This window comes from Stegodyphus dumicola, chromosome 5, assembly GCF_044657685.1.
Source record: "Stegodyphus dumicola isolate Sdum_Otavi_A_Nest chromosome 5, ASM4465768v1".
Taxonomy (NCBI): Eukaryota; Metazoa; Arthropoda; class Arachnida; order Araneae; family Eresidae; genus Stegodyphus; species Stegodyphus dumicola.
The window spans coordinates 37,881,770-39,035,202 of NC_140772.1; the positions used below are offsets into that span (position 1 = coordinate 37,881,770).

Sequence of the window (1,153,433 nt, forward strand, 5' to 3'; positions counted from 1 at the left end):
GAAGGATTTCGGGAAACTAGTATTTTGTGAGCAAGTCAAATATAAATTATAAAGCAAGGGTTCTTAACCATGAAGGAATTCTCCCCATGGAATTTCATAGTTTCAGGAAGAAGTTGTCAGCCTTTTGTTTATCTGATAAATATTAAATTTTAGTTTAGGAATATAAAAATGTTCTTTTTTTCAAGTTTTGGTATTTATCAATATTTTCTATAATTTCTGTTGTTTAGTTTATAAAACATGTTGAAAAATGATATGTTGTGCTATTGTTCGAGTTTTGGAAAGGAAGGGGGGATGATCTAGCAATGGTGAAACGGATACATGGGCCGGAAAAAGTTGAGGATTCCTGTTAAAAAGAGTAAAATAAGCATGGAATTTCGGGAAATATTTCTTTGATTACATTATTTAAATTATTGATTATTTGATTACATTATTTAAATTATTCATTATTTGATTACATTATTTATTTTTATTACTATTTTTTTAAAGTAATTTAAACTTCCGAAAAGCACATTAAAAATAACGCACGTTGAGTAGTTTCCTATCAACGTAAAGAAAGCCTCAGACATATCAAAACTATACGTATTTAACTTAAAATATTAATCACATCAGTGTTCGTTTGCTTATGGCAAAGCAGAAGAGGGAACGATGCCTCTAAGGAGGTCTTTCTGAGGTAAACTGGTTCCAATTTAATTTACATGTGAGATAAACCACGAAAATATGCATGCTATGGGCCCGTTCCCCTGGATTTGAATCCGAATCAAACTACCAATATTCAATGAATTTAATCATTTCTCCCCCAGCGGGCCTAAACGGAAACAGTAAAAGAATTCTTTTTTCTTAATTAAATGAAAGTTTAGAACTCTTTAAGAGTTTTTGATAAGTTTTAAATAGAGTTTGGCAAAAATATTTTGTGTTGTTGTTGTCGTATCTAAAATGCTAGTCATTTATGATGAAATTAGAAATATAAAATGTATTCTAAGAAAAAAAAAATTCATGATGTTTTTTTCTTAAAGTAAGAATCTAGATCATGGTCTAAAATGATCGACTTGGTGCTGGAGGTTGTGCAACCTTCTTTAAGTCCTGGCTCAAATCTCAGAGAAGGCATGCATGTTTGTAAGCGGATTTTGTCTGTAAGTGTTTGTAATATATTTTGCGGCTCACAAAAAGAGCTCTCGAGTTGTTTCGTAGTAAGGGAAGAAAGCTGGGAAACCCTCAGAACTGTCCGTCGGGATGATCTCCATCAAAACTGGGACGGAGTTGAACAATATCATACGATCGTCTGTCTCGACACCCATACCAAAAATGACCATATTGCGCTTCTTGCCACGATTAAATTCATGGACTTGTTCTAATTAGGTCAGACATGTAAAACAAGCCACAACAGCATTTAGATCATGGAGATTTACGCTTGGCAACGATGTATAGCTATGCAAAGCAATATGACTAATTTTAGTAAAGTTGACTCTAGCATAATATATTTTTGTATGAACATAAGGTTTACGATAGTCACATTTTTCAAAGTGAGTCTCTCACACAAACGTCTAGTCCTACAGCGATCGAATTAATCAGACAGATTACCGAAGTTCAAAGGTTATGTCGAAATCAACCGCGCTGTTTCTGAATTCGATAGCCAACGAGAGCACGGTCTTTATTAAATAAATCTAAGAACATAATTTTTAAAATAAATATTTTTAAAAAAAAAATCTGAAATTTTTCAGATTTTAAATTACGTCCAGAGGGGCGTTTTTTTAACGTTTTGAGTGTTACCTTTATTTATTAAATATCATGTTCTTTGCACTTAAACCATAAAATTCAGTTCAAGAGCAATATCGCAAAATAATGTTAAATTAAGCATATCTTTAGAATTTCCGATACAGAGACTCACGCGCTGGAGATAAAAATGTTTTTTCTGCACAACGTTGCCATTTCTCGCTTTTAAAGCATTGAGTTTGTAAATCAAAAATTCGTTAAAGTTTTACAAAATATAAAATCTATAATAAAACAAATTCCAAATTTGGGATTTCAGATGCCCATATTCGCAGTAGGATTTCGTCATTCAAAATTCGATGGCTCTATGTACCATTGTTTTATCACAATGCGAGAAATAGACAATCATTTATGCAGATTTTTCATTATTTAATTTCTTCAAATATAATGCAGGACTCTAACATTTTGTGGCAACAGTTTGAAAAGTGAACCGACGTTTATGAGTCCGACGCAAAATGCCAAAACGAAAGCAATAGTCCTTCGGGACTGAAATCCCTTTGGACTAATAAGAACATAATAAATAAAATTTAAAATAAAATTAATAAGTTCTTTTTTTTTATTTTATAACGCATTTTCATACGTAGCGTATTTTCATTACATGCTTAATTTTTTTTTAGCATGTATTTGTCAAATTCTGAATTCTAATGTAATAATGTAATTACTGGTGTAATAAATTATTATTAATATTACATTTATTTTCCCGTTAATATTATTATTCCTGTTACGTTTGCTCTTATATTAGAATTTATTATTTGCTCTTATATTAGAATTTATTATTTGCTCTTATATTAGAATTTATTATTTGCTCTTATATTAGCATTTATTATTTGACGTATATTAAAACTAAAAAAAAAATAATAATAATAAATTCAGTGTCCCAACAGTACTAGTGGGCCACGGACTGCAGGGCCCTTTTTCTGCTTTCTTCACCTTTGGGCCAAGGAGTGCATCAGCATATGCCCTGGGCAAGTGGTTAGCTTGTCGCAGGACCCCTCGGTGTCCCCAAGCGAACGTGATACTTATTTTATCGATCCACTTAAAGGGTGAAAGGCTGAGTCAACCTTGCCTAGCTCGGGGATCGAACCCCGGATCTGTGGTGCAGCTGCGCAACACGATAGCCACTTCGCCACCGGACGGTCATTTGACGTATATTAGAGTTTATCAAAATTCTTCTTATAATTAAATAAATAGCTTTAAATTAAGTATTTGACAAAGAAATTCCTACTCATGTTCTGGCCTTAGACTGGTACACTCCATGTCAGGATTCCATGCAACAAATCGTCACGCCCACGGCTACAGTCGCGTCGATATCCTCACGGATAGCCACATTAGGACGGCCCACACACATCTTTGAACGTCGCTTACATTGAATTTGTTTCAGTTGAAATAAATGACAATATAAAAGGACTAAACTTTTGCATAGACATGCATATTTCCAATATTAATTGCCTTGCGATGCCTCCAACAGAAGAAAATCAATGTCAATCTGTCTGACAATTAGATTATCCATATCGGAAATAAGCCACATGTAATGTCTATTTATCTAATGCTTCTGGAAAGATGTAGATTACTCCCGTGATCCAAGATGTCCTCCGCATGATAACTGAAAATTTTTCTTTTTATTAGCAAAGCTAATGAAAAGAAATTTCGCATTTTACTTTCTGTTTCTGAATATTGTTTTATCCTTTTATGATTTTGGTGGTTATTTTTCGAATAAAATATTTCACTACGCAAAAAATTTCTGAATTTATTTCCTAGGTATATTCTCCTCATCCTATTCCATCGGTGAAGTTCTGCCTGGCTGTTATCCACCTAATTGCAAAGCCAAATCTCCTATTCCAGAGCGCTCCAGCAAAGGTTGCCTGCATTGTGTGGTATGCGGAGACACATCCAGTGGTAAACACTATGGCGTTCTGGCCTGCAATGGCTGTAGCGGCTTCTTCAAAAGGAGTGTGAGAAGGAAGCTTATCTATCGCTGCCAAGCTGCCAGCGGAGATTGTCTCGTCGACAAAGCCCACCGGAACCAGTGCCAAGCTTGTAGATTAAAGAAATGCCTAGAATGTGGGATGAATAAAGACGGTACGTTGAAATTTTTCATGAGTAAGTAGTAGAATTCAAATTTGAGACTTTACCTGAAATCTAATTACTAAGCAGCCTGACCTGCAAAAGTTCTGACGATATGTGAGATGTCCTTTGATTTTGGAATCTCTTGCTACAAGTAAAAGGATTTAAACGTTTTTGTATGTTACTTTTACAATTAATTACATAAGCATGACGTACATTTCTAGTACGTAATTTAAAAATTAAGGGAGTTTTCACTAAAAGAAGATAAGTTATAATTCGTTTAAAAATATTGTTGGGGAAACTCCACCCTTCTCCTTTCTTTTTATTTACAGAGAATACTAATATCCGTTTGATAATTCGTCATCTATTAATTCTATGTCCAAGCATTTTCTTGGTAATCAACTATAGATTAACATAATGAAAAAAAGCAATCCTCTTAGATTATCTGTTGATAATTGTCATTTAGAACATCCACCTGGTTAAAGGAGTAAAGGGACAGTTTAGCTTCGTCAGATATTTGCATGGTAGTTGTAAGGCGGTGAGTCCATTTTTAAAGTACAGGATACTGACTATATTTGCCAGGCGATAACGATTTCGAGGCACTCAGATTTGACCGCCTAATTACGTTTCGGTTCAGGCGCGATGCGACGCTCTCTTGGGTACCCGCGATGATTTCGCTATCCCAGTATAACATGATATTTAAGATTTTCGAACACATGTGAGTTCATAATTCTGTTGTGGTTCGGTGAAGTCCATAGAAAATATGGAGGAAGGAATAAAAACATGTTAAGGTAGAAAATTGAGTCCAACGTCATAGTCCATCAAGCGATGTTTGTGAACACGAAAAATACTCAGCTCAAATCATCAATTGCTGCAGCAAGTCCAAATCAGGCAGAAGATACTGTGAGGCGTTGAGTAATGTGTGAATCAACAGATAAGCAGGTTTATAAAGATATGCCAGTAATTGTCTGTCATAATAACAGCAGTAAAGAAGAGAAAGCATTTATGGAAAGGAACATAAGAGGTATTACAAGGTAAGTGTGGAGCAAGTTGACAGTAGGAACATAGATTAACTTAATAAACAACACAAAAATTATGCAATGCAAAAATTAAGTGATGTGTCTTAACACAGCCATTGGCCTTTTTCTATTTACATTTGCAGAGCCATCATAATTGAGAACAGTAATAACACTGTTGTTGACACCCGGAATTTTCCGGAAGAATTTTTCTGCCAGTTTGGCAAGATATACATGTATTTTAGGAATGTTTAACTCGCGGTGGATTGCCGTGTTTCGTATGAACCATCGGCAGTTCACCATTTCTCTCAAAATTACATTCTGTGCAGTTTGCAGTTTCTGCATGGTGTTATTACAAACATAGCCCCACACGGGGCAGGCGTAGGTGAGGATTGGTCGCATCATGGTTTGGTAAATGAGTAACTTGTTGTCAGTTGAAAGAACGCTGTTCCTAGCAATTAAGGGGGCGAGTGTAAGTTTACGTCCTCGGAACTTGGTTATAATACTTGTTACGTGTGTGAGCAAATAATCAAGTGTAATTCCTAGGTAGCTGACTTGCTTTACCCAGGGGATTGAGGTGCCGTACATTAAAACATTATGTTTCTGTGTTGTTTCTAATCAAAGACTGAATAGCCACTTTAATCCGGTCGTTCCTCTCACAAAAATAAATTGTACATCACTTTCTTAAACCCTGGTAATGATCAAAGCGCTTCTACTGGCTCGTCATGCAGTCTGTCAAGAAAGTCCAAAATATTTTTCTTCATTTCTTCCCACAACTAACTTTTCATTTAAGGACAAAGCAGACGAAACCGCTCAGATTAATGAAATGGAAATTTTTTCTCCTTTTATAAAATTCGACTTCAATTGTTAAAAACAGACAAAAGGCAACAAACAAAGTTTTTTCCTCCTTTTAAAAGTACTTAAGCAATAAAAAAAGTAGTGCAAACATTTCTATATTTTCTATTAACGTATAGCAAACTGAACAGCTCTGACCTTTAAAAATACTCAGTCCTTTGAAATGTGTCAAAAAACTATCCTTTGAATCACATATAATGAAGAACACATCTTCCAAAGTTATTCACAAATTCGCTTGTTGTTTGCGAAAATGCAAGGCATCTAGATATCACTAGAAAATAAATCTGTAAGTTTTTAACTATACACTGTTGTGCAAAAATTAAGGACGAAGTCGAAAAATTAGCATATCAGCTGAACGAAGAGGCAGAGCGGACAGAAAGACCAATCAGGAGATTAAGTAAGGTGATGTACGGTAGCACATGCGCAGATATGCAGGTAGACGTAATGGGGGAGTGTCTGAGTAGTATAAAACAAGTTGTCGGTGTAAGATCAGTATTTCTGGCAAAGAGATTGCACGCCGTATAGCAGTTAAAATCACACCGAGTTGCTGCCTCAGCGAGAAATGGCGAATAATCAATCTGTTAGACTACATCTGGATGCTTTTACCCGAGGTCGAATCATTGGAAAGTTGGAGGAAGGCCGCAGTGTGATAAGTGTGGCTGCAGAGTTCGGAATTGCTCACAGCATCGTTTCACGACTTTGGAGACAATTTCAAACTACAGGAACAGCTATCCGGGGGTTTAGTAGTGGTCGTCCACGAGGAACAACACCCGCAGATGACCAGTATATTGCCTTACAGGCCAGAAGAAACAGTCGGCAGACAGCGGGAGAAATCGCTAGACACACGACACAGGCGACTGGACGACCGATATCGCGTTTTACCGTGGCCAGAAGACTGCACGGTGGTGGTCTGTTCGCACGACGCACTGTACGGTGTGTACCTCTAACGCCTGCTCCTCGGAGAAGGCGTTCTCTGTGGTGCCGGGAACACCGGAATTAGAGAGACAATGAATGAGGACGAGTACTCTTTACAGATGAGAGCAGATTCAGTCTGAGTAGCGATTCTCATCGCATCTGGAGAGAGCGGGGAAGCCGCAATCATCCCTCGAACATCATTGAAAGGGACAGGTATGGAGGTGGCGGTGTTCTCGTTTGGGGAGGCATCATGCTCGGTAGTCGTACAGACCTTCACATCTTCGACGCAGGTTCAGTCAACGGGACCCGTTATTGTAACGAGATTCTTCTTCCATATGCGCGTCTTTTTAGAGGCGCTATGGGTCCGCAGTTCCTTTTCATGGACGACAATGCACCATGTCATCGCACAGTAGCTGCCGAACAGCTCTTAGAGAGTGAGGATATTGAACGTATGGATTGGCCGGCACGATCTCCGGATCTCAATCCCATCGAGCATGTATGGGATTTTCTAGGCAGACGCTTGGCAAGCTCGTACCTTACCACCAGTAACGATTCCGGAGCTTCGATTGGCGCTGCAAGACGAATGGGCAGCAATGCCTCAACACCTCATTGACACCCTCATTCTCAGCATGGGCAGACGCTGTGAAACCTGCCTAGCAGTCAGGGGAGATCATATCCCCTATTAAAGACCGGATATTTCTTGCTGGACACCCATCACAGGGATGTTTCGGCCTTCAGTCGCATTGCGCTCCATGCTACTTTTTGAATAAAGCTTCTTTTTATTCCTCTGATTTCTCTTTTAGTAAGTGTTGCTTACATTACTCATGTCCTTACGTATTGGGGATCTTACGGTATTAAATGTGTTGATTTGGAAAGCTTTTGTACAAAGTTATATTGAAAAAACCGTCTCGTCCTTAATTTTTGCACACCAGTTTACATATATAATTGCTGCATCAGCTTGAGTACTTTGAAACTATATAACCCATATATATATAATAATAATTTTGAGATGTGATATTTTATTGGAGCTGAATGGCGCCGGTTGCTTAGTGATGAATTTCCTTCAAAAATAATCCTATATTACATTACTTAAGCAAACTATGTATAATGAAACCGAACCAAGAGATGCATTTAAGAAACTTTAATGAAGGTGTTGGTACCCTTGACCAAATAAATCTCTAATTTCAAAAATCAATCGTTACAGAAGTGGAGGCACCTCTATGTTCGCTAACTACTAATGCAAAGAGTATTTTTATTTGTTTTGCTATGAAATTCTATTTGAATAGCAATGCTCCAACATGAAGATTCCCTTATTTTTGTAACGGTTGCTTTTTACAAGTTAGAAAAATGATCTTTAAGAGGGTTCAAATTTCAAACCTTTATGTGAAGAACACTTATGAAGGTTTCAGTCTCTTCGAGAAGTGATCGACTTGTATAAAGTTGCTGGCATCTTTTTGATGGAGCACTGTTGTGAAGTTGTCGTCTCCAAACTGTACTCAACTTTGGGTATCCTGGAATATTTGATTGCAAATTTGCAGTTCCAATAACATTTTCAACAACAAATTTGCGAAAAGACTTATCCAAAACTACGCAAAATTATCCGGTTCGATCTTTTACAAACTGCAAGAATAGTCAGTATCTCATCTGCAACGGCACCTTGTCCCTGCTATTTCCTTTATCAGTCATAGCACAGTCTATTGTCACCCTTTTCATTTATGCTATGCATCACCATTCATTCAACATTGTTTATACTAGTATATAAGGATTTGTTTAGTTTTACTAACCAGTTATCTTATGCTAGTTACTTTTATTGTCTTTCTCGCTGTCCATTTTCCCACCAGAATGTTAATTTCTAGTTCCCGCGTATTCAAATGAGGCAGAAAAAGATAGTATTTAAAGGAAGGTTTAGATTATGGAATCAGAACGTGTTCCCCTTGCTAAAGGCCACATTTCTAGTTGAATCTCTTGACAGTAGCTATCTGCAGCGTTTCGTTATTCTCGTCATAAGACTTATCACACCGATATTAGGTCTAAACCATTTTGCGCGCATTCTGTCTGTGTTGCCTTTGGTCTAACTCACGATTTACTTAGTTAAATTCTTTACTTCTGACATAAATGCTGGCTGGTTCTGTAAGCACCTGCAGTGCCTTCAATTAATCTATTTATTTCAATAAAAGGCTCTTTTACACCCTTTTCAAGTCTCTGTTGTAATTTCCCAGACTGTTGCAATATGATAATTCTCTTACGTTTTCCTGTTTCTCTTCTAGTTTATGTTACCAAAGGTGGTGAGATTCTATAAGTATTTTTCAGTACCATGTTTCTTTATGTCATTCAATACATCGTCTTTTGTATCTTACACTACATGTATTTTTTCTGTACCTGTTGCCAAGCCTGAATTCGTGTTTATATTATTATTATTGCATATTGGTAGTATACTTAATATTAATGTATGCTATTTAGTCAAGGAATGATGGAGCTGTTGGAAATTCTGAAAATTTTCTGAGACGCCGGGTCCATAAATCAATCTTGTCATCTGACATGGTTTAAAAACGGAGGAAATCAGGATTCCACAATTCAAACAATTAAAAGCAGTAAACTAGTTGGAAGAAAAAAGACTTAATGAAATTTAAAAAAACTAAATTAAAAGAAAATAAATTTTAAAAAAAACTAATGGTAAACGTATTAAATTCATCATCTTAATTCAACATTTTCATCGCAGGTTCACAACTGATGGATCTAAGCCTTAACTCCATAACATAAAAAAAGAGGAATTATCGTGCCACGACGATTTTGTAAGGATGACGGCGCTACTGTATGTAACTCGGCAACTATTTGCTTAGATCTCATGAGCGTCCCGGCATCTTGATGAAGTTTGCATTCTTCATGATGTACACTGAATTTCGTAAAAGTTCCAGACATTCTTGGTTTCTTGGTGAACAATGGCCAACTTACAAAAATAGTGCTAAAACCTTTAATCAAATTGACCGTATAAGGTATTTCTCCCACTTTCCTAACGTCCTTCGTGGTGTAGTGGTTCTGCACGCTGGGCCGGTATCCAGAGGTCCATGGTTCGATTCCCGGTGAAGGCGTTTGCTATTTTTCATCTTTTCTGCCCCTAAAAGAATTCTAATGACTCTACAACCGCACCGGTCAGACGAGTCTCATCCGCCACTGTATTCACTTCATTCAACATGTAAATGTGTCGTGTTCAATTAGATTATTATTGCACTCATTATAAATCTAAGGATTACAGTAGAGCAGCGGTTATCAATCTTTTGACTAACGCATACCATCTGAACAAAAATTGAAAACCTTTCGTACCACCACTACAAAGTACTACTACCACCACCACTCTTGAATAAAGCTCAGATCGCATAAATTTACGAATGTTAGAGAAAACCTCAGGCAGGATGTTGCGGTTTTAAATTTTGAATTTAATAGTTAAAAATACTTTGTTTCTTTGAGTACCACCAATTTGTCTCTTGCGTACCACCGATTGAGAACCCCTGCTGTAAAGCAGTCTGCTTGATGCTGATATTAAGCTTTTTATTCAAGCAGAACTCTCTCCTTATTTTCCAGCAATTATTTCTGAGCCCTGTTGTTGTTGTTGACCTCTCTACAATGGTTTTACTTTGTCCCTTAGCTGTACTTCGAATAAGTACACAAAAATAATCATTGGGACTGTTCACGAGGCTTCATCGGCTGATAAGCACATATTTCATGTGAATTATCTGCCTCGTAATGTAACTGTCCAGTGATGTCCTCTAATAGGACCTCACCCAAACGCACTGCAGTGGTTAGTTTTCTTAAAGGAAACAAAAGAATTTAGAATGATGCTTACTAATGCAAATTCTCACCGTACATTTTATGATTGTACTCATTAGAACTATACTAACATACATATTATTCGTCCTTTGATGAGGAAAAATTGCTTTGCAGCAGTACAAAATGAGCGTCAACCAAGGAACACAGCAACTGTTCGACTTGAATGCTCATTTAATGCTTCTTCCAGAGCCAACCCTAGAGCCAGTGTTTTAAGCAGCGATTCTGGATCAAAAGATGTCACGGTGGGAGTGTTTTCGCCCTTCTTCCCAGCTGTACATAAATCAGAAGCTTCCAATTTTAAAATAGATATCTCTAAATGCCAAACTCTAACGGAAAATGAAGACCCTGTGCAAACAGGTACGTAACATTTTTACATGTACTTTTTATTTTCCTTCAAAAAAAAAAAAAAGAATAAGACTAAATTCCATAGTCAAGAATACACTTAAAATTCTAACTGTATGTTCTTTTCATTTTTAATGGCGACGGTCTCTTATTTGAAAGTACGTGGAATTAAATCCACAGCCCCGTATTCAAGTTGTTTTTCCCGCCTTTTCTACACGTACAGTTATAGAATGTTCTGGAAATATTTAAAACGAACTGAATTGGCTGACGAGGCTGACGTCATTTCTTGGAAGCTCCGCCTTTCCAGCGACTATAAAAGGACTCGCAAAAGAATATCGGGGTCTTTTCTTTAATGTAACGATGCAGTAAATTTCATACAAAAAGTTATTAGTAATTCTTTTTTATTTACTCCGGGGATCAGATTTTTGTAATTGCTATTTCTCCTGAATAATAATAAATGGATCCTGTTTTTTAAACTTATCGTCTGATAATTTAAGCTACGACTACATTTATGATTCTTCACCAATCTATTTATTCCGGACAAAAGCTGGTACATCACACATATATATATATATATATATATATATTTAAGCTTTGTAATGAAGGGGTGAATGATCTTCTAGCAATGGTGAAAACGATGCATGAGACAAAAAAAGTTAAGAACCACTGGTCTAGACAAGTCAGTTAAAAGCAGTTTGAATTAAGAACCTCCGCGTTTTTTTTTCTTTCTTTCTGTCTTCAAGAAGCCATTTAAAAGATTCAGAAAAATATTGCAGTCCATCAGTGGCTGAGGTCCCTCAGATTCTGTTATTGGCGATTGAATAGACTGGATGCACGAGGCATTTTACTGACGTTTCCCTTGCATAAAACGTATATAAGGGCCAATTTCCTTCACAAACATAAATGCACTGTCCTTTAGATAAATATAACAAATCAAGATTACTCGCTGCTGGTATCCCATCATGAAAGTCCATCCTCATGCCCATTGTGGTCTTACCTCACGGAACAGGAAAGTACTGCTTTAGCAGTGGAACTCCCAGTGTTTAAATTGCGGGTACTTCTCAATTTTTAAGATAAATTACAATTTTAGCCGGAGCGCACCGGAGCCCTAAATCATATGAGCTCCGGTACTTCTTTTTATAAAACTGAACCACAATTTAAAGGAAAAAAAAATAGAAATCTTAACGTTTTAGTTTAACAATAAGCAGACCTTGCAATACTCTATTTCCCTAGAAATACGAACTCATGAGAACGTGAGACGTTCAAGTAGTCCCCTCACTCACATGCGGAAACCTTTCCCTTTAAGAAGGGCAATAAAATTGGGGCAGTTTGTTTAGGAACGCGTAAATTTCTCGCCATGCCATCGTATCTACTGTATTGTTATCGATGCTTGCTGTTAGTTATCCTCGCAGGAAGGAAAATTTGTGTTCTTAAATGTGCGTTAAGTGACAACGAGTACAATAAGATTGAAATACTGAGATAAACTGCTCAAGCACGTCCTATACATCGTCTTCCCACAATATCCACTAAGGTGGGAAGCGTAACCAGCAACTTTACTTTCACTCTTATGAGTCAGATTCAGGACTCATTTTACCCCTGACACACATCTGCTTGATGGCTATAATTATATCACCAGAGAGCCGCGGTCAAAAAAAGTTCTCTCTCACCAAGATTCCCCTCATTTTTTGTTTCCACCCACTCATACCCTCATTCTGTTTCGCCCTGGAATTTTCATCAGCTATACTTCAAGTATATTTAATTTTTGTGATGATAAAAGAACTTCCCCCCCCCCTACGATCAGAGCTTAAATTGGGACGGAGCCCAACGGATTTCGGCTCCGGTGCTTCTTAGTTTTTGTAATCAATCATAATTCTAGCCGGAACGCACCGAGCCCTGAATAAGGCTGCGGCACTTCTTTTATGTAACTGAATAACAATTTCAGTAGAAATTTTATCTCGAAAATTTTATTTTAACCATAAAATTATATTAAAAATTGGTTATAAAATTTCACTTTATCTCTTTACATTTTATTTAATTACTTCAATCTTTAATTATTTCAATAAATAATAATTATCTAATAATTATAAATTAAATTGTAATTAATTAATTAATTATCTAATGATTATCAATTAAATTATAACTAATTATATAATAATTATCTAGTGTATTGTTATCGATGCATAAATTACAGTTAATTATATAATAATTATTGATTAAATAACAATTTATAAACATTAATTAAATACCTATTAATTAATTTTATAATAATTAACCATTTAATTTTAAAATTATTAATGAGTTTAATAATCATTTTATTTATTTCTTTACTCTTGTTCCTCTTTGCTGACGGTCTTCCATAGGGCTCCGGCACTTCTAATCTTAGAAATTAAGCCCTGGGAACTCCTATCTTAACCACTCCAGTGCCAAGGTATCAAGGTAGATAGATATGAGTATCTGATTACAAACTAGCCATTCAGCTAATTATCTGAACTGCATAAGACCATTTAGATACTTTAATGAAGATAATCCATCGGAGTCCGTTGATGGTTCGATGTAACCATTGATACTCATTTCGATGTTTCCAACGCAAATTAAAAGGTGATTTGTAAAGCGATTAACATTAGTTTTGATTTAAAAACACGGGAAGAGTAATCTGAACGCAAGTAAACATTTGGAGTGCCTAAAAATATCGGTAAACATTAAAAACATACGTATTCCAATGAATCTTAATATATGAAGGAGCAATTAGTATTTAAATATATAAAACCACATTTTTTAGAGGAATTTTGTTTTGCTAAATTTTTCTGATTGTAATTATAACCACAAGACAACTCTTCCTTCATTTAAAAAAAATATCCCATCATAAAAGTTGAGCATGGCAGAAATCATTATTATGTATAGTTTGAAGATGAGCTATCAGGAACAGAACTTCTTTAGGAGTATTTGATAGACATCACCCGATAGTATCTTTCAAAATTTCTAAGTATAACCTGACTATAGATAGAACCAAAGCAAACGCTATAGGGTCTAGATGGTTTTTCGGTGCTACTTTGGTAGACGGTTGCACGGATTTTGGCTATTTTCTTTTGGCGAGTAATACAACTTATGGTAAACCCATTGCTGGATTGTTATTTATGGTAACCGATACTTTGTTGTCAATTTATTTAAAAAATAATGTGTTTTATTGTGCATAAATTCCGTGTTTTAAATATTATTTATGGCTTCTAAATATTAAAAATCAATTTAATTTTGCATTTTTATTTGAAATAAAAATTTTATTGTTTATCGTATTTTATGAAATTTTATGTTGTGGATGATGTAATCAATGACGTCACCTTACTTTAAAAGTAATTGGTTTTAATATGTATAAATTTAATCTAATGTTTTAAACATTATTTATGGCTGTTAAATATTAAAATACAATTTAATTTTGCTTTTTTTTTTTAAAATGATTTTATTATGTATGAATTTTTAAATAATTTTAATTCTAGCCGTGATGTAATAAGCTCTCTGGTTGGTTATAGAATATTTGTGCATTAACGAGCTGTAATCAGCTCCCTGATTGGTTACTGACAATTTGTGCATTTCTGCGCGGTTTTAAAATTTAATTCATATCTTCGAATTCCTTCAAAGATGTCTTCAAAAATGTTATCTAAATTATGATTCCAATTTTTTTTGTGGTACTTATTTATCAATAAACAGCATGTTAAATGACTAAAAAAAATGTAAGTACATATTTTTCTTTTATTTTATAATTGTATACTTCAATTTTTGTTAAAAAAATTAATACACTATTTTCAAAAATTACTGAGAATATTGTCCATATGTTTTAATGTTAATTATATTCTACATAACGTATTTTAAAGTATTTGAATTTAATGATATTCTAATTCTTTTAAATGTTGGTAGGATGGTTTTTAATTCAATATTCAATTTCAGTAATATTTTAATCTAATTAAACGTTAGCACAATGTTTTTATAGCGGTGTTTTTATTCTCTTTTTTGCTATATGAAAGTAATAATAGCCTTACTTTAGTATTTTATACTCATAGTAAATGTATTTATTTACACTTGCCTGCCATCTTATAAAACGACATTTTCAACAAAAAATTAATCCATTACTTTTAACGATATTATTTTTTTTTAAGTTTCGAATACTTTACTATGCGTAAAAACAGCGTTTTTCAAGATGGCTGACGATTGTAAAAATCGCGCCAATAATTGCGCCAACGTAAATCGCCAAAAATCCGTGCAACCGTCTACCAAAGTAGCACCGGTTTTTCATGCTAAAAGCAAAATCATCTTTAAAAGGTGAAATTAATTTACATATACCCGAAAGACAATAAAGATAATAAACAAAAAAAGCCTTAATTCTCTCCTGACTAGATAACAATTTCCTTCATTTTCTTTTGCATCATGTACGAAAATAACTGTGATTACTATTGTTCTAAGTATTTTTACAGAACAGTTCCTGTAAACATAATATATTTATTTTTCTATTGTAATCAATCAATACTCAGTCCTATTCTATACAGGGTAATCTAATTTTTACAACGCTAATGCGGGTTTAGCGTATTTTGAACACTTTAAATATATAAATAAATAAGTAATTTGTTTATAACATTCCATGTAATTTGATCAATACTTAATTTCATCATAGTTGAAATAAAGAACAATTCAAACAAATGACATTTTTTAAAATATTTTCAGATACTGCGAATAAAAATGAAACGCTATACGTAGATGTTGGACATCTGCAAAATACAGCTGGTGTTTTACTTCTCGAAGAACGATCCGAATTTCTGTTCGACCCATCGAAGGAACCCTTATGCGAAACTGCAGCCCGAATACTTCTTCTTAATGTAAGATGGGCGAGGAATCTTCCATCTTATGCTTGCTTGTGCTTCATGGACCAGGTAAATCAATGGAAGAATTTCTCAGTAAGATTTTACTATCTTATGTTTAAGATTTAATTCCTCAGTTTTGATATTACTTTGTCTGTATATGTGTCATTAAAGTGCTTTCCTCATTTTCTTGTTTCCCATCTACAATTAATTCCTCGCCAGAATGAGTTTTCAGGATCACGTTTTATGTAAATGAGGTAGAACCAGTATTGAAGGGGAAGTCTCGATCACTTTCATAGATTATTTAGGAGTTACCATTGACCAAAAACTCACCTTCTAAGACCATATCCGTTCTGTACTAAACCATGCCAATTCTGCTTGTATGGCTGTTTATTGTTTAATCCGGAAGAAAGTCAAAGCTAAATATTCGTGTAAAAAAACACTCTACTTAGTCCTCATTCGCCCTATTTTATTATACTCAGTTCCGAATTGGGCCATTGCAAATAGAACGAAAAGAGTAAAAATAAATGTTTTGCAAAACAAAATTCTAAGATCAATAGTAAACGCGCCGTGATTTGTGGGTAACTTCATTATCCATGAAGAATTAAAAATAAATCCTATCCATGACCAGATGTTAATTACTGCTCATAACCTTTTCAGAAAAGCAAAGAACTCGCCTTATTCTGCAATTAAAGAACTCACCGAATATGATCCTTCAATAGGATATGTTGTAAAACGCCCAGGATCTATTCATCACAATGCACACTGGTGGTAACGGTTAACAGAAATATATTTTACAAATGCTTACTTAACTGAAACTTGCATGCATAGCTGCTTGCTTGACTGTATCACTACTGATTCTTTCGCCTTCGGGTGTGGTGCGTAACTCTTTAATTTCTATAACTACCGTGAAAGGCCTTAAGGCGCATTTTGATTTACTGGCAAAAACTCAAGGTGATGATCCATGATCCATTTCCGTAGAAGAGCCTAGAAATTCTTAGTGCAGAGTGTTCTGCCTTCTAGCCACGCCATTGCTTTAAGTGAAATCCTACTACGTTGGGCCGTATTGTTACGTGCCTGCTAGTATTGGCCCGATGAGCTTTAAAATAAGGACCAACTCTATTAGTTATTCCTGTGCAGCTTCATCTAGGTTTTAGTTAGATTAGTTTCTTATTTTCTATTTTGAGCCCCTTCCTGTAAACCCGAGAGAGGGCAGCTGTAAATATTTGAGTCAAATCAAAGCGTAATTTAATCCTTCTTTGGACTTCTTGGAGCTTTAAGAAGAGAGTAGTCGTTGCACACTTCTCAAATCCCCAAGGACAACCAATTTAGATAGAATGTTATAGTCACATAAACGCACGCAAAATGCTATGAATCTTTCCAGTGTTAAAGGTCTTAAAAGAGGAAATGAAGTAATAAAAATATTTGTAGTTAAGGAATTCATATATGATTTTATCATCTTCTAAGTGGTATAAGTTGCTTTTCAAAAAAGTTAAAAAATGCAGGTTTATTTCTTCACTGCTAACCTGTTGCTATTAAATTCATAAATTTTCGCTGAAATATGCACCGTCTATAGAAGTCCTTACGTGGTCTTCATTTCCTTAGCATCAGATAAGCAAGACAAGTGATCGCTTTCATGCTACTGAGATAACAACAGTAGATAACAATGGCAAAAATTTTCATTGAAATTTCATTTCATTCATTCACTCATTTTATTACATCTTTTTAAACATAACATAATATTCAGTTCATTTCAATCCATTTCAGAGTTTTTCGCTTTAATAAATTACGGGCGGATAGCTTTAGTGGGAATTACTGAAAAGAATCACCATCTTCTGCAAGAAAGGTATTACTAGTCTCCTTGAAGTAGTTTAGCTATTCCCTGTAACAGATGGTATTGTCGCCAATGGAATGAATGCATTCACAATGCGTCTGCAAAATTCTAGAATTAATTTTTAATTCCCTCTGAAATTTGCCAAACGATAATTGACAGCATTTATTACTATAAAAGCTCATTTTGCATTTCCTAAATAGCGCCTGCTTGTGAATCAACGCTTCTGTACTTGAACGATTAAGCATCACAAATATACGTTCTAATCATGGGTTTTTCTACCTCGAGCTCTCCTCTGAAAGCCTATACAGTATAGATTTAACAAGTTGCTGATATTATTCCATAAAGATATCTATCGACAAATTCTGCAGCACCGGCCATTATCCGATGATCTACTTCCTTGCAATCAAACATTAGCTGGCATTATAATTCCATGATGAAATTCCCTCCGGTACAAAACATAAACAGGTGCTAAGGATCTACAAAAATGCCCCCGTAGGCTATACTCGTCAGCTGTGATTTAAACCCGACAAGAAGACTCATTGTAGATCACACGATCACGATTTATAACGTCTGGTCATGTGGCAGGCACTCACAGCATCAAAAATGCTTTGAAAAGAGTGAGGCGTCCGTGCTTTAACTAAGTCTGTTTGCGGCTTAAATTCATCGGTCATAGCAAATCAAATGGAAAGTTGATTACCAGATCATGGTCCTTAACTTCCTCACTCTACGATCCAAATTTTTCTGTTTCCAAAAGTTCCTGAGCCCACATTAGTAGATGAACTTCGTGATGAAGTGCAATCAATCAGAAAAGAGAGCGTTTTCTCCGTTCAAATCTGATAGGAGACAGATGACAAAAAGCAGTCCTTCAGAAAGTTATTACTTATGGGTCTCACGGAAATTTGCAATGATATAACATGCGATGTAACCTGGGGGCTATTATTATCTTCTTGACGCCCGATAAAAACTCTATGCATGTGTTATCCGACCTGTTTGCTGGCTCACAAATAACTATGTAAAACGAGCAGTACTCTGAAATTAACATTGGGATATGCAGGCAAGCCATTTGCCATTGACATAGTTGCGTGTAAAATATATCGGTTCTAACTTGGTTGTTATTCCCATGACTTTCAGCTTTTCGGTATGGTAAAACGTGCCTAAACACACGTAGAAATTATTATAGAATTAATGCATTATTATTTAGAAATGAATCGATTAAACTTCTGAAATTATTTACAGATAACACTACTTGAAGAGACATGGTCCGAACTTTTCCTCTTGAGTGCTATCCAGTGGGGCATGCCTTTGGAATCAAATCCACTTTTTGACACTTCAAGCATAAGCTTTCTTGCAAAAAGTTATCCCGATCTGAAAAAGTATTTGCACATTCTGGAGAAGACTTTTACTCGCTTCAAAGTGCTTGTGACTGATCTGGCTGAATTTGCTTGTCTCAAAGCCATCATCCTCTTCAAGCCTGGTTTGTAAGACTTCCTTTTCTTTTTCTCTTTTAGTTACTATATTATTCTACATCATTTTGAAGGCATCTGTTCAATAGAAAAGAAACTCGATCATACTTTGGTACAGGAACTCGAATGATCTGATGACGATTATTCAGATCAGTTCGATAATATATCTGATGAACGCATTAATAAAATAGAAGGCAAACATTTCGCATTAAAAATTACAAACGTAAACATTTTTGAAAATTTATACGACATAGTTATCATTTTCGAGTTTTTTTAAACGTTACATAATTTAATAATATATAAATTATTACAAAGTATTAAGTGTAGCGATTCACATAATAAATTTAATGTTATGTAAACAAAGAAAAATATATATCCATACTTATCTTGTGGCATATCGTTTTCATGTAACTGATACATATACTATCTATATAATTAATATATCTTAAAAATGAAAATAACTTCCGGAGGGAAGCTACGTTTCGTTTGGTTACGACAAAACACACAAGAGCTGTATGCTGAAGAAAGAGATACCCTTGCGGGACCTTTGTATTCAAGCGATCTTATCCACTCTGCCACTGGTAAGCAAATGTGTTATTGTAATTACATTTTTAATGTAAATAGTTTGTCTCGGATTTTAAGATTTTAAAATGTTTAGTACTAGCAAACTTAAAGCATCAAAAGGCACATTTTGTAGAAACTTTCAGGTAATTTCGAAGCAACAGAGATGAAAAATGAGCAATGCCCTCGCCGGGACTCGAACCATGGGCCTCTTGAATCCGGGCTGAGCGTGCTAACCACTACACTACGAAGGCATGCTAAGAAGGCGGAAAAATACCTTATAATTTGATCTCTTTAAACCTTTTTAAAAATGCTCTTCAGACTTTTTTTTCATTGTGATGTTTTTTTCGTGACCTCATAAGGTACTTCTCCTGCCTTCCTAGCGTGCCTTCGTGGTGTAGTGGTTCTGTACACTGGGCCGGTATTCCAGAGGTCCGTGGTTCGATTCCCGGCGAACGCGTTGCTAATTTTTCATCTCTCCGGCCTCAAAATAATCTAATGTCTCTACAAGTGGCGCCCGAACTAAAAAGGGTTGTGGATGATGATTCTCCGCACCCAGGATTTGGCGACTAGGTCCCCTAAAACCCTAGTCGCCCTTTAAAAAAGGGGAGTATATAAGGTATTTCTCCCACTTCCCTAGCGTGCCTTTGTGGTGTAACGGTAGCACGCTGGGGCGGTATTCCAGAGGTCCGTGGTTCGATTCCCGGCGAAGGCGTTTGCTATTTTTCATCTTGTCTGCTTTCAAAAAAATACTTAATGTCTCTACAACCTTTTTACCATAAGAATTTCGATAGGTGCAACTTCAGCTTGCAGAAGTGTGGCTTTGATGGCATTCAGAATATCCATATGAAAAACTATTAAATTTTCCTTCACTCCACAAAATTTAAGTAAAATAAAGGTATTTAAGAAAAGCTTCCTTTTATTATGAAAGAAGTTTTAAGTCGAAATATTATTCTCTATTATTGAAAAGAAGTTTTTCTTAAGCATTTATTACTAATTATGTAGATAAAATTTCATTAGTTAACATTCATGATTAAATTGATAAAGTACTTGCATATTAGTCGATACTCGCCAACACGTCATCAATAATACTGTCCATAACTGTTTTCTCGCAAGCTTTGCGGTAATCCTAGAAGTTGTTTTGGACTTTTCTATAAAGATGCGATGATTGGGATGGGGGGCTAATGGAAAGGGGAAGATGTCTCTTTTTATTTCAGCGTCAACTTCAGCTTCGGAATATAGAAAAAGCACATATCTGTATCGTAATTTCTTCTATTTTCTTGGAAGAAGGGGGTTACCTTTTATCTGAGCATCGTTTGTTCTTTACGTGTTAATTTTTACTGCATTTTGCATCAAATGCTTACTGGATTCGGCGAGAAATGGAGCAAAAGCAGTCTCTTATTTCCAGGAATCTGGTATTTTGCCCCCCCCCCAAAAAAATGTGCATTTTAATTCTCATGCAGTGAAACTCTATATGACGGAATATGCTCGATAAAAATGTAATGTCAACTAACTGCCAATAAACTTGTAGAATAAGAACCTGGAATGAACTCCAAGAATAGCTCAGTTGGTATGGAAGCACAAGGGAGCTGCAGAGAGAAACAACCCGTTTAGTGCGACTGCTAAGTAACATCCGCAGGATATAAAAAACCTGTTTAATCAGTCTGCTTATGTGGGAAATAGGTTTTATTCACTAAAAGGCGGTAGTAGATAGTTAGCAGTGTGTCGGGGTTGCTTTGTGGGATCCTTGGCATATAAGCAGGTACCACACAAAATATTTTTACTAATCCTCAAAGTTAAAGATACAATCCAATTCCCAAAGAAACAAGGCTTAGTGAGAACTGAAAATTTCAAAAATAAAGATGTTTCTAAAGAGGAGGTTATAATTTGTTTTGTAACACATGCATGTAATATGCAGAAACATTTATATGCGGGGAGTTAAAAAAAATGATTTATTCTCTCAGACGAATTAAAATAATACAAATATATATTTTTTCGCATACTTGAGGAGAAAGCGTTCGGCCATTTAAAAAAAAAAAAATGTATTTTTTAACTGTATGTGTGTTTCACATAAATATTTGTATACTTGAAGGAAAACTCACACGCATTCCCCGTATTCCCGCAAATAAATTAAAGTAATGCAAAACTACGTTTCCATTGTTAGAGCGAGAAAAAGAAAAACCGTGGTCTTAATTTCTTATTTATTTATTTATTATTGCGGTACATATATTTTAATGAAAAATCTATACTTATTAAACAAAAAGTATTTTCACTAAGATATATGGAGATTGTTTAAAATATCGTAAACACCTAAAAATATGAAATATTATGTACTCCCATTCTGTTACTTTAGAATAGGAATTTCAAGGTCAAGAAGTTTTCTTCTTTTGCCTCGCTTTGTAACCATGGTAACAACTACAGCGGGAAATGGTCGAGTTCTCTAATTTGCTGAAATTTCCACTATGACTCGCTGATGAGTGTAATCAATATACAATAATAATACTATAACGTTTTTCTTTCGTCTGACACCAGTTGTTACGTTATATTCTTCCTTCCCGTTCGTACGGGGTTCGTAAATTTGGAGTGAATAACGACGACACTACTTAATGAAGTATCGAAACACACTTTATTTAGCTAATATTAACAAGGACAGCTCCAACAACACTTTTTACATTTGTCAAAGATCTACTATAAACACGCTGGAAGAATCAGCGACACAGCCTTCACACTGTCAGGCATTAACGGTGGAGACAGCTCCCGACTGTGCTTGGTCGTTCTCGGAACTCCACGTAATCTCGATACTCGCGATGCACGCGACGACACACGAGCACAGCTCCCGACTCTTCGGTTCAGTCGTTCCCGGAGGCATATTTCACAAGTGCACATCAGCGTAGCCACTGAGGGAGGGGTTTCGAAAATGGATGAATGAGCTGCTATTGCTCTTGTGACGCTAAATCTTCGTGCTTGTGAGCGTATATTGTTTGCGTTTTAATTTGCATTTGTTTCGCAGTTATAAATATATGGCGTAACAGTAGAAAATCTCGTAGTGCTTTCATTTTCTGAGTTTGATTAATCGCTGACTTTTCACTTTCGCGAGTTTTTTTCACGCATAATATTAGGATTGATGTTCACGCCATATTATGTGGATTAAGAAAATTCAAGTGTATATATTTTTTTAATTGAGATGAGAATGACTGAAAGTGTTACAATGAATCTAGTGTTTTCTTATTTCAGTGCTTGCATTCTTTTGATTTTTAAAGTGTAAGATTCAGAATACATATGATCTGATTATATCCATTGTTAGCATTAAAAATTATATGTGAATAAATTGAATATACTCGTTGTGAATACGATAAATTCACTCTGTTTGATGAGCATTTCTTGTGTAGACAGTACATTTAAGAGTGAACATTTATTAAATATGAAATTTAACGCACTAAATGTATACGAATGCAAATGAGTAAAGTTCACTTTGAATAAAAATTCTGCATTGGTTATTATTATAGAACATCATTTTCATATAGACTGCAATAAAAAAGTGCTGACTTCCATTTACATTTATAATTGTTGTAAATATTTTTCTGATACGCTTAGTCTTATGTAAAGATTGCATTTGGGCTCAGATATTTATCACATGGAAAATTGCGTAGCAGAATATTTTCGACCATCTTGCTTAAATATTAAAGCACGCGAAAGGTCATGTGACATGACAGAAATATTACTGGATTCTCATTGGTCCATCCTAGAAGCCACTCCCTCGGTGGCTACACAGATGTGCACTTGTGAAATATGCTTCCCGGAGCTCAACACGCTCTCTCGACGTTGCACTAACCGCGATACACTAACAGACTCCTTCGGTGCACCCGACGACCCACTCGGCACTCGCTGCCCGGCTGTCAACTCGATCGACTCCACACGGACTGACTCTCTAGACGAGACACACTCACTAACTGACTTCGGACCAGCAGGGTTTATATAGCTTTCGGCTTGTGTTCGAGAACATTCTGGGCTAAACCGGTAAGAATTCGTTCCAGAAAAGGTTCTCCAACCGTCCATGGTATATCGCCAAATGGGCGATTTCCCGCCAAATGTGGCAACCCTGCTTTTCCTTGCTATTTTATGGCAAACCTAAAACTGCTTTGCGGGGAAGCAATCTCACAGCGCCTGTACATTTCGTAACAATACAGTGTAATCAGTGTGAAAACAATTAACTTTTTTTAGCATAGCGTTTCCATTGTTTCTAATGACTACTGTATATATTGCTGCTACTTATCAAAAATAAAATAAATAACATAATTTTATCTTTTACGTACTTATGTTGTATAATTACTATGGTATTACTATGGTATGTTGTATATTACTATGATATACCAGTGCAGCACCATTCGATATTATCGGTATAACGCGTGACTCTTATGTTCGAGAGCTATTCCACATTTAATATAAAACACTTTCTTTTTGAAATATATTCTTTTTTCTGTAATACGATACGTTTTTAAGCAAAGCTAACCAATGACAGAGGTTAAAGCCACTGAACACTGGCAGTTTCTTTCCGATTGGATTCCTGTTATAATTTGATCTCGTATAATAACGACGAACAGAATGTGTTGTAAATATAATACGAGTTATAAGAGAGGTAATTCTCCTATAAAATTTTTCATGAATCTCACACATACATCCTATTATCCAGAAGTTTCGGGCGCGTAATTGCAAAATCATACAGTATCCTATGCTTTGCTATGGCAACCCTGTATCGGCATAGTCAATGTATCGGCAGATAATAACAAAAGGAAGCCTATGAACAGAAGAGGTAATAACAAAAGGGGACACATTTGCCATAAATGCGATTTTTCTCCCGACAATCTACAGATTAGTGCATTGTTCTTAACCAAGGTGCTTTTGAGTGATTGTTGGGGGAGTGAGGAGAGCCGGCGCTACGCATTTTGACTACGGAACGATTTCTGTGGGTCCGATATTCTGCTGTCCGGTACCTACCTAAATTCCAAAAATTTCACCGCCCTTAAATTTAAAAAAAAATTCAACCATCTCTAATTTTTGTTGCTTGGTGCACCTTTTATTCTAAAATTTTTGCCATCTCTAAATTCTAGCACGCAGTTGCATATCCATTGGCCCTGTGGAAAGGAAAGTTAGAATTTTTCCATTTGAACTAAACAATAAGTGAAATCCCACTGTTGCTACGTTTAAACGCCATCTTAGATTTAAACTGCTGATCAAAGTCCAGGATTGCCTAAGACCCGGCGATTCCGGATTTCGGACTTTATACTGCATTTCCTTTGAAGTGTAGTACGCATTTCTATGTGCGTATCACAAAGAAGGAAGGGAAGGAAGCTATTTGCATTATATGACCTCCATAGCGATATTATACCTTCCCTTCAAGGTCAAAGATGTAACTTGAAAATTTCTGCTTAGTGATATATAAATCTGTTTTGTATTTTTTGCTTAGTGTAATTGATTATTCTTGTTAAGTTTTTGATAATATGGATGAGGTATTATGAAATTCAACAGATAATAAGAACTTGTAAGCCAGACGCTTGAAATCGTAAGCTAACAAGGCCTAGCAGTACGATGAATAATTATGAAAAGTTCACTTTTAGTATTGTGATTCCGGATATTTCGGGGTACTCCTAATAACTTAACTTCATGAAAATTTAAGTATATAGCTATTTGCAATTTCAAATACTTTCTTAATTGAAGTAATCAAGTACTTCCCAACACATACAGCTCATATTCTATTTTTCCAAAATGATTTTGTCAGCCAATACATTAACCATATAAGCAGTGAATGATTTTATACAAAATAATATTTTTAAATAAATTTATGACCTTCGGTGGTCGAGTGGTTAAGACTGCTGAATACTGGCAGTAACATCTGTGTTCGATAGCAGAAGAACGGGTTGGCTTCTCTGGTTTCCCCCGAATGTACCCCTATCCTTAAGCAAATAACCCTTGCTTCCTTTGCCATATTCGAATTACCTATTCTAATTGACATATTCATTCTCAAACTCTGGGCCCACCAGCGGCCGAGCGTAAAGTCGATGAACACTGGTAGTTCGGTCCGAGGTTCGAATTCCGCGAACGGGCTGGCTGCATGGGTGTTTTCGTGGTTTTCCCCATGTGTAACGTGTATACGAGCCAGTTTCCTTTAGAAAGTCCTCCACGGCATCCCTCCCCTTAGGCAGATAGCCCTTGTGTGCTTTGCCATAATTAAATACACCACCACCATTTTCAAACTCTAGAAGAATAGTTAACCTTAAAACCTTTATTGACATGTAGAACGCATACACATAGTGTTTCAGTGCAACGTATGGAACTTCCTAGCATGGTACGTTGCTGAAAAGTGAAATGGAATCTCATTGTCGGAAACGACATAGTTCCGCGGTAAATGACACATGGTATGTTGCTGAAAAGTGAAATGGAATCTCATTGTCGGAAACGACATAGTTCCGCGGTAAATGACACATGGTACGTTGCTGAAAAGTGAAATGGAATCTCATTGTCGGAAACGACATACTTCCGCGGTAAATGACACATGGTACGTTGCTGAAAAGTGAAATGGAATCTCATTGTCGGAAACGACATAGTTCCGCGGTAAATAACACATGGTACGTTGCTGAAAAGTGAAATGGAATCTCATTGTCGGAAACGACATAGTTCCGCGGTAAATGACACATAGTACGTTGCTGAAAAGTGAAATGGAATCTCATTGTCGGAAACGACATAGTTCCGCGGTAAATGACACATGGTACGTTGCTGAAAAGTGAAATGGAATCTCATTGTCGGAAACGACATAGTTCCGCGGTAAATGACACTTATAGACGTGAGATGGGAGTATGTTATCTCAGGAAATTGTTATTTACGTTCGCAAATAACAGTTTAACGTTAATTAACTATTAAATGTTTAATGTAAATGTTTGGTATGGCACGGTCAGGACCACTTAACATGGCACTTAACAGGGTCGGCACGGTGAGGATCGCTTAACAGATCCATATCTCTTCATCTGGATTAAGAAAAATTACAGATTATTTCTAAAGAAAATTTCTTCAGAACTTTTGAATAAGCGACAGCTCCACCAGTAGCTGTGCCGTGCCATAAAATGTGGTTTCTATACGATGAGACTCAGTCCATTCCAGCGAAGACGTTCGTCAATGCTGTTGCGTTTTTTTCTTCTGACACCAGTTGTTACGTTATTTTCTTCCTTCACGTTCGTACGGGGTTCGTAGATTTGGAGTGAATAACGACGACACTTGATGAAGTATCGAAACAAACTTTATTTACTAATATTAATCAGATAGCTCCAAAATCACCTTTACAGTCGTCGAACTGTTATAAACACGCTGACACGTTCAGCGACACAGCCTTCACACTTTCAGACAATAACGGTGCAGACAGCTTCACTGCAAAGCACCGTAGTACAGCTCCCGACTCTGCTCGGTCATTCTCGGAACTCCATGTACTCTCGAGGCTCTCCACGCTGCCACTCGCGATGCACTCGACGACACACAGAGTACAGCTCCCAACTCTTTGGTTCAGTCGTTCTTGGAGCATAACACAGTCTCTCGACGATACACTAACCGCGATACACTAAGAGACTCTTCGATGCACTCGACGACCCACTCGGCACTCGCTGGCCGGCTGTCAACTCGATCGTCTCCGCACGAACTAACTAGATGAGAGACACTCTGACTCGCCCTCTCGACGAGGCACTCACTCACTGACAGCGGGCCAGCAGGGGTTATATAGCTTTCGGCTTGTGTTCGAGAACATTCTGGGCTAAACCGATAAGCATTCGTTCCAGAAGGTTCTCCAACCATGCATGGTATATCGCCAAATGTGTGATTTCTCGCCAAATGTAGCAACCATGCCTTCCCTTGCTATTTTATGGCAACCCTAAACCTGCTTTGCGGGAAAGCTCTCTCACCGCGCCTGTACATTTCGTAACGATACTAAAACTGTTAATGATAATGAATCAAATTCAATCCAAAAGCATCAGGTTCAGCGAAATCCAAGCATGAAGGTGCAGCGTGCACTGATTACAAAGAAATTTTAACAAAAATGTAGGTTGCTAAATTCTTGGGCCGTCTAAAGGGCGAATTTATTAAAATACTCCTAAATACTAAAGAAGATACAGAAAGCTAACGAAGTTATTCAGTGCAAAATAAATTGATCATTATGTTATAAACCATAAATTTCAATCCAATCAAAGCTCTTTTAACCCTTTCCGGCACGCTACCTTTTAAAGTTGGAGTTTTGATTTAAAAAAAAAATAAAAAAAAAGGTAAGCAATCTAATTAGGCCTAGAGGAGTACACAAGTAAAATTTTGTGAAGATAACACTTATCGTTTAATTCTGTGGGCACACTGATTGAATAGAGCTTCGAAAAGAGTGCTGAAACGAGCATTGTTGTCAATGAACTGACCGATGAGATGCGGAGCAAAAGAATACAGACTCTCGGTTGTCCTAGATTATCGGTGTCCCAGATTATCGGTCTAAGCACACCTAGGGTTCGCCTTTTAATTTTAGGCAAGATTTCAAGGTAAAAATTTAAAACTAATATAGAATAAGGAGATTAGCGTACAGGCAAGAAATAACACAGAAATTTCTTTTCAAACAATTCCTTTTATACCCTAAAATGTCTGGAAGATTTCTTTGAAAAATGAGGGTCTTAAAAAACTAAACATGGCTAAAATATATGGACTGTTTTGCGTTGAGCTTCCCTCTACTATAAATAAAGAAGGTTCAGAGTAACCTATAGTAACTTATAAATTCTTTTTCATTCACTTTTTCTGTGCGTACAGAAAGGAAATTTTTAGGTGTGTCCAGACCGGACACATTGTGCCGCAAAGGGTTAAGGGGACTTTCCATTAACAGCAGTTGTACTAAAATAATGCTAGCTCTCAAAAATAGAGGTTACCGTCTATAAGGTTACTCAGGTCACCCCCCCCCAAAAAAAAAATCTCGAGTACGGTGCCGTAGTTTCTTCTACAAATCCTACCCACCGATGATATCGAAAAAATTCTACGATCTGAAAAACTAGCTCTGCTTCTCATAAGAGGCACCATTCCTCCGAAAATTGTAATCTGAATCCAAGATGCTCGCTTGGCCATAAAATCAAAGATTGCCCGCAAGTGGGAAAAACTCAAAAACACAGTCTACAGTAATTGCGGAGAAACAGGTAATCCTGCATCATATCGCGGTTATGCTTAATTTTCCACAGACAGATCCAGCGAGTAGAATGCGATAAAATCTCGATTTAGCTATTCCTATGTCTTAGCCAGAAAAACGTAGTGTTCTACATTGAGAGAGGCGGTAGAGTTCAAAATATAGATAGATAGATCCCCCTTCCAAAACCAAAAACTACAATGAAGAAATCAATCACTGTAATTTTTTGTTATGGTTACGAAGAAATAGTAAGTTAGGAAAAAAAAAAAAACAGTAAATTATTTGAAGTTGTTGAATTGCTTGAACACACACTAATCCTTCTAATTCCAAGTATAATATCGGTTTAATTAATTTTATATCAACAGTAAGTTCCAATCTATTTTTGAAAAAGATAAACTCAATGTTATACTCTCCTTTATTAATAAGTATATGCCAGCATTGAAAAAATGTAATAACCTGATTGTAAATTTCATGTATTTTTATAAATAATTGCAGAAATTAATGATATCAATAGTAACACTTAATGTAAGAGGCTGTAAAAGTGATGACTTGGAATGCAGGTAGTATGTTTTCAAATATTAACAAATTCAGCGATTTTATAGATCGCTACAGCCTTGATGTATTATTCATACAAGAACACGTGTTGCTTGGTCATCAGAGGAATACGCATCTACATAGTCCCAGAAAAAAATCATTGAATGTCTGGAGGAGTCATCACATTATATAAATCATACTCCAATCATATAGCTTTTAGCTATTGTGGCCATAGCTATTACCATCATTCTACGCATCGCACGTCTAATCACTTTAGTCTCCATTTATGTTCCATCTACACATCGCATGTCCAGTCACTTTATTCCCCATCTATATTCCAAATAAAAAACTCACATGATATTGATCTAGCTATACGAACGATATCTAAATTCAACAATAGAATTTTCATGAGTGGAGAATTTAATGCACACTAACGCGTATGGAACTTCGGAAATAATAACCCATATGGATACACTGTTAATAAATCTGCCTCTAAGGCCAATTTTTTTTCTTGGAGTTGCAGAAAAACCAACAAGCTATAGCAACACATCGGCTAGTATAATGGACTTTTTCCTAATCAGAAATGTCAACTATCTCTCCTATATTACAAGTACAGACGAATTACCGTCAGATCATAACCCAGTCAACATGGATACTGCATTAAGTCGCTGTAAAACACCAGACAAAAGAGCCCTTAAAACCAACTGATGTAATTTCACCTGAAAGGTCTGAACAGTATGCAGAGCAAATAAATCACAATAAAAACTAAGAATGAGTTAGAAGATTAAATTAATGCCTTCACATAAGAACTCCGTTGCTTAAAAAAACAAAGGGGCATTGAAGTTTCTACTAGACAGAGACAGAAGATTCCCTTGTTTTAACCCTCTGGGCGGCCAGGGTTTTCGCTAAGAAAGCACAAATTTCCCAAAACTACTATGAAAACAAATTATTTTTTTGATTTTAATGTAAAAACTCTACTGGTATTTCATACCTGGATTTGTTTTCTTTTGATATATTGCCTTAATGTCGTTGACATATTTTAATATGCACGTATATATACGTTCTTACAGGTATCGCAATAAATATTCTAGGCCGTATATTCTAGGCCTTACCGCTTAGAGGGAAAATCTAATTCAACGCATAAATGCAGCACACGTCACCTCGCAATGAACAAGATATCCGTACGACGAAATTACTATGAACAGAGTGCACAACGAAGTCAGAGCTCTTACCAAAACCACACTCTATACATTTAACCAAATATATGTGTTGTTATTTATAAGCCACATTTGTTCACCTACGTATATATCTCTTTCGTTTTTCGTGTTCTCTGCTCATTAGCCCAGTTTTAAACCTGAATAGCTTCCAGAATTTTATACACTCCGTACTGAAACACCCTGTGTAGGCTTTAGTAAGGCAAATAATCGTTTCGCATAATTTTAAAAATACGTGCTATATGTATATATATATTTTTATTTTTTAACAGATGCAAAATCTTTGAAAGATCCTCATCAAGTAGAAATGCTTCAAGATCATGCCCAACTGATGCTAGCACATCATATAAAATCACAGCATTTTGACTTTACATTCAGGTATGACAATCTTTAAGCTCTTATCTTTAACATTCATTAAGATCATGTTTAGAAATTTGAAGTACTAAATTACACAATGAATCATAAAATATCAAGAATTTTTGCATCGAATTTCCAAAACTTTGCTAACCAGTGCAAAGTTTCGCAAATTGACGCAACCCTTTCACATATTGAAATTTTCCTGAATTCAGAAATAGATGTTGAACTATTTCTTTCCACAGGTTTGGACGCCTGCTCCTGCTTTTACCGACCCTTCGACAGATACCATCCGAAAAAGTCGAGGCCATATTTTTCAGCAAAATCATAGGCTCGACACCCATGGAAAAGCTTCTGGCTGATATGTTCAAGTGTTAAAAGCTCTGGAGAAAGATTTCAATCACTGCTGAATTTGTATACAATTCTACTGAAGCATGCTCTAAATTTTTTCTCCGATAAACGTCAAACATCATTGCTACTTTAGAGGACATTGTAATTGTACATATTAAAAGCTATTATTGAAATTTTAAAATTTCTCACGCATCTTTTGTTTAACCTGAAGTTCTGAAATATGATTTTCTCGCTGTTGATGAGTAAAATTTTATTCTAGATTCATTATGCGACAAAAATTCTTGAGAATGGCAAACGAAATGTTATAAGAAAATTTTTCATCAACATTTTTAGTATAAATTAATGGTATAGCCAAAAAATTAGAAATTTTGTAGAAACTTCTGTTCGTATTACACGAGCAGAACAGATTTAGACGTATGACACGAACTTTATTTTACACAAAATCCAATAGTGATTATTCAGATATAATTCCCAGGGCACGGACTTTGATGAATTAACAATTCACTTAAAATGCAGTTAAAATGACAAAAATGCTCTTTCAAAATAGAAAAAAAAATCCTCCCAAAATAAAAAATAATTATTCAAAAAAGGCATAATTGATAAACAGTGACAATGGGATTAAAACGCAAACAATTAACACATACATGAAACTTGAATTTTATTATCCCCCCCCCGAATTTTGAACATTACAAAGTTATTACAATTGCACTGAATTATTAAATGTTTCTTGATGTTTTAGAAAGAGAAGTATCTTCTGTTGTTGTTATATCAGTTTTTATATCGAGAGAAGCTCCTCTCGACATCTGCTGCAGTTATTGGAGCATACTTAAAAAAACTGCATCACTCAAAGTTAACTCTTCTTCAGTTTCAAAAGAGTCTGTTTCTGTGGAGATGAGGGATATTTTCCGCATAGTTCGGAAGCCACATTTTTAAGTCAAAACAGTGTTACATTTAACAGATGCAGCATTTGAAACTCTGCTTTTGGCCTTAAGACATCGCTTAATTTATGAATGCAATTTATTGCAACGATAAGTTTCATATTTTGCCCATGTAAAGATTTAGCAGTTGAAATTAGGATCCTGAAATTGAGTCTGATATAAGCAAGATTTCCTTCAATTTTGTCTCTAGAGTACAGTTTGAATCGAAGAAGCATCGGATCAAAGCCCATCACAACCAGGGTTCTCTTCTTTAGCCTTGCATCACAACTAACTTTCACAGTATGAAATTTTCGCTATAGTACACGTACGTATTGAGCCATGTTTTCCAACGTGTCAGGTTTCGGTAGCAAAGGCAAGGAGGAGTTTAGAATTCAAAACACTGCATATGATATGGTGTTATTAAAAATATTTTATTTACATTATATACAAGCTTGTCAATATTGGGGAAATTTGCACAGATTTTCAGACAAGTCATATGCACTAGCTTGGTATAAAATACCACTGCTGATTTTCCTGCTTTAACCACTTGCGCTAAAAAGATGTGCCACGCACGTCGATGTTTTTTGTCTCAAACCGCGCGCAAAAATGAAAAATAGCGTGGTGCACACGTCGCCTAACAACGAGATTGTTTATTTCTCGAGTTACAGCTCTGGATTGCACTCGCAGACGCGGAACGGCGTAAATGAGACACTTTACCGCTTGTTATACTGTAGCGCACGGCACCGCAACCGTGAAGTTTAGTCGTAGCGCAGGTGGTTAACCTTGTATGGCGCAGCATCGCTGAATAACAGCAGCACGTCACTGTGTTGAATACCATTTCGCCATAACATGTTTAGCGGTTTTTCAGACAACTGATAAATTTCACAGTTCGTTGACGTTAAAAGCAAAGATATCTTGCCAACTAAATCTGGATCCAGAGTACCTATTATCGCACTGCATATATGATGACCGTCAGTATCATTCCGTTTCATCAACTGAAACAAATGTTTTTCTCTTCTATAGTTTCTCTAATTTCTTATACTGTTTTCAAGAAATTTATAGTCGATATAACATTTTCGTGAAATTTCAGGAAACTATTATTCAGTTTTTCTCAGACACGAAAATGTCACCTAACGATTTATAAAATTTTTCTTTGATACTTCTGCTAAACAATTTTGCACAAGCAAAAGTTGAAATGCTTAACTCTATCTTTGCTAGTTCAGGTATTCATTTATGCGTATCTCACCTCATATACTACGTAACGGTAAAAAATCTTTTTTTCTGCTGTAAATTTTGTTTCACATAGTTTACAAAATTAAATAATTCCATCTTGCAAAAACCACATTTTACCCAAACAATCTTGCATAAATGGCAAAGTTTAAAAGCTTTTACTTTCGGCGTCCTCAATATACAGAATTACTTTCATTTCTAGGATGCAAATAGCGATTTTCTATTTGCTTTCTAATTAGAAGCCTTTTTATTAGATTTTAATTTACTACTCGATATGCAAATATTTAAACTAATATGATATTCTCCAGCACGGGCTTTTTTTAACACGTTAGTTTTAGAACTACCTAAGACGTAAAGCTAACGAAAGTTACATTTGTTACACTTGTAATCACTTCTAAGGTACAGACGAGATGATTATATCCCTCCATCATTCATCCTGAAAAGATTAAACAGGTGTTTAGATTAAGTCACTTTAGGTTTATCTCGTAAGTTGAGGTATCAGAACACTGCTGCAATTTAAAATTTTGATTGAGTAGCTGAGAATTCTTATGATTTTTAATCTTGCATTATTCAATCGGAAACTGTTATGTTGCATGAGTCAATAACCATTTCCCCAAACCACTCTGTCCTGAAAATAAATGTGCATTTACTCATTATGCCGCAGTCCCCAATTACTCTCCTTGTGATTATTTTCTCTTACCAAAGATTAGAGTCCTTTCAAAGGAAGCTTCCCCCCCCCATATGAAGAGATAAAAGGAATGACATTCTGCTCTTACAGCCATGCCAAAAACAGACTTCTACAAGCCTTCTCTTTAATTACCTGTAGTAGTTGCACCAATACAGGAAACTGTATCAAAGTATATGTTGCAACGATTCAGTTTTCATTAAAAAGGTCCAAATTTTCAAAAACTACCACGAGAAAGAAGTATTTTCTAGATTTTAATGCCAAAATATCCCTAGTAGTATTCCTCGATTTATGCTTTTTTAATATATTGCCTTAATTCCATGGACATATGTCCACATGCATGCATTAATTCAGAGCCGAATTTTTAATATATGTTTCCAAGAGGTGACCCCTTCAATTTTCGCTTACTGAAACTTGACTACACTTGATTGTTCTGCAAAACAGTGAAAATCTTATGTACAGTATAGCTATTCATGAACTATTCGAGGGAGACCCAATCCGCCTTGTCCCAGCGGGACGATATGATTAAAAATAGGTCAACCCTCCTCCAAACTATACTGATAAAACATCACAGAAAACATAAAATAACTAACCAAAAATAAAGAAGTGTTAGTAGAAAAACTAAAGATAAGAAAATGACACAAAACACAAACACTTACGCAATCAAACAATCACAGACAAAAACACTCACAGAGAGGCAGTTTTTGTCACATAATAAAACTCTCTTCAAACCATAAAACAACATAGCTAAGCACACCTGCAGAAGGTCACAGCAAGGCCACACGTAATAAGGTGTCTATAGTTAAAAATGCAATAGAAAATAATTATAATCTGACAGCAATGTTAATTTTAACTTTGTTACTTAAAGCCCCGGTTAGAGCAGAACAAAATAACTACATCAACAAGTAAAATAAAATAGCTATATTGTACATAAGCTATATCGATACGGCTATATCCTGCATAAGCTATATCGATACGGCTATATTGTACATAACCTATATCGTTCATAAGCTATATCGATATGGCTATATAGTACACAAGCTATATCGATACGGCTATATCCTAGCACGTAGTTTTAAACTAAGTGTAAAAGTTTGACGGTTTTGATCATATCTCATCTTTTAATAAAAATATATGAAATATAAATTTTTACAACCCTCTTACAAAAATGTTTCAAATAAGTAGTTTCTCCTCACATCATTACAGATAAACTTTTTAAAAATATGCAATTTCATATGTCATTTATTAGTTTTAAAAATTGTCAAAATTATATAATTTAGAATATTTCCACCCAATATTAGCATCAGATCACAAGGTGCAGACTAAACGCTGGATTCTGTTGACCAAAAAGTTTTGGGAGATGCTTTATTGCTCCTATCATTTGGTATGCAGTTAAAATGTCTAGAAAATAAAAAAACAGTCTAAAAGATACAACTAAAGTTTTCAAAGAATTAGATAAGAATACAAAATTTATGGAAATACAATTATAAAAAAACTAAACATTCTTGTGCCTAAAACTCCAGTATCCACTATTTACATTAAGTAGGAGGAAAGAATTCAAAAATTAACCCATCAAATACATATTTGTCAATGCACTGCCAAAACATACTCCTGCAAAATTTAAATTCCCTCTCAAAACGGCAGTCTTAAAAAAAAAAGTCAGATGTTTAAAATTATGGACCTTTTGCCGGTTTTGACTATAATTAAGGCCAAAAATTATTTCTAAAAAACCCAAGGACTTACTTTTAAGCTCCATATGAACCCTATGTAATAAGTACGAGATGGAGAAAATGATCGTATTTATACAATTTCGAGACATCCTTTCAGCTATTCCAGAAATTTTGATTTTAGATAATCAGTTTAAATCTAGTAAGATGGCATGTAGAAATTATAAAATTTAAAAATATTAAAGAGTTTGTAGCGTTGCTATTTATAACTAAAAGTTAAAGCTCTGCAAACCCTACTAGACAAACAGCGAATTATCGCTACATCTCAACAACTAGCAAATACAGGAGTAGGTTTTAAAGAAACTTTTTTTAGTCGAATACTGAACATAAAAAGGCAACACTTGTGTTACAAATGAACCACTACTGTGGGTATGTAAATTATGTAATACTAGTAGACAATTAAATTTAATTGCTAATAACATAATCTAGGCCTGCACATTCAGTAGAATAAGTGAGCTAGGTTATTTTACTAGTGTGCAAGTTTAAAGCATTGGCTAGCGAGAATGCTAAATGTGGAATAACACTTTTTAAAAACAGCTAGTGAAAAAAAGCAATAGCATACAAAACAGTTTATAACTATGCTTCCCTGTGGTGACCTGTAAGAAAAGGCATAAACAGCATGTTTCTTTTTATGGGGGGAGTTATATCTTTATGTCATAAAAGGAAGCTATTTTTAAGATCAAATTCAATTTAGAAAAATTTGGCAATTAACGAGTTAGATATTTTTTCCAATGTTCCAGAGGGGGGAGGGGTCTTTTCATTCTTAAATACCTAAATTTTCGTTCAGTTGTACGAAAGCAGAAATTTAGGTATTTTACATTTTAGAGCTTTGTTTTTAACCTTGTTATTTTTACAAACTGACAAGTAATACATTAAACCATGCTATTCTATTTGAATACATATATATACTATTTACATTATGATTCATTAACAAGAATCATGACTGTGCTTAACATTACTTTCTAATAACATTACCTTTTATGACATTTATACTGAATCTACCAAAAGAAAAAATCTGATGTGTTCGCCACGACTTCCTTGTACGGAATATTTAATTATATGCATTCTTTCTTGCATTTCATTTAAACTTATTGGATTGAATTCAATCTACTTCGCCGACAGCGCATAAACCACAATAGAATAAATGCATTCTTTAAAATTCAATCTAGTATTTGTTTATCATAGCGACACTCTGGCGATAGATTCACTTAACAATATTAATAATTATATAACAGTTAACTTATATAATAATTATATAAAGGAAACTAAGTTAACTGTTATATAATCCAATAAATATATAACAGTTAACTTATATACGTATTTCGTTCATATTATAACTCATAATGCACAAAATTTACATCATTTAAAGAATAGAATTATCTAATCGTTGCCACGTTCTATTCAAATACTACAATAAAGCTAGAATGATGTATAAAAGAAATTAAGCAAACAAAACAAAAAAGAAACAGTTTTTCACAGATAATTGAGTATTTCTCATTCAATTAATTCAGTTCTCACTTCGCGAGAAGGCAAAAATGCATTAAAAACTCAAAATATCTATATTAAAAATTACGAAGTAAATCTTAAACACTTATTTCCTCGAAAAAATTCCAGAAAGGATTAACCGTGATTTAATTTGCAATAATAAATGAATGCGTTATCTTTGTTGTTGCGGAGCTAAGTTTCTCTAGATTGGAAACAAATCCACTAGTCTCTGTTTCAATCGTAAACATCAATGGCCGCCATATAAAAAAGGCTTAGTGGCACTTAGACAACTTTAAATTTGTTGATAATTCTCAAAATATTGCATACAGATTTACTAAAGGCATAAAAACCTTAACCGGAAGATAAAAACAACATAATACAATCATTTTTTAAAGCAAAAAATGTACAATTTACAAACATATAAAGGTGAAGAAACTGAGATCACTGAACCGGATAACAGAGTGGATATATATATATAAATATATTTATAGACGTTTGGTGCGGCCGATTGCAACCAAAATACGAGGTGCACATCTACATGTTATAGCAGTCCTATATACAAAATTTCAACATTCTTGAGCCTACTCGTTTTGAGTTATGCGAGATACGTACGTACATATGTTCATACAGACGCCACGAAAATTTCTCTTCAGAATTAATTTTAAAGCAGCTTTATAATTTTTTTGAAAGAAAAGAGTATTTTATTCTGTCCTTACGTACAGATATCACGCAAAAACATCGTAAAATTGCATTCGATAGCGGTCAAAATGGATATTTTAGTTGAAATATGCTGCCTGAAACTTTTCGCGATTACACTTCCTTTTTACTTCGTACAAGGAAGTAAAAAGTTTACCATAATTTCTTTTAAATTTTTTTTCCCTTGCCAAAGTACATTAATAACGCTCTTTTCTGCTTAATTCAAAAATATACTTCATTACTCTCAACAGTATGATACTCACCTGAACTGATATCTTTTGCCTTCAATACTCAGGGCTGCCATTTAGCTTTAGATTACTTCCAATTTTTAATGCAATACTAAATCATTTACAGAACATCCATCTATGATAAAATGCAGTGTTATTTTAAACATTTTGTACATACTGTTAGATGATTCTACAATTATGAGCAATGCAATTACTACTGATATTTGCAACACTGCAAATATCAGACTGCAGAAAGCCTAAAAAAAATTTGATGAAAAAAATATTTCCAAGTGCCAAAAACTTGTAACGATATAAATGATGAGCTTTCTGCTTTCCAGAAAATCATAAATACAAATATGATTGATGCTATCGTACAATACGAAATGTAACAGGACTGCAGATGATCTCCAAAACATCTCAAACAGAAGCATGTATGATATTAACAGAGCAGAAATATTGGCCTTTTTAGGATTTTTATTCTTATTAGGGTCCAAAGAAATGTCAAAACTGAATTTGGAGGAAGCATGGGCAAAAGACGGTACTGGAATTGAAATTTCGCAAGGGGTCATGGGTCTCAAAGCGATTCAGAAACCTGTGTGCTGCTCTTAGATTCGACGATAAAGGCACAAGATACGTCCGAAGAAAAACTGATAAGCTTGCTGCACTAAGAGAATTTTTTGAATCTTTCAATCAGAACTGTCAAAACGTTTATACACCAGGTGACAAACTCACAAACGACGAGAAGTTGAAACCCTTTTGCGGAAGATGCTCTTTTATTCAATTCATTCCCAATAAGCCCGCAAAGTATGGTTTGAAAATTTTTGCAGTTGTTGACTCACGAACGTTTTATACATTGAAGCTTGAAGTTTATTGTGGCAATCAACCCCCAGGACCTTACGAGGCTTCTAATTCAAGTACTTAACATTGTCAAAAGGCTAATAGGTTCAAACCATAACCTGACGACCGATAATTGATATACAAGCTACCCGCTAGGTCAATATCTTCTTACCAAAGGCACGCTGAAAAAAAATAAAAAGAAAATTCCAAATGAATTCCAGCCATTAAAAGCAAGAGAAGTTAGCAGTTGACTGTTTGGTTTTCAAAAGGATATAACAATTGTTTCATATGCAACGAAAAAAAATAAGTGTGTAATACTGATCAGTTCTTTACCCGATGATGACAAAATTGACCAGGAAATGAATAAACCTATCCTGGATTATAACAAATGTAAAGGCGGAGCTGACACCGTAGACCAACTTTGTAGTAATTTCACTGTCGCCCGAAAAACTAAGAGATGGACAATGGCAATATCTTTTGAACTGCTAAATGTAGTGGACATAAATTCGCAAGTGCTCTTAATCTTCACCAAACATGATGCAACCATCAAGTTTAGAATATATTTTTTAAAAAATCTAACTACATCTTTGATGAAACCACATCTTCAGAATCGTCTAAAAATGCCATTTCTCCTGTCGCTTTCCAAAGCTATTATTAGAAGGCTGGTAACAACAGAAACGGACAAGATGGCAGAAAAGGATGAGCAACCACCTGCAAAAAAGATCAAAGGACACTGCGCTGAGTACGGTAGAATGAAGAATAATTACACTACCATACAATGTTCTGAGTGTTCTAAGTTTACCTGCAAAAATCATTTGGGCAAGACAGTACAACTTTGCAAACCCTGCTGCAGTGAACAGGGACAATCTGAAGAGGATTAAAGTAGCAAAAGGTTTTTAATTTTTTCATTTGTGAAATTCATTACTTACAGAAATGTTCTTTACGGAATATTTATAATTTGTAAATTTGATTTACGATCTTATAATTTTCATACAGAAAATAATGCAGAATACTATATAACTTTAGATTATATTTCCAGTGCATTCCCTTTTTTGAATTAATTAAAAATTCATAATTTCCATCTTTACTGCTTTTTTTTCCTTTTTTTTTCCTTGTATCCTTTTTAATATGACGAATCCCCTTATTCATGCCATGTATAAGATTAAATAGTTTCAAACACGAAGCAGAAGCTCGAAAAACAACCTGGCGTACTTCATACGCCGCCCCTCTGAAATTGTACCATACACCAGCCCCTCCAGCTCAGGGATAATAATTAGTACATAGAAAGATGATAGAAATTACTATAGAAAATTATGTAATTAATTATATTGTAATCAAGTACTTTTTTTTTTTTTTTTTTTTTTCAGTGATTACTCTTGCACTGCAGTTTAGCACATTGTAAGGTTTGTACTGAGATGTGCTTTGTTCCTAACAAAAGTTCCTATTTGGAAATAATTCTAACTTGTCTATATATTTAGTGAAGTTTTCCAATAACCTTTACATTTTTTTATAATTAATACTTGCAAATAAGTAAATTATAGTCTGATAGCAACATTCACTGAAATTTTAAATTCTGATATCACAAAACAAATTGTTACTTCAAAAGTTATATATAAAAAAACATTTATTTTACAAAATGTACTAATGTTTTTTCTGTTTTACAATATTTTCATATTTAGATTTGCTTCTGTAAAATAATAAAAAGGGAATTCCAAGAGATGGTAGTGTCATCACAGCAAAGGCAGCCCAGTCAGTCTGTAAAATATTAATTAAAAATCATTACTTAATGTCAAAAAATATTACCAAAATAAAATTTGCATTCATTGCATAACAGGTCTTACCATGTGCGGTGAAAACTTTCTGTCAAAGTCCTTTGCTTGAATAACTACTGCTTCTCCTGGTTCGGTAGAATAAGAAACCTAGCCATATAAAAATTAAAGAATTACAAAGTTATCAATACTTTATACCCGAACATTACGCATTCACAATACAGCTCTAAATTCATCTTAGATTCACAGCCTGAGACTTGGAAAAAATGTTTTGATAGTCAATGTTTTCCAAAATAATTTTTCACATATAACATCATATCAGATAAAAAAAACTGCAGCTTGTTTTTACTTAATACCTGCATCATAGCAGATAATTTAAAATTTAGAATTAGAACCTTTTCCATTTTAATAAACAAATCAACACTTCCATTAGTCTCTGCTTCATCCCCCCCTTTTTTTTTAATATTTCAACAATATACATTTGAAGAATAGTTTTCTTTCTCTTTATGCAATCAATTTCATTCTCAATAAGTTTTTCAACATTTAAGTAATCAATAAGTTTTCACAACATTTTGGAATTTCTAATTTTACTGAAGATTTCTGCTATTCTAAAAAACTGCATGTATTTAGAATATATAAAAGATACTAATTTTATTTCTTTAATAATACAAGTGCTGAGGATAAATATGAAATGATACAAGGTCAGGACCAGCACAAGAGCCTGTGTGGCAGAATTTTTAGACATTAATGAATAAAAATGAGAAAATCTTTGGATGGTGAAATTTTTACCATTGAGGACAGACACTGGGCAGCAGAATTTAGCAAACCATAGAGATTGCACAAACAGGTAAATCAGTTAAGAAAATTAAATTCAGTCAATAAAATTAAATATATAATTAAAAACATTTCAGTTTCATTAAAAAAATTCAGCCCTTCAGATGCTGTCAGCCTATACACAATTTGAGTTTGAAGCCACTGATTAAAATTCATCTATTACACAGCATGGAATGCAATGAGGGATTACATCTGCAGTCATCAATGGATGCAGGTCTGATATATGGTATCAAATGCTACTATACAGTTTCCCCAAATGATGTGATGAAAGCTAAAACTATTTATCAAGTAAATGAACTTTTTGTCGAATCAAATGCTTAATGTACTCTGCGCAAAAAAAAAAAAAAAAAAAAAAAAAGAGAGAGGGACCACAGTTCTATATCTCCCATTCTACAGAGCTGATTGACGAAATTCAAAATGCGTTTTTCATGTCTCGAAAGCCAGATACATATATTAGATTTATATACAGCATTGTTCTAACACAGAATCGGACTTTATCTAAAATAACATACCAATTTTATCCATATTTCAGTTCTACGGCTCAAATTATGCCTAAATATTAAATTTTGTAAAATTTGGTGTGAAATTTATGGAGAAATTCAAAAATTTATCTTCACAATTTTTTTTCAGTTTGTGCCAAGAATAATTGACTTGGAGAACTTCTTAATATATGGCAACCTATTTCCTTTCTTTTCCATTGTACAGCGGCAGAAAAAAAGTCTCATTGTTCCCACCTTTTTACATTGTGCATGAGCAGAAAAAAAGTCACTTCGTTCCTACTTCCAAATAATTTTAACAAAGTGCTTAAATCACATTTGGGCACTTTAATTTAGGCATTATCGCTTTTCAACAAATATGCCAAATTTCGAAATGCCTTAATATATAAATTCACATATATCTTCGAAAATTTTGAACAAATAACGAATTTTTTGAATGTACGCTTAGAAATACATCTACTTTAAGATGATGTTCAAAATTTTATAGATTATAATTCAAAATTGTTTTAAAAAAATTCATAAAAAAGTTATTAAAAATACCAAATTAAAAAATAAATCATAAAAAATGGGTGAATGTTATTTGGAATGAACCCAAATTTCGAAATGTGAAAGGAAGAATCAAATAAGTTTAATAAAAAAAGAGAGAGAGATTAATAAATATATTCCAAATTCAATTAAAATTATAGAGCTAAAATTTTTAGAGCTAATTTTCTAAAAACTACTCATTCGATTTTTGCAAAACTTGACAGTTTGGCATAATTTGAGTCGTAGAATTGAAATATAGAAAAAAACTGGCATGTCCTTTCAGAAAAAGTCTGACTCTGTGTCAAAATACTTGCATTAGAACAATGCTGTACATAAATCTAATACATATCTTAAGTCACGCTTTCGAGACCTGAAAAACGCAAGTTGAATTTTGTCAATCTCCCCAGTAGAACGGGAGATATAGAACTGTGGTCCCTCTTTATTTTTCATGCAGTGTACAAATTATATCCATATTATGATTTCCTTTGTTTCTTTAAACTATTTTTACTACCAATAGAGACAAAATAAATGAATACAGTAAAAGACCAGAAATCCACAAAGCTTGGGACCAGAGGTTGTGCGGATTTTAGGATTTTGCACATTTCAGGACAGAAAAGATAAAGCATAATATTCAGACTAAAAGTGCAAAATAAATAGGCGTATTAGATACATTTAATTAAATTATTATATACATTACTGCAATAATTTATTATATGCATTAAATAATTATTACATATATAAATTGATTATATTATTCATTGTATTATATGTACACAGCATCAAGGTTTGCCAATTTCGCCTCAAGCAAAGATTTCCGGTTTCGGATTCCAGTGTTAGAATCACTGTTGCTGTAAAGTTTTAACAGCTTTTCTTTATTTTTCCACATCACAATCGTGTCGCAATTCAATACGATTTTGCTATAAACCGAGCCTCCATCTTTTGCAGAATTTGCACTTTTTGCATTACTGTCAATGCAATGTGTTTACGTTTTTCTTTAATATTTCTAATAGGTTAAGTTGTTTCCCAACAACTTAAGGTGGGAGGATGTTGGATTTCAAAACAATGTAATTTGTATTTTGTACTTACTTTCCTTTAATTTTTTACTTAAATTATACTTATAATTTTACAATACTTATTACTTTTACTTTTTGGCCACTAATAATTGTTGTTAGTTTGGTTTCATGAGAGTGGCAGCAGGGCAATTCATAGAATTAGGAAAATATGTTTCTGTAGTTAGTTAGGCTTATTGAAGATTAATTATATGTTATACCTGAGTGATGTTTTATTAAATAAATGAATACTTTAGAATATAGTAGTCTCTTTAGAGTCTGTGATACGCTGGTAGCGTAGTAGTTTGACGCATAAGCGAACAAGCTCTAGACACCATCATTTTTGTCACAGTGCGTGAAACATATATGTATTCATGCAGATTCTTCATTATTTAATTTCTTTAAATATAATACAGGGCAATAATATTTGATAACAACAATTTGCAAGGAGAAACATTTAAAGTGAAACAACGCAAAATGTCGCTTTGAAACAAACAGCCTTTCTAGGCTACCGCCCCTTTGGGCTAATAAATTAAATTAACAGTAAATAAATAAAAAAAAATCTTACTTAGAACTAAAAATAAATTTAAAAAATAATCGCTATAAAATACAAGCAAAATTGATTATTACGGTTAAATACAATTTTAATATTAGAATTTAATGTATAAAAAATTATTAAGGAGTCAAAAGTATTTATCACTATTATGTATTATGAAATATAATTGAAATAAAATTCCTTTATAGAAATTGTGCTACAATACTCATCTATAATTTAAAAAAAAGAAGTACAATTTAGAATTTTAAACAAAACTTTTAAAAATTCATTTAAAAATATTCTAGTATTTTTTACTTATTTATACCAATAAAAAGCATAAAAATTGCAAGAGAAAATTGCTTATTTGAAATTTTCTAATAGTTCAGATTTAAATATTATTTTCTAAAAGAAGTAGTTACAAATTTCTTTATAGCATAGAAAAAGCTAAAAAAATATCCAGCCCTGAAAGCATGCAACAGCTTTATAATTATTTGGAACATTAATTATGCTTGATAAATATGCTAAATTTTTTAAATCGATCTGAGTTTAAAAAATAGAAATATGTAGAAATTCTAATTTGTGAAATGAGGCACTATAACCAACTTTTTCTTGACAATTATACACACTGCAATAGCCAACCATTGTAAGTTTCTGCAAATCGTCCCTACTCCTCCAGATGTGATCAAGGTGACAGCCGGGAATGCGTCAAAAGAGGGAGAAAAGCCATTTGAGTTGATCTATTTCTTATAAGGTCCATGAAATATCACGAATACACATCAAATAGTTTCTAATTTCGACTATGCATAATGTATGCTTTACGCATGCGCACATTGAAAGAAATGTTTAATAAAGTAAACAAATAAATATTAAGATTTTTTTTTTTGTAAATTTTGATACCCTTTAGATCATAATTGCACTTTATTACATAAATTACAGTTTTATATTTTTAATTTTATAATTTCTGCATGCCATCTTACCAGATTTAAATTGATGATCTATAATCTGGAAAAACCGATAATCCGGAAGTCCCGACGAGTCCGGATTAAAGACTTTTGACTGTATTTGCTAATTATGATATTATGAATGTGGCCAAATTTCACGTCAGTAAGAGCCCCTTATTGGAATTCAGGAAAGTTCAAAAGCCACAAGTTCACATTTAAATCATTTTAAAGGTAGTGATAAAAAGCTAATCATTTTAAAGGTAGGTTTTAAAATTTAAATCATTTTAAAGGTAGTGAATACTGAAAATAATCCAGAGCTGCAATGCCACTAATTATATTTGCTTCTAAAGCTTCTATATTTTTTATTCTTGTATTCTTGAATCAAAATGAAAGTGTGTTTGTTCTTTTTTCCTCTTTATTCCAAGTACAGCAACAAGAGTTTTCTTATATCCACACCTGAGTCTTATTCTTTAGTGCAGTAAAGTCCAACAGTTCTGCTTTCACTTCTAGATTATTTGTTACATAATGAATTAATACAGCTAGCTCTGGATTATGTTCAGTATGTGTAGTTTCGTCTAAGGCAAGCTTAGTTCTGAACAGTTTGTCAAATCCTTTTGAATATTACTTATAACGTCATCGGAATTTCACTGAGCAATATTGAAGGTCATAATAAATCTGGCCGCCATTGCTATATCAGCATCCTTAATAAACATTGACATAACTTTGATTGAATTATTTAATTTTGCTTGTAAAGACAATATTTTAGTTCATATGTAACCAGCAGGAAATTGTTGGCTGAAAGAACAGTGATTTGATTCATAATGTCACTTAGGATTACTGGCTCTGAACTGTGACAGAGCAACTTGACATAAAAGACACTGGTTTCTCTGGTTCTGACATTGGTTAGGGTTTCTCCTGATTGAGTGCATAAACTTTCAAAAATTCATTGCAAATATAGATAAAATTTGCAAATTTATGGTCAAATACAATCTTTCAGAAACCCTTCTCTCGATGAAACTTTTCTGTGATCCAAGGTCGTGTAAAAGGGGTATTTCAGAAATGGATTGTTTAACACTGTTTTCAATATTTGCTTTGCAAGTGTCTGTATCCTCATCAATACAATTCATAACAGTTTCTGACATCTGTTTATCATCATCAATTCTATGAAAGTCTTAAGTATGATGTGTGAGGTTTTTGGCAACATAAATCAGACTGCAATGTTTATATTTGCATGTTAAGTAGTATTGTTTTGATTTACAATTTACATGACCAAATCGTGATTTTATTTTTTGGACGCATAAAAAACATTTTCCATTACATTTTAAACTTTAAACTTTTTCCCCATGTTTTTTATTAAAATTTTTAGAGCCGTGCTGAGAATTATTGCAGTTTCATTCTGATTTGTCCACATCAAATGGTGTAGATTACTAGGCATGTGGTGTAATAGTATTTTTTTTAATTCTTTAAAGTTTTAAATTATAAAAAAATTAGTCAACTTGTGTTGAAAAAAAATTTGAAGATCCGTCTAAAGTAAGCAATCATCTGGAAAATGTAAATATGAAGAAGAAAGCAGGAGATTTAAAGCAGAATTGGAAGAAGAATTTGTTTTTATGGAGAAAAATGAGAAACCAGTGTCTTTTATGTCAAGTTGCTCTGTCACAGTTCAAAGCCAGTAATCCTAAGTGACATTATGAATCAAATCACTGTTCTATCAGCCAACAATTTCCTGCTGGTTACATATTAAGATGAACTAAAATATTGTCTTTACAAGCAAAATTAAATAATTCAATCAAAGTTATGTCAATGTTTATTAAGGAAGCTGATATAGCAATGGCGGCCAGATTTATTATGACCTTCGATATTGCTCAGGCAAATTCTGATGACGTTATAAGTAACATTCAAAAGGATTTGACAAACTGTTGAGAACTGAGCTTGCCTTAGAGAAAACTACACATATTGAACATAATCCAGAGCTAGCTGTATTAATTCGTAATGTAACAAATAATCTAGAAGTGAAAGCAGAACTGTTGGACTTTACTGCACTAAAGAATAAGACTCAGGTGTGGATATAAGAAAACTCTTGATGCTGTACTTGGAATACTCTGTATTAAGTAGTAAGTGTCGCAAAATGGCAATGCTCCAGTTATGACAGCTCTTATTAAAAGGCTTTTGTTAATTTTATAAATACCAACACATTGTATCCCTGTCCATTTAATCATCCATAGAGGACATCTAGTAGTTAAATGTTTTAAATATAATCACATTATGGTGCTAGTTTAAAAAAAAATTAACTCTATACTCTATATACTCAAACACCAAACAGTTCAAAGCCTTCATACAGGAAACAAAAAACAATGAGCTTCTAGATAATGTACCATGGTTATGTTTCACAAAGTGGCTCTCAGGAAGTAATGTGCTAATAAAATTCTTTAATTTGCTGGAGCCAATCAAACATTTTATCACCGAGAAAGGAAAACCTTTCCCAGAACTTGGTGATACCAACTAGTTAATAAATATGATGTTTTCCAGATATATAAAATATTTACAATCATTAAATTTATCACCAGAAGGATATGATAAACTAATTTTTGATCTAAGAGTGGCTTCAGCTTTCATAATAAAACTAACCTCTTCAAGAAAGATCTGGTTTATGAAACCTTCTCCCACTAAAATGTTGGAAATTTTACCCAGTTAATGAAATTATAAATACAAATTATACATGCAAGCTTCACAGACTGGCAGATATTACTGATAGATTTAGTTTTTAGGTTTAAGCATACTGAAGCTATCATTTACATTTTTATAAAATCATTTCCTTACTGATGTTTTGAAGAATGGCTGTCCAATCTCTCCACCAATTGCTGAAAATATTGAGGCTGTACAGTTGTCTGTAATGAGGTGTATGTCAACTTTAGGATTGGATTACGGAAAAGCACGCAAGCGCTATCTGCTTAAGTAGATGGATGCTTTCGTGTAAATCTTTTTAAGAGAAAATTGCTCACATTTACATGGAAAACTCCACATGTAATCAACTGATGGAAAACTCCACATGTAATCAACCTTTTCTCTGGGTTTGATTGGATTAATTTTGTTCACTTACTGAATTACATCAAAGCACACAACAATTATCTATATAAGGGGAGAGATGCCTTTGCAGAGGACTTTCTAAGGGAAGCTGGCTTGTATTTACGTTACACAAAAACTGTGAATCCAACCCTTTAGCCGGGATTTAAACCTGAGCGAGCTACAAGTGTTCAGCCACCTTTACGCTCTACTGAAGGGCCCATAAAAGAATTGATAAAGAAAAGGCATTGAAATAACCGTTTAATTTACTAACCTATATTTTTCAATTGACAGTTCATAAATTAGGCATATGCAAGGCTTAATTTCTAAAAGCAGATGTGCCGGAGCCCTATGTAAGACCGTTAGGAAAGAGTAACAAGAGTAAATAATAAAATGACTATTCAAATCATTAATAATTTAAAAATTAAGTAATTAATGATTATCAAAGTAATTAATGATTATTTAATTAATATTAAAATCAATATTTATAAATTATTATTTAATTTATAATTATTATTAAATTAATTCATAATTGATTTATTATTTATTAAAATAATTCATGATTAGTGTAATTAAATAATTAAATAAAATGTAAAGAGATAAATTAAAATTTAATAACAGAATTTTCAGAATTTTATTGCTAAAAATAATAGATCAAATTTCTACTGAAACATTTGTTGAGTTACACAAAAAAGACCGGACCCTCTTTATTTAGGGCTCCAGTGCGCTCCGGCTAGAATTAGAATATGTCCTAAAAGCTCAGAAGTACCGGAGCCGGGCTCCAGCGCAATTTAAGCTCTGGGCATATGAGGGGATTCTTTTGGCACTTTCTGTATTGCACTTTTCTCCAATATTTAATATTACGATGGAATTATTGCATTTCAAAGTTATTTCTCATGAATTAATTTTGCTCCGTTCATGATTTTTTTATTTTTTCAAAGAGAAAATTTCACACTTTAAATAAAAAACACACGAGAAGATACTGTATGCAAAATTTGGCGTAAACAGTTTTCTTAATTTTGCTTTAAAAATATTTCAGAGTAATCGTTTTCATTACTGGAAGAAATATGAAAAACAGATTTACTGCATTGTAAGTGTCAACACCCAGTATGCCCGTATTCTTTTGAAAACATGAAAGACTAAATTAGTCCTTACCGTTATTTTGTTAATGAAAATATGTTATTAAAAATTGCATTCCAACCTGCAGACTTACAAAACTAGTTTGTATTTATTATATTTTGTAAAATTTTGTTCTTGTTTTCTAATTTCTAATACGAAAATATGCGAATATAAATTAAGTGTGAAAACAAAGTTATAAAACTCACAAATTATTGCCGAGATTGATCAGAAATAGTAAAGGAAATGTAAACATTGCATACATTTTGTTCTAAATAAACAGTGCACCGGGTGCATTTCCAGTGCACTATTTATTCATGAAGTTTTATTTAACTTCATTTAAATAAAAGCAACATAATCATCGGAAAAAATCGCAAATCTAGCAACCCATCTACTATGGAACAGTGTCCGACAAACATGTAAATTTTACTGCATCCATGGAGGGAACTAACAACTTTTCTCATTAGGAAAATGTCAAAGACGGGACAAAAGTGTTTGGATCGCACCAGTCTGAAGGCTATACAGTCAAAAGTCGTTAATTCGGACACCCATAATCCGGAATGATCTATAATCCGGACCTCAAAGCTAAAAACTTTCTGCGCATGCGCCGCATTGACACATGCGCACAGGCGCTAACGCATGCGCGTAAGACCTTTACGACTGTGCATATGCGTGTGCGCAAGCGCAGAACACGTTTTCGCGTGCGCGTTTTATGTATAACGGACGGTATAAGCTAAAATTATCTAATTATCTATTTCAGTTAATGTTGATGATTGCGTTGTTCCTTAATCTTCGAATTGGATCCGTCTTATTATTTTTTGCAAACTGTAAGAGCAATTTTATAAAGGTAAACTGGAACTTTCGATTATGTCAAATAGAATTTCCGATGATGGAGCTCCCAAAGGATTTACAAAACGAAAGTATGTTTCAATGTTCATCAAACAAAAAGTGGAATTGCTGAAAAAAAAATGGATAAAGACATGAAGAAGGTGAGAGAGAGGTTAGTGAAAACGAAAAAATTTCAATTGACAAGTTAGTCGGTATTCTCGGCACAGAAATTACGGGACTTGAACAGCGGAACTTTGTAACTGAACAAGAAATTATGTCTGTTTATAGAATTAAAGAGAAAGTATTATCACATAAAACGAAGCAACTTAAACAACTTACATTGAAAGAAATGTTTAATAAAGTAAACAAATAAATATTAAGTTTTTTTTTTTTTTTTTTTTTTGTATATTTTGATACCCTTTAGATCATAATTGTTCTTTATTTCATAAATTATGGTTTCATATTTTTAATTTTAGAATTTCTGCATGCCATCTTACAAAATTTAAACTGATGATCTATAATCCGGAAAAATCGATAATCCAGAATTGCCGAAAAATTCTCTATAACAAATACTTTCTTATAGTATAAATTCTCTATAACAAGTATTTTCTTAAGATTTATTATCAACTGCAAACATAAAAATATTAGTTTGATCTTATCTGCGTTATGAAACAATATTAAGATAAGTTACAGCCAGAATTATATACAAACCTGAACTTCTTTGCTGTCTTCAGAAGGATAATAAGTTACTTCAGCAGCAGTGAAATTATATATCCCTGTTTGCTTTGGTCGCAATACAACTGTATGAGATATATTTGCACCTCTAATGTTCAGTTAAAGAATGATATATATAAATTTCCAATATATAATGTTATAAATCTTTAAATATGAAAATGTATATACACATGATACACCCATTTAACTAAAGAGACTTTTAAGCAGGAGAAAATATGCAAAATAGTTACTTTTATTCATGAATGTTTCCTGTAAACTACATAACATCACTTAAAAATTCATAATCATTCACAGAAATCAGAATGGTAAAGAAACGCATTTTTCAACGTTCTTGTCCCACAAAAATTTTATTGTAGACACATATCTTACTAAAACTATTACTGATGGCAGAAAACATCAGCAAATGGTATATTCATGCTCAGATGCCTACTTCATATACCAGAAATCTAAATTTGTCAGACCATGCAACTTTTTCCTGTTGACTGTAATAAGACACAATGTAATGGCTTTCCAAAAAATAATATATTAGTAACAGCAAACTAGATCTAGAATTACATGAACATTCACTGTGACCTTCACACTAGATAGATTTTAAATTACATCAAAGGATACGGTCCAAGTCTATCCAATTTCATGTTGAGGAATCCAATTACCACATCAAAGTGTTCTTCAGGAAAACTGTTATCTTTCAGGTGAATGTTGTGTGCAGCACTACAGATACAGAAAACTATATTAGATAAATTTGAAATAGCATGAATATTTTAAAATATAACAAAATGGGAAAACAAGTCAGAATATCTTAGCACAGAATTGAAACAAATACAACTTTCATATTTTAAAGATCTGGAAATTTATTCCCACACTTAAAATACTTTATAAAAATATTTCAGAACTAGTTAAAAGGATACTTCTTTTTTAAAGCAGCCACTAAGTTACATAAATTAACGAAATTAATCACCTAATCTCTCATGTCCAAATTTCAAATGTCATGAAAAAGATAAATTAGTTGTGTGCTAAAATATTATTTCAGTTTAAAACTTTGTTGAATTAAGAATTGTAATTCAGTTTAATAAAGTTTAGAGGTATGCATTATTATAGAAATTGGACTTAACTGCTGTTACTCTCACACTAAATAGACAGTTTATGGCTTATTATACGAAGAGACATTTTTATATCCCATATAAAATTTCAATTTTTTATACAAGTAAAAATATTTTTAAAGATTTAGCTTTATAAATTACTCAGTTATTACTTATTTAATTGTTAAAATAATCCTTTCCATAAATATAGGCAGGGGGGGGGGGATTTCAAAATATATTCTTCTAAGGGCTTTTCCCAAAAAGGTTTAATATAATTGACAGATTGAAATCATTGGTATTGCTGGAAACATTTTTATAAAATAGTTCATATAGATTTTTATCTTTTGATACTAGTTCATGCTTACTTATATATGAACAAATAATGCTAGTTCATATATAATAATTTAAGAATTAATTTTACTGGAAACCTTTAAAAAGTAATGCATATAATTTATACATGTTTCCATATCGGGGTTTTGCGTAAAAGTGAAAACATGATAGCAAAATTTTATTTCATGATAGCAGACCTTAAATGATTATCTTTGCTGATTATGATTTATTCATTTTGTAATAGTTTATAGATTTAACCATATGTTTTGTTATCTTTTCAAATTTCAAATGTAGTAGTTGCTTTAACAAGGAAGAATTCTAAAAAAATCATCAGATGTTAACAATAAGCAGCAAATAGAAACAGTAAAGTATAAATATTATATCCTATGAACAGAAGTTGGAATATTTTTCTCTATGACCACACAACTAATGGTAATCAATATCACAATTCATAAAACATGATAACAGTAATATACACTCGTCAGCAAAATTAAGAGAATTTGCACATTATGGCAAATTTCTGAAAACTCAATTTTAACTTAACTTTAAACAATGAAATTTAATGAAATTTGGTATGAACATACATTTATAACAGAGAAAGAGATACATTATTCAAAAGTCATTTTATGATGCACAGTTATCATTAAAGCTCTTAGTGCAGGGATGTCCAAAATCTAAATTAAGATATCAGTTTGAAAATGAGTCTAATGTGGAGTATGGCCACCTTTCATAACTAGACAGGTTGTGCAGCATGACAGCATAATGGACAAGAGCAGTTGAGGAGTCTCTGCGGCAGTCGATCCCACTACTGCAACAAGGCAGTTTTCAATGCCAAAATGATTCTTGGAGGGGGATGGCGATATGAAACTGCCCTTCCCAAAGCATCCCAGACATGCTCTATAGGTTTAAGGTCAGGAGATCTGGCTGGTCAATCCATGAGTCGAATATCCTCACTTTTCAGAAAATCTAGGATCAATTGGTGATCTGTAAAGCATATGCTGCTCCACTGAAGTCTAGTCCAAAGTGCATGTAGTCTGCTATGCTAAACTGGATCCATATAACACTGAGCTCAGTATCCACCTGTGCTTGTGATTAGCCTGCCTCCAATCTACCGACAAGTCTCCATCTCATCCCATCATCCATATGTTCAAGACTATCCATATGTTCCATTTGTACAAATAGCTTACTTAGAAATTAAGTAAAACCGCAGTGCTTTACTTCGTTAGAGTATTCTCATTAGAATTGGTGAATTTAATCCTTGACTTTGCCTTTTCTATATTTTCTCCTTCAGGTGAGCGGTGTGATTGCATCCTAACTGTCTTAATTACTGCAAATAGCCTTTGGGCATAAAAATGAACAGTCTTTTAAAAGTTTTATGTAATTGTATGCTAGTATTGACATTTTTTATGTGTATACTGTTGTCGCCAATAAGTCTGCTTGGCGAGATTTGCGCCAGCGAAACGGAAAAGTATCGAAATTATAAAGATGCTAATGAAGTCATGCATTCATGTGCAAAATCATGAGAATTTGCAAATTATGTCAATTTTATTAAAAGTTTTGAACCAAAGGTACTAATTGAAAGAAACAATCAATCTGATAAGAAATGGCTACGACTTGTTTTGAAAATTAGGCGTAAAAGGTTACCAGCAAGGATATTCCGTTTAGCACCAGTTGTACCATTATTGGCAATTTTATCGCCTGCGCCGGCAAAACGGAAAAGTACCATAATTTCTTTTAAAACAAAACTAATACACGACTAAGAATCAGTCATTCCAGGTGAAAGTAAATTAAAAAATCAGATCTGTGAGGGAAGATAATTTTTTAATATTTTACAATATGAATAAATAAATTGCAAACTTTATAAAATAGAGGAAAAATTTAATGAAAAAAGTCTGCATTTACAGAAATTAGAAACCCATAAATTTTAATTGCTTGCAGTTTCAAAATTACAAAACATATGGTTAAATCTATAAACTATTACAAAACGAATAAATCATAATCAGCAAAGATAATCATTTAAGGTCTGCTATCATGTTTTCACTTTTACGCAAAACCCTGATATGGAAACATGTATAAATTACATGCATTACTTTTTAAAGGTGTCCAGTAAAATTAATTCTTAAATTATTATATATGAACTAGCATTATTTGTTCATATATAAGTAAGCATGAACTAGTATCAAAAGATAAAAATCTATATGAACTATTTTATAAAAATGTTTCCAGCAATACCAATCATTTCAATCTGTCAATTATATTAAACCTTTTTGGGAAAAGCCCTTAGAAGAATATATTTTGAAATTCCCCCCCCTGCCTATATTTATGGAAAGGATTCTTTTAACAATTAAATAAGTAATAACTGAGTAATTTATAAAGCTAAATCTTTTAATTAAATCAAAATATTTTTACTTGTATAAAAAATTGAAATTTTATATGGGATATAAAAATGTCTCTTCGTATAATAAGCCATAAACTGTCTATTTAGTGTGAGAGTAATAGCAGTTAAGTCCAATTTCTATAATAATGCATACCTCTAAACTTTATTAAACTGAATTACAATTCTTAATTCAACAAAGTTTTAAACTGAAATAATATTTTAGCACACAACTAAAAACTAATTTATCTTTGTACAGCCATATAGAAACTTTGGTACTATTCCGTTTTGAGGACCCTAAAAAAATTGCAGCGAAAATATATGCACAAAAGCGCCAAATCTAGCAAACGCACCCAAATCTGGCGTACGCGTTGATTTCAGATTGCGTAAGTTTATATAGTTCTATATTTAAGACGACATTGAAATATTCATTTAATTTTTAAATCCTAGTTTGATTTTAAATCCTTTTCTGATATCCTATGGATTTAACAATTTGGGAATTGTCCATGACGAAAAGTCTGCAATAGAATTTTGGGTAAAGTGCAGAATCACCCAGTGCTTGACCCTTTTTTAAGAATTGCACATACTCGGTATCCATCTGCACATCGACCTATTTTCACTTAAAAAACAAATCCCAGAATTGCACAAAAATGGACCTGTGCAAACCCTTGACTTTATCTATGTACACATCGACCTATTTTCACTTAAAAAGTAAAAGAAAATTGACAAAAATCCAATTGTTTTTACCCTTGTAATAAGCGGCAAACAAATAAGTGGGCGATTCTGCCCTTTACTGAGAATTTTTTCAAAGAAAAGGCATCATTCATTACAGAAAATTGTGTTTGAACAAGCAACGAGATGAAATTATGCTTTAGCGATAACTCGGTAGCGAAATAGCGATGCAGGCATCCATTTAGTTATGTTTAGCAATTTTTATATAAATTATAATAATGATCTGAAATAGTTATTTACTCTTATGCTTCCATTCAGTCATGTTTAGCCTTTTCTATATAAATTATAATAATTAAAAAGTATTGTATGAAATTAATCTTTCATCTAAATTAAAGCATCAATCTTAAATAGTTATTTACTATTATACTTGCTTTCTTGCATTAGAGTTGCCGCAATTATTTTTGGCAACACTGGCATCAACAATTGTTTGGCGATTTTTTACGGCCCTCAAAACCGAATAGTACTGAAACTTTAGTAATTCCTGATCACAAAGTCCCATAGATATTGGTTTAACCATTTGAGTGCTATGTGTCTTTGCTGTTTTCCCATACAAAAGCGCCACCGAGCGCTTTTCCGCTTGTCTTATTCTCTCTCCAAAGGTACTAAGTGGCACGATAGCTCTTGTCTTATTCTCCAATTAAAAATCTCAAGGAGCACTATTGCTCTTATATGGTAAATTGTAATTCTTTCAATTCAGTGTTGTTTTTTGCTCTTATATGGTAGCTCTTGTCTTATTCTCCAATTAAAAATCTCAAGGAGCACTATTGCTCTTATATGGTAAATTGTAATTCTTTCAATTCAGTGTTGTTTTCTGCTCTTATATGGTAAATTGTAATTCTTTCAATTCAGTGTTGTTTTCTGCTCTTATATGGTAAATTGTAATTCTTTCAATTCAGTGTTGTTGTGACATCTTTCTGAGCGTAAGTACAGATATCAGCATATTTAAATAATATAAAAATATTATTTAAATATTTTATTGCATGTATAAAAGGCATGTACAGTAAATTTTTCACTAATTTTTTAAGTAATCTACAGTATAATTTTATTTTTATTTGATGCCCTGCAGCAATTCAATGGCTTCTAAACATAAAACGAGTAGTAGTATAACAGAGGATTTGAATTACGGCAGCAATGATGTTATTTGTAAAAGAAGAAGGATTAATGTCATTGACGATTGATTCCAATATTAATATCCATAATACTAGTGACATTTTGAAATATATTATGATTACGGAAAATGAATATATTGACCAAGGCAATTCATTGAAATGTCGGGACTGCAATACCATTTATCTAATAGAGTCAAACCGATTCAATATTTTAATTTCTTTTTCACTAATTCTCTTTAGACAATGATGGTTGAGGAAACAAACAGATATGCAGAAATTGCTATCAAAATCCTAAAAAGCTGAGTCTACAATGGTAAATTGGCATCCAATCACTATCCTGGAACTGAACGCATTTGTAGCCGTACAATTGGAAATGGGAATAACAGATAAGCCAACTATTCATATTGAACTGGCATTTCTAGAGCTATACCTTGGTTTAAAAAGATGTTCCCAAGAAACAGATTTCAAAATATTTTAAGATGTTTTCATATAGTTGATGATAAAAAGTGTTTTCAATCGGGATATGAAAAATATGACACATGTGCTAAATTCAATCTGACTGTTTAGCATGCTAATCGAATGTTTCAAATATATTACACTCCATACAAAATGTTGCCTATCGATGAATCTTTAGTGAGAACACTGCATCACTCAAGTATCATGTAATATTTACCAAACAAGAAACATCATAAATGGGGCATCAAGTTCTGGATGCTTCGTGACGCAATATCAAAATATTGTGTATTGTTTTATCATTATCAAGGTGCAAAGTCAAAGAATTCTCAAAATGGGCTTGGTTACGATATTGTAAGTAAATTACTGCAAGATGCTGATTGTGTAGACAAAGGATAACGGTATATATTGATATTTTTTTACAAGAACTGCATTAGCTAAATCTTTACATTCAAGAAATACTTATATAATGGGAACAATCAGGAGAAATAGGAAAGATATTCCAAAGGAAGCTAAAGAATTAAAAGTTGGAGAAGCAAAATAGTTTCACAATGGTGAAGAGGAGTTGGACAAAATGTTATATACATATCTGGACGAACGTCGTATGCTAAAGTACTGGAAAAAAGCGACCTTCAACATATTTTCAAGAATGGTATTAAATTCGTATTTGTTGTATAAGGAAAAGAAGCAATGCCATAACTCCACTGTACATCGAATATAATTTCTGAAATAGAACATGAATGGTTACGAACAAGGGAAGATGAATTCAACATAAAGGGAGGGAGGAAAAGACGTATGGATTAGAAAAACTACCAGGACCTAATTTGAGGTGTTGCATAGAAACAGTGCTATTAGAAGGTCTAGATTAATTTGTATAGCATGCAAAAAAGGTTTGCATTTATGTGCTTTGACAAGCATTTCTGTACATTTTAATGATATTTGCATCTTTGCATCCAAATGTTAGACTGAAATTAAAATTTGTTCTTTTACCAGTCTCATTATTTTAATTTTACCTAAAATGGAATGGTAACCATAAAGTTGTGCATTGACGGAAACCGAGCATTTAACAGTTATCGGCTTCACAGCCTACAGCTCAGGCACTTTTCGAGCGACACAAAAAAAGCGCAAAATCATTCCTTGGAACTCAAACGGTTAATGTTATTTATAAATTTCGGAGAAGAAAAAAAAACTCATTTGATATTTAACTTGGTGCTTTTACAAACTGAAATTTATGGAACCTACTATCACTGCCCATGCATGAGGCAAGCACAAACAGTGATAAAATGCAGCAATGATTGCACTATGCATTTTTTTTATAACTTGCCTCTATTGCAACAAATAGCAATACAACAGCTATTTTGCAATTTATTGATAAAGCAATGAACAGATTTTTCTTTCCCAACATTTTTTTTTTTTTTTTTTTTTTTTTTTTTTCCCACAGTTTTTGAAAATATTTTCCAACCCTCTTCTAGGGATGTCACCATGCATGTATTTTACAGCTTCAAATGATGATGAAATCTTTAATTCATTACGCCCAGTTGAAAATTCCTCAAATACTGAGCCTGATAACAAGGAAGCAAAAATTACTTTCAACGAAGTTTTAGCATTAAGGCTAAAAAGTATTCTTACTTTTAAAACCAGAAAAACTGAATTTTGAATTATACCAGGAAATAAAATAATAGGTACACTTCAAGCAAAACAATAAAAAAGGAAATTAAATTTTTAATAAGCAGCAATCGAAATGATGTTTCGTAAATATAAAAGTAATCGGCTGATCTTTGGAATTTGGCGACATTTTGGAGGCGATAAAGGTTACTACCTAGGACTTTGGTAATAATGTGAGAAGCACTCAGTTCCGATTACGCATTATTTTGTGTGAGGGAGATGAGAGATCATGAGATATGTCATGTGACATTAATGGACGAATTAAAGTTCTTTAATCGGGAAAGGGGGTAAATTTGGAAAAATTATTTTGTATTAAGCTTCATTGTGTGTTGTGTGAAATAGTGTTGATTAATTTTCGGATTGCATGGCGCTATGTAAAGTGAATTCTAAATTTTTAATACGTAATAATTAATAATAAGTTGACTACTGGATTTCAGATTTAGAAATTAGCAGTAGTACTGCAGCCAATTGGAACTCTTTCTGTAGGGAAGTGTGCGTGCCACGTAATGAAGATTCTGAAGAAGATTAGGCAAGTTAGTATTTTTAATCATTTGAGGATATTATTTTTATGCATTGTTCTAAATGTAAAGAGTAAATAAATTAAAATGGTATTACTGGAAAATTGTTATTAGCAATGATTTAGTTTAAAGTAATTAGGATTGTAATCTAATTTTTATTAATTTACTGTATGTGCTTATTTATATTTTAAGTAGTGTTTTTTAATTTAATTATATTTTAATTTAATGATCGTGATTTTGTGAGTTATATGTTTGTAGTATTTTGGAATACGTTTGAGTAGTATACGTTGAGTAATTTCATGCATTTTCGTGAAATTTTTCTAATTTATGAGAAAAAAAGCAGTGTACATGGATATAGTGAAGAGTGTGCGCAATGGCATTTTTGTGTAATTCTGGGATGTTTTTTTAAGTAAAAATAAGTCGACGTGTACATGGTTTAGTGATATTTTAATGAAATGATAGTTATTTCGTGAATTTTATGTTTGTAGGAATTTGGTATACGTTTCAGTTGAAGTAAACGTGTATGGAAATAATTTTAATATTTGACACTAAGTATTTGTAACTACTTTTAATGTTTGCGTATAAATTCATTGCTGACGTTTATAATAGATAATTTAGAGGTAAAAGTTTTTGGTTATTTTATTTATTTTATACTTGGAAATGTTCATTCTTGGAAAGGGTATATATTTTTTGCGATCAGGTAATTTCATATATGTTCTTTTTACCGGATTTAAAGATTCACAAAATTTTGATGCATTTTTGTGAAATTTTTCTAATTTATGACAAAAGAGCAGTGTACATGGATATAGTGAAGAGTGTGCGCAATGCCATTTTTGTGCAATTCTGGGATGTTTTTTTAAGTAAAAATAAGACGACGTGTACATGGTTTAGTGATATTTTAATTAAATGATAGTTATTTTGTGAATTTTATGTTTGTAGGAATTTGGTATATGTTTCAGTTGAAGTAAACGTGTATGGAAATAATTTAAATATTTGACACTAAGTATTTGTAAATATTTTTAATGTTTGCGCATAAATTCGTTGGTGACGTTTATAATATAATAGATAATTTAGAGGTGAAAGCTTTTGGATATTTTATTTATTTTATACGTGGAAATGTTCATCCTTGGAAAGGGTATATACTTTTTCGCGATCAGGTAATTTCATATATGTGCTTTTTACCGAATTTAAAGATTAAGAAAATTTTCCTGCATTTTCATGCAAATTTTTGTAATTTATGAGAAAACAGCAGTGTAGATGGATAAAGTTAAGAGTGTGTGCAATGCCATTTTTGTGCAATTCTGGAATGTTTTTTTAAGTAAAAATAAGTCGACGTGTAAATGGTTTATGTGTATGTGCTATTCTGAAAAACGCGCAAGTTTGCGATTGTGCACTTTTTCCCAATTTTGCAGTTCATATTTGTCATGATTAAGCAGTTTTGTTACATAAAATTTCTAGCATAAGTGTAATTCGGCTAGTAGATTGTTGGAAAAAGTGTTGAGTAAATAAAAAGAAAAGAAATATGTCTTTACTTCGTGAAGACAAAATGGCGGCGAAAAAAAAAGTAGAGGGTTGCTGTAGCAGAGTTGGTCGCCAAATTTTCGCCAAGTTACCATAATCCAAAGATCAATCAAGTAATCATTTGTAATGTTAATGTAATTTAATACCACAGGCAATTATCAAATCAGGACTGTAAAATTAAAGGCATAAGAAACTTCTGGACAAAAATACATACGAAAACTATTTATAATAATCAAGACAATTCTCACTATCGAAAAAAATCATTATTGCACTATTCGATTCTCATTTTTCTACCCAGATCCCAAGAAATGTTTTCTTAAAAAGAGAAAAATCGCTATTATCTGGTGCACTTATTCCTTTGATACTCGCAGCACAATGGGATATACACATGCTGAGCTCGTGACATTCCACTAGAGGCACTGATTTGTCTCAGGGAAGCAGACTGTCTATGGGAATTCCTAAACATTTGCTGTGTGGTTTTTGCTGGAATTGCAGAGAAAGTCTAAGCCTAGTCCATATGCATGGAGAGCACATTAAAATTTGCCGTCTTCAGAGTTTGCTTATTTACGTTATTTAAAAAAGTGACAGTTTTTTTTTTTTTTTTAAAGAACTTTTAATATGAGAGTTTTAGTTGCTTATGTGCAATACTCCACATGTAGTATAAAAAAAGGAAAAGGAAACACATGAACAACATTCAAAACATGATCTGTAATCTGAAAAACGCTTGGTCCCAATGGGTGTTGGATGTGGATTAGAGGAATTCTATTGTATATTTAAAACGAAAAAATATTAGAAATGAAAAAACAAGCTATGCAAATATATGTTAATTTACAACAGAGTTTAAATCTTATAAATAAAGCCATTCATTTTATAATTCATTACATAAAAATTTTTAAAAAGGAAATAAAATTATCACCTTTCGCCAACATTGTAAATATTATAATTTGACACCAGATCTCGCCCTTCCACTAAATATTTATTGAGGAACCTTTTATGTACTAAAAGACGAGCTTGGCTTTCATCTTGAGCTTCAGATCCCAACAGAAGAAAAAGGAAAGTAAAAATAAAACACAATCCCATCTGGAAAGGAATACAATATGATAAAACTACAAATAATTTTAAAAGCAGACTATTATTAAAATAACACAAAGTTTCTCTGTACTTACATATTAACATAACCACTTTAATTCATTTTGGAAATTTTTTACAGATAAAAAGGTAAAGTTTATTTATCGGGCACAAGTTTGAGAAGTGTTTTACTTCATTATATGAGGTAAAGGAAGTATTGTAATCGCAAAAAATTTCGGGTATCCTTTTTCAATGAAAAATGCTTAGAATGCTACTAGCTATTAATATTCACCCTTAACATTTTATCATTACAATAGGAATTAACTTATGCTCCATAATTACAATACATAAAATGGGAAGGTTATCTTATGCTTGTAATACTTATATCTTCAAACACGAGCGTGCGATGGGTATTTTCTGTTATCGAGACCGAATTCAGAAATGTATGTGTGTTTAAGCACACACATACATGCACTTCTGAATCCACTCTCAATACCAGAAAAGTAAAGTGCAATGCATATGTTATAAAGAGATTTTCTTTATAGAATCAAACTGGTAATACATGCATACACATTTAAATGGTTATGCAGAAAATGAATTTCATTTCGAACATATTATTTCATAACTTGTGAGGTTAATCTTTGGATTATGGTAACTTGGCGAATTTTTGGCAAAAATTTGGCAGCCAACCCTGCTACAGAAACCTGCTAGTTTTGTTTTGGACATCATTTTGTTTTCCCGAAGTAAAGGCATTTTTTTTTTTTAACTCAACATTTTTTTTCCAACAATCTGCTAGCCGAATTACGCTTATGCTAGAACTTTTATGGAACAAAAGTGCTTAATCATGACGTAGATTAGGTGCAAAATTGGGAGACAGTGCAGAATCGCCCACTGCTTACCGCGTTTTTAAGAATTGCACATGCACGGTATCCATGTACACGTCGACCAATTTTCACTTAAAAAAACATCCCAGAATTGCACAAAAATGGCATTGCGCACACTCTTGACTTTATCCATGTACACTTCTAAAGTCCTAGCTAGTAACCTTTATCACCTTACCAAAATGTCGCCAAACTACCTGTTACCATATTCCAAAGATTAGCCTCTGTGGGTTAGGATCAGATTCAGAAACGTAGCCCAATAACAGAGAGTACCGAATGCAGATTAAGATATCAGCACTTCATTTACATATCAGGACTAACTAGTTTTCTTTTTTTTATTATTATTATTATACCATCCCTTAATTCTGTTACTACATAGCTACTTAATGAATATAGATTCTCAAGTGTACAAAATTTAATTTTATCATTAGATATAAAAAAAAATTTTATAAGATATAAAATAAAACTGAAAAGAACTTTTCATTTTTATATAACAAGCAATAATAAAAGAGATATTGATGATAAAGAGCAAAACCCTCTGCTCCAATTTTGCCAAAGTTTATCTCAATGCATTATTAATAGCGTACTCTGTATTTATGAAATCGAATTACTGTATAACGTAATAACGAAAGAAAACTGTACGACCGATATAAATTTCAAAATCATTTTATAACATGCTTAGTTACTAATGTTGGACTGGCTTTCCAGCCCACTTATTTTAGAAAACATGTACCGTTAAAGGAAGAAATGCTTTCTATTTTTACTAATTAAATGAAAAAAGGTGGAAAATAAAATACCTTTGATACTTTAGTTCATGCAGATAAATCTAATAATATGATTTAATTATATTAATATACCAATAATTTAAAAAGTGCACAGGACTAGCACGAAACATGCAAAGATATCACCACATAGCGCTTCAAAACCAGAAGCCGCCGTATTAAACGTGTCGAACGGATTGTTGCCAACTCAAGTACTCAAAAAAGAACTTTTATAAAAAAAAGATGTTCTCCAATATCTCAAAATTACGCCATTTCGTGATATGTCGATATGACTGCAAATGAAGATTTCCTAGAACTCGATTCGGAATAAAAACATATCAAATTTACTCTACTTGAATCGGAAGCGACGATTTCTTACAGATACGGGTACAAGAGTCACCGACGTATTGGCTTAGACTAAGGCTACTATAAAGGGGAGCTGAATCATCATCCATTTTGAAGCTAACTTGTTGGTATTCGCTATTGGATTAGCACTGATTTCTTGACATTGCATCAAATTGTTCGAATCAGTCTAAAAATAACTTTAGGATGTTTCGTTTCCCTAGAAATGAAGAAAGACGAAGAAAATGAATAGTTAATTCTCGTCGAGATCAATGGATCCCGGGCCCAGGAGCGTATCTTTGTGAGGTAAGTTCAGCTTCGTATTTTTCCATAGAATGTTAGAAAAATTACTCGTCTTGGTACTTTAAAATATTTATTTTCATTTAACTGTCACTTATTGACGATCAACTGATTTTATAAGTACAAAATCAACTGCGGAATGTGTATGTGTTTGTGCAGTAAAATATCGTTGTTTCATGTTGTTTCTTTTGTTATCGTGAAAAGTTTATACCGTTTGTAAAATTTGTATCATACATTTCATGTAAACTTAGTGCTAAGTTACAAATGTGATGTGCCTTTTTCTTTTCTTTAATTTTACTGTACGATTGGTGATTTAAAGTAGCATTCTATGTTTTGATTCTGATGTATTGTCGCCAAATCGGATAGTTGGCGCCAATGTTAAAAACTGGATGGTATGATCCAAATAATAAATGATTTTGTTTTTTCTTTATAGTAAGATAAATATATTCTGTATTTTTAGACATTTTTAAGAAGTTAAATATTAATTTAAATATTCGATGAATCGTTTTGATCCCATTATTATCCTTTATTGTAGTAGTAAATCTTAATGTTGTATTTTTAACTATAGGTACTTTAAATTTATTTTTAGTGTGTGAGCAGGAAATATGTTTTAAGTAGTTTTACAAACATGATTACTTTTTAAAAAATTTGTTCTATTTTCATAAAAAAATTTAAATTTATCAGAAAATTACATTCTTAAATTATTATAATATATGTAACTGTAATTTAATACTAGTGCTTTTGATTTTAATGTTAAATTTCATGCATGCTTTTGTTAAATATGCAGGTACATTTTGAAGAAAATCAATTTGAATGCTCTAGGCAAGATGGGCGTAAAAAACTCAAGCCCAATGCTATGCCAACTCTTTTCACTGTGCCTAATCCCCCACAGCCTCTAAAAGGCATTGGTTTACCAAAGCACCGTTCAGTTACATCCAATTTTTGTAATGTATGTGTTTTTTATTTTTATGGTTTTTCATAAAAAAATATGTTTTTATTACAAATGGACTAAATTGCTTTATAAAATAATCAAAATATTGAAATTAAGGCATTATGTGATAAAGCTGTAATTACAGTCCCTAAGATTAGATTAAAAAATTAAAATTTTGCTGTTGTTATATATATAATTAAGTATGTACTTTGTTATTATAATCATATATTGAAAATTAAGCATAAAACCTCAATTTGATGTAGTTTTTGGATAAAGTTTTTGTAGTTTTTCGAGGACGGTCATACATGGGTCTGGTTTCTTCAAATTTGCTCCTAAAAGAAAGAAACCGGTATCTGATTGCCTTCAAAGTCAAAAGAGTTTAAATCAAAATTTGTATTAAACTAAAGTTGCTTTTTTGCTTAATTTTAAATTCCAGTTAAATAGAGAGAAATATGTATGGAGTAAGTAAAAGAAATAATATTGAAATTAATAACTTTAATCTTGAGTAATACAGTAATATAGTTATAATACATTGATTTAAATGTATATTTTAATGTCTTATATGTCTTGTCTGAATGTTGTTATTTTTTGTTTAAAGATTTACAAAACTTATTAGGATTATTTATATTATTTATTATTAAAATTACATTAAGTATATTTTATTTATCAGCATTTTCAGGTATCCTTACTTATATGTGTTTCATAATTTTTACATCTTCAGGGTGGCTTGCTGCACGGTTTACCTTTATCAACTGAAGCGATTTCTGTTGCTGAACCATCTGTTGTAAGTCTTCATTTGAACAGTTATTAAATATTTAGTATTATAAACTTTTTCTAAAAAGTATTAACACTGTTTCTAAAATTAAAAAATATATTAACGTAATATTTACTTATGTTTAAGAAGTATGAATGCTATGAACAGTCCAATGTATTTATGCTTTTTTATAAGTTGAGTTACTTTGAAAATGGTAATGATTATTTGTATTTATTTTTATCCGATCAGAGTTTATAATTTCTTTCACTTCCACATATTTCATATATTATAATTTCTTTTAGGTTCATTTGCCACAACCTTCAGCTTCATATTTTGGAGAAATAAATTTTGCTGCCGAAGTATCTGATGTAAATTGCCATTTTGCACTTCTAAAAAATTTTAATAGTTTTTTAACATCTATTCGTAAACTGTACTATGTTTTTTTAAATGTTTCCATCTTCATAATCATGCACTTTATTTCATTTCACCAGTGGTTGCAAATGTGTACATTACAGTACATCTCAGGTGTGTTTGCAACAACATTTAGCATTACCTTCTGATTAAATAACAGCTGCTAGTAAAGAATCTATTCTATGTTTTCATTTGAGCAGCTATTAAATGTCATATGTTTTACATATATTAATGAATTTTTATACGATTTCTGAAATATGAAATTGTTTGTCTTATGGTTGCTAAACAGCTGTACTATATCTGGCTGTTGTGCTATGGAATTATTTTTGAATTTTGAGTGTTAACAATTTATTATCTATTTATGAATTATAAAATGTTATGTAAAATAATTATTTCTTAAAATGAATGTAGTTTATATTATCTGTATTTCTAAATTTCTTATATATATATTTCAGGTTTGTTTGCAAGAACAAGCTTCAACTTCATCTTGTGATAAAATGCCATCTATTTGTGAAGGATCTCATGTAAGATAATTAGTGTATTATTAAATTGCTTGCTTATACAAAACGTTTCTATTAACTTTTTTTGGGGGGGTAAAAGGAATGTAATTAATTTCATCAGCATTTACAAATTCTTTGTGTACATTTCAGGTTTGTTTGCAAGAACAGCCTTTAGCCTCATTTTGCAATGAAATACCATCTATTTGTGAAGGCTCTGATGTAAGTTGATAACTAATGTATAATTAAATTACTTCCTTATATGCATTTAAAATGTTCTATAAAGTAATTTTTTGGTAAAAGGAATGTAATTAATTTCATCAATAGTTGCAAATTCTCTATGTAAATTTCAGTTTTGTTTGCAAAAACAACCTTTAGATTCATCTTGCAACCAAATTGTAATTAATTTTAATTAATTTCATCAGCATTTTATGAAGGCTGTGATATAAGTTGATAATTTGTGTTATTAAATTGCTCATGATTATGGAGATAATCGATCCCTTGAAAAGCTGGAAATAAATTTTAAAAATCTATTTTTAAGTGAAATAAATTTTAAATATTAGAAAATAAAACAAAAATAATCTAGAAAATGCTGAAAACAATAGAGTCAAATTTAAAAACCCACCACAGTATAGGAAAAGAGACCTGGAACTTGCATTTTTATTTTGTGGATTTATTATCTGTTTAAGTTTGACATTTAATCCAAAGGGGCCTTTGTCCCTGAAGGACTATTGTTTTCGTTTTGTATTGAAACACTATAAACGGCTGCATCACTTTTCAAATTGTTGCCACCAAATATTATCACCCTGTACTATATTTAAAGAAATTATATAGTGAAGAATCTGCATAAATGCATGTATGTTTTTTGCATTCTGATAAAACAACGGTACCTAGAGCCATCAAATTTTGAATGACTTAATTCTACTGTGAATATGGACATTTGGAAGACTGAATTTGAAATTCGGAATTTGTTTTAATATATATTTTATATGTTGTAAAACTTTAACGAATTTTTGATTAACAAACTTGAGGATTTCAAAGCGAGCAATGGCAATGTTGTACAGAAAAGACACTTTTATCTCCAGCGTGTGAGACAATGAATCGGGAATTCTGAAGATATGCTCGTTTTAAAACTATTTTGCGATATTGCTGTTGCACTGGATCTTATGGTTTAAGTGCGAGGAACATGATAAAGAAAGGTAACACACAAAATGTTAAAAAACGCCCCTTTGGACGTAATTTAAAATCTGAAACCTTTCAGATCTTTTTTGTTTGTTTGTTGTGTTCCCCCCCCCCTTCTTTGATGATTATTCATATAGATTTTTTCTTTATTCCAGGATGTTCTTTTAAGGAATTTTATAAAACAGCAGACTGAATTGATCTCGCTTCTGCAATGCCAGAACAAAATGTTACTGGAAGAACTTACAGCAACCAAAAAAAATGAAATTAATGTTTTAAAAAAATGGCATAGCACTGAAATTCAACTTCATGACCTTCAAGTACAGCATGAGGAATTGCTGAAAGGAGTGAAAACATTTCTTTCAGATGAACAAATAGCAATGTTGAAAATTCCTCATAGAAGCATTGCAAAATGGTCTAATGAGGGAATAATAAAAGGCCTCAAAGTTAGATTTGCCTTGGGCAAGCATGGTTATAATTACTTGCACAGAATAGGTTTTCCATGCCTTCATACAGCACTTTAAATAAAAGACTTCAAGGTCTTGAAATGAATTTTGGAGTCATCAGTGAGATGATTAAACCTTTGAAAATTAAAGGAGAAAAAATGAATGCTAGTGATAAAGACTGTATTTTATCATTGGATGAAATGGAGATTTCTGGCAATCCTGATTGTGATATTTCAAAACGTAAATTTATTGTAAATGTACATTAGGAAATCAAAAGGGTGCAGGAAATCACTATTTAGTTATTTTACTAAGAGGTTTGAAGCTGAAATGGAAGCAAGTGGTTGCCCATGAGATAACTGGACATGTAACAGGATGCCAGCTCAAACAACTTGTTGTCAATGTTATCGAAGCTGTCAATTCTGTTGGATTTAATGTTGTTGGTATTGTTAGCGATATGGCAGCAGTAAATAGAAGCCTGTGGAATTCTTTGGGAATATCTGTTTCTCGAAGCCAAAGAAATAATTTCATTACTGAAATTAAGGGCAAAATTATTTATGTATTTGCAGATGTGCCACATCTTTTAAAAAATCTCTGGTCTGCAACTCTTAATCATAGTATAAAACTGCCCAGTTATGTTTGCAATAAAGAAAATTTGGTTACTTTGCATGTATCTGCAGGATTTATAAAAGATATCTGGATTACTGAAACAAACCAAAATTGTGGTTTGAGAACTATGCATCATCTCAGCAAAGAAGACCTCTTTCCCTCACATTTTGATAAAATGAATGTTGCTTCTGCTGTGAGGTTTTTTCCAATTAAAACAGTTGTGGGATTGGAGAAGGCAGTAGCTTTAAAAGAGATAAGCCCTAATGCTCTTACAACAGCATGGTGGATAAGATTTATATGTCAGTGGTTTCAAATGCTATCCTCTAGATGTAGAAAGAACTCAATTTCTGTGACAAATAAAAGCAAAAAAATTGAGTTACTTTTTGAATTTATTAATGTTATACAGCTTATAGAAATTGGTAAAGGGTGGAAACCATTACATACTGTTTTGATTCTTTCTGCTTTATCAGCCATACAGTTAGCAGAGGCATGTTTTCTGAATGATTTTCAGTTTATTTTGACGAGCAGATTGACACAAGATGCTCTAGAAAATATATTTTCTCAGATACGCAGAAAAGCTGGTTTGAGTCCAAGTGCTTTGCAAGCTGTGAAAGCATTAAAGCTTATCTGTTTATCTCAGTTTATATCTGACATTAAGAACTCCAGTTATGCTACTGATTCAGATATTTACTTATTAAACTATGTGAAAGATGAATTTGAATTTCTGAAGGAGAAAAAAGCTTTAGAGCCTGTTACCATACCAGAAGTTTCTGACGTATCTCTACAGAATCTCACCCTTAGTGAGGAAAATAACGCCTGTTATATTGCAGGAGCTGCAATAAATTCTGTTTTGAAAAATGCTTGTAATTCATGCTCACAGTTTCTCTTAGTTTGTGAGCAAAATACTCCTTCCATTGATGAAAATAAGCAGTACATAATTAATTTTGCAAATTTAGGTGGGCTTAAATGTCCTTCTCCAGAAATTTTTAAATTGTGCCTTCTGTGTGAAAAAATAATTCAAAATTTTCGAGACGAAATAATACATGGAAATGTAACTATGGATGTGGAATTTGTTAATATGATTTGTAAGAAAGCAGGCGAGGTAAATATTCCCTCCTGTTGCAATATCAAAACAAAGATAATAAAATATTATTTGACTGCCCGTGGAATTGGTCTCAAGAAGCTTCTTCAAAATAAAAGGCAGCAGCGGCAAAGTTTTGCATCTCCTGCTTTTAAAAGGAAGAAAGTAAACTAGAATCTAATCAAGAGTTTAAGAAGTTTTTGCTGTTCAATTCTGTCTGTAAAAAAGTAGAGTAGTTGTCACTGAAAAATTGCTGTTTGTCTCTTCGAATAATAATTAGGCCCACCAACAGCTGAATGGTTAAAGTTACTGAATGCTGGGAGTTCCATCTTCTGTTCTATTTCCGAACAGGCTGAATGCATGGTTGGTTTTTTTGTGGTTTTTCCCCATGTGTAATGTGAATACAAGCCAGTTCTCCTTAGAAAGTCCTCTACAATAGAAGATCTCATAGTCAGCTAAATCGGATTTACTTTTGTGTGACCTTAAATGAGGCATCAATTGTGAATCTGTTTTGGCATGTTATTAGGAATTTTAAATGAAACATTTATTGCTGTTGTGAAAGAATGATCAACTGATGTTTACCTTACTAATCAATGTCTTATAGTATTGTAATGGCTTGCAGGATTTTTCATAATGGGATGTTGCATATGTTTTACTCTTCTTTTTTACCAAATAAATAGAGTATGTTCCTAATCAGACATTTCTTCTTTTGTACCAGGGTTATATAGTATGATGTGATAATTTGGATTTGTTTATAGAATACATAACAGTATTTTTTGACATTCTAATAGAACCAGTGTATTTTATTTATTTACTTATTGCTTTAAAACAGATTTTGAATCAAGGCTTACTTCCCACCCCCTTTGGGTATGCACATAAAACATGTTTAAGCTATATTTATAATATATCAATGAGATACAGTGGATGGACAAAAATATGGAAACACCTTGTGAAATGCATGTTTGAAAAGAAAGATTGATTTTAATGAAATGTAGGTGGCGCTGGCGTTTTTGACTACTGACGCCACCTATACAACTTCATAAATGTGCTAAACAGTTCAGTTGCTGTCGGAGTACTGTTATGTGAGGTTGTCGTTGCATTATGTCAGAGTTAACAGACTTCGAACGTGGGCAAATTGTTGGAGCACGTATGGTAGGTGCTTCCGTAAGCAAGGTAGCCGAGGTGTTTAGTGTTTCAAGAGGTACTGTATCGAAGATTTATTCCGCATATTTGAAAAGTGGAAGAACATCATCTGCTAAATCACAGGGCAGACGAAAGTGTGTCCTGAGTGATCGTGACAGACGATCATTAAGGGCAATTGTGACGAAAAATAAGAAGACCACAGCTGCAAAAGTTACTGCTGAAATGAATGTTGTGTTACCGAACCCTGTGAGTACCAAAACAATTAGAAGGGAGCTTCATAAACAGGGAATTGCTGGCCGTGCTGCAATTGAGAAGCCACTCATCAGTGACGCTAATGCCCGTAACAGGAAAAGGTGGCGTTTAAGTCATAAAGCCTGGACTATAGAGCAGTGGAAGCGAGTAATATGGTCTGATGAGTCTTCTTTCACATTGTTTCCCACTTCTAGCCGAGTTTACGTCTGGAGAACGCCATCTCAAGCCTATAATACAGACTGTTTGTTGCCAAGAGTGAAACATGACGGGGGTTCTGTTCTGGTTTGGGCAGCCATATCGTGGTTCTCTGCTAGCCCCAAATGAACTGTGTCAGGGCACATGACTGCCAAGACTTATGTGAACATTTTGGCCGATCAAGTTCATCCCATGGTACAAACTTTGTTCCCCGATGGTGATGGTGTCTTCCAAGACGACAAAGCCCCTGTTCACACAGCTCACATTGTCCAGGACTGGTTTTCTGAGCACGAGGATGAGTTATCCCATCTTCCCTGGCCACCACAGTCACCAGACCTGAATATTATCGAACCTTTGTGGTCTTAGGTTAGCTCCTTTAATGGAAAAAGAACAAAATAAAAATGATATACCTTGAAAACAAGAATACTATGTGAATAGTGTTGGCTAAAATTTATTCAGATGGTTTTTTGCATTTATTCAAACATCTCCGCATATAAATGAGAATTAATTATATTATATTAGTTTTAAAAGTAAAACTAATATAATATCATTCTATATAAAGCTGTTTGATGTATAATGGAAAAAATTCAATTACTGCAGTATGTTTTAATAAAATTTGAATATAATAGACTGAATTGCACTACATTAGACCAAAAAAGCAAAACATTTTTATTTATTTATCTTTATTTTCACTATATGTGTTTGTCATATGTTTGTTACTAGAGGACTTATTTTATAGATTTGAAGCTAAATAATATTTTTATGTTTTTACTTATGCAAATTAATTAATAAAAAGAACTGTGATTTAAGTATTGTCTTTGCTGTGATATAGATTGAATCTTATTGATGTTATGGAATTATCATTTAAATATTCAGATACGTGTAATATTAAGAGCATATGTATGTAAGTATAATTTTTCCAAGTATAATAAAAAGTAACGATCAACAACAAATAAACTTATAAGTAAATAGTATCTGTAAATTCTGTATGTAAAGGTATTATTTTTATTTTTATTTATTTGTGTGTGTATTATTTTAATATTGTTTATAGCTAAATAAAGAACCAAAAAAAAAAAATTAATGGAATTTTTTACTCTATTAAATCTATGAATCCCACAGTCATCTGAGCATTGAAGTAATTTTTATAGCATTCTGCACTTCATTCTAAAAGCATTATAATTTAAAGGTGTATATCTTGAATCAGTATTTAAAATCATAAAGTGTTTAGCAGCTTTTTCTGGAAACACACACAAAATAACATTTTTAACAAATTTGCTACAGTAATAGACGTTTGATTCCATGTGAGCAAAATTCAAATAACATATTAAAAATAAAAAACAAAAATTAAAGATTAAACCTTATCCTAAATTAATGGAGGTTGAGGGATTTCCCTCAACCATATTAAGAATGTGGTTGAGGGAAAGCTCTTGTCAAAAAATACATTTTGAGATAAATAACATTATGCGTGTATTTAAAAGAAAAAATTGAAAATTCAATAAAGGAATTCAAAAAGAAAGCATTTTTAACTAAAAATACAAATTTGAAATATGATATGTGAAAATGTTTTAGAAACTTTTAAAATAACTTGAATCATACGAGAAATTTGGCAATTTAAAAAAAAAAATACGAGAAAGAATCTGTACTGCAGACAAAAGAAGGGGAAAAAGCCACACATCTTTATAGGAGTGCAGAAAAAAGCTGAAATTCGGATTCTCTAAAATGTTAAATTTTAGCGGACAGCGCTAAAGAGCCAAAGTTGCCGCTCCACACCTAAATTGCAACCCTAAAGCTTAGATTCAAAATGGCTGACGAGTCAGCCTGTATCTCTAGTAGCTCTAGCTTAGACAAAAAAATTAAGTATTCCATGTAAACATATCTGTATATACATTTCTTTAACTTATTATCTGTATGCTTATAACAAGTTATTTTTCTGTACCATTCGATGTGGAATACACTATTATTCGATGTGGGGTAGGGTCTTGGACCCAGGCACCCTGGTGCTACACCAAAATTTTCTCTCCGTGCAAACTTGCAGCTCTTCAGAAAAAGGCAAGTGACACACTGGTGAGTTAAATTTTAATACCTCTGATAAGCGTAAAATTATTACTTCGAACACAGATATGAGATGTTTTAATTCAGATGAAAGGTTATATTATTATAATTTATATAAAAAAAGTCTAAACATAACTGAATGGAAGCATAAGAGTAAATAACTATTTCAGATAATTATTATAATTTATATAAAAATTGCTAACCGCGATTCAATTCACCTATAGGTGGCGCTTTCACACATTAATGTGGCGGATAAAAACCGGTATTTTGATTTGTGATCTGACTTCGTACATTCAAAAATGAAGTTGCTTAGCTTTTCCGAAATGTTTGATTTTGTTCAAGGAGGCGTAAATTCTCCCTGTGTTACTGAAGCAGAGCGAATTTAAAAAAGCGGATTCTTTGGTAATGCACGGAATTTTACTTGAAAAATCCAATTTACTAATCTTGGCTTCCTATTTAAGGATAAGTTGTATAGCGTCCTGATCGCATGAAATCGAAGGACATTTCCTTGTTAAAAAGGAGAAGTAAATTAAAAAAAAAAAAAATTTTTTTTTTTTTTCTTCGTGTAGGTTAATGTGAATGAGGTAGCGCGCATATACTCAAATGAGGTAAAAAGAAGTTAATATTTAAGGGAAGGTTCCGAAGGTGACTTTAGAGAAAGAAAGAGAGAGAGCGTAATCTACCTGCCTGATGGCCACGTTGTTATCTTTGAATTAGCAATTAGACTTTTGTGATTTTGAGCACTTCTAGCCATTAAGCTTGCTAACGCCGACGTTTACGAGTCAGAGCCTACCTGTGCTTTGCGTGACTTGTGAAAAGCCGTTATGCTAAATTAAGGATCGTTCCCATAACGGTTTATATGAGCTAACGGAGACAATAGTCGCAGCCGATCCATCCCCAAAACCAGTTTTTTCCCATAGTGCAGCAAGTTGAAAAATCTGAAGTGCAGGCATAGCGGAGCTAGTCGACACACACATGGAACTGACACTGTTAGCTCAGATAAACCCCAGTGGGAACTGCGCCTTAAGGTTCTTACATACCAGGCTGAATCACCACCTTTTCCATCTTAGCGAGAAAGGGAAAGAGCGGCTTGTTTTGGCGCGTTTATCGCAGACACTGGCTGAATGTTTGCTGTTTTTTAAAGATTGATTTTATAGACGCGCGGTATTCCGCAAGGGTCCGTGACACTTAGTCGACAACCACTTAGCCGACAGGACATTTGGCCGACACAGAGAGTGAGCCATCAGGACATTTAGCTACGGGACACTTAACTGTCAAGACATGTAGCCAACAGGTTACTAAGCCGACAATGACGTTTAACTGACACGTACCGAAAAATTGTTTAAACTATCAATTACAAAATTTCTCGACTACTCCATAAGTTCAAGTCATTTTTTTCACCTATCAGTAAAATTCATTTTTCGATTCTTAAAGATTTTATATGTGCTATTAATTATTGTGTTAATTTAGCATTGTTTGATATGTATCATGCTGTTTGGTGTACATTAGCCAAATTGAAAAAGCGCTGAAATTTCTCGTCAGGGAATATGAATTAAATTTCGAAAGGAAAAAAGAATTTTTTTAGCTCAGTACGGAGGTCACTTAATTACATTTTAATATGATCTTCAAAAATTATCCATACAGTTAAACCAAAAACGAGAAAGAGAAGGAATGAAAGAGAAAAAAAAATAAAATTAATGAAAAATGAAATGAAAATTTATACATTTTTAACAGATATTGCGAAAAGTTATAATTTATAAGAAAACATTAATATAACATAATATATTGAAAATTACACATCGCGAATTTCAAAACATAGTACATAATATTTTCCATTTACATGGCTGATCTAGCTAAATCTAGCATTGATAGATGGCACCACATTAGGGTGACTTTTACGACGTGACGCTTTGCTTGGCTTGTGGCCCCGTCCTTCGGCAACTTCAGTTATGAATAAAACAAAACCTTAAAGAATATTTTACTTCTAAATTAAACATTATGCACTAGTTTAGGGCAATAAACATTAACATAAGTAAGTATTTTAAGCGAAAGGCGTGGTCAATAAAATGTTACAGAAATTTTATCTCAAGAATGGAGGCATGAACTGCAAATTATAGAGATCACAAATAATTTATACCTTTGCTTGTCTTAAAAATTCACTTTTTTTAATTGTTTTTAATAACAAAATAAAATATATTTGCTAAACTAACCGTCACCACCATATGTTTCTATAAAAAGTATAATTCAAGAATAACAATAATTTTTATTGCATTATTCAGATTTTTCATGACAGGGAAAGGAAATTTCATTAGTGGGAGGAGCCAAACGATTTTGTGTGTGTGTGTGTGATTATGGCAAAGCCTCGAGGGCTATCTGCCTAAGGGGAAGGATGCCTTCGTGGAGGACTTTCTAAGGGAAACTGGCTCGTATACACGTTACACATGGGGAAAACCACGAAAACGCCAATGCAGCCGGCCCGTTCGCGGGATTCGAACCTCGAACCAAACTACCAGTGTTCAGCGATTTTACCGCTCGGCCGCTGGTAGGTTCTAAACGATTTTGTAAGGAAAAGAATGTAACATGATGCGATGAGTAAAATAGTAATGAAATGTAAAGGTATTAGAAATTTGAAAGCATTTGGAAGAGCGAGATTGGAAAATTAATATCATTAAGTAAACAAGAAAAATTATTAATGATGTGAAAGTGTTCAAAAGAACCCAGTTGATTAAATGAAGAAGCTTTATAGATAATTTTTGAAGATCTCACATTAAAATGTAATTAAGTGACCGCCGCACTTAGCTAAAAAAATTCTTTTTTTCCTTTCGAAATTTCATTCATATTCCCTGACGAGAAATTTCAGCGCTTTGGTGTATTTGGCCAATATACACCAAACAGCACGATACATGCATACACTAACCCAGTAGGCGGAGCGCACGTCACCCACATGTCCGCAAGAAAGAGTAGGGGCGATCTGGCTTACTTTAACACGGAAACCTACGGCGTTTGCATCACATAACTGTTTTTAATTATTAAAAGTGATACGTTGGATAAGGGATAAGATTATGAAAGTCACAGTTTTTGCAAATAAAATTTAATATATCTCATAAGAGCACTTTTTATTGCATTTTGCGCATTTTTTTTCACGCGTAATTCTTGTATAAATTTCTTTACTTTAGTAAAACGGTAAAAATTCTAAATGCAAAACTTATGAACTTATTTTTTGTGTACAAATAAAGTAAAATTAAATAATACTGGTAGCATATAATGTTTTGAAACAAATAAGATAAAATTAAACAAGATCTGATAATTTTCTTTGATTTTATGAGCATTTTCAGGCAATAGTTTTTAAAATTATTATAACATAACAAGACGATCATTTATTTGATTATATGATCATTAATTATTAACATTCCAAGATGATTATTTATTTTAGTAATTCACAAAATTCGGAGCATAAACGTTTTTGAGTGTAACGAGGGAAAAAAAGATAAACTCTGGAAGCACTCAGATTTAATTTTATATTACGCCCAAAGGAGCGTTTTTTGTAACGTTTTGTGCGTTACTTTTATTTATTAAACATCATGTTATTCGCAAGTAAACCACATACGATTCAATTCAAGAACAATATTACAAAATATTTGAAAATCTTTAGAACAAAATCTTTAGAATTTCCGCGCTGGAGATAAAAATGTTATTTTCTGTACAGGGTACCATTGCTTGCTTTGAACTCGTTGAGTTTGTTAATCAAAACTTCGTTAAAATTACAAAATATGAAATGGATTAAAACAAATTCGAAATTAGGCCGTCCAGGTGCTCATGTTCGGGTGGAGGATTACGTTATTCAAAATTTGATGGCTCTAAATTCTGTTGTCTTTTTTACGGTGCTAGAGAAACATACATGCATTCATGCAGACTCTTCTTTATTTAATTTCTTTAAATATAATACAGGGCAATAACATTTGATGGCAACAGTTTGCAAAGTGAAACGGACATTTATAGTGAAACTAAGCAAAATGCCGTTTCGAAACTAATAGCTTTTCTGAGCTGCCGATCCCTTTCGGCTAATAAAATAAATTCACAATAAGAAAACTTATGCAATTCTTCAATAAATAAGAAAACTTATGCAGAACTAGAAATGAATTTAAAAAATAATCAATATAAAATACTAGCACAATTAATTATTACAGTTTAATACAATTTTTAACATTAGAATAAATGCATAAAAAATATCAAAGTATTAAAAGTGTTTATCACTATGATGTATTATGAAATATTATTGAAATAAAACTTCTTTGTAGAATATTATGCTATAATATTCAGATATAATTTTTAAAAAACAGTACAAATAATAATTTTAAAACAAAAACTTTCAACAATCCATTTTTTCGATTTTAGTATTTTTTACTTATTTATACCAATAAAAAGCATAAAAACTGTAAGAGAAAATTGTTTGTTTGAATTTTTCTATTAGTTCAGATTTAAAATATTATTTTTAAAAGAAGAAAATTTCCTTACAGCATAGGAAAAGCTAAAAAAATATCCAGACCTGAAAGCGTGCAGCAGCTTTATAATCATTTAGAACATTAATTATGCTTGATAAACATGCTAAATTTTTAAAAATCAATCTCAATTTCAAAAATAAAAATATCTAAGAATTCTAATTTGTGAAATGAGGCGCTATCACTAGCCTTTTTCTTGAAAATTATACGCGCTGCAATAGCCAACTATTGTTAAGTTTCTGCAAGTCGTCCCTACTCCTCCGGATGTGGTCAAGGTGACAACCCGCAATGCGCCAAGGCAAAGGAGAAAACCCATTTGGTTTGGTCTATTTCTTATAAGATCCATGGATACATATCAAACAATGCTAAATTAGCACAATAATTAAAAGTAAATATGAGATCTTAAAGAATCGAAAAATGAATTTTATTGATAGGTAAAAAAATTACTTAAATATTGAACTTATGGAGAAGTCGAGAAATTTTGTAATTGATAGTAAGTTTGAATAATTTTTGGGTACGTGCCAGCTAAATGTCACTGTCTGCTTAGTGTCCTGTCGACTAAATATGTTGACAGTTAAGTGTCCCGTAGCTAAATGTCCTGAAGGCTAACTCTCTGTGTCGGCAAAATGTCCTGTCGGCTAACTGTCCGTGTCGATTAAATGTCCTGTCGGCTAAGTGCCTTGTCGGCTAACTGTCCGTGTCAGCTAAATGACCTGTCGGTTAAGTGTCCGTGTCGGCTAAATGTCCTGTCGACTAAGTGTCCCTATCGGCTAAATGTCTTGTCGGCTAACTGGTGTCGATTAAGTGTCCTGTCGGCTAAGTGTCCGCGACCGATTCCGCAAACAAACTTTTTTCGGAGAATTTATTAGTTCTCGAATAGTATATAGACGTTTTGACTTAAATTTCACGTATATTTTGTAAAACATATTCAAAATAACTTATGCGTTAGATGTTTCAGTTTAGTTAGCAGAGTAAACTAATAAAGATATGAATAAAAACGTTAATTAGTGTCAACTGGGGAAATAGTTAAAAGTGTAAAAATAAGTTTATCTTAATGATATTTTAATAAAAATTTCAATGGAAACACTGTAAATTCATACTCAAAAAATAACTTTAGAACATTGTCAATTAAGTATGAGGTAAAACAAGCTTATAATCACTTTCGTTTATGGAAATAATTGTACACAACTCTGAAGAAATACTTTCTTTCAAATATATGAAACATTTCATAACATATATGGAAGAAGAAAGTACAACATACTGAGTTTTGGATGTTTTTTCAACACACAAAAAAAAGGGGGGGATATATTTTGGAAATCTTCTTTTCCTGTTTATATTTCTTTCATTTATCCCTCGGACCTGTTAGCATAACTCTAATATGGGAGCACTGTGCCAAGGTGCATTTTAAAAAGCAGCAAGGCCAATTTAAACAACAATTTTTTAAATTACATTGGCATATACATATCTAATTAAAGTCATTAAAAACACCATAATATATTGGGTTTGCAACCAAGTTCCCGCCATTTTTAGTAATGTTCGTTAAAAGGTTTTTTTCAATAAGCATATACAAGTAGTTAATTAAAAATGTATTCTCCTTTTTTGTCTACAACGTGTTCCCAACGTTTAACAAGTTTTTCAATACCTCGTTGGTAGAAATCACAAGTTTGAGACTCGAAAAAGGTCATCCAACCAAGCGCTCATTTCTTAATCAGTACTGAAAGAAACTCCCCGCATAGCATTTGAAAACGATCAAAAGTGATGAAAATCCGTTGGTGCTAAATCGGGAGAGTATGGTGGGTGTGGCAGCACTTCCCAACCATGAGTTTGAATGGCTTCCTTAGTCATATTGGTGATATGAGGGCGGACGTTGTCGTGCAGCAAAAGAACACCATGCTGCCGATTACGTCTTTTCTCTTGAATAGTCGTTCCATTTGTTGCACATAGAGTGCCACGTTGATCGTTTGGTTCCTTTCAAGCAATTCGAAATGGAGAATCCTTTCCCAGTCCCACCATACGCATCGCAAAACATCGTTTTACGCGGATAAACGTCCTGTTTTCTCGCGTGAGGTCGTTTGTTTACCGAGGCTAAGTTATTTCTTACGTTGCTTCACATTCATGTAGAGACTCCATTTTTCATCGCCAGTAACGATTCGATGAAGAAACCATTCCTTGTGTCCAGGGGTTGCACGGTAACGAGCAAGCAAACCAGCGGAGATTCTGGCTCGTTGATTTTTGTTGGTGACATTTAAAGTGTGAGGCACCCATGCACCACATTTCTGAACTTTGCTCATCGAGTGAAGATCCTTCTTTACAGTAGCCCACCAGCGGCCGAGCGGTAAAGTCGCTGAACACTGGTAGTTCGGTCCGAGGTTTGAATCCCGCGAACGGGCTGGCTGCATGGGTGTTTTCGTGGTTTTCCCCATGTGTAACGTGTATACGAGCCAGTTACCCTTAGAAAGTCCTCCACGAAGGCATCCCTCCCCTTAGGCAGATAGCCCTAGTGAGCTTTGCCATAATTAAATACACCACACCACACCTTCTTTACAGTAGTGTGGGAGCAATCTATTGTCTCTGCCAGTCCCCTTATTGTTTGACGCAGATTTTCCTGCAAAAGGTGGTTCAATCGCTCTTCGTCGAACTCAACTGAACGAGGTGCGTCTGTGAGGTTAAAATTTCCTTTTTTGAACTTTGCATACCAATCACGGTCGGTTCTTTCAGACAACACCCACTCCATACACAGCACAAATATTGCGAGCAGCTTCTGTGGCCTTAGAACCTTTATCAAAGGCAAAAAGAAGGAGGTGTCGAAAATGCTCATTCTTCTCAACTTGACATTCCATGTTAATGATCTGTAAATAACAACAAAATGTATCTTAGTAACGACGAAACATATATTTAGGTAGAATAATATATTCTCTTTCGAATGATGTACATCTTCGTGCCAAAAGTATTTAATGTCATACAGATTTTTCCAATTAAAAAAAACGGCGGGGACTTAGTTGCCAAACAAATAATTCAGGAGCCTTCTGAATACGTACGCAATTTCTTATTTAAGGACGACAACACAAAATAACGCTTCAGAAAATATATCAATGTAATAGAATTTCTACACAAGGGCCAAGTATTTTCGATGATATTGAAACTTTACTTCTCAAATGGATCAGCGAGAAGCATATGCAAAGAGACACAATTAACGAAAATATAATTTGTATAGAGCGAAGCTATTTTTTGCCAACCTTATTAAAAATATACAAGAATCAACAACGTACGAAGAAGAGGCATTCAAGGCAAGCCGTATGTTGTTCGAAAATTTTAAGAGAAGAACCGACATCCATTGTGAGGCAAAAAGAAGCAAAAAGCTCAGGCATAAAGGCAGTAGAAAACTTCAGCGACGAGTTCGAGAAACTTTTGAATCTGACAGTTATCTGCCGCAGAAGGTCCTTGTGAACAGTATTACATAAAAGAAATTAATTACTGCTAAATTTAATATTTAATAATTCTCAATTCCATTTCTTTGTCTAGATAATATTTCGAAAAACCATCCAACAGGGCCCCATACTCAACATGTTTATAATAAAAGCTGCGCTCACAACACCAATATTCAAACACGTCACTAATTCTCGTCGTCATTGTTGCATTCCTGCTATCAATAGAAATCATACATACAAAGCAAAGAATTTATAATTGTTTGTTCGCAAAAAATAAGTATTAATATTTCTACACAGTTTTAATTTTGAAATCACGTCATTTATCTTAGGTTCACCTCGTCGTTGTTGCATTCTCGCGATCAGTTCTTGGTAAAACCGTTAGATGGCGCCAAGTGCGTTTACTCTCTTTAGAACAGTTTAGTACTTTTGAAACAAAATTTAGATGCGCTTTCTTTTACTTCTGCACGAATATTTTAAAAACGATGGAGAATTCGGCCAAAGCCAATGTTGATTTTCCAGGAAAAAGAGTAATTGATAAAACTTAACTTTTCAAACTATCGATCGATGAATAGATATTAACTCAAAATAACATAGATATCGGTCTAAATATCTTTGGTGTCTTTACTTTCTTACGTATTACCTCAACGTTGTAATAGTCCTCACCGCTGTTTCGGAAGTTCTATGGCACTTATGGTAGATTACCTCGTGCTAGTGTTGTGCTCTTCTATTTTAGTGAGTGTTCAAGGATTCTATGATTATTGGTGCACTGTGTTATGAATTATGGTGGGAAACGATTTCTCCACACTGACCAAACATAATACTTCTACTGTTGCTTGTAACCACGTAGCTGGCTTACCCGACGAAGTATGTACGTTCGCTGATCATAATTTTGGATAATAACTGGAGGGAACTTCTAAATAAATCTACCTATACCTTAGATGATTATGTTGCACCATGCTGAAAAAATATGGTAAATATTGAAATCAGTGAGTTGGTGTTTACCGGATTAATAAACGATGCGGATACGAAACAAACTAAACAGGATCTACTTATGAAATTTCAAAAACGACGCGGCTACGCGGCATTGCCGTAAGACTGTAGCAGTTTCACGAAGGTGAGTGAGAGTCTTTTGCTGCTCTAAATCTCAGTTATGCAAATGTTTCTCTTAATGATTTTGTGCTTAATAATATTTATAAACATGTTGAAGAAAATTTTAATGGTTGTAATGCTAGTAATAATGTCAGTAATGGTAATGTTAATAATGTGATACTAATTCTGATGTAAATGCTCCTGTTAAACCTAGAAAATTGTCTAAAAAGAATAAAAGAGATATTAATGAATCACAGGATGCTGAAGGTTTTAAGCAGCCTAGAAATGTCGCCAGACCTTCAAAAGATAATTAAATCCAACACTGATATACCAGTGCAGAATAAATTTGAAAATTTAGCTATTGACTCGGAAAAAAATTATAATGAAAATGTTATCATGGATACTCAACCTGATACTAATAGTACAATTGTTCAACCACCGCGGGTGAAACCTATAATCACTAAATCTGACATTAAATTCTCCGACTTCTTAAAAATTTTAAGAGCTGATACAAAGATAAATTTTGCTGGATGTGTTAACGGAAAGTTTCTTAAAATATTTATATAAATCCGAAGAGGGCCACAGGGCAATTACTAGGTATCAGGACGAAAAACAGGTCAGCCACTCCATTACAACTAGTAAGATGGAAAGACAGTAAAATTCTTTATAGTCTTTATAGACTCCCCAGGCGAAGAAATTCATGAAGTAACTCTTCATAAATAAGGGATTTAAAGTCAGAAAAGCCACCCAAATGTATCGATTAAAAAGCAGAGCCCCCATGTCTCTATTCCAAGTGCAGCTCGGAAACAACCCTATGACTGAAAAAATATATGACCTTACATGTTTTATGTATTTTTACGTTACTTACAAGAAACGTATCACATCAAAGGAGCTACAACTTATTAAGCAGCGAAATGCAGCATGGAGGCATTTTCAGCGAACAAGAACTACTGTAGACAAATACTCAATTGTCTGAACAACGCAGTCAAGTTCCATACAAGCACAACTCGCTCTGCACTGATTATTAACTTGACTGCGTTAACTCACTGTGGAGAGCAATACGAAGGTATACGAAATGCTACAATAAAATTCTGCCCCTTAGAGGGCCCCAAAAGATCTACTACACTGAAACTGAGAAAGTAAAACTTTTAGCTCAGTATCTGGAATCTCAGTTTCTCACAAACAACATTAATGATATAACAACAGAACACTTGGTTGCCAGCTTCCATTTCACCTACACACCAAATCTGACATTATTCCAGTCTTACCGCAGACAACATTATTCCAGTCTTACCGTCGGAAGTCTTTAGCTATATCAATAAAGCTGAAAAAGAACAAGCCCTGGCTTTGACAAGATTATCAATACCATGATAAAGAACTTCCCAATGAAAACAGTGTTCATCCTCACCAAAATTATCAACGTGACTCTAGAACGGCAATAGTTCCCGAACGTCTGCAAATTAGCCACCATCATTCCGATCTTCAAGCCCAAGAAGCCAGCTACAGCACCAGAGTCATATAGAACAATAAGTCTTCTTTCGTCTCTCAGCAAAATTGTGGAAGCTATTCTACTCAAGAGAATAAATACTTATTCTCTTGAGTAGAATTCTCTTATAAATACTTATTTTTTATTTCTACTTCCTTATTAGTTTCTGTGTTGCTTTGCCGAATGTTATAGGAGTTTTGCCAAATGTTATAGGAACTTTCTCCAGAAACGAAAGTACCAAATGCATTTACATACCGGAAAAATTTTTAAATCGCCATTCCTTACTTAACTGTTGCTTAGTGTGGTCATCAGCTTGGATTACAATATATCAGTTTAGGCATATTGGTGGTTTTTTGTTTGTTTGTTTGTTTTTTGGTACTTTTAAGTGCTAATTTGTCATCATTTTGCTTTCTTTTTTTAGGTATCCGGACATAATCCCGACAAGCCAGAATCCCGACAGACGGAATCCCGACAAGCCAAAATCCCGACAAACCAAAATCTCGACAGGGTCGAAATCCCGACAAGCCAAAATCCCGACAGGGTCGAAATCCCGATTGTTCAATATCCCGACAGGGTCAAAATACCGACACGGGTGAAATCCCAATAAGGCCTAATGACCCCTTAACATACTTCCACGGCTGCAACTAGTATATGCTTTGATGACTAGCAAATCTGAAGAAAATTACAAAAGATTATTCCAAGATTTAATTGATTTCGCTGAAGAAAATAATATTGAACTGAGGCCATCTAGAATCATTAGTGATCTAGAAAAGACAGCTATAAATGCTCCGCGCACTCAAAATGCTGTCGAGGATTGGCACAGAAGATGGGAGACCTTAACTGGACGGCCATGTTGGCGTTTATAACATCATAGAAGGATTTCAAAAAGAACAGGAGCATGTGGAATACCAAGTTGAATGAATTCTTCGCGGAGAACAACAACCAAAACGTAGGAAGGTAGATGATGACAGAGAAAGGAGAATTATGACTGTTGTGGACGATCGTGATAATCGACCTGTGATGGAATATCTTCGTGCTATGGCTCACAATGTGTCACTGTAAATATGTCGTTTGCATGTGTAAGTGATGTTTTCTTTTTCTTAATAAAAAGAATTTTATAAATCTTCATTTCAAATTTTAAGGGTCATTTCAATTTGTTAAAAATTATTTAAGTAATGACATAATTTTTATGATTTTTTGATTTAAACTTTTAATTAGTAATATGTAATAGTTAGTTAAAAATTGTATTTTATTAAGCTAAATTGAGTGTTTGTATTTAGATATTAACTTGTCGGGATTTTGGACAGTCGGGATTTCGACCCTGTCGGGATTCTGGCTTGTCGGGATTTTGGGTTGTCGGGATTTCGGCCCTGTCGGGGTTTTGGACAGTCGGGATTCTGCCTTGTCGGGATTTCGGCTGTCGGGATTATGACACAGACCCCTTTTTTTAATAAGCATATCAGACGTTTCTTCCATTGTTGAAAGAAATTTTGAAAGGGTTTTTCAGGAAATTTTATATTACTACACTCTATTATATTAGTTCCATATAAACTATGTAGGTTTAGTTGTGCTAGATATCAGTTCATATCTACCGTAATGCTACCAAATAAAACAAATTTCTACAATACAGTCAAGTCATTTAACGACCTAATTGCTAAAGCGTTTCCAGATATACAGGAATTATAACTCGCATCGATAGTGAATGTGTGAAATGGGCATTTTAGCGCCACAAAACACAGCTTTAAATATGCTAACAATTTAAGCTTATTCAGGAAATGCTTTCTGGCAACTCTTGTCACCTTTTCGCCCACTTATTCAAAAACAGACACAAAGCAAGCCGCGCATTACCCGACAGAATTTTTAAATGCTTCCAGGAATACTACCACACAAACTCACTTTTAAAAAAAGGAAGTTTTAACATATTATTATGTAACATCAACTCGCCCAAATCGTGCAACGGAATAAAACTCACCATGAAGAATCGATTGCCGAACGTAACAGAGGCCACCATCATTATGAGAAATGTTATAAGTGAAAATGTATTCATTCCTTGCATTCAATTGTTATCCAGTGATTAAAATATAGCCCTAGATTTCAAGCAATTGAAGTTTCCAATCCGGCATGCATTCGCAATGAGGTACAGATAGAAGTTGGTGGGATACGAAAACTTAAGTGATCGTACAGATACAGCCCTGCGCATTATACCCAGTTCCACCCAATTTTGAAAAAGAACACATCGGGGGGGGGGGGTCGGTATAGAGGTCTTCCATTCATCCTCCTCTACCGGTCTACCGGCAACCTCTGGAGAAGGCTCTCGGTTGGCCATGTATTTTCATACCCCTTTTCTACAAAGACAATACAAGCGTACAGAAAGAGGTCCATGCCTTTTCCGGAATTCGCAACGGGGTCTATCGGTACCGTAGTAAGAGTCGCTAACCACTGTTATCATAGGTCGAGAACCTCCGCTGGGCAGGAATCCATGTCTCAGACTCCTTGGCTCTTCAGTTAAATGTGTCAAGGAACTCAAGTACTTAAAAAAAATCTTGGATAACAGACTTCCCCGGCAACCTCATATCTTCTTACTGAAACTGAGGATTAATACCCTTCCCAACAAGACCAAAACTACCAAAACCTCAATAAGATGGGGAATTCTGGCAAAGTTACTGAAACTATGGCATAAGAAGGTAGTAGTAGAGCGAGTGATTTTATGTGCAACAACATTATGGGATAATACTCTCGGAGCCAACATGAGATCACTACTCTCAGTACCGAGATAACAGCTTCTTTATGGTAGGCAGGATATAAGATACTACTTCGACAGCAGCTTTGCAGATGTGGTGTCTTCGTTCAGAAGTGTTGGAGTCATTTAATTTACAGTAGTTGTCTTTTGATTATTTATTGTTAACAGTAACAAACATGATTGAAACAAATTATGAAATATCATACGGGGCACAGTGCCGGATCTATTGGCGTCTTACCACATCATCTTTACGTTCTAACTGTATACCCCCTCCCCCGCCGCGGGAAAAGCAAACGTCAGTTTATCCCGTCAGGGAATTTTAGTTGGAACAGCAGATTATGGCAGACTTGCCTCCGCTGGATTTATTGGTCGAAAGAGAAGCAGCTAAAGTAAATGGTTCCTGCTTGCGATCAGGACCGGATTTAAATTTGACGAGATCCTAAGCTATTTCAGATATGGGGGGTTTATGAGAGATATGAGTCAATTTTTTTATATGGCATATGGTACAATTTTTGGGGATGGCTCCAAGAAAGTGGGGGCCCTAAGCTGCAGCTTGTTCAGCTTTACATAAATCCGGCACTGCTTGCGATGAACCAAGTCTATGTTCATATAGATACTGAGCAGCATAAACCTCATTTCCCCAGCCAGCCAGCTGAAAACAATCTTGTCGAGACTTCTCATCTTAACAGAGCACTTCAAATCAGTGGGCTAGAAGGTCTACGTACGGATGGATCCAAAACAGCAGAAGGTTCTTGAAGTGGGTTTTGTGTTTTCGTAGGTGAATGTGACACGTGTATGGAAACGGAAATTAGGGATTCAAAACTTTTTTTCCAAGTTGAATGAACTGCTGCTCTTTTATACATGATAAAACTTCCTAAAGCGTCCAAGTACATTTTCACTGATTCTGTCTCACGCCTAAGAGCAATAGCTGGGGTCAGTTTCAGGAATCCAATAGCACAAAGCATTCAAGACATCCTGTTACGAATGCCAATCTTACAAAGTCCCATTCTTACCTGGATTCCTACTCACACGGAAATTACCGATATTGAGTTAGCGAACACGGCTGGCAAAGAAACGGCGAACTCCACTTCACTGAGGGAAGGAGAGTTCTAACACTACAGCCAATCGCATTCCTCGAAAAGCAGACTCTTCAAAAACGGTCTCTAAATGGCAACAGCAATGGAACCAGGCCACGATAGGATGTCGGGTCTATAAGTTCTTTCCCAAAGTGTCACTGGAACTGCATTCAGTGAGCAGTTATCTGTCACAGTTTATCACGAGACATAGGTCTTTTCCTGGTTATCTCAGAAGCTTCGATCTCAAAGAGAATGGCAGCTACGAATACGGGACGGAAAGTCATTCAGGCTACTTTGTATACTTCTCAAATTTTACAAACATCAGGCTAAAACGGCCAATCATAAGCTTCTGACCACGATGGTTTCAAAACGTGAAACATAAAAGGGTTGCTCGGCAGAAATTAAAAGCTATAATACATGACTATGGTAGTGTACGAAAGCCCAGTGTACGAAAATACTCGAAGTTGAATTCATTTTTCTGCATTTCTATTTGTAATTAGTAGGAGCAATGCTTATGTGTTTATGTATCTTGAATGAACCTTGTTACGTGCGTACGGGTTCGTAATAGATTCAATCCACAAGTCCGATAATAATTTAATAAAATTTATTGGTACTTTTCTGTTTTGCCGGCGCGAACGATAAAGTCACCAATAATGGTACAACTGATGCCAAACGGAATACCTTCGCTGGTAACCTTTTACGTTTCATTTTCAAAACAAGTCGCAGACATTTCTTATCAGGTTGATTATTTCGTTCAATACTGGCATACAACTGCATAGAATTTTTACAAAAGATAGTTAAAATTTATACTCCAAGACCATTTACGGTAATTAAGTCAATTAGGATGCAATCACACCGTTCACCCGAAGGCGAAAATATAGGTAAGGAAAAATTTAGGGTTAAATTCATCATTTCTAATGAGAATGCACTAGCGAAGTAAAGCACTGCGGTTTTACATAATTTCTGAGTAAGCTATTCCTACGAACTGAAATAATTCGTGCATTTAAACTTGTATTCCAAATTAAGATTTAACTTGAAATTAATGTAGATAATTACTGAGAGAATTAGATTTTTGTAGCGTAGTTTACGTGAGATGAGATCACTCTGGGTCATGTGATACGAACCGGCGAATCAGGATGTTGAAGCATGAAAACATAGTAAATTCTTAATGTGTTTTTACAAATTTATTGTCTTTATTTATTGGCTTTTTACAAAATTTTAAATCATATTAATATGTTTATGCCTTCAAAATAAAAAATTCTTAAAACTAAAATGTTTTATGTGTATACTATATGTTTTCGCCAACAAAGTCTGCTTGGCGAGATTTGCGTCGGCGAAACGGTAAAGTGCCAATTTATTCTTACCAACAGAAATATATCAGAAATCCGGAATCTTCCCCAGAGATATTCGTACAAGTTTTACAACATCACGCAGTATAATCAGTAGTTATACTTCAAACTGCTAAAAATATAACAACAAAATACAATGCAATGGAAAGGGCATCTAAAGAGAAAGCTAAATCTGCTGCTATCTCAATTTCACACGAAACTAAACAACTCGCAACAACAGTAATTAAGAGACTGAACATAGACGCTCTCTCTCCGGCCTTTAATAGATTTCAACTGGTTGTTAGAAATTTCTAGTACTTTCTGAAGCGATAAGAGGATGAAATTACAGTTACAGCTAACATAGCAGTCAATTACATTTATTCAATTTCAATACAAATTACCGAGATAAACATTTATTCATGTGCCCTGCATTTTTTTTTTACTTTTCCGGTATAACTTTCAGTTAAAATTTGTCTCGCACTGTATTGCACGAGGAAATACAACAATTTTAATTATAATTCTACTAAAATTACCTAGCTATATACAAAATTCGTAACAATATTATATACGTCTATCTAGTATTCATGTTACATGGTAACCTATGCATATTCTGTATAATATCTACATCCTGCATTCTTATTTAGCATCCCAATTTCATGTTGTCATTACGTCTTATTCAGATTTTGAACTTGATTTAATAAATGCCGTTTGAACTGTCGGCTTGGCCTCAGGGCTGCTGTATGGTAGATCCTGCTGGCAGTTCATATCTACTAAGTTGGTAACCAATTCCGCACGAATATAGGAAAGAAATATACTTAGTCAAGTCAGCAGTTTAAAGTCACCAACCGGGATACCGGCTGGCGACGCTTTGAATATCAGCAAGACACAGGGGCAATCACTTTGTGTGGCAGACATTATATTTGGAAACAGCATGTTTTTCACATGATCAGTTTTAAACAGTTCACTCAACAGTCAGCACGCTGGATAGTTTGTTTGTTTACGCTGTGCACAGACAGAAGAAAAACATTGTGTTCCTTCAAACTTTGCAATAAAAATTATGTTTATTTTTCATCTAAATGCAATCTACAATTTTATTAGAATTTTGCAAAATTTTGTCCAAATCACGTTCAACCAAAATTACAGGAAAATCGCCGTCTTGACCCCAGTCCCCCCTAAATGAATTCTTTTCACTCTGGGTAAAGTTCAGGCAATGCTGGGTACTTCAGCTAGAGATTAAATATAAATTACTTTATGCAAACCGCATAAGCCCAAAGCATAATTTTAGTTCTGAGAGGTTTGTAAAAGGTACTGAAGTAATAGAATTCATTGAATACAATAGTCATACAAGGATACAAATTGCAATTATTGTGTGTAGTAATAACACTTGATATATACAGGGTTATCCAAATTAAACTTCCCCAACTCAGAGGCATGTGCAGAGTGCTGTATGGGTCATAATGTGATGAAATTTTAAAAACAGACACTTCAGATCATGCACAAAAAAATTAGTACAAGAAGTTGCTGATAGGTGGCGCTGTAACACTAGTAATGTGCATATTGCAGCAACATGATTTGCAGAAATAAAGCTTCTGCACAACGCATCCAAAAGACGAGCCCTACAAAAGTGGAAGTCAGGCCTTGCACATGCAGTTGTTTCCAGCTCGCTGATGCACAATGGTGACTTTGAAAGACAAAGCTCTGTTAGTGAAACTTTTCTACCAGAATGACGAGAACTCCTATGCTGCGATAAGAGCATTCCGTCGGCTGAAGATCTTACGCCAAGGACCAATGACACCACGCGCTCTACGAGACATGATGAAGAAGTTCGAAAGAACGGAACAGCTGGGAATTTTACCAGGTAGAGGACGACAGGTTGTGGAATCTGCACGTGTAGAAGACGTTGCTTTAGCGGTCGTGACCCCACTAGCCAATTGCCACATGGTGTTGTTTCTCGTGTTGTTGATATGCCCTATACGACAGTCTGGCGTGTGATGCTTCGAATCCTCGGTTATTTTCCTTACAAAATCCATAGTCGTCATCAGCTGTCCGACGGGGATCCTTTAGTTTGGGAAACATTTGCGTTGCAGTTCCTTGCCAGAATAGAAAACGATGCTGCTTGGCTGTGGAACATCCTTTGGACGGATGAGGCCCATTTCCACCTGAATAGTCAAGTGAATACGCACAATTGCCGCATTTCGGCAAGTGAAAATCCGCACGCAATCCATCAAGTGCCCTTGAACCCTCCAAAGGTTACTGTATGGTGCGGTTTCACTGCAACAATCGTCATTGGGCCTTATTTTTTTGAAGAGGTGACTCCAACAGGGTTCAAAACCTGCTCTGTCACAGGAAAATGGTATCAGGACATGTTGACAACGTTTGTGATCCCTGAACTGCAAAAACGTGGCCGCCTCCAGGACACGATATTTATGCAGGATGGTGCACCTCTCCATATTCTTCGTGGCATTCAACAGGTGTTATGGGTGACTATTACACCTGTTGAATGCCACGAAGAATGATGCACGTGTGATCAGCCGCTGTTTCCCTACAGCTTGGCCTCCCCGCTCGCCTGATCTCACGCCATGCGACTTTTGGTTATGGGGATTCTTAAAGGATTGGGTCTACCGAGAACACCCAGCAACCTTGGCACATCTGAAAGACGCAATTATTCGACATGTTCGTGGAATGAATGTGTACTTACTGCGTTCCGCTGTGGAACACACTGCTTTGCGAATGGAAAGAGTTGTGGAGAACCACGGCACACATATAAAACATGTGTAGAATGTCTTGTTGATCTGCAGCGCCACCTATCGGCAACTTCTAGTACTAATGTTTTTTGTTTAATAAATCTCGAGCGCATGATCTGAAGTGTCTGTTTGTAAAATGTTATCACATTATGACCCATACAACACTCTGCACAGGCCTCTGAGTTGGGGAAGTTTAATTTGGTTAATCCTGTATATAAATGACCTCAACTCACACTTCAACATGATATTAATCTAATAAATCTCTTCCTCCCTCCTCTCCAGAACTTTAAAAACTTAACAGAGGGGAAGCAGAAAATGTTAAATCCTAGCATTGCAGTTCCTACTTAGTTAAGAGTACCAAATCATTCAGAGATTCTCTAACGAACAAAATTCAAAAATTTTATGAAACACTTTAAGAACAAAGAGAGCAAAAAAATAGTAGTTGAAAGGATAAACTCCAGAGATTACTCACTAAAATAAATAATGGGAGACAAAGAATATATTTCATTCAAAATAGTGCATTCTGATAATAAAAAATCATTTGCTGTAAATAACGTAACACAAATCAACTATTTAAAGAAATTTCTACCATGTTTAGCAACTGAAAGAAAGCTATATGCCATTTTTCACCTTTAGGAAAGGTTAGAGACTGTTACTCCCTTTCCAATTGATCAAATGTCAATACTCAGCTTCATTACTAGTATTATTATCCAAAACATGGTAGCCCAATACTTAAAATTTGATGTTAAAAATAATATTTAAACCTAAAATTTATCTGCTTTTTACCAAAGCATACTGCGGAAAGAAAATAAATTGTAGAAAATTGTATGAAAAACTTTTAGCTGCTGATAAAAGGAAATTTGTAGTAACACTTGTAGAGGCACGGGTATATGAAATTAAATGTAATAAAAAATCAGATCAGTTTTCTACTGTTCAAATGAGCTTGCAAAGTGGTTTCATCAATGTACAGGAAAGTTCCAAATGTAATTCATGATAACTGCAGAATTTGGCACACCCTAGCAGACTGCATTAGTTAACTATTTGACTCTATGCTATAGAAGTGCAAAAGTTTTCAAAATTATTTGTTGTTCTAAAATTTTTTAAATGTGTGATAAGGACTTATGCATATACAGAAAGTCGTTTGCACTTTATGAAAACTACTTTATATTTTAATTTTCTCATTAGCATTTTGTGATAATGATTTGGCATTTGCAATATAATCGTCACTACAGTTTTCGTTTGATTGGAATGCAAGATTTATTTTGGAAATGGTTCCTAAAATTGACAGATAGCTCGAAGGTTAACTAAACGCATTTTCATCAACAAATTCTAAATTGGAGTAAAAATTGAGGTTCTTGCATTTTAAAGAAAGGTATTTTAAATATATTAAATATGAAAGGGAAAAGAGATCTAGCCGAAAGTAAAAAAAAAAAAAAAAAATAGCCGCAAAACCGCATCCTAAAGACTTCTCGAACATGGATTAATATCAAGAAAATGAAGTCTCTGATCTGAAAAGAAAATCCTACGACTCAAAGATCCATTGCATTTGGACTGGAAATGTCTTCTGGACCGCAAGTAAAATCATTCATGAAAATTTGACGTTACAAATGATATTTAAACCTAAAATTTATCTGCTTTTTACCAAAGCATACTGCGGAAAGAAAATAAATTGTAGAAAATTGTATGAAAAACTTCTAGCTGCTGATAAAATGAAATTTGTAGTAACACTTGTTGAGGCACGGGTATATGAAATTAAATGTAATAAAAAATCAGATCAGTTTTCTACTGTTCAAATGACCGTGCAAAGTGGTTTCATCAATGTACAGGAAAGTTCTAAATGTGATTCATGATAGCTGCAGGATTTGGCACACCCTAGCAGACTGCATTAGTTAACTATGACTCTACGCTATAGAAGTGCAAAAGTTTTCAATGGTTAATTAAAACTAAAAAATGTCAAATGTAAGGCCAAAATTAATTGACTGTACTATCAGCAGAATATTTTCCGTTTTGACGGCGCAAATCTCGCCAAGTATGCTTTGTTGGCGACAACATAAACATAAAAAATGTTAACATATGTTAGTTCTAAGAATTTTTCATTTTGAAGGCATAAACATTTTAATATCGTTTAAAAGTTTGTAAGAAACCAATAAATAAAGACAAATTTGTAAGACATTAATTTAAGAATGTACTATGCTTTCATGGTTCACCATCCTGATTCGCTGGTTCATATCACGTGACCCAAGTGATCTCATCTCACGTAATCTACGCTACAAAAATCTAATTCTGTCAGTTATTATCTACATTATTTTCAAGTTAAATCTTAATTGGGAATACAAGTGTAAATGCAAGAAATATTTCAATTCGTACGAATAGCTTACTCTGAAATTATGTAAAACCACAGTGCTTTACTTCGCTAGTGCATTCCTATTAGAATTGATGAAATCAATCCTTTTGCCTTTTCTATACTTTCGCCTTCGGGTGAGCGGTGTGATTGCATCTTAATTACCACAAATGGCCTTAGGGCATAAAATTGAACTATCTGGTAAAAATTCTATGTAATTCTATGCCAATATTGAAAGAAACAATCAATCTGATAAGAAATGGCTACGATTTGTTTTGAAAATGAAGCGTAAAAGATTACCAGCGAGGATATTCGGTTCGGCATCACTTGTAGCATTATTGGCGACTTTATCACCTGCGCCAGCAAAACGGAAAAGTACCCAATTTTTTAATAAAAAATTCCAGCCTTATATGGAACGGTCATTAATATAGTTGAGCGTCATGTGGGCAAAGCCTCTCGTCACATCTCTAAGTAAACTGCCACATATTTGGAAAAGAATGAATGAGGGGAAAAAAAAAATATTCCATTCAATGAAATATCTGTGAAATAACCTGATACTTCTCCTAGGAATATTTTTCAGTTTGTTAAAACAAGTCTCAGGAAAACAGCATCCAAAAAGGACTTTTGAAACGAACCAAGAGGAATGGGATAAAACTGACATGAAGGAGATGCTATGAAAAAGTTTACTTTCATAGGAAATTCTAGCTACAGTTATAAACCAAGAATAATGACTATCAGACAGAAGCAGATCGCTACAAGAATACGTCGTTTATACATAAAAGTTAATTATCAAAATTGTTTTCATATAATGCGGACTTTCTGTAAATACAATATCACAATTCATAAATACAAACATTGTAAAATTTGAATGGAAAACACAAGGGTGAAAAATAATTATTTATTGTAAGAAAATCTTTTATATGAATCTCGCCTTTGCACATATTTATTTCTTTTAAATTGTGTATAAAATTATGCACTAAAGAAATAACCATACTAGTACAGAAGTACTTTTTTAAAATTCATGATAGAAAATACTTATATAGCATCCTATCAGTTTTTGTCAGACATAGTAATGAAATTCAGTTACAGTTATAACAAATATAAGTAATAATAGATGTTCGGGAAAAAATGGCATAATAATTTTAATTAAATATTTGCAATATTGATTCATCAGAAATATAATATATAAACCATTAACTCATTATTGCACATTAACTCAGAAATATATATCATACAGAAAATACATATCATACAGTAAATTTAATTCAAACAATATGTAAACTTCTGATTTTTATGAATATATTTTAAAGCCTATAACTGTCTTGCAAAAATACCTCAAATCAGTACTGCAGTTTTCACTTGAATGAAACACTGTCAATATCATGACTTGAAACATGTTATATAATGGAATTTATGAAAACAGCTTTTTCATGGCATTTGCATAATACTGATTTAATTTCTGAACTCTGTGTTTAAGAATCTGAATTTGCTTCACAACAGCTTGATTATTAGGCTCCATGCGATGAGCAGATGAAAGATCTTCATCGGCTTTTTCATATTCTTGTAACTGCACATAGGCAGCTCCTCGCCTATAGAGAGCTTTCACATTTTCAGGTTGTATTGACAGTGCTTTAGTAGAATTGATTACAACAGATTCATAATTATGATGGCGCATTTGGCATGCTGCAATATTAAGGTAACATGCTAATTTAAGATCTTTGAAATCCATATCTCCCTCCTGCTCAGGTGGTATATCATGTTCCAAAGAAATGACATACTTGAGGGCAAATCCAAATCGTCTAAATGCATGCTGAGAAGCTCCATGTGAATATAATTCTAAACCTTTCTGCTTATGATGATTAGCTCTACACCACTTTTCTGTAACACTCATTTCCCATGCTTCTGGTTCATTTGTATATGCCAAAAGTTGAAGATGAATTTCAACTAAATTATTGGAAATACTCTGATTAATGACACTGTGAAACTGATTAGTACTAACACCACATCCATTTGATTGCTTTTCCTCAGAAGATGAAGGAGAAGATTCTACAACTTTTTCCTTGGATTCATTATCTTCACTTTTAGCCTTAGATGCAGTATTATTTTCTGGCAGATTATTTAATTCATTTCTGGAGTCCACCATTTCATTATTCTCAATCTTCATATATGTTGCTTTAATTGAGCTCTCAATGGGACTACCAGAATCATTGTAAAAATTTGGATGCTGAAATATCACACGGCATTCTTCCTGTATTTTCATTGTCCGAACACAGTCCTCGATTACTCGATCGATGTAGTCATCTATATCACCAATAATAATATCTTTTATATGGAAATCATCTAAATTTGTAACCAAATTCATCTCATCTGCAGTTACTTTAATCTTACATGTTGAACCATCCCTAGGTGTATTAAAACCATAACCTTTTGTTAAAATAACTTTGGAAAACAGTACGTCAGGTGGTTTTCGGAAGACAGACATACTTGAGATTACAACTATCTGTAGAAGGAATACACTTCTTCTGCAAAAAATAACCAAATTAATGAAAATAATATAACATTATAATCAAATAAATGTTTTAGCATTTTATGAAAAGACAGATAAAAATTTTATCCTCAAAATGATATTTCAGAATACAATCATTATAACATTTCTTTATATAATTGCAAACCTGCTTGAAATTTAAAAAACTTGTTGAAGGAAACTCAAAAAGACTGGTTTTCAAGGACATATACATGATTTTGTTTCTTCAAGCATGGGCCAAAAAAATTGAAATTCACAGTCAATAGCACACAGTTATCAATAAAGTTAAGTAAATATAAAGCATATAATGATTGTATTTCTTTGAAAATAATTTTCCCCTTCCTCATAAATATGCCAAAGAATGAGCAAATTCAACTTTTTCCAGAAATGAACTGACCATTTTCAAAAACACAGTAGTGCATAATAAATCTATCCATAGACAGAAGGTATTATATAGTGCAGATCCTAAACCCATGACCCAAATTGGTATTATAAACAATACGAGCCCTGGTATTATAAACAATGCGAGCCCTGGTATTATAAACAATGCTTAATATATATAGAGAAAAGATTACTTAATAAACTATACCTTAATAATAAAGCTAAACTATAAGTCTGTTATGTTTTCTAATGCTAAAATGTATAATGTTTTACAGCTCTTTGAAAAACCTTTGAATTAAAAAAAAAGAAATATATTTTTTAATAAACAATGCGAATTCGAAAACTTCATCAAAAATTAATATTCTAAGAACACGCAGCAAAAATGCAAAATGATGCTAACATACAATCACGTGGCAATGTATCAGAACACGCAGCCAGATTTTGACAAGATATCTTAGTTGATTGGCAATTTAATCTCGGGGGACACTGTAACAAAGTACCAAAATATTTATGCACGTTTTTATCAATTTATCTAAAATTTATTACAAACAATGAAGACAAACGTGATAAGAAGTCTTTAAAAATGTAACCAGAACCAAAATATTTATGGACACTTTTATCAATTTATCTAAAATTTATAACAAACAATGAAGAGAAACGTGATACAAGGATTTTAAAAATGTAATCACACTGGTCATGTAGAACCCTAGACTGCAAGTTAGGGTACTTGCCCCTCAAAGGACTTCAAGGTCAACCTCTCACACAGCTTCAGTTCAAGCAGTAATTTCGCACAGTTCACATGTACTACTATTGTACTTTCTGTGAAGAAGTTTTTTTTTTTTTTTTTTTTTTTTTTTTTTTTTTTTTTTTTTTTTTGCATCATGCAAATGAATGATTTGAGTTTTGAACAATAATGCAATATAAAATTTAATAGTTAAAATAACAAAAAACATTTTGTTCAGTTCTCACATTTCTGATTTATTAAAATTCTAGCAAAAACATAAAATTAGAAACAAAATTATATTAGCCATGAAGCAGTATCAAGATAACCATAAACGATATATATATATATATATATATATGTATGTATATTAATTATTACATAATTAGGAGTACCTTTTTTTGGTCAGCCTTCATTTAAAATTAGACTCGCACTGCATGGACTTGGGAAACCCGTAAAAACTATATTTTTTTTAAAAATCATTTTCATCCTCAGAGAATTAAATGTTTAAAAAGTGTTGAAATATATCAATACCATATAAACTTTATATGGAAATAAAGATAACACCATTATTTCATTAAAATTTTCCTCATAAAAATTTATTTATTTCATATTATTTTAAGTAATAATGATAACAGAAGTAAAAGAAAAAGCATTTAATTATTTTATATGTTTTTACATTCCCTACAGCAAAATATCTGTTGAATTTTTATTTTATTTTATTGACTTGAAAAACTCCTAATGGAGTTACTTGGAATCCCAACATTCCACTGAACACAATTTTTGTAGGCAGCTGCTTTTAGGGATAAGAAGGATAATCAAAATACACAGTGCTGATTTTGATACTTAATTTAGAAAATTTGAATGTTTTGTTTTCTTAGGAAGATACATAAATTTGTATATTTAATGCTATTACCATATGAAATTGAAATAACTGGCCATGTGACCCTAAAAAAAGACAATTTCAGATAAATGAATAAAATTATGGAGATTTTATTAATCTTATTTAACCCAGTGTTACTCGCGCCAGGCTTCCGAGGCCCGATCAGTTTGTTAAAGCTATGTAAGCCCTACCCCTTAATATTGAAAGGGACAACACCAAGTCTTGCTGAGTAAAAGGTGACCTTTGACACAAAGGACGCGTTTCCGGAATTTTGTTTTACTCTGTTTGGACAAAAAGCTATTTTTCGGGTTGCTTAGGCCCGGTGCGAGTAAGCGTGTTTCTAATTTCGAGTTTGAAGTGCACTGAGTTCGCAGCACAACATGGCTCGCAGATTAACATATTATGAAGAAATTGAACGATTACGTACTTTGCTAGATGAAGTATCGACTGATGATGAATCTATCGAAGGTGATGATTTATTGTCTGATTGCGCTGAAAGTTTTAGTGAGCATAATACATCATCTGACGAAGAAATCAAGTCTGATGAAGAGGACACTACTGATTCTAATTCAGTTGATTGTTTTGTCAACTGAATTGGAAAAGATGGAAAGACAATTTGGAAGAAAACAAAATTTCGTCAAAACGTTCGAACTTTATTGCAAAATATCATTTCAAAGTCGCCTGGAAATGTTGGAGTGGCAAAAATGTAACTTCTCCTCTTGAGTCTTGAAGTTTATTACTGGACGATCTTGAATACGATTGTCACCTGTACAAATATATATACTGACACTATCAGTGACAGCTTTCAGAGAGACCGCAATGCTAAAAAAACAAAACTCTCCGAAATTAAAACTTTTATTGGTTGATCTTTACAATATGGTAAACTGGTAGTTTGGCGACATTTTGGAGGTGATAAAGGTTACTACCTGGGACTTTGGTAATAATGTGAGCAGTACTCAGTTCCGATTACGCATTATTTTGTGTGGGGGAAATGAGAGATCATGGGATATGTCATGTGATATTAATGGACGAATTACGGTTCTTTAATCGGAAGAGATCATGGGATATGTCATGTGATATTAATGGACGAATTACGGTTCTTTAATCGGAAAAGGGGGGAATTTGGACAAGTATCTGTGGATGTATATTATTTTGTATTAAGCTTTATTGTGTGTTGTGTGAAGTAGGGTTGAATAATTTTGGGATTGTATGGCGCTGTCTAAAGTGAATTCGAAATTTTTAATACGTTTGTGTGATAATTCAAAAGAATTGGTTGAATGGTGCATGAGTGTAGGTTTAATTGCGGATAAGTATGAATGTCCAAAATGTGGGAATGAAATGAAATTGTGTGAAAGGAAGGATATTACTGATAAGTTTGAATGGCGGTGCAAGAAATCTGGTGAAAATGCACATTTTGTGAAACGGAGTATAAGGAAGGGTACGTGGTTTGCTGAAAGTCGTTTGAGTATGGGTGAGATTTTATTGATTTCTTATTATTGGGTGAATAGATTGCCAGTTGACTATTGGATTTTGGATTTAGAAATTAGTAGTAGGACTGCAGCTGATTGGAATTCTTTTTGTAGGGAAGTGTGCGTGGAATTTTGCGAAAATGATATGGGTATGCTTGGTGGCATGAATGTGATTGTGAAAATTGATGAGAGTAAGTTTGGGAAGCGGAAGTATGAGAGAGGTAGGAGAGTGGAAGGAAAATGGGTGTTTGGTGGGATTGAAAGGGGTAGTAATAAATGTTTTTTTAAGGTTGTGCGAGATAAAAGTAAAGATTGTTTATTGAGTTTTATAAAACAATATATTTTACCGGGTACTATAATTATTTCAGATTGTTGGAAATCATATCAATATTTGGAAGATGAAGGGTTTAAGCATCTTGCTGTAAACCATAAGTATTATTTTAAAGATCCGGAAAGTGGTGCGCATACCAACACAATAGAGGGCACCTGGAGTGGTATAAAAAGCACCATTCCTAGGCATTGCGACAAGGAGAATTTTGCTTTTTATTTAGCGGAGGAAGTTTGGAGGAAAAATTCGGAAAAAAAATCGTTCAGTAATTTTATTGAATCCATAATAAAAGTGTATCCACCATGTAAGGAAGATTCGGAAGAAGATTAGGTTAGTTAGACTTTGTTAAGAATGTGAGTAGTATTCAGTTCTGATTACACATTATTTTGTGTGAGGGAAATGAGAGATCATGGGATATGTCATGTGATATTAATGGACGAATTACTGTTCTTTAATCGGGAAAAATCTGGGAATTTTGTATTTGGCTTTATTCTGTGTTGTGTGAAATAGTGTTTGTGAATTTTTGGATCCCATGGCCGTAAGTAAAGTGAATTCAAAATGGGTATTTAGTGGTATTGAAAAGGATAGTAAGAAATGTTTTTTAAGGTTGTGCGAGAGAGAAATAAAGATGTTTTATTATGTTATTTATTTTACCTGGTATCTTGCTTTGAAAGATAAGTATGATTTTAAAGATTCTGAAACAGAAGGAAGAAAAGTGTATCTGCCACGTAATCAAGATTCTGAAGAAGATTAGGTAAGTTAGTATTTTTAATTATTTTTATGCATTGTTGTAAATGTAAGGTGGAAAGGAATTTGGTATTATTGGGAAAATTGTTATTAGCAATGATTTAGTTTAAAGTAATTAGGATTGTAAGGTAATTTTTATTAATTTAATGTATGTGCTCATTTATATTTTAAGTAGTGTTTTTGAATTTAATTATATTTTAATGAAATGATAGTTATTTTGTGAATTTTATGCTTGTAGGAATTTGGTATACTTTTAAGTTGAAATAAACATGCATGGAAATAATTTAAATATTTGATACTAAATATTTGTAATGCTTGATGTATGAATTCGTTGGTGATGTGTATAATGTAATAGATGATTTAGAGGTAAAAGTTTTTGGATATTTTATTTATTTTATATGTGGAAATGTTCATATTTGTAAAGGGTAAATACTTTTTCGCGATCATGTAATTTCATATATGTTCTTTTTACCGGGTTTAAAGATTGAGAAAATTGTCATGTATTTTCGTGAAATTTTTTTAATTTATGAGAAAAAAGCAGTGTACATGGATATAGTGAAGAGTGTGCGCAATGCCATTTTTGTGCAATTCTGGGATGTTTTTTTAAGTAAAAATAAGTCGACGTGTACATGGTTCAGTGATATTTTAATGAAATGATAGTTATTTTGTGAATTTTATGCTTGTAGGAATTTGGTATACGTTTAAGTTGAAATAAACGTGCATGGAAATAATTTAAATATTTGATACTAAATATTTGTAATGCTTGATGTATGAATTCGTTGGTGACGTGTATAATGTAATAGATGATTTAGAGGTAAAAGTTTTTGGATATTTTATTTATTTTATATGTGGAAATGTTCATATTTGTAAAGGGTAAATACTTTTTCGCGATCATGTAATTTCATACATGTTCTTTTTACCGGGTTTAAAGATTGAGAAAATTGTCATGTATTTTCGTGAAATTTTTCTGATTTATGAGAAAAAAGCAGTGTACATGGATATAGTGAAGAGTGTGCGCAATGCCGTTTTTGTGCAATTCTGGGATGTTTTTTTAAGTAAAAATAAGTCGGCGTGTACATGGTTTATGTGTATGTGTTATTTTAAAAATGCGTAAGGAGGATGGTATTGTGCAGTTTTTCCTAATTTTGCAGTGAATATTTGTCATGATTAAGCAGTTTTGTTTGATAAAATTTCTAGCATAAGTGTAATTCGGCTAGTAGATTGTTGGAAGAAGTGTTCAGGAGATAAAAAGAAAAGAAACATGTCTTTACTTCGTGAAGACAAAATGGCGGCGGGGAAAAAAAAATAGAGGGTTGCTGTAGGAGAGTTGGTCGCCAAATTTTCGCCAAAAAATCGCCAAGTTACCATAATGTAAAGATCAATCCTTTTATTAGATTACTATATTTATATTGTATACATAAATCATCCCATGTGCATGTGAGAGATTTATGGCACACTGATGGAATGGGAATAGAAATATTTCATAGGACCATGTCTCATAATCGTTTTTTGTTTCTTATGAGATGCATAAGATTTGACGGTGTTAGAATCAGGCAAATGAGAAAAGAAATTGACAAACTTGCCCCAATAAGGTATGTATTTGGCTCATTTGTGCATAATTGTCAGGAGTTTTACACAACTGGATCATATGTTACAACTGACAGAAAACTCAAATCATTTAGAGGACGCCGTTCATTTCGACAGTACATGCCAAAAAAGCCAGCTAGGTATGGAATAAAGATTTTCGCTCTTGTTGATGCAAGAACTTTACATGTAATTTAGAAGTTTATGTAGGTACTCAGCCTCAAGGCCCGTATCATGTAAATAATTCATCAGTTGAAGTCGTCAAAAGGTTAACAGAAAAGTTAAATTCTGGGAGAAGTGTAACAGTCGACAACTGGTATACTAGTTATGAACTTGAAAAATATCTCCTTCAGAAAAACATTACTCTAGTGGGCACCCTAAGAAAGAACAAGAGGGAAATACTGAAAGAGTTTGTGAACAGTAAAAATCGTAAGGTGCATTCACCCTTGTTTGCATCCCATAAAGACATGAGTTTAATGTCGCATGTTCCTAAAAAAAAAAAAAAAAAAATTGTTAAGCTCTTATCTACAATGCATAATGACGACGCTATTGATCAAACAACAGGTGAGGCAAACAAACCTGAAATAATATCCTTTTATAATTTGAAGAAAGGAGTTGTTAGTGTGGTGGACCAAATGTCAGCAGCGTATTCAACTGCAAGAATCAGCAAAAGATGGTTAATGGTTCTATTCTTTACACTGCTAAATACTGCTGCAATCAGTGCTCGAGTATTACTCCAATGCTCAAAACAATGCTCCATCCTTAAAGCACAGGAAGCGGAGTCAGTTTTTGAGAGATCTTGCAACAGATTTGCTGAAAGGCTACACAGCAGAGAGGTGCGCTGTACCATGTCTCCCTCGACATTTGCAAGAAAAATTATCTTCCAAGAGCAAAGAACCTACCGCTAAAAATCAAAGGAATTGAGAGAAAAAGGTGCTATATTTGCCCAAGTTCAAAGGACCGAAAATCTAGGATAAGTTGTACAAAATGTGAAAGAAATGTCTGTGGAGATCATTCTGTTTTAACATATACCAATTGTACATAAAACTTGGTAAGTTTTTTTTAAAAAATTCTATACATATATTGAATAAAATTAGAGCTCTAATTATTGCTTTAAATTATGTTGTTAGTAAATGCTTAATGGGCTGGTTAATGACCTGAATAAAATGTAAATCCATAAACGGGCCTTGCAGGCCTGACGCGAGCACTTGTGTACATACGATTAGCGCGAGTAACGCAAAGTTAAAAGAAATACAGAAACTTAAAAGGCAAATTGTAATGTTCATTTTCAATGAAATCATAGGGTAATAAATAACAGATATATGCCTTATGAGAATATAAATAATTAGAATAACAATTGACAAAATCAATGCAGTAAGGCTTTTCAACTTTTAAATGATACTATAAGGCATTTGGTAGAATAAAAGGTAAAAGTTTACAATTGGGTGCCCTTTGTTTTTACAAAGTTAAAACTATCATGGTAACCAGAAATGAGGTTTCATCGCCAAAATTAAAAAAAGAAAAAATTATCGCTAATTGAAGGGGCAACCAATTCTACGTTAGAGCCGAATAAAAATTAAATGATACTATAAGGCATTAGAATAACAATTGACAATGCAGTAAGACTTTTCAACTTTTAAATGATACTATAAGGAATTTGTAGACATATTCAGCTGTCAATGATTATGCATGAAAAATATTCCAGAAAATAATTATTTTGAATTTATGTGTTGGAACTGTTCTTATATCCAATATTCAACAACACTCAGTGGGTAAAATGAAGAATTGCCCACTTATTTGTTTGGCGCCTTTTACAAGAGTAAGAAGAATTGGATTTTTGTTAATTTTCTTTGACTTTTTAAGTGAAAATAGGTCGATGTGTACATGAATAAAGTCAAGGGAGAGCGCAATGCCATTTTTGTGCAATTCTGGAATTTTTTTAAGTGAAAATAGGTCGATGTGTACATGGATACCGAGTATGTGCAATTCTTAAGAAAACGTGCCAGGCAATGAGTGATTCTGCACTTTCCCCCACTCAGTTATTTTGATTCAATCGGGGATGCCTACTCAAGAATCGCCCTGACAGTACATCAGGAATTATGGGGAAAAATAATGATCTGATACTTACAGGATCTTAATTTGCATGTGTTTAACCATACATGTCACTTTCATTCAATTATATTTATAGCTTATTTTATCTCACATTTTATAAAAATAAGAGCAAACGTAAAAAAAAAAAAAAAAAAAAAAAAAAGATATATATTCCTGCCAATTTGTAAATGGCATTTGATTTAACAAATATAAAAAAGAACATACTTTAGAAATTAAGTAGCTTAACAGTTCTCTTACATAATTAAGAATTCTGTACATAACTAAGCACTACTTCAAGTTGGGAGATAAAAAATTTTAATTTTCTTCAGATTATTTATTTAGCAGTTTGCATCATAATGTCGCCAAATCCCGTGTGTACCGCATACTAGAATTAAACCTAAGCAAAACAAAAAATATTCAAAACAATATAAAAGAGGAACTTAAAATAATTTTCATACAGTATTTTAAATTCGTACCTGATACACATCAAGTTCTAAATAATTTTTAAACTTACGGTATTCAAACAGCAATACAATATTTTAACACCAACTATGCGCAGTTCCAATTAACTTTGTGAAAATAAAAAAATTCCGAGGGATACAAAAGCAATCCTTTGGTAACATTTCATTTTGTCAGCGTAGCTATTTGACTAAACTTTCATTTGTAGTTAGTTATCTGTACGCTTTTCTTAGCACACAAAATTCGAATTAAAGTCACTCTATATATTACTAATTCGCTTAACACTACCCATAATTTTCATTCATGAAATATACGTGTTCTACTAGAAAGTGCCTAAATTTTCAACTGCTTCTCTTTTTTTACTAGGGGGGAATGCTTTTAAACTTCCGACTTCTAGTAAAACCTTGTTTACAGTTGTTTGGCCTCGGCCGCATTTGCGTTGCGTGCAAGGCCAAGAACAACTTTCTCATTAAGTGGCTTACTGGTTGTTTAGTGTTATTTTCAATAAAGCTCCTATTTCTCTATATTTTCGTGAATTTTCACTTATTTCTACTGGCTACTTGTGATGAATACTTGATGGCTTGACTGTTGAATAAGCTGGCTGTGTTACCGGACCTTTTTTTAAAAGCATATTATAATAGAAGGATAAGGATTTGTGTTCTGTTTATTAGAGATACTGAGAAAGATATTAATATGAACAATCTAAAATTCTAAGCAATAAAATTTTGCAAAACGTATGAAACATAATGAATACGGAAACACGCCACGAAAACCGGAAGAAGCCCAGCTTCACAACGGCAACGAAAAAGAATTATCTGGCATCTACAGTAGCGGTAAACATTGCCGCGTGTTTTGATTATTAATGCAATTTAATATTTATGTTTAAATACGCTGGATTATGTCATTTAAATTCTTCAAATCGAGTTCTGCGCGACGACACCTTCCAAATGTACTAATTAATATTCAGGCTATTGACAAGTGTCTAAAACCTTGTTATTTATGGGACGCTTTTGCTGCCAATATAGTAGAAATTGAACTTTATTTAAAGGAATTGCGTTCTATCGGTTTAATTGAAAAGAAACTGAGCGTTATTTCAATATGTGATACAGCGTTAATTACAGAATATGAAAATTTGAAGAGCCATATAGATAGATTTTGTGTTGAAAATGTGTACCTTGTTGACGTGTCAAAATCACGAGATTTACCATCACTCCTTCCCGCAGTGGAGAAAGAGAGAATCTTAGCACCGATTTTAAGATATGCTCAAGATTTGCTATCTAAATCATTCGATAGTAGCAACAATGACAAAATCTTACATATCGACGTATCTATATGTAACGTGACTACTTTATTTGGAACTCTTTTAGGGTATCCTGTAATATATTGGTACAGTCCATCAGATTCAGATTTTACATGTTTGTCAATGCTACCGCTCAAAGTTTATCGCATTATGTCCACAATTACTCCCAAATTTCATTCCACAACGAAGGTCAGTTTTCATTCTACTGAAGAATTATTTTCATTTAGCATTCCTGAAAACATTTATGAGCAAACTCATCATGTGGTAAATAAATGGTTTGAAATTTTGTCATTAAAATGCAAAATTTCTAATTTTTGCAGTTTGCAAATGACGCAGAATATAGTCACACAACCATGTGTTTCTATGTAATTGTGTAAATGTAGTGAGAATGCAGCATATGTAAATCTAATTCATATTTTACAAAATACCATTAATTTTTTATTTTGCTTTTTTAGTATTTCAGATATTACTTGAATATTAAGATACTGTAGAGGGGAAAAATTATTTCCAATATATAATTCTATAAGTTCAGTTTTTAATTTTGTTACATTTTTTTAAAAATGCAACTTGCTTTTAATATAAATATCTCTTATTAGAAGTTTTTGCAGTAATTTCAGGGGGGAAACTAAGAAAATATATTTAAACTAAAAGTTTAAATTTTTCTATAATCAAGTTTAATGCATTTCTTAACATAAAACTAGCAAAGCAACGACCTTGTGTTTGGCATAGATTTTAGTCAGGACTTATGGTTTTAAGCCCACCAGCGGCTGTGGTAAAGCACTGAACACTGGTAGCTCAAACTGGGATTTGAATCCTGGTGAACTGGTTGTCTGGATGGGCGTTTTTGTGATTTTCTCCATATATAACATGTACACAAGCCAGGTTCCCTTAAAAGGTACTCCACTGAGGCATCCGTTCTTTTTAGCAGATAGGCTCTTGAGTGTGTTACCGTAAAAGAAATCAAACCTCTCGATTTTGAGGGCAAACAAAAGCAGATCTGTTTTCATCAGGAGCAAAGAAGTCTCTGCAGATTTCTTTGCTCTTGATGAAGAGTGTCCTATGCCTGGTTGCCCTCGAAGTTAAGAGGCTTGACTAAAATCTATTCCAAACACAAGTTTGTTTGTTGTTTGTTGTTTTGCTAATTTGATGTTTTACTTTGGCATGTTTTTCTTCTGTCTTGATTATTAAACTTTTCAGTGCTGAATGTTTTCCCTATGATAAAGCAGTGTAAAATTAATTCCATTCAGTTCCTAAGCATTGAGTCAACATGCCATCAAATTTTGAGTTTCTGTAGTATTTTCAGCAAAAAAATTTTTTTTTGATTGTAATTTACAACAAATTTATAGGTTTGGCTTTGAAAGCATTCTTTTACTGAATGCATAATAGTTTCAGGTGTGAAATTGTTCAAGTTCCATTGATAATTTATATAGCTATTTTAAATTTTATCACTAGTTAAAGAATGAATTATTTTATAATTTTGAGTGCTTCAGGAAATTTTTTTCGCAACTTTGTTCTAACACTTGTTCAATTTAAGTGTATTTCAAAACTGTATAATTCGGGTTTCCTGTTTGATGTCAATCATTTGACACTGCTATTCTGTATTTACAGCAAGTTTGACTTTCATTAGGATTCATAGAAAGTAACATATATTTTCAAGTCATTCCATTTATATTTTGTAGTTAATTATCATTATTACAATAAATACTCTAGTACTTTTGTATTAATGCTACCACACTAAACATTATTTTTAATGTAATATTTTTCAAGTCATTCCATTTATATTTTGTAGTTAATTATCATTATTACATAAATACTCTAGTACTTTTCTGTTAACGCTACCACACTAAACATTATTTTTAATGCAACTGAAAATTTTGCTTGCTAACAAAAATTTTGTTGCAATAATCATATAAAGGAAAGCTGGTATTTTGAAATAAAAAGAAGTTCAATAACAAAAAAACAAACAAACAAAAAAGGTAAAAGTATATTTATGGGTACCCCTTGGCAAAAATTGGTGATTTTTGGCGGTACACGGATACCGAGTTTGTGCAATTCTTTGACCTGTTATTTTGCCATTTAGCTCCAAACCACTACTCAAAGACAAAATAACAAGTTAAAGAATTGCACAAACTCGGTATCCATGTACACGTCGACCTATTTTTCACTTTTTAAAAAAATCAGAGAATTGCACAAACTAGGCATTGCGCACTAACTTGACTTTGTCCATGCACACATCGATCTACTATATTCACTTAAAAAGTCAAAGGAGCAGCCAACAAAAAAATATATGATTTCAGTAAACTACATTTTAAATCAAATAATGAAATAACATAAAAAAGGAAATTCACCTTGGCATTACATAAAGGAAATATCCACTTACAATTATTTACAAATTTCCCTGTCTTCAGTCAAACAAAATTTCTTAAAAGCATCCAAAAACTTCCTAAAATTATCTGAACTTGAATCCATGTATCGGCGTCACCATATAAATTCACAAAAATAAGAGTAAAAAATATCCTCCATAGTTCCAAACTGTCCAAAAAATAGCTACTAAGTAAATCTTCATTTACACAGCAGTCAGTTAAGTTTAGTCTTCCAAATTGTACAGAAACTTCAAATTAATCTTACTACATTCAGCCATTCTACTGTCTAAACAACAAAACAAGCAATGTACTTCCTAACCAACACACACTACAAGCCCTTACAAAACATCCCATAATTCAAAATTTACTGCAACCGATTACATCATAATAGGGTTTCCATAACATTCAACTACTCAGGTTACCATTAATGAAACAATAACTTAACGATAAATGAAACAATAACTTAATGATAAATGAAACAACAATTTCGCAATAATTCAAGGGGTAACCTTCAGTTTACTCTAACCCAAAAAATATATGTATGTAGAAATCTTTTATGTGAAGTACCTCGTTTTATTTCCCTTGTTCTATGACACAAACACCAAGTTTACCACCAGCAGCACTTTTACGGTGTAAAGCACAAAATAAGAAGCTTACTTCCTAACTGACATTCAGGGCCAGATTTACATATAAGATACACAAGCTATAGCTTAGGGCCCCCACTTTTTTTACCCCCCCCAAATTAAAATATAGTATAAATAGTATTAAAATATATTATAGCAGACTTATAAAGGGCCCCGTATCTCAAATAGCTTAGAGCTTTATCTAGTCTAAATCCTGGCTCTACTGAGATCCAACACAGAAATAAGCCTTGAGAAATGTTCTCCCAATAATTAAAATCACTGCCATCACACATTACAACCAATCATATCACAATAGGGTCCAACCAATCACGTCATGATTGGGTTTCCGAAACATACACCGTAAGATACTCAGGTTACCATAAAAGAAACAACTTGGAGATAATCTAAAGGATACCTCCAATTATAGACTACCCTATATATATAATATATCAGAAAGCCCAGTGGTCATGCGAAATGACCGCAGTTCTAGGTATTATAAATTGTAATTAAAATGATTTGTACAAAGGTGTCTGCTAATTCAATCTGAATTAGTTTATTTACTGCACAAAATGAATTTTTGTTTAAAATGTAAAGTGTAAATACTTGATCCCACTCTGGCAAGAATACTAAATAACAAATATCCTCGTGAATGGATTCTGTGGAATAAAGATATAGTTATGGTTGTAAACCATTTAAAAAACAGATGATTGTCAATGCAAACAAATGTTCACATTTCCCCTGACACGCTCAATTTGCATTCAGCTGAAAATTCAGTTTAAAATACAAAAACAGTTTAATAATTTTAAAGGAAAATGCATTTATTGGCAACATTGTAATTTATATCTAGTTTTGGCAACAATAAAAGAAAATTCTGGACTTGGATTTGAAAACCAAATGTATGAGAAGCCATTCACTAGTACAGTTACGCAAGCAACCAATAAACTATCGGCGACAAACACTTGAGCCACATATATATATACTAGAAAGCCTGACGGTCATACGAAATGACCGCTGTTCTAGATATTATAAATTGCAATTAAAATAATTTGTGCAAAAGTGACTGCTAATTTAAACTGAATTACCCAGGGCAGGCGGTGAGTACACCCCTTTGCTTACTGCCCCACGGTGTTTCCCCCTTCTACTTGCTTAATTGCTTAAAGTAGAGTGCAGTGAAGGAAACAACTGGCAGTTCATTTCTTAAGAACCCACCGCTAGCTCAATCAATAATGAAATGTTAATTCACATATCAAAGATCTCTTTGTACACAACATTTCTTGTGTAGATCTTTCCATCATTTTTAAGCTCGCCTTGCAGAGGACCCTCCATTATTTTTAATTTTACGTTTATTTAAATTATTATTTTACGTTTGTTTAAATATATAATTATGCATACTTATACAAACTTTAATTTACAAGTACATTTTATGTTTCTAAAATAATATGCATGTACAGGATTTGGAGGTAATTATAAATTTAAATTAAGATTTCTCAAAATTATAATTTTGTTGCTTGCGTGCATGATTTCTCCGAAACCATTGGTCAGAATTTCAAAAAACTTTCAACAACTGAATAAACCCTAAGGGAGTTTACAATGAGTAACTAACTACTTATGCCTTTCGCCAAAAAATTTTAGAAATTGTTTTTAATTATATTAAAAAAATAATAGATTTTGGTGTAACAAAAATTTAAAAAAAAATGTTTTTTTTTAAGAAAATATAATTCTATTATTTTTAATATACGTCATCTTAACTGCACATTATTTTTCTACTTTGAAAAAAAAAAATCAGCTAAAAGTATTGATTTGTTTATATAATGCTGCGCGCAGTACGTATTATGATATTGGCAAAAGGCATTTTATTTAAAATATGTCGAAGATAAAATAAAAGTACCAAATACATTATAAAGGACTAGAAAGCCTGGCGGTCATACGAAATGACCGCTGTTCTAGATATTATAAATTGGAATTAAAATTATTTGTGCAAAGGTGTCTGCTAATTTAAACTGAATTACCCAGGGCAGGCGGCGAGGACGCCCCTTTGCTTACTGCCCCACAGGGTTTCCCCTTCTACTTGCTTAATTGCTTAAAGTAGAGTGCAATGAAGGAAACCACTGGCGGTACATTTCTTAAGAGCCACCGCTAGTTCAATCAATAAAGGTGATTTAAATAATAAAATGTTAATTCACGTGTCAAAGATCTCTTTGTGCACAACATTTCTTGTGTAGATCTTTATAAGCTCGCCTTGCACAGAACCATCAGTTGTTTTTAATTTTACGTCCATTCTTTCATGAACTCTTGAACAGGCAACATAAAGTTGACCGTGTCCAAATGCAGGCTCAGGTAAAAAAATTCCAACACTCTTAAGCGTTTGGCTCTGAGACTTATGGATGATCATAGGAAAGGCAAGTTTTACAGGAAATTGTCTACGTCTCAATTGAACGGCAACCCTGTGCCGTGGCAACTTCACCCCATTGGCTAGTACAGTTACGCAAGCAACCAATAAACTATCGGTGACAAACAGACACTTAAGCCACACACACACACACACATATATATATAGGATGAAATAACATCATCTCCTCCGAAATGGCTGGCTCCCAGGTTTAGCGAAGCGCACCGTTGGATTCCGCAGGTCTGTGGCATGCCATTTTGACTATTCGAATCTTATTGGGACTTTAATTAGCCAAGATATTAATTAAAAAACTAGTTTTCCCCCACTTTTTCTGTATATTTTTCACTTTCTTTCTTGAGTTTTCCCTATTACAGGGATCCCTATCTTTTTTCTCGAATATTTACGGAACAGCGCCAAGTTGAAATTCGAGACGCATATCCTCGGATTCCAAAAAATTCTCCGAATCCATCAATCTCATCTTCGTACGACTTTAATCGGCCGAGATATTAATTAAAAACTGCGGAAAAGCTAATTTCCGCGCTCATTTGTCCGAGTGGCCACAATAAACTATTGGCGACACACACTTTAGCCACTTATATATATAAAGAAGATATAAAGCTTGTTATTAAAATGTTTAAAAGCTAGATATGATATTAAAATCAGCAGCTATAGGAAAAAATGAAATTGAATTAAATTTTAAATATGAGAGGGGGGGAATATACTAGTATATACTGTATTTAGCAATATTTACTCTATTTGCCAATGAAATTGCATTAAGAAGTTAACAGAAAAGTAGTAATGTATTCTGTCCAATTTATAATCAGAAAAGTAGTAAAGATTTCTGTCCAATTTATAATAAGCATTTATGTTTCAGAAGTATCAGTTTTTTCATATACAGAAACAGTAGATGCATTCAAAATATTTATTATTTTTAATAATTTTTATACTTTTATTAAAGTTTGTATGTATAGAATATATTTTATGAACCTTTTTTATTATTATAATGGCTGAGCATTAGTTGAGAATGTTATGAATTTTTGTGTTAATGATAATAATATTAGTAAGTGAAAGTTATACATTTTTGAATTCTGGTTTGGAAAATGATTTGAAACTCAGATACTACCATGTTAATTAACTATTCATGATAATGTTATAATTTGAGAATTCTTTTGAAAATTGCTATTTCAAATACATAATATTAGTATATATACAAGTGTTGACTGAAAAGTTTTGAGATACCTGTTTCTCTCTTTCCTAGTTTTAAACGTAGTAGAGTCAAAAGTCTTTAATCCGGACGTCCATAATCCAGACCTCAAAGCTATAAACTTCCTGCGCATGCGTGCTTAATGTATAACGGATGGTATAACCTAAGCTAAAATTATCTATTTCAGTTAATGTTGCAGATTGCGTTGTTCCTTAATCTTCGAATTGGATCCAGCTTATTATTTTTTGCAGAATGTTAGAGCAATTTTATAAAAGTAAGTTGGAACTTTCGATTATGTCTAAAAGAATTTTTGATTCTGGAGCTGCCAAAGGATTTATAAAGCGAAAGCATGTTTCGATGTCCATCAAACAAAAAGTGGAATTGCTGCAAAAAATGGATAAAGGCATATCCTTTGTTTCTCTAACCATTCCGAAATCTGTTTATCAATTTCACGCTGCTCTGCGTGTGGGGGTGGAACGTCGCGGCGCGCAATTAACTGGAAGTTGATCTGTCAGCACTATCGTTATCTTCAGGGCAGAAGTTTTTATTTTATTCGGCTTATAATTCCTTACTAAATGTAGTATTTAACCTCGACTAAATGTTGTATTTAATCTAGATGTACTCCGTCTTTTATATGATTTAAATCAAATTCCTCGTCATTATAAATATCACGAATACAAATCAAATAGTTTTCTGGCTGCAATTTTCTAATTTCGGCTATGCGTAAGGTATGCTTTACGCATGCGCTCGTTGAAAGAAATGTTTAATAAAGTAAACAAATAAATATTAAGCTTTTTTTTTGGTAAATTTTGATACCCTTTAGATCATAATTGCTCTTTATTTCATAAATTATGGTTTCATATTTTTAATTTTATAATTTCTACATGCCATCTTACCAGATTTAAACTGATGATCTATAATCCAGAAAAACCAATAATCCAGAATCGCCCCAGAAGTCCTGACGAGTCTGGATTAAAGACTTTTGTCTGTAATCATGTACTGGTTAAGACTATACATTGATACCTTAGTGATGTCATTAATCCATTCTTGTAAAAAAAAAAAAATTCTATTATTATTACAACACTGATTAATATTAAAATATACATGTGATGAGTGAAATTATGTACTATACATAAATGAAGCACTGCACATGATATTGTACATAAATGTTTTTCTGCTATCCAGTTCAAAAGCAAATTTTCAACATTCTCTGCCTCTGATCTTTGTTTGGGAATTGATTTTACTCCTTTCGCAGTGTTAGCTGATTTAATAGTGTCTTAGCTTTTCACCAGTCATAGATAGCATGGTTATCGGCTTAGTATGCCATACCCAAGTTTCAGTTACGCATGTCATCTTCATACTTTTCAACAACTTCCTTTCCCCCTCCATTGTGATCTTAAGGATTTTCTTCATTGTTTATTCTTTTCATTAACTTTCTTAAAACTCATTGTTAATGAATTTACGAAATAATAATAATAATGCATGAAAAATACAAAATCTCTTGAAAATTCAGAGTTGTAGTGCAGTTTTTTTACTGAATAATAGGAATAGACATTCTGATGCTTATGGGCGATCACAGTCAAGTCTAGAAAGAGGTAAACAAGTGTAATACGCACAGTCAGTGACTCGTCGAACTCAAATCATATTCCAAACAAATATTGTATACCAAATTAAAAATATTGCACCAAGACGTATACCAAAATGGACATATTTCAAAGCAGAGGTATACAGAGGTACCACTGTATATTGCAATATTTGAACTTGTATTAGGATAGATATGGCCTTCTTCATTATTTCGTTCCAGTTATTGGGAATATCCAATTTGTTTTGCCATGGCAAATCAGAAAGATGTCTCTCTGATTGTATGGCAGAGATATGATTAAATTTTGTGTTAAATTTCAGAACAACTGTAACAAAATACGTGAAATGTTACAGGATGCATACCATGATGAAACATTTAACTTTACCTCACTATTTCAATGATAGAGCCAATTTAGGAAGGTAACATGTGAGTGATGAAATATGTTCTGGCAAGTTATCCACTGCAGTTATGAAGCCAGTATTAAATTTGTGAGTAACTGTGATCAGTGGCTGTTGTAGCAAAAAGGCTTTGAAATAATAAAATTTCACCTCACTGGTTTTAATACTATGTTGTTTGGGATACAAATACTAGATGTTTTGGGCTACAAATAAATATGAAACATAGCTAGAATAGGTCCATATTTTTATTCAACATTTAGAACTCAACTGGGGGGGGGAAAGGATATTCTAAGTAAACACTGTTTTCGTTGCCATTCTACAAAACATAAATTCAAAGCAGTACAATAGTATTCATTAACATTAAATACAACTTTTCTAATTTACAAATAAAATCCACAAAGTTCTAAATTACCAATAAAGTTCACATTTAGAAGTTTTTGTGGAGGATGCACTTCTCTACCAACAAGATGAGTTTTTAGAAGTCTTTAATACTTGTTCATTGATGGGTGGAGATCAAGCTGTTTGATAGTTTTGTTCTGTTTGAGATTTCCCCCCCCCCCCAACAATTGTCATTGTGAAAGGAATTGCCTAAGAATTACTGTCTAATTCAAGATGAAAGAAATGCTGAACTGGCCTGATTTTAACTTCTGAGAATGCCTCCAGCTTCACAAAATGCGTGATATTATCTGTACCTGGGAGCAGTTCAGGTACTCGAGCCAACATCTAGTCTATTTATCTCTTATCATTTCCAATAAGATTCTTTTCTTTAATTATTCCTTTCTTATCTTCTAAAGTGTTTCAAAGGAAGCTTAGCTATTCCTTCTTAAAACAATTTCTAAGTCTTATTATCTAAAATGGGTAAAAATGAAAGTTATATTAAAAAACTAAATATTTTATGGGGAAAAATTAAATCGTCAAAATACTAAAAAATTTTAAAACAAATAGTAAAATGCAACATTTGTTTATATGAATATTTATTTTTTGACGTACAGAACTATAATAACAAATACTGTAATTCAAAGCAAGGAAATTCTAGTTTTATCTTGGAAGTTCTGGATTTTTCTGCAAATTCACAAAATGAAATACATTCCTACTAAACATTAATTGTTACCAAACTTGCGAATCAGATGGGTAAAACTAGAGTTCTGCTCACAGTTAAAAAAAACCCATTATGTTAAGTAATGATTTCTGTTATTTCTGATCCTTTAAAAAGCAATTAATTTTGGAAGTTGAATAAAGTCATTTGAGTTTGGCATTTGGTACTAAGTCTTTCAGTTAAAATAAAAATTAAACTTGCTTATACATGATATTTAATGCTATGTTTTATCTATTATACATCACAGAAATTTTTATTGAGACTTACATTGCAATGTGCATATTTCACAGAAACTCATTTTTAAATATGGAAATAAACTGATATTGTGACAGCCATCTAGTTTATGCACTGTATGTATCTTTACCAACTGTTGCATGTATCTCAAATAGATTATAGTATTTTTTAATCATACATTTATTTCCTTATTTTTAAACCTGATTATGCTTTCAGCTATTGCATAATAAATATCATAAATAAATTTTCTTTTCCTTTAATAAACAATGAATAGATATTAGTAATTTTTCATCATGCTGAACTGTATGTTCAAGGCTCTTTTCATAACTAACAAGAGCTGGCTTCATTGATTTCCAAAAAGTGAATGGTCTTGCAAAAACTTCTCACAAAAGCCAAGGAATTTATTATTTTAAAATCACAGATTAAGCATGTAAAAGTTAACAATTTCTGTACACGAAAATTGCTTTAAAGCAAAGGCATATCAGTTGTAGGGTTATTACTATTATATTCACTAACCAGTTATTTTATATTTTTTATCTTTACTTTTCGTTTCCATTTCCGTACCAGAATGTAAATGAGGTAAAAGAGATAGTACTTAAAGGAATGTTTTGGGAGTTTAATTCAGAGTATGTTTTGCCTCTGAAGTTCACATTACTACGTTAGCCAGCTCAGATCAGATTATGTGGCTTTGCAATTTAATTTCAATGTTTAAGCTGTTGTGCCAGTAGGAAGTTTTGAGCCGACTTTGCATTAAATTTTTTGTTTAGCCAAAACTAAGTTTAAACTAAGACTTATGTTTTAAATTTTAAATTTGAAGTTACTATTTCTTTACATTACATCACCACAAGTGGTTGGTTGATTTATGAGAATGAGTCGTGTATTTATGTTCAAAGTTTTAGCTTGATACATTTTTTATTTTAAAATCTCTTTAAGACCTTGTAGTTCTGTCCAGACATAATGATAATTCGCTTAATATTTCTTAGGAGTTTGAAACTAGTTTTTGCTACCAATGCAAGTGAAAGGTTATGTAGGAAAGTCCTTTCTTACCAGAGTCGTTTTGAGTTAGCAACTGAAAAATAATTGACACTTATATACAATAAATTAGAGGAAACAGAAACAATAAATGATACTTAAAGCAGCCAATGACACAAAGCAGCATCCTGAAGTGTTTAAAGTCATTATAAAAGTATTCAGTAATATGCTTCAGCAGTGAAATACATCTAGAAAAGGACTGATGGATTTGATGTGTGCAGTGAGAAAACTCTACAGAAATTTGAGCATTAGTTCCAGATACTGAAAACAGAAAATTGTTGATTCTCTGGGATTGAAAAGTATCTGAGGATCATGCAACAAATATGTAATTATTACTGGATATGAGACTTCTGAAACTATACTTAGGTGGCTTGAAGATATGTTGTTTTAATTTAACATATAAAATCCTGTTCTGGCAAAATAAAGATCATAGAAATAAATCATCGTTCAGCAAATTGTTAGATAACAACAGGAAAACAAAAATCTAAAAATTGGTAAGGGTTTCGACTGTGCAAAACGTATGTTGTTTAATTTATGTGGCACATATCCTCCAGCATATTCGCAGACTCTTTACTATTTGGGAAAACTTAAGATCTGTAATTTTTTTTCAAATTTATTAGTGGGCTTTTAATTCAGATATTGAGGCATTTAAAAACAAGAAATACACATTGTAATAATTTAAACCTTTATCTTATTTTTTTATAGAACATGCTTAAATGACATGATTTGAAATATATTTAATTTTATAAAATATCCAACTAGTAATTTTTATGAATGTTTTCAGCTTTGTTGTAAATAATAAATTAATTTCCTAATGTCCTGTTTTCTTGGGGCTTTTCCTCCTTTTCTTGTTTAATCTCATCCAAATTTCTTGCTTATTTCTTCTTTTATTTTATTATCAAGATTGCTAAGGCTGTACAGTATTGCATTTTGCTTAATGTTTGTGACAAAATCGTGAAACAAACTTTTCATTGTAAAAATTGAACAGCAAATTATGTAATTTGGATTTTTAATACCTGCTGTAATTAATTAATAGATTGAAAGCTTGTGCATTTAATTTAAATGTAAGTTTATAATTGTATCAGATTTTTTATTTGTAATTGATGCATGTTATAATTCATAATCGGTAATAATTTTAAAGCCCCCCGCACCATTTTTTCAGATTTAATTTGACTATACCTATCGATTAACGTTGATCCTATTACACAGTAACCATATCTTTCAAAACTGAAACGCTTGCAGTTCTGTAAAAGCTTATTTTTGTAGATTTTATGTATGAAAATATAACAAATAAATTATATTGTATTTTAATAGGAATGTTATTTTTTAAAGTGAGTTTTCCTATTTCAGTTGCTGTACAAAAATTGTGGTATTTTGAGCACTGTTAGTTTTTATTAAACGTACTTAATGGAGATTTTATACACAAAAATGTAGTCCTCAGGGTACTTTAATATGAAATGTTCTCTTTTGTACACGAGTTTGTCCCTTTTAATAAATATTCAAAAATTTCGATATTTATAGATTATTCCAAACCGGGAGCTATAGTGGGCGTAAGGGTAACACTGGAGGTAATTTCAGCATTATATTATCTTATACTTCTAGCTATAGCACTGATTTGGTGGGCTTTTTCATATGGCTATTATTTATTTATCCATTATTGCACTGTTAAACACTGCCTAGCTGTCACATGCTAAGTGGTTTCAAAATAGGAAGGAAAAAAAATTCATTGAGCAAGATAGCATTTATTTGCTACCCTGGGTTTCAAATTTGTCATCTTTGGGCCTAAAATTCGATCTTATCCACTTTGCTGTCAACATATGCAATGCATTACTTACGTATAAGCTATACAAGCTATAGCTTAGCTCCCCCCCGAAAATCTTATTTGGTGCTGACATATAATATCTGGGCTTATAAAGGGCCCCATATCTCAAATAGCTTAGGGCCTTATCAAGTCTGAATCCGGCCCTGAACATATGAGAGAAAACGAGAGGTAAATGACAGAACTGCATATTGCAATTTTTGGCATCTACCATATCATAGCACACAATTGCAAATAACTTATAAGTACAAACATTTATTATGTGTAACCATGTGATTGTTCTATTAAAATGCAGACCGTAGATCTCCAAATCGGTTTTCATGGACCCCTAGGGGTGTACTCCGACCCGTAAGGAGTCCATGTCGACGAATGAAAAAAATTGAGGCTGCATGATATGTAAATAATGGTCCGCATCTCATCTCATTTAAGCAGGTTATCACCAAAATTTAGGCGTTCCGTAATGCACCTAAGTCAAATTTTGCACATGTTGAATTCTAGATTATTTGCGTAGTTGTATGAAGGAAATGTTGAGAACTTTTATTTCTTATTTCTTCACACAAAAAACAAAAATGGACCATATGTTTGGCACATGGTAATATAGGTAATGCGCCAGAAACTACATAAACCAAGCAAGCCAACCTTCACACTAAAATAATCTGGCTGTCGAAAAAAAGCTTATGTTTGATAAAACTTTTGTGGAGTTTTAACACCCCTCTCGCATTTCTTCAGGATCGATGCTGAGGTCCTAATGACACCCTCTAGCGCATGCCCGCTAAGAATCTAGACTCTGTGGCACCGTCAGAAAGAACTCCTCTATTTTGTTTTACAAGTTCGTTTTCACACTCTGTTCCTTGTTTTATTAAAGGAATTTTCCTTTACAAATAGGTGTTTAACGGCCATCTAAAAACAGCTATATCTTTTTCATTTTTTGACACTCTTTCAGAATTTTTGGATGCTAAAGATCCCTTTTAAAAAGAAAATTTGTTTGAAGCCTTTACGCCAAACGAGGGGTGAAACAGTTACCTAGTCTATGGTTGACAAATAACGAGCAGTTAAAAATGAAATAAAATATAAAAATAAAAGAAAATTATAAATTGACACGAAATACGTATGACACGAAATTATATGTATGACATGAAATTATATGTATTTTTATAATATATGTTATACGAGTAGTATTACATATATTATAAAAGTGAAATCCTTCATGAAATAAATGGAATAGGAAAAAATTAATTTGGAGAATGCAGAGGGTAAGAGACGAGTAAATATTGTAAGCAGTAAATTTTTAGTTTATTTGTAATTGGAAATTCAGTTGTTCCTGAATCAGCGTTGATTCTTATGACTGTAAATGAAGAAAATTTAACCTGAAAATTTTTTTTAGAGAAACTCAAAAACCTCTTCCCATCAACTACATTTTGAACGTATATTTTTATCGAAAAAGCTTTTTTAAGTTAAAATTTTTTCCTAGAGAATAACACGTTATTTCTATTCATAATTAATTTGAAGCGTAAGGTTTTACGTGTGCTCCTGAGAAAGCTCTTTAAGAATTGTCTCTAAAGTATTTTTTAAGGATTCCATCATCTTACTTTTGTCAGAAAATCTCTGAAAAACTCTTTAAAAAAAAAGGAATCGAAAGTAAATTGCAAGCAAGGTGTATAGAAGAACACACCTTGGATTATAAATAGTTCTAGGACATCCATCTCGACAAAGTACAGACACATAGGGCCTTGCATATCGTATTTTCCCTAGCGGAAAATTTCGCAAACAGCTTCATGAGAGATTTTCGGTGAAGTGATAACATTATAGATTCTTTCTACGCCTTAAGAGCCCTCTGGCGGGCAAATGGAAACATAAATATGTTTTCAGAGGAAAATTGTAAACATAGTCGTGCCGTACCTTTTAGTGTCTGTTATGCGTACTGTTTTGATTTTCTTTCTGTTCTCTAACAATTTCCTTAGAGTAAAAACAATCATTAAGTATTTTTATTATTGAATTTTCAAAATGGATGCATTATCAGATACTAATGAAGATAGTTTGGTTCTTGGCAAGCAAAAGGATAAGGTGCATGGCTTTGTTTACATCGTTGCTGTGCTGTCAGCTGTAGGGGGTTTACTTTTTGGCTATGATACTGGGGTTGTATCGGGTGCGATGATTTTATTGAGAGATCATTTTAAATTAGATAATACTATGCAAGGAGTAGTGGTCAGCGTTACCGTTATCACTGCATGGCTGATTTGTTTGTGCGCGGGGAAAATCGCTGACAGGTACGGCCGAAAAATAGTAATAATTTTAGCTAGTATTGTTTTTACGCTTGGATCATTGTTAATGGGTTTTGCCCATAACATTGCAATGCTAATATCTGGACGAGTAGTTGTTGGTATTGGAATTGGTAAGTGCATATTTCCATTATATTTAAGGTGAACCCTTGTTTATGACTTAAAATCTACTGTCATGAATGAGCATACGAATTGTTGAAAATGTGAAAGCACCGAATATTTTCTGAGCCGATAAAGAATGTTAATCAAGAATATTACATTAAAGTTTTAAAATATTTTGAATATGAATATCTTTTTTCCTGCTATAATTGTTTACCCCTTGCATGATTTATATTCCTCTTATATATGAGTAAATATATGTTAACTTAGATGATCTAAATAACAGTTTCTTTAAACACCCTTAAAAGTATGTATATGTATAAATAATTTATTAATAAATTTCACATGTACTGGTTTAATTAACAGAAGATAATTTGATTACAGTGTTTTTTCCTTAAAGAAATTGGATATCTTGATGGTTAATCTTTAAATAACATTAATGAAATTATGTCCAATGTAAAAGGAAAACAGTTTTAAGCTTACGTATATCATCCTCTCTAATCTAAATTTTGTTTTCAAGGGAGATATGGCAATAGGTATCAGTTATATAAGCAGTAAAATATTTTAAATTATTTTATAGAAAATAAAATTATTACTATGTAATATTTTACTGCTTACAATTGTAAAATCTGCTTGTTTCATATGCTTAGCCAAATAAATTCTCAAATAATAATAGGATAAATAATTTTCATAAATTACGTTGCACTTTATTTCTTTACTAATTTTAGGATGTTCAAATTATTTCCCGATAGGAAACCAGAAAGATTTTCTTTTAAAAAGAGTATAATTTTATTATAAATATAAAACTTGTTTCATTATTTGTTCCTTGTTTATAATATAACCTTGCATAACTTGTTTCATTATTGAATTTTGTTTGCATTTCCTAAAATTGTTTTGCATTGCGAACAATATATTAACTTACATCATTTAAAATATAAAATTTTAAGAACATAAATACTGTAATATTTTTGGGGGTTTTATTTAGTGAGAAAGAAGATTTTAACACATTTTAAACTTAAATATATCAAGGAAAGATCCCACAAAAGCACGAATTAAATTTAACATTTATCATATTTTGTGTGTCCCTTAAAAAAAAAAAAAAAAAAAAAAAATTAGTTGCCAGCTATTTCTGTTTAATGGGATTTCCAACAATTACAAGGTAGAAAGTTTTATATTATGTTTTGTTATTATATTTTATTTTAGCATTACAGAATCTGTATGTTAATTTAGACAGTTTATTACAAGTTATATTTTAACTCTCAAGCCAGCCAGGCTATATTTATATGTTCTAGAATACTTTTTTTATGAGGCTTTCAAGTAAATAATAGTTCAGAAATTTTTTAGAGGCGCATTATTACTTTAACATAGAAGCTTTATGTTTGTTTGTGTAATATGTTCCAGTAGAATATTTTAGTAATTTGGTAGATGTTTGAAATTAGCTATTATTAAATTCTGAGATTTTTAAACAAAAGTTTGTTGATTTATTATCCATTTGGATAATGGGGAAGTGTGGAAAAGATAATCAATAAGAATGAGTTAAAAAGTGAAATGGAAATCTAAAATATTTATATCATTTAAAAGGGTAATCTTAGTTAAAATGGAAAAGGGAAAAAAAAAAAAAAAAAAAAAAAAAAAAACTCCTACAAACCTGTTGATTTTTTTTTTTTTAATTATAAATCTGTACAGTATTTTCCAATCATTTAATGAATAAAAAGTTCTTCCAATGTATATTCATCCAGTGGTTTTACTATTATATCAAATACTGGGCTATATTTGAATTAAATTCCAGAATGATAGGTAAAAATGTGATAAATGCAACTTGCATTAATTTTAATCATAGGGATTAACTTTTTTAACACAGACAAAATATTAAAATATAGTATAAATATAGAATTAAAATATAGTATAACAGACATATAAAGGGCCCCATATCTCAAATAGTTTAGGGCTTTATCAAGTCTAAATCTGGCCCTGTATTTTTATGCATACTTGTTACTTTCCTTCCATGTTCTGTGTTCTGCTGGAAGTTCTATTTCATTATGATGGTACCTTAACTTAAAAATTAGTATCTTTTGACATTATAACCTAGTACAACAATATGTAATTTTTTTTTTGCTTATTGTCTTATATAAAAATTATTGACATTGTAACAGTATTTTCATTTGTTATAATATGTTTTTAATATTTTTTGTTGCATTTAAAATTTGCTTAATTTATTACTTAATTATACTTTGTTTCATTATACTATAGCTTTTTAAAAATTGTTTAGTTATTTTATGTAGGTGGCTATCAATATTTAAAACTTTTTTTTTTTTAATTGCGGGCACTAGTCATACTGGGCTTTGGCCTCGACTGAGGTCAAAAGGTATGGTCATTTTATTTTAAAGATGCCTAACAGGCAGCCACCAATACCTTGTATGGAAGGACAGGCAGACAATTTACATCCATGCTTTCTCTAGGATTCAAACCCAGGCGTTAGCATAACAGTCAGAGTTATTAACCACTTTCCCATCTGGGCAGTTTATTTTTAACTAAATCTAGCAATATAATATAAGTTGGGTTTCTTTTGCTCTGATCTAATTAGAGAATATATCACTCATCATTGTCTCAAGTGTTACATCTAATGATTCTCAACATTTTCTATTCCATTCCTGTTTATATTACTAAATATTTAAATGTCATGCCTTTTCAAATCTGTGTTAGTAGTGCAATTTAAATGATAAATATTTTCAAGTCTGTAAAAGTGTACAAAGTAAAGCTTTATTATCTTTGATAAATACATACTATTTATATGTTTGTTAATTATAAATTATTGTTGTATTTAATAAATATAAATGAGGAAACATTTCTTGTTAGTTTTGTTCATGTTTTATTTTTTCCAGTATTTTGGATTACATGATTTTAATTGTGCTGTAACCTGCCTTTACTAATTTTTTATAAATATATATATATATGATTATTTGCTACTAATTTGAGGTATCAAACAAATTCTTTCTTGAAATAGTGAAATGGGAGAGAGTCAATTCAAACTTCCCTAAATGAGAATCTCTTTTTGTTATCCCATTTTTTAAAAAAGCATTTATTCTGAAATGCAAAGCGTAGTTTCAGAATGGAAAGATTCATTGTTATTTCATGAGATCTGATGATTTCTTTCTTTCTTTCTTTTTCTTTTTTCTTTTTTTTTTTTTTTTTCTCACAGTTTTAAACAAAAGTTATCAGGAAGTTAAAATTCCAACAGCTTAAATGTCTGTCATACCCAATCAATGCTGTCTAACCAAAAATTAAGAATTTTTTTGGAAGTCATTAATGTATGTTCTCTAGTTCATTAAATACTCATTAATTTCTAAGTGCATTACTGTTCAAACTAACAAAGTGCTAATTGAACTTGGATTAAAAAATTTAAACTGAATGTTGAATTTAAGATGTGTTACATGCATTTTTATCTTAAAATAATAATGATAAATGAAAAATCTTAGAATACGGTGAATAAACAGCTTTTTTTCATCTATTTGTTAATAATCACTCTTGTTTTTTTTTATATAATTTTTATTTATTATATTTACCATATATAATTGCTGTATTACTTTAAGCATTAAGCTGAAAAATTCCTTTTATTAGTTGGAAGTTCACAGAATTTCCTGTTTCAATTTAACCACAGAAATTCAAAATTATCAGTTAAAGAAATGAAACTGAAATATATTGTTGCACCTTTTGTAGGAAAATGGTATTGAGTTGGCCTAATTTTGAATGTGTTAATTCATTGAAAAATAATTAAAAACATGTCAATCATCTGTAGGATAAAAATAAAATCTATTTAATGTTAAATATAATAAGTAGCTGTCATAAATAATCAATGTTATATATATATAATTGACTGTAACTGCTTTCAGTATACCCACTGAGGATGTTATATTGAAGTTGATTGAATTAATCTTCTTTCATGTTCTTTTTTACTATCTTTGTTTTTAATTTTTCTTTTGTGATGGTTTATTTTAATTTATCTGTACATCTACATAATTATAATTCTTTGTTTATAGGATCTTTTAATTTTACGTATTTAAATTTCAATTCTTGTTCCTTGTGAAAAATTAGTTCTAAATTTCTTTATGTTATTACTGATCAATTTTCTGCGGCATAATGCGCGAAAATTCTTGGAATAATTATATTTCTTATTAAATTTTTTTGTATTTATGTATATATATATATGTTATATATATAAAATGTAATGTAATGCAATTTGGTGTCCACCAACTAGAAAGTATTTTTCTGTTAAAGATAAGATGCTGCGAATCCTTGATATAGAAAATCTTTTCAGCTAGAATTCCTATTTATGTCAGAGTTTCACTAAACTAAAACTCTACCATAATACAAAGTCCGACATTTGGAATAATCCGGACTTCGGCGATTCCGGATTTTAAATCATCAGTATAATTTTAGTAACATGAAATGTAGAAATTAAGAAATTAAAATGTGAAATAGTTGTTTATAATGAAGATAATAATGATCCTTTAAGATAATAATTCGAATCTCGACGAATGAGGTGGCTGCATGGAAGTTTTCATAGTTTTCCCCACGTGTAACGTGTATACGAGCCAGTTTCTCTTAAAGTCTGGAGGCATCCCTTCCCTTAGGCAGGTAGCCCTCGTGTGCTCTTGTCATAATCAAATAAATGAAACCAAACCAAAAACACTAAATTGTGAGATGAATTCTTTTTATTCTCATGAATCTCTTAGTTACTTTCTTTGTAATGATATTTTCTGAATTTAAAACCATACTGTAGATTTCAGCGTTCGTTAGTTGATTACTGATTACGACATTGCCGGCAGAATGGAAATCATTTATATCATCTTCATTTATTATCACTTCTCCACATTTCTTCACAAGCTGTACTTTCTTCACACTAGAAAATTTTACTGCCTAGCATTCAGAATTTACGACAAAATAAGATTTTTAATTTGCCTAATTTTGAACTAGTGTTGTCTTAGCCTGGAGTTGCACCAAGGCTGTTTTTTCTCGCCAAGGCCGCTATGGAAGGGAAAGTACCAAATAGTGTTTCGCTTTGCAGATTCTACTATAGCTCCAGAATTAGGAACTTTTTTTTTTTTCTTTTTTTTTTTTTCCCTTCATAAAATAAATTAAAAATTTTAATTTTGATAAGACAGCTGTAAGAACAATAGTCTGCAAAAAATCATAAGCTGGATAAGGAAGAGCGCAATTTGCTATGTTAACTGAGTTAAATATCTTCGGAATCTTATTTTTCTCCCTTTCTATACCCCCCCCCCCGCAAAAAAAGCAAAAGAAAACTAGTACGAGCAACATCTCACTCCAAACTAATAATGTCTTCAGGCTTCGCTTATTGATTATATCAGACAGAAAAATATTAACCGTCTTCCCTAAGCACTCAATGGTCAAAAGAGTGGTCGTGGCTATAGTCAATACATTTTCATAAGCCACGCTGTGATTCTCTAGTCACCAGGTGTTTGATAGGAATCTCAGTTTGTCGGGAAAAAAATCACTTTTGCTGCACATCTGCCTCTTTTCTTAGTATTACATCTTTCATTCCTTGACTTGGTTAAAAAAAATATTGCTGGTGGTCCGGAGGTTAAATCGAGAAAGCATTCGAGATTGTGTGGATGCTTTATATAACCATTTATATCACGAAAGTATGTTCGGGAGAAAGCGATAATTCTTATCGTAAATGTTTTCAAAGAATCAAAGGAAAAAAAATGCTTAATATTTTTACTAGGCATACGACAGTTTTCCCCCTCTAATTCGCATTAGTTGAACATTAGAATGATCGTAAAAATAACTTAAGCGAATAAACAAATACGAGATAACAGAATTTTGCTCTATTGTGTTTACTGTTAGGATTGCTTCAAAAACGGGAATTTTAAATTGAATTATATATTGGTGTATCGAGAATGTGTATAATATTAATTCTGGTCCTCTGCAGGCGATATTTTGAAAAGGGGGGAGGTAAGAGAATGCTTTAATCATTTTCAAAAATAATATTAATTATGGCATACAGGAGTCGAGTGCTATATGTGCAAGGGAAGTAATGTCTGTGTGGTGGAATTTCTAAGGAAACATTTTCATGTACTATCAATTAAAGTTATGCAATAATTCAAAATAACTACCACTAATATTTTAAAATTTGGATTTCATATATATTTTGGAGAATGACATGTGTAATGGCTTGGTCAATTATAGAGTCTAAATCTAAGTGTAATGCTATCATCTAGTGGTGGTTAAAAAATTAAAAGGATATGTTTTATAAGAAATGATAAAAATGGCCAGTTTTCGAATCTGTAAAATTCATCTATAGAACTGTGTTTTTTTGCAATGAAAATCACAAGATTGATTTCAGTTTAAACAAGTTCTAGCAATTATTTAAGCGATGAATCGAAGTGGAGAACCATTAGTAGACTTCAAGCTGGCCAATTTGAACCGGCAGTCTCTGCCTCTGTGTGTCTTGAACTGTGGTTTCCAGTTATAGAACCGGTTTCAAAAGTCGTCCGAGGGACATGATGCATGTGGAGGATTGTTATGCGGTATTAAATGCACGACACCGTAGAGAGATAAGAGCTAGAGATCTCTCTCAGAAACTAACTATTGCGTCTAGAACCATTGGTAGACTTCAGGCTGGCCAATCTAATAGTAGACTTCAGTAGACTTCAGGCTGGCCAATCTAGAACCATTAGTAGACTTCAGGCTGGCCAATCTGACTCTGTGTGTCTTAAATGGTGGTTTCCAGTTGTAGAACCGATTTCAAAAGTCGCCCGAGGGACATGATGCATGTGGAGGATTGCTATGCGGTATTAAATGCACGACGTCGCAGGGAGATAAGGGCTAGAGAGATCTCTCAGAAACTCACTAGTGCGTCTAGAACAGTACTTTCCAGGAAACACAGAGTAGAAAGCCCTTTACATCCAGCGATTAGCAGTGTCTTCCTATACAGATCTCCTCTACAGATCGCAGAAGAGATACGGTTTTTGTGGAGTCAGGCACACAGCAAAATTGGAACCATGTCCTCTTCAATAATGAGATAAGTTTCACACATAGAGGTTTCATATGGAGAAAGCCCAGAGCCTAATATTGTCTGTCCAGCATAAGGAAACTCTACCAAGTGTGTGTGTATGTGTATGGAGGGGAAGGTATCCGTTTATGGGAAAATTACGTAGTGCATTCTATTTCTGAGGAGAAGTCTTAAATGAAAACGTAGGACGTCAGGATTAGATTTTTTGGCTATAGCAATGTACAATGGGGCTATCTGGCTAACGGGAGGGATGCATTGGTAAAAGTCAGTTTAAAAGAAATTGGCTTGGAAGGATAAAATTGACATCCTTCCTTCTAGTATATGCCAAATTTGTAATTTGAGCATCATGAGTACAGAGCATCTTCTTTTATGCCTAGAACTAAATAAACAGTTTCAAAAACGAGGTGAGACAAGCAAACTATACTGGAAAGCCAGAACTTTGATGAACTCCATGTAAAGACTACATCATTTATGTTACTTACCTTGTTTAAATTTTTAACTTTTTACTTTTGTTCCCATGTTCATTTGTTCTGGTTCTTGCTTTACATGTTTGTTCTTTTTTATTATATATCATTATTCTTGTGTAGTACTTGAGTTGTTTTATATGTTTGGATTGATCCTTCCAAATAAAGCCATTCGTAACAACAACAGAAACTGGCTTGAATTCTCACTCACTTGGGGAAAATCACAAAATCTCCCATGGAGCCAACCCATCCAGTAGGATTTGAACCTGGGTCGTTGGCCACTGAGGAGATTAAAAAGCACTTATAAACTGGGGCACTAGTACTTACTGTATGCTCTATTTCAAAGAAATATCTTAAAGTTATTAATTTCAATACTATTATTTTTACTTACCCTGTGTAATTTAGTACCTCTGGATACACTTATTGCTGTTGCCATAAACCAGACTTTTCTAAATCATATGCTATAAACTTGGAGAGGGGTAAATAAATACGGAGTTAAAATAATTTGAAAAACGTAACGCATCAGCATATTTAGCAAATAACATTTAGTTCATACGTTTGTTGTATTTTAATATATATAAAATTATTTATTATTGAATTCTTTTCAAAATGTTAATTTTTTAATGTTGTAAAGGAGGAATGTTTTATAAACTGAAAGATTCTATGTCAAGGGTATTGTATCACGAGACCACTATTCTTGCTGGGAAGTAGAAAAAATCACGTGTTAACCACCATCAGACTACATCTTATTGTTTTCTTTATAGCCATCTGTTTTACCGTGATATGTGCCTTTTGTTTGCCGACTTGCAGTTTGTCAGCCTTTCATTATCGAGATAGTTCTGTTGGTTTTTCATATTTTAAGGTATGGCTAGCATCATAAAATGGCAATTTCTAGAATACTACGGAACCGAAAACAAATTTCTTAACTGTGGCAGTGGGTAATGTGATATACCGGCCTTCGTGATAACTGAAATCAGTTATCTTCAGTGGAATTATAAAAAAGTTTTCCCTTTTTTATCTTGGAAATTCAGATAATTTTATTTGTTTTTTTTAATTTTTTTTATTATTATTGTATTTGGAGAAAAAATGACCACATGCTTTATTTCCTGACGTACTGGCTTCATTCCACATATTTCCAATAAAAGTTATTCAAAATAAGGTAGTTAATTTTATAAAAATAATGTCATCACCATGGCTGAGAAAGTTTTCCTAAATACAAAAACCGAATTTAGCTTATTAAAATTGACTCGTATTTACGGAAACTTAAATAAGCATAATCAGCATAAACTGTTGCATACTTTTCTGTTCAGTGTTCGCAAAAATAATAGGTATTAACAGTTTTATGAAGTCAGCCAATGAAATTAATAATGAGTACTGTTATATCTAATATGGAAACCATCAATGAACAAGATGACTTTCGTCTTGTAGTTTTTTTTAAATATCATAGAAAACTCGAAGTAATAGCCATTAAAAAGTGATCTAAGTCAGTTACTTCATTATCTGGCATCATGTTGAATATGATACTTTATTTACGAAACACTGGTACCCGCAGTACTAAAATTGTTTTAATAAAATTTTCAACATTGAAAGCATATGTCACTGTTTAACACATTAACGCGCGCCTGACCCAACGGTGGGTCATACTTGTCTGTGCCGAGAGGCGGCATGACCCACCGGTGGGTCATGCCTGATTGTTCCGCGGGGCAGCATGACTCACCGATGGGTCACGCTTGTATATCAAAACATACGTAGTACAAAATTTTATTTTATTTTAATTAATCAACAATATACATTAACATGCCAACATTATAATCAAACATTCAATACAAAACAAATAACTTAATAAATTAAATATAATAATAATAATAATAATCTTTTTTTTTTTTTTTTTTTTTTTTTAAAGCAGGCTAAACGAAGTGCCGACTTGCCCTTACGATTATCGCAATATGTTGTTACTTTCTTTGCTGTATTCGTGGCGTACTGAGTACGTTTTTAGGCCTGCTGAGCGTTTATAGCATTCTTTATATCGCTTTCTCGTCTTCCTCGCGGATCTTTCGTACGAATTTAATTTTTTTTTGTTGTTATTATTACTTTACTAGGGGTATTCACAACATCCATCAACAGATGATCAATAATTTTTTCTGTAAATTTAAAAATTTTGATTCGCTTAGTTCCCCATTTTTTATGAACGTACCACGCATTCACGAGAGAACTTCTGCATATCAGCTGTAAAACAATTTTCCTGTACCACTTCACTGTTTAATGTTCTGTATTCCCGATTCTTGAATCTAATTTTGTATCTATCTATGTATAGATGCAAGAATATATGTGCTTTAATTTTGTAATCTGTCATATGTTGATTAAACGCATACTTAAAACTTTTCGCTCTTGTTTTGAATCGATGCATTTAAAATTTCGCATTTTACAGCTTTCTTATACTTACGCTGAAGAACTATTTCTAAATAATTAAACTAATTCAAAATTTTATCGAGAAACGTAGACTAAAAAAAGAACTTCGTTTCTTAATTTCGTTTAAACTCTTTTTTTTTTAAGTGTGTGTTATAAAAATTTTCTCTCATCGATAATAAAATTCAATAAATTGAAGATTTCTATAATCAGGTTTAAGTTTTAACGAGAATCTTTAACGAGAAGTACACACTTGAACTGCTAAATTAATTTTGCTTAAAGAAAATAACTTTGTTTTCAGCCTCTGTAAAAAATTAATTAAATAATCCTACGTTCAGAGAGTTCGTGGAATGTGGTTGTATGGGAATTCTTTTATTTGGGTATTTATTTTATTTAAGGTAAAAAATTATTATATGGTCATTTTCGATTTAACATTTATCGAGATGTTAATTCGAAGGTGAGTAATCTCTCTCTGCAGCATCAACGTCTGCATTAACGCTCGTAACATTTCTAAAAATGCTAACAGAATGCCTCTTTTAATATCTGTTGACGGGTCATTACGTTGTTTTGGATAACTTGTATTAGTTGAAAACATTGACCTTGATAATATACAACAGCAGTTTCAGAGTGCAACAAACGAGGGAAATAAGATGGTTGGGGCATGATAGGGATCTGTTTCTGATCAAAAGAATTCAAGCGTCTTTGCTCGAGGCACGTAGTTCAAGGCACGATGCCGCGCCGAATGGTCGAAAGATGCTTTAACTCAATTTGCGCTTTTAACACGAACTACGCTGTCCCGTATGCGTATTTCACAAGTGCACATTAGCGTAGCCACTGAGGGAGGGGTTTCGAAAATGGACCAATGAGCTGATATTGCTCTTGTGACGCTAAATCTTCGTGCCTTTGAGCGTATGTTGTTTACGTTTTAATTTGCATTTGTTTCGCAGTTATAAATACAGTCAAAAGTCGTTAATTCGGACACCCATAATCGGGATGATCTATAATCCGGACCTCAAAGCTACAAACTTTCTGCGCATGCGTCGCGTTCACGCATGCGCACAGGCATTTACGAGAGCGCGTAAGACCCTTACGGCTGCGAATATGTTTGTGCGCATGCGCGTTTAATGTGTAACGGAGTTATACGCTAAGCTAAAGTTATCTAATTCAGTTAATGTTGCAGATTGCGTTGTTCCTTAATCTTCGAATTGGATCCGGCTTATTATTTTTTGCAGACTGTTAGAGCAATTTTATAAAAGTAAGCTTGAGCTTTCGATTATGTCAAATAGAATTTCCGATATATATTTACTACAAAGCGAAAGTATGTTTTGAAATCCGAAATCTGTTTATCAATTTCACGACACAAAGCGAAAGTATGTTTTGAAATCCGAAATCTGTTTATCAATTTCACGCCGCGGATTGGAAGTTGATCTGTCAGCACTATCCTTATCTTCAGGGCAGATGTTTTTATTTTATTTGGTTTATAATTCCGTACTAAAGTATTTCATCTCGATGTACTCCGTCTTTGATATGATTTAAATCAAGTTCCTCGTCATTATAATTCGCTTCGGATAGTGAAGAAAGTGACCTAGAGGTTATTGAAAACGAAAACATTTCGATTGAAAAATTAGTCGTATTCTCAACACAGCAATTATAGGACTTGAACAGCGGAACTTTCTAACTAAACAAGAAATTATGTCTGTTTAATAGAATTAAAGAGAAAGTATTATCACATGAAACGAAGCAACTTACATTGAAGGAAATGTTTAATAAAGTAAACAAATAAATATTAAGCTTTTTCTTTTTGTAAATTTTGATACCCTTTAGATCATAATTGTTATTTATTTCATAAATTACGGTTTCATATTTTTAATTTTGTAATTTCTGCATGCCATCTTACCAGATTTAAACTGATGATCTATAATCCGGAAAAATCGATAATTCGGAATCGCCGAAGTCCCGACGAGTCCGGATTAACGACTGTTGACTGTATATGGCGTAATAGTAGAAAATCTCCTAGTGCTTTCGTTTTCTGAGTTTGATTAATCGCTGACATTTCACTTTCGCGATTTTTATTACTCATTAATATTAGGATTGATGTTCACGGCATATTATGTGGATTAAGAGAATTCAAGTGTATATTTTTTTAATTGAGCTGAGAATGACTGAAAGTGTTACAATGAATCTAGTGTTTTCTTATTTCAGTGCTTGCATTCTTTTGATTTTTAAAGTGCAAGATTCAGAACAAATATGATATGATTATATCCATTGTTAACATTAAAAATTATACGATAAATTGTGAATACGATAAATTCACTCTGTTTGATGAGTATTTCTTGTGTAGACAGTACATTTCAGAGTGAGCATTTATTAAATGTGAAATTTAACACACTAAATGTATACGAATGCAAAGTAGTAAAGTTAATTTTGAATAAAATTCTGCATTGGTTATTATAATAGAACATCTTTTTCGTATAGATTGCAATAAAAAGTGCTGACTTCTATTTACATATATAATTAATGTCAATATTTTTCTCATACGCATAGTTTTATGTAAAGATTGCATTTGGGCGGAGATGTTTATCACATATTTCTTTCTTCATCTTATTTACCATTTAAGTAATATTTTACCTCGATATTTTTGCGAAGTATCCAACATGTGTTTATTTATTTCAACCAGGTAGTGAAATCTTCATAATTTCCTATATTTGATCTAACTTCGCAATGAAAAGTTTCAGAAGCAATCGACGATGCTTTAATTGTTTTGTACAGAAAATTGCGTGGCAGAATATTTTCAACCATCTTGCTTAAATCTTAAAGCACGCGAAAGGTCATGTGACATGACAGAAATATTACTGGATGCTCATTGGTCCATCCTAGACGCCACTCCTTCGGTGGCTACACAGATGTGTACTTGTGAAATATGCTTTCCGTGTTATGTCACTTCACAGATTTCTTCCACAAAAAGTTCTCTAATACATTCTAACAATCCATTCAATTACTGTTCTAGGTTTAACACATTTGGCATGATTTTTCTGAAAACTGTTTGAAATAAAGTATTACTGATTTTATTGTTAAAGCAGTTTCTCTGTAATCTATTATCGAAATTATTAACTTAATTTCAGAATTCATTATAAATCTGTTTTTCAGTTTTTCCCCTGTTTTAATTCAAAATGCAAATTAGCCTCTGTGTCACTGTGATGCGTGCCTATAATTTAAAGTTGGAACATGTATTGTCCAATCACAGAAAATATGACCTTCATGGGCTCTGCGTCAAAACATCCAGAACCATTTAGAAGAGCCATCAAATAGAAAAGCGCTAGTCTTAGAGGTTTAAAGAAAAGTTTTTTTGTTGGTTAATTTATCGAGATTTTTTTTAAAAAATATTTCTAAGTATTGCTTTCTATTGTTTTCTGTTGTTCCAACCATTTCTCACTATTGTTTTGGTTTATTCTTCTTTTGTTCTCTGCTTATTAAAAACACTACATAAAGAGGGAATTAAATATAAATCTACTCCAAATGCCAAACTCATATGGCCTATTTCGTAACCTTAGCGGTGTGAATTGCACATCCGTTTTCATGCCCATAGTTGCGATTGCTGTGGAAAGCCAGAACCATTACTGTCGAAATTAATCTTTAGAAGACCTGAACATCACCCATAATTGATTTTACAGCACAAATAATATAATAATATAAATTATTCTTTTGAAAATAAAATCATCATTGAAAATGATTATATTATGTTACTTTTGTGTGTAGTGTGTCATTACTCCTATATTTTGTCGAGAAAGCAATTCTTAATCGATTAATCATTCTCACTTGATTATGTGCTTCGATGTGCTTTTATTTTATCGACTTTTCTGTGTTTGGGTTTATTTGTTAAGCCTGTTTATTCTATATTATATATTATATATATTATATAATTCGGATTCACTCTTATTGATACGTAATAGTTATCGATATCGTAGTATTATCGATATCGTAGTTTCATAGTTTATTGAATCCTGTCGGAAATGAAATTCTTTGCTGTAAATTATTCTCAGACTCTTCATTGTTATTTGTATAAATGTTGCCTATGTTAATAATAATTTTTATTTCAGTTCTAACATTTTTACAGGCTCTTGCGCCCATGGAGCATTAGGCCTTTCTTTATATTATACAACCTTTTCTTTTCTTCCTTTCTTTTTCTTTTCTTAACAAACCTTTAAGCTTTATGCAAGCGTGTAAATCTAGATGCAGCAATAAATAAACTATGCACAACAAAAGTTCTTAAAATTTTAAGCTCGTATTCTTGTTTCCAGAAGTTTGTTCGAAAGTACGTCCATTATTCTTGTACCCAGAGCCCGATTTAGAAAACTGGGAGCTTGGGATAAAACCTTGCGCAGTGATGAAAACTATATTTGATATAAAGTGCACTTCACAATTTCAACAAAACATTTCATTAAACAACCTTATAATTAAACATTTTTCAATCAGTTATTTAAACAAAAAATGTATTTTCATCTTTTATACATTTCGTTTTCATAGTTTTGGTTTAGTATGTTTGTGGGAAATATAAACTCATTTTAAAGTAGGTTTTTTTGGGAGGGTAGGGGGGAGGGTATGTATAGAATTTGGAAAAGAAGAAGAAAAGCTTAAAAAATTCTTACAGATTTATGCAGTTTCATATTAACTTATAGAGATGTAATCAAACTAATGTAGTTAAATTGTTGATCCATTCAATAATCAAGTACAGGACTGAAATATAGAATTAAAAAGTTAGTTTTCTTTCAAATTCGGAAAATATTTTTTTTTTTGATTGGTTATTCCATGGAATATATGTATTGACCATCATCAAAATTAAATTTAAAGTGTTTAAAAAGTTATGTCATCTCTCACATCCTAAATCATAACTAATTAATCTATCATTTTTAAGGGAATTTTTTTTCGTCCAGTATTGCATTTCTTAGTAATTTCAGAGGGCATGTGTATGATTTTTAAAGGATCGTGTAAAAAAATTAAAACACGAAGTTTAACATTTTATTTCTTTTTTAGAATCACATACACCCGCAAGGTGAAATTGAGATGTCTTACGCACAAAAAAAAAAAAAAAAAAAAAAAAAAATAAGCGACCCAACAGTTTGGCTGTTGAAGCGTTGCCTGCCACTTACCTTAAAAATTATTTGTTTCCAAACTCAGTAATGATACTTAAATTCATTTAAGTTTTAGGAAACTGATCACAGGACGCTAGCAGTTCCAGGGAGCAAACAAAATCAAAGAAAATAGTTTTCATATTAGTTTAATTTGAGTCGTATTGCTACGTATACGACTCAAACCCTTGTCTTAATGATTTAGCCCTTTGCGGTCGTATGTCTCCTCTCAGCCACTAAAGCTTTTTTACCATTCCATTCGTTTGTCTTCGCTCAGCCATCACAGCAAAGAACCATATTCATCTTATAACATATTAAGTCGACAAACTTCATAATCTTGCATATTACATATTAATGTTCGTTTAACGAAAATTAATTCCAACCAACATGGTACCTGTGCATAAACGTAATACAACCGCAGATGGTTAAACAGGTTCAGCGTGATACCGTAAGAAAACTGTTCTTTCACGCTACTTCCTCTTCTCCCAATCTTTTAATTTAAAAACGCAGTCGTATGTGAAGCGTGCAAACCATTCTTATTAACCCTTTGCACTCGGTTGGCATAACGGCGCTAGTTTTACCTGCACCTTTCGAGTCACTGCTTGCGTGACTCCTTACGCACAACAAAAAGCAAAAAAGAAAACGAGCCAACAAAAAGAAAATATTAGGAACAAATTACGGTGAAGGTTCTTACTATCCCCAAAACATAAGACAAATTTCACTTAGAACTCTCAGTTGGATACGGACAATGGATAAAACTGATATAGTTGAACTTAACGTGGAAAAATGAGTACAATAACAAGTGTTTGAGAGTAAACTAAAAAATAATTAAAATGCGAAGGGTATTGTTGACATTCCCATATCCAGGCTAGGGATGGCTTTGCGAATAATCACGGATTGCGATTAGTCTCGAGTACCAGTGGTGAAAGTATAATTTTGTCGAGCTCCATCAAAAATTTTATAATGTACATCTCTTCAAATGGAAAGTTAGTATTTCTTACTATTATATTATCATTTTTACCTTGCCATTTTTAAAAATACTTCAGAATATATATGTTACGGTGAAACACCGAAATCTGGAGAATGTGGACTTTCACCAGTGAATGTCAACATTCACATATAGTCGCTTGGTGTATGTCCGAAATATTTACGAAATACTCTTATTTCTGACTTACACCGATCAATGTCGACATTCATCATGTACTAATGGTGAATGTTTGAACAAATAAGAATATTATACTTTCTTCTCCGTCATTCAGAGGCGAAAAAACGCACTTGAGACTTAAAATAAGGACTTGAGAACATAAGAACTTACAACACATAGTTCATTCAAAATGAGAAAGGAAACTAATGGAACTTAAAAACTTACTAAATTATGTGATTCAAATCTTATTTATTGCTACAACTTAAACTATTATGACACTTTGAATCGCACAAGAGGCGCTTGCTTTTACAACTGCATTTATTTGTGGAACATTTCCTTTTGCAACGTTAGCGTGTACATATCTCTCTCTTTTCGACCTACACCACAGCATATCTGTGATTGTCGACATACACCGGTGAGGGTTCGAATGTACAAGAATGTAATGCAATATTCGATCTTTCACCGACGTATTTGGTGAATGTTGACATTCTCCGGTGAAAGTCGACATTCTCCAATTTCGGTCTTTCATGGTAACATATATATATATATATATATATATATACACACACACACACACACACCAAGGTACCATATATTTACAAAGATTAAATATAGAAATATTAATATAGATAAAATAATTACAGACTAAATTTCTGTATTTAAAGAGGAAAAAAAGCAAAACTGGAAACTATCTGATTATGTTAACTATCTGGTGTGTATCTGGTTATGTTATTTGAATATCGCAAACACATGAGGTACTATTTGCTTAAGAAGAGAAATGCCTTCGTGGATTACTTTCTGAGCGATTTTGGCTCGTATTCAGGTTACACATGGAGAAACCCACGAAAACCAACCATGCAGCCACAAACTAGGTTGAACTTATAATGTTCATCCCACTTGGTGGGTGAGCTTGTGTATCTGAAAAGCTAAAGTGTATAATGGAATTTGCTTAAGATATGGATAATGGATTTCTGCCTTTTTTCAACTTTTTTATAATGAAGATATCCTTGAAGATGATTTTCCTTTTTCAAAGAATCATTTCACGTATGAATTTTTAGTGTAATGAATATGCAGTTTTAACGTAATTAAAGATTCCAAAAGCAGCTGTTAGTGCATTTTCGAGCGCAGAATTTTTTTCCTCCAAATTCGTTCATCATGTTTAATTTAGAAGCCGACTTCTGTAAGAGGTTACTTTTAATCTCATGATTAATGTAACGTTCTGTGCGAGTCTGCGCAGGTGAAGGACCCTTCCCTTTGCCTTTTGACCTAATCTCGTCCTGGACATTTTTGCCTTTTCTCATAAATCTAAAAATCTTTTCGCTAATTCTGCAATACGCAGTACTGATCAAGGGTAAATTCTGCAAAAATAATTTTTCTTGGTTCAAAATCAGAATTGTTCGTCATAAATATAGCACCATGGAAGGCAGATCTGGCAAGTTTCGTTTAACTCACTGAAGCCGAAAATAAGATTAATTTTTTCTACTGGTGCACTCAGGTATCTCAGCCTAAATTTGATTCTCGTCGTCTCCGTGATTTTCATGTATGTAACATAAAAATAAATGTTTCGTTTGCAAAGTTTCGTCCATCAGAGTGGCAGCTGAACGTTAGCAATTCGACACGAGTTGGAATCCTGCTGAACGGGTTGGCTACATAGACATTTTCGTGATTATTGCCATGTACAACGATAATACAAAGCAGTTTTACTTTGCTGATGAAGTCCTCTATAAAGACAACCTTCAGACAAATAGCCCTAGTATGCCTCTACGTTATTATAAAAAAAGCTGATGTGTACACCACATGACTTCCTTGTATTGGAATATTAAATTGGAATATTAAATTATACGCATTTTTTCTTGAATTTCATTTAAACTTATTGGATTGAATTAAATCTACTTCGCCGACAGCGCATAAACCACAATAGAATAAATGCATTCTTTAAAATTCACTCTAGTACTTGTTTACCATAGCGACACTTTGGCGATAGATTCACTAAACAGTATTAATAATTATATAACATGGTAACTTATATAATAATTATATAAAGGAAACTAAGTCAACTGTTATATAATCCAATAATTATATAACAGTTAACTTATATATTTCGTTCATATTATAACTCAGAATGCACAAAATTTATATCATTTAAAGAATAGAATTATCTAATCGTTGCCACATGTTCTATTCAAATACTATAATAAAGCTAGAATGATGTATAAAAGAAATTAAGCAAACAAAACAAAACAAAAACAGTTTTTCACAGACGATTGAGTATTTCTCATTTAATTAATTCAGTTCTCACTTCGCGAGAAGGCAAAAAAACATAAAAACTCAAAATATGTATATTAAAAATTATGAAGTAAATCTCAAACACTTATTTTCTCGAAAAATTTCCATAAAGAATTAAGCATGATTTAATTGTCAATAATAAATGAATGCGTTATCTTTGTTGTTGCAAAGCTAAGTTTCTCTAGATTGGCAACAAATCCACTAGTCTCCTGTTTCAAATGTAAACATCAATGGCCGCCATTAAAAAAAGGCTTAGCGGCAATTAAACAACTTTAAAATTGCTGATAATTCTAAAAATATTGCACACAGATTTACTAAAGGCATAAAACCCTTAACCGGAAGATAAAAACAACATAATTCAATCATTTTTAAAGCAAAAAATGAACAATTTACAAACATATAAGAGTAAAGAAACTGAGATCATGGAGCCGGGTAACAGAGTGGATATATATATAAATATATTTATATACGTTTGGTGCGGCCGATTGCAACCAAAATACGAGGTGCACATCTACATGTTATAGCAGTCCTATATACAAAATTTCAACGTTCTGAGGCTACTCGTTTTTGAGTTATGCGAGATACGTACGTACATACGTTCGTACAGACGCCACGAAAAATTCTCTTCAGAATTAATTTTAAAGCAGTTTTATAATTTTTTTTGGAGGAAATGAGTCTTATATTCTGTTCTTACGCAAAAACGCAAAATTCTGTATCACGCAAAAACATCATTAAATTGCATTCGATAGCGGTCAAAATGGATAATTTTATTTGATATATGCTGCCTGGAACTTTTCGCGATTACAATACTTCCTCTTTACTTCGTACAAGGAAGTAAAAATGTAATATGTTTCATGTTTTCATTATTTTGATCTTACGAAAAGTGACTCCAGATTAAATGCTGTTTATATATGAAAGCCATATTTGTCCTCTAGAAGAAAAAAAAAATTCAGTTATTTTTAATTTTATATTATCGTAATTCCAGGAGGCACTCAACAGTATTTACCACAAGCATTTTTTTTAGTATGTGTGTCATTTATGATGAAATGTGAAACGGTTCTTCTGCTATGTTTTTATACGCTGTATGTAGTACAAGTACAATTTAGTGCGAGTATACGGTATTTTTACTCCAGCTGAGGTGTATATTCAGTAGCGAAATTCACGAATTTATAACTGCATCAGGTACTTACCCAGAATTCGTTATGGCTTGTTGTTAAATGAATCGTTTTATTTGAAAGTGCTTCAAGTCCATTTTTGACAAAAAGTTAGTAAATGATAACAATGAATGCTGTCTGCTATGAGCCTTTTATCTGTAAACAGTTCCCCTCCCCCCAAAAAAAAGTTCAAAATTTTCATCGTTTTGTCAATATAAATTTACGTAGTTAATGAAATTACAAATATAATTACTTTGGTGTATGCCCACTTTCCGCAAAGACATAATATTTAGTTCAAAAATTATACTACATAAATTCAAAAATTCTACTACAGGATGGATCCATTACCTTATATTCCTCCAGTACACCTTGACTAATTTCAGAAACTTTCTCATAATGATGAAACTTAAAAATGGCACTTATTAATTTAAAGTTGTAATTAAAGTAATTTAAATGTCATTACCTGAAGAAATATTGAAATGAAGCCTTTCATTTATTTATTTATTTATTTATTTTTTGAAAAATTTAATAAAATGTTCTTAAAAAATGGGTTTGATTTCATTGAAATCCCATATTTAAAAATGTATGATTTCCACAAATGTATGATTTTCACATTTTGTTGGCATAAAAAGTGGTGTAAAACGATTTGAGGTTATCAGAAGTATAAACTACTACTCTAAAAACGATCACATTATAAATTTAAATCAATTTAATATGTAAAAAATATAAAATAAGCGTATTAACGTATACCAATATTTTTCAAAACATTCAAATACAATCCCTTAATAATTAATCCCTTAACATTCAAATACAATCCCTAAATATCTCCATATAATATAAAATGGACTTACACCACTTTCAAATAAAACGGCTCAAATAGAAAACATAACCATGTTTACACCACTCTCAAATAAAACGGCTCAAATAGAAAACATAACTATGTTTACACCACTTTCAAATAAAACGGCTCAAATAGAAAACATAACTATGTTTTCGAGCAGAGCAGATTGGGAGGAGGATAATCTAAAAATCGGAAAGCATTATTAGTTTGCTCTCGTTATTCATTCACTGGAACGTGCTCATCGCTCCTAGAATGTAGAATCGGACGTCCTGATTTAGAAGTAAAATCCGCAATCTTGTAGCAAGGTTATATGTGGAATTTATATAAATTTTTTTTATTAATAAAATAGTTGCAGTATTTTATAAGGCTAATCTTGTATGAAAGCAGTTGTCTTGGGACTTTGTTGGAAAATACGAAGCAAAATGAATGGTGTATTGAATGAAGATTTGAATAATGTATTGCTGTGTTAGAGACCAGACATTTGTTCGACACGGTGGGTAGCGAAGGCAGCTTTTATGAAGGTAAGCTGGGGCTCAAATTCCACTTAAAGCGTGGATATTTGGTACCTTTGTGTCTAAATTTCGAGGGAAGGCGAAAATTCTGGTCCCCATAAGCCTCGTTGCAAGATTGGGGAGGGGAAAGAGTGTATAAAACACTCAGATACCGAGGATGTTGCTTTCGATTCAAACTGAGATAATATGAGCTGAATTCTATTCATATTTTTTATCCAAAAACTGAAACGTTTTGAATACTTCAGGTTCTATGGTTTGTGTGAATGAAAAATTATTAATAACACACACCGGAGCTTTTTCATCTGCTATGCTAGGGGGTTATTAACACATGAGATTATATATTCATCTGTATAATATCTCCTTCTGGTGTATTTGTCACCTTGAAATGTCTTAGTGAGCTTTGACGTGTAATATTTCAAATTCTCTAATTTGCCTTATACTAACTCCTATTGTCCTCGAAGATTCAAGTAATCATTTATGCATGCCTTGTTTTTGTGTTGCTCTGAAGCGTATTTTGTGTGATTTGCTTTGGTAATGCATCGGCGAAGTCTTGAATTTTAAGCAGATCTCAGTATGTGTGTTCTAATTGTGATGGATCACCATTATGTAGCTTATTGTATTTTAACAAGCAGATTTATTTTTTAAACTATATAACTTTTTCGTGTTGGAAAACTACAGTGCTAAGTGTTCCAAAATATCTCAAGGGTAGAAATACAGATTCATCTCAGACTTTGGTAGAAATTGTGCGAGTAGTACATGAATTTAGCCCTTCTGAGGATTCTCTGAAATATTTTTCAGGCTGTTCGGAATTTGAATGATTTGCTACGGATATTTGCAGCTAACGATGTACTAAATGCATCAGGGGTTGGACAAAAATATGGAAACACCTTTAAAAAAACATGTTTCTTTGCTTAATATGGTGTATGAAAACCGTTGGCATCCAAAACAGCTTGCAGTCTTCTCGGAATGGATAAATACAGTTCCTGTATGTTTGCAAAGGGAATATTATACCATTCTTCCTGCAAAACGGTGGCAAGTTCAGATAACGATGTTGGCGGTGGATAACGAGAACGCACTTTCCGTTCCAATGTAGACCACAAAGGTTCGATAATATTCAGGTCTGGTGACTGTGGTGGCCAGGGGAGATGGGACAACTCATCCTCGTGGTCAGAAAACCAGTCCTGGACAATGTGAGCTGTGTGAACAGGGGCTTTGTCGTCTTGGAAGACACCATCACCATCGGGGAACAAAGTTTGTACCATGGGATGAACTTGATCGGCCAAAATGTTCACATAAGTCTTGGCAGTCATGTGCCCTGACACAGTTATCATGGGGCTAGCAGAGAACCACGATATGGCTGCCCAAACCATAACAGAACCCCCGCCATGTTTCACTCTTGGCAACAAGCAGTCTGTATTATAGGCTTGAGATGGCGTTCTCCAGACGTAAACTCGGCCAGAAGTGGGAAACAATGTGAAAGAAGAGTCGTCAGACCATATTACTCCCTTCCACTGCTCTAAAGTCCAGGCTTTATGACTTAAACACCACCTTTTCCTGTTACGGGCATTAGCATCACTGATGGGTGGCTTCTCGATTGCATCACGGCCAGCAATTCCCTGTTTATGAAGCTCCCTTCTAATTGTTTTGGTACTCACAGGGTTCGGTAACACAACATTCATTTCAGCAGTAACTTTTGCAGCCGTGGGCTTCTTATTTTTCGCCACAATTGCCCTTAATGATCGTCTGTCACGATCACTCAGGACACACTTTCGTCCGCGCTGTGATTTAGCAGATGATGTTTTTCCGCTTTTCAAATATGCGGAATAAATCTTCGATACAGTACCTCTTGAAACACTAAACACCTCGGCTAACTTGCTTACGGAAGCACCTACCATACGTGCTCCAACAATTTGCCCACGTTCGAATTCTGTTAAATCTGACATAATGCAATGACAACCTCACATAACAGTACTCCGACAACAACTGAACTGTTTAGCACATTTACGAAGTTGTATAGGTGGCGTCAGTAGTCAAAAACGCCAGCGCCACCTACATATTTCATTAAAATCAATCTTTCTTTTCAAACATGCATTTCACAAGGTGTTTCCATATTTTTGTCCATTCACTGTAAATAATCCCGCTATCTTCGATGCTGGCTTTTGAGTAAAGAATGGTTTTTCTGTTACCATCTTTAATATCGTCTAGCACATTAGTCTACATGTATTATTTAATTATTTTATCTTTTTTTCTATAAAGGATCTTCCTATTCAACGATACGTTTTTGGGCTAAAACGAAAGTGAGTCAATTGAGAACATTCTTGTGTTCGAGTCGAACTCCCAGTCGGAGTTCAATCTTATAATCTCACACCCCGAAAAAATAGTTTCCGGCTGCCTGCTCTGTTCAGCACAGTATGCATATTTAGAAATGCTCGTCCGATTTTGGAATTTATTATTATTATTTTAAGCTATGATTATCAAAATTTTTGAATTAAGAAAAATTTAGTTAACTCAACGCAAAAGGATATAAAAAGATTCGAAATTTTCCAAAATAAGGTTGCTAAACTCGTTGAAAATCTTCTAAGGAACCCAGTTTGAATATCACTAATTTAAACTAATCCGGCTTAGTGTAAAAGGTTGTTGTCTTGTACTGTACCAGATTAGAACGAGGCTATTGTTGTAGATGCGCGATATAGATATAATGAATTATCTTTAAAAGAACAAGTGATGTAATTAAAAGATAAAAGATATCTGAAGCAACAGAAGTTTTCTTTGTTTACACATTTGATCCTACTTCTTAAAACTGTTAGGAGAATTGATTTGCGTTGTTGTTTAATTCACGAGCTGACTGTCTGATTAAGATTTTAATAAGTTGCTTAGTTCTTTTAAAATCAAGTTTAGATTAGTTGCTGGTAACCTTTTACGTGAAATCTGAAACATTTCCGTGCCTGTTTGTAGTTTTATAAAGCATCATGCTATTATTCGTTCATATGGGTTCATAAGGTATTATCGCTACTCTTCGCCCAAAGCAGAATAGAGCAGAATGCCACCGAAAGTTAGTTCTTGCCGTGGCGTTAACTATACTAGAATGGTTGTTAACTTGTTGGATGTCACCTGCTCCTGGTGAGTAATTTGAGTGCTATGATTATTCTTGGGTATGTGCATTGATGTGCCTTGTAAATTTTGAAAAACCGCTTTAGGATGTTTTGTGTCTGTATTTGGGAAGATAAGTGTCTTAGTTATGCAGTTCGTAAATGATTATTTTGTGGCGATCGAGCGAAAGTATATCACTCGCCGACCAATTTTGGATTTATGCTTGAATGATTGCTGTGGCAAGAGTCAGATCAGGCCAGCCTATGGCACTTGTGAATTCGAAGGTCAGAACTGAGTTCGTTTCCTTGATAACTACCGATCTTTTGGATACTAACATAATCAGGCATTTACGTTTTTCGATGGTTTTTCTCTGTCAGCACTTCAGAGATAACTACGGGCGTTGTTGTCACCAGCTAGGATGTGATGTACTGCGTCGTGGAACGGATTTGTAGTCCCATGCCGATCCTTGATGTCCCCAGAAAACTTTTCTGGAGGGAGTTATAGCGCCTACCAGTGGCTGAGTGAATAAGATTGTGAAGTAATGGTACTCCAACCCAGGTTTTGCTTTCGGCGACTCAATTGCCTGACTGCGCCGGAGTTTTTCCCATGTGTAGTTTGAATATGAGTCGCTTTCTTTCAGAAAGCTCCAAGGGATGATCCATAATAGCTACTGAATGCTTTTTTATAATTAATAATCTAGTACAACTGTAATGAATAACGCTAGAGAACTCTTTTCCGATATAATTTAATAAGGGATAAGCAAATCTAAAATGTTCCAAAAGTATTATTACAATAATTATAAATTAGTAGAGATGGAACAACATTTTAATAGAAAATTAAAAATTGGTATAAAAAGATTGAAACAACCAGAGAATTCGTTACCTTTATCAAGTTAAACCTGCGACCACCTCTATAGCATTTAAATACACTCATGTCCATAAATTAAGGATAATTCGGAGTCACACTGAAATCGAACTCTAAAATAAATATATCACATGTAAAATCACTGCACACATTTTCAAGAATCATATGCAAATTTCAAGAAGTAACCAGATGACACCGATGGTACGTCACAATGACGAGAGTGTAAGAGAGTGATATATAAGGAATACAGGCAAAGAAGTAAAATTGTTCGCAGGCGCTTTATAAGCATTTCAGTGCAATAACCGAATAGTTATGACACAAAGGACGCATTTGGATGATTTTTTACGTGGTAGATTTATCGGCCGTCTGGAATATGGGCGTACCCAACTGGAAGTATCAGAAGAACTTGGAATTGCCGAGAGTGTCATCTCCAAGCTTTGGCAACGATTCCAAGATGATGGTAATGTGAGTAGACGTTACAGCACAGGTCGCCCCAGAGTTACAACGCCGAATGAGGACCGGTATTTGGCAGTTACTGCCAAAAGAAACAGGCAGAGCACAGCCTCAGACCTGTCTCGTCAGCTCTCTTCAGCCACTGGTACGACAATTTCAAGGCAGACCGTGTACAGACGCTTAGGGCAGATTGGTCTATATGCTCGTAGACCTGTCAGATGCGTTCCACGTGCTGCAACTCACTGTTACCTGCGGTTAGCCTGCAGTAGAGAGCATGCATTGTGGACACCGCAACAGTGGGCTTGTGTGATGTTTTCCGACGAGTCCAGGTTTAGCTTGGAGTCTGATTCTCGCCGGACTTTCATATGGAGAGCTCCAGGTACCCGTTACCACCAAGAAAACATCATTGAACGACACCGTTACGATGGTGCAGGAGTGCTCGTCTGGGGTGGAATTATTCTGGGTTCCAGAACTGATTTGCATGTTCAAATTGGAACCATGACTAGCCAAATCTATTGGGACGTCATTCTGGAACAACATGTACGTTTGCTTCGGGGCGCCACCGGCGCACAATTTGTGTTTATGGATGACTACGCCCGTTCTCACCGTGCAAACATCGTAAGCGAATGCCTTCAATCGGAGGATATAACCCGTATGGACTGGCTAGCATTCTCACCGGACTTGAATGCAGTAGAGCACGTGTGGGATATGCTTGGCCGACGAGTTGAAGCCCGTCAACCTCCTCCTACATGTCTACCGGAACTTAGGAGAGCATTGCTTTTTGAGTGGTGTAATATCACCCAAGATCAGATCGATAATTTGATACTCAGCATGCCTAGGCGTTGTGCGGACTGTATTGCATCGTCTGGTAGACATACAATGTATTAACAATCATACTAACCATGTAATATTGTTTTTTTTTTTTTTTTTTTTTTTTGTAAAATTTTTTTTTTTTTTTTTTTTTTTTTGTAATTTGCTCCAGGGAGAAAAAATCGCTAATTTTTTTAATAATATCAAACATACAGCATCCTTTTTGCTCTTTACCTTTTTTTTGATAAATAAGCTTTACAAATAAGTCAAATTAGCTTTGCTTCTAACTTTTCCTTTGCCTGATTTTGCATTATCCTTAATTTATGGACATAGTGTAAAGTATAGTAAAATTCAGCCCTCGCTTGTTTAACTACATCAGCTCAATAAGCTTTGAGAAATAAACTGGGGGGCTCTGTCAGCATTACCCATACACATTTTGCATTTTGTGATACGATTCGATTGTTTGCTGTGGCGCTAAATGGATTTAAATTTTTTATTAAAATGCTACAGGTAATTAATTTATGGTAAAGTTGCATCTCTTGTATTTATTATTCAATCATTGTTTAATCTTGTACTATATCTTATGTTGAGCTCTTAAGAATTCAAATATAATTTTAAACGCAAGTAAAATCTGTGAATGTTATTGTACAGAAATCGTAACTAAATAAATCAATTCGATATACGAGTGATCAATAAAGCGCACAAAATGTACAAGTAATGACTCGAATCCGTTTAATTTTCTCCGCAAATTTAATGGAAGTTCTGTCTACCGCTCTTGACGCGACAGGTTTGCTTTTGCCATACTCGTGCACGCTTTTTTTTTTTTTTTTTTTAATTTTCTCCATTTGCATTCGAAAATACCCCATTAGAGAAAATTTAATCAGCAAACGGAGAGTACAGGAACAAGCGCACAGAGAAATGGTAATGATATCCACCTACTTGGCCTTCCATCGTCCTTTCTTTCTATAAATGTAGTTTCGATCGACTTTAGTGAAAGGAACTACTGCAGTTCAGGTGTATAAATACTAAATTCCTACGAGAATGGGTGACGTGAGGTAGTATCTTCTGCGGGCATTTTACATCGTGAATAGATATGCAATAGTATTTGTAAATGAGGAAGGAAATTTATAAGCCCATCCCACCCGTTTGCTTTAGCGTTCGTGCACTACGTTGTAATTTCAAAACGACAGAAGTTATTATTAAACAAATATGAAACAAAATGAAAGAATTTATCGTAGTTAATTGCCAGCTTTTATTTTATTTGAAGCAACTTCCTTTGGAATCGGTACATCACTTTGCATAAAGCAGGAGGTATATAGAATAATTATTCGCAAGCAGCTAAGTAAATGCTCTTTAAATCTCTTGTTTAGCCTACCAGTGGTCGAGTGGTTAAGACCGCTGAGTATTTGGTAGTTTTTCCCGTTTCAAACCTAGGTGTATGGACTGGCTCCATGGATGTTTTTTGTAAATTTTCCCATGTGTTATGTGAATACAGGCTAGTCTTCCAGTCTTAGAATGTCTTCCAGGAAGTTATCCGTCCCATTAGTAGATAGCCTTAAGTGTTTTGCCATTATTAGATAAACTAAACAAATGTCATAAATAATGTCACGCTTTTATTTCAGATAAAATGACCATTTCGAATGATTTTACTTAAGACGGTTATGTCGTATTTCCAGTTCTAAATCAATGCTATTTTTGTAAAATTCAAATCTTTTCCGTGCTTGAATTTGTAGTCCAAAGTATATTCAAGAATAAGTTTAATTTCCCATCAGGATATCTCCACTCCTTGATTAACCAGTGTAATAAAAAGCAAAGATAATTTATTTATTTATACGGCTTTGTCCAAAAAATATCACTTTTCTTATCATTAGCATATATTACTCGGCTCATCGGAAATCGTTCTCTAGTGCTTGTGCATATCGGTATACAAGTATTTTGTTATTACTCATTTCGATGCCTTCAGTATTCAAATCTTTCAGAAGCGTTTCTTTTTATAAATAACCCGAAGCCACAGGGGATTTAGTCGGTATTGACAATTTCGTTAACCCTCAATCAATCAGAGTGCAGACCTCCACTTCTTTTTACTTAACTCAAACTTCATCTTAACCGGTATTTTTAATTGTGCTCACTTGTATGACCTATAGTCAAGCCCCATCTAAAACAGTGTGCTTGTGCATTTTAGATTTTATTCACTATTCGTCTGGCGCATAATAATCTTCAAGGTTTTGTGCCATTACAAGTCAACTAACAACCAACTATGGTCAACCCAAGCCCACGAAATTCTTCGTGGCAAGGAGCACAAGAAACGTTGGCAACAGTCTTCGGCACCTGACAGGTGATAGTGCGATTTAGCTCAGTTCCCCCCCCCCTCAGTTTTGATGGAGAGTACCCCAGGGGAGAGACGGGTCCGAGGGTCTCGCACCCCTCTCCCCTTCCACCTAACCGCACGAGAGGACTTTCGGCTCGCCGCATATTTAGAGTGCCTCCATGCCGCACAGACACTATGCATTTACAAACATCCATGCCTTCTCCGGGATTCGAACCCGAGCCCTTTGGCACGGCAGCCAGCGACGCTACCCGCTATATCGTTTGAGCGGCTCATCTTAACCGTGAATGGTGCTACCTCAGTTTGAGCAAATTTTATACTGCAAACAGTTTATAAACGTGCATAATAAATGGATCCATTTATTATTATTAGCCCGGAAGGGTTGTTAGTCCGAATGGGATATTATTATTATTATTAGCTCGGAAGGGTGTTAGTCCGAATGGGCTATTAGTCTGGAAGCAGGATTTGGCGGCGTTTCACTATAAATTTCTAAATCATTTTTCAAATTGTTACCACGAAATATTACCGCCGTGTATTACTTTTAACAAAATTTAATGTAGAATCTACACGAATGTATGTACTGTAAAGAAAACAAAGGTACCGAGGTCTATCAAATTTCGAATACGTATTGTTCACCCGAAGATGTGCACTTGGAAACTCGAATCTTCAATTTCAAATTTTATATTTCATACTTGAAGACAAGCCCGCCAGGTGCGCAGGCCAAAACAAATTTATAAGTTCTATATAAACCTGAAAAAAAAATGTATGAAAACATTTCAATATGAATGAAATCAGTTCAGGCTTTCCAAGCAATCACCAATTCGAAAAAAAATTTTTTTTGGCCAAACCAGGAAACAAAAACTTTTGACATTTTAGGTTAATTCGTATATGTATGACGTCATGATTTACATTCAATGAAATAAAACAATTTCTGCTCAATATTAATAAAAAATCTAATGTGTATACCACATGACTTCCTTGTACGGAATATTAAATTATACGCATTTTTTCTTGCATTTTATTTAAACATATTAGATTGAATTAAATCTACTTCGCCGACAGCGCATAAACCACAATAGAATAAATGCATTCTTTAAAATTCACTTTGTTTACCATAGCCACACTCTGGCGCTAGGTTTACTTAACAGTATTATATTTCATTCATATTATAACTCAGAATGCACAAAATGTATATCATTTAAAGAATTATCTAATCGTTGCCACATGTTCTATTCAAATACTATAATAAAGCTAGAACTATGTATAAAAGAAATTAAGCAAACAAAACAAAAAAGAAGCAGTTCTTCACAGACGATTGAGTATTTCTCATTTAATTAATTCAGTTCTCACTTCGCGAGAAGGCAAAAATACATAAAAACTCAAAATATCTCTGTTAAAAATTACGAAGTAAATCTCAAACGCTTATTTTCTCGAAAAACTTCCAGAAAGAATTAAGCATGATTTAATTTGCAATAATAAAAGAATGCGTTATCTTTGTTGTTGGGAAGCTAAGTTTCTCTAGATTGGCAACAAATCCACTAGTCTCCTGTTTCAAATGTAAACATCATTGGCCGGCGTTAAAAACAGGCTTAGCGGCAATTAAACAACTTTAAAATTGCTGATAATTCTAAAGATATTGCACACAGTTAATATACTAAAGGCATAAAATCCTTAACCGGAAGATAAAAACAATATAATTCAATCATTTTTAAAGAAAAAAAATGTACAATTTACAAACATATAAGAGTAAAGAAACTGAGATCACTGAGCCGGGTAATAGAGTCGTTATTTATATACGTTTGGTGCTGTCGATTGCAACCAAAATACGAGGTGCACATCTACATGTTATAGCAGTCCTATATACAAAATTTCAACGTTCTGAGGCTACTCGTTTTTGAGTTATGCGAGATACGTACGTACGTACGCACGTACGTACATACGTTGGTACAGACGCCACGAAAAATTCTCTTTAGAATTAATTTTAAAGCAGTTTTATAATTTTTTTGAAGGAAAAGAGTATTTTATTCTGTCCTTACGTACAGATATCACGCAAAAACATTGTTAAATTGCATTCGATAGCGGTCAAAATGGATATTTTCGTTGAAATATGCTGCCTGAAACTTTTCGCGATTACAATACTTCCTTTTTACTTCGCACAAGGAAGTAAAAATTAACGTGCGAAGAAAATGATGCTTAATAATGAAGCTAAAAAGACGAAAAGAAATGGCTTACGGGAGCGAGGGCAACAACAGACTGGTAGAATGGCAAGCTCAGGGAGAGTGTAGAAAAACCTTAACAAAGCCTTTTGAGCGAACTTTAAAATCTGAAACCTTTCAAACTTTTTTTTTTTTTTTGTGTGTGTGTGAGATTTTGTTATGGCTATGTGTTATGTTTATTTATTATGATTTGGGAGATTTTAATTATGTATTTGATTAAAAATTGGAATCCTCAGTTGATTACAGCAATTGCCTTTCGAACATTGCTGACATTATTTCGGCTACAATGGTTAAAGTCTGAATTTGGAATATAAGTTTTAAATGTAGTATAAGGGAAAAGTTTTAAAGTTGCTGAACATTAATAAATAAATTATAAGAAAACAAAAAGATTTTAAGTTACCTCCAAAGGGACTTTTTTTAACGTTTTGTGTGTCACCTTTATTTCTCAAATATCAAGTTCTACGTACTCAAACCATAAAATTCAGTTCAACAGCAATATCGCAAAATAATTTTAAAATGAGCATATCTTCAGAATTTCCGATACACAGTCTCCCGAGTTGAAGATCAATTTTTTTTTTTTTTTTTTCGTATTGCTTTTGCTTACTTTGAAATCGTCGAATTTGTTAATCAAATTCGTTGAAGTGTTACAAAATATGAAATCGATAATAAAACAAATTTCAAATTCAAATTAGAGCTTCCTTATGCCCATATCCTACGGAAGATTACGTTATTCAAATTTTGATGGTTCTAGTTACCGTTGTTTTATCACAATGCGATAAACATGCATACATTCATGCAGATTCTTTATTATTTAATGTCTTTAAATATAATACAGGGCTATAATATTTGGTGGCAACAAATTGAAAAGTGATTCGCCGTTTATAGTTTTCAACGCAAAATGCCAAAACGAAATTAATATTCCTTCAGGGCAAATCGCTCGCCTTCTGAACTAAAAACTATGGTTTGATCCTTCATATGCTGTCTATGTTTCGGTTGATTTGTATTTATGTTGTGGGAAGACTTATTTTTTAATCTCGCTAAAAATTTCAGCAAGTTGAAACGAATGTTGCCAGTCGTTCAATGATTTTTAGTCCAAAGGGATTTGAATCCCGAAGGACTATTAGTTTCGTTTTGGCATTTTGCGTCGGACTCATAAATGTCGGTTCACTTTTCAAACTGTTGCCACAAAATGTTAGAGTCCTGCATTATATTTGAAGAGATTAAATAATGAAAAATCTGCATAAATGTATGTATATTTCTCACATTGTCATAAAATAACGGTACATAGAGTCATCGAATTTTGAATAACGTAATCCTCCAACGAAAATGAGCATGTGGAAGACCAAATTTGAAATTTGTTTTATGATCGATTTCCTATTTTTTAAAACTTTGACGAATTTTTGATTAACAAACTCAAGGATTTCAAAGCGAGCAATGGCAACGTTGTGCAGAAAAACATTTTTATCTCCAGCGCGTGAGTCTCTGTATCGGAAATTCTAAAGATATGCTCGTTTTAAAACTATTTTGCGATATTGCTGTTGCACTGGATCTTATGGTTTAAGTGCGAGGAACATGATATTTAATAAAGAAAGGTAACACACAAAATGTTAAAAAACGTCCCTTTGGACGTAATTTAAAATCTGAAACACTTCAGATTTTTTTTTTTTTTTTTTTTTTTTTTACGTAAAAATTTTTAAGTAGAAGGACGAAGAAGAAGTATTCTTCTCCAATTTTAGTTAAATTTAATAGTAATAGGAGCATATAAATTTTTTAAACACTGACAAAAAAACGACTTTGAGGTGTTTATTAGCCATCAGTGACCAAGCAATAAAAACCGTTAAATATTGATAATATGGCTTGGATTCAAATTGTGGCGAACGGGCTGGCTATGCGAAAAGTTTAGTTAATAAGTTGAAAGTTTCCCGATGACACTATAACATGATTTTGACTAATTTTTCCTTAGAAAGTTCTCCATAAAGTATTCGTTTTCTTAGGTAGATTAACTTTCCGGGTGCTTAGCAATCCAATCCAGCTGAGGACTGTAATTTGTAATTTCATTTGAATCTTATGATTTTTATATTTTTTAACTATTGTTTGTTAACATTTTAGTGGCAAAGCTCCTTAAAGTGTTAGACAGTGATATGGAATTTTCAGATTGACATTTCTTGGTTTTTTAATATTTAAAAATATTTAACGACTAATTATTTTTGATGTGAAGACAGTGGCTTTATATCTAAAGTATCTATCATCTGTCTGGATCGCCTTATTCTGATGGCTATCCTTAATTTTAATCGAAGCATCGCCAATGAATTTGGAGTACTGTGAATATACTTATTCCTTTCGTTGCTTTAAATGTGACACAGCAACATTTCTGCATAACTTGTCATGGGCTTCAAGCACATACGTAATTTCAATCCTCCGCAATCGAGCCATTTCTTCGTTCTTTGTGCAGAATACTTAATGCCGCTTCGCATGCCATCAGTATTGCGAAATATCCATACATTTTGACTATAATTAATGACTCATTTTATCGGAAACGTGCTTATTCCAGAGCTTCTACCGAATGTTGCGGCATATTACGGGTTAGATTAGATTTTCATTCAGTTAATGGATGTGTGCGTTGCTAGTAAATTCTTTGTGAATAAATTAAATTTAAAATTGCATGCGGTGGAAGAAACGTGTATTGGTAAAAATGTCAGTTATGTTACATTAATTCCATTTATTTTAAAATTTTGTAAAAATTCTTCTAAGAGATATTATGCAACTAACTTACAAGCTCGAGCGGCCTTGTAAGCTGTTTGAGGTTGAGGTTTTTCTTGTTTTTCTTCATGAATAGCCAGTTTTACTTAAAAAGTCTAACCGCCCGAATAGTAGGGCTTTTGATTGTACAGTGCTTTGATTGTACAGAGCGTGAGTTCTAATACCGGAGAAGGCCTACATGTTTGTGATGACTTTCCGGAACGAGGGTGAAATTGTTAAAATCTGCTGACGCCAAAGCTCTGCTGAAAGGTTTTGTGGTAGAGGAAGTGTTAAGGTTCGATTCTGGAAGGTGATTTCTGACAGTATTTGGATGGATAAACTTTTGTATACTTGCTTTTTTTAAAATAATCAAAACTTCAGAATGTACTGAAGTGCTTTGATATGATAAGCAATCTATAATGACATCTACGCAAACGATCGTTTAAAAAATTTGTTTCGAAGATGTCAACTGTTCGATAGCAAATGAAATGAATGGAAATGAACTGTAAAACGGAGGTCTGTCTGAAATTTTTGAGATACGCGCAGACGATAAGGGGCAGAAAAAAACATCAACGATTAGATTTGAAAATAGGAACTATTTTAGCTTAGCAGACGATTTTTTATGATCCAGTTGCAAGTAGTTTAAAGTAGAATAAATTTTAGGCAGAAGGTAAAATGGAGTTGATGCGAGAAACTTATCGCGCTGTGATTTTTTATGATTTTAAAGAGAGATTAAATTCAGGAGAATGTTTTAAACGTCTACAATGAGCATTTGGAAATGAAGGTCCATCTCATTCATTCTACGATTGTGTTGAGTCAGCTGCACATTCACCTTCTCTAATTATTTCTGGATGATTGGACGATTTATGGGTGCAGTCTAAGTAACAGATAATAAGAATGGGCAAGATCAAGTTACAGAAAAATAGAAATGAAGATGCCTTATTAAATATTGTAATATTACTATGTATTCTTATTATTTAGGTATGGCTGCATCTGCACGCCGATTTTTAGCCCCAAAAGAGGCTATTAGTCTCAAAATGGGATTTTGCATTGTTTCACTATAAACAGCGTATCACTTTTCAAATTGTGGTCACCAAATGTTATTGTCGTCTATTAAAGAAATTAAATAAGGAAGACTCTGTATGTATGCATGTTCCTCGCACTGTGAAAAAATGACATTACCTAGAGCTATCAAATTTTGAATAATGTACTTCTCCTTCCGAACATGTGCACCTGTAAACCTGAATTAGGATTTGTTTTAGTATTTATTTCATAGTTACGATTAACAGACATTTGATTTATGATAACTACAAAAATGTATATACAGTGTCTCACAAAAGTGATGGGACACTTTTGTGCTTTACAAAAGGAAACTGTAATAAAATTAATTAAAAGAACATGTAAACATTTTTTGTGGGTGTGTTTCATACTTAAATTTAGTAGCAATTATTACGTAACATACATTTTCTCATAATATTAAAATATTAATTTATAAAAATACAATTGTTTAGAACGGAGCAAAAAATGGCTCACATAAGTGATGGGACACCATTAGATACTACTACGTACTACAATAAAAATACTTTTTGGGGTTTTTATTTTTACTCAAAAGCAATTGGCAATAATTTATAAAATCGTCTGCAGTATTTCGCTCCAGTTTGTTTTGGAATTTTTGTGTTTTTTAGCTCTGTGCAGCCATGAATGCTAAACGAAAAGAAACCTTGCCTGAAATTCGAAAATTAGTTATTAATCTGCATATTGAACGTGGAAAATCTATTAGAGAAACTGCTGAAACAGTTAACTTGAGTCATTCAACAGTTTTCAGTATTATTAAACGATATAAAAAGAATCATATGATTCAGGACAAAAGAAGATCTGGCCGACCATCAAAGCTATCCAATGGAATAAAGCGAATTATCGTTCGAAATATTATAAAAAATCTAAGAATGAGTGCTCCTAAAGTTGCTTCTGATTTACAAGCATTATATGGAGTAATTGTTAATCCTGAGATTATTAGAAGAGTAATTCGATCTGCTGGAAATCACGGTAGAGCAGCCAGAAAAAAATTCTTCGTAAGTGAAAAGAATAGAAAACTCAGACTGGCTTTCGGAAAATCCGACATAAATAAGAATTCTGATTACTGGAATGGAGTTATATTTGCTGATGAGAGTAAATTTAATATATTTGGTTCTGACGGTAGAATCTTGGTGTGGAGAAAACACAGAGAAGAATTTCGCAAACAGGACTTGGTGCCAACAGTAAAACATGGTGGAGGAGGAGTTATGGTATGGGGGTGTATGTCATCCGCTGGAGTTGGTAATCTTGTTTTTATTGACAGTATAATGGATCGGTACAAGTATATTGATATTTTAAATCAAAATTTGAAATCTTCAGCACGAAAATTGAACCTTCATAACGATTTTAAATTCTACCAGGACAATGACTCCAAGCACACTGCTTTAGTGTGCTTGGACTTCGTTAGACTCTGGCTGCTGTATAACTATCCTGAAATAATAAAAACACCACCACAATCTCCAGACTTAAATCCCATAGAGAATATTTGGCAAGAATTGGAATCAAGAATTCGCTAACACACCATTTCTTCAAAAACAACAATTAAAATCGGTGCTTCAAGAAGAATGGGGTAAAATCACTCCAGAAATCAAAAAAAAAAAAAAAAAAAAAAAAAAAAAAAAAAAAAAAGAAGTCAAAACCATCCCAAGAAGATTAAATCATGTTTTAAAAGTAAAAGGATATCCAACAAAATATTAAAACCTTTTAAAAAGTAAAATTTTTGGATAAATATTTGATGGAAAAGTAAGTGTCCCATCACTTATTTGAGCCATTTTTTGCTCCGTTCTAAACAATTGTATTTTTATTAAATTAATATTTTAATATTTTGAAAAAATGTATATTATGTAATAATTGTTACTAAATTTAAATATGAAACACACCCACAAAAAATTTTTACACGTTTTTTTTATTTATTTTACTACAGTTTCCTTTTGTAAACCACAAGTGTCCCATCACTTTTGTGAGACACTGTATATATGGAGAGAAGAAATTACATTTCGTAAATAAAAAAAGAATACTTTTGAAGTTAATAACTTCTTTAAAATATGTTTATTTATATGAGCTTTTTAATATGTTACATACTTCTTTTAACCTCTCTCATCAGAAATGGTAAGCACTGCGTATTTTCTCCCCTTTCGATTTCCAGGTAATAAAATTAGTGATTAAAAAGAATTGGGAATATACGAATAAATTTGTTAGTTTTTGTCTAATTTAGATAGATTGCTTTTGTGCTGTTCGTTGACCGTGAATTACGAAACTTTCATAGTGTGTAAAATTTGAAATTAGAATCTTGTTGAAGAAAGTCAGAACACTTGTGAATATTTGTTCGTGACCTACTGAGTCTTCAATTTTCATGCTGTTGTTATTTTAAATTTATACTACTAGTTGTGAATTGGGTTATTTATTTAGTTGATTTCATAATTTTTTGTGCTTGAATTGAAAATAATTGTGTAGCCTGAGCTGGGTTATAGGATTAAGGTCAAGCTGACAAGTAGAATTTTTCAATCCAGAGCCTCACTCTTATCCTTCAAGTGTTACAGATCTGCTGAATGTTCTTATTCCTGAAGTGCTACAAAATAACGATGAGCGGCACTCTTCCCTCGTGTCACTTTCCTTTCCTGCCTTTGAAGAATAACTGCTAAGAAAGTAGTTTCACAGTTGCTAATCAGACAGTTTTTCTATTCTTTCCGCATCATCTCTCTTTCCTTTTGTTTGCTTTATCTTATCGCACGGTATGCTGTAATATTCGTGTGGTACATTTGTGTGGAATTCACTTACATTTACTGATCTTGTTCCTGGTTTGGTTAAAGTACGCCTTTGGGAATGAACTAGTAAATTGGTCTCCACACTCTTATCCCGTGGAATATCGGTATTTCAAGCAACTTCTCTAGGAATTCCGCGAACCAAAATCAAGATTCGAAAGAATATTTAAATACAGTGTAGACCGAAAAATTAAATAGCTAAAGTAATTGTTTTATTAATATTTTTAGTCCAAAGGGGCAATTTGTCCTGAACGACTATTAATTTCATTTTGGCATTTTTGCGTTGAAAACTATAAACGGTGAATCACTTTTCAAAGTGTTGCCACCAAATATTAGAGCCCTGAATTATATTTAAAGAAATTGAATTATGAAGAATCTGTATAAATGTATGTATGTTTCTCGCATTGTAATACAACAACGGTACCTAGAGCCATCAAAATTTGAATAACGTAATCTTCCATAGAATATGGGCATGTGGAAGCCCATATTTGAATTTGAAATTTGTTTTATTATCGATTTCATATTTTGTAACACTTCAACGAATTTTTGATTAAAAAAACTAAACGATTTCAAAGCGGGCAGTGGCAACACTGTACGAAAAAAAATTGTTTTTTATCTCCAGCGCGCAAGTCTTTGTATCGGGAATTCTAAAGAAATAGTCATTTTAAAATTATTTGCGATATTGCTGTTGAACTGAATTTTATGTTTAAGTACGTAGAACGTGATATTTAATAAATAAAGGTAACACACAAAACGTTAAAAAAAACGCCCCTTTGGACGTAATTTAAAATCCGAAACCTTTCAAATTTTTTGTTTTCTTTGTTATTACTAATGTTATTGATAACTGAAAATAATTCGAAGCAATTTTTTTCCCTAATAAGCAGAATTGTAATAAAATAATTATTTTCATTTTCACGTAAAGTACGTAATACGGATCTAGTTTGTTTCAGTGCTTTTGCAACAATAATTTTTCAAAAAATAATTTAGGTTCCATAAAAAGAATATATATCTTGAATCGATAAAGTTTTACAGATCGCTGATTTAATGAAACATTTATGTTCTGATCTTTCATTTGTGTTGAGTATCTTTCAAACTATGCAAATTGCTGCTAAGCTTCATACTAATTTTATTTAAATGTTAGAGCCACGCATTTTTCTCTAATCTTGTTCTTTTTCTCGATTGTTATTTAACAGTGTATAATATTATTTTAAAACCATTAGTTGATATTAAAATAAAATAAACAAAACAAAACTCATGTGTAATGAGCTGAATAGTTTTGTCAGAGTTATCTGTTTAGCTTATCCAAATACAAATTTCTAAGCATTCAATTTTTGATTTTACTTGTTTTCCCTGTCATGTGTACTGGTGTACAGATATATAAGCACGGTTTTAGATAGATGACCTGTCGGGTTCGATTTGATGTTTACATTCTAGTCTTGCATGAACAGTCTAAGCCTAATTATTTTTTTCCATGGCGGCCATGTTTGTTTACATTTGAAACTTAGCAGAATAGTATATTTGTTGCCAATCTAGAGAAAGTAAACTTCGCATCAACAAAAATAATGCCTTTTATTATTGCGAATTAAATGATGCTTAATACATTGTGGAATTTTTTCGAGGAAATAAGTGTTTAAGATTTACTTTGTAATTTTTAATATAGATATGAGTTTTTATGTATTTTTGCCTTGTCGCGAAATGAAAACTGAATTGATTGAATGAGAAATATTGAATCGTTTGTGAAAGCTTTTTTTTTTTTTTTTTTAGTTTGCTTAATTTCTTATAAACATCGTTTTAGATTTATTATAGTATTTTAATAGAACATGTGGAAATGATTAGATAATTCTTACGATATAAATTTTGTGCATTCTGAGTTATAAATATGAACGAAATGTAACGCTGTTAAGTGAACCTAGCGCCAGAGTGTAACTATAAACAATTATAGTGAATTTTAAAGAGTACATTTATCCTCTTTTGCTTTATGCGCTATGGACGAAGTGGATTTAATTCAATCCAATAAGTTTAAATGAAATGCAAGGAAAAATGCGTGTAATTTAATATTCCGTACGAGGAAGTCATGTGGTGTATACATCAAATTTTTTAAATATATATTTTATTAAAGTAATTATAAATTTTGATATGTTCCCAGCAGTTTCAAAAGTATTATTAGGTGAATGCTTGGTTATCAATTTATTTATGTTTCATAAGCGCATGAATTACAGTAAGCTTTATAACACTCGTGATGTCATTTATGTCTTTCGGACACTTGCGCTTGTAAACTTATATATTATTCTTTGCTTTCGAATTTGACGTAATGAATGTTTTCTCGCAAGTTCCAGTGCATCGCAATAGATGAACGCTTACAGTCTGGTCGTAAAAGATGACATTTGCCTGATTTATGAACGGAATTGTTTTCCGTCCATCATCCTCACGATTTCCTTCCTTTGCGATGAAAATAACTGTCGTTTTTCGACACTTAATAACGCTCATGCGGTAAAGCACTTCTTTGTTTCTTAATCCTTCATCACGTTTTGCTTCCGACACTTTGAAGACAAAGGAGACCATTATTGAATCCGTACGTGAATTATAATAATGAGTGGTAAAGAGGTAAAGCAGATAAAATAGAAAAATTATTACCTTGACTAATATAAAAAATCTGATGTGTACACCACATGACTTACTTGTACGGAATATTAAATTATACGCATTTTTCTTGCATTTTATTTAAACTTATTAGATTGAATTAAACCTACTTCGCCGACAGCGCATAAACCACAATAGAATAAATGCATTCTTTAAAATTCACTTTGTTTACCATAGCGACACTCTGGCGGTAGGTTTACTTAACAGAATTATATTTCGTTCTTATTATAACTCAGAATGCACAAAATTTATATCCTTTAAAGAATCATCAAATCGTTGCCACATGTTCTATTCAAATACCATAATAATAAAGCTAGACCGATGTATAAAAGAATTTAAGCGGGGGGGGAACACAGTTTTTCACAGACGATTGAGTATTTCTCATTCAATTAATTCAGTTCTCACTTCGCGAGAAGGCAAAAATACATAAAAACTCAAAATATCTATATTAAAAATTACGAAGCAAATCTCAAACGCTTATTTCCTCGAAAAAATTCCAGAAAGAATTAAGCATGATTTAATTGGTAATAATAAATGAATGCGTTATCTTTCTTGTTGCGAAGCTAAGTTTCTCTAGATTGGCAACAAATCCACTAGTCTCCTGTTTCAAATGTGAACATCAATGGCCGCCATTAAAAACAGGCTTAGCAGCAATTAAACAACTTTAAAATTGCTGATAATTCTAAAAATATTGCATACAAATTTACTAAAGGCATAAAATTCTTAACCGGAAGATAAAAACGACATAATTCAATCATTTTTAAAGCAAAAAATGTACAATTTACAAACATATAAGAGTAAAGAAACTGAGATCACTGAGCCGGGTAATAGAGTAGATATATATATATATATATATATAAATATTTTTATATACGTTTATATAATGCGGCCGATTGCAAGCAAAATACGAGGTGAACATCTAAATGTTATAGCAGTCCTATATACAAAATTTCAACGTTCTGAAGCTACTCGTTTTTGAGTTATGCGAGATACGTACGTACATACGTTCGTACAGACGCCAAGAAAAATTATCTTCAGAATTCATTTTAAAGCAGTTTTATAATTTTTTTGAAGGAAAATAGTCTTTTATTCTGTCCTTACGTACAGATATCACGCAAGAGCATCGTTAAATTGCATTCGATAGCGGTCAAAATGGATATTTTCGTTGAAATATGCTGCCTGAAACTTTTCGCGATTACAATACTTCCTTTTTACAAGGAAGTAAAAAGGGAGAATCTTTTTTTTTTTTTTTTGGGGGGGGGGATATATTGCAATTGGTGAATTATATTCGTGTTTTCTACAAGCACGTGTATGGATTCACGTGCGTACACTGTTATTTTGTTGTTTACTTACCTTAATGTATTTCTCACCATTTGTTATTTGTATGTATTGGGGACTACATGTATGCTTCATTTTCTTTTTTCCGTCCCTTCTGTATGTAAACTTTTTATTGTCATGGCCAAGCTGGTTCACTGGAGAGTGCAACTGAGCCTGGATAGTTCAGTCAGACTTGGTTATTTAAATTATACAATTTGGGATCAGACATAGGGGTATTCTTTTGGAATTTGTTTCCATACAGAGCTGATGTAGATAAATGTAGTGCCATTGTGAGGCGTATGAAACTTTTTTGTAAAGGAAAATAATGTTTTCAGGAGAGGGAGGGAGAAAAATGAATATAGGTATGTAAGTTTAAAAGCTATTTCTTCCGCCTTTGTGGTTGGTTTTGTGCACGCTGGGCGCATATTCCAGAGGTCGGTGGCTCGGTTCCCGGCGAATGCGTTGCTTATTTTTCATTTTTCCTGCTTCAAGAAATACCTAATGTCTCTACAGTGGCGCCCGAACTAAAAAGGTGGTGGATGATGATTCTTCACACTCATGATTTGGCGACTGGGTCCCCTAAAACCCCAGTCGCTTTTTAAAAGGGGGAGTATATAAGGTATTTATCCCGCCTTCTTAGCGTGCATTCGGGGTGTGGTAGTCTGCACGCTGGGGGCGTATTAGGTCCGTGGTTCGATTCCCGGCATATGCGTTGCTTTTTTCATCTTTTTTGCTTCAAAAAATACCTAATGTCTGTACTAGTTAATAAGTAAATAAATACGTTAATTAATAAATTCCAACTTTAATTTGTAATAGCCCCTTAAGTCTGTTTTTCAATTTGATTATTTCCCCTTCTATGCTGAAAGTAACAAATAAATCAATAAAATGAATCACTTTCTGGTACATCATTTCAAAATTAATTCCTGTCATATGATTCTTATGTGATGCTCATGACGCATGTAATACTTACATAATGGCAGAAGGGCAACTAAAATCTTTTAGCTAATAATAATATTAAATTATCCAACAAAACTTTAATTAACCATGAGGGATAAAATGGAATAATCCTTTCACTAACATCCATATTGTTATTCGCGCATTTCTTCTCAGAATCTGTATTCTGTTGAAACGTTGTTCGCCGGTTATCTTTCTTAATTAATTAAGTTTCTATTTTTTACTCAAGAATTTTTGTTAAGAATAAAGAAGAGTTCAAGGAATCACGACTATAGCTATATACTTGGTCCAGATCCTTTATAACGCTCTATGTCGACATTAGAAATGTTTCTCATTATACAATATTTTTCATTATATTTTCATGTCTGCTGCTTGGTTCTGAGGACGTTACATGGTTTGATATCGAAAATCCCTTGGGGGTTTGGCTCCCCTGGTCAACACTGGGAGACAGTCGTCGATGTCTAGCTATGATTTTGTTCTTGATATTTCTTTGTAAGAAGATGATATTTAATAAATGAAGGTAACACACAAAACGTTAAAAAAAAAAAAAAAAAAACGCGCTTTTGGAAGTAGTTTAAAAACTGAAACCTTCAGATTTATTTATTTGTATTTTTTTTTTTTTTTTTCGCAGTGTACCCCACTAGACGTGGCTAAATAAAATTCTGTTTCATTTGTGTCTAAAGTTCGTCAGTGGCAACTTGTTAACATCTGAGGCATAGTTCTTTGTAAAAGACTATTATGCAAGCAGAATTGTAAAACAGATAAAAAACAGAGTAGAAAACTTTTATTTATGCTGACTTTTGATACATTACCGTTGTCAGTCCTTTACGCAATTCTGTATGTAGCAGTTATTTCAGCTTAATTTAAAGGTGGAGTTAAAAACAACTAATGTCTAGGTAGACGGAAATTGAAAATCAATGGATCTTTTATCACGAACATACATACATTGATAATTCATCGTTGCCATACCCTATTAGCATATTTTCCACCACGTGTTAGCTCATATGCACGTGAGTGTTTTTTACTTTCACGAGTTTAAAGCATTTTCTAGTCAAAAGGACAATGAAGTAATTACTAAATAATGTGGAGTACTGACTCTGCAAAAGCAGGAAATACATTTCACGTTCTCATGCTCTGAGAGTCCGAAAACGTGATGATGATCATGAGTGATATTTAGTAAAAGTTGTGTAATTTTATAGAAAAATTGACGATAAAATATGTTCTTGATAGTATTTGGAGTTAATCTTGACATTTTTTTTTGCACTCTCTTTATTTTTAACTTGCATTATAAGGAAAACCAGCAACAATCATGAATCCCTTAGAAAAACTTTCTTTCGATTCTTTGAACCATGTACTTAAAGTTTTTTTCTCCCCTTTTATGATAATAAATGGCTCTTTTTTTGTTACAATCATTTAAATACACCCATGCTTCATCTATTGTGACAATTGTTTTCCACTTTTCTTTGGATAAGTGTTTCTCATATAGAATTCTGCAGCGTGTCCAGCGTTGAGCGATATGCTTTGGAAGAAGACGATGCAAATTGCATTTTTTCGCTTTCTTAAGATTTAAATCAACGTTTATCATTTTGTTTACAGGGGACGCTGAGCATTTTAATGATTTTGCAACTGTCCTTTGACTAGGGGGATTTTCTTTTAACATTAAACAACGTAGCTTTGCAATAGTCGAAGATGTCCGTTTTTTCCTTGGATACTTGTTTGGAATTTTCGTCCCACTTGAGGCTCCAATTTGACGTTTTTCTCCTTTCTTGTTGATGACATTTACCTATCGACGCTTTAGATATCACAAAACCATGACTCTCACATCGTTTTTGGATAACGGAGTATGCATATTTCTCTTCGGAAAGAGCGTAAATGTAGCCTTCGAACCACTCCTTTGTTAAATTCGCCATTTTGAATAAAAACAAAACTGTCAAGCCACAGACGATAATTTTGACTTTTAAAAACATAGTACAATTGGAATTACTTCTTTTGCAGCAAACGATTTTTTATTACCGCTTACCAAACTCATCTAAAAATGTGCGAACAGCCTCTGGACTTGAGAATATTATTGTCTTTTAAAGAAGTATTTTAAAGAAGCGTTTGATGTCTTATTGCTTGACTAGAATAGAAATGTCTAGTTTCAAGAATAAATTTTACCGTTATAAATTAAAGTCTACGACAAGGATGCTAAGATTTGAATGCTACAATGATTAGTTCAATCGTGAAACGAGGGTATGTGCAAAGAAGTGAATGAATAAATAAAAACCGCTTCAATATTGGGTTCTAAAAGTAATAAATCTATATCTAATTTTGATAAAATCATTTTGGTGTATATTCGTCCTCTGCCGGAGAATCTGTTTGCCGAATTTCGTAACCATAAGTCTCTGCGCGATGTACTATGAGACACACAGTACACAAACGGCAGAAACAAATTCTTTCTTTTATGGTTATAGATGTTTCGTTTGGGAAAGTGTCGAATATCTTTTGAGAAAACAGAAAGGAATAGACATCTACGCGAGTCACGTATCTGTTGCACTTTGCCGAGCAGCTCTTAAGGAATTTCACTTCTAAAGTCTTTGGAACATTTTGCTACTCCGTGATCAGGTTTTAGAATTTAGGTTTACTGAAAACTTCCACAACTTTTAAGTGTCTTAGTTTAGATATTTCTCTTCTGCTTCCATATAGAGGTAAAAGAATGGACGATTAATATTGTTGAAGAATATGTTGTCTCCTGCCTACTCTGCGGTCATTCACATATGCATTTTTAAAATTATTTAATTTAATTTTAATTTATTAAATTAGTAGATTTATTTTCATGGATAGATTATGCACTTGATTTGCTTATGCTTCTGAATTTAAATGATATTGTAGATTAGTTCGAGAATTAAATCTTTTCCATGTTTGCACATTTTTTTAAAAAATTATTTTAAATTTTGGCTTTTTTCCTTTTTTTTTTTTTTTTTTTTTTTTTTTTTTTTTTAGAATTTAAATTTGCTTTTTTACTTTTATACGTATTTGTTAAGAATTTAAATTTGTTTAAATTTAAATTTAAGATGTAAAATAAATATTTTTGTCCTTTTAAAAGAATTGTTGTACTTTATTGTAAATAAAAGGTGCGTACATATGTACTAAACCTCTTTTATGTCATTTATAGCTATTGTTGTGGTATCCGTGTGTTGTTTAAAACAACTTGTAAATTCTTTCTTGTGATGCAAAAATGGTTTTGGTTATATCGATTTGATTTGCATCAGTATGTACAGCGATATGATATTAGTTTTAATCTGTGTTTATAATGATATAAAATTGCTTTGATTTAAATATAAGAAAATTTAACATCTTTCAATCTTGTTTCTTTGCTAGTTTATTACTTCTGCGATTGGTTTGTTTTTAATCCGTAGCCGGCATACGTATGGCTCGAAGTCCTTCCAAAGCAGCTTAGAAGTCTCTTCAAGCCCTCAGCAGGAGTGCTGAAATTTAATTAAATCATGCTCGCTGTTCAGTATCTTGATACATATTTAAGCTCAAAGATTATTGACTCTGTTTTTTTTCTGTATTTCTTTGCTGAACTAATAAAACAATATCAATAAAAAAGCCTCAAAATAAAATTTAAAAATTAAATTACTATTTTAATAAACGAAAAAGAGAATAATATGTATATTTAATGCACTGAAGAGTTGTTTGTTATAGAATTTTATGGCAATCATTCTGTTTTCGATGCAGGGTAGTGGGCAAGTAAAAGAGTGCAGTTCTGTAGCACAGTAACGTAATATATAGCATTAGAAACATTTTTATTAATTATATTAATATCGTAAATGTTAATAAAGCATGTAGCCAATTATTATATTATCAAGAAATGGAGATTGTTTTTAATTGGCTGAATCTGTATTGCAACTGGATACTGTTATCATTTCGAAATTAAATAACTTTTTATTACGAATTCTGGACGTGATCTGAGCGAAATAAAATAAAGAGTCCTGAATGATTAACGGCATAATTTCAATAATAAATAAAAAAAAATTCAGTATTTTTTATGTTTTGTAGTGCTTTATGTATCATATAGTTTATCGAAATATGCTTACAGTGTTTTAGAAATAACATCTGGCAAATTGCCTCGTTAGCCTTGACTGTGGAAGTGCTCATTGATTATTGTTTGTAAGTAGTTGTATGATTCATGACTTATTTGCATACACCTTTCCTTTTAAATAGCCCAAGAGGGAAAAAAAAGTCTTAAATCTGGAGATCGTCATGGCCAGTTAAAATTCGAAAATTGGAAAATGTGTGTGTGTGATTATGGCAAAGCCTCGAGGGCTATGTGCCTAAGGGGAGGGATGCCTTCGTGGAGGTTTTTCTAAGGGAAACTGGCTCTTATACACGTTACACATGGGGAAAACCACGAAAACGCCCATGCAGCCAGCCCGTTCGCGGGATTCAAACCTCGGACCGAACTGCCAGTGTTCAGCGACTTTACCGCTCGGCCGCTGGTTGGCCGAAAATTGGAAAATGAAGCGATTGCCAAAAGGCCCCCCCCCAAGAAAAATAGCCACCGTTTGTAGTTGAAAATGTTGAACGAATCGGTAAATTGCTGGAGCACTAAGCTTTTTCCGAATATTAAAGGCGCTGCAGTGTGCTTATTGTTTGAAAATAATAGATTGTGGATGTTCAAAGTAAAATTGTACAATTTTCGTCTTTTAGTAGGTGTTGATCTTTTCTGCCCTAAAATCTTTCAGATATTGCTTATAACAACGCTACCTAGAGTACAATACTGTCCTGAGGGGACGGAAGAAAGAGAGAGAGAGAAGAAGAAAGAAGCGGAATACAAAACAAGAAAACGTTATTTATTATTTAAGTTAGTTTAGTGTAGTATATTGCAAAACAAACGAGAGCTATTTGTCTAAGTGAAGGAATGCCTTATTAGAAGACTTTCTAGAAGAAACTAAATCGTTATGCATGGGGTAAACCACGAAAAACACAACTGAAGCCACCTTATTCCGGCTGGATTCGAACCCGGGTCAACTGTCAGTAATCAGCAGTCTCAACCACTCGGTCACTACTAGGGCTATTTATTTACTATTTAAATCCTAAAACCAATTATACGTCACCCTATATAAAAAAAGCTTTAAAAATAATAAAGTGAAAATTAAAAAATACTGTTATTTGCAAAATATTGATCGAAGAGGGCCTGTACATGAAAAGTACTTGTCATTGATGGACGTGGAAAAAGAAAACTGTATTTAAAACTTCTCTCACCGTATCCATTTACTTTCTTTCGCTGTTTCTTTCCTTCTTTCCTTCCCCCCTTTTTTTATATCTTATTTTGTAATTCTGAGTGAATGCAGATTCTGACGTATTCGAATGGGTTTCTAGGAAGAGTAACTATTTTTATATGCCGTGGATCGCATTGATTTGTGCTGACGAAGATCTTGGTCATCTTCCTAAACCACGTTTCGCGGTTTTGTAATTATTTTTTCCGTTTTCTGGGGAAATTACCTTGCAGAAATTTTAATTTCCGACGGTATTGGAATGATTATTTAATTAGGCCGCGTCGGCATTTTTCTTTATTATTTTATTCTATGAAAACGCTGGTCTTATCAGTTTCTTGACTGCAGGCATCTTTGATGAATTTCATTTTTGTTAGTTCGGCTTCTGAAGTGAACTAATGCAGCAAGAAATTGCTTGAAACGCGAAATAAAACTGCTGAATTAAGGAAAGTCTAGTGTTTTCCACAAAAAAAAAAGCGAACGGATGGCACTTTTATACCTTTTTAATTTCAAAATTTGTTTGGATTTCAAAGTGGTTTCCTGTGTCCGTACTTTTTTATTGTTTTGGAACAAATTCACTTGTTATTTTGGGTTGTTATGGAGTCTTTTAGATTTCCTGTGAGTTGAATCTTGAAAAATTTAGCTGAAGTAAGGGATTTAACACCGATAATCAGAACTACCCCATCTGGCAAGGGACTCTTTTTCCCCAAACTAATTATAAAACTTATTTAAAATGGATTCAGAAGAGTTTTTTTTTGTGGCGTCTGTACGTACGTATATACCTGTGTATTTATGTATCTCGCATAACTCAAAAACGAGTAGCCTCAGAACGTTGCGATTTTGTATGTATGACTGCTATAACATGTAGTTGTGCATCTCCCTTCTTGGTTGCAATCGGCCATACCAGAATTATATAAATAAATGTATATGCAAGATAAAAAATATGTAAATCAAATTTATAATTTAAACTAACGGTAAAACTTTCATTCTCCCTCTCTGTTCTAAAAATCGTAATAACTTCTGTGAATTGCGTTATTTCTAGATCATTCCATTTTGCATGGCCTGCACAGCGCTGATGACGTTATAATTGGGAACTGAAACTTTAACTCAAACCAAAACCTTCCTCTTCGTGTGCTTCTATCTGGTATAACTACGCACGTCTCTGCTCTGCTTGGACATAATTTCGTAATGCTGCTTCCTATTGAAATAATATCAAAAATGTAAATGTTCTTGAATAGGCACAACTCGAGTGCCAAGTGAACTGTTGCCACAAATATCAATTGCAATAAAAATGGAATTAAAACTGTTTCGACTGCCAAGTTTTTTAGATACTACGAAGTGAACAGATTAGCATACTACGCAGTTGGAGCTCTTGCCCTTCAATATGGATCTACGTACGGATCCAACAGTGCTCCGTCTTTTCCTTGCTTTTATTCTGTCGTATATATATTATATATATATATATATATCACTCTATTACTCAGTGAGCTATGGCTCACTAAGCCCAGTTTTTTTTATTCTTATATGTTGTAAATTGTGCATTTTTTGCTTTAAAAATGATTGAATTATGTTGTTCTTATCTTCCGGTTAAGGTTTTTATGTTTTTAGTTAATGTGCTTGCAATAGCTGTAGAATTATCAGCAGTTTAAAAGTTGTTTAAGTGCTGCTAAGCCTAATTTATTTTTACAATAGCAGCCATATTTGTTTACATTTGAAACTAAGCAGAATCGCGGAGAAGTCTTTCTGCACCTTCAGTGTCTTTCTGCCGAGTGGTTCCAAAAGGAAACTTTTAGTTTTGTGCACCGAAAAATCTGCCTTCTTGCCTGTTGGCCGAATTGTGTGTTTTCGCATAGAAACTGTAACTTTAATTGTAAAAAAATTTTTTTTTATTTTTTTTTAAAATTGTTTTAACTGTATCTGGTGTTTTACGTTTCGTATATCTTTCAAATTTTAATGAAGATATTTTGAGTTTTTATGCATGCCTTGCCGCGAAGTGAGAACTGAATTAATTATATCTCTAATAAAATTCGTGGAACTAAAGTGTTTCGTATTAGCTGCAAATATTATCGCCAGTCTTTCTCTGGCAGAAGAGAATTTTTACGAGTAGCGCAAGCGCATTAGGTAAGTGGCGCTGAATCATGAGTGAAAAACTATTTATTTTTTATTTAATTTCTTTTATACATCGTTTTAGATGTATTATAACATTTGAATAGAATATGTGGCAAACATTAGATAATTCTTGAAATGATATAATTTTTGTGCATTCTGAGCTATAAAATGAATGAGTTGTAGCACTATTAAGTGAACCTAACGCCACAGTGTCGCTATGGTAAATAAATATAGTGAATTTTAAAGAGTGCATTTATTCTATTGTGGTTTATGCGCTATCGGCGAAGTAGACTTAATTCAATTCAATAAGTTTAGATGAAATGCAGAAAAAATGCGTAAAATTTGATATTCCATACAAGGAAGTCATGTGGTGTACACATCAGATTTTTATTTTACAAAATCAAGATCCATAATAATGAAGAATTGCATACATTCTTTCTTCGTGTCTTTTTGGTATAGTAGTACTCAACATACTCCACTGTGTTCGTTTTCACCCTTTCCCACTTCAGTCTGTCTGGAGGTAGCAACAAAATTCTTTCTTTCTGCACGTGCTGCGGGTAAAAACATCGTAAATCGTGCGATTTCAGCCTTTTTTTCCCCCCTTTACTACATTTGAGACGTTTGGCAAGGGGGCAGGTGTTCAAAGAAGGAAATTGGACGAAATGATAACCCGTACTTTAGTATGTGCTGCTATTTCGTAAAAACGTATATGTTATATGAGGTATCAAAGTAAGTGACATTAATTTTGTATCTAAACAATGTCTGAACACGAAGGGCGGAGCTTCGTTGTGACGTCACTTCATGCATACTGCATAATCACGTTCTATCGTGTCTTAAATTTAACGCATTATTGGAAAGTAAACATTATCCAAGGATCAAGCAATTGGTGTCGAGAGTTGCTGGAAAAGTTACATTAGTGTATATATATATATATGTAATAATAAAATTCCATAGTCAAGAATACACTTAAAATTCTAACTGTATGTTCTTTTCATTTTTAATGGCGACGTTCTCTTATTTGAAAGTACGTGGAATTAAATCCACAGCCCTGTAGTCAAGTTGTTTTTCCCGCCTTTTCTACACGTACACTTTTAGAATGTTCTGGAAATATTTCAAGCGAACTGGATTGGCTGACGTCATTTCTTGGAAGCTCCGCCTTTCCAGAGGCTATAAAAAGACTCGCAAAAGGAATATCGGGGCTTTTTCTTAAATGTCACGATGCAGTAAACTTCATGCAAAATGTTATTAGTAGTTCTTTTTTATTTACTCTGGAGATCAGATTTTTGTAATTGCTATTTTCTCCTGAAATATAATAAATGGATCCTGTTTTTTAAAACTATCGTCTGATAATTTAAGCTACGACTACATTGATGATTCTTCAACAATCTATTTATTCCTAACAAAAGCTGGTACATCACACACACACACACGTGTGTAATGAAACTTTGGTTCGATGACACGACATGAAAGATTTGATTATGAAAGCGGCTCAAACTTGCATTAAAATTTTCGGTGAAACAGAACTTTTCCCATAATTCACTGTGAACATACCTTAACAAACTCGTGCAGAATTTTTCATAATTAGAATTGACCGAAGAATGTAATGGCAGAACAATTTTGGAGGCATTGAAATACGAACGCTGAGACGTAGATGCATAGCAATACTGATTACGTAGGTACTTGATGCTTAGAGCGTCCATCCATTTTGAAGAAGCAGTCGAGCCGGGTTAAATTCCTTTTTTATTTAAATTCTCATTTTGTGGCCACAATTCACTTGGCACTCTACTCGTGCCTATTAAAGAGCATTTACAATTTTTATATTATTGCCATAGATATAGCAGCACACACATGATTGCAGAAAGACGTCTGGCGAAGAGGAAAGCACAAGCAAAAGTGACGCATCAGTTCATAGAAAGAAGGGAGGGAGTCAAATGTTTCAGTTTTTAGTTTTGTTTTACAATTTGGTGATTGGTCAAGAGGCATCTGCGTTAAGGGTTACCTGAGATCGCATGATTAATTTGAATGACAAAGTTTAGAATTACAGCGCAATTTTTAGGACAGATGGATGAAGTTTCCAAATGAAATAAAAAATATGAAAGAAGTTATAGTGATTTAAATTTAGAAGTTTGTTTTCATATTTTTTATCTTACACACATATATATATGTAATAATAAAAGTCCATAGTTAAGAATACACTTAAAATTCTAACTGTATGTTCTTTTCATTTTTTAATGCAGACGGTCTCTTATTTGAAAGTACGTGGAATTAAATCCACAGCCCCGTAGTCAAGTTGTTTTTCCCGCCTTTTCTACACGTACACTTTTAGAATGTTCTGGAAATATTTAAAGCGAACTGGATTGGCTGACGAAGCTGACGTCATTTCTTGGAAGCTCCACCTTTCCAGAGGCTATAAAAGGACTCGCAAAAGAATATCGGAGGCTTTTTCTTAAATGTCACGATGCAGTAAACTTCATACAAATGATATAATTGGATTGGATTATTTAATTATGGCAAAGCAGACGAGGGCTATCTGCCTAAAGGGAGGGATGCCTTCGTGGAGGACTTTCTAAGGGAACTGGCTCGTATACACGTTACACATGGGGAAAACCACGAAAACGCCCATGCAGCCAGCCCGTTCGCGGGATTCGAACCTCGGACCGAACTACCAATGTTCAGCGTCTTTACCGCTCGGCCGGTGGTGGACCTACTATATATAAACTGTAATATAATATATATGTATATGTAATATAGTATATAAACTGTAATATAAATGTATATGTAATATAATATATATAAACTGTAATATAATATATATATATATATATATATATATATAAACTGCTGAGTAGATCTGACTGGAGCGAAAATCACAGCTGTGTTGATGATAAAAACATCATTTTTATTTTGAACAGAAACAGTTATTCAGAAATACATTTTTGCTTAAATTGGTACAACACTAGAAATGCTAAACGCGCCCCATAATTCTGTATAGGAAGTTTACATTTTAGATAATGGTAAAAGAAGCTTAGCAAAAACACGTGACTTTCCAAAACAGGAAAGTGATGCGCACTAACTGCAGTCGTATTTAAAGCTCGTGAAGTCTTTGTTTTAATCCTAAGCAGTGATTGAGCAAAGTATTTCGCATTGCAGAGAAATCGCAGGTAAAGAGTGATGTAACATGTTGTAGAATGAGGCAAAATGGCGCAAAGTATATCTTTGAAGGGGGATGTGTTTAATTTAAAATTATGAATTTAAACATCTATTGCTAGTTGGTTCCAGTTAAGTTTAATAATTTTGTTTCATATTTTATATTTTACATATTTACATGTATTTAATATACTCGTTTTTTTAAAGGAAAATAAATTTTATGTTTATGAAGTTTGACTTTCTTTGGTAGCATAAACTAGTGTCAAAACTCCTAACAGTCTTGGGGGCCCATCAGCGGCCGAACGGTAAAGTCGCTGAACACTGGTAGTTCGGCCGGATATTCAAATGCCACGAATGGACTGGCTGCATGGGCGTTTTCGTGGTTTTTCCCATGTGTAACGTGTATACGAACCAGTTTCCCTTAGAAAGTACTCCACAAAGACATCTCTTCCCTTAGGCAGATAGCTCTGGAGGCATTGCCATAATCACATAAACCAAACCAAACCTAACAGACTTGCAGCGAATTATCATTGAGTCTGACGATAACGACGAAGGTATTTGGTAAGGCTAAAAATTAACATTTTTATTTAATCAGGAATTTAACAGAAGAGCACGTCTCCTGCCTGACAAAGTCAGCCTGCACCTCTGGCGAGAGAACTTAAAGTAATAGTCAATTTTAAAATTTAAATAAGCTAGTAGTCAAGAGCTACACAATTAAATTTAACGCGAAGTTGGCTCATAAATCTAACCGGCGCAAGTATTCAAATATTCGGCAACAATAATGCAAAGCCGAACAATCCAGGCTGTTTGAGCTGGAAGAAACGTAACGTGCACGCACACCGGCAGAAACACGCTCTGTCTTACAATCTAACAACCTCAGCTTAAATACTCAATCTGATTTGCATTCTGGTGAGGAAACGGAAAGAGAAATGATAATAAAGATCTAAATAATAATCTTACACGATTATTAATTAATATTGAAAAAAAATGTTAATAAAAAAAGCAAAAATATAGTCTTAATCTATTATTTGATTATGTGAAAATTTTATGTGATGGTTTAACTAAATTTTAATTTTTTTAATTTTTATGTCGCCGAGAAACCTTGGTTCACGCTCTTAGTTCATTCATTAGGCCAACTAAAATGCTTTAAATCGAAATAACTGTCTCCACAGGAACTAATGTAAAATGAATTAATTAGTTCCTGAACCAGAGGTGCTTGCTTGTTTAAAATTTACAACATACTTTCTGCACAAGTTAATAATCCAGTGCGGACGAAAATCATTAAATAAATAAATAATAATAATAAACACAATATTAAACACAAATAGACCAAAAAAAAAAAGGCAAAATAAAAAAAGACAAAAACTTAATTTAATTTTACTGTACCTCTACAGAGGAGACGGCTTGAGGTAAAAACTGTGTGGGGGGGATTAATTGGAGATGTTATTGTTTGGATACAAAATCCTCTTGCATAAAAAAATCTTAAATAGGATCTTCTTTTTTTCATTTGTTTGTTTCTAAGCGCCATTATGCTTAAACTCACTGCGCCTCTGTTTCAATAAAAATTCTTCCACTATCATTTGCCGTTACCTATGTTTTAAACTGTTTCTAAAGTTAGACATTGTGATTGAAAATACGGATATTGTAGGTGAGGTCTTTACATAAAAACTTTGCATCTTACTGTATTTTGCAGAGATTTCGCGGATCAGAGAATTACAGCCAATTTCCTTCCTTCTTCTAAACCGCGTTTTGTTGCTGTTTGTAGTGTCGCAGTTCTTATTTTTCCTTTATTCTTTTATTTAAAAGCTGATTTTTACTGTCCTTTAATAACTTTGCATCTTCGTTGCTAACTTCTTAGTCCAAGATTTTGCTTAAAACACAATATCAGACATAATAAAAAAATGTTCTAACGGCCAAAGTCTCTGCCCGCAAATCAATCTGGCCAGAATTTACCCAGGCTGAAGTCATGATCCTGTTAAGTCATTTGTCGTCAGGCTTTTTTAATGAGAATAAAGAAATGAAAGTATTAAAATGATGTTTTTAAAAAGCGCTGAGTGTTAATTATGAGGCATAGATTGCTTCAAGCACCTAAGAAAATAATATTCTGCCGACTTGAATGTTCGTACTCGAGACACTATTCGTAATCGGAGAATTTTCAGTTCAGATAATTTGTTCGTGAGGTAAGTTTTTGTCATTCGATGTTCCACGGTATTTAGTTAATTAATTTTGTTTATTTAGTTTGTAAGTATTATGTTAATTTTATTAACAGTTAAATTTTGAGTTAAACTCCCTTTCCTATCGATTCTTAATTTCAACTTACCACTTCCGGCCAGAATGTGGTTTTAGAATCACGCTTGAATGCTAATGAGGAAGAGCGGTATTTAAACGCAAAGTTCTACTGTCTTAGTGAGAGAGATACCAGATATTCTAGCTAACACGCGTCCGTCTTTTTAGGCTACTCTCTTCCAAACTATTATTACGCTCGGCCGTACTTTAGACCCTTGATAGCTTCTCAGTCAATTAGCATTAAGGGGCCAACCTTATTATAATTTTGATAGCTTCGGCTATATCTCTTTAGTTAAGATTAGTTTAGTTTCGTTCTTATTCTCTTAAGTTCAAGCCCAAGTGTCGGCTTTATTGTACAACTCCAAGACGGAGTTCTGTTACACTTGATTTTAATAATAAAGGGTTATTTTACCCTTCTATCTTCTTGTTTGCTGTCTCACGAACTCAAGCGATTATTTGCTTACTAGTTCTTAAGATTCTTCACTTTCAACTGTAACTTAGAAATACACAGTGGAGAAACCTACAAGTTTATTTTTAATGAAATTCAATTTGAAAAGATCTCAGTTTACTTTGTAAGGATCTTAAGTTTTACTAACGTTTATTTTATTTTAAATCTTTACTATCACTTCTTATTTTCTACTTCCGGCCAGAATTAAAAGCTTTAACTTATTTATGCAAATTTGTCTTGCGAACGCCAAGTACTTAAGTTGTGGCTTTTTGCCAAGCAAGAGAGAGGAAGGAGTGATTAGGAGCAGGCCGCTTGCCATAGCAGTTTTACTCGGTTGCTGGTTGCCTTCAAGGCCAGAGGTTTAATCCTCTTGATAATTTTAAACGTATCGTAGTGTTAACAGTTCTCTGTACTACATACGGCCTTTCTGTTAATATACGGCCAATCTTCAAGTAGACACTTGTTTATTAATCCAAAGTTAGTTTAGTTAGAATTTAGTTAATATTTTTGTATTCTTACGTTCAGACCACAAGTGGTTGGTCTCTGTATTCCGAAGTCCGGAAATCATTGTAAAGAGAGAAAAATAAAAGGTTTCGTATACCCTTCCTGTGTATCTTGTCTACTTCCCACATTTATTGAACATAGCTTTAGTAAGCTCCCTGTTCCGAGTCAGGTCATTTAATGTTCCCAAAGCAAGTAAGGAGGAATATTGAAGCTGATAACTTTATTTTAAGAAAAGTGTGCAGAAACTGTGTATGTAATATGAATAAAATCTAGGAAGTATTATAATTAATTTCTTAAACTATAACAAGGTAAAGATTTCTTTTTTCATATTGTTGCATTAGAATTACATCGTGCATTTCTCTGTATATCACAGATAAGATAACGAAAGAAGTTATTTGCATTAATGACCTTAATAGCGATCTCTCTCTCGCTTAGAATACTAGGAAATAACTTCGAAAATTCAGCTTACTGATACAAAATTATATTTTGTATTTTTTGTTTAATGTATTTCATAATTCTTACCAAGTTTTGGATAATACGGGTTAGATATTGAGGTAAGTATTTAAAGGCTAACTGCAACTATATTTTTGAAAGCATAAATTATCGTCTGCTATTTGACAGTTTTGTTTTCATGCAAAACGGCGCTTTTAAATAAGCAATGGATTGAAGGCTATGTTTGTGTTCTTCCTGAACAAAATTATTCGTTGATTAATGCTGATTTGAATCTAAAATCTTAAAACATGTTTCAAAGAATCTAAAGAAAGTCATGAAGTTATTGGTTATGAAATTCATGTTACCATTATAAATCAGTGCTATTCGGAAAATTTTTTTTTTTTTTTTTCATTAAGCACAGAAAATAATTATAGATTTATTATTTATCAAAAAGTCAGTCTGTTATTTTCTTAAATTTTTGTTTCTGGTTATTTACTAGTCGGAAGATTCCCCCGCGGAAGGGGGGGGAAAGTTACATTTATTATCATCACTTTTTTAAACTATATTTTTTATTGTTATATCTTGATGACTTAAATTATCCATCCATATTTAAGCAGCACAGAAAAATGATTGTTTTGAAATTATATCCCCGTGCCTGTATCATTGGTGTTTCAAGCTATTTATTAAGAGCTTATTTTATACTTATTGCAAAATGCTAGTGCTCCTAAAACTTAGATGCGTAAGCTTGAAAAGCATTTTAATAGTGTGATTTTTTGTTTTTTTGTTTTTTTTGTTTGTTTGTTTATTTACAAAGTAGTGTTTTTATTAGCATGTTTAGAACAGGAAAACTTATCATGGGGATAGGATGAGCGATTTCTTGGAGATGGGTGAGATTTCGATCATCCTACAGCCGAGGGTTCCTAGTTGTCACTCCTTACTACTCTGGCCGGGCACGCATATGTATCGTTCCTTTCTTACATTCCCTCCTGTTCTGCTAGTCTGCTAAGTGATCTGGTCATTACTCGGATTGAATGATCGCAAAGCGCATTAGAGCTATCTTGCTGAGGGGAGAATTGTCTTTTTGGAGGACTTTCTAGGGTAAACTGGTTCATATTTACTAGTATGGGGTATTTATTGGTTTGAGAAAAACCGTCAAATTACTTAAAGCTCCCGATTCAGACTTTGGGCAAAAGGTTTAGGTTAATTTTCCAATGTTTCCTTTCTTCCAAATTTGTCCAAATTCCAAATTCGTCTTTGGAAGTGTAAACACAGATATGTAATCATTCTTTTCAATTAAAAATATATATATATGTAATTATCATTAAGAAGTACTTTCATTTTAAATGACTTAAGAGCTATCTCGATATTATTTCTGTGATAATAAATGAAAGATTGTGCATCAGCAACAACTTTCCGCCGTCATTTCATTTAATCGAGAAGCATTATACGCTCTAATGAAAGCACAAGCAATTCTTTCAAGTGTTAAACGTGGCTTATGGCAGTAATCATGTCTTGAAAGTAAACCGTGGAAAATTGAAGCGCCTGATGACTCTTCTCTGCGGAAATGCAATTTTGTCGCTACAGTGGCTGCGTTGCCTTCGTTCTCGGTCTTGTTTTGAGAGCTTTATTAAATTTGAGAAGAGTAACATAATTACTTTTGTGTCATGGACTCCCGGTGGTAGTAAATTCGAAAGTGCAGTGTCTCTTAAGGACGGTGTAATTTGCATGCTATATTGAACTCTCGTCTTCGTAAGCTACGGGCTCCTATTTGTTCAACAGATAAGAGTAGAACTCTAAAATATAAAAAATCTGATGTGTACACCACATGACTTCCTTGTACGGAATATTAAATTATACGCATTTTTTCTTGCATTTCATTTAAACTTATTGGATTCAATTAAATATACTTCGCCGACAGCGCATAAACCGCAATAGAATAAATGCATTCTTTAAAATTCACTCTAGTATTTGTTTACCATAGCGACACTCTGGCGCTAGATTCATTTAACAGTATTAATAATTATATGACAGTTAACTTATATAATAATTATATAACGGAAACTAAGTTAATTGTTATATAATCCAATAATTATATAACAGTTAACTTATATATTTCGTTCATATTATAACTCATAATGCACAAAATTTATATCATTTAAAGAATAGAATTATCTAAACGTTGCCACATGTTCTATTCAAATACTATAATAAAGCTAGAATGATGTATAAGAGAAATTAAGCACAAAAAAAACAAAAAAGAAACAGTTTTTCACAGACGATTCAGTATTTCTCATTCAATTAATTCAGTTATCACTTCGCGAGAAGGCAAAAATGCATAGAAACTCAAAATATCTGTATTAAAAATTACGAAGTAAATCTTAAACACTTATTTCCTCAAAAAATTCCAGAAAGAATTAAGCATGATTTAATTGGCAATAATAAATGAATGCGTTATCTTTGTTGTTGCGAAGCTAAGTTTCTCTAGATTGGCAACAAATCCACTAGTTTCTGTTTCAAATGTCAACATCAATGGCCGCCATATAAAAAAGGCTTAGTGGCACTTAGACAACTTTAAAATTGTTGATAATTCTCAAAATATTGCATACAGATTTACTAAAAGCATAAAAACCTTAACCGAAAGATAAAAACAACATAATACAATCATTTTTAAAGCAAAAAATGTACAATTTACAAACATATAAGAGTAAAGAAACTGAGATCACAGAGCCGGGTAACAGAGTGGATATGTATATAAATATATTTATATACGCTTGGTGCGGCCGATTACAACCAAAATACGAGGTGCACATCTACATGTTATAGCAGTCCTATATACAAAATTTCAACGTTCTGAGGCTACTCGTTTTTGAGTTATGCGAGATACGTACGCACATACGTTCGTACAGACGCCACGAAAATTCTCTTCAGAATTAATTTTAAAGCAGTTTTATAATTTTTTTGAAGGAAAAGAGTGTTGTATTCTGTCCTTACCTACAGATATCACGCAAAAACATCGTTAAATTGCATTCGATAGCGGTCAAAATGGATATTTTCGTTAAAATATGCTGCCTGAAACTTTTCGCGATTACAATACTTCTTTTTTACTTCTTACAAGGAAGTAAAAAGTCAAAACAGAAAGAGTAATACGTAGGCTTTCTAACATTAGAAATTCTAATCTGCGTTGACAGACTTTGATTTTTTACTCGGAAGTTTAATTATCATTTGTTTCTGCGCAGTGTTAACCTGGATAAATTTTGAATTGCACAAAGTTCAATTGGATGTTGGTCTTATAGAGGGCCAAATATTAGACAAAATATTTTTAGTTTCTAAGTAAGAGACGGATGCTTTTCTTTAAGGGTCCCGGCATAAAGATGACGTCGTCATATTTATGAAGATCAGATTTAGCTTAAATAAACGACCTTCTTATAGGTGTCTTACGCCGAGATACTTTTATGCAAGCAAGTTTTAATTTGTTACGCTTGACGTATAAAGCAAACAAAAATTTTACTTGATCATAAAGATTCCAGTTTATTAAATTAAAAATTCGTGTCTATAAGCGACCAAATGGGGAGAGACTGTCGAACATTGTTATTAGTTCCCAGCTTCAAATTCTGGCGAACGGGCTGGACATTTTCGTGTTGCCCTATGTGCAATGTTTATACCAGCCAATTTCCCTTAGAAAGTCTCCACGAGAGCATCTCTTCCATTAGCAAAATAGCTTTAGTGGGCTTTTGCATAATGTAACAGATTAATTAAAAGTTCATCTTCGTAAAGGGTATGGGGCACTCTTGTAAATATGTGTATCTTGACGACCCTAGGCTAATCTGCATAAGAGCAGTGGGAACTGTATTTCTACTGTTGTCCCCAAATAGGCAGGACTTACCTCTCTGGAAATGTATATAAAATTCAATTGCTGATTAAATTTTGAATTCGCATACTTCTATTTGACGGAATAAGTGCTGTAAATATATATTGATGATCTGTAAGTGATCGCGTAATATAATATTTCACTTAAATTCCAATTTTAAAACTTAATCTCAGAAAAACAATCAAAATAATATGTCTTTATTGTCGAAGTAAAAATTGTGAAAATATAGCATCATAATCATAAACAAATTAAAACAAATAAAAATATTATCTTGAGCAGACCGAGTCTAAAAAACAAAATGTACAAATATAAGCAATCCAGTACATGAAAAACTAAAAACGTAAAAATTTGAAAACATACAGGCCGGATTAAACATTTAAAAAAAATTATGGCATCAAAGTCATAAACAAGGAGAAAGGCTTGCAGAGACATTAGGTTATTTCGAAGCAGGAGAGATGAAAAATGCGAAATGCCCTCGCCAGGACTCGAACCATGGGCCTCTCGAATATGCGCCGAGCGTGCTGACCACTACACCACGAAGGCATGCTAAGAAGGCGAGAGAAATACCTTATATACTTCCCCTTTCAAAGGGCGATTGGGATTTTAGGGGACCCGATCGCCAAATACTGGTGATGAAGAATCATCATTCACTACCTTTTACCTTTTAGTTCAGGCGCCACTGTACAGTCAATAGTGGGGTGTTTATATATATATTTGCAGCATATTGCGCAAGATGTTTTCTAGACCAAATTGGTCATTCAGTATTGTAATTACTACCTAGCTTGATATATATATATATATATAAAAGCAGGAGAGGTGAAAAATGAACCATGGCCTCGCCGGGAGTCGAACAACGGACCTCTCGAATACGTGTTGAGCGTGCTGACCACTACACCACGAAGGCATGTTAAAAGGCAGGGGAGGAATAGCTTATAGCAGTGCTCTGCAACCTTTTCTCACCTGCGACGCACAAAAAATCTTTCTGGAATTTCGTGGCACACCAAAAGCTAATATATATGTATTGATTTATACACAAAATTTACAGTAAAAGTTTTGTTTTTAATTTGAAAAAAGTTTTGTTTGTGGTTCTCTTACCGCAAATTGATAAATGCTCTTCTGTGTTAAACTGGCTCGTCTACGCGTTACACCTGGGCGAATCTACGAAATTGGCCATTGTGCCAATCCGTTCGCCAGAATCTGAACGTGGATCAAACTACATTTGTTAGCGGTCTTATTAAATTTTACGTTTAAAATATGTTATGTTTAATTTTCCCGTAGCAAATGCTCAACTATGAGGAGCAATTAAAGTAGATATGTTACATGTTGCGTTTTTGTGTAATTCAGTATTGCATATCAATAACGTATTTGGCAGTCTTCTTACGGAAAATTACTGTAATTGGATGTGAAAAAGAAAGTTCGCTAAAGCAGCCCCGATGAGGGATTCGTAACCCTTTTCGATTGACTTAATACTGAAGTTGTCATGCTGTATCTTCTCTTCTGTTCGTGATTCATTCTTAGGCTATAGAGAGTAAGATCAGTCTAAGAGTGAAGGTGAGTTGTAAACTATATAAAAATATAAACTTACAGCAACTGAGTATCGAGAACTAAAAATCCATTAATGTAAAATCATTATTCACCAATGTTCCAGTGGAGGCTGCATTAAGATGTTTAGAAACCAGACTTCGCGAATTTCATTTTTCTTGCATCGAAATTGATGAGCTAATTTCTCTCACTCAACTCTGTTTGAAACAAACATATTTTGTTTTCCAAAATAAATATTACAAGCAAACTGAGGGTTACCCATGAGAAGCCCCCTCAGTCCCATCCTGGCTGATATCTACATGCATTATTATGAATCAAAATTGTTTGAAACTTCCCGGTATGGTTCCGCTACGTAGACGATACTTTTACCCTGTTTGAAGGTAATAAAGATGATTTAAATAAAGTTCTTTCAACAATGAATTCTATTGATCCTGCTATTCAGTTCACTTTTGAACTTGAGACTTGCAATTCTCTTGCGTTTCTCGACATTCTGGTCACACGTAACACAGCCAACTTCAGTACTACGGTTTACCGTAAACCTTCATCGGTTTGCCTTCCACCACACTTTAAATCATGTCATCCGACTAAACAAAAGTTAGCTTCATTTTATTCCTATGTTTTCCGTGCTCTTCAAGTTTGCTCCTCCAAACTAGCCCTTGATGAAGAACTAAATTATTTAAAAGCAATAGCTATTGACAGGGGCTTTTCACCCAACATTATTAATCAAGCAGTTAAAAATTCTCATCTCAACACACTAAAAGGCACACTCTTATTTTAGGAGACTATAAAAATTCTGTTGTCATTCCCTTCTTTCCATCAATTAGCTATAGAGTTGCACATATTTTGCAGAAATCTAACTTTCGGGTCGTTTATTCTCCCATCAATAAAATTCCGAGTTCCATACTCAAGGATCCGATTCCGGATATGAATTCCTGGGATATTTATAGAATTCCTTGCCGGTGTGGTTTAATTTACATTGGCCAAACTAAGAGAGCCTTAAAATTTCGCGTCAAGGAACATGAGGCATATGTTAGAAAAAAGGAAACACAGAAGTCTTCTGTTGCCCAACATTTGTTGGTCCGAAAATCACACTTTCAATTTTTCTGCTGCCAAAATTATTCAAAAAACATCTTCCCTTGGAGGACTGGATTTTCTAGAGACATTTCACATTCAAAAAAATCTTTCCGTTCTAGTTAACGATCGTAATTTCAATCCATCTTTGCCTTCGGCCTTTAAAGAAATTATGTTTTAGTGATGACACCACTTGCTTATTCTTGTCCAAGCTTTCTTATCTTATCTAATCATTATATCCTATCTCGTTCATTTAGGCATTTGCAGCTGAGGATGGTCGTTCGGTAAAACCATCGAAACTAGTCCTGTGAAAATTTGAAAATATAACGCTGATTTTTGTTGTTTGACTTCTGAATTAGTATTTGTTCGGCGTGTTATTGTGTCTTAATTGTTTATTTGGATAGCTTGAGACAAAATATACTCAAATGGTCTACAACCTGAAAGCAGTTCACAAACTCTTAACTGTTTAATATATATATATATATATATATCACCCAAGGGCACTCTCTCGTAATAATTTCACTGCCCTAGGGCTAAATGACTTAACGCACGCTAAACAACGAGACTCGGGCTATTGACAAAGATGCGAGTTGACGTAAATGATCGCGGGACGAGACGCGAGAGACGGAACCTTCACGGGTCCGTTTTGTAATCTATTTATGTCGGACCTTTTGAAGTTTATGCTCACTGTAGGGTCATATACTTCGTGAATTTAGAAATTTTTTGATAACTGGAGTACTTTGCATGTTTGAAAAACTTATAAGCTCTGCTAAGGATGCACTTGTGAATATGATCGATACTTATGTCATGATTTGTTATAAAGCTCCCAATAAACCATTCAACACTTGTAAAGGATATAATGTTTCTTCCTTTTCATTTTGATAACTGTAGCCTGTATTAAAATTGCATAGATGGAAATTTGTTGGAGAGTAGTTGGAATAAAGTCGATGTTTAATTTCACCGTCCAGTTTAGGTTCTGTAGCTTATTAGAACTATAAAAGTATCCTATGCGCTTTATCTGCCTTTTCCAGAGCTTATTCCATATGTAGTAAGAAACTCACAGTCGTATCTAGAATAACTTCAAGATACACTATACTATTTATTTATTTATTTTTTTATTTTATTTTATTTATTTATTTATTTATTTACTTAAGTTTCCTTTTCTTTTAAAAACTAAATGAACTCATTCATTTCTTGTTGGATCTCCTGGAAAGCAAAAAATAGCGTTTTTTAATATTTGAGTTGACTTTCTATAAATGCACTACTCTGATATAATATTCAGTCCAATTTGCCATTTATCGACAGTATGTAGAAGATTCAACGGCTTGGTTAAAACGACTGTATCATCAGCATATTTTCCGGTGATATGCCAAAACGTTCAAGAAGGAAGGACGTTAATGTATAAATTAAAAAAGATTGGTTAATGTACTTACTAGAAAGCCCGGCGGTCATACGAAATGACCCCTGTTCTAGATATTATAAATTGTAATTAAAATGATTCGTGCAAAGGTGTCTGTCTGCGAATTCAAACTGAATCACCTAGGGTAAGCGGCGAAAACGCCGCTTTGCTTACTGCCCCACGGGGTTTCCCCCTTATACTTGCTTAATTGCTTAAAGTAGAGTGCAATGAAGGAAACCACTGGCGGTACATTTCTTAAGAGCTACCGCTAGCTCAATAAATAAAAGTGATTTAAATAATGAAACGTTAATTCACATTTCAAAGATCTCTTTGTACACAACATTTCTTATGTAGATCTTTCCATCATTTTTAAGCTCGCCTTGCACAGGACCATCCATTATTTTTAATTTTACGTCCATTCTTTCACGAACTCTTGAACAGCCAACATAATGTGCAAATCCAAATGCAAGCTCAGGTAAAAAAATGCCAACACGCTTAAGCGTTTGGCCCTGAGACTTATTGATGGTCATAGCAAAGGCAAGTTTTACAGGAAATTGTCTAGGTCTCAATTGAAACGGCAACCCTGTGCCGTGGCAACTTCACGCCATTAGCTAGTACAGTTACGCAAGCAACCAATAAACTATCGGCGACAAACAGACACTTAAGCCGCATATAATAAAGATATTTATTTATTTCATTTTATTTGTTTTTTCATCGTTGCCTGTTGCATATTTCCGAATTCTATTATATATAGATGTTAAATTTGTTTATTAAATGTTAAATGCACATACTCATGTATTTTTAATTTTTCCGGCTTATCTGTCTCATAATATTCGTCACGCGCTGCACTGCACGGGGAATAAAACAATTTACAGTTACGCAAGCAACCAATAAACTATCGGCGACAAACACTTAAGCCGCATATATATAAGATGGAACTTGTGTCTTTAAATACCCTAGAAAGAGAGTATTTCTTTATCTAAAAAGCAAACTGGCCTTTAGATTAAGAAGTTATTAAGAACATTAAAAGGTTTCCCATTCTGACTTAGTTCTCTTGGCAAGATAAATGAAATAAACCTCTGGATTGGATGAATTATTGTGACGGAAGTCGAGAGCTTTGTTTTTCCTTTGTTAGTGTCCGAAGTGTACAAGGGTTATTCTGTTTAAGGGAAGGGTGCCATCGTGGAAGACTATCTAAAAGAATTTCAGTCGTATTTTAGTTAGACATGGAAAAAATACGACGTTTTTATTGCTGTTACCTATTAATTTGAAATGTGTGCTTAGCGTGCTCCACAGAATCTTCTAAGACAAGGTTTTGTGGATGATAAATCAATACATAAATAATAAGACGTACCCTTTTGAACATACTTCTATAATTTCACTATGGAAAGTATTAATCTTATAAGTGCGTTGGAACGAAGAAGAACTAATGTTCAGATTCGAAACATTTGTGATGCGCTTCGGGGGTGTAGAGAAATAATATCTTAAGTTGTTGACAAATAATGCTCTAAGTGGTTAAAGAAGAGTATATTCCCTTCTTTTTCTTTTAGTACCCACCAGCCCGGCTGAGTGTTCACATCAAGTCTTCGAATACTAGTAGTTCAACTTGGGTTCGATTCCCGGCAAACGAGCTGGCTGCATGGGCATTTTTGTGACGTTTTCCTTGGGTAACTTGAATGCGAGCCAGTTTGCCTTAAGGTCAGTTTACACCTGTCAGAGCGGCTCGGAGCGATTCGCTCCTTAGGATTACTTTGACAATGTAAACGCTCACTTCGACGGAGTAGAAACGTAGGGGAGATGAGTCAGCGCTTCCGTTTCTACTTTGAACCTGTTGAAAAATCTCTCCGGGCAGTTACTCCGAGCAGCGTTCGCAGGGACATCGTGGCAGTGAGTTCTATAATGCCTAGATTAAGCGATAGCTAAAACCATGGCATTTTTTTAATGCATACGCATCTTATGAAGTGTTTTATTTCTATAATTATGTGAGCTTATATTCATTTTTCTACAAGCATCCCTAGATGAGGATGCAATAAATATATGATATTATAAACTATAAAAATAAAAATGGAATTATGAAAAAGATATGTAGATCTGTTTTATTGAGGATATTTAAATTTCTTGCTTTGTATAAAAACATTCTGGGCTATAATTCGTTACAATTCAGCTTGGATGTGTGAGTGCAAGTACTGAAGGTGTATTAAGGTTTATACAAATTATGCTAGATGAATTCCAATCTTCTTAAACTATCCGTTTTAGTATTTTAAAAGTAAAGTATAATCACTATATTTAACCATTATTAATTTTGTTGATATTACTTTGTGTATTGTCCAGAAACACAATTTCAGTAGGATCCAAAAATAACAATTTGCGATAAATATCTTCCTGTTGGAACTGTGTCATAATATATATATTCTTTTACCTGTGGTAATATATGTAATGCTCCCAAGTTTTTTGCTACTTCTTATTTATTTAAGATTTTCTGAATAATTAGGTAGATATTATACAGTTTACTTCTGTCGTGTTAATGGTAGCGTTGAATAAATATTCCATGTGTTAATTTTGCATTCTTCTCTAGAAATAACACAGTTCCAGTTAGAACTCTGCATAATTAATTCATGCACAGAGAGCTACTGATTCTGTGGATTCTGGATGAATAAATATATTCTTCCTATTAATAAATAATAAAACACATTATTACTTTTACATTATTTTGTAAATGATTAATTAGGTGTAAATAAACAGTTGTATATAGTATAAAAACTTTGTTAATTTGAATTTCAGTAACCACAGTTGACTAAATAACTTCTCTCAAACTGAGTTTCTTTTAAATTCTTGTATCTGATATGCAATAACGTTTTTGTAACTTTGGACATTCTCGTCCGAAATTCATTTAATAGTTCATTTGATACTCGACGAAGGCCCTCGACGAAGGTATCCGTATCTTTAGGCAAATAGCCCTAGCTTGCTTTGCCGTAATCATATAAACCAAACTAACCCAAATCTTGGCTTTTAATAGCAGCATTTAATCGTTCACTGAAGTACACGTGATTTAATGTATCGTGCTGAAGCTGCTAAGTTGCTAAGAATATATAAAGAGAAGATCACGTCAAGATAAAAAGCTTGCCTTGGGTTCACTGGGAAAGCGGGCTTGTCGTAGCAAGGTCCAAGCGATAGGACAATCTGTGTGGGGAAGGAAAAAAAGAAACTTGTAACTCTTGTAAACACAGCGGCCATAACCCCGCTCTTAAACTTACAACACATTTTGGCGTCTCGTTTCGCCTTTATCTAATCGTTATCATGTTTAACATCTTGCCCTCGAATGCTGCCCAAGATTCGATTTGCATGCTTTTTCTTCCCTGGCAACTTCGGTGAAAAGTTGCGAAAACCGGCAATCACTATCTTAATGGATAATTTAATGATCTGTCTATTTTTGCTGCTTATCGAGGGGTGTCATCGTTCGTGAAAGTAGTTTGCGTTTGTTGCTCGTTAGAGGATGTGGCTAAGTTAGAAATTTGGAAAGAGAAAGCTTTAAATTGTTATCGATTTTCTGCTCCTAATGTTTTCATAATTCATATTAGCAACAAAAATCGATAATAGTTCTTGGAAGTCTGCTGATTTCTAAACTGATTATTTAAATGGTTGGTATCGCCAGAGGTTCGAAGTCTTATCTTATATGATTCATCTTCGGAAGACAGAAAAGGGTTGTCAAAATATTACGTAATGGAAACATAAAATTAAATTCATTGAATTAGATTGTGAATGTAAGAGAGGCTGGAAACATTGAGATTGCTTCTTAATATTTCTGTTGCATACGAGCTGACAATCATAGTAGGACAAAAAGGAGTTGTATAATATTACAGGAATAGAGAGAATGATTTTCGGAAGAGCAAAGTTCAAGCGATTGTCAGAATGCGATGAAGTATATCAACTTTCTGTTAATAAAGTAAACACATCCCCGTTTTAAAGCGGTTTACAGGTTGTATACTTAGAGTGCAACTAAGCCATCTTAGTTTTGTAAATAAAAAATCCGTTTAATAACATATAACCGTAAAAACAAAACTTTCTTCGTAAGATGCACATCACAATAGATGTATTTTCATTAGCGCGGCTTCTCACAGCGTTCAGTACACGCTGAACACGCAGTACACGCTGAACGCTTATACACGAACGTATCGATGATGATTATGATTAGCTGGATATTATAAAGAAGATGGAATCATGGCTTATCAATTCATTTCTTCTTTCTTGGAAAAACATTCTTGAAACATATACAACAAAATCTTAAGTTCATATTTTCTACGTAAATATTTCTCTTCATTTTCTAATGCTTTAACACTTTTCTCTTTAAAAAGCCTTTTTTGTCGCTAAATCTTTTATCTTTTTGAAGAGGGTGGGAATATATAATATAAGATATATGTAAGTTTAAATCGTAACTTTAAATTATAGTATAAATCTCTTTTTTAATTTGCTTATTTTCCCTTTCTGCGCCAAAAACGGTAATGAGCTTACATTCAATCTTTCTGAAGCGTAATTGCAAAATTGATCCTTGTTGTGGAGTGCAAGAAAAAAGTGTTTGAACAGTGCTGTTTTAAGTTAATTTTTATTAATTTAAACCAAAAGTAAAACGAAGAAAATCCGCTAAGATATTTATTAGAACACTGAAAGCAGAAGTATGCAAATTTTGATAAAGAGAAAAGTAGCCGGAGAGCCAATGATAAACACGTTCTAAAATTTGATTGGTTTACTAAATGAATGAAAGATGTAAGAAAGATGATTTGCACATTTATTTTAAGAAAATATTGTGAGTTAAAAATGTGAATGATTTATGTAATATGTAGAAAGAGACAACAATTGTCTACACAGGACAGTGACAGAATTGGCGGTTTAGGGAGAAATGGTTTTACGTATCGTTAAATATCTAAAAATTTAAATTTAATCATGTCAGCTACGTTCTACGTAGCTCAAAAGGACGAATCAAGTGAAAATGTAGAAAACTGGCAAGCGATCTGCTCGATCCAAATTCCTTTCAGCAAAAGACTGCAAGCTCATTGAAAGGTCTATTCAAAGAAATCTCTTTATTAGTAGCAACGAAATTGCAAATATCATTGCATCGTGCTCTAATATTCTTGTGACTTTGCAAAAATAAATGTTAAAAAAACCTTTGGAATTTAGGAAAACTATAATTTTCAGCGATAAAAGTGAGTTTAATTAATTTGGATCTGACGGCAAAAGGTTGGTTTGGAGAAATGTGAAAAGGTTTTGATTCCAAAAAATGCGGTTTCGATTATAAAACGAACCTGGTAAATTGGCTTTTAATTGATGCTCATTCTGAATGCATGTAAATAAGTGGACATTTTGTGAGGTAACTTATTTGATAGCGCCTCAGAAGTAGGTCTAAAAACGATTTCCAGTTCCAGCAGGACAACGATCAACATACAGCAAATGGGACTAAAGAGCTGTCGTCATAGAAAAGTTTCCTATTGATTAGAAACACCTTTCTAGTCTAATGATCTGAACCTTATTCGGAATTTGTGGCATTCTTTAGACCGAAAAGGGAGACAGAATTAAAAGAATTCTTTTTAACGAATGGGAAAATCTCTTATCCGATCTAGCAAAGAGATCGAGTTTATGGCAAAAGGATTACAAGCTATAATCGATAAGAAGGAAGTTATCACCAAGTGTTAATATTTTATTTAAATTTTTCTGCAGAAGTTTTTCGATTTTTGTTATATTCAAATATTTTCCCCCTTACAAATTGTGGCATTCTTTAATTTGCAAAGTACTGTTACTTTTATAACAAATGTTTCTGAGTTAAATTGCTTATCATATTCCAATGTTCATTTTGTCCAAATAAATTCCAACATTGATTTATTAGCAGCAGCACTTTTATTTAAACGAACTTTGTTCAAATACCTCTTTTCCACCACTGTATGTGGTTCTTCTATAACGCCGATAATGCACATATTTACAATAACGGCAAACGTGGAACTGAAGTCTTACCCAATAGTGATGACAGTCAAACTAAAACTTTTCACTAACCAGTAAAATTAAAGCGAGACCCATAGCTTCTGAATTCTTAATCGAATATCACTATGGTAATCTTCGCTGTTCTGTCCAATAAATAAGTTGTATACCGTCTCTTTTTTCTACAGTTGTCTTTCAAATCTTTGGCAAATTATTCTTCAATACTGTGGTACTTCAGTGTATGGCTTTCAATGTATGTGCAAATTATTCTTCAATACTGTGGTAACTTCACAGTACAATGTATTAAGCTGAGACAAGAAACCTCCCATCTAGCCGACGTTAGAGCTCAGGATTAGAATCTGTATTAGTTGGACTAGTTGAAAGTTAGATTGCCTGTTGCACTTATTTAAATACCTGAGTTACTGAAAACCGCAGATTGCGTACTTTAGTATTTATTAACTTTTTCTTGTACGAGACGCAACTATTAATAATTTTTCCAGTAAAGTTTTACCTCTATGTCCGTTTTATTATAGTTAATTATTATTATTTATATGTAATTATTATTGTTTATTAGTAGATTATTATTTATTTGTGAAGACACTAATTTGTCGGATCAAGCAAGGTTAACAAATCCACATTAATGTATTCGATAACTTTCTTTGATCTTTACGTAAGCTTACTTAATTATAAGTAAGCTTACTTAAGCTTATTACTACATATCATTTTACTAAGTAAGCTTACTTAATAAAATTATTATTACTACATTACTACAATATAGTAATAAATATAGTAACTAGTAATAAAATTATTATTACTATATTACTACATTTACTAAGTAAGCTTGCTTTAAGTTTTAAATGTTATCATTATAAATTATAAATAAAGGTATAATTATGGACATTTGCTTAAAGTAGTAAGTGACTGATAACACTTGAAGAATTTTTTTTTTTTTTAATTCTAAACAACAGTTATTTAAGAAAACGGAAGTGAGGCCTTTTTACTTCCTTGTACGAAGTAAAAAGGAAGTATTGTAATCGCGAAAAGCTTTAGGCAGCATATTTCAACGAAAATATCCACTTTGACCGTTTTCGAATGCAATTTAACGATGTTTTTGCGTGATATCTATACGTAAGGACAGAATAAAAGACGCTTTTCCTCCAAAAAAATTAAAAAACTGCTTTAAAATGAATTCTGAAGAGAATTTTTCGTGGCGTTTGTACGAACGTATGTACGTACGTACGTACTTACGTATCTCGCATAACTCAAAAACGAATAGCCTCAGAACGTTGAAATTTTGTATATAAGACTACTATAACATGTAGATGTGCCCCTCGTATTTTGGTTTCAATCGGCCGCGCCAAACGTATATAAATATATTTATAAATATATCCACTATGTTACCCGGCTCAGTGATCTCAGTTTCTTTACTCTTATATGTTTGTAAATTGTACATTTTTGCTTTAAAAATGATTGAATTATGTTGTTTTTATCTTCCGGTTAAAGTTTTTATGCTTTTGGTAGTTCTGGAAGCAATATTTGTACAATTATCAACAATTTAAAAGCTGTTTAAATGCTTTTAAGTTTTAAATAACATGGCGGACATATTTGTTTACATTTGAAACAGCATAATTGTAGATTTGTTGCCAATCTAGAGAGACTAAGCTTCGCAACACAAAAATAACGCCTTCATTTATTATTGCGAATTAAATCATGCTTAATCCTTTCTGGAATTTTTCCGAGGAAATAAGTATTTAAGATTTACTTCGTAATTTTTAATACAGATATTTTGAGTTTTTATGTATTTTTGCCTTGTCGCGAAGTGAAAACTGAATTAATTGAATGAGAAATACTCAATCGTCTGTGAAAAACTATTTCTTTTTCGTTTTGTTTGCTTAAATTCTTTTATACATCGTTCTAGCGTTATTATAATATTTGAACAGAACATGTGGCAACGATTAGATAATTCTTTAAATGATATACATTTTGTGCATTCTGAGTTATAATATGAACGAAATGTAATACTGTTAAGTAAACCTAGCGCCAGAGTGTCGCTATGGTAAACAATGTGAATTTTAAAGAATGCATTTATTCTATTGTGGTTTATGCGCTGTGGGCGAGTAGGTTTAATTCAATCTAATAAGTTAAATAAAATGAAAAAAAAAATGCGTATAATTTAATATTCCGTACAAGGAAGTCATGTGGTTTACACATCAGATTTTTTGGTATCGTATTCTCAATTTACCTTTGCTACACAGTAGACGCTATTAGAAAATTCATATGCACATTTTTGTCACAGAACTGTTATACCCAAATTCTCACTATTAATACATCTTGTAGTTCATACCTTGCGATTGTCTTGCTTAGCCAATTATCGTTACTTGGCCAAAGAATGTGTGTTGCCTTACGCTTTTTTTATTGCACCACAATTTATTTTCAAGCAACCAGCAACTACACCTATGCATTCTTCAATCTCACTGCAGATTCTACAGATGAACTTTCGCTTGTTATGGTCGCCTAGTGATTTCGACATATAGCACACTAATCAGTTGAATAGGTTTCTGGTTCCAGTATTTCTTGCCTAGATGAAAGAAGTTCTATTTAGTGTGCCTGAATCATCGAAATTTGATAAGATCTCATTGTCATCATTATCTGAAGATGGCGACTGATAAAGCAGAGCAAGTTTATTGTTCATTTCGGTTTTAAGTCTTAAATTATCAGATTTTTTTTTTTTTTTTTTTTTTCTTATGGGGCTTTGCATACGTTCAAGTGTTCGTACATTTTTACCAATCAGTGTTGATATAGTGAGTTGCAGAATTATTAAAGTTACTCCAGATCTACTGTTATTGAAGTTACTTCACAAGGTATTTTCTCCCTCTTTTCCGCATGCCTTTGTGGTGTCATTGGAAGCGTATTCGACAGGTCTAGGTTTTGAGTCCCGGCGAGGACATCGCGCATTTTTCACGTTCCCTGCTTCAAAAATAACCTAATAACTATCGTCCACCACCTTTTAGTTCGGGCAAGTGGTGCCCGAACTAAAAGGTGGTGGACGATAATTTATCTCCACCAGAATTTGGCGATTGGGTCCCTTAATGCCTAGTCGCCGTTTAAAGGCGGAGTATATGAGGTATATTATTCCTCCTTTCCGCATGTCTTTATGGTGTAATTGGAAGCATACTCGACGTATATTCGAGAGGTCCAGGTATCGAGCTCCGGCGAGGGTACTGGACTTTTTCACATGCCCTGTTTCAAAACTAGCGTAATGACTCTTCAATTTTAAGTAGCTCTGTCGAATGTGAAATGAAATTTTGATGACTTTCAGCAGCATGAGTGTCTTGCGCTGTAGAAAAGGAGAGAAAAAGGAACTTATTAGGAAAAGTAAGGAGGAAAAGGGAAAAGTATTCTAAGCAAATATAATAAGTGAAAAAAAAAGTTAAAATCCTTCCAGCAAATAATTTTATAATCGATTTCCATTTATTAGCAGCAACAGTATGCCTATTTAAATTATATTTTGAAGCATAATCTACTTTGGTTTATAATTAGAAATTAGGAAGAGTTTTTAATTCTACCAGACTACCGATTCTGAGATGCACTTCATTTTTGGTGAATTCGAAGAAGCATGCCTCTTCGATACTAACGAATAACTTTTCAACATTAATATTATGCACACACACACATATATATATATATATATTACAGGGTGATTCTAAATTGTTTTTACAAATTAAGAGGGGTGATAGTACCCATCGAGACGAGCAATAATTTCCATAGAACGTAGGGTCGCATTTCACTCTGAGAGGTAGAGTTGAGGACAGTAGAAACGCATCGAAGAATAACAAGGAGACTATCTCCTAAAGACCGTCAATAATTAACCGTTTGCAAATTTGCACTAGAAGCAGCATTTTGCTCTTAATTGGTACCGGAGAAAGCCAATCAGAGCACAAACTGTCCTTGAAAACGGCACAACATCATCGCTGCTAGTATTAACTTAGTAACATCGTTCGAAATTTTTCGTGAATGCTGTGGTGGAGTACACGTACGAGGAATTGCCAGATATTCTCCTCATCATACGGTGAAGCAAAAAGGAATGAACGCGAAGCGCGAAGATTGTAGGAACAGTAGTTTCCACTCGTCGGATTCCAAGTCATTCAGCCTTTTCCAGTGTTGATCGAAGAATGCGAGAAACCAGTTCTTTTGCCATCTCAAAAAGCAATGCAGGACGTTTGCGGAATGTACGAACGCCAGAAATAGAAGAGCGAGTTGTCGGCAGTTTGAGCACTTTCTGTGAGTTTGTCACTTAACAATAAATCTGATTGCGTAACTTTTGGTCTCGTTCATTCGCTTTCCCATCACTGTTCTAAGTTAAGGTTGGAATTCTAATTTCTGCCTCTCAGAGTGGAATGCGACCCTATTTTCTACGGTAATTATTGCTCGTCTGGATGAGTACTATCACTCCTCTTAATTTGTAAAAACAATTTAGAATCACCCTGTATATATGTATAATTTATAGATGTCATTAAAGTTAAAGCGTACATTCAGGCCATAGTGTTAATGCTGTAGACTTTAGACAGCTCTCGACTGTGTCTTTATTCTGTAACTGTTCTTTTTCTTTAAAAAAATAAATAAATAAAAATGAATTTCGGGGATCCTGGAAAAATCACATCTGGAGACTATTTTAATTACGTCTTCCGTACGTCTGTAAATTCCGAAGAAAGTCCAGGAGTCTTAAATGAGAATATTTTCATTGCTAAATTTACGATTTAAACAATCATGCAACTAGGGAAATATTTTTGAAGAAAACGACTGATCAATGGTAAGGAAATTCGTGACTAAAGTCATTTACTAAAATGATTTAACGTCTTCACATCATTTAACGTGTTATGGTTGCGCACCAATCTACACCTTCCCCACACTGTACTGATTCAAAATATATATATATATATATATATATATATATATATATATATATTCTAAAATTCAAGATTTTCCTGCAAATAGACAGAGGTTTTATTATTATTATTATTATTATTATTATTATTAAAAGAAACTCAACAAGTTCCCCATGTACCACATAGTATCACATAGGGCTTACAGAAGTAAGTATGAAACACAATACAAAATAAACAAGAGGAAATTGAAATAAAATCAAGGATGATTACAAAGTTTTACAATGAATTGACAAAAAATGTTAAAAGCACTTCTCTCGGAAATAAATTGGTAAAACTCTGGAGGCCAGTTAATATTAAAATTTTTCAGTCCCAGTTTCAAGACTTTTCTTTCGCTCTCATATTTAGGACATAGAAGAAGCACATGTTCTACATTCTCCTCGCCACCGAGGCCACAGTCACAGACAGACTCAGAACTCAACTTAAATCTGTTCAAATAACTTTTAAAATTCCCATGTCCAGTAAGAAACTGGGTTAATTTGTAATTTGTAAAGAAATAATGACACGACAATCTCATTTTAATAGAAGGGAAATATCTCCTAGTTAAACTCCCTTTATTTGAATTAATGAATTCGTGATTCCACGACTCCACAATGCTTTCATACATGACCTTCTTATAGAAGGAATTAGGGATATTGACAAAAGTGTCAATTTCCCGCTTAGTCGCACAGTCTTAGCAAGGAAATCGGCTCGTTCGTTCCCAACAACACCTGTATGACCACGAACAAATGAAAATGAAACCGAAATATTTTTATCCTTTAGATTCTTCAGTTCTTTTTGAATCTCGATAATGATATTATTAGAAGAAGAAATACATTTTAAGATCTCCAAGGATGAAAGGGAATCAGTACAAATGAGATAGTCTGAAACAGCACTATTTTGTTTAGAGACCCATTTGACGGCGAAGTTTATGCACAAAAGTTCAGCTATGAAAACGGTACATTCATCTCTGATTCTAAATTGAAAGTGCTCAAATTCAAGACCATTTTTGAAGACAACAAATGCGAGACCAACCTTGCCATCAATTTTGCTGCCATCAGTATAGCAAGTTACAGGCGAATCACCTACAATTTTATTGCTAAACTGAATAAAATTAATAGCATTTCTTTCTGAAGGATGAGGGAGATCAGATAGAGGTAAAATACAATCATGCTGAGAGACAGTAGAAGCAGAAATATTTTCCTTATAAGCAATAGAATGAAGAATGGCAATGTCTATTGGAGGAAAGCCAGAAATTGCATAAACAGACTCATAGCTTAGATATAAAAAATAGACAGAGTTTAGTCAGAGACAGAGTTTGAAAAATAGACTTAAATAGACAGAGTTTGAAAAGCCTTTATGAAACCAACTCATCAAGCTGGCTATGTGAGCATTTAAATAACACGAAACTTTTTTTTAATAATCTTACTTATCGCAGCCTTTAATCTGAATTAAATCTGAATCCTTTAAACTTCTTATTTATTTTTTCCTAATTATTTTATTTGTATGTTTGTTTAGTTTTGATTAATTTTGAATATTTGTCTGTCATTATGACCAAATGGGAATACGTATAAAAATTGTTTCAATTAATTACTTCCTAGATTTTAATACTTAATAACTTTTTTATGGTAACAGAACTCCGCACTGGCCATTTAATACACATCGCTTTTGTAAATGGTGCTAGGTTCGGACCAGAGCGCCGATGAGTGGTCGATCGCAGAACCATTACGTTCCGCGCTTCATTACGGATCCCATCCGCACTTTATTACGGATTTAGTTACCAGCAAACAATCTAGTTGTATGAGTACGCATTGTAAGTACGACACGCAGGAGGCAATCTTTCCTAAACGCACTTTCTCCACAAACCCGTTTAAATAGCAGATTTCCAGACGAAACATTTGACCGAAAATGTTGTCTTTTACGTTGTGTTGCGCATAGATTAATCAATCAGAAGAAAATCTCTGGCTGAAAATGCCGCGACACCTAGCTGTATGATTCCAAGAAATGCTCCATGTCAGGCTGTTACAAAAATTTATTTTCAAATCTCACGGGTACAGTCTTTCTTTCCATGGATTTTCCTATTCGTAACGTGGATATGAACCTGTTTCTCCTGGAAAGTGTTCGATCCACTAGTGGTCGAGTGGATAAGACACCGCTGAATGCTGCTCGTATGACGTAGGTTTGAAACCAGGCGTTGCATAGCTGTTTTTCGTGGTGAATGTGAATACGTGAATATGAGCCGGTTTCTCTTAGGAAATCCTCCATGTTTTCAAACATCACGTGAAGGCAAGCACTAACGAGATCGTTTACAGACAACTCTTCGCTGAACACAGGCACAAATATAGCAGTTATTATCCGATATATACAGATGGATCCAAGTCAAATGCTCATGTTGGGATGGCGTTTGTATTTGAAGATTACATAGAGGGCAGAAGCCTGCACCATGCTTTCTCAGTCCTAACATCTGAATTAACTGCAATATATTATGGTCTTTTGTTCATCTCGAAGCTCTGCCACAAAAAGTTCATAGTTTATACAGACTCGTATAGTGCTCTGAAATGTTTGGAAGCTTTTCCCAACACTCAGAATCCTGTGGTAGTGGATGTTCTCAAAATTCATATAAACTTAACGATTCGAGGATATGAAGTCCTGTACTGCTGGGTTCCTGGACATGCTGGAATAAAGGGAAATGAGCTTGCAGACCAAATCTACTGCTGAACTGTCTAGTCGCCTTATCCCTTTTAGAGATATCTGCTGTGTCATCAAGGGAAAGGTCCGAAAAAAATGGCAGCAAATTTGGGATGTTCAGCTTCAAAACAAGTTAAGACAAGTAAAACCTAGAATTGAGCATTGGGAATCTACCAAACATCGTAAGGAGGAAGTTCTTTTGACTCGCCTCAGAATTGGTCACACTAGAGTGACACATAGCTACCTTTTAAAAGCTGAGAATGAGCCTGTTTGTTCAAATTGTAATGTTTGTCTATCTGTCCGTCATATTTTAATTGAGTGTCCATATTTTAATAATCTTCGTCAGAAATGTTTTAATGGCTGTGACTTACCTCTCGACCCTTTAATCGGAAGAGAGGTCAATTGTAATTTATTTTATTATTTAAAAGAGACTGGATTTTATCAACTAATGTAACTTGTTTTAAAGATTATGTCTTGAATTTTAAATGTGTGGTTTTAATTTGTTTTTATATGACTTCATCCTCTGGATTTGATACATTTGTCTACTTGTTTTTATTTATTGTATTCTAATTTCATCAGTTGTACACACCCCATCTCGTGTTTGGTGCTTTATAACCATCTTTGGTTTTGCGCCATAATCTCTCACTCACTCACTCACTTAGGAAATCCTCCACACAAGCATTCCTTACCCGAAACAGATAACCCTCGTATGATCTGCCGTATCCAAATAATCTAACATAGTCCTTCAAGAAGACATCCCTCGTAAATCAGGTAGTCCTCGCGTGCTTCACTATAATCATAAACAGCCATCCAGCTTTTCCACGGTGCAAAAGTGCTCTAACTTGTTTACAAATACATGGTATATATGTCACCACTGATCGTCATCTGAACTTGATCTGATCTGGTATCAGTATTAAAGGCACCTTTTCTAATCTATTCAAATCACACCTCCCCAAAAAAAAAAGCAAAACTTCTGTCTTTTGTTAAATTTTTTTATGTCACTACACCGTGGGATAAATACTACGTACAAATTTATCTGATTAAGAGTAGGAATTATATTAAAAATAATTTGTTTCAGACACCAAAGTAATATACCGTACTTCCCCGATTCATCCTTAATTTCAGACAGACTAGAAACCACCGACTGAAAAAAATATTAAATTTGTTGACAGGAAAGATAACAGTGCAAAGAAAACATTTGGTTAACTTTCGTGGTTACTTTCAAACGGATAGGAATTTTACATCAGAACCATATAATGTTAAAGCTCTATTCGCATTTTTCTGATATGAATATACAATTAAAAATTTGAATTTCTTTAATTCTATTTCAGCAATTGTTTCTGTTGTTCCGTTTCGATTTATGTCAAAATAAGTTATCCTAATTGATCCGCTTCAAGAGAAGTTTCCATAAATGTCATCAACTCAAATTTTCCAACGCTGGAAAATTTTCCCCGTTTCCTTCAAATATTTCCACTTACCGAAATTCGACTGTATTTCTCAGTTCATTGCAAAGTCCCCCCCCTTTCCCTTCAAAATGCAGTTGGCAATACCGATTACTTCAGAAAACTTCTATCAACGTACTTTTTTTTTTTTCACGGACATTCTTTTTATTTATCAAGTGTAGATTGTTCATTACGTTATTTTCAGTGTTGTTATCAGTCTTGTGAATTTTTATCAAGCGTTTGTGGAAGATAATATAAATTGATTAGAAGTACTGTATATTCTATGGAAAATGTTACGAAAAAAGGGCAAATCTTGTCCCGGGGGGGGGATATAAGAGTAACTGTAAGGAGAAACCGTATGTCGGCAGGCAGCCTACGGTTTTTATGCCAAACGCAGAACTTTGAACGATTTTCAGTGGCACGCTGAATGAATACAGTAATTATATGCTTTAAGAAATAAATTTTTATTTAAATAGAAGCATATAATTTATCTTATTAAAATATAACAGGCGTAATCTTAGATTTACGTTAGTTTCATAAGTTTCGAGAGAGTTAAGCAACGAAGTCACTCGTCTTCAAAAAGCATTGCTAAGGACGGATAACAGTAGCAGCGAAAGCAACCACAAAATGGAAGGCAGGAAAACATAAAGGAAAAATTGAAGAATGAAAATATAACAGATGTTTATAGAGGGTTCGACGTCAGCCACGGTGTTGTTTCAAGCCTTTTGAAGTCATTTTAAACAAATGGAACGTCACTGGGAGACCGTGTTCACAGTACGACGCTTGCGGAAAGATAGGTGCATAGTGCCATGGGCAAAGCGAACTGGGCCAGCACAGCTATTGAGGTAGCAAATCAGTTCTTGCTGCTACTGGCTAGTGAATGTCCCGAAAAACTGTAGTCAGGCGTTTGCATCAAGGAGGACTTATACGCCCACTGTCCTGTTGTGTGCATTCCATTGTCCAGACAGCAACGTATCGTCCATTTGCAGTGGTATCGCGAGCATCATAATTGGACTCAGTAGAACTGGACTTGTGTACTATTCCTAGATGAGAGCAGGTTCAGTCTGTTACTGGGTTATAGTTGCCAATTGATCTGACGTGAGAATGGTACTGCTTATCGTCCGAAAAATATCCAGGAAAGGACCGGTATCTGAGATTCAGTATAATGCTATGGGCCGGCACTATGATAATTGGCCTTTATATGTGTTTGCAGTTGGTACTATTACTGCCCAATGATACATTAATGATGTTATGCTGCCTCATGTTCGCATGCATAAATTTGTGTTCATGAAAAACAACGCAGCATGTCACGAAGAGTCCCTGTCCAGGAGTATCTAGAGAGCGAGGATATTCAACGCCTGGCATGGCCAGCACGTTCTCCAGATCTAAATTGTATTGAAAATGTTTGGGATGCTTTGGGGAGGAGTCTTGATGATCGACAGTGTCCTCTTATAAACAAGGACATCTTATCCGTGCACTGACAGAGGAATAGAATAAATTACCCCAACAGCTGTTGGATAATGTTGTGCAAAGTATGACAAGGCGTGTGGAATCTTACATCGCCCTCCATGGTGACCATATACCGAATTGGCATCTTAACGCCAGAAGGCCTGCGGACGGTAATTGCATTTTTTTTTCACTTTTACGTAATCAGCACAATATGACCATTTTGTCCCTTGAACACTTTTCAAAGCCTTCTAGATTTCAGAGCACAAAAAATTATCTTTATTGGTATGTCCTAGTTAGTTTGGCATTATTTTATTTCACTTGACATCCAAACACACTTTTTAATGCGCTATATAGCCGTTTGTGATCCATCAGTAGCAATTGTGTACCAGTGTAGTAGTAGTGATTAATTAGTAATACATCTGTAGTGATTAATTACTTGCCTTGGACGATATTATGATTAATGGAGGCTGACTACTGGTCTGAACGCCAGGGTGCAGGTTCGTATTCCTTCCAAGTCTTGGTTGTTTGTATATATATCCATCCCTTCCATCTCAAGGGTATAATATCGATTCTTCTGCAATGCTTAGATTTCCATTAAATGACCAACTCTTTGGTATTCATAACTTCTCGTTCTGGCTGTAACGTATTGGATTGATTAAATAAAGTTTGCTGAATTTTAATCTGTGGTTGTGTAGGTTGAATGCAGTTAGGATAACTTGCGGATATTAAGAAAGTAACTCTTCGTGAATTATCGGCAGGTAAACGCTTTTAAGAATAGTAATATTTTACTTAATTTTGCGACCTGGTTGCAAAAAATTGTACACAATACTGGTTGTTTGTATAGATTTGCTCTGTCTTCAGCTAAATCAGAAAAGGCCTTTTTAACATATAAAAATTTTTTTCTCACCGATTAAAACTGCTGAGTATGCAGTGTAGTTGTTCATGCATTTGTATAAAAAGCTTGTATAAAAATGTCAGAGACCAAGTGCACATCTGATACCGAACAATTGATCAAGAAGAAGCTAAACCAAAGATTCTGTTAGATGGATCAATAATAATCAATAGTCCCTCACATTAAAATTTTAATAACTGGACTTTTGTTTAATTATATTGTTCATCAGAAATTATTGGACTGAAATTTCAAAACGATGTGTTTAAAACTTCAGTTTTAGGACACATTGTTTTGCATTTTTTCCTGCTATGGTAAAATATTGAATAATTACTAAAGCACGGAGTAATTCTTTTAATTTACCGGGTACAATACAAAATCAAGTTAATATGTTTTAGTCACTTGTTGTAAATAAAAATACTGTGTATTTAGGTTGGTTTGATGACTGCCATATTACTTCGACACAGCATTGCTAAAAAGTTGCTGACTTCTGAAGTAGACTACGTATGATTTATAATAAAAGTTTAAAATTGGAGCATGAAATATGGATTAATTATTTAATGCCCATTATTTTTGTTTATTACACTAATAATTTCTAAGTTTGTCCATCTGAAATGCAATTGGATTACCACTAGAAGATTAGAACCAGGCACAAAAAGTAGAATCAAATTTGGTTTGTTATTATTACAGCTTAAAAATGTCGGTTTACTAGAAAATGTACGTATTTCGAAGAATACTGATACAAGTTCTTTCTCGCCATTTTGCCGGAGAAAATTCGCTTCAGTGCGCAAAATAAATATATTTAGATAAAAAAATAATTATTTAAAATAAAATAAATTCCAAAATAACTGTTTTAAAAACTACTTATTTGTTTATGCGGACTTGTGTGTGTCTTCATGTTTAATTACTTTTACGAGGGAATCAACCCAAACTCCCACTTAAACGAAACTCGCCAGCATAAATAACTAGGAGCAAGCGCGTTAAATAAAGGAAAGAAATAAATGAAGGGAAAATTAAAAAAAAAAACTCCTTTATTTTCTTTACTTCTTAATGATTCCTTAACCGGAAACTATACTTTCCCTCTTTCCTGGCATTCGTATTATTCTTTTTATTATTTTCTTTCGCGATTCGAGCGCGGTGTATGTGCATTTGATGGAAAGCTGGAGAAATAAATGCATTATATTTTTTTATATTTGTTTTTTCCTATTTTTTTTATCTCTGTTCCATGATACGTGCATGCATATATACGAATGTATTACAGGTTTTGAAGCAGAGTTTTGGAATACAAACATGTGGAATGATTAGGGCAGTAGATGAAGGGGGCTGTTGCCATTTTTTCTCCTTTTTTGTTCCATTACTTAATGGGTTTCTCCTTTTTATGTATTTTCTGTCCGTGTAATTTTTGATAATAGTTGTTTAAATATTAATGTTCGAGCTCTTTGCATTCTATGTGTGCAAGTTTTAATGTTAGTACCTTCTTCTGTTTTATTTCTTCTGCAGGCTTCTGTTTTGTTTGTTTGTTTATTATTTGAAAGAAAAATATATAGCTTGGAAAACGCAGTTTCCGTCCCCTTCAACTTAAAATTAATTAGCATAGTATGAGTACATAAAAGAATTGTACTGAATTCAATTTTAGTTTTCTTCTCTCTTTTTTTTTTTTTTTTTTTTTTTTTTTACTTTCTCTCTCTCTTTTGTTTAATTAAGTATATATGTAAGGGTGGGTTAGCATGTATTTATGCAATCTATTTTATTTAGTGTCAAATATTTTATTTAATCTGAATATATAATTTGCGTCAAGGCAAGTGATCTACAAATCAGGTTACATAAGATGTTCCAAAGAGATTGTATTTCTAAATATCTCCTGAGCGGCTTGTCGTAGATGCATGACTGCCATTTAAAAACTGAAATACTAGCTTAGGCTATCAAAACGTAAGTCTTGTGATACCATTTGGGAAAATAAGCGAAAAGTAAATTTGTATATATAGGGGATAAAAATGTCACCGAAAGATGTGCTTTTCGTATTTGAAGTAGTCAGTTCCTCTCTCCAAAAGAACTATTTAACATAACTTTATAACATTATATTTATTATAAGGTATTTCTCCAGCCTTCTTAGCATACTTCGTAGTGTAGTGGTCAGCATGCTTGGCGCGTATTCGAGAAGACCGTGGTTCGAGTCCCGGCGAAGACGTTGCTCATTTTTCTCATCTCTCCTGCTTCGAAATAACCTAATATCTCTGCAACCTCAGCGAGAATTTTAGGAGATTGTAGTATATGATTATCAAAATATGTTTCAAATTGCTTAACATGATGTTACATGAGCTTAAATCCGTGCTTTTGAAGCGTTTATTATTTCATAATACATCAAATGAAAACGTAAGCATCAAAATAGGATGAATTTCTCTTAACGAAATGCTTCTTAAAAATCTCTTTAATCAATCACAGTAGGCCTGGCGACTTTGCAGATCTTTAGAATTTCTGATACATAGTCTCGCGAGCTGGAAATAAAAATCACCCCCCCCCCCTCCGTGCAGTGTTGCCATTGCTCGTTTTGAAATCATTGAGTTTGTTCATCAAAAATTCGTTAAACGTCAAACATACACATTCGTTAAAGGTCATACAAAACATAAAATAGGTAAAAAAAAAAAATTCCAAATTTGAACTTCCAGATGCCCATAATCGAGTGGAGGACTACGTTATTCAAAATTTGGTGTCTCTAGGCACCGTTGTTTTTTCACAGTGCGAGAAACATACACGCATTCATTTAATTTCTTTAAATATAATGTAGGGCTCTACTATTTGGTGGCAACAATTTGAAAAGTGAAAAGCCGTTTATAGTGAACCAACACAAGATTCCAAAACGAAATTACTAAGTCTTCTGGGAAAATTGCCCCTGTGAGCTAAAAAATAATATTTTTAAGAACTGCATCTACTGCTGTCAAACAATTTAATTTGTTAAGTAATAACAGGCAGATTAAACATGAAAAAATATATTTCCGCTTTTCCGAATGGCAGCAGACTCAAATGAAAAGTGAAACAAGACAAAATCTTCTTTCGACATTAACAGCCCTTTTGGACTAATGAATAGCTTCGATGGACAAACTAATGGTAAATGTATTAAACTCATTCTTTGTCACACCGGGGTCGTTAACTCCGTGCGTTAATTTCGTTTTCATCGCCAGTTCATAACTGATAGTTCTAATTCCTTATTCCACAGAATAAAAGTGGACAATTTGCATGTCCTACCTCCTCGATGATTTCATAAAGTGCTGGCACCTTTATGCAAGTGAACGTTTATCCACATGGGCGTCTCGATATCATGATAAAGTTGTATTGCTCGTGGCATAAACAGAACTTCATAAGAATGTCCTATGTGGTCCTGGCGAACAATAGCCAACCTGTAAAAAATGTCCCGGCACCTTTATGTAATTTGGTCGCACCAATCAGACCAGCCACATCTATTCCTGTTTGCGGAAATATTGTAACATTTAGTGTAGTCCTAGGAGCACCTTCGAATGTCATTGCAGTTAAGCGATATTCATTAATAACATCCTTTTCTCATTATTTCACCTTTGTGAAATGAGAAGAATACACTTCAAAACAAATATGTTAATGCTGTATATTTATATTATTCTTGTATTTTGATAGGAGTCAGTATGAAACAAAATAATAAATGGCTGTACATTAAGTTTATTTTTTCCGATCTAGCATCTTATTTTTAACGGATGATTTAACAATATTTTGTATTGTCCAAATTACATGCAGTTAAATTACTCTCGTGGCTAAAAATAATTCACAAATACTATGACATCATCTGCTGGTTTCCCACGCAATTTGTTCAAATTTTGCTTTATTCCGTTTGCTTGTGGTACTAATATTTCCATGGTCTCGCAATAAAGAAACTGCACTTGTTTTTAGGAAAGGCACGGTAATCAATCTAAAACGTTTAATCCGCCTCCTATTTATTGGGACTTTACTGTACATAATTGAGGATCTCAATTATGTACAGTAAAGTATTCTTCTTTCTTAGACTTACTTTTTTGTTGAACTAGTATGCAATGTCCATTAATTTTGCATCCATTTAGCAAATAAAGTTTACAGCATGTATAATTTACTCTTTCGTGAACACTGTTAATAGAATTCGGCATAATTTTTGCTTCGGCAAAATTTTACAAGTTGTCGTAGTTACTTCCACAGTTGTCGTGTCAGAATCTGCAATAGGTGGCTTCTTTATGTGGGTCATCGAATCATAACTACCGTATTTATGCGAATCTAATGCGCCATCGAATCTAATGCGCATCCCCATTTTAAAACTTTAAATAATAAAAAAATTGTTTGTCGGCGAATGTAATGCGCATCAATGGTATGAGGAATTTATTGAATCTTATTTTATACAACAATGGATTTGTATATAAACTATCAATCAATGGTATGATAATTTTATTTAAATTTAGATACCATATTTTATACAACAATGGATTTATACATAAAGTAACAGAACATAGAATTAACCTATTAGTGGGCTATTGTTATGTGAAACAATCATTGTTAATTACCACTACCGTATATACGGTACATATCGTAAAGTATGAACATGAAATAAATGGTAACATTTCTATCTAGCTAACAGTTTCTACAATCAGTGATTAATAGTAAACGTCTTTATTCACTATTTTGATGATAACTTTTTTAGTCCCCTTCTCCGTAATGGTGTAGTTACGAGGCATATCAAACCAAATTGGCGTCTCGTCAGCGTTGCCAATTTGCCCTATTGAAAAATTCTTTTCCTTCCGAAGTGTGATGACATACCGCTAAAATGTTAGTAGTTTTCCCTCAAAATCTGCAGGAAGCTTTTGGCATATTGTTGTACGGCGTCTTAGAAATAAGCCCATCCGCTTCATAAACCGATCCACCCATCGACGGCTAGCTTTAAACTCTTGTTTCGGTATTCAGAGAACTTCAGCCTCCTCTTTTGCTTTATTTCTTATAGTGTCGCTAGTCACAGGTTGTCTATTCTTCCTCCTTTCACGTACAAATTCCAAAACTTTTTCTTCAATTTTAGGGTGTCTTCCTTTGCGAGGGCCAGTGAATTTCTTTCTACTAGTTTTAGTTGCAAACAGTGCCAATTTCTGTTGCCGCCGCAAGCGAACATTGCTCTCAGCTACGTTGAACTCTCTCCCAGCCTTTCTATTGTCATTTCTTTCAGGATAAAAAATTACTTTACGTTTGAAAGTAGCGTCATATGACATTCTTCTCTGCTTGCCCTCCATTTCGTGACTACGTACTCTGCAGTATGCAATAATGTGTCAACGATAAATGTAACGGTAAATGTAGTCGAGAAATACAGTAATCCATTGTTACGATTTAAATTCGGTTGACGTCATCGGCGAACTGCTGACGTCATCGGCGAACTTTGCACTCGAATCTAATGCGCCATCGAATCTAATGCGCACCCCAATTTTGAGTACTACATTTGGCCAAAAACGATGTGCATTAGATTCGCGTAAATACGGTACTTTCTGGATCGAGAAGTAATTACGTAACATGCTTGAATCATTGATAGTCATTCCGCATTCAGTGGCCACCAATGCTTTTTCAGCTATGGCCTAGTGACGTAAATTGTGACGTTTGTCTAATAGTATACAACCTGAGTTATAGTTTTCTGATTCATTGTTTGCTTGTTGAAATTATGCGATTGAAAGTAGCGGATTCTGTTGATATATTTCTAAGGAATTTATCGAAAATACTGTGCGTACGAATGTGGTATAAGTGGTTAACATGGTTGGCTAGCAGTCAGAACACCAGCGGTACCTATCCTTGTGAAGGGATAGCTTCCATTTTTACCATTTTGAAAACCCTAGTAATCTATAAAGTCTTGTGTGCTTGTATTCGGTCGACTGATAATCCCTGTCCTCAGCTGCGTATAGAGGAGCGTAAATGTAAGAAATTATCGCATTCTCTTGTACGTGCTTTTGCAGTGTAGTAATTAAGTAGAACTTTCAGCTAACTGGTGGAAGATGCGTGGCTTCTGTCAGAGCCAGAACACATCCTATTCACGTTTTCTGTTTCCATAAAATTTTATTCTCTACACAGCGACTTAAAAATTCTCTGAGTTATTGAAATAACTGCATGATTTGAGTATACTTTTAATTTCAATGCGAGTAAAAATAAAAATAATTATTTCATTTCTTTATTTGCATAATGTTTAAAAATATAATATTTAGTTTGATTGACCATCTGTCTATCTATAATATTTAACAAATGTTCTCTATTATACAAAGCTAATTTAAATTTTAAATTATGAAAATTCAATTGTATACAAATAAAAGATTAATTATTGCTGCGAATTAATTTGCAATATCATTTAAATTCGGAAAGCAGATGTAAATTAAGTGCAAGTATCTAAAAACACGATAAAAAGTTTAATAATCCACAAATTGATCCTAAAAATTTGGTATTTCTTTTTGGACATTCTTCACATTTTACTTTTGGTTTTGACTTTTACCCTTGCCTGCATGAAAGACGAAACACGAATTGAATGATTGGAGAGTTAGATTTGGAGGCAACTTCCCCTTGATAAGTCTGTCTCCTGCCTGCTCAACAGTCATTCATTTATATATATATATATAAAACAAAGCATTATGATTTACAACACACTCATATTAATTTTAAAGTGCATTTACACCTATATGTTACATCAGAATGAGTAAGTATAATTATACTAAAGCTTAAGAAACCAGTGATATTAGTATAGCCACCTAGCAAAACCTAATAAACTCTACAATGGCAACCGAAATATAGTGGACGATAGTTTGTTTTCATCATCTGCATTTAGTCGACTGGATTTCGTCCCCTTCCCATTCTTTCTTTAAGTGGTGGAGAATATAAGAAATTATCGCTTTCTCCTTCCATGTTCATGTGGTGTAACTAATTAGCACGTTCCTGCCTGACTACCTGACTTTTTGTTGACCGTTCGTACTTGACTTTTTGTGTTTCCAGCTAACCAGAAATTTCTGATAAGTTTTACAGCCTCATGAATTGATTAAAAAATGTCCTATAATATTTAACAAATACGAAAGAGTACTAATTTCAAGAATTTTCCGATTAAAATATTATTCTTAATAAACTGCTCCCCGATTAGCAAAGAATGAGTTTACAGACTATTTCTTCCAGCATGAGCATCCTATGTGGCATATGATGAATAATGATACGATAGTGTAACTATCGCCTAAATGATCTTATCATTAGCTGTCATCACTGAACTGATAGTATTATACATATGCAAGACATTAATCAGCGGAAAAAAATGACGTTGATATGAGTGGTGAGATAGCAATAGAGTATTCCTTTCGATTTGTTGCGGGTCATGGCGTTTCTGTTCAGATATTGTTTAGAAATTGGCTTGATACGCGAGGAGTTGGTAAATTTTATGTTTTGAGAAGAGCTGTTTGCAAGCGAATCGGTTAGAAAATCGTAGAGCCCACCAATGACAGAATAGCTGAAGGTCTGGGAATTTGTTTATTGCTTCGAATTCTATTCCCGGTAGCTGAACGAGCTAATTCAGTTCGTATTTCGTTTGCTAATTTTTCATCTCTCCGGCTTTGAAAAAAAGAATCCTAATGTCTCTACAGTGGCTCCCGAAGGGTTGTGGATGATGACTCTCCACACCCAGGATTTGGCGATTGGGTTCCCTAAAAACCCCAGTCGCTCTTTTAAAGCGGAAGTATGTAAGGTATTTCCCCCGCCTTCCTAGCGAGCCTTCGTGGTGTAGTGGTCAGCACGCTGAGCCGGTATTTCAGAGGTCCGTGTTTCGATTCCGGGCGAAGGCGTTGCTAATTTTTCATCTCTTTTGCTTCCAAAAATTACCTAATGTCTCTACAAACTTTCAAGTTTCCCCCCCCCTCCCCAAGTATGGCATGCTTTGCGAAAATTTATTTCTCCTTTTAAGAATAATTTTCATGATCCCTAAATTTTCTTCAAATATTTAATTTGAGAAATTTATCTTGTTGTATTTAATCGTATGCTGACGAAGCAAAACAATAAAATTAAACAAATCGTCTTTTCTCTTCTAGCCTGTTTTATATTAATAGAATTCATATTATTTAACTCATGCTACTTCAAATAACTAAAAACTATAGTCATAATCATTTCGAATGAAATATTGCAGATATAAGAAATTTTGTTATTTTATTTTTTGCACATTGCAGCTTTCTTCTGCACCGTACTGAATTTAATGTCATTTAAAGTGAGGGGGTGGAGGATTAAAAAATAAAATATGTGATGTGGACACCACATGACTTCCTTGCACGGCGTATTAAATTGCATACCTTTTTTGCTGCACTTCTGTTAGACCTATTTTCTCGAATTTAATTAGATATATATTTCTCATTCAATCAGTTCAGTTCTCACTTCGCGGCAAGAAAAAATACATAAAACCTCAAAACATCTTCATTAAAAATTGTAAAATACAGAAAAACCTAAAGCATCAAATACCGTTGAAAACAGTTAAAAACCACTTTTTACTGTTAAAATTGGAGTTTCTACGCAAAAACAAGCAATTCGGCCAGTGGGCAAGAAGGCAGATTTTTTGCACAAAACTGACTTTTCGTACTACTAGGCAAAAAGACACTAAAGGTACAGAAACTGACTCAATTCACTGTTCCACTTAGAGTTTAAAATGTAAACTAATGGTAGTTTCGTTAGGCTTAGCTCCGCTTAAACATTTAAATTGTTGATTATTTTACAACTATTGCATGCAGACTAACTAAAGGCAAGAAACCCTTAACCGGAACACAAGGACAACATAATTCAGTTACTTTTAAATAAAAAGTTGCAGAATTTACCAACATATAAGAATAAAAATACTGACTCACCGAGCCGGGTAGCAGAGTGAGAATATATATACATTTGGTATGTCCGATTGCAACTAAAAAGGGAGATTCATAAACACATGTTATAGCAGTTCCATATGCAAAATTTCAATGTTCTACAGTTACTCGTTTTTGAGATATGCGAGATACATACGTACGTACGAACAGACGTCACGAAAACATCTCTTGTGAATCCATTTTAAAACCATTTTACAATTTGTTTTTGAAAAAACAGTCCTTTATTCTCTCCTTACGTAGAGATATGACAGGAGGAAAAAAAAAAAAAAAACACCTTCAAATGGATTTGAGAGCAGTCAAAATCAGTATTTTCTTTGAAATATGATGCCCAAAATTTTTAGCGATTACATTACTTCCTGTACTTTGTATAAAATACTTCCTGTACTTCGTACAAGGAAATAAAAATTTCACGCTTATATTTAGCTTTCAAATGTATCTTTTATCATATGTTTCCGTGTTTGGGCTATTGCATTTCGATGTGTTTTGCTATGTCTATTTTTAGTGACGTAGGAATAATTTAGAACTGTATGTATATTTTTTTAATTTTCAAGAATAAGAGTTCAGTTAACTGTGGAAATTGGCATACCAGTGAGTCCATGTGTTGATGAATGGCTTCTGGAAGTTGTTTGTAGTACTGAACTGTAGATTTTAAGTGCTCGGGAAGAGAAACTTTATGCATCACTCTCACCAGAGCCTATTTCCTAGTAAGTATTGTAGTAAGATTCTTAAAATTTCTCTTTCTGGAAAGTTGAAATTCCTGTCTCATAGAAGATTTTTAAAATCGGCAAACTTGCTGAGGCAATTTGTTTAGCAGTTGCTCTTAAAAATATTAAAACCTGTACACCATTTAACTTTGCATTATTATTAAATTATTAAAAATCTTTTAAGCGAAACACAGAATTAAATTCTCCAAAGAATCGTAAAGCGGAAACAAATTCAAAGTCGCCCGAAACTCTTTAAAAATGATTAATTCATTAAACTTTCGAAGTCTTACCGTGTCAAACTCGGGAGCGCCCTCTAGTGGGTAATTATTCTTGCATTTGCTTAAGCTGCTTCTATTAGATTCGAAAGAGATTTTACGCTGTTCTTATTTCACTGATTGTCATTATAAACTTGAATATTCATGAGGTTTGCGTATAGTATTCCCGCGTTAGAAAAACCAAAAACATTAATTTTGAATTTGTAATTAGTGACTGTTCGTTGCATTTTTGAAGCGGGATTTCATTGCATAATTAGAGTTCCTCGATTGGCGATCATTTAGTTTCGTCTTTTTGCTGTCGACTTTTTAAAATGCCGTTTCTTTACCCAAAATGAATATTCATATATGAAGGCATTTGTGTTTAACTTAAATGATCAAATTGTTTTATTCGTGCAGTTTATAAATTTAAAAAAAAAAAAAAAAAAATCACGTAAATGTCACACAAGAGAACACATGACTTTCTCCAAACACGATTTTCTCCAAACCGGCTCAGTTCCTGAAGCTGATTGAACATTTAAAAAATAAATAAATAAATAAATAAAGGAAAATAATTAAACGAATAAATAAATACAATTTGAAAAATTTCAAATTGCATAATAAAACTTAAAAGAAGGATCTGTCATTGAAAAAACGTTTCCTAAGGAGATGAATAAGTTGTGTTCCAGAGCAGCTCCTTGTTAAAAAGCATATCGTTGAGTCGATGTTGAAATATAAGTGCAAGGAAAGGCTCGAAAATGCTACCATTTTTCCTTGAAATGTGCTAAATGCATAAATGATTTAAGATAAAGGTAAAAGAGCTATTTTTCCTTTAGATAAAAATCGTATCTTTTTAACAATGAAATTCATTATCAGCATTTTAGCTACGTGCGACTCGATTGCTTTTCAAAAAGGTTGACAGATTTCAGATTTTAAGGGTCGCCCAGATGGATTTCTTAAGGTATTTATTTTTATGCTCTCGCTGAACTGTCTGCTGTTTGCTGTTACACTCACTCCTGCTAACCCGCCTTTTTTTCAGTCCAAAGAGGCTTTCTCCCTGAGGGACTATTGTTTTCGTTTTGCGATTTTGCGTCGAATCACTCTGAATGTCCGTTTAACTTTTCAGACTGTGGTCACCAAATATTATCGCCCTGTATTATATTTGAAGACATTAAATAATGAAGAATCTGCATAAATGTATGTATGTTTCTCGCATTGTGATAAAACAACGGTACCTATAGCCATCCAATTTTGAATGATGTAATCCTACTGCGAATATGGACGAATATATACAAAATATGATATATACAATAAAAAATCGAAATTGAAAATTCCGGCTTCCAGGTGGCCATAATCGGGTGGAGGACTACGTCATTCAAAATTTAATAGCTCTAGATACCGTTATTTTTTCAGAATGCGCAAAAACATGCGTAGGTTCATGCAAATTCTTCATTATTAAATTTCTTTAAATATAATACAGGCGGAAAATATGTGGTGGCAACTATTTGAAAAGTGATTCAGACTTTTATAGTGATTCAACGCAAGATTCTGGGTTAACGTTCCTTTGGACTTTAAAAAAATAAATAAATAAATAAAAAATAAAAAAGCCCCACGTCTGTAATAAAAATCTTTAAGTTTATTGCATTGTAAGGTTAAGAAACTCCAGCAAAGAGGTAACTCTAAAGCGAATTCTAACACTCTCAAATTCCTTTAAGGCAGAGAAATTTTTTCCTGAAATTACCGACCTTGTTGAAGGATGTAAAACTGCGAAGAATCTCTCGCGAAAGTTCAAAAGTTGGAATGAAAACAATGTGTAAAGTCTCTCTTTTTTTTTTTTTTTTTAGTCCAAAGGGATTTGAATCCCGAAGGACTATTAGTTTCGTTTTGGCATTTTGCGTCGGACTCATAAATGTCGGTTCACTTTTCAAACTGTTGCCACAAAATGTTAGAGTCCTGCATTATATTTGAAGAAATTAAATAATGAAAAATCTGCATAAATGTATGTATATTTCTCGTATTGTGATAAAACAACGGTACATAGAGTCATCGAATTCTGAATAACGTAATCCTCCAACGAATATGAGCATGTGGAAGACCAAATTTGAAATTTGAAATTTGTTTTATGATCGATTTCCTATTTTTTAAAACTTTGACGAATTTTTGATTAACAAACTCATGGATTTCAAAGCGAGCAATGGCAACGTTGTGCAGAAAAAACATTTTTATCTCCAGCGCGTGAGTCTCTGTATCGGAAATTCTAAAGATATGCTCGTTTTAAAACTATTTTGCGATATTGCTGTTGCACTGGATCTTATGGTTTAAGTGCGAGGAACATGATATTTAATAAAGAAAGGTAACACACAAAATGTTAAAAAACGCCCCTTTGGACGTAATTTAAAATCTGAAACATTTCAGATTTTGTTTTTTATTTTTATTTTATTTTTTTTTATTTTATTTATTTTTTTTTTTTTTAAGGAGGAGACATGAAAAATGTGCAGTGCCGTTACCGAGACTCGAACCTAGACCTCTCGAATACGCGCTGAGTGTGCTATACTTTATACTTACACCACGAACACATGCTACTTCCCCTTTTAAAAGGCGACTGGGGCTGAAGGGACCACATCGCCAAATCCTGGTAATGGCGAATTATTGTCCACCACCTTTTGGTTCGGGCGCCACTTAGAGTCATTAGGTTCTTTTTGAAGCAGGAGACGTGAAAACTGGGTTAATCTTCGGATTATGGTAACTTGCGATGTTTTGGCGAAAATTTGGCGACCAACCCTGCTACAGCAACCTGCTATTTTTTTTTTGACGCCATTTTGTTTTTACGAAGTAAAGGCTTTTTTTTCTTTTAAACTCAACATTTTTTTTCCAACAATCTGCTAGCCGAATTACGCTTATGCTAGAACTTTTATGGAACAAAAGTGCTTAATCATGACGAAGATTAGGTGCGAAATTGGGAGAAAGTGCAGAATAGCCCACTGCTTGCCGCGTTTTTAAGAACTGCACATGCACGGTATCCACGTCGACCTATTTTCACTTAAAAAAAGTTCCAGAATTGCACAAATCAATTTGCGCACGCTCTTGACTTTATCCATGTACAATGCTAAAGTCCTAGCTAGTAGCCTTTATCGCCTTACCAAAATGTCGCCAAGCTACTGTTACCATATTCCAAAGATTAGCCGAAAACTGATCAAAACCCTCGCCGGAATTCGAACGTGGACCTCTCGAATACACGCCGAGTGTGCTACCGTTGCACCTCGACGGCATGCTGGAAGGAGGGAGAAAAACCTTGTAAAGGAAACTCTTCAAGAGTAACTTTTCAGGTATTCTAATTTTTTAGGCTTTTATTTTCGAAATTTGTAGCATTACTATATCGCCAATTTATTTGTCTTTTCATTTGACGCGATTTGTTACGTGTTTCTCCTCAACTGCTATTGATTCAAAGACCCGTGTTTTGGATCTTAGAAAATGAATTGAATTTTACAGTTAGTATGCTGAACTATCTCATGCAGACGTCTCTGGCTGTAGTTTCCTTTTTCTCTGTTACTGTCTACCAGAATTTCTTCTTAATTTGTAATCAATGCTGTTTTAACTTCATGCTTCTTTTTGAAAGCATTTGTTCAGTGCATGAGAATGACGGTACCTTGTTAGTGTTAAACTCTGGCTATGCTCTTGTCGTTAGCACGTTCCCAGAATTATATAACATCTTCGCGCTCATTTATGATTACGGAATTCACATTCTCGAAATTTCCTTTTAACAAGCATTAACAGAAACAAACGTTGGAAACGTTTGATAGGTTCAGTGTCTTTAATGTTCCCGAGAATATTTGATAATTGTAAATATTATGCAGTAAATCTCATAAATTAATATATGATGGTATAATATATGTATATAATTATGCAACTAATAAATACAAATTTATAATTTTTCAAATTGCAAAACAATTATGGACGAATCAGTACTAATAGAAGAAAATTTAAAAATTTACTTTAATTTATAATAACATTTACATTTAACCTTTGATTATATAAATTTTTCTTAATGGCATAAAAACCTTAACCGGATGATCTACTTTCACATTTCATCACTTACTGTAAGATAAGGATGTAAAATTATCTACTATTTAGTAATCAGTGTGTCCCTTTGTCCGTAGTTTATCAAAGAGCGGCTGTTGTGAACACCCTTAGTTAGACGTCTGCTTAAAGATTTCCGTTATCTGTATATATATAAATAAGAGTTAAATGTCAGGTTGTGAAAACTGAATGGACCAATGACCCGCAAACCTATCGCACTGAATCTTGTCCGAAGATCATAGAATTATCTTTCTTCTTTCATGGAAAAAAAATACGATTAGCTTTTAAATTTAAATAACTCTTTATGCCTGTTATCACGAATGTAAAAAATCTGATGTGTACACCACATGACTTCCTTGTACGGAATATTAAATTATACGCATTTTTTCTTGCATTTATTTCATTTAAACTTATTGGATTGAATTAAATCTACTTCGCCGACAGCGCATAAACCACAATAGAATAAATGCATTCTTTAAAATTCACTCTAGTATTTGTTTACCATAGCGACACTCTGGCGCTAGATTCACTTAACAGTATTATATTTCGTTCATATTATAACTCATAATGCACAAAATTTATATCATTTAAAGAATAGAATTATCTAATCGTTGCCACATGTTCTATTCAAATACTATAAGCAAACAAAACAAAAAAGAAACAGTTTTTCACAGTCGCTAGAGTATTTCTCATTCTAATAATTCAGTTCTCACATCGCGAGAAGGCAAAAATACATAAAAACTCAAAATATCTATATTAAAAATTACAAAGTAAATTTTAAACACTTATTTCCTCGAAAAAATTCTAGAAAGGATTAAGCATGATTTAATTGGCAATAATAAATGAAGGCGTTACCTTTGCTGTTGCGAAGCCAAGTTTCTCTAGATTGGCAACAAATCCACTAGTCTGCTGTTTCAAATGTAAACAATCAATGGCCGCCATAAAAAAAAAAGGCTTAACGGCACTTAAACAACTTTAAAATTGTTGATAATTCTAAAAATATTGTATACAGATTTACTAAAGGCACAAAAACCTTAACAGGAAGATAAAAACAGCAGAATTCAATCATTTTTAAAGCAAAAAATGTACAATTTACAAACATATAAGAGTAAAGAAACTGAGATTACTGAGTCGGGTAACAGAGGGGATATATATATAAATATATTTATATACGTTTGGTGCGGCCGATTGCAACCAAAATACGAGGTGCACATCTACATGTTATAGCAGTCCTATATACAAAATTTCAACGTTCTGAGGCTACTCGTGTTTGAGTTATGCGAGATACGTACGTACGCACGTACGTACGTTCGTACAGACGCCACGAAAAATTCTCTTCAGAATTCATTTTAAAGCAGTTTTATAATTTTTTTGGAGGAAACGAGTCTTTTATTCTGTCCTTACGTATAGATATAACGCAAAAACATCGTTAAATTGCATTCGATATCGGTCAAAATGGATATTTTCGTTGAAATATGCTGCCTGAAACTTTTCGCAATTACAATGCTTCCTTTTTACTTCGTACAAGGAAGTAAAAAGGATGAATCGATCTGTAATAAAATGGCATAATAAATCGTTAATAAAGGTATTTCCGCAAAGAAATCAAAGCGGCATTTGATATATAATAAATCAAATAAATTGTTGTGTTTTCAAAATGTACTTTTCGTTTATATATACATATAAATTTATAATAATTCAAAAGAAAGACATCAAACAAACAAAAACAAAAACAAAAATGAAAGTTTTAGATTTTAAATTACGTCCAAAGGGGCGTTTGTTTAACATTTTGTGTGTTACATTTATTTATTAAATATCATGTTCTTCGCACTTAAACCATAAAATTCAGTTCAAGAGCAATATCGCAATTTAGAATTTCCGATACGCAGTCTCACGCGCTGGAGATGAAAATCTTTTTTCTGTACAACGTTGCCATTGCTCGCTTTGAAACCTTTGAGTTTATTAATCAAAAATTCGTTAAAGTTTTACAAAATATGAGATCTATTATAAAACAAGTTCCAAATTTCAGGTTTGGGCTTCCACATGCCCATATTCGCAGTAGGATTACGTCATTCAAAATTTGATGGCTCTAGGTACCGTTGTTTTATCACAATGCGAGAAACATACATACATTTATGCAGATTCTTGATTATTTAAGTTCTCCAAATATAATACAGGGCAATAATATTTGGTGGCAACAGTTTGAAAAGTGAAACGGACATTCAGAGTGATTCGACACAAAATCCCAAAACGAAAACAATAGTCCTTCAGGGACAAAATGCGCTCGTATTGCTGCTATTAGCTAGGAGAGATGTAAATAAGATAGCAAAAAATAAATTTGGTTTTTAAAACTAGTTTGTAAAACTAAGATTTGTCGCTATTGTTGCCATTTCTTAGGGGTGCAGATGTTAAAAGCTTCTCGAACATTTTTATGTAGGTTGTGGTTTACGAAATTCTAGTTGACTTTTTCTCAAGCTGAAAGCTTTCTTATAAATTTTATATGATTTTTACTGCCTTTTTGTAAAGTTCTTGGATAAAAAGCGCCAGTACGCTCTGTAGAGTTCTCCCCCCCCCTTGCCTTCTCCTTGAGTTTCCTGCTCGCGCGCATAAAATGCATCGAGTCATTAGCTTTCCAGAAATCTACTTCGCCGACAGTATATACCAGAAGTTATTGTAGTAACCTGCAATTCATAGAAATTATTTTGTTAGTGACTCATCAGCGGTCGAGCGGTAAAGTCGCTAAATGTGGTATTCGTCCTGGGTTGGATTCCAGGCAAATGGGCTGGCTACATAGACGTTTTCGTGGTTTTCGCCATGCTTAACATAGGTATTTTAGCCAGTTTTCCTTAGAATGTCTTCCACAAAGGCATTCCTTCCTTACTCAGGTAGCCCGCCGTCCAACCGGTATACTGGTTAGCGTCGCTGATTGCCGTGCCGATAAGCGATAAGCAACGGAGGACGTGGGCACTGTCCCTTTACCAAAAGGTTAATCGGTATAGCACCACGTCCACCTATATCTAGAGCCTAAAGAGGAATCACAAGACGTCACGCACCGGGCGCCCAAACCCAGAGCCAAATTCAACCCGGGGGCAGTCCAACAGACCAAATGTTCACGAAAGACAGTCCCAACAACCGCCCAGGCCCTACATTTATTAAATAAAATAGCAAAAGCATGCAGGGCCAAAAAGAGCGAGTTCAAATCCCGGAAAAAGCATGGATGTTTGTAAATGTATAGTGTCCGTACGACATGGCGGCACTCTAAATATGCGGCGAGTCGAAAGTCCTCTCCAGAGGCTGGTGCTAGGGAAGAGGGGTAGAAGACCATCGTACCCATTCCCGAGGGAGGTGCTCTCTCCATCAAAACTGGGGTGACTGAACTAAATCGCACTGTCACCTATAAGGTGCTGAGGGCTGTTGCCAACGCCGGGAGTAAACTTCCGCTCCTTACCGAGAATTTTCGTGGCCTTGGTCTGGATTTTTTTTTTTTTTTTTTTTTTATTTATTATTTTTTTCGTTGGGCAACAAAACAACGACGACGCAGGTAAACCTCACGTGCTTTGCCACAATCAACTAAACCAAACTCATCAAAAGTGTTTTATTGTTAGTAGAATGTTATTTTCAGTAATATTGAGGTACTTTTTATGTGTATGTTACCGTGAAAGACCGAAATTGGAGAATGTCAACATTCACCAAATACGTCGGTGAAAGATCGAATATTTCTTTACATTCTTGTACATTCGGACCCTCACCGGTGTATGTCGACAATCGCAGATATGCTCTGGTGTAGGTCGAAAAGAGAGGAGTATATGTACACGCTGTCATTGGCAAAAGGAAGTGTTCCACAAACAAATGCAGTTGTAAAAGCAAGGGCCTCTTGTGCAATTCAAAGTGTCATAATAGTTAAAGTTGTTGCAATAAAAAAGATTTGAATCACATAATTTGGTAAGTTTATAACTTCTCTTATTTTCCTTTCTCATTTTGAATGTACTGTGTGTTTTAAGTTCTTATGTTCTTAAGTTCTTATTGTGAGTCTCAAGTGCGTTTTTTCGCGAATGAATAACGGAGAAAGAAATATAATATTCTTATATGTTCGACATTCACCATTAGTACATGGTGAATGTCGACATGCACCGGTGTAAGTCAGAAATAAGAGTATTTGGAAAATATTTCGGACATAACCAAGCGATTATGTGAATGCTGACATTCACCGGTGAGCATATTTTACAAGTGCACATCAGCGTAGCCACTGAGGGAAGGGTTTCGAAAATGGACCAATGAGCTTCTTCTGCTCTTGTGACGCTAAATCTTCATGCATGTGAGCGTATGTTGCTTACATTATAATATGCATTTGTTTCGCAGTTATAAATGTTTGGCGTAATAGTAGAAAATCTCGTAGTGCTTTCGTTTTATGAGTTTAATTAATCGCTGATATTTCCCTTTTTACACATTGATATTTGGATTGATGTTCACGGCATATTACCGCTCTTTACACCGAGAAAATGACTGAAACAACTATTAGCCTCGAATATTATGCATTTAATAACAAATGTGGATTAAAAGAATTCATTTGTACAGTTTTTTATATTTTTTATTGAGCTGAGGAGGACTGGAAGTATTACAATGAATCTAGTGTTTTCTTATTTCACTGCCTGCATTCTTTTGATTTTGAAAGTTTAATATTCAGAATACATATTGTGTATGATATGATTATATCCATTGTTAACATTAAAATTCATATGTGAATAAATTGAATATATTCGTTGTGAATAGATAAATTCATTCTGTTTGATGAGTATTTCTTGTGTAGGCAGTATATTTAAGAGTGAGCAGTTATTAAATATGAAATTTAACAGACTAAATGCAAATTAGTGAATTACGAATGCAAATTAGTGAAGTTCACTTTAAATAAAGTTCTGCATTGGCTATTATTATAGAACATCTTTTTCATATAGACTGAAATAAAAAGGGCTGACTTCTATTTACATATATAACTGGTGTCAATATTTTTCTCATATGCATAGTTTTATGTAAAGATAGCATTTGGGCTCGGATCTTAATCATATATTTCTTTGGTCTTATTTATCACTTATTAAGTAATATTTCGCATGAATATTTTTGCGGAGTATCCAACATGTGTTTGTATTTATTTCAAATTCTTTCAACCAGGTAGTGAAATCTTCATAATTGCTTATATTTGATCTAACTTCGCAATGAAAATTTTCAGAAGAAATAGACGATGTACAGAAAATTGCGTGGCAGAGTATTTTCAACCACCTTGCTTAAATCTTAAAGCTTGCGAGAGGTCATGTGACATGACAGAAATATTACTGGATGCTCATTGGGCCATCCTATAAGCCACTCCCTCGGTGGCTACACAGATGTGCACTTGTCAAATATGCCACCGGTGAAAGTCGACATTCTCCAGATTTCGATGTTTCACCGTAACATATACATTTTCTAGAGCAAAAAGATGCGCAGAAAGAATTAGCGTTTTTAGAATCGAAGTGTTTTTTTAATTGAACTGCCAGCGGGCACAGTTTAGCAAATGTTAATTATTAGAATGATATGTTTGCGTGACAGTAAAGATCCCAAACATAAAATAACCTTTGATGAAAAATAATTGTAAAACTTAAAAAATGCTTAAAAAAACATATATTTTCAAAACTTTACTGGACACATCCAAAGTTTTCTCCTGGCATACTACTGTATTGATTTTACCCTTTTTGGAGCTACTACCAGTTAGTTTTTGAATCGCAAAATGTGAGAAGAAATAAGAGGAAGTTTAAACTCATCCAGTGTTGAAAGTCATTAATAAAATTCCTTTTTAAATTTTGCATTGGATTTGGAAGGTTTACAGTACAATTTTATTCATTTACACTCATGTCCATAAATTAAGGATAATTCGGATTCACGCGGAAATCGAACCCTAAAATAAATATATCGCCTGTAAAATCACTACACACATCTTCAAGAATCATATGCGAATTTCAGGAAGTAACCAGATGACACCGATGGTACGTCACAATGACGAGAGCGTAAGAGAGTGATATATAAGGAATACAGGCAAAGAAGTAAAACTGTTCGCAGGCGCTTTATAAGCATTTCAGTGCAATAACCGAATAGTTATGACACAAAGGACGCATTTGGATGATTTTTTACGTGGTAGAATTATCGGCCGTTTGGAATGTGGGCGTACCTAACTGGAAGTATCAGACGAACTTGGAATTGCCGAGAGTGTCATCTCCAAGCTTTGGCAACGATTCCAAGATGATGGTAATGTGAGTAGACGTTACAGCACAGGTCGCCCCAGAGTTACAACGCCGAATGAGGACCGGTATTTGGCAGTTACTGCCAAAAGAAACAGGCAGAGCACAGCCTCAGACCTGTCTCGTCAGCTCTCTTCAGCCACTGGTACGACAATTTCAAGGCAGACCGTGTACAGACGCTTAGGGCAGATTGGTCTATATGCTCGTAGACCCGTCAGATGCGTTCCACTTACTGCAACTCACTGTCGCCTGCGGTTAGCCTGGAGTAGAGAGCATGCATTGTGGACACCACAACAGTGGGCTTGTGTGATGTTTTCCGATGAGTCCAGGTTTAGCTTGCAGTCTGATTCTCGCCGAACTTTCATATGGAGAGCTCCAGGTACCCGTTACCCCCAAGAAAACATCATTGAACGACACCGTTACGGAGGTGCAGGAGTGCTCGTTTGGGGTGGAATTATTCTGGGTTCCAGAACTGACCTGCATGTTCAAATTGGAACCATGATAAGCCAAATCTATCGGGACGTCATTCTGGAACAACATGTACGTTTGTTTCGGGGCGCCATGGGCGCACAATTTGTGTTTATGGATGACAACGCCCGTCCTCACCGTGCAAACATCGTGAGCGAATGCCTTCAATCGGAGGATATCATCCGTATGGACTGGCCAGCATTCTCACCGGACTTGAATCCAGCAGAGCACGTGTGGGACATGCTTGACCGACGATTTGCAGCCCGTCAACCTCCTCCTACATGCCTACCGGAACTTCGGAGAGCATTGCTCTTTGAGTGGTGTAATATCCCCCAAGATCAGATCGATAATTTGATACTCAGCATGCCTAGGCATTGTACGGACTGTATTGCATCGTCTGGGATACATACAATGTATTAACAATCATACCAACCATATAATATTTGTATAAAAATTGTCACGTTTATGCTCACGAATTCACGATTCTATTTTTTTTTTTTTATAAAAACAAAACATTTAATGAAGAGCTTATGTACATTATTTACATTATTGAAAGCACAATCATACATATATTATAAATTTTCCCATCATAGGGCCAATATTCATTCGTTTATCAAGAACAATTACCGCTATGCGGCCAAGATCAGATCATTTCAAGGCGTCGCCCTCAAGCTTACTAAAAGAGAAGTGTATTACATTCCTTCTCTGCCGCCAGTCACGTGACCTAGTCGGCGACAGACGATAAAAAATAAAAGAAAAAATGAATCCATCGGAGGGAAAAAGAAATAATTTCAACAAACTCCCCCCCCCGATGAACAATAGGTTCATCATAAATTTAACTAACTATTACAATATTACTATAACAATAAGAAACAAATAAAAATTACTTACATATACAGGTCACATTATATCAATAATTTCTTAACATCAAGAAAATTTTTTCTGAAACTATAGAAAAAACAAAACATTTAAATTAACATTTCTCAAGATCACCACAAATCATTAAACCAAGGAAAATAATAATGAATAAATGAAAACATTATGAAAAAGAACATTTTTTTTTAATCATCAGTTTATCAATCATTCAGTCCATTTTTTTTTTTTTTACCAGTCACTGATTATTGCAATTACTGATATCATCAATTTCTAAATTGTAGAATAGCTGCACTGGACGTTTGATTACCGAATTACCAGTTTTCACTTCACACGATCTGATCATTCCATCTCTACCAATAAAGGTTTTGGTTATTCTTCCTAATTTCCACCAACTTCTAGGTAAATTTTCATCATGAACAAGTACTATATCATTTACGTTGAATGTAGATTGTTTCTTCTGACCGGTATAATGAGCAGATCTCAAGCACAGGAGATATTCTTTTTTCCATCTGTTCCAAAAGTGATTTATTAGATTTTCTCGTGTACGGAAACGTTTTAACATTACTTCTCTGGAACCTGGTAAATTCAAGTCATTCCTCCTTACAGCTGGCAAACTCAAGAGTCGTTTACCAATCAACAGGTGGGCTGGAGTAAGTGCGGAGGGCTCTTCAAGATCAGAAAAGACGTATGTTAATGGACGCGAGTTTATCATCGCTTCTATTTCAAGCAAAAGCGTTTCTAATTCACTCTGAGTCAAAGATGATTTCCCAATGTTCTTTCTTAAACTAGTTTTTACACTGCGAACTAAACGTTCATAAAAACCGCCCCACCAGGCAGCACGTTCCACAATGTATTTCCATGTGATTCCATGCGAAGCATAAAATTTTTTAACTTCAGGGTGGTTAATCACTTTCCACATTTGCTTTAATTCAAGTTCGGCTCTTTTAAATGTTCTAGCATTGTCCGAGTACACAGTGGAACACAAACCTCTTCGGGATACGAACCTGCGGAACGCAAGTAAAAATTCTTCAGTGCTCATGCCTTTTACGAGCTCAAGGTGAATAGCTCTTGTAGTAGCGCAAGTAAACAATAAAATGTAGTGTTTGTTGTCATTTTCTTTTACATACAAAGGACCTGCAAAATCGAGTCCACAAATTGCGAAAGGTGGAGATTCATTAACTCTATCCGCTGGAAGAGGTGCAGTGATTTGTTGTCCAGGACGTACATTATATTTTTTGCATATTAAGCATTTACTCAGGATTGATTTGACGTATTGTTTTCCTCTTAAGAGCCAGAATTTTTCACGTATATGCACTAGAGTATCCGATACACCCGCATGATAAACCTTTTCATGAGCGTCTCGTACTACTAATTCACTTAATTTATGTTTTGAAGGGATTACTATTGGATGTTTGTTGTTAAATAGTAGGTTTGACTTTTGTAACCGACCTCGTACCAAAAGTAGACCTTCATCTGATAATATGGGATTTAATTCGAACAATTTTGAATCTTTTGGAATATGCTTGTTTTCTCTTAGACTTTATAACTTCAGGAAAACTATCTTCTTGAGCTTGTTTTAACCAAAAGGTTTCAGATTTACTGATTTCTTCTGCTGAAATTTCCGCAAAATTTCTATTTTCCCTTTTTACTTTTAAATTTGATATAAATCTGAAAATCCAAGCAGTCACACGATAAAGTTTTTTCAAGGAACTAAATTTTGTCAAATTCATGAGTGGAACATTTTCAGTTTTGTCTGTTTTGATCAAACACGCTAGGATAGCTTCCGATTTTCGAGATTCTTCTGATACATCATGTAATTTTGACGTCGATAGTTTGAGTTTTGGCCATTGACTTTCAGGTAACGAAAGAAATGCAGGGCCATGCCACCATTTCGAAGAATTTATCAGTTCTTTTGCAGAACAACCCTTTGTTATTAGATCTGCAGGGTTGAGTTTTCCTTTGCAATGTCTCCATGAACAAGGATCTGAAATTTCATGTATTTCTGAAATTCTATTAGCAATGAAAGGTTTCCATCTTTTAGCTGTACCTTTAATCCAATGTAGAACTATTTCCGAATCTGACCATAAAATGACATTTGAAATATGTAGAATATTTTTCAGGTAGTTGGCAACCCTAGCACCCACCAGTGCTCCCATCAGTTCAAGGCGGGGAAGCGTTAATTTCTTTAATGGTGCAACACGTGATTTTGCCAAAACAAATGTAGTTTCAAATTTATCTTCATCAGTTCTGTATCTCAAGTATGCGACTGAGCCATACGCATTCGGATTAGCGTCACTAAAAATGTGTAACTGAACAGTGTCCCTGTCTAAATTTGGTACATGAAAATAATATCTGGGAATTTTCAACATTTTAAGTTCTTTTATTTCAGAGAGCCATATTTTCCAGTCATTTTCGAGTTCTCCAGAAAAGATCTCATCCCAAGGTACCCCTTGAAGCCATAGCTGTTGCAATGAACATTTAATTCGAATTACAAAGGGTGCGATAAATCCAGATGGGTCAAAAATTTTGGCTGCTATTTTTAATACATTACGTTTGGTACATTCAGTGTTTATAGAGGACAGTAAGGGTGTTAATTCTAGTCCTAAGACATCTTCATCATTGTTCCATATTAAACCTAGTACTTTTAAGGATGTACATGGAGTGTCACTATTGAGAGAGATTAACTTTTCCTCAAGCCATTTCTGCTTAAGCTCTAGGGAATTGGTTTCGAATTTTCTTAGATTTAGACCTCCTTCAGCAAGAATTTTAACAGATTCATTTGATAGATTAAGCGCTTCTTCAACAGTTGTCGCTCCAGAAAATAGGTCATCCACGTAAAGATTTGAGTTAAGCATTTCAAAAGTCTTAAAGTTAGAATTCTTGTACTTATCAATGTGATGTTTTATTGTGCAAGCAAGGTTGAAAGGACTACAAGTTACACCAAAGGTTGCTCTTGTCATTTTGTAAGACATTACACTCTCTTTTCTATCAAGGTTTTTAAAATAAAGAAATCTCAGATAATCTCTGTCTTCTTCTGCGATTGATATTTGAAGGAGTGCCTTTTCGATATCTGCCGAAAAGGCGATCCTATTTTCGCGGAATTTCAAAATAACGTCCAAAACATTTGGATTTAGATTTGGCCCTGGGTGAAGACAATCATTGAGAGAAAGTGCATCATTTGATTTTGAAGAAGCATCGTAAACGATGCGTACCTTTGTTGTTGTTTTGTCGTCTCTAATTACAGGATGGTGAGGCATATAATAAGAATTAAGTGTTGAGCTGTTTTCAGGGCATACTTCTACAATTCCTAAATGTTCTTGTTCCCTGAGAATATTGTTGTATTCTTCAAATAACATTTCATTACACTTAAATTTATTTTCTAGACTAGCAAATCTTCTTTTAGCCACTTCAAGATTATTTCTCAATAAATCGCGAGATTTGCTCCATAGTAACCTTGCCTCATAACGACCATTTTTAAATTTCAAATTATTTTGAAAGTCATTTATGATTTCTAAATCACTAGAATTCTTTTCGTTATTCTCAACAATACCCATGACTTCTAAATCCCAAAATTTCTTCAGTTCATCATTTTCACTCTCAACTGATACACTACAACAATTTATTCTTCTATCTTTTGATTCTATCTGCCCCTGAATAGTATGTCCGAAAATAGTTTCTGCAATGTATAAATGCTTCCCAATTTTTTCCACAATACCTAATTGAATTTGCCATAAAAAGTCTGACCCTAGTAAAATAGTTATTTCCCGTTCATGCCCTGTATCAGCAGGATTAAATCCTCTCATTTTCAAGCGTTGAATCAAACCTTTGTCTGGAATTTTGACTGTAGCGCCAGTTATTTTTTCAACTACCAAGGCTTCAATATTTATGGAATTGTTTGTTTGCGAAACATTTTGTAATTCAAGAGAAACTACGTCAAATGATGATTCTTGTGGTTTTCGTCCGCCAAATGAATATACTAATAAATTTTCTTTTCTAATAGGCTTTAAATTCAGTTTTCTTACTAAATTTTCTTTTATAAAGCATTTTTCTGAACCACTATCACACAAAACCCTAGCATGGATTCTGTTTTCACCACCAGAGACACATACAATACAAGTTTGGAGTAATGTAGAAATAGTTTTATTTTTCTGTTCAGAAACGCAAGATACTAAGGTTGTGGATTTATCTGCGTTAATATTTTCAGGACTTTCATGTTTTTCTGATTTATTACAGAACAACTCATTGTGAAATTTATTACCACATTTCGAACATGGGGTTAATTTACTTTTGCAGTTAGAAGACAGGTGTGATTTTAAGAAACACTTGTAACAGCGTCCTCCCTTCTTCAATTTAAAACGTTTCTCTTGGTCTGTATACCTTTTACAACCCAAGCTTGTATGATCCGAAGAGTCACAAAATACACAAAATATTTTTATAGAAGTGTTCAAGGCAGCAGCCGAAGGAACACTTTTCTTAGAAGAAAAGTTCTGATTATATTTTTGTTTGGAATTAAAATTAGTGTAAGTGTCATGTATTTTATTACTAGAAGAATTATTTACTAATATTGTGGCCTCACGGGCACGTAAATCTTCTCTTATAAATTCCAATAGGTCATTGACCTTATACTCATTTTCTGTATTATTTTTCTTATGAAATTCTAGAACCATGTTTTCTGGTAACAATTTTAACAGTATAGGCAAAAGTAGATGCCCGTATGAACCTGTTGTTACCCCCATTGACTTGAGATTTCTGATATGTATTTCACATTTATCATACAGATTTCTAAGTCCCCTTATATTATTTGATGATTTTACTGGCTCTAAGTTCAAAATTTTATTTATATGACAGTTTATGATTGTATCACGCCTACCATATCTTTCGTTTAACAATTTTAGGCATTCATCATAATTTTCATCAGTGAGATCAAACCCTGATACAACATTATATGCAGTACCTGTCAAAAGAGATTTCAGGTATTGAAATTTACTTATTTTTGACAAAGAGTCATTGTTATCCACAGCATTCTTGAAACAGTTAATAAATTCTAAATAAGTACTGGGATCACCAGAGAATTTTTCAATATTTAATTTCGGCAACTTAACTGCCGCAACAAATTTACTTTCGATTACAGGAGTTACAGGTACATTTTGAACCACGTTAACTTCGGTATCTGCTTTACATTTTCTTAACCTATTCTTAATTTTGGATTTCATACTCAAAATTTTATGAGAGTATTCTTCAACCGATTTTAATTCTTTTTCATATTCAGCTTTATCTTCAATCAATTTATCTATCTCTTTATCAATCTCATTTAAAGAATTTTCTTTTTCTGACAAAATATCCTGACACTCTAACAAGGAATCTGTGTCAGTTCTTTCAATCGCTGCTACCAGCAAATCTTCTGCTTTATTTATTTGTTTAGTGATTGCAGATCTGATAGCAGCTCTTTTCGACTTTAATTTGTCTATATTTTCCATATTTCAAGTAATGGAATATAATCTTATAAAATTCAACAAATAATTGTAACAAAATTTAAAGTACAGTATTTCAATATTTTAAGCACTTCCTTTAAAAACAATATACTTATAGTCCACAAATTTCCTTCGATTAAGACCAATTAATTTTTTCAAGCATCAATGAAGTATTACTCTTTCAAGTAATATTTCAATAAATCAACATAAATATTCAATACTTTTATTCAACTCAATCATTATTTTTCAAGGTTGAATACTTCAAGAATGAAAGAAAATGGCTTACCTGATATTTTCAGGTATCCTTCCATTATTCCAGCATAGAACTAACTATATTCAACTATATTCAGTTTCGATTTTAAAGTATCTAAAGGTCCGGGAATTTCGGCACCAAAAAATCATGTATAAAAATTGTCACGTTTATGCTCACGAATTCACGATTCTATTTTTTTTTTTTTTTATAAAAACAAAACATTTAATGAAGAGCTTATGTACATTATTTACATTATTGAAAGCACAATCATACATATATTATAAATTTTCCCATCATAGGGCCAATATTCATTCGTTTATCAAGAACAATTACCGCTATGCGGCCAAGATCAGATCATTTCAAGGCGTCGCCCTCAAGCTTACTAAAAGAGAAGTGTATTACATTCCTTCTCTGCCGCCAGTCACGTGACCTAGTCGGCGACAGACGATAAAAAATAAAAGAAAAAATGAATCCATCGGGGGGAAAAAGAAATAATTTCAACAATATTGTTTTTTTTGTAAATAGGTTTTTTTGTAATTTGCTCCAGGGAGAAAAAATCGCTAATTTTTTTAATAATATCAAACATATAGCATCTTTTTTTGCTCTTTACCTTTTGTTTAATAAATAAGCTTTACAAATAAGTCAAATTTGTTTTGCTTCTAACTCTTCCTTTGCCTGATTTTGCATTATCCCTAATTTATGGACATGAGTGTATTTCAAATACTGATGTATTCCATTTTTCCTGTTGCTGTAGATAGGTGACACCTTGCTGTATGCTGGAATTAAAGCTTTTTCCCCTCGTCACGTTTTGAGCGCTCTTTGGTATTTAAAAATGCTCCTTAATTAACAGCTTCAATTAAAAACATCAACGCATCGCTGAGTAATTAGTTTGCGAGAACTGTTTGTCCTTGGGAACAGTAATTGTAATTAATGGTAGTTTCATTGTATAGCAGGTGGAAAAAATATTTTTGTGTTCAGTGGAGTAAATAAAAGGTAAGAGAGGAAAAAGGTGAAGTCGTTTTGGCGATTAATGAATGTCGTGGTGCTGGTAACTGAATGACGTCATGCAGAAAAGGCCTTGCATAAAAACTCTGTGAGGCAACGAATTTTTGAAGAATCCTTTATTTAGTCTTCAGAAAAGGAAGAGAGCTTCCTAAGATAATTAAACTGGTTTCTTCGGATTATCAAGACAGTAATTTATTTAATAAATAAAACTCTAAGAATGTGACATAATATTTCTAAAATGTAAAATTGGGTTATAGGCTCAGGAAACCGCAATATGGGGAACGAAATACTGAAGAAATACTTACCAAATAATGACGTCATAACGGAAATACTGACCAAACGAATGGACCAGGGCATAATACGCTGTATTAAATGCCGCTACAAATTAGAATTTCTGAAAAAATTCTTCCAAGAGAACATTCTATTTTACTTTGCGATTATTTCACCATCAAAGACTGCATGTGTTTGTCAGCAGAGTCATGGAATTCTGTTTCCCGAACAGCATTAGTAATTGGCTGGCGTAATGTATGGCCGTCATCTGTATTTACTGAAACTGAGGGGCGATGGCAGTGAATTTTCTGGTTTTAGCGATAATGCTGCAAAGGTTAAAGCAAGATAATTGTTTCGCTATTCGAAAAAAAAAAAAAAAGAGCAAATGAGGAAGCTGAGGTGATGTGTCTAGATGATCGAACAGTGGCAAATCAGATGACCGATGATGAAATGTTTTACTCTGTTTTGAACTCGAAACAAGAAGAAAACGTTTCCGAGACTGACACAGATAGTGAATTTGATAGGGAGTGAGAAAATATCTTTTAACGGAGGTTTGGAACATGGTGAAAAGTAGAGAAAATTTTTAGAACAACAGAGCTGTGTTACAGAGCAAGGGATTATGACTCTATGTAATTTACAAAAAAATTTACTCTGGAGTATCCGAAAGTTTTAAAACAAACCTCTATCAGAAAAATGCTTTGGGCTAACACCACATTGTGCTAAATTCTTTTAAAAATTGCATACCTTTAAAATTTCCATTAGATAGCGTAGCACGCTGGAGATAAAAGTGTTTTATTCCCGACAGTGTTGTCACTGCTTGCTTTGAAATTGTTGAGTTTTTAATCAAAAATTCATTAACGTTTTACAAAATATGAAATAGACAATAAAACAAATTCCAAATTCAGGCTTCCAGGTGCCCATGTTCGGGTGGAGGACTGTGTTATTCAAAATTTGATTACTCTAGGTACCGTTGTTTTTTCATAATGCCAGATGTAGATGATACATACATTGATGTAGATGCTCCATCATTTTTCCCTTTAAGTATAATACAGGGCGATAATATTTGGTGGCAACAATTTAAAAAGTTATTCGACGTAAAGTGTTGTTTTAAGACTGAGAGCCCTCTGGACTAACGCCCAGTTGGACTAAAAAAAAATATCCTTTATTAATGTCTCTTCTTTTCTTTATTGTGTTTGTCCTTAATGTTCGTATATGCCCTTATTATTTTGCACATCTAGTCTAAATATTATGATTTATCTTTTCTGTCCTGAAATCCGGAAATAATTCTAAAATCCGCAGAACCTCTGGTCCCAGACATAGCGGATTTCTGGTCTTTTACTGTAATTTATGTTGCCGCCCAAATGGTATACTAATTAGGGAAGGTAAACCGCTGAGTTGGCTTCCGACCCAGGTATAGGTCCATGCAGAATTGGTTACCAACTAGGCGGGAAGTGAACCACTAGCTACCAGGCCGCAGCCCCGGCTGAGCAGACGACATTTATAAAATGCAAAAAAGAGATATACATGTGCATACAAGGCACTTGAAGAAGAGTGCAATCAAAATATATGTATATTCATATAAATACCAACTCATATACAGATATACACACACTTACATACATATATATTCCGAAACAAATAAAAGTATACATACTGTCACTCATATTGATATATACACCTTAACATATACGTTATAATGATGAAGAAGCATGCCATTGAGGTATGCGTGATCCTTAGTATAAATTAGATACCATAAATAAAAGATATAAACATGTACAGATAGTGGTTAGGGAAGCCTGACTGCGATACCGAAAGGCCCGGGTTCGAATCCCCGAGAAGGCATGGATGTGCCTTCATAGGAGGCAAAGGTGGCCCGCCAATTAGGTGCCTCCATAATAAAGAGATCACCACATCTGGCCTTAGGAGTGGCCGATGCCGACATAGGCAAATGCCCGCTGTTGGGGGGGGGAAGTGTAATGTATGTTAAATGGCTCATCACGTTATCCGTTCAGATCAGAAATTTGCCAAAATAGAATCGCATGCGCAACTGTTAGGATGCTAGCTTTAACCATAAGCCTGTGGGGCGTTGATGTCGTCGTCTAGGCTGCGTAGTTGTCGCTCGTCATCTGCGTTAATTGTGAAAGAGATACTGAGAGATATTACATCTGGTTATTAAAAGGTACTACATCAGATTAGACTCAGGTGTTTCAGTGTTAGGCTACTGCTGCAAATTATCGGAATCGTAACACGGACGGTATAAAACACGGACGGAATTGTAACACGGACGGTATAACGGAATCGCGTATAAAACTTAGTGTTGGCTAGTTGCCAACACTAAGTTTTATACGCGAAGACTCCTTGTTAGCCTCCTCCTTGCCATCATCTTATTTTGTAAATATCAAATTTTGTAAAACCAGCGAGGAGTAGCTAATGACGTTCTGCGCTGATTTTACATTTGAGTTCTTTGTGCTAATAGTTGAACAATATCAGAAACGCTAATTCGCCGAGTGTTTAAATAGTTTCTTGGGTAGCCTTACATAGTAAGTTTAAGTTATTTCACATCATAAGAAATTATAATCTTAGCTGGACTTTGGTAGAGCTACTTCCAGGCATTTGAGCAGAAAAATTTTCAGAATATACAGAATTTAACGTATATAATAAATTGTGAACAAAGAACTTAACTATAACCTGGGGCAGTGAAGATACATATTAATCTAAAAACTGATACATCGAAAGTTGTTTTGTCTCAAGAAACAATTTCGAGTGTTTAAATTAGGTTAAGCTTTTTCTATTACTGATATATATGCCTAAAATGAAACTTCATAAGCTGTTATAGTTTTTACTATGCAAAATTAAAATCCTCCTAAAGGGAAAAGTGTTGCCATTTCACTTATGGGAAAATTTACTGCAAGTTTCTACGTGGTCTTAATTTATGATGGAATAATGTTAAAGTAAGTCGAATTAAGGTGTTTATGGTTTTTAGTTTGCGGATTTGGTGTCCTTTAAGGAAATATTTTTTGCAAGCTTCGTGCACAACCGATACTGTAAAATAAATCACAGCAAAATTTTGAATAATTACGTTTGTTAATTATTAAATAAGTGTTATTAACGTCTACGCTAGAGTCATGCTACTATAATATCAAAGATTCCCTTCCCATCACTATTTTGCTTTGCCATTTTGAACAGCTCATTTTAAATATTTTATATTCTGTTCTATAACATTAATTTTTGGGAGATTCAAATTATTTAGATGAAGGCAAAACCCTCGACAGCTATCTGCCTAAAAGGAGAGATGGCCTTATGGAGGATATTTCAAGGTAAACTGGTTCGTATGCATCTTAAATTTGGGGAGAAACCATGAAAGCTTCCATCCAACCAGATGTTGGTAAGCTAATTCCCAAAGGTTTAATTCTTAAACTTATAGGCCTGCCGTGGTTGTCTCTCGGAAAGGGGAGTGGGGGTTATAATGGTAACAAAAAGTAAAATCCAACTGGGTACTGTGTCTAATAACGTTTGGCGTTCAAAGCATTTTTTTTATTACATACAGTAAAGAGAAAAATGGTTATAATTACCTTTTTCAGACATAATAAATGAAAACGCTGCTTAATTGTGTCAATTATATTTGTTATTAGAAAAGAAAATAAAGGTTTACATTATTAAGGTGTATATTTATTGCTGTTTAATTCCCCAGTTTGTTAAAAGCACAACTACAATTTGAAAGGTATATCTCACGTCACGTCGAATAGAGATTCTGTGGTAACTTGGTTCTTAGCAACATGATATGGAAGATAAATGAAAGCTCTTACGTTTCACAAAGTGGCAGCATTTAACTTTTGGCTTGAGTGTTAAAATCTGTAGCGTAACTAACGTAACGTAACATCCCAGAAAGTTTGAAAAAGACTCCGCTAAAGATGTTTCAAACAGCAAAACTTATAATTAAATTAAGAATAACGCTTCCTTTTTATAGGAATGAAAAGAAGTGCTAATGATTAGAATAATTAATCAGAATAATTAGAACTCTGTGTATAGTTGAAAAAAAAACATTGTAGAAGCAACATATTTATTTACAAAAGGTTCAATGTTCCGTCTTACTTTCTTCAGGAACATGCAAGGACCTGACTCGGAACAGAGAGCTTACTGAAGCTATGTTCAATAACTGTGGGAAGTAGACAGGATACACAAGAAGGATATACAAAACCCTTTATTTTTCTCTATTTACAATAACTTCCGTACTTCGGAATACAAAGACCCACTACTTGTGGTCTAAACGTAAAAATATAAAAATAAAACTAAACTCTAATTTAACTTTAAAATAATAAACGTGGAAGATTGGCCTTATATTAACAGGAAGCCGTATGTAGTACAGAGAACTGTGAACACTACAATACGTTTAAAGTTATCAAGAGGATTAAACCTCTGGCCTGGAAGGCAACCAGCAACTGAGTAAAACTTCTAAGGTAAGCGGCCTGCTTCGACTAACTGCTTCCTCTCTCTCGCTTGGCAAAAAGCCATAACTTAAGTACTTGGCGTTCGCCAGACAAACTTTGCATAAATACGTTAACGCTTATAATTGTGGCCGGAAGTAGAAAATAAGAAGTGATAGTAAAGATTTAAAATAAAATAAACGTTAGTAAAACTTAAGATCCTTACATACTTCCCGCCAGAGTTAATTTGAAACTGAGGTCTAAAACGACCTTGTTGAAAACTTTTAGCTCTAGAATCTAACGCGAGGCCAATCTTTTACAAACATTTTTCGCTAGAAACTAAAAATTTAAAAGAAAGAAATTTGTTTTTACAATAGCAGCTCCCAGGACACGCAATTTTTTCATCTGTACTGCATCTAAACAGGAGCTTTTATTCAAATCTGGTTCCTTCCAGAGATCTGGAAGGAAAACTAGTGTAATGAAATGTTACACAATGAAATGGCAAGTAACATGTATAATTATATTTCTCTTAACATTCTTATTTCATTCATGACTATTTTAATTATCTCTCCCCGTGCTCTCTGACATGTGTTGTAAAAGAACACCAAACACGAATGTGTTTTATGTCTACGTGTTCAACACTTCCTCCGACCATCAAAGCACTAACGTGTTAAAAATTCAACATACCAAGACCTCGTAACACACCCTAACTTCAACTCTAAACCCTGAGGTACTATTCTGAAAGTGGCTAACTCTGAAGTGTAGCGTCAGAGAGCCTAACTACATTCATTCAACCTTTAACACATATTCATCATAATTTAGTCTTTTTACAGTCACACGAATAAAATAAATTTTTAACATTACTTTCACTTTTACCATATCACGGTATTTCTTAACATTTAAAATAGCAGTTCACTTTGTATATAAGAACATATTAACATGCCGTTAATTTTATGCATTTGAAAACATACATTAGTAGTACATTGTTAACTTCTATTCTTTTCTAAGCAAGTGCCAATTCTTCTACATTGAAATAATACATTTCAAAAAGTCTTTCAGACTAAAACTTCTTTCTTGCCAGAATGTTTTAAATAAAATTTATACAATAACTTTTACAATATTTAAGTATTTACACATCGCTATTATACATCAACTTTAGTTTTACACGCGAGTAATTGAAAAACATAATACCAAAATCGGTAACAACTCATTTCTCGCCCTTTTGGCGATAAAGGTAGACCTCGCATGAGGTAAAACTTCTTGAAATCTGCCACTTGCAGTAAGAATGAAAGATTAACTTAAGTTTGCAAAGTAACATAAAATTTTACTTATCTTTGTGATATTCGGATATTCTTTTCTGAGCCCAGTCCTGGAAAGTAGCGTGGATTCTTGTTTGATTTATCCTCCTTCGTGTGCGGGCTCGCCCTTCAGTGCCTTCCTCTAGAAGCTTTCTTTTTTTTCCAGTTCGGTCACCCTTGAATACCTTCTTTTTCGCCTCTGCCTGTGGTCTTGGCCGTTTGATGGCAGCTGGTCTTGGCGGAACCGGGAAACTTCTTTCGTGTTCCTGCTTGGACCTCGTTGCCGGCCGTTCAAATTTTCCTTGTAACTTTTCCTCCGCCGCTGGTGGCCCTTCCGCAGTTCGGCGACATTTGCTGCGGAGAGTCCTGTCGGATGAGTAGATCTTCCGTTTTAGAGCCGGGTTATAGTTGCCGTCATTTCTCCTGGCTCACTTTGCATACGTCGTCCTTCTCCCTTCTTCATTCTGGGGGTGTTCGTGAGCTCTCTTTTCTGGACGGTGGAACGGCTTCTTTTTCTTGCTACCTTCAATTTTCCCGCGGGGAAACTTTCTTTTCACTTGCTCCTGCCTCTTAATGGCTTGCCCTTGTATTTGTCGTTGTTCCACCTCTGGAGCTTGTGCCTGCGGTGTCTGCCGTGCCGGATCCTGCAAAAGATCTTTGAAAATTTGCATTTTATTACGATCATAGTAGGGTTTGATTTGATCAATGTTTGCGGAGCAGGTTTCACCATCCCTGGCTTTAAACACTACTACAGCGTGAGTTATTTTTTCTATGACATATGGTCCTTCAAATCGTGGAAAAAATTTGGCAGTTTTATCTTCTGGTGCTGAAGAAAGTGAATGCTTAATTTTTAATACTTCATCCCCTACTTTATAAGTTACTCCCCGTCGTTTCAAGTCATAATACAGCTTTTGTTTTCTCTGTGCTACTTCAGTATTCTTTTTTGCTTCTTTAATTAGTTTTTCTATATCAGCCATTTTAAATTCTGTGGCTCTTTGTTGCACATAAAATAATTTATCTAACGGCGTTATAATCTTTCTACCTAAAAATAACTCAGCAGGAGTTTTGCCCGTTGTATCATGTTTTGCGGTCCTAAGGGCGAAAGCAAATTCATTGAGATAGTTATCCCAGCTTTTATGAAAATTGTTAACATAACTACGGATAATTTTCACTATATTTCTATTGACCCGCTCCGCTATATTTGATTGCAGCCGATACGGGACCATTTTTAAATGACGTATGCCCAGTTTTTGGCAAATGTCTTCAAATACATTACTTACAAATTAAAGACCATTATCCGATATAACTTTTAGGGGCGCCCCGTATTTTAAAATATATTTATTTAAAATAGAATCAGTAACTAATTTCGCGGAGGCTCGTTTTAAGGGAACAATTTCGGTCCACTTACTAAAATGATCAACCATAACAAGGAGATAGCGACTTTTATTTAACTGACTTTTTGGGAAAGGGCCCAATAAATCGATGCCAATTATTTCATTTGGAAATTCGGATTTAATACTATTTAGAAACCCGGCCGGGAGGAAATTAATATAATTAACTGCTTGACATGTTGGGCAGGACTGGACATACGCCCTTGTTAACTTTTGCAGTTCAGGAAAATACACTGCCTCGCGTACGCGTTGGATAGGTTTTCGAATACCAGCATGAAAAGCTAAAGGGCTGTCATGGAGCTCCTGCAGGATATTTAATCTAAGACTAGCTGGGATAACAGGTCGAAATTCGTTGTTGGAATTCGTAGTTTTTGTATAAAATAATAGACCATCTATTAGTTCGTTATGGGCCGCCCTATTTCTTATCGCCACAATATCTTGGTGGCTAAAATTTTCAGGATCCTTTAAATACTCATAAATGCTTCCAAACTCAGGCTCCTTACCCAGTTCGGTTATTACAGTTTCTCGGGAATTTATTGTACATGCTGTGAGCATTGCCACCTTTACGGTATTACCTTCGTCATCTATTTTAATTCTGGATAGGGCATCTGCTACAATATTTTCCTTTCCGGGGGTATGCTTGATTACCAGATTATATTCTTGTAGCTTGAGTGCCCATCTTATTAACCTTGGGGATAAGTTTTTCCCTGAGTACAATCTAGTTACCGCCGCATTATCAGGTTCAGTGTTCCTTCTTACCTTCTTCGGGAACATGCAAGGACCTGACTCAGAACAGAGAGCTTACTAAAGCTATGTTCAAAACTGTTAGAAGTAAACAGGATACACAAGGAGGGTATACAAAACCCTTTATTTTTCTCTATTTACAATGACTTCCGTACTTCGGAATACACCGACCAGCTACTTGGGGTCAAAACGTAAAAGTATAAAAATAAAACTAAACTCTAATAAATTAGAATAATAAACGTGGAAGATTGGCCTTATAATAACAGGAAGCGTATGTAGTACAGAGAACTGTGAACACTACATTACGTTTACAATTTATCAAGAAGATTAAAACCTCTGGCCTGGAAGGCAACAAGCAACTGCGTAACTTATAAGGTAAGCGGCCTGCTTCGACTCACTGCTTCCTCTCTCTCGCTTGGCAAAAAGCCACAACTTAAATACTTGGCGTTCGCCAGACAAACTTTCCATAAAAACCTTAACGCTTATAATTCTGGCCGGAAGTAGAAAATAAGAAGTGATAGTAAAGATTTAAAATAAAATAAACGTTAGTAAAACTTAAGATCCTTACAGCATGATCAGAGTACACTGTTATTGGCGCCTTTCCAAAATAGACCTGGAACTTTTGCACTGCTAACAGAACTGCAAGTGCCTCTCTCTCGGTCGCGGAATAGGTTCTTTGTGTTTGATTTAAAGTTCGGCTAAAAAATGCCACGGGCTGCTGATTTTGCGAAAGTACCGCTCCTACCGCATAATCCGAAGCATCCGCTGAAATTTCTAAATTCTCATCCTTTTCAGGAAATTTCAACACAGGGGCTTGCGTTAATGCTTGTTTTAATTTTTCCAAAGCACTATTGGCTTCGGCCGTCCACGAGAATCTTGCCTTTTTCCGTTTTAATTTTAACAATGGTTCAGCAATAGCTGCAAAATCTTTCATAAAGGACCTATAATATGAACAAAGTCCTATAAAAGAAGAGAGCTTCTTCGCCGTGTTCGGAGTCGGATACTTTTGTACAGCGATTATTTTTGATTCGTCTGTCTCGATTCCTTTCTGAGATATTTTGTAACCTAAATATTTTAATTCAGGGGCTGCAAATTTGCACTTTTCGACATTAACTTTTAGACCGGCCTCATTTAATAAAGAAAACACCTGTCTTAAATCCTGTACATGTTGGTCGAGATTATCACTAGTAATAATGATATCGTCTAAATAGATAAATGTGGACTTTCCAAGAACAGGTCTTAACACAATGTCCATGCATCGCTGAAATGTTGCCGGGGCGCCTGAAAGGCCAAACGGCATACGCAAAAATGCATAAGTGCCAGACTTGGTTATAAAAGCAGTCTTAGGCACGTCCTCAGGCCTAACCCCTATTTGAAAATAACCAGTCGTTAAGTCTAAAGTCGTCATATATTTGGTGGATGTTATGTTCCTTAGAATTTCTTCAATAATAGGTAACGGATATACCGGATATTTAGTTATGGAGTTTAATTTACGGTAGTCAATTGCGAATCTCCACCTTTTTGGATGTGTCAAAGGATAGTCATTATTTTTCTTACATAAAACCACCGGGCTAGCATAACTACTTGAGATGGGCGTTATGATGTTTTTACGTAGCATATCAGTGATATGCCATTCTGTAATTTTTTCCTTATTCTTATCATACCGGTATGCTTTGTGGCGAACTGGTATTGAATCTCCAGGGTCAATACTATGGTTAGTAACCTGAGTAAATCCTGGAATATCACTAAATAACGAAGCAAATTCACTTACCACTTGTCGGATTCTTCGTTGGTCTTCATTATGCAGGTGGTCAAGATTTAACATCGGCGGTTCAGCCTTTTCTCCACGAACTGGTTTCATTGTCAGCTTAAGGGACGCTTCATTAAAATCTAGCGTTGGTTGTGCCTCTGAAAGAAAATCTATTCCTAAAATAATATGTGCTTGCAGATTCTTTACTATGAAAAACATAACCCTTACTTGTTCGTCCTTGTTACGGACATACAGCGGTAATTTACCTATACACTTACATTTTTCTCCTTGCGCCGCTAACACTGTCGTATTATCCGAATTATATATGCGGTATTTCCGAAAATATTTCCTAAAAAAATCTTCTGCCACACAGGAACACTGCGCGCCTGTATCCAGGAGTGCGGTGGCTGGGATATTATTCACCAACACTTCAATCTTCGGAAGAGTCAAATTTTTCACCATTACTGTATTTAACTTGAAGGAAGAGGGGTTTTCTTGGCCTTCGGATTTCCGCACCCTCCCGTCAGCAGAAATCCGTTTTAGTTTAAATTATTTTTCATTTCCGTGCTTTCCTTCTTTTTCCACTGGCCTTGAGACATTTTTCCTGGATTGCTATTGAACTGTCGACGTTCGCCGGCTGTTTTTGAATGCTCGGGTTTCCTTGCCCACTTATTCGCTTTGCTTCCGTAGCCGTGTGCTTGAGTTTGCTGTAGTCTTGGCGCACCAAATTGGTTTCGCTGTTGATATTGGCGTCTTCTTTCAATGTCCGCCGTTCTTCTACTTTCAAACTGGATTGCTAGCTCAAATAACTTTTCCAGTGTAGTCGGATTTCTTAATTCAATAAAGTCTTGTACTTGGGGCAGTAACCTCGGCAAAATCACTTGAATTATCTCAGGATCCGGACGGTTTCCATACAAGAGTTTGAAGACGTGAATTTTTCTTAAAATAAAGCTTGAGAAATTTTCGATTCTTTGTTGATATATGCTGAAAAGTTCCGTTTCTAATTTCGCACGATCCCTTACAACAGGGAAGGCTTTTACTAGGGCAGTCTTGAAATTCTCGTAAGTATAGGTGGGACTTCCTGCTTGACCCAAGAGACTTCTGCCTATACATTTGAACCAGTTAAGCGCTTGGCCCCTCAAAGCACTGGTAGCTAAGGTAACTTTTTGAAATTCGTGCACGGGGTAGAGCATGAAGTGGTCATCCAATTTTTCCAAAAAACTGGTTACCGGTGAGTTTCCATTAAATGTTGCTTCTGGTTTCATCGAAGCGCGCATGGTCTGGACGATGTAACCAAATCCTTCCAAGGCGGCAGCTGGCATTTCTGGATTCTGAGCCGCTTGTGCAGGCAGCACAGGTTCTTGAAACTCGGCCATGGTTATTCTTCTTCGTCGGGCGCCACTATCAGCTCCAATGCTCCGTCTTACTTTCTTCGGGAACATGCAAGGACCTGACTCGGAACAGAGAGCTTACTAAAGCTATGTTCAATAACTGTGGGAAGTAGACAGGATACACAAGAAGGGTATACAAAACCCTTTATTTTTCTCTATTTACAATAACTTCCGTACTTCGGAATACAAAGACCCACTACTTGTGGTCTAAACGTAAAAATATAAAAATAAAACTAAACTCTAATTTAACTTTAAAATAATAAACGTGGAAGATTGGCCTTATATTAACAGGAAGCCGTATGTAGTACAGAGAACTGTGAACACTACAATACGTTTAAAGTTATCAAGAGGATTAAGCCTCTGGCCTGGAAGGCAACCAGCAACTGAGTAAAACTTCTAAGGTAAGCGGCCTGCTTCGACTAACTGCTTCCTCTCTCTCGCTTGGCAAAAAGCCACAACTTAAGTACTTGGCGTTCGCCAGACAAACTTTGCATAAATACGTTAACGCTTATAATTGTGGCCGGAAGTAGAAAATAAGAAGTGATAGTAAAGATTTAAAATAAAATAAACGTTAGTAAAACTTAAGATCCTTACAAAGCATATTTGAAAAATTTAGAATAGAATTTCAAGAAGTCATAAGAAGTAATAATGAAGAACTAGAAATAATAATACATAATATATGTAATAATATATAATAAAAAATGTAATAATTTTATAATAAAAATAAATACAGAAAAATCGTAAACTAAGAAGAGTGGGTCTGAACCCAATGATATTGCTTAATTCTGTTGTAAGTGTTATGCTTTGATGTCATTTGTAATTTTAATTTCTTCTTTTCTAATGATGTTTATTTTAGTTTCTTCATTTCTGATACTGTTTATTTTAGTGTCTTTATTTCTAATGATGTTTATTTTAGTTTCTTTATTTCTAAATTTATTTATTTTAGCTTCTTCATTTCTAATGATGTTTATTTTCTCGTTGTTCTTGTTTCGAATAGCGCTTTAATTTACGCAACCAAATGAACTTATCCGGATTAAACCGCTTGATATTAAAAGTAAATTATTAACAGTGTATTTCCGTTAGTTATAATATGGGTTATTCAACTTTCTTGCGTTTTTCTAAACTGCCCTCGATTTTAGCCTTGATTTTGAATCAACTGCGGGCGTCGTCCTCGGTATTATTTTGTAAGTCGAAAGTGCATTGTATACGAATTCATCGGAAATCTTTTACGAATTCTGTCTCTACTCCGTAAATGCTTTCATATCGGCAGACTTGCCCATCTGCCATCGATAAAATCGTCGATAAATTCCACGTCGCTTTACCCCTTTTAATAAATTAAAGAGAAAGCTGAGTATGGCATTCAAATATTTAACGAATCGATTTTCTCTACATTTTTTTCTTCCTCCTTTAAACTGGGAAACTGCAGAATTTTCGTAAAATTTGCTATATGTCGCAACGATTATTTTCTTCTCGTCACTGGTAAACTTTCTGATTTTCCATCATTTATTCAGAAAGAAAAATCGATGTTGGTAAAAGCTTCTTTGTGGTCCTCATTGGTTATTTATATACTTACTTATTTAAGTTGTTTTCTTAAGATTAGCTTCTGAAAACAAGCTTGTTGCAAATGCAACAAACAGCAACAGTGAAAATCTACCTCGCCTAGAGCTCATAGGAGCTGAAAGACGAAATTTTCGACCGATGGTGCTGTTTTATGAGACGAGTTATCGATTTCACTTTCTCAAATGGGTAAAGTTCACAGTCGCTGACCTAGTGAAAGTTTATTGTTTCTGTAATGCTTCTTCAATCGAATATACTTCTGTCGTAATTGCAGTTGGGTGCCATAAGCTACAGCTCCAAGACAGCTAACAGTTTTCTGTATACTTAATTTCGTTTTTTTCCCAAAATTTAGAATATATTTTACGATTCTGTTGCTGCTGTTCCCAGCGCACTAGCGACCGAAATCGCTGAGCACTTGTTGGGTTCAGATCCCGGCACACGAGCTGGATTTACACATGTGTAAACGAGCCTGTTCTCTTAAAATAATCCTTCGCGTAAGTGTCCAGTGTAAAGTCATGTTAGGGCTAAAAATTTTGACGCTCATGAAACTTAGATACTGTACAATCTTTTCGTGGGTAATATGTCTTAAATAAAATTCAGAATTTTGCGTGCGTAATTACACCTTTCTTGAATTTTATTTAATTTATATCTGTCCTATAGAAATTTATGACATACATTTTTATCTGTTGGTAAACGCGCTGAATACTGGTGATTCGATCAGGGTTCAAATCTCGGCGAATAGGCTCATTGCGTAAGAGTCGTCGCGTTTTGAGCTGTGAACGAAACGTGAATATGTAACGTGTTATGTAACGTGAATACGAGCCCTTAAAAAGTCATTAACAAGTCATCACTTCCTTTAGCTCAGTGGTGCTCAGACTTCAACTTGGCGTGAGAGAGGGAGAACGGGGGACGTGGGCACTATCCCTTTACCAAACGGTTAAATCAGTATAGCACCACGTCCACCACTATCTATAGCACCCCTTCCATTTTTTTTTAGCCCAAAGGGGCGGTAACCCAGATGGGCTATTAGTCTCAAAACAGCATTTTGTGGCGCTTCATTGTAAACGACGAATCATTTTTTAAATTGTTGCCACCAAATATTATCGCCCTGTATTATATTTAAAGAAATTAAATAATGAAGAATCTGCATGAATGTATCTATGTTTCTCACATTGTGAAAAAAACAACGGAACCATTAGCTATCCAATTTTGAATGACGTAATCCTACTGCGAATATATGCATCTGGAAGCCCAAATTTGGAATTTGTTTTATTATCTATTTCATATTTTGTAAAACTTTAACGAATTTCTGCTTAACAAACTCAACAATTTCATAGCGAGCAATGGCAACACTGTATGGAAGAAAAACATTTTTATCTCCAGTGCCCGAAACTGTCTATCGGAAATTCTAAAGATATGCTTTTTTTCTAAATATTTTGCGGTATTGCTGTTGAATTGAGCGAAGAACACATTTAATAAATAAAGTAACACACAAAACGTTTAAAAAAAGCGACTTTAGTCGTAATATAAAATCTGAAAAGCTTTTATTAGTCCAAAGGGATTTGAATCCCGAAGGACTATTAGTTTCGTTTTGGCATTTTGCGTCGGACGGATAAATGTCGGTTCACTTTTCAAACTGTTGCCATAAAATGTTAGAGTCCTGCATTATATTTGAAGAAATTAAATAATGAAAATCTGCGTAAATGTATGTATATTTCTCACATTGTCATAAAATAACGGTACATAGAATCATCGAATTTTGAATAACGTAATCCTCCAACGAATATGAGCATGTGAAAGACCAAATTTGAAATTTGTTTTATGATCGATTTCCTATTTTTTAAAACTTTGACGAATTTTTGATTAACAAACTCAAGGATTTCAAAGCGAGCAATGGCAACGTTGTGCAGAAAAAACATTTTTATCTCCAGCGCGTGAGTCTCTGTATCGGAAATTCTAAAGATATGCTCGTTTTAAAACTATTTTGCGATATTGCTGTTGCACTGGATCTTATGGTTTAAGTGCGAGGAACATGATATTTAATAAAGAAAGGTAACACACAAAATGTTAAAAAACGCCCCTTTGGACGTAATTTAAAATCTGAAACATTTCAGTTTTTTTTTTTTTTTTTTTTTTTTTTTTTTATTTATTTATTTATTTTTAATTTTGGCGAGTCTTGAATTGCATATTGCACTTTTAATATTTCATTTATAAGTGTGTATAACACCCAAGCTGTACAAATGTGTGGTATAATATTGTTGCGTGCCTACGGGTTCGTAATAAATTGAAGGCACAAGTCCGATGAAAAATGAATAAATTTATTATTATCACAACAAATAAAACAAAATAATTTCCTCAGATATTCGTACAATATTGCAATATCTCACAATAGTTATCTTTTAAACTACCAAAACTTTCAACAGAAGTAATCCAAAATAGAGAAAGCTAATCCGAGAATTCCGCAAATTCTCTATAGTAAACAACCACAGTTTTCTGAACAAACTCATAAAACAACTGAGCTAAGATGTTCTTTCTCTTGCTTTTTATAAGCATTTTAATCAGCGCGAGCATAGTCTGGTATTTTTTCGATTTTTCCCGAAAAGCAAAAGCTTACAATTACGAGATATCTCATTTATTAAATACGCGTGCTCCTGTACTTTTAATTTTTCCCGAGTAGCTTTCTCTTCAGATAAGTCGCGTGCAGCACTGCACGGGGAAGTGAAACAATTTAATAACAATTCTGTTAAAAGTAGCAAACTAAATAAATCAATACAAAAACCGTAACAATATATTTAAAAAATCTGATGTGTACACCACATGTCTTCCTTGTACGGAATATTAAATTATACGCATTTTTTCTTGCATTTCATTTAAACGTATTGGATTGAATTAAATCTACTTCGCCGACAGCGCATAAACCACAATACAATAAATGTATTCTTTAAAATTCACTCTATTTGTTCTAGGTTCACTTAACAGTATTATATTTCGTTCATATTATAACTCAGACTGCACAAAATTTATATGATTTAAAGAATTATCTAATCGTTGCCACATGTTCTATTCAAATACTATAGTAAAGCTAGAACGATGTATAAAAGGAATTAAGCAAACATAACAAAAAAGAAACAGTTTTTCACAGACGATTGAGTATTTCTCATTCAATTAATTCAGTTCTTCGCGACAAGGCAAAAATACATAAAAACTCAAAATGTCTGTATTAAAAATTACGAAGTAAATCTTAAACATTTATTTCCTCGAAAAAATTCCAGAAAGGAGTAAGCATGATTTAATTCGGAATAATAAATGAATGCGTTATCTTTGTTGTTGCGAAGCTAAGTTTCTCTAGATTGGGAACAAATCGAACTATCCTGCTGTTAGAAATGTAAACAAGCAATGGCCGCCATCAAAAAAATTATTAGGCTTAGCGGCACTTAAACAACTTTAAAATTGTTGATAATTCTAAAAATATTGCATACAGATTTACTAAAGGCATAAAAACCTTAACCGGAAGATAAGAACAACGTAAGTCAATCATTTTTAAAGCAAAAAAATGTACAATTTACAAACATATAAGAGTAAAGAAACTGAGATTACTGAGTCGGGTAAAAAAGTGGATATATATATAAATATATTTATATACGTTTGGTGCGGCCGATAGCAACCAAAATACGAGGTGCACATCTACATGTTATAGCAGTCCTATATACAAAATTTCAATGTTCTGAGGCTACTCGTTTTTGAGTTATGTGAGATACGTACGTACGTACATACGTTCGTACAGACGCCACGAAAAATTCTCTTCAGAATTCATTTTAAAGCAGTTTTGGAATTTTTTGGAGGAAAAGAGTATTTTATTCTGTCCTTCACAAATACATCGTTAAATTGCATTCGATAGCGGTCAAAATGGATATTTTTCGTTGAAATATGCTGCCTGAAACTTTTCGCGATTACAATACTTCCTTTTTACTTCGTACAAGGAAGTAAAAAATGTAGATACCTGCTTTTTATACTGCTATTTGTTAAAAGTTCAATCAGACGCAACTTAAATGCAAGAAAAGCATATTTAAATGTAAAAAACCTAACATTGCATGTCTAACAAGCAATATTTAAAGATCATCCTTATAAAAATCCATTTTTTCATTTATTTTATTCATTAAGGCAAAGCGTATAAGGACTATTGCCCTAGTCTGTAGCGATAACTTTGTTAGAAAATCTTGCTCATATTTACCTTATGCAGTGGGAAATCCATGAAGATGTTTAGGTGAGAGAAGTCGACCATTGTGTGTAATGCATTGCAAAAGGAATAATTTTATTGCTCATTTCGTGAAACTTATTATTCTTATACATTACCTGACTATTACCTACATCACCTGACCTGACTACACTGTTGCGCTGTGAATGAAACTGAAACACTTTTACATTGTCATAGCTAAAAAAAGGGGGGGGAACACTTACGATAATTAAACACTCCAGAATACTTCTCTCACAATATGAAGCTACCACAATCTTTTATATATATGTAATAATAAAATTCCATAGTCAAAAATACACTTAAAATTCTAACTGTATGTTCTTTTCATTTTTAATGGCGACGGTCTATTATTTGAAAGTACGTGGAATTAATTTCACAGCCCCGTAGTCAAGTTGTTTTTCCCGCCTTTTCTACCCGTACAGTTATAGAATGTTCTAGAGATATTTAAAGCGAACTGGAATGGCTGACGAGGCTGACGTCATTTCTTGGAAGCTCCGCCTTTCCAGAGGCTGTAAAAGGACTCGCAAAGGAATATCGGGGTCTTTTCTTTAATGATGCAGTAAACTTCATACAAAAAGTTATTAGTAATTCTTTTTTATTTACTCCGGAGATATGATTTTTTGTAACTGCTATTTCTCCTAACCAATAATAAATGGATCCTGTTTTTTAAACTTATCGTCTGATAATTTAACTTACGACTACATCTATGATTCTTCACCAATCTATTTATTCCGAATAAAAGCTGGTTCATCACATATATGTATATATATTTGACATTTCTTTAATAACTGCTGACTTCGAAAATTCCATTATTTATGGTGTTGGTGACGGTGTATTTAATTATGGCAAAGCACACGAGGGCTATCTGCCTAAGAGGAGGGATGCCTTTCGTGGAGGACTTTCTAAGGGAAACTGGCTCGTATACACGTTACACATGGGGAAAACCACGAAAACGCCCATGCAGCCAGCCCGTTCGCGGGATTCGAACCTCGGACCGAACTACCAGTGTTCAGCGACTTTACCGCTCGGCCGCTGGTGGGCTCTCCATTACTTATGAGTCACTCCAATAACTGGTAGAATCGATGTCCGTTTAAAAGTGGTAATGTCTTTTCCTTCGCTGAAAATACTTGCTCTTAGCTTCTGAAGAAGATGACTTTCCCCAACAATTAATGGGTATGACTTCATAATCTAAATCTGATGATTAAAAAAATAATAATAATAACGTAGACCCAGATGATACAGTTACCAGATAATTGAAAATAAACTTTGCAGTACTGAGAGAAAGTTACAAAAAAAAAAAAAAAAAAAAAAAACTTAATTTCAAATTACCCATCGAGAAGTAATTGATTAGATATTTATTCTTAACGTTAAGAGAAAATTTTAATACGATGTTTTGAAGCAAATTTCCAGCAAGAAAAGCAGAATCTTAATTTAAATTTCTTTCTTTCTTAAATTAAAAGTTTTGCGGTAACAACCGATATCGTTAATTTTATACAAAATTGGAAAGAACCAGAATGATTTTTTTTTTTTTTTTAATTTTGGAGAATACCATTTATTTATTTGAAGAATTATTTTTAAATCCTTTTTCTCAGGATATGGGGTAAGTTAGAACGCGCGGTTGAATGGATATCTTGTTAATTTATTTTATAAAATTCATGTTGAAGCTGTAATTAAGTTAGATTGCGAATTTTTCAATACAGTTTATGTAAGAAATTTTTCACTATTTTTATATAGTTATATATTAATGTTTTAATCATCAATACGAATTGCAGAGCATTCATTAAGCGCTTTAATTGGCTGGAGTTATGTGAAAGGCTAAAAACTCTTCCTTGTTGTTTAAAAAATGCATTAAATAATTTTCATCTTTATATATATATATATGTCAGGAATAAATAAATTGTTGAAGAATCATAAATGTAGTCGTAGCTTAAATTATCAGTAAATTATCATAATCAATCATTAATATATAAGTTTAAAAAACAGGATCCATTTGTTATTGGTCAGGAGAAATAGCAGTTACAAAATCAGATATCCGGAGTAAATAAAAAAGAATTACTAATAATTTTTTGTATGAAGTTTACTGCATCGTTATATTTAAGAAAAAGCCTCGATATTCTTTTGCGAGTCCTTTTATAGCCTCTGGAAAGGCGGAGCTTCCAAGAAATGACGTCAGCCTCGTCAGCCAATCCAGTTCGCTTTAAATATTTCCAGAACATTCTAAAACTGTACGTGTAGAAAAGGCGGGAAAAACAACTTGACTACGGGGCTGTCGATTTAATTCCACGTACTTTCAAATAAGAGAACGTCGCCGTTAAAAAATGAAAAGAACATACAGTTAGAAATTTAAGTGTATTCTTGACTATGGAATTTTATTATTACATATTTATATATATATTTAAAAAAAAATTGACGAAATTTTCTCAAGATTTTAGTTTTCATAGTTATCCAAAAAAAAATCTTTTAATCTTTTCTCAAGCAGTCATGTGAATATATACCCACTAGTGGCCGAGCTTATGTGCTTGGCCGCTGAACACTGATAATTTGATCTGTGTTTAAATCCCGATGAACGGTAGTAAAGTCCATAATACATTTATAAAACCCGTGCATAATATTCCATAAATGATAAAATTTCCATTTTCAGAAATCCTTTTGAGAAATATTTTTAATATTAGTGGCAGGCCATTCAAAAATGCTTTCATAAACATGCCCCCAAAAATTCTCTGTTTTTGAAAGTTTAAAATGTTAACGCATTTTGACATTGCCAGCATGCATTTATAATCTTCCACCCTAGGTCTTTCGATTATGGGGGGATAGTAAAAAACCGTAATGATTTGCAACCAAGAGATCTTAACAATCTTCATGAACGTGATTCAGTCCGTACCAATTATTCTTTCACCGTCTCATGGACAGCAAGATTCAGCGGATGCGTGGGGGCATCGACAAACGTCGTATCATGTTGGAGGAATTTAGTAATCCAAGTGACATGAAATTGTGAGAAATTTTCTCCTTTTTTGCCTCGTTCTTTCGTAGTGTAATTGGAAGCTTTGTAGAGTCGTTAAAGTTTTTGATACTGGAGATTTGAAAAATGTGCTCTGCTATCGCTGGGACTCAAACCCTGGATCTCTTGATGTATGCTTCCAGTTCCGCAACCACGAAGGCACGCGGAAAGGGGGGAGAAAATGCCTTGTATACTCCCCTTTTTAAAGAGTGACTAGAGGTTAGGGGACAAGTCCTGGTGGTTAGGAATTATCATCCATCATCTTTTAGTTCGGGCGCCGGTCGACATAGAGGTCTGCGAAGCGAGTCTTCTCTTTCTTTCCAAAAGTTTCACTCAGTCAAAGAAGCACATCGAATTTTTATACTCAATTTTTCACTGGTCATGGACCTTTTAATACATATCTCTTTCGATTTGGACTACGTACGACTGAGCTTTGTTATTGCGGGGAGTTGGGAGACCCTGAACACTTTATCTTTCACTGTCCATTTACTAAAAACCTTCACTTGAATAAACCTTTAGATCAACACAGGCCAAAATGGGCTGAAATGATATTAAAAAACTCTAGTGAGAGTAAGAAATTTAAGGAAATTATGCTTTTCTGTCAGGAATTAAATTTTTCTGTAAATAATTCTCTCAGATCATCTCTATTGGCAGTGAGTAATTGACTTTCAGCGACTGTTAGATTTTTACTGTATATATAATGGTAATTGTTTAACTTTGTGTGTTTGATGCTTATTATTGTTCAGTTTTGTTGTTTCCACTACTTATGTTACTGATTTAAAATTAGAAATGGTTTTACGTAGAACAGACGTATCTGACATTGAATGCATCTATGCTCTTATAAATTGTAACGGTTACTTGTAGCCTATTAGTTTTGTAATTGTTAATTAAATTTAACAGAAAATTTTTGTGACAATTTTATTATTTTGCATATTTGAATGCGTTCTTTTGTAATTGAATTGATTCACTTTGGTGAATTTGATAGGCATTAATTGTGCATTCTATTATAAAAATTTGCATTCATGATAGTTATTTTATATTAATTTTCTTTACTTTAATCTTGAATGCATTTTGTTTTTGATTTTGAAATTCTGTAAAATTTTGTGTCGGCATTTTTCTAGTATTGCATTTGTCTTAGCTATGCCAGCAAACCTAATCTAGAATAATTATTTTGTATACCTTTTTGCACTTTTCTGAATTGAATAGTTGACCTGTTTTTGTGAATTTTATTGGTTTTACTTGAGTTCTCTATTGTAAAATGTGCATTTAAGGCAGTATTTTATAATAATTTTCTTTGACTTATTTTTGAATGTTTGACTTATTTTTGAATGTATGTGGTTTTTGGAATCGGAATTTTTCATATATTTATGTTGGCATTATTCTTGTACTGTATTTCTATCGCGTTGCCAGCAAACCTGATGTAGAGTTTTTATATTACTTGGAGTGGTTTTGTTTTTAAACCAAATTTATGTTTTGCATTGTAATAATATCTCAGGTTCAGTGTATTTTATGATAATATTGTTCAGGTATCAAAGTTATTGGTTCTTAATTCTGAATTCATATGAAAAAATTTTATTTGGCAGTTTATTATTGTCTTAGTTTATCTTTATGCATTTTTTTTTTTTTTTTTTTTTTTTTTTTCTAAATTGAATGGTTCTTCTTGAAATTGTGAATCTAATTGATATTAATTGTGTATAATGCAGTAATGGATGTATTATGTTTTGTTTGTACCATAGTTTTTATTTAAATTAGTTGAACTCAGTTTTGAAAGTATTTCGTATTTTCAGTACAAATTATGAAAGTATACTCGGTTTATTGTTTGAATGCTATAGGTACTACTTGTAACATGCTTTCTTTAGGGTCTTTTATGACTATGTTACTTATGTTCTTGTGTTCTTGAAGGCCTTGTATGCCACTGTAAACTTATTCTGCTTAGTCATAATAAATAGCTTCTGGAGGCAGGGGCTTTAATCCGTGTAAGGCAGACATCATGTCAGCTAGGTGATGGAGCCCCTGTTCTCTGGTTAACAGTTAACAGTATCTGTACCTAGGCAGTCTCGGCCACGGGGGTATAAAATTTATGAACTTGGTGGTTCTGAAGGCTCCGGGAAAGGTCACTTATTGGCCGGCCTCGGGGTCTGGCAGGTCCTAGTACGCTGGGTAATGTCTCGCTGCGACGGGCAGCCTGAGCGACTGGTGGGTAGCAAATGACGACCAGTGCCGTTCCGGGTGAATTCCTGGGCGGTGCACCTCTTTTTCTAAGAGGCCAGAAAGGAGGTTGAACCTCCGACTCTGGTTCTAAGGAGTGGGGGACCTGTAGTGGTACCTTGAATGTGTTGCGGAGCAGGGAATGCCAAAATTGTTGTTGTTTTTGATGCTGGAGACTTGAAAATGCGCTCTCCGGGGCTCAAACCCTGGAACTCTAGCAGACGCGTCGAGTATGCTTCCCATTACACAATGAAGGCACGTGGAAAGGAGGAAGAAAATACCTTATATCTTGTCCGACTATCAGTTAGATGGTTTCAATTTCGCATTTTGGCGAAGGCATTGCTGATTTTTCTTGTTTTCTACTCCCATATCTACTGCATAACTCTACAAAATGAAGTGATCAACATCCGAGCGATACAATTTTTATCATTTCCATACCTGTCTACTTACATTGAAAATTAATATATCCTTTTAAATGCTAAGATCTTTGTGGCCTTTAACGAAAGCGAGAGGCAATTTCCAAATAAGAGAAGGCATAATTCCTCATAGGCAAATTGCACTAGCGAGCTTTGCCTTAATCAAATAATTCAGTTCGATGCATTAAGTAATCACATTTCACACGCCTCGTAACATGTATTAAGTTAAATGACGTGGCATCTGTTCATAATCAAGATTTCCTTTTCAAACAGGGGAAAGAGCTGATGAAGTTTTCTGTTTGTATCTTTACCCCTTGAATAAAATTGATCTAAAATTATGAGGATGAAGTTAAAAATTGAGTAGGAAGTTGAAAGATTGAGGATGTACCCTAATCTAAGAAATGTAGGCAAAATGTTAAATATTAGTATCAGAACAGGAACATTTTGAGACTAAAAATGATAGCTGTGGATTTGAACTAGAATTCGAAATTATTTTCGATGAAAAGAATGTCGTATGACGGATGATTAGATAGACAGAGATATCAACTAAAAGATAAGTGCATCGTCAATGGCTTGGAGCACCTGAGCCGTTATCAGAACGCAAATGAAAAGTACATGTTTATCAGGAGCCCATTTACCAAAGTTGTACGAAAATATTGTTGCTTTTTTGTTCACATATCCCGAGTTATCCCAATGGTAACTCTTGTTAGCGTAAACATTCGCACTTCATTCAGTCATTTTGTAGTATGGATTGCGATGACGAACGCAGATTTGTGTTTCCCTCTCTTAATGTCGAGCCGATTAAACATCTAACTCTTCCTGTGTTCAGTTTCAAATATAGGGAAATACTAAAAAGTTGTATTTCTTGTAACGAAACAGTTTTGTGATACGAGAATGGGTTATTAAAAAGTGAGGCTATAAGGTATTTCTCTCGCCTTCTTAGCGTGCCTTCGTGGTGTAGTGGTCTGCACGCTGGGCGCGTAATCCAGAGGTCCGTGGTTCGAGTCCCGGCGAAGGCGTTGCTCATTTTTCATCTCTCTTGCTTCAAAAATAACCTAATTTCTCTACAATGCGTGCAGCGAATATATCTTTTTTCTTTTAAACGGGAGAGGTACATATTTGTCACACCAGTGAACTAGTATTATAAATGCTGAGTGCAGTTTTGCATTTTTGAGCGTTATGTTTTATGAATCCGAAGTATATGAGAAATACACTTTATTAAAATGAATTTCAACCTTTTCATATCTAAGGACCGTTTTTTAAATCACAAATATGCTGGGATCGCTGCTTTGAGTTTGTAATGCCGTATAAATGTACGAGGCGTATTCGGAAACTAAGTACCGTTTTGAAAAAAAAAATAATAATAATAATAATAATAATAGTAAAACAATTTTTTCGAATCCAATTTTATTTTTACATGAAAATACATGTCTTAAACTATTTTTCAACATAGTTTCCGCCAATGACCAAACACTTGTCATAGCGGGTGACCAGTTTTTGTATACCATCGTCAAAGAAACTTCCCGCCAGTTTCGATAACCACGACTCCACAGCATTTTTCATGTCATCGTCAGATCCAAAGCGCTTGCCACCAAGCTCGCGCTTCACGTGCAGGAACAAGTGATAGTCGGACGGCGCCAAGTCCGGGCTGTACGGCAGGTGATCTTTACTGAGCATTCCTCTTCGTTTGTTTTGAATGGCACGCCTTAGTTTTGTTAAAGTCTCACAATATCGTGCCGCATTAATGGTTTCACCTCTGGGAAGAAATTCAGTACACAAAACGTCTTTCCTATCCCAGAAAACAGTGCACATGATTTTTTGTGATGACATTGTCACTTGGAACTTTTGTTTTTTCGGAGAATGAGTGTGTCTCCACTCCATCAATTGTTGTTTCGATTCTGGTGTGAAATGACACACCCAAGTTTCATCACCTGTCACAATTTGGTTTAAAAAGTCTTACTGTACCACTGTACATCACTGTACCGCGTGAGAAATGTCAGGACACTACCAAATCGCTTTGTTTTGTGAACATCAGTGAGCATTTTTGGAAATCATCGGGAGCACAGTTTGAGATAATTCAAGCGGTCAGACACAATTTCGAACAAAACAGTACGTGAAATTTGTGGAAATGCCTCTGAAAGAGTTGTCATTGTGAAGCGTCTGTTCTCATGAATTGCTTCATCAACTTTCCTTACCAAATCATCGGTGACAATAGAAGGCCGACCACTCCGAGCCTCGGCGTGGACATTTGTTCGACCTGCATTAAACATTCTTTACCCACTTTCTCACCATTCCATCACTTATCGCGTATTCACCGTAAACTTCTGTCACTTGACGATAAATTTCGGCCGGTTTAACATTCCTCGCGTTCAAAAATTTAATCACGGCACGAATCTCACAGTCAGCGGGAGAACTAATTGTCTGAAACATTTTGAATGTGCACAGCAAACTGAAAACACAGCATAGAGCAACCAAAATGGCGACAATTGAAAATCAGTGAACAAGAAAGACTAGTGCGCATGCGCGAGACGCCTACCACAGCGCTGCGACGGCGCTAGAATGAAACGATACTTAGTTTCCGAATACGCTACGTATATATTGTAATGCCGTATAAACATATAATTGTTTTTATGCTGAACGTCTAAATAAAAATGCACAAACTAGATTGCCTGAAAACTGTTAGAAACGATAAAAGTTAATAATGCTGAAAAATGCATTATTGATTGAATTTTTTGTTAAATACGGACTGATCACATATGTAATCATTGGGCCCACCAGCGGCTGAGCTGTAAAGTCGCTAACACCGGTAGTTCGGTCGTCTGGGGTCCGAATCCCAGCGAACGGGCTGGCTGCATGGGCGTTTTCGTGGTTTTCCCCATGTGTAACGTGTGTACGAGCCAGTTTCCCTTAGAAATTCCTCCACGAAGGCATCTCTCCAGTTAGGTAGATAGCCATCGTGTGCTTTAGCGTAATCAACTAAATCAAATCAGTCATATATAATTATTATATTATACAGTAGAATTAAACAGAAACAGGTAGGCAGAACGTCGGGCAATAGTGAGGTGTTGAGAAAAATCCTATTAAATGTCAAGTTGTGTTTGTTATAATTTTACACATTGCGAATTTAATAATCATGTTTTACAGAAAAAATAAAAATAAAGAGAGAAAGAAAGAACTTAAATCACAGAATTTTCTGAAATAAAATACATGTACAGTGCTTCAAAAGTGCAGTCCTGCATGACTGAAAGAATTTTTAATCATAGTCTGCTTTCTTCCGGAGTGTCGTTTCTTCGCTGCCAATTCTTGTCATCTTTGCAGCGTCATTACATCGATTCCTGTGCTTCTTCTGGCTGTTATTTAATTGCAGTTTCTAGAGCCTTAACTCCGTTGTTATGTGGAAATCTGCGAGACTTTATAATTCCTGTTTGATCTTGATCTTCAGTCGTTGTTATTGCAACTGAAAGAGCGACAATTTCTTCATCATTTCATACTGATCATCATTCATTCAACTTTCAATCTTTTGCAATGATGCGTCTTCACGTCTGGGGATTCGCTGCGCTAAAGGAAGAATGGTTTGTTCCGTATCATCTGTACTTTCTGTTCTGATACTTTCTGTTTTGATACTACTGCTTCTTCCATGCTTTGGCAATTGTTGTAGCACTTACATCTGCCCAGACCCATGCAACATACTAAGCAACATCCTTTACATTGATGCGTTTCAATTTTTCAGTTTTATCTTATCCTTCTTCAATTTCTTCTATCACTGTGGACAATGGCTCCCTGCAATAGTTCCTTTTTATCGTTTCCAAAACGTTCTGACCCATAGATTGGCATATGGCGGTTACATTGGGAATCAGAAACATTACCTTAAAGTCACCATTTTGAAGCTTCACCAGGAGGTGTTGGAGCATTATCTAGCAACTAAACAGCTTTTCAGAGCAAATTGTTTCTTTTCAAAAATTTCTTTGTTGAAAGAAGGAATCTCGGGTCGAACTACCAGTAGCAGAGTCAACCGTTCGGCTAGTAGTGGGGCGTTAAGGTTTATGATATTTTATCCTGAAAGACTAGCAGCTTCGCTGCCAGCCTTCGTCTGGCTTTTAAATGTACCGGAAAAATGGCTGAAGGAAACACCAAACGTTAAATTTAAAAACTGCGTAGAAATTTACTCTGCAGAACAACTTCATAAAAGAAAAGTTGGTACTTTTCCGTTTTGCCGGCGCAAGCGATAAAGTTGCCAATAATGGTACAACCGATGCCAAACGGAATATTCTCGCTGGTAACCTTTTACGCCTCATTTTCAAAACAAGTCGCAGCTTTTTCTTATCAGATTGATTGTTTTTTTCAATACTGGCATATAATTGCATAGAATTTTTATCAGATAATTCAGCTTTATGTCTAAGGCCATTTTCGGTAATTAAGTCAATTAGAATGCAATCACAGTGCTTACCTGAAGCCGAAAATATAGAAAAGGTAAAGTCAAGGGTTAAATTCAATTCTAATGAGAATGCATTAGCGAAGTAAAACACTGCAGTTTTACATAATTTCTGAGTGAGCTATTCGTACGAATTGAAATATTTCTTGCATATAAACTTGTGTTCCAAATTAAGATTTAACTTGAAATTAATGTAGATAATTACTGAGAGCATTAGAATTTTGTAGAGTAGTTTACGTGAGATGAGATCGCTTGGGGTCACGTGATATGAACCGGCGAATCAGAATGTTGAACCATGAAAGCATAGTAAATTCTTAAATTAATGTTTTTTTACAAATTTATTGTCTTTATTTATTGGCTTTTTATAAAATTTTAAGCGATATTAAAATGTTTATGCCTTCAAAAAAAAGAATTCTTAAAACTAACATTTTTTTAATATTTTTTATGTGTATACTGTATGTTGTCGCCAATAAAGTCTGCTTGGCGAGATTTGCGCCGGCGAAACAGAAAAGTACCGAAAAGTTATTACGTATAACAAAATTACAATGAAGTAAGCAATATCCCTTAATACAAATATTAATTATTCTAATAAAATTAACCAACTTCCCTTTGCAAAATCTTAAGAACTCAAATGGTATAAAGGAGGTTAAGAACTTTGTTTCCTAAAAAAATCACTCAAAACTTTTCAATATCTTCAAATGAGCAATAAATAACATAAAAGAATGCATAAAACAAAAAATTCTGAAAAGCAAAGTATAATTAATGATATTTTATCTTATATTTTCAAGAGAAAAAAAATTACAATGAAATAAGCTATATCCCTTAATAGAAATATTAATTATCCTAATAAAAAAAATTAACCAACTTTCCGTTGAAGAAAAAAATCGTGCAAAACTTTTCAATATCTTACAAATAGTGAAATAAGCAAAAAATAACATGAAAGAAACTCAAAAAACAAAAAATTCCGCGTAGAATTCTCTGCCGAACAACTTTATCAAAAAAAAAAAAAAAAAAAAATCAATAGAAATGCATTATATATATAAAAAAATGACAATGAAATATGCCAATCTTTTAAAAACAGTGACATATGAAATACGATGAAAAATTGTTGCCAAACCCATATTTCTAAAAGAATGAAACGATTCAAAATGATGGGATTTCATCAAAAATCTATCAACAACAATAAGAAAGGAAAATTGTTGCCAAAATCACATTTCTAAAGATGTAAGACGATTATCTTTATACATTCAGACGTATTTCTTGTATTTCTTTTAAAATTCGAAAGAATTTGCAAACACATCGTTGTTCAATAACCTACTAAGAATGCTTCTATTCGAATCAATGAAAAACAATTATACTGGGAACTGGCTTTCGATTATTTGTAGAAAACATCTAGTGGACCTGTACGAGTACCAATACGTCAAATCCCAATGCAAGGCATAAGAAATGTAAGGGTATCCTTACCTAATCCCCGTAAAAACCAGGTGTCGAAATTAATAAAAACTGTACGTATAACCTGTAAGCTAAATCCTTTGGAGAGCTAGTACACGAATATAATAGAACTGTACGAGTAGCAGTAGGTCAAACCCCAATTAAAAACAGTGTATAAGAAAGCAGTAAAACTATATGGATATTCGTTAGGTAAATCCTCGTAAGAACTAGCAACGAAATATAATTCATACAAATTGAAAGTCTTAGAATTATATTGAAAGAAAAAGTAGAAGTATTTTCGATAAAAATAAGTTTGCGTAAATGTGATTAAGATTTTAAATATACAGATGCTTGCAATTCTATTTCTGAAAACAAATCATTGAAGTCTTTACGTAAAATAGAGTTAAGAAAAAAAAAAAAAAAAATGGCACAGAGCGTTTAATTATGATAACGCAGAATACTATCTCCAGAGTCCTGAAGCTGATATTTGTTAGTATGTACTGCAGCTGTCCAAAGTGAGATCTCGTGCAACAAGATGGGTTTAATCAGTGAGAGATGCAAGTGTTATTTATTCTATGAAACTTCGACGTGCGTGTGATAAATATGATAATGTCTGTATGTAAATTAGGATTATAATTTTTGTGTATGTGTGTGTATACTTTCAGTTTGTTCTTTGTTTTAGTAAGCAATATAATTTTTTTATTAAAAAATAAAAATCCTATGAAACAGTTAAAGTTTTTTTTTTTTTTTTTAATTCTATTCTTATTGTAATTACTCGATAAAAACGAAATTTAATTTTAGTTGTAACAATCCATTTCCCCTGCTTTTCCGTAATACGCGGTTAAAAGGGAGGTTTTAGGAACACTTTTCTTAAATTAATCAAGATATTTTCGAGGTACATACCGTATTTCTCCATGTATAAGACCCACTTTTTCTTTAAAAATGTCGTATCAACTGAACTCACGGTGGAACGGCGCTAGCGCCAGGGTGCCTGGGCCGAAGGCCCTACCCCAGGTCGAACTCTGGTGTATCTTTTAATGTTGACAAGACAGAAGTTAAAAGTAGATTTCTAACGAGTCAGTGGTGGTTGAATTTTGAAAAAGATACATAAAAATGCCAAAAAACATAAGCAGTGAGTGAGTAAGTTTCGATGGTGGGAGTGTCAAGCATCTGAAAGCTGGTGACATAACTGCAAGAGAACATGCTAGGCGCAACAAGGATCAGTGTAAGCACCTGGTGAATTGCAAGTAATTTAAAGATAGAGCAGAATAACCATAAAACACTAACGACAGAAACGAAGTGATAAAAAGTAAGAACTAGGAAAGGAAATTCCACAACACAACACAGCCTGCAGGTAGAATGAGTTATTAGAAATTTGCATAACAGGCGTACTGAAGCTCAGCAAGGGTAAACATATAAAAATTATCCTATAAAAATATTCCAATAAAGATTATTGCGTGAGGTCTCATATAATCCCGCCACAAAATAATGCACTTATACATTAACATTTTGCTCAGCAGTATTATTCATAAAAATTTCTTCGAACAAATTAAATATCAAAAACAGCTTATCGATTGAATTTTCAGTAGCCTGTATTGCAAGCAGTTTAGAAGTGATTTTCTGAATGATTTTTTTATCTGATAAACAAGCTACTTATCTCCTTAATTAGTTTGAACACTTCGCCCAGGGAGCCTAAGCTGAAGTTGCTGGTACTGTTATTATTACTCTCAATGTTGCGTGAACTGGTAGGGTGTTTTCTGTTTTATGCAACATCTGCATATGATAACACATTTTTATCTTGCAAAAAATGTCGTATCTAAAAACTGGGTACGTTTTATAGAACGGTGTCGCTGCTGTCAACAGAAACTCCATTGGTAGCGTTTCGGCGAACAAAATCAAAGGGGAAAGACCATCGATGACGCATATACGGCGTGCGTGTTAAACCTGTTATACATGCTTTAACTCGTTACATTTCGCCCGGAAATGGCTCAGAAGAGATCGTCATACAGCGTTGAATTCAAGTTAAAAGTGATCAAGTGACATGAAAAGAGCTATTACACTGTTCTAGCTTTTTGTGCTGATGGAACCATGCTGCTGTCCACGCTGATTTCAAACGCAAAATAAGGCCAAAAGTTGTAATTCCTTGAGGAGTGATTATCCGTATTCGTGGACAAAGACCAGGATGGGATGAAGATATGGTTTGAGAAAGTCTGCAGCAGAAGACTAGGTGAATTCTAATGCAAACTTGGTCTGTGGTGTTTGATCAATTCAGGCTATACATAACAGAAAAGAAAGAAAAAAAGAAAAAAAAAAAAAAAAACATTGATTCAGACCAGGTAACAAAACTTGCCGTTATACTTGGAGGCCTGACATCCCAGATCCAACCTCTTGACGTTAGCAGTCTTCAAAATTGCCATGAGAAAGGAATGGATTATGAAGTCTTGTGTGGAAAATTTGACACCCGTAGGAAGAGTGAAGAAGCCGACTATAGGAGAAATTCGTACTTGGGTAAAAGAAAAATCATGGGATAATATTAAGATTGTTGTCATATCATTTAAGAAGTGTCACATCTCAAATCCAGAGATGAAACTGAGGATTAGGCAGTATATGATAATAATTAATCTTCTTCTTAGGTGGCCGAAGGCCACGAGGCATGGCTACCAGAGCCGAAGCTTTGACCCAGACTAACAAGATAGCTTAGTATGAAAAGAAGATAGCAGTGTCCGGCATCAGAGTTGAAGCATGTATGATAGAAGAGCACTGATTGCAGAAAGCTGGTCACATGGCCGCAGGAAGCTTAACTATTGGCTAATGGAAGCCTAGCTATTGGTTGAAAGAAAGGAAAGAACCAGAGCAACCGAAAACTACGGCTTTGTCCCAAATAAAATAGTAATAATGTGTAGGGTTTATATTTATCTTAACTAACATTTACTTTAAGTTTAAGCTATCTTTCCTGTCAAGCCGTTACTTTCCCCTGGAATTGCCAATGTCAGAGTATGTAAATCGTAGTAGAACGCGCAGAGTATTCAAATTTTAGCAGAAGTAATTTGAGTTAAATAGAAGGGAAACGAGTTCGTAAGTGTGCTTTCTTGATTCACGAGCGTGAAGGTTGCTTGGTAGAAAGTTTAAGAACCGCGCGTTTCGGCCTGTGTGCCTACTTCGGCAGTTAGTTGAATCTTTCAACTTCTTAATCAGAAAGTTTGCTGAATCTCAGCTGTATCTTAGAACGCGGTTGAGATAGTTACAATTATAGAGCCTCGTAGATAGTGACTTCGTTAGTTATTCATCCTGTCATTCGTTTTTAGTTGTACTTTTCTATTTTTGTTTAACCGCCGGGTCGGCGTAGTTTGTGAGCGTCGAGTGAACGCAACTGTAACTTCTAAAGTGAAATAAAAAGGGAGTTAAACCTTTCTTAAGAGTGTTTCTTAAGAGTTTGTGTAATTTCCAGTTCATAGCAGTCACTACTACTATTGCTGACAAGTTGGGGCCTCTCAACATCACAAATGTACAAAATAACAAATAATTAGTAGGCAGAGCTGCCGGTAGATGGGTGCACATATGCTTGCAGTAAGATACAACAAGTGGAACAGGTTACAAATAAAATACAATTAAAACTGAAATATAGAATTGAAAAAAAAACTGTTCATGGGTGTATAAGAAACGAAAACATTTCTATATAATAAATAACAGCTATAAATCTAAATTTCAAGGAACAGTACCAGGCCGTCTTCTGTTAATTATCTGATATGGATCGTAATTTAACAATGAAATAGAAGGAATAGTTTTAGAAGAAATGAATCTCAGTTGCCATGGTAACTTAAAAAAATTTGCATATATATCATTATTGGATTATAATTAACCAATATAGTTTATCCAAGATGCTTTTGTAACTTTTCGAAAATCTCAATTCACGAACTTACCTTTTCCCCATAGGTAGAAAAAGGAATTACGTTCAATGGCTGATTAAAATGCTTATTTTAAGATAATGATCCTAATAGTTCTAGAATATTGACATTAGGAGAGACGCTGCGAGAGATAACCAAAGAGAAACTAAGATAAGCAATCTTAGGAAACGGGTGTGACGAGACAGAAAGGTGGCTTAAACTATGGTTAATGGGAGTGAGTCAATAACATTTGTTCTAGTACATAACAGAAGGAGAAATAGCGAAGATAACAGTAGTTAATATTGCGTCAGTTAATTTGCCGACAGAGGCCTCTGAACGATTATATATGTGAGAAAGATCGGTTATTTGTCCAATTTCTTGAACTTTCTTCTTTCTTTCTTTCCGAAAAATGAAAGGAGAAGAATGTTATCGACTTGATTAGAAATTTGAGCTTCTCCTGAAGCTTTACATAACCCATCAAATATTTATGAGGAAAGTAAAGTAAATGTTTGTTTGTAAATTATTGTTTTTTTCCACGTTTGATGCCATTCTGGAACAAAGTTTCTTTACCTTTATATCATGGAGAAAGCCTTGAAATGATTCTCAGTTTAATAAGACAGAAATTTTAGCTTAATAACACGGAAATAATTAAATAATATACAGTCAAAAGTCATTAATCCGGACTCGTCGGGACTTCGGCGATTCCGGATTATAGATCATCAGTTTAAATCTCGTAAGATGGCATGCAGAAATTCTAAAATTAAAAATATTAAACCGTAATTTATGAAATAAAGAACAATTATGATATAAAGGGTATCAAAATTTACAAAAGAAAAAAAGCTTAATATTTATTTGTTTACTTTATTAAACATTTCTTTCAATATAAGTTGTTTAAGTTGCTTCATTTTATGTGATAATACTTTCTCTTTAATTCTATAAACAGACATAATTTCTTGTTCAGTTACAAAGTTCCGCTGCTCAAGTCCCGTTAATTGCTGTGCCGAGAATACCTACTAACTTGTCAATCGAAATTTTTTCGTTTTCACTAACCTCTCTGTCACATTCTTCATGTCTTTATCCATTTTTTGCAGCAATTCCACTTTTTGTTTGTTGGACATCGAAACATACTTTCGTTTTGTAGATCCTTTGGAAGTTCCAGCATCGGAAATTCTATTTGACATAATCGAAAGTTCAAGTTTACTTTTATAAAATTGCTCTTACAGTCTGCAAAAAATAATAAGCGGGATCCAATTAGAAGATTAAGGAACAACGCAATCATTAACTTTAACTGAAATAGATAATTAGATAATTTTAGCTTACACCGTCCGTTATACATTAAACGCGTAGGCGAAAACGTATTCTGCACTTGCGTACACGGATATGCGCAGTAGTCAAGGTCTTACGCGCACGCGTAAAACGCCTGTGCGCATGTGCCAACGCGGCGCATGTGCAGAAAGTTTTTAGCTTTGAGGTCCGGATTATAGATCATTCCGGATAATGGGTGTCCGAATTAACGACTTTTGACTGTATTTTATAAAGGTAAGGAATCCTAATGAGCATTTTTTAAAGAAAAAACGAAGAATCTTAACCCTCTTTCAGTCCTGGATTTTTTAAGACCCCCCCCCCCAAAAAAAGGGAGGTCTACAGAATATTTTTTATAAGTGTTAGATGAACTCCTTTGCAACATATTCTTACATAATTTCCTTTTTAAGGTGTTCTTACTTCTAAACGTTCCACAAACAACGTTCAAAAGCAAATAACTACAAAACGGGAATATATCTATTTATGTATATTTCGGAACTCCCCGTTCGTAGAAGAACACTGCAGGGAGATAATTTTGAACCCTTTGCTGAAATTGTAGAAACAATTGACGGACTATCCGTTTAGTATATGCATTGTGCTACAAGCCGCCAGATAAGAACTGTGACAGTGAATAGTAAAACAGTCTCTACTACCGATAAAATAGCCCTCTATATATAGATGGAGGCAGATGTCAGCAGCAAGGTCGAAATGCTTAAGTGGGCAGAAAACACGCTAGTGTGAAGTTTAACAAACAAATCCGTTTTAAATTGGTGTAAATTTTAAATAAAACTATTGATTTCAAAGGCGGTCTCTCTTCTTCAGGAATAAGAACTTTTTGCAAAGGTGAAAAGCGGAGATACCGCATTTCTTGTTTCATTACTGTTTTTCTTCGACAACTGATGGTACATTTGTTTTTCTTTGTCCCGTCCGTTGATTACTATATAAATATGATAGTTGCTTTTTATGCAAAATGTTTTGTTCCTGAAGAAGAGTATTTTTGTCCTGGAAACTAGTAGAGCTGCATTCAAATTCTGCGCAAGTTAATTATTTTACCTAATTTAAATATTTTAATTTCCTTCGTTCGACTTCTTTTAAAATATAGTTTAAGAAGCTTTTATATATCATTGCTATAATATTGCAATGATAATTAATCTTCTTCTTAGGTGAAATTAAATGTAATATTCTAAGGTCCATACTCAAGAATTATTGATGTATTACCAAAAATAAATGATGAATTTTTTTCCGTTCTTCAGACAGATGGTAGAAAATGAACAGAAAAAGCCATTTTAAGGTATAAGAAACTTAACCAAAGTGAAGTTGTCTTGGCCCAAAGGGCGTTAGCCCAGAAGGGCTATTAATTTCGTTTTGGCATTTTGGGTCGAAAACTTTAAAACTCTGAATGACTTTTCAAATTGTTGCCACCAAATATTATCGCCCTTTTAAAGAAATTAAATAATGAAGAATCTGCATAAATGTATATCTGTTTCATGCATTGTGATAAAATTGTACCTAGAACCATCAAATTTTGAATAACGTACGTTTCCACCCTGGTATCTGGAAGCCCGAATTTGAAATTTGTTTTTATTATCTATTTCATATTTTGTAAAGCATGTATGTTTGATTAAGAAACTCAACGATTTCAAAGCGAGCAATAGCAACACTGTATGGGAGGGGGGGGAATTATCTCCAGCGAGCGAGACTGTGTATCGGATATTCTAAAGATATGTTCTTTTAAAATTATTTTGCCATATTGCTGTTGAATTGAATTTTATGGTTTAAGCGCGAAGAGTATGATATTTGATAAATAAAGGTAACAAACAAAACGTTAAAAAAAGTACCCTTTGAGCGTAATATAAAATCTGAAAGCCTTCAGATTTTTAGTTTTTATTTTATTTTATTTATTTATTTATTTTTTGGTCTGTCCAAAACTACAAAGTGAACATGGGACAATGTAAACAAAAATACGAAATTTGATATGGAAATATTTGAAGAAATTATCATTATTGTTGAAGGATCAAAACTTCTTAAATTTGTTTCCGTTTATTGGCAATGTATGAATTCCACCTTAATTCAAATGATATTGCTACAACAACATCCTTTCGAAACACTCCTACAACTGTTGCAAATGACATTGCAAGCAGCTGTATAAGAGATTCGATAGACACATGAAAATTCATTCGTCATTTTCCTTCATTGTTGTATTTTACTGGCAATTTACTATCTAGAATCTTTTTATTCAAGAGGCTTCATAAAAAGGGTATATGTATGGACGTGTACTTAAATTTTTTGGAATTCAGACAGGAATCTCAGGAGCGCATGTTTCCTAATAGTTTTCAAATTTTTACAGAAATATTTCTTGAATATTGCTCTTATCTACTTTAGCAGAAATCGTCTGATTTAAATGAAAAAATAATTCGAATTAAAACTTAAATACTACACTTTTTCGAAGATGGATGAAATTCCAAAGCAATTACTTTCACCATTAAATTTATTTATTATTTGTTCTCATTTTTAAAATGCATTCATTTTTTAATAATTTATTATTATTACCGTTTAAAGCTGTTCTCCATAATTAAAAACAGTATCTTAGAACTTTATAACTGACACACAAGTTCTTTCACTCTTTGAAAATAATTAAAAGCCTCAAAAAGAAATAAATAAAATCCATGAAAGTACAGGATGATCCAAGAGCCGATAAATATTTTTAAAAAAATTTCTGCTTGGGTGATTTTTTAGAAAATATGGTAACGCAGTCTGCGCTAAAATTCATAAAACTGTGGATTTATTTATTTTTTGGAGAAATTAATATAATTTATTTAGTTATAATAGTTGCATCACTTCGATTGTGAATAGCACTTTTTATTCAATTTGAAGTTGCAAACTGGCTACTGCTTAAATTCTACTCGAGTAATTTAACATCTTGTATTTAGAGAAGATTCTCAACAAATTGGGGAGTTTATTATAGTATTCGTATTAAAACCTATTTAAGTAAGTAAAATTATGCTTATTTTCAAGGCTTGTTATAAAGGCATTTTAATATTTTGTTATTTTTCCAATTTTAAAATCCTACTGGGCTTAAATTTGAGGAAGGCTTTTTTTTTTCTTCCAGTTTTCTAATTTTAAAATCCTTTGCAGCTTGAATTCGAAGTAATGCGATAAATATACTGGTATGCAGGGTGTTCCAAAATGTCGTTGCCAAACTTAACATACTTGTCTGTGATACCATTGTAAAGTTGCGCGCTTCCAACCTGCACGCAACAAAGTAGTGACTGCTAAGAACTGGAAATGTACCAAGTCTTGAGAAGGGTTTAAATCCCTTTTATTCAACTTTAGAAGTTACAAATGCGTGCTCTTGACGCTCACAAACTACGCCGACCCGGCGGTAAAATAAAAATAAGAAACTAAAAAGAGATAATAACAAGCGACTAACTACGAGGCTCTCTAAACGTAACTAACCTCACCGTGTTTTACAATACCGCTGATAATTCAGCAAACTCTGAATATTACGTTGAAAGATTAACAATTTGCCGAGGCAAGCACACAGGCCGAAACGCGTGGTTCTTCAATTTCTAACTAGCCACCTCCACACTCGTGAAGCAAGAAAGCACCCTTTCGAACTCGTTTCCTTTCTATTTAACTCAGAATACTTCCGCTGATAATTTGAATCCTTGCGCGTTCTACTAAAATTTACATACTCTGGCATTGGCAATTCCAGGGGAAAGTAAGGCTTGACAGGAAAGATAGTTTAAACTTAAAATAAATGTTAGTTAAAATAAATATAAACCCTACACCATAACAAACAAGATTTACATAGGAACTTGTGTCCGAAAATGGGAACGGCGACAGCAGTGCCAATGTCCGCAGGTTTATGGGAGAGTGGAAAGCGGGATCATTTCAGGCGAAAACGTTGCAGGAAAAGGTGAATCGGTTTACTAACTTAGAACAGGCCGATATGCATTACTTGTATGGCGCCGCGAACCAGTCGCATGGCCACCACAATCCTCCGACCTGACTTCCCTTGGATTTCTACCTGTGGGGGATACATGAAGTCGTATACGAGATGACCGTAACATCGGACATGGATCTTGTCACCAGGATCGTGGAAAAGGTGTCACGTCTCCGTGACACACCTGCCCATTTCTAACGGGTCCTTGAATCCATGCGTCGACGTTGTGAAGCACGCATTGTGGCGAATGGAAGGGATTTTGAACATCATCATTTAACCGTGTTCTGTAATAAAAAAAAATATTAACACCTCTTCCAACTTCCTTTTGCTTCCCCTCTACGCCTGCGAACATTGCCCTGTAGCGGTCACCGTTTGCATTTTCGTACACACGTTCCTATGTAAATCTTATTTGTCATGGTATGACAGACCAGCATGTTAAGTTTGGCAACGATCTTTTGGGACACTCTGTATATTGTTAGAATTTTGGATACTCTTTTCAAACTCTCACTAACATGAGTTACTATTGCGGTAAACATGTTATAAAACAGCATTTTTCTTTATGTTTGAATTATGTGCATATTTCTTTATGTGTGTTTCTTTATATGCCCACCAGCGGTTGAAGCGGTAAAGTCACTAAACGCTGGTAGTTCAATCTGGGCGAACGAGCTGGGTTCTATTCCAGGCGAACAGACTGGCTGTATGGGCGTTTTCTTGGTTTTCCCCATATGTAAAATGGATACGCGCTAATTTCCCTTAGACAGTCCTCCACGAAAGGATTTAAATTATTTGCAACCGAAAAAAGTTACCTCGGTATAAAAAGTCGCCAGTGAGAAATTTTCGTTACTTTTTTCTTTTAAACGTTCGGAGACATAAAAATTCGATTCTATCTTATGAGTTGGGAGTGAGGTGCGCGTAGATGAATTAAGGGAAAAAGAAAGAATGATATTTATGAAAAAGGCGAACTTAAAAGGAATTCAAACAGTAGAGTTATTAGAAATCATTTTATGAACCTACGGCATTTGTTAAGATGCATTAAAAAAAATTGGACAAGCAGTTGTGATTTTTACATTAAAGGCTCATACTTTAAATAATTTAGCTTATAATATTCAAAATAAGACTTCCTAAATTTTCGGAAAAATTTACCGAGTTTTTAGTCTTGCTGGTTATTTAAATTTTTACAAAATTAAATGAGTTATAAAAATCGTAGCTGATAAGTATAAAGCTCAAACGTCAAAAATTTAGGAATTTAAATAATGAAAGTTCCTTCTACATACATACCTTGAGAACTGCGAAAAGAAATTTAAATTTATTTTTCTAAAGTCTTTATGAAGTGTGATAGCATTAGGTATTCAAAACTTTTAGTTTATTATTTTTGTGAAGTGTATACGCATCGCATTAAAATAATTACATAAAAATAAGACTACGAAGTTAATGGAACGCGAAACTGTAATCATAAACTTTTAATTCTAGTTTTTTTAGTTCGAAGGTGCGTTAGCTCAGGAGGGCTGTTAGTTCTCGAAACGGCATTTTGCATCGAATTACGGCAAACTGCGTATCATTTTTCAAATTGTTGCCACCAAATGTTATCGCCCTGTATTATATTTAAAGAAATAAAACAATGAATCTGCATGAATGTATGTGTTTTTCTCGCATTGTGAAAAAACGACGGCTACCTAGAGCCATTAAATTTTGAATAACTTAATCCTTCACCCGAACATGAGCACCTGAAAGCCCGAATTTTTAATTTCGAATTTGTTTCACTATCTGTTTCATATTTTGTAAAACCTTAACAAATTTTTGATCAAAAAAACTGAATGACTTCAAAGCGAGCAATGGCAACACTGTACGGAACAAAACATTCTTATCTCCACCGCGAGACTGCCTCTTTGTGTAACATAAAATCCGAAAGCTTTTCGATTTTATCTTTATTATTTGTATTCACTTATTTATTTTTTACTTCAGAGTGTTAAATTATGCGCTACAGTCACAAACATGTATGCTGTAGCCGTATTCGAAGCCAGCCGTTTGATGTGGAAACAACAACTCCTTGGCAGCATACCAATGGGCCATTTCGAAATTCTGGTATTTTTGATCCATGCCTTATGAGCCGTTTGAATGCTTAAGTATCCATTGACATTTATTTGCCATAATTTATGTACTGTTCTCAAATACCATGTCTAAAATCTGCATACAAAATTTTAAAAAATTGGGAACTTGTGTACGTTATAAACTGATGCAGTTATTTAGATGACTGTTGCGTGAAAACTGATCGATACTGCTAGGTTTTTCTAGCAGAAACTATGAGTAGGAATTTTGTGTGTATTGGAGAGTTAAGACCACTGATATTAAGATCTTTTGATTGGATTTTGTTACTGTGTTGTAATTTCTGGAGGATTATTGTATCCACATTAAAAAGTCAAATAGCTGCGGTCGATTTAACAGCTTGCGCTTGAGTTGTGAGGTACGTGACATGCAGTTCTATGGCCATCGTTCGCTCTTTCATTATGCTGTCAACAAATAAATACTTATTTTTCTGTATTATTTTATTCTTTATTGATTTGATTTGATCTATAGGGCCATAAAGCGATTGACTATTTCGGCTGGAAGATATATGTATGCGATAAATTCTTTACCTTATCGTATCTGTGAAAGGAACGGTCCCTGTGGTTGAGAGGACGGCAACCTCATTGTAAACAAAAAGGATCTGGAATGCTGGAAAATATGAATGTGTATCTGGAAAAGAGGGGAGAATTGATCCAAGATCATGAACGATTATTTATATCTCATTGTCAAGTTCGCATTGTATTAAAAATAAGATTGCTTAGCTGTTATTTTCTCTGTGAAATGCTTTAGTTCGTAGCTTGTTTTGACGGGCTTTCAAGAATTCTTTGCAATTGACTTTTCTGTTTTGAATCGTTTTTGTTTGTTACTCAGGAGAAATTTTTATTAAAAGAATGTTTTGCCACTTGTGTTTAGTTTAAGATATCCTTGGCGTTAAAGCACATCAAACTGTCACAAAGAACCATTTTAATAACTTCTTTTCGGAATAGAGAATGGAAAGCTTGTAAGAATTGTGTTAATTTTATTAACAGTTAAATTTTAAGTTCCTTTCCTGTCAAATTCTTAATTTCAACTTACCACTTCCGGCTAGAACGTAGTTTTAGAATCACGTCTGAATACATAATGAGGAAGAGCGGTATTTAACCGCGAAGTTCTTTGGTCTTAGAGAGAGAGAATCACAATGAGTTTCTGATTTACGCGCGTCTGCCTTTTGGCCACTCTCTCTCTCTCTCAAAGCTGTTATTACGCTCGGCCGTACTCAAGCCCTTGATAAGCTTCGTAGTCAAATAAAGTTAAGGGGCCAACTCGGTTAGAATCTTGATAGCTTCGGCCATATTTCTTTAGTTAATCTTAGTTTTAGTTTAATTCTTAGTCTCTTAAGTTCAAGCCCAAGTGTTGGCTTTGTTTGTACACTCCAAGACGAAGTTTTGTTAAATCTTATTGGAATAATAAAGGATTAGTTACCCTTACATCTTGTTGTTTCTTGTCACACGAACTTAAGCGATTATCGCTAACTAGTTCTTAAGATTCGTTACTTTCTACAGTAACTGAGAATTACACTAGTGACAATCTTACATTCTTCTAATACAAAGTTATAAATCTCTTTATCTTATTAAGTATCATAACGTCATTAAATGTGAACCTAAGAAAGGAAGTGTGTGTGTGTGAATATGGCAAAGCCTCGAGGGCTATCTGCCTAAGAGGAGGGATGCCTTCGTGGAGGACTTTCTAAGGGAAACTGGCTCGTATACACGTTACACATGGGGAAAACCACGAAAACGCCCATGCAGCCAGCCCGTTCGCGGGATTCGAACCTCGGACCGAACTACCAGTGTTCAGCGACTTTACCGCTCGGCCGCTGGTGGGCCTGAACCTAAGAAAGAATAAATTATGTGAAATTTTCGCAAAAGTAATTTTACTGAAAGTCTTGATTATCCTTAAATTCTGAGAAGTTAATATAATGCAGTTTGTATTGAATAATGAGAAATGCTTCAAGGAAACTTCTTTGAAAATGTTTTTAATGATAAACTCTGTAATGGGCATTTTTCGGAATCGTGTATTTGAAAGCGAGTGGTTTACTAGATAATTTTTTCAATCCAAATTCGAAAAATTCTGCTAGCAGTTTGTAAGCTTGTTCTGCGATAAAACTGGTTCCATAGTAAATGGAAATATTACTTTATTTTTAAGATACTTCATATTTACTGTCACACGATTTTATGTAGCTTTATGGAATCAGTAATATTTCTTGCACTTAAATGCCCTTCATCATGGTTTAGAATTGGAAATCTAAGATTATACTAATACTATACTAAGATTTTAAGTATTTGTCTTGTCCTCCATTATTTACTTTCGTGTTTGAAATTCTTAACACTCTCGGTTACGTTATCCCTTTGTCTGTAATATTTAATGCAAATAACGGTACTTCAGAAGCTCGTCCATTGTTGTTTACGCTAATGAGAGCAGAAATGCAAACTGAAATAAAAATCAAAACTAAAATGAAAGAACCACGTAGAAGCGCGAAAGAAGGATGAAACAGACATCGAAAATATTTCAAGCCAGTATTAGAAGAAAAAACCATTTATTGTTATTCAATTTGTTATAACCGATGGACGTTAGATAGAAAAACATCAGATGTGCTTTTAAACATCCAAATGGAAATTGTAAAGTTATTGATTAAATGCTATGAGGAAGATTTTTTTTTTTTTTTTTTTTTTAAATGAAATGAAGCTTTAGAATAAAAGCGAATGGGTATTAAGTACTGTAATTAGAACTGTAGGGCTTATTTTCCATGAGCATAGTTTTTTTTTTCCCTTTATGTTGATTCCTTATTACACTTTCAGTGTTTCATCCACGCACTTAAAAATATAGAGTAAATTTTAAATTAGGAGCAATAATCTTAAATTTAGGACAGAGAGTTATAAATTTCACCTTTCCGTTTTGAACCACCTTCTTTTCCTGACCGTTGTCACAATGATGGTACGAATTGGTAAGTTTGTGTTTGACTGAAACTCTGCATTAGTTGACGTGGAGTAGCGGAGCCAGGTTGTTAGGCTTAGCACCGAATTAACAAATAGTAAAAAAAATATATATAAGTATATAGGGCTTGTAATTCGAAGAGACTTGAGATTAGAAATAAATAAATAAATTATAAATAAGCAATAAATAAATAATTACAAAATTTTAAAAATACTTTAATGGTTTTTTAATAATACAGAATATTTGCCTTTGTTTTTAAATAATACATATGAATGTCATCATAATAATTAATAAACTAATAAAATAGGATTCATTGCTAACGTTGTAGAGCTATTAGTTTATTTTGAAAGCAGGAGACATGAAAAATGAGCAACGCCTTCGCCGGCACTCTAACCACGGGCATCTCCAACACGCGCCGAACGTGCTGACCGCTACACCACGAAGGCAAGATAAGAAGGCGGAAGAAATACTTTATAACGTGATAGCTTATAATATGGATACTGATTCTTCCTGTCCCTATGTTTGCACCTAAAATCCAAGCTAATATGAATTTCGCTGTTTATAAAAGCGTAAGATAAGCTGTCTACTGTGCACACTGTTATTCACCAGCTTCCCTTGTATAAAAATGAGATTTATTTTTTCTCTTCTCACAGCACTTAGAGACATCAGGTTTTTCAAAGTAGGATTATGTGTAAAATTAACTGTGCCCTTGCGAGGAATCGCAAGACGGAATTGTTGTTTATATTTATGTTTTAACCTCTCATTTCTTAAGATGCTATGAGTAATGCCCTTTTGTCCCCCTCAGCTTCTTTTGCGCACCTGTTGCGGCGCTGTTAAGAAAGTATGACTATATGTGTATTTTTAGTGTGTGCTAATAATGCTAGTTTTGAATCCAGTAACAATGCAATAATTGCTGTAATGTGTGCTTGTGCTTTTCTGTTCTCCTATAACCTCTATATTTTTATCTACTACGCACGAATTGATGCTATAGGATTTTAAGCTGGACATAGTGACCATTTACGCCACAGAGCACACTCGGGGACGAACAGTAATTCCTTACATGCTCCCTCACTTAACGGCTGACTGAGATCTACGAAACCCAGTTGGCCGATTCCAATTGCTGATGAAAATATCGCCCGGAGCATTTTGGTTTGGGCGCCACTGTACAGATAATTTTTGTATTTATTTTTCTGAATTCAGGAAGCATGTTAAATCAGTTGTGCCCTCACCTAGATTCGAATCGAGTATCTTCCAGTTGCTAGATGGATGTGCTAACCACTTACCACCAACCTTTCTCGTCCACAGAGGATTAATCCAGATGGTTCAGTCTAAGAACCCGAAGATATTATTAAAAAAACCTGAAGTTATTCAAAATAATACAACTGAGGAACTAAAACCTCCAAAAATTTTCACGAAGAAAATAAATATGTATTAAAATCGGATATAAAATTTAAGTATTGGAGTTATTAGGGAGCTACGTTTTCTGCTAATTTATTGATAGTTCCATATAGCACCATCTATTCCGAGCAATGGTATTTTCGTATGACACATAGATAACTAGATGCCTGTTCTAGAAATGCTAATGATTGTTGTCGTCAGAGAAAGTGCGTGATTCGACCCGTTTAGTTTAAATTTAGTTACTACAATATTTGCAAAATAATAGATGCAAGTTTGGCACGCAAACTTTGCACTTTGAAGTCGGTGTTGACGCAATTATTCGAATTTTCTGTAAAAGTAGTCCTAGTTAGTGTGACAAATATGCTGTTAACAAAATGAACAAAACGGAAGAGAGTTAATAAAGAAATTGCTACCTAAACGCTCTTGTTAGGTATAAAAATAGAAGGAAAATTGTATTTATAACCGTTTAAAAGATAAGATGTTGATGAATTTAATTTCGATGTTAAATGATCTTGTAGCGTTACTAGGATTATTTCAGAGCAGAAAAAAATCAACGATCCATCGCTGGGATTCAAACTTCCGATTACTTGTCGGATGTGCTTCCAGTCACATCTCGAAGGCATGAATTCCTTTTAACCTTTATGCCAAAGAATGCAATGAAGAAATAATCAAAACCGTAGTTGCTTGCGAACAAATATAAGAAAACAAGATTGTCACTTAATTGGTAAAATTCATCCCTGCAGTTACGGTGTCAGTTAGGGGTTATTACATCTCCAGAAATCGTCGTTTAGATGTATTACGAAATGATTTCTACTGAGTCCGGCACCAATAATTATACGAGGGCATTTCGAAAAGTAAGATACACCGTACGCCAGAGGAAAAGAAAAGTTTTGGTGAGCAAGTTGGCAACACAGGTGTTAACCTTGAGCCGTTAGCTTTCTCCTCGCGGTCGTTCGGCATTTCAACGTTGATTCTGGTTGGAGTAGGGCGTGTTTAAAATGGCTGCGCCGATTCAGAATCCCGCCAAATGCGAAGTGCGCTCCGTCATACGTTTTCTTCATGCAAAATGTCAGCGACCAGCGGATATTCACAAAGAAATTGTTTCTGTTTATGGGAACATTATGAATCGACAAAATGTAACGAAATGGTGTCGTCATTTCTGTGAAGGTAGGACCATGACGAACAAAGAACAGGTCGACCATCTGTGATCTCTGATGCCCTTCTTCAGAGAACCGAGGAAGCAATTCGTGCGAATAGACGTCTCAAATTGAAAGAATTGCATCAGATCATACCGGAAGTGACAACTCTTTATGAAGTTGTGACTGTCAAGTTAGGGTACAGGAAATTGTGTGCGCGCTCGATTCCAACAGGCGACAACCTTCTATGACTGTGGGATACAAAAGCTTGTGCACCGACTTAACAAATGTTTGGATAACGGGAGTGATTATGTCGAAAAATAATAAATAATCCAGTTAATAAGATGTAACTGACGTTTTCTAAGTAAATGTTTTTTTTTTTAAAGAATGCGAGCCATTGTATCTTTACTTTTCGAAATGCCCTCGTATTTCAGGAATAACTGATTAATTTAGCATTTATGAGAAGCACAATTCATCCATGAAATAGCTCAAATAACTTATAAAGATAAGCAAATTATTTTTGTATTTCTCGTTTTGCTAAGGTATCATCTGCATCCGATGATGATATTATGATGTTTTCGTTGAATCTCGTCCCAGTTTGGATATTGGTGTATTTAATTATGGCAAAGCACACTAGGGTTATCTGCCTAAAGGGAAGGGATGCCTTCGTGGAGAGTTTCTAAGGGAAACTGGCTCGTATACACGTTACACATGGGAAAAACCACACCAGTTTGGATATAAACACACAAAGGATAGTGTTTGCGGTCTCAACCTTTCACCAACTACCAAACTCTCGGAGAAGGCGAACTTTGCGCAGTTCTGTACCACACAGTTACGACAGCCACATTTGCGTGGAAACTGCATTTGTTAATCATTAATAACCTTCAGGCGGCAGTTACAGAAGTTAAAAATAGTTCATTAGACGCATTGTATGTTAGGTGTAGATTACTAACAAATAAAATTTATGAGTGACTTAAAATTTGAATTCGAAACTTCTCAGCTAAATGGGAGGAATAAAATATCAAAAATACGGGTTTCACTGTTGGCATGGTGGTAGAAGACCTACCAGCCGTAGCATTGGGCATTAGTTGAAATCCCAAAGAGAAGACATAGATACTTGTTGGTGTGTAGTGTGCGGTATAGAGGCACTTAAAATACTGTCGAACGAAAAGTCCTGTCGTGAGGTTGATGGTAAGAGATGGAGTTAGGAGAGGAATGAACGAAAGTCAAACTGTACGCAAGTTATACGCCAACGACAGGCCGTCATCTGATAGAAATCCTCTCAGATCAGGAAAGTTTAAAATTAAAAAAAATTAATTAAAATTTAAAAAAACAACAAAATTCGAATTTTTCAAGTTATCCAAGTTTATAACATAAATTTGTGTACATTCGGATGCATTAATGTGAAGAAATGCAAAGCAATTTTTGTGCTCATTATCATAAATAGTAATCGGTTAGCGCATAGGAAGTACAGGCTTTTAAACCATTTTATAAATGAGTGGCTGCTGACAAAATGCGTTTAAGGGGAGACGCGTGACTCGATAAAATCTGAAGTAAGACTCAAGAGCTCTTGATAATTTATATAAGAGCACTTGAAGAGAAATATAGCTAATAAATGCATTGTTTATAAATGAAGGTTATTGGAATTAAATCTTAAATATGTCGTTGGTCGTGATTGTGATGAAGTACCTAACAATTATGAGGGTATTTGTGAGATGTTTTCGAGTGTTTCGGAATTTTTTTACAAAAATGCAGGTCTTTTTTATTTTATATTATTATTTCTTTATTCGCTTTTGCCTATGCCATTTCATAATCCTTAATTAATTTTTTGTTATTCAGAAATTTCTGTAATCTCTGTTTGTGTAATTAAATAATGAAGAATCTATATTTATATATGTTTTCTTGCATTGTGGAAAAACGATAGCACTAATTTTGAATACTCGTAATATTCCTGCCAAACATTTAAACTTCCAGATCCGAATTTTGAATTTAAAATCTGTGTTTCTATGTATTGCATATTTTGTGTCATTTAAAAAAAATGTTTAATAAGCTCAGCGATTGTCGTTTAGATTTAGTGTCTACTGTTCGGGCCCTTTAATGGCCGAACGGCAAAGTTGCTGAACACTGCTATTTTGACCAAGACTTGATTCCCGGTGAAGGCATGTGGCATGGGGGCACCAAAATATTGACTAACTGAAACCCTTTTCGTGTGGTTTGGGCTGGTCTTCATCAAAACTGGCTCGAATTGCGTAGTTAATGCAGTGGAACTATACTTGTACCACCAATGATGAAATTCTGGAGTTCCACCCACTTCTAGCTGAAATAATTTTTTCCCTTTCTATGCGCCAACATATTGCCATTTTGCAAAGAGTAAGATATTTAACCTTAGAATTTAATGTCTGTTATTGATTAGCAATATCAGCAATAAGCAATAAACTCAGTTCTTAAGAGTATTTTAAGTTTTTTAATCTGATTGATTTAAATAAAAATGCATTAAATTCGTGATATATCAAATTAATAATTTTTACTGATATTTTTTTTAATTCAAAGATTTTTATTTAGTGCCTAATGATCCTTAACTGATGCAAATATTTCTTTATTATTGTTATACGTATTTTTTCATATTTTTTAAACCTCCCTGGTGGCCTTCCAGACATCCATATATCTTCACTAAGACGTAACTATTTAAACATTTGTTGTAATATATCTATATATAAAAAAAAGATTTAAATCTTTTAAAATCCATGTTTCCTCTCCTACTGGAAAAATCGTTCTCTTCCTAATTAAAATTTCGTAATTAAATTTGTCAGTCTGCTAGTTTGCATATAAGTGTTGCGTATTGCGGCATCCCACATTACAGCAACATTCTTCGCTGAGAACATTCGATGGGTTCTCGATGGCTGTAAATGTCTCTTCGCATTCGCTTTTGTGAACAGATATGAATGTTATGACATTCGATTTTTCGCTTTTCATCCTTCAACTGCCAATTTTTGTATGACCTCGTTGCTTATTGCTTCGAATCGAACTCCAGAAAGAGATAAAAGTATTGAATTTTCAGAATAGTACATTGCGTCGCTTGCTCTTGAATCACGCGCGAGGGGAAGAAGACAAACGAGCACTTCTTCCCAAAATAATGACTCCCTTGCCCGAAAGACTGAATCGCCCCCCGAAACAGCATCGATTTTTATTCCTCTCTTTCATTGCCTCTTCTTCTCTTATCCATCCGTAGAGGAAAATTTTAGTGGCCTCCGGAAAATGCAACTCCCGACGGAGGCAGTGGTGCTTTCACAAATATAAAGGGAATTTATAGGCTACATGCTGCTCTCTGGAGAGGGGATTAACTGAGCAGTTTGTGTAATGAAATTGCAAGAGTAGTGCCGCTAGCAGAGCAAACGAACTTATAACTCTAGCGCGAATTAAATGCTGTACTGGTGCGTTGTTTCAGCTGTCCATTGTTAAAAGGCAGTGCCACAATTAAACCCCCGTTATATAAAAGTTGATGTATAGTTGCAAGAAAGGTTATCCCAATGGAATAAACCGAACATCATCGAAACATAAAACAACCGCGTATGTAAGATAGGCCGGCATTCTAGGTGCTTCTGTAGGAAGACAAGAATGGTCTCACATTGTGTTCGTTTAAAACACAATCTGGTACCTCAGGCACACGTTTCTTCTAGATCCTCCTCCAATGACAGATTTTCTTATCTTTATCAAAGAAGAAGAGGATTATAATACTAGGAATTGTAGGTGGATTTGGAGGACTTTTAAAATCTCAAGCTTCATGGGACTAGTCTTAGAATGCATATCAGATGGTCTAGCACATATTTGTCCGATTGTATGGAGACTTTTTTATAAGAAAGATTATTAAATAATCTTAAGTATCAGGCACTGAGATGCAACTAAGTAGATAAGTTTTAACGCAAAGTAGAAATTGATTAAATTATTTTGGCAACGTATGTAAAGCCCATTTTTATTAAAGGGAGAGATGCCGCCATCAAGGAATTTCTTAGCGAATCTTGTTCTAGCTCACACTATACATGAGAAAAAAGTACGAAAGCCCGACGCAGCCAACCTGTTCGCCGGAAACTGAACCAGAGACCAACTACTGATGTTCAGCAGTATTATCCATTTGACAGCTTTTCCAAAAGTTAACGGTTATAATTCGTGAAAATCTCCAATGGAGATTTAAATATATATCTATTAATGATATTGTTTTCTGTTGCTTTTAAATATTAATTTAATTGGCAGTCATCAGAACCTACTGAATTATTTTATTGTCCACAAGGGCAACACCAAGGCCCTACAGGCACCACCAAAGAATTTTTTTATTGCCACCAGGGCCCAGCAGGCACCAAGATACTTACATTTTAACTTGCCCACCAGGGGCCGAGCGGTAAAATCGCTTATCAGTAAAATCCTAACGTACGGTATACTGCATGAGTGCTTTCTTGTTTTCTTCTTTTTGCTCTATGTGAATATGTTTTGTGAACCACACCTCAAGTGTAACGTAAATACAAGGCAAGTTTCCCTATCAATTAACGAATTCAAAAACTTATAAAATTGTTAAGGATATTAAATTATTTAATATTTAAAATTAAATATAAAAATCAGTATCACGTATTTTATATAATTTCCATCTCGTTGCATTTATTTTAATACGTCACATTTATATAAAATGCCAAAAGAAAGATCATTGCAAGGAGTTGAAAATAATGACATCTTGAAGTAAATAAATTGAAAAGTTTTTTCGTGTTATTTGCTCCAGCATAATATTTCATAAAACAGAAAAGGTGAATAAAAGCCTTGCTATAGAAAGTGTATCAGTACAGTAAAAATGCAATCTAAATATAATGATTAGCTTATGTTCGAAGCCCAGTAAACCCCTTCCGCAGTTTTCCGAATAAGTAAAATAAATGTGAACCAATTCCCCTTAAAGGTCTCCACAGAGGCGTCATTTCCTTAGGTAGACAATTAGTATTAACTACTTTGAATGTCCTTATATGAATTGAATGAGCAAACAAACACACTAAAAGAATTATCATTTCCTATTTAATATAGTTTTAAAAAATCGTGATACTTATGAACTTAAAGTCTGTAAGAATTTAAATCTTTTAAAGATAATTCTCGAATGTAACTTAGTTCAGTCATGATTGAAATCTGCAAGTTGATACTAATAATATTTTTAAGTTATAAGAGATCTTTGGTATGGTGACGAGAGAAACTTCGACGAACATCAAGTATTGAAAAATTATGTTAGACCTTCACTAGGTGAAAACAAACTATCTGAGGGGAAGGAATTGATGATTTTCCTTTGTTAAAGGAAAGAAAATTAAAATTATTAACAAAAAAAATGCCTGAATGCATTTAGTGCAATTCTTTTTAGATTAATTCTATTGCTGTTTATGCTAGTTCAGTGGAATATATTTTTAAGTTCTTTATTTAAAAATTACAAATCATTACTTACATCATTTTTCTGAATATGTAAAGCTACGATTAAAATTATAATAAAGCTATTTTTGATGAACATAGAAGTTTATTATTAATCCAAAGGGATTTGAATCCCGAAGGACTATTAGTTTCGTTTTGGCATTTTGCGTCGGACTCATAAATGTCGGTTCACTTTTCAAACTGTTGCCACAAAATGTTAGAGTCCTGCATTATATTTGAAGAAATTAAATAATGAAAAATCTGCATAAATGTATGTATATTTCTCGTATTGTGATAAAACAACGGTACATAGAGTCATCGAATTTTGAATAACGTAATCCTCCAACGAATATGAGCATGTGGAAGACCAAATTTGAAATTTGAAATTTGTTTTATGATCGATTTCCTATTTTTTAAAACTTTGACGAATTTTTGATTAACAAACTCAAGGATTTCAAAGCGAGCAATGGCAACGTTGTGCAGAAAAAACATTTTTATCTCCAGCGCGTGAGTCTCTGTATCGGAAATTCTAAAGATATTCTCGTTTTAAAACTATTTTGCGATATTGCTGTTGCACTGGATCTTATGGTTTAAGTGCGAGGAACATGATATTTAATAAAGAAAGGTAACACACAAAATGTTAAAAAACGCCCCTTTGGACGTAATTTAAAATCTGAAACATTTCAGATTTTTTTTTTTTTTTTCAAATTTATTAACGCGGGATTTCCGTTCTGAGTGTTTTTTTTTTTTTTTTTTTTTCCCAACTTCATTCTTCGAATGGATTTTAATTGGATAGTTTTATCGAATTTTACACGTCGCTTTCATATAAAAGGCTTCCATCAGTAACGGAGTGGTGATCGTTAAATGGGCTAGCTGCATATGCTACTTGTGGTTTCTCCTCCCATATGTAACGTAAATACGAGCCTAATTCCTTAAGAAGTCCTCCACAAAGGCATCTCCCCTCTTAGAGGCCCACCGGCGGCGGAGCTGAGAGGTAAAACCGCTAACACTGGTAGCTCGACCCGAATTCAAATCCGTGATATAAATAAGCTGGCTATATCGGAATTTCCGTGGTAATTACCATGTGCAACATAAATACGAACCAAATTTCTCTTAAAAAGTCCTGCACGAAGGCACGCCTTCCCATAAGCAGATAGCCCTCGATTTGCTATACTGCAATACTGCAATCAGTTATCCCAAACTAGAGTCTTGTTTAAAATATAAGCCGGGTTCTTAGCCTCTAATCTACAATTTATTATGTAAATATGTATTGTTATATTCTCGGCCGCAAGAAGTAGGGTTTAAAAAGCCCCCTGCCCATAGTGCGAATAAATTTTAATTGCTTTTTTTCCATTCTTACATTCATTTAGTGTTCATAGAATTAAAATTTAAGAAATGGCAAAAATATGTCAGCAATTCTAGGAAAGTTAGATAGTGTTTAGATTAAGGGAAATTGGGTTTAACGTGAAAAATAAACATTTAAATTGGGCTGCTTTCTTTAATATCGATTAAGAATAAATATTCTGTAAAAAATTTTCTAAGTGGAAAAATACACCCCTTATATTTTAAAAAAGGAAACTACGCCGCTGTTAATCATCAGAATATAATGCCTATTGTGTTTTAGGATAACCCACCTCGTCATCAGTATCCTGTAGCATTCCTTAGGCCATTGTAGTATTCTCTGCTTTCGTATTAGTGTACGGTATTTTGTCTTTTTTCTTATGTATTTATTGCTCAGCAGCCATTTCTTCTCAGATATGCAGCTTATTTGTTCTTCTATTTTCTGCAGGTCCAATATTCAGCTGTGCGATGGAGTGTTGACATTTTACTGCGTTCGTATGCTAGCGCAGAACCATTAAGATAGAAATATTTGAAGTCATGTTGAAGGAGGAAAGATTCAAACAGTAATGTTTCAGCTTGGATTATGAATATGTGCACGGCAAAAGTAGAAGTATATTTACTTGTATTAGGAAAACAAGGGTTATTCAAAGTACTTGAAGATAGATTTTCTCTAGCTCAGTAGTCTCTTTTATTAGTAGCATTATTTACAGTTAACGTTTTTAAGAATTTCAGAATTTTTATCGTACCCTTCGACTTATGTATTACATAATTATGATAAGACGAAAATATTTTTAGATAGTTTATTGTAGTGCGTATTACTTTTTAAATGACATTTATTTGATCTTAATTTTGTAAATTTTATGTTAATTCAACATTCAGCGAAAATGAAGAAAATAATAAATCATATGAATTCGAATACTGAATTTTATTGGGGGAAACAATTTGGTTACAAATTTGCTGCATTGAAGTAATGTTTTAGTAAATCTCAAAATTCAGAAGAGAATAAATACTTACTTCAGAAAGAAATCTCTAATTCCGCATAAAACTAACTCACATGCTTAAAAAAAGAAAACCCACCACTTTTTTAAGTTCATATTTTCAATATGATAACACCGCTGCGGCCGATTTCGTTTCGATTATTTACATTTTCACGACAAACTTATACAATTACTCATATTTTCTTCATTCTTTATATATATATATGTAATAATAAATTCCATAGTCAAGCATACACTTAAAATTCTAACTGTATGTTCTTTTCATTTTTAATGGCGACGTTCTCTTATTTGAAAGTACGTGGAATTAAATCCACAGCCCCGTAGTGAAGTTGTTTTTCCCGCCTTTTCTACACGTACAGTTATAGAATGTTCTGGAAATATTTAAAGCGAACTGGATTGGCTGACGTCATTTCTTGGAAGCTCCGCCTTTCCAGAGGCTATAAAAGAACTCGCAAAGGAATATCGGGGGCTTTTCCTTAAATGTCACGATGCAGTAAACTTCATACAAAAAGTTATTAGTAATTCTTTTTTATTTACTCCGGGTATCTGATTTTGTAACTGCTATTTCTCCTGACCAATAATAAATGGATCCTGTTTTTTAAAGTTATCGTCTGATAATTTAAGCTACGACTACATTTATGATTCTTCAGCAATCTATTTATTTCTGACAAAAGCTGGTACATCACATATATGTTATAGAAAGTAAAAAACCTGGTTAGTATTAACAATAACCCGTCTTTTGGTGAATGAATGTAATAAATTATAATCAATTTTACTGGTAAAGAATAATAGTTACCACTGAAGCTTGATCAGTGTGTTTAATTAAGCAGATTGAAACCCCATTATTTGACGTAAATTTAATGTCATGCGATACGAAGTCCGTAAAATTATACACATTAACAGCTTTATTAGCAATGAAATTTGATCAGTGTTTTATAATAACGATTTCTGTTATTCATAAGACATTCGTTATTTATTGCATCAAGTAATTATATTTTAAGGTATTTTCTTCGGCATATCTTCGTAGTGTAACGGTTAACACACTCGACGCGTATGCGAGAGGTCCAGGTTCGAGACCCTGCGAGGTCACTGCGCATTTTTCAAGTCTCCCGCATAAAAGTAACGTAATGTCTCTAACAAACACGCAAACAAAGCTACAAAAAATTTCAATCAAATTGCATTATAAATACCATATTGTTACATTCCTAACAAACAGCAAATTGCAATCATATTACATTCCATATGCAATATTATTACATTTTTAACAAATTATTTATTTTGGTAGAAAGAGCTTCTGTGGCATTTAGAGTTACAAAGAACTTTTGCCGTTACATTTGCAACGATTTCAGGTGCAGTTTCTTGTACAAATGTCATGTGATTTATACATAAAGCTGATGACGCAGAGACTTATATAACGCTTCAACAAATAACGATTTCAAATTTAGAAATATATGTATAGTAAAGAAAAGATTTTGTATATCTTCAGAACTAGCAAGAAATCGAAGAAAATCACCGTCATCATTCTCTGCTGCATAGCAGGTTAAGTTTTGTTTTAATGCAGTTGTGTCTAGCATCCTCGTATGTCAGTGAATGTTCTCTGCGTTATATTTCAAATGCAATTAAGCACCTTTCCGTATTCTGATGTTCAAAACAGAGAATTCTGGAAAAATAACAGGAAATTCGATTTTGCGGTCAATGCGAGTCGGCCTCCTCCTTACATGACCGCTTAGGGTTTGCAGTGGTCTCTAGAGAGCCATTGTAAGCAATGGCATTTCTCCCGGGATTCATTTCCAAATGTTTCTTCAGGATTACTATTATTCTTCATTACTTGGTATATTCTTGATCATTTGTCTGAAGGCATGAATTGTTGATGGTAAATTTGCATAGGTGGTATGTTTTCTGACAAAATATATTAGTAAAAGCTATGCATATATGTATTAACTGCAATGCTTGTCATTCGGCTGCTCTACCACATTGCTAAAACACACTTTTTTCCCTCTCTTCAGTGAGTTTTCTTCTTTCCTATTTGTATTCCTGAAACAGAGCTTCATAAAGGTTGTAAGGATCCTAAGTTTTACTAACGTTTATTTTATTTTAAATCTTTACTATCACTTCTTATTTTCTACTTCCGGCCAGAATTAAAAGCTTTAACTTATTTACGCAAATTTGTCTTGCTAACGCCAAGTACTTAAGTTGTGGCTTTTTGCCAAGCGAGAGAGAGGAAGGAGTTACTAGAAGCAGGCCGCTTGCCATAGTAGTTTTACTCGGTTGCTGGTTGCCTTCCAGGCCAGAGGTTTAATCCTCTTGATAATTTTAAACGTATCGAAGTAGTTTTAAACGTATCGTATCGTAGTTTTAGCAGTTCTCTGTACTACATACGGCTTCTTGTTAATTTACGGCCAATCTTGGAGTTAGGCACTTGTTTGATTAATCCAAAGTTAGTTTAGTTAGAGTTTAGTTAATATTTTTATATTCTTACGTTCCGACCACAAGTGGTTGGTCTTTGTATTCCGAAGTCCGGAAATCATTGTAAAGAGAGAAAAATAAAGGGTTTCGTATACCCTTCCTGTGTGTATTGTCTACTTCCCAAATTTATTGAACATAGCTTTAGTAAGCTCCCTGTTCCGAGTCAGGACAGTAAATGTTCCCAAAGCAAGTAAGGAGGAACACAGAACCTGATAAAGTCTTCTGCTCAAGGCTATTATTAAACAGATCCATTTATTTTAACAAAATGTTTCGACACTTGTTAATCGTTTTAATTTATATCATCCTAAAACACTTCGATTTAAAATTCAAATTCCCAGCCAAGGGAAAACGGGCCGTAACATAATAAAATACGGCTTAAATCTGCGTATTATCAGTCTTTCGCCAATACCTACCATCATGTTATGGTTGTGACTTACCTCGCTTGTCTGAGAGTAACATCACCACAAGTCCGCGAATTTTCTCGTTGTTGCAACTTATGATCTATTTTCTTATTCTTATTATTTACATTTAAATAACATCGATAAGTGAAATTTTGCTTACCTTTCTTAATAAATATCCACAGGAACGCTTGGAATTCCTTTTCATTTTTATCACACAGAAGCTTTATTTACAGCTATGTACAAGAATTGTATGCTTACATTAGAACATTCATCATGTTTTCTGGTTGCCACTACATCTATCTCAAAAATCCGCAAAGCGGTAAGAAAAATATAGTAAAAAACGCTGCGCCCTCTCGTGGCCAGCTACATAAACTGTAACATGCTCCCCCTCGATGAACTCTTGGTTCATCCAAGGATTGGATTCTGAAGTTATCTTAAACACTAAATGTTTTTTATGTTCTACAAGTTTAAATGTTCATAGATGCAGTGTTCGCAATTTAAGTTCATTGTATTCAGTTCAAAGAGTTCAAGTCATTTCTATAATGGGTACAATAACTGCACAGGACGACGAACATGAGTTCCATTAGCTGAACGGACCCATCTCGTCCTGGATGACACTCCTGTACAACTCCCATCTTCCATAATAATCTTGGTAATTTTTCTTCATGTACAGAGCCTTTCAAAAGATCTGTTACGGCATTACCTCTCTGAATTTGTTTCACGTTTCTAATTTCAAGTAAGTATTCTCTTTTCCATCTTTTCCGAAACTCTTCTAATAACCTTAGCCGGTATTTATATCGCCTTGTTAAATTTTCTTTAGTTGAATCAGGTTCAAGAATTTTGCCAGATGGTAAGGATGTCAGTCTTCGTCCAACTAGAAAATGAGCTGGCGTCAGCGGTTCTGGTTCTCCAACTTCACTATAAACATACGTCAGTGGACGTGAATTCAATATCGCCTCAATTTCAATTAAAACTGTTTCCAGCTCTTCAAATTTAAGTGAAGCCTTCATGAGTATTTTCTTCAAACATGACTTTCCCAGAAACCGCCCCACCAAGCCGCCTTCTCGACATTGAATTTCCACTCAATACCTTTATTACCAAAATAATTTTGAACTTCTGTGTCCTTGATGGTATTCCATAGTTTTTGTAAATCCTTGTCTGCTCTTTTGAAGGTTTTTGCATTGTCTGAATATATTATTCGACATACTCCTCTTCTTGAAATAAATCTTCTAAAGGATAGAAGAAAATTGTTTGCTGTTTGGCTAGACACAAGTTCCAGATGCACTGCTCTGGTTACAGCGCATGTATACAGAGCAATATAAGCTTTCCCAGTTTCATCCTTTGTACTCATAGGACCAGCAAAATCAAGTCCTACAACTTCGAAGGGATTTGCCTCTGTTATTCTTTCGATTGGTAAAGGAGCGATATCCTGACTTAGTGGCTTAGCTTTAAATCTGTAGCAAATCACACACTTGTTAATATTACTCTTTACACGCTGTCGATCCTTAAGTATCCAAAATTTTTCCCTAATTTGAGTTAAAGTTTCAGCTACACCAGCGTGTGCTTGCATTTCGTGACAATCTTTAATGATATGATCTGTGAAATGAGACTTCTCAGGTAGTATTGCTGGGTATGTTTGATTATAGCTTAACCCAGCATTTTGAAGCCTTCCTCCTATTCTGAGTATTCCATTTGAGTCTACAAATGGATTTAATGTAAATATTTTCGAACTATGTATGCTTTGTTTCATCTTTAATTTCCTTATTTCTTCTCTAAAATTTTCTTCCTGAGTTTTCTTGATCCAGAAATTCTCTGTTTCATTCATCTCTTCAGCTTTAACAAGTCCAATGCTTCTTAGTTTTGGGTTTTTCAAATTATTGATAAATCTGAAAACATAAGATGTTATTCTATATACCTTTTTTATGTCACTGAAGTTCTCGATAGGAATGATATTTTCAACAATACAGTTTGCTGTTAAAATTTCTTGCTTCTTTCCTTTTCGTTTCTCAGAATTTGTTGTTTTATCATCTTCCTTAAAATTTCTCGAAGATCTGGGCCAAACGCTGTTATCTTTGACAAGCCAAGGTGGGCCATACCACCACAGCTCATTTTTTGAAAGGGTTTCTACCTTCTGTCCTCTCGTCAATAAGTCCGAAGGATACTCATGGCTGGGACAATAATTCCACCAATCTGGATCAGTTTTCTCTTGTATTTCTAGACACCTATTTCGTACAAATTGTTTCCATTTTGTCGGATCAGCCTTGACCCAATGTAATACAATTTCTGAATCTGTCCACATATAAATCTTCATTTCTATGTTTTTCAACGAATGTCGGATGTATGTGATGAGTCGAGCTCCTATGACTGCTCCTAAAAGCTCCAGTAACGTAACCCTTTTTAATGGGAGCAACTCTTGCTTTGGACATAACAAATGATGTTTTTGTTAACTCATTTTCATTGTATCTCAAATATACAACGGCACCATATCCCTTTTGGCTACTATCTGTAAAACAGTGCAATTGAATATTCGATAGATTTCCTTTTGACAGATTGTTGAAATAATGTCTTGGAATTTTTAATTTAGGAATTTAATTATACCAGGTTTTAAATCGATTCTGCAATTCTTGATCAAGTGGTGCATCCCATTGGTAACCTTTTTGCCAACATTCTTGCTTCATCATTTTAGCTGCAACAACAAAGGGAGATATGAAACCGATAGGATCGTATAGTTCGCCCGCAACTTGAAGAATCTTCCGTTTTGTTATTTCCTCAGTCGGATCCTTGAGTAATTCATCTTTGATTCGAAATTTCAGTTTATCTGCTTCATGATTCCAAATATATCCTAACAAAGTGCTATTCATTCCGTCTCCATTAAACTTCGTATTTTCAGCTGCATTCCAAATCGCATGTAATTGGGCGTTATTGCTCCTCCACTTTCTCATATTGAAACATGAACATAATTAATACAAAAAGCAAGATCTTTACAGCCAAAAAAATCTGTTAACTAGATGATAATTTTAATGTTCAAAACAAAAATCGATGAAATTGATGAATGCCACAAATTTAAATTACCTGAATGAAAAACTTTAGAAATGCTTGAAAGTAGTCCTCAGCAACAATCATTTGGAGCTGTTAAAGTCTCTTAACAACTTCCATCACAATCTACTTTTTATATAACTTAATGTGCATGAAAGAACGACGGAATGTTTTTTCAGTTTTTAGTCCACTTCTTCAATAGTTGGACCACCCGTACTACCACCACCAGGGGCTGCACCAGCTCCAGGGAATCCGCCAGGCATTCCACCAGGTGCACCACCTGCAGACTGGTACAGTTTTGTGATAATTGGATTTCAGATACCTTCAAGTTCTTTTTGCTTGTCATCAAATTCTTCTTTCTCAGCTAACTGGTTACTGTCTAACCATTTCAATGTATCATTTACTTTATCAAGAGTCGTGGCATCTTTCATCAGGACTGCATCTGCTGTTAAGATTGGTCTCCCGAACTTTGTCGTCACAATTTTGATGAAGAATCCCCTGGGGCCACTGGTCCAAGAGTCTTCAATCCTCCTTTCCCTACCACCAAGCCATTCGAGAAGACTTTTACCACACCGTGTGTTTTAAGTTTCCCATACCACAAAGATACTAAACACTTTGTAAGGTATTTCTCCTACCTTCTTAGCATGCCTTCGTGGTGTAATAGTCAGCACGCTTGGCGCGCATTCGAGAGTTCCGTGGTTCGAATCCCGACGATGACATTGCTCATTTTTCCCATTTCCCGCTTTCAAAAAATACCTTATGTCTTTACAAATTATAAACATTTAAGCCTTCTCTGGCATTCTAACCCGGGTCTAACATTATGGTAACAGCGGTGTTAAACCACTGTGCCGATTAAAGTGAAACTGCGACCGTCAGCATTTGCGTGAGCGTTCTGAAAGGTTTAATGAAATAGTAAAGGTAAACGGCTCCCTAGGCAGTCCTAGGGTAACCTTTTGACTAACGCATACCATCTGAACAAAAATTGAAAACCTTTAGTACCACCACTACAAAGTACTACTACCATCACCACTTTTGAACAAAGCTCAGAGCGCATAGATTTACGAATGTTAGAGAAAAAAACTCAATCAGTTTGGGTTTGATTTTGGGGTTTTAATTTTTGAATTTAATAGTTAAAAATACTTTGTTTTTTTGCGTACTACCTATTTTTCTCTTGTGTACCACCGGTTGAGAACCCCTGCCCTAGGACATGGAAAATGGGCACGCGTTATGAAGTAAAATAGTAAGGTATATTTCGTAATGGATTAGTGTATGTAACAAACTTTCTGATATATGTAGATCAACTGACTTTGGGAGTTTTATCCGTGTGAGCTAATGGGGAATCTGTATGTCTGTCCCCCCCCCCCAAATATCTGACATTGATACGATCCGGTTTTCCTTTAAATAGCTCTTTGCTAAAAGCCCTTTACGGCAGATACACGAGTTCTTGCTTTCTGCCTTATCATCTCCTTTAATTAAATGGAAACTTGCATGAGAATTATATGTATATATGTTACCGTGAAAGACCGAAATTGGAGAATGTCGACTTTCACCGGGGAATATCAACATTCACCAAATACGTCGGTGAAAGAGCGAATATTTCACTACATTCTTGTATATTCGGACCCTCACCGGTGTATGTCGACAATCAGAGATATGCTCTGGTGAAAGTCGAAAAGAGAGGTCATAAAGTGCCATAATAGTTTATAAGTTGTTGCAATAAATAAGATTTGAATCAAATAATTTAGTAAGTTTTTTGTGACTGTTATTTTATTTTCTCATTTAGAACGTACTGTATAATTAAGTAAGTTTTTAACTTCTATTATTTTCCTTTCTCATTTTGAATGTATTGTGTGTTTTAGGTTCTCATGTTCTTAAGTTCATATTTCAAGTGCGTTTATTCGCGACTGAATTACGAAGAAGAAAATGTAATATTGTTATATGTTCAACATTCACCATTAGTACATGGTGAATGTCGACATTGACCAGTGTAAGTCAGAAATAAGAGTATTTGGAAAATATTTCGGACATACACCAAGAGACTATGTGAATGTTGACATTCACCGGTGAAAGTCGACATTCTCCAGATTTCGGTGTTTCACCGTAACATATATACCACTAAATAGGGAATAGGCCATTTTAGTCTTTACCTTCTTTCAATGACAATATAAAAACCGGTTAAATGCATTCAAGCTCCTAATTTCGAATAGCTGATATTCAGTTAAGGCTAAAAATATTGATGCGGAGCAAAAATAACTTCACGCAAAGTTGCCAGGTTAAAATTCTGATTTAATTTCATAATAATAATAATGCTAAACAAATTTAAGTATAGTCTTCACTGTATTATTTCTTTTCTAGTATAATTCTCGACAGATATAATGATTTTTTCCTTTTTTCTGAAGGTATTTCCAGAGCATTTATTTTGAATCATTACGTGTACTCGAAGTCTCATGCTAACCTCAAGAAGAACCGGGAGTAATAAATTTGTTGTTTTTGATTTAACTAAGAATGCAAAAGAGAACTTTCTCGAGTTTTGCATGCCTACGAGCAATCGAGTCATTAATCGCTGAATAATGGTGCAGACTGACCCATGTTCAAATCCTGGTAACGGTGTTTATGGTTTTCCTCATATGTAATATAAATATGAACGATCCTTCCCTACTAAGTTATTCCTCTAAACCTTTCCTCTTAAAATAGGTATATTGAGGTTTCGATTTGTAAACCTGAGACTCATAGCAAAACCTGCTATGGAGGGCAAATATACCCTTGTGATTTTTTCGGACCACTGATGCTAATTATAATAATTATGATAATTCTGCGTTATTCAGTGCTTTTTATTCAAAGTTATTTAAACAAAATGTAAATGTTGCCTATTAGTGCGTTTTTTTTTTTTTTTCATGGTTTTATGTTTTTGTTTTCATGGTACGCATTGAACAAAGCATAAATTTACACAATTTAAACCAGGATTTTGTTTCTTCTCGGGGGAAAAATAAGGAAAAGGCTAAAAAAACTCACGTTTGTTATAATTGAATTTTCAAGATATGACAAAATATCTTGTCCGTCTTTAAGGTATTTCTCCCATTTCTCCCGCCTTCCTAGCGTGCCTTCGCGGTGTAATGGTTCTGCACGCTGAGCCAGTATTCAGAGGTCCGTGGTTCGATTCCCGGCGAAGTCGGTTGCTAATTTTTCATTTCTCCGGCTTTTCCAATTACACTGGTGTGCAAAAATTAAGGACAAAGTCGAAAAATTAGCATATCAGATGAACGAAGAGGCAGAGCGGACAGAAAGACCAATCAGGAGATTAAGTAAGGTGATGTACGGTAGCACATGCGCAGATATGCAGGTAGACGTAATGGGGAAGTGTCTGAGTAGTATACAGCATGTTGTCGGTGTAAGATCAGTATTTCTGGCAAAGAGATTGCACGCCGTATAGCAGTTAAAATCACACCGAGTTGCTGCCTCAGCGAGAAATGGCGAATAATCAATCTGTTAGACATCTGGATGCTTTTCCCCGAGGTCGAATCATTGGGAAGTTGGAGGAAGGCCGCAGTGTGACAAGTGTGGCTGCAGAGTTCGGAATTGCTCACAGCATCGTTTCACGATTTTGGAGACAATTTCAAACTACAGGAACAGCTATCCGTGGGTTTAGTAGTGGTCGTCCACGAGGAACCACACCCGCAGATGACCGGTTATTGCCTTACAGGCCAGAAGAAACAGGCGGCAGACAGCGGGAGAAATCGCTAGACACACGACACAGGCGACTGGACGACCGATATCGCGTTTTACCGTGGCCAGAAGACTGAACGGTGGTGGTCTGTTTGAACGACGCCCTGTACGGTGTGTACCTCTAACGCCTGCTCCTCGGAGAAGGCGTTCTCTGTGGTGCCGGGAACACCGGAATTAGAGAGACAATGAATGAGGACGAGTACTCTTTACAGATGAGAGCAGATTCAGTCTGAGTAGCGATTCTCATCGCATCTGGAGAGAGCGGGGAAGCCGCAATCATCCCTCGAACATCATTGAAAGGGACAAGTATGGAGGTGGCGGTGTTCTCTTTGGGGAAACATCATGCTTGGTAGTCGTACAGACCTTCACATCTTCGACGCAGGTTCAGTCAACGGGACCCGTTATTGTAACGAGATTCTTCTTCCATATGTGCCTCTTTTTAGAGGCACTATGGGTCCGCAGTTCCTTTTCATGGACGACAATGCACCATGTCATCGCACAGTAGCTGCCGAACAGCTCTTAGAGAGTGAGGATATTGAACGTATGGATTGGCCGGCACGATCTCCGGATCTCAATCCCATCCAGCATGTATGGGATTTTCTAGGCAGACGCTTGGCAGCTCCTACCTTACCACCAGTAACGATTCCGGAGCTTCGATTGGCCCTGCAAGACGAATGGGCAGCAATGCCTCAACAACTCATTGACACCCTCATTTTCAGCATGGGCAGACGCTGTGAAACCTGCGTAGCAGTCAGGGGAGATCATATCCCCTATTAAAGACCGGATGTTTCTTGCTGGACACCCATCACAGGGAGGTTTCGGCCTTCAGTCGCATTGCGCTCCATGCTACTTTTTCAATAAAGCTTCTTTTTATCCCTCTGATTTCTCTTTTAGTAAGTGTTGCTTACATTACTCATGTCCTTACGTATTGGGGATTTTACGGTATTAAATGTGTTGATTTGGAAAGCTTTTGTACAAAGTTATATTGAAAAAAACCGTCTCGTCCTTAATTTTTGCACACCAGTGTAACCTAATGTCACTACAGTGGCGCCCGAACTAAAAGGGTGTTGGATGAGGTTTCTTCACACCCTGGATTTGGCGATTGGGTGCCCTAAAAACCCCAGTCACCCTTTAAAAGGGAGAGTATGTAAGGTATTCCTCTCGCCTTCCTAGCGTGCCTTCGTGGTGTAGTGATCAGCACACTGAGCCAGTATTTCAGAGGTCCGTGGTTCGATTCCCGGCGAAGGCTTTGGTAATTTTTCATCTTGCCTGCTTCTAAAAGTACCTCATGTCTCTACAGTGGCGCCCGAACTAGAGTTGTGCATGATGACTCTCCACACCCAGGATTTGGCGACTGAGTCCCCTAAAAACCCCAGTCGCCCTTTGAAAAGGGCAGTATATAAGGTATTTCTCCCGACTTCCTAGCTTGCCTTCGTGGTGTAGTGGTTCTGCACGCTGGGCCGGTATTCCAGAGGTCCGTGGTTCGATTCCCGGCGAAGGCGGTTGATATTTTTCATCTTGCCTGCTTCCAAAAACGTATACCTAATGACTCTAAAAGTCATCAAGGAAATGAAGGAAATCTAGACTCAAAAAGTTATTTTTTCTTCCGGACGTAGAAAAAATTTATTTCTTCTTATTATTACTTATGTACTAATTATCTTAAAAATTAATTTTGGATTTGTTTAATAAATCGTATTATCTCACTTCTTGTTAATTATAATTTAATAATCTATAATTTTAAATGCAAATATTTTAAAGTTCTTTTTAATACTGTATTTCGTAGTAATTTTTAAGACCCATTGTCTGATTTTAAAGGTATAAAAAACTAAAATACGAAGTTAACATTTTATTCCTACTTCTAATATCTGTATTGTTGCGTGCGCACAGGTTCGAAATAAATTGAATGCACACAGAATTGATGATAGCTGGATAAAATTTGTTTTTCCAACAGAAACGCTTCACAGTTCTGTAACATTCCACAAAAATACTCGTACGGCTCTTCACAGTATCTCACACTCAGTAATTATACTTCAAACTACTAAGAACGTTAAACACAACGCAGTGGAAAGCGTATCTAAAAGGCGAATCTCCTACGGATATTTCAGTACTCTGTATGTGCCTCGAACTAACAACTACAACAACTAACTAGTGTAGTCTAGTCTTTTACATATAGCCGGGAATATCGCAGGGCGACGTATCCGGCTCTGTCAGATAATGCCAAGTTGGCCATTTACATAAAAGGGTTTGCTCCCTCTGAGAGGAAAACCTAAAGGAGACGAGATTTTAAAAAAAATTCTGTATATTTAAAATACATATTTACATTTACGTACAAGATTTTAGCCTTTTGAGCGATTAATTTCTTGCTAAAGTTTTTTAGTTTCGCTAGCGAAAACAAGATGGCAAAAAATGTACGTATCAATTTGTATCATCTCTCAAATTTAAATTAGAGTCTAAAGAGAGTGTAGGGAGTTTTTAATTTCGTTTTGTATGTTCTAAATAGGTTTTTTAACTGCATCTTAATTCATTGGATTTTCTGTTTAAAGGTTAACATTTAAATTAAAAAAAAAAAAAATTATTTTTTCACTTTCGTTTTCAGTTCTTTTAAAGGTTAGAATTCTCTTTATTTAAGATTCTTCTTATATTTCTCATTAGAATTTATATTTTTTTCTTCGCTTTGGGGAAGAGTCAGAATTTTCGAATGAAATATTATAATTATAATTTAAATACATTGAAATGGTTCATCGGCTAATTCTGAATGGATTTTTGTAGAAAAGAGATTTCAATTAATTTCAAAGTTTCTTCCTCCTGATGAAGTGACACTGAGATTACTTGAATTCCTCTCCTGTTTTTGTTCATTTTTCTTTAAATGTCGTAATTTTTGAAAGGGGGGTTTGCTTGTTTGAAGTGTTTTGTTTTTCACCTTTTTTAAGTGTATGGTTGCATTTCTGTGATTATTTGAAATTTATTAATTATGAATTTCAATTTCTTTGTAAAACATTAGTTCTAATTTCTTACTTTATGTCTTTAATGATAATTTTTCTGCAGCTTAATGAGCGAAAATAACTAGGCATGTTTGTGTTTTGTTTTCAAAAGAATTGTTTTGTAATTATATTTTAAAATATATAGACACTACTAACTGATGCTTTCGGTCATATATAATTCTCCCCCAGGCCGCCGAGAAATTTCTAGTACTTTTTGAAATTTCTGCACGGATTATGAGGCCCGGATACGATTAAAATTACATAATAGATTCATTGCGGTTATTCCATTACAATACCCATTAAAATTATACAAGGGCTAGATAAAAATGCCAAGTTTGGCGACTTTCGATTTCTCGCCAAGTTTGGGGACAAAAATGAGTCGCCAAAACTATTGCCAGCTTGGCGATATCTCGCCAATTTAGCGAGAGAGTCATTTACTCAATGTTGAATGGACTTGCCCCTGTATTCTTACTTTTCCGGTAAGCATCACGTCTTTAGATTTTCGTGTTACATTATACCAAAAAAAAAAAGCAGCAATTTCACATATAATTCTACTAAAACTATTTATTTATGTACAAAATTCTTAACAATATTTTGAAATACTAAAACTGAGAAAAATAATGAAATAATTGGAGGAGGATTTGGAGACCAGTTGTGTCTTCTTTGCCGTTGCGAAAATAAAGCCTTGTAATATAAGCATACTTTGCCATAATCAATCAGTCATCTAGCTTTTTATGTGTACCTGGCCCAAACCTAATTTTGGAATACACGCTGTTAAAAAAAAATTATATCATTTTCATTTAAATAATTTTAGTACATGTTATAAAGCCCAGATTTCTGAAATTTGAGAAACCTATTTGGCTACTCTGAAACCACATCATAGCAACGGTCGAGAAGTTCTCCAGTAAATATCATTACTTCCTACGCTTCTTAGTCGCTAAAAGAATAAGTCTTAAAATTACTATTAATATTCGTTAGGTACATGAGGTAAATATGACTTCTTATTTGAAGACGAAGTCACCTGTGTCGTTGCAGGCGAAAATAATATTCTGAATAAGGAAAAACAAATTCAACCTTAGAGAGCATTTGAGCGTGTTATTAGCAGTTACCTTTCATTGAAAATGACCAATGAGAATGCAGTTACTCAGCAAAACTTCGAAATAATTAAATCACCTCGCTTTATTTTGTTTTGAATTATTAACTGAAAAATATTAATAATTCAAATACTTAAAATTAGTATAAATTATGACTTTTATTTTATTTAATCCTAATATACATTAATTAAATTCTCAATATTCATATCCGACTCGGAATTATCTAGCAGTGCTGTCTTTGAATGGTGTCGTCCTCCGTTTTATCATTATCTTCATATTCCTATTAGATAATGTCATCTTCAGTTCCACGTCTATAGCAATATTAATACGATATATTTTGAACTGCTGGACATACTGCCGATCCTAGCGGGGGAGGGGGGCAAGATAATGCACAACACGTGGGCGGCCCATTAAATTTAAATTAACCAGGCATGTCATCGTCAGTTTTATCCTTCAAATTGGGAGTAGGCTGTAATTTAATGACCATTTTTAAATGTCTGTTCTCCTTTTGGAGAAAATAAAGTGCTCTTGAAACCACTCATTTCCCTTCCTTTAAATTATAATTCAAAAACAAAGGGGGGGGTAACAGAAATTTTTGTTTCTGTTTTCTTTGCTGAGGGAAACTATATTTAGAACCAATGTAGTGATGAACTGAGAGAGACCTCGTTCGTTGTTGTGTAGTGACTGACAAATGTTACTTTTGAACCCTTTTCCAAGCACTTGCCGCTACTAGGAGCAAATGAAGTGTACTTGTTTTTCTTTTCTTTTGCAAAAGCCTAATGCACCCCCTCCACCAAAATAACCATTATTTTGTTCTGCTGCATCTGCTAACAACGAATTTTTACGCAAATTACATCCAAATATAGTAGTTAGTATAAGTACAGGCGTGCCCAACCTTTTTGTACCTAAGAGCACGTTCTAGAATATCTGTTGAACGACGGCACCATTTACTTTTTCAGGGTGAACTTAAAATTGGGTAAAGTTAATAATACATGCACATAAAAAAAGAGATCGATCGCATTTCGCTTTGTGCTAGTATGTGTGTCGAACGCAATTTCTATTTCATTAAAAATGAGAATGCTGCCAATTCATTGGCTCATCTGCACTCGTACATTATCAAATAAAATGTACACGGTTCAGAAAAATTCAAGGTCAGTTATAGTAATAGTACAGTAATCAATTTTAATTATTTGCTCGAAGACCATGGGAAAAAACTCAAGAGCCGCATACGACTAGCAGACGCGGTCGTGGTTAGCCATTTCTTTTTCGAAAGCTACTTGAGTCCCCCCCCCCTCCACACACACACACGCAACAGCGGTCAAACATCAAAATCGCTGAACACAGTATCCGGTTTCAAATCCTGGCGAATATGGTGATTGCATGGGAGTTTTTTGTGGAATTTCCCTATGTATAATGTGAATTCGAGCCAGTTCCCTTCAAACGTCCTCCATGAAGGCATGCCTTCCTGTAGGTAGGAAGCTCTTGAGTGCTTTAGCGTCTAATAATCCTATCGAAAGATACTCGAATCAAAATATCAACTGTTCAAATTAGAGAAGCAGATGATTTAGAGAAAATAGACAAATGTTGGTAAATATAGCTCAATAAAAAAAAAAATCATTTTTTAAAGAGACAAAGAAAAATTTAATGAACATAGAAATCTCATGTTTTTATGAAAAATCGTTTTACCGGAAACTCATCTGATGCCATAAGAAAATCATTATTACCCATATGTTTCGAAGGAGAAAACAATAAGCTTAAACGAAGGCATGCTCATTCGTAGAATGTGCAAAATAGCGTCACACCTGCGAAGCATTGAATTGATTAGGTAGTCGATGAGACTTTGGAAGATTTTTACCATTTTGCAAGTATGGGCCAACGGAAGATGTACTCTAGTAGCAGTGCATCTGCCTAATGTGCCATAAACATATGCAGTCGAGTTCAAATTCAGGAAACATTTATTATTTTTTTGTCAAAAATCTAGCTTCCAAAAGACCCTGAGGAAGGTCGGATATTGTCGTGCACGAAAAAGGTTGAATCACTGGTGGCACCAATATAAGGCACATCCAACGGTCTAAAAATTTCGTTTCTGTGCTTTTGACCAGTCAGGGAATACACTCCGAATGACATACATGTGTGAGTAAGTGCACCTAATTATCTCTGCACAAATAAACAGACCATCGAGTAAAATGCAGTAGTATTGTCCAGTATTGGACTATATTGTCCAGTAAATTCCATAATGTCCAGTAAATTAGTATTGTCCATATTGTCCAGTAAAATGCGATCTTTCTGTAACATGCGCTGAACTACACTGAATATCAAGTTCTGTTCTGATCAGAAGTCATTGATTGGACCACCTCTAAGCGCAATCTGAATCTTGGCACCAATCAGCAGTGTTCTTCAGCCCAATGTCTGCGATGTTGTGAGGATATTAGGAAACAAACAATTGATCTTCGTCTTTACTATTCACATGCGTGAAGATGTCTGCAGAAGTTGTTCTTTGCAAATGGAAGCATTTTGACACTTTGTTCGGAGGATTTGTTGATAAATAACGGTCATCATTTGGAAAGGTTACGCTGATTAACCTTGACCAGAACATCCTCGAACTCTTTCCGTCTCTTGGAAGACACTCCTCAAACGTACAATTACACTTCGGCTCATTGTGCAGTGGCAGCAGCTACGATTTGTTGATTTCGATTAGTTTCCAACTTTCCAGTGACTAAGTATCACTTCCAAATGACTAAGTGATAACTTAGAAAACACAATTTGAATGGCAAATTTTGTTCATTCGTTTTGCTATCATGAGCTAGATAAGCATTACTAGTGCTTCATCTGCGACAGGTAGTGCGAGGATACTATCTTGATATGACAAATTTTATACTAGTATATCTCAAAATATTCCATAATTGCCCCGACGGTGAACTGAACTTCAGCGTTTATATAAAGTAGAGCTTATAGGGAAGAAAGAACTGAAGCATTTAGCCACCGAGCATTCATAAGTACCTTGAGCTATGGTACATCTGCCAGTATTTTCCAAAAACTGGCGAAGATCGTACAATAGTGAGACCTCTGAGCAGAAGAATTAATGGTACTAATAGGTAATCTTCGAATACAATTTCGTAATCGAGACCTTGCTAGTAACTAAGCTTTTCAAGCTTCTGGATGTTTGTAGAAAAAAATGTTCATTAATTCTGTACAGATTATTTTTTAGATGTTTAAATCTCGAGTCCTTGTGAAGTGCAGTGTTCCTAATGAAAGTAGAGAATACTTGTAATAACTTTCGTAACTGTAATTTATAGCAACTGCTATTAGTAACTGAAGCTCTAGGTGGAGACGCATATGTAATTAATAAGGCGTATGTTCGTAATATAGATATGACGCTTACACTCCAGATCAAATTGGCAGCTAGCGTCTATTAGTGGGTTCAACCTGATTATTATGCTGCCCAGACGGTATACTGGTTAAGGGAGTCTGACTGCGATGCCGAAGGGCCTGGGTTAGAATCTCGGAGAAGACATGGATGTAATTGTCTGTCCCGTCATAGGAGACAAAGGTGGCCCAGCTATTAGGTGTCTCCATAATAGAGCGACCGTCACATCTGGCCTTAGGACAGGCCGATGCCGGCATAGGCGAGTGCCCGCCTTTGGGGAAAAAAAAGAAAAAAAAAAAATCTTGATTATTCGATTCGCTTTGTGGACCAAATTATCATGCGTCGCGGTATTTTTGCTTCGCGTTTGAGAAGGATGCTTTTGTAATTTAATTGAGCAGTGTGTATGGCAAATTATGAAGGGCTTCCTTTCAAAAGAAAGAATGGAAGAACAACTTTATGATGGGACTGGATTCTTTGCATTCCGATGATTAAATTAGAATTTTGGAAAACAAATTTCGTACTGATTCAATGATTTAACGCATAAAACGGGCATTTGTTAGGCATCCGCTAGACTCATAATGAAGTATACTTTTAAGTTTACAAGTCTGGCATATATATTTTTGAATCATAACAAACGTAATGGTGCTTGCGTGACAACTGTCGGTTCTATTCTTAATACTTTTATTATATAGCAACATGGAGCTGTCCACGTCACGCTATTTTCAGGAAAAGCACCGGGGAAAACGAAAAGAAATTTAGCCCATTATAGGAATCTCTAGGGTACACTGTGAGGGAACTATATTTCCACGCATGTTATTTTAATATTAATAGCAATTATTTTAAGGATTAACCGCGATAATAATCACGTTTTGGAGTTTTCTATAAAACGTGATGTTGCTCCTGCTCCTAAATTTTAACATCAGCACTTATTATTGAGTGTGGGCTAATTTATTTATACATGATATGAGGTCTAAAATTGGAAATTTTCCTCATATTTGCATTGAGAGGAATTTGTTTGCACCATATTGAAAATTTGCTGTTTGTATCCGAGATGTACATGGTATAGAATCATATGAAGTAGAGTCCAGATTATGCAATATAATACAGATTGAAATAACTAATAGTTGACATTCAAATAAAACGGATAATTAAAACTTGGATAAGAGCAAAGTGTAACAATGTAAAACAGATAAGAGTTTCAATACAACTGACTCAGCATAACTGCTCATACCTCCCTATTTTAAGGTTTGTGAAGAAGGAGGATAAGCGTTTATAGAAGATTCGAGAAAAATTGATCTTGCGGCTTCCAAAATGTATTTTGCGGAAATTTCTCCAAGGCCCGGTAAAAGGGTTTCTGCCTATATTTCCGCTTCTATATAAGCTAGATATGCGCATAATGATTTGTGTACGCAAGATGGAAAGAAGGATAATTTTCACATCCATATTTTTAGTAATTAATACATTTAAAAAAATCTGATGTGTACACCACATGACTTCCTTGTACGGAATATTAAATTATACGCATTTTTTCTTGCATTTTATTTAAACTTATTAGATTGAATTAAACCTACTTCGCCGAAAGCGCATAAACCACAATAGAATAAATGCATTCTTTAAAATTCACTTTGTTTACCATAGCGACACTCTGGCACTAGGTTTACTTAACAGTATTATATTTCATTCATATTATAACTCAGAATGCACAAAATGTATATCATTTAAAGAATTATCTAATCGTTGTCACATGTTCTATTCAAATACTATAATAAAGCTAGAACTATGTATAAAAGAAATTAAGCAAACAAAACAAAACAAAAACAGTTTTTCACAGACGATTGAGTATTTCTCATTTAATTAATTCAGTTCTCACTTCGCGAGAAGGCAAAAATACATAAAAACTCAAAATATCTGTATTAAAAATTACGAAGTAAATCTCAAACGCTTATTTCCTCGAAAAAATTCCAGAAAGAATTAAGCATGATTTAATTGGCAATAATAAATAAATGCGTTATCTTTGTTGTTGCGAAGCTAAGTTACTCTAGATTGGCAACAAATCCACTAGTCTCCTGTTTCAAATGTAAACATCAATGGCCGCCATTAAAAACAGGCTTAGCGACAATTAAACAACTTTAAAATTGTTGATAATTCTAAAAATATTGCATACAAATTTACTAAAGGCATAAAATTCTTAACCGGAAGATAAAAACAACATAATTCAATCATTTTTAAAGCAAAAAATGTACAATTTACAAACATATAAGAGTAAAGAAACTGAGATCACTGACCCGGGTAATAGAGTGGATATAGATATAAATATATTTATATACGTTTGGTGCGGCCGATTGCAACCAAAATACGAGGTGCACATCTACTACATGTTATAGCAGTCCTATATACAAAATTTCAACGTTCTGAGGCTACTCGTTTTTGAGTTATGCGAGATACGTACGTACGTACATACGTTCGTACAGACGCCACGAAAAATTCTCTTTAGAATTAATTTTAAAGCAGTTTTATAATTTTTTTGAAGGAAAAGAGTATTTTATTCTGTCCTTACGTACAGATATGACGCAAAAACATCGTTAAATTGCATTCGATAGCGATCAAAATGGATATTTTCGTTGAAATATGCTGCCTGAAACTTTTCGCGATTACAATACTTCTTTTATACTTCGTACAAGGAAGTAAAAAGCAAAACAAGAAATTTAAATAAAACAAGAAGTAATTTTCATTATAAGAGTATCAGATTAACAAAAGTGAAAAAAATTATCTCTTGATTAACTTAGCAATTTTTTACTTATCTTTCTTTTTCTATTCTTTTTTACATAATACTTTTCATGAAAAATTACCAGTAAAACTTTTAAAAAATATTTTACTCATGACCGTTGTTAATTAAATATGTCAGTTTGAAATTCTATCAAGTACTATAAATTGCATTCATTTTCTATACTTAAGTTTCTATTTTACATTTTCAGCAAATATTTATTAGTTAATAAAAAAATATGAAAGTAAAAATTATCCTTCTTTACATCTTGCGTTCACGAACCATTATGCGAGTTTTTACAATTATTAAACAATTATTAAATTTTACAGTTATTAAAGCCTGAAAAACGCATGTCTGCGATGTTATTGTCATGCGATGATTTGTAGGTACTTTATTTTTTTGCCACGATATTTTCGTCGACAATGTTTTTAAATTGCTAAGTTTTTGAACGGCTTTATTTTCGACGACTATGTTTTGTGCCACGATGTTTAAAACTGCAACGTTTTCTCTTTGCTTTATTTTCTCCCACGATGTTTTGTACCATGTTTTCGCCTTGCGTTGTTTTCTCCTCGACGTTTTCGTCCGCGATGTTTTCGGTGGACACCAAAAATACACCAAGTCAAACTGAAAAGAAAAATAAAAAGGGGGAGATAAAGCAAGTCTTCTGACAGTTACCAGCCAGGACTTAGAAGAGACCCTGTTAAAGCTGCTTAACAGCAATAAATATTCTTTGCTTGAGAAGAGGGTTAACTTAAAAGCCGCGCCACTAATATTTAACGCAAGAAATAGTATATTGACTTAAAAAGTGTTGCGCTATTTGCGAAAGAACAAACTGATTAGCCAACTTCTGAACTGAGCAAAATTCTGCAGGTACTTCCCTATAAGTATGCTTTATCCTTGCCTAAATGACTTTTGCGAGAAAATCTGACAGTCAACAATGTATGAAACTAATGTCACGTGGCAAAAAAAAGAAGAGAAAACATGATAGACGTCGCACCATTTTAAACTCTTGCGTTTCGCTGTACCATGGAACAACATCTTGCAGTTGCACGTGGATTAGATCGCTGGAAATGAGCCATTGCCATGACACAAATGCAACTGTTTTATCGAAGCAGATAACCCTCGTGTGTTTTGTCATACTCATGTAGCCAAATGCTAGTCTTGAGCGTCTTTACCTTTTGAGCAGATATACATACCTTTTGATCGTGTAACTGGCGTAATATTTTATCCACATTCTTAACAGCTTAAGTTTTTAGCAATGCAGTCTTTGATCAATGCATTTCTATAGCTGAAAGGAATGATTTTTCTAAATTATCAGGAGGAGGTTCGAACCTGCATTTTTCGAGTTTCGGCATTAAGAATGGTATACCGTTTTTGTTTTCATTACGATGGATTCGAAAATACTGCTTGATACTTTTCGTGGACCATTGGAATTGGAATTTCATTTGACGTTTAATTTGTATATTTTATTTTTTGAAATCTTCAGGAATGTTCTTCGAAGTGTGTAGTTTCGATAAAACCGCGTGCGACGTAAATAGACTTTGGCATATCGCTTATACACCTCTAGAAGGAAATTAAGTAATTCCACTGTTGGTAATCAAACGACCGTAACTATAACCGTCACCCTTTCCTTCGCTTAGCCAAATACAGTGGATGGACAAAAATATGGAAACACCTTGTGAAATGCATGTTTGAAAAGAAAGATTGATTTTAATGAAATATGTAGGTGGCGCTAGCGTTTTTAACTACTGACGCCAGCTATACAACTTCGTAAATGTGCTAAACTGTTCAGTTGTTGTCGGAGTACTGTTATGTGAGGTTGTCATTGCATTATGTCAGAGTTAACGAACTTCGAACGTGGGCAAATTGTTGGAGCCCGTATGGTAGGTGCTTCCGTAAGCAAGGTAGCCGAGGTGTTTAGTGTTTCAAGATGTACTGTATCGAAGATTTATTTCGCATATTTGAAAAGCGGAAAAACATCATCTGCTAAATCACAGCGCGAACGAAAGTGTGTCCTGAGTGATCGTGACAGACGATCATTAAGGGTAATTGTGACGAAAAATAAGAAGACCACAGCTGCAAAAGTTACTGCTGAAATGAATGTTGTGTTACCGAACCCTGTGAGTACCAAAACAATTAGAAGGGAGCTTCATAAACAGGGAATTGCTGCCCGTGCTGCAATTGAGAAGCCACTCATCAGTGATGCTAATGCCCGTAACAGGAAAAGGTAGTGTTTAAGTCATAAAGTCTGGACTATAGAGCAGTGGAAGCGAGTAATATGGTCTGGCGAGTCTTCTTTCACATTGTTTCCCACTTCTGGCCGAGTTTACGTCTGGAGAACGCCATCTCAAGCCTATAATACAGACTGCTTGTTGCCAAGAGTGAAACATGGCGGGGATTCTGTTATGGTTTGGGCAGCCATATCGTGGTTCTCTGCTAGCCCCATGATAACTGTGTCAGAGCACATGACTGCCAAGACTTATGTGAACATTTTGGCCGATCAAGTCATCCCATGGTACAAACTTTGTTCCCCGATGGTGATGGTGTCTTCCAAGACGACAAAGCCCCTGTTCACACAGCTCACATTGTCCAGGACTGGTTTCCTGAGCACGAGGATGAGTTGTCCCATCTCCCCTGGCCACCACAGTCACCAGACCTGAATATTATCGAACCTTTGTGGTCTACATTGGAACGGAAAGTGCGTTCTCGTTACCCACCGCCAACATCTGAACTTGCCACCGTTTTGCAGGAAGAATGGTATAATATTCCCTTGGCAAACATACAGGAACTGTATTTATCCATTCCGAGAAGACTACAAGCTGTTCTGGATGCCAACGGGTTTCCTACACCATATTAAGCAAAGAAACATGTTTTTTTAAAGGTGTTTCCATATTTTTGTCCAACCCCTGTATGTAGTCAGCGGTTTCTCTTTGTCGCGGATTGTGATGCGTAAGATGGGAATCGTGCGCTTTTTACATGTGTAACGGCAGGTGCATTTGTCGTATTATTATTGTATTATTTTTATTAGATTACAAACTCGACTTAAATAAAGACTTGTATCCATAATTGTCTATTATTTAAGATAATCGTCAGTACCATTTTCTTCATCTATTTTCAACCAGTACGCTAAATTATTTTATTACCTGATATATCACTCAAAGGGCAAAGGGCTATTAGTTTCAAAATGGCATATTGGGTCGTTTCACTTTCTGCGTTGGTTCATTTTTCAAAGTGTTGCCACCAAATATTATCACCATGTATTATATTAAAAGAAACTAAATAATGAAAAATCCGCATGAATGTTTCTCGTACTGAGAAAAAACAACGGTACCTAGAGCCATCAAATTTTGAATAACGTAGTCGTCCAACCGAACATGGGCGCTTAAAAGCCCGAATTTTGAATTTGTTTTATTATCTATTTCAAATTTTGCAAAATTTTAACGAATTTTTGATTAACAGGCTCAACGATTTCAAAGCCAGCAATGGCAACATTTTACGGGGAGGGGGGAATTTACCTTCAGCGCACGGGACTGTTTATCGAATATTCTAAAGATATGCCCTTTTTAAATTATGTTTTGATATAGCTGTTTAATTGAATTTTATGGTTTAAGTGCAAAGAACATTATATTTAATAAATAAATGTTACACACAAAACGTTTAAAAAAGTCCCTTTGCGCGTAACATAAAATCGGAAAGCTTTCAGTTTTTTACTTCCTTGTACGGAGTAAAAAGGAAGTACTGTAATCGCGAAAAGCTTCAGGCAGCATATTTCAACGAAAATATCCACTTTGACCGCTTTCCAATGCAATTTAACGATGTTTTTGCGTAATATCTGTACGTAAGGACAAAATAAAAGACTCTTTTCCTCCAAAAAAAAAAAAAAAAAAAAAAAAAAAAAAAAAACTAAAAAACTGCTTTGAAATGAATTCCGAAGAGAATTTTTCGTGGTGTCTGTACGAACGTATGTACGAACGTACGTACGTACGTATTTCGCATAACTCAAAAACGAGTACCCTCAGAACGTTGAAATTTTGTATATAAGACTACTATAACATGTAGATGTGCACCTCGTATTTTGGTTGCAATCGGCCGCGCCAAACGTATATACATATATTTATAAATATATCCACTCTGTTACCCGGCTCAGTGATCTCAGTTTCTTTACTCTTATATGTTTGTAAATTGTACATTTTTTGCTTTAAAAATGATTGAATTATGTTGTTTTTATCTTCCTGTTAAAGTTTTTATGCCTTTCGTAATTCTGGAAGCAATATTTGTACAATTATCAACAATTTAAAAGCTGTTTAAGTGCGGTTAAGTTCTAAATAACATGGCGGACATATTTGTTTACATTTGAAACAGCAGAATTGTAGATTTGTTGCCAATCTAGAGACACTAAGCTTCGCAACACAAAACTAACGCCTTCATTTATTATTGCGAATTAAATCATGCTTAATCTTTCTGGAATTTTTTCGAGGAAATAAGTAATTTTTAATACAGATATTTTGAGTTTTTATGTCTTTTTGCCTTGTCGCGAAGTGAAAAACTGAATTAATTGAATGAGGAATAGTCAATTGTCTGTGAAAAACTGTTTCTTTTTCCTTTTGTTTGCTTAATTTCTTTTATACATCGTTCTAGCTTTGTTATAGTATTCGAATAGAACATGTGGCAACGATTAGATAATTCTTTAAATGATATAAATTTTGTGCATTCAGAGTTATAATATGAACGAAATATAATACTGTTAAGTAAACCTAGCGCCAGAGTGTCGCTATGGTAAACAAAGTGAATTTTAAAGAATGCATTTATTCTATTGTGGTTTATGCGCTGTCGGCGAAAGTAGATTTAATTCAATCTAATAAGTTAAATGAAGTGCAAGAAAAAATGCGTATAATTTAATATTCCGTACAAGGAAGTCATGTGGTGTACACATCAGATTTTTTAATATTATTAGTATAATTTTTTATTTCAAAATTTTTCGTTGTTACTATTTTGATACTTTTCTAGAAAATTAAACTTTTGCTCTTGAGAAATATTATTATTTAATGCAGTTCATATTTTGAACTTCAGGTCAGGGTATTAACATATCTACAGTCTCCAATGCTTAAAGGTGCCTTACGCACGCTTCGCCCCCACACTCACTTCCTTTTCGTCTCTATTGTTGTTCTGTTTGACCAGCTGTAAGGAAAGGGTACTAGATCTGGAAGGAGGAAGTATTAAAATTTTATATATGCTTTTGTTTCGCTCTAAAAAGAGCGACATTTTACTATATTACTATCTTATCATAGGTAATCAATCATAGATAATCAGTTTAACGTAAAATTGGTAAATTAGCATATGCCCGACATTCATAGTCCTGTATGATTTGGTTTATTTTTATGTGATTACGGCAAAGCCGCGAGGGCTATCTGCCTAAGCGAAGTGATGCCTCCCTGCAGGACCTTTTAAGAGAAACTGGCTCGTATATACGTTACACATTGGGGAAAACCACGAAAACCTTCAAACAACCAGCCCGTTCGCGGGATTCGAATCTCAGACCGAACTACCAGTGTTCAGCGACTTTACCTCTCGGCCGCTGGTCGGCAGTCATGTGTGAAACTTACATTTTAAATTAATTTACAACTTCAATTATTTTAATTCTAAAACTTTATTTCAAGATGACCATAAAACTTTTTCAGTATTTTTCTCATTATTTGCCATTTTCTGTCAGGATCTTCGTAATTATTGTCTGCAGTAAGCTGTGTAATATTAAAAGCAAATGTAAAAAGGAATCTTATTTTTTATATTTCAAAATTTAGCATCATTAAACTTTTCTCAAATTCATGCGTTTGGAAATTTAGATACGAAATAAAAATATAGAAGCGGAAGAACTTCTTAAAGTATCTTCTTTGTCTCTATCTGAAACTTCGTTTTCATCTTAACTCATTTAAAAATATATCTTCTACTCTTGGCCGTAGATTTAAATTTTCTTTTTCTGAAAATTGATCATTCTCAGATGGGTTTAACTGTTTAATTGATGTTATTTGTAACATGTTAAGTTTTTATAAAACTTTTCATGATTATTCTCATTTTATTTCCTTCCGATGAAACTGAAAATTGGAAGTGATGTTCAACTAAAAGAAATAATGTAAATTTAGGTTTACTATTTTCTGTAGAGCAAACGTTAAGAAGATAAAATGTACCTCAATTTAAGGATCTTGAAATGCAGTTAAAATTGATTTGCGTCTGAAACACCTTCTTCTCCCATGCTCAAAGTCAGATATAAATTTTTTCGTTAAATTCATGTCATTTTTACTTGAAAGTAGCCAGATCTAATGGCAAACGTAAACAACATTAAAAACTTTAAAAAAGCGCAAGATCCAGTGCTAATGTACTAGCAGTGGTAATGCTGTCATTAGATTGGAAAATTGCTTTCACGATAATTTGACTTAAGGCGCGTTATTTACATGTGATTTATAAGTAACGCGTAATATCTGAAATCCCTGGTATAGCGTGCAATTTTATAACGGAGAACTATTGTGAATGAAATAAAATAAAATGTAGCGTTAAAATTTATAGCTTTCTAAGCGAAGGTTCTATACTCTTGAGGATATACATTTTAAAAGGGAAAATGGTTTTGAAGAACCGGATTCTCGGCTCAAACTTGAGAGCGGGATTTAAAAGGCATCAAATCCCACTCGAGGTAGTTGGAAGAACGCTGAAGATGCAAAAGCCAGCGTCATCTGGCGTCGGCTCCGAACCCTACTTATGAAAACGATATAAGGATAAAAGTTTTTAGTCTGTTGCATCAGTTTTTAAGGTTGGAGATTTATTCTTGCAGTTGAAGAAATTCTCAAGAGTTCCGTATTAAAAAACTATTTTAGAATTCTCTAATCTTTTTAACTCAGAAATGCTAAAATTTTGGTTTTCACTTGCATTATTTCTTTAAAACATTTATTTACATTAAACATATATACTTTATGCGGGATATTATTAAAGAAGTTTTTTTACTTAAATTATAATGGTAGAAATTCGATAACAAATTTTGTTTTATGTGTCTGTAAAAGTTACGTCCTTTTAACCTGAAAGAAGATTTTTAGTCTTATCTAAATTATAATTCCAAAACGTTAATTAATAATAGAATCCACTGAAATTGTTCTGTGTGTGTTTCAGTTAAACAGGAATTCTGATAAACGAAGATAATCCTCTTTGCTTTACTTGTTTAGAATTTGTTTTGGTACACATCCCAAATGAAGATAAAACTTCGTCATTATTTGGATTTTTTGTGGTATAATTGACGCATTTAAATACTCTTTGCCTCGTAAAAACGAAGTAAAAAAACATTGGTCATTTTATGTATTTGGATTAGTTCCCGTGGATATCCCTTTTTGCTCCAAATAAAAAATTTAATAAATAACCAAAGTATTGGTCTTTTTAACTTTTTTGGATCTGTTAAGTGGCCCATCTATATAAATAATACTATATGCCACTAGGCATGAATGAAGGTATAAAATAAATGAAGAAAATATGGTCGTTCTATCTGTTTGGTCTTTTTCTGATAATATTCAGTTAAAATCGGTACGTCATCTCAAATGAAACCGAAGAAGGAAGAAACTTCTGGAACTGCCCAGACGGTATCGTGGTTAGGGAAGCGCACTGCGGTGTCTAAGCGCCCCGGTTCGAATCCCGGAGAAAAATGAGCAATGCTCTCGCTGTGACTCGAACCACGGACCTCTCGAATACGCGCCGAGTGTGCTGTGCTGACTACTAAACAACGAAGGCATGCTAAGGCGGCGGGAGAAATACCTTATATACACTCCCTTTTAAAGGGCGACTGGGGATTAGGAGACCTAATCGCCAAATCCTGGTGGTGGTGAACCATCATCCACCATTTTTTAGTTCGTATTTTTGAAGCAGTAGAAGCGAAAAATTAGTAATGTCCTCGCCAGGACTGGAATACGCGCCGAGTGTGCTGACCACTACACACGAAGGCATGTTAAGAAGACGGGAGAAATGCCTTATAAACGATAAGTCCGAAAAAATAGCGGAGAGTATACTTTTCCCTCTTTAACTAGAGGTACTATTGTTATATTCATACCTTGAACATTGTTATATATTAACCCAGTTTATGGTTTAGTACGCATAATTTTATATTCGCGTTAATACGTACTTCCATTTATTACATCACCTATTTGTTTTTTTTTTTAAATAATATGAAGATGAATGAGCCTAAAAAAAATTGGCTAATGGCAGAACACACTAGGATCATCTGCCTAAAGGGGAGGGGATGTTTTCGTGGAGGAGGATTTTCAAAGGGTTAATTTTCATGTTAAGCATGAGATAAACCACGAAACCTCTTAAGCTGCTAACCCATTTGACGGGATATAAACCTAGTTCGAATTACCAGTGTTCATCGGTTTTCACTTGGTCGCTGGTGGCCTCCAATAAAATGTTGCTTCGATGTTTTTTATCATTTCAAAAAATAAATAAATAAAACTCATTTCTATGAACTAAATTTTGCCCTGTATTGGTTTCAGTTTAAAAAAAAAATGCAATAATATCTACAAAATGTGTCATGAACAAAAACAGACTTTGAGCGCTGCTGCTGAATTTATTGCTACTGCTACTATTTAAGTCCAAAATTATATTTAAAAAGGTAACCGCTTCTTCTGTGTAATGCATATTGTTACGACATGTACAGGCGCGGTGAGATAGCTTCCTCGCAAAGCAGGTTTAGGGTTGCCATAAAGTGGCAAAAGAAGGCAGGGTTGCCACATTTGGCGAGAAATCGCTCATTTGGCTACAAAATTGGCTGTATGCCATGGACGGATGGAGAACTTTCTGGAACGATTTCTTACCGGTTTACCTCAGAATATTCTCGAACATAAGCCAAAAATTATATAAACCCTGCTGGTACGCGGAGAGTGAGTTCGAGATAATTAGTCTCGAGTTAGTCAGTCCGTGCAGAATCGATCGAGTTGACAGCCGGGCAGCGAGTGCCGAGTGGGTCGTCGAGTACATCGAAGAGTCTCTTAATGTATCGCGGTTAGTGCATCGTCGAGAGAGCGTGTTAAACTCCGGGAACGACTGAACCGCATAGTCGGGAGCTGTGCTTTGTGTGTCATCAAGTGCATAGCGAGTTGTAGCGGGGAGAGTCTCGAGAGTACGTGAAGTTCCGAGAACGACCGAGCAGCAGAGTCGGGAACTGTACTCTGGTGATTTGCAGTGAAGCTGTCTCCACCGTTATTGCCTGACAGTGTGAAGGCTGTGTCGCTGATTGTTCTAGCGTGTTTATAGTAGATCTTCGACGACTGTAAAAGTGTTTTGGAGCTATCCTGATTAATATTGGTAAATAAAAAGTGTGTTTCGGCATTCCATCAAGTGTGTCGTCGTTATTCACTACAAATTCACTACTACTCCGTACGTAACGAACGTGAAGGAAGAAAATAACGTAGCAACTGGTGTAAAAAAAAAAAAAAAAAAAAAGTAACAGTATACAGAATTGATTAGCATTATCGACTTGCGTTTTGCGCCAGTTTTACCCAAAAATATATTTCAATGTAGAATAATTAAATTATATTGATTCCAGTCTTTCTGACCTTAAATAAATTTCTGTCTATCTCTAATGCAGTTCTAACTTTTCTTACTTGTTGAATTGTTAGGACTGTTCACATCCACGTTGCTGCATGTCTCATGGAATCAGCGGTCAGTCGCTTCGCTGGGATTTTACAGATCTGACAGTGGATTTATCAAGTTGCATTAAGAGATGAATTGCTGTTTGGAAAATCGATTCCAGTCAGCTTTCCTGAATGTTTTGATACCAAAATGCTTCATCTCCGTTTTCGCTTCAGAGTAAGCGTTCCTGAACACAAGTTACATTCCCTATCATAATGTTCTAATTTCAAGGTCACATTGGAGATCATGTCAAGGTGTAATCCTGGTACTTAAACTGTTTAAAAGTGTATTCACCTAACGGTGCCTCACTCAAAGTAATTTCCTAATTATCGGCGAGTGATCGCTGTGACCATAATCAACTTAAACGAGCATAGAGTTTGAAATTCAGCAAAATTTATTTGTTCACTTCTGAATTGTTTACAAATAACGCAGTTTAGGCCACTTACCTTTGAAATTAATAAGTAGCAAATCCTCTCGAACACGATATCAGATTTTTATCCTTAGCTAGTCACTATAGAAGGGGACACTTAACTTCGGCGTCAACGGGAATCGAAGCAACCTCAATTATTCTTTCTAAACAGACTAGCGCTAAGTATTAATTAATATGTGAAGATGATCGATCGATGCAGTATTGTATACAGATAGTGTTGTTTTTATTATTCTAGCTTGTAATTTTATTTATAGATTTTTCTTTTCTCTGCAGGTTTGGCATCCATGTGTGTCCCTATGTATATAGCCGAAGTTGCACCTGTAAGTATTCGTGGAACCTTAGTGACTATCAATAATTGCGCTATCACTTTTGGCCAGTTGGTAGCTAGTATTGTAGATGGAATATTCAGCACCGATCTTGAAAATGGGTGGAGGTAAGTAACTTTTAATGATTTGATTTTGGAGAACGTTAATTTAGTGAGAAAATGAGGATGTCTGTTCACTCTTTATATATATGTGTGTGTGTGTGTGAGTCGTAGCTTAAATTATCAGACGATAAATTTAAAAAACAGGATCCATTTATTATTGGTCAGGAGAAATAGCAGTAACAAAATCAGATATCCGGAGTAAATAAAAAAAAACTACTTATAATTTTTTGTATGAAGTTTACTGCATCATTACATTAAAGAAAAGTCCCCGATATTCCTTTGAGAGTCCTTTTATAGCCTCTGGAAAGGCGGAGCTTCCAAGAAATGGCGTCAGCCAATCCAGTTCGCTTTAAATATTTCCAGAACATTCTATAACTGTACGTGTAGAAAAAGCGGAAAAAACTACTACGGGGCTGTGGATTTAAGACCGTCGCCAATAAAAAAATGAAAAGAACATGCAGTTAGAAATTTAGAAGTATATTCTTGACTATGGATTCTTGACTTTCCAAGTATATTCTTGACTATGGAATTTTATTATTACATATATACCTATATAGAAATGCGCATATATATTATAACTATTTTTAAGTTTTATTCTATTCGGGGGGGACTTTCCGTGCCTTATCTGGCATTTTGTATATAATTTTGTTAATTTTCTAATCGGAATATGTTTAAAGATTATGTAAGAATTAAAGCTGATGTTACTAGCGAATAATTTATTTTCATTTGTAACACTTAATCAAAATCTTTGTGTGTGTATTCGGGGAAATTAATTAAAATTAATTGGAAAAAAATTTTAAAAAGGCTTTATTTTATCTGTATTTTGTGTTACTGAGTATATAGATGTATTTCATCAGGACTGAAGAAGCTTTGTCAAGTCATTAGGTTATATTGATGCAGGAATGTGAAAAATGTTCAATGCAAATCATGCCGAGATTGCAGACCTCCCGAATAATACGCTTCGAGAGTACTTCCTGATTGGGAATGGGGGAACCGAATCGCCAAATCCACGTGGAGATGAATTATCATACACCACCTTTTTTATTCGGGCATTACTGTGAAGTCTTTTTTTTTTTTTTTCTTTTTTTTTTTTTTTTTTTTTTTAATTTAAGAAAGATTCTCCCGACCTGCCTAATTCGGATCGAACATACTTCCAGTTACACCGCGAAGACATACGGAAAGGACGGAGAAAGTACCTTTCACCTGCTGTTAGCTGGTTATGAAATGCTAGAATTTATTATGAAACTAATTAATCGATTTTTTATTTTATTATATTATACTGATTCTGTTGTATTCCATTATATGTTTTTAATCTTATTACATGGAATATATGGATCCCATCATGATTGTTTTCGTCCTAAAAAACAAAAATATGTGTTCTTTCAAAATGCATAGATTATGTGTCCATTATATGTTTTTAATCTTATTACATGGAATATATGGATCCCATCATGATTGTTTTCGTCCTAAAACACAAATATGTGTTCTTTCAAAATGCATAGATTATGTGTCTGTCTCTCAACTTTTTAAATGTAGATGGAACATGTTAAAGTATTATATAAAATTATTTTCCTGAAAAGTAATCATTAAACACAAATAAAAACAAGCATTAGTATGGTGTATATGAGTGTGATAACTCTATTTTTAATTGCCATTATTATGACTCTTTACATTCGGTATTAAACTGATTATTTTTAATTAAGAACAAAATGTAATATTATGCAGCGAGTGTAAGTAAATTATTGTTATTTGTTGTGTATTTTATTTTAGCAGAAACGTATTCGCTTTCTTTAGCAGTAAATTTGGGGAGAGAGAAAAAAAGAGAAGCATAAAACTTTGACATCCCTGATTTTGCTGAAAATTCGTAATTACTATGGACATCAAATGTAATGCTTTAAGGAAACTTATTTCAGGATTTTGTAAAAAAGAAAGGAAACATATGCTTAAATTCTAAGCAACTTATAGGCTTTTACTTTAGTTTGATTGGCTGTTAAAGACTGTTGTTATTTTATAATAACTAACGAAGAAAAACTAAGGTATATCCTACCAAAATCTAGCACTCCAGGAACGAAAGCATGGCAAAAAGGCCATTTGGCAAGAAAAAGTAAGACAAAAAAAAATTTTCCCCTTCGGGGGGGAATGCATTGTCATAAGGATGTAGGATTCCTCACTGTGTAATTCTAAGTTACTGTTGGAAGTGAATAATCTTAAGAACTGATAAGCGAATAATCGCTTAAGTTCGTGTGACAGGAAACAACAAGATAGAAGAGTAAAATAACCCTTTATTATTCCAACTAAAGTTTAACAAAACTCCGTCTTGGAGTGTACAATAAAGCCGACACTCGGGCTTGAACTTAAGAAACTAAGAATTAAACTAAACTAATCTTAACTAAAGAGATATAGCCGAAGCTATCAAGATTCTAACAGAGTTGGCCCCTTAACGTTAATAGACTGCGAAGCTATCAAGGGCCTAAAGTACGGCCGAGTGTAATAACAGCTTACTAGAGAGAAGCCTAAAAAGGGCAGACGCATGCTATCCAGAATATCTGGTATCTCTCTCACTAAGACCGAAGAATTTCGTGGTTAAATACCGCTCTTCCTCATTATGTATTCAGATGTGATTCTAAAACTACGTTCTGGCCGGAAGTGGTAAATTGAAGTTAAGAATCGATAAGAAAGGAAGTTTAACTCAAAATTTAATTTTTAATAAAATTAACGTAATCCTTACAATGAAATAAATAGAAGATTTGCGTTAATTTTTCATCCAACATTTTAAAGTGCTATTGCTTAATTTTCTTTTAGCAAAATCGTCGATGACGTTTTAGAATTTTACTTCTTTACTCCAGTTGTTCTTCTGTAGATAGTACCGTATTATTAAAAACACCGGAAAAACTTCTTGCAACAAGTAATATTTACAACAAGTGTGGGTAAAATTTTGGGATGAAGTACAATATTTTTGTTTGAAGATATATTTATGTATTATAATTATAATATTTTTGTTTGGAACAATATTTTGTTTGGATTTTGTTTTGGAGATTGTATTTTAAAATAAATTGTTCAAATCGACTACCCTTCTGCCTTTCAGTTACTTCTTCCAAAGCGGTAACATAAATAAATCTCTGAAGTATTTTTCTGTTCATGTTAAGGTCTTCATCGTGAGAAGGTCTTGCATTTGCGCTTTGTAGTTGAGGATGATGTTTCGGTATAACCATCGAAACTAGTCCTGTGAAAATTTGAAAATATAACGCTGATTTTTGTTGTTTGAGTTCTAAATTAATAAGGTCTTCCTTATTTGTGTCATTAGTTTAATTGTCATTCCTATTTTCTGTTCAAAGGTTTAGATGGAGTAAGACAGTCATAACAAGAAAGTAAAGCTCTAGAAGTCTCTTTGTAATTTCTGTGAATACTCTTGGTTCAGTGTATAAAAACAATCCTCTCCTCAATTCAGTTCCTGTATCACAATTCGGCATCTTGTGAATCTTCACCGTCACCTCTGACCTAGGGGATAAGACGGTTGAATAGTGATAATTCGGTTTTGGTGAGTCATATATCAAACAGCGGGTTGGCTAACCGTTTTTGGTTTAACTTAGGTGTAACGTAGGGTATGCATTGGTGTATTCAGACATGAATACATCGTGAGTTTCCACTTTTTGAGCCCTGGTAAGACCCGCCTAACGCTAGAGGGCGCTGAGAGCGCCATTGAGACTGAGATTCGATGCAGTTGTTCGATGGAAGGTGTGACGCAGTTTGTGAGATTTTGAGATATTCTTATATTTAATTAAATCCATTTATATTGTATTGATTGGTGATTATTGAATTTTATTTATAGATATGATATTATGTTTTGCTGAACCACCACACTTTCGACAAACTTGGATTACCACTGAACCTCAAAACCACTGATGCGCATTACTCCCCGCTTAAACTCCCATGGAGTTTACATTTCAATATCCAGATATTCAAATAAATTTAAAGTCACTAAAATTACACTAAACTAAATATTAAATTGGTAAACTATTAAATATAAAATAAAAGTTTTTCAAGTTCATTCAGTCTTTAAATGGTAGAGGAATAATTTTGTTGATGGCTCGCCGAACAACACCTGTAGAGGTTTTAACTTCAACTACTCTGACCAGACGGTCAGCACCAGGATACACTTGTTGGATTCGACCTAGAGGCCAATGGAAAGGATCGGGGTTGGAGTCCTTCAGCAGTACTAGTTGACCAATCTGCATGTTTGGCTGCGAACTGCTCCATTTGGCACGATTCTGTAGTTGATTTAGATACTCGGAAGGCCACCTTTTCCAGAATTTGGCTTGGAGTCTTTGAACTAGTTCCCACCTGGAATGAAAAGAAAGAGAATCCGAAGCAGTATGTGTTTCAGAAAAGGATAACATAGCACTTCCTGTTAAAAAATGTCCCGGAGTTAAAGGCTGTAAGTCATTCGGATCGGAAGAAAGTGGTGATAATGGACGGGAATTCAGAACTGCTTCTATCTGAGTAACTAAAGTAGTTAACTCTTCAAGCCCTTTATTTGTAATCTCCACAAGAATCTTTTATCTCTACGGAAAGTTTTAATCTCTGTGAAGAATTCTCGCCCCTTATACAGGTAACCATAATGGACTTGATAATCAGTATGGTTACCTGTAATATGTATAATTATTATGGTTACCTGTATCATTACTTTACCTGTAATCGCTATAATCCAATAAATCGTAGTTTGTCTCTCAGTTCCAAAAATCCATATGACTAACCTGTATAATGTATTTCACAAAAAAAATGTGTTGCTCGGTTTGGACCCCCCCCCTGCGCTTCCCTCTAGCAATGCCACTGCTGTGTTGGTTTGTAAAGAATGAATCTCATGAAATGATTTCCTAATTCTGAGGTGTCCAAAAAACGTCGTAACAGATATTTAAATATTGTATAGAAATATGCTTCAGAAGACTCGTATGAGGAACAAAAAAGATGTAAAATATTAATTTCTAAGTTACCTTTCATTCATTATTCCACAGAACGTCGCCCCATCCCTTTAATTTTATGAATGCATTTTTAGTAATAAATGCTGTCTTAAAATAAAATAAAGCTGAAGAGACATAAAGTATTACACGCGCTTGAATTTCATCCCTAGCTTTTCATTTGATGTAACAGGTTGTTAATCCATAGACTCTGTCAACAAATGAACTCAAATAATATGCATCATGTTTTTTAGGCTTTGTGTATTATGTACTTTTGATGTTTATTATGGACTTGGGCAAGCTACATTGCAAACTAAGGCTTTTATAATTGTTTTGAATTCAGACAAAATCTTTGATTCTAAGAGCGTGATGCCTTGTATCAGCCCATAGCTGTTTCTACAGTTGCACAAAATATTTTCATTCAAAATCTAAATGTTTGGAGTTGTTAGTGACCATTTTCACTCGATAGTTTTACTACATAGAATATTGTGATGCTTCTTTGGCGATATGAAGCAACTCCAATGATGGAACACAGCAATAACTTTTATTTAACACACAAAAAATGGCGACATACAAACAAGAAGAGAAAACATATTCTAACATTTAAAAATAATTTACATTCTTCGTGCGAGAGTCGCACGTGGCACTCGAATCTGGTTTCAAATATTGCCATTCACAAATACCTTAATGTTCATCTATTTAAATTATTTAAACTACAAGATTTTAATATTATTTAAAGCTGTTACAACCTCTTCCCCAACGGAGAGACTTTTTCCGAAGGGAAAAGTTCTGTAAAATTCGATAGTTTAATAAGCTCGGCTTGCTCATTTGCTTAAAGAGAAAAGGTAACTTCTCTGATAAATTTCCAAACTTCAGGTCAAAATTTTTAAGTTTTAAACAAATATTTTTACACCACATTTAAATAGGAAGAAAATGGACAGTGTTCAAATTAGTCTTCGTTTTTAGTCCAAAGGGATTTGAATCCCGAAGGACTATTAGTTTCGTTTTGGCATTTTGCGTCGGACGGATAAATGTCGGTTCACTTTTCAAACTGTTGCCATAAAATGTTAGAGTCCTGCATTATATTTGAAGAAATTAAATAATGAAAATCTGCGTAAATGTATGTATATTTCTCACATTGTCATAAAATAACGGTACATAGAGTCATCGAATTCTGAATAACGTAATCCTCCAACGAATATGAGCATGTGGAAGACCAAATTTGAAATTTGAAATTTGTTTTATGATCGATTTCCTATTTTTTAAAACTTTGACGAATTTTTGATTAACAAACTCAAGGATTTCAAAGCGAGCAATGGCAACGTTGTGCAGAAAAAACATTTTTATCTCCAGCGCGTGAGTCTCTGTATCGGAAATTCTAAAGATATGCTCGTTTTAAAACTATTTTGCGATATTGCTGTTGCACTGGATCTTATGGTTTAAGTGCGAGGAACATGATCTATAATAATAAAAGCAAGTGTAATGTGTCTGTCTGTCTGTCTGACCGAGCTCTCCAGCCAAATCTATCGCACGCAGGGACCTGGAATTTTTTATACGGAAGCACAAAGGGGCTGGCCACCAGACCTCGAAGCCCGATTTTCGATTTTTGAATTAGAAAAATTTTAAAAAAATTATTTATAATTAATTAATCACGGTTTTTTTGACTCACTGATATTATTATTTGTTTTCAAATAACGTTCGATTGTAACAATTGATTTCTTTATTCTAGCGTTAGTTTGCTGTTTTGACGATACATTAAATCGATTAATTACAATTCATTTCTTTTTTGTAGCTTGTGGGGGGGGGAAGAGAGAGAGACAGTCTACATGTCCTACACTACTATTCCTGCGCTATTCACTTATCTGCATTTTCTAAATGCACGGGCAACGCCGGGCGGGTACACCTAGTATTTAATAAAGAAAGGTAACACACAAAATGTTAAAAAACGCCCATTTGGACGTAATTTAAAACCTGAAACATTTCAGATTTTTTTAGTCCAAAGGGATTTGAATCCCGAAGGACTATTAGTTTCGTTTTGGCATTTTGCGTCGGACTCATAAATGCCGGTTCACTTTTCAAACTGTTGCCACAAAATGTTAGAGTCCTGCATTATATTTGAAAAAATTAAATAATGAAAAATCTGCATAAATGTATGTATATTTCTCGTATTGTGATAAAACAACGGTACATAGAGTCATCGAATTTTGAATAACGTAATCCTCCAACGAATATGAGCATGTGGAAGACCAAATTTGAAATTTGAAATTTGTTTTATGATCGATTTCCTATTTTTTAAAACTTTGACGAATTTTTGATTAACAAACTCAAGGATTTCAAAGCGAGCAATGGCAACGTTGTGCAGAAAAAACATTTTTATCTCCAGCGCGTGAGTCTCTGTATCGGAAATTCTAAAGATATGCTCGTTTTAAAACTATTTTGCGATATTGCTGTTGCACTGGATCTTATGGTTTAAGTGCGAGGAACATGATATTTAATAAAGAAAGGTAACACACAAAATGTTAAAAAACGCCCCTTTGGACGTAATTTAAAATCTGAAACATTTCAGATTTTGTTTTTTTTCAATTTAAGTTAAAATTGAAAGTTTTTTTTTTTTTTTTTTTTTTTTTTTTTTTTGGACGGTGCCTAGATCTCTTCCATGTTGGATCAGTTCTTCGGCTATAATTCACAACAAAGCCTTTCCTCAGAGGTCTTACAAACAGAGCTAACAAGTTGAGTGAAAGATTTTAATTTTTCTGTTGAATCAGCCACATTGATCTGACTCATAGCATCACAGTCATAATTATTTTGGAGGCACCGACGAGATACGAACTCGTAGGAGATCACGAGTTCGTATCTCGTCGGTGCCTCCCAAATAATTATGACTGTGATGCTTCTTTGGCGATATGAAGCAACTCCAATGATGGAACACAGCAATAACTTTTATTTAACACACAAAAAGTGGCGACATACAAACAAGAAGAGAATATTCTAACATTTAAAAATAATTTACATTCTTCGTGCGAAAGTCGCACGTGGCACTCGAGTCTGGTTTCAAATATTGCCATTCACAAATACCTTAATGTTCATCTATTTAAATTATTTAAACTACAAGATTTTAATATTATTTAAAGCTGTTACAATATGCACGCATAAGATTCATTTAAATTTCTTCTCCTTTCCTTAGGTATATGTTAGGAATTGCTGCTGTACCTGCTGTAATTCAGTTTTTTGGATTTCTTTTTATGCCTGAATCTCCTCGTTGGTTGATTGGTAAAAACAAATATGATGAAGCTATGACAGCTCTGCGGAAAGTCCGAGGGCCGAATGTCAACATTCAAGTTGAATTTGATGCCATCAAAAACAATTGCTTAGAGGTAGAACGAGAACAAGCAGACGGTAATAGTATTCAGCACTTTTACAACAGTATATTTTATTTACATATAGTTTCTATGAAATATCAAAGTAGTCTGTTTTGTTATTATCAGATAAGTCGGGAATGCTGAAGAAAATTCTCAAGAACCCTTCTCTACGGACAGCTTTACTTGTTGGTTGCGGGCTGCAAATGATACAACAGTTGGCTGGAATTAATACTGTTATGTAAGTTATATTGAACTAATGCTTGGAAATGCTTATACTTTGTGATTGAATATGCTTTTAATAAAAAATCTGATGTGTACGCCACATGACTTCCTTGTACGGAATATTAAATTATACGCAATTTTCCTTCATTTCATTTAAACATATTGAATTAACCGTTAACGAATTTAGAATTAAATCTGCTTCGTCGATAGCGCATAAACCACTATAGAATAAATGCACTCTTTAAAGTTCACTATATTTATTTATCAAAGCGACACTTCGGCGCTACGTTTACTTAACAGCATTAACGTTCTTTTTATAACTCAGAGTCCACAAAAATTATGTCATCTGAAGAATTACCACAAGTTCTATGCAAATACTGTAATAAATCTAAAACGATAAATTCAAAATATTTTCATTAAAATTTGAAAGCTATAGAAAAACATAAAACACCAAATACATTTGAAACAATTTTAAAAAACAATTTTTACAATTAAAATTACAATTTCTACGCCAAAACAAGCTATTAACTTAAATGTTAATTCCAGAAGGAATTAAGCATAATTTAATTCGCAATAATAAAAGAAGACGTTACTTTGTTGTTGTTAAGCTTAGTTTCTCTAGATTGGCAACAAGTCCATTATTAAAGCCAAAAAAAAAAGGCACAATTTTACAAACATATAAGAATAAAGATATTAAGCTCACTGAGCCGAGTAACAGAGCGGATATATATATATATATATATATTGCGGCTAATTGCAACCAAAATCGGAGGTGCATATCTACATGTTATAGCAGTCCTATGTACAAAATTTCAACGTTCTGAAGCTACTCGTTTTTGAGTTATGCGAGATACATACATACAGACGCCACGAAAAAATCTCTTCAGAATTCATTTTAAATCAGTTTTATAATTTTTTTTTGGGGGGGAAGAGCCCTTTATTCTGTCCTTACGTACAGATGTCGCGCAAAAACATAGATTAAACTGCATTCGATAGCGGTCAAAATGGATATTTTCGTGTAAATATGATACCCGAAATTTTTCGCGATTACAATACTTCCTTTTTACTTCGTACAAGGAAGTAAAAAATCTGATGTGTACACCACATGACTTCCCTGTACGGAATATTAAATTATACGGATTTTTTCTTGCATTTCATTTAAACTTATTTCATTGAATTAAATCTACTTCGTCGACAACGCATAAACCACAATAGAATAAATGCATTCTTTAAAATTCACTCTATTTTTTTAGCATAGCGACACTCTGGCGCTAGGTTCACTTAACAGTATCATATTTCGTTCATATTATAACTCAGAATGCACAAATTTTATATCATTTAAAGACTAGAATTATCTAAACATTGCCAAATGTTCTATTCAAATACTACAATAAATCTAGAACGATGTATAAAAGAAATTAAGCAAACAAAACAAAAAAGAGACAGTTTTTCACAGACGATTGAGTATTTCTCATTCAATTAATTCAGTTCTCACTTCGCGACAAGGCAAAAATACATGAAATCTCAAAATATCTGTATTAGAAATTACGAAGTAAATCTTAAATACTTATTTCCTCGAAAAAATTCTAGAAAGGATTAAGCATGATTTAATTCGCAATAATAAATGAAGGCGTTATCTTTGTTGTAGCAAAGCTAAGTTTCTCCAGATTGGCAACAAATCCACTATCCTGCTGTTTCAAATGTAAACAAGCAACGGCCGCCATCAAAAAAATTATTAGGCTTAGCGGCACTTAAACAACTTTAAAATTGTTGATAATTCTAAAAATATTCCATACAGATTTACTAAAGGCATAAAAACCTTAACCGGAAGATAAGAACAACATAATTTAATCATTTTTAAAGCAAAAAATGCACAATTTACAAACATATAAGAGTAAAGAAACTGAGATCACTGAGCCGGGTAACAGAGTGGATATATATATAAATATATTTATATACGTTTGGTGCGGCCGATTGCAACCAAAATACGAGGTGCACATCTACATGTTATAGCAGTCCTATATACAAAATTTCAACGTTCTGAGGCTACTCGTTTTTGAGTTATGTGAGATACGTACGTACATACTACGTTCGTACAGACGCCACGAAAAATTCTCTTCAGAATTCATTTTAAAGCAGTTTTATAATTTTGCTGGTGGAAAAGAGTGTTTTATTCTGTCCTTACGTACAGATATCACGCAAAAACATCGTTAAATTGCATTCGATAGCGGTCAAAATGGATATTTTCGTTGAAATATGCTGCTTGAATCTTTTCGCGATTACAATACTTCCTTTTTACTTCGTACAAGGAAGTGAAAAGGACCATTATAAACAGAAACTAAAGCTGCATCGGAAGTAACGCAGTTTTCTGAAATTGAGAATTTGCGATTACATTCTAAGGGCTGTCGATGAGCCATCTTTTATGGCGAGCTGTTGAAGGAAATGTTTCTGTTGAACCTTATCGTTTAAGCATATTCAGTCGTGATATATTCAGAAAACAAAAACATCATTTTCAGGCCATTAAAATTGATATATAAATACTTTTTATATATAAAGTGCTCATATTTAAATGTAAGAATTATATGTAAATATATATTCATTTCAAGTTCTGCTGTATACATCATGAGCAATTTATAAAAAAAAAGAGTTGAAAACTTTATTAAATTTAAATCAAAATATATTTCTGTCTAGCTTAGGTAGAACTAGGAGTATAATGTAATTAATTCCCTACATAAGCAGAACTGTTAGATCTGTCTGTCCTGAAAGATATATTCAAAGATCCTGCATTAAGAGACTGATGATTGAACCTTATGATTGTTTTTCCACGATATATGTAGTCAGTCATCAACAGCCAATTTGGCAGCCTGAAAACCAGTAACCATAGCATTGGCTAAAGATGCTTACACACAAAGCATTCTGCTTAAGAAGAGAAGTGATGCATGTTTTCTGGTCATGCTGTGTTGTTTATTTTCAAGATCAGAGTATTTAATTCATAGTCACATATTTGTATAACAGTTCATCTGCATCTTGCTGAAACATTGTTGTAAATACTCCAAAATCATCTAAAGTTCGCCTGAAATCATCTATATGTATACCAGTTCTTGAATCTTGCTGAAATTTTGTCAAAACTGAAATTCCCACTTACTGCCCATCAATTGAGATTTTACTTATCTTGAGATTCTTTTTTAAAAGTTGATTCAGTGAAATATCCACAGGCTTTGTACATGCTCAATAGTCTCATTTATCTGACATCAGAAGTTTTTCACTTCGGCAACCATTTCTTCTGTTAATGATGTGGTTGGGCAACTGAGACATTTGTCATCTTCACAGAATTTTATCGAAGGAGAAGTTTTTGCTGCTCACTTGGCAACTGTGAAAAACGTTGGGGCACTATCTCCTGATATTCCACACGAATGCTCATGAATGTATTGAGTTGAGATGCATTTCAAACATAAATATTTTCTTGAACTTTAATTTCTAAACAAATTGGCAGCATCAACAGCATTTCTAAACAAATTGGCAAACAAACATCATTTGGCAGCAAACCTGCCAAACGATAATTATAGCATTTCAACTGCTTTTTTTCCTAAAATATGTATAATCTGTTCCGGGCAGAATTTTTACAGTTAATTGTTTGCTTTGATTCAGTGAACATCTGCTGTCATGCTTCTGAAAATTAAGGTAAAAAACGGCAATAAAATTTAAGCGGAAATTAATGCTAATTTTTTCATAAAAATTTTGCCTCAAAATGAAACTTGATTCTTTGCTTCTGATCCTCAGACAAAACGACAATCTTCTACTTGGAAAAGGTTTGCCATGGCCACAGAAACTTTGCTTTCATAAATCTCGCATAAAAACCAAGTTGGTTACCTTTTTTAATTGGAAAGTGATAAATTCACAACGAATGCTTTCAGGAGGAACATATGGAAAAGGAACTGTAGGAGGAGTATGTGGGACATGTGTGGAACATTCTCATGAGGAACACATAGAACAATTTTCGAAAGGAAGCCTTCCATTGCATCTTTATAAAATATAGTGAACTTCATATTTTATAAAGATATAATACGAGATTTCTGAAAAGAATTCAGTGCATTAGGCTTGAATAAGTTCAATCGAATAACAGTCATTTGTTTCATAACAGTGGGCTGTGTTGTCATTTCTCTCTTGTCAGGGAGGTTTTAGCAAAGAAAAGTATCACAGTTCTCAACGCCTCCTTGTATTCATTTGATTTGTCATTTGAGGACTATTTTCTCTTTCTTTTAATGAAATCTCCCCTCCAAAGTCATTAACTTTGAAGAGATTCAGAAAACCGTAACCAAAAATTTTAAATAATTTACGAAAAATCAGTTTTAGAAATGACACAAACCCTAGCTTTATCAACGTACTAAGCGTTGTATAGATTTATAAGAATTATATGTTGAAGGCTTAAGAAGTACGATTGTTATTTTCTTAACTTTTCGATTTTGCATGAATTGAGACCTAAAAATTGAGACCGGCGCTAGGCTTTTTGCTGGCCGGTCCTAAAATCTCTTGTCCGGTGCCTCACTAAATTCTAAAATTCCCGCCCCTTAATTCTGCTGACCAATGCCTCTTCTAAATTCTAAAAAGTTTTTCATCTCTAAATTTTGCTACTTGGTGCTTCTGTAAATTGTAAGATTTTGCCGTTCTTATATTCTGCCTCCGGGTCGGGTCGCAGCGGTTGCACTGCATCTGACGCCGGCCCTGTGCACTGTGGATATTTGCGAGTGAATAAATAATGTCAGCCGTTTAATTTTTAAATTTGTTATTTCAGTTCTTATATAAAATTACAATTTTGAAATTAAATAGCTTTAAGTTCTCGTCTGATCCATTTCTTAAAGAAAGTTCAGTTGAAACATTCCATATACCACATGTATAATTTTAATGCTAAATAATTAAGACAAGTTTGTCAAGCATTTTGATATTATTTCCTTATTTAGTCTGTAATCTGTAATTATGAGAATAATCATTGAAAATTATCTTTCCTCTTTTTTTTTTTTTTTTTTTTTTTTTTCTGATTTTTTCGTTCTTGTAAAAGGAGCAAAGAGGATTTTACAATATTTTACTGATCTACCCTTTATTTTTCATTCTCTTTTTTTTTTTTTTTTTTTTTTTTTTTCCCCCCCCTGAATTTTTCGTTTTTGTAAAAGGAGCAAAGAGGATTTTACAATATTTTACTGATCTACCCTTTATTTTTCATTCTCTTTCTGTTTTGTCTTTTTTTTTTTTTTTTTTTTCCCTGAATTTTTCGTTCTTGTAAAAGGAGCAAAGAGGATTTTACAATATTTTACTGATCTACCCTTTATTTTTCATTCTCTTTCTGTTTTGTCTTTTTTTTTTTTTTCCCCTGAATTTTTCGTTCTTGTAAAAGGAGGAAAGAGGATTTTACAATATTTTACTGATCTACCCTTTATTTTTCATTCTCTTTCTGTTTTGTCTTTTTTTTTTTTTTTTTTTTTTTTCCCCTGAATTTTTCGTTCTTGTAAAAGGAGCAAAGAGGATTTTACAATATTTTACTGATCTACCCTTTATTTTTCATTCTCTTTCTTTTTTTTTTTTTTTTTTTCCGGGGCTGATATAACTACGTGTGTGCCAAACGCATATTTTATTTCCTAACTAACAGGTACTACAGTGCAACCATTATTGAAATGTCTGGTGTTAGGAGCAAAAGCAAGGTCATTTGGCTGTCTGCAGCGACATCAGGAATGAATTGTCTTTGCTCCCTTATTGGACTGCTCTTCGTAGAGAAAGTCGGAAGAAGAAAATTGACTCTTGCAAGTTTGTTTGGTAAGCATTTATTTTTAATTATTTTCTAGTTTGGTATTATGTGTTACAAATTCATCAACATCTTTTGAATAATTAACATTTATTGCGGTTTCTAGCGATAACTTTTATTTTGCATATGAAGATGCTCAGCAAAAATTAGCTTCAAGAGAGCAAGGATAAAAATCACTGACTATTCAAGACTCAACAGTACATCAGTCTAAATCATGGAGGTAGGAAAGGGAGGAGAGGCCAACCCGCGCTAAAAGTGAAGCACTGCTTTGAAGCTTGGGTCACCAGATGGGGTGTTCTTTGCTTACATTCAGAAGCTCGCTTGACAAGATTCTGATAGTATTTCGACACACGACAGTTCCATAGAAATCGAAAAAGGGACACTTTCGCATGAAAGAAACATTCATAGTGTGATGGATTATAGCACTATGCATAGTTTATTGACATTTACGTAAAAATCACATCTTGGTTATTTTTCGATAACTAAAAAGAGCGATTTTGATTATGAATTTGTTTTATAAAATTCTAAGCTGTTGCACTACAAAAATATAGATTTTAAGAAAAATGTTATGCGTAAAGAATGAAAAATACCTTACGGTACATTTAAACGAAAAATATAGTGAATGCACAGAAATTAAAGATTTGCACATGCCGGAAATAAAAAATAGGAAATATGTATGGGTATTTATGCATGTGCTTGCAAAAAGCATGTATCTGCCTTTGACAAAATACTTAAATATTCATTAAATTATTTATAAATGTATTTGAAATGAAGAATTTATTCACTTATAAACAACTGTGAAAGTACTGTGAAGAAATCTAATTATTAAATGTATCTAATTTATAATGATTATAAATGTTATCTAAATATATAATAAACTTAATATTGAATTGTAAACATAAATTAAAATCCTGTTGACAAATACGTTATAAAACTATTTAAGCAAGAATTGTTCGTATTGGAAAGCAATCTGTTAAAAGGTATTGTAAAGCAAATGCTATGAGATGCGCACTTAAGAACGTAATAAAGAGTTTTGGAATATGTATTGCTGAAATGAAGGGTAAAAAAAAAATCTGATAAGTATAATTAAAAGAATTATTCCCCTTACATTTTATAATAACTCAGTTACAAATTTTAAATAATACTTAAAAAAAAAAAAAAAAAAAAAAAAAAAACTTATTTTATTCCCTTTCAGAAATGTTCAGAGAAAGTCAAGTACTATTTAAAGTATTTCGCTAATTCCTGCCTCAGAAGCCAAAAAATGATGTCATATTTAAGAAAGTATTTTAAGAAGAAGCTCTATAAATAGAAAAGAAATAATGCATAATTTTAATATTAATAATACAATAAACTTTGATCTTAATTTTTGTACCTTAACCGAATAAAATCGAATTACCTTAATTTTTTTTCTAATGTAATTAACGAAAACTTGTGAAAATATTTCATTCAAATTAAACCATTCTGAGAAAACTGTCCTGTGAAAAGTATAGCATTTAATTCCGTTCAGAATGAAATGTTGTTTAAAAATATGTTGTTTTCACATACTTAGGACTGTGAAGTGTTGTATAAAAAGAAAATATATACATTTATATGTATATTTACGACATAATTACAAAATATTTACATCCAAACGCGTCATATCCCATAGAACTCAATGGTAAATGACACAATGTTTTGGTCACCACGTAGGGATCGCCGGTGCTTCAGAGCATGGTACGGGAGAAACTTGTTTAGGGCGACTCCATCTTACTTCCTACCTCCATGGTCTAAATAGGTTAACTAGTATCTGTTTATAACATATTTGTATCATGGCCAAAGGTTGGAATTGCACTACCAGACCTTCTGTTGGTGGGATAGCAACAATCAGAATTTGATACTGATCATCCTGGCACTAACTATTGGCAGCCAGTCACAGCCCCGGGGCCAGCCTGAGAAACCAGATGGCGCTTACTATCAGTCTAAATAAAAATGTTTACATCAACAAACTGGACTCTTGTAGATATTGGTAATGATGTTCATATTCCAGTGTTGTTGCACAGTTTGACTGAATTGATAACAAAGTAATAAGCTAGGGATGAGTGCTCTATGTAAGGAGAGTAGAATATAATGTGGTTAGTGGTTACTTTAAATTAGTTGTTACAGCGTAGAATGTGAAATGTTGTAGCTTCTAGCATATACATTAATTATCTACTTTTAAACTCATAAAAGCGGATAGCTCAGCAGTTATCAGTTTTTCTTTCTATCACTGGGTTTGTAAGAGTATTCGTGTCCAGCAGGAAAACAATTTTAGAATCTCGAAGATATGTTTTCTAAAAATTTCAAATTATTGCCAAGTTGATGAGAATTTGCCAATGTCCCCTCAAAAGCTAGTATATCTGTGTCCACTTAACCTGTTTTCACAATTTAAAACTGTACTAAGTATAAATAAATAACTACCATAACACAACAAAATACACTGCTCGACATTGAAAATGCAACACCAAGAAGGAGTGGTTAGAAATTTATGCAAATTTTAGAGTAGACGCACGTCACTGAGTTATGCGAATGATGTGAAATGCGCAGCTCTCCGACGCACGTGAAGTAAGATATAAGGGAAGGAACATGTAGAATGGGTAATATTCGTGTCGTTATTTCTGCCAGGCGAATTATCGAAGAGAGTTGGTTTTTGTCCTGGAGGATACGTGTAATAGGAGAGAATGCCAAGCCGCCGTCAACGAAGGCACTTCCAGCAGATAGACGATTTTACAAGGGGTATGGTGATCGGACTGAGAAGGGCGGGTTGGTCCTTACGTCAAATCGCAGCTGATACCCACATGGATGCGAGCACTGTGCATCGGCTATGGCGAACATGGTTGGAACAAGGAAATGTGGGAAGAAGGAGGGGTGCAGGTGCAGCTAGAGTGACATCAGCACTCGTGAACCGACGCATCCGCCGACAAGCTGTGTTGGTGCCGCAAGTCACTTGTACGCGATTCTGCAGCATGTGCAAGATACCGTGGATATTCCCGTGTCGACCAGAACCATTTCCCGTCGGTTGGTTGAACGTGGCCTGCACTCACGGGGTCCGTTAAGAAGACTGCCATTGACCCAACAGCATATACACCAACGTTTAGAATGGTGCCGAACTGGAGCGATATGGGTGGCAGAATGGCGAAACGTCGTGTTCTCAGATGAGTCACGCTTCCGTTTATCCAGTGACAGTCGCCGCATACGTGTGTGGCGTCGACGTGGAGACAGATCTAATCCGGCAATAACTGTGGAACGCCCCACCGCGCGACACCGTGGCATAATGGTTTGGGGCGCTATTGCCTACGATTCCAGGTCACCTCTAGTTCGTATTCAGGACACTATGACGTCCCAACGATACTTGGATAATGTGCTGTGGCCGGTGGGAATCCCCTATTTTCAGGGGCTGCCTAATGCAATTTTTCAGCAGGATAACGCCCAACCACACAGTGCTCGCATCTGCCAGCATGCTCTGCAAGGTATACAGATGCTTCCCTGGCCACCGTACTCTCCTGACCTGTCACCAATCGAACATGTGTGGGATGTAATTGGACGCCGTTTGCAGACTCTGCCCCTGCCTCGTTCAGAAGACGAACTGTGGCAAATGGTTGAAAGGAAATAGAGAGCTATCCCTCAGGACACCATCCGCACACATATTGGCTCTATGCCTAGACGTGTTTCTTCGTGCACAGCTCTCCGCGGTGTTCCTACATCCTACTGAGGCGACGTCGTTCTCGCTCTGTATTCTGACTATCATTTTGAAATGAAGATCACTTATTGCTGCTTGCTGTCTCTGTCTTTTTTCCAAATTTCTTCACTTTCTGACCACTCCTTCTTGGTGTTGCATTTTCAATGTCGAGCAGTGTACATTAAAATATTCTCATAGAATTTGCAACAATATTCTTATAGTAAGTTTACATCGATGGGAGGATTATGAGTTAAGAGTTTATTTATTTATAAAATTATGAGTTAAGAGTTAAATTAAGAGTATGGAATTAAATTGAAGCTCATAGTATGCTAAAATCCCTTTTAATTAGTCACATCCTAAATTATGAATGATGTGCACAATAATTTTAAGGTTTAGTTGAGAGGCCTTTTTTCAGCTGAAGTTGCATGTAAGCTATAGTAAGGTTATGTCCCGATTTGAGGCAACAGTTCTAGGCTCATTATTGTTTTCAGGCCTATTCCTGAATTGTAAAAAGTCTGGGATTTTTAAATGAGTGGTTATAAAAGTTAAAAAAAAAAATAAATAAAAATAACTATTAATTACAGAAAAAGAAAACGTCTTGAATGCTGAGTAATGATTTTACTAGAGGACGTATATTTTCGAATAAAATCAAAGTAATTTTTAGATCATGATGGATAGTTTCATTAACACATCCTCACAATGATAATAATGCATAATGTATTCAATCTTCTTTTCAATAATATGAATATGTGAATGAAATTCATTATTTTATTGTTTCCTTTTATTTCTTCAATAACTCTTCACTATTCCCTTCTATTCTTTCACAATAACTTCATTTGTTTTACAAAGTTATATAGGTTATAACCATAGAATTTCTTAGCACTGAAAATAATTTCAGTGTTTATATTCATAAGGAATTATACTTATAAATTTCCTTTCCTGAAGTATGATAAATTTAGATGTAACAGAAAATCTAATATTAACCGAATTATTGTTCTATTTGTAAACTGTACAGAGCAACTACATTAAATTTCATTTGAAAATATAAGCATTATGCTGAGAGAGAAAAATTAATTTAAATTAGCATTTGTTTTATATGTTTGATGGTGCTCCTCCAAGACATCAAACACCCTCTTGCTCCGATGAGGTCGAACACCATCTTGCATGAACCACATCTTGTCGAAATTAGAGGCACTTTGGAAAATGGAGATGAATCGCTCAGTAGTCACCGTGCCATCAAACGAGTATGGCACCGATTATTCATTGACTGGACACTGCACACCACACAGTCAGCCGTTGAGGGTGGAAAGACTTCTTGATCGCGAAAATCGGATTCTCAATCTCCCAAATGCGCCAATTTTGTTTATTGGCGAACCCATTCAAACGAAAGTGGGCTTCGTTGCTGAACCAAACCATATTCACATCAAATTCCTATTCGTCAATTCTCTCGACAATAGTGTTAGAGAAACACAACCGCTGTTCCATGGCCATGGCTGATGGGTTTAAATTTTGTATGGGAGATGCAGGCCTTCAACAGCAATTTGTCGCAGGGTTTTTCGGTTGATTCCTGCCTGTTGTGCAGCTCGTCTGAACGATTTTTTTTTTGGGAGGGGGGCTGGCTTGAAACACAGTGCGTATCTTCCCGATGTTTCCATGTGTTTTCACACTTGTTTGCCGACCGATATTGCCAACACTGTCATCACAAACACTACCAGTTCTCTCAAACTTGCGAATAAAATTCTCGATTTTTAGCACACTTGGACCGGTTGCCTTCAGCTTGTACTCGGTTCCAAATGTCCTTTGAGCCGCTGTTATTGCTCGCATAATACGCCTTCACAAGCTCAAGTACGCTGAACCGTGACATTTTCACTTGAAAATGGCTGACAATAGCATGTTGCATACTAGTTCCCATCATACCCTGCGGCCAACCACGATGTTTGAACTTCATTACGCAAACCGCTCAGATGTTTTGACGGTTTTATTTCATATAGTTCAATAATTGTCACCCTCTATATTAATTAACCAATTATTGTGATTTAAAACTTCGTTATAATACTCCTCACCAGAATCCAAATTAGGTGTTGTGTATTTAAGCCGAAGGTTTGAATGTCTCGAAGTGAAATTTCTGGCAGCCTCACTTATAGTTCACGTCCTATCGCCACCTCTATCAAATTTTGTTCTGGCTTTAGCCATTTTACTAGTTGATGCTAAAAGTGCACTATTGATTACTTAAGCCAGCTTAAGACTATTTTGTGTGCAATCTTAGACTATGTTACTTAAATTAGAATTTGAATTTATGTTATTTTAAATAGCCACAAGTGGTGGATAAGTACCACTTGCGGTACTTGTAAGTAAGTACCTGTAGAACAGGTAGTGCATTCTGTTAAATTTATAGTTAAAAAAAAAAGATTATTTTATTCTTAAAGTTTTATCATTTTGCTTCAGACTAGAGCGATAACTGGTTTGTCAGTCTAATAGGGTTTGAAAGCCATTGATTTAAGATTCTATACAAGAAGAACCCTAGAACTTCAGTTTTCTTCTTTATAACTGCTATATTCATACAAAATCCTTTATAAACGTTATTACATTACAATCCTGATTTAATTATCTTTTCATTTTACAGTCTTGAGTCAATTGTCTTTCCATTAACGTATAATTTTACAGTAAGTTGGTGATATAAGTAGTGGTAAGCTACTCGGGGCTCACACGAGCTTTTTGTTTGATTGTTTATTTTTTCAAAAAAAAAGTATGTCTGGCACGTCATAATGTTTTTATAAGCAGGAATCAAAAATAAATAATTTTCTGTAATTTACTGAGATAGCTTTAACACGAAACCTGCATAACGAAATTCCTAATGTGTAAAGAAGTAAAGTCATGACAGAAACTATTACTAAGAACAGAACAGAAACTATTACTGTTAGTTGTGCTGAAGCTGAAAATGATCTTTCTGTTGGATGAACGATATTTCCTATTTGACTGTATTTTCATATTTAATGAAAATCTCCTTAAATGCAAAACTTTTCAGTTTTTTTTGGGGGGGGAGGGGGTTACAGACAGTTATTTGTATTTGTAAGAAGAGTAGAAGGTTTAATTAAATTTCAATATTCTATTTTTGTAAGATAAAATGTGAGCCCTTTGTTAAAATTTTCATAATTCACCATTGATTATGAGCCATCTAACCTCAAAAATGTACTTTTACCAAAAGATTTCCATAATTTCTGCCCCTTGTGCAAGTTATCAATAGTTTTATTTGCTTAGTTTATAGTGATTTATCTTCCTGTTTTATTTGTTAACTTTCAAAGTTAATCAATCTAAAATAAAAAATATGTAATTTTTTAATATACATGAACAATTTAATATATTATTTAGCCAACCTATTTTAAAAATCATTATATAGTTCTCCCTCTTTTTTAAGGTGTTATTTTAAGTTTGACTGTGTTGGCAATCAGCTTTCAGCTAGCAGATTTAAATGCTCCAGATCTGTCATATCACGACTCATCAGCACTTGGAACTTCATGTTATAATTACAGGTATTCATTTCTTACTTTTTGCCATTAGAGATACTCATGTACAAAATATGCTGTTTTGTTTCTAGTAAAATATTTTTGATGTTATAGCTAATAAATCGTCATTTCTCTAGAACAGTAGCACCCAAACTGCACCCCTAGGAGTACTTCATAGCTTAGTCAAGGGTACAAAGAAAAAATATTATCAATAATTTTGGAAAGTAATGAAGTATTATAATAAATGCTGATAAAATGGGCAAAATGTTCAGAGAGTTTAAATTTGTCATTGAATGAAAAAAAAAGTAATTGCAAAGATTTTCAGAATGGTCGTTACTAATCAAAACATGTAGAAAAGCAGTATATTTGGGTGTAACTAGTCTAGACCAAGCAGTCATTGCTCATATTCTTACGCATCATATATTGTGCAACCTTTTCTCATTTATAAGCCTTGAAGAAGGAGGTTAGCTGCATCCTAATCTTATTAAGGGGTACACAATGAGAAAAAGATTAGAAATCGCTGCTCTAGAAAATAAACATTGGTAAACTGGATTGTTAGTATCTGGATTTCATTATAGCCTGTATGAGTAATTATTTTATGTATTACAATTATGTGATACTGAAACAATTTTGAATATATTGATAGGTGGTATTGCTATTTTCCGTAGCTGCTTTAGGAAGTTTGTAAATAGTAGCTCATTGCAGTTATTGTGCACCATAGGTTCATGGATGTCTGCAAATAATCACTCCAGATGAGCAGGAAATAACAGAAAATTATTGTAATTAATAATAATAAACAGGATACATAGCTCAAAGTAAGTGAAGAAAGGATGCAAAAATTGGGCAAATATTCCATCATATCCTCCTTAACATAGAAATATCATAGATTGCCAGTCACTCACAAAGTAGCAATGCAGCTAACTCTCTTTGAACTGCAATCACTCAGAACAAACTAGCAACTAACTGATTGCTGGCTTTCAGAGCAGTATTTGCCAGATGTTCTCTAGCATTCTGAAAGTTTCTGGAAAAATCACTCCTAGATCCACTTCAAAACTAGGTTTCGGTCACAAAGTCACCAAATTGGCAAAACATTGCCAAATTCCACCGACTTGGTATGACAGAAATTATTTTCCAGGAAATTACCACCAAAATCCATCAGAAGAGTTTCTATTCCTACCTTGGATTTCACTTCAGCTAGTTTTACAATTTGTCATTTATGTTCATTATTTTGATGGAATTTGCGTCAATCACTTCCAAAGCTTCAGAAAAAATCGCTCCTAAAGCTTCAAAAGTGGGTGTTCCGAAAACTTACAAAAAAAAAGTTGTCAAATTGATGAGAAGTTGCCAAAAATCTCAAATTTTGCGACCAAAATGTTGCTAAGGTAGTTTTCAGCAAGACCTTTCAGGAGAGTTTCTACCCATATCACAGGCTCTACATAAGCTATTTTCACAATTTAAATGTTGTTGGCTTTTGAATCACAAGATCTGTAATTCTATGCAAAAACAAAGTACTTACAAGGTTGAAATTTTGTTTACACAAAAATGCATTCTAAAATTATTACCTAAAATGCAATAATTAAACATAAAAAAATAAAAGCAATGCATAATATTGCAGCAATACACAGAAAGAACAATATGATCAAATGCACTCAAATATTAGCAGAACTTTACAACATAATATATAAATATGGCAATATATAAATAAGTATATAAGTATGCATCCTTAATGCTTCTAGCTATGGTAATATGTAAACTATTGTTTGTGAATGTGTTCTATTAGAATAATTTTATACTTCACAATATTATGCAAAAGTGGGATAAAAATTTGAAACCCACATTATCATATCATTTTATGCATTCGTAAACTTGAATTATGTATGTTATCATTAAAAGAAATTATTTTGTAATTCAGTTACCTAATCTGCTGCTTGATATCATTTTAGTATAAAGTAACATCATGAGCAGAAGTATAGCTTTTTTAATAGCATTTTCATAATTTTTGTAGCATTTTTTCTTTTAGATAAACTGTGTTGATCCCTTTATGTTTAAAATTTTTGAAATCCCTATAAATTTTGTATTTCTGAAGAGAGAATTACACTCTTTATGAAACATTGGTTATTTTTTGTACAGTTGCAGCATTATTACTATTTGCCAGATTGTTTTTGTTATGAAATATGCATTCTTTGTATTATTAAATGATAATATACAGTAAATAATTTAAGTTTTCTCTTTAACCATAATAATGCTTTTTGTTACAAAAGCTAATTTAATTATTTCTTTTTACAGTTCATGCCGTGGTTGCATTTATGATTCTGATTGTGGATATTGTTTTATTGATACGGGCAATGGCACTTATGATAGTACTTGTCTGCAGATTGCTGGTGAGGATACAGCATTTTCTAAATATGGACACTGTAACACTACACACCTTCCACATGATATAACTTGGGCCTATGAGTGGTGTCCTTCTTCATATTCATGGATGACTTTTATGGGTTTGCTTTTGTACCTCTTTTTCTTTGCTCCAGGTAAGAATTTTGATCATATATTGGTATTATCTGCTTCATGAAAAGTCACTTATTCCAGTTTGCTTTTATGAAGACTTAACATTAGTACCTTTTTTGCAATAGAGAAAAATTATGAAAGGCACTTTGTTTAACATTTGCTTTATTCCACGTTTGAAGAAAATTACTCTGAAATTGAAATCATTTAGAGAATACTCAGCTTTAGAATAACTTTGCTTGATATTTCTGTTCCCGATAAAAAGAAAAAATCAATGTTAGGAAAACTATGTAAGAACAAAGTATTTTTCAAGCTTTTAGCAACAGTTAGAGCAGGTATTATACTTCAGTTTTAAATGTAAATCATGATGCTGATTCAGCTTTCCTGTTGAATTTTAAATTCAGCTCTTCTGGCAATTTGGGACAAAACAAATTTTGAGTAAATGTCATCTATGACGTAAGTGACTATAATTGAATTTTAGTGACTGACTGTGAATTTGCTCTTCACATTTATCATGTGATCCTCATAATGCTTTAACATTAGGGAAATTTCTTACTAGCTAAATTACAATTTATTCTTTTAATATCTAACAATTAAATCAAGTCTTTCAAAACATTCCGTAAGCAATACTCAGAGCCAGTTTAAAGATTCGCACAACATTTTCTGCTGTGGGAAGCAAGGTAAACTTCAGAGGGTCTGATGTCACATTAAAATAATAATAAATAACCCAAATGCTCATCTAAAACACTATAGAAATCTTGCATGCACTGAATTTGCAGTTCAAAACAGATATATCACAGTCTGATAAAATCTGGAAACAGAATCTCACATTATTATATTCTAAGTTTCATAGCTGATATTGTTACAAAAATAATAATGGGGGAATTTTTTTTATAAAGAATGTTTAGGAGTTTACTATCTCATCATTACCATACAATTTCTTCAGATATAAAGTTGTTGACAGCAGCATTTCCAGGTATGACTTTCATTGCTATAACTGAACTGAGAGATCCCAGAAAATCCATCACTTGCTGCTGTAGTGATAAAGTCAGAATCAAAAGGTTTTCAGTTTATCCTGTTCTGATAATACATACGAGAGGCAGACAATAAAATTATGGTTTCTGTTCTTAAGGTTATCCATATATCCATATGCATCTTGTAATTGTCTGATAAAGTTTCATTTTTTAAGCTAAAATACTATATGGGAGATGATTTGAAGATAAATCCAATATCATACTTACCTGCCAATTCTCCCAGTTTTATTGGGGAGTTTTTTTTTTTCCATAACATCTTCTGGTCTCCCTATAGATCACTTAATATAATTATCGCAATAAAAATATTGTTTAATTAATTATGACAAAGCATTTCGGGGGGGGGGGGGGGGAACCACTTAAACCTAAAATAAAGTAATATTGAAATTGATGTTAGAAATATATTTCTGAAAAATTATTCATTCCATTTTGTATCTTACATAAACAATATTTTGAAATACTGCATTTAAGTATATTGCAGTAGAAGCTCAACTATCTGTAAATTCCAGATATATGAAAATTCTGGATAGTTGAATATATAAAAACAAATTTCACATTAGAAAAGAGAGATCATTGAGAAAAATTTCTGCTCTAAAATTAATTATAAAAACAGTAATTTCATTTGTTACCAACTTGCATATTAAAAGCCTACAAACAAATTTCACATTAGAAAAGAGAGATCATTGAGAAAAATTTCTGCTCTAAAATTAATTATAAAAACAGTAATTTCATTTGTTACCAACTTGCATATTAAAAGCCTACATTTAAAATTTCATCAGATTTTGAAAAAAAAAAAAAAAAAAAAAAGTATTTCAAAGCTGGCGTATTTCGAAAATTATGAAATCCCATCAAACCTGAAAGTTGATGGAGATGTTGTCAGTCTTTCCAATAGAAGTTTCAATGACCAGATCGTTCTTCATTTAGTTAAATAATAAAGAGATAAAAATTACAGATGTAACATATAAAAACTTAAATTTCTAATCATATTTTTTAATGTTATGTTACCTTTTTACATTCATTTTCAAAATCGCATATCATGGTTTTCTTGAGCCCGGATTCTGTAACTTTGGCAATCTTTATTCCATGCGGTCCGAAATATTTATATGTTTTTCCAAAATGTAAAGAAAAGATAAAACTTATACTCTCCTTTACAAAATTTAAACCGTCTTGTCAAGAATTCATTGAATTTACATTAAACCAAAACAAACTTCTTATGATTATGCTGTGATATCCTGCTTTTTCATTACTGGCACTAAATCACACTATTTGGCAACAATATATATGTATTAATACTACTGTGAGCTCACTTATTTACGTATGTTATATTACAAATCTCTCATTTATTAAATTTTTCTAAAATTTAAATATACCAGTTAGTTTAATAATAGGTGGACAGGCTTATACAGTATTGTTTTCATCATTTAGGAGAAAATTAGGTGCTCAATGTGTATAAATCTGCATCAGATTTATTGAAATCATGCTCAATTAAAATAAGAGTATTTATGAGTGAATTTTATTTTATGGAATTCAAGTTTTCACAGGAACAATTAAGCATCTTTTTTTAGCAACAATAGAAAGGTAAGCAGCACATTGGATGCAGCATTGGATTAACTACTAAGGGGCAATATAAGCACATGTTTAGGGTATCAAGGAAAGGGGGCACCACAGAAAAGTCCTTAGGTATTCAGGAAAATGGACTTCAAAAAATTTCCTATTGCCAGTTTTACTATAGAATGCATGGTGCGGCTAATCCAAAAACGACACAGAGAGAGAAGGAAGGAGGAAAACGTTGGTAGTATAAGCATATGCGATGGCGCCAAAATCTTCTAAGAGCTTGAGGCCTCTAAAAGTCTATGTATTGCATTGGATTATATGTGAAAAACAGATTAATTAAGTAACTGATGAAAAATATAATAAATCAGTATTAAACACACTCATTGCTAAAACACTATACATCACTTTTTTACACTGTAATAAATATTACTACCTTTAGTATTTTATTTGCAGGCTTCATTTGAAAAACAATCTATTTTAAAATATATATTTAACTCCATAATATAGTCACTATATAACCATATAGTTATGTAACCATAATATAATCTCTATATTAGATGCATGCAATTATAACTATAGTATCACTAAATAAATGAAGTCTAGCTGTATCATGCAAGCATCATTAGTATGTAATTCCTGGATTCATTAAATCATACAGCAGAAATACTGCTTATTTTTTCTCTACTATATTGTGTACATGATACAACATGTGTTATATGTATTCTGTATATGCTTTCTACCAGTGTCTTTTTTCTTCTAAAAACTATTCAGGGTACTCTTAGTTTGACTCAAGAAAGTCATCATTTTGCAATTCAAATAAAAAAAATTAACAAACTTTTTTCACCAGGAACATGTATTACTCCTCGTATTACATAGCTCACAATAAGTTCTAGCTTGGTATGAGATTTTCATTAATGTCTTCTTGATTTATTTACATGTTTTTATATGTATTGTCAGATATGAATTTTCATTCAATAAATTAAAAGGAGGATCTACCAGTTTTTAAAATCTTTAGTGGGACTTTTGCAACCAAAGAGTTATATAAATTTGTCATATTTCTGGGCCAAAACATATACAAATTCATGGGGTGGTTACTTTCACCAGGGGTAACAGCAAGACTGATACGCAGTCGCATGGACCTCCGACCTAAGGTTCTACACCAATCAGAGTTATATGTCCATGCGATGGAAAAGAATGTACAATCCACCACCAGCGGCATTCACTGAATCAATGATAGTAATATTACAATGCTAGATTGACAGTGTCATCTATACAATAATTGTTACATAATAATCCATATGAAAATACATATACAATCAATTAATAATTACATTGTCATGGATAGGATCTATGTTGTGGAGAGTGGAACTTATATATCAACCAGTTTTTAAACCTATGTCTTCTTCAATACATCATAATTTCATATTCTTATCAGTTACACACCTAATGATGTGTGTCCGTATTATTTTTGCAGTTATCCACAGAGAAAGCAAGTCACATCAGTTCAGGCAATTGATAGTTCCTTAGCCCAAAGTATATGATGTTGTGTAGGCTATTCTATGTTCACTTTTGTTAAATTCATCGTTCAAGTAAATACTACTTGTCCACTTTGATACATCATAACTCTGTGTCCTTAACAGTTAGCACACCTCATTATGTGCGTCTATAGCAATTTGTACACTGTGTCGCAATTATCCACAAGACAAACATGAAATTGCAGTTGGGAATTTCATTGTAACAGCAAGACTGATCAGTCAGAGTCCTAAACTTCCAAGTTGTGTACAGAAAGTTTTTTTGCATTAGTCCTCTTCCTATGATAACTATTTATGTCACTGTTTTTGTGATATCAGTAGTATGCTGAATGCTCAAAGATGTTCCTCCTTTTTGGAAGATAAACAGCCTCCTAGTGAGTTTAAATATAACTAAGCATCTTTGTTGCCAATATATGCTATATAAAACTTCACAAATCACACAAATACCTATAATATGTTTAGAGTTGGTTAAGTGGGAATTCCAGCATTTTGAAAATTTTACTTTCATTCACTAGATTCACAAAACATTTAGGGATATGCATACTTCTGCATCCTCCTAGAAAAGTACACTACTTTTTACTCATAGACTTTGAAAATAATATTTCTGTGTGGTGATCAGTTTATGCGTATGCATGATTGCAAATCTCCTATAATTAATATACTATCCATTGAGCTTATTAATTCCTTCTTTTTTATATATACAGCATCTTCTTTAGTGAGACTTTGTTTTCTACTCCATTATCTCTTATCAGGCTCTTTCTCTAATAATTATAAATATATTCTGTTTTGACTGTACAAGGTAAAGGAATTGTTGTAATCACGAAAAATTTCAGTTTTCAGATTTCAAGAGAAATATCTATTTTGACTATTTTTTTGTGTGGCGCTTTCTACATACAGACAGAATAAAGGCCTCCTCATTCCAGAAAGGATTGTAAAATGGATTTAAAATGGATTTTTTGTGATGTAATCTTGCATAACTCAAAAGCAGTTAGCCATAAAACTTTGAAATTATGTATATGGGACTGCTATAACATCTAGTTCTGCATCTCTCTTTTTTATTGCAATCAGGAGTATCAAAAGTGTTTATATCGAAATAGATAGATACATATACTCACCCACCCTCTTACCCGGCTTAAATGTCCTTACCCAGCCTTTTTTTTCGCAATTGTTGGTCCTAGACATATACTTCCAATTACAGAAGTGTTTTAAATGCTTGGCATATTCATATTTTAGCAATTTCAAATTTTAAAAAAAAAAAAAAAAAAAAAAAATTGGATGAATAACAAAATCTAATTTTTAATGTGGTCTCCCAGTTTGAGCTATATTGGCAATGTTTCATACTCATTATGAAAAATTAAAAATACAAGAAATTTGCCTCCTGTATGACAAAAATTGTCCGGTGTATTCAATTTCAAAACCTGCAATTTTTTATGTCATTTTTAACTTGCCTTGAGAGATTGTTTAATTAAGTTAGAATAATTCAAGGATTTAAGTTTAACAGAAATGCAGCAAAAAAATATGTATACTTTTTGTAGGTGTAAAAGGAAATCATGTGGTGTCCACATCATATTTTTATACTGTATATTACATTTTGCATTTGTTACAGGAATGGGTTCAATGCCATGGACAATCAATTCTGAAATCTATCCTTTGTGGGCTCGCAGTACCTGTTATTCTATTGCAACTTCAGTTAACTGGCTATCTAACTTCTTGGTGTCACTAACCTTTTTAGATCTGATGCAAGCTATTACAAAATATGGTAAGTTGAGTGTCTTATATTCATTTTTTATATTCAGGAAGTAATCATTGTCAAACATATACAGCTTCTCATAAAAGTCCTTAGCTGCCTTTATTTTCACAAACGCTGGTTGCTGATTTATTTTTCCAATTATAAAAATGTTTTAAATGATGTAAATATTCATTTTTTTAAAAATTTACATTTAAAAAATTATGAAATCCAAATTTTTATACCCTGCCCCTGTCCCTATACTTAATCGAAGTTTATACTCATTCTTAAAAATAAATAAATAAATAAATAAAACACAAAAAGTTTTATTTCTGTGTAACAGAAAGGGACCGAGATGTTTAATTTCAAAATCTGGGATTTTTATCAGCTTTTCTTGAGAAGCTAATTAAAAATAAAATAGTATAGTTTTAGTTTGATTCTTTTCCTTTTAATGTATCATTTAGTGATAATCCTTTGTGTATTATTAATATGTAACGTTACATATTTTTAATGAATAACATTCTTTAACTTATAATTGTGTTACATTTCGTATGACAAAATCAGTGTCACACAAGTTTTTTAAAGGTTAAAAATATATTAATAATATTCACATGCATACTTTACGATCATAATCTACAAGTCATAAAAATTCATTGGACTAGAAATATTTTTTAATTTTAATTTATGCAAAGTAATGTTATGAATTGGCTGATCAGCCAATACTGAAGCCTATCACTATTTTCTAAAGTGTTAATCCTCTAAGATTCTGGGTAAAAGATCTACCTTTTGAAAAAAATTACAGTCAAAAGTCTTTAATCTGGACTCGTCAGGACTTCGGCAATTCCAGATTATCGGTTTTCCGAATTATAGATCATCAGTTTAAATCTGGTAAGATGGCATGCAGAAATTATAAAATTAAAAATATGAAATCGTAATTTATGAAATAATTATGAAATAATAAGAGCAATTATTATCTAAAGAGTATCAAAATTTACAAAAAAAAAAAAAAAAAAAGCTTTATATTTATTTGTTTACTTTATTAAACATTTCTTTCAACGCGCGCATGCATAAAGCATATGTTACGCATAGTCGAAATTAGAAAATTGCAACCAGAAAACTATTTGATGTATATTCGTGATATTTATAATGACGAGGAATTTGATTTAAATCATGTCAAAGACGGAGTACATTAAATGCGTATGTGTCATATTACATTATACATTAAATATTATATATTATATATAATATTTAATATATATATATATATATTATATTATATAATATATACATTAAATGTGCATGTTAAACATTAACATTAAATGCGCATGCACATTAATGCACATGTGTCAACATTAAATGCGCATGCATTAAATTATACATTAAATATATACATTAAATGTGCATTATGCGTTGACGCATGCGCAGAAAGTTCGTAGCTTTGAGGTCCGGATTATGGACGTCCAGATTAAAGACTTTTAACTGTATATTGTTTGAGGCATTTCGTGACAGTTTCTGTAACAACAGTTATCACTTAATCTATTAGCATAAGAAATATCTTTGTAAACTCTCAGCATGATCTTAAATCTAAAATTAAATATTTCAATCGGATTTTCTTGAATGAAAGTCAAACTTTTTTGTATTATTTTTTAATGAGCATTATTTTTACTACACATAAATAAATGCATGATAAAATAAATATAATAATTAAAAATATAGACATATAATATTTCTGGGAACATAGAAGAGTAATCAGCTTGCAGTCATGGTGGCTGAGAGTGTAAGGCAGTGTCGAATGACAACAAAGAAGAATCCAACCTTTGACATCCGAGTCTGTGCGTTGTTTGGTGGAGTGAAATACAGCAGAAATGATGGCACAAAAGAATTTTAATTTATAGTTCCATGTCTTTATTCAATGCAAATGGTAGATCATTATTCTTTCAGATTAGATTTGTTAAAATTACATATCCAATAATTTAAGTTAAATAAGATTAAATTTATTGCATCATACTGTTTTAGCAAAGGGAGGCAGATGGGAAGAACGGCAGCAAAGGTCTGACAGCGATAGGAGAAAAAAAGCAGTCTGACGAAAAATGGCACAAACTCTGCATTTATAGTAGTGGTTATGTAACATGTCAGAATGTTCTCGAAAGTACTGGTTTAGGGTGAAGATCCTGAAATTGCAGAAAGTTTATTAGAGGTTGCCTGTTTGAATAGAGCAAAGTTGTCGTATTTCTTATATTTTACACACACACACATATATATACATAAGGAGGTGCAGTTGCATCCCCGTAAAATGCAGTTTTTTTTCCCTTGCTCAGATATTAACCAGCAAAAGCTTCCAAAAAATTTGTTCCCTTTCTTATTATTCTGTTGAATTTTTTTCAGAGCACAATTTCAAAGATCCTGGACTGACAATCTCTTCCAGACCTTCATGTAAATAACTAGCAGTTGACATGCCAGTTGATATCAGAATAACCTTTTATGTGGGCTTATCTTAAAATATGCAAATGAGTAGGGGGTAATTTGTTATTTCATGAGTTTTCTGTAGACAGTATTGGCATTTTTCCCTATTTATTGACAAATGAATGTACCTCAGTACTTTTTTGGGGAACACATGAAGCTTCTTTGGGAAAAATTAGGGACTACACCATATGAGAGTCTCAGATCTTTTTGTTGGATTATTGAGATGGGGAGAGGAAATTGTTACAATATCTTGATTTTGTTCATTATGATAATTGGATTACAGAGTCTAGCAAAGCAGTTAGTATTAAACAGTTATAAATAGCATTTGATGTAACCTCATTAGTTTTAACTTTCTTATTATTTAGAAAGTTTTGGAACGTTTTTATATATAACAACAACAATAGATAAATAAATAAACTTCAACAGAATTATTATATGGACCCTGAAAAATAAATCTCATTGAAATATAATCATGTATCTTTTTGTAACAAGCAGTTTTAAATATTCAAAAGTATATTTATAATGCATAAGATTTCTCGGGTGTTTTATTTGTGTAGTATTTGTTACAAGAAAATAAGGTATTTTATTTGTGTAATATCTTTTATAAGTAGGTCAGATTTCCATTTTTGATCGCAAACTATTACAATTTAAAATTTCTGTTGGAAAAAATAAAATATGTATGATTGCTTGTTGTTGGTATTCTGTTATTTATTTTTAAAATCTAATTAAATATTTTCTCCTCCCTCTTTTCTCTTCAGTGAAAATAGAAATTAAAATGTTATTAAATTAACACATATTAATTTAATAACATTTTACTTTCTATTTTCTTAATATTAACACAGATTTCTCTTTTAAAATGATATTTAATGTGTCTTTTTTTCCTCTTTTAAAAGGAGCATTCTATTTCTATGATGGTCTAGCAGTTATCGGGTTTATATTTCTGTTCTTGATGCTTCCTGAAACTAAAGGAGTCTCGTTAGAAGAAGTTGAGGGATTATTTGCTCATCCGTGGTGGAAAGATGCCACTACAAGTGCTGAAAAGAAGACTGTCCAGTATGTACACATACGTGGCATAAATCATGCGTATGCAGCTGAAGACTCTGATGATGAAAGCTGATAATTTTAATTTTGTAATCTGTGCATATATTAGTAGCTAAGCATATTTGTTAATTTATTGTGATAGTGATTGATTTCATTTCATTTGATGTGTTTTTTTTTAATGTAAAATGTTACTTCTCTTTGAATGATTATTTTTAACTGAACTGCAGGAAACTGACTTAGAAAACATTTTTTTTTTTTTTTTTTTCCGTCTTATCCTGTCTTACATTCCGAGATTAGATTTTAAATCTATTTGTAGATGAACGTTTCCTAATTGAGGGAACTTGCTTTTATCTAATAATCTCTTTATTAGCTGTTTAAAAACACAGGTTTAGTGTAATGTTTAGTGATTTCTTAAGCAATAATTTCGAAATTATTATGCAACATTTTCATATAATTCCTAAACAATATTATATATTTTCCGATATGATGCTTCTACATGTAACATCCAGGTAATCAACTTCTTTTCGCTATATTTTTCCCTTGTTTGATTGTTTTATAATTTCTCAAAGTTTAATCTTCCGGATAATACATTTGATTCAGCTTATAAGAAGTACTTTTTCCAGTGACTACAGTTAAATAATAAAATTAGGTTACAATTGTTGTTTTTTTAAGTTAGCTTAAAAAACACAACACATGAAGTAAATTTTTAAAATTTGAAACATATAGCTATTTGGAATTGATAAATGTGGAATTCTCATGATTCAGAATTTCAACAATATATTTTATAAGCAGTGACACTTTTTTTTAATTTTGTAGAATATGTCAATTAATTCTCAGTTGCCAGACTAGCTTATTATTTTCCTCCTAACTTATTCTATAAATTCTCTTCTATTGCATTTTCTTTTTTTTTTTTTTTTTTTTTTTTTTTTTTTTTTTTTTTTCTATTACAGGTGCAAAAATTTCGGTATTTCTTAAGCATGATTTGTATTTAGCAGAATTGTTTCTAGCATATTTTTAAGTTAAATGTGCCAAAAACCAAATTCTCTCCTCCCTTATTTAAGGGGTTAAATGCTTCCTGCTAGCTGCTTTATTTCTGTTTGTTTCCCTAAAAATTGTCCGTCGTAGTTAGCTTTTTAAATGTTTACTAGTCAAACTTCAAGGTTAATTTAAATTTTCTATTATGTGAAATTAAATTTATTATTTTTTGTATATAGCAGTTTTTTTTAATCTTTCAACTTAAACTTTGAAAATGAATGTGATATTTCATTATTTGTTCTTGTGTTTTATGCTGACAAAATAAGGATAAAGATAGTTCTCACTTTTGTAAATATTCATATATTCTAAAAGCCATTGCAGCCCTTTTTTATATAATGATCTATATAATGATTTAAATGAATATATTATTTCTCACAAACATAATACCGGATTAAAAAAATATATTCATTTTTGTCAAGACTTTTCAAAAAATCTTATTTCAATTAAACAAACAAGGTGAAATGAAACACATAATTTTTAGTAACATTTTAATAGAAAAATATGTGCTCCTTTAACGTGGTCTATATTATTTTCTGTGGAAAAGAATATTCTGTTTAACTTTTTACATTTAAAAACATTTAAAAGATTTCAACACATTTTAAAGGACATTTTAAAAGATTCCAACACATACACCAACATCATTAAATTAATATTATCCCTTCTGTTTTATCTACAAGTTTAAAATGTTCAGTTGTAAAATAAAAGGGCATATTTAATTTTTCAAAAATTGGTTCAATTTCCATCGAAAATTATCACGATTAACTAAATTTCACAAAAATATTATACTTTGTTTTATATTCTATGAAATTTCAAGTGTAAAGTGAACTTCTTGTTTTGCACTGGGTTATATAATACATATATATACACTGGGTTATATAATACATATATATACAAATATATACACTGGGTTATATAATACATATATATACAAATATATACACTGGGTTATATAATACATATATATACAAATTGGTATAAATATGCTACTAGGTAGAAAGCATGTAAACTGTGAGTGTTTTATAATTAGAAACAACCATTTAAATGTTTACTAATTAAAATGGGGTTTTGTAATAAAATAAACTTTTTAAATTGAGGAAATAAATAGTTATGTAAAAGGCAAGAGATTGGACTGCAACAGTGTTTGTAACAAATTTTTAGTTTTGGTTAAATTTTAAAAGGAAAAAAAAGCCTTTTATGTTTGTATCTTATTCTCATTTGTTCTTCTTCCAGAAAATATTGTCCCTTAACTCATAGCAATCGCAAATTAAATACTGAAAACTGATTAGAGTTAAAAATTATTATTGATTTAAATACCATTATTATTTGGCTTGTTAGCTTAAAGAACTCTTTAGTCAGGGAAAAGCGTGGTGCAATAAACAGAACATTTATGTTTCCTTACATTATATTTTATTGTTCAACTGTTTGTAGTCTCCCTTCTCCATCCCCAGTACTGTTTGATTTCATTTTCAGCTGATAAATTTCCTTACAGTAGTTCATTTGAATATTTAATAATAAATAAGCAGTTTTTTTGGTTAAAAATTTCTTAACGCATTATTCTTCTAAAATATCTTAATTTCTATAATATAATAAATTAAAAGATTTTTTTGTAAACTTATTCATTATAAATAACTGAACAAATAGTTACACACAAAATTAATTTCATATCCCAGTACATTTCAACAAATACCTTTTAAGAATTTTTAGGCATTTGAAATTTAATTATCGTATAAATTTACTTATACGTGCTAAAAATTCTTGATATTCAAAGTGATGTCCTCTTGTGCATAATGCACCATTTCACTTGGCTTTTTAAAAACTTCCATTAACATCAAATTTTATCCTTATTTTTGTTTGATTGTGCACAAAACCACTTTTCCTATGGACTACACAAAAAGCACTTTGTGTAAAACAGTAGCACGCATAGAATTTTTCTTAACCAATAGATTTCTGGGAAAGTTACTTACTTCATACATAAAAGATGTGCATGTGTTCATATGTTATCAGTTTGTACTTGTCTTTTTTATTTATATATGTCAGAACAATTAAAATTTTAGCTGAATATCTTATCCTGATACAGTATATATATTTGTTAATGATTACATGTTTGAGTTCATTAATTTATTATTTTAAATTTGTTGTGTTTTCTATGCCAAAACTTACATTTTTGTGTTGTTTTATAATTAATATTTCTTTTTCATAATAACCTTGAAGTTATAATTTTTGATGTTGACTGTGAAACATTTTATACTTTTTAAATGTTTATTTTATGTTTGTGACTAACTATTCAATGGACTTTTTATATATCATTTTTATTCCTGTTAACAAAAGCAAGTGCTAATTTTTGTGCAAAACTCAATATTCATTTCAGTAAAGTAGAATGTTACACTTGTTCGCTTATATTTGTTTGTTTGTATATTCCTTTTCTATGTCATTACCTTAATAGCCAGTGTAGTGCTAAATTGGCATGTTTTATCTTTAAATGAAAATTTCTTCCTTTGTTGTAGTACACTTTGTGTCTAACACATTCAGTATTTTTGTGACTAATATATTTGTTACTGTATATTTCTAACACATGTGTTTAATGAAATGTGTTGTCTTAGCTTTTTTGTCATTTTAAGCAATGCATAAATAATATTTTGCATGTTTGTGTTAAAATCCCAGTTTTTTCACCTGTTATAATGTTTTCTCATTTATGTGATTATATCCATAATTTAGATTTATATGATAAATCTAATTAATTCTAAATTATTCTCTAAATCTTATATCTTCTTAACTTTATATTATAATTTATTTTTAACATCTGAAGTACATGGTAGATGTGGCTTTTTGTGTCCAAGCTTGATTTTAATTTTTGTTATATTTTCATACATAGATGAAAAGATGCAAAAACAAATGAATGTAAAAAAAATTAATATTGACTAAAGTTCTGCTAGCACCTAGTCCAGATTCATTAAAGAAGAGACTATTATTTTGCAATGGAAATAATATAGTGTTCAGAAGTTGAAGTGCTTGTCTGCGAATATATAAATAGTAGTACTTTCAGTCACACCTTAGACAGACATAAAATTGTAGCAACTTGTTCAGAAGTTTGATTTGGTATTTGTGTTAATTTTTATGCGTTTTTTTACATCAAAATGAGCTTAATTTCTTGCTTTTATTTTTACAATAATTCTTTTTATTTGTGCCTTTTCGAGGAGCATTTTGTTAAATTCTCTTTAAATTGACGAAGTAAATTTTCTTCCTCTGATTTTTTACTTTTTACCTTTTATTTTGATTTTATTAAAATAATAGTTATATCCAATTTTTTTTATAAAAATGTATGGATAACTTATTATTAGTTGCTTTTATTTAAATGAACTATTAGTAAGGATTTTTAAGAGTTAAAAAATATTAAAAAACTTGACCCCCCCTTTTTTTTGTTCAATTTGTATCTTGTGAAACACCCAGAGTTTTTTAATTGTGCTACTGGGTATTTCTTTTTTCCCTTTGGTCACTTTTTCTGTATCCTTTGACCAACTGATTGCCATTTTTTTCATATAATTATACTAGTAATATTCAAAGCATTTTTGAGTAAATCACAGCAAAATAACCATTTTGAGAATGTGCTGTCTTTGATTGCCATCCAGAGTCTCGTGAATATATTCCCATGTATGCGAAATTTTCAGACATATCTCATCAGTCTTGTGCATTTCTTTTAAGTGTGGAAAATAATTTGATAGAGAAGATGGAATTAGGCATGATAATATGGAAGATGGTTGTTTTATTTCCTCAAGAAATGCACAAGGATTGAGACAGTCTGTTTGGGAATCTGGTGGGAGTACCAGAGTTTGATATTCTCTGTATCTGCAGATATGAGTTGTCAGCACATACTTCAAATGGTCTTTGCTGTGATATATGTATCCATATCAGAATTGTTTAGAATTATTTATTTAGTCAAAGGGGCTTAGACGGTCTAAGAGCTAATGTATCTTTGCCTAAAGATTTCCCTATTTTAACGGAGAGTAGTGCAAGGGGTGGAATTAAAATGTTTCGTAAGCCTCTTGCTGTTTTCTTAATATAATAACATAATAATTTTTGTACATAATAGTTTTTTCATAATAATTGTTGGATCAAACAGATGTTAGTGTCTCCATTTTGTAGAGACACTAATTTCACAGACATCCGTTCTTCATCAGGCTTGAAAAACAAGCCTACCAGTGCCAGCTTTCATTACCACCACCTCAACTAAGGAATGCCATATCATTTTCAGAGGGAATCCTGAATATCCTTAATGCAGCCGTCTTCCGTATTATCTTTTGCCTGAAAATCCATCTTCTTTGTCAAATGTTTTCTACATCAATGAATATACTTCAGGATTAGACCAAGATAGGAATGAGTATTGCATAGTTTGTAAACTAGGCATTCTTTTTAAAGAGAGCGATGAAATATTTCATCAACTGCAGTAGATGCCTATGAAATCTTATGCACAATTTTATTAAAACTTGGCAATCTCTGGGAAAATGATATGGCATATTAGCCCTGGAGGTGGAACTTGTAATGTTAGCTGGATATAAAATAATAACATTTATTAATCATGTGCCTAGTGCAAGAAAGGAATAATGTAACTTTTAGGAGAATTAAATTATTCTTTTCATAAATTAATTAATAATAATAGTTAAGCACTAAAAGCCACATCATTTTTACTTTAATGAAACAAAAAGTGATGAGGAGTTCATCATATAAAACATTTTATACATTTAATTATCATTAGAGTTAGCAATAAATATTACTCTAATCTGTGTAATGTAGTGCAGTTCATGGGAATGTAATTAACAATTTGTTTGACTTTTACAGATTAAACCATGCATTTTGGATGTGTTGAGTATTGTTTGCTTTATTTATATGTAATAATAAATTTCCACTTAGTTTTCTGTTATTTATTTTGAGACAACAAAATTGCTACATAAAGATTTTCTGCATAAAAGCTGCAAATATAAATATTTAACATCTGATTACAGAATAAATGTTATGATTTTTCATATGCATTTTAAAATTATTGTTTGGAAACTTTTGATGCTGATTAAATGTAAAAGTGATTCAATTCTTTACTAAAAATACTTTGCATTTTCTCAGATAAATTTCTTTGTGTTGTGTTTTATGAGATTCTCAATTTCTTTAATGGCTGTAATAAAAATATATTTTACAATTTTTCTCATAGAAGATCCAGAGTGAAGACACTATTAGTATTATTCTTTTTGCTGTATTAGCCATGTTGCATATATGTAGCATTGCCATACATTCTGTATATACGGGATTATTGCCATATTTCAGTACTCATCTTGTGTTACTATTTATCTGATTTTTGTCCTGTTTTCTCCATAAACTGATGATGACTAGATGATTCTCAACCACTTTCCTCACTGAGAAGAAATGCAACATACATGTAGTAAGAAACAATGATATTGTTTTAATTAATTGTAGGTAAGAAACAATGATATTAGCAACACTGAGATTCTGTTCAACTTGTTTGTATATGTAAAAGGTGAGTTACAGAAAAATAATACCAACCAAAACTTCAAAGCAACTATGAAAATGAGTATGGAAAAAAAACTGGCTGAATTTTTTTGCAGATACAAAATATATTGATGAGAAGTCATGTTTAATAAAGCTATGCAAATACATATTGGTCATTCCAGCCTAAATGCAGATGTGAAACGAATATTTTCCCTGATATCAGCTCAATGGTCAGATGAAATAAACAGGTTGTCATTGAAGGCAGTTGAAGCAATTTTAATTTGTCATTATAGTTTTAAAATGAGTTGTGCCTAATTTTATAATTAATGACAGAATGAAGAAAATGACATAATTAAGAAAGTAGTAATAGATTTCAAGATTTCAAAATATGGCTAGGTTAAAAAAAGATTAGCCTTACGTCTATATAATTACTCTACATATTCATTCAAAAGTTGTGTGATGTTTTTGTATTTATATATTATTAGTTCAGCTGTAATATATATATGCAATAATATCAAAAGCTTTGCTACATCTAAACTTTTGATGTTCGATTTTATCTATTAAAATTATTGACTTATTAACCTCATACTGAAACTAGCTTATTTAATAATTCATTTTATCTTTATCTGTAGAAATACAATTTAGCATTATTATATATAGATAATTATATGAAATCTCAGCATGTGGTGAAAGGAATTATCAATAATACCACTATTACTATTATTGGAATTAAAATGTTCATATTTTCTTCGTTCATTTATGGTGCAGTGTTCTTGGAACATTTAACTGAGAATTCTATAGTGAGGAATTAGGCAAAAAAGTAATATAGCTATGCAAAATTATTCAGACATTTTATATTATAAACATATGCATAACTATACATTGTTTTACTTACTATTCCTTTGAAAATATGAAAAAAATTAAGTAGGTTTCTTAAACTACACAGCAAAAAATTCTCTGCTTCGTTGTCTCTTGTGTTTATATTTTTTATTTTTGTTTTTGTGTGTATTTTGTTTCTGTATATTTTCTTGTTTAGTTCAGTTTCATAAATAGAAAATGAATTTCAGAATTAGTATTATAATTTAAACTTTCAAGGAGTGTAGGAAAGTAATTTCAATTATTATTACAAACACTTTTTTGAGAAATTTTGGATTATTCTTTTCTCTTTAAAAAAAATAAAGAAAGAAATTCTTTAAAAAATTAGTAAATTATTTTTCCTTTGTGTACGCTTCTTTGCATTTATTTTTCGAATTATTTGTGCTATGTTGCAAGGTATGTTCAAGTATTATCCTTAACCTGCTCTGCCATAGGCACTACTGGTGTTGCATGATATATGTAATCATTCATTGAATTTGTGCATGGCTTTATAAATTCCTTTGTAGCTTTTTGCTTTTCCGTTCAGTGTTGGCATGCATGCGTGTTAATCTGCATGTTATAATGGTATATAATACTTTTTTTTTGTTTGTTTTTTGTATATTTTTGTCTTATTATCTGATTTTTTATGTTTCATTTGCATGTAGATGTCCAGCTGTATCTTTTTCATCTACCATCAAAAACGTGGAAGAGAGTTCAACAAATTTCCAAAAGAATGGCGTCTAGTTCTGTTACTCTTTTCATCATTTTAACTCTTCATTGCCTTTATTTTTGTATCATTGTACTGTTAACTGAAGCATGTGCAGAATCACTAATCCAAAGTAGATTTCTGCATTCTTAAACTGAAGACTAAATGAGCGTGGAAAATATTTTCCTCCCTTATCAGTTGCATCAGCCAGTTGAGTATCTTAAATATGTAAATTTATATTTATTTATGTAGGTGTTGCATTGCGTTGAGGTCATTGTATTTAATTGTCCACGGAAGGAATGAAATCATATTTTGTGATCAATGGATGTAATAAATGCACACTTAGTTGTTATTTTTTTTCTTTCAATAAACAATATAATGCAGTTATTTTTATATTTTTATAAATGTTATTATGCAGCAAAAGAATCTAATGTTAAAAAATTATATGTTTATGTGTGATTTTGAATGAATGAGTAATTTTACAAATATATGCTCATAATATACTCCTTTGAACAAATGTCATTTACAAAGGAATTTCGTCTTTGTAATGATATTGTTCTGAACTCCATTTCATTCCATTTTGTAATTTTTATTTCTTGTACAGAATTCAGGTGATATATAATGAGATACACGATGTATATATTGATTTTAGGTTTAAGTTATATTAATTAAGATTTTTAATCCAGTTGTGCATATTATGTATGCAGCTGCTGTATTTCATTAATAATGCAATAAAATATTCATTGAATAATTACCAGCATAAAACAACTAAAAAAGTAAATATTTATGTTTATAGTTCATAGAATTATAATTCATCATTCCTTTCTTCAATATAAAAAGCAAAGATATATGCAAGGCTTTTTTTTATTAGGTGGTGTATTTAATTATGGCAAAGCACACGAGGGCTATCTGCCTAAAGGGAGGGATGCCTTTCGTGGAGGACTTTCTAAGGGAAACTGGCTCGTATACATGTTACACATGGGGAAAACCACGAAAACGCCCATGCAGCCAGCCCGTTCGCGGGATTCGAACCTCAGACCGAACTACCAGTGTTCAGCGTCTTTACCGCTCGGCCGCTGGTGGGCTTTTTTTTTATTAGGAATAGTTCTTTTGTATTTGCAGTTAGTTCTCTTTGGGGGGAGATGGGTCCCCCCCAAGGAGATAGTGCATATCAAGTACCCAAAGTAATGTTGAAACATATGTACATATAATAAAAAAATGGATTTTATACTCTAAGATATTTATATTTTATTGGAAATCAATATTAATTTCATCAGTAAAAAATGGATTGACAATCTGAATACTGAATTTGGAACTTCCTGTTTTCTATTTGTCCTAAAAAATGGTGCTATGGCTATTTTATTCTTGATATAGAGTTTTAAAATAGAATCGGATGCTTATCTGTTAAATATATATGTATATACATCTTATATTGTTTTAAATTTTATAATTTGTCCAAATTTTTATTGTATGATGCTTTAATTATTTTGGTACTTTAGGGAGAAATTTTGAAATTTTTTAACCCTCAAGCAGCAAGTTAAACTTACTAACTTTGTAAAATTCCTTAATTTAAATGGTAATATTAATTCACATAGAATAATTTATCCCTTATCAAACTTTTAGTTAGTTTATTTGCCACTGAAGGCATTTTCCCAAATTCTAAACTTGAATTTGTTCACTGAATAGATTTTTAAAGAGCTATAAAAAGCTGGCACATTTTTAAATCGAACGGTTCTGATCATAGAAGTGTATTTTTCCTTTATTTTAATTCTCCATGATAATTAAAAGTTATACTTTGGATTCATGGAATAATTTCAATTTCCATTGCAGCCTTTTTTTCAAACCTTCTTTCATTTTTACCTCTAATTTATTCAGATAATACTTACTTTTATCATGTTGTAGTTGCACTGTAAGTTGCACAATAAAGTTTTTTTTATTATTTATTTATTACATATCTCAAGATCATGAGGATAAGTAAGCATAACAAATATAACAATTTCATATTTTCAGCCACATATTTAGGTTCATATATGTAAATAATAGTTTTAAAAATGCAGTGTTTTATTTGGGCTTTTCAATATAATTAATTTTTAACCAAGTAAAAAATTTGAACTAATAATAAAATTTTTGAACTCCGTTCATTTTACAAGAATCAAGAAGTCAAATAAAAAAGAAATAAATATTAAAAATGACTACAGTAATGAGTCTCTGTGAGACACTATACTTATTGGACAGGATAATTCAAGTGATATAAAACATTATATCATAAAATATTTACATTTTTATAACATTTTCTATAATAATAATACTATTAATATTTTTATAATAATGTGTTAAATTCGTTAAACTAATAAATTAATGAATACTGCAATAACAAATGTAATCTAAATGCATTTCTAATAAAAAATGTCTGTGCCTGCTGAAGGGTTATTTTTTAATTTAAAAAAAGTGTATTTAAATTTAATTTTGTAGTTAATATGGTTTTGAATTATGTGCTATAAATTTGCATATGCATGTTTATTACACAGCTTTTTCTCTACTAGTACAAATTATATTATAGCTCTTAAATGAATATTCTTATAAGCAGTGAAAAAAATTATTGTTTTACTAGTGTTGTATAAGAAAGACAGATGAAGTATGTACAGAAGATTGTGATGGATATTTCTAGAGAATTACTATAATGAAGAATTTTATTCAAAAAAAGAAATATAACAGTGCAGTACCCAGATCTCTAAGAAAAGGATTTTCATTTTTGTAATTAATTTCAGACTTCAGAAACTATAATACCAAAGCTGTTTTCTTTACAACATTATTTTTAAATATTTATCCGTAAACTTTGCAAATGAAAAAATACAATGAATATATTTATTGATGATTTTATTTTTAAATTATGTGATTGTCTTATGGAATGTAGGGGTTTTTAATGTATTTAATGCAAATGAAACAAATATTTATTGATGTAAACTAACTAAATGAAAATAAAATGACTAATTTATAAAAATACAGATTTTTTAATAAAAAAAAATTTTTAGAAGATTTCATAATCCTAGCTTCTGAAATTTTTCATATGATCTTCACTGAAAATTCAACCTATGTTTGTGTTAGCTGGTTAGTTTGTTTTTTTTAAGTAAAAATGCAAATTTTAAAAATTAATAAATAATAGAAATTTCATTATGAAATAATAATTAGAACAACTAAATTTCTAAAAAATAATTTAGAAAAGCATTAGTTGAACTCATTTTGGAAACAGTTATAGGTATAAAATATGTTTTATATAAATTATGTAGTAATTCTTCCTCCTTTCAGGAACTGCATATATGAAAACTTTGCATGTAAAGTTACAAAATTTCATTTCTGTTTTGGTGCATGAAATATTGCTTTATATGTTATACATTCACTGAAGCAATTAAATAAAATATCTAAATATTATGTAGTAACAAAAGTAAATGTTTAGAATATTGTGGAAAGAAGTTTCTGAGTGTAAATCATTTTGTATATATGTTATTCATAATTTATTAGGGAAGGTATTCCATTGTTAACGAATATTTTATGTAAACGGTCAAGTAATGTTTCTCCACCTATCAGTTTAATTTTTTCTGATGGATTTTGGTTAAACTAGCATAGATTAGTTAATCAAACTCTCTCTCTTTTTATCTCTTTCACTTAATCTTAGCATACATACTGCTTTTGAAATGTAAAATATCTAAATTTTTCACATTTACTTATTAGTTGTAAATACTATAGTTTTGCAATTTTTAAAGTAATTGTTCCTTGGAAACCCTGCCTTAATTCTATGTTGGAATAAAATCATTGTGTTTATTATTAATGTAAGTAATTCTATTAATTTGTTTAAGATAATGAAAAGTATTTTCAGCAAGAAAGTACTAAAGAAAATTCCAGTTGTAACATGCAATTTGGCTGAAAATAAATAGTTGAGTTTAATTGCTTATCAGATATAGCCCTTCAAGAATGGAAATGGCTAAAATATTACAGTTCTTAGAGCCTTTGAATGTCAGATGCAATTTGTTGGTGTTCATGTTGGACAACAAAAAATGAGCATGATATGTGCACACTGAATTTGCCTTATTTAGTTTCTTTGTTGTATATAAAAACTAATTTCATTGGTGCAAAATTTATTGTAACTTAAATCGAGGTTTCCATTCTCTTTGAAAGATAGGAAAAGGAAAAACGGTCAGAAAAAGTATAAACTGTATCCTTAAAGATCTGTGAAAAATCAGAACTTTTCCCCAAAAATCAGAGAAGTACACAGATACATGCTTTCAAAGAAAAAAAAAATTCGTGTTTTAAATAGACGCAGTAGACAAAAATTGCCGCTCTTGGGGGGGGGGAATGCAAATGAAGAAGGACTATAACTTTCATTTATCTTGCAGAAAGTATTCTGACACAATTGTAACAGTTTGTTGCTCACTTTAACTGCTAGTGAGTTGTGTTTCTCTCTTCTGTGTAGGAGTGTACCTGCCTTCAAAAAAAAAAAAAAAAGTAATTACGAATTTATTACACTGTGTCATTGGGCATTTTAATAAATAGCTATATCAATCACATGTATTTTTCGATCTAGTAATTTGTAGCTTTTCAGTTTTGTTTTAAACACCAAAAGCGTAATGTTTATTATAAATGATAATTAATTTTAAATTCGTTTTACAAAATGGACATTCTCATTTCCTTCGAGCGTTTGATATTTCTTTCTGAAACCTTATTCTACTTCTTCACAAATGGTTTAGTTGAATATTTCTTATATTCTTTGTTTTGCTTCATAGTAATAAGTAAGATAGATTAAATTTTTTCACTGTTCTTAGTAATTGGACTGTATTTTATAATAAACATGTAAAATTATTTAGTTACTGATACATATTTTGATAACTAGTTCATAATTTTAGTTAGGAAATTAAAAGCTTAATTTAATCGCAAACTCCGATTAGAATAGATTGATTTTATTTCTATTCTGCTGCATACCTAAAGTCCAAAAATTTCAAATTTTGAGTTTTTTCTAGTATTATTTATTTAATTAGGCTTGATGGCTGCATGAAGTCTTTCTCTCTTACCTGGTGAAATGAGTCCTTTTAATTGCAACTATATAAAGAAATTTTTAAAATAGAGAAATGAAGAAGAAAATTTTAGTTTAGATGCTTATGTGGGTGAGTATGTATAGATGAAAATAGTTGGGACTGTCCAGCTCTTTTGTTTTCTTGAACGGTCAATATTGCTCTGTGTGTAAAATTATTTTTCTAAGCATGTTCTGAAAACAAAAAACTAAAAAAAAAAAAAAAATGTGAAGAATATTTTTTTCGTTTTAGCAAAGATTTAAAAAAGAAAGGCATTTGGGGGGGGGGGGCAATTAGTGTCCAACATGAAGAACTGTATTTCATTTAAGTAGCTGTTTTTATGTGCTTTGTAATTCATATAATAATTTTTAAAAAACTAATAACTTGATATTCTAAATAAATTTAAAGTTTAAAAATAAAATTTTAAGTTATATAAATAAAATTTTTAATTTGTCATTTTCAGCTTCTTTTCCCATCCCTAAAGAAGTGAGATATGTTAGGAAGGGTGTACTCCAATTGCGCTGATGAAAATCCCCCCCCCCTCGCCCTGAGATAGTCCAACTGCGCCGATCAAAATTTCTTTCCCCCGTTGGCCACAGGGTTACAATTTTATTTTTCGAAGCTAACTGTAGCCAAGAGAAAAATAAAAATAAAGAAATATATTTTCTATAAATGAATAGTGGATTTGTTGCCAATCTAGAGAAACTAAGCTTCGGCAACAACAAAGATAACGCTTTCTTTTATTATTATTGCGAATTAAGTCATGCTTAATCCTTTCTGGAATTTATTCCAGGAAATAAGAGTTTAAGATTTCTAGAGTAAATTTCTTAGGGGTTGAAATTTAAAAAATACAGCGGAAATGAGAAGAGAATTTAGATCTCTTTCATATCATAAGTTTATTAAGCATTATATACCTTACACGGAGCACGCACTCCTTGAAACTAAAATACGGACATAGCGGCACAGAAAAATATTTTTTGAAAAGAACTATGTAGTAATGCATAAATTAAAAGAAATTAAATAAAAACTATCAAAGAAAATGTATAATAATTATTACATCAAACACTCTCTTGACCGCAAGTGATAAAATTTTGTTTTCTCGTTTATCTTTCAGCAAAGCTTATACAATTAAATAATCACTTTCATTCGCGTAAAATTATAAACAAATGTAAATTATTATAGAAAACGCATAAAGTTAAACACTACAGTGTGAAAGGAAAATTCTGGAATAAAAATGTTAAGAAAATTAGATGAGAAATAATCCATAATTTATTGATATCCATATAAACTCTATGCTTTTGGAAAAAGTTACACATAATTTGCACTGAGGTATCAATCACTGAAACCAAGTTAATTTCTTTCCTTATTTTTCTTATCAGAGGGATTTGTAAAAAGACACGCTAAGATGAAAAATTTGCAATATTTTTAAAGAATAAATTTTAAAAGTATTTTTACTTCATGAACTGAAATTTTTACTATACATTTTTACACAGTAAATAAGTGCAAAAAAAGAAAGAGTTAGGGGATCACTGGGACTAGAAACTCGGGTCGAACTACCAATGTTTAGTGACTTTTCCGCTTGATCATAAGACCTTTTGAAATTAGGCTGAACAGTATATTAAAGAAAATAGAAGATACAGCACACGTAATATTAGGAAGTAGCATAAAAGCATAAGTGAAGAAGGCAATGGCAACTAAATCATTCTAATCTAAATGTATAACATTATCAGTATCTGCTATTAATTTCAATACTGCTGAAAAAATTATAAATGAATTATATTATAAATCACACGAACTCGTTGCATTATAAATTACAACAGTTAGAAATATTATTAGCGTGATTTAGCGACCATCTTTGTTAACAAATAATTTCAAGTAATTAATTTAACAAATAATTCAGCCTGAAACTAGGTTAGAAAATAAGCTACATGCTGAAGATTAAGCTTTGCCAAGATATTAGAAACATATTCTGTTAACTAGAGTTGCGATGCAAGAATTTGTAAAAATTATCATATAAATATAAATTGGCATAAATACAATACAAATTATATAAATTTTACATACATGAAAACTTGAGTACAGTGCAACAATATGTGAAAAAGGAATGGATTAAAAGGGAGACTGAAAATCCCAGGATATAAATATAAGGAAGTTTTTTCTTTTTTTTTTTTTTTTTTTCTTTTTTTTTTTTTTTTTAATTATAAAAATTCTGATGACGCTCATAATTATCAATTTATTAATTAAATGTGTGTTAGAAATTAAATGTATGCCAAAGTACATCAGTTGGAAAACAGAATAAATATTTTCTAGTATTAGAATATGGAATTTGTTAAAAGTTCGTTTCTAGTATTAAAATATGGAATTTGTAACCAAGTTAAATAACCTTAAAATAACTTCAATGATTAAAAATGGAAAGCTTAATACGGGAATATATTGCAATAATATTAGTGTGAATTTAGAACGACTTAAGAAGTCCAATTTTTAGATTTAATAAAGATAATTTTTATAATTAAATTACAACTGTTTACCTAAAATGGTAAATTTGAAAGTTAAAACCATTCTGCTGTCTAAGAAGATTTGTTAATATTTATCTAGACAAGAAACTTATTTAAGGTGAGCTACAAATCCGAAATTTGATACATTGATTATGTATCTGTTTTGTGTAGGTCATTTATCTATCAATTTTATATATATATATCAGCGACTAAAATCTACAATTTGAAAAGTTTTTAATTCTTACAGAGAATAAAAATGATCTGGCTCATCATTCCTTTAAGCATCATAAAACTTTAAAATGAGTGTAAAAGAAATTTATTTTTTAGCACACGCCAGACTTTAAATTAATATTTGTTTTACATGCACAATTTTTACAATATTGATAAACGAAAATAAAGGCTTGCAATCTCAATAGAATGTCCCATTAATGGCGATAAACGACTTCTTGTAGCACCCAATCTTCTTGGAAGAAATGGGGGACAGGAAACGTCGCGCAGTTCGTGGATTAAAAAAGAGGGGGACGGGGATTTTCGATCAAATTTGGCGCAGTTCGTACCCTACCGTTAGGAATACTTGTCCTTGAAAGATTTAATGTTGTCACTTCACAAATTTCATTGCTTGAATATCAAGAGGTATGTGATGCAAATCACATCCGAATGGAGAAATTAGGTGGAAAACTTAGCAGATTTAAAAGCAGGAGTAGAAGTAGTAACGTTATTGTGTTATATATTTCAAAAGAAGTCAATTATATTTTTTGTCTTCACTATTTACATCTGTCCTGTGTGTTATCCTGAATCTCATGCAGTGATAAATTTTGCGTTAGGCTTTGTAATTTAAATCAGGAAATTCTTATTATGAATAAAGTTCTAAAACTATAAACTTTTAAATGATGAAAAAATTAGGAAATGAATATGATAAGGAATTAGTTGAAAATTATGTGAAATCAAAAGTTTTTAAATCATAATGGTAAACATGCTAAGAGGAGGGTTGTGTGAGTAGTATGATACTATAAAGGTGAATATGTATAGGTCTTGCTCGTACGTTGAAAGTTTTACTAAAATAAATAAATGAAGCTGTGGAAATTTCATGTCATTTCCATTTTTTTCATCTAATTTATTACTATTAGAAGCAGAACAATCATTGATAAAATTTAAAAGAAATTATTGCTAACTGCATTTATGAATATAATATATTAAAAATAAAATTACATAAAAACAATTTTATGTATAAACATTATGTAAATATATTTTATGTATAAGTTTTAATTAATATGGTATTCATCAATTGGCATTATATTTAGCTTATCAACGTAATATCATTCTTCACTATCAGTAAGGACAACAAATATTTAAATTTGTATCTTTTGATCCTTTACCTACTTTCTTTCTGAATAAAGAAAGTTCCATAGCTGTAAATGTACTCGCATTGTTGACTTGGAGAATGAGCTCCCCATTTTTATTTTTCATGTGAATAGATATTGAGTGTTAAAAGAATTACTTTGAAGAATATTTTTATTTATTTAAGTCATCAGGTAAAATTTGCTGCAGTGCAAATGTAGTTATGTATTTGCCTATTAAGATGTCTTGAAATAAATAATATTATATCATATACTTTTATACGGCTGGTTATAAACAACAATAATGAATGCCAAATTAGTAAGAGGAAATTCCAGTGCAAAGTTTCAGTCGAGTATAGTATTTATGATAAAATATCATTCGTGAACTTTACTTTTCAGTTGTAAGCTGGCGTTTTTAACGTCATTTCTATTGGTCGTCTCACTTATAAGGACAGTCCGCGATTTGTAATTACTTCTGCTGGTATGGCCGGGATTCTTAAATGATAAGAATAGTCGATCTGATTAATCAGATCAGCTAAATTCATCGACTCCAGTAAGGAGAATTTTTTCAACTAGAGATAACATTTAGTTTCCAGAAAAAGTCGATTACAGGTGTCAGCAGTAAAGGAACTTTTAAACTTCAGAATTTCAGATATTCAAAAAGTGAATTTTATGAACATTTGAAAATTATATTATGAAAAATATGTAAGACAGGAACACACAAGAATCCCAGCCATCTGAGTCATTCTCAGAGTAGGCATGCTGCAAAAGACATGCAGTCTACTTTTCTTTCGAATATTTTCTTTTATTCTTTCATATTAATTTTTATGTAAAAGCTTCTGTAACATGTTGTAAGCTCTTTGACTACTGAAATTAATCTTTCATAATGTATCCTAGACATGTGCTTTCACAGAAAATTTTCAAGATGGGTTGAGACTGAAAACGAATTGTTTACATCAAGTTCTTTGACTACTGAAACATGCATCCTAGACATGGGCTTTCGCAGAAAATTTTGAAGATGGTTTGAAACTAAAAACAAATAATTTATATCAATAAATTTTTTATTCTTTAATTTCGGAGGCTTACAAGTAGTGCTTCTATACAAAAACTGAAATTTTTCGATTTCACCATAGTCATGACCCATTTCCCCTTTCCCCTGCAAACGCCCATGATTTTTATTCTTAAAGTATGGTGTAATATTGGTATGGTATAATTTTTATTCTTAAAGTATGGTATTATATTTGTACAATATTGGCATTATGCTAGTGATAAGCATACTGGTACCAACTGATAGTAAATGTTTAGAGTGTATTATAAAGTAATTTTATTAACTTCTAATGTAAACTAGTTTACAAAAAATCTTTTCTGTCAGTTGTATGAAATGCTGTTTTTTATATGTTGTTCACATACGTACATATTCCTATAAATTGTAAATATTTCGACAAAATATATATTTTATAAATTGTAAATATTTCTTTAAAATATATATCTGTAAATTGTATATATTTATGTTTTATTAAATTTCCGAATTACTATATTCTACTCAAAAGAGAAAAAAGGTTGTATCCACAGAAATGAATCTACTTTTTATTTCATATATCAAATATTACAGCTAATTATCTTTTGCAAGTTATAACTAAACAGTGAATTTTTCTCTAAAATCCTGTTCAATATTTATCTAAATGAAAAAGAAATTCGGAATATTTTCATATAATATTGCCTTATACTATTTTCTTCAAATGTGTATTTTAATGATGATGTTTGAACTTTATAAAACAATCTTCTTCGATATATTTATTTCTAGCACATTTCTAGCACATTTCTGTTTAATAATGCACTTATAGCTGTGTGTATACCTGAATATTAAGTGATAAAAGAATATCAGAAAAAGATTTATACAATTACGAAATGTTACTTAACTGCGTTATATAATGTATAAAGATGGAAGCCACTCTTATAATTAAATACAACCTTACACTTTCACTTTTGTATCATTCATTAATTGCAGGATAAATAGTATTTCTATAGCATATTATGTTTTTCTTTTATATGTTTAAATGTTTAATTTTTTCAGTTCAGATAACAGGCTGTAATTTTATTCTCTGAAACGCGTATACATAGGATTCCTGAAACTAAAAACAAATTATTATTATTATTTTACTTACTCTACAGAACTTTAGTTCTTTCAAGTAAATAAAGTAATATAATGTTTTCAGAGTTTATACTATATTAAAGTAATATTTGTTTTAATATAAGGAATTTGTGATAAAGCATTGAAATTTAAATGCCTTTATATATTAATAGATTGCAACACTACTTAAAACTTCTGTATTGTGTTCTTATGCACTGCCTTTATTAATTGTATATGTCCAGTTTTATCAAAGTATTGATGAATTCAAAAGATCAGTTCTTTGAAAGCACAATAGCTTCTGAATATGAAATAGAATGTCCATGTGTATATCAAAGTATTAGATGAAGAAAATATTATCCACTAACTATAAAACTTTAGTTTATTTTATGAAATTATTATGTCGTTATTGGCAAAATGATTGATTTTGTAATGCGTTTAAGTTTTAAAATATAAATATTAATTTGCTTTAAAATCTTTTAATGTAAATTAAATTCAGAATATTTTTAATTAAAAATTTGTTGCAACATTTACTGTTAACATGCACCTCCAAGATAATATATTTGAATAATGATATTTTGCATTAAAAATATGTAAATTATCAACGAAGCCTGTAAATGTTTTTATTATACCAGGAATCTGAAAGAAAATTGAAATGTTTTTAGCATCTTGTCATGCTTGTGTGGAATATAAACCGCACATTTTGGTCAACAGCAATAATTGATGCCGTCTTATTAGTCATGCTATTAGCAAATGCATGTACTAGTATATATTTCATTTTAGCACTCTTTGATGAAAGATCATAGTTTTGTGTATTTTTAGCGAGATACTGTGTATTTTAGTGCATAATATAATATTTCATTGTTATTGTATTAAATCTTGGTCAGTTCTTAAATGTTTTTAACTGAAATTTCGCTGAGAAACAAATTTAAAATATCTTAGTTTACAGCATCTTGTCATGAGTATTTAGTGATTTGAAGTACTTTGCATATTTGAAAATTAGTTCATTATTACACTCTTAATTTACGTGATTTGTTTTTCTTATTTAGAATTCCAATAGATAATGTAAATGTAAGTATATTATTCATATGAAAGATGTACTTATTTTGTATTGTCCCGAATAAAGTTTTCTGAAAAGAAAGCATATTTTTGGTATGTATTTTTACATAACATTCATGATAATACAGCAGTTACTGCTGAAGCTATTATAGCTGTTCTTAAATTGAGACAAAACGCAGCTGTTGTGCTTCTCAGTTTTTAAGATAGTCATAATTATCCTTAACCTTGCCTTGCGCTGGCAACCTTTGGCTGTTTATCTTTTCAACCTTCTTTTATTTAACATAAATTTTTTACATCAATTATTTGAATCATTGGTTAGTTCCCAGTTTACACATTTTTGAATTTTGTTATTTAACTTTTACAAGCTAGGTTATTAAGTAGATGAGTATTTACAATATATACAGATATTTACTGGTAGTCCTGAGGTCGTTTGTGCTGGTACATTAGTTTGTTGTTATTAGGTCGCTTGTGATACGTATACGCCGTGTTTGCTGTGATGCTTTCTGTGCTTAGTAGTTATTGAGGAATGACTTCAGTCTGGAAGACCTAGACTAGAGTGGGTGGTGGTGGTGGTGGTGTACTTAATTATGGCAAAGCACAGGAGGGCTATCTGCCTAAAGGGAGGGATGCCTTTCGTGGAGGACTTTCTAAGGGAAACTGGCTCGTATACACGTTACACATGGGGAAAACCACGAAAACGCCCATGCAGCCAGCCCGTTCGCGGGATTCGAACCTCAGACCGAACTACCAGTGTTCAGCGTCTTTACCGCTCGGCCGCTGGTGGGCTCCGGACTGGAGTGGGAAATGTGTATCTCGGGGTGTAGCTGCAGTCCTGAAGATAGTATGGCATCCGCGAATGAAGTTGGGGTGCCGCTGGCATATTCACAAAGCCTACAGACCATTTCTCTAAGGTCTGCTCTCATTGGATGAAACATCTGCTTGGCGGTCTTATTTGCAATGGTGAGTTATCGCCCTGCAGGAGTGGTAATTAACGCCAAACAAATGGAAACGGAGTTTATTTCATTCAATATTTTTTTAGTTTATGAATGAAAGCTTGGAGGAATTGTGTGGAATATATTTTAAATAACTTACTGATCTTATTAATAGTTTATTTGTATTTGAATTTAAACTTTTAAAAGTACGTAATTGCCTTTCAAAAAAAGGTGTTTACATGGAGATAGGATATGCACTTTTTCGTCATTTCTGTTAGAAAGAGTCTATAATGTAAATTTCCATAGCGCATTAATTTATACAAATACAGGAATATTAAAAAATAAACCAAATGAAAACATTCAGTAAACATTTAAGGGCGTCGGATACCTATTCATTTTTACCTAAATTATGAAAAGTAAGTATAACTAAAATTATATTTTATTCCATTATGCGCTATTTCTATTGAAACGCTTTTCGGGATCTTGGATCGTAATCTTGCTAGTGGTACGTACTACAAAGAGTACAAAACAGTAAATAAAAATAAGAAAAATTAACAAAAATAGAGAAAAATAAAGGCGTTTAATTTTTAACACCGCACCGGAAGGCGAAAAGACAAATAATGAAAAAGTCATTCAATAAAATTAAAATAAAACTAAATCCGTGTAGAGCAGAGTTTATGAAAGCTACGAGCAGGGATAGAACCGAAGAATTTTTTTCGCGCTCTTTACCGCTGAGCTGCGGTTTCTCCGGAGGGTCATGCACAATTTTTGGTACACCACGCTCAAATACAAATTCTAAAGGCGATGAACCAAATGTCGCCAAGCACTAGGTTCTGTAACCCTACGTTTCCTGTTTTAACCAATCGGAGCAAACAGCAGTAGAAACGGTCTGTAGGCTTTGTGAATAAGCGTGCCGCTGACGCAGCTCATGTCTTGGTGGAGAAAACGGGTAAAGTAACTCGGAAATCGACCTTGGGTCTGTGTAAGCCTCCTGCAACAACTTTTTTTTTTTTTTTTTTTTTTTTTTTTTTTTTTTTTTTTTTAATTTAGACATGAGTTGAACAGCTCAGTTACGCTATTTTTGTTTGCGATCCTTAGTTCCTCGCCTAGGTTCTATGTTAAGTTTGTGTAATCATAAGGCTTTTCTCCTTTTAGTTGTCTACTACCTTCCTGATTTCCATGTTTGTGAACTGGACATGTGGTGTATCTGGAGGGGCTTCCGCGCTTTCCCTCATTTCCTTGTCAGGGCAGTATCCTCTGTTCTCGGATCTTTGAAGAAATGCTAGTTAATTTTGTCTCTCATGGTGTCCTCTATCATTGTTGTGGTAGTCTTATTTCGTTTGGTAATGACATTTAACCATAGGGGACCTGAACTTTTACCCTTGACAGTATTGTAGAATATAATCCGAAAGGTGAGGAGATACAAACACTATCCCAGAAGTTATCACATGAAGCTCTTGTGGCTTCGGAAGTTGATAGGCTTGTGGCTTCGGAAGCTAGTTCTCTTTTATAAATCTTCCCATGTCTTATCCTTTAGTCCGTTGATGTGCGCTGGTGGTCCTGACCGTCGTAATGCTTTGACCCTTTTCCGATTGTTGTTATCTCTTGGGTCACCAAGGGTTACTCTAATGTATTTTGTTTTTACCGCTTCATATCTTCATAAATTTCTTTAATGAATAATTTTCCCTTATCTGAGAGTGTATCTCGGCTATTCCTCGGATTGGTAGAGTTTGGCTGTAACTATTTATAGTTTTTGTCTAAATTTGAACCATTTTCCACGTGATAGCTTCATATTTCTATTTATATGTTTCTTTACATTAGATTAAGTTTATGATCACTAAAGATTTCTTCTTCTGTTACTTCCCAGTTCATAAAATCTCTTGGTTCCATCTTTCAGATTAGAGTAAAATCTTCCATGAGCCGGAGAATATTGGTTGGTTGCAGGGATCGTGGTACTGCTAAGCTTGTTAAGTCCAGAATTTCACAGATTTTTTAATGCCCTGTGGTTCGGATCTGCTGGGTTTCAGATTGGCTGTTTACCATTGAAATTTCTGCTTATTATGATTTGCGAGCTTTCTTGTGTTCTAAGGATGTGTTCCAAGGTAGCTAGTATTGGATGCATCTCTTGCAATGGAGAGTATCAGGAATGGGTTATTCCCTTCTATTCGTACTATAGTGATTATCTGAGTACTTAAAAACTTCCAGGGCTGCTAGAGCTGGATTTGTTTTTATTACTGCTGTCTTTGCTTTGTCTTTCAGACAGAATTTTCGAAATTTGAGCTGAAAATTTTGAAGTTGATTTTCTCTATCATATGACTGTTGTACGGTTGTTAGTTTTATATTACTGTACTGTTCTAGATGTTCTCTTAGATATCATGTTTCACTCTAGAATGCTATAAGTTAATTTTAATGACTGGTTGCTTATTCATAATTTATCCTTTTCAAGTTTTTGTACCTCCCTTTTATACCACGCGTACTTCCTCTCTCTACTATCGTATCGGGTGTTTAATCCCGCATTAAATTTTGCATTGATTTTAAGGAAGTTTACACATTTGAGTTTTGGGATCAGCATGTACTCTTCTGACGATCTTTCGTCCCACATCCTGTGCATTTCATGTTCTGTTTTCAGTTCTTCGTTACATAATTGTACCCTAGACATTGCTAACATTTTCTCTCCTCATTCTCATCTCATGTGTTACCTTAATGAACTGTCACACATTATTACGTCTCCGTTGAATGTTGAGTTTTCTCGTTTTCATTATAGATTTGAATGTAGTAGAGTCGATTGACCCGGAAAAATTGAGTCGAAACACCCGAAGACATTTCTTCCTTTGTACTGAATCCTAATTCTTTGTAGTTAATTAAATTGATCAATACTTCAATATTGGCTAGGTTAGGTGACTGGAATATGGGAAAGCATATGAGGGCTATCTGACTATAAGGGAAGATGCACTCATGGAACATTTTCCAAAGAAAAATGGCTCATATGCATGTTACACATAGGAATCGAACCCAGGTCGAACTACCAGTATTCAGAGATCTTAAACACTCGTGATCAACTGTAGAATACATTCATGTTGGATTTTTTATGAGACATTAGCTTCCATTTGTTACGTTACTTATAACTGTTTATAGTTTTGCTTTCTTCTTAATTTATGGCACTGAAAAGAGCCTTTTTTCTTAACCGAGTATTCTTTCTCACTAAGATCGTCGTCTGAAGAACCTGAAATATCCGACTCATCAACATTAAATTTCACGCACTGAACGGTGTTCTCCAATAGGCAATCTAATTTTCACATGTTCTCTTTTCTCTGCTATTACGTACATCACTCATTGCGAAAGAGTTGCCATTTCGATACTTTCCTCAATCAATTTATGGACTTCATTCTTTTTTTTTTTTTTTTTTTTTTTTCTAAAGTTCTGTTTTCAGATGCTAGATATCCTTTCATACTACTCCATATGAGTTCCGCTCGGTTCGTTGGCAGTTATATGGTGGCCAACAAAGCGCAATGTATCCGTCTTCAGCAGCTAGAACATGGACGCAATTCAAATTGTTTTTGAACATTAGAAACGAGAACTAAAAGTTCTGCTTTCAGCATATTGGCTCCCCGAGGAATATTTTTTCTTGTGTATCAAAGCTAAATGTCTGCTTTCCTTGTACTTCAAGAAAAAATATTTTCAAACAAAACGCTAAGGTAAGACGCATTATCCAACACGATTACACTGTTAGGTTGCAAGTTAGGCGGTAATTGTTTTACAAATCAGTTTTCATAGTATTCTGCATTCATTTCCTCGCGATACTTTTATATAGCATGCTTCAGGAATAAACTAGTCTTCGTTCTCAACATGAACAACTATGCGCCGTGAATCTTTTCTTGAGAAATCAACTAAACCGTTGAAAGGCCGCTCAAAAATGCTCTCTTAGCACTTTTTATTGTCGTATCCTGTAAAATTTGGTTTTAGATTGCCCAAATTTTACCCAGATTTCATCGGTATAGTCAATTTTCTTGCCCTGTTCATGATATTTTTTATATCTGTTAGATATCTGTGCCTGCAGCACTGAATATCGTCCTGTTTAATCAAATTGATTTTATGTCCAAACCCAGAATGATTCATTATTTGTTCCACTGCGCGAATAGACATATCAAGCAAATCAACTTCATCATTTAATAACTTTTGCCGCAGTAGGAATTTCATTCCACAAAAAGAAACCGTGAACTTTTCTTCGTTTTGCTGTTAAATTTAGCCCATCATATTGTTTGATTCAGATTTGCGTATCGATTTTTAGCGGTCGTTTTTCCCCGGAGTTGAAAATACGCCATTTTCTTTCAGTTCGATTTTCATAGGATTTGTGCTTATCACTGAAACGCCAATTAAATCAGCAGTAAAAGTCACAATTTCGTTTTCAGGTTTATTAGAAAAATGCTCCCGTAATTTGACAAAAATATTCATAGCGATAACGTTAGTTAGTTAACGTTGTGTAGTGGTTGGAAATGTCGAAGATGGAATAGATGCCATAGCAACTGCTTTCTTATCTTCCCGGTCAATGAATGAATGGATAGTTAATTGCTTTTCTCAGCTAGAAAGAGCTGCTAGAATAGGTCGGCTAGAATTCTCAACTAGAATAGGTCAGGGCTGCTGGAATTGGCAGTCTCGCCGGTAATGCCAAACAAGGCGATGCCTTCCTATTGTCATCGACTGATTGACATGATATTAACAATTTTTGGAATTAAATGCTGGATGTAACGTAATCTATTGTTTCATGCATTTTTTTTTTTCATTCCTTTCTCTTTGTTCGAAATGGTAGAACGGTGGACGTGTACACTTTCTAACATATGCAGTGGTCTCAAGTTGATTGATAGTACAGTAGCAAATTCTAAATAAGGAATCAGAACTTAAATTGCTCTGGAGCCTTTCTCAGGTTTTGAGATAAATCATAATTTTAGCCGGAGCCCACATGAGTTCTAAATAAAACTGCTTCCGTACTTCCTTTCTGTAAGTGAACCACAATTTCAGCAAAGAAATTTTATTTTAATAACAAATAATGCCTTACAAATCGCTTCTAACTGCTAAATGCAGGCCTGTCTTTCCCTCTCTCGGACACAAACCTTGGACAGGGATTGAGACTTTCAAAGAAAGAAAAGCTTCCCACATGTCAAAGGCTTATTCTCCAGGAAGCGTAATGAATTTATGACAGTGGTTAAAATTTTCATTCCTGAAAGTACTGGAAGTGATAACTTTAGTCGTGCGCGTGCCACGCTAATGACTTCCTACTGCAGATCTGTAAACTCTTTGAGCAATGTAATCGAACGCAGGGGACCACTATTGGTACTTGTACAGAGGAGGCTTACGTTTATCCTCACGTTTCTATCATATCGTATCCAAAGAAAATTTTTGCTTGACGACCTGAATTACATCGACAGGGCATCGCGATAAAGCCTTGTACTCTTCCCTCTTTATTTTCAAAGCAATATTTTTCCGTTAAAATATCCTTCAACATCCTTATATTGCTTCTAAAACTCTCATTATAATAGTTTTTATCGTATTTCGTTGGTTTGCTGCAAAAAGGAGTGGTTTTTGTATCCGTCATCCCTTGAAACAGTGCCTTATACACAAAATCAAGGCTTAAATTCAGACAGGGATCGGCTAAGCTAATTCTCAGTTTCTGTGTGTAATTGTAATTTCAGTCTGAAACCCAAATAAAACGAGTTTGGATAAATTATTTTTTATTTAACTGTTTATAATTAATTTAATAATTTATTAAATGTCTGTTTATCTCTTTAAATATTCTTTAATTTAATAATTCAATTATTAGTCCAAAGGGGCAATTTTCCCAGAAGGACTATTAATTCCGTTTTGGTATTTTGCGTTGATTCACAACAAGCGTTGTTTCACTTTTCAAATTGTTGCCACCAAATATTATCGCCCTGTATTATAGTTAAAATAATTAAATAATGAAGAATCTGCATAAATGTATGTATACTTCTCGCACTGTGATAAAACAACGGTACCTAGAGCCATCAAATTTTTAATAACGTAATCCTCTTCCGAATATGGGCATCTCGGAGCTCAAATTGGAATTTTGAAATTTGTTTTATTATCGATTTCATATTTTGTAAAACTTCAATGAATTTTTAATTAACAAACTTAAGGATTTCAAAGCGAGCAATGGCAACGTTGTACAAATAAAAAATAAATAATAAAATAAACAAATAAATTATCTCCAGCTCGCGAGACTGACTGTGTATCGAAAATTCTAAAGACATGATCATTTTAAAATTATTTTTTGATATTGCTCTTAAACTAATTTTCATGGTTAAAGTGCGAAGCACATGATATTTTATAAATAAAGGTAATATACTAGAGACATTAGGTATTTTTTTTTGGAAGCAGGAGTTATGAAAAATGAACAACGTCTTCGCCGGGAATCGAACCACGGACCTCTGGAACATACGCCCCCAACGTGCAGACTATTACACCACGAAGGCACGCTAAGAAGGCGGAGAAAATACGTTTTAATATAATACAAAATATTTTTAAAAAACGCCCCTTTAGACATAATTTAAAGTCTGAAACCTTTAAGATTTTTTTAATTTTTATTTATTTTTTTGTTTAATTTTTCCTTCCTTACTGACAGTCTTCCGTAGGGCTTCGGTACTTCTAATTTTAGAAATTAAATAATTGAACAAAGTAATATTATAAAAATATATTGTAGAATATAATGTTGTTGCGTATGAACGGGTTCATAGTGCATTGATTCCAATGAATGTTTGACCGATTTTCAAAAATTGCAATATCTTCAAAATGCAGTTTCGTCTGATGCTTAATTCTGCAAGACGTATTAGGGGATTCGCAATAATTTCTGAAAATTATAAAAATGCTTGGGACACTTTACTCAACCGATATCACAATCAGAGGGAATTGGAATTTTCTCGGTGTAGAAAATTGTTTAATCTAAAATTTGCAAAGCCAACATCTGATTTCATTCGAATGATGAAAGATATTTGTAATGAAGTAATTCGGAATTTTAAAACACTTTATCTGGAATGTAATCAGTTAGTGGAAATTTATCTGATTTATGTGTTACAAGATAAGCTAAAGGATTCACTTAAAATCAAATGGGAATTAATGCTACAGGATAAGAAATTTCCATCTTTAAAAAATTTTCTTTCGTTTTTTGAGAAACAACCTAGAAGCCTTTACACTGTAAAGGGAAATTATAATAATCCAAACAGATCAGTAAAATCTATCGAAAAAAACTTTTAGTCTTAAAGCAAGTGTAAAACTGAAGCAGGATTCTTGTGCACTTTGCCAATTATTTGGCATTTTGCCATTTTTAACATGCGAGAAATTTCTTAAAATGAATATTGATGAGCATTGCAATTTCTTAAGAAAAGAAAACCTTTGTTTTAATTGTCTGAGACCAAATCATAGTGTGTCCTCATGCCGATTCACTACATCTTGCAGAGCATGAAAACAGAAAAATCACATATATCTTCTTACTTTTCGTACTTATTAAAAACATTCAGCTGAAAGTCGTTTACAGTCTATTCCATCTCAAAATCAGGCCATATGTTAGTCTTCGGGTAGCACCTCGGAAGAGCAGCAATTTTGCTTCGCAGGGAATGTAAAGAATTCTAATTTAATTTTGCTTACTACAGCTGCCATAAGCATACAAAATAATCGAGAATATTTTCATAAATGCCATTTATTAATTGAAAATGGTTCTCAAGCATTTTTAATCACTGAATTTTGTTGCAATCGACTGAAAATTTCATTTCAAAATTCTGAACACACGATTCTAAAACTTATAATACAGTTGCCGTACGTGCTACGAAAGTACTTATTTTAAATTTCACTCCTCATTTTAATAGCGAGAACTTTTATATTAATGCTGTAGTAGTCAAAAGGCTGACGTCAAATTTACCAAACTTCGATATATCAGAATTCAGTTGGCCTTACCTAAAAGGATTACAATTGCAGACACTTCTTTTCACATAAGTAGACGTATTGATAACATTCTGGCTACAAATATATTCTTAGAGATTTAATTCAAACTGGAACGATAGTGGAAAATCAAAATCAATATTCGGCTCTAAATTCAAAATTGGGTTGGCTCATCTCAGGAAGGGTGTCTGTTTCAAATCGAATTCAGAATTCCTTAATTAATTGTCATGCCTTAGCAGACATTGAAAATTTAATGAAAAAATTCTGGGAAGGCAAGTCAGTTCCACATGTGAGTACACTAAACTAAAAAGAGCTGAACGTCAAGGCATTTTATTTAAATCACACTTGTCGAAATTCTGATGGCAGATTTGTTGTCACTTTCTCACTTAAAAATATAGCTGAGTTGGGAGATTCAAGAAATCAAGAGAAGGGGCGCTTCTTTTCCTTAAAAAGAAAATTTCAACAGAATCCAGAGCTTAAAACTCAATATATAACCTTCATGCGAGAATAGCAAACTATGAATCACGTGCAAGTGTCGAATTTTCAACAATCAAATGTCGAATTTTCAAAATCTCATTAGTTTTCTGTTTACCTCATTTTAGAGTTAGGAAAGATCAAAGTAAAACTACCAAATTACGGATGGCTCTGCAAAGCCTGATTTAGGATTTTCTTTAAATAATTTTCTCTATACAGGTCCAAAACATCAAAATGAATTGTTGAACGTCCTATTAAAATTTAGATCGCACTCACTGGAGATATTGAACAAATGTTTCGGCAAATCCTACTTAATAAAAATTATGTTGATTTCCAGAGAATCTTTTTAAGAGAAAACCCTGAAAAACTGCTTCAAGAATTCCAACTCATGGCAGTTAACTACGGCACTACTTGTGTTCCGTATTTGGTCATTTGAACATTAAAACAACTTGCTATAGATGAACAAACGAGTTTTCCAGAAGCTTCGAGAATCATACTGAAAGATACCTATGAAGTTGACGTTCTCACGGAAGTCAGGAATAAGGAGGAAGCAAAACAGTTAGGCACACAAATTATCGAACTCATAAAAAAGGCGATTTTCAATAAATAAATGGGTATCAAATGAACCATCAGAAAGAAAGGAAGGTGAAGAAGATAATTTTAAAATGGCTCAATAAAAGAATAATTTTTCTTTAGAAAACTTCGAGTTCAATAAAATTGATTTTCAAGAAAGATGAACATTAGTTTGTGATAAGTTTGTAATTTATAATATTTTCTCAATGAAATCCCTCAAATGTTCAGCTAATTGATTATGAAAAAACTCAAAAGGATTATCATATACATCTCGAAGGCAGCTGTTCCTATCATGAGTCTCACTTGTGATGAAATGACAAAATCAGCTAAACAAATATTTTGATCACGCCCAACATGCTCGTCTTCCATGAAGGAATCCTTCTTGTGCTTTATCTAAATCGATTAAGCAATAACAACTGCAAAGTCTGAACATAAATGAATGGAACTTTTTCTTAAAAGATTAATGAATCATATTTTACTGATTGGTGTTTTTTTTTTTTTTCAGCATAGAAAGCTATAGAAAAAGTTATAAATTTATTTTATCAAAACTATCCCCCTCTTTTAGCTAACTGACTTCAAATTATTTTATTTTTCTTAACTATTTTTCTTTGCATGGTAATGTGAAGATAAAGTCTAAACGCCGAATGCTGGAAGTTCGCAGGCAAATATGCACTTTCACGCAAGCGCATAGCCTCTCTCTGCAATGTCCCATCGATAAATGAAATAAAAATAACAAAGATAAAAATAAAAGCTCTCGTTAGGGAAAAAAAAAAAATTCACAACGGAGGTTAATGATTACTGTCACACATTTCTCGATATAGGAGTTTAATTTATGTTCAAATAATAACAATTAATAAAGACAATGCTACTTTTAGTCAGCATACCGAAGGCTAAGAAGTTACTGGTATTATCATCTTACTTCAAAAACTTGAGAGGCTTAAAATATCTTCTCATAGCTTTAAATTTTTTCCCGTTTTTGTTATATTTAATCTAAGCCATATAACATTAGAAATAGCATGGAAGGAACTTCAAAATAATATTTTTCATTTTCACATACCAAATTAATTAAACAAGTAATTAACTTATGCCAAAATAATAATACTTATACAAAAATTAATTAAACAAATAAATAATAAAAAACATTTTCAGATTTATCATCGAAACATTATATAGCTAATCACTTAATCAGAAAGCAGGAAGTTTGTTTGCTACTTTATAAAATAAACAAATAAAGTAAAGACATATTTTTGTGACATTAAAATTCAGGTCTGAATACAACTATAAATATATTTCATAGCGATAAAAACAATGTGTCCTTTTGAATATATCTGCTTTATCAGTGTGGGCTTTCATCAATGTACGCATTCATCAGTGTGAGTATTTGTCGCGTGAGCAATTATCACAGTGTTTTTTTTTTTTTTTTTTTAATCTAAAGGAACAATTTGCCTAGAAGAATTATTAAATTTTTTGTTTCGGCATTTTGTGTCGATTTACTACAAGCGTTGTTTCACTTTTCAAATGGTTGCCACCAAATATTATCGCCCTGTATTATATTTAAAGAAATTAAATAATGAAAAATCTGCATAAATAGATGTATGTTGATAAAACGACGGTACCTAGAGCCAACAAATTTTGAATAACGTACGTTTCCATCCGAATGTGGGCATCTGGAAGCCCAAATGAGGAATTTGTTTTATTATCTATTTCATATTTTGTAATACTTTTTGATTAATAAAATCAACGGTTTCAAAGCGAGCAATGGCAACACTGTACGAGGGAAAAAAAAAAAAAACATTTTGATATCTAGCAGGCGAGACTGTGTATCGGAAATTCTAAAGATATGCTCATTTTAAAATCATTTTGCTATATTGCTGCTGAACTGCATTTTATGGTTTAAGTGCGATGAACATGATATTTAATATATAAAGATAACACGAAAAACATTTCAAAAACGCAATGGCGTTTGGGCGTAATGTAAAATTTGAAAGCTTTCGGGGTTTTTTTAGTCCATAAGGGCTTTGTCCCTGATGGACTATTGTTTTCGTTTTGCGATTTTGCGTTTCACTTTTCAAACTGTTGCCACCAAATGTTAGAGTCTTGCATCATATTTGAAGAAATTAAATAATAAAAAATCTGCATAAATGTATGTCTATTTCTCTCATTGTGATAAAACAACGGTACATGGAGCCACAGAGATTTGAATGACGTAATCCTCTTACGAATATAGGCATGTGGAAGACCAAAATTAAAATTTCGAATTTTTTTTATTATCGATTTCATATTTTGTAAAACTTTAACGAATTTTTGAGTAACAAACTCAATGATTTAAAAGCGAGCAATGGCAACATTCTACGGCGGGGAAAAAACGTTTTTATCTCCAGCGGGCGAGGAACTGTATTGGAAATTCTAAAGATATGCTCATTTTAAAATTATTTTGCGACATTGCTACTGAACTGAATTTTATGGTTTAACTGCAAAGAACATGATATTTAATAAATAAAGGTAACACACAAAACGTTAAAAAAAAGACCCTTTGGACCTAATTTAAAATCTGAAACCTTTTTTTTTTTTTTTTAAGCTTTTATCGAGTGGGCTTTCGTCCGATGGGCCTTTCCTTCACACCTAAGCTTGATTTTTGGCTCTGCGGGCAGAAAAACGTAGCGGGTGCAAAACGAAATATCTGTGTATTTTCTGTGTGTGTCCAGTTGTTGATGAAAATGGAGGTGACGGAAATGGATAAAAAATTAAATACACCTGTGACAAGTAGTGCACTGCAAGAAAATGGAGTGGAAAACAAAGTTTTTTGTAGAAAGAAAAAGAAGATTTTATCTGAAGAGGAATATACAGAGGTAGGATAAATAAAGACGTTTTCTTTTTAAAATGTAATGCCTACAATTCGAAGCATTTTTGAATACAGAATTTAAAGCAGTACAATTAGATAAGACAAAAAGAGAAAAAAAAATAAGGAAGCACTTCCGCAAAGAGCCCGGTGGTAAATGTAAACATTGTCAACAATGGCGATAATAGTTCAAAACTAAAAAGTCCAGGACAAAACTCAAAAAACAAAAACCTAAAAATAAAAGTCCTAAAAATAAATATTGTAGTTTTTGTATTGAAAATGCTTATTTTCAGTGCATAGCTCTCTAAGGATCCAGTGTTTTTTTATTGTTGTTCATTTGTATTACATCTGATTCTGTAAACAGGAAGTAGCTTTGACTACATGTAATTAATATTGTCTCTGGGTGTTGAAATTTATGAATGCTTATGAAATTTCTTGTAAAATAGAGATGTTAGCTTGATATAATGTATAATTTAACTATATCATGTTTTTTGTCTCCAGAATAAATTGCTCAAAATTTATAACTTGGGATTTAGTATATCTTGGACTAATTTATAACTTATATATTAATTAATTTATTTGGTGATTATTTATTAAATTTGGAGGATAACATAAATTATGCAGAAGTTAGGTATACATATGCTTAGTATAAAAAATAAGAAGTCCACTCAGTGACTGAGTAGCTGAAGCTGTGAAATACCAAAAGTTAAATTTCCAGCTATTGAACATCCTAGTTATATGGGTTTTTCTTATGCATTATGCAAGTTAGTCTTTGTTACATTTTTAAGCTCATTGCTGCATTTCTAGTAATTAATTTAGTTCATCACAAGAGAACTATTTAGATGACAACGATGTTTAAATGCAAGTGCTTTATTTGAGATCATGCTAAGCTATTTTTGTGGAAGAAATTCATTGTCAAGTTGACAACTTCACAAAAGTATATCTTACAAACTGATGCAAGAAAAAGGTACTGCATCTCGAATAAATTATAAAATTTATATTTTGTTTTCTCTTTAGGGCATTTTATGATGTTAATTCATGTTATCATAAATAAACTCAACCTGAAAAGCTAAATTAACTTATGCCTGACAAATGTAAAAAGAAAAATGTTATTATTCACCTCATTAGTAATCTAGCTGTGAAGCATATATATTTAATTTTTTGTATTTCCATGCAAACATTTTAATTATTTCATATGCCTTTTAGATATGGATATTCATTTTATTTAGTATGCTGCTGTGTGTATTGCAAGTATTCCTACATGCAAGAAAAACATGGAAATATTTATCATTATTTTTAGCTAATTTTGTTTAATTAACACACCTACGCTTTACTCATTTTACACAATTTCGTTTTCCACTGTCTAAAAATTAATAGATTTCAAAAAGTTGGTAAAAATGTGTATTCGACTACATATACGCAAATACATATACAGTACAAAGTCCGTAATCCGGACTCGTCGGGACTTCGGCGATTCCGCATTATAGATCATCAATTTAAATCTGGTAAGATGGCATGCAGAAAGAATACAATTAAAAATATGAAACTTCCAAACTTTCACTTAAAAAAAAAGAAAGAAAGAAAGGGTGGAATTTGTATTTTCACTCACTCTCGTATTATTTGACCAAAGTTCCATAAAATTAAATCATCAGCAAACGTCCACTTTCACATCCTTGGGTTCTCTCGTCACATAACTGCCTCAGTCTCTGCCGAATATAATGAGAATAATAGAGGAGTTATCACAGAGCCCTGAGGCAGGTCCTGGCTTAGTCTGTAGTCTCTCGAAAATGATTCATTAAAATTGACAATGGATCTGCCCCTCAGAAGATCTTCAACGCAGGCGAGTGCTTTCCCATCAAATTTAAAAGCATCGGATAGCTTTATGATTATCTGATTGATCCAGGCTTAATCAAAAGTCCTTCACAGGTTTAAAAACATTGCCACTGTGTTGTTAGTGGGTTTAAAATTTTGTGAGTATAGGATTTGGTTCATTGCAGAGTTTCCCCTCCTAGAACAAGTAAAATGTCAGTCTGTGTAAAATCATATACCACTAGAACCATAAGAAGATTCTTACTAAAAATGTAAAACAAAAATCAAGAAGTTTTACAGCTGATTAGAAGATAATATTTACAACTCCCAAAACTCAGGAAACAGAAACAAGAGTGCCAAAAAAAAAAAAAAAAAAAAAAAGAGAGAGAGAGAGAGAAAGTCACCAAAGGAAAAGGAATTATACTACATTTGTGTCATGTTCTAAAATTTGATTACTATAACTTATTTTTAATAAATAATTGCCATAACTTAAAACTCTATGAACTACAATACTAATTAAGTTTAATTTAGCTTAATTGCAATACTAAGTGCAATCTCATGGTTATTTATTTTAAATATTAAAAAAAAAAATCTGATGTGGATACCACATGACTTCCTTGTATGGCCTAAGTTATACACATTTTTTGCTGCATTTCACTTAACTTATTTCCTTTAATTTCATTAGAGATATATTTCTCATTCAATTAAGCAAGGATGAGTAGCTTTGCAGCAAAGCAAATATAGATAAAAACTCATCTTTATTAAAAATTGTAAAATACAAACTAATAAAACACCAAATATAGTCAAAAGAATGTTAAAAAAAATTTTTTTTACAATTCAAATTATAGTTTCTGCGCAAAAACAAGCATTTCGGCTAGTGGGCAAGAAGGAAAAAAACTGAAAGTTTACTTTTATCCCACTAGGCAAAAGACATTGAAGGAGCAGCAACCGACTTACTTCACTATTCTACTCAGTTTTAAAGTAAACAAATGGCTGTTCATTAGGCTAAACTCACCACTTAAACTATTAAATTATTGATAATTCTACAACTATTTTATGCAAATTAATTAAAGGCATAAAAACCTTAACCGGAACATAAGAACAATATAATTCAGTTGATATAAATCGAAAAATGCAGAATTTACCAACATGTAAGAATAAAGTTACTGAGCTTGCCAAGCCTGAAAACAGAGTGGAAATGTGTATGGTAAAAGTATAGCGAATTGAACAAACTCAGTATCCACGTAAACATCAACTTATTTTCACTTAAAAAAATAAATAAATAAATAAAATAAAAAAATTGCACAAAAAGGGCATTGCGCACTCCTTTTACTTTATCCATGTGCACGTCGACCTATTTTCACTTTAATAAAAATCACAGAATTGCACAAACTTGCATTGCACACTCCCTTTACATTGTCCATATACACATCGATATATTTTCACTTAAAAAGTCAAAGGAGCACAAAATTCTACAATATAGGCAAACAAAAAATACATAATCTCAATAAAATACATTTTAACTGAACAATAAAATAACATAAAAAAGGAAAAACATGTTATACATTTAAGCACTACCAAAAGCAAATATTCACTCACCATGATTTTCGAGTTCGCTTCGTACACCCAGAGCCACGTAAAATTCAAAATATCAATCATACTCAAATGACTTTTCAAATCAGGTACTCTTTCTGATTGAACATTTCACATAGTGACCATCTGAACCTTTCTTTCTACAAACCCATTCAAATCCATCTAAACGGCTTTAACGCACACCACAAAAATGCTTACAAAACATCCCATGATTCAGAATTTCCCAGAATCATGCACCCGATTACGTCACAATAGGGTTTCCATAACATTCAACTACTCAGGCTACCATAAATGAAAAACAACTTGGCGATAAATCAAACAACAACTTTGCCATAATACAAGGGGTACCTTAAAGTCTACTCTACCCAATGTGTATATACACAATGGCTCCCAAAAGTTTTCGTACACTTATGATTTTCATTGAAATAGGGCTATATCCATTAATTAAAAGTAAACTTTCGGTATGAGATTTTAATATTAAGATCTATAATCTATTCGTAACAAAATTACATGAAATATTTTTTAAATATAGCGAAACTTTATTTTTAAGAGATTAATAATAAAAAAATGACAAACATTTTATCTCACAAAAGTCTTCATACACTTCAAAAAAATCTTGACAGATTAGTGAATATTTTCATTTTTCATTAAATTAATATTAGTAGGATATCCTTTAGTATCCACAACAGCTTTTAAATGTCTGGGGATAGATTTTACTAGTTTTTTTTTTTTTTTTTTTTTCCTCAAATTTCTGTATCAATGTTCATCTATTCTTCCACCATGGCTGTTTTGAGTTCGCTTTTCGTTTTGATGTTGTGTTTTCATACTTTAACCTCCAGCTCTTTTCAAATGTGTTCTATGGGGTTTAAATCTAGCAACTGAGGTGGTATTTTCAAAACCTGTGGACAATTATAGACACATTGCAGGTGCACGTTGAGAGCCATATACTTAGGATCGTTATCATGATTAAAAATAAAGTTGTTTCCAGTACCCAAATTTTTAGCTGATAATTTTAAATTGTCTCTTAAAATATTTAAATAAAGAGTGATTCATTATGCCATCAATAAATACCAAATTACCTAGTCCTGATGCTGTCATGCCCCCCCCCCACAAGAACACCTCCACCGCCATGCTTAACTGTTCCAACTAAGTTCTTAGAATGAAATTCCTCATTTTTTCTTCTCCATACAATTATTCGACCATTGGAACCAGAAATGTTAAATTTGCTTTTGTAAGCAAATAGAACATTATTCCAGTATGTTTCAGGTGTATTTATCATTGATTTTGCAAATGAAAGCCTAAGCTTTCTGTTTTTCTCACTAACAAAATTTTTTTTAACGGGCAGAATGCCCGTGTAATCCAGCTTCTCTGAGAACTCGTCGAACAGTTTAAGGTGAAATTGAAGTAGAAAACTTTGCATTAAATTCTTCAGAAACTTTTACAGCACTCAAACGTGGGTTTTTCACAAATTTCCTAATAATAAATCTCTATCATGTTTAGTTAACTTTCTTGGTCGACCTTTTCTTACCTTGTTTTCAATACGATTTTCTTCTTTAAAGCATTTTATAACATACTGCATTGTAGAATGGGATAAATTAACTAATTTAGCGATATTTCAAATTGATTTACCACTACTATAGTGAAAAATTATCAATTTTCGAATGCTGTTTATAATTTTTTTACGACTGTGACCCATTTTTCGATAATAAATAGAAAGTTATGAAGTAAACAATAAAAAATTAAAGCAAACGGTTTTTTAAATGCCACCACAATGCAAAAATTAAAAAAAAGCGGCAAACAACAATTCTAATTTTGATTTTATCCAAAAATATTACAGTGTATAAAGACTTTGAGATAAAATGTTTATCATTTTTTTATTATTAATTTCTTAAAAATAAAGTTTCGCTATATTTTAAAAATATTTCATGTAATTTTGTTATGAATAGATTACAGATCTTGTTATCGGTTCGAGGCTAATCGGTTGATCTTTACAATATGGTAACTGGTAGTTTGGCGACATTTTGGAGGCGATAAAGGTTACTACCTGGGACTTTGGTAATAATGTGAACAGTACTCAGTTCCGATTACGCATTATTTTGCGTGAGGAAAATGAGAGATCATGGGATATGTCATATGATATTAATGGACGAATTACGGTTCTTTAATCGGAAAAGGGGGGAAATCGGGGAAAAAATGTGGAAATTTTGTATTTAGCTTTATTCTGTGTTGTATGAAACAGTGTTGTTTAATTTTTGGATCCCATGGCCCTAACTAAAGTGAATTCGAAATGGGTATTTAGGCATTGTGATAAAGAGAAGTTTGCTTTTTATTTAGCGGAGGAAGTATGGAGGAAAAATTCGCAAAAAAAATCTTTCAATAATTTTATTGAATGAATTAGAAAAGTGTATCCGCCATGTAATCAAGATTCTGAAGAAGATTAGGTAAGTTACTATTTTTAATTATTTGAGGATATTATTTTTATGCATTGTTCTAAATGTAAGGTGGAAAGGAATTTGGTATTATTGGGAAAATTGTTATTAGCAATGATTTAGTTTAAAGTAATTAGGATTGTAAGGTAATTTTTATTAATTTAATGTATGTGCTCATTTATATTTTAAGTAGTGTTTTTGAATTTAATTATATTTTAATGAAATGATAGTTATTTTGTGAATTTTATGTTTGTAGGAATTTGGTATACGTTTAAGTTGAAATAAACGTGCATGGAAATAATTTAAATATTTGATACTAAGTATATGTAATGCTTGCGGTATGAATTCGTTGGTGACGTGTATAATGTAATAGATGATTTAGAGCTAAAAGTTTTTGGATATTTTATTTATTTTATATGTGGAAATGTTCATATTTGTAAAGGGTAAATGCTTTTTCGCGATCAGGTAATTTCATATATGTTCTTTTTACCGGGTTTAAAGATTGAGAAAATTGTCATGTATTTTTGTGAAATTTTTCTAATTTATGAGAAAAAAGCAGTGTACATGGATATAGTGAAGAGTGTGCGTAATGCCATTTTTGTGCAATTCTGGGATGTTTTTTTAAGTAAAAATAAGTCGATGTGTACATGGTTTAGTGATATTTTAATTAAATGATAATTATTTTGTGAATTTTATGTTTGTAGGAATTTGGTATACGTTTGAGTTGAAATAAACGTGCATGGAAATAATTTAAATATTTGATACTAAGTATTTGTAATGCTTGCGGTATGAATTTGTTGGTGACGTGTATAATGTAATAGATGATTTAGGGGTAAAAATTTTTGGATATTTTATTTATTTTATATGTGGAAATGTTCATATTTGTAAAGGGTAAATACTTTTTCGCGATCAGGTAATTTCATATATGTTCTTTTTACCGGGTTTAAAGATTGAGAAAATTGTCATGTATTTTCGTGAAATTTTTCTAATTTATGAGAAAAAAGCAGTGTACATGGATATAGTGAAGAGTGTGCGCAATGCCATTTTTATGCAATTCTGGGATGTTTTTTTAAGTAAAAATAAGTCGCCGTGTACATGGTTTATGTGTATGTGTTATTTTGAAAAACGCGTAAGGAGTATGGTATTGTGCACTTTTTCCCAATTTTGCAGTGAATATTTGTCATGATTAAGCAGTTTTGTTTGATAAAATTTCTAGCATAAGTGTAATTCGGCTACTAGATTGTTGGAAGAAGTGTTCAGTAGATAAAAAGAAAAGAAACATGTCTTTACTTCGTGAAGACAAAATGGCGGCGGGGGAAAAAAAATAGAGGGTTGCTGTAGGAGAGTTGGTTGCCAAATTTTCACCAAAAAATCGCCAAGTTACCATAATGTAAAGATCAACCTTAAAATCTCATTCAGAAAGTTTACTTTTAATTAATGGATAGATCCCTATTTCAATGTTGGGAGCCACTGTATATATATATATGTGTGTGTGTGTGTGTGTGGTGCAACCAAAAAAGGTGTACAACTACATGTTAGAGCAGTCCCATATACAAAATTTCTACGGCTACTCATCCTTAAGTTATGTGAGATATTGTTGAATATTTGAAAATTAGGTGTTTTATACCTTTTTATACTTAACTGAAACTAATTCATGGTGCTGGATCAAAACTCAAAAATAATAATAATAATAATAATATAAAACATTCATGTATCTATATTGACATTCTTATAAACATTCGGATAGTGGTAGTACAATTTAACTTTTAGGTTCGCGTTGTGAGTAACCTATGCAAAAGGAAATATCAATAACCCAAAATTCAATTAAACTCCATGTTTCTTAAAAGCCTCCAGGCTCAAACAAATGGAGGGACATGGCAGACCACAGTAAATTATACACAAGATAAATACACAAATACAATTAAATTTTAAACACACATTTATTAAATTCTAGAATATTATTATATTACTAAATAATGGATAACTGATCAGTAATCCTACAACATACTTTTACTATGAAAAGTAACACATAATGTTACACGCAATTACAGCTTACAAAAATTTTGATTAACATTATCAAATCCTACTGTATCATAAGAGTAACACCAGTATTTCTCCCATTTCATCTTCTAACTTTAAGTATTTATTCCCTTTAAGAACACTGATAATTTTCACATCGATTAATTAATTTAAGTAATTACTCAGATTTCAACAAACATTAACATAACGACTCTTGCTTAAGATAATTATTAAAGTAAAACAAAAATTTAAAAAAAAAAAAAAAAAAAAAAATCACTCACGGGGTGAAGTCCATACCGCACACTCCCTTTACTCGGGAATACCTTTGTAAACTGATTAATAAGGCGATTTGACTGCTCTACATATCGATTAGCGTCCAAAGTTTACTCGAGCGCCACATTATTCCTGCTGTCCTTTATTCACAAAATCCTCGTTAATGGAGATAGACATTTCTTGCGAAATTTAAAAATGACTTAATTAAAACACCACTGAAGCTGTCCTTACAATAAATAAATTCCAAAGCACGGAAGGATGAAAAATCGACGCAGCTGACACAGGCAGAATAAACAGCATCGAACACCTTAGACGGATTCTACACGAGTCTCTTTCATTCTGGGAGCCTCGAAACCCACCAAAAACGTAGAGCACCTTTATAACAGAATCTAATTAGGAAGTCAAAGTCAGGAAAAAAACAGGAACACCGCATCAGGATCACAATGAGAATCTGCATTTCAATTCTTGGAACAAGGGAATCGGAATTTATGCTGAGCTCTACGCCTTATGCCAACGCAAATTCTCGCCAGCTAAAAGAGAGAAAATCATATCCGCTGCTCGCTGGTATACGCTGCTCGCGAGAGCAAGACCCGCGAGGGTCAAGCCCCCACTTTTCCTCCTCTTACTCTTCATGAAAATCAGAATCAGAATAATGAACTCTAGCCTTGTGCAAGCACTCAGGAAATCTCAGTTTCTCCACCTGTGTGAGTTCATAGGCTTTCAAAAATCATAAAATTAAAATCACACCAATGCCGGAATTTTACGTTATCTAAACTGAGAAAATGACACACCCATGACGAATCAAACACCAGAAAATCTGACAATGCAGTCCGAAAAACATCTGTACACACAATGTGAGAAAAAAATGGACCCCCAACTAACAAGCGAAACTAAGCTTTACGAGAATCCAATTACCTAAACTTAGTACACCCCCCCCCACACTGTCTTGAAGTAAGCAAAACTGCAACTTTAACAAAGCGAAAGCAAGACGATTTCCATTTCAAACGCCATTAGTTAAAAGGCGACAACACAACACCCTACTGCCTCCATTGTTAGTAAAAAGGCTATAACCCAATAAACCAGATGTTTTTCCTTGCAACCGTCTCCTTCCTTGCAACGCCTTTGTAACAATTCCTACTCAAGAATAACGAGTTAAATAAAACCTTAAGAGCTTAAGAATACTTTTTTCCAGATTAAAATACACATGAATACAAATAAAAATTTTAGAATAATAATAACTTAAAACACATATTAATAATTAAAATTCGCTACATAACAATATGTACGTACATGAACATCAAGAAAAAATCTCTTTTGAATCCATTTTGCTGTAAACCGTCTTTTATTCTGTCTGTGCATATAGTTGTCATGCAAAAGCATTGTTCAAATGGTTTTGGGAGTAGTTTAAATGGATATTTTCATTAAAATAAGATACCCAAAATTTTTCACGATTACAATATAATCCCTTTACTTTGTACAAGAAAGTAAAAATGACTGTGGTCTTGAATGTCCTACGGTCAGCACTCTTATATGTATTCTTTCCTTTTTAGATTCAATTTCTTCTGCTTTTTATATTTAATTTCTTCTGCTGTAGAGTTTATTTTTATTTTGGGGAAATCGGAAATAGTTTATATGGATAAAATATCTCTAGAATTTTATAGAGACTATGAAAAATTTATCAAGATGTAATTTTTACTTCCTTGTATTTGAACATAATTTAATAACCAACTTTTGCATTGATTTTGTTTGTTTTCTATAATAGCATTCGTTCAAAATTTTATTTTTTATGAGTTTTATATATCGGACTATAATATAATATATGAATAACTTTTGCATTGATTTTGATTGCTTTCTATAATAACATTAATTAAAATTTTTATCTTTTTATGAGTTTTATATATTGGACTATTGTGCATTTAAAATATATTCTGTTCACAATAAACTGAGAAAAAAAGTGTTTTTTCTTTCCTTTAGGAAATGGAGAAAATAATCACCCGAGACTTTTTTCCTGATTTGCCTAAACTGAAAGCTCAAAATGAATATCTGGATGCCTTAGAAAAAGGAGATCTTGCAAAAATCCAAGAAATCCAGTCAACTTATCAGCTAACTCAGAGTACTAGAAGTAAAATCAGTTCATGTAGAGGTTTGTATTAGCTGTTTAAATACATAGTTTAATTTTACGATAAACTAGTTTGCTTTGTTTTTTAAATGCTTTAAGTTACATTGAGTGGTCTAAAATTGTGGGATAGGTGGCAATCAAGAAAGCTGGTATTCCGAGCACTTAATGTAATTAAGTATTAAAGCACTTAATCTAATGATTTATTCAGTCGCAATTAAATATCTTAGGGTTAAAAGTAGGCAAGGATAAATATATTTAGTTCCTGTAATATATCACACTTTGTGATTAGCACTATATATTTTATATGCAGATATCACACTGTGTTCAGTTGTAAACCAGTTTACAGAAAGAGGAAATTTTCAAAACAAAGAAAATAATATTTTTCAATCTTGTGTTCTTGAAAGAATGTCTTCCTTGGCAACCCTTAGCAGTCAAATTTGACTTGGTATTGCCTAGGATAATCATTTTTCCTGTACCATTTTTGTTAAAGTACATGATACCTAATAATTTATTCATCCTAAAGCTGTGAGCTACACTCTTAGGTGTGCATATGTTGCTCAACTGAATAATTAGCAGCATATCCAGCAGCATTGTTTATTAATGTGAATGGTTAAACAGAGGTCTTTTGCTTAGAAAATAAATATCATGCCTTAAAGCCAAATGCCACGATTCTGAAGCCAATAATGCAGATTTCTTTCTTGGTGTATTTGTTTGTTGCTACAGAGGCTTGCCGTATAAATTGGTTACTCTTCGGTTATCGGGACCAGATTCAGATATATGTATGTTTGACATACAGACATGTACATTATGCACCTACATATATGCATGCATTCATTCATACACCCATGCATACATACATTTCTGAATATGGTCCCAATAACAGAAGAGTACCCTAAATTGCCAGTTAGGTTATTGACTTGTTTGTAATGAATGTATTGTTAATTTTTTCTATCTGTTCTTCATTTTAGCATATTAACAATCAGTTTTTTTAATAGGATACCCCCCCCCATTTTTAACTAAACATAAGCACTGTGCAGAACAAAATATTGACTTTGTTTCATTTTTCTCTCTCTGTTTCTGCAACAACACTTGTCCCTCTTATGCTCTATCTGTATTCATCTGTACTTTTGTTCTAAATTAGGACCTTCACAAGTCAAATTTCTACTACCTCTTATTATAATAGGTTTTCTCTACAATCACATGGCATTAACAAATGTCTCTCACAGATGCATTGGCGTTCATACCAGGTGAGCGTGGAAATTAGATTAGTGTATTAAAAGTCAGTGGAATGGTCCTCAGTCTATGGGATTTTTGACACTTTGAATTATCTTTTTTGATTATAAGAATATTTAAAGATTGGGGTTCACATAATGAAAACATATTCCTACAAAATTTATACTGTCAGTTATTATATTTTATATCAGGTATAAAACAAAATTGGTGACTTCTGGTAGTAAACGTATGTGAAATTCTTTAGGTAATACCTTTTAGAAATTAATTAAAAAAATGCCATTACTATTTCTGATCAAAATATGTCTATTAAATGTTAGCCATATTAAATGAAAAGTTTATCATCGGTATTTGCACATAATGTGATTTTAAATAATTATTAGACTTATTTGTTGTGTACTTTCAACAGCTGCAACACCTGCTACATTTGAAACACCTGAGCAGTTACAGAATGTTTCACCTGTGAGAAACACTGAGGATGACAATGAAGATACTGAAACTGTGATAACTGGTTTGTATGAATTAAACATTATTATTTTTCAAAGTGACATTTATAGTTTGTTAAAAACTGATGATTTTCCACATTCTGAGGAATTTGGGAACTTTAATTATTTAGCTTTTATTAGAGCTTGTACAATTTCACAGAAGCCGTTATAGCATACAAGTGCCCTTTTATTACTTTGTAATAATTTTAGCTAGTATGTAGACTTTCATACAATTTTAATTATTACAAGTTTAGTTTATTGCACAAGTAAGTTTGTAAGGTGCAAACCTTCCAATCAGACTTTTCAATATCTATTGTGTTTAATATATAGTAAAAGAATTTGAGCACTGGTAAATTACAAATAAACAGTATGTGTAATTTTGTTTTCAGTTTGGAAGATTAATCATTATGTAAGAATCCATTTGCATGTTTTCAGTTAATAAATTATAATTTTGATCTTTTTTTTTTTTTTTTTTTTTTTTTAAATAAATTTAGAGTTTTCTTTCAGAACAAGTTCTTTCTTACTGTAGTTTACTTATTTATTAAATATTAGTATTTGACATTTTTTGTCAAATCACACCTGTATTATTGTGAGATGTATTTATCATGATTTTATATTTTTTGTTGTATTTTATACTAGCATGATTTGTATAATTCATTTATTTAACATTGCAGTTGCAACAGAAAAAATTAAGAAATCCTTGGATAAGTTTCTGTCTGAAGCAACAAGTGAAGATAATGCATCATTTCAAGTAATCATGCAAAAATCTGCTGAAGTGCACCAAAAAAAATATCCATGGTTATACAAAGATGAAAATCTAGAAGGGAAAAAATTATCAGACATGATAGCATTACCTCCTTCTGAAAGGAAGTCTATTGAAGGGAAGAATAAAGATCTAGTAACTTGGGCTTATAAAAACAGAAATTATCTTATGTATGTTCCAGACGGTATGTATTTTTTTTTTTTTTTTATATGCAATTGAAATAAATAAATTCTCACATCATTCATTTTTTTAAACCTTCTGCACTATTTAAGCACTACTTATAATACAATACAAAGTCTAAACTCTGGGTGTCCTTGGATATTTTGGCACAAGAGGTGCTATTAATTTCAAACCTCACATTTTTATCTGTATTCAAATGTTGCCACCAAATATTATCACTATGTATTGTTTTTAAAGAAATAATAACAAAATGTAAAATAATATGTGGTAACACACATAAAAGGATGTTGCCACCAGTCTTATCTCCATGTATTTTTTTAAAGAAATATTACAAATATAAAAGAGTGTTTGGCAACATTTAACACTTTATTGGGAATTTAAAGGTATTCAGTATAAAATATTTTTAACATTTCTCCAGTGTTACCATCAGAAGTGTTTGACTGTATTAAATAGCTTCGAATCAAAAAAAGCTCCAGGATCAATAGAATCAACAATAAGATTTAAAAAAAAATTTTTTTAACTCACATTGATTTTCTAGGCGTAGCATTATTATTAAGCATCAATATTTTCCAAACTTCTGGAAGAGTGCAATGATTACACTAGAACTGAAACCAAGGAAATACAAACACCACCAGAATACAGGAATGTGGTATTTTTTACAAGCAAACTTATGTAAACTGTGATACTAAATAGTGTTTATACCTTCATTGCTGAAAGTAATATCCTCATTCCTTTGGTTTCTAATACCAGCATTCTATGACATACCAGCTGTTCAGAGTTGTGGAGTATATCTCAAGTGGATGAAACAAAAAATTATTGGAGAACTCTTTCTAGACATAACCAAAGTTTTTGATTGTGTCTGGTGGGGCGTACTCATACACAGATTGCACAGCTTGGGTTTTCTGTGTTACATTATAAGCATTATTAAATCCTGTCTAACTGGCATAGACTTTGTCATTTGCATTTCTAATACACACTCCACATGTCATGCCATTTGAGATAGTATTTCACAAGGGTCTCTTCTCAGCCCTATGCTATTTTGCATTTATGTGAATGACATTCCACAGAATTAAGCACTATGCTAGCAGTGTATGCTGATGATAGAGGCATCCAAACTTACTTCCACAAACTTGTTATCCTTACTTGCACAAACTTGTTATCCTTACTTGCACAAAATGCATTTCTGAGGCCAGTCATGTATCATTTATGAAATAGCATTCATGTACTTGAGGCATGACTAATCAAATGGAAAATACAATTAAATATTGAAAAGCCGATGGCAACCGCAAGGAGAAGAAAGATAAACTGGAGGCTAGAACCTTATGGGAATATGCTTTCCTGGGCTAAAGCAAGTCTTTTATCTTGGAGTGATCCTCATTAATACTTTCACATGGACTACACACATTACATCTATTATTCTGAAGTTTTGAGTGCATAAAGCTAGATGCTTTCCCTTAATTGCTGAAAACAGAGCTCTTTATGTAGACAACAAAATACTCATTTAAAATGTCTTTATATCTGATGTTATGCCTGCCCTGCCTAGGCATACTCAAGTTGGACTAATCGAAAGCAGTTACAGTGTGCACAAAATATTCTTTGACAAATATGTAATGCATGTTTGTATATCTGTAACAATAAAATACATAAAAAATTAAATGTTGTTCAGCTTAGAAATATATACATATGTTAGTCAAGGAATACCTTGAGAAATCTTCCTTGATTAGTAATGAATGTATTAACAATTATGATAATGATAGATTGATGCTGGCAATGCAAAATGCCCCAGGCCAACCCTTTATGTAAATAAGATCTGTGGGTAGCAATTATTAATTGTCATTTTTGCTTGTGTATTACTTATGTCTACTGTCAAAATGCAAACTTGTGAAACTTCTACTTTATAGACTCAGGAATTTACCATAATGGACTTCTTTGAACTAACATGATTTAAAGAAAAAAAAAAATTTTTTTTGACAGGGATATTGCTTTGGATGCAGGCACCCTGGGGACTGCACCATTCCATTTCACCAAGTACAGAATATTTTTAACTTACTTGTGCCAGTTTGTTGCCATTTGCAAAGCCATATTTAATTTTATTTTAAAATTCAGTCTGTCTGTTATTGATTAACAAACTAAGCAATTTAAAAGTATAAATGCAGTTCTTTATCTCAAATAATGCAGTAAGGGTTAATTACCAAATGGAACTGAGGAATTACACTAGTTAGATTTATTAAAAGCATTATATATTTTTTTCATTTTTATAGTAACTATTTTAGGCAGCAAGTGAAACAGTCAACAGAAATTATTAGGTGCAAAAGTGAGGTTTGAGAATAATAGCCCTTCCAAGCTAAAAAAATTATAGCATTACTCAACACTGTTGTCACATCATGATCAAACTCTATGAGAGGTAAGTTTCTCTCTTATGGAATGGCAACAAGAGAGATTGTTGTTCGAAAAGCTGGATGACCGAATTCCATTGTAACGATCATTTTGTGGATGTTGCGTATTGTAAAATTAACCTGTTATTCTGTGCTAAATAGTATTAAAATGCGATATATTAAAAGATCTTTCATCTAAACTAATTTTTAACAAATCACTCATTATTTTCACTGAAACTAACAATGATGTTCATGACAACTGTGTGGGAATTCTAAAGATATGCTGTTTTGAAAGATTCTGAGAATTTGCTGTTGAAATTTTATATGAAGGAAGTGTGAAGAAAGTTATATTTAACAATAAAGTTAAAATGGCAAATCCATCATGCATTTTCCATACAAAAATATTCCATTTTGTTCCCTTCCTCCATCAGAACTGCTTTTATAGTTTTCAAATAAATATTATGTTTCCTATTCTTTTCTCCAACTCATTTCGTATATGTTTTGTAGGATTTGAGTCTGGAGAATATAAGGAGTTTTGATAACTTAAGAACAGTTACAGCCACAAGTGAACGTTTGAGGCTGCATGTTTAGGATCATTTTCCTGATAGACCATGAAAGTATTTTTATATTGCAAATTCTTTTGCAGGTGCTTTTAAGTTTTCATTAAAAATACTTATATTCGTATGTTGATGCATATTCATTTCTTCAAATATCAGATTTCTTGTGTCCAAACCATTATATTTCCACTGACTTATCTACAAATATAAAGTTATTCCAGTATGATAAAATTTTGTTTAGCAGTGGATTTTGCGAACACCAGGTATATTTTCCTTGTTTTCTCGTTAATGAAGAATTTTTATCCTGCATATACCCATTGTATTCAGATACTGTAATGACTCTTCTAACAGTTTCAGCATTAACTTTCATTCTATGCCATTCTTCTAAGTACTCTGTAAGTTTTACAGCACTAAATTTTGGATCTTGATTTTTCATAGGATAAATCTCCAGTTTCTTGGTGTTATTTGGAAGCATTTTCAACAATTCAGCACAGTTTTCATTGTTTTAATATGTCACAGATAATTGAATGCTTTATATCAAGGTTTTTTTGGACATTTTAAACACTTTTTGCGGTCTTCAAAATGATGAATAATTAAATTTCTTGTCTTTGATTTGTATTTTGCTAAACAAGTAATATGTGGAAACAGAAAACCTAGAGATATGGCTTACCATCACTTGGAATCTTATTTAGCAGAGTTCATATTAAGACACCAAGTTGGTCATGATATTGTGTTTGAGGTATAATTAGCAGCAACTGCTAAGCTGTGGCCACCAGAAAGAGTTTGTTAAAAATGAATTTTCCAGTATGTATGTTATTTTTTTAATGAATTACTAACGAAATTGTGTACTATAATAAATTAGCTGAAATGCACCAAAGCAAAATTTCGTCGAAACCACTGCAGAAGACAAGTATACTAAACAGTACATGACCAGAGGATATACTAGGATCAGTGCGATATTTTCAAACCAAAACTTGAGAACTAATATGTGCATGAGCAGGTATAGTTTTCATAATCCACTGTATGAGAGAATAGAATAATAAAAAATGAGTGGTGTTTATAATTAATCAAAGATTCGAATAGATGCTTATGTGAACAGGTATAGTTAGCATTGTCCATTGTATTTTTGGAAGAATAGAATAATAAAAAAATGAGCAGTGTTTGTAATTAACATTGAACCTTAAATTTTACGAACAAATTATATTTTATTCACAAGCGATCATCCGGAAGTGATAGTTTTCCTAAAGCTTGTTCTAATCAACCAATTGGTGGTAGGTTCTTTGGTGGCCACGTCAGATTATTTTCGATTATTTTCATAACTTTTCCAATAAGATGCAAAGGAAATGTGTTTTTTGTTTTATATAGGAGCTGAGCTGACAGCTGAAGAAAAGCTTGCAAATGAAAGCAGAAAAGAGATTTTGCATCATAATAGTAGGTTTGAAACTCCACCTTTTGATGAGCAAGCTAACAAAGAAGCTATAGCAGAAGCAGCTTCTGTGCAGGCTAAAATGAAAGAAGGTAGAGTGGGCATTGATGGCAAAGAAATTGTTCCAGGGGATTCACCGCAGGTTAATGGTTATGGATTTGTTGGTACACCTATACCAGCACCAGGTATGTGGGTTTTTTTTTTTTTTTTTTTGTTTGTTTGTTGTTGTTGTTGTTCTTACTAACTGTCATGGCCACTTTTGAGGCAGATATACATAACTCATTAAAATGGTCACAAAACTTTTTATTTACAAAATAGACACATAAAACAAAGTTATTGAAAAATAATTTTATCTCTTCCCCCCCCCACTACTGTGATTTCCTATCTTCTTCTTCCCCCCTACAGAGGTGGAACACGCTTTGTTTGAAAGAGTCATGCATGTAGTTTATAATGAAATAAAATTTTATATTGTGCAGTGATAAAATGCTAATCTCTGGGAGTGGGAAAGTCCAAAAAATTCATTAATTTGCCAAAACATAAAATAAATAAATAAAAATGTTCGAAATTCAAGGTTTCAGTGCAGGACTGTGTTCAAAACTTGATTCTAGGGGCCACTATCTTTCCACTGTGCAATTAACTCGTATATTCACTTGTACATTCTTCATTGTATATTAATAGAGGGAAGAATAATGCAGATAATTTTATAATAATATAACTACATGTTATACAGCATAGCAGAGAGACATACTGAAATATGATGGAAGACTCGCACAGTTTTTAAACTTATTTTTGTTTTAACAAAAATTGTGTATTTGTATGTTTGAACAATAATATTTCTATTAAAAGGAACTTTGCTATATCTCTAAAAAATTTAGGGTGGAAACAGTGTCCATTCAGAAGTGTAGTTTATTCAAATCCAGTTAAAAAAACAGTTATGAAGAATAACACACATCTCAATTAACAGAAAAATACCAGTAAACAATTTAGATGTTTTTTCAAGCTGTTTAATCTTGAGAATTAATTAATTTGGTTATGGAAATTAAATTAATATTTAAAAGAACATATTGTAAATAATGGAAGAATAGACATCATCAGCATTGAAAAAAAAAAAACTTAAATTTCATTAAAGAACTTGGTGCTTTTTTATATTTTAATGGGAATTGATGTATAACAAAAAATAAATAATTGTATGTATGATTTAATTTTAGGATTGAGCAGTGTACTTTTAATGGATGATTTAACGTTGTTTATATATTTTGAATTAGGTACAATTAAATAACCTACTGTTGTAGATAAATTCAACACATACATACTATGATATCAGCTGCTGTACTATGATATTATCTTTTTCTTTCTCTAATTTTTAATTGACAGTTTTATTTCACACTGATGATTTTTAATAGCAGTTCTTCCATCATTGCAAGCCCCCCTTTTCTCTCTTTTGGACAAAGCTTGATTAATCTACTCCTAGTAAACTGGTAGTTGTTTGTATAGCTGATGCATGTTTTTGTGTCATATTTAGTTGGTTAAAATAAAGAATATTAAAATCTGAACTGATTTCTATTTAATTTTTTGGTCTTCACAGTCTTTCATATATTTAACCCCATAAATGAATGCCCCGGCAAATTGAAATGGTGCTGCATACAAATTGGAATTTAAATCTAAGTTGAATTAAAGTTTTCAACTTGAGTGTATTATTAATTTTAAATAATTGCACCAACTATATTGTAAATATATTTTCATGCATAGCAGTAGGGAAGGTTGTAAAGCATTAAATTGCTACTTTTGTCATTCCTTTTCCCATACAAATGTTGTTACAGCAGTGATATTAAATTAAAGAATCAGATTGAATTCAAGTTACTGTTCATTAAGAATTTGAAAGTCTGATGCTTCCAAACTGTATCATAATTTTAAAGCATTAGACATGGTCATGGACGAATGACATTTTCATTGTTTATCATTGATGAAATTCAATGAAAATTTCATGAAAAATTTTTGAATTTGCTTGACATTTGCACTGAATACTAGTTTGACTTTTTTTCCAAATTATGTGAAATGTGAAAATAATAAATTAGACAGAAATGTAAAATACTAAATAGTTTTAAAAATATTAAATGAAAATAATAAATATTAGAAATCAAATTAGTTAATAAATATACATTTGAATGTATGGAATGGCAAAATGTTATTGAGTACTTCCTTGTTAGCCACTGCATTTTGTTACCAAATTTGGCAAACTTATCATCTAATTTATAGCATCCAAATTCCATATGTCATCAAAATTCAGTAGCCACTGTAATAAGAAAGAGCCAAATAAATTTTTGGAATGATTTAGTTCCTAAATTAAATTATATAGTATATAGCTGTTAGCATATAGTTGAACTGTGAGATTTCAGATAATTCTCTGATTAGTGATTGAGTATTATAAGGAAATATAAAAGTAAAAAATTTACATTATTTTTTATAATCTCGAAATCAGACTGGAGTATAATCTTAGTGCCTTTTAAATTTTAGTGTTAGCTAATATTCCAACCTTTCTTGTAGAGACTAAAAATATGAAATGTGTGAAACTTAAAAAAAAAAAAAAAAAAAATGATCTAGCTATATTAGAGTACAATAACATTTGCTACAAAATTAAAACCCAATGAGTAAGTGAAATAGTGCAAACTCTTGATTTAATCTAGATTGTTTATTTACTTTAATGTTGCATTACATTTTTTTATTTTTATTATTTATTTACAGCATGCTCTGTACTGTTACTTTTTATGGAAGAAATTAATAACTTCTTCAGCATCATCATGGTTAAGTACAAAAAAATAATACATTCACTCACCAAATTGTAATGTGACTACATATTGATTTTTAGGCATTAGTCACCAAAATGTGCCCAAAGGCATATATTGTAGTCACTTCAAAAATGAAGCGCCTGTTATTATTCAAAGAATACAAAATGAAAACTTAAATACATGCACAATCGAACCTCATTATGTAACAAACCTTCAACTGGATTTCCTGTGTACTGCATTTGATCCAATAGTAAAAATACGAGGGGTGTTTTTTAAGTAAGGGCCATTTGAAAATAAAAATCAAACGAAGGAAAATTTTCAAAAACTGAATTTATCTTCAGATTCTACATACATTTCTCTATTTTTCAGCATGGTTGCCAAGTTTGTGTAAACACTTGTCATCCCTTAGAACTAGACTCTGATACCCCTTTCATAGAAACTTGCCGCCTACTTGGATAACCAAGAGGTCACAGCCGTTTTCATGTCCTAGACATTTCAGGAAATTTGTTTGAAAATAAGTGGACATTTGTTTCACCCATATGGTGAAGCATCTGTTCTCAAGAATTTTTGCATCAGCTGAAGCCATCATATCATCTGTGATCACTGATGGATGACCGCAGTGGGACTTATCATGGACATTGTCACGGCTAGCTTTTAACTTTGCCTTCAGTCATGGCAGTAGCTCCATAAACTTCACAAATCTGCCAGTGAATGTTTGCAATAGACAGATTTCTTGCCAACAAAAAAACATATCACTGACCGTACCTTGCACGGGACGCGCAATTTGATAATCTTGTCATTTTAAAGACACAGAACAGACTGTATAGGTTACCTACACAGCTGCAACTGAGCACAGTTGTTTTCAAGGAATTCTGGGACACGACGCAAGCACTCGTTGCTGCCTGCGCAATGCATATTATTGTATACAACAAAACTGCCCTTATTTAAAATACATGCTACTATGATATAAAAATTGATTGATGAATCCGTAAAAAGTGATTAACATTATCACATCTACCAAAAGATCTAAATAATAATTTAACAATAATATATATATATACATGTTAGTTTATTATTTTTTATTTATATTAGGTAGTAGATAATAATTATCGTAATAAAGTACTTAACCTATACACATCATGGTTCATATCTGTTAAAATATTCATTTGTTATGAATTATTATTTTATCCATTAGAAATTAAAATTGGCTAAAAACAAAGTAAAACAACGAGGAATTTCATTTTTACTTGACTTTTGAGTGAAAATAGTATGTAATCTTCTGTTGGCAATATAGATTACAAGAAAGTTTTATCCATATTTTTATAAAAAATTGAAATGACTGCATCACTGTTATAGTTTGCACAGGCAAAAACTTATAATGACATGCATTGCTGCTGTGGCAGTTGGAAAAGTTTTCTTTTTATATGCTACATTTTTTTTTAACTTCATCAGTATTAGATGAAGTTTCAATGTTAACATTTTTTAGTTGAATTTCTGTCTCATTACCGTAATCATTCAAATCTGATATTATCCGGTGTAAATTTTTTATATGTGTATTAAATGCGATTGCCTGTCAGATTTTTTTTTTTTTTGCTTTGCTTTTTTATGGAAAGTTTTGTGCATCTTTACCTCATCATCACGTGTTTGGGAAAACTCCATGTTACATTCTAAAAATGTTAAAATGCTGTTCTTCACCTTTACTCACTTTGTGGTAGGTAAACCCTTCTTTTAAACCTTTTTTAGACCTTTTGCTGTCATCTTCCTCATTAAACCTTTTGCTAGATCAGTACGTTGGAAACGGCTTCAAATGTTGGATTATATAGTAAGTTGCCTGTAATTTTTACCATTATTGGATTGGGAAGGAAATATTACAATCTGCATCTTTGTTATACCCCTATAAAATGCAATATGTGAACTGCGCTCTTTAATGATGTTCCAAGTTCGCATTCATTGCTTAATCCATAAGTTTCATGACAGAAGTTGCATTCTGAGGGCAGGAGAGCAATGTTAGGTTTTTTATGCATGTGCATTGAAACTGTCAATCAGTAGTTGCTTCACTTTTTTTTCGGGGGGGGGGGCATAAGTCCATCCCGCTTCTGTAGCTTTACTTCAAACAGTTTTGAAATTATCTGTCTTTATACTACAAGGTGTTTCATCATTACCTTTTTTTGAGGAGAAAATATAAAATATTTTATTGTACTTTACTATGACACATAAGCTAATTTTTCACCAATTATGTTTCAAGTAAAACGATACCTTCATTTCATAGCAAGGGAGATAGAACTAAAATCACAGCAAGATACAAAGTGTGGAATTCCATGCTTAAGATTAGACACTGGTGGAGAATTGAGAACTTTTGTGATTTGTGACTTTTCCCTACAGAGTTGACCTAAGAAGTGTACAGTCATCCCACAACTTTGGACTTGAGGAAATAATCCATGCTGTTTTTAACTGTGGATTATGTACCCACATGTTTACAGAAGTGCATTGATACTGTTGGTGGTTATGTTAATTTTTTTAAGAATAATAAATGTAGTGGATCAGTTATTGCAAAGCTTTATTATTTTTGCATTCACACTGCCTGCAGTGCTCTTTAAAACAGGTAGTGACTTGTCAAATATCCTGTCATTGACTTCATGAGAAAACAAGAAGGCTTTTAATGTTTTTTAAGAATCTTGTCTTTTGAGATTTCTTATTTACTAGAGGCTTATGGCATTCATTACTACAAGAACTGTGATTTTCTATTTTTGCTTTTAAATTATTTTTTAACCATACAGTAAGAACAACGAAACTTGATTAGCAATGCCAGTTTTTTCCCCATAGTAGTGACTTCACCAAAAATAATTTTTTCCTCTGCATCTTAACATCAAGCATTAAAATAGTCTCAAATTCTTCCTGAAAAGCTTTTGCCAATTCTTCCAGAAAAAACAGCCATTTAAAGACTAATGCTTCAGACTAAGTCTGATGAATTTGTCAAACCATTTAAAAAAAAAAAAAAAGTTTTTGTAAATGTTTTGGTAGATTCATCTGACTTTTTATTTGAAACATTTGCCCAGTGGTGGCAGATATCTTTAGTGCAGAATGCTTTATTTATAGTTCACTGTTTGGATACATTTGCGATGCAATAAATTTTCATCATTGTGAACTAATGAGAGAAGACAGCAAAAAAATTTTGTCATTCAAGAAAAGTGTATAGGAAAGGTGTTCCATTATCAGCTTTTGATATTGAATTTATGCTTTTCAAGTTATGCCTATTGTCTTCTGTGATCTTCCAAAAATTAACTGTTGCATCTGCATCAGTGGACATTGTCTTGAATGCAAAGAATGGGTACAGTATCACCATCCTAATATTTTGTGACCAGTCTGCCCTACCGATTTTGGAGTGCGAATGTGTGAATGATCTGAAGGAATGGTAATTTTATAGTTAGAACTTGCAGATAATCTAGGAAAGATCACAAAAATGGAAAAAATGTTCACCTATAAATTCAATTATGTCCATGTGTTTGCAGGCCTGTGGTAACTATATGAAATGATATTACATGCATTTGAAATAGGAAGGACCAACAATTTTGTTTGATATGTGCATGAGTTTATAATAAAGCAGAGGTTTGAATATATTTTTATTAATATATATTTTTTTCAAGTTGGCAACTTCAAATTAAGGTACATAGTAATTATAAATATGATTACATAAAATTCTACAGCTCTTTAAAATATGCAAAGTAATATAATGGATATGCAAAGTAATATAACGGATATGCAAAGTAATATAATGGATATGCAAAGTAATATAATGGATTTAAATATATATATAGAGAGAGAGATCTTTTTTAATTGTTTTATTTACTGTTTAAATAATTTTTGTTCATAGGTGTAACAGATACTCCTATAATGACATGGGGAGAAATAGAAGGTACTCCTTTTCGACTTGATGGAAGTGATACCCCATTGCCACAAAATCCTAATGGTCAGCAATTTAAAATTCCTAACCTGTCAGCACGAGAAAAAATTGCATTGTCTCTGGCTGACAAAGCTGCCAAAAAACACAGAAAGGTTAATAAAGCAAGTCCAAGACTGTTGAGGTATTTATTTTTGTTCTTTAAGTTACATGAATTAATTTTGCGTAAAATTATGATAAAATTAATATTAAACATTTTTTAATTTGGTTTATTCATTTCTAAATGCATAATTTTAGAGCATAAGCATTTATGTTCTAACAGCTTTAAAATTATAAAAATAACTCTGTTGCTATGATGAGTTTGGTAGAAATAATTTGGCTTTTTTTATGTTTGCTATCTTTTGGTTATCAAGCTTTTGGTCATTATATTTTGCTATCAGGTTAAAAATAATTTGGCTTCTTGAATGCTATATTCATATAAGAAAGTACTGAGAATTTTGTTTAAACATTAACTGTATGTTCTGTTTCTTTTGTGATGTTGATATTTCTCTGCAGAAAATCAGGAATTTCTAATGGGGTATAAGAGGATCAGTAATTTTACTGATTGCTTTTTTACTATATAATTTTTAAATAAAAAATATTTCATGTTAATTTGTTAAAATGCAAAATATGGCTTCATTTAAATATGCATTTACACATTTTTTAATGTTTGCATCCTTCGATTGTGTGGTGATGGACCATAAATTGAGGGAGGCATTTTTAAGGGGATATTGTTTTACTACATATGCCCAGAAGACACTTTGGTGCAATTATAATGTTAAGCAGTTTTAAAATAAGATAAAATACTGCATGAAAGCTTGGATCTCTGCCATGTTCAGTATGTATCTTATTGCTGTGTTCAGTGTTACTTTATCTAAGAATGAGTAACTGCAGTTTTAAACCTTAGTTATTTTCAGCTATAAGAAACGTCTGTAGTGTTATCACTACACCGTAATCTTTCAAGTGTGCTATTATTTAGGAAAATGGTATGTTAGTTGTAAATCAGTTATAACTTCAGTTGAGTGTCGTACAAGTGGCTGAGCGTTTGAGACTGCTGACTACTGGTAGTTCAACCTGCTTTGGGTTTGAACCAGGTGAATGAGCTGGCTGCATATTTGGATTTCATAGTTTTCCTATAGATACCAACTACTATAGATTCTCTTTAGCTTCTGTGATTATTCCTTAAAAATTAAGAGCTACAGAAATTACCGAAAAAATACAGATTTTCACAAATTTACAAATTTATGTTGGTGTTTTTTTTTTCAGTTTGTGCCAAGAAAAGTTCACTTGTCGAACTTCTTAATATATGGCAACCTATTTTTCTATTCCTTTTTACATTGTGCGTGAGGGGGGGGGAAGTCACAACATTCTTTCTTTCAAATAATGTTCTTTATATTATATTTTTAATTAGAAGTGTTATTATTTTAAATAAATTTTCATTTACGAATTTCATTTAATTGTTTAAGTTGCATAGTTTCTTTCAAATAACCGTTTTAAAAATTTCTATTTACTCATTCGAACTGTGTAGTTTAAATAAAAGGTGCATTGTTTATTTTTTTCAAATTGTTTTCTTTATACTACATTTTTTAGTCATAGTTATTATTTTAGGTAATTTTTAAACTTTTATTTTAATTGTTTGTGTTGCATTTTCTCTTCAGATAATTGTTTTAAAATTTTCTATTCGCTCATTCGAACTGGGTATTTTAAATGTATTTATTAGTATAAATTTTTCAGAATTTGATTTTATTTATTTGAATTGTGGTCCTCCTCCCCTACGGAAGAATGCTTTGTGACATAGACTACGATGCGTTTAAAAACTGCATACAGCGTGTTTCAAAAAGAATATATGTGTTTCGAATGCATATATTTATTCAACTGTATGACATACAAATATAAAACTTTATACACATATGTATGAACCTCTCAAGCTCAGATTACAGATGTTCAGTATGTCCTCCATAAGTGACACGAACAGTATCACATCGATACTCAAATTCGTCTCGTACTCGGGCAAGCATGTCCATCCTCACTGATGTTATGACAGTATAGATCCGGTTCTTCACCGCTTCCAGGTTTTGTAGGAGTAGTGGTACATAAATGTTGTCTTTAATGAAACCCCACAGGAAAAAGTCACAGAGTGTCAGAATTGAGAACACAAAATGATTTCTGCTGCGGAGTATCCATTTTAAACATGTGCTGATTACCACACAAAACATAAAACAACTGACATCTAGCAGATATTAATATAAACTAGACTATGTATTCATTTCGGCAATAGCCGAGCCGAGGGGCAGTGATCTATAGTTTGAACAAAATAACACTTTGTAATACTTATATTCTTTTTGAAGTACAGTGTATATTAAAAGAGAAAATACATTAAAGCACAGTTAACACGCCTTTCAATGTTCTGTTCCGAAAAGATAGATATCCAAGGATGACTTGCATACATTGTTTTAAACAGTTTTATCATTGTGCCCATTGCTTTACACAATTTTATCATTCTATATTTAATTTCTTAAAATGTTATTCATATTTTAGTCAAATGTTTTATTTTTGAAATCGCAAGAATCAAATATTACAATATTTTTAAAAATACTAAATTTTATGCAAAAATTTACTTTTCTTTTTAATGGCTTGCTCTGTTTTGTTCCCCCCCCAGGCATTTTGCAAGTATATTAAAAAGCATCCAATTTTTTGAAACATCTTGGTATTTCTGATATTAATTTTAAATAAATTTATCGCCTTCCATTTCAAAAGGGCCCACAAACGGCTCAGCGGTAAAGTCGCTGAATACTGGTAGTTTGCTCCGGGGTTCGAATCCCTTCGAACGGGCTGGGTGCATGGGTGTTTTCATGGTTTTTTTGGTGTGTAACGTGTATATTAACTGGTTTCGCTTAGAAAGTTCTTCACAAAGGCATCCCTCCGTTAAGGCAAATAGCTCAACTTTGCCATAACTTAATAATCCAAATCAATCCATTTCAGCATTATTTGGTCAAAGCCTTTATCAGTCTTTACAGGCTAAGCATTTTGAAGGTGTGAGATGAAAGGAAAGCCTTGTTTCATCAAGAGCAAAAAATGTCTTTAGCTGACATCTATATATACGTCACTGGATAAATTCAATAATCTTGAAATAATTCGACTGAGAAATCATGGGATGCTCCATTTATGATGCGATATGATGCTCTATGAAGTAATTTAAATTTATACAACCATATAGCTGAAAACGAGTCACTCTTCACTTTAATCTGCAATAACAAAAATGACAAAAATCTGAACATTAGCACAAACTCAATTGCTGCTATTTGCTGGGCCCACCAGCGGCCGAGCGGTAAAGTCACTGAACACTGGTAGTTCGGTCCGTGGTTCGAATCCCGCGAACGGGCTGGCTGCATGGGCGTTTTCGTGGTTTTCCCGATGTGTAACGTGTATACGAGCCAGTTTCCCTTAGAAAGTCCTCCACGAAGGCATCCCTCCCTTAAGGCAGATAGCCCTCGAGGCTTTGCCATAATCACACACAAAGCTGCTATTTGCTGGTGTACATGTCCAAGTGTTTTCTCTTTGAACACCCAACTTCCTTGAAATAGATTCCCCTTTAAATTTTTTCTCCCCCTCCCCGGCCCAATTTCCTTCTTTCCTTCTACATTCGTTTTCAGTACTGATATAAGAAAAATTAAGATTTTTAGATTGTTACACTTGCATAAATTTTGCATTCTTGTCACTTTTTTTTTAATATCAGTTGCATTAAATGTGTTCCAGCAGAAAACAGCATCTAGACATTTTAATTATAAATAAAGTTTAAAGCAAAGTCCAAAGGATAAATATTTGAATTGAATGATTTTTGTTAAATGAGAAAGAAATAAACCACTCCAGCAGCGCTTATCCTGTACCACCGAGTGACCCAATTCTTATATCGGCAGGGTTCGTACGGTCCTTAAGAGTCCTTAAAAGTCCTTAATTTTTTTGGAATCGATTTTTGGTCCTTAAAAGTCCTTAATTTTGGCCAAAATCAGTAGAAGGTCCTTAAATTTAATCATCTGAAATTTCTGTTTTTACGACTGCCATTTTGAATGTGAATTGGCATTTTAAAGGAATATTTTTGGCGATTCATTGACGTATATGGTTATCTTTTGAATGGGATCATGGGTATTAATTTGTTTCTATTTCTGATATAAATGATGGGATACTCGAGTTTCTAAGCAAGAAGTGAAACATAAGCATTTTGAAATTCATTTTTTAATGAAACTATTTCTGAAATGTTTAATTAATAGAAATGTATTGTGAGTTATAATCATCTGACTGCATATTCTCATGTGTTTCCTTGCAGCTCCGACTCCAAATTTGGATCTGCTACACCAAGAACTCCCATTGAAAAGCTGCAGTATATGTCTCCTGCTGCTCGTAGGTTGGCATGTGCAAAATTAGGCATTCAGCGTGACACAGATAAAGCTCTAAGGGCGAGCTATTCACCTTCACCTTTAAGAACACCTACTGCTGCTAGGACTCCAGTAACTTCTTCCACACCAGATATTATAAGAACTCCAGTGTCATCTGCAACTCCTACAGCGAAAGTGACAGTTATCACTCCATCCCATGCAGAAACTATGTTGAATTTGCCTAAGAGACATAAAGCAAGTGATTTCTTCTAGCATTTTATGTAATTTAAATTAATCAAGAATGCTGTGTTACTAAAAGCTGAATATTTATTGTATCATACTGTTAAAAAATCACAAATTTGTATATATGTATATTATTTTCATTAAATGTGTATTTTTTTAATTTTGATAGCACTCTGTTATGAAATTTTTAGTTATTGCAATGTTCAGCTATGAAATGTTTATGTTTTTATGTTTTCCAAAATAAGTTATATGCTTCAGAACATTTGCACAATTGAATAGGTTTGAAGTGATGTTGTCAAAGACATTTTGATTTTGATTAAAGCGTATCATATTATATTTTAAATTATTTATTGAGAATTGGTCCCCCTTTTGTAATTTGATACTTTTATCAGTCATTCTTCCAGAGATATGTAATTGAAAATTCTGCTAACTAATGTGCCTTCTTATGTCTGACTTTTCATAAAATTGTTGATATTTAGTTCTCAAATTAATTTAATAACAGGAAAAAATCAAATAAGAAGCTGATAAATTTTGTTATACCCAGTTTTATTTATTTATTTTTTTTATGGCTGTTCGTGAAACTGAGCTCAAGATGCCAAAATAAAAGGCATATTTACAATTGAATATTGTGTCCTTTTAATAGCTGCATTAATCCTTGTAAGTTTAATGCTTAGAGTATTTTACAAGTATGGTTCTAGGAATTTACAAAGCTTTTTCTAACCTAAAATATAACCTAAGGGAAGGGATGCCTTCTTGAAGCACTTTCTATGTGAAACTGGCTCATACATGTTGCAGATAGCGAAAATCATGAAAACTCCTACAGAGGAAAGACAAATAATCCATGTTATAATGAACAAAAAGTACTGTTCATATTTTATTTATACTTGTAGTAATTCAGTCCAGCGAATAAGTTGATAAGTCCGGAGAATAATTTGGTTATGTAAATTAAATCAGTATTCGAAATACAAAGAAAGCATCATTAGAAATGATGAAACTTCAGTTATAAATGCAATTGAAGAATAACATATTATTTAAGGTACTTAAGTATTGTTGCATATGTACAAGTTCATAATGAATTAAATACTCACTCAACACATGGATCATTAACTCCAAAGAAAAACGAACTGCCTCCTAATGCTCATCGGAGAGGCAGATCTGCAGAAAAGCTTGTTTAACATCTGAACAAAATGCAATTTTGTTCAATCTGAAATTAATTATTAAGTCAAAAAAATTTGGATTTAAGTTAACCCCTGACTACAATCAGTCAATTAAAGAAAGTTCATTATTTTGATGACTCATCAAAGACGATACTAGTTTTCGACGTTAAACTACTTTCTTTCCACACAGCCTGACGAGGCAAATAATATATAGGTCTATTTAAAGCATTTTCTGGTTTATCAGGATTTACGATGTCTATTATGCCTTCTTTTAAATAATCACAAATAATTTCACATTTACTGTTGATGTAACTCAGGATCATGACTAAATAATCTCCACAAATTCTGAAAATGTTGCCACGCCAAGGAATAATTATCGGATAATTCTTTACAATGTTTACTGAAAGGTAGTTGTACTATGTAATGTCCGTTTTTAAATTCAACAGTGTCATTAAAAATTTCATCGCCTGATCCTTTTCATGCAAAACTGAATCATTACGAATATCAAATCTCTCTAAATCAAAGAAAAGTTTTAAAATACCTTGAAGAGAATCATTTTGCACTAGAAAACAATGTCCTTGATAAGAAGGTTGCATTTCGTTAAGCTACCCACATGCGATCCATCCAAATTCAGATTCTTTGAACAAATAATAAATCATCATTTATTTTATACCTATTATTTTTCAAAACCTTAAAAAATAAATCAGCATTTATAAGGGCATGTACCTATGCGGTTTCGTAAAATGATTTATCAGCTAAATTAAAAAATTGGAATTTCTACTTTCGAAATATCTAACATAGCAAACGGAGTTAATCCTGTTATCTTATTTGCAATTAAGAATTCAACTCGTTCATTAAAAGTGCAATCTTCATCTGAAATAATTGTGTTCACTTTCCATTTAATATTTTGAATTGATCCAAATTAAGACCTGTAATAGGTGTATTAATTTTTTCCCTTTTTATTTCTAACCATTCACTTATTTTATCTGTAGGAATGCATATATTAGATGCGCTGTCTAAAAATAGCACGGGTTTTTATTATTACGGACCAGCTTCACTGCTTCTTTTAAAATTATTTTATTAAGAAAAACATCATATAAAATATTTACAGTAAAGTAAAGTACAATTCAATTGTGAGCTTTGGATTATAGTAATTGCTCACGTCAGGCCGGTTAGATTTCTTTTCTAGCTATTGTAGGAGGCGATGAATTGGCGAGATTTGTTGACGTAAAATGTGCAAACAGTTATTTAATCACAGTAACAATTATAGTTATACAGTGACTGGATCAAAATGTTGCCAAATGGTCATCAAGTTTGGTGCCAAAAAATTAATTGCCAAAACCATCATCAGCTTCACGATATCTATCCAACTTAGCGGGATAAACATTTACTTGATGTTAAATAGATTTGCCTCTATACTCTTATTTTTCCGGCAGGGCTTTGTCTCTTTGAAACATCTCATGTTACATGATGCAAAAACTACCACAATTTCACTTTTGTACACAAATTACTACAGTCTCCTTAAAATTATTTACAGATATACAAAATCCGTAGCAATGTTCCATTCCCAAGGACTGCACGTCCTGGTCAGTGCAATCCTTGGACAAGAAGCCATACTTACAACGAAGGAAAATCAATGCATTACTAAAATAGTAATTTCAGTATAAATACAATAAATCAATAAATAAATGTATGAATTTAAAAATTTTTACACATAGGACCATTTTCTTCCTAAACTATTTACATTTATAAACTATGTACTATGGCTATAGTAAAGGGCTAGCTTAATGAGCTGCTTTCGCACGAAAGCCCTTGGATTACTCCAGTAGAAACGGTCTCAAACTCTATGCAAAATCTTCATAATTCCAAAGTGGCCATATGTCGGGCTGTTATGTAGTTCTTTAAGGATGTCTGTCATATTCTTGGAATTTCTCTATCCATCAGGCTATTTGGTCATCAGGATTCTTGAAATTTAAAAGCGAGATCAACGATGTGTGATCTGTGCGGAGTTGGAATTTGCTGCCGTAGACATAATGATGGAAATGATTTATACCTTTAATTAATGCGAGCAAACTCTTTCCTGGGGACACAGTTATTCCTCTCTGGTTTAGATAGACATTTCCTCCAGCACTTATATAGGTCTATTTATAGGACACGTTCTTGACCATTTATTTCTTGCGACAAAACAACACGGACACTCTCATTGCTCGCATCCGTGTCGAGAATATTGTCGTCCTAAGAGTATACAAGGATTGCTGCAGATGTTAAAGCTTCCTGCAATTTGTTAAAGGCATTTTCACATTCTTTTGTTCACAGGAACTTTTGCTTGCTCTCTGTCGGCTTGTAAAAGGGTTTTGCGAAGGAAGAAAAGTCCTTAACAAATCTTCTATAGTAGGTGCAAAGCCCCAGAAAACCTCTCAGCTGATGGATATTTTTCAGGCGTTTCCAGTCTTTAATTGCTGACACTTTTTCTGAATCCGTATAAGCACCTTCGGCAGCGATGATATGTCCACGGTAAGTCACTTCCTATCTAAACAATTTACATTTGGCAGGACTTAACTTTAGACTGGCTTACTTCAGCTTCTAAAGCACCATCATAATAGTATTTTCCAATTGCTTGACGTTCTTCAAAACTCTTTGCCGCAATATTGATGTCAGCCAAGTAAATCTGACAGGCTTCGTAGGAAAGACCTCTCAACACGACCCCCACGATATGGGTTATAAGTTGGTGCATTACATAATTCAAACAGCATCACCTTCAGGTCCTTGTCCTGTTCTGGATGCCATCTTTTCTCGGTCATCAGGGTGTATCTCTATCTGCCAATATCCACCCTAACTCAAGCGTCGAAAAGCATTTGCTTTCAGAGAGAGTGTTCAGATTGTTGTCAATTCCAGGAAGAGGGTAGCTTTCTTTCTTCGTAACCTCGTTCAGCCATCTATAGGCAACACAAAATTTAGCAACACAAAACTGTCCTTCATTCTGACTAGGAATATGGGAGAGGCCCGAGGACTTGCTGAAGGCTCGATAACGTCGCTTCGTGCATTATCCTTCAGAAGTTTTCTTACCTCTTCCTGTTTAGCAATCGGTAGACGTCTTGTTGATATTGCTTAATTTGTGGATGATTTCCTGTATCAATTTTATGCTGTTAAACTCGTCCGATCTACGTCAGAAGATGAACGGGAGAAAGCGTCTTGAAATTCTTGAAGGAGACATTTTCCGCTTTTTATCTCTTAGTTGTGCATTCTGTAGCAAATCTAATGTCCGGCTTTCCGAAGACACACATCTGGAGGACTACTGGTTCATTTAATGCTCGTCACTGGAGTACATGCTGCAAGCACTCTGCCTTTCCAAATGACTTTCGCCTTATCTCTTATGTTACCAAATCTCACCAGGACGATGAACTGCAAAGGGAATGATTGCGAGTTCGAACCTCACCCGTAGCGATTGTAAATTAAAGTTAGCTTTAAAAAAAGTAGACTCCTCCTCCTAGCCGATGGGAATAGCAAGCTCCTGTCTACACCCTAACTGCTACTCTAGGTCTCTTTCCATTCTGCCTCGAAGCACGACTAACGCTCTGAAAGTATTTATCATTTTCGAGGACTCCTCGCGATTTATAATTTTTGACTTCAGTTTCTAAATTCAATAATTGCTATGAACTCAGATATTATTGCCATCACCAACTTCTATTTGATATGCCATACTACAACTACTGATTTGAATTATGCCATTTTTCCGGACTTCATTAATTTGTGGGTCAACCTTCCTAAATGCACATTTGCTGCAGAACGCGTAACACTGTTGGCCACTACTGTTGGCTGGATCTCAAGATTCGGTACGCCTGCCCACATCACAACTGATCATGGTAGTCAACTTCGCAGTGACCTCTTTCGAGAACTAGCCAAAAACTTTGGTATTCACCTTTCTCATACCACCGCTGAAAAGGAAGACCACCCACAAGCCAACGGCATTATTGAAAAGTGGCACAGATCGCTCAAACAATCCATAATGTGTCATACATATGTACACTGGACTATCGCATTGCCTTCAGTTCTTTTGCGACTTCGGACCACTTTTAAAGCGGAACTTAACTGCTCTCGAGCCGAACTGGTGTATGGGCAAACTTTGCGTCATCTGGGACAATTCTTTATGCCTCCTGACAGCAACATTCCGAGGAGTGACTTCCTACAAAAATTAAATCATAATATATATAGAACATCTTTGCCCGACCGCTACTAAAAAACAAATCTGTGTGTATAAAGACTTGGATAAATGTTCTCATGTTTTCTGCGTAATAAAATTCTTGTTGTATACACCTTACACTGGTACATGGTATCACTGTGTCTATTGACAGAGTAAAGCCTGCGTATTTACTCCCAGATGATGTATCTGAACCTTCTAGTTTAACTGATGTGGATAAGGCCTTATCCAATCAGCCTATTCAGCAAACGAACAGCAAGTGAAAGAAGTGTTACAAATTACCAAACTCGTTCAGATCGTCATGTCCACTTTCCCAAACGATTTGTGCAAGACTAATTTTCCCCCCCTCTTTTTCAGATTTTTAGCACATTTTCCAAGAAGGGAGGTGGTGTGGGGCTACCTCCCCCCCCCCACACACACACACATTTCTTCAGCGCCTTGAGTTCTCCTCCTCCGATAAGAATCTCATCTCTGCGTAACTGCAAAAAGAGAACTTTTGCCTTCTGTTTCTACGAGTTCGTGTACACAGTGTATTCATTGTTGAGATTTATGTTATCCTAATGCTATGTATATATATTTTGATTTATTAAAAGAGTTTATTTTTCTAAATGGGTGACTAGCAGTTAATAAGACCTCAAAAATTGCTATCACTTCACGTCATCAACTTCTGCCATCTCCACGATATTTTTACAACATTAGAAAAAAAATTATGCTGTTATATTGGGATAAGGCTTGGCTCAGGAGCCTAAGTCCTCAATAGTCCGATGATGAAGAGTCTATTACTGCTGCCATTCACTGCAGAAATCTGAAGTGCTTTAAAATGGGGCTTCTCATTATCTGGCAATGTCCGCTTTGCGAGATTTTGGCCACTAATTAGTTTCCCTGCTTCTTACCGGGATCGGTCTTATTTTCTATGCCTTGGAGTTCCTACGTTTCTTCGTACGTGGCCTTCAGCACCACAATTCCAGCACTTTAGGGTCGGTTTCTCATCACTCGTATTCCTTCTCAAGGTATTAACCTGCCTGGTTAAATCGTATGGACGAACAGTCACTTGACCCACTGGCTCCTGCCCTTAAGCAGCTCTGATTGGATGGCGGTTTCTACGAGTTGCTTGCTGTGCTACCTCGAATTTCATGACTAAAGCCCTTTTTAGATTATTGGTTTTCCCCATTCACAGGGCTTTTTGTATCTCAAGATCATGGACGTTATCGATGAAGTACTACAGGAAGAGGATTTCCCTTGTTTCGGAAGTGCAGTTAGACTAGATTAGACAGTTTTTCAGTATATGTGGCATGCTGTTGGTGGATTTCCGTGTGTTTCTGTTGGCTTCATTTTAACCAAAGCCTATTTTTTCCACGCTTCTCGCCAAAGCGCAGCTGGAACGTGCCGGATAGTGCTTCGAAGTCTAACCTCTGATTTTCGGGCATAATTTAAAGTAAATCCACTGCGTCTGCTCTTACAGAAGTGGGGAGATGCCAGGCCTTAGCTTGGGAATCCCCATCTATTTGCTTTCACCGCTATATAGAACTGAGTTTTGTATATTTTCCAGGAAGTCTTTCCATCATAAGTGGACAGATTTAAAGAGGGTCGAGAAGTCATGAGTAAAAATATAAAGCCACTATAATTGCTTCCTTTTCTAGCTGTGAATTTGTTTAAGCATTTAGCTTGTTTGGCGACAGCAGAAACTTTGTAACCGATTTGTTGTTCGACAGCAGAAACTCGCTCATCAATTCGTTGTTTGACAGAAGAAACTCATTCTTTGATTTGTTGTTCGAGAGCAGCAACACTTTCTCCGATTTGTTGTTCTATAGCAGAAACTGATTCTTCAGTTTCTCCAACTTTATTTTCAACCACGTCTATTCTGCCTTCCATAGCCCCAAATTTGTTTTCTATTATAGAAGCAATTTAACCTTTCATTTCCTTTTGACCTTCTTTAACCTTTTCTTGAACTCCTTTGACGGCCCCTTTTATCTCTTCTTCGCGCGCTTTTATCTCTTCTTTCACGGAGTTGACGGCCCCTTCCATCTTTTCTTTTAATGCAGCAATGACATTCACCAGCTGTTTTAATTGCACACCCATCGCTTTTGCCCTCGGCATTCAGTTCTACTCCTGACACCAAAAACTGTTGTGTACGCATAATGGATTGAATGCACTCTGAGCAGATGATAGCTTAATCAATTTATTTTACCAAAAGAAACACTAGTGTTCAAGAACTTTCCACAAAAGCACCCGTACAGTTCTTCTCAATATCACAGAGCACAATCCGTTGTTCCCATTTCAGACTTATAAGTTAAACACAACACAATGCAAAGTGCATCTAAAGAACGAAGCTCGCGCTGAGTAATCCGAAGTCAGCTCTGAATTAACGACTGAGAGCTGATCCTCTCTCCGGAAATATATAGTTTTACATCGATGCTGAGAAATCTCTAGTACCTTCCATTTCTCGAAATTACTGGAAACCATACGCTGTTAAAGTTACATATGAAGGCCGGATACGGTTACAGTTACACATAGGGATCAAGTACAGTTATTTAGTTACAGTTCCAATTATAATTATACATGGATTGGACCAAAATGTCACCCAATGTTCACCAAGTTTAGCAATTTTTCGCTAAATTTGGCGACAAAATTAGTCGCCAAAACCACCATAGATATATCGCCAGTTGCAAACTTGCATCTTTCAAGCATTTCATGTGATATTATATTAAAAATACTACTTTCACGTATAATATCACTGAATTTATTTACTTTATAAGGTATTTCTACCACCTTCTTAGCATGCCTTCGTGGTGTAATGGTCAACACACTCGACGCGTATTCGAGAGGTCCGTAGTTCGAGTTCCGTCAAGGGCATTGCTTCTTTTTCCCATCTCCTGCTTCCAAAAAATCCTAATAGCTCTACAGTGGCGCCCGAACTAAAAATGGTGGTGGATGATGATTCTCCACCACCGGGATTTGGCCATTGGGTTCCCTAATCCCCAGTCGCCCTTTAAAAGTGGTAGTATATAAGGTATTTCTCCCGCCTTCTTACCATGCCTTTGTAGTGTAATGGTCAGCACACTCGATACGTATTCGAGAGATCAGTGGTTCGAGTCCCGGTGAGGGCATTGCTCATTTTTCCCATCTCCTGCTTTCAAAAAAATCCTAATAGCTCTAAAACGTATATACAAAATTCGTAACAGTATGTATGTATATCGCATAACTCAAAAACGATTAGAACGTTGAAATTTTGTATGTGGGACTACTATAACATCTAGTTGTGCATCTCCCTATTTTTGTTGCAATCGATGGTACAAAACGTATATATATTGTAAGAATTGTGTTAATTTTATTAACAGTTAAGTTTTAAGTTAAACTTCCTTTCCTATCGATTCTTAATTTCAACTTACCACTTCCGGCCAGAACGTAGTTTTAGAATCACATTTGAATACTAATGAGGAAGTGCGGTATATAACCGCGAAGTTCTACATTCTTAGGTAAAGAGATACCAGATATTCTGGCTGCACGCGTCCGCTTTTTTAGGCTACTGTCTCGTAAGCTATTATTATGTTCGGCCGTACTTTAGGCCCTTGATAGCTTCGCACTCAATTAGCGTTAAGGGGCAAACTCTGTTAGAATTTTGATAGCTTAGTTAAGATTAGTTTAGTTTAACTCTTAGTCTCTTAAGTTCAAGCCCAAGTGTCGGCTTTATTGTACAACTCCAAAACGGGGTTTTGTTAAACTTTAATTGGAATAATAAAGGGTTTATTTCACCCTTCTTACTTGTTATTTCCTGTACACGAACTCGCTTACTAGTTCTTAAGATTCTTCACTTTCAACTGAAACTTAGAATTACACAGTGGAGAATCCTACAATATATACGTATATTCAAAATAAAAGAAATTGAAAATATATTAAAAAGCCTATGACTTGCGCTAAAGCTGCAGTAATAAATCAATAATTCAAAATAATTTATAATAAGAAAACTTTCCATATACTCTAAGGATCTCCAAGGAAAACAAATTCAATTTAAAACCAATTAATTCAAATTTAAAACCAAACCAATTAATTCCAATTAATTCAAATTTAAAACCAAACCAATTAATTCCAATTAATTCAAATTTAAAACCAAACAAATTAGTTCAAACTCAAATTATGAATTTAAATGAATTTGTTTGGTTTTAAATTTGAATTAATTGTTTAACTATGAAAAAGTATATTAGTCAACATTTTAAGAGTATTTTAAATTTAAATGTTTCAAAAGCTGCCATTAGTTAATTATAGCTAATAGCAGCTTTTAGCGCTATTTTAATAAGTGCCTACTCTCTATGTATTTTCTCGAGGAAAATTTCCTGTTTCCTCGCCAATTTAAGCTAAACTTTCTTAAATAGAAAACTATAATTTGCAGCAACCCTTTTTACTTTCATCACTTTATACTTGCATTTAAAGCCATCTGGTTTTTAAATTTTGAACGCAAGTTAGTTAATTTTAACTTACTAGTTTGATCTTTAATTTTCTAATTAATTATTGTTTAAACTTTAATTTTGAGGATTGTATCATTTATTTATCTTCTTTTGATTTTGAATTACCTTTTAATGTTCTGAAATGTTTACTTTTGTTTTTGAGTTTGAAAATAAGAGTGTAGGAGTATGTCTTCTAAAGTAAGCATCTCATTCAGTTTCATTGTGTTCTCAGTGAGAAACCTTAATTTTAAAGATTATTTGCTTTTTTTTTTTTTTTTTTTTTTTTTTTTCCGTTTAACAGGATTCTTTTGGCTTAAATGGACTAATTTCTTTATTTGGATTGACTTTTGATTTGGATCTAGCAAATAATTTAATGCTTACTTGAAAGTAGGATGAAACACTCTATTATAATTTAGTTGTTAATTGATGGTAGATCGGTTTATTCCCTTGATAAGTCGATTAATCTGCGATCAATGACAATAGCTACGTTTTCAATGCTTAAAATGTTCACTTTTTGTTTTGCTATTTTTGCCATGCGATTAAAGATTTTTCTTAGCAGATTTTTATATTTGTAAGCAAGGAGGTTTTGAAAATATTAATTTAAAATGCTATAAAATTTTTGAGTGATATAATTTTTTCATACATGGTTTTTAAATCGAATTTGTGTTCCTTGGAGGGAGTATATGGAAAGTTTTCTTATCATAAATTAATTTGAATTACATATATATAATTTATTTGCTAAAGTAAGATTGATTATATTATCTCCTAACATAAATTTAGTAGAATGTATCTAAATGAAGTTATCCAGAAGTATGAAATTTAATCACGAAAATAATATTTTTAAAGGAACTTGAATTTAAATCATGAAAAATAGAAATGCAAACTTTTAATATGAAAATTAACAAACCAAGTAATTATCGTCATTGATCGGAAATTGGTTGATTTTTCAAGGGGAACAAACCAATACCGTTCAATTATCAATAATTAATAAATGCGAAGATTTTATATATACATACCAAAAAAATCGTAGAAATCACTCAAATGGTAAATTTTTTCGAATAATTGTTTTATTTGTTTTTAAAATTAAAAAAAAAAAAAAAAAAAAAAGAATGATGTTCTCTTTATTTCTCTCTCTCTCTCTCTATGTATATACACTGAAGTGATAAAAGTCATGGGATAGCAATATGCAAAAGTGCTTTGGCAGGGCTTTCATTTGTGTTCAAGTTATTCATGTGAAGAGGCTTTGACGTGATTATGGCCGCACGACGAGAATTAACAGACTTTGAACGCGGAATGATAGTTGGAACTAGACGCATGGGTCATTCCATTTCAGATATCGTTAGGGAATTCAACATTCCGAGATCCACAGTGTCAAGAATGTGCCGAGAGTATCTAATTTCAGGCATAACATCCCACCATGGACAGCGCAGTGGCCGACCACCTGCACTTAACGACCGAGACCAGCGACGTCTGCGTAGAGTTGTCAATGTTCACAGACAAGCAACACTGCGTCAAATAACCGCAGAAATCAATGTGGGACGTGCCCGATAGGACAGTGCGGCGAAATTTGTCTTCCTTGGGCTATGCCAACAGAAGACCGACTCGAGTGCCTTTACTGACAGCACGACATTGCCTGCAGCGACTCTCGTGGACTTGTGAACATATCGGTTGGTCCTTAAACGAATGGAAAACCGTGGCTTGGTCAGATGAGTCACGATTTCAGTTGGTAAGAGCTGATGGTAGGGTTCAAGTGCGGCGCAAACCCCACGAAGCCATGGACACAAGTTGTCAACAAGGCACTGTTCAAGCTGGTGGTGGTTCCATAATGGTCTGGGCTGTTTTTACATGGCATGGACTCGGTCCTCTGGTGCAACTGAATCAATCATTGACTGGAAATGGATACCTTTAGCTACTTACAGGTCACTTACAGCCATTCATGGACTTCACGTACTCAAACAACGATGGGATTTTTATGGATGACAATGCACCATGTCACCTGGCCACAATTGTTCGCGATTGGTTAGAAGAACATTCTGGACAATTCCAGCGAATGATCTGGCCACCTAGATCGCCCGACTTGAATCCCATCGAACATTTATGGGACATCATCGAGAGGTCAGTTCGTGCCCAAAACTTTGCACCATCAACACTTTCACAATTATGGACGTCTATAGAGGCAGCATGGCTCAATATTCCTGCAGGGGACTTCCAACGACTTGTTGAGTCCATGCCACGTTGAGTTGCTGCACTTCGCTGGGCAAAAGGAGGACCGACAAAATATTAGGAGGTATCCCATGACTTTTGTCACTTCAGTGTAAATTGTGCTGTATATACTTGCGTTGTGTATATCTGTGTATAGGAGTATACACAAATATACAAATTATAATTGTAATTATAAAGTAATTATAATTGTAATAGATTTATAATTAGGCTACAATAAAATAAGTTTTACTTGAAATAATGATGTATTTTCTGCTTTAAAATGTCATTTTGCATAAAAAAACATTTTATATCTCAAAAATAGTGAATTAAACAAGGCTATTTTTTTATATTATACTCAACCTGATTAATCGGGGTAATACTGAGTACGACGTCCATAATAAATTCAAAAATTGCAGGAAGAAAGCAGCGCACTTCGACGGGCAAAAGGAGGACCGACAAAATATTAAGAGATATTCCATGACTTTTGTCACTTCAGTGTATATATATATATAATGACATAGACTGTGAAAATGAAGAACATTTTCGGTGGAGAAAAGAGAACGTATCAGTTATCTTGCAGTTAACCGTGTGATAGTGGATGATTACTAGTTACAATTATGCAGCGTTGTAGATGACTTCACTTTAGAAGAATCACAAAGCACAACTTATTTTCTGAAGAATGTTTTCTGAGAAATACATATCTTCTGAGCTGGGACAACTTTATGAAAGCAATAAGCACAGTAGCTATACACACATTCTGAAACAATGTGTGAAGTCACATTCTGAAACAATGGGTGCAGTCAACAAGCGACTACTACATGTAAGTGAAGCAGGGGCTAGAAGCGAAAAAAAGAGCAACGTGGATCGAGGTGGTGCACAAGTATTTATCTTCTGTGGGCTTTAACCTCTCTTTATATTTGCTCCTGGGCAAGTGGTGGTGTATGGAGTATAAGCTCTAAGATGCGCTGTCGTTAAACAGCAATGGAATTGGGTTAGTTCGAGCTGGTGAGTTAGAAGGTGCAGGCAGAAAATAGAAGTCAAATTTCTGTGGAGTCAACTAGAGCGATTCAGAGGAGATGAACTATTGACGTAGAAGTTACAGCGTAGGGGCGGTGAATGATACATGTTATGCAAATACAAACAAATTGATATCTGGAAATATCTTATACCTGGAAAAGTTTTATACTCGTTATGAAAAATAAGCTTGATTTCCGTACAAAAAAAAAAAAAAAAAAATTAAATCGGGATATGTAATTTCAAAATGTGCAATTTTTTATGTCATTTTCATCAAAAATTGCCTGGAGGGATTGGTAATTCAGGATGGAATAATTTAAGGGAAAATGTCTGAAATGAAGTGGAGCAAAAAATGTGTATTATTTAATGGGCCGTACAAGGAAATCATGACGTATCCATATCAGATTCTTTTTAGAAATAGCTGATAAATTCGTCCTTGTTAATCGACAGTTGACTGTGTGTTGAAGGTCGATGGCATAACATGGCGTCATTTTCCCGCGTAATAGAATTGAAAATAAAGTAAAATAGAAGTAGAAATTGTAATTAAAAAATAATTGATACTTAATTAAGTTAAAAATTTTAATGTTTGCAACCACTTTCATTTTCATTTAGCTTTTAGTATAAAAGTGCCGGAAAAAAAACCCGATATATCTTAGAAATGTAATCTTCGTTGAAATTAATTTTCGATGTAAGAAGGAACACAATAAATATTTTGAAACTAATAAATAATGCGGATAAAAACCCTTCAATCTGAAAACTTCAAACCAATATTTAAATGGAGAGTTCACCATTAAAATGTTTTTTAAATAAAAAATATAAACAAATAATTTTAAAAAAATTAAGTTTGTCTTAATTTTAATTTTATAGAAATTCTAAATCATCGTATCTGTCTTCGAATGCAAGCTATTTAAGTACGGTATATATTTTAATGCCATGAAAACTTCTAGATTTGAATTTATTAGGTTACAGTAAAGTACACTAGAGTTACCTGCTTGAAAGGAAGGAATAATTTCCCGCAAGTCCGTTCTTAGGAAAATGGGCTTGTATTCATGTTACGCATGAAAACACGAAGAAGAATTTCATACTATAATAGCCGGCCCGTTTTCTGGAAGTTGAACCGTCACTACCGTAAGAACGTCGTCTTTCGGTGGTGACAGTTGGTCCCTTTCCAAAGTACTAGTGGTCAACGATCTTACTAGCTTGGCTGCTGTTGGGCCATGCACTTATGAGTACAATAAAATTAAATTTATTAAAATTTTACAGGTCAAACTGCCACTGTAAGCGGTCTTATTCGCTGGGTCACTAATTGGTTAGATTTCATAATTTACGATTAATAATTTAATGTGGCACTGATTCCTACTGAAAAGTTTAATTGCATTGAATTTGGATTAACTAAAATCAATGACCAGAACAATTTGCTTTCAAAAACCCAGCGAATCCTTTTAAATTAAAATAAAATACTAAATAAAGGTTGAATTTTAAAATTTTTCTTCAGGTAATATTTTTAATAATGCAGAGGGATGATTCGTATTCTTTCTTCATTTGTAAACTGCCAAAAACAATTTTTATAGCAACTATGATTATGTGTGTTTATATATTTCTACCTCTAGTCAATAACTATCAACTTCATGTTTTATTGACAAAAACAGATTGCAAATTTCCTTTGCCAAATGAAATTTAAATAATCTTCTTGTCTTTTGATGTCACAAAATTTTTTATTTATATTTCTTATCATGCAGCTAGATTTAAAGAAATCTAAATAAAAATATATCCCTTTTAATAAAATTTCTCTACAGTGTCGCAATAAAGCTAGAAATTTATTTATACATGTTACAATAAGATGGATCAGTAAGCTGATAAGCTCTTATTAAATAGTTGATTTTAATTTAAAATAAAAATTAACTGAAATATGAAACTAATTACACAGATTAGGACATAAAACTAATTAGTATGGTTTGGTTTACTTGATTATGGTAAAATACTAGATTGTTAAGGGAGACCTAAGGGAAAGGATGTCTTCATGGAGGGCTGCCTAAGGGAATTGGCTCGTATACACTTTACGCAAGGGGAAAGCCGCAAAAACGACCATGCAGTCGACCCCTTTTGCCGGAACTCGAGCACCGGATCGAATTGCCAGCGTTCAAAGACTTTACCGCTCGGCCGCTGGTGGGCCATAAAACTATTTAAGTTGTTGGTGCAAAAAAAAAAAAAAAAAAAAAAAAACACCCATTTTTTACGTATTTTATTGAAAATTTAGTTTCAAATTCCTTGCTCAGTTTTGTATCTATTAAATAAACTTAAATTTTAAAAATCTAAACAAACTCACTAAGACAGTATAATAAGGATATCCGTGGAATGCTCTACTTAGGACGTAGGTTCTCACAGTATCTCTTAATTTCCGTAATGATTGTATTGTTTGATTTATTTGATTATGGCAAAGGACGTGCAGCCAGCAAGTTCGCCGGGATTCGAACACCGGACTGAGCTACCAGTGTTCAAGGACTTAGCTACCAGTGTTCAAGGCACCACCTAGCGGTGGTGGGCGTAGTGGTTGTATGAGAAGATCCTGAAGATCATCCTTGGAGCCATTAGTAGGACATCATAAATCCTCACAACATCCTTTACTGCCCTGAAGTATCATATGAGGAGGGTTTTGAAGATATCCCTGGAAGATAGTTAAGTTGTTACATCTTCGTTCGCTGTCATGGTGACAAGGAGGTCATGAATATATCCCACGAAGTAGCATATTGGACTCGGGAGTCCATATAATGGGAGATCAGAAGAATATAATGAGATGTCTTGAAAGTGTACGCTGAGGTCGTGACAACATTCTTAGGGAAATTTTTTTATTCTATCGAAAGTAATTTTTATAAGAATAAATTGAGTTTAATTAAAAAAATTAAATTTAAATACATATTTAATTAAATATTCTTTGCGCCATTGCTGCAAGGAATGAAATTTAAATTTAAACAAATTTAAATTCTTAACAAATACGTATAAAAGTAAAAAAGTAAAAAAATTAAAAAGCAAATTTAAATTCTAAAAAAAGGAAAAAAGTCAAATAATTTAAAATAATTTAAAAATATGCAAACATGTAAAAGATTTAATTCTCGAACTAATCTACAATATCATTTAAATTCAGAAGCATAAGCAAATCAAGTGCAAAATCTATCCATGAAAATAAATTTACTAATTTAATAAATTAAAATTAAATTAAACAATTTTTTTAAAAAATGCATATGTGAATGAGCGTAGAGTAGGCAGGAGACAGACTTATCAAGGGGAAGTTGCCTCCAAACCTAACTCTCCAATCATTCAATTCGTGTTTCGTCATTCATGCAGGTAAGGGTAAAAGTCAAAACCAAAAGTAATTCCAATAAAGTGGTATCATTGGTTTCTAGATTTTTTTATTATTTTATAAAAAATTAATTTAAAAAAAATTTAATTTTTTAAGAAAAAGTTTAATTCTTGACTTTACTTGCTTGTTTCTCAAAAGACTTAATTAGTATTTTCCTTTTTGAACTTTAATTCTTAAATGTTAATACTTAAATGTAAATTTCTAAGGATACCACTTTATTGGAATTACTTTTGGTTTTGACTTTTACCCTTACCTGCATGAATGACGAAACACGAATTGAATGATTGGAGAGTTAGGTTTGGAGGCAACTTCCCCTTGATAAGTCTGTCTCCTGCCTAGTCTACGATCATTCACACATGCATTTTTAAAAAAAAATTGTTTTATTTAATTTTAATTTATTAAATTAGTAGATTTATTTTCATGGATAGATTCTGCACTTGATTTGCTTATGCTTCTGAATTTAAATGATATTGTAGATTAGTTCGAGAATTAAATCTTTACATGTTTGCATATTTTTAAATTATTTGACTTTTTTCCTTTTTTTAGAATTTAAATTTGCTTTTTTATTTTTTTACTTTTTTACTTTTATACGTATTTGTTAAGAATTTAAATTTGTTTAAATTGAAAGTAATTTTTATAATTCTTTTGCAATGAATATTAAGGATCAAAATTTCTTTTATTTCTTTCATTTTTAAAGTGTTTAGAAAGAAGATGATGAACAGTTTATTAACATGAAAGTTTTTCAAAAAATGTTCCATATAAAAAGTTAAATATCAAATGCTTCTTCCTGAAAGTTATCCTGGGGTCAAAATGGCCTTACTTGATCTCTGGTCTATAATAAACTGTTCAAAAAGTAATGAATTATGCAGTTTTTTTTTTTTTTTTTTAGTCCCAAGGGATTTGAATCCCGAAGGACTATTAGTTTCGTTTTGGCATTTTGCGTTTATATTTGAAGAAATTAAATAATGAAAAATCTGCATAAATGTATGTATATTTCTCGTATTGTGATAAAACAACGGTACATAGAGTCATCGAATTTTGAATGACGTAATCCTCCAACGAATATGAGCATGTGGAAGACCAAATTTGAAATTTGAAATTTGTTTTATGATCGATTTCCTATTTTTTAAAACTTTGACGAATTTTTGATTAACAAACTCAAGGATTTCAAAGCGAGCAATGGCAACGTTGTGCAGAAAAAACATTTTTATCTCCAGCGCGTGAGTCTCTGTATCGGAAATTCTAAAGATATGCTCGTTTTAAAACTATTTTGCGATATTGCTGTTGCACTGGATCTTATGGTTTAAGTGCGAGGAACATGATATTTAATAAAGAAAGGTAACACACAAAATGTTAAAAAACGCCCCTTTGGACGTAATTTAAAATCTGAAACATTTCAGATTTTTTTTTTTTTTTTTTTTTTTTTTTTGGCACGCCTTATAAGTTACGAGAAGGGCAAAGAATTAGGAAATGTAAGAAAATGAAATCTTTAATAGTGATATCAGGAAGGTCATCAAATGAAATGTCTTGAACAAATGGCACAACAACTCTGGGAAGTTCAGCTGATAATAAGTTGAGCAGTCTGAGACCAAGAGTGGAATATTGGGAGAGTGCTAGAAGTCGGAAGGAAGTTTTGTTAACTCTCTTAAGAATCGGCCATTACCGAATTACTATATATCTTCGATATAACAATTATCTTCTTAAAGCCAAGAATGAGCCTATGTGTCCTAACTGTGATAGTATCCTATCTGTAGGTCATTTTCTGATTAGGTGATAATTTTTTAACAGTCTTCGACAGAAGCATTTTAACGCACCTTACTTGTCACTTGACCATATAATTGGAAAAGTTGTCAGTACCAATTTACTTCAACTGAAAGAAACGGGTCCTTATTATATATAATTTCATTTAGTTTTGAAGTTTTCTTTCTAGTTGAATACAGTGGCGTAAATATGAGTATGCATGGAATGCCGTAGCATAAGCATAGACCTGTTATATACTAGACGGAGTATCGCCATTCAAAACCGGGTGAAAAAGCGGCACAGGAATGAGCTGCAGGAGTTTGGGCATGAAATGGAACTGAACCCAGACTTTGGCGTACTATTGCCATGGCTGGCGATTTTTTCCTCTCTTTTCTCTTAGTTCGAAATGCGAACTTGGAAAGATGTCATTTCGCAGAAGCTGCCGTTGAATTTGCAGAAGAGGTTAGATCGATAAACACCAGACAAAATTATTAATTTCCCTAAAATTGGACACTTTTTTTTAAAATTTAACTTTATTTTAAATTTTAATTTTTAAAATTTAAATAATTCTCATGCTGTAGAATAATATTTTGTAATATGTTCCTCGGCGTCTACAAAATTTAAAATAAAATAAAAAAAACTGGAGAGAACAAACTAAATAATAAACTAATAACTAAATAATAAACTAAATAATAAATAATAAACTAAATATTAAATAATAAACTAAAAAATAAATAAGTAAAATAAATAAATAAAAAAGAAGGTTTTTTAGTACTTAGGACAGAATAAAAAAAAAATAGATAACATAAGAAAAATGAGTGAAAACAGAAAATAGTACAAAAAGGAAATTTAATATTAATACGAAAAGGAAATTTAATGTTAATACGGTGTATTACAGAGAACTACAGAGTAGGCGAATCAAAGTGAGAAAGATATTAAATTAATTGAACTAAAAATGAATGTCACTATAGCAGATATAAGTTAAAAGGAAGAGAGAGAGAGTGGTAAATAATTAAATTATGAAACTAAAAGGTGGTAAATTAAGACTTCCTTTTACTACCAAATATATATATATATATATATATATATATATTATGCGCGTTGCACAATGTAGTCGCATTTATTTTAAATAATTTTAGAAGGTAAAATTTAAATAATGTTCATTATTTTTAAAAAGAAACTTAAAACTATTAAAGTTTTGAAATTTAACTGCTATATAATTTCTATTTTCTTAATACTTAACAAATTCTTAATATTGGAATAAATGCCAGAAACATGATATAAGAAAGAAAATACGTGATTGAAAGTAAACATATTTGTTATATTTGGATGCAAGAAAAGGGGATAAAATAAAGTCATTCATGTTCCCCCCCCCAAAAAAAAACATAATTTTATGCAGTTCTTACACAGTGTTACATCAACAGTACCAAGTATTAAATACATACATTACTACTTCGCACATGTCCGCATAAGCAAACGCATACAAAGAATATATAAACAAACGCATTCAAAGCAGTCTGTTGGCGTATGAAAAATGTCGCCAAAGTCGCCAATACTAGACTAATTAAAATTATATTGTATTACTAAAATTTTAACATTTTTTTCGGAACACAGTTATTAGAAACATACATATATATTAAGATACTTTTATTTAAATGTTATTTCAAGTATGCATATATTATATAAAATTAGAAAATCTATTTTTTGTTAGAAAACGGCAAGTAGAGTGGATAAAAAAACCTCTACATTTTATATAATTACGTTTTAAAACATTAGAAAAAGCTCAGCTGTGAAATGTTACTCCTCTACCTTTCACGTATCTGGAATTTCATCTATATGCGGAGCACGAAAGTACCATTTTTGAAGTCCGAAACAATGCGCGTACACGCAAAACATTTGCTTCTCACAAATTCTCCATAGAATTGTAATGGGAAGGAAGATCCGCGGGAAATACGATCTGGGAAATGTTCCAAATGTCACGTGGTTCGCATTCCTGTTCCCCTTCAGGGTTGCCGTTTCTCTCTCTAGTACATTACAGCTCTATGAGCATAAGGGCCCGAAGGCTTAGGGGGCCCTGGGATATCCTGCTGAATTCCATTTAAATGTTGAAACTTAAAAGAAGACAGACTTCTTTTAGGTTTTTAAGGGCCTGAATACAAAGCAATGAAGCTGTATGCTTTAGTTTTGTTTCTCCTCCAGAGGAGGGCTTTAAAGTCATTATCTATAACCAGGGCCACACTCTTGTTGGGGTTTAATGTTAAGTTCTGAATTTCTTGAAGCGATCACTTGACAAAGGAGGCAAAAATGAAGATACAATAAGTCAGGCCACCTGAAGTTCATTTAGAATTCCCAGAAATTCTTGGTTTAGAAAACGATTTTTTATTGCAACCATATGTCAAACTTTCTCGTATACAAAAAGAGTGACTTGGCTGAGGCAAAAATTTCTACTTCATTTGGGCATTGTAGACTCCACACTAGTTCTTGTTTTAAAACTTAGTTATACGATTAATTTATTTACATCTGTATCTCACGATAATGGTTCATTTCGGATGAAAATTAAAAAATCAAAATCTCTTTTCTTTCTTTCTAACTTATGCTTCCTACTCTTACAATTTTTTACATTTTTGTTTTCAGCAATCAGAATTAAACAGTTTATAACTCTTCAGACGCTCATTAATTTCAATATTGGTTTTTGTGTATATAATTTTGGGAAAAAATATTTAAGCCCTTTTGCTTAATTATTTTTACTTCCTTGTACGAAGTAAAAAGGAAGTATTGTAATCGCGAAAAATTTCAGGCAGCATATTTCAACGAAAATATCCATTTTGACCGCTATCGAATGCAATTTAACGATGTTTTTGCGTCATATCTGTACGTAAGGACAGAATAAAAGACTCTTTTTCTCCAAAAAAATTATAAAACTGCTTTAAAATGAATTCTGAAGAGAATTTTCGTGGCGTCTGTACGTACGTACGTATTTCTCATAACTCAAAAACGAGTAGCCTTAGAACGTTGAAATTTTGTGTATAGGATCTGCTATAACATGTAGATGTGCAGCTCGTATTTTGGTTGCAATCGGCCGCACCAAACGTATATAAATATATTTATATATTATATCCACTCTGTTACCCGACTCAGTAATCTCAGTTTCTTTACTCTTATATGTTTGTAAATTGTAAATTTTTTGCTTTAAAAATGATTGAATTATGTTGTTCTAATCTTCCGGTTCAGGTTTTTATGCCTGTAGTAAATCTATATGCAATATTTTTAGAATTATCAACAATTTTAAAGCTGTTTAAGCTAAGCCTAATAATTTTTTTGATAGCGGCCATTGCTTGTTTACATTTGAAACAGCAGACTAGTGGATTTGTTGCCACTCTAGAGAAACTTAGCTTCGCAACAACAAAGATAACGCCTTCATTTATTATTGCGAATTAAATCATGCTTAATCCTTTCTGGAATTTTTTCGAGGAAACAAGTGTTTGAGATTTACTTCGTAATTTTTAATACATATATTTTGAGTTTTTATGTATTTTTGCGTTGTCGCGAAGTGAGAACTGAATTAATTGAATGAGAAATACTCAATCGTCTGTGAAAAACTGTTTCTTTTTGTTTTATTTGCTTAATTTCTTTTATACATTGTTCTAGTTTTATTATAGTATTTGAATAGAACATGTGGCAACGATTAGATAATGCTTTAAATGATATAAATTTTGTGCATTCTGAATTATAATATGAACGAAATATAATACTGTTAAATGAACTAGCGCCTGAGACTCGCTATGGTAAACAAATAGAGTGAATTTTAAAGAATGCATTTATTCTATTGTGGTTTATGCGCTGTCGGCGAAGTAGATTTAATTCAATCCAATAAGTGTAAATGAAATGGAAGAAAAAATGCGTATAATTTAATATTCCGTACATGTGATGTACACATCAGATTTTTTAATCTCATAAAACAAGCTTATTCGATATGACTTATAAGCTACTGGATTTGAAATTTTTGCATTGCAGAGAAGAAAAGATGCGCTATGACGAATTACAGTTATTTGCGAAATTTGACCTAAAATACACTCTCATCAATTGTAGGCCTTTCATACTTGTCATTGTAATAGATCGGACGTTATAAAAAGCGTTGATTGTGTTAACATTTCTAGCATGTTTTCCTAGACTCTAATTATTTAGATATTTACTTTTAAATCAAAGAAAGTATATAACAATCAGTTATTTGACACAAACAATGAAGGTTTTCCTAAAAAATGAAGAGACACAATAGAAGCTGTTAATAATGATACAGGCCAAATAAGAATTTGCTTAAAATGAGTTATTTCTAAAAGTTTCTCATAAAGTTTTTCTCTGAAATTTTCCTTAAGTGTTTTGTCTGAAGACCTTTTTGTATGTATTTTTATTAGTTATGTTTTATGTATTGAGTACATCTAATTAGAAACGAGCCTAATTAGCCAAGTACTGAAGCTTAAAAAGTTTGCACGTAAATACATGGAAAATTCCATTTAAATAATTAAAATGATTTATTAATAAGAAATTTGCCCCCCATAAAATCCATATAAAAATTTATTAGCGTATTTATTACTTTTTCGCAGGGAAGGTGGTGAGGGATGTGTAAATAATTTTCACAAACCTGTATGTGGAAGCAGCCGTTTTCATAATATTATGTAATTGATTTTATTGGTTATATATGCACAGAATCAATATGTAGTAAAATAAGCTTATATAGACCTTTTCGAACATTCTTTGTTACAGTAAACAAATTAAAACATCTCGTCTTTCCAAATTTTGTAAAAAAGCTTGTCAGTGAATTCGAAATAGATATTCAGTCTGCTTTCAGTACTGATAACTGTTACAAGAGGAATTTGAGGAATTTTTTTTTAAACAACTGGTTTTATTTCGATTTACTACTATAAAAATAAATATTCATTCGAAAATCAAACTCAGGATGTAACTACGAATTTTCAGCAAGATTACTTTCTCAACAGTTAGTTATTGTGCTTCTAGGGGTACATAAAGTGTTTGAGCAAGAAAATGCATAAAACATTTAATTTTAATTTGTAATAATAAATTTTCAATCCACATGAAACGATTCATAAATCTCTGTTACTTTAATAAAATAAAACCACAACTACAAGAAAATGACATCATTAATGGTAGATTTTTATTTAAAAAAATGATATTGGTGATTTTGCTTCGCTAAAAGGAAGATTAATCAAACTATAGTTAAACGATAATTAAACTACAATTACAAGAATTAAATAACAAGATGCCTGAAAACAGGTAAAATAATTTTTTTAGTATACGTGTGTTATTTTAATTTTATGTAACTATTTTATATATTATGTTGTTTCTATATATTTTGTTATTATGATCGAATAGTAAATAGACATAGTTTTTAAGTATAAAATCATAGAAGTAACTTGACACGATTCTAGTACTTACTTTGAAATGAACTTTGCAAATAAAAAGAGAAGTCGTAATATGTTATTTGCAGTTCTCAATTTTCAAAACAGCGTTTAATTTGTTCATATACTTAATCTGTTCATCTTCTGCATTGCCGTTAAACCAAATCCAAAACATTCCTAATATTAAACTGAAAATTAAATTTATCAACATGAGTGATTCTTACAGTTTAATATAATACGTATTGCAATGATTCATTATAAACGGTCTAGCCTTTTTCAAATTGTTGCCACCAAATATTATCACCCTGTGGTATTTTTAAAGGAATTAAAAAATGAAGATTTCGCATGCATGAATGTGCGTTTCTCGCATTTTGAGAAAACGACGGTACCTAATTAAATTAAGGCATTAAATTTTGAATAACTTAGTTCTTCACCCGAATGTGTGTACCTGGAAGCCCGAATTTTGAATTTCCAATTTGCCTTATTATTTATTTCATATTTAAAAAATTTTAATTAATTTTTGATTAACAAATTTAACACTATGGAAGCAAGCAGTGGTAATACTGTTCGAAATAACATTTTTATCTCAGCTCATGAGACTGTTGCCAATCGAAAAAATGTAAGATATTTATTTATCTTTCAATTTTAATTAACAAACTCGACCCTATGAAAGCAACGTGTTGCCGCAGCTGGAAGTAGTTTATTTTATCTTCCACTTACCAGCGCGTTGCTCTTCATTAAAGCCTAAAACACTTTCATATTTAACCTGGAAGGTTACTGAATAATTTACTAACTGATTTAAAATTAAGACACAATAACACGCCGAATAAATACTAATTCAGAAGTCAAACAACAAAAATCAGCGTTATATTTACAAAATTTTCACAGGACTAGTTTCGATGGTTTTACCGAACCACCATCTTCAGCTGCAAAACCTCAAATGAACCAGATAGGAAATAATGATTAGATAAGATAAGAAAGCCTGGACAAGAATAAGCAAGTGGCGCCATCTGTTGGTGAAACCAGAACTAAAACATAATTTCTTTAAAGGCCGAAGGCAAATTTGGATTGGAATTAGGATCGTTAACTAGAACAGAAAGATTTTTATGAATGTGAAATGCCTCTAGAAAATCCAGTTCTCCAATGGAAGATGTTTTTTGAATAATTTTGGCAGCAGAAAAACTGAAAGTGTGGTTTTCGGACCAACAATGTTGAGCAACAGAAGACTTCTGTGTTTCCTTTTTTCTAACATATGCCTCATGTTCCTTGACGCGAAATTTTAAGGCTCTCTTAGTTTGGCCAATGTAAATTAAACCACACTGGCAAGGAATCCTATAAATACCCCAGAATTCATATCCGGAATGGGGTCCTTGAGTATGGAACTCGGAATTTTATTGATGGGAGAATAAACGACCCGAAAGTTAAATTTCTGCAAAATATGTGCAACTTTATAGCTAATTGATGGAAAGAAGGGAATGACAACAGAATTTATTTTTATAATCTCCTAAAACAAGAGTGTGCCTTTTAGTGTGTTGAGATGATAATTTTTTAACTGCTTGATTAATAATGTTGGGTGGAAAGCCCCTGTCAATAGCTATTGCTTTTAAATAATTTAGTTCTTCATCAAGGGCTAGTTTGGAGGAGCAAACTTGAAGAGCACAGAAAACATAGGAATAAAATGAAGCTAACTTTTGTTTAGTCGGATGACATGATTTAAAGGGTGGTGGAAGGCAAACCGATGAAGGTTTACGGTAAACCGTAGTACTGAAGTTGAATGTGTTACGTGTGACCAGAATGTCGAGAAACGGAAGAGAATTGCAAGTCTCAAGTTCAAAAGTGAACTGATTAGCAGGATCAATAGAATTCATTGTTGAAAGAACTTTATTTAAATCATCTTTATTACCTTCAAACAGAGTAAAAGTATCGTCTACGTAGCGGAACCATGCCGGGAAGTTTAAAGTTTCAAACAATTTTGATTCATAAAATTTTGATTCTAAAATATAATTTTAACTTCTCACAAACCTGTAAACCCTCGATTCCAAAGATTTTGGCTCCTATCGAAAAAGCTTTCAAGTTCAGTAAAGTTTCAGATTCACAGAAAGAAATGATTAGGCATCTTATCGCTCATAATGTGAAATTCAATAATAAACCTTTGAAACCAAATCTAACTGCTAGAGAAAGAGCTACATTGCGTGAAATTCATTCTAACCCGGATATTATTATTTCAAAGGCCGACAAAGGTGGCCAGATAGTCGTCATGGATAGGAACACTTACATCGATGGTGTCACTAAACTCTTAAACGAAGGACCATATAATCCGATTCCTAAAGATCCTTCACCTTCGGACTTGTCAAAAATAAAAACTGCGATCAAATCTTCGCAAATCATTTCAGGCAACTTAAAACATTCACTTATCCCATCTGTTGCGAATTGTGCCAGATTATATGCTCTTCCCAAAATTCATAAAAGTGGTATTCCTTTCCGTCCTATTGTATCAAATTTAGGTACTGCCTCGTATCCATTAGCTAAATATTTAGTTTCTAGATTTTCAACTCTATTAGACAATAACATTTACACCATAAAAAATTCAATAGAGTTTGTAAAAAAAGTTAAAAACATTTCTCCTAGTAATTTACTCATGGTTTCTTTTGATGTAAAATCATTATTCATCAATGTCCCAGTGGAGGGTGCATTAAGATGTCTAGAAACCAGACTTCGCGAATTTCATTTCTCTTGCATCGAAATTGATGAGCTAATTTCTCTCACTCAACTCTGTTTGAAACAAACACATTTTGTTTTCCAAAATAAATATTACAAGCAAACTGAGGGATTAGCCATGGGAAGCCCCCTCAGTCCCATCCTGACTGATATCTACATGCATTATTATGAATCAAAATTGTTTGAAACTTTAAACTTCCCGGCATGGTTCCGCTACGTAGACGATACTTTTACTCTGTTTGAAGGTAATAAAGATGATTTAAATAAAGTTCTTTCAACAATGAATTCTATTGATCCTGCTATTCAGTTCACTTTTGAACTTGAGACTTGCAATTCTCTTCCGTTTCTCGACATTCTGGTCACACGTAACACATCCAACTTCAGTACTACGGTTTACCGTAAACCTTCATCGGTTTGCCTTCCACCACACTTTAAATCATGTCATCCGACTAAACAAAAGTTAGCTTCATTTTATTCCTATGTTTTCCGTGCTCTTCAAGTTTGCTCCTCCAAACTAGCCCTTGATGAAGAACTAAATTATTTAAAAGCAATAGCTATTGACAGGGGCTTTCCACCCAACATTATTAATCAAGCAGTTAAAAAATTCTCATCTCAACACACTAAAAGGCACACTCTTGTTTTAGGAGATTATAAAAATAAATTCTGTTGTCATTCCCTTCTTTCCATCAATTAGCTATAAAGTTGCACATATTTTGCAGAAATTTAACTTTCGGGTCGTTTATTCTCCCATCAATAAAATTCCGAGTTCCATACTCAAGGACCCCATTCCGGATATGAATTCCTGGGGTATTTATAGGATTCCTTGCCAGTGTGGTTTAATTTACATTGGCCAAACTAAGAGAGCCTTAAAATTTCGCGTCAAGGAACATGAGGCATATGTTAGAAAAAAGGAAACACAGAAGTCTTCTGTTGCTCAACATTGTTGGTCCGAAAACCACACTTTCAGTTTTTCTGCTGCCAAAATTATTCAAAAAACATCTTCCATTGGAGAACTGGATTTTCTAGAGGCATTTCACATTCATAAAAATCTTTCTGTTCTAGTTAACGATCCTAATTCCAATCCAAATTTGCCTTCGGCCTTTAAAGAAATTATGTTTTAGTTCTGGTTTCACCAACAGATGGCGCCACTTGCTTATTCTTGTCCAGGCTTTCTTATCTTATCTAATCATTATTTCCTATCTGGTTCATTTGAGGTTTTGCAGCTGAAGATGGTGGTTCGGTAAAACCATCGAAACTAGTCCTGTGAAAATTTTGTAAATATAACGCTGATTTTTGTTGTTTGACTTCTGAATTAGTAACTGATTTAAAGTCAATAAGCGCAGTTCTTGAGAATATTTTTTTCTTACTTTTTAATGTGATTAATTTAAATGAACATGTTCGAAAATCATGACATGTTTAATTAGAACTATTCAGTGTTTTTTTTTAAATTACATTAGCTGAACTCATTAAAGTCGTTATATACTTTTTCTTTTTTAAGATAACTTATTAGGCGGTTGGCCGCATGAGAGGCTAGTTTTGAAAGAAATGATATAGCGAATATAAAAGTATAACACTCTATCTGAAGTTCTAAAGATATGCTGCTTTTTAAATGTATTGTATTGTGATTTTGCTGTTGAATTGAATTTTATGTAAGCGAGATGAACATGATACATAATTAACAAATTTAACACATAAAAAGTTAATAATAATGAAACGACTCATACAAAAAGAAAAATGCCATCTTATTGAGGAAACTGAATATTAACATAATTAAATGGGAAAACTGAAACGAATATAAAAATGTACGCCAACACTTAACGCTGCATCTGGAGTTCTAAACATTTTCCGTTATTCAGCTTTTAAAAATTTTGTGATTTTTGGTGTTGAACTGTATGTAGCGTAAATGCGAAGAAAACGATGCTTAATAATGAAGCTAAAAAAAGACAGTGGAAAAAAAAAAAGTCCAGTTAGCAAGAGTGGGACAACAGACTGCAACAAACTCTTCTGGGGGGCCATAAAAATCCTTTATTTTTTTGGGAGTATCTAAATTTGGGGGCGGGGCTTAAAAATGTTTTTTGCATAGAGGCTGAATACTATAATACTATATATTTTAGTGTGTCTCATGTATGTAACTTGTGTCCAGCGCATTATAACCTTTCGGTACATACACCAACAATCCACTACTACTACTTACTACAATTACACAATGTATTATAAAATATAAATTAAATCTAGCAGGACTCAGTGGTTAAGTTGCAATGAAATAATAAAATAATAATAATAAATTCAAAATAGTATAGAATATTTTAAATTAAAATATTCCGGCGAACTGGATGACTGCATAGAAGTTTTCGCTGTTTTTCTTGCTTCGAAATTTTGTGTGCAAATTGCGTGAAAATATTATACCTGTGCGAGATGCACTTCCTCTAACGAGGATTTCTAATTTATGGGTTAAATCCAAATAGTAACTTGGAAAGGCATCTTAAAGTATAAAAAAGATATTGCGTACTAAATAACAACAAAATATTTGCAGGAACGTTTCTGAACTATCCGAGATGGTATAAACATGCGATGATAGATGAGTAAGATGTATATCCTTGACTATTTTTTTTTTTTTTTTTTTAATTATCAATGAACCGAACTGAGAAATAACAGAATGCAGTAAAGAAATGCAAACCAAGTTGATACTAGCCATCATAATTTAGAATTAATTAATTATTATTTATTAAAATGGTAAATTAAATTATAACACTAGTAGAAAAGTAAGAGATATAACAATTAATCTATTTAAATAACACTAAAACCCTTATATAATTTGAATACGTGTCAGTTTCATTTAAAACGTCCTCCACGAAATCGTCTTTTCCGAAAGACAGATTGATTGCCTCAAGTACTTTCATAACATAAATAATAACCCTTTTAAAATAAAATTTTACATTAAAATAAGGGAAAAAAAGCAAATTAACCAAAAAAAAAAAACATATTAATGTACTTAATAAAACAAATTAACAGCAGCTCATGGAAATGAAAACCTTTTTAATATGATTAGATTTCTTTTAATGCATTCATAATTTTTATGTTTTCATCTAAACGTTTTTGGAATAAATGCTTCTTTAATTATTATTAAAGCTTAAACTGAGATTCAGCATTTTTTTCTCTTAAAGCCAAGAGCGATAATATTGTAGCACTGCGCGATGCAAGTGAAGAATAGAATAAGCATGTTTCTCGATTAAAAATTTCAAAAATTATGTTAAAAAAATTAAAAAATTGAACAAAACATTAGGTTAGATTTCCTTCCTAAGCATTATGAAAACCCGGATAACCTGTGCTAATTTCGCTTGGAAAAACTCTTCTTGTCTTTCTGATTAAGCAACTCCCAGAGCTCTATAGAGTTTTTTCAGGTTAAAATGAGACATACCGAGGGACCGAAGATCATCTAAATATGGGCTCAGGTGCGCTCAATTTTTATCTGAAACGCAGAAGAAACGGAACTAGACTCAGCGCGTAATGAAGCACAAAATCTGCGCAAAACAGAAATATAATTTCTGAAAAGAAAACTCTTGACTAATGTGTATAGGGAGACTTATTAAAATCACTTTTGTCTTCACATTCGTATAAGTTTGCAACTTACCCCTCCCCCCCCCCCCGAAATAAAAAAAAATAAATTAAAAAAAACTTTCTCTTGCCTTAAAAATAAATTTAACTATTAGCTTTATTATAATTGTTTCTTTAAGTGAGAAATATGTTTATTAACAACACACGAAGTTATGATATAAACTTCAACGTAAGTAGGGAAAAGAATGTTTAAGCAACGCGTATCCCACATAGGTTTAGGTTTAGGTTATTACGTCAATTCCGCATTTTCTCTGCGCTGGTGTCTCCGGCGGCGCCTGTGTCAATTTACTTCAGTTTTACGTCGAACTAACTAATGGCTACACGAGGTGTTCTTGTTTCTCTGTCGAAATCCAGCCAGCTTATTCAAAGCCGAAAATGTTCATCATTAAAAGGCAGTTTGAAATCTAAGCAATATGTGTCAGAACAATGGAAATCGACATCTGCTACTGTAATTGCACCGGAGACGACTGCTGTTGATGGAGAAGCAAAATATGAGCGGGATGAACTGGATTTAACATTTGAAAATACTAAAGATGCTTACAAGAGCAAAACCACGTGGGAACTTGTTCGGGCTCTTATGGTTCTGAAGTTAACGACGTTCGATTATCTTGTAGAAAACAACCAGCAAGTGAGTCATTTAGGTTTACCCTCTGAATTTTTATATTCAGAATTATTTGTGGCGCGCTAATTCGAATATTTCGCTAATCAGTTTTAAGAGTGTATCATTTCGCTTAAATTTTAAGAACGCAATTTAATGTAAAAATTTGAAAATTTATGTACAAATTGAATGCAGTTGTATAGTCAAATAATGCTACCAAAAGAGTGTCCTTAATAAATTATAATAATTATGATTTTTACTGAGGCTCAAAACTTTTAAGTGACATCTTTGCGACTTTGGGATGTACAAAAAAAAAAAAAAAAAAAAAAAAAGGTTCCGTTTAGTCATATATACGATATTAAGAGCCTTAAAATTTGCTGTATAATATCGTCGAAAAGAGTAACCCCCCCATAGAAAATTTAGCATTTTAATTTGTAATAGCTCACAAATGAAAAATTTTAATATTATAATCAATTGACTACTTCTGGACAATGTGATGCAGTTCTAAACTATTGCTCTTAATTTACTCTTTTGTTTTTGTAACATTTTCTATTTCTTATTTTAATTAGTTAAATTGTTATAAGCTGTATGCAGTTCATTATTTTGCATCTTATGATGGACTACCAGTAACTTAAAACAGGATTAAAAAATTCTTAACACTGCCTTTAAAAGAAAATTTCAGATACAAATTGAAGGTTTTCTGAACAATATATGGCTATATGAATGTTTGTAGAGCTATTATTTAAGTTTAAATAACAGCCAAGAAAATGAAGTATGGTTAGCTTTTATATATCCTCCAAAGCCAATGCCAGTGGTAGGTTTATGAGTGTATGTGTGTGGGGGCTTATGAAACAAAATATGTTTATTAATCTTTGAAAATAACTCAATGATATGAAGATCCTTTTGAACCTGAAGCCACTCCCATTTCCAACTTTTGTGAACCTTTGGCCTTTAAGTAAATGAATTTGTAATAGTTACTGATGTAGAGTGAATATCTTAGACTTAATTAATAATAAAAAGTAATTGAAAGTTTTTTGAACATTTAAAATTAGACTAGTTATATGTGTATTTATTACTGTAAGTAACTGGATATAGAAATTATAACCCTTTAAGTTTACAGTCTTGGCTTATGTAATCTAATAAAGGAATGAAAATAATCTATGATAATCTTTCAGAGGTTTTATGCATATCTTTGCTGAATGGTTGTAAATGTGATGGCAAAGAGTATGGCAGAGTGGTCCATTGCTGAGCTATGCAAATTTCAAGCAAAGGCCTTGTATTTATTTATAAAAACAAATTTTAAGTAAATATTTTAATTGGAATATTTTACATGTATTTTGACAAAAATAAGAAATAATTGTGTTTAAACAAACAAAAAATAAAAATAAAGCTCTTAAAAATAAAAAAAATATTACAAAATATGACAGAAATTATATAAAATAACCAGTAAGTTTAATAATGTGGCACAATTTTTGTCAGAAACTGTTGAATGTTATTTTTGCCTTTCATGGTAGGTAATTTTCGAAGAGATTATAAAGCCAAGTGATGTGTTTATTCAAAATGTTTTTCCATGATGTTGAAAACTAAATTGTCTTAAATGTAAGAAGATTATCATAAGATAAAAGATAACGTCATAAGATAAAATATGCAAGATTGTCTTTGACTACAAGAGTCAAAGAAAGCCTTGTCTTTTAATGGAAAATTAAATAATGGGTCTTTATCATAATGTTCGATATTAAACAATTTGAAATGCTAAATTTATTGAAAACAACCAGTTTTTTTCCCTAGTAGCTATTTCAATTAGCTATTTCAATAGTAGCTATTTCAATATTTCAGTTACCTCATAATGCATCTGATTAAATTTAAATGAAACTGCACGAGACCCTTATTCTCAGAAAGAGAAAGACTGCTGTAAGTCAAATTATGATTGTGGCACACAACTTGTATGTTTTTCTTGGTGTAAATAAATAAGCAAATGAAAAATAAAAAGGGGCTTACAAATTAGAGGCAATTTACCCTACAGTTCATTACTGGGTTGGCCATTATTATGTATTAGAGGTGGTAGATTCAAAATGGTGGCAAAAATCAAAAATATATGCTGCATATTGTTATGGTGTATTTTATTTTTTACAATAATTTCAGTTTCACAGAAATGCTTCTGTTATTGGATATCAGATTATGAATGACTATGGATATACTTGTATAGATTCTCCCCTTTCTTGTCTCATATGATTATGCAGCATAGTTAGAAAAATACCATCTAAAAATTTCATGTTGAAAGATGAAAGGCCACCATAAAAAATTATTACCAAATAATGGATAATACTATAATTCGTTAGATAATATTAAAAGAAATTCTTATATCATTTTTCAAAACTAATTACTAAATTTACATTAAAGAATATAAAAATTTGAAAAGGGCTCAGAGTTTTCATATAAGCACTGAAGCTGATTAATTAACTAAGCATATTTATGATTGCAAAATTATTTTTTTTGTATTATTGTTTGATTTGATATATTAAGTGCTGACATTATTGTAAATAGACAGTTAAATTGTTAATACTGATATTAATTTTGCTCAGAATTCTCTTAAAAATACTGTAAAGATTACTGAAACTTACAAAACAGGTAATATGTACAGAGATAATACTATAATTCGTTAGATAATATTAAAAGAAATTCTTATATCATTTTTCAAAACTAATTACTAAATTTACATTAAAGAATATAAAAATTTGAAAAGGGCCCAGAGTTTTCATATAAGCACTGAAGCTGATTAATTAGCTAAGCATATTTATGATTGCAAAATTATTTTTTTGTATTATTGTTTGATTTGATATATTAAGTGCTGACATTATTGTAAATAGACAGTTAAATTGTTAATACTGATATTAATTTTGCTCAGAATTCTCTTAAAAATACTGTAAAGATTACTGAAACTTACAAAACAGGTAATATGTACAGAGGGTCACTTCCAGATGTTGACAACACAGGTAGCCACCAAAGGCACCAATTTTTGGAGAGTGTAAACTGAGTTATTTGCACATGCAACAACTGAATGAAAGCACATTACACATTTAATTATTAATAAATTTAATTTATGTTAGGTAACAACCATATTGGTTGCCTTGGGCACCAAAAAATGCTGGAGCTGGGCCTACACACACACACCAAAGGAAAAAAATGTGTAAATCAAAATATTTTTACATTTTGAACTTAAAAGAAACTGGAAAAAGAAAAATCATGTTTAGTCCAAACATTTTTCGAATAGAAGTCTTAAATATTTTGCTATAAGCTTTGAGAAATAAATTTGAAGATTTAAGAGCATGTGATGACAATTTAAATTTTTTGTATGATTTACATAGGTCGATTTCTTGTGAGAGAACAGTTGATTTTTCAAGATTCCTGTTTACAAGGTACTTGGTGATGGTACATTGATACTGAACTAAATTTTGCAATATGATAACTAATCATCACATGTGATTTTAGTTGACTGAAACTTGTCTTCTCTCCTCTCTTGCCTTTTAAGTACATCAGAATATAAGGGATTCAAGGTATCCCACAATTTATGAACTGAAGGTATTCACATCATTTGTGATGTAGTGTTCAGCACATCCAAGCAAGTGAAAGGTTAAATTTTCATTAAGGTCATGAGTGATTTTTTTTAAAATTTCTGCTCAGAAAAAGCTTAATTACCACTACATACATAAATTTTTATGTTAAATTTGTCAAAGTATGTATGTATACTATTATTTTCAATATTTCAGTGCTTAATAATTGCATATTTATAATGTCATCCATAAAGTTCTGTGATTTTTTTCGATTTAGAGCATGTTTTCTTGTAATTATTTTGTTATTATGGATAAAAAGTGACCTTGATCAAAGTGGATGTTTAAATACAGTTTTTTTTTGTGTTCACTTAGCATGTGATATGGCATAATTTTTATTCCAATGCAGTGCTAAGAATGAAGAACTCAAAAGATCATTTTCCTCATATAATGCTCTTTTATTTAAAGAAGGGTAAAAAATACTAGTCAGACTGCTTATAAAATCTATGCTATATATATGGACATATTGCAATGTCTGACGCTACAGTTTGAAGAAGGTTTAAGAAATGCAAAAATTTCAGCCTCAAAGAGGATTTTTGCTCTGGAAAGCCATCTTTTGTAAACAGGGACCTATGAATAGAAGCTGTTGCTGAAAATGCATATTATACAGTTCAGGAATTATCAAAAGGATTAAATATTTCAAACAGAATAGTAGTATTATTTGAAGAAGATTGTGTTTTATAGGGATATGGGTATCCCCTACTTTATCAGGAGCTGATTGCCATACCCAAGGATCTGGGTTTGAATCCTGGGCAAGGAAAGATGTTTGTAAATGAGTCTGTGCAGCATGGGGGCACTCAATATACACATTGAGCAAAACTCCTGTCAAGAGGGTAGTAGTAGGGGCAGAGGGGTGAAAGACCCTTGGACCCATACCTCTGGGATGCTCTCCTTCAAAATTGGGATTACAACTGAATAAAGTCATACTGTCATCTGTATGGTGGCTAAGGCTTTTACCAACAACAGGTGCAGTATTGCCTCCTTGCCTTGATGAATTTCGTTGCCTTGGTCTGATATCAGAAGAATGAGATTAGCGGCAACAACATACTTTATCAGAGCAGACTATATTTGCTGGAGTTTCTACATGTGATTTTTTGCTGAGGGCAGAATTTCCTTTTTTCAAATGGCTCATTACTGGAGTGGATCCTATACAATAATTTTACAAGAAACTATTAATGGGGTGAGCCAAAAGAATCTCCTTGAGAAACACAAAATGGGGCTGCATCCCCAAAAAAGTAATGCTTTTTGTATGGTGGGACAACAAAGGAATTCTATTCTATGAATTCCCCTTCTAAAATCCAAATCAGACAATAAATTCAGAAAAAGGACTGTTCTGAGATGGCAGTTTCAAAAACAGAAATCGAAGTGAAGTACCCAGAACTGAGCAATCATCGAGGTGTTTTCCATCAAGAGAATACTAGTCTCCATATTTTGATAGGTATCAGAGAAGGACTTACTGAGTCTGGTTGGAATATTTTTTGTCACCCTCCAATGTTCACTATACTTCTTTCAGATTTTCATCTCTTCAGGTCGCTTTAAAATTTTCTGAATGTCCTGGAGTTCACTTTTTTGGAGATTTTCAAACAACACTCTGACTGCTTCTTCATGAATAAACCTAATGAATAGCAACAAGTCAAAAAATAAAATAGTACTTATGTAAAAATTGTTCAGTAAAAAATATCTTTTCTTATTTTCCTTTTACTGCTACTTAAAAAATTGCAGAATTTCCTGAATGACACAATATAATATTATTGCACTAAAATAAAAATATTTATTTTAAAATATGTGAATGTGTTTAAAATATTATTTAATTTTTAGTATTAAATAAAGCACCCATTCACCTTTAAGGTGCGATGTACCTTTACAGTAACTGTATCAAGGGGTAGCAGCAGTGTGTCATACAGTATTAGATTTAGCAGCAATCTATCATCGTACAGTATTAGATTTAGCAGCAATCTATCGTCGTACAGTATTAGATTTATATTTTCTTATTTTTGCAATCATATATATTAAGAAAGAAAATGATTTTTAATCTGTCTGCCCTTCAGATTATACATTATATTTTAAAGTACATCATCTGCAGTTTGAGGATTAGGTGTAAATGTCAGAGTTTAATTTTTATTTTAGCCTAATCTTCGTTAATCTTCGAAAGAGTTAGGCCAAAATTTTAATTTGGTATTTTATGAGATGGAGAGAATGTATATTCAGCATATTTTTATTTAATATTGAAATACTTTATAACCCAGAATGGCATAAAGCAAAGAGTAATTACCATCAAGAGAATTTATGTGGAAAAACAGCTTTAGTTTTCCCCAGATCTTTAGGAGGGGAAATAGATTATCATATGAAACACCTCTTAAAACCTGTAACTCTAGTTGAAATAGTATAATGTGTGATATGATAGCTGTGACAATATGAACAGAAATAAGCAAATATAGTAGGTGCACCTTAAAATCTGTAGGCCTGGAAATATTCAGAGTTTAGTGACAAAAAGTATGACATTTTTTGATTCGATAATTAAAATGTTATTATGTGCCTGATGCCTAGGCATTGTGATCTATGTATAGTGTGCCTGCCTCGGACCTGTGTCTGTTTATTTAATCAGTCAGATTAACCAGAAACATTTCTTGTGAGTATGAATATTGCTTGTTCTTCAGTTAACTTGGAATTTCATTGAGATAGAAAGATGTGAATAGAATTTCAGTTAATGTTACTTTTGTGTTATAATATCTTAGTTATATAATATCTTAAAAAATTATTTAGTGCATGAAAATTTAGATCTTTTTTATTAATGCTTTTCTGCATGTTCTATGAAAATTATTATAAGGGATTTGAAAATTAAGGGCATTACATTTTCCCATTTCAAATTATACTTCTCTGTTCTGGAGGATTTTACAATTTCGATCTATGTACTCTCATTGACGACAAGTTCTAAGGCCATAATATTTTTAAATGAAGTGAATCCCTTTCTATTAATATTATAAATTATTCATTTGTTTTAGTTGTGCTTCCGAAATTTCTGAGCGAATTTTCATCTTGCAGCACCAATAATATTTCTCTCATTTTTTTTTTTCAATTTAAGCTTTTATTTTTAATATTGGTTTGACTGAAAATAATTGTATATAAATGGCATGGAGGTCTTGAGGTGTCAGAGAGAAAGAAATTTTAGAATTTTTAAGCGAATCAGATAATAGTTCGGATTACGGTGAAGAATCTAAAGATTAAGAATGAAGCAGATCATTTAGAAGGTAATTATAAAGTGAGATGAATAAGATATAAAAATCTAGTAGTATGCAAATATTACTAATGATAGTGAAAATGATAATGCAAAATTAAAAAGAGATCCTGTTTAGAGAGTTTTTGTGTTGCAATAAGAATGAAAAATTTGAGGGCATCAAATGTTTAAATCTTTGAGAAAATTGTTTTAAAATATTGGCTTGGAATTACGTGCACATTCTTTGAACATAATTTTTTTAATTCAACAAACTTTGAAGTTAAATTATTTATTATTGATCTTAATTTTGTTCTTTATTTCTGAAATTATAAAGTTTAAATTAGAAATCTTTCCTCGCATCAATACGAAAATTCGCATAATCTGTTTAAATTTGGTTAAATATTTATTAAAGTAGTGATGAACGAAAAATGCAGGTACGCTTGATAAAGGAGTTACGGAGTTAATAAAATTATGGAAATGTAACGAGCCGTTTTCGTATAAATCTAAACAAACATTCATTTCGAAAAATAAGTGCGCGTTTCAGTTACAAGGTCAAGGTTTTATTTTTCCTTTATTTACAAGTTCCTTCGTTTCCGCCATTGGCCATTTGCCAAGTGGGCCTTTTTTTTATCTTCCTTGGAGCCGCAGTCTCGTTGCGTTACTATCTTTTCTTTTTCCAGTGTTGACGGATTATTTTAAAAGTATATGCATATGGAATTGGGTAACACGTTATATAAATGAAATGTATTTTAAGATAATTGAATATCTGGTTCTATTCCATTTCTGTGACTGAAACATTTCTTTAAACTAATTCTATTTTCCCGTATAAAACTTTTAACAAATACTCTGATAGAGAAAGGTGATTTTGTTTATCATTCAGTACATTTTTTACTCTTTTTTTATGGGGGGGGGGAGAGGCTGGGTTTCAAGAAATTTGACGTATCAAAATTATTTACCTTAAAGATCCAAATGCAAGATGCTGCTTATATGCTCAAAACACCCTTTTGAACACTATACACCTGTCTTATATACGCAGCTTAATATTTAATAAGGGTATTAAGATAATTTGTTAGTTATCTGTGAGTTTATGCATTAAAAAATGAATATAGTCATGTGTTAAAAAAATTCGTGGTAAACGGTTGTAGGGCAGTCTTATTTAAAAAGTGAAAAATTGTTACTCAACTTCATTGAAATAATAACATGCATTAGAAAATACATGGAGGTAGGAAGTAAGATGGAGTCGCCCTAAACAAGTTTCTTCGTACCCTGCTCTGAAGCACCGGCGATCCCTACGTGGTGACCAAAACATTGGGTCATTTACCACTGAGTTCTATGGGATTTGACGCGTTCGGGTGTAAATATTTTGTAATTACCTCGCAAATATACATATAAATGTATATATTTTCTTTTTCTACAACACTTCAGAGTCCTAAGTATGTGAAAACAACATATTTTTAAACAACATTTCATTCTGAACGGAATTAAATGCTATACTTTTCACAGGACAGATTTCTCAGAATGGTTTAATTTGAGTGAAATATTTTCACAAGTTTTCGTTAATTACATTAGGAAAAAATATTAAGGTAATTCGATTTTATTCGGTTAAGGTACAAAAATTAAGATCAAAGTTTATTGTATTATTAATATTAAAATTATGCATTATTTCTTTTCTATTTATAGAGCTTCTTCCTAAAATACTTTCTTAAATATGACATGATTTTTTGGCTTCTTTTAAATCGAAAAATGTAAGTCAATTTATAATTAATGCTCTATTCAGTTCATTTTAAATTAGAGAATTATTAGGAATTAGCGAAATACTTTAAATAAGTATTTCGCTAATTCCTAATAATTAAATAGGTATTAAATAGCATTTGACTTTCTCTGAACATTTCTGAAAGGGAATAAAATAAGTTTTTTTTTTCAAGTATTATTTAAAACTTGAAACTGAGTTATTATAAAATGTAAAGGGAAAAATTCTTTTAATTATACTTATCAGATTTTTTTTTTACTCTTCATTTCAAGAATACATATTCCAAGACTCTTTATTACGTTCTTAAGTGCACATCTCATAGCATTTGCTTTACAATACCTTTTAACAGATTGCTTTCCAATACGAACAATTCTTGCTTAAATAGTTTTATAACGTATTTGTCAACAGGATTTCAATTTATGTTTACAATTCAATATTAAGGTTATTATATGTTTAGATAACATTTATAATCATTATAAATTAGATACATTTAATCATTACATTTCTTCACAGTACTTTCACAGTTGTTTATAAGTGAATAAATTCTTCATTTCAAATACATTTATAAATAATTTAATGAATATTTAAGTATTTTGTCAAAGGCATATTTCGTATTTATCATTTCTGGCATGTGCAAATCTTTAATTTCTGTGCATTCACTATATTTTTCGTGTAAAGTAATTTACACTAATTTAGCATACACCCGAAAGTTTTACATAAAAAATATATATGAATATAATTTGAATGAAAATTATAAGTATTATTTTTAATACCCACTCAAAGGTCAGTTTTTCTTCAAAATTCCTCCACGATGGCATCTCTCTCTTTAGGCAGATAGCCCTTGCATGCGTTACTCTATTTAATAAAAACTTAATCTGACCTATGTGCCTAATTACAAATATTTTAACATACATAATTTTATATTTACATTTAGCCATCAAGTTTCAAACTTTTCAAATCTTCTAGAAAATAAATTTTGGCAGATCTCTTTTAGCAATTTTCTTAAAATCTATATTTTTGTAGTACAACAGCTTAGAATTTTATAAAACAAATTCATAATCAAAATCGCTGTTGTTAGTTATCGAAAAATAACCAAGATGTGATTTTTGCGTAAATGTCAGTAAACTTTACAAATTGCTATTATCCATTACACTATGAATGTTTCTTTCATGCGAGAGTGTCCCTTTTTCGATGTCTATGGAACTGTCGTGTGTCGAAATACTATCAGAATCTTGTCAAGCGAGCTTCTGAATGTAAACAAAGAACAGCCCGTCTGGTGACCCAAGCTTCAAAGCAGTGCTTCACTTCTAGCGCGGAATGGCCCCTCCTCCCTTTCCTACCTCCATGAGAAAATATGTGCGTTCTTGGAAGTACTGGAAGAATGCATTTTTCAGTATCTGTCATAGATCAACATTCGTTTCATTGTTTTGAGCAGCTCGCATTGTCTGAGCATTGCAGCAACTGTCTGGGCTTTTGTAGAGTTGCTGGACAGCTTATTGGTTTACCGTGTCATTTTAGTGTCCGTTAGGTGATCCAAGATTAAGTTCCGGCGAACAGACTGGATGCATGGAAGTTTTCATGGCTTTCCTAATCACTGAATTAATCAATTGGGGTTCACAGGTATGTTATGGAATATACTTATGTGTTGCATCAAATGTAAAACACACTTTTTTCTCGATTCCAGAGAGATCATACTGCTTCCCCCCCCCCCGACTACACATGGTTGGGGATTCTGGATTCTTTAAAATATGGTAACCTTAATAATTATTCTAAATTATATTAACCTGTTTTTAAAACATGATTCTAAATTCTTGTAATTGGTTCTTAATTCTTATGTTAACCTGAAGTATGTTTTATTATCAATCTTGAAACTGCATTAAGAAGGCTATGTACACTTATTTGCAATATTTCTTGAAATTTAATCGCTCACAAATTTGTCAGTATTTTTTCATCAAGTATTAGTGTTCTTTTTCAGATCTTAAAAATGGTTTTCCATGACGGAAGAATTGCATTTCGTTTGACGTCGATTTCAAATGAAAATAGTTCAGTATATTTGACCTGTAAAGTTTTTGTAGGTAGACATACTTTTTTGTAATGCGTTTTGACGCGCGATAATAGATGTCTGTGTTAGAATTTCCAGACATCCTTTGTTGTGTGTTGAAAATGGAACTAAATATTATTGACGGATGATTTTGAAACTTCCCCTTTGTACGTGTCTGCTACCATGCGTCATTCGCTTATTGCGTTGAATTCGAATTGAAACAGATGTTTATGACATCTGTTACGACAAGTAGTGGCGTTTACGTCAGTAGAAAATTTGTATCAAGAACTGTGAAGGAGTTGTTTAGCAGAGCGTTTGATAATTATTTTCACTCACCGTGAGTGTCGAAAGTATTCGTACAGTAAGTGTTATGATGTAAAAATGCTTTATTGATAAAAGCTTTAAATTTAAATTCCACAATAAGTAATTAAAAGTGTATAGTGAAATGTATTTTAATATTTCCATGTAAAATTTACGTGTAAATAAATGCATGCATAAAAGACATTTACAAAACAAAAATAATCTGTCATCTTGCGGTGTAAAAAGTACTCGTACATCTTGTAGGATATCCTTTATGATGGTAACAAATAAAATCATGGACCAAAATTTATGATGGTAACAAACAAAATCATGGACCTACCTTCTTTAAAGATCAACAGTTATCCTTCTGAGACTGTTAAACGGGTTTTCATCCGCAGAGAACCCGTTGGCGCTTCGGGAAAGAACCCGTTGGCGCCGTTGCATTCTTACTCGCCAAGCTCGCGGTTCATCGACGATGAGCCGAACCGTAAACGTGATTTTTAGTGCATGTAAATTCAAGTTAGCAGATAAAACAATATATTAAGCATATGGTAGTAAAATTCACATATAATATGCATGTAGATGTAAAACTAAAGGGTTAAACGTGATATACGAAAATAAATTTGTATTAAATTCAAGTTAGCACAGAAACGAATATATTATTAAGCGTAAGACAATATATAAGCATTTATAACGGAAATAAAAATTCATTTAAAAAATATAAATTAGTATTAATATACTGAAATTAACCGGTTAAACGTGATATACGAAAAAAATTTGTCTTAAATTCCAGTTAACACAGAAAACAATATATTCCTTACACCAGCAGTTGTTTACTAATTTTGATGACCATGGTGATGCATCAAACTATTCTGTCATCTTATATAATCAATATTTTTTTATTTCAATTTAATCATCTATTTATGCCACACCTGCCATCCTCTGAAAGGTTATTGTCAGAAAAGCATTAACAATATATTATCTTGTTAAAATTTTACGCCATAAAAATTGCTTTATTCTCATAATCTTAGATGACAATAACCAATAATAAAAATAAAAGCATTACTTAATTATTTAAAATGCACATGCACATTTTTGCGGTCTACGAAAACAAATTATTTTAGACTTTGGAAACCTCATGGTTCTTAGAGCTGTTAATAATTAAGAAACACAACGTGAACAGCCGTGTTACAAATTAGCATTCACCCCTCCTTTCATCCCGAACCGAGAACCGGCATCTATCTACGAAAATATTTCTATCTATTCGTTGTTAAAAAATTCAGAAAAAATAATAATAAATAAGAGAAGAATAATATAAATCTGCAAATGCGAACAACGACAGTCTTAATTCAACAAAATAAACACAAGAGGAATGGTTGCAAACTTCGAACAAGCGAATGGGATAAATCCGAAGGGTTACCAAGTTAGAACTATTATCGCCAAAGTTGGCGATGTTTACATTTACCGGGTTCTCTGCGGAAGTGCTTCCCTGTTAAACATTGGGTACAGTGATTTCAAGCTGCAGTGTCATTAAAATTGAAATTAAAAACAGAATATCTATGGCCAACAAAGTTTTTATGGACTTAAAAACACCCCAACTTGGTGCTACTTTGGTAGACGGTTGCACGGATTTTGGCGATTTTCCTGTGGCGAGTAATACAGCTTATGGTAAACCCATTGCACGATAAGTTATTTATGGTAACCGATACTTTGTTGTCATTTTATTTAAAAAATAATGCGTTTTATTGTTATTAAATTCCGTGTTTAAAATATTATTTATGGCTTTTAAATATTAAAAATCAATTTAATTTTGCATTTTTATTTGAAATAAAAATTTTCTTGTTTATCATATTTTATGAAATTTTATGTTGTGGATGATGTAATCAATGACGTCACCTTACTTTAAAAGTAATTCGTTTTAATATGTATAAATTTAATCTAATGTTTTAAACATTATTTATGGCTGTTAAATATTAAAATACAATTTAATTTTGCATTTTTTTAAAAAATGATTTTATTATGTATGAATTTTTAAATAATTTTAATTCTAGCCGTGATGTAATAAGCTCTCTGATTGGTTATAGAATATTTGTGCATTAACGAGCTGTAATCAGCTTCCTGATTGGTTATTGATAATTTGTGCATTCCCGCGCCGTTTTAAAATTTAATTCATATCTTCGAATTCCTTCAAAGATGTCTTCAAAGATGTTATCTAAATTATGATTCGGATTTTTTTTGTGGTATTTACGAATAAACAAGAGGTTAAATACTCAAAAAAATGTAAGTACATATTTTTCTTTTATTTTATATTTGTATACTTCAATTTTTGTTAAAAAATTAATACACTATTTTCAGAAATTGCTGAGATAATTATTGACCATATGTTTTAATGTTAATTAATACTCTATATAACGTATTTTAAAGTATTTGAGTTTAATAATATTCTAATTCTTTTAAATGTTGGTATGATGGTTTTTAATTCGATATTCAATTTCAGTAATATTTTAATCTAATTAAACGTTGACCCAATGTTTTTATAGTGGTGTTTTTATTCTCTTCTTTGCTATATGAAAGTAATAATAACCTTACTTTAGTATTTTATACTCATAGTAAATGTATTTATTTACACTTGCCTGCCATCTTAAAAAACGGCATTTTCAACAAAAAATTAATCCATTACTTTTAATGATATTTATTTTTTTTTTTTTAAGTTTCGAATACTTTACTATGCGTAAAAGCAGCGTTTTTCAAAATGGCTGACGTTTGTAAAAATCGCGCCAACGTAAATCGCCAAAAATCCGTGCAACCGTCTACCAAAGTAGCACCAAACTAATTAGCATAAAAAACAAAATTAATTTATATAAGACTAAGACTTTGATAAGCCTTGTGGCCCTGTATGGAAGTGAATTCCTGGCGTTTAACAAGAAAGATCTACTGCTGATGTTTGAAAGAAAAATTCTAAGGAAGATTTTTGGACCGGTGAGGCAAAGTGAATTGCGGAGAATATTATACTCGTATCTATTACCGTGAAATCTACAGGAAATATAATGAATCTGATATTGTCAAAATTTCAAAAGCATCTCTTATTAGATGGCTTGACCATATTTAACCATATTTATAAATGTGATGATGCATTTTCTTCTAAAAACGTAACCTTTTCAGACATAAAGAGGACGCGACGAAAAGAAAGACCACCCACTGGATTGCTGGATAGTGTGTAAAAGACTTGGAAGCTGATAGAGTTAAAACCGACCGGGTGCTGTGGCGCCAGATAGTGTCAGATGGAGAAAACTTGGGCAGCCTTGGCCTGTAGCACGCTGTAGAGCTCAAGAGGAAGAAAGTTATCCTTTAGCATGAATAACAGCCTCGAGTCTCCTTGGCATTGCAAATTTGCTGTTACTCAGCTAGATATGGACTCCCATTCTTGTTTAAGAGCAGTTATTAAGTCATTTTTATTAGAAATGTGCCTATTTATCTGTAGTTTCCCATAAATTCTCAATGCGATTGAGGTCGGATGACTGAGAAAAAAATGCCATTAATGATGACTTAAATTACCGATCCCGAAAGCACTCGTACAACACCAAACCAATATGCCTCCTCTATGTTTCACCTGTTAGTAGTAAAATCCTTGGATGCATTTCTGTATTTCGTTTCCTCCATACCATTCGCCTCCCGTCCGATCCAAAAATATTGAATTTCCATATGAAAAAATAATGTTCCTCCAGAACTCGGGGCTTTTATTCACGTAATTTAACTTCCGATTGCTTTCACTCGCAAAGAACACTCGTCTCGTAACATGGGCATGGGAACCGTGTTTTCTGCATGCATGTCGAATTGTACTTACAGGTATTGTTCTTCCCATGTTTCTCAATTCTGCTGTAAGCTTAGGAGCACTTAGTTTCGGATCTTTCGTCAATGAGAGTATCCAGAAATCGTCTGTCAACGGATGTAAGTAGATATGGTTGCCCTGAACAAGCAGTATTTTGCACTGTTCTTGAGAATAAACTTTTGAATAATCGTTTGCACAGTTCTGTCTGCCATCAGTGGCCTGCTGATAGAAACTCAAATTTCATTGTATGATTTACCGCGTTCACGAAAAATTGACTAAATCAATTAGAAAATTCTTCCAAAATTTTGAATTTGTTTGAATGTTGTGAGTGCGAATACTTTTTACGCGCCAATAAATCCCCAATTTTTAGTTTCCCTTATACGTCGTAGTAAAAGCTAATTCAATATCGTTTCCGTATTGCTTTTTTTTGCACTGTTATTTGATAAGCCTTTTTTATTAGTTATTGCCTTTTGAAGAAGCTTCAGCACGCCAAAACAAACTTCTTTCGCGAAACCACTCTTGTACGAATAATTTCTACAGTCACTGTATATTTGTCGCATACAAACTTAATATATTTTGAAAATTACTGAAAAACTGATCCATTGTTTGTTCAGATACATCGTAATATTTCAGTACTCTCAACAGAAAAAAAAAAAAAAAAAAAAAAAAAAAAAAAAAAATAGAAGTAACTTTTGTGTAGTTTTTTTTAACATTTGCTAGGAGTAAAAGTCATTGGCACATTTCTTTAGCCTTTAAAATTCAAAATTGGAAGAGCATTAATTATCTGCGAAGTAGACAGCCGGAACACTTGGCTGCAATCTTAAACAGTAGTCATGAATAGAAACTACTTGGATTATGCCCAAGCTGAAATACTGATAAAATCGTATTGGGTCAGCTTACCTTAATGACGTCAAGGCTGAAGTGACGTCAGAGATGACTTTACATGGACCTTATAAGAAATAGACTAACTCAGTGGGCGGGGCGCGTGTCACCGACATCTCCGCATGAAAGAGTAGGGACGATCTGGTTTACTTTAACATAGAAACCTATGGCGTTTGTATCACATAACTGTTTTTTAATTATTAAATGGATACGTTGTATAGTGATGAGATTATGCAAGCCACAGGTTTTTTTCAAATAGGATTTAATATATATCATTAAAGCACTTTTTACTGCATTTCGTGCATTTTTTCACGCGTAATTCTTATACAAACATCTTTACTTTGGTAAAACGGTAAAAACTCTAAGCACAAAATTTATGAACTTAATTTTACGTAAAAATAAAGTAAAATTAAATAAGACTGATAGTACGTGATGCTTTGAAATAAATAAAGTAAAATTAAACAAGATCTGATAATTAAAAAAAAAAAGTTAATGAACATTTTCAGGCAGTGATTTTCCAAACTATAATAACATTACGAAACGATTATTTATTTGATTATATGATCATTAAATTATTAACATTAAAGTGGATTAGTTATTTTAATAATTCATAAATTTTTGAGCATAAAATTTTCTGAGCGTAATGAATGGAAAGAAAAAAGATAAAATAAAATCTAGAAGCACTCAGATTTTATATTACGCCCAAAAGGAACCTTTTTTTAAAGTTTTGTGTGTTACCTATATTTATTGAATATTATGTTCTTCGCCCGTAAACCATATATATTTGAAAACAGCATATCTTTAGAATTTCCGCACTGGAGGTAAGGAGGTAAGACTGTTATTTTCCGTATAGTGCTAGCTCTGAACTCGCTGAGTTTGTTAATCAAAAATTCATTAAAGTTTTAAAAAATATGAAATAGATTAAAACAAATTCTAAATTCGGCCGTCCAGATGCCTATGTTCGGGTGGAGGATTACATTATTCAAAATTTGATGGCTCTTGTTACTGTCGTTTTTGCACAGTGCGAGAAACATACATGTATTCATGCAGATTCTTCATTATTTAATTTCTTTTCATATAATACAGGGCGATAATATTTGATAACAACAATTTGTAAGGAGACACGGACATTTATAGTAAAACAGCTCAAAATGCCACTTCGAAACTAACAGCCTTTCTAGGCTACCGCCGCTTTGGGCTAATAAATTAAATTAACAGTAAGTAAAAAAAATCTTATGCGGAACTAAAAATATATTTAAAAAAAATAATCACTATAAAATACAAGCAAAATTAATTATTACGGTTAAATACAATTTTAATATTAGAATTAAATGTATAAAAATTTAAGCGTTTATCACTATGATGTATTATGAAATATAATTGAAATAAAATTCCTTTATAGAAATTATGCTGTAATAATCATTTATAATTTTAAAAAAGCAGCACAATTTAGAATTTTAAACAAAACTTTCGAAAATTCGTTTTTAAATATTTTAGTATTTTTTACTTATTTACACCAATAAAAAGCATAAAAATTGCAAGGGAAAATTATTTGTTTGAAATCTTCTATTAGTTCAGATTTAAAATATTATTTTCTAAAAGAAGTAGTTACAAATTTCCTTACAGCATAGGAAAAGCTAAAAAAATATCCAGTCCTGAAAGCATGCAATAGCTTCATAATTATTTGGAACGTTAATTATGCTTGATAAATATGCTAAATTTTTAAAAATCAATCTCAATTTCAAAAATAAAAATATGTAGAAATTCTAAATTGTGAAATGAGGCGCTACAACCAGCTTTTTCTTGACAATTATACACACTGCAATAGGCAATTAATGTTAAATTTCTGCAAGTCGTCCCTACTCCTCCGGATGTGATCAAGGTGACAGCCGGCAATGCCTCAGACGAGGGAGGAAACCCGTTTGGGTTAGTCTATTTCTTATAAGGTCCATGTGACTTTATGGTATTGCGCGTCTTGATTGCCAGAAATCCCGCATTCTAAGGAGCCCCCAAATAAATAAATAATGTTTTGATAATAGCTAACATACCTAAAGCTTTAAGAGTTGTGAAAACGTTAGACTAACGTCTAAGATGTCTAACTTAAGACTTTTAATTTAAGAATAAATTTAATAAACGCTGTAAAACGTTTAGGAAGTTGAGATGGACCCGTCACTGTGCATTCTAGGAAGAAATTCTATAAATGATAGAGTAAATGTTGAACGAAGTTGGAAAGCATGCAATCTTGTAAGTGATTGTCATATTCAACTTTTAACACCTGTTATTTTTTTTAATCATTTTTAGGAGATTTGTTTTTTTCCAATAAACGGGTTTTGTGCCGAAATAAGAGTTTTGCCACTCGGGGAAAATATTTATTGCAAGCCTCGTGCGCAAGCAATCCAGTGAAATAATAATAAACGCACAACAGTTTGACTAGTTAAATCTTTATTAAATAAGTGCACTTATCTTTAAGTGGCATTCATTTACGATGAAATATTATCCTAAATGAAAGCCATGATCTCTGTTAACCAACAGCAATGGGATCTCGTTGTTTCCGAATAAGAGATTTTTCGGATAGGAGAAAAATGAATATGTATTTCTAAAACTTACTTGTTCAAGGTTTGTAATACCATCTGTAAAAACTGCAACATTTGTTGGTCGTTGTCATGGGAAGAAATAGTCCAATTAAGTAATAAAATTCTAATCGGAAGGTATTTTTGTAGCACAGTTTATTCACATCACATTTAGAACGTAAAATATTTACAATGCGCTTCTCTTTTCGCACTCACTTTAGGCATTACACATAAATTATTACACATAAATTTCAGATTCTCAACATTCTTAAGCTAAAATTATTACTTTAATAAAGATTCGTCGTGAATTTTATACTCATGTTTTCTAAAACATCTCCTCTACGTCTTGTTAGCTCAGAATGAAGGCTCTGAATTCTCGTTTTAATTCAGAAAACCTCAATGAATGTTGCCGAAACGATGTCAGTAAACTTTTCATTGAACCATTGCGTAATGTAAATCAAATTTAAATAAAATGTAAATTTACATTTTTTGTAAACTTGAAGGGTTTTAGTTGATTTGCTGATGTTAATTAGTCATAAAACTCTAGCAGACGTAAAGGGAATAATCGTTATGTCTAAAGTAACTACAGAGTTATGAGATGGTTTAAATTACCTTTTTTTTTTAAAAATAATTTAGAACATAAACGCACCATCTTGTGCAACAATATCAGCCACAGTTTTTGGTGATGCAACAAAATAGAACAGTCAAATTTAAATCAAAATTGGAACCGTAATCAAAGACCATATATTTAAATTTTCAATAAGCTGGCAGAGTAACTCTATCAGAGCGTCAAAACCAAAATGTCGGCAGCGATAGAATGCAAAGCGTAATAATTACAACTATCAGAGCTGGCAGGAAAGTAACACGTAGCATGCGCACAAAGCCAGAAACACGTTTTGTCTTAAAAACCCCAAACCTCAGTTTAAATACTGGCTGCCTCATTTGCATTTGAATGAGGAAACGGAAAGGTGAAGTTATAGTGAAGATCAAAATCATAAAAAGTGGTTTATTTGAATAATAACCTTACAAACTAACCAAACCTTCTTTACGGATGGTGCCGGACAAAAATTAAAAGATGATTAAAGAAACTGTTAACTTCTAAGAGACTCTTCTAAGATACTGATTTCGTCTAGATTCAATTAATTTAATAACACATAACCTTAAAAGGAAATTAACTCAATTCAAATTCTTTAATTAATAACGTGAAAGTAAAGAGGAATAAATCTTCTCTGGTGCCTTGGTATAAAATTATAATGTATCGCAATTAGTCATCAACTCGATGTTTGTAAAGGTGTAGTGTTTGTGCAGCACGGAGGTACTCGAAATATACGGTGCCGAAAATCCTCTCGAATGGTTTGATGGTAGGAGAAAATGGGTGTAAGACCCTCGGACCTGTCCCCTGGGATGATCTTCAAAACTGGGCAAAGTTGTTCTGTCACCTACACTGAAGTCATGGGATAGCAATATGCAAATATACAGATGGCAGTAGTATCGCGTAGAAAATGTATAAATGCGAAGTTCTTTGGCAGGGCTTTCATTTGCGTTCAAGTTATTCATGTGAAGAGGCTTTGACGTGATTATGGCCGCACGACGAGAATTAACAGACTTTAAACGCGGAATGGTAGTTGGAGCTAGACGCATGGGTCATTCCATTTCGGATATCGTCAGGGAATTCAACATTCCGAGATCCACAGTGTCAAGAGTGTGCCGAGAGTATCTAATTTCAGGCATAACATCTCACCATGGACAGCGCAGTGGCCGACCACCTGCTTAACGACCGAGACCAGCGACGTCTGCGTAAAGTTGTCAGTGTTCACAGACAAGCAACACTGCATCCAATAACCGCAGAAATCAATGTGGGACGTGCGAGGGACGTGTCCGATAGGACAGTGCGGCGAAATTTGTCTTCCATTGGCTATGCCAGCAGAAGGCCGACTCGAGTGCCTTTACTGACAGCACGACATCCCCTGCAGCGACTCTCGTGGGCTCGTGAGTATATCGGTTGTTCCCTAAACGAATGGAAAACCGTGGCTTGGTCAGATGAGTCACGATTTCAGTTGGTAAGAGCTGATGGTAGGGTTCGAGTGTAGCGCAGACCCCACGAAGTCAACAAGTTGTCAACAAGGCACTGTTCACGCTGGTGGTGGTTCCATAATGGTCTGAGCTGTTTTTATATGGCATGGACTCGGTCCTCTGGGGCAACTGAACCGATCATTGACTGGAAATGGATACCTTCAGCTACTTGGAGCTGACAGCCATTCATGGACTTCACGTACTCAAACAACGATGGGATTTTTATGGATGACAATGCGCCATGTCACCGGGCCACAGTTGTTCGCGATTGATTAGAAGAACATTCTGGACAATTCTAGCGAATGATCTGGCCACCTAGATCGCCCGACATGAATCCCATCGAACATTTATGGGACATCATCGAGAGGTCAGTTTGTGCCCAAAACCCTGCACCGTCAACACTTTCCAATTATGGACGTCTATAGAGGCAACATGGCTCAATATTCCTGCAGGGGACTTCCAACGACTTGTTGAGTCCATGCCACGTCGAGTTGCTGCACTTCGTCGGGCAAAAGAAGGACCGACAAAATATTAAAAGGTATCCCATGACTTTTGTCACTTCAGTGTATATGGTGCTTAAGGCTCATGCGAGCGACAGACACAATTTTGCACTCCTTGCCACGAAAAAATTCCTGGGCTTGTTCTAATTAGATCAGACCAGTCACAACAACATTCATTTCAGCAGCTCCAGCATAAAATTGCTCATCATATTTGTTTATTACTTATTATTATTTCCTTTCCCATGTGTGTAGCTGGAAAGCAAACATATGCTATTCATTTATAATTTTTACAGTTTGCTTTAATTTCGCTTTGGGCTAAAACTGAAGTACAGGAGATGGTTATTAACAATAAAATTTAGGAGATGAGTAAATTGTGTAAGATTTTTAGAGACAAATTTCTCCCAGGGGAAAAAAGTAAAAATTCTTGAAGGGTGTCTATAACAAATTAATCATCAAAAGAGTCAATTCAAGTTAAATTGATGGACCCGGTCCGATATCAATATGAGTGAGTAAAATTGTATAAAAATGAAAAAACTATTAAATTAATTGGTTTATTTATGTAAGGTGGATTACACCAATCAGACAATTTTGTGACTGTGAAACCAACACCATGAAATGTAACTCAAATATTTATTTGCGTGACTAAACAATAGGATATACAATGCAATTTATTATAACTTGAGTTCTTTCTTTTTGTCACTTGAGTTCTGCATAGAACCCTTAATTTTATTTCACGGAATCCTCCACCGAGTACACGGTGGGAGAAACGTGGGTCTGAGCATATGAATATTACATGAACCAAAGTTTCTAATAGAGGTGAGTTTATCTCTTCAGTTTTTGTTTTATGAACGACACATTGTTCAAAAATAGACTATAGAGATTTTCTTTTTTAATTAGATCAGTTTGGCAATGGCGCCATTATTCTTTTGCCCTTTCCGAAATCTTAAATGTGCCTTAATAAACCTGGGAACGTGGGTTACCCCAGAGTACTCGTATTACAAGAAACAACTGTAGCTATATCAATCAGCATGGTCCATAAAATAAAGAAAGAAAACACTTCATCTGCAAATCTACATGACAAATTGGAGCGAGTGTTGTACAAATGATGGAGAATATCCCAGAAATTTATGGCTCAAGTTTAAAGACAGGAGTGGAACTATTATAATAAATTATATCTAACCTATTTTGCCAAATAAATAAGTATGTGAGTTAAGATTATGGTTTCATTCTCTAAATCATCAGTTTCTTCTGGCCGCCCTAATCCTTACATAATTTCTTAAACCACTTTTAGCAATTGAAATTTTTTTCTTAAAATAGAATAATTACAGAATATATTATTTTAGTGCACGTACACCACCTACCCTTTTCAGTACTTTCAGACTAACTTTACCTCAACTGTAGTTAATATAATTTTTTTTTTGGAAAACATGCAGCTTTTCAGACTAAATTTCGTGTGAAATTAGATTTACGTCTTCAATCTGTTGTATGCTAATTTGACATCAGACCATTTCAAGCAGAAATTTGTTATCTGTAAATCTTTCTCGCAAGCCTTTTCCTTCCGTTTAGTTGAGCTTAGGACATCTTGGCATCGGAAGTAATGCTGCGAGTGGCTGACATTATACGAAATTTTGTCCAGTTTGATAAACCTCTTTTCGATAACAGTAGTTTGCACTTCATTTCCTAGTATTTGCATTGATAGGTGCGGCAATGTATAGTAATGAATGTAAATATTCTTTCTTGCAGTCACGAAAGCAGTTTAATAATACACAAGCTCTGCAATAAAAGCTATCTGATTCGTATGGTACTCTCTTTCTCCAGATGTAAATATATTTCCGATATTTTAAATATTTAATGTGTAAAAGGTTTTCAAATATTTTTCGTCGAAGTAAAACTCTATCTGTATACTCTAATGCTTCAAAGATTGCACTCCTTTAATATCTTTTTTAAATTGCTGTTTGAACTCCTTTTCTTTTTGTCACTTGAGTTCTGCATAGAACTCTTAATTTTATTTTACGGAATCCTCCACCGAGTACACAGTGGGAGAAACGTGGGTCTGAGCATATGAATATTACATGAACCAAAATTTGTAATAGAGGTGAGTATGGTATGTTCATATACTTGTCGCCCACCAGCGGTCGAACGGTAAAGTCGCTGAACACTGGCAGCTCGGTTTGAGGTTCGAAACCCGCGAACGGACTGGCTGCATGAGTGTTTTCATTATTATTATTATTCTATTATTATAAGGGCGCAGCCCCGATCCTCCTAGCCGGCACAAGCCGGCCGTATGATCAAAAAATGAGACTGGCCGGAAAAAAAAAAAAAAAAAAAAAAAAAAAAACCAAATATATATTAAAAAAAAATAAATAAAAAAATAAAGTCGAAAATCTGAGTCTCAGTGCCGAATTCCAACTCTATCTTTGTTCCTCTTTATAATCTTCATTATTGTCTCTGCAAAAATTTTCAAATTTCAATCATCATGTGTAACGTGTATAAGAGCCAGTTTTCCTTAGAAAGTCCTCCATGAATGTATCCCTTCGTCAGGCAGGTAGCCCTCGAGGCTTTGCCGTTATCAAATAAAACCAAAAACTAAACCAAATCATATACCTGTCATACAACAACAGAAAAAAACAAAGTAAAAAAAATATACATGAATTATATCTTATTAATTAAAAGATGCCAAAAGTGATTTTCGTTTTTGTAAGAAAAATAAAAAAACACTAACTTGGATCATTTGATACCATGCAAACTTCGTGATTTCTGTGAGGTTAGCCGTAAGTTTTATGTCTCAAAGGCTCCGAAAGAGGAGCTGCTTCTATCTCCAGAGTAGTCCTTTACGGGATTCTGCTCATTATCCTAATGCATTCATACATACTTTAGTAAAGTGTATACCCAAAGACTGATGTCTACTATATAGAAAATCGCTGAGAAACGTCTTTTCTACAAAGTTAGAATATGAATTGTGAACCCACAGCCCCGCAAGGAAGCCGAACGTGAGGGTCAAGTATACCTTTTGCGTAACTGTTATCAATAGAATATGAATCATGGAATTTAAATTGTAAATCCACAATACCTCTAAAAAGCCGAGTTCCAGGATATCATTTTATGCACTTAGCGATAGTAGAACCTACGTCGAAAAGGTAAAGCTGTGTTCCCTGTTTAACTTTGCCTTTATCAACAAGTAAATATCTTCTTATTCATACTTTTCAGCTTTTTTTTTGGAGGATATGGCAATGTTTTCCTGGTCCAGATGTGCGATGTTAATAATACCTATATTAGTGAATATGTGCTTTGCCGCACTGATTGAATCTAGTTTTGATGTTTCTGGACTTCTCTCTAAATTCTAAGTTGCATATATTCTAACACTCAAAATCCAGTAATAGTGGATATTCTTAAGTTACATATAAACTTAACAGGTCGTGGATATGAAGTCCTGTACTGCTGGGTTCCCGGGCATGTGGGAATAAAAGGGAATGAGCTGGCAGATATCACAGCCAAATGTGCTGTTGAACTGTCCAGTCGTCTCATCCCTTTTGGAGACATCTGTTGTGTTGTGAAAAACAAGATCCGAAAAAAATGGCAGCAACTTTGGTATGTTCAGCTTCAAAATAAATTAAGACATGTAAAGCCTAAAATTGAGCATTGGGAATTAACCAAAAATCGTAAGGAGGAAATTCTTTTGACTCGCCTCAGAATTGGCCACACTAGAGTTACACATAACTATCTTTTAAAAGCTGAGATTGAGCCTGTTTGTTCAAATTGTAATGTTTGTCTATCTGTCCGTCATATTTTAATTGAGTGTCCAAGTTTTAATAGTCTTCGTCAGAAATATTTTAATAGCTGTGACTTACCTCTCGACCGTTTAATCGGAAGAGAGGTCAATATTAATTTATTTTATTATTTAAAAGAGACTGGCTTTTATTATCTAATGTAATTTGTTTTGAAGACTGTGTCCTGAATTTTAATGTGTGCTTTTAACTTGTTTTTATATGACTTCATCCTCTGGATTTGGTACATTTCTCTACTTGTTTTTATTTATTGAATTTTAATGTCATCTATTGTAATCATCCCATCTCGTGTTTGGCGCGCCATAATCATCTTTGGTTTTTGCGCCATAATCTCTCACTCGCTCACTAAGTTGCATATGCTTTTTTCACCCAGTGACGTTTCTCCCCAGCCTTCCACCATCGATGGGAAACAGTCGACCTCCAATTTGCTTGCTTGTGTCAAATGAAAAGAGAATGGCAGCGCGCTTTTACTCTGTATCAGGTAAAAGAATGTCTGGAACAACAAAAGGAAAATATGAAGAATCAAGATGGTAGAATGAGATATTTCACTTAGCCGCCATCAGTCGGCGAAGAAAGATGAAATTAATGAAAATAGACCAGCAGTGTGAAAAAAAAGTTGGATCAGTAAGGTAGTAGGTACTTCAAATAATTAACAAAATGTTAGGTTAGAATATCCTAAGGATATTTGTGTTTCGCTCTGGGAAAAGGTGAGCATCGCAAAGACCTGATACAGCTGTTTGGATGTAATAGTACAGAAAGGAAAAAATTTGTTGCAAGTTTTTTTATATAATTTTGTATAGTATCAGTTTGAAGATCTCTGTGAATATATCAATTTGGGATAAACCAGGGTGCATTAATAATTTCACGAAGGGTTTTATTTTGAATAACTTGATCTTTTTTATGTGGGTTTTAGCGGCGTGTCCCCATACCGGACTGGCGTAAAGTAAAGTAGGTCTAAGGATGTGGACTTGTATAAAATAAGCTTATTGTTGATAGTCAGATTGCTATGTCTGCCGAGGAGAGGGCGCATAGTAGCTATTGAGATATTGAATTTCATGACAGTTTCGTGTAAATGTTGCCGAAAGGTTAGTTTTTTGTCAAGTGTGACTCCGAGATACTTCACTTGATCCGTCCACTGAATTTCGTCGTCAAAGAAGATGGGATTAGGCGGAAGGAAGTTTGTTTGTCCTTTTCTGAAAATAACAGCTTTGGTTTTTGTCAGTGTTAACGGCAATTCTCCACAGCGTCATCCAGTTTTCAAGAAGCTCCAAATAGTTTTGTAGAAAAATTTGTACAGTATTGATGGTTGAAGCTTCAGATAGGAAAGCGGTATCGTCGGCAAATAAGGCGATAGTAATATGAGATTCTTTTGGAATGTCTTGAGTATAAATATTGTAAAGAAAAGGAGAGAGAACGGAGCCTTGAGGCACACCTGCAGTAATATTTCTAGTAGTTAGAGGGTGTTTCCAACTTTGACAGCAAAAGTGCGATTTCTGTGGTAAGAGGCAATAAGTCGAATAAAGTGGTTCGGAAAATTGAGCTGAATTAGTTTGAATATAAGTCCTTGGTGCCACACTCTGTCAAAGGCTTTGGCAGTATCTAAGAAAATTGCGCCGGTAGGAAATTTGTAATTGAATCCATCAGTAATGTAATTGATAACGCGGAGAAACTGATGATTGGTGCTGTGCAGATGTCTGAATCCAAATTGTTCATCAGGAGTATAAGAGCTAGGAGGCATGATTCGATTAATATAAAACAGAATAATTTTTTCCGCAATTTTAGAAATTTGACTAAGTAAACTGATAGGCCGATAATTTTGAGGAAAAGTAGAACTTTGATGAGGCTTAGGGAAGACAACAACTGCATGTTTCCATACTTTTGGGAAGTAAGAGAGCTTGATAACTGAGTTAATTATTTTAGTTAAGCACGTAATTGCATTAATTGGAAGATGCTTGAGTGCTTTGGAAGAAATGCCATCACATCCAGCAGCTTTTTTAGTTTTTAAAGAGCTAATAAAATCCGCAACAATTCTCGGAGAAGCAAGAAAGGTGAAGGACTATTAAGGTGGTCCAGGACTATTAAGGAAAGAATATGCTGTTCTATTGACTTTGGTGATATGATCATTATCATATGGGGAAACATTGGGAGTAAAGGTATCTTCAAGAATGTCAGCGAAAGTATTGGCTTTATCTTCATCAGAATAAACAAGTCCGTTGCAACCATGAAGTGGAGGAATCTGTTTGAAAGGCTTTTTGAATTTACGAGCAATGTCATAGAGGGAATTGTCTTCAGTAGCAAGAGTGTTTAAGAAGTTGCTCCATCGTTGAGATTTAAATTCCCTGATATCTTTTTTAATGGTCCTTTGAAGAGTGTTTAAGTGAGCTTTAATTCTTGGCTCTCTAGTAGATTGCCATAATTTCCAGATGCGATTTTTGTATTTAATATTTTGCCTGATGTTATTCGGAAGAGGAAGAAAAGGATGATTACTGATGAATTTATTGGTAGCAGAACTTAAAGCTTGTTCAACACTGTTGGTAAAATTTTGAATTTCCGTGTCTAAGGCTTCTTTACTGCTAATGCAAGGATTTCCTGGTCTAGTTTCTGTCAGAATTTGAGAATATTTATTCCAGTTGGTAATTCCAATGCTGCGACCTAACGCAGGAAGGAAGCAGTTGATATTAATTTCAAGCAAGATAGGATTATGATCAGAAGATAAAGCAGGAATAACAGAAGTTTGACTATTGTAACTGAGGTTGTTGGAAAGAAAAAAGTCAATGATGGAGGAGCTATGGTAACCAAAATGTGTTGGTTCATCAGGAGCATGTATAACATAATTTTTATCCTGGATCAAATTGAAAATTTCAGTACCTTTTCTATTGCTTGCACCAGGATTCCAACATTGATGTTTCGCATTAAAATCGCCACCTACAAGAGAGGGATAATTAGTCCAAAAGATGTTCAATTTCACCCATAATTGGTCCATTATTCGGTGGAATATAAATATTGGAAATTATGAATTTGTTAGATTCAATTTCAATTTCAATAGAATTACTCTCAAAAGAAGTAGATTGGTTTTGTTTAAGTTGATGCTGTATACTCCTTTTAACGAAATTAATAATTCCACCTCCTCGCCCTGTAGTTCTGTCAGATCTGAAAGTAGCATAATTTGCATAAAGTACTTTGTTTGCAGGTTGTAAGTGAGACTCTTGTATTAACAGAACATCCGGTTCTAATTCAAGAATAAGATCACCCAATTCGTCCTTTTTGTTATTTAAGCCATTTGCATTCCAGGAAATAATTTTAAAGCTTCTCATATTGATGTTTTTAGGCATATTAAGTGTAACTGCAGACCTTATCAATGATGTTAAGTATGATGCTAATTTTGTCAATGCCAGATTTTTGTTTTTTCATTTCTTTCAGGCCTTCGGTTATTGTAGTCCATATAGTTTTTAAAGATCCAAGATTGAAAATAATTTTATATTATAATATAATTGAGCGAATTATTTGCTTCTTGGGGTTCAGCGATGTGCGCATTTTGATTATTTTCTAGATTTGTGCTGAGAGGAGGAAAATCTTCTTTATGCAGATTCCATGGATTTCTGATAGGAGGTTGTCTGGGAGTAAATTTTAATCTATTTTGTTGAGGTCTTGCTGGGCACTGAGAGAAATTTGCCGGATGTGGCCCTTTGCAGTGATAACACGTTGCAGGTTTATTCCTGTCGACAGGACAGTTTTTGGGTTCATGGCTATCTCCACAATGTACGCAAACCCAGTCTCTAGTACACAGCAGCGAACTATGAAAAAATTGCTGACATCGGTAGCACTGGGGGTGGGGCGGCTTCCGTTTCGAGTATTTAGCGGAAATATTCATATGTCCGATGTGTTTTAGCTCAAAGATTTTCGTGGCAGAGACCGTTTTTGGTATGTGAATTAAAAAGAGCGGCATTGTTTTCTTTTCTATTACGCATTAAGGTTTTATATCTAACTTTAAATCCTTGGTTATTTAATTCTTGGACGATATAGTTAGTGTTCATCGTAGTTGGTAAACCTCGAATAACGACTTTGAGCACGTTTTCATCTGGTAGTTGGAAAGTGTGAGCTTTTAGTTTAGTTTTTTCAATTATTTTTCGGACGTAGCGGTGAGTGTCCCGATACTTTTGCACTCAAATCATTTCTATCCCCTCCCTACCCCATCTTTTCGATCGCGATAGCACTCGCTTCTCTCTCGTTCTCTCAAATGCCAAGATTGTTCGCCGTTCTTCTGCTTCTGTTTTTCGTTAAGATGCTCTCAGCTGCATGAAATATTTTACATAATGATACAGCGAAATTAACAGCATTATATATGTAGTGGGGGAGTTGAAGATGCTAAATAACAATTCCAACGTTGTTTTCCACACCACAGAACATTTAATAAAGATAATCAGAAAAGGTACAAATTAGATTAAATACAAGTGCCGTTTGATACAAACAGGATTCTGTATAGTTTTACCAGTCTCATCACATAACCGATTAGTGCCTACTCGCACTTGCTGATGTATTATACAGTCAATTTACCACCTTCGCCTGGAAAACTACAGTTCCTTATTCTACACCTTCACGTGTAGACAGACATCTCACCACCTTCGCGTGGGATATCAGAAGAAAGTCTCTGTCATACTCTTCTTTCACCTCGCTGCTGGCGCCTCTGGTGGTTGTGTCGCACTTACGGATACTACATATATATTATTTTGTATTTATATGATTATTACTAAACTCAGTAAACATGTGCAGTTGTCTAAAATTTTAATTTAATTGCTAACTATCCTCCTGTATAAAGCAATTTTATGACTTCACGAAATTATTTAGGATTATTGTTTAGCGCATTTGTTAAGAATTTACATATTCTATTATAATGATTAACGCTTTGAAAATGTCAAAGACGTTCGTATTGAGGCAAAAATTCAAATTTCTAATTTTCGCAATTGTGTGATATTTTTAGAGAAAAGCCACTTCTGATGAATTTTCCATGATACAGCTATGAATAGTTTTCCAGTTAAATTTCTGGATAATTCCGGATACCGCTGAATAATTTCGTTTTGCGCCGCCTAGTCGGCATAGTGAATAGGGGAGCCTGACTGTGATACCGAAGGGCCCGGGGTTCGAATCCCAGAGAAGGCATGGATGTAAAATTGTCTGTCCCTTCATAGAAGGTAACGGTGGTCGTCTTTTAGGTACCTCCACAATAAAATGGCGAGTGGCCAATGCCATTATAGGCAAGTGTCCGCCATTGGAGGGAAAAATAGTTTTGCGGAAATATATTGCTGCAGGTTATTCATCATGTGACTAGCAAATTAAGATTTGATTTTTCTGTATAACCTGTATTGATCTTGCTGTATTTATTATATTGGTTTTTAACATTAGCTTAAAGCGAAAATATTTTTTTCACGTGAGCTATGAAAATACTTCCAGCGAGCTATGTTTGTAACTTATGAACGAAATTTTAGCGTTGTTTTAGTCATTATTAAACACGACGAAGAGACAAAAATTTACCAAACATATTTCAGGGATAAAAAATAATATAATTGAGAAGACGAATGCGGTTTTGATTCGGTATTTAATTTAAAACTGAGTTTCAATTAATGTATCATATTTTTTATTAGGCTGCCTATATTTGAAGATTGGGTTTTGCGTAATTGCTGCAGCAGGAAAACTATCGGTCTAGCTGGAGGATTGTCTTAATGGAATGCATTTTACCCAAACTTGACTCGTCTTCACGTTATATATATGGAAATTTCCGAATAGCGAGTCTTTTTGTTTAGAAAACTCTCATGAATGTATGTAAGTTTTTCTAAAATAAGAATTTTTAAGATACTATTGCTCTAAAGTAGATGAACAGAAATTCCTAGCGTACTATTTCATTATCAAGAGTTTTAAACAAATCACAGTATTCGTCTAGTGGAAAAAAAAAAAAAACATTCCCCAGTGAGCAGTTAAATTGAAATATTCAAAAAATGTTACATTTTGTAATGAAATGATGGGAATAAATATTTAAAATATCCATTTCCGAACCGTTACTCTGCACAAATCCCATTTGACATTAAAAAGGGTGATGAGAATGAAAATTAATGTCTTATTATTACATGGAAGTGAGCATTATTTTGTGTATGTGGAATATGAATTTGTGAAACGTGTAGGGTTTATATTTATTTTAACTAACATTTATTTTAAGTTTAAACTATCTATCCTGTCAAGCCTTACTTTCCCCTGGAATTACCAATGCCAGAGTATGTAAATTTTAGTAGAACGCGCAAAGTATTCAAATTATCAGCGGAAGTAATTTGAGTTAAATAGAAGGGAAACAAGTTCGAAAGTGTGCTTTCTTGCTTCACGAGCGTGAAGGTGGCTAGGTAGAAATTGAAGAATCGCGCGTTTCGGCCTGTGTGCTTGCCTCGGCAGATAGTTGAATCTTTCAACTTAATATTCAAAAGTTTGCTGAAATATCAGTGGTATCTTAGAACGCGGTTAGGTTAGTTACGTTTAGAGAGCCTCGTAGGTAGTAACTTGTTATTCATTTTTAGTTTCTTATTTTTATTTTACCGCCGGGTCGGCGTAGTTTGTGAGCGTCAAGTGCACGCATCTGTAACTTCTAAAGTAGAATAAAGAGGGAGTTAAACCCTTCTTAAGAGTTTTGTGTACTTTCCAGTTCATAGCAGTCATTATTATTGTTGCGTGTAGGTTGGGGTCGCGCAACACCACATTGGCGCCCGAACACTTTTCGAACTGAAATGGCCGAAAACTGGATGGAAGCTTCTGGACAAGTCCAACAACAAGAAATGGCAAGCCAATTTGAAGGATTTGGATATCTGGTCCAGACGATGAGAGCATCAATCAAGCCAAACGTCAATTTCGACGGAAAAAATTCGGTGGCGATATTTCTAGAAGGCCTCGAAAATCATTTCCAGCTCTACCCTGTGCCTGAAAGACAAAAAGTTGCCATTGCCACATCTGCACTAAGAGGACAGGCCTCGCTATGGTGGAAGAATATAGGTAAATTTTTATTAGGGGAATTCGGAGGCCAAACATATACCTTTGAAAATTTCAAAAAATCATTATTAAAGGCCTTCCCCATAGTGAAAGACCGAGTAAAGCTAGAAGCCGAACTGTATAGTTTTTATCAACGGAATATAGAAGAGTTGACGGACTTTATTCTGCGAAAAATTAAGCTGACGCATATGCTGTATGGGAAGAAACCCGACGCGGAGATTATTGAAATAATTTTACCAGGATTGCTACCTGCTGTTCAAGATTACTTCGAAATTAGAAACCCAAGCACATTGCAGGAACTCTTCGAGTTGGCGGTCAAGTTCCAAAATCGCAGAATAGCGGAAAAAGCTAGAGGGGCATCGTATTCTCAAGGTCTCCGTAGGCAATCTTCAAATGAGCAGACCAGAAACGCAAATCGCTCTTATGGGGGAAAGAGCTATCAAGCTAACTCATCGAAGCTCGAAGGTCAAGGCCCAAAAAGGAAATTCGAAAACAAACGTCCGCGTACCCAGAAGGCAGAAGTTGAAAGGAAAGCTTTAAACGAGTAGAGGGGCCTGTAAAAGCGAGGGTCCAGACCCCGGAAGTTTCGAAAAAATCCTCAAGAAGATACTTAAATACGGTTGTCGTAAAAAACTCACAATTACCGATTATACAAGTCCTGGTTGGCGATGTACCAGTAGAAGCCCTCATCGATACAGGGGCAGAAGGTAACTTTATGAGTGATACATTTTTTAAGAAGAATTTTAATAGGTTACGATTATTTAAAAATAAAAACACAGAAATCATAGCAGCGCAAGGACAAACTTGTCAATGTATTGGCAAATTATCATTACAGATACAGGTTAAAGACGAAAGCCTTAAATTATTAATTTTTGTAGTAAAAGATCTGCAAAGTCCACTTATTTTAGGTATGGAGTTTTTAAAAGCCGCGAAGGCCAAACTGAATTTTCAGGAAAGTTCTATTGTGCTGGAGATGGATCGGAGGGTGGTGGAACCAGTGGAACAACCGCAAGTCGACCTTAGCCATTTGAACGACCATGAAAGTCAAGCCATCCAGCAAGTGGTGAGTACTTTTTCGAATTTGTTTTCAGAACGGCTTGGTAACTGTCAAATTGTTACCCATGATATACAGTTAACTGCCGACAAACCCTGTAGGACTAAACCTTACCGCTATGATAAACAGAAAGAACAAATCATCGAAGAACACATTCAGGAAATGTTAAAAAACCAAATAATAACGCCCATAAATAGTGAGTACGCGAGTCCAGTCGTACTATGTAGGAAAAAGAATGAGTTTCCTCCTTCGGATAAAAGGGCTTGGAGGTTTGCTATCGATTACAGAAATCTAGTGTTACTAAATTCCCAGTTTACCCTTTGCCGGTTATAGAGGAAATTATTAGAAAGATTAAGTCTACGAGATACATGACTACGTTGGACTTAACGTCTGGCTACTATCAAATAGTTATGAGACCCGAAGACATACATAAAACCGCGTTTATAACAAAATCGGGCACTTATGCATTTTTACTCATGCCCTTTGGGTTGTGTGGGGCCCCGTCAACATTCCAGAGAGCTATGGACATTGTTCTAAAGCCTGTCCTAGGAAAATCGACTTTAATCTATCTAGATGATATAATTATAACGAGTAATACGTTGGAACAACATATTAAAGACTTAGAAGAAGTTTTTAAATTATTAAAAGAGGCCGGTCTTACAATTAATGCATCAAAATGCAAGTTCGCAACTAAAGAACTTAAATATCTGGGTTATAAAATTTCGCAAAAGGGTATAGAAACTCAGGATTCAAAAATAAAAGCCATTAAGAATTTCCCACCTCCCAACACCGCCAAGAAACTTTCTTCTTTCCTTGGGTTATGTTCTATTATCGGTCGTTCGTAAAAGATTTTGCTAATATTGTTGAACCCTTGTTGGCAATTAAAAGAAAGAAAAGTAAATTCACGTGGACAGCAGAAGCAAATACTGCATTTGAAAGGTTAAAAGAAGCGCTCATCAATGCCCCTGTTTTAAAATTCCCGGAGGGGGACGAAAATTTGGAAATTGCAGCAGATGCGTCGGACTATGCTGTAGGTGCTGTTCTTATGCAAAATGGCCATCCTTTGGCATTTTTTAGTAAAAGTTTGAACCCTACGCAAAGAAATTATACAGCTACAGAGAGAGAAACATTAGCCGTATTAATGGCTGTACACAAATTTCGAGTTTATTTCGGCAAAGCGCCAGTAACAGTCTTTTCGGATCATGCGGCTGTTGGTAGACTTTACTCGGGGAAAAACCTAACGCCCAGGTTAATACAATGGGCTTTAAAACTTCAAGAGTATGACCTCAGAATTAAATATAAATCGGGTAAGGTAAACAAGGTAGCTGACGCACTATCTCGTATAAAATTGGACGATGAAGGAAATGAACTCAAATGCGCTGTGTTGACTTCAAAAATTTTAGATTCTAGAGAAACAGTTATTGCTGAATTGAAAGCTGATCCTGAATTTGGAAGTATCTATGCGTATTTGAAAGACCCCGAAAACTTTGAACACACAGATATCGATTCAATAAGAAATAGAGCAGAAAACTATAATAGATAATTTATTATTTTATACAAAAACAACAAACGAAAATTTCGAATACAAACCAGTCATCCCAGCCTCGCTTCGATTAAGCATTTTGAAGGAATTACACGACGCGAAAACAGCGGGTCATTTAGGGGTCAGAAAGACTTTAAAAAGGGTACGCGAGGCGGTATATTTCCCGCAATTATACAAAATAGTAACTGCGTATGTCAGGTCCTGCAATCAATGTCAGTTAATAAATGATATTAATTACAGCCTGGCCGGGTACTTAAATAGCATTCGCGCTACATTTCCGAATGAAATTTTAGGCATATATCTTCTTGGTCCTTTCTCCCAGAGTGAGTTAAATAAAAATCGTTTTCTTTTAGTAAGTGTCGATCATTTTTCAAAATGGACAGAACTTGTTCCACTTAAACGCGCGTCAGCCAAAACAGTCGCAGATGCATTCTTACACAGATACATTTTAAAATACGGTGCACCGATAAAAGTCATTAGCGATAACGGTAAACAATTCGTTAGCCAAATATTTGAAAACATTTGCACTGGACTTGGCATACGCCATATCAAAATGGTTCCGTATAGACCACAGGCAAACATAGCAGAAAGAGTTAATAAAAATATTGTAAAAATAATTCGAAGTTATGTTAGCACACATTACAAGCGCTGGGATGGCTACATAAATGAGTTAGCTTATGCTTTAAGAACAGCAAATCACGATACTACGGGGAAAACTCCAGCAGAATTATTTTTAGGACTGAAGTTAATTACGCCACTAGATAAATTATTCTTTGTGCAACAAAGAGAGCAAGAGTTCAAACAAAAAGATGTGCAAAAACTCATTGACCAGGCGGTTAAAAGCTCGGATACGGCAAGAAATAGACAAAAATTGTACTATGATAGAAAACGCCGTGAAGCAGATTTTAAAGTTGGAGATAAAGTGTTGAAGCGGAAATTTTCTTTATCAAGTGCCCCAGACAATTTTACTGCAATGTTAGCTCCAAAATTTGAAGGCCCCTATGTAATTCAGGAAATCAAGAGAGTCGTATTGTACCTTAAGAACGAGAGAGGGGAAATCTGTAAAGCAAGTCCCGACCAGGTGAAAAAATATTATAATCAAAATGATTTTGAAATCCTTAAAAGTTTCTTGGAGAACTCAAGCGTAAAAGAAGTGGAAGGTCAAGAAGTAACGTCACCCGCTCCACCACCCAAGAATCAAAGAACTGAAGAGAAACCTAGTCCTTCTACAAGTCATGCGACGGTACCGAAAAGAAGAAAGGAAAACGTTCAGACTCCAGCATTTAAGAAATACAAGAAAGCAACGCCGCCGTGTAAAGAATCTCTGGTAAAGAGGAAAAGATCAGTTACAACGTATCGCAGTAGAAATTCTGCATCGAGGAAAACAATTCCAGGGCCAGATAGTCAGGAGCAAACAAGGCCGCCGTTCACGAGAACGAAAAGACAGCAGGAGGAACGAAAAGACCAACACCAACAGAAGAAATTCAAGCACGATTCCAGACCGGAGGACGCCAAGACCAGCCGTCCAGGGGCAAAACGGAAAAGACAGCAACCCGACGACTACCACTCCAAGAGGCCTGCATACAGAGGGCGAAAAAGAAAAATCAACATGGACGAAACTCGAAAAACAAAGGAGACGACTGACTTCGATGAATTCCATAACGTGGGAGCAGTTCTGCCAGAAGAGGATGTCGGAGTTTCAATCATCGAAAACTCAAAGATAAGTTAAAATCTTCTATAAAATTTTTCTTTTGTTCCGAAATGTTATGCGTAAATACGAAGTTCTATGTTTTGACGGAAGTCGATTTGTCTCAGTTGAGACTTAGTTTTGTTTTACTCTATTTAGCTAAGGCAAAAAGTATTATTTTCTTTAAGTATAAAATCTAAGAACAAGCAGTTCCTGTTGGTCGAAAGACTAATTCTGTTATGTTAAAGTCAAAATTTGGCCGAAAGTAAAATAACTTCGTATTCTTGTATTAATGAGAAATTTAGTTTCAGTGCCGCCAGCTTGGCGAAGAATGCGTGAAGTAAAAATTTATTTTTCTCTTATTCATTTTATGGTAAATTGTAAAAATCATATGTATTAGAATTTTGTAAATATACGTAAATACTTGAAAGTTATGTAAAAATAGAATTTAGTCTAGAAGCATAAACTTTTAGATGCTAAAAGTAAATACTCGAAAGAAATGAATTAAAGTTTAAGTATTAAACAGCAGATAAAATCATGCTTTAGAGCGAAAGCCTGCATGTCTAAAGATGAATGAGGGGGAAGTTAGAATGAATGTGTTTTGTAGGGTTCTCCACCTACACTTGAATTTTAAGAATGTTAAAATAGCTCATCGAGTTTTAGAATGTCGAGTAAGGTGTGTCTATTTGGTCGTTGAATTCTAACAAATCATTGTGGTTAGGGGAAGTGTTGCAATACTAAAACACGAATATTCTCGTTTGACACCACACATGGTGGAGAGCCAGGGTAAAGTTAAATTCATGTTTGAATACTTGAATGAATGGGAATTAAGCAGTAATTAAGAAAAATAAAACGAACAAAAACTTTATTCAGTGTCAAGAAAGTGTAAATTATAATGTATTTAGAAAGATACTGATACTTATTCCTTCCAGATGCTGGAAGGAAGAGAACAGATTGATTGCTGAAGTCCAGGAAAGGTTGCTGTAAGAAGAGAGGGTAAAATGATTATCTACAGAAATTTATTCTAATTTGTGAGAAAACAGTTTGTTTTATGTAAACGAGGCTCTTAGTTCAGAACATGGAAACTTTTCAACAGGTCGTTTCTAGGACCTGCTTCCAAGTTTACCAAATTCTGGCATCGGCAAATGTAGGGTTTATATTTATTTTAACTAACATTTATTTTAAATTTAAACTATCTTTCCCGTCAAACATTACTTTCCCCTGGAATTGCCAATGCCAGAGTATGTATATTTTAGTAGAACGCGCAAAGTATTCAAATTGTTAGCGGAAGTAATTTGAGTTAAATAGAAGGGAAACGAGTTCGAAAGTGTGCTTTCTTGCTTCACGAGCGTGAAGGTGGCTAGGTAGAAATTGAAGAATCGCGCGTTTCGGCCTGTGTGCTTGCCTCGGCAGATAGTTGATTCTTTCAACTTAATATTCAGAAGTTTGCTGAAATATCAGAGGTATCTTAGAACGCGGTTAGGTTAGTTACGTTTAGAGAGCCTCGTAGGTAGTAACTTGTTATTATTCATTTTTAGTTTCTTATTTTTATTTTACCGCCGGGTCGGCGTAGTTTGTGAGCGTCAAGTGCACGCATCTGTAACTTCTAAAGTAGAATAAAAAGGGAGTTAAACCCTTCTTAAGAGTTTTGTGTACTTTCCAGTTCATAGCAGTCATTATTATTGTTGCGTGTAGGTTGGGGCCGCGCAACACCACAAACTAATGATGTTATTACATTTTTATTATCATAAGGAGTCAACCAGCTTTTTTATTATTGCTTATGATAAAACTATATTCAAAGTATTAAAATATTTATGCTAAAAAAGGCATTTTTCAGCTATAATACATTACACAAAATCAAGTGAAGTTTGAAAAATTCATGTTCTAACCTATTTGGATGTAACCGAACTATTTTATCGAACGCCATCTAGTGACAACGAAAGCAACTTACGGTAGTCGGCCTCCAGCTGCGATGAGAATCAATTCTCAATTATTATGTCTTCGTGACTGGAAGTGTTAATTCTAAAATGTTAGGTGTTCCGTTTTGGTGTATTTTCTGTTTTGTTGTATATTTTCTTTGTAACTGTTTCTGTGTTCTCTTAATAAATACTTTTAGAGCTAGTCGGAGTTTGTGTTTATAGAAAAACGGTTAGTATGAAGATATAACATAAAACAAAACAAAAAAACTTTTTTAACATTTCAACACCTATGCTTGTGGCAGTAGCTCGCAACATTGAAATAATTTTCTATAAAATTCGTTGCTTAATAGTATTTCTTTTATAACTCTCAAATTTTTCAATTAATTCACTATATTTTAATTGGGATCTTCGTAGTTTATTGCCGTAATTTAGCACGATTGACGAATTCTCTGCTTGATCTAGCATTTAGACGTCAAAGCAATGAATGTACGTTTAAAATCGACTGGCAGCTTTTTATTTAACTTGGAATGCTACCCTTCAGTGTGATTATTAGTTTTGGCTCATCTTTTAAAAAGCGATTCCAGATATTTTTGCAAAAGAAAATAGTTAAAGCCTAGAAATAAAATTACACTTCATTAATAATATTGTTTCGTCTAGAATATTTGTGTCATTCTTTTTTGTTAATGTAAATAATTTTAATTCATAAAAGATGTTTCTAAAGCTATATATTTTGTACCATGGTACAGAATAATCACTCGCACGATACCTAACAGTACTTTCTTAAAGTACAGTCTTTCTGTCTGTAATGTCTGTATATATAGAAAGAAATATTATTAAAAAAAAACAAACTTAAGTTCACTAAATTGTTTTTAATAATAAGTGAATGAAAATTGGGTGTCATATGTATTTCTTCCATCTGGCACGTGAAGCTGAGGTTAGAAATACAGTGTAGGAACTGGGCAAAAGACACTTGTCCCGCAGGTGATAAGGGGGGGGGGGAAGACGTGTAAAAGAACTCGAACAGCAGTCTGAAGGTGATAGATGAGCACATCTAGTGTTTCTTAAAAATTCTTTCTGGAAAAATTCTGGATAATCTTCTTTTTATTTTCTAATTTCTGTGAAATTATAAAATTTCTCAATAAACGTGTAAAAAAATCTAATCTTTAATAAAAAATGTGTCAAAAATCTAATCTTTCTTATTTTGATATTTTTAAAAATGGCGAAAGTATAGCAGACTGTATACTAAGACTACGTATAACTGACTATTCTGTTAAATTGTGTGAGGCATTTGAAGCGTCTTTCATTATTTATACTGACTGATATACATACCCATATATGTAATAACTTCTGTAATTTGATGATTAGAAGATAGGTGCGTAGATACATAAAATGACAATGACAGATAGACTTGGCCGAATTCAACATAATTTTATTGCTGGAGAAGGCAGTTCTAGAGACGCAATGTTGATTCGTACATCATTATGGATGCGATAAGCACCCCATAATTTCGCATAATTATTCACATCATTAGACGATGGGTGAAGCGGAGCGACAAATGATGCGTTGCTAACAGCAGCAAGGCGAAATGGGAAAAAGGAAAGAAGTATTTGCTCATCCATGAAAAGTAGTTAGAATGTTCTTTAAGAAGAGCTATCGCATTGTAGTATCATATAAGCAAGCGTGAAGCGGATTAATTTTGAAACACGCAGTCTAGTGAAATTGATAAACATTTCTACTTTTAAAACAGAAAGGGGAGGTTCACCAATTAAAATGAAGAATTACAGGGCTCCTGCTAATTTAAATTGTAATTTTGACTTCAAATTTATTATTAGTTACTTATACGTAGATAAAAAGTATGTAAATCAGAATTCTATTTTGAATTTGCAATAGCTCCTTAATTCTCAGTTTTAATTCTGATATTTCCTCTTTCCATCTTTTTTGTAACGCAGAATGACGGAGCCAATTCGGAACTTGAAAGTCAGAAACTGTAACCGAAACCCGAAATCGTTCTTAACCAGGCCGCCATATTGAACGATGCTTTTTCTATCCGCTTCGCCTCTGTCAACTTACTGCTGCTTGCTGTCTTCAGAATTATATTTTAACTACGCAGCTATACTGGCTGAATTCTTCACAAACAGGTGCTTTTGCCGCCAATTACTTATGTTGACTTAAAAAACGTCAACTAAATAAATAAATAAAAGGAGCTATTTAAATCTGCCACAACTGCTTCTATGTATACTTCAACATCTATTTACAACGTCTGGAAATTTAGCCGATAGGACAGTGCGAACCTACGTGTGTGTCTACCCGTCAACGAAAAGTTACGTACAAGAACAAACAGGTGTGTTTATCTCATCTGAAATTGCAAGCATTTAAATTCTTCAACGCGGATGCGTGCGTTATTGTTTCAGCCAGCTTTTTGGGATTTATTTATGTGTCAATGAATTTTGTTTTATTGTGCTAGTCTTAGTAGATATATCTCTAGTGTCAAAATTCCTAATATGTAATAAGACGTAGAAAAAGTGTTATGCGTTTGATGAGGTGTGCTGATCATACTTCCTAGAAGTTAATAAGACGTTATATATATATATATATACGAGGGCCATCCAGGAAGTAGATTACGTTTTCGTCTGTGTCCGCTAGGGGCGGGGCTAGCGCGGCCATCTTGGGGTCAGAGCGTTGCGCAGCTCAGTCTGCATCTAGCCGTGCTAGTGAGAGGTTCGTGCTGTGCTCCGTTCAGATACTATGACGGTTTGAAATGTCTGCGTTAATTGAAAATCCCGCGAGCTGCGAGGTGCGCTCAGTAATAAGGTTTCTGACTGCAAAAAACTGTAAACCGATAGAAATCTATCGGCAGCTTCGTGAAGTGTATGGGGACAACATTATCACTGAAGGTGGAGTGCGTCAGTGGGTCATAAGATTTCAAAATGGCCGAACCAATGTTCACGACGAAGATCGAAGTGGGAGACCCAGCATAGTGACCGCCGAACTTCTCGAAAAAGTCGATGCTAAAGTCCGTGAAAATCGAAATTTCACAATAACGGAACTTTCTTTGAGTTTTCCACAAATTTCGCGAAGTTTGTTGCACGAAATCATCAGCGAAAAGCTTGGTTACCACAAGTTTTGTGCAAGATGGATTCCAAAAATCTTGACAGAGGACCACAAAAATCAGCGAATGGCTGCAGCGTTGAACTTTTTGGACGCTTACCATAAGGATGGTGACTCTTTACTCGATCGTTGCTGGTGACGAAACATGGGTGAAACATGTGAACTGTGAAACGAAATTGCAATCAATGCAGTGGGGGCACACAAGTTCTCCCCAAAAACCCAAGAAATGCATGCAAACAATGTCGGCAAGGAAGATGATGGCGACTGTTTTTTGGGACAGAAAAGGTGTAATTTTGGTGGACTTCCTGGAAAGAGGCACTACAATAAACTCTCAAAGGTATTGCCAAACTCTCCAAAAGCTCAGAAGAGCAATTCAAAACAAGCGCAGAGGAATGTTGAGCTCTAAGATCTTGTTGATTCACAACGCCCGGCCCCACACGGCAAATGTCACTCGTAAAGTTCTTGAATCTTTTAAGTGGGAGTTGTTTCCTCATCCGCCGTACAGTCCCGACCTGGCACCGAGCGACTTCCACCTATTCCCAGCAATGAAGAAGTGGCTGGCTATGCAGCGTTTTGATGACGACGCACAGCTGCAAGAAGAGGTAACGAAGTGGTTGAAGGCGCAGGCGGCCGAATTTTTCGACGAAGGAATTTCCAAGCTCGTACATCGCTACGATAAATGCCTTAATTTGTATGGTGACTATGTAGAAAAGTAGTATTTGAGTGTGGCTTTCATCTGTATATAATAAAATTTGTTTCCTATACTTTGTTTATTTTTTTATTCCAAAACGTAATCTACTTTCTGGATAGCCCTCGTATATAAAAAAAGCGTCTGATGAGGTGTGTCAGTACTTCGAAGGTCATTTTTTTTTTTGTGTGTTTACAAATGCCTTAAAGATCCATTATTCATTTATTCCATTATTCATTATTATTATTTATCAATATTAATGACTCTGAAGATCGTTAATATTTGTTGCTTCAGTTCGAGTGATTAATGTGTAAGGAACGTTTGACATTTAAAGAAAATTCAAAATTCCAATCTTAGTTGAAAAATGTGCTTCTGCTGTCTACATCAAGTACTTCTGTTGAGGTTTTTTAAAATTTTTCTGTTTTACGGAAACAAAATTATTATTAAAAAACTTATTTATTTTTTAAAAATTGCATTAAATATATTATTAAAAAATCAATTCCATTTTCTATAGCTTTAGATTTATAGTTTTTTTTAAATATATTCAATATTGTTATCTTGCTAATAATGTACACTGAAAGTGTTTCATGGCCGTGAAATAAGAGATTTATTTATTCACAGTGTAACTAAAAGTGTTTTATAAAACAGAAAATTGCTATACTATTTTGAAATTTGAACATACACACCGAGCTGTAGTGAGTACTGCAGTTCGTTGTACATTTTTTAAAAAATATGACTACTCGTAGATGCAATCCGAAAATTCACCTAATTTTCTGCTACTAAACTATTTGCCTTTGAGTCCCATGCTCCACAAAGGCTTTAAGAAACATTACACATAAAAGATTCTCAGACAAGTGCTTTAATTTACAGCATTTAATTCTGCCAGGCATCCCGCATTCTAATACACAACCTTTTTAAAGAATTTTATTCTTTTTTAGAACAACAATAAACTGAAATTAAATATTGTTGCCACTCACAATTTTTATCAATAACATAACGTTTGCCTTTATGTAAAGTTAACGTGTTTACATTAAAAAAAAATTAAAGCATAAAATGGGTGTAATCCAACTGCGCTAATGAAAATCCCCCCCCGGGTCGAGCTATAGTCCAACTGCGCCAACCAAAATTTCTTCCCCCTGCTGCCTACAGGGTTACAGTTGACTTTTCGAAGCCAATTGTAGCCAAGAGGAAAATAAAAATAAATAAATAGAATTGCATATCACAAGACCAAGTAAAAAACTATCTAACAAGCAGGCTAATTACTTGAATATCAGTAATAAATGCGAGAGCTAACAAAGAAAATAAAAGGTATTGGTAAACATACATATTAGCATTACAAACATCTTTCATTCATTATAATAATACTTAAATTAAATAATTATAAAGCATACAAATTATATTTTTAATAAATTACATCAGTAGTAGTCAAGATATCTGAACTAGACTGGAAAATTTAATAGAGTTCACTAGCTTGCAAAAAATTATTTCATATTAAAGTGTGCTAAAAATGTTTTTTGTTAATTAAAGTAATCATGTAAATGTTTGCAGAAATTAAATTTAGTTAAATTTAAAAAAAGCTTAGCATGAAATCTATTATAACAACATTACTATGCATTTGGAACACTCACGTATAAATTGTAAATAAATTTAAATTATTATGCTAAGAAGTTTTTTCTAAAATTTATGTAGAAGAAAGGAATTAGATAAAAAATACTGCAAATTAATATAATCAATCAGGCCTCTCAATAAATAAAAGTTTATTTTTTTAACCAAAAATTAAAAATTGTGATGCAAAAGTTTGAGTAATATACTTGGAAATATCTGAACATATAATTAATTAGAAATGTATAATTAAATTAATAACAAGCTAATTAACAGTAACATTAAGCTTAATTTCATTCAGTCTAAAACAAGCAATCGATGAGGAGCTCAGCATAACTGAAGTTTTAATGCTATTTTACGTAGATTTGCGTATAAAATAAAAGTTGCACTTGTGAAACAAGTAAATAATGTACTGATAGTCAACAGGAATTAAAATACAGTGGTTAAAAATATAACTACTTGTCAGAAGGTATGCAAGTTGCCATGGCTAGAGAAATTGAATGATTATAGAAAACTCATAAAGCGCTACAGTGTGAAAAGAAAATTCTGGAATAAACATGTTAAGAAAATTAGATGGAGAAATAATCCTTAATTTATTGATATCCATATAAACTGTATGCTTTTGGAAAAAAGCTACATATAATTTGCACCGAGGTATCAATCACCGAAACCGAGTTAATTTCTTTCCTTATTTTTTCTTATTAGAGGGATTTGTAAAAAGATATGCTAAGGTAAAGGTGAAAATTTTTGCAATATTTTTAAAGAATAAATTTTAAAAGTATTTTTACTTCATGAACTGAAATTTTTACGCTACATTTTTACACAGTAAATAAGTACAAAAATAAATAAATAAATAAATAAGCTGGAGGATCTCTGGGGTTAGAAACTTGGATCGAACTACCAATGTTTAGTGACTTTTCCGCTTGATCGTAAGATCTTTCGAAATTAAGCTGAAGAATATATTAAAGAAAGTAGAAGATACAGCACACGTAAAAACAAAAGTGGGCTGAATTATAGATTTACATGTTTGGTGAATGAGTTAAACATAGATAAGTATGCCATACAAATAAGTATGCCATTATGAAATATTAGGAATGTAGCATAAAAGCATCAATTTAGAAGGCAATGGAAATCTAAAACACTGTAATCTGAATGTATAATATTATCAGTACAGTCAAAAGTCGTTAATCCGGACTCGTCGGGACTTCGGCGATTCCGGATTATCGATTTTTCCGGATTATAGATCATCAGTTTAAATCTGGTAAGATGGCATGCAGAAATTACAAAATTAAAAATATGAAACCGTAATTTATGAAATAAAGAACAATTATGATCTAAAGGGTATCAAAATTTACAAAAAGAAAAAGCTTAATATTTATTTGTTTACTTTACTAAACATTTCTTTCAATGTAAATTGTTTAAGTTGCTTCATTTCATGTGATAATACTTTCTCTTTAATTCTATTAAACAGACATAATTTCTTGTTTAGTTACAAAGTTCCGCTGTTCAAGGTCCTATAATTGCTGTGTCGAGAATACCGACTAATTTGTCAATCGAAATATTTTCGTTTTCAATAACCTCTCTGTCACTTTTTTCACTATCGGAAGCGAATCATAATGACGAGGAACTTGTTTTAAATCATACCAAAGACGGAGTACATCGAGATGAAATACATTTAGTAAGGAATTATAAGCCAAATAAAATAAAAACATCTGCCCTGAAGATAAGGATAGTGCTGACAGATCAACTTCCAATTCATTGCGCGCCGCTCTTTCCCCCCTGCCGCAGAGCAGCGTGAAATTGATAAACAGATTTCGGATTTCAAAACATACTTTCGTTTTGTAGATCCTTTATTACATATTAGTAAATATATATCGGACATTCTATTTTACGTAATCGAAAGTTCAAGCTTACTTTTATAAAATTGCTCTAACAGTCTGCAAAAAATAATAAGCCGGATCCAATTCGAAGATTAAGGAAACTGAATTAGATAATTGTAGCTTACCGTATACCGTTCGTTATACATTAAACGCGCATACGTAAACGTATTATGCGCTTGCGCACAAGCATATTCGCAGCCGTAAAGGTCTTACGCGCACGCGTAAACGGATATGCGCATGCTTCAACGCGACGCATGCGTAGAAAGTTTGTAGCTTTGAGGTCCGGATTATAGATCATTTCGGATTATGGGTGTCCAAATTAACGACTTTTGACTGTATATGCTATTAATTTCAATACTGCTGAAAAAATTATAAATGAATAATATTATAAATCACACGAACTTCTTGCGTTATAAATTACAACAGTTAGAAATATTATTAGCGTGATTTAGCGACCATCATTGTTAACAAATAATTTCAAGTAATTAATTTTACAAATAATTCAGCCTGAAACTAGGTTAGAAAATAATCTACATGCTGAAGATTAAGCTTTGCCAAGGTGTTAGAAACATCTTCTGTTAACTAGAGTTGTGATGCAAGAATTTATAAAAATTATCATTTAAATCTAAATTCGCATTAATACAATACAAAGTAGTATATAAATTCTACATACATGAAAACTTGAGTATAGTGCAACAATATGAGAAAAAGCAATGGATTAAAAGGGAACTGAAAATCTCAAGATATAAGGGAGATATATATAAGGGAGTTTTTTTTTTTTTTTTTTTTTTTTAAATTATAAAAATTCTGCTGATGCTCATAATTATTAATTTATTAATTAAATGTGTATTAGAAATTAAATGTATGCCAAAGTACATCAGGTGGAAAACAGAATAAATATTTAAACGTTTCTAGTATTAAAATATGGAATTTATAACAAAGTTAAATAACGTTTGAATAACTTCAATTACTAAAAATGGAAAACTTAATACGGGAATATATTGCAATAATATTAGAGTGAATTTAGAACGACTTAAGACGTCCAATTTTTAGATTTAATAAAGAGAATGTTTTTAATTGAATTAGAACTTTTTACCTAAAATGGTAAATTTGAAAGTTAAAACCATTCTGCTGTCTAAGAAGATTTGTTAATATTTATCTAGATAAGAAACTTATTTAAGGTGCGCTACAAATCTGACATTTGATAGGTTGATTATGCATCAGTTTTGTGTATGTCATTAATCTATCAATTTTACTATTCAAAACTGATATATATATATCAGCGACTATTTTATATATATATCAGCGACTAAAATCTACAATTTGGAAAGTTTGTAATTCTTACAGAGAATAAAAAGATCTGGCTCATCATTCCTTTAAGCATCATAAAACTTTAAAATGAGTGTAAAAGAAATTTATTTTTTAGCACACGCCAGACTTTAAATTAATATTTGTTTTACATGCACAATTTTTAAAATATTGATAAACGAAAATAAAGGCTTGCAGTCTCAATAGAATGTCCCATTAATGGCGATAAACGACTTCTTGTAGCACCCAATCTTCTTGGAAGAAATGGGGGACAGGAAACGTCGCGCAGTTCGTGGATTAAAAAAGAGGGTGACGGGGATTTTCGATCAAATTTGGCGCAGTTCGTACTAACAACGGCAGATAGTGAACAATCTTCCAGTCGTGCTCGGTGATACTCGTTCCGAGTCGAGGTATTGTTGGGCCATGCACTTAAGAGCATAACAAAATTAAATTTATTAAGTTACACATAATATTATCAATAATGCTTTCAGGAATCCTTGAAAGATATAGTATTAAAACTAATTTCTTGAAAATTTAAAAGGAATAAGAAATATTAGGAATGATTACACATTAAGGTTTCTGAAACTTCTTTATCTGTGACTGTATATTGCAATGGTTCCAGCCTTCGAAAAGAGATCAGCTTGGTGTCTTTACTTTTTGTAGTCTTCTTATCTCGTCCCCATATTATGGTCATTCATTCAGGCCTGATAGTTATGCAAATTTAAAAGAATGTGGCATAGTTTAAAAGTAGGAGTTTAATCGTAACTGGGTTCTTTTGGAGTGTTCGCCGTTGTCTCGTTGAGCACATGTTCCTGCTGCATTGGATTAAAGGCCGAAAGTAGGTAAATATCTATGCTGTTGATAAAGCATTTGCGTTTGGACTAGATTATGGTAAAACATGTGAGGCTTGTTCGTTTAAGGCAACGTTTCTCAATTTTTTTTTTTTTTTTTTTTTAAATCTCAGAATTTGGAAATTGCACGTGACAACCGTCTATTTCGTTCTCACTCAAGCGGACATTTTATGAAATGTATAACCGGTTACCTTACCTATAGACTTCTCACTCTAGTATTAACAACAAAAGAAAGAATTAATACACTGTGATTGTGATACTTCTTGCCATGTTTTCGCTGCTGATTCATGTTATTAATGTGACTATTAATAATAATTTAATTATTAGTTAATAAGACAAAAATTAGTATCCTTGAATTATTGAAAACGAATAGGCCTAACATCGACATTACTGGTGTTTTGACCTGGCTTCGATCCCAAGCGGACGAGATGCTTCCTAGGCGCTTTTTCCCATGTGTAACGTGGATATGAGCTAGTTTCGTTTAGAAAGTCCTTCATGAACTTTCATGGAGAAAGAGTGTTATCTTCAGTGCCAGTAGCCCTCCTTCAATGTTAACATGCCAATAAAATATAGCTGAATCATATATGAATCAGATAAAAACACATGAAAGATTACGTTTGCATTAAAAGAGCAAGCCAAGCGAAGCTGAGAAAAGACAGGTTTCTAGTTCGACTTTTATGCCTCGATTATCATGCTGAGTTTGCACGACGTGTTTCGGCTATCTCAAATAATGTCTCAAAGACGCTTGAAACTGTGATCCCAAACCAGGTGAGGATTTGAAGGGAAGTAGAGGGTGTGTGAGCATCGGCCAATTATCTAGAATTGGTTGAGAGATACAGTTTTTCATGGAAACTGTATGTAATATAAGTACTAAAAATTATATACAAAAAGGAATTATAAAATGCAGAATAAATGATCAATGATCTATTTACTTTATGGTATTTACAGGTGATAATATTAGTGTGAGGGCGAAAATTGTAAAACTGTATACTGGACATAGTATCCGTGACCATCGAGTCTGCGCGAAAAGTCCGTGATGAGTTCCACCAAGTTCACTACTATAACTTTTCACTAGTGTAGTTTAAAAAAAATTATTTATGATTTTAAGGCATTGATCTTTTTAAAATATTAGTATTCCAATAATAATCTTTTTTTCGTTCCCATTCGCAGTCTGCGTAGCGTTGTAGAACAAAGGTTATATGTGGTTTTTAGAGGTTGCACTACTACGCTTTCAAGCAACGTAGTTGCGATACAAGGAGAAAAATAGTTGTTAATATCATGTGAATACTTACATTGCAATAAAGTACATAAATGCTATAGAATCCTTAAACCAAAAATTAATATACAACATTATATGTTATTAATCTTGATTTAATGTGCTGGAAAAGTATTTCTCCTCCCATTACGTGCTGTTTCAAATTTTGAATATTGTCTATCTTTCCATTTCCATCTTCGTTTAATGGGGCATTTTGTTTCTATTTATTTGTTAGGTTTCGAGAAGTGTCTTCATCTGAGCCCAACAAATAAGCTTGTTTTAATCGATCGACGGAACACTGATGCAGTTTGACATTTCTGGCAATCATAGAAAGAGGTTCTTCATAAGGGGATTCTAATGTTTTCTTGACACGGTCCACTCTGGCAAATACGTGTGAACATGAATCTAAATCATAATGGAAAAATTATTTCTGTTTTGTTTTACAGTGGCTTAATAGGTTTTAATTTTTGGCTCTTGAAAGAATTCTTCTGGTAGCTTCAGTGATTTACCATAAACCATTTCTGCAATGGAGCAGTTGATGTCATCACTTAGAGTTCCTTTACCGAGGAGTATAGTTGGTAAAGTTTCACTCCATTTGACTGAATCGTGAGCGCTAATGGCTGCTTTTAATATTTTGTGTTGTCTTTCCAATTTTTCCATTGCTTTGTGGATGGTACGAAGTTATTGTTTTCATTTTAATTCCGCAAATAATACTTGAATTTCTGAAAGTTCTTATCTGAACTGATTTCCTCTCTGTGATCACGCTGAATGGAACGCCGAAGCGACTAATCAAATTTGCATAAAATGCTTTTGTGATTTTTTCTATGGTAATATTTTCTATCGGCATAACTTTCAACCAACAAATAAAACGACCGATGCATATTAAGCAATGTTTGTTCCCATGTGATGGTGGGTATGGTCCAGTTATATCGATATGGATAATGCTAAATCTTTCATCGGGTTCTTTAAATGAGTTGAATTTGGAATGTGTGTGCCGAATAAGTTTATTTGTTATGGCCATTAATGCAAGTTTTAGCCCATTCTGTAAAGTCTTTTTTAATATCCTTCCACATGAATCTTGATATTACTTGTTTCACTGATGATTTGATGCCAAGATATTCAAATCATGTATTTTGCGGAACACATTTCGAAATGGAAGTGATATGAACTTATAATAATAATAATGATAATGTTTAAACTGTTGGATGGAAAGACAGATACTAAAACTTCCCGGTCATATGCGCAATAAACGTTTTGAATGTCATTTAACTTGGAATAGTTTGTTACTGGTTTCCAATCGCTGCCTTCGTTTTGCTGTAGAGCAGATCCAATTGCGAAGTTAGAGGCGTCTCTACATAAAGCTGATGTTAGATCTGGATTACGAAAGGTTAAGAAAGCAGCATTGGCTAAATCTTCTTTGCATTTTTCAAAGGACTTCTTTGCGTCTTCTGTCCATGGAATTTTTTTTTATGGAACTTTTTAAATATTCATTTAATGAAGCTTAGGTATTAGCTGCATCCTTTAAATATCTTCCATAAAAGTTAATCATTCCTAAACATTTACGAAGTTCGTGAGTTTTCAGTAAGTTTATAATTCGTTATGGCTTGTACTGTTTCTGAAAAAGGTTTTAGACCGTTTGGTGTTATCAGATATACCAAAAATTCTAATTTGTTCACGTCCATTACTGATTTCGATTATTGATGCACAGACCATACTGTTGAACTCCATTGAATACTTCCTTAAGATGTTCCTCATGCTGTTCATCAGTTTTCTACTCTATTAGGATGTGATCGAGTGCGAAGGTGCTGAATATGATAATCCCATTTACATGTCTCATATACATTTAAATTAATTTAATAGCCTTTTTAAATATATGTAGTGTATTGTATTTTCTATTCATGTTTTTTAAAAATTTAAAAAAAAATTAAGGAATTACTTAACAAGCGTGGTTTAGGAAGAGAAAAAAAAATAATAATTTCATTCTTTTATAATATGGTATATATATATATATATGTATTTATAATATGGTATATATATAATATGGTATATATATTTATAAATATGGGTTTGGCAACAATTTTTCATCGTATTTCTTATGTCACTGTTTTTAAGAGATTGGCATAGTTCATTGTCATTTATATATATATATATATATATAAAAATCTGAAATTTTTCAGATTTTAAATTACGTCCAAAGGGGCGTTTTTTTAACGTTTTGAGTGTTACCTTTATTTATTAAATATCATGTTCTTTGCACTTAAACCATAAAATTCAGTTCAAGAGCAATATCGCAAAATAATGTTAAATTAAGCATATCTTTAGAATTTCCGATATACACAGTCTCGCTGGAGATAAAAGTATTTTTTTTTCTATATAACGTTGCCAATTCTCGCTTTTAAAGCATTGAGTTTGTAAATCAAAAATTCGTTAAAGTTTTACAAAATATAAAATCTATAATAAAACAAATTCCAAATTTGGGATTTCAGATGCCCATATTCGCAGTAGGATTTCGTCATTCAAAATTCGATGGCTCTATGTACCATTGTTTTATCACAATGCGAGAAATAGACAATCATTTATGCAGATTTTTCATTATTTAATTTCTTCAAATATAATGCAGGACTCTAACATTTTGTGGCAACAGTTTGAAAAGTGAACCGACGTTTATAGGAGTCCGACGCAAAATCGCAAAACGAAAACAATAGTCCTTCAGGGACAAAGCCCCTTTGGACTAAAAGGCTGCAGACGGAAAATGGGACTTTTATTTATTTTTTTTTAATCTAGAAATTGCGTTAATTAATGGTAAATTCCTTAATACTGGACAAATAATTTTTTAATAATTCTATTCTCAGTAAGGATCAAACATACTAAGCTATAAAATCAGTTCAGTCAGCGGATTTGTGAAATATCGTATAGGTTACTTTTTTTCTGACACCAACTACTGTGTTGCAGAATAATTAATCTTCTTGTTGCTAACGGAAACCCACCTTATCTTTAGTTGCCCTTGAATTTTATTTTATTTCTATATCTCTGATTCTCATAAATTGTCGTCAACATCCAGCCGGAGCTTATCTAGCACACTTCAAAATCTGAATTATGTATACTATTGCTGTGTTTCATTTTTTCATGCATATCGAAAATGATGACGGGTTATACATTATGGATGCGCTCCTCGTGTTATCGTTTCGTTATGCGAAATAAGTATCTTACATCTGACCTTGTATTTGTCCTCTGAAGCCTTGCAGATACGTATAACTACTTGCGTTAGCACTGCGTAGTTTTTCACAATCTGAAGAAAGATAGCCAGGTATTCTAGTTTTACCCGAAACATATGTATGTGTTAATTTTTAGGGAAGGGGTATATTACTCATTAATCAATCATTTGCCCATGAGAAAAATTGTTTTTAGTAGTACAGGAGGTTCATTACTATGATGTTTTTTTTTTTTTTTTTTCTTTTCTTTCTCTCTTTCTTTTTGTAGGTACTTACAGCCTAGGAATAATTTGAATGTTTTATGCACCGAGAAATTTTTACCTCCCTTTACCAAATAGTAAAAGTTTTTATGTTAATTAACCCACTAAACAGGCTTCGTAATGTATTCGTGAAACTTTTTCCTCGAGATTTTAGCCCTTCACAAATAGCCAGGACATATACTAGTTATTTAAAAATTATTTGTCATGCCATCATTAAGTACACAGACATGCATCTTGAAATGTGCCCCGACAATTTAAGGTAGCATATATATTGGGGAAAAAAAAGAGTGAGAATACAATGTGGGAGGGTCATTTTGGAGTTTGTAAAGAGTTTCGAATCTTTATTCCCGAGATAAAATGAGTGTTATTTCGCGATCACTGTAGTTTTTGTGCCTTTAGCAATAACATCTCTCTACTTCGGAAAGAAGCGATGTATTCTTAGCCTGAATGTAAGGCATAAACCATATGTCGGACACTTTTGGCTTGAGTTAGCGTTTTGAGAGAGGGGGGGGAAAGACGTTATTTATTCAGTTGGATTTGATATGTTTTAAGTAAATTTGAACTTCATACAAAATTGAGCAGAACAAAAAATGTTATTTTAAAAAGCCAGAGAAGTTAAATAAACTGTCATTTACTGGTTTTTCGGGGCTGTTTCAGGCAGCCAGATCCCTTTTTCAAGGAATAAAAGAATTTTGTGCGCATATTAGATTATGATTTTATCATAAATAATTTAATAATATAACTATACACTGAAGTGACAAAAGTCATGGGATAGCAATATGCAAATATACAGATGGCAGTAGTATCACGTAGAAAATGTATAAATGCTAAGTGCTTTGGCAGGGCTTTCATTTGTGTTCAAGTTATTCATGTGAAGAGGCTTTGACGTGATTATGGCCGCACGACGAGAGTTAACAGACTTTGAACGCGGAATGGTAGTTGGAGCTAGACGCATGGGTCATTCCATTTCGGATATCGTTAGGGAATTCAACATTCCGAGATCCACAGTGTCAAGAGTGTGCCGAGAATATCTAATTTCAGGCATAACATCCCAACATGGACAGCGCAGTGGCCGACCACCTGCATTTAACGACCGAGACCAGCGACGTCTGCGTAGAGTCGTCAATGTTCACAGACAAGCAACACTGCGTCAAATAACCGCAGAAATCAATGTGGGACGTACGCGGGACATGTCCGATAGGACAATGCGGCGAAATTTGTCTTCCTTGGGCTATGCCAGCAGAAGACCGACTCGAGTGCCTTTACTAACAGCACGACATCCCCTGCAGCGACTCTCGTGGGCTCGTGAGTATATCGGTTGTTCCCTAAACGAATGGAAAACCGTGGCTTGGTCAGATGAGTCACGATTTCAGTTGGTAAGAGCTGATGGTAGGGTTCGAGTGTAGCGCAGACCCCACGAAGTCAACAAGTTGTCAACAAGGCACTGTTCACGCTGGTGGTGGTTCTATAATGGTCTGGGCTGTTATTACATGGCATGGACTCGGTGCTCTGGTGCAACTGAACCGATCATTGACTGGAAATGGATACCTTCAGCTACTTGGAGATCACTTACAGCCACTCATGGACTTCACGTACTCAAACAACGATGGGATTTTTATGGATGACAATGCGCCATGTCACTGGGCCACAATTGTTCGCGATTGGTTAAAATAACATTCTGGACAATTCCAGCGAATGATCTGGCCACCTAGATCGCCCGACATGAATCCCATCGAACATTTATGGGACATCATCGAGAGGTGAGTTCGTGCCCAAAACCCTGCACCGTCAACACTTTCCAATTATGGACGTCTATAGAGGCAGCATGGCTCAATATTCCTGCAGTGGACTTCCAACGACTTGTTGAGTCCATGCCATGTCGAGTTGCTGCACTTCGTCGGGCAAAAGGAGGACCGACAAAATATTAGGAGGTATCCCATGACTTTTGTCACTTCAGTGTATAATACGTGTTAGATTATTATTATTCATTTTGTTTTATTCAGTTTAGTTCTGGAGATAGGATTTCTTACATCAGAGGCCCATCAGTCGCTAATCCGTAAAGTCGCTAACGCTGGTATTTCGACCAGTGTGGGTTCAAATATTCTTATTTTAGCGAACGCGTTGGCTGCACGGGCGTTTTCATGATTTTACTTATATGTAACGTGGATATGAGCCAATTTCCTGTAGAAATTCCTCCCCGAAGGTGGTGTTGTTTTTGTGACTTATCTCACTTGTCTGACAGTAACATCGGAATAAACCCATGAAATTACATCGTGGCAAGGAGTGCAATATTGCGTTTGTCCTTGGCTCGAGCCGTGAACACCAGACAGGTCACAGTACGACTTTGCTCAGCTCCACCTCCAATTTTGATAAAGAGCAGCTCGAAGGAACGGACCCGAGGGTCTCCTACCCCCTCTTCCCCTACCTTCTACCTCTCGAAAAGACTTTCCGCTCGCCGCATATTTAAAGTGCCCCTTGCCAAACAGACACTATACATTACAAACATCCATGCCTTTTCCGGGATTCGAACCGTGGCCCTTCGTTACGGCAGTCAGTGTCGCTAACCAGTATTCCGGTTGGACGGCTTGAAGATATGCATCCCCTTAAGCAGATAACCCTGGCTTGCACTGCCATACTAGAACAAACCTAAACTATCTTACATCTGGTGTTATTTTTCCTTTATGCGTTTGTTTAGGTGTATCTTTTGCAGATAACAGAAGTGTTTAAATACTGCCTGATTAACGTTCTATAGATGAGTGATAAAATAATACATTGACAACATGGCATAACCTCGGAGGTCCCCTTTCTGTGTAATGAAAATTACCAATTCTAGCATTAGTTCTTCCTGCCATCTTCTTTTTTAGTATCGGAAGTGCTGTTAGTTTAGAAATTTACTATTTGTTCGTATCACTTTTCTGACCGAATCGTTTTTCAGTTTGTTGCCATTAAATGTTATCGCCACGTATTTAATTTATTATTTTTAAAGAAATTAAATAATGAAGAAGCTGTGTGTATGTGAGTTTCTCGCATTGTTGCAAAAACTACGGCACATAGAGCCATCAGATTTTGAATACACACAGTCCTCTACCCGAACATGTACACCTAAAGGCCGAATTTTGGTATGTCGATTTTTTAAAAATTTTATTTATTTTACATATTATACAAATTGAATGAATTTTTGACAGACTCGGCAATTTGAAAGCGAGCAGTGGCAGCACTGTTCGAAATAAATCTTTTTTTTTTTTTTTTTCCTCCAGTGCGCAGAACTGTAACCATTCGGAAAAATGTGAGATATTTTATCTTTTAATTTTAAATAACCAGCTCGGATATTAGAAAGTAATGTGTTGTCACTGCCGAAAATAAAATGTTTCTAATAATAATCCTTCAAGGACTTTTATCTAATACATTCTACAGAGCAGGATCGTGCCAAATACTCCCCTTTTTTTCTCATGTGACTTTGAAATTTTACACACTCATCGTACGAAATTAGGCTTCAGCCATTCCCAACGTCGCCAATGAAGCAGTCTCGAGAAAGAAAAAATTATAATTTAAATAATGCACGTCTTTCTGAGCCTGTGTAGAATGACGCCTCTGGAGCCTGAATCTAGTGACGCGTTCACCTTAATAAATAAAATAGTTATTTTAAATTTTCCACGCGCCAGCATGTTGCCATTCAGTAAAGTGTAATATATTTAATTTTCAAATTAATCTGGAAGGTTACTGAGTAACAAAGTAAGCGATTTAAAAGCAATAAACACAGTTCTTAAAAATATTTTTTCCACTGTTTAACATCATTGACTTAAATAAAGATGCATTAAAATTATGATTGGTCTAATTAGAAATATTAAATAAGTTTATGAAATTGCACTGTCTGGACTCCTGGAAATTATATACTTTTTCATTTTATGATAGCTATTTTAGGCGACTGGCTGCACTAGCGGATTGTTAACTAATACATTCTTCATGCCTAAAACTTAATACTACAAATACCGTGCAACATAATATAGTGTACCTTGATTTGCATATTATAGATTATAATTTTTTAAAAGTCTATGACAAAAGAAGAGAATTCAACTTTTCAACACTTAAATCAACCAACTGCAATTCCAATATTTCTAAAAGAGTGATCCTCAACACAATTTACTCACAGCTGCTTAGAATTAAAAGAATCTGCAATACAGCAAAGCACCTTCAAGAAGAAGTACTATACTTCGTGAAAATTATGAAAAATAACCTCATTCCTCAAAAAGTAATTAAAAGTACTTTAAAAAAAGCTGGCATTAGCCTTACCAATTTTTAGATTTTTTGAATTAGATAATGAAATTTTATACTTAAAGCCCAATGGGGGACGGTATAAAGTGAATGGCTGATTCTGAAGATCTAATGTATAAATGTACAGATAATTCTTGTTCTACGTCTTTTTTCCTCTTAAAATTTGGCACAATACTTTTAATACTATTTTTAAAGTTTTAAAATTACTTGGCCAATTCTATTCTGTTATTAACAAACGGGCGGTTTTCGTTTCTGGCCCTCTAGCTTGAAGCCCTCTAGCTTGAAAGCCCTCTAGCTTGAAGAATTACGACTTTAATTAACAAATTACTATTTTTTGATTATTTCTCTTACTTTAGAGGCCATTTTAGGTATTTTTTCGCTGAATTAGCCATTTTCACTTTTACCTAGTCCGTTTTCCTCAAACTACTATGACAAGACTCCATTTTGAACTTTTTCCACATTTTTCAACGCCTTTCACCCCCCTTTTGCTATGCGTCAGGTTGCCGCCAACGGACAGTCACTTGACAGTGGCTATTGCCCAGTGACATTGTTTTTCTCCCTTTCTATGTCATCCGACACAAGTTGGAGGGCAATGGAAGCGCTAGGGGGTTTGTAAGCCCTTTTCGAGTTTCCTCGTCACCAAAGAAGACAGCATTGTTCCAGGTCTGATGTTTATAATAATTTTTTCTCTAAAAGTTTTTCTAGGTCTTGGCAAGACCCATTCTGCTTGTCGTCTTTTTTTTTCCTTCGATATAAATATAATTTACGGTTGATTTGCAAAGTTTTAATTCTTTAAGCTAGCAGGTCCAGCCCACAAGTTCTTGTATATTTTGACTAATAGCATACCGCTATTTATTTATGTATTTTTTCTGTACATCGGAATTGCCTTTCCATTTTTTACACCTTAATGTGTCAATATATGCAGACGCGTCGGGAAATTGGAACAGAGAATTGAGACTAAAGTTTTTTAGACATAGTTTATTTAATTCATTAAAAATTTGTCGCGCAAAGTTTCAATTGTCTGTTTCGGTGAAACGCGTAATAGAGTTAGCTTGGTTCGAAATGCATTAAAAAAAATTTCCCTTGAAAAGCCAAAATGGACTTCGAATTGGGCTAATTAACCATTTTCCGCTTCTTATTTTAATATACACACATGTCCATAAATTAAGGATAATTCGGAGTCACGCGGAAATCGAACTCTAAAGTAAATATATCACCTGTAAAATCACTACACACATCTTCAAGAATCATATGCAAATTTCAGGAAGTAACCAGATGACACCGATGATACGTCACAATGACGAGAGTGTAAGAGAGTGATATATAAGGAATACAGGCAAAGACGTATAATTGTTCGCAGGCGCTTTATAACCATTTCAGTGCAATAACCGAATAGTTATGACACAAAGGACGCATTTGGATGATTTTTTACGTGGTAGAATTATCGGCCGCCTGGAATGTGGGCGCATCCAACTGGAAGTATCAGACGAACTTGGAATTGCCCAGAGTGTCATCTCCAGGCTTTGGCAACGATTCCAAGATGATGGTAATGTGAGTAGACGCTACAGCACAGGTCGCCCCAGAGTTACAACGCCGAATGAAAACCGGTATTTGGCAGTTACTGCCAAACGAAACAGGCGGAGCGCAGCCTCAGACCTGTCTCGTCAGCTCTCTTTAGCCACTGGTACGACAACTTCAAGGCAGACCGTGTACAGACGCTTAGGACAGATTGCTCTATATGATCGTAGACCTGTCAGATGCGTTCCACTTACTGCAGCTCACTGTCTCCTGCGGTTAGCCTGGAGTAGAGAGCATGCATTGTGGACACCGCAACAGTGGGCTTGTGTGATGTTTTCCGACGAGTCCAGGTTTAGCTTGCAGTCTGATTCTCGCCGGACTTTCATATGGAGAGCTCCAGGTACCCGTTACCACCAAGAAAACATCATTGAACGACACCGTTACGGTGGTGCAGGAGTGCTCGTTTGGGGTGGAATTATTCTGGGTTCCAGAACTGACCTGCATGTTCAAATTGGAACCATGACAAGCCAAATCTATCGGGACGTCATTCTGGAACAACATGTACGTTTGTTTCGAGGCGCCATGGGCTCAAAATTTGTGTTTATGGATGACAACGCCCGTCCTCACAGTGCAAGCATCGTAAGCGAATACCTTCAATCGGAGGATATCACCCGTATGGACTGGCCAGCAATCTCACCCGACTTGAATCCAGTACAGCACGTGTGGGACATGCTTTGGCCGACGAGTTGCAGCCCGTCAACCTCCTCCTACATGTCTACCGGAACTTCGGAGAGCATTACTTTGAGTGGTGTAATATCCTCCAAGATCAGATCAATAATTTGATACTCAGCATGCCTAGGCGTTGTACGGACTGTATTGCATCGTCTGGGAGACATACAATGTATTAACCATGTAATATTGGTTTTTTGAAATTTTTTTTTTTTTTTTTTTTTTTTTTTTTGTAATTTGCTCCAGGGAGAAAAAGTCGCTAATTTTTTTAATAATATCAAACATATACCATCCTTTTTTGCTCTTTTTGTTTAATAAATAAGCTTTACAAATAAGTCAAATTTGTTTTGCTTCTAACTCTTCCTTTGCCTGATTTTGTATTATCCTTAATTTATGGACATGAGTGTATTTTTTTTTATATTTTACCTTGATCAATTTATTAGTATTTTACTGTGTTTTATAATCTACTTTTTTGTTTAGCATATAGCCTACTATCTTTATTTTACCTCATTCAATTGATTGGTTTTTTTACTGTGTTAAAAATTTACTAATTTGTTTAGCATATAGCTTTTTTATTAATTTGTAAATATTCAAATATTTTTTCTCCTCTTTCATACTGTTCATAGCAACTAAATATGCTTATGTTGGAGTTTTCTCGGAGCCACAGTTTTTGGTAACTTTTTAGCTTGCTTACTAAAATGTATCTTCTAATTTCCTTTTTTTATATATATATATATATATTATATAAAATTATTAATAATTATTATAATAATTAATATTAATATAGTAAATTATAATTAAATAAATATATTTTATATAATTAATTATATAAAATATATATAAATAAATATATTAAATATATTATTATAAATTTTATATATATTTTATATATATATATTATATATATAGATATAGATAGATAGATAGATAGATAAAAAAAAAGACACGAAGAATTAAAAGCCGTCTTAATAATTATTAAAAGTATTGATTGATAAACTGAGAAAAAACTGAAAAAAGTAGAAAAATGTATGCCATCAGTTATCGGTAATTCTAAATGTACTTACTTAAATACTACTTAAAAGCTTAAAAAAAAGTATCAGCGGGAATGAGTCCAAGAGTAGATTGGTGAACTGCGAGCTCTGCTGGAGTATAAAAATAACCCTAGCAAATCTTCCGGTGCGAGCTTAAAATCTTAATTATTTCACATTTTTCTTTTTCTTTCTTTCTTTTTAGCCCAAATGGGCGTTCGCCGAAAGGGGCTATTAGTCTCGAAACGGCATTTTGCGTGGAATCACTAAAAGCATTGAATTACTTTTCAACTTGCTGCCATCAAATATTATCGCCGTGTACTATATTTAAAGAACTTATGAATGTAATGAAGAATGAAGTAATGAAGAATCTGCATGAATGTATGTATGTTTCTCTCATTGTGAAAAAACAGCGGTACCTAGCGCCATCCAATTTTGAATAACGTAGTCCTCCACCCGAATATGGGCACCTGGAAGCCCTTATTTTTAATTTCGATTTTTTTAAAATTTTTTATTTCATATTCTGTAAAACTTTAACGAACTTATGATTAAAAAAACTCAACGGTTTCAAAGCGAGCAGTGGCAACACTGTGTACGGAATAAAACATTTTTATGTCCAGCGAGCGAGACTGTCTATCGAAAATTTTAAAGATATGCTGCTTTTAAATATTTTTAGTCCAGAGAGACGTTTGCCCAAATGCTGTAGAAACGTGTAAATGTGTGTAAATTAAAAGAAGAAGAAGAAGAAGTGCACCTTTGGGTTTAATATAAAATCTAAAAACTTTGAGGTCTTTTTTTTAAATTTGTTTGTTTAACAAACAATAATTTTTATTGAATGACATGATGGATTTTGCATTTATGTTAATGAATAATGGCAAACTAGTCTCTTGCAAGTAGGCTAAACAAATTACTATTAATCACGAATTTCTAAATGTATGTATACTGTTTTCGTACTTTTAGCTTAAACGTGTGTTTATTATTCGAATACGTTTATTACATAACATATGTGCAATTCTACTTTCAAGGTAAGCTGGCTTTCGAGGTCTTAACAGTTGGCTGCCATTAATGTATCTCTTCATTTCGTATTCTAGACGTGAGAAAAGATTTATATATTTTTTCTAGTTGTTTTTACTGTCAAATATAATTTTTATTCCATTGAAATTCACCGATTATTAATAAATATCGTTCATTAATTATGAAATTGTCAAATACGTGTGCATGATGACAGTCTTTTCATATCTTTTCTCTCAAATATTTTTTTGTTCTTTATTTCCGGAAGTTATTCATTTCCTTTGATATTAAAAGAGTACGGAAATCATGTTGCAGAGTGGCGTGATCAAGAGATTTTTCATAGCTTTTATTGGAATTTTAATTGTTTAGTGCTTTTAGCCACTGTTAGTTTTTGTGATAAAACACTCGCACTGTGATAAAACAACGGTACCTAGAGCCATGAAATTCTGAATAACGTAATCCTCCATCCTAATATAGGCATCTGGAGGCCCAAATTTGGAACTGGGAATTTGTATTACTAATTTAATATAAGAAACTATTATAAATAACGTCATATAAGAAGTGCAAACTACAATTAAATACTGCCCATTATTGGCCTATCTTCTAAATATAAATTTTTTTTTTTTTTTTTTTTTTTGTTGAGTGCGCATGCTCTTTCAAAAGTATTTTAAATTGGTAGATTTAAATAATTCTAAGTCCTGAATAAAATAATCCTAAATGTAATAGAGCTTAGTTTGCTAAATTGGCATTTGGATCATAGAAAAATACTCATTACTATTATCAGGAATAGTTTTTTAATGTCTTATAGAGTCTTCGGAATAAATCTTATGTTATAAGTGTAAATGCTAGAGAATCTGGAATTTCGATTTCACCGTGTTTAAGGTAATTTATAAGTGCTTATTAATCTTCACGATATTGAACTTGTTTAACAAGTAATAAGCTAAGATGCTGTTTAGGAAAAAATGTTCAAACCGTTATATATCATTTGACACTGATTTTCCTTTACTTTTCTAATAATTTCCTGTTTAGCATATGCTATAGAGCAAGGCCTCTCAAACTTTTCCACTTCACGACGCTGGCCAATGAGATATATAAACAAGGAATATCGATCAAAGAATTTGCTAGAAATAAAACATAAAGAAAATTTATTCGGAAGCAATTTTTTGGTATACTTATGAATCTAATTTTACCGTATATTAAAAACAAATCCAAATATTCTTGCTAATGAGCTTGCGTGCTTTTATGCAAAGAATTAAGTCTTGAACTAATATTTAATACTTCAGGCGTAAAGAGTTTTCAACATTTTGTAGAAATCACCGATTTTTTTTAATTGTTATTATTTTATAAACGTTAATGCTATAAATACTGCTTCACAGAATTATACGGTGTAAAATGTTAGAAGTATGTTTAGCGCCCATTCAGAATGTATTGGAATTCTGTCTTAAGCACCAGTCAATTTATTTTATGATTTTTTTCGGGGAGAGGAACTTATATTTTAATCTTTTGTCATTCGATAACTGAACTCGGTAATTTTGATCTTATATCGTTCGATAACTCGATAAATTCATCTTAAGCGTAAGTCTTAGGTGCATGAGACACTTGTATCAGACTTCTGGACGATAGTCGTATCCTGAGTGGTACACACAGCAATTACATAGCAATTTCTAGCATAACACAATTAGAACATAAAAAGCAATTTCTAACATAACGTGGAGATGATAAGAAGCGAGAACCGGCTTAAGTGATTTGAGCTTAAATGACTGGCATTGTATTCTTAGAAAAAGTACTTCATGGTCATTTTCTAACCCAGCTTGCATCGTTACCATGGTAATGACAGCTGCGGCAGGTGGTCGAGTTCCATAACTGTTTACCCCCAACGCACCACTTCATTTTCATACGGAGGTCACTGAAAGTTTCGAGATATACACAGACTATAAGCGGCAGGAAAAAAAAATATCGATTATATTTGAAAATATGAACTATTTTAGCCTAGAAAACGATTTTTTATCGGCCAGCTGCCAGTAGTTTAACGCAGAATAAATTTTAGGCAGAAGGGAAAATGAAGTAGATGCGAGAACATTATCGCGCTGTGATTGTAAAGTAGGATTAAATTAATATCGGAACTCTCTTCGGGATGAAGAACACAAAGAAAGACCATTGTCAGCAGTAATCCCGGGTAATGTGTCTATCATACGGAAAATGGTAATCGGTGATAATAGAACCTACCAAATGATACAGAAGGAACTTAGCTTTGGGTCATACATCAAGAAAGTAAAGTATGGGTCTTTGAAGATGAACCCACGCCCACAATGGTGAAAAGACAACGCGCCAGAAAAAGAGTTCATGGCTGTGTTGTTTTGTTCAGAAGTACAGGACGGTTATTCTACGCTACGAGAGTCGACAGCAAGTTGTGGGCCGCCAGATGTCGCTGCTAGTAAAAAACAGGTCTGCCCAACATTCTCTGAGTACGGAAGTTGTCGAAAGCGCGTGGAAAAGTGTTGCCGCGTCGTCAATCAAGGTTGTCCAGTTGACGTACTAAGTAGACAATGGCTTTGTATGTGTTTTCGCCGCTGATTTTTTTCATATTTAAACGAAGAATACCGTCGTAGATTTCTGAATCGATGGTGAATTTATAGAAAATATGTTGATGCTTTTGCTCTGCCAAAAGATGTTTTCATTGCGTATTTCAGATTGCCAAAATTTATAGTTATTTTAATTTGGGATGAACTGAGAGAGTATTTGGAGCCACATTCAGAAAAAAAGAACGCAATTTCTACTGAAAGAAAGGTTATACTATTCCTGAAATTATAGATATAAATTGTAATTGTACGCTTTAAAATGTAGAAGATAATAAGTTTATCAAGCACATAAACCTTCTTCATTTAATACAAATATAGACATCCGATAAGCTTCTACTCTACTTATGTACAGCAAGAATTACGTTTGCTTTAAAATCTAACAGTTGAATACCTTACGAATAATACTGTGAACACAAAAAATGTCGTTCATTATTACGCGAAATTCACACTAAAATAAAAATTTAAAATAATAATAATAATAATAATTATAAAACTATAAAATAGATTTATAATATTTCTTTCAGTAGTTGTACTACTACTAGTGTGATACTTTTAAAAATAAGTTTTAGCCCAGAGGGGCTATTAATTTCGTTTTGCCATTTTGTGGCGTTTCACGATAAATGGCGTTTCACTTTTCAAATCGTTGCCACCAAGTATTATCGCACTCTATTATATTTAAAGAAATTAAATAATGAGGAATCTGCAGAATGTATGAATGTTTCTCGCACTGTGATAAAACAACGGTACCTAGAGCCATGAAATTCTGAATAACGTAATCCTCCATCCTAATATAGGCATCTGGAGGCCCAAATTTGGAACTGGGAATTTGTATTACTATCCATTTCATATATCATATTTTGTAAAGCATTTATGAGTTTTTGATTAAGAAACCCAACGATTTCAAAGCGAGCAATGGCAAAAAACACTTTCATCTCTAGCGCGCGAGACTATGTATCGGAAATTCTAAAAATATGCTTTTTTAAAATTATATGATATTGCTGTTGAATTGAATTTTATGGTTTAAGTGCGAAAAACATGATATTTAATAAATAAAGGTAACACGCAAAACGTTAAAAAAATGGCCCTTTGGGAGTAATATAAAATCTGAAAGCTTTCAGATTTTTTTTTTTTTTTTTTTTTTTTTTTTTTTTTTTTTTTTGTGTGTGTGTGTGTGTGTGTGTAGACCAAACTACCTGCGTTCAGCGACTCTACCGCTCGGCCCCCTTAAAAAAGTTTCCCCTTAAAAAACGGAATTTTCCTTCACATAACACAGCAGCATATTCCGCTGCGTGTTGGTCATAATACTGTTTTGTGCAATTTTTTTCGAACTACAAATGCAGCGTGTGAGTTAGTGAAATAATGGGAGAATATTCTTAGAACTTCAGCCAGCGCGCGCTATAAATTTCGTCACTCGTCTGTACTGCGATTGGTCTAAAGCTCCTTGAAGCCTTGTCCCCTTCCAGTAAAGTTAAATGGACCCACCCGCCCTCCAACTGAGGACCACAGAATGGCTTTCTCCGATAAGTTGTGATGGCTGTCCATACCGGTTCTTTTGAGTCAATATTGTTCGCTCAAGTTGTAGACAGATCCAGTGATCATAGAATAGGCGTCCAGGACTGGTCAAAGCCATCAAGCTGGAAGGACAGAAAACAGTCACAGCTAACTGGCACACCATTAAGTGTCTTCCAGAAATTCTTCAAGAAGTAAATGTTAGAGGGCTAATGCTCCACCATAACAGTGCATTTTCTCATTCAGCAAGATTGACAGTTGAGTTTTTATGAACAAAAACACATTAGAGTGTTAGAGCATCCATCTTATTCACTCGATCTAGCTATGTGTGACTTTTGGTTATTTTTTCATCTAAAAAAGAACTTTAGTGAATGTCGTTTTCATTCCGAAAACGAGATTGATGAGGTTCTAAATGCCTCCATCGATTCCAAGAAATGAATGGCGAGGCATTTAATCTTTGGAAAATTCGCCTACTACTCCTGCATTAATGCCGGAAGTGTGCTTCGTGAAAACGCACGAATGAAGGCTGACCTTGAATTATAGTCACGAAGGAGATGGAGAAAATGAGTGCTATGCTGTGACGTCGTTACGTGTTGTGTTCGCAAAGGAGGAAAAGGCCTTGAAGTGCCTATTTTAAAATAGCACTCATTTCAGTTAATTGTGATTTATTCGCCTAATTTTCTTTTTTCAACATCAAAAGTTGAAGGAAAATATTTATGAAATTGTATCTTCAGACACTTAAAATGATTAATTATAGCTTTCAGCATTAAATCTTTGGAAAAAACATTTATATCACTAAACCTTTCTGAGATTAATTTCTAATTTTTTTCTGTATGTTCACATTTTTAACAAGCCATTTATTTTATAATTATTTCTTTGATGAGGCATGTTAAAATTATTCAGTTTTTCAGAAATTTCTCATTATAATACAGTTTTAAAAGCTGTAGAATTCATTGTTTTAAAAAAGTGAACAAAAATGTGTTTTTTCTCAGTTAAAAATGGAACTCTTTCAACTACTGTTTGTATCAGCCTTTAAGTACGGTTTGGTAATCGGAATTTGTGTTCTTTGTAAATGTTTTGAAAGCAGACGATTCTTAAGTGCGCAACTTTTTATGAAATACAGGATTTTGATAGCCTCATAAAACACAGTATTTATATATTTTAAATCTTTGGCTATGAATATTTTCGTTGGATCACGCAGCTTGGAAATTCATTTCAAAAGAGCCGGTTTTTAATCTTTTCTGATTTATATTTCTGTTCTCAATAGATAACTCACTAAAGAAAGAATATAGTGTAAAAGTTCCTATTAATTTTATACTTGTTTATCAAGTAATAACAGTAGAAGAATTTTACAATGAAACCTAATTTTGAAATTTAGACAGCAGAATGCATAGATCAAGCAGTAGGGAGTTAGTGTTTCAAAACAAAGACGACTGTAATTGTTTCCTATTGGAGGAAATGCATGTTCATGGAATCTGAATAAATTATTGATGCGAATTTTGTATCCTCAAATACATGCATATATGGGCAAAGGGGCGATCCAAATTACTTATCAGGACTTGTGTTTCTCTTTATTTGCTTTGGAAACATGAACTGTCCTGACTCGGAACAGGGAGCTTACTCAAGCTATGTTCAATAAATTGTGAAGTAGACAATACACACAGGAAGGGTATACGAAACCCTTTATTTTTCTAGCTTTACAGTGGTTTCCGGAACTTCGGAATACAGAGACCAACCACTTGTGGTCTGAACGTAAGAATATAAAACTGCTAACTAAAACTCTAACTAAAACTAACTTTGGATTAATATACAAGTGCCTAACTTTAAGATTGGCCGTTATTTAACAAAAATCCGTATGTAGTACAGAGAGCTGCTAAAACTACGATACGTTTGAACTTCAAGAGGACTAAACCTCTGGCCTTGAAGGCAACCAGCAACCGAGTAAAACTACTATGGCAAGCGGCCTGCTTCTAATAACTCCTTCCTCTCTCTTGCTTGGCAAAAAGCCACAACTTAAGTACTTGGCGTTAGCAAGACAAATTTGCATAAATAAGTTAAAGCTTTTAATTCTGGCCGGAAGTAGAAAATAAGAAATGATAGTAAAGATTTAAAATAAAATAAACGTTAGTAAAACTTAGGATCCTTACACACTTAGCAAGCACTCATTAGGTTCTTGCTAAAAAGTAATATCGTATAAAGATCTCAAATCAAAGTCTACAAGTATATCAACTGTGCATTAAAAACCAAATAATTATGGAAAAACAAAAAATACAGGCGATTATCCACTACCTCTCAAATAGCGGAGAGAAAATTATGTGTACCAAACTAAACAAACAGGAACAGAAAAAAGTGAACAGGGCACCAGAACATCCCTTATGGATTTACATGTTTTGCTCTGTTGCGCTGTTTTAGCACAACAATATTGCATTAAATAACAAAAATGTTGTTTATTTGCTGATCATCAGGCATCTGAATTCTATTGCGTAGCAGATTTATTGCCGGTTTTAACGTTGTTGAAACCCGCCCAATATTGCTATACCCGGTATGCCTTCAGGCAATGTTCTACCTCATGTCCAGCCCGCCGCTGGAATAATGAGAGATTAATTCGATTAGAAACATGTTATTGGGGTTGGATATTATTTGGACGTAAACAATCTAATTAAGCAGTTATTTTCTCAAGTAAGAGCATGCGAAATCGTTTTAAAATTATTGTTCTTTATAATCCTAAACTTATAAGTGTCAAAGCTTACAACATGCAAATTCGGATGTTTAAATATCATTAAAAATTTTTAGATATCCTTAATAAATATTTCTAGGTATAGGTAAAAAGCTTGTATAATTTAGAGTCAGTTTTCTCTTATTCAGAAGCAGTTAACCTTGGTTAGATACCGAAATATGTAATTAAGATTCTGAAAGATTTCTTCTTCGTTTATTTTATTGCTCTGTATTATTTTTCCATAAATGAAAACTTGTTTAGGTCTATCAAGGTTTTAACAAGTAGTCCCTGGAGTTAAATATTGTCATTTTTTTTCCTCATGTGTGTGAAAAACGATGTTGAAGAGCTTTCACTTTCATTCTGGGAATGATAAAATATTCATCATAAGAACAGGTTTGGTTAAAATGATTTAACGTGCTTAAGAAAAGTAATTTTTAACTTTTTTCTTACAAAGGTTGACTATTTTCCGTGCCTAAACTGGCTAGACTCTGTGGTTTATCAAATATGTAATTATACTTTAACATACCCTTTCTGAATTAGGATTTTCTCATAACGTAAAAGTTCAATGTACATATGCATCAAATAAAAGCTTGACCACCAAGACGGGTCTCAGTAAAATTGAATATGCAAATGGAAGCCAGCTTATAATCTGCCTCTTTATCAGTGGTATACAAATACACAGTATCACATTTCGTATCAGATGGCAGACTATACCAATGACGGCTACGTATATAGGTAGGTAGGTTACGGAAGACTGGAACGCCTGGTGTCTAACAGAGGTAAACAGGCATGTGTTCCAAACCCTCCTCTAACTACGGCAAAAGCTTCCTGGAACCACACGAGGCTGCACCAGGAGATTATTGAGGTTGTCAAAGGGAAGTACATGGCCTTACAAGGGCATTAAGGAAACCATTTTCAGAATCTGCTTTTGTAGAGTCTATGCCTTTTTGGGAGCATAAATTGTAGACCCTACGTAAATAGACTGCTCACTATGTCTTTGAATAACAAATACTGCAGAAGAAGGTTTAAATAACCTTTTTATTTGAACTAACTTAACAAGAGGCACTCGGTGCTTAGAATTCACCACCACTTGTGGTTTAATAATTCGAAGAGAAAATAAAAATGTAAAATCATAATAAATTAAGATGGCTAAACGACTGGCTCTTTATTTATCTAAACCGCTAAATCGGGTGCATACAGCAAAGCCGAGCCTAGATCAATATAATCTGAAGGGTGTCTAACACCAACTGGTCTTTACCAACTGTCAACTGTCTAACACCATTTCAAATGAACTGTCTAACACCATTTCAAAAACGCAGCATAAACTCGGAAGTAACTCCTGTGCTACTCTCGAACTCTTGAAACGCAGCTTAAATACTGCTTCTGAAACTCATTTTGTACACTACACGTCATTAAAATTTAAATTCCGGCAGGAAGTTGAAATGAAGAGGGAAAGTCAAAACTAAAAATAGTTGGTTAGAATAAAAAAAAGGTTTTTATGAAAAGAATATTTGAGAAGGATCAACGATGTGGATGGCTTTCTACTCAGAAATATACCTGGAATAATTAGAAAATTTCGAAAGAACCTAAAATAATCCCTAAACGTAGTTCTAGGAGGAATAGCTCATATAAAAGTGTGAGCACTGAGGTGCGGTCTTAATAAAATTGAGCATGCAAATTGAAACCGGCTTATTACCTGCGTCTTTATTGTTGACACATAATCCACAATATCATATTTCATATTAGTAGTCTATACTGATAATGGCTGTATAAATAAAGCAAGTCTCTTCGTGTTACAAGACAATGACGGGAATGTAAGCACAAGTAAAAGCGGCGATTTAGATGTCATTGAGACTGAATGGTGTAAACTTTTGAACTGCTTGGATTTTTTTCGTCAAATCATCTTTACGTATTTGTAAAATTGGGTTCTATCGCAGCTTGAATGATTGGAAATTGTGTCATATGTTTTAATAAATCGTTTTCGATCTTCATATCATGAAAAACGGAAAAATCCGTCCACACGATTGCAAGATAGTTGCGCGATTGCACGATAGGTTTTTCTCCCCACCTCCCCGTTGGAAATTGGCTTTACGTGGAGGCCGTAAACCTGAGTTCAGTTTTTTCTTCGCGAATAGTCAATAATTGTATTCTTATTGTATTCATTATTATTATTGTTTTCAATACTAATAAAAAATGTCCACTGTACGTAGAAATCAGTAATCCATCGTGTAGTGATTTATTTGTACCTCCTGCATGAATTATCTCTATTTTTACTTCATTGCGGTTTCCCCCCCACACTTTTCATAGTTATATATAACCTTTTAACCTTTCCAAAGTTTAAACCTCATCCTAAATACAAAAATGATAAATGTACATCAATAAAAAAAAATTATAAGTATTAATATGGTAGCTTGAAATCGATCAATTCCCAGCTGATGATTAACTTTCAGCATCAATTCTTATCTGATGATTAAACATTAATTTTAAGCCTGCGACTATATTTAGTGTCGATAAAAAAGAATTTTGAAGAAACGCATGGAGATGCAAAGGAAACTTATTATTTATAGAGTTTAACTGAGAAATAAGTTCTTTTTTTTTCCCCTTCCGTAAGCTTTGAACAGAACAACAACAAATGTTCGACATTTTGCACTCCTTCGACGCTACAGTCAGGTTCAAGATAAATGACATTCTCTTCTTTGTGTATATTAATGTCTTACAATCACCTATGAATCTTTCCTATGAATTCTATGAAACCTATGAATTCTTTAGTGCCGTTGCTAGCAACGGCACTAAAGAATCCCTCCCGGCATATATCCCTCCATCTGTAATCGTAACTCTCATCTTCATCACTGCATAGCATTTATTTTCTCACGTCATTTGAGACTATAGTTCAAATCAGCCTATTCAAATGATTTGTTTATAAAGTGAAACACGCCAAACGAAAATTGGTTTGGTTTATTTGATCGTGACAAAGCGCTCGAGGGCTATCTGCCGAAAGGGAAGCATGCCTTCGTGGAGAATTTCTTAAGAACTGGCTCGTAAATACCCTACGCATGGGAAAAACCACGAAAACGCTCATGCAGCCAGCTCATTCGTCAGGATTTGAAACCTGGACCGAACAGTGTGCATATCTTGTTATATTTTAATTTTAATTGATGTGGTTACTCGTAAAATCATTCGAGTGACGGGCACCAGTTTATTAAAACCTCTGATTTATGTATTGAAATTTTACTTCAGAGTTCAATTATTCTACGACTCGATATGCCAAAAGATAACGGCAATTGTTTTTAAATAAATTTTTGGAGATCATAAATATTTTTTACATCTGTAAAGATTCTTTGTAAGCAAATAAATGGCACGAGGAAAATGTGAAGTGTTTTTGGTAGAATACTAAATGACCCGGCAAACGTTGTTTTGCCATATAAATTATTTCTGGGAAATATTTTGCTAAAAAAAAAAAAAAAATAACTAACTTATCGTAAGTGTGTGAGGATGTGGTATATGAGTGAAAGAGGTATGGAGCACTGTGAACGATGACGGAATATAAAAATAACAAACATTTATTTTTTTGATTTATTGTAATTTATTCTTTAAAATTATATATATCACTAATTATGACAATATCACTAAAAAACAATATCAATTCCTTAATGCAACAGAGTGTACAATATTTTTTGCTAGCCCATCTTTAGCTAACACAAACTGGATGGTTTGCATGCCACGTATAATTGTCTCTGTGTAAAACATGGTGGGCTAAAATCTAAGCCACAAACAGACATCATTTGGCCTTGAGATTTATTTGATAGTTATTGCAAATGCCAATCTAATTGGAAATTGAAGACGTTTAAATTGAATTGGCACATCTGTGGGTATAATAGGAATTCGTGGTAGTAATATATTTTCATCTCGGAACTTGCCATTTAAAATGGCAACGTTCGACAATCTTTTTAATTAATTTTTAATGACTAATCTCGTGCCGTTGCACAGCCGTGGTGGGTTCAAGTTGCGAAGCAAAATAACCGGAGATCCAACAATTGTAAATTATGCAGTGGCATGCCTGGCAAATCCAATGAATTCAAAAACTCGGTTGGATAATTCACAGCTTCGTTGGCATCGCAAACTGCATCAATACATTTGTATGACACCAAGTCCTCTGGCAACAACTGTTGTATCTTGAGATTCAAATCGTTGACGTCCACATTTTTTTGCTGCTAAAATTGCTGTTTCTGCCAGCCATTCATGATTAATGTATTGTGTGTGCACATCGGGAAATATTTGGTCAATGAGAGCATCTTGCTAATTAATGATTGTGCAGAAATCGGTCGGTAATTTTATGCATCCAGTTTCATCTGTAGTACATTTTACATCGCCGATATCTAATAGTTGTTTTGAGAATGTTTCAGTGGTTGGATTTTGAAGCATTTGAACGCGCATATTTACTTTCAATTGTACTTTTTCAACATTAAGCCACAGTGGCGATAAATTTTAAGCAATCGTTGATTTCATCAGCGTACGTTGAACGTGGAATGACGGGAAGTGTTTGTCTGAAATCCCCTGAAAGGAGTAACAGAGTGCTACCAAATAGTTTGTCGTTGTTTTTTGTCTTTCAATGTCTTGTTCAACGTCTCAAGCGAATGTTTGTGTGCCACAGTGCATTCATCCCAGATGATAATTTTACACTGTTTCAGCAGTGTGGCCATGGATGATTGTTTTTTAAGTTACACACTGAGTGGGGGTTATTTTGAATATTTAGTGGCAGCTTAAATACTGAATGAGCTGTTCTGCCTCCACCCAATAAAGTTGCCGCAATGCTAGATGATGCAACGGTCAATGCGATGCCATTATTTGATCGTATTTCGGCGAGAATTAGCGAAATAAGGAATGTTTTGCCAGTTCCACCTGGCAAAACCATGTAATTTTGTAGTGAAACTTAGTAAAGACTTTAATTTTTGTCTGAACACACGTGCTGTAATGTTATGACAATGTATTATATTTTGGCCAGACAATAGCAAAGCTGTAATCTCCGGCCATTTTAGATTACATGTGAACGCAATGAATAAACACGGTCATCCATATTCGCGCACGAAAGTCAGAGCATCCTGTATATATTCTTGTATATGACGTGGACTGCCTTTGTACGATGATGGTAGAATGACAGAGTTACCAATTTCGGCGGCGTCGGCGTTGTTGACAATAGCGTCTCGCAAATAAATGTATTCTTCCGCACTCAGCATTTGTTGATTATATCGCAAGTATCGTAGTCGTTTGCTCTCTATCTTCTCGTACATGTCGACCATGAATTGTTGACAAAGCTCACGACATCGTAGAATGATGTTGTCCTGACCGCATCTAATCATCAACCGATATCCATAATAAGCCTCGAGCAATAATAATGGCCGAAAACTGTGTAGGGAGTGAGAGAAGGCTTATTGTGTGAGAGAAACAGGAGACCAGCTTCAGTCTCATCCTTACTCCGTGCTGTTTACTGGATGAGAACTGACACCGGTAGACGCCTGGCGGGAGTAACTGATCAAGTGATAATTGATCAGTTATCGACCAGGGTCAAAAATTAAATTACTAATATCGCTATTAAGAAATAGGGGTTGGTGGTAGAAGGGTGAAAATTTAGGGTTGTATGCATTTTTTAATGCCACATCATAAAAAAATAATTAAAAAAAATGAGGGTGGACCACCCTTATCACTTAGGGGTATGAAAAATAGATTACGACCGATTCGTGATCTACCGAATATACATATAAAATTTCATAAAAATCGGTCAAGCCGTTTGAGGAGTACTGTTACAAACATTGTGACACGAGAATTTTATATATTAGATGTACTTAAAAAAATAGCGTAATTTGATAAAAACGCCTGCTTAAACTGGATAAAAGTGTGCTAACATTATTACGAGTTCCACTTGGGCATTGACCTTTGATGTCAGTTTTATTTATCAGATGTTATTTATTATATTTTATTTATTAGCCTTTAACTATTGTGGAAGCGCTGCCATTTGTCTTGATGTGTATGGTATCTATTCTACAGTCAAAAGTCGTTAATCCGGACTCGTCGGGACTTCGGCGATTCTGGATTATCGATTTTTCCGGATTATATATCATCAGTTTACATCTGGTAAGATGGCATGCAGAAATTACAAAATTAAAAATATGAAACCGTAATTTATGAAATAAAGAACAATTATGATCTAAAGGGTATCAAAATTTACAAAAAGAAAAGGCTTAATATTTATTTGTTTACTTTATTAAACATTTCTTTTAATGTAAGTTGTTTAAGTTGCTTCGTTTCATGTGATAATACTTTCTCTTTAATTCTATTAAACAGACATAATTTCTTGTTTAGTTACAAAGTTCCGCTGTTCAAGTCCTATAATTGCTGTGTCGAGAATACCGACTAATTTGTCAATCGAAATTTTTTCGTTTTTAATAAACTCTGTCACTTTCTTCACTATCGGGAGCGAATTATAATTACGAGGAACTTGTTTTAAATCATATCAAAGACGGAGTACATCGAGATGAAATACTACATTTAGTAAGGAATTATAAGCCAAATAAAATAAAAACATCTGCTCTGAAGATAAGGATAGTGCTGACAGATCAACTTCCAATTCATTGCGCGCCGCGACGTTCCCCCCGCCGAGCAGCGTGAAATTGATAAATAGATTTCGGATTTCGAAACATACTTTAGCTTTAGATCCTTTACATATTAGCAAATATATATGGGAAATTCTATTTGACATAATCGAAAGTTCAAGCTTACTTTAATAAAATTGCTCTAACAGTCTGCAAAAAATAATAAGCCGGATCCAATTCGAAGATTAAGAAACAACGCAATCTGCAACATTAACTGAATTAGATAATTTTATCTTAGCTTATACCGTCCGTTATACATTAAACGCGCATGCGTAAAAGTTTTATGCCCACGCGCACACGCATATTCGCAGCCGTAAAAGTCGCAGAAAGTTTGTAGCTTTGAGGTCCGGATTATAGATCATTCCGGATTATGGGTGTCCGAATTAACGACTTTTGACTGTACTGAATTTCTTGACTAAAACTGCATTTCAGTTTTTCTAATTTGAAGCTTTTATGAAATTTAACGTAAGTACGTGTAAATTGCGTCCAGTTTTCTCTGCTTTATAAAATATATTCATAACTTCTTTACGTCCTGGTTTTCTCAGCTGAAGCAGAGGATATGTGTTGTTGTTATTTATACGTATATGAAATAAAACAGAGATTTTTTTCTGCGTTAGAATTCCTGTAAATACATGCCTTTATATTTAGTGGTCCTTTAGAATCTGCACGGGCAGTTGATATGTAAATGTATTACTCATACTGACGGAGATATACAATTGATGCTTTTTTATTTGCTATTTTAATAGGGATTTAATGACCAATGCAATGCGAAGCAAATATTACCTATACAGTTTGCAAGTAATTTAGTATTTGCATCGTATATTATATAACTGATAAATTTTCGCTATTTTGTAATTGTGAATCTACCGGAAAATTTTGGACACATATTTAAAATCTTTTTAACTCCCACCTAATGAAAAATTAGCCATAGAACATTTTTCAGTTTTAATTGACTTAATCATAAATAAAAATATGTGGTAAAAAAATTAGTGCGAATAGTTGGCTAGTGGATATTGTTTGCTTATATGGAATTTAAAATGTACAATTTTAACAAAATCTGCCGTTTGGGAAGATTTGTGTTCATCATATGTTAGGAGAAGTAATCCAAAACACTTTATGACCTTGACTAAACAATGAAAGACAGAACGTCTGCTTTATGACCCCAAGGAAATTTTCTGATCTTTTCAAAATGCTCAGGTAAGAAATTACTCCATGAATTAACCCCAAAAAATTGAGCCCATGTTCATACTTGCTGATTCTTCATACCGATCACTAAGCGACTTGCGCAATACAATCTTGGTAGAGATAGCATATTTCAGGATTTCTAATCAAGGAAATCTAATGAATAATTCATTTCCGTATTCGAAACGCTTACGACATCCAAGTTATATAACCTTGATCTCTGCATGTCAAATGGAAGTTTACATGAAAAAATAAAGTGAAAATGCAAGAAGTTTCATAACAAAATATAGAAAACTAGATTGCATTCATTCTGCAGCAAATCTGTTGTGAAGACGTCGATGATGTGAAGTTTTGTAGCGAAATTCTCACCAAGCTGTCGAAAATCAGCTGATTTTATCCGAAAATAACCTGCATTCCCCCCAAAAAAATAAATAAAATAATATATATATATATATATATATATATATATATTAATGTTTCGTGTGGGATTCCTTTCTCCCTTCTATAAATTAGCAATAGTATCTTCTTCGATTTCCACTGTTCAAATTTTTCTAAAGAATCCAAGATCTTTCTGAATCCAGGATCTTTCTGGATTTCTTAATGCAGTATACAGCTATGAACGTCTTAATGAATCTAGAATTGTTTGGACCAGTTCCGAAATCATAGTAATTTTGGTTTTTTTAGTTCTTACACCTTCAACGATTTCATAAATTCTAACAGGATAAGACTTCGAATTGTAGCGGCTATTTATTGATCAATCAGAAATATGTGGAAATATGAACCAAATAGTATTTTATTTCTCTGCAGTATTACAGGCGAGAAATTTATTTACTTCTATTAGTATTTCTCTTGAATTTGCTTTCTGTTCAAAATTATCTTGATTCTTCATTTTCCTAAAGTAGTGGGAGAAGTTTCTGCTGAGATAATGGTGTTTTGATTATGCTTAGTAAAGGTGTTTGTTTTGGTTTGAAAAGAAGAGGAAAAATTGTGGAAGTGCTGCCACTTCTGGTCCAAATAAATTATCTCCCATCTTCATTCACATCCTAGGAACTAGATGACCTTGGGCACTGTTCCAGGGAGAACGGAATTTAACTGTTGGCAGCTGAAACAGTGCTTACCAGAAGATGACTTTATGTTTGTTCAAAGGTGCCAGAATGTCTTATTTATTACCTTTACCATTAAGTAATTTACTAGGTAAACAGGTGCTTGAACGAATCCGGATTTTTTTCTTTTAGGTAAATCACAATTATGTAATGTTTAATCGGGGCAAATTATATGAATCAGTATAATTATGGGAGAAAGTGGGAAGGATACATATGTGAGCAGGGCATATTATTATTTTTAATAAATTAAATATATATTTATATAAAATTTTAACAAAGAGCCTTAATGACTTTATCCTTAAAAACAAAATATCAAGTTTTAATGAAATGTTTTACATTTTACAAAAACAACAAATACAAGTAAGTGTGCACAAGCAAGAAAATGGAGGGGGGGGAAGAGAGAGGTTAAAATAAAAAAAAAAGTTACAAAATATTAGATATGGTAATTCCTGCCGAATATCGATCCTTAGTGTCAGCTGTTTTAATAATTCTAAGTTTGGGAGTCTGCTTAAAAAGTTTCTATTTATCATTCAATGCAAAATGCTTGTATAAAGCTGGATTGTTTCCCCTCCTAGCAAAAGCCTTTTAAAACCTGCATGCTGCCCATCGTGATCCAAGTGCACAGCAGATTTTTAATATTTCGATACCTAGATCTGTACCGATGTCATTTTCGCTGATCTGAGGGTGAGTGGAATTCGTCATAGAAATCATATAATATATTAAGTTATATTTCAAAAATAGTACATTTCGTGAATGTTTTTATTAAATCTTCTAATGCTAACTGTAAAGAGTGAACTATGTAGTTCCAGATTACAGTGTTAGGAAATTGTTGTAGATGAGTTTAATAGCTATTCCAGCATTAATTCTACAGGTATGTATGCATTCAACAGTACTACCTTTCTAGCTTGAAGCAAGATAAACAAGGGGCTCGCGAATTCAAGATAAATTTAACAAAGGTCCTAAAACTCAGCCACTGACGATAGATCAGAATGTTTCTGTGTATACAAGTAATCTAGTAAAATAACAATTGATTTGTTTTGGGCATTTTTAACGAGATTGTAGGCTTAAGGAGGTAGTGTAAAACAACAGCAGTGTAAAAGGATACTTAGTAAGGTAGTTGTATATGATAATACATTCAGTATAATATCCTGGTCTTTATTTATTATTCCTTCTGCTGTCATTTGTGATACTGCGACTGCTATAAAGTATGTTCAAATTCATAACCGACGACACCTGTGTCGCTATCCTACCTAGGGACATTGTGAAATGCCATTTTTGAATTTTGCAAGGCAATGCATAGTCTGTGTTGATCTTCATTGTTACTGTGTTGATCTTCATTATTCATCCTCTTCAGGTTGTCAGTAGCTTATATTTATGTACTACAGCAGGCAGTATGTTGCATGTTACTGATTCACGAGCAACGAAAGTGAAATCCATGAAGTGAGGTGATATCGAAAGATGTGCATATACTTGAAGATAACTTTCGCTCTTTAGCAATTCCCATCCTTGCCGTCTGACCTCGTTCAGTACACTGGCCATACAAACTACTGATTTTTTCGTGATTATTCATCAAATGATTTCTGAAATTATATTATTACATGCTTATCATCTCTGCTTAATCGGACTCGCATTCGGGCAGCTTTTATGCTAAAGTGAGACAATAAAATTTAATGTAATACGAATTCATTGTTAGACAAGCTCATAGTTGTAAGCCGTACTGAAATTGTAAAATCATTGCATTGTACTATATTCAGCTTAAAGGCACCAAAATGGCACAAAAATGGGGTGAACCTTCTGATCACTAAAACTGCGTAAATGCTGCAGGTCGTTGTGTGTTGAACCCTTCCTCTTTAGCTGTACCCTCCCTCTTTAGCTTAAGTAATAATGCAGTTGGGTCCTAACTTCACAATAATATAGTGGCCTTCTCTTTCCATATCCACATTTTACGGGAGTAATTAACTTTTATATTTTTTATTTTAAGTTTTTAAATTCTTTTTACTTCGTTGTTAAACTGACAAATTTGTGTCTCCATTTCCGACGAATCAGAAAAGCTTACCATGGCCTGTTTAACAGGAGAAGAACGTCAGACATTGGTAGCTCGACTTGGGTTCAGATTTGTCAAACAGGTAGGCTGTATGAGATTTTCTCGTGTATAATGTAAATACGAGTCACTTTTCAGAAAGACTTGCACAAGAATCCCTTCCCTTAGGCAAATAGCCCTTGCTTGCTTTGCCTTAGTCCGAGTTCTCGTAACAATAGAATTCACGAAGAAATGAAAATTTGCGTTCTTCGCAGTGTATTTTTACAACCTTATTTGTAAGTTACATCAAAATTTTCTAAATAACCAGAATAGTGAAATCACTAATTTAAGTTAAGCAAAATTCTAAGTTGATTCACATTGTTTTTCAAGTGAACACTTACAGTGCTTATGATTACGTTATTAAGATCATAGCTTCCTCTGGCAATTTTACGGTCAATTCGTTAATTATTAATAACTCTCTGTTATCATTTGCTGCTAATTTCTGTATTTTCAGCGAGTTATTAACATATAAACTGCACAAGTATCTGTCCATATTTCATCTTTATCAAACGTTCAACAGAAATAAGGCTGTGGCCTATAGCATAGGTTATTTTGTTCGATCTGAAAGAAAAGTATATTTCAACGTCTTGTTTGCATAATATTACTGAGTTTTCCGATGAAATAAATGAAGCTATTTACTTTGCTTTTTCGAAAGTGTTTTTTACCGTTTATCGACAGTTCGAAATAAATATATCATTGCTAGAAATATTTAGTTCCAAAATCGGAAAATTAACTTTCCCTTCCCCTCTGTGTTGTTCTGTTTTTATTCTCCATTTCATTGGCCTTGGGTACCGGAACTGTTACTAAATATGTGAATTCAGTGTTGTATGTCTGCTTTCTCAGTAAGTGATTCCTTTTTCTGGCTTAGTTTATTTTTAGATGTTAAAGGGCTACGCGCTTTTCTTCATCTTCAACAAAATTCTTTCCCTGTTTAGCGACTGCACGTTTAAAGAATGCTTCTATTTTTGGTTCTCTTATTTAGATTAATAGTGACTTTTTGTCATCTGGTCCTAAATACTGTGTGAAGGTAATATTTCTGTATATTCCAAAGTACTTGAGGGGAGTACAGGATTGGTATATTGTTCTTGGAATTGATTACAAGGTTGGGTGTTTTCCAGAACCCAATCTTTACAGAAAGAATAGAATGAAAGTGGGCGAAATTGGTAATGATGTACACCCGTTGAAGTAAAGGGTATCAAATCTGAAAGTTTAAAAAACGGGAAGTGAAGTGAAAAAGTATGCTGTATGCAACGAATCTCTTATCCATTCATCTGTATTTCCATTCATCTCATCTCCATTCATCTGTATTTATTTCACCTCCCTAAAACCTGCTTGATGTTCTAGGTATGCTATTAGCAGTGAAAGGTGAAAATTGGATATCTTTATTGATATTTGTGTATTTTTGAGTCAGTTGTAAGTGCTAATTGGATAGTTGATAGCGGGCGAGTGCACCAGTGCTAGTCAGTAGCTGTTGCTCTTAAGCTTTCAATTTTCTGTGAGCTGATTTTCGAGGAAGCAGTGTTTCATCAGCATAATCCTGAGTGGATTTGTAAGAACGAATTAGTAGGACATATGCGTGCGGCCCACGCATTTTTGATAATACCGTGTTTGTGATACTGTGATTATTACTTGTCTGAATGAGCCCTTATTTTAAGCTCAGCCACTGATGGACCGCATTTACCTGATTTTAGCCATGTTAATAGCATCAGTAGTCCTTTATTCTAATTGGAATGCTCTCAGACACCTTATTCTTTTAGAAATTCCTATCTATGCAATATCTGAAAAATGGAAGCTTTTCGCTTTTGCATTATCTTACATCCACATATTCGTTTTCCATGATCAGCTACATAACGATTATATCAGTGTCGTCCCCCACATTCATGGATAATATTCGCTGTTACATTAAATATGACATTCATTTCACATACTCTGACAGTAAAAGAAAATTCCGGCACCAAGAAGGAGTTGTGCTCAGATGACATCTGTCAAATTTGGCGCTACGCGCATAAGTGGGGCTCTAGTAGTGCGATTTGAACATGCAAATCAGGTTTGCTATAAATACGCGCTGTAAAGTTTATGAGCGTTATTGATTGTTGCGATTTGACATAGTGATGTTAATCAAGAATACATTTAAGCCATTATCAGACAAGAAGACAAAGAAGTCATTATCAACAGCTCAGTGAGTTTAAACGAGGTTGTGCAATTGGGCTACAAGACGGTGGATTTTCTTTCTGCGATATTGCAGAAAGACTTGGCAAGAATGTATCCACTATGCATGAATGTTGGCAGCAGTGGCTAAGAAAAAGTACTGGCTCAAGAAAACCGAGTTCCAGGCGGCCACGTAGCACTACTAAAAGAGAAGACTACCGTATTCGACGGTACTGTGGCGCATGGTACTGCGTCTGCAGCTGAAATTCGAGCTGCAGTTTGCACCACAGTGACACAAGGAACTGTTACAAATCGGTTACTTGAAAGACAGCTCCGAGCCTGATGCCCTGTAGCGTGCATTCCACTGACTCCAAACGCTTTTTCTGATGGTTTTGCCTTCGCGCCAGTGATGGTTATGTTTTGGTGAGGAGGAAGCCAGTTGAACGCTTGCAACCAAACTGTCTGCGGCCTAAAGACACTGGACCTACATCTGGAGTTATGGTCTGGGGAGCAATTTTATATGACAGCAAGAGCACTTTCGTGGTTATTCCACGCACCTTGACTATGAATTTCTACGTCAGACTAGTGATTCAACCTGTTCTGCTGCCATTCATGAACAGAATTCAAAGGGGTGTTTTCCAACAGGATAAAGCTTGCCCTCATACTGCTGTTATAACACAACATGCTCTACAGAGTGTCGACATGTTGCTTTAACCTGCTAGGTCACAAGAACTTTCTCCAATCAACTACGTATGGGGACATCATTGGACGACGGCTCCAGGGTCATCCATAACTAGTGTTACGAGACTACCTGAATTTTGTTCATTCAGTCGGTACTCCATTAAAAGAAACTTATAATCAAGTAATATGGGCAATCCACCCAATTAATTTACTTAAAATAGGCAATCCACCTTAATGCAAGGTCATGGTGCATTCTTACTTCATTTATTCTAAACAAAAAAAAAAAAAAAAAGTCTGAAATGTTTCAGATTTTAAATTACGTCCAAAGGGGCGTTTTTTTTAACATTTTGTGTGTTACCTTTCTTTATTAAATATCATGTTCCTCGCACTTAAACCATAAGATCCAGTGCAACAGCAATATCGCAAAATAGTTTTAAAACGAGCATATCTTTAGAATTTCCGATACAGAGACTCACGCGCTGGAGATAAAAATGTTTTTTCTGCACAACGTTGCCATTGCTCGCTTTGAAATCCTTCAGTTTGTTAATCAAAAATTCGTCAAAGTTTTAAAAAATAGGAAATCGATCATAAAACAAATTTCAAATTTCAAATTTGGTCTTCCACATGCTCATATTCGTTGGAGGATTACGTTATTCAAAATTCGATGACTCTATGTACCGTTGTTTTATCACAATACGAGAAATTTACATACATTTACGCAGATTTTCATTATTTAATTTCTTCAAATATAATGCAGGACTCTTAACATTTTATGGCAACAGTTTGAAAAGTGAACCGACATTTATCCGTCCGACGCAAAATGCCAAAACGAAACTAATAGTCCTTCGGGATTCAAATCCCTTTGGACTAAAAATCTGAAATGTTTCAGATTTTAAATTACGTCCAAAGGGGCGTTTTTTAACATTTTGTGTGTTACCTTTCTTTATTAAATATCATGTTCCTCGCACTTAAACCATAAGATCCAGTGCAACAGCAATATCGCAAAATAGTTTTAAAACGAGCATATCTTTAGAATTTCCGATACAGAGACTCACGCGCTGGAGATAAAAATGTTTTTTCTGCACAACGTTGCCATTGCTCGCTTTGAAATCCTTGAGTTTGTTAATTAAAAATTCGTCAAAGTTTTAAAAAATAGGAAATCGATCATAAAACAAATTTCAAATTTCAAATTTGGTCTTCCACATGCTCATATTCGTTGGAGGATTACGTTATTCAAAATTCGATGACTCTATGTACCGGTATTTTATGACAATGTGAGAAATATACATACATTTACGCAGATTTTCATTATTTAATTTCTTCAAATATAATGCAGGACTCTAACATTTTATGGCAACAGTTTGAAAAGTGAACCGACATTTATCCGTCCGACGCAAAATGCCAAAACGAAACTAATAGTCCTTCGGGATTCAAATCCCTTTGGACTAAAAAAAAAAAGATACAATGTTGCCAAACCCGTAAAAATTTAATCTTTTAAGAAATTGCATTTAAGCAATCGTTGAGTTGCTCGCGACATCTCCTCCCACCTTTTGATTCATGGTGGGCGGAACATAAATCAAAATACAATATACTGAATAACGAGACTAAACAATACTTAGTATAATCATAAAAGGAAAAAAACTAATTAAAACGCGAAGGTTTTACAATAGTTCTACCACATCTAGTTTTAATTATCTTATCAGAAAGTTTAAAGGTAATTTCTTTACTAGCAGGAATGTTAAATTGGTTTTGTTTAGGTAAAAACAAGTTCTCGTCGTCCATCACTTCCAAAGGATACAGTCGTTGCACAGGACGGATCAATTCACCTGCAGCTGTTTTCACCTTTGCCACTCTAACACAATTATCTTGACTCTGGAATAGTTCAATAACTCGACCAGTGGCCAGTCCAACCTTTTTTTGTTGTCACTTCCCACAAGTACCACATCTCGTAAATATATTTGTCTTCGAGTAGCTTTATTATCTCTGGACTGAATTAGGAGACTCAAATATTCGTCTCTAAATCTTTTTCTGAGATCTTGTCGTAATTTCTGCTGATATCTATATCTCTTATTGATATTGACTTCATCTATATGGTCTAAGTCCGGAACTCCCACCGTTCTTATATCCTGAATGAACATAGAGGGAGTTAAAGGCGTTAAATCTTCAGGATCTTCAGATAAATAATTTGACGGTCTTGCGTTAATTACAGCTTCCGTATCGCAGAGAATGGTACACAGCTCCTTATATCTCAAGCAGGCTCTTCCTAATATTCTTCTCAAAATTTTCTTAACCATCTGAATAATACGCTCCCACCAAGGGGGATTGAACTTCCATGTAATCTTCAAAATAGAACATTCTGTAAGAATCTTAAGTTTTACTAACGTTTATTTTATTTTAAATCTTTACTATCACTTCTTATTGTCTACTTCCGGCCAGAATTATAAGCGTTAACGTATTTATGCAAAGTTTGTCTGGCGAACGCCAAGTATTTAAGTTGTGGCTTTTTGCCAAGCGAGAGAGAGGACGCAGTTAGTCGAAGCAGGCCGCTTACCTTAGAAGTTTTACTCAGTTGCTGGTTGCCTTCCAGGCCAGAGGTTTAATCCTCTTGATAACTTTAAACGTATTGTAGTGTTCACAGTTCTCTGTACTACATACGGCTTCCTGTTAATATAAGGCCAATCTTCCCCGTTTATTATTTTAAAGTTAAATTAGAGTTTAGTTTTATTTTTTATATTTTTACGTTTAGACCACAAGTAGTGGGTCTTTGTATTCCGAAGTACGGAAGTTATTGTAAATAGAGAAAAATAAAGGGTTTTGTATACCCTTCTTGTGTATCCTGTCTACTTCCCACGGTTATTGAACATAGCTTTAGTAAGCTCTCTGTTCCGAGTCAGGTCCTTGCATGTTCCTGAAGAAAGTAAGACGGAACATTGAACCTGATAATTCTTGCATAATTTTGCTCCAATCGAGTGAAAGAAAGAGGTTGTTCGTCCCGACAAAGTTCGTACCATTGTCAATATACATAGTTTTTGGTCGTCCACGTCTGGCTATGAACCTTCTGAAGCCCAACAAAAAATCTTCGGTGGAAAGTCCTTGTATCAGTTCAAGATGTATGGCCCTATAAACAGCACATGTGAATAAAAGTATCCAGCTTTTCTTTCCATCCTTGAGAAGATGAAGAGGTCCAGATAAGTCTACTCCAGTTACTTCAAAAACCAGAGCGTCTCGGACCGTATCTTCAGGCAGTGGAGCTGGAACTGTTTTGATTTTTTTTTTTTTTTTTTTTTTTCATTATATCTTTTGCATCGAATGCATTTTGCGATTACCCTTTGAACCTTTGCGTCCTCTTAAAATCCAAAACCGTTGACGAATATCCGTCAAAACAATTTGAACTCCAGCGTGTGAAAGTACTATATGTCTTTCGAAAATTAACTTTTCTACAATTTGATGATCAGAAGATAAAAGTATGGAACACGAAATAATCTGTATCATCTCTTCGAAGGATTTTTGTCTTCAGTCTCTTTATCAGTGAAAATGCAAAGAGTTTTCAACTTTGATTTTGTAGATTCGTTTTGGAAAGATTTTTTCTGAACAATTAAGAAAAGCCTTTTCTCAGCTGCTTCTATTTCCTGAACAGATAATTCTTCCTTCAGTTTGTGATCGAAATTTCTAGAATTATGAAAGAATCGCAGAATCCAAGCTATCAGCCGAATGATTCTCGAATATTTAGAAAAACGATGCGAGTACCATTTTTCGTTAGGAGAAACTGAGGGCAGTTATTCCCTTTTTTCTTTCTTTAGAAACGTCTTCCATACTTAATTTTATTTCAGAGACGGGCCAATTTTCTTTAGGCTGTTTAAGCCACGGTGGACCCTCCCACCATCTGGATCTGAGCAGAACTCCAGTGGAACATCCTCTGGATGGGAGATCAGCCGGATTGTCGCTTCCTGGAATATGCTTCCATTGTTCCTTTGATGTTAAATTTCTTATCTCCTTCACTCGATTATGTACAAATGTTCCCCAGTTATTTTCATGCTTGATCCAGAACATAACGGTAGAGGATTCAGTCCAACAGGTACTTGATATTCCCTTTAAATCCATCGCTTCTTTCACTGTTGCAGTCAGATGAGCTCCGATCAAACATGCTAACAATTCTAATCGAGGCATCGTTATCTTTGTTAAAGGAGCCACTCTACTTTTAGCTTCAGTCAAATGAACTTTTACCCCTTTCTCACATTCGCTTCGTAGAAATACCATTGCGCTATAGGCGGTCTTGCTCGATCACAAAAAGTGTGAAAACTCAATTTTTCTTCCGGGACTTCCGGGTTTGGACATAACTTGGAATTTTGATCTCTGTTAACTGATGTAAATCTTCAAGTCATTTATTGAACTCCAGGCGAATATCTTCTGGACAGGTTTCATCCCAACCAATCTTCAGGTTCCAGCTATTCTGTATTAACAGTTTCAAACGAATCGTTACTGGACACAGAATTCCTATAGGATCGAAGATGCTGTGAACTGTCGAAAGAATATATCTTCTAGTAATGGGTTTTTGCTTGAAATCAATTTTTTCAAGATCACAAAACAGAACATCTTTAGTTTTATCCCATAATAATCCAAGAACAGGGACAAGTTTTTTTTAACATTCTTCACCTGTTAGACTGGAATGTTCCCAACCTCTTAAATCGAAACAACACGTAGCCAGAATATGTTTAGTTTCAAAAATGAATTTTTTAAGTTCATCTTGACTAGTTACCGAAGTTATGCAGTTATCCACATAGAATGCATTCCTTAGCTTTTCTACGGTTTCGGGAAAATAGCTTTCATTTTGTTCCAAATGGTAATCTAGAACGGCAGCTAGTAAGAAAGGGCTGCTTGTAAGTCCAAACACTACTCGTCGCTGACGATAATTTTTTTGTTTTCTTTCCTTATAATCTTCCCATCATATGAATCTAAGAAAATCTTGGTCTTCTTTGGACACAGATATCTGTAAAAAGGCCTTTTTTATATCCGAAACCATACCAATTTCTTTCTGACGAAATCTCATAAGTAATGGAGGAATTTTTTCGATAAGATTTGGTCCTGTTTCTAGACAGTCGTTGAGTGAAAATGAGTTCTTACTTCTACACGAAGCATCAAATACAGGGCGTACCTTCGTAGTAGAATTTCCTTTAAAAATACCTCTATGAGGCAAATAATGACAAGGATTTCCCAATTCACTATCTGGTACTTCTTCGATGATAGTTTCCTGTAACCATTCCTTAAATACAGCTTCATAGTCATTGTATTTTCCTTCTTTAAATAGTTTCTGAGTAGTAGTTATGCATCTTTTTTCAGCTATATCTTTGTTTTCACTTAACGTCTCGTACGTCTCTAACCACATAGTTTGACGATGTAACAGCCATTTTCATCTCTCTGAACGGTTTTTCGAAAATGCTGAAGAATGGACTGTTCCGTTTCTTCTTTAGTTCTTGTTTCAGTAGGATCCTTTATATCTATAGTATCTAATTTTCACAAATCAGCCACAGAAGAACTTTTAATCAGTAAAGATGTCACTAAGTGGGATGAAGTTTCGTCAAACCTTTCTTCGGACATGTTTCCCATGATAACCCATCCTAAATAAGTTTCACATGCAATCAAATTGGATTTCAATGTACATATTCTTCCTGTAAATATATTACCACAATAATCTGCACCTATTAACAGATCAATATCAGGACAACCTTCTCCATAGTCAGTGAGCCAAATTTTATTTTCTCTTAACGTTTTCTTATAAAGGTCTCTTCTCAACCGAGAAATGATCTGCTGATCCAAAACCTTTATGTTACAGGAGAAGTCCCCTTTCAAAGATATCAGGTTAACGTCATAAACATAATGCTCCTTTTTCTCAGTTGTAATCCCCCCAAATAGAGAGTGAATTAAGATTCTCTTTTCTGTAGGCTTCAAACCTAGTTTCTTAGCTGTTTCTTTAAGAATGTAAGATTGTTGTGAGCCAGTGTCAATATGTACACGTACTTGTAGCTCTTTCCCTTTAGTCTTCAGTTTTACTTGTAACGTTTGAAGCAATATTTCGTCAGAAGTGCATAAGTTAGAGGAACTAACATCAAACGACAACTTTTTCTCAAGTTCCTGTACGTTACCTTTCATCTTATTTCCAGGGAGTTCTGGGCACATCAAAATCGAATGTTTTTTACTGCAAAGGACACATTTGATGTTGGACTTGCAAAATTTAGAACGATATCTAGTTTTTAAACAGACAAAACAGGCCTTTTTGTTTTTTAAAATTTCTTGTTTTTCTTGAAGCTTGAGTTTACGTGCAGAAAAGCAATCTTTACTTTCTTGTTATTTATCACAAAATATGCAAAAATTTTTTCTTTTATTCTCTGTTGTTCCCGCAAACAAATCTGCTGCCGTCGGTGGATTATTAGGAACAGAACGCTGTATTTTTTCCTTCTGAAATTTGTGTTCCTTACTAACAAATCCCTTTGCTAAACGAATACGTTCCTCCCCTTCAACTTCAGCTTTCAGGAACAATAATAAATTTTTAATTTCTCCCCATAAGCATTTTCTTCAGAAGAATCGAATTTGATGTTAACTATAGGGTTTCTTAACCAAACTCTAAAAATGTCTTCCGGAATACACGATTCTACAAGAGGGAAAAGTATAGCTGAATATGTATCGGATGTTAAGCCTATGGACTCCAAGGCTCTTAGATGTGATTCTAATTTATCATATAATTTCAACGTGTCTAACTTTCTTTTTTCTTCGGTAACATTTTTACAACAAGATTTAAAAGTTCGCGTATATAAAATTCAATTAGTAATTCCTCCCTGCCGAATCTTGATTTTAAACATGCAATAGCTTTATCATAATTTTCACATGTCGGTGGGTAACTATCAACAATATCGCGAGCTCTAGAGCCTTCCTGGATCCAATTAGAAGATTAAGGAACAGCGCAATCCGCAACATTAACTGAAATGCCTTAGAATCAGTAAAGATAATTTTACTCTAGCTTATACCGTCTGTTATACACTAAACGTGCATGCATAAAGCATATAAAAAAAGGTTTGTGGCTTTGAGGTCCGGATTATACAGTCAAAAGTCCGGATAATGGACTCGTCGGGACTTCGGCGATTCCGGATTATAGATCATCAGTTTAAATCTGGTAAGATGGCATGCAGAAATTAAAAAATATGAAACCGTAATTTATGAAATAAAGAGCAATTATGATCTAAAGGGTATCAAAATTTACAAAAAAAAAAAAAAAAAAAAAAAGCTTAATATTTATTTGTTTACTAAATCCTTTATCCATTTTTTGCAGCAATTCCACTTTTTGTTTGATGGACATCGAAACATGCTTTCCCTTTGTAGATCCAGCATCGGAAATTCTATTTGACATAATCGAAAGTTCCAACTTACTTTTATAAAATTGCTCTAACAGTCTGCAAAAAATAATAGGCCGGATCCAATTCAAAGATTAAGGACAACGCAATCTGCAACATTAACTGAAATAGATAATTAGATAATTTTAGCTTAGCTTATACCGTCCGTTATACATTAAACGCGCATGCGTGAAGGTTTTGCGTTGATGCTTGCGCAGAAAGTTTGTAGCTTGAGGTCTGGATTATAGATCATTCCGGATTATGAGTGTCCGGATTAACGACTTTTGACTGTAGATCATTCCGGATAATGGACGCCCGGATTACGGACTTTGTACTGTATTTTACTTGCTTTGCTATTAGGCACTACGCAGAAAGAGAGGAATACCCTGTGGAGGACTTCTTAAGGGAAGCTGGCTTGTATCCATATCACACGGGGAAACCACGAAAATGCCCATGCAGCCAGCCTGTCTCCGGGGACTTGAACCCCGGACCGAAACTATCACTGTTTGGTGGCTTTTACCGCTCAACCGCTGGTGAACCTAGTGTATGGGGATTATTTTCAGAATTTATTGGGTCTACCTAGGAAGACAGATAACTGCCCTTCTTCACTTTTTAGATCATTAAATAAACTGCAATTAGAGTTAAGATGTATCTGAGTTTTGTTTCTAACTGCAGCGTGAAGAGGCATGAAACTTGTATTTTCTCTATTTTCTTTTGGAATTAATTTGTGAATACTGTATTTTGTATTATTGTTATTCTCAACCATGTTTACAAGAAGCTTTTGCTTTCATTTTTATCAGTGGTGATTTTTTTCCAGAAGTGCAAGGACTGTAATATACAGTCAAAAGTCGTTAATTCGGACACCCATAATCCGGAATGATCTATAATCCGGACCTCAAAGCTACAAACTTTCTGCACATGCGTCGCGTTGACGCATGCGCATAGGCGATTACGCGTGCGTGTAAGACCTTTACGGCTGCGAATATGCGTGTGCGCATGCGCATAATATGTTTACGCATGCACGTTTAATGTATAACGGATGATATAAGCTAAGCTAAAATTATTTAATTCAATTAATGCTGCAGATTGCGTTGTTCCTTAATCTTCGAATTGGATCCGGCTTATTATTTTTTGCAGACTTTTAGAGCAATTTTATAAAAGTAAGTTTGAACTTTCGATTATGTCAAATAGAATTTCCGATATATATTTACTAATATGTAAAGGATCTACAAAGCGAAAGTATGTTTCGAAGTCCATTAAACAGAAAGTGGAATTGCTGCAAAAAATGGATAAAGGCATATGCTTTGATTATCTAATCATTCCGAAATATGTTTATCAATTTCACGCTGCTCTGCTGGGGGAGGGAAACGACGCGGCGCTCAATGAATTGGAAGTTGATCTGTCAGCACTATCCTTATCTTCAGGGCAGATGTTTTTAATTTATTTGGCTTATAATTCCGTACTAAATGTAGTATTTCATCTCGATGTACTCCGTCTTTGATGATTTAAATCAAGTTCCTCGTCGTTATAATTGGCTTCCGATAGTGAAGAAAGTGATACAGAGGTTATTGAAAACGAAAAAATTTCGTTTGACGAATTAGTCGGTATTCTCGACACAGCAATTATAGTACTTGAACAGCGGAACTTTGTAACTAAACAAGAAATTATGTCTGTTTAATAGAATTAAAGAGAAAGTATTATCACATGAAATGAAGCAACTTAAACAACTTACATTGAAAGAAATGTTTAATAAAGTAAACAAATAAATAGTAAGCTTTTTCTTTTTGTAAATTTTGATACCCTTTAGATCATAATTGTTCTTTATTTCATAAATTGCGGTTTCATATTTTTAATTTTATAATTTCTGCATGCCATCTTACCAGATTTAAACTGATGATCTATAATCCGGAAAAATCGATAATCCGGAATCGCCGATGTCCCGACGAGTCCGGGTTAACGACTTTTGACTGTATAATAAACTGTTAAATTCTGTGCATCTGGGCTAAATTTAATATTTATGTATTGTTTATATTGAAAAATATGCTTAAAACCTCTTTGTTCTTTAATTTTTGAAAGGAAATGCATTAAATAATATTTGAAAATTTTGAACTTTCTTTTTAAAGCATGAAGAGCAGCTAAACAAATTTTCATGTATTAGACAGAAAACGTTAGAGAGTATAAAGAATTCACACACAATATGTTTTAAATTTGAATAATTTATCTTTTATGATGTTTTTAAAATTCCCTGTAGTTATTCAATTTCAAAATGGTTAGAATTTTCCCCTTAAATAACTTTATTATTCATTAATGAAAATTTTAAATATTTGTCATATTTAAAACTAAAAAAAAAAATAATGTTTTCATTTTTCTTCTCTCCATCTCAGCTTTTGAAACTTGGCAAAAAAGTTTTGGGTCCAGCATTATTCCGATTTTTAATGAGGCATACATTTTATGGACACTTTGTTGCTGGTGAAAATGAAGAAGAAATTCTACCAGTTATTAAAAGAATGCATTCATTTGGTGTAAAAAGTATACTTGATTACAGTGCCGAAGAGGATATAAGTGAAGAAAAAGCAAGACAAGTTGAAATGAGGTATTAAAAAATAAGGAGGCAGATCTTATTTGTTTATTTACCTAAGCATATCTTGATTATGTAACTTTTACTAATTTATTTATTGTAATTTTGCAAAAATTTTCCATTCTGACCATCAAGTTGTAAATTGATTTATTACCTTCTAATCATACGTATTCAAAATGTGACATAAACCAAAACTCTGTTCACATAAGGGTATAAGTATATTCAAATTAAATTAAATTCAGAGTGCAAAATCAGTGAAAGTAGAAGTTAAAGTAAACCCAAAATAATAAAATAATTGGGTTAGTTAATATAAAATATTTACACACACATGCACAGGTGGATTAATATTACTTCAGAATCAGTATTAAAAACGAAATTCTTGATTTATTACAACAAAATTTCTCTTCTTTAGAAGTCTTTTTTTTGCCACATTATTAAGATTTTTAATGCCAGAAAAGCCTTTGCAGATTTCCAACAATCTGTCCATATTCACTGCTGCTAGCTTGATTATTATGCAGAATGCAAATCAGTAGCAAAGTGCATTTAAGTTTAAACTTTTATTGCTGAAAAATTGTGGGCAAATAAATTCTTGATGCATATTATGTAATTTTTAGATTAATTAAGTAAATTCTAATGCAATGAAATATGCATCCCCCCCCCCTAAAAAAAGCAAGAATTTATCTAAAGCAAAATATTTCCTGAAATTCATGATCAATGTTTCGAGTATTGAAATTTTGTTTATTTACATTCAAAACTGAATGCAGATTACATGCATTCACAGTCATAAAATATAATTCTACCATAATAACAAAAACAAGAGTAAATTTTGTTATCTTGTTAGAATTAAATGTAAATTTTTAACTAAACCAATATCAGTAAAGTGAAAATGCCCCTGTAAGGAGAAGTTAACTAATTTTGCCATTCTTAATGTAAGTTGTAATATAATTACATTTTTCCTAATGTTTTCCTCTGTGTTGCTAACATCATGTTGTCTGGCCCCTCTCTTCTTTCTTCTTGGAAATTTCCATTTCTTATTTGCCATGGAAGTGAATCAGGAAAACAAGTGTTTTATAAGCACAAGCACAAAGCTGTCGATATACGAGAAATGGCAAAGCAGCATTCGTTCTCATACCTATGATAATGTGACCTCTGCTTGTTCAACTCTGTGGTGCTTCAGTGCCTTTGGTTCCTGCGTAGTGTAAAATGTCCCTGCACCATCCAACGAGAGCTACTGGATCGTCCTGTATTCAAGAGTGTGTGGCTGTTATTTTGAGCCTTTAGTGAAATGCAGTGGGGTCGACTTTCTCATCATCATTATTGCCCGAGTTAAAGAACAAGTGTTTCTGCTAGTGTTCAAGAGCCAGTTACTTTATATATGTTTGAAATTAGTAAGAATTTTATTACTATTATTATTAACACTAAGATGCTAAAGATTCTTTCTGTTATATTATGGAGCGTCTAATATTCAAGAAACCAATTTTTTTAGTTTCACTTATTATGGAGTGAACCATGCTGTGGTATTTTTGTAATATTCTATAACACTATATTCTGTAATTCTATAATTACTATGATTCTCTAAAATGCAACTTGTTATTGTTAAGCAGCTGGTGTACCTATCTCTGCATTTATGTGTTGCTTTATTTTGTTTTATTAAATGAATTATTGGCAAAAGTGTAAGAAGAATCTGAGAATATCCACAACTACCAATTATTAATATAAATAATCATAAGAAGCATATCAGCATCAACATTGTGTTCTGCATCACCATCGAAAAGTTTTATTACACATGTATGTATTACTATTACATATACAGTCAAAAGTCGTTAATTCGGACACCCATAATCCGGAATGATCTATAATCCGGACCTCAAAGCTAAAAACTTTCAGCGCATGTGGCACGTTGACACATGTGCATTGACGTTTACGCATGCGCGTAAGACCTTTACGACAGCACATATGCATGTGTGCAAGTGCAGAATACATTTTTGCGTGCACGTTTTATGTATAACGGATGGTATAAGCTAAAATTATTTAATTATCTATTTCAGTTAATGTTGATGATTGCGTTGTTCCTTAATCTTCGAGTTGGATCCGGCTTATTATTTTTTGCAGACTGTAAGAGCAATTTTATAAAAGTAAACTTGAACTTTCGATTATGTCAAATAGAATTTCCGATGCTGGAGCTCCCAAAACAAAAGTATGTTTCGATGTCCATCAAACAAAAAGTGAAATTGCTGCAAAAAATGGATAAAGACATGAAGAAGGTGACAGAGAGGTTAGTGAAAACGAAAAAATTTTGATTGACAAGTTAGTCGATATTCTCGGCACAGCAATTACAGGACTTGAGCAGCGGAACTTTGTAACTGAACAAGAAATTATGTCTGTTTATAGAATTAAAGAGAAAGTATTATCACATAAAACGAAGCAACTTAAACAACTTACATTGAAAGAAATGTTTAATAAAGTAAGCAAATAAATATCAAGCTTTTTTTTTTTTTTTTTTTTTTTTTGTAAATTTTGATACCCTGTAGATCATAATTGTTCTTTATTTCATAAATTACGGTTTCATATTTTTAATTTTAGAATTTGTGCATGCCATCTTACGAGATTTAAACTGATGATCTATAATCTGGAAAAATCGATAATCCGGAATCGCCAAAGTCCCGACGAGTCCGGATTAACGACTTTTGACTGTATATATACCTAAGACTTAGACACTTATGTATATATATATTTAATATAATCTATAGAATCTTGAAAATTGGGTGATAGTTGTAACAATTTTGTAAAGTTTTTCGCCATAGGTTCAAAAATGACATTTATAGAAAGACGGGCAAGACAAGACACAGTTTATTGCTAAATATTCTTAAGATACATATTCTCAGTCACACATCATTATGGGTGTGATATGCACCCCACAATTTTGTAAAGCTTAGCATATCTTTATGCATGACACAGAGAAAAGTGCTGCATATGTTAGCAACCGTGAGTAAAGTGGGGGAAAGTAAGTATGCATTCAAAAGTTTCTTTAATCTGATTAGAGAAAAGATATCTGCAATACTATGCATTAAGTAAGATGGCATGATGCGCATTAATTTAAAAAAGACACAGTTCAGTACTTTTAGAGTAGAAATAAGAGATACATAAATTAAAATGAAGAATATTGCTAATTTAAGCTATAATTTTGATTTATGTATATTTATTTTAGATATTTATGCATTATTACATATACGTATATATTATTTACACACACATATATACATAATATATTACATGTACAGACCTTGTAGATATGCATGCATGAATAAGCTGATTTAATCTTTGTTTTTTGCATGCATTTTTTATTAATGCTTTTGAAGTCCATAATCATTACATACATCATCCCACCAGTGGCCGAGCGGTAACGTCGTCGAACACTGGTAGTTCGGTCCGAGGTTCGAATCCCGCGAACGGGCTGGCTGCATGGGTGTTTTTGTGGTTTTCCCATGTGTAACGTGTATACGAGCCAGTTTCCCTTAAAAAGTCCTCCACGAAGGCATTCCCTCCCTTAAGGCAGATAGCCCTCGAGTGCTTTGCCGTAATCTAATAAACCAAACCAAACCATTACGTACATCATATCTAAAGTATTAAATATTATGCAATATCTAAAAGAGTTAAATAGTTGTAGTTATTATTTGTGCTTTAGTAATTGTACCTTGAGAAATTAGTGCATGGTATCATTTAAATTAAAACTTTTCTTGTATTTAGTAGTATCTTAGTAATTAATTTTTAAAAAAAATTTGTTTTTCAGTGGTTGTTTATCATCTGCGTCTGAGGATGGAAAATTAGGTAAAATATAATTTGAGTAAGAAAATGAAAATTTTATTATGTTGCTTAATGAAGTGTACTCCTGTCTTCTTTTAATTTGCAGCATTACTGAAAAATGCTGCAGCATTTCTTTGTAGCTTTCTTTATCCATTTTAATTTGAGTTGTATTTTACATAAGTAACTCATACTAGATTTTTTTTTTTTCCCCTTTTTAGGAGAGCTAAAACAGTATCAACCATATGAAAAATTTGCTGACAGAAGAAAACATCACACGGTGGCCAGAACATATTTTTATCTGGATGAAGCACAGTGTGAAAAAAACATGGAAACATTTATAAAATGTATTAATGCAGTTGCAGGTACATATGTAATGGTTTTAGCAAAATCTTCTTACTGCAAAATTATAGGCATGCTTTTTGTGTATTTCTCACAAAATTTAAATTCTTTAAATTTCTACTGTTAAACACTCCCTCTGTCTGAAAATATGGCATACAGTCACAACTGTAATTAATATTAAGCCTTAAATGTATAAATGAAGTTTAATTGAAGTGGTACTTAAGTCTTTCCCAGGGTTTTTGTAAATGCCCTAAAGTAGCTGGTAACCATCCCTTACTTCCTTAACTTTGGTTAATTGTTCAAAATAATCCTTACATTACCATTCACATCTGCTTTTCTTTTTTGAAGAAGCATCAAGGACAAATTTTACCTTTGTCATACTGTTTTGAACTACTTGCCAAATTCTAGCCATGTCAAATGTGTTAATCCACACTCTCCTACAACATTATTATAATGCCATGCTTCAGCTTCTGCTCTTCTTTCAATTATAATGACTTTTGCAATATACCATTATGCTGTTTAGCAGCTAATTGCTTGAACTTGGAAGAATGTATTTAGAATATCCAATGCACTGTAAAGTGTTAGCATAGTTTTTTCTATTTTTTTCAGTCTTTTCTCAGTATATTATATAAATGCTCAATTTTCTTAGTAAGACAGATGGCTTGAAAAAAAATTTTTTCTTATTATTAACACTTTGTCTTATTATACATCATGCTCTTTGCACTTATGCCCCATAAAATTCATTTCAACAGCAGAATCACAAAATACTTAAAAATATGTATTCACAATTTCCTATATATTCTCGCACGCTAGAGATAGAAATGTTTTAATCTGTACAATGTTGCCACTGTTCACTTTCAAATCATTGATTTTATTAATGACAAATTTTTATCTATTAATTTTAAATATTTGTGTATTATAAAATTTTACAAATTATGAAATATGAAATTCAAAATTAGAGCTTCCAGCTGCACATTTTCGGGTGCTAGAGCACATTGGAATCCCGATCCTGTACTTCTCAATTTTTGATATAAATCAAATTTTTAGCCAGAGCACTCTGAGACCCTAAATGAAAGGGCTCCAGCACTTCTTTTCTGTAAGTGAACCTCAATTTCAGCAAACAAATTTTATTTTGAGAACAAATAAGAGCAAATGGTTCTAACTTCTGAATGCAGGCCTGTCCGTATTGCAAAGGCTTTTTCTCCCAGGAAGTGCAATGAATTTATGATAGCGGATAAATTTTTTGTTCCTGAAAATAGGAGTGATCACCTTAATTGTGCACGTGCCATGTTAATGACTTTCTACTGCACAGCTTCCATAGACTTTTTGAACTATGTAACCAAATGTGGGGAATCACTGCTGTCACTTGTGCACGTGTTTTACGTTTATTCTCACTTTGTTACTGGATCGTATTCAAGAAAAATTTTTGCTCAGTGGTTAGAATTATATAAACTGTGCATTGCGATCAGTAAGCCTTGAACTCTTCCATTGTATTTTCAAAGCTACATTTTTCTGTTAAAATTTCCTTCCATATCTTCATACTATTTCCAGAATTCTTACTATTCTCTTCAATACTGCCTTAGTCATTTTATCTTTTCTCATTGGTGAGCTGCAGAAAAGAATGGTTTGTGTATCTCTCATCCTTTAAATAGTGTATTATGTGTAGAATGAAAGCTTAAATTCAGGCCGAGATTGAACTACTACTTTATTCTGAGTGGAATTGTAATTCCAGCCGGAGCTGCCCCAAAAAAGCCGAGGTTCAATAATTTTATTTTTTATTTAACTATTTATAATTACTTTAATAATTTATTAAATTTTTATTTTCCTTTTTCTATTTCTGCAGACAATTCTGTTTACTCTGATAGTTTGTACTGTGCAGTTAACTGTTTTTTTTTTTTTGGGAGGAGGCATTGCAATATGAAAATCTGTAATGTGAAGGGGTCGTTTTAGATAGGGTCATAGAAGAGTCCTGTATAGTGTAACAAGTATTTATTAACAGGTTTAAGTTACACACGGACATTACATTTAACTTTAAGAAAATTACAGAGCAAAAGTCTGATACAACTTATCAAGTGGTACGCTTGGCTTTTACTGAAGTACTTCTCTGGCTACTCACCAGAGGGCAGCCTTGTTGTCACAGTTAGTCCGACAGTTTATGTTAAAGGATTGGTTACAGTAATTATTATGCAGTTAAAGCAGTTATTTTTCCCAAAAAATATTTAAAGTATTATTTTCATGCAATGGTAATTTTTATTTTAAATTATATTTATTATATCTGGCTAAGTATCTTAAATCAGTTGACGTGTTTTTAGAAGTGTTATTTTGGAATGTAACATATTTTACAAAGTATTAAAAACACATTGTATCAAAAATTCTGAATACTGTTAATAGTACTGTTACTAGTAGAAACAAATGGAAGTACTGTTAATAGTAGAAACTATTAACAGTATGTTTATTTACAGTATGTTTATTAACATACATATGTTTATTAATATACTGTTTTAAACAGTATGTTTATTAACAGTATGTATGAACCTCATACTGTTAATAGTAGAAACAAATGGAAGTAGAAGTGGAATTTTTGTAGAATTATTAGTTCAAGTACAAAATTAACAGTATCTGTTCAGTCAATACTACTTTCTTATTCTGTTTTAGTAATGTATTGTGACATATTTGTGAATTTTTAAGTTGGTAATTATATGTGAATGAATTATATTATAAATAAATCTAAATGACTTGTTGCGTATTTAAAAATATGCAGTACTTTATATATATATAGTAATTATAAATTTTTGTGAGAATTTGAATAATTCTGTGCAGGTACAACTCAGTCAACAGGATTTGCTGCTATCAAAATGACTGCACTTGGTCGACCACAACTTCTAGTACGTGAAATTTTTATTTCAGCTTTTATGTGTTTGTGTGGGGCAATTTCAAGTTTGCTTTCTTTTTATTTTTTCATTTTCTGTTAATTAAATGAAATTGATTAATTTTTTCTTACCTTATAAATTTTTGGGTTGTTTGAAAGCAACAGCATTTGCAATTATTTTTAAGCTGAATAGTAATGTAATGCGAAACATTTGCTAATAAGGTTGAAGTTGTTTTATAAAAATAATGTAGATAACTGAACAATGTAAGCAATAAAAGCTTTTTAACCCCTTTGCGACGGCATGCTGCTGAACTAAAAATCTTCAGCAGGCAGGTGTATCATACATGCATCAGTCCCAAATGTCAGTAGCTGCCAGGTAATGCACTGGTGCATTGCTGCTTGCATTCATCTTCCAGACAGGGTGGAACTCCGATTTGTATTCAATTTGCATCTTCTTTAGATAGCAGACGTAAGATATTTGCACCTTTTAGCACTGAGTTAAACTAATAGTACGATGTTTACGAGAAAGGAAGTTTTTAATGCAAGAAGAGTATATTCGAATTGTAAAAGCCCATAAGTATCTATTCAAGCCCATGAGTGACTATTTTGACACCAAGAACTCTCGATTTAAGTCAGAATATCGATTTTTGACACTGAAATTTTCTCAGAGACTGAATTGGAAGTTTGTTTTTCTTTCACCTCACAATCCAGCAGAACAGTGATTACTCCATCATGAACTTGATCTGTTAACTTTTTACAACATTGCATCAAGATGAGTCAAATATTTTATTTTGCATTTAGATTTTAATTAAAAAATTTCCAGAATATTTCCAGAATATAGAATTCTCTTGATATTCTGTATCTGTGATTATATTACTGTTAGATACCATTACAGAAGAAATCAAAGCGCTTAATAAAATTTATTTATAATGAATTTTTTTATGAAGTTAAGCTTAGCGATGTGAAATACCCCGTCTGGCGAGATCATACTCCTGCAACAACACACTATCTCCAAGGTGAGTTGCACTAAACAGCATGCTGTCACATAAGAGGATTAACTGATGATGCATATATGATGCACCCATCCTAAAGGGGTTTATATGTTTTTAATCAACTGTCAATTTAACGACAAGTTTTTTATAATTTTCTATTAGCAAGTTTTTCACTGTAGGTGACACTAAATCAAGAGGATTTATATGCTGTTTAGGAGGCTTAAATTTATTAATCTGCTATATTTTGCTCCCCCCATTCCTTACACATTTGCTAGGTTTATATATATATATAGTTTTATTATTAGAAAAAATTTTTATACATTGTCTCTAAGGAGTATAAATTTAATAATGCGATGAATTATTGGAATAAATTTGAGTCAGTATTTTAAGTGTAAGCTATGTAGATTTTATTGTAGTAAAAATATTTTAATAAAATGTATAGAAATATTAGTTTAAACTGGAAAAATTCTAAAAAGTAAAAATGTAAAATTTTAAGTATTGAAAAGGTAGCCATTGTTATTAGCCATAGCTTAAGTGACTTGCCAAGGGGAACAATCCAATCCACTATCAAATAACAATAACTAAATTAAGTGAGATTATTTCGTCTTTTTTCCAAGTGACGATCGAATTAGTTATTTTGTTAGAGTTAAATTATAAGCTGCGAACAAAACTCAAGAAATGGAAAGATAATTATTCTCTTTGAACCAAAATACTTGTCATAAACAAAACTGAAAAAAGTGAGTAAGATTTTCTTTTTAATTTAATGTACTTGTTAAGAATTGAATTAAATGAATTAAATCACTTTAGAAAAAACCTTTCCCAACACTCTCACAGTATAGTAAAAAAAAAAAAAAAAAGAAAGAAAAACTATTGAGACCTGTACATATTAATACAAAGTAATTGAAATTAAGTACAAAAGAAGAAATTTTAAAACAATAAAAATATGTAAAAATTTTTTAATTTAAATGCAAAACCAAAAGTAGGTATTAAATACCTACTTTATATTAATACTTAGGTATTGATACGTTAGGTACAAATCAAGAAAGGAAATTAAAATTAACCTTCTTGTTTGCAAAATTTAAAATGAAATAGCTGTAAATGTAAATGTATTCTGATGGAATGTAATAGCATTGTTGTATTTAATGGGAGAAGGGTAATGGTTGGTAACATGTTATACTCTATTTGAGATGCTGAAGCCATAAAGTTGGCAAGATAAACTTATTACAGTACAAAGTCCATAATCCGGGCATCCATTATCCAGAATAATCTATAATCCGGACCTCAAAGCCACAATTTTTTTTTTTTTTTTTTTGGTATGCTTTACGCATGCGTGTAATGTGTTTATGCACGCGCGTTTAATGTATAACAGACGGTATAAGCTAGGGTAAAATTATCTTTACTGATTTTAAGGCATTTCAGTTAATGTTGTAGATTGCGCTGTTCCTTAATCTTCTAATTGGGTCCGGCTTATTATTTTTTGCAGACTGTTAGAGGAATTTTATAAAAATTAAGCTTAAACTTTCGGTTATGTAAAAAAGTTTCCAATTCTGGAGCTGCCAAAAGATCTACAAAATGAAACCATGTTTCAATGTCCATCAAACAAAAAGTGGAATTGCTGCAAAAAGTGGATAAAGGCATATCCGTCTCAAAATTATGTGAGGAGTATGGCATTCTATGACACAAGAAAAAGGAACTTTTTAAATTTTTCGTGGAAGCATCTTAAACAACTTACATTGAAAGAAATGTTTAATAAAGTAAACAAATAAATATTAAGCTTTTTTTTTTTTTTTTTTTTTTTTTTTTTTTTTTTTTTTTTGTAAATTTTGATACCCTTTAGATCGTAATTGCTCTTTTTTTCATAAATTACGGTTTCATATTTTTAATTGTATAATTTCTGCATGCCATCTTATCAGATTTAAATTGATGATCTATAATCCCGAAAAAGCGCTAATCCGGAATCGCCGAATTCCCGACAAGTCCGGATTATGAACTTTATACTGTATTTAGTTAAAGTTGTTGTACTGTATTTAGTTAAAGACTAGCTTCTTATTAAAAACTTTTTATCAAACAGAAGAAAAATAATTATTTCTGGTTAATGGTCTTAAAGGCATGAAGAAGAAAGTATCTTCACTGGTAAAGAGCTGTTTACCAGACTGAGAAATATATGAAAAAGGCCCATGAATTAGTAAAAAAATAAATTGCAAGAAAAAATTTGTAATTTACTTAAATACAAAAATCAATTTCAAAATTTACAAGTCTTTAGCTAACCGACAAGCCTTTTAAAGTTTTAGGAATAAATTATCATAACCTTATTAGTCTACACATTTAAACTGAGTGTTTATATATATATGTAAAATATAAAAATTACTATGGCTTTGCTCTACGCAAGCATGCAACCTCTAATTAACTTTCCGTAACGTCAGGATCTTCCCCCTAGACCAGTACTTTCAAGAACGTTTGAGCATATTACGTAACTGCTCCTATAAATGAAGAATTCACGCCATCTTGCGTCAGAGACTGCTTTCTACTCCTGCTGCCAACATATCTTTGCTGCCACTCCTCCCTTTGTTCGAATAGTATGATGCAGTAAATTTAAAGTTAATCTTATTTAGTAAATCACTATTAAATATGTAATTTTGGAGAATTTAATCTAAAAGAATAATGATTTTCCATTTGAATTGAATAAAGATAGGGAGCTATAAATTTAAATCCTTCTGTGTTGTCTCATTGGATGCCACCTTACACTCAGCCACATCCAGAATTCTGATGTGACCAGATTGCCAAGCTTCACTCATGTGCCTGACTATCAAAATATTACATATATGTACACGCACACAGCAGGCATCACTTAATGTGATTATGCTTGTTGTTGCCTATTTTGATAACATTAAAAGATGAGAAATAGTATCCTTCAAAAGCGCAATGGAATTTGGCTAACTTAATAAAAGTATAGCTAAAAACATATAAATAGGTACTTTTGCAGCATTTTACTTAGGAAAATTTAAAAGTTTGTTACGAACTTTTCGTAATGTGGCTGGAAATTCTTTGACTGATTCTGTACCCCTAATCTTAATACTCAGAGTTGGTACAGAACATGCTAATGCAAAATTTTAAATTAGGCAGAAAAGGAACCCAAGGAAAAAAATTCTGCAGATATTTTTTTTATCGTAAAGAAGACTGAGCTGTATTTGATCACTTTCATGATTGATACATTTATTAAAAAAAACTAAGGTTTTATTTTTCCATAATTTAAATAGTTGGCTTAAATCAGGCTATGTGTCATTTTAATCCCTTACTTGGTGACATTTCTCTTTCACTTGGCAATTTTGATAATCTATTTTAAACTTATATGGCTTATATGGTGGCTTCAATTCAGTTTAAAAACTTTATTCTATAATATTTTGATCATATTAACCAAATTGATCACAATAAGCAGTATATTTTACATGTCTCTCGTATACAGATGGGAGTACATCTGCGAATCGATAACAGTATCCAAATAGTAACATTAACCATGATCACCTGAAGCAGCATCTAGTGTACATCTAGTGATGTGCATAGGAGTAAAAAAAAAATATAGAACTTATCTGTTGATTAAATATTTATTAAATTTTGTATAAATTTGTAATATTTTATTGTTTTTATTATTTTTATTTTATGTTTATTTATTTTTAAAGTCTCAGTGTATTGATGAGTATACTCAACAGATTAAGTAGTGCCTGTACTAATTAAAATTTGTAAAATTTTTAATAACACAGTTATTTACAAAATGTCAAATAGGTATATACTAAAAGTAATTCTTTGCACCCAGTGGAGAAGTCAGTATGGATCCTAATAGAAGTTGGGAGATATATGTTTAAAAAAGTTCAGGGATTTTTTTGACAAGTTTCAATTTTACTCTTAAACTGTGATTCAATACAAGATAATGCCTTGAAACTGCCAGCATTTAAATTGTAATAATTTGTAATCTTCTATTTTAATATTTATATTTTTAATGCTATTTTATGTTTTAAAATGATCAGTTTTAATTTTGTCATAATTTCCAATGTATTAGTAAACTGTTTATTGGGCATTAAATTTATGCTTAAAATTTCAGATGCAGCTCTCTGAAGTTATTGCCCAGACTAGGAAGTTTTTCAAAAAAGTCACAGGCACTGAGCGCAATATTGAAATGTTACATGTTTCACCTGAATATCTTGAGCATAAGTTAGAAGATTATAACATCAACACAGAGAAAAAAGAAGTTCAAGCTTTCTTAGAACACATGGACTACGATAAGAAAGGGTATAATTTATTCCAATGGCTATTCTTCCTATTACTTTAAATATAAGAATGGCAGCAACCTCACTCAAATATTTGGAAAGCAGGTGATTTTTTTCCACGGTTATGTTTTTCTTCTCACTAAGTTTGCAAGTTAATAAAATCTTTTTAAATAGCATTTAGCTCTCTTTCATTTCTTAAATAGATATTGAAAATGTATATGTTTAAAAATCTCAGAAACTTCTTAATCTTCATGCTTTACACTATCCTGGTTACTGAATTTTATTAAATTAGTTTAAATGGTCATCTAAACCAAACATGACCACATTTAAATGCAGTGCAGTATATAGGTAAAGGGTAATTGTGGTTGTACATTCCTTTTAAGCATAATAACTTGTATTCTGGTTATTTTATTTATTTATTTATTATTTGTTTATTTTTTGAGGAATTATTTTATTGTAAATCATGCTTCCCACCCCTGACAAAAACATAAAATAAAAATTAAGTGTGAAAAGACGATGCTAACTTTGTACTACATTATTTTTGCTCTAGAATGGGACAACATAGGTATTTTAAATGCTAGAATGTAATACAGTATATGGAAAATTTCTTGCTGTCTTGCGTATTTAATTCAGTAACTGTAGGCCATTTATGTGTATTATTGATCAACCTGGTTGGTATGGTAGTTAAAGGAGATTGATTATTATGCCAGTAGCTCAGAATCGTGTTCCAGGTAAGACATGAATGTGTACATCTGTACTTTGCAGAATGGAACACTTAAATCCATACATCTGAGAGTACTCTTGGTAGGGAAGATAAGACTTTCAGATTTTATTTCTCAGAATACATTCTGTCAAAATTGGGTTGCAGCTAAATGAGTACATACTTTACCTTAATTGAAAAATCTAATTTAGGATTTACAACAATTTACATACCATTGCTGTGATATATAATGCCAGTTTTGTAAACAAAATGTCGTACAATACAATAAAGTAGCAGTTGTTGATAGCTAGCAGTGTAGAACATAGCAAAACTAAATTTTCTCAAAAGTTTGAGGAAAACATTCACCATTTCTTTCCAAGATTCAGGCCAAGTGGTAATAAATCTTCAGAATGAACCTTGTGATCATATTCTTCTTCCTTGAATTATGTTGGATAGAATATCATTGGATCCTTATCAAGCAGCAGAATGTTGTAGAAGAGTTGAGTAAATTATGAAGTGTCTCATGAACAGCAACAGAGCAGAAAATTCAGCAGTGCTCCTTAACTGCTAATAAGAAGTGGGTGGATCCTGTACAGTAATCATAAACATTATGGCTTACAGGTCAAATGCCAGAGAAATAACAAAAACATAAGGCTTGTCTCTAAAAAAGTTAATTACTATATGATTAATGTCTGCTAGTGTCATTCATTGTTCTTTCCTCAGGTATGGTTATACAGTACAAAGTCTTTAATCCGGATGTCCATAATTCGGAATGATCTATAATCCGAACCTCAAAGCTACAAACTTTCTGCGTAGCGTTTATGCATGCGCATAATACCTTTACGCATGCGCGTTTAATGTATAATGGACGGTATAAGCTAGTCTAAAATTATCTAATTATCTGTTTCAGTTAATGTTGCAGATTGTGTTAATCCTTAATCTTCTAATTGGATCCGGCTTATTAATTTTTGCAGACTGTTAGAGCAATTTCATAAAAATGTTTTAATAAGTTTGAACTTTCGATTATGTCAAAAAGAGTTTCCGATTCTGGAGCTGCCAAAGGATCTACAAAGCGAAAGCATGTTTCGATATCCATCAAACAAGAAGTGGAATTGCTGAAAAAAAATGGATAAAGGCATATCTTTTGTTTCTCTAACTATTCTGAAATCTGTTTATCAATTTCACGCTGCTCAGTGGAGGGGAAGGGACATCGCGGCGCGCAATGCACTGTCAGCACTATCCTCATCTTCAGGGCAGATGTTTTTATTTTATTCGGCTTATAATTCCTTACTAAATGTAGTATTTCATCTCGATGTATTCCGTCTTTGATGATATGATTTAAATCAAATTCCTCGTCATTATAAATATCACGAATACACAGCAAATAGTTTTCTGGTTGCAATTTTCTAATTTCGACTATGCGTAATGTATGCTTTACACATGTGTTTAATAAAGTAAACAAATAAATATTAAGCCTTTTTTTTTTGTAAATTTTGATATCCTTTAGATCATAATTGCTCTTTATTTCATAAATTACGGTTTCATATTTTTAATTTTATAATTTCAGCATGCCATCTTACCAGATTTAAATTGATGATCTATAATCCGGAATTGCCGAAGTCCCGACGAGTCCGTATTAAAGATTTTGTACTACTGTACTAAAACATCAAGTTGTAATAGATAAATTAAATATAAGAGAAACTGAATGTAAAGCAACCAGCATTTGTCAATCAAAGTTGTATTCTGCTTCAATGTAAAGCTTTACCATATGTCTTCTGATAAGTGCATAGAAAAGTGATTAGTGTAAGTGAGATTCAGTATCGACGTACTAATTAAATTTTCGTTATTATATATTGCAATTTAATGCTATTTCCTTTTGGTTATTGTTATTATTATTTTTGGTTTTTTGCTCTACGCTTGTATGAAAAATGCCTTGCCTATTCTGAAGAATATGAAAATTTGCAATAACGACACCCATGAAAAGAAAGTTTAACTTTCAATTAATTGTAGTGTTATTTGTTATTGAAAAACAAGTTTATCAAAATAATTTATGTATGTTCTATGGATTTGTAGATTTTGTAAGCAGTTTTGTGGGAAAACATTTTCACAAATGCAAGCTAAATAATAAATATATATATAAAAAAAGAGTTGGCTGCATTTACAATAAAAATATTGATTAATAAAGTATCTTTTTTAATTTTTTTAGCCTTTTGAATTTGTTTTCATGGAGTGGTTTGGTCGACATGGATTATGTAATATCAGATTTGTTTAAAGTTCCAAATATACAGGTTTGTAAATGTTTCATGTGTAACCATTGTATGTTAAATGTAAATTGTGTATTTTAAGCTCCAACAATTTGAATTTTTTATTTATGGAATATTTTTTAATGTTCTTAGCAAAATCACAGATTTAGAGGTGAAGCAATTTAGAAGTCTATTTAAATATTTCATATAAAGTATAGTTGCTTTATATTAACGTGTTATAATCCTTAAAAGAATTTTTGTGCATTATGCTGCTGAGAATTATCAGTAAATATATAAAGAGTGAAATTTAGAACCAATTTTTCATATATATATATTTATGTACAGATTATTTCTTAGAGCAAATAAAAAGTGAATTCGTTATTAACCAAAATTTTAGGTAGAATATGCTACTTCTTGAAAAATTTTCTCAATCTTTTTTTTTCCGGATCGTATAACCATTCATAATTACACATATTTGTTTTAGGTAAAAATATTTAAACACCATTATGCTGATTTGATGATCTTGATTTAGCAATGCTTTTAAAATCAATTTTAAATAATAATAAAAGAAATTGTTCTGACTTCTAGATATTTATGCAGCATTTTTCTGCTGACAAAGTTTAATACTTGTGAAAGGCATTGGGAGAATGTTTAATACTTGTGTATTAGCCAGTACCCACTAATATATTGCCAAAAATACCACCTTGACTCTGATACCTGCGAGTATTCAGCAATCTCAGAAGCTGTTTTAGATTCTTGTAGAGCAGCGATCAGTTTAGTTTTGCTGCATATACTCCTTTCACCATTATTAGATGATCGTCTCCCCTCTCCATTCCAAAGCTAAAAAGATACATGTATGTTTATTTAAATTTAGATTATTTTTAATGTGTTTTGTAATTTAGCAAAGAAAAGTATAGAAACTGTAGATAAATACCAAAATTTAAATAAAAGTAGTTTTCCACATTCATAAACTAACTACTTAACCTATAAATAACAGGCTGATGGCATTTTCCCTCCTGAAATTATGAAATTCCCTTTGGATGGGGACTCCCCTTTGATTTTTATTTTTCGTCTAATCATGTTTAATGTTCCTCCTTTCCCCTCCTGACTGAAAACGGATGGGAACAGCTTTTCTTTCTTTCTTTCTCATTGTCTTTAATTTCAGTGTCAACTTCAGATAAATTAGAGCAAGCAGAAATATGCCCCACACTTTATATATATATATATAAAACATCCAGGAAGTTTTTGGGTCAATGGTTGTTTGTCTTCTGTTAATTTTTACTGTATTTCATCTCAGGCATTTTGTAGATTTGGGAAAGAATGAAACAGAAACAGTCTACTAATTGATGCTGAACCGTTAACATGAGGCAATTTAGAATTTAAGAAATTTTGAGGAGCCACAATTATGTATTTCAATTATAAATATGTATAATACCCAAACTCAGTGGCGGATAGGGCCAGCAGGTGACCGGGCATATGCCCGGTGGGCCAGAGCGATTTCTGGCCAATCAAGAAACTTGAACGATCAAATCGACACAGATTACTCGGCAAGAGAACCCTGCGTGCAAGAGATATAGAGATGCACAGACCGCATATCACCATGACCTTCAAGAATAAGGCCACAATATCTCACTTAAACTCACATGCAATATGGTGCTGTAGGCTGTAAGCTAGAGTTGAGAGTAGAGCCTATATTCGACACATAGAGCTGTAATGTACTAGAGAGAGAAACGGCAACCCTGAAGGGGAACAGGAATGCGAACCACGTGACATTTGGAACATTTCCCAGATCGTATTTCCCGCGGATCTTCCTTCCCATTACAGTTCTATGGAGAATTTGTGAGAAGCAAATGTTTTGCGTGTACGCGCATTGTTTCGGACTTCAAAAATGGTACTTTCGTGCTCCGCATATAGATGAAATTCCAGATACGTGAAAGGTGGAGGAGTAACATTTCACAGCTGAGCTTTTTCTAATGTTTTAAAACGTAATTATATAAAATGTAGAGGTTTTTTTATCGACTCTACTTGCCGTTTTCTAACAAAAAATAGATTTTCTAATTTTATATAATATATGCATACTTGAAATAACATTTAAATAAAAGTATCTTAATATATATGTATGTTTCTAATAACTGTATTCCGAAAAAAATGTTAAAATTTTAGTAATACAATATAATTTTAATTAGTCTAGTATTCTGCTTTGGCGACATTTTTCATACGCCAACAGACTGCTTTGAATGCGTTTGTTTATATATTCTTTGTATGCGTTTGCTTATGCGGACATGTGCGAAGTAGTAATGTATGTATTTAATACTTGGTAATGTTGATGTAACACTGTGTAAGAACTGCATAAAATTATGTTTTTTTTGGGGGGGGAGGGGACATGAATGACTTTATTTTATCCCCTTTTCTTGCATCCAAATATAACAAATATGTTTACTTTCAATCACGTATTTTCTTTCTTATATCATGTTTCTGGCATTTATTCCAATATTAATAGAAATTATATAGCAGTTAAATTTCAAAACTTTAATAGTTTTAAGTTTCTTTTTAAAAATAATGAACATTATTTAAATTTTACCTTCTAAAATTATTTAAAATAAATGCGACTACATTGTGCAATGTGCATAATATATATATATATATATATATTTGCTAGTAAAAGGAAGTCTTAATTTACCACCTTTTAGTTTCATAATTTAATTATTTACCACTCTCTCTCTTCCTTTTAACTTATATCTGCTATATTGACATTCATTTTTAGTTCAATTAATTTAATATCTTTCTCACTTTGATTCGCCTACTCTGTAGTTCTCTGTAATACACCGTATTAACATTACATTTCCTTTTCGTATTAATATTAAATTTCCTTTTTGTATTATTTTCTGTTTTCACTCATTTTTCTTATGTTATCTATTTTTTTTATTCTGTCCTAAGTACTAAAAAACCTTCTTTTTTATTTATTTATTTTACTTATTTATTTTTTAGTTTGTTATTAGTTTATTATTTATTATTTAGTTTATTATTTAGTTTGTTCTCTCCAGTTTTTTTATTTTATTTTAAATTTTGTAGACGCCGAGGAACATATTACAAAATATTATTCTACAGCATGAGAATTATTTAAATTTAAAAAATGAAAATTTAAAATAAAGTTAAATTTTAAAATAAAGTGTCCAATTTTCGGGAAATTAATAATTTTGGCTGGTGTTTATCGATTTAACCTCTTCTGCAAATTCAACGGCAGCTTCTGCGAAATGACATCTTTCCAAGTTCGCATTTCGAACTAAGAGAAAAGAGAGGAAAAAATCGCCAGCCATGGCGATAGTACGCCAAAGTCTGGGTTCAGTTCCATTTCATGCCCAAACTCCTGCAGCTCATTCCTGTGCCGCTTTTTCACCCGGTTTTGAATGGCGATACTCCGTCTAGTATATAACAGGTCTATGATTCGACAGTGGTTGACAGCGTCTACAGTAGTAAAATAGATTTATGGAGTACAGTACAGTCACGTTCTAATTTAATTGTGAAACTGAAAATATTGCTTTAAAACTGTAAGACTGGCTGTCTAGATAATTTTACTGTGCCACTGAATAATTTGAGTTGATGACAAAAATATTGCAGTTGATTTTTTTTTTTTTTTTTTTTTTTTTTTTTAACATTACATTACTTTTTAGGTGCATAGAATAGATAAACGAAAATGAATGGAGGTGCACGGAAACTTCGTGAAAAGTGACGACTTAAAACAAATTTTTGACATGTTCGATTACAATGATAATAGTTTATAAGTAGAATTAATATTTGCACTCAAAAGTATCGCTTCCAGTCGTATACAAAATGCACAGATATGACAAATGGCAAAATCTATTCTGGATGAAACATCAACTTTTAGAATAATTTTGTCTGCTCACGTATATTTGAAAACGTAACGAAATATTTGCGGACTAAAGGATTAGATTACATCCTAGTATATCATATGTTTAGAGAGGTTACAAGCTTTTTAAAAGCCATTTCTAGAAACTTTGATTTAATATTTAACGCATCAAAATATCGTTTGCAACGGATTGCAATAATAAACTGGAAAGGTTGGGTTGTGATATAATTATAGGAAAAGCAATACCTGCTAGAAAATGCCGAAAAGTGAAGCAAATGGACAATGAATAATCGTCCAACTATAATTTCAATTGCCTTGTCAAACAATTCAAAACTACTGTATTTAATTTGATAGTGGATAACATCATTTCATCAGTGGAAAATAGGCTTAAAGGGCATCAATTGTATGGAGACATATCTCTTCTTGATTCCCGAAACTTTTTGAAGTCATTGTCGTAGATCTTTTTCGACTATCATCTATATTATTAGGGCACTATGCAGGTATAACAATTGATAACCTTAAGGATGAATATCAGAACCTACTAAGTAAATACAAAATACTAAAAAATTCAATTGAAAATCACTATTTTGAATCTGATACTGAGTCAGAAGGAGAGAGTGCTCTATCTATTAATGAGCATTCATCCAAAGCTAAATGCAATTTTTTCAAAAATTGTGACTTGTGTGCATATAAATTACTCTCGAAATATAATTTATGTAATAAAGCATACGCCAATATCTTTTTTGCTTATAAGTTTGTACTCACCGTATCTCTAACACAAGTTGAACGCGAAATAGCTTTTACAAAATTAAAAATTATAAAAAGGAGATAAAGAAGTACTATAAAGCAAGCTAATTTGGAGTCATTGAAGAACATAGAGAAGGATATTTTGGCTAAAGCAAAAACTGAAGATATAATGGAGGAAATATTTGCCCAGGCCATTGGAATTAAAAAGTATTTAAATGGCTAATTATGAATCAATCGCTGTTTTGTTTATACAGTCAAAAGTCTTTAATCCGGACCTCAAAGCTATAAACTTTCTGCGCATGCATAAACGCATAATGCGCATATGCGTTTACGCATTTACGCATGCGCATAATACATTTACGCATGCGCGTTTAATGTATAACGGACGGTATAAGCTAACCTAAAAATATCTAATTATCTATTTCAGTTAATGTTGCAGATTCCGTTGTTCCTTAATCTTCTAATTGGATCCGGCTTATTTTTTTTTGCAGACTGTTAGAGCAATTTTGTAATAAGTAAGCTTGAACTTTCAATTATGTCAAAAAGAGTTTCCGATTCTGGAGGTGCCAAAGGATCTACAAAGCGAAAGCATGTTTTGATGTCCATCAAACAAAAAGTGGAATTGCTGAAAAAAAGGGATAAAGGCATATCTTTTGTTTCTCTAACCATTCCAAAATCTGTTTATCAATTTCATGCTGCTCTGCAGGGGGGGAAACGTCGCTACCCAATGAACTGGAAGTTGATCTGTCAGCACTATCCTTATCTTCAGGGCAGATGTTTTTATTTTATTCAGCTTATAATTCCTTACTAAATGTAGTATTTCCTCATGGATGTACTCCGTCTTTGATATGATTTAAATCAAATTCCTCATCATTATAAATATCACGAATACACATCAAATAGTTTTCTGGTTGCAGTTTTCTAATTTCGACTATGCGTAATGTATGCTTTACGCATGCGCGCATTGAAAGAAATGCCTAATAGAGTAAACAAATAAATATTAAGCTTTTTTTTGTAAATTTTGATACCCTTTAGATCATAATTGCTCTTTATTTCATAAATTATGGTTTTATATTTTTAATTTTATAATTTCTGCATGCCATCTTACCAGATTTAAACTGATGATCTATAATCCGGAATCGTCGAAGTCACGACGAGTCTGGATTAAAGACTTTTGACTGTATAATAATTTGCTCACTGTTATTTATTGTTTGTAGTTTATTCGCATATGTATTTTTTTCTGCAGAGGTATATTGTTATTTATTTTATAAATAATTTTTATGATAATGACAATGACAATGATAATTTATATGTATAATGACAATTCATATGGGGCCAGCATATTTTATCCTGCCAGGGCCGATTTCTGCGGTGACTGCCCAAGCTGTAAAAATGTGTGATGTAATATGTTACAGGAAAGGGGCAGTTTTGTACTCTATATATTTCAATTTATTAACAATTCAGTAAGATTAAAAATAAACATAAGGAAATTGCATTTTAATATGAAACCTAGCACTGCATGTCTTCTGCAAGTTTATAGTACTTTGGTACATAAATGTTATGGCTAAACTCGTACAATCATTTAGATGTTTATTTGTTGTTCTGGATTTGAAATCTGATTTTAAAAAGTTCATTGTTGGAAAACCTCTTTTGCGATACTAAGGCGTCTTAAGCAGGTGTTTAATTTTTGAAAAATTTCTTTTAAGATTGAATATTTTTTCTCATGTATGTGTATCCAAAGGTCTGTTTGTGATATTCTTGTTTTTAATTTAAAATTAATTATTTTCATTTCTAGATCAGTAGAATTTAAATTTATCATATTTGCAATCCGATGGGATATTTCAGAAATATTAGTCCAGACAAAATAGATTTGAAATGAATTAAGCAATAAGCTGAACTTTATGAAAATCTAATTTTGAAAGTATTTTAAACTTGACGAGATTTTTGGAACATTTAATTGCTCGAGTTTCTTATATTTCTTGATTCAGTTCTCCAAATTTTTAAAGTGTCAAAAGTTACATTCCTTTATAATTAACAGTTACATTTAAAAGTTGCAAAGATTATAAAAATTACTCATTATTATTCAAAAGTTATACTCCTTTCATTTGTGGAAAATATTTAATTTGATTTAAATGCATTTATACTTCTTATTAACTCAATAATTCTGGTCTTTTCTTTGCCCCAAAGTTTAAAAGTTAGTTTATTTGTTTTGGTTGTTATGTCTGTAAGAAAGTCTTAATCGGGTAACCCATTTATGATATCTAAGTTCTTCATAAATTTCATTTCTGGATTCTAAAAATCGTTTTTATCTCTGAAAGAAGCTCAAACATATGCTGTAAGACTTTTTCCTTTCTTAACCATTCAATTTCAGACAAAAACATTAAAGTTCCATACTAATCATCAAGTTCAGCAGTCAGTAATTTGAACATCAGCCAATACTTTGTGCAGCATGTATAGAATTTACAGTTTTTTGAACAACTTTTGAGTTGTGTTTATAAAATAAAACTTTTATAGATAATGCAGTGATAGTTAAGAAGGTTTGGAAATTCAGCATCATTCTTATATAATGTGGTGAAACCAACAGCAGAAACAATCAAAAAATTGCAGATGCAGAATCTGTTATTACAGATACAAGCTTTTGAAGTGGAAGATTAATTTCAACTTCAATACCATTCCGTGTGTATTGCCTTTTAATGAAAAAAATTGGAAGTGTATCTTCTTTTACTGAGCTTTTGTTAAAGAACATCCTTATAAAAATATTTACTTGAATTACAATACAGATATGCAATAATCAACAGATAAATCAACAGATTTATCACACTGTAAACTTAAGAATATGCATTTTTGTAAACAATTTTTTACCTCTTTTCTGACATTTTCAGACATAACTGACAGAATTAGTGGATGTTTGGACATCTTGGGTAGGAGACATAAGAGTTTAATAAAATTCGTTACATCCAAAGCCACCCTGTTCTGAAGCATGGAAGTATTTAATGTTAAACTGAAATCCTATTATGAGAGGTTGGTGGGAGGTGAAGAGGTGTGAGAGATCCTGTGGAGTCTTTCTTAAAAATTAGGATGGATTTTAAAAAGGTGATTACTGCCACCTATAAGGTGCCCAAGAGCTAAGCCAATGATAGGTGCAACTGTCACCTTTTTGGCCATGATTTTATGCGATATTGCTGTTAGATGAGTGAGATAAATCGCAACATTGTATCAAAAATCTAAGTTTCTTTTATAAGCTCTTACATTCTTAATCATCTTCAACTAAAAGATACAAGAGAATTTTTTTAAAAAAAGATGCTGATTTATAGATAATTTGCCCATAGATAGTCAACAGTTTAGCATATCTGGATGCAGGTATCTAATTTTTCATTAAACAATTCCCCTCCTAAAGCTATTTAGAAAATTTATTTGTTTAAATATTTTTGATACATGAAAGTCTTTCACTTTGCTTGTAACATGGAAGAAATTAATTGAATATATTGCAGAAGCATTTAAACATAATTTATAAAATTTCTTCTTGCACTGCATAATTTAGGATTTTCCCTATGCGCAATTATTATGTTACTTAAATTTGTTCCAGTTTATTTATTATATGAAGGAAATTAGTAATATTTTTAAGCTGTTTTATATTTATATATGGATTTTGTTTTAACAATATTTTAAGGCACTGAACTAATAAAATTTGTTATTTTTATAGACTGGACGTATGGAACCTATAATTTCTGCTTTAACAGAAGAAGAAGAAGAAATGTTTCGTAATATGATGAGAAGATTGCATCAGATTGCTAAAGTAAATTGTCTTCTAAAACAGTTATTTATAAAATTTATTTCCTGAAAACTAACTTAACCTTAAAACTAACAGCAACATGAAACCTTAAAACTAACAGTAACATGAATGAACGATTCTTTTTACATGATATATATTATTATATATTTCTGATTTTTCTAAAGCAATTTCATCATTGTTCTATGTATTTATGTTTACTAAATTGCAGTTTTTTTTTTTTTTTTTTTTTTTTTTTTTTTATGTTCCATGTTATTTTATATATATATATTTTTTCATTATCTCATGATAGCAGTTCAAAAGTATCTCTTAAGTATATAGACTGGATGAAGAGGAAAGTTTTTCACCTTAAAACAAACTCTTATTTTTACTGTAAGCATTGATCTGCCTTAGTGTCATATTATATGTAGTATATTATTGCATAGTTTGGACTTGTTGTATGAAATAAAATACTCTGGTCAACAAAGTTAAAGCAGCATTTTTGTTTAGCAATTTTAATTAAAAATAATTGAATAAAATGTTATTGAACTCTCTAAAAATATCTTAATATAATGAAAAAGTAACAATGAATGCAATACAAAATGCAGATTAGCAACAATGATGTCAAAATTAAAGGCTGATGCGAAAATCATAAAAAAAAAAGTCATTCATTCATTCTTTCCTTACATTTTATAAAGGAAGGATTAGTTTGCCATGTCTGTCTCATGTGGACATTCCATATCAACATGAATGGTCATAAAATATCACATGGCAAATCATAAGAAAGTTGGAATCTTGGCAAAATGATTGGAACATAGAGACAGTCTGTCGAGCCAAAGTTAAATCGCTCAGTCGTAGATTTTGTATCTGTAGCATCTGATTTCGAGAGTCAGTACTCTTATACCCGAGAACCTCTGAGAGCGAGAGTAGAGTAGAATGTAATGTAACTGCATAAATAGTGCATCGCTGCTGTCTTATGAGTTCACGAATGCGCATTATTTTGTATCTAATAGGACTTTACACAAAGATTTGAAAATTGAAACTGTCATAGAGCATCTTCATCGCCTAAACTCCAGCTTTTTCCAGAAAGCAGTTACATGCCCTCACATGACAAAATTACATGTATTTGACTACATTCCACTACCGGAAGATAAAGAGTTACGACCGCTGGCAGCCCACCTAGCCAGAGATCTGAACTTTCCTACATAAAGTAGAACATTCCTGTATATCGTTGTACATATTGTATATAGCTTTTATGAATACTTTTATTATTATTTCATCGAAACTTCTATATGATTTCTGATCTTCCAAACTGCATTTTTGTCACTGTAACTCTATATTTGCAAATGTATGCCTTTGAGAGTTTGTATTCTTACAAACTCGTTCTGTCATGTAGTATACTTTCACAGTATCTTATCTTAAAAACTCATTATTGCTTTACCTTGCACAGCTCCGTCTGCAGCGCGTCTTCTTGTCTGGCCTAATTCCTAGGCTTGCAGCATCTTGCTCGACCCCCTTCTACCTCACCTCATTCTCTTAACTCCTACCACGTCAGACTTCCTACCGTCATGTGCCTACTGGCTCTCCTCATGAGCTGGAAACAGCGCGCTTCGTGCGCTACTCCAGCCATACTTGTTCGGATCAGATCGGATCTTATGAGTTAGTTAGAAATAAATGTTTGTGTCGTGAGCTAGTCTGTTTTGGTTGCGTCATGCATTTCACTGAAGCCACACCACTAGACACAACAAGTTGGCAACGAGACTGTGTGAGAAGAAAATCGTTTCCGTCTCGCCGCACTCGGGTACATGCGTAAGTACTAGCAAAACCAAAACTTGGATTTAGGGGATTCCCCAAAAACAGCAAAAGGTAGAAAAGTTATTTGATTTTTATTTTGGAAGGATGGAGAAGTTAATTGAAGAATTAATAAAGCAAAATGAAGCTTTAATGGTCGCATTGCAAGAGAAATCGGAACATAAAGAAGACAAAATTTCTTTTTCTTTTGATAACCTCGATGAAACGGTAGAAAATTTTGATTCATTCATAGAACGATTTGAGGCTTTTTTGGACATTCAAAATGTTCCAGAGGCAAAGCGTGGGAAAGTTCTGATCTCAAGCTTGAATGCGAAATTGTATAATTTGTTAAAAAATTTACTCTCTTCAGATAATCCTTCAGATAAAAATTTTACCGAACTAAAAAAGGTTCTTAAGGATCGTTTAAATCCTAAAGCTTTAATAATACCTAGTTGGCACATGTTTATTAATAGAAAACAGCATGAGGGGGAATCAATTAGTAGTTATGTCGCTGAATTACGCTCGTTAGCGATTCCTTGTGAATATAAAGAGGATATGCTAAATACAATGTTAAGGGATGTTTTCGTTAGCGGTCTACGAGATTGTAATATCTTAGATCGATTATTTCAGGAAGATGATATCGATTTAGAGAAAACATTAAAGATAGCCTTGGCGATGGAAAAGGCGGTTAAGGGTGCAAATGAGATTATAGGAAATTCCGTAGAACTGAAGGTACTTAAAACCAAGAAAAATGAGTCCAAACCGCAGAAACAAAACTTTGTTGCTAAGAATAATAAGGGTAAAAATGAAACTTGTTCACATTGCTTAAGAGCAAATCACAATAAAAACAACTGTAGATTTGCAACAAGTGAATGCCGCTTTTGTAAAAAAATTGGACATATCGAAAAGGCATGTTATTTGTCTAAGAAAAACCGCCAGGTTAAACAAAACAAAGTTGAGGCAAATAATGATTATGATTCGAAAAATGAGGTCCCCATCTATGGATTTAACTCCAGAACGCACATGTTAAGAGACCGCCAATAATGCTTCAAGTTAAAATTGGAAACAAACCAGTTAGCATGGAACTTGATACTGGGGGAATAATTTCGGTAATGTCTATAATTAAATTTTGAAAAATTTCCGATTAAAAAGATTCAGCCTACAAATTTAGTTTTTAAAGCTTACAGGGGTGATAAGGTGGTGCCTTTAGGATGTGTTCCTGTTAAAGATGAATACCAAGGTCAAAAAGTAGTTTTAAATTTATACATTGTGAAGGAAAATTTGGACACAATCTTCGGCCGAGAATGGCTGTATAAAATCAATCTCGATTGGAATTCCATCAAAACATTGAAAACTTCTGGTGAATTGAATTTTAAAAAATTGCTTATATTAAGGATATAAGGAGTTATATTATATAAGGAGTATAAGGAAATTTTTGATGGTAAATTAGGTGAAATTAACAATCACGAAGTAAAATTAAATTTGAAACCTAATACTCAACCAATATTTTGTAGGTCACAACCAGTACCTTTCACATTAAAAAATAGAGTTGAATCAGAAATTGATCTGCTTGAGAAAAGGTATTGAGACTTCAGAACGGGCAACACCAGTTGTGCCAATTGTTAAATCCGATGGTTGCATTAGGTTTGTGCTGATTATTCTGTGACTCTGAATCCTAATTTGGAAATGCCACAGCATCCATTACCAAAACTCGAAGAAATATTTTCATGCCTTAATGGAGGTAAAAAATTTTCGAAACTTGATTTCAGTCATGCATACTGAATACTACTACAAATGAAGGTGCATCCGGAGAGCCAACGGTTATTAACAATAAACACGCATAAGGGGTTGTATATTTGTAAATGCTTAATGTATGGATTAAATGCTGCCCCAGCTATTTGGCAGCGCCATGTTGAGGGATTATTTCAGGGGATCGAAGGAATTAAAATTTTTATGGATGATGGTTGAGTGACAGGACCGGATGATGTCTCATTTAAAAGCATTGGAAATATTTTTCAAAAAATGCAAGGAGCATGGCCTAAAATTAAACTTAACTAAAAGTAAATTTTTTCAAAATGAGATTAAATTTTTAGGGCATAAAATTGATGCCGATGGATTGCATAAAACGGATGAAAAGATTTCGGCAATTGCTAATGCCCCTATGCCGAAAGGCGTCCAAGACATCAAAAGCTTTTTGGGATTAGTAAATTTTTATGCCAAATTTTGCCCTAATTTGGCAACTTTGGCACAGCCCTTAAATAATTTAACAAAAAAAGATGTTAAATGGAGTTGGTCAAAAAACTGGCAAATCGCTTTTGAAAAAATAAAAAAGGAAATTTGTTCAGACATAGTTTTAATGCATTACGATTCCACATTACCGTTAATGCTAGCTACTGATGCATCTCCGGTAGGTCTTGGGACAGTGTTCTCGCATGTTTTGTCTGATGGAACAGAAAGGCCTATAGCATTCGCATCGAGGACACTGACTAACAGAGCAGAAATACGCCCAAATCGATAAAGAAGCACTGTCAATTGTTTGGGCTGTCAAAAAGTTTTATCTATATGTACAGGGGGGACGCTTTTCTCTGGTGACAGATCATAAACCTTTAGTGGCTATTTTCAAATCGAAAAGATCCTCACAGCCACCCGACTCTTACATTATGCACTGATATTGCAAGCATATCAGTTTGATATTGTGTATCGAAATACCAAGGAACACGTTAATGCTGACTGCCTGTCGCGCCTACCTCTTAAGTCCGAAAATTTAAGCATTAAAGATGATTTTGAAATATTCCAACTCTCCCAAATTGAAACTCTTCCGGTAACAGGTAGGGAGATAGCTTGAAGCTGATGAAGACAAGCTGATGAAGAATTAAATAGTCTTTATATGAAATTAAAATCTGGAGAAAGTTTGGAAGGTAGAGAAGCCGAGTACGCCTTACAAGATGACTGTATAATGAGTAGTCAGAGGGTAGTTGTTCCGAAAAAACTCCGAGTTAAAATTCTCAAAGAGTTACACCAAGGACATTTAGGAATCGTTAAAATGAAGGCAATCGCCAGATCCTACGTCTTTTGGAAGGGAATTGATCATGATATTGAAGAAGTTTCCAGGAACTGTGTCGATTGTATTAAGTTCAAATCAGATCCAGTAAGGGCAAGGGTCCATCACTGGGAATATCCAAGTGCGCCTTGGGAACGCATTCACGTAGATTTTGCAGGCCCTATTTTTGAACGAATGTTCTTGATTATCATTGACGCATATTCTAAATGGCTAGAAGTGTATACCTTAAAGTCAGCAAATTCCTTTCAGACAATTGAATGGTTGAGAGACTGTTTTGCAAGATATGGACTGCCTTTAGTCGTAGTGAGTGACAATAGTCCTCAGTTCACATCGGGGGAATTTGAAACTTTTATAAGGAATAATGGAATTAAACACAAAATGTATGCTCCATTTAAACTGGCAAGTAACAGGCAAGCAGAGTGGTATGTTTACACCGTTAAACAAGCATTACGTGCAATGCAAGGTTATCCAGGAAATATTAAGCAAAAACTTGCCGTATTCCTCATGAATTATAGAAAGGCACCGAGCATGACAACCTTGTTAAGTCCAGCAATGTTATTCTTAAAAAGAGAAATTAGAATTTGAATTGATTTAGTTGTTCTGAATCTTAAACGAAGAGTGGAAGAACGCATTCGAAGGAATACTTATGATTTCAAAGACAGAAATTTTGAGATCGGAGAAAAGGTTGCCATTCGGGATTATAGATCGGCAAATTCCCGATGGAAAATTGGCAGAGTGACAAACAAGGATGGAGCGCGGCATTATACCATTGACATTCAAGGAACTTTACTGCACCTGCACATCGATCAGATCAGATCGGTAGGAAGCGAGGTTCCGTCTGCACCGGTAATCTATGAACCTCGTATGGCTGCTACTTCAGATGGCAACGTGAAGCCACAAGCTCCGGACAAGGACATTGAACAAAGAAGTGAAGCTGTGAAAACTTCAGCTGGACTTAAAACATCGTCAGTTCCAAGGAAAACTGAGCCAGTCATTCCAGTGGATCCTGATAAAGAGTTGCAGCAACCTCAGCCAGGACTTAGACGATCTTTGCGCATCCGCAAAGCTCCTCAGAGATTAAATCTCTAAATAAGTGGGGAGGGATGTAGCATCTGATTTCGAGAGTCAGTACTCTTATACCCGAGAACCTCTGTGAGCGAGAGTAGAGTAGAATGTAATGTAATTGCATAAATAACACATCGCTGCTGTCTTATGAGTTAGTTAGAAATAAATGTTTGTGCCGTGAACTAGTCTGTTTTGGTTGTGTCATGCATTTCACTGAACCCACACCGCTAGACGCAACAGTATCAAAAGACAGGAAGTATATAAAGATGTCTTAGTCAAAATTATTCAGAGTTGCCACTTCACACAATAGCTGTTGCTTATTAATAAATGTCCTTCTGAAGATTTCTTCAATGAAGACAGCTTTTAACCAGAACAGGAGTACTGACACAAATGATTTTCAGATGCCTTCACTCATGTGGATTGTACACATGTAGGCTAGTTTTTTATATTCCAACAATCTCCCAACATCTTCGGAATCAAAGAAACTGTGGTGAAGAATGCTATTTAGGGAAGTATGGAACAAGTTTGCTTCCCTGGTGAGCCTAGATGCTGAATACACAATAAGCTTAGGTAGGCATACTGGCCTCTACATTTTTCTGATATAATCCTTGACTGCTGAAAGGCACAGGTACAAAATTTTTAGACTTCTGGTTATGCTTTATTTTGCTGCAATCTGGGATTTAACCATTTTCACATATAATAATACCCAACACTATTGAGTATGCCATGTAAACCAGATGCCTTGAAGAACAAAAACATTAAACCATATATAGTGGCCAGCATGCTGTCTGGATTTGAATCTAATAGAATATGTTTGGAATACATTAGGCAGATGCTTTGCAGTTCATCCTCAAACATCATTGATGCAACTTCATTTGAAAAATACCCTCCTTGAAAAGTGGGGAAAAAATCTTCAGATAACTCATAAAACTTCTTAAGTTCAGTGTCCTGTTAGGGTAAAGCCATGTTGCTTGTTTGATGAATTAATTATTTAGACAGTTGAATTATTAGACAGCTGTCAAAGTTCATCAGTGCTTATTTTGTCTTCCCCAGAATGTCCCTTTTTATGGCACCAAAAGTTTTTCCTGAAAATTTATCTTTTTTTACATTTAAACATGATTTTTCACTTATTCTACTCTTTTATTTTCATATACTCTTTTGTAACTATATTTTTATAACGTGATTCATATGTATGAACATTTGTTTATTCTCACTAAATCATCTACTTCCCTAATTTTACTGAGATATATGTATGATTGTATTGTATAACTTATTTTGCAAAACTTGAGTAGATAGTAGAGCAAATAATTCTTAAATAGCATTTATTAATGAAAAATTCTAAAAAATTTTAAAACAAATTCTTTGCTCTTTGTTTCTTAATTAAAAAATGTTTAAGGGAGAAAAATTTAATTTAATTTAAATTAATGAATATCTTTGTAATATCACAATAAGTAAAAGAAAATATTTCAAACATCTGATAATGAAATAATTATATCTCTTTGAAACATACTTTTTTTTTTTTTTTTTGTTCATGTTTGCAAATTTTTTATGTTTATGAACTAAAAGTAAAATCATTAAGTTATGCCATACATACTTCACATGTTTTATTGATATCTTATATTTTTTTACCTTTTTTCATTTGCATTTGTATTATGTTTTTTCCATTAGAGTTTAGAACACAGTGTCATGGTACAGATTTAAAGTTAAAAATTGTTGTAGCTTACTGCTTCTAAAAAACATTATCAGATCTAATAATACAGATACCTTAATGTGAAAAAAACTTAATTATTTTCAGCTCTGTAATTTTTTTTATTAAATAAGTTTTTTGATCAATTTTATAATTTTTTGTTGCATGATATAGTTAAAAAAATCCATATTTTTAGTTAATTATGAGAAGCATACTCTGAGTAACCTGAAAAGTGTTTCTTTTTGGATTATTTCCATGTAGTTCTAAAGTTAAAGCAAGTTGTATACTCTAAATTTTATTTCCAAAGCATTGTTACTAAATGAAAAATTTTGTGCCTGCCAGAATACAGCCTGATTTTGACATTAATTTGAAATAAAAGTGCTCATCAGTTCGAGAGCTTGATCTTTCAGAATTCATTAAATTTTATCATGTTACCACATGTTAATTTATACTAGTTATTAATATTTGCTATACATTTCAGAATTTATACTTTTTAATGTTTAAAATTTTTGGCAAAAATGAGTATCTTATCGTGGCTTTTTTCTCCCATTTTTAGGTAGCCCGTAATAAAGATGTCCGTGTAATGATTGATGCAGAACAGTCATATTTTCAACCAGCAATCAGCAGAATCACTATGGAATTGATGCGTAAATATAACAAAGAGAAAGCTATTATTTTCAACACTTACCAGTGTTACTTAAAGGTATTATTCTAAATGCCTGGTTTGAATGTTGTGGGCACAGTTTTGAATATAACTAATAATTAATTTAATAATGTATCCTGTAATAATAATTAAAAATTAATGCTAAACTAGAACTATTTATACAGTCTTGCAATTCATTTAATTTTTTTTTTTTTTATAAAAATATTTTTATAAGTACATTCTGGGTGAAATTACATAAACTTACATAAAATTATTCTGTGTTTACTTCATATCTGTCAGCAACAGTTTCTTAATTGCATTCTTAATAGCATAAAATGGCAGGTAACTTTTTTGAGCAACATTTTTTTTATTCTAGTGTTTTTCTTAAAATATGCGGTGCTTTTATAAATTCGATTGAAGATGGTGTGTCATCCCTTTTTCTGCATCACTTCTATCTGTCAATTTTTGCTGTTTTTTTACCACTTTTGTTCAGCTTTTAATGTCTCAATATTGTGGTGAATTTGCACATATTTTAAAAACTTTTTCCTTCATTCTGTCACTGATGTCTGAAACATTAGCTGTTGTTTGCAGTTCCTTTTAGGCTTCTTCTATATAAAAGCCACATTTTCAAAGTGCTTACATTTTCAAGGAATTCAATTTTTTTCATCATTTTCTGAACATCTTTTTTGTAATGATGTTTAATAACTTTTATAATACATTAAACTTAAAGGAATGTCCGAAGTTTTATTTTGCAGAAAGATATATTAATGTTTTTCAGAAAAATCCCACAGGTGTATGTGCTGAAGTTATCTAATTAGTAAAACTATTTTTTGAGTTTTTAGTTCATTCTCCCATTTCAAAAGAAAATCGTTAAAAAAAATACTTCTCATTAAATATTTTTTGTTGCTATGGTAAGTTTGAAGAAAATTCTTCGCTCCTTTCAAACATTGAGGTTTTCTGCTTTTGTCAATAATGAGTGCTAATTATTGGGTTTGTATTGCAAGTTAATAACATAGTAACTTATTTCTTCAGTTTCTTAAACCAACTGCTGTTTCACTTTTAAATATTAATGTATGGTTCTGTAACACTGTCTAGTTTCATCTGTATTATAAATTTCATGTGGTTTATATTCATTTAGCAACTTAAGTTGAACGTCTTTTTTCCAGTTAATCAGCTGTGTGATGATCTGCTTCATCCTTCTCACCAGACAGTTTCTGATAAACAATGCTGGATTTTTCTTTCTCTACGTTGTGAACCATTTGTCATTTGATATGAAGTTCTCTCTCAGTATTAAGAGAAAATTGAAAAAAGCTTTAAATAATTTTTAAATTTAAATTATTACCTTGTATTATTAATTATTATTATTTAATTACCTTGACACCATTCTAGAAAGGCAGTTTCAGTGTCTCTTGGTTTTCTGTATTTTTTGCGCTTCCTTGAGATGTTTGCATGTTCTTCATTAATTGTAATTCCTTATTTAAGTACCGTAATTTCAGGAAGAAATGCTATGATGCTTACGTGTTTACAATTTAAATTTTCAGCGGGTGCGGCGTTTCTACCCATGCGGCGTTTAGGTGCACTAAAAGTAAAATATTTCCTATGATGGTCATTGTACATAGTTTGAATAACTTTGTCATTGTACATAGTTTGGATAGCCTTGTCATTGTACATAAACTGGTGCTGTTCCCACGCAAAAGACCACTCAGTTGCTTTTTGCAAACATTATTTTGTTTATATTCTTTCCCTTGAACAGACCTACATGTCTTATTCACCCTAAACGGAATCTCAGAACAATAACATTCTTCCCCCCTTTCAAATCAGCATTCTCATCATTTTGAATAGTCTCTCTCCTCTGCCTTCGATGAATCTTCCAGGGCCCATCCTCTCCCCGCCCCTGCCTTTTCTGCAATTTTTTTCAAAGGCCTGCCTCGCCTCAGCATGAATCGATTTTTCTTGGCATTCTGCCAGATACAGATCTCATCAGTTTGGGTACAAGTATTTGTTGGATAGTTTTTAAGTAAGAAGAGAGCGGAAAATTTTTGAAAATGGCACCTAAACGGCACAGAAGCTATACTGCTGGTTTTAAGCTTAATGTAATTTCACGTGCTGAACAAATTTGGAAATAGAGCAGCAGCTCGAGAGTTTGAAGTAGACAAGAGATGTATTCGACGTTGGAGAACTGAAAAAGAAGAACTTAAAAATATGCCACAACAGAAACAAGCCAAAAGAAGTGGTACTGTAAGGTGGCCGAATCTAGAGGATGACCTTGCAAACTGGATAAAGGAGCAACAAGGAAAGGGAATGGCAATTTCGACTATAAAAATTTGCTTACAAGCAAAATTTATAGCAAAACAAATGAACATAAATGATTTCAAAGGAGGGCCTTGCTGGTGTAGCAGATTTATGAAAAGAAAAAATATTTCTGTGTGTACTAGAACAACAGTCGGGCAACAATTACCAATGGACTAGCAGGATAAAAAGGCATCTTTTCTAAAATATGTGATAGATATTATTGACAAAAAAAAAAAAAAAAAAAACTTCTTCAGTCACAGATAATAAATATGGATGAAATGGCGTTAGCTTTCGACTCTCCTGCAAACAGAACTGTTATGAAACTGGTGCAAAAACTGTATCTGTGCTTACAACGGGGAATGAAAGAACGTCATTGACATGTGTGTTAGCTTGTGCGACAAACGGTGACAAGCTATAGCCGATGATCATTTTTAAACGAAAAACTATTCCAAAGGGAGATTTTTCCTAATGACGTAATTATCTGTGCAAACGAGAATGACTGTATGTGTGAAACAATCATGCATGAGTGGCTATAAAAAGTTTGGCAGTGTCGTAAGGGATCTTTTTTCTAACCAAAAGGGTTATTGATAATGAATTCCATGCATGCTCATTTACTTGAATCAGTGAAAACCAGATGTCAAAAATTGTCTGCAACCATAGCAATAATTCCTGGTGGTTTGACAAAAATCTTACAACCACTAGATTTGTCAGGTCCTTCAAAGCTGAAGTCCGAAAGCAGTGGGAGTGTTGGATGAGTGAAGGATTGCATACGTATACCAAATGCAGTAAAATGCGTAGAACATCTTATGAAGAAGTTTCAAAGTGGGTAGGAAGTGTGTGGAAATCGGTAAAAACATCGTCAATGATAGCAGGGTTCAAAGAAGCTGAAATTATATCCTTAGATAAAGAGACTGTAAACCAAGAGGATGAATGTGACCATCTGGAAAACTTGGTCTTAGATCAGGATTTACTAAATCTTTTTAATTCAGATAGTGAAGAATCAGATTTTGATGGCTTCATATGATGTATATTTTGCTGTTATTCCTTTTGTAAGTAAAATTTAAAATTTCCTTTTGTCATCCAAATTTAATATTTCGTTGTTGCAACATTTTTTATAATATAGTCTGAGTATTACAAATATGGACTTCTTTAGTGGGTAAATATAAGATATTCGTTAATGTAAATATATTTTCAACATTTCTTACCTTTAATTTATTTTTGAGTTATGGTTTCATTTCATGCATTTTTCTTAACTGATATATCAGGACATAGGTTGAGATTTTGCATCTATACGGCCCATGATGATGCCACGCACAATTTAATCTATTGCGGCGTTTCTGTGTAATTTAAATTTTTTTTCCTGCCATTTTTCTCGAGTGCGACATTTACGCTGATGCAGCCTTTCTTCCGGAAATTACGGTAAATTACACAATGCTTTTTGGAAAATTCCCAGTTTAAATGTAGTATCTCTACGGCTTCAGTTAGCTTGAAATAAGAGTATTCAATTACTAAGAATATTATCATTTATCCTCTTATTTCAAGTGTAAGTCTTTTTGCTTTATTTTTTTGGGGCGGGGATGCATTTGACATATGTCTTAACACTTTCGCTGCCTATCATGTCAGGTTATATATTTTGATAGTTAATGCTTTCTCATGGCAGTAGGTTGTACCCATATGCTGACTTACTTATTACAAGAAATATGATTTAAAAGAGATAATAAAAGATTATTATATGTACCACATTAATTATTAAGCCTCTAAGCATCGTGTGATCGGCAGTAGAGGTGAAATTACTTCTGCAATGCCACATTACGAGCTGGCATGAGGCATTTAAAAGTGAATTAAAATAAGTAACAATATGCACATTATTTTGATATGAAGCTATATCAGAAACAAATATATATATTACAAATGAATTCATTATAAGATAGTTACAATGAAATTATTGCAAACTATATATTTTAGAATGTTATTCGTCTGTTATCTTTATATGAAATGAAACTTTGTTTCCATTCCAAACCACATACATTTACTGTTGTAAAACATTTTTATAGCTTCGAAATTTCACAACAAATTAATAAAAAATAGAGAGCAAAATGATTCTTCTTACCTTGTATCCTGTGCAGCATCAAGCGAGATCATACCTAATTAACATGTAATCCAACATAGGTGTAGACGGAAATTTTAAGATCACAAAACACATTCTTTATTAATACATGAAAAAAGATAAAAATTCATTAGTATTCCAAATACGTATTGAAAAAGGGAGTTATAGAGAGTGTCATATCACTGTCCTTTCCTGAAGGAATGAGAAAAGTTAGTGTAAAGAATAAGAGAGTTACACAACTCTTTTGCAGAGTTTCCAGTTCATACAGTTTATCAGGCTATTGGCGACAGTCCATTACTATATGCATACCAACACCCCTACTTGATGGGCAGGATCGCCATTTGCAGCAATTCTCGAAGTTTCTCAAACACAGGCTTGCCTAGTGGTTTGGTGAGTAGATCTGCAATCATGTCGGAGCTTCTGCAGTAGTCTAGGCTCAGGATCCCGTTTTGTTGAAATTCACGCAAGTAGTGGTATTTCACGTCTATATGCTTTGTTCTGCAGCTATTTTTCTCCGTTTGTGATAGTTTGATGCATGATTTGTTATCTTCATAGAGAGTAATCGGCAGATTTTGTTTTAGTCCTAGGTCTTTAAGCAAATTTAACAGCCATTGTGCTTCTTGTGCTGTATTAGCTGCTGTAATATATTCTGCTTCAGTTGAAGATAGTGCAATGCAGTTTTGACATTTGCTGCTCCATGAAATGCAGTTATTTCCTAGTTTGAATATGTATCCGCTAATGGATTTTCTTGTTGTTCTGCCATTTGCCCAATCTGCATCCGAATATGCAGTTAGTATAGGTTTTTGAATTTTGTTAAAGACCAACTCAAAGTCCTTAGTTGTGTGCAAGTATCGAATGACTTTCTGGACAGCATTCCAATCTGTGTTCCGAGGTTTTTCCTTTCTTCTACTCAGTAGATTGACTGCACATGCTATATCTGGTCTGCTGATTGTTGCAATATATAATAATGCCCCTACTGCTTGTCTATATTCTGTATTATCCTCTAGAAGATTAGCTTCAGCTTCTAGTTTGCAATAATTTGTTTCCATTTGCGTATATGTTGGTTTTTCGTTCTGAAGCCCAAACTTTTGAACTATTTCTTCTATTTTATTCTTTTGGTTTATGGCAAAAGTTTCATCTTTAAATCTTTCAATGTTTATGCCGAGGTAGTAAGTCACTTCTCCTAGGTTTTTGATTTCGAATTTAGCGTTCAATTGTTGGATTGTTTCCATTACATCTTCTTCTCTTTCACTTCCTACAAGCATATCATCTACATATAATATTATATATGTGAATTTTCCATCGATGTTTTTGTAAAACAAGCATGGGTCTACTTTACTTTGTTTAAATGACTTGTTTAGAAGTATTTTTCCAATTTTCAGATTCCAAGCTCTAGCGGCTTGTTTTAAACCATATATAGATTTCTTCAGTTGCAAACTTTATTTTCATTTCCAGCTTTTGAGTATCCTTCGGGTGGAGTCATGTAAATTTCTTCTTCTAGTTCTCCATGAAGCTGTTTTGACATCAATATGTCTGACAGATATGTTCTTATACGAAGCTGCACATAGGAAGGCTCGTAGCGTTGTGTATTTTACTACAGGAGCAAAGGTTTCATCATAGTCAGATCCAAACTTCTGGCTAAATCCTTTTGCGACTAATATGGCTTTGTATCTTTCAATTTTTCCTTCTGCATTGAGCTTTGTCTTGAAAGACCATTTGCATCCTATTGGTTTTCTTCCTTTTGGTAAATCAACTAATTCCCAAGTGTTGTTTTCTTCTAGTGAATTAATTTCTTCTCGAACAGCTGTTAGCCATTTTCTTTTTTCATTTTCTTCCAAACTTTGAATTTCCTTCCAAGTTTTGGGTTCGGAGGAGATTGGATATTTGGCATGGAATCCGTAGTGTTCAGGAGGTTTACCTTTTGTGACTCTGTTTGATCTTCTGAGTTCCAAAAGTTCTTCGTGTTCTAATATTTCTCCCTCTTCGGGTTCTTCTCTTTTTATTTCTTTCCGTTCTAAGCTTTTTTCCTTAGAATTTTCTTCATCCTGGCTTAAAGAGATGCTTACAGGCTCGTCAGTTCCAGTGTCTTCGATAAATCGCACAGATCGACTTATTATAATTTTGTCTCCAGGAATTAAAATTCTGTAGCCTTTACTTCTGCTGTTGTAGCTGACGAATATTCCTTCTATAGCAGTATCATCCAGTTTACCTCTTTTAGATTTATGGATGTAAGCAAAAGCCTTGCACCCGAAAGTCCTCAGATGAGAGAGTTTTTGTTATTTTTTATTAAAGGTTTCTTGTTATTCCATAATTCGTATGGAATTTTTGCATTTGGTTTTGTAGGCATACGATTCTGTAAATAATTTGCAGTCAGCACTGCTTTGGCCCAGTATCTGTGAGGTTGACCTGAGTCAGCTAAAAGACATCTTGTCATCTCCATCAAAGACCTATTTTTGCGTTCACTGACTCCATTTTGTGCTGGTCAATACGGTACAGTAAGCTGGTGATTTATACCATGTTTTATAAGATATTCTTCAAGTTCCTTACTTGTGTACTCACCACCATTATCACTTCTTAGTGTTTTTACCTTTCTCCCGAATTTATTGTTTGTAAGAGCAATAAATTGTTTTAGTTTAGAAATTATTTCATTTTTCTTTTTCATTAGGTAAATCATTGTGAACCTGCTGTAATCATCATAAAAGTTACGAAGTATAGGTATCCACTGACAGACGGTGTTTGTACTGGTCCTAAAATATCAGTGTGAACGAGTTCTAGTGGTTTAGATGCTCTGAATTTCGATTCTTTGGGATACGGAAAATCAGTTAGTTTACATTTTATGCACTGAATGCATTTGGTATCATGTTTACAATTATCTAGTTTAATTCCTTCAGCAAGTTCTTTGTTTACAAATTGCTTGATTGTGTTATCGTTTCTGTGGCCAAGGCGTCTATGCCAAAGTTGAACACAATTCTCATTTTTGCACTGAAATGCTACATGAACTGATGGTTCATTATTCCTGTCTATTGGTTTAATTTGGTAAAGATTATTAGTTGCATGACATTCTAAAATAATCTGATCTCCTTTCGCGATCATACATTTATTTCCTTTAAACAGAACCGAAAGTCCTTTTTCCGTTATTTTCTTAATTGAGATTAAATTTGTTTCTACCGATAAGAGAACTTCAGTTATTTTTTGTTTAGCATTTAATGTTTTAAAATGGACAGTTCCTATCGCCGTTGATTTAATACATTGCCCATTTGCAGTTATAATATCTGACGGATTTATGGGTTTACATTCCGTGAAATATTTCTTATTATTTACCAGGTGGCTACTTGCTCCACTGTCGAAAATAAAACTCTCAGATGATTGATGTACGGTATAGTTAATAGACAGAGCCACGCTGTCACATCTGGATTCGATTTCCGGTGTTTTAATTTTTGTTTGTTGTTGATTCATCGCGAGGTTACCGACATTCTTTACTTGGCGTGTTTTAGAATCTGCGTATGCTTTCTTTGAGTTTTGGCGCCGTTCATTTTTTTGTTTCGATTTTAGATGATAACTCTCTGATCTAAAATGGTTATTTTTATGACAATATGAGCAAAACTTTTCTCTCTTTGTCTTTTTTTGATGCTTTTAATGCCTTTGAATCTGATGAACTATTTTCAACTCTCTTGTTAAATTTGTCAATTAATTTACCTTTTAAAAATTCTGGATTCAGTTCCGATTCTGCTCTGGCTTCAAGAGCCGTAATAAGCATATCGTAAGAACTAAGCATTGAACAAAGCAAAAGTGCCGAAACGTATTCGGCTTTTATGTTCTCACCTATTGATTTGAGTTTATTGACTAACTCCAGTAATCCGTCTTCTTCAAGCTTCAAACTGTAAAGCTTTCGCAAAAGAAATAGTTTACTTGAAAGAATAGACCTTTCATGTACCTGCCTGAGTTTTTCCCAGGTGGCTTTAGCAGTAGTTTCATGTTTAATGTGAATTATTTGGCTGTCTTCGATAAATAAATTTATAAAATCATCAGGACTCATAATCTTTTGTTGTAAAACATTTTTATAGCCTCGAAATTTCACAACAAATTAATAAAAAATAGAGAGCAAAATGATTCTTCTTAACTTGTATCCTGCGCAGCATCAAGCGAGATCATACCTAATTAACATGTCATCCAACATAGGTGTAGACGGAAATTTTAAGATCACAAAACACATTGTTTATTAATACATGAAAAAAGATAAAAATTCATTAGTATTCCAAATACGTATTGAAAAAGGGAGTTATAGAGAGTGTCATATCACTGTCCTTTCCTGAAGGAGTGAGAAAAGTTAGTGTAAAGAATAAGAGAGTTACACAACTCTTTTGCAGGGTTTCCAGTTCATACAGTTTATCGTGCTATTGGCGACAGTCCATCACTATATGCATACCAACATTTACAACCAGTTTCTAACCTTCACTCCACACCAATACCACCATATACAGTACAAAGTCTGTAATCCGAACGTCCATTATCTGGAATGATCTATAATCTGGACCTCAAAGCCACCAACTTTACACATGCGCGTATTTAAAGAAATGTTTAATAAAGTAAACAAATAAATATTAAGCTTTTTTTTTTTGTAAATTTTGATACCCTTTAGATCATAATTGCTCTTTATTTCATACATTATGGTTTCATATTTTTAATTGTATAATTTCTGCATGCCAATTCACCAAATTTAAATTGATCATCTATAATCCAGAAAACCCCTAATCCGGAATCACCAAAGTACTGACAAGTCCGGATTACGGATTAGGAGTGCGGACTTTGTACTGTATATCCAAAATGTTATGCTGATTGAACTTGAATATAAACAATGAGATAATGAGCTGCAGCACGTAATTGGCACATGAGACATCACCCTACACCACGTACAAGAGAGTGATTGGCTCTTCAGCAATAACACTGCATGATCGGCAATGAATGTGTTAAGCACACAGCAGATTTAAAAAGTAGTTCTGCTAATTTATTCAAGTTTCAAAACTTACGTTTCTAGCCAGTGGAAAGATCACCCTTTGGTTTTTCTTGCCTTTTCTTCAGCCTTCTTGCTTTATCTTAATTACCACCTCCTTTCCATTCAAACACTTTTAAATATACGGTAATGCTAAAAAGTGTTTCATGAACATTTTTAACAACTCTTAGTGTAAAAAGGGAAGATTTTGAATGTTACAAAATGATGTAATAGAATTGATGGTCATTTTAAACATTAGTAGAATAGCAAAAATTGCAAGTTTTATAATATAGTGTGTGGTAAAATTTAATGCAGAAACTACGAACATGGAAAATGGGGTTCTTTTAATTGTAGATATTTTTAGTAGTAGTGTTTGGTATATACAAAAATTGTTCAAATGAAAAAGAAAAGAGATGGATCTTATTTACAAGATAACATGTTATTTACAAGCAGATTGGCTCTTCTGAAGATTTTGATACCAGAATTCCCATTAATGCTGCAGAAATATGTGACATACTTTGTATTTTCATAGAGTATGCCAGTCACTTTATCATTGTTATAACACATGTATTGCAATTGGTGGTTATTTATTTGATCATTTCTTGTAAATATCAGTCATCAAAATGGCTTTTCATTCTTCATATTGTTGTGCTTACTGTGCTTTTGCATTCACTTTCCATCAGACATTTTATTACAAAATTAAATATTTTTGTCATGTTCTGTCATTTATGAAAGTCGTGATTACCAGTGCTACTTTAAAACTTATATGCGTAATAAGAAACACAATTTGTCGCAAAATTGTAAATAGTTTTACAAAAATAATAATTATAAAATATAAAAACTAGAAAAGTTGTTGAATTATATTTGTGTGTTTATATATGCCATGTGGCTATTTTTTAGGAAGCATATAACAATTTAGTACTGGACTTGGAACTTGCAGAAAGGCAGAATATATATTTTGGTGCAAAACTAGTCAGAGGAGCTTATATGGAACAGGTAATAAACATTATCTTTTATTATTGTCATTATTAAGAATGTGTTTAAAATTGCATATTGAAATAAGAAAAATTAATATTTTGCTTGAAAAAGCTTTAGGCAATTTAATAATTTAAGTGTTTTTCTATGTACAGAAATTCATCCATTCTATCATTTTATCTTGTACCTGAATTTTTAATATAGGAAAGGTACAATATGACTTCGCTTAACTAAACTGATGTAGAAAAATAACACTGAATCAATAATTCCGAAAAACTGGTCATTTCCCATTTTTAATCAAATTTTTTTCATTAACTTAATAATAAATGCATATTTTACTTTAAAACAATAAACTGAGTATATCTGTCCAGGAATTGACATTCAAATGCTTATGTCAATTATTAAGTTAATAAATTGATTTGTAAATTTTTTAATTTAAACTGTACTAAAAGATTAACTTAAAAAGCTAGACTACCAAAAAATATTAAATATAAAATTAATATAAAAATACCAAAAATATATTAGACTACCAAAAATAAATCTATTGAAGATTTCAGTAGAGTGTAGTTTTATTTATTTATTTATTTATTTTTTAACATCCTGAGTGAATTTTTACATCTTATGATCTTGTGATGATATTCTTTATTCTGCTGCTTGTCTTAAACACTATTACCATTGCTAAAGAACATTTCTGAAATTGGAAACATAAGGTTAAAAAAATGGATTTAAATTTTTATGGTTTTGTGTCTTTTTTGTAATTGTAGATGCATGGAGTTGTATGTCTGTAAATATTTAAATCTTTTTTTCTGTGTGTTCCTGTAATAGTGTTCATTAATCTATTTAATGATTTGCTTTGATTTTTGGTGACATTTTTTTATATTTGTTTATGTAATTATTAATCTTTTGGTTCTGCGTGTGGCAATGTTTAAATTATAGAAATAATTTAAATGAAATGTGAGATATGAGCAAGTGTGCTTCTTGTGAGTCTTGATGACTGATTTTTCCCAAAGCCTACGCTACACCAGCTATGTGTATGTATTCCACTATAAATATAGTATAGAGAGCTTGGACAAGTTGTTGTTGTTAGCTGTTATTCAACTGTGAGATTTATCATTACTTGAATTGTGATATAGAATTTACTTTGTAAACGACTACTGTTGATAACTGACTACATTTTTCATGCATGTAGGAGGAATTGTTGATATCCATTGTATGCTCTTACTTATCGTGCTATGTAGAGTTTGTTTTCATAATAAATTATTAACTCCTGCCTGTTTATCTGGAATCATTGGTTAAAAAGATTCAATGAACCAGTACTCTTTAACAGTATTATTTCTTTTATATGATGCACAGGAAATTAAAAAAGTTTAAATGGATAATTCTGAAGTTTGTTTTATGCAAAATGTATTTGCAAATAAAGCACTAGTTGAGAGTTAAAATATCCACTTCAGTTATTTTCCCATATTGGGAAATTAGTGACAAAATTTGGTAAATATAATCTTCATATTTTTAGCCTGCTAGGGTTTGATTTTCATACTGTTTTGATTGCAGTGTTGTCTGCTTGATATCATTGAGTAAGTGTTTATTTTTTTATTTAAAGCATTTAGCATTTAAACTTATTAGAAAAAGAAGCCAGTTTTATTGTGGTGTATATATTAAGAAGCATAATTTTTTTTTTCTCTTCCTGCTTGATTTTGACCATTCATTCTTTCATTAGTTATTTTCTCTGTAAAATGTTGGCAACAATTAACTTTTCATCAATTTGAAAATAAGCATTAGGTTATTTGTGATATCATTCATGCTTTCATATTTTTTATTATTAATTTTTCCTCTAAAATATTAACCATTATTTAACTTACCATCAGCTAAAAATGATGCAGTAGTTTTCTTTCAAAAGCACATAATTTTGCGTACTAAAAATAGAATAAATATATGGGCACCAAAAGAAGAATTATTTATAAGGAAATTAAATATTTTGAGATGTAAAAAACTGCAAGGGGGGAATGTTCTTTGTGCTAATAATTGGTTTTATGGTTCCAGAATTCCTTTTCTTGCTCTTTGCACATCACATGGTGTTAGGCTGCAGAATTAAATTCCCAAAGATGGTGCAATAGAGCTAAATAAGAGTGAAAAAAACAGTCATTGATTGGAACAACTGTATAAAAGAAATCTATAGTTTGCTTTTAGTGAAACACTCAAAAGGTGAAACTGGTGGAAAGATTGTCAAGTTTGATTAAAGCCAAGCCAAAGAACAACATAAACAGAATTTTACTAAAGCAATGAGTTTGGGAAAGAAACTGCATGAAATGAAATGTTTACATTGGCAAATTCTGGGAATGAAGAACTCTAATGAAGGTGATAGAAGAACATGTAAATGAGGGAATTACTATATATTCAGAGTACTCACATGCTTATCAGAGCAAAGAATTTGAAAAGGCTGGTTTTGAATATTTTATAGTAAATCACAAATACATCTTTGTAGATCTGACACCTGATGCAAATATCCAGAAAATCATACTACTCTGGGGTATGGACAGATGGAGAAACAAAATACAAATTTATAAGTATTTACGTTTCTCAATATATACGATGAGACAAAATATTTGACTCTATTATGATAGCAATTACGAAATCATGACCTCCATAAATATAAATAAATATTATTTCATGTTAATTATAAATAAATGCTACTAATTTTTAAATAAATGCTATTTATTATGTTACCATATTGTAGTTTGCTTTTGTTTTGTTTATCTAACTATCTTTCTATTAAATAAAATTTTCTAGTTTTTTTAATTGTTGTTATTATCATGAGAAATGTGCTGTAAGTTATTTTCTTAGTAGTTAGAAGCTAAAAGTTGCAAAATTTACTTAATAATATATTGCTACTTATGTTATATTTATTGCTACTTCTTACTGTTTCCCAAAGCAAGATATTCTCTCCTTTTGCAGCTTGTTTATCTTATCTTTATAGTAATTCTTTCATCTTTTTCAATTGACTGCATCTTCTATATTGTAATTTTATGCGTTGTATGTTTTCAAATTTCATTCTCTATGTATTCTAGTTTTATGTGTGGTATAGTTCAAATTTCTGTGATACTTCTTTTTATATTATTTAGATATAGTTTGATAAATTTAAGGAAATTGATTATTAATATTTTTTGCAATTATTTTTTGTGCCAATATTGAGTATTTATTTGATTTTGTGGGTACCTTTGAATTATCTGCATCCTTGGAAAGAATCAGCAGGCAATGTGTAATGTCAACAAAGTTGGCAATTCACTAATGGTTGTGCATGCATTATGCCACTGTCTGTCTCGGTAGTGGTAGTAGCAGTTCTTGTGATTCTGAAATTCTGGTGACCATGTTTGTGGTTAGTGTGTGGAGTTTTTTATTTTTTCTTGTAGTGAATGATAATGCCACTGTGTTTCTGCTGATGAAAAAGAAAGTATTGCATTTTTTCTGAGATATGCATTTTGTCTACTAGTAGAGAGAGCAAGAATCCTCATTCCATGAAGTTAATTTGTGCAATCCTCTAAATTTTCAAGTTAAAAACAGATTAATGTGTACAAGGAGAGCAGTGCCAATTTGCTGAGAATTCTGCATCTATCTCTCTCTTTTTTTTTTAAAGTTAAAACAGATCACTGTGCATGCAGACAGAAAACCAAGAAAATTCAAACTTAAATGTTTTATTAAGGATATTTGTTGTGCTTTTAATTTAGTTAATTTATTATTGTTTTATGAAATTTTGAGTGTTTTGTTATGGATATTTGTTTTACATAATTTTTACTGTTTCATTACGATGTTTCTCACATTTTAATTTTGTCAGTTCCTTGTTGTCTTATGTAATTTTCAGCGTGCTGCCTTTTTTTTTTTTTTTTTTTTTTTTTTTTTTTAATGGCTCCTATTCATGTGTTAGGTAGCCGAAAAATTAGTCTCCAACAATTGGCAACTTTGAGAGAGAACTGGGCAAACAACACGAGAATACAAAATTTTCGCTATAATTATATTGTATAATGCTTTTACGTTATTCTCAAATTTCAAATGAAGCTGCAAATTATTCTTTTGCCAATTAATCTTTTTAATAATAGGAAAGATTGCGAGCAAAGGAAATTGGATATGAAGATCCTATCAATCCTACTTATGAAGCAACAACGGAAATGTACCACAAATCTCTTTGTGAAGTTTTACGACAGATAGTTGCCAGACAGGACCGAAAAATAGCTGTTATGGTGGCATCACATAATGAGGATACTGTGCGCTTCACCGTTAAAAAGTAAAGTTCCCTGACCTTTCAAAGTACTGAGTTAGATTCTATAATATTAAATATTAATATTTAATAATATAAGTATCTTTACATAGTTGAATGCATATCTACTAATTTCATGATGGTAAGAATCAGAATAGTTCTTTTGGGGGGGCGCAACAGAAAAAAAAAAAAGCATGAAGTGGATTTTTTCAGATTAAATTGACACATACATATATCTATAAATATTTTGAAGCAGTTATTTAGAAAATGGAAAACTGGATAAATGAAATTAATTTTAACATACTTATAATAGCTCTCTTCTGCCTTTGCTAAAAATTAATTCAGAATACTTAATAACATTTACTCCCATTTAAATTTAATCAAGATATTCAAAAATTACCAAAATAAAAACCGAAAGGAAAAATAAAGTTATTTTAAAACACAAATGATAGAAATGGAAATTCTTTACTTTAATACTATTTTTCTAAGAAATATAATTTTAATATATGTCATTGTTTTAATTATGTTTTAATTGTTATATGTTATTGTTTAATATAAATAATAATATTATATCTATTATAAAAAATCATAAAATTCTCAAATCGCAGATCAGAATTTTTGAAGAGTAATAAACATTAAAATTGCTGTAATATCACAAGTCACCAGAATTCTTAATGCAGAGGTGAAGAATTCATATTGTAAAAAAGAAAAAAAACTTGTTTTTTATGTGATAAAAGAGCAGTTTGAAATGGTAACCTCAATGTTCCCCAAAAGTTTGCACATAAAATACAGATGTGGTGACAAGTACCAAACTGACTTATTTTCAGTGTCTTTCAAAACAGTTGCAAAGTTTATAAAAACTAATTTCAGGTTTAAAAAAAAAGTGCTTCCCAGATGTAGCAAGTGGTTAGTAGTCCCACTGAGCAGTAAAATGGCATTTGACTACCATAACAAAGGGCCCAGGTTTGAATCCCACAGAAGGCATGAATGTCATTTGTCCATCCCCTCACAGGACACAATAGTGGCCCACCTATTAGGTGACTTTATAATAAACTGACCACTGCTTTTGGTCTAATAGTGGCCAATGCCTATAAATGGCTAGAGCCTGCCATTGTAGGAGGGGGGGGAGGATCTAAAAAAATGAATTCATGTAATATCATAAAACTTAAGACAGATTAAAAAGTTATGAAAAATTCATAAAAATCAGCACATATGTTGAATATATTCATAAAGAGAAAATCTTTTAAATTTAAAATCACTCTTAACCCTTTGAGGTTTGGTGCATAAAAAATTTTTTTTTTGAAAAAAATAACTTTACACCGATAACTAGCCCCTAATAAAATGTTATTTCATGCAATAAAAAACAGGTAAACCTTTAAGGTAATTCAAGACATGGTGGGATACCGCTTGTACCACCGTGCACCACTGAGCAGTAAAATGGCATCTTTACATCAGTGTAAATTCTCCTAACATACTTATCTAAGGTGATAGTTTTAGCAACCAAATGAAAATGCAAGATATAAAAAACGTTTTTGAATAATTATTTAGAAAATAATGCTCATATTCGCAAAAAGAAAATTACATAATTTTAAAAAAATCACTCTCTGTACGACTTTTTAGATATTTTTTAATGATTTCATAATAGATTTACAACAGAGAGGATTTTCGCTCCAGTACTTTATTTGCAACAGGTTTCAAAAGGAAGATATTTAGAAGGCTGTCTTGTTTATTTATATTTCCCCTCTCTTCTCTCTGCTTAGGATATTTTTCTATGGTGAATCACACTCACATATCCATTCATTCATGTTACAAAATTATATTTTCATTTCTTTCGGAAAAAATACTGAATATTTTTCAAGTTTTAACATTATTGAAAGTTATTTAAAAATATATATTTGCATTATCAACATATAAAACGAACATGATACTTGAATTTTAAAGTATTTGAATGGTGCTTCCATCTAGTAGGAGCAATTCCTACATGCGTGGTGGGATGTATTTGGTCTAACCTTTCAACCATTGTTAATTAATATATATGAATTCAAATAATAATTTTTTTACAAAATGAAACTTTAACATAAAAATATTCATTCTGACACCAAAATTTGTTGTTCAGACGATTTAAATTGCATTAGAAAGAAATAAAAAAACTGCTTCAAAATTAGACCTGCAAAGAATTTTTATTTTACATTATTTCCATGAATTAATACTAGTGCTGCCATCTGTTGTACATTTAGAGAAGTAAAAGGCATAATTGTATGTATTTTAAATGGAATTTTGCAGCTTTCATCTGGAAGATAAAAGCTGTGTAATGTTATGAAGTATAAAAAAGGGGCGTCCTACCGCCCGTCAAAGGGTTAAGCTAATTTATCACATGGTGTTTATTATTATTATTATTTGAATTTTATTTATTATTTATTTTAATCTTTAATGCTATGATTTGTGATCAAGGTTAACTTTATCATTCTAATACTGTTATCAAATTGTTGAACCTGCCTCCCATTTTTATATGAAAATATGGTAAATACAATAATTATTGTGATCAACAATTGGGTTAATATGATCAAAATATTGAAGAATGGTTGTTTTTTACAATGGAACTAAAGTCACCAAATAAATTTAAATTAAGTTAAAATTTGCCAAATATTGCCAATTAGGAAATTAAATCACCAAACAACTTGTTTTTGAGTTTAGCAAACCATTAAACATTGGGCGAAAAATCAGCATCAGTTTAGCATAAATTTTAAATAATTTGGTTAATTTCAAGGGTAGGTTCTTCAGGAGAGAAAAAATAAATAAATAAATTCTGCAGGTTCTCTCTGCCCTCCTATATATATATATATATTATTTCTGCTCCAAATTAAGCTGGGTCTTTTGCCTAGTTTTAAATTTTACATTGGCATGTTGTCTTCCAATTTGATCAAATCAATCATGGACTAAGTAGTCCAAGATCAAGGAGCCTGTTTTCTAAATTTTACAAAGATAATCTAGACTAATCAGTTTAAATTAAGATGGAATTCTAGATGTAGAAAATCTGTGCTGTGTTTTGAGTATTACATTTTGATGAATGTTATGTTCTAGGAAGGGTTTTTTTTTAAATTTTATTTAGTCACATTTAGTTATTTTTATATTCTTCTGTTATCAAGACTGGATTCAGTAATGTATGCATGAGTATATGTATGTATGGTCATATATGTGTGTTTGTACACACACTCATGCATATGTACACACATATACATCGCATGAGCACATACATCTATACACACATGCACATATACATACATTTCTGAATTTGGTCCTGATAACAGAAGAGTACTGTTATTTTTATTGTACATAATTTTATTCTCTTTTGATCATTTTGAAATTATAGAGACTAGTAAAAGGTATGATTATCTAAATTTAAGGGATAAAATTAATTTATTGGACTTCTGTGACTTGCTCCCAAAAAAACAATCAGTATAAACTAAATTTTCTTAACCTTTCAAATGCAGGATTTTAAAAAATCATTGAGATGTTGTTTGGAAATCAAAAAATGAAGCAAAATCAAAATGAAAATATGAAATGGATGTGTCATGGAAAAAGGTCACAGTTTTGAGAAAGCACTGCAGGTTTGATTTACAAAAGTTTGTGGGTGGCCCACTGATGTGGCAGAAAGTTGAAGGATTAACCATGAAAATAGAGGAAGGTGATTTTATTGCAATATATGGTTGGTTTAGCCAATTAAAAAATAGTTTTTGCAAATGTATTAAAAGTAATGAAAAAGAAGCTGATTTACCTGCTGTGGGAACATGGTTGTTAAATGAGGGACCTAAATTATCTACAAAGTACTGACCTAATAACATTTGTAATGTAGATAAAACAGGTCTACAGTATTGTGCATTGCTCCAAAATACATAGTTATGTGTATTTTGGACTTATTTAAAGCTGAAAGTTCAAGAAGTTGTAAAATACTGGAAGCTAATGCATCCAGTAGATGTGATTAAAAAAACTGTTAGTAATTTGAAAAAGAAATAATCCATGATGCATTAAAAAGTGTAAAGAGTTTACCAATGGACTTTTATACAAATATATACAAGATATACAAATTCAAGATATGGAAGACACCAGTAAATTTTACTGAATGTCTTCTAAAATGGGATTAATGAACTGAACAATGATATCTCTTTCATTGATAATTGCACTGTGCATAACATAAATTACTCTTTTGTATATTTACTGAAAAATACCACAGTCTTAATTTAACCATGTGATTAATGGATTATTATAATGATGAAACAATAAGATTGCTGTGAGATGAATATCAGAGTACCTTTATAACATTGATGATGTGGATATAAAATGAAGTGAAAGTATCATCTCTAACTAACATGAATTTTTGAGAAATGTAACATGTGAATAGATATTTCCGAAAAAATTCAAGTTGTAATACTGATGGTAGAAGAAGATATCTGACTGTAGTTTTCTGAAACAAATCTAAACAAATCATATATTTTCTGAAGACGATCATGATGAAATCAGTGAATTTCCTACATGTACTAAGATAAGGCATGCTCTACAAGTATTGAGATTAGGAGTACAACATCAGTCAAATAATATCTAGAAACATTATAAGCAGTTCAAAGGAAAACTTTTGTGTAACACTTTCAGACAATAAACTGACTTTTTCCTAAGTAAAATGTTGTAAAAATATATATTTATATGTTTCTAGTTATATTTATATTAAATTATTAAATTCCATTGCTATTTTGTAGGATATTTTTTCTCATTGTTTAATGTTATCATTAGGTAGTGTTATCAAAATAGCCATGAATAGACATGATCACATTGAGCAAGGCTACTGTACGTTCAGAAAATGAGATCATTAATATGTTATAATCAAGTCTTGAAAGAATAAATCATAGTTTTATTTTCTTTTTATAAATTTTTTATCCTTCAGAAAATGAAATTATGAATGTTATAATAAGAATTTATATTTTTGTTATTTAACTTGCAGAATTCTGTGCCTGAACAAATTAATATCATCATACTGCACAATCAATTGTAATGTAATTGGCAATGTTTTGTGAACACTTTTGTTTGGCTAATTTTTTTTCCCTTCTAGAATGGAAGAATTAGGCATAAAACCTGAGCATAAAGTAATTTGCTTTGGACAGTTATATGGAATGTGTGATCAAATTAGTTTTCCTTTAGGTAAGTAATTTCCACTTCTGTATTGTAAAACAAGCAATATATATAAGAATTTTTTTAAGTATTTAAGAAACTCATTTTAAATTTTAACTGAAAATTAATTTTCTTTTTCATGTTAATATTTAAATAACAGAAAGCAAATTGACATCCTAAGTGAAGTATTTATTAACTATTATGATAATTAATTATAATTTTTAGGAAGTCCTCATAATGTTTTTCTTCTCCTTGTATAAAACAAAGTGAAACAAAGAAGTACTGTAATAAATATTTTAATAATCAGTTTCAACTTATTAAGAACAATGATATATATCTCTTTAGAATTAGTAATTTTGAAAAGTCTGGGAGTATAAGATGTGACTGGTTTTGAGGTGTATCCCGTTTTTAGCAATGTTTGTATGGGGAAAAAAAAGGTACAATGCGTGAAAAAAAAAAAGTTTTGAAAACATTTTGAATTATAACCTATAAAATTTTTACCATCATCTTAAAGTAGATATATTTCTAAGCATACCTGCAAACAGTTATAGTTTTTTATTCAAAATTTCTTAAGATGTATGTGAATTTACATGTTGGTGCATTTTGAAATTTGGCATTTGATTATAACCCCAAATGTGGTGTACAAACTTTGTTAAAATTATTTGAAATAATTAATGATGACTTCTTTTCCGCTCGTTTACAATGTAAAAAAGGAAAGGAATGTAGGTTGCTATAATAAACTGGAAAAAAATGCATTAAGATAAATTTTTGAGTTTCTCCATAAATTTTGCACCAAATTTTACAGAATTTAATATATTGGCATAATTTTAGTCGTAGAATCAAAATAATGAAAAAAATTGGCATGTCATTTCAGAAAAGTCTGATTATGTGTCAAAATACCTATATTAGAACAATGCTCTATATAATTAATATATATCCTAAGTCGTACTTTCAAGACATGAAAAAGGCAATTTGAATTTTGTCAATCGGCCCAGTAGGAATGGGAAATATAGAATTGCCACTCCCTCCCCCCCCTTTTTTTTTTCCCGCAATGTACCTTAGAGCCGAGGAAATTGAAAAACACATTTTGGCTATATAAAAAGTGCTTATTATATAGGGGAATTTTATTGTATAATGTCTTAAAACTCATTATACAGTAGAAATCTGATGGTTGAGGGTTGTGTGAATTAGAGAATTTTCCAGATTATAAGTTACATCTTTCTGATTATTGTTAATATTTCTGCTATTCTGAATTTCACTTTGAATTAGTTATGCATAAGTAATTGTTGAAATATACATATGATTCCATCCTCAGTGAAGCAACATAGGTCATTAACATATTGTTAAGTTATTTTCTTCCTTCACGTTCGTACGGGGTTCGTAGATTTGGAGTGAATAACGACGACACTTGATGAAGTATTGAGACACACTTTATTTAGCCAATAATAATCAGGACAGCTCCAAAGTCACTTTTTACAGTAGTTGAAAATCTACTATAAACACATTAGAACAATCAGCGACACAGCCTTCAGGCTATAATAGTGAAGACAGCTTCATTGCAAAGCACTAGAGTACAGCTCCTGACTCTCCTCAGTCGTTCTCGGAACTCTACATACTCTTGAGACTCTCCACGCTGCAACTCATGGTGCACTCGATGATACAGTACAGCTGTCAACTCAGTTCAGTCATTCTCGGAGCTCAGCACACTCTAAGGCAAAGCTCGATGATTCACTAACTCGTGATACACTAAAGACTCGCTCAATGCACTCGATGACCAACTCGGCACTAGACTTCGATAGACTTAGAGACACTCGCTCAATGACTGACTGCAGGCCAGCAGGGTTTATATAGCTTTCGACTTGTGTTCGAGAACATTCTGGGTTAAACCAGTAAGAATTTGTTCCAGAAGGTTCTCCATCCGTCCAAGGCATGTCGCCAAATGTGGCAACCCTGCCTTCCTTTGCTATTTTCTGGCAACCCTCAAACCTGCTTTGCGGGGAAGCTATCTTACCGCACCTGTACATTTCGTAACACTGCCTACTCCCAAGAACTGCATGTCCAGACAATACAACCTTTGGTCAGAAGCCAATTTGATACAAACAAGTAAAAGAAACAAATATTTACACTATGTACAAGTTATGTACATAAATTAAACACATCACAATTTTAAATTATGCAAATTAAAGGTTCAGAATAAATTTCAGTCTCAGTCTTTTCATTAAGATATACCTGGGTCAAATACTTTTCCACTCCAGTTCTCAGATGTATTTCTAATATGTGTATCAAAGTCTGAAGATTTAAAACTTTCAGTCTTTTAATCTACAGGAAGATCCAAAACATTTTGCTCACCACTCTGTAGTTTGTTCACATCATGTGTACAGTTCTCCTTGGTATTTTCAGCAGCTGGTGCATGTTCATTTTCCTCTGTTTCCTTGGAACCAGCTCCAAATTCTGCATCATAATCATGAATGGAGCCTGATACTTTACAAACGCAAGTATCCCGGTTTAGAATCAAGTCCGTGTCTGCATAATCTGTATTAGGAGACATGCACTCAGTTTGTGGAGTGGGTGAGTTTTCTTGCAATACTGGAGCACACTGCTTAACGTGCACATCATCTTTTCTCATCTCTGCATCACATGGATTTTCAAATGGTTGAATCCTCACTAACTGCGACTTCATAACTTCACTATCAGTTTCTACAAACTTTACTGTCACATTTTCGCATTCTTCCATCTTTCCTTCAGGCATTTGAGAATCAGGAACTTTATTTACATGAATTATTTCTTCACCTCTTTCTGAAGCTTTACAAGCCACTTTGTTTATTTCTTCATCTTTACAAACAGTATTATCATTGTCTTCCAGTTCAACTTCGGACATTTGAGGATGAGAAGCATCTTGTCTTTTTCTTCATCTTTTTGTTCTCTTTCTTTAATTCCGTAAGATGTTTCATCCTTTATATCATTAGCTTTCTCGGATACTTCAACAGCTACTTCCTTCATTTCTTCATCCTCTCATTCTTCAGGTGCCACATCTGTCATTTCCACATCTTCTTTTATGGCTCCAGTTTCCTCTGCAAGCTCCACTTTCAGCTTCTGGAGTTGCTCTCACATCTTTTCTCTGCTGGCTTTCATCTCTTCTCGTCCAGCTTTCATATCAGCTGTCATCTCTTCATAGCCAGCTTTTATCTCGTCATATTCGGCTCATCCAGCTTTTAACTCTTTCATTTCAGCTTTCATCTCACCTTTTATATCTTCTCACCTGGCTCTGATCTCGGCTAAGAAGTCATCAAAGTCGTCGTTTCCTCTGCAGGCGGGTCACTGGCATTCACTCGCAAACCCCACTCTTGACACCAATTGTTGCGTTATTTTCTTCCTTCACGTTCGTAGATTTGGAGTGAATAACGACGCCACTTCATGAAGTATTGAGACACACTTTATTTAGCCAATATTAATCAGGACAGATCCAAAGTCACTTTTTACAGTCATTCAAGATCTACTATAAACACGCTGGAACAATCAGCGACACAGCCTTCAGGCTATCACAGTGAAGACAGCTACACAGCAAAGCACTAGAGTACAGCTCCCGACTTTCCTTGGTTGTTCTTGCAACTGTACGTACTCTTGAGACTCTCCACACTACAACTCGCAGTGCACTCGACGATACACAAGAGTACAGCTGTCGACTCGGTTCAGTCGTTATCGGAGTTCAGCACACTCTAAGACAAAACTCGACGATGCACTAATTTGTGACACACTAATGACTCTCTCGATGTGCTTGACGAGGCACTAACTGACTGTGGGCCCGCAGGGATTATATAGCTTTCGGCTTGTGTTCGAGAACATTCTGGGCTAAACCGGTAAGAATTCGTTCCAGAAGGTTCTCCATCCGTCCAAGGCCATGTCGCCAAATGGGCGATTTCTCACTAAATGGGGCAATCCTGCCTTCATTTGCCATTTTTTGGCAACCCTAACCTGCTTTGCGGGGAAGCTACCTTACCTCTAACCTGTACATTTCGTAGCAATATCACTGAGGCTCCACTGCTGAAACTAATTAAGAACCTGATTGCGAATCTTCCAGTTAGTGGATTATGTGAATACTCTGAATATCAAAGGCTGTTTTTGAAAGGTAAAAGCTCAGGAGTTCTTGATGAACATGTCGTGCATTGTGCTGGAAATCTGTTGCTATTATGCAATAGAGTTTTCATGTTATATTCTATTAGCATTTTGAAGTTTCCAGTTTGTGGTTATTTGTGAGTTAGATATCTTATTTGTGGCTACACATTTGCTGAATTACAGTCATGCTTCAGAAATACGAGGGCCATCCAGGAAGTAGATTACGTTTCCGTCTGTGTCCGCTAGGGGCGGGGCTAGCGCGGCCATCTTGGGGTCAGAGCGTTGCGCAGCTCAGTCTGCATCTAGCCGTGCTAGTGAGAGGTTCGTGCTGTGCTCCGTTCAGATACTGTGACGGTTTGAAATGTCTGCGTTAATTGAAAATCCCGCGAGCTGCGAGGTGCGCTCAGTAATAAGGTTTCTGACTGCAAAAAACTGTAAACCGATAGAAATCTATCGGCAGCTTCGTGAAGTGTATGGGGACAACATTATCACTGAAGGTGGAGTGCGTCAGTGGGTCATAAGATTTCAAAATGGCCGAACCAATGTTCACGACGAAGATCGAAGTGGGAGACCCAGCATAGTGACCGCCGAACTTCTCGAAAAAGTCGATGCTAAAGTCCGTGAAAATCGAAATTTCACAATAACGGAACTTTCTTTGAGTTTTCCACAAATTTCGCGAAGTTTGTTGCACGAAATCATCAGCGAAAAGCTTGGTTACCACAAGTTTTGTGCAAGATGGAAGGCAAGAAGAGGTAACGAAGTGGTTGAAGGCGCAGGCGGCCGAATTTTTCGACGAAGGAATTTCCAAGCTCGTACATCGCTACGATAAATGCCTTAATTTGCATGGTGACTATGTAGAAAAGTAGTATTTGAGTGTGGCTTTCATCTGTATATAATAAAATTTGTTTCCTATACTTTGTTTATTTTTTTATTCCAAAACGTAATCTACTTTCTGGATAGCCCTCGTATATAAGTAAAAGAATGTTATTTTTAATGTTATAAAACATGAAGTGTTGCAAGAATAATTCTTAGAATAATGTACTATATTCTGTCATTTACAGTTAAACACAGGATGTAGATTATGAAAAAATTGAATACATTTTGAGTGGAAAAAGATTTTTATTTCAGATTTTCATGCTTTACATTTGAGAATGAACGGAATTGAAAGATAAGTTTCACAAAATGTTTACTATATGAGGAAACTGTGGAACAAAGTCTTAGCTTGAAATTGTGGATAACTTGCTTGATTTGGACCATTGAAACAAATCCTATAGCACTTGTCATCATTATTTCCAGCTCTTCTGTGGTGTAACAGCTTTAAATATTGTTATTAAAATCTTGTAATTTAAAATAAATAATTTAAATAGATTAACATTATGGTATACATTAATGGCAATATTTGAAGAGCAGGCTCGTGGCTCTCGCACGAAAAAAGTATTTATTTTATTTTAAATGTTAGAATACGTTTTCTCTTATTGTTTGTATGTCACCTTTTTGAGTGTTAAATAAAAGTTATTGCTGTGTTCCATCAATGGAGTTTGCTTCAAATTGCGAAAAAAGTATCACAGTCTTAATTATTTTGGAGGCACCAGCCGAGAGCGAATAATCGTGCATATTTTTATTTTGTTAGTTCATCACTGAACGTAATATTAGTGATACCAGATTATTACTTCCTATTAATATTGAATTGCCTTATGTTATTAGTTCATCACTGAATGTAATATTAGTGAGACCAGATTATTACTTCCTGTTAATATTGAATTGTCTTATTTTATTACTGTGTTGGATATTATTTTTAATATTAATTTTAATTGTCCAAAAGTAGACATACATATTGCCCTATGTTGTTATTTTTAATCAGTCACAATTGATGTGGTAGAGAGTATGAACTTCATATAATTTAAATATTTCATTTTTGAAGTTTATGTATTTAACAGAGAGCATTTAATACCATGATTCCTGACTGCATTAATTAATTAAAGTCAATAATTTGAGCTATTTTATATAAAGAACACAGTGTTCACTAATTTTAAACATAGAAACAATGTCTTACTTACGAAGAGCTCGTAAGGAAGATTTGCAAAATCTCGTGGCTGAACTGAGAGTTCGTGTGACTGCAGATTTGAAAACAGTCGATTTAAAACAGAAAATTTTTGAAAGCAGATATTATGATAAAGTATTCATCAAAGGAGTCTTAGACACAAGAATGAAAAGAGAACACAATAATGAAAAGAGAGGAAGGAAAGAGAAGAATGTAGGAGGCAGGAAAATGCAAAAGAGTGGAGAAGAAAAAAACAGTATGAATTAGAGATTAAGACTTGAAGCAGAGACAAAGTCTCAAACTACCAAACAGGTCTGGCCACATCACCTTATGCAGAAATTCGATGATAAGAAAGGAGATATCAGTCTATATTTGCTACTGTTTGAAAGACTGGCAGAATGGGCTCAAATTGATAAAGAAAAATTTGTATCTCATTTACTAGGACTACTTACGAAGTAACACAGTTAATAGCTAGAGAACCGTCTGATAAAGCTAAAGACTATGAACACGTGAAGAATTTATTGTTAAGACGGTTTAAACTAAGCCCGGAAAAGTTTAGGCAAAAAATTTATGAAACATCAAAAGAGTACCAAATCCGTATGGGTGGATTTCAACTATGAAATAGAAAATTATTGCAGAGAATGGGTGACTGGTCTAGGAGTTGAGACTTTTGATCAGTTGCTAGATTTGATGGTGATTGATCAACTTAAACGTCAAGTTCCTCCTGAAATTCGAGATCATTTTCTTGATGAGTGGGTAGAGATGATTTCATCTAAAAAATTTGATGCCTATGAAAACATTCGTAGAACCTTTCGAAAAAGGTCTGTAGTGGATCGGCAGAAAGAAAGATACATTGCACTAACTCAGAGTGAGTTAAGATAATAAAAATAAAACTGAAAAAAGAATTGTCATCAGGATTTAATTTGCAAAGCTGGTTCCATAAACCTAGAAGTCCACGTCCAGATGATAATATGAAAAACGAAAGACGCCGCAATGTTATCAGTGTGGATCCTATCAACGCTTAAGACCTCAATGTCCAAAACTTAAGAATAGTACTGAATCTCCTTCTAATCTCAACAGAATTAGTGCAAAACCAGAGGACAAATTTCTATTACCGTATACTAGTTTGGGTTATGTAAATGGTCATAAAATTCCCATGTTAAGGGATTCAGGTGCTAGTATTGATATAGTTTGTCACAATACATCATGCCGGAAATGCTGACAGGTGAAAATGTGTGGGTGCAACAGCCATTAGATTTCAATCCAACCTGTTTACCATTAGCTGAGATTGAACTAAATTGTGATCTTGGGCAAGTAATAACTAAGGCTGCCATTATTAGGAATGAACTCGACAAAGGAAGGTATATATTAGGCAATCGAACTTTTACACTGTTGAATAAACAAAGAAAGGAACCTGATAGTCATCCTCACCAGGTTAATGCTGTCTCTGCTAGAGCTCAAAGGAAAAGAAAAATAGCTGAAGAGAAGATCTTGGAATCAATGAAGGAAGAAAATAAAGCATTTAGAGATGTCTTTGAAAAGAAGTTAGTTAAATTACCAGAATTAAATATGGAAGATGAAGCTCTCATGACAACCGTATAATTTTAAGGTCATTCATAGCAAAGGATCTTTGCACAACGTTTTTTGGAGACGTTGTAACAGCTTTAAATATTGTTATTAAAATCTTTAAATTTAAAATAAATAATTTAAATAGAGGAACATTAAGGTATATGTTAACGGCGATATTTGAAACGCAGGCTCAATAGCCACGTGTGGCTCTCGCACGAAGAATGTATTTATTTTATTTTTAGTTTTTCTTCTTGTTTGTATGTCTCCTTGAGTGTTAAATAAAAGTTATTGCTGTGTTCCATCAATGGAGTTTGCTTCAAATTGCGAAAGAAGTATCACAGTTTTTAATCTTGTCTACAGATATTTTCTTTGACATATCCCCATAAGAAGTTAAATTTAATAAGTCAGAGGTGTAGGAAAGGACTTAAGGAGTTTCTTTGCCAAAGCACATCAAAAAAACTTCTTGAATTGACATGATTGCCATTGTAAATTTTGATTACATCCGGAATATTACTATTTTGTGAAACTTTGCTGTGTTAGAAGCAGTTTGATGAGAATAAAATTGTAAGACAGCACATTGTCATGCAGCATATGCAAGTTATACAATTGATTTTATTCAGCACTAAACACACTCGGTTCTCCTCAGAAGTCTTCCGTGAGAAAGAGAAAATATTCTGAAGATGCCAAATATGTTTAACAATGTATGACTGAGGTTTACTGTTGCTTTTTTCTCAACTAGGAACTGCTGAACGAAAATGGTGTTGTGTGATCAATGTGGTAGAAAGTAGTAATTTGATTGAATTTTTCAAGCCGAACACATTGGATTTTCTTCAAATTTTTGTCCAATCAGTTTTTATCCTATAAAAAAATTTTCTTGTGAATTATCCTTTTCCAATCAAGAAAGTTCAGCATGACCGATATTCAAGATTTCTGAAACTGAAGTTTCTTTGCCATTCTGCAGCCAATGCATGAAAGGCAAAACAAGAACAATTTTTACTTTTTTCATAATCTTTCGGTACAGTTTTATCTTTTCTGATACTAAGTTCACCAGCTATCATTTAAAGAAACAAGTGATATTTCAACATCTGTTGAACTTTTTCAAGGAAATTATCCAAATTGACAAAACGTGTTGTGTTGCATTAGTGCTGGATCCCCTTATGCTTTACACAGTGTTTCAGATATCTCTCTGTTACTACTTTTTCTTCTTTACAGCAAAACTTGATTGCTATTATTAGCTCAGCTTTTGAATCCATTACAGCAAATGTTCATTGAGTCAAAGCAAACACTCAATCACATAGAAAGTTCTATTGATAAGCGAATGATATTTTACAAGAAGCAAATTTAGATGCCATAGTATAAGTGTTTTCAACTAGCCAAATAGCTAAAGATTGCTGAATATTGTTAATTTGTCATGGGTTAGAATTCATGGCAAGCTGCATAGTTGGTTATTGTGTAATGTGAATCTCCATGTGTAATGTGAATGTCGTATTATTTAAATTATTTTGTTTTCTTATTTTCTTTAATGATCTAGATATTATCTTAATGAATGTAAATTTATGAAAACGGAGATTAAAATAATTAATTATGCAAATTTAAAAATAAATGCTGTTTAAACCCAGAAGCAGTTCCAAAAAGATATGGACTGAGGTAAGATAATTTCTAGAACAGCTGCAGGCATAGTGAAATAAACTTCTAAAACGTCATCAATGATTTTGTTGACATAAAAACAAGCAAAGTATCATTTTAAAACAGCCAAAAGAAATGTTTAAAGTATTGGAATTAAAATTGTATTAAAAAAATAATAACTGTATTTGCCAGTGTATAAGACACACTTTCTTTTTCATACATATTTTTGAAGGATAAAACTTTATTACTGATCATTATAATGAATTTACAGTATTTTAAATATAAAGTAATGCAAATGCAAAGTAATACTTTCTGCAAATACCCAATCTATCTGGTAAAGAACACCTTTTGAGCTTCTTCTTCAAAACCCAGACACTCATCTCCAGAGCTAAATGAAGAGTCACTTAAAAATTCTTCTAAATCAGCATCTGAGTTCTCATACAACAAATTGTTCTCTGTACCATCCAGTGCATTACTAATACCTCATTTCTCAAATGCTTTAACCACTGTCTCTGTTTGCACAGCATCCCTTGAAACTTTGACCTGTTCACAAACTGAAATGAATGTAATCAAAAACTGAGTATCGACGTATAAGACCACCCTTTTTTCAGACCTATTTCCAAAGAAAAAAAGTGCATCTTATATGCAGACAATTATGGTAATTGTAAAAAATATTAATTAAAAAAATAAACAGGTAATTGTTATTTATTTCTATATATTATTTTGACATTTTATAAGTCTTTTGAGGTACACTAAAAGGGTGGCAAAAGCTCTGGCTGTGGCCCTGGCTAAAATTGATTTAAAAAAATTAGTATTAAAACTTTGCATGCACACTTATGTATTTGCTAATATTTTAAATATATTTTTAATTAGTTGTGCATGAATACATGAATTTTTATTCCATTTCTGCAACTTTAGGTCAGTCTGGGTATTCTGTTTACAAATATGTGCCATATGGACCAATTGATGAAGTGCTTCCATATTTGTCACGCAGAGCACAGGAAAATAATGGATTGCTGAAAAAATCTGCTAGAGAACGGAAACTTCTATTTAAGGAAATTCGCAGAAGAATCATTAGTGGCGGCATTTTTGCTAGCCCCATAGGAAATTATAGGCCTATATAAATTACTTTCAGGAAGATCTTAAAATATCATATCAAATAATAGCAGTTATTATTTGTTTTTTAAAATAAATTTTCCTATGATAAGCTATTTTGTAAATATTGTTTATGCGAATAAAATTTGTATATTTCTGAATGACCGTATTGTCTTTTCCTGCTTTGGCAACAATTTCTTATACATTTTTAGCGTAGTTACATGTTTCTGTATATATTATATTCAGAATTTTTGAAGTGGCAAGAATAATTCATATTGGATATATACAGTAGAAAGTCTTTAATCCGGGCCTCAAAGCTACAATCTTTCAGCGTAGCATTTATGCATTCACATAATACTTTTACGCATGTGCACAATACATTTACGCATGCACGTTTAATGTATAACGGACGGTATAGGCTAGGCTAAAATTATCTAATTATCTATTTCAGTTAACGTTGCAGATTGCATTGTTCCTTAATCTTCTAATTGGATCCGGCTTATTATTTTTTGCAGACTGTTAGAGCAATTTTGTAAAAAGTAAGCTTGAATTTTTGATTATGTCCAAAAGAGTTTCCGATTCTGGAGCTGCCAAAGGATCTACAAAGTGAAAGCATGTTTCGATGTCCATCAAACAAAAAGTGGAATTGCTGCAAAAAATGGATAAAGGCATGAAGAAAGTGACAAAGAGATTACTGAAAACGAAAAAATTTCGATTGACAAGTTAGTCGGTATTCTCGGCACAGCAGTTACAGGACTTTAACAGCAGAGCTTTGTAACTGAACAAGAAATTATGTCTGTTTATAGAATTAGAGAAAGTATTAGCACATAAAATGAAGCAACTTAAACAACTTACATTGAAAGAAATGTTTAATAAAGTAAACAAATAAATATTAAGCTTTTTTTGGGGGGGGTAAATTTTGATACCCTTTAGATCATAATTGCTCTTTATTTCATAAATTAGGGTTTCATATTTTTAATTTTATAATTTCTGCATGCCATCTTGCCAGATTTAAGTTGATGATCTGTAATCCGGAAAAACCCCTAATCCGGAATCGCCAAAGTCCTGACGAGTCCGGATTAAAGACTTTGTACTGTATAAAAGTCTAGTCATTGATATGAGGATATAATTTATTTTAACAAACAGTTTAAGATGAAATTAAGGGTATTTAGCTATTTTAAACTAAAAGTAAAAAGTTGGTGTAATCATAACTCGTTGTTTCTAATATATATTAGACTACAGTGCAGAAAATGGACTTTCTGGCTGTTGCTTTCTGCTTAATTATTAGTGTTAATATGTGGCTGAATAGCTTCCTCTCTTCCCTGTTTTATCCAAGTTACTTCAAGATGAGAAAATCATCACACAGTGCTATGCCTGAATATACATGATGCCCTCAAATGCTTAATGTATGATTAGTCTGAGTGCAAGAAGTAAATACCACTAGTTTTCATTGCAAAGCGTATTTTCTTTCCTTAGTAATCCCTAGTACTGCTAGCAATGGGTGCTACAAAAGAAGCAAACACAACTGTGTCTTTCCGTTCTGTTGAAGAAGCAAACTACCTCTCTCTTTTTCGGAGAATAGCATCACATGTGTATGGTCTAGACAAGAACTATTTTTGTTTCATTCTATTTGTACCACTACGTGTATTTATTTCTGTGGACTTCTAAATTGCAAACATTCAAGACATTATGAATATTATAAAATTACTGTGAACTCAGACTCAGGAATTACATACTTTTAAATAGCAAAACATTTTCAAAAAAGCTATCTTTCTGAAACTTGTTAGTTGAGAAACAATTTATCATTCCATAATTAAGATTATAGGCAGTACACATTTGTCAAAATACTCCCATAAGAAATTTGTATATACTGTTGTATTTATTGTTTTCAGTTTGGAACATCTTTTGTGATTTTAATAAAATAAACTAATGAGAAAGTACATTTTTATATCTAGTAAAGCTTTTGTACACACAGTATGCTTGTAGCATGATATAGGTTATTTTTCAGCCTTTATCGATTTTAAAATATTTAAAAATTTTAATCTTGAAATTGTGAACTTTCATAATACAATGAGCACAAATTTTAAAGGGGATTGCGAAATAACTTCTTTTATTTTTGGAAAAATTACACAGAAAATCAAGAATATAGCTGGTAAACACATATCGTAAGATTGTCTGCAAATGTCAAAAGTTGATTTCCTGAAAATGTCAAAAGTTGAAACAAAAATTGTATAAATACAGTCAAAAGTTGTTAATTCGGACACCCATAATCCGGACCTCAAAGCTACAAACTTTCTGCACATGCGTCGCTTTGATGTATGCGCGTAAGACCTTTAATTTAATGCGCGTAAGACTTTTTAATGTTGCAGATTGCATTGTTCCTTAATCTTCGAATTGGATTCGGCTTATTATTTTTTTGCAGACTGTTAGAGCAATTTTATAAAAGTAAGCTTGAACTTTTGATTATGTCAAATAGAATTTCTGATATATATTTACTAATATGTAAAGGATCTACAAAGCGAAAATATGTTTCGAAGTCCATTAAACAAACAGTGGAATTGCTGCAAAAAATGGATAAAGGTATATCTTTTGTTTATCTAAACTTTAACGTTTGTTTATCTAAACTTTGTTTATCTTTAACGCCACCGCGCAACGAATTGGAATTTGATCTGTCAGCACTATCCTTATCTTCAGAGCAGATGTTTTTATTTTATTTGGCTTATAATTCCTTACTAAATGTAGTATTTCATCTCGATGTACGCCGTCTTTGATATGATTTAAATCAAATTCCTCGTCATTATAATTCGCTTCCGATAGCGAAGAAAGTAACAGAGGTTATTGAAAACGAAAAAATTTCGATTGACAAATTAGTCGGTATTCTCGACACAGCAATTATAGGACTTGAACAGCGGAACTTTGTAACTGAGCAAGAAATTATGTCTGTTTATAGAATTAAAGAGCATGTATTATCACATAAAAAACGAAGCAACTTAAACAACTTACATTGAAAGAAATGTTTAATAAAGTAAACAAATAAATATTAAGTTTTTTTTTTTTTTTTTTTTTGTAAATTTTGATACCCTTTAGATCATAATTATTCTTTATTTCATAAATTACGGTTTCATATTTTTAATTTTATAATTTCTGCCTGCCATCTTATCAGATTTAAACTGATGATCTATAATCCGGAATCGCCGAATTCCTGACACGAGTCCAGATCAACGACTTTTGACTGTATTACATATTACCAATATTACATAAATTATTACTTATATTACCAAACAAAAGGAAAACTCAAAGTTTCCGCAGTTTTATGTGCAATTATGTGTGCACACAGGTGATGACGCAGAACCGCGAACTGCGAAGGAGCAGCTTAGCCCATCCATGCCCACGCCAACCGAGTTGTAGAAAATGCAACGTGAATATTGTCGCGTATACAACAAACCACCACCACATAGAAATAACATTAATCGATGGGATAAGCAGTTGAAAGATACCGGCAGTTTGTTGGACAAACCCCGTTTTGGCAGGCCATCGGTCAGAGACGAGTCTGTAGAGGCTCTATGAGTTACCTAAGAAGAAGCAAATAGCAGCTGTTGCACGCTATGAAACCGACTGATAGAACCAAACGATCTGCATTTGTTACAGATACGCTTCATGAGGTCGACAATGATAACCAATTTCTGCAGAAGATTGTGTTTAGCGATGAGGCGACATTCCCTGTTAGTGGACATGTTCATCGCCATAACATCCGAATATGGGCTGCTGAAAATCCTCATGCCCACGTAGAGTACGAACGTAACAGCCTTAAAGTGAACGTGTGGTATGGTCTGATGGATGATAAAGTGATGAGACCATTTTTCTTCGCGGAGTAGACCGTGACGGCATGGATGGAGCCTACATCGAACTACACTGAATAGGTATGAAACTTTAAAGCGCCGTTCCCACTGGGGTTTATCTGAGCTAACGGAGTCAGTTCCCTATGTCGAGTAGCTCCACTGTGCCTGCAGTTCAGATTTTTCAACTTGCTGCTCTATGGGGGAAAACTGGTTTTGGGGATGGGTCGACTACGTTAGTTGTGTTCGTTAGCTCAGATAAACCCCAGTGGGAACGGGCCTTAAAAGGTTTTCTTTTGTTTGGTGAAGATTTCAATTTCTATCTTGTTTTGTTGCTTTCCTGTGATCGATCAAAAGTGCAGCATGACTACAGACGCACTATATATATATATATATGTCATAATAAAAACACAAGGAAAAACGGAACACTGTAGATGCGTGATTAGACCCATATTGAAGAAGAATTTTGATTGCGTAGTATGCTAGTAATGCTAACTTGGTAACATCTAAAGAACTTGGCAGTCGAGGCAGTTTTAATTCCATTTTTATTTCCAATTGATATTTGTGGCCACAATCACTTGGCACTCTAGTCGTGCCTTTCCACAGAAGATTTACATTTTTGATATTGTTGAGATAGAAAGCAAGCTGGCGAAATTACATCTTAGCAGAGTAGAGGGCTAAAGCTGAAGTGCGTAGTTATGAAAGATGGAAGCATGCGAAGAAGATTTACATTTTTGATATTGTTGGGATAGCAAGCAAGCCAGCGAAATTACATACTAGCAGAGTAGAGGGCCAAAGCTGAAGTGCGTAGTTATGAAAGATGGAAGCATGCGAAGAGAAAAGTTTTGGTTTACAAGGTCAGTTTCAGTTCTTAATTATTACGTCATCAGAGTTGCGCCGATCATAGAGTGATCTAGAAATGACGCAATGCAGAGAAGTTATTACGATTTTAGAATAAAGAGGAAGAATTAATGTTTTTAGTTATTCTGATTCATATAATTTTATCTTACATATATATACTGAATATCAGTGTAGTGATGATCATCATTACCATGATATATATATATATATATAATATATCGAGTCAGTAGCATAGTGGCATTTGACCTAATGGACAGAGGACTGACATTACTGTGCGATCTACGCACTTTTAGAAGCTCTTGCTATTTATTATTACGAACTGAAACGATTCTACACACCCATTTCCGGATAATGAGCTCTAAATGAAACTTCACTTTCATTTAGAGCTCATTGTTTCTGGAACAATGTTCCGCTTGTCAGAAAATACTTAAAGAATACCGTCTGACATGGATATTTCTTCTTATAGTTGATTTTGCAGAGACGAAGCCTGGCATTTCTGATTCTCATTACTATAACCTCAAAAATCATGTTGATTCCCTGTTCCTGAACCTGCAATCCATTGGACTTCATACTTATAATATCATCATCCACGACATGATACCCGTGCTGAATCTTTCTTCCCAAACTCACTTATTCTTTCGTTCTCTCTCTCTTTTTTTTCTTTTTTGGTAATGCTTATGGGATTTCATCAAGCATACTGACTGGAAATCCCTTCAACTGCCTGGCAGAATTACAAGCACCTTATAACGTAGCGACGGAAACTCTTACCTCAATCCCAATCGAAAAGGAAATATGCCTGCCACCGATCGTGTACCTATAACCTGAAGAAATGTGGAAAAAGCTAAGATCTCTTCTCGGCTAAAATAACATCAACTAGCCTCCTTTAAAAATTATCATCCAAAGATTGGCTACAAATAAAGACCTGGAAAAACATGCGGAACATACAAAGGCTACACGGTCGTTAAGTTAAAGTAATTCGTGAAAAAGTTGGTGTTATTAGATTCCCGATTTTTTTCGTGGAATCAAAACGCACTGATAAAAGCAAAAATAATTATCAAGAGAAATCTATAATGCTATCACTGTGATGCAAGATCCGTAAATATCATCCTGTCAAAGGGTCAATAACCTGTTTGAGATGGCAACGCTCTGACCATGGACACACTGGATGTAACAGTCGCCCACACTGCCTAATCTATTAAAAAGATCATTTGCAAGCTTCCGAGAGACTCAGAACCTACTATCGTTGGATGGTAATTTTTAAAGGCCGATCATTTCATTCCCTCCTGTTCCTGCTTATTATATCCTAACACTAAAAGCAAAAATATAAGATTATTTTCGTTTCAAATTTAGGTTTGATTGTATTCCTAATTCTCCTACACCTAAGATATGAATTCTTCAGAATTCATCTTCTGCATTGGCGCTGGAGAAATCGGATTTAAATTTCTTTAGATTCCGGACTCTCCAAATTCCTGTACAAAATCACTGAAACTGTTCAACTATCTAGATAACCTCTTACAAAATTACAGTTCACACTAAATGTAGTGATATTAATAGAAAAGGATTTGTAAAATTGGAATTTTTAGTTTTAGTCAGTTTTAGTCAGGTGAATGCAATTTCGGAGAAAACAATTTTTACCATACCCGAAAAATGCATTCTCCGTGGTTCCTGGTAAGACCTACAGAGGTAACTGAATTCCAGAATAACAGCCTAATTCCAAATTCTGTCAAATTAGTTAATGTATAAGTATAGATTTCTTAAGTAAGAGAGAGCTTTTAGCAGGTACCGCTGACTGTCTAATACTTACTCTGAGGCTTGATAGCCGTAATCCGCTGAGTCAAACGTAGCCGCACCTTTGCCTTGCCAGTTTTATTTATGTTTAAATATTTATTTATAATTTTTCTTTTACAAATCTTCAAGTGCGCATCTTTTAATACTTTGAGATTTAAATTGAGTTCTGTTAGCTCAAGTTGTAGAAACTATATCTACTATAACACAGGTTGTTAGAATGACGACCAATAAAGAAGTTATTTTTAAACTTTTGTATTAGTATTACTTTACTCAAAAACTAGGACGGCGATATGTCATCTGGTTGTCTTCATGGGACCAGGATTTAGCATTTAAAAAGTTTGTAAACTAACGCATAACGTGCGTAATTAAGCTTTTAGTTCAGCCCTTGCAAGCTACAGGAATGCCGGCAAACCTGATAAAAGGTTTTGCGTTTGTCATAATTGCCATGCGAGGTTCTGTGAACCCAACCGCTAGTAACTTTTATGGTGCAAAACCCTTTTCCTACTGCGGCAAACACATAGCAGTTACTTGTAATTTAAGCTGTCTTATATTGGAATTACGGAAAAAGGAATTGTATCTAAGTCTAAACGTATTTACATACGCAGTTAACGCTACACAAAAACGGCAGAGAAAATAATTCTTTACGAGTTAAAAAAATGAAATAAGTTGAATAAAAACATGAAACAGAAATAAAATATGAACGCAAAATACAAAATAACAGTATAAACACTATAAGAACTGTATTACCATTTGACACTATGAAACAGATAAAGTACTTTTTCTTTTTCGTTTAATCGTTTAATATTATTCAACTAACAATGGACAAACGTAATCCCAAGAAGCTGCGTCTACTGCATACACATACAGGGAGCTGAATGGTATAATCAAAGAAACTATAGGAGAACCCTATAGATTCTTTGGTACGAGGGGTGATCCAAAAAAAGGTTTACAAGGCAAATGAAAAGGTATTTATTAACAACAGAAACAAGATACAAATGGGAATCAAGAGACACATCTGGCCTTCACTTTTCCACATAGTCGCCAAACCTGTTTAGGCATTTGTCAGAACGTTCGACCAACTTGTTTATCCCGTCTTGGTAGTAATCAGGGCCCTGCTCATTGAGACATTTCTCGGCAGCTGTTTTCACTGCATCGTCTGAGGTGAACCGTGTTCCGGATAAGTATCGCTTCAACGCCGGAAAAATGAAATAGTTACTTGGAGCCAAATCGGGGCTGTATGGGGGTGGGTGATTCCAGACCTCCCACTTGAACCTTTGCAGCAATTCCTGAGTCTGGCGAGCTGTATGGGGCCTGACATCGTCATGCAGAAGAATGACGCCTTTGCTCAGTAATCCAGGCCGTTTGCGTCGGATGGCTTTATGCAATTTCGTGGCACAATAACTATCGGCCTTAATTGTATGGCCACGCTCCAAATACTCGATTAGGATAACACCAGAAAACGGTTCCCAGAAAACGGTTGCCATCACTTTACCGGCAGAGGGTGTGACCTTAAAGTTCTTCCTCGTCGGTGATCCATCGTGGCTGTTTTGGATGTGGGGGTGAAGTGATGAAGCCATGTTTCATCACCGGTAACGATGCGATCAATGAAGTGTTGGTCGTATGAATGGTATCGTTGAAGAAATGTGAGGCTGCACATCATTCGAGTGGCCTTATGTTCCGCGGACAACGCACGTGGAACCCAGCGGGCACAAACTTTGGAATATCGAAACCCATCGGTTACGATACGCTGAACGTTACCATAACTCAGGTCCAACTCTGAGGCATCTCACGCACGGTTACTCGTCGATCCCTTTGGTTGATTTCTTCAACACGTCCCGTGTTGATATCCGTCCTTTAAAAACTTGGACGGCCGCTCGCTTCCATATTGCGGTTTTCCACATGCTCCCTGCCCGCTTGATAAGAACGACACCATTTCGCTACCTCTTGTCTACTCATTGCTTTGTCCCCGTATACCTCAACGATTTGTCTGTGAATTTCGGATGCGGCCACATTCTTGGCCCATAAGGATCGAATTACGGCTCGCACCTCTATGCGAGACCACTTTTCTAGACGTCGTGCCATTACTGTTGCTCTTAAGTGTCGGCGTACTGACGCTACTTACTCGTAGAACCGCTGTAGGACAACTAGCGCCATCTGCCAACTACCCTGGGTGGAAATATTCGCTCCACAATTATTACGTTTCAAATGCTTTTGCTTGTAAACTTTTTTTTTGGATCAACCGACGTATAATTACTACAATACGCAGTCACGGTGACCAACATCTGTGGAAGCTGATTATAAAACTTAATTATTCAGAAGCCCGAGTGATTTAGGTATAAAATACTAAACTTCAAAATTAGTTCAGGATAGCTCATTAGTATGAGTTCAAACGTTCAAGAAATGCACTCAGGTTAATTAAAAAAAACATGCATGTGTAGGATCAAGGCCAACTAGTTGGCCTTGACAGGATGCTCTTCAAGAACAGCATGACACAGAAAGAATGAACACATAAGGCAAATGGGATCAGAAAAGGCAACCGAAAAATACATTGATATACAGAAAGATTAGTCGGTAATGTTCAGAATGGGCGACATTTTATTACGATAATATCCAGATACAACACACACACACAAAAGTTCGGACTATCACGTAAAATGGATAAAAAAACCTGACCTTTTGCAACTGTGGCGGTGATCATGTTGTCAGTTTTTCCAAGTGCCCAAAAAATCCACTGAACATATGTAAAAAACATTCTTAGAAAATTATTGACCCTAGCAAAACACCTCTGTACTACGGGCTACATTGCTAAGTGTACATGTACAGGTGGTACATGCTAAAATTGACAGTAATTTTTTTCTCTTGGTGAAGATAATCACTATGGATTTTCTGTATACAAAGATGTCTAACTGATTGTATTAGCCTGTCAATAGTCATGAAAAGAAAGATAAAGTAAAACAACTCTTCAGGTAATGGTATTCGTTCAAATGAGCTCTCTAGTTTTATCAATATTAACAATTCATATTGCCATCTCATTTACAAAAAGGAGAAAAAAATATGTACACAGCTATCATTGCAGCTCCATTCCATAACGTTAAACATAATTATAAAACCTCGTGTCCTATTTTAGGTAATGTGCCACTGGAATGTGTAGGCGACCCATGTAAAAATTTATGGTAGAAGTAGACTCGATTCTTCTCAACACTACTATTGTTTACTATTTTGCTTCCGCAGCCGTATGATAGCAATAATTTTTATTTATTACCGAAATTGGAAATATTTAAAATGAGATGATCGTTGGTGATAATAAAGTTTAAATGTAATGCAACGAAATCGTGGGTGAGTTATTTCTAGCAGCAAAATTATGGCTGCTATTCGCCACAGTTTGCATAAAGAGGTTTTCTTGCCGAACGATGAAAGGTTAGTGGGCGTTGTTAATGTTGCTAAAGCTAGCAAAAAAAAGAAGACTGCCTTTTTATGTCTAGCAGTAAATAACGAGAAACCGTCAATAATCACTATAAGTCAAGTAAAGAAGTCGGACAAAGAAGGGTATAAGAAAAAGTGCTCTTGGCAATTACGTGAATTGAAGTTAGTCGACGGTAAAGATGAAAAGAAGCCGACTGCTGAATTTGATTTGCATTTTGAAAAGGTTTATAAATGGATAGCGAGTAATGTTTCTGAAAAGCATGCTTTTATAAAATGCTTATGGAAATTCTGTAGCCATCTGCCCCGTCAAAAGCCAACATTTATTAACATCCCTAAGGAATTATTGCAAGATAAAGATAGTCCAGCGAAAATGGGGGTTGTTACACCTCAGATTGGTGAAGAATCTTCTGTTCTAGAACCTGAAGATTATCAGGCTTTAACTGCAAGAGAAGAATCTGACTTAGAATCGCTTATGGCTCAGTATGATTTTGTTATAGGTAATGCAGAAGAGTTTACGGAGCAGCTTTCTAGGGAGCTTTCAGAATTAGATGCTGCGAATATTCGTTCCATTATGGCATCGGAGCAGAAGGTGCAGGGGCTGATGAATATGCTTCAAACTTCCTATGATGAAATTTGTGAGTTAGAAAGTCGGTTAGATGTGTATGATGATATTTTGAAAAATGTTAAAGATAGTGTGATACAGATGGAAGAAAAAGATGCACATATGAAGATACAGCATAGAAATAATATTAAACTTTTACATGAGCTTGAAAATATGATAAGTGTGCTTGATTTACCGGATAGTTTAAGGCAAGCATTGGACGGAGATTTGAAAACTCCTTCTGGCATTGCTACATGTACTTCTGCTGCGAAAGCATTACAAGAAGCAGCAAATGCCCAGATCAATCCAGGACTTATGAAAATGGCAGCCTATGCTGAACAAAAAGCTGAACTTGATAAGTTGAAAAACAAGTTTATATTGCGTCTAAGCCATCACCTAAATAATTTATTCTTACATTTAGGAAATGAGTGTGAAGAAAATTTTACTTATACACATGACCTTACACTTCCAAAACATACTTTATGCCACAAAGAACTTCTTCCATATACAGAATTAATGAACTGGGTGAAAATTACTGAACCTAGTAGTTATACTCAGCTGTGTAGAGTTTATACTTCCTCGCTGTCGAAGCTTTATGAAAAAGAAATAAAATCACTTTTTGAACTTGCAAAAGAGAAACTTATTAACAGGAATGGTTTTGAAAGGGAGAAAAAGCATAAAATATCTGGTTCTAATCAAGATCTAGGTTTAAAGTCTTCTGTTAAAGTCAAGTCTCTGTCATTGTTAGGTATGGATCCAGAGCAGTATGGCTCTGATTTGGATGTAATGGAATGGGAAATATTTGACAAAATATTAGAAAACTTGTTAAGTGCATTAGAACCAGTTTGCCTTTCTGAGCAGCAATTCTGCATGCAGTTTTTTGGTTTACAGTCTGACATTGCCTCGTCTCATAGCAATCAACAGCTTACAGTGCCTTCAGCTCCTGGGGTGAGTCCAACAACAAGCAATCAGAGCCTTAGTCGTGCAGGTAGTGAAGAACTGCTGATGAGTGCTCTCAAGAAAGAGAAACAAATTAATGTGGAATTGAGAAAGATGATGGGAGAACTGTTTGCCAGTTTGGAACCAGAGTTGGTGAATTTCATTTCCCATTTTGATAAAATCGATGGGTTCTATTCTATGTATGTGTTAGTTCGACTGAGTCAACATGTCATGTCAGCTCAAGACACTGGATCCTATCTCAGTATGACATTTGCTAATGTTTTAGTGCAAGCAAAACGTAATTTTGATAAATTTATGCAGTCACAGATAAGATCTATTGAAGAGGCTAAAGTGTCGAAGAAATCAAAATGTGGCATTTTACCATTTGTTTCAAATTTTGAAACATTTGCCAGCCAAGCTGAAAAGATATTCAAAAACTCAGACAGGAGGACTGATTTAGACAGGTGGTATTCCAAACTTGTCAAAGTAATGTTTGATGAAGTTGTGAAGGTATCTTTAGAGCATTCAAAAACTCCTCAGGAGGTTGTACAGATGGAAAATTTCCATCATCTTTTTACTGTTCTGTTTCAGTTAAAAATCCCGTGTTTAGAAACAGAACGTAAAGATGCCAAGCAAAAGTACAATGATGCTCTGCAGGCCTATGTTACTCAGTATTTTGGCAGACCTTTAGAAAAATTGAATTTATTTTTTGAAGGTGTTCAGAATAAAGTAGCTCAGGGTGTGAAGGAAAATGAAATTGGGTATCATTTGGCCTTCAGTAAGCAAGAATTAAGAAAAGTCATCAAAGAATATCCTGGAAAAGAGGTGAAAAAAGGATTGGAAAGTTTGTATAAAAAAGTGGAGAAACATTTATGTGATGAAGAAAACTTACTCCAAGTAGTTTGGCATTCCATGCAAGATGAGTTTATTAGGCAATATAAATATATAGAATCATTAATTGAAAGATGTTATCCTGGTGCTAAGATAAGTTTAGAATTTTCTATCAATGATATATTAGACTTTTTCTCTGAAATTGCACGATCACACTGAATATTTATGAAATAATATATTATATATGTTATTATTATACTGTACAGAAATATAAAATTATGCACAGAGATTGTAACAATATGTATAAATCTATTAATGAATTATCTTTTCTAAATTAGAGTTTTTTGTAGCATGTTTCATTTTGCTTTTTCTCACTGAAAGCTTTACTCCAAATTTATTGTAATATGACAGAATTTATGGATTTGGAAACGATTCAAAAAAACCTTCTTTTAAATTAATAGGAGTACTGGACAGAAATTTTGAATGAATAATATATCAATATCATGAATAAAAACTAATCATGTATTACAAATATGAAGTACAGTACTAGTCAGGGTTATTGGCGGCCAGTGATTAATCACCAAGTTTAGTATGTTTATCATATTATTATGTATCTAGCCTAAAACTAAAACCAAGTTAACAGTTTTTTTTTTTTAAATATTATTATTCAAAATGATAGTATAACTAAGCCAAAGCCAAATAATCAGAATTAAAAATATGTATATATTTATTATTATTATTCAGAATGATGATTTTTCACTTAACTACCAGTTGAAAATAAACAAATGGAGATGCAATGTGAAGAATCTGAAAAAGAAAGACCTTCACATCAGTCCATAAATGACAGTGGTAAGTTGCTGTTGCTAATTTATAGCCACCCATAAATTACAGTTTCTTTAAATAGGAGCTTGTATTTGTAAATAAAGCAAGTTCTTTTGTTTTAAATTTCTGTTAAAATTCCATTTTTTTAATTGGCAAGGTGCCCAAACTTGGCAACATATTTTCCTTGGTATCTTTGGTTGCCAATAAAACCAGTAAGTCCTGAAATACTTAGATGGGCTTTTTCAGTTTCCACCCTTTATTTTCAAAATTTCAAATCTAATACTAAGTGAAATTATTGATTTTTGTTCTTTAGCTGTGATATTTTTTATGTAAGGAAAGCTTGGAAGATAAGTTTTTTTGTTTTTTTCAGTTGATTAAAAAGAGAGTGGTACTTTCTGTTTATCGGGTTGCTGATTTTTTGGCAAATTTCTGTATTAGTAAAAATAATCTTGCAAATAGCTCATGCTTATTAATTGCGTAGCTAGAGGTGGCAGTCCGTTTTAAGCTGTGACAAGTTTTGCATGAAACATTATTTTATAATGTTCAGCTCGGTGAATCATCGAGGTAGGTGAAGAATAATTAGATCCTAAATTGCCATATGGAATTATATTCAGAAGAAAGAATTTGTAATTCAGGTAAAGGGTTTTAAGAAATCACCACATTATTTCAACATCTACCTACTTTTATTATATTTTTTTTCGGCTAATCTTTGGATGGAATATTGTAACAGGCAGTTTGGCGACATTTTGGTAGGCGATAGAGGTTACTACCTAGGACTTTGGCAATAACATGAGAAGTACCCAGTTCAAACTACGGATTATTTTGTCTGAGAGATCATGAGATATGTCATGTGACATTTATGGACGAATGACAGCTCTTTAATCGGAAAAGGGGGAGGGGAAATTTGGAAAATATCTGCAGTACTTTATAGCATTTTGTATTTAGCTTCATTCTGTGTTGTGTGAAACAGTGTTGCTTAATTTTTGGATCCCATGGCCCTATCTAAAGTGAATTCGAAATTTTTATTGCATTTATCTGATAATTCAAAATAATTGCTTGAATGGTGTATGAGTGTAGAATTAATTACGGATAAGTATGAATGTCCAACATGTGGGAATGAAATGAGATTGTGTGAAAGGAAGGATATTACAGATAAGTTTGAATGGCAGTGCAAGAAATCTGGTGAAAATGGACATTTTGTGATCTGCCATGCACTCAAGATTCTGTAGAAGATTAGGTAAGTTAGTATTTTTAATCATTTGAGGATATTATTTTTATGCATTGTTCTAAATATAAGGAATAAATAAATTAATATGCTATTATTGGAAAATTTTTAGCAATGAATTAGTTTAAAGTAATTAAGATTTTAAGCTAATTTTTATTAATTTAATGTATGTGTTTGTTTATATTTTAAGTAGTGTTTTTTAATTTATTTATATTTTAATTAAATGATAATTATTTTGTGAATTATATGTTTGTAGCATTTTGGAATACGTTTCAGTAGAAGTAAACGTGCAAGGAAAATAATTTAAATATTTGACACTAAGTATTTGCAACCATTTTTAATGTTTGCGTTATAAACTCACAGGTGACGTTCATAATAGATAATTTAGAGGGAAAAGTTTTTGGATATTTTATTTATTTTATACGTGCAAATGTTAATCCTTGGAAAGGGTATATACTTTTTCGTGATCAGGTAATTTCATATATGTCCTTTTTACCGATTCACAAAATTTTCCTGCATTTTCGTGCAAATTTTTCTAATTTATGAGAAAAAAGCAGTGTACATGGATAAAGTCAAGAGTGTGCGCAATGCCATTTTTGTGCAATTCTGGGATGTTTTTTTTTAAGTAAAAATAGGTCGACGTGTACATGTTTACCGTGTATGTGCCATTCTGAAAAATGCGGCAAGTAGTTTGCGATTCTGCACTTTCTCCCAATTTTGCAATTAATATTCGTCATGATTAAGCACTTTTGTTCCTTAAAATTTCTAGCATAAGCGTAATTCGGCTAGCAGATTGTTAGAAAAAATGTTGAGTAAATAAAAAAAAAAGAAACCTGTCTTTACTTCGTGAAGACAAAATGGCGCCGAAAAAAAAAGTAGAAGGTTGATGTAGCAGGTTTGGTTGCCAAATTTTCGCTAAAAATTGCCAAGTTACCATAATCCAAAGATTAACCTTTTTTTACTCCGAGGAAGCTTTAAACGAAAATTACTAACATCTACTTAATAATGATCGTGGTGACAGCCATCAAAATAATTTTAGAAGCAGCAATGAAAGGTGATTGCAGAGAAAGTGCTTTTCAAATAGGAAGGAAAAGATGAACATAGTTCCGCAACATGAAAAATTTGTGCGAAGGGGATAAGGTGAAAATTTTCATGTAATAATATCACTCTGATAAAGTAAAAGCAGAATATGGTGTTTTATATAGCACTTGCTACTTATAAATCTTGGAACATATTACTTGCAGATACTGGGGTACTACTGTAGAAGTATTCTTATGTGTGTTTCATTGAAGTTAAAAGCTGCTGAGTAACCATAGAGCTGAACATAATACTTCAAAAATTGAAAAACTTACTTTCTTATGCATGCTAACTGGTTGATTAGCAGAATTGACCACTAATTATGCATGCATAAGACTACTTACATGAGATCTAATATGTGTGCAAAATGAGTAGAATTAAACGCAGTACTTATAACTGACATTGAATGCAGCATACAATCCTATGCATAATTCAGAAGTCAAGCAACAAAAATCAGCGTTATATTTTCAAATTTTCACAGGACTAGTTTCGATGGTTTTACCGAACCACCATCATCAGCTGCAAAAGCGCAAATGAAGGAGATAGGATATAATGATCAGATAAGATAAGAAAGCCTGGACAGAAAATAAGCTAGTGGCGCCATCTGTTGGTTAAACCAGAACTAAAGCATAATTTCTTTAAAGGCCGAAGATGGATTACCAATCCATCTTTGGTTCAGTAAAACCATTGAAATTAGTCCTGTGAAAATTTGAAAATATAACGCTAATTTTTGTTGCTTGACTTCTGAATTAGTATTTGTTCGACATGTTATTGTGTCTTAATCTTATGCATAGTCTCACTCTTCTTATTAGCATAATTTAACTATCAAGCTTCTTAGCATAATTTAAGTATCAAGCAGTGAATATAAGAGTAAAATATATAAATAACTATATTAAGTAAACTGTAAAATTTGTATAAACAAAGTATAAAATTTGTTAGACTCTATGACCCCCAGTAAACTGTAAAACTCACAAAGTATAAAATTTGTTATACTATGACCCCCCAGTTTTTAAACATTAAGTTGGCACCAGAATTATTGCCAAATTCATGCTTACTTCTAATATGCACTTTATAGCCCCCATGTTTCTGTGATTGTTTTTAATATGGCAGTAAAAGCATCCTAAGGATTTTTGTCATATAAATTCCACTAAATCAGACTTAAATGATGGTGAATTGTGCCTTGTTAAATTTTAATCTGTTACTTAGTGAAATGCAATGGCCTTTCAACATTTTAGATATGAGCAACTGTTATTAAAAGAGATAAATTTAAAGTTCACAGTAAACTGTCTCTAATGTGCTTTTTCCATTTTCTGTATTTGACAAGAAGGATTCGCCGATTTCTCTTGTATGTGGTCGATGATTTTTGCCGTTATGTCTTGCTCAGGTTTTGAATGCTGAGTGTGGTTTCCTCTGTATTGTAAACCTGGCTGAGAAAGAATTCACCAGCTCTTTTGTATAACCCGCCAAATATCAGTATTATGGGAGTACCCAAAGCCAGCTTTGTTTTTTTTTTTTTCCATACAGACAGATTTTTGTGTATGTTCACTATTTTTTCTGAGCCACCTATTCACTTATTTGGTTGTCGAATTAAATATAGAGAATACACTTCTTTCATAAACTGTTTCAGTCACTAGTTGTACATTTGTAAAGCTGAGCTGCATTTTCTGTCAATTAATCGTTAGCAGTTTCTCTGTTCAACATAAATAAATTGTAGCCCTCTTACAAATGATAGTCTGAAATCACAAAATTTTAGTTGTCAAAACGTGTACTTTTCCTTCACTTGTAACTTTTTATATTGCACCTCTAAATGTCTTTATTAATATGTAGCTTTATTTAATGGTCATTTTTGCATGCAAAATGTGGGGTAAAATGTATCTTTGTTGAAAGAAAAGTACAGGATCTTCTCGCTTCTCAGTAGATCAAACATTTGAAAAACTTAAAAAAAAAAGAAAATAAATTACATTAACACATGGAATACTCAGAGCTGTACTTATTATAAGAAAATTATGAGTGTTTGTGAATTGTTAACATTTGTATGAGAAAAGAAAGTACATAACATACAATTTGTTTGGTGCTTGTCTTATCAAAGCAAATTATAAATACCATTAAGACTGCTGCCTATTTGAAAGTATTTGCATTGACAATTTATCCATAATCTTAGTGGCATTTATAAAATGGAAGACCATAATGAAGTGCCAAATTTATTTACATGTAAGGATTTTGAAAGAAACAATTACACAAAATGTCACTGTATGGCTTCTAAATTTCCTTTGTTAGAATAAAGCATTATTATGATGACGTGAAAAGAAGGCATCAGTGGCTCGTTTAAAATAATTTCGAAAAGATTATAGTAATTCTTCATGCAAGTGTAATACTATATACAAAATTTATTTTATAACTACTGAATTGGCACTAATTAAGCCTAGTGTCCCAGATGATTGCTCCTAATGCTGGCACTATGCACCAAAGATATTTTAAATGAAATGCAGCACCAAAAATCACTCTGATAAAAATTTATTTTTAATTAAAACTCTGATAAATTTTGTACAGATGTGATGCACACTAAATTGTAATTACGATTTAAACACTACCGGTCATGCAGTTTAAATTATATAAAATTTAAACACATATACCTTGACGAGGCAAAACATTGTGACCATTCCCGCATTTTTCAGTGAACATATCTGGATGAAGTGGAGGGTATTTGGTTAAGTGGGAATGGTATTTAACTGCTGCTGAAGAAGGTAAGGAATCATTCCTGCACTTATTTTTGTGAGTGATGGGAAAGTACAGGTAGAATGCTAATCTAAGTGCATTTGATAGAGGGCAGATTGTAATGGCCAAAAGATTTAAAACAAGTATCTTTGAAACTGCATGACTGGTAGGTTGTTCACGATGTGCCATTGTTAGTATTTATGCAAAGTGGATAAATGATGGTGAAACTAGCAGTGGATATCAAGGTGTTGGATATCCACGTGTCATCAAAAGAAAAAAGACATTGGAGACTGTTCCACATGGTACAGCAAAATCAGCACCAGATGGTAGCTTAGCTGACAACCCAATTCAATGTAGGTCCAAGTGCAAGTGTTTCAGAACATGCAGTTCAGCAGATAGTGTTGGATAGAGCAGTACATGTCCCACTCATGTGCCTTGTTTACTAAGTGTCCTTGTTAGCTATGCCTACAGTGGGCCTGGGAACATCAAAACTGGACCATGGATAAGTGAAAGACAGTTGCCTGGTCAGATGAATCACAATTTCTCATTTATCACACCGACAAGTGTCAGGGTACGGCGTCTTCTAGGCAAACAGTTGTTTTCCCCAGACAGCAGGCTATACACAGGCTGGTGGTGGCAATATTATGCTTTAGGGGATATTTTCATGAGCGTCTCTGAGACTTGTGGTAGAACAGATGTGGAAGCTGCAGACTATCTGAACATAATTTCGGATCAGTTGCATCTTTACATGGTGTCGTGTCTTCTCAGCTGGAAATGGAATCTTCCAGCAGGACAACTGTCACAAGGCTCGAATTGTGTTGAGTGATTTGAGGAGCATAAGGATGAATTCCAATTAATATCCTGGTCACCTAATTTGTTGAATCTTAACCCAATCAAGCACATTTAGGATGTTAAGGGCCGTTCCCACTGGGGTTTATCTGAGCTAACGGAGTCAGTTCCCTGTGTCGACTAGTTTGCTATGCTTGCAGTTCAGCTTGCTTCCCTATATGAAAAAACTGGTTTGGAGATGGGTCGGTAATGTTAGTTGTCCCCGTTAGCTCAGAAAAACCTCTGTGGGAACGGCCCTTTATGGAGCAGCAGCTTAGAGCTCAAACACCACCATGTCAGAATATCTCGACTTTGCGTGACCTTTGCTTTGATATTTGGTACAACCTATCTCCAGTCATATAAAAGAACTTATTGCATCCATGCCAAGGTGAGTTGCAGCTGTTTTGCCGGCCAGAGGTCACACAACATGTCATTGAGTAGGTGGTCATAATGTTTTAGCTTTTCAGTGTACATATGTAAAAATATAATATAAAAATATTTTATAAAATTCAAACAATTTTTATATTTTAAACTGATACTTTGTAATTGGTAAATATAGGTGGATTTGTTGAAATTTCAGTGTGTTCAAAAATAAGAACTTCTGGTCGGATTGACTTAAAATTTTGTATGAATATACATGCAAAGATGGACTTTTATTTGATGAATGTTAAAAGTAGCTCTTAAATCTCTTGCTAGGGAGGTGAAATGGCACTTTATTACTGTCAAAAGCAATATAAAAGTAACAAGCTTTCACAATGACATGAAATTTCTCTCAATATGCTGATAGGTATAGTGCTCAGTAAATCATTACTTTCTGATATAAGCTGAAATTGCAAAGAGCAGTTGTTTTCCAACAGAGCTGAATGTTTCTTTTGAGATATTATGAGTAAGGGTACTATTCGGTTTTGAGGGCCGTAAAGAAATTGCAGCGAAAATGTACGCGCAAAAGCACCAAATGTAGCAAATGCGCCCATTTAACAGCGCGCCAAATCTAGCATATGCGCTGATTTCAGATTGCGTAAGTTTATATAGTTCTGCATTTCTTAAGACGCCGTTGAAATGCTAGTTTAATTTTTAAATCCTATTTTGATTTTAATTCCTTTTTTGATATTCTATGGATTAACAACTTGGGAGTTGCCCATGACGAAAACTCGGCAATAGAATTTTGGGTAAAGTGCAGAATCACCCACTGCTTGACGCGTTTTTAAGAATTGCACATACTCTGTATCCATGTGCACATCGATCCATTTTCACTTTAAAAAAAATCCTAGAATTGCACAAAAATGGCACTGCGCACACCCTTGACTTTATCTATGTACACATCGACCTATTTTCACTTAAGAAGTAAAAGAAAATGACAAAATCCAATTGTTTTTACCCTTGTAAAAAGCGGCAAACAAATAAGTGAGCAGTTCTGCACTTTACCGAGAATATTTTCAAAGAAAAGGCATCATTCATTATAGAAAATTACGTTTGAACAACCAACGAGATGAAATTATGCTTTAGCGATAAGTCGGTAGCGAAATAGCGATGCATGCATCCATTCAGTTATGTTTAGCAATTTTTATATAAATTATAATAATGATCTGAAATAGTTATTTATGCTTCCATTCAGTCATGTTTAGCCTTTTTCATATAAGTTATAATAATAAAAAAGAATTATATGAAATTAACCTTTCATCTAAATTAAAACATCAATCTTAGATAGTTATTTACTATTATACTTCCTTTCTTGCCGCAATTATTTTTGGTAGCATTGGCATCCACAATGGTTTGGCGATTTTTTACGGCCCTCGAAACCGAATAGTACCTGAGTAAGATGCACATTGCAAGCTTTTACTTTTATAAAGTGTTCTGTGAAGCATAATTTTCTTAGCCTAAAATTATATGAGAGTCCATGTTATAGGCAAATGACAGCTAATTATTCTTTCATTTCTGAAATGGCTACTAAATAGTCACTTTATTGGTACTATGTTAAACTGTGGAATTCTATCTCAAATGAAATCCAGTTATAACCAGACTTTGATGCTGCTGTTTTGTTTGTATAACACGATTTTTGAAAAAAGATTCATATTGATTGGTACATGTGCATCACAAAGTAACTGTTTGGGAAATAAAGGATTCATATTTCAGACCATTTAAAAATGGGAATTTTAATTACATTACCCCAGTATATTTTTGTAATATGCATGTTCTGAATTGTTCCCCGCTATAAATTTGCCCTAAGCAAATAAATGCTGCCCACTGTATTAGGGTGTAACGTTTGGTCACCCGTGATGGATGAAGGAAAGACCAGATATCTTTTAAATATTTATTTTTAAACTTGACAAGATTTCATGGTTAAATAAAAGTAAAAAAAACATTACAGCCATAACATAAAACCAGCCGCTTAATGCGGCTTTTCGTCGCTGGCGCGACTTAGATCAAAGTCTCTCTCTGCATAAAATCACTCACAAAAGACTATTTACTTTTAAGTTAGCATCTTTCGGAAATGAAATCAGGACTTTTATGGCTTCCTTTTGTTAAGTACTTTGGCCATTTAGCGGACATTGGATGACAGTTTCGCCCGGAAACCGCTCAGGGTATTTCCTTAACGCATTTCCGCAGATAATTTAACTGAAAATTAGTCTCTGGACAATCAGGAAGTTCTCGAATTAAATGGATGTTTATCAGAGGTGAAAAATTGTTGCATATTCACATAAGCTACAATAGAAAATTGTTTAGAGACCATTATATTTATGTATTCAAAATGTGCACTAAGAGTTGCTTCTGAGAAGCATTGCAAGATGTTTTTTCACTACTTTTAAGTTTTACTGATTTACTTTTATCAGATACATTGAAATAAGATTTATTATGGTTAATCTTTAAAGCAGTGGTTCGTAAACTGTGCGCCTGTTCACAGGGGCGCCGAAAATTATTGTAAAAGCATCATAATTACTTGAACCAAGACATTTAGCCTAACCAAACAAAGTGAGAAAAACTTTCAGAAACTGAAAGAAGCTAATCTAAAGTTGAGCTCCGCTAAATGTGAATTATTCGGACAGGAAATGACTTACCTTGGACATGTCATCTCTGATGAAGGTGTGTGCACAGACACAAAAGGTATCAGCTGTTAAAGACTGCAAACGTTCCCAAAAATGTCTATCAGCTGAGAAGCTTCCTAGGGCTTTGCACCTAGTATAGAAGATTCGTGAAGGACTTGTCTTCCATCACAAGCTGGCAGAAAGCAAGCAAAAGTTCTTGTGGACAAAAGAATGTGAGGATGCATTTAACAACTTGAAGGAAGCTTTAACATCGGCTCCAGTTCTGAGGTATCCTCAGCTTGACGAACCATTTATTCTCGACACGGATGCGAGTAGTGAGAGTGTTGATGCTGTTTTGTCCCAAGAAATAAACGGTAAGGAGCAGGTCATAGCGTACTAGAGCAAGTGTCTATCAAAACCGGAGAGGAATTACTGTGTCACCAGGAAGGTGGTGGTGTTGTATTTAATTATGGCAAAGCACACTAGGGCTATCTGCCTAAGGGAAGGGATGCCTTCTTAGAGGACTTTCTAAGGGAAACTGACTCGTATACAAGTTACACATGGGGAAAACCATGAAAACGCTGATGCAGCCAGCCCGTTCGCGGGATTCGAACCTCTATCCGAGCTACTAGTGTTCACCGACCTTTACCGCTCGGCCGCTGGTCACCAGGAAGGAGTTCCTCGCCATAGTTAAAGCCGTAGAACATGTCCATCATTATCTCATATGGCAGAAAATTCTTACTCTGCATGCATCATGCTTCGTTGACCTGGCTTTTAAATTTCAAGAATCCCGAAGGTCCAGGGCTTAATTTCTTAAAGCAGAAGTGCTGGATCGCTGTGGAAGACCATCAGGAAACAGGAACATGAAGATGTGTAAATATGAAAACAAAAAGAGGCTTGCATTTTAAGAAGAGTTCAACATTCCATCTGACAACGTTCTCTTGTCAATATGATTCTAGTTGTCAAGCAGAATTTGATAGGGGAACAAATTTTTCCCGAATCCGAGGGTTAGCTGATAAATCCGGTACATACTAAACGCATTTTCTCTTCGCTTTCAATCTCGTGTCATAAAAATTTCCATCAGGTTATCTAACTTATCAACAGATTCTTTTTTAGATGTTAGGGATAGGGAATTCAAATTTCCTTCCCAAACTCTCAATATGATGACAGGCAGACAAGATTCAATCAACGGATACAAAATTGAAGAATAATTTGTGTTGGAAACACCTAACATATTTAAAGATCATAAGTAAATTTCAATCTTATCGTACAATTTACAAAGAGGAATTTTAGGACCTTTACCGATTGAGTTATTCGTTATCAATAAAAAAACTTCTTTAGTATACACTTCGACTGACATGTCAGTTCGGCCAAATCTCACCTTTAAACATTATATTACGTTTTCATAACTATCACCTGTGGCCGGAAATGATTCAACAAGTTCTCACACCCTTTAAAGTCGCTTGTAATAAATACTGATATTTATCAGGGCTTAATTTCTAAAATTAAAAGTGCCAAAGCCCTATGGAAGACTGTTAGGAAGAAAGGAAATAATAAATAAATAAAACATTTAAGTAATTAAATTAAAACTAAAAAAATGTAAAGAGGTAAATAGAAATTAAATAAATTATCAAATTAATTATAAATAGCTAAATAAAATATAAACTATCGGACCTTGTCTTATTTTTGGCTCTGATTGGAATTACATTTCCTCTCAGAAGCTAAGAAATACCTCAGCCAATCTTCGTTTGAATTTAAGTCCTGATTATTTTCAGGGAATGATAGATATAAAAATCATTGAAAATGGTGAATGAAACACCAATGAAATATTATAAAACAATTAAATCATCACAAAGGATAATAGTGAGAATTCTAGAAAGTGTTTCAGAATATGGAAGGAAGTTTTAACTGAAAAGTGTAGCTTTCAAAATAAAGAGGGAAAATCCAAGATTTTCTGATCGCGATGTTCCTTTTGTCAAGCAGAAATTTTCCCTGAATACGATTCGATAACAATGTGAGAATAAACGTAAGACTCCTTTATATAAGTGACAGTAGTAGTCCCAAGGCATTTGGTTATATCGTTCAAAAAGTGTACAGGAGCTCTGTAGTAGGAAGTCACTTGCGTGGCACGTGCACTACCAGGTTATACCTTTTAGCCCTTTCAGGGAACGAAAAATTAACCCGCTCTCATACATTCGTTGCATTTCCTAGAAAATAAGCCTTTGGCATGTGGGTTTCTTTTCTTAAAAGTCTCAACATCTGTCCGAGGGAAAGAGAGGCCAGCATTTAAAAGTCAAAATCGATTTTTAAAGCATATTTATTATCGAAATAAAATTTGTTTGCTGAAATTGTGGTTAACTTACGCAAAAGAAGTGCTGGAGCCCTTCTATTTAGAGCTCCGGCTAAAATTATGATTTATCTCAAAAACTAAGAAGTACCGGAGCCAGGCTGCACTGAGCTCCAGCACCATTTAAGCTCTTCAAAGGTAAAAATTGCCAGGTGGATACAGAGACTCCAGGAATATGACATCACTATTCGTCATCGAAAGGGATCATCATACAGAAATGCCGACTCTGTTTAGAAGACCTTGCCCAGAAAGCAGCCGTTATTGTTCCAGGGTCTTGAAGTTCCACTGTAAGAAAACACGTGTTCTCGAAGTTCCACATGTTAGAAAAGAATCAAAATAGAAACAAATGAAAATTATGTATTTTTCGAATTTTGGATAGGGAGGGTAGAATAATCTAGCAGTGGTGAATGGGGTGCATGAGGCTAAACAGTTTGGGAACCACTGTTCTAAAGCATTGAGGTTGTATTCCTTTGAGCAAACAGCATACCCATTATTTAATTATGTGATCAAGGGATTGCTATAATTAAGAAAGGATACTACCACCGTAAGATAAATAGAATTCTTCGTATTATGAGAAATACAAGTGCAAATGAGTTTGTGACAAAATGGCACTTTTGGTACCATTTCACTGATGATTTGAATAGGTTATCACATTTCGTGCTTCAGTGTTCAGTCATAACTGCCGTTTCGATAACCAGAAAAGTACCACACTTTCTGAAGATTGTGATGATGAAACTGGTGAGGAATTTCATATTACTACTGATATGAAAGGGGCATTCCTCATTTTGAAGGTCAGAGATATAATAACTGTCAGATTATTGGGAAACAATGAATATGACAGTTTTCAAATGAAAAATTTTGCACAACAATGCAGACAATCAAGGAAAGTGCGAATGAACTAGCATCTTTTCTCTTCTTGTATGATTTTTGATTGCAACACCGTTTTGTGTTTAGTAGAGCAAAATATATCTTGTAATTGTGATTTTCACTCATGAGTTGAAAAAATCAGGTTATCACATTTGGGACTTCGGTGTACAGTCATAACTGCCATTTCAATAATTAAAATGTATCAAACTTCTGAAGATGGATGAGGAACTTAATTTTAGTATGAATTGTAGGTCATGCATTTTTTAATGTAAAATTGGTAATTTAATAAAGATAGGTAATTATTTTTAAGGTCAGAAATATAATAAGTCATTTTCTTTAGAATAATGGATATACCTGTGTTTTCTAAATGTACATTTTATGCAGACAATCCATGATTAGTTTTCTTTTAAGATTCTGTTTTTGATTAAAATTTTGTGAACATATTGGGTAATTTGGAAAATTATTGAAGCTGTACCGATTAGGAGGGACCTTGACTGAAGCACTCGTGCAGCACGACTTTGTTCCGATCCTTATAGCTTTCTTCAATTTTAGGCTATTTTTTTATAAAAAATGTTTGCTGATTATTTTCAGCCCAGTCTATTTGACAACACTGAAAGTTGGCTTTGCTATATCAATGCAAACAGGGATGCTTTATACTCCTGATGCATCTATTCTCTTTGTATTATTTCTCTCCTAGCTAATTTCCAGATGGATGACATTGGTCTTACTGGCAAATTCCTTGAATATTGATGTTATATGTATAATGTGCCTCTGGCTTATGCATGAATGGATAGACATGAAGTTTGTTTTTATATGAATTATATCATTTTAATCAAACTTTCTCATATAATCTCCTACCTACTTTCTTACAATGTTGATCTAAATTCTAATACACACCTGTTATCTCTCACAAACTGTTGGCTGTAATTGCATTTTATGTAGATCAAATGTAAAAATTATTTTATTTCAAAATAAAAATTAATTAAAAAAGTCTTGTAATCCTCATAAAAAGGAAATTGAAATGATTTACTGTTAGGTTGCCATTTGGTTTTTGACAAACTGATTATCCTCTTTCTACTGTCCGGAAAAATTCAAATATTAGTGCTTTTCCTCTGTTATTTATAAACCATAAGTCACGAAGGATATCCACAACGGCAGCAATTCATTGCTTCATCAATCATGTGCATCATTGCATTCGGATAAAGATTAGCTTTCACAGTCAATTTTGTCATAACAAACATAATCATTAATAATAGTAAGACATTTTGTAAAATGGTTAAAAATTAATCTATTCTTCAGATAAACTTTAAGCACAGTAATGGAAGTCACACCCATTCAATACAGATAATTTTGGAGAAAGCCATGTCCAGCTGAGAACCTATAATTAATGGTAAAAATAGCCATGGAAGGCACATTGTGATAGAAAATAACCAACCGGTCATTGCAAAAATTTTCAGAATTCCCTATGTTGGGCTTTGACAAATTTCTATACAAATTTTATTATCCATGTGCAAGCTTAGTTAAAAGGAAAGGGGAAAAACAGCTGTTTTCCACTGTAGTAATATTTAACTAGAAAATTAGTTTTGTTTCTTGAACCATTACAGTAACTAGGAATACAGTCCCCCCAACTAGAATATACTATTTGACTAATACATGTTTTCATACCTTTCAATTGAAAGGAGCCACTAAATGCAAGGCAAAACTGCAGTCTCATTAAAGGTCATATTTAAATTTATATTGTATACCAAACATGAGCTAGCGAGGTTTATTTTCTAAAACAGTTGAAACAGCTAATAGGTATTTCAGGGTTCATAGCCACATTTTAGTTAAAAAAATAAGCACCTATAAGCACTTTTCAAGCACATTTTAAGAAAAAAAATAAGCACCTGTCTAATTACATTATATACAACTGCATAACCTTAAAAATTAGACTTGTAATTTAAAATGTGAGAAATGCAGTATTTATTAAGAGACAATAAGCATTACCTCAACCATGGAAAATAATTACTTTTTTTTAAATTTTAAATAACAGTTCGATTTACAGAACTAGTTTACAATGAGAGGGAAAAAAAAAAAAAAAAAAACTATGCAGAAGTAAACTATATTACAAAATTTAATGATAAAATTTCAGTTCAAAATAGAGAAAATAAATAATAATAAGGTATTCGCTTGGAACCTAATAATAAATACAATTTATTTTTCCACTCATATTGATATTTAAATAATTTAAATCTAAATTCTGAACATTTTCTAAATTTTCATTGTATATCAGTTTTCTCTTAACAGATATTGCAAGCAACGTAATTTAAGTACAAAAGAGGAACATTTCTGAAATCAGAAGACAGAAATTTGCTTCATGCAGTCATCCTTTAACAGTAAAAGCTTAACTAACCCGCATACTTGGAAACTGGCGAATATTCGAACAGCCGAGCGTAACTTGAAAAAGAGGAGCGGAGGGGGAAGGGTAGACTGAAGCCGCTCTTTAGATTTTTCAGCTAAATAAATGCTTTTGACATTTCAATATGTGCATCATACAAAAAAAAAAAAAAACCAATGGAACTGAAAAATATTCTTCTTAGCAAGCACAGGAAAACTCTTTTAAGTGTTCATAAACAAATCTCAGACAGAACATCAAAATTAATTATCTCTGCAAAATATCGCAAATGTTATTGCGCAATACGTGTGCCGTAAATCTTCCCTGTGTGATATTACGCAATCGGAATCAACAGCTGCCGGTATTGGGAGAATAAAGAACTAAATAACTGTGATGTTTTTCATTCTAATTTTCAACAGACGGCATTAAATTTCCGGAGTAGAATCATTCTTTTCTTGGTAGACCGCAGAACTTTTAGTACTATTCAATCCAGATTGGAAAATGACAAAAAAAAAAAAAAAAAAAAAGGTCCGTTTCTTGTTTTGCAACGAACTGTAACAGTTCCAATATTCGAGATTTTGCGAAGAAAAGGGAGAACCTCCCAATCTTCGTACTGTATAATGTATTGGCCAAAAAAATGAAATTATTTTGACTATTCGATTACTTTCCCTTTATTTAAGCCATTCCGAATATTATTCCTTAGAAAGCTAATCTGTGTTAAAACACAACCATTTTTGGAAGTTTACTATACTTCAGCATTTACTGCAACTATGTTATTATAAACATTCATACATATGCTCATAATATAAGCATAATAATCATAATAAACACGAATATGAACTGAGCAAGTGGAACGAGAATGCAAATTATTAATATGAACTGAGCAAGTGGAACGAGAATGCAAATTATTAAGATCTTGATAGAAATTCAAACGTGTGTAGTATTTGGGTGGGATGAAAAGAATGCCGAATGTACCGGAATTTTCTACTGCTTTCGCAATTCCTTGACGGATAGAACGACGGGCATCTGTCTGTACTCTTCGTGCACACCAAAGGTTATGTTTATGCAGAGAAAGGGGGAAAAGCTATTTCCGGGAGTATGATTCACCGACATTTCATATTAGGAAGAAAAGTTTATTTAGTTTCGGCTTATATATGGAGAAAAATATCGCGTTCATTAAAAAAAAAAAGCACTAAAAACAAAAAAATAAGGGCTTTAAAGAAAAAGTAAGCACCTATAAGAGCCTTTATATTTTATTTTCAAATATAAGGACTTATAAGGACCGCTACGAACCCTGTATTTACATGAACACTGACAAATTTTTTATGTCAGCAATGGAATGTTACCACATTTGCTGCCAAAACTGATATGGTGCACGTCAAAAGTTTATCTAATTTTGTGCCAACTACGAGATAACTTGGAACTAGATAAATACTCAACCATCCTACACATTTACATGACACTCTTGCACATGCGACACATTATTTCCCATTAGCTTTACACAAGCTACTGAACAAAAATTTGAGCAGTCTGTTAATAGCATTTACCAAGTCAATAAAAATTAAAATTTTTTCTTTCTTTTTTGCACTTTTAAACATTTAGTTATTGTACCTATTTTAAGAAAGAGTGAAATATTTCAGTAAGCCAAGTATATTCACATATTCACTCCATGAATATTCTCATAGGTGACAGCAAATGTATTAAATGAAAACCTAAAAAGTGCCAGCATAGGTTGTTACTTAGCATTCAGAATACAGATTCAAAATGCCAAACTAGTTCAAACTGGTAATTCATTATTGGGAAGTATTTAAGATCTACTTTTACAAGAGTCTTTCTATGGTACACATAGGAAAAAACCACAAAAACTACATGCAGTTAATGTGTTCTGTTGCAGGGAGCCAAACCTAGCACATATTAACAGGTAGGGTTATTATATTACTCTTTTAAATTCTTGCTCCTTGCACAAAGCTGAGAACGTTCATTTTCCTGTAGGGCATAAGCCTTGTAGAGTGAAATGTCCGTTTGGCAAATATGCAAATGGAATTAAAAACAATGTTAGAGAAAACATATCTTGTAGTTTTACCAATAAGCCAATGCTTTAGTGTATGCCACCTATCATTTTAGCTAAAAATGGTTTAATACATTATTAGTATGTGGGTTAAAATATGCAGTCAAGCCTAAAAGGTAGATTGATGTATTGTTCTAAAGGAATGCGTAATTAGATGTATCATAGTTGCCTACTTTGCATTATGATCTGCCATAAAATAATTTTTTCTGAAAGGATAAAATAAACCCACGAGGTATGAAATAAACATTTCTTATTCTTATGTATACGGGTTTATCTTACATTATCCTTTTTGAAGTATTTTTAAATAAATTTGAAAAAGCAACACATTTGCCTAAAATAAAAATTGTTAATTTTTTTTTTTTTAAAGACAGTCAAATCTTGCTATAGCAAACCTGTAAAGGAAAAACTTTTTGGTTCTATCCATTTTCCTTAGGTTTAAAGTTATTTTATAGAGCTACAGCAAACTTCCAAAGGTATAAAAAAATTGGATATAACAAACTTTTTTTTCGTAACTTTTTTCCAAATTCCTGTAACTTTCAACTAATAAAATTTCTAAATCCTTAAATTTTGTTTAAGCTATTAGAGTTTTATCATAATCCCCATAATTCCCTGCATTTTAAACAAAGGGCTATGTGAGACAGGTATAGCACTCAATTCTTGATATAAATATATCTTGGGAAATACAACCATGTCATGCACTGAGCCAAAGAACCATTGATACAAAACACTCTCAGCTCAAAGCTGTTGCTTATTTGTAATTTTAAATCCATGTTTTAGATCGAACTCCGTAATTGGAGAGCTGGATCTAAACCAAGGCTTTTATGCCAAGTAATATTTCATGTGAAATTTAATGTATAATGAAACAATTTTATTTATTGTACCTTGTTATAATTAACTTTTAATTTGCATTTTTTAAAAACTAAATTTACTATCCACACCTTTTAGGAGATGAGGCCGGTGCTAATCATCATTTCAGTGATTCATCAATCAATTTTTATGCTATTTTGTAAGGAGATACATCCCTCCTTATCAGATCACATATAGTGGGGTTTGGCTGTATGAATTAACGTGTTTAATGCATGTACATATGTGAAATACCACTTAAAGAATTTCTAACCTAGAGACGGGTGGAAAGCAGATTAGATGAAATACTTTATTAATTGCATTGTAAAAGATTTTATAGCATTTTGGGAGGGAAAAAACTAATGGGATGAAATTTAGTTGAATTTTATGTCTGATTGGAATATTACTTAAAACTGAGAATCATTTTAATAAAATACCTAATATGCAATTTTATCATCATTCATCATACAATTCAAACTGGTAAATGAGAACTGAAGGAAATATGGTGTTTTGTGTATTCTTAAGTTTTAATATGTGTGGGGATGTGGGTCATATTAAAGATACTAGGGCAATAAAATTTTGATGGATTAGAAGAAATTGTCAATGCAAGGCATTTTCAAGGTTTTCTAGTTGTTCTTATGTTCTACTAGTTATTTAAAATTGACTAAATTCATGTAGTCAATAATAGATAGTCACTGTTCAGTGTTGACTTTACATCAAAAGAGAGTTACATGCTGAACTGCAAGATCTGTTAATGCACTGCCTTTTGGAACAATGCTATATCTTTATTAGAAAATGAAATGTTGCCTTTGTCTGATAAAAGCTATTGCTTAACCAGATTAGTAGTACACGATTTCATAACAACTCAGTGCTTTTATTCACTTCAGAATTAAGATTTATTTAGAAAAAATTATTTTATAAATCCTTAAAATGCTTAATAGTGTTAGTAAATTCTTCCTCTTCAATAGACCAAATTCACTGTGAAGTCCCAAAACAATATTAATTTGTGTAACAAACACTTAAAATGTTTCATATAAAAGATGAAAATGCATACAATGAAAATAGCTAATATTTTTATTTGAACAATAATGAAACAGAAGTTGATGAGTGGTATGGAATGATATATATTTATATAAATTTTTTCGAGAAAATTACAAAAATTACCTTTTCCATATCATATCTGATAAATGTTCAGAAATGTCTTCCCAAAATACTCAAACTAAGGTGAAATTACTATAAAAACTATTTTAACCACAGTACGAATCAGAGCCTTTTAAATTTAATTATTTAGAATAAATAATTACTCGCACACAAAAGTTGAATAATCTCTACAAGAGAAATACAAATAATTTTTATTAGAACAAATTTTAATTAGCGAAAAAATATTACCTAGCAATTTGCAGTTATAAAAATATATAAAATAAAAAATTTCACAATTTAACAAAAAATTTGAAAAATGATTAAAATTAGTTTCAATTCCTATTGCACAAGTTGAAGCGATTAAATTCAGAGTATATTCTTAATATACAACCAGCCTTTTAAAACCAAACATTTTTAAACAAAACTAGCTTAAAACTGAGGGCTAACTTTGTGTAAAAACTGAATTAAAACTGCTAAGATGTGTAAAAATGCAAAATTGCCAGAATGAGCATTAATGGTTGCTGAAAAACAAATCACAAGAAAAGGAAGACAGGATGATTGAGGCTCCGAATACGGATCTGACTGATGGTGCCAGGAAAGAAAATATATAAAATACATATGATATTCATCATTAACAAATACATATAGTCCCGACACTTTGGTTGTCGGCTTCTGTTGCAAAAAATGTACACTTTATACCATGAAACAAATAATTATCCTATGATTGATGCCACTACTTCACTGACATTAGGATCAGTACTCCTCACTGCAATGTTCATAGTTACTCCTTCGGTTTCAGCACGTAGAGCCAATTTTGCTCTCACTAGAACAGTGTGTCCTCCACGATAGACACCGGACAGATAAAGGACATGTGAACTCTTGTTCTCTGGCACTTTGTCGGACCGTTCACATGGCTGCATTCCCAGGTAATGTAAAATGTTCTTAATTGCTTCTAAAGAAAGAAAAATGCACTAAGTAATATTTCTTATTGTTAATAAAAAGTTTAAGAAAACTAGTCTCTTTCTTTCTCTTACCTTCAAGTGTTTTTAAATTAAAAGCATAGGTATCTTCGAGTTCATTTTTGGCAGTGACTTCTTCCCATGCTGCACTGAAGTTTGTTTTTAAAACTTTCTGCATGTGATCGCTTAATAAAATGTCCAAATCTTCTAACTGTAATCAGATTTTGATCATCACTCATTTGTTTTAGAAGAAATATTTTTGGTGCAAAAAATTAAGCATTAGACTTTATGAAAAGAGTTAACTGAAATTAATGAATTAAAAATATTTTGTGTAGCAAATTAACTCACATCTTTGAAACAAATTTAATCTCACTTTTTTCAAAAGACTGACTAAAAAAAGAAATACATCTAATACAGCCTTTCTAATTTTGCATAATATTTACTCCAATACTGATTTTAACAATCACAAATTCTTAGAAATGACTGCACTAGTGAACAAAATAGTGAGCAAAATTAAACACAAAACAGTGAGAATTTCTTACAAACAATAATTATAAAAAATCTATCAATTTAAAGCTGAATTTGTCAAAAAAGTTGCCATGAATATATTATGCATTTACAAATTGGCACCGAATACATTAACTTAACATTTTAAATAACACACAGAATGTTACTAAACTATTTTAAATTGAAAATGAGAAATTCATTGCATAATTACATACAGTCAAAAGTCGTTAATTCGGACACCCATAATCCGGACCTCAAAGCTACAAACTTTCTGCGCATGTGTAGCGTTCATGCATGCGCACAGGCGTTTACGAGTGCGCGTAAGACCTTTACGGATGCGAATATATTTTTGCGCATGCGCGTTTAATGTGTAACGAACGGTATAATCTAAGCAAAAATTATTTAATTCAGTTAATGTTGCAGATTGCGTTGTTCCTTAATCTTCGAATTGGATCCGGCTTATTATTTTTTGCGGACTGTTAAAGCAATTTCATAAAAGTAAGCTTGAACTTTCGATTATATCAAATTGAATTTCCGATATATATTTACTAATATGTAATTTGTATCTACAAAGCGAAAGTATGTTTTGAAATCCGAAATCTGTTTATCAATTTCACGCTGCGGATTGGAAGTTGATCTGTCAGCACTATCCTTATCTTCAGGGCAGATGTTTTTATTTTATTTGGCTTATAATTCCTTACTAAGTGTAGTATTTCATTTCGTCTTTGATATGATTTAAATCAAGTTCCTCGTCATTGTCATTATAATTCGCTTCGGATAGTGAAGAAAGTGGCCCACAGGTTATTGAAAATGAAAACATTTCGATTGACAAATTAGTGGGTATTCTTGACACAGCATTTATAGGACTTGAACAGCGGAACTTTGTAACTAAACAAGAAATTATGTCTGTTTAATAGAATTAAAGAGAAAGTATTATCACATGAAACGAAGCAACTTACATTGAAGGAAATGTTTAATAAAGTAAACAAATAAATATTAAGCTTTTTCTTTTTGTAAATTTTGATACCCTTTAGATCATAATTGTTCTTTATTTCATAAATTACGGTTTCATATTTTTAATTTTGTAATTTCTGCATGCCATCTTACCAGATTTAAACTGGTGATCTATAATCCAGAATCGCCGAAGTCCCGATTAACGACTTTTGACTGTATTACATAAATTTCCAAAAATATGGTAAAAATTACTAACCACATATTCATCTTCATAGCCTTCATCATCATCTGTCTCACCACTATTTGGATCACAGTCTTTTACTAGATATTTTAAAGTATTGCCAAATGTACCAATAACTATAAAAAAAAAATATTGATTTTTTGTTTTTCAGCAATATAAGAAAACAATGATAAAATACTGATAACTGAAGAGGAAATACGAGAATGCTGATAAACATAAAACTGATACTCACAAAATTACAAAATTCATTTATGTACAGAATTAATATTATGGCAGAATGTGCTGAATGCCTTGAAATAAATGGATTACCAATGACACTAGTAAGTGATATTTTTACACAATCTTCTTAGGAGTGTGAGTTACTTTTTTTCCTATAGATATATCTAGAAATTAAAAACATATTGGTTTCCATATTAATGGCATGGATGGGCCTACTGATTCTTACATAACTATTCTCTCTTTGGATGTATGCAGATAAGACACATCACAGTCATAGTGTCTAACTAAATTTGTTTTTTTTTTTGCTGCCAAGGTAAAATGTCAGTGTTGGGAGAAAACATAGTATACATTGCCAAATTGAATTTCTTAAGCTCCGAGATTTTCAGCTATAGGGTGGTATATGCAATTTTATTTTTTGTCTGTTTGGGAAATCTAGGGGGACCACACAAGGTATGCAGATTGAGAATGCTGACCTACATGAATACTCAGGGCTTTGCATATGTATTTTTAATTTTTTCACTGATTATTCCAAGTTATCTCTTCATATATACTGTGATTAATTATTATCATGAGAAAACTTGGGCATAAAAAAAATTGTCAGGACGATTTGTTTTGTTTTTACTTGGCCTGAAGTTTAAAAAGAAAAATATTCTGCTTTGATTGGTAGTTTGCAAAGCTTTTTTGAAGCGTTTTGTTGTTGGATGATGGGAGTGGACATATGTTTTGTGCAATTTTATGTATGGTCACTGCTAGATAAGTAACGATAGTTAAATTGGAAAAGAGTAAAAAAACGGTGAATGTGAATGAAAGCAATGTAGAAGATTTTTCAAATAGTGATTATAAAGAGGTAAGAAGTGATTCTTCTGTAAGTAGTCTTATGTATGGTGAAAAATTAAAAAGTACCTCATGGAAGGTGAAAAATTAAAAAAAAAAAAAAAAAAAAAAAAAAAAAAAAAAAAAAAAAAAAAAAACTGTCACTTGCTCGTTTTATTGCAAAACCAGGTATGAATTTCAAAATTCATAATATCTGTAATAATTTGGAATTTTTCTATATTTACAGAAAATATTTTGATGATGAACCGATTGATATTATTAAAACCAAAACTTATCGGCATGTGGCAAAGCACGCTTGCAGATTGCATTCAACATCATAGAAGTCGTTTGAGAAATAGAGTCAAAACTCTATTTCTCAAAATAAAATTCTTTTAGGGGGGAATAACTATTCTTTAAGTTAAACAAAGAAACTGGATCTGCAAGATTATTGGAGTAAAAATCAGTTGCAGAATATGCCATTTTTTGCAACATTACTGTCATACAGATGACTTTCCCAGATAAAGCAAAACTTACACTTACAAAGACAGTGATGCATGTGATGAAAGTACACATCCTCATCCAAAACTACACTGCTGGCCTTTAAAACTGCAACACCATGAAGGAAAGCAGATACAAAAAAGATTTATTGCACATAAACAGTACGGCATAAAGGAAAAAAAAAGATTAAATTTGTAAGCATTTAGAGGTTTACAGAGGTGCAACATTAGTAGAAACAGCTACCAAACCTTGCAGCTAATACGGCCCTTACCCCATTAGGCATGGAATCGAACTGGGCACCTCATTCCTCTGGGCACTCCCATAAAAGAGATTCTAGAGGTAAACCAGTAAGAAGAGAGACCAGATATCAGTGTATTAAATGCCAGGTATCACTTTCTATAATAGTTTTTGAAACAAGGAAAAAAAAGACTAATAAAATTTCTGCATTTGGCAGAGACAACTCGGAATAATAAACTGGTAATAAAACAAAATGCTTTCAAACCTGTAAAAAATTAAAAATTCAACTTAAAACCTGCATATTGTTTTGTTTCAGTTCCTTATATTTAATAATGGAATAAAAAAATGACGATTTTTTGCAATTTTTTTTTTCAAAAAATTATAAGGGAAGCAGTTAAAATGAGTGGTAACATCCATCAAATAAACACTTTTTAAAATTAACTTTATAATAGACTATATTTCATATTCTGATCTGCTTCTGCAAATGCAATTTATAACAGACTATATTTCATATTCTGATCTGCTTCTGCAAAGTTGTTTGTTCTCCATGTTTTAGATTGTTTATGAAAGAAGTCTATAAGGTATTTCTCCCGCCTTCCTGGTGTGGTGGTCTGCATGCTGTGCACGTATTCCAGAGATAAGCAGTTTGATTCCCGGAGAAGGTGTTGCTAATTTTTTCATCTTGCCTACTTCCAAAAAAATACCTAATGTCTCTACACCGCCGCCCAAACTAAAACGGTGGTGGATGATGAATCTCCCCACCTAGAATTTGGCAATCAGGATCCCTAAAAATCTCAGTCACCCTTTAAAAAAAGAAAGGGGAATATATAAGGTATTTCTCCTGCTTTCATGGTGTGGTGGTCTGCACGCTGGGCATGTATTCCAGAGGTTCGTGGTTTGATTCCCGGCGAAGACATAGCTAATTTTTCATCTTGCCTGCTTCCTCCCTCCCCCCCAAAAAAACCCTAATGTCTCTACAAGCCTCCATGAAGAATTTTCCATGAACAAATAGATTTACTTCATTACACAAATATAAAAATTTAAAAACTCTTCTTCAACTAACCATCATTTGAAATATGAAATTTCCTACTTAAGGGGACAAGCGACATTTCGAATGGCAAAACGCAACTATTCTGAGACGAAAGTTATTAGGGTACAACTTTTCTCAAAATAAACTTACACTCTAGAGTCTTTTTTCATTTAAAGTAGACAGATTGTTCCTTATATAAAACACATAAAATATAAATTAAAAGCCTAATGTTTTTAGAAACCAGTTGTTTAATTTCTTTTACTTTACGAATCTCTTGTGACAGTGTGCTAGTTTGGTATACTTTTTTGAAAAAATACTGCACCAAACCTCTTCAAATGTTGCATGATTATTAAAAACATATCATCATTTATTTTTTAATACATCCAAAACTAACGATTGTAAATTTTATATCCTGCATATTTGCAAAGAACTGGTTAAGAGGAACAACCATGGAAATTTTAAACCTTCCAAAGTGTACCAAAGAGGGGGGGGGGAGAAGAAGCACTTTTTTTTTTTTTTTTTCAAACATAGAGAAATGTTTGGCATGACATTTCTCTATGTTTGAAATACAGAATATTTTTAACTTCGCATACAGAATATTTTTAACTTAACCATGTTAACTTAATCATGTTAATCTTCTAACCATTTTAAGTATTTCAGCTGCACTAATAAAACTCTTGTTTCTGTAAAACTCTAGAAGTATTAAGTCTGCAAAACTCTTTAAGTTAACCCTGTATCTGCAGCCTTAGGCTGGAACTGATTAACAAAAGAAAAATAATAACTTGCCTACAAGAGGATCTGTAGGTAGGCTCACGCAAGCATAAGTTGTTCCAGGTATACTATATTGAAGTTTTAAACAAGGAACATAACAGACTACTTCAAATCCATCACTTGGTTCAACTTGGACATACACATTTTCTAAAACTTGATCTGATAATGTATTTGTACAATCAAACTGCAATAAATAATTAGAAAATGATTATGAATAAAAATAGTTCTCTTTATATCATCAATACATTATCACATACATAAAAATGAGAAAAAAGTTGATGCCCAAAGATAATTTGAATCCTTTACCTGAAGTACAATGTGATTAGTAAATGTATGTTTTATGCATCTCACTACAAATTCTGTTTCAGATTCTGTAAGTTCGATGGGAAGTGATGACTTGAATAATGGACCCAAATTTAGAGCAACAAGCTCAGGAACAGCAGCTAATTGTTCTAATATAATTATAAAAGTTTAAGAAATTAATAAAATTTTAAAACATAATAAATCTTCAATAACTACTAATGCTACCAAAAATAAGAGTAGGTATGTTAAAATATAAATACCAGCAAATATATCTTGCCGAGATGCAGCAACTTTTTCTTTAGATTTACCAATAACTGGTACTTCTGGAAAAAGAATTTAAAAATATTAAAACTTTGCTTGAAACCGGGGGTGGGGGAGAGGGGGAATTAAACATTGAGACTAATATTCTTAATTCTATTAATATTAAAAAAAAAAAAAAAAAAAAAAAAAAAAAAAAACATAACTATCACATGCAATACCATTAAAATAATAGAAATAAATATAAAAAGGATTACAGGTAATAAGCCAGATATGATATTAGTATCTTTCATTGTTTCCTTATTAACATATTAATTTAATTCATATTATTAAATATAGTTATTCATTTTCTTTTACAGCTTAATTACACAAGGTAAGCTGAATTTACAACTGATGGTATAGGATAAGAAGTTACAGAAAAAATATAACATCAAACTCTATTCTACTCTATATAATACGAACATCTACATGTGACAGCAAGTGTTTTCATATTTGTTATTGAGTATCTCTACAATGCTCTGCTTTTCAATGAAATCAAAAATAAAACTATTTCAGTTGCTTTGGCATTAAATTCCAAAAGATGTGAACTGTTCAATATGCAGAGGCATATTTCATGGAAATTAGACCATCTGTTTAGATGCAGTGTTTCCCTAACCTTCTTTGAGCTATTGCCCCACCTAATCCTTTCTAAAATTCTTATGCCCCCCTAGCATATACATAATTTTTAATATTCAAAAATTGAAATGTTCACGAACGAAACTTGTATGATAGGTTTCAGGAAGAAAAAAAACTAGGAAATCTGGTGAGCAAACGCAGTAAGTAAATTTCCAAAACACATAATGGAGAACTGAAGTTCAAGCACAAAATAATTTTAATGAAAGTTTTTTCTATATTATTTATAGTAATCATTTATTATTTACCTTTATCGAAATCCTTGGGCTTGATGCAAATAGATTTCCTCAGTCTTCAGTCAGAAAGAAATTCTCAAGACTTTCAGTTTTATTATATATAGCCGATTCTTTTCTTTTCTTTTTTTTAGGCAGCAAATCAATCATTTATGATGAGAACATTTTCGAATTGCCTCCCTTAACCATCGAATTGGGCCCCCACATTGGGAAGCACTGGTTTAGAGAATCTCATACAGATTTTTGATATGACATGAATTATCATCCAGCTTATATATGTGTGCGTATAATATAAATATAACTTCAACATTACATTGGCAATAGCCCTTCATTCCTCGTTTTAATTAGGACACTTCCCATCTCTCTATTCTAAAAATAGTAACAGCTTTTTCAAAACTGCTCATATCTGCATTAGGTATAGTTTTAAGACAATGAGATTAAAGAAACATTTTACTATAAATATTACTGCAATCTAACTATGCATTCTCCTTCTATGCTTGCTGATGCTTAATTAACCCACATCTGTTTGCTTTTTGTAGTATCTTCTATTGCTTAAAATGTGATACGTCATAGCTTAACTACTGTGGTATGCATATTTGCACCATAATCATGTGTGAATAAAATATTGCATCTCCAGAATTGTTCTATCCAAAAAATAAAAGTATATTGAATTTGGCCACATCTGTCTGCCAGCCCATTACAGCTGTTCCCAAATCCTATTACATATTACACATATTCTAACCTAGAACCACTTGTTTAAAAAGTCTGAGACAAGCAGTTCCTCAGTACAAATTCCAATTACTGCGTATTCCCCATACACACAAAAATTAGCTTTTACTGTTCTTCTGGACAATAAAAGATCATAAAGATTAGATGCTAGTAGATTATTGGAATAGATAATATGCAGATTTTGTATACGAGGGGGAAAAATGTTTTGTTCGACGATGAAACGGGTTGAAAGGCTGTTATAAACAATTATCTTTAAATTCAATCTTGATGCAATAACCATTTTGAACGTGAACTGTTGTATCACAGTGGACCTGCACTCAGTTAAAAGTAAAATGAGAAAAAGTAATAAAAACTAATCATCTTGGACCTTTTACAAAAATTTTGTTTGTTTGTTTGTTTAGGAGCATTTTCCACCTTGTTGCACTATTTCATGACTGTTAAAGTATAAATTGATATTGCATCATTCAATAGGCTAAATATGCAGTATTGCATCACATTTGCAATTTCATGCACAGTTTTGCATCGAAAATCTTTCATTAAAAAGGTTTAAAATACGATATTCATCATAGCATATTACATCTTAAACAACATTTGAACTTGTAATAACTATTCAGAAAGTTAAAATTAACAAAGATACACATTTAAGGGAACAGGTTCTCTTTGAAATAAGTGATCTGAAACCTGTAGGATATATTGACAATTTTAATTACATTCAATGAGTAAACTCCAAATCACAGCAAAACCTGTCAATAGTCAATGAGGAAAGGATATTTTTACAACTTTAAAAGTGTGCACAAAAGGCATATATCTTTTAACATATTTACATTTAATTTAAAATCCAAAATAAAAAAATTTCAACTTATTACAAGTATAAATATCACAAAATCTACTACTCTATTTCTGAAGTGTGCTGATTTTCTGCATTTTTAATACAATATTCAAGATTTTTAAAAATTTAAAGAAATATAGCACATTTCACTAACAGCTTTAGTTATTGTATGAAAAACTCCAATAATTTAAACTCTACTAATATTCAAACTTTAAATTCAAAGAAATTCTTGGCACTTTTCTAGACATTCAAGTAATTGATTTCTTTGTGTATAAATTGCATCCATTTATTAAAAATTCACATCCAAAATGAAGCACGTAAAACATTTTCCAATAGAGATTTAAAAAAAAATTACCTGTTTTCTTTTCTTCTGAAGTTAATGGTTGAGTAGCAAGTGGAACACTCTTTATGTCAAAAGGCGCCTCAGAAGGTTCAAGAGTATATTGATGAAGAGCTTTTTCCAGACCTACAATTGATACCTGCAAACCTATAACATAAACATGAGTATGTTACAAATGTAAAACAACTACTCTTGCCTTAAATGTTACTTTTAACAAGACTGCCTATAAATTCTATCACAAAATCTCTTACCCCCTCAATACATTAATTGTACAAATTTTAATTTATAATTTTTAGTATTACCTCACAGCTCTTCATAATGAATATTTTTCTTTTTTCTAACAAACCAATTCCTTAAAATAAAGGAAATTAAATCCCATCTTTATCATATCAAAATTTAGCTGAATATGTGACCATATTTTATACAAGTATATTAATAAATAATGGCCCAACAGACCTTGGTTCATTAAGATTTGGAATGCCAATGGAGTACAGTCTATTATCCATTTGATGACTTGATTTATTTTATCGGCTCAGTAGGTTGTAGGACTACCTTGGACGGCGATACAAAGCAACACATCTAGGTACAGAGTCATTGAGACTACAGATGGTGTCCTGAGGAATGGCTATCCATTCCCTGTCAACCAATTGCCACAGTTTGCCTTCAGAATGCAGCAATGGCATCCAATCACTTCCCAAATGTGTTCGATTGGTGAGAGATCAAGCACGTTGACTGATGCGAGGGTGGCTGTCAGCGTTATACAGCTGATAAATGGCACTGGACACTCTCTGAAGGTATGGATCGTAACATATCATCTACGTATCGTTGGGCCATCATAAAGCCCTGAATACGAACTAGAGGTAACCTGGAAACGTACACAATTGCGCCCCAAACCATGATGCTGTGTTGTCGCGCAGGGTTTTCCACAGTTGCTGCCAGAATGGACCTTTCTCTACATCGACGCCACACTCGTATGTGGAAACTATCACTGGAGAAACAAAGCTTGACTATCTGATAACATGATCCTGTGTCATTCCGTCGTCCATGCTGCTTGAGCCTGACACCATTGCAGATGCTGTCACCTATGATGCAGGGTTAATGACAGACTTCTTAAACACCACGAGAGCAGGCAACAAGGCACCAATCGATGGCAAATGGTTCTGGTCGATATGGTAACATTCAAAGTGTCTTGAAAATGGTGCATAATGGAGGTAGAAGTGGATCGCAGGTGCGCCACTGCTTGTTGGCGGATGCGTCGATCCATGCATGCTGACGTCACTCTGGCTGCAATGGCACCCCTCAAACTTACCAGATTTCACCGTTTCAACCACTGTTGCCACAGCCAGTGCATTGTGGATGCATTCAGGTATATGTCAGCCAAGATTTGCCACATGGACCAACCTGCCCTTCTCTGTCCAATCACCATTGCCCTTGTAAAATTGTCTGCTGGAACTGCCTCCATTTGCGATGGCCTGGCATTCTCTGCTATTACACATGCCCGAGACAAGAATAAAATTTCTACGATGATTTCCCTAGTAGAAACAATGGCACAGAAATTGAACATTCTGCAGATTCCTTCCTTTATACCTTCAACTTTGTAATATGCTTTGTAGTAATCGAATGCCCTCGATAATACTGCCACAAACAAATGCCGAAATAGTATGGTCATTAGACTTTAATCCATTAAGTAAATGAAGGAGTATAACAGTCATAAACATATCTATGCTCACAGAAGATTAAGGAAAATATTCAGGAGTTCTATTTTTGCATTTTCCTATGAAGAAATAATGAAATCCTCATCAGTATTAGGTTTCAAATCATTCAGTGAACACTTCACTACTGAAAGTACCACAGAAGATCCATAAAGCTTTGCAGCACAAAGGCTGCACCATAGATGATGAGACTATAGTCCAATTTAGACTTGATTAATGCATTGTACATGTGAAGCATCAGTGATCTGCGTGCCAAGCTGTATTAAAAATAACTGGAAGTAGATTTAAGAAGCTTTGAACATTTGTTCATACATATAATGGGATGGAGAAAAGTTAGCTTCCTATTAAATGAAGCAAAGAAATTTTACTTTTGATATCACCAGGATCAAGGATTTCTACAGGTCAAGCTCTAGGCTTCTTTTATGACAAAACTGAATACAAAGTATCTTCTGATTAGAAAACTTAAATACTTCATGTGCCCATTCAACAATCCTGTTCAAGGCAATTTGCCATTTTCTTTCTATGTAATGCATATCAGCATCCTAGCACTTATCAGGAGATCATCAATATACGAGTCTCCATTTACTGTTGTGGGGACTACATTTACAATAACATGTTATAGTGGTACCATATACAAAATTTCAATGCTCTAAGGCTATTTGTTTCTGAGTTATGCAAGATACATACATACATACATACATACAGATGTCATGAACAAATATCTTCTGAATAGATTTTACAATTTGTTTTGGAAAAAATCTGATGTGTACACAACACGAGTTCCTTGTACGGAATATTAAGTTATGTGCACTTTTCCTGCATTTCATTTAAACATGTTTAATTAACAGTTAACGAATTTTGAATTAAATCCACTTCGTCGATAGTGCACAAACAACAATAGAATAAATGCACTCTTTAAAGTTCACTATAATACCCTAGCGACACAAAAGCCTAGTACCTAGTACCACTATGGCACTAGGTTCACCTAATTGTATTACATCTCATTCATTTTATAACTCAGAGTGCACAAAAATTATATCATCTGAAGAATTACCACAAGTTCTATTCAAATACTATAATAAATCTAAAACGATGTATAAAAGAAATTAAACAAATAAAAAAGAAATAGTTTTTCACAGACGATTCAGAGCCACTTGTCTAATGCTAATTCAGTTCTCATTTCGCAGCAAGGCAAAAAATACATAAAAATTCAAAATATTTTCATTAAAAATTGAAACATATAGAAAAACATAAAACACCAAGTACAGTTAAAACACTAAAAAAATTTTTTTTTACAATTGAAATTACAGTTTTTATGCAAAAACAAGCAATTCAGGAAGCAGGGAAGACGGCAGATTTTTCGGTGCACAAAACCGAAAGTTTACCTTTAGTCTTGCCTGGCAAAAAAACACTGAAGACGTAGAAACTGCCTTAATTTGTTGCAAGTGTTATGCTGAGTCAATATATGGGATAATTAAATAACTTAAATGATAATTCCAGAATGAATTAAACATAATTTAATTCGTTACTAAAAAAAGACATTACTTTGTTGTTGCAAAGCTTAGTTTCTCTAGATTGGCAACAAATCTACTGTACTGCTAAGTTTCAAATGTAAACAAATATGGCTGCTATGACAACCAAATAAGGCTTAGCCACACTTTTAAATTGTTGATAATTCTACAATTATAACATGCAGGTTAACTAAAGGCATAAAAATCTTAACTGGAAGATAGGAACAACATAATTCAATCATTTTTAAAGCTAAAAATGCACAATTTACAAACAATAAGAATAAAGAACTGAGCTCACTGAGCCGATTAACAGAGTGGATATACGTATATACATATATATGTACTTTTGGTATGGCCAATTGCAACTAAAATAAGGAGGTGCACATCTATATATTACAGCAGTTTTATATACAAAATTAATTTCAAACTTCTGAGGGCACTCATTTTTCAGTCATGCGAGATACATATATATGTACATACAGACGCCACACACACACAAACAAAAAAAAAACACCTCTTCAGAATTCATTTTAAATCAGTTTTATAAATTTTTTTTTTGGGGAAAAAGTCCTTTATTCTCTCCTTACGTATCGATGTCACGCGAAAACATAGTTAAATTGCATTCAAGAGTGGTCAAAATGGATATTTCCGTTGAAATACGATACTCAAAATGCTTTGCAATTACAGATTACAATACTTCCTTTTTACTTCGTAAAAGGAAGTTAAAAAAAAAAAAAAAAAAGAGAGTTCTTTATTCTATCTATTCATACAGATGCTGCACAAAAAATATTCAAATGGATTTGAGAGTGGTCAAAATGGACATTTTTGCTCAAATATGACATCCGAAAATTTTCATGATTACAATACTTTCTTTTCACAAAAGCATTCCAAAGAGCTGTTTCCAAAACTAAAATGTTACCAACTTATTTGGAATTCAATTTGATAGAGACAAAAGAGACTTTTTCTGTAGATAACACATAAGGTGGCAGTTAACCATATTTTCGAGAACTTTGTACAGGCAGCTGGTACGAGTGATTACTGCTGTGGTTTTTTAGGTCCTTACCTTGCTTTAGTATAAGAATGATGAAAGCTTTTCTCCAGGCCACTAGAAAAATATGCCCCTTCTACACCATTATAAAAGATGAAAAGAACTGCTAAGGAGTTACTGGGTAAAAGCTAAATCACTAGACGATTAATATCAAGATCTGGACTAGTTTTAAATGTCTGACTAATTCAAGCACGGTGAAATCACTTTACAGCTTTCAGAATAAGTAGTATAAAAAAAATCAGACTCTTTTCAGCTTAAAGTTTACACAGGAAGTGAATGCCAGGAAGAGCTTCTGGCACTAGAGATTATCAAATACAAAACTACAGCACCAAAAGCAATTTGCAACGCTATAGGACGTCAGGAAACAGCATGCGAAGAGGTAAGAACTGCTCTTAGCCGACCACAGTTACACAGTTCTACAAGCAAGGTAATCTAGGGCTATTATGGGGTTGAAAGAATTAAAGAAGTTCAAGGCAATATTTAGAAATAAATTATGTATGCACAAGGTAAGATAGCCATGCATTTGGAACAATAATTAAATATGTGTACAAAGAATATTTATCATATGTTTAGAATATTTATTATATATACACAAAGAAAATTTACCATTTAGAATATACTGTGAATAAAGGCCTTTTTGTTTCTCATTTAAGATGTTCAAGTAATATGTTGCTCTGTCACGCACTTCATCGTCAGTGTCTAAAAGGCTACGCTGAAGTAAAACTGTAACATTTGGAAGAAGTTCCTCACAGTGAGCACCAAACTTGGCTAATGAGCTAACAGCCGCTGAAATTAAACTTATTGATTAAAATTATTAAGTACTATTAAACATAGTGACACATAAAACACAAAAAATTTGAAATAGCTTCATTATATCTTAAAAAATAAAGATAATTTATTTCATTATTATTTAATTATACTATTTTCTCTTCAAATATATAATATATACAGACAAAGAATTATTTTCAGATGACATGACACAGACAAATGATAACGATGTTGGAGCTTGTGATTTTTTTTTTTTTTTTTTTTTTTTTTTTTTTTTTTGTTAAAAGTAAAGGCATGTATGCATTGTTTTAGATACTCTATATTAAACAAAATGTAAATTTGCACAAGTTTTACATTTTTGAGGAAATAATTCTCAAAATTACAGAAACAACATCCAGCTGAACTGGCAAAAGCAGTGGGCATGCCCATTTCCCACATTCACAGTATAGTAGAACCTCACTTAAAGAGCATAATTTGTTCTTGAATCTTACTCATAATGCAGCACACTTGTTAAGAGAAACAATTTTTTCCATAGGAATCAATGTAAAAAAGTATTAATATGTTCCATTCCCCCTTCCCCCAAAAAGAAAAGCTAAAATTTCTAATATAATTTGTCAATTTACAAAATAGTTGTCCAATGATGTTTTGTTTTTGCTTATGCTTCTGAATTTGCAGTAATGAGATAGCATTATTATTAAATTATTAAATTATTTTTGTAGCATGCATAGCTACGGCTTTAATAGGATGATGCTTCTCACTGTACAATGCAGTTTCCCACGCTTTCAGCATTTTCCTTATTTTAAATAAGGAAATCATTGCTTTGCTGAGGCTGTTATCTCCTCCACAATTTTTAGCTGTGATACAGAATGTAGCTCCATAAGCTCTCCAGTGGTCAACTCTTGGCTACTCTTTTCTACTACTACTTTCACACTAGCTTATCAATGTCATTGTTATCCACTTTTAGTCCCATAATCTTGGCCAAAGATACAATCTTGTTGATTACAGGCTCCATAAGCACTTGTTCAAAATCCTCGGGATCGTGTTCGACAATGATGTTCGGCCAAAGCTCCTTTCTTCTTAGACTTGCTAATGTTAGATTTACCAATGTTATAATCTTTTATACAAGAATTTGAGTCATTCTTTTTCTAAAATAAATTTTGTTATCCCTAAATCCAAACATGTATAAGAATGCATATAGATTTCAACACAATATTCAGGAAGTAAAATAAACAGAGCAGAGAACAGAAAAATCCCTACTACATAATTCATGTCCAGCCACTCTTTTTTGTGAATAAGTTGGTCTGAATCGAGCATGCTTATTCATGCTCATGGTGACAGCTGTTGCAATTAAATAACAGTGGAGATGCAGACAGGATCCTATACGTGATGTAATAACATCTCCATATTACTCATTCTGAAAAACATTGCCCGCTAAGGCAGTCATTTTTTAACGTTTTGTTTTGCTAGTTAAGTGAGGTTTGACTGCACTTTAGTTGGCAACTGAGAGAGGACTTTATGCAGACAAATGGGTGAATAAGCAAGATTGTATAGTTTGAAATTTTGCAAGAAAATACAGGGTTTTTATTTTTCTCAAACAGCATTATTATTAAATTATATCATGGTTATTGACATGATGTTAGCCTATACGTGACTGAAAGAAAGTCTGGCCCCTCTTATATTAATTATCAATAATTTTCAGATATTTCTCATTTGTAACAAGGTAATGATTAAAGGTATCTACAAAGCAGCTAGAAAGGCTTTAGTTCAACCTTTTCCCAAAGAGGTCATCAATTAATGATTACATGCTAGATTTAGATGAGATAAAACAGGGCATAATATATGATTAGATTTAATGATAATTTTTCCAAATTAAGAATCAAATTATGTAGCCTGAAATTAAATTTTTATTTTACACATGCAATAAAAAATCACTCTTGAATAGACATAAATTAATGTGAACTATTTAAAAAACTGAGTAAAACAAACTTACCTGCTCTCACTGGAGCATTCTCAAGAATTAATCTGTTGTAAATATATCGAATATATTTGCCCGGCTGAGATGTTTTTGGACCTTCTTTTCCCAACAGATATAATACTTTAACGCCTAAAGAGGTGTGTTCACAGTCTTCAATGAATTCACAAAGGTGAGCTAAACCTGTTTGAAATATTATAAAATTCTGAATTAATCACTCTCTTGCTATATATAAATGCAAGAATTAAAGTTTATTTTACCCAATATGCTAATTAACAATTTTCATAGTAGCAAAATTATAGTTCACATTACAGTAACTTAAATAAAATAATTTGATGTCAAATTTCTGATGGATTGGAATACTTTAAATGCTTAACATTTTGTTTGAAATTACATGTATATTATGAATACAAGAACTCAAATTTTTAATTGCCATTTTCAAAAACAAGAAATAATTATTTTGTAGCTGAAAGATAAATTCAAGACATTTCACCTTTATCACATAAAATGAAATTTTAACCTAAAGCAAAAACCTACACAGAAAATATTCAAAAGCAAAGAAATTGATGACTTAATAGAATGTAACAATTATCGACCATTTCCCCTTACCAGTATTCATACTATACATACTTAAGAGAAAATATCACAAGCTCACCGGCTTCTTTCCCTTCTGGACTATCTTCAATTACATTTATGATTGTATCAACAATTGCCTTCTTGTATTCAAAGCCTCCTTCATCTCGTAATATACCAGACAGGAAGTTCATCATTACATTATGTTTCCGAGGAAACTTCTGACACAATGATCTGAAACAGGAAAGTAGAAAACAAATGTGATTATTGTACAAAAAACACATGCATCATATTTATGTTAGTGTTTTACAGAATAATATAATACTTTAAAGTGTTTCAAATGCAACATAACTCTCCACCTCTATTCACAACAATAAAAATCTATGCAATAATTAATTTTCAAATATTAAAAATAAATACAGTTTTTTTAACTAACAGTTAACAGTTTACATTTAAGTAAGCGATAGTGATGACTGATAACTTAAAACAGTTTGACATGGACCTGAAGTTAAATTAGACAAGAGCCTTCCAGATAAAAGCGAGATTTTGGTAGAAATGCTGGCTGAAGGGACAGAACTTTTGCTTATGTCTGCAGATGGGTATTTATGTAAAGCAATATGGTATCAATATACACAGTCAGAATGCCTTTTGCATACTGTTAGTATGGTATGTTAATGTATTTGAACAAATTAAGTATACCATCACAAACGAAAGTTCGAAATGAACACACAGTTCATTTCATCAAGGACAAGTGAGCATAATGAGTATGCCATAATTAAATTAAAAACAAGAGATCACAGAAGAATAACTGCTGCAGTGGAAATCCTTGTGAGGAAAAGCAGCTGAATCACAACCATGAGACAATAGATTTTTTATGATCAAAAAGTAGCAGTAGTAATAGATTTTCTTGGCACAAAACCTAAATGGTTATATGCACCAGACATATGGTATTAAATTCTGCTTTTGTTTTAACTGTGTGTACCTCCCCTTAAGTTCAGCAGACAGACAGCTAAAATGATATGAAGATGAAAATTTATTAACGCCATGATAAAAACATGAAATAGAACATAAAACTAAAAATGATGGAGACTATTTTCTGCTACAACAAGATGGTAAATAAAATTCATAAAATGAAAAGATAAAACTACACAAAATCTGAATATAAATATTTAAAATGATATCAGCTTATGGAATAAAAACCCATCTCCCTTAAATATTCAAATACAAATCTACATCTTTTCCAACTATTAAATACTGAAATAGGGACATTTTACCAAAATGAGTCAAACCGACAGCACAGTATTAGAAAACGATACACAAGTTCACTCTCGGTGCTTAACAAGTAACTATGTGTTATTCGAGGATGACTAGTTCTTTGGTGAGTAAATAGGATTTCTTTGAGAATTTTCTTTGTCTCCCAAATATTCCACCCTGGGTATTACACTTCAGTTTATTATATAACTATGCCCCACCACAGTAATTCAGTAATTGCCAATGGTTCACGACTTAACCCTTGATAGCTCTTTTAATATCAGTCAAAGGAACAAGTCCAGAGCGGGCTAAAGGGATTAAAGTTACTTCAGGCAAGGTTCAGGCAGCTGCTCTGTTAAGTCATCTAAGTTTTATTAATCGATGCATTTGGAGAGAAAGACACAACAAATTGAAACCAGAAACTTTATACTTATTTCTATGGTAACAGCTTGAAGGCTCGTTCTTAAAGGAAATGAACTGGAGGGGTAGCCAAATGAAGTCAGGAGACCTAAACCTCCATTCGCACACTCAACTACAAAATTATCTTGCCTGACTAATGAGAACCTTCAAACCTCAGCTTCTTTCTCTGATTTTGGTTTGGTTTAGTTTATTATGACAAAACACAATAGGACCGTCTGGCTAAGGAAAGGATGCTCTCCTGCAGGACTTTCTCAGGGATACTGGCACATATACACACTGCACACTGAGAAAATCATGAAAACACCGATGTTACTCATACTAATGATATAGGCAAGGCTAAATATATATAAATACACAAATATAAATATCACTTAATAGGCCTTGAAGTTGCATAAATAAATTTATGGTTTTCTTAAGTTCCATATTTATAATATTTCCTCATATGAAAATAATTAGAATTTGTATATACATAAAAACTTTAATAAGTTCAAAATTAACTTGTATGATAGCTAATAAAGTTACTTAGTTTATAACTTTGGATAAAAACACTAACCTTTTTCATGCTGTATGGTTTCAAATTTATTTAATAATATGGTTGTGATGATCACTCTATAATTTAATAAGCTCATATTTTGTCATTTAATATACACCACTGAACATCAAAATTGCTACACTATGAAGGAAACTAAGAGAACCATACATTACTTTTACAAATACATTATTATGGAAGGATGCAAGGATTAAGATAATTTTGAGGTACAGAATATGCAGAAATCAGTATCCTGAACATCTACCTCCGACAAAATTAGCAAGTTATTACATGTCTGGACTCACTGCTGAACAAACTCTTGATGGCAGTTGCAGGTGTTGCAGTCCACATGAATTCTGTGTCAAGAGTTTTATCTGCACAGACTGCAGGTAACGTCAAATAAGTCTCTCTGCAACCATTGACCAGACATCTTCAGTTGGAGAGATATCTACAGAACATGCAGTCATGATAAGAAATGAACCATAAGTATATTGAGGAAAAGTAGGATGGCATGGCAATGCATGATCTTGCACAGACATGTTGAAAAGTGGGATGTGAATGCCTCGAAGATATGGTATAGCCATGAGCAGAAAATCTTAATATAATAGAAGGCAAAATATCAAATATGCAGACTATAAGTGAATGGGATGTATACTTAAAAGGCACCCCCACACCATCAATACATGTGATAGACCTATAAGATAAGAGTAAAGTTCCAACATGTTCTTTCTGTTTGGCGGCTCTACACATGGACACACACACACACACACACATTATATCTCTACATATAGTAAAAGAAAGAGTCTGTCTATGTGTATGTGCGTGTTTCGTTTGTGCTGCGTGTAAGCTAATAGACCCACGACTACAAAATTTGGTACCTAGATGCATCTAGACAAGAGCCAGTGCACCTCGAAGCGATTTTTTCGAAATTCGAATTCTAATTTTTTTTAATGTTTTATTACGAAATCGCGTCATTTTGAGACATAATGGGCTATAGGAAAGCGAGATTTTACTCTACACACTCTGTTTTCACATCGCCATGAAACTTAGGCACTTAGTTATTTTACAAACTTAAAATAAATTTCGTGTTTCAATAAATCGATTCAATGCAAATTTATTTAACAAAGTGAGCTTAACACCTTTTCAATGGGATTTTTTCTTAAAAAGTTTATTTTTAAAAATGTACAGTTTATTTTTCTTTGATTTTTGAACACGTTAAACTTTTATCCTTGTGACTCCTTTTACAAAAAGAATTTTGGAAAAATGATAATATTTTGTATTAAAAAAATTTTTTTTTTTTTGAGGCTTCCAAATATACTTCTCACATCTTTAAAAATGTGATTTTGGCAACAATTTTCCTGTCTTATTGTTTTTGATAGATTTTTGATGAAATCGCATCATTCTGAATAGTTTCATTCTTTTAGAAATATGGGTTTGGCAACAATTTTTCATCGTATTTCTTACATCACTGTTTTTAAGAGATTGGCATATTTCATTAGCATTTATATATATATATATATATATATATATATACAGTCAAAAGTCGTTAATACGGACACCCATAATCCGGACCTCAAAGCTACAAACTTTCTCTGCGTCTCTTTGACGCATGCGCGTAAGACCTTTACGGCTGCGAATATTCGTGTGCGCTTGCTCAAAATACGTTTATGCATGCGCGTTTAATGTATAATGGATGGTATAAGCTAAGTTAAAATTATCTAATTCAGTTAATGTTGCAGATTGCGTTGTTCCTTAATCTTCGAATTGGATCCGGCTTATTATTTTTTGCAGACTGTTAAAGCAATTTTATAAAAGTAAGTTTGAACTTTCGATTATGTCAAATAGAATTTCCGATATATATTTACTAATATGTAAAGGATCTACAAAGCGAAAGTATGTTTCAAAGTCCATTAAACAAAAAGTGGAATTGCTGCAAAAAATGGATAAAGGCATATCCTTTGTTTATCTAACCATTCCGAAATCTGTTTATCAATTTCACGCTGCTCTGCGGCGGGGGGACGCCGCGGCACACAATGAATTGGAAGTTGATCTGTCAGCATTATCCTTATCTTCAGGACAGATGTTTTTAGTTTATTTGGCTTATACTTCCTTACTAAATGTAGTATTTCATCTTGATGTACTCATCTTTGATATGATTTAAATCAAATTCCTCGTCATTATAATTCGCTTCCGATAGTGAAGAAAGTAAAGTAAACAAATAAATATTAAGCTTTTTTTTTTTTTTTTGTAAATTTTGATATTTTTTAGATCATAACTGTTCTTTATTTCATAAATTACGGTTTCATATTTTTAATTTTATAACTTCTGCATGCCATCTTACCAGATTTAAACTGATGATCTATAATCCGGAATCGCCGAAGTTCCAACGAGTCCGGATTAACGACTTTTGACTGTATATACAATACATTTTTATTGTTTTTTTTTTTAATAAAGTTGTTCTGCAGAGTAAAATTCTGCGTGGAATTTTATGTTTTTTTGAGTTGCTTTCATGTTATTTTTTGCTTATTTCACTGTTTGTAAGATAGTGAAAAGGATTGCATGATTTTTTTCTTCAACGGAAAGTTGGTTAATTTTTTTCTCTTGAAAATATAAGATAAATATAATTAATTATACTTTGCTTTTCAGAATTTTTTGTTTTTTGTATTCTTTTATGTTATTTATTACTCATTTCACTGTTTTTAAGTTATTGAAAAGTTTTGAGTGATTTTTTTTTTTTTTTTTTTAGGAAACAAACTTCTTAACCTCCTTTATACCATTTGAGTTCTTAAGATTTTGCAATGGGAAGTTGGTTAATTTATTTATTAGGATAATTATTATTTGTATTAAGGGATATTGCTTATTTCATTGTAATTTTGTTATATGTAATAAATTTTTTATGAGTAAAATTCTATGCAGTTTTTAAATTTAACGTTTGGTGTTTCTTTCAGCCATTCTTCCGGTACATTTAAAAGCAAGACGAAGGCTAGCAGCAAAGCTGCTAGTAATGTTATAAATGTCAGATCGTCAAATTCCGAAAAAAAAAATGACATCCAATCACTATTAATGCATCCATTGCATCAGTTGAACACCATTTAACTAGTTAACAACCTGTTTAACTGCAGAAGCTGTCACACCACTTATGCAGTTATTTGATGCTGCATAACACATTTAATTTCCACACTTACAGCATGTGATATGGCTCTATGATTCTAAAGAGGAATGAGTACAAGATGTTTTTTATCCCAGGCACTGGTGAACAGAGATTCCTTTTTCACTCTATATGGCCCTTTTGGAACCATTAAGCAAATTCTTACAACATTCCCAGGATCTCAACTGTTAGCAGCAATTTTATGATACAATAACATACAGAGTGACATGCTAAAATTCTCCTACAATTGAACGAGTTCCTTTTTAGATGGATAATACGACTTGCAATATAAAAACTATTAAATCCAATTTTCAAATGATAAACTAGAATTTTAATCTGCTTTTTATACTGCTTTGAGGTGTTAGAACTGTTGCCTGTAATATGGATTATTCGATTATCCAGACATGATTTACCATCTACATACATTTCAAGTATATTGTGCATTTTCTTCATAGTGTAGCAATTATAATGGCTAGCTGTATATAACACAAAAATTACAACAATATAAAATTATTGCATAACATAATAAAAGAATGAATGCTGATTGGCATTTCATTACATTTATATCATTTGTAAACTACAATGGAAATATTACAATAGAATACTTTATAGACAGTTATAGCATTAAATAAAAATTAAAACTATATCATCACTTTAACTTATCAATTACCAGATTTTTCTCACCTTATAGACTGCACGACTACAACCTTAAATTCATCCGAAATTTCCGACATAAATGAAGTGATCTGTTTCATTAGTCTATCCACACTGCTTTCGCTGCCAGTTTTCAGTAATGTAGTAATAGCTAGTGTTGCAATATTACGGTTTGAATCTGTTATAAGGTTTTCTAGATCAATGTTGCATGCTGTTACGGCATTTGGATGAGTCATTGCTACCTGCATATTTTTAAATATAATTAATTATAAGTATGAAAAAAGGAATATGCACTAGCTTTTAGGTAAGCAAATACAAGATACATTCACTTCATTAGAATAACTTACAATTTCATACCACTCATACACTTCTCATATACTTACTTTAATGCCACATGGCAAATAACTGAAAATAATCTGTATGAAATTTACACTCACTTCCAAAAGTTAAGCACGGAGAGGAAAATGCTAATTTCCGGAAGCCAATCAGAATTGAAGAGGATGCAATTCGCTGCAGAGGTAGACGGAAGTATGCAAATATGTTAGGTAACAGCCAATCATGCTTTCATGTCAAGAAATATGCAAAGGCAGTCTTATAAGAAGTCAGCTTTATGAAGGGTTACAGAAGTTGATTGTAAGTGTTGATAGAAGGTGTTTAAAACTTTTGTACAATTTGTTTTCAAGACATACATGTTTTTATGACTTCCAGAAGACGAATGGAAGATTCTGAACTTTGCCGTGCAAAGGGTGCATTGAAGCAGGACAGCCGATCACAGATGCTGCTCTTTTCTTCGGTGTTAATCATTCTGTAATTTCACTTTTATAGAAACAATTCCAAACCACACAGACACCCATAGCGGTCGCCCAAGTGTTACAACCCCCGCAGAAGATTGAAATATTGCTAGTGTAGCCAAGCGGAATCGCAAAGCGACCTCCACACGTGTGACATCTATGATTACAGCGTCCATTGGTAAAGCAGTATCTGCAGCTACTGTACCCTGAAGATTACATACGAGTGGACTGAACGCCCGGTACCTTGAGTTTGTGTTCCTCTATTCATTCAATCAAGAGGGGCACGATTACAGTGGTGCCGGGAACATGTCAACTGGAATGTGTCTGACTGGGGCAATGCCATGTTTACTGATGAGTCAAGATTTACTCTGGAGCCAGAAGACAGGCGTATAAAGATATGGTAATGGTATGAATAACGAACACGTGATCAGTCCCAAAACATCACCAACATCACACATTCCGAGGCGGAAGCATTATGGCGTGGGCAGCGATTTCATTAGGATACCGCACCGACCTGCACATCTTTATACGAGGTTCTTTGACGGCTGTTTGGTATCGAGATGAAGTCCTAGAACCCATTGTGAGATTGTACGCTGCAGCAGTTGGCCCTACTTTTGTTTTAATGGACGATGTGATAGAGCTGACATCATCAATGACTACCTGGAGAGTGAAGGGATTGCACGTATGGCGTGGCCAGCATATGCACCCGACCTTAATCCCATTGAAAATCTTTGGCATGCAGTCAGCCGTGCTGTATCTTCACGTTTTCCCACCTCCAGCCACTCTTATTGAACTGGAAACTGCTCTACAAGAAGAATGGCAATTGCTTAATTCTGTGGTGGTTGACCACCTAATTGAAAGCATGATTACAAGGGGTAAACTTTGTATACAGATGAGGGGGGGATCACACACCCTATTAATGTCCTTTTTTTTCATTTTACACTGTTTATTTTCGCTTTATGCATAATTCTGTTTAAGTCTCCAGTATGTCATTATCTGATAACTTACAAAAATTTAATATTTTTTCATTTCTGTATATAATTATTGATTTTGTTTTATGCATAAATATATATACTACTTTCCTGCCGAATTTTGTGTCAATTAAAGCAGTATTTGTTGATTTTTTTGCATTTTACATCTTTGTACTTAACTTTGGAAGTGAGTGTATTTTGTGCTTCATTCTACGTCCAAATAATAAATATAATCTTTCTATTTAACCTTCCAGCACACGCGCTCGGCAATTTTACACGAGCACGCACGCATCGTATTTTTTACGACATCCATTATTTCCCCGTTTTTGGCGCGAAAAACGACAGAAATATTGATATAAAGTGAATATTGATAATCAATTTGTTAAGAAATAAAATATTAATCTTATTAATGCAAAATACAAATGATATCACATTCTAATATAAGTAAATTATTTTTAAGTTCTTATGTTAGTGAGTATTATTTAATAATTATATTTTAAAATTGAAACTAATTTTAATATTCACCAAAGACAAGTATGGACAATAAAAAAGGAAAACACCTTGGTAGGAAAAAAAGGAAGTTTAGCATTACTTACTTTTGCAAGGAAATTTACTTCTTACTTGTTACAAAAATGCACTTTAAACTAACTTTAATGTTTTTACTTATTTCTAAAAAATAGAAATAAAAGAAAATAAGGAATGGAAATCGCTATTGTTCTCCAGTCCAAAAGTTTCCTCGTCTTCCTTTTCTTCATCAGATAATTCTTGAAGAATCCGAGCAAAATCAGCTGGTTGAAAAAATATTTTTACCATGAAAAACGATATAAAATTTACAGAGCCAAATGTACTTGAATTAAAATAATACACGGCAATTAATAACACAAAATTACAAAATATTTGAGAAAAAAATATTTTCCAAATTTTGAAACACGACCACATGCGTCTCATAAATTTTATAAAAAAGCTGCCACGTAGCACAAAAGCCCAGTTAAAAAAAAGTCAAATGACTTCCTGTTGGCACATTCCATGATGTGGGGAAGGGTAGAAAGAAGGAATAGAAATGACCTTCAGACGTCTCAGCTTTCATATGTGAAAAATGTGCATTAAAAACTGAATTTGTCATAAATTTTGTGCATATGCGCATGCTGGAAGGTTAAATATGCAAACATAATTTGGATTTGTTGCTAAAATGAAATATTAGTGTAATCGTTTCTACAAAATCACCTTTGCAAAAGGTATATGAAACATTTTGCACATGAGAAACTGATTTTTATATGAATAACTGTCCAACTGGCTGTAATGTACGCACAATGCCTTCCTTTTTCCAGAAATTTTCTCTATCATATAGCCTACTCTCAATTGCAGTAATATTCAGAGTTTGCATCTGTACTTTGTAAATCATAATCTCTTCATCTGTAACAGTTCTTATATAGAGAGTTACTCTAAAAGAGGTTGACTCAATTGTATAGCATCCATCAGTAATTAATGATTACTTTAAATTCCATCATCATACCAGTTTTGCCTCTATCAAATAATATTTCATTTATATCTTTTTAAATAAAAATATACAATTTAAACATTTTATAACTAAATCACAGAATAACAGCAAGGTGTTTTAACACGAGAAGGGAAAAGCACTGTGTAAGAAATGAACACAATTAGTGAGGTACAACGAACCAATATGTTTGCATGAATGCAGTAGCTTATTTTCTTGCAAAAAAAGTTAAATCCATCAATTCTCAAAAATTTTCTTACAATTAAGAAAATTATTTAACAATCCTGTTTACAAGTAATGAGACCAGTATTTCTACTCGCACACTTTCTGTCAATCTCTTAATCTTTATACAAATATACCTTCATATAAAACCATTTGTACACAATTTATACTTTTCCGATATATTATTTTGACAATATTTACTTTTGAAAAGTAATATTCATAACAGAAAACATTTCATTTTACAACAGCCAAGGGGAAATGGTGCACATACATCTTTTTACTGAAAATATCTTGCACATATCGTTCTGGCCTGTGACACTAAAGTGACAGTACATTTACCTGACATGTCTATTTGGCCAACAGTGCGAATTCTTAAGACAAAAACATGCAATAATGTTTAAAGAAAATGTTTTCGCATATATCTCCAATCACAGACTGTTTTGAAGGCACAAGCAAGGAAGTTTATGGAGAAGTACAATTTTTTGTCTTTAATGCTACAGATAGTATAAATATAAAATTATACAAAAAATTAACCCAAGTTTGGGTGTATTTTTAATAAAACCATGCATTTTGTAGGTGATTAGACTATCACTCCTTAAAGAATTGGGTACTTTTCTGTTACTGGGACCAGATTCAGAAATATATGTACATAGTGTGCCTATACACACACACACATGTATACATACACACAATTTCTGAATAAAGTCCTGATAACAGAACTACCAAAAAATTGCAGCAGTGAGAGGAGAAAAAGGATCAATATGGAACAGATATTTCTTTTTAAAATAAATGTTTCTATTTTGCAATCAATAACTTTGTAACAAACCAAAATATTAACATAAGCAAACATGATACAAGTTGCATAAATTTAATAACTTGAAAAATCAGTGTTGATTTTAAAATCAGGCTTGATTAAAGAAAATTCAGCATTTAAGAAATCTGGTATTATCTCTTGCAAATGCTCAACTTAGATAAATACTGCAGTTTATTGGCAGTTTGCCAAGTTTTGTTGGTTTCGCGGTTCTTTTGGACGGATTGGTCACATGCTTATTGTCTAGTATACGTCGGTTGTGAATTAGTAATATATAAAGAATGATAGTTGAAAAAAGTAAAATAATGGTGATGATGCAAGATAGCAAACGCGATAATTTTTCAGTTAGTGATTATAATCTCAACGCATTTTCCAGATGTTATTCCTACTACCAAAAAACAAATCCAATGAGACAGTGTTCTCTGTCCTCCTGTATTCCAGAGGTAAGCCAGTAAGAAAAGAGACCAAATACCAGTGTATAGAATGTCAGGTATCACTTTGTGTTGTCTCTTGTTTCAAAAACTATCATACAATTTTTTTTATTTGCCCGAGGCAACTCTGGATAGTAAACTAATATTAAAATTAAATGCTTTTACACCTGTAAAAAATTAAAAATTCAACTTAAAACCTATATATTTTGTTTTGTTTCATTTCCTTGTATTTGATAATAAAATAAAAAAATGTGATGATTTTATGCAATTTTTTTCAAAAAAATTTGTAAGGGAAGCGGCTAAACAATTAAATTTTATGGATCAAAATTTGTGCAGGATATCAAATTCAAGTAATTTTGATGTTTAAGTGAAACTATTGTGTGAACGGTGAGAATGACACCATGCACAGTGCTAAATTTGCACAATGCTAAGTTTCTGCAATTTTTTCATAATTTCTGAAGCTAAAAACAAACTGCAGTATACATGGGGAGAAGAATGACCCTCTCCCCCCCAAAAAAAGATGTTTTTTTTTGTTCTGTAAAATTTTACCAGATGACTTTTCATAACCACTTAAAAATTTACTACTTTTATTCTTAAAGCTCCAGATAAACAACGGTTCGAGTTCACTTCTTACAGGTTTGAGTGGGTATGAAGAGAAGTCGAACAACAAAAATCAGCATTATATTTTCAAATTTTCGGCTGTTAAAGTGCAAATGAATGAGATCTTCTCATTCATTTGCACTTTGGTAGCTGAGGATGGTTTGGTAAAACAATCGAAACAAGTTCTGTGAAAATTTGCAAACATTGTGCTGATTTTTGTTGTCTGACTTCTAAATTAATATTTGTTCAGCATGTTATTTTAACCTAAATCTATATCAATGCAAAGATGTCATTATTGTAAAAATTAAACAATCAAATACTCAAATATTTTTTTAAAAATTAGGTTTAGCTTACATTTTGTTGTTTAATTGAGTACACCTTTCTCTAAAACCTTAATATTCTACTACACAATCGAATGCAGAATAAATATAATAAAAAAATTACTAAAATTTAAATACAAATCCTTCAAAATTACTATTACACACCTTGTTTAATGTCTTGACAGCGGCAAACCTTAATGTAGGCTTAGGTGATGCACAAAATAATTGCAAGACAGACACAGCAGGAGCCAGTTCCCTGGGAGTAGTAGATTTCATGTTGACTATAGCATGAGCTGCCTCATATATAACCATTTCACTTTTATGTCGCAAGCAGCTCTCTATGAAATCAAAGTGAGGACTTTCTGGTCTGCAGAAAATTGAGGAAAGGAAGAATTATAATCTTGAAAATTCTGCAATATTTCAATAACAATGAATAGCTTATATAACTAAAATTAAGAAAACTCACCCAGCTTCATCATCTTCAATTAGTTTACACGCTATTCGAATCTTTAAGAAGAAGGAAAAAAAAAAAAAAAAAAAAGGAACTTTGAAAACTGACACTTTGAAACATGTTTAATTCAGTTTACAATTCTGAATGAGTTTACTTACCAACAGACATACTGCATATGGAGATTTCAAGGATTTCCTAGTATATTTTGTGAGAAGTTTGGAGATAGCTAGTTTATCATTTTTTCTGATTTGATAAAGTAATCCCATGGCGTGATACTGTATAAAAGAAATATAATTAAATTATACTCTTTTCCTTGAGTGTTTTACAGATAATGCAGTCAAATTTATAAATTATTTTATATCTTTCATTGAAAAATTCAATTAAAATCATAATTAGGAAGGGTACTTTCCACAAATATGCTTAAAAAAAGAAGTTTGATAAATTACAATAAAACTGTATTTTCAAATAGCATTCTTTGTGCTGCATTATTTATGGCATATATATAAAGAGGGGGAACAAACAGAACAAATGGATATAAAAAAATTATTTTAAAATATTGATACATTCATTACACATGCAGCTATTATGTAACTCGAGGCCCGAAGGACTCGTGCAGCAATGCCTAAACATTTTTTTTATGTTAGTAAATGAATAATAAAGGAGTATGGTAACCTTTTATGTCGACATTACGCTTGGCGATAATTATAGATTTAAGTTAAATGCGCTAAAAATGTTGACGGAAAATTTACCAAAAATTTCTTTCCCATATGCTAAAAATAGATTTTGTTGATGATACTCATACACCTAAAGATTACATTTAGGGCTATTTGAATTAAGAATAACTGATTTGTTATTCACATAAACCCAGAACCAGCGTCAGGGCTAGTATGGCTGCACAGAGTCACAGAACTTAGGACCCACAGAGACTGCTTCAGGCGGTAAGATATCTAGCGCCGGACCTCAATAAGGCTTAAGTATATGTGGGAATTTATTTACTCAGAACTCTGATAAGCCTTAAGCATGAGCAAGAAAAGACATACATATAATAAATAACTAAACTAATACAATTCAGGCTTAATTGTCTCAGTGCGCAATAGAAGCAAGATAAAATGTAATGGAAAATAACTAAACTAATACAATTCAGGATTAATTGTCTCAGTGCGCAATAGAAGCAAGATAAAATGTAATGGAACAACTTGTCGTTAGTCACCAAGCTCCTGATGCATAGCCAAATATGTATAGTGAAGGATAGCTAAATTTGATGATGACATCCACTAATTTTAATGGTTTTCGGATATCGCAAAACAAAGGTGAAATTTTCCAATTAACGAATTTTGTAAAGAAATGTGGAGAAGCAGTAATAAATAAAGATGATATGAAAGAAATTTTTCATTGTGATGACAATGCTTCTCAATCATCAATCAATTAATGAATGACAAAATCTAGATCCAGAAAATACCGCTACCGATAATGAAGAAAGTGACAGAGAAGTTACTGAAAACAAAAAAATTTCTATTGTTTAGTTAGTCGGAATTCTCGATACAAAAACATTCAAACCTCCCCTTAACTGAACAGTTTAGTGCTAAATTTAAAGTTCAGATTTAATGACTAAAATGATGAAAATACTGAAATATTGAATTTAATTACTCATGATGATAGAACTATGTAATTAATTAAATGACATGCAACACTATTACTAACAGTGCCATAAATAAAGCCGCTTAACATGCATTTATTATTACAGGACTTCAACAGTGTAACTGAACAAGAGATTATGTCTGTCTACAGAATTAAAGTATTGGCACAAAAAACGAAGCAACTTAAACAACTTACATTGAAAGAAACGTTTCATAAGCTAAACAAATAAATATTAAGCTTTTTTTGTAAATTTTGATACCGTTTAGATCATAAATACCGTATTTATGCGAATCTAATGCGCATCCCCATTTTAAAACTTTAAATAATAAAAATTTGCTTGTCGGCGAATGTAATGTGCATCAATGATATGAGGAATTTATTGAATCTTATTTTATACAACAATGGATTTGTATATAAACTATCAATTAATGGTATGATAATTTTATTTAAATTTAGATACCATATTTTATACAACAATGGATTTATACATAAAGTAGCAGAACATAGAATTAACCTATTAGTGGGCTATTGTCATGTGAAACAATCATTGTTAATTAGCACTACCGTATATACGGTACCTATCGTAAAATATGAACATGAAATAAATCATAACAGTTTCTACAATCAGTGATTAATAGTAAACGTCTTTATTCACTAATGTTTTCATCACTGGAATCCTCGCACCTCTCTTCGTCAGAAGCAGATTCATTTCTTCTTTCCTCGTCATCGTCATCCTCGGCGTTCCAGAGCACGTCATCGTCACTGCCATTCAATGAATTTGAAATACAGCATTTCTTGAAAGATTTCACAATCATTGGTGTTTCGATGCTTTTCCAGGCAGCAGAAACCCAGTGTGCAACAATGTGCGGTGCAGCACGCTTAATTTTTCCTGTCGGGGTCAATACACAGTTTGGCTCACAAAACCATTTTTCATACTCCGCCTGAACGTACCCCTTAAAGGGTTTATTTATACTAACATCCAGGGGTTGTAACACAGACGTCACCCCTCCAGGAATGATAACAAGATCACTGTCTAGGCTGTGCATCTTCTTTCTTACGTCATCGGTGAGATGACCACGAAATGCGTCCACACAAAGCATTGATGGTGGATTAGAGAGCCCACCGGGACGGCGTTTCCATACATTTCGGAGCCAATCAAGCATTAATGATTCCGTCATCCACCCCTTCTCTTGGTTTCGAATCAGCACATCATCTGGGAACAGCTTTTCATTCTTAGGGGTTTTAGGGCATGTTTTCCATTTGAAGATTAAGAAAGGAGGAAGTTTGCACCAGTCTGCTGTTATTGCCAGCATCACTGTTACGTGTTGTTTTTCACATCCCGAAGTTTTGATGATAACTTCCTTAGTCCCCTTCTCTGTAATGGTGTAGTTACGAGGCATATCAAACCAAATTGCCGTCTCGTCAGCGTTGCCAATTTGCTCCATTGAAAAATAAAATTCTTTTCCTTTCGAAGTGTGATGACATACCGCTGAAATGTTAGTAGTTTTCCCTCAAAATCTGCAGGAAGCTTTTGGCATATTGTTGTACAGCGTCTTAGAGATAAACCCATCCGCTTCATAAACCGATCCACCCATCCATGGCTAGTCTTAAACTCTTGTTTTGGTATTCCAAGAACTTCAGCCTCCTCTTTTGCTTTATTTCTTATGGTGTCACTAGTCACAGTTTGTTAATTCTTCCTGCTTTCATGTAAAAATTCCAAAACTTTTTCTTCAATTTTAGGGTGTCTTCCTTTGTGAGGGGGAGTGAATTTCTTTCTACTAGCTTTAGTTGCAAACAGTACCAATTTCTGTTACCGCCACAAGCGAACATTGCTCTCAGCTACGTTGAACTCTCTCCTTACCTTTCTATTGCCATTTTTTTCAGCATAAAGAATTACTTTACGTTTGAAAGTAGCGTCATATGACATTCTTCTCTGTTTGCCCTCCATTTCATGACTACATACCATGCAGTTTGTATCCTCTATGCAATAATGTGTCAACAATAAATATAACGGTAAATGTAGTCGAGAAATTTGGTTGACGTCATCGGCGAACTTTGCACTCGAATCTAATGCGCACCCTAATTTTGAATACTACATTTGGCCAAAAACGATGTGCATTAGATTCGCGTAAATACGGTATTTAATTTTTTCATAAATCATAATTTCATATTTTTAATTTCATAATTTCTACATGCCATCTTACTAGATTTAAACTGATGACCTAATATCCGGAAAAATCCCAAATCTGGAATAGCCGAAGTCCCGACGAGTCCGGATTTCGGACTTTGTACTGTATAACAAATTAATACACAACCAACTAGACTGAAAACAGTCTTAACATATAGTGGATGGACAAAAATATGGAAACACCTCGTGAAATGCATGTTTCAAAAGAAAGATTGATTTTAATGAAATATGTAGGTGGCGCTGGCATTTTTGACGCCACCTATAACAACTTCGTAAATGTGCTAAACAGTTCAGTTGTTGTCGGAGTACTGTTATGTGAGGTTGTCATTGCATCATGTCAGAGTTAACAGACTTCGAACGTGGGCAAATTGTTGGAGCACGTATGGTAGGTGCTTCCGTAAGCAAGGTAGCCGAGGTGTTTAGCGTTTCAAGAGGTACTGTATCGAAGATTTATTCTGCATATTTGAAAAGCGGAAAAACATCATCTGCTAAATCACAGCGCGGACGAAAGTGTGTCCTGAGTGATTATGACAGACGATCATTAAGGGCAATTGTGACGAAAAATAAGAAGACCACATCTGCAAAAGTTACTGAAATGAATGTTGTGTTACCGAACCCTGCGAGTACCAAAACAATTAGAAGGGAGCTTCATAAACAGGGAATTGCTGGCCGTGCTGCAATTGAGAAGCCACTCATCAGTGATGCTAATGCCCGTAACAGGAAAAGGTGGTGTTTAAGTCATAAAGCCTGGACTATAGAGCAGTGGAAGCGAGTAATATGGTCTGACGAGTCTTCTTTCACATTGTTTCCCACTTTTGGCCGAGTTTACGTTTGGAGAACGCCATCTCAAGCCTATAATACAGACTACTTGTTGCCAAGAGTGAAACATGGCGGGGGTTCTGTTATGGTTTGGGCAGCCATATCGTGGTTCTCTGCTAGCCCCATGATAACTGTGTCAGGGCACATGACTGCCAAGACTTATGTGAACATTTTGGCCGATCAAGTTCATCCCATGGTACGAACTTTGTTCCCCGATGGTGATGGTGTCTTCCAATACGACAAAGCCCCTGTTCACACAGCTCACATTGTCCAGGACTGGTTTTCTGAGCACGAGGATGAGTTGTCCTATCTTCCCTGGCCACCACAGTCACCAGACCTGAATATTATTGAACCTTTGTGGTCTACGTTGGAACGGAAAGTGCGTTCTCGTTATCCACCGCCAACATCGTTACTTGAACTTGCCACCGCTTTGCAGGAAGAATGGTATAATATTCCCTTGGCAAACATACAGGAACTGTATTTATCCATTTCAAGAAGACTGCAAGCTGTTTTGGATGCCAACAGGTTTCCTACACCATATTAAGCAAAGAAACATATTTTTTTAAAGGTGTTTCCATATTTTTGTCCAACCCCTGTATATCTCACTATGTACTGCAGCTGACTGGATACTACTGCACCATGCACCAAAGCATGGCCAACAGCAAATGTGTAAAGTATATTTACAGGCTGCAGCAGAAAGACCTCAATTTCTGAGTAGCATAGCTATGGTTTAGGAAAGATTACAGTGATGGAGAACGTACTATTGAATAGAGAGTTGCATGCTGCTTTAGAATAGATCATAACTTAGTCAAGAGAATATCACATGTTCATTGCATTGCAGTTTATTCACAATGCAGCTTGCCATTTACATCCACTTCATGCTCAGTCAACAGGACCCAATTCCTGATAAAAAAAGCATTAGGCATTCATTGTTGGGTGTCTAACTTTAAAGCTCTGAAGGATATGACTGAAGGAGGCAGGAAGTTGCTGCCATTCTGCTTAAAATAACTCAAAGTCTTGGAAAACTACTGAGATACATAAACAACAGAAGGCATCACTTGAGTGATGTTTTATATAAAACAAAAACCACGTTCATGTAAAATGGCATTACGTGTACTTTGAAGGAATACAGAGAACATTTATATTTTACTTGGTTTGGATTTTATTGGCTTCATAAATCAGGAAGTTCCTTCTGCTGCATCCTGTATAATTCTGATTAAAAACATTCTTGAAAAGAAAAATTTTTATCATGAAAAGTATATTCTGATAAATTAAAAGTATTTGCCAAGTTTTTAACACTTGCCTATGTCCCAGAATTATATGAAAATTTCTAAAAATACTTTCTAGCTCCACATCAAATATATACACATTGGCCATTTTATTTATAAAGAGAACCATTATTTTACCTTTACAGCTACCTTTCAAACCTCCCCTTAACTGAACAGTTTAGTGCTAAATTTAAAGTTCAGATTTAATGACTAAAATGATGAAAATACTGAAATATCAAATTTAATTACTCATGATGACAGAACTATGTAATTAATTAAATGACATGCAACACTATTACTAACAGTTCCATAAATAAAGCTGCTTAACATGCATTTATCATTCAGCAAATTATTCATTTAGCAATGAACAAAAAAAAGCACGTCTATAAATGCTGGTCCATAAATATGTAAAAGCAGAAGTTTTTGTACCGATATGTAAAACATGAAAATTGAGTTAAAACCAAAATTAATAGCTATATTAATTACCTGAACCATAACATTATCAGAATTCACAGCTTCCTGAGCTTCATTCACCCATCTTTTCACTACATCTGGACTTGACTGCATCAGATGCTGTAATTGTAATATTTTAGTTATATTCCAACATGGGGGGGGGGAATAAAAAAGAAGGAAGAAAGAAAAGAAAATTGCACAGATTTATATACATAGCCAAAGGTCTTACTAATGATGACACCAAAGCAGCACTTGATACAGAACTATTTTTATCAACGATTGCCTGCTTCATATACCTCTCTATAGCTTGCAGCATACCACCCTGACACAAAGAAATTGTAAAACAATAAATATACACATAAACAAAAAAAAAAAAAAGAAAAAGAAAAGAAAAGAAAAACCTAGTGAATTTTATAGATGAAACAACATTAAATTCATAATGGCATGTTCATAATTACAAATGGAAATTATGCTTTCTAAAAGTTCAAACAGATACATTAGATAAATGAGAAACACAACATGAGGTCCAGCTGTATAGCAGCGGAAATTTTATATCAGTAGAAAAATTACTACTTTGACTAATTACACAGCCATAAAATATTGCTAATCAGCAATTTTTTTAGATGGCAAAAATGTTCGTTTGGCTATCTTTATGGCTCATTAATACTGTACTTTTCATAAATCTGTATGTGAATTTGGTAGGTCTAGGCAGCACCTAGACCTACCAAATTTTGAATACACACTGTCCTCTACCTGAACATATGCAGCTCGAAAGTCTACTTTGAATTTTGAATTTGTTTTAAAATTTGCTTTGCATTCTGTACGAGTTTAACGAATTTTGATAAAAAAAAATATGGCGATTTAAAAGCTTCATGCTGCTACTCATCGAAGCATAAGATATTTATGTTTGAATAACCAGAAAGTTCAATGATGTAAAATAAATATGTTGCTACTTGACAAAATGTAAGTAATTCGTCATTCAAATGGAATATAAAAACTCAGATTTAAAAGAAATGTATTGCCAATGGTCAATATTAAATATTTTTATCTTTTTACATGCTAGTTTGTTGCTATTTGCTGAAGTGTAAGAAAGTTAATTTTCTTGTCATTAATGAACAAATTACACAATTTAAAAGCATTAAATGCAGATTCATTTCAGTTATTAGTTTTTAGCTGAACCCAGGAATTTACATTAGCTGGATTAATTAAAATCATACATTTTTCTAACTGTTATAGGCAGCTAGCCACATAAGTGACTAGTTATTCACTGACAATGGATAAACATACTAATGGACAACAATGGAATAATAATGGATAACTCGCTAATGGATGAACATACAGATGGAGGACAAAATAATATGAACACCTGTGAAATAATGGAAACTCTTTATTAATAGGGGGTTAGACTGAAGTACAGATTGAATGCGATGTGAGATAGATGCACAAAGGTCATGGACAATATTTAATGGAATATTAAGCCATTTCTCCTGCAGAGCAGTCTATAATTCCGAAAGTCCGGATGGATCAGGCGTCGCACGTGTCATGCACTTACATGAGATCCGACTCATCATATCCCATTGATCTGTGAAAGGATGTGGAAATTGGGAACGAAGTTTGGACTCCGAATAAATAAATCCATAAATGTTCAATAATATCCAAGTCCGGAGACTGAGGGGGGCCAAGCGAGATGTTCAATTGCATCGTCATGCTCTTCGAATCATTCTTGAATACACCTAGCAGTGTGGATAGAGGTGTTGTCGTCTTGAAAAAGCGATCGCTTTTCAGGGAATACAGTCTGGACAAAATTATGGACATGATCCCATAAAATGCTTTGATTGGATGTGATCCTCCCATGCAGAATAACAAGTGGCCCAAGACCGTGCCAAGATATCGCACCCCATACCATAACGGTGCCACCCCCATTCTTCGCAGTCGGCAAAAGGCAGTCAGGATGAAACGCTTCTTTGGGCGTTCTCCAGACATAAATGCGTCCGGTCATCTGAAATAGGGTGAATGACGATTCATCTGACCATATTACCTGTTGTCACTGCTGTGGGTGACAGCCTTTGTGATCTCTGCAACATTGGTGTCGCCTGAAAGCATTAGTTGCAGTCACCAAAGGTTTACGAATTGCCACCCTGCCATAAATGTTTGCAGCATGAAGTTCCCTTTTGACAGTTTTTGTTGAAACGGGGTCCTGGAGATGACTGTTCATTTTGGATGTTATCTTGTATAACGACTGCTTGTGCTTTCGGGCTTCTATGCGCTTCAAGACCCGTCTTTCCCTATCAACCAGCTTTGATTTTTGGCCACTGTTGTGCTTTGAAAACGTCATCTTACACTCTTTCGTGTACGTTGTCATAATGGCTGATACCATACTCCTTGCACACCCCCACAAGGTTTGCTGTTTCCGTAACCGATGCTCCACTTAAACGCGCTCCAACTATTATTCCTCTTTGGAACTCTGACAAGTGTGACATTTCAACAGCTAGTTCGACCGAAGCATGGAACACAGGTGACTGCTGTTGAGAGACTGATACCTTCCTCTTCATGCTCACTAGGTTTCAGACTTCTGTTGCAGGTGGTGCGGCTGTACTGCAGGTGTGAAATACCTCATACTTTTTCACAGGTGTTTGCATTATTTTGTCCTCCATCTGTATATTATAGTGGTCAGGCTAATAATAATAACAAAAAAGGAAGGATTTTATTGTTTTTTATTATTTTTATATTATTTTGCTTGCTTTATTTTATCTTGTCAGTACAAGAAATTTAATAAAATCAGCATAGTCATTAACATTTTAAGCATATAAATTCTTGTGTATTCAAAACTGTACATACATCAAAATTAAGATATTTATTACACATGGAATAACCCTGACACGTGGTGGATACATACATGTGGATATTCGCGTAGAATGGATATTGTCACAAGTATACTTGAAATTATGCCAAATTGACTCCAGTTTTATGAAATGTTGAAAACCAGAAAGTGAAGATCAGAAAGGGACAGAAAAATGGAAATTATTCTTTGTGTGTGCATGTTTTGGACAGAAATAAAAACAGGCATTTTTTAAATCTATAGAAGTTATTTGAATATAATTCTGTACAATATTTACATTTATAACAAAAATCTATCTAATATAATTCTTATGCCTATATTTATATTTATCAATTTCATGATAGTAAAATTCATTAAAACATAAAGTGAAAAAACTTTTACAAAGCAAATTTTAAAAAGAAAAATGACATATCAAAGTTTAGAAATGGAGAATTAGACAACATTTACTATAACTTTTTAGATTTTATTGAAAGAAAATTCAGAAAGTGCGCTTCATAACATTCATCAACTAGTTGAAATTTCAGAAAGAAAGTATTTGCAAATTGCCAAATATGAAAGGCAAAGACATTAAAACATGAGAATTGCTGTTCATGTTTTTGGCCTAATAATAAAAAACTGCTTATTATCAAAGTTTTTTTTTTTTTTTTCAAAATATTTTCCATGAGGATTCAATACACTTTTACATGTATCTGAACCAAGTTTTGAAGCACTTTTCCCACTTTTTCACTCTGATTGAGGTAACTCCAAAACATGAATTTTGAATGCATCAACCAAACTGCTTCTTCGGGTGTCACAAATTACCGACCATGTAATTTATTTTTGATGTGTAGGAATAAAAAATTTCATTGGGTGCCAAAACAGAGCTGTATTGTGCATGACCCATCTAGCCAATGTTTTGGACAGTCAAATATTCTTTTGTTTGAGCCGATATGCAAGAGCTCGCATTGTCATGAAGAACGAGTTACCCCTTCTGCTTTTTTCGAATTTCTTCAACAACTTCTGGCAAACAAATGGTCGTGTACCATTTGGAATTGACCTTCCTGCGTTACTCCAACTATACTATAAGTACTATATTGTTTGCAATTTGCAATAAAGTAAGTTTTCCTTTTTTTTAATATTTTATTTACTGTTGCTGTGTTGTTCAAAAGTAATATCTTAATATATATTTTTTTATTTAGACCATGTCAATGGCAGGCAAAAAACTTAGCTATTCTCGGAATTGGATAAGAAAGCCAGAGCAAGAAAAAGATTCTCAGAAATGTAGAATAAAAATGGAATCCTATTTAATAAAAAAACTGCAAAAGGAAAAACCAGAAGATAAGAAGGATGGAGAAGTAAAATCAGAGTAAGAATCTGATTCAGGTTGCGCTCCTACTGCTACTAAACTTTGTTGTGATGCGTTATCACATAATATACAAAACTCTGAAGATAGGGGCCTAAGCCCATCAGAAGTTCCAAATCCATATTCATATCTAATAATAAGTACAGAAAATGCAACAGAAACACTCAATGCAAAATCAGGACGTTCTGGAATTTAAAGTGTTGCTTATTTAAAATTCACTAATAATCTTCCAATAATACTGAACCAGCTTCAAATTGAAATGATTATTTATGGATCTTGCATATTTCAGAATTCAGTATAAATGCAGTAGCAATATCGTCTAATGCCAAAATCTTTGTTCTATCGACGAGTCGATAATGAAGAAGAAACTGAAATTAACAGATCTTGGTTATTATATGCACCAAAAAATAATGCAGCATACTGCTTTTGTTGCTTTACTGTTTATTACACCATATTCTGCTCACAATCATCTTTCATAACACCATCTTGTTTTAATAACTGGATGAAATATGATAAATTGATTAATCAGGAAAAAGTCCAAATTATTGAAAATCGTTTAACACTTGGAAAGAAACAGAAAGAAGATTAATTAAAAACTGAGAATTAATGAATTGTTAGAAGAAAATGCACAATCCGAAAAGAAATATTACAATGAATATTAGCTTGTATGAAGCATCCGATTCTACACATTTTTCCTCTACGTAGTCATGTCGAAAATCTAGCCCTTCAGAATAGTACAAATGTCGGAAACCTATTATCTTTACTTAAATTGGTCGCTCAGTTTGATCCACTACTAGAAAATAAATCATCTTAGAAATCGCTCATTGAGAACAAAGTGTTGCAAGTCTTGTGTGGATATTGACCAACAGAAAAATTTCTGTCAAAGAATCTTTGTGATTTATGAAATACATGCTAAAGATGCAACCTCAACTGAAAATAAAATTTTTGAAAGATTAAATTTCGATCAGATTTTATTAAACTGCAGATCACAATGTTATGATAATGCTGCTGTGACGTCAGGTCACATACCTGGCTTTCAAGAAAGAATTATAAGAAAAATAATAAAGCATTATTTGTAAATTGTGATAACCACTCATTAAATTTTGCAGTAGTTTAGTACAGTTAAGCAAGATTCAGTCTTTGTAACATGTTTTGGAATAACTGAAAACTTATACACTTTTTTTTCTCATGTTCAACATTTCGATAGGAATTATGAAAAAAACTTTTAAGGAAATGGTTAAACATGAAAGGACTGCCAGAACACAAGCAATTAGCATTATTGTCAATGAGCTGGAAGAAGTAATAGAACTATTAGAAAAATTAGCACAGGACAGTATTGTAAGTGACAGCTACAAATTTTATTGCAAAACACACTGACATTTTAATTCTGATCATCTGCAGCTCAGATTTCAAGATCCTAAGATGAATTTTACAGAAGCGTTAAATGATCTTGAACCATTAGCATCTCAACTTGCAAAAATTAGAGACTAGATCTGAGAAGAAACAATAAAAAAGGTCAAGTCTCTTTGCGAAAAATGGGATATTGATAAACAATTTATGTTCAAAGATGCTGAAAAATGCTGAGCAAATTGGCTAATGTTGAGCCTTTTCGCAGAATGTAAAATTTCTCACATTATGGAAAGTGTTCTCAATCCTCTGTAGCAGGAAATAAGTACATGATTTACACAACTAAGTGATCTTAATTTAAAACTTGGATTTTTACTTCACATTGAAAATTTATTATAGAAGGTTAATATCGATAAAGATCTTGAAAAAATTGTAAAAATTTGGGTGAATTTTATAATACTGATTTTAATTGAACAGAACTACGTTGAAATATGCGACTGCAAGATATTACTCTGCAAGTAGAAAAGAAATTGAACCTAAACTCCATTTCAGCTACTAACTTTTATAATCTCACATGGAGAAGGTTTTCCAAACCTGAGAGTCTCACTTCAAATAACCTTTCTATTTCAGTTTCAGTTGCTAGCTGTGAAGGTTCGTACAGGAAATTAAAAATATTTTTAACATATCTACAGTCCACAATGGAACAAGATCGCGCAAATGAAGGGTGCAAAAAGAAAAAATTGAAACGATCGACTTTGATAAAGTAACTGATAAATTTGCTTCAAAGACAAGAAAAAAGTATGCATACCAATTAATTGTATTAATGTATAATAATTAAATATTGTTATTAATAAATATACCTACTTATATTAACTTTTTTCATAGTTTAAAAAGTGAATACTTTTAAACAATTATAAATATGTAAAATGAATAATATCTTTTTAACCAATTCTAGATGACCATATGTCCAAGTTTTTCATTGACAGACACACATTTCCGAATCCAAATCCTAGTCTTGATTTTTAATCTCAGATTTAAAGCATAACATGAGCCTGTAGGTAGGTACTGCATTCTATCGTTATTTGTATCGGATTCTTATTCTGAGTATATTATATTTTTTTGGAGGGGGAAAAAAGGCGTCATGCCCCGGTCACCAATTATGCTCGCTACACCACTGGTATCAATGCGCAGGTGCTGAATTTTTATTTTCATGTTCATTTCTCTAAAACAAAAATTTTTAAATGCCATCATTTTAATGATATAACATTATGCTCATTAATAAAAAAGTGTCAAGAAATAAGTAAATTTCTGCAATAAAATTTTCATAACTGAATCATTTTTAAAAATCACCAAAATACTGATAAATTACAAAAAGGATAGAACTCGTTTTCAGTTCAAAAACAAGTAAAATTTAAATGGTAATCTCAATAATTGCTAAAAGTATGCACTTAAGATATATAACTGACAGATAGATATCAAAATGTGTCTTACAAAAAATTGCAAAACTTGTGAAAAAAGAATTTTCCAAATAAAACTACAACAGTTTCATAAAAATTATGAAAATTGATAAAAGTCTGAAGATATGTTTTCAAATTTCAAAAGGCAACAATTTTTTTAAATTGTACTTGATATAATATACAATTAAAATTTTCAGTGTAATTACTGATTATTAAACATTTAATTTGTGAAAATACCAATACAAATTCTTTCATACAAACGCTAATTTTAGAGTACTTAATGGCTTAATAAAAATTTAAAAACTTACATCAGTAATGGTACACAGAGCTCTAATTGCAGCAGGCCTATATTGATCTTCCTGAAAATAAAATTATAAATTATTCTCAATTCAAATAATTTATTGTCTGAGGGACATAATCAAGGAACAGTTCAATTATTTTAAACATCTAAATACAATATAATTGCCGAAGCAAAATAATCTGTAGACTGCTTTAAGAAATTCTTAATTTCTTGAGAACAGTTACTGTCCATTTTTTTAACTGAAAATTGTAATAGTAATTTAAATTTTTAATCCACAAGTAATTAAAAATATTTCAGCACATCAAATTAATTGGAATACAGTGAAACCTTGAGACACGAGCACCAGTATGTTCGAGATACAAGGAAAGTATGAGCAAAACATTTGTCTCTAAATACGACCACCGACTTGAGTAACAAGCAATAAGCCAGGCTGTTGGTACGCGTGGTGCCATTTCCCGATTTGGTTCTACTCGGGAAACCCCTCGTCAGATAACTCAGTGTTCTTTGATCTAAGTGTGCACTTGCGAGTCAATTGTTTATTACATTTAATGTGAAAATAATTATTTCACGATACCTCCCAAGAAGATTGTTGCCTCAGATAGTGCTGCAAAGAAAAATAAAGAAGCCAAGACTGTTCAAATTAAGAAAGAAATCATAAACAAGTGTGGTGTAAGAGTGACAGAATTGGTAAACACTTACGGCCTTTTGACATCGACGATTTGCACTATTCTGAAGAAGCAGAAAAAAATTAAGAAACTTGGTGTAGCCAAAAGAGTTAAAGTTACTTCCAAGCACCGTCCAAAACTATTAGAGATGTTGAGAAGCTGTTCTTGGTGTGAATTAACAAGAAGCAGTTAAAAGGTAGGAGTCTGAAGCTATCATAAAGGTAAACTACGGTTATATTATTTACCAGTGTTATTAGAAAAATTGATTTTTATGTTGATATTTTTGGGGACACAGAATGGATTAACCTGGATTTCCAATATTTTCAGTGGGGAAGTTTGTTTCTAGATACGAGAAATTCACTATACGAGCTTAATGCTGGAACGAATTAAATTCGTATCTTGAGGTTCCACTGTACACAGTTACAGGTTGTGTGTTTTCAATATTAGAAACTTCAATAAATAGAACACATTTTAAAATGGAATATCAAAAATAACTAAAAGAATTTTTTTACAGGGAGTACAAGAAATTCCTGGCTGTTAGAAACATTTATCAAAACAGTCTGACATAAAAAACTAAAATTGTTTTAGGAAAATTTATAAGCAATATTAAAAACAGGATCCGTTTTAAAACCTATCACGCAAAATCATTAAAAAACATTTCATAACAATCAATTTTAAGTGATGTAATTTATTATTATTCTAAGAAGTTTGCAAAAAAAAAAAAGGGGGGAGGAGAAGGGAAGCTTCTAGCAACATTTTATTTGACACATGTTATTTTATAACTTTCTCTTCTATAAACAATATTTATATTTTGTTTTTCCTTACGGCAAAGCTACGAAATTTTACAGTGCACCTTTTGAAACTCACAGTATAATTCCTTTAAAAAAAATCTAGTTATTAATAGCACGTGAAATTCTTTATAATTTAGATCAAATAGCTCCCAGTATTTTTTTTTTTTTTTTCTTTTCTTTTGCATACCCCTTTGTAATCAAAGTAATCTTAACCTCCACCTTTAAAACTTCTCTCAACCGTTTGCTACTATTCTGGCAATATATCTTACTAGTGCATTATTTCAACACCATAACATTAATAGACTGTAATGAATAAAGCTAAGAAACATATGATTTGAACACACATGACACTGCGACAACTCTCTGCTTTTAACCAAAAAGAAGTTTACAAAACTATAAACAAAAGAAATGACTTGGAAATCTAGTATTTTCTTAATTAGATGAGTAACAAAATATACATGATGTAAAAATTGAAATTGGCTGTTTTGGTAAAACTTTTTATTAATATACAAACTGCACAATAAGATAACTCATTTAAAAGATTCATCTTAAGAGTTAATTTTGCTTAATTTCTGTGCAAAAAATATTTGGCAATTTTTTTATAAAATATAAAATGAGGATTTAAAATAATTATAATTTTAAGAACAAATTTTACTGATACATAATTTAAAGAAATTGAGATTAAGAGCTCAACATATTAATAAGAAAAACAATACAAATACACACAGAATGTTCTTATTTTAACTTGCTTACCTTGCCAGTCATATCTTTAGTCAAGCTAGAAAAGAAAAATTGCACCAATATTACAAAAATGTATCCAACATTTGCATATTTAAATAGATATTTCATTTCACTTGTTTGTTAACAGCAGCAGTAAGCCTTGTAGAAATTAATGTCAAATGGATTAATACATTTCTGGACTATAAATGACCACTTAATTTAAATTTTACAACAGTACTTTAAGTACAAGTTCTTAATCCAAAATAAATGTAAATCATGTAAAAAAAGAATAAACATAAAATACATGAAAATTTTACTGCACCTACACAAAAGAGATGGCATAAATGGAAAATCATGAGGAAGATATTACTGTTTGCACGTGAAAACAGTCTTCCATAAAAATATTAGATAACTGATTTTAGGAACATTTTATCGTTTCTCATTTTCTAAATACATTGTGTTTGACGCTCATTGGTTCTTTGTTTCACTCCAAATTCACCTATTGTGACTTGCTTGCATTTTAAAAGTGTTTCTGAAGCGAAATAACACAGTCATTAAAAATGCTCATGTTGCAGCCCTTTACCGAGTTGATATCTTTACGTGAAAACTTTACATCTTACCTCATTTTGCACAAATTTCACATATCACATTATTTTTTCATTATTTTCTACATTTATTTCATTTTTTATATCATTATTTTCCCCCTTTCTTTTGAAAAGGTTCCCCCCCCAATCATTTTTTGTTGCAACTTCCGAGTTTTAGTTCTTTCCTGTCCAGCTCATTTTTTATGATCCTCTAGCAACTTCTTCGTGTCTTCATTGTTAATTTCCTAGTTCATGATTTCACACATGCAATTTCACTAAATGGATAAAAGTCTTATGTAAATACTGAAAGTCTGCCTGTAAGTCACTTGTTATATTTTGTTAATGAAATTTAAGCAATCAATTTTTCAGAAGTCCCTGACTGTGAATTACATGGCACAGATTACTTCGAAATGCTTTTGAAAATTGCATGTAGCCAACTTGAATGTTCATAGCTCTAAATACCATTTACCATCTGAGGAGTTTTAGTTCAGATAATTTGTGAATTGGATTTTTTGCGATTCAAAGTTCAACTGTACTAAGTTTACAACCACTTAGAAAATTTTGTGTAATTAATTTTTGATAAAGGCCAACAAATTTGTTTGAAAACCTGTTGCATTAAGTCATGTTATACAAATTTTGCCAGTGACGAATCATGTTTTTTTGTTCTGGGAAAAAAAAGGCTGCAATAATCTGTACAGTCATTAGGTACATTTAAATTCATAAAGGACATTTTACCAGAACTGGCCTTTTTTTCCAATAAAGTACAGTTTAGTATTGAAAGTTAAATAGATCACAGTAAAATTTTACATCTCATGAAGATAAAATTTACTTAAATTTGAATACTTCAGACACTGAAAGTGCTGACTAGTATTGGAATGATTACAGCCAAATGGCACTGTTAAATTACTAAGAGTTCCATTTTCAATAGTCAATTAAAAGTGCCATTTACATCTTGTATTTATGATGGAGTCTTCATTATTTTGAAACAGAATAACCTTTTAATACATGAATTCATAGTATGTTATTATTACAATTCAAATCAATACACGACAACCGTCTTCTGACTGTTTCTTTCCTCTTTCTTTTTTTTTTTGAACAGTGGGAAAGAAAAGTATTCTATTGAAATTTTAAGAGGTATTTATTCCTTCAGAAACTATCCATTTTCTGGCTTGGTTCCCTTTTAATACTTTTGCCATTTCTTAAAGCTCTACTTGACAGGTTTTAGTTTTCATTAATTAAGAAAATGCATAAGAGCTATGTTCAAAAATATTAAAACAGTATTTGTAAAGAATGTTACAAATACTTTATCAACAAAATAAAATAGCATAATTCAATTTATTTCAAAGTGCAACCCTTTGCTATGATTACAATAAAATTATGTTAATTTTATTTTTTGACTTTAAATTAGCAAACTGAATTGAATAAAACAACTATTCTTAATAATATTTCCCATTCAATACAAGTCATATTTTACATACTGCTAAATTGTTTTTTGATTTTATAATGCCAAGAATTTGGAAATAAGTGATAAATTTACCATTATTGACATGGTATGTGGTAGTTTGAACAAGGAAATTATACATTTTATTATAAAATACAGAATATACAAAATCATAAGTAATTTAAATTACAAACCTGCTAGTTACAATTATCACATCTTCAGCTATTTCAGCCAACTCTTTGATGCACAGGTAAACTAGACGACGAAGAATGGGATCATTCGATTGGAACAATTTGGTCATAGCAAAAAATGCTTCAGTTGCTTCAACAGTACCCAACTGTTCTCCCTGTCATAATAAATATACATGAAAAAATCCATAAGCAATATAAATTGTTATAAATGCCCACCTCAGTCTGTCAAAATATGACTACATTTATTCAAATAATTTTCACTGCCAATTTCAATTATGAAAGTAAGAATGTTTCATGTTACTCTGAAAATTAAATATTCTGAAATCAAAAATCAGGAGAATTTTCTCAATAACAAAAGATTTTTTGAATGATAAATGTATATACAAAGAAAACATACTTTAAAAAAAATTTGAAAGCTTTCAGATTTCCTGTAAGACCCAAAAGAGTTTTTTTTGTACTGTTTTATGCATTACCCTTACTTATTAAATATATTCTTCACACTTAAACCACATAAAATTCAATTGAACAGCAATATCACAAAATACATAAAAACAGCATATCTTTTGACTTTCCAATAGACAGTCTCAGGTGCTGGAGATACGTTTTTCTGCATAGTGTTGCCATTGCTAGCTTTGAAATCATTGAATTTGTTAACAAAAATTCATTAAAAGTTTTACAAAATGTGAAAGATAATAAAATCAATTTGAAATTCAAATTTCGGGCTTCCAAGTGCCCATGTTTGAGTGGAGGATTACATTATTCAAAATTTGATGGCTCTAGCAGGGTTCATAGCCACATTTTAGTTAAAAAAATAAGCACCTATAAGCACTTTTCAAGCACATTTTAAGAAAGAAAAATAAGCACCTATCTAATTACATTATACACAACAGCATAACCTTAAAAGAAAAATTAAGACTTGCAATTTAAAATATGAGCAATGCAATATTTATTGAGAGAATGAGCATTACCTCAACCATGGAAAACAATGAACTGGTTTTTTTTTTTTTTTTTTTTTTTTTTTAAATTTTAAATGACAGTTCAATTTACAGAATTAGTTTAGAATGATAGAAAAAAAACTATGCAGAACTAAACTATATTACAAGATTTAATGATGAAATTTCAGTTCAAAATATAGAAAATAAATAATAATAAGACATATTAATTGTATTCACTTGGCACCTAATAATAAATACAATTTATTTTTCCACTCATATTAATATTTAAATAATTTAACTTAAATCAAAATTCTGAACATTTTCTAAATTTTCATTGCATAACAGTTTTCCCTTAACATATATTCCAAGCAAAGTAATTTAAGTAAAAAAAAAGGAACATTTCTGAAATCAGGACACGGAAAATTGCTTCATGCAGTCATCCTTTAACAGTAAAAGCTTAACTAACCCGCATACTTGGAAATTGCCAAATATTCCGTACAGTCGAGCATAACTGGAAAAAGAGGAGGGGCAGAGATTTTAGCCGTTCTTTAGATTTCTCGGCTAAATAAATGATTTTGACATTTCGATATGTGCATCACATAAAAATAGACCAACGGAACTGAGAAATATTCTGCTTAGAAAGCACAGTCAAACTCTTTTAAGTGTTCATAAATAAATCTCAGACTGAACATCAAAATTAATTATCTCTGCAAAATATGGCAAACGTTATTGTGCAATACGTGCATTCTTCCATCCGTGATATTACGCAATCGGAATCAACAGCTGCTGGTATTTGGAAAATAAGAACTACATAAAGGAAAAGGAAGAGACTCAACTGGGGTGTTTTTGATTCTAATTTTGAACAGACTATGTTAAATTTCCGGAATAGAATATTCTTCGTTTGGAACGGGGAGACCGCAAAACTTTTAGTCCTATTCAATCCAGATTGGACAGTGACAAAAAAAAAATCTGCTGCTTCAATAGTAGAGATTTTGTGGAGAAAGGGTAGAACTTACCAACCTTCGTACTGTGTATTGGCAATTAAAAAAAAGGGGGGGAATTATTTTGACTATTCGATTACTTTCCTTTTATTTAAGCCATTCAAACACATTCCTTAGAAAGCTAATCTGTGTAAAAATACACCCATTTTTGGAAGTTTATCTACACTTCAGCAGCTACTGCAACTATATTATAAATATTCATACATATGCTCATAATATAAGCATAACGATCATAATAAACACGAATATGAACTGACCACGCGGAACGAGAATCCAAATTATTAAAATCTTGATAGAAATTCAAACGTGTGTAGTATTTGGGTGGGATGAAAAGAATATCGAATGTACCGGAATTTTCTATGGTTTTCGCAATTCTTTGACCAATAGAACAATGTGCACCTGTCTGTACTCCCGCGTGCACCATAGGTTACGTTAATGCAGAGAAAGGGGGAAAAGCTTATTTCCGGGAGTATGATTCACCATCTGACGTTCCATAAAAGGAAGAAAAGTTGTTTATTTAGTTTCGGCTTTGGTACGGGGGAAAAATGCGCGTTCATTAAAAAAAGCACTAAAAGCAAAAAAGCACTAAAAACAAAAACAAAAAAATAAGGGCTTTAAAGAAAAAGTAAGCACCTATAAGGGCCTTTATATCTTATTTTCAAATATAAGGACTTATAAGCACTTGTAAGGACTGCTACGAACCCTATCTAGGTACAGTTTTTTCACGATGCCAGAAACATACCTACATTCATGCACATTCGCCTTTATTTAATTTCTTTTAAAATAATGCACGGTGATAATATTTAGTGGTAACAATCTGAAAAATTATTCAATGCAAAATCCCTCGTCAAGACTAATAGCCCTTCTGAGCTAACGTTCCACTGGCCTAATAATGAATTAACTTTATATAACAACTAATTAATATCTAAAAGTTCATCTTAAATGCAATAGGCAAAAATATTTACAAGCAAAAAACGTTTTTATTATTTAACAAAAAAATATTTCAATTAGTTTTCATGCAAATGCCAAGAACAATGGCAGACTTTGCTTTCATTAAGTAACTCTTTGGTGCTGGACAGCTTTTGCTAATGAAAGTTTTTTGGTTAGAGTAGACAGAAGGGTAACCCTTGTATTATCGCGAAGTTGTTTCATTTATCGTCAAGTTGTAGTTTCATTTATGGTAGCTTGAATAGTTGAATGTTATGGAAACCTTATTATGATGTAATTGGTTGCATGATTGCAGTAAATTCGTAAGAGCTTGTGATGTGTGTTGGTTAGGAAATATATTACTTGTTTTGTGGTTTAGATGGTAAAATGGCTAAATGTGGTAAGATTAATTTGACGTTTGAATTATGTGGTGACGCCAGTATACACATTCTAGTTCAAATAATTTTAGGAAGTTTTTGGATTCTGTTAAAGAATTTTGTTTGACAGAAGACATGTTAATTTGTAAATAAGGTAAGTGAATATTTCCTTTGTGTAGTGCAAAGATGAATTTCCTTTTTCATGTTATTTCATTGTTTGATTTAAAATGTAGTTTATAGAAATTATATTTATTTTTTTGTTGGATGTTCCTTTGACTTTTTAAGTGAATATAGTTCGATGTGTACATGGACAAAGTCAAGGGAGTGCACAATGCCTAGTTTATGAAATTCTCTGATGTTTTTTTGCAAGTGAAAATCGGTTGATATGTACATGGATACCAGTTTTTGCAATTCTTTGTCTTAAATTCTTGACATTAAAGAAAACAATTGGATGCAGTTTTGCTTCCGTATTATTGTTTCCATCAGTCGAATGGCACAATGAAATTGCTGGAATACAATCAATAACTGAAGATTTATTTTTCATACCCATTTCTATAACAATTGCAGTTGTTCTCGTCCTTGCACTTGAGAATTTTTTAGTGATTTCACCATTGGGGAACATTTTTCTAAAAATAAAGATTCAACACGGTCCTATGCATTCAGTTGCAGTTATGCCCCAGGGCAAACATAAAGAACAGGCATTCTGCAAGAATAACTTTTTGGTGCTTTGCTCACACAGACAAATTTATTTTTCATTTTTTTCAGTATAACTTATTTTGTCTTTGCACTTTTACATACTCACACATTTAGAAACATTAGCCTTTCCATTATGCAAAATCAAAAAGTCTTAGTGAGAAACAGTACACAATGCAACTGCATTACATTTCTTTGATGAAATTTTATAAATTCATTTTAATATGATTTTTGAAAAGTTCATCAGTATTTTATCTTTTTGCAGACTTGATTAGGAAAAAAGATAACAATTTTTGTGTAACTCATCCTTGAAAGCATATGAAACTCACTGATGAGATGAACGAAATTAACAACCTCAACCTTGCTTGAACTTATTGGTGAATGTATGCCAGAGAACCTGCAGTGTCCACCTGATACTCATTAGAGAACTGGAGCATGACGTTTTTGGACACACATATACTCTAACACAAAGAAGCTTGCCATAATGTCTCACCGACGACTTTGCGTTTTTTTGTTTTAAATGTAATCTAGAGATACACCAAGCGCTTTCAGATGTCAAAAATCACTTTTCTGGATGCAAATAATGAACTATTAAGCCATGATATATATAAAAATTGTGAGAAATTTTAAAAATAAGAGAAAGTTGGGAGAAAGCTGTAAATTGGGTTCGCAGGAGTACAGTTGGAAATATATATGGAACTGGAATTATATACACAGACGGTCAACATAAGTATGACAACCTTGCAAAAAGCTTTAAGAAACTTTGGTACTTTTCCATTTGGCCGGCACGAATCTCGCCAAGCAGACTTTATTGGCAACAACACACAGTATTCACATAAATAACAAATGTTAGTTAATGTTAGTTCTAAGAATTTTTTATTTTGAAAACATAAAAATTTTAATATCATTTAAAATTTCACGACCCAAAGTGATCTTGTCTCACGTAAACTACGCTACAAAAATCTAACTGTCAGTAATTATCTATATCAATTTCAAATTAAATCTTATGGAATACAAATTAAAATGCAAGAATTATTTCAATTCGTACAATTAGCTTACTCAGAAATTATGCAAAACCACAGTGCTTTACTTCACTAGAGCTCTCATTAGAATTGATGAATTTAACCCCTAACTTCGCTTTTTCTATGTTTTTGCTTTTGGGTGAGCGATGTGATTGCATCCTAATTGACTTAATTACCACAAAAGCCCTTAGTGATAGAAATTACTTAAATGACAGATATATTTTGAAAATATAGTAGAAAGAAATAAGCAAACTACAAATGCTCGTTACATGTTTATTTACTTGGCTAACTAAATATGTAAGATATATTTTGAAAATATAGTAGAAAGAAATAAGCAAACTACAAATGCAAGTTACATGTTAATTACTTGGCTAACTAAATATGTAAAGTGCATTTGTGGTTTGCTTATTTCTTTCTACTATATTTTCAAAATATATCTGCCATTTAAGCAATTTCTATCACGTTATCAGCACGATATGCTCTAAAGAAGTTTGTTTAGCAGAAATTTTGATTTTTTCGAAAGAAAAAAAGCAACATCCACAGCGCTGACAAAGCTAAGCCTAACACGTGAAAGTAATTTTTATCACTTAGGGCATAAAATTGAACTATCTGGTAAAAATTTTATGCCAGTATTCAAAGAAAATATTGGCATAAAATTACATAGAATTTTAAATTCATGTAATAGAAATTCCATTACATGTTTTGAATGCCTCATTCTTACATAGACTGAAGTATTCAAAATAAGTATTCAAAGTTACTTGTTTTGAAAATCTAGCGTAAAAGGTTACCAGGGAGGATATTACATTTGGCATCGGTTGTACCATTTTTGGCGACTTTATCACCTGTGCCGGCAAAATGGGAAAAGTACTGAAACTTTTTTCACAGGAGTTTAAATATAAGCTTTTATTAACTTGTGTTGAAAATTAGTTATTTAAAAAAAAGTTCCAGGTAAGAAGACCGTTTTATTTAGTTTTCAAGTTCAGTTAGTTTTTAAAATCAAAAGTCTTTCATTCACTACAACAGCACAAAAGTTTAACAGTTTGAAAATATTATTTCAAACATAAAATATTAATCTTATATGCATTAAGAACTAAACTTTACAGTAAATATTACCAAAATGAATTAATAAAAATATTTACCTGATTGAGGAGATAGATAACTTTAGTCAAAATATGTGCACATTTTCTGGGATTCAAAGGAGTTTCGTTAAAAGTCCTAGCCTAAAAATGTATAAAGTTAGAACTTTACTTTTTGATCTGAATATATATATATATATATATATATATATATAAAAGGTACTATACCGTTTTGAGGACTGTACAAAAATTGCAGCGAAAATGTATGCGAAAAAGTGTCAAATCTAGCAAACGTGCCCATTGAACAGCGGGCCAAATCTAGCGTACACGCTGATTTCAAACTGCGTAAGTTCAGATAGTTCTATATTTCTTAAGACACAATTGAACTACTAGTTTAATTTTTAAATCCTTTTTTGATTTTAAATCCTTTTTTGATATCCTATGGATTTAACAATTTGGGAATTGCCCATGACGAAAAGTCTGCAACAGAATTTCTTCAAAGAAAAGGCATCATTCATTATAGAAAATTATGTTTGAACAACCAACGAGATGAAATTATTCTTTAGCGATAACTCGGTAGCGAAAAAGAGATGCAGGAATCCATTCAGTTAAGTTTAGCCTTTTTTATATATAAATTATAATAATGATCTGAAATAGTTATTTACTCTTATGCTTCCATTCAGTTAAGTTTAGCCTTTTTTATGTAAATTATAATAAAAAAGTATTATATGAAATTAACCTTTCATCTAAATTAAAACAATAATCTTTAAATAGGTATTTACTATTATAATTCCTTTTTTGCGTTAGGGTTGCCGCAATTATTTTTGGAAGCACTGGCATCAACAATAGTTTGGCGATTTTTTACGGCCCTCAAAACAGAATAATACCAAAAAAGGAAAAATATATGAGCTAAACACTCATTTTTGATAATCCATATTTTGATTACATCTAAATACAGAAACAAAATAAATATTAAGCAGGTATTTTTGCAGAAATTTTACATAGCAATCACTATAAAGCAGCGAGGTCACAGCATGGTACAGGAATAAGGTTAGTCTTACTTACCTGTTAAGTATCTATTTTATGAACATATACCTGTTAAGTAGTACCTATTTTATGAATATAAACTAATTTTATGAAAGTTTTGATATTTATTTTCTATACTTATTCTTCCTTAAATTTAAAACAAACAAGATTTTAAAATAATCTATGTACACGTGTATGTATTTTTCAAGTTTTGAGGAAGAAAGGGGTGCATAGGACACAAAAGGTTGAGAACTAACACTATAAAGCTACTCATGCTTCATCAAGTATAATTCCTATTTTAAAATAGCAATTTTAAAATAAGTCTGAGATACGTACTTCAACGATTCTGGATTTTTCTAGATATTAGATTGTCGGTTTAAATCTAATATGATGACATGTAGAAATTTTTAAATTAAAAATATAAATATTAGTTTTTGAAATAATGAAGCATTTCTGACTTTAAGGGAATCAAAATTTACATTTTTTTTTTTTTTTTTTTTTTTGGGAGAGGGGACTTAGTACTTTTTCATCTAAGGTACTTAAATTTTTGTGTTATTACTTCCTCTTAAATTTTACATGTAGACAATTTCTTGTTCAAAGTTCCATTGTTCAAGGTCCTTGAACTGCTGTGCTGAGAATTCCCACCAAATTGCAAAATCGAAATTTGTTCATTCTTATCAACCTCTCATTTTTTTTCACCATCAACAGTTACTACAGATTTTACAGTTCTTTCTTTCTTTTTTTTTTTTTTTTTTAAGATGCTTAAGTTGGAACTACTCTGATATGCGCCCTCAAGTCGCCAAATATTTTTGGCGAGAAACTTCATGATGCTATATTACTATCTAAATTTTTTGTCTACATTTTGAACTTTTAGCCTACAATGTCTCCAAAAACGCGGTTTTCGCACATGCAAAGACTACGTTTTGAACACACAATTTAGCTAAAAATCCGAAACAAGAACAAAAAATTTAGATAGCAAAAACATAAACTTTCTAACCAAAAATATTTGACAAGAATCCATGTACACAGCGACATGTTTTAACTTAAAAAAACATCTACGAATTGCACAATGCAGGCAACGAACGAATCTACAAACTACGCACACCTCGCTTTAATAAATTAACATAACAACAAATTTCAAAGAATACTATGTACACAGCATCCTGTTTAAACTTAAAAAAAATTCTATGAATTGCACAATTTAGGCAAGGAAGGAATCTACGATCTACGCACTCCTCGCTTTAATAAAATAACATAACAACAACAAATTTCAAATAATACCATGTACACAGCATTCTGTTTCAACTTTAAAAAACATCTACGAATTGTACAGTCTAGACACTAAACAACAAAATAAACTAAAATAAATTTTAAACAATTTAAAAAAAAACAACAATAACGACAGAAATTCATACTAAAGAACCAATGAACATAGCATTCTACAAAATAAGAACAAGGATAAAATAAAATGCACTTACCATGAATTAATGCGTTTTCGAATAGCAGAAATTCATACCGCCTTTAACATGCCGCCACGTAATCACTATCGTATTTACATGACAGCCAGACACACTATCCAGAAAATTTATACTATGGTTCACAAATAAATAAAATCACAAATCCCTACTTCTATCATGCACAGCCATTAAAAATAATCTCCCAGACCCTCTTTCCACACTTCCAAATACCCACTACCTCTCAACAGGATAGCCACAATCATATTTCCTTTTGCCGAACTTCAATTTAACAACTACCATTTTATCTTTCCCTCCCATCTTCTCAGACACAGAGGCGAACCAACGAGCTCCAGCGAAAAATTTTTCGTCAACAGGGTTGCCATAGAACATGCAATTGTGCCAAAAACCAGCACAGAACATATATCGCCACATTTGGTGAAATTAGGGCGTATATTAGAGTTGTACCCTTAAGTTAAATGAAAAACATTACATCAACTTCATTTATTACCATTCCTCCACAAATTCTGTTAATTGGAAAATTTCGCTTTTTGTTTGCAATATCTGGAAACCTTCAAAATTTGCAGCTAAAGCTTAGCCAGCTGTATGCTATTGGCCTACGAGCATCATTTACAAAAATCTATTTTTTGCATGTCTATTTTTAGCCATTTCTCAAGCTCCTAATCAAGCTCCATAATCATTCTGTGATGAAAGCAAAATTAATAAACAATGATTTGCTCATTTAGCATCAGGGATATAAATTATTCAGTAAGTAAACAATGTTTAAATGCAGAAATTTTGGTTCGAGATGTATGCCAAGCAAAAAGGCAGGTACAAAGGCAAATTATTCATTATAGAGATTTATGCTAATAAATCATTTTCTTAAATATGGAGGTATTTTATTACATGCTGAAGTGAAATTAAGAATCGGAACTCTACATTTGTTTTATTATGAAAAATATCAAAAGCATGCAAAATTTCTAACAAAAGTAAAATTAATGTATTGTATTTTGTTCTTGACTTGCCTTCTATTAAGAGCAAAATCATCCCTTGATATAATTAGCCATATAATGAATTAAAGCAGCATGAAAGAAGCTGCTTCAAATGTAGATTTTTCAACTTCCTTATTTACTGTTTTTATTGCATTTTACAAATTTTCACTTGGGTTTATATAAACAGAGCATATCTTAATTCAAAATGTTACTCTATGTTAAAACTTTATTTGGCGACATTTGAATATTACAAATTGGAAGATTTAAGCTTCTCACTTTTGGCAACTAAGCTCAGTAGCCACTTCAATAAGGATGTTAATCCTCTATTACATGAGCCAATTCTGCAATGGTTAAAATTAACAACATGAGACAGTATTATCGAAATATAACTACCATAAGCCAAAAACATAACAGTGTAGTGTATATAGTCAATACAGAAACAAACAAAAAAAAAAAAAAAAAAAAAAAAAAAAAAAAATTTTTTTCAAGCTTACTTTATTCTTAAATACCTTAAGATTCTCCAATAGCTTTAAAAGTATGCCTATTTTTTAACTATTTTATAATCGATTACATCTTTTGTTAAGGTTATTTTAAAAATATATGAGTATAAAAATTTTTGGCAATGAAGCTATAAAATACAAATAGATCCACATCTCCAAGAAAAAAGACTAACACACAATTTTGTGTATTGTTACTTCGTATTTGCATGGTTATATTTTGGCTAATAGATACTATTCTGTTGATAAATATTAATAAATATACAAATCTGTTCTAAGTTAAGATTTGTTTAAAAAATACAAACAGTAAAAAGTTCTTAAATAAAATAGTTTCATAGCTTTTTTGTAAATTACTAGCTTAACTTGATTCGCACCAATAATTAATCTTTCATTTTTTTACAACTGAATTTTCATAATTTAAAATTTTTAATTAGCTTTATATGAATGAGATAATGTTTCTGTATTTGTTAAACTCAATACATTAAAACGATTATTTCAAAGATTGGTTTAATCCTAGTATACCATAGAGACGGGATTTGGTGACTTTTTGTAGACATGATGAGCAGTTAACGTGGTGTTAGCGGCAATTTTCAAAATCGTCAAGACCATACCATATACAGTTTCAGGTTCAGGTGGAAATGTAGTGGGACACCCAATGTTTACTTAGTCAAAAAGTCGTTAATTCGGACATCCATAATCCGGAGACCTTTACGGCTGCGAATATGCGTGTACGCAAAATACATTTACGAATGCGTGTTTAATGTATAACGGACGGTATAAGCTAAGCTAAAATTATCCAATTCAGTTAACGTTGCAGATTGAGTTGTTCCTTAATCTTCGAACTGGATTTGGCTTATTATTTTTTGCAGACCGTTAGAGCAATTTTATAAAAGTAAGCTTGAACTTTCGATTATGTCAAATAGAGTTTGATATATATTTACTAATATATAAAGGGTCTACAAAGCGAAAGTACATTTCGAAGTCCATTAAACAAAAAATGGATAAAAGCATATCCTTTGTTTATCTAAACTTTAACGTTTAACGTTTGTTTAACTAAACTTTGTTTATCTTTAATGCCGTGGCGCGCAATGAATTGGAAGTTGATCTGTCAGCACTATCCTTATCTTCAAAGCAGATGTTTTTATTTTATTTGGCTTATAATTCCTTACTAAATGTAGTATTTCATCTCGATGTACTCCGTCTTTGATATGATTTACATCAAATTCCTCGTCATTATAATTCGCTTCCGATAGCGAAGAAAGTGACAGAGGTTATTGAAAACGAAAAAATTTCGATTGACAAATTAGTCGATATTCTCCACACAGCAATTATAGGACTTGAACAGCGGAACTTTGTAACTGAACAAGAAATTATGTCTGTTTATAAAATTAAATAGAATGTATTATCACGTAAAAAACGAAGCAACTTAAACAACTTACATTGAAAGAAATGTTTAATAAAGTACACAAATAAATATTAAGCTTTTTTTTTTTTGTAAATTTTGATACCCTTTAGATCATAATTGTTCTTTATTTCATAAATTACGGTTTCATATTTTTAATTTTATAATTTCTGCATGCCATCTTACCAGATTTAAACTGATGATCTATAATCCGGAATCGCAGAAGTCCCGACGAGTCTGGATTAACGACTTTTGACTGTACTAGGATTTTACCCAAAGATCTTCAACAAATTTGATTAAATTCGTTAATAATTTATAATGACGATATTGAGAAAAATAAGCTTTCTCAACAATTTTGTTTACAGAGTACCAAAAAGAACAAAACAATAGGCATTTCTTAATACACGTAAAATGCTTTATTTGTATAATAGCTACATGAAATAGTAAATTTACTTCATTGCAGTTTCAAAAGAATTTCTCATTGATTAAGCCAAGATAAAATATAAGTTTAAAGAATAGTAAAAGTTACAGAAACTCATTTTTATAATATATGAATTTTATACAGTTGGTATTTTTTCTTTTCTACATGGAAACATATATATATTATAACAAAGAGTTTATTTTTACTAAATTGCCCAAATATAAATAAATATGCACATTTATTTTAACTCCTTTAAATGCCATGGTAATAAACATAGTTCTAGCTTATGGAAACTCATTTTGATAACACTATTACTTAGGCCATTTAAATATTCAGAAATCAAAGCAATACTGCAGAGACAGTAGAATTTTTAAATCAAATCTATGTATAAATCTAAAAATTCATTTCAGATTACATTTCATACAAAATAAACACAGATATTAAAGCTTAGAATTCTGATGATTTAAAACACATATTAAAAATATAATATTTAATGAACATACAGTGCATCAAATTTACAGTAACACTTACTTCTTGGAGAACTGCTGTTTTCTCCAAATTATTAAATAGATTTCCACTGCCACCTACAATTAACAAAGTATTAGTTCCTTAAAAATAGAAAGGAAAAACTATAACACCATGAAATACGGGGGGAAAATCGGTTGTCTCAAAACATATACAACGTCACCTATGTACGTAATGTGCTTTTCAAATAAGAAATACCTTACAAAGGTGTAACACAGATTTCTCACTTATACACAGAAGCATTTGGTGAATACAATATATAATTATCACCTTTTTAAGGAATTATTTTACCTGTACTGCAAGAATGTATTTCAAAACAAATCTATGAATAGTATAGTTTGAAATAACGGCATAACACTTCTTCATACTCTAACTTAGTTCGAAAATTTTACGATTTTTGAATTTGTAGATATATCCTAAGTTGAAAAATTTAGTTAAAAGCTTTCAGAACATAGTTTATAAAAAGGAAATATGAAATGCCGATAATGTTTAAGCCTACGAAAACAAACCTGAGACACCTACATCCATTCTACAGGTAAAAAAAAAGTACTATGTCAAAGATAACTAGTTTGAAGTTATAGAACTATATTCTAAATTTACCGTCTTCCTCTTCCTTTTTATCCCGTTTCAAAGCGTACATTATTACTTTGCAATATGACACTTAAAGATACAACACAAACTACTCCACGTCAATACCCAATCCACGACATCTTCCGAAATTTCGACATACAGCTTAGAACTGTTTCAGCGTTGAGCCAGGAGAAGTAAATGCAAAGATTACGTAAACTTTTATTAGTGGAGCCGTAACATTGTCTCAACCCGAATTTCAGTGATTATTTTACCAAATTATGGGAAGTTTTTTGAGATTTCATAAATACAAAATGTTTCTGTAAATAAGGAATAAATCCGCGAAATTCATATGTTTTTTCATATAACTTTTCAAAAAGTTTTTATTATACATTTTCGAATACTTTTCAGATATAAAAGCAAAATAATAATTTACAACAAAATAAATAAAAATTTACAGCTAATAAATAAAAATTCAAAAAGCTATTACTTATAATATTTATAATTTTTTTTGGGGGGGAAAGGAAAATCTCAAACTTTGAGACAGTTTGGCTAAATTTCATTTTTTATTCTAAGGATTTTTTTTTCCTTCCTTTTGATAAAATTACTATCATATATTTTTAATATATATAAGATATTTAATTGATTTTTCACATGATATTCCGACAAAAATAATCTAATTCATCTTTTTTATTAAAGTTTGTCCGTAGTTAAAATGTCGAACCTTTACCATACATTCTTTTCTATTCCTGTTACATATGTTCAAAATTTAATTTCTCAATAAAATGAAAAATGTACTGAATGAAATTTGGTTTTTAGGTTGCGGCTGAATTTTAATTCCGTCTTTAAGGAAAAATGACAACATTATTTAATCATCGTTATGATGACATTTTTCTTCTCATATCTTCTTTAGCAGACGAAACCGATTATATCCGCTTCATCTTTTGCCATTGTCAAACTGCAGTCTACATAGTTAAACGCAAGATATGTCTTCGGAACATTTACTTTTAGAAGAAATGGATACTGTAATTGAAAACAGTGATCTCAACATTTCATCAGTTTCCGATTCCAGCGAGTTAAAATATAGCAATATTATTGCTATGTTAAAAGAGCTTTTGAACTCTCTCAAGAAAGGTATGCAAGCAAGGAACCTAAGCGAGTATTTTGGATTTTTACAAAGCTATATAGGAAAAAAGTTCAAAGACGTGGAATTTAGAACCGACTTAGAAGAAATATGTAATACCTGCATACAAATTATATTGACAAATGTTATTGAAGTTTCTGAAACTGAAAACGAAGAAAAACAGATTCTTCAAGAATTATTAATTCTCCTTTTATCAGTGAAACTTAATACTTTTACCAAAGATGAAAAATTTGAATCAAATGATATAATTTTAACAATATGCAAAACGGGATGTAAACTTATTAAATATTTTATTCAATACGAATATTATGAAAAGGCGAATTATTATATCACACTTTGCAAAGAAGTATTAAAAGACTTCACTGAAGATAACGATAAAAGTAAGTTAATTTGTGATGAGAAAGAAAGTTTAAAGAATATCTTACAATTATATTATTTAGAAATGATTATTAAAACTAACGCTTTAGAGGACGTTGTTCAAGAAATTTTGAATATTGAGAAACCTGAACTTTTCAATACAATGCTTCAAAAATATTTCATTCGCTTGTGTTTTAATGTCGGTCTAAAATGTTATAATGACGAGCAATATGAATGGGCAATTGATATTTTGAAAACTGCATACAGTATAAGACGGACTAGTGATTCTCCAAATGAAGATATATTTTCAGTTTTAAGATTATTATCAAGCATTTATTTGAGGCACCTGCCTTCTCAAAACTGGCAAAACGCTATTAATACATTGGATTTAGCATATAAAGACAAGCTAGATAAGTTTTACATCATTTCAAAACTGAAAGCATCTTTACTTTCGGAAAAAGGACATCTAGTACAAGAAGTTTTAAATCAAGTCAAGGACTGGGAAGGAATTACAGTAGAAATTGCCTTGAATATTTTACTTATTCTAAAGAATACTGTGTTTGAAAACATAGGAGCGGATTTTATTATGATGGTCACACAAGAAAGATTTCAGGAACAAGAAAAAATTCATTTAATGTGCTTTGAGCTGAAAATTCGTTTACATACAGCTTGTTTCGAAAGGGCAAATGAAATTGTAGAGTATGTTATAAAAGTAGCAAACAATGAAACCATAGAAACTTCTTTAGCATGTTCTATTTGCAAAGTAATATTGTCTTTCACGCAAATGAAATTTAAAGACAGATCATATGATGAATGTTTAACATGGTATAAGAAATGTGCCTGCCTTCTTGAACTAGTAGACCGTAATGAGCAAATGCGTTTTTACGTTGAAAAACAAATCTGTCACTGTTATATCAAATTGGAAAAGAAAGACGCCGCCCAAGCGTCATTTGAAAAGCTAAATTGGTCAGTCTTGGATACTGATCCTCTAAACATTTACTTAGCTCTGCAAATTTCTCTTATCAGTGAAAATGAAAAATTGGCAGAAGAAGCTCTAAAAATTATAGGTAAGAATATAAATTTCTCTCTCTTTTATAACTTCATTGTAAAAAAACTTCATTAAATGTTTTATGCTAAATCAAAATAAATACTTTGGATTGTCAATATAATTCAAGTAAAAATATAAGTGTTAGAACTAACTGAGCGATTTAATTATATCATTAACATAAATTAAATAACTGAGTGGTTAAATTATATCATTAACATAACTAAAATTATATTGTTAACATAACTTTTATTTCGATATCTAACATAGTTAAAATATTTTAAGATGTCAATTTTTAGTTTAGAAATGTAAAAATATTTTCTGCAAATTAATTGATTGTAAATAATTTCTTCTTTGTGGCTCCTTTCTGAATCTGCAAATTTGAATATTTAGAGAAATTTCTTCTGTTAAATGACATAGTATAAGCAAGAGCCAGGGACATATTTGCCGGAATTCTTGAGAAATTAAGAATAGAATTATGTGGTTTTGTATGCGAGTCACAAAAACCTACAGGGATGAATATAATGTGTTTATAGAAAGAACACTATTTATTTTTATGATCAGTGTTGTCTTTTAAAGTTTCTCACAGTTAAATAGCTGGTTTAATAAACTGGGAGCCATATTAACCGAAAAGATTACAACAGAGTTTCGGTATATAAAATTTAAATGCAAAAATTCGGTACTTTTCCGTTTTGCGGGCGCAAGCGATGAAGTTGCCAATAATGGTACAACTGATGCCAAACGGAATATTCTCGCTGGTAACCTTTTACGCATCATTTTCAAAACAAGTCGCAGCTTTTTCTTATCAGACTGGTTGTTTCTTACAATAGAATATAGAATACATAGAATTTTTATCAGATAGTTCAGTTTATGTCTAAGGCCATTTTCGGTAATTAAGTCAATTGGGATGCAATCACAGCGCTTATCCGAAGCCGAAAATATAGAAAAGATAAAGTCAAGGGTTAAATTCATCCATTCTAATGAGAATGCATTAGCGAAGTAAAGCACTGCAGTTTTACATAATTTCTGAGTAAGCTATTCGTACGAATTGAAATATTTCTTGCATTTAAACTTGTGTTCCAAATTAAGATTTAACTTTAAATGAATGTAGATAATTACTGAGAGCATTAGATTTTTGTAGAGTAGTTTACGTGAGATGAGATCGCTTGGGGTAACGTGATATGAACCGGCGAATCAGGATGTTGAACCATGAAAACATAGTAAATTCTTAAATTAATGTCTTTTTACAAATTTATTGTCTTTATTTATTGGCTTTTTATAAAATTTTAAGCGATATTAAAATGTTTATGCCTTCTTTTTTTAAAAGAATTCTTAGAACTAATATTTTTTTAATATTTTTTATGTGTATACTGTATGTTGTCGCCAATAAAGTCTGCTTGGCGAGATTTGCGCCGGCGAAACGGAAAAGTACCCAAAATTCAATATTTTTTGGCTAAACTTTTATTGTTTTGTATATTGAAATATTAAAAAAATTAATAAAAAATATTCAGGTACTATTCGGTTTCGAGGGCCGTAAAGAATCGCCAAACCATTGTTGATGCCAATGCTGCCAAAAATAATTACGGCAAGAAAGGAAGTATAATAAATAGTAAATAACTATCTAAGATTGATGTTTTAATTTAGATGAAAGGTTAATTTCATATAATTCTTTTTTATTATTATAACTTACATGAAAAAGGCTAAACATGACTGAATGGAAGCATAAATAACTATTTCAGATCATTATTATAATTTATATAAAAATTGCTAAACATAACTGAATGGATGCCTGCATCGCTATTTCGCTACCGACTTATCGCTAAGCATAATTTCATCTCGTTGGTTGTTCAAACGTAATTTTCTATAATGAATGATGCCTTTTCTTTGAAAATATTCTCGGTAAAGTGCAGAATCGCTCACTTATTTGTTTACCGCTTTTTACAAGGGTAAAAGCAATTGGATTTTTGTCAATTTTCCTTTACTTTTTAAGTGAAAATAGGTCGATGTGTACATAGATAAAGGGTGTACGCAGTGCCATTTTTGTGCAATTCCAGTATTTTTTTTTTAAGTGAAAATAGGTCGATGAGCACATGGATACCGAGTACGTGCAATTCTTAAAAACGCGTCAAGCAGTGGGGTGATTCTGCATTTTACCCAAAATTCTATTGCCGACTTTTCGTCATGGGCAATTCCCAAATTGTTAAATCCATAGGATATCAAAAAAGGATTTAAAATCAAAAAAGGATTTAAAAATTAAACTAGTATTTCATAGTCATCTTAAGAAATATAGAACTTAACTATATAAACTTACGCAATCTGAAATCAACGCGTACGCTAGATTTGGCGCGCTGTTAAATGGGCGCGTTTGTTAGATTTGGCGCTTTTGCGCATACATTTTCGCTACAATTTTTTTACAGCTCTCAAAACAGAATAGTACCAAAAAAACATTCCAACAGGTGCAATCCAGATTTTATCTAAAAATCTCCGTAAACATAAAAACATTAATTAAATTTATTTTACAGACCTTCATTAGTTGTACCTTTATTACTAGGTAACATAGAAATTTAAAAACTCTTGCTTTTGTACATAGAGTTTTATTGTCAAACCAGCTCCCTACATCAGTTAATTCAAAACTTGCTTTAAATGATAAGGAAAACAATTTTTGTGAATCTACGGAAATCATCTCCAGCTGTCACATTTATGAATAAATAACATTTAGAAATATCTATACTATAATAATTTCTTAATAAAAGTAAAGTCCATTTCCTTCATGTAGTGTTAAAATAGAGAGTAACCCTCATATGGAGCGAGAAAGATGAAGGAAAACAAACTTTTATTAATTAGAAGTAAAAAAATTAAAATAAAATTTTAAAAAATGTAAATAATTCTGAAAGCTTTCAGATGTTATATTATGCCCAAAGAGAATTTTTTAATGTTTTTTGTGTTACCTTTATTTATTAAATATCATGCTCTACGCACTTAAACCACATAAAATTTAATTCAACAGCAATATCCCAAATTATTTAAAAACAGCATATCTTTAGAATTTCCGAAGCCTTTTGTGCTGGAGATAAAAGTGTTTTTATCTGTACAGTGTTGCCACTTCTCGCTTTGAGTTTTTAATCAAAAATTCGTTAAAGTTTTACAAAATCTTAAACAGATAATAAAACAAATTCGAAATTCAAAATTCCGGTTTCCAGATGCCGATGTTCGGGTGGAAGATTACGTTATTCCAAATTTGATGGCTGTAGGCACTGCTGTTTTTTCACATAACATACCTACATTTATGCATATTCTCCTTTATTTAATGTTTTAAAATAATACGGAACGATATTGGTGGCAGCAATTTGAAAAGTGATTCAGCCGTTTACAGTGATTCACCGCAAAATCCCGTTTCGATATTTATTAGCTCTTCTGAGTTAAAGCTCCTTTGGGCTAAAAATGAAAATTAAAGAATAATTTTTTGTAATGTTGCAGCATAGATTAAAGTCTTTATCTAAACTTTAGGATACTTTTCCATGAAAGTAAAGTTAGGTATAATTTATTATTTTTTACCTAGGATATGGACGGAAGCCAGTTTTTCCATTTCACTAAATGAAGATCACGTGTCAGTTGATCTTGGTTATAAATTCATTTTTAAGCCGAATATGCATTCAATTACATCCACATAAAATGACAATTTATCAAATAAATTTAAATGAAATACAGCATTATTTTACTGTCTAATTACTTAATTAATGTCTAATTAAGTTTACAACTTATCCTAAAAATATCCTTATTTTATGCTAAATTAGAATTATAATGATACACGTTCTTTTATGAAACTTAGCTCCTTTCTATTAGTCAGCATGTACTACTCAAATTCCAGTGCCATTAAATGGACCATATAAATCTAAAAATCAGAAAATTTATGAAAGCGGAGCATTAAAAAATCTGTTTCTCTGATTAATTAAGTTGTGAATAATTTTTTACAGGTAATACAGATACAGATTTGAACAGTATATTCCTTGACGTTGTCAAAACTGCTTTCACGAGTGGAAAAGAAGCATTTTTATATAAGGTATTAGAAGCATTATTATTCAAAAACATTTCGAAGAATCAGAATATGTTCCAAGTCAAAATAGCCAAATGTTTAGTCAGTATAAGAATCAACTGTTCCGGTAAGTTTTATTCATGTGTACGATTAGCATAATCAGATAAGCATGGAACATTTTCTATAATATTTTGAGGTAACTTACTGTGTTCTTTGCCTAAGTAAATGATCAGTACTCTGATGTTATTTCAGATATTAGCTTCAAGACACTTTGATGTAGTTCCGTTACGGGTTACGGATATCTTTTTAATAACTGCGATAAATGAACAAAAAGAAATAGAAATTTATTGAAATAAATAACAGCTCACAACAAAGTAAATAGCTTAACAAAGACAATTCTCCCAAATATTCGAAGAATGTTGCAAATCACAAATATCACTTTCAGAATAAACTCGAAAACAATAATAAAGCAGAGCCTGATAAAATCATACCCATACCGCACAAATAGTTGCTGAGACGTTCTAGTGACGTCCAAATATTACATTTTTTATCACATTACATTTCTGGTCACGCTACAACGTTACGGATATAACAGATTGTGATGTGGATATGAATGTCGCGCAGATGTCACATGCACTTAATAGCAAACATTTAATGTAACTGCAATAATGTTCACAATATCCCATCCTGATCTTTCATTACCTTTCCCTTATTCTTAATAGGATGTATACCCGTGCGCTGGTCTTGCTCAAGTTACCAGGCCATTACTTATTGAGCCCGCTTATTGATCTAGAATGATTCAACAATATGCGAGCTTCCAATGTACCTTTAAATGGACCTATGATTCAGTCAAAGGAAAACGAGATTGCAAAATATTTAGATATTCAAGATTTCAGTTGTTACGCTAGTTGACTGTACCAGTTCCAAAAAGTATACACATTTTCATCATTAGTGATTTGTATAGTGAACCAAATAAAGTTGATGAAGAAAGAGCAAACTACTTTTTGTATGACTATGATCAAATGAGAGAAAAGTATATCTCGTGTTATGTCTACAAGTATAGACGAAAATAATTTTTTTCCCCAATCTTCTCCCAAGTCATACCCTCGAAAATAGAAATTAACAAGTGCCATAGTCCCTGCAGGCGGCACTGATAAACACCGTCATTGGATAATCGGTAAGTCCGAGGAACCACGTTGTTTTAAAAACATAAACAGTGCATTACCTAGCATATACTATCACCATAAAGGGCCGTTCCCACTGTGGTTTATCTGAGCTAAAGGGGACAATTGACATAGCCGACCCATCTCCAAAACCAGTTTTTTTCCCATAGGACAGCAAGGTGAAAAATCTGAACTGCAGGCATAGCAGAGCTAATCGACACATGGAACTGACTCTGTAAGCTCAGATAAACCCCAGTGGGAACTGTCCTTAAGAAAGCTTGGATCTACAGCTCATCATTACGTGGCTTCTTCCTTTTAATCGTCGCATGGCGGCTCAGAATAGGCATGTTCTTATGATGCTAGACAGGTACACAGCCCATAACATATATGATATGAACCCAACTAATGTAAAGGTTCACTCCCCTCATCCAAATGCAACTAGTCTTCTTCAGTCTGATCCGTAAGTGCTTTAAGTAATTATGCATATAATAATATATTATGATTTAGAAATAAATAATAAACAAAATTTGAAATAGATAATAAAACAAATTCGAAATTCAAAATTTGATGGCTCTAGATGCCGCCATTTTTTCACAGTGCGAGAAACATGCAAGCATTCATGCAGATTCTTCATTATTTATTTCTTCAAATATAATACGACAGCGATAATATTTAGTGGCAACAATTTGAAAAAAGGTACATCGTTTATGGTGATTCAACGCAAAATGCTGTTACAAGATTAATAACCCTTTTGGGCTAATAATAATTAAAGCAAAATTTAAAAGTTATTACTAAGATTACAGTAAAAATGAAACGATTAGCGAAAAAAAAAAAAAAAAAAAAAAAATACCAGAGGTAAAATGAATTTTGTACCAGTTCAAGTAAATCAAGGAAGATTCTTTGCTATTCACAAATTTCTGCAAATATATAAAATGCAATCAGAACCATTTCTTATCCTGGGCATTTGAAATTATTTTAATATGATTTTTACAGAATAAAGGTGACATTTCGGAAAGTATGTTTTGAGGTAAAGATGACTACATATGAGACACGCACATTCAATGCTATTCCTTCTTGTTTAGCATAAAGTTGAAAACAGAATATGTTCCAGACGTTCCAGTTAGCCTAAGTATGATTACTTATGATATACTTTATACCACGTATTTAGTTACGTCACGACGATTTTCCACCACATCCAGCCTTCTCTCCGCCCATCGACGCCGCCCTCAACTTTGTTTCTCTCATCGCATCGATCTGACTCCTGGGAAATACCTTCCGGTTACTTTTCCCCAACTGCAAGTATCGCCACTTCAACATCGACTGGATTCAATGCTATAGTATTGCTTATGGACATTCTGCCGGAACTCACTTATGTTTCCAACATTCGAAAAGTGATCCAGCGTCGATAGGGATAGGACTCTTCAGTCCGGGAGCCCTTCGAAAGGAACCAAAGGTTCACGGATACTTAGTTACGTGGATTATTTATTATTTCTATGTTATTGCGATATTAATTTCGTTTTTCATATGATTTTAGCTTTTGCTTTGATATAATATATTTGATATGAAAATATTGTTTTACCATGCATACTTTTAAAAAATTGCTAATTTAATGTAAAAATTGCTAATTTAACACCAAGAAGGCACGCTAAGAAGGTGGGAGAAATACCTTATAACCTGTCTGACGTAGTCAGCCCAAGCACACGAAATTCCTCTTGGCAAGGAGCACTAGATTACTCTTATCGTTGGCAACAGCATTGAGCACCTAACAGGTGACAGTGCGATTTGGCTCAGTTTCGCTCCCAATTTTGATAGAGAGCACTTCGGGTGGGGGACGGGTCAGAGGGTCTCCCCTTCTTCCCTTCCATCAAACCACACGAGAGGACCTCGCCGCATATTTAGAGTGCCGCTATGCCGCACCGACACTATACACTTACAAACACTATACACTTCTCCGGGATTCGAATCCGCGCCCTTCGGCACGTCATTCAGCGAAGCTAACTACTATACCGATTGGGCGGCTTGAAGAAAAATAGATTATACGATTTGTTTAACATAAAGAATAGTGTTTTAATTTTCTTTTTTTGCACAGTTAGTATAAAAACAAGTTTTCATTTCAGAATTAAAGAGATTAGAACTTAATTTCATTTGTTTATTTTAGCTCAAACAGTAATGTGTTGTATTATGAAAATAAACGTAAATCCACTACTTAATTTTCTCGGGAAAAAAGCGTATTTTATATTGCTTTACGGGGAAAAATTATTTCATTTTTAAACTCAATTAATTTGCAAACCTTGTTAAAGTAAAAAAAAAAAAAAAAAAAAAAAAAAAAAAAAAAAAAAAGGGGGAACGTAAATATAAAATTCCTTTGTTTACATTAAAAAAAAAAAAAAAAAAGTTATTGGTTCTACAGTAAAATGCACTAATTATCCGGAGTTTTCAAATATTTTGACTTGACTGACTCTTCAGGAATTGACTGTCTGCCATAAACTAATTTCCGATAGAAAGTTCATTTGCTTGAATACGGCAAAAAAGTCGAGGGCCATCCCAACAGAAAGAATATCATAAAGTTAGATTTTCCATTAAAATCAGTCATACCCTGGAAATAATCTACATAAATAATTTAAAATCAGTTTTTCTTCCGCTGGATGATGGCAAGAGTTTCACTTTAACGAATTAATGTTTTATTAAATTTCTTTATGAATGATTCCTTTCTTAGTTTTTCAAAACTTTTTAAACACGATTGAAGAAACTAATATCCTTTCATTGTCCGTTTCTGCTGCTGACGCATCAAAGCAAAACTTGATGTAACTAGGTAAGATAATTAAACTAGATGTAATTTTTAAATTAATAACAAAATAAAGTATCTTGCTTACAAACGTGAAATGAATTAAATTAATTTAAAATACAATTATTATTTTGAATAAAATTTGTAGGAGTGTCTTAAATACACATTTCGATTTACAGTAGTTTTCATTACATTTATAAAATTTCCCACAATTGGTTAAATTCTGTTAAAATATAGTTTTAAATTCAGATTCTTTACAAAATGAAGTAAACTGTATTTTTGGACACATATTACTATTAATTTATTCTCTTATGTAACAGGTGAGATTTTAGCTTTCTTCATATATGAGTAATGATAAAATGTAATTTGATTATTTTTATTTTTGGATTGTTATAGCTTAAATTAATTAAGGTACCCATTTAAATATTTAACATCATAATTATATTCTTTTAATCTTTCAAGCAAGAAATACTTCTGCATGATTGACTTTTGTGTTTTCTGTAATATGTAACGTGAATATGACACAGTTCACCTTAAAAAATCCTCCACAAAGGTCATCCCTACTCTTAAGTACAGCCCTTTTGTAATTTGCCACATTCAAATAGCCTAACCTGAACTAAAATATTGTTACGAAATGTCCAGGTGCGGTAAGATAGCTTACCGAAAGGCAGGTTTAGGGTTGCCATAAAATGGCAAGGGAAGGGGTCGCCACATTTAACAAGAAATCGCGAGTTGTAACGTGGAGAGTCTCAAGAGTACGTACAGTTCCGAGAACGACTGAGCAGAGTCGGGAGCTATACTCTGGTGCTTTGCTGTGAAGCTGTTTCCACTGTTATAGCCTGACAGTGTTGCTATAACGTTATAGCCTGTCTCCACCGTTATAGCCTGATAGTGTTGCTATAACGTAATAGCCTGTCTCCACCGTTATAGCCAGCGTTATAGTTGTCAGGCTATAACGGTGGAGCTGTCTCCATCGTTATAGCCTGACAGTGTTGTATAGTGACAGAGGCTGTGTCGTTGATCGTGTCAGCGTGTTTATTGTAGTTTTCGACGACTGTGTAAACGTGATTCTGGAGCTGTCCTGATTCATAATGGCTAAATAAAGTGTGTTTTGATACTTCATCAAGTGATGTTGTCATTATTCACTCTAAATCCGCACGAACACCGTACTAACGAAAGTGAAGAGGAGAGAAGAAAAAAAAAAAAAACGTAACAATATTTTTCTCTAACTAAATCTTTTAATAAAGAAATTGGGTTAATTTAGGATTTACAGGAAGAAAAGAACTAATATAAGAAATGTTAGAAATAATCTCAGAAATTTACATACGCATGTAAAAATGTTCAGCACTGAAAAGTAATATGCTATTTGTAAAACTAGAATACAGTAAAGCCTCGTTAACAAGAGTATGTAGGTACATATGTCCTATAGTATATTTGTATATCGTCATAAAAACGCTGCAGTACTACATTAATTACTGTACTGAAACTTGAACAGTGTTCTCCAGATAATTTTCTGGTATAATAAATTCCTGTATATTGGTCTGTCGCAGACGGCAAAGAAAATGCCTGGTATCTCCACGACCAAATGTACTCATGGCTTTCGTAAGGCTAATGGTCAATTCGGATGCTGCAAAAAAAGTTCTAAAGTGTCCAAGACGTGTAACATTTCTACAATTATTGTCTATAGGTAAACTAAAGGCATAAAAACCTTAACCGGAAGTAAGAACAATATAAGTCAAGCACTTTTAAAGGAAAAAGTGCGCAATTTAACAAAATATAAGAATAAAAAAACTGAGCTCACCGATCTGATTAACAGAGTGGGTATATATATATATATATATATAATTTATCAAGCAAAGCAGTAATAACAATTTGTGAAAAACCAATTTTGGTCTATAGTCGTAGCTTAAATTATCAGATGATAAGTTTAAAAAAAATAACAGGATCCATTTATTATTATTCAGGAGAAATAGCAGTTACAAAATCAAATATCCGGAGTAAATAAAAAGAATTACTAATAATTTTTTGTATGAAGTTTACTGCATAGTGACATTTAAGAAAAAGCCCCGATATTCTTTTGCGAGTCCTTTTATAGCCTCTGGAAAGGCGGAGCTTCAAAGAAATAACGTCAGCCTCGTCAGCCAATTCAGTTCGCTTTAAATATTTCCAGAACATTCTATAACTGTACGTGTAGAAAAGGCGGGAAAAACAACTTGACTACGGGGCTGTGGATTTAATTCACGTACTTTCAAATAAGAGAACGTCGCCATTAAAGTTTACTGCATAGTGACATTTAAGAAAAAGCCCCGATATTCTTTTGCGAGTCCTTTTATAGCCTCTGGAAAGGCGGAGCTTCAAAGAAATAACGTCAGCCTCGTTAGCCAATTCAGTTCGCTTTAAATATTTCCAGAACATTCTATAACTGTACGTGTAGAAAAGGCGGGAAAAGCAACTTGACTACGGGGCTGTGGATTTAATTCCACGTACTTTCAAATAAGAGAACGTCGCCATTAAAAATGAAAAGAACATACAGTTAGAATTTTAAGTGTATTCTTGACTATGGAATTTTATTATTACACACACATATATATATATATATATAATATATTATACACACACACACATATATATATATATAATATCGTATTTTCTAAGCACAGTCGCGATGGCTGTAAACCTCAACAACTTTCGATGTCCGTCATGGCTGTGGTTAAGACATACAGATGAAGATAATAAAACATGAACTTGAAGAATTTCCAGTCTTTATTTTCACACATATCCAATTAATATGGCAGACACTTATTCAATCATAACGCAATTAGCTGCCGGGGGGTTATACCAGAGTAGGTGCTAGTAGAGTATTCTAGAAACAAGCTATGATTGGTTAGTCATTAGTTTTAGTTAGTCAAGCAGCGTTACGTAACTTTGAAACATCTCGAATTTGGGAGAAGAGATGAATTTAGGTGGAGATCGCCAAATCTAGAACGTTAATTTTGAAATCGCCAATTATTTTTTAAAGCAGCTATTGTATTTTGTTAGACCTTACATATATTTATTTATTTATTTACTTATATACTTTTGGTGCAACCGATTGCAACCAAAAAGGGAGGCGTACAACTACATATTATAGCAGTTTTATACACAAAATTTCGTTTTTAATTTATGCGAGATATATACATACACACGTACGTACAAACGCCACGAAAAAATCTCTTCTGAATCCCTTTTAAATTAGTTTTATAATTCGTTTGGGGGAAAAAAGTCCTTTATTCTGTCCTTACGTATAGTAGTCAGTCAAGCAGGAACATCGTTAAATTGTATTCTATAGCAGTCAAAATGACTATTTTCGTTGAAATATGGTACCCGGAATTTTTCGTGATTACAATACTTTCTTTACTTCGTACAAGGAGGTAAAAAAGTAATATCTGAATTTTCAGAAGAAAAAAGATCTCGTGTTATATCAAGAAATGAAGTTAAATGTTTAACAAGCTAATAAAAAGAACTCAAACTTTTGATACAAATGTCTTTCAATATTAAGCTCTAAGTCATAAAGTAAGAAAGCAAAATTATGTTGCTTTTGAACAAGAAATATTAAAAAATATATGTAATGGAATATGCTTAGAAAATGACCATATGGTGACTTTGAGATCACATATAATACTCTCTGTATTTGTAAGAACTCTTCATTTTATAAAGAAGTGGAATTAAACCATAAATGGATGACAATTATTTAACTTGACATAATGAAATATAACGTTAGTATGATCAGAAAATTTTGCATGATTCTGTTGAATATTTTCAATAATTTAAAAACTTTGAATATTTAACTAATATATAAAATCAAAGATTTACTTATATATAAAATACCTGGAAATATTTTAACATTTTCAGAAGACTTCTTACTGAATTAAAAGAACAATGTAATTACGTATTGTTCCTTTTACCTGAGGAACTCTAAAAATTAGGATTAATAAATAAGTTATTAATAATAATATTTCTCTAATAAAACAAGATTACTGCGGCATTCTACCAGTCATTTTAAAAATAGTGCTGTGTGACATGCCATTTACATCTTTTCTTACACTTTACATGCATGTCACTCTGTGACGTTATTTCATTGTCTTAGTGTGACTTCACAACAGTATTATAGCATGAGTTTACAACAACGTCACAGTGTAATTTCACAACAGCATCGCAGTTAATGTCACAGTGTGCTGTCAGAAAAAGCGGACGTACCGGCAACGTCACTGTGACATTGCGTGACGATACGTGACGTGGATGGGATGTTGCAAATGTCACAGTTTGACTTGTTTGCGATGTTACAGCGACGTCGCCGTGATATTGGGGTAGTTCTGAATTCCGGTCTTCAGCGGACTAACTTGAGATAGCAAACGTAGATCGACTCAGAATTGCAAAATCACAATACTTTTCACAAAATAAAACTTACGAACCAAATAGTACGTTGTCGCAAAATCGATTAACAAATACATGCTAAAATTATTTTATATAAATGCACCAATTAAAATAATAAATAAAAACAATACGTAACATTATAAAAATACGCAATTAGCAATTAGCAAATTGATCCCTAATTTTATTCAAATCAAATCTAATCAAAAACCTTCGAGTCGCGTTTCAAGAATTCTGTTAAATTGCAAGCTTGCCTTACTTCGGTCCGTGATAAGGGATACACGTCAACAATTGTCCAAAATTGAACATGAACTCTATAAGCTTCATCTGGAACTCGCTAAATCATATCCAAAATTCACTGCCCTTGAACAAAAGTCTTGGTCTAGAACGGAGAATGCAGTTAACCTTCATAAAAACACCCTTGCAGTTAAATTCGAAAAACTTCTTTTACGGTCTTCCAGTTCAAGTTTACTGCCTCGTATCCTTTAGCTAAATATTTAGTTTCTAGATTTTCCACTCTCTTAGACAATAACATTTACACCATAAAAAATTCAATAGAGTTTGTAAAAAAGGTTAAAAACATTTCTCCTAGTAATTTACTCATGGTTTCTTTTGATGTAAAATCATTATTCACCAATGTCCCAGTGGAGGGTGCATTAAGATGTCTAGAAACCAGACTTCGCGAATTTCATTTCTCTTGCATCGAAATTGATGAGCTAATTTCTCTCACTCAATTTCTCTGTTTGAACAAACACATTTTGTTTTCCAAAATAAATATTACAAGCAAACTGAGGGATTAGCCATGGGAAGCCCCCTCAGTCCCATCCTGGCTGATATCTACATGCATTATTATGAATCAAAATTGTTTGAAACTTTAAACTTCCCGGCATGGTTCCGCTACGTAGACGATACTTTTACCCTGTTTGAAGGTAATAAAGATGATTTAAATAAAGTTCTTTCAACAATGAATTCTATTGATCCTGCTATTCAGTTCACTTTTGAACTTGAGACTTGCAATTCTTTTCCGTTTCTCGACATTCTGGTCACACGTAACACATCCAACTTCAGTACTATGTTTACCGTAAACCTTCATCGGTTTGCCTTCCACCACACTTTAAATCATGTCATCCGACTAAACTTTTGTTTAGTCGGATGACATGATTTTCACCCAACATTATTAATCAAGCAGTTAAAAAATTCTCATCTCAACACACTAAAAGCCACACTCTTATTTTAGGAGATTATAAAAATTCTGTTGTCATTCCCTTCTTTCCATCAATTAGCTATAAAGTTGCACATATTTTGCAGAAGTTTAACTTTCGGGTTGTTTATTCTCCCATCAATAAAATTCCAACTTCTATACTCAAGGACCCCATTCCGGATATGAATTCCTGGGGTATTTATAGGATTCCTTGCCAGTGTGGTTTAATTTACATTGGCCAAACTAGGAGAGCCTTAAAATTTCGCATCAAAGAACATGAGGCATATGTTAGAAAAAAGGAAACACAGAAGTCTTCTGTTGCTCAACATTGTTGGTCCGTAAATCACACTTTCAATTTTTCTGCTGCCAAAATTATTCAAAAAACATCTTCCATTGGAGAACTGGATTTTCTAGAGGCATTTCACATTCATAAAAATCTTTCTGTTCTAGTTAACGATCCTAATTCCAATCCAAATTTGCCTTTGGCTTTTAGAGAAATTATGTTTTAGTTCTGGTTTCGCCAACAGATGGCGCCACTTGCTTATTCTTGTCCAGGCTTTCTTATCTTATCTAATCATTATTTCCTATCTTGTTCATTTGCGGTTTTGCAGCTGAAGATGATGGTTCGGTAAAACCATCGAAACTAGTCCTGTGAAAATTTTGTAGGTATAACGCTGATTTTTGTTGTTTGACTTCTGAATAAGAACAATTTGTTAAGGTTTTTTATGCTATCGTTGAGATCACAGTCAGTATCTGCTCTTGTACTCTTCCCTGCTAATAAAGTTTTTTTTTTTGTCTTTTTAACTTTATTATTAAACATCAGTTTCTTCGCCCTTACGCCGCATAAAATGCAACGGCAAAACCACAAATAAAAAAAATATCTTTGGAATTCCCAAAGAATGTGTTGCTTAATCCAGAAGATTTTTTTAATTTTTCTGATATTTTTAAGCCCCCCTTTTTTTTACCACAAAAGAAATAAAGAAAAAAATATACTATGCCTTCATTATATCTACCTAAAGTGTAATTTCACGGGTCCAACTGTTAAAAATTTGCGTTTACTGATTTTAAATTCCTTAGTTTGGTTATCAATAACAGGGAAATTGAATTTAAAAGAAAAATTAAATATCTTACACTTCGTCAATAGCAAAAAACTATCGCGAGGAAGTTATATCGGGTGTCCTTAGAATTCTCGATAAAGTGTTAAGTGTTGTCATATATTTATTTATATTCGCTAGATTATTTCTTTAAATATAATACATTGTGATAACATTTGGTGGAAACACCCTTTTGTTTTTGTTGCTATACTATTTTTTTTTTTGGGGGGGAGGCATTCGCTGTATTATATCTTCAAAAATAATACATAGAGAATTTAGGGGAAACATCCTTTTATTTATGTTGCTATACATATATTTTTATATTCATTGCATTATTTTTTTAAATATAAAATATGGCAACAATATTTGGTAGCAACATTTGAAAAATGATACGGACACAAAAGTGAGGTTCGAGACTATATATGCTTTGCAAATATTGCATTTACGCGTGTATAGCTGCATCTCCCTCCTCAAAAGATATTAGTGAATAAAAATCAAAATCTTAGAATTTCGCCCAGGGACGAGAGTAGAGATACAGTACACTAAAATGTAGAAATATCGCAAATTCCAAACTAAAGTAACGCTCATTCCTGAGTGTCTGCTTAGGGCTTGTTAGGAAATACAAAGTTTAAATTACAAGTGGTGAATGGAAGTTAAACAGCAGGAAGGACGTTTGATGTATCGCTGCACAGGAAAAGGAAAAAAAAAAAGAAGTAAAAAGATTAAATTATATTATTGGTATAGTTTCATTTATTTGATTTCGGCAAAAGATGCGAAGGCTATATGCTTAAGTAAGGGATGCCTTTGTGGAGGACCTTTCTAAGCAAATTGTATTGTTACTTTATAATTTTTCATTTCTAGGTGATGACAAAGAAAGAAACCCTAAACTGCTAATTTATATCGACAAAGCTCTGGAAATACTTCAAGTAAGCTTCGGATATTTAATAATAAGTTTTACCTAAAAGCGGAGTGAATTAATACTATTGTCACGAATTTGGTATTTAAATAGCTAATCTTAGGAGAATTATAATGAAAACTGTTTTATTTCCCCGTGCAATGTAGTGCGTGATAAATTTTAAGAGAAAGCTACTCCGAAAAAGTAAAAATATAAGAGCACGTGCATGTAATATTGAATAAAAGTTTATCTTGGTAATTTATATTTAATTTAAATAAATGTAATTGACTACTATGTTAGCTGTAACCATAATTCTACTCTTTTGCTTTCCAGAAATCTCGAGAAGCAGAAATTACTAGAATCTCTCGCGACTGATTTAAAGCTATAAAAGGCCAGACAGAGAACATCTCATCTCCGTTGTTTTTTAGTTAACTGCTGTTGTTATTTTTGATCGGATTAGCTTTCTCTGCGCTGTGGATTGCGTTCTATTTAACGTTTTAGTAGTTTGAAGGATAATTTCTGAATATTACTGCATGATATTGTGAACACTTGTACAAATCACAACATTCCAAAATTGAACATTCTGCAAGTTCCTTTCCTTATATCTTCTTCAACGTACGTTAGGGAGCTGCGCATTTGATATCTCTGCACTTAAACCATAAAATTCAGTTCAACAGCAATATCGCAAAATAATTTTAAAATGAGCATAACTTTAGAATTTTCGATACACAATTCCGTGCGCTGGAGATAAAAGTCCCCCCACCCCCCGTAGATTGTTGCCATTGCTCGCTTTAAAATCGTTGAGTTTGTTAATCAGAAATTCCTTAAAGTTTTACAAAATATGAAACAGATAATAAAACAAATTCCAAATTCCAAATTTGGGCTTCCAGATGCCCATATTCGGGTGGAAACGTACATTATTAAAAATTGGATGGCTTTAGGGACCATTGTTCTATCACAATGCGAGAAACATAGATACATTTATGAAGATTCTTCATTATTTAATTTCGTTAAATATAATACAGGACGATAATATTTGGTGGCAACAATTTGAAAAGTGAATCGGACATTTATAGTGAACCAACGCAAAATGCCAAAACGAAAATAAAAGGCCTTCAGGGCAAATTGTCCCTTTGGACTAAGAACATTTTTACGTCCAGCGTGCGAGACTGTGTTTCGAAAATTCTAAAGATATACTCATGCAATATTGTTGTTGAATTGAATTTTGGGGTTTAAGTGCGAAGAACATGATTTTTAATAAACAAAGGTAGCACACAAAACGTTAAAAAAACGCCCCTTTAGAGGTAATGTAAAATCCGAAAGCTTTCAGATTTTTTAAAATTTTTTCCAAAATTCATATTAGTTTTTTTTTTAATTTAGTTTTTAAATGGTCTTTAGATATCTTTGTTTAACGAAAAACTAAGCATATCAAATTTTGCTGTTTTTATCATCGTGTAGAGTTGCGAGCCTCCAACCTGCACGCAACCAAGAGGTGACTGTTGAAACTGGAATTTAGACAGAGTCTTGCTAAGGGTTTAAGTCCCTTTTTATTCAACTTAAGAAATTACAATTGCGTGCTCTTGACGCTCACAAACTACGCCGACCCGGCGGTAAAATAAAAATAAGAACCTGAAAAGAAATAATAACAAGACTCTAACTACGAGGTTCTCTAAACGTAACTAACCTCACCGCGTTTTACAATACCGCTGCTAATTCAGCAAACTTTGAATATCACGTTGAACGATTAACGATTCTCCGAGGCAAGCACACAGGCCGAAACGCGGGATTCTTCAATTTCTGGCTAACTACCTCCGCGCTCGTGAAGTAAGAACAGCACACCTCGAACTCGTTTCCATTCTATTTAACTCAGAATACTTCCGCTGATAATTTGAATCCTTGCGCGTTCTACTAAAATTTACATACTCTGGCATTGGCAATTCCAGGGGAAAGTAAGGCTTGACAGGAAAGATAGTTTAAACTTAAAATAAATGTTAGTTAAAATAAATATAAACCCTACAATCGAATACAGAGGAAAAAAATTCTTATCAATGAAACCTCTGCAGGTTTCATTGATAAGAATGCTCCTGAATTTCTGAATATTCAGGGAATTTTCTAAAATCCCTCGATTATATTTAGACTATATGACATTTACGATTGACGATTACTTTTGTGATTAGTTAAAAAGTTTTCCAATAAACAAACAAACTATTCGCCTTCTTAAAACAAGAATAATAAAAAGTATTAATTGAGCGATTTTCGACATTTTTTTTTTTTTTTTAAACTGTGTTGCAGTCTGAAATAGACGGAAGAAAAAAAGAGTTTTGAATTAGCCATCTTGGCGCATCTAATGGTGAATTGACGATATTCGTTTTCTCATTTTAGTTTCAAGTAAAATACACCTTATTAACATTGTTATTATATACAATTTCCAAAACTGAATATTCAAAACTATTTCTTCATTCTCTGAATGATGTACAGTTATTTATCTTTAATTCATAATTTGCTTATAATTTGTTGCTTGTGTTTCTATAATGACTAAATATTTCATCATTGATAGCGGGTAATTGAGACTAAAAAACAGAAAATAAATTGCAATCAAAAAACGATTTCTTTACAGTAAGCTTTTGTTTAAAATGGATATTGTTACGTGCGTTAGAACTGATGATATCTTGATGAAATTTTTGTTTTCCAAAACACTTTACGCGTGTAGAACTTTTCATATAAAAGTACTTGTACAGCCCTTCTCAGTATGACAAAGTATAATCAATAGTTACGACTTCAAACTACTACGAACGTTTAGCACACTGCAATGCAAAACGCACTAAAATGCGAAAGTTCGCACAGTGATCTCTCAATACAATGAACTCTTAATATTCTGGGCGAAAGTGAGAACTTGATGCTTTAGTATTCTGGTTTACAGCGGGAATTAATTCCGCTCTTACCAGAGCTTATCACAGAATCCCATGAGGGGCCCCACACATAAGGGCTCGTCAAATTGGTCCACCATAAAGGTGTGTACCTTAAGATAAAATACAGAAAAAATAAGAAAATACTGAGACGCATTATCTCTGAAATCTCTCTGGCGGGTGAGGATGCGATGACAGAAGATTAGCATTGTCCTGTCCGATGTGTGGCGGCAGTCCTGTGATTCCTGCTGAGCTACTGATAGTTTTTAAATCCAAAATTTGCAATAAAATTAATACAAAGCATACACATGTTGATCTTGCACTTGCGTGTTTGCGCTATCTAAGAGAAAAGCTGCAAATGGCCTATTATTCCTGTCTTCTTCAAATATTTCGTAAGGGAAAATATCTGCAAAGCTGGCGGACGTACTCTGCGTAACTTTATCATAAAATTTAGCATTTATTCTATGCAGAAAATCAGAAATAAGTTCCCACTTTCAGGTCAGCATGAAGATTTTTTTGTTTCTAACGTAGTATGGAGCTCCGGTGATTATCCTGAGAATCTTGTTTTGAATTTTTTGTAGGGAATAGATGTCACTTTCGCTGGCGCCTGCCCAGGTAGGCGAGGCGTAAGTAAGAATAGGCCGGATGATTGAGGTGTAATTTTGACTTTTACGATTTAGTGACAGGAGCTGATCCTTTAGAAGGGGATATAATCTAAAGGCTATTGCTGGCCCCACGCCTTGCTGCGCAACTCAAGGCCCCACGCTTCAAAGCCTCTCAAGGCCCCACGCCTTGCAGCGCAACTGAGAACTTACGCTCTCTCCGTTCTTATATAGTTTTCCTCCGTTAAATTCCTGAAAGGCATACACAGTTACAGTTACATAGGACTAGACACAGTTACAGTTACACGGGAACAGAACCAATTATAGTTACACAGAGATCTGATCGAAATCGTTGCTAAACACCGGCGATTTTTGGCGATTTCTTGACAAATTTGGTGACAAAATTAGTTGCCCAAACCATCGTGATTTTAGCAATAACCATTTACCTTAATATGTTAAATGCGCTTGCACATGTCCCTTCCCGGCGAAGCTTGGCTTTGAAGCTTTTCATAATATTTGTGCAAGAGATAGTACAGTTTATGTATAATTTCACTAAAATTATTTTCATATATACAAAATTCGTAACATTGCCTTCTTCCCAAGGACTGAACGTCTCGGCAGTACAATCCCTGGACAGGCAGCCATACTTTAAGGAAAATCTATAACTGAATACCAAATGCAATACTAAAACAATAATTTCAATAAATAATACAAAACTAATAAAAAAAAAAAAAAAAAAAAAAAAAAAAACTGAAATTTTTCAGATTTTAAATTACGTCCAAAGGGACGTTTTTTTAACGTTTTGAGTGTTACCTTTATTTATTAAATATCATGTTCTTTGCACTTAAACCATAAAATTCAGTTCAAGAGCAATATCGCAAAATAATGTTAAATTAAGCATATCTTTAGAATTTCCGATATACACAGTCTCGCGAGATAAAAGTATTTTTTTCTATATAACGTTGCCATTTCTCGCTTTTAAAACATTGAGTTTGTAAATCAAAAATTCGTTAAAGTTTTACAAAATATAAAATCTATAATAAAACAAATTCCAAATTTGGGATTTCAGATGCCCATATTCGGAGTAGGATTTCGTCATTCAAAATTCGATGGCTCTATGTACCATTGTTTTATCACAATGCGAGAAATAGACAATCATTTATGCAGATTTTTCATTATTTAATTTCTTCAAATATAATACAGGACTCTAACATTTTGTGGCAACAGTTTGAAAAGTGAACCGACGTTTATGAGTCCGACGCAAAATGCCAAAACGAAAGCAATAGTCCTTCGGGACTGAAATCCCTTTGGACTAATAAATGCATGGATTTATAAATTTATATACACATAATACCATCGCTTTAGTATACAATTTACATCATGCGTATTATGGGGACTACATATTGTGCCCATAGTAAGGAGCTAGTCTGTAGCAATGAACGACTTTAGGCTTAGAATTTGATGACTTACGGATTCGAACTATGATGTAATTCAGCGTGCTTAACATTGTGTGATTACTGTCCCAGAGTGACTATAGTTTAAGAGAAACTCCTTTCCATAAAATTGGATTCCATAATCATATTTTGTCACCTATGTTGAATCGGCGTCTTGTAGTTCTCGAGTGGTATCGTGTCTTCAACTTTTCCGTCTCCAAGTTGACTCGCTCTCGTGCAAAATTGTGCATCATTTCAAATTCCCAGGCGATCCCATATTTCATCTGTAAACTATTATTATAATTCGACTAATGCACAAAAATAAATGCATCGTATCAACAGTAAGAACATTACTCGAGATACACCGCTGGAAGAAGATTATGGATGCTGCTGTCGCAAAAGAGGAGAGAATAGCTGGCGTAAACGCCCATGCCGCTTGAGCTCATCAGAGTTACAGCTATCTCACCACCTGATCGAAAGGGGTTTATATGTGATAGAATCTGTAAATAAAAGTCGAAAACTGATACTACCCTTTTATTTATTACTGTTTTGCTAATAATTTGTATAAAAATCAGTTACACATTAATTATTTACAGTTACACAATAGTATTATTTTCGATTCAAAATAGGCGATCGAGAATGAAGCTGAAGTAACGGAAATTAGCAGATGGTTCTCGCGTGTTACATGGAACTTGGCTCTGAAAGCGGGAGACGAGATCACATTTGTTTATGAGTACTTTTTACGCTGCTGTATTTTTCTAGAATTAGCTCGCGGACCCTATTCTCGCTTAAAAAATGCACTCATGTTGACCATTGCCGCTGGAGTGGAAGTCATCAGGAATATGCCGAAGGAACATTCATTAGAAAAAGAAGCTACCATCAGGTGGGTATTTTTTTACTCCAATTGCTTTTAGGTTTTTATTTAATTGTTTGTTGTTTTCATGAATAACCTCTACTTTGAAGATTTTTTGCAACTGCACGAATTCATAAAATTATGAATTTTAGCAAAATTCCTCTTCTGCTTTGCTTTTGAGAATTATGAAATTTATTTACCCCATTTATTACCGTAATTCACGTCAATGCGCACTCAGTTTTTTCTATGAAATGAAATTAATAAATGAAATAAAAACAATAAGCGTTGCATTCAAATTCCAATTTGACATTTGAAACGGTTTTAAATCAAACGTTTGTTACAGGTTACTTACTTACTTACCACCAGTTACGTTGTTGTCACGCCTGTTATATTATAAGGTATTTCCCCCGCCTTCTTAGCATGTCTTCGTGGTGTAATGGCCAACACACTCGGCGCGTATTCGAGAGGTCCGAGGAGATGGCATTGATCATTTTCACGTCTCTCAGCATCAGAAATCCTAATGTTTCTACATTCTGACTATCAAAATTTGTAATCAATTGGTGGAGCATTTTATTGATGCTAGGTGTAGCAAAAGTCTCCATAGAATATTGAAATTTGTAAAGGGATTTATAAAGTTACTTCGGAAGATGGGTATTTGTGACCTGTGGTTATTAAATAGACCCTGTCAAGACTTTGATTGTGCTGAATGAGGATTTTAGCAATGTTTTATGCATTGTGATTTTGAGTTTACAGAGAATATTTACTCTAGAAGTCAATGGTAACTTGGATATAAGAAGATATTATGATGCATTATACTGAACAATATCATCTGGGTGTATTAATGTACTATAAGGTATTTTTCCCACTTCCCTAGCGTGCCTTCGTGGTGTAACGGTAGCACGCTGGGCCGGTATTCCAGAGGTCAGTGGTTCGATTCCCAGCGAAGGCAGTTGTTAATTTTTCATCTCTCCGGCCTCCTAAAAAAAAAAAAAAAAAAAAAAAAAAAAAAAAAAAAAAAATCCTAATGACTCTACAAGTGGCGCCCGAACTAAAAGGGTTGTGGATGATGATTTTCCGCACCCAGGATTTGGTGACTAGGTCCCCTAAAACCCTAGTCGCCCTTTAAAAAGGGGAGTATATAAGGTATTTCTCCCACTTCCCTAGCGTGCCTTCGTGGTGTAACGGTAGCACGCTGGGCCGGTATTCCTGAGGTCCGTCGTTCGATTACAGTACATCATATGTGCAGTTCATATATTTGCAGAGTTCCTGGGTTAACAACTACTGCAGGTTACCGTTTAACTTAAAATTAATGAAAATTTGAGATACAGAATATAAGATGGCGTATTTAAGACTAGGCTATTCAAAACAACAATGAAGACTGGCAAGAGAAACCGCCATGAATTATTCAAAGCAGATCAACGTCACATATATTTACTTTAATTGCAAAAGTACTTATCGAACAACATATATTTTGCTTATAAACAAACGTACCTCAAGTCACATAATTAATTCTAGTTTTAAATGTTCATTTTCCTCTCTGGATACCTTTCGATGAGGTTTATAACAAATATTTTCCCGTAAAGTAGGAACAACTTCTGTTTTGCCAGGACACGAAATACGCGTAGTTAGAGCATCACCTATTTTCAGATGTTAAAAATTTTATCGTTGTAAATTTCTTTAAATATTTAAATTCATTCGATTGCATTATTGTTTTTATATATTGCTTAATTCAATTTTTTTATTTGTTGCTTTTCCGGTAAAAATTTTAGTGTTTACTTTGTACGTATTAATTGCGTGTTTTGTATATGAATGTTTATTTCTTATATCGAATTGCAAATATTTCAGTTCTGAGTGTGGCAGCATTTAAACTGTAAAAATAACGATTTACTTGTTAAATACGCTCTTGACGGTTTTTTCCCGATCTGGTGACATTTAGCTATATATTGCCAACTTGGCGACTTTTTGGGAGTTTTAGCGAAAACGCATTTTCGAAGCCCTACAAGCAATTTACAATTTTACAATCAAGAAGATCGTCTTACACCAAATAAATACGCTTTGAATTGTCATTGTCATGATAAATTGTCAATTTCTTTCTGCTCATCCAGAGTAATTATTTAAAGAGACAACCACGAACTCATAGCTCTCAACCATATCCTCGAATAATACAACACATGCATCTGACATCTGTAAAATTTGTTTCAAGAATTAGCAAATTTTATTACTTTAATATAAGAAAAGTCTTACTGTCATTTTAAACTTAGGATTTTCTTAATTGGATACAGTAATAAAATAAAAATTTAACAACTACGTGCTAAAAGTTGTAAGAATAAATGTGATCATCTTTAGGAGTACCAAGAATTTTTTGTGCTATTTAGCAGCCATCCTGAGCATACTGTATATAGAACTATTGATATTTTTTCCCTTTTTATGGTGTTCATATGGTGACAATAAATAAATAAGTAATTAAAAAACAAAAATTGTGTCCTATGCCCAAAATCGCTCCTTATATTCCACAATGTTTAAAGATTAAAAAACATACCAGCTATATTGAAACTAAAAAATAAATAATAAAAGTGATAAATGTACCGAAAAGCAGGGCAGCCGAGAACTGGATGTGTATTCACGTTTCTAGAATTCAGCAACGTTTAAATTCATAAGTAGCTGAAGATTCAGATTTGATGTATCATCTTCCCTTCTACTACTATCTTTTGAATGTGGTGGCTTCATGGAGATTTGATGGTTTTCCTCATATACCTAAATAAGAGCCAATTTCAATAAGAAATTTCTCCACCAAGGCAAACCACTTTAGAAAACATCTCTGATGTGCCTCTTTGCTATAAGAAGCTATTTAATTTAATCAAGGACACTAGCATAGGAAACAATAGCATGCTCTTACAGTGCCCTGAAACTGTTTCCACAAATTGCAGATGACACTGGGCGTTACATTGAGTTCTGTAGTCATCTGCACTTCTGATTGTCTTCCCTCTAATCTACTACAATTTTTCTTCTCCATCTAATTTCGTTATCCTTACTTATCAGCGACTACTCGGTTAACTTAGCACCTTATAAAATCCCCCCAATTCTTGCCAGAAACACGCCGAATGTCATGAAGCGTACCTTGTTTAATGACCATGGTTCCTGAGTGTGAGACCCTACCCCTAATCGAATAAAACTGAAAATTGAAAAATTTAATTCTACCAATAACTTAGATAAATTATCTTAAATAATAATTAAATATTAAGATTTTTTTAAAGTTGAATTAGAATACTAAAAATGAGTGAAGGAGGAAACGAAAGCTGCTGAGCTGGTGCATAATCCATAAGGTAAATGCTACTCACCCAATTACCAGCAAGTAATTACATGCTTGCACAAAAGTTATAATAAATACAAAGAGAAATACTACATTAATGTAAATATAACATAAAATTTATAATACATTCAGAGACAACACATGATACATTTCTTATCCATCACAATGCTAGAGTTTAAAATTGCCACTGGTCTTTTTGTTTTTTGTTGATCATACTACTGTAATTGTAGTTGTAGATTCTGATTTCAGATTTTGATACATTTCTCACAGAACATGGAATTTTCTTCCCAAGTGGTAATAGAAACTGTGGAGTTGTACAATAGTTGAGTTCGTCATGCGCATGAGGTATGTGCGAAACAATGTAATCCATTTCGTATATACCAAAGTGCGTTGGTAATTTGATGCAGAACAGAGTTCTGTGCCGTTTGTAACTATTTTCTGTTTCTGTTTGTAACTGTTTTCTGTTTGGCAAGAGTAAGCTGAGACTGGACAGGCATAACACATAGCATGGGACGCAGAATGATTTATAAGTGTGTAAGATTCTGTGCTGTGTACTTTTAAGTTACAGTTGAAGTTGAAGAATCTTAAGAACTGATCAGCGAATAATCGCTTGAGTTCGTGAGATATAGAACAACACGTAAGAAGGGTGAAATTACTCTTTATTATTCCAATAAAGTTTAACAGAACTCTCCATCTTGAAGTTTTACAATAAAGCCGCCACTCGGGCTTGAATTTAGGAAACTAAAAACTAAAACTTAACTAATCTTAACTAAAAAGATATAGCCGAAACTATCAAGATTCTAGCAGAGTTGGCCTCTTAATTCTAAATAACGGCGAAGCTATCAAGTACGGACGAGCGTGATAATAGCTTAAGAGGGAATAGCCTAAGAAGGCGAACCCGGGCTAGTCAGAATCACGGGTTCTCTCCAACGAAGTCAGTAGAACTTAACGGTTAAATACTTCTCCTCGTTTGCATTCAAACTTGATTCTAAACCTACTTTCTGGCCGGAAGTTGTAAGTTGAAATTCAGGAAGACAGGAAAGGAACTTCAACGCAAAATTTAACTGTTAGATAAATTAACATAATCCTTAGAAGTGAGTAACTTATTGTCTATAGATAGAACGCCGTTTCGAGCAATTAAAGGCTAGAGTTGAAATTTCTGAATAATAGCATTTATGTGTAGTGGCTATATGAGGGAATTTGTGAGGATCACCCCAAGTGAAGTGACTAATTTCGTGAAGAAGTACGAGCACATAATTAGCTGAAAACCCTTCCTGCGCTTATATCCTCTCCACAAAATCAGCTCCGCAGACACGCACGTGTACTGTTATGTATTCGACTCTGAATATTTGCAGAATTGTTCGGGAACATAATTAATATTCTTGGTTTAATATTTTTCGTAAAAATAGACATAATTTGACAATTCTCTTAATTTTGTACACGAGTGTATTAACAAATACCTTCTAATGTATCCTAAGTGTTTTCTGACGCTTCATTTCGGCTACAGAATTTTGCTAACTATAAATGTTTCACAGAGTCTGATCATGACATTCACTTTTACATCTGCACTAACTTATGCACTAATTCAAAATAATGTCGATCCACAAAAAGCTACAGAATATTTTCATTATTGAGGTTTATCAAGAAAAAATATTATTTAAGTAGTGAAGAGTGGCCAATCTCAATAGTAACTTTTCTTTCTCTTCAGAAATATTCTGACACATGTGGCAAAATATCGAAGCATAGAGAATAGAGGAAATTACAATATGCTACGCCTTCTACACACGTACGAGTTTGAAGTCCGGCTGCACATGAATGATACCTCTTGTGAAGAAGCATTAGAAGAAATACTGCATTTACCTTATATTGATGCAAAAACTCTGGAACATATAGCTGCCATAGCATATGTAAGTCATATGAATATATATTTGCTTAAGAGAAATATACTCACTTTAATCTCTGTAGACCCGAAATTTTTGTGCTATTAAGTAAATGTTTTCTTGAATCTTAGCGAAGGAATATCAGTTCCTTAATCAGAATAACAGCACTGTAAATATGATATTTCAGATACATTTTTTACTTGCAATGATATGAAGCAATATACGATCAATATTTTTAATTTTTATCCCAACAACGGGAAACTGGTTAGTTAAGCACTGATCGGAAAAAACGGCCGAACATGTCGGTTTATTTCACCGGGTTATCACCGAAAGCATCACCCAGGGTGCCCCTTAAGGGGGCGATGGAGATTAATCCACAAGGAAGGGAGGAAGAAGCATTAGGCTATTTCTAGGCAAAACTAGTTACATATGAAATGTTTATGCATCCAGTCAGTTTGTTTGGATTCGAACATAAGTCAAGCCACTAGTATTCAGTGGTCTTATCTATTCTGTCACTGGTGGGTCCATACATTGTTATTAGTAGTATACAATGTAGGTATAGTTCTGTTCACTTCTACCTTCTTTTTACCTATAAATCGTATTTTCTTCCTACTCTTGATTGACTCTCACTTTCCGGATTGCATTTCAGGACATACTATGTTAGGTTTCCATAATGGAGCTACTTAAATGAATGATTCATGCAAGGGCACTTTTGCTACATGCAACAAAGCACGAATTTTATTTTCATATTGCGGCTTTCAAGTATTTGCACCTTCTTTCTTGGCCTGAAGTGAAACCAACAGTTTCACATACGAACGTTTTCATAGTGGTGCCTTGGTTTGAAGGTGCAGGTACCTTTAGACATATCGGTTAGTGTTTGTCAAAGTAAATAGCTTCACAATAAAAATTTTCCCTTTATGAGGGAAACATTTTTAACTTAAAAATTGCAGCTTTCAACGCCAATAAATAAATAACGTAAAGAATTAAATTTACACTTCATTTATTTTTTTACAAAACAATGTTTTGATTGTAAACAAATTATTTCCTGCCTGATTTCAAAATGTGGCAATTTATATGTGGATGCATAAAGATAATAGCAGTTGCTGAAACTAGCTGAACATTTCTTTCATTGCTCGACAAAATAATGCTTTTGTTTTAGACGAACATGCTTGATGAAGACACGGATAAAGTGGCACAAAGTACACCCATTCTCTATTGAATTTTCTTATTTAAAGACACACTTCATGTAAGGAAACTGTCGACAGCAATCCAGCAAGAGAGATGCTGAGAAAGAAATGAGACGTCTCCAAGACGAAAGCCTAATTAAGAATTAATAATTTTGGTTTAAGTTAATTTTGATTGGTTTCCTATTTTCGGTTCGTAAAATTTAAAATTATTATTGATTAAAATGTTGAGTAAGAACTTCTGTCATTAGCGTTATGTAAGCATCATGTGAGAACGATTAATATTGAAAGGATGCAGTTTAAAGAGTTTAGAGAGATAAGCAGCCATTATTTTGAGGAAAGAAAGGAGAAATAACCAAATTGAAATGTAAATCTAAGTGGCTGTTGCAAATTAGAGTTAGACAGACTTGTAAGAGGGGTAATGTGCACACAAACGATTCAAAATTCCATAGCAATGTGAGGTCAGAAATGCCATGTGTGTGTGTTAGTGCACATAGATCTGATAGGACTTCACGTTAGTAAATATGCATTTTAATGATAAGAGCGCTTTCAGTAACAGACATCAAAGAAGGTGGTTTGTACTCCACGTGTGTAATGCAAGTGTACTCCACATGTTGTAATGCAAGCTTCACATCTCCGGTTCACAGAATTACGAATATTCTGGAAGATTCTGGCCGTGTTTTTGACTTCTTAATCAGTTACTGCAATACATGGAATCAATTCCTCAGCTCTGTCAACGGGAGTGTGATATATCAATATTTTCATATGTCCCAGAAGAAGCAATCGAAGCATGATAGATCCGTGAATTCGGCAGGCTAATAAACTGGGTTTCCATACCTGATGCACTGTTGGCCGAATATAATGTCTAAGTGGTTACTAATATTAAGGCTGAAATGGGTTGTGGCCCCATCATATTGGAACCTCAGTGAAGGTCGCAGCAACACAGGAAGCTGTTCTTCATCGAAAAGTTTTAGTAACACTAAAATATCAAGTTGTTACCTACTAGACGAAACGGAGGAACCCATTTCAGCTGACCTCTGCAGGTGTGAAAGAGTTTATAGCTGGATGGACGTTTCATCAGATAACGTTTCTTGTACAACTGATGTGCTGTTCGTCTGTAATACTCTGCATCGCCGTATATCAGATGAATATAAACTTACTTTGCGATCGTATAATCGCCCATCTTATTGCCTCTGCGACCGTTGATGAAATGAAGTATTCCGAACTTTCATTGCTATGCGCTACCGAATCGCCCGGGTGCACCCTATCCCGCTTACAAGTTTGTAATCCTGATATTTAGACATCCTGTGCAAAGCAGATTCAAAAGCAGAAACACCTCCATTTCCATCAGGTTTTAATTAAAAGAATTACCTCCACCATGTTTGCAAAATGATAATTTTTATATTGGAACTATTAAATCTCAAATAAAGTTTTTTTTTTTTTTTTTTTTTTTCCTTTTAGGATTTTAATACCAACAACTATAAAATCATTCTAAAGGCTTTGCGAGGTGCTTTGAACAAGATTCTGGAAAATCCAAATGAAGATTCCACACATGTGAGCCAAACGTACCATTGTCTTCTGAATGTTAGTATATTATATATTTTATCAGTTTTTTCAAGCCAATGTAATGATGTTTCATGTTTTTCACAAGGGAAAATTAAATAACAGAACCTATGACAACAGAAGTTAAGCATACGAAGAATTCGTAAATTTATCTCAATATCTATGGCAGATACATTTAATTTGTCGTCTGACAAGCACTTGATTTAAATCAGAACCTTCTAAACAAAGCCATGTCTTTTGGGCTTTGGTAGTGTTTCGAAGCTCTTATTTACACCAACTACCTCAAGAATTCTAATAAATTTACTAAAATATGAGGCCACATACTCCCCGGCACTTCCAATAAATGGCCAAATGTTAAAATCACTCTTGTATCTGTGATTAATTTTTTTATACCTCAGATACCCGTAATTAAATTTGTTTAAACTGAACGCGTAAAAGACATAAATGTTCTACAAAATAATACTTTCATTTACTTTCCTTTCTTGCTTGATAATTCTATTCCCCAATTTAATAGCCTAATACTTGCTTTAAAAATATCCCTTGAGAATGCCTGAACCCGTCTATCTTTTAGATGACTCATTGGAACAATATTGCCTAAAATGCAAGGGAAAAGACGAACACTGCTTTCATCAAGGAAAGATAGAAGACAAACACACATAACAGCAAAGCCTTAGGGGGGGCTGAATCTACACTCTTAGCCTCTTCTAACCATCACAGGAAACCGAGTTTGTACCATCACAGGAGTTTGTTTGGTAAACTAGAAAAAGGCACGCTAGGGCTACCTGCTCTAGTATTAGGTATCTTTATGGAGTATATTTTAAAGAAAAATGGCTTTACAATTAACGCATGAGAGATAAAACAGAGAACCATCTCTACAGCCAGTGCATTCGCTTTAATTTGAATTCTAGTCGAACTATCGGTGCCCAGTGGTCTTATACTTTTGGGCACTGGTGAGCATTTTACTAAATTTATTATTAAAATAAGGAAAACACTTTGCATCTTAGGCGGTAGGAAACACAGGCAATGATTTAATTGCGATCATTGACTTTAGTTTCAATTATTGTTTTAGAAAATAAGATGAGTTGATTGTTACTTTTATTTTACTGAGATTATGCAAGGGTGTCAATAGTAAATTTATTTATTGATCCATTAAAGATCATCCATAAGGAATTAAATTTAACAGCATATATATTGGAATCGAAATGACACGTTTCAATATCATCAAGGAAATTGTTACTTACACAGGGTGTGTCAGTATAGCGTTGACACTTTCAGAAGAGCTAGAGTACACCTGGACGATGGGAAATGACATAGGAATGCATGGTCGGAAACGCTTTCCTGGGACGGTAGCGACAACACAAAATTCAAGAAAGAAAAAAAAAGGACACGAACAGGGTGAGAAAACATGTTTATTATTCGGAGTACAACACAAACAAAGAAAAAAAAAAAAAAAAAAAAACATAAAGAGACAACGATCATCATCAAAGAAGGTGTTCGAAGTTACGATCCGGACCATGATGCATTTTCCATTCGTGATGCAGATCTTCCATGCGCCAGAGAAGTGAGGCCTGCATCACGGTCCGGCATCGTAATTTCGTAATTCCGAACACCTTCTTTATTGACGATCGTTGTTGTTGACGATAGCAAAAGAGTACAATTACGAGATACATATATATTTATTAAATGCGAGTGCTCCTGTAGTTTTACCTTTTCAGTGTAGTTTTCTTTTAAAACTCGTTACGGGCTGCATTGCACGAGGAAATGAAATAATTTTAATTACAGTTCTATTAAAAATAGCAAACTAAATACAAAAAACCCTAACAATATAAGTTGTTCAAAGTGGATATATTTGTTGTCCGAGGAGCTTTCGGCAGTACTGCTACTACTATTCGTCGTCGGTTAGTTCTGTATCAGGAATGCCGCATTTCTGGTAGAGATGTTCAAGTCCAGCTAGCCTTTACTATATGCATTATTAAAAGTGGGTCCGGCATTAACCACATTATGAATGTGTAGATTGCATGATTCAAAATAATCCTCTAGGTCATGTCATTTGCTGTTAATTGTTGCATAACCCTATAGAGCCTTTTTTTTTTTTTTTTTTTGAAGCAAAAAATACCTTATATAATATTACTAGTCATTTCTATTATGTGTGGCATGGAGGTGCATTTGGTATTCCCAGTGCCATTATGGTTTCTGTAATTATTTCAGTTAGCAGCCAGTATAGAGCTCAGGATTTTGAAGAAAGTATTGAATTTCAGCAGGATGAAAGTGTGGTTTCTCTCAGTTGCGTTATTAACTGCTGACGGTTACTGGATTAATAGGAAGTCCATATCCTGTTAAATAATAATAAAATTGCATACTGTTATAAATTGCTACTCCCTGCACTCTTTGCAGATTGATTTGTATGCAACATATTGGGCAGTTTTGAAAATTTTCTGTAACGTTGTAAGTGTCTTATTGTGCAATTCTGGGCATGGGAAAGACGGGTCAATTGAGTTGGAGGCATTAATACTACGTTGTGCTAGGTCTCACTCGTTCAGCATGTTTTCCGTATGCATGACATGTTGCGTGGTATACTGGGTGGGCACTTGGTATATTACTAAGCGTTGCGTGGTTGTAACAGTTGCAAATGATGGTTGCAAATGATGATCGTGGGGCGTCTCACTTTGCATCTTCTAGCGTTATGGCACCAGGAGCAGCAGACATCTCTTGTTGCGGTCCTATTATTGCATGTGTTCGAGCTCTTAGCATCTGTAAATGAGTTTCGTGTTATGATGTTCAATGATTCTGCGCACTTGGCATCCGAGGAAGAGCTTTAGGAGTTGTATGATGTTTTAGAATGCCAGCCTTTTAAACTGCAGATGCAACCATTTGGCGTTCTCCAAGTCAATTAACATTTGTTGACGCTGTCCTTCCAGCCGATGTAAAACTTTGACCACGTCCTTGCTCACGCTGTGCTCTTACACCAAGGCATGTTTGATGTCTTTTTGTTTTGTTGGTAGCATGTTACGGGTAGCAATTAGTAGGAGCCTGACAGTTGGTTTTTCTGTGCTGACCCATTTTCCCCTTTTTTCAGAATTAAAGGTTCTTGTCAATTTGGCTAGATCTGCCTTCGATAGGCACTCTGTGGCTATGCCTCCTTTTTCTAGGGGTCGGTCTGCTTTGACTCAAATGGTGGTAGTGGTAACTCTTTGCTAAGCTTATTTCTAGTGATTTCTTCCTTGGTATAAAATTAGTAACGTTGGATTAGAATGGATGGTGTTGTCATTGCTTGAGAATATCTCTTAAAGCCTTGAGGTCTTTTCTCTTGTTGAATGCATAGCTGTGCCTTTTAAAGATGGAGGGTCAGTATTCTTTGCTGAATCTTGTATCGGGTTGAATCTACGGAACTTTGCTGCCGTCCGCAAATTTCCTAATGCTTCCTTAAACTCATTTTGCATATTGATCGGAAGGGTACATATTGATGATCGATTTTCGAATGTACAGAGGGTGTTTGTACACTTTTAGAACAATTTTGGGGTCGTTTAATTAATGTTTAAAATATAAAGAGTGTTTTTTTAAATGTTCGAACTTATAGCCTTTTTTCTTGGTTATAAATCTGCGTCGTGATTTCCATAAAATTTCCAGAGGTAGTTACTCCCATTCCGCTTCCTTTACTTTCTTGAATCCGTCAATAGTGGTGGGTTTGCCTTTAGAAACAACCCTTTTCAAGAGACCAAAGATACAACAGTCCATAGATGATACGTCAGGGAGACTTTGCAGGAATACGTCACAAAGGTGGAATACCTGTAACAGCCTTCATGTTTTAAGGAATACAGTGGTACATTTACGAAATAGGACTTGTTGCCTTGTCTGGTGAAGTTTCAGTCATTAAAAGTCATTGGGATAACAGAAATGAAATTTCTAAAGGGCGTGATACCTTTTCTTAATAGTACGTTGAGTTGATTTTAACATTTATTTCCATTCTTCTTATTTTTAATGTCTCATTGTAAGAAAATCTTACGAGAATCAAAAACTCCTCACTATAACTTTCTTTGTCTTGACAGAACCACGTTCGCACACTTCTTTCCTCTTTGTTTTCGATAATAAATAGATCTTTTTTTGTTGCAGTCATTTAGGTAAAGCCATGCTTTATCAAAGGTCCCAATGTAGTTCTTTTATCTCTTGCTAAATAGTTTTTATGCAGGGCTCTACAAATTGTTCTGTGTTTAGCCGCATGGCTGGAAAAAGTTGGAGAACATTATATTTTTTTTGATTTTTTTAAGTTGTAAATTATGGTTTATTTATTGTTGATACATACGTATTTAAATTTAGAAACACTAGAAATAGTCCATTCCTTTTTCGGGTATTCGTTTGGAGTCTTCTTTCCATTTAAAAGCAATAACTGACAGTTTTTTCCTTTCCGGTTAACAATGTTCTTATTTTGAAATCTACAAATTTAAATACCATGCATTTTTACACGTTTTTGAATTAAAAAGAAAACATATCCTTCAATCTACAGCTTGTTTATAAGCGACATTTTGAAAGACCAAATTTAAAACTTGCAGATTATATTTGAGATAATATCTTGCTGCAGGAAATTTTTATTTCAAATATTATTAGCCCAAAGGGCGTTAGCCCGAAAGGGCTATTAATTTCGTTTTGGCATTTTACGTTGGCTCACTATAAAAGTCTGTATCACTTTTCAAATTATTGCCACTAACATTAGAGCCCCGAGCTATATTAAAAGAATTTAAATAATGAGGCATCTGCATGAATGTATGCATGTTTCTCGCATTGTGAAAGAACAACGATACTTAGAGACATCAAATTTTGAATAACGTAGTCCTCCACTGGAACATGGACAGCTAGAAGCCCAAATTTAGAATTTGCGTTATTGTCTATTTCATATTTTGTACAACTTTAACGTATTTTTGATTAACAAACACAACGATTTCAGTATGTTCCTTTGACACTTAACACCGCGCGCATCTTCCAATCGTAGATATTTTATGCGCGAGGTTTCTTTACATTATGTTGCTAGAGAAGCAGCCCAAAGGCGTTACAATGTCTAATAACGGTATTGTGCGTCAAATAACTTTGAATGTCTGCATCACTTTTCAAATACCGTTTTGAATCCCCTGGGAAAACAACGCCCGTTTGGGCATAATATAAAATCTGAAACCTTTCAGATTTTGTGCTGTTTTATATTATTTATTTGATTTTTTCTTAATTGTTTATTGCTATTGTTTTAAAATTGTGTAAACGCCTTCTGTCATTTGAAGATAGGCCTCGTAGAAGTCGTGCATATAATTGGGGTATTCGTGGAAGAGTTCTATTGAAGTTACGGATGATTTTTCTCTTTGTTCACAGCGAGTAGATACTTGTAGGAGGACTCTTTCGGAGTCTGAATTAGTACTACCTGTGAGAATTCTTCCTGACATAACTGATGAACTTCTTAATGTGGATGAGATCTTTGATTTGAGGAGTGAAAGTGAGATTCAAGGTTGCTTGCTTTGTTAAGAATCGACGTGTCTGCGACAATAGTAACTTTGGATTGACTGCTTATTGAGCTTATAGTTAGTTTCCTGGATGATCTATTTGATTTTAGCATTTATAGTATATGGAGTATAGCACGAGAAATGCACTAGAATGATGTTTAGAATGCGTCCGAGGATTAGTGTTATAGTTAATACTTATATTATAAACAGTGCGGTTAATCTTCGGATTATGGTAACTTGGCGATTTTTTGGCGAAAATAAATTTGGCGACCAACCCTGCTACAGCAACCTACTAGTTTTTTTTTTTTTGGACGCCATTTTGTTTTCAAGAAGTAAAGGTTCTTTTTTTTTTTTTTTTTTTTTTTACCCAACATTTTTTTTCCCAACAATCTGCTAGCCGAATTACGCTTATGCTAGAACTTTTATGGAACAAAAGTGCTTAATCATGACGAAGATTAGGTGCGAAATTGGGAGAAAGTGCAGAATCGTCCACTGCTTGCCGCGTTTTTAAGAATTGCAGATACACGGTATCCATGTACACGTTGACCTATTTTCACTTAAAAAAACATCCCAGAATTGCACAAAAATGGCATTGCGCACACTCTTGACTTTATCCATGTACACTGCTAAAGTCCTAGCTAGTAACCTTTATCGCCTTACCAAAATGTCGCCAAACTACCTGTTACCATATTCTTAAGATTAGCCAACAGTGTCAGTCAATATAAGTTAAATTATTATTTTTATTATTATTTGTATTTGATTTTATGAAAGTGTAATAGTATTTTAATGTTTGTTGGATAAATATGAAAAGGGATTGAGAAGTTTAGCTTCACTTATTCTTATAGTAAAATAAATACATTTATTGATAATAAGAGTTAGTATTAAATTAAATCTAATATTTAACAATAAATATCCTATTACTGCGGCAGTTGATGTGACGAACCTGCATTTATCCATGGCGGCCCGTAGAGCAATCACAAAACATTCGATGGTTCAGTTTTCTAATGCTATTTATTATTCGTTATATTTACATATTTACAACTGTCCTATTGTTAGGTGGACTACCTTCACAGAAATCATGTTGCCTAATCAAACGACATTTCGTTTCTACTTACATGCATTACGCTACTGCCAAGCAGCGCCCTCTACTTCTCTCTTTACAACAGTTGACAAGCATTAATGCATGCGATATTTTAAGGAAGCTAGTTACACAATGATGAAAAATGACAGATTAAATAAAATTAAATATAAATTTGAAATTAAATGCAATTCAAAAGATAGGAAGTCTCTGTGTTACTAGATAACAGAATTATATTTTTAATAAATTTAATATCAAAATAAAGAGAAAAATATATACTGTATTTCTGTTGCAATGCTCTGCTAAGCTTTTTAACCTCTTCTACCCAAAATTACGTTGAAAAGTGTTACCTTTATTATTGCATTGTTGATTTTCTTATATCCAAATAACTTGAAACTTAAAATCTTTATCTGTCAGGATGTGTTCAGTGCAAAATCTAGATTCTTTTACCAAAATTAGGCATTTAATGAACTGTTCAACTTTAATATACAGAAATCTCTCTTTTTTTTCCTCTAATCCGTGAGTGATAATTTCGGAGCATAAAAATGCGCGTGACCGTTGCAAAGAAAAGAGTTTTATATAAAAATACAATTTGAATTCTAATTTATTCAGGTATTTTCTGACAGAAGGAGCTACAATAGTGTTGATATTAATGAATTTAAAATACGCCGTTAACACGTGATAAATTTTTCTCGCCTTCTTACATCACATCTGTAGCATGAGTAATTCAGTTAATCTGGAATGTTCAGAAAAGAAAATTCTTACAGAAAGGGTGTTGGGATGCCATTATTTTTCAGTTTTCCTCAGCGGAAACAAAGAATAATAAGAATAACACTACTAATTAGAACAGAGTTTGCAACATACATGGAAAACATTCTAAATATCATTACTAAGCATCTTAATAAATGAGTTATAAATGCTTACTTTTATAAGTAACCGTTGAACTAAACTATATAATAAGTAACCGTTGATAAGTAACCATCGATAAGTAACCGTTTATAAGTAACCGTTGATATTTCTGCGTATTTGAGAATAATCTAAAATTAATATTCATATCACTTTCATTTTACTGCCTTCATCCTTAATGCATTATTTACTTTCATAAGTAGCTTTAGTTCTTTTAAAGCTAAAGGGAAAGCAAAAGTGAAAGTAAATAACACTCAAATTATTTTTATTTATACCAAGAATTCGGAACGTATTCAAGAAATACTTTTATTTATTCAAATAATGCGGCATTTATTCAAAGAATACTTATATTTTTCAAAGAATCCCATAAAGCAGTTACTAATACTTACGTAATTACTAAATTTTTTATGTTAACGTTACGTTATATAATTTCATATTATTTTGAAAATACTAGATTTTAACATTTGCCTTGCATGGGGACCACGTTTCATTTTTGAAATGATATGTTTGAAATTTGCCTCCAAATATTTCATTTTTTTTTCTTAGATCCTCTTCTACGCTCAAGAGTTTAAGTCTTTCGCTACAGAAGAGGACAGTATGAAAGAATGCAAGAATTTGTTAAATCTCATAGGAAATGGAATGAAAGATTACCCACAAATCGAAGTAATTGTTATTTTGACTCTGAGTTTAAACTCTGTAGGATATGCAATTCGTAAATGTTAATGAAAAATATTTATTATTTGTTAACAAAAAGGTGTCGTTTGCATATCAGTCAGGATTAGAAATATTTCTGGAATGAGTTGATTGTCATTCTTTATATCACAACTTTTTTTGCTTTAAATTAAGCAACTGGCAGTTTTTTCATAACGGTAATCTTTATATTTAGAGTCTGACTATCTTTGGGAGCACAAACTAGTATCAAATTCCTAACAGACGTTAAACGAATTATCGCTGTATCTGAAATGAACTGCAGAGTCTGAAAAAGTTAAAATAATCTTTTTATTAAAATCAAGACTTGAACATCAATGCACGTCTCGAGCTCTCAATATCAGCCACCCCTTGTGGCGATGCAATTTAAAGTAACAGTAAAGTTCAGAATTTGAACTACGCCTAGTAGTCGAAGACTTTTTAATTAAAATTAACTTTAAAATTAACTTTAATTTGAATTAGCTCAGCACTTGTCTGCGACGTACAATTTAAACTGATGGCAGCTATAATGCAAAGCCGAATAATTTCAATCTTATCATAGCTGGCGAATTGAACTAGTGTACAGTGTCCAGACTTGTAAGGATATACACAGACTAATAATTATCTCCAAGATACTATATTATTCTTCTACTTTTCTGACAGAATTATCGAACTTTTTTCTCATTGTGAATAAAATGGTCTCGTACTTACTCTAGAAGAGAATTCTGCAATATTTTGAGCTGACAGTTCAAAATACTCCATTCAAAACCTTCTCAAAATGCCAGCATGAAGCTTCTTTCATTATTTACACATTGAAATTTAAGATGCAAGTTGTGACAAACATCATTGTCCTTCTCGAAGAAAAATGTTAATTTTCTGATTTGTGATACAGTACCTTAAAATTACCCGGAAGTAGTAATAATAGTTTCAACAAAGGCCTCTACTTGTAATAGGTGTTTGTGGTTCTGGTTAGTTTTAATGAACCTACTTTTTTACATTTCTCGAATAACTATGACGTATAAACTTTTAGTTGTTTGTTTAATCAGTTACGCAAAGCATACAAAGGTTATTCTTCTAACGAAAGGGGTGCCTTTGCGGAGGACATTTTAGGGGAAATAAATCATAGTGAACTTATACACTGACTACCAATAAGTATTTGGACACCTGTGATAGAAAAGAAAAACTAACTTTATTCAAAATCAATAGTTGGTAGAGCCTCCACGAGAGGTAATTACATCGTGGACCCTCCGGGGCATACTTTTCACAAGTTTTTGTATGACAGCTAGTGGTATTTTCTTCCACTCGGCTTGAAGAAGACATAGAAGTTCCTTCACCGATTTTGCACGGGTAGTGCACCCCTGAATTCGGCGATGCAACTCATCCCAGATGTTCTCGATAGGGTTAAGGTCTGGACTCTGGGCAGGCCAGTCCATTCGATGAACTCCATTGGCACCATACCATACCTTGGTTAACGTCGAAACATGACAACTGGCATTGTCGTCCTGAAAGTAACAGGAGTCCAACCCGTAAAACTGCCACAACGTAGGAAGCACATTGCCATCCAAAATAGTGCAGTAGGCATCGGATTTGAGCTTACCATGAATGGGGACCAAGGGTCCCAGCCCATACTAGGAGAAACACCCCCATACCATAATTCCACCTCCGCCGAACTTGACTGTTGGCACAATGCATTCTGGCAGGAGACATTCTCCAGGTAGACGCCAGACCCAGACCCTGCCATCCGAACGGCAAAGGGTGAACCTTGATTCGTCACTCCAAAGACCCGTTTCCACTGATCTACGGTTCAATTTCGATGTGGTTTGCACCACATTAACCGAGTAGCGCGATTGGACTTTGTGATCAAAGGCTTATGGGCAGCAGCACGACCATGAAAACCAAGCAGATGTGCTTCCTTACGGATAGTATTCATTGAAACAATACTCAGTGATGCCTGTTGAAACTCCTCGCGGATGAGGGCCATCGGTTGAGTGCGGTTCTTCCGAATTTCTCTGGACAGCACTCGTCGGTCTCTATCTCCCAGCTTCGTTGGTCTGCCGACTCGGGGCACATTCCGACAAACACCGCTTACCTTCCACTTCTTAATCACATAGGCCACTGTCGATTTTGGGTACTTCAGATCGCTAGATATGTCCCTTAAGGATCGGCCACATTTGTGATACCCGATAATTATACCTTTCTCGAAATCAGAGAGCTTCGAACTGCGAGGCATCTTGCATGCGACTAAAGCCGATGCTGTTTCCTACACGATATATACCGGCGGAGTCCGTGACGTACTTAGGACCGCAGATATCGTCATATGCATAGGTGTCCAAATACTTATTGGTAGTCAGTGTATATGGAAATCCATGAAAATGCCCAAGCAGACACCTAGTTTGTCAAGATTTGAATCCGGTTCCAAAGACCAATGTATAGTTATTTTGATAAGGTAAACAATTATATTTCCCTTGTTCTACTGGAAATTAGTAATTACCCCACTTTAAAAAAGGAGGATAATTTGCATGTTAGGCAAGAGACAAAATAACTGGATTTGCATAAAATGATATCAACTTAAAAAGTTCTGGCTATTATTTTTGGACTGTTAAATTTACAGCTTAATCAAACACTCTAAACCAGAGTTTCTTAAACTGTGGGTCGCGGCCTCAGGAACCTGCAGCAGGGGGTAGCCAAAAATTTTAGCAATTTTGATATTTCTTTAAATTATTATAACAATTTTACAATTACCAAATATTTTCATATAATGTATCTGAAAATAGATAAAGGTAAGACAATACAGACAAAGGAAAAACGAAAACATTTTCGACGCATTTTTTTTAATTATAGAAACGTTCATTTTACTTTTAAAATGAAAGTTAATGATCTAAAACTGCAATAGTATATTACATTGCAAGTGAAGAAACTGACAGTACGCGTGTTGGATTTGCGCAATTTTGGGATCCCCCAAAATTTTCGTATAAATTATGGGGTCTCCAGACCAAAATGTTTAAGAAACCCTGCTCTAAACTATCGCGAACTAAACATTACAACAGTGCTTAGTTTTACCCACTGGTTCCGAAAAAGCTGTAAGTTATATTAAGGGTTCCTCTTAGTTTATAAAAGTTTGTCATCTCTTGTCTAAACATCATCTCTTGGAAGTAAATTGGGATTTGATTTTTGACTAGAGCACTGAGAATCCTTTATCAATTAATTTATCTGTCATATTCCTACGAGGCTAAAAATATCAGATGTATATATTTTTAGAAGTACAGATTCTCTTGGATTTCTTTATTCTTTCTTCTAGATCCTGTGGACAATGATTAAATGCTGGAACTGTGGAATACGAAAGTTATCTTTCGGAAATACCAGACGAGCTTATGATTGGTGCTCTCTCGCAATGGAATTCCAGAAGAAGCTGACAACTTTTAGATCACTGTACGAGAAGAAGTTTCAAACATTTTTCTCGGTTTACTTCGCCAATTTTGATATCAATAAGCCTTACTCTTCAAGTGCACTACATGATTAATGAAAGTTATTAACTATCTAATACTAAGAATTACTCCTTAGTATTAGAAATTAATCCTTTATTAAGGATTACTCCTCCTTACTTGTTATGACTTCTTATGTCTTTAAATAAGTAAAGATAATTAATTATTAATCCTTTACTAAGGATGACTCCTCCTTATTTGTTATGACTTTTTATGTCTTTAAATATTCTATTAATAATAACTAATAAGTGCATAAATAATGAGATTCTTCCCAGCTTTCGTTTGGAGTAATAATTCAAATTAACAAAACAATATCTTTCATTTTTAATCGAATTAATAACAATGTAAATAAAAATGATCACAAATAGCACGATTTTCGCCGAAGATATAGCAGTAAAAAATCGTTAGAAAAAATGGCAGGAGATATTTGATCCGTGGGTAAACACGATTTAAAATTAGAATTTCTAAGATCAGAACAGCAACAAAAACACACTTGGAATATGTTAGTAAAACTTATTCTACTACACTTGGAATATGTTAGTAAAACTTATTCTACTTGAATTATGTTGGTAAAATTAGTTAGCACTTGAAATATGTTTAGTAAACATTACTCATTAATAGGCTCAAAACTTTGATTACTAGATGATTAAAACCTTATTGTTTAAACGTACTCCTTTCATATAAAAATGATTGCCCTATTTGTATAAATATTTGTATCGAAATAATATTAAAAAATCTGATGTGTACACCACATGACTTCCTTGTACGAAATATTAAATTATACGCATTTTTTCTTGCATTTCATTTAAACTTATTGGATTGAATTAAATCTACTTCGCCGACAGCGCATAAAGCACAATAGAATAAATGCATTCTTTAAAATTCACTCTAGTATTTGTTTACCACAGCGACACTCTGGCTCTAGATTCAATTAACAGTATTATATTTCGTTCATATAATAATGCATAATGCACAAAATTTATATCATTTAAAGAATAGAATTATCTAATCGTTGCCACATGTTCTATTCAAATACTATAATAAAGCTAGAATGATGTATAAAAGAAATTAAGCAAACAAAACACAAAGAAACAGTTTTTCACAGACGATTGAGTATTTCTCATTCAATTAATTCAGTTCTCACTTCGCGAGAAGGCAAAAATACATAAAAGCTCAAAATATTTATATTAAAAATTACAAAGTAAATCTTAAACACTTATTTCCTCGAAAAAATTCCAGAAAGGATTAAGCATGATTTAATTGGCAATATAAAATGAAGGCGTTATCTTCGTTGTTGCGAAGCTAAGTTTCTCTAGATTGGCAACAAATCCACTATCCTGCTGTTTCAAATGCAAACAAACAATGGCCGCCATCAAGAGAAGTATTAGGCTTAGCGGCACTTAAACAACTTTAAAATTGTTGATAATTCTAAAAATATTGCATACAGATTTACTAAAGGCATAAAAACCTTAATCGGAAGATAAAAACAACATAATTCAATCATTTTTAAAGCAAAAAATGTACAATTTACAAACATATAAGAGTACAACATAAAACCGTACAACCACATCACAGATGAGAAAAGAAACTGAGATCACCGAGCCGGGTAACAGAGTGGATATATATATATATATTTATATACGTTTGATGCGCCCGATTGCAACCCAAATACGAGGTGCGCATCTACATGTTATAGCAGTCCTATATACAAAATTTCAACGTTCTGAGGCTACTCGTTTTTGAGTTATGCGAGATACGTACGTACGTGCGTGCATACGTACGTACAGGCGCCACGAAAAATTCTCTTCAGAATTAATTTTAAAGCAGTTTTATAATTTTTTTTTGAGGAAACGAGTCTTATTCTGTCTTTACGTACAGATATCACGCAAAAACATCGTTAAATTGCATTCGATAGCGGTCAAAATGGATATTTTCGTTGAAATATGCTGCCTGAAACTTTTCGCGATTACAATACTTCCTTTTTACTTCGTTCAAGGAAGTAAAAAGGACAAAAAATATTTAATAATGCTTTATCGCTAATTTCAAGGTGCCCGTTCACTAATTATATATTACGTGTTATTTAATTTTAAAATTATTTATTGCTTCATGGGCCACATTAAGGGATTTTTTGAATTCTAGGAGCGTGTTTTGAGATCGAAGCATTGCTTTTTTCATGTGTAGCAGCTTAAGATTATTTCCTGCATCAATCTGCATAGCGCATTCTGTGACAGCGTCTAATGTTTTGTCGATGTCAACAAAACATCGTCTAATGTTTTGACATTTACTGCATTGAATGAAGTACAAATAGCTTGAATAAATCGGTCTATGTTGGTAGGCGCGAAATGATGTTGCAATGCTTGTATGGCATTAAAGAATCTTAAATCCAAGAGGTTAAAGTCAAGCTTGTCTGCAGGTTGACAGCAACTATTGATTGATCCATTCAATTTCATCTTTATCATCTGTCATAGCAGTGTTTGGTGAATTGCTGTGTCTTATAAACTGTTTTGGCTTAGACATCGTGTTTTTTAGGATGCTTAATTTTCGATCATTTCTCTTTTCAGACCTTAAATTGAGTTTTTTTTATCATAGCCGTCTATGGTAAAGAAACTCAGTTTCTTTTGTGTAACAAGTAATTTGGCCAACGTGGAAGAAAGATTTTCGGTGCACAAAATTTAAAGTTAACATTTGGTCCTACTGCGCAAAAAGACACTTAAGTTGGTGTACCAACTAACTTTATTCTACTAAGAGCTTCAAATGTAAACAAATGTCGGCCTCGTTAGGCCTAGCGCCACTTAAACTTTTAAACTTTTGATAATTCTACAACTATTGGATGCAGATTAAATAAAGGCATAAAATGCTTATTCGAAACATGAGAACAATATAATTCAACCACATTTAAAGCAAACAAAGACCAACAATTTACCAACATATAAGAACTGAACTCACCGAGCCGGGTAAGGAGTAGGAATATATATATACAAGTTGGCTACGGCCCATTGCAGTGAAAAAGGGAAGTGCACAACTACGTTTCATAGCAGTCCCATATACAGAATTTCAACGTTCTACAGCTACTCCTTTTTGAGTTATGCGAGATACATATCTGTACGAATGTAGATGTCAAGAAGAAAATCTCATCTGAGACCATTTTACAATCCGTTTGGGAAAAACAATTCTTTATTCTGTCTGCATGTACAGATGCAGCACAAAAAATCGTTCAAATGGATTCGAGAGCAGTCAAAATGGATATTTTCATTGAAATATGATACCCGAAAATTTTCCTAGTTATAATACTTTCTTCACTTCGTACAAGGATATAAAAATGATTGAGAAGGATAAATTATGGAGATCTTTTTCCTGCCGTAAGTTTCATCAACTGAATTAATATTGCTTACATCTGACAGAAAAGATAAATTAAAAAAAGTGTATCAAAAGCTTGTCTTTTACCAGAATGATAAATTAACTCTACATCTGAATTCCTGAAAGATTTAGGGTATTCATTCTTTAAGCGATTTATCATACATATATATAATATGGAAGCATATAATTATTTTTTTTTCAAATAACACAAATCTTTAATTAAAGGAAGGATTTCTATAAATCATTTAATATTTATAACTGTTTTGTTCTTGGATCACATATTTAAATTTTCTTTTCTTTTAAATTTTTCTTTAATATAAAAGAATAAATATATTAAAGCCCACCTACAATGGAAACCTATAAATGGGTAATATAGCTATAAATTTAAAGACCAAAATGCACGGGAATATGACTAAATCATTAACAGCTTTCAGATATACTCAAAAAAGGCAATTGTTTGCCTGACAATGCATGTTTCTGGTACAAGTACCACTAGAACAAATGACAAACCATTTATAATAGTAATGATTTTCTATAATCCTGTGAGATCTAACAACAGTTACAGCAACTTAACAACTGTGTTGGCATACAGCATTGAACCATCATAATTTTATTTTTAAATAAAGAGAAAAAAATTATCAAGTATTGTGACTTCCTATAATATTTAAGTTTGCAGCTAACAAACACCATACCCATTATTTTATATATTAGTAAATTATATTAGCAATATTTCACATTAAAAGAAGACAGTACTTAACTGTAAACTCTGGAAAAAGTGTCTATGTGTTACATCAAAGCCATAAGTTCGCAACCTTATTTTGCCCATCACCACCCCACTTTGAAAATCTTTTTTTTTTTCTCTAAAGCACCCCCCGTTTTTTTTTTTATTTGCGAATCTGAAACAGCTATTGCCACGATTATATTTAAACGTGTAATATTATATATTATGGTCAGAAGATAGGATATGACCATATCCTTATTCTGAGTTTAAAGAAGACTGTTTCAATGAGAACAATTAAAACGCATACTTAATTATATTAAAATGTATTTTTATTAACATCCAAAAGACATTGATTTATTACTTATCTAATGAGAAGGTTGAATTTGATGCATTTTTAAGGAGTTTGTTAAAATCAGGCTTTATTTTAATTAAAAACAACCGTTAACCCTTTGCGGCACAGTGTGTCCGGTCTGGACACACCTAAAAATTTTCTTCTGTACGCGTAGAAAAATTGAATGAAAAAGGATTTATAGGTTACTCTGAACTTTCTTTATTTATAGTAGATGGCAGCTCAACCCAAATCAGTGTATATATTTTAGCCATGTTTAGTTTTTTAAGACCCTCATTTTTCAAAGAAATCGTCCAGATTTTTTTTAGGGTATAAAAGGGATTGTTTGAAATGAAATTTCTATGTCATTTTTTTGGCTGTATGCTAATCTCCTTATTCTATATTATTTTTAAATTTTTACCTTGAAATCTTGCCTAAAATCAAACGGCGAACCCTAGGTGTGCCCAGACCGGGCTCACCGATAATCTAGGACAACTGAGAGTCTGTATTCTTTGTTTCTCCGCATCTCTTCGGTCAGTTCATTGACAATGCTCGTTTCAGTACTCTTTTCGAAGCTCTATTCAATCAGTGTGCCCTCTTCGGGCACACCCACAGAAATAAACGATAGGTGCTATCTTCACAAAATTTTACTTGTGTACTCCTCTAGGTCTAATTAGGCTGTCTACATTTTCTTTTTATATCAAAACTCCGACTTTAAAAGGTAGCGTGCCGGAAAGGGATAAGTCGCCGCGTTCAGTAACATAGAGCCGATTTCTCTTTTTAGTTACCAACGTCGCTACAGCACTAAATCCACGTTCAGCTAAATAGGAAGATGGGGAATGCTATCAGAAATCGTTGAACAATCGATCATAATCTTGGGTACAGTTGCAAAACGTAGCCATTCTTGAATTTAATTTTTAATTCTTCATTTGTCGTAAGTTCTATTAGTTCTTCTTCTAACTGGGATGATCCTGCTGTGTTGACATTTGAAAAAGTATCCAAAACCCAGTCTGGTATGTCCATGTTTAGAATATTCTGCATTCATTCCTCGAAATCACTGTGGAGATTTCCAAGTGTTGACAGTATGCAAGCAAGTTGTCGGACATGAATGATACTGCTGGTAAATTTGGGAAGTTATTGAATTCGAATTTTCATATATTTCTTTTGTATAACAGCAGTTTTGACACGAAAACAAAGCTATTTTTTTTTGTCTTAATCAAGTTTCGTCTATTTGAAGTTGGAGATTGACATTATTAAACAATTTATACAGGTTTGTCAAATACGCAAGATCGTTCTTTCATGAGATGAGGGTGTCGCGCAATACCGTGTCTTTGTTTCCTAGAAACTCTATCACAGACTCAAACAGATTGTAAAATCGAGTCAAACAAGTACCTTTTAACAGCCAGCGCACCTCTGTGTGAAGCAGCAATCGGTTGAAATCTTCATTGGCAATGCAAACGCTGACTAAATAATCTGTCGTTCAACGAGCTACTTCTAATTTTATTAACTGCTTTGATAACATATTGCAGTGATGTATGGAGGAGTTCACTCAGATTTTTCGAAACCAGATGTTGGAAATGAATTATGCAATGCACAGCAAGCACGTCAGGAACTTTATTTTTTAAGCACGATACGAAGCCTTTGTGACGCCCTGTCATAGCCGGTGCGCTATCCGTAGCAACTGACAAAATATTATTAAAAGGAATTTCATTTTGTCACAAAACTTTTCCAATGTATTGACTATGGTTTCTTTTTTTGTATCTGATTCCGAATTGGTAGTAAACAATAGTTCTTGTCATATTTTTTCATCTTTGATAAATGTCACGTATGGCAATAACAATGCTTCATTGGTTGGTAAAGTGGACTCATTCAGCTGAATTGAAAATTGACCAGTCTGCAGATGATTGCACAATGATTTTTCAATGTTTTCAGCCATCTCATCAATTCGTCTTTACACAGAACTATTGCTCAAAGGCATTTTTCGGATAATATCTGTAGCTGGTTTATAGAGCACAGTGGTTATTACTCTTTTTACTGCTGGTGAAATTAAATCTTCTCCAATAGTATGTGGTTTGCCTATTTTAGCAATCAACAATGAGATATTGTACGAGTCATTGTCTTGCTTAGAAGCTGGTGAAAAAGGTTTGATATAGTTGGCTGAATTTCGTTCTTTTTTTTTTTTTTCTCATGTCTTGAAAATAGGTCAAATCTTTGTCTTTCTTATTCGGGTATATTTTATTAAAATGCTCTTGAAGCCTAGAAGGCTTCATAGCTTCATTTGAAAATGTTTTATGACAAATAAAGCACATTGGCGATGATGGATTCGTGGGATTTTCGATAAATCCGTATTTTATATAATCCACGCTATACTGCCATCTCTTCTTTTTTGCTTCTGACATGGTCTTTACTTTACAGATACGTGAGTAGTAGTAGTGAATGTTAGATATATCCAAGTTAAGAGTTATTTATTATAAACTATATATACTGTGACAAGAAACGTGTTGACATTAGCTGTCACAAGCTGGTAAAAATAAAATATACGTGCCAAAAGACGGTTGTTCTCAATTAACTATTTCCATTACCCCAAAATACGAGACAAACAGCGCAAGTTTTCAATTAACTATTTCCTTTTTCTTATGGGAAAAACTGGTGTTAAGTACCCTGCGGGAGATCCGCTCAGGGAGACCCAAAAGAAAGACTTTGAGAATGCTAAAAGATGCGCGGAGAACTGTGATGGATGTGCCGTGAATAGGGCGCAAAGATTGTGTCAGCGGAAGCGAATAGTCTGCTTCGTTTTTATTCAATGCTCTAATGCCAATTTTAACATAATTCATCTTTTGTTCAACCAAGAATTAAGTTTTCATTAAACATCATAAAGATAACCTGTCTGGTCTCCCATCTCGGGAAAACTCGCCGTCGTTACAATACTAGAGAGGTATCTCTCAACAGTGGAAATATCAACTTTTAAAACCCTGTCATCAACTGCGAGCGTTAACATAGACCTGTTACAGCTCTATGGGCGTTAATGCTAATGAAACTAAAATGAACAATCATTGCCTTTGTTTAGGTTGGAGACATACAACACGCATAGACATTGACAGGAATAACATAAACGTGCAGTGACTCATTTATAACACTCGGCGCGGAAGTAAAGCGCGGGAGCAAGGGTGATGCGGGAGCAGAGTGCGGGTTAGAACAAGCACAGATTAATACAGATTAATACTCAATTCCTGCAGGATTGCAAAAATCACGTTATTTAACAAAAACTTATTAGAACTGAAGTCCTTCAAACATATTTTTTTTCTATTTTTTGTTAACTTTACCTGCATTTATATGTGAGATATTTCACGTGAAATTGAATGATTTGAAAATTTTTAATTCAAATCTAAAATAAAAATTTTTTATACTATCCAAGTTACTGTAGATCTGAATGTAATGGAATCTTTTAAGTTCAATTTTCATCCACTTCCCGAACTACAGAAATATGTGAATTTTTGCCCACGTGATTAAAATACGTACATTAACAAAAATTAACTAATATTGGCACTAGTTCAGTTTTCCTACCCCCCTCAAATATTTATAAACAACTAAAAAAACGTATACTAAAAAAAAAAAAAAAAAAAAAAAAAAAATGTTGGTTTATTTTTTAAAAGCAGAATTTTATATAAATCATTAATCATATAAGTCTATCAGTGGCCATTAAAACAACTTTTCCTATGTACTTAATTAGCTTTATAAATAAAGTTAGGTTATTAGGTTATGTTAGTATCTCCTCTTGCGAGGTATAGTTGCTTAAACTATAATCATACATTTGTAAAGCTATTAGTGTGTATTCCAGATACAGTAACAAAATCATGCTATAATTTATTAATTCTCATTACTGCTGAGTATAAAGGAACTCATCAGACACAACGTAAAACTAACTATAACATTTTCTTGTTACAAATAAGTAATTGTTTCTATTCTTCTTTTGCTACTACTTCCTCCACTAACTACAAAAATGTTATCAAACAATTCCAAGTTTGCAAGCTCCTCCAAAAGATTTCCATTTTTTGGGGGTAAAATAAAAATTAATTGACCTTTAGTTCACTTTTCCTACCCCCCTAGACTAAATTACATATGTCTTTTTATATATTGTATAGGGGGTAGTAAAGTTGAAATAGCGCCCCAATATTAAAGTTTACTGTAGTTAGTACATGATTAGTGTTTTTTTTGGGGGTCTTTTTTAGACAATATATATTTTTTTAAATTTGCCTACGCCCCTTCGTGCCATCTCAACGCACCCTAATATTCTCTGAGTCTTCTACTGCCCCCTAAAAGTCTCAAATGACCACAAGGGGGTGTAATCGCCCACGTTGAGAATCTAGGATCTAAGCCCTTTGTTCATTCACGCATGTATTAACTATCTGTGGAACCAGACGATGTTATTTTTGCAAACTACACAGATAATATACCGCGATACTATGCAGATAGAGATTTGAAAACAATAACCAAGAAATTGTAAAATATGTAATTTGGTATATAATAATCCCTCTAACTTTCACTAGAAGATTAAAACCAATCATAATTAATTCCTCTCCAGAGACAGAGAATTTGAAGGAATTTCCACACCAGACCAATCCCTCTAATAATCACCAGTTCCTAAAGTGTGAATCATGACAATTTTTGGTGGGTCATGAAATATTGAAGTTCCATTTTAATTTACGACTATTTGCACACAATTGCTAAGAGAGAGACGCACTTTCTCCTTCTCGTCTACTTTCTTTGATTATATAAAGCAGTGGTCTCTACGGATCCACACAGGGCTAAAGAAAGAGATCCCTGGGATCCACAGGGGTTCTTACGACTGCTAAAGGGATCTGAGGCATATTAAAATTAATTTGGGGGTGCGTGGACAATGTTCGGGGGTCCATGAACAGTTTAATATAAAATAAAATAATTTTTACCTACTTTGATTACTGTGAAAGTTAAAATAAATAAATTAAACGCAATTTTTAAGCTCTGAATAATGTTAAACAAATTGTGTCTTTTTTACAGATAACAGTATGTGTGAGCCGAAGAAAAAACGCAGACAATATAGCACTGAATATTTAAATGATGGCTTATCAGGATATATTACTTTTCCTAGCAGGGTTCTATGCAATAAAATTTCGTCAAACAAATCAATGAAGCTTAAGGAACATTTGGCAATAGGCGCATTAAAACAAAAAGATAAAGACTTAACTTTTTTAAAAGCAGTGGAAGAAAAATATTTAAAACATACCGTCATTGGAACATCTAAACGAGACAGCGATGGACTACGTGCTCCTTATAATACTTTTTTGATCGCAAAGTCGCATATCATTGGTGAAGAACCGATTCTACCATCTGCAGATGAGGCAATATCCACCGTGTTATGTAAACTAGCTTTCGATATTAAAAGAATTCCACAGAGTAGTAATACAGTGCAAAGATAGTTGAAATGGCGTACATAATTCTTTATCTACGCCATTTCATGTATATGTGCGTAGATAATTCTTTATGTGAGTTCTTAAAAACATATGAATTCTCTATAGTCTATACAGATTGAGAGTCAACTTTGACAGGAAACAAAGCTTTATGAGAGATTTGTAAAAGATGTAAAACTTCCAGAATTGCTATTTACCAAATGTTTGGAAACTGATTCGAAAGGTGAAACAATGAAACTTAATGAATTAAAAAGATTTTTCAATGCAAAAGCTATGCATTTAAATAATATCCTCTATTTTGCTACTGACAGTGTTCAGGCAATGGTAGGACGACACCGAGAATTTCTGGCATAATAAAACATTCCATACTGAATACAGAAGTTCATTGGTAATATAAAAGTCCATGTTTGGATCGATATTACGCCCTTTGTTGGAATTCCTGGAAATTACGGAAAATGATTTGCAGCTCAGTTATAATTAATTCAAAATATGACATAGCTTATATTATTGACTGATTTGCCAAATTTCGTGGCACCAAATTGAAGGTATAATGTAATCAATTAAATTTATTAGCTCTCATTCTTACCTCAGCTTCTTCACTCGGTTATTTTCGATTGTGTGTTAGACCCTTTTGGAAGTAGACCCACAAACTCAAACGAATCCATATTAATTCGTATAGGAGCAATTTATTGAAGTATTCACAAATGAGGAGCTGAAACCAGTGTTTGAACAAGGATACCACAAATTCTGGTTACAAAACCAATTTTATATCCTGCATTATGGGCCACATTGCTTCTTATTTAGCAGAATGAGGATTTAGTGCAATAAGTTAAAAGCCTCATCATGGGGGGGGGGGAGAGAAAAGCCGACGGGAGGGATCATGGCAACTTATGAATGTTACTCACAAACATAAATAATCTCGTATCATCCCGTCAGATTCATGCATTTCACTGAAGGAAAAACTAATGCATTCTTGTATTTTAAAACAAAAGTCATAATTTCGATAAATACTTCTTTGATTACCAAAATGTTTTGTTTATATTTTAATTTTTACGTCACCACTTACCATTTAAGACATGAAAGTTAAACATGCAGTTATGAATTACTTCGCTTAGGGGTTCATGGTTAGGTTTTTGCTAGAAGAAATGATTCATGTACAGTAAGTCTGGGAACCACTGATATAAACAAACAGAACTGCAGCTAATAGCTGTTATGCAACTATTGTGAAGATAACAGATACTGAAATAAAAAGAAATGGCTAAAAATTTACTTTTCTTTATTGCACACAAAAAAATGATACAACTGTAGATTCGAAAGCAATTTCTGTATGTTAAACAACATGGTTCCACATGTACATACATAAAAATGCCAAATACATTAAATATATCTAAAAATACAAAATATCCCTTCTTAAGAGTATAGAAAATTCTAAAAATACGCAAACATTGCTTAATTAGATAGTAAAATGGTTAAAAAGTATGAAGTTTTAAACATTTTTCGAAATGTTTACATTACAAATTAGACACAAATAGGAAAATAATAGGAAAAAAAAAAAAAAAAAAAAGCTAGAGTTTTATAATGCAAGATTTAAAGGTAATTATAATTCAAATATTTAGTATTTATACTACACAAAACTGAAATATTCAAAAACTATACTGGAAAGGGCAACGGATTAGAATAAAGAGAAAATTATTCTATTTAAAATAATTTTTACTTCTACCACATTGAACTTTACGCATTTTACAAAAATGCATGGCACATATTAAACTGAATACTCAACTCTTTTCTGCTCTAAAAGAGAATTACATAATGAAAATAATATATGTTTAGCATGAAAGTTAAGCATAAGAAGAACTTGCTTCATTGATATGCGAGTTACAATTGCAACTAAAAATTTAATTAACTCAAAAATATGTTTAATATGTGAGCTACAATTGCAATTAAAAATTTATTTAACTCAAAAACATCTTTAATTTTAAGTACATCGTCATTACATGAAAATGTTAAGAACGAGCTTAGCATATATATATTAACATAAAATCATGCCATGAAGTTTAAGTAAAAGTATGAGTGCAAGAATGCAGAAGCCTTTAGAAGTCACTCATCAGAAACCCTAAAAATGAATATTCTGACAATATAGTTAAAAAAAAACCCAAGGCATTAAAAGTTGACTTATTTTTAACACTTTGGATCCCAACGCCAATTTGCATCTTTCATATTTTCTAATTTAGTAAGTAAAGCAATCTCAATTTCATTGTTTGACATTTTATTATTTGTTTATTTCCTTTTTAGAATTCCTTATTAAACTAACTGAAAATATAAGACAAATTTTACATGAAAGAGAAGCATACCAAGTGGAAATTAAAAATAGATAATCTAATCTTACAGCTGATTTTCTCAGAGTGACACATCTTTTTCAGGTTGAATTCTTCTTAATTGAAAGTGGTGTGGTGTGGTGTGGTGTATTTAATTATGGCAAAGCACACTAGGGCTATCTGCCCAAGGGGAGGGATGCCTTCGTGGAGGACTTTCTAAGGGAAACTGGCTCGTATACACGTTACACATGGGGAAAACCACGAAAACACCCATGCAGCCAGCCCGTTCGCGGGATTCGAACCTCGAACCGAACTACCAGTGTTCAGCTACTTTACCGCTCGGCCGCTAGTGGGCCTCTTAATTGAAAGACTGCAAGGGGAAGGATGTACAGTTTTCTCAAACTAACCAAAATATTTCCTACTCTCTATTTTTATTGTATTGAACAATATGAAACTTTTACAAGTCAAAAATTATAAGAAAGCCTTTAATTAATCCAAGCATCTTCTTTCTGAAGATAATGAGTCTTGTAATAAAGAAATTAGGTATAGAAGCACATATCTACCAAGAAAACAGAAAACAAATCTTAATCTAATTATCAATTAGGATTTTGATAAATGTTAGTTAAACATGTACGTCAAGACAGCAATGTAATATTATATATCCAGAGTCAGAAGTGGACCCTGCATATGTAATAGTTCTGCAACGCAAGCGGGCTTTAGCTAAAAAGGAGCTCCGATCGACAGTATGTAATCATTTCAATTTTTAATAATAATAATAGTAATTATGACTCTATAACGAAGACATAATTAGCTGAAAAGCACATTTTCCATGTGGCGAAGAAAAGAAAAGGAAGTCTATAAAGAAATTATTAAAAAAATTAAAACAGAAAAAATGCAATTATTTAAAGTACGCTTAACATAAATATTTTTACTATTGAATTAAGCTCTTACTGCGCACAAAATGTAATAAAAATCGAAAGTTAAAAATTTATACATTTAGTACTATTCTACACTGTATCGAAATACATCGGCGATTGTTTGCTGGCTCATAATGAAAAGTCATTATATGCCGCATCGTCCCATCTTGAAGGGCTTAGAGTTTACAATACAAAGTATCACAATACAATGCTTACAATACAAAGACTAAAATGTACAAATATTCAATACATTTTAAAAGATGCTCTGATAAAGTTTAAAAGATAAAGGTTTATTTACATTTTATACAGAGCAGCATCGATTATTTGAATGCAGATTTCAAAAATTTTGCCCTCCCCTCCAAATTTTTGTTTTTAAAGATAGCTTTAAAAAGAAAGTTTTAATAGCATACATTGATTTAAAATATAAATCTGATTTCCTATACATTCCAAAAAAAAAAAAAAAAAAAGTTAAAATTAGTTGCTATAGTTAATTAAAAATTTATTAGACACCAAGTTAAGGATTACTAACATACACCAGCCACTTAACACTTAACCATCTCATTACTGACAGCGTTATTTAATAATGTGCACCACAGAAAACGACGAGTTTTACAGTCGCGGGGAACAGGGAAACCCCGTCACAGTTATGAAGGAGACCCCGGGAAGACGAATTCCTCCTCTCTCCAGTGAAATTATGAATTAACGATAATTTTAATTACAAATATGACACGAAGAACAAAATTTCTGCATTAAATTAGGAGATTTTAAATGCATATTTTTTGTCAGGAAATAAAAATGAAAATTTATTGAAAAATGGTAACTAAAGAGACGTACTTACGGCTGAAATTTACTTAGAAATATGTGGTTAATGAGATAGTTACAGCAAAAATAAATTTAAAAGATTAGGCTTGGATTATTTAATTATGGCAAAGCACACGAGGGCTATCTGCCTAAAGGGAGGAATGCCTTCGTGGAGGACTTTCTAAGGGAAATTGGCTCGTATACACGTTACACATGGGGAAAACCACGAAAACGCCCATGCAGCTAGCCTGTTCGTGGGATTCGAACTTCAGACCGAACTACCAGTGTTCAGCGTCTTTACCGCTCAGCCGCTGGTGGGCATTTAAAAGATTAGAGTTCTTATCATAATAACTGAATAATGGCGTTTTAATTTCAAATGATTTCTGGAAAATAATCATTTTCAAAATCTAATTTACTGTTAAAAATTAAATTATATATATATAATAATGTTGAAAAAAATGCTGTAAAATCTAGCATTGCTAGCAAATGAAAATTATATATATATGCCGATTTAAATATTTAAAAGCAATCCCCCCGAAATGAAATACCAGATTACAGTTCAAGCATAATTCTACTGCTTGATTTCTCCCTGACCCCCCCCCCAAATCTCTTACAACACACAAAGACAGACAAAATAAAAAATTCTTCAAAGGCTCCATTTTTTTAATTTGCAGGTGGGCACCAAAAACTAGTACCTGCCTCGTTTGTACACTGAGAAAAAAAAAAAAAAAAAAAAAAAAAAAAAAGGAAAGGAAAGAAGACAAGTTCTTTTTCTCCCGTTCTACTGCGCCGATCGACAAAATTCAAATTGCGTTGCTCATGCCTCAAAAAATGGGTGTTTTCGTGGTTTTCCCCATGTGTAACGTGTATACGAGCCAGTTTCCCTTACAAAGTCCTCCATGAAGGCATCCCCCCTTAGGCAGATAGCCCTAGTGTGCTTTGCCATAATTAAATACACCAATACACACACACCATGTCTCAAAAGCGCGATATAGTATTTTTCTAACATAGGTATTTTGACACAAAATCGGGCATTTTCTGAAATGACATGCCAATTTTTTTCCATATTTCGATTTTACGACTGAAATTATGCCTAAATATTAAATGTAAAATTTGATATGAAATTTACGGAGAAATTTAAAAATTAACCTTAGCGCATTTTTTTCAATTTGCGCCAAGACTAATTCACTTGGCGAACTTCTTAATATATGGCAACCTATTTCCTTTTCCCTTTTTACATTGAGCATGAACGGCAAAAAAGCACTTCATTCTTACTGTTACGAAATGTACAGCCGCGGTGAGATGGCTTCCCCGCAAGGCAGTTTTAGGGTTGCCATAAAATGGCAAGGGAAGGCAGGGTTGCCACATCTGGCAAGAAATCGCGCATTTGGCAACAAAATTGGCGATATACCATGGACGGTTGGAGAACCTTCTGGAACGAATTTTTACCAGTTTAGTCCAGAATGTTCCCGAACACAAGCCGAAAGCTATATAAACCCTGCTGGTCCACAGTCAGTCAGTGTGCTTCATCGAGAGGGAGAGTGTGCGTCTCTCATCCAGTGAGTGTGTCTCGTCTAGCGAGTCAATCTCTGCGGAAATGATCGCTTCGACAGCCGGCCAGCGAGTGCCGAGTGGGTCGTCGAGTTCACTGAAGGAGTCTCGTAGAGTATCGCGGTTAGTGCATCGTCGAGACAGCGTGTTGAGCTCCGGAATCGACTGAACTGAGAGTCAGGAGCTGTGGTCTGTGTGTCGTCGAGTGCATCGCGAGTTGTAGCATGGAGAGTCTCGAGAGTACGTGGAGTTCGGAGAACGACCAAGCAGAGTCGGGTGCTTTGCGGGAAGCTGTCTCCACCGTTATTGCCTGACAATGTGAAGGCTGTGTCGCTGATTGTTCCAGCATGTTTATAGTAGTTCATCGACGACTGTAAAACGTGTTTTGGAGCTGTTCTGAGAATATTGGTAAATAAAGTGTGTTTCGATACTTCATCAAGTGTTGTTGTTATTCACTCCAAATCTACGAACGTGAAGGAAGATAATAATGCAACAACTGGTGTCAGAAAAGAAGAATAGGAAAAATGTAACATTATTTTCAAATAAGTTTAACAAAACCACATTTGATGTTATTATCGCTTTCAACAAATATTAATTTTCAAAACGTGCCAATATATAAATTCATGTACATCTTTGGAAATTGTGAATAAAAGAACTCTAATTTTTTTGCAGGTTCGCTTGGAAATACGTCTACTTTAAGATGATGGTAAAAACTTTACAGATTATAATTCAAAAATTTTTTCAAAAAATTATTTAAAAATACAGATTTTAAAAATAAATTATAAAAAAATGGGTGACTTTTATTTGAAATGAACCTAAATTTCGAAATATGAAAGGAAGAATCAAATAAGTTTATTAAAAAAATAGAGATTAATAAACATATACCAAATTCAATTAACATTGAGAAGCTAAAATTTTAAGAGATAATTTTTTAAAAATTACTCGTGCAATGTTTACAAAACGTAGCAATTTGGCATAATTTGAGTCGTAGAATTGAAATATGAACAAAAATTGGTATGTCATTTCAGAAAAGTCCGATTGTGTGTCAAAATACCTATATTAGAACAATGCTATATATAAATCTAATACATATCCTAAGTCGCGCTTTCGAGACTTAAAAAATGCAATTTGAATTTCATCAATCAGCCCAGTAGAATAAGAGGGATACAGAACTGTCCCCCCTTTTTTTGCATAGTGTACATATAAAATACAATACAATTACCGAGTTTAGATTCACAGACTGATTTTAAACTCATATGCACAAGCTCATAGTTATTCTGTAATTGTTGCAGATATTTGTTAGGAATGCTAACTTAAAACTAGTTTTATAGCTTTTCAAAATTAACTTAAGATGTATACAGAAACAGAAGAGAATACTGGAAAATTCAACTAAGTGGCAAAATAGTTAAATGCTAAAATTTAGTTAGATAATATTGATCAAATACTGTAGGATCATGTACAGTTTTTCCCCCAGTAATTATCATATTGTTTTCATCATAAGTACTCTCAGTCCTTAGCAGGATTTCCGAGTTTTTTCTATTTTTCTCCACGGTTATTATTTTAGAACATAATACAACTTATACACATTTGAACATAGTAATTAATGCTAAAATATCAATACTAAGAATTAAAATGTTCGAGAGGTAAATGATCTATCAAATAGTTGGTTGTTATTGAAGCCATCTCAAATGACTAGAAAATACATCAACAAATGAACACATATGACATATTCCAAAATGAAATATAAGGAACTAGGAAATGCATATTTACAATACAAAGATGTTTAATTATTTTCACTGCTCCACATATCACAACAAAAGTAATTAAGAGGCATACAGAAATTGAAGCAACACAAACTTGGAAAATATTTTGAGGTAAGATTTATAAATTGCTTAGTTGCTTTTTAATGACCCAAAAAAAGTTATAAGCACTTAGTGTGGTCAATTAAAGCATTTTGATATGTTAAAGTACATAAATTCAAAGAAATAGGAGGAAACGAGGAAAGAAATTTAGCATGCTTCAATCCTTTTCATAGCACTGATGATTTAATCAATTTATTTATACTGAAAACACTTTTTGGAAAAATGTTGCTTAGCATTTTCATTTGCAAATTAAACAAATTTGTAACAATTTAAGAGATGTCTTTACTTCTAATATGTAAGTTTATGTCTAAAAATTCTGCACACTTAGAAAAATGACCAAACACTCTTGAAGCTTAATATGCAAACACTTCTTGGCTAGACATGCTACATTCAACAAAAGTATATAGTTATTTAAAGTCCACAGGAAATGCACATTCTCAAAATAAATTTATGGCGTACTTCAAAGATTAAACTGACTATAGTAAAAACACTTGAAAGAGTTTGACCAAGTTACAGGACCACCTTCCTGGAAGTGGGCTAGTTATACCAACTATAGCTTGGCATGAAGGTCACAGAGATACTTTTGATAATGATTCAAAAAAACATATTCATAAATTATGTGAAACAGCAAGAGGACTAAAATAACTACTTAGGAGGTTTGTGTGGTAGTCAGAGTTGCTGTAAGTATACCAACAGCCATGTTATGCTATTTCGAACCACTTACCCATATATCGAGGTTATGTAATGTCACAAAGTACTTCTGCAAAAAGGCTGGCAGAAACTGAATTTCAGTGTCAGCATGCATTTTAATAACTATCACCAACTTCTGAGGATCAATACTAAGTTCAGAATGTACAAAATGGAAGCCATACCATATTCTAATCACAGTTTTTAATCAAACAACTTGAGAATTTGTATATGAAAAATATTTACTAGTACTGCTTATCCCATGTGATTGTGTGGTGGCATACTTTCATCAGTCTTGCATTATAGTGTGACTAGTTTATTAATGGCAAAGCACATTAGGCTATCTGTTTAAGTGGAGGACTTTCTAAGGGGAATTGGCTCGTATACACCTTACACATGATGAAAACCAGGAAAACGCCCCTGCAGCCAGCTCATTTGCCTGAATTTGAATCCAGGTTGGAACTACCAGTGTTCAGCAGTTTTATATGAGGACTGCTCCCTTTTACCAATTCTTAGAAACATTTTAACTGTTAAACGATAGAATAAAAACATCCTTAGACCAGTTGTAATGCACAATTCTAAATCAGTATTTTCTCAATAAAAGGGCTGATTGCTATCTGATTTTAATCACTTTTTTTTTTAATCTTTATTTCTTCATCCTAAGTTTTTTTCATAATCGAAGAAATTTCTTAGATACGTGCATTTTTTTGACACACTAAGGTATATTTAATCGTGAAATTCATCATTTAATTCTAAAAGATTAATGTATGACTAAACAAACTAAAATAATGCAATTTAAACAAACAAACAAACAAACAAACAAACAAAAAAAAAAAAAAAAAAAAAAAATCAGCATTCAGAAGAAATAAATGTTGGTGAATGAAAAAAATTTATGTTAACTACTAGAAATTCTTCTAACAGACACCATCAGGGGATATTATTTCTCTTTGTTACATCAAGGATTCTTCTAAAAACATTTCTGTCATTTTCAATAGTTGAAAGTACCCTGATTTTCATTTAATTTAAGAGTTCTTTCAAAAGTCCAGAATACTCATACATTTTTTGTCACTAATGAGGAGGGTGGGGAAAAAAGAAATGAAATAATAATAATAATAATAATAATAATAATAATAATAATAACAATAATAATAATAAAATAATAATAATTATTAACTTTACAAATCTATTAATTTAAGCTGAACATGAACACTTAAAGTTAGGACCTTATTTATTTTTGATATCAAGTCAATTCAAAACTGATAATCTAAACAAAAGAGATGTAGCCAAAATTTTTGATAGCACACAAACACAAAATACTGAAAGTATATAAAGTATATATTCTAGATATTTAACTCACAACAAAATCTGTACAGATAAACAATGGAAATAAAGCTAAAAAAACTGTGACTGCAGACCTTTATTGTTTCAAAAGCAAGTGGCTGTTAAATATGTCATGCAAGTGGAAATGAGGCTGCCTGTGTTATTTGGAATGTGTAGTCTACCAGTAGGCGAGAAAAACTGGTGAAAAAACTATTGGTGATAAAACTAATGATGAGAAAATGTTCTGGTTTGTTTTGTAAATAGTGAACATTAAGCAAATCCTGGCTTAGAAAATTACAGAAAATGAAAAAGGGAAGTAAATCTTCACATTACTGTAGCTGTCATAGCACCTAACAGAAATAGAAATTGGCCTGTAAGACAAAACCAGGTTGCCAAAATGCTATTTACATAATTACACAATTACAAATTTAGAATGTTAAATGATGCATTTCAGTCTCAATGTAATTACACACAGCAACTCAAAATTCATTTTGAATAGAAAGTCCAATTTGTGTTCATCCATCATAGAAAGAAAAACATTACAAGATATTTTAACTAAATCAAGCTATGCTATTTATAACCAAGTTATTATTCTTGTACATATTTTACATTAGCAAAAGTTTATACATTTTCTTAGTCAGTATCTCATAATTTGCTTGTAGACTGATATAAAACCAAGCAATATTATTTTATGACATATGAGTAAGCATTCCTTTAAATCAAGTAATTTTAGCCCTTTTTAAGATCATAACAAATCAGTCCTCAAAATATTAACTGTAATATGCTTCAGTTGTCCTTTTCATATAATTTCTTGCGATTATGCAATATAAAATTAAATAATGCTGAGAAAATTATGAAAAATACCATGCTCTTTATGAAAAATACATGCCTGTTATCAAACTTGAAATATTTTCCTAAAAAATCATAGATACCATTAAATTTTTACCTCAGCATTTACATAAACTTCATAGTACTTTCAACTATTACTTTCCAAAACTCAACCTGTATAAATGAATTTTTGTTTTATTTTAACGACAGCAATTAAAAGTTTAAGAATGAACATAGCTATGCAAAGCATATAAAATTGTCTGATTATCAACAAATTTTTGGAGTTCTGTGTGAAAAAAAATGCAACAACTAAATAGGCAGAGTGGAAGAGACTGCTAGATTATTATGCTATTCAGATGATCAATAAAAATAATTACATATAAAAGAGACAAAAATGTGCATCGTGATCAATTTAAGCAGTTAAACTTTTTTGTTCTTCTTTACATATAATTCTTGTATCATAATCAATGAACAAGTAAAAGGCATTAAATTGAAAATCACAGAGATTACAGCATTTATGTGTTACAAGAGAAACAAGGGCACATAAAAAGTTAAAAAATCATTCAAACTGCATTAAAAGACAGTTTGACAGACAGGAACATATAATAATGATATCACAAGAGACAACAAGATTATTCTGGAACACTGCACACATGACTGGTATTTCAAATATAAATTTAAATAATTTATTTGAAATATTGACTATTTATGACAGGCAACAGATAAAATTTTACAAAATATAGAATCATGATTGGTGCAAAAGACAAATCATTGTTTCTTTCCCTTTCTTTTACCAACCTGAAGTTTACGCAAAATGTAACTGAAAATTCTCAATAGCATGCATTCATAGAACAGCAAACATTGCAGTAATAGAATAAATTTTGCATAAACACATAATTTTAAAAAATTATACATAAAAATGATACAGCATTTAAAAAATGAATTATGGCACTGAATAACTCAGAAGTGACTTTAAAACAAGAATAATGATGATAATAATAATAAAACATTTCTTATTGATGAATATAATGAAATACAACATGTAATCATTTTTCAGACTCACTGTGAAAATTGTCATTTTTTATGAGCACTTCTGAAGTAATATCACAAGCACAGCACCATATGTTAATCAAAAATATAATGAATACAATTGTCTATAACTTTTGCCCATCTGGGAATCACATAACTAATACTATTTTTCAAAAAACTTAACTAATATGTGCAGTACATCAAATATCCTGATTTTTGTATCAGGTAAAAGATGCTGCATTCATCAAAACATACCAATCAAAAAAAATTGTAACTAGTCTGCATAGTGAATTAAGAAAAACTTCTATTTAGATTCCTTCCCCCTTTTTTATTGCATGTTTTCTGAAGAATGATGTGTTTTCATACAGTTTCATACAGAAGTCTTTTCTAGTTGGTTATTCCAAGTGGCCTTACTGCAGTTTGGCACAAAGATAAGGAATTAACATGCAGTGCCATTCATAGTTTTACCAGACTTGAGGAGCTTATGATGAATTACATTTTTCCATACTCACTAAACACACAATAAAACTTTTATCTCCATACATAGCAGAATTTTTTAAAATATTATTGGATGATAACCACAGTTATTCAAGTAAGGAATTTTCATATAACATCTATGTTTTATCACTTGAATTTATTCTGACGATGAAGTATCATTTTGCGCCAAGACAAAAATTGATATCAAATGCCAATGTACTGCGATTTTTTATTTCAAGTAAGAGCAACATACATCTATCTTCAAAACTTTCCAGCCTACTGCAAGCAAGTGACAAAATTTCTATTCTTGATAAGTCTCTTCTTAAGATTTTATTAAATGCCTTTTGAAGATTTTCTTAAAGATACATCTCATTAATATGTGACCATCTTCAAAGCTCAAAACATCCTACTCTGTATAGTTAAATTACTTTCTCATTTCAGAAATTTCAGAAACTACCTTTGACATATGCTCACATCTGCAGCTTTCACCATTAAATGGCAGAGCATTTGGAATGATCTGATATATATAAAACAACAAAATAATCTTCAGTTTTTGATATGTGAGAAGTGTGATTTGAGACTTGAAATATAGGCTTCATGAACTTTGATCAAAATGTCATCTTGATCCTAGATCAAAGAAAAAGCAATTTTAAAATAAAATGCATAAAAATAAAGCAAAAATGCCAAGGTATTGCATTACACATAAAAGATATTAATTTCCTGTCTTTTGAATAATTTAGCTGTTGTTTCATTGCTTCTAATGTAATTGTTAATGTAATGTTGTTTAATTGCTTTATTTTTATGAAGGAATATAAACAACAAAAATTTAAATGTATTCACTTAAAATTTCATTTATTTTTCCTTTTACATAAAGTTTTCTTTAAATTAATAAATCATAAATCAAAGAAAGTGGATTACTTTTCAATACTTTAGAATCGTTATGGATACAAATGAAAAGAGCATAAATAATATTTCAATGAACTTTGACACTAAGAAGAAAGAAAAAATTCATAATGAACAAAATCTTGATTTTATAACTCCTTGAAATAAACACCTTTTGAATGAAATCTTTCATCACTCTGCCATTTCATTCTCTTTAACTTCATATGACTAATATAATTAATGATACCTTTAAAAGAGAATGTATGAAACTTAAAATAAAAAATCAACATAAAAGAAGAAAAGAAAATTAATGAAACATGGTATATTTTCTTAATGTAACTAAATGGAATCCTCATTGAAAGTGACTTTAAACTGTGATGAAAAGCTTTTGGGTTAACACTAAAATAAAAAATGTAACAAGATACAAATAACATTACAAAAATCGATAGCTTGATTTGTTACTTATACAAGATATCCTGGATTAGAATAATGGAAAAGTTAATTAAAAATTACAGATTCATACATGATACTTCAATACACAGGACCTGTTAATATATCTCAGATAAAGGATATAAATATTAGAATTTTATGTGTGCAAGAATTCTTTAACTATGCACATGCACTGATGCAAGTTTTTTCTTATGAGGAGCACATTTGTTACAAAATTAGGTAAAGCAACAACCTACTGTTTGGCATATATTTTAAACAAGACTCTATCGATTTTAAGGGCAACAGGTGCAAGTTCTTAATCATCAAGAGAAAACAAATTCTACAAAGAAGAAAGCTGTATTTATATCAAAAGCCAAACAGTAAAATGAACACGAAGGTATTGCCATCAGTCCAATGAAATACACTTGTGCTAAAAAAATAAGCATCACACACTAAAAGAAAAGCCACAAATGTAGAAAGGGAAATTAAGCATACAATGGCCACATTAACCTCTACATGATATTCCTGGTGGTTCAGTCATAGCCGCCCAATATCACAATGAAATTCTATACCCTCTTGTGCTTGGATGTGTTGTGTTAAATATGAGGGCGATTATTATTGGCCAGGATGGTTGCAGCACACTTGTATATTACATTACACTCTTTTGTGCATCTTTTTATTTTTGCAATGGGTACTGAAATTTATGGATGACAATGCCTGTATAGAGCTTGAGAGGTTCGGAATTATCTGGACAGTGAAACCATTCCACATCTGCCTTGGGCTGCAAGATCACCAGACCTGAATCCCATGGACCATAGAGAATGTGCGAGGCAATGGATATCAGGTTGAAGTGTGCTGCGAGGCACCCTCCAAAGTACTGACATGCATTATGACAGAAATGGGAGCTACTGACAAAAAAGTGATCAATGACATTATTGTCAGCTTGCCTCGCCATTTTCAAGAATGCATTTCAGCTAGAGGGTATCATACCCATTATTAGCATGAAGTTTTCACTGCATATTATCTCGCAATGTGATGGTCATTATGCCTGTGTTTTTGTATGTCTTTGCTTTATTCTTTGGAATGTGGTCTAGTAATGCCCCACCAACATCTTGGATAAATTTTATGCATATCCATCAAATAGTTTTTGTTTTATTCCATGTTTCACCTTTGTTGCTTATATTTTGAGCAAAAGTGTAGACACAAAACACGAAAATTTAATTAACATTTTAAAAGCATTAGGAAGAAATAGATTGGAATTAAAATCATTAACTTAACAAGATAAATTCTTGTGAAAGTGAAAAGCTCAAAGGATATCCAATTCATCCATTCAAGAAGCTATTTGAATATTTTCCTTTAAACCTAATGTCAAAACTGTGATTAAATTTCCCACAATGATCAGCTATAGAAGATTTGTTTCTGTCTTCTTTTCAGATGCAAGATTCATGTTCTTTGACACAAAATTTCACCCTTGTGCTCTTTTAGCTTGGCCAATGTATCTTAAATCACACTGAGATGATTATGCTATAAATTCTCCAAGAATTAAAGTCGAAATAAAACCCTTGTTGAACCATGGATTTTATTGATAGGCGAGAAAATGATTTCAAAATTGAAAAATTCTTGTAATTTTGGAACTGATAGAGGGACATAATGAAAGAACAGTGAGATTATTAATGTTATTTCTAATAGTAGAATGTCTTCTTTGATGGCAAGATGAATATTTTTTAAGGCTTTATCAATAACCATGGGAGAAAAATCCTCTGTCAGTATCAACAGCAAGATTCTAAACAGCACACTTTGCAAAATACATAATAATAAAAGAAGCCATTTTTTTGCTTAGCTGGATGACATGACTTGGGATGGGGAGGCAAACAAAGAAAAAAGGGTTGTAAGTAAAGGGCTGAGAGGATTACTCATAGTTAATAACTTAAGTTTTAGAATAATATTTATTTTGGAGAAATGAAGGTGGGTTAAGATTCAAACAGACTTTAATAAGAGAAATTAGCTCTTCAATTTCAATATGCATGGAAAAGAATTTGCAAAGCCTAATTTCAAGGTATTTTAGCTTACTTGGAACATTAGCTTTACATGCTTGGTGACAACAACTTAACATCAAAAGAAACCATAACTGAGTGCAGGGAACAAATATCTTTAAGTTCATCGATGACATAAAAAGAAGTCTTTACAGTGTAAATATTATTTGAAAGTGAAGGAGAAATTTCAGAAACTAAATATCTGGCCATAGAACTTGCTGCTAAGTTAGAAAATACAGGTTGAAAAGAAATCCCAATTTTTAGGACTTTGGGGAGAGCATAAAATTCAGCAATAGGTGGAATGAGTGATTTTTTAAACTGAGAAGAAAAGATTTAACAGCTGTGGTAAGGTCAGAAGTTGAGAGTTCCTTAGAGTTCGAGCAATATACACCTGTATTTATCAATTTAGTGACTTCATCAATGTACATGTTTTTGTTCATAACAGCAACCATTATCAACTTTGGAAACAATGATATCAGGATCAGAATGACCTTCATTTCCTTTTGGCTCAGACACGAAAAAACTATTTGCTATTAAAATTCACATTATGCATAATTAAGTGGTAGATTCTATCTTTCCATGTTTCTACAATTTTAGAGAATTAAAAATCTTTTTCAACAGGGGCAATGGATTTGAGGAGATGAAGTTTTAGAAGTCTTTGAAAAGTTTAACTTATACTTTAATACTTATGTCTAATTTAACTTGTTTAGTTAATGAATTTAATTATAATCCAGTTTTCTGAAATGCTTTAAAATGCTATTATTAACTTAATTTTCCATGTTTTATTACTGCTTGTGTGGAAAGATGGCATTCCCTGTTAATTTTACTGCTCGGCTTTTGGTATAAATACAGCTGTCTGCTTTGCAGAACTTCTTTTCTTCTGATAAGGGTGCTGCAGCTGTTGTCCTCGAAACTGTAAGAGGTTTGATTAAAATATATCAAAACAGAAAGTTGTTGCTTTGACTAATTTCATGTTTTTCTTTGGCATGCTTCTCTTTTCTTTTGATTTTTATTGTCCAATTTTGTTCATTTGTCAGCACCATTTTGTTTTCTGCATTGGAACTCCACCTGGTTGCTTGATTTATTTTTGGGAATTCGGTGAGTTTTTTTTTTTTTTTTGTATTTCTCTTTAATATTCATTTATTTTCTCAGATTTTCTTTTGCATATTTGTTTGTTAAATCTTTAATGTTCAATTCCATTTTGTATTGTATTCTATTGATTAGTAGTTTCAGTTTAATGTTTTTCTTATTGTTATTTCATATTTTAGATGTGTTTTGCATTATTACTTTTAGCGTTCACCAACTTTTCCTACTTATTCCCCTTTTAGCTTAAACACTGATTTTGTAAGTTAGACTTTAAGCAAATAAATTCTTGAATTAGCTCCATTTTTTGGTCAAATGCAACATCATAATATCATTCCCAAATTTATACAAGTCAAATGCAATATTGAAATATTGAATCTTCTGTTCATGTTTCAAAATTACACTTAAATTCAAGCAATCGTGGATAAGAACATTATAAGAAATTATAAGAACATTTGTCACATTATAAGAAACATCTGCAAATGTTTGTCTAAAACTGAATATGAAAAACATACCCTTGATTTGAAAATTGTCAATTCTACTTTAAATGTTTCCTCTTTTGATCTTAAAACTTAGTCTAGAACTGCAGCTGCTTGTTAGAACCATAAAAAAGTCCTTACTTCTAAATTCCAATAGCTCACACTCCAGTTGTCTCGTACCACTACTCCTGTTAATCTTCCCACTGTAAATACTAAGTTAAAACAGCTGTTAAATCTTCTCATATACTTTCAACTCAGTTTAAAAAATCCCTCATTCCACCTATTGCTAAATGTATGTGCTAGATTTTATGCTTTCTCTAAAGTTCACAAAATTGGATTTCCTTTTTGACCTGTAACTTCTCACTATGGGAAAGCAGCATATCCTTTAGCCAAAAATTTAGTTTCTAAATTTTTTCCTTTTCTTTCAAACAATATTTACACGTAAGTCATCGATAAACTTAAATATTTTCCCTGTTATGGCTTCTTTCCTGTTATGTTATGGCTTCTTTTGATGTTAAGTCACTGTTTATTATTGTTCCAATCAAAGAAGCACTGAAATGCCCTGAAACTAGGCTTTGTGAATTCCATTTCACACATATTGAAATTGAAGAACTAATTTCTCTTATTAAAGTCTCTCCATGTACTAAGTTTAGAAAATTATTATAAACATCTAAGCAATTAAAGAATAAAGAACTCTAATTTGTGTATTACACAAATAACTAACTAATATATGTAAAGGAACATAAAACCTGTTAAAATACTTATTGATGAAAACAACAGTTTTACTGGAAGATATTGTAAATACGAGAAAATTTTATGATTTGATATTAAATTATTCCAAACTGAAAAGAATGAAAAAAAAAGTGTTTTCCCTAATATAAATGTATACAAAATTTATAAACCTCCAGATGACTTAGAAGAGTTTGCTTCAGGCATATCATATTTATTCCAGGATTACAGTCATATGTACTTAAGCAGATCTTGTCACCTGGGGAAAAGAAAAAAAAAAATCAGACAGAATAATTTCTTGTACAGTTTAAAATTCAGTCTACACAAGCAATCATATATTCAAACAAGTTTTTCCTAGCATTTGTACCAGTCCATCCACATGGGAAAACACAGTGTGATTAATACATTCGTTCTCATATGCACTAAGATTTGCTACCAACGGATTGGTGATAGACAATTAAATTGCACATGAAAAATCATGTGTCTTGGAGAGTAATGGTGGCTTATGAATCAGCATTTAGCTAACTAAGTAACATATGCTGCAAAATGTTTGGAGTTTTTGCTAATATTTTAATAAACTTAATTTATAATATGAATTTATTTCAGATCATAAATTCAAATTTATTTCTTTATAAATGATAACAAAATTTCACCTTGACAGAAATTATTTGTGAGCTATAGAATGATGTATTTTTTTACCTCATTTGTTAGATTCAACTAAATCTGTTAGAATATTAGAATATTTGCTCCTGTCTAAGGGAGTTATATTGTTATGTTCTAAGAAGTCTGAAAAATAAGAAAACCTAATTTTATCCCGTATTTGCCATTTGGTCATATTTCTAATTTTTTACTGTTAGTGATTTTCAACTTTTCTCTTAGGTTTAGCTAGCTTGATAATTTGACACAGTAGGAAAAGCGCTAAATTTTGTGTGAAGTTTCAGGTTTTGAGCTCAAGCGCAGCTGAGCTAATTTCGATTTTTACAGTAAAAACAAATGTTTTATTGTTCTCACAATCCTGAAATTAGCAGAATTCGGTTCGCATGCGTAAAGCATACATTACGCTTAGTCGAAATTAGAAAATTACAACCAGAAAATTATTTGATGTGTATTCGTGATATTTATAATGACGAGGAATTTGATTTAAATCATATCAAAGACAGAGTACATCGAGATTAAATACTACATTTATTAAGGAATTATAAGCCGAATAAAATAAAAACATCTTCCCTGAAGATAAGGATAGTGCTGCCAGATCAACTTCCAGTTCATTGCACGCCGCGACGTTTACCACTTGTTGATGTTGATTTGTTGAATCATAGTATTTTTGTGTTATTATTTTAGTATTTTTGTGTGCTGTATTTAGACACTGAAATATTATCTTATTATTTTCCATAATTTGGCAAGTTTTTCTTACAATTTAAAGACAGCAAAAAAAAAAAAAAAAAAAAAAAAAAAAAAAAAAAAAAAAAAAAGGCTAAGTATTTTTAATATAATTTAAAAGACAGTTTAGCATACTAATTTAGCATAAAAGTCTACTAATGAAATTTGATCAGCCCATCAGTAGACCAGTCACTGCATCAACATGACTGTCTGCATCAACATATGCCTAAGTCCAATCACAAAACAAGGACAGAGCTCAATAAAATTCATACTTTTGTTTACATAGGTACCCAAGGGCTGAATCAACAATATCCAAAACCGCTGTCTTTTGGTTTTAATACAATTCATGGACTTGATCTGATGTTACTCTTAGACAATAAATAAATCATATGTCCCAAAAACAAAAATAACCCAAAGAATTTCAGAATCAAGTTTGTCGGCAGCCATTATGATTATACATTTATTCCTCCTAAATATTATGCTCTACTTGTAGCACTTGTTCAGTACAATGATTTATCTCTTCCTTTAAAACATTTTAGATTTTGTTAGTGATGGAAAAAACTGAAAAATATCATACTCTGTTTCTTTATTATGAAATTCCAACTTCAAACCAACATATCCTACAGAGTATAAAATAGTATTTGAAGCAATGTTTTCTTCTACAACTTTTTATTCAAAAAGCAAATTTCTATTTTTGCAATACATCATCATCTTAATTTACAGCTTTATTCGTCAATGTTACCAAATTTCATTTCACGGACCAAAGAGGATGAAATCCTCTTGTCAAGGGGACCAATCTGGGCATATAAGAAAAGCAAATTTATTTCAGAATGGGGGTAGGAAAATTAGTTGTTCAAAAGCTGTACCACAGCTGTGGCAAAGATTTTATATTTTTGTAACGCAGCAGTCATACTAATATACTGAAAAGAGTGATTATTATTATTATTATTATTATTTTCAAAATGCACATTATATTAAGGAATAAATTCTTTATTTAAGTCATTCACTCAGTAATAACTCAGAATGATAAAACTTTCAAAGAAGATAAAACTTGGAGAAATGGGGAACAAGGAAATAGTTACCTAAATTTTGATTTTCACAAACAGCAAACTGCACAGAAGTAGGAACAACTTGTGACATTGACATAAAATGTGGCTGTGTCAAAAAAATAATTTATTATTTTCCACTGCCAAAAGAAATCCATAAAAATATAACTGCATAAATGAAAGCATTGAGAAATATTAGTTAAAATTAGATTAGCATTAGACAAAATTATAACTCCTTGCCATCTTAAGATAGTTAATTTTTGGGGGGCTGCTGAAAAATAACTATGATACTACCTTACCAAAATGACATTATATTTCAGAGAAGAACATCATTTAACCTTATGAATAATTCCTTTAGTAATAAAAATAAATCTGATTATTTTTCATAATATTTGGATTAATATTCATAGTCACACTTATATAAAACAGATGACTTAGTTTTATTTCATAATATATGAGATCACTGAAGAAGATCATCAGGATTTTAAAAACATTATTGAAAAGTTATTAATATACTGAAATGATTCAACTGTCAAAATGGTGAAATGACAAATGTCTTTGTAGACTTGGAAAATCTGAAAAAAAAAAAAAAAAAAAAAAAAAAAAAAATTCTAATGCCTGATTTGATTTAACTGATTATGGCAAAGCACATGAAGGCTACTTAACTATAGTTAAGGACCCTTTGTGGAGAACTTTCTAAGGAAAACTAACTCGTATTTCTATTATATATAGGGAAATTCATGAAAATGACCATGTATTCAGCCCATTCACTGAGATTCAAACCTATATTGAATTACCAATGCTCTGCAGCCTTATTCACTTGACTACTGGTGGGTTCTACCTAGCACCTAGATTGAGAAAGATGGACCAATCCAGTTATGCATGTTAGGAACTCCTTATTTTACCTTCCACAGGAGAACAGTATGAGACAGTTATATCTCATCCTCAAGGTCTTATTTTGTGAGATTTTTCATCATACACTTTTGTTTGGAAAATAAGCCCCAAACAATATGTAACATGGTAAGATTTATGACCTCCAGGACTTAAGATAAAAGGCAAACAACTAGAACAACTCCTTAATCCATGCTTTCAATAACATCAAATACAACTTTAAGATCTGTATATTTTAAAATTTATCAAGACAAGTGGAACAAATAATGAAACCTACTAAAATAAAATAAAATCTTTGGATACGTCTAGGTATTTAAAAGATTTGAATCATTTAACCCTGTGCAGTATATTTTTTAATAATGTTTTTATAATCTATACACATCTTAGCAAGTTTGTATTTTATTGAATTAAACTGTTAAGATTTTATATTTAATTAATCACAGATGATGATACTTGAAAAGGTAGTATAATAATAGGTAATATTAAGTTACCATATCAATGATATGCTAGATGTGATAGAATAGTTAAAATTTATTTTAAATAAAAATACAGTTCAAATTACAAGATTCAGATTATTTATAAGTTCTTAGAAATCAGATATTTATAAGTTACTTAAAGGTCACTAATTTAAATGACTAAAAAAATGTCATTGGTATTTATTATCCAAAACACACACATGGCAACATCAAAATAATTGGCTGACGTTGGATTAAAAAATGCCATACAAAACATTGAAAATCTACCAAATATTAACATGAATACAGATGTAATGACAATAAAAAGAGTGGTAAGACACATTCTGCAATAGATAAATTATTCTGTCATTATTCTCAGGTAACATAAAGTGAAAACAAATCAAGTTAGAATTACTCAAAAAAATGGTACAACATCAGCATAAGTCACAGAAAACAAACACAGTCATGCTACTTATTATAAAAGGAAATTCATGAAAAATTAAGATATCTGAATTAAGTTATACTTCAGAATGCAATCTGTTTGCCAACTGATGATATCTTCAGAAAAATTTCAGTATGCTGAAATATTACATTAAATATACGGTAATAAAAGCTATTCTCGAAGAACAATAGAATTTTTTCTGTTGCATATAAATTATATGTTCCTTAACCTATTCCCCATGGGAAAGTCTTGAAAGTTAACATCTTAAAAGATGAGTATTACATTTTTACCCCTTTTTGGTTGGCATGAAGAGCAAACATAGTCGTTTAAAATACTGTTTTCTTAGGATCCCTATTCTTAATGTAATCAAAGCCAAGTATTAAGCAGCAAGAGAAAATTAAATAGTTTTTTTTTTCCCTTCTGTCCCTTTTCAGTCAGATCTGAATATCTGTGAAGATCAAGGAAAATAAACTATGCATATAGAGCTTAAAAAGCTTCTTGAAAGGGGGGGGAGAAGTACATCGGCCAGAATTTTTTCAGACTTATCCTTTTAGGATGTTACATGCTTGGCTGATAGCTAGGACTAAATAAGTTAAAACAGAATTTTGAGGATCACTCTTTTTCATAAATATATATTGTTAAGACATATTAGCAAGAGGAGTTATGTTAACACTCCAGAATTTACTTTCCCATCTAGTTTTTGGAAGAACATAAAACTCGGCATGTGATTTCAGATTATCTTGGATTCCATACTAGAATACTGTAAAATTACTCTTTCAAAAGACTGGCCATAAATATAGTTCACAAACAGTGCTATAAGTAGAGCCCAGGGCCCAGTTGGAAGAGGGCTCTAAATGCTGTTTTCAAGAAATTATATTTTTAAATTTTGAAATTTTTTTGCTTTTCTATTGCACAGTTTGCAATAAGATTTGCCTTACTTAGAAGCTAGATGTCTCTGTTCTCCAATATGAACATTCAAAGGATTGATTGATGGCAGAACTGACTGATATTTTCAGCATGCCTATATTAATTTACCTAGCTTAGCTTAAGTTACAGTGTGAACACAGCAATGTAGCCACTACACTTATGTTTCTGCACATATGTATTTGTGAAAATGCTAATAATAATATTAAGATTATCTGACTGCAATATTTCAAGGATTTCATTACCAGACACGTGATGAATATGCTTGGATAACCCAGCCAATTTTGTGATGTTTAGTTTTGTTATTTCTGTAGAATTTAGGTAAAAGTTAAGAGGTAAAGGTGAAGAAGATAATTTTGTACTTTGCATAGTGATTATCTGTATTGTAATTGATTTGCAATATTTTTATGTAATTGTAGACTATTTCATTTGGGGCCCACCAGCGGCCAAGCGGTAAAGTCGCTGAACGCTGGTAGTTCGGTCCGAGGTTCGAATCCCGCGAACGGGCTGCATGGGTGTTTTCGTGGTTTTCCCCATGTGTAACGTGTATACAAGCCAGTTTCCCTTAGAAAGTCCTCCACGAAGGCATCCCTCCCCTTAGGCAGATAGCCCTAGTGAGCTTTGCCATAATTAATACACCAACACCAATACACCAATTTCATTTGGAACATTTTAATTTGAGCTTTATAGTTTAATAACTAACTGAATATGCAACAAATTTTTAGGTTTTTATTATTTTCTGTAACATGTTTAGTTGGAAAAAAACACAGGAATTTGGAACATGAAGGCATCCAATCAAATGATATTTTGCCATGTGCATTTTCATTCTATAAATAATTGTTAGTGTGCAGTTCCCAGTATTTTATCACAGTTTTATACTTGTACAGAGAACATGTTAAAAATTACATTTTTATTTAGTTCTAGTTTAAAAGTGTCGGTACTCTTCTGTTAGAGCAGCTTTAGCTAAAAATTCACCACATTTTTTTGCTGCCAATTCTTGCTAAGTATTAAATTATAAAATAATAGCAGAGTTCAAAAGAATAAAAAAAAAATTATTCTGTAAAAAGATAAATTTTTTAAAATTTCTTAATTCTTAAAGAAAGTCAATTTTTCTTTTTAATTTTGTAACTTAGAATATTCTACACATAAATAAAAAATACAAAACAAAATGAAATACAACCTAAACAGGTGGCATAAAATTACGAATATCATCCAATAATGGAGAAAAATTTTGAGTTCTTGAATATAGTCGACGGCATATAAATTCTATTAAATATGATTCTAAATGGTGGTGAGCAGTGTCCCGCTAACGTTTATTTCTCCATTTAGCACTGCCTCACAATCGCTCCACAGTTTGAGTATGGGATCCAGTTTCGGGGTCTACAAAATTATAGCTGTGATTCACAGTGAAATGTTCATACCGAACATTTCTTAGTTCTTGCTTTTGTCCTTTCCAGCAGTCTGAAAATATAATGCTGTCATCTGCGATGTTTTCTTGAATGGCAGTCATCAATGTTGTAGCACAACGATCAGGAATGGCAACCAGAAAACATTCTTTGTTTTCCCTGTATAAACATCCAAATACATATAGTTCCGGAAGAACACATCCAATGTTGTTTTTCCTTCTTGTAAAAAGACTTCTGTCTGTTTCTACAATTTTGTTGACTCCACTGATTTTAATTCTTTTATGAGACTTCAAACTATTTGCACATACCTCCATCAAGTAGTTATTTCAGTCTACTATTGTATTATGGCTCATTTCTAATTGAAGTTTGCAAAATTCAATCGATATCAATTCTTGACACTACAGATAGCTGAAACAAACGGCGTTGAGGAAAGACGCAAGCCTTCAAACCATGTTTTGGTTAATTTAGAAGTTAAAAATCAAAAATATTAATTTAATTAGTTAATTAGAAAATTTGAAAATATAATTTTAACTAAAATTAATTTTAGTTAAAATTATATTTTCAAATTTTCATACAAATTTTACTGTGAAAAATTTGAAAATATAATGCTGATTTTTGTTGTTTGACTTCTAAATTAATACTTGTTCAGCGTGTTATTTTATCTTAATCATGTTTTCGTTTTCAATCCTTTTCATTACAGCAAGAATGTAGGTAACAATGCCATATAGGAGCTTTGTTTGAATAAAAGGTTAACTTCATCGAATGATTTTTTAGAACAAAGTCTGTTGCTATGAATTATTCCTTTATCCTGAAAGAATCTTATGGCAGCCTCTTCATCATTAGGTAACTGCAAAATTGTGTAATTCATCGTACTAAAAAAAGGGCAAAATACAGAAAAAAAAAAAAAAAAAAAAAAAACAATGATGATATTTCACATTTCACACGAAAACTAGAAATCTTGAGCCGTGGTATTTTAAACGGAAATAAAAGATATTAAAAATAACAAGCGATGATATTTCAAATGAAAACTAGAATTCGCAAGACACAATATTTCAAACGTTTAATTCTCGAGCCAAGATATTTGGCGTAATTGTTGTCACATTTTTAACTGATGCCGCTCTTATGGAAATGTACCAACATGTCTAAGCAAATGTTGAGTGCAAAGAGAAATATAAGGAAACAAAAATTACAAGAATGCAAGTCAGTGTTGCAACAATTTGTTAAATGGCTAACGACAAAAACATCAACGAATGGAGGAAATGACGAAGAGGTCAAATCTACTACTGATTTACAAGCTGATGATACACCACATTTGATAGCTATTTCTTCAATGACAATTCTCAGAGAAGCAAAAACAAGGAGCCACCGCAAGAATAAAACTTTACTGCTTCACTACAGATGCCCATAATTCAAAAGAGAACAGGCCTGCACAAAGTACTGTCTCATAAATTAATAATACCATACAAAATATGTACTCTACTGATTCAGAAGAAATACTGCTAAATTACAACTCAATTCCTGGCCTGCTACGACAAATAAATTAATATTCCCTTGTCACATAAAATCCACATTATGGTAACAACATTAACATTGGCACATTGAAAGCAGACGATTCAGGGCAAAAATTTACAAAGGAGAGGTTTTTACATTAAAAAAGTAATTGAGAGACTGTTAAAAAGAAAATGGATTTTATATTCTATTGAACAAAATGCTGTATTTTACTTTCCTTTCACGCTTTTTAGACACAAACTGCATAATCTTTCATACTAACATACAGGATTTCATGACTGGATGCATTTTTGTCTGGTTATTGCCCAACAAGAAAATTCTCTAAAGCATCAAAATGGAAATGTCCTGTGAAATGGAAAGCGATGGAAAAGGATCTAAAATCAGGAAATGCAACTGATAATCAAGTAGTTAATTCAATTAAGAAGGAAAAATTATATGGAATGAAATATTGGTTGCTAGCAATAAATACTACTTTAAAGGAACATTTTGAAAATCATAAAGGTTTAGTTTCTTACTTCTCACCCAATATTCAAAATAAAATAATAAAAGTAGTTGGAGACAAAACTAGAAATGAAATCATATACAGAATTAAGAAAGCAATATACTACACCATTTTACTCAATTGCACCCCAGATGTTTCAGGAGAACAGCAAATGAGACAGATCATAAGACATATCCACATTGACTGTAAGCGTAAGGTAATGATTGAAGAAAGCTTCCTCAACTTTATTTAGTTACATGGGGGGAGAAGAAAAAAAAAGGAAAAGTTTATTGACTGAAATTTTAAATAAACTGTATTTGATTTGTTTGATAATGGCAAAATGCTCGAGGGCTATCTGCCTCAGGGTAGGTATGCCTCCACGGAGGACTTTCATTGGAAAATGACTCATATACATGTTACACATAGGGAAAACCATGCCCATTCAGCCAAGCTATTCACCAGGATTCAAACCCCGGACTGAAATATCAAATATCAGGAATGGTTACCACTTGGGCACTGGTTGGGCCTTTAAATAGATGAGATGCTGATAAATTTTATATTCAGGATTGCAGGAGGCAAGGATTTTATAATGGTGCTAATATGTCTGGCAAATATAAGGGAGTAAATACACGCAGTTTGAAAATTAATAATTTAGCAATATTTGTTCCTTGCATGGCTTATTTTTAGCTGGTATCCATGCTGCATCTACAACTCCATAAATGATTTTTTTTTTCATACTGTGCAAAGTTTATTTAAATTTTTCTCATCCTCTATAACACGTTGGGACGTTTCAATTAAATGTCTAAAATTATGACTCAAAATATTTTTTCTGATACAAGGTAGTCATCAAAGGTTAGTACCAAAGGTGCTGTATTTAAAATTACAGTCAAAAGTCGTTAATCTGGACTCGTTGGGACTTCGGCGATTCTGGATTATCGATTTTTCCGGATTATAGATCATCAGTTTAAATCTGGTAAGATGGCATGCAGAAATTATAAAATTAAAAATATGAAATAAAGAACAATTAAGATCTAAAGGGTATCAAAATTTACAAAAAAAAAAAAAAAAAAAAAAAAAAAAAAAAAAAGCTTAATATTTATTTGTTTACTTTATTAAACATTTCTTTCAATGTAATTTGCTTCGTTTTTTATGTGATAATACATTCTCTTTAATTCTATAAACAGACATAATTTCTTGTTGAGTTACAAAGTTCCGCTGTTCAAGTCCTATAATTGCTGCGTCGAGAATACCGACTAATTTGTCAATCAAAATTTTTTCGTTTTCAATAACCTCTGTCACTCTTCGCTATCGGAAGCAAATTATAATGACGACGAATTTGATTTAAATCATATCAAAGACAGAGTACATCGAGATGAAATACTACATTTAGTAAGATAAAAAAATAAAATAAAATAAAAACATCTGCCCTGAAGATAAGGATAGTGCTGACATATCAATTTCCAATTCATTGCGTGTGGTGGCGTTAAAGATAAACAAACGTTAAAGTTTAGATAAACAAAGGATATGCCTATATCCATTTTTTGCAGCAATTCCACTTTTTGTTTAATGGACTTTGAAACATACTTTCGCTTTGTAGATCCTTTACATAATAGTAAATATATATCAGAAATTCCATTTGACATAATCGAAAGTTCAAGCTTACTTCATATAAAATTGCTCTAACAGTCTGCAAAAAATAATAAGCTGAATCCAATTCGAAGATTAAGGAACAACGCAATCTGCAACACTAACTGAATTAGATAATTTTAGCTTAGCTTATACCGTTCATTATACATTAAACGCGCATTCGTAAACGTATTTTGCGCACGTGCAATGCATATTCGCAGCTGTAAAGGTCTTACACGCATACATCAATGCGATGCATGCGCAGAAAGTTTGTAGCTTTGAGGTCCAGATTATAGATCATTCCGGATTATGGGTGTCCGAATTAACGACTTTTGACTGTACTATTTGTGATGATTTTTGCATTCTCTATGGCTCATCTTTAAAATACATGAGTACTACTGATTAAAAAAAACAAATGGCTGCAGATCTCACTACTAAATATAGTAAAGATTTAAAAAAGTGATAATTCACATTTGAAACTGAAAGTTTTAAGTTTGATGTAATGACTTATACAAAAGATCAAAATTGCATCTCCGCTTAAACAAAGTCTTACCGATATATGAATGTCGCTATTCAAATAATTTCTAACTCTTCTCACTTCTATTCTTTTTGTGAGAGAAGTTTTAACAAGTTGAAATTAATAAAAAATTATTCAAGATCAACTATCACACAGGAATGATTATCTAGCCTTTCTATTATTTCAATAAAATACACTATCATTAAAAAACTTATGTAATTAATGAATTTGTTGAAATGAAAACCAGAAGAGTGCAATTAAAATAAATTGGTACAATTCCATTATCAGGACAGTAAAAAATCTCGACTATTGTTGATGCCAAAAGTAATTAGGGTAACCCTAATGCGAGAAAGAAAGCGTAATAGTAAATAACTATCGAAAAATATTACTTCAATTTGAATGAAAGGTCGATTAGTTAATTGAATAACATATATTCATATATAACATTTTTACTAGTTTCACATCTTACAATTTTATTGTAATCCATAAAACAGCTAAACATAATTGAAATTACATGGGAGATATACAATGTTTGGTATCATCCAACATGCAGTTCTTTCTTTTGTTTTTCTTCTTTTTTGTGCATGTGTAAACATCTTCACATTAATGTGAACAAATAAAAATCTGTGCTGTCGAGCAATATCCTGAGGGTGTTTATTACACCATTAAATACAGCTCAACAGCTGCTCTATTGTTTGTGTATGACACCCAATTTCAGGTTTATGGAATTATATTTGTGGTTGACTGTAAAATGTTCAAAGCCAAAATCTTCTGACTCATCTGACTTGTATGCTTTCCAGCAATCTGTACAAATAATGTTTCTTTCTGTGATATTTTTATGATAAGTTTTCACCCATCAATTTGGAACAGTGACTAAAAACAACTTTCATCTGATTCTCACTCCACTGAAAGCCTACTGTGATTCACTCCACTGAAAGCCTACTGTGATTCACTCCACTGAAAGCCTACTGTGGTGAAAGAACATGCCCAACACTGATCTTTCTTTGAGTGAAAAGGCTCTCATCTACTTCAATAATCTTTTTACATCTACTGATTTTTAATGTAGGTCAAGTAACTGAAGCTGTCACACTCATCTCATCTCATGCATGTAACTGTTCCAGTCTTACAGTGGTACTGTGGTTCATCTTCAGATAGAATTCATAAAGTTCAATAGCTATCATCTTCTGACAGCAAAAATAGATGAACCTCGATTATTTCCTGCAGTGATACTTCACCATTGAGTTACTAATAAAACACAATTTTTTCATTTTGTGTGAGCAAATTTTCTATTATCAATTATACATTTTCTTTGAAAAAATTCTATTGCAGACTTTTTGTCCTAGGGTGATTTCCAAATTGCCAGATCCATAATGTTATCAAAAAATTTAAAAACCAGTATTTTAATGGTGACTTGAAATTTGGAATTATCTAAATTTACATGAAGTCAAAATTTACACACATTTCAAGAAATCTAAATTTACACACATTTTGAGAAATCTAAATTTACACACAGTTTGTGATTAAATGGGCGTGCTTGCCAGATTTGGTGCTTTCATGCATATTTCTGCTGCAGTTTCATATGGTCCAAAAGATATAACTGCATCAATAAATCTCAATCATGAAATCATCATATCATCACTTAATCATGAAAATATATATGCAAAAATTAACAATAAAAACAGTATGAGAAATAATCTATAATTGTAAATGTAAATTATCGTACTAGTTTCAAATATAATCAAGATGTCTTAGTTTATCACAAACTGAATTCAAATTTCTTAAATTATAATTATAATTTTTAATACAAAGTGATAATTATCTGGACACTGTTATTAATTTTCAAATTAAAATACAAAAGTTCAATAAAAATGTTTCCCTGAAAAGTTATATATTATTTAATTTTGCTTCAGAGTTACCATAAAAATTGTATTTCACATCAAGCATATAAAGGATTCACTAAGAATAAAAATACAATTAAAAATTTGCCCACCAGCCGCCGAGCAGTAAAAGTCGCTGAACACTGGTAGTTCGGTCTGAGGTTTGAATCCAGCGAATGGGCTGGCTGCATGGGCATTTTCGTGGTTTTCCCCATGTGTAACGTGTAGTTTCTCTTAGAAAGTCCTCCACGAAGGCACTCCTTCCCTTAGGCAGATAGCCCTAGTGTGCTTTGCCATAATTAAATATACCAATACACCAATTAAAAATTTCAGAAGCAATGAAAATCTTTATTTAATACTATTTCCAAAATATGTAGTAATAACTAAAAAAGAATAAAATAATTATATTTTCTTTATTAAATTCATTAATCATATTTTTTATAAATAGGAATAAATTATTTTTCAAGATTTCCAAATAAATAATTTCTAAGAAAAAATTTACAACTATTATTGAGGCTCCATAGTTTCAATTTTACACTCTAATATCATCTCTAGAAATAACTTCTCAAATAAAAAAGTAATCGAAGGCATTTTTAGAAGTTAAATGTTCTACAACTAAGGAATTTCATTGTATAACCTGAAAATGTTAATCAAATATATCTTTTAAAAATTTCAAAAATGAAAAAATTACCTGTGGATAACTTGAATCAAATGAATCTTCCAATATTCCAATATCTGACAGGGGAGACGAAATTTCATTTTGACTAAAAAGTGGAGACAACCTCGTGGGTGCAGATGAATTATACACATCACATGTTTCTTTGGTAAAATCTGTAGGAGAAATGATTTCAGAAGACAGTGTTTTAAAGTCCAAATTATTGAACCGATTTTCAGATATGCCATTTTGGAACAGTTTTGTAAGATGTTCATTAGATGCTAGATAAGGTGGAGAACTGGACATAATAGGTTTGAAAGACACAGCAGATGAATATCGTCTTTGAGGTGAAGCAGGAAATTTAGGAATGGACTGATTTCCCGAAACTTTATTTCTTCTTAATGAATCTAATAATTCATTATTGCCTACAGTTTTAAAATTCTCTACAAGAGGGTTTGCACATTCATCTAAGTTGTTTTTCATACATTTTGGAGTTGATTCTTTTGCCTGAAAGATAAAAATTACGTATTGAAATATTTATTCTAAAAATAATCAAGCTGAAAAGAATTATACACTTGTACTTTAAATACACTGCTTGACAATTGCTAAGGAACAACCGCTTTATGCAAAGTAGCATTCTCGAGTAAGTAAAATCAAGTGCAGAGGGCATGGTAGAGCAGGACCCACTATCTGTATAAAAGGCAGTGCACACAAGCTCTTCATTCATTCGAAAATTCATGCTGTTAGGTGTTTGATCAAAAGAGTGCCGTACCTTGCTGAATTTAATTCTGTGAAATTCAGTGCATTGCTGCATTAATTAAGTGCAAAATGTCTGGAAGATATAATTTCAGTGATTATGATCGTGGACGAGCAGTTGGATGGCTGGAAGCAGGTCAAAGTGTCATCACTATGGCTACAGCAATGGTAGTGTCAAAAAGTGTCATCTCGTGATTAAAAAAGGCCGCTCAGGGTGGAAATACTATGCGAAAGCATTCTGGCGGTTAAGCTAGAAACACCACACCTCAAGAGTCTAGGTATGTATTCCTAGTGGCGAAAAGGAACAGAAATGTCCTTCCAAGTCAGATAGCTGCAGACCTTGCAGCTGCTACTGGTACACATGTTTCTGCCAGAACCATCTCATGGCAATTAAATGTAGTTGGACAGTATGCATGGAAGCCTGTTTGAGGCATTACACTTCAACCATACCATCGTTGAGAAAGATTACATTGATGTAAGGAACATATTGGTTGGGGTCACTAATAGTGGTCGCAAGTGATGGGTTCCGACAAATCCTGTTTCACTGTGGCAAGTGATTCAGGCCCCCAGTTAGTGTAGAGAGAGAGAGAGAGAGGGGGGAACACATAATGCACAACAGTATGTCCATGAATGTGATCAGTATGGCCCAGGTGTGTTGGTGTGGGCAGGCATCATACACAATGGTAGAACACTGCTCCACATCTTCGATCAAGGTAGCATAAAATCACAATGGTATTGCAGAGAGATTATTCTAGATCATATCATCTTTTTAGGAGTGCAATAAGTCCACACTCTCTTTATGGACAACAATGCGAGACCACACAGGAGCACTGAGGTATCGGACACACTACAGTGAAGATATTGCCCGTATGCAATGACCTGCTTACTTCCCAGACCTAAATCCTATAGAGTAGCAATTCTCAACCGGTGGTACGCAAAGAAACAAAAGTATTTTTAATAACTAAATTCAAAAAATCTCCTGAAGAAAAAGAAAAATTGATAAAAATTTCCTGTGATCGAACTCTAGCTGAAGATTACAAAAATAACACACTTGTTAACTTTTGGCTGAACCAAAAAAATGAATTTGAAGGCATTTCAAACAAAAATATCAAATTTATATTGCTTTTTTGTACAATCTATTTGTGTGAACAAGGATTTTCTTCCATGTTGTATTTGAAAAATAAATACATCAGAAAATTAAAAGTGCATCCTAATTTACGGTTATAAAGCTAATTGAAATTAAAATTTATAAAGAAATTGATCTCTCTTAAACCGGCCCATATTTCACATTAAATTTTAAAATCTAAGTATTATAACTTAAATTTTGATAAAATGGTAACCAATTTTTAATATAATATTTTTTAATGTGTGCATATTTAATTCCAAAAATACCGAATGGGTTGTGCAAATGGAAATGCATATATATTTTAATAGTTTTATTGAGAAATTCAAAAATAATCATTGTAAAATGTAGTGGTGGTACTAAAGTTTTTCAGTTCTTGTTTAGATGATATGCATTAGTCAAAAGGTTGAGAACCGCTGCTATAGAGCATGCCTGGCAGCCCTTGGCAGACGTGTTTCGCAAAGACACTCCTTTCCCGAAACGTGCAAGTGAAAACTGCCCTGAAAGAGGAGTGGGACAATATCCCCCCCCCAAGGGCTCCTCGATAGTTTAATAAAAAGCATTAATAACAGATGCGAAATTTGCATTAGTGTCCGAGGTAATCACACATCTTACTGAGGTACACATATCTGTACTATTCTAGCAAGAAGACCCCTTTTTCATGGTTATTTGAAAATCGCCCAAGGAGCATCTTTTTTGTTTTTAATTTTCTTATTTTTGGATATGGCAATATCTGTACCATTTTGCATAATAATACATGCACACAGTCTCTACTAAATATGTACTTAGTTTCATTTCTTCAATCAGTGCCTATTATTAATTATTGCAAAAATTTTAACCATTCCTTAGCAGTTTTCAAGCAATGTATATGTAGGCTGAATGAAAATTTTTAAGACTGATTATTTATTCAGAACTAGATAACTTTACATGATCTGTACTTTTTTCCCTTTAAAAAAAAAAAAAAAAAAAAAAAAAAAAAAAAAAAAAAAAAGAGTCCTTCACACTGAATTCCATTATTTGCAATATTTTTTAAATGATTCAAAAGCATGAAACACAGTTTTTTGATATTCCTTTTGCAACTGAGAATATTACTCACTATTTAATGTATGCATAACATTTATGTCAAAATTGTTATCACACTTATGTTAAAAGAGATACAGAATACATGAGAATAGAATTATTTTCGTAAAGCACTTAAGTTTCCTCTTTTTCAGAAAGAATGTTTCTTCTCTGCTTTCTTTTCTTTCTTTTTTTTTTTTAAAGGAAATGGCTTATATTTATCTGTGTTACATATCAGGAACATATTTAAAAAAAATATGATAATGTAGATAATCTTTCTAGCTCAGAATCTTAAAATTCAAACTACTACTGTTCGCTGATATTAACCATCAGATCACCAATTGTATAAGACAAATTGAACAAACATAAATAAATCTGTTGCAGAAGATCCAATATTAAAGACAAATGGAAAGATCTCAAAAAATGTAAAATAAGCCGTAAATACATATTTTAATCAAGCACACTATATAGACAGAAATATCTACAAAAAGACAGCAATTGCAAATATTTTTTTACTCCAAATAACTTTAAGGAATAGAAAGGGATTCAACTTGATCCAGTTACAATCAAAAGGTAAAACAAAGAACTTCTACACCACCTCCAAGGCTAAAACATGCATTAACACTTCTGACAAAAAATAATTCAGTAATAAATTTTATATATTACGAGACTAAAATTCCAGATATGATTTTTCAAGGGTATGGTAATATTCAGTGTGAAACTGCTATGGCTTCTAAAGGAGACTTTGAGAAACATACTGCATATCTAGAAGCCTTTTAAAAGATAATTTGGTGAACTTTTATTAATATTTCATTTTAAAATGAACACACAGAAATTAATATATTTACATAAATTTACATTTAAAATAATTTAATGATTTATGTTTTATTAAAAAATAAATACTATTATCAATAAAAGCAAGATTTCTAATTCATTAAATACTCAAGGTTATACAGTTCTTTGGGGAAAAATGTATATATGGGTAATTAGTTATACACCAACCATATATTTTTCATGAGCTTGAGATAACAAAGCTATAATGTCTTGACCAACATCTTGTTTTGGTTTTGTTTCACTTTCCGATGCACATCTTTGTCTCTTAGGTGTTGACACCTGTTTCAAGACTATTCTAGAAAATGAAATTGTATGAAAAAATCAGCATCATGCTACATGAATAAATATTTCTTGCAACATTCCTAATTGCAGTTAAATATTAATTAAAATCATACTGGAAATTAAAAATTAATTACAGTCTATTATTTCCTTACGTTTGCATCCTTTTTGTAATTCTTCGAAGATCTTCATGTTCATAAAACCATGAACCTATAATTTCTCCTAGAGATTAAAGACAGAATACAATTACCTGTACAGTGATATGAAATATTATCTTTGTCCAATTATATTATACATTCAGTAAAAATGACAATACATTCAGTAATATTTTAATGAGGGCAGGGGAGGTTATTGGAATACAGCAAAGCACATGAGGACTATGTGTTAAAGCCAGGTCAAACTACTAGCATTCAGTAGTAAAACTATTGGATGAGACCTCATCTATGCAGTACAAGGGCAAACTGAAGAAACATCAGAATATATGTAATCATGATTACATTTTCTGTTTTTAAACTTTTCAAAATCATTCTTCCATATCATTTCGGTACATGCTAATAATTTCTAAATATGAGACACTTTATGTTTCATTTCATTTTTCTATTGTGATCTTCTCTGATTATTAAATTCTTTTTTATTCCTTTAAAACACAATGTCTACTCGTGTGTCTCTGTTGACCAAGTGGTGTTAACTATGACTGCATCGGGTCCGAGAACATCGAGATTGAGCCATAAATGTAAGACAGTTGCCTGGTCTGATGAATCATGATTTCTCCTTCATCACATTTATGATCGTGTCAGGGTATGCCTTCTTTCCAGCAAACAATTGTTCCCCCATACAGCAGCAAAGGCTAGTGGTGATGGTATTATGCTTTGAGGGGGCATTCTCATTAGTGGCTCTGGGATTCTAAGTTGCTGTAGAACAAACGCTAAAAGCTGCAGACTATCACAGTTGAAGAACACAGTTGCGGATCAGTTGCACCCTTATATGACATCTGTCTTTCCAACTGGAAATGAAATCTCTCGGCAGGACAACACCCCATGTCACAAGGCTTGAAATGTGTTGGAGTGGCTTGAGGAGCATAAGGATGAATTCTAATTAATGTCCTGGCCACCTAACTTGCTGGATTTTAACCCAATAGACACCATGGAGTGGCAGTTCAGAGCTCAAACACCACCATGCCGAAATATCTCGACTTTGCATGCCCACTGCATAGACATTTGGAACAACCTATATCCAGTCATCTACCAAGAATTTGTGACATCCATGCCAAGGCGAGTTACACCTGTTTTGCAGGCCAAAGGTCGTGCGACATGTTATTGAGTAGACAGTCATAATGTTTTGGCTTTTCAGTGTATATTTTTATGTACGTATATTTGATTCATCACGATAAGAAGATAATGAAAATGCATTTTGAAATTTTTATCTCTTCAGTTTCATAGACAGAATGAATATTACCAATTATCTAACTTAAAAATAAATGTCAGATTCTTACAATTATAATCAGCCTGAAAACCAACTTATATCAAAGACCTGGCTCTAATTGCTATAGCTATTTATTGGCAATTTCATATAAGTCAGACAGCACTGGTTGTTCAACAATTTTTTAAAAAAGTTCGATTTCTTTTTGGTAATTATCACACCATACTGGTATTCAAAACAAGCATTATTTTTAATGTACTTATTTTAATTTTATGTCATATCCACAATATTCTCCGATACCTTCTTTTGCAAACTGCTACCTTCTTTTGCAAATTTTAAGGTCTGCAAAAACTAAAATATCTAATTTTCTATTTGTCCTATCAAAATGAATTAAAAAGCAATTTATTGATAAAAATACAGGTAACAAAACTGCTACTAAGCATTTTCATCAAGCATAATTTTAAATGGAGCAATCTTAGCTTTAAAATACATAGAAATATGGAAAATTACATATAGAGATGTATACCTTGCACAAAAAGGGGAGTGAATTCTATATCTTCTGCTCTACTATGTGGATTGATGAAACTTAACTTTCATTTTTCATGACTTGAAAGCGCAACTTAGGATATATATTATATTTATACATAGCATTTTTCTAATATAGGTATTTTGACACGAAATCGGACCTTTTATGAAATAACATACCTATTTTTTTTTCCATATTTTGATTTTACAACTCAAATTATGCAGGTGCAACTCAAATTATCAAGTGCCAAGTTTTGCAAAAATTGCAAGAGTAGTTTTTAAAAAACTATTTCTTAAAATTCTAGCTCCTTAGCGTTAATTAAATTTGGTATATATTTATTAACATCTTTTTATTAAACTCATTTGATTGTTTCTTCTTTCACAGTTTGAAATTTAGGTTCAATCCAAACAAAATTTGCAGATATTTTCTGATTTATCTGGTTTTAATGAAAGTTTCCAAATCACTACAAATATTGTCTGAGCAACCAGTTCACGTTGCCATGTTTAATCATATTTTTTCAAACTATGTCTTACATTTGAAAGAAAGAGACTTGCTTTACAACACCGCATTGTAAAATCTGTATAAAAATCGTTATCACTAAGTACAAGATGTCTGAAATGGAACTATCACACTACCAGATTAGAACCTTCATTTCCTTCCAGATCTGTTGCGGTACGTCAGCTACAGAATGTCACTAAATCATTTGTACAGATTTAGGTACTAATGCTGTATCATATGACACTGTGAAGGTTTGGCACCGAAAGTTAAAGAACAAGGACTATGGCATTCAAGATGCAGAGCACTCTGGGCGGCCTATAGATGTTGATGAGGCCCACCTATGAGAACTTGTGGAAGCAGTTCAGTATGTGACCACTTGAGAGCTTGCTAAGGAGTTAGATATTAGTGCCACATCCATAAGTCATGATTTGCATAGCATAAAGTTTAATCGCTGGACTCCGCATGAGCTGACTCAAGCCGAGAAGGACAGACGTATTCAGGCCTGCACTAATCTGCTTGAATATTCAAAATTCTGAAACGGATTGTTGCTTGTGATGAAAAGTGAATTTATTTCAACAACACAGGCCGAAAAGCGGGTTGGTCTGTGCCCAGTAAGCTTGTCGACAATGCCGCAAAGGGCAATATGAAAAGGTAAAATCCTCGATAGTAAGGTGTACAGCGAGATGCTAGTCCATGTTGACACTGCTATCAAGGAAAAACGTCAAACTGAGTTCCGGCGCAAAAAGGTTTTGTTCCATCAAGATAATGCAACATCACATGTGTCTGCATTCACGAGCTGATTCTGTATGTACTTGAATGGAATCTTTTACCACCAGCTGGTGCTATCTTCCACTCTGCACAGGACATCCGAAACTAAGTTGATTTATTTTTAAGACTTGCGCTCACCAAGTTTTCTGGACCAAAGACTTTGAAAAACTACCAAAACGTCTGCAGAAAATCACAGATTTGGGTGATGAGAAGTACCCGCACTAAAAGCACAGCTTCCATTTTTCCTTCCTCCCAACTATATTAAGAGCGATTTTTGATGGGAAAACTTTCGTTACAACTATATATGTTTTAAGTTAGAAATTTTTAATATATTTTTTGAAAAGTTTTTGAAAACATTTTTGAATTATAACCTATAATATTTTTATCATCAAAAGTAGATGTATTTCTAGGCACACCTGCAAAAAATTACAGTTTTTTTTTATTCAAAATTTCCACAGATAACGTGAATTTAAATACTAACGTGCTTTAAAATTAGCATATTTGTTATAAGTGATAATAACGCCAAATGTGCTTTATGCACTTTGCTAAAATTTTTTGAAAGAATGAAAGAAGCGCCTTTCTTTCAGATCGTGCACAATGAAAAAAAGGGAAAGGAAAATAGCTTGCTATAAATAAAAAATTTTGCTGAGTGAATTATTCTTGGTGCAAATAAAAAAAATGCGCCAAAATAAATTTAAAAATTTCTCGGTAAATTTTTCACCAAATTTTACAAAATTTCATATTTAGGCATAATTTAAGTCATAAAATCTAAATATGGAAAAAAAATCGGTATGTCATTTCTGAAAATGTCCAATTTTATGTCAAAATACCTATGAAAGTATAATTGCTATGCATAAATTTAATATATGTCCTAAGTCGCGCTTTCGAGACATGAAAAAAGTTAAATTTCGTCAATCGACGCAATAGAATGGGAGCTATAGGATTGCCCCCTCCCTATTTTTTTGTGCAAGGTGTACATTGGAGGCATTTCGAGAGGCAATGGTTTGCATTTATGTTAAAGAAATATTCACAAAATCTTCTGCACGAAGCTTTTACAGATACTACGGACAGTGGTAGATTCAGTTGATTCACTCTATTTTAATACTACTACTTTTCTATTCTGTGAATCAGTTGGCTAAAATTAAATTGTAATACGTATTTAAAAAATTTATCACTATTTACTTAGTATTGCTAATCATTACATATTTATATGAATTGGCTGCTAAATTACTTGAATTATAATACTGACTAAAAACAGGGCTTAATTTCTATAATCAAAAGTGCCGCAGGAAGAAGGGAAAAATTAATAAATAAAATAACTAATAAAAAACAAAATGACTAATAATTAAAATAATCAAATAATTAAATTAAAATTAAATAAAATATGAAGATATAAATAAAAATTTAATAAATTTATAATTCATGATAAACAGTTAAATAAAAGAGATAAAATACCGGGAATCATCTTATTTGGAGTTCTTAAATTTCATTCGGAAAACTTAGCAATAGCTAGGCCGGTTTTTGGCTAAATTCAAGACTAGAATATATGGTATAACGTACTCATTCAAGGAATGACAGAAAAAAAAACATTACTTTTAACAAAGGGAGAAGAGTCCTAAGCTTTCTGACCACGACGCCCTGCACATACACTGCTTCACATTGAAAATGCAACACCAAGAAGCAGTGGTCAGAAATTTATGCAAATTTTAGAGTAGATGCACGTCACCGAGTTATGCGAATGATGTGAAATGCGCAGCTCTCTGACGCACAAGAAGTAAGATATAAGGGAAGGAACATGCAGAATGGGCAATATTTCGGGCCTCAGGAGATAACACCGCCTTCCAGACTCTGCGTTCCTACTATGGTTGGTAGTCACGCCTACTTCTCATGATTGACCTCTCTCTACGCCTGCCATGCATTAGGCTCCTCCCTCTGTAGTTCAGAATTCTTTCCTCTGGAAATTACTCATCTGGCATTCTAACGTCATGTTACCTCTATGGCATTGCTCGTCATCGAGGCGGAGACGTCGCGTTTAGCGCGATATTTGTATGGATATGGATTCGGATGGTGATATTCGCGTCGTTATTTCTGCCAGATGGTGATATTCGTGTCGTTATTTCTGCCAGATAATAGCGATATTCGTGTCGTTATTTCTGCCAGATGAATTATTGAATTGTTGGTTTTTGTCCTGGAGGATGCGTATAACAGGAGAGAATGGCCAGGCTGCTGTCAACGAAGGTACTTCCAGCAGATAGATGATTTTACGAGGGCTATGGTGATCAGACTGAGAAGGGCGGGTTGGTCCTGACGTCAAATCGCAGCTGATACCCACATGGATGCGAGCACGGTGCATCGGCTATGGCAAACATGGTTGGAACAAGGAAATGTGGGAAGAAGGAGGGGTGCAGGTGTAGCCAGAGTGACGTCAGCATGCATGGATCGACCCATCCGCCGACAAGCTGTGGCAGTCCCGCAAGTCCCTTGTACCGCGATTCTGCAACATATGCAAGGATGTTCCCGTGTTGACCAGAACCATTTCCCGACGATTGGTTGAATGTGGCCTGCACTCACGCCGTCCATTAAGAAGACTGCCATTGACCCCACAGCATAGATGGCAACATTTAGAAGGTTGCTGGACTGCAGCGATGTGGATGACAGAATGGAGAAATGTCGTGTTCTCAGATGAGTCATGCTTCTGTTTATCCAGTGACGGTTGCCGCATATGTGTGTGGCGTCGACGTGGAGGCAGATCTAATCTGGCAGTAACTGTGGAACGCCCCACCGCGCAACGATGTGGCATAATGGTTTGGGGCGCTATTGCCTACGATTCCAGGTCACTTCTAGTTCGTATTCAGGGAACTGTGACGGCCAACAATACTTGGCTAATGTACTGAGTACTAAGACGAACTGTGGCAAATGGTTGAAAAGGAATGCAGAGCCATCCCTCAGGACACCATCTGCACTCTTATTGACTCTATGCCTAGACATGTTTGTTCGTGCATCGTTGTCGGCGGTGGTCCTACATCCTACTGAGCTGACGCCGTTCTCGCACTGTATTCTGACTATCATTTTGAAATAAAGATCACTTATTGCTGCTTGTTATCTTTTTTCCAAATTTCTTCACTTTCTGACCACTCCTTCTTGGTATTGCATTTTCAATGTCCAGCAGTGTATGATTCTAGTTGTGAAGCAGATTGCAACTGGGCAAAAAATTTCCCCCTGAATCCGATCCAGCAACAATATGAGAACAAACATAAGGTCTGCACAAGGGATAATTTTTGTTCCCCATATTTGGTTACATAGTTCAAGTGTACAGGAGCTCTGTGCTGGACGTGCACGAGAGGTAGTCACTTTCAGTACTTTCAGGAACAAATCATATTACCCGCTCTCATAATTTCATTGCACTACCTGGAGAATAATCCTTTGACATATGGATGGGAGCTTTCTTTCCTTAACCTTTTACAGAGCGCTGGGACATATATGTCCTGAATGTTCATCACTTTAAATGTGTCTCAATAAATTTCAGTAAATTATGGAGACTTAAAATTTACTCCTTAACACGCAGTAGGAAGTGCAATACTCTGTTAATTTGTTTTCCTGCACCTTTCCTTACAGCCCACGAGAAAAGGTTAAAAGTCTTAATATCTCTGTATGTTTTTTTCCACTGAGAAAGACAGGTCTGCATTCCGAAGTTATAATCAAATTTAATGCATATTAATTTTTAAAATAAAACTTGTCTGCCGAAACTGTTTCATTTATGTAAAAGTGCCAGAGCCTTTTATTTAAGGCATCGGTGTGCTCCGGCTGGAATCACGGTTTATTTCAAGAACTGAGAAGTATCAGACTCCGGGCTCTGGCACAATTTAAGCTCTGATTAAAAACAAATGCTGGGAAGAAATACCAGAGTTCTGCAATATTAGGCATTTGACAAATGATGGGTCTGTCTGATTTCAAATACTTTATGGTACAATTTTACAATATTTCCACGGAAAATCATCTCATGAAAAATATTACAAGAAACTTAACTGCAGAAATGATATTATGCAGAAAAGATAAACATAAAAATAAATAAATAAATAAATAAAATAAAATAAAATAAATAAAATTAAAAAAATCTGAAAGTTTCAGATTTTACATTACGCCTAAAGGGGCATTTTTTTAACGTTTTGCGGGTTACCTTTATTTATTAAATATCATATTCTTCGCACTTAAACCATAAAATTCAGTTCAACAGCAATATCGCAAAATAATTTTTAAATCTTTAGAACTTCTGATACACAGTCTCGCACGCTGGAGATAAAAATTTTTTTTTTTCTGTACAACGTTGCCCTTGCTTGCTTTGAAATCCTTGAGTTTGTTAATCAAAATACGAAATTGATAATAAAACAAATTCCAAATTTGGGCTTCCACATGCCAGTGTTCCTAGGAAGATTACGTTATTCAAAATTTGATGCCTCTAGCTACCGTTGTTTTATCAGAATGCGAGAAACATACATACATTTATGCAGATTCTTCATTATTTAATTTCTTTAAATATAATTCAGGGCTGCAATATTCGGTGAGAAGTGAACTGACATTTAAAGTTTTCAATGCAAAATGTCAAAACAAAAAGCTGCTGAAAATTTCTAACCCTAAATCAAAGCAACAATATTCTAAAGAAAGGTAAAGTAAAAATTTATTTTAAAGCAGAAATATTTAGCTGATGAATACATTTAAAATATGAAAAAAATGTATTTAGAACTAGCAATAACTTACCAGCATGATTTTTGTATAAAAGATAAGGCTCTTGAAGCTGGAACTGCATATCACTGGTGATAGATTCAATAAAATTCGTTGTACTCATACGATTTACAATGATGAAACCATAATGAGGATAGAAAGATCTTCAGTTAAGAAAAAGTAAGTTAAATATTTCAAAACAACAGGATATAAATTACAGCATTATGCAATTAAATACATACAAGATCTCAAAACTTAAGCATACACTACAATCAAATCTCATTAAGTGGTCATCCTTGTGGTCAAGAAAAGTGATCTATTATAGTGAAGTGCTCTAAGAAAACATTTTTTTGGTTCAAATGAATAAAATATTCCGATATGTAGAAAGAAATTTATGAATACTAATTCTCAATGATTAAAAATGTATTTTAAGATATTTGTATAATGAATCAATAAAAGATAATAAATACCATATTACTGAAAAGAAATATATTTAAAAAGCAATTTTAGATTTATGGAATAACTACTGATAACTATTTTTTTTGGCGGGGGGGGGTCAAGTTATGTTTTTTGAAAAATTTTATCACAGTTGCTTTGGGAAGCTCCTTCTTCACTAAGTTTCTTTCCCAAGGTAGCAACTCTCTTTTGAGAAATCAGCTGAATATGGGAAATTCTAAAAACAATTTCCTCTCTAACTCAATTTCTTCTCATGAACTTCAATGAAACTTGAAAAACACATATTCCTACAATCTTACGAAAATTACTAGCTTACATCTGATTTCTTTCTTGATTGGCAGACGCAAACCGATTTGATGAATTCCTAAGGAAGAATGGAAGTGCGGTTAGAAGTTGCAGTCTTAAAAAAAAAAAAAAAAAAAAAAAAAAAAAAAAAAAAAAAAAAATGGACAAGACGAATGAATAATTTGTTCATATCATGTTTTGAATGGAATCTGATAGCCAGCTAACATCTAGCGTGTATCGTATGGAAATGAGAAAAAAAATTCAGTAGGACCAAATATACAAAATGTGACACACACACACACACAAACAGACACACAAAAAGACTGTGTAGCTTGAAAACAAAGTGAAGTTTGCAAAAACTGTTTTAGTGACGTCATGCCACACACCTCTATCCATGCGGGCAGTTTCGACTTTCCGGCAACTGCATTCTGCCGGAAAAATGTCTAATGTAAACTTTGTCTCATGCACGTGTGTTTGAATGACATAAGTGGTTTTCAGAGGGAAGGGGCAGTGTGGAAGATTATGAATTTGGCTGGTCAGAAACTGTTTGACAAATAGCGCTGTGTGAGTGGATGCACTGTCCTGGTGCAAGAGCCATCCATCACTCCACAACTGTGGCTTTTTTTCCTAATTTTTTCACGAAGTATTTTTGTTCCCAGTGGTCAAACTGTTAATGAACACTTGTAGAGACATCAGGCTGATTGGAAAACCCGGAGAGATGAAAAATGAGCAATCGCCTTCGCCGGGAATTGAACCACGGGCCTCTGGAATACCGGCCCAGCGTGCAGAACCACTACACCACGAAGGCACGCTAGAAAGCGGGAGAAATACCTTACACACTACTTCATTGAAGTACTAAAAATACTTTGTGAAAAAATTAGGAAAAAAAAGCCACAGTTATGGAATGATGGATGGTTTGCACCCGCTCACACTGCCCTATCTGTCAAACAGTTTCTGACCAGCAAAAAACATTACTGTGATGGGGCATCCTCCTTACTCACCTGATTTGGCTCCATGCGACCTTTTTTTTTATTTCCAAAAGTTAAATTTCAAGGGGAATCTTAAGGGGAACCAATTTTATCTCAACTGAAGAGGTTCAGGCAAAAAAAAAAAAAAAAAAAAAAGGAGAATCTCCTGAAGGGCCTTCCAAAAACCTCGTTCCAGAACTGTAAAAAGCAATGTCAACACCGAATGCAGAAGTGTGTGAATGCTGAAGAGAACTACTTTGAAGGTGATAATTTCACAGAAAACTGATTCTGTAAGTACAATGATTTATTAGACCAGTCTTTATGTCACATCTTGTATATACTCGACTTAATAAAATAAATTTATTCAGTTGACCTGCTACTCAAGATTGATTGTACTTAATTTTATATCATTGTACTTCATAATTTTTATTTTTATTTATATTTGATTTATAATATTGTGATTCATTATTTTAATTTTTCACTTGCTTTTACATTACAAGTGATATACAAAATGGATTTGATATACGGAGTATGTTTTTACATCGTACATGATATATCATTGCTAAAATTTGCAAAATAGAAAATTCCTTTTGAAAAGTGAAATTTTAATGTTCTGTCATACAAAGACGCATCATTTTGAATAATGCTTTTACCAATTATGCATCCCTTACGACCCATAAAATGAACCACACACCTCTTAAATACGCGCCGAATGTGCTGACCTCTAAACTATGAAGACATGTTAAGAAATTGGGAGAAATACCTTATATACTCCCCTCTTTTAAAGGGTGACTGGAGATTAGTGGACCCATTCGCCAAATCCTGGTGGTAGGGAATTATCATTCACCACCTTTTTCAGTTTGGGCGCCACTGTAGAGACATTAGGATATTTCAAAGCACGAGACATGAAAAATGAGCAATGCTCTCGTCACCACGGATCTCTCGAATACATGCTGAGTGTGCTGACCACTACACCACGAAGGCATGTTAAAAAGGTGGGATAAATACCTTATAAGTGTTAACTATATGAAATAAAAGAAGGATAAATTTACAGAATATAATTTCTTTCAAATTAAGTTACTCCTGTATTTCCTATTTATAATGCAATTCACACGAGCATATGGCTTATGAAAGGAAGGAAGATAGGCTAGAACTCATATATTATATTCATATATAGAGAATTCAAATATTTCCTTTTAAAATATTGGATTACTATAAGTTCCAATATCCTAACCATCAAACACTTTATTAGCATGGGGTAAAAAGTGTGTAAGTTTCTGAATCGGCTCTACATCTTGCTTTCTAATAACATCTCTACTGGGGGAAGCTAAGAAGAATTTTGGTAGAATGCCAACAAAGATCGCGCCATTTGTGTACAGCACCGGTTCTCAAACTGTGGAATATGTACCACTGGTGATACATTACAATATATTTAGTGGTACAATTTTTACAGAAAAAATTAAATGAATGTAAAATTGCACCCCTTTTAACATTTTGTTTTAATTTTTATTATTCAGAAACATATAGTTCAAGTTTTTGACTTTTACGACTCTAGCTTTAATGTTGAAATGACGACTTTTCCAAGATTTTTGAACAATCCCGATGTTACAATTTCCAAGAATTGTAACGGCACTCCAGTTTACTCGTAGTATACTCATTTATATTGTTGCGTTATTTCTTCCTTCACATTTGTACGGGGCTTGTAGATTTGGAGTGAATAACGATGACACTTGATGAAGTATCGAAACACACTTTTATTTAGCAGTATTAATCAGGTAGCTCCAAAATCACTTTTACAGTTCGTCGAACTGTTATAAACAAGCTGACACATTCAGCGACACAGCCTTCACACTGTCAGGCAAAAACGGTGGACATAGCTTCACCACAAAGGAACCGAGTACAGCTCCCAACTCTGCTTGGTCGTTCTCGGAACTCCACATACTCTTAAGACTCTCCACGCGATGCACTCGACGATACACAAGAGTATAGCTCTCAACTCAGCACAGTCTAAGACAAAACTTGACAATGTACTAATTCGCGATGCACTAAAAGGCTTTCTTGATGCAATCGACGACCAACTCGGGGCTAGACTTCGAGACACTCGCTCAATGACTGACTATCAACTCGCTAGACGAAGCACACATACACACGCTCTCTCGATGAAGCACACGCACTGACTGCAGACCAGCAGGATTTATATAGCTTTCGGCTTGCGTTCGAGAACATTCTGTGCTAAACCAGTAAAGAATTCGTTCAGAAGGTTCTCCATCCGTCCATGGCATATCGTCAATTTTGTCGCCAAATGGGCAAATTATCACCAAATGTGGCAACTCCGTCATCCTTTGCCATTTTATGGCAACGCTAAAACTGCCTTGCGGGGAAGCCATCTTACCACGCCTGTACATTTCGTAACAATATTTTATAATAATGTAAAAGTTTTATTTACGAATATAATTAAACAATATAAAGGACTTTATTCTTTGATTACATACAATTCATTTAGGATGCATTGATTTTTAATGGTGAAATGCTTTTATGGTGGTACATATATTTTTGTTTCATATTTATGTGGTACAAAATTTGAAAAGCTTGAGAACCCCTGGTGTAGAGTATGTAAATACGATACTTTAACAACAGCACTTGTTGCAGTCAGGTACTTGGGCAAAAGTTCCTACTAAAAACAAATTTTAACAGCAGCAAATCTTATTAGATTAACCAAGCATGATGATTACTGTTACAAAAGGCGACGCTTACTGTGATAACGTTTGTATATGACTATTTTTATAATATATTAATCGGAAAATAACATTAAGTAATGAGAAAAAATGTCCTAAAAATATCAATGGAATTTAACTAATTTAATATAACTAGAAACATGTTTATTTTTTAGAAACCCAACCAGTGGCCGCATGGTTATAAACACTGATAGTTGGACTTGATTCGAGTTCAATTTCAGGCGAACGGGTTCATTGCATTGCTGATTTTCCCATATGTAACGTTAACATGAGTTAGCTTTCCTCTTAAAAGCGTTTAATTAACTGCTCAGCTTCAATGCGTCCGACAGCCCCGCAAGCGCTCGTTATCTGCCTTTCGTCTTTTTCCAGCCAAAGAAACTCAAAATGCATTACAAATTGTCCTAAACACCTCGTATCACTGTTGAATGCTGGAGTCTTCAACGACTGCCTAATTGGCATATTATTCTTGGCATATTATTCGAACATCGATCATAATTAGGTGTAACATACGAGATCTGCATATTGTCATCTGCATCTACAGCTATTTTATTTCAGAAATTCAAATACGCTTTCGAATATTTTTAATTTGCACACTGCGTGCTTATCTTTGCAAAGCCAGTGTATTATTATCTCATTTACAACAGAATGCCTCCTTCGCAGTACAGCGAAAATTCACGAGAAGCTACTAATAGGAGAGACTGATTTTCCTAAAGAACAAACATTCAAAAGGAATTTTAATTGCAGTTGCCTTGGAGTATTAAGCAAAAGAAAATGCGCTGGTTAGGATTTCCAATATAACTAACAGGCCACGTCGAAAGGACAGGAAACTGCTTAATATTACTCTACGACAAGAATGGTACAAAGTTCCATCGATTAGAAGTACGCTTTTAGCCAAACTGAAAGTTTTAATTGAAATCTCAGAACTAGACGCTAATCAAATTCAGACTGCAAGCCTAGATGAATTTGAGGTTGTATTTTCAACTCCACCGAGTAACGATGGTAGCACAAATAAGACACAACACCGGATCCACACTGGAAGCCATCAACCTACCAAGCAATAACCTTGGTGCGTTCCTTACGCAAAACTTCTGAGGAAAATCCAAGACCTTAGTTTTGCGTAATATATTATTGAGCTTTCGTCTATTCCCTGAACATCATCTATCGTCTTAGTTCAGAAGACAGATGGCTTTACGCGGTTTTGTTTCGACTACAGACGTCTAAACGATATTAATAATACAGTTACCCTCTGTCTAGAATCCACAACATCATAGATAAGCTAGCAGGAAATAAATGATTTTCCACTTAGATTTCAAGAGTGGCTGTTGGCTAGTGGAAACCAAGCCAAAGTTCGCCAGAAGATTGCATTTAGGATTAAAGAACTTGCCAGTTTAAAGCAATGCCATTTGGATGCAAAAAATCTACTAACAATTCAATACCTAATAAAGACTGTCATATGGAGCCTGTCTTGTATATATCGACGACATTATTATTATAATCGGATGCACTTTTAAAGAATATTTAAGAAATATCAGAAAACTATTGTACTCGCTCAGAAGTTAATTTTAACGTTCTTCCGAAATGTAAATTATTTCGCAGGAAAGTTTACTATCTAGGTCATATTATGTCTGTTTAGAATGCAAACGCAGATTCTGGGGAAAAAAAAAAAAAAAAAAACTGACTGTTCGTCAGTGGCGTTGACTTCAATATACGTTTATCAGTTAAGAGGGTTTCTCAATCTACGCACTTACTACAGAAGAATTGTTAAAGGTTTTTCTAAGATAACAAGGCTTTTACACGGCATAATAGAAGCAAAATAAATATTTTCACGAAATAATGATTGTGAAAAAGCATTGAAGCCATAGAGGTTGCTTTGACTTTTGACAGTATTATTTTACCTCAACCTTAAATATTACTTTATTTTCCATACAGAACCCAACAATGAAGGAATTGGAGCTGCTCTTTGATACAAAATTGACAGCCAAAATCATGTTATTGTCTATTTTAGCAAAAGTCTCTGCAAACCGGAAATAAATTACTGTATCACCCAAAAAAAACCGTTTAGCCACCATAAAGTAGTAATACTGTTTAGCCACTAAGGAACTAATAATGATACGGCGTATCTATGAACTGTACGATAAATCTAAATACCGCATCTAAATTTCTAACTCGTAGGGATCAGTGGTAATTCTGCTTTCAAAAATACTCAGTCTAGTTTTAAAACGAATTTATTAGAATATAATCTAGTCTAACATTTTAAAACGGCAGCATCTAAACTGCATCAAAACAAATCCGAAAGAATGTATTTTATTTCGCAATGATATCACTTATCGTTTTCTAGATCAGTGAACCTCTACTACTTTTCGAGCTGCCATTCAGATATAGAGAAAAATATCAGTAAATTTCTGATGCGCACTGAACACGCATCATTAAGTTGGATATTTAATTTAAAAATAGCCTCCCCGGAGGTCATTCAGCTGTTATGTAAACACTCCATAAAGTTCATGAACGTTTTTAATGGAACAAGGTACAGTAAAAGTAGAAAAGTAGTGCTGTGATGCATGTGAAGCTCGAAAAGGCCCGCAATCGCGTTTACGAAGCTATACTGCAGAAGAACCACTCGAAAAGATTCCTCTGGACCTTACGTCGTATAACTAAGGAGAATAAGCAAGTTTTTTTTTTTTTTTTTTTTTAGTCCAAAGGGATTTGAATCCCGAAGGACTATTAGTTTCGTTTTGGCATTTTGCGTCGTACGGATAAATGTCGGTTCACTTTTCAAACTGTTGCCATAAAATGTTAGAGTCCTGCATTATATTTGAAGAAATTAAATAATGAAAATCTGCGTAAATGTATGTATATTTCTCACATTGTCATAAAATAACGGTACATAGAGTCATCGAATTTTGAATAACGTAATCCTCCAACGAATATGAGCATGTGGAAGACCAAATTTGAAATTTGAAATTTGTTTTATGATCGATTTCCTATTTTTTAAAACTTTGACGAATTTTTGATTAACAAACTCAAGGATTTCAAAGCGAGCAATGGCAACGTTGTGCAGAAAAAACATTTTTATCTCCAGCGCGTGAGTCTCCGTATCGGAAATTCTAAAGATATGCTCGTTTTAAAACTATTTTGCGATATTGCTGTTGCACTGGATCTTATGGTTTAAGTGCGAGGAACATGATATTTAATAAAGAAAGGTAACACACAAAATGTTAAAAAACGCCCCTTTAGACGTAATTTAAAATCTGAAACATTTCAGATTTTTTTTTTTTTTTTTTTTTTTTACACGAATGGTGGGCACTTGCCCTTATCGGCATTGGTCACTACTAAAGCCAGAAGTGGTGACCATTTTATTATGGAGGCGGTCACCATTACCTCCTATGAAGGGACAGACAATTTTACATTCATGCCTTCTCCGGGATTCGATCCCGGGCCCTTCTCCGGAAAGAGCTATGCTAGAAGGAAAGAAGTCCCCATTCTTCCACCCTATTTTGAGAATAATTCGGTATGAATGGCGTATGTGTGTTTGCGTTTTAAAAAAGTTGTAATGTGTAACATAATGTATATAAGCAGTTGTAAAATGTATGTGTGTATTGCAGTAACAGTGTTCTAAACGTAATAGTGTTTTAAATGTTAAGCATGTATTGTCAAGTGTAGTAACACATTAAGCGAATAATGTCAATGCAGTTGTAATATGAATTACAAAATGCATCTCTAGATATAGGTGGACGTGACGCTATACCAATTAACCTCAATGGTAGAGGCATGGTGCCCACGCCCTCCGTCGCATATCGCATATGTGTGTTTGCGCTCATGGTCGCGCATGAGGCTGTTGAACTATAGTGTTCTGTACTCTGGCAGCCTCGGCACAGGGGATATGAAAACAAGAACTCCTTTTCTACTCTCAGAAAGAGCAGCTTATGCTGTTCTGGACGGTAGTGGCTTCGGCCATTCGAGGAGGTAGTGCGACGACCAAGAACACCATGTCACACTCACTATTGCCTCTTTCCGTCCTAGTCTCCGCGCAACCGAGGTGAGATGGGCCGGTTCAGTGATGGGAGGGTGTCACTGAGAGAGTTCTATTTTGTATAAGTCTGCGTTCCGAGATTGAGGTTCCCGGTTCGTAGAATAAAGAAATTTGTCATATCTTCTCTCCGAGGTGATTCTGACTGGGTTGCCATCTCCTGCCGAATATGGAGGCTCTGGGTCCGGTCGCCTTAGTTGCATCAAGTTACAAAAAAGGATATTAAAATCTGATTGATTGATCGGCTGTATGACATCCTTTTCCAACGACTGCCAAACATTCTTTTTTCGCGTCAGTACTGAAAATCTGATTGCAGAACCCAATGAAAGGATATCACTCAAGATGCAGACATCCTAGGATCCTAACCCTTCCGTGTGATCAAGAAAGTAAACAATGTAGTGGTGCTTGATCAAAGAACGTTTTCGTCTAATGCTAATGTAACTTGCACTTTTTGTATGAGGGTAAGCTGTCCTTGTCTTGAGAATTGCACTGTCCGGACTTAGGAACAGGATGATGTTGTAAATTTCTGTAAATAATTAAATCCTTCTAATTGTATAGTTGTGATATTGTGTATTTGTTTAATTTTTGCATTTAAGGTGATAACTTTAAAGTTTATTTTGTGTGTAGCTGAAATTACGGCCATATATTTTGCGTATGAGTGTTTATTCCTTGTATGAAACTATAGATCTTTCAGATTGAATTCAATTATGTTTAGATTGTTAAACTAGCTAAAAAAATAAAAAAAAAAAAAAAAAAAAAAATTCAGGATAGCCAAAAACACTTCAAACGGGTCTTGCCAAGATTTCTCTCCAATTTGGCCACTTTTAGGCAGTTTTGTGAAAACAAGTTTTCGGAGCTCTAGGAGCGACTTTTCCCGAAACTTACAGTAGGTTGGTCAAAACTATATTAAATACGGCCCTGGCAGCCAGTAATCATTTTAGTTTGGAGTTATTTTCGTCAGACTGCGGTTCAAAGAGTCAGCTGAATTACGTTTTAGAATTTATTTCGTGAGTTATATGGGCAGTCTGTGATATTTTTTGTGTGTTACGGAGGATCTGCGTAATTTCTGGTTTTCTTTGAGCTAGTTACAGCTATTATTTTTGCTACAACTATTATTATTAGAAAATAAACTGCAAATTTCATCCTGTTTCTTTGGAATAATTATTAAAAAAGATTCTTCCCAATTCCATTTGAAAAAATATTAATGCCGTAAATTTTCTTTCAAATAAAGATGCCCTAAAAATAAATGACAATTTATGTAAATTAAAGTTACAGAGGTTTTCCTCTGTAGTTATGCCTTCATTAAAAGATACTATAAAGGTATTTCATTGAAAGGCACGTTATAAATTTAACGTGCCGAACGTTGGCACTTCCCTAGTTTTTTTATTTACTGAAATCCCACATTATATTTTAGAATCTTATGCAAAATTATTTCTAAATTAAACATTTGAAACTCTGTAACCCATTCAGTCCATTTTGTCCTTATAGAATGATGCAGAATCCAGTTTCTTTGTAACATCTGAAGTGTATGAATAGGGTTGGTTCACATCCCTAAATCGACTATAAAGTGTATTTTTCATAAATCTCCTTTACTTATCCAACGCCAAGATACTTATTTAGTAATGCAGTAATGAACATGATATTGTCTCTGCATCCTCAATTGAAATAAAAGCTAAAAACAGAATATATTTGAATCTTCTTAAGCTGTAATCAGATACGGACAGAGCTACTGCTCAGAAATAAAAGAAAACATTTGTCAAGATGACCCAGCAGATTTCACTTACTTCAGTAATTAGTTAACTCTGAGCCTTTAACGAAAAAAATACTTGAACATAAGATAAAGCGTCCGCCGAATTTCGGGGGGGGGGATGACGTTCAGTATGCTTTCCTAAATGAAGTGAGCATGTGTCTCAAAGGCCAAAGGCAACCAATAAAAGACGTTTTTCAAAGAATGACAATATTTGAAATTAAACTGACAGTATAACAATGTCACAAAGAGAACAACAGTTTCCATTTTGGAACACTCTAAAAATAGAGGAAAACATAAGGTAGTAATTGCCATTATCAGATCATTTAGAGCAGATTTTAAGAATTCAGTATCTTAAAACTGGTTCTCGACTGACAACAAACCAGCTTGTGAATTTAAAAATGATACATGCAGAGTTGCAGTTTATATATGTAACAGAGAATTCATCCATATTTATGCGTAACTTGTCCCCCCTTCTCTGCATGTAGCACAGAAAAATAAGAACAAAATTTCCAAATGAATATCTTCAATACACTCTTCGGGCTACAGTGGTATTCAAACGACAGGCTCAGTGTTGATTTTGGAAATATTATACTAATATTTTACTTAAGAAATATTTTTTGAAGTAAAAACTAAAAGTAGTTTTATCAGGCGCAACTTTACAGATTATGTTGCGGTTTTTACGGAATACGAAATTCTATATGTGGCCCTAAACCCACTTCTGTGTGAAGCTACGACCTTTGGTATATCTTTACTGAGATAGGTTTAAAAGAAGTTGCGAAATGTTGGATACCTCCGCTAATCAACATTTCACTCTTAACAACCTTGGAACACATGAAGGGAATGCAAACGAAAGTAAACACTTCGAATTTAAGCAAGTAAAAGAAAATATGGAAGAAAATCGGAATACAAAAGTGATTTGACACTTTTAAACACAGCTGCAGTATACAGAAAAAAAAAAAATGAAAAAAAAGCTATTCTTTTTTGGAGCTTTTAATTTTCCCAGCTCTGCTCCGTAGAGTTGCGATACAAAAGCGGCACTTTTGAGGGTGAATCGCTCGAAATAACGACAGAAACGAGGCACGAGAAGGGAGCAGGAGAAGTGGGGGCCATGACAAGACATCACCATTTCCTAGAGAAGGGTATTTTGGGTGTTTGCCTAACTTCTCTTTTCGTTCGTGCTCTACGGTGGACAGCCTCCAGAAGCGACAAGAACACTCAATCGGTGGTTGTCGCTTTCGTCGCAGCATCGAAAAATTGATGGTTGAGTTTTGTGATTAAGCACGGAAAATACCTGGAATACGCTGAAAACTGGTGTTAGTACGGTTCACGTGGAATTTTACGGAAATCAGTGTTAAGTTGGATATTACAAATAAAATGGCATGGATTTGCAATAAGAAGTGGTAATAATGGATTCCGGGTGAGTAAATACAAGCACGTTTTTATCTGATTTACTTTAACAACTGTGCACTAATTTTAATGAGGTAGAGATATAATAGAAAGTATTGGTAAAAAAAGTGGACAAAATAATATTTTTGCTTCTCAGGGATTTATGTTAGCTTTAGAAGTATCGTGAATAATTTAAAAAAATTGTATTACCGTTGATTATTTTTCACAAAAAAGTATTTTTTATTTCTTGAGGGATAACGAAATGGTTAATATAGACCATATAAATGTGATCCATGACCTATAAGATAGGACAGATGAAAGCATACACTCAGTAAGCGATAGTCGTTAGGCCATCGAAAATGATCAGCATAAAGGCAAAAAGAACCACGCATATCGAAAAATCATATATATCGAATAATTCGGAGCTAACGTTTTCGGAATTCATAAGTTTGAAAACTTACATACAGGATAATTTCAACCGCCACTAATCTAGCGTAAAGACAACAGATCACCCGTTACTCTGGTTCTAAAAGCGAACAGGCTAGCGTATGGACAGTTTCTCCGTGTAAAATGTGAAAAAGACTTCGCTTAGAAATTCTCCACGAAAGGAATTTTTCCATCACGGATATATCAATAGTGTGATTTCCTATAATCCATTAATTTAAAGTGCAGGATGTAGGAATAAAAAGAGGATCAAATAGTCAGCTGCATATTGCTAGAAAGTGCATTGGAAATAAAAAAAACTCAAAAGTCGTAACATCTAAGAATTTTAAATTTCGCAGGCGATTCATGATAGTATATCGTACAATGCTGCAAAATAATAATTTCTACAAATTTTATTTACTTATTTTTTATAGCGCCTTCCTAGATTTTGAGAATCACTGCAGAAATGACAGTAGCATAAATGATAAATGAGATAAATATAAAAAGCATATTTTGAACTTACCTTATTTCAGATGCATAACAGAAAACTGACGTCAGAGATTTAACGCATACCTACAAAGGGAAGGGGGTGGCAGGAGAACTATTTTTATTTTTGGGTTTTTTAGACTCTTCAGGGTATACATTTTCCTAAATCTTGCTGAAGTAGTGTCGTAACAATATATATATCACCTATTACAAGATGAGCTCCCATGCATCAAGCAACTCAACTTAACTAATTAGTCTACTTAGTAGACTCAACTGAACTCTTCAGTTGTCCCTATTCTTAATCTCTGAAGTTCAAAACTCGCGTTTATAAACACTGTGCGCCATAAGAAATTATTGTCCTAAGTTTTTAAGTTATTTTAAGTTAAAGCTACTTTCCTGTTCGTCCTAATTTCAGCGTACAATTTCCTACCAATATCAACATTCCATGGTGACATCGAAATATTTCTTTCCACAACTGAAGATATTCTGATCCAAAATGAAAATAACAATAATTAAAGGTAGGAAATTTTATTTTTAGCAGAGATAAGCCTTGTCAATATATTACACAACTGCTAAAAATAAATAACTTCATTATGTGGAAATGTTTTACAGGTTCGATCAGAATACACTGCGGGAATCTGGCTTCAAAAATTCAAGTGCACAGAAGTACAATAAAACTACTTAAATCGAAATTTTTAAAGATTAATATTACACTCCTGATGCCGTATTTTCTTTTCCAACTCCAATAAATATTTCCTTAATACAGGGTGCGGCAGTGTTCATAGCGTAATTTGACTTGCGTAGCACAATGACGTACTACATGAATGCGCGCCAGCTCGTGCCGGATTCGTATACTAACGACCTGCCATTTCGAGTGTGACAGTTACATGGATCGGTGGAGTACACAGCATCGTGCCTTTGCTGTTGAAAGTTATTTCAAAAATAACTACGCTGTTATTGCTACCCAGCGTCTATTTCGGCAACATTTCAACTTGGGACGTCATGAGAAAGTTCCAGATGGACGGACCATTGCGACAGACATTTCCAGGTAGAGTAATTTCCCGTTTTGGTGACACTTCCTGGCCACCTCTCTCACATGATCTTTCATGTGCAGACTTTTCTCTTTGGGCCACGTGAAGCAAGAAGTTTTCCGAACACTTTGTGCCACCATTTCTGAGTTGAAGGATCGCATCAGAACTGCCGTCGGCAATGTCCCAGGGAATACGTTACGCCGAGTTATGGAAAGCAAGCTTCCAACGCCGCCTAGATGAATGTGTTGTGCAAAGGGGACATCATTTGACAGGCATCATATTCAAAAAGTAATCCACGCAATGGACAATGACTTACAGATTAATAAATGGCATACTTTTAACTATTAATTGACATAAGAGGTAATAAATAAATTACAGTGATTGCCTTATGGTGTGTGTTTAATATAATACAATAAAAGCTGCCGCAACCTATATTTCATGAATTTTTTCCATCAGCTCTTGCTTACATGTCGTGGTTTCTTCTCACGAGTGAGACTTAATCAGGACAGGCTCACGAACTGGCAAGGAGTGCAAGATATACGTCTGCCGTCGGCATGGAGCCTTCAGCACAATACAGGTGAGAGTACGACTTTGTCCAGTTTTGCCCCAATTCTGAAGAGCTTCTCAGGGAAAGGGTCCGAGGGTGTCCCATCCCTCTTCTTCTACCATCAAACCACTCCAGAATCCGCATATTCTGAATGCCTTCATACCACAGGGACACTATACAATTATTGAACATCCATACTTTCCCCAGGTTTCGAAACCAGCCCTTCGGCGTCACTAAACCACTACAGCGTCTGGACGGCTTTTCCATTAGCAAATGATGTTATATGATAAGTTGCAAATTCGTTATGTCATACCAAGCTTTATTGATTTCGTTTGCATGGAAACGCCACAGGAAAAATACAGATTTCTTTCATAAATTCAGGTGCTATGAGTAAATTTTGAGGGTGGTTTAAGAAGTTCCAAAGTGGAAATTCCGCAGTACTCAAAGTTATTCGATAAATAGTTAATAGTCACAGAAAACTATGCAAAACTATCTAAATAATCAAATTTATGCAATTATATTTTCTTTTTCCTTTGAAGTTTTCTCTGTCGATCCTGATTTTCTCCGATCAACCCAATAATACACTGGTTATCATAAATTAAGGAAAAATCACAAAAATAGCGATAACTCCCTCAAAAATAAGTCAAACCGTGTAAAATTTGAATATGTTGCCAAGTAAGAGTAGCTGAGTAAAACTGCGATATGCAAATTAGTGGCGCTGCTTTCGGAATGCGTCATCTGCGAGGAGCATAAAAGTCCGTGTTTGAGAGCAAGCCCACATATTTCACTGTGACAGTGACATCAGAAATCTGAGATAGCCAATTCGTAACAATGACCTCCAGGCATCATTTGCCTGAAGAATTGCGATGGAGAGCCATTGGGAGACTAGAGGCAGGACAAAGTCAAACAGAAGTGGCCAGATGGTTAATGTGAGTCCTTCTACGGTTCATAGACTTTGGAGGCAATTTCAAACCACAGATTCGATCTCTAAAGGAGGTTCAGCCAAGGACGGCCAACTGCTACGACGAGCGCCGACGACCGATATTTGACTTTATGTGCACGCAGGAATAGAACCGCTACTCCGACTTTTCTTAGATCCTCCCTTGCTGCAGCCACCGGAAGGTTCGTCTCAAAGTCAACTGTGCGTATAAGGCTTCACAAAGGTGGTCTGTTTGCGAGGCGACCAGCCATTTGTGTGCCGCTAACGTCACGCTATAGTAGGGACCGTTTTCAGTGGGCACGACAACATGTCCACTGGACGCCTGATCAATGGAGGGCGGTACTCTTTACGGATGAGTCCAGGATTAGTCTAGAAAGCGATAGTAAGCGTTATTTGATATGGAGAGAACTTAGAACCCGTTATCATCCGTCAAACATCCGTGAAAGAGATGCATACGGAAAGGGCAGTGTCTGCGTTTGGGGTGGCATCTCTTTGGGTGGACGCACAGACCTCCATGTCTTTCTAAGGGGAGCCGTGAATGCTCAGATTTATAGAGATGATATCCTTGATGTTTATGTGCGCCCATATGCCGGGGCAGTAGGTGATGCTTTCCTGTTACAGGACGACAAAGCAAGACCACACAGGGCTCGCATCGTAGATGATTATCTTCAAAAGGAAACAATTACGGGCATGGAGTGGCCAGCTCGATCCCCGGACTTGAATCCTATCGAGCACGTTTAGGATGCTTTAGGGAGACGTTTAGCTGCTCTCAATCGACCCCACTCAAACCCTTGTCGCACTTGCAACTGCTTTGCAATAGCAATGGTTCTCGCTTCCTATGGAACTGATAGACCGCATAATTGAAAACAACACACATCGCTGTATGTGCTGTATTGCTTCTAGTGGCGATCATATTCCATATTGAAGGTACTTTTCCTATAGCAAACTGACACCTTCGATTTGTTCATTTTATACATGTGCTAATTTCTATACTATTATATTTGTCTGGTAATTTCTTTTTATGTTATTTGATACCTTACTATGTGTTGTATATTGTGGATAAGTTTCATTAAATTCTACATGTAACTTTTTCAGTAATCGTGATTTTTCCTTAATATATGATAACCAGTGCATGTTTTCATAGAATACGAAGAAAATTTAAAAGTGCTAAGTCTCTTCAACATTTCAAATTATGGCGTAACAAAAGTCTGCTCTGCGTTTTATATTCTACCATATATATATTAAAAATATTCATTACTAATTTAAAAATTATTAATAAAGACCATTGTTACTAGCTTATGAAGTTAAAAACATCAAAATTTTATTTGAACAAGTAAAGAGCTTGAAATATTTCTTGTTTTACTTGCAGAGTTTGGTTCATTACCATGATCCAGTATATACTTCCGCTCATAAAATAATTCTTCAGTTTCATAATTTTCCACCCATTTTACATCAGATCTTCTTTTACTATTTTCCCAGCTTATAGCTCCTCCCCGTGAGTAAAAACATATTCATTTTCCTCCTTAATCACAATCATCATTTATTTGTAGAGTTTATTTCAAATAAACTCTAGAAATAGTATACACGAGAAATCACTTGTTAAAATTAAATCAGCAAACAGGCGGACGGCTCACGGAAATAAACTCTTTTCCACTGATTAAGCTCTCTCTCTAAATTACACATTCGCTCTCTATTTCAGCTTCATCTAATTTGTATTCTAGTGAAGGCTGACAGAAAATATATAAATTAAGAAAAAAATTAACATAAAAAAATCTGAAATGCTTCAGATTTTAAATTACGTCCAAAGTTTTTTTTTTTTTTTTTTTTTTTTTTTACGTTTTGCATGTTACCTTTATTTATTAAATATCATGTTCTTTGCACTTAGACCATAAAATTTAGTTCGATAGCAATGTCGCGAAATAATTTTAAAATGAGCGTATCTTTAGAATTTCCGATACACAGTTCGACGCGCTGGAGATAAAATGGTTCTCCCCCCCCAACGTAGAGTGTTGCCATTGCTCACTTTTAAATCGTTGAGATTGTTACTCAAAAATTCAAAAACTCAAAAAAGTTTTACAAAATATGAAATCGATAATAAAACAAATTCCAAATTTCAAATTTGGGATTTCAGATGCCCATATTCGCAGTAGGATTACGTCATTCAAAATTGGATGGCTCTAGGACACCGTTGTTTTATCACTTGCGAGAAATATACATACATTTATGCTGATTTTTCATTATTTAATTTCTTCAAATATAACGCAGAAATCTAGCATTTTGTCGCAACAGTTTGAAAAGTGAACCGACATTTATAGGAGTCCGACGCAAAATGCCAAAACGAAAGTAATAGTCCTTGCGGGAATCAAATCCCTTTGGACTAAAAAAAAAAAAAAAAAAAAAAAAAAAAACGTATTATTTAAAGCTTACAAATATTACGGATATTAGAAAATAAATTAAGCGTTGATGATTTGTGTCAGGAAGAGTCTGTACTTTGCAGATTTGTACATAGTAAACTTAGTAGTCTAGAATAAACTCATTTTTTATCATTTACACAAAATTCATAACATGCTGTGAAATCTCATGATTTAACACCAACAAACTAGCATACCAGTTTCTGTCTTTTCCTATTTTTGAGACAAAGATACAGTGAGAGAGCTGCATCATTTTAAAAGCTGCACTACGGCCATTCACTAGTGTTTAAAAAAAATTAGTACAATTGCCGTAGCGTACACAGACGAAAAAAGACAGATTCAAGGCTGGGAAAAAGAGAGGTCCAGACTTGCAATCTCAAGGCGTGGACTAAAACTAAAAAGTCTGCGCTTTCCCGTTGCTGCTGAAATGCAACAGTTTGTAGGGGGGGGGGAATTATATCTCTTTCATCTGACTCAGCTGCAAATTCTCTTATTTTCGCTAGTTCACTCATTTACTACGTTATCGATTTTTCAACACACTTTTCCTTAATTGCTTCTTTAGTTCTTTTTCTCCTCAGCAATCTCAAATTGGTTTTGCATCAGTCAAAATTTAATTACAAAATATCTGACATCCTAATTTCATTACATTTTCTTTTTCCATCTAGACAGCAATAAAAATGGCAGAACTTTCGCTTTCATTAAAATTTAATTTTCACTAGCTTTATTACAAAACGTTCGAATAACTTAAGTAATCAAAATTCAAGATCTATTCAAAACGATAAGAAAAGATGTTAAAACCTACACTACTGCAATAAAATCAAAGCTTTGGCTGAAGGTTTCAGGTAAACTAAGCGCCTACTTCAGAAAAAACAATTATACCATATTGTGGCTTATCGCACTTGTCTAACCTAATTAGAAGAAGTCCATGAATTGCGCAACATTGCGCCTGTCATTGGCATCGCCCTTGAGCACCATATACGTGACAGCATGACTTTGCCCAGTTCTGACCTAGGGTTTGATGGAAAGCATACCGGAAGACAGACTGGAAGGTCTTCCACCTTTCTTCCCCTACCACGAAACCATGCGAGAGGACTTTCGGTGGTTGGCTTTGTATTTTGAGTGTTCCCATGTCGCACAGACACTATACGCTTACAAACATCTATGCCTTCTCCGGAATTCGAACCCGAATCCAACCAGCGATATAGTTACCAGAAGCATTAACCACTACACCGATCAAATTAAGTCATATAACTCTTTAGTTTGCAAACTAAACCTATCGGTTGCAGTTTTGCCTCAAAATACAGTACTTGTAGCACATTTTGAGGCAAAATTACTATTAGAAATAGCTCTATAAGAAAACTATTATTATTTTTTAAAATTCAGGGGCTCTTAAGCTCACAAGGTTATCTTAGGTACAAGTCTTTTGTTTTCCTCATACTCGTAGTTTGATAAGTTGTTTCTCTTGTAAAATATCCCACGGGACGGGTCAGGAAAGTTGGACTTATAGGTGAAGCTATCTTACTTACGAGTTTGGTTTAGTTGATCATAGCAAAGTACATGAGAGTTATTTTATCTGAAATTTACTCCTTTCCCATTGTGCGCTCTTATATGTAACTGGCATCACGTTCGACTAGCAGTTGGAAAGACATGATTGCAGTGCTATAGCTGACTTTCCACGGTTTTGGGACTGAAAACCTTATAACTCTACAAATTGCTTAAAAGAAGAGATGTTCGCGTGCATAACTTTCTACGGGAATAGCCACTAGTCTAGAAAGCAGTTAGATATAAGGAAAACTACAAGAATGTCCACGCTGCCAGCTCTTTCGTCAGGACACTAGAGAGGATAGAACTAGCAGTTTAAAGTGGTCTTAGACACTAGACTATAGATCGATAATTAAATTTAGGGCAAAATGATAATTAAAATAGTAGATGAAGAAAATGATATTTCTAGGGTGTCATAGAAGTGATCGAGCACTTTTAAATTCTGAAAACAATGTTTGAATTTTTAAATGAATTAAAATGAAACTATGAAACATGATTTTGCTTGAAATATGCTTTCTATTACGTCTCCTTCTTACATTGGCTGCCAAACCATTTATATTATATAGATAAAATCATATCGTAAGCGTCTTTTATTTAAAATTGCTTCTTATTTCTTACGTCAAATGTCAGGGTGTCATTTCTTTCAGTATCTGAATATGATCCTTGTTGTCAAACAAACCTGCTGCAGCAGAACTGCCTTTTATTTTTTATGTCAAATAGTAGTATTTACAAGGATGACATTTCTTTTTCAGTATCTGAATATAATCCTCGTTGTCAAATAACGGCCCTATTGAATTACACATTCTTCTGAGAAGCGTCAGAAGTTGTCCATAATTCGTCGTAAAATATGGCCAGAGATACTCACGTTGACAAAAATGCGGCCTTTAAATTCCAGAATTATAAACGATGTATCTGGAAAACATCTTACTTGAAGTACCTATACAAAAATCTATAAAATCGTTAGTTTGATATAAAAGATGATGCAACTATGATGATGGAACTATAGAATCTTTATTCTTCAAATAAATTTCAATAGTAATAGTACAATGCTTACCATACCAAATCTTCTTGTTAAACAAGCAAATAAAATGGCAGTTCATTAGCAAAAGAATGCATTTAATATTATCCATTTCCATAGTCGGCTAAAAAACTTATTGCATTATTAGTTCCATTTCCATAGTCGGCTAAAACATTTATTGCATTCTTTGTTCTTGAAGGACTATTGTTTTCGTTTTGCGATTTTGCGTTGAATCACTCTGAATGTCCGTTTCACTTTTCAAACTGTTGCCACCTAATACTATCGCCCTGTATTATATTTGAAGAAATTAAATAATGAAGAAGCTGCATAAATGTATCTATATTTCTTGCATTGTGATAAAACAACGGTACCTCGAGCCATCCAATTTTGAATGACGTAATCCTATTGCGAATATGGACATCTGGAAGACCAAATTTGAAATTTAGAATTTGATTTATTATCGAGTTCATATTTTGTAAAACTTAACGAATTTTTAATTAACAAACTCAACTAATTAAAAGCAAGCAATGGCAACACTCTACGGGAGGGGGGAAAACTTTTTATCTCCAGCGCGCGAAACTGTGCATGGGAAATTCTAAAAATATGCTCATTTTTAAATTATTTTGCAACATTGCTGTTGAACTGAATTTTATGGATTAACTGCAAAGAGCATAATAATAAATAAATAAAGGTAACACACAAAATATTTAAAAAATGCCTCTTTGGACGCAATTTAAAGTATGAAACCTTTCAGATTTTTATTTATCTATTCTATTGTTATTCATTGATAACAATATATAAAACTGAACACAAGTAAGTCTTGGATTCATAAAACAAGTCTAACTTCTTCAAGACAACGTCTTGATCTATGGCAATCTGGGCATCCTCAATGGCAGTCATTGGCAATGGTGCCATCTATCCAGATATACACTCTTTTGCAAAAAAATCGAAGCACCATGAAGGAAGTGGTTGTTCTTGATGAAATTGAATATGTATGTATAGCTCATACAGAGATAATAAATAAAAAATCAAGGTCATACTACCTGTACACGGTTCACAATCACCCAGTGAGTGTTCAAATTAGTAGTTGGTCGAACCGCCCCTAGAGGCAATGTATGCTTGAATTCGTCAAGGCAAGCAGTGCTAGACGTTCCTAAAGCCATCCTGAGACACATTCTGCCAGGCATGCATCAGTTGTCGCTCCAGATCTGCGATATTTTGTGGTGCCCGAATATGGAGGCCTACCATGTACCAGACACGCTCAATTGGTGAAAGGTCTGGTGACGCTGCGGGCCAAGGAAGAGTATCAACCGCACGGAGATCCAGAGATATGCGAGGGTATCTGGAATGGCATTATCTGGTAGAAAAATGGCATGAAGTGTAATGAAACCGGCCGCAGGATGGTATCATCAACGTATCACTGAGCTGTTAAAGATGTACGGAGGATGACTACAGATGATCGGCTACGACACCACTCCAGACGACTCCGCCGATGTTGTGGGGTCAAAGACAAACGTCTTAAAGGTCTCTGTGAGCGTAACCCCAGCTCAGACTAGCGTCGTGTGATGGTGGACTACCACGCGAGATATAGACGCGGATGTAGTGCTTTGAAGACTCGACAATGATACCGTTGGGGCAGTTTGGGACTGGCGAACCAACATCCTATCTTGCCTCGCATTTCTGTCCCTTGGCATTCCAGAGCCTTCATTTTGTCGTCAATTTCCTTTGTAGCAACCATTGCTGCCAACATCTTCGCACAGCAGTGTCTGTACGCTGCAGGTGGCGTCCTATTGCTCGGTACGATCACCCAGCTTCACGCAACCCTACAATGCGAGTTGTCTGTAAGGTTTTCGATATCGTCGTAATGACATTTTTAGTTGCTTCGTTACGGAATTACAATGGCAGCAACCAATAATAATAATAATAAGTAAATAAAATAAAATAAATAAATAAATTTTCCACCTTTGTTACTGGTTTCATACTTCGCGAATTGCGCACTAGAAATGCACGCTATGATAGCAATTCCTGTTCACTTGCCTTGAAACTTTGATCATTTGTATATTCGATCAAGATGTTTTTGCATAACAAATTTCGTCACGATAGCAAAAGTCCTTCTTTGTGCTTCGATTTTTCTGCAAAAGAGTGTATTTGCCCTAACGTAATTTAGAACATGTGAGCTGCGTAACACTTCAGAATATCCTGAAGAACTGTCTAAGGCTATTTGTATAAAAGTTTAGGTGTGAAAGTAGCTTTAAATACCGCATAAAAAAGTTTGTTGCATTTCCCAAGTGACTTATCTCTCGGTTTGCGGCATTCAATCTGCAACGGAAGTACTACTTTAATTTTAATTATACGTATGGTGGACATTTATTTTTATGAAGGCACTTTTTGCTGAACTTCTAATTTCGAAAATCATCAGTTTTTTGCAGTTTTAACAATAGCACAAAACATGGATTTATCATCAATAATACATTCGCACAAAAATTTCGTGACATTTCGCTATGAAATGAAATATGATATAAAATGACTCTAAAATGAAATATCTCCAATTATCTTAGAGCTACATATGAAATTTCAATGTATCTAAAATTTTCTATGCCGCACAAAGTTTAGATACATACACACATCATAAATAATTACAACCAATAATACATATATTTCTCTCAATTAAGCTTTTCCCATTGGACGACTCAACCCACCAAACACTAAACCATCGACACAAAGAATGTTCATCAGAAGGAATCACTAACTGCGCTCACAAAGGAGGAAGAGAGGGGGAAAGAAATATGAATGTCCATGCCTCACAAGAGATTCGAGCACATCAGTATTAAAATAGTTCTGATAACCAGCATACTGTTCGGATGCCCTTGCAAGAATGCATACGCACAAGCAAATACATCAAATACTTATCCAACCAGACTAAAATGACGACGAGCAGATATTCTAATACCAACCGAAATTCTATTTCAAACACTATTCTCGCAGTTCTTATAATACAGGCAAAACAGATTTAAAATTTATATACAGGGTGTCCCGTAAATGTTGCGACAAACTTTTAGGGTAGGTAGGGCACATCATAAGGATTAAGAATTGCATAGGAACCCATATCCGGAAATGTTAAGGTAAGTGGTAGCAGAGGTAGAATATGGGAAAGGAAACAAGAGAGTGATTAATTTGAAATATTTATTGGACGTGAATACAAATGGTATACGATAGCTTGAATGTTACAACAGATGCTCGAAGTTTGCACCATCAGACAGCAAACATGCCTGATACCGACGGACCATTGATTGCCAGACATGTTCAAACACACCGGGAGTTCCTTTGACTGTAACAGCTGGGCAGGGAAATCTTGCCACAAGACACAACAGGATCGTGATAAACGACACTTTTGATGGCTCCCCACAAGCAGCATTAAGCAGCCGTCGACCAAACCCGCTCACACATTAACTTTAAAGTGTTGTTGTGCCGCGTGGTGCCGCACACCGTGGGGCTTTTCTTGAGCTCACAAATGTTGATTGTGGTGATTGAATACGCCATTCCTATTGAATATGCCTTATTCGTAAACAACATTAAGTTGGGAAATTAACATTACAGGCAATTTCTTGCAGAAACTACTGTGCGAAATGCACACATTCAGGATGGTCATCGGAGAGCACTAACTGAACCCTTTGGAGACGAAAAGCGTGGAAGGACTCAGCGTTCAACAAACGCTGAACACTGGTACGAGACATTCTTAATTGAGAGCCAATGACAAGTATGCTGGTCCTTGGATTACTTTTCACCGTATCTAACACACTTTCTTCCCTAACGACCGAGTGAGTCGATCGTGGCCTGCTCTCCCTTGTTCTGGCACTGCGTAACGACCCACAGTCGCACAAATTTTGATGCAGACGTGCAAACAAACTGTAGGGTGGTTGACATCTGTCGGGGAAGCGTTCTCGATAAATGCTTGTAGCGGCTCGTCTCTTATCCTCAGCTATTCCATGCACTAAGTGCATGTCTGCAAGCTCTCCGTTCTCTGCGTATGGTACCTACCGCTCGAATGAGGCAATCCTCACTTTTCACCTAGTACTGTCCAACACCCCTTGGCGGCAAACAATGACGTTTCTGGGTATAGGTTCCTATGCAATTCTTAATCCTTATGATGTCCCATACCTCCCCCAGAAGTTTGTCGCACCATTTACGGGACACCCTGTATATATAACTACATTTTTAAGAATTTAAAGTCGTTAACTGTTATAAAGATAAAAAGGAATAAAATAAATATTCCCTAAAACATTAACAGCATTGAATATCAAACAACTGTAAGGGAGCAGATCGTGCATTTTATTACCATAAATTATTTTGGAATGACGATAATTAATCAAATCGGGTAAATCCCTTGTCACCTTCTACTATAATTCCCTCAGATTTTCTTTCAGGTGAAACAGTCAGTTCTCCATGCGAAGACGTTTTAATACTTTCGGGGGGGGGAATGCATCTTACGCTAGTATCCAGGTGGGAATTAATTGCTCTTACAAATAGCCTTTGGAAAGCATCCAAATCGGAGAGAACAAAGCAGATGGCCTCACTCACAGTTCATCCAAAATACAAAATGTGTCGCACAGAGAAGCGATGAACCACGACACACACAAATGCGCAAAAGAAAATTCTTAAGCTATCTCGTTAGCTGTCAGATCTAGAATGCTGATGACATTACTGCAAAAAAGCGTGACGATAAAGAATCATAATCACACCGTTATTTTTTCAACGATACTTTCCAAACCGAAGCAGAGGCTCTTGCACACTTAGACGTTCAATAACTGTAGCGCGACTCTGATTCATCTGTTGCCCATAAATACGAGATTTGAACGTGTGACGGTATAAAAGAGTTTCCTGTGCGTTTTAAAAGCACCGAAATATCGTCATTCAGTAAGACTAGTATTAATGAAAGAGTATCAAAATAATATTCATTACGATAAGATACGACTCTCACAAATTTATTTCAAAAGTGATTCATATTTTATAAGCAAGTATGATAAAATCCTGAACTAACCGCAACTGCATTTTTATTCCAACTTAGCAATTTAAATAAAATAACAATAAATAAATAAAAAATCTGAAAGGTTTCGGATTTTGAATTACGTCCAAAGGGGCATTTTTTTAACGTTTTGTGTGTAACCTTTATTTATTAATTTTCCTGTTCTTTGCATTTAAACCATAAAATTCAGTTCAATAGCAATGTCGCAAAATAATTTTAAAATGAGCGTATCTTTAGAATTTGCGATACACAGTTCCGACCGCTGGAGATAAAAAGGTTTTTTTTCCCCATGTAGAGTATTGCCATTGCTCGCTTTTAAATCGTTGAGTTTGTTAATCAAAAATTAAGTTTTAAAAAATATGAAATCGATAATAAAACAAATTCCAAATTTGGGGTTTCAGATGCCCATACTCGCAGTACGATTACGTCATTCAAAATTGGATGACTCTAGGTACCGTTGTTTTATCACAATGCGAGAAACACGTACATTTATGCAGATTCTTCATTATTTAATTTCTTCAAATATAATACAGGGCGATAGTATTTGGTGGCAACGATTTGAAAAGTGATACAGCTTTTTAAAGTTTTCAACGCAAAATCGCAAAACGAAAACAATAGTCCTTCAGGAATAAAGTCCCTTTGGACTAAAAATACTCTTTAGCACTCCTTATCAGGAACCATCTATTTAAGAAACCATCTGTGGATATCAGCAATAACCGTGTTAAGGAATAAATTAACATGATTTCTGATTGCAGACAAAACAGCAAATGGGCTATAAAGACGGACCATTGTATTAAAAAAAAAAAAAAAAAAAAAAAAAAAAAAAAGCCAAGCATTATGAAACGAATCTTCCAGTCTACATATTTATTATCAAATGCATCTGTTTTAGACGGAAGAAGTAGTATTTTAGTTATTACAAACATGTACAGTACATTTTAAAGCAGGTAAGGAACAAAATGATTATTTGAGTCTTATATAAACTGCTGTTGTTGTTGTCTTGTCCATATTACATGGAGCATTAGTTCCCAGAGCCTACTCCAAAAGAAAGGTGTATAAACTGTTATTAGACTTTATTTGATCAGATGTGTCCATTGTAACAAATGTTTTGTTGTTTTAAGAAACAGAGAGTAGGGAAGAGTGAAACAGCCCTTTAAAAAACTAACAAAGGACAGAACTGAATAATAAATAAAAGAAATATAAGACTCAAATAAATAATGATTTTGCTTCACATCTGTTTTACTTCACCGTGAGACATCGGTTTTGAAGGCATATTTCAGCCTTTTCCTGTTTATTTCGTTTCTCTTTCATATTTTAATTAGTGCTGTCTTAACTGTGAATTACAATACGATTTGTATGTGTGTATGTGAGTGTGCGCTCAGTTAGCAGAATGGGATGAAATCGATAAATTGTTGTTTCATCGAAAAGCACACCCTTTTTAGTGGGTAGAAGAGGAAGACTGGAGAATGCAGTGATTTTTAAGTTTTGAAGTACGCACAATATTCAGAAAACAATTAAAAGGAAGTTTTCTTTGCAAAGTCTTCCTTGAAGATAGCCCTCGTCACTAAAAACCTTTTATTGCTTTGCTACACTAAACTATTTACTCATCACGAAAATTCCAGCTCATCGTCGGTATTTTAAGTAATTTTGGTTGGATTATTAAAGTTAAGAAGGAAAAACAAACAAGAATTAAATAAAGAAATAAAATTAAAAAAAAAAAGGGGGGTGCTGCCTCATTAAAATCTTTTTCTCTATTTGGTAAATAGGGAAAAAGACAATATGCTTCTTTGTCTTTATCGTAGCTCTGGTAAGATGCTAATTGCTGTCAACGCAGAAAGCCCTTCATCAAACTGTCTCTTGAAATTCTTCAGAATTTTCATTTGAAACTACCGTCGATCTGAGTCGACCATGTTTCAAATTTTGCCTGTTTATTTGATATAAATTAATTTTGATTTGATTACCAACTTTAATGATTTCAGATACATAGTTATCACTTTATTAAGCAGCTATGAGCCATCGTTTTCATTTTCTTTTCCCAGTCACGAATATTAATACTACTATTATCCAAATCGAAATAATAATAAATGAAAACAATTTACTTCTGAATGAGAAAAATCTGGAATTCACAAACAAAAGAGTTTCATACATAACATCCTTAAAAAAAACATGGAAATTTCCCGAAACGCAAGAAAAACGTACCTCTTTTAAAGCACAGAATTTAAAAAATGAAGGTTTGGTGGCATTTTCAGTGAAAGGGGTTGGTTGTTTGCAAAGGTGACGCCAAGGTAAACAAGAGGAAGCAATAGAGGCCATGCGAGGACAGCAGCTATTAATAACAGCTTGCTTTCAACGACGGTTTCCGAAATTTGGCCAACGCATCAGAGACGCTTATATTAGACAAGCCTGTTTTTACACAAGTATCACTTTAACCGTAACGAAATGTGCATGAGGTAATCAAAGTGACTCAATAGCATAAATGGCGTGGAGGAAGGGAATGAAATACAGAAATAAGATGCAATTTACGAATTAGGACTATTTTGTAGATTTTAAATATGCATTTTTTTTTTTTTTTTTTTTTTGAAAACGTTTACTACGGTAAAACATCAAATGTACTTATTTTAAACCTTCCCAGAGTCATACAAAATAATTAATCTAAGAAAAATCTGTACTTTTATTCTAGGAAACAATACAATATTTGCTAGAGACCATTAGCAAATTTTAAAAAGAGTAAATATTCTTTCTCAAATTCCATTAATTGAGGTATAATTTATAAAACTTATATTACATGTATAATGTTCATCCATTTTGATATGAAAAAAATTAATAAAAGAGAACTATTGATAAAATGGTTAAAAAATACCTAAAAAATTAAAAAGGTCAACTCTCATCAAAATTAACAATCAGCTTTTGATTACAAATCCTATCTAAAAGAAGGGGGGAGGGAATTGCGGTTCAGCGCGAATGAAAACAGCCTTCAGAAAATACAAAAATGATAAGAAATGCGTGAGGGCTAATAGCAGTGACAGCACAATATTTGGGAGCTTCTTTTTTCTCTTGCGGTAGTATGTGATTTAACTGCACGTAATCCGCAATATATAAACTTGGTGCAATTTTAAAAAATAAAAAATCTGAAAATTTTTTATTTACTTTTCAGCTTTTCCGATACATAGTCTCGCACCCTGGAGATAATTTTTAAATGTTAGTAGTATGTAATTTTGTATATGTGTTATGCAAATTGTTGCTCAGATTCTTTATTGTATATTGTTCTTTTTTCCTCCTGATTGCATTTTGTTTTTACTAGTGGCACTAAGGCGTCGCACTTCGTATTTTGTTTTTCTTGTGTGTACATGTATTCTTCTGTGAAATAGTTGTTAAAAAAATAGTTAATTATGTATGGATTAGTAATTAGGTACTTAAGGAAAAAAATATGTATTTAACTATTAGCAATTATGTATTTAAACTCTTACTCATTTAATTAGCTAGCACATTCAGTTATATTTCTTATAATTCGAAACTTTTATCATGTTATTCGATGAGGGGTAGGGCTATGGCGCCCAGGCACCCTGGTGGTTAAGCACCGCAGTTCAATGGAGATAATTTTTTTTTTTTTTTTTTCCGTACAGTGTTGCCATTGCTCGCTTTGAAATCGTTGAGTTTCGTAATCTAAAACTCATAAATGCTTTATAAAATATGAAATGGATAATAAAACAAATTCTAAATTTGGGCTTCCAGATGCCCATACTCGGGTGGAGACGTACGTTATTCAAAATTTGATGGCTCTAGGTACCATTGTTTTATCACAATGCCAGAAACATACACACATTTATTCAGATTCTTCATGATTTAATTTCTTTAAATATAATATGGCTCTAATATTTGGAGCAACAATTTAAAGTGATTCGATCGCTTACAGTGAATCAACGCAAAATACCAAAACGAAATTAATAGCCCTTCTGGGCTGACGCCTTTTGTGCTAAAAATACGTTCTAATCGATTTTATACGCGAGTTTGAATCTAGTGACATTGTTAAAGTTCTCTTCTAAATATTGTTCTTTAATGCCATTTGTATTTTATTTGCTTCATTTCTAATGGCACCTATTCTTCCATTCATTAAATTGGGTTCTTTTCGTTTCGGGTACTGACTTGATTTACGCAACAAAAATGAATGTATTCTCCGAATTAAACTTCCCGAAAGGCAAGTAAAATATAATATTTATATGAGTTATAATATTTATATAATGCTCTTTATATAAGTCCGTCTGTAGTATATAGAGGCACACTATTACGAGCATTTTTCTGTTAAATATAACATACAGATTATACTTAGTTCTACCATTTTTTTAACTGTCATGTTATTTTACCATGGAAACCGTGAACGGACCTCAATTAAAAGGGAAATGATTGTGATATTATATTATACCACATATCTCTGTTTAAATTATTATTGACAATTTGAATACCAGGAAACGATTACTAGCAATTCAACTCATTCTTCATGCATTATTCGTCAAAGACTGCAGTTAAATCATATGCTGAAATTTTTGGAATATCCTTCATTATCTGTCTCTATACTAATCTCCGGATTTTAAAATACGGTAAAATTCAGCTTTAGATTCATTTAATATTTGTTCTATGCATTTTGAGATACTCTGATTAGTCCTTCTATTTCAAGGTACAAAAATATTCTGCACCATTTTGCCGGAAGTATACCTAGAAAGTATATCTTTATGAAATATGTGAAGAAAACTACCAGATGTACAGATCAAAGCTGACTACAGTAAATAGCAAAACTGCCAGAGTTTATGAATTTTGCTAGCTCAGTCTTCCCTTGAAATGAAGTTAGAAATCTTGTTAAATTACAGTATACTAATCATAACAAATAACTACTTCAATTTTCTACAGTTTCATGCCTTTAAGCTTCCTTTATCGAACAGTTATTAGGTTTTCAGGTTCTAACATAATCTTTTAGGAATATAAAACAAACAAACGAAGAAACAAAAAAAAAAAAAAAAAAAGTATTATTAGCCATTCACAGTTTAAAAATAAACGCTAACTGCCTCTATTTCACAATAAAATAATTTGAAAGGCGCCCCATTGGTTCACCAACATATATATAATAATTTTCTAATTAGTAACATCATCATACATTTAAAGAGAAAAAATTACCTAAAATTGTGCAGAGATTTCTGATTCTTGAATGCAGGTGACATAAATCTTTAAATTTGGATACCTTCTGTCCCTGAATGCAAGAAAACTATGGTGGACCTAAATAGTCCGTCGGTACTTATATTAATTTATCTAATTAAGGCTATTCTGATAGTCAGGTTGAAGCACATATGATTACACAGTAAACCGAAAAAGGCGATTTGTACGTGTCGTTGAGCCATGAACCAAACTATTAATCTCGACTTTTAATTGCACTTTCAGCACTGAAAATTTTTTGACTTCTTTTACCTTCAATAGATGGCGCCTTATGTACGCTAAAATTCTATCAAACCTTGCAAGCCACATGCACGATCCGAAAGCTTTTATATTTTTTTAGTTTGCTAAATATTAATCAAAGCATGGATAAACAATAACAATACTTGTAAGGAGAGGAAAAAATTAAAATTCACATTTGTTTTGGTACTGTTATGTTATCGGGACCGGATTAAGAAATGTATGATTGTACGTATGTATGTGCATATATGAGCATATTTATACATATAACATTCATTCATACTCACATACATACATGCATACATAAATACATACATTTCTGAATCTAGTCTTGATAACAGAACAGTACCTTTGTTTTCTGTCTGAAATTTTAAAGGCAAAAAATATCTGTTGGTTAGACTTTGTAAGTCAAACAATTCTAATGTGTTAAATTAACCACTAAATAGTTTACTTTCAATGTAAATTTTTCAAGTAAGATAAAACTTGACAGTACAAAATTTTCTTCTTGTTTTATTTACTCAATTTTTCTTCCAGAACTGCAGGGAAAAAATACATATGCTTGTAAGTAAATTATTAAAAACTTCTTTATTTTTTACTATAACTTAGTGAAGTTACACTTCTGATAACTTTGTAAGCTAGAAGAAAAATTACAGGAAACTATCTTCCTGACAGATTCTAAATATTCATATGTCAATCGGATTCCTTAATTATTTATCTTTAATTGTGAAAAAATAAGTCGCATATAAATAAAAATTAGTCACATAAAACAAATGTCCACATATAAATAAGGTTTAGGGCAGCTCTCTATTTGCTGGCTTCCTGTTTTCTATGATCTTGTTAGGAGCTCCAAAGCCTCAGTCTTGCAAAACTATTTGTTCTTTGGCATTTATCTTTTGACAAGTACGAATAAAAGTTAATCACATCTGCATCCTCATCTTTTCAATAAGATTTCCATTACACTGTAAATTAATTAACTCCATTTGCATATTTTTTGGTGCATGCTTGTTTGTATGGTGATGAAAATAATGTAAAATCAGACTTCAAATCATTAAAATCTTTCGTACAAGTTGGGTCACAATAAAATTATTTTTCATACATATTCATGAGACTTTTCATTTCAAATAATACGGCAGGACTATAGATGTACAAAATGTACAAAAAATATGACTCCAACTATGTTTCCTATAGTTGCAGTTTAACTTTCAACACTTTAATATAAGTATACAGGTCAGTGATAAGTTCATTCTTTCCTTGCAGCGCTTGATAGATAATATTTAAATGGCTGATTAAAGTGGCCAGTTAAGATTGTAGGCAAGCATATCCTTAGGCAGATAGCCTTCGAGTATTTTGCCATAATCAAATAAACTAAGCTTCAAGATTAGTTTTGTAATGGTGACGTAAATTATTTTCTTTTGGAATCTATATTCCCTTCTTGCAAATATAGTATAAAACTTTATTGAGCACAATTCAAAAGTACATAATTTTCCTATTTATTTTTGAAAACACATCCTTTGCACCCTTTGTTAAAAACAAGGCTTGCAGTTTATTATCTTGATTAAAATAACAAATATGATTTTATTTGCAACCTCAATATAACAAGATAAGTTTTTGTATGAAAGTAAAGCTCAGTTCTAAATGATAGGTATTGTTGTAAAGTAGATCAAACAATAAGAATAAATCAATTACTGTCATAAACCATACGTTAGTTTATCTCCATCTGTACAGCTATATAAACTGCACATCAAGCTAATCAAGTAGTCACATCAGCATCTAGTTTCAGCATTCCCTCAACATTTAAAATCTTCTGTTCTCCATAGAAGTATGATACACCTCCAGTGGTGTAGCTAGGGTGGGGCAAGGGTGGACATCTGTCCTGGGAGCAGCATCCAAGGGTCGCCAGATTGATGCAATGAAATGTTTTCCATTCTTGGCACACAGGAAGGGGCGCAAATTCTTTAATTGTCCCCGGGCGCTGGGAACTCTAGCTACGCTGTACACCTCCATGATACTGAAGGTTTACTTCTACCTCCAGTTATTCATATTTTTACTGCTGTTTTAAGTAATTGTCAGCACCTCACATATTTTTAAAATGGCTTCTGCTTTTCATGCATTAGGTTGGTGAAAAATTAGTTGGCAATGATTGGCGACGATTTTGCGGGAGAGTTGGGAGAATAATGCGAGAGTAGCAAAAAATGAGTAGTGTTTATAACTACCATTCAACCATAAGGTTTATACGCAAATTAGATTTTATTTACAAATGATGACCAACATTTTTTCTTTTCTCAGTGTGCTTTTGTTTTGAATGCTGATTTAATTTCATAATCAAATCAAGTTATTCTCTAAATTAAATTCCTTACAAATACAGATAAATCGTTTAGAGTGTTTTTTGTTAATTAAAATACAGGTTTTTCCTCTTATCCAAGTTTTTTTCCCTTCACATTTATTACTGATGTCAGATTAACCACGGACATCATCTCTGGTATTAGTTAGCTCTGTTAATCAGAAGTCTGCTGTAGTTATTTGGCATCTTTTCAACATCCAATGCCTAGATTATTATTTATTTAAACAGCAAAGTGGTTCTTAAAGTTTTTTTTTTTTTTTTTTTACTCCTGTCACTGACGTAAGGATTAATAAGAGGTCCCAAACATAATCAGTGGGTCTATGGAGTACAAAAATAAATAAATAAATAAAAATAAAAATGTTTTAAATTACTCTGTTTACATAGTTTCTGCTATATACATTCTGAAACAAAATGCAACCTTAACCCCTTCGCGACGACTGTCACGTCTACGTGCCAGCAACGAACACACTCACCTCCCAGCCGACACGCAGGCGTGCCAGAGCATTTTCCCGTTCACTACCGACTGTCACGTATTTGTGCCAGTGTCCTGGAACGTTTTAAAAACTATAATTTCTGCCACAAGATGGCACTGTATGTCCATATGGTTTCAGATACATGTACATTAAACCTTCTACTCGAAATGAGAGAAGCACACGTGACACGTGTTTTTGATTGATCGACACGTGATAAACAAATGGGAAATAAATGTTTCTGAATGGCGTGATTTATGACGTCTCTTTAAATCGCACTTTATTCACACGTGGTAGTTGTTTACTGCAAGTAGAGAAGTTTTCTTTGCACTAAAGCGTTGGGTATTTCGGTTTGCAGTTCAGTTTTTAGAAAATAATTAGATCTTGTTAGACGTGAATTCTTTCTGTTTTTACCATTGCAATGTCGAAGCATCGAAAATGTTTAACAGAGCAAGAAATAGCAGAAATGATGCAAAATATTTCAGATATTGATTCTGAAATTCTGATATTGATTCTGAAAGATTAACCGAAAGACATTTTCCAAAACTTTGTTCAGAAGAGACTGATAAGAAAATGAGACGACGATGCTTCGTTTGTTCACATTCCCGGAAAAATCCTCCAAAACGGCAAATGAATTATTACAAGTGCAAGGAATGTAACGTAGGACTGTGTGTAGATCCCTGTTTTCAAATTTTTCATACGAAAAGAGAATTTAAGTAATATATTTAGTTTTCAGATGTATAATGTTAAAAGTCATAAAATGGTGAGTAATGAAAATAAAATGTGTAAAATATGCATTTAAACAAGAAATAAGGTAATTAAAGTATATAGTATAAAAATATCTATAAAGCATAAGCCATTTAAATACTCTATAGAGTATTATTAAACAATGCATTGATACTTCGGAAATTTCATGGATTTAGGCTTAGTAGCAAAAAAGCCCCCGGCCCTGGACAGACACTCGCTTAAGACACTGCCTGCCTCCGCGATAAGCGCGCGTTTGCGCTACCCGACGCGAAGGGGTTAACTTACTTCTCTTACTGAAATTATTTTTTTGTTTTTCTCAGAGGGTTGACACGAGACATTAAAAAATTTGAGAATTATAAATTACCATTACTGCTTTCTCAGGATAAAATTAAAGTAAATAAAAAATTTTTTTTTAAAAAAAAGGAAAGAAAAAGGAAAAGAAAAATTAGAAAAGGTTACCCAAAAGGTTTTTTTTATGCTCTCGCTGAGCTCTTGCACTTGTTCCTGCCAACCTATTTCTTTTTATCTTTGTTAGTAAGTATTATTTTCTTTGTACTTACACCATATACAATTCAAAAGGAATATAACAAAAATTTTAAAAGAAGTATAGCACATGTTTAGAGTGAGTGAGTGAGTGAGAGATTATGGCGCAAAACCAAAGATGATTATAGTGCGCCAAACACGTGATGGGGTGAGTACAATTGATGAAATTAAAATACAATAAATAAAAACAAGTAGACAAATGTATCAAATCCAGAGGATGAAGTCATATAAGAACAAGTTAAAACCACACATTTAAAATTCAAGATACAATCTTTAAAACAAATGACATTAGGTGATAAAAGCCAGTTTCTTTCAAATAATAAAATAAATTACAATTGACCTCTCTTCCGATTACACGGTCGAGAGGTAAGTCACAGCTATTAAAATATTTCTGGCGAAGACTATTAAAACATGGACACTCAATTAAAATATGACGAACAGATAAACAAACATTACAATTAAAACACACAGGCTCATTTTCAGCTTTGAGAAGATAATTATGTGTCACTCTAGTGTGACCAATTCTGAGGCGAGTCAAAAGAACTTCCTTCTTACGATTTTTGGTTGATTTCCAATGCTCAATTCTAGGTTTTACATGTCTTAACTTGTTTTGAAGCTGAACATCCCACATTTGCTGCCATCTTTTCCGGACTTTTCCCTTGATGACACAGCAGATATCTCTAAAAGGGATAAGGCGACTAGTCAGTTCATCAGCAGATTTGGCTGCAATATCTGCGAGCTCATTTCCCTTTATTCCAGCATGTCCAGGAACCCAGCAGTACAGGACTTCATATCCGCGAATCGTTACATTTATATGAATTTTCAGGACATCCACTACCACAGGATTCTGAGTGTTGGGAAAAGCTTCCAAAGATTTAAGAGCACTATACGAGTCTGCATAAACTATGAACTTCTTGTGGCAGAGCTTCGAGATGTACAAAAGAGCATAATATATTGCAGTTAGTTCAGATGTTAGGACTGAGCAAGCATGGTGTAGGCATCTGCCCTCAATGTAATCTTCAAATACACAAGCCATCCGTCTGTGTATCATCATTTGATCCGTCTGTGTATATCGGATAATAACTGCTATATCTGTGCCTGTGCTCAGCGAAGAGTTCTCTGTAAACGATCTCGTTAGTGCTCGCCTTCACGTGATGTTTGAAAACATCAAGGAGCTGAATCCGTGAAGTTTCCCAAGATGGAATTTCAAAATCCTGTACTGCTTGGGGGTGCATATCGGAGAGGGAAAGTTTCTCAATGACAGGGCGAACTCTTAAAGGAAAAGTAGGAACAGAGGATGGACGTGTTTCAAATAGTGAGTTACACTCATTATCAAGTAAGCACAGCTTATTGGGATGTTCAGGTTGGGATAAAATATTAAAATATTGTAAAACGGACAATTGCTCACGCCTCAGATAAAGTGATGGTTCGTTAGAGTCAACATATAGGCTCTGTACAGGAGAAGTCCTGAAAGCTCCTGAACAAATCCGCAAACCTTGATGGTGAACAGGATCCAGTTTTAACAAAACAGATGAGCGAGCGGATCCATAAACAACTGAGCCATAGTCCAGTCTAGAGCGGATAAGCGCTCTGTAAATGCGAAGCATGGAGCAACGCTCTGCACCCCAGGAGGTGTTCACCAACACTTTTAAAATATTTAGTGTTTTTAGACACTTCTTTCTCAGGTTTAAAACATGAGAAAGGAAAGTCAATTTCTGGTCGAACGTCACTCCTAAAAATTTTACTTTGGGCGCAACTGGAATAATTGTACCATTTAGATATAACTCAGGTTCAGGATGGAGACCTCGCTTCCTACAAAAGTGCACGCACACAGTTTTCTGTTTCGAAAAAGTAAATCCCTGTTTGTTTGACCATTCTTGGATCTTATTCAGAGCCATCTGCAATTGCCTCTCTATGTATCTCATGTCTGCTCCTCGACAGCTAATCTGTAAATCATCTACATATAGTGATCCCAAGATGGTAGGAGGAATTTCTTTTAATACAGAATTTATTTTTAAACTGAACAGCGTTACACTAAGCACACAGCCTTGGGGCACACCCTCTTCCTGTTGAAAAACATCCGAAAAAACAGAGCCAATCCTTACTTGAAAAGTTCTACTCTTCAAGAAATTCTGAATGAAAATTGGTAGGTTGCTGCGCAAGCCACTCTCGTGAAGATCCCGAAGTATACCATATCTCCATGCCTTATCATAAGCTTTCTCAATGTCGAAGAATACCGAGACAAGGTGGCTTCTTCTTACAAATTGCTTTCCGAATGGAAGTCTCTAGGAGGAGCATGTTATCCACGGTTGTTCTCCCCTTTCGAAAACCACTTTGATAAGGCGATATAATATTATTCTTTTCCAAGAAGTAGACTAGGCGGCTGTTTACCATCTTTTCAAACAGTTTGCAAACACAGCTGGTAAGGGCAATTGGCCGATAGTTCGAGGGATTCCTCGGGTCTTTCCCTGGCTTCGCAATAGGAATGACAACAGCTCTCCTCCATGCACTGGGAAATGTACGTTCCTTCCACACTCTATTGTAAAGTGTGAGAAGGGCACTCAGTGACTTACAGGACAGATGCTTTAGCATTTCATAATACACGCCATCCAGACCCGGACAAGACCTATGTGTCTGCAACAAAGCTCTCTTTAATTCAACCATAGTAAAGTCTCTATTGTACCGCTCAAAGTTGGAAGAGTTGAAAGCGATGGGATTTTTCTCAGAGCGTTGCTTGATAGAAAGAAATGCAGGTGAGTAATTTCGGCTGGAAGAAACGGCAGCAAATGTCTCACCAATTGTATTTGCAATTTCTTCTATGGAGCTAATCACTCGGCCATCTTTTTCCAGAAAGGAAAGTGAGTGGTCTTTATACATTCCGCATGCTTTTCGAATTCTTTCCCAAACCCGCTTACTAGCCGTAGAGGATGTTATTGAGGACACATATGAAATCCAGGAATCCCTCTGGCTCTGCCTTCTTACTTTTCGTGCATTTGCTTTGGCTCTTTTAAAGGCTATGAGGTTTCGCAGAGTAGGATATCTACGAAAAATACCCCATGCTTTTTTCTGTTTTTTCAGTGCTTCATGACAGTCGCGATTCCACCACGGTTTCGAATATTTTAGTGTTTTTCCTGATGTTCTAGGAATCGAAAGCATAGCTGCCTGAATAATAGTATTAGTAACAGCTTCCACAGCATCATCGATATGCACACCTTCTACCATTTTCTCCGTCAGCTCTGCAACGGAAGAGAAAAGTTCCCAGTCTGCCCTGTCCAGGATAAAACGAGAGACTCTCGACACGGGGTTTGCTCCTCATCGTGCAAGAGACACAAAAATAAGATAATGATCGCTGTTGTACAGGTCATTTCCGACACTAAAAGTGCAAAATGGCAACAGAGATGGTGAACAGATGGCAAGATCGAGAGTGTGGAATGTCCTTGAAGGCTCATGGAAGTACGTATCTTGCCCATTATTTAGGAGACAAAGGCTATGATCTTCGATCATCTGCTCAATTTGTCTTCCTCGGCAATTTGTATCTTTACTTCCCCAGAGTGGACTATGGCCGTTAAAATCTCCTATTATGATAAAAGGCTCAGGCAGCTGCTCTATTAGATTATTTAAATCTTGCTGATAAATGTGCTCATTTGGAGGCAAATACAAAGAAACAAATGAAACAACAATATCAAAATTTATTTGAATAGCGACAACTTGGAGGGATGTCGTCAAAGGAAGTTCATTTGAGGGATAGTCCAGTGAGGTGAGGAGACCTACACCTCCGCTGGCACGCTCACCTGTAAGGTTATCCTTCCTGACGAGAGAAAACCTCCGAAGTTTTGCATGTTGATCTGGTTTCAGATTTGTCTCTTGTATTGCGAAGCACACAGGATGATAAGCATTTACTACAGCTTTGATGTCAAGCAAGTTTCAGTGGAAACCGCGACAGTTCCATGAGACGAGGGTGGCCATTATGATTGGTGTTTGTTTTTCCTGTGTTCCTTTTTACTTTTGTGCGGAAGTAGATGCTCGGGAACTTCCATTCCCTCCTCCACTTCCATACCGTCTGAATCTAGAGATTCAGAATTCATGTCATCTACAGATTGGCTTCTATTTTTGGATACTATTTTTGGAGGCACAGTTTTTGGTTTGCTCAAGATTGTTATTTCTTTATTTTGTATTGTATGTGTTGGATTTTCTTTTTTCTTGCTTTTAGGCTGCTGGGTTTTATTTGGTGGAGTCTGTGTAGTTATGGAAGTTTGGGTGGCTATAGTGCAGGTTGATTTCACGGCATTTGCATATGATTTGTTTGATTGAGGCTGTGTGCTTTGAACTTGTCTCCTGGCTTCGGCATATGAAATATTCCTAGAAACTTTTATGGTCTGAACTTCCTTTTCAGATTTCCATTTTGGACAAGAGCGAGAAAATGCTGGGTGATCACCCTTGCAGTTAACACACAATGGCGCAGCGGTACACTTATCACTATCGTGGCCAACCAACGAGCATCTGGCGCACGTAAGGGTGCCACGACAGGATGTCTTAGAGTGACCAAATCGCTGGCATTGGAAGCATCGCATTGGGTTGGGAATATATGGTCTTACGGGACAGTTAAGATACCCAGCCTTTATATTCTTCGGCAGATCAGGCGATTTGAAGGTCAGGATCACGTGTTTCGTGTCAATCAACTGACCTTCCTTTTGCATCTTGATCCACCTAGCACCACAGAAATTTTGGTCAGCTAACTCGGAGACGAACTCTTCTCCTGAAACACACAGAAGGTCGATCTCCGAGATCACGCCTCTACAGGTATTAAGTGTTTTGTGTGCTGACACTCTTATAGCTACTTGTCCAAGTTTGGTTTGACATAAAAGTGAAGCAGACTGGGTGGCCGAAAGGGTATCAATGAGCAAGTCTCCAGAACGGAGACGCTTTATGTTCCTTGGCTCACCTACACAGGAATGAATGTATTTGCTGACCAGGAAAGGAGACATCTTTTGCAATTCTCCAGAGGCACTGGAAACAACAACAAAGCGCGGACAATCAGCAGATTCTTTGGCATTTGCAATGGTACGGATCTTCTTTGTAATGGATTTGTCAATAACTTCAATATCTTTGGTATTTTCATCGGTCCGGATCTTTTTGTTAATGGATTTCTCAACGATTTCTATATTTTGGTTGGTATCATTTGAGTCAGGTTTTTTAAGAATGAAAAGTGAAGCCATGTTTGTAAGAGAAAAGATTCGGGTCCGACGGCCCCGCCCACCACGGAGCCCAACAAGGGAACACAGATTCCTGTGTTAGGGCTAGCCGGACCTATACGCAAACTGAAGCCCCACAGTCGGCTTTCCCGAAAGCAGGTACTCCCGAGAGCTTGACCCCAAGCCACTGACACAAGGACTAGTGACCAGCCGATTGACACCCGTGAGGACGACTAAGGTGCCTCCCGTTTAGCTGAAGCAAAGGCCAAAGCAGTGTGTTGGGGACAGTACCTCGCCCCTCAACTACCAGGACCCTCCTTTCCAGCGACACGGGTCTCCACGCACGGCAAACACGTGGGCAGTTTTCTCGCCACTCGAAAACTAGAAACAAGGTCTGTTCCAGCCTCTCGTGACGAGCCCCAAACTCCGTAGAGAGAAACCACAAGGGAGAAGGGAAGGGAAAAAGTTCCAGCCAAGAGGAAAGGAGACGGAAAAGAGGACAGATCACTGGGGCTCCAGGATCATGACACCCGTCTCATCAAGAAGATGATCCCCTGAAGGGCTAGGGTACCTCGGGATTGCCACACCCGTACTCACAAAAGTGAGCCCCTGAGGGCAGCACATGTTTAGAATTCCTGAAGCAGTGTTAAGTGTTGCTATACATTTTTCTATTTTTTTTTTCAGTCTTTTCTCAATTCATCATATCAATGTTCAGTTTTCTTAGTAAGATGGCTTGCAATACTTTTGTCTTTTTATTCTTAACATTTTATGTACTAAATTTATTCAATAAACATCATGTTCTTGGTACACATGCCACATAAAATTTTACTCAAAAGCAAAAATTACACACAGTTTTTAAAAACAGCCTAAAGATGCTGCTCTTAAATATTTTGATTTTGTGAGAATTCCAGACACACACTCTCATGAGCTAGAGATAAAAATGATTTCTGTTGAGTTGTTCTGTGAGTAAATTGTTGAGTTTTTTTATAAAAAAAATTAAGTTAGAAAAATATGAAACATAAAATGTGGGTTTCCAAGTGTACATATTCAGGTGGAGGACTATGTTATTTCAAAATTTGATGGTCCCAGGTACCGACATTTTTTCACAGAGCAAGGAACATTACATACCTCATAGATTCTTCATTATTTAATTTCCTTAAAAATAATATAGGATGATAATATTTGGTAGCAACTATATGAAAAATGATACAGCTGTTTATAGTAGACGATGCAAAATCCCATTTTGAGACTAAAAGTGCATTTGGGCTAATAATATAAGAACATTGCACTGAAAATCTACGCAACCATTTATAAATCATAAAAATGCAGAAAAATGTATAATCCAAAAACCTTACCTCCTGTATAAGAACAATGTTCCTTCAATATCAGTACCTTCCTAAAATGAAAAATCAGAATTAAAATGCCAAAAAAACTTATTTTCTAAATTCATTTGAAAATTTGCTAAAAATATAGTCTATATACTACTTTGCCGAAAGGTAACTCGGTATATTACTTTGCAGAGCACTAAATTCGCTTAATTACTTTTTTATACTAATTCAGTTTTTATAGTTACAATTCCGACTTTATACTTTTGCCCACAACATATTTTCAATTTCATACATTTTTCATGTTCTATACATCCCAGACTTATTATTCTTTTTTTTTTCAAACTGCTATTCTATGTTTAAAATCTCAACGATTTTCAACCAAGATTTTCATACCTTGCACATAATAATGTTAAATTTCTGAAAAAGATAAAAAAAAGGAGAACAGAATTTAATAAAATTTAGTATAATCATACATTTATAAAAGAGAAAGCGATGTACCATTCAAAAATCATTTTATGTATGCATGATTACAGGCAAGTCTTTAATCCGGACCTCAAAGCTACAAATTTTCTGCACGCATTATGCATTATTTCTAAACGCATTATGCATTTACGCATGCACATAATACCTTTACAAATGCACATATGCATTTACGCATGCACATAATACCTTTACAAATGCACATATGCATTTACGCATGCACATAATACATTTACAAATGCACATATGCATTTACGCATGTGCGTTTAATGCATAACAGACTGTATAAGCTAAGCTAAAATTATCTAATTATCTATTTCAGTTAATGTTGCAGATTGCGTTGTTCCTTAATCTTCTAATTGGATACGGCTTATTATTTGTTGCAGATTGTTAGAGGAATTTTATAAAAGTAAGCTTGAACTTCCGATTATGTCAAAAAGAATTTCCGACTCTGGAGCTACCATAGGATTTACAAAGCAAAAGTATGTTTCAATGTCCACCAAACAAAAAGTGGAATTGCTGCAAAATATGGATAAAGGCATATCCTTTGTTTCTCTAACCATTCCGAAATCTGTTTATCAATTTTATGCTGCTTTGCGATGGGAGACGTCGCCGCACGCAATGAACTGGAAGTTGATCTGTCAGCACTATCTTTATCTGCAGGGCAGATGTTTTTATTTTATTCGGCTTATAATTCCTTACTAAATGTAGTATTTCATCTCGATGTATTCCATCTGTGATATGATTTAAATCAAATTCTTTGTCATTATAAATATCATGAATACACATCAAATAGTTTTCTGGTTGCAATTTTCTAATTTCAACTATGCGTAGTGTATGTTTTACGCATGTGCACGTTGAAAGAAATGTTTAATAAAGTAAACAAATAAATATTAAGCTTTTTTTTTGTAAATTTTGATACCCTTTAGATCATAATTGCACTTTATTTCATAAATTACGGTTTCATATTTTTAATTTTATAATTTCTGCATGCCATCTTACGAGATTTAAACTGATGATCTATAATCCGGAATCGCTGAAGTCCCAACAAGTACGGATTAAAGACTTTTGACTGTATTAGTAAAACTCATAGAGCAGGGATATCCAAAATCCACACTGTGATATTGAACTTGTGATACTGTGAAATGAGTCAATTTGGTGCAAGGTCCTCATAACCAGGCAGGTCACGTAGCATGAAGGCCGATTCGACAGGAGGCAGTTGAGAAAACTCTTTGGCAGTCAATTCCACTCTTGCAGCAAGGCAATTTTCAACTCCAGTATGGTTCTCGGAAGTGGATGGCCAGATGAAATTGTACTCTCAAGAGCATCCCCTCTATCGCAAAGGTTCTCAACCAGTGGTACATTTACCACTGGTGGTACGCAAAGAAGCAAAGTATTTTTAACTATTAAATCCAAAAATTAAAAACCCAACATCTTGATTGAGTTTTTAACTCTAGCACTTGTAAATTTATGTGATCTGAGCTTTGTTCAAGCATGGTGGTGGTAGTAGTACTTTGCAGTGGTGGTACTAAAGTTTTTCAATTTTAGTTTAGTGTAAGTCAAAAAGTTGAGAACCGCTGTTCTATAGGGTTAACGTCAGGAGATTTGGCTGACTAATCCATGCGGCAAATACCTTCATTTTCCACGTAATCATCGACCAGCTGAGCCCTATATAGATGAGCATCATTGTCCAGTAACAGGAACTGTGGACTAAGTGCATGAAAAATCAAGCACAAGGCTCTAAGACTTCCTGTCCATACCTCATAGCAGTCAGGAAGCTTTTGTCATACACATGCAGAGGTGTATGGCCATCCAACATAATGCCTGCCTGAACAATTACAGCTCCAACACTGTAATGATTCTTTTCCCTGATGGTATCATGTTCCAGGCTTTCTCCATATACAAGTATGACAAGAATCGGTGTACAAGCTGAATCTTGACTCATCTGTAAAAAGTGCATTACTGTGGATCTTGGTTAATCTTATCCAGGTCTTTTTTATATGAATTCAGTGGTCTGAAACTGTTTCTGCAAACTGTAAACGACATTTGGTGTTACCTTGAGCTCTGCAGCCACCTGCACTTGTGATTAGCCCGCCTCCAATCTACCAACAATTCTACATCTCATTCCATATGTTTGTGATTACTTATTTTACCTGATACCTTATAAGGTTTACCGAACTCTTGTGAAAAATACAGCGAATATTGTGAAGGAGAACAAGCACACAAATCTTAAAAAAAATCCTTGTATGTTTATATCCCCTCTACAATCACAGGTCTGCAGATGCATGTATGCTTGTAAGCAGTTGTATGCTTATGTATTCGACTCTGTATATTTGCATAATTCTTCAGCGGCATAATTAATACCTCTGGTTGAATAGTTTTTATAAATATCAACATAATTTGAAAATTCTCTTATTTTTGCACACAAGTGTATAAAAGCTTGCTAAATTTAATTTTAAAACTTGGTCAAATTCACATTCACATTGACTTACAAATAAGGACTACATAAATAATTCCGACTTTCCACGACATGTACCTTTTACATTCAAATAATATTAGCACAAATTAGTTTAGTTATTTCTTTGCCATTACTAGCATTCATTGTTTATTACCCTTAAAATGGATTTGAAATGAAAAACTGATACACTCATAATAAATCTCAAGAAACAAAAATCTGCTATTTCTTTAAAAGAAAAGTTGAAAATAATTTATGATAGAAGATGAGAAAATTATACCAGCAACAGCTCAGAATATAATAAGTTTATTTCAACAGTGAATATGATACTGAAGTTCATGTTGAAAGCATTAAAGAGGTGGCAGTGCTGAAGTACCAAAACGAAAGCTGGGGCTGCTTTCATACATGGAGAAACTATTATCTCACTTGATTGAGGATCTGACACAGAAGCAAATAATGTTGAGTTTCTGATCATATAATGTAAGTTCTAAGATTTACAAGAAAAGTGAGGCATCACAGACATGGGGAATACATTTAAACCTAGTGCTGATATAAGAATTGTATGTATGTATGTATCATGATATGTATACATCAAGTCACAAATAAGACAACAAATGCAGGTACTTAGGTGGCAAGTAAAAAGAGTGTGCCTGCTCTGTCAACTTTACACAACTAGAAAAAAATCAAATAATTCATGTTTGTAAGATATCGCTCTCAAAAGTGTGAAAATGACAAATCTGATCACCCCAACTACTTTCAGCCTTTAACGTCAAGGTAGAAATTGCCATAGAACAGCATCTATTTTGTAATCATCCATCTCCATTGTCAGCTGTGTCCCGATGAAGCCAAATTAGCTGTCACAAGACTTTGTTTATTTAAAATGCATTACTTTAGTCTATTTTTATATTCTTTTATAAAGGATATTCTAATAAGAGTGATCTGGTTTTAAAACAAAATGTTATCAATGTCACTAATTTTTATTTGTGTTTTATATGCTCTGACAATTCATCATGGCCAAATGCACGCTTCAAGAACGTTGATTTTGGACAAAATATCATCATCTTAGATGAAATTTATTTCTGCTTGACTGGTATGTTAACAAATAAAACTAATTTTGGGTGCAAAAACAATCCATAAGAAATGCAGCCCTTACATTTGGAAAAGGTCATTGTATGTTGTGGTGTATGGCACAGCAGCATCAATGGGCTTTCTTTCCCAAAAAACAAGGAGGCAGGTGCAGTTACAGTGACTGGCAAGCGATAATAATTCATGATAAATTTTTTGTAGCCAAATTTGGAACATGTGTAGTTTTAACAAGACACTGCCATATATCACACTGCTATTGATTATTAATGCATTGCAAAAATGTTCAGTGAAAGGATAATTTCATAAAATGTAACTGCTACAGAATGTCCCAGAAGTTGTGATTTAACTTCTTTAGATTACTTTCTGTGTGGTTCTTTGAAATCAATGACTGATGTGAAAAAGCCACAAATCCTTAAAGTACTAAGAATAAATACTGAACACTGCATTCATGGCATTAGACTTGAGTTACTGTATACAGTCATCATAAATTAAAGAGGATTAATTTAATTTGTTCATTTGCCCTAAGCAGACGTTTAAATGATGCTTTATTCAGAACATAATGCCATAAATTTTACTTCAAAATAATATAAAAAGTTTGGTCATATCTGAAATAGTTTTCCTTTTATTTAATTTTAAAATCATATTCTTAAAACATCCTTAATAATTTGTATATTTTTTAAAATACAGCAGCAAGATTTTCATTTATAAAATAATGCTGTGTAAATTAGACTGTATTATATATATGTATATATATATATAAAAAACCAGTGAAGAAATCTACAGAATGTACAGATATCCAAGCAACCTAAATTTTTTGTCAGTTTGATAATTTATCATTTTATCTGCATCTAGAGACTAACATTGGCTGGTCACCTAATTAAAATCCCTGAAATTAGAACTATAAAAAAATATTCACATATGAGCCAATAGAAGTTCAGTAGAGAAGGAGATTCAAATTCAGATGGCTAACTGTCTGAAAAGAGATTTCTCTAACATAAAAGTCTTTAACTAGAAGACTAAAAGTAGAACAGCCAGGAATGAAATTCTTAAGAAGGCCAAAGCTCATCATGGGCTGTGGAACCACTGAAGAAGATAAGTTTAATTGTGTAGTATAAATGCAATCAACATGTTGATTGTTACCCAACATATGCATTATTTGGACCGCATGAATCTGCATTCTCCTACAGTAAAAATTTTTTTTAAAAATTCAGTGAATTCTAGTTGCCTTTTTCAGACTTAAAATTTCTTCTTGCATTTCATCTTTATTAAATTAGTTTATATTGACATTTTTGTGTTTATATATGTACTATTTTAATGCATAGTAGGAATCTGATACTTTAACTTCTGGCTGTAGACATAGCTGAATGCAAGGGCATGAAGGTAAAAGCTATGATGATGCAGTTAACACAACTGAGCTTGAAGTATCACAATCTTTGTTTTCCCGCATATTAAATGATCTTGGTAGATATTTATCCAATCATAATAAAATACGATAATTTCTGTGTAAATTGATTTTTTAAAAGATATAAAGTAGGCATTTTAGCAAAGCAAAGCAGCACGATGTTGGCAGAGCAAAAGCTAGGGAAACGAAGATGACGTAGTTAACTTGTGAGTGGTATTTATACCAAGTACATGCAGAAAGTACTCTAAGCTATGATTCGTTAATTTTAGGTTGTTATGTAACATGGAAAGATTTCGAATTTGGGAGAAGAGATGAATTTAGGGGGAAAGAGCATAAAATCTAAAATTGTTAATTTTAAGGTTGCCAATTATTGGTTAGAGTAAATTTAAGGGTGCCTCTTAGATTATCAATAAGTTGTTGTTTCATTTATGGTAACCTGAGTAGCTGAATGCTATGCAAACCCTATTATGATGTAATTGTTTGCGTGATTGCAGTGAATTTGATTGATTGGAAAAGATTTGGAAAGGCTTATTTGTGTGTCGTATTTTGGATAAGATGTACAGTGGTTATTTTGTGGTTTACACAGTAAAATGGCTGAATGTGGTAAGATTAATTTGAAATTTCTGTACGACTTGAAATGAAAGGGAAAAAAGCATTAATTGACTGGTGTAAGGTTTACTTAGTAGGCATTATAAGTGTCCTGTTTGTAGAAAGGAAATGCGTATGGTCGAACGTCAGAGGATATTTTTTACTTTTATTTTTGTGAATTTATGTGGCAATGCCAGTATACAGATTCTAGTTCAGATAATTTTAAGAAGTTTTTGGATGCTGCTAAGGAATTTTGTTGGACTGAAGACATGGAAATTTGTAAATAAGATCAGTTGATATTTCCTTTTCATGTAGTGCTAAGATGAATTTCCTTTTTCATGTTTGTTTTAAAGAGTAGTTTACCGAGATTATATATTTTTTTGCTGGCTGCTCCTTTGACTTTTTAAGGGAATATAGATTAATGTGTACATGGACAAAGTCAAAGGAGTGCAGAATGCCTAAATTGTGCAATTCCCTGATGTTATTTTAAGTGGAAATAGGTCAATGTGTACATGGATACTTAGTTTGTGCAATTCTTTGATTTTTTATTTTGGATTTCTGTACTGGCGATTTTTGGCAAAAAAACTGCTGCTACACAAAGCCAAAATAACAAGTCAAAGAATTGCACAAACTCGGTGTCCATGTACCACCAAAAACCACCAAGGAGCACCCATAAATGTATTTTTACCCCAATTATTTCTTAAAGCAGCCATCACATTTTGTTATATCTTACATATATATATATATATATATATATTTGCATGCAATGTTGTAAAAATGTGAAAAAATACCGACTGAAAATTACATTGTTAATCATACTTAATAAATAAAATATACATGAAAAAAACTATTTCCTGATTATTCAACCCTATTCTCCCATTTCAACATTTAGTAAAATCAGGTTAAGCATATGACTTTTTGCAACTTGACACAAACTCTGCAACTCTCAAATTCTGCTGCATAACTCCTAAATAAAATATAAAAATCAATACCATGTGATACAGTCAATCTATAGATTTATGTGTCTTATAGCTAACTTTCGTTCCACTGATCGTAAAAAAGTAAATTTTTGTTTCTTCTCACAAATTTTTTTGTGTTTAATAAAATGCTTTATATATTATTATTATTATTCATAAACAGAAGAAATAGTACCTACAAGCGATTAAGGCAGTAAAAGAAAAAAAAAAAAAAATTAAAATTCAAGAAACAAGTATTTTTTTTAAAGGTAAACTGAATTCAGTCAATATTTTTAAAATAATAATAAGCAATTTAAATCCAAATATTCTGCACGAAAAATTTGGTTTTACTGAAATACATTCATGCAAAATTTAGTAATCATTCCCTCTTAATAAATAGCTCAGTTTATTCATTACAATCATTATAATACAATTTTTTAAATTTTGTTAAGTAAATTTTCAAAAATATAAAATATTTATAAAATATATTCAAAACATAAAATATTTGTGTTTCAAATAAATCACATTTCTTTAATAAACAGATTTAACATAAATATTTCCTTTCAATTTTATTAAAGTAGGAACTCAGCACTCTTCAGCGAATACATAATATCTTTACATATTTTACTGTAGCTGATAATACACAAAACTAATCCAAATTTCATTTTTTTTTGTGATTATTTGGGAACACAAAGAACTGAAATTTATTTATGTATTTAACAGGAATATTTTGCCATGTAATTACAATTTAACAAAAGAGAAAGAATCAAGATGTTCCAAAAGAAGAAAATGGTTTACATCTTAATAATCATCTAAGTAGTTAAAAATGTTACTTCATTTTCGTTACAAAATTAGTATTTCAGATATAAATGTCGAATTATTTCGTTAGTAACATTTTTTGCAGCTAAAGAGAAAACATTAATAACTAACATGATGAAAATTTTGTCATTATGTTAGAAATTAAAAATTTAGATATAGTTCATCACAAGACACAATTTTCCGGAAGAAATATTGTATCAATAAAGTCCCACCTTCCTCACATTTTAGCCAATTTTAAACAATTTTTGAAGAAAATCAATGCGTCTTTTTTTTTTTTTTTTTTTTTTTTTCTTTTGTCCTACTAAAAGTATACAAAGTCTTCACGGCATACATTTTAAAAAAGAAATGAAACTCAATATAACAACACAGACATAACGATTTCATATTTAACGGCAACTAAATTATCCATAAGGGCGATTATTCCACTGAAATATTTCAGATACATCATACTGACGAATATTTGTCAATATTCTCTGATAATGTTTGATCAGACACTTGAACCGAAGTACAAATGCATCCAAATTTGACAACCGACAACGCAAACCTAAAGAAACATTTCCTAACATAAGAAACGAATATATTACCCATTTTTCCAGTTTTCTTTCATATTTATATATAGCTACTTGACTCGCATTGTCAATAATTTCTACTATGCGAGAATCAACTCGTTGTAAAGTTTTCAAATTTATTTGAGTTTCGCTACTGGCTGCCATTTTGTCACACGGCATTCCTGTCTGTGTCTTCTTCTATCAGTTCCTGTAGCAGACGACGCGAACAAGGAAAATGCAATTTTATCGCAATGTATCAAATTAGTTTTTTTATTTTAAAAATATGCATTTTAAATATTTAAACATTTTATGAAATTTGTGGATAAAATATATTTTTGGAAGTATTAATTAATAAATGAAATAAGAATGAGATGCATTTACAGGCTAGTTAGAGAATAACTGTAACTGCAAGGCAGAAAGAGGGAAATTTGTATAATGCGTTCATCTTTGGGAAAAAATTTTCAGTATTGATGCTTATTTATGGTTTAAAAAACATCTGTCGTTTTAGGATTGTGTGCATCACGAGAGGGATCATTGTATTTAAAGAAGGCAAACCATATTTTGAAATTTATCTGGCTTCAAAACATCTCAAAATCCTTTCGCATGGTAACTGTTACGAAGAACACAGAAAATATATAAATCAAATATATTTAAAACAGTTCGTTCAGTTGCGGGCCTGCCTCTACCCGAGGCTGGGTGCATTATGAATAAAGACAAAAAAATTCTTAATAAATCATTCTTTATTTCCATCAAAACAGTATCACTCTTCCGAGCTCAGCTTTCGTTCGTCCACACGTAAAACATTCGAAAAACTCAGCACGCAGGCTGACGTCACAAGCAGCAGCGCCTCGCGCCGGTTATTACTTCAGTTCATTTCACAACATCCTCCCCCCCCTTGAGACTCAGGTTGAGTCTCAAACTCATAACAAACATTATTTAAAAGATCAAGTCTTTTTGGAACTTTTACAAGTCGTCCAGAGGAGGAATATTGTTGCATCACCATTTTATCAGGTGCAATACTCTTTTTTAACGTACACCCAGCACTAGAATTAGATTCCTCTGCACCCAGTTTCTTATCAGGAATTATGTTTCTATCATTGGACTGTATCTCCAGAGGAAAGATGCGTTGTATTGGTCGTATAACTATTCCATGCCGGGTCTTAAGTTTAACCGTACGAATCTTTCCATCACGTCCAGGGATCAATTCTGTAATTCGGGCTAAAGGCCAAAATAAACGTTTTCTGTTATCATCCCCCATCAGTACTATTTCTCCTACAACAGGTTCCCGAGATCGCTTTTCATTATGCTTTTGAACCAGTTGACTAAGGTATTCTTTTCTAAATCGTTGTCTCAGATCATTTAACAATTTAGTTCTATACTTTAATCTCTTATTAAGACTTGACGAATTTAATTCATCAAGATCTTCAACATTGGAATTTCTGTTCTCGATAAGAAACATGGCGGGTGTCAGAGGTACTAATTCTTGCGGATCTTCAGAAACATAAGTTAAGGGTCTAGAATTAATTATAGTTTCACAATCACAAATAATAGTACAAAGTTCTTCAGATGATAACACTGTTTTACCTAAAGTACGTTTTAACAATTCTTTTACTGTACGAACCAACCTCTCCCACCAGCCACCCCACCAAGCTGCAGTAGGTGGAATAAATTTCCAGATTATACTTTCAGTTCCCGTTTCCTTTACTACTTTAGTCCAATTTAGTTTTGATAAATCATTAGACGCACCCCGAAAATTTGTCCCGTTATCACTATAGATTATTCTAGGGCGTCCGCGCCTAGCAACAAATCGTCGAAGCGCCAGGAGAAACGCATCAGTAGAAAGAGAATTTACGAGTTCAAGGTGAATGGCACGGTACACAGCGCAGGTGAACAGCGCGATCCACACCTTTCCTCCATTTTTTAAAAACAGCGGTCCGGCCAAATCAATCCCTATGATTTCAAATGGCGCACAATCCGTAACTCGGTCTGGCGGCAGAGGTGTCGGTTCGCTTGACATGGCCTTAGTTTTAAATCTTTTACAAACGATACAGTTAAAGAGGACATTTTTAATGGCCTTTCTAGCTCTGACTATCCAAAATCTTTCTCGTAATATGCATTGCATCATCTGAAGACCAGCATGACAGTTCTTATTATGCACATTTCTGATTAATAACTTAGTAAAATCACATTTTTCTGGTAACAGTATTGGATACAGAAAAGATTCATAGTCATCTCTATTTAGTATTCTCGTTTTAACTCTTAGAATACCATCATCATCAATGAGCGTTTCAATAAAATTATAAGATTTCTTATCAGTCAGATAATAATTTTGAACCAAACGAATTAAATTTTTCTCAGAATTTTCAATTTCATACTGTGAAAGTTCAATCTTTCCATTCTTTTCAGAACCACCTTTACAATTATTTACAAATCTAAATATCCATGCAAATACTCTAATCATTTTATCATAATTGGATACACTGATTCGATGCCAAGGGGGTGCGTCTTTTGATAGATCAATATTCACTCTTTTTATCTTTTTCCTCTCCAATTCTACTTCTTCATGCAAATAAATAATCTCACCAGTGGGCCAGTTTTCAGGGCTTTCTCGTAACCACAAGGGGCCTTCCCACCATCTAGACCGAAGCATTTGCTTCGCAAAACATCCGCGCGACAACAAGTCGGCAATATTTAGTTTCCCTGGGATATGTCTCCATGAATGACCTCGCGTCAACTCTCGAATCTCTTTAACCCTATTTTCGACGAAAACGGACCAATTTCCTTGCTCTGTTATCCACCAAAGGGCAGTGGTTGAATCAGACCAGAAGGTAACTTTTAAATCGGGCAAACTGAGAGCTTTGATAATAGAATTTGCAAGTCTAGAACCTATACAACAGGCCATTAATTCTAAGCGAGGAATGCTTAAAGATTTCAAAGGCGATACTCTAGACTTCGCCCGTACGAGATTTATTTTTACTTCAGAATTAAATATTGATCGAACAAAGACGCACGCTGCATACGCCCCCTTGCAAGCATCCACAAATACATGTAGTTCAGACGTGTCATTGATAAACAAGTATCGAGGCAAAGTAACATCTTTCAAAACATTAAGTTCTTTAAACCAGTTCAAAAATATATTTACATCATTCGGAGACAATTCATCATCCCATGCAATTTTCACTTTCCACAATTTTTGCAACAACAGTTTTGGAAGCAATGTAGTTGGCGTTATTAAACCAATAGGATCAAAAATTGTCTGCACAATTGCCAAAATTGTCCTCTTTGTGATTTTTGTATCACAGGTCAATGTATCTGTGTCTGTGCAGCACCTCAGCGTATCATTATCCAAATTCCAAATTACCCCCAAAACGGAAGTATCCCCTGAATGTTTGTCAACATTTGTACCAGCCACATTGCTTTCAAAACCGCGCAAGTTAAAACATCCATTTGACATGATTAATTTGGAATGTTCAATAAACATAAACTGTTCATCAATACTAAAAACACTAGATAAACAATTATCCACATAAAATGACGATTTCAATTTTTGAGCAACTTCACTATATTGACGTGGACAGTTTTCTAATAGATGCATTATAGATGCGTTCAACAAGTAGGGGCTCGAAGAAACTCCAAACACAACTCTGCAATGCCTATAAATTAATTTCTCTTCATTGCATGGGAAAAAAAATCTGAGAAAATCTCTATCTTTAGATGCGACGGATAACATTAAAAAAGCCTTTTCAATATCGGCACTAATACCAATCGGATACATTCTAAAACGATCTATAATATCAGGTATTAATTCAATAAGATTTATTCCTTTACACAAACATTCGTTCAAAGAGAGTCTCCCTTTCTCAGATGCAGAAGCGTCAAAAACAGGACGAATTTTCGTGGTTTCACTTCCTAATTTGATTACAGGCCTATGCGGCAAATAATGACATTCATTATTCAATTCGTTTTCTGGTACGCGTTCAATAATATTCAACCTTTCCCATTCTTTGAACACATTTTGATAATCATCGAAAAATTTACTACATCTGAGTTTATAGATCATCTTTTGATACCTTTTCCAGGATAATTCTTTATTATCGGTTAAATGTGTCGTATCACATTTCCACGGAAGTTCTACTTCATATCTTCCATTTGGAAGAATTTTCATTTTGTTCTCAAATTCAGATAAATTAAAACTTTCATTCATTTTAACAGTTTCGTTTGGAGCGCATATTCCTATTTTTTCAAGTTCCCATAACTCATTCAGAGGAATTCTCCTGACATGCATTGAAAATGTTTTCAAAATATTATCCTTTTCACCCGAATTTCGTTTGCCAAATACCGTCCACCCAAGTTTCGTTTCGACAGCCGTTACCCCGGACTGTAATTCAATAGAATTTCCCGTCAATAACTTTCCTATAACATCTGCTCCGATTAAAAGGTTAATTTCAATTTCCTTTCGCAATGGATCCGAAAATTCGATTTCTTTTTCTTTTAATTCATTCAAAATCTCTTTATCCTTAACCTTAGGAATAAAACCGCAAATCTTTTTTTCCGATAATGCCTCAAAACTACATGCGAATGTTCCTTTTAAATTGCTGACCTCGACCGAAAACACTTCATGTTGTTTAGGTTTCGTTTCGTCCCCCCCAAACAGTGCATGTATAACTGTCTCCTCCCGAAGTGGAGATGCTTTAAGCTGACTCATCATATTTTCACTAACGTAGCTACTTTGGCTTCCACTATCAATTATGCAGCGAATAATTTTCTCGCGACCTTGACACCGAATTCGAACGCAAAGCGTTTGCAAAAATACAGTTTCGCTTCTGCTACAGTTAGAAAGAGAACTCTCTTTTGAAACATTTATCTGATCATTATTTTTTAGCTTTTGATTACACATTACATCAAAATGATTACAACTTTTGCAAATAGAACAACTTAACTTACCTTTGAAAGGACAAAATTTACTAATATGACTCGCTCTTTTCAGACAAGAAAAACAAGCACCTTTTTTCAACAACAATTGTTGTTTTTCAGCTAAAGTCATTTTTTTTGCAGAGTAACATTTTTCACTAAAATGTTTCTTTTCACAAAAATTACAGTTCGGAACACTCTTACCTGAATTCTCAAGACTTACTAGAGCTGATGCTGTTACGGGATCATTTTGCTTTACCTGTTCGTGGTTATAATCTTTCTTTCGATGGTTCTGTTGGGAAGCGAAACCAGTTCTTGCGAGGAGAACCATCTCTTCCCCCTTAACTTCCTGTTTTAAGAAATTCATTAAATATTTCAAAGATCGATTCCCTTTAGTTTCAATGGAGTCGTGATTTCTGCTTCTTTCCCATGCCATCAGTACTTCTTCTGGTAAGCAACTTTCCACTAAGGGGGTCAAAAAATCCCCATATTTTTCTTGGGTTCTTCCCAAACTTTCCAACGCTCGCAATTTTCCTTCTAGTTCATCATACAGGGAGGGTAGATCCGTTTTTGCTCTTCCGGTTACAGCGTTCTTCATCACTAGGCTTAACAAGTCTCTCACATAGATTTGCACAAGTAAATCTTCGCGTCCAAAGCGCTCTTTTAGTTGTTCGATGGCTTTAGGATAATTAGCTGCCGTTGCCGGGAAGCTAAGGACTAGGCGTTCTGCTTTCGATTTGGGTTCCATGGCCTGCAATAAATACTGCATTTTATCTTCATCGGCGATACTTTTGTCATCGTGGATTTTCTGGAACTGACTCCAAAAAGTCAGGTAATCTTTAGCTTCACCACTGAATTTTTTAAGCTCAATTTTAGGCAATTTAAATTTCCTAGATTCGGAATTATTTGAAGGAGAAGAGGCTTGTATTTCCGCATCTATTTGAGCACACTGTTCTAGAAACTTATCTCGATAATTCTCCGCTTCTTGAAAATCATCACTAAATAATTTTTCTCCATCTTCAGTCTGCAGAATTTGCTGCGATATAGCACTCTGGCATACGTCAAGTCTCTGGAATTTATCACAAAGTTGACACTTCAAAATCGAAAGTATTTTCAAATCTCTTACTTCTTTAGTTAATTCACTTTCGGTTTTCCTTGAGGTTTGCGAAAACGCAATTCTAAGTCCTTTTCTTTGAGCCTTTAAAGCGATCAAATCCATCTTCAAAGTATATTCAAAATCGAAATTCAATAACAAAAGTTCAATCGGAAAATTCTAATTCAAAGCACCCGGTCCCGCCGAGGGTACCACTATGTTACGAAGAACACAGAAAATATATAAATCAAATATATTTAAAACAGTTCGTTCAGTTGCGGGCCTGCCTCTACCCGAGGCTGGGTGCATTATGAATAAAGACAAAAAAATTCTTAATAAATCATTCTTTATTTCCATCAAAACAGTATCACTCTTCCGAGCTCAGCTTTCGTTCGTCCACACGTAAAACATTCGAAAAACTCAGCACGCAGGCTGACGTCACAAGCAGCAGCGCCTCGCGCCGGTTATTACTTCAGTTCATTTCACAACAGTAACATACTGTAAGATCTGTCTTTGTTATTCGACATAAACTAAATTAGATCCTACAATGAACCTCGCGAATTCTCGCATAGGCGTGAATAAATTACCAAGCACAGAAGAAAGGTGAAAATAACCCTTTATTTAAGTCCTTTACAGTGGCACTGTCAACTTGCGGCGAAACTGAAACTTAGAATATAATTCAAGTCAAATCTAAAATAGTCAACTCAACGAAGACCTAACAGGCATGACGATAAACCGGAATGGCCAAGATGCCTACTAGCGTAACAGCGAGATAACAACAAAACGCGCTCTGGTTAGAGAAAACAGGCTCTGGTTAGAGAAACGTGCTCTGGTTAGAGAAAACAGGTTAGAAAAACTCAGAGATTGACCCGTTTAAATACTTACTCCACTTTATTTACATCCTGGAGAGAAAATGTGAGAGGAAGTTGAGGAGTTCAGGAAAGGTATCAAACTTAAAATAAATTTGTTATGCAAAATAAGGGAAACCCTACAATACAATACAAGCTAAATAAATGCATTCCTCTTATTTATAAGTAAAATGAAGCTATTGGTTATAAATAATCACTTTATAAATAAAAATTAAATCGTTCCTTGGAAGCTGCTGCTGAAATGGATGTTTTATTAGCACTTTTGCTGCCGCCAAGAAACATCAATAATGCATTTTTTTCTTTTTTCTTTTTCACATAGCACAAAAAGGGAGAGAGTCTCGTGAGAATTTTAAGCTAAGTGCTTAATGTGTAATTTAAGCTAAGTGCTAAATGCTTAATGTGAGTTGATGTACAAGTGTGAAGACTGGATGTACATACAGTTAAGCACAGTTTATACGTTTTTCATTCATACGTCGTTCCAGTGCAGTTTCTCTTCATTACTATTTATGGTAATAGTAAAAAAGTCAAATATTTCCTTTACATTACTCATAATTTTTGTTTAAATATCCTTTTTTTCTTACTGTTTGACTGACAACGCTTCTATTCACAATGCAAGAATTTTCTCCAAAAATTATTATTTTCTTTATTTCGGTAGCATATGCAAAATTTATATTGGGGTAAAAGGAAGAGAAAGGAATACACCAATTATCTCAAACTGATAAGGCTTCAGATTCAGCTGGTAGAGCGGGAATGGGGGCATGAACGATGAGGTCCATGGGCGTAGCCAGCGGGGTATAGGGAGGTGTAGCTGCACCTCACTAAACGAATGCAGTTCTACTTCTTTTCTTTTCCTTTGTTTCGCTTTACTTATTTTTTACATTTTTTAATTTCAACCTGCAAAAGTTGACGAGCGGTTTGTTGTTTCTTATTATTATTCAAGATTATTTTTACAGGGAAACTCTTGGCTCAAAAATTTTCCTTTTTTTTCAACTCCAAAGGTTATTACAGCCGTCATGCTAACTTATCTTCAAAAACCTCGCTTACATTTACACTGCCAAAATGTTAATATGTATTTATATACTAAACTTTTTGTAGGTCACAAAAGTTGATTTTAGATCGACTAATTCAAGATTTAAAAACATAAACAAAAAGCATTAATTTCAAATAAATTTTCCATGGGCAGAAGATGACCGAATATGAAGGAGAAAAAAAGTGTGGTGAAGTTACGTACATACGAGGGAAGGGGAGCAGGGATTTGCATGGCGCATATAACCCTTTTTTAACTCTGATTAGTTGTTTTAAAGTTTTGAGCTCCCCATCTAAATGTTTTTTCGACCACGTCGATATATTATGTTTCACAACATTCCTTTCTTTAATTATTTAACACTAAACTGCGTTCAGACGACTGTATAAAGGGCATAAGTAGTTTAAGCCGAGCTGGGCGTTGCCAGGCAAACAGTCTGTGCTACATCACAAAATCTGGTTTAGGGCTCAGGGCATAAAGTTCGAAGTTTTCAACTTTATGCCGACTTGGAATAGTCGTCGACCAATCAGAGCGAACGCTCAAAACCTGAATGAGAAAACAGAGCTGCAAAGCTGTAGACACATCCACACATGAGCAAATTTAGCCTCTCTAAGTGAGTGCGTCTTAGACTCTGTGTTGCAGGTGTGAACGGAATCCCCCCATTTTATTCCTTGTGACTATGCCTCTGTGACATTTACATCGCCGTCTGAACGCATCCTAAGAGACAAACTCAAAGTATCGTAACGGCTAGAATTGCAAATCAGATCGCAATAATTTTCTTCCCTCTTCCCAGTAACGAACTAAAGAAATCTGTCAAATGTCATCGTCACTAGTTTTCCACAAAGAATCTTTCCCTTTAAACCTCAAGGTACCGAAATTATATTCAGTGCCAAATGAGAGGAGAAAGAAGCAATGCTTGTTTACAATAAATCCCTGGAATTACTGCGTACCGATCATCTAGGATTGCGTCTAGGACAGCATTTTGTTTACGTTCACTTTTTTTAAGTTACATTTTGTTACGTTACGTTCACTTGTATTTTACTTTCAATGATGTACAGTAAAGAGGTTATCACACATGACTACAATCCCTGCTAGACGGCACTTTTCTGAGAAATGAGATTTTGGTAGCACTGGTTTAAGCGGAAGGATTCATAGAAAAAAGAGCCCGCTGGAAGTACCGCCTAGCTACAGAAAGGACGTTCCGGCTACGCCGGATTGTTTTCAAACCTCACAGAAATGTCTCGGCTGGACCTCTGTCCCGGGTAGAGATAAACAATCAGACAAAAGTTCTGCTTCTGAAGCATCATATGATCCCAATCTGAGCGATAATCGATTACTTTTTGGCTTTCAAGTCTTTGTTGTAAGTGAAAATGGTAACTTAGCTACGGTTTCCTGGAATTGTGTGGGTTCTGAGAATTGTCCCTTTCTACGTCAAGTCCCGCGTAGCCGAAACATAATGTGATTGAGGTTTAACAGATATCTGGTTGTAATTCCAGGGATTTATTGTAAACAAGCATTGCTTCTTTCTCCTCTCATTTGGCACTGAATATAATTTCGGTACCTTGAGGTTTAAAGGGAAAGATTCTTTGTGGAAAACTAGTGACGATGACATTTGACAGATTTCTTTAGTTCGTTACTGGGAAGAGGGAAGAAAATTATTGCGATCTGATTTGCAATTCTAGCCGTTACGATACTTTGAGTTTGTCTCTTAGGATGCGTTCAGACGGCGATGTAAATGTCACAGAGGCATAGTCACAAGGAATAAAATGGGGGGATTCCGTTCACACCTGCAACACAGAGTCTAAGACGCACTCACTTAGAGAGGCTAAATTTGCTCATGTGTGGATGTGTCTACAGCTTTGCAGCTGTTTTCTCATTCAGGTTTTGAGCGTTCGCTCTGATTGGTCGACGACTATTCCAAGTCGGCATAAAGTTGAAAACTTCGAACTTTATGCCCTGAGCCCTAAACCAGATTTTGTGATGTAGCACAGACTGTTTGCCTGGCAACGCCCAGCTCGGCTTAAACTACTTATGCCCTTTATACAGTCGTCTGAACGTAGTTTAGTGTTAAATAATTAAAGAAAGGAATGTTGTGAAACATAATATATCGACGTGGTCGAAAAAACATTTAGATGGGGAGCTCAAAACTTTAAAACAACTAATCAGAGTTAAAAAAAGGGTCATATGCGCCATGCAAATCCCTGCTCCCCTTCCCTCGTATGTACGTAACTTCACCACACTTTTTTTCTCCTTCATATTCGGTCATCTTCTGCCCATGGAAAATTTATTTGAAATTAATGCTTTTTGTTTATGTTTTTAAATCTTCAATTAGTCGATCTAAAATCAACTTTTGTGACCTACAAAAAGTTTAGTATATAAATACATATTAACATTTTGGCAGTGTAAATGTAAGCGAGGTTTTTGAAGATAAGTTTTCGCATTTTATTGCTATCTGTAACCAGATTTTGCGCAACGCATAGACATCTTAGGTATTATTTAATGTCATTCATAATACATGTTAATTATTGTTCACCAAGCCCCGATTGACACAGTTAGAAGCCTTAGTTACAGCGTTCTTCCAAGAACGCCTACAAAACCTTTTCCTTGTTTTTTGTCAGACAAAAGCAGAGTCATGGGAACCTACAACAAGATTTACAACCCCCTAAGACGCGGGGCCTTAGGTTTATTGGAGCTTGTAAACCTAGGCCCTGCAGTCAAGTTCATTATTTAACAATGTGAAAATTCATGCGTATATTTTATATGATTGTGGCTTACAATAAATAGAAACTGAGCTTAAATGAGAGAATAATAGCAGAAGGTATACATAAATTTAGACAATAGACGGGGAAGATATTGAGTACAAATATTCAAGACAGATGAAACAAGCGATATTCAATTTTTCGATGAAGAAAAGATGGCGTTTCGCGAGGAATTCCAAGGGTTTATCGAATTAAATGTGATGGATATTTACATTATAGTAAATGAAATAGATATTTCACTGAAAAGGGAAGACTTTTGATCCTAGTAAATGTGTTAGACGAGTTGCAATGGAGGTTCAACAATGGCAGGGAATATTAACGGTGCTTAGATCTAGCTACATAAGTATAAAAAGGCCTTGTTGGTTTTCATTGTGCCAGTCACAAATTAAATTTAGTTGAGAATGATTTAAATTGCGGCTCGGAAATCAGAAATGCTACTGCTATTGTAAAGGATATGATAAACCTTTTCTTGAATCTAATCCACGATTAAAATATGCAGTGAATATTCTAACCTTAGGTGAGACATATTAGTCTCAAGATTACAAAAATATCAGAATATTCAAAGAACATTTTAGAAATATAGTTCGGAGATTGGAAAAATTCTCAAAAGAAAGAAAAATTATACTAGGAAAACTGTTTTTCAATTACATTATACCGCAACGAAATCTAAATTTATCGTGTGCGTAGGACTGATTTCAAACTATTTGACTCTGCTAAAATGTGCGGTTAATGTTTTACAGTCGGAAATCTAAACATGCTAAAATGTGTGGACCACATAAACAGAATATCGGGACGGGCGTTGTCATCCATAAATAACACAAATTGTGCGACAATGGCGCCCCAAAACAAACGTACATGTTGTTCCAGAATGACGTCCGGATAGATTTGGCTTGTCGTGGTTCCAATTTGAACATGCAGGTCAGTTCTGGAACCCAGAATAATTCCACCCCAAACGAGCACTCCTGCGCCACCGTAACGGTGTCGTTCAATGATGTTTTCTTGGTGGTAACGGGTACCTTGAGCTCTCCATATAAATATCTGGCGAGAATCAGTCTGCAAGCTAAACCTGGACTTGTCAGAAAACATCACACAAGCCCACTGTTGCTGTGTCCACAATGCATGCTCTCTACTCCAGGCTAACCGCAGGCGACAGTGAGTTGCAGTAAGTGGAACGCATTTGACAGATCTATGAGCATATAGACCAATCTGCCCTAAGCGTCTGTACACGGTCTGTCTTGAAATTGTCGTACCAGTGGCTGAAGAGAGCTGACGAGACAGGTCTGAGGCTGTGCTCCGCCTGTTTCTTTTGGCAATAACTGCGAAATACCGGTCCTCATTCGGCGTTGTATCTCTGGGGCGAGCTGGGCTGTAACGTCTACACACATTACCATCATCTTGGAATCGTTGCCAAAGCCTGGAGATGACACTCTGGGCAATTCCAAGTTCGTCTGATACTTCCAGTTGGGTACGCCCACATTCCAGACGGCCGATAATTGTACCACGTAAAAAATCATCCAAATGCGTTCTTTGTGTCATAACTATTCGGTTATTGCACTAAAATGCTTATAAAGCGCCTGCGAACAATTTTACTTCTTTGCCTGTATTCCTTATATATCACTCTCTTACACTCTCGTGATTGTAACGTACCATCGGTGTCATCTGGTTACTTCCTGAAATTTGCATATGATTCTTGAAGATGTGTGTAGTAATTTTACAGGTGATATATTTATTTTAGAGTTCGATTTCCGCGTGACTTCGAATTATCCTTAATTTATGGACATGAGTTTGAATTAAAGTAAAAAAAAAAAAGTTCAGGCGTCTCTTTATTCCTATTCCTCAGATTTGAATAATCTGCTTAACTCATGTATTTCAGTCCATGACACATATATTCTCGTTTACTTGTTAGCAGCAAAGTATGTGAAGAATTTACTAAAGGAATCTGTCTTGCACTCAATAATACAAGAGAAAAAACACAAAAGCACTTATGCAGCCAACCTATCCGTTCTTAAATCGAACTACCAGTTTTCAGTGCTTTTATTTGCTCGATCAGTGATGCACGAATCACATCAGTTTCGTTTTCTAGGCCTAAAGTTGTCTGCATCCCACTAACTCGGATCCTTTGCCGCCCAGACGATATAGTGGTTAGGGGTTCCGCCTGCGATACAAAATGGTCCGGGTTCGAATTCCGGAGAGGGCCTGGTTACAACTGTCCGTACCTTCAAAGGAGGCAAAGGTGGTCCACCTATTAGGTGCTTTCATAATAAAGTTATCACCGTTTCTGGCCTTAGTAGTGTCCAAGCCGAAGTCGGGAGGGAGGAATTCAGATCCTAGCTACACCCACGATGTGCAATAGGGTTACACCCTTGACAGACAATACTTGAAAAAGATACCTGGTTACACCCACGATAGACAATACCTGATGTTGATACCTGGTTACATCTATGACAGACAAGTTTGCTGACGACATAATAAATTCCCGTGTATCGTGACTGTATGTTTTAGCTGGATTATTATTTCCTCTTAGTGCTTTGTTTTCAGGCAAATCAAGCGGGCCCATCAGATGACAATTGAAAATTTTTCCTGAAAAAAATTAAAATCTAAAATAAATAAATAATTAAAAATTAAAATAATTAAAATAAAATTAATTAATTGAAACATAAAAAAACGTCTACCTGAATGGTTCTCTTATAATTTAATATTGTTTACCAATATATATTATCAATAGAGATGATTCAGGCGGAATAATAAAACATTTTATAGAAGGTACTACATGAATAAACATGTAGACTAAAACGGAAACGTTATATATTTTCTGCATATTTGAAAAGTGAGAAAATATATTAAGCAATTCTATAAACATATTTAATGTTTTTAATTATATATATCATGAATTAAATGCAGTTTCATATAAATCATATTAAAAAGTAAAAAAATAATATTCTTAGTAAGAACTGCAATCTACTGCTTTTAAATAATAGCTTGGTCTGTAAAACAATAACAGGCAAATTAAATCTGAAGGATAAATAAATTTCTTACATTTTTTCGAATGGCAATAAACTCGAATGCAAATTGAAACAACTCATTAAAGTGAATCAACACAAAATTTTCAAGACTAATAGCCCTTTTGGATATCGGGTTTTGATTCTATATCCTAATCTTATTAGTATAGGTGCAAAGATTTTGGTTACTGCTTATCAAATTGACAGTAAAATGCGAAGTAAATACTTCAAGCTAGCAAGGACACAAAAATAAATATTGTACCATTCACGTGGTTCTATGTTTACCAAGAATCACTCATGTAGACTATGGATTTATATTTCACATACAGTTTTTCGGCAAAGTTCAATAATTTAACATTCGCAAATCACAGCATTCGCTTGAAGAAAATCATACATTTCAGCAGGTTAATTGAGTCAATGTGAACTGAAGGACTGATGTTCCAGGTGTTAATTTAGGCAATATTGAACTCTATTCTTGATGTGTGAAGATTTTTTTATATTTATCTAACCAATTATTTTATGAAAAAATATACTTACTGTCGTTCGTCTTTCCCGTTTTCCTTTCAGAATGCTAATTTTAATTCATGCGTATACAAAAGAGGTAGAAAGAGATAGTATTTAAGGGGAAGTTTTGAATTGTGTAATCAAAGCGTCTTCCGCCTGCTGAAGACCACGTTACTAGTTGAATTTCTAGGATAGCGTTCCCGTCTTCTGCGTTGCTTTATTCTTGCCAATTGTGCTTGTCTCACCAATATAGGTTTTAACTTAGTTTTAAATTTGAATTCTTTATCTTTTGAGTTACTTCATACATGCTAGGTGGTTTGTAAGAACAAGAAATGCCTTCTATTAAATTGAGTTCTGAATAAAAGAATCTTTTACACCCTTTTCACGTTTCGTTTCATCTTAAATATAGCGATAAGTTGCTTGCACTAATCCAAGGATTTGCCTCAAGTTACACATAGTTACAGGCACAGCTTCTACGTATGAAAGAATGAATTCTCTCTGAATATTCGCCGTAAAGAATCCAAAGAAACAAAACACAGGGAATTACCGCAAGGCTATTGGTTATTAGAAAGACAGCTTTGCTAGTTGCTAGAGCGAGCGAGATGACTACGGAAAGAAACGTAAGAAAAGAAGATTCACCTTTTCTGCTACAGATTAAATAATAAAATGTTCCATCCTCATTTTAATCTGAATGAATAGGGTCCGGTGCGACGAAAATATTAAAAGAAATGGTTCAGATTATAATATAGTATTATTGTTTATTGTGAAATTTTACCGGTTAAAAGAATTGCTGCCCGGAGCGGGCCGCCACCGCCGTGCTACGCCACTGGTTAAAACTATCTTACATTGCAATAAATGAAAATTTATGGAATATCCTGATAAAGCCAGTTATTTTATCCGACATGAGTGCAATGATTCATAAATTCCGATATATGCGTAATCACAGACATGAAAGAGAAAAGTGTAGTATGAGGTGAAGGTGGCGTGAGCAAAGTATGAAAAGAGATTCTGAAAACATCTGTTGCAGCACAGTCAATACAAAACGTTCAGGCAGAAATATCTGGACGTAATGATTGAATTTTTTGACAGTATCTCGGCCTTTATTTGCGGACTTCAAACTTTGATGATTCATAATACGTAAAGAGGATGAAGCTCTTCATTTAAATATTTATGCAATTTTCGCATCAACCAGTGTACAGAATTTGTGTAAAAACTTTTTTAACATATGGAACCTCTTGTGTTCACATACAGACACACATACATATAATATATATATATATACATTTATAACAAATCAAGAAAGTGCAAAAAATTTGAAAAAATTTGCAATTACACCTTTCTATATAAAAATCTTTTCAATAAATACAGTAAACTCCCTATTAACTGGGCAGCGGATTAACATGACCATGTCTTAATGCGAAAGATGGAAAAATTACTTTCACAAATCATAAGCGCAAAAAGTAAACTGTCTACGGATAATATAAAAAATTAAAAAAACGCTGCTTCCTTCCTGCAATTTTTGAATTTATTATGAACGTCGTACTCATATATATACCCCGATAAATCAGGTTGAGTATACTCCGAAAACAATGGTCCTCTATAATTCACTATTTTTGAGATATAAAATGTCTTTTTAGGCAAAATGACATTTTAAAGCAGAAAATACATCATTATCCCAAGTAAAATTAATTTTATTGTAGCCTAATTATAAATCTATTACAATTATAATTACTTACACAAGTATATTCCTATACACAAGTATACACAGCCCAAGTATATACAGCACAAGTATATGCAGCACAAATATGTACAATACCCCTATATACCACATACAACTACATAATTATACAAGATGTGCTGTATGCTGTTGCTTGTGTAATTACTTACACAAGTGCTTTAAGATGTAATACCCATATCAATTAGCAGCCTAGTATTCGCTTTTGAAGTCTACAAGTATATCTGGAAAATAAATAAGAACCCTGGCCTTGAAAAAGTCATCAGTGAAATGGTAAAGAACTTCTCATCAAAGACGATCTTTTACGAAAGTAATCAACATCACTCTTAAACATGAGTGCTTCCCGTCACTCTGGAAAATCGCAGTAATCTAGCCCATAATTAAACCAAGTAAGCCTTCTACTTCGCCAAGAAGCTACTGTTCGATCAATCCGTTACCTAGTCTTAGTAAGACCGCCGAGGCGGCAATATTGACATGACTCAGTGCTTTATCGATACCAATAGAATCATGATTCCATAATAGTTTGGCTTTTGTCGAAACTTGTCAATTACTCACCAGCTGTACAGGATGGTCGACTGATTTCTGACGGACTACAGAAAAAGATGTTCACTGTTGGACTTTTCCTTGACGCAACCAAAGCTTATGATAGCGTCTGGTTGGACGGCCTCATGCACAAATTACTTAGCCTGGGATTACCAGACGATATCAACAACATAATTAAGTACTACTTAACAGCCGTCATTCGCATTACAAGCAAATATTCCCCCCACCATGCTACTCTAGCCGGCATGTCGTAGAGCTCTTTACTTGCAACTACACTATTTAACTTATATGTGAACGTTATCCCACAAACACTCAGTATCACTCTGGCACTTTATACTAATAATACTGAGATCCTCTCACAAAAATGCTTTTTTTTTTGTCCAGCTTCACAAGAACTGCAAAATCACACTATGTGTTAGAAACCTGGCATGTGAGCTGGAAAAGTGAAATTAATGTGAATAAATCCACAGCAATTATCTTCAGCAAGAAAAATCAGTGACAGTGTTAACATATATGAAAACCCTACTTATCACTAAGGCGAGTCACTTATCTCGGAATGATCCTCGACAGTAGCCTTTCATGGTCTCCGCACATACATTCTATTATTCAGAAGTTCCTGCCATATAAAGCGAAACTATGACTTAATTGCCCGAAGCAGCGACTCATATAAAAAACCCTTTTACATCCCATGCTTTGTTACGCCGGTCCATTTTGGGCATACTTCTGCCGCAACAATTGAAACAGCTATAAATGACTCAGAATCCTATCCTGAGACAAATATCTGACTGCCCATGGTACGTCACAAATAATAAAATTTCTGAGGAACTAGATATTACCCAGATACGTGCCTACTATCATTTTATGGCACACAATTTTAATTTAAGCCTCAGGAAAAATAACAGTAGCAATATTCCAATGTATATCCATAATTACTGCTCTTCAGAAAATTTTAAGAGACCTTTCACCATTCTAACCTAATGTAGATGTCATTTCACTTATGTAACTGTATCATACTTATCTTCCTATATTAATGAATTTTTCGGTTGTCTATTCTGATACCCTTCATCTAATATACTCATTCGCTCCGTGTCATGTTATTCCTTCTTTAAGAGCTCTCCGCACATGTGTGTTTTTATAATGAACCTACGTGACTCTCTCAAACATTTGAAATTTTACCATACTCATGAACATTCATAGTAGTGACCTAATTTTGAAATTTAGTATTAATGTATGTAGGATGAGGTTAGGATTAAAATAGAGGAAGGCAGTAGCATTTAGGGTATTTAATGATGGAAGAATAAACATGATTATGGTATTTACAGTGTGAAAGGAAGTAAGATAAAAAGTTTGATTCATCATGAAACGAAATTATATCGTCAATCAACATCGTCGAACAGCATAGTTCAGTTACATCCAACGCCAAGTCATAACATCATCGGAATGCAAGTCTGTCCATTCCCTCACGCAGCTTGAAGAAGTATTTCGCCGCTGTCGCTGTTGCCAGATCTAGGAAAAGGTGGACGAGTTATAGGAGCGAATTACCCCCCCCCCCCATGTAGGATGAGGTTAGGATTAAAATAGAGGAAGGCAGTAGCATTTAGGGTATTTAATGATGGAAGAATAAACATGATTATGGTATTTACAGTGTGAAAGGAAGTAAGATAAAAAGTTTGATTCATCATGAAACGAAATTATATCGTCAATCAACATCGTCGAACAGCATAGTTCAGTTACATCCAATGCCAAGTCATAACATCATCGGAATGCAAGTCTGTCCATTCCCTCACGCAGCTTGAAGAAGTATCTCGCCGCTGTCGCTGTTGCCAGATTTAGGAAAAGGCGGACGAGTTATAGGAGCGAATTACCACATGTATAAATAACTAAGTGCATTAATGAAGACAGCCCTGGTATGCTTTCCTGAAATCAAAATAACATAAACCTTTCAGTTGATGTAACTCTTTGATCTGCGTGAATTCACAGTTTTCGGAAGAAGAGCATTTAGAGATGAATTATGAAAGCAAAGGACTCGGGAAGATGAACACAACCTCATGCCAATCTAGAAGTTATAGCACTATGTAAATGTGAGGGTAATGCACGCTTCTTTGTAAAACTATTTTCCCATCCATTATTTGTTTTCTCCATTTAAACTATAAAATCGTGATTTTTCCCGAGACAAACTGCAAATACCCCTAAACACTTTTTAGGGGAAAAACAACTTGGAGTTCATACAAATATTAAATATGCTTTTTAATTTTCTATATTCTTCATTTAATTTCTTCATTCAGAATTCAGACACACTCAGTAATTTTCTTTTCTCAATTTTCGAGAGGCAAAATATTCGAGTAATAAGTTTTCTGCAGAATTTTTATGATACACAACTTATGAATGAAAATCGTCTATGACTGAGGGATAAAAACTTATCTTTATATGATATGATAGTCTAGTAATTATAGTCTAATTCTTCACATGATATACTAGGTAAATGCACTGTTAGCCAACTGCATAAACTTGATGTTCAGAGAAGTATTGCTGGACGACTGACTTTTTTGTATGAACAGAGAAATCTGGAAGTATGCTTGTATGCAGGATAATTTAGACCAATGCCTTATGAGTGACTGGAGTGGGTATTTCTGAAACAGAGTTTATGTCCTTAGGTTTTCAAAACAGAGTTTGAGGCCCTTAGGTTATGAAAACCTATGGGGAAATGATCACAGTGAAAGTGGCCCTTAGGTTTTCATAACCTAAGGGCCACTTTCACTGTGATCTGATTTTGAAAATGCTCTGTTATATTTTTAACAATCAGTTGACATTATTTTTATTAATAAATTATTAAAAGTTATTTTTATGCAGCTGATAATAATTCATCAAATAGCAAACGACGCTGATATTTTACGAAGTCAAGGATTAAAATCAGTATGAAAATAATTTTGGGGCTATACTGATTTTTGTGTATAACCTTATCTATCTTTGAAACGGGAAATTTTAATTGCTGAAGGCTATTGTTTTCAATCTAGCCGAAACATCGGAAGTCTGCTAAAAATTTTGGTTAATCTTTGGATTATGGTAACTTGGGCGATTTTTTGGCGAAAATTTGGCTACCAACCCTGCTACAGCAACCTGCTAGTTTTTGTTTGGACGCCATTTTGTTTTCACGAATTAAAGGCATTTTTTTTTTAACATTTTTTTTTAACAATCTGCTAGCCGAATTACGCTTATGCTAGAACTTTTATGGAATAAAAATGCTTAATCATGACAAAGATTAGGTGCAAAATTGGGAGAAAGTGCAGAATCGCAAACTGCTTGCCGCGTTTTTAAGAATTGCACATACACGGTATCCATGTACACGTCGACCCAGTTTCACTTAAAAAAAATCCCAGTATTGCACAAAAATGGCATTGTGCACACTCTTGACTTTATCCATGTACACTGCTAAAGTCCTAGCTAGTAACCTTTATCGCCTTACCAAAATATCGCCAAACTACCCGTTACCATATTCCAAAGATTAGCCAAAATGGTTACTGCAGTTGTATATAACCGTTCATAAAGTAAGGAATATTTAAACTTCTTAACGTGAAATATGGAAAACATTTAAACAATTCTTAGCGAAGAGCTTAGAAAGTTAAGTTACATATCCTGCAAAGTTTCAGGATAATTTTTTTATTGTTTTAGCAAACTCACTGGCAATTAAGAGCCTTTATTACCTATTTCAAGCTTTCTGGAAGTGGCAACGACAATTGTACCACTTCAGATTTCGCTTTTGATTTTCAGCGTGGTCTAGATGAAAATATCAAAAATGGTGTCATTTCAGTACACTATTCAAAAATCGTGCCTTTATTACTATAATATCTTTACTTACTTATTCTAAAGTATTGTCTACCGTCTGCTAAAGAAAATTTTTTCTGCAATTTATCATTTCCTTTGATCCAGTGGACATCTACTCACAGGAGTTCGAAAAGTGAACGAAAGATAGCAATAACATTTTGCTGCATAGCGGAAGGAGCTATACGCGAAGATGTGTTCATTTTGTTGTGACTCGAAAATGGTTGATGGTGAACCTAAGAGTTGCCGTCTTTCACAGTCTCGAACACCGAAATGTTCAACAATTGTTGCTGAAAAATCGTCGGTGTCTTCGAATGATAACTGATAAAGATTTAACATTATCAAAAATGCTACTTACAGAATTGTCTAGGAAGATTTTGAAAAAAAAAGGGAAAAAAATCTCATTTCGTCCCTTATCGTTTTTACTGCATGATGATGCGCGTCATACAATATCATTCTCGTGAAATTTCTAGCAAAGAAAAAATTGTCACAGTTCCCAAACATTTCCTTTATTCAGGAAATTTCGCAACTTCAGACTACTTTCTTTTCCCTTAAATAAAGTCTTAACTCAAATGTCATTATTTTAATAACATCGAAGAGATTCATCAAACAGTAACAAAAGAGTCAAACAGCATTTCAGAAGGTGAGTTCTGTAAAGCAGCTGTAATGGACATGCCAAGTATTGTATAGGCTTAGAAGTTTTTTGTTGAAGTCTGAAGAAAAAAAATACTGTTTTTTTTTTTTTTTTTTTTTTTTTTTTTTTTTTTTTTTTTATCCTTTCTTCTTTCTTTCAGCTTCCGATTTTGTACAAATTCAATCCTAAAATTTTTTGGACACACTCTATATCTCCATGTCAGACTGATTTCTGAAATCCATCATACGTGCTTAAGGTCTTATTCTGAACTGCATTTAGTTCTTCTGTTTAAAGTGATTTTAGTTTAGGATGAGTAATATTACCTAGATAATCGGATTTTTTCTGACCTCGCTTAAAAGCACTTTTCCTGTAAATAAAGTCTTAACTCAACTTTCTTTTCCTTTAAATAACTACTTTCTTCAGTTAATCGGTGATACTCAGTACTCATTTGTACTCAGAATCACCTATTTAACTCACACTTAGGTACCCTAACAAGAAAGAAAATTAGGTTAAAGCATGATATCTTTTTCACATAGTAAAATAATTTAAGAATCCATTTTAATTATAAACATGAAAGATGAGAAAAGAAAATGATGTGCGTTCTTCCATCTTTATCTTAGTCTTATAGGAAATGCTTGCCTCTAAAGAACAAACTGAAACTGAAAGATAATTCTACATTTCCGCTTCAAATTTTACGAAAGACGTGAGCTTCTTTTCTGAACGACAGAAGAAATGGAAAATAAGAGCAAGAGGGGTTTATTCGAAACTGTGGTCTGTTTATAATGCGAGTTAATAGATACCGATCGTCGGATGGGTTCGTTGGTTGCTAAAAACAAACCGACCGTTGGCATCCGCATCGATCAGCTTCCTTACTCCGTCTGGCAACATTGTTCTAGCCTTGGCAAAACCTCGAGAATGAAACCATATTTGGCTGTTTATTCAAATGCTGGCGATTTTTTGCGATGATTTTATGCTGAGTTGCCCATTATTTGTCCTACACATGATTAATCAACAAAATCTTTAGTTAAACTGTAATTAACGCTTTGAAGGTTTCAAACGAATTACATAAAGAGTATTTTTAAAATAAGGTTTAATTAAAATAAATAAAATTCATAAACTTTCTGTTATGGAATAACATCTGTTAAAACATTTGTAAACGCAAGAAATACGTGTCTTAGTTTTGTCGTTTCAACAAATGAAGAACTAAAATAGAATTATATAGTTTAAAACCCTTTCATTGGCAACATTTATTTCTAATTAAAGATCATTATTACAAAGAGATAAAAATTACACATTTGATTTTAAAAGTGACTGCAGATAAAATGTCGGCCAAGTTTCTTCAAATGCATTTTTGTCTTTACATGAATGTATATAAACAAGTATCAATTAAAATACGATTAGTACCTTAAAGTATGTATTTTTTTTCTATAGAAAATTGTTTAGCTTGTGTTGTCCAATAACGAAAAAAAGGAATTTACTTTGCTTGTGTTTTAATTGAGGAAAACGATTATTATATTTTTTCAGAGCCGTGTATTCATCAAGTATGACATTATAAATGATAAAATCGATGCTACCATTATAATCGAACCCAATGTATTCATAAATGTAATCTACTAACTTGTGTACGCCTTCCAGTGTCTCACTGTGACTGCACTTTCTAACTCACTTTCGTCTTCATTTCTTTTCCCCTGGTTCAAGCCAACACTAGACACACGGATAAAACAGCGTAATGCTATTTGTTCATCTTATATTATTTTTATCCCGACGAACGACTTAGACGCACGGGTGGTTTCGTGGTTTTCAAAACATGCAACGTTAAGAACTCTCTATGAAAGGCATCTTATAATCAATCCAGATTTAAATTGGACATTCATCCATTTATATATTTTTTTGTTATAAAATATATAGCAATAAAAAATTGCTAACATTTGATCAAATATGATTAATTGCAAACAGTAAACCATTCTTCAGCTGTTCCCTATTAGTTCTACCTTTCGAAAATGTTAGATTCTCTAGTCTGATATTTATCGTTGATATAAATTTACCGTGGGTATTCATCTACAAGTAGATAAATTTACCGTGGTTACTCATCTATAAGTGTCCCCGTGTATAAGTCGAGACTTAAGGAATTTCGTAATGTCAGAAGTATAGGTCGAATGTGAAATACTTTTACGCACCGAATTTTGCGTGATTATACAATGTATCGAAGGATTGGGATCCCTATTCTCTTTCAAATGTTACATAAGAGCAAGTTGTGGATTGAAGGATACGTTTTTGTGCTTTCCGAAGAGAAATATTCCTATTCCATAAATCAAAAACATTGTGAAATACATGGTATTAAAATTTCCAAGTGCAAAATAATATTAATAGGATACTAAAAAATCATCAGCTATTACTTCTAAATGGAATAAAAAAACTTCAAGTGAATACGCGAAAAGGTATGTACTGATTCTAATGTTTCTAAAGTTAACTTATTGGTAACAAGAGAAAATTCTGCTGGCACAGAAATCAGTTGAAAAGCCTTTAAATAAATATGTTACAACCATAAATAAAATCATAAACCTATATTCACAGCATAAAAGCTAAAAAACATGATGTTCACCAACTTTTGCCGAGACATATGGCTCAGCGCGAAGCAGTTTGAAGAACTCTGTATGAAAACTATTAGAAAGAGATAAATGGAAATATTGGATTTTAACGGAAGTCTCCCACCACCGCAAATATCGTCTGCGCAAACAGTTCGCATTGACGTGTTTAGTTATATTTTGTCAAATCACTTTTGGCATTTAAAAAAAAAAAGACTTGTTTTAGAACACTTGTTGTGAAATTTGTAAAAGATTATCGTTATCATTAAGTACAAGGTGTCTAAAATGAAACTATCACTTTACCAGATTAGAACCATCATTTACTTCCAGTTCTACTGCAAACATCCGCTACAGAATATCACCAAATCAAGTGTATAGCTTTAGGTACTAATGTTGTATCATATGGCACTGTGAAGGTTTGGTACCGAAAGTTCAAAAACAAGGACTATCACATTCAAGAAGCAGAGCTCTTTGGCCGGCCTACTGATGTTGATGAAGCCCGCCTGCGAGAACTTGTGAAAGAAAATCAGTATGCAGCCATTCGAGAGCTTGCTAAGGAGTTAGACGTTAGTGCCATGTCCATTAATCGCGCTATGCATCACATAACATAAAGTTCAATCGCTGGGTGCCGCATGAGCTGACTCAAGCAGATAGGAACAGATGTGTTCGAATATGCAGTAATCTGCTCGAAATCAACGCAAGGATAAAATTCCAGACTGGATCGTCACTTGGGATGAAAAGTATATTTACTTAAAAAACACAGGCCGAAAAGCGGGTTGGTCTGCGCCCGGTAAGCCTGTCGGCACTGTCGCAAACCACAGTCTAACAAAAAGAACATGCTTTGTATCTGGTGGGATTACCGTAGTATTATCCACAAAGAGTATCTGGAAAAAGGTAATATCCTCGACATTAAGGTGTACAGCAAGATGCTAGTCCGTGTTGACGCTGCTATCAAGGAAAAACGTCGAACTGAGTTTCGAAGCAAAAAGGTAATGTTCCATCAAGATAATGCAAGACCAAGTATGCATTCACCGGCCGGACTCCGTACGGACTCGAATGGGATCTTTACACACACCCACCATATAGCCGCAACACTACTCCCTCGCACTTCTACCTTTTTTTCCATATGCAACTACATCTTGCTGGTGCTACCTTCTTTTCCGAACAGGACGCCCGAAATGAGGCTGATCTGTTTTTGGACTCACGGCCACCAAATTTCTGGGCCGAAGGCTTTGAAAAACTATTAAAACTTTGGCAGAAAATCATAGATTTAGGTGGTGATTACTACCCGCACTAAAGATACTGCTTTCATGTTTTTATTTCTAACTTTATTAAGAACGCTTCTTTGGTGGAAATCTTTCGTTACACCGAGATACATTGTGACCTTTGATGGAGCATGGGGTTACTTAAATGAAGATTTACCTAAATGAAAACAAAAAAAGGTTTATCTATTTATTATCAAAAACGAAGAGGAAAATTTGTACAAAACTGGTTTCGTCATTGCAAGGAAAGTTTCAGTAGAGGTTTAGGGGTTTATTATTGTCGTAGGATTCTCTTACAATGGGAAATTAAAAGTAAGAAAAGTGTGAGAAAATTTTAAAATCAAATCTACGTTTTATCAAGAGAAAGTTTTTGTAATATATTTAAAGAAGAAATTCCATATTAAAGACTTTGAAAGAGCGAAATTTCATGAAGACAGGGCAATATCGAAAAGTACCACTGCATTCCTCGAAAAAATGAAGACTGATACAAATACTGCATATAATTTCAATGTATTCCTGCGAAGTCCCGTGTGGTTTCACCTATGAACCTTTTGTCTCTTGAAACGAGCTCTCCATGCCCACCATGACTGGTGGACTCTGGATAGTAATGGAAGAGGGATGCCTCAGGAAATTTTAGGAAAAGCCCTTCTATCATGGAAATCACGATGCAAACTTATACTCCATAAAAAAGGAAATCTCTTCGAGAGTTAAAAAAATAACTTTTACATTTTAAACATTAATTAAACGGCCAAGAAATGTGTGGTCTCTAAAAATGTGTAAACACCTTCTCTAAAACTTAACGACAGTATCCAGTTAAATTTATCTAATAATTTAATACTTCCGTTTAAGTTGTTTTTGACTTAACGTGTTGATGCTGGAAGCAGAGTGTAATCAATATGGAAACCAAAATTCATAAACAAAAGTCAAGTGATATGCATGATCATATCAAATTCGCTTGTAAATTTTGCATGGTTAGCAAACGGCAATTCTACGTTTGATTTATTAGGAATAGAAATAAATAAATTTTTTTAATCAAGTAATAGTTTTGTTTTAAATAAAATTACTTAATACTTGTTTTAAATACATTACTTGAATATTCCCGTGAGATCTCTTGTAACGTGAAATGAAAATACGAAATTACTAAGAGACGCTTTCAATGTTATAAAAGTGCGTTGGTCATGAGCATAAAAAAAGTAATCATTTATAAATTACTAGCCGCTATGCAGCCAGCCTTCGTCTGGCTTTTAAATGTGTCGGAAAAATGCCTAAAGGAAACACCAAATATTAGATTTAAAAACTTCACAGAATTTTACGAAGCGTCAAAAATGTTTTTTAATAAAAACGTATTACATATACAAAAAATTACAATGAAATAAGCAACATCCCTTAGTACAAATATTGATTATCCTAATAAATAAATTAACCAACTTCCCGTTGCAAAATCTTAAGAATTCAAACGGTATAAAGGAAGTAAAGAAATTTGTTTCCTAAAAATTCATGCAAAACATTTTATATAATTAAAATTATATATAATTTAAACATAATCTAAACAAAACTACAATAAAATAAGCAATATCCCTTAACACAAATATTAATTATCTTAATAAATAAATTAACCAACTTCCAGTTGCAAGATCTTTAGAATTCTTAAGAATCATAGGAAGAATGAAGGAAGTTAAGAGCTTTGTTTCCCCCCCCCCAAAAATAAATAAAATCATGCAAAACTTTCCATATCTTAAAAACATTGAAATAAGCTATAAATAACATGAAAAAACAACAAAACAACAATTTGTGGCATAAAAATTGCCAAAGGAACAAAGTAATATTCAATACATGTACCACAACTGACTAGTACGTAATCACGCGACAATGGCAAGCAGCCATTGTTGCTGGTATCAGCACTGTTGCCAGCACATTAGAACATTATACCTCAAAATGATGCGATTTCAGCAAAAAAACAAAGTGAAAAAAAATCTCATTCGAATTTTGCAAAAATGGCTTCGAGGTACTGGCCATGGTATCCAGTATTGCTAACCTCCCTACGAGGATGCCTCTCAGGTTGACTAATTTATGTACTATACTACTAAATATGGCACCTAGCACAGCTAGCCACTCTACGCCTCAACATGGCTAATTTATGTATATTTCTGAATAAAAGTTTGGAATATTTATATTTTCATAACATGAGTATGAGAAAGGAAATATATAAATGATATTATGTTAATAAGCAATTATTCTTAATGGCTTGTGTAAAAAGCTTTATTTATCAATTGCAAAATTTCTGTTTGAAAATCTTTTTTTGTATTTAATCCGAAATTAAATATTAAAAGAACGATAAAATGCGCCAACTTATACATTTAATAAGCCACTTTTCTACATTTTCCCTTCTTTTTATTTTATTCAAACGGTAATAATACGTATTCTCTAATATTTTGATATTCTTCAGTTCACACTATTCCGCGCTCAGAAAAGGAATGCAGATACTTCTCAAATTGAGACTATTTCTGAGTTAAATTTTATTCAATAACAGCAAAAATTTAATTTTATGAGTGGAAAAGATCAGCTATTATTTTCACTACAGGGAATCGAAGTCTTTGTGTGATTTAATTACATTTTTAAATTAAAAATAAATTTAATCATTAACGTTTTTTCGAGTAGTTAAACTGAAATTCTCAGATTGTCAGTTAATTTTATTTGAACTATTTTCTGAGAAATACTGGTAGTCTTCTCTGAATGATGATCGCTGTGAGATATAGTACATATATTTGCTGTCGGGTTTTATTATACTTAGCTCGCATCATTTTAAATAACACATAAATAAATAAAGGCTATATTGATAATTATAAATTCACCAAAATTTCAGTCCTGATAAAAAAATTATTATGTCAAATGTAAAGTGCGATTTATCTAAAATCGGCTTTCAAGCATACTAATATTTTTTTCATGCATACTGACACTTCTAATCATATACTAAATTCAAATTTTAAATATTTGGCATGGCAGACGATTCTAAGTACAAAATTTTATTCTCATATGAATGAAATTTGAAGAACTTCTTTTTATCCCAAAAGAGCTATTATAGTTTGTTACTTTAAAATGCGAACTTAGGGTATTTTACGCCTCCCATTTGACCCGTAACCATAGAAACAACAGTAGCGGAAAAAACGTTAAAATCGCCTAATTTTTTCCTTCACTTCATTTCCATTATGTTTCATGATAAGCGCGTGGATGAAGGCTGATTTGAATTACAGTCTCAAAGAGAATGGAGAAAATAAATGCTGTTCGGGTAATGACGACACGAGTTACGATTACAAATGAAGAGGAGCCTGGCAATGACCTTGAAATGCCTATTTTAAAATAACGTACTACAACCTTGAAGCATGATTTTGCATTGAATCACTCTAAATATCGTCCACTGTAAATGCGTTTTTTCGCTTTTCATTCGAGCCTGTTGCGGTTTGGCAAAATATAAGATAGTTATCTTTTTAATTTAATCTAATTATTATTCGTTAACAAACCAAGCTAGTTAAAAGCAACAAATGCAGTGTTTAAAATTATTATTATTATTATTTTTTACCTTGAACTGATTTAAATAAAAATGAATTTGTGATATATCTAACTGAAAGCATTAAATATTTTGCAGAATTACACAATAATTTTTTTTTTTTTTAAATTTTTTTTTTTTTTTATTTTTCAGATATAATTAAAAATTAATCTACAAAACATTACCATATTAGTCTAGATGTATATTCATATAGTATCCTATAAAATGTTTTGCTATACCACTTGGTTCATCTATACCGATAATCTCTGCTGATAAACCATATTATATTTTAAAACAGCCCTTTTAGGAAACCTTTAAATTACGTTCAGTGGATTTTTTTCCCTCATAGAAAATCCCTTAAATATTTTTTCGATATCTTAACTATTAAAATATGCAGCTAAACTGAAGTAATTAAAAAAAATTAAGTTTATACACAAAATTAACAACGCGAGTTTTAAAATTTCTAAAGATTTTAGCACGTGGTCATTCTATGAAAAGATTTAAAAAAAAAATAATAATAATTAAAAAAAATAAAATAAAATAAAAATAAAAATAAATAAATCAAAAAGAAAAAGAAATCTGAAAGCATTCAAATTTTAACGTTACGCCAGAGAATTTGTTAAGATTTGAGTATCACTGTTACCATCCTGGTATGGACTCATTCTTGCTAACAGAATTGTTTTGCTTTTTAGATTTATTTTTAAGCACAGCTTTCTTCACACTTACGTCATATAAAATTCAAGATAAAAATTATGGAAATATTTTAAAACAACATAGCTTACATAATTTAATTTCTTTAAAAATAATAAAAGGCAATAACATTTGGTGGCAATATGCCTCCTATTGCAAATGACCGCAGTACCTTAATAGAATTCGTCAAAGCAATATCAAGTACTATGTTATTTACGCTAAGCACAATATACTCATTAAAGTTGTCATCAGTGGACTTCGTTTCATCACCAACCAAGATAACATTTAACAGCCAAAATGCATAAAAAAAGAAAAATAATTGTGTTAGCAAGAGTCAATTCAAGAGCAGACCGGTAACCTGCAATGGTCAGAGCTGTCAAAACTGTCTAACAAAACTGTCTGGTGTGACGTTAAAATCTGAATCTTTTCAAACTTAATGACAGAATTTTTCAAATAATACTTCGAGAAAATACTTGGTGGCAACAATTTAAAAAATGATCAAGGCACAAAAGGGAAGTGGACAAAAAGGGAATTTCGAGACTGAAAAATTACTAAAGCTTGTTTTCTGTTCTTATGTTGATTATGTTTACTGAGTTACGATAAATATCGATAGCTTGAAAATCTTTCTAAAAACATCTGATGTGTACACCACATGACTTCCTTGTACGGAATATTAAATTATACGCATTTGTTTCTCGCATTTCTTTTAAACTTATTGGATTTAATTAAATATACTTCGCCGACAGCGCATAAACCACAATAGAATAAAGGCATTCTTTAAAATTCACTCTATTTCTTTAACATAGCGACACTCTGGCACTAGGTTCACTTAACAGCATTATATTTCACTCATATTATAACTCAGAATGCACAAAATTTATATCATTTAAAGAATAGAATTATCTAATCGTTGCCACATGTTCTATTCAAATACTATAATAAAGCTAGAACAATGTATAAAAGAAATTAAGCAAATAAAACAAAACAAAACAAAAAAAAAAAAAAAAAAAAAACAGTTTTTCACAGACGATTCAGCATTTCTCATTCAATTAATTCAGTTTTCACTTAGCGACAAGACAGAAATACATAAAAGCTCAAAATATCTGTATTAAAAATGACTAATTATTAAAAATTAAATTACTAATTATTAAAAATTAAGTAAATCTTAAACACTTATTTCCTCGAAAAAATTCCAGAAAGGATTAAGCATGATTTAATTCGCAATAATAAATGAAGGCGTTATTTTTGTTGTTGCGAAGCTTAGTCTCTCCAGATTGGCAACAAATCTACAATTCTGCTGTTTCAAATGTAAACAAATATGTCCGCCATGTTATTTAAAACTTAATCGCACTTAAACAGCTTTTAAATTGTTGATAATTGTACAAATATTTCTTCCAGAATTACGAAAGGCATAAAAACCATAACCGGAAGTTAAGAACAACATAATTCAATCATTTTTAAAGCAAAAATTGTACAATTTACAAACATATAAGAGTGAAGAAACTGAGATCACTGTGCCGAGTAGCAGAGTGAATATATATATAAATATAGTATTTATATACTTTCGGTGCAGCCGATTGCAACCAAAATACGAGGTGCACATCTACATGTTATAGCAGTCCTATATACAAAATTTCAACGTTCTGAGGCTACTCGTTTTTGAGTTATGCGAGAACTTTTCGTACAGACGCCCCGAAAAATTCTCTTCAGAAATAATTTTAAAGCAGTTTTATAATTTTTTTGAAGGAAAAGAGTATTTTATTCTTTTCCTTACGTACAGATATCACGCAAAAACATCGTTAAATTGCATTCGACAGCGGTCAAAATGGATATTTTCGTTGAAATATGCTGCCTGAACCTTTTTGCGATTACAATACTTCCTTTTTACTTCGTACAAGGAAGTAAAAAGGCGCAAAAACCACCAACTTGCTCCTGGTAGCTTTTACTTTTTCATCTGCAAAGAATCGCCAAATTGCGCAAAACGAGTTTGCGTGAATACGTAAGTATTGTTACGAATTTGGTGTTTAAAAAGCTAATATTAGTTCAATTATAAATTAATTGGTTTTATTTCTCGCGTGGATTCGAACCCACGCCCACATTCGTGGACCAGAAAGCCACTCGTCGAGACCGCCACCCAGTCAGAGCTGCTCAAGTCCAGGAGCCAGGGGATCAAGTCACCGCTCGTCTAGACGATTTAACTAGACAACTGAACGCCTTGAGACGGAATATTGGTGAGAAGAAACCGACCGTTAAGTGCTGGAACTGCGGTGCTGAAGGACACATACGACGAAACTGCAGAATACCCCAGGGTACGGATGTTAAGACCGCTTCTAACAAGCAGCAGGGAAACTAATTAGTGGCCATCTCGCGGGGCGGAGGTTGCCAGATAATGAAAAGCCCCAGTTTAAAGCGCTTCAGATTTCTGCAGTGAGAGGCGGCAGTAATGGACTTTTCATAATAGGACATATTAACGGAGTCCCCTGCAATATGACGATAAACACAGGAGCCAACGTTACCATCATCCGAAAAGATTTGGCTCAACAACTGGAAAGCAAACTTATCTGGACGGCGCCCTGCGTTACCCTACAGACTGTGTCCGGTGAGAAGATCGACATCAATGGGAAAGTAAATGTTAACATCACGTTTGGAAGTGCCGCTTACCATCACACGGCATATGTAGCAGAGATCACTGATTATTGCATACTCGGATTGGACTTTCTAAGGAAATACAATTTTTCCTTGGACTTTAAAAATAACGAATTGCATTCTGCGTCTGAGGACATAACGTTATTTGGAATTAATAATGAAGAAGTTAAATCTGTCCACAGAATCATAGCACAAGACAATATCACAATACCGGCAAGAACAGAAATTTTACTCCCTGGATCTATAGCCGAAAACAGAGATTTCCGCTACGGCATCATAGAATATCCCAATAACTGTAATAGCCCGAAAGGAGTACTAGTAGCCTCAACACTCGTCGACCTATCGAGAATGGTTATCCCGGTGAGAGTTGCCAATGTAACTGAGAAGGCGAGAGTTATTAAGAAAGGCGACGTGGTTGCAGCATGTACTCCAGTAACCAGTGTTGAAAGAAAGAGCAATATCCAAGAATCCGTGTCCTCATCAGAGAGCATTACATCGGAGTTATTGCAGAATGCGCAATTGAACGATGAAGAGAAGAATGCTGCCGATCGCGTCATCAAAGATCTTCAAGTTGTTTTCTCCTGCTCGTCTTCTGACGTGGTTCGAACTAGTTTGACACAACATAGAATAGATACCGGCGATCATCCCCCGATCAAGCAACATCCAAGACGTCTACCGTTTGCTAAACAGGAAGAGGTGCGAACACTTTTAAAAGATATGTAAGAAGGCGATGTCATCGAGCCTTCAGTAAGTCCATGGGCATCTCCTATCGTCCTAGTCAGAAAGAAAGACGGCTCAACAAGATTTTGCGTTGACTATCGCCGGTTGAACGAGGTTACGAAGAAAGACAGTTACCCTCTTCCTAGAATTGACGACATTCTAGACACTCTTTCTGGAAGCAAGTGGTTCTCAACACTTGATTTAAAGAGTGGGTTAAAGAGCAGGTAGAAATACAGCCTGAAGACCGAGAAAAGACGGCGTTTACTACGGGACAAGGGCTTTGGCAATTCAAGGTGATGCCGTTTGGACTATGTAATGCGCCAACAACATTCGAACGTCTTATGGAGACTGTTTTGAAAGGTCTTTCCTACGAAGCCTGCCTGATATACCTGGACGACATCATCATCGTCGGAAAGAGTTTTGAAGAACATTTAGAAAATCTTAGGAAGGTGCTTCAGAAACTGAAAGAAGCCAATCTGAAGCTGAGTCCCGCTAAATGCAAATTGTTCCGAAAGGAAGTGACTTACCTGGGACATGTCATCTCTGCAGAAGGTGTGCGCACGGATCCTGAAAAGGTATCAGCAGTTAAATCCTGGAAACGTCCCGAAAATGTCCATCAGCTGAGAAGCTTCCTAGGGCTTTGCACCTACTATAGGAGATTCGTGAAGGACTTTTCTTCCATCGCAAGACCCCTTCACAAGCTGACAGAGAGCAACCAAAAGTTCTTGTGGACAAAAGAATGCGAGGATGCATTTAACAACTTAAAGGAAGCTTTAACATCTGCTCCAATCCTGACGTATCCTCAGCTCGACAGACCATTTATTCTCGACACCGACGCGAGCAATGAAAGTGTCGGTGCTGTTTTGTCCCAAGAAATAGACGGCCAAGAACGTGTAGTAGCTTACTGGAGCAAGTGCCTGTCTAAACCGGAGAGGAATTACTGTGTCACAAGGAAAGAGTTGCTCGCCATAGTCAAAGCTGTAGAACATTTCCATCATTATCTATACGGGAGAAAATTCCTCCTCCGCACGGACCATGCCTCATTGGCCTGGCTTTTAAATTTCAAAAATCCTGAGGGTCAAATAGCCAGGTGGATACAGAGACTCCAAGAATATGACATCACTATCCGTCATCGTAAGGGATCATCACACGGAAACGCCGACGCCCTGTCTAGAAGACCTTGCCAAGAAAACTGCCGATATTGTTCCAGGGTGGAAGCGAAATACGAGCTGCTGACTCCGGTCGCAAGACAAGTTACAGCATCAACATCGGCTGATCGAGAACCGTGGAGTGATGATGAAGTCAGGAAACACCAGCTGGAAGACCGCGACATTAAACCCATAATTGATTTAATGGAGTCGTCAAACAGAAAACCTACCTGGCAGGACATTTCTATGTGTAGTCCTACAACCAAACAATATTGGGCACACTGGGATTCACTTCACATTCGAAACGGCGTCTTATACCGGGAATTCGAATCGGATGATGGGAAGACGTTCCGATGGCAGCTGATACTTCCAAGATCCCGCATTCCTGATGTCCTTAAAGAACTACATAACAGCCCTACGGGAGGTCACTTTGGAATAATGAAGACCTTACAGAGAGTTCGTGAGCGCTTTTACTGGAATAATGCAAAGGATGACGTGCAAAAGTGGTGCCGATCCTGCGATGCCTGTGCAGGTCGGAAAGGACCGAAGAGACGCAGCCGAGGCAAGCTGCAACGTTACAACGTAGGGGCGCCTTTTGAACGTATCGCCTTTGACATCTTAGGACCTCTGCCACGAACTGCTGATGGCAACAAATACATACTCGTTGTCATTGATTACTTCACCAAATGGCCTGAAGTGTACCCTGTTCCTGATCAAGAGGCTGTCACAGTAGCTGAGGTAATGATACAGCACTGGATTTCCAGGTTCGGAGTGCCTCTTCAGTTACATTCCGATCAGGGAAGGAATTTTACCTCGGCAGTAATCAAAGAACTATGCAAACTACTCGCCATTGACAAAACTCAAACGACGCCATTGCATCCCCAGTCGGACGGCATGGTAGAGAGGTTCAATCGAACCATCCTTAATAACCTCTCATTAGTGGTTTCCAGAAACCAACAGGACTGGGACAAGAAATTACCACTCTTTTTACTGGCTTACCGCAGTGCTGTCCACGACACTACCGGCTATTCTCCATCACAAATGCTCTTCGGTCGTGATCTTCGTCTGCCTTGTGATCTATTGTTTGGCCGCCCTCCGGATGCTCCTTCATCGTCTGAGGAATATATTCAAGATCTCCAGGCCAGGTTTGAAGTGATGCACAACTTTGCACGAGAGCGAGTCAACTTGGCGACGGAGAAGATGAAGACCCGATACGACACAAGAACTACTGAACATCAATTCCACGAAGGAGACAAGGTGTGGCTGTGGAATCCGACTCGACGGAAAGGACTTTGTCCGAAATTACAGTCACCTTGGGATGGCCCGTACACAGTCCTAAACAGGCTGAATGACGTCGTGGTTCGGATTCGTAAGTCTTCGAACTCTAAACCTAAAGTCGTTCATTACGACAGGTTAGCACATTACTATGGCCATAGTAGATAATGTAAATAATTGTAAATAGTATAAGACCATGGTCCTTTTTGTTTATAAATGTGTATTTGATTTGATTTGTATTTAGTATTTGATTTGCATTTAGTACTTGATTTGTATTTAGTATTTGATTTGTATTTAGTATTTGATTTGTATTTAGTATTTGTTTTGTATTTAGTATTTGATAGCATTTGATTTGTTCAAGTTAGTTATTGCATTTATTGTTTATATTGTTTGATATTGTAATGTAATGTTTATGCCTCAGTTGCATTTATGCCACAGTTGTAAATTTAGCTTCCTGTCCAGGGATTGTACTGCCCGGGACGTGCAGTCCTTGGGAAGGGGGCAGTGTTACGAATTTGGTATTTAAAAAGCTAATATTAGTTCAATTATAAATTAATTGGTTTTATTTCTCGCGCAGTGCAGCGCGTGACGAATATTAAAAGAAAGCTAAGTCGGAAAATTGAAAATACAAGAGCGCGTGCATTAAATAAATAAATATCTCTTTTTGATTTCGAGAAAGTACTGGAAAATTCTAGCGCGTGATTTTAAAATCTTATAAAAGGAGGAAAACATCTCAGTTTGTAGTAGTTGCTTAGTTTGTTGTTGTTTTAAAAAAACTACTGTTGTTGATTGTAGCGAATTCGTGGATTAGTGTTCTTTAGCTGTTTTGAATTACGTTCTATTGGACATTTGAGTAGTTAAAAGAAAACTACTGTGAGATATTGTAATACTGCGTGATAATTTGAGAAAATTTAAGCATTTTTGTTGTGATAATAATAAATTTTTGTTCATTTTTTTTCATCGGACTTGTGCATTCATTTCATAACGAACCCGTACGCACGCAACAGTATCTTTTTAGCATGCCGAATTCAAACATTTCTTATCCCTTAAATTGTGCAGAATGGTCTGTGTTTCAACATTCTGGAAAGAAAAGAATAAGTGACAAAAATAAAAATTTAAAATGTAGGACTTTAAACCGACAAATAAACATTTTTAATTCTTGAAAGCTAACTGATATTTATATTAAGCATAGCATAAAACTATGAAAATAACCTTTCTGGGGACCTGGGAGAAACTACTAATGTTCAGCAGCTTTACATACTCGGTTACTGATTAACCGTAATTTTGCTGGAGATGCTGAATTGCTTTCGTTATAGGACAAGTGACAAACAATTTCCTGTAGAAAGATGCATGCAACCAGTGCATTTTTTTATAGCGAGGAAACACACTTGTGTCATCAGTTCATTTTGATGGAGGTAAAATTTATCCAAATAATAAGAAATATAGGTACTTTTCCATTTTGCCGGCGCAAGCGATAAAGTCGCCAAAAATGGTACTACCGATGCCAAATGGAATATCCTCGCTGGTAACCTTTTACGGCTCATTTTCAAAACAAGTCGCAGCCATTTCTTATCAGAATGATTGCTTCTCTTAATACTGGCATACAATTTATCCTATAGTTCAATTTTTACTTTCTAAGGCCATTCGCGGTAATTCAGTCAATTAGGATATAATCGCACCGCTCACCCGAAAGCAAAAATATACAAAAGGCAAAGTCAAGGGTTAATTCATCCATTCTAATGAGAAATGCACTGCGGTTTTACACAATTTTTGAGTAAGCTATTCGTATGGATTGAAATAATTCTTGCATTTAAACTTGTATTCCAAATTAAGATTTGACGTGAAATTAATGCAGATAATTATTGAGACAATTAGATTTTTGTAGCGTAGTTTACGTGAAATGGGATCACTTGGAGTCACGTGATATGAAAATGGCGAATTAGTATGTTGTACCTTGAAAGCATAGTAAATTCTTAAAATAATGTCTTTTTACAAATTTATTATCTTTATTTATTGTGTTTTTACAAAATTTTAAACGATATTAAAATGTTTATGCCTTCAAAATAAAAATTTCTTAGAACTTACATTTGTTAACATTTTTTATCTGTATACTCTGTGTTGCCGCCAATAAAGTATGCTTGGCGAGATTTGCGCCGGCTAAATGGCAAAGTACCGAAATATATTGCTGGTACTCACGTATTATCCCGTCGACCGGCTAACTAGAGAGCGGTTTAGAGATAGTGTGGATAACCGTGTCCTTTAGAATTCTGCAGTAACGATTGGTAACTTTCGAGCGTTGCCGAAATTTCTGCCAAGAGTTGATGAGGTAATACAGAAGTACCTATTCCTTTAGATTAGCTATTTCAATTATAAAAGTACTAGATTAAAAAAAATATTAAACTTTTTTAATTAAAATTTTTTATTGACAATATTTTTTTTTAAACAGGAACACTATGAGAGTTAAGATTGAATTATATAGATTATAGCAAAGCACTCGAGGAGGTATTTACGTATTAGCGCAACTATCTCAATAGAAGTCGCTAAATTTTCAGAATGAGCCTTATTTTATTATCATGCGTGTAACTACTGTTTAGTGTTTACAAGCAAGGTCAGCATTTTCGAATGCCTCCTTTTTATTGTACTCCAAGCTGCAATTGTTTTTTATAGACAAATTGTGATACTTTTTACCTCAGTTTCAAAGTATGCGTTTATGGGGTTTGCCCATAGTGGAAGAAATTACAATAAAATTTATGCAGGAGCACAGTATTTTGCAACAAAATCAAAAAAGGGAACAGTCGTTTCGAATCTATATTTAAAGCAATCACCACGATATTTCCTTTGAGGCAAAGGAACAAAAAACTGCTTGTAAGTTGTTTTATTGATTGCTTTTTACCTAATTTAAACAGGAAATATGTATGTAGTAATCTGTATTAGTAATAAATATTTTACTTTGTAATTATAATTATAACATACTATAAAAGTATATAATATTGTACGTACAGTTAGTCAATAAAGTCTGCGTACATCAAGAAAAGTAATATCATATCCAAATTTTAAGGTGCGAAAAAAATAGTTTCTTAAAGTTTTATTTTTTAAATATTTAGTTTCAATAAGGGACTTTGAAATTATTTAACTGTAATATTTTCATATCTAATAATTTATGCACACTAATTTTTTAAAGGTAAGTGGCCAAAAATCAAAGCCAATAAAGTGTGCGTACAACGCGAAGGAGGCGGGGGATTTATTATTAACTTTTAAACTTCAAACTTGAGAATGCAAAAAAGGTTACACTTTCAAGGTCCTTGACTTCCGAAGCAAATTTCACGTTAATTGGAAGTTGTTTTTTCTATTTTCTTTGACAAAAATGACAACCAATAAAGAAATTCCTTTAGTTACGACACAACTAATTATCAAATTGGAGATGAAGGTAAAACTTTTTGTTATATTGGTAAAACCATTGGAAAACCATTTTCTAGTGTGCAAAGAGTTATTCAAAACTATCTTGACACTAGCTGTAAAACCAAGATGTGTGAGGCCGAAGAAGTTAACGCAGAGAGAAGAAAGAAAAATTCTTCTACGAATTAAACAAAATCCTAAACTTTCTCCTGCAAGCATTGAAAAAGACATTTTGTTAATTTGCAACATGGAAATTTCTCCTGAAACTGTACGAAAAGTGCTGCGAAAGGCCAATTATCGTGGACGCAAACCTAGGTCTAAGCCATACATTTCCGAGACAAATAGAAAGAAAAGAATGCTTTTGGCAAAACATATTTAAACTCTTCGCAGTACTTCTAGAACTATGTAATTTGGTCTGATGAAAATAAATTTACAATATTTAAAGTTAATGGCCACCCTATTGTATGGAGAAAACCAGGAACAGAACTGAATCTGAGAAATTTAAATCCAACTGTCAAACATGGAGCTGGCTGTGTGATAGTATGGGGGTGTATGTCGTCGAAAGGAGTTGGAAATTTTCACATTATTGATAAAGTCACGGATAAGTATGTTTATTTGGATATTCTGAAGAAAAATCTACGAGATAGTGCCCAAAATTTAAACCTTTCTAATACATTTATTTTCCAACAAGACAACGACTCGAAACATACAGCTAAAATTGTGAAGGAATATCTCTTCTATGACACTCCAAGACAGTTGCGTACTCCTCCACAGTCACCAGACCTCAATCCAATCGAACATTTGTGGGCAAAATTGGAGAAACGAATTCGAAAACACAATATTACGTCGCGAAATGAGCTAATTAGTAAATTGCAGGAAGAATGGGCGAAATTTACGTCGGATGACACTGAAAAACTAGTTCAGTGAATGCCCAGACGTCTGCAAGCTGTTTTGAAGAATAAAGGATATCCTACAAAGTATTGAAGTAATAAAAAACTTATATTTTGCTTTTTTTTTAAATGTACGCCTACTTATTGGAGGGAATTTCTGAGTTTTTTTGACAAAATATATTTTTGAAAAAATGTAAAAAGTATTACACTGATATTATTTACTTTTTATTTAAGCTTACAATTTTAGCTAATAGAAGAAAAAAATGCAATGATTAAAATACATTTTCTATGCTTTAAGTGTTTTTTTAATTTAAAATTTAGTCTGTACGCAGACTTTTGTGGCTAACTGTACATAAGCACTATATAAATACGGCTTGTTCCTTTATTGTGTAAAAAATTACTAGGCTGCAGCAAGGTGACTGCTCTAATGTGAGGGTTACCTGGTTAATGACAGGGATGCCTTCGTGGAGAACTTTTAATCGAAATTCACTTTACATGCAGAGAAATCCATGAAAACTCGTATATAGCCAGCCTTTTTGCCAAGGTCTGAACCCGGTTCGAGTTTCCAACGGTTTTATCGTTTGGCCATTAGTGAATTATGAGAAATAAGAATAACGCATTTAATTTAACGTTCGTGAATAAGCAACATCTGTGCATATATCTTCCTGCAGAAAATTGTTTGGCGCATGCTGTTCTATAAAGGAAAAGGATTTGAGATGCTTTTTATTCGCTTTTTTGTCAAATGGTTCAGTTAAAGAAAAGCCGACACCCCTTGTCATGTCCATACTCAGTTTCCGAAATTTTAATTATTGATAATTAAATGTTATGCCTGTTAAAGAAAGGATATATACTATATTTATACTATAGAAAAAGTTGTTAAACTTTTTATTCTAAATCTCGTTCTCTGCGCATTATTACATTTTAGAAATATACTTCACTGGCGAAATAGTGTCGAAGATTTAGAGTTTTTTTTTTTAACACGATTAATTTCTTTTTTCTTTTAAAAAGCAATTACGACTTTTGATTATAAAATTTTGTCTCCTTTGGCGCTCGTTTTGGCGTCAGTCCTTTTTCCCTTGGCGAGAGGCTGGTGAACTAGGGTTGCCGCTCTGCTTGCTCCTCACTGCTGTGTTCTTGAGTACGGACGCCATGTCATGATGATGGCGCTCGCTGTAGCCGTATGCAATCGTAGTGACCCCCGGGATTGACTGAGGCCCGACCCGCACTGGATTAACATCCGATCAGTACAATGACTACAGGAAATGAGAGTAAGTCTCTAAACGTTAGAACTACTGTTTTCTCCCTGTTCGATCAGAATTTCACATCTGCGGAAGAGTAGTGCTGTGTAGTTAGTTCTTCCTAGGATGTGAAAAATATTCGAAATACTTATCATCTGTTTAGCAGGGTTTCTTTTGTATTCTAGATGAAAATTATGTTAATTCTGAGTATTTTATGTCAATATATGAGTACCTTCTAAAGATATCTCATATTCTTATACTGTTGAACCTAAACGTTACAGTCGCAGCTAATGTACATTAGATTTATCAGAAAACACTATTACATATTTTTAAAGTAATCTGTTTTAGTCAAAAGATATATTTTCTAGCTATTAAGAACTGTAAGCACACATTTGTGAGCAGTCGTGATTTCTTTTACCATTTTTGGCAGTGAAATTTACATAAATTATAAAAATGCAGCATAAAGTACTTAATAACATTCTAGATATCACAGCAGGTATGGTTTATGATACACGCATATATACTGAATAAATTGTTCCATTTCGTAATACAAAGTGGAAACTTATAACATTACATCGATTCTATGTATTTCTGCGAGGAAAAATTGCCTTGTGGCTTATTTATGTATATTCTTAGACCTGAGAGTTATTTTGTGGTAAATTGAGTCGAAAAAGAACGACATGAGTTTGAGAAATGGTGAATTTGGGGAATTCTATATATAAACAAAACTGTCAAAAAATTTTTGCTTTATTTAATGTAGTTAACTCTGTACTAACTGTTGCCGAATTCCGGATTGACCGCGCTCTATGAAAAAAATTAGTTTATTGGAGAACGATAAAAAAATTCGTATCCGCGTAAAACAAAATTGCCTGTCTACGCAAAATACAAGAAAGAATGCGACTACAACAGGATAAACAGATTATATATATTTTGGGAGTTTAAACAGCACTATTGTACTAATAATTGTACGTAATCATGAATATGTAAATATTGACCATTTTTAAGGGAATTTAGTGACGTTATTTGTGTTCTCTTGAAAATATTGCTCTTTAATGACATTTAACACATGTTTTCTTCACTTTTAATGATATATTCGCTTCCTTAATTTATAGCGATTATCTATTCTCTCTTATGTTGTTCTGAAATCTTAGTTTTCTTTCCGTGTGTAATTCCTTGATAAGTATCCAACTTTTGGCAACAGCAAAAATATCTTTATATTCTTTATAATTATAACATATTGGTTATAACACGAGGCTATGCGTCTCTCCTGAAGATTACTTTCTAAAAGCTACACTTCCCTTACGAACGAAATGTAACATTCACGCTTGCATGGATTTGTACCTCAACGTATGATAGTGAGACATGTTTTAATTGTATTTCTTGTTAAGCATTTATTATATATTAAGAGGAAATATGCCAATACATAGTGTAATATTAAGATAAATCATCATTTGTATGGTATGTACCTTTATGGTAAAGAAAACATATTTACTTTAACATAAACTAAGTTATGGTAAAGTAAATATGTTTACTAAAAGTTAAATATTTTAAGTACCTTCAAGGTAAGGTACTTAAAAGGGGACTCATACACCTTAAAACCCGTAAGATGTTCGATAAGGTGACTGTTCCCAGAATTGGGATAACTTATTTATTTTAAAAGCAATTACTACCACCTTTTTACAGCGGACTACATAATATAGCTGCTTTCTGAAATAGTAATCAGAAAGTTTGTGTTGCCACAAATATTTTTATAATTTAATCCGCTTTGTGACAACATTTTTCGTCATGTTTCCAACTTGCGCGCACAGTTTAAAACATTCTGTTTCATAATTTGATTCCATATTTAATATATAGCTTTTATAACATTTGGAAACTACTGTGAACCTAAAATTCTAAAAATTTCATGTTAATTTTTTATTTTATTTTGAGTTGAGATTATAAAATGTATTTTATTTAAAAAATTTTTAATGTTTTTGCCCATAAAATTTTTCAATATTAAAATATTCATCAAATTGTTGGTTCAGTTAGAAAATAGTGCCCATATAAAGAATTCCATCCAATTTCAAGTGTGTACCCTTAGCCATTTTTAAAATATCATGCGCGCAATGTGGAAACACGGTGAAATATTTTGTCACAAAGAGGATTAAATTACAAAAATATTTGTGGCAACACGAACTTTCTGGTTACTAGTTTCCAAAGCAGCTATATTATGTAGTCAGCTGTAAAAAGTTGGAAGTAATTGCTTTTAAAATAAATAAAATATACCAATTCTTGCAACAGTCACATATTCGAAGATCATGAGAGGTTTAAGGTGTATGAGCCCCCTTAACATATTTAACTTTTTCTAATAAACATTTTCACTATATTAAACTCGGATACATAGGGGCTATGATTTTACAAGTCTCTTTGCATCTTTCAATCGTGACATATCAGTGGCCGAGTCGATTAGACAGTTGAATGCTGGTAGTTCGAATTCTAGGAAGCTTGTTGGCAACATGGTCGTTTTCGAGGTTTTTCCTTTGTGTAATAGGAGTGCTAGCTAGTTTCTCTCAAAAAATCTTCCATGAAGGTATTCCTACTCTTAAGTAGATAGCTCTTGTGTGCTTTGCAAAATAAATCTTTTAAACAGCCAACAAAATTCAAGGTTTTCCTTGTAAGGGAAGGAGTTTTATATTCTAACCAATATGGTAATGAGTTAACATTGAAGATAACTGTTAAACCAACGGCTTTATTAATTAAAAGCTTCTAAGAGCATTTATATTCCGAAATATAACTTTTATTCATTTTAAGCGAGCAACTGAATAACTTTTGGTTGCTAATTAATCGTGTTAGTTTTATTGCGATTAACCGTTTATCTGTCAATATTCATAACTAGAAATAACATTTATATAAAAAGTTAGTTATTTTTTTTAGTCTAAGAACAGTCAGTTCCGTTATCCTGGCCCCGTGTTTTATATTGTGGTACAATTTTGTTGCGGTTTATTTAATTTATTGCCGTACAATAAAGAAAGTACTCCGACAAACTACCGGTGTTAAACGAAATTGTAAATGGAAAATACAAAGAAAAATAAATAAGAGCAATGACAATAGAATTATGTCATTGTATTTTCGAGTTTTTTATACGCATTTTGGAATTCTCAAATGTTTACAGTAAAAAACAAAAGGGTCTGACTTTTATATGTGAATTTAAACCCTGTGAGATTATTCGGTGAATCTTTACATTATGGTAACTTGACGATTTTTTGGCGAAAATTTGGCGACTAACCCTGCTACAGCAATCTGCTAGTTTTGTTTTGGACGCCATTTTGTTTTCACGAAGTAAAGGCATTTTTTTTTTTCCTAGCTAGGCGAATCTGCTAGCCGAATTACGCCTATACTAGAACTTTTATGGAACAAAAATGCTTAATCATGACAAAGATTAGGTGCCCAATTGGGAGAAAGTGCAGAATCGCAAACTGCTTGCCGCGTTTTTAAGAATTGCACATACACGGTATCCATGTACACGCCGACCTGTTTTCTCTTAAAAAAAAATACCAGAATTGCACAAAAATGGCATTGCGCACACTCTTGACTTTATCTATGTACACATCGACCTATTTTCACTTAAAGAAATTTGACAAATATCTAATTCTTCTTACTCTTGTAAAAAGCGCCAAACAAATAAGTGGGCGATTCTTTAGCAGCGAAATTGTTTCTAAGTGCTTATTAGCTAAAATCACGAATGGAATTTTCCGAAAAATGTCACATTACATGCCTCATGATCTGCCATTTCTCTGAGACAAAATAATCTGTGATTCGAACTGTGTAATTCTCAGATTATTGATCAAGTCCTAGCTAGTAACCTTTATCGCCTTACCAAAATGTCGCCAAACTACCTGTTACCACATTCTAAAGATTAGCCAATTATTCTATTTATCTCATTATTATCGCTCTGTAATACTATTTATAAATGAGTTTTTTTACTTTTTAAACATGTTTTCCCGTTGTTCATGGTGTGTTCTTTTTATTTTTGAATACTAAATTAACTCTGGATTAAGTGCCTTGGTGACAGGTGCACCCCAGGCATATTTGTCGCAAGTTTGCAACACTGTATGTTGATTTTCGGAGTATAGCATTAATTGTTGGTGTCTATTATCCCAGCAGTAGCACAAAAATGATTTTCATTATTTTAGATACATTTTAACAAGTGGGTGACACCTATCACCCACGGCCCACCAGCGGCCGAGCGGTAAAGTCGCTGAACACTGGTAGTTCGGTCCGAGGTTCGAATCCCGCGAACGGGCTGGCTGCGTGGGCGTTTTCGTGGTTTTCCCCATGTGTAACGTGTATACGAGCCAGTTTCCATTAGAAAGCCCTCCACGAAGGCATCCCTCCCCTTAGGCAGATAGCCCTAGTGTGCTTTGCCATAATTAAATACCCCATAAACACCTATCACCCACGCTCTTAATTGTGCAAGACAAATTTACGCGCCTAACGCAGGGTTAATTTCTGTAATCAAATTAACATTTTATCCAGATTAAACTCCTTGAAAATACAAATAAATTGTTAATTGTACCTTTCTAAGCGTTATAATATCATTCTTCTTCTTTCTTGTGCGCTTTTTCAACAGCTCTCCGATTTACCGTACACATTCTCCATTGTATTACACCGGTTAAGCGGAAGTTCACTGTAATAACTTATCTATTTGAGTTATAATTACATATTACATATTTTTAAAGTAATCGGTTTTAACCAAAAGATATATTTTCTAGCTATTAAGAATTGTAAGCACACATTTGTGAGCAGGCTTGATTTCTTTTACCATTTTTTACAGTGAAAAATTACATAAATGATAAAAATGCAGCATAATTACCTGATAAGTACTTAATAACATTCTAGATATCATAGCAGGTTTGGTTTATGAATATTCGACGTAAACGAAAGAGCATTTTATCGAATGGTAGCAGGCGAGGAAAAAAAAGGCATACAATTTTTCGCTTTAATTACTTATTTTCATTCTGACTTTAATGTTAGTGGAATAAGAAATTAAAATAATAGTAAAATTCTAGTGATAAAGGAATAAAAATTCCACCAGCAGTACAGTGGTAAAGCCACAGAACACTGGTAATTTGGTCCAGGGTTCAAATTCTGAAGAATGGGCTGGTTGCATGAGCGTTTTCGTAGTTTTTCCCATGTGTAACGTGGATACGAGCCCGTTTCCTTTAGAAAGTTCTCCATGGGGCATGCCTCCCTTGCCGTGTAGGCGGCGGAACACGTTACACATTAAAAAAAAAAGTGAATAAAAAGCAGTAAATGTTTGATATCAGAATACAAGTGATGATCTGTTTTTTGATTAAAATTGCTAGGTTTTCTCTAATATTACAAATACAAAATAAAAATCAGAATTACTGAATAAAACACAAATTAAGTTATTCTATGTAGTTCTTTCTACCGTTTTGGCTCTTAATGCGAAAACTAAGTATGCAATATTTAAAATCGAATACTAATGACTTCATCTGTAGACAGATTCTGTAGATTTCCGAAAAAATATTTCAGAGTAGGATTTTTAGAATATGCACTCATAGCTACTCAAAAATTGTATCAACGATGGTAAAGTGAAAGAGCTGTAGAAACAATAGTGAAGCGACAGAGATTTATTCTAACGCTTAATGTCCATATCTTTAGCATATGTTTTATTTGCATATTACAAGCATTGAGTTCGTTTCAATTCCTGAGAGTATGTTGGGGGCCAAATAGTTAAAAATATCAATTTTATAGCCACTAAAAATACGATATTCTCTAGTTGGACTCAACGTCGGATGTTTTCTTGGTTTTTTGCTGATATATGAAAAAAAATCTGATGTGTACACCACATGACTTCCTTGTACGGAATATTAAATTATACGCATTTTTTCTTGCATTTTGTTTAAACTTATTGGATTTAATTATATCTACTTCCCCGACAGCGCACAACACACAATAATAAGTGCATTCTTTAAAATTTACTCTATTTGTTTACCATAGCGACACTCTGGCGCTAGGTTCTCTTAACAGTATTATATTTCGTTCATATTATAACTCAGAACGCACAAAATTTGTATCATTTAAAGAATTATCTAAACGTTGCCACATGTTCTGTTCAAGTACTATAATAAAGCTAGAACGATGTATAAAAGAAATTAAGCAAACAAAACAAAAAGGCAACAGTTTTTCACAGACGATTGAGTATTTCTCATTCAATTAATTCAGTTCTCACTTCGCGACAAGGCAAAAATACATAAAAACTCAAAATATCTGCACTAAAAATTACTAATGATTAAAAATAAAATTACTACTTATTAAAAATTAAATTATTAAAAATTAAGTAAATCTTAAACACTTATTTCCTCGAAAAAATTCCAGAAAGGATTAAGCATGATTTAAATCGCAATAATAAATGAAGGCGTTTGTATTTGTTGTTGCGAAGCTACGTTTCTCTAGATTGGCAACAAATCCACTAGTCTCCTGTTTCAAATGTAAACATCAATGGCCGCCATCAAAATAGGCTTAGCGGCACTTAAACAACTTTTAAATTGTTGATAATTCTAAAAATATTGCATACAGATTTAGTAAAGGCATAATACCCTTAACCGGAAGATAAAAACAACATAATTCAATCATTTTTAAAGAAAAAAATGTACTATTTACAAACATACAAAAGTAAAGAAACTGAGATCACTGAGCCGGGTAACAGAGTGGATATATTTATAAATACATTTATATACGTTTGGCGCGGCCGATTGAAACCAAAATACGAGGTGCACATTTACATGTTATACTAGTCCTATATACAAAATTTCAACGTTCTGAGGCTACTCGTTTTTAAGTTATGCGAGATACGTACGTACGTACGTTCGTACAGACGCCACGAAAAATTCTCTTCAGAATTAATTTTAAAGCAGTTTTTTAGTTTTTTTTTGGAGGAAAAAAGTCTTTTATTCTGTCCTTACGTACACATATCACGCAAAAACATCGTTAAATTGCATTCGAAAGCGGTCAAAGTGGATATTTTCGTTGAAATATGCTGCCTGAAGCTTTTCGCGATTACAATACTTCCTTTTTACTTCGTACAAGTAAAAAAAAAAAAAAAAAAAAAAAAAAAAAAGAATACAGATCTTAGCTTTTCATAACGAAATAATCCTTTTAATCTGATATCGTTTGGCAATTTTTTTGTATATAGATATTTAGTGTTATAGTAAAGATGATTCTATTACTTGAAAATGTATTCTTTTTGAAACCTTTAATTTTTTAGTCACTTATCGCTGTAGTTACAAAATAGTACGTTTTATTATTATTAACAACCCATGCTACAAAATGCGGTACTTACGTATTATCGCAACCAGGTTGGCGCGACTTGTAAGTTTGAGTAAAAAAGTATGAATAGAAAGAAAATGTACATTTATTAATTACAGATAATTTTTAATACAGTTTTTTATATTATTTTGTTTTAAAATATAAAATAGCAATTAAACCCTTCCGATTTCGAATTTGAATAATTTGCAGAATTATTTTTTCGGCGGCAATCTTTTGGCTATTGCTTTTAGCACTGATTGAAAACCGTCTTTGCCATTAACAGCTTCAGCTTGGCGCCATATAAATTCGATAAGGTATGAGTCAAGATGATGACGGGCTGTTCCTCTCTGTTTTTTGTTGCGCCATTTGGCTGAGCCCCACATGCGCTCTACATGTTGTGTGTGAACGCCCGTGTTGGGATCCACAAAGTTATATTTGTGATTAACAGTTCCATGCAGAAATCCAGCATTTTCGAACTCACTTGTATTGTATCCTTTCCAGCAATCCGAATAAATGATGTTTCCTTCCTGGATATTTTCGCAAATTTTTCCACAATAAGTCCTTCGCCGCCTATTTGCTTTCTTTCTTTTTCATCCATTTCAAGGGCACATATCTCCCGCATGTAATTATTCCAATCTATAACAGTAATCTATAAAACTACGTATAACACGTAGGGTTGCCGTAAGTAGGGTCGCCAAATTTGGCGATTTATGCGAATTTTGGCCTGGTTGCGTTAATACGTAAGTATCGAAAATGCTGATAGGATAAAATTGCTAATAGAGGTTTTGTGTTAAAATGAAGACATTGGCATAAAGATTAGACAGATAATCTATAAAATTATTAAAGTTCCTTGTACTAATGTATGTTATTGTTAGTAAACTGTGTTATTTCATAGGAAAGCAGCTCTAAGACATAGATTTTGTGCAAAATAATGTGATATGATATGAGGGACACAGCCCGACCCACCTGGCAGACTTTACGTCGCCGTATGGCCTTTTTGCGGACTGCGCCAGAGCAAGCTAGGAACACCTTCAACAAACAGAAATAAAGAACATAACTAAAAAACTTAAAATTAAAATTCTTACTGGAAGTTTATTATGATTAATCGGTACTATTCGGTTTCGAGGGCCGTAAAAAAATTGCAGCGAAAATGTACTCGCAAAAGCGCCAAATCTAGCAAACGCACCCATTTAACAGCGCGCCAAATCTGGCGTACGCGCTGATTTCAGATTGCGTAAGTTTATATAGTTCTATTTCTTAACACGCCATTGAAATACTAGTTTAATTTTTAAATCCTTTTTTGATATCCTATGGATTTAACAATTTGGGGATTGACCATGACGAAAACTCGGCAATAGAATTTTGGGTAAAGTGCAGAATCATCCATTGCTTGATGCGTTTTTAAGAATTGCACATACTCGGTATCCATGTGCACATCGACCTATTTTCACTTAAAAAAAATCCCAGAATTGCACAAAAATGGCACTGCGCACACCCTTGACTTTATCTATGTACACATCGACCTATTTTCACTTAAAAGTAAAAGAAAATTGACAAAAATCCAATTGTTTTTACCCTTGTAAAAAGCGGCAAACAAATAAATGAGCGATTCTGCACTTTACCGAGAATATTTTCAAAGAAAAGGCATCATTCATTATAAAAAATTACGTTTGAACAACCAATGAGATGAAATTATTCTTTAGCGGTAAGTCGGTAGCGAAATAGCAATGCTGGCATCCAATCAGTTATGTTTAGCAATTTTTATGTAAATTATAATAATGATCTGAAATAGTTATTTACTCTTATTCAGTCATGTTTAGCCTTTTTCATATAAATTATAATAATAAAAAAGTATTATATGAAATTAAACTTTCATCTAAATTAAAACATCAATCTTAAATAGTTATTTACTATATACTTCCTTTCTTGCCACAATTATTAGGGTTGCCTCAATTATTTTTGGCAGCATCGGCATCAACGATAGTTTGGCGATTTTTACGGCCCTCGAAACCGAATAGTACCGATTAATCTCTCCATCATTTTCCTGGCAATTTTTTCAGTCTTTTAAAATCATTTAAAATATCATATATATTAAAAACATCATTTTTCTTAAACTCGTTCCTGATAATCAGTAAAATATTTACATGTTTTCACATAATACCCCGCAGTGTCCGGTTCTCTACAGATATTGCCCACCAGCGGCCGAGCGCTGAAGTCGCTGAACACTGGTAGTTCGGTCCGAGGTTCGAATCCCGCGAACGGGCTGGCTGCTTGGGCGTTTTCGTGGTTTTCCCCATGTGTAACGTGTATACGAGCCAGTTCCCCATAGAAAGTCCTCCACGAAGGCATCCCTCCCCTTAGGCAGATAGCCCTCGAGGCTTTGCCATAATCTCTCTCTCTCTCTCTCACACACACACACACACACACTCTCTACAGATATCACAGAGGTCAGACTCATGTAATTTAATCCTTTTAAAGTAGATAGATAAACGGCCATGACCTGTAATGATTTGATTAACGCCAATGTCTGAATAATATAAACCTTTTTTAAGTTTAACAGTTTTAAGTTTTTATGCAAAATAATGTGCATATTATGCGTTTAACTTGATACTGCATGTTTGAAGCTTAAGAAAAATCATCATCTTGCTGAAATAAAATCCTTACACGAACGACGATGTGTTTCATTTAGTTTTTAACTGGGGAAAAGGAGCGGACTTAATTTTATATATTACTTCTTTTTACTTCCTTGTACGAAGTAAAAACGAAGTATAGTAATCGCGAAAAGTTTCAAGCAGGATATTTCAACGAAAATATCCATTTTGACCGCTATCGAATGCAATTTAACGATGTTTTTGCGTGATATCTGTACGTAAGGACAGAATAAAAGACCCGTTTCCTCCAAAAAAAATTATAAAACTGCTTTAAAATTAATTCTGAAGAGAATTTTTCGTAGCGTCTGTACGAACGTATCTCGCATAACTCAAAAACGAGTAGCCTCAGAACGTTGAAATTTTGTATATAGGACTGCTATAACATGTAGATGTGCACCTCGTATTTTGGTTGCAATCGGCCGCACCAAACGTATATAAATATATTTATAAATATATCCACTCTGTTACCCGGCTCAGTGATCTCAATTTCTTTACTCTTATATGTTTATAAATTCTACATTTTTTTGCTTTAAAAATAATTGAATTATGTTGTTTTTATCTTCCCGTTAAGGATTTTATGCCTTTAGTAAATCTGTGTGCAATATTTTTAGAATTATCAGCAATTTTAAAGTTGTTTAATTGCCGCTAAGCCTTTTTTAATGGCGGCCATTGATGTTTACATTTGAAACAGGAGACTAGTGGATTTGTTGCCAATCTAGAGAAACTTAGCTTCGCAACAACAAAGATAACGCATTCATTTATTATTGACAATTAAATCATGCTTAATTCTTTCTGGAATTTTTTCCAGGAAATAAGTGTTTGAAATTTATTTCGTAATTTTTAATATAAATATTTTGAGTTTTTATGTATTTTTGCCTTCTCGCGAAGTGAGAACTGAATTAATTAAATGAGAAATACTCAATCGTCTGTGAAAAACTGTTTCTTTTTTGTTTTGTTTGCTTAATTTCTTTTATACATCGTTCTAGTTTTATTATATTATTTGAATAGAACATGTGGCAACGATTAGATAATTCTATTCTTTAAATGATATAAATTTTGTGCATTATTTATATATATATCCACTCTGTTACCCGGCTCAGTGATCTCTCTTTCTTTACTCTTATATGTTGGTAAATTGTACATTTTTTGCTTTAAAAATGATTCAATTATGTTGTTTTTATCTTCCGGTTAAGGATTTTATGCCTTTAGTAAATCTGTGTGCAATATTTTTAGAATTATCAGCAATTTTAAAGTTGTTTAATTGCCGCTAAGCCTTTTTTAATGGCGGCCATTGATGTTTACATTTGAAACAGTGCAAAATTTGAAAAATTATGAGTTGTATAATATGAACGAAATATATAAGTAAACTGTTATATAATTATTGGATTATATAACAGTTAACGTAGTTTCCGTTATGTATTATTATATAAGTTAACTGTCATATAATTATTAATACTGTTAAGCGAATCTAGCGCCAGCGTTTACCATAGCGTTAAGCGAATCGCTATGGTAAACAAATACTAGAGTGAATTTTAAAGAGTGCATTTATTCTATTGTGGTTTATGCGCTGTCGGCGAAGTAGCTTTAATTCAATCCAAGAAGTTTAAATGAAATGCAAGAAAAAATGCGTATAATTTAATATTTCGTACAAGAAAGTCATGTGGTGTACACATCAGATTTTTTTGTTTTGTTTTTAAACGCGTAGAAATGCTTAATTGTTTATCTGAACGTCTTTGCTAACATTTTTCATTTGCGATCTTTTAATGTTTTTGTGGTCTGATCAGTTTTAATTTCGCGACTTTTTCCCGCTTGAATAAAAACTGAATGTTTATCGAATCATAAAACATTACTAATAAGATTTGCGGAACTTGATAGAAAGATGAAACAATACACATCTGATAAGAGAGGGGAGAAAACAAACTTTCATTATCAACTCATTTCGATTGTGGCAAAAGGTTTCTAAAGGTTAAGACATGTATTTTTTAAGTTGGATATTTCAAACAACAGAGAACAAACTTTAAAAATCTTTTACTGACGGTATTTATTTTGTAAACATTCTTGTCATTTTTATAAGGGATGAGATCAACACATTTAATTAAACGTTGGCGTATATGTCTTGCTGGCAGAAAATTGTTTGGTGCATATTGTCCGATAACGGAAAAGATCCGAAATACTCTTCAAAATATTTCTTAATTAAAGAAGTAATTATAAATTAAAAAGTTTCATACATTAACTGCTTAGATTAGCGCATGACCATAAAGTATATTTTTCTTTTTTTCGCTGGAACCAAGACAGTACGTAATGTACATTTTATAATTTACAGGAATTTTCGAACGGTACATTTCCATTAACAAATGTACAGTGTCTCAAAAAAGTGATGGGACACTTGTGCTTTAAACTTGTGCTTTAAACTTAAAGGAAACTGTAATAAAATAAATTAAAAAACATGTAAGAATTTTTTGTGGGTGTGTTTCATACTTAAATTTAGTAACAATTATTACATAACATAGATTTTCTCAAAATATTAAAATATTAATTTAATAAAAATACAATTGTTTAGAACGGAGCAAAAAATGGCTCACATAAGTGATGGGACACTTACTTTTCCATCAAATATTTATCCAGAAAGTTTACTTTTTAAATGGTTTTAATATTTTGTTGGATTTCCTTTTACTTTTAAGACATGATTTAATCTTCTTGGGATGGATTCGATTAATTTTTTTTTGTGATTTCTCGAGTGATTTTACCCCATTCGTCTTGAAGCACCGATTTTAATTATTTTGAAGAAATGGTGTGTTTGCGAATTCTTGCCAAATATTCTCTATGGGATTTAAGTCTGGAGATTGTGGTGGTGATTTTATTACTTCAGAACAGTTATACAGCAGCCAGAGTCTAATGTTCAAAGCAGTGTGCGTGGGGTCATTGTCCTGGTAGAATTTAAAATCGTTATGAAGGTTCAATTTTCGCGCTGAAGATTTCAAATTTTGATTTAAAATGTCAATATACTTATACTGATTCAATAAAAACAAGAATACCAACTCCAGCGGACGACATACACCCCCACACAATAACTCCTCCTCCACCATGTTTTACTGTTGGCACCAAGTTCTGTTTTCGAAATTCTTCCCTGGGTTTTCTCCACACCAAAATTCTACCGTCAGAACCAAATATATTAAATTTACTCTCATTAGGAAATATAACTTCATTCCAGTAATCAGAATTCTTATTTATGTTGGATTTTGTGAAAGCCAGTCTGAGTTTTCTATTCTTTTCACTTACGAAGAATTTTTTCCTGGCTGCTCTACCGTGATATCCAGTAGATCGAATTACTCTTCTAATAGTCTCAGGTTTAACAATTACTCCATATAATGCTTGTAAATCAGCAGCAACTTTAGGAGCACTCATTCTTGGATTTTTTTTAATATTTCGAACGATAATTCACTTTATTCCATTGGATAGCTTTGATGGTCGGCCAGGTCTTCTTTTATCCTGAATCATATGATTCTTTTTATATTGTTTAATGATATTGTAAACTGTTGAATGACTCAAGTTAACTGTTTCAGGAGTTTCTCTAATAGATTTTTCACGTTCAATATGCAAATTAATAACTAATTTTCGAATTTCCGTCAAAGTTTCTTTTTGCTTAGCATTCATGGCTGCACAGAGCTAAAAAACACAAAAATTCCAAAACAAACTGGAGAGAAATACTGCAGACGATTTTATAAATTATTGCCAATTGCTTCTGAGTAAAAATAAAAACCCAAAAAAATATTTTTATTGTAGTACGTAGTAGTATGTAATGCTGTCCCATCACTTATGTGAGCAATTTTTTGCTCTTTTAAACAATTATACTTTTATTAAATTAATATTTTGAGAAAAGGTATGTTATGTAATAATTGTTACTAAATTTAAGTATGAAACACACCCACAAAAAATTTTTACATGTTTTTTTTATTTAATTTTATTACAGTTTCCTTTTGTAAAGCACAAGTGTCCCATCACTTTTTTTTGAGACACTGTATGATATCAATATCATGTATTTGGAATTGAACCATTTATAATGCTAATAAAGAAATCAAAATTTCAACGGAATTTCACGCGTTGTCGTGTTTCAACTCGGCTATTTTTGTAACTCGGTTTCCACTCGGCTTTCTAAATTTATCTTTCTGTTGTCATTTCTGAACAACGTATTTGCGGAACTGTGTGCTGTCTTGTTAGTTGCACTCAGATTTATATAATTGCTTAGTATTATTAGCCATTAAATGAAGCACGCGGTTCTCTTGTAGATGAACGGAATTGGATAATGGCACAGCACACAAATATTCCTTTCCTCCTGCAGATAAAAATTATAACAATTCTTGAGACGAAAGAATTCACTTCTGTTAAACGTTCAGAGAGTCAAAGGAGTGTTCGAAATGAAACCGTTCGTCTCTCAATATGAAAGATAATGGATCTTATTGGTTATCGGATAACACGCGAAAAATAATTTTCTCTAGAAAGATGCATATACCAACTTGATATTTCCAGCGAGAATACAAGCATACGTTATCAGTTCATTTCAACAACGGTAACATTATTCTAAATGAAAATATATCTCTTAGGTTAGCTATTTTAATGAATAAATAATTGAACATGATGTTAAGCTTTCAGTGGCTGAGTGGTTAAGACAGCAAGTAAGTATGACGCGGGTTTAGCACCACATGAACGGGTTGCACGCATGTTTGGTTTTCGCAGTTTCTCCTATGTGTAACTTTTATATAAATTAGTTTCTCCGTAAAACATCCTTCCCCTTAAACAGATAACCTTTGTATGCTTTGTCGTAATCTAAATCATTTAAAGAATTCTGCTACACATCGATTTATGTTTCAGGCAGGAGGGATGTTTTTGAACCAGCACGGTCTTGACAGGGCTGGCGCCAGAACTAGTGCAATAGCAATAAGCTGCCGAATTTAGGGCCAGCAAAACTTTAAGAATTTACTAAGAAACCGGACTAAAAAAAGCCTCTAAGAGTGTACATAGCTAACACACATGAGCTCACCCTCGTGTTAGTGGCCCAGCAGCGGCCGAGTGGTAAATTTGCTGAGCACTGGTAGTTCGGTCCGAGTATCGAATCCCGCGAATAGGCTGGCTGGCTGCGCGGGCGTTTTCGCGGTTTCCATTTTGTGTAACCTGTATACGAGCGAGTTGCCCTTACAAAGCCCTCCACGAAGGCATTCCTCCTCTTAAATAGATAGCCTTTGACGCTTTGCCGTAATCACATAAACCAAATCCTCGTATTAGCAATGCATATTATTAGGGACTAAAATAATATAACGTTTTGGAATGGATTTTATCAAAATCACCTGTACTATATACATAAAATATATTTTATGGAATAGCGCATAAAGCAATCCTTACGCCAATGAACGGTTATATCTTTGCTATTCTTTTTTGCTGGTTGTCTTTACAGTCTTCCTTCTGATTCACAATCAGTGTTGAGCTCGCAATTATCTCAAGACCCAAAAGAAAATTTGTTCATCAAGAAGTTTCCTCAGTTCTTCTGTAGTCAATATTCTTCATAATATTGCTCTAAAATAAAAGTGGCAAACTTAGAAACCTAGTGTTACTCAAGCGCAGTAGTAAGAATGCTGGCTGGCACATACATGGACCAGACAAAAATAATTCGTTATAACTGACGAAAAGTTGCAAAATGATACATACCTGATTACCAAGAATGCTCACAAATTCCCTCCCAAACACAACGAAATAAGCTAAAATATTTACTCTCGTTTCTATAGAAATTACTTGACGCATAGACATAAGAACTTGCATGTACTCGCTAATCAAAGTCAAAATTAGTTATATTCTTATAAAGCGCTGTCAGACTGAAAGTTAAAAGGCCGATGAAATAAAATTTTTGCTTCTGTAAGAAAGTGGAAACAAGCTGCCGTTTGCTTATGACTTAATGAATGGAAAATTTGATTGTGAATGCTTATGTAATAAATAATAATAGATAACTAAATGAAAAATAAAGATAAATAAATGAAACAAATTCTTTTAAATTTGATCTTTCACAAATTCGTAATTTTGTAGAACCGTACGAGCCGATCAAAAATATTAAAATTGATATTTTATTTTTAATGCGAAATATATACACCTAGAGAATTAAGAGTACTCATTGCTTAAAATCTATGTTATTCACTCTAACCCCAGATTATGGATTCGACAGGTAGGTAAATGTCGCACAGCTGTTCGCGAAAGGATTTCTTATGCAGTATGGAAGGGAAATAGTCTTTTATTTTAACGGGACGCTAGTTACGCTATAATTGATTGAATTAATTTAAGAAACAGTGTTAAACCAAAATTAATTAGAACATAATGTGTGCCTATAAGTCGGACCGAAATGTTGACTGAGCAGAGTTAATGATACTCGTACTAAAGGCATGTATCCCCGACTTCGATGGCCCACATTTTATACCGTATTAATATATAATCAGAATTCGTACTAATGAACGAGTAATTCCTTATTTTGTTATGTTTTGTAAAGATCTTCATTTTGTTGTATTTTCTTAAAATACATAGAAGTTACTTAACTTTGACATGCAAGCGCAAATAATAAGTCGCGTATTATCAGGGCAATAATTTCATCGCAATAGGAAAAAAAGGCAAAATTCAGGGAATAGTTGAGAAATAAATATTAAAATTTTCGTGAGCCGCTGAGGATTTGAACTAATACTATAAGGGAAACTTTTCCTATGCAGCAGCACCAGAAATCACTAGTACATAGAATTATTATACATATTTTTAACTGTCCAACTCTGGTATTATAATCGTCTGTTGATTTGAGATCAAGTTTTCGATTAAAAAAATTACGTTACGTTAGATTAATTGATTTATTACATGCTTCGCCATCAGGCACTACACAGAAGGGAGGACGGGATGCCTAGTGGAAGTCTTTTCAAGGAAAACTGGCCTGAGTCCACGTTATACATGTTCAAAACGGCGAAAACGCCCACTCAGCCAACCCATTCTCCGGTACTCTAACCCCGGACCGAATTATCAGTGTTCAACGGCTTTTACCGCGTGGCCGCTCGTAGGCCAGATTTATTAACACGTAAAGGACGGGGCACGTAAATTTACGTTTTGCCGTTGTGGCTTCCTAGGACGGGCCACGTAGCATTACTTTTTGGCTTGAATTTTTATTACGCTGCATTATTTTTTTCATCTTTATCCACACACGGTTTATTTATTGTTAGTAAAAGTTGTAGTACTATCTGTCGATTGAACCTGCTATGCAGTTTTGCGTTTTAGGTAATTTTTTAGTAATTTTGCAACCGTTAAAATGGAAAGCACGAAAGAATTTTCAGTGGAAGATGCGGAAATCGGGACGGAAATGTATGCAGTTAAGTTATTCAATGTAGGAAATAATAATGAATCAGAAAACTGTAAGCGAAACAAGATATATATGCCAATTCAGTCAGGTTCCAGTTCACAAGGCTGAAAGTTTAACAAAATATACTCGTAAGAAATATTAGACATGTAGCCCAAGAACTTCGTAAACTTTGGAATTCTTTAAAGCACTAAGGTTATCAAAAATAGTGTTGATTTAATAAAACTGAAACGCTTTAAAACCATACTTACATGTTTAATTAATTCTCTAAAGTACTCGGAAACCGAGAAAGACAAAGAAAAAAACAGCCCATCTGTTACGGCAAATCAACTACTTATGGAAAAAGCTGCTTCGTGAACAGTCCTTCCCAAAGACATAACCTTCGCCGGGCCTCGAATCCGGGTCAAATTACCAGTGTTCAGGACTTTGCCGCTTTATATGAATACATAGATATATATGTTACGGTGAAACACCAAAATCTGGAGAATGACGACTTTCACCGGTGAATGACAACATTCACATAATCTCTTGGTGTATGTCCAAAATATTTTCCAAGTACTCTTATTTCTGACTTACACCGGTCAATGTCGACATTCACCATTTACTAATGGTGAATGTTGAACATATAACAATATTATATTTTCTTCTCCGTAATTCAGTCGCGAATAAACCCACTTGAGACTTGAAATAAGAACTTAAGAACATGAGAACCTAAGAACATGAGAACCTAAAACACGCAATACATTCAAAATGAGAAAGGAAAATAATAGAAGTTAAAAACTTAATTAATTATACAGTACGTTCTAAATGAGAAAATAAAATAACAGTAATAAAAAACTTACTAAATTATGTGATTCAAATCTTATTTATTGCAACAACTTAAACTATTGTGGCACTTTATGACCTCTCTTTTCGACTTTCACCAGAGCATATCTGTGATTGTCGACATACATTGGTGAGGGTCCGAATATACAAGAATGTAGTGAAATATTCGGTCTTTTACCGACGTATTTGGTGAATGTTGATATTCTCCGGTGAAAGTCGACATTCTCCAATGTCGGTCTTTCACGGTAACATATATATATATTCATATTTAAATGCCTAATAATAAATAAGTATTGTACATAAAGCGATTTTTGTTATTAAGCGCTATGTTTCTAAATTTAGAAGACAAGAATAATTGAAAAATCCTCTGAAGGCTGTATTATGTAACTTTGGGAAACTACTTTTAGTTATGTTTCTTGAGTCGAAAAATAACTGAAAAGTAATTAGACTTACCTAGGATCGAAATTATAGTTTGAATTGGGGAAGAAGATTAGTTTGTAAAGCATTTTTCAGAAAGTAACAGGAAAAAATATGGATTTCGCAAATATACTCGACATTCGCGGAAGAATTTTGATATCCTGGAAATTGCAAAAAATTCTGCCAATTTTACGAAAAGAATTACGGAAATTTGCGTTGCGATAAAGTTAATCGTTCTTTGCATTATTGACGTTTTTATAGAATAAACAAAAAAAAAGGAATCCTAGCAACAACAAAAACATATTTAGACGATCTTTTCTGATTTTTAACCTGTGGAATGGTAAGGTGAAAGTTTGAAAAGCAAATATATAAATAACAAACAAGCGTATTATTAATTTATATTGCATCTGATAAACGTAGATCCTAATGTTTCACTAATTTCGAAGATTACTTCAGAACTGTTTGCAATTACATATATAGTAAAGAATAAATGAAAGGCAAAGTAATGCTATGAAACTCAGAACACAATTGCTATAATGCATTCTAAATATTAATTGCGTTGTAACGAGAGGAGCACGTCAGACATTAAGCGCCATCTGCATTAGCTGCAAACATCAGTGATGTGACCTCATTTCTACAGCATTTGAAGTTGGCACGTTAATCGACGAACTGTGTCAAAAATATTGGCGTCTACGCAAGTAAAATGGCAGAAAACTTCTGTTGAGACCAGCATGCTATCATGTTTATACCTTATTTGCTACTTCGTTTACATCTTGTAGTTGTGCCTCATTCTGCTAAGCAATGGTTTGAACATCATCTTTAAGTTTTTACTGCGGATAAACATGAGGCAGCCGTGCAAAACATTAAATCTGATAACTCAGCGAAAATTTATTTTCTATAGTTTTCTGTTTAGTATTGCTCAAAAACAATGCATTTTATTAGATAAACTTTTGCCAATAAATCGAGCTGTATGATTGAAATACTTAAGTTGCAAAGTATGCAGTTGGGTTCTAAAAAAAAAAAAAAAAAAAAAAAAAAAAAACGAGCGCTTTGTGTTATCAGGCTACACTGCATTTTCAGTCCGAATACCTATAATTAAAAGTAGGGCGAATCCAGATTTTGTTGCTGTGCAGACCGCACCAGCGATCATTTAGTAAAATAGCTGAATACTGGTAGTTTCACTTGGGTTAATGTCCGGGTGAACGGAATAACTGTATGAAAGTTTTCGTCATGGGGTATGACTAGTTTTCTATAAAGCATCGCCCGAGAAAGCATCTCTCTCCTTAGATTCCTCAAATGCTTTGTTAAAATCTAAATCTCAATGCGAAACTTAAAACTTTTAAGTTTCTAAGTTTAAGTTTAAAGCGAAACTTTAAACTTAAACTTAGAAACTTAAAAGATTCTCTAAGTTTCGTATAACTATAATAAAAAATGAATAACACAAGGATTTGTTTTGTGAGCTTCTCGAATTCTAAAAGATTCTCAAATCTTTGGTATAACTATAATAAAAAGAATGAATAATACAATGATTTGTTTTTTGGTACTTTTCCGTTTCGCCGGCGCCAAGCAGACTTTATTGGCGGCAACATACAGTATACACATAAAAAATGTTAAAAAATGTTAGTTCTAAGAATTTTTTTATTTTGAAGGCATAAACATTTTAATATGGTTTAAAATTTTGTAAAAGGCCAATAAATAAAGACCATAAATTTGTAAAAAGACATTAATTTAAGAATTTACTATGCTTTCATGGTTTAACATCATGATTTGCCGGTTCGTATCACGTGACCCCTAGTGATCTTATCTCACGTAAACTACGCTGCAAAAATCTAATTCTCTCAGTAATTATCTACATTAATTTCAAGTTAAATCTTAAATTAAATCTTATGGAATACAATTAAATTGTTTAATTCCAATAATCAAACATGATGTTGTGATGCATGAATTCTAATCGCAGTCGAGTTGTGAAGTTTGCACATTTTTGGTCACTTGAATCACGTATTTTATTTACAGTGAACGTAAGCAGTACTTTATAAGACATAAATAACAGCACTGATAGAAGTATAACGAGGAAAGAAGCAAAAAGGATTCAAATCTTTTTAAATGTTTAGAAACAGCAGTAATCGCAGTTTTCTGGGGAAACTCCAAGAAATTGTATTTAAGTTAGAATTAGTGAGAAACTGGCATTCCCGCAAAGGAATGACATCAAACATATTGTATACAGTATAAAAATATTCCTTTAACGTCGTCTGCAACGATATCATAGAGTTTACCAATTTCCCGAATTTCAATAACCCAATTTCAAATAATAGATTGATGTTTCCATAGCTTCTCCATTTGAATATAATCTCATTTTCGACAGATGTATCACCAGCGTCTAAACTGTAAGAGCTCTGAGCATGGGTAATTTGAGGCGGTTCAAAGTCTAGTGCAATATTCTATCTTCATGGGAAATATTTTTTCATATTTATAATGAGATTACGAGCCTTTGAAAAGTTCTCCATGAAGATATTCCTCTTAGGCAGCTAACCCTCGTATGCTTTACCTTAATCTAACGTAGTCTCATGTGCTTTGTCGTATTCTACAAACGAACTGAAACAATATAAGTGAATCATGTATTCTTAATTTTTGAATCAAAATTCTGCCGTTGTTTTTTACTTCCTTGTACGAAGTAAAAAGGAAGTATTGTAATCGCGAAAAGTTTCAGGCAACATATTTCAACGAAAATATCCATTTTGACCGCTATCGAATGCAATTTAACGATGTTTTTGCGTGATATCTGTACGTAAGGACAGAATAAAAGACTCGTTTCCTCCAAAAAATTATAAAACTGCTTTAAAATTAATTCTGAAGCGAATTTTTCGTCACGTATGTACGAATATGTACGTATCTCTCATAACTCAAAAACCAGTAGCTTCAGAGCGTTGAAATTTTGTATATAGGACTGCTATAACATGTAGATGTGCACCTCGTATTTTGGTTGCAATCGGCCGCGCCAAACGTATATAAATCTATTTATAAATATATCCACTCTGTTACCCGGCTCAGTGATCTCAGTTTCTTTACTCTTATATGTTTGTAAATTGTACATTTTTTTTAAATGATTGAATTATGTTGTTTTTATCTTCCGGTTAATGTTTCATGCCTTTAGTAAATCTGTATGCAATATTTTTAGAATTATCAACAATTTAAAAGTTGTTTAAGTGCCGTTAATCCTATTTTGATGGCGGCCATTGCTTGTTTACATTTGAAACAGCTGAGTAGTGAATTTGTTGCCAATCTAGAGAAACATAGCTTCGCAACAACAAAGATAAACACCTTCATTTATTATTGCGATTTAAATCATGCTTAATCCTTTCTGGAATTTTTCCGAGTTTTTTGAGTTTTTATGTATTTTTGCCTTGTCGCGAAATGAAAACTGAATTAATTGAATGAGAAATACTTAATCGTCAGTGAAAACTTTCTTTTCTATTTTGTTTGCTTAATTTCTTTCATACATCGTTTTAGCTTTATTGTAGTATTTGAATAGAACATGTGGCAACAATAATTCTTCAAATGATATAAATTTTGTTCATTCAGAGTGTCATTATAGTAAACATATATAGTGAATTTTAAAGAGTGCATTTATTCTATTGTGGTTTATGCGCTGTCGACCAAGTAGATTTAATTCAATCCAATCAATTTAAATAAAATTCAAGAAAAAAATGCATATAATTTAATATTCCGTACAAGGAAGTCGTGGTGTACACATCAGATTTTTTTAAAATGCTTTACTTATTTTCAAGATCTAAATGTTAATTTCAGCTTTACATCTATTTGTCCCATAGGGGATTACCTGTTAGTTGTATATAATAAAATACTAAGTGATTTTTGTTGTAATTAATTATCTGTTTGAAAAGTGCCTTTAAATTATTGAATATCAGTTTTGGGATTCATTGTATCTCGAAAGGTTTTCAGAAAGGGACGGGTCTCCACGACATTACGATAATTTGTTGACGATCACGGACGGCATCTATAACAACCAGTGTTAAATGTCTATCAAAACTAGCTTAAAAATGTTAAATGTTAGAAATGATTGTTTGTATTCAATAACTTACGCGTAGACTAGAGAATAAAACGAGAAGGATTCATAAGAGATATACGATAAGTATGGGTCGATTTCCATACTTACCGCATAAAGTTACTATAACTACACAGTCTTTCTTTTGTTAATTTGAAATCAGTAAGTATAACACTCGTTACCGTATATTTTAAAATTTATTTTGAAATTAGGTTTAGAAGATAGTCTTTTGACTTATAAACTCTGAGTGAAGAAAATGTTTGAAGAACTCGCGTGTATTGGCAAGAAGCCCTCGCGTGCTACTTTGGCGCATTGTGTAAAGATCTCTCCCTTATTTCATGCTATGTAATAAGTATTTCCCACGTAAAAAGGAGGGAAGAATGTAAAAAAATGCATTATCACCGAAAGGCTTTAAGTGATTAGCACTTTGAGAATTTTACACAAAGGAAGCGAGAACCCTCACGCAGCATATGCACACTCTCACATGTATACTGCGAGCTCATTGTTAGATGGGAATGATCCAAAGACTGAAGATAGCTGATGAATTTGTTTGGGTTTATTGAAAAGGAATACAAAATAACATCAAGGGATGAGATTTCAGAGTTTGTCATCCATGACAGATAACACTGAGATATCTGGTTTCAACATTTTTTTAAATATTTGTTAATATTTCACTTGCAGTTGCTTGAAAAGCAACTTCGATGGGATTTTTAAAATCGAGATAATTTGAACAGCTCTTTAATTGATCTTACCATTAAGAAATCTCATTACAGGAATTTAGGCCCGGAGAATGTGGTAGTCAACATTATAATTCAGATGACTATAAATTACGATATTTATACCAAACCTGACCACTGGTGCAAGAAAATAATGCATTTCCGCGGTTTCGTTCTAAGTCATTGTAGGCAGGGAAATGAAATCTTATTTTAGTCAATCAAGAAATAACGCTGTTTCGCTGTTCGCTGTACACAACATGCCCCGCCATTAAGAGTCTTACAAAGGATTAATAAGACTTCTTGTGAGGAAAGAGAAGAATGACTGTTAACTGTTGGTGTATTTTGGTGTATTTAATTATGGCAAAGCACACTAGGGCTATCTGCCTAAGGGGAGGGATGCCTTCGTGGAGGACTTTCTAAGGGAAACTAGCTCGTATACACGTTACACATGAGGAAAACCACTTAAACACCCATGCAGCCAGTCCGTTCGCGGGATTCGAACCTCGGACCGAACTACCAGTGTTCAGCGACTTTACCGCTCGGCCGCTGGTGGGCTCAGAAAATAGGTAGGAAAAATTGTATACAATATGTACAATGAAAGTAACTGAAAATTTTTTAATGTAGTCCACACTTAAAGGTTTCTTGGAATCATTGGTTGAAAATAGCACTGGAGGCCGACTTTACATCTTTGCAGCAGAGTGCATTACAGTGTAATATAACCAATATCAACATGCCAGCCGCCACATGAACATGTGCAATGTTTTATATGAAATACACTATAATACTCTGGAAAGTGTCCATGTCAGTGAAAAAACTGGATTAGACTGCTATCGAAATGCATCTGGGAAGAATTTTAGTAAGAGAATCCGTGTGTTTGACTAATCATCCCATCTATCCTGCCATTCACTTAATCATTAACCCATTCATAACAACACCATTCATTCAATTTCATAACTTCCTTTTTTACGCTCTAATTAGAATTTTCACCATGAAGTAGATATTGGTGTTTAGTTACAGTCGTTTTGGTTAACATATCAACATTTTCGTTCTTGGGAGTGCTCACATGACTCCTTTCGAATTAATGTAGAATGAAATTGACATGATATGTTCTTGTGCTTTATTGGCCACTTAAACGGTATTCTCACTGAGATTCACTGCAACCTTAATGCCGTAAAATGCCTAACTTTTCATTTATCAGCTTGAGTGAAAACACAAGCTAGTAATTACCAACAATTAACTTTTCGTTCTTTGGAACGTTGTTAAAAACCTTAAAGGCATCACTTAAGCAATACTTTGGAGCATTCTTTAAGAGATACCATTAGAGTTTAATACTTTGGAGTAATCAGCCGCCCAGCCGGTATAGTGGTTAGTGATCCTGAGTGTCGTAGCGATGGGCTCGTTTTGGAATTTCGGAGAAGCCATGGTTGTAACTGTCCGTTCCTTCATTAGGAGGCAACGTTGGCCACCTATTAGGGTGCTTATGAATAATGAAATGGTCACAACTTCCGGCCTCTGTAGTGGTGCAAGGCTAATGGCTATGAAATAAAGCGCCCGGCCATTGAAAAAAAAAAAAAAAAAAAAAAAAAAAAAAAAAAAAACACTCTGGAGTATTCACATTTAAATTTGACTTTCATTAGAATTATAGTATACGTTTCTGTTATGAATTATACGAATAAATTTTCCGGTTATAGCATAAACATATTTTCGAAAGAACACCGAAGTATTTGCTGCAGTATCTCAAATCCTGAGTTGCGAAAATTATTTTATTTTTAGCTTGTTAAGGGTATTAAAAAATATGGTCGCTTTTTTAGCGTTTTTTTGTGTGATTTCCCCTTATGTTTTTGAGCTGAATTTACATGTTGCAGATCTGGTACTTTTCAGTTAACATACTTGAAAGAATCATAATTTTCATGAATTTAGTAACGCAAGGAACGTTTTCAGTAACAAAACTTTACACTCCTTATTCTAGCTATTAAAATATTTCAGATTCATTACAATAGATAATATTTTGCTGTTAAGAACAATGTCAAAATCTTTGTCACCTTCATCTTGTTGTCATTAATCTCACTTATCTGATCCAATCAGAACAAGTCCACGAATTTTATCGTGGAAGGATTACAAGATTTTCCTTATCGTCGGTATGAGCCTTGAGAACCATTCTGGTGACAGTGCGGCTTTGCCCAGTTTTGTAGGAGAACACACCAGAAACGGAAGGGTCTTCCACCACTCTTCTACTAACAACAGACCACTCGAGATCCAGACTCACCAGACCACTTTTGGCTCGCCGTGCATTTTGAGTGCAGCACAGAGACTGTATATTTATAAACATCGACGCTTTCTCTGGGATTCAACTCTCGGCCCTTCAGTACTGTGGGTCAGCGTCACTAACCGCTATCCCGTCTGGGCGGCTATATTCATCTTTCTTCATACTATTGGACAAAATTAGAAAAGTTTTCCGCGGATTTGCTTTTCGGGCCATTCTTTCTTGTTTCGTTAAACTACAGAGCTGGAATAGATCGGAGTCTATATATCTCTAATTGAAAATACAGAAATCACTTGTTAGTTTTAAAGGCAAGTTGAATGGAATTTATGGAAATTTTAATGAGCAATTTACACCACTGAACTTTTTAAAAATGTATTAAGCCTTTTAATTCTTTCAAAAAAGTAGTCTGTAAAAAAGTTTATTTTTTTTGTCACATGGTTAATATATTGATAATAATTAATATAGACAGCAAAATATTTATTGAATTTTTTAAAAATTATTTTAGAAAGTATGGTGATTACAATTAAAAACTCTTTCGGCCGTAGGGAATGACGGTCAGTCCTCAAGCGAATCAATAATTGTCATGTCAAACAAAATGCCAAAATATATGAAGACAGCAACATTCAGAAAATAACTTACGAGTTGTTGCACAGGCGATATTGAAATTTTATCGCACAAAGCACACAAAAAGCAAGGTTATGGCACTCTACAAGTGATTTCATACCAAGAAATTGCCGATACTTATGAAACCTGCATTTTACTCTAAAATGTCTGCTATGCATTAAAGGATGACGTTCTGTGCAACCTTTGCGCAAGAAACAATGAACATCCGCAATTAAAATTGTTTTGCACGACTTCTCATCTTGATGATCTTAGTGTTGCCGAGGGGCCTCTTTTCCTGAATTATATTTGAACTCTCTACCCCGAGACCTTCATGTTGACAACTAGTCGCCCTCCTTTTCTGCTGTTTAGTGTCTCACCTTTTACGAGGTACCATTGTTCAGAATTTCTTATGTGATTTGTTGTTCAGCCGGACATGTCGCTTTCGCGCTATATTCGCGGCATAAGTTGGTTTGACTCGACTCGAGAAAAACCACCGGCTTACATTCTATAGAAATTGAATAGGTGATTTCAGCGTTAGACCATCCAGAATGAAAGGGTTCATTAACAAAAAATCAAAAATTTTCTTCCGGTACTAGGCTGAAAACGTTTTGTAGGATGCGTCGCGTAGAAAGTCTGCAGAATCTCATTCTATAGTTGAGTAACGTAATAAAAAAATTCTCTGTAGGATAATAATCCGCAATTCCAGATGATTTTGGATTCATGTGGAGGTAGTCTTCTGTAGAAGTGATGTTAAGTACTAGTGATTTTATTCTTAGAAATACTGCTCACTTTCTTATGGAAGTCGACACAGAATGTCATACTGTAAATGGCGTTAGTAAAGCTTTTTGTGAATTACTCTAATTGTATATAAGAGTTTAAAAATATTATTACCTACATAGATTAATAGTTGTAACAAGTGACTGAAAAAAAAATTTACTTAGCAACATATATTTTTAAGTCGGTAAATTTTCCACTATACTGTGTACTTTGAAAATTAGAAAGATAAATTAAAAATGTTTTACCGCATGAGAACTGTGAATTTTTCAAGCCGCGTAGATATTATGGTAGCTTAGCGGAACAGGACACACAAAAATAAAAAAGCGTCTACTTTCGATAACTGATATGGAAAACATTTATGTTGGAAAATGAATGTAACAACATCAGCTGAAATTTTTGGAATGGAACAGTCATCTTTCATAAGAACTGAAAAGAAAGCGTAAGAAAGTAGCTGCACTATTATATTAGGGACAAAAGGGAAAATAGACTGGAAGAATGGCGAAACATTAGTGAAAATGAAACTGTGTAAATGGTTGCAGATGATTATCTAGAAAGGAAAAAATATGTGAAAATTGTGATAGAAAAAGAAGTTATCAAAAGCCAGGGAAAAGTAGAAAAACCCCGACAAAAGCTAATGATGAATTTGTGATGAAATAGCGATGGCGGTAAGGAGAAGTTTTTTAACTTATAAGCTACAAAGAATAGGGAAGTAAGCGTGTAACTCATTTATATATCAATATCTATTTAATGCTTAGCCCTTGGTAAGTTTAATCAAGCATTAGCTTGAGATCCACCAATGAGTTACAGTTACGGAACATTGGTTGCTACATCATTCATTTTAATTCTGCCACCGGAAAAGGGCTGGCTGCAAAGGCGTTTTTGGCTTTATCCGTAAGTAAAGGGAGTAAGACCAACTTTCTTTACAAAGTCAGGTACTAGTGGCTGAGTGTATGTAGGCTTTGAATACTGGTAATTCGGCCGAGGTTTAAATCTGTAAAAACGACTAAAGGCATAGGTGCTTTCGGGTATTTTCCCCCATTGACGTTTCTGTATAACTTAGATAGAATCTAATTTCCCTTAGAAAGCCTCCCTTAAAACACCTCCAACTTGCTCAAATCCAAAGTTATTGTCACAATCCAGTAAAACTTGGCTTTGTCATAATCTTGTAACTTTAATCAAGTGATTTGTCATGATCCAATAATTTCTAGGAAATATTTTCATAAAATGTTTTAGCCCACCAGCGGCCGAGCGGTAAAGTCGCTGAACACTGGTAGTTCGGTCCGAGGTTCGAATTCCGTGAACAGGCTAGCTGCACAGGCGTTTTCGTGGTTTTCCCCATGTGTAACATGTATATGAGCCAGTTTTCCTTAGAAAGTCCTCTACGAAGACATCCCTTCCCTTAGGCAGATAGCCCTCGAGGCTTTGCCATAATCACACACACACATAAAATGTTTTACTAGGCAAATACACCAGGAATACATTGCCTTTAAGACAACGATTACTGTGATAATCCACACAACTTTTGGTGTGTAATAGACAATGCTGTCGCGAATCATCATCTGTAGGAAACTGTCGTGTATTATCCTATAACGGAAAAGACCTGAATATTTTTCCTGAGCTTTGGATGCGCGTGAGGAAAGCCCACACGGAACTATCAAATAATTGCTCGTATTCTACATGATATAATTATATAAAATACATTTTTAATCTTGTAGGTGAAATAAAAAAAGTAGAAATCATTTGGATGCTGAAATCAAATTTTCGCATATACGTTTCAAATACTAGATTTAACACTGCATACCAGGTAGTAATGAAACGGTATACTATTCTACCTATTTAATAATTATATATTTTAAGTTCTAATATTTTAACATATTTTAAACAAGTTTTTAAACTAAACATGAGGTTCTAATACTTCTATAGCTAAATTCAAACATATAAGTAATATAAGTACTTTTCCGTTTTGCCGGCGCAAGCGATAAAGTCGTCAATAATGGTACAACCGATGCCAAACGGAATATTCTCGCTGGTAACCTTTTACGCCTCATTCAGATAGTTCAGTTTTATGTCTAAGGCCATTTTTGGCAATTAAATTAATTAGGATGCAATCACAGCTCTTACCTGAAGCCGAAAATATAGAAAAGGTAAAGTCAAGGGTTAAATTCATCAATTCTAATGAGAATGCATTAGTGAAGTAAAGCACTGCAGTTTTACATAATTTCTGAGTAAGCTATTCGTACGAATTGAAGTATTTCTTGCATTTAAACTGGTGCTCCAAATTAAGATTTAACTTGAAATTAATGTAGATAATTACTGAGAGCATTATATTTTTGTAGAGTAGTATACGTGAGATGAAATCGCTTGGGGTCACGTGATATGAACCGGCGAAACAGCGGTTGAACCATGAAATCATAGTAAATTCTTAAATTAATGTCTTTTTATAAATTTATTGTCTTTATTTATTGGCTTTTTATAAAATTTTAAGCGATATTAAAATGTTTATGCCTTCAAAAAAAGAATTCTTAGGACTAACATTTTTTAAATATTTTTTGTGTGTATAATGTATGTTGTCGCCAATAAAGTCTGCTTGGCGAGATTTGCGCCGGCGAAACGGAAAAGTACCGTAATATATAGTAAGTACAGGTAGAAGTAGGTGGAATACCAGAATTTTACCATTGGTCGTACAGGTACAATCCTGCAGCACTAAGTGTGCTGTTTCATTCGAAGTTTGACTACCCATCTTCCCCTACCACTAACCTCTCGAAGGGACATTCCGCTCGCCGTATATTTCGCCTGCGGCACAGACACTATACAATTAAAACATCCATGTCATTTCTGGGGTTCGAAGCCGAGCTAATCGGTTCGGCAATCAGTGTCAATAACCTCTATAACTGCTGGGTGGTTAAACACGCATCTATAAAAGCAATGTAACACGTTGTATTAAGCAAAAGTGTAAGTTTAATGCGTGGTACAATGCCCTTAAAATCTCATGAATTTGAAGAACCGGCTTTTGTGGGCATACAATGCTTATTAATTATCCTAGATTATTAATTAGAGTAATGAATTCATTCTCAAAGCTAAATTAATATAGATAATAATAAAAAGGTGATTTAAAGTTACTTTTTTCAAAATTTAGTTTCAAGTTTTAACGCGTTAAATTTAAATTTTAATAAATTGGAAGGAAGACTTGGGTGAAATTCAGTCGTCTATATTTCATAACACTAGTTGATTACCACCAAATCGTTTTACAAAAAATATCATTTAGTGTAATAAATTTAGTACCCTTTTATCATTATGATCTCTTAATTTAAACGATGCCAAGATTATTGATAAACCGCCCATATATGTCGCAAAACGTAATCCAACGGCCTACGGTCCCTTATAGTTTGCCTGTCACGTGAAGAACTTAGAGTAGGCCACATGTTATTGTGTTTCTATTGGCGATTTATTGATAATTCTGGCGCAGTTTATATAATGGGGGAGGGCATAATTATAATGAAGTTCCGAAAAAATTCATATAAATATCAAGGATTTATTTCACTTAAGATAAATTAGAAACGGAGTATCCAAACCCACGAAATGATCTAGTTGCGTAGTTGTTCTGGTATTTTTTCAACGTTTATAAAAGCAATCTTTTAACATTCAACCTTTTATTCATTATTACAACCTTTTATTCATTATTACATAAATATGAAAATTGTGATTTTGTCGCCTCAATCATATGAAAATAACTAGTTTCGATCATATGCCGGCATCGATTACAAACCCTGCTGATTCTATTCCGCTTTCTGCAAGATCTATCCTATACATAGAAGTAAGAATAAATTCTTCTTCTTTTTATGATCCTATGATTATAAGTCGTCCTTTTAACCATCGGGAATACAAACCGGAATGTGTTCCATGGCTTTGTTCTACCGATTCATGCTGCTAGAGACTAATGCTACTAAATGATGATGTAGCTTTTTTATCTTTACTACTGAACATGATAGATTCACAAAATGCTTTTCTTACTAGTATGTTTTTTAATTCAAACTGCTGTGTTTGCGGGATAACTGCAATCTACATTTCCTTCGCTGCAAAACACTGCACAAGAGAAAAAGCTGTTAGTGAGAGCGGTTGAGAAAAAGTTGTTAGAAAGGAGCGAGGTGGTCTTTTAAAATTACTCATATTCAATTTATTTATACTCCTCTAATTTTGTTGTCTTTTAACTGAATAAGTTTCCATTAGTCTTTTTACCATTGAAACAACAACAATACAAAAATTATATTGTTTTTTTAATTTAAAATATTGTTCGAATAGCAGTAAATAGCAGTAATGCTTAATGTGTCGCTAAACTCTCATAATGTTTAAACATAGTTCTAAAAATATTTGATTTGTTTTCAATATTAAGGCATTTATTAATCATTAATTGTATATAAATCAGGAATACCGAAAGGCAATATCAAATCACGGTTATATTGCATGTTCGAAAGGTTAAGTTCGAAACGGGCCGAAATATTTAGGATTTTTTATACAAAATGTATCTCTGTCGCAACTTTTTTTAAACATTCACGAATGCAATATTGGCATAAAATCGAGATTTTAAACTTCTCAATAATTGTTTAACAGATTGAAATAATTCATATCATAATTTTTAAGAAATTCCCAAGTTTCTTTTTCTATCAGTATGTCTAGCCCCATAAGTGGTCGAATTATTAAAATGGTGAATGCTGGAAATTCGTCCTGATTTCGAACCTAGTTTCAGATATCACATGAGAGCCTTGACATATTCCAATAACGATCCAATTGTCAGTATGTGTCAATACTTGCTACCTCTGTCGCAAGTTAGATCTTCAAATTATTAAATTGCTGAAATATGATGATGTGAGTTATTATGACCAATACACCACAAAGGCATGCGCCTCCGAGGTGTGTAATAGTCAGCATGCTCCGCGTGTATTCGAGAGGTCCGAGGTTCGAGTCCCGGCTAGGGTATTGCTCATTTTTCATGTCTCGTGCTTCGAAATAACCTAATATCTCTACAAAGTTAGGTACAACGAGAAAGGTTTTAATATTTCGGTTCATCGGCGGCTGAGGCCTTAATCGATTCATGTAACATTTAGCACTTGAATAGAGAAAGCGGTAAATCAGTCCGCTATCCTACTAGAAACATCGATTACTTAGCAGTGCAAAAATACAAGTTTGAGTAGGCCTCAGAATGATGTATTTGTTCAGAAATAATCCAAAAACATTGCGTATGTGGTGAAAAGATAAATTTACTTCTAGCACTTATGACAAAGAATCACATAATCATAACCCAACAATTCATTAACCCCTTAACCTACAATTTAGATTCGAAGATGTTGGGCCGAAATTGTATACAAGCTCGTGCATCGTTCGGGACATTTGCACGACTTGTGTAACATGCTAATCCGGGCAATCGTAAACATGACGAATTATGTAATTTTCGAAGAAAGTATAGGCGAATAATTACGAATGATACATCCGATGACGATCATCTACCAGAGTCCTGGCTTTGGAAAGAAATAAGAAATAGTTCAAAATCTGGGGCTATACGATGACTCCTGGCATAAGAGAGGAAGCCTTATGTCAATTAGGAGGAAGTAGAGGAGAATTTGATATATTTAATCTAATATTTGATGACATATTTTGGAACAATATTGTAACCGAAACGAATCAGTATGCAGATCAAGTACGAGAAAATCCACATAGAACACGAGTGTAAAAAGTATAAAGTTCCGTTACATGTACCAAAATGCTTTGAAATATATCATACCATTACAGATTACTAATTTGGTATTTTGGAGTTTTGTATAACTAAACATTTTGTAATACTTGCGTCTACCACAATTATTGCATCAAAATGTAATTGCGTATCAAATATTCCACGTAATATTCACTTCTGGCCCGATCACGGGCTATGCCCGTGAAAGTTAGGTCTGGCCCGACCATCGTACACGGGCTATGCCCGTCATTTGTAGATTAAGGGGTTAATAGTTTAAAGATCTAACCTGTGACAGATGTAGCAAGTATTCAGACATACTGACGATTGTATCGTTGCTGGAATATGTCAAGGCTGTCATGGCCTATCTGCCTAAGATCAAAGATGATTCCGCGTAGGACTTTTCGAGAGAAACTGGCTGATATTCACGTTACACGTATGGGAAAATCACAAAAACTATGATAACCCGTTGTCCCGGGTTCGAAATCAAGACAAATTTTCAGCATTCACCATTTTAATAATTCGATCATTTATGGGGTTTGACATACTGATGGAAAAAGAAACTTAAGTATTTCTTAAAAATTTTGATCTGAATCATTTCAATCTGTTAAACAATCATTGAGAAGTTGAAAATCTCGACTTTATGGCAATATTGTATTCATGAATGTTTAAAAAGAAGCTGCGACAGAGAGGAATTCCAATGCACATTCCACTGCGAGCACACAAAGCAGGCACGAACAATGCCCTCTACAATGTGTATAAATGGGCGTATTTTTTACTTGGAAATTGTTTTTGAACTTCTATTATTTGCGTAAAGGACGTGTTATGCTTCGCGTAGAAAGAAGAAATTCCTATCAGCGCGTGTTGGAATTCGACCTTGGCAGAATCGTAACCTACCGGGATGGCCTTTAATCGTACTGCGACATTGCTGCTCGTGTTGGTCGCGATTCCATGGCTGTCAGGCTAATGTGGAATCGATGGACCCAGGAAGGCCATACTGAACACCATACAGAACCTCGGGAAACTCATGCCACTAACTGCCGGCAGGACAAACATATTGTCCTCTTAGCTTGTGGGATTGACCGCCACGGCATATACTCTGAATCAAGAACTTGACTGGTATGTAGGTCAAATATCCACTCAGACAGACACACCGGACGAAGGACCTCCGTCCCAGGTCCTCAATATGTGGGACCCATTCAGAGTTTGGGGTATCCCCCGTCCGTGGGACCTCGTTCGCGTAGGCGCAACCCCCGCAGTACCCGCCCGGCTTTTACTAAGCATTGGGCAGAACATTAACGTTGCGAAATTAATACGTTATCACCTTGCCGCCGGGCACCACTCCGTTGGCAAAACCACATTGTAATAAGGTGCTCTGTCTGCTTTGTCAGTCCCCGCCACGAGAACTGAATGGAGTCAAACCCCCGGGAACTTAGTCGATAATATATACCATGTAGCTCCAACACAGCCAGAGGAACAGACACGACAGTACCAGTACGGTCCCCGCCAAGCCTGAACCAACCTGAGTACAATACTCGGGACTCTAGTACTGTGAACTCAAAATATATAACCCCGTGGTTGAGACTGCCTAGGCACAGATCCTAACCAGTACTTCCCAGGCGTTCGCCTGAGTCAACCCCCGGGGGGTATCCAATTCGATGACGTCTGCAGCAGTATATACATTGTCATTTCGACGACAGTTTGTTGTGCCTACAGTTCACGCTGCAGTAGGGCGCCTACAGTAGCACGATGAACGGCAACACTGGACACAAATATGGCACCAAATCGACTTTTCAGATAAATCCTGGCTTTGCATACAGCATCATGATGGACGTATCTGTTTATGACGGCATCGAGAAGGACTAACGTTGCCAGTTTGCTTTCGGCATCGTCATAAAGGCACAGCATCCAGTGTTCTGGCATGTGGGGGCCACTGAGTGCACATTCCAGCTACCTTTTGTTCGCATAGCCGCTAATGTAGACATCGCTGCTTTATTGCCTGATGTATTAAAACCTATATGTGACACCATCTTTCAACAAGATAATGCACGACCGCCTGTTTCCCGCACAGTTCGATTCTATGCCCAACCTGTGCATCCCAAACCATTGTAAATTTAATCATGTCTTCTTCCCATTATACTGTATATTTACATTAAATAAGATACTATTTACTCTCTGGTGTGAGCAATTTCAATTGCCAACGGAATTCTTGTGTGGAAAGGCATAATACCGGAACAGACAGTCAATGGAAGGAAAATCTTTCTGTAAGTGAGCCTAAACGTTTAGAAATGGGTTGTTTTTATACAGTAATCTAAGCACAGTAAGTCTTAATTTCGATTCTATGCCGGTATCGATCGTACGCAGGTATCCTAAGCATTTAGCCAAATTCTTTCCCTTTTAATTGCGCACCGCTGCTAATTATAATCCTTGTATATTTTATATTAGTCTCGACTGTATGCCGGTATCTACATTAGGTAGTGACCTTACAAAACATCAGTCGTATGAGATTCTGATGATTATGTGGAGGTGACAAGTGTGTATTATTTCTCTTATTCACTATTATATCATTAACAAAATTCTGATTTTATCCCATCAGTTGCATTGAGGCAAGTTATGTTGCATCTTCGGCTGGTATCCATTCTGCGCGCCGTGTCTACTCCATGTTGTGTCGATCCTATGAAGTATTGGTTTTGCGATAGAACAGCTAACATGCAATTTTCTTGTCTAGGATTTCATAGGTCTCGTATCTTCTTGTCTAGGTCTCGTATGATGGAGGATAGTAACTTTACTATAGGCAGATTCAACTTTCATGGCTTTAGTGTTCTGATTTCAAAAATTAATTTTTAAAATATTTAAAATTTCTAATGAACATCCAGTATATTTATATTGGAGATATAATCATCTCCCATTAGAGTCCGAATGGTAAGATATTTAACATTCACTGGTTGTTCAACTCGGGCTCAACCCCTGGCGAGTGTTCTAGCTGCATAGGTTTAGTTAATCTGATTATAACAAAGAACGCTAGGAAGTTAATCTGATTATAACAAAGAACGCTAGGACTATCTGCTTAAAGGTTGGCTTTACGGAGAACTTTCTTAGGGAAAATTGCTAGTATTTACGTTAAATATGGAATCAAATCACGAAAACACCTATGCAGCCAGCCAGCCAGCCTGATCGCCTAGAATCGAGCTTAGGTCAAACTACCAGTGTTCAGCGACTTTAAAGCTCAGTCGCTGGCGGTTCCTTTTCTGCATGGGAGGTTTCAAAATTTCCCCATGTTTAACGTAAATACGAACCAGTTTTCTCTAAAACGTCATCCAAAGATTAATTCATTCCCTTAAGCAAACAGCCCTCGTATTTTTACTGTAATCCAAATTACTCCTTGTATATTTAAGCAAAGTTTTATTATTTTCTCATGAATCCAAATCAGTTTTATGTAACTCATTGCATCACCAAGGTACATACGTTTGTTTTCTCTAACAAACAACAATGATTTAAAGCGATATTAATGTATTAAGAGCGGTATCTTTGTTCTTGAATGTAGATTCCAAATCGAGCAGTGTAGACTTGTCTGAGATCGTAGGCACATAATTCTTTCTCCAGTATTTGTTTTCAGGAGAGACAAATGTCTTAGAATGATTTGGGGGCCTGTAAGAGATAAGTTGGGCTTAGGACATACAAGCTTAAGCGGTAATCAAGGCTTGTGTCAGTCCGCCTAAATTTGAATGAGTTTCAATATAAAAACGGATTTTTGTATTTGCCAACTATAAAATTTGGCATTTATTCTAGAGATCTACAATCATCATTTACGTACACAATCCTCTCTTTCCTAGAAAATTCTTTTATTGGCTAAACATTATTTCTTGTGACACGTTTATAAATATCTTAGGCTTCCAGCTTCATATCTGGACGAGTCCCAATTTTTCTCGCAAGGCATTTACTGCGAATAAAATGCTTGAGATATCTTCAGTTATTTCCTTCAGTTTCTGTAAATTGGTAAAATGGGTGTAGAATAAAAGGTGTTGGCCATTTATGAAGCAATTAAGTTTTTAAAATTATTACTACCGCTTCTAAAACTGATCCTTAAATATACCTATAAGTGCTTATGCATATGATTTACAGTTTTGAGATAATTTGATTTTCCGGGATATTTAACTTTCATTCGCTGTAATATCTTTAAGAAGATAAAGTTTAAGTTTCTCACAGGCATTCTTTATTTTATGAGTTCGAAGTTTTCTCGATTACGAATAAATCTCCAACTTAGCATTCATTTTCCAAATTCATTAGGCGTGGAACACGAATCTTAAATTTTCTCCAATACGAATCCTAAAAGATTCCGAAGTCTCTTCCATCTTTTGAATGAGCCCACCAGCGGCCGAGCGGTAAAGTCGCTGAACACTGGTAGTTCGGTCCGAGGTTCGAATCCCGCGAACGGGCTGGCTGCATGGGTGTTTTCCCCATGTGTAACGTGTATACGAGCCAGGTTTCCTTAGAAAGTCCTCCACGTAGGCATCCCTCCCCTTAGGCAGATAGCCCTAGTGTGCTTTGCCGTAATTAGATACACCACATCCATCTTTTGAATTTAGAATCATTCAAATAAAAATAAAAAGGAAGGGGAAAAAAGGAAGACTTAATGTATTAAAGCTTATAATAAAGATAAATGTTTTAATATATGCTTAGTGAAAAAAAGAATGTAAAGATATAGTAAAAATGCATCTACGTTTTATCAATGTGATTTGACAAAAATATTTGATTAACCAGTCAAATTTCTGTTAAGAGTTAAAAATTCAACAGCTGTGGGGGTCATTCAGGAGTCACGTACGGATGAAGCGTTTGTACTTTCCTTCAGTTTTACTAGAAACATACAAAACATATTGGTTCACCAGGTCAATAGGATAAGACGTCGGATCCCACGTAGTTTGACTAGGGTTCAGATCCTGGAGAATGGACTGGAATACATGGTCGTTTTCATGTTACCTTCTAATGTAACAGTAATACGAGCCAGTTGGTTTAAAATGTTCTCCGAGAAGGCATCCTTCTCTTAGACAGTCTGCTGAAACACATTTATTATGTCATTTTCAAAATTTAATGAAACTAATAAAATGAAATTCATTGAAACTAATTATTAAAAAACAATGAAACTAATCTTTCGAAAGTTTTCATTTAAAATCTTTAGTGTTTTTTTAGATTAGGAATCTGAAGATCTGAAAGACAACCTAAGAGTATTCACGTTGCAAATGGAGAAAACACGAAAATTCCCATGCAACCTGCCTATGTTCTGACGTTTGAACTTGGGCCGAACTACGCATGCTCAGCATACTTGCTGGTGGACTCAAATAGGGATAAATTTAAAGAATCGCGGATAATACAAAAAATTGGCAATATAATTAACAATGAAGTAACTTAATATAAAACATCCTTCTTCCTTTAATCACTTATCATGCACAAATTATTGCAAGCACAATTCTACCGGTTTCACCATAACGAGAAACATGCCTCTTTTCTTTTTATTAATACAGAACGATGGTTGTCCAAAATATTTTTAAAGTACAATACTGAATTTAAGGAGCTTTCTGTGATAAACTTGTTAGGTTCCACCCTTTTGTCTAACAGCTAAATGTATAGAAACCTCGTGAACAGGTAGGCGAATAATCGCTTTAGATCAGAAACGTAAAACTCAAGAAGCATTAATTACCCTTTATTTCTCAAAATAAGAACTTCATAGTGGGCTCCTATCTCAGAGCGTACAGCAAAGCCACCACTTAGGCTGGAACTCAAAATAATAAGAAGTAAAACTTAACTAATGCCTAACTAAAAAGATACAGGTGACAGGTGAATGCAGGGCCCGGACACCCGGACGGCTTAATATGACAAATCGGGTGTCGTCCGGTACCCGCACCTATTTAGAACAACACAACCCCGGCGACTTCCTGAAAGGGCTGCATCGGAAATATATTAATGGAGAATATGTGGTATTGACGTGGCCAAACAAGGGCGAGTGCATATATATGCTTCAGTATACAATTAATAAAAAGTTTCATACATAGGTACATTGGTGGTATAGGTACATTGGATACATATGTATATTGGTCTAAGGGGTTAATGAGATAGGCAAACAATAAACACTTATACATTAAAAGAAATGAAACACTGACGCAACTGGCGCAATAATGCAGAAGATGACAATGAATACACGTAATCGTGTGTCATCCTATATGACTATACATAAACTATTAGAAATGATATGCATAAACACATACAAATGATGGCGATAAATGAAAACACATAATCATACATTATTCTACTGGACTATACACACATCAATAAAAATGATACATACACACCTATACATTGACAGAAATGATACACTGAGAATGAAAATTGTGTATCAGTGTGAACGATGACAATTAAAGGTTACACATATTCGTGTATTACCTTACTTGGCTATACATATATATTAGTACAAATGATACACTTACTAAAAAGATACAGCCGATGCTATCAAGATTTCTGAGTAGTTGGACCCCTAAATCCCTAAATATTAAATAAGCTGACGAAGCTATGGAGGAAATACGGCCGAGCATAGTAATAGCTTAGAGAGAATGTAACCAAAAGACAAACGCGCGCTAGTCAGAAACTCTGGCTCTCTAACCAAGTGAAGGGAACTTCGACTTAAATATCGCTCTTATTTACATTAAGCGCGATTCTAAAAACACATTCTAGTAGGAAATTATAAGCTGGATTAGAAAGGATAGGAAAGTGGCTTAAACTAAAGATAAAGGTTAAAAACTTAGGATAAACCTTACGAACTGAAGCAATTTTCGCATCACTCTAAAGAATATGTGCAATCTTTCCCACTGCCAGTTTCATCGGAAATCGGTAAATTCGCTTTAAGATTTTTATTTTCCATTTTTCCTTTCACAAAGAGAATTTTTTTAGATGGTAAATTTTTTAATAACGAATGCGCAAAACGTCTTTTAAAGAAATGAAACTTTGATTTTTAACCATCCTAGCTTCATAAAGTTAACTGCAGAATAAGGCTTATGTTCCACAAAGTGCGTATTCAGTGTCGGAAATTGTGTGAACGAGTTTCACATGAATAAAGAGATGTTAGTCTTTTGAAGGCATTCCTTAAACAAATACTCTTTGTATATTTTGCCATAATCGATTTAACATATAGTAACTGCTGCGAGTTAAGTTCGAAGTTTGTCGAAGATTTTCATTAGCATTCTAGCTTGAAAAGATTACATCTGCTTTTGTAATTTTCACAGAGGTTGTTTAATAGAGGATAGGATATAAAAATTGTGTATATATTCAGTTTTAACTTTCCTCATTATTTATTCCTAAATGATCATGTTATTAGCAAAAATTAGGAATAAAATCTGGAAGCTACACTAAAATATATAGATACAAGTTTCTTAAAATCCATTTCCATGAGCAAACATATACGCGTATCATTACCTGGTTCTTCACGCCATATAAATGCACTTTTAGAATTTATTGCCAGTGTTCGTCTTCAACCCCTTGATGTTACTTTCTCTGCATCAATCGCCGAGTATATTAAGTTCACTGAACATTCATGATTCGATCTATATCTGAATCCTGGCGAAAGGACTTGTTGCTTGTGTTTTCAGTATTTTGCCATGTATAACATAAATAGCATCAGTTTCTTATACTCCAGAAGACATTGTAGCGTTTAGGCAAATAGACCTGGCTTGATCTGCTATATTCAATTAATTTAAATGAATGTATCATGGAAAGTAATGTCTAATTACAAGAAAATTGAAAGATATTTTATTCGATTTGGATTCCCCAGTGGCCGAGTGGCTAAGATTACTGAACAGGAATAGTTCGATTCGGAATCGAATCCCCGCAAATGGGCTATTACATGGACATTTTCAAAGCTTTCTCCGTCAACATAGTAAACACCAACCAGTTTCCCTCAGAAAATGCTTCAAGAAGCTATCTTTTCCCTAGGTATATAGTCATCATAGCTAGGTGCTTTGTCCTATCATTATGAATTTGCTTATTCGTATTATGTTTTACGTAAATCAGATTAAAATTTGATACTACAATACAGTTTTTTATATCCTCATAAAATGAAATTGAGTTAATTTGAAGATTTAAATAAAATTCTTCATGAATTGTCCTGTAGATATATAAAGAGAGATTATACATAAAAACGCAAAATTCTAGATTTTTAAATATAAATATTTAACTTAATGCATATAAAGTCTTACATAAAAGTCTGGTCGATTTTATTATTCAAATTTCTAGCAAAGTCGCACAAGTGCGTATAATTCTAATACAATAACCGGATTCTTTTTCTTCTTTTTTCTTTATTTTGTTGTTGTTTTGTTTGGTTTTAAATCAAATATGAAAGAATCTTCAATTCTTTGCCTTAACAGACTATTTGCCTTCTTTTTATTTGCTTCTCCTGAATTTGAAACGTTTCAAAAATTTACCTTCATTTCTATGATATATTTCAAAAGCTCCTCATATTTTATACTGCATCCAATCTATACTCCTTTTTATTTTCGACTCGGAAGTACACCTGCGTTTTGTACTCCTCTCTCATTTTTAGATTCCATATCTCCAAGCTCCAAAATTTCTAGCTATTTTATTCCATAGAGGGTAGAGTTCGTATGCATAACTGATTTTTTAAAAAAATTCTAGATCGAATGTTTTGATGTAACTGTGTGCAGCATGCCCAGGATATTCTTGGACCATTATCACCCAAAGAGAATAATTATAATTTTCATTGTATGGTATCAAAATAAAAATTATTTTTAGCATGACAGATTTTTAAATAATATATGCAACAATATATAAAAGTCAACAATTAAAACAATATATAAAAGTCAGAGTTTGAAAGCAAAGTATACGGTATCGACCGAAAGAAATCTCTTGTTAAGCAAAAGAATGATTCGACATGCATTTAACTGATATATCAAATTAAATTGGGAAAAGAAAACTCGTGGAATACTTATCAAATATGCTGTAAAACTATACGCAGAGATGAATATGTTTTAATAATAATAATATTATAGTTATTTGTTGGAAAACTCATTATTGGTAAAAATTTCAATGATTAGCTTCAGAGTTTTAACCATTTTGACTTGCAGCTTTCTATGAGATTGACCTGCAACTATTCGATAGCACATGTTCGAAAAAATGTAGATTATGGAATTATAGAACAAAAGTTTTATCAGAAGTATCTGAAATTTAGTTTGGATTTCGATTATATCTTTCGATACTTCAACAGTATCTACGTTTAGCTTTAAATAGCTATTTCTTTTAGGCTATATTCTTAGACTTGTTTATGTATACGTCATACTGAGAATAGAAACTAATCTATTTCATGTATTTTTATCAATGATTTTATTTTATGTGTATGTATTCTATTTTATCTTCATAATTATTATTTATTTTTATCTTTCAAATTTTTTATCTTTTTATTATTATTTATTTTTATCTTTCAAACTTATCTTTTTATTATTATTTATTTTATCTTTCAAACTTTTTATCTTTTTATTATTATTTATTTTTATCTTTCAAACTGCACCGTAAATGACCTTTACGTGTTCTTACCCGACATATCCGGTTGATAATTTTATTTGGTACTTACGTATTATCCCATGGACTGGTCAAGTAGCGAGATTTAACATCAATTATGGATGACTCATTTTTCTTTAAGCCCACCAGCGGCCGAGCGGTAAAATCGCTGAACACTGGTAGTTCGGTCCGAGGTTCGAATCCCGCGAACGGGCTGGCTGCATGGGCGTTTTCGTGGCTTTCCCCATGTGTAACGTGTATACGAGCCAGTCCCCCTTAGAAAGTCCTCCACGAAGGCATCCCTCCCCTTAGGCAGATAGCCCTAGTGTGCTTTGCCGTATTCTCAATACACCACACCACCACACCACCACACCATTTTCTTTAAAATTCTACTGTAGCCATTGGCGATTTTCAACCGGCGTAATTTCCGCCATCGTTGACGGGGTGATATGTAAGACCTTTTATTTTTATATATCTCTATACTTAGACCATATTTTGGTTTGGTTTTTTATGCCATTTCAACAGAAAACTTTGTAGAAACTCATTTTCTAAAAGCTTATGTGGAGCAAGTTTGCCCTATGTAATCGTAATGAACTTTAATGTAGCTTTAGAAATTGCTTTTTAATGATATCTTAAACCAGGGATTCTCAAAATTCTCCTTTTAAAAGAATTATTTCTTCATCAACCCCTTCATATGTTTATCTATAATGTGCCTCTTACAGTATATTCATAACACAAATAATTGCACTAAATAATTTAAAGATAAGTATTAGGTTAACAATATGAACAATAGTTTCGAAAAATGTGCTATTATATATGTATTTGATTACCTTTGTATTCTTAATTTTACATATACAAACAAGTTTTCAGAAACAAAATTACAGATTCTAATAGCAAGGAAGTTCGATTTTAGTTAATGGCATGGCTTGTGCATTTGATTTTTTGACGCACATTTTTTAAAATTTGCCTTAAAATTACTTAACTTATCACCTCGTTCTAAAATATTCAACTTGCAAATTATTAACTTGCCTAAAGCCTGTTTTCACTAAATTTGAAGAGGGAAAATCAGTAATGTTTGCTTGTAATAACCTTATTTTGGGATATTTGTCTCCGATGACTTTTAAATTCGTAAACTTAGCGCACTCTTGTATTTTGATTAAGACTTTTGCTGGAATATCTTCCTTTAATGCCGTCAACTCTTCTTGCAACATAATATTAAGATTACATATATCGCAGTTCAGCGGTTCGATGAACCATAGGGGTACATTTAAATTTTCAATGCCTTGGAAGAGAACATTAAAATCTTCTTTTAAATTTTGCAAGCGTCTTATAGTTAACAACATGTATTCTGAGGAAGTTTTGAGTTCTTCGTACTTTTTATAGTGTTTTCTTGTGACTCTGCGTTTAAAGTTTTTTTTATATTCCACGTTTATACAAAAGTGCAATATAAAAAAATGCTGTATTTAAAAATTTGGATTTTTAAACTATATTAAATGATTTTTGAATATTTTCTCCTATATTTATTTTATGATTTCTTGCTTACTACATTATACAGCTTTGTATCAATAATCATTTGAAACCCGTTGACTAAACCTACAGGTTCTCTCAGAAAGAAAAACCGAGTGCAGTGGTTTAAAATTATAAAATGGAGTTTTATTTAAGAAAGACGGGAGCTAGAATGCATCTGTAGATGCTGCGGCAGTTTACCCCAGATAGAAATAAGATTATGGAAAACTCATGAATTTAGTTCATGTAGAATGAAGAAATAATTTTTAAACTGTTACTTGCCAAAGTTTTTTTTAAATTTAACTAGAAGCGTTTACAGAAGTTAATATGCCGTTTGTAAAACTGTTGTTTTTAAAAATTTCTGAAAACAAAAGGAATATTAATGAAATTTCTTATAACATAAACAGGTACAGGTAGAAGGTAGGTCAAATACCTCCATAGTATACAGGTATATGAGGTATTGCTGAATATACCTGAATAAATGCAGATTTGTTTTTTAAGAAATCTGATGTGGAAACCACATGACTTCCTTGTACGGCCTTTTCTATTATACGTATTTTTTGCTACACTTCATTTAAAATTATTTCCTCGAATTTCATTAGAGATATATTTCACATTCAATTAATTATTCAGTTCTTACTTCGTGGCAAGGTAAAAATACACTCTTAAAACAAAAAAAAACAAAAAAAAAAAAAAACAAAAAAAAAAAATACGCACCGAGAAGATGTAAAGAAAACTGGACACAAATTGATAAGCGTATAGGTTTCGACGGAAAATGCAAAATTTTACATTTTGGCTGCCAATGAGTGAACGGTTGTCGATGCAGCGCATCTGATCTGCGATACTGGCAGGATGTTTAAGAGGAGAAATTACGATTCCAGGTCATAAATTCTTCCGGAATTTCATTCTGTGTAGTCTGGTAGACAGTAACTATGCCTCGCATACAGGTGGCGAACGATATGCGCAGATTTCAGAATTTGAGAGAGGTCATGTAGTTGGGTTCAAAGAAGCGAATAGCTCGACATTTGAGCAGGAGCGATGTCACTATTAGACGATGTTGGCAGGAATGGGTGAACCATGGCCGCACGAGTCCGGCGTCAAGAAGGAAGCGGTAGGCCTAGAGAAACGACAGAACGTGAAGACCGAGCAATCTTCAGAGCGGCACTCTCAACCCCAGATGCATCATTATCATCGATTGTACGCGCAACTAGTGCTTCAGTGACCGAAAGGACCATTCACAGACGGCTTACAGAAAGGGGGCTGAGGTCACGGCGCTGACCTCTGTACAACCTCAAGCCCGTTTGCAGTGGTGTCGGACTCATTCTCACTGGAATGTCACTGACTGGAGTAGAATAGTCTTCAGTGATGAGTCTCGCTTTAAACTGAGCCCCGATGACCAGCGAAGGCGAGTCAGAAGACGCCCGGACAGCGATTGGATACCAACCTGACTGTCTTCCGGCAGACAGGCCAACAACCAGGAGTGATGGTCTGGAGTCCCATTCCATTTCATAGTAGGACCCCTTTGGTTGTCATCCGTCGCAACCTTATAGCACAGCGGTACGTCGACGAAGTTCTAAGGCCCGTTGTGTTGCCCTTCATGTCATGCCACCCTGGGCTATTCAGCAAGATAATGCCCGCCCCCCTACTGCACATATTTCTACTGCTTGCCTTAGTTCTTGCCGAACATTACCTTGGCCAGCAAGGTCGCCGGATCTCTCTCCTATTGAGCACGTTTGGAGCATTATGGGCAGGGCCCTCCAACCAGCTAGGAATATTGATGATCTAACGCGCCAGTCGGACAGAATTTGACGCGATATTCCTCAGGAGGACATCCGCAACCTCTATGAATCGATGCCAAGCCGAATAACTGCTTGCATAAGGGCCAGAGGTGGACAAACGCGTTACTGACTTTTTCACTTTGTGAAGCTCTATCACTTCAATAAATCATCCAATTTTTCTGAAACTGTAATCATTTGTTTTTCTGTACATGTACATCACGTCTACCAATTTTCGTCCCATTCGGATAACTCCTTGGTGCGTCCTTTTTTTTTTTTTTTTTTTTTTTTTTTTTTTTTTGTCTAAGAGTTTACATAAGAACTCAAAGCGTCTTCATTAAATATTATAAAATACAGAAACGTTAAAACACCAAATACAGTTAGAACAGTTAAGATGCACAAAACTTAAAGTTTACTTTCATTCCCGCTAGGCAAAAAGACATTGAAGGTGCAGAAACTGAATTCACTATCTTGCTGAATTCCAAGTGTAAAAGATGGCTGCTCGTTAGGATTAGGTGCACATAAGCAGCGTTTAAATTGTTGATAATTCTAAAACTATAGCATGCAGATTTACTAAAGGCATAAAAATCTTAACCGGAACATAAGAACAATATAATTAAATCACTTTTAAAGCAAAAAGTTGACAATTTACCAACCTATAAGAATAATAAAATGAGCTCACATAGCCAAGTAACAGAATGGGTGGGTGTATATATATATATATATATATATATATGTAAAAGATAAATTATAATTTAAATTAGTAACACAGTTATTTTCCCCCCTGGCTTCTAAAAATAGTAATCTTTATTTGAATTGCATTTCGAGACTATTCCATGTCGTATGTCTGATGATGTAAATGGAACTAAAACAGCCAATAATAATTTTACAGCAGAATTAGTTATCCTATCAAAATGCATTGAGAACCAAAACAAACTCAGTCTGAATTAAGATTTCATCCTGTACATAACTCACTCGCTCGCTACATTTCGGCCTAGCCTAGCTGGATTGCTGTCTGCTGCTTTCTTCTTACTGCAAAGTTATCAAAAATGTAAACCTCTTGAAATAGGCACAGTGTGACAAGTTGTTTGCGGCAGCAACATGTTTGCTGAAATAAAATAGAAGATTTTATCTGCCTGGGCTGCCAGTTTGCTCTTCATTACGGTTTCAACCTTCTAAGTTCTACGCTATCAATATTGTAATATCAAATAAGTCCTCTTTTTCTATCACATACCTGTATATTTATACTTTCGGTGCGGCCGATTGCAACCAAAAAACGAGGTGCACAACTACATGATATAGCAGTCCCATATACAAAATTTCAACGTTCTGAAGCTACCCGTTTTTGAGTTATGCGAGATACGTAAGTACAGACGTCACTAAAAAAAATCTCTTTTGAATCTACTTTAAACCCATTTTTTAATCCGTTTTGTGAAAACTTGTCCTTTATTCTATCCGTACATACTAATGTCACACAAAAACATCGTTTAGATGGATTCGAGAACGGTCAAGGCTCCAAAATTGATAAAACTGCATATGATTATCTAAACAGAGCTCATTAAAAGGTTATTGAAAACAAGTGGGCAAATAAGGCATTCCTGAGACAAAAACTGACGAAGAAAACTGGAATTCCGCATTTCTGGAGTCTGTATGATTTGAGTTTAATGTGCACCGGTTTCGGAATTTACCTGTGAAATCGTTTCCTGTCTATCATCTGTCTCATGCCATTGATAAGGTATTTGCTAGTTCAAATACGTAATTTGACTTGACAGTAAACGTTCAGAAAAGACAGGTGGCTCAACGTAAGTTGTAAGAGAGCATATTTCTTTAGTAGCAGAAAGGGAGAAAATTGACTTAGGCGGGAAAACGCATTCTGTAGTAAAATTAGTCAGCTGCCGAGAGGTTGAAATTTATTACCTCTTTCTCCTCAGTAATAAAACCAAAGAGTTTTTGCTCTTAAATTTGTTTTTTTTTTTTTTTTTTACAGCGTCTTTGCGGTAGTCGGAATTGTCAAGAACGTGAAGAACATGGAGCAAACGTGAACAACATGAAACAGTCTTTTTCTTTCATTTCAATGCAATATTTCAAGGAATTTTTCATAGGATTTATGTCGGAATCCCTACATTTTAAATTATTTCGATGTTTGTTGGTAAATAAACCTTAATGCCGATTAGTCAACAGCTTGTGTAAAAAAAATTCAATGTTCTGTTATCATATTTATTATAAAAAGTTATTCTACAAAGAATTAAATATAATGATAATATGATGTGCAATTCATTCAAGACAAAACGCTGGTATTGCTTTCAAATGAATCAAAACTCTCCGAATAGCAACCTTGACGATTGTAGCTAAAAAAGTAATAGTTTTGTCTTGGAATAATTTGCTCTTTAGAAACTTAAACAATTCCTGCCTCCAGTATAATATATTTATTTCCTACTTAGATATTTTTCCGAATTCAATGTTTATTGTAGTATATGTATTGTATATATATATATATACGTGTATTTTATTTTCCTATGAAATAATTTTATTTTTGCAAGCATTAAAAACAATGATATTAAGCAGCATTTATGATATCTTTCTTGCAGTGCTCGAAGGTTTCAATATTGTACATTAGATATACTATTGTAACTCTCCTTTCGATAATTCCGTGTTATCTTACCTTTCCGTTTATCCAATATTCACTTATTTGATAACTGGAAGCTTTATATGTTGGGGAAAAGGCTTAGGAATTTCATTTGATATTATAATAGAATATGTGCTTAACAGAGTAATTCAAAATAATTTTCTTTCTCCTTTTTTCAATTCTAAAACCTTTTATATCATTGTGATTTAAAAATACCAATGTGTCAAACATTTTTTGAATTCACATCTTAATGTCTCTTAGAAGGTGGTTAGATTTAAACTTAGTCATCCGGAGCTTCGTAACGTCTTTTTAGGAGCCCAGCAGTAGATGAATGGATAAGACTAATGAAAACTGATAATTCTACTCGATTCCGTATATCATGGGGAAAATAAGTTTACTAAATGAGCTTTTTGTAGTGTTCTTCATTACAAATATAACTTGAACCAGTTTCAAATAAAAAGTTCTACAATAAGCTACCTTTCGTTAGACAGAATTTCCTCCGAGTGTTCTGTCATAACTGATTAAATTAACTATGCATTAATGACTATGCAACTGTCCTTTGGCTTCGAAGATTTTTCTTTTAATATGAAAGTTCTTACCTTTGCAACATTAAAAAAATTCCGGTTTTGCTTGGATATGTATTTTGAACAATTTTTCTCCTTGAAGGCAAACTTTGACATTTTTTCTTTCTTATGGACAATATTACTTATCCCTGCTTTAGAGATAGAAAAATCAAGGCATTCACAGCATATTTAATAGATAAATACGAATAATTTTCTTTGGAAAGAGCATAAGTATACCTTCCATCCATTGCTTTAAAAAGCGCCATTTTGCATGAAAACAAAATTGTCAAATAGCAGACGATAATTTACACTTTCAAAAATATAGTTGTAGTTAAAAAAATTTTCAAAGCAGGCGATTTTTTTATAGCAAAGCAAAGTCGTGTAAAAATGTGCGAATAGCCTCTGTATTGGTAATTTGTTTTTGAATGGAATTCAGCAGATAGATTGAGAGAATTAAACTAGTGGACTATCTAAATTTACTGGTGTCGGCCCAGTTAAAAACTGTCTAAACCTAGAATATGATGATTGGTCTTAAAACCGATTACATTTTAATTTTCGTAAAATAAAATAGGCATTCTTCTCTATTTATAGCAGTCAAATATATATTTCCGTAATGAAAATTTGCTTCTATCTGGAAATCTAGAATCCCCAACTCTTTACCCTGTGATATGCTCTATAACCCACTTCTTAGAGAACTCATGATTCACATAAATAATCGAAAAACATTTACCAAGCTAAAGACAACATAATTACCAATAAACGATTAATTCATGTAAATTGAAATTCGTAATACAATACATCAAGACACCAGAAATGAATTATTAGTAAATGAATCACTGTTTCCTTAAAATATGCAAATTCAACACTTAAATCTGACTAAAAGCTCTCAGTTTAATTATAAATAAAATCAAAATCTTCATAAATTTAGAGGCATGAAAAGCAAGAGGCTGAAATAATCGATTAATTTAATGAATTTCCATATTCATTTTCAAAGAACCCATAAATTTCCGAACGAATAAACTTTGTGGTAACTTGATAGACCACACAGATCAAATACAAGTTTTAATATTATGCTGAAAATTATTGAGTTCTAGGTTAAATGTAATTTTAAGGTATTCTGACTAGACTGACAACTTTGATTTAGAGCCATAGTCAAAGCATTCCAAATTCCTGTATTCATATTATAGCTCCATGCTTGCATAAAAGGCATTCGTCTTCTGAATATTGAGCGGTTCTTAAGTTATTACCTTAAGTTATTCTTAAGTTATTTAAAATAGTACTTAAAATGCAGTCTAACCGTAGCCTCAGAATTCTTATAATGATTAAAAAAATCAGGAATACGGTTTTTATACGCATATGACATCGAAATTTCCATGAGTTATTAATATGAACTTAGTCATTATCAAACTTTAAAATTAATATAATAAAACTTTAAAATAATTTTTACTCAATAGCACTTTTTAAAAAACATCTTTCTAATCGCAAAATACAATTTGCATTAGTCATTAATTTATAAAAACTACTAAGCATCTCCATACACTGTAAGGTTTGTTTTAATTAACATCCGTTGCCTTAAGTTAAAATGTGTCCTATATTCCTGCTGTTTCGACTTCTTGTAAAAGAAAGGAGTTTTAAAGAGAGTAAGGATTAAGAACTTCATAACTTCTGTCGGCCGTATTAAAGCTTCTCTTTTGCTGTCCGGTGTGAGTAATATTTCTATCGGTAAGTTCATCTTCTGCGTAAACGTAGCAGTCGTGCATTTACGAAAACCAGGTGGTAGGACCTAAACTTAATGAAATGAACATAGTTTAACTGATTGTTGCCTGTAATTTCCACGAGAAATGGAAGTAGATTTATGTTAGTTTAGTTCCGTATTTCAAGCTGAAATCACAATAAATTGTTAGTTATTCTATTGTATTAACGTGGTGTTATGATTTTGATGGTTAATACAAGATGAAAATTCTCTCGGAAGCCATAGTTAAACTAGTATCTAGATTGAGTTCGAAATGGGCCTAACCTTACAATATTAATTTTGATCACTTTTCCTTATTTTTTTTTATTTTACTATTTATTTATTTATTTATTTATTTATTTTTTTGGCCCACGAGCGGCCGAGCGGTAAAGTTGTAGTTCGGTCCGAGGTTCGAATCCCGCGAACGGGCTGGCTGCATGAGCGTTTTCGTGGTTTTCCCCATGTGTAACGTGTATACGAGCCAGTTTTCCTTAAAAAGTCCCCCACGAAGGCATCCCACCCCTTAAGCAGATAGCCCTCGAGGCTTTGCCCTAATCACACACATACACTTTATTTTTGAGTACCGCCATTAAAAAAAATCTTGATTTGATTTCTAGACGATAGCACTGAACTGTGGTGTTGCTTTTTGGATGTGAAAAACATATTTCTTTCCTGTTTTTGTAAGGGAATGGAAATTGAAATAATTTTTGCTTTTATTCTAGTGGAAATATCTAGTGACATTTTTTCCGGTTTTAATCAAAAGAACGGGTTTCATTCTGCATAGTGAATGTTTACATTTATATGCTGCAAACTAGTAAATGGAAGCATTCATTTTTATTTTAATGAAGCAAGATCAATAACTTAACCACCATGATAAAAAAATTAGGAAAAGAATTGTGAATGAAAGAAAAAAAATATTAACGATCTGAAACATTTTGACCGACGAGGTGACTTTTCTATGTGGGATTATTCAATTATGGCAAAGCGCAAGAGGGCTATCTGCCTAAAGGGAGGGATGCCTTCGTGGAGGACTTTCTGATGGAAACTGGCTCGTATACACGTTACACATGGGGAAAACCACGAACACTCCCATGCAGCCAGCCCGTTCGCGGGATTCGAACCTCAGACCGAACTACTAGTGTTCAGCGTCTTTACCGCTCGGCCGCTGGTGGGCTTGAATTTTCTATGTGGGCTGCAACTCATGCACACAAGCGTGTAATTAAAATGTATTAAAATTGTACAAAATTTGAATCTTAAGACTTTTCATGTCCTAGGATTAAGGCATAAAACGTTTGATTAATTTTATCATTTGCATTCTTTCCGCATTTTCCGACATCTACACATACTGGGGGAAAAAGAATTTCTATTTTTTATCAAACTGTTTTCATACCCACCTCTCCCCAATGACTATATGTAGCAATAGTAAATTACTTGTATCAATTACCAATTTTCCCCCTTTTTAGTACTTGACGTCTCTTTAGTTCTTGCCCTACAACCTTCTGTATGCCATGCATATGCCATATCGGAGGCCGGTCGTGAAAGCTTCTAGTTAAAAAAATTCTAGGAAATCGGCCAATGAATAGTTTTTTTTTAATCTTTCGTATTTTAAAACCCCGGATGGGAAAGTGGTTAGAGACTCTGACTGCATTACCAAAGGGCCTGGGCGCGACTCCCAGAGAAGGTATTGAACTAATTTGGCCGTCTCTTCATGGGAGGCTACGGTGGCCGACCTATTAGGTACTTTCATAACAATGATGTAGAGTCATTAGGATATATTTATAGCAGGAGTGATGAAAAATAAGCAACGTCCTCACCAGGAATCGAACTACGGACCTCTGGAATACGCGCCCAGCGTGCAGGCCACTACACTACGAAGTCCTGCTAAGAAGGCGGGAAAAATACTTTATGAAGAGAAAAGTGCCATAAACTTTAGAAAACTATAAATTACGCGACAAATTTCAATGCAAGTAATTTTAAATGAATTTTAAATGGCAGTACCTTTTTAAACGCTGTTGTTTACGGAGTAAATCGAAGAGCAGTAATGTATTAATTGATTAAATAAGTTCTAAGTACGAGATTTTTTTAAAGTAAAAGCATGCATAAAATTGGAGAAGACTTCTGCAGTAAACCTAAGCTCCTTGTAAATAATTGTTTCTAACAAGTAAAAAAAAATAATTAATTAATTAATGAAATCAAAGTTAGAGAAATATGCACAAAAGAAATATTGTAACGTATTATGATATCATTCTCAAAACCAAGTTCTAAATGAAATCACCTGATGCCTAAAGCCTGATTATTTTTTTTTCTGCGTAAAAGTATATTGCAGTGTATTTAAATATATATATAAAATTATCTAATGTTTTTCTCTGTAATTCTTGTTTTAAAAGAAGGTGAAGAGTTTTTCTGGTAATAAAAATTTCAAAACTTTTTAAAAGATAAAATTTTGTAATTTTTTATACTGAAATTTTAAAAGATTAGAAATTATCGAAAATATGGAGCAATTTTCGAAAACTCGCCAAGAGCCAGTAAATTAAGTTGAAAGTTCTATACCACTTCTTTTACAAATTTATTGTGCATTATCCGATGGTACAAACGGCAAAACTGGGAAAATTTTAGTGATTTCATTAAACCAAGGTATGTGTGAACTACCGAAAAAAATATCATTGTGAGCATTAGATAAAAAATTAATTTAAATCGAATTTTGAAAAAAATATCGCTTCGGGTTGCACATCTTTATTTTCCTTTTCTTATAAGAAAAATGAGAAATCAACATACTCAAAGTATATGATTATCTTTAACCAACGTTGTAAATCTAATAATTCTTACGATAATCACTAAATGGCTCAAGATGGAGGAAACTAGTAAGCTGCTTCTTAACCGAATGTCTTTGAACTTTAGTAACAAAGAAACTATTAAAGATAATATGATTGGATATGTTGCACTTGAAGTTGCAATATGTGTGATCGCACGTCAACATTCTATCGTTTTTTTAATTCCGAATCCCGCTGTGAAACAGGCATCAATGTAAACTAATTAGCAGAAGTGAGCATGTATTTCAAGCAACGCAAGTGAGATTGAGACAACTACAAATGTGATAGCGGACAGAATTTGACACTTCTGCGTATATTTACAAAATTATGTGACAAACTTAGGCGGAAGGTACTGCATGTACTTTAAAGGAAGGATGATGGAGCAAAAGATGAAATATGGAGATTGATATGACATTTATTTTCTACTTATACGCCGCAAGGTATGAGACTTACAGTAGAGACTGCTTGTGCTTCCAATTATGTTGATATAATGTCCGCTTTTGTTGACTTATTCAGCACCATTGTAGACGATGTAGTATTGCAGCATTATAGGAGAGTATTATTTTGAGCATCTATAATTTTAAAATACGGGGGTATCTCTAAAAATCATAAATATTATTTTAGTATACTCAAGCTTCTGCCGTTTCATGTAACTTAAGATTGTTTTATCCAGAAGAGAGTCCATTCTTATTGATTAACCCATCAGCGGATGAGTGGTAAAGATTGCTGAGCACTGATAATTCGACTTGCGTCCGAATCCCGGTGACCGCGATGGCTGGCTATGAGTGTTTTGGGGTTTTGTTTTTCGATGAATAAGATGAATACGAACAACTTTGCCTTAAAATAACCTCCAGGAAGGCATTCCTTTTCTTAAGCTGATAGCCCTCTAGGTCTTTTTCGTAACCCCAAAATTATTGAGTAACTATCTCCCGCTTGCTTTGTCGTAATTATTTAAATCTGTGATTAATAAGAATACGTGAGGTGCTTATAATGGCATTTTAGCTTTAATTTTTTAGTCCAAAGGGATTTGAATCCCGAAGGACTATTAGTTTCGTTTTGGCATTTTGCGTCGGACTCATAAATGTCGGTTCACTTTTCAAACTGTTGCCATAAAATGTTAGAGTCCTGCATTATATTTGAAGAAATTAAATAGTGAAAATCTGCGTAAATGTATGTATATTTCTCGTATTGTGATAAAACAACGGTACATAGAGTCATCGAATTTTGAATAACGTAATCCTCCAACGAATATGAGCATGTGGAAGACCAAATTTGAAATTTGAAATTTGTTTTATGATCGATTTCCTATTTTTTAAAACGTTGACGAATTTTTGATTAACAAACTCAAGGATTTCAAAGCGAGCAATGGCAACGTTGTGCAGAAAAAACATTTTTATCTCCGGCGCGTGAGTCTCTGTATCGGAAATTCTAAAGATATGCTCGTTTTAAAACTATTTTGCGATATTGCTGTTGCACTGGATCTTATGGTTTAAGTGCGAGGAACATGATATTTAATAAAGAAAGGTAACACAAAATTGTTAAAAAACGCCCCTTTGGACGTAATTTAAAATCTGAAACATTTCAGATTTTTTTTTTTTTTTTTTGAAAATAAAGTAGCATTATAATTATTTACTTAATTTTTATTTTGCACTTATTTCAGGCTCACTGTAAATAGAAAAGTTTTGTTTTCCTTGTGATCAAGTAGTATCATAAAAAATGATTTTTATTTCTTGGTACAGAGTGGAATCTAATCCTTATCTGCTACTGATTTACTCGCACGTATTGTTGTTTCATGGAAGGAGCAAGACATTGTGTAATTTGGGCTTTTTTATTGATTTGCTAATTATGGTAATGAATTATGAAGCTATTCTTTCAGGAGGAGGTGTATTACCCTTGACTAGAATTAGATCTTTATGATCTAATTCTAGTTGCGTAGAGGAAGTGATCATATTAAAACGAATTAAAAGGAAAGTACTGAAATCTCAATTCAAGAATTTTTAAATTCGAACTGAATAAATAACCACTTATATATATTTGCTGAGCGAGTTGGAACATTATAGACTTCGAAGGCTTCGGAAAATTGAAAACATTGTCCAATAAAAGGAAGTAAATAAAAATAAAAATAATCTCTTTTGTAGGTGACTCGCCTTTGATGGGTTTCGAACTCGGGACCTTCGGTTTCCGAATCCGGCATATTATCCATTCAGCCACGATATGCTTTTTGAAAGCAACGATTTTCGCTGTAATATCTACACTAATTACGGAAAAAAAACAGAAGAATTGAGAAGCAAGTTGATTATCCTGTCCAGACTCTAGGTTCATCTCTAGAAATTTCACGTAACTTTTGTCATTTTCCATCGCAACTGTATTTTTAAAACATCTAAAACTGAAGTACTCGATTCTTTTTTTTTACTTCCTTGTACGAAGTAAAAAGGAAGTATTGTAATCGCGAAAAGTTTCAGGCAGCATATTTCAACGAAAATATCCATTTTGACCGCTATCGAATGCAATTTAACAATGTTTTTGCGTGATATCTGTACGTAAGGACAGAATAAAAGACTCCAAAAAAGTAGTTTCCTCAAAAAAAAAAAAAAAAAAATTATAAAACTGCTTTAAAATTAATTCTGAAGATAATTTTTCGTGGCGTCTGTACGAACGTACGTACGTACGTATCTCGCATAACTCAAAAACGAGTAACCTCAGAACGTTGAAATTTTGTATATAGGACTGCTATAACATGTAGATGTGCACCTCGTATTTTGGTTGCAATCGGCCGCACTAAACGTACGCGTAGTAAAATTTTAGACTACGTTTAAGGGCTCTGGAAGATTTGATTAATAAGTTGTAAAAGCAGCCACAATCAAATTATACTGCATTTATATTTAATAATGCATATTATTAAATATATATAAACGCAGTATAAATTTTATATTTAATAATGCAGGTTCTTTAAAAATATCCGTACCCTGGACTTCTGATGATATTATTAATTTTTGAATTTCAAATTTCGCTCAATTTAATTGATTATAAAATGGAATGAGATTTCAAATTCTGTGTATAATATGGTTTAGGATAAATCGAATTTTTATCAGCAAATATTTGTCTTCTATTTTTTATTTTAGTTTGGCGTCTGTTATATGGCTTACGATAAATTGATTTTTATTGCAAATATGTGTTTTCTACTTTGTTTCGGACAGTTATTATTATCTACTTATTAATTAATGGTTATTAGTTTAGTAGAATTAATCATAAGAAGCTTAAATGTAAGTATGATTAAACAATAGAAGGTTAACTTCTCCAGTAAGGTGATAACACTTGAGTGCCTTGATGAGTTAATCAATGTGCTCCAAGGAATATGCTTTTATAGAAATAGCTTGTTAGTGGGTGAGGAGATAAGATAATCGAAGTGCGGTTGTTCATCTTAATGATTAGCGATCTTACCAGCCTGGCCGAAGCTGGCCTTTTAAATTAGTGTTGCGTTCTTCTCTTCTTTCACGTTCGTACGGGGTTCGTGTTATTTGGAGTGAATAATGCCGACACTTGATGAAGTGAACTATTCGAGGGAGACCCAATCCGCCTTCTCCCGGCAGGACCATATGATTAAAAATAGGTCAACCCTCCTCCAAACCCTGCTGATAAAACATCACAGAAAGCATAAACTAACCAACCAAAAATAAAGAAGGGTTAGTAGAAAAACTAAAGATAAAAAATGACACAAAACACAAAGAACCTGCAGAAGGTCACACCAAGGCCGCACGTAATAAGGTGTTCTATAGTTAAAAATGCAATAGAAAATAATTATAATCTGACAGCAATATTAATTTTAACTTTGCTACTTAAAGCCCCGGTTAGAGCAGAACAAAATAACTACATCAACAAGTAAAATAAAATAAAATGCAAGTAAAATAAAATACAACTACTGCAAGTAAAATAAAATACTCAGGTCACAAATGATTGTTGAATTCATAAAATTATCTTAAAAACATATAAAATAATTTAAAAGCCTAAAATTCAATTAAAATATCTAGACTATGATCTATGATGTTATTACAGAGTGCCTAAACTGTAAATATGTGCTGTAAACATATGTTTAAATTTAAAAAAAAAGACAGTACACCATACAATACATACACATGAATAATACATAAAGGAAAAAAATTAGACAAAATAATTGAAATATGTAAAGACATAATTTAAACTAATACAGCAAATGTCACTCTATTATTGTTTATATAAGACATTGCATATCTAGAGAATCTTTTTAAAGTTTCGATACCTAATGATTTATCAATTAAGCATTCGATTCTCATATCCTTTAACAAAGGACAGTGATTGAGGAAATACTCTGCGTTCCCAATTACATGACACTTGATGAAGTATCGAAGCACACTTTATTCAGCCAATATTAATCAGGACAGCTCCAATAACACTTTTTACAGTCGTCGATAAACTACTATAAACACGCTGTCACGATCAGCGACACAGCCTTCAGGTTATCAGGCTATCACGGTGGAGACAGCTTCCTGCAAAGCACCCGACTCTGCTTTCCGGAGTACAGCTCCCGACTCTGCTTGGTCGTTTTCGGAACTCCACGTACACTCGAGACTCTTGCGGTAACTCGCGATGCACTGAAAGACTCTCTCGATGCTCTCGACGACCCACTCGGCACTCGCTGCCCGGCTGTCAATTCGATTGACTCCGCAGGGGTTTACTCGCTAGACGAGACACACTCGATGAGAGACATATACTGACTGCGGGCCAGCAGGGTTTATATAGCTTTCGGCTTGTGTTCGAGAACATTCTGGCCTAAACCGGTAAGAATTCGTTCCAGAAGGTTCTCCATCCGTCCATGGCATATCGCCAATTTTGTCGCCAAATGTCACCAAATGGGCGATTTCTCGCCAAATATGGCAACCCTGACTTCCCTTGCCATTTTATGGCAATCCTAAAACTGCTTTGTGGGGAAGCCATCTTGCCGCCCTTGAACATTTCGTAACACTAGGTTATAGGTAATCGGTGTGGATTTAAAAATCTCTTCAACCTATGAGTTCCCAATATTTTTTAACTGACTACATATGGAACTGAACATCCGTGGTCTCCTAACGTGGTATTGGTCTTATTATTGTGATTATGAATATTGTATGTCTTATATTAATATGAAGTTCGTGGTTGCAGTGCTTCGGAGAGATGGTCAAGATAAAGTTTTATATCTTGTTATGAGACTATAATTTGACAAGTGATTTTTGTTAATAATACCACCAATCTTAAAAATATAGCAATTCATTTCTCTTTATCTTTCGATATGTGTTCTACATATTTCGATATGTGGAAGTAGTGATTCCTACAAGTAATGGAAACGCAAATTTAAACCGTATATCTAAATATGAAAATATTGTTTCACATTGTGCTTGTTTCACCATACATAACATCATACTGAATTATGAAATGCATGATATTATAATTATTTTCTGTGCCAAAAAAGTATAAATATTTAGAAATGTATCCAGAATTATAAATATTTCGAAAATAGAAAAGTGGAAAGTATACGGTAATTTTTTAATGATTAAAATTGAGCAATCGAGTATTGTATGTTTGGAGAGTATATGTCAATTAAATCCTGATATAGATCCGTATTCCTAAATGATCATAAGAGTATTCTCTCTCCAAATAGGCTTTTTTACTTCCTTGTACGAAGTAAAAAGGAAGTATTGTAATCGCGAAAAGTTTCAGGCAGCATATTTCAACAAAAATATCCCATTTTGACCTCTTTCAAATGCAATTAAACGATGTATTTCCGTAATATCTGTATGTAAGGACAGAATAAAACACTCTTTTCCTCCAAAAAAATTATAAAACTGCTTTAAAATGAATTCTGAAGAGAATTTTTCGTGGCGTCTGTACGAACGTATGTACGTACGTATCTCGCATAATTCAAAAAGGAGTAGCCTCAGAACGTTGAAATTTTGTATATAGGACTGCTATAACAAGTAGATGTCACCTCGTATTTTGGTTGCAATCGGCCGCACCAAACGTGTATAAATATATTTTTATATATATCCACTCTGTTACCCGGCTCAGTGTATTCAGTTTCTTTACTCTTGTATGCTTGTAAATTGTACATTTTTTGATTTAAAAATGATTGAATTGTGTTGTTTTTATCTTCCGGTTAAGGATTTTATGCCTTTAGTAAATCTGTGTGCAATAGTTTTAGAATTATCAGCAATTTTTATTGTTTAATTGCCACTAAGCCTTTTTTTAATGGCGGCCATTGATGTTTACATTTGAAACAGGAGACTAATGGATTTGTTGCCAATCTAGAGAAACGTAGCTTCGCAAGAACAAAGATAACGCATTCATTTATTATTGCCAATTAAATCATGCTTAATAATTTCTGGAATTTTTTCGAGGAAATAAGCGTTTGAGATTTACTTCGTAATTTTTAATATATATATTTTTAGTTTTTATGTATTTTTGCCTTGTTGCGAAGTGAAAACTGAATTAATTGAATGAGAAATACTCAATCGTGTGTGAAAAACTGGTTTTTTTTTTTTTTTGTTTTGTTTTGTTTTGTTTTGTTTTGTTTGCTTAATTTCTTTTATGCATAGTTCTAGCTTTATTATAGCATTTGAATAGAACATGTGGCAACGATTAGATAATTCTTTAAATGATATAAATTTTGTGCATTACGAGTTATAATATGAACGAAATATAATACTGTTAATTGAATCTAGCGCCAGAGTGTCGCTATGGTAAACAAATACTAGAGTGAATTTTAAAGAGTGCATTTATTCTGTTGTGGTTTATGGCGAAGTAGGTTTAATTCAATCCAATAAGTTTAAATGAAATGCAAGAAAAAAGGCGTATAATTTAATATTCCGTACAAGGAAGTCATGTGGTGTACTCATCAGGTTTTGTTTTGTAGATCGATGAAGCTGCGTAGTTCGTCCTGTATTAGCTATACTATTAAAATCTGTAATCGTCTGTCTGTTTGTTCTCCTCCGGAATGGCGAAGAGTTTAGTTTCGAGAGAGGTATACTCCGGATTCCAAAAGTTCGTGAGAAGTAATTTATATCATTCTGATTTTCGCACGACTTTAATCAGCCGAGATATTAATTAAAAACTCTGAAAACGATCATTTTTCCGAATGGCAACAGTCTCGCGCATTGGCTTCATTTCCAAAAATGTGCTTACTGCTCATTTTCAAATCGTAGAGTTTGTTAATAAAAATTTTATAAGTTTTACAAAATATGAAATAAAAATAACGTTGCCAAACATTAAACATAATACTATTATATAAGGTCATATTCTGACTTTGAAGAAAGCACGTGAGTGCATGTGATATCATGGTCGAAAATGCTTTGTTGATGTCAGCATTTTAAATAACTGCTGTTGGCAACATTTTTGTTTCAGAATAGTATCATTGACACGATATGTATTGACAAGTTAATTCTTTTATTCATATTGAGGAAAATTACTGCATTTTTACAATACTTATTCAGCACTCAAGTTTTAGACTTCTTTTGAGTCATCCTTTGTTACTGCTGCCAAGTGGTGTTAACAGTAATAATCCATAATCACAATAATCCATAATCACAATAATAATTTATAACGCAATGCGTAATTAAAAGTTATTTATCGATATAAGAGAGGAAATCATAGCAAATTAAATACTTGTAATTATTTATGAACCTTGATTCTAGTCCTACAACTCTCCATTACGTTTCTTAAATCTACTAATGCTAGTTTGTCAACAGTTTTAGTGCATTCGTCGCAGCTGTCACAATCGTATCAGAAAAGCATTTTCTTTAACGGACATGTTTTCGATGGGAAATTCTCATTCCATCACCCCTGTGCGAAATGGGACCTGCCCAAGAAGGGGATGCGGATGCCAAAAATGCCGCCTATTTTTAGAAACTCGGAGGACCTATTTCCCCCCTCTTCCGTCTACCGAACATGGGACGCGCCGACTCGTAAGAAGAGAGAGCGCACGACGCCTTTACTTTTAATTTCGGAAGGAAGGGACAAGCTTCTGGGGAAAACAATTATTTTTTCGGGCTTCGGAAATCCGTGGGCGTCGCACTAGAACATCATTCGGAAGGGTTCGCTTTCAAACACGAGAATAAATCAAGGAAAACCTCCTATCGTGAGAGATTTATTCCTCCTTGAAAACGTTCATCGTGGAGTGAATGACGGCATTTTATTGGAAACTGTGTGTTTCTTCTGTCACTCAAAAATGCCTGTATAAATAAATTCAGGATGACTGAAAAAGAATTCTTGGATATGGAAACAAGTTACAGTCTACAACTGATGAACATTCCAAAATTATTCAAATATTAAACTCTTAATAAAAACCGTATGTTTTCTTGTACAGAGGCTGTTCGCACATTTTTTAGACGATTTTGGTAAGCGGTAATAAAACTTCGTTTGCTGCAAAAGAAGTCATTGCAATTGTAATATGTTTTTAAAAGTCAAAATTATCGTCTGGGGCTTGAAAGTTTTGTTTTTATTCAAAATGGCGAATTTAACAAAGCAGTGGTTCGAAGGCTACATTTACTCTCTTTCGGAAGAGAAATATGCATACTCCGTTATCCAAAAACGATGTGAGAGTCATGGTTTTGTGATATCTAAAGCGTTGATAGGTAATATCATCAACAAGAAAGGAAAAAAAACGTCAAATTTGAGCCTCAAGTGGGACAAAAATTCCAAACAAGTATCCAAGGAAAAAACGGACATCTTCGACTATTGCAAAGGTACGTTGTTTAATGTTAAAAGAAAATCCCCCTAGTCAAAGGACAGTTGCAAAATCATTAAAATGCTCTGTGTCCACTCTAAGCAAAATGATAAACGTTGATTTAAATCTTAAGAAAGCGAAAAAACGCAATGTGCATCGTCTTCTTCCAAAGCATATCGCTCAACGCAGGACACGCTGAGGAATTCCATATGAGAAACACTTATCCAAAGAAAAATGGAAAACAATTGTCACAATAGATGAAGCATGGGTGTATTTAAATGATTGTAACAATAAAAGAGCCATTTATTATCATAAAAGGGGAGAAAAAATTTAAGTACATGGTTCAAAGAATCGAAAGAAAGTTTTTCTAAGGGATTCATGATTGTTGCTGGTTTTTCTTATAGTGGCAAGTTAAAAATAAAGAGAGTGCAAACAAATGTCAAGATTAACTCCAAATACTATCAGGAACATATTTTATTGCCAATTTTTCTGAATGAAATACCATCGCTTTACCCACAGTGCCATCCATCTGTGAGACTCCATCAGGACAAAGCTGGCAGTCACACATCAAAATCCACTGTAAATTTCCTGAAAGAAATGGAACAAAATACTGGTATCAAGACCATACCCTTCACCGATATCCCTACTCAATCTCCCGATGTGTCACCTATGGATTTTTGTGCTTTCGGACTTTTAAAAACTGCATTATCCAAACGTTGTCCCAAAACCCTAACAGGACTCTGGAAAGCTGTTCGGGAGGAATGGGATAGAATATCTCTTCTGCCACTTCAAAAGGCATTATTATCCTGAAAATTGCGGTATCGAAAGATAGTTCAGAATAAGGGATGTCAAATAGAACATTTAAAACACAAGAATTTTATGTAATTTAGTTTTGTGAATACAATATACATCGTCTAAAAAATGTGTGAACAGCCTCTGTATAAACTGAGAATTTCTAACAAACATTTTGCTACTGAAATAAGAGTGTTGGCTTCTTTTATCGATGCAAATAATTCGATCACAAAAATTAATAACTGAAATTAGAAGAATTTAAACAAAATTATTTTACTGCAATATACATTATCTAAATTCCCAAATAACAGTACCTCCATTCGAAATTTTATCACAATTCTCGAAGTGTCTCTCTGCTGCAGGTAAATTTAGGTGAATGGCATCGTTCTTTATTCTGCCATTAACATTGTCGTCGCCGGCTTCATAAGTAATATCATCTTCAATTCCATCCACAGTGTTAATTGTGTAACATATTTTTTAAACGATCGGGAAATCATTTCTGACCTATTTACTGAATGAATGAGGATTCTGCACTCAGAATTCAGCTCATCTGATTAAGTTACATAACCACAGCAGTTTTGGCGACGCATATAACTGAATTTACAGGGCAATTTAAAATTCGATTTATAAACCAGATTCCAATTTCTATTGAGTTTTTGCAGCAGAATCTTACCTCCCGGTTGATACATGGATCAGCTTACTTTCCATCCCTTTAAAACGTTTTCATTAACAGCACTTTGAAATCAAGAACGCCTTTTAAGACATAAGAGAAATATTTTTAATTTAACAGGGGATCAACAGGCAATGTCAGCATTTATATATTTTTCTGTGGGGAAATTGTTCTATCCTATAATGGAAAAAATACAAAAAATTGATTTTACCCTGGCCGTGTCAGTTTTATAGAACTGTACTCATTTTGTTTAAACTCTGTAATTTTTCCTTCAAGGTACAAAAATATTCTATAGTACGAAAATACACTGTGCTGACAAGTCTGACAACTCTTTTTATTTTTAATCAGAAGTATTTCCAATACAGAGAATTACTAACAGATTTTTTTGCTCAAGAAGTAAACATGATCTCTCAGTGTTCTTTATAACAGATTATTTTTGCTCCTTGAGGGCTCCTTGTTATATTCTTTTAAAAGGCGAATGGGAGTTAGGGGACCAGGCACCAAAATCTGGTAGTGGAGAACCACCTTGGTTTAGTTCAGGCGCCACTGTAGGTATGTTACCGTGAAAGACCGAAATTGGAAAATGTCGACTTTCACCGGAGAATATCAACATTCACCAAATACGTCGATGAAAGATCAAATATTGCACTACATTCTTGTATATTTGGACCCTCACCGGTGTATGCTGACAATCACAGATATGCTCTGGTGAAAGTCGAAAAGAGAGGTCATAAAGTGCCATAATAGTTTAAGTTGTTGCAATAAATAAGATTTGAATCACATAATTTAGTAAGTTTTTTATTACTGTTATTTTATTTTCTCATTTAGAACGTACTGTATAATTAAGTAAGTTTTTAACTTCTATTATTTTCCTTTTTCGTTTTGAATGTATTGTGTGTTTTAGGTTCTCATGTTCTTAAGTTCTTATTTCAAGTTTCAAGTGCGTTTATTCGAGACTGAATTACGGAGAAGAAAATATAATATTGTTATATGTTCAGCATTCACCATTAGCACATGGTGAATGTCGACATTGACCGGTGTAAGTCAGAAATAAGAGTACTTGGAAAATATTTCGGACATACACCAAGAGACTATGTGAATGGTGACATTCACCGGGGAAAGTCGACATTCTCCAGATTTCGGTGTTTCACCGTAACAGGGACATTAGGTTATTTCGAACCAGGCGATTTGAAAAACGAGCAATGCCGTCGCGCGAACTCTAAACCTCGGACCTGTCGAATACGCGCCGAGTGTATTGGCCAATTACAGCCCGAAGGCTTGCTTAGAAGGTAGAAGAAATACTTTATAAACCAAACCAAATTAAATTCGGATAAAAAAGATGATTAGGACTCCATTTTTTATTTTACAATATTTATGTATTCCAGTTTACATACAGCCAAATTATATACCGTTGTGCATAAAAGTAGGTTGCGAATTGTATGACATTATCTGCTATCCCTTATATTATCTCACGCATTTTTTTTCCTTTTTACGTTTTCAGTACACGCTTTTGTTTGTTTACGGCTTTTGTATTAAGTTATCGGCATTCCCTAAATATGTAAAAATTGCATAGAACATATAAATATATAGTAATTCTTAAATCATGATTTTTTATGCTTTAAATAGCAAATGGTTTCATAATGCAATAACAAAATATTAAAAGCATATTTTTTTTTAAATATCTTTGATAAATACTGATGTTTTTGTTTATTTTTAACATTTTTCTTTCGGGTACAAGTAAATCATCATAGACATTTTTTATTATGTACCGGTAAGAAATAATAATATTGCTTATAAAATGCTGCTTTTGACACCTCATGAAAGAGTAAATAGAATTTTCTCTTATCAAAAGCAAATAAAACGCAGAGCAGTGATCTATTGTCTGCATAATCTTAGAAAAAAAAAAACCATCATCTGTTTCCCTGTTCTGTGTGATTTTTATACCTCTCAAGACTTACTTTTAATTATAATATTAAACCTTTATTTATTTATTTAATGAATTACGACAGATCACATGGCGAATATCTACTTAAGGGGGAAGGTGCCTCCGCAGAGAACGTTCTAAAAGACACTAACTCATATTTTTGTTTCCTTTTTTTAAATGACTTGAATTTTTAATTAATGTTTCTCAGATTGCCTTAACTAAGCTTAAAAGCGTATTAAAGGAGAAAAATTTATAGATAGACAATAAAGTGCGTTAAAATAACCATACACTTGAATAAAAACCTTGATTTCTCGCAAAAGTTATTATAATGTAAATAGTATATAAATTCCAATTAAAAATAAGTGTAATTTAATGCTTATTTCATTAAACGCGAGTTATTTGTGTTAATGCTTCATATCTAATACACACGTTTTAGAAATCATCAGTGTAATTCTAGGAAGTGTTGAATAATGAAAATTTTGTTGGTGTTTTAATACTTTTCAAAACTTAAAACTTTGATTCATGGTGCCGTACACACTAACTCAAAAAAGTCAAATAACATAATCAAAATATTCATCATTCATATATCATATCGAAAAATCTTATAAACCTTCGTATATCAAATCTATCAAACAATCAAACAATCAATCAATCAATCGTATAGTGGTAGTACAATTTAACTTTTAGGTTTGCGTTGTGAGAAACCTGTGCAAAAGGAAAAAATCAATAACCCCAAATTCAGTAAACTCCATGTTTCTTAAAAGCCTCCCGGCTCAAACAAATGGAGGGACATGACAGACCACAGTATAATACAAGATAAATACACAAATACAATTAAATTTTAAACACATATTTATTAAATTCTTGACTATATTATATAATTAAATAATGGATAACTGATCAGTAATCCTACTACATATTTTTCTAAGCAACACATAATACTACACCAATTTACAGCTTACATTAATCAAGATTAACATTATCAAATTCTACTGTATCATAAGTGTAACACTAGTATTTCTCCCATTTCATCTTCTAACTTTAAGTATTTATCATGGTAATTCACTTTAAGAACACTGATAATTTTCACATCGATTAATTAATTTAAGTAATTGCTCAAATTTCAACAAACATTAAAATGACGACTCTTGCTTGAGTATTAAGATAATTATTAAAGTAAAACAAATAAAAAAAAAAAAAAAAAAAAAACCACTCACGGGGTGAAGTCCAAACTGCAACCCTCACTTTACTCGGGAATACCTTCGTAAACTGATTAATAAGGTGATTTGACAGCTCCACAGATCGTCCAGCGTCCAAAGTTTACTCGAGCACCACATTATTCCTGCTGTCCTTTATTCACAAAACCCTCGTTAATGGAGATAGATATTTCTTGCGAATTTTAAAGATGACTTGGTTGAAACACCACTGAAGCTGTCCTTATAATAAATAAATTCCAGAGCACGGAAGGATGAAAAAATCTGACACAGGCAGAATAAACAGCATCGCACACCTTAGACGGATCCTACACGATTCTCTTTCATTATGGAAGCCTCGAAACGCACGAGCACCTTTAGAACAGAATCTAATTAGGAAGTCAAAGTCGGGAAAAACAGGAACTTGGCAACCGGATCACAACGAGAATCTGCATTTCAATTCTTGGAACAAGAGAATCGGAATTTTCTGCTGAGCTCTACGCCTTATGCCAACGCAAATTTTCGCCAGCTAAAAGCCGAGAGAAAATCTTACCCGCTGGTTCAAGCGGCAGCGAGAGCAAGACCCGAAGGGTCAAGCTCCCACTTTTTCTCCTCTTACTCTTCTTGAAAATCAGAATCAGAATAATTTCTAGCCTTGTGCAAGCACCCAGGAAATCTCGGTTTCTCCGCCTCTGTGAGATCATAGGCTTTCAAAAATCATAAAATTAAATCTTACCAATCCCGGAATTTTACGTTATCTAAATTGAGAGAATGACACACCCATGACGAATCAAACACTAGCAAATCTGACAATGCAATCCGAAAAACATCTGTACACACAACGTGAGAAAAAAAATGGACCCCCCAACTAACGAGCGAAACTAAGCTTTACGAGAATCCAATTACCTAAACTTATATACCCCCCCACTGTCTCGAAGTAAGAAAAACTACAACTTTAACAAAGCGAAGGCAAGACGATTTTCGTTTCACATGCATTAGCTAAAAGGCGACAACACACACCCTACTGCCTCCATTGTTAGTAAAAAGGCTATAACCCAATAAACCAGATGTGTTTCCTTGCATTCGTCTCTCGCCTTTGTTACAATTCCTACTCAAGAATAACGAGTTAAATAAAACCTTAAGAGCTTAAGAATACTTTTTTCCAGATTAAAATACACATGAATACAAATAAAAATATTAGAATAATAATGACTTGAAAAACACATTAATAAATGAAATTCGCGACATAACAGGAGTACACAAGTTTCACGAAGTTATTTAAATCTTCTTAGACTTCAAAATTTCGTAAGGCACCCCTATTAGCATGATAGCGGAGAAGCTCAGTGTCTTTGCAATGGGAGGACATTCAAAATATTGAGGCTGAAATTCCTTACGAATTATTAGTAAGTATTTTATTAATAGTAATGAAGTTGTTAGCAAGACAAGGGTAGAAAACCCCCAGGTCCTACACCATGGAGATTTCTCAAGCGTCAGATACAGCCAGTTTATTTCAACCAGTTTCAGCAGTTAGTACGAAATTAGCTTCGACAATCCAATTAGGCCAGGATCAGTTGGCCAGAAAAGCATTAAAAGTGCCTAAGAACCTAACAACGATTAATACGTTACATACTACTCTGTATTCGGACCAAAGTTTAGAAGCTGGCATATTCCACTGCTGGCGCGTTACGTTCGTTGGCTGTAAGTTGAGATTTTGGTAAACTGCCCTTGCAGAGGAGTCGATGTTTTCTCCAACAATACTGGCTTGAAGATGGGCAAACTCGCATGTTCATCTATAAGGTGCTCGATGCTTAGGTCAACGATAGGCATAACCTTTTGTCTCTTGATCACGATAAAATTCGTTCACATGATTAGGTTGGGATTAACAAATTTCGTTACGATCTTAGTGAAACCATAAAAATCTCCGAAAATGTTGCGAAATGCACAACATCTGACAACTATCTACGTTCACAAGGCCCAAGCTTAGTATTCCCGGTGTCAGTGGGTTTTTAAATAATCTTGTAAATCCTTTAAGCCTCATTTTACATTTATGAAATAAGGAAAGGACTTTTAAATTAGGGGCGGGAGTTTCATGAACATTATGTCTACGTTCTTAAACTATTTTAATTGGTCGATGAGATTTTCCAGTGATATAGAACTTAGACATTAAAATTCCTTATGCAATTACTTTAAATTATTTTATTTTTTTGTTTGTCTTCAGTTGAATGGAAGAAAGAACATTTTCATTGTTGCAATTCTAAACCCTTAAAATACTTTTTTTTATAGTAGCAGTTATTGACAAAGCATTCTCAAGCTGCATGGATATCATAGCATTTTCTAACATTACTTCTTTCATATGTACGTTTAAAATGTTCCATAGAAATGCCAACTTACAACTGCGCCCAGGGCCGCCATGTAGGTAAGAGGCGTCTTTGTACAAGATTATGGTTCAGTGTCTCCATAAAGTATAATAATTGATAAAATGTAATTAATTTTTAAAAAATATTTATTTAGCTAAATATTTTTTTAGCTAAATAATGCAAGTTATACCTATGTATATATAAAAATAAATCATCAAAGCAAATATATTTTCTCAAATATATAAAAATATATTTCAGTTTAGGTCTAGGTTATATGGGGTGCTATTCTCTGCACTTTTATTCTTCTAATTTTAACTGCTACAAAGTTATTTTATTAGATATTTTATATCGAAAATATCCATTATATAATTTTCTATTGATGTCATCGACAAATCAGGAAGACCTTCTTCTGGCACTGTTGATCTCAAATAATTTTTCATCACTTTTGGCTTCGTAAAACTCATTTCCCAGATAGCTATTTATTCAAAAGTAACATTAAATAATTAAGCTGTCCTGTGGAAGTCTTAGCCCACCAGTGGCCGAGCGGTAAAATCGCTGGACACTAGTAGTTCGGTTCGAGATCGAATCCCGCGAACAGGCTGGCTTGCATGCATGGGCGTTTTGTAGTTTTCATGGTATGTAACGAGTATGCGAGCCAGTTTCCATTACAAAGTCCTCCACGAAGGCTTCCTTCTTTCTAGACAGATAGCCCTCGTGTGCTTTACCAAACCAAACCAATCCCATGGAAGTCTTTTAATTTATATTCTTTTAGAATCATAGATATTGATTTGCATTCTTCTGACTTAAAAAATATTTCTCATAAATAATAATTATTTTATAGGCTCATTTAATCTGTTATATCAAAGAATACACGGATATCTGCTTTCTGTAAGCTTATATAACAGGGGTAACCAAACTCTACTCGAGTTGGAGCCCCATGATAGAATTTGGGAATATTTAACAACCGAAACTGGATTTTTTAACAACCACAACTATTTTTTATACCTTTATAAGTAAATTAAAAATTGCAAATAACTATATATTATAAACTATAACGAAAATTTAAAATGACTTTTCAGATTATTAAAAAGGATAAGCAGACGTTTTTAACTACCGTTTTTTTATAACCCTTTTCTACCGGTTAATCAAAAGCCTTACTGATTTTTCTTTCTATTCAGAAAATGTGTATTCCTATGCTTTAAAAATTTAAACCTTTTCTGTGATAAAATAAGCATTCTTTTTTCTTCCCGTTTCCTCAGATAGAAAAACCAAATATTTTCTTTCGTTTTCAAATACCCCTTCCTCGATTATAATGGTCAACTGATTTTAATGGGAATAAATTGAAAGCGCAAGAAAATAATAGAGGTTTCACTCTAATTTATGATGCTTCCTTATACAAATGAAGAGTAACCTAAAAACTTCAAAAAACTTTGCAGCGATTTATCTCTGGATAGATCAACAGAAGTTGGAATAAATAAAGTTGCGGAGAAACTGCATTTCAAGAAAGGAATATTATTTGAAAATAAGCCGTTATCTTACCAGATTTATAGCAAAGTATAAAGATTCGTTTTCTTCGCAATAACTGTAGAGAGATACGGGTATCAGTCTTAGAACTCAAACATTCAATCACGTCAATCAATTTGATGATAACTGATTATTATTGAAACTGCTTAAAATTATTGTAATTTGTATGTAATTTAAAAAATAAAATTACTGACTGTTATGAAGCACGATTTCTGTTTCAAACTGGTATTACTTTTTATAGTGTGATTTGCTATTGCCACTATTGCTTTTTACAGTGTGACCCGCAATTAAGGGACCATGTTTGGCGGTCCTATTATACAGAGATGTCCCGTAAATGTTGCGATATAGTTCTGGAGGAGGTAAAGCACTTCATAAGGATTAAAAACTGCATATGCAACCCATGCCCGGAAATGTCATGGGTAAGTGGTAGCAGAGGTAGAAGATGGGAAAGGAAACAAGAGAGTGATTAATTTGAAATATTTATTGGACATGGATACAGATCGTGTACGACAGCTTGAATGTTACAGCAGATGCTCGAAGTTTGCACCACCAGACGCCAAACATGCCTGACACCGACGGACTATGAATTGCCGGACATGTTCAAACACACCGGCAGTTTCTTTTATTGTAGCAGCTTAGCAGGCGAGTCTTGCCACAAGATCCATTTCAGACACAACAGGATCGGGATATGCGACACTTTTGATGGCTCCCCTGAAAATGAAATCAAAGCTTGATAAATCCGGTGAGCATGGGGGCTAGGGAACCGGTCCACCACACCCAATCCATTGATGCGGGAATGATCTTTTCAAATGGCTACAAACATCCAGTCCAAAATGAGCAGGCGCCCCATTATTTTGGAACCACATGTTCACAAGTTCTCCGTTCGTACAGTGTTCCATACTCTTCCTATTGTGCGGACCACTTCAATGAGGCAATCCTCACTTTCTACTAGCACTCTTCTGTACAACACCCTCTGGCAGCGTACCAATGGCGCTTCTGAGCAAAGGTTCCTATACAATTCCCTAATCCTTATGATGTACCTTACCTCACCTAGAAGCTTGTAGCAACATTTATGGGACACCCTGTATAGTATTAATATCATGCAGTATAATCAAAAGGTTTAGAATAAATATAACTAAATACAAAAATTATGAAAACATATTAAATAGTTCGCAGTTACTTATAATGAATGATAATTTGTATTTGTTTCACGCTTTGCATATTTTATATTAATTTTTATCAAAATCATTTATACATTTATGTACAAATGCTTTGACAATAAAGAAATTTACATGGGTTAAACTAAAATAACATTTCTAATATTGTGCTAAAACCGGTAGTTAAAATGGTATTTTCGGCCTATTTCTTTTTTTTTTCATTGCTGAGCAATGGAAACCGCCTTCTCAGCCAGTCTCCCTTATAAAGACCTCACGAAGGTATATCTATTTATAGACAGGCAGTCTTTGTGTGCTGTGCCATAATATAAATGAACCGCTTAGCCACTTTTTTAAAGAAATAATTTTTTATTTGTTTCATACTTTTAGTTATAACATAAACGTTTGAAATTTTAATATCTTACCAACTGCGAAAAAGACCCTGCTAAACATTTTCAGGTCCCACCTTTTTTAATGGCGCAGCGAAGTCGATTGCGCACTGCATTGAGTGAAGATGTTATCACGCACAGGAAAAAGAAACTTCTTGCAACTTTTAACATGATACTGACATCAGAAAAGCATGATATGTAAATTAACATTTTAACGCGTTTAGTGCCCCAGTACAAAGCTTATGAAACCCGCCCTTTAATTGGGCACTGATCACGTAGTCTGTGCAATAAAGTCTTGTTTTTAGCTCCTTGTACGAAGTAAAAAGGAAGTATTGTAATCGCGAAAAGTTTCAGGCAGCATATTTCAACGAAAATATCCATTTTGACCGCTATCGAATGCAATATAACGATGTTTTTGCGTGATATCTGTACGTAAGGACAGAATAAAAGACTCTTTTCCTTCAAAAAAATTATAAAACTGCTTTAAAATTAATTCTGAAGAGAATTTTTCGTGGCGTCTGTACGAACGTATGTAAATACGTACGTATCTCGCATAACTCAAAAACGAGTAGCCTCAGAACGTTGAAATTTTGTATATAGGACTGCTATAACATGTAGATGTGCGCCTCGTATTTTGGTTGCAATCGGCCGCACCAAACGTATATAAATATATTTATATATATATATCCATTCTATTACCCGTCTCAGTGATCTCAGTTTCTTTACTCTTATATGTTTGTAAATTGTACATTTTTTCCTTTAAAAATGATTGAATTATATTGTTTTTATCTTCCGGTTAAGGATTTTATGCCTTTAGTAAATCTGTGTGCAATATGTTTAGAATTATCAGCAATTTTAAAGTTGTTTAATTGCCGCTAAGCTTGTTTTTAATGGCGGCCATTGATGTTTACATTTGAAACAGGAGACTAGTGGATTTGTTGCCAATCTAGGGAAACTTAGCTTCGCAACAACAAAGATAACGCATTCATTTATTATTGCCAATTAAATCATGCTTAATTCTTTCTGGAATTTTTTCGAGGAAATAAGCGTTTGAGATTTACTTCGTAATTTTTAATATAGATATTTTGAGTTTTTATGTATTCTTGCCTTCTCGCTAAGTAAGAACTGAATTGATTAAATGAGAAATACTCAATCGTCTGCGAAAAACTGATTCTTTTTGTTTTATTTGCTTAATTTCTTTTATACATAGTTCTAGCTTTATTATAGTATTTGAATAGAACATGTGGCAACGATTAGATAATTCTTTAAATGATATACATTTTGTGCATTCTGAGTTATAATATGAATGAAATATAATACTGTTAAGTAAACCTAGCGCCAGATTGTTGCTATGGTAAACAAAGTGAATTTTAAAGAATGCATTTATTCTATTGTGGTTTATGCGCTGTCGGCGAAGTAGGTTTAATTCAATCTAATAAGTTTAAATCAAATGCAAGAAAAAATGCGTATAATTTAATATTCCGTACAAGGAAGTGATGTGGTGTACACATCAGATTTTTTAATTAACAAAAATGAAATAAGAATTTATTATTATAATAATTGTTTAAAATGTAATCAAGCGGCTTTGTGCGAAGCACAACCTGAGCACCCACGCTGGGTGTCCTTCACTGATTGTTAATTTAATGTATTGTGTTTTATTGTGAACAAATGAAAATTAGTTTTTGTTCCAAAATAATTAGAAAAAATTCCATTTTAAGTTTAACTATGTTCATAGTGAGGCATATGTAGAAATTTTGCTCGGTCGCAGTGTCTTCACCCGTGGGTGACGAGTTTTTAACTCATGGACCTTGTAAAAGAAAGATCCTATGTACAAGCTCCGTATTTTAACTATACAGTTCGCATGAAGATGGCGATCGTGCAATAAAATTCGCGATGCATATTGTGAGACGCAGAATTTAGCTCTTTTATATCACTTTAATTCAGACTCTGAAGAACTTCTATGCGTTGCAGCTATTCTGTGTAAAATTATCAGTTGTGTTGTCTTTCCTAAAGTTGCACCAGATATTATCAAGTGTACGTAGAGGGAAACAGAATGCCGCTGTAATATCTTTAGATACTCAAAAGAACGCTTATTGAAATTTATCATCTATATGATAACTCAATTTAAACTTTAAAGTTTATTTCCAAGTAAAAATTTTTAATTTGCATTAAATACTTTTTTAAATAAAAGTACTTAAAATGACGTCCATCTCCTTCAGTGGCAGTGTATATAAAATTTATTCTTCATATTACAAATGTTATAGAAGCTTCGAATAAGAAGGTGCTCTTACTTGTTTTTGTAAAAACCTAGGAGTTATCTAGAACTCAAGAAATACGTAACTCGTGGCAGCAGTTGGTAAAAGAGTTGAAAAAAATTTGCATTTTGAATCAAACATTTTATTAATTAAGCCATTACAAGAGTTATTTTCGCGAAGAGCTATTTATTGTCCCGCTGAGGCCGGAGAACTCTGCGATAGCTGCGTATCTTAGATGTGAAAGTTATTCTGGTAACCGAGCAACGTTAATCGGTCTTTCTACTCTCCAGAAATAACTCTTTTTATGATCTTTCACTCCGCCATTACAGATGACAGTCAGTCCAGTGCACGTGAACAGAAGTTATTCAAATGAGTGTCGAAATATAAGCAGGAAAGGAAAGGTTTCTGAGTTATATTTTAGAACAAATTTTGTATTTTTCAGTAAAGTTGGAAATTGTTAATAATTTAAGATTAAATTTTACCATTTCTTAACTATTATTATCTTTCTTTAGTTATCTCCTTGGTTATTCTATCGCAGAAATTAATTCTTTCGCAGGAAAAAAAAAAAAAAAAGAAAAGAATTCGTGGAGTCGTGAAAACTTCGCTACTTAAGATAAACACATATGATTTCTGGCGGTGAAATTCGTGTATTAGAATATTGGGACAGGGAACACATATAATTAATATGTAATTAAATAAAAGTTCTGCTACGTATTTTTAAAATGAAATTTACATGTGTAAATTAACTATCAGGTATTTCTCCCGCTTTCTTAGCAGCATGTCTTCGTGGTCAGCACACTCGGCGCGTATTCGAGAGTTCCGAGGTTCGAGTCCCGACTATGGCACTGCTCATTTTTCACATTCTTCTGCTTCTAAATAACCTTATGTCTCTACAGTGGCGCCCGAACTAAAAGGTTATTCGAACAAGATTCTGCACCACCAGGATTTGGCTATTATGTCCCCTAATCCCCAGTCGCTCTTTAAAAGGGGGGGAGTATATAAGGTATTTCTCCCGCCTTCTTAGCATGCCTTCCTGGTGTAATAGTCAGCACACTCGGCGCGTATTCGAGAGGTTCGAGTCCCGGCGAGAGCATTGCCCATTTTTCACATTATCCTGCTTCTAAATAACGTAAGGCCCACCAGCGGCCGAGCGGTAAAGTCGCTGGACACTGGTAGTTCGGTCCGAGGTTCGAATCCCGCGAACGGGCTGGCTGCATGGGTGTTTTCGTGGTTTTCCCCATGTGTAACGTGTATACGAGCCAGTTTCCCTTAGAAAGGCCTCCACGAAGGCATCTCTCCCCTTAGGCAAATAGCCCTCGAGGCTTTGCCGTAATTAAATAACCTAACCTAACCTATCTAAATAACGTAATGTCTCTACACAACATTTGTAATAACTAACGTTAACACTTTTTTTTATTTATTCTAAATTTTATTTTATTTTTATCCTAAATGTACAAAACGACAAATATGAGTTATCAATATAGGGCATAAATCAGGGTTTCCAATAAAGAAAGAAAAAAAGCCCCACACCCCCAAAAAAAGAAGAAAAAGAAATGTTTAAACCACAAGAAACCCATTATTTAAGTACCGGTTGACACAAAAGTCCCTTATTGCCCTTGGATGTTGTCTTTTAGCATTGCTAATGCTGCTGGAGGATCGAGGTACACTTGCGATTTCAGGTAAGCAGACAACCAATAATTATACGGATTGAGATCTGAGGACCTGAGAGGCCCAAGCATGATTGAAGGGCGACTCAGCGCGCGATCTTCACCAAACGATGTGTGCAAGAGAACTTTCACACGTGTAGCAATATGGGGGAAGGGCCATACTGCAGAAAATTCATACCTTCCAACAGGTGTTTATTAGCCAGACCAGGAATGATGCAATTCTGTAACATATAAGAGTACCTCGCACCCGTCGCAATGACAGTTTGAATAGCAGAACCAGGCATTGCCTCGAAGAAAAGAGGTCCGATTACGACTGACGTGATAAATCCCATGACCAAGAAAAGTGACAAAGTCATGAAGGAACTGATTCCCTCTATCACTACAGCTCATTTCATACGCGATTCTCATGCGGTGTCGCTAAATTTTTGCTACCTTGTTGACCTTTTTAGTCGTCATATGTTGAACTTTTTTTGCACTTCGTTTTGCTTTCAATGAAACTCCATGCCATTTCAAGTATGTGTGTCAACCACAATAGAATAAATGCATTCTTTAAAATTCACTTTGTTTACCATAGCGACACTCTGGCGCTAGGTTTACTTAACAGTATTATATTTCATTCATATTACAACTCAGAATGCACAAAATGTATATCATTTAAAGAATTATCTAATCGTTGCCACATGTTCTATTCAAATACTATAATAAAGCTAGAATGATGTGTAAAAGAAATTAAACAAACAAAACAAAAACGAAACAGTTTTTCACAGACGATTGAGTATTTGTTATTCAATTAATTCAGTTCTCACTTCGCGAGAAGGCAAAAATACATAAAAACTCAAAATATCTGTATTAAAAATTACGAAGTAAATCTTAAACACTTATTTCCTCGAAAAAATTCCAGAAAGGATTAAGCATGATTTAATTCGCAATAATAAATGAAAGCGTTATCTTTGTTGTTGCGAAGGTAAGTTTCTCTAGATTGGCAACAAATCCACTATTCTGCTGTTTCAAATGTAAATAAGCAATGGCCGCCATCAAAAACGTTATTAGGCTTAGCGGCACTTAAACAACTTTATAATTGTTGATAATTCTAAAAATATTGCATGCAGATTTACTAAAGGCATAAAAACCTTAACCGGAAGATAAGAACAACATAATTCACTCATTTTTAAAGCAAAAAAATGTACAATTTACAAACATATTAGAGTAAAGAAACTGAGATCACTGAGCCGGGTAACAGAGTGGATATATATAATATATAAATATATTGATATACGTTTGGTTCGGCCGATTGCAACCAAAATACGAGGTGCACATCTACATGTTATAGCAGTCCTACATACAAAATTTCAACGTTCTGAGGCTACTCGTTTTTGAGTTATGCGAGATACGTACGTTCGTACAGACGCCACGATAAATTCTCTTCAGAATTAATTTGAAGCAGTTTTATAATTTTTTTGTAGGAAAACAGTCTTTTATTCTGTCCTTACGTACAGATGTCACGCAAAAACATCGTTAAATTGCATTCGATAGCGGTCAAAATGGATATTTTCGTTGAAATAATCTGCCTGAAACTTTTCACGATCACAATACTTCCTTTTTACTTCGTACAAGGAACTAAAAACAACAACAGCAATGTTGAACAATCTTTCGAAACTGCGATATGTCTATATTGCCAATACTTTTATTATAGGAGATTTCATAATTAAAACAAAACGCCGCCAAACATTCACATTTAATAATTTCATCAAAAGTAACTTATAGATTCTGAGAAGGAAATTATTAGATAATTAAAAAACACATATTTTATCATACAAAAGTAAACGATGAAAATATTTAAAGTGAGTGGTGCATATTTTGTATAGCCAACGTTTGTGTTAAAGCATGTCTGAGCTTTTAATGGACCTTACTATTACTTATTGCAACATCTGAAATAGTTAAAAAAAATCATCTTTAGTGCTAGACCTTTGTTAATCACTTCGTCCTATTACTGTTTTCTTTCCCTTCCTTCTCAATTCGGCTGTCTGAAGGTTTGAGTCAACGGGGTTTATTTTCAGAGATTTCACAGCTTATGGCATCTGTTCTAGTACCATTAGTAGCTTTAAATTCTCTTCATTGTACAGTGATTTAGATTGTTTCATATTCCTAAACATACATTTGATGTAACTGACACTGAAGCTGAATTGATGAAAACTTGGAGGCTTTTGGCAGTGTTGGTCCATATGATCTGTAATGTCAAAATGTCGACATGTTTTGTAGTTCTTATGCTGTCTGACAGATTAACTGAACAGCAATGTAGCTTTGCACATATTTTCATTTCACAATCAACTACTTGTACGAATCCGAGTTGTCTTTGATTTTCGACATAGATTTTTATTTCTAGATTCTCCACATACATTTTTCTCAGCTTCTTTATCATAATAGTCTTTGTGCTTCTTATAAATTTACGTTCTAGAATAATCTTCGTTGTAATTTGAAAACAAATTAAAATTTTTATTCCGCTTGGACTGGCAGCAGTTTTTATGCTTCAAAACATAAATTTTTCGCATGGAATTTCTCATCCCAAAGCTAATTAGATTCTTTTCCCTTTCTCTTCCTCACGGTTCCGCCGGATTTAAGATAGTATGGGGTCCTAGACAAAGTGTTCTTTCAGGGGCTGCTAGTGTTCATTTTACATGCTTTTGTGAGAGAAAAACAAAATAATGAGGAGTTGTACGGAGATTTTTGGGATCCTTTTAAATACGGGGCCGTAGGGTCAAGTCTTATGGGTGTGTAGGTAGTAGTAATTATGCTCTGCTACCTCATCTCATAATCCAATATTTCGAGTAAGCATCTCTGCCCGAGAAAATTTATATTCCTGTTATCAACTCAAAGTTTTTTTAAGTACAAGAACTGTTTTGTAACATTTAGCTGCTTAGTTAATTAAAATATTTAGTTCTGTAACATAGGAAGTATAACTTTTCTGAAAACGCTTTTAGCCTGTATAATTAATGTAATTGTTCCAAAGCTATTTCTACATTGCATACAATAGAATTAATAGTTAGAAAAACTGTGCATTTTAAATTTAAAACCCGTTTCCCAGTCTTCTTACAATTAAAAGTCTGAAACGAATTTACTTTTGCCTCAGACACAGGTGAAATTCTAGCTGAGAGACAAAAGACATTTACAGTTAACTAATCATATATGCTACCGTTTCTTAATTCCCATTTCATAGAGTAAAGAACTGTCTTGTTAAATTGCATAAGAAATTCTGTATTCTGTCCCTGGCAGCAATGAACTGTTTTAAATATCAACTGAAAGAATTGACGCTTTTAGGAATTTAAATAAACTTCTAGGAGCTTTCATAATTTTGCAAGTGTAACGTCTTTTAGCCTACAAGAAGTAAATTAATTTAATTCAAATCACAAAAAAATTAAATAAGCTAAAATTTGCATAGTACTGGGCCCCCGTTGAAGGATTTCCAAGAGATTACTAAAAACTGTCATCAAATCGAGTTATCGTTGAGTCGAGGAATCACCTTAATTTTCTTATTTAAATATTCTATGTATTTTAAAATGCTAAAATGTTTATTTGTCTTATCAGTTATTTAGGCATTTTAAGTGAACAAACAGAGTAAAATACGTATTTAATAAAGGCTAATTTTCTGTGGATTTCATATTATACGGACCTGATTGATAATAACAGTTTTTAATCAAGGACTATCATTAAATGGAGGCTGGACTCTATATATACACATTAAAAAGCCTGTATAATTACTTGCCTGTACTTACGGCAATGTTATTTTGCATCATAACTACTTGTTTTTTAATGCAAAAAAACTTTTTTGCTTTATGCTTTTGCTCAAACCAATTGTCACAGTCGCACACTGTTAAGTTTTCCCGAGTTCGGTTTCTGGCAAATTAACGGGTTGGGTTTTCATGGTTTTCCTCATGTGAAACGTGAATACAGGCCAGTTTCCCTCAGAATGTTTATCCGTATCGAATGATTTACCATAATAATGTAAATTAAATCATTATTTTCCACTCTACAACTTTTCTCTTGAACATACGGGCCCACCAGCGGCCGAGCGGTAAAGTCGCTGAACACTGGTAGTTCGGTCCGAGGTTCGAATCCCGCGAACGGGCTGGCTGCATGGGTGTTTTCGTGGTTTTCCCCATGTGTAACGTGTATACGAGCCATTTTCCCTTAGAACGTCTTCCACGAAGGCATCCCTCCCTTTATGCAGATAGCCCTCGAGGCTGTGCCGTAATTAAATAACCTAACCTTTTGAACATACGTAGATTACTGCTAATTGTAAAAGTTTTGTTTTACAACCAACTTTAGCATATGGAAGTGTTATGGATTTTTCTTATCAGCTTTGCTGATGTTTTATAAAAAGAAATATAGTTAAGAAAATAACATTCAATGATACATTTCGTTGAAACATTTATTGAACAAAAAAACTTCTGAATAATCTGTTAAGTGTTTATAAAAGTAAATAAATATAAAAATAAAAGCTTATTATTTAACCGTAATCTCTCTCAGTGGAGATAAAACGATAAATGTTAAGGAATCCTCGATATTAGTTAGTAAAATATATTTTAATTTATATATATGTTAAAAAAGAAACTGGAATGAATGAATTTTTTTCCATCTTGGAAAGATCTAGCTTAAGAAATTTTAACATTAAAACGACTGCCCTGTTGCCGCTCGTTGCCGCGGATTAAGCATGATTTAATTCGCAATAATAAATGAAGGCGTTATTTTTGTGTTGCGAAGCTTAGTGTCTCTAGATTGGCAACAAATCTACAATTCTGCTGTTTCAAATGTAAACAAATATGTCCACCATGTTATTTAAAACTTAACCGCATTTAAACAGCTTTTAAATTGTTGATAATTGTACAAATATTGCTTCCAGAATCGCGAAAGGCATAAAACCTTTAACCGGAAGATAAAAACAACATAATTCAATCGTTTTTAAAGCAAAAAATGTACAATTCACAAACATATAAGAGTAAAGAAACTGAGATCGCTGAGCCGGGTAACAGAGTGGATTTATATATAAATATATTTATATACGTTTGGCGCGGCCGATAGAAACCAAAATACGAGGTGCACATCTACATGTTATAGTAGTCTTATATACAAAATTTCAACGTTCTAAGGCTACTCGTTTTTGAGTTATACGATATACGTACGTTCGTACAGACGCCACGAAAAATTCTCTTCAGAATTCATTTTAAAGCAGTTTTTTAGATTTTTTGGAGGAAAGGAGTCTTTTATTCTGTCCTTACGTATAGATATTATGCAAAAACATCGTTAAATTGCATTCGAACGCGGTCAAAGTGGATATTTTCGTTGAAATATGCTGCCTGAAGCTTTTCGCGATTATAATACTTCCTTTTTACTTCGTACAGGGAAGTAAAAATGAACAAAATATGTTTTAAAAACCTGAATACATTTTAAGGTATTTTCTGCCTCCTTTCTGCATGCCTTCATGGTGTAACGGTAGCACCTTTAGTGCGTATTCCAGACAACGAAATATAGTTAAGAACTCCAGAGAAAGAATATATTTCTTTCTCTGGAGTATTCCAGTATTTTCATATTGCATCTGGAGTATTCCAGAGAAAGAAATATAGTTAAAAAGAATTCAGAGAAAAAAAGAACAGATTTAAAAAGAACAGATTTGAGTTCCGATTAGGGCATCGTTAATTTTGCACTTCTGTGGCATAAAAAAAACCTAATGAATGTACAGTGGCGCCCGAACTAAAAGGTGATGGATGATGATTCTTCCTTATCAGGATTTGGCGATTGGGTCACTCTTTAAAAGGGAGAGTATGTAAGGTCATAGTCATAATAGTCATAATACAGGGAAGATCCAATCCTCCTAGTCCCACTGGACCATATGACCATAAAGGGTCGACCCCCTCAAGACCACAAAAGGAAAGAAGAGAGAAAAAGAAGCTAATTAACTAAAAATAATTGGAGGTTAATTAACGAACTAAAAATAAGGAAGAGACATACAAACAACGAAGCACAGCACGAAACATTCAAAATCCAAAAGCAATTAAAACCCCCCGCGGGCAAACAGGCGGAAACTCTCAAGAAACATTCATTCACATGAATTTTCGGAACAGGCACAGGCGGTCCAAAGCCATCGAGGAATTCCCAATTTAAATAACCTGTAGAAGGTCAAACCGAATTCCCCACAATATTACTTTAATAGCATATTATTTGTATAATCATAATTCCATTTAAACTATTAATTTATTTCAAAAATTTACTTTAATAGTCCTACCACTATCTGAATTCAAATGTATTAATTATCTTTAATAATCATAGAAAAGAAGCTCCAAGACTGCCAAAAACCAAAAACCAAACCAAAACCAAAACTGGAAAAACCCAAGATTGCCATGCATCATATTAAAACCCCAGCAATTACTCCATCAAGAACAGAATATAAGAAAAATTTTAAAACTTTAAAATTTCAGAACATTTTAAAATCAAAAACTACAATTTAAAATTTAAGAAAAAATATAAAAATTCCATAAAATTTAAAATTTAAAAATCGAATTCCTGAAACTCAAAACCAGCATTGATTTCGATAATTTAAATCTGGTCATCCATCAGGATTCTCAACATCTGCAAGGCCACATCCATGCAACAACCAACCGCACCCCCCCCGAAACACCACATGCACAAAACATCCACAATGCACCAAATAAAACAATACACAAAAAAATTTCAAAATTTTCGTAGTAAACCTAATAATACTCATAACTGAGAATATAATACATATAATCAAAAGATAAATATACACAATACTAAACAAATATTCCAAATTCAACTCTATTAGAATTAATCAAATTCATTGCACATTTAGAATATGTTTTTAAGATTTCCAAGTTCCATGACTTATCTCCCAAACATTTCTTTCTCAAATTTTCCAGTAAGGAACAATGATTCAAGAAGTGATCTGCGTTATCAACTTGATGGCAATGACCACACAAGTCTGAATTTTGTAAATTAAATCTCGAGAGGTACGCGGGAAATCTTCCATGCCCAGTTAAAAACTGGTTTAAATCAATATTACTAATTGGTCGCATATCATTTTGAATTTTAATAGACTTCAAAAGACCCACGCACCTCTCTGATTCATCCCATCTAGTATTCCAAATATCATCATAAAAATTTTTCATGTTTCTAATTGCATAACTTCTCGAACCAGAAATTTCTATATATTCACAATCATCATTAGTGGTCGCCTCTTTAGCCAGCACGTCGGCCCTTTCATTTCCAACAAAGCCAACATGGGCTTTTATCCAGTGTAAATGAATGCACATATTCTGCATCAAAAATTTCAGTAGACATTTAATATCAAATATTAATAAATTAGTAGGACGGGCCGAGGTCAAGGATTGAAGCAAAGACATACAATCAGTATATATATGAATAGAATTAACACAAGTCAAATTTTTCTTAACCCATTGAAGGGCTTTAAGTAAAGCACAGCATTCCGATTGAAATACAGAATTATAATTATTAAGCTTATATTTTTTATATTCAATTTCAGTTCCATAATGATAAATCACAAATGCTGCACCCAATTTATCATCTTGCCTGGACCCGTCAGTATAAATATCCAATTCTCCAATTATTGGGAGTTTACAATCAAATTCAAAAACACATAGATCAGAAGGATGTACCAAAATATTATTAATTCTTTCAAACATATGCCTTGTAATCAAAATATCTTTATACAATTTAAAATCAAGTCTACCAGTTCTGAACAAAAATTTTTCAAAATATAATTTATATAAAATTGAAAGAGGCGGCGTGCCGGCTAGAACGCAGAGCACCTCAGTTGAAACAGTACGGAAACATCTTGTAATCATTAAGCACCAGCTCCTCTGTATCGCATCGAGTTTGTTCCTCAACCTGACCAAATCCCCGGCTCTGGATCCCCAGGCACCAATTCCATAGAAAACTCTAGGGATAATTACATTATTCAAAATATCTTTAAGAATGCATGATTTGTTACAAAGTGTCTCACTAGAAAAAGATCTCCTGTAAAACATTAACATATCATCTGAGAGCCGATGAATTGTTTTAAAATGATCTGCGAAGGTCAACTTGCAATCAATTTTGATTCCCAAATATTTAATAACATCAACGAACTTTATTCTTTTTCCTTGATATCTAAATCGTGGAGCTCTCACTTTGATCCCAGCCCGCGGGAAAATGATTGCAAAAGTTTTTTCTAAGTTCAATTCAAGACCCTCGCCGATTCTCCAGTTTTCCAGTTTTAACATAACATTCTCAAATGATTTCTCGAGTTTTTCCAATGATGCACCATACATCAGAACAGCAAGATCATCTGCATATGCAATAAAGTTAACATCACTGGGGAATTCCAAAATAAGAAATTTGTTTAATATGATATTCCAGAGCAGGGGAGCACTGCAGGAGCCCTGCGGACAACCAATGAAAATCTCTAGTTCTATCTCTACTGTTTCATCCTTAAAAGCATTAAACAAGATTTTGCGATTGTTAAAATAACTCCTATAACATTGAATCAAATTCCTTGGCAATTTAAGGTTAATCATGGTTTGTAAAATAGAGTTCCAGCACACTGAATCGAATGCAGACGAAACATCCAAGGACAGCAGCACTACGTGATGCGAACTCTTATAGCTTCTAATAAAGTCAATAGTATCATATAATGCATCATCTGTAGAACAGCCAGCTGTGAAACCATACTGTCGCCGACTGAGCATCATTCTACTATTCAGGTAAAACTTCAATCTCTCAACCAAGATTCTTTCATACACTTTTCCAAAAACACTCAAAAGTACAATTGGTCTATATCTGTCATTCTGCTTTGGAATTAAAACAACTCGACCGATTTTCCAATTTCTTGGAAACACATAAAATTTAAAACAGTAATTAAAAAGCAATATAAAAATATCCAGATATGTAAAAATTAAAATCTGAACAAATATAGGATTAAAACAGTCCGGGCCCGGAGCGCTTCGACGCCTCATTTGTTCAACTGCACTTCTTATCTCTGCCTCTGTAATTACAGCGTCATCCAATGGACAATCAGAAAGTCTATCCTCATCTAATGAAATATCCCCAGGTGCTCCCAATTTGAGTGATTGCAAAAGCTTCTGTCTATTGAGTTCAATCAAATTGTCAACGTGCTGAGGATTATACAGAGCAACAGCACGTCTCACTTTTTTAGAGGCAATTCGATAAAAACCATCATAATAATAAAGATTATTAAGAAAAAATTTCTTCTTAGTTTCAAATTTTGTCTTCCGAATTAGACGTTTATAAGTTGCCAATTCTTTTTTATATGCAATTTCATCATATGAGTTAATATCTGGAACCGCAGGTTTAATTACTATCTCATCCAATCCTTTAGCCGTGACCTTAGCATATGTAGGAGATCCATCTCCGTGCAGTTTCTCAAATTCGGAGGTCATTTCACTTCTCATTTTCATAATCTCTTCTCTCAAAGCAATTACTTCATTAGAATTTTCACATCCAACACACCCGGTAACTTGAGAGTTTTTCCTAACTCCAGCACAAGTCAAAATCATGTTTAGTCCATAAGTCAATTTGTCAGTTAAAGTACATCCAATTTTACGCTGTGCTTTGATTTTATCGACAACTCTATGTAAACTATTAACGATTTGCACAATGTCCCTTTCTTCATCTTCAGTTGTATTAACCTCATCTTCTATTTTATCATCTGTATTAGGCATAATGAAATTATATTAAGTGGCCGGGCTCCAAATATAATGTATTAAAAACACATAAATACAGTTAAAAACATCCAATTGCAATCTTTTATCAAAACTCCGCACACTCTACATACAGACAGTTAAAAAAAAATAATATACAAATTTATAACACTACAAGAATTTACAAAATTCTAAATACGCAGAATACTAATTTGCAATCCAACTACATTTAAAGCTTAATAAAAGCAAATAAAAAATATATGTTTGCACAATGCACGCTATACAATCGTGCTATGATAAATTTAAAAATCTCTAAAAATCAATAAAATACCACAACATTCAAAATTTCCTATTTAAATACATCAATATTACATAAAAGTAGCACAATAAGCAAATAAACAAAATCCCACAATAAAATTCCATAAAATATTCAAAAATGGCCTAAAATACTTTTGAAACAGGCCAAAAAACATTCAAACATGCTTAAAATTGACTTCTACACAAAAATAGAAAAATCGACCAACGGGCCGAAAGTTTCATACGCAGGTGCACCAGTTTATCAATTAGTTACTCCTAGAAAACACAAAAAACAGTTTCAAAAGATTTTTCCACTTCGTAATAAGACTTGACCGGAAAGTACAAAATACAAGGCTTTCAATTGTCAACAATCGGCATCCATTAAAATCCAACACCACTCAAAGTTTTAAAACACGTATTTCTTTAAAACCAAAAGAGCTAGAGTCGTCCTTTTTCATATATAGTTAGAGTAAGTAACAAGGTTTTTAAATATAGAATCAGAAGTTATTTACACATAATATGTAAAAAGATATAAAGGAAAAAAAAACTTTTCATATGCAGATGAGCTGGTTGGCCGACGCTGAATTTAAAAATCTTCATATCTTCAAAAGTATCCAGCATCCAGTAAAGTGTAGCACCTTTTCGCAAACCGGAGCAACTAAGCAATCATTTAAAAGTGGTTTCACAAAGCAAAATTAAATATGCACGGAATTATAAACATTTTAAAAACCACACACCATCACACCATGCGACATGGCTGACAACCTCAGAGAGAGAGAGCCCTAGAGTATGTAGAGTATGTAAGGTATTTTCTTCCTCCTTTTCTGCATGCCTTCGTTATTTAACGGTAGCACATTCGGTGCGTATTCCAGAAGTCCAGGTTCGAGTCCTGGCGAGGGCATTGGTCATTTTGCACGTCTCTAGCATAACACTAATGACCATACAACGTTGTTTATTTTTGTCTCTCATGCACGCTCTAGGAGTGTAAATAGTTAGCACATTCATCTGGCTGTTAGGAAGTTCGTGGTTCAAATCATAGCAAGAGGACAGTTAATTATTTTCTATTTCCTGGCTCCGAAGAACACAGCCTGTGATAGCACCCGAACTAAAATATGGTAGACAATTAATTCTTCACAACCTGCACTGAGTCTAGCGCATCTGCTCAATTGCCTTTTAATGTTCTTAACGCGTCCTCTTCCCTTGCTCTTGTGATGTAAACACGTCTAGCTGTCGATCGGAAGATCCACGGCTCGAATTCTCGTCTAGGCACGGTTGATCTTTTGCGTTTCCTGCGTTCAAAAATGCATCAGTCTCTATAACGTTATTTTATGCATTTGAGTGCTAATTGTAATTACTATCCATTTGAAAATTGCAGAAATATAAAATTTTAGCTCGAAATGTACGTTAGTCTCAAATGGATATTAGTCTTAAAACGGCATTTTGCGTTGAATCATTATAAACGGCGTATCGCTTTTCATATTGTTACTACCAAATATTATCACCTTGTATTACACTGAAGTGCCACTGAATTAGGGATAGCTAATCAATTCAATAACGAGTTGGGCCTTCTCTGCCCTTTATAATGGCTGCCAAACGACGAAGCATGGATTTAATAAGTTTCTGGAAACATTCTACGGTAATGGCCTGCCAAACATTGGATAGAGCTGTCTATAATTTAGGAAGAGTCGCTAGTGTTGTGTGTTGAGGTTTCAAACCTTTCTCCAAAACGTCCGAAAGATGCTCAGTAGAATTTAAATCAGAGCCTTTAAGTAGCCAATTTATGACATAGAAGTTAGAAGAACGCTGATCCAACCGGGACCTCTTAGAGGTGCAGTTATATTGCTGGGATACTCTATTTCCGTGTGAATGACAGGACAACATAAATGGATGGAGATGCTCGCCCAACAACTCTACATACCGAATCATATTGAGGGAAGTTGGTACAAGTACCAAAGATCTCAAGCACTGCGAAGAGAAAACATTCCAGTTCTAATCTGTGCAGTTCTAATCTGCCATACAGGGTAATGGCTTCATGAGTCTGACGCCATATTCTCAGCTTCCCATCAGTATTAATTAGTCGGAATCGAGACTCATCACTCATCACTCCTCGCTACTCATTTCAGATCCACTAGAGTCTGTATTCTCTTGCCCAGGCAAGAAGGGCAGCTCGATGGCATGCATTCAGCAAAGGTATTCTCGTGGGTCTACGGCTTCCGTAGCCAATATGGTGAAGGGAGCGTTGCACGATCCTTTTACTGACTGTACGACTGTCGCTCTGATTCAGCTGGGTGGTAATTTGAGCTAATGTTTGGCTTCGTTGACTATGTACAATACGGCTGAGTTGTCTCACACCACGCTTGTTCCTCGTTAATTGTGCCCGATCGCTAGTTCTTTTCCCACCATCCAGGTATTCTCGGTATACTCTTGCCACTGTCGACCTTGAAAATCCTAGCCTGCTGAAGATTTTGGAAATTGAATGGCCCATGCGTCGAGTGCCTACTATCTGTCCGAGATTGAAGCTGTCTAAATCAGAAATTTTACTCATACTGATATTTGAAACAATCGATTAACAACAACCATAGCTGTATGAGCATTAACCACAACTTCCTCACGTGAGCACAGATGCCGCGCAGCGCTATAAAATTTGCATAAGCATGTCTATCCCTAATTCAGTGGCGATTTTATATGTATCTGCTCTAAAATTTACATTAGCGCTGAATTTAAGAGTCAACGACGAGAATTTCCAACTTGTATTGTTATTGAATGACAGTGCATGACCACATATTGTTCATTTAACTGTTTCAGCAATGCAGGATATTAATTTTTAATGTAACATACACTCACCTTAGTCACCAAATCTCAGTGACTTTCATGTTTTTTGACGGCTGAGTGAGGCGATAGGAAACAAACGTTTTCGAAGCTATGAAGATTGGAAGACCGCCGTCCAAAATGGCCGCAGTCAAAAACAAAAGAATGCTCATGAGTTATCCATACATTTTTTCAAAATGCTGAAATACACGCAGGGAGACAACGTCGGAAAAGTACATAGACACGTATATGTATGATTTTTCATATTCTTCCTCATTTCTTTCATAACAAATAATTAAGGTTTTCATATGTATTAGCTTCATACTTACGTAGATTAAAATATAAAATTATTTTAATGCTCATGGTTCGATGCATTCTCAAGCACATAAACCCAAAAAAGAGGTGCAATGACCCACAGAAACAGTATTTGCTGCTATTTATTAAATCTGCGTTCTGCCATGTGTAGTACTGTTTTCCACTTTACACATTCTCAATGTTTCAAAATGAGATTAAGGGGTCACACGACCCTTGAATGAGTTGAAAGATGAATTTTTTTACCTTTTTTCAATCTTGTGCAACTTTTTTAATTCTTATCAAAAATACTCAATATTTTGTTCATTATTAATTTAATGTCTATTCTTTAATTAGATGTACTTGAAATTTGAAAATTATAATAAAAATTGTAAAAACAAATGTTAAATTATAAGACATTTTTCACATCTAATTAATCTGTACGCACACTGCGCGCACATGTACAAGAAATGTTTTGTACCAAAATGTTTAATTTTCCTTTTTTTATGCAGAAGAATGTTTGAGAATATAACTGAACTAAAAATATTACACAATTCATGCATTTTTAATTTTTTTATGATATATATATTAAATATAATTTTTTTGCTATATTTTGATTTTTACATACCTTATAAAATTGAAACATTTCATTAAAATACCAAAATTTTAGTTTAATTAATTTAGTGTAACATGATAATACTATGGTACAAATTTCAGAAAGATACATTAAAAAGTTTTTGAAATATCATGCGCGACGCATTAAAAAAATACGTTTTGAGATAAAGACCTGTAAAGTTTGCATCGCTATAAAAATGAGTAACATTGTGACTTAACGAGTCTTAACTCGTACTATTTGGTACCTAATTTGTATTTTATGCTTTTTGTTTGTGTTTTGAATAAAGTTAATGACAGAATATATATTTATAATAAGGAAATTGCATCTGAAAAACAATTAACAATGCATTGTTTAATGAAAGTGATGACACAGTCAACCGTTATCAAGGATACATTATTGCAGATAAAGATATATTTTTCATATACATGAAAGAGAATGCAATGTGCAAACTGTGTTATAAAACTATAAATATTTCTGAGAATAAAAATATATTAATAATCAGTTTCTTGAACAAGATGTTTAAATTTTTGTCGACACACATAACTTATCACAAAATACTATTACTATTCATAATATTTATATACACAAATTAAAAACCTCCAGGTTCATACATTATTCCTTCTTGATCAATTTGCTGATGTTCTAAACTTGTTTTGGATCTTTTCCTTGCTTTTCGTGCTTCTATAGTGTTTTGCATTGCTCTCTCCTTAGCAGTATTTACACGTTTCATATCACTGCGAAGTTGAGATTTTATTGCATTTATACCTGAATGGATACCCATTTGCCTCATGACAGATAGCCTACCCTTTTTGCCCATGTTAAATAAAATTGCTGCTTCATATACAGCAATTTCTGCAATTCGTTTCCCAGATCCAGAAGTTTTCGGACACATCTGCCATATGAGGGAATTAAAAGATTCATTCGGATTCTGAGTGAAGCTACCAAGGCATCGTTTCAAAAGATCTGGACTTGATAAAGCTTTAAAAACAGGTTTTATAACATCCATGACTGAAGATGGCAAAGTCACTTTATGATGAAATTTACCCACTGAGCCATTTGAAACTGCTTGTTGATATTTACACCATGAGTCTGCACCAGCAGGACAAAATGTATGTAACGGTTCAGCATCAGTTGATCTCGTATGAAAATAAACTGCCCAAATACCCTTACGCATTTCATCAACTGACAAAGCATTTGAGCGAATTGCATTTCCATAATATTGAGTCAGCCTATTTATCATGGTGTCTGTCAGTCGTCCTTTGCCTGATAAAGGTTTACCGTCCTCCAGCTTTTTACATCTATAGTCTTGTTTTAGCTTTCTCAGTCGAGTTCCCATTCTTTTTTGTACGTGACCAACACATTCAAGTTTTGAAACAGTTTCATCATCATATGGTTTGCTGTCACGTATAGCAGGGAATGTTCTAGAATCACCATCACCAATATAATTAATATATTTGAGACCTCTTTCAGCTTCTGATCTGTGAAAAATTTTTATCATACCATCGACTTCCATTTTTCCTGAAGAACTGATATGATTTTTCTGACAATTTGGCAAATGTTTCATTTGCCACTCTTCGAAAGCTTTCCCAGATTTTTTTGCTTTCCATAGATCACATCCTTTACAAGTGGACGAGAGAACTTCAACATCTAAAACCTTCCCTGTTTCAGCCCCTATTACAGAACATACTCCAATATGTGAAGTATGTCCTCTCGTTTTCCATGTTCCATCACCACTTACGGTGACAGAATTTGATGCAGTTTTGCATGCCTCTTCTTCTGCAGCAATTTTCATACTTTGAATGGCGACAGTTTTTGAAGCTGCATTTATATGTTTGCAGATTTTGTCATAAGCATTCTGTGTCACAGGTTTACCCAGATCCATTACACCACAAAATGTTTCCAGAGGTTCCAGACCTTGACCAATGCATCGCATAGCATAAACAATTCGTCTGTTTAATTCAGGAACATTTTTGTGTTCACCAATCAACTTTGAATTATTGAATTCTGTTTTAAAACTACACTTTTCACATTTCACAGTAATTGTTGAAAATAATCGGTTTTTCTCTCAGAAATATTGACAGAATTACAGCACAATTTGCACATTACATTCTCTTTCAAAAATGTAAACAATATGTCTTTATCCATTATTATATAGCCATGAAAACGATTCATAATGTCAGTATCACTTTCATTAAATAATGCATTGTTAAGCTTTTTCTCGGATGCACTTTCTACATGTTCAATTTGAGTATTATTGTCATCACCTGATGAAACCAAGCTTTTATCAGAAAGTTCAGATCTGATATTCGTGTAGCGGTTGCCGTGGAAGCGACGTTTTTTAGCTCGCTTCCCAGAAGCTCTTTTATTATTTGCCATCACAAATATAATATATAAATATACTTATTATTGCAGAAAAAAGACTAACGCATCAAAAATTCAATATACACCAAATAAATGCTGCAAACGTCAATACAACTTTGCAGAATCAAACAACGTAGTAATAGCTTACGGAAACACGATGTAAACATTCAGAATAAGTATTAAGTTGAGTAGAATCATTGCTACTGATTGCTGACGAAATAAAAATAAGACTTGTAGGCTAGAATGTAGCAACACTCAGTTATATAACGGCTATGACAGCTGTGAGCAAATGACGTGTCCCTTTAAATGTTTATTTACATACGTGATGAAGGATTCTCGTGTCAGTGACCTTTACGTTTTTAATGATATCTCCTAAACTACACGGAATATTTTAACACGGTTTTTTTTAAAGTGCGCAGAAATGTTCAAACTAAAACATATATGTTTTTCAAAAAATCGATATTTTTGAAGATTTAAAGGTCGTGAGACCCCTTAATATTTTGGCCGTTCTCTCATTCCGCAGAGACGCCGAAACCTTTGAAATTTTTGTCTGGAAATCGAACTCTGTTGGAAGGTGCATAGGCGTACAAGTTTACATATGGTAGATACAATTATCAGAAAGCGATAATAGCTCTGACGAAAAAATAAAAACTATTTGTTACTTTTTAAAAACGTCAAATAAATAAAGTTTGAAAAGGAATTTCAGTGTCAAACATATTCTCTTGTGAATTGGCATAATGTGCTAAGCCATTCAACGCCGATGGATACAGTTCTGAGCTTAAAGGAATGTACTGGAGCTTCTACTATATATTCAACAGAACTCTGAACTGTGACAAGAGAAAATATGAAAGTCTTATTAGCACAGTTTTTAATACCTACGATTATAAGAGCAGGAGCCCTATGAAAAACCGTATGAAAAGAGGCAAAAAACAAATAACTAATAAAAGGACAAAATAACTAACAAATAACATAAATTAAAGAATAAAATGTAAAGAGAAAAACAAAATTTAAAAAACTTATTAATGTGTCAATTGTATTTTAATATATAATGTATAAATAATGTTTCAGATATGGTAGAATAATATAATGTTTTATTATAATACAATGTTTCAGGTATGGTAGAAACGTAGAGAATACTTGGATAATTCTTTCAAGTAACTGCATCTAACTTTGCGTTTGCGAACTATATCTGTGCCCTTTAATAACATAATTTTAAATAGGGAGGTATCTGCAGTCCCTCTGTCTATCTTAGTATGGTAATATTTTAAGTTGGAGTTTCCAATTTACGCAAATCTCAACATGCGCACGTTTCTTGGCCAGCTACAGCTACACATATAATACTTTTAGAAAACTCAAGAAAAAGTATTCATCCGAGTCGGTTCTTCAAGAATTGTGCTCTTACATAAGCTACGTAACTTCTAAGTGCTGCAGTATAATGTAAAATTTAAAGCAAGCCCTGATGTTCTTGGAAACTGTCGGAAGTAGAGTAAGAGTAAGCAATGATAAAATAACTTGATTTTTATCCTCTCTAAAAAAATGGTAAACAGTGTCCTTCCCGTAAAGTCGCAGCAGTTACGTTTCGCTTCCTATTGTTTTTCCAGTTATCCTCTTCCCTAGCTTTCTTTTTCTCCATTCCTACTCAGAAGTTGTATGGTGCCATTTAGTTGAGCCAACGAGAGTTCTTCCGTTATCGTGTAACTAAAGGGTGCTTTGGCTTCAGGACAACAAGACTGTTCATTCCCAGAAGAGAGATCTCTCCTGCTGTGATGCGGCATTCCCTGACTTTTCCCAGAGGCGAATCGCGGGTTGAATGACAGAATCATTGTACAGTGTTTGTATGGTGGAAAGAGCCCACTTGCCTTCTTCGATGGCTATTTTCTCTTCGGATTAAATCGCTTGATTATTCCGAAAATTGTTCTCTTCTATTATTCCTTTAGTGGTGTATTATTCCGAATGGAAAAATCTTTTAGTAGCGTATGTTGTTTTTGAGCAAATGTGTGAATTTTAGTAGACTGATATGACATAATTTGAAGTATTTTTTATGTAGATAATTAGGATTTAAACCTTATAAAAAAGTAGAAAGCATTTGCTTAAAATAAAATGTGGATTTAAAAAAATTTTAACTTAAAAACGAATAGTAGAAGATCCTAAGAATTTCACGGTTAGAGCGACGTATGTCAACTCTGTTTCAAGTAACCGTGATTTGTAATCGATTAAATCCTACAATGTGTTTATGCGTATAATATGATTCGTTACAGAGAAGCTAAGAGTCTAACATCTGAAGTAAGTTAAAAAAATTCTCGCAACTTAAGACAGAAGATTTAATTTTAATTCGTTTCTGTACCTACTGCTTTGGACAATCTTCCCTAGAACGCAAATTAAGCTCAACTTAAAAGCAAGCGAATTTGTAGCCCAGAGAGAATACTTTAGCAACCACCCAGTCTAGCGCGTTATCCTGAGGCAATGGACTGCTCACCTAAACTAGCTTAGTGTGTAGCTTGTATACCAGCCAGTTTCCCATAGAAAATCCTCTAGGTTATCCTCGAGGCAGATTACCTTCGAGTGATTTCCCTATTTAAAGTTTAAAAAAACACAAACCTAATCAAGCGGGATATTTATTGACTGAATTTTGTATTTGTTTTCGCGCAAGTTCATAATCTTTATTAGCTGAATCCAAATCATTTAAGATTAGCTTCTGTATGTTGTTCTGATTTAAATATTTGTTACGGAAGCGCAGTAAGTGGCTATAACTAATATTTGTTAAATTTAGTTATACTACAAGGTGCGATTTAAATTTATCCTCTGGCTTGTGTTATTTATATTACACTTTTATTTAGTTTCCGAAAACAATAATTTTCTAGAAGATGCGTCACTTAATACAAGTGTAAGGATTATGTTAATTTTATTAACAGTTAAATTTTGAGTTAAACTTCCTTTCCTATCGATTCTTAACTTCATTTTACCACTTCCTTTCCTATCGATTCTTAACTTCAACTTACCACTTCCGGTCAGAACGTAGTTTTAGAATCACGTTTGAATACATACTGAGGAAGAGCGGTATTTAATCGCGAAGTTCTTCGGTCTTAGTGAGAGAGATACCAGGTATTCTGGCTGCACGCGTCCGCCTTTTTAGGCTACTCTCTCGTAAGCTGTTATTACGCTCGGCCGTTCTTTAGGCTCTTGATAGTTTCGCAGTGTATTAATGTTAAGGAGCCAACTCTGTTAGAATTTTGATAGCTTCAGCTATATCTCCTTTAGTTAAGATTAGTTTAGTTTAATTCTTAGTCTCTTAAGTTCAAGCCTAAGTGTCGGCTTTATTGTACTACTCAAAGACGGAGATTTGTTAAACTTTAATTGGAATAATAAAGGGATATTTAACCCTTCTTACTTGTTGTTTCCTGTCACACGAACTCAAGCGATTATTTGCTTACCAGTTCTTAAGATTCTTTACTTTCAAGAGCAACCTAGAAATACAAAGTGGAGAATCCTACACAAGTCAGATAGTTAATCAAGTTTAATGCATGAGATTCTCTCCTGAATTTCGACAAAAATTTCTCCAGAATTCTTGAAAATATCAGACGACGATATTTTGTAAACTTTTAGAGCTTATTATGTCTCTCATAATCAATTTTTTATATTGTAACTATTTACGAGGTATTTTAATTTATTTGAGGGTAATTAAATTTCAGATCCTGTATTCGGCAGTAGAGTTAACAAAAAAAAAAAAAAAAAACCTATCTAATATAATAATTGTAATTTTCAGCGAGTATTGTGTCACGCAAAAGTCTTGGCATTCAACGGTTATCATCCAATATGTGCAGCGGTTTCTGTTTGACCACTGGAGATATACTTCGCAGTAGTCCTAGTGGGTCAGACCGAAGTAATGGAATCTTATAAAGTTATATTTGATGCTTAGGTTGAGAGCGGTATTGCGTTTGATTGTTCTAGTTCATTATGTAAGAATAAAAATAGTTAATATTTTTATACAGCCGTGGCATTATGGAGTATTTAGAAATGGATAAAATTTTGTTACAGCACGTTAATGATCCAAACATATATTTTACGCCCTTGAAGAAATTATGGAGGTAATCAGGACGGGAAATTACAGAGCGCTAGAAACTCTAGTAGAGTTTAACAACGCAACATACAAAAAAGTAAACCAAGCACAAAGCAACATACAGTAAACAAAGTACAAGCAACATACAAAAAAGTTTTTGTAAAGTTGCATGTGTATACGCTACAACAGACTGTAAATATAGTATTACATGCTGTAGCATGGATATTGAATACTGTACATTATTGTTCATAAATTATACTAATAATAATTAGCGCTAAAATAATAAATACACTTCTTTTGCCTATCTGTTGATAGAACGCTAAATACATTACTTAACAAGTGTATCATTAGCATGATTTATAGACTTTTAATAAATTACAAAAACTGGTTACTAATAATTATTGGGGATATAGCAATAAACTTAAATCCAATTTAAAAGTTATGACATGTGTAATTTAAGGTATTATCGCTCAAAGTGAGTATCGCAAGTGAAAATACATTTCGTTTTAAGTGAAACTACCGGCTAATCTTTGGAATATGGTAACAGGTAGTTTGGCGACATTTTGATAAGGCCATAAAGGTTACTAACTAGGACTTTAGCAGTGTACATGGATAAAGTCAAGAGTGTGCGCAGTGCCATTTTTGTGTAATTCTGGGATGATTTTTTCAAGTGAAAATAGGTCGACGTGTACATGGTTACCGTGTATGTGCAGTTCTTAAAAACGCGGCAAGCAGTTTGCGATTCTGCTCTTTCTCCCAATTTCGCACCTAATCTTCGTCATGATTAAACACTTTTGTTCCATAAAAGTTCTAGCATAAGCGTAATTCGGCTAGTAGATTGTCTGGAAAAAAGAAAAAAAACCACGCCTTTACTTTGTGAAAACAAAATGGAGTCCAAACAAAAACTAGCAGGTTGCTGTAGCAGTGTTGGTCGCCAAAATTTCGCCAAAAAAACGCCAAGTTATCATAATCCAAAGATTAACCAAACTACCTAGTTAAGGTGCATTCAAGTGCACAATGGTTTGGAGTGCTAATGCTGCCATAAACAAGAGCATCACCATCCCGTGACGCCAAAGCGGTAAAGGGCCCACCAGCGGCTGAGCGGTAAAGTCACTAAACACTGGTAGTTCGGTCTGGGCTTCAAATTCCGACGAACGGGCTGACTGTTTTCGTAGTTTTCCTTATGTGTAACGTGTATACAAGTTAATTTCCCGTAGAAAACCCCCACGAAGGCATTCCTTTCTTTAGGCAGACATCCCTCGAATGCTTTTTGGTACTAAAATGAATCAAATCATCCAAAGCGGATGAGGTAGTATCGTAAAACTAAACTGATTAGCTGAGTAAGTAGAGAAGAGGATACCAGTCTTCCAGGCTGTATAATTACGTAAAATACGTGATTTTAAAACTGCTATCCCTTTCGTCTGGTTACATATTTCTATTCCTCTCACTCTAAAATTTATCTTTCGGTAAGAATTCTTGAATACCATTTATATAAATAACAAACACCTCTGTGCTGCATATGTAAATCAGCAGATAGTAATTAGTAACGTGACATCTTAAACACCGAGAAATAGGAATAAAAGTTGCATCATCATTAACTCGTAGATCTATTAATTGTTTAGGTAATGTAATTTTGATTTTAAGAAATACGTAAATAAATAAATAAATAAATAAAATCTGAAAGGTTTCGCAGTCTGCTGTTAAATTCACTCCTGATAACTTTTTTTTGACGTTTTAGCTTTATTATTAAGCATAATATTCTTCTTACTCATGCCATGTACAATTCAATAGCAAAATTACAGGAATTTCATCAGCAGTATAACAGCATATGTTTAGACTTCCAGATGCAGTTGACATAAATTTTTCTAATTTTTTTCAGTCTTTTCTTAGTTTGTCATATCAATGTTCTATTTTCTCAGTAAGACCACTCGCAAGATGTTTAATGGTCTTATCATTAACGTTTTGCGTGTAACTTTATTTATTAAATATCCTTTCTCTACGCCCACCAGCGGCCGAGCGGTAAAATCGCTGAACACTGGTAATTCGGTCCGAGGTTCGAATCCCGCGAACGGGATGGCTGCATGGGCGTTTTCGTGGTTTTACCCATGTGTAACGTGTATACGAGCCGGTTTCCCTTAGAAAGTCCTCCACGAAGGCATCCCTCCCCTTAAACAGATAGCCCTAGTGTGCTTTGCCATAATTAAATACACCTACACCTATCCTTTCTCTAGACATACGAAATTCAGTTTAACAGCAGAATGAGAAAATATTTAAAAACAGCATGTCTTTAGAATATCGGATAGAGTCTCGCGCACTGGAGAAGAATATTTTAATCCATGCAGTTGTGCCACTGCTTGCTATCAAATAATTGAGTTTGTTCATCAAAAATTCATTAAAACTTTACAAAATACGAAATATAAAATTCGAAATTCAAAATTCGGGCTTCCAGGTGTACATGTTCGGGTGGAGGACTATGTTATTCAAAATTTGATGATAGGTAACGTCATTTATTCTCAATGCGAGGTACATACATGCACATGCAGAATCATCTTTATTTAAGTACTTTAAATTTAATACAGGGTAATAGTTTTTTTTATAGGAACAGTTTGAAAAGTGATTCAATGCTTAACCGACACGAAATCTTATTTCAAGACTAATAGCCGTTTTGGGGCAAAAAACGTAAAAACATGCTCCAAGTAAAATTGAACGTATGATAAAACAGGCTTTTTATTTATAAATAACGTATGCATTGCATGTTTGGCCGTAAGAATTGACATTTTAAATATGAAATTAGTTTACCCGGTATTTTTCACATTAAAATATATTTATCAAACGAGAAAGTAAAATTAAATTAAATAAAAAACTCGGAGTGCAATGATTGTACCTTTTTCAACATTCTTTATTCAAAGGATTCGAATTTTCTTCTTGCTTGTTGCTAGAGAGCGTGCTATCAGCACGCAGACAGTTTCCGTGCTTTACATCCGAGCTGTACACGTGAAACACTTTTACAAAGTGGATTGTGCAGTTATCTCCGCCTCCCCAATCGCGACACGAAACTCTGCTAAGAAGTCGCGTCACGTTGCCATCTGCGCATGACTCACGCTTGTTTCATTTCTGCTTGTAACAGAATCCTAGAATCCATATTTTTTTTATGTATAATAGTTCGCTATGAGTGTCTCAAAAGATATGACTGTTTTTCTTCTCTGATGAGTGTCAGTTTCTTTTATTTGTAAGAACCTGTCATTTGTACATATTCTTAAATGGCTGAAGCTCTCATTGCCGAAGTAGGAAAATCCACGTGTTTTCTCAGCTTTGAAAGAATGAAATTTAGAAATGTGGATGTAATTTAAAATTGCTATTTAAGAGAATTGCGAAGTTATTGTTGAATACATGTCCGTGATTCATATGCGCAATAGAATCGACAAGAGTTTTTATTTTTGTTGTTATTTCTGGAATATAAAGATTAAGAATAAACTTTTATAATGGTTTAAAAATTCAATTCATCAGTTCTTTGTCAAAATGTTTTAGAAAAAAAGTGTTAAACAAATTCAAAAAATAACGTTCTTGTGTGTAAACCAATATGACAAGAGTTTGTTTTCTAGTTGGAATAAAAATATTTATGAACTAAATACATTACTCGCTGCAATATATTCATTAATACAAAAATGTATTCTGTTTTTACTTTTAAACTTAATTTAACAGTTTTCAATCTTTAGCAAAAGTTAATAACCTGTGATTTGATTACGAGCATTGTTGAAACCATCTATAGGAATTTGTGACGGTATCGTATATCAGTGACATGAATTTTAACATAGAATAATAAATATAGGTCAGTATATCGTTTGCAAAGTGATAGTACTATATTATGAAGCTCATAGAACGCATTATGTTAGTAACAAGAAGTGAATGTCTGATAATTATAAATAAATATTAAATATTTTACTTAAATGTAGGTATAAGTATAATTTTATGAATGCAGCTTAATTTCTAAGAGCCATATTCCTAAAAGCGACCTAACATGCAAACGTTTCTTTGCTAAAATCATATCACATAGTATTCAAACCATTTCAGATGAGCAATTCTTTAGAACAACTTTTAGGCTTTGCCACGGAATATGAAGCAGCCAATCACTGCGGATCGTTTTGGGGTTGCCATATGAATGGAAAACTACTTCTGCAATATAAATGATGTTCCATGACGGGATTGGATACTGATAGCTGACTGGTTGTTGAAGACGAACAACTTACAGTTTTTTGTGAAAGAAAGAAAAAAATCGCGCGTCTTTCTTTCAGTGATAAAGCAGGTAGAAAAATTGTATAAAACAATTGTTCGTCTGAAGTAAATGGATTTGTGATACCAGCATTAAGAGAATAGCCCTAGATGCTGTAGCTGACTGCTGATACAAAACAAAGAATACGAGTTAAAATCACGCATAAGATTTGGCTGTATGCGTGTGTTCCTTCCCTAAAAACTACATTATTCAATAAATGTTGCAATTTCCCGTAGACCAATTTAAGAAATTAATTAAATGCGGTAGATTTCAAATCTACAGAGAACTTTGGTCACGTAATAACCTTTTAACAAAACTTTACGAAATCTTTCAGTTAGCAAGCTGTTCTTGATCATGCTTAAGAATATTATAGATAAAGTCGGCACTTCAGTATGAATTAGTGTCCCTGAAACGTTTTAATTGAATCTCATAAGTTTAACTACTTGTATTCCATGAAGCGATATCTAAATCGATTTCAGCAATCATCAGGAGAATTGAGCTTTAATATACACTCTTTTGCAAAAACCATCGAAGCACCATGAAGGAAGTGGTTGTTTTTGATGAAATTGAATATGTGTATAGCTCATACACAGATAATAAAATGATTAAAAAATCAAGGTCATAGTACCCGTTCACTTGATTCACAATCACCAAGTGAGTGTTCAAATTAGTAGTTGGTCGAAACGCCTCTGGCGGCAATACATGCTTCAATTCGTCGAGGCAAGGCGTGGTAAAGGTTCTTGATGTCAAGCTCCCGACACATTCTGCCATCCATTCATCAGTTGTCGCTCCAGATCTGCGATATTTTGTGGTGCCCGAATCTGGCGGCTTACCATGTCCCAGACATGCTCGATTGGTGAAAGGTCTGGTGACCTTGCTCGCCAAAGAAGAGTATCAAACTCACGGAGATAGTCCAGAGATATATGAGCGGTATGTGACCTGGCATTACCTTGTAAGAAAAGGGCCCCAGGATGACGTGCCATGAAGGGTAATGAAACCGGCCGCCGGATGGTATCAACATATCGTTGAGCTGTTAAAGATGTACGGAGAATGGATAAAGATGACCTGCTGTCATAAGAAATAGCGCCTCGCACCGTCACACCAGGGGTTATGGCTGTATGCCTTTGTAAAACAAAGGCTGATGGCCCCGTCCTCTCCAGCCACGAACACGGTGGCCATCTGATTCAAGTGTGAAGCGGGATTCATCTGAACATTATACGATGCCAGTATGATGGCAGCCATGATGATCGGCTGCGACACCATTCCAGACGACTCCGCCGATGTTGTGGGGTCAACGGCAAATTGACGTTTGCCTCTGTGGGCGTAACCCCGCTTCAGACAAGCGCCGTGAGATGGTGGACGGTACTACGGGAGGTATAGACGTGGCAGTAGTGCTTTGAATAGTCGACAATGATACCGTTGGGGCGGTTCAGGCCTGACGAACAGTCATCCTGTCTTGCCTGGAATTTGTGCTCCTTGGTTTTCCAGATCCTTCATTTCGTCGGCAATTTCCTTGTAGCAACCATTGTTGGCAACATCTTAGCACAGCGTGTCTGTGCGCTGAGGGTGGAGGCCTATTGCTCGGTATGACCATTCAGCTTCACGCAACCCTACAATGCCACCACGTTAGAAGTCGTTTAGTTGTCTGCAAGATCTTCGATAGCGTCATAATGGCATCTTTAGTTACTCTTTTACGGAATTACAGTGACAGGAACAAAAAAAAAAAAAAAAAAAAGATAAATTTTTCGCCTCTCTTACTGGTTTTATACTTTGCGAATTGCTCACTAAAAATTTCGCGCTATGATCGCAATTCCTGTTTATTTGCTTTGAAACTTTGATCATTTGTATGCTCGATCAAGATGTTTTTGCATACCAAATTCCAACTCCTAAGATAAAAAAGCCTTCATGTGCTTTTCCATACTTAAAAAAAAACAATGATTATTGTATTATAATCGTATACAGACCTATGCCGTCATCTTTAAACTTGGACACTAATAATAACAATGCGATTTGCTCAGCTCCATCCCGAGAAACCTCCAAAGAATAAAATCCGGGAGACTAAACTAAATTTCTTAGATTATGACAAAACTCACTAGGCTTATGTGCTTAAGGGGAGGGATGGATTCGTGGATGGTTTTCTAAACGATAATGCCGTGAAAAACATGGGTAAAAATCACAGAAACATTAATAAAGAAACTTAAGTAGTAGCATTTAGTCACTGGTAGACTAAATGAAATCCGGAGTTTAAAATCCATTTTTCATTTAACTGGCTTCTCAAGGGGATTTTATAACTGAACGAATTTTAAACAACCTCTTCGGAAAAAAATACAGTTAAAAGCATTCAACACCTTACCCTTAATTAGAAATTGGTCAAATCAGCGTGAGAACTAGGGGACATACGGAATGACTAAAGAAGTCGTTTCATAATGACTAATAAAATATTTCAAAATTAAAACAAAAATATGTTAGTTCAGCTTTACAAATATTTTTCTGTTATTTTTTATTTATACTATATATTTGTTCTTGATTTTAAAATTTTAAGAATGAGGTCTTAAGTTTTTCTAATAAAGGATGATTTTATATATGATGCCTAAAGGATGCCGTATCAATATATTTGTATTTTCGTTATAACTGTTAGGTATTTAACTCTCAGTCGTAAATGAATTTTAATGCCCTGAGAGAATTCCCACGAAATCCACGCGTTGACTTTGTTCTTGGCAAATTATTTGTTTAAATTCCATGGTTGCTAGGCGATGCGGTATTTCCTGGCTCATTACGGGAATCGAAGTTGGAAAAATCTGAGTCACGTTAAGGGCCGTCCAACGAATTTTTGATGATGCCCTCCTGTTCGAGAGAACTAAAGGCTTCTCATGACGTCATGTACACAGAATGGCCTAAAATTGAAACTCTGAGTCATTTTTCCAGCTACGTTTTTGTAATTAAAAGAAGTAGACGTTATAGGTTGAACGTGAAATTCGAAAGTTGTTAACAGAAAATTTTAGTTTAATGATTAACAATTACAAAATGTAATTTTCAACTGCAGTGTATCTTCTGTAAGCTTTTGTTTTTAAATATGGAGAAATTTGTAATGAATTGACGCATTCTGCTGTTTCGAATGTGATGGTGTTACCTAGTTAGTTCCAACAGCTGGCAACTGCAAGATCGTCTGCTCGATATGATTTCTCACATTTCTGGTTGGGGAAAAGTTGAATTGTTTCTACAAGTTTCAGTAATTCAGTGGTTTCTTCAGGACATGCAACTAACAAAAACACCAGAAATATCCATTTCTACAGGCTTCAAAAATTTCAAATTACTGCAATACGTCTTTTCTTTCTTCTTTTCTTTTTAAAATCAAAGTGTAGTTGTTTGGCTTCTTCTGAGTTGAATGATCTTGTATCTGATTTCTTTTCCAGAAAGGATAATGTACGTTTTTAAGACCTAAAATCCCATCAGCGGTCGAGCAGTAAAACACCTAATACTGGCATTTTGACCTGTGTTCAAATCCCGGTAAATGGGTAAATCCCGGCTGTAGATTTCGTGATGTTTACTTCCTTGTACGATGTAAAAATAGTAAAGTATTATAATCGCGAAAAATTTCGTGTATCATATTTTAACGGAAACATGGATTTTGACCGCTATCCAATGCAATTTAATGATGATTTTGCGTGACACCCGCAAGTAAGGACAGAATAAAGGATTCTTTTCCCCAAAAAATCTAAAACTGATTTAAAATGAATTCTGAAGTGAATTTTTCGCGGCGTCTGTGCGTACGTACGTATCTCCATAACTCAAAAACGAGTAGCCTCAGAACGTTGAAATTTTGTAGGTAGGACTGCTATAACATGTAGACGTGCACCACGTATTTGGTTGCAATCGGTCGAACCAAAAGTAATTTCAAAAGAATTATTTTGTAATTTATATGTGTATATATATATCCACTCTGTTATTCGGCTCGATGAGCTCAGTTTCGTTATTCATATATGTTTGTAAATTGTGTATTTTTTGCTTTAAAAATGATTGAATAATGTTGTTCTTATCTTCCGGTTAAGGTTTTCATGCCTTTAGTAAATCTGCATGCAATATTTTTAGAATTAAGTGCCGCTAAGCCTAATAATGTTTTTGATGGCGGCCATTGCTTATTTACATTTGAAACAGCAGAATAGTGGATTTGTTGCCAATCTAGAGAAACTTACCTTCGCAACAACAAAGATAACGCGCTCATTTATTATTGCGAATTAAATCATGCTTAATACTTTCTGGAATTTTTTCGAGGAAATAAGTGTTTCAGATTTACTTCGTAATTTTTAATATAGATATTTTGAGTTTTTATGTATCTTTGCCTTGTCGGGAAGTGAGAATTGAATTAATGAGAATGAGAAATACTGAATCGTCTGCGAAAAACTGTTTCTTTTTTGTTTTGTTTGCTTAATTTTTTTATACATCATTTTAGATTTATTATAGTATTTGAATAGAACATGTGGCAACGATTAGATAATTCTTCAAATGATATAATATGCATTCCGAGTTATAATATGGACGAAATGTAACGCTGTTAAGTGAACCTAGCTCTAGAGTATCGCTATGGTAAACAAATATAGTGAATTTTAAAAAGTGCATTTATTCTATTGTGGTTTATGCGCTATCGACGATGTAGATTTAATTCAATCCAATACGTTTAAAAGCGTATAATTTAATATTGCGTGCAAGGAAGTCATGTTGTGTACACATCAGATTTTTTCCATTTGTAATATCAATAAGAGCCATTTATGCTTAAATCCTTTTTCCTTCCTTTCCGCTGATTGCTCTCGCTTGCTTTGTAAAAATCTTAAAAATCCATTCTAATCCATTCAAGAATGTTTAATGTATTCAAGAGTGAATTCCATCCGAGAATGTACTGAAATATTACAGCTCGAAAGCCTTGCTGTCAAGCTTATAGTTACGAGATTAGATTAGGTAAGGTTACTTGAAAACGGCAAAGTACGTGAGGGCTATCTGAGTAGGGTAAGGGATCCTTCGTGGAGGATTCACTACGGAAAACCAGCTCGTATTCACGCTACACATAGGAAAAACCACAAAAACTAACCTTGCAGCCTATTCGTTCGCCTAGGATTGAACCCGGATCGAACTCCCAGCATTCAGCGTTTTTAACTACTCTCCCTCTGTGCAGTTAAGAGATTTTTACATTAATGCTCCTTGTTTTAATTTTGTAATTAGTGAATTAAAGAGAGTTTGATCAGTCAGACTATATTTAAACTTCTATACACTTAAATCCTTTTTTCCCTTTTCTTTTCTTGTTTATTCTCTCGATTTCCTTCCCCTCCATTGATGCAGTTTTAGTTTTCCGTTTGTCATATTTTATTAATCAGTTTCCTTTCTTAACTGTATTGAAATATTTTCAATATATTTAAGTAAGAAAGTTTATCCTTAAAAAAATTTGAAGCACTCGTTTTCCGCAAAATTAAACATAAATTATATTCTTTTTAATTCAGAACCATTTCGTATTTAATCCAAAAAACAATGAAATTGATTTTGATTTACGTATGGTCTAAAACTAAGCATATGTATCTGTGTTGTAACAGAGTATTCCCAAAATCTGTGTCGCTATAACACGACTGGAATATTGGGAAAACACGTGTGTAACATAATATCCCTAAAGTTCTCTTTCATTCTAACAGTGTTTCACCCAATGTATTGCCATTGTAGAAATGATTAAAAGTGTTTCACAGTACTCACACAATATCGTGCCACTGTAACACGACTGGAATATTGGAAAAACACTGTGTAATATGATATTCCTCAAGCTCTGTTTCATTCTAACATGGTTTCATCCAAAGCATTGCCATTGTAGCAATTATTAAGTGTTTCAGAGCATTCCCACAATACATTGTCACTGTAACGCGGACTGGAATATTGGGAAAACCCCTGTGTAACATGATACTCCTAAATTTCTGTTTCATTTTAACACGGTTTCATCCAAGGTATTGCCATTGTAGAAATGATTGTTTACAAGTCGGAAAATGTGAGAACTTAACTGTGTCCTCGCTGGGGTTTAATCACACATTTTCTATTTGTCATCGGGACATGCTAATCACTTGCACTAGAAGTGCCTGGGGCAAAACGATAATTCGTTGCATTCTTCTGCATTTAAGATCCAGTACAGGTACTGACGACTTATCACCCATTATACGGATGTCATTGTAGAAACGACGACAATAATTTTCGCAGCATGAAACTTGAGAAATCGGCTGTTCCTTCGTTAGGACAACCACAGACCTTCCAGTTGCCAGCTGTGTTGTCATTCCCACCAAGATAGTACGCTCGAGTTAATGCAGTAATTATACACCATTTGTTTACCCAGTATCTGTGGTAGAATGGCCCACACTTCGAAACTTTTGTATGTATGTCATCACATACGAAATCCAGTCGTGTAGATATGACTAGTTTCCGTTACTATCATTGCATATATTAATGCTTACCTGTGCATAATCCCTGGAATCGGATTATAAATTGATGCCAACTTGCAGACGTAGACATATTTGATCCTTCCGTTCGCTGCACTGGACTATTGATTGCTGGGATGTTCCTGTTACTAAAGCCACGATGATTACCAGTGTTCCTTGACAGAGAATATAACACTTCTCAACCTAAATAAGATCTCGCTGTGTTTCCATATGATAGGAAATGTGAAGAGAGTTAAAATTTCTTGATGTCATTTAAACTTCATTTATTATTACTTTTCAGTGATGGAAAACAAAACAGACTACTTGTGTAAAATGAAATAAGTGCTACTGCCTTTTAGATGAAAGAATATGAAAGAACATTTCATCTAAAAGGAGAGAAGAATCACAAATTTCTAGACCACTTCACTATTTTGAACTCGTAGGATGTTATTGCAGCTTTACATCTCATTCTTAGCTTGCAAAGCATTAAACAACAATGAGGTGCTATGGTTTGTTTATTTTGATTATGACAAAACACTCAGAGGTTATCTTTCTAAAGGAAGGGATGTTTTCCTGGAGGATCTTCTAAAAGAAACAGGCTCGTATACTCGTTATATATGGAGAAAACTACAAAAACGCCGCTCCTGCCAGCCCGTTACCGGGGATTCGAATCCCAGTCGAACTACCATGGTTCAACGACTCCCAGGGTTTCATTCAACCGATGGTGCCCAACAGTGAGGTCTAATCTTGCTTGTATTTGTATTGTTGCGTTTTTCTTTTCCGACACCAGTTGTTACGTTATTTTCTCTCTTCACGTTCGTAAGGGGTTCGTGTGGATTTGGAGTGAATAACGACGACACTTGATGAAGTATCGAAACACATTTTATTTAGCCACTATTAATCAGGACAGCTCCAAAACACTTTTACAGTAGTCGAAGATCTACTATAAACACGCTGCAACAATCAGCGACACTGTCGTGCAATAACGGTGGAGACAGCTTCGCTGCAAAGTACTAGAGTACAGCTCCCGACTCTGCTCCGTCGTTCTCGGAACTCCCCGTACTCTCGAGACTCTCCACTCTACAACTCGCGATGCAGTCGACGACACACAGAGCACAGCTCCCGACTCTTCGGTTCAGTCGTTCCCGGGGCTTAACACACTCTTTCGACGATGCACTCACTAACCGTGATACACTAAGAGACTCTTCGATGCACTCGACGACCCACTCGGCACTCGCTGCCCGGCTGTCAACTCGATCGACTCCTCACGGACTGACTGACCATATCGCCCTCTACGAGACACACACTAACCGACTGCGAACCAGCAGGGTTTACATAGCTTTCGCCTTGTGTTCGAGAACATTCTGGGCTAAACCGGTAAGAATTCGTTCCAGAAGGTTCTCCTTCCATCCATGATATATCGCCAATTTATTGCCAAATGGACGATTTCTCGCCAAATACGGCAACCCTAAAAATTGCTTTGCGGGGAAGCCATCTTACCGCGCCTGTACATTTCGTAACAGTATATTAAACTAACAACTTATAAATAAATTTATTTTCTGCTGCTGCATACTAATGTGCATTACATGTTTTTCGAAGCCGGAATCATGAAATCTTATTACTATTCCAGGAATCTACTACCTGAACGTCTTTTATACTATGAGTGAACCTACTAGAGAATGCAATAATTCCGCATGTTCTTCCCTATTTGAAAGGCAACTAAAGAGGAGACTGCTTTATAGTGATGTTCCTTTATAAAGGTCCCCTCATCAACCTTATGCAGGTTTACCTGCACCTTTATAATGGATATCTTTATTATTTTATTCGGATGAATGACACCTTTATTCTTTTTTTTTTTTCGGATGCCATCACCTTTATTATTCTATTCGAAAAGACTTAAATATCCATTAGAAAGCCTCGACGTAAATTTGCGAGCCACCTAATAAAGATTTTTTTCTAACTTAGAAAAGGCAAACTTTGGAAGGATGGACAACTTCAAATCAGGCTCTCTTTATAAAAGTTCAGTTTTCGTTCGCAAACCTCAATTGTAATGTAAACAAAAATGGGACTTGCATAAGGATGCGTTAGCATAAAGGAACACGCGCCCTTTTGGAGGTTGCTAAGTTATAAACCTAATCTCCGTAAGGATTCGCGCAACTGAAAGCCAGAGTACTCTTATGAAGTTTTCTGTCTTTTGGAATTACGGCCGAAGTGCATAAGGGAGCTGGTAACTTTGTGACAGGGCACTGATATGAAAAGATCAGGCATTATGGCGAATTACTGTTTTCATGGCGTTTCTCAGGGAGAACCACGAGACCCAGTCGATTATATCCATGTGGTGAGTTGTGATGCATTACATTTTAGTTTCAATACTACTTTAGAGATTATGTTTTTCGGAAGAGGAAGTACCAAAAATCAACTATGATCTCTTCTGGATTCGAGCTACCAATAATCCATTTGGTAGCTGAACATCTTGAGAACGTATGGGGCAATGTGATAATACTTTACAAACCATGAAAAAATGATAAATGTGAGGTTACTACATAGAACCACCTGATTTTTGTTCACTCTAGAAGTAGATCTCAGAGTTCAGCAAAGTATTTTCTTTCGTTTAGAAGGTACTTGTTTCCTCAATTATTAATATTTTGGTTTCTGTGATACTTAAGTTCCTTCTAAGAAAAGAATGCTAGTGACATTTCCGGAAAATGTCTTTTGAAGGAAGCTTGATTATGAGAAGTTATTTCATAGTATGTATCCGAAGTTGGACAGGAGACCTCATACAATCGAATATGTAAGACTTCTAAGCGGAAATATTTGTGATCGGGTTCGATTCCCATGCATCTTTATAGCGTTTTCATGATTTTCCATGTAGCATAAATTTGAGCTAGGTTCTCTTAAAACCTTTTCCACGATACTAGTTTTTTTTTAGCCAGAGAGACTTACAAAAATTTCATTTTCTCTGTGCGTTCTGTCGTGGTTTAAGCGGTAGCATGTTCAGCTAGCAAATGAAAGACTCATGCAATCTTATTTAACAGAGTTCGAATCCCTGAGGACAGCCTACTTGCTTTTTCGGGTTTCTCACTCGAAAGACCCAAATCTCTATACAGTGGTGCCAGAATTAATATGCGCAGGGCTGTAATTCGTCACTAACTGAATTTGGTCGGTTATTACCCATAGGGAGACTATTGTGCTTTGCCGTAATACAACAAATTCATTCTTTTGACATTTAGCAAGATGCTGATGCAGCATTTGATTAGTTTTAATGCGCAGCTTTTTTTAATCTTATGAAGTTTCGTATTCTTTAGTAGCATCAAATGTACGAAATCTCTAAGACAAAGTAACTTTTAATCACTATGTTTTGTAAAGTCCCACAGAGACTGAGAAAGGATGTAAAAGATCCTTTTGTTTAATTAAAATAAACGTTTAATCAGAAGGCTCTGCTAAGGTTACAAAACAACCAGCATTTATGGCTTAAATCAAAAGTAACGGGTTTTAAATTATAACTAATCTATATAATCAAATCTAGACAAAATGCTACGCAAACAGAGAAACTCACAAGCTGGCTTTGACCTAAAGCCGGCGTGACAAGCCTTAATGGCGAAAATAATGGAATGCCGCAGAATGCTGCTCTCTAAGGAATTATTTAGCAAACGTGGCCTTCAGCAGGCAGAAAGCGCTCTAATTATATCCTTTAAATACTGTCTCTTTTCTACCTCATTTGAATACAAGCGTTTGCATTCTGGTAAGAAAATCGAAAGCAATATGTACAGCTAGCAATTTAGCATAAAATAACTGGTTAGTAAAGGTGTCTTTATAATCTGTTATTCATAATTTAAATTTTTGCATAATTTTTATGTTTTCTTTTGTCTGCGAGTTATAGTTGTTTGAATAAGGTAACAATTATAGGTATTTTATCGTTATTTTAGATGATATTAGTATTGCAGCATTATACTGTATTATTTATTTTTCCTTATTATCGTGTACGAGGTTGCGATCCAAATTGCAAAAAAAATCTGACTTTAGATTACGTAATAAGGCATTATGGACGTCCACAGAGAGTAGGCAAATAGTCACTTGCTTTGACCTCCAACCAAATCAAGGAAAAAAAACAGTTTTTCATTGATTCTTCTATAAGATATGAGTAGTATTTTTCTTTCTCTATTGATATAGCATTATGTTCTATAATCTCGTTGTGAACCTCCGTATTAAAGTAAGTAATTATCTTCAAACGTTTTCCCAGCTTTGCAAAATCTTCTACGAACGCCTATGTCCGAATATATTTCGTGACTAGGAGATATTGTAATGTAAATCAAATAGAAATATAAATCAAATATTAGTATGATCGAAGCAAACAGATACGAATAAATAAAACATCTGATGGATCTCGTTAGAGGACATAACGAGCAGAGCGGTATATGCGCCAGCATTGCCTTGTTTTCGCTCGTTATGTGTTGTTCTTATCTTTTATGAAACAATTATTCTTTTTGAAGTACTTGTTGAACAAAAATTAAAGTGTGTTATTCTATTTTGTTCCTTTTTTACTGAAACGATCGACTAAAGACATATATCTCTTCTATTTAGTCTTAGGTAGATAGTCCTGGTGACATATTCGAATAACCTAACTTTGCATTTAGAAAACATCAACTGGAATGAGTTGATTGCATTATAGAAAAGCACACGCGGTGTATCTGCTCAAGGGGAGTGGGGCCTTCGTGGAGAACAGCAGGGAAACTGTCTCATTTTCACATAGCCATATGAAGTCCAAACTCCCACTCGGACAACTCGACTACTAAGATTTGAACTCTGGGCGAATTGTAAGTATTGAGTGATTTTACCGCTCGACATCGGTGGGAGGCCTAAGACAGTTTATAATAATGTTTCTCTCTGGAAGTGTCAAGCCAGTAAATTTATTATTTTAGAGAAATTGTTTGGCATGTTTCGTCCTGGTTATGCTATGAAAGAAAATATCCAAACTATTTCTTCCTTTACTTGAATTGCCTACCAGCGGCCGAGCGGTAAAGTCGCTGAACACTGATAGTTCGGTCCGAGGTTCGAATCCCGCGAACGGGCTGGCTGCATGGGCGTTTTCGTGGTTTTCCCCATGTGTAACGTGTATACGAGCCAGTTTCCCTTAGAAAGTCCTCCACGAAGGCATCCCTCCCCTTAGGCAGATAGCCCTAGTGTGCTTTGCCGTAATTAAATACACACACACCTTTACTTGAATTTAAATTTTCAATGATAATGTCTTAAAACCCAATCTACATCTTTCTTAATCCACTTCAAAAATTCTCTACGTCGCTTATTATGCTATATTTTATTCAGTTCAAACCGGACGTATTATCCAGATTTGACAATGTTACTTTCTTTTGCTTCTGCGTGATATCGCGCATTTTCGTCCACATAAATGGGCGTGGGTTGATAGATGATTAAAGAACCTCACTTTGATATTTAATGGAGCACATTCTGTTATCAAATTCCTTCCGCAACGCGAAGGTGGGCGTTGACCACCTGTCAGCCATTTCTGCGTTAACCTTGGGTTTACAACAGGTGGCGCAGCTTTCATTCAGTATCGCTCAAACTTCTGTACTGCATCTCTTTGAAAACCTTCCGGTGGCTAAGGTTATAGATCTCGCAGGCATGGCATGTCTTGTAGACAGTCATAAGTTTGCTTTCCACTTGGCTTTCAATCAAACTAATGACAGGTGATCAGATATATATCCAAGATATTCTTATTTGTCATTACCAAAGGAATTACCAAAGGAAGAAATGTGGTATTTTATTGAAATAAGATAGGGAAATTATGCCGCTAATGTTACCTTTTTTTTTTCGCAAAGCGTTTTGCAAATCTATTAAAATTTTGAGCATGCTTTTCTTGACTGCTTTTTCCCAAATTTTTTCTTATCGTGCTATTAATTGTTTTTGTAAAATTTTGCAGCCATCAGGCGCAAAAGCAAGAAACACGCAAAACTGTAGAATACAGAAAATCCGATTTATTTTTAATGTATTTTAATGCGATTCGCTTCCGTTAGAACGTCTTTTTTTTTGGGGGGGAGGGGTCGCTGCCATATTTATAAACGAGATGAGCTATATTTGCGATTTACCGCTACATCCACTTACAATTCAGTTATTTACTGCATTCTTTGGATTCTGATATGAAGAAACAAAATGCAGCATCTCCGTAAAATATTGTAACGTAACCTTTGGGATGTGTGGATTTCTCAGCGAAAAAGAAAGCTTTATTTCGTAACATCCTTATTTTTAAGTTCAGGTATATTTAATAGTCTCGATGAACAAAATGATGCGATTTTTTTCACTAGTGATAAAACTCTTAAATAAGTATTACCCTAAAGTTTCCAGAATTTATCGCATGGCACATCTTAGAACAGTATTCGATCTCGTTCCTAACAATACTATAATGCTGCCTACAGGTGATAGGAATCACCAAGTACTATTTTGCCATACTCAGTGCATTGTTAGAGCCGTCTGACAACGAGCGGTTAAACGCTGAATACTGGTATTTCTACTGAGGTACAAATCCGAACGAATCAGCAGACAGAATGCGAGTTTTCGAGGTTTTCCTTATGGTTTGATTTATTTTAATATGGGAAAGATCGACAAGGCTATCTGTGTAAGAGGAGAGATGGACGTACAAAGGAAAACTGGCTCCTATCCACATTACACATGGGAAAATACTTGAAGATACCTATGCAGCTGGTCCGTTCGCCTGTTAGCGAACTCAAGTCGAACTACCAATGTTCAGTGACCGATCAATAGCTGGTGGGCGGTTTTTCATGTGTAACACGAATACAAGTTAGTTTCCTTTAACCCTTTACGGCACGCTACCTTTTAAAGTCGGAGTTTTGATTTAAAAAAAAAGAGGTAGGCAGTTTAATTAGGCCTAGAGGAGTACATAAGTAAAATTTTGTGAAGATAGTTATTATCGTTTTAATTCTGTGGGTGTGCCCAAAGTGGCACACTGATTGAATAGAGCTTCGAAACGAGTGCTGAAACGAGCATTGTTGTCAATAAACTGGCCGATAAGATGCGGAGAAACAAAGAATACATACTCTCAGTTGTCCTAGATTATCGGTGAGCCCGGTCTGGACACACCTAGGGTTCGCTGTTTGATTTTAGGCACGATTTTTATACTCTAAAGAAATCTGAAAATTTTCTTTGAAAAATGAGGGTCTTAAAAAACTAAACATGCCTAAAATATATGGACTGGTTTGTGTTGAGCTGTCTTCTACTATAAATAAAGAAGCTTCAGAGTAATCTATAAATCCTTTTTCATTCAATTTTTCTTTGCGTACAGAAGGAAATTTTTAGGCGTATCCAGACCGGACACACTGTGCCGCAAAGGGTTAAAAAGGCCACTTACGAAATCATCCCTTCCCTTAAACTGAGAGCCTTTGCGTGCTTTGCCATGATCTAAATAATCCAATGCGTTCTTAGTATATTTTTGAAACATATTTTACAGGACACCTTTGAATCTATTCTGTGGCCCGACATTTTCTTAGTGACGTCCCGGAGTTAAGGTGTCAGTACATTTATGCCGGTTTCAAAAGCCTTCATGTACTGTTCAAAAATATAAAGATTTTCATAAAGGCAACCTACTATAAATGTATCTTCATTCTTATAAAGATCAGTTTCCAACATAAAATAATCATCTTTCCTAAAGGTGCGGGCACCTTGGTGTCGGAACACTACCATATCAGTAGGATTCCTTATTTCTACTCTGATTAATACAGCAAATGAAAATTCTACACTGGTGTGCAAAACTTAAGCAACAATGTAAATTTTAATCAAATGGCCATGAAATTGAAGAAAAGAGGTTCTTTCGATCAGTACAATGAACACGCAATTCAATAGAAAGGTCATGCCTACGCAAATGTCAGGAACAAAACGTCCCGGGCGACGTGAGCGTAACGCAAAACTCGTGCGGTCGGCGCGCTCAACTCAAGACTACAATAAAGGAAGGACGGGGTCGTAATTAAAGACATTCGCTGCAAGTGCAAGTGAGTTCTTTCGTTAAATATGGCTAGAAGAAATCACCTGGATGACTCCACACGTGGAAGAAAGCTGAAGGAGGGCGTAGTGTGACCTGTGTGGCTGAAGAGTTCGGAATCAACAAAAGTGTCGTAGAGTATGTGTTGGAGACGCCTTGCGGCACGATTACATCCTCCGGGGAACAACCAACAACTGAAATAGATGCTGATTGAGGAATGGGAACTCTTACCTCATGATCTGTTTGACAATCTGGTGCTGAGTATGGAGAGACGGTGCGAAGCAACCATTGCAGTAAGGGAAGGGCATATCCCATACTAAGTAATATGTGCTTGCTGGTCTTCCTCTTGTACAGCAGCCATGTGTAACGATACTATGAGATCAATTAAGCCTGTTTTTGTCTGATTCCATACTGTATGCATTGTATTCATTTCCGCTCAACTATGCTTTCGTCATCGTTTAAACACAAAATGCTGTCTCTCATGTCTGAATTTCATGTCTCTCAGATCATTTCTCGTGGAGTTATGGCAAAAGGAACAGCTGTTGCTTAAGTTTTGCACACCAGTGTACTTGAATAGTGGTGTCCGTAGCGGCGTAAAATGTGTCATTACTTTCATAAAGATTCCCGTTTCCAAATTAAACCCTGTTCTGTATAAAGATGTGGAGACCTTTTTTCGAAGTTTCCTAGTATTGCAGAAGTGAGTTTGTTCATACGTTTCCGATCCAGGTCTTTGAGAGACTTTCATTCATATCTTTACTTCACAACCACCAAAACTCATTTTGTGTCTCCACATTATGAAATCTTTAAAGCGCATTTAATGGCTTTGAAGTAGCAAGCTTCTGTGATTATTCCGACATTTGTTTATGATACACCCCTACGCTTGCTATGAGAATGAAAAATTTTGAAGATTTTCATGGAAGAGTTGAAAAATGCATTTATTCTATAATATCATATAATTTTGCTTTCAAAATACGGATAAAAATTGTTTTAGACTCAATAACTAAGACAAATTAACAAATTTTATCATTTACAATTCACGCGAATTGTCAGTGGAAGATTATTGTCTTATTCGGAATACTGTCAGTGATGTCAATAATATTAAGCTTCCCAACTTCATAATCGGTAAAAGTATAAACGCTCTATTCTTCTTCCCACAACTGCCCAAGTTTTTCCTGCCTGTTACCTGTGAGTATAGTAAACTAGCGATTTATCGGAAGTAGGTGCTTTGTTACATCCAAATAGCCATAAACTTAACTCTATTTATGGAATTAATGCCAAGGATGACGTCCATGGTTGAGCCTCATCAGCGGCCGAGTGGTAGCATCGCTGAACACTGGTAGCTTAGTCCGGGGTTCGAGTCCCACAAACAGGCTGGCTGATGGTTGATTTTCGTGGTTTTTCGTGCAGCGTGTATGAATCCCCTTTAGAGAGTTCTTCTCGAAGGCATCTCTTTTTTTAGACAGACAGCCCTCGAGTGCTTTGCAAACCAAATCGTGGTTGACTCAGTCATTATTAATACGAGAGCTAAAAAATGTTGTAAATAGGAATAAAGTAACCCATTTTATAATTTTAAAATGTATTTTCAATAATCTGTTCATTTTGGTTACATGAATTAAATCGGCGTTCATAACAAAAGAAACCGTTTCAAGTAACGGAGAAATAAACAATAGAAATTTTAAAACTAATATATAAATGGCATTAAAAAACAGTATTTACAAAAGAATTTGAACACTGTTATCGAGTTTAAAATCGCATAAAAAATCGTTTAGAGAATTTTTATGCAAAGCTTTCGTATTTAGAATTGCGTACAATTAGATTACGTACTATTGTAGATAAAAGCAACTAGCATATTATTAATTTTCTCTTCCTTTTTGTATCTGATGTAGATGATTTGTTTTACACTGATGACTGGTGAGAATAATTTTTCTCTAATTCCTCGATAAATTTAGCACTTTCTGTATTTGAAAAGAGCCGGTTAATCTTCAGCTAATTGAAGTGTCAAGTGTGATGGCGTTTGTCTTACTGTGTGCAATGTAATCTATATCAAGATAATAGTTACCATTCTTTACCATTCGGTTACAGCCGAAAACATCGCGGCAAAAACATCGCGGACGAAAACGTCGCAGAAAAAACAACGCAAGACGAAAACGTCGTGATACAAAACATCGTGGGAGAAAACATCGCAAAGAGAAAACATCGCAGTTCCAAAACATCGTGATATAAAATATCGTCGTCCAAAATAAAGCGGTTCAAAAATTTCGCAGTTTAAAAACATCGTCGTCGAAAATATCGTGGTAAAAATAAAGTATCTACAAATCATCGCATGACGATAACATCGCAGACATGCTTTTTTCAGGCTTTAATAATTGTAAATGGAGATTTCCATAATGATTTGTGAGCGCAAGATGGAAAGAAGGATAATCTTTACTTTCATATTTTTTATTAACTATAATAATTTTTTGCTGAAAAAGTAAGAAGGAAATTTAAGCATAGAAAATTAAGGCAACTTGATAGCACTTAATAGAATTCTCATTAATATATAATTTTTTATGAAGTTTTTACTGATAATTTTTCATTAAAAGTATAATCTAAAAAAGTTTAGAAAAAGGAAGCTACGTAACTGCATGACCTTATCTATAAAAAATTGCTAATTGTGAGATTATTTTCTTCACTTTTGTCAATCTAATACTCTTATAATGAAAATAATTTCTTGTTCTGCTTCAGTTTATTCTTAAGTATTAAGTTTCCTTCTTAATTTTTCATCAAAAATATATTAGTTAATAAAAAATATGAAAGTAAAAATTATCTTTCTTTCCATCTCGCGCTCACAAATCATTATGGGAATATCCATTTACAATTATTAAAGCCTGAAAAAAGCATGTCTGCGATGTTATCGTCCTGCGATAATTTGTCGATACTTTATTTTTTACCGCGATATTTTCGACGGCGATATTTTTAAACTGCGAAGTTTTTGAACCGCTTTATTTTCGACGACGATATTTTGTACCACGATGTTTTAGAACTGCGATGTTTTCTCTTTGCGATGTTTTCTCCTACGATGTTTTGTAGCACGACGTTTTCGCCTTGCGTTGTTTCCTCCGCGACGTTTTTCCCCGCGATGATTTTGCCGCGATGTTATCGGCGGACACCTTACCATTCACTGTCTTCCACATTCGCATAAAAATAAGAGACCAGTGTTTGTTGACTCAGCAACTGGTGGGATACAAAGCAATTATAATCTAGAATATTTGTTCTTGTACGAGGAGCATTTGTGCATTTCAAAATACATTTTCCTTTTCAGCTCCAAGCAATGAGCACGGCGGAGGGACCCTCGAGAGGCACTGCTCTTTGGCCAGCACTCCGTCCAAGCAGCCCGCCCCGGGGGAAGAAGGGGGCCAGGAAGAGCAACAGCAGCAGGAAGGTGACGGGAAGCCTCTGTCCAGCGCCTGGCAGGCCGCTCTAGGGGCCACGTCAGCCATGGATAAGGAGAAACAGGAGAGGAAGCGGGTCGTCCGGAAACCTCCCAAGGTGGTGGAGAGGCCCGTAAGGGCCCTCTTCTGCCTCACTCTCAAGAATCCCATTCGGAAAATCTGTATAGACATAGTTGAATGGAAGTATCCTTTTGATTTCTGCAACATATTTAAAATATATTAACTTTATGATAAATTACACATTTTATTACTAAATTACAATGAAATATTTAAGGGAAAAGTTCAGATGAAATGTGCAGAAGTTTAAAATTTTAAATGTTAAAAGCAACAAGGTCAGATAAAATGGGGAAATTGTGAAGTTATAAGTTTAATGGCTAGTGACGCTTTAAAGTATGTTCCCTGCCTACAATGAAGTTACACAAGCATAGATTTAAAATTGAAGAAACTTTATTTGTCCTTTTTTGCCTCATAGCAGATGCAGCTAAGTAGTGAGATTACAAATTAAAAGTTCGATTTCTTATAGACAACTACTTGTAACACTTCATCAGGTGATCTACCTTGAAGTCTGCAATCATTAAAATCAAATCTTGTTAATCAAGATACCTGGAATTTTTTCTTAGCATACAACAACAGATGGGAACACTTATCTACTTCAACAACCGATACGTCTTCCGGCTTAGTAATTCTTTCTTAAAATATGTTAGAATACTACTTGTAAACGTTACTGCAGCTGTTTAGTTCACAAAACATGAGTTGCAATTAACCGTTCTCGCCCTCACAAAATATAATAAAAGCAGTCTTGTGCTTTGTTAATGCCCGGCTGTCATATCTTGATCATATTTATGTAAAACGCACAATCAGCTGTCTGTTAAATTGCAAATTTTCACGACCTTAAATGTAAATATGTCGTAATATGAAAGAGTAATATTGTAATTGAGTACTGATTAGTAGCTAAGTTTAGATTACTAAAATTAATCACGCAGTCGTCAAGGATAATTAGGGAAGAAACTCCTATAGATGATCGTATAGTTTTGATAATACTAGAAACGTTGTGTACCTGCGCCCGGGATCTGCCGCTGGAAATGGCTTTGTTAGAAATCAGGTTCCCTGCTATTTTCATGAAATCCTTATTCCATAGTAAAACATAGAATTGCAACCCAGCATAGCATACTATTCAAATAACACAAACTCGCATAGTCATTCAAACTGCATTCTTATTTTTTAATTCTATATTCTAATACATGACAAAGCATATTTCTTAATGTTTAATTCCTTAATCCTCTAATCTCCCGGGAGATAATATATATATATATACAATTTAAGAAAGTTAATTAAGATTAAACATCTCTTTTACCTCGAACAATTAGGCAAAGAGGTCATCTAGGTTAGAATACATAACAGTACAGTAACATTCCTTTTTTTTGTTTTTATTTATTAAGACCTTATACATTACTAAATTCCGATATTCATTACATTAATACTACAAAAAATTCTAACAAACACTATCTCGAATGAACACAAATTAAAGGAAAATTAGTATTCTCTATAATGATAAGAGAAACAGGGCTCCTGGAGTCCTTCGAGTAATCAAGCAATAAAAGAATGAAAATAAAATTCCTTAAGAGAGAGAAAAAGAAAAATAAACTTAGCTCTTACTTAGCTTAAACCTATAAGGTAAAAGAATGGTCTGGCGTTCTATTTTTTGCTGAGGTCACTAATCGTGTCACTCCCACGCATTGTCCGCTGTTCCGTCGAGAAAGGCAATGGGCTCGTCGTATGGTGTTTCGTCATGGGGAAGGCACCTCCCGTTGACACATCTACTTCGTCGGTCATCCACCCCCTTCTCTCGTCAATCTTCAGACAGGTTCGTAGAGAACACTTAAAAAAAATCATCATCGTAGCGGGGCAACGGATGAGGCAAAGTCCATAATCCTTTACAGCAGACAAATCACGTCGACAATGCGTGCCCCTTGGATTTTGATGGTGTAGAAGGCAATAATATCACAGACTCCCCACGAAAGGACTTCAAGAACGTAACAAAAGGAACACCACAAGCAAGAACGTAAGAATAGTTCTCTATTTGACTCAGCAGCTAAACAGTGCAAGAAGACCAGATAAGCACGTTCAAGAATGTCAGCAGCAAACGCAGAAAAAAAAATCCAAATCCCAGAGAGCGAATACTCCAATTTTTTCCTCGAAATTACGACAAGCATTGCTTTCCAGACTTGGCAAAACTCGCCCCTCAGAAGCTTCCAAAGTCCAATCTGTTTTCCAAAACCGGTCAAGTCTACTGCCCAAGTCTGCTACCTACGAAAATTCGTCACTTCTTTCGGAACCGGCTCGCCAAAATCCTGACCTCTTCCCTACCTTTCCATTAACCTTCCTGTTTACAAGTATACTTGACCACGTAACACCTCCCTTCGGCTAAACTCCGAATAAAGACCTAGCTTCTAGAATCCTGTGGAACATTCCCTGAGCAAAAGAAGACAGGAAAAAGAAAGCAAAATGGCACAAAGTAAACGAATATCAGGCGGCCCTGTTTCTTTAAATTAAATCATTAAATCAAACTAACATTTCACAATTAATCCATTGCAGTTCTCTAAATTTTTCCCTTTCACTTTATATTAGAAAATTTTACATATAAATTTTACTTGAGTCACTGGTTCACAGACTGTATCCCAATATATTAAGAATTAAGCGAAAATAAAAGAAAAATTAATCTCCTTATAATAAAAATGCACGAATAAATGCTTCTTTCTAGAGAAAAAAATTAAACTTGAAATCTAATTAATTCAGCAGAATACAGAAATCTCGAATTTTACTACACAACATCTCCATCTATTTGCATAATCTATGAAGTTAACTTGACACACTTATCTATATTATCGAAACTTGCTTCAGTAATTTGGTAATGCATCATTCTTAGGTGTAGTTTCTCAAAATGGTTGCCCTCTTATAATGCCGTATTGCTGTGTACTAGCGTGCTGTATAATAATGAAATAAATTAGAATGTAAATGCAGCACAGTTTGGAATATTTGTATGGTTCAGATAATAAAAAATAAAAGTTATTCTTCTTTTGCCCGATGACATTTAAAGTAAACATTAATGAAACAGCAATATAAAGTTTGAAGTAATTAATTAAATTTAAAATAAAACCATATAACTTCTTAATGGTATATAAACAGTCCTTTGAGCAAAAGAAACTCCATAAGTGATTAAAACATTATTATTTTTATGTTTTTTATTCTTAATGGAGTGACTACTGAGAGTAAATCCTTTACTTATCGCGAAGTGTCTAAATGGTTAACTGAATTATTATCAATACTTTTATTGGCTATTGTGATTATATTCCTTAATGTTTTTCTAGGCCTTTTGAATATCTTATACTTTTAACCATTTTTGCAAATTGTATAGCTTTAGCCGTATTTACTCCCTTTCCTTATGGCGACTCCAACACTGTAAATGCTTATCTGGTAAGTGACTTTGCCTTTTTAAAGTAATTATTCTTTCCCCCTTTTTTCGTGTGTTCGTATATTACAGAAAGAAAATCTTTAATTGTTGTTAGGGATATAATTTGACAAAATTGAAAAAATGTGGACTTAATGAAACTTTTTTTATGCACATTAGTTATATAATGATAAGAAGAAATCTTAACAATTGTTCACGTGACATTCATTATAAATGTTTTACTAAATTCACTTTTGTTAATATCGATAACTGTATATTTCCTTACATAAGCCTGGAGGAGAGATTTTTCTGCAAAAATTTAGCTGAAATTGGAAACGCATGTGTAAGCCTAGTTTAAATCTAACTGCAAAATATTCGAATAATGGTCGTTAGCTAGGTCTGTCAAAGAATTTAAAGGCGAGTGTCAAGTAATTTTCTTTTCAGAAAATAGGCCAGAACTGGTAGTCACCCCGTTCAAAAAATGTTGCATGATTAAAGCTATGAACGGAAGTTATGATGATATCTAGGAGTTGTCAACTTCATAACTATGAATTGGAGGACAATACTATTTACTAGAAGTTAACTGTAGTAGAAAATTTCTGAGAATTACTAGAAATCGGATACCGATACTAAGAAATTTAATTATTATATTAAGATTAAGTAATTTTTTCAATTGATTTCAATTATTAGTATTTTCCAGTTATTCATTTTTGTATTCCCTTTTTATGCTTGAAAGTATGTGGTAATGTTCTCAACTTTCAGGTAGATCAACTAATTTTTAACTTTTCCTGTCAATGAAGAATACTTAATAAATTTCCTATGAACGATAGAATTGGAATGAACCTAAGTCAAATGATATTTTACGATAAGAATAAATTTGATACTGATGAAAGCAACGAAACTAACCACAGAAGAGTTACAACTTTACCTGCAATCTGATTCTGGGATCTGAATGAGTTTTCTTCATGCGGGTATCGTATCTTTTACCCCGTATGCCGGAAATATGAGCCAGTTTGGCTTGTATAGACCTAAATTAGTTTAAATATGCCATGAATGTACTTTTTATGGACCAAAAGAACGCTGCAGTGCTGGAATAAAGTAAATAATTTTGATAGATTTTATTCTTATTGCGCTTAATCTAAAGACCTAGTAACCTCACTACATTTCCGAATATCGTTTCGTTCCGTTTTAACTTAGAATCCATCAGATCCAATCACATCAGAAACACACAGAATAACTACACTTTGCATTTTAAGTTTCTAAAGTTCTGCTGCTCCAAACTTATGTTTCGCTTGTCGTTTAAACTGACTTTTTACTTGGATTTTCTGGCTAAAAGGATGACACACTGGAAAAGCAGGAAAGACTCAATATAATAATGTATTGATCAAAATAAACCTTGTAAAGTAAGTAATTCTAACTGCTGTTATATGATGTAAACATCACATAACAGCATGAATAGATAATATTTCCTCTAATTTTTACTGTCGAGATTCATTATTAATTTTCTCTTCAACAGAATTTATGGTTCATGAAACAACTTTCATTGAACTGTTTCGTGGTATAAATCAATCATTGATTAATATAACCGACTAATATTATTGATTTTTACGAATGACGTAATTCTAGGAAAGTTAAAATTAAGCACAATATTAATACATTATGTAAAACCATTTAATCCAAATATAAAAATTTTTACTTAAATTTTTTACGTTTTATTTTTTAATATTTTTATAAATATTTCGAAAACATTTTTGTATTATAACCAATAAAATTGTTAACATCATCTTAAAGTAGATGCATTTCTAGGCACACCTGCAAAAAATTAGTTTTTTATTCAAAACGTTCTAAAATATACATGAAATTACATATTGACACGTTTTGAAATTTGACCTTTTTTTTTCTTGGTGTGTTTTTTGAGCGATAATAATGCCAAATGTGGCTTACGTACTTTGTTAAAATTATTTGATAGCATGAAAGATACCTCCATTCGTCTGCAATGTAAAACAGGAAAGTAAAACTAGGTTGCTATAAATTAAGAAGATAGCCAAGTAAATTATTCTTGGCGCAAACTGAAAAAAATGCGCCAAGATCAATTTTTGAATTTCTTCGTGAATATCGCACTAAATTTTACTAAATTTAATATTTAGGCATAATTTCGTAGAATCGAAATATGGAAAACAAATGGCATGTCATTTTAGCAAAAGTCCGATTTTGTGTCAAAATACATATGTTAGAATAATGCTATATATAAATCTAATATATATCCTAAGTCGCGCTTTCGAAATATGAAAAACGCAATTTGAATTTCGTCAATCGGCCCAGCAGAACGGGAAATGTAAAACTGTCCCCCCCTTTTTTGCGCAGTGTACATACAATATGTAATTTATTTAATAAATGTTGTATAATTTCATTTTATTAATATTTAATTATTTATGTAAACACTTATTATATTTGTGCAAAAGTTACCAGTATTAATAGTAGGTGACATAATTTTTCTTTCTTTCTAACAAAAAGTATATATATACTTAAGGACATATAGGAGTGATAATAGCAGCTGATCGCTGCTTCTCATGATAGAAGCCCTAGCGTTTCCTCACGGAATACTATTGTTTCCTGAGGATTCGCCAAGTTTTCCTAAAAACATTTTGAGCTTTTTTTTCGTGCATTTCCTATTTTTTACGTGTATGTACTTTCAAAGTGTAATTTAATAAGTATTATATAGTTTGAGTTAATGAACATATAATTAGTTGCATAAACATTTATTATTTCTATACGAATGACTAATGTAATGTTCTTATTTCTTTATAATAAAAAATATGGTTATTCAATTGTGGTAATACTGCTATATAACTGTTAAATTGTGGTAATACTGCTATGTAACTATTAATATAGTTAAAATAATACTTTAGGGGTTTGTTAGTTTTGCATGAAATAAATGCAAAACTTTACGTTCGTATGCGTGTATAATATTCATGTTGTTTAATTAAATTACATCTGAAATACGTTATAAAAATATTGCTGTGACTGCATCCTTCTTGAAACCCCTTTGAAAAGCTTCCTGACGCCCCAGTATTTCACGTCTATTTCGATAAAGCAAGTACTTCTAACAAGTAAACCTTCTTTCCTTTGATACCGGTTTCCCGGAAACCCATATATTTTCTGAAAGCTTATGTCACAAGTAGAAAAGCTGTGAAGTCTTAGGGGCAGAGGGCTAAGCGTTTATGATCTATAGCAGTCTCCAAACTACGGCCCAAGGGCCAAATCTGGCCCGCGAGCACTAATAATCCGGCTCGCCAGGGGTTTCTTTAAAATAATTTTTTAAAATTTAAAGTAACAAAAAACATACACATTAAATATTTTATAATAACAGCCAATCTAGAAAAGCGTTGCCTATCATGCGCGTTGTATATAAAACATAATATAGACATTATACAATCATTTCTAAATTTACTATGAGGGAAATACGCTCTATATAAAAAATCTGATGTGGACACACATGAATTCCTCATATGTCCTTTAAATTATACATATTTTTGGCCGCACTTCATTTAAACTTATTTCCTCGAATTTCATTAGAGATATAGTTCTCATTCAATCAATTCAGTTCTCACTTGGTGACGAGGCAAAAATACATAAAAACTCAAAACATCTTCAAACAAAACAGGAGTTGAAAATGTAAACAAATAGTGATTTTAGTAGGCTTAGTAGCACTTAAACAACTTTTAAAATATTGATAATTCTACAACTATTGCATGCAGATTAAATAAAGTCATAAAAACCTTAACCCCCTGAGTCACTTCGAAAGCAAAAATCGCACAATCTACAAGCATATAAGAATAAAAAACTAAACTCCCCGTCTCCGGTAACAGACTGGGTAGATATACATAAGAGTTCTGATGCAGCCGATTGCAAACAAAAAGGGAGGTGCACAACTACATGTTATACATGTCCCATATACAAAATTTCAACGTTTTGAGGCCACTCGTTTTCGAGTTATGCGAGATACCTGCATACGTACGTACAGACATCACGAAAAAAATCTCTTCTGAATCCATTTTGAGAAAAAGATTCATTTATTCTGTCCGTACGAACAGATGTCACGCCAAAAAAAAAAAAAAAGTTCAAATGGATTCGAGAGAGAGAGAGAGGTCAAAATGGATATTTTCGTTGAAATATGATATCCGAAATTTTTCGCGATTACAATACTTCCCTTCGTACAAGGAAGTAGAAAACTCTCATTGTACTCTTTACAAGAATAAAGGTTTCGTGTGTTATCTTTTCTAGTTTCGTAGTAGCATTCTAAGTTGCTTCATAGAAATTTTCAGTAGTGATTTTATTTAAATCTTAATTTTTTTATATATGTTGTAATTTATTTTAATTTTCGAGAAATTTTTTTTTTTTTTTTTTTTTTTTTTTTTTTTTTTTTTTTTTTTTTTAAGTCCAAAGGGATTTGAATCCCGAAGGACTGTTAGTTTCGTTTTGGCATTTTGCGTCGGACTCATAAATGTCGGTTCACTTTTCAAACTGTTGCCACAAAATGTTAGAGTCCTGCATTATATTTGAAGAAATTAAATAATGAAAAATCTGCATAAATTTATGTATATTTCTCGTATTGTGATAAAACAACGGTACATAGAGTCATCGAATTTTGAATAACGTAATCCTCCAACGAATATGAGCATGTGGAAGACCAAATTTGAAATTTGAAATTTGTTTTATGATCGATTTCCTATTTTTTAAAACTTTGACGAATTTTTGATTAACAAACTCAAGGATTTCAAAGCGAGCAATGGCAACGTTGTGCAGAAAAAACATTTTTATCTCCAGCGCGTGAGTCTCTGTATCGGAAATTCTAAAGATATGCTCGTTTTAAAACTATTTTGCGATATTGCTGTTGCACTGGATCTTATGGTTTAAGTGCGAGGAACATGATATTTAATAAAGAAAGGTAACACACAAAATGTTAAAAAAACGCCCCTTTGGACGTAATTTAAAATCTGAAACATTTCAGATTTTTTTTTTTTTTTTTTTCAAAAAACTTGCTTATGGAGCGAATGTTTGCAGCTGATCAAAATGTAAACAAAATGCGCTGATAAATCGATTGAAAAGCAAAGTACATACTAAACCGAAGAAATCTCTAATATTCTTGGACAAAATTATATTTTTGCAAATGTTTAAAAACAGCTTTAAGAAATTTATGTTAGGTGAAACTGCATGAAAGTCTAAAAAACAAGAATCTCTTTGTAAGATCATAGCGTATAGATCCAATCACAAAAATCTCACTGCCTCGTTTAAAAACTTGTATGCTGTTCATCATAGTTGCTTTGCCATTGGATGATGAACTAACTGGATCTTGGCCCTCGAAACTTCGTTAAAGCCCCAATATGGCTCGCGGGCTGAAAAGTTTGGAGACCCCTGATCTATAGTACCCACAAAGTATCATTAAAGTGTGTATAGATGAATATATTGCCGCAAAGACGTCTCTATTTTTTGTATGTTCATGCATGGTCTGCTTCCGAAGTACCTGATGCTCAAGTCCTACAAAAAAAACTGATACCTGAAGGATGTACGGGATAATGCTTATGTCCAGCCTCTGGGTATTCATTTCTTCAGATACTACAAATCTTTTGTTCGTTACACAATGGACACAAGTATTATCGAGACACAGGAGTACATTTGGCATGGCGATAGGTTTCCGGCCCTGCAGACTTTTCACTAAATCAGTCCTGCGCTCATCGTATCAAGAACTTGATTAAGTTTGCTTTTTATAAGGACGGATACTTGGACGACGAACCTGGAATGTGGATTGCGCCAATGGATTACTGCTTCGATTTATTGACAGATGATGAGCGTGCAAAGTGTGAGGCTATCGCTTTCGTAAAATGTGCCCAATGCTAATTGCCTTTCTGCACGTCTCAATGTTTATTTGATGAACTTCACATTGATTGTCTCTTGTAATAGATTTTGTTTGAAGTCAATAACAAGTTACATTCTCAGCATATTGTTTCTTTTCAAAGAGTTGTTTTTTCCTTTATATTGAGATCTCCACCTTCTTACCAATATTATTAATTCATATAAATACGAAAAGCGAGCATTTTAGCCACGTTTGGTGTCATGTTTCCAACATTTTACTGATACCTTGTGGGTTCTATAGCTTCTAAACGCTTGTCCCTCTGCCCCTAAGACGTCACAGCTTTTCTACTTGTGAGTAAGTTTTCATAAAATGTATGGGTTTCCGGAAAACCGGTATCAAAGCAGAGAAGGTTTACTTGTAAGAGAGCGGCTGCCATTTTCAGAAACAGAACTTGTGGCAAATTCTATTTATCAACGGACTGTTGACAGACTCTTAGCAAACTGTTTCTATGTAATATATATTTTTTAATAATATTTCTTCCTCTTTTAGGAAAAAATAGAATATGTATTTTTGGTGATATTTACGGCCGAGTGCGTGATGAAAATCGTCGCGTACGGCCTTGTGCTTCATCCTGGTGCTTATCTACGAAATACGTGGAACATGCTCGATTTTGTAATAGTAGTTATAGGGTATGTTTATAATATATTTTATTTTACTACTTTAGAGCAAATGCTTTAAAAAATTTTAACTTGATACTTGAAAATTTCATTTCCTATTGTTTAACTATAATTATAATTTTACTGTATGCACATAATGTATTTACTTTTTTATATGCATATATTAATGTTTTAAAGTATTGCTGTCTGTTAAAGAAAGGCGAAAAGAATTGATTATGTATTTATGAATTTTTTATAATTATGAAATGGAAAGAACATAATGATAGCAACATGTGTATTTCGTGAAATGCTGGGAATCGATATTTCATTAGTATGAATTGTGACAGAAATACATAAGGTGCATTTAAATCCACTTGGAAAACTTACAGATCTATATGATAAAAAGTATAGTATAAGTAAATTTTGAAAAACTGCATATTGAAAACTTTTTAACAAAACCCCGAATTAGTTTAATGCTTTGAAGGTCGTACTATTAATGTTTCAAAAATTTAAAAAAAAGATTAAAAATTTCGAATCCTAATCATCGTAAAATTAAAAAGAAGAAACTGCAATCTGATTCTGATATGCATATTTCAGTTTAATACCAGGCATTAAGCAGTTTGCTACTAAGTTTAGAATACTAGTTTACAACAAGTTGAAGAATTATTTCTCCCGTCCTTCGAAGGCGCACCAGCGGTCGAGCGGTAAAGTCGCTGAACACTGGTAGTTTGGTCCGAGGTTCGAATCCCCCCGAACCGGCTGTTTGCATGTGCATTTTCGTGTCTTTTCCCTGTGTAACGTCTATACGACCCAATTTCCCTCAGAAAGTCATCCTCGAAAGCATACCTTCTCTTAGGCAGATAGCTCTCGAGGCTTTGGCTTTGCCGTAATTAAATAAACCAAATCAAAAGCTGCTGTGTTTAAGTACTAAAATGCAGATCGTATGCCCGAACTTGCTTAATCTCTGTCCTTCCTCTGCCACAAATCTCGTAATGGGACTTTCAGCCTGTCAGATTTAACGGGCTGTCGTTTCTCATAGGCATAACATCCATGCCTTATGTGGGATATGAAATCAAATCTAAAGGCATGATTTAGTTACTGTATAAAGTGATACTCATTGTTGTAATGATAACAGTTGAACAAGATCATTTAATTGAGATTATCGTTAAAATGGTGAACTGGATTATCTTTACATGCGTGTATTTTTGTGCGTGTTGTACGTGTGTATGCTCGTAAGTGTACGTGCTGTATGTATGTGAGCGCGCTAGAGAATGAGAGTGAGTACTGAGTAATTTGCCTGTACTTAGCAGTTACTTTTTTAAAAGTGAATTAATACTTTTGTGGGTCAGCCTTTAAATCGAGGATATCGTTAAATCGGAGTTTTACAGCATTTTAGTTAATTTTACTAACCTAATTTTATAAGGTATTTCTCCCGCCTTCTTGCCATGTCTTCGTGGTGTGGTGATCTGTACGCTGGGCGGGTATTCCATAGGTCCGTGGTTCGATTCCCGGCGAAGGCGTTGCATATTTTTCATCTTGCCTGCTTCCCAAAAATTACCAAAATTACCTTATGTTTCTACACTGGCGCCTGAACTTAAAAGGGTTGATGATGATTCTCCTCACCCAGAATTTGGCGATTGGGTCATCTAAAAACCCCAGTCGCCCTTTAAAAGGGGGAGCTTATAAGATATTTCTCCCGCCTTCTTGGCATGCCTTCGTGGTGTGGTTGTCTGCACGCTGGGCGTGTATTCCAGAGGTCCGTGGTTCGATTCCCGGCGAAGGCGTTGCTCATTTTTCTTCTTTCTTGCTTCCCAAAAAATACCTAATGTCTCTACAATTTATTAACACACATTAGGTTAATTAGGCAATATTTTCAAGTCTTCGTTGAAATTATGATATAATATTGTAAGTCATGCTCTTAAGGGGACTCGTACACCTTAAAACCCATAAAATGTTCGAATAGATGACTGTTGCAAGAATTGTCATAACTTATTTATTTTAAAAGCAATTACTACCAACTTTTTACAGCTGACTACATAATATAGCTGCTTTCTGAAATAGTCATCAGAAAGTTTGTGTTGCCACAAATATTTTTATAATTTAATCCGCTTTGTGACAACATTTTTCGTCATGTTTCCAACTTGCGCGCACAGTTTAAAACATTGTTTCATAATTTAATTCCATATCTAATATATATAGCTTTTATAACATTTGGAAACTACTGTGAACCTAAAATTCAAAAATTTCATGTTAAATTTTTATTTTATTTTGAGTTTATAAAATGTATTTTATTAAAAAAATTTGTAATGTTTTTGTCCATAAAATTTTTCAATACTAAAATATTCATCAGATTGTTGGTTCAGCTAGAAAATAGTGCCCATATAAAGAATTCCATCCAATTTCAAGTATGTACCATTAACCATTTTTACAATATCATGCGCGCAAGGTGGAAACATGGCAAAATATTTTGTCACAAAGAGGATTAAATTACAAAAATATTTGTGGCAACACAAACTTTCTGGTTACTAGTTTCCAAAGCAGCTGTATTATGTAGTCAGCTGTAAAAAGTTGGAAGTAATTGCTTTTAAAATAAATAAAATATCCCAATTCTTGCAACAGTCACATTTTCGAAGATCATGAGGGGTTTAAGGTGTATGACTCCCCTTAATTCATAAGAATGAAGAGCAAAATAATAAACATTTATTTTCTTAATTCTGTATTTATGTTTCTGATGTTCTGGATTTATGTTATAAAACCGTTTTTAGTCTTGCTATGTATGTGAATTGTAGAAAACGGTTAAGGACGTTATATAATTTTGGATATATCTTGCGGATGAGGAAACATTTAACTGATATATGATCTATAAATGTTGTTAAATATTTGCCTAAAAAACAAAGATTAATTAAATTTCGTTCTTGTTTTTCGTCAAAAAAGCAAAAACGCACATTTTTAACACATCATTAAAGCGAACAAGAAAAATATGGTTGTTCGGATAAAAATGGTTTTGAATGAGGTTATGGGTTTTTTCTGACCCAAAGCAATGCCACATATCTTTGAGGGAGGAAGTTATCAAGGAACAACTTGGTTCTGCAAAAAAGCGGTTTCTAGCTGCTGGACTGTTTCTGAAGGTGATAGGTGAGACAGCAACCCTTCTCTTTAGAATGCCCCAAATACATGCGACTGGATTTATATCTAAGAAACGCGCTAATCAATCTATTCGAAGGATACTTTATTTAAAAAGTAAGTCGTCTATTAGTTAACTTTGCGATTTGCCATCCGTTGAAAGTCATTTCACCCCCAATGTGCTGCACCGTAAGAGACAGAAAAATATCTCCCTACACCGCTAAATCAACAGTGATTTCTTTCTGATGACGTACTGGTCGGAAGGACCATAAAGAAGACAACCATTAATAAAGAAGACCATCGCATCCTCTATTCAAAATCGGATACTTTCGTTCACAAATGCCGTATTTCTAGAGCCACATTGTATCTAAATGATACGTCACATGTTGTCTGATTGTACCATAACGTGAGACTGATATAATCGCTGTTACAGAAACACAGACCACAGGTCTGTGAGCAAATAAATTAATACAATGGAGTGTGTTTCCAATGGAACACTAGTGTCAGTATTTGCTGTTCATGCCGCGATTTTGTCTAGCCCTTAATATTAAACAGCTGTCCTCATTTGGTGCTGACTTTTTCCTAGGCTTTGCGTACATTTTTAGTTTCCAAAAAGCCGGTTCCATGGTCTTGAAATAACACTCTGGGATATTCCAAGGCATCCACCACAACGAGATCCGTTTAAGGGGACTCGTACACCTTAAAACCCGTAAGATCTTCGAAAATGTGACTGTTGCAAGAATTGGGATAACTTATTTATTTAAAGGCAATTACTTCCAACTTTTTGCAGCTGACTACATAATATGACTGCTTTCTGAAATAGTAATCAGAAAGTTTGTGTTGCCACAAATATTTTTATAATTTAATCCGCTTTGTGACAAAATCTTTCGTCATGTTTCCACCTCGCGCGCACAGTTTGAAACATTATGTTGCATAATTTAATTCCATATTTAATATATAGCTTTAATAACATTTGGAAACTACTGTAAACTAAAAATTCTAAGAATTTCATGTTAAATTTTTATTTTATTTTGAGTTGAGTTTATAAAATGTATTTTATTAAAAAAAATCTGTAATATTTTCGTGCCTAAAAATTTTTAATATTAAAATATTCCATCAGATTTTTGGTTCAGTTAGAAAATAGTGCTCATATTAAGAATTCCATCCAATTTCAAGTATGTACCATTAGCCTTTTTTAAAATATTATGCGCGCAAAGTGGAAACATGACGAAAACTTTTGTCAAAAAGAGGATTAAATTACAAAAATATTTGTGGCAACACAAACTTTCTGATTACTGGTTTCCAAAGCAGCTATATTATGCAGTCAGCTATAAAAAGTTGGAAGTACTTGCTTTTAAAATAAATAAAATATCCCAATTCTTGCAACAGTCACATATTCGAAGAGCATAAGGGGTTTAAGGTGTATGAGCCCCTTAACTAACTTGTAAATGACCAATGGCTTTCCAGGATATCAATTCAATTAAGTAATGTTATTAAGGTATTGCATTCACTTCTGTAAAGTGTCAACTTCAATTCTAATCTTCCTCTACATAAAGAATGTTAGAAGTCACTTCTAAATTTTCCACGCCACAGACATAATTTACAAATTCAAAAGTTAATTGACAAATTCAAAACTTAGTAAATATGACAATTTTCCTTTTTAATCTTTTTTTAAAAAATAGTGGACTATGTATTTGTCTTAGACTGACCTCACAATATTCGCCAACAATTGCACTCTCTCTACATGTAGTATAACTGCATTTCTGAGAATGTATTTATTCAAATTCAAACCAATATGATTCTTTCATTTCAGTGTAATCAGTACAGCCCTTTCCAACCTCATGAAAGAAGGTTTCGACGTAAAAGCTTTAAGAGCATTCCGTGTACTAAGGCCTCTTCGGTTAGTCTCTGGTGTACCAAGTAAGTTCTCTCTCATCATAAAAACTGAATCCAGATCTTTGTATCAAGTTTGAATTTTTTTAAAACTGTCATTTCACAGCATTTAATCAATTGCAAATCATACTTCTGGTTTAGTATTTCCTAATGGATAGTATATAAAGAAAGTTCTTAAGACAAAGAATGTATTATATTCATCGCATTCATTTTTTACTGCTAGTCTTGTAGCATAATAACGTAATAGTCCTCACATGTCGTATTCCGTTCCGTGCCTGCGTTGTTGTTAATGTCATTCATTTTCTAATATTATTTCATTGCATTTACTTTCAGTTTTCATTACTTTATTATTAGTTTCAGGGGTTTCATGACCAGTTTTTTGTTCGCGTCTAAAAGGAATATAGAAAAATAAGACTAAGAAGGAACAAGATAAGTTGTTGAACTTAGTTGAGAATTTTGAAGCTTTTTCATTTTTGGATGCAAAAAACGGAAAAGCTGCGAATTTAAAAAACTTTCTAGATCTAAAAAAAAATCATATTTTCGTGTCTAAAATTTCGTGTCTAAAAAGAAGACGAAGAAGTGAACAAGATAAGTTGTTGAATAAAAAATATAAAAGGAATATAGAAAAATAAGACTAAGAAGGAACAAGATAAGTTGTTGAACTTAGTTGAGAATTTTGAAGCTTTTTCATTTTTGGATGCAAAAAACGGAAAAGCTGCGAATTTAAAAAACTTTCTAGATCTAAAAAAAAATCATATTTTCGTGTCTAAAATTTCGTGTCTAAAAAGAAGACGAAGAAGTGAACAAGATAAGTTGTTGAATAAAAAATATAAAAGGAATATAGAAAAATAAGACTAAGAAGGAACAAGATAAGTTGTTGAACTTAGTTGAGACTTTTGAAGCTACATTTTTGGATGCAAAAAGCGGAAAAGCTGCGGATTTTAAAAACTTTCCAGATGTCAAAAGTCCTATTTTTAATTAAAACAAAAAGTTTAATAAATAGGTAAAATTATTCCGGAAAACTAAGGAAAATTTCTAGTTTTTTTAGTTAAAAAACAGTAATTTAATTAATAGCATTCACTTTGAAAGGCATAAATACTTTTGAAGTACAACGTCTAACAACTGGAAATTTAATTATCCTATCACTTTTTTCTTCCAACTCTGAGTCCCAGCGAACAGGCTGGCATGGGCATTTTGGTGGCTTTCCCCGTGTGTAACGTGTATACGAGCCAGTTTCTCTCAGTAAGTCCTCCACGAAGACATCCATCTCCTTAGGCAGATAGCTCTCGAGTGTTTTTTCGTAGTTAAATAAACCAAACCAAACCTTCCACCTCTCTGATAGTTTGACGTTCCATTATTTTAATGTTCTTGTTTAGAATACAACAAACAATACTTTAATGTCATGAGATTCTTTTTATTATTTATGGGCATTTAGCAAATGCGCTGGAAGAGATATGAATCAGGTTTGGGCGGAAATCTTTGCTTTTTTCTTAGAATAATAAAGTAACCTCTTGCCAAGCGCAAAATGAATATTATACTTTTTAAAAATATATATAGAAATAAATACTACATTATAAATCGCTTCAAAACTGGTTTCAGAATTTCAAATTCGTACCGAAACCATTCCATGGTGAAAGAAGAAATTATTTGTTGCTGATTACAATAGTTCTATAAACCAAGCGATTTCTAGATGAAGTATTTCATTGATATCTGATGTTCTATTTTATAATGCCAGTTCGGTTTTGTTACTTCCATAAACAAGCATAGTTCTAAAAAAGCGTCTTTGCAAACGGCTGAATTACAATAGGAAGGCTCCTATTGATTCCTTACTTTACTTGCTTCATTTATTTTCCAATATTAAGATGAAGACAAACTGAACCAAGCTTTTATGTTTCGCCGTTCATCAATTCAAGGTTTACAAAAGATGACCTTCAGTTTGTTCTTCAAGTATAACTAATAACTTAGTTTTCCTTTTTTGGAGCTCGTTTTTATCAGATTTTTTTTAAAGGGAAGGAAAGATCACGATGAGTGCAGTTATAGTTAGTTGACAAAGAAGTTTGAATGTCTTCAAATAGAAAGTACGACAAGTTTGGCAGAATATTTCTGTTATTGAATTTCAGCCAGCTGTGAGAAAAATGACATTGGTAAATAAAAAAATGCAGAGAAAATGTTATAAAGAAAGAATAAAAGTAAAATTTATATTATGCGTTGAAGGAAGTTCAGATATTTTAGGGTTCCTTTATGTCCAGCGTCATAGATTTTAGTATGTTTTTAATTTCTCTTTCTTCTTAATCCTCAGTTTCCAGTACTCAAATTGATCACAAGCGAATGCATTTCTTATAAAATCAGGCACTGCTACCATTTTAAAAATGATCAAAGAAGCTGATTTTCGCTCCTGAAGAAGAGGGGCCTGCATCTGATGCTCTCAAAATTGATAGAGTTTTATATAATTTAATATTGCTTTTTAGCAATATTAAATTTTAGCAATATTAGTTTAAAATTTTACATTGGCGTGTTTGTCTTTCATTAGATGGTTCGATTTATTATTTTACATACTGAAATTTACCTTAATACGTTTTCTTGAAAATTATTCGCTACTCAAAATTCAAAAAATCTTATTTCGTACAAATATGTTTGTCATTAGTATATTGCGTTTTCCTTTTAACTGAAAACATGGAATATTTATTACCAAGGAGACTTGGATTTTTGTCTGTTTTAAGAGGATTAACTTCGTGGGAAAACTTTCTAAATGAAATTGGATGCATTCATTTTTTTTTAAAATTATTCGAAAGCTATATGAATCGTCGAGAACCAAAAGTGACCCAGATAAAACTGTTGTCCTATTATAGAACTCTTGTTGTTAAATATTCATTCGCTAATCTGTTACGCTGTGACACAACCCCTCACAGTGACTACGTTTTGAGTATTCCATAGCGAGTTTATGCTAATAGCCATACGTGTTTCGCATTACTTTGCACTTGTCAATATGTGCATTGTCTCTGGATAGCGATCCGCAAGCGCCTGTGTCGTGTTTCTGTTGATATATCGGACCATTCGCCAAACCCCTATATACAGTGTGTGAATTTTTATATGCTCTGCACACGATATACATTGCATCCTATACACACTATATGTATACCTATTCTCCTAGACCACCATATGCATTTTTTATCGTTTTTTCCCTCCTAGGCAACAAAAATGTTTCTTTAGTTTTATACGAGATTCTTGCTGTGCATGAAAGTTCATGCATTAAAATATAAAGTAATAAAAATATGTTCTTCTCTTTCAGGTTTACAGGTTGTGCTCAATTCCATTTTAAAAGCCATGGTACCCCTTCTCCACATCGCATTACTAGTCATCTTTGTTATCATAATTTATGCTATTATAGGTCTTGAACTGTTCTCAGGAAAAATGCACAAGACCTGTTTCGATAATGTCACAGGTTGGTATAAATTAGAGTTTTCTCCCCCGCCGCTTTTTCCAGCTTTATATAATTAGCGAAGGAAAATTTTGGTAAATTATTAAGAACTGAATAAACTTTTATTCTTTCACATTAATTTTAAATACACTGTAGAGAAATGCATTAACTTTAAGTACGCTGCATTAATCACGTTAATTTTAATTACCCTCCATAGAAACTATTTTCATGTTTTAAAACTTCTAGGTTATAATTTCATTAATTCTGTAACCGACTTTACTTAAATTGCTTACTTTGTTGATGCTATTAATTTAGGGTATAAAGGCGAATTTCAATATGAAATACAAACACTTTATTTAGATTGATTAAGTTAAAAGAAAAATTAAAAGAGAAATAGTGCTGTTTTGTGTACTTTGCTTATTACATTTTGAACAGTATTTCATTCATTGCGCAATACCGAAAGTCATTTGTAATTCTGTTGTTGTAAGTACAAGTTTCTCACTAGAACCAACACAAGGAATTTAATAATACTTATTATCTTTTTTTTACTTTTATAAAAGTGGGTGTGGGGAGTAATGTCTAGTTCCGCCCCCTGTTTGATCTGTCTGAATTTAAGGAATTTTAAAAAATCGTGTTTATGTCAATATGCTGAGAAAATTCACGTTAATATTAAATGTTATTAATATAACATAATATTTCTGAATTTAGTTTAATGGTTTAACTTTATTAAAACTTAAAAGTTGTATGTAAGCTGTATTTGACTATGTTCTTTATAAACTGGTGGGAAAAATTAAAGGATCAGCTATAAAATCTCATGGAAATTGAACTATTTTGCTGATAACAATTTGGAATTTACCAAAGATCTTTATTTTGCCATGCCTAGCGTATCTTCAAAATGAAGAATTTACTATATCTGGAAAAAAATTAAATAAGTAAACAGGTCATATTGTACACACATTAGGTTATTTTTATAGCAGGAGTGATGAAAAATGAGCAACGCCTTCGCCGGGAATCGAACCGCGGACCTCTGGAATACGCGCCCAAAGTGCAGATCACCAAACCACGAAAGCATGCTAAAAAGGCGGGAGAAATACCTTATATACTCCCCCTTTTAAAGGGCGACTGGGGTTTTGAAGGAACCCAATCGCCAAATCCTGGGTGTGGAGAATCATCACCCACCACCCTTTTTTTAGTTCGGGCGCCACTGTAGAGACATTATTTTCTTTTTGGAAGCAGGCAAGATGAAAAATGAGCATCTCCTTCGCCGGGAATCGAACCGTGGGCCTCTGGAAGTACACGCCCTGCGTGCAGACCACCACACCACGGAGGCACGCTAGGAAGGCGGGAGAAATACCTTATAATGTGATATAAAGTGGAGTAGAGAAAAACTGATGTTAAAACTGTCTAAAGAAACACGTAACACATCCAACTTTAGTACTACAGTTTACCGTAAACCTTCATCGGTTTGCCTTCCACCACACTCATGTCATCCGACTAAACAAAAGTTAGCTTCATTTTATTCCTATGTTTTCCGTGCTCTTCAAGTTTGCTCCTCCAAACTAGCCCTTGATGAAGAACTAAATTATTTAAAAGCAATAGCTATTGACAAGGGCTTTTCACCCAACATTATTAATCAAGCAGTTAAAAAATTTTCATCTCAACACACTAAAAGCCACACTCTTATTTTAGGAGATTATAAAAATTCTGTTGTCATTCCCTTCTTTCCATCAATTAGCTATAAAGTTGCACATATTTTGCAGAAATTTAACTTTCGGGTTGTTTACTCTCCCATCAATAAAATTCCAACTTCTATACTCAAGGACCCCATTCCGGATATGAATTCCTGGGGTATTTATAGGATTCCTTGCCAGTGTGGTTTAATTTACATTGGCCAAACTAAGAGAGCCTTAAAATTTCGCGTCAAAGAACATGAGGCATATGTTAGAAAAAAGGAAACACAGAAGTCTTCTGTTGCTCAGCATTGTTGGTCCGAAAATCACACTTTCAATTTTTCTGCTGCCAAAATTATTTAAAAAACATCTTCCATTGGAGAACTGGATTTTCTAGAGGCATTTCACATTCATAAAAATCTTTCTGTTCTAGTTAACGATCCTAATTCCAATCCAAATTTGCCTTCGGCTTTTAGATAAATTATGTTTTAGTTCTGGTTTCGCCAACAGATGGCGCCACTTGCTTATTCTTGTCCAGGCTTTCTTATCTTATCTAATCATTATTTCCTATCTTGTTCATTTGCGGTTTTGCAGCTGAAGATGATGGTTCGGTAAAACTATCGAAACTAGTCCTGTGAAAATTTTGTAAATATAACGCTGATTTTTGTTGTTTGACTTCTGAATTACTGTCTAAAGATATAAAGAAAAAATTAATAGTGTCATCACCCTTGAGCGCAATGCAAAGGTTTACAGAAATTCTCTTGCTATATGTTAGATTGCTCAGGAACTTGAACAGTAACAAAGTATGCTCGCGATAAATAGTGCTTTGAAGCTTCTGGAGAGGGTAGGAGTGGACTGAAGTGATGCAAGGGAGCGTCCTAGTGCTTCCCGCACATGTTTTATTGAATTTAAATTCGGAGAACATGCAAGCTATTCCATTCACTGTATTCCCTCCTTCTCAAGATAATCGGTCGCTAATGGAGCGCAATGGAGACAAGAAATACCACTCATAGGAGGAGACTATTACGGATTACTCTCCTAAATAAGAACTTTATATTAATATCAAGAACCTTACCTTTGTATATTTCAACAGTCATAGTTGCTCTAGTAAAAATGTGTAGGTCAGTGCGACCATTCATATTGACTGCCTATTGTATGATTTCGTCATGATACCTTTCATGGATGTGTTCACGCCTACTGGAATGTTTTCCTCTCTTGAGGTTGTAACACATTGGGAATCTTTGAAAATGAGACGATATCTCTCCACGACAGGAGTCAGACGCATTTCGCAGTCCAAGCTAGCGGCTGGAAAGTCATTAGCTTCTTTGCCTACAGCCCTCTTTTATGCAGCCTATTGTTCATGAATTATCTGAAAGGTCGAGTTTCTGTAGCTGAAGTGGAACTCTCCATAATCTGAGCCGACGTCAGTTGTGTATTTCGTTTAGCATTCATTGCCACATACCTCCTGAGAGGCCACTGAGGCACGTTTTCGACCTTGACTTGGTCGTGTGGCTACATCACTAGTATATTTTGAACCGGTACAGATATAACTCAAAAGATTAGTTCTTCAAGTTCCCATTGATAATTACGGATGTTCGATGTGGACGCTTTTTGTGATATGGTAGAAACCTAGACAATAGATCTTCAACGCGCCTGAATAATCTGATTAATTGAATGGATCAATCTCATCGATTATGCATTGTTTCAACTACTCTAAATCTCAAGGAAGTGAAGGTACGACCACCTTGTTCTTCACATATTCCATAAGAAAATATTAAGTCAAACGATATGAAATGGAGACAGAGCACTAATGGAACATTATTCGAATCAGCATTTGCCGAATCTAACACTAATCGAAAATGCTGGTTGAGGCGACCGAATGCGTGTGTATGCCATGTGGTGAGAGACTAGTTATAGACTCTAACTGCAATACGAAGCTAGGGGTACCTTTTCTTCTACCTAGGAAAACAATCGCTTGATTTTGTTTATCAAGGTAGTAAATAATAGCAGGATCCTGTAACTGTGGTTTTAGAGAAGAAAAAAATTCCAAATGTACTGCAGTTAGTAGGCAGAAAACATTTGTTTCTGGAGGATCATTTTCGTATTTCAGGATTACCAATAAAATTTTCATTTTCAGCACCGAGTAAGTTTTTTCGTTGTTGCCGCCATTTTCAATATCAAACTTTTAATAAGCAGAACTTTTAATTTCGGAAATGTTGAGATTTTCAGTGTTGTCAAATGAAACTTGGAGAATTAATCTTTCGTATTTTATATATATATTTATGAAATAAATTTAATGTAGCAGTTACAAATGGGTTTTCCTTTTGTACCGTTTATTTTGAATTATCCTGTATACCCCTTGTCTCAAATTTGCGAAGAATAAGAAAAGAAATGTTCTTATTAATATAATTCACTAATTATTTCCTGCAAAAAATACAACAAACCAGATACGAGTATAATTAATCATATAATTGTACATTAATGTTATGAATGTTTATAATCAGTTCGCAACAACAAATTAGACGTAATTTAATATCTCGGAAGATATATAAAGACCTTATTAATTTATTTATGAAAGTCCAACACGAAATGTAGAATTTCAGTTAATATTTCATTTTCACAATAATGTATTTTGTTTTCTCCCAGGACAGATAGCGCTAGAAGATCCCCATCCATGCGGGGATGCCGGATTCCAGTGCAATGCAAGTGCCGGAGAAGTGTGTCGGTTGCACTGGGAGGGACCCAACCATGGAATCATCAACTTCGATAACTTTGGCCTGGCTATGCTGACGGTCTTCCAGTGCGTCACCAACGAAGGCTGGACGAGCGTCTTATACAATGTTAGTCAATTTTCGGCAATTATTTTTAAGGTTTACTAGCAGTTAAGTTTAACTTACACTGCTGTGTGTTCTCTTGATTCATGTCATCCATATTAGCTTGGATCTGAAGGTTGAAAAATAGACTGAAACTTTGGCCTGACGCTGTGAACTTCCGTGCGCTATCTAAAGAAAACGCGCTAGGCTCTTTTTGTTTGGAGGCCGTATTACTGCTCTCATTTGCTGTGGAAGGTGGTAATCGATTTAAAAACATTGTTAGCTGGAAACAATCTTGTAAAACTGTAAAGTTTATAAAGGCAAATAGCATCGGCTTTGTTAAAGTATCCTCGATAGGTTATCGATTGTTTTGTGTCACATATATTAACTTTAGTTAGCTCATTAAAGTGCTCATTAATTTTATTCTATCTGTGCATGAAATTGATAAATAGCTTAGAGCCTATTCGGCTACATAACAGCACCCTATATATAGGAGCAGCTCGACTATGAGCTGCCAATGTTTTTCCATATTTCGTTTCTACGACTCAAGTAATACCAAACTACCAAGTTTTGTAAAAATCGCACGAGTGGTTTTCAAAAAATTAGCTCTCAAAATTTTAGCTCCTCAGTGTTAATTTAATTTGATATCTATTTATTAATATCTCTTTTTTTCTTAAACTTACTCGATTCTTTCTTCCAGAATTCGAAATTTAGGCTTAATCCAAATATAATTCGCACATTTTTTATGATTTATTTTTTAAATTTGTATTTTTAAACATTTTTTATAAATTCTTCGAAAAATGTTTTTTTTTTATAACCTATAAAATTTTTAACATCGTCTTAAAGTAGATGTATTTTTAAGCACATCTTCAAAAAATTATAATTTTTTTATTCAAAATTTTCTAAGATATACATTGACGCGTTTTGAAATTGGACATGTTTTTTTTTTTTTTTTTTTTTTTTTTTTTTTTTTTTTTTTTTTTTTTTGAGTGATAATAACGTCAAATGTGGTTTACGCACTTTGTTAAAATTATTTTAAAGTATGAACGATGACTTTTTCCCCCGCTCGTCTGCAGTGCCCCCCCAAAAAAAGGGTAAATTAGGTTGCTATAAATTAAGAAGTTCGCCAAGTAAATTATTCTTGGCGCAAACTGAAAAAAATACGCCAAAATAAATTTTTGAATTTCTCCGTAAATTTTGCACCATATTTTACAAAATTTAATATCTAGGCATAATTTGAGTCGTAGAATCGAAATATGGAAAAACATTGGTATGTTATTTCAGAAAAAGTCCGATTTTGTGTCAAAATACCTATGTTAGAACAATGGTATACCTAAATCTAATATATATCATAAGTTGCGCTTTCGAGATATGAAAAACGCAATTTAAATTTTTTCAATCGGCCCAGTAGAACGGGAGATATAACAAATGTCCCACTTTTTATCGCAGTATACCTCTGTGTATTTATTCATATTAAGTATTCTGTAAATACATATTTTACGTTATTCAGTATAATGCTTCTTCATCTTATGAAATTTAAAATAGTTTAATGTATAAATATTTACTCAAGTTCTGTATTTGTATTTAATGAGTAAATCCATATTCTATATAATGTCTATACTAAACTTCTAAAGTAAGTATTTATATTTGTAAATGTAAATTTTTATAAATATCTAAACTGTATATGTATTTACTTTATAAAATATGTAGTTTGTAAGTGCTTATTTATCTTCTGCATAGTGTAACATAGCATTTTCGTTTCCAGGTAAATGATGCCTGTGGCAATGCGTGGCCTTGGATTTATTTTCTTAGTCTCATTATATTAGGATCTTTTTTTGTTCTTAACCTCGTACTTGGTGTTTTGAGTGGGTAAGTATAAATGCGTTGTTTCGCCATTTTTTCAAAAATTGTAATATTTCTCCATTTAACTTAATTGAAGGTTTTTCGTTTTGATACAAACCAAGCATTTCTAATTTTTAATCAGAATTTTCTTTGAATAAAAAAGAATAAAATCTCAAGAAGCGGAAGGGAAAAGATGATTGAAAGAAGGCATGTTATTTTTAGTTTGGTTACCTTTTTCTCTTCTCAGTTTTTTTTTCCTGGTTAGTATCTTTTCCTGAAACAATAATAATTTCTTTTTATTTAAAACTGAAGGATGAAACCTAATTAGATAGATATTTAATATTTTCCCTTTCGTATATAGTTATGACTCTAATTTAAGCATAATCAAGCAGTATATAACTATAGCTTTGAAAAAGAAAGCGATGGAAAGGATTATTCAAGAATTGACAAAATTCATTTTCCCCCCATAGGATAAATTTTCCCAAGGATAATATTTTAAGACTCCAAAATAGCATAGCCGCAGACTTACAAAAACTCTTTGAGATATTTTTAAGAATTAAAAATTGCCATTATCTCTTATATATAATAAAAGAAAGAGTCTGTCTGTGTGTGTGTGCTTTTCGTTCGCGCTGCGCGTAAGCTAATAGACACACGGCTACGAAATTTGGTACATAGGTGCTCTCTAGCCAGTGCACCTCGAAGCGAGTTTTTCGAAATTCGTATTAGAATGTTTATAATTTTATGTTTTGTGACGAAATCACGTCATTTTGAGACATAATGGGCTTATAGGAAAGCGAGATTTTACTCTACACACTCCATTTTCACATCGTCATGAAACGTAGGCACTTAGCTATTTTACGAACTTAAAATAAATTTCGTGTTTCAATAAAGTGATTAAATACGAATTTATTTAACAAAGTGAGCTTAACACCTTTTCAACGGGACCTTTTTCTAAAAAAGTTTTTTTTTTTTTTTTTTTTTTTTTTTTTTTTTTTTTTTTTTTTTTTAATGTACAGTTTATTTTTCTTTGATTTTTGGACACGTTAAACTTTCATCCTTGCGACTGCTTTTACAAAAAAAATTTTGGAAAAATTATAATATTTTGTATTTTTAAAAAAATTTTTAAATGAAGCTTAAGAGTACACTTCTCACATCTTTAAAAATGTGATTTTGGCAACAATTTTCCTTTCTTATTGTTGTTGATAGATTTTTGATGAAATTGCATCATTTTGAATCATTTCATTCTTTTAGAAATATGGGTTTGGCAACCATTTTTCATCGTATTTCTTATGTCACTTTTTTAAGAGATTGGCATATTTCATTGTCATTTTTTATATATATAAATTATACATTTTTATTGATTTTTTTAATAAAGTTGTTCTGCATAGTAAAATTCTGAGCGGAAGTTTTTGTTTTATGAGTTTCTTTCATGTTACTTTTTGCTTATTTCACTGTTTGTAAGATATTGAAAAGTTTTGCATGATTTTTTTTCTTCAACGGAAAGTTGGTTAATTTTTTTATATGTAATATATTTAAAAAACATTTTTTTTTCGGAAGTTTTCTGCAGAGTAAAATTCTGCGCAGTTTTTAAATTTAACGTTTGGTTTAAGCCAGGCATTTTTACGGTGCATTTAAAAGCCAGACGAAGGCTGGCAGCGTAGCTGCTAGTATTATATAAATAATGGCAGTTTCACAGACCGCTTACAAGAGAATCTTTTATTGTAGGTAGCTAAATTGTATTTACATTGGCGAACGTTTAATGACAACTTTTAACTCCATGTTCCAGCTATTCTCTTGTGAAAAAAAAACAAAGCATGAAATGAAAAATACTTTTAAATTGCAAATCTTCTTAAGCAAGAATTCGGCTACTGTATGCAGATTATATGTACACATATACTGGACGTAAAAATAATGGAATTTTTATTTGCACCTTGCTTATGAATACGAAAAATGTTTGGTTCTTATTCGTAGAAAAGGTAGTGATGAGAGAAGAATTTTATAAATCCTTATTTTATCGTTGTCAAACAAGAACTCATAAAATACGTTTTAAAATTTAATAATGCATGAATCGGAAATTAGATGGGGAATGGAATGAAATCTAAAAATTATTACCAGGATCTCTGAACATATGATATTTGGCTGCTATCGTAATTTAATAGTATCGAGATGAGTGATAATGTTTCGCTAAATTTGGTTATAAATAGTTGGATTATGAATAGTTCAATCTACTCACCATAAAGGATTATCACGTGCAGCAGATTCGGGAACTAAATAGGAATGGACGATAGGGTGTATTAGCAGGAATATTGCTCGAATCAGCCTTCATATGCTGTGAAGCTGGTTAATTGCATAATGACGTTAAAAAAGAAGAGTTTTACCTCCTTTGCAAATGAGCCTAAGGGAAGTTATAATAGATAAAGTATTGAGCTATGAAAATAAGAAAGCTCTGGGTAAGACCTGGGTTAGAATTTTATGAATTAGAACTGAATGGATAATGCATTATGAATGATCCAAAAAAATAGTCATGGACGGAGTTCGTGATGATATTTATAGTGGAATGATCTTGAATGCACTGCATTATGTAGTTCTTGAACGCTACAAATTTAATGATATATAGTGCACTCCATTATGCAATGCTTGAATTCTACAAAGTTATTATCTTTAGTGAACTCCATTATGCCTTTCCTGAGCGCTACAAAATTAATGTAGAGTATTATAAACATTTTCTGCAGCACCAATTTTTCTTTAGTTCTGTAGAGCAGAGAAAATATTGGAATTTCTGAATAAATACGCTTATTATCTTGCACGACAATATGCCTAGAACCCGGCGAACGGCGTAGTTGCATACGTGGTTTACCCCATACGTAATGTGAATACAGTTTTCATTAAATACCCCTCCGTGAAAGCATCCCTTTCTTAGCCAGATAGCCCTTGCTTGCTTTGTTATAATTATAACAAATGAAAAAGGGCTAAGGTTGGATTTTAAGCATTGGATTTTAAGCTGACACTGTATGACATTTCCAAGAACCATTCCATGCGACTTGTTCCGTGTTCATTTTCTGTAACTTAAAAACTATAGACGACAAAGCCTTTTAACCGAGATAAAAGTTTTAGCTTTAGATGGTCATGTATTTTCATCACGAACAATTCTGATACTGGTATCCAATACGTTTTAGAAATATAGAAACAGGTTATCGTTATTAGAAGACCATTGCATTCAAGGATTTAGGTTTAAGCCTTGTAATTAAAGACTTTTTTTGTCTGTTAAGAAGGCGTCACTTAGCGCTAAACATAAATGATGGCGCAAATTTTAAGTAATTGGTAATCGTAATCGATATACCCTACTTCATGAAAAATATAACCATTTTATGAAATCCAGAATAACTACAGAAAAACCAAGACAAGTACAAAATTGCGAAATGGATTTTTACTACGTAGATTAATTTCAGATTACTTAGAAGGCATGCAACTGCTGGCTTCTTTTAATATTGCCAAAAACATTTTTTCTTCTACATTCGACGCCCCTAGGATATAGAGCATACGAGGCTACCTACCAAAAAGGTTCGTGTTCAATATTACACGTGTAAAAAGCCACGAAAACTCCCATGCAGCCTGAATAGGTAGCAATTGTGGCGGGTAGTGTCGCGCTGACGTTTGTTTTGCCATTTTGTTCCACCTTATAACCTTATCGCCCAGCCTGTATAGTGGTCAACGACGCTAACTGCTGTACCGATGGGTCCGTGTTTGAATCCCGGAGAAGGGATGGATGTTTGTAAGTGTATAATGTCTGTGAGGCAAGTGGGTACTCTATATACGCTACGAGCCGAAAGCCTTCTCGAGAGGGCGGTGATAAAGAAAGAGGGGTTGGAGACCATCTGTCCACCTCTCGGAGTAGTCGATAGCAGGCGAGAGCATCACTGCTTTACCGTGGGGTCAACAGGTAATGCCCTTCAGCTACAACACGTGCTGCCCTTCGTCGTAAGTTATATGTTTTCAAGGTTCATTTACTCTTCCAATATTAATGCTTGTGCGATTTGTGAGAACAGATTAGTAGTATATGCAAGGCTTTTATGTTTATATGACGATGTAATGCTTATGGTGAGTGCTTGCCTAGAATGGGATTTTTAACCGATCTTTTAAAATGAAAGCTTGTTCCGTGTTTGCGAAATACCTAAAACTAATGGAGTTTTTATTTAAATGGAAGAATTTTTCACCGGGGATGGCATATCTATATTTGCTACCATATTCATTATTTTAATTATGTTTCTTTTGTATTCTCTCTTTCTTATACGGAAGGCTAAATATTTTGGAATTCTTTGTGATGGATAACGAATGTGGAAATCTTTTGTTAGTGAGCATTTGAATGGATAATGTGGATCATCTCCTAACTCGCTGTAGATGCAGGTATCTATTGATAAAATGCTTGAGTAAAAGCGGGTAGAAAATGGATCATGGCCTGATGGAATCCAATTTAATTGTGGAGTAGCGATAAATCTGTTGGTATTACAATTTGAAATACATTGAAAGCCATATTTCCTTTTGTATGATATCCATTCCTGTGGCCACACTGTCATTGCTATTTGATGCTGATTAATAGGTAGATGACTTCTTGGCCATGGTATGTATAGTATGTTTACCGTTGCTGTATCTTGGGGAACTTCTTTCACATGTTATCTGCTTGTTCGTTTTCATCATTTTCTTTGTGCTACTTGATTTATGCGATAATAATGTGCCTGCCTTCCTGGAAGTTCTTCCTCAAAACTGGGGTAGAATTGTATAGTTAGTACGGTGGGATTTAATAGCTGTACGACCAAAGATGAATTTCTACCTGTACCTGTACCTGTACCTGCCCAACTTTATGACTGTTTCTTCCCTCAAGGAGACGATCAGGACGTATATTAAAATTGAATTGAAAATCTAGGAGCGAAAATTACTGGATTGGCATTCATTCTTCCTGCTAACTCACTATTACGTCATTGCACTCCCGACACGATATAAATAGGTTACCACATTTGTCGCTTTGGCGCAAAATTACGCCTCGTGGTTCGTTAACAGAAAAGAACCATTTTTATACGCAAATAAATATGTTGCCATTGTTGTACCTGCATATCCAACCCCTGCAGTTTTCCCTTTTCTCTTGCAGCGGTTTCAGAATATTCTACTGAATGGTTATTGAAGCATGTTAAATGTAGTTTCCACAACTGCTTTTCACTCAAACCTTAAAAAAAAACGCTTAAAGTACTTCAGCTTTAATAACCCCATCTCTGCTGGAATAAAATAACCCAAAGAAATAATAAATATTAAGTTTGAAGTACCATGATTGTTTCCTAGTAGCTTGATTCTAACTGCACAAATTTCAGAAAATCTTAATATACTATTATCGTTATGCTTTTAACTCAACTATGTGATGATCTATGTTTAAGTGCATTGTTTAATTTAGTTCGAAATGCAAAGAATAGGCTTTCTAGAGAACGTGTTAGGATTATTCTCTCATATGTTTTACATCTGAACATAAAGCAGCTTTAAATGTAATGGTTAATATAATTTTCGTTAAATCAGATTTAAAATTTTGTTGATACGACATAATGATCTTTTTTGATGTCTTATTAGTAAATCAAAAACGATTATTCAGAACAAGTTTTATTTAAGTAGAAATTATTGTTTGAAGTTATATATAACTACCACTCTTTGTCTTGTAATATTGGACCTTTTGTGGAGGAATTCAAGTGGTTATTCCTCTAATTATGAGGAAATATGTTAAATAGATACGAACAATATCTTAGTGATACACAACGTCATAATGAACTGTATATTTACCATTTGTTTGCATTTTTTGATGTACATAAATTTAAAGTATAAAAGGATATTTACCTTTTTTGAGAGTTTGATAAATGTTTACAAAATGGTTGCAAAAGGCTTAATAACATTCCGGCAAACCTTTTCATTGTACTGCAACGTTTCTTTTCAATAATACCAAGAGGCACTTTTACTAGAACGTTAATGCAAATGAGAAGATAAAAAAACATAGGCTTTCTTTCTTTTATTCTGTTTCTGAATACATTTCAGCATTTAAAATAATAAGATTATTCTCTGACTGTAATAACATAGACTGTTTTACATCCTAGAGAGTTTTCCAAAGAAAGAGAGAAAGCTAAGGCTCGAGGCGATTTCCACAAACTTCGAGAAAAACAACAAATCGAAGAAGATCTTCGAGGTTATTTAGATTGGATAACGCAAGCAGGTAAGCAGTTTTCGGAATTTTTCAAGGCATTACGTTATTTGTTTCGCCCAAGTATTTCACATACTATTTAAAAATATATTTCAAGCTATAACTTTCCATGTTAATCTGTTTATTATTTATAAACTTCAGAATATCGGTACCACTAGATATGATACATGTGTCTCCATACGATTGATAGCTTTAATGATGATGCTGAGATAAAAAATATAGTTATAGTGAAAGGGAACAATACACTATATAGCCTAAATTTGATACACTAGCCGACACAATGAAAATGCATCACCAAGGATGAGTGGCCAGAAAGTTATGAAACTCGGCAGAGAGACAGCAACAAACAATAAGTGATCTTTATTTCGAAATGGTATGCGTAATACAGAGCGAGAACAGCGTCGGCTCAGTAGGCTTTAAGACCACCTTAGACGGCTATACACAAAGCAACACGTCTAAGTACAGAGTCAATGAGACTACGGATGTTGTCCTAAGGAATGTCTTTGCATTCCTTGTTAACCATTTGCTACAATTCGTCTTCTGAATGCGGTAATAGCAGGGTCTGCAAATGGCTTCCAATCACATCCCAAATGTGTTTGATTAGTGAGAGATCAAGAGAGATCGGTGGCAAGGGAAGCATCTGAACTCCTTGAACACATTGGCTGATGCAAGCAGAGTGTGATTGGCTGTTATCCTGCTGATAAAGGGCGTTGGGCACTCCCTGAAGGTAGGGTAGTGTCATCGGTCGCAGTACATCCATCCACATATCGTTAAAGCGTCATAATGCACTGAATATGAACTAGAGGTGACCTGAAAGCGTACTAATTTGCGCTTCAAACCATGATGCCTCTCTATCGTGCGGTTGGGCGTTCGACATTTGTTGCCGGATCAGACCTGTCTCCACATCGACGCCATACTTGTACGCGGCAACTATCATTGGAGAAACAAAAGAGTGATTCATCTGAGAATACGACCCTGTGCCATTCTGTCGTCCATATCACTCGAGTCCGGCACCATTGCAGACGTTGGCTTCTATGATGTGGGATCAATGGCAGTCTTCTTAACGGACGACACGAGTGCAGGCCACTAGCTACCAAATGATGGCAAATGGTTCTGATCGATATGGGAAAGTCTAGGGTGTCTTGAACATGCTGTAGAATGGAGGTAGAAGTGGTTTGTCAACGGATGCATCGATTCACGCGTCTCTGGCTGCACCGGCGTGCACGTACCACGTCACTCTGACTTCACTGGCATCTCTCGAACTTGCCACATTTACTTGTTCTAGCCATCGTTGCCACACCTGGTGCTCTGTAGGCGCGTCTAGATGTGTGTCAGCTGAGATTTGCCTTATAGCCCAACCTGCCCTTCTCAGTCCGATCCTCATGCCGCTCCTAAAATCCTCTGTCTACTGGAACTGCTTCCGTTGACGACGGCCTGGCATTCTCTGCTGTTAAAGGCGTCCTCTGAGACAAGCAAAAATTTTCTACGATGATTTCCCTAGCAGAAGTAACGGCACGAAAATTGAACGTTCTGCAGGTTCCTTGCCTTATATCTTCTTCAACGTGCCCTGGATAGCTGCGCATTTCACATCATTCGGTAACGTACGTTTACCCTGACATTTGCATAATTTTCGGGCCATTCCTTCTTGGTGTTGTTATTTTCAATGTCGGGTAGTGTATTTATCTGAAAAAGTATTCTTGAACGTAATGAGAAGAGGAGTAAGTGGGTGACTTTTTAATTACTATGCAATTATTAAAGTTGCTTTGAAGGCAGTTGCTGTTTCCCAGCTTCTAGCCTCCTGAGACGTGTTGTTTTTGTCAGTCTTTTTCTGATTTAAGCTGGCATTTCTCTCGATTTCATATAACAATGGATCGGCTTCGCATTTTTCAACGCAAAGTACTACACAGAAATTACAATTCAATACTGAGAGTTAGAGAAATGATTCTGAAAGGATTTTGAAAGGAAGATGTTTTATAGGAAAATGATTATTATACTCCTTACTGTGCATTTGCTGTCATTTATTGAAATTTTGCCAACTTCCCTAAAATCTAGAAATTAACAATAAATTAATTTACGTTATTTAATTAAAATATATGCTTCCCGTTTTTTTTTAATATCACTGATTCACATTATTGTTTTAATATTTATATTTGACTAGAAGATAAACATGCTAATGTAAAATTTTAAATTAGGCAAAGCCTTAACTTAAGGTACATTTTGAATAAGACTCTATCAGAATTTTTTTCTCTCCTGAAGAAAAAGGTCCTATATCTGATCGCCTTGAGATTGAAAGTTTCATTCAAAATTTACAGCAATCTACGATTGCTTTTTTCCGTAGTTTTAAATAAGTTATATCCTTTACAAAAGGTGCAATTAATTTGCTTTTGACTGTTTGTTAAATTCAAAAACTGCTTCTCTTCTTTTGTAGTTTATAAATTCCTTTTATAATTTCACTTTTGCTTAAGGAATACTTTTATAAGGAATTTTGAACTATTTAAATGAAGGTACCATAAACTAAATTGCTTGTTTTAATGGAAATTTACAACAGAAAAAAAGAGTTGCCATTAGCTTGAATTTCCTTTTAAATACCCGTATTTTTTTTATTCTTATTTCGTAAAAGTAATTATTTTTAATTTTTTCTTTCTAACTTACATTATTATTTTGTGTATAAAAATTTGCCTTTTTGTTCTATTTGTATTTAATTTTTTAGAGGATATTGAACCTGATGAAGGTGCCAACCAAGATGAAGATGGGAGATTAGGTATATTTTTACTATCTAAATTAGAAGCAATATCTCCTTTATTGAATAAATATTAAATCCTGAAATATATCAAAATTTAATGTGTGCTTCGTAACAAATTTAAAAATATTTACTGAATGGGAATATATATAATTCTATTCTGATTACATATCCTCTTGTTTATATAAATACTTTTAACTACTTGCGACTAAATTATGTAAAGCTTCAGATTTTTTAAAATTATATGAAACAAATCTCTATATTTTTCATTAATTAAATCACTAAAAGGATCTGCGTTCTTTAATTTGCATCATTTTACAGCATGCTTATATCTTAACCTTCAATAAACCTTATTTATAAGTTTATAAAAAACATAACACATTCATACATTCATACAACTGTTTGATTCCTTTATAAAACTCCACTTTTGTAATTTTATTTTAAATCTCTGATAAGAGTTTCCTAATTGTTCTAATGTTGTCAAAATCATGATTTTTGAGGAAAGTAGTCTGAAGACAACAAATCCGGCAAATAAGAAGAATGATTGACAGTGTGACTCTTTCCTTTGCTACGAACTGATTGATGAGAATGAAATTGTGTGATGGCGTATTTTTGGGCAGCAAAGACCAGCTATTCGAATCATTGTTTCGAGGCCTACGTCGCTGAACTAGCTTCATTAATCCATTATTTTTTTTATAAAATATGGAATTTACCGTATATCCATCTTGAGTTAGCCCTTTCTGATCAAAAATACGGTCTTCACCTGAGATTTATGAAACTAAAATTTTTGTAGCCGTGATGAATTTTCTTAAGTAGACGATTGCCGCTTAGATTCGAGATCTTAATCAAGGTGTCTTCCATTTTATTAAATCATGACATCGAACAATTCGATCGCTTTTCTGTTCTGCAGTCAATGCGTGAGGCAAAAAGCGAGAGAAAATTTTAAGAACTTCCACTCCAATTTAATGAGTAGCATTTTTATTAATGTTACGTTCATCAGCTATCATTCAAAGAAACAGCTGAGCATGTTTAGCGACAACTGTCCAAATGTTTCTATGGTATCATCTGTTTGCCCCTGAGACGAATGACCACTCGTGGGTTCACTTTGCAAAATTTTTGTTACAACCAATACCAAACTTGACTACGAATAATAAAAATTTAATCTCGTAAATTCTTGATCTCGACTTGTTTCACAGAACATTTCAAATGCTTCCTTGCTGCTTTTTTCGTTTTACAACAAAACATTGGTGATGTTCTTTGCTCAGTTTTTGAGTCCATGTCAGAAGATGTTCACTGAATTAAAACACATTAACTTCATTGAAATTCTCTCCGTAAGTAGATGCTAGTTGAGAACAAACAAATTAATATGTCATAGTGATGGATGCTATCAACTACCGTTTGTCTGAAATGGAATTCGTTTAAAAAATTAGTCTGAAACTTTGTAGATAAGCAATGTATTATTACGTTTCCTTAATAATATTATACGATTGAGGGATAAATATATAAAGAAAGAGAAAAATTAATTCGCTACCTCTTTTTTAACCAATTATGATAGAAGTAATATTCTTAAAGTTAATATGTTTCACAAACAATAATCAATCAACAAATGGACTGTATTCCTACACTTTTATTTCATTACACTAATTATAAATAATATGTCAGCGATGCGAAATAATTGATACAAAATAAGCGAGCCATTCTACATGGCTGTCACAAACACAATTCTATCAATCAATTATCTTGTTGCCACACATAAAGTTCAAAACTAAAGGAAGAAGAACAAAAGGAATTTACGCTGTTTGCAACAATAAAATGAAGCAAACGATACTCACATAAACAAGTAAGGTATTCTTTTTCTTCCACTACAGAGCTCGAAGCCGACAAATTAGAAGGAGAGGCAAGTAGTCAAGAAAATATATCTTCTCCATCGTGGTGGGAAGTAAAGAAGTAAGTCTAGCTACCGATATAACTCTTTAATATATTCTATTATAGTACAGAAACAGTGTCATGTTTCCTATTTTTTGACTCTTAATGTATTTATGCCAAATACGAGGAGCATAATTTTGGGGCCACTTTTATAGAAGACAGTTTGATCGTCACAACCGGAGAATCCGCAGGGAATGCAGGAAGTTGGTGAAATCGCAAGCCTTCTATTGGATAGTCATAGTGCTCGTATTTCTGAATACAATCACACTCGCTTCCGAGCATCACGATCAACCGAAATGGCTGGACCATTTCCAAGGCAAGTCTTTCTTTTGTTGATATAATTTCTTTCTAAATAAGTTGTTACTGTATTGCTGCTTCGCGTTTTCTATAGAACGTTTCAGACTACTGTTTCTTTCAAAGCAAAATGAATGTATAATTTTGTGCCATTTATAACAAAATTCTCCAATAGAATTTCTTTCAACCCATTATATGTAGGATGTCAGTCTGGTGGTTTGCTACATAACTATTTTTATTATTGCAATCGCACCGTATGTGTAGGTTTGAGGTATTACAAAAATAAATAAATAAAATCTAAAAAGATTTTATATTACTCCCAAATGGGCTTTTTTTCAACGTTTTGTGTGTTACTTTTATTTATTAAATATCATGTTCTTCTCACTTCAACCATAAAATTCAATTCAACAGCAATATCACAAAATAATTTAAAAAGAGTATCTTTTAAAATAATAAATAAATCTTTCTAATTTCTAACACACAGTTTCACTTCCTGAAGATAAAAGTGTTTTTCTTTTCGTACAATGGTGCCGTTGCTCGCTTTGAAATCGTTGAGTTTGTTCATCAAAAATTTTAATTTTACAAAATTTGAAATAGATATTAAACCAAATTCCAAATTTGGGATTTTTGATGCCCATATTCGGGTGGAGATGTAGCCTTTTGAGTTAAGAAATAAACAAATAAATTGCAGTCTGATAACTTAAGTTTTATATTAGTATAAAACCTTAACGAAACATTTACCGTTAAAAAGACATTAAATAAAAAAATAAAATTGTAATATTAGGATTTACTTCAGATTTATTTTTAAGATATAGTTTAGTTTTTAGATTTATATCGAAAAAGAATTTACGACTAGAGATTTCTAAAAAAATTTAAATACTCAAAAATGTAAAATAATACAAAAATTTAAAAAACGATTCTGTATTGGGTACACAATATATGGCATTAGAAACGCCTTTTATTAGTGAAACTGTAAATATTCATAAAATTTTAAATTGAATAATATTTTAAATAAATATATTTTCTTTTGTAACAATAAGTTTCGCCTCTTTGATTAAAAAATAAAGATGTGTTTGTGATTAATACGTTGATGCCGGCTCGGAATTATACTGTTTAATGCTTGCGCCCTAATACCCACTAGCTAATTCTAATAGACCGAATTTCCAAAATTCTCACTGGCACGCGCATGGTCTGGCCTGCCGATAGGACCCAGTCGCATGAAATTGGAGAAACCCTTATTCGTTTTTTATGGCCATAATCCCGGTCGACGGGCAACTGATGCATATTTTCAATGTCGTACTAGGCGGCCAGGCACTCAAGGTCCCAATAGTATTTGGATTCCTGGTTCGCTGACGAAAGATACATATTGCCGGACTAAGTGGCCGAGGACAGTCGCGTGGTTTTCCAAAGATCGGTTTGTTTTTCCTTTGGAAAATCGCGGACCTCGGAGTGGGCTTTAGTTGGGTGAACATTGACCCGCCTCTGGATTTTTGGCGGGCCAGTTAGAAGTACCGAACCGCCCACGCATAGTGGAGAAAATCTGTGACTTTTTTGGAAATGAATACACCCCACTCGACACTTTTTAAATATATAGTGCGTAACCTAGTAATGAGGGACCATTTTCGAACATTTAGAAGACGACGTGAGTTTTACTAATTTTAGAGTTGACGGCAAGAGAGAAAGAGTACTGTTTTAGTGTGCAAGTATTCTGTGTGAAGTGCCTGTGAGGTGCTACCTCACAGGCACTTCACACAGAATACTGTAGTCGTTCGTTATGTCAGTAAAGTTCTAACATAACGAATTATCTGAGCACAGATTTCTTCCGGTAAGTGTAACGGTTGTAAAAAGTTTCTTTCCTTCTAAAAAGGCAGTTAGCATTTTTCATTTTTGCCCATTTAAATAATATATGTAATGGATATAGAATTCAGTGATTCGTCTGATGAATCCATATGTTGGTCATAGTCCCCTGTGCATGTTTAACCACTTCGAGATCTCACAATTGCGCCATTATTAGTAGATTATTATTAGTAGACAATTGCGCCATTATTAGAAAAGATGATAAATTAAAACCAGATACCGTTTTTTCTTACAATAGTGCGAAAAAGGGAGTTGATATATCTGACCAAATATGTTCCTATTATAAATGTTTACGGAAAACGGTAAAATGGTATCGAAAAGTTGTCATGGAGCTAATATGCGAGACCTCTTTAGTAAATGCGTGGTACATCCACAAAAAGTGGAGGACCAAGCGTTGCCAAATTTTAAAATTTAGAGAAAAAATTATTGATTATCTATTGAAGAGTGTTGAGAATCCCCTAGTGAAGAATGGATAGTAAGTAGACGGGAAAAAAAATTAAGTTCACACCAACGATCCGCGAGAAAGATGAGAAAAAGATGTAAGTGTTATAAACGCTTAACAAACTTAAAAGATACACAGTACGCCACAAACAAAACAAAAACGTAATGACCTTTTTGTAGCAGTTATCCGGATAAGCCGGCACTTTGTTTAAAATATTTTAAAAAATTCCATCGGTAACATAAGTAGTAATATTTTGTTATATTTAATGTATTGATTAAATTATAAGTTATATATTGTAAGTTATGGATTTGTTTATGTAAGTTGTGTATTTGTGTACTTTGTGTGTAAATTATAAGTTATGTATGTTTGATTATAAGGTAGAAATGTTAATGTATAATGTTAAATCAATAAAATTACATTTTGTACTACGTATTTTTTGATATGCAAACGTGGCCCATCTGTGATGCGTGCCGCCCCACGGAACAACCACCGGTGGGTCAGGCCACCCCATGGAACAGAAAACTGTGGGCCACCGATGGGCCATGCCGGCGTCAACGTGTTAAGCCGCAATGTGGAAAGGTTTGGTTTATTTAAGGAATAGGGTCTATGTGGAAACATCGCACTGTGGAATGGTATGGTGCAAAGCGAAAACGTGCTATCTGCCTAAAGTGAGGGTTCTTTCGTGGAGGTCTTTCTAAGGCAAACTAACTCGTCTTCATATTACACATGGGAAAAACAGCGGAAATGACCATGCAGCCTGCCCGGTAGTCTGGAATCAAACTCAAGTCGAACTATCAGTCTTCAGCGAATTAACCACTTGGTTGCTGGCAGACCCGCAAGCTGGTTTGACGGAATTTATAGCCACTAAATTATGAATGTATGTAGTCCTACATTCAAGCGTGTACTACTCGTAACCCGAATTCTGCATTTCGTGTTGGCTTTTTTATTTACTTTTTCCTTTGTGTGACCTATAAAAATTTTTGATTAATGAACACAGCAATTTGAAAGAATTGCCTCTTCACTGCCATATATAAAGTATTTTTGTCACTCGCCAGTGCATTATCATTCGGCAAAGCGCATCACTTTATTTGGGGTGCTAAATAAAACATGTTGAAAAATATTGTAAATAGGAGAATTAAAATAATTTTTACACGATTCACTTTCATATGCTGATGAGAAACACATTTTTTATAATATCGAAGATAAACAGAAAATCAAGTGGTGACAATATTTTTTCGTATTTCTAATTTTTTGTAGATTTTTTAACATTAATTCAAAATTGTAGTGGAAGAAATTTGCAGCTAAATGACGATAAAATTCAGGACGTGCGAGTTTTTAAAGCGGAAAGGTAATTCTAGGGGAAATGAGAAATATCTCTGGTTCAGAAATGAAATATGAATTAACAATATACAGAACTAAAACTTTTCCCGCGCTAAATATTAGGCAAATTTAAGCCATTGCCGTGGATGGAACACAGAAGAAAATGGGTGGCGACAAAACCAGGAGGCAACAGCGGATGTTATGACAACGTCACAATATTTTAGAATGTCATTCTCTAGCACTTTTTGATTCGAATTCTATACTCTAAAGAATACATAAAAACAGAAATACTTTAGTATTTTGTAAAAATGCGTAAAATTAAAGGTTTACCACATTTAATAAATAAGTATTTACATAATTCAAAATACTATTGAAGTACTATTTAATAAGTAATATAAATAAGAATTATTATTCTTATTTATATTACTTATAATATAAATAAGAATAATAATTCTTATTTATAATTCTGCTGGTTATATTTATATTCTGCTGGTTTACCATAATTCTGCTGGTTATGCTGCGTTTACACACAGAGTAGATTTAAATTTTGAATACTTTTGGATCGCATATTTCGAACCTCGCTGTATCTGATCTTTGAGGCATTTTGATTTTTATTAGTCTTAAGCCGTTGAAACTATAAAATCCCTTCATAAGAAATTTGTTGTCAAATTTTTCAGCAAACATATTTGGGAGAATTTTCCGACTGCTCAATTTATAGTTTCAAGGACACCTTTATAATTACCCCTGGTTAAAAATTCGGATTTAGGTAGTTCTTTGTTAGAACACTCATTCCATTAATATACTATAAATTCAGAAGAAACAGTCAACGGTATAAGTAGCATTTATTTACGAAACGAAGATTCCATGTTAGATTTTGAGTTAAAATCAAGTAATTGAATTTTGATTCTTCTTTTAATTTAAAATATAAAATTTGGGTCAACGAACGATAAAAAAAAGTGTCAGTTATTGTGGACGATTTGGCTCTTAATTAGTTTATATTATCCAGTTTTGCTAATGAAAAGGTATAAATGTATCATTAAATGCAAGATATCGTTGCATTGTATTGTGTTTTCTTTCCTTGCAGAACAAGCGAACATCTTTTTCGTAGCACTCTTCACGATGGAGATGTTCTTGAAGATGTACAGTCTGGGTTTTCAAGGTTACTTCGTCAGCCTCTTCAACCGTTTCGATTGCTTCGTGGTGATCAGTTCCATCCTCGAGATGGTTCTCCTATACACGGATGTCATGCCACCCCTCGGTGTATCCGTGTTGCGTTGCGTGCGTCTGCTGCGAATCTTCAAAGTAACCAAGTAAGTCCAAGCAAGGACACTCAGCTAATTGTTCTAAGTTTGGTCATCAAGAATAGATCTTTTGAATTATGTCAGCGTGCGATACATTTTGAAAGTCGTTTCCTCATTCAAAAACTTTATTAATTTTATTCCTTATTTTCAAGGCTTTAATGGTTCTTAATTTTCAAGTTTTTTAAACGATTCTTACAGAATTTAATGGGAATAACTTGGTTAAAAGCATTTAATGGGAAATGAGGCTTAGATGGGTTTCTTTACGAAAAGGAAAATGACCTAAATTCATAAACTGTTACATGTATTGTCGACTTTTGAAAGATAAGTAGGAACCGCTTGAAATCCTAAATCTCCTAAGTAATACTTGCATCGTATGCAGTATTGTGCCTTCTACATAATGTAGGCATAGCATGCAGTCATTGTAGTAATTTAATAAAATGCTAGTAACATGTGCATTATCGTTTAGTAAAAGTATTTGTGGAGGCACATTATTAGTCTGCAGTTTATTACTCTGTAGTATATGATATTTTAAGTACAAGATCACATTTCTGTTCACTTTTGCTTTACATTACTTAAAATGTATAAATTCTTTATATCTCATTAAATTTTTCAAATATTCAGAAAATATTTCAGAATTTTTTAAAGGATTTCATATAAACTGCTGTAGTGAAATGAAACAATTGCGTATTTAATTTTCTGGTATTATTATTTTGAATCCTACTATTGCATTTAAGCGAACATGCAAAAAATTGTAATAAATTGATATGTCGGGAAAGCCTGTGACCTAAAAAAACAAGCAAGAGCATGTGGTTAATAAGTTCTCATTAATACATTTCATAATTCTATAATGATAAACAACACATTCAGCGCATTTGAGATCAAAATTAAAATTATATTTTCATTAGTTATGTGATAGGACTGAAAGCAGAAAAAGAAAAATACAAAACCATTTAGATATTAACAGCTTCTAAGGCTACAAAACGCAGACATTTTGTGAAGATGTTAAACTAACATTATTGATTCAATAGTTTTAATCACGTTTAAACGAGGTAGAATTTGTAGTTTAAAAACCAACAGATTTTATTTTAGCCCTTTGCATTCTAAGACTACACGCTGCTGTCGTATCAGCGACTCGGTGGCTTTTGTTCGCCATAAAATTCATGAAAAAATGTAAAACTTAGTGCAGCTGTCGATACCAATACTTCAACTCGAACTACTATCAGCTTTGAGGATCTGCTTCTATAAGGATCTGCTAGTATGTACTATATTACATGTAACTTGTAGTTATGTCTATTCTTCAGAGAGGACATGTGAGTAATATTCTAGAATAATGCCCCTTATGAAGGGGCAATCGAGTGATAAGCTAGACTTTGCCGCCTCATAGGAGATAATGGAGTGTAAAGTGTTACACGATTCCTAATTCATTGATGAAGATATGTTATGAATCTAATATTTCCATGGCTTAGCCATACTATTGTTAATTTTTTGGTACTTTTTGGCCAAGTAACGTGCTTACATTCTTCCGAGCTCATATAAATCTGCTTTCCTTTCCTAGAAATTGAAGTTACTCATTATTATTTTTCAAGGTCTAAAAGCTGGTTTTTATTGTTTCTTAATTGAAAGCTCGAAGCAGTTGCTATGTCGTGGAAATCTGCTCCATTTTTCAATATACAAACATAAATATCATTCTTCTGATTGGAAATAAATCAGTGCCTATCGCTATACTGTCACTAGCAAGTAAACTTGCAACCTATCATTATGCTGTCACAGCTGAGTATACCCATATATTTAATTATGAAGGCCCATCAGTGGTTGAGCTGTTAATGCTACTGAAGACTAAAGTTTAATCCTGTATTCTATTCCCGGTAACTAAAATTGCATGCATTGCATGTGAGTTTTGCATTTTCCATCATGTATAACATAAATATCATCATCCTTCCGCATAGACAAATAGTCCTTACATTCTTTGCCTAATGACCAACCAACTCTGATAAACAAATGAAAGGGTTCAATTTAAAATTGGCACGACTAACAAAAGATTATTTATTGCTTCTGCAACAAGAAATCATATTTCTTATTAAACTGCATAAAGTTATTTTTCTGAAATATCCAACCTCAATTATGAAGTTTTCATCTTTTAAAATTCCCATACCGATATCTAACCAACTGCTATTTTTTAAATATTAAAAGCTATTCTGATCCCCATTATCAATCTGACACATCAAGAGCTACCCTGTATTTTTAGTGTGGAAGTCTTTTTCATTTACTATCCTATCCAAACTCGATTCTTTTATTGATGAAGTTTGGAAAAATATTCAAATGCGATCGAGTCGTTATCATGTGGTTCATAATTTTCGTTGATGACCATTCTACAAGAGTATTTCATAGCTTTCTCTGTACAGGTGCTGCATAATCAATACTTTACATCATTTCTTTTATCTCTTACAGATATTGGACTTCATTGTGCAATCTTGTAGCGTCTTTGATAAATTCTGTCCGATCGATAGCCAGTTTGTTACTTCTGTTGTTCCTCTTCATTGTCATATTTGCTCTGCTCGGTATGCAAGTCTTTGGTGGCCGTTTCAACTACAAAGACTTGGAAGAAAAGCCTCGCCATAATTTTGATTCATTCGTCCAAGCACTTCTAACTGTCTTTCAGGTAAAGTATTGACAGATTTTTTTTTTTTTTTTTTTTTTTTTTTTTTTTTTTTTTGCTTTGGAGATATTATGAATTTTATTTTTAGAAAAGTTTATATCTAACTTTAATAAATTCCATAAAATTAATTTCTTCTTTCATGATTTTTGTTTGAAATAGCATGTAAAACGTAATTGAAAAATATCTGGCAAAAATGTAAAAGCAGACAGAGAAGACCGAAATAAGGAAATTTTGTTATGGAATGTGTGTGCCAAAATGGCGCTTTGAGATAGTAAAAGGTGCTATTAAGCGGTAGCTAAAAGCGATCCCATGGTTTAAGTTGTCATTCCCCTTGCGAGTTTCGAGCAGTATGCGTTACTACACCAGTACACGAATGCAGAGCTCATCGATATGCATTTTACCATGAGGATCAGGCTGAAACGGAGCAGCTACTCGAAGGATATGCAACGAACAATTCCCGAGTACTCTTTTTAACAGCTGCTCTATTTTCGTCACCAGCCTCATAGATATAGTGCATCTTGAATGCTTCTTTTTTCGTCTAGAATTACGTACTTCTCGAAAGCCACACAAGGCATGATAATTTACGCCAGCAGAAACCTTCTCACCCCTCAACAGCGCCCTGTACAACCTCAATGTGCCATTTCTTTGTAAATTTATACATGTGTGTGCGTGCATACATGCGTCTTCGTATTCTAACGTATTTGCGTTGCTACACTACGAACATAATACTAATGAGAAATGTAAAGAAACCTTGCGTGAAATATCCATGCTTGAAGATTCACGCGCTTAAAATGTTTTCAGTAATTCTGTAATATTGGCTAATAAACTTGGTTGTTCGATCAAAATGACAAGATTGTTTTAAAACTTTATTACAGTATGCATGTATGTATGAACGCATGTGTGTTATGCATGCGTGTAGGCCTGTATGTACGCATGCGTGTATATGTAGATAGGTATGCATACTTGCTTGCTTGCTTCAAAACCAGAATCTGCTTAGTTGTTGTTCGAATCTGCTTAATCGACGTTCGTTTTAATATTTCATCAAGCATTTAGTTTTGAGAAAAGTTGACTTGTGATTTCTGCACAATAATTTTGTTACATTTATCACATGGGATGTATACATTTTTTTAATTTTTAGTACTGCTTAAAACATGAACAAATTAGTGAGATGTAATTTTGAGCAGAATCCAAAACTGATAGTTTTTACTGGACATGTGAAACGGCCTGTCAGAATAATTATCTTTTTTATCGTACTGTAATCATATTTCTTTAAGAATATGTAATTATTATATCTGCAGAGTTTCTATGTTTTTCTCCAGAATTTATTTTCACTGTAGTAAGGAGTTCTATCTTTTTCTGTCTCACTAGATACTCACCGGTGAGGACTGGAACGAAGTAATGTACGACGGCATCAGAGCCTATGGAGGAATTGGCTCCTATGGTGCTTTGGCGTGCATTTATTTCATCATCCTATTCATCTGTGGTAATTGTATCCTTTTTCTAAATCGGTCATAAATAAATTATTTTTCCATGAAGATAATTAGTTTGTAATATTTATAAAATAGTTCTCTGAAAATAAAAAAAAACCTGCAAAAACTTTTAATTCTATTTAAGGATGAAAAAACTTAAATTTCTGAATGTAGAAAACTGGTGATGAAAGGTTTATATTCGAAATCATACTTAGGTATGGTCCACCAGTGGCGGAGTGGTGGTCGCTGAACACTGGTAGTTGCGTCTCGGCGAACAAAGTGACTACATGCGCGTTTTCGTGGTTTCCCCATGTGCAACGTGTACACAAGCCAGTTTCCCTTAAAAGTCCTCCACGAAGGCATTCCTTACCTTAGACAAATAAACCTCGAGTGCTTTACAGTATTAAAATAAATTAAACCAAACCGTACCTAGGCGATGATGGTTGATTGCTTTTTCATCCGAACGGAACTGTTTCAATAAGTTCTAATTTATGGAAATTTTTCATCCGAGACTTTATCCATAAAGTACGTAATTTCTTTGCAGAATTCCGTGGAATTACGCAGTAGCTCCGTAAAAATTTCAAATCTCCCTAGAATTTCTGTACAGATCTACGGAATTCCAAAGCATCACCTACTGACTCAGCCCACCATTTAGCAGAGAGGATAAAACTATTAACTAAAATAAATAAATAAATAAATAAATAAATACTGAATGCTTTCAGATTTTCTATTACGCCTAAGGGGCGTTTTTTAACGTTTTTGTGTGTTATCTGCATTTATTAAATATCATGTTCTTCGCACTTAAACCAATCCAACAGCAATATCACAAAATATGTAAAAGAATATCCTATACAGGCTCACGCACTGGAAATAATTTTTTTTGTACAGTGTTGCCATTTTTCGCTTTGAAATTGTTGAGTTTCTTAATCAAAAACTCATAAATGCTTTATAAAATATTAAATACATAATAAACCAAATTCCAAATTTTTGGCTTCTATATGCCCATTTTCGGGTGGAGACGTACGTTATTGAAAATTTGATGGCTCTGGGTAGCTTTGTTTTATCACAATACGAGAAACATACATACATTTATACAAATTCTTCATTATTTAATTTCGTTAAATATAATGCAGGGCAAATATTTGGTGGCAACAATTTCAAAAATGATTCGCCATTTATATGGAATCGACGGAAAATGCCGAAACAAAATTAATAGCCCTTCTGAGCTAACGCTCCTTTGGGCTAAAAATAAATACATGATCAACTGAAATCGTCTATGGGCAATATCTGCGAAAGAAATAACTTTATTTAATTATGTTTTATTGATACTGTTTACAGGCATCCATAATTAGTGTCGCAATTCAGAAGTACTCGCTTTAAGCATTCGGGCGTTTATCCCATTGGGTGAAAATCTACCAATGCAGTTCATTTAAAATTTTGAAATTTGGCTTTCGAACCTTTGATGGCCTTCTCTATTATTCATTTGCTTTCAAGTATAAGTGACGCGGGACACCAGAAATTCACCATTAGTAGCACAATTATCTTTCTGCCATAGTAGCTGTTAAAGTTCACCCCAATTTTGATGGAGAATACCACATGAAAAGGTCCGAAGATCTCTCATCTATTTTCCCCTACAACCAAACTACTTAAGCTGATTTTCGGCTGGCTATGCATTTTGAATGCCTCTGTGCTGCACAGATACTGACTATCATCATGCCTTCTCCGGGATTGAAACCCAAGCCCAAAGATATAGCAGCCTGGAGCACTAACCAGTATACTGATGAGGGCAATAGTACATCAGCACAGGAAATGCTTTATATATGAGTACTGATCTGGTAGTTAAATCTCGTTATCTTATTTTATCAATATCCTCTTCATAAGAAGCTCGCTCTGTTATTATTACGTAACAATCGCATACTCGCAAACCTCCTCCTCGAAAGTATCTCATTATATCACTTGATATATTTAGAAAGAGTAATCGCGCAAGAAAACGCTTCGCAAACTGGATTTCCTTGAGTCGACAGTTACATTTACCAGAATATTTGTGTCAAAATTTCGACCTTTCAACGCCTTCTTTAGAGATCTAAAAATGTGAAAGTCGCTCAGAACCCTCTACGCAGAAATCTTTCACAATCTTCCGTGCAGTCACCTAATTCACCTTGAATTGATCCGTTATAGATCGAATGCTGATGCATCTATTCCCAAGAATAGTTTCATTAGCTTTTGCATAATTGTCATTTGTGGCAAGAGCGTGAACTTGTCCTAGGGTGGAAATAATCACTTGTTTGCTTATGCCCTTCCATAAAGATTCTTGTCTATCTATTACTATTATTTTCCAGACGAATGCATTGCCATACATTTTCAGCATCTGACGAAGCATTTCAGCTAATTGATATCCATCAGTACTGAGGAATTATATGACATGGTGATCTGATGGAATGGATTGTGTGGAACTCCATCTTTCAACAGTTATTCATGCAAAGATAAAACCTGTAGCCACATGATTTGAATTGTACTTGAACAGGAACATATACCATGATAAACCCCTACAACTATATTTTTTTCGTCATACCTAATGTTGCAGTTGTTGATAACGAACAGGTTTCAAATGATTACGCCTATTAATTTGATTTAATTTCGAATCCCGTAAAATGGGCTGGCTATATATGGAATTTTGGTGTTTGTGATGTCAGTATGAACAAATGTCTCTTGGAATGTTCTCTGCATTAAGCATTCCTCCTATTTAAGCGTATGATCTTAGTTGTGTCTGACATGAAAACAAAGGGAAGAGGCAAACGCTCTCATATGTGTGCTATTATTATCATACGTTTTTCATTCAAATTATTAGATAGTATAAATAATACTTTTCACATGTTGTCATTCGTATCTTTGAGATTCTAAGAATCAAAACTTTGGTATGCTTCTATGTAAATATAACTTAAAACTGGTACCTATTTCCAATTTTCTTTTATGCATCATTATGAAACACATTCATTTCAATTTACAAATATAATAAAACAGTGAATATTCTTGCTCTTCAATTTATTTAAATAAAAACTAACTTATTTCAATTGCTAAGGTGATCTGGCTGTTTACGCCAGTGCTAAATAACCGATGCGTTTGGAGTAGATTAGTTTTATGAGTACCTCTCTGTGACTGTCGCTTTTTAGTAATTATTATTCTCTAATGAATCATCAGAAACCATGTGTACGTACATTTTTATGTAATGCTGTAAACTTTGTAGAAAATGTCAGCACTTGTGTTAATTACAGTCAGGAATAGAAAACAAACAATTGCAAAGCATTCTGTTTTTCACTACAATTGAATTTTAAATTATACATGTGTTAACGGATATCTGCACATTTTCGCTTCTCAAACTGACATAGTTTATACGTGTAATTCCTAAATTCATTTAATTTAACGTCTTTCTGGTAAAAATATGCTAGGAAACTAGTTGAAATAGTTTATACCTGTAATTCCTAAATTCATGTAATTTAACGTCTTTATAGTAAAAGGTATTATGGGAAACTATAACCAGCTTTCTTTGGGCATTTTATTTTTGCTAATGCGATAAAAAATAATCAAGCAGTGAAACTAATTTTAAGTAAAACTCGAGAATAAATTATATTAAGCATTTTACATTACGTTCTGGAAATAGTTTATTACATGAATAATGGATTGCTTAAATAACTGTCTTCTTTTTAATGTAACTACTTGTTTACAATGTAAGTGTCAGGACAGTTTGATTAGTATGATACACTTTCTGTCTTTAATTTGTGATTTTCTGTGTATCAAGTATATTATGGATTTTAAGTTTGACTCAAACCAGATATCCTTCTAAACGTCTTCTTGGCTATCGCTGTTGATAACCTTGCGGACGCGGACAGTCTTACAGGTGTAGAAAAGGTAAGTTTTAAAACTTCCTTTTAAAATGCAGTAAATTTTAATTTTATTCACATTTTAATTTCATTTAACACAGGTACATGTAATCATGGACTATTGTGTGCACTAGTTGACAAATCAGAGCCAACTAAAAATTTTCTGTTAAGATCACTAAAACTTTCGTGCACTTTGCATCGTTATAATTAGAACAAACGCATAATGGATTATCTATAAATAACTGTATGCAGCTGTGCAGCAATCATTTGCCGACAAATAAAATCGAAAGTTTGGGCAACTGTAGATATTTTTGTGCAAGTATGATAGGAAGTGAAATGGATTATAAAAATTTTTAACCAATATGACGTAGGCTAATCTTATGGACAATTCCTCGCGTGAAAAGCTTTCCAGTTTTCTGTCATTCAATGTGATTTAGATGCTGAGACATTTATATTAAGTATTACCCGTAATTTCCATAGAAGGTAACTTGCCAATAGCAATAGTTATGTATTTTTTGTTGACAATAACTACCTAGTATATAAACTAGCTATTTGCAGCCATGTATGGTTGTAGCTGTTTTATAGTACAGTAAGACCCCGCTTAACGCTGTTTCGGTTTAGCGCTCTTTTATTTCAACCCGGGGATTCTCCGAAATTGTGCGCAGCGCTAGGTTTCCAAATAACATATCCGAAACAGTGTAGTTGTGTTTCTTGCTTGGTGGACGCATTTTTGTTATTTGAAACATTTATTGACATTATTAATACAGTGACAAATATTATGATCTTTAGTTTTTATCATGGGTGATAATAAAAAACAAGAAAAGAAAGCAACCAGAAAAAGCATTTCACTGGAAACACAAATGCAAGTGATTAGAAGATTAGATTCTGATGAACGTCAATCTCAAATTAGTGCTGCATTGATTTTGGCAACTTCAACAATAAGGACAATTCTTAAGAATAAAGAAAAAATACTGTCATCGGCAACTGCAACTACGTCAAGCTCTGCAACTAGAATTACCCGTTCTAGAAATAACATTATAGAGGAAATGGAAAAACGACTGTCTATATGGATTGACGACGAAATTGAACGCGATATGCCATTAAACCAGTCTATCATAATGCCTCATTGACAAAAAGGCAGAAAATTGGAAACCCAGAATAGACTGAATGATCTGACTGAGAATTTTATTTGTTTTTAAAAGTATATGTGTTTATATTGTTTTTATTTTTGTAAGAAATAAATGTTTGATTTTATTTTTATTAAAAAAAATTATTAAATTTAATGCCTAACCATTTTTTATCCGTCTTCCCCTAACCCCATTATGTACATGTTAAGATAGCCTCGCTTAGCTCTGTTTCGCATTACGCTCTACTTCCATGGAACGTATCCCCCGAGTTAAGCGGGGTCTTACTGTACCTTCATTTTAAACGTTCTGTTTTGTTTTCATTTTCATAATAATGGATACTTCTCATTTGTCAAATATAATTAATGGAAATAGTTATCTGTATATATTGTTATCTGTTTATTGTATACTGTCTGTAACCAAAAAATCCCGACTGTAATAATTTCCATATATTGAAACTGTACACCATTCATGAAAGCATATTGTGAACGTGCATGCATGCTGATATTTAAATAAACTTCATGATGATTAAAGGCACATGAACCATTAATAATAAATGAAGGAAAATTATTTAAAGGAATCCTCTAATAATAATAGTTTCCTTACGTTTTATTTACTCCCCTTTACTGTACTTTTTTTAAGTGTTTACAATAAGAGGTATAGGTGAATCTTCGAATTATGGTAACTTGGCTAATTTTTGGCGAAAATTTGGCAACCAACCCTGCTAGTTTTTTTTTTTTTTTTACGCCATTTTTTTAAACTTAACATTTTTTCCAACAATCTGCTAGCCGAATTACGCTTATGCTAGAACTTTTATGGAACAAAAGTGCTTAATCATAACGAAGATTAGGTGCGAAATTGGGAGACAGGGCAGAATCGCCCACTGCTTCGCGCGTTTTTAAGAATTGCACATACGCGGTATCCATGTACACGTCGACCTATTTTCACTTAAAAAATCATCCCAGAATTGCACAATCGATGTACACATCGACCTTACTTACTTCACTTAAAAAGTCAAAGAAAATTGACAAAAGTCCAATTCTTCTTACTCTTGTAAAAAGCGCCAAACAAATAGTGGGCAATTCTGCACTTTAGCAGCGAAATTGTTTCTAAGTGCTTATTAGCTAAAATCACGATCGGAATTTTCCGGAAAATGTCACATGACATGTCTCATGATCTCTCATTTGTCTGAGACAAAATAATCTGTGATTCGAACTGTACTTCTCAGATTATTGCTAAAGTCCTACCTTTATCGCCTTACCAAAATGTCCTTTATCGCCTTACAAAAATGTCGCCAAACTACCTGCTACCATATTCCAAAGATTAGTCGAGATATATTATATGTGTTAGCAAATTATCGCCAAAAGCGTCATGGAAATGTCAGGTATAAACTAATATGTAATTATTTGTGATCAATAATAGTTTATGTATTTTTCCCCCTTTCACTGATTTCCTAATCATATCTAGGAGAAAATTACGGGTTATTCCGGGAAAATGAAAATCTGCATCTAGTACAGCATTATTTAAATATTTTTCAATATTGATAAAACCCACAGAAATTAAACATAACTGAATTATATCTGTGTAATCTCTTGAAAGATTTTACTATTATGTTTTAGGAAGGCGAGGAAGAGGAGGAGGGAGCAGAAGCCCCTGCCGAAGAGGGCGAAGGCGATCAGGGCAGCCGGGAAGAAATGGACGATGAGATGTGCAAACGAAACCGACGGAAAAGTGAGGCAGTCAAATTGGACGGAGTGGCGATAAACCATGTTGCGTAAGCAAACAAATTCAATTTAAATTATAATAATCTATTTAAGCTTTACAGACTGGGAACGCACAGTTTAAACAGGCTAATAGGCACCATCTCCAAGTGGACCAGCTGCTTTGTCAATACAGTAAAAAGACCGTAATGCAAACAACTATATTAAATTCAGCAGCAACAGGAAAAAAAAAATTGTAAACCTCAAAATTAGTTTCTTCTTTCAAAACTGCTAGCTTCTTTGATGTTTACAGCAATCAAGCAGTTTTCTATCTACTAACTATAAACAGGCATATTGAAATTTATCTTAAGAAAAATATCTTAAATTTAATGTAGGCTCTATAGCAAGCGAACGGACGGCCTGCATGGACGGTTTCATGGTTTTCGCCATGTGTAACAAGGATATGACGAAAAACCTTCCTATTAGACACATAGCTCATTATAAGCATATATTCAGTTCTGTAAAGTACGTATGTCTGAGATTTCCTTCCTTTGAATGTAAAGAATTAAGAATGTAACAAAATATTTTTAATTTAGAGAATTTATTTGATTGTAATAATAATTGTTTTTAAAAAACATTTTGGGCATAGTATATGAAAAAAAATTTTTTTAATTTTAATTTTTTTATTTTTAGATTTGCTCCAGATAAAATGGTATGTATTTTCAATTATACTTTTTTATATTTTTTACTTTTTTTCGAAATATATTCAAAAATTATTTTTTTTTCATGCTGAAAACTTCCAAATATTTAAAAATTTCAACATGAAACAAAAATAAATTAGCAAAGTATGTTTATTTTAACTATAAATTCAGTAACTGTCTTTCAAATTGATAAATAATTTTAACAAAAATAACTATTCTAAGTCCAAGTGTTCAATGTGATATTTATTGGGGATAACGTACACGTTTTAATTGAAAAATTTTAATTGAAAAACACCATTTCCTATTGTGTTAACAAAAGCCCTTATATGACCTTTATTTTTGCAATCATTTGTCATATTTCCACTATAAAAATACCTAAATGATGCAAATATTAATGTTGTGGCAGTTTAAAATATAGATTTAATAAAAAATTACAAAAATTTAGTCAATTTTGAATGTTCCACCAATCGCTATTGTTATATATATAGGAAAAGCTCATTATAAAAATATAAAGCACAGAGATGATCCCCATACAACAAAAAGTCTGTAAGATATTTAATTTCAAAATTTAAATTTTTCGTGTCATTCTTGGCTCGCCTTGAAGGGTCAATTACAACAGTGTAAATTAGAATAATTATATATTGACATTTTTTTCTCTCTTAAATGTCATTCAATCATATTCTTTTATTATTCTTTTATTATTTTACGTAATATTTTTAAAATTTCTAATTAGACTTTTGGGTTAATTATAAATTTAAAAAAGTCTCTAAACATGATTTTGCATTGTTTCACTTTTCATTGATACACTTCTTAAGAGTATATCTAAGACCACCGGTTGCGAAAGTAATGGCCACATAAGAACTTTTGTGGATACGGCTTTTTTTCTTACATATCATTCATTTAATTTATTATTCCGTGTTTACTCTGAGCATGTAATTATGCATGGTAAAAAGCTATTATAAGTGAGAGGTATAAGCTATTCTAAGTTCTTACTTTAAGCTATTTGTTTGATTTGGTTTTGAATCTGTATATTAGATTTTAAGCAATTATCAAGCTTGAAGTTTTTAAAATTTAAATGCTTTTGTGGGCTAATATCCAATATTTCTGCACTTGGTAATTTTTTTTTAAATTTGAAAATCTCTTAATAGCGAATTTCTTTAGCTTGTTTTTGTTTAAATTTTCCCTTTTTATAATTTTTTAATTTAGCACTTTATTTGCATGAGAAACGGATCATGCATAGTGTTCCCGTGGTTGCTTTTTTATTAGGAAGATTAGCATTCTGCTAACTTCTTTAAAATCTTTGGCATATCATTCTGTAGTCCACAGACGTTGTTGGATCTAGAAATGGGTAGATTTGCTCTTTTATGGTATCAGATGAGAACCATTTGCTCACTGATAGGAAATCTGTTCTTTTTTTATCACTCACCGCTCACGACAATATTAACCTTAACAGAAAAATCCGAAACGAGGGGTGAATCAAGAACGAAGCGAGGTTGAAGCAAAGAGCGGAAAGACTCAATGAAGAGTGAGGCTGGAAGAATCGATTCAATCAAACTCCCTAAACGACTTCTTTCAACTGTAGTTTTGAAATTCCATAAAAATCTCCTTTCTGCACACAGATAATAATAAAATTCTAGAGTAATTTTTTTTTAAATATAGGGAAATGCTAAAAATTAATTGCACTTTTAAGTTGAGAGGATAAACATTTTCTCCCCTAAAATAGGAGTCGGAACTTTCCTGGCACACTTTTAACAAAAGCTCCGCTCGTATTTCGCGAATTAGGCGTTCGTTTGCTCAGTAAAATGAGTGAGTTCTTGAAAGAATAGCAGATCTTATTCCTGGCTCGCTTCCAACAAACAAAAGCTGTCCTTGAACTGTAAAAGAGTTGCATCTCCGTTTTTTGGAGCTGAAGTAAATTCACTTAGCAAAGTGAATCGGTTCTTTGAATCAATTCCGCAGCTAATCGTCCAACTCTGGTTGGAACACAACGTTCTATAATTATCTGAAATTGTCGTTTTAAGGTTTTGTTTATCCTTATCTTTTCTACATTCTTAATTACATCGACTGCATTGTTAATGCATTCGATTTATTTTTATTTGTATATTTTAATGATTTATATATTTAATGAAAACAGTTGAATGATGTAAAGATCGTGATTTTTACTTTTTATTATGGTAATATATTGAATAGTAATAACACTTTTAAAATACTAATTTATTTTTTAAAAGGGCTGATATGCATTTTAAATTATTTTATGTTTTAGTATAATTGTATATTGTATTTAGTATAATAATGTATGATATACTAATTTATCATATTTATTAGAATTTCTTTTTATTTTGAAAGTGTACTTGGAAAGTTTTTTAAAGTAACTAAATCGAATTAGTAAAATAGTAATATATTCCGATTTTTTTCTTTTGTAGAATCAGGTTGAGATAAGAATCAATGAAGATGATAAAGGTAAGAAAAAATACATATTAAAAGAGCCCTAAAGCTTTTAAATAAAGGAAAATCATAGCTTGTGTTTTCAAAATAGTGTAAAACTGCGAAAGAAATTCTACCAAGGATTATTAGGAAATGAAGATTTATCACTTATAGCTATACCTGGTAACCTTTCGTTAGAAATAGGAAAACAAATTCTTACATATTTTTTTTTTGTTTTATTTGTTTTCTTTGGAACTTTTCATTAAATGCGCCGCACAATTTTCTTTAGAACGTTATATGCACACCTGGATATTCCCAGCGAAGAAACAAAATTGTTTGATCTGCTCATTTTAATGGTGGTAAAGTTTTTCTATATCTCTCTATATTCTTTATAAAATTATTATCTCTCTTTGATTAGTTTATTTAAGTCAACAAAGAGCGAAACAGTATGACAATTTTTATGAAATCTTTATTGCAAACTTGTTTTGAAAAAAATAATAGCATTATTACAAAAGCATAACAAGAAGACATTTAATTTAAGGGTAGCCAATAAGCAAAGTCACAAGTACATTTTTATGTAAAATATTGTTTGGTGCATATTGTGCTATCATAGAAAACCATTTACTTACATCAATTTCTCTTGATTAAGTATTCCATGTTCAAGATAGATGATATATGTAGAAAATAACAATTGCGTTATGCTTCATTTAAAATACTCTAAAGTGAAATTTTTAATATGAGCAGGTAAAAAATTTTATTTATTTATGTAACGTCTGTTTAGAACAGTTAATTGCAAATGTGATTTGCACATAAAATTCCTGTGGGCAAATGCATAACTTGAAGCTCCATTGACCAATTGGTTAAAGCCATAGAATCCTCATACTTCGCTACAAGCTTTACAAGGATAAAAACACAATTCATATAAATTTAGTGAAGGGATCATACGTTTACCAAATATAAAACAAAACATATACGCAGTTAAATTATATATTTTAGTTATTTTTCAACGTAAGGATTTAGACACGTGCGAGACTTTTCTACCATGATGTCTTTAGTTTCAGAACTTTCTCATCCAGAATCTGTTTACAAGCATCTGCTGAAGAATACAAGCATCTGCTGAAGATCAACTCAACTGCTTTGTCCGAATCGAGAAATCCATCATCTGGAGAAGCTGCGGCAATCTAGGCTTCGCTACCTTTGATTTCCAACATATCTTTGTTTCTTTCTTTCAGATTTTTCTGTTTAGCTTCCTCCCGTCCAAACAAAAAAGGTAGGAACATGTTGTTACCACACTGTAAACTACAAACAAAAGAGAGATTTTTGTACAGTATTTCAGTCTGTTTTTATCAGGGTGACCAATAATTCAACAGAACTAGTTTTTGGAGTAATAGCCAGATTTGCTGTCCCACAGTGCGCAGCCAGTTATGCAAATTCGAAGAAGAGTGTAATCGTTGTGGCTTGCTTTACGATCTCTTTTAGTATTATCAGCAGTTGAACTGGCTGATGGCGTAACGTTTTAATAGTTTTCTTTAAAGTTTTATTTTCAGGAAGGTAAATTTGGTAGCAAAGTTCTGTATGTAGATATTTCTCACCTTAAGAAGATAACATTAATGTAATTTTATTATAATTTAATGATATCCCCCATAAAACGGGGTCTTTTTTGGTGGATAGCGAAGTCGATGAAAGATTTGAAATGTAATTGTATTTTCAATCCCAGCTATAAAGAAAGATAGAAGATAAATCATTGCACCGAGGATATCATTGCGATACCAAAACATTCTTAAAATAACTTTCAGGATTTGAAAAAGCTTTCATAATCGGAATGGAAGAATACTGGGGATGAAACAAATTATGGCCCTAGCATTTGTAATGCATGGACTTACGGGATGCTGACGATAGGAGCTTGCTGGCGATGCTATTATAAGAGAATGAGACGTAGCGAATATTTTCTAGAGCGTTCTAAAGAAATCTGAGAGAGAGATGCATTACCATAACTATTGGCTAAAAGAACAGCCTTATTCTTTCGTGGGTTTTTACTTCTTTGTACGAGGTTAAGGAAGTATTGTACTCGCCAAAAATTTCGGGTATCACATTTCAACGAAAATATCCATTTTGACCACTCTCGAATCCATTTGAACGATGTTTTTGCATGACATTTGTACGTACAGACAGAATAAAAGACTTTTTTTCCTAAACCACATTGTAAAATGGATTTAAAATAGATCCAGAAGAGATTGTTTTGTGACATCTGTAATCTCGCATAATTCAAAAACCGAGTAGTATCAGAACGTTAAAGCTTTGTATATAGGACTTCTATAACATGCATTGTGCACCTCCTTTTTGGTTCAATCTATCATACTATTATACGATAGTGAATTATGTCAGTTTCTGCACGAAGTTCAGTGTCTTTTTGCTGCGGAACCAAAAGTACACTTGCATTTTTGTGCACCGAAAAATCTGTCTTTCTGCCCTCTTGCCGAATTGTTTGTTTTTACATAGAAATTCTAATTGAAAAAAAAAAAAATTGATTGCTTTTAACTGTATTTGGCTTTTTAAAATTTTCTGTATCTTATAGTTTTTATGAAGATGTTTTGAGTTCTTATGTATTTTTGCCTTTCCACGAATAGAAAACTGATTTTATGAGAAATATTATATCTGTAATGAAATTCGAGGAAATAAGTTGAAATGAAAGAAATGCAGCCAAAAATTTGTATAATTTAGTAGGCCGTAGAAGGAAGTTATTGGCCCTTATTATTATTATTATGGTGTTCACATTCACATCAGATTGTATTAAATGTTGTTACATCAATCCCCTTCTATGTCTCTGTCCACTACCATCATTCGATATCGCTCTGATAAGAGGACTTCGATATTAAACTTGACATAACTGGTCTTTCTCCATATGGCATCGTAGGAAACATTTTCAAAGAAATGCTAAGTAGCGTAATAGCATTTTCAAAGAAACATTTTCAAAGAAATATTTTCAAAGAAACATTTTCAAAGAAACATTTTCAAAGAAATGCTAAGTAGCGTAATAGCATTTTACCATCTACGAAGAAGACTCATGTTTCCTGTTTAAACGTCCATGATGATTTACTTGCATGTGAAGGAAGCTGGCCATAGAAACAGGTAGTTTAACATGCATGATGGGGTCCATATGGAGCAAATCTTTAGAATTGTGATGTAAGGAACCATTAATTACGACTCAACGATCGCTTTTAGTTGTTATTTTGCGAGGTCTAATGATATTTAAAAGTGAATGTAGAATATACATAATGCCATTTAGTAGCCAAGTATAATCTATGCTTGGTATCCAAAGAAATGTTCTACTGCAGTTAAGGTCCCAACTTCCATGCAGAAAGTATTCAATAGTTTCACACTTTTTTCTACTTTCAATATTAAAAGCGTACAAATCGTCCAGAGAACTTATAAATCGTCTCATTATGTGTGTATCTGCTCCGAATAGATGCGATAATCACAAACATTCAAGACTTTATATGGGATCTAAACTCATGTCTTCAGCTTTGTAGACTGTATCGACAGTAAACTGTTATACACCTAAGCGATTGGTCTCAAGGCATGATATCAGACGTTTTAGCAAAATGTGCTGATACCTGTCTTTTTCAGTGTCCTGAACATACAAATTTACTTGAGATAGTAATATTTAAACAAGATAATGCATGGCTGTTTACTACTGAGAATTGCTTACTTTATTGAAATCAAATAAAACTTGATTCCTGGCTACCCAGTTTACAGTTATTATATCGATTTCATTTTCCAATCCGTATTGTATAAACCCATTAACTTATATGGGATGTTAAATAATTTATATTCTTTGGTAAACAGGAGCCATAGATCGATAAACTAGAGCAAGGATGCTTAGAAAATAGTAACACGTTGATTTGCCATTTAATTAGCCCCCCCCTCTTGTTATACGTGTATTCACTCTCACAGTGTTCTTATATCGAAAGATTTTTGTCCCTATTAAATTCTAAAATTTCTTAGCATTTATAGTAGAATCCGCTATGTTTGCAATTAATTTAATTCGACTAGTCCTTATAGATCAAATAATATCAATGCGAATTATGAAAAACTGCAGAATACTAATGTAACATTTTGGTACCTGATAGATGATTGGATTAGTTGCGTGAGTATTTTACAGTGTTCAGTATGTTTTATAGTATTCAGTAGAGTAAATAAGAGGCAGTTCTTTTTAGCACATACTTTCCAAAAGCATCTTTTCTCTATGCATGTAGCGTCAAGATCTCTCTTAATAATAAAAGTAATTAAACTTAATGTCAGCAATGTACATCTTATAGAGAAAGAGGAAGATGGTGAGAAAGAAGGAGACGAAGAAGAAGAAGAGGAAGAAGAATGCGAGGAAGATGTGGGATCTGCAATCGGTTCTACAGGTGCCAGACCACGTCGGATGTCTGAATTAGATATGCCCAACAAAATTCTTCCTATTCCAAATTACAGCTCATTTTTCATCTTTTCTCCAACGAATAAGTGAGTTTAAGAATTTTCATTGTAATTATAATGGTTGTTTATATGAGTATATATCAAATGTACAACAGTAAATTAGGGAAGTCTCACCAATATATTAACTACAAGATACTGCCAAAAGTCTGAAAAGTTTTTTTATGTTTAAGAATCGGAAAGTATAGTTTAATAGTATCTTATTAATTTTTTGAAACAGGAAAACTTTTAGTAATTTTTTATTTGGAAGTGACAAGATTATCTCGACAGTTTTGATACTTTCAGATAAAAACCTATGAAAAGGCTTCTCAAATTACGGTCGCCAGCGGCTAGTTTTCTCTCAGTGGTTGTGCAATTTGATAACACAGGCTTGAGCAATAGAAAATATAAAACTTTCCAAAAAAATAAATAATTAAACAGTGGTTAATATCGTTAATTAGACTAAACATTAAATCCTGTTCCTAGTATAATCTGGCGAACTGTCGCACCAAATGGCCATCAAAAAGCATTTAAATACAGTCTGTCATTTATATGCTGATTTATATGATTTTATGTAATGCATTTATATGCTGATTTATCTTTTTATATATCTGATGTTTTTATATATCTTATTTCTTAGTCTAATTGCATGAATTCATAGTGTTGACCATTTAGAGTGATTTGTCTCTTGCCTTATTATGAGTGAATGCTTTCAGACTTCGTGTTCTTTGCCATCAAATCATCAACCACAGCTATTTTGGCAACGCAGTGTTGGCCTGTATCTTGATCAGCAGTGCTATGTTGGCGGCTGAAGACCCTCTGAGCTCGGAGACACCTCGAAACAAGGTAAACATACTTGACATCGTGCTTTTGATATTCAAACTTTTGTTGGATACTCAGTTTGTTTTAAAAACTGAGATTATCAGAATCTACAAGGAATGGTGAAGGATTTAATTTTCAGCATACGTTTTAATTTTCAACATTTTAAAAATGAATATTCTTCTAGTTACATTTTTGTCTGATTTGTTTCTGAGAATGCTTCCATATAAGCAACCCGTAATTCAACTTGGCCGTTTATATAAATTGTATGAGAAATACCGAATACAAGTTTATGATACTCATTGCAATAAACTAATCGAAATTATGTAATTTTGTTATAGACCTATGCTATTATATTATAGACCTATGCTATTATATGTTATAGACCTATGCTACTATATTTGTTATAGACCTATGCGATTACGTGTATTCATTAATTGTCATCTTCTGCATTATTGCGCCAGTTGCGTCAGTGTTTCATTTCTTTTAATGTATAAGTGTTTATTGTTTGCCTATCTCATTAACCCCTTAGACCAATATACATATGTATCCAATGTACCTATACCATCAATGTACCTATGTATGAAACTTTTTATTAATTGTATACTGAAGCATATATATGCACACGCCCTTGTTTGGCCACGTCAATACCACATATTCTCCATTAATATATTTCCGATGCAGCCCTTTCAGGAAGTCGCCAGGGTTGTGTTGTTCTAAATAGGTGCGGGTACCGGACGACACCCGATTTGTCATATTAAGCCGTCCGGGTGTCCGGGCCTTGCATTCACCTGTCACCTATAGACCTATGCTGGAAATTCAACATTATCAGTTTTCTAGGAGGGCGTTTTTATGTTTATAAGGGAACTTTGCTAAACTGGTATTCAATACAAAAAGAATTATGTGAACTTTTACTATTTTTTTTAATTTTAGAAATTATATGCTGAAAACGATGAAAGCCTTGAGTATAATTACATTTTAAGAATGTTTAATTATCCGAACTAACATAAATGTTCGGTTAATCCGTTTTTAATACGAAAGCCATGTTTCGGGTATTCTCCACTTTTCAACAAAATAAGCAGAAATATCGATACATTTCCTCGAACATTGCATTCATTAATCATAATAATCGTTCTGGGAAGCTTTAATTGCGATCCCTTATCATAAAGATGCCGGCACTAGGGTGGTCAGTATTCACCAAAGAAAGAATCTTCACAATGGTGGCCCTTTATCTAGCATTGATTGTTATTAATTGTGAGGATTAAATTTTAACTTGAAATTTGCAACCTTCATTAAAGTGATAGAACGTTATGCGAATATGATTTTAATTTACTGCTCTGATTAATAAAGCAAGCGATAATCGTGCCGCCCTAGCAATGTCCGAACTTAACAGGGTCACATGAAGATTTGCTTTCAAGTAAAGCTCCAACATCTCTACTGCATTGTCATGCCGTAATTTTGACTATATTACCCATGTCATCTTATGAATGAAACTTTTATACTACATATTTGATTTGGTTCAACTTATTTCTAATTTATGCTGGAAATTAAGAGCGCACTTGGAGAAAGCTACTAGTACGAAGATGACGCCACTGGGTATAACTTATTAGCAGCCGGGCAAGCTGATCGATTCAAAGACAGTTTTCACGAGGGTTGCGAACCATCATATAAATATGTACACTAATATCGATGATGATTGTTAGTGACAACTCTTTGAATAGTTAAACAACCTTTCTAAAGGAAAAATTAATATAAATATGTTATTTTATGAATGTGTGTTAGCACTACTCTCCTTACTGATTATGGATCTGCAACAAAATGCTTAGCAATAATATAATGTTTATAACAAATTGCGAATCGCAGGTGGCATGTGTCATTTTACTTTTATACTGACAATGGACAGCCATTCACTGAGTTAAATTAGCATCTCGGCCAAGAAATTCTATTATCAGAACTATTTTGGAAATTTGAGCTTCATGATTTGCTCCCTGGATCTGTCCTTTAATGTCGGTACAAAGAAGATATTTCTATTGAATAACGAGCAACTCAATAGGTTAAAAGATCAAGGATTATTAACTGAGATAAGGCACATGCCTTGTTTAGTAGTATTAATTTTTCACTATGTAAACACTTGTAACTTATTTCTGCTAAGGGCGGAGACAGAGGGTGCATTCATTTTCGTGAATCTGAATGAATTTAAGAAAAAGAGAGGTAGCAATAAGAAAACGTGAGAAAATGACAATAAATTTGAAAGTTGTTGTGGGGTATTTAGAGAGTGAAGTATTGTATCGAAAATTCATGCTTGTGAAATAATGAGGAGAAACGCAGGAAAATTTCCATTTTTTCTTATTCAAGAATAAAATGAGGAAAATATATACCAAACCTTGTAAGGATCCTAAGTTTTACTAACATTTATTTTATTTTAAAACTGCACTATCACTTCTTATTTTCTACTTCCGGCCAGAATTAAATGCTTGTTTATGCAAATTGTCTTGCTAACGCCCAAGTACTTAAGTTGTGGCTTTTTGCCAAGCGAAAGAGAGAAGGAGTTTTAGGAAGCAAACCGCTTGCCACTGTAGTTTTACGAGTTTTCACTCGGTTGCTGGTTGCCTTCAAGGCCAGAGGTTTAGCCCTCTTGATATTTGCAAACGTATCGTAGTTTCAGCAGCTCGGCGTACTACATACGTACCTTTTTTAAATAAAGGCCAGTCTTAGTGCTAGGCATTTGTATACTAATTAAAAGTTAGCTTTTAGTTAGAGTTTTAGTTAGTAGTTTTTATATTCTTACGTTCAGACCACAAGTGGTTGGTCTCTGTATTCCAAAGTTTCGGAAATACCTGTAAAGTATTGATAATAAAGAGTTTCGTATACCCTTCCTGCTTGTGTTGTCTACTTCACACCTTCCTGAACATAGCTTGAGTAAGCTCCCTGTTCCTATTCAGGACCATTCATGTTTCCAAAGCAAATCAAGAGAAACACAAGTCCTGACAACCTCATCGTATATCTATTCTCCTTCTGGCGTTGTCAAATTTCTATCTGATAAAACAATATGCTTTAAGAAATGAAAAATTCTAAAATCTTCCAACAGATTTAAAAACGAGTTTCTTAAAAGTATAAACAACTGCTTACAAATATTGCTACAGTAGTTAAGTTAAAAACATTGTTAAGTTACTACAGTAGTTAAGTTAACTTAAAAGTTTTTTGTCATACTGCTAAACTTCCATGTTTTAATCCTTCACTGTTTAGTGGTCAAAGTTGAAACCAAATTGCCTGCTTTATTCAAGTTTTGCATTCTGCAATACCTGCTGATTGTTAGTGAGTGCTGATTGTTAGTGAGTGCTGAGTGCTGATTGTTAGCACGTGCATTTTGGAATATTGTTACAAGAAGAAATAAAGTAATACGTTGTCTGGGGTGTCCATGATATAAATCTGAACTGCGAAATGTATGTCGCGAGATTTCCTGAGATGCCCCATCTTACTGGCAAAATGTATTTGGATAAAAATGAAAAATTTGGTGACTGGCAAAATTATGATTGATGCAAATGAAAAATTTGATAAACCGCTTTTTATTGCATTAAGTAAATTTCGTTTCTGATGGTGGGTTTGGTAGAGAAGAATGGTATAATGAAAATAGAATAGTTTTGATACTTTTCTATCGCATCGCTGCAAACTCTGTGTTTATATTCTTCATAACTCTTAAAAAACGTTTAAAGAATTTCTTTACGGTCTTATATTTCTGGGTATAGCTTTGATTTTTTTTTTTTTTTTTTTTTTTTTTTTTTTTTTTTGTTGTTGTTGTTGTTGACTTTAATTTCGACTCCTCATGTTCCATAAAATATACCACAAGGCTTACACTTGTAACTTTTATTCTATGAAAATTGTAGAAAAAAACTTTTGGATCCATTGTACCTTTGTTGAGGTCAGATATTCTCTGTTCCAAATAACCATATAGATTTCATCATTTCTATAAAGACTTCCAGTGAGAGACAAGAACTCGGATGAAGTTCCATGGCTAGCTATGCTAGAGCACCAGCCCTTTCATTTCCCGAATTATTTTAGTCCAGTGTCCACGAACATGAGCAAAATGAACGTCGATATCAAGAACCTGCAAGGTCTTAATAATAACCTGAATTTCAACAAGTTTCTGTGAAACCTTAATTCCTGTAACAGCAGTAGTAGTTTTCTGTAACAAAATGAGCCACTAGTATTAAAACGCGATCTCAAACCACTTAAAGAGTTTTAAATCCATTTCCTAGCAAGAATTTAGAGCCTTGTTGATACGCATTATATTTAGGTTTATAACACCAGAAGATAAATTGTTTCGGTTTTGAAGGTATTTTAACTAATCGATATTTTTCCAAATTTCGAATCTGTTACCGCTACAGAGTAGGATACAGCAGATTCAGATACATTAATAGAAGATGTTTTCCATTAAATTCTTTTTATTCATTTACCTTCGACTGATTATTATATTTAATTTTTTTCAGATATTGAATTACTTCGACATCTTTTTTACTTCTGTTTTCACCGCCGAAATCACACTCAAGGTAAGCAAGCAAATTCTCATTTCTTTTCCAAATAAATAGTATTCCCTCCTTGATGACGAATTCATTTTTTTATTTATTTTGGATTTGTTTATCCACTTAATAGCTGTCTTATAATTTCAGGCAATCACGTACGGTCTCATCCTCCACAAAGGCTCATTCTGCCGAAGTGCTTTTAATATATTAGATATTCTCGTGGTGTCCGTGTCTTTAATTTCCTTCGGTTTTGAGTAAGTAATACGTTATTTATTTTTCAAGTGCTTTTGAAGCATAGTCAGTGGTCTCTTTCCACATTGTGTGTTGGCGTTTTTATAACATTTTGTGTTACCTTTATTTATTAAATATCATGTTCTTCGCACTTAAACCATAAAATTCAGTTCAAGAGCAATATTGCAAAATAATTTTAAAATGAGCATATCTTTACAATTTCCAATACACAGTCTCGCGCGCTTTAGATAAAAATGTTTTTTTCTGAGCAACGTTGCCATTGCTCTCTTTGAAATCTTTGAGTTTGCTAATCAAAAATTCGTTAAAGTTTTACAAAAAATATGAAATCGATAACAAGACAAATTCCAAATTTGGGCTTCCAGATGCCCATATTCGCAGAAGGATTACGTCATTCAAAATTGGATAGCTCTAGGTCCCGTTGTTTGATCACAATACGAGAAACATACATACATTTATGCAGATTCTTCATTATTTAATTTCTTCAAATATAATACAGGGCGATAATATTTGGTGGCAACAGCTTGAAAAGTGAAACGGACATTCAGAGTAATTCGACGCAAAATCGCAAAACGGAAACAATAGTCTCTCAGCGAAAAAGCCCCTTTGGACTAAAAATCCGATGATGCAGATAAAAAAAAAATTATTATAGGTATTTAGTGCTATATTTGTTTTCCGGTTAGTTTGATGTTCCGCTGAAATTTAATGTCGTAATAAACCTTTAATGCTTGAACACAAATACAGAAGATTTTTTTATATAAAATACTTTATATTCATTTTATATTTATATTATATAAATATAAAATATATTATATAAATATAATATAAATATATAATATAATATAAATATAATATAAATAAAAATATAAATATAAAAATATAATATGAATATATAATATTATATTTATATTATATAAATATAATATTATGTACAGCAATCAAAACACGCTGTCATATCCGAGGTTCATTCCCCAGGATGCGATGTTTAATGTTTTATCTAACACTGCAGTCTTCTCACAAATTAACTTTTAAGGTTGTTTAATGGCAGGTAAGATATGAATGAAAATCTGAGTATTTAAAATAGGACCATACAGGTCTTAGAACGTGCAATGTATGTAATGCATGCATATAAATTAAAAATTTTGAAAGAGAAATTATTTTATCTAAATTTCGTAGCAAAATCCTTATTAATTATTTTAAATATACAGCTTTGCTCTGATTCATGGATTTTATATAGAATCAGGAATTTAAAACATTTGCCGTGACGTAGAATGTTCACTATCTCTATACCAAATAAGCTTTTAAGGCTCTTAACATCATCTCGGGTGGGAGTGAAAAACTGAGCTTCTAAAATTCTAGCATAATATTAATCAAATTATAGGTTATCGTCTGAAAATTGTCAGTATTTTGGGGGCAAGTCACATTTTCCTCATATTTATTTTTTGTGTACCATTTTTTTATTTTATACTTTTGCTTTTTACACCCGAAGTTTATTAATGAGAAGCATAAAAGCTTTTTTAATTAAGTCTTAAGAAAATGAATGATGAATTTCTTCGTTCTGTATAAATGTTTAATTTTTAAAAGCAGACACTGTATTTTAGATATCATTAAAAGGTTGTTTTTGGTAGTGACTTAGCTTTTAAATGAGCAAAAACAAAATTAACATGTAGTATGTATATGTAATTTTATTGAAATACTGCGAATAATTCTCTACAGTGATCCATTTTCTTTCTCTTTTTAGTAATGGTGCAATTTCAGTAGTAAAAATTCTTCGTGTTTTAAGAGTGTTACGTCCTCTACGAGCTATCAATCGTGCCAAAGGTCTAAAAGTAAGCTCTCGGTACTTTACTGTTTTACTTTCAAACGATTTCAGTTATTATATTGATTAAATATTTTGCATATTATGTTAATTGCCTCTAAACATTTAGATTTTGTTAGATTTGTATTTCTAATAAAGAAATATGGTAGTATTTTCGAGACAACTATGCAGTTGTGCCCGTCTGAAATAAACAAGTTCTTATCAATCAAAATCTTTCATTAGTTTTTCATTACCATAAAAACAAAAGAATAAAATATTTATTACTAACAAAGGAGGTTACTCAACACTTCATTTTTTACACTGACTGTTATGCATTCACGAAACACCTGTAGATACGGGTACTGAAAATAGTCGGCATTCGTGTAGTATGCTGTGGATATTAATATCTATTCTAATGGGCATCCATGTAGTGACAAGTGGGCATTAATTGGGTGTTTGTATTAATGATTTGTATTGTTTACAACGCGTCTTTCCCTATCAAAAATTTCAGGGATATACACGCGAATAATACACGCGGAATTTATCTTCCCGGAGAAGGCAGGAATGCTTGTAAGCGTACAATGTCTGTTCGGTATTGGATATTTAAAATACTGGCGAGCTGAAAGCCATTTTGAGTGTTTGGTGGTAGGAAAAGAGAAGTTCGAGATCCTTGAATCCGTCCCTCGGGGTGTACTCCGTCAATATCGGGACATTACTGTACAGTTGGCGCTGCGAGATTATACCTCTGAGACCATTTGGTGAAGCTCTGGGATTAAGTTCATTTCAACCTGTAATCTGCCTCGAAGAGTTGTTTCTTGTATCACCGCAACTAATTTGAGTTTTTCACTAGGGACAGCTATATAAAGGTTTCGGGTTTTTTTATTGGTATTCTTTGTAATTTTGAGAATGGAATAAATCACGAAGAGCTGAGTCAAAGCTTTACGGTAGATGAGAACGAATTGTGCTAATTTTTTGAGCTGAAGCTTCCTTTGTACGGAAGGGCATACTACTTCCATTTTGCAGTCAAGAAATTATGTATTTGCAATTTAAGGACGACTGCGCAGTACTCTTTTTTTTTTTTTTTTTTTCAAATGCTCAAATTCCATCTAGATACCTGAAAATGATTCATTCTTTTTAGTTCTTAAAGTTTCTAGAATCTTTAAGATTACTAGGATCAAGAATCCCAAGAAATTGACCGTATTTTCTATGGAAATTGAAACCTAGACGTAATATGTTCTTATATTACAAGATCTCGTAAGAGAAATGTTTTATTTTCCTTACATCTTAAGCATGCTTTTAAGTTTCTTTGCACTGAAGTTATTCAAAAAATGTTTTAATCAAGAAATTATATTTACTTTGCCTTACATATTCACAAAACTGGTTCAATTTTAGTTAATGATTTTTGTAACCAAACTCTCGGTAGACTGGCAGCGAACTATCGCTAAGCCTAAATAATAACTGAGCCTTGGGAAGGGTTGTAAAATACCTTTTATTTAAAACTTACGAAGAAGAAAAGACATACCTGGTGCTTACAAGCTCAACCAACACTTATGGCGAGATAACTTAAAACAAAAACAAGTTTAAATGCAAAATTGAAATTTAAATAAGCTAGTAGCCAAACGATATTTATAGCAAGTATGGCATTGTTTTATTTATGAGTATGCGCAACAGTAATGCGCTACTGCATTCTCAGGATTAATTTAGATTGTACATAGCGTATTTAATCGTAGTTATCAGTAATAATGAATATTTTAATTGTGTAACATAATCGCTGTATCTTCTGCAAAATATATTCATTATTTTTTGTTTTATTATTTGTTACTTTTTCCTTTTTACTTCCTTGTACGAAGTAAAAAGGAAGTACTGTAATCGCGAAAAGCTTCAGGCAGCATATTTCAACAAAAATATCCACTTTGACCGCTTTCGAATGCAATTTAACGATGTTTTTGCGTGATATCTGTACGTAAGGACAGAATAAGACTCGTTTCCTCCAAAAAAACTAAAAAACTGCTTTAAAATGAATTCTGAAGAGAATTTTTCGTGACGTCTGTACGAACGTATGTACGTACGTATCTCGCATAACTCAAAAACGAGTAGCCTCAGAACGTTGAAATTTTGTATATAGGACTACTATAACATGTCGAAGTGCACCTCGTATTTTGGTTTCAATCGGCCGCGCCAAATGTATATAAATATATTTACAAATATATCCACTCTGTTACCCGGCTCAGTGATCTCAGTTTCTTTACTCTTATATGTTTGTAAATTGTACATTTTTTCCTTAAAAATGATTGAATTATATTGTTTTTATCTTCCGGTTAAGGATTTTATGGCTTTAGTAAATCTGTGTGCAATATTTTTAGAATTATCAGCAATTTTAAAGTTGTTTAATTGCCGCTAAGCCTGTTTTTAATGGCGGCCATTGATGTTTACATTTGAAACAGGAGACTAGCCGATTTGTTGCCAATCTAGAGAAACTTAGCGTCGCAACAACAAAGCTAACGCATTCATTTATTATTGCCAATTAAATCATGCTTAATTCTTTCTGGAATTTTTTCGAGGAAATAGGCGTTTGAAATTTACTTTGTAACTTTTAATATAGATATTTTGAGATTTTATGTATTTTTGCCTTCTCGCGAAGTTAGAACTGAATTAATTAAATGAGAAATACTCAATCGTCTGTGAAAAACTGTTTCTTTTTTGTTTTATTTGCTTAATTTCTTTTATACATCTTTCTAGCTTTATTATAGTACTTGAATAGAACATGTGGCAACGATTAGATAATTCTTTAAATGATACAAATTTTGTTCATTCTGAGTTATAATATGAACGAAATATAATACTGTTAAGTGAACCTAGCGCCAGAGTGTCGCTATGGTAAACAAATAGAGTGAATTTTAAAGAATGCACTTATTCTATTGTGGTTTATGCGCTGTCGGCGAAGTAGGTATAATTAAATCTAATAAGGTTAAACAAAATGCAAGAAAAAATGCGTATAATTTAATATTCCGTACAAGGAAGTCATGTGGTGTACACATCAGTTTTTTTTTTTTTTTTTTTTTTTTTTTGTCCCAATGAAATTTTGCTTTGGTATGACATTGAATTCCACACTGTTTAAACAAAGACGGATGCCAGCTTGGCAGACTGCCTTTGTACTCATACTTTAAAATTAATTCATTTAAAAATTTTAAATGCATTAATTTCAAGGATTTTGAAATGTTCGTAAAGATATGAAGAGCATAAAGTAAGGGTATTCGTAAAACATACGTTTTAAAAATTTGATTTTAATGGGATGATTAACCTTTCGGAAAAACATCATGAGAAAAATGCATTACCAGTTTCTAAAACTCTATTAAAAATTGTATGTTCTTATTGGAAACACTTATTTTTTGTCTTTATAAGCTGATTTTATTATCTGAAGTTTATTTCCGATTTCATCTTAAGATTTTTTTAATTTCAGCATGTCGTCCAGTGTGTCATCGTAGCTGTCAAAACCATAGGAAATATTATGTTAGTCACATTTCTTCTCAATTTCATGTTTGGAGTCATTGGTGTTCAACTTTTTAAGGTGAAGTTTCTTACAATTCAAGTTACTTTCCATTGTTTTTGAAACACATCCTTGGATCACATTTAAATTTCTCTGTGTCCGTTTTATTTTTATTTTAATTTTCACAGGCTATTTTGTAAATGATTTTGTTGTTGAGTTAATTGCTAACCTTTTGCCAAGATTAAAAGTCATTTTGTTGAAGATTAAATGAAAACATTTTAAATTAAATTAATGTGATAAATTAAAACTTCTTTGAAATTACTGGTATAAATAAACGGTACTATCGTATTTTGGCGGCGACCAGTTTCGACAAAACAAAAATTGTCACAAAAGAATGCAATTTAGCGTCAATAATGAATAGTGTGACGTCACAATTTAGAAGAGTACCGTTTTGATTTTATATAACTCTGATCCTGAGTAAGCCAGGTTAGTAGACGGAAGTAAGTTTTTTTCATGTCTTCGAAATCATTTTTAAAAAATGATTAAATTGGACTACTTTCTGCACAAGAGCAAAACTTTCAAAGTTTCTTGAAAAGTTGTATTCACGCGCCTATTCAAAGCATTCAAAGACTATGGAATTTCAAAATGGCACAATGAAGATCAACGTGAAACAGCGCAATATCACTTAGATTCATACATAAGTTAATCTATTTGGTGCCGACTTCATAAAGAAGGCAACAATTTTCTTGCTATATATAAACTTCATTAAGGATTTTCGGCATCAAAATGATTGGCATTAGTTTGAATGAATTTGTCAGATAATCTCAAATCATAAGATCATATTAATTAAAGTGTTTTTTATATGCTGTGTTCGTACATCTCTGGATTATATATTTAAACAAACAGTCGTCTGTGATCGTTTATCTACATAAAGAGCGATCTATTTTCTCTAACCGCAGCCGAAAAGTTTGATGCAAGTATCGCGGGATTTGCACCAACTTTTCAAAATAATAAGTAACTAAAATGAAGTAATGCTGCTATATGTTAGAGTTCATAAATTTGTGTTCTAGAAGAATTAATTGCTGCCATGCTTACAGTAAAGTATCCATATTAAATTTCGAATTGTACTGGAATTTTAAATACCTAAACCAAAACTAATCTAGGTGTTTAAAGAATGAATTGAGTTATCTTTTTTTCCTGTACACCAAATATATGAGTTAAAAGTTAAGAGAATTTTTATATTTGGTGACTTTTAACCCTTAGCGCTCCGCACATTTTTTTACCACTGTCTGCCAGCAACTCCAGCACATTTTCGCATCGGAACGAATGAAACAGAGTCTTATTTTAAGTGAGAAGAATTACATGTGCTTGTGAATGTTTTTAATTTTATTTATTTTATACATACATATGCACTTTCTTCTTGCAAATGAAAGATAAATTTTAAATTTTGTAATTCACCATGGTGTGATATCTTTGGAAACAATCTCCCATGTGCATCCTGGGTTTACTTAAGCAGTCACATCAAAGTCTTCCTGCGAATCTTCATCTTCACTTTCAATAATTCTCATCCGTCGTTTCTTTGGTAGTATGATTTCGTAACTAGTACTTAAAGAGTCAGAATTAAAATCAACATTGTCTTTTAACTGTCAATATCTTTTAACATTTGAAAATCAAACACGTCTTCACAACCACTCAACTCTAAATTCTCATCATAATAATTACTTTCTCCATATTGCTAACCATAATAAAGGTTAAAAAATGGTTTAATCATAACAGTACAGAGACTTAGCACGTTTTAACTACAGATAACAATTACCAAAAGCAATGATACCGCGGAATCTTAAGTGTAATCATGCTAAAAACATTTGGCTCCGCAGCAGAGCCTGCGGAGCTGCGGAACAAATGCCGGAAGATCCCGTTGCAGAGCCAATGGAGCTAAGAACATTTGGCTCTATAGTGGAGCTTACAGAGCTGTGGAACAAATGCCAGATGGCCCCGCAGCAGAGCCAACGGAGCGCTAAGGGTTAATAACATCTGATATGACATAGGTTAATATAATACAAAAATGTATGGACTCATGGTACACGTACATGTAGAACACTCATGGTACACGTACATGATCGTGCGCAAAGCACATCCTCATCGGCGAAGGAAGCGTAAAATATAGGTTCCAAAATCTTACAAAAAGGAGGCTAGTAAGAGGTGTGTGGTCCCCATCACAGTCATATATTGCTGACCCAGTGCGACATCAATCCCACTTCTACAGCAACACGGTTTTCAGCTGCTGGAAGTTTTGGGAAGAAAAAGATGAGTTGCAGTTGGTCTCCCAAGAGCGCTCCACACATATTTATATAGGGCTTAGATCTGAAACTCTAGCTGGCATATACATCTGGTTAATATCCTAACTTTTCACCAGATAAGCTTTATGCGTCTTTCAGCCTTCCTATGCTCCACCATAATCCGAATAATCCAGTCCAAACAGGAAGATCAGCGAAGATGAATCTGTTCTTTTCAGAAAAACAAAGGATCTAATTTTAAGTTATATAAGTGATTTTTCAATTACAAAATTTTCATTTAAACAGTATTCTTATTCATTATGCTGAAATTAAATGAGAAATGCTTTTCCGCAAAAATGTCATCTTTGTTTATTTCTCTCAAAATAGAGGTAGAAACGTTTCAAGGTAGAAAATCCTATCCGCTCTTAATATATTTTATTAGAGTATCGTATTTTATGTATAACATACTAAACAATATCGTGACTACTCGCTTTTTAAACCTGAAAAATTGCTAGTTCTATAGACCTAGACTAGTCGATTGTATAACCGATTGTTCTGCTCAAAAGAAATCAACAATTAAGAAGAAAGTTATTCTCTGAAGGGTAATAAATCACCATTACAATCTATCTCATTAAATCGGAAACTAATCCAGGAGCTAATCGCAGATGATATTTTCTGATCAATTTACGGGACAATAAATAGCATTATTAAAATATTAATTAATTCTAAAGGTATATTTTTCCTACAATGGTTATAAATATGAGTTTAAAAATAATTGTAATAAAAATCAGTACGGAGCATCACCATTTCAGAATAGGGTGAGTGAGTGAGTAAGAATTTATTGGCGCAAAACCAAAGATGATTAAAATGCGCCAAACACAGGATGGAATGATTACAAATGATGAAATTAAAATATAATAAATAAAAACCAGTGGACCATTTCAGAATAGATTCAATTAACTTAATACTTAAGCTTAAGCTCTTGTTTTACCTTTTAAGGCCGCAGATGGTTAATCGTCCTTGTTTTCAATTGAACAAAACAATCATATCAAACTAATAATTTACTCACTGTGAACTTGTGCAAAAATTTAATCGGTTAAAACTAAAAATGTAACAATTAAATCACTGCTATTTGTAAGGAGGAATCCAATCAGTTTTAATATATACAAATCAACTAATAAACTAAATCCGTAGTAACCCGCCTAGTAATTAATTTTGACCTCTAAACATAAATGCAACTAACATGTATGAACACTATGAAACCAGCACCGTAAACTAGACTGATTAATTACTAGAAATCACAGCTTCTTAACATTGAGACTCTTATCTTCTTGATGTACACTTTCGCTCGCTGTTTAAAACCCATCTATCTTACATTCTTGATAGAAGTAATGGAAGAAATAGGAATACAGGGCAAATTTAATATAAAAAATAACATTCTTATTAAGATGAGCCTGTCGGACCTGCCCTTCCTCGGGAGCATACAATTAGACCAGACCTCTAAAAGACAACTAATGACTTTCACCGTCTTATAAATACCACAGAGACAGAGAAAAGTTGCAAAGAACTCTTTTACTTTATTATTAATTATTAAGAATTTTCCTTGTTAATCTATAAAGTTTAACAGACGGCTTCAGGTCGTGCTTTTAGAAGTCAACACTTCTGGTTTAAAACCAAAGCTAATGGATGAACCTAAAATTAATGAAGTGTAGCCTAAGGGCTTCACAGTTTAATTAGCACGAAGCTGGCTCTTAGCGCAAAGTCGGCGAAGTACTTAGCACGAAGTCACTTAATTAGCACGAAGCTCTTAGCACGAAGTCACTTAATTAGCACGAAGCTCTTAGCACGAAGTCACTTAATTAGCACGAAGCTCTTAGCACGAAGTCACTTAATTAGCACGAAGTCGGCGTAAACAAACCTAATGGCAAGAGTAACTCAACGCCGAAAAATTCTAAGCGCTAGAGGATCAAAGTTAGCCACGCCACGTGGCCTTCAGGCAGGCAAAACATGCTCTGATTTCGCCCTCCAAAACCTTCCTTTAAGTACTTCCTTCTTTCTACCTAATTTGAATATCGCGCGCGCTGGAAGTTTACATTCTGGCAGGGAAAGGGAACGAGGCTTGGTAGAAAAATGATTTAACTTAAAATAACGGGTTAGAAAATTAAAATGAACCTTACAAACCTAATAAATTAATAGCTCAGTTTTAATGCTTAAAGGCATTGTTATCATCATCATCATTATTATTATTATTCGAAGCCAAAGATGAACGCAAATGACAAAATTCTATGGATTTTTTCCCATACAATTCAAATCTGCATTAGTTTTCTGCTTCCATGACCACTGCTTAAAATTTCTGCACTTACATATTAGATGTAAGTAGATGTAAAGAAAGAATATAATTGTATTTCTGGAAGGGAGGGAAAATGCAACTGTCCTTCCTTACAGCTTTAATCAAATTCTAGTAACACATGAAAGTTTAATACTTTGAATTTTATGAATTATTTTCATGTAATATTGAAGAATTAAGATTTAAAACTCATGAATTAAAAATGTTCTTTTCCATTAATAATGTTGTTAATAATTTTTTCTTTATTCTATAGGGCAAATTCTTTTTTTGCAACGATGGTTCAAAATTGTTCGAGAAGGACTGCCAGTAAGAAAATGATTTAAATTTTGTATAATGCATGAATGCTTTTCATGATTTTCAATTTGAAGGAAATGTAAATTAATATACTACGAAGTGGAAAAGAAGAAGAATTATTATTTAAAAGAAATTATAATATGGCTACTGACGCGCATTTGATTAGATTTTTAAAATGTTCAGTCAGTCAGTTGCTTGAATCATGATGTTACAACAGCAAATATCGGAAGAAAATAAAAAGAATGGGTTACTTTTTCATGTTTTCATATTATAGAGACTAACTAGGGTTTTTTTTAATTACATTTGTAACGTAATCATTTGTAACGTAAATAATAATTTGTAACGGATGAATCTTGTAATAATTTGTAACGTAATCATTTGTAACGTAGATAATAATTTGTAACGGATGAATCTTGTAATAATTTGTAACGTAATCATTTGTAACGTAAATAATAATTTGTAACGTAATAATTTGTAACGTTTTAATTCTTTACTATTTCATATCTTATATGGTTTTATTAAATTATAATTCAAATAACACCATTCTTTTGCATGTTGTAATATTTCCTGCCTTAATTTAGCGTGTAAAGTTTAGCTCTGTTGGTTATCGTCCAATGTTAAACCTTATGTAGACGTTAATCGACTTATCTCTAAGTCCAAAAATACCACAGACATTTAAGAAGGGTTTAAAAGATCCTTTGTTTAAAACTAAATGTGTTGAACAGGAGACACTCCAAGTGCTTACAACTCCGCCAGCATTTATGGCGAGAAACTCAAAGTAATAAATCAAATAGCTTAAATTTAAATAAACTAAGAGCCAAAAGCTACATAGAGCAGTTTAACGTGAAGTTGGCTCAGAAGTTCACTGGCGTAAATTTCAACTATCGACAATTATAATTGGAGGCCGAAGACAGAAACTCTTATCTAGAATAACAAACTTGGTGACGTGGGCACGCTTAAAAAAACACGCTCTTTCTTAACAATCCCAAACCCTCTCTTAAATACACGAAAACTAATTTGCATTCTGGCGCGAAAATAGAAAGACGAAGTGAGAGTATAAATTCAAAACAGAAAACAGCTGGGTACTGAAAAGAATCTCACTAGATGATTTAAAATTATAGAGCGAAAATGAGACATAAGTGGAAAGATCAAAATTATACGTGATTTATGTTGTATTTATCTTAGGATCTCTTTTTTAATTATTAAATCTTTTTAACTCAAACTGCTGTTCTGAAATAAAAAAAGAAGAGTTTTTACAAGAAGGAAAAACTGATACTTTTAATCTGTATATACCATATAATAATCTAAAAAAGCTTTTTATTCATATGCTGGTGAGAGTAACATTTGAGATACAAATATATTGCTCTCGAGAAAATTTATAGTAGTATACATCTTTTATTCATTCTAACAACGAGTAAAGACATAGAATGGAATTCTTTAAATAGCTTCCAAATATCCATTTTCTTTCGAAATTATACCAGAATATTTTATCAAAGTCTTAAGGAAAGACGACTTAAAATAAATATTTCATTTAATATTAGCCACATTTTGTATGAATATTATAACTGAATTAATATTTTATGTAAAATGCAAAATTTTGAAATTGTATAAAACGCAAGCAACTGAATCCTCGAATAATTATATTTCAGAGGAGAATATATCATCTATCAAGGTGGAGATATCACAAGACCAGTTGCGGAACTAAGAAAGTGGGACAAATATCCTTTTAATTTTGATGATGTGGCTAAAGCCATGCTCACACTGTTTACAGTATCAACGTTTGAAGGATGGCCACAGTAAGTACAATAAGTTGATTTTCTTCCATCAATAAAACTGGTGGTGATTTACTTAAAATTAGCCCCCTCCCATTTTGGGGTGGAGTTATAGTCAGGTATTAATTTCTAGAAGCATAAAATAATAAGTTTTTCTTCATTGTAGATTCTTACATATTTCTTTTAAGTGTAATGTTCTTACGTATTTAACGCCTTTACTTAATTGAAATAACGACAAAAAGAGATGTTCAAACTTTTTGCATAATTATCTGTAAGATACTGGGACTGAACTGTTCGACAAGGTTATATTCCTTTTAAATGCTAAATAAATGAAATAAACAGCACAGTAGAGTCATCCGACGTTCGCAGACATTTATCATCGCTCTGCCAACGACTGGATTCCTTTGAGTAGTTTAGCGCTGTAACGATCCGACTTATATGATATGATATGAGGGACGCAGCCCGACTCTCCTGCCAGACTTTACGTCGCCTTATGGCCTTTTTGCGATCCGACATTATAATTTTGCTGCAACAGAAGAAAATGCCATGAATCATGCCAACGGCCAACGACTAAGTGCTATTTAAATCACCAATCCATTTTATGGGCGTAGAGCTTGTTTAGATGATGCTTTGGTCTTTGTTCGCGATCCGCATATTTGTTGATTTCTTATAATCGCCGTTCTGTGTCCATTTTTTATCATGTTAAAGTCCGATAAAAATTATTTCCCATTTATGCGCAAGGAGACCAGAGCTTGCAACTCATACTGCCATGCACTCTTGGGCATGGCTTTCCTACTTTACGAATGGCATGAAGGAATCGGTCAGTAGTAATGTTTTAAAATAACTTGAGTTGTATCAAGCTTGTGAATCAACCCTAAATTTCAAAGATCATATTCAATATGTTACAAATAAGGCTAACGCTGCTTTCATTGCTCTCTACTCATTAATTGGAAGAAACTCTAAGTTAAACCTCCGTACCAAGAAAAATATCTACATCTCACTTATTCGCCCAATAATCCTCTATGCAGTTCCAGCCTGGGCTACTGCCCGAAAAATACACAGACAAAAATTAAATATTCTTCAAAACAAAATCTTACGTAGCATAGTGAACGCACCCTGGTTCGTGCGAAATTCTCAAATTCACAAAGACCTGGATATCAACCCAATTCACGACCAAATCCTAATTTCTGCACACAACTTCTTTGAAGATATGAGAAATTCTCCCTATGAAGCTATTAAATCGCTTACAGACTATGACCTACTATTGAGAACGTAGTGAAAAGACCTCGAACGGTCCACCACAATTCTTAAGTGGTGGTAGTGTATATAATGTTAAAAAAAATTTTACTATTCCTTTGCAGTTACTATTCAAGAAAGATGAACTTTGCAAAATTAGGACTTTATTTTTCATCGATGAATTCTTCGTTTTACTACTTATTTAACCAAGATTTTTGCTTTTACTTTTTATTTTTACTATTTTGTATCGTGTGTTTTAAAATCAAAGTTCGTGGTAACACCAAGTCCTTACTCTCACTCATTAGCCCTAGTGAGCTACATGACCTCATTTTCGCCTTTTACAGTTTCCTATTCATTTAATGATTATATCGCAAGTTTAGAAGATTTTCAAGTGTTTCAAAAGACATAGGACTCTTAAATTCACAAATAGATGTTGCTTTTACTATGTTCGAACTTTATTTATTGCCAAAAACTTCATTTTTCGAACTCTGACTCCTCGACCAATCTAAATGCCGGACGCTGATCACGTGTTTCTGCTCTTCTTGACTCACGTAGAAGCTTAGACTTTCATTTCGCTTCTCGCCACCATTTACGTATATAATCACCCATGCTATGCCATAATATGCAATTTAGCAAAACTTATTTTGTGAGTATCCTCATTTATTGATCTCGCCTTCGGGCGCGGTGTATTTTTAAATACACCTCTTAAATTTTTACCTTTATGGCCTATGGTAAAATGATAATATACTGGTAAGAGCTGCTAGTAGCTAAAGCCAGCAGTAAAGATATGATCCAAGGTATTGATTGGGACAGCTCATTTTCAAGTGTTAAACACTAGCAAGAAATTTCATACATCACCGACATATGGTGCGTTCATTGATTATACCTGTGCACATAAAATATTAATGTTTGGTGCCACGAGTGAGGCGAAATATTCTAATTTAAACTCATATAGTGCAAGAACTCACATTTGTGAATTCTGCATGCATAATTTTCTTGAGGTCTTGTTTAACAGCACAACGTAACGTCTGCTGATGGTCTTGTACCTAAGCTGATTGGTGGTGTAAGCTGGCATTACAGACATTACAAACACGAAAATAGATTAACGTTTATTGCCTGGCACCTGTGTTTCCTCTCTACCTTGCAGTGAGAAATTTCAGCAATTTTCTCTGACCTTGAATGATTATTAGTCTTACTGAAAGTTTATAAATCAATATACTACTACTTCTTTTCTTACTTTCTTTCTGGCTACTTCTTTTTCAAAAAGTGTACTTGGGGATGATAACTGCAAAACATTTTTTTTTCCTTTGCAGACTGCTCTATGTCGCCATTGACTCCCGCGAAGAGAATGAGGGGCCTTACTACAACTACAGACCCATGGTTGCCGTCTTCTTCATTATATATATCATCATCATCGCATTCTTCATGGTCAACATCTTCGTCGGTTTTGTCATCGTCACCTTTCAGAATGAGGGAGAACAGGAGTACAAAAATTGCGAGTTAGACAAAAATCAGGTACATGTGCACCGTAAAATATTTACAGCTAAATATTTCTTACTAAAAATCTGTTTTTTTATAACGAAACTTATAATTTTTATATTTTGACTGGATTTATAGTCATCCAATTTTATGTTTTCTTAATTAGAAACTCTATATAATAAACTACACTGGTGTGCAAAAATTAAGGACGAAGTCGAAAAATTAGCATATCAGCTGAACGAAGAGGCAGAGCGGACAGAAAGACCAATCAGGAGATTAAGTAAGGTGATGTACGGTAGCACATGCGCAGATATGCAGGTAGACGTAATGGGGGAGTGTCTGAGTAGTATAAAACATGTTGTCGGTGTAAGATCAGTATTTCTGGCAAAGAGATTGCAGGCCGCATAGCAGTTAAAATTACACCGAGTTGCTAGAAATGGCGAATAATCAATCTGTTAGACGACATCTGGATGCTTTTACCCGAGGTCGAATCATTGGGAAGTTGGAGGAAGGCCGCAGTGTGACAAATGTGGCTACAGAGTTCGAAATTGCTCACAGCATCGTTTCACGAATTTGGAGACAATTTCAAACTACAGGAACAGCTATCCGGGGGTTTAGTAGTGGTTGTCCACGAGGAACCACACCCGCAGATGACCGGTATATTGCCTTACAGGCCAGAAGAAACAGGCGGCAGAGAGCGGGAGAAATCGCTGGACACACGACACAGGCGACTGGACGACCGATATCGCGTTTTACCGTGGCCAGAAGACTGCACGGTGGTGGTCTGTTTGCACGACGCCCTGTACGGTGTGTACCTCTGACGCCCTGTACGGTGTGTACCTCTGACGCCCTGTACGGTGTGTACCTCTAACGCCTGCCCATCGGAGAAGCGTTCTCTGTGGTGCCGGGAACACCGGAATTGGAGAGACAATGAATGGGGACGAGTACTCTTTACAGATGAGAGCAGTCTTACTGAAGTTTGATTACATGTATTTGTATGTATTCATGTATCAGTCTGAGTAGCGATTCTCATCGCATACTCATCTGGAGAGAGCGGGGAAGCCGCAATCATCCCTCGAACATCATTGAAAGGGACAGGTATGGAGGTGGCGGTGTTCTCGTTTGGGGAGGCATCATGCTTGGTAGTCGTACAGACCATCACATCTTCGACGCAGGTTCAGTCAACGGGACCCGTTATTGTAACGAGATTCTTCTTCCATATGTGCGTCTTTTTAGAGGCGCTATGGGTCCGCATTCCTTTTCATGGACGACAATGCACCATGTCATCGCACAGTAGCTGCCGAACAGCTCTTAGAGAGGGAGGATATTGAACGTATGGATTGGCCGGCACGATCTCCGGATCTCAATCCCATCGAGCATGTATGGGATTTTCTAGGCAGACGCTTGGCAGCTCGTACCTTACCACCAGTAACGATTCCGGACCTTCGATTGGCGCTGCAAGACGAATGGGCAGCAATGCCTCAACTATTCATTGAGACCCTCATTCTCAGCATGGGCAGACGCTGTGAAACCTGCCTATCAGTCAGGGGAGATCATATCCCCTATTAAAGACCGGACATTTCTTGCTGGACACCCATCACAGAGATGTTTCGCCCTTCAGTCGCATTGCGCTCCATGCTACTTTTTCAATAAAGATTCTTTTTATCCCTCTGATTTCTCTTTTAGTAAGTGTTGCTTACATTACTCATGTCCTTACGTATTGGGGATCTTACGGTATCAAATGTGTTGATTTCGAAAGCTTTTGTACAAAGTTATATTGAAGAAACCGTCTCGTCCTTAATTTTTGCACACCAGTGTATATATTTCTATCACCAGTGTATATATGTCTATGTTTCATTTTTGCGTATTTTAAATTCAGCGAGTTTATAATTAAACAATTACGAAACTCTATTTGAAGGGAAAATTCTCCTCTCCACTTTTCTTTTGTCTATAATCCAAATAATACCATTTTCACCAGTCTGATGTTATGGGACGTAGCGACAAATGGGAGTACTAATCTATAATTCTGCAATATAATACCGCTGTCATATTGAGTCGGATTTGTGATCTGCGGGCTACTTTCTGTTCTCTGAAGGGAATTATCCTCTCAAAGGTCATTATTTTAATAATTTTGAAAAGATTTAAAAATCCGTAACCAGATTCATAAATAACATTGCATAAGATGAGTTGCGCGATGGAATTAAGCACGTGCGCGTGTCTAATAATGAAAGCTTCATTCAGACGGGGGCGTAAAGGGCATAAGTGGTTAAAGCCGAGCTCCGTTGCCAAGGCAACCAATCTGTACAACGTTACAAAATCTGGTTTAGGGCTCGTGGCATAGGGTTCAAAGTTTTCAACTTTACGCCGAGTTTGGGATAAGCGTCGACCAATCAGAGCGAAGCTAAAACGAAGCGGCGTTCTACAGAAGATTTCGCTGTCACAAAACAAGCGGAGCGAACGCGGGAAATCAATCGAGCAGGAGAACTGCGCGGGAAAGTTGTAAACACATCCACGCATGCGCAAATTTAATTCTCTCATTGGCCACGGCTTCCACCCCGTTCTCGAAAGTGTGAACGGAATTCCCGTATTTTATGCTCTTATGACTACGCCTCTATGCTCTTTACGCCGCCGTCTGAACACAGTCTTACTGAGATTGTATTTTGTTGTTTTGAAGTCAGAATGTTGTTTTCTCTAAATTTTGATTGTATTGACTAAGTCATAAACTTTGTAGACGCACTGTGTATACGCATAAATATATGCGATTAGTTAATTAAATATTATTCAGTTAAACAACATAATACGTTACGTCAAGGCATTTTTAGTAGTTAATGTTTTTTAGATTATGTAATGAGCCTTTTTCTCTTTGCAGAGGAATTGCATCGAATTCGCTCTAAAAGCAAAGCCCGTTCGACGATACATTCCCAAAGCAAGAATTCAGTATAAAATATGGTGGTTTGTGACGTCACAGTACTTTGAATACACAATATTTGTTTTCATCATGGTGAACACTCTGACGCTTGCTATGAAGGTGAGGTAGGAGTTATTAGGAATACTTTCAGTGAATTCAAACGTAATTCTTATATGTGCCTTTTTTTGTCTTCCAGTTCTATGAACAACCAAAACTTTATACGGATGTTTTGGATGTGCTAAATATCGTGTTTACTACTATATTCGCCCTGGAGTTCGTACTGAAGCTGATGGCATTCAAGTTTAAGGTGCGTATGATACGCCACGAAACTGCATTTATTGAAATTTATTAATTATTTGAATTGTAATTGTGTATTTTTCTCTTCTCAGAACTATTTTGGAGATGCATGGAATGTGTTTGATTTCATCATTGTTCTTGGTAGTTTTATTGACATCATTTACGGTGAAGTTAATGTGAGTATAATATATAAATACCATTTTTCATTTTTTAATATTCATGTATTTGTATGTAAAATTTACATACTACATATGTAGGTAGTAGTGCTTGTCTTTCTGCTCAGTCCATGTATTTAAAATTGTAAACTTCTGTCTAAAAATTAATACGGTATATTTAAAATAATCACATATACTTAATACTTGCATAAACCATAAAAGTGCAAAAGTAAACATTAAAACACAGCTTCACTTCCACGCGACATCACTCAGTTTATAGCTGAACTGATTTATGATAAGAATTCAGCACTCTGAAACTCGCCACGGCGACGTTAAGCAACAGATATGTAGAAACCCTATATGCAAGTTACCGCTAACATTTCTTTTCTGCTTGTCACTGCTGCCAATGCCAAGCTCCCCAAAAGTCATGAAAATCATCTGGAATAAAAATTAAATAATTTTTAAATTTACATTTTAAAAATAAATTACGTGAACAGATATACTAGCAAATTCAAAGATTCTTTTACAAGTTCCGGATTCCATAGGTTTCATTTCCTGCTAAAAGATCATCATTGTTTTAGGGTAATAATACGTCTTCATTTCTCAGACGACGGAAAACAGTATTTATAAAACGTTGAAACCAGAGACATGCCCGGATATTTTTTCACCTTAAGCAATTGCCAGTCTTATCAACCAGCTTTTCTTTTCACATTATGTACGTATATTTTAAGCTAAATTTGCATACTTCTAAAAAATATTTTCATAAGTATTCTGCCGCTGATAATAGAGTTTGTCTTATGTTTATTTAATTCAAAGTCGAAATGCATATAAATGCTATCTGTTTAAGGAAAGGAAAGGAGGTTTTAGAGGAGAACTTTCTAGGGTAACTGAAAGAAAGTCGTCCACGAAGGCATCCCTTCCCTTAGGCAGATAGCCCTCGAATGCTTTATCGTAATCAAACAGTAAAATAGCCGAAAATATACAGCAAAATTGCTCCAAAACTCAAAAATAGAAACTCGAATTAGAAATATTCTCATTGATGTTTGTGTTTGTTTTTTACAGCCGAATTCTGGTATTATCAGCATCAATTTTTTTCGTCTTTTCCGTGTCATGCGACTTGTAAAGCTGTTGAGCAGAGGTGAAGGTATACGAACCTTGCTGTGGACATTCATCAAATCATTTCAAGTAAGAAAACCATTTATCCTCTTTACTGAAGAGCCAAAGCATTATGATCACCTACTCAATAACATTATATCACCTACTCAATAACGCGTTGCGCGACCTTTGGCCTGCAAAGCAGTTGCAACTCGCCTTGGCATGGATACCAGAAGTATATACTTGGTAGATGACTGGAGACAGGTTGTACCAAATCTCTAAGCGGTAAAGCAAAGTCGGGATATTCCTACATGGTAGCGTTTAAACTCTGAGCTGTCACTCCATGACATCCTAAATGTACTCTGTTGCGTTAAGAACCGGCGCGTTAGGTGGCCAAGACATTAATTAGATTTCATTCTTATTCTCTTCGAACCACGCCAACACATTTCGATCCTTTTGACATGGAACGTTATCCTGCTAGAAGATTCCATTTCCAGATGAGAAACACATGTAAGCGTGTAACTGATCCAGTTAGGTTCAGATAATCTGCAGCTTTCATTGTATGCTTGTTCTACCATAGCTGAGGATCCCTGAGCCGCCCATGAGAACATCCGCCAAAGCATAATACCGCCACCACCAGCCTGTGTATGATCTGCCGTACGGAGGGGGAACAACTGTTCGCCTGGAAGACAGCGTACTCTGATACGACCATCGACGTAATGAAGGAGAAATCGTGATTCATCCGACCAGGCAATTGTCTTCCACTTATCCATATTCCAGGCTCGATAGGCCCACTGTAGGCGTAGTTGACAATGACGTTGGGTCAACAGATGTACAACAGGGGGACATCTTCTGCATAGTCCCATATCCAACAGTGTGGTCTGAACTTGTGTGTTCCGAAACGTTTGCACTTGGACTACGGCAGAAGGTGAACAACCTACCAGTCTGGCAATTTCGGAGATACTCTTTCCGATTCCTCTGGCCATTACAAACTGCACTCTATCAAACTCGCTTAGATCAGCAGCCTTTCCCATCACTCACAAACGTAAGTGCAAGAATGTCTCCTTACATTCTCCCGCAGTAGTTAAACACCATTCCTACTTAAGCACGTGCCATCCACGTCATCCAGACGAGTTCATTGAAAAATGTGGGGATGGTCACAATGTTTTGGCTTCTCAGTTTATATTTTTGTTACACATCAAATAAGCCATATTTATCCATGTTTTTAATTTTTAAATTTATTCACATGTAAAAATTGGTTGTTAACACGTTTGCTGCCGAGCGACCTACGATATAACTCGTTGTTAGCAGCGAACATGTTAATGCTTAAAATAATCATCTGCACTGCGACCATCCAAAATGCAGTAACATGAAGAAAGCGTGCAACATGCTTAATAATCTAGAACCATGTACAAACCTCGATAGTATATAGAAAGGATTAGTATTAGAACGCATATGCAAATCATATGCATTAGTAACGCTACCTAAAAGTATTGAAAAAGGAAGGAAGTTTAGACCATTTCAAGTACAAGTTGGGTGTTTTGGGGCTGTTATTTTGGGTAGAAAGCTTCAGTATGCGTAGCCGAAAAGAAATAAAAATCCTTCGCGCAAACTTGAAAGCAAAATAGGTTTTATAGAAACTTCGAATCATCCTCCCGTAAAATCGGTGCTCGTTTTGGGCGAAATGAAACCACAATGTTGCAAATATACATAGAATGGATGGGTGATAGAGCAACAAATCGACAGACGGAAACGCTTGCATCTATCTGGAGCACATAACGAGAAGACAGGTAACCTAGGTATATCAGTAACGAACTGCACAGCAACATCAAGAACTCCAGTATGTTGCACAGCAACTTATGTCAACGCACATCATTCTACGTTGTCTACAGAGGTGAAATCTTTTCAAGACGTCCATAGTTGTGATACTCGTTGTCTATGCAACCGATAAGCTGCAGCGATAGTGCGTTGAATGGTACACATAGACAAATAAAACCTACCACATTGCTTTAGCAACATATGAAAACTGAAAGAACTAACATATCCCGAGCGCGCATCCAAAGCTTTCTTTCAACGCCGAGGAGAGTTGTAGCAGTTTCTGCCAGCCAAGACAGCTACACAAAATATTGATTTCTTCTTGTTCCATAAGTCGAACGAGACTGTAATTTGAATAAATTCACTCTTAAGCTTCATATTATCCACTAAATTCGGCTTGATATCTCTTGTTCTTCTTAACATTGCATTTTGGATGGCTAGCAGTGTATTTTAATGCCTAACTCATTACAAATGTGAGCTCTTCAGATAACGTGAAATCTAAATTCCATGTATGGCTTGACAAATCATTTATATAATTATTTTTGGTGATTGTCCCTTATTCTTCATCTCTCTTCCAGGCTCTACCCTATGTTGCTCTTTTAATAGCTATGCTCTTCTTCATTTACGCAGTTATCGGTATGCAGGTCAGTAGTATTTCCGTTTTCTTATATTATGCACTTATATTTCCTTATTATATTCTGTATATAATATATAGCAGAACTAAACTATAATATTTTTAAGGCAATGAAGTTAATGTCATTTAATCCTTCCTTCGCTTTCTTTATATTTGGAAAAAACTAAATGACAGAAAAAGTGTTAATATCAGTTAAGTTCATGATTCTGTTGTTTATAATAAATTTAGTGTGAGAACTAATTTTTTATTTGTTGAATGAACTTCCCTTCTTTTAAAATTTAATACATTTCTTAAAAACATATCAGAAATTCATACTAATAAAGCACGTAATATTTTTATAGCTATCTGTCAGATCCTTATTAGACATCAGACTTTTATTTTAAGGCTACTTTGAAGATTTCTGCCTTGGTAAACCCTAGCGACTCCGCATCAATATGAATTTGTTTCCTTGCAGAGCCATGACTAGGTATTTTTTCCCTTGAGGCAAAAATGTAGATACACTCTCCATTGTAATCGAAGTAAATATCTCTACATATAATAAAAGAAAGAGTCTGTCTGTGTGTGTGTGTCTTTCGTTGGCACTGCGCGTAAGCTAATAGACCCACGGCTACGAAATTTGGTACATAGGTGCATCTAGACAAGAGCCAGTACACCTCGAAGCGATTTTTTCGAAATTCGAATTCGAATTTTTTTCATTTTATGTTCTGTGATGAAATCGCGTGCTTTTGAAACATAATGGGCTATAGGAAAGCGAGATTTTACTCTACGCATTCCATTTTCACATCGTCATGAAACAAAGGCACTTAGATACTTTACGAACTTAAAATAAATTTCGTGTTTCAATAAATCGATTGAAAACGAATTTATTTAACATATGAGTGAGCTTAACACCTTCTCAAAGGGATTTTTTCTAAAACAGTTTATTTTTAAAAATGTACAGTTTATTTTTCTTTGACTTTTGGACCCGTTAAACTTTCATCCTTGCGACTGCTTTTATAAAAAATTTTTGGAAAAATGATGATAGTTTGTATTTTTAAAAGTTTTTTAAATGAAGCTTCCAAGTACACTTCTCACATCTTTAAAAATGTGAATTTGGCAACAATTTTCCTTTCTTATTGTTGATAGATTTTTGATGAATTCGCATCATTTTGAATAGTTTCATTCTTTTAGAAATATTGGTTTGGCAACAATTTTTCATCGTATTTCTTATGTCACTGTTTTTAAGAGATTGGCATATTTAAGAGATTGTCGTTTTATATATATATATATAATACATTTTTATATTTAATAAATAAAGGTAACACACAAAACGTTAGAAAAACGCCCCTTTGGACGTAATTTAAAATCTGAAACCTTTCAGATTTAAAAAAGATTTTTTGGATGAAGTTGTTTTTTAGAGTAAAATTCTGCGCAGTTTTTAAATTTAACGTTTGATGTACCCTTCAGGCATTTTTCCTGTACATTTAAAAGCCAGACGAAGGCTGGCAGCCTAGCTGCTAGTATCTGTATAATTTTCTATTCAACAAAGGTCATTTTCTAAATCATGCTGTAACTCTTATATTTTAATATACCTTTATAGACTCATAGAAAAGTACATGTAAATTATTTATAAATATAAAAGTACCTTTCTGATAAACAGCAAATAACTTTCAAATAGTATAAATAGTAAATGATAAATATAAAAAGTACTCGATTAATATAAGCTCATTTTTAATTTAGTAGTTCTTGTTTTGAATGAAGTAAAATTGACAATAATTGTTTGCAAAATCGACATGATTATTTAATTCATGTTCTATAGAAAAAATAGTAATATTTGAATGTTTTCTTTTAATAGCCATGAGAAAATTTTGCACAACTTTATTATTATTTTTTTAAGTTTGTGTGGAGCTCGCTTTTAAAATAATAGTATCCCTTTGAATGTATCATTTTAAAATGGTGCTTCTCTATACGTATTGATATTGAAAGCTAAAAACCATAATTTAGTTTTTAATATAAAATATTTAATATAACATTTTGCAGCCAATTTGCGCCTCTTCTAAGCTTTTCCCTGAAGCAAATGCCTTATTTTCTTTCTACTGAGTTTTTAATTCGCTGAATGTTGCAAACATGACTTTCGATTGAAAGACAAAACAAGGAAGATGTCTTTCAGAGCATTCTTCTTTTAAATAGTTTACCTCAAAATAATTTTCCTGTTTTTATAGGTTTTTGGAAAAATTGCTTTGGACGACAAAACGGAGATTCATCGCAACAACAATTTCCAGACTTTTCCTCAAGCAGTTTTAGTGCTATTTAGGTAAGTTTCATTTATTTATGCATTCCTTCAGGGCAGAAGCGTCGTTTCTAATGCACAGGATGTTCTTTAACTCGTGTATTTTAGGAAATTTTATTGTCTATTCAATGATGCACTTATTTACAAAGCACGAATCTACATTATGTTGCCATGCCAGTAACACGCTGTCGATGATGGTAGGAGAATATGATATTTTCAAACCTTAAGTAGGCCTAGCAGATGTAATCTTGCAGGTTTTGTAAATTTTCTGTACATAGGAAAAGTAATTTGAATAATCGTCTAATAAATGTGGCAGATCTGAGCTGTTTATAAGGCAATTAAAACACCTTCATTTTTCTAGGCTTAGTTTTGAAATTGGCGTTTAATTTCTATGATGTGGGACTTGGGACATTCTTAAAATGTTCATATATGAAATATGTTCCAAAAAATGGGTAGCTAGATGTAGGCTGACATACCAGATAACCGCGGAGCAAAAACGTACACTGCATCGCATAAACCGGATGAGGGTTAAGCATAACGAAGGAAAATAGCAGAAAATATATGACAAACATGTTAAACTTACATCATTAACTTTGCCTGTGTAAAACGATAGGCTCACTTATAATAGAGTTCAATGTATTTCGCTATATTTGTGCTAAGAATATTTCTCTGGTGGTCCTCTTGCATTTTGTCATAGAACTTCTTCCCTTGCATAATACAGTTTTGCATCACAGTTTAATCTAACTTTCATCGTCCTAATTTTTAACTCGAATTTCTCTATTACCCATACATTTTTCATAATATAAAATATTCTTTCAGCATTTCAAAAACATGCCAAAAACATTATTTCTGTTATGTATCAGGAAAACGTATCAAACACAGGAATGTTTTCTCTCTCTATTCTACGAATAATCTAGCTTTAAATCGCTTTTAAATGCCTATTTTCCAAAGGCGATGAAAATTGCCAATTTTTTGAACGGATATAGTATGAAATTAGAAAACAAAAATTGCTCGTTTTGCTCAAAAATACCAATTGAAAATATTAATGATGCATATGTCTGGGAAGTTTGCACTTAGAACTATAGGACATTTAACTTCTTCAAAACCATAGTGAATGTCATTTGCCTGTTGTAGGAGGACCATACAAAATGGTAAATTTTATCATCCTAACTAATAATAGTGAAAATATTTCATAAACTTCTTTCTCTTGTTTTGAGGTAATTAGTAACTGAAACGTTTATTTGTAATTAATATTTATAGAAATAAAAGCTACAATCTTCATTTTGTATGCATGATAATTTTATGTCTTTGTTAGGAAGAATTTTCAATGAAAGCTTTAACATTTTTGGAATAAAAACTGGTTAGATGTTGATGCTTACAGTTCTAAAATAAGTGTTAACTGTTCAAACTATCGAGATATGAAAATTATCGGTCGGTAAGATATCAAGAATAGAGGTAAAAATTTTACCGTTTCAGAAGATATACTTTCTTCTCCTAATACAAAAAATGGATTATTTTTATTAAATGAAGGGAATCTACTCATCACACAAAAAAAGAATTTTTTGTAATAATAATATATTTTTAATTCGCTACACATATTACTAACTAATATACATAATACACGGAGGAAAAATTATCGATTTCATTTTTCATTAGATCATCCATTTCTAGTTCTATAAAGGTTCTGATATTTTGAGGTGACGCGCATGCATAAATCAGGTGATGGGAATCTTTTGGCAAGAGTCTGAACAGTAAGAAAATTTTCGAGAAATTTTCCAAATAAAGATTTCTTAAAAACGCTCAAAATGTTGTTTCTTTATTAGCCAGATTCCTTAACTTCTTAAACAATTAAAGCACTAGAAACATCATAGTTATAAACTAAATGATAATTTTGTCTCCTGCCTAATTTAGCCCCTTCCCTTGTAATAAAATCCTTATCTGAAGGAAAAGCTGGTTAGCCTAAATTCCAATCAGTCTTAGGCTAAGAAGCCGTCTAGTTTGTCAGATCCTTGAACGCTGAAGGTTTAATCGGGTTTAAAGTCCAACACAAGGACAGCCTGCATGGGAGTTTCGTAGTTTCCTCTAAGTGTAACATGAATAGGAGATAGATTTCTTTTAAAGTCCACCATAAGCGCATCCCTTCTCAGTCCATTTCATCTTAAATTAATTGAATCTGTTTTAAATTAGCTGGGAATCGGTCATAGTTTCTCTTCTTCCGTGCTCTTTAGGAACACTGAACTAAGGCCGAATGCTTGTATGGATATTGTTGTTTATAAAAGGAAGTAAAACGTTTTTCTAGATAAACGCCATTTAATTCAGGTATACTAGATCCGTTGTTTCGAGTACGATGTATGTTTATTTATGTGCGCGAAATAAAGGCATACATTCTTAACACTTCAGATTTTATCTCTTAAAGAATACTATCACTGATCTTATATTAGTGTAACTCGCATAAAAAATTTTCGCATAACCTTTTGCGTTTCACGTGCTCTTAGTACGTCCAGCTGACAATTGGAATATCTGTAGTTCAAATCCTGGCGAAAGCACAATGGTTCTCTTAAGTTTTCTGCCCAAACAATTCCTAATAATCTCCAGCACTCAATCCAGAAAATGATAAAAAAAATCAAAAGTAGACTGCAACACGAAAATCACTTCCCTATCTTTCTTGCTTCTTTGTTTTTGTATTTAATTACCTAGGGTATTTCAAAAAAGTACATGCAACTTCGTTTGTCAAGATTGTCGTGGCCAATGACTGTAGGTTTTCTTCATCCTTTATTTAGCGTCAGTTATCAAATAAACTTGTATTTTTTATACGTTTTATTTACAGTAATGCAACACAGTAAGTATATTTTACATATATTTCTCACAAATATCTTCTCCGCGTGATCCATTTTTGCTGTTTTCTCTGCATCTCGCTAGCTCTGGCGTCCTCGCTGTTAATAGCGAACGCCAGTGCCTAACAAAGATAAATAAGGATAGTAGAGGTATTTTTATTATCCTGAAACTACAAAAGTAAAGTATGAAGGTTCAGTACATATTATGTACATTATTAATTTATTGTGAGCATTGTGTTTGCTGTTGTAGTACATTAATTATAAAGTGACTTTTCTCACTTCAGGTCGGCAACAGGAGAGGCGTGGCAAGACATTATGATGGCCTGCGTGAACGATGAAAATGTGAAATGCGACATGCGTTCTGATGACAAAGATAAACTGTGTGGCACTGACATTGCCATACCATACTTCGTTTCCTTCTACATTCTTTGTTCTTTCTTGGTGAGATATCTGTATAGTATGTCAAATTTCGTTAAATATTTAATAGAACTAACATGATGCTGTTGTCTACAATCGCTATTTTCTTCACAGTAGATTTTGTTGTATGCAATGTCATGCGTATGCTCGAGGTAATAATTGTTAGAATAAACATAATTTTTAATGCCCAGGTTGCTAAAAATTATTCAATTTTGTCATCAAGACATTTCTTTTATGTTATTAAATATTCAGGAAGCCCTAATAAAAATTATTGCCTGCCTTACTACTGCCCAGATGATGACAAAGGTAAACTGATGACAAAGATAAAACTGTGTGGCACTGACATTGCCATATACCATACTTCGTTTCCTTCTGCATTCTTTTTTCTTTCCTGGTGAGATATCTGTTGATGAGATATTCTTTCCTGGTGAGATTTTGTTGTATGCAATGTCATGTGTATGCTCGAAGTAATAATTGTTAGAATAAACATAATTTTTAATGCCCAGGTTGCTAAAAATTATTCAATTTCGTCATCAAGACATTTCTTTTACGTTATTAAATATTCAGGAGACCCTAATAAAGATTATTGCCTGCCTTACTACTGCCCAGATGAGATAGTGGTTAATGACGCTGCCTGCCGTGCCAAACGGGGCTTGTTCGAATACAGGAGAAGGCATGGATATTTGTAAGTGTGTAGAGGCAGCTCAGCAAGATGGGCACTCAAAACGCACGCCAAACACGGCCTTTGGTTAGGTTGGTGGTAGAAGACAGGAGTGGGAGACCTTTCAGACCGACGTCCGGGGTGTTCTTTCTCGAGATTCCGTATTGGAACGAAAGCTTAACTGTTTGTTACGTAGTGAAATGCTTCAATCACCAGTGGTACTACGAAGGTGCTTTCCTAGCTCCTACTTGTATGCTGTATTATTTATTATCTTAGAATTAACAAAATTTTTGAAAGAGCTTCTTATTAATGGAAAAGGCAATTAAAATTGTCTGAATAATAGCCTTTTGTTCCCCGATTAATCAGCAAATAGCTATATAACAATGCAATTTAAAATTAGGGAAAAAAGTTTTACATTGATATAAATTTGAATAACTCAAACGGATGCCAATCCAAAGTTGCTTTTTGGCTTAGTTTTTAATTTTACATTCGCATGCTTCCCTTAAAATTACATATAAATTACTTTTTGCAAAATTCATATGTAATCTAATACTAAATAATCTATAAGAATAGCCTGGATTAGCCGTTTCGGAGCAGACTATATAATTTTATTTCTACGTACATTCATTTCTTAATATGCAAATGCCAGTTCTTTATGGTTTTCGATTATAGTGTGATCATAATTTCTTTCGCTTGTTCTTTGAGAGAGAGAAACAGCTGGTAAGCAGCACGTATTCATCTTGAGCTCAGTCACCTCAAGATGAATAAATGCTGCTTATCAGCTGTTTTTTTTTTTTTTTTTTTAAGAAAATATTTTGTATTAAAATGGATCTTGTGTGATATCAATAGGCCAAAAGACTCAAAAGATTCTATTTGCGGAAATAGTAGATTAGCATTAATGTTCATATTTTCTGTGTGAAATTCTGGATCGCAGAGAAGTAATCTGACCAAAAAGAAAGTTGTGAAAAGTAAACTGAAGAAAAATATACACAAAATTTCAAAAAGATCTTCAATATTTAAAAAAAATTACTTTTTGAGCAATTTGGAAACAAAATGCTCGGTGAAATAGAATCATCTTTTTGTTTATAACCCTGCTGTTCCAAAATTTTCTCATGATATCATAATTATGTAACTTAATAAGAGTCGCCGTACATAAGAGCTATACTTCAGTAGGAAGTAGGAGATACAAAACGGTACTGAACTAGACCCGGTAGGAAAACTGTTATTATTCAATGGTTTTTCACTACGTGAACATCGTTCATGGCCGTTAATGAATGTTCAAGCTCAAACGTATGACAAGAAGGCTGCAAAGTCTGATGGTATTTCAGAAGGAGAGCATTTATATTAAAGATGGTAATCATAGACTAAAATGAACAGATAAATTGTAAAAAATTTTGATGTGAATAAAGTTAACGAAATCAAATAATTGTCGTAAAATTTAAGTATTTACCGACTTTACATAACTAGTTAATCTTTTACTGTGTAAAAATATTTTATCAGAAAGAAGAAACTAATTTATAAATTGCAAAACGCATTGCTACAAAAACTTCTTAGTTATTCCCTCCCTTTTTTTTTTATTTATTTCTGGCTCAGAGATTTGATCAAATCTCTGAGCCAGAATGTATACATTTCTGGTATAGCAAACAATGAAGTTTCTTATCTTTACAGATCATCAACTTATTCGTGGCCGTCATCATGGATAATTTCGACTACTTGACGCGAGACTGGTCTATTTTAGGTCCTCATCATCTGGATGAATTTGTTAGGCTGTGGTCTGAATACGATCCTGATGCCAAGTAAGATTTTATTTTTTACATTAAAAGTGTTTTAGAGTTGAATGTTTTTGTAATGATACGATGCGTCACGATATATTAAAAAAAACATATTGTTGTATTAACGGATCCACGAAAAAGCACTTCTTTGCCTTTCATATCACAATAGATTACTGCTTGTTAATATAAAAATGTGACTCGTTTAAAAATGTCTTCTTAAAAATGAGTATTCTGTTTACAAACGTTTTCATCATTTATGATGAGGAGGTAATAATTAAGTGAGAGCGTTGGACAACTGAAGATCTCTTAGCAATCCCCAGAAGTCAACGGTGGGAACTTGTTGCCTAGTTCCGGCTCCTGACTGGACACGACTGCTTGGCAAAGCACCTCCACTGCACTGGAATCTTTTCGAACCCTGGTTGCCATCTCTGTAATGCAGCAGATCCAATGAACAGAGACCGCATCTGTCAATGTGCATCACTTCTTGGCGATTCTGAAACAGAACTTTATGGGCATCCTAGAGAACTTTTGAGGCAATGACTTCACCCACTTTTATGCACACCTTTTATTTTTTTGTTTGTACTTTTGTATTTGCCTTTTCATTAGAAATGAAAATAATTGTTTTAACATTGTTCTGCTATGATCATGCGTCATTTCCGGAACTTTTCTCTTTGATTCCGTTCTCCGGACATTAGACTGAATGAAATGAAGTTCGTGAAAACAAAAATAACAAACTTAGCTCACCTGATGTTCATGTGTCCTGAAGCGCAGATTAAATCTTCGAAATAAAATCTTATAAGGCATTTCTCACGCTGCGCGCATATTGCAGAGGTTCGATTCCCGGCGAATTCGTTGCTTATTTTTCATCACGCTTGCTTCCAAAAAATAACCTAATACCTCTACATAGTGAGGACGTTTTCGTCATTTATCCGTTAGTAAGAGGAATGCGTATTTACCACACAAATCACATTTATTGAAATTTTGACTAAAATAATAAGCGACGAATACATTAAAGATGTATATAGACACACAAGAGAGAGTAATAATAATTACGAATAGAAAAATAAGGATCATGGGATACCGATTTTGGCTGTAGCCCGCTCGTGCCTTAACGTTGCTATGGTTGCTTGAAGAAATGAGTTACCGAAGATATTTTTTAGAACGTTAGATTAATTTACAACAGTTCAATGAAACTGGAGTACTTGGCAAATATACAAGTGCAAATTTTAAGACGCCGAATGCACCCAAATTCAGGAACTTTAAATGATTTCGAAGTAATCAAGAGCAGAAGTGAGTGAAATTTAAAATTTTTCAGTGATCTTAGAGCTACTGATTTCAAACATTGAGGAGCATAGAGCATTAATGAAAATAGAGTGGAATTCCAAAGAGAGCAAATGGTAAATATTCCTCTGACTGATGTATTTGTTAACATATTTTAACCGCAGTATTTGTGATCATATGTGTAATCCTAGGAAAGTATCTGATCAGAGTAATTGCTGAAATAAGAAGTTGTCTGAAAAAGTATTAAAGTAATAAAGAGAATTATAATAAATAAATAAAATAATATCTGGCCAAATTATGATACAACTTAGCAACTACCGAACTCTCCCATTTCAGCAAAAATTGCCTATCAGGAGCTTCACAAGGTTGATATTCGTGATCAGCAACTGTAATGAAGCGACTATAATACACTGGTGTGCAAAAATTAAGGAGACGAAGTCGAAAAATTAGCATATCAGGTGAACGAAGAGGCAAAGCGGACAGAAAGACCAATCAGGAGATTAAGTAAGGTGATGTACGGTAGCACATGCGCAGATATGCAGGTAGACGTAATGGGGGAGTGTCTGAGTAGTATAAAGCATGTTGTCGGTGTAAGATCAGTATTTCTGGCAAAGAGATTGCACGCCGTATAGCAGTTAAAATCACACCAAATTGCTGCCTCAGCGAGAAATGGGGAATAATCAATATGTTAGACGACATCTGGATGCTTTTACCCGAGGTAGAATCATTGGGAAGTTGGAGGAAGGCCGCAGTGTGACAAGTGTGGCTGCAGAGTTCGAAATTGCTCACAGCATCGTTTTACGACTTTGGAGACAATTTCAAACTACAGGAACAGCTATCCGGGGGTTTAGTAGTGGTCGTCCACGAAGAACCACACCCGCAGATGACCGGCATATTGCCTTACAGGCCAGAAGAAACAGGCGGCAGACAACGGGAGAAATCGCTAGACACACGACACAGGCGACTGGACGACCGATATCGCGTTTTACCGTGGCCAGAAGACTGCACGGTGGTGGTCTGTTTGCACGACGCCCTGTACGGTGTGTACCTCTAACGCCTGCCCATCGGAGAAGGCGTTCTCTGTGGTGCCGGGAACACCGGAATTGGAGAGACAATGAATGGGGACGAGTACTCTTTACAGATGAGAGCAGATTCAGTCTGAGTAGCGATTCTCATCGCATACTCATCTGGAGAGAGCGGGGAAGCCGCAATCATCCCTCGAACATCATTGAAAGGGACAGGTATGGAGGTGGCGGTGTTCTCGTTTGGGGAGGCATCATGCTTGGTAGTCGTACAGACCTTCACATCTTCGACGCAGGTTCAGTCAACGGGACCCGTTATTGTAACGAGATTCTTCTTTCATATGGGCGTCTTTTTAGAGGCGCTATGGGTCCGCAGTTCCTTTTCATGGACGACAATGCACCATGTCATCGCACAGTAGCTGCCGAACAGCTCTTAGAGAGTGAGGATATTGAACGTATGGATTGGCCGGCACGATCTCCGGATCTCAATCCCATCGAGCATGTATGGGATTTTCTAGGCAGACGCTTGGCAGCTCGTACCTTACCACCAGTAACGATTCCGGAGCTTCGATTGGCGCTGCAAAACAAATGGGCAGCAATGCCTCAACAACTCATTGACACCCTCATTCTCAGCATGGGCAGACGCTGTGAAACCTGCCTAGCAGTCAGGGGAGATCATATCCCCTATTAAAGACCGGATGTTTCTTGCTGGACACCCATCACAGGGATGTTTCGGCCTTCAGTCGCATTGCGCTCCATGCTACTTTTTCAACAAAGCTTCTTTTTATCCCTCTGATTTCTCTTTTAGTAAGTGTTGCTTACATTACTCATGTCCTTACGTATTGAGGATCTTACGGTATTAAATGTGTTGATTTGGAAAGCTTTTGTACAAAGTTGTATTGAAAAAACCGTCTCGTCCTTAATTTTTGCACACCAGTGTAAATGCTGGTTTCAATGGTCTCAGAAACACAAAATGTGGGCCGTATACAATGCAAATATATACATTTTGTTTTTAATGAAGAGTACAGTTACCGACTTTGGGGATAGTTTTTTTTTTGGTGGGCTTATTGAGAGGCATATATGATAAGGACTGATTTATGTCCAAAATGAAGCACTGAGGTGGAATGATGACAGTTTAGGTTTCAGTATCATGGAAGACGTGGGTAATAATTATTTCTGTTGGTCTTAATGGTATCCAGGTTTGTCAGCTTATTCCAAAGAACCAGGACCATTCCATTTGTTCAAATATTATATCCCGAAGGTTGTGCCATGCATCAGGATGATAATGCTCTGGTTTACCTAAATTGTAACAGAACCGGTTCATATCATAAATTTGGGAATAGTGACATCTGTAAAATGTAAAACTGAGTTTAAAACATTTTCCACATTCAACATAATTCTCTAATCTCTGTGTGACTGAAAACTGTTTGGGATATGCTAGAGGACAGAAGTTGGAGAACATTTTCTTCCTGTATCTTAATGAAGTCTCTGTTTTATTTGCAAAATGGCTAACGTACCTTCAATGATTAAGCAAAACTTGTGTCTATCACTTCCAAGAAGATTCAATATAGTATTGGCATCTAAAATAGGATTTACAGCATATTAATGAATTATTGTATTATAGATACGGGTGGTTCAGTTCCATTGTTTAACCCCTATAGCTAAAATGAAGTACGCATTAGAAGTATTTTTAATTTTATATAACCATCATCACTATGATCAACTTAATAATCCCTCACTAAAATAATAGCCTCTACAAAATGCAACAAAAATTTTTATTTTAAATAAACATAATATAAAAAATAAATCATCGAAATAATTTTATCATCATAAAATATGAATACCAAGAAAATAATTTTACAATAATAGAATTTAATTTCCTCTTGATAATTGTACTTATTGTCAGTAAATATTCTTCTTCATTACTTCATTCTGAATCAAAGTGAAATGTTATATTCTTCTTGGAATTAGCCAACAAACTACCGATATAATTTTGTTAAATTTTGCGTCAGTGTTTGATTTTGACATCTGGAAAATTTTCATTCATTTGCCAGAATTTATATTCCTAGTTAAGTAATTCTCTGGTATGCAATGTGCAACAAACTTTGAAAAAGAAATGTTGTTCTGAGATATATATGCTCTACTTTTTACAGACACATCAGGCTTTCCTTTTTTGTGTGGTATATGAAAAATGCGCTCCTTAGAGCAGATGTACGATTTTATTATTTATTACTGTTTTTATATGAAAATTAACTGAAAAGCTCTCCTCAGTTGTGATTGAACGTATTTTGTATTTCTAATATTAGACTTTGGTGGCATTGAAATATACAATTTTTACAATTATATTTTAAAAACATTTAAGTAATTTTACAGGAGAAATTGTTTACTGCAAACAACTCTTCCTTTTTTAATTACAAATTAGATTCTTTATTTTTCAAAGCTTTTAAGCATTGTGCATTTTAATTATCGGCTTATTCAGAGGCATATATGATAAGGACTGATTTATGTCCAAAATGAAGCACTGAGGTGGAATGGTGACAGTTTAGGTTTCAGTATCATGGAAGACGTGAGTAATAATTATTTCTGTTGGTCTTAATGGTATCCAGGTTTGTTTACTGACAGAAAACGCTTAAGGCTTGACAAAAGAAAGCATTTCCAATTTTTTCGACACGTACGATATATTGCAGTTTTTAACAAAGATGTAGTCATTTCATACGACGTAAAATCGTTTAGTTACCTTTCAGCTTTAACACTTAATTTCTTATAATTAATAATAAAAGTCATTTGAAAGCAGTATATCTCTTCAAAATAACAATTTTACACATATTGAGTGCAGTAAGAATATTTATGAAATTATTGTAATATTTCTATCATTGCTGTAATTAATAGGCAAACGTTACTCATGACATGTTTCGTGAGTTCTGCTATAAAATTCCCATAACATCATCATCATCATTTCAATGAAAAATATATTACACAGATGACATTGACAAAAGCTCTAGTTTTCTGTAGTACCTTATTATAATACATCGCATAATAAAAATATTTGCCTAGTAGAATGGATAGTTTTGAAATGTCTCTTTCAGAGGAAGAATAAAGCATTTGGATGTTGTCACGCTGCTTCGGAAAATCTCACCACCGTTAGGTTTTGGTAAGCTGTGCCCTCATAGAGTGGCTTGTAAGGTAATGAATTTTTAAAACCCTTTAATTTATTATTTATTATGAATGCTCATGCCTTGTTATTTCTACAATTCTGATGTTCAAATTTATCTATAATTCAATAATTACTTGTTTATTAAATATTTTAATGAATTTGCTTAGTGCACTAATGCAGTTAGCACAGAAATATGTAAAACTAAGGGGTTTTGTTAAAGAATTTTATTATGCAAGTTTTTGGTTATACTTTTATCCACTAGAATGCGTTTTACCAGAAATGATGTAACAAAATATCTGTGATTGAAATTTTAAAGTCAATTTCTTGCATAACAAAAAGAAATGTAATAGTCACTTCGTAATGTTACGCGCTCTCAACCTGCACGCAACAATAGTGGTGACTGCTATGAACTGGAAAGTATACAAAGTCTTGAGAAGGGTTTAAATCCCTTTTTATTCAACTTTAGAAATTACAGATGTGTGCTCTTGACGCTCACAAACTACGCCGACCCGGCGGTAAAATAAAAATAAGAAACTAAAAAAAGAATAATAACAAGTGACTAACTACGAGGCTCTCTAAACGTAACTAACCTAACCGCGTTCTAAGATACCGCTGACAATTCAGCAAACTTCTGAATATTACGTTGAAAGATTTAACTATCTACCGAGGCAAGCACACAGGCCGAAACGCGTGGTTCTTCAATTTCTAACTAGCCACCTCCACGCTCGTGCAGCAAGAAAGCACACTTTCGAACTCGTTTCCCTTCTATTTAACTCAGATTACTTCCGCTGACAATTTTGAATACTTTGCGCGTTCTACTAAAATTTACATACTCTGGCATTGGCAATTCCAGGGGAAAGTAAGGCTTGACAGGAAAGATAGTTTAAACTTAAAATAAATGTTAGTTAAAATAAATATAAACCCTACAACCTGTTTCTCGGACAGCTGGTTGTATACAACTCTAAAATAGCTATTACAGCATTTCGATTTTTCCATCAGCTTAATGATATGAACTATTAACCGATGCATACAACGCCTACTGACAGACTTCGAACTTTCCATTTTGGACTGCTTCGGGGAAAATTAGTAAATGTCACTACTATTATTCCGATTAATCGCAGAAAATATTGTATATACCTTATATTATAATCTTTGTTTCATTCAGTATATTTATATGTGATCTTTCCTTGGTGTTACGATTTTGCTTATTACATTTGTTGCAAAACACTTAGAGCTAGATTAACAATTAGGTAAAATAAACATATGCTTAAGGTATCGAGAAAGGGGGCACCACCGAAATCTTAAGGAGTCTAAAAATCTTAATCCGTCCCTGGAAAAAAGTTCACAGAAACTCAGAACATGAAACGTGCAAATGAATCAATAAAAGAATTTTTCTTTCTGTTACAGGTTGAAAAAAATTCTAGATTTTCAAAATATAAGATTTAATAAAAGATCGTCTGTCATGTTTAAAGAATAATGAAATAGGCAAAATGCAGTAATTTGACGAAATAGCAATATATGTTCCATATACGGTTACAGTTGCACGTTTAAAAGACGTTATCATCAAAGAGGAAGCAAGCTTTGTGAAATTGTACATCGAAGTAGCATTCCATATGAGACTAGTTGTAAAGCTATTCTTGCTGTAGATGTTCCTAAAAATTTCCTCCGTTTTCATGAACTCCAGATTTTCACCTTATCCATAATGCTTTACTTTGTTATTATTGTCTTACTTACTTTGCTCATCGTACCCGCTTTACTTTGTTATTATTGTCTTAAAAAATTATTAGGAAAAAAAATGATTTATACAGATGGTCATTACATTCAACATTAGTGATACTTCATTTTCTGAAGCAATTGAAGGGGCTTCTGGTCGCCATACAGATATGTACAAAACAAAATGCTTAAAAAATCTTAAATAGTCATATAATTTTGTTCTAACTGTATAGACTGAAACTTCAGTGGAATGTGGAATTTTTAAATGCTTATTAATTTTTGAATTACCCTGTGTATGATACATGATTTCGTTCTCTGATGTCGAAGTTGATGCTAAAAGTGGCAAAAATAATACAATTAAACAATTTGGTAGTATAAAGCATAATCTTTACAGACTTTGTTCAATAATTTAAATAGTCAGCAAATGTTTATTTGAACCAGACAGTTTATAGAATAGGAGGCGTTTATAGGTTAAAAAATGTTTTAAATAAAATAGCATAATTAAATATTCGTCTCAATTATTCAACTTCCAATTTGAAATCAAGGAGGCACCATTTCCTAAGAGCCACATTTTTATATTAGTAATATTTTAGAGAGAAATTTAATCATCAATTTATGACAACTTAAGTGGTCACATCAATTAAACGATGTATAACTGGAACATGAAAATAGGATAGGTAAACGTTAAACAATTCTTACAGTATTATGTTTCTCAGAATAATAATAGTATGGGAGTGGTAATAACTAAATATAATAACAATGCTACTCAGGGATCAAGGACACTGCTACTACTGGAAATATATGTTGTGTCTCGGCGAGTTGAAAAAATTTTATTAACCTTGGAAAATCATACTTTTGTGCATGCCCTGTATTACACATCTGCGTTGTTATCAAATTCATTTCCAACTCAGTGTATCAAGTTTGCATCTGATCACAGTGTTTCTGGATGGATGAAGCCAATGGTTATGAAACGCAAACGCTGATGTTAACAAATTCCTAAAGAAAGAAATCACATGCTTTAAGACCTGGTTGATGGCCACACATGATTGTGGTTGTCTTGATCTGCAATGTGTCCTGTCCAGCTTAAATGAAGAATACAGCTGAGATACAGTTCAGTTTTGTCAAAATCCAGAAGAGCTCTTCTCTCTGTAAAATGCAATAATCACAAATAGTATGCGGTTAGAGAAAGGAACAGCCAGTTTTCGCACATGTCCAAAAGTTAATTGCTCCTCATTGTTGTGTTCAAGAAAGGAAAAGAGCAACTTCTCGTGAGAAACTGCAGAGAAAGCGTTGGTGTTTAAACAGTTATACAACTTCGTCTTTATTTTAAACCGTTCTTTAAATACAAGATGATTTAGTGCGTTGTAAATGTAAGATAACTATTCGAAAATGAGAAAGTGAATTCAACTTTATTATTTGATAAATGGTTAAGTAGAACTTTCATCTGTTTTCATAATATACGTAAGTATTTATGAGTTTAATCCATAAGTACTTACGTATATTACTTATATTATTTAGATTTATCTTTGTTACATTGTTTACAATAAATGTCGTACATTCTGTGGAAAGGAGGCACGCGTGTAACTTCTTTGTTAAGATTGTTCTTTGCTGTTGCTTCTTGGTGTCTCAAAGCTGAGTTCTTAATAATTTTCTACGGATACCGTCTACTCAGAATTTAGTTCTGCGGCTTTTATCACAATTTGAGATAAAATCATTTATTGATATTTACAAGTTATACTAGTACTAGTTATTAATTTTTTTCCATATTAAAAATACTACCAATTAAATAAAAATTGAATTTTATCAATAAAACATGAATTCCAGGAAACATGAATGTTATGCTTGTGACAGAACATTCACCACTCCATAATTCATCGAGATTCTTCTAAAGATAAATGACTATATCAGCAGCTTTAGTTTTCAGAGGAACCGTCACCTAAGCTAAGTATGTTGCTAAGCAAAGGATATGTGTCTGTACGGAAGATTTTCAAGTATTGAATTGTAAAGCACTGAACTGCTTTCACCGTTTTGCAGTATAATGAGATCCACCTGTATAGCAATGTCTGCATCAGCAGTCTTAATTTAATAAAGGACTGTAATCTGATCTGATATATTAATCTCTTGCAGGTTTCTGTACAAATCGTGCGTATCTTCACGTAAATGTTTCAAGTATTCAACATACGTTGCAAAATCACTGTAGTACATCTCAAATTCAGTAATATCATGGCTCTGGATAGTATTATTCTTGAGATTGACACTATGTCATATCAATATGACAATGATTATGGTAACTCTCGAAGGTCTCGAAGATTATGGTAACTCTCGAAGGTCTCGAAGAATATGGTAACTCTCGAAGGTCTCGAAGAATATGGTAACTCTCGAAGGTCTCGAAGAATATGGTAACTCTCGAAGGTCTCGAAGATTATGGTAACTCTCGAAGGTTATGGTGTATGACCCAATAGACTATGATTACAATAAAAACTAAATCCATTCTATGCAAGAAGAAAATCCGCTTTTTTCCCCATAATCTTATTCTGACAAATCCAGTCTTAGGCGGCATGCCCTGAGATCATTGTGAAATAGCTAAATCTACCACCGGAGTTTAAACAGCTGATATACTAATACCTCAATAGATCAACTGCCCTACTATCGGCGCAGAGTTATTTTCCTTGAGCACAGTTAAAGTGTAACAAAAATTCAGACATGTGAAGAAATTAAAATTAATGGATGCTCTTTATATGAAATCGTCGTAACGGTATTTGCTTTTTCATTTTTCAGCGATTGGTGTCTATGAATATGCCCCTGAACAGCGATGGAACTGTAAATTTCAATGCAACGCTTTTCGCTGTCGTTCGGACATCGTTGAAGATCAAAACGGAAGGTAGGCTTTGGATGTTGTTTTGAAATTTTTTTAATTTAGCTCTCTCATTCTGAGTGGTTGCAAATATTTAAAATAATCTTTACATATTACAGGTAACATAGATGAAGCTAACGAGGAACTCAGAGCGATAATCAAAAAGATATGGAAAAGGACAAATCCAAAACTTCTTGATCAAGTAGTTCCACCTGCAGGTACAATTTTAGCACTGTTTTAATATTGTAACGAACATTTACAGGAAGAACAAATAACATTGGGGTGTGTCTAGGATTTTCTTTTGGAGTGGAGTAACAAGAACTCGCAGATGATAAGACGGAGTAAAATTATTTAAACATAAACTTATGCGACTTATCTCACCTATCTGCCAGTAATTCAGATGAAGTTCACGAATTTTACTTTGGCGAGGAGCGAAAAATTGCGTCTGTTATTTAGGGCACCTTATAGATGACAATACGACTTTGCCAACTCCCCTATTTTGAAAGTTCCGCCACTATTTTGGATGAGAATCCTCCGGAAGGCGTAATGGCAGACCGCACATTGAGTTGAACAGTGTTAAACGAATGTCGCATACTGCGCATGCCCAGAAAACAATTTGGCTTTATTACTATGTTGGCGCGATTTGAAAAGAAGATAAATACGGTATATGGTAGATGTACCGCCATCTGATTGTAAACAAATCTGGCGTTTAAATCTTCGTAGAGTATAATGTAAATGTAAATTAATTACTGTGTTAAAATACTATTTTTTGCTGTACTCCTCAAACAACTAGAAAGCTGAAATTATTGCGAAGTAATGTGAAGCAGTGTTTGCATTCAAAATGTAAAATATAATACCTATGAAATTCTGCACATTCTTTTGGAACTGTACAAATTTTCGTTCAGAAAAAGACTGAAATTTAGGATATATTAGTTGAAAATTTATTCATTATACTTTTAAGCAATAAAAACAATTCAGGATTTACCATACATTCCATTCGTACATACATAAAGAAACACTGAGGAATATAACAAGTGCTTGCAAATAACACTGAAGAAATTTTACAATTCCTTAATGCTAGTTATTAAATTCTTGAAATGAGAAATTCATTAAAATTAAAAATTCTTATTCATGAAATGAGAAAATAAAAGCGCGAATATACGCTAACAAACTAAGCGAGATACTCCAGTTTACAATTACTGAATTATAACATGCAAACAAATTACATTTAAATAACGAATTATTACGAACATATGTTAACAAATATTAAATGCACTGTTATTGACAAATTACAATGAAATATATATTAGAAAAATAAGCAAGTGCAATCGGTATGGACGTTAAAATAACTAATAAGCAAAGTTCCACAACATTACATGTATGTATTACATGTTCGAATGTTGTAAACATCATTCAAACACACTCGACAGCCATGGTGATCACGAATAAGCTAGCGTAGGGTTGCTTAGTCGCCAATATTTCTCCCCGCAACAAAGGTACACCATCAAGCATGCGCAGTAAGCGAAATTTGCTTAACATTGTTCAACTCAATGTGCGGTCTGCCATTACTCCTCCGGAAGCGACGGGAACAAACGGCACAAACATAAATTTAAAATATGTATTTATTTTAAATACAAAAAAACTCGTTTCGAATGCTTGCAAACAACATAAGTAAGAGTTATGTTTATGAATTAGCAATTAAAAATAAAAATTACATATATATATATGTGTGTGTAATAATAGCAAAGAAAATGATGAAGCAGCGTCGATGCGTAATAGCTATATAAGATGTATTGTAGATCCATATTGAAGAGGAAGAATTCCGATTGCGTAGTATGCTAATATACTGACTGAGTAATATCTAAAACACTTGACAGTTGAGGCAGTTTTAATTCCATTTTTATTTCCAACTGACATATGTAGCAACTGTTTGCTTGGCACTCTAGTCGTGCCTATTCAAGAAAATTTACATTTTTGATATTGTTGCGATAGAGACAAAAGCTAAAGTGTGTAGTTACCCAGTATGAAAGCACACGAAGTGAAAGGTTTTGGTTTGAGTTAAAAGTTTCAGTTCCCAATTATTACGTCATCAGCGCTGCGCCATGGACCTTATAAGAAATAGACTAACCCAAACGGCTTTTTTCCCTAGTCTGAGGCGTTGCCGACTGTCACCTTGATCACATCCGGAGAAGTAGGGACGACTTGCAGAAATTTAACATTGGTTGCCTATTGCAGCGTGTATAATTGTCAAGAAAAATCTAGTTGTAGCGCCTCATTTCACAAATTAGATTTTCTACATATTTTTATTTTTGAAATTATGATTGATTTTTAAAAATTTCGCATATTTATCCAGCATAATTAACGTCCCAAATAATTATAAAGCTATTACATGCTTTCAGGACTGCATATTTTTTTAGCTTTTCCTATGCTGTAAGGAAATTTGTAACTACTTCTTTTAGAAAATAATATTTTAAATCTGAACTAATAGAAAATTTCAAACAAGCAATTTTCTCTTGCAATTTTTATGCTTTTTATTGGTGCAAATAAGTAAAAAAATACTAAAATATTTAAAAACGAATTTTTGAAAGTTGTGTTTAAAAATCTAAATTGTGCTGCTTTTTTAAAATTATAGATGAGTATTATAGCACAATTTCTATAAAGGAATTTTATTTCAATTATATTTCATAATACATCATAGTGATAAACACGTTTGACTCCTTAAAAATGTTTATACATTTAATTCTAATATTAAAATTGTATTTAACCGTAATAATTAATTTTGCTTGTATTTTATAGTGATTAGTTTTTTTTAAATTTATTTTTAGTTCTGCATAAGATTTTTTTTATTTACTGTTAATTTAATTTATTAGCCTAAAGGGGCGGTAGCCCAGAAAGGCTGTTAGTTTCGAAGCGGCATTTTACGCTGTTTTACTATAAATGTCCGTGTCACCTTGCAAATTGTTGTTACCAAAAATTATCGCCCTGTATTATCTGTAAAGAAATTAAATAATGAAGAATGGGACAAAAACGAAAGTATCTAGAGCCATCCAATTTTGAATAATGTAATCCTCCACCCGAACTTGGGCATCTGGACGGCCGAATTTCGAATTTGTTTTAATCTATTTCATATTTTGTAAAACTTTAACGAATTTTTGATTAACAAACTCAACGAGTTCAGATCTAGCACTGTACGAAAAATAACAGTTTTATCTCCAGTGCGGCAATTCTAAAGATATGCTGTTTTCAAATGTATGTAGTTTACGGGCGAAGAACATGATATTTAATAAATATAGGTAACACACAAAACTTTAAAAAAGGTTCCTTTTGGGCGTAATATAAAATCTGAGTGCTTCTAGATTTTATTTTTTCCTTCATTACGCTCAGAAAATTTTATGCTCCGAATTTTATGAATTATTAAAATAACTAATCCACTTTAGTGTTAATAATTTAATGATTATATAATCAAATAAATATGATCGTTTTGTAATGTAATTATAGTTTGGAAAATCACTGCCTGAAAATGTTCATTAAAGTAAAAAAAAGTTATCAGATCTTGTTTAATTTGACCTTATTTATTTCAAAGCAAAGTTCTATACTATCAATCATATTTTATTTTACTTTATTTTTACGTAAAATTAAGTTCATGAATTTTGTGCTTAGAGTTTTTACCGTTTTACCAAAGTAAAGATGTTTGTACAAGAGTCACGCGTAAAAAAAATGGGCGAAATGCAGTAAAACGTGCTTTGATGAGATATATTAAATCCTATTTAGAAAAAACTGTGGTTTTCATAATCTCATCACTATACAACGTATCACACTTAATACTTAAAAGGATTTATGTGATACAAACGTCGTAGGTTTCAGTGTTAAAGTAAACCAGATCGTCCCTACTCTTTCTTGCCGACATGTCGGTGACGCGCGCCCCGCCCACTGGGTTAGTCTATCTTTTATAAGGTCCATGCGCTGCGCAGGCCGTGTAAAATGGAATTGTCTAGAAATAACGCAGTCCAGAAGTTAAGATTTTCAGAACAGAGAGGGAGAATTAAAGTTTTGCCATTAGTTTAAATTATAATTTGGATTCACATATTTTTTATCTTGCATATATATAATATATATATATATTTAATTATAAAACTATGGAAAATCCATCTAAAATACTTTATGACTCAAATGAAATACCTTTTCTTTTTTCTCTTCTGCATCACATATTGGTATGATGTTTATTGAATTAATGAAGAATTATTTAAATTCAGAAAAAGGAAACAGATAAATAGCCGAAAATTCTAAAACTTAAATTGTATGACTGAACTAAATATGAATACAGTCTTGCCAAATTAATTTCAGAAATGAAGGAATAATACAGGCTGGTTTTAATTTTTGCTATCGCTGCCGTATATCGTTTAAGTAGCAGGCATCTGTTTCTTCATTTGCTGTAAAATAAAGGATGATAAGTAAATTATTATTCCGAGAAAAAATAAGAAAAGTTAGATCCAGAAGTAACTGTGCTAAAGCTATTAATTTCCTCATTTATGTAGTATCTAAAACATCATTCTTAAGATGATACATCAATGTGGATTTTAACTGTCTCTGTGTTCACGCAATGGTTTGGCACACTGCCACAAAAAAAGCTACTGGAGCTTAGAAGATAATCTTAGTAATTAGGAAACAAAAGGGAAACTTCCTGTAGGTATAGAAATAAACAAAGAAAAATGTGTTTGTAAGATAAAAAAATTCTGCATCGGTAGTTTATTTTTAACTGATTTTTTTAACTCAGTGAATCAACAAAAGAAAGACATAAAAAAAAAAAAGGAGAAATTTCTTAGAATTGCTGACTTCGAAAGTAAGAACGTTGGTGTTGAATGATATGAGATATTTAAAATAACAGGAAGACAAGACATAGGATCATATATCTGTATGTAACTGGTCTGTAGATAACCTTATCTGATATGCTTTAGATATGCTATTCCTTTTTGAATCGTATTTAATATGTCGAATCATTGGCAAATGGCACTCTGAATATGACTTCTTTCGCATTACATTTCAATTATAGCTATCTTTTTCGACCAGTATGTTTGGAATTGTCTAAGGCTGGACGCTAAAATATATAGAATAGCATCTATTAAGCGTTAATTTAAGTTGTGGTTTTATTTCGAAGGATAAGATTTTCGTATTTTCATGTAATGATGCCGTACGCATTAATCAATTTGGATGAAATTGTAATGGATTCATTTTAGGATTGGAACACGTAATCTGTTGGAACATTTTCCGATTGTTTTGAATTTTAGATTTAATATCAGAAAGAGACCAATGGGAAGATCTGTTACCTTCTATGAAACCTATATCATGCAGTAAGCATCTTTCGATCAAATGATTCGATGATGCATTTACCTTTGCAGATTAAGCCTATTAAGCACAGGTTGCATAATTTTGTTGGCCAGCAATGTTTCCAATCACTCATCAATATAGAGTATCAAGAACTTAAGGGGGCATCGGTTATGTATCTCTCAGCAGTCTTTCAAGTTACGGTAGGACTTGGTTATATTTGCCTTATTCAAGTGAAGGGTGTCCGCCGATAACATCGCGGCAAAAACATCGCGGACGAAAACGTCGCGGAGAAAACAACGCAAGGCGAAAACGTCGCGCTACAAAATATCGTGGGAGAAAACATCGCAAAGAAAAAGCATCGTAGTCCTAAAATATCGTGGTACAAAACATCGTCGTCGAAAACAAAGCGGTTCAAAAACTTCGCAGTTTAAAAACATCGTCGTCGAAAATATCGTGGTAAAAAATAAAGTATCTACAAATCATCGCATGACGATAACATCGCAGACATGCTTTTTTCATACATGCTTTTCGCAAACATTCTTTAATAACTGTAAATGAATATTCCCATAATGATTTGTGAGCGCAAGATGTAAAGAATAATAATTTTTACTTTCACATTTTTTATTAACTAATAAATTTTTGCTGAAAATGTAAGCAGGAAACTTAAGCTTAGAAAATGAAATGCAACGTATAGCTTATACTTTACATGAAAAATTACCAGTAAAAACTTTATAAAAAATGATTTATTAATGGCCTTTGTTAGTTAACTATGCCGGTTTAAAAGTCTATTAATTGCTATAAGTTGCATTAATTTGCTATGCTTAAGTTTCCTTCTTACCTTTTTAGAAAAAATTTATTAGTTAATAAAAAAATGTGAAAGTAAAAATTATCCTTTTTTCCATCTTGCGCTCACAAACCATTATGGGAATATCCATTTACAGTTATTAAAGCATGTTTGCGAAAAGCATGTATGAAAAAAGCATGTCTGCGATGTTACCGTCATGCGATGATTTGTAGATACTTTATTTTTTACCACCATATTTTCGACGACGATGTTTTTAAACTGTGAAGTTTTTGAACCGCTTTATTTTCGACGACGATGTTTTGTACCACGATGTTTTAGGACTGCGATGTTTTCTCTTTGCGATGTTTTCTCCCACGATGTTTTGTAGCACGACGTTTTCGCCTTGCGTTGTTTTCTCCGCGACGTTTTCGTCCGCGATGTTTTTACCGCGATGTTTTCAGCTGTAACCCAAGTGAAGGTAGCAATGAAGTGTTTAAGACAGTGCTCCGCAACCTTTTCTCACCTGCGACGCACAAAAAAATCTTTCTGGGATTTCGTGGCACACCAAAGAGTTCCGAGTTATCAAGGAAGTGCCGAAAAATTTCAAATGCTGACAACTTACAATCACACACACAACCACACAACAGTGAAATATATAAAAACATTTAAAATAGACATTATTAAGGGAAAAAATTGTCATTGTGTATTAAATACATGATAAAAAATTGCAAAATGTCAAATACATGTATTTGATTGCGGCACACCTATATTCTACTCATGGCACACCGGTTGCGGAGCACTGGTTTAAGATACGTGAAGAGAAAAAACAAATATCCACGACTAGCGTTTCAGCATGCCTGCCGTTTAAAACAAATAAATAGGTGTGTAATGGAGAGAATGACGAACACTGAATTAACTCTTAACTTCCTCTTTGATTCTGAAACAGAGTCCTTTCATTTGGGTCTCATTCGTTCTAAAATAGTGTCCTTTCATCTGTTGTTTCACTGTTAACCACGAGGATGTGTCTTGGGCACCCCATCGAACTTTGAAAAATTTGTTTTATAAAATTAACTGACATTAATTGCATTGAAATAATGAAATGCGAGAAAATCTTTTCAAATGATTTATTATACTTCCAAAGATTCCTTATTTTCTTCACAAAATGAAACCGATAATATTCGAGCTGGTGGGTCGAATATTATCGGTAAAGTCACTAAACATTGGTAGTTCGGTCCGAGGTTCGAATCCCGTGAACGGTCTGGTTGCATAGGCGTTTTCTTGGGTTTCCCCATGTGCAAACTGTATACGAGCCAGTTTGCCTTAAAAAGTCTTCCACGAGGGCATCCTCTCTTTAGCCAGATAGCCCTCGAGTACTTTTCCATAATCGAATAAACCAACCGATATCATTCAAAACAGCCTTTTAAAATATTAATAACTGCATAATATCACTAGGTGATGACTTTGGATCCCTTTCAAGTTATGAAAGGATTCAAGTTATTATGGCATTGTGCAAAGGGACTTAGTTAAGCGTATGCATATTTCTGGAAGATGTAGATTGCACAAAGACAAACCAAAATCAAATAACAATACAAAGTCGTAAACGCGCTCGCTGTTCGTCCATGACAGTTCTCATACGTTCCTTTGTTGAGGATACCGTCATTTGCAAACCTCCCTCAGCGGCATTAATTTGTCTTTATCTTTTATGGGTTTGTACAAAGACTATTGCATGACATCCCCGTTGAAAGTGATGAAGACCTAAAGCATGCTTCCCTTACTCAGATGTCCGAACATGTTAGGGATTTTCCAATATTGCACATGATTCCTTGCCCAAATGATGTCAAGCGTGTGTCACATTTCATGCTTCAGTTCTGAATATCTTTCGTAACTTCAGTGCATTTCGCAAAAGCCTTGTAATTAATAAAAAGCATTGTATTCTTTTACATGCTGCTCTTTCGTTCTTCTCTTCCTCATTGAACTTAACACATAAAGATGACATTTCCAATCTTGCCATTGCTAGACGATTCCGATTTGTCTTCCTGCAATCTAACTGTCCCAGAAGTTTGCTTACGCTTACCTATATTTCTTTTGTGCTGAAAACAAAATGGTTTCAACCTTACCAAGTTTGTTATCGAAGTTATTTCATCATAATTCCAAAGAAAGCTACCGTAAAAGAGGCAGTCTTTGTGACTTAGATATAATGTTTAATTTTCTAAAGTAATCTTCTTTCTCGTATTGTGGTATTTGAACGTACATTGTTATATTGCAGCGGATGAAGATGTGACCGTTGGCAAATTCTATGCCACCTTCCTCATCCAGGACTATTTCAGGAGGTTCAAGAAAAGGAAAGAAGAGCGCGAGAAAGCCATTGGAGATGGAACAGACGAGGGCACAGTCGCTTTACAGGTATTCGTAATCTATCTGGTAACAATAAATCACCTTTTCGAATGCTAACACTTAGAGTTTTTTGAAAACAACCTTTCTTGAAACATGCTTATTTCTTTTTTAAAATCGTAATAAAATTGATCTTATATTCTAGAATGAAATATTTGCTTTGAAGAAAGCTAGTTTAACCCATGGCTATTGAAAAAAAAATTTCGAAAATAACCAAGGCCCCATATACTTTTTATTGAATAGCAATAACTGAAACTAATAGCAACTGTATTACTTATGTATGGTTTACACCTTCATTACTTACAAGGTTACATAGAGAAAAAATCTGATGTGTACACCACATGACTTCCTTGTACGGAATATTAAATTATACGCAATTTTTCTTGCATTTTGTTTAAACTTATTGGATTTAATTATATCTACTTCGCCGACAGCGCATAAACCACAATAGAATAAGTGCATTCTTTAAAATTCACTCTATTTGTTTATCATAGCGACACTCTGGCGCTAGGTTCACTTAACAGTATTATATTTCGTTCATATTATAACTTAGAATGCACAAAATTTGTATCATTTAAAGAATTATCTAATCGTTGCCACATGTTCTATTCAAGTACTATACTAAAGCTAGAACGATGTATAAAAGAAATTAAGCAAACAAAAAAGAAACAGTTTTTCACAGACGATTGAGTATTTCTCATTCAATTAATTCAGTTCTCACTTCGCGGGCCCACCAGCGGCCGAGCGGAAAAACGCTGAACACTGGTAGTTTGGTCCGAGGTTCGAATCCCGCGAACGGGCTGGCTGCATGGGCGTTTTCGTGGTTTTCCCCATATGTAACGTGTATACGAGCCAGTTTCCCTTAGAAAGTCCTCCACGAAGGCATCCCTCCCTTTAGGCAGATAGCCCTCGTGTGCTTTGCCATAATTAAATAAATAATCCAATCTCACTTCGCGACAAGGCAAAAGTACATAAAAACTCAAAATATCTCTACTAAAAATTACTAATTATTAAAAATTAAATTACTAATTATTAAAAATTAAGTAAATCTTAAACACTTATTTCCTCGAAAAAATTCCAGAAAGGATTGAGCATGATTTAAACTGCAATAATAAATGAAGGCGTTTATCTTTGTTGTTGCGAAGCTACGTTTCTCTAGATTCGCAACAAATTCACTACTCAGCTTTTTCAAATGTAAACAAGCAATGGCCGCCATCAAAATAGGCTTAGCGGCACTTAAACAACTTTTAAATTGTTGATAATTCTAAAAATATTGCATACAGATTTACTAAAGGCATAAAACCCTTAACCAGAAGATAAAAACAACATAATTCAATCATTTTTAAAGAAAAAAATGTACAATTTACAAACATATAAGAGTAAAGAAACTGAGATCACTGAGCCGGGTAGCAGAGTGGATATATTTATAAATATATTTATATACGTTTGGCGCGGCCGATTGAAACCAAAATACGAGGTGCACACCTACATGTTAATAAATGCTGTCTGATCAGCGAGTCATGATTAGACAGCATCTGCCAAGTGGAAACAAATACCGTAAGGCTTACTATAGTTAAGGGCGGCAGTCCACTTGAGCAGCGTTCAGCAGTCCTATATACAAAATTTCAACGTTCTGAGGCTACTCGTTTTTGAGCTATGCGAGATACGTACGTACGTACATACGTTCGTACAGACGCCACGAAATATTCTCTTCAGAATTCATTTTAAAGCAGTTTTTGGAGGAAAAGAGTCTCTTATTCTGTCCTTACGTACAGATATCACGCAAAAACATCGTTAAATCGCATTCGAAAGCGGTCAAAGTGGATATTTTCGTTGAAATATGCTGCCTGAAACATTTCGCGATTACAGTATTTCCTTTTTACTTCGTACAAGGAAGTAAAAAGTAACAATACAACGAGCTAGAATCGGTAATAAAAGAGCAGCAAAATGCTTAATTCAGCGAACTCCAACGCATCATCAATTGCACATCCCAATCAAATGTAGCAGTCTTCCAGATTTTAAATCTGACCAGGGCGATCGTGCTGCATAAGGTTTATAGGGTAACTAGCCTTTTCGATGTTTACATAGTAAAACGCAGTTACTCCTCGAGATATACGACTTCGGTTCTAGTCTATCAATGAAACGTAAAAGCCAGTCACGTTAAATATAGTCACATAATTATTTTATCTCAGTGGCTTGTAAAAGTTATGTTTGCACTACATATTCTATATTTTATTAAGCTATAAAATTCTTCCGTTGTCTTTTTTATGTGTTTGATGGAATAACACTTCAATTTCCTTCGAGAACTACTTGCGTTCTATACTTGACTAATTGATTCATTATTTGGTGTGAGAAGTTTTCGGCGTTTTTCTCCTGTTGACATGACAAATCATTCATTACGAAATGTTTTTTAAAAAATGAGAGACATGATACTATTCCTTTAATGCTTTAATTTCAGTGTAATATTTATGAGACGTTTGATATATTAGAAGAATTAGCAGATGGTGTATGAAATCTTCGAAATGCTTTTAACTGTTTCTGTATTTTGGGAGGGGAATAAGAGATCAGTAATTTTAACACCGAAAACCTGTTTAAAATTAAATAATATTTATTTTGAAGACTTGTGTTAAAATTCTGCTATTATTTGACCATTAATAGATATCCGTATCATGCTGATTGGCAGATATTTTGAATATGCAGGTAGCAGTATCCAAAATGTCATGGGAAAACATTGGACCAGTTTTATGATGTCTGGACAATGCTCACTATAAACCTCACAATCAAATGGCTTTTCCCCCCCTTCTCGAAAGATGAAGCTGTTTTCTTTTACTTAGTATTTTTACATTTCTAACTAGGGGAGGTATTCTTTTTTTCAGTACAGGAAAGAACCACCGAGTGTAATAAAAAAAAAGTTTCTAAATTGTTTGAATTAACCCTACCCAGATATACAAAAGCAAAGAATGTCAAGTACAGATGCAAAGCCAGAAAAAAGGGTTGATAAAATGAGGCAAAACATTTCAGTTACATTTCAATTTGTAGAAACGAATACGAGGCACATTAAAATGATTTATGCATATAACTGAAAGGCGAGAGCGATGAAGTTTTTGATACCTTATTGAATACAATAAGTGAAAAAAAATTAAATATTTTTCTTGAATTAAAATAAAAAATGAAATACAACGCTGTTATTTATCAATATTTAATATAAAAAATTAAATATTTTTCTTGAATTAACATAAAAAATGAAATGCAACGCTTATTATTTGATAATTAATATTAAATAACTAGATATTATTTAATAATAAGTTTGTTTTTTAAACTGCATGATATATTTTTTTATAGAATGTCAAACTTTTTTCGTCTAAATAAAATGAGCTATAGTTATAAATGCCTTATGGACTTATGATAAAGTACACCAAAGTGGGACGTAAATTTGATCTATGTTTCCTTTTCAAAGTTTATTAAGAACCTCTTTTAACACAGATAGCAATGAAAAATTTACTTGAACTAATTCAAAGAATAAAAAAATAATATTGTAGTCATAATTAGGATTTTTTTCAAGCAGGAGACAGGAAAAATGAGCAACGCCTTCGCCGGAACTCGAACCACGGGCCTCTCGAATATGCGCCGAGCGTGTTGACCATTACACTACAAATGAACGCTAAGAAGGCGGGAGAAATACCTGATAATATAATATTTAAAGATTATTTAAAGCCAGATAAAGTTCTTGTATTTGAACTACAACATGCGTTTTGTCTTTGCTGTATTAATTTATTCTACCTTTTCTCACAATGAGGAATTATAAAATCTGTTCTTTGTTTCAAAGGCCGGACTTCGTACCCTTCATGAAGCCGGACCCGAGCTTAGAAGAGCTATATCCGGCAACTTGGAAGAAGATGAATTTGACGATGGTCCAGATATTTTACCAATGCACAGGGTAAGTCACTTCTATTTTTTTTTTTTATTCTTTTTGTAAGAAACAAATTTTCCAGTTAGTTGCGCTCTGTAATCGTTGACAACAACAATAATTTCGTAGGTAAATCAAATCAAGGAAGCAAATAGCTGGTTTAGAATTTATTTAATCTCCCATTTAATAGCCGTAGATTTTTTAATTTATTTATTTCATCATAAAACTGTAGAGAAAGTTAGTACTGATACTGACGCATTATCTTAGATTTTCTGAATACCAGTGCTAAAATGATGCTCTTTTGAAAATAAATATCTAACTCGTGTTCCGTCTTAATCGGTACCTAATCTTATATCTTGACAAATACACTCATGTCCATAAATTAAGGATAATGCAAAATCAGGCAAAGGAAGAGTTAGAAGCAAAACAAATTTGACTTATTTGTAAAGCTTATTTATTAAACAAAAGGTAAAGAGCCAAAAAAGATGCTATATGTTTGATATTATTTTAAAAAATAGCGATTTTTTCTCCCTGTAGCAAATTACAAAAAAAAACTTATTTACAAAAAACCAATATTACATGGTTTGTATGATTGTTAATACATTGTATGTCTCCCAGATATAATACAGTCCGTACAACGCCTAGGCATGCTGAGTATCAAATTATCGATCTGATCTTGGGGGATATTACACCACTCAAAAAGCAATGCTCTCCGAAGTTCCGGTAGACATCTAGGAGGAGGTTGACGGGCTGCAACTCGTCGGCCAAGCATATCCCACACGTGCTCTACTGGATTCAAGTCCGGTGAAAATTCTGGCCAGTCCATACGGGTGATATCCTCCGATTGAAGTCATTCGCTTACGATGTTTGCACGTTGAGGACGGGCGTTGTCATCCATAAACACAAATTGTGCGCCCATGGCGCCCCGAAACAAACGTACATGTTGTTCCAAAATGACGTCCCGATAGATTTGGCTTGTCATGGTTCCAATTTGAACATGCAGGTCAGTTCTGGAGCCCAGAATAATTTCCGCGTGACTCCGAATTATCCTTAATTTACGGACATGAGTGTTTATAAAAATTTATATACATTTAACAAATTTACTACTACAGATGTCTGAACACCTTTGCATATCTATTGAATAATTTGATCGAGGTTCTTTTAATATACGACGTGATTCCTCGGAGAGAAGACTAGGTAAAATCTGTAAGATGATGTTATTCTTGGAGGAGGGCTTGCCCTGAAGGTTCTTGTTATAATGGGAGTTGAATCCTATTTATCAAAGAACATAATACATTGCATTATAAATGGATACGTTATTTAGTTGTAAGCAAAGCATAAAATACTACATTTAAGTACCTAAACTACTGTTTGACGAGGTTAAACACTACTTTCTTCTTCAACTGTGAGTAAGAAAACATTTTATTTTAAGTTCCGTCTGAACCTTTGCATATTTACAGCTGAAGAAAGTACTGAAACTATTATATGTTCATTTTATTTACCTTACTGGCTTACCAGTGGCAAGTGGTTAAAATCTCTGAACATTAGTAGGTAGGTTGGTTGGTAGGTTGAAGTGAATAGGACACCAGAAACTTCACCATGGATCATACATGTAGCGCTCCAGCGCAGTATCCATCTTTAGAAATAACCCCAACGTAGTGGCTGTCAATTCAAATTCCTGAGATTGAATGGAAGAGGGTGATCAGCTATTGTTGAGAATGAAACTTCTCTTGCACTGTGCTATCTCTTTAGGTCTACTTGATTTTAACACCGACGAACGATCTGGCTGCATGGATGTTTTCATGCTTTTCCCCATGTGTGTGTGTGGCGAACGAGCTGGTTGCACAAGAGTTTTAATGGTTTCCCCCATGTGTAACGTGGAAACGAGCTAGGTCTTGGAAAGCTTTCCACGAAGGTACCCATTCCCTTAAGTCGATAGCCCTCCCGTGCTTTCCCAAAACTTGCAAGTATGGCAATTACGCTGATTTTTGTTTTTGACTTCTGAATTAGCAAGGAATGCCCCCTCAAACAAGATGAAGCATCCACCTGCATTTATTGTCAGGAAGATCATGTCAGCAGTTATCGAAGTTGTCGATATTATAGAAGGAAGTTTGAGAAGAGATCCGAGAGAAAGCCCACCGCCAAACCTAAAGAGTTTGTCAAGTTAGACGATGAATTTCCCATACTCCCAAGTAAAGTGCCAGTAGCGCCAAGAAGAAAGATAGCACTTTCCCGCAGTGAGAACTCCAGGGAACTTATTCAACCGCCCCCAGAAGATCTTGGAGAAGCAGTCAGTTGGCTAAGAGATAGAAACGCCAGCAGCTTCCTGCGAAGTATGATCGATCACATAGCAAAAATACGTGCTGCAAAGTCTACTGCCGAAAAGTTAACTGAGGGATTTAGAGCTGCAATGATGCTAGTAAAGATTGCGGATGATGAAAATTAAAGATTATTTCTGTGCATCTTAGTAGCACTTTTTCATTATTATGATCACGGCCATCCATTATTGCAACGTTTGTCACTGGTTCTCATGGATGTGAGATTTATGTAACTTGAGTTTTTTCACCTGTTCGATTTTATGTTCCGGTTATTTTTTGCACATGATTCGAAACAACTTAGCCGTTCTACAAGGGGTAGGGTTCCCGTTAACCCAGGTACCCTGGTGCTACACCGTTTCACTAGAGGTCTTTCTCACAATCAAATAAACCAAATCAAAATCCATGTTTGTAATGAAATGAGTCGTTTTCCCTTATAAAGACCTCCGTGAATGCATCCGTCCGGTTAGGCAGAGAGCCTTCGTGTACTAGTTTGCCATATTCAAATAACCTTGAACATTACACTGAGTTCAGTTTGCTATATTTTATCCTTTGCACACCTTATATATCAAAGCCTTTATCCGCTATCCCTTTTATAAAAGATTCATAGATCATTAAACAACAGTTTATCAAAGACTTAGTGGAAATATTAAATCTGTGAGTATATATTTTTTATGGCACTAACTTCTCTTCAGCATAACTTTCTAAAACAGAAAACTGCGCCTGCTGCAGGCTGCAGCGGCCGATGATATTTAAACTGATATATTAAAAATATAAATATAACAGTAGTTTATTAGACTTAAACACTTAAAAACATTAGCAATTTCATCTCGAATCGGTACGCAACAATTAGAGAAGTTGTTTACATGAGTAGTTTTTTATCCTAAGACTTTCAGGAAGAATCCCTTTTTTTTTTACCCGCCCCCCCCCCTTTTTTTTTTTCACTGGATTGCTTTCCTGTTTTTATATCGTATATCATTGTTGTTAAGTAAAATTATTCCTATGCTGCTGCTTTCTGAAGAATGTAATTTTATTCGGAAAATTTTAACCGACTTATTCATTTCAATATTATTATTGCTAATTAAATTGTTTCTGTGTAGTTGCTCCTTGATGATTTTAATACTGTATTAGCGGGAAATTTTTCACCAGGTTGTTCACGTCTATATATCTTTATCATGAAATTCATTTTTATGTAGCTGCTTTTTGAATACTTTAATAGTAACGGTCAAATTTTAAAGCATTACAATGGAATTTACTGAACAGACAATACTTGAGTCCTTTTCCATAACTGGTTACTGACCCATTTTCTTTCAAATATCGTTACTGTTTTACAAAAATATATTCTGCCTTTTTTAAAAAATCTCTAGTATTAATAGCAAAATATTAAACTAGCTTATCTCCTTATCGGTATTACGCAAAATTACTTTTATATAGTTGCTTTTTGAAGAATTTAATTTTAAAATATAACTAAATTACTTTTGTGAATAATACTCGAGTGTCTTCCTCTACGCAGTTTCCAACTTATTCCTTTCCATGTAACATTATTGTTACGCAGAATTCTGTGTAGCGGCTTTTGAGGAATTTAATAGAAATATTTTACAACAAAGCAACTAAAATAAAAAATAAATCTATTTATGAACACTTTGAAATGTTCTTGTACAGGCAATTTTAACCTGGATTGCCTTTTCTTATAAATATATTTGTAATATATATATGTGATGTACCAGCTTTTGCCCGGAATAAATAGAATGCTGAAGAATCATAAATGTAGTTGTAGCTTAAATTATCAGACGATAAGTTTAAAAAACAGGATCCATTTATTATTATTCAGGAGAAATAGCAGTTACAAAATCATATTTCCGGAGTAAATAAAAAAGAATTACTAATAACTTTTTGTATGAAGTTTACTGCATCGTGACACTTAAGTAAAAGCCCCCGATATTCCTTTGCGAATCCTTTTATAGCCTCTGGAAAGGCGGAGCTTCCAAGAAATGACGTCAGCCTCGTCAGCCAATCCAGTTCGCTTTAAATATTCCAGAACATTCTATAACTGTACGTGTAGAAAAGGCGGGAAAAACAACTTGACTACGGGGCTATGGATTTAATTCCACGTACTTTCAAATAAGAGACCGTCGCCATTAAAAATGAAAAGAACATACAATTAGAATTTTAAGTGTATTCTTGACTATGGAATTTTATTATTACATATATACCGGGTGATAAAAAAGTCAGTATAAATTTGAAAACTTAAATCACGGAATAACGTAGATAGAGAGGTAAAAATTGACATACGTACTTAGAATGACATGGGGTTTTATTAGAAAAGCAATAATCTGATCAGAAAAGCAATAATTAGCATAACAAATGAAGACAAAGCAAAGATGATGTTGTTTACAGGAAATGCTCAATATGTTCACCATCATTCCTCAACAATAGCTGTAGTCGAGGAATAATGTTGTGAACAGCACTGTAAAGCATGTCCGGAGTTATGGTGAGACATTGGCGTCGGATGTTGTCTTTCAGCATCCCTTGAGATGTCGGTCGATCACGATACACTTGCGACTTCAGGTAACCCCAAAGCCAATAATCGCACGGACTGAGGTATGGGTACCTGGGAGGCCAAGCATGACGAAAGTGGTGGCTGAGCACACGATCATCACCAAACGACGCGCGCAAGAGATCTTTCACGCGTCTAGCAATATGGGGTGGAGCGCCATCCTGCATAAAAATCGTACGTTCCAGCAGGTGTTTATCAGCCAGGCTGGGGACGATGCGATTCTATAACATATCGGCGTACCTCTCACCCGTCACGGTAGCAGTTACAAAAATAGAATCACGCATTTCCTCGAAGAAAAAAGGCCCGATAACAGTACATTTTTTGAACTTTTTTGGAGGGGGTTCTAATAAAACCCCATGTCATTCTAAGTATGTGTGTCAATTTTTACCTCTCTATCTACATTATTCCGTGATTTATTAAGTTTTCAAATTTATACTGACTTTTTGATCACCCGATATATAACATATATATAACATGCATTTCTGAAGGAATGCCAAAAATTCTTCCAAGAATTAAAAAATAAATTTATCCAGAAAATGGTGGAATATCCAGAGGAAGAATCACTCTGTATAATATAAAATGTTTATTTATTGTCAAGTAAGACAGCCTTTCTTATTCAGTTTTCTTTTTCAGAGAAACCATATGCTGTTTGGAAATATTTGGGGAAAAGGCAAAGGCCAGCAAGGTCTGAGAACTCATGCCGCCAATGCTGCTCGATCTCATGCGAAAATATCACCTGCCAACACCTTGAACATGGTGAGTCCTCGCCATGCGATGACACCAAACCACTACGTACTCGCGGGAGACCGCGATATGCAGTCCAGGTGAGAATTTAAAACTGCCTTCGAGGATTAAGTACTGCAGTTATATAATATGTGTAAATGATAAACTGGTGTTGCTTACATGACTGATAGTGATTTAATATTGATATATTTATAGCTTTCTTTTAATTAATCCGATACTCAAATGCTAAAATTGCACACGAATGTATACAAATCTTTTCAAAGTTGAACTGCGCCATTTTGAATTAGGTATTTGACAGTTTTCAACAGTTTCAGGTATTCGTCTCATTTTAAGATTTGCTAATATCCGGAGGAAAAATATATTCTCTTTTCTGTAAGGGAAAAAGATTTCAAAAGTAAAATTCAAATTTTATTGAAGACGTAAGAGCTAAGAAACAAAAAGCATGTTTCTTTTATGAAATAGTCGTGTGGGCTGTGGAATGTGTAAATTAGTGGCATCATAGTTAGCTTTTATTGCTATGTATTGCCAGTTAGTATTGTATTTATCATCAATAAAATCAGTTGATGAAAGCGAATCTTTAGCTACTTTTAAGATAAAAAATTTTTAGAAGACACAAAGACTGCCTAATCTTTCACCTTATTTTAATTATTTTAAAGAATTTAAAGCCGCACTAACTTTAAAGAATTAAAGCCTTTAAATTTTAATTTAAAGAATTTAAAGCTTTTTTCTGTAGTTTATAGATTTTCAATTTTTGCTTGAAAAATTCCTCAGTGGGATTGATTACTTAATGTATATAAAATCAATAATAGCAAATAAGATCTTTGTTGAAAACATTTATGGTTTCGATAATATGTTAATTTAGTTTACTAAGTATTCGTATGATGTTAAAATTGTATTTCATTTTAAGGTTATTCTCTTGTACGTTTAAAATTTAAAGATATGTATATATCACGAAAGTAAGATATTTTTTCTGATACCTGTAGCTGCTGCAAAATTTTTATAGTGTTCCGTTTCAGATACATTTAAATATCTTTTCTGTATATCAGATATTAAATATGCTTGCAATATTTGTAAATTAGTATCTTCAATTCTGAAAATACTCTTCAGGTGCAACAGAATAGGTGTTAAATGCAGTTGCGCATTCAAGAGGTTTGAGCAGAGAAATTCATTCCTTTGTCCAAATTCTCAGCGTAAAATTATAGCCATTTATTGGGAACTGTCATATTATTTCTTAAACTAAATATTTATCTAGATTACTATGAACGTAAATTATGAATTTTGAACCCTCGAAAATATTTCGCGTGATTATCGATGGTAGAAATATTTAGGCTAGCCTTTTTCACTGTTTCATAGGGAAACGTTCAACGTCATAAAAAGTAATATTTCAAATAAGAAGGATATAATATAAGGAAGTCAAATAGTATCCGCACCAGATTTTTTTTTTATTACGGTGACCCACGCAATAGCATCCGCCAAAAAAAGGGATCCCCGTGGAGGATTTTTTAAGGAAACTGCCTCAACCCACGTTACGCATGGGGAAACCATGGAAACGGCTGTGCAGCAAGCCCGTTCGCCGATATTCGAACCCCAGGACCGAACTACCATTGTTCAGAGACTTTACTGTTCGGCCGCTGATGGGCGTTTACAACTCCGTTTGCAAAGTTCTTATAAATCGCACTATATGCATATATGTATATTAATATCATTCCATAGGCAAGCAGTTCTTTCATAACATTTGTAGTCTGAAGCTAGGCCATAATTTCAGAGATTTCTTAGGATCATGTGTAGTTTATGTAACTTAACTTGAGTAGCTATAATATAACCACTGGATCCGCCACTGAGCAGAAGTATTTTACAAGAGAATAGCCTGATTTATATGCATCTATCTTGATTTTTAAATGCTTATATTATGTTATCTAATGTATTGTTTGATTACTATGATACAGTACAGTTTAAATACAAGCTGGATCCTGTTGCTCAATCGTAATTTTCCTACTGCTGAATGAAAAGATTGTGTTCCTTTTGATCTGCACCCAAACCTGCATGTTTCTGTTCGTTTTGCATGACGCCATCTTTTTATATTTGAATTGCACTGATGGTGATCTTTATATTTGCATGAGGTATGTATGCGATTACACGAAGTGTTATCATTCAGAGGCATGTATTTACTGCTTTAATCTCATAACACTAAATATAGTATTGTGTTTTTTGTTTGTTTATACACTGAAGTGACAAAAGTCATGGAATACCTCCTAATATTTTGTCGGTCCTCCTTTTGCCCGGCGAAGTGCAGCAACTCGACGTGGCATGGACTCAACAAGTCGTTGGAAGTCCCCTGCAGGAATATTGAGCCATACTGCCTCTATAGGCGTCCATAATTGTGAAAGTGTTGACGATGCAGGGTTTTGGGCACGAACTGACCTCTCGATGATGTCCCATAAATGTTCGATGGGATTCATGTCGGGCGATCTAGGTGGCCAGATTATTCGCTGGAATTGTCCAGAATGTTCTTCTAACCAATCGCGAACAATTGTGGCCCTGTGACATGGCGCATTGTCATCCATAAAAATCCCATCGTTGTTTGAATACGTGAAGTAAATGAATGGCTGTAAGTGATCTCCAAGTAGCTGAAGGTATCCATTTCCAGTCAATGATCGGTTCAGTTGCACCAGAGGACCGAGTCCATACCATGTAAAAACAGCCCAGACCATTATGGAACCACCTCCAGCTTGAACGGTGCCTTGTTGACAACTTGGGTCCATGGCTTCGTGGGGTCTGCGCCACACTCGAACCCTACCATCAGCTCTTACCAACTGAAATCGTGACTCATCTGACCAAGCCACGGTTTTCCATTCGTTTAGGGACCAACCGATATGCTCACGAGCCCACGAGAGTCGCTGCAGGCGATGTCGTGCTGTCAGTAAAGGCACTCGAGTCGGTCTTCTGCTGGCATAGCCCAAGGAAGACAAATTTTGCCTCACTGTCCTATCGGACACGTCCCACGTACGTCCCACATTGATTTCTGCTGTTATTTGACGCAGTGTTGCTTGTCTGTGAACATTGACTACTCTACGCAGACGTCGCTGGTCTCGGTCGTTAAGTGCAGGTGGTCGGCCACTGCGCTGTCCATGGTGGGATGTTATGCCTGAAATTAGATACTCTTGGCACACCCTTAACACTATGGATCTCGGAATGTTGAATTCCCTAACGATATCCGAAATGGAATGACCCATGCGTCTAGCTCCAACTACCATTCCGCGTTCAAAGTCTGTTAATTCTCGTCGTGCGGCCATAATCACGTCAAAGCCTCTTCACATGAATAACTTGAACATAAATGAAAGCCCTACCAAAGCACTTCGCATTTATACATTTTCTACGCGATACTACTGCCAACTGTATATTTGCATATTGCTATCCCATGACTTTTGTCACTTCAGTGTAAATTTAAAAAATATGGTTCTGTTTTTCTGTTCAGACATCGAAAAGGAATTCTGAAGTTGAGATTTATGGATTCATTTTTGTTTTCGTTCTTTTGTTTACATTTGTTTCTTTAGTTTTTAGTTTTTCAAAATCGGCAATGAATAAATACAGCGGTCGTTTTCAATTTTAGTGAATAAGCTTCTTAATCAGTGAACGTTGAGATGTGATGTTTTGGAGTTCTCTTCTCCAATTTGTGGTATAGTGTTTTGTTTTAAAGAAATGCTTTTGAAAGAGAGGAACTGAAAGAAAGAGAGATGTAGGAAACAACAGAATTATTCTCTTATAAAGTATAGAAAGGAACCTAAAAGTATATTTGATGTATTACTTTCTCATCTTACCTATTAATATAAGTGCACATTTTAGTGATTAGTAAGAATTTTTATATTAATAAATAAGAAATTTTAAGTAAAACGTAATAATTTTTAAGGTGAATTTTCCCTGGGTGATAATGTTCTAAATTCGCAAAACATTTTTAATTAAAAATGGTTTTAATTAAAGAGGTTTAATTAGAATATTTTAATCTAATTGTTCATAAAGTACATTTATTATAATACAAGTTTTAAAACCGGTAAGATTGTTTTATTTAATACACATAACTGCATTAAATGATTTATTAAACAAATCTTTTAATAAATTAAACATCTGAAATGTAAATTCATTAAAAGTGTCAAAAATTTTTACTGTTAGTATTTCTTTGCTATGTGTATAATTTTTCTTTCAATATTTAGATCATACCTTCTCGTGTTACCGATAAGATTTGGGAACTGCGCATTAATTTGTAAATTAGATCACTGCTAATTTTAAAAAAAAGGGCCGAGATTAAAATAATAAATTGGCAGCTCTAAGAAAATATTCACATTTTTATTTACACTGATGTAAATTAATATTAATTAAGTATTCCAATTAAAATGACATAAATAAATACTAAATAAGCATTCCAATTTTCCGATTAATTTATAAAAATATCATAATTTTTTCAAGTGTTTATGCAGTATTTGAGAGTTTTTCTACCGCTTGTTAATTTTTAGGCAAGAAAGAGCTGACATGAAAAAGCAGATTTTATTTAAATTTTCGAAACAATAAATGTTTTTTATAACATAATATGACCTTGCATTTACTTAACGTTAAATTAACTTAAACATAATGAAAATTAAATTCACATAAATAAAAACTAATAAATAAAACACATAAATAAAAACTCGAAAGTACTGTAGATCAAGCTTTATTGTAATAAACCCAACGGCTTGTACCATAAACCATTACCACAAAAAGGAAAAGGGTATTCTATCAAATTCTTGTAAGTTCTGTCATTTAGATACTTTTAGATGTTCTTCTGTCACAGCACAGTCCTCATTTTCTTGCACAATCTTCTACTTCGTCAGCTTTTTTTCCCTCTTTTCCCTCCACAGTGGCTTCTCTGTGAGCGAAATTCACCTCAATGTCCCTTCACGCTTTCCCTCACGTCTAGAGACCATCTGCCATCGATCCTTCCAAGGCTCCTCGGAGGACACGTCCTTGACACGTCATGGGAGTACGTGTTCCCTTGGAGTGCATCTTTTTGCTTCAGGAAGAAGCCCCTTCCTTTCCCGGAAAGAGCCTTCCCCATTCACTGAGTATGACACTTGTTGATTCTATCTCTCTTTGAGAGTTAGATGGGTACTGCACTCGCTTTACTTTATTTATAGCATGTACCCAATTTAATCAAATAGTCTCTCGGCTTGAAAACCAATAGCTGGGAAGACGTTATGTGTTATATTGAACTCATAGATTTATTAGACTATACGAAACAAATCCAACTTAGTGTGAGAGAAAGATCAGTAGTATCTGTAGTTATATTTATCTCAGCTGCAGTTGAAGCTGAAGATAGAAACATGTATTTTGTTTAATTTAATTCGTATAGAAAAAGCTAAGAATATAATATGGAAACAATAGCAAATTTCTTAGTATTTTAGACAGCCATGATCTGTAATGTATCGTTGTAACTGAAACCCTAATTTATTTAATTTCCGAGTATAACGCAACCCAGCCAAAAAAAAAAAAAAAAGGTAGTATAATTTACTAGAAACCATTTCTTTAACTGATTTAATGAATCCTTGGTCTAGAATCCAAAAGAAAAAAAAAGGCTAAAGTTTGCAGCACATCCTAAAAGAACTACATGTCCTAAAAAGTATCTTCTTTTAGATGAAAATGTAACGCTTCATATGCCCTAAATCAGCAAACGTGGTTTTGGGGACCAATTTCCAGCTAAAGATTTCAGCATAACAATCAAGCTCTTTAAATGTTCATTGTGCGCTGTAAAAGCTAATGCGAAAGAGTTTGGCTTAGAAGCTGACATATGAATGTGATTTGAAACCTCTTGCGTTTTGGATTCCCTCGGATAATTCTCCGATGATTCTGGCTCTAGTCAGATGATTGTAATCTCTTCCTTAATAATATTTCTGATCCTCAGTGAGCAGTTAAGAATCTGTGTAAGCAAGACAGAAAAACGTTAAACTCAATTCTGTTATTCAATGTCAACAGATCTGCAAAACTGTAACTTTTAATAAGAAAGTAGCAGGAACTACTCTTTGTTGAAGCTTTCTGAAGCATATCAAAACAAACACATAAATTCTGTTTAATGAATCAAGCCGAGTGACTGTCTGTATATCATGTATCTGTATTGATTTGTCATTTATTCTTTCATCTCTACACATACTTTGAACATTTGAACGTATTTGTGTAATTTGTACACATGACTTTAACATTTTTCTCAACTTGATGTTTCTTAAAGAACTACATGTGCATTTAATTGTTTGGATATTTATATACTATTTTAACTGTCTCGGTTCAAAAACTTGAACCCTAAATCTGCATTTCGCAATCAGAATTCCATAGAAATTCATGAATCTGCAGGATTTCGCTGGAATTAATATGATTAAACGCAAAATTTTAGGAAAGCCTATATTATCGTAAAGGATTAAAGATTCCTCTACAGGTTATGTTGATTTAAAAACTAGCTAATTTAACCAAGACTATTTCTATTATTAAAACTTGATAAGTTTAAAAAAGTTAAGAAAAACTTACTGGTTTACTTTTAATCAAGGAAAATAAAGAAAAAATTCGAAAACCAAAGCAAAATTTATGCATTTTGAGAAAAAAAATTAGCTTAATAAGGGGAAATTATTGTTATTTATTCTATTGTAGAACCATGCCGAATGTGTAGTGAATCAAGTACTTGCGTAAATGAGTACTTGATTACCACACCAAAGCGGAAAATGACAAAAGGTGTAAAACTGAAATGCAATAAATTAATGTGAAAGTGTTTGTTTATTAAGTATTTAAGTTTCACCTTAAAATTTGTCGACAAGTCTCAGTTTTGTTCTTCATTAATGCTTTTTCAGTTTGTTATAAAAACTTGTGACAAGAATGTGTCCTATTTGTATGAGGTAAGAATGCCACAGAGGAAATCAGAAAATTCTAATCAAAGTTTTCTGTATACCTACACGGAAGAAATTCTGTAGCAATAACATCATTACCCAGCAGAAAATACCAAATAAGTTAACTTATAAGTTAACAACTTATAAGTTAATAAGTTAACAAATAAGTAATTAGATAAACTGGAAACTTTTAAAATCATTCTCCAGTAATGTATTCAACAAGAATGGCAGGTTTGACTCAAAAGGAAAACGAACTTGAAATCATTTTGCTTATACTCGTTGTCGCGAGTTTTGTGTAATGAATTTAGATCGAAGAAAAACTCTTAAAAGAAAGAAGAGAAACAAAAATCGCATTATTCAATGCTTGAAGTAGACAGATTGAGAAAACTGGAATTAGAACCATTTATTAAATTTCGAATTTCAATTCTGAATGAATGTAAGAACTCTCAGGAAATCTAGGAACAACTGAAGTTTTTTGTATAACTTTGATAGAAATAAAATATTCTTTAACTATTTGAAAAATCTCTGCTTTTACTTGCCATGTAAAATTTGTGTGTCTAATGAGAAGAATTAAGTCAAACTTTCCTAGTTTAACTTAATATGTGCTAAGTCACCGATGCTATAAATTCTTCCGCAATCAAAACCTGGGATACAATCTTTGAAGATTGAACTCCAGATTTTGTTAACGGGAGCGAAAATTCAAAATTTGAATATTTGAGAATATAGCTGCAAGTTTATTGCTTATAAAAGTGAAAAAATATATTAACTATATATTATGACTGATTTTAATGGACACGTGTAATCCATTTTGATGTAAGAAAGCATGTCAGTCTCATAAATAGCAAACATTAACAACAGCAACTCTCTAAATACTGGATTCTTTAAGTAAAAGGAGATAATGAAAAATGGTGAATGCATGAGAAGCAAAATACTAGAGGGAAGCCATTTTTATTTAGCCATTTTTATTAGCCATTTTTATTTGCCTTACTGCTGTTGTATTAGTAATAAAATAAACTACTCTTTATCCCTAAAATGAATCTTAATAAAAAATTAAGAAAATTAAAACTGTATCGTATTTTAAATAACTAATAAGGGCAATGGGATAGTTCATGTGTTCGAAACATATATATATAATAGCTTCCGAAAGCTAAACCTGAAATGCAAATTAGCAGAAGCGTAGTTGAATTTGTGTGGCTGAAAATCACGGCAGATACAGACAGCAGTAAGAAAATATCGTATGTTATAGCCAATCATAACTGTCTGAACATACACCAATTAGACAGCTGTTGAACACGCAGCATTCTGAAGGGCATATCTTTTACGATTTTTGCCGAATATTCCTTGAATGTTCCAAACATATTCCGGTTCGGAATGTTCTGATCTGTTGGAAAGAATATACACCAAATATTACAGATATATTTAATGGTATTATTCTTATGTATTGTAAAAAGTCTTACACTTGAAAAGTGTACCAAGCTTTGAAAAAGAGTGAGTTGTGATGTTTCCTTGTGCACAGGCTCAAAGAAAATCTTGAGTTATAATATATAATTTTATAATGAAGGTTTCGAAGGTAAATAACGAAAGCAAATGAAGATAAATAATGAATGAGGAGTATGAAGGTAAATATGACATGAATATTTACTTGTAGCCTAAATTTGTGGAACATTCCTAGAACATGTATGAACTTTCCTTTGGATATTTCTGTGAGAACCGGTGGACATTAAGATATACAATGTCAATTCCAATAAATGACGGAAGATTGTGAAATTTATGTGTAACATTGTTATATTCCTTTCGGAATATCTCAAAAATTTTCATATTTTTTTCCGGGTAGGAGGAATATTTAAACTTCATAGTGCCTGCTTGAAATTATGCGAGAACTGCCAATTATGTAAGCAAGAACTGCCACTAACAGATACGAAAGAAACAATTACATGCAAGTCCACTACGATATTCTTTTCATGAGAGAACTGCTTCACGATAACGAGGAAATCTATTCAAATTTCTGTCCGGGAAGGAATAATCGTCAAAATGGGCAGGGAACAGTACAATTGTCGTAAAGTATCATCAGATAAATGTCGGAGAAGTACTAGATGGAGCTAGATCACCAGTCGTGCGCAAGAAAATCAGCCTTCTCGAAGAAGGGAAGATAGACACTTTCCAACAAAGGGAAAAATTTGAAAAGAAGGGAAAATTGAAAGATCTTTATTGTTTCCTGTTGCAACTCAGGAATTATCTTTGGAAAAGGAAAACCAGGAGAAACCGTCGTTCTGAAAATATAATTTCGGACAGACAGCGCGTTTCGAAAACTGAAACATCTGACAGTTTGTTTCCAATAAGTCAAGAAAATAAAGGAATTAAAATTAGGCAGGCTTAAATTACAGACACATATCAGGCTAAATAGAATTTATAATTCCATTCATTAAACAAATGACAAAGGATTGGGTTGAAATATGGAAAGAATATTTCTTTTTTTGGGGGGGTGAAAGGTGTTTTGGAAATCTTAACGTTAAATTTCAATAGAAAAATATTTTTTTCTGTATTGACGGCAACGGATGGTGCAACTGTGACTTATCTTATTCAAACAATGGACCTAGTTTTTAACTGTAAATTATTTTTAAAAATTTGCTTAAAATATATTTTTATTATTTTTGAAAATTTCTGTGTGTTTATAGTAGCATATATCTAATACAATTAATTTTAGACTAATATTTAGTGATTAATTATATACAAGTTTTTCTGGAATTTTTAAAAATGAAATTATAACAACATTTGCTTAAGTAACCTAATGAACTTAAGTAACCTTTTTTGTAAACTAGCACATTTTACGAAACTGCAGGGAAACTTTATAATATAAAAGCACCTTTTCGTGATCTCCGGGAAGGAGGTTAAGGGAATCATTTCTCTCTCGCTTATTCTTCGTAAAATTCGACCATCTGCCAATAATTGTGCAAAGTATAATGATAACTCATAAAAAGCTATTCCCTTTCCCAAGAAAAACATATTTAGGTGCCTAGCTAAGTAGAGTTTTATCTTATGCCTTTACCTCCTGTGTTTTCATCACTTAAAATGTAAAAAAAATAATAATTTATTTCTGCATGTAGGTTGCATTTAAAAAAATGTAGTGTTAAATCGTAGATAAAAATATAATTTTTTGCGCACTACTGGCTTGTAAACGTCTCTTTAACAATAACAGGGAGCGAGAGGACAGCATTTACACGTTACTAAAATACATCATGATTCACTCAAAGTAAATACTTATAGATAGCTCAAAGGTTAATTATATATATAATTAAGCTTTGAATTATATATATAATTAACCTTTATATATATAATTAACCTATAGATTTTCTTTAAAACATGGGGAGTATCGCAGATCAGCAAACTCACTCCTAAAGCGAAATTTAAGTTACAGTTAATTCTGAAACTCACTAAACTGACAAACTCTTACGGCTCAGACGAGAATGTTTATATATGATTATACAGCACCACTCGAAAGTTAGCGAAAAATCGCTTCCTAGCGCTTCGAAAATGCGTTTCCCCGAAAAATTCCTGAAAGTCGCCAGGCTGATGAAAATTCACCAACTATCACCAAACTGGCGACAAAAATTGTTGGCGCCAAACCTCATTAGAAACTTTTCTTCCTATATATCAGCTGCTGATTGTACTGTATTTTACACTGCAAATATATATTTAAAATTTTTTAAAAATTAGCGTAATATATTAAATAAATGCTTTAAAGCAGATTTAGTGGCCTCAGATCCGATTAAACAAAAATACATAGTAAAATTATTACGTAAAATACACCGAATAAATAAACAATTAAAAACCAAAATGCAATCAAAATGAACACAAATACTTACATATATTTATATCATACCGAAACACCGTATTTTTGTCAGCGTAATACACAGAAAAATGAAGAGAATCAAGATATAATATGTGACAAGTAAATCAATAAAACTGAACTTAAACTACTTTGAGTTAGGTAACATCTCATTACATAAAAGATTGTGCATGCTTAACACATATTTATATCCGCTTTAAAATACTAGCATAAGTAAAATGGATGCCCATAAGTAAAATATTACTAGAAGAAAATTTTCCTGACTATTTGATCTATCTGAACAATTATTAAATCAGTATGGCTCTTTCTTATGCAGTATTCTAACTGTTATCAACAAATAGGTATAGCATTTGAATTCATACTGATATTAAAATTAATTTCCTAATTTAAAACAATCATTAAATATTTAATGATGCTAAATTACTAGTAACATTCATATTAAAAAAACTTAATAATCTAAAAATTACAAGATGTAAAATTTCAGTAACTGCTATGCGATTTGATGTATAGTTTAATAAATATATTACATTAAATAAATAAAATAGCTTAACACATTGCAGTCGAGACACGTAAAATTACGTTTTTCGAAAACTGTGCATAAAGGGCGAATCACGTAGTAATACGTTTTTTATGGACTGGTGGTAGAACGCGGGAAAAATAGCTAATACGAGTTACTGTATAGTGGTAACTGCACAAGAGAAGGGTCAAAAGTACCCTTTGGTTAACTCTCTAAAATTTACAATGCGTCAACTCGACGCTAACAAACTACGCCTCTGCTTGGGCGGTAATTGAAAATCAGATAAAAAAATTAGAAGTTTGAAGATATTAACAAGCGATAGAACTAAACTACAGGGTTCAGCGAGATCCCTTTTCTTAAATCTTCCAAACTAGTGGCAGCAAGTAAATGCAACTAAGCCACATGAATCAGCGATAAGCAAACGTTTCAACAGCAGAGGTGGTGGCTGTAGCCTAACTCTCCTCTCTCCTATCGAAATTTGGTTTTTAAACCATTTTTCCATCGTAGAAATTTACATTCCTTCACGCGCGCTACAAAATTTAAATACTCTGGCACTGACAATTAGGGGTCTGAAGGCTTATAGGAAAGAACAGCAACCAAAATAAAATATGGTTATTTAAAATAAACATAAATCCCTACAAGCTTATAAATTAATACATCATAAATCTTAAGAATCGTGTATTTCCGTTAAGTGTTGTTATATGCACGTTAATTCTGTAACTAAAAAGATTTAAGTGACTGATACATTACATGTTTTGTTATAACGTTTCTCATTTCTTACGCCAGTGTTGTTATTACTTCATTGTATCTCCTAACCGCCGTTTAATATTTATTATTTGCAGTTAATGTTTATTTAATAGCAAGATGAGTAGTTAATTTCAAGCCCTGTAGCATGCAAAGAAAAGTAATATTTAAGTGCATGGGTTTTATTCTCGTTGCTTGCGAATAGCGAATGAATACGAGTAGGAAACGAAATGAGACTGAAGATGCATTCAGATCTAACTCTACAAAGAGAAACAGATCTTGACTAACTTATTTACCACGCATGTTTATTGTCTAACAATTGCGTGCAATTTTATTCGTATACATTCGTTTTCGCAAGAGGCGAGGATGTAGCCCTTCAATGTCTAATGTGCGAATTAACCTGTCTCTTGAATTCCGTAACATATCCTTTCCCACCCTGCCTGCAGCCCATCATCTGATGATTCAGACGACAGAAGCCGAGCCTATCCTCCAACCCCTCCCCCTCGCCGATTTCTGAGCAGGGGAAGTTCCTTCCGCCTGCCTTGTTTCACGAAGCAGGACAGCCATGAGAAACCTATAATCGTACCCACGTTGTTGCAACAGGATTCTCCTCAGAGTGATAAAAAGCTCATGAGTCGCATTGCTGCTTCCCTCAGGTTTGCGCCCATACCTGCTCTGGCGGTAGCTGGACTTACGCCGGATGGTGACATCAGACACTCTCCTCAAATGGATAGAGTAAATCATGTACCTCTTCACAGAGCTTCCTATCACGGTAAGTAAACATTTACTTATATATAACTGTCGGAAAAAACTTCGCCTCTTTGCGTTTACCTAGCATTTCTAGTATGCAGAGTGTCCCGTCAAAAGTAAATCGATATTTCTCTCTTGGAGTGCATAAAAATTGGCCAAAGAACCATATTTCTTCAACTCTACTTTTTGGAAACATGTCATGTCGTACCTGATGTTCTGAAATAAGCTCTGGTGTAACTTATATGTTATGTATATAGAATATTGTATGTATATATACGTTACATACACTCCATGCTGTACTGACTGACTTCCTCGATTTTATACCCATATCGGTACTGTGTGGCATATAATTCCAGCATGCTGAATCACCAGCAAATTTCAGATTTTATGTACGTGACATAAGGATTACTTAGACTGCTATATAGACGGGACGTAGAAGTTCGGCTGTGTGGCCGCCATGATCGCTAGACCGCGCATCTTTGGATTTCTTTTGGTTAGACTATCTAAAGAGATTGGTATATTGAACCTCACATACTACTGAAGGAAACTTATTGCTGGTGTTCATGTTGCTTTCAGTTTTATTTATATTAAGCATGTGGATCCTGTTTTAGTTTGTCACGCTATAGGCGCGATATGTGTGGTGATCCTTCTGCACATCACGTGCAGACGAAAAGTCATATACTTGCAGCAATGTTAGCATATCCAGTAAAGCTTATTTTCCGAATATCAGATGTGCTTTTCTGAGTACTGGATGTTTTCTTTCGTATTTTTCTCAGAAGTTGTGGATCCGCAGAGGTATGATTCTGGAATCTTTCCTTTTTTACGTGCTCCTTGCGAGGAATCTTGTCCTACTCAGTTTAAGGCGGTCTTGATGAGGACCTTGTATATACCATAATAGAACTATTTGTGTAACCGATCTTTAATCGTTAATGACCACACTGGAAGTCAGAAGGAAGAACATTGCCGAGTCTAACCCATCTTACTGTTCTCGTGTATCACTTGGATTAATTCTATATCAGATATGCAAGCTAAAGAAATTTATAAGCTTAAGCAATAGAACAACTAGCTATCACAGCAAACGACTATCCGTAAACAGTTATAGTTAATCCTGCTGAAAAATTAATGAAATTTTCGAAAAAAAATTATTTTAACTGTTTAAACGCTATAATTCTTTGGTGGTAATATTCGTTAATTTTTCTCAATGTTAAAAATGTCATTCCACAATTTCTGGCGTTTATTATATGTGAAATTTAATTAACATTAATAAGCAGTGAAAATTGATTGATAATGTAATCATAATTATCTATAATATTTTGCTTTCTGGAAAACATTTTGTCAACACTATTTTTGTTAAAACTCGGGTTCCTTAGAATCAAAGTACTTGCTTGATACCGTGCAGTAACATCATGAAAGATTTTGAAATTTTCGTCACTGCGAAAAATTATGCAGACAGAAACTTATAGTAATGGCAAGGAGTTTAGCTATATTATAAATTAGGTAGGAACTTCTTAACCGAATTCCCCGATTATTCTGTTTTCCTCTGCTTTCTTTATGGAGAATGAGATCGCGAAATAACGAAGCTTTTCTTTTATCTTGGAGGCAACATCACCTCACATTTTGCAAGCAGGCAAATGAACTGAGCTCAGTGTTCATCAAAGTTTATTGTTTCACAGATTCGACAAGCTCATACTGAAGCATATATATTCAACTTACGTATTCAAATGTAAGAATAAGCTGTTTCTTGAATATCAGACTGTGCTGTTTCTTTCAGAGTATCTCCGCCTAATAACCACTGTTATTTTTTTTTCCTTTGAGAGCATACAGACTCCCGGTGCACCACATATGTACAGCACGGGGCTTCCAGAAGTAAGTCAACTAAAACATTAAAAGTTACATGCATAAATAAACATTAAACGTTAATGCATAAATAAAGCGAACAAAAGCAGAGAACAGCAGTCTGGACTTCACAAAAACAGATTAGTTCACTGGCCAAGTCACTCTGAACATTTCAAATCGTTCTGTAAGCATAATCTAGGGCCATCAAATGTAGGGCACAAGAAAATCAAATGTTCCACATCCTGATGAACTCTTTTTGAACATTCACATAAATTGTTTGATCGTAGATTGAAACGAAACAGGTAACTTGCAAATTTACCGTGACCAGATAAAAACTGAGACACTTTAAAATTTAATGAGAGGAAAGACTCGGAATTCAGTCTATGGTAAATAGAAGGAAGGAACTTTTTGGTGACTTCAGCATTACAAGATGAAATGTATTCCTCATTCCACATAGCTAAAACGTTTTTTAATGAAAGGACTTCCAATAACTCTTTGGAATGCTAATGTTGATATCAATGGATAAATTTAAGGCATCTTTAGCTAAGAACCACTTCTATTTGAGAATGAAAATTTTATACACCTTTTCGTCATAGCACTATCCAGAAAATAGTTATTTTTAGTGATTACCTCTTGGCGCTTTGTTAAATTTGGCTCTAATATGTGATATCGTTGCTCTTTTTATCTGCTTATTTGTCCCCTGAAGAAAAAATAAAATAAACATCTTGCTTGTTATAACTAGGCCTCTATTATTAATGCTTTAAATTCGTATAGATTTTTCTGAAAACTTATTTGAAAAATCATCCAACTGCTCTTTCGTTCCATGGAGCTAGTAAAATATTAGGCTGAAAATCGGGTGTTGTAATCATACTTTTAAGGAATTTTCCTATTGTAATTTGCCACTGCATAGCTGATTATTACAATTAGCATTAAAATAATTCAGTAAGAAACATAAACGAAATTAATTATTTTGAAATATTTCTTCATAAGTTATATGTTTTTTATCGACAATTCCCGAAAATCAGAGAGAATTAGATGGGATTGGTAAATATGTAGCAGTCGAAATATTAAAAATCCGCCATGTGTTTAAATCACGACGGGTAGCGTACAATATATGAAAGGCTCTTTACTGTGTAGAAGAACTATCCAGCTTTTCGTAGGTATTTTGGATCAAAAGATAAATATAAGGGTTTTTTAAAATCTAAATTTAAGTTTGCAATTTTTAAAAGACATGTGTTTGATGGTCAGAATCCTACAGAAATTATCACATCTGTCAGACATGCTACAAAAACACAGTGTAAGCACTTTAAGAGTAACTCCTTAGTCATTGAAACATTCAATGCTGTTAATAATTTAAAAATTTGAGAAGGCTGTTATGCTTTCAAATAAATTCTCTGTTAAAATCGAACGAATCTGAAGGATTTACGATTTTAAAACAAGAACAAGTTTCATAAATTACCACGAAAAATGTTATTGAAATGCCTCTGGTGTCTTTACAGAATAGATTAGTGCAGCAAAATAGTTATGAAATGCAATCATTGCCATAAAATTTTACGCGCAAAAAACGAATTCTCGGATCGTAACAAAATTTAGCATAAAGGTACATGTTAGGCAGGTATGCAAATGATTAGAGATGTGGGGTAATTATACACTGCATAATGTCACCAGATGGCATTAAACTTCGTTCTCCATGTCGCTTAAAAAATGTACCCACAGTGGCATTTTTCCTGTACTTAACTGTTGCAGAGGGATGCTGCTGAACTGTCATCGAAGGAATTATGATCAAATGTCAGCCTTCGAAAGGCAAACAGTTATTGTGGATGATGGTCACCTAGGCCATTCTATGAGAAAGTGTCAGGACTAGTGCACGAGGAATTGTTGAACAGATTCAAAAGTTTCTAACGCTATTTTGTATGTAATAAATACGTCTTAAATTTAAGAAATAGTTTGATGATGAATATAAAACATATTTCTGCATGTATGCGTATAGATTTACTCAGATGACAGTATAATTGGGTGAATCTTCGGATTATGGTAACTTAGCGATTTTTTGGCGAAAATTTGGTGACCAACCCTGTTACAGCAACCTGCTAGTTTTTTTTTTTTTTTACTAAACATTTTTTCCAACAATCTGCTAGCCGAATTATGCTTATGCTAGAACTTTTATAGAACAAAAGTGCTTACTCATGAGGAAGATTAGGTGCGAAATTGGGAGAAAGTGCAGAATCGTCCACTGCTTCGCACGTTTTTAAGAATTGCACATACGCGGCATCCATGTACACGTCGACCTATTTTCACTTTAAAAAATCTCAGAATTGCACAAAAATGGCATTGCGCACACTCTTTACTTTATCCATGTACACATCGACCTATTTTCACTTAAAAAGTCAAAGAAAATTGACAAAAATCCAATTCTTCTTACTCTTGTAAAAACCGCCAAACAAATAAGTGGGTGATTCTGCACTTTAGCAGCGAAATTGTTTCTAAGTGCTTATTAGCTAAAATCACGATCGGAATTTTCCGGAAAATGTCACATGACATGTCTCATGATCTCTCATTTCTCTGAGACAAAATAATCTGTGATTCGAACTGTGTACTTCTCAGATTATTGCTTAAGTCCTACCTAGTAACCTTTATCGCCTTACCAAAATGTCGCCAAACTACCTGTTACCATATTCCAAAAATTAGCCTATAATTGTTTAAACTCAATAAATTCGCTATACTTCTACGGAAATAACTGACACTAATTCCTAATGATCCTCTGATTCCGGCATGCTTCTTTACTTATATAAATTCATTTACTTAATAAGATGCATTCCGATGACTCGGAGATCACGTGACTTATGTATAGCTACTGTAAACAAAAAAGGCCCTTTCTCCTCTTCCTCTCTTGCGGAATGTATACATCTCATTGCAGCATTGATAAACAGTTTAATTGCATTTAGTCGTATCTTTGTAATTTTACTAATTAAGATACCAAATCCTTAAGATATTGCTGCGTGCGTACGGGTTCGTTATGAAATGAATGCAGAAGTCCGATGAAAAATGAACAGAAATTTATTATTATCACAACAAAAATGCTTAAATTTTCTCAAATTATCATGCAGTATTACAATATCTCACAGTAGTTATCTTTTAACTACTCAAATGTCCAATAGAACGTAATTCAAAACAGCTAAAGAAAGCTAATCCGCGAATTCGCTACAATCAACAAGAGCAGTTTTCTAAACAACAACAAACTAAGCAACTACTACAAACTGAGATGTTTTCCTCCTTTTATAAGATTTTAAAATCACGCGCTAGAATTCTCTAGTACTTTCTCGAAATCAAAAAGACATTTATTTATTTATTTAATGTTAAATGCACGTGCTCTTGTATTTTCAATTTTCCGGCTTAGCTTTCTTTTAATATTCGTCACGCGCTGCACTGCGCGAGAAATAAAACCATTTAATTTATAATTGAACTAACATTAGCTTTTTAAATATCAAATTCGTAACATTATAAAGACTCTAATTTAAAATGTATAAGATTATATTTTATATATCACATAATAAACTGAAAATGTGGGAAAAAAAATTCAAATGTATTTTTTAAGAATTTTTTAATGTAAAATATTAAACCGTTAAAATTTTCTGCAAAACATATAATATAGTGAAATCTGTGATGTTGTAAGTGCGCTAGGAGACGTTTGGATTCTTTACCGGAATATTCTTGGTCCAAATTGCGAAGAAGCTGAGCAGATTCCTATTGTCATCTATAAACTGTTCCAAGATTTTTCTTTCTTGGCTATGCTGAATCTGTGGCTTTAATAAAAAGTGTAGGTACTTTTCCGTTTTCCGGCGCAAGCGATAAAGTCGCCAATAATGGTACAACCGATGCCAAACGGAATATTCTCGCTGGTAACCTTTTACGCCTCATTTTCAAAACAAGTCGCAGCTTTTTCCTATCAGATTGATTGTTTCTTTCAATACTGGCACATAATTTTATAGAATTTTTATCAGATAGTTCAGTTTTATGTCTAAGGCCATTTTCGGTAATTAAATCAATTAGGATGCAATCATAGCGCTTACCCGAAGCCGAAAATATAGAAAAGGTAAGTCGAGGGTTAAATTCATTAATTCTAATGAGAATGAATTAGCAAAGTAAAGCACTGCATTTTTACATAATTTCTGAGTAAGCTATTCGTGCGAATTGAAATATTTCTTGCATTTAAACTTGTGTTCCAAATTAAGATTTCACTTGAAATTAATGTAGAATGTAGATAATTACTGAGAGCATTAGATTTTTGTACAGTAGTTTACGTGAGATGAGATCGCTTGGGGTCACGTGATATGAACCGGCGAATCAGGATGTTGAACCATGAAAGCATAGTAAATTTTTAAATTAATGTCTTTTTATAAATTTATTGTCTTTATTTATTGGCTTTTTATAAAATTTAAGCGATATTAAAATGTTTATGCCTTCAAAAAAAGAATTCTTAGAACTAACATTTTTTTAATATTTTTTATGTGTATACTGTATGTTGTCCCCAATAAAGTCTGCTTGGCGAGATTTGCGCCGGCGAAACGGAAAAGTACCAAAGTGTATTTAGATTGGTAGGATTAATCCTAATCACAGTACAGTGTAAAAATATTTCAGGCAGCATTTCCGTAAAAGGATTGTGACCTGGGCGTCCAATTTTTGTTAAATCGGATTTAACTTATATTAATATATATTATGTATATTATGTAATCGTTATACACTTTTCAATTTAACTGGAATTTTCTTCTTATAGGCCATAGTAAGTATGTACCAGAAATGAATGGCATTGAAGTACCCAACTATATGCAGAGGGCAAATCCAGATGAGAAGATTATTGGTAGTGCAGAAAATTTAGTTGGAAGGGTAAGCTTACGTCAGTGCTTTCCTTTTCATTACTGCACTTTTTTAAATGAATCCTATTTCAGATATGAAGAGGAAAAAGAAAACTACAATTATAGCTGGAAAAATAATTTTGGAACTTTTCTTCTGCATCGGCCTTGGCGAGAATATTGATTTGATGTGTTGCATTCGTGAGAAACACACATTTATGGTTGCCAAACTACGGGTGTCCGCCGATAACATCGCGGCAAAAACATCGCGGTTGAAAACGTCGCGGAGAAAACAACACAAAGCGAAAACGTCGTGCTACAAAACATCGTGGGAGAAAATATCGCAAAGAGAAAACATCGCAGTCCTAAAACATCGTGGTACAAAACATCGTCGTCGAAAATAAAGTGGTTCAAAAACTTCGCAGTTTAAAAACATCGTCGTCGATAATATCGTGATAAAAAATAAAGTATCTACAAATCATCGCATGAGATGATAACATCGCAGACATACTTTTTTCAGGTTTTAATAACTGTAAATGGAAATAGGGTTCCCATAAAGATTTGTAAGCGCAAGATGTAAAGAAGGATAATTTTTATTTTCACAATTTTTTATTTACTAATAACTTTTTGCTGAAAAAGTAAGAAGGAAACTTAAGCATAGAAAATTAAATGCAACTTATAGATTATACTTTTCACGTAAAATTACTAATAAAACCTTTATAAAAAAAATTTTTTATTTATGGCCTTTAACTATGTCGGTTTAAAATTCTATTAAGTGCTATAAGTTGCATTAATTTTCTATGCTTAATTTTCCTTCTTATTTTCTCAGCAAAACTTTATTAGTTAATAAAAAATATGAAAGTAAAAATTATCCTTCTTTCCATCTTGCGCTCACAAATCATTATGAGAATATCCATTTACAGTTATTAAAGCCTGAAAAAGCATGTCTGCGATGTTATCGTCATGTGATGATTTGTAGATAATTTATTTTTTACCGCGATATTTTCGACGACGATGTTTTTAAACTCCGAAGTTTTTGAACCGCTTTTTTTTCGACGACGATGTTTTGTACCACGATGTTTTAGGACTGCGATGTTTTCTCCCACGATGTTTTGTAGCACGACGTTTTCTCGCCTTGCGTTGTTTTCTCCGCGACGTTTTCGTCCGCGATGCTTTTGCTGCGATGTTTTCGGCTGTAACCAAACTACGCATATGCGTTTCTTCCAGCATCGTTTTTAAAATATGTGTAATGATTTTTCGTTCGTGCTCGTAGTTCATGTTTCTTCAGCTAGTAAAAATTTTCGCTTTTAAAATAAGCAATTTTTCATCGGTTATCGATCTACACTTATGCATTTCTTCTACCTTTGATTTTAAAATACAACGGATTTTCATGCATACTCATGGTTCACATTTCTTCGGCTAATGAAAATTTTCGTTGTTAAATCATAACGGATTTTATTGCAAACATTTATCATGCTTCCTATTTTCAATCTACCGTCAACTGAAAAGAAAGCTATAGTTTTCTCCAAGAAAATGGTATTTTAAGCAAATTTGCAAAATAATTTTAAAAGAGCATAGCTTTAGAATTTCCGATACAGTCTCGTGCGCTGGAGATAATTTTTTTTCGCTGTGCAGTGTTGCCATTGCTCGTTTTGAAATCGTTGAGTTTGTTAATCAAAAATTTGTTAAGTCTTGCAAAATATGAAATCGGTAATAAAACAAATTCCAAATTAGGGCTTCCAGATGCCCATATTCGGTGGAGATTATGTACCGCTGTTTTATCCCAGTGCGAGAAATGTGCATACATTTATGCAGATTCTTTGTTGAACATATAACAATATTATATTTTCTTCTCCGTAATTCAGTCGCGAATAAACGCACTTGAGACTTGAAATAAGAACTTAAGAACAGGAGAACCTAAAACACACAATACATTCAAAATGAGAAAGGAAAATAATAGAAGTTAAAAACTTACTTAATTATACAGTACGTTCTAAATGAGAAAACAAAATAACAGTAATAAAAAACTTAATTATTCATTATTTAATTTATTTAACTATAATACAAGGCTCTAATATTTGGTGGCAACAATTTGAAAAGTGAAACGCCACAAACTGCTAAAACAAAATTAATAGGCTTTCGGCCCAAATATTATATACAGTAAGACCCCGCTTAACGCTGTTTCGGTTTAGAGCTCTTTTATTTCAACCCGGGGATTCCACGAAATCGCTCGCAGCATACGGGGATTCCCCGAAATATTATGCAGCGATAGGTTTCAAATACATATCCGAAAGAGTGTACTTGTATTTCTTGTTTGGTGCGGTATTGTACAGACATATTTTGAAGGGGTAAATGTGGAAGATGTCGAAGAAATAATTCAAGAAGCAGCGGCTAGTCTTTCTAATGATGAGCTCAAGGAATGAACTGAACAAGAAGAAAACAAAAATGTTGATAGCAGTGATTCAGAAGAAGAGTAAAAAGAACTTTCGATGGCGTTTGTAAAAAGGAGTTTGTCTACCATAACTGAAATAATGGATCAATTCATTGAAAATGATCCGAATTTTGATAGGAGCTCAAAAGTAAGGCGTGGTGTTAGAGATGCTTTATCCGTTTATGAAGAACTTTTAAGAGAACAACGCAAAAGAAAAAGGCAAACAACATTAGATGCTTTTGTCACAAAAAGGCAGAACACTGAAAACTCGGAAGGCTAACTAAATATGACTGACTGAGAATTTTATTTGTTTTTTTTTAAGAATATTCGTTTTGTTATTTATATTTTGTTTTTATTTTTGCAAGAAATAATAATGTGGTATTAATTTGGGCTTTAAGAAATAAATGTTTGGTTTTATTTTTATTAAAAAAACATACTTTTTAAATTTAATACCTAACGAATTTCCTAGCCATCTTCCCCTAACCCCAATATTTACATGTAAAGATAGCCTCGTTTAGCGCTGTTTCGCATTACGCTCTACTTTGATGGAACGTATCCCCCGCGTTAAGCGGGGTCTTACTGTACTATAATAAATTCAGTACTTTAAAACTTACAATTTCGTTTGAAAATAAAAGCATAATAAGTATTTTGCAATGAAAGAACACTATATTGACACAGTGCAGTTACAGTTGTTTCTCGCATATGCGCAAATCGGTAACCGATTTTTCTCGCTAATGCTGAAATACGTCAAATGAACGTTCTTGCCAAGACCGCTGCAAAACACACGTACCAAAATTTCTATTTACCCAAATGATCAAAAGTACACATACGTTTTTCCAATTACACCTTTTCGTTTATAACTTAATATAGGTACTTACGTATTACCCGTCTACCATTAGCAGAAATTTCGATGATGGTCGCTATTCTCCAGTTGTTACTAATTCTAAAGGAGTTGGTCATCCATAATTGAACTAAATCGCGTTCTTTGGCCAAGGCGGTATATCGCGTAAGTACCTTAATATATTCCAAGTTGAAGAATTTCTTATTATTTCTTCATGTAATATAATTCTTCATTACGCTGTGAAAAACTATACATTTTTTTTTTTTTTATTTTATAGAACTGTATTCCGTAAATGCTTTACATTTAAGAAGTAGTTCATGACTTTTTAATCACATAGTTCTTTAACTAAGCAGAATTAGTGAACTAATCATTTAAAGCCGCAAAAACGGTATTCTAACATTGAATGTACTATTCAAATATCATTTCTTTTAATCAATGCTTCTGCACTCTGCCTGCATGTAAAGTTTGCACGTATAATATAAAATATAATGATCCGAAGCTGTTGATAGTAACCACGGAAATATTGCTTATAATAAATTTGTTAAATTGTTATTAACGAATTTAAAATAACTAACGGAAAATGCTGCAGTATTTTCTGCAGTCTATGGCTTACAGAAGTAAAACAGTGAAATAATTATTTGCACTGAGATAAAGAGGAGAAACTGATGTAAAGATGTTACTGAATACTAAAGAGGTGTTTTATGTATTCATGTTTCTAAGCTTTGTTTTTTTTTTTTTTTTTTTTTTTTTTTCCTTTATTTTATAAAGGCAGACATTATGGTTTCATATTGTTGCTTACCTACGGGTTCGTAATGGATTGAATGCACAAAGAACCGACGATAGCTTTTTTTTTGGGGGGGGGAGAAAAGAAACACTTTACAGTTCAGAAACGTTCCACAAAAGTAATCGTACAGCTCTTCTTAGTATAACGGAGTATAGTTACTACTTCAGACTACTTAGAATGTTAACCATAACGCAATTCAAAGTGCACCTAAAGAGCGAAACTCGCACGGAGATCTTCTGTTTTTCGATATTACTGGAAGGCACGTATTGTTAAAGTTACATTTAAGGGCCGGACACTGTTACAGAGAGATATAAGGATTGATTACAGTTATTAAATTATTGTATCAATTACAGTTATACAGAAACTAAACGAAATTGGCGATAAAATTAGTTACCAAAACCATCACCAGCTTGGCGATATCTCGCCAATTTAACGAGATAGCCATTCACCTCAATGCTAAATAGATTTGCTCCTGTAATCTTATTTTTGCGGCATATCTTCGCTTTTCTTAAAGCCGTTTTATGTTGTATTAGACAAAGTTCATAACACTATAAAGAAAGTTATGAAATTTAATTGTTCTAGACGAAGAAATTAAGTAAAAATACACTGTTGACCATTAAAAGTGCTGCACTGTTAATGAAGCGCAAAATAAACCTAAGCTTTACATGAAAAGCGCTCGGAAAACTGAGTTTATTCTGTCCTTTTTTTTTCCCTGTGCTTGTGTTTGTATGTGCATGTTGGAGGCATGATGTTATGCTTCATACGAGAAGAAGAAACCCATACCAGCACGTCCCAGAATTCGATCATGGGCGCATTTAGACGACTGGGACTGCGGATTATCGTATCTCGGAAATATTCCTGGCATCTTCGGAAATACTGCTGATCGAAATTGATTCACTGTTATGAGAGTTTTCAATCAATTGATCAGTATTGGCCACACAGAGCGGCGTGTGACTTCTCAGGGGCTTACATTCACGAATGCCCGAAAGGATAGACATCTAATCATCATCGTTGTTAGAAACAGTGCAAATATATCGTGCTTTGGGTCTGGAAATTTGGTGTATTATAGTACACTAAGTATCCGCGCATGATCTGCAGTGTGTGTATGCTACGCCTCGGATTGCCAGCTAAGCAACTATTTCTCCCGGTTCCATTGGTGCTACAGCACAGTAATCAGCTCCTAAGAATGGTGCGCTTGCTTTGACCTTGTCTTTTCTGCCGAGTCTTGTTTTAGCTCATATCATCATGACGGCCATATGGGAGTGACTATAACAGACGAATGTTAGAAGCTTGTGTTCTTCATTGACATTTCGGCTTGGCAACATTGAGTATATACCCCATTCACCTCTAGTCCACATATTACTTTGACCAGCCACCCTTACAATACTTAAGTTTTAATGCCAGTGTCTATGCCATAACTTCAGAGCCTCCATTTAGTTCCACCTTTTAATGGGGCAGTGCCATACAATGCGCTGGCCACATTCTTCTACGTTTTCTTCAACATATACACTCCTTTCTTGCCCGACGTGCTCTCCAAATCTGTAACCAAATGTATTGTTGAGAGAGACTGGCAGGACAATACCTGCCAACAAATACGCCAGATGAATAGTGGCGCAGGACTGAAACTACATTGACAGCAACATCCATCAAATCAACAAATGCTATCTAAATTCTGTTTAACTTTACGCACAGCCGTAAAATAGTTGTTGTTTTTTTAACAAGCGTTGATACTCGGGATACTGAATTTTGCATGTCTGTATCTGAAAATGTAATCATTTTACCATTGTTAACTGCTTTTCTTCATGACGTATCAGTATCAATGGCCAGCAATATAATATTGATCTCAGTGTTTTGATTAATCGACTTTTTCCTACATTTCTTTGAAATGTTGAAAATTTATTAACGGTAATTTATCTTATTCTATTTTTAAAAGTTGTCGATATGCTTTATGGTGTTAACCTCTTTACATAAATAAATAATTAATAAATAAGTTGATTATTTGCCTGCATGTGATTTTTTAGGTTCTTCAAGAGCAAGGTTTGGGCAAATATTGTGATCCAGAGTTTGTGAAAGCTACTCAGAGGGAGCTCGCGGAAGCCATTAATATGACTCCAGAGGAGTTGGACAGGGCGGCCCATAGACTCCTTCAAGCCGAGAGTCGCAGTAGCAACCCTTATCTTTACCAGCCAATCAGTTCCGAAGAGGACAGCCCATACCATGTGCCAAAAACTGGCCTTCGATCAAATGAAGGCTTTCTCTTGAGCTTACAAGAAGATAACAGACCTCATAGTCAACAAAACTACCATACGGAGAGTGTCTGGGACAATAAGCATTTTGGAGACACTAGGTTATAGCATTTTAATTGAATTTGTACATTAAATGGACAGTTCTTTCATACCCGTCCTGTTCCGTGTGCATACCAAGCGATGCTCTTTGAGCATCCTCATTATAGGGAATGAGGGCCGAAGTTATGGACTGTCTTCGTATCCAGTGCCTTCTACAACCTCTTATTAAGGGAACAGACCAGAAACCTGTTCAGTCCCTTATCTGTATATTTATGACTTGGATCCTCTTTTTCAACACATTTAATTAAATATTGCCTGAAAGGAAAGATGGTAAGTTTTGCTTTCATCTTTGTAGTTATTTTGATAATTAATCATTTAAGAATATGAACTCCTAAGATAATTCTTTAGGTCATCTCAGAAAAGAATTTCTGAAGCTTGTATCTGCCTTAGTTTATTATCTTTCAAAAATCTGTGATCTTAGGGACGAGAAAATTATTATGATTTTTTATTCTGTAAAAAATGAAATTCGGAAGGAATGGAAATGTGTAACTTTTAAGTGTTCATATTTGTAAACCAGAAATTAAATGTAATTATTAGACAAGTCTTAACCATTGTACTTTAGAATTGTAATAAGTGCCAGAGCTTTGATTTACACTTACTGAGCTATTTATTATCATCGTCTTGCTCCAAAGAGATGATGGTTTAATAGAAACGTACTGATCGCATTTAAGTGTAATAAGGATTATCTGTTAAATGACACAAATTAGCCTTGCTATCATTTCTGTTATTCATTGTAGTTGTAGCATACAGATGAGAGCAGACATCAAGTTTAACGTTTTTCCATTAGCCGAAGTTCACAGTTAAATTGGTTAAATACGAGTAGTTCGAAATGTAAGCATTATTTAATCATTTGTCATTTTTAGTGAAATTAATATCGTTTAAATATATTAAAATTTTAATAATACATAAGCATTTTATAAAATGCAAAATTCTTTCAAAAGAAAAAAAAGTAACTTACATAGTGAAGGTCATTAGTTACAGCTAATATTTATTTGTCAGATACTAAGGTTTATGAAAGTTGAATAATTTACATCACAAAGAAATACTGTTAATTTCGAATATACCTAGCACATAAACAATGCACTATATAATGCATAGATACAAATGCTGTAGCCTCCGTAACATAACCATCTTAAGAAGCTTACAAGGAAAGTTCAGCTCCAAAACCAAACAGACACTGAAAATAATCTAACTAGTGAAATTAATGTCTTACTAATTAAATGCTGTCAACTCGTAATCAATAATAGCACAGACAAAGAAACTTAACCGTGGACGAGCAATTCTTTCTAATCCTAAAATGGAAGCAGCAAAAAGCAATTCTTTTTAAGATGCAGTTAAGAATAACACTCTCTTGGCCGTGTAATTAAAACTTGCATATCTTTCTGGATTTGGAGGAAATCTGGCACGACCGAAAGCAAGAATAACAGGCAGCATAGCAACTAAAAATTAACTTATACCAAATCACAATAAATGTCTCAATGTAGGATTATTTTCAGAATGGTTCGTCTAATTGCAAGTAAATATATTTTTTGAAATTTAAAGTTTTCTCTTTACTTAAGAAGCATACCAACAGTATGAAAACAGCCGTATCCGAAATCATCTCGCCTTCACCCTAACGTGTTGTTTGTCAATAAACGTTTGTTGAATTTGTAGCAATGTCAACAGCTAGTTAGATGGTCTTACTACAAAGCAGTTCAAATACTGAAAAGTATGGCATAGGTGCATTTTTGCGATAGCGGTAAGTTCTTCAATTCCCATAAAACAGATCTACGATCGAATCCCAAGGTTGTTTACAATCTTCAGGGACATAGGGAACTTGTAACATTGCACTTCCCCTCTGTGCTAACAGATGGCGACACAGTCACATAGCAGCAACAAATCGCCAAGTGAATGTAGCTCCGGGACTCATATTTCACGAGTGCACATCAACGTAGCCACTGAGGGAGGGGTTTCGAAAATGGACCAGTGAGCTTCTATTGCTCTTATGACGCTAAATCTTCCTGCATGTGAGCGTTGTTTACGTTTCAATTTGCATTTGTTTCAAAGTTATAAATGTATGGCGTAATAGTAGAAAATCTCGTAGTGCTTTCGTTTTATGAGTTTAATTAATCGCTGATATTTTCACTTTTGCGATTTTTATCATGCATTAATAGTTGGATTGATGTTCACGGCATATTATCGCTCTTTACATCGAGAAAATGACTGAAGGTACAATGAGCCTCGAGTATTATACATTTACTAACGCCTGTGGATTAAGAGAATTCAAGTGCATATTTTTTTTTTTTTTTAAATTCAGCTGAGAAGGACTGGAAGTGTTACGATGAATCTAGTGTTTTCTTATTTCAGTGCTTGTATTCTTCTGATTTTTAAAGTGTAAGATTCAGAATACATATTGTGTATAACCTGATTATATTCATTGTTAACATTAAAAGTTATATGTCAATAAATTGAATATATTCGTTGTGAATAAGATAAATTCATTCTGTTGAGTATTTCTTGTGTAGACAATATATTTAACAGTGAGCAGTTATTGAATGTGAAATTTAACACACTAAATGTATACAAATGCAAATTAGTAAAGTTCACTTTGAATAAAATTCTACATTGGCTATTATTACAGAACATCTTTTTCATATAGACTGCAATAAAAAGTGCTGACTTCTATTTACATATATAATTGGTGTAAATATTTTTCTCATATGCGCAGTTTTATGTAAAGAATAGCATTTGGGCTCAGATGTTAATTACATATTTCTTTCTTCATCTTATTTACCGTTTGTTAAGTAATATTTCACATGGATATTTTTTCGGAGTGTCCAACATGGATTTTTATTTATTTCAAATGCTTTCAATCAGGTAGTGAAATCTTCACAATTGCTTATATTTGATCTAACTTGGGAATGAAAATTTTCAGAAGAAATCGACGATGCTTTAATTAATTTGTACAGAAAATTGCATGGCAAAATATTTTCAACCATCTTGCTTAAATCTTAAAGCATGTGAAGGGTCATGTGACATGGCAGAAATATTACTGGATGTCCACTGGTCCATCCTAGACGCCGCTCCCTCGGTGGCTACACAGATGTGCACTTGTGAAATTATGCCTCCGGGACCATAATAAAGGTCAAAATCGAGCATTGTCACTGTGATGGAATCATGCTAGAACATGATTGTCACTGTGTGAGATCAAAAACTTGATATCATTCTGTATGGGAATTTTATTAAACACTTAGGAACTGAGAGGCAAACCTTAAATTGTTATTTTGGATGATGTATAACAAACCATCCTCTATTTAAAAACTTGCAACATGTAGTCACTTGAATTATTTTCATAATCCTGAATTCAGCTATCAATATCGATGATGTTATTTTGTAAAAGGCAGCAATCGATGCAGGCAGCGTCTTTGCCTGGAATCTAACCCAGGTCGAACTACCAGCATTCAGTGACATTACCACTCGGTCGCAGGTGGGTCTGGAATGGAAAGAGAGGCAGTTGCATTTTTAGTATTTTTTAACTGTAATATTCCCCCATCAGAAATTATGGACACAGTTGTAAAATTCTAAAGTTTAACAGTTCTCCTTCACAGTTGTACTGCAGTCTCAGTGATCTTATTACTAGTAGCCTCCAGAAAGCCTTAATCGCTTTAAAATGTCTATATGAAGACCCAGAGTGATCCCGAGATGATGTTGATTCTTCTTCACCAGCCCTTATAAAGCTCTTACTATCATTCAATTTAGTATTTACTCAAGAGAAAGTTGCAGATTTGCAACAGTTTTTAAGTTGGCTAGCTCAGGGATTCTTTTGCTTTATGTTGTCCTTTCTTTCGTTATTTATTTATTTAGCACTGCGTAAGATGTTTCTCTCAAAAAACGAATATGTATAATGCATACTGGAAGTTTTTCTTACAAGGCTGTTTTTCTGGAGTTTCATCTTTAGGGCTGTGTTTCACATCTTAATTTATACTAATGGGCTAAAATTTTCATATAGTTTGTGTGGCAGTTTATCATACAATAATAATCGCTGCCGAAAAAATTAAGTTTTATCTTATCAATTGTTTTTTTTTTACGAACTTCGATGATAATCATTTTTGGTAATTTAGTTCTCAACATGCATTTGATCTTTTTTAACATATATTGCTTTACTTTAGAAACTAACGGTAAGTTTTCAAGACACAGAAGGCGCCTCTTAATGTGGTCACGTCTGTCCACAACTATTTTCATATTAACCGAAGGATAACATTAAATGATAAGAAAAAAATATATTTCAAATTAGCTATAGAATTTAGCTAATTTACTATAAGTAGAAACATATAAATACGTACTTTTACGGCATTTTAACTATAAAGAAAAGTCGTTACTAGTGGCTATTTGCAAGCGTTATGCAAAGGTTCGTTTATGATACCTGTGTAAAGTTTCTGGAAATTATTTAACTGATGCTATATTCCTAATCTTTGATACTTAGAGGGCGTACTTTATACCAGGGTTTCTTATACTTTTTGGTGTTAGGACCCCCTAATATTTACGAAACTTTTGAGGGACCCCACAAGCATTTCGCAAATCCGACACACACGTGAGTGAAACTATCAGTTTCTTTACTTGTACTATGCTGTTTTAGGTCATTGACTTTAATTTTTTAAGTAAAATGAACGTTTCTATTATCAAAAAAAAAAAAAAAAATGCGTCGAAACGTTTTCGTTTTTCTTTGTCTGTATTGTCTTCTCTTTATCTATTTTCAGATATATTATGTAAAAATGTTTGGTTATTATAAAACTGTCATAATAAGTTAAAGAAATATCAGAATTGCTAAATTTTTGGCGACCCCCTACTGCAAGTCCCGCGGCCCACAGCTTAACCAGTTAACTGTGATTGACGAGTATACTCGTCATGGTGAAGTGGCACGATTTTGTGCATTGAGGAGTATACTCGTCATGCGTATAAAGCAGTGTAAGCAACGCGCACAGAAAAAAAGAAAAATAATAACAATGAAACCGGAGCTAGTGACTGATTATAATAAAAAATGGGTGGAGTGGATATGGAATTATGATAGCGTACTCGACAGCAAGAAAACGACTCAAAACTACTACAAAAGGATATATCTCCATTTCTTAGACATTATGTGTTTGAATGCATTCATATTATATAAAAAAATAATGGAACATTATAGTGTATCAACTTTTTGCTCAAATTTATTGAAGACACTTTTGCGACGTATCCAGTTGAAAGAAATAAATCTACACAAACTCGGCCATTTAGACCTAATATAAGCCAATTAGGCGGGAATCATGTTCCGGATTATATACCCGGAACATCGAAAAAATACAACCCTACGCGAAGGTGTTCGCATTGCTACAAACGTAAGATCAGGAAGGAATCGCGTTACTGGTGTTCGATTTGCAAAGTCCCATTGTGTATAGTACCCTGTTTCGCTGAATATCACTCCACAGCAGGAATTTAAATTCTTACTTTTATATGTATAATATTTAATTTATTGCCTTTTTAGTTTAATATGTATGTAATGTGTGCTTATGTTAACCAAACAAGTAAATATTAGTAATAAAATTTTCAGTTTTATAAAATAAACCCGTCTTTTTCATCCAATATCTTACCAGCGCAACTTACTCTGTGATTGACGAATATACTCGTCATGGCTCGATTCTGTCCATACAAAACGGTGCGCACTCTTAAACGAGGGCGCCACAGTTAACTGGTTAAGAAACTCTGCCTTATGCCAACATTTATACAGAATTCACCGATTTTATCTTTATGTTCTTTAGAAATTTTATTACATATGTGCTTAGATTTGTTTCAAAAAGCTATTGGCAAATATCTTCTGTTTGAACAAAAGAGACTTGTATCTGAAAGCTCTCAAAATCCGCAGTTATTCAAAATCTGCGCCGAACTAAACAAAATTGCCTAATTTTTAAATGTTTGACTACAATAAAAACCAAGCTATTTGGTTAATTAATTTCTTACTTGATAACATTTTTCAATCACCTTGGTAAATCTTTAAATTTATTTTGACCTTATTTGGAGAATTTACTTCGGTCTGGAGAGTTCATTCTTAAATATTTTAATAACATTAACCGAATTGTTGATCACAGTAAGCGATGTATTTTCTGTGTTTTCGTATACATATGGGTGGGACTTCGGTTATACAATAACATCATTCGGATAATGTTATCGAATCATCATTGGAATGGCACATACAGTAGACGCCACGATCACATTAAGCGGCGTCTACTGTATGTGCCATTCCATTGATAAAATGCCAGTCAACAATAATGTACTAAACTTTTTTAGCTTCAAAATGTACTTAAATTTTTGATTGGAAGAATTCATGTGCTGTGAATTAACTTTAACTTGTTAACTTTTTTAACTTTTCTTTTACAGGTGTTGGGAAATGCAATCCATTTATTCCTGCGGAATCTAAAGATTTCGGCCCCTAACTACCCCGAAATTTCCGTTTCAAGTTGTGAAGTTACTGATAGCTCTCCTTCCCATTAGAAAATGCTTTTCTTATGTAGAGTTTTGTTTGATCATATTGTGAAGAATGTGTTTCTCATTTTTCATTTGCTTTTAAATATATTTTACACAGATTTTAAAGCTGCAAGAACTGTTATTGGCTTCCAAAATTATTTCACGATTTTCTGATACTGAAATTTCGCATTGAAACTTAATCAGCTCCAAATCAACTGTGAAGCTATACTTTTGAATGTATGTATGTGTGTGAATTATGTAATAATTCATGTATGTGCATATACATATGTATGTATAATATACATGTATGTATAATATACATGTATAATATACATGTATAATATACATGTATGTGCATATACATATGTATACATAGATTTGCATGTAACTTTATCACACACGCATGTCAATATCTAAAAGCATATGATATGCAAAATATTCGCATTTTTTAATCGAATTGCTAATGATTGAGTCCAGTTATAAAACTTACCCTCGCTTTGGAAACCAAAATGCCAGTTTTTATTCATTTTTATATGTCTTTTTACTTATTACCTCATTTCTAAGTGGAACTTATTATAGTGTTTCTCCAGCAAGGATCTTTGCAATCATTTTGTCGTCATTCTTTTTTAAAGTCATTTGCAGTGAATCAGTTTTAATTATTATACATTATCGGCTTGGAGAAATCGGAGCTAATTACAAAAATAAAATTTTCACTAGATTTTCAAATAAAAGTTTCATGCTGTTTGAATATTTTATAGTTCTACACGTGCTTTGTTCTGTCAAATTGCTTTCATTTCTTCGCCTTAAATATATACAGCAGTTTTAAAAAAATTCAAAAGCATGAACTTACACATCTCTGATAAAACAGGATTTCCCTTCAAACATTCATCTGTGATAGAATTGAAAATGCTCAAGGTTTGCAGTAAGGTTGAAAATAATTGAAAAACTGTACTGTCTACCTTATCTTTCCTGTTTCACCATGCCAAAGATATGATAGCTTCAAAATCATCTAAAAATTCGTCTACTCAAAACGCTCAATATTTGTTTAGGTAGTTTTTTAACAGTAATCTCTATCCCACATAATTGTCATTTATTAGTAAAACTGCGAAAACTATCGTAATTATTTAAAGAGATAAGAACATTATCTCCTTAAACAATTCTCCCTAGAAAAATATTTTGTCAGGAAAAGTAGATTTTTGTAAGTTCCTTATACACGATTAAACTCGATCAATATTTCCTGTTGAAATTTTAGAGAACTGTTGCAGTTTAACATATTTTTATCTATTTTAATTGCCTTAAAGTTATATATTACAAATTTTTCTCTCGCCATTTTTAATAAACTCCGTGTATCCATCAATTCTACAATTGAATAAAATAAGAAATTATATTATGTATTTTCAGATTTCTTAAAATTCACAGAAGACAGATCCTGTGATCTATCTAAGAGAACAAATTTTGAATCATCAGAAGAGTCAATCAAATTTTCTAGAACTGTTGGTAGATTTGTTAGGAGTGGTTGAACAAAGACATATGTTGTACTCTTGAAATTTTAATTTACATATATTTTTATTAGTTCTTCCTTTGTTGCGCTGGATGGTCCGCCCGTTTTACTGTGTTCGAACAGAAGTTTCCAAGCAGCGAAAATCTTGTTGAAATGAATGTGCCTAACCATGCCTATTTATATAATAATTCATGTATATTCCGTTGTTGCATGTAATATTAGAAAAATATGTTAAAATTAAGAATTGTCTCTTGTATATGCGTTATTTGTTGACCAGTTTAGATCTTTGTCATGACTTTAGAAAACTTAAAATTTCGGCCCCTTATTTCTCACATTTCCTGTTATTATTCGCTTTCCGAGTTAACAGTATGATTTTTGTTGTGTATTTCCTATTTCATTTCTATCATTCATTTCTGTTTGTGAGAATCTCTTAAATTTTTATGTGAAAAAAAATTATGAAATTTTTAAACTTTCAATTTAGTAGTATTTTAATGAATTAATGTTTTAAATAGAATGCTTTATTTTTATCTGTTCATATTGAATATAAATAGAAGATAGTTTTTTAAAAAAATGAAAAGATCTTTTTTGGTAAGTTTTTAATTGCTTTAGGATTCATAAAATTGTATTCAAATTTATAGTTGTAGCTTAACGAAGACTTTTTTATGTTCTTAACTAACACCAGAATAAAATAAACCAAAGATTTAATTTTTGTGAAAGATTTAATCTCATAAGGTTTCTTTTATTTCACAGTAAATTAACGTTTGCAGTGCAAACTGAATTCTGTGCATATGTATTATTATGGTCTTTATTTGAATCATGTATGTAAAGGAAACTTGTCTTCATATCTATTAAATATATTTCAGAAACTCTTATTTGCTTACTTTCTTTTCAATTTGTTTTCAGTTTTACATTTAAAGGTAACCTTCGTATGACACGGTCGTCAAGTTTCTAAAAAGATGAAGCGTTATGTGAACTTGTGTTATGCGAACCAAAGAACTAAATAGGGCTATTTCCTTTTCGTAACAATTAAAAGAAAGATTTACAGGTATTCAAAAGTAGACGGAATGATATGCATGTGAGCATTCCATAGTTACGTGTTATGCCATGTATAAGGTCTTGTTAGCTTAGTATTTCCCGCGTTTATTTGGCAGACCGAAGACTATGGCACTCTGATTTGCTTATGTTCCTACTCCAGCGTCCTGAGGTTTTTAGTGATATGCTACTGGAAAAAATAAATAATAGATGTAAAGTTTTGTGTTCTGTTGAGAAAAACTGCTTCTGAGACCGTTGTAATGCTTTAGCAATTTTTTTTTAATGATGTTTAACATGGATACAACTGCTACAACTTGGATATCAGGGGATGAACAAAATGATCTTCGAAAGACAATCTTTCTGAATGCGAATTTTCTTCTATCTCCATGGATAAAGAAAGACCTCTAAGAGTAATTCTGTGGATAAAAAGTAATTCATTGTTGTAAATTTGTTGCACAAGTTGAATAGTATTCCAAGACAAGAGTTCAAGAATTATTTCTGTGTTTTCTATTTTGTTGCGTGCGTACGGGTTCGTTATGAAATGAATGCACAAGTCCGATGAAAAATGAACCAAAATTTATTATTATCACAACAAAAATGCTTAAATTTTCTCAAATTATCATGCAGTATTACAATATCTCACAGTAGTTATCTTTTAACTACTCAAATGTCCAATAGAACCTAATTCAAAACAGCTAAAGAAAGCTAATCCGCGAATTCGCTACAATCAACAAGAGCAGTTTTCTAAACAACAAACTAAGCAACTACTACAAACTGAAATGTTTTCCTCCTTCTATAAAATTTTAAAATCACGCGCTAGAATTTTCCAGTACTTTCTCGAAATCAAAAAAGAGATATTTATTTATTTAATGCACGCGCTCTTGTAATTTTACCGGCTTAGCTTTCTTTTAATATTCGTCACGCGCTGCACTGCGCGATAAATAAAACCATTTAATTTATAATTGAACTAACATTAGCTTTTTAAATACCAAATTCGTAACACTGCCCCCTTCCCAAGGACTGCATGTCCCGGGCAGTACAATCCCTGGACAGGAAGCCAAACTTACAACTGTGGCGTAAATGCATTAATAAGCATTACATTACAATAATAAACAACATGAACAATAAATGCAATAAATAAAACAAATCAAATGCTATCAAATACAAATCAAATACTAAATGCAAATCAAATACTAAATACAAATCAAATCAAATACACATTTAAAAACAAAAAGGGCCATGGTCTTGTACTATTTACAATTATTTACATTACGTACTATGGCCATAGTAATGAGCTAACCTAACCTGTCGTAAAGAACGACTTTAGGATCAGAGTTCGAAGACTTACGGATCTGAACTACGAGGTCATTCAGCCTGTTTAGGACTGTGTAGTGACCATCCCAAGGTGACTGTAATTTAGGCCTGAGTCCTTTTCGTTGAATCGGGTTCCACGACCACACCTTGTTTCCTTTGTTGGATCTATGTCCAGTAGCTCTCGTGTTGTATCTGGTCTTCACTTTCTCCGTCGCCAAGTTCACTCGCTTTCGTACGGAACGGTGCATCACTTCAAAACGGGCTTGAACATCTTGGATGTGTTCCTCAGGCGATGAAGGCGCATCCGTATGGCGATCAAACAGGCGGTCACAAGGCAGACGAAGGTGTCGACCGAAGAGCATCTGAGATGGAGAATAGCTGGTAGTCTTGCGTTTCTTTTCAACCCTAGTATGATTTCGGCAGCTTCCCGAGCTGGATCTTTCGGACAAGACGTCGACATTTCCAGGCGAGGATCCCTTTTGAGGATGGATAGTCATGCCATCAGATGCTGAAAGCAGTTTGTTGTTTTTCAAGTCTAAGGAAAAATTGTATTTCCTTAAAAAGTCCAATCCGAGTATGCATGGATCTGTGATATCCGCCACATAAGCCGTGGGATGGTAGGCGGCACTTCCACACGTGATGCTTACGTTTAACTTCCCAGTTATGTCGATCTTATCACCAGACGCAGTCTGAAGGGTAACACAGGATGGCGTCCAAATAAGTTTATCTTTAAACTGTTCAACTAAATCTTTCCTAATGATGGTAACTTTAGCTCCTGTGTCAATGATCATATTGCAAGGAACTCCATCGATATTCCCATTAATGGACATTCCGTTACTGTTGCCACTCACTGTATAAATTTTAAGCGCTTTAAAACAAGGTTTTTCATTATCTGGCAACCTCCGTTCTTCGATATAGTCACTAATTTGTTTACTGCGTTGTTGCTGGGAAATGGTCTTATTTTCCGTACCTCGGGGTGTTCTGCAGTTTCTTCGTATGTGGCCTTCAACTCCGCAGTTCCAGCACTTTAGCATTAGTTTCTTTTCACTTCTGTTCCGTCTCAAGCCACTGACTTGCCTGGTAAAATCATCTGCTTTATATTCCGTACCCTGGGGTGTTCTGCAATTTCGTCTTAGGTGACCTTCACTACCACATCTCCAACACCTTAGAGCCACTTTCTTCTCGCTCCTACTCCGTATCAAAGCGTCGACTTGTCTGGCTAAATCATCTAAACGAGCCATCAGTTCATTCACTGGCTGATGGACTCGCACAGCTCTAACTGGGTAGCGATCTCTACTAGTTGCTTGCTGGGCTGCCTCGAACTTCATGGCGTACAACATAGCGCTTTTTATCTATATTATCCTTTACATCTGCCATTCGAAGAGCTTTCTGTATTTCAGGATCCCGGATGCCGTCGATGAAATATTGCAGCGACAGGATTTCTCTTGTTTCTGTCGGGCACTCCGAAAAGGACAGCCTTTCAACATCCGTGGCGAGCTCCTGAAGTGTTTCGGTGGGCTTCTGCTGACGGGATTTTAGTTGAAGCCTGCTGTAGTCTTTCAAACACTTTTCACCAAAGCTAGCTCCAATGCGCCGGATAGAGCTTCAAAGTCTAGTCTCTGGTTTTCGGGAAGCGTCTGCAGGATATCCGCTGCGTCTACTCTCAGAGAAGCGGCGAGATGTTTGACCTTAGCTTGGGAATCCCATCCATTCGCATCCGCAACGATAGAAAACTGGGTCTTATACACTTGCCAGGATGTCTTCCCATCATATGTGGATAGCTTCAGAGATGGACGAGTAGGCATCGGTAAGAATTTAAAATCGTCACTCTTGCTCCCTGCTGTCGCTACGAATTTCTTTAAAATTTCCATTTCTTTGGTAACTGCAGAAACTCTCTCATCAATTTGTTGTTCGATTTGGGGTTGGACGGCACAAACTCTTCCTTCAATTCGTTCCTCCACAGTAGAAACTCTCCCTTCTATTTGTTCTTTGACGGAGGAGACTCTTTCTTCAATTTCTCCAACCTTACTTTCGACCGAGTCTATTCTACCTTCTATAGCCTCGAATTTGTTTTCTATTACGCAGGTAATTTCTCTTTTCATTTCCTCTTGACCTGCTTTCATCTCGTCTTTAACGGATTTCATCTCCTCTTTGACGAATTCCTGTCCCGCTTTCATTTCTTCCTGTACCGTTTCATTTCTTCCTGTCCCGCTTTAATTTCTTGCTGTCCCGCTTTCATTTCTTGCTGTCCCGCTTCAATCTTTTCCTGATTAGATTTCATCTCATCTTTCATTTCTTCTTTAAACGATGCAAACACTGATATCAACTGCCTTAATTGCTCTTCCATCGCTCTTGTTATTGGCATTCAAATCCCACTTCTGACACCAAAAATTGTTGCTTGCGTACGGGTTTGTTATGAAATGAATGCACAAGTCCGATGAAAAATGAACAAAAATTTATTATTATCACAACAAAAATGCTTAAATTTTTTCAAATTATCATGCAGTATTACAATATCTCACAGTAGTTATCTTTTAACTACTCAAATGTCCAATAGAACCTAATTCAAAACAGCTAAAGAAAGCTAATCCGCGAATTCGCTATAATCAACAAGAGCAGTTTTCTAAACAACAAACTAAGCAACTACTACAAACTTCCAAGTTCCAAGTACCGCTGGATGCGCCGCTGATTAACTTGCAGGATTTGCAAGTTTTGTTCCGGCTGTCTGAGTTAGTTGCTATAGAGCGCTGAAAGTAGGAGAATACATGAGTGAGACCTAAGTCAGGATTGCAGATGTTGAGAGGGCGTGACTACCTTGTCACGTGAGGTGTGAAGAAGTCGTTAATACGTTGCGAGATTTCAGGTTAGAAATGCTGAAGAAAACCTTAAATGTACAAATTTGCAGAAATAATTACATAAAAGGGAAATTTTTCTAGTAATCAGCAGAGTAACAACATATGGAATAAACCAAATTTCATCACATAATACAGTCTAGCAGTCCTGTAAGTTGAAATTCTGAGTCCATGATAACGTGATGGGGGTGGTGTAAACAGAATCATGGTTTCATTATAACAGTCGAAGATGTTTCAGGAAAGCAATAATTTTAGTAAAAGTTACAAAATAACAAAATAAATGCAGAACAAATGTTAACACAAAATACATATATTACAAATTCAAAATGTCTATCCCAGAGTATACTTAGAATAAGTCACATATCACGTGAGCGGAATCAGGCATTCTGATTCGCTTAGCGTAAACTTGTCCAAAACTGATGAAAAGAGTAAAATAATTAAATAATGGGTTGCAATAGCGAAAAATCACTATTTTTCTCATGTTCTTCAATATGATAAATATAAGGAATACCAGAAATTTCAGTCCTAAAAAATGCAGAAAATCCTACAACAAGGCTGAACATAGAACTCAAGTTCTTAGGTCACGTGGGAGGTCACTCTCCCAGGCGCTGACTTTTAAAAGTGCTCCTTGAATATTGAAGAAAAGCAGTAGTCTGGAGTAAAGTTGTAAAAGACTTTTCTCTTTTTCTTTTTCTTTTTTTTCCAAAACAAATTATAAAACTGCTTTAAAATGAATTCTGAAGAGAATTTTTCGGGGCGTCTGTACGCATAACTTAAAAACGAGTAGCCTCAGAACGTTGAAATTTTGTATATAGGACTGCTATAACATGTAAATGTCCACCTCGTATTTTGGTTGAAATCGGCCGCACCAAACGTATATAAATGTAGGTTTTACTTTCAAAATACACAGAGCACGGATATTGCATTGTTACATGCTTTATTTTACTAATTAGAAATAGATTAATAAAGGTAAATTAAGTAAAGATTAATGTTGCAGGATTCATGTAATGATGAACAATTCACACACACACTATTAGTTCCACCGGCGTTGATAGAATACGTTATCCTGTTAACATCCACAGCTAGCTTTAAATAATATGATCGGCTTGTCTTAAGCATCAAAGGCACTTAAACACCAAAGAAGACTGTCTGTCTTCTTCAACTCTTGAGGACAAGCAAGCCATCCGCTCGCATCTACTACTCGCCACTCTCTACCATGTCTGGACGCTATCTGGCCTTGTCTTAACGGCTTCGCACTGCGCTAAGCTGAGATGGCATCACCACGCTGGTATTCTAATTCAGCATCGGTCGTCGATGATCTCCACATAAATATATTTATATATATATCCATTCTGTTACCCGCCTCCAATCGCAGTTTCTTTACTCTTATATGTTTATAAATTGTGCATTTTTTGCCTTAAAAATGATTGAATTATGTTGTTCCTATCTTCTGGTTAAGGTTTTTATGCCTTTAGTAAATCTGCAAGCAATATTTGTACAATTATCAACAATTTAAAAGTTGTTTAAGTGCGACTAAGGCTAATTTTTGATTACCATGGCGGCCATGTTTGTTTACATTTGAAATTTAGCAGAATAGTGGATTTGTTGCCAATCTAGAGAAACAACAAAGTCAACTTCGCAACAACGAAGATAACGCCTTCATTTATTATTTCGAATTAAATCATGCTTAATCCTTTCTTGAATTTTTTCGAGCAAATAAGTGTTTAAGATCTACTTCGTAATTTTCAATACAGATATTTTGAGTTTTTATGTATTTTTGGCTTGCCGCGAAGTGAAAACTAAATTAATTGAATGGAAATACTGAATCGTCTGTGAATTTTTTTTTTTTTTTTTTTTTTTTTTTTTTTTTTTTTGTTTGCTTATTGTCTTTTATACATCGATTTAGATTTATTATAGTATTTGAATAGAACATGTGGCAACAATTAGATAATTCATCAGATGATATAATTTTTGTGCATTCTGAGTTATAATATGAGGAGTTAAAAAATGAGTTACTCGGACTTGCGACGACTACTGCCCTTCTTGATTTTTGGTAAATATCATTTTTGCTTGTTCTCGGATATGGCCAGTAATAGCGAACCACGTGATAGGGGCAAAATTCCTTGGCATGCTATTTTCAGCGATTATGATAGCGATAATGATTCTACTTATTCGAATTATTCAAAAAATCGACTACATCCAAAGAGATGCCTGTAATTGCTTCAGATGACCCGGCGCTTCAAAGTTTAATTGCTACTCTAATTTCTACTAAGAAAAGTAAATCTCAGAGAAAAGAAAAGAAAACCGCAGGAAGTTCTAAGAAAATAGCCGATAATACTAATAAATTCAAACCCTCCCCTTCAAATTTTGAAGCAGTAGTTAACAAACACAAAAAAGTGTTTCCTAATTTAACAGAAGTTATCTCGCAAGAATATCTTAATACTCAGCTTCCGACTAACCCAAGAGATCTCTCACTCAAATTAGAAAACGAAATCGCCGATAAATTAAACTGTATTGAGGCTATAAAGACATTAACCTCCCCACCAGCGATAGAAATGTGTTCAAAGTTACAAGAAGAAATTCAACAAAATCAGTTCATTTTAGCAAGCATTCGGAACACCCCGAAACTCGCAAATTCTA

General features: G+C 33.5%; 13 protein-coding genes, 1 long non-coding RNA gene and 1 other non-coding gene across 23 annotated transcripts; 9 read left to right on the top strand and 6 right to left on the bottom strand.

Annotated features, from left to right (window-relative positions):
• Positions 1-1,037: 1,037 nt before the first annotated feature.
• Positions 1,038-31,280, top strand: LOC118202324 (photoreceptor-specific nuclear receptor-like). The gene is made up of 7 exons (XM_035374491.2): positions 1,038-1,113; positions 3,526-3,846; positions 10,557-10,799; positions 15,495-15,700; positions 18,699-18,936; positions 30,688-30,793; positions 31,015-31,280. Exons 1-7 carry the CDS (start codon positions 1,038-1,040, stop codon positions 31,145-31,147), a joined length of 1,323 nt encoding a protein of 440 aa, XP_035230382.1. The 3' UTR covers positions 31,148-31,280.
• A 9,250-nt stretch (positions 31,281-40,530) lies between these two features.
• On the bottom strand, positions 40,531-63,504 carry SsRbeta (signal sequence receptor beta). Its single transcript, XM_035374473.2, has 6 exons — positions 63,344-63,504; positions 61,514-61,677; positions 51,429-51,527; positions 50,793-50,904; positions 40,766-40,843; positions 40,531-40,679 (listed from the first exon to the last, which is right to left on the bottom strand). Exons 2-6 carry the CDS (start codon positions 61,675-61,677, stop codon positions 40,566-40,568), a joined length of 567 nt encoding a protein of 188 aa, XP_035230364.1. The 5' UTR covers positions 63,344-63,504; the 3' UTR covers positions 40,531-40,565.
• Positions 63,505-63,757: 253 nt separating this feature from the next.
• On the top strand, positions 63,758-66,917 carry LOC118202315 (uncharacterized). 2 transcript variants are annotated; one of them, XM_085816580.1, is made up of 5 exons: positions 63,758-64,898; positions 65,602-65,664; positions 65,937-66,002; positions 66,501-66,569; positions 66,696-66,917. In XM_085816580.1, the coding sequence occupies exons 1-5, from the start codon at positions 64,716-64,718 to the stop codon at positions 66,771-66,773; spliced, it is 459 nt and encodes a 152-aa protein (XP_085672706.1). In that variant the 5' UTR covers positions 63,758-64,715; the 3' UTR covers positions 66,774-66,917. The 2 variants fall into 2 exon arrangements, 1 of the variants encoding a protein (XP_085672706.1); XR_015041100.1 differs by having other exon boundaries at positions 63,760-64,898; positions 65,937-66,569; positions 66,696-66,750.
• A 28,194-nt stretch (positions 66,918-95,111) lies between these two features.
• LOC118202288 (uncharacterized) lies at positions 95,112-105,857 on the bottom strand. 3 transcript variants are annotated; one of them, XM_035374461.2, is made up of 3 exons: positions 105,470-105,857; positions 105,214-105,352; positions 95,112-96,749 (listed from the first exon to the last, which is right to left on the bottom strand). In XM_035374461.2, exon 3 carries the CDS (start codon positions 96,707-96,709, stop codon positions 95,639-95,641), a length of 1,071 nt encoding a protein of 356 aa, XP_035230352.1. In that variant the 5' UTR covers positions 96,710-96,749; positions 105,214-105,352; positions 105,470-105,857; the 3' UTR covers positions 95,112-95,638. The 3 variants fall into 3 exon arrangements, with proteins under 3 accessions (XP_035230352.1, XP_035230345.1, XP_035230339.1); XM_035374454.2 differs by lacking the exon at positions 105,214-105,352; XM_035374448.2 differs by lacking the exon at positions 105,214-105,352 and having other exon boundaries at positions 105,432-105,857.
• A 26-nt stretch (positions 105,858-105,883) lies between these two features.
• On the top strand, positions 105,884-118,946 carry LOC146997078 (UPF0739 protein C1orf74 homolog). Its single transcript, XM_085816582.1, has one exon. The coding sequence runs from the start codon at positions 106,313-106,315 to the stop codon at positions 107,081-107,083; it is 771 nt and encodes a 256-aa protein (XP_085672708.1). The 5' UTR covers positions 105,884-106,312; the 3' UTR covers positions 107,084-118,946.
• Positions 118,947-121,315: 2,369 nt separating this feature from the next.
• On the top strand, positions 121,316-368,728 carry LOC118182127 (proton myo-inositol cotransporter-like). Its single transcript, XM_085816583.1, has 10 exons — positions 121,316-121,846; positions 314,941-315,100; positions 323,234-323,445; positions 323,535-323,646; positions 329,272-329,435; positions 336,534-336,648; positions 338,908-339,149; positions 344,847-344,999; positions 348,323-348,482; positions 356,519-368,728. Exons 1-10 carry the CDS (start codon positions 121,459-121,461, stop codon positions 356,595-356,597), a joined length of 1,785 nt encoding a protein of 594 aa, XP_085672709.1. The 5' UTR covers positions 121,316-121,458; the 3' UTR covers positions 356,598-368,728.
• TRNAM-CAU (transfer RNA methionine (anticodon CAU)) lies at positions 182,569-182,641 on the bottom strand. Its single transcript has one exon. It is a non-coding gene; the product is annotated as a tRNA-Met (tRNA).
• On the bottom strand, positions 346,616-452,005 carry LOC118182128 (uncharacterized). Of its 2 annotated transcripts, XR_015041101.1 has the most exons (3): positions 451,713-451,985; positions 445,525-445,682; positions 346,616-347,137 (listed from the first exon to the last, which is right to left on the bottom strand). It is a non-coding gene; the product is annotated as an uncharacterized LOC118182128 (long non-coding RNA). The 2 variants fall into 2 exon arrangements; XR_004757009.2 differs by lacking the exon at positions 346,616-347,137 and having other exon boundaries at positions 444,445-445,682; positions 451,713-452,005.
• Positions 381,249-410,627, top strand: Es2 (ess-2 splicing factor homolog). Its single transcript, XM_035351424.2, has 7 exons — positions 381,249-381,416; positions 391,504-391,672; positions 393,288-393,389; positions 394,038-394,310; positions 398,604-398,849; positions 405,322-405,532; positions 409,712-410,627. Exons 1-7 carry the CDS (start codon positions 381,279-381,281, stop codon positions 410,031-410,033), a joined length of 1,461 nt encoding a protein of 486 aa, XP_035207315.2. The 5' UTR covers positions 381,249-381,278; the 3' UTR covers positions 410,034-410,627.
• LOC118182125 (proline dehydrogenase 1, mitochondrial-like) lies at positions 440,120-593,782 on the top strand. 2 transcript variants are annotated; one of them, XM_035351421.2, is made up of 13 exons: positions 440,120-440,489; positions 531,371-531,579; positions 535,355-535,392; positions 535,587-535,730; positions 538,528-538,592; positions 543,665-543,852; positions 546,737-546,818; positions 555,092-555,184; positions 563,318-563,464; positions 573,694-573,789; positions 577,860-578,044; positions 583,119-583,207; positions 593,445-593,782. In XM_035351421.2, the coding sequence occupies exons 1-13, from the start codon at positions 440,175-440,177 to the stop codon at positions 593,648-593,650; spliced, it is 1,857 nt and encodes a 618-aa protein (XP_035207312.1). In that variant the 5' UTR covers positions 440,120-440,174; the 3' UTR covers positions 593,651-593,782. The 2 variants fall into 2 exon arrangements, with proteins under 2 accessions (XP_035207312.1, XP_035207313.1); XM_035351422.2 differs by lacking the exon at positions 440,120-440,489 and adding an exon at positions 450,595-450,651.
• Positions 593,783-603,305: 9,523 nt separating this feature from the next.
• On the top strand, positions 603,306-606,239 carry Sec3 (exocyst complex component Sec3). Its single transcript, XM_085816584.1, has one exon. It carries the CDS (start codon positions 603,468-603,470, stop codon positions 606,117-606,119), a length of 2,652 nt encoding a protein of 883 aa, XP_085672710.1. The 5' UTR covers positions 603,306-603,467; the 3' UTR covers positions 606,120-606,239.
• An 18,906-nt stretch (positions 606,240-625,145) lies between these two features.
• On the bottom strand, positions 625,146-685,649 carry gammaCOP (coat protein (coatomer) gamma). Of its 2 annotated transcripts, none has more exons than XM_035351418.2 (22): positions 685,493-685,649; positions 684,899-684,951; positions 678,639-678,719; positions 672,548-672,699; positions 670,362-670,386; positions 668,160-668,210; positions 661,096-661,188; positions 660,900-660,986; positions 654,659-654,775; positions 654,516-654,556; positions 654,215-654,416; positions 648,439-648,650; positions 642,489-642,640; positions 641,852-642,016; positions 639,700-639,879; positions 634,838-634,969; positions 632,022-632,084; positions 631,765-631,910; positions 631,474-631,642; positions 627,906-628,006; positions 626,264-626,399; positions 625,146-626,181 (listed from the first exon to the last, which is right to left on the bottom strand). In XM_035351418.2, exons 1-22 carry the CDS (start codon positions 685,530-685,532, stop codon positions 625,943-625,945), a joined length of 2,637 nt encoding a protein of 878 aa, XP_035207309.1. In that variant the 5' UTR covers positions 685,533-685,649; the 3' UTR covers positions 625,146-625,942. The 2 variants fall into 2 exon arrangements, with proteins under 2 accessions (XP_035207309.1, XP_035207310.1); XM_035351419.2 differs by lacking the exon at positions 685,493-685,649 and adding an exon at positions 685,402-685,435.
• Positions 685,650-686,406: 757 nt separating this feature from the next.
• On the top strand, positions 686,407-729,150 carry LOC118196443 (testis-expressed protein 11-like). Its single transcript, XM_085816343.1, has 8 exons — positions 686,407-688,027; positions 691,980-692,165; positions 703,553-703,617; positions 709,157-709,410; positions 714,399-714,597; positions 717,216-717,338; positions 725,328-725,444; positions 728,767-729,150. The coding sequence occupies exons 1-8, from the start codon at positions 686,446-686,448 to the stop codon at positions 728,986-728,988; spliced, it is 2,748 nt and encodes a 915-aa protein (XP_085672469.1). The 5' UTR covers positions 686,407-686,445; the 3' UTR covers positions 728,989-729,150.
• Positions 729,151-740,062: 10,912 nt separating this feature from the next.
• On the bottom strand, positions 740,063-831,031 carry LOC118196444 (uncharacterized). The gene is made up of 9 exons (XM_035367894.2): positions 830,871-831,031; positions 822,528-822,568; positions 781,452-781,579; positions 773,641-773,707; positions 773,375-773,501; positions 769,471-769,941; positions 758,688-758,760; positions 756,399-756,484; positions 740,063-751,217 (listed from the first exon to the last, which is right to left on the bottom strand). Exons 1-9 carry the CDS (start codon positions 831,012-831,014, stop codon positions 751,137-751,139), a joined length of 1,218 nt encoding a protein of 405 aa, XP_035223785.1. The 5' UTR covers positions 831,015-831,031; the 3' UTR covers positions 740,063-751,136.
• Positions 831,032-870,994: 39,963 nt separating this feature from the next.
• On the top strand, positions 870,995-1,146,467 carry Ca-alpha1D (Ca[2+]-channel protein alpha[[1]] subunit D). Of its 3 annotated transcripts, none has more exons than XM_085816586.1 (46): positions 870,995-871,148; positions 989,230-989,542; positions 992,728-992,833; positions 999,211-999,350; positions 1,004,254-1,004,360; positions 1,007,623-1,007,775; positions 1,012,068-1,012,261; positions 1,014,000-1,014,103; positions 1,020,202-1,020,317; positions 1,023,016-1,023,066; positions 1,024,914-1,024,992; positions 1,025,127-1,025,287; positions 1,029,969-1,030,194; positions 1,032,634-1,032,844; positions 1,034,210-1,034,330; positions 1,038,140-1,038,216; positions 1,040,932-1,041,086; positions 1,041,706-1,041,724; positions 1,044,137-1,044,173; positions 1,048,457-1,048,646; positions 1,049,312-1,049,441; positions 1,053,902-1,053,961; positions 1,054,082-1,054,188; positions 1,055,925-1,056,012; positions 1,059,442-1,059,549; positions 1,064,345-1,064,397; positions 1,066,035-1,066,181; positions 1,068,707-1,068,908; positions 1,071,742-1,071,900; positions 1,071,977-1,072,087; positions 1,072,170-1,072,253; positions 1,073,295-1,073,417; positions 1,075,721-1,075,786; positions 1,077,978-1,078,069; positions 1,081,164-1,081,320; positions 1,083,626-1,083,753; positions 1,089,119-1,089,215; positions 1,093,678-1,093,780; positions 1,093,873-1,093,971; positions 1,102,129-1,102,265; positions 1,106,080-1,106,190; positions 1,111,666-1,111,856; positions 1,124,227-1,124,552; positions 1,131,141-1,131,250; positions 1,137,294-1,137,887; positions 1,144,008-1,146,467. In XM_085816586.1, the coding sequence occupies exons 1-45, from the start codon at positions 871,130-871,132 to the stop codon at positions 1,137,624-1,137,626; spliced, it is 5,901 nt and encodes a 1,966-aa protein (XP_085672712.1). In that variant the 5' UTR covers positions 870,995-871,129; the 3' UTR covers positions 1,137,627-1,137,887; positions 1,144,008-1,146,467. The 3 variants fall into 3 exon arrangements, with proteins under 3 accessions (XP_085672712.1, XP_085672713.1, XP_085672714.1); XM_085816587.1 differs by having other exon boundaries at positions 1,124,437-1,124,552; XM_085816588.1 differs by lacking the exons at positions 1,131,141-1,131,250; positions 1,137,294-1,137,887; positions 1,144,008-1,146,467 and adding an exon at positions 1,113,723-1,113,896 and having other exon boundaries at positions 1,124,227-1,124,363.
• The last annotated feature ends 6,966 nt before the right edge of the window (positions 1,146,468-1,153,433 follow it).

Excerpts from the sequence above, each read along its gene's own strand:
- LOC118196443 (XM_085816343.1), top strand. The coding sequence starts at position 686,446 with ATGTCTTCGGAACATTTACTTTTAGAAGAAATGGATACTGTAATTGAA. Across the intron at positions 714,598-717,215 it reads ATATAGCTGCCATAGCATAT|GATTTTAATACCAACAACTA; the intron begins GTAAGTCATATG and ends TTTTCCTTTTAG. Across the intron at positions 717,339-725,327 it reads CGTACCATTGTCTTCTGAAT|ATCCTCTTCTACGCTCAAGA; the intron begins GTTAGTATATTA and ends TTTTTTTCTTAG.
- Sec3 (XM_085816584.1), top strand. The coding sequence starts at position 603,468 with ATGGCTGCTATTCGCCACAGTTTGCATAAAGAGGTTTTCTTGCCGAAC.
- Es2 (XM_035351424.2), top strand. The coding sequence starts at position 381,279 with ATGAAAATGGAGGTGACGGAAATGGATAAAAAATTAAATACACCTGTG. Across the intron at positions 391,673-393,287 it reads TAAAATCAGTTCATGTAGAG|CTGCAACACCTGCTACATTT; the intron begins GTTTGTATTAGC and ends TACTTTCAACAG. Across the intron at positions 405,533-409,711 it reads GCAAGTCCAAGACTGTTGAG|CTCCGACTCCAAATTTGGAT; the intron begins GTATTTATTTTT and ends GTTTCCTTGCAG.
- LOC118196444 (XM_035367894.2), bottom strand. The coding sequence starts at position 831,014 with ATGCCGTGTGACAAAATGGCAGCCAGTAGCGAAACTCAAATAAATTTG. Across the intron at positions 769,942-773,374 it reads AAGCTCATGAAAAATATATG|GCAAAAGAATCAACTCCAAA; the intron begins GTTGGTGTATAA and ends TTTATCTTTCAG. Across the intron at positions 751,218-756,398 it reads CTCTTCTAAGTCATCTGGAG|GATCAAGATGACATTTTGAT; the intron begins GTTTATAAATTT and ends TCTTTGATCTAG.
- Ca-alpha1D (XM_085816586.1), top strand. Across the intron at positions 1,072,088-1,072,169 it reads TGATGGCATTCAAGTTTAAG|AACTATTTTGGAGATGCATG; the intron begins GTGCGTATGATA and ends TTCTCTTCTCAG. Across the intron at positions 1,093,781-1,093,872 it reads GTTGAAGATCAAAACGGAAG|GTAACATAGATGAAGCTAAC; the intron begins GTAGGCTTTGGA and ends TACATATTACAG.
- LOC118202315 (XM_085816580.1), top strand. The coding sequence starts at position 64,716 with ATGCTTTTGTTAAATATGCAGGTACATTTTGAAGAAAATCAATTTGAA. Across the intron at positions 64,899-65,601 it reads TTACATCCAATTTTTGTAAT|GGTGGCTTGCTGCACGGTTT; the intron begins GTATGTGTTTTT and ends TTACATCTTCAG. Across the intron at positions 66,570-66,695 it reads CTATTTGTGAAGGATCTCAT|GTTTGTTTGCAAGAACAGCC; the intron begins GTAAGATAATTA and ends TGTACATTTCAG.
- LOC118202324 (XM_035374491.2), top strand. The coding sequence starts at position 1,038 with ATGATCGACTTGGTGCTGGAGGTTGTGCAACCTTCTTTAAGTCCTGGC. Across the intron at positions 3,847-10,556 it reads ATGTGGGATGAATAAAGACG|CAGTACAAAATGAGCGTCAA; the intron begins GTACGTTGAAAT and ends ATTGCTTTGCAG. Across the intron at positions 10,800-15,494 it reads TGAAGACCCTGTGCAAACAG|ATACTGCGAATAAAAATGAA; the intron begins GTACGTAACATT and ends AAATATTTTCAG.
- LOC118182125 (XM_035351421.2), top strand. The coding sequence starts at position 440,175 with ATGGCTACACGAGGTGTTCTTGTTTCTCTGTCGAAATCCAGCCAGCTT. Across the intron at positions 535,731-538,527 it reads ATGTATTAATGCAGTTGCAG|GTACAACTCAGTCAACAGGA; the intron begins GTACATATGTAA and ends AATTCTGTGCAG. Across the intron at positions 538,593-543,664 it reads TTGGTCGACCACAACTTCTA|ATGCAGCTCTCTGAAGTTAT; the intron begins GTACGTGAAATT and ends TTAAAATTTCAG.
- gammaCOP (XM_035351418.2), bottom strand. The coding sequence starts at position 685,532 with ATGTACGCTTTGAAACGGGATAAAAAGGAAGAGGAAGACG. Across the intron at positions 661,189-668,159 it reads CTCTGTGTACCATTACTGAT|GGTGGTATGCTGCAAGCTAT; the intron begins GTAAGTTTTTAA and ends TCTTTGTGTCAG. Across the intron at positions 631,911-632,021 it reads TCGGCAAGATATATTTGCTG|AACAATTAGCTGCTGTTCCT; the intron begins GTATTTATATTT and ends TAATTATATTAG.
- LOC118182127 (XM_085816583.1), top strand. The coding sequence starts at position 121,459 with ATGGATGCATTATCAGATACTAATGAAGATAGTTTGGTTCTTGGCAAG. Across the intron at positions 323,446-323,534 it reads AGAACGAGAACAAGCAGACG|ATAAGTCGGGAATGCTGAAG; the intron begins GTAATAGTATTC and ends TGTTATTATCAG. Across the intron at positions 345,000-348,322 it reads GCAAGCTATTACAAAATATG|GAGCATTCTATTTCTATGAT; the intron begins GTAAGTTGAGTG and ends CTCTTTTAAAAG.
- SsRbeta (XM_035374473.2), bottom strand. The coding sequence starts at position 61,677 with ATGGGATTGTGTTTTATTTTTACTTTCCTTTTTCTTCTGTTGGGATCT. Across the intron at positions 51,528-61,513 it reads ATTTACAATGTTGGCGAAAG|TGCTGCACACAACATTCACC; the intron begins GTGATAATTTTA and ends CTGTATCTGTAG. Across the intron at positions 40,680-40,765 it reads GAAAGTTTTCACCGCACATG|ACTGACTGGGCTGCCTTTGC; the intron begins GTAAGACCTGTT and ends AATATTTTACAG.
- LOC146997078 (XM_085816582.1), top strand. The coding sequence starts at position 106,313 with ATGTCATTTAAATTCTTCAAATCGAGTTCTGCGCGACGACACCTTCCA.